Here is a 1153433-nt window from a genome sequence, read left to right as displayed (position 1 = left end):
ATTGGAACAGGGGAAGGAGCCAATGGGGTCTTAACAGCTTTTTGAGGGAAGCTTCTTGTGTCTCCCTAAACCAGGGAATGCCCCCCAGAGTCTCCACAATATTCAGTATCTGATTTAAAAACTGGACTAGAAAATAGATGAAGTGTTTATAATTTTCACAGGTTAAAAAGGCTGCAGAGGACCATGAAGCATGTCCAGTTTTCTTTGAGCATCAGGGGTTTTTGTCCCTACCTATGTCCTGTGTGAGGTACACAGTGTTATTATACATGTCATACAGAACAGACTACCAATATCTTATGGCTCAGGGTTACTAGAATGTAGCTTTTTTTTTTTTTTTTTGCAATTACTTACAGGATTTAATAATGAAAAGTCCTTCTGAAGTAGTGATTCTCCTAAAATACTGGATATAATCCTAGGTTCTTCTATTCCAGAAAGATATTGATAGGTTGGAAGATGTTCAGAGAAAAGTAACAGATGTGTTTAAGGCACTGGAGGGACTGATTTACAGAAGGAAATTGCCAGAAATAAAAATGAACATTATATTGAAGCTTTGACCAACCCAGAATGAAATGGGAGGTCGATGTGACAACAATGTATGGGGTTTATGAAAGGTGCAAGGTTCATTTATGGAAAGGAATTTGTGTGCAGGTCATCCAAGGGCTAAGATAGTAGGACATAAAGTAATGGATAGAAATATCAGGAAAAAAAGAAAAACAAATGCAGAGTTGCAGAGTAGCAGAGTTGCATCCCACGAGAAGCCACTGAATTATTTTAAACAAGCTTTGGTAATACACTGGGGGCTGTATCATAAGGGAAAAGCCCTACATAATCAAGGAGAGAGATTTAATAATGTTTTCTCTTTCTAATTTCATTGACTCAGCACATCACTTCACAATGTCTGCTGTTGCAATTATCCTTTCCTTTTGCTTTTTCAGATTTTTTTTTTTTACTCAGACATGCCACTCAGCCAGCAGTAACAATGATTTCATAAATTATTCAGCAAATGGCTTCACATCTCCTACACACAAATGTCCAGTTATCTGTCATAGCAGTCCCTTGACCATGAGGAGTTATACCAAGTATCTGGGGAGAGTGCCTGCAGTCAGATCCACCTCTTCCCATCCAAGCTCTCCTCTGCAAGTTTGATTATCTGAGGTTAGCTCAGCTTCTGGGCCCACACCATTGAAATGCTGAGTGTGCTTGGTTTGGGCTCATCCTTCAGGACTGGCACTTGTGGCCGTAGCTCAGCATAGAGGCCATGTCACTAAATCATAATACATCGAGTCTGGTACTGAATTTGTTCCATAATAACTCTTCCTGATACAACTCTGCTGATCTTGTCTCAGTCTTTCTTGGGTTTCAATACTTTAGCTGCATGATTGAAAGCTCTCATTTTTGGGGCAGAATTTCCAGAATAGGAAAGTGATCCTCATATTGGCTCCTTCTCTGCTTTCAAGCCATTGCTGCATGCAATTTTTCTTGTAATGTACTTTTCCAGTAATGGATTCAAGCAAACATCACTTCAGCCAAGGTCATAATTTTGGACTGAGCAAGGTAACAGATCTGTTTATATGCAATTCCAACAAAAGCTCTTACAAAAACAGCAGTTTCTGGTAAGTATTAGCAGAGCCAGTTGTGACCTGATCTTGCAAACTCATCCAGATTCTATGACTTTGTCTGGAGTTTTTGATACACAAGGGAATATTTCACTTCACAGTCCCAGTTAAAATGAGGATCTAGTTCCTGAATGGATATATTGAACATTCTTCCAGGAGTAAAACATCAGTAACAGTTTCAAACTCAGTTCTTTATATAAGCTTTCTAAAAACATTTTAGAGAATAAATTAATATTATCGCCTCTATATCCCCTTAAGAATTCTACTTCTTGTCTTGAATGAAAGACCAGTGGTATTTTTTTCCTTCATCACACATATTTTTTAACACGTCCCTAAAGACCTCCAACAAAACTCATCTCCAGGAAATCTATTTTGTCATTTTAGTACTCTCAATTTTAAAACTTTTTTTAAATTACAGATAACCTGAATATTTCTGGATGTAATGTAAGCCTGTCACTGCTTTTCTGCCTTGCTGGGGACTTTGAAGAGTCGGCCATGCTTTTGCTCTCTGCTACAATCAGAACTCATTCAATCTGGTGCTAGAGAATGTGCTTTTCTATAGTTTTTTTCATGATCTCCATTGCATTCCTTTTCATTATCCCTACATTTCTTGAGGTGCTCTGACCAAAACTGTACAGTTGTTCTAATATTCAGCTGAAGCTCTATGGAATTTTGAATAGAAGTCAAAGTCTATTTCACTTATTCCCAGCTATACCTTCTGATAGAGCATTGAACTTTTACAAAACAGCATGAAAATACTGACTCTTGTTGAATGTTTAGATTCCCAGATCTGTTCTGTGGAAATGCTATCTATAGTGTTATTTTTGAGCCTGAATTTATTCATGGTGATGATTCCTCTCTATGTACTATCTACTTGGCCCTACTGAATTACAGTCTCTTTTTATAACTCCAGTTCTATCCCCCTTCTAGGACATTCCAGATTTATCTTGTTTTCTGACACACTTGCAGGTCCACTTAGTTTGGTCACCATGCCAGATTTTAATAATCTCCATCCTAGTAGTCATTGATGAAAATATTAAGTATCACTAGTATCACTGCATCACAGACAAACACTTTTAAAACTCCAGAATCACAGCATAACTTGTCCAAAAAACACTCATGTTTTCTCTCCAAATACAGCTTTCCTACCAGCTTTATTACTCCCCTGTGATATGTTCATCCATTCTATACTTCCCTCGCTTGTTCATGTGGTCTTCTTGAGATACCCCACCAAAAAAATTGTTAAATTATATGATGTGTATATTTTTCCTAACCACAAAGGAAAAGCATGTTATCATCTTCCTGAAATGAAGGAGTTGTTTGTTATGGTGTCTCTCTAAGAAATACTCAGTGGCTGTTGGCTCATCATCTTGTTTTCTTTCATGTATTTACAGATAGGTTGTGGGCTTCTTTGTTTCAATAATTTTCCTTCCTTCCCTTTCTATAGTGTTAGATGCTTTGTTTGCCTTTCTCCTGTCATTTGCATATGTTGTTTTCTGTGAATTGTTCCTTTCTGCAATCTCTTTTGTGAGTTCCTATACATCATCTTTTGTCAGAAGATGTGATTTGTTGTGTATAGACAAGCAGAGATGTTGTATGACTTGGAGCATGTTCTGTTTTGAATCAATTTCTGCATGGTTTTGAGTAAGTAACCTTAATGGAGAAGGCATCATAAAGCTGATTTGCCAGGATCATTCTGATTTTCCTGATATTTTTATACACTGGCTGAAACAGAAGCATTTAAAAATAATTATCTTTTAAGCCACAAGCATAATACTTCCAGATTATGCTCAAGCATAGCTAAGACCCTCTGAGTGTTCTGGTATAGTTTGGTTCTTTCAGTGTCTGAAACAAGACAATGATTGTTTCCAGGAAAATGTAGACTCTACATTAAAGACAACTTTCTGCAATATTTTGCTTCCAAGAGTTCACTAATTTCTAGGGAGGAAATAAAAAATCCAGTAAACTGTAATAAAGCACTGCTCTTTTGACAATGAAAGTTGTCATTTCACCCCTAATGTTACTTTTATAGTTTCAAAACTTGTTCTTGGCTACATTTCAAATATTTATAGCTCTCATATAATGTGTCTCAAGCAAATAGCCAGTCTTGCCAACTCTTGCACATGTGCTAAACTCTGCTCTGTGAGGTAGTTAAGCATGGGAGTGTTAGCAACAGCAGAGCCCCAACATTAGAAGACTACAACTTAAATCACATTGACAGACCAAAGCAACTGCTGCATGTTTCACAGACACATGTGGAGATCTGTGCAGGACTGGAACCTTTACAGGGTGATAAGAAAGGGAGATGATGCAAGACCACATGGAAGAAATTCAGCATAAAGATGGGGCACTAGATAAAGTGATTTCACAAATTAGTGAATGCAGTCTCTACTTATGTTGCTGTTAATATTCCCTTTTTTTCAGTTGTTTAAAGTAAGCTTGTCCTCTTTCAGCATCATGAGGCACTCAGAGAAGAGCAAGCTCCATTTCTCATAAGCCACTGAGCATTTTGGAACTGACATTCAGAACAGTCACATCTCTGAAACAGAGAAAAATAAAAAATAAATGCATTTTTCTTTCTTACACATTTGTGACATTTCAAAATCGAAGTCTTTTCAGCAATCTTGGTAGTTGAAATAAAGGAAAACAAACAAGTGGTGGCAATTTGCTTCCTGTTGATCTGGGGTGAGTTTGAGAAATGGTAGCTGGCTGCCTCAGCTACGTGGGCTTGAGGAGAGTGGAGCTGGGCACCTGGCCTGTGCCTGTCTCAGAGGTGTCAGTGGTGAAGTTACTGCTGCCTTCAGCACTGAAGGGTCAGGCCTGCATGCTGACTGTGACTCCATCGTTGGGGGATCCAATCCTTCCTGGCAAACACACGGAGCCGTTCACCACCCCGTTAGCCTTGCCACGGCTGCTGGCTGTGTTTGGGTGTTCATTGATCCGTGCTCATTTTGTCCAAACAGCTGCTGCCCTCTCTTGGGACGTGGTGCAGCTTGGCCTGAGCACTGTGTGAAGGGTGGACACATCATCCTCTTTTGGCCTGGAGGTGTGTAAGCAATTGACCATAATGCACTGGTTTACTTCATGCCTGCCCAGCTCGGTGGCAGATGAGACTTTGCATACCAGCTTCGGACCTCACTTTTCTGCCCCTTTACACACCTGCACTATCCCCTGTGTTTCCTGTGTTACCCACCTCCTTCTCTGCTGCCATCCTGTCCCCTGTGGTACACCTCTGTGTGCTCTGCTGCTGCAGACCTGTCTCCCCACTGCCCTGCAGCCTTTGTCACAGCCTCTCCTGCCTCCTGTTCGTGGGCAGCCTTGTCTGAGATCACAGGCATGCAGCACAGCCCCACTGCAGGCTGCAAGCAGAGCAGGTATCCCCCAGCCAGCCAGGCTGAGCAGGAGAGCCTCCAAACCAGCCCGAGACAAATCTGCTCCTGCCTGCCTGTCAGGCTGTGAGACATGCTGCCACTCAGCTGCTAGCACACCATCTCCAGACCAGATGCTCTGCGGGTCTGCTTTAATTTGGTCTGAGCTGTGGTGCAAGCTTTATTTTTGTGTCTATTTTTCAAGTGCTTCTTCATCCAGCTCTGTGATTTTTATACACTAGTTTCTGTTTTAACCCTTAATTTACCGATTACTGCTCTGTACATAAACTGGAGACTCCTGCAAACACTCTTACCCCACCATTTTCCTGCATGCTGCTGCTTTCCTTTTTGTTAGTTTAATGTCAGTGTATAGCGAATTTCCATTTGCTTTCAAACCATGTCAGAGGAAAAGCAATTCCTGCAAATTTTTAAGGCACCTTAGTTATATAGAAGACTAAGCCTCCCTTAGATGCCCAGGGACTTGAGTGAATTTAGATGAGAAAAAGGAGTCAGCTGCTTAAGGCCAAAAATCTTCAAGATGTGTAAATAACTTTAGACTAGACTGAAAAAGAGTTTTTTAAACCCATACCTTACATCACCTACAAAACTCCCAATAGATATTTTTAATCCCACTAGACATTCATTTTTTTGTATCAACCTTCATTTATAAACTCTTCAGTTTTAAATGATCCCAGGATACTTCTGAAAATGTTTTCCTTATACTTTTTTTTACCCAATGTTTGAGGCATGACTTTTTTCCCCCCCCAGTTGGTGGCCTCTACAGATGTTTAATATTTCTTTGGTGGTAGAAGACTGACAAGTCGGATAACAGCAGGTTCTAACCTAGTTATTAAATGTTAACCTCTTGAGGTTAAACAATTTCTTCTGATATCATTAAAAATGCCCCAGGAATCCTAATGTACCGTCCTCACTTTCGCATCAGTTGTGTAAGGAGAAAAATATTGTAGTTCTTCCCACTCCAGACACCTTGGGCAGAGCAGTCAGACAAGAAGTCTTTGTGCCCTTAATTTATTTTTTCTTCCTGTTCTGACAGGATCCCCTGCCAGAACTCCCCAAAACTCCTCAAACTGTCTGCAGTTTGCAGGGATTTGAAGGTATAAGAGTCCAGGAGGGCCTATTGTGAAACACATAGAGCAACCTCCCTTTACCAACATTTACTTCAGAAAATCAGGGCCACTTTCAATCCTTCTGCCAACAATCCCATACCAAGGTGTGCTCCATCCCCGAACAGTTAACCCCCTCAGAGATTTTGGAAGAACTGCCCCCTGCAATGTCAAGAGGCATTACAGCTGCTTGGTCTTTATGACTTCTGAGCCATTTATTGATGTGCCTGTGTTCAGATTTATGTGTCTCACTCAGATAGGAACAATTTAGCTTATTACTCACCCTCCCCAAAATGATGTCTACAGACTGACATTTAATGGTACATTCACCCAGAAGAATGGATGAGAAGTCCAAAGCAGTTAAAGGAAGAGACATTTTAATTTCTAATAGCAGTCAGGATATTGGGAACGGATGACGCATCCATCAGCTAAGTCAAACTGCTGGATTTTCCTGTTGCAGTACAGACTTCTATTATAGCCTCATTGATAGTGCTCAGCAATCTCTCAATGAAGTGCACTGTGTACAGTAATTGACGTGTAACCTTTCTTTAGGACGAAAATGAAGTCCATGAATAAAAGCTGCCTGTTTAGGGCTGCACTCCAAGGTCCGGGGTATAGTTCTGCTATCGCTCATTTCTCTGGTGCATGCAAAAGGGAGAACACCTGCAACTGCTTGGCAGGAGGGTTTTGTGACTAAAATGTTCTTTTCATGAAGGTGAGAAGCATCTGAGTTAAAAAAACTATTTTTGCCCTTATGTAATGTCCCTCAGTGGACTGGCATCCTCTGTAATTGCTTTGTTTTGTTCTGGGTTCCTTTCCTACCAGTGGTGTCACTGCCCTCCTTCTCCCATCATGGCATCATGCCAGAGCCAAGGCAATAGAGGAAGGCCATATTTCCATGCCAGAGTACATGAAGGTGTCAGTGGAACCTTTGTGAGCATTTTGGGCCTAGCCAGTTTATTCCCACTCACCTTGTTTCTGTACTAAGCATGTAGAGCACACATTGCCTACTTCGAATCTGCAGGACCTGAATTAGCCTTGACATGCTGCAAAAATTGGCTTGAATTCCTTCCCTAGGATTTTCTCATTGCTCCTTTCTTAATCAGGGATGGCTTTTGTCAGTTTTTCACTGAAAAAGAGTGTTGTAAGCTGCAGACATCATAGCTGAGAAGGGGACTGTAACAGAAACATGCTTTTTGACCAAATGTTTGTAGGATTGGAAGTCAGCGCAAAAAGTATTGCAGAAGTGTTGCTTGGCTGTCTGACAGAGAAAGTGATCGCTTTTTACTGTTGCTGCAAAAATGCCATATAAGGTTACTTTAAAGTTGTGTACTACATCTAACTTACTCTTTAAATAACCAGGACATAGGGAGAGGAAAGCTAGAGGGTGGGGGGACCGCACCAAGGCTCTCTGTAATAACATGTTTGATGATGTTTACTTTTTGCTTTAGAAAGAGGAATGAAGTATCTTCTCTTTGGAGAGAGGCAAGAAAACACTTCTTTCTAAAGTACCTGGGGCCAGGATCAGCTTCTGTTCACAGACACTGGCACACCAATTCCCTTGTCTTCAGCAGGAGCTGCTCATGCATCTGAAGAGAGCCCCTAGGCTCTACAGGTTTGATAACTTCCCAACAAGGAGTGCATGTTTCTCCCTTCTCAGTTTTTATCATTTACTCACTATCCTCCAGACACATCCTTTGTTAAACTGAAAGCCTTGAGAAAAAGCGCCCGTCTCTCCAAGCCCCTGCTCATGTGTGTAAAAGGCAATTATGATTCTTCCATGTGGAAGATTTTAATAGACATCTTCTGCCTACAGCTTGATTTGTACTTTTTGCCTAGCCTACCTGAGAAGCCCAGAAATGGAGAGTGCACAGCTGTGATTGTGTTCCTGCATGGGTCTGTGCAGGGGGGGTCAGCACACTGCAGAGCAGAGTCCATGCTCAGCACTCTGTTTCTAAGGGACCTTTTCCCCACCTTTGCCCTTGTAGCTCTCTCTGTTACCTAACCTCTGAATAACCATTAGCAGCAGCCAGACCCTTGAATTTTCAGTGAGGCAGTAGGGTATTTCTCTTAGTTGACAGCTTTGAAGGCTTCTTGCGTGTCAAAGAGCTTTCTGCCAGAACCACCTGTGTGAAGGGTGGCATCAGCTGAGAGACTGAGGGCTTTCTCTACAACAAAGTCCCAGAATTACCTAACATTAATGTGGCGCTGGTGTTTCACTTCTGGCCACAGGTACAAGGACACTTCTTTTGACAGTGCTGCAGAGTTTGTCACCTACCCTACAGCTGTGCCCTGGTAGATATATGTGTGAGATGCTCCTCTGTTTAACCCTCCTGCCAGCCTGTAATGTGGGAACCGCTCTTTAAACTCCCAGCACAATAAGTTCTTCACTACAGGCCATCCTGTCTACCCTCCTTGAATACAAGAGAGAAAAATTATGATCTTCACAACTGAGAGTTAAGAGCTGTAAATCATGAATGAAACCTCACATAAATCTTAGGAAGCACGAAGATTTAAGATGCACCTTAGCTTTCCCTTTTCCTGTTGTCTTTCTTAAAAGGTTTCCTGCTCAATCTTCTGCACATCTCAGACCCTGTTCTGTGGTGTGGAATTCTCCCTGTACAGATACAAGGTTCCTAGTTTGGACATCACAGAGCCCACAGGCACTGGAGGGGACTGGGTATGATTAACAACATGGGTGCTGCTTTTCCCAGTTTCTGAACACAAAGCATTTATTGTGCCATTAATACTATATATCCTTGTGTGTAGTATGAGCTTGTACAAGTCCATACTGCTCTGGGATTGAAGGCATAGACTAGTTTTTCAGTCTTACCACAATAATGTGTGTTTCAGCATACTTTAATACCTTCAAAATTTTGTCAACATTTCCTAGCTGGGGGATCTTTTCTGCTTCACTTGTTATCCATATGACAGTAAAATAAATAGTTCATTGGAAGTACACAAAGAAATTTTAGACTTAAAAGTTGGAATGCAGGGGTTTTTTCTTTAAGAGAACACTTGAATTTTGTCTTAGAAGATGTGAAGTTTTGCCAATTTCTTGTTCATATTCATAAGGTATGAAGTCTGAGTAATACATGAAAAATGCAAGTATCCATGTAGCTAGGAACTGCCAGCCGAGAGTCATAGATAGGAATATGAATAAGGATCCCAGTAAAATGTTTCCATGTTGTTTAAACTCTGGCATTAAGTTACTTCTAGTGAAAGATGCTGCAAAGTGAAGTTTTCCAATTTTTGGAAGAAAGAGACACAACACAGTCAGTGACAAAATAAGCCTCCTACAGATTTTTCTTTCAGGCTGTCTTCACCAGCTGTAAAAAACTAAAATGATATGGAGCTGAAAATCCTGTTAGCCCATCGAGGCCCTTTCCCACCATTTCTGACAAAAGTAGTGGCAATTGTGATTCTGGATCCAAAGAGCAGAAGAAAATGTTTCTTGCATGTTGGCTTATTAACAACCACCATTAACATCTACCAATATCCCATCTACTGCAGACTCCAGAATGAGAGCCTGGTCATGTGTAAATGTGTTCAATAAACATGCAGCAAATCAGGCACTTTTTCTTTTTTCCAGTGAACATTTTGTCAAGAATGCTTACAGATCTGACTCAGACATAAAGGTCTATACAGTAAGTATGTCAAAGACTCCAAATATTTTCATTTTTTTTTTCAAAGCAATGAGTATCCTTTTGGGGTGCTCAATAGCAGCCAGCATCAGAGTGTTCACTGAAGGTTACAACACTTACAAATAAATACACAATCTCTTTGATTTTGAGAGAAATCTGTCTGTAACCCAGGAAAACTGGAAGTTGCTAATGGCCTAATGCAGGAACAAGGATTTTCTTTAGAAAATCTTCCCATAAGTAATATGACATTTTTTTTCTATAATAAATATTTTTATTATAAATTGATATTTCTATTATTTTTAGATATTACTAAATCCTTTCAGTACCTTTTTTTTCCCTCAGTTTTGCTGAGGTCAGCAAATATAGGAATTTTCCCTTTTATCAGTCTGACAGTTATTACCTTTTTTATTTCCTCCTAGTTCTTCTATCACAAGATAAAACAAAAAAAAAGGGAGCTTCTGACCTTTGTAGAGCCATCCAGTATTTTGTACACTCCTATCTGCATGGCTGCAAGGACTAAAAAATACCTATTTAAAAATATTTATTTTTTGTTGCTGTAAAGTCAAATATCAGTCAAATTTAATGTGACTATTACATGTAAAATGTGATTCTGGTGGAATATGGCCATCAACTGGAAGAAGCTCAATGAGTTTCTTGCTCTGTATTGATTTATTTGGATGTTGCTAGAAGAATTTTATCAGTATCGTGTCTGAAGAAGGTCTATTTAGATTGTAATTCATTTCTAGAGGTGTAGGAAAGAGTTGTCCCTTTAACTGGCTGACATCCAGCCATGGCTTTCATGCATTGTCAGCATGAAATACTTGCATGTTCTGCGAGTATATTTTGAAAGACACACCCTCAGCTGCAGCATTTGTCCATTCCTCTGAAGTATGACATTTTTAGAAAAAAAAATTAGAGAACCTCCAGCTGGAATATATTATTAAAAACATTCTGCAAAGATAATATATCCATTAATACTGTCCCAGACTGATCCTTCTAGAAGCTAAGTATTTTTCTTCCAAGTTTTGTTTTTAAATTTCTCTGAGCTTTCTCAATAACCATTTACTCATCTGTCTCTCACCAAGAAAAGTCATACACTCAGTGTCTACCAACACCAATGACTTTTAGAAGCCATTGTCTTGTGGGTGCCATGAAGTATTCACTAGACAGCTCAAGCTAGTTTCCAAATATGAATATCTGTCTGTGGATTGCTTCCAGAGGCAGATGGGGCACAAATCAAAATTCATATGAATCTTATTTTAAAAAAAATTTGCCCTATAACAAAAGAGCTTATTTGGATGAATTAGAGAAGGAAGTTATCACTGCAAATAAAGTATCCATTAACTTAAATATTTTTCAATTATTAAAGAAATCTACGTTAATCTACTAGGGAAAAGTTATGTTCTAAGGCACCAATGACATTGATTTATGCATAATTGGACATAAAAGAGCAAAATAACATTGAGCTTTCAGATATCTTAAGAACAAACTGAAGGATTCTTGGACATTTTTATAGACTAACAATAGTCAGTGCCCTTACATTTAATGTTTAAATCATAGTATCAAAGGATGCAGTCTACTTCCTCGAGCTTCAGGAATCCATGGCACACAGCCCATGCTTATCAAGGAAAAAAATGCGGGCATTTCCAGAGGATAATTATTGCTTGTATTTGAGACTCCTGTAATGAGGTGGAAGAAGGCAGATGCCTTTTCTTGAGCTCAGGAATGCTGAAAGGTTACACTGGATTACCAAGTGGGTGCACTTCTAGTTCATGATGGAGTCACAGAGAGAGGCTGTGCATCAATGAAAACATGGGCATATTCTGAGGATTGGGACATCTCAATTTTACTGTAAGGAAGGAGGTGAGAGTATTGGAGGAGGGGAAAAGGGTGGGCCCTATGCAGTGGGAAATGGGCCTGATTGCTGGTATTGGTCTGGGAAGCTAGGAGAACTTATGTTAACAAGTACCAGTTCATGATGTTCTGGTCAAAAAAGGATTACCTTTTAAGGAAATCTAATCTGTGTTTATGGGTGGATGTGTTGTGTTTAGGGGAATTTGGGTGGTCCAGAGTCATCGAGAGCTGCACTAAATGTTGAGCTGTGAACACCAGAACTAGGCACCCCCAGCCTCAGTTTCTCTAAATCCCCTCTGCTCTACTCTGCAACAAAAGGAAAATAGGAAAATGGGTGGATGTGGGGCTGTAGGCAAAGTATCAGGCAGCTACGACTGAAAAACTTGAATTTGTCAATCTAGTAAGAACAGCCTCGAGAATAATGCTGTATATCAGTAGGAGCACAACTGGTTTCCTGCTCTCAGATAAGAACCATTTTAGCATGCTTTCATAAATCCATCCCCTTGAGAGGATATGGATACTGGGTGACAGTATCTTGGGTACTCAAATAATGGTACTGGGTGATAGTGAATGGTATCCGGTGTATAAAGCAAAATGTCTCTAACAGGCATTTTTATCTTGTTTAAATTATGAGAGATAATGACAAGAATACATCCTCAGTTGTTTATCCTCTATATTTTTTACCCAAAGTTTGCATTATCTAATTTCTGAGCCATTTTCAATTGCTTTTTTAGTCTATACATGTTCAGGGCACATCTTTGGAAGGCAAAAGAGTAAGTTAATGGCATAATGTCAGCATCAGTGGTGGTACTGCTAGAGAGGTTAAAAATAAATAAATCCTTTCTGAGCTTCATTTGGGTATTGTGTGAGCTATGAAGATCACCTCTTGCAGCTCGAAAAAACCCAGACATTCTTGTGACCATCACAAAGCACAATATTACTTTTCAGCCTGCAGGAGGGACTTGGTATCCCCAAAAATCTTTCTTGTTCCTCTGATTATTTAGTACCTGCCAGCCACTAGCTTAAACATTGGTGATTATAGGATTAATAACCAGAAATGGGCTATTTTTCTAGGGAGACAGGGAGAGAGTGGCAGGAATTTGCCTGAATATAGTTTTCCTAACCTGTTTTTCACCATCTCAGTGTTTGGGTTATATGGTGCTTACAGACACTGTTTCAACCAAAGGGAATGACAAAAAGGAAAATAAAAACATAATTCAAGGATGGGAGCTAATCTAACACCAGCCTGCATAAACACATGTCAAGACCTGTGGCTGGGGGAGTACAGATCAGCTCCTCAAATGAAATGGCTCCTCCACCTACCAATCATGGTTAGAAAGCAAAGGAGAGATCAGAGTCCCCCTAAATGGAAATTATAAATGCTTTATTATGCCACAATAAAAAAACCCATACTCACCTATCCTTTATCTACAATAAAAAGCCTATACTCACCTACCTAGTCTTTTCCAGCAGGAAGAAGTGTTTTATACATTTTTACACACACCACACACACACACACACACATATATATGGATTTTGGGGGTTTTCTTGTTGTTTTTTCAGGTTTTTTGGAGTTTTGGGGTTTTTTTTGTCTTTGAAAGGGATAAGGGATAATTGCACCAGATTTCATCACAGTCCTGTGGCGGCTTTCTTTGAAGCTGGCAGATAAACAGTGTCTTTAGGGACTCTGTCTAAACTCTTTACACACATTTGTTCAAAATGAAAATGTGAGCTGGCAGCAAGCCAGACTTCCCCTGTCTTCTCCTGCTTTCTTTCTGACCCCCAAGAGACACCACAGATGTGTACACACACTGCACGTGGGCTTTTCCACCCAGAATTCTGATCATCTCAGAGCTGGGCTACTGCTAGAGAGAGAGAGCCCAGGTTTTCAGCTAATCCCTGGATGCTTTTACATTTTATAGCTACTAAATTTATTCAGAATTCACCTTTCCTTTCCTAATTGCATGGCAATGTAAGCCTGTACGTTTTAGGGGGTTATGTACATCGCCTTCAGAGACCATTCACACAGCTTCTGTTTCTTGTCATTTGCTTTACCTGTAGAGCTTGGTATAAATCCCTGCTGCAGGTCCACTCAATTATTGTGGAAGGGTCACTGAGCAGGCAGAAGCAGGAAAAGTTGGTCATCAATAAAAACAATAAAAATTCAGCATAACTTTTGAAGCCCTCTGCAAATCAGTGACATTGTTCTTTTAGATGTCAAACAAAAATGTGTTACCATTTACAAGATAAGCTTAGAGAACAGCTAAAAATCAAACAGAAATTTCTTTCTCCTTGTCAGCTGAGAGCATCACCAAGACCTTGTTACCAGCATATCTAGTAAGCTTGCTGCATGCAAATAGCACTTGATTTATTTCACAAGCTCCCAGATAAACCCAGTGATCATTTGAATTGCTGTTAGCCTGAAGCATACTACAGAAGCACGGGGAGTACTCAGGAAACAAAAACTCAGGGAAATATGTGTGAAATGTAATCCTGTTACCATTTGCCGAATACTGAATGCATGTGTCATCAGCACAGGAAATGAATAAGCTATAGATCAGGAATATCCCCTGGACCTAGGAGACAAGCTGTAGATGATTTTTCATTGAGCTAACCTCATAATCGAGACAAGCTTTCAAAATGTGTAGGCACTGCTCTCCTTATCCTGGCAATCCCGCCCACATTTCTTTCCTTGCTTCATGTTTATTATTGTGCTTAATTGGCCAAAATGATTGACATGTTTCTGCTTCAATACCAATTCTCCTGGGTCGAGGGTTGGGGCTTAGCAAGGGGATTAGAAATAGGCCTTACTTGATGTTAATGGATTCCTGTCGAGTACAAAGCAAGCAAGGATGAAAACAATAATACTACATTTTTCCAGTGGAATCGTTCCTGCTTTTTTCTTTAGTTCTCAAAATTAAAAATGTTCTTTATATTTCTATTTTTGATGCGGCATCAAATAATGAGCATTAATGTTTGCTGTGATGCAGTTTATAATCAGTTTATTCATTATTTAATGGTGGAGTTATTGCTTTTTTCTCCACTCCTATCTAGGAAACTATTTTTATGTTAAATTTTTAGTTTCTGAAGATATAATTGATATAAGCATGTGGTGTACAAAGCAAAAAGCAGATGGGGTTGTCACCTGTGAAGAGATTGAGAACAAGTTTTATTTCCCTCAAGAAATCTTCTGTCTGTGTGCCACTATCATGAAAATCTCCATTTTCTGGCTCAAAACTTAAGCCAAAGAAGTTCCTGCCAAGTGATTACCTGCCTGTTTTGGAATTCACTGCCTGCTTTCTGTCTCAGCTACACATTCCTGAAGGTGCAACAGGAAGTTCACAGGTTGGGATTATCCAGGGGATTGACAAAACCAATGCTATGATGGTCCTTCTTACTGCCATTATTTCTCCTTAGCAATTGAAGCTGTGACCCTCCCTGTGTTCCTAAAGGGGAAATTCCAATGACACTATGTGGTACAGTAGCAGTGCTAAATCCACTGCTAGTAAAAGTCATCCTTGGGCTGAGGGTGGCTGAGCTACCTGACTCCATGGGGCTTGAAGTGTAGAATTTAGTTATCAAAGATACCTCTATTTACTACGATCATCAGCAAAACCACTGTCCTAGTTCTGCTTACTGCTGTTCCCTGCCCCACCTACAGATGCATGAGTACAGAGGTGAAGGTCTGCTGCTTAAAAAGATGCCCCAAATCTTCTGAGATCTCATAAAGATTACAAGCTCAAAATGTCTGGTTTTTACCTGTTTTTGTCTTTGAGAATCCTGCTATTTTATTTGAAATTCAAGTGAAATTCTCTTTGGCCGTCTTGAGTCTGCACACATCACATGCCAAGCAGCTCAGGGAAGCACAAAGGGGTGCTCAGGAAAGTTGGAATTTATTTTTGATATACAGCATTATATTAGCACAGAAATTTCAAAACACTCAGAAAGGACTTTAAAGCCTTTTTTGAGTATTTTGCACTTTTTTTCTGAAGGTCACACTAGCAAAATCACATATGTGAAAGTGACTCCTTCCCCCTCCTCCTGGTCATTCTTCCACTGGCTGTCACAGAGCTCTCAGACAATAATCAGCTTCCAGCTACCTTGTCTTGCAGTCCAGACTCCCAGCTATGGATAAGAGCTCTGACCTTTACAGTCAGAGGCTAAGGAGAGTCTGTAGTAACAACAGCTCTTTAGGGAAGGTAAACTGTAGGTAGGGTAATCCCTTCCTCTGCTCCACAGGTAAACTGCAGCCTGAGTGAGAGCTCTGTGACACAAGCATCATCCCTCCTAAAGGAGGAAGATTTGGCTGAAGAATTCCAGAGCACGCCCTTCACTTGCTGTAGTTTTCTCCTCTACTGACTTTTTTTCGTGTGTTATCATGAAAATTGGTCATGGGGCCTACATTGCTGAGACAGAACATTAGGGCAGGCATTTAATCTCACTGAGGATGGCATGTATATCTGTTCTCTCTTCTTGTTTAAACTGTGCTGAGTCATTTGTGATGAATAGCTCTAATGGCCCTGCAGATCAATTGTACTGCTGGGTTTTGGTGTTCCAGGAAGGTAGGGTTAGGATTATTGAGGCTTTACAGAGGAGATTAGGTGCGACACACGTTGAAGATATAGTAAAGAAAGCAGAAGCAAAAGAGAAAAAAACCCCAACAAAATATCAAAAAAAAAAAAAAACCCACCAAAAAAAAGCCTTAAAGAAAAATTATGGTGAAAAAAAGGTTGGAATATTTATTTTCATTTTTTGATTCTGGAGTGCTTAGAAAGAATACACCTTATGGTTATACATTTTAATACTCATTGGCAGCAAGTCTAGAAACTCTCTGAAAAGTGCCTGTGGCCTGAACTTTGCAAAAGACACCAAAAAGGGTTACTAAAGGGCCTCACAGTACTTGATCAATTTAAAATCTTTTTCTTGGGACTGAACTTCTGTGTCACTTGATATGTCACACCTGACATGCATTTTCTTTTACACAGTCTCTGCATTAATGTTCAAGTTGCAAGCAGGGGTAATGGAGGAAGAGATGAAGGCAAAGAGCCAGGAGTCCTAGTCTTTGAAATGACCCTCCCAAGAGCTTTAAGTGAAAACATGTGTAGCTTTTTAAAAAATGTAAATAAATCCTTCACAACTGATCTAGAATTCTTACCCATTTTGTTCAGCTTTGCTTCTAGCCAAGAAAATGTCTACATTCTTAGTCTAAACACATCCTCCTTGTCTTTAATTTTTCATAATTAAACACATTTTCCACAGTGTGCAATCCAACTGGGGCAAGTCTAGATGATTGCCTTTCCATGTTGTTATAAATCGAGGCCCTTGCTACAAAATGAGGGGAGAACTCTTTGAGCATGCCCAAGTAAAACATGAACAAACACAAGACCCAAAACAGATTTTAATGTCTCTGCAGTTTGCCAACTCCTTCTCTGACCCCACAGCACTTGGCTGTAACAAAAAACAAGCTCAGACACATCTGCTGCATTTGCTGCAGTCCTGCATGTGCCTGGAGGAGGTGCATTGCTTGCAGGTTGTGAGCAGCCCCATGGCTGCAGTGCATATCTCTTCATTTTGAGACATGGGGGAGTGCTCCTAGAATGTCCCAAAAGAGAATGGTGGCTTGCAGATTCACCCTGTTTTTCCCATGTGATGTCAGCAATGATGCAGCTCTCTTCTACATTTAAGTGGCAGCCTGCATATGTCAGAATTTCTTCATAGTCTGTGACAGACACATCTGAATTGCCAAGGCATTTCCTGTAACTCAGGAACAGCTGACCAAGCATCCTCCTAGGACTGAGGCAAAGGAGAACTAGGATGAGAAAACTTCATTTGTCTGCTTTAAAGATCTGGCTTTGCTCATTGATCATGATTTGAATATGAGTGGAGTTTTGGTTAAGGTTTGGAAAAATGCAGCGCAGACTCCTAAAATCCTGCCTGTAGCCAAGGAGAGTTTCCCTTTGCAGTTAGATAACGTCAGTGTTCAAAATTTTCAAGGAATTTCCTGTAGAAAGTAGAGAAAAGTACAAATTATACTGAGAATTTGGACACAGCTGTATCTGCTTATCTTAAGTAAAATTGAGAAGTTTTCAAAGGATGCTTTTCTTTGTGCCTCCCTATATCTGGTCACCTAAACACAGAATTTGCAAAATGAAGATTTCCACCAAAACCAAAAAGGATGTTTGCAGCATTTCAGTGTTGTCTGAAAGCAGATCAGTTCTACAAGAAGAATTAAGGAAATATCAGAAGATTTGAATATCTATATAATTTTCAAAAGTCTCTCTAGTTCAAAAAGTACCTTTCTCTTTGATCTCTTTATCTTCAATTGAACAGATTCTCTGTATTGCTTTTAGCCCCCTTGCTATTTAACTCACTCTTTTTTTAAACTTAATTACTTTGTTGACATAGAAGATTGTCTTGTGAGTGAAGAGGTCTGAGACCCATTCCCAAGTAGTTACTCATTTCAGATGCTCCTCCTTTAAAATCATGAGATATACAGTGTGTAGGATCATAGTCCTCTGAAGAAAATAATGCCAGGCAATGCACAGCACCTTAATCCTGCTAAGAAAATGAGCAGCATCCTTCAAGGATCCTGACACAAGGAAACAGAGGCTCTGCTTGGCAGAACATATGAGGGACAGAGCAAATTTAGCCAAAGCCTGCTTTCTCAAGTCTTTCACTTATTTAGGACAACCACAACAGCAGGTATTCATGTATATTTGCTGTGTGTTTTGGAAGCATCTGCTTCACTACATGACTGAAGAGCCCTGTGACCAATGTTATAGTCACCGAAGCAAACAAATACAAATCATGTATACTCAGACCACCATCCTTTTGAGATTATTCCATTTTTCATTTCTTATATCTTTTACAGATGATCTCTCTCCTGATATTTTCTTTGATTCTTAGTTTTACAGAGAGTTTACATCTAGAGTTTTACAGAGATTAATTTTCCTGCTGACATTTTGATTATTTGTCCTGTCCCACTCTAACTTCAGCATGATTCAGCTTTTCTGTTGTTCTGCTTCTGTGGAAGTTACATGGTATATAGTTATATAGCCTATTTTTAACATTTACCAGTCATGTCTTCAAAGTGAAGGGCTTTGCCTTCTAAATTTTGGATTATTTATGTTCTTGCTTGCTTCTCATATATCTTTTATGGTTTCTTTAGGAAAAAGAAAAAGCATCCATGATGTATAGTTTGGCATGCTGTGGACAAACACTGGATATAATCAGGGATTAAATCACGCACGGTTTCAAATTTTCAAAAAAAGAAAAAAAGAACTTTGTGAGTGGTCAAGTGATGTCTCTGCACAACTGCAGATGTTTTGTTAGTCCTATTAGCAACACCAACATCTAGCAAAGTAGAGGTCTTCTCTCTCTCACACTTGTCAGACTTGAGACCATATTTGAGATATGGCTCATATTTGATGTCCCTGTTTGCATTGCTTTCAAAATTTTCAGTGCAAACACAAGCTACAATAAATGCCTTTCTTTACATGCAGCTCCCCTTTCTACCGGACCGTGCTGCTAGGAGAGCAAACAGCCACTCCCTGCCCCATGAAAGGGGAAAAGGCTGCTGGAGCAGCCTGTGGCCGTGTGAGAGCAAACAGGAATGACTCACCAGCTGCCTGGGTGTGCTGTGGCAGAGGGGATGTAATCCCACTTTGACACTGGGTGATGGATTTAAGAGAGAGGACCTTTGTAGATCCCTAGGTCATTTCACAAACAAGCAGAGCAGGTTCCACCCTTGCTGTGAGCTGAGCATGCACCTAAGTGTGTTGAAACCCAGGGGGCTTCTGCTTAGATCCCAGCACTGATCTAGCTTCCTTTCAGCAGTGGCTATTAAACTGAGCACAGTCTCCAGTGCAGGAGGTTCCTAAACTGCTCAATGGCAGCAGAGAGAAGTGAATACCAGAGGAAGGAATGCTCTGTTGTGCCCTTCTCATGTGCTTTCATTAAACTGATCCAACATCAATGACATGACACAGGGCAGGATCTAGTATGCCATTCCTAAAGTTCATTAAACCAAACTACAAGAATTAGGTGATAGAATAGTCCTCTTGGCCACTGTAACTCTGGTTCTACGAGCATAAGGAGACAAAGTGAAAAATCAAGTCCACTGATCAATATTTACTTTGCTGATCCAAAAAGACAATAAGGAAAAACATGGCTAATGTAATGCTGAAGAACAAACAGAAACTCAGGACAAATGGACATGAATAGAATATTTTCCAGTCCATCTTTGTCTGTACAGGTCTTAGGTGTTCCCAGTTTTCATTCTGACATGCAAACAGAAGGGTTCCCACCTCCAGCTCCACAATTGCCTCATGCTCTTTGCAGTATCCTGCTCCCATGAAGAACCCTAAAAGAGCCCTGAAAAACAGTCTGGGGTGAACATTTGAGAAAGTGGCTGATGATGTCAACAGGCAGTACTAGCTTTCCAGCCGAGAAGGAAATATAGGAAGATGAGTGAAAAATCAAATAAATACAGCACAAAGACAAAGAGGGGGGAAAAAACCCAACCAAACAAACAACCCACCCACACAACAGACAAACAAAGAGCAACAAAAACACAGAAGAAGGTGTCTGAAATCTGAAAAGCTCCAAAACTGGTCTTGTTAGAGATATAAACTATGATTCTGTTTTCTTTAAAAAAGAAAGTAAGCAAAATCTTTAAAACTTTCAAAAATTTCCCTCATTTAAAAAAAAAATTACCTGTAGAAAAAGAACATATCATGTGTTTTCTCTCTTTTTCATTTCATTTGTTAACTGTAGCTTTCTATGTCCTTCCATTTGCCCAAATCTTGTCTTTTCAAGCCCAATTTAGAGGATTAACCTTGTGGCTCAGATAGCAAAGTTTAACTCCAAGATAAGCCTCACAAGGGGATTTATGTGAAAAATAACTTTTCAACCTCCAGAGCCTCCTCCAGCTCTGACTTAGTCATGGAGAGTCCATACCAGCTGACCCGAAAGCCATCCTGGCTTGGTGCCTGGCTATAACTCAGAGGTTTCTGAGCAGGGGCCAAAGGAGTCTGTCAGAAAGCAAAACATATGTAAGCTGTTTTTCTCTGAACTGTGGGGCCTGAATACTGAAGGAAGAGGTCCAGCAAACAGCAATATGGCTCATCTTCAAAGCAGGAAAGGAATAGTGTCTCATCATGCCTGAGAAATGCTGTGGTAGCAATTATGCAGAGAACAAGCATCAGGAACTTTGTGATTCATTGGCATCAGGCTGGTCCACTCAAAAGACCAAGCTGCTGAAATGAAGGTGACTATGAGTGAATGAAAGCTAATTTGTGTCTTTATTATGATGGAAATGTTAGTGTTCCTCATTCATGGTGAACTGCAATTGTTTTTCCTAGATCTGTTGTGAGTTCTGAGTGAGTGGCAACTCAAAACTGCATCACAAGCTAAAGTAACCTAGGATGGACATTGAAGAAAGAGCTCACACAAAGACCAGAAACAGAAAAACACAATTATGTGGGTATGTGAATTGCATTTTTACCATATGAAACATCCCTGAACATTTTTACCATATGAAACATCCCTGAGTTACAGTATTCTGTTATGTCATGACAGAGCAGTCCAGAGATGCAGGTGTCAGAGAACTGGCCAATATTCTGGCTGTAGATGTTCTGATTAAAATGGTGTTTGCTTAAAATTGCTAAATTTTGTAATGGGGAAGAAGCAGGATGACCTGCCATTCTGCCCAACTCCAGCATTCAGAAACCTTGAATAACACCTTCCCTTCCTGACACCCTCTCCTTTCTCAATCAATCACAGGACTGACTTAACACCATGAAAGCAGACAATTTCATTTTACAGTCTTTTTATGTGTGTTCTGGTGCTGGAGCATTTAGAACTTTCATTTCCAGGCACTGTGGGTGAGAAACATACTCCTTTAAAAATAAAGTGAGATTTTCAGGCAGTAATCTCTGTGAGGCAGCTATAGTTTTCAGAAAAAAATGTTCAGACTGAAAGTGCAAAGCCTGTGACTGCTCATAAATCCCTGTCTGCACCGGGCCTTATGCAATAAAGCCCCAGTCTGGCTGAGACCCCAAAACTCACGAATTTTAAGTTATAATATGATAAAGATATAATGAATTTTTTTTCTCTCCTGTTCAAGATAACCCTGCATGAGCACAGTTACCAAGCTAAAGAGATCTGTCTTAGAAACCAACTAAAAAAGACTCTCCTGCACACCAGTTGCTAACTGGCATATTTCCAGGGTTTCTTTCTTTCATCAGTTAAGAGAGCAATAAATAGGAGATATTTAAGATTTTAATTTCTGCTAAAACCTGACCATGTGGTGAGAAAGTCCTATTTTTTCAGTGATGTATTCCTTTTATGTGAAAAAGTAAGATCAAGTTAGTGCTGGAATCTTTGCAAGATGAGTGTTCACTGGTGAGCAATTCATATTTGCAATATCTGCATGATATAAAAATACCATTAAAATATACCTCCTTAAAAAGAGCAATTGCCAAATGCTGTCTTACACATCGCCTGTGGGCCCAACCACTTTATTTAGTTTTTGGTAAATGTTGTTTATGATTCGGTCTACGCTGCTGCCACAATCCCATTTGGCTGTCACTGTCACTTTAGATGATACTGGCCTGAGCTGTCCCATTGCAGCTGACCTGAACTTCTCCTCAAGGAGCTGTGCTCACAGCCACATCCAAGTGTGCTCAGCTAGGAGCTGTGCCCCACCTGGGCAGCCATGGCACAGTGCTCCTCTTGGCAAAACCAAGCCTTTCTTAGGAGGAAAATTCACACTTGGTTTGATACAAACCTTAACTCTTGAGAAGTAGCAGTGGAAATTGTCTACCAGTGTGACTGGCTGGACATTCAGGAAGTGCCTCCAGGAAAGGCCAGGCTGTGGACATCTGATCCATGTGCAAATATTTTTTTCCCAGCACATCCATTCACATAAGGTGCAAAGTGCAAGTGCTGCACAAGGTCTCAGAGCTGGGTGTTCAGCTATTGATTCTGAGCCTTGCCTGATTTTCTTGCAAACTACTGAACTGATATAGACAGGCTGAAAGGTCTGACTGTCTCTTCCAAGAGTGAGTGAGTGTGTGTGTGTGTCTGTGTGTGTATTTTATGGCCAGGAATTTTCTGGAGACTTTCTTATTTACTTTTGTGATGGGCACTAGGCCAGGATGACTGTCTGCCTCCAACCTAAATGGGCTTATAACTTTATCAGGCATTTTTCACTGATGCTTTGGGGATGAGGAAAGTGGACAGGCTGTGCAACTCCAGAGACCTCCAAAGAAGTGATGACTTGGGCAGCTCTGAGTGCCTGCACATGCTATTTGCAGTCCAAATATATATAGGATTGATTACTGGTTCTTCAGTGTGACAAACTTATGAGGGCAATTTTAAGAACATTTCTATGCTCCTCAGATAGGGGGAAAGATTGAGTACGACTTAGTTTCTCAATTTTCCTTCCGTGCCTGAAGAGCCTGAAGCAACCCCATGGCCGGTTGCACCATTTCCCCAAACAGAAATTTTAATTTATAATGTTGTCCACAGGTTCTGACAACAAGACTAGTAGACTGCATCGCTAAATTAAACAATGGCCTGTTCCCCAGCAGGAAAATTGATTAATAGAGAAAAGGGCACAGAAGTAAAAGAGTAAAAGTACATAGGAATCTTACTCTCTACTCTTTGCTATTTCTTCTGTAACAGGTAGGTCCCCTGTACAGCAATTTTATTTTAACAAGGCATCCACTTCACCTTGACTACACACCTACATCATTCACAAATATATAAGCATCTCTAGAATGAGTTCCTGTACTTTCTCATACAGTAAATAGAAAATAAAAGACATTTAAGAAGATATTAAAGACCTGATTGAAATAAAAAAAAAAAGTAGGAAAATTTGAAGATAATGATATCCTTACTTCACCTAGAGGTCCAGAAGATTATAGAGATCATTTATAGTATCCACTATTGTTGTGTAACATGCTACAATAAAAGAGAACACAAGACTAATTAGGTAGTGGCAATGGATTGATTTAATCAAAAAGTCTGAACATTTACTCTGAATTTCATTCCCTTTGGCAATTTATAGAGAGAACACAGGGCCTCCAGCCAGCTTCTCCCTCTATGCAGTGTGTACAGAGCTGAGGCTGTCTCTTATGTATAATGTATTTTAAATATCAGATGTCTGCCTACCTGTCTGCTCAGGACTGCCAAACCCAAGCACTTAAATAAAATTTGTGGACTCCTTTTGGTTTACACACTCCCCATAAAGACAACCAAGATATTAGGTTAAAGGTCACAAGGGTTTATAAATTATACTATCCATCGACCTTCAGTCTCCAGCTGAGAGATGTGCACCCATGGCAGAGGCTGCTCTCTGCAGAGATCTGCAGTACTTGGAATTTGCTGGGAAAAAAAAAGGAGGTAAGCTGAATTTGCCAGGAAAGTTACCTCCTTCCCACAACTGAAGCCTAAGGAGAACTCCAAACATCATGGAAATTCTGGGAAGTCATGCTGCATGCTTCCAGATCAGCAGTGCTGAAGGAAGCCCCACACATGGAAGAAGCAAGAGGCATGTATCTATACAGACAACTTCTCCCCTTGCCCCCTGTGGAGCTCTGACTTTAGTTCTTTAATCTAAAATTAAAAAAAAAACAACCAACCAACCAACAAAAAAAAAGGCATATAAAGAATATGTCCTGCTTTATTATGTTGAAAGCTTAACAGCAGGCAGAATTATTACGGCCATGGAAAAAACAATTTGACCACACAAAAAGCGCTCGTGCTAAAGGTTAAAAACACCTTTGTGGATTTGAATGGAGTGTGTTGAGGGAAGTGAGAAGAAGGAAGTTTCAGGTGCAGGTGCAAATCACTCTTGTGTTTTTACATTTCCAGTCTATTAAAAATAAAAACTTTTTCTTTCACTTCAGAAACTTAAAAGCAAGGTAGCATTAATATAATGGCACATTTTAACACAGGGAGTGAAAAAATAGGATCATATTTGATTTGAAAAGTCACATTTTCAAATCCTTAGCTTATTTCCAATAAATTGAAAGCAAGGAGGGAAGTTAACATCTGATTTGGGTTGACAGCTTTGCAGCCAATAAAATTTCCCTTTCTGCTACTATTTTCTAACATATCTTTTGCCCCTGAGAGTCTCTGTAGCAGAATGCTGGCAGCAGCAGAGCCCAGAAGAAGGAACTTGGCTGTTCACAGCAAAGGATCATTCTCATTAGGAGATGTCAGCTGCCGGCTGGCTGCTGAGATTTACAAGAGCTGGTTCCAAAACTCAAATGCTAAGTGCCTCTTTCTCTCCTCTCCATCCTACTTCACACTGGAGCAAGGAAAGTTAAGAATTAAAATGGAGGAAGATAACTCTTCCCGTATTGACTTGTCAAATAGAGCTGAAAGCATAAGCATAAACAGACAAGCATGCTTTGTCCTGCCTGGTAGCATCAAGAAAACATTCACTAAACAATATCCTCTTTCATAATGAAAGTCACTACAGTCCTTCCTAATGAGTGCTGTTGCAGCAGCCACAGCTACAAAAATGTATGTATAGCTGTGATCTTGTGGCCTCTGCAAGTCTGGTTGTGACCATGACTACTCATTCTACAAACTTATATTTCTCTTTAGGCCATTGAAGGAACAGGGTTAAGGTCATTATATTGAACAATAATCATGAAGAAATCATTCCAAGGGGATATGGAACCAGAGCCTCAATTACATAAAGTATTTATCCCCAAAAATATCTTCCAGTTTTTCTCTCCTGAAATCAAGTTATTTTTGAGAACCAGATCTGAATGGCTAAGTGTTACTGGTGATACTTTTGTGATATATGCATTGCAGTGTGTCTGTCAGGCTTTCAGTGAGACTGCAGCTCTGCCTGGGGATGAGCCAGCTACTATATTCCAGACTTATGCCCTTTGGGGTTTTCCTGGCTCAGAAGCACACAAAATGCATCCTGGGGCTATTTCTAAAATTATTACTTATAATTTTCCTTCCCTCTGGGTCCTGTAATTGGACTGATGCTAGTGAGGTGACTGGCTTTTCAGGAAAGTACTTCAGAAGAAAAATCCTAACAATAATTTTAGAATGTGTTTTTAATTATATTCTATTACCCACAGCCATGACCCTATGAAGGGGTTCAGTGTATGGCAAAAGAATTTTGTCCTGGCTTGACAATGGGTTTATTACTTGTCAGTTAAAGGGCAAAGACTGAATTTTTATACAGATCTTTTGAATGCTTGATCACCAAACATACAAAACCAGAGACATATAGACAAGTTTATTTTCTGTACTGCATGTACCATATGCATGTGTATGTGCATCTTAAGGGAGATATTCTGCCCTGCTAATCTGTCTCTACATGCAAAATCTAGTCCCTCCTATTGAATTCAGTGAGCAGACCCAAAGGCATATAGATTTTCTTTCTGTTCCCCTCCTCAAATGATTTCTGATACTTTTTTGAAATACAAAAAACAAAAAGGCCCTGTAATTAGTTATATAAAATAACCAGTCACATCTGTACTCAAGTGAGAAAAATACAAACAAGCCAGAAAATAGAGGCCTGTCTAGCCTGGGCTCTCAGGCACTTTGCTATGGTATTATGCTTTTGTGTGACTACATCCATGAGCCACAAGAGGTATTTTTCCTAAACAAATCATTTTTTCCCCAAAATCATCTGCAGGATTTCCATGCTTCCCAAAGGCTGCTGAAGATACTTTTGAGGGTCAAGTTGCTCTGGTGGTGAAAATCCTGCCACTGGAGATCCCCAGTGTTGCTTGGCGTGAAGCTGCCTATACCTCAGTAGTACCAAGGGCTGAAATTAAGCTCTGAAGTGCTCTTTCCCTGAAATTCTCCTCTCCTTTTCCTAAACACGCAGGGAGTGGCAGGGGAAGTCTAGTATCCAATGCCAATGCCCTAGTATCATGGGCACTGGCAGCAAAGGACTGTTGTACAGGAAACTGAAGCAGAAATAGAAACGTTCGTCTGGGAGCCCCTGGTTTATCACCTGGGTTTCAGCTCTCTCAGATGAGGGATCTGACTAATTAGCCATGAGATGCCAGCTCTTACAACTCCACATGCATTTCCTACAGCTGAGAGGCACAAGACATGTACAACATAATTTGGTGAGCCAAGAGAGGAGGAGGTCTAGCAGTACACTGAGATTGTTGTCTCCTCAGGGACCCAGCTCTCCGAGAGAGGATGGAAATGGTTCAAGACTGTAGCACTGAGTGCCTGGGCAAGCTGATGATGGCTCCCTTGGGAGCCTCTGATCACTCTTTTCCTCTCTCTGCCAGGTATACAGATTAAGCAGCATCCACTGCTGGGAGTGGACCCAGCAGTGTTAGGTTAATAGTTAAACTCGATAACCTTAGAGGTCTTTTCCAACCTTAATGAATATATTATGATTCTACAAGTCCCATGGCTTCATAATATAATGAGGTCACACCTAGTGTTGCATTAGAACTGTCAGAGCACTTAAAATTGGTAACATCCCTCCTCCTTCCATTTCTCTCAGGTTGCCTCTAACCCAGCATAAAATGTATGAAATGCCGTTCCAAATTTCGGATCTAGTTGCCAAAGGAGGGACAGAGGAATTGTCCTTTATCTCACAGAGTTGTTCTGAGTACCCAAAATACTGTGAGCCATTCAGATTAGAGCACAATGGCAAGACAAATAGCAAAGAATCAACATAAGCACTGCCAAACCCTCATGATATGGTGGAAGCACACGGCTCCTGAGGTCCCCATTCCTTTATCAAACACTAATCCAGTACCTAACATTGTCTGGAAATTTAGGGTGGTGGAGGGAGAGGGGATGTCTGTTTTGGGAAAGGAAGGAAACTCTTCTTTGATGGATAGCTTGAAAAATGACAGCTATATGACACTACCAAGATGTCAGGAATATTTGAGTTGAGTAGGGAAGATGGATTATTGGTCAGGGTTTGACGAGCCAGCTAACAGTGCTTGACAGATTTGTGAACTATATGATGAAAAATGTACACTTTACACATTTTTTATTAGCTTTTCATACAAATATATATGGGGAGGGGACTTTTGAAAACTTCTGTAAATATTCATCTGTGATGGTCAAATATCAGTCTAGCCAAGTTCACTGTGATGCGAAATTTCTACTGTACAATACTGGTGGCACTTGGGTTGAACATCATTAGAGGTGTGCAGCAAAAAGTTTCATGGTGCTTTTCTACCATTTTGGAAATTAAGATGTGAATAATAACAATGTTATAAATAAATTAATTGTTGAGTCTTTCCAAATTTGCAGAAGCATTTGTCCTTTAAAGAGTGTCACAATGGATATGGCTCCAAAACCTGATCTATTATAGCTCAGAAAATCTGAAGTTTTTAGTTTAGCTCCTTTTATAACTGCAGTTTTTAAAGTTATCACCAGATGTATGTAATTACTCAGAGCTGCTGTAAAATCAGTCTCAGGGAAAGGAATCTATTATTATGACTGTAATTTTTTTTTACAAGATATGGAAGCAAAATTAGGCTTATAAGGTTCTGTTCTTTGATTAAACTAATTGCTGACCTATTAAAGAAATTTCACTTTCTTGTTTACATTAGGAGTTTGATTGTGTTTGCTTAGGCCAGGGCCTCAAACACTAGATTTTGCCAGTTTATTCACTTGGATGGTGTTTGTGTGATTGAGGCCATGATTTTGTTTCCTCACACTCAGCTCACGAGCCATACCCAATGATTAAGCTGTTGTACTTTGTCTCAAAAACCTAATGGAATGAATTCCTTTATAGTGGGTTTGGTAAAAAGGTTGCATATTTTTAGTCCTCCATCTAACTTTTGCAGTTAAACCATTGGATCTTATTTGTAGAAGACTGGAAAGTATAAGCTTTGAATGTCTTTTCTTATCCAAGTTTTTCTTGATAATACCTGAAGTTGTTACACATATAGCTCTGCTCTAAAGCATTTTCCTGGAGCACTTGGAAGGTTTTCAAAGGCACTTAGAGTGGAAGGGGATAAGATATTACCAAGAGCTATTAAAAATATCCAGACATGATTATCTAAAGAGCTTCACTTGCACTAAAACGAGATTCTTCAATATGACTATACTTCATGAACAGTTATTCACACACAAGATAAACATTACTGTACACATGTTTTCCCACTTTACCTGGAAAAGCTCAACTTAAAGGCATGACAGGGTCTCAGATGCTCCACGGTTTTATTACTCAGTCTGTATGAAAAAATAAAATATCAACAGAACACAAATGCTAAAAGAATGCTCTGTATTTTGCCTCCACTTCACAAATGCTGTTTCTCTTTTTCCTATTTTGCTGTAAACTTCTCAGGAGTCTGCATTTCAGTATTGCATCCCTATGAGCTTGGTATTAAAATACACACACTTTTGAATTGTTGTTCTACACACAAACCAGACAGTATCTCTCCCATAGATCTGAAGAACATAAGCAGTGTGTTTTACATATTAAAGATCACTTATCAACTCATACACATTTCCCCTTTCTATTTAACACTCTAGAGTTTAATATATGGCACAAAGGCCAAATGCATCGCTTTCCTTTTCAGATCAGAAGAGATAACACAAAACTTATAAAGAATGTATCAAGCTCTAAATATAGAACTGGATTTCAGCTAGTTTAATGCTGTTTCCTGTGCAATAGAAGTGTGTTTGACCTCTGGTATGCAAAAGCAATGTGCACCGAGGGCCAAGATACAGCATTTAAGGGCCAACAAGTAACTGCCAGGCACTGAAAAAGCATGGAAGCACTTCACAAAGGCGTTAGCTTGGCTGTTAATGGCAGCTTTACTGTTGGCTTTGACCAATAAAAAAATAAAGTAGATGTCCGTGGAATATTGCAGTCAAGTGTTCAGAATCTGGTGCACTTAGAGACTATTTTAATAAAATGACGACAATAATGAACTGTGGTTTAACACAGTGTAGGCAATAAACTCAATGGAGTCTGAAGCAAGCTCCTAGAAATGAGGCAGCCAGAGTAAAATACAGTGACTAACTGTTATATGGCCAAAGCAAAGTACCCAGGGAGTAGATTCCAGTGCACTCAGCAATGGGAATAATTCTAGACAGAAAGGATTCTCTCATTCAAACGTCAGTGAACAGACCCAGGTATCTGCTGGAAACCACTGCAAAGTAGAAGCAAATACTTACCCTTAAATGAAAAGTACACAAAAGTAACACAGAGGGCAGAAAGCCAAATAGGAACCACTGGACAGTCTGGGAAGAATCCAAAACTAGATTTTTAGGAGCTATTTTTCCCTGGGTTCCACAGGCTGGACCATAGACTTGTGGCCAATGGATGCAACATAAATGAAATCATAGTAACAGTAAAAAGTGAGGGTGGCAAAACACAAGACCCATCAAGGTGCTACCCAGTTAACCACTGTCAGATTTCACGCTGGAAATAGGCATATGAAAATATACCTTCTACACCTGGAGAAAAGTGTGACTTTTTTCCCCAAAGAAGCTAACTTTCTACAGAATAAATCCAAAGCACATGAAAGAAAGAGAATCTCTAAATTTCAGAAGGCCACTTAGAGGGGAAAAAAAGGGACCATGTGTTGCATCACCATCCTTAGATAATGAGCTTACCTGATGATTAGCATCATCACCCAGACAGACCTCGTCACTTTAATTCAGTAACTGGAAATTTCAGAGACAGAAATTGGGGCCTGGACTCTGAACATTGTATTCTGACAGCTAAATAGATTTATTGTGCTTAGGAAGTCTCAGAGCTGGATTCCTTTTCATATCATTTCATGGAGACACGGAAGTGGCTGGACTTCTGTGAACAGAAAAGGACAAAACAGGGCTTTTCACTTAAATTTCACTCTTTGCAGGCAATGCCAGCATGCCAAAAACAACTGAAGAGATACCAAAATGAAGCTGCCAAACTTCATTCTTAACAGAGTTTTGGTTTAACTCAGCAAGGACCAGCTCTGCTCATTGTGTTACTACAATGCCCTTTTCTTGTGTTTCTTGTGTTTTCCTATTCTTTTAAGGAATTTTCACCCATGCAAAACATAGAAATTGTCTCTATAAATTGTCACAGCCATCAGATGGCAAGAGCCTCTTTCTCTGAAAACACTTTTGTATCTGAGTAATCTTACGTATGTTAATGCTCATTGGCAGTACAACCAAAGCCAGCTTAGCCAGGCCTGAGAGGGGTTAGCAAATCTAAGCACAAGGGCACAAAAATTAAAAAAAAACTTATCAAACAACTTAAAATCTTTAGGAAATCTGAATAGGAAAGGGGAAGTAACTGAAAGCAGCTTTCACATTTCAGACAGCAAATACCTCATGAAGCTTGTCTGCAAGAGTTGGGTGCCTACACAGATATCCATCTACACGGATATCCATCTACATAGAAATCAATATTTGACTTTTACAAAGAGCACCTCTAAGACATGCTGAGAATGATGAAAGAATTATTTCATGCACCTGAGAAAATTTGTGTCTTATTTCCTGGGGCCCCCTTGTCCTGCTGACAGCATTATTTGGGAGCCACAGTAAGCAAAGGCTGCTTGGAGGCATTATTCCACTGTGACTCAAAACAAGGAAGGACAACACTTCCCCTATAACCCCACTTTCTTTTTTTCAGCAAGGAAAGAAATACAGCCTTGATTTAAGATGTTGGACTTTTCCATCAGAAAGAGAAGTCTAAAAGTAAAAGAGATCCCAACAGTGGAGTTCAAAGGAGCCAAACTCCGAGACTCAAGAGCCGACCTCCAACCACACATAATGCAGTGTCTTTCTATAGAAGCCTGCTACTTCTGACCCCTCAGTAAACATCATTCTAGCACAGGGGTGTGTGCTGGGCAGTGTAAGAGCTACTTAGCACAGCAACAGCAGTTACACTCCACTGCTTTGTATCTAACTGATAAATAAAATAGAAAACAGACCTCTCCATTTCAGAACTGAAGTGTTCATACCAATCCTCTATTTAGGTATTTTTAGATACCCTTTGGGAAATTAAAGGTGCTATTCAAGAAAAAAGACCTTGACATACACAACTGACTGTGGCAGACATGACTAAAGCACAGTGGGGCAGGGAAGAAGCATCTCCAGCTGACCCATTCACCCATCAGTTTTCTGCCCCTCCATATCCCTAGAGTTGTGGGTGCTCTTTGACCATATACTGTGACCTGGCAGGGATGAAGTTAAATACCAGCTCAGGGTAGCACACTCAGACTAACAAAAGTCTCTCAGATTAGTAAGACTCTGTGGATGATGATGATGAACATAATTGGCAGCAGGAACTTGATTTCCTGCAAGAAAAGCATGTAAGTGAGCAACAGGGAAGGTATTCAAGTCCTGGAGCCATAAACTGTTCTTCTGGATCAAGCGAAGGCTATTCTTGGTATAGACTTCAGGATAAGACAGAAATTGTATCCCACTTTCTTCCATGTCCTCAGTCTTTAGATTAGATTTGGCTGCTAGCAACAATTGAGAGTGGCTGGAGATTTCTTGGCTGAAATATTGCACTGCTTGTTAAAGGAGAAATAATGGATCTGATATTTATTGCCTGCATTCATTTCCAGACCTAAGAACAAGTGGTTTGTTTCTTATCTGTACACACTGACACTAACTAAGGATATGATTTCAACTTTGTTTTGTTTTTTTTTTGCACAAAATATTTTCAAAAGGTCATTCAGGTAATTTGACACATATTTTCCCTGAACTGGGCCATGACATCAAAATGATTCCTATTTTTGCAATTTTTGTCAATGTTATTTATTATTTTAAAAATAAAGATGTGTTTTGGCACTGCTGACTACAAGGCTTTGTTTAAAATAGATTTCATTGGCTTGCGGTTCATTTCTGTACTCAATCATGGAGGTGATAGGGAAAATTTTGGCAGCTCTTTACACTGAGACAACATTAAGTGCAATCAAGAAGTGTTTGTAGTCTTTTCAGTTGCATGAAAAATTTCATCTTCTCCTAATCCCCTTCCTAAAAATATGAAGCTTTTTTATAGAAATCAGTTCTTTTCATGAATATATAAACTAGCTGAAAATCCTGTTTTCTGTCAGTAAAGTGACAAAAAAGTTTTGAGCAGACCTAAGCTTTGCCTTGTTTCAAAGTGTGCCCAAAAGTCTGTTCTTACCCTTCTTTCTCACCAGCTTTCCCTGCTTTCAAGAGAGCACATGTGTTCCAGCAGCGGTTTCCCTTCCCACAATAACATGATGAGCTGTGGTTGCAAACACTTGGAGCTCCTTATGCCAGCACATGAGGTGCTGTGTGGGCCCACAGCTGCAGGGCACAGCCCTAGGACTGCATGCCCTCAGCAAATGGTGGGACAAAGCTCAGCAGAAAGCACATTGCCACTGTCATCACTTTTGGAAAACCTTCCTTTGATATCTTCAGTCCTCCTTCACTGAGTCCTCTCTCTTTAGGTTATATGCAAAGCAGCTGAGCCTCTTCACCTTCCTCTGTTCTGTTTTTCAGGAATAGATGCGGGCAGCATGCTCAACTCCTTTGGCTCCTGTCATGCCATTGCATTCCTGTCAAGCTGCTCCTCTGAATTCCTGCTCACTAGTCTTTCATCAGCAGTGACCTCTGCACCGCTTGAGTCAGCTAACACCTCATTTGCTTTCATGTGAAGTGCCTCCTGGGCAGAGGATATTGCCAGTGGCAGGTGGGTGAACTCCTGCTCATCACTGGTGTGCTCAGGCTGTCAGTCTGCCACACCTGCCCCCACCCCATACGCCCTACATCCAACTCAGTTTGCAGGGTCTGGGCTGTGTGTGTGAGAAAATGCACTGTGGATGTGTGGGCAGCATAGTCTTGAGTAGAAAGTGGTTTTCTCACGGTGACTTTGAAGAGCTCCTTCAGCTCTCTGTATCTGGATCTTGTCACTGTGTCTTTTGAGATCCTCAGACAAAGCTATTCTTTTTTTGTCCCTCAGGTCTCTCCTTTTTTCCTTCTTTCCCTATGCTTCCTCTCTTTTTAGACATGTGCTTTAGTATACAAATGTACAGGGTACAAAATTCAGTCATTTCACTCACTGAAACACATCACTGAACACATCAACATTTGGAGGGTTTGTGTTTTTCCTCTCTTTCATTTGACTTCAGTGAGGTCTGAGTTTAATGGCTTTTTTATTACTTTCTGCTAGATAGAATAGCCTGGTGGTTTGTAGCCTTAGGACAGACATTGTGGAATATTTGGCATATTCACATGGTCTCTAATATCTATATTTTTAAATAATCCCTTAAACCTCATTGAGAGCCTAAGGCTGCTTAGAGACAAAAATTTCAATAGGGCTGTGTCTCAAACAACTTAGATCAGTTTTCTGAAAATTATTTCTTAATTATATAATTTGTTTAGGATTGCAACTTGCTCTCTGGAGGTGATTGAACTTTCCATTGCAGTAGACTGGGAAAGTACATATAGTCAGCTCTGCTGAGGGAAAACTGAATTTCCAGATATTAAGGGGCAAAGTACTAACTTGATTGATAGTAGCCAGCTCAGAATGTGTTGGCTTTCTCTGCTACTGCTTCTGCTCCTGCTCCTGTCTTTGTATTTTCTTCTTTCATTTTAATCAGTACAGTCCCTGAAGATTGTAACTGCTGTCCTCTGGAGGGGTGTTTCCTGTGGAATTCAGGATATGCAGCATTTGTTTGACCTCTGCCTCCTGTTGTACACGGTCATGCCTTACATTTCTTGTCAGCCTCTCTTTATGGCTAATAAATTCAAATATTAGAGAAAATTATTCTTCCTTTCTGCCAGCTGGTCTTGCTTTATGCAAAGATGTTTGTGATGCCCCAAGGATTGTGCTGGTATGGATAATCCCACAGGCTTCTTGTTGGTCTTATGCTAAGAATTTCCTAAGCTATAAACAACTGGCCTGCAGTTAACACCAATCTGGCACTTCTTGAGTGTATCACGCTCACTCACAGACACACAGACACAGAGGTCAGTTTGCTAAGCACTAATGCTGCCTAAACTAGTTTGTTTGTACTGTCTCTAGATCAGATTGATAAGTTTGATATCTTTCACTAATATCTCAGCTTGCTGCTTTACGCATCTCTAATTGTGTGGCTCTCAGACACAACAAAATTATCCCCTTTTTCCCCTCATATGTATTTCTTCCCACTTCCACGTGTAAATGCATTAATGTTTAAGGAGTCCTCATTCTGTTTATTATCTGTTAGGCTTTTCTGAGATACTTACCTTGATTTTTTTTGGTCAAAACCACATAGACTCAAGTTTTTTGATGGTTCATGGCCAACATTACAAGCTCACCTATCATTTACTTCCCATATAGTATCATGTACAATGGTCTCATGTAGTTCAGTATTTTAGGCAAATAAAGTGCTAGGTTTTACTGATATAGAAAATTAATCAGCCCATTTCTTCCTTGGATGCTTAGGTGTGTATGTAAGTCTGTACCATAATAAGTTTTCAAATACTTTTAACAATAATAATAATAACAATAATGAATTAGTTTGTTAATGTATGGCCTTTTATAAATATGATAGTCTTTTTGCATAAACTGGCTACTGAATTTAGTAGATTGTGGAAAAAATAAAACAACATCAGCAGCACAAAGAATGAAACCTGCCTTTCTCTGGCTTTGTTTCTCAGGACACACTGTATCAGTACAGACTCACTGGTGCCTGATATAGTTTGTGCTCCTACTGCAACAAGAAGACATTAGCAGGGAGCTCTCTATCAAACTGTCTGTATGCAGTAGTTGAGTAGGAAGAGAGCATATCTGAGACCTCTGACCCTTTGTCAAAAATCACCAGTTGATTTAAAAGGCAAGGCATGATAACAGAAAAGAAGTAGACACTCTGAGTGTTTAAACAACATTTCGTTGAGAAATCCAGCTTAAAAACAAGGCCAAGAGAAAACACCACTGTGTAGTGTAATCTTTTATCTGAGATCAAAAATATGCTTAAAGTAAGATCTCTTGCTAGAGATTTTCACTCAGCTGGGCTAACTTGTTCATTGAACTCCCTTATATGGACAACTTCTCTTTCACTTCTTGTGCAACTCATATTTGATAAATTGTGCAGTCTTTTAGGTAATTGACAATATGTCTATTCGGTGTCCTGCAAGCATCAAAATGATCAACTTCCATCTGGTCTGCTTTTAAGAAACATTTCCCACTTCAAAGTCCACTAGCAGCATTTTCCCCATGTTGTCAACAAATTGCTCTCTCATTTAACTTCTGACCCTTCTTGCTGCCCTAAAGAGATGCTACAAAATAAATTGTCCTTAAAAAAAATTTCCAGAAAGAGTTTTTTCTCTGACTGCCAGCCTAAAGATATGCCTATGCCTGGTCTTGCACTTTCCTTCCTGACATCAGTTCTGGCAGCTGTGTCTAAAAGAGGCTGATATATTCAGTGTGCTGGAGGTAGGTGCATTAAACAGAGGTGTCATGCAGCTAGCAGGACATAAAGGAATGTGGCATTGCCATCTTGTTCCCAGTTTGGCTGAGTGTTGGTTGTAAAAAACATCTAAGAAAAGCAGTAAAAACTTTGCTTTCCTTATCACCATATACCTCAGCATAGCATTAATATTGGCACTCATGTGGAGCTGTTAAATGCTATCATTATCTGTAAAGCAGAAATGCTTTTACTACATTTATTAACCCTTTTAAATACAGGAACATTAATTTTTTTAAATGTATCAGTGCAATGAATTTAAATCAGAGGTTGTCAGAGAATTGAAATAAAACCCCTTGATTTTCTCTGTTGTAGTTTATATTCTAAATATATTTAAGAGTCTAGCTAGGAAAAAATATGAACTAGGAATCTCATTAGACTCAGTAGAAAGCAGTGTCATTGAGTTTTCTCCTTTCTTTCTTTCATTTTTAACAGGAACAAACCACACCTTAGAAGCACTGAGTCCTGCATGTGTAGTACATCTCTATCTCAGGACAAGGTGTGCTGGAGCAGAAAGGATCTGTTAAGTGCTTAGTTTCTGTCAACTTCCAGTAGCATTTGGGCAACTCTCTGAGATTTTCACCACATATGCACGACCTGACACTTGTCCCTTTCTGCAAACACTCTGCTGCCCACTGCTAATAAAAGGTGGCTCACCAAGGGCTCTTGGCTTTGGATAAGAAATTTTTACAATTACATTTATAGCATAAGTACAGCTGTTAGAGAACAGCTTGCACTCCACACCCCTGGGACCGCATATGGAAAGAGGTTGGATGGACAAGGAGCACGGGAGTGAAGGAGTGCACGCACTTTCTCCTGGGAACCCCAGGTAACAGCAAGTTCTTCCAGCAGGCCATGAAGGGAAGAGAAGCAACCTACAAGAAACACTGACAGAAGTGTGGCTGTCCTCCTGTTGGAAAGGAGGTGACACATTTGTTTGCACTTTAAAACATATTTGTTTTTGTCTTGACCTAAAACTAGTGGCTTTGCTGATCAGTTTAGTTGGCTAGAACAACTAGGAATAAGTCTTGTTTTGAAGTAAAAGAGGAGAAAACCACCTCTTACATCTTGAGAATACAAATTCTTCCCCACTTGCCACTGGAGAACACATGACTCATTCTTGCAGCTCTCCTGAGCCTATTGCTGCTGCACAGCTGTCAAGATCCAGAGCAATTCTAAGCTTACCTGAAAGCAGAATGGCTAGTGAAAAATCCCTGTAATGGTACTATCTGTAAATGAGAGAACTGGGGGTATAAATCAAAGGCTTTTGACTCTCATTTCAGTGAAGCGGAAAATAGAATTGTCCAACTTAAAAACAGAGAAAAAGAAGAACAGCACATGGGTATAGAGAAGATGGACAATAGATTAGCTTAAGGATTTAAAGAATCACTGCAGGAGCTCATACATAAGGCTCTTCAGTACACCTGTGTGTGCTTGGAGGTATATCCTGCTCCACAAGTATTCCCTGCCCTAAGATTTCAATAGAGAAAGGATGAAAATAATAAAGGATTCAGCTATGAAGACCAAAAAATAGTGCCAAGAGAAGCAAATAATATTCTCTCACAATACTAATTTCTTCTCTTGCTTTTCTATCAATCAAGAAACAGACACTTTGTACAGATTTTACCTCATTAAAAACCAGTATTGTATGAAGAATATCAAACGTGCACTTCACATTTAAAAAGTGTAAGAACAAAATCTTTCTTTTATATTACAGCAACACTGATATTAGCTTTTAAAACCCTGTGGAAAAGCTGAGAAGTTTTGCAAAAGCTACTTTAATACAGTTATACAGTAATACACTTGTTCCTACATACATAGCAGGAACTATGATACAGATTCGTATGCCATCAAGATTACATTAAAGAGGCATTTTTCTTTGGCCCAGCAATAGCCTTCTGATGGGCTTGTGGTAGATTATAATTAATGCATAATAAGTCCTATCTTCACCTACATACACTCACGATAAGATCTTTTTTGAATCATATTTCAGAACCTCCCAAAGAAGAATAGGCAGTGAGACATGAAGTCTGCCTATGCTCCTCTGACTTATGAGCTCATGCTCCCCATCAGGTATTTTGAGTGTTATAAATCAAGAGCTGCCTTCTTTAACCCTTCAAGTGAGAATATACATTATTAATTGGTTGTATCGGGGTCATTCACTTAATCTGTGTAGGATATCAATATATTCTTACATTCCTTTTGTTCTGAAGTTAAAAAAAAGGTACAAGGACTATGGACAAAACTCCAATATATTTGGGCATAGATGCATTAGGCTTAGAAATTAAGCTCAGCTGCCCCCAGAGTCTAGGCATTGGTTCTTTATAGATGTTGTGGTAAAGGTATCCAAGAATAAAAGATACACAAATGTCTGAACAAACTCAGGCAGAATTTCTTTCCTTCAAAATTTATCTTTCTCAAGCATCACTTATCACCAGTGAAATATTACTTATGACTATTAAATCTGTAGCGTACTTTAAAACTCCACTGTCAGCACAAGTCATGTTTCATCAGGAAAATAGCTCTGTTCTTAATAACTGCTCAATTTGTCCCCTCATTTTTCCTTCCATTTAGAGGTTGTAGCACTACTTCTCGTGAAGTCCACACATCGAGAACACAGACGGTGGAAGGGCTCCAGTAGCATGACTTTAAAATTAATTACAGGGTTCAAGATACCAGTTCTTGTAGCCAGATTACTCTATGCTTCCCTCACATGATTCAGAGCATTCCTTAAAAATTTAAGGATTTCATACTTGTGAAAAAACTTAAAGAAAATTATTTATTTCTAGCCTAATTTCTCACAAGCTTAAAAAAAAAGAAATAAAAATTAAAGCAATGGAAAATTAGGACACAAAATTCCCTGTCTTAAGGAATTTTCATTACATTTTGAAATAGTGTACAAGGCAAAAGAGAAAAAAAAGAGAAACATTTCAAGTTGCCCCTTTGTAGAACCCCAGGATCATTTAGAATACAAAAGGCTTCTAAGATTGAGTTCCACCATTAATCTTGATCTGACCCAGCTTTGGATCTGGCCGATAATGTCCCAGTAGATTATGGAGAAGGAATTTCAACTGGACATACAAGACCATAACAAAACGGACTGTAGTTGAGTACATAAGATTACTTACAGACATCAGATTTTGCCTTCTTGAATATCAATGAACATGATAAGGGACTTTCTCTCCTGTTAAATAAATGTTTAAGATGCTTATTGTGGCATTTTCATTTTTCTCCTGAAATTAAAATAGTTGCTTGTGATTCTCAGACTGACAAGTGTACTGGACGCTTTCAAAATACCTTTGATAATCATTAGGCTTCACTATCAGTTGGAGGAGAATAATATTTCCAGCACACAGCACGATTTTTATACTGCCTAATATCAGTGTAGGATGTTCTAGGATGGCTTTTTATATTCAGTCTCTGAGGAACTGAGCTAGAAGGGCTTTTCTGGCTCACTTGTCAATACAATGGTGCTCAACCATGCTATAATGCATCTAGGGATTAATTTATTGCCATTAACAGATCCATGAGGGAAACACAGGTGGCTGGAACAAAAATTACCTATCAGAAAAGGAGGAGTATTGAAACCTTTTTGAGTAATGAAAGGAGAAAATAGATTGTAAGTGAAAATGACAATACTGCTAGAGAAGACTGTCTGTTATGGGTGACTGCTGACAAGCAGTAGTGTGATCCAGCCAGTGATGAAGGAAAACCAGACAGAGATATATCTCTGATTTAAGAGATGATATCACCATAACACAAGAAACGTCTAGGGAGAGTAAATTTGGCTATACTGGAGTGACTTCAATTTGTGTAACCATAAGTAAACTAAATTTAAGGTAACAAGGGCAGGTATTCGTAGTAGTGTAACCATGGAAGCAAAGAACTCAGTCTAAAAAAGGCTCCACCTGCTAAAGGACTTGCATAAATACTTGCCATTTGGCCCCACAGAGCCCTTGACTACCATAATTACACCTGTAATAATATCCAAGCTAGAAATGCTGCACATAATAACCACAATATAAATGCTTCTTCAGACTAAAACTCCCTTAACAGGATCCAAAGCCATTTGGTGTCCCTAGCATACTCTCCATTGATTTCCGTGAACTTTGTCTCAGCCCTTTTAATGCTAAAGATGAATGTAACATATTAAATTATTGAACAGAGTACTTGGTCTTAATAAGAGCAAATTATTTCTTCAGGATAATAAAACTGATTCAGCTGTAGTGGGATAACAGAGAAAACAGACTCAAGGAAAACTAATTAAAGCATTTTGAGTACTAGACCTAAGTTTCTTTCTCCCTGACATAAGAAATTATTTTCTGAACTTTTATAAAACATTTATTCTGATATAAAGAAGGTAATAAAAGTGGTATGCTGTAGCCTTCTTCTCTAGCCAAGATCAAGCTACCAACCTTCTATGAAAGGGACCAAATTGCCCAGAGTGTGCCTCTTGAACACAGAAAAAATTGTTTGCTATTGAAATGTGAAAGTCTACTAAGTGTTGGGCTGTGATTGCTTTCCAATTAGCTTTTCCAAAGTTCTAAGGAGAAAAGAAAGCCAAGGTGGATCTCCAGCTTGCAAGACAGCTATTAGATTTCTACGCAACCAAGGGTCACCAGACGGCTGTGCTTTATTCCATCATCCAGACGTTTTTCTGTTAAGGAGAAAAGGATTTCTAGGAGGAATCGAAGGGCAAAGCTAGAGAAGGTGAGTTGTTCTTTAATTAGTAAAAGCGTTGCTGCCACCACTGAAGGTCAGCACTCCCCAGCAATGAACACAGGCAATTGCAGTAAATATGTGTGGGTACCAAGGAGGTGATTGAAGGGATTGAGTGGGGATATTTAGACTGAGGAGGATTAATTTGGGCCAAAGAAGCTTTGGAGCATGAACCAGAGCAGTGTGTGGCAAGTCAAACAAGTGAGTAGAAAGAGAAAAGTAACATGTTAACATGATCAACAGAAATATGAAACAGGGCCCTCTCTTACAGTGACTACTGTGGGTACTTCAAGCCTTGATACAGAGGGGTTAGATCTAAATAATCATTTATGCTGGTATTTAACTGCAGATATGTGAGAAGCCCTGTTGACATTGCCAAGCCAATTTCAAAGAGAAGAACAGATTTAAGTGCTTTGCTGGATGAGGGCCAGAGGCAGCTGAAGTTAGCACTAAGATCACTTTGGAGAGTTCTTTTTATTTCTGAATTCTCAGAGCACCCAAACCTCTTCCTGGATAGTCTTGGGAAGGGTTATCAAGGTAAAGCAGATTTAAAACATGCAGATTTAAAAACACCTGGAACAGACCTTGAGACACTAGCTGAACCCCTTTGGACAAGAGAGAATTTCCTTTAGCTCTTAAACAGAATTTTTTTGTTAGGCTTTCTCACAGCTTTAGGGGTTATTTGTTGATTTAGAGGCTATTTGGTGATTGAGACTTTTAAAACAAAATATCCAGACAAATTTCTATTTCCCTCATTCAAATTACTTTATAATCTTCCTGATCTTATTTTTCAGGTAAGAAAAAGGACTATGTCCAAAAACGTTTCCTCAGAAACTGGATTGTAATAATAAATGCCAGCCAGATATACCAGAGAGCCTTTCTTTTGGATGCCATCCCTTGTTTTTAAAAGCTATTTGAAATCAATTATCACACTGGGAAGGGCTGTAAAGATGGGCTTCAATTCAACAGAATTGGCGTCTGTGTTTTCTAATATCTGGAAGAGAAATTTTCTTCTTGGTTTTACAGAACTTTCTTCAGACTGTGCTGGTTGCTTTAGACAATCAAGAAAATCCCACTCCAGACATGACCGACTACAAAAGTTCTACTAAATTTGCAGGAGTCTAGAATTTTTTCCAGTAGAGTTGTTTTCTAACCCCTGGGTCAAACTAATAGAAAAGGACAAATCCCCAAACTTTAACGTGGTCTGAATTGTTATGGACAAATCCTTGAGAACCAAAGGCCCTTTCATCCATTCAGATTTGGAACAATGAACATTTCCAGCCTACTAACTTTTGCAACTTGAGGGTATAATGCAGTGCTAGAAGGTCTTTTTACCACTCACACGTCCTTGAAATTGTGTCAGGTCTTACTTGGTCGGAAGCAAGGACTTCGCATTTTTTCCTTCCATTCCTTAAAAAAACAGGCTTCCACAGGTTCTTACTGTTCTTGCTTGAAGATAAAGTATTCAATACAGACTTCACAAATCAATTTTGTTCATGACTTAAAGACAAGCACAGTATCTGGAGGACTTTTTGAACACTGTAATGCAGCACTCTCTGTTTACTGCTGCAGTTTATGAAGAGTTCAGGATATGGACAGTGCATATGCTCAAAGCAAACTCTTGCACAGAGAAAAATGTTGTAGTCCTGTTTTCCAGTACAGATTTAGAATGTTTCCAAGTCTATTCTCCATCACTGCTTAGCTAGCACTTAAGGAATTCTTAGCTATTTGACAGTGATGATTAGAAAGAATAGCATTATCTCATGTTTAGAGGAACTGCAAAATTCCAGCCTCAGCATTCCTGTGACATCTGTGTGAGAAAACAGGGACAACAGATGAAGATGGCTCTGGGAGCCTGCTCTGAATATCTGTATTCAGGGGAAAGGTTTTGGATTGGTTTATCTTTGTGTCATGATGAAAAGCTGTATGATTAAGGTGGTATTCTTACTGGGACACTATTTCTCATTGCTTATTGCTGCAGTAAATGTTCAGCGCCCCAACAGCAGCACAATTCATTCACTCAAAGGGATGAAGTGTTTTTTTTTCATTGGGTGAATTTCTACAAATGTCAAAAAAAAGGCTATTTAGAAGCACTACCCAGTTTGTCAAGACATTAAAGTTAGATAAATCTTCCTGCCACAATTTTATTAATGGAGTTTTACATTAAAAATTAAGTTCTATAAGAAAGAACTTGTTCTGGAGATGTGTCCCTTTGGTACACAAAACATTGCATCCTGCCAAAGATCCTAGTTGCAGATGCGCTGAAACTTATATTCCTTCCTGACTTGTGAAGCATGGCCATGATTTATCCCCAAGGAGCCTGGCACCTGCCAGTGTCTCTTATTGCCTTGCAAATTACAAAGTCTTCCAACAAACATTCTTTCCTCCCTTTGAAATCTGTAAATACTATACTATATAGACATTTATTTTAATGAGTATTTTTAATGCTCCATTTTCAATTAATTTGTTGTGCTACTTGGTTAGTATTTTCACTGATTTTCCTTTAAAACTGTTCATTTGGAATATTTTGTTCCTCTGGAGTGAGCTTTTCCCTTCACCCCTATGGCTCCCAGCTCATGTCTATGGGTAACAGCAGTGCATGTACATGTTCTCAACGCCTTAGGAGATGAGCTTACACAACTTATCACTGGATCAGTGCTCCAAGTGGGGTTTCTAAATTTATTCAGTCTCCAACATTTCCTTTCTCACAGAGCTTCTCTAGGCCTGAATCATTTCTGTGTTTATTCTCTTTTAAAAATAAGAGAATATTTTTTTTTTAATTATTAAGATTTTGGTTGATCTCTGTGAGCAATGTGCTTAATACAGAGTTTGACATATTGCAATAATTTTTGTGAGGTGTTATGCCCTACAGTAAGGCATCACCTTTAAAAACATTGAAAATCTTCCTAATTTTCACAAGTTCAGAGCACTCTTGGATTCCAGCAGCTTTGGTGGGAATGTTGTGTCAGTCCTGGCTTCCCTGCAGTCAGGAGGATTTTTAACACAGGGTGAGTTTGGCCTATACACTTAAGCAATATGATCAAATCACATTCTTTTTGAGCCTAGGTAAGGATTTCAGCTCCTCAGTTTAATGTACTCCAGTCTGAAACACTTGTTCTTAACAACTGTGAAAAAAGGAAATGTTCCGGAGAAAGTTGTGCTTTATGCTGGAGTTGAACTTGAAGTGATCTCCTGAGATATCTTTTATTTGTATGTTAAGCAGAATGCACATTTATGGTGCTGTATAAATAATAATAATAATGCTATCATCTCTCTGTATTCTGTTTATTGTAATCTGTTTATTCTGCAAAACTCAGCAATGAAAGTAAAAATAGCCTCCTATGTGTTTTCAGTGAAGATCCACAGTCATTTTTATTTCATACAAACTTGTTCTTCCCCACTTATAAGGCACTTTGTATTTAAAGCTATCAAAGGAAAACAAAACCAAAAAAAAAATCTCATAAACAAATGTTCTGACATCCTTAAGTAACTCAACTCCATAAAAACACATGGCCATATAATCCAGTAATGTTCTTAAGTACTCCACAATCAAATCAGTGAAGACTTCTACCTAAAAATCAGAGGTGGTTGATGGCCAAATGAATTTTAAAAATTTAAAAAATTAAGCAGAACCATACAACTTGAAGAATTAGTCATGACACAAGGAATCTTTTACCTATAAATCAGTGTGAAACCATCTCAATTTCAGTAAGTAGCCACACTAGTTAGGGATTGATGGCCTATAGGGATCAGCATTAAAAGGCAGTAGCTACCACATTGTGGTATACAAGATTTTAAAGCTATTTCCCGTACCCAACAAAGGAAATCAAGAAAGCATTCAGATATTAATGTCAGCCAGCATTTGTGAAATGAATAGGCTTGACCTCAGTACCCCCTCTTTTCCAGCAAAAACGAGAAGCTGCAAAAAGTGTCTCCTTATTTGTGACCTTGAAATCACCAATTCTGTGAATGATTAACTTAGTATAGAAGGAGGAGGGCAAGAGCACTGGTAAAAGGAAGAAACACAGAGTTTTGCAAAACTTGCCCCTCATAACAACACCCTTTCCATGGATAAACAGTTTCTTCAAGCTTTTAGGCTGCCAATCCTGCTCTTTTATGACCTGTAAATATAGTAATGGCATGTAAGAAAACCCTCCTGTAATAATTCAGGGAGAAAACATGAACTGACACTCTGGGAATTAATCACAGTATTTTATATTACCCTAGTATGAAAGTCACCACCTTTAGATACTTTCACACATAATGTTTCCCTGTTTAAGCCATTTCCAGAGGATCTGCAACAGTTTCCTCATTCCAAGTCTTGGAAATTGCTACAAATGCAGTAATCAACATTGGAAACCCCCAGCAGTACAATTTTAAAAGCAAGAACTCCGCACTGCTGCAGGAGATTTTAGTGTGGTTTAATGTTGACAGACACCAGCCTCTCACTGAGCAACACGTGCAAGAGCCAGGGGACACAATTTTACTCTGGGAAGAGATGGAGATCACATGTTTTTAAATCTGGCCACACTGATAATTGATCTCCTCCAAAATAAAATACAGCAAACTATGCTGCATTAACACCTCATTTGCATAGGGATCCTAAAGGCTGAATGCAAAGAGAGTGTAGCTGAAGGCATGACTTCCCCACTGCAAGCAGTCACCCAATGCAGCAACAATCCTAATGACTGCAGGAAAATTAAATTGATGTCCATCCTTGAACAGCAAAAGCCTTAAGGCATCTCTCAGGATGCTTCAGCTGTGGCTTGGGGGCATGGAATGGCCTGAATGTGCATCTCTCAGGCTGATGGTCAGATGAGATGTTGGCTTATTCTGGGCTACATCTTAGCAGAACCCCTGGCTAACCACCCCCCCCCACCACCACCACCCCTCAAAAAAAAAATGGCCCTTCTCAGCCCTAAAAGCTTCTTTATTGGTCAACACTGCTTCTGAGTTCACCATCCAAATGCTGAAACAGAGTTTGTCCAGCATGGAAGATGTCTGGGCATCAGAGCGCAGTATGTGTGGTGCCCTATGAGCCATTTCCAAGCCATCATGCCTAAATGTTGCCTAGTGGATGGCTCTAAAACCAGATTGTATTTCCCTGGGACTAAGGGAGGTGCTGTTCCTCTCCTGCCACTGTGCTTTCCTCCAGGGTGATGGAAGAAGCTGGGTGCCATGTCCTTTTGGGCGGCAGCTTCTGCATGGTCAGTCTCACACAGTGCTGGCCCTTGTCAGGTGCCACACTTTTTGGGTTATCTGCACCAAGGGTTACACCTTGCAAGACCTGCTTGCATGTTGCTGACCTGCAGTGCCTTGTTTTTCCTCCCTTACTTTAATCTTGTTAGCTAAACATAGCAAGACCACATCCCCCTACGTGACCAGGGGCTGCTTACTGCATCTTGCAGCAACTATCCAAATTCAATACCTGCATCATTTCTGACAGCTTTTGCTGCAAAGACCTCTGTCTTTGCAGCCTTTTTGTCCATTTAAGACCTGTCAGTCCTTTGTTTCTTTCTAGCCCTTCCTGGCCCTGGGTTGAAGTACATTATTAAAAATTCCTTGCAGACCTACATTAGTATAAATTAAGAGGTAGAGGACATTATCCTGCATACTATGTGAATTTTTATTCAAATAATTCGATTAGCATAATTACCTTTTTCAGAAATTAAATGAATATTATTACACTTGATGTGCTACAAATTATAAAAGCAAAATTTCACTTGTAAGGTTGCACAGTTCTCAAGCAATTAGCCATATTGCACCCAGCAAACCAAAATTAAACACATAAATTAAACCAGCAGGGGGGATAATAATGTTAGAAAGGGGGTATAGAATTTATGTGGTTTGTTCATTCTGAAGCTCCAACTAAAGATAGTTCTGACAGGAACAGGTCAGACAAGTGGGGTTAACAGGCTCCCCCACACTTTTTTAACTTGCAGTGTAAAAATCTTACTTGACACAACAATTATGTGGACTACTTTCACTAGAGATAATAACATAATCTAAACAAGTCATCTCCTTTTGTGCTCCATGTATAATCTTGCAATCTGTCCCTAATTTTTACAATACATAGCTGTTATTGGCATTTTAATCAATAGGCATATTGGATCTGAACTCAGCATTCACACTTTTTTTATGGTTATCAAATGCCTGTGGTTGCATTCATGTGCAGCCACTTACACAAAAATATACAGCAATTTATACACACACCTTTTATTCCACAGACATTAATTATTACAGCTGCCAAAATATATCAGCATAAAGAAATATTTCCAGGATTGCTAAAGCATTTAGGTGACAGCAGTAAATTAAATAGCTTGGAGAGACAATGCTTGTGAATGCTACTGAATTGTCTCCAAAGTGTCTCACACTCAGAGAGCTTGCTGAAATTCTTCTAGACCAGCTTCAACTTAGGAAATGTCCTGTGTTTGAAAAGTACACATTTGTTTTACCAAACTTAGAGTTATGCCAGTCCCTCAGCTGAGGGAGCCATTCTGTCCTTTGCTGTGCAAGTGCTCACCATGATGATGTGGAGGAGCACTCCTCCTCTGCTATCTGGCACATCACAGTCAGCAGGGATCAAGAGCGCTTACAGCATGCTCTGCTCTCTCCATCAAATGGTAATTTTCTTTGAGGCCAAGCCTGGAGTGCTGCAATGGATGGCTATAAACTCTTCAGGAGGGACAATTGTTTAGTCTGGAGTAGACTGAGGCAGGACCTCATCAATGTCTCTAAGTATCTGAAGGCAGGGTGTCAGGAGGATGGATCTGGTGGTGCCAAGCAATGGGACAAGAGGCAAAAGGCAGAAACTGAAGCACAGGAGGTTCCACCTGAACATGAGGATGAGCTGTTTCACTGTGCAGGTGGCTGTGCATTGGAACAGGTTGCCCAGAGAGGCTGTGGAGTCTCCCTCACTGGAGATACTCAAAAATTGTCTGAACATATTTCTGAGTAGTGTGCTCCAGGGAACCCTGCTTGAGCAGAGAGGTTGGACTAGATGATATTCAGTGACCTCTTCCAACCTTAACCATTCTGTGATTTTGTGATAGGCAAGGAAAGAGGGGTGGTAGGGTAGCCCTGTGTTTTGGTTGGTTAGAGATGAGTCATGTTGGCCATAGGGCTGAATGTTTATGTGCAGGAATCAGAGGGAAGGCCAAGAAGGCAGAAATCAGGTTGGGAGTCTGTTATAGACCACCTAACCAGGATGAAGAGGCAGGCAAAATGTTCTACATGCAGCTGACACAGGTGGTGAGTAAGCCAACTAGGGAGGGCATCCCACTGGACCTGTTGTGAACGGAAAAGGGCTGGTGCTTGGGCATAGTAATCACAATTTTAATTCTTGGAGAAGTAAGGAGAGGAGTTATCAAATACCTTGGATTTCTGAAGGTCAGCCTTTGGCCTCTTTAGAAAACTAGTGTGCAGAGTCCCTTGGGAAGCAGTCCTGAAGGGGGAAGGAGTCCAGGAAGGCAGGACACTCTTCAAGAGGAAAATCTTAAAGGCACAGGATCAGGCTGCCCCCAAGTCCCAAACGGGAAGGCTGGCTAAACAGGAAGTTTTGTCTGGAACTCAGGAAAAAAATTCAACTTGAAAGAAGGGACCCATTCACTTTAAAAAAAAGGGCAGGGAATATGGGAGGTCTGCAAGGATGTTATGAGATTATACCAGGAGAAAATTAGAGAGATTCAAAACCCAAGTAGAACTTAATCTGGCTAGTGTTGTAGAAGACAATTTTAAAAATTTCTATAAATACATTAACAACAAAAGGAGAACTAAGGATGATCACCATCCATTATTGGCTGCATGGGAAACATAGGGACAAAAGCTGAGGAGCAGGCTGGGGCGCTTCATGACTCCTTTGTTTCAGTCTTAGTATAAAAGACAGTTGTTCCTCAGGCCCCGTGAGCTGGAAGAGAGGGAAAGAGAGCAGAATGAAGACTTCTTAATCCAAGAGGAAATGGTCAGCAACTTAATATGCCACTTAGGCAAGCACAAATCTTTGAGACCAGGCAGCATCCACCCAAGAGTACTGAGGGTACTGGCTGAAAAGCCACTTTCTGCCATTTCCCAGCAGTCCTGGCTAACTGGGGAAGTCCCAGTTCACCAGAAGTTAGAAAATGTAGTATTTATCTACAAGAAGGACTGGAAGGAAAATATGGGGAACTACAGCGTTGTCCACATGTCTTCAGTGCTGGGGAAGATCATGAAGCAGATCATCCTGAGTGCCATCCCATACATGTACAGGACAACCAGGGGATCAGGCCCAGCCAGCACGGGTGTGTGAAAGGCAGGTGCTGCTTGACTGATCTGATCTCCTTTTATGACATGCTGACCCATCTGATGGGTAAGAGAAAGGCTGTGGATGTTATGTTCCTGAACTCCAGCAAAGCTTTTGGCACCAACTTGCACACCATTCTCCTGGAGAAGCTGGCTGCTCAGGGCTTGGATGGGCATGCTCTTCTCTGGGTAAAAATTTGTCTGGCTGGGCTCAGAGAGGGGTGTGAATGTGCTGCCTTCAGCTGGCAGACAGTCACAAGAAGCATGCACTAGGGATCAGTATTGGGGCCAGTCCTGTTTAATATCTTTATCAATGATCTGGAATAGGGGATTGAGTGCACCCTCTCTCAGTTTGCAGATGACACCCAGCTAGGTGGGAATGTTGATGTGCTGGAGGGCAGGAAGGCTCTGCAGAGGGATCTGGAAGGGCTGGATCCATGGGCTGAGTCCAATTGTATGAGGTGCAACAAGGCCAAGTGCTGTGTTGGGTCACAACAACTCCAGGCAGGGCTACAGGAGAAGGACCTGGGCATAGTGGTCAACAGCAGCTGAATGTCAGCCAGTGTGTGCTCAGGTGGCAAGAAGGCCAGAAGGAACCCTGACCTGTATTAAAAAATATTGTGACCAGCAGGTCCAGGGCAATGGAGCTGGTGAAGGGTCTGGAGCACAAATCTAATGAGGAGCAGCTAAGGGAGCTGTGGCTGTTTAGCCTGGAGAAAAGGAGGCTCAGTGAAGACCTTGTTGTTGTCTACAAGTACCAGAAAGGAGGTTGTAGTCAGGTGGGGGATTGCTCTTTTCTCCCAGGTAAGAAGTGACAATATAAGAGGAAGCAGACACAGGTTACACCAGGGGAAGCTTTAGATTAGATATTAGGAACAAATCCTTTGCAGGAAAGGTTTCCAAGCACTGGAACAGGCTGCCTACAAAAGTGGTGGAGTTACCATGCCTGTAAATATTTTAAAGATGGGCAGAAGTGGTGCTAGGGACATGGTTTAGAGGTGGACTTGGCAGTGTCGGGTTAATGATTGTACTTGATGATCTGAAAGGTCTTTTTTAATCTAAAAGATTCAATAATTACACACATTTTATACAGTTCTTGCCTGAAAAAAAAAGGTAGAAATTCCAGCTTTTTCTGCCTGTTTCATAGTGCTTTGAAGTGGAAGCAGATGATGTGCTTACCATGAAATGTTCTGGAGTTTGGGTAGTTTTCTAGCAGAAGCCAGGTTACTTGCTTTGGCCTGAAATATCCTGAATTGTTTGGAGGCTGACTGCTTTAGGGAGCATCTGTCTCCACATGGTGCTGCAATGGCATGTTGATATAGAAGTGATTTGCCAGTTAGGAGAGATTTCAAGAGCGAGGCCTTTGACTTGTTTTCTCCTCATTCTTCCGTCTTTTAGCGTGCCAGAGTTTTTGTTTATTCAGGTTCTTATGTCACACACTCTCATTATTCTCTTTTCTCTTCCTTGGAGTGGATATTCTAATATCCAAGAAGGATTTGATTTATAGGGAATCTTTTACACATGAAGTTTATGTTGTATTTGTCTAGTCCATATTAAATGGATGGAGTTTTGTATGTATTTGTAAATGCATCTGGAAGAAGAGGAACTCCTGATAAAATAAATGTAAGTGCGTTTAAAATAGGTTAAGTATTTTTGCACAATTTTTTGGTGAAAGTGACAAAATTAGTTCTTTCCAGTGTTGAAACTGAGCGTAGGAAGGAAGAGAAAGGAAAAATAATTCAGAATTCCTTTTAAGTTTCTCTAAATGACATTAAATCCAAGATTACACAAAGTAATTGAAACAAATTGATCCAATCACACTTTGCATTGCTTCTGTTTTCCAGCAAAAGAAGGTATGCTTTTGCAGAAAAAGAAATTAATATTTCATTTAGTCATACAGGTGTAAAGCCTTCTGGGCAAAGAGAAGTTAGATTAGTGAGTAAGACTGGCCTCAGTCAGGCCACAGGGCCTGTAGAAGAGAAATGCTCAGGGAGCTGAGAATATGCCATCATTTCAAATCCCAGTGAATCACTGTCATGACAAATATGAGCATTTGCAGCAACTGCACTGACTGAGTTTAGTGTTTACTCAATGATGTACTTCTGCCTCAGGAGTGTGCCAGCAGGAAGAAGTGTGAGAAGATAATAAATTTGGCCTGAAAAAGGACTTTTGTAAAGCCAGGAGGAAGATGTTGAGTCTCATTAATGTGGTGATTCCTGAAGTGCTGTATAAAGGGAATGGCGAGAGGGGTGTAATTTGGTTCTGACTACCCCAATTTGTCCATATCCTGAGTACATCAGCTTCCAAAAGAATTAATTTAGTCCTTTTCCCTTGTATTGGTGTACAAGGAGAATGATGTAGTTGCTGTGTCTACAACAGTTTATCATCTACAACACTGTATTCTTCTACCTTGCATCTACCCAGAGATGGTGATGTATCCACTCACATCTATCAGTCCCTCTCTTCAGCAGTGACACACATTTCACCTTCACAGCAGCAGTAACACTTCCCTTGACTAATACCTCCCATCAGTGTCCTTCCATGCCTGCCTCATGAAATAAAAAAAAGAAAATAGAAGGAACAAAAACAACAGCAGTAATGTGAAATCAGAGGCAGTGCAATTTTGCTAGCGTGTCACATCCATCCAGACAAAATGACCAAAAATGCTCAAATCAGCCCTACAATTTTCACTTTTCTGCAGTGTTTCATGCAGATGAAACTTGAAGACTTTTACAAATTTTTACAAAGAATCCAGTGCAATGCTGTGGTTTGATCTATGCATTGAAGAACTTCAGTTTGAATGTACAAGGGTTTGTATTCTTCTCATTATTTGGAGAAGACCTTTTTAAAATCAGTCTGAAAACTATATATCCACTACGTTTTTGACGATTAAGTATTAATGGACTAGGTACCACTAGTTCAACACAACAGGACTTCTGTGTTCCTTTAATGTTTTTATTGGGTACAATGGAGAAAGAAAAACAGTTAATGAAGGGTGATTTTTGTTCTGAAATCATGCAAAGGGGATTCACCAAAACCATGAGTTTAAGTCATGTAATTAGTATTCAGCAGCCATAATAAAGAAATGAAGAGGGGCAAAATAATGCATGCCATATATAGATGTTTCACAACACCTTGTCAGGTATAAATCTTACCTTACATATAAAGGAGCTGCCATACAGAGCTTATATGATTTTCTGAGGAAATTTTTGTCAGGTGCAGATATTCCTGCCTTCTATTATATTGCTTTAACCACTAGACTGTGCCAAGTTAAAGATGATCATAGTCTACTGAGATTTACCTGGGCTTTTCAATTTTTTTTTCTTTTAATAAATAAGTGGAGGGTACATTAATGGAGATGTTGCCCAGGGCAGCTAGAACTGGAACAGGAATCAAGAGAGACTTTCAGAGTAAAGAGAGAGGTGAAATGAAAATGAAACTATTAAAACCAAAAAACCTTAGATAATCATACAGTTTTTAAAATATTGGGAGAGTTGGGGAGAAGGGGAAGGTCTTCTAAAAGGTCATCTCTAGTGGCTCCATCATCTAGGTCACCTCTAGTGGCTGGATTATTGTCCTTAGGTTGCCCCTGTGGAGGAAAGCCAGGGACACTGGGTGGAACTTGCAAATGCCTCTTGGGGTGTCACAATGGCTTTTTTGGACCCATGAGGATCTGCATCTTTTCTGAGAGTTTTTCAAACTTGGGAATATGACTGAGCTATAAAGATCTACCAAGTTGGGCTTAAGGTCCGGAGAACAAAGTACAGGGTATACAAAATATAAGGAACCAACTGACACTATCTTGTTTTAAAAAGTGCCTTCACTATGCATTCTCCCTCAGGCGCTAATTTTAGGTAGGAGAATTATGATATCCTACAGTATTGCATCTGTAATTTCAGAGCAAATTGTGTTTTTATAGGAATGAAATACAATGTCTTTGACATACCCATCTTTCTTTGCCAGTTTTTGGCATCAGTTTAGATTTGGACAGGAGTGAAGTGATTAAAAGCAGCAAGTGGTCTAATCATCCTTCACTCAACCTTCTTAACGCAATTCACTACTAAGACTACATTTGAAGATCATTTCATTATTTTTCAACACTGCTGAGAAGATGGCAGAAGCATAAGTTTGTCTGAAAGAACTACAAGAGAGTAAAACTCTGCCTGTAGCCTGAAAAAAGTTATTTTAAAAGCATTTTTTGGTGTTTTCTCAATATATAGATTCAAAGGACTTTTAAAATTAGTATCTCCAAAACAATGAAAATCCATATTATATGAATAATGGCATTGCTTTATTAGCTACTTATTGTTCCTGTAATTAACTGAGAGCAACTAATCACACTGATACATCTTTTGAATAATTGACTGATTGCGGTAATGACTAGCTTTCAAACGTATTTGTCACTAATTTGTAATTCACATAGGTAGAAATGTGCAGTAAAGTTGATGGCTGCTTGGAATCTGAAGTAAGAGAACAATCCTCTGTTCGTGTCCGTGTCACACTGCTGTGATGAAGCAGATTTTTAAGTGCTGCTTGAGGGAGTTTGCACATTTGCCATTTTGTCATTCGTACACTCAGCTCTCTTCCCTCACAGGAGATTGACTAAGGTGTGGTCAGCATCCTAAAAAGGGGAAGATACTCCTCTGTTTATCTGACATTCATATGCTCTCTGAATTCCCCTCTGGTAAAAGATGCCAAGTTAACAGCCTGAGAAACTGGAATTTGTGTTTGTCCAACAAGATGATGGGGAAAACAGAAACTATCTGCTTTATTCTATAGTTGGCTTTAACCTTGAATATTTTGACAGCAGACTGGTAACTTTGCTAGAAAACAGAGTTCCAAGGCAACAAAAAACTCTTCACAGGGTTTTATCAAATAATTTTAGCCAGTAAAACTAGAGAGAAATGCAGCAAAATGAAATATTGTATATCAATATTGCTTAACTATCAGAGTTTGCTTTTTCATTTGATCAAAATGTTAGAAGAGGATTAGAAAAGAAAAAATAACTGGCATGAAAGACATAGAAGCATGCTCATGTTCAGGTGAAATTAGGGTGCTCACCAGCACTGAGTGTTCATAAGCCTCAACATACTAACCCAGAAAGACAACTCCTCCAGGAGGTGACTCATATTTCAGGTGCCCCTGCAAAGGCATCTCTGCTTCCACTGATTGTGCAGTAGGCCCATGTAGACAGGCCAGCTAAATTAGACATGTCTCAGCTGTCTGAAATTCATTGGTGTGACCTCTAAAACCGTGTCACTCTGCTTAAATTAATTATTGTAGGCTAATAGAAAAAAAAAGGCGGGGGGAGCTGTCTCGTTGAGATAGAAAAAGTATCTCTGTTCAACTCTTCTTTTTTTGGGAGAGGGGAGGGGAGGAGAGAGGAGGGGAGGGGAGGGGAGGGGAGGAGAGGAGAGGAGAGGAGAGGAGAGGAGAGGAGAGGAGAGAAGAGAAGAGAAGAGAAGAGAAGAGAAGAGAAGAGAAGAGAAGAGAAGAGAAGAGAAGAGAAGAGAAGAGAAGAGAAGAGAAGAGAAGAGAAGAGAAGAGAAGAGAAGAGAAGAGAAGAGAAGAGAAGAGAAGAGAAGAGAAGAGAAGAGAAGAGAAGAGAAAAGAGAAGAGCGTAGTCCTAGTATCCTATTTTAATTTTAGCAAGCAAAACATATTTTTTCCCCACACACATTTAGGTCGACACCCCTGCCTGTCGTACCAAAACCGAAACAGATGATGGCTGCAACATTTTCATCACCATGGGCCTACCATGGATATCTTCAGGCCATTAAAACTCACGGATGAAAGAATTTTTTATGGTTCAAATCATGCAACTGGGAACTTCACTACAGGGCCAACCACAGTCTGGTAGGGAAAGAATCCTGTCATAGATTTCAGATTTGGATTTGCAACTACAAAGTTAGAGACGACTCTTCTGTGGGAGCAGAGAAAGGAAAGAGGGATAAATAGGGGGTTACTGTTAGTCTAGAGAGAAAACCAAGCATTAACCAGGAATAACTTAAGAGGTGGCTTCCTCATTTTGGGATATCACTCCAAATTCACAACAGAAACACTACTTGAGAAATGTCTTCCAAAACTGGATGAAGAAAAAAGGCAGTTACATCTGAGACACAGCTAATTCTCACCACTCCTCTTACTTGAATAGTATGATTGTGAACAACTAAGAGTTGACCTTGAAACAGTTTTCATATTTGCATGGAGCGCTCTGATTTGGGACTGCAGATGCACAACTTGGCCAGATGTCAGGCTGGATGGTGTGAGTGTTGAATTGCTCTTCCCTGCCTGCAGTTACCGGGGTGGTTCCTGTGCACAGTCTCATGGCCATGGTCAGCACTTCAGCAGGGCTGCAGGCACAGGGGTCCTAATGAAGGCAAAAGCCCAAAAGCTGACACAGAGCCCTGATCACTGCTGGCTGGTGGGACCTGCAGCCAAGAGACACACACCTCTAACTACTCACTCACCCAGACAGGACATATTGAGCCTAGACTTCGTATGGTCTAGGCTTTGTATGTCATTTGGCACTTCTCAAGACTAATGCAGTTTAGCCCTCATCACTCTTGAGCATTTTGCCCACCTTTGTAACACTGAGATGGTACAACCTCTTTCAAGTCCCTGGTTTGAGCAGTCTGACCGTGTGTCAATTCAGTTTTCAAAATAGAATATCCAACTTTAAAGGATCAGAGAAAAATAATAAAACCCCATCTGTCTAACCAGACACCAATCACTGTGTTATCTGAGTGCCTCACAAATAAAGCCTGTCATACAGAACATTTGTTGTCATTTATCTCAGGAATGGTGTTTGCATATCAGCCTTTATCTCGGGATTTTGCAAATTACCTAAAGGCATTTGAGTCAAGGCACAGAGAACAAGGTGAGTAGTAATTGCAGTCATTCAGACCTCAGGACACTTTTCACAACTGTCAAATAACAAAGTTAACTAATGAGATAGTCTGCGCCTGTGAAAAGGTTCATAAAGAAAAAGGACCCTATCTTCTCTTCCTACGCTAACCATTCAGTTAATTGCCAAAAGGCTCCAGCTGACCATCACAGAGAGTCAATTCTGTGCATGTATGAGTGCCTAAAGGAAAAAATGCCCAACCTGCCCATGGAGACACTGTATAAACTCTTGAGAGAGTTTAAGAGCATGGCTGTTGGTCCAACCCAAAGTAGGATTCAACAACAATAGACCATCCTCAGTCCTGTAACAACCCTGCACTCAGAGAAAACTAATTCCACTTTTTCCTCAACATCTCTACATTGAAAATGGAAATAAGAACATTTGCTTTACTCCCTTTGACATTGTGAAGATTTTTTTTTAATTGCTTTCAGAAACTTGACAGAAGACATTTCTGAGTTCTAATTGATCAGAAGCACTTTTTTTTTTTCAGATAACAGTACAAAAATAATGCAAAAGCAATAGGTGGCAGAAAAGGTTTCAAGTTTGGATTAAAGCTACGTAATTTGGATTAAAAGTACGTAGGGTGTAGACCACTGGGATGAGCCCTCCTGCGGGAGGCATTGCAGAAACACTTCCACTTCCAGGGAACATGCTGTACTACTGCAGAAAATTTCAGACCTTGCATCAAACACTGACCTTTTTTTGTCTCTCTCTGACTCAGTTGCACCCCAAGGGGCCAGAAGTCTAAGTGTTTTTTCAAGCAATTATACATGATTACATAGTGATGCAGAGTCCCATAAAATGAATGAGTGAAGACATTTGCAAAGAAGTGCTCTTAAAATCCTTGTGATGGTGCACAATGGAACATTTTATCCACACTCCATCTTCATATTTCCTAAATTTAAATCATACATCATAGTTGTATTATAGGCAATACAATCTATTGAAGTATGCATTAATTAGCTTGGCTTTTCTTCTAAACAGAGGTCATATAATTAATTATTAGGCAGTCAAAGGAGTCAGAGAAGTCCTTTCTATCATGTTCTGCTCCATAATCTTCATAGTGCAATATCTTCTGGGGAGGGTGAAAGGACCAGTCTTAGAGGAAGTCAATAGGCATATTACTATTCTCTAGAAGTTACCATCGAGGTAGCTCTGGCAGTTGTGAGCCAAGGTCTAAATTAAACAAGGCCTGTATCTTCAGGGACTCTGAAGGTGTCCCATCTATTCAAAAGGGACAAGCTTCTATGATATTGATGACACTTTATATGGCAATACTGTTGAGCTCTGCAAAGCAAGGACAAAGGATTGGAGGTATCATCATGCAAAGGAGATACATTACTTATCCTCTTGGCTTGGCTACTCACTGAAGTAGGAAGGATAAGAAAGGAGATTAATTTATATCGCCTGACCTACCTCATATTAAGTGCACAGCCACATTTTCTTGTTTGTGGTAAATGCAAGGTAACATTTTCCTGTTTATAAATTTATAATCCATCATAACCAATGGAATCTTGTTTGTAACAATTCCGCAAATGCCTGTTCCTTAAAGGCATCATCTCATCCCTTATGGTAAACTGCCAGGGGTTGAGACTCTTTCTGGGGATTCTTCTACACCCCAAAGATACACACATTTCAATACATTAGGAACAAAAAAGTCCCACTACAGACAGAAAATTTATGTTTTGCTCAGAAAATAAAAGAAACAAAAAAAGGACAAATCAACAACTGATTCACAGTTTATGACTTGCTAAACATTTTACTTCATACCCACAATCTGTTTACATGAATTGCTTCAGTGTAAAAGTCAGAAAGTTAATTGCTCAGTTTCAGGAACCTTAGATAAAAGCTGGTTCAGTAACTATAATTCACTGCAGCCTACCAGAAGTCTGGAAATAAATAACTTTACACCAAAGTAATTCTACTGCTCTCTGATGCTTCACAAGGAGCAGAAGGGGTTTGAACCAAAAAGAGCTTGTTTTATGAAAGATAATGTTCCTGATTGTAATTTATTCCAATCAAAGCTCCCAAGCAGCATAATTTCTGAGCTCTTTATTTCTCTGAGTGTCCATTTCAGGAACATCCTAAAGCTTGCATCAGGGCTTTCAGAAAAAAGTGCCAGTGCTGGTCTGCTCCCCAGCCAGATTCAGCAGTTATATACTTTAAATGCCACTACCTCACTTCTGACAGTCTATGTTTTTGTACATTCCACTAGAGTCCAGGAGCCTTTAAGATAATATCCAGAAGTGATTACATCATGTCCTTCCTTTTGCTTCCCATAAAGTGAAATGTCATCTCTATAAACCGCTAGTCCCTTTTAGGCCCTCTGGGCAGCATCTCACTCACTTCCCTTCAGATCAAGGGTCTGCAGCAGCAGTAACTCCCCAACAGCCCTCTGCCCTTTGCCAGCTGTCGCTGGCAAACTGGACAAGGGCTTTGTGGAAGCTGTGGGATGCATCCCACAAAAGCTGTATTGATGCATGAGGGAGCATGGAGATAGAGCCCAAACCCAAGCAAGCTTTCTGCCCTCCCTGTTGCATGGTTAGGACCTTTTTTCTTCTCTGCCCAAGAACAGCCTTTTGTGGGGACCTGTGGGATTGCTGACTGTACAGGATGGCTTCCATCTCCCACAGCATCCCACCTTGTAGCACATGCTTCCCACAAAGCAAAGGCCCAAGAGCCTCTCTGTACCTGCAAGAGCTGGTACAGGGGCCTTGGATTACCACATTACAAAGATGTCACTCATATCCTCTTTGCCTTTGTAGCATGTTTGAACAGATGTAGACAATTGAGTTGTCACCTTGAGCTCGTGCACTTTCGTCCCTTTACAAATCCCAGTCACCTCTGCCCTGGCATCAATGTGATGTGCAATAACTGTACTGCAGACCTTAAAAATAACAGTCTAGGCTTGTTCATGAATGCCTGTTATGGATATTGAACTCAGAAAATAGGTAACTCTCACTTGTACTTGGCCTTTCTCCATGGCTTCTTTGCTTTGACAGACATGTTTCCAACATCTATTATCTTGTCTGTTTGTACAGTAAGTAGCCACAACTGATTTACCTTTTGTCTAGCATTCACTGCCATCCTGCCCCTTATTCATCTTTTCTTCTGAATGAACAAAGACAAAGAACAAGATTACCACTGAAAACTACTGTGAATCTTACTTCCCTTCGCTGCACAGCCTCCACCTATAAACCTTTCCTCAGCTATCTACCTCCCATTTGAAGAAACCTTTCTAGCCTGGCCATTTTTCTTTCTCTTCCCCAACATAAGCTCTCCAGGAGCACAGAGCCACATGACTTTCCAGCACCTTCATCTTCACAGCAACATCCCACACCAGCCCTCTCCCTGGTTTGATTGCCTTGGGCCAAGTGGGATCCACAAACAGCAAGCAGCATTGTAACAAATAATTGTGGATTAAATGCTTTCATCTTTTAAATGAATGTACTTTGACAACCAAAAACCCTGAAAAATTTCCATACCAAGTGATCAGCAAGGTCTGAAAAACTGTATGTGCCCCACCCAAAATCAGAAACTGACTATGAGGCCACAGGTTTAAGGAGCCACATATCAGTGAGACACTCACGATGCACGTGATCCTTTCTCCTTGTGAAAAAGAGATCTTTTCCTTGGCCTTCTCTGAAGATGCAAAATTATCACGAAGGAAGTGAAGAGACTTAAGATACAGAGAGGGTTATAATTATAGAAATAGTACCATCACAGATGTCTCCAAGAGCAATTGTACTTAGGAAAAAAGTTACTTAGTGCACGTATGAATCCTTGCTAACTAAAGAATATAATTCGCTAGGTACCAACTGACTGTCAATGACAACTGTCTGTTTGTTCTCAATTTTTATTTATTTCTTCTAACTCAGAAAAATAAATCTTGTTTTGACCCTCATGCATGACTCAGTGTTCAGGACAAAAAGCAAGTTAGTAGCAGCAGTTGCCTCAGCTGGGAAGTACTCTCTCTATCTCACCCCTTTTGTAGCAGTAACTACTTGGTGTGGTGAAGATAAGAGAAATGCTATTCAAGAGTTCAAATGCTCCCAGTGAAACTAAAAATTAGTGCCGAAAACAGCCCCAAATTGAAGGCCAGATGTCAAAAAGTCTTCTTCAAACCATATGAGGGGGTAGAAAAGAAGCAGAGGAAATGAGAGATAAGAGGATGACCTGTTCTTTCTGTGCTTTTTCACTGAATGATTCCAATAAACTTAAAGCTTTCTTTTTTTGAAAGTAAATAAAAAGTTACTTCAATGAAGGCCATCCCCTACAGCCACAGGATTCATTCCTTTAAAAAAAAATTTAAAAAGTTACATCTTCCTTTTGCTAGTCTCTAAAGGTAAAGGAAATTAAAGTTACAGGGATTAAGCCTGCTGTGACATCTAGGCATTCATTCATTCATCTCCTGGCTGAACTTCAGTCGTGTTGCAGGGCATGGCCCAGCATGAAATTGTGAGCTCATCTCAGAAAGGGACAAAGTGGTCTCCCAGCCTATTTCCTGTGGGCTAGAAAGGGCATCATCACTGCTCATGGTGACCAGAGCTGTAAATGTTAAAACCTGAGGGTGTTGGTGAAGATTATATTGCTCACAACTTGAATGCCTTGGTGTTTGCTGAGGAGCTGAGGTTTAGCAGCCCCATCTAGATCCCAATGATCTCATTGGACTCACATGCACAACCACTTTTAGAGTACTGCTCATGTTAAAAAAATGGTAATGTTAGGAGAGGAGTGGAGAGGGGATGTAAAGGCTTTTGGCACTACAGGAGGATTTCAGCTTCCCAGCAGCAACATTGGTTCTGCAGGGACCTCCACTCTGGAAAAGAAATAACTGCCTAATATGGATTTCAGCACCAACTAAGGAAGCAATATTTATGTCACTGCATCTCCTGAAGGGTGAAGAACCTTCATGGGTTTAAAATTGGCTTAGTTAGTGATGGAAATCTGTCTGCGCTAATGTGTTCCTCAGGTAAATGTGCCTTCTCTTAGTTTAGTGTAACTGCTTAGTCACATGTGTTTGTTTGTGTGTGTGTGTATGTTTATTTATACATAACTAAAGTAAATTGCACTCACACAGAAATAAGATCTCCCCTGCCCTCACAGAAACTTAAAACCATTCTATTGGTTGAGACAAAATGAGCAAGGAATCGATAGGGCACAACTTTACACTTGTGCCATCTTCTGTACTTTCAAACCTTTAAACTACATCTTTATTGGCAATGCACTTTGAAATTTCTGAAATCCATTTATAGAAGGAAAAATTCTTAAGGAGTTTTCTTATTTTTATTTGATCCACAGTACTGCACACAAAAAGAGAATATGCAGAAATATTTCTGTGAGAACAAGGAGATGCTTCAGGCTGTGCGCTCAAGAGAACCACAGCTGAGGCAGGTTTTGATTTCTCATTCTTTTCTGGCAGTGTGTTTCCTGCTTGCTGTATCTTTATCATGGGAAAGTAATGTGCAGAAAGATTCCTTCAAAACCCCTTGTCCTAGGTGACTTGGAGATCACAATATATTTTAAGATGCTTCTCAACACTAGTTAATACCTATATGCCTTACAACTTTGTGAGGCTACAACTATGCAGTGAAAGTATTCCTTCCACTAGTGGTGATGGTGGTGGTTAGTGGCTTTTTTTATTTGTGGTTAATATGATTAGTCTTTATCTGAGGTTAGAGGAAAACAATTTTTTCCCCTGTTGATTTTTGGGTTGGTTTTTTGGGGGTTTTTGGGAGGTTTTTTGGTGGGTTTTTTTTGGTTTGTTTGTTAGGGTTTGTTGTTTTTTGCTGGTTTTTTGTTTGGGTTTTTTTTTTTTGTGGGGTTGTTGTTGATTGGTTGGTTGGTTTTGGTTTTTTTTTGTTTTGTGGCACCTTCACCCAATCTCAATTTGAAAAGTACCCTCATCCTCCTATTTTAAAGGAACTGTGGTCTTCATGTCAGGAATGTAATTTTCCTCTTCCCACAAATAAAATTCCCAAATTTCACCTCATTGTAACCCATTGCAAAAAAGGAAAAGGATCTCTCTGTTCATAACTGCAGGGAAAATTTAAGTAAATGCCAAATGCCTGCCTTGCTGGACATGAGCCAGCCCAGGACTAAAGTGTGATTATTGCTGTAAAGTTTCTGAAAAAGCACCTTAGTTCAAATTTTAAAAAGAACACAGTAAAATCTTAGATGACTTGTTTTTTGGGAAAAACATGCTTGTGAAATAGAGTGGTGATGAAACTGCAGGGTAATTCTGGGGGAAAGACACCAGGAATTTCCTTAGTCCAAAGTCCTGCTGAAAGCAGGGTTAGTCAAGAACTCAGATCAAGCTTATCAGGGCTGTATCCATTTAACCTCCTTCAGAACTTCCAAGGATGTAGCCTGCTCAGCCTCTCTCAACAACCAGCTCCATCCCCTGACTGTTCTCACTGGGAAACATTTTTTCTTATATCCAGCCTGATAGCTGTCTCCTTTCACTAAATCACCTGCACATTCAGCAATGGGTCCACGTTTTTCTTGTTCATCCTTTTACCACTAAGTAGCACAGAAGCTTCTATTGTTTTCCTTGATACCCCTCACAAGTATCAACTCCAGCTGAGCACTGCTTTTCTAACACTGCTTACCCACCCAGACAAAGTTTCTAAATCCTTCCTTCGAGCCCCTCCTTGCTGTCCACCTTCTGAATTCAGTCATCTCCATGGCCATGCCTGACCCTGGTTCCCCTCATTGTGCCTGAGAGGATGGAGGGCAGCAGTCAGGGAAAGGGGAAGGGGTCAGGGGGAAGGAAAGGATTGGACAAGAAATCAGGAACAGCAAAAAGCAAAGTTCCTCTAAGCAGAAAGAAATTGTCTGTGTTTTATATTCTGGGTATATGACTTCATACTCTGGAGCCTGATTTCCTGAAATGCTGAGTATTCCAGCTGCAGCTGAGCTCAATAGGACCTGAAAATCTGGCCATAGGTGCCTCAGACTGAAAAAGAGAATTTTGTCTGTGAATCTGTAAAATAGGGCTAATAATATCTCATTCTCACAAGGGTCTTGAATAAATAAATGCATTCATTGCAAAGTGCTCAGATACCACATGAGGGATGAGCTCAATAGAAAAGCCCAGGAGGCAACTGAAAATTCTGTCTTTAGAGAAGGGTTTGAATAGTGTGCAGCAAATAAGGCTTGAGTCCTCTCATCTGTGTAATATGGAGTAAACAAGAGACTGAATAACTGCTGATTAAGTGAGCAGCATCCATCCTGCATGATGAATGAGGTATGGTCCTTTGGAAAAAATCTATATGCAACTGTGTCATTAAAAACTATGCCATGATACATAGACGCAGTCGAGTGGACATTTATCTCCTGACAATCATTGTAATTCTGACACTTCCTGATTTTTTGGTAAAGTGACTGCAATCTTAAAACTGTTCTTTTAACATAATTTCTGCACACACTTGCATTTATGTTTATTTAAAATATTGTGGTTTCATACAGCTTTGACCTGGTCTATTTTTGGCATGCAGACTTATTCCAATAATTTTGATAAATCAAGGAATACTGTCACAGTTTACTTTTTCTATTTGTTGCACTAGTTCCTCCTTGCTTGCATGAATCCTTCTAGCATATCAGTGAATGAAAATTAGCTTCTTCTGGGGTTTAGTAGTTTCCATATTTAATCCATTACATCAATAATTGCATTACAAATGTATGTGTTAAATGTGTATGTGGCATAAAACAGGCAATCCCATTACTTAGGGAAGCTGTATTCCTGTCTGCATGCACAGAAAAATCCTGGGAGATGTGTTTGTCATAAACACTTGTAATGAGAAAGGAAATTTGAGTTGTGGGTTGCTAGAAGGAGTTTTGCTATAAATTAATAAATTGCTTTATTGCTATAGAAAATTTCAAAAATAGGATGCTTACTAAAGCAAGGTGCAATACTGATCTCAGAAAGGAATTTTGCTTCCTTTAAGCCAAAAGATTTTTTTTTTTACTTGCATTTCAGTTTGGTCAGGCAGCTGCATTCAAAATGTGTCCTACTATAGAAACAGAGTAATTTTTGGGTTACTTGCAGTCTGGCTAGGCTTAATATTAGCTCTTGTTTGAAATGGTACTGTACTATCCTTGTACAACTTCTGTTAAAAGACAGCCCACAGCAGAGGATTTACCCATCAGCTCTTGGGGCCGCTGCTCTAAGCACTTTAGCCAGTTTGCAGCAAGACTTTTTTTACCCATTCCTATTCATAGCTGCCAAAATAAAATGGTCTTTGTTCTGTCTACCACTTGGGAACAAGGCAAACACACTGCCAAACCAGCAGGAGAACACACTGCTGCACCTGAGAGCACACAACAGGCACCACCAAAACCCTTCCAGAAAGAATTCAAAAACCAACCCCTAGGGTCTGCTGCTGTTAATTATCACATCATTAAAGCAAATGGGTTTCTACAACCAAAAGCAAAAGCGTGTTTACAAGAAGGTAGAATGTCTGAAGACACAAATAAGTGTAATCTCCAAGAAGGGCTTTAAAGTTCATGCCCGGTCAAGTCTAGCATAAAGAAGAGCAGATGGTATGTCAGCACCAGAAACAGCAGCAATATTTTGGGATTAACCTGGCTTTTCTGTAACCAACAACGTGCAGGGATTATCAGCTTTCAAGATTTTGTTTTCCTTCCTATGCTTTAGTGTCACACAATTTCACAGAAGCTGCATATGATAGACAATGCTGCTGTTCCTCCTTTGGATTTTATACTGGAATGTTATTGGAAAATTCAAGAAAGAGCTGAAGATGGCTGTCACCCTAGGACAATGGCTTAAGCTTTCCACACCATCCTTGTCATCAGACCAAGGACTTCTGCAGGCACGTGGGGGAAAGAAGCATTACATTGATGGGAGAGCAAGTATATGAATATTTTGTTGTCCTGTAACTTTTGTTCCTTGGGAGGTTTTAAGGATCCTGCCACACATTTACTGTCAGATTGAAATCCTGCTGCTGAAAGGATCTCTACTTTCTCATTGTCCACTCTGTCACCTCCTGAAAGCTGCTGTCCCTGTGGCTGAGGTGACTGGGTGGCTTTTGAGCCACCTCTTGACCATCACATTGTACAGGGCTGTATGTTGCCATGAATCAAAGCAGATTAAAATCTCCTTTAATAAGCCTGGCAGTTAAACGCATGGATTGAGGAGAAGCCCCACAGTCCATATTGTGGGGACAGACATTTCCCTGAAAAGGGCAAGGCAGAAGCTAGAGAGGAAAACTGCCTGCCGCAGTTCAATCTGCTTCTGAATGCACATCAAAGTCTTCAACGGCATATGATGGAATCATAAAAAAAAGATGAGGAACTTACACAGAATAATAAGATTCATGTGATAACCCAAGACTAATATAACCTAACCTACAAGATCCCATCCCTCCCAAGATTATGTCACTTTTCCCAGTGACACGAGTCACATAAGAAATCATTGCTTTTGTGAACAAGGAAATGTCATTTAAATCTAAGCATTTAGCCTGTTGAGGGAAGCTTCCTAGGGACTGGTAGAAATTAAAACGACGGTAAAAGCATTGAAGGATTTTGTTTTCATTAAAACTACAATTGATACTGGGTAGTACAAATATGCATTTCCAATTTAAAAAAATAGAAATTTTAACAACAAACAGGCCACAAAACAAGGAAGTGAACCAACCCCAGATAACATCTTTACTCATTCCTTTATCTTTAGTCTGGATCAAAGTGCAGAAAAAAAGGAGAAATGTTTAAGCTAATAGGAGACAATTATAGCAGTCAAGCTTTTTCATTCCCTTTCTGATGTGTATTTGCCACCCAGACAATAGCAGGCAAGATATGCCATCCATTGTTTCATTAATGATAAAGGTGGGTGGAACAGGGGCTGCTGCCTGATCCCATGACAGACAAAAATTCCCTGTCACTAAAGTGTGCTGGAAACCTTATGTCTGACAACGTGTCTTGTGCCATTCCTTCCTGCAGCCTCTCCCAGATGGGGGTAAGTGGGCTCCCACTAGGGCAGCACTGCAATTTGGACAGAGAGCAAGGCTCTCTCTGGGGCTAAGGCCAAATCTGTGTTTCTAAGGCCAAATCCCCTCCTGCTGCCAGGCCCAAACTGCTCTCCTCCATGCTGGTTTGAAGCTTTCAGCATGAGACCATTCTCTCCAAACATAATCCAGAGATATGAAAATACTTTAAACTCTGCAGTCCTTTGCATGATCCAGGATCCCTTGGGCTCAGCAGAGCAAAAGCGATGAGAATCGCCCAACTGGAGCTTGCACACGCTCCAAATACCACAGGGTTTGCTGTAATCTGTAATCATCACTAGCCCACCAGTGCAATGCCTGAACCCTGTCTACCCTTTAGCCACATCCCAGCAAGAAGCACTGCAAGGACAGCTTTGGAGGTCTGGGGAGCACTGATGGACAGCCACATCCTCTGCTGCTGGGGTACCCAACCATTTGAGGAAGCTATGTGCTGACCAGGCTGCCCTATTGCTGAGAGCAGCCCACCTGCCAGGAACAGTCCTGCATGGCTGAGCAGAGGTTATTGAGATATATGCCATGGGAAACCCCTCGATATTGTCAGGAAAGGCAGCAAAAATCTGTAGAATAATGAATAGATAGTTTCAGCTTTGTTTTCTCAAGCTGTATATTCTCCTGCCCTATGAACAACAGGCAATGGAAAGAAATTGGTGACTACTAGATAGACGTTTTATAAAAATGCATGTAGCTTAGAAAAGCCCAAGTACTCCAACTGACATCTTACTCTAGAAATCCACACCTTTTCTTCCCTTGCACTGTAGAGGATTCAGACAAGCAATCCTCTTCTCAGATATATTAATTCTAAAATAAGGAACACATATAGCTATAGAATTTAATAGGGTTATTGGAATGGAAAAGGGCACTTCTAAAAAATACATATCTTTGTTGTTGCTAGTCTGTAATACAAAACTGCATCTGGAACCACTGTTTTTGTGGCAATGTCTGAAAGGAAATTTTATTTCTACAATAATGAAAGACAAAGCCATGTAGTTTGCAAGCTGCTTCATATTTTGCATGCCCTGTGCAGAGGTTGCTTTTAGAAGGCACTTCACCTATACCAAATGCTGCCACAGAGCAACAGCATAATGGAAATTTTATGTTCTCTGCCCCTTGCTGGACCTTTCTGGCTTCTCAGCACACAGCTCAGTAAGCAAAGATACAAACTAATAACAAAAGAGAAAATGCTTTTATTTATTTTTCCCCGATCTCTAAGGTGGCGGTGACGCTCAGAACATACTTCCCAAATGAATAATTTCAGACTTTATGGCTCATTCAATTTCAGTTTGCACACTGCATTTTATCCAGCTTGGGCTCTGTCAGTAAAATGCGAAAGATAGCCATTCAAGATACTGGGTTTCTATTCTCCATATATGTAACATTGGCCAGAATTCAAGCCCAGAGACATAACAGAGGCTTTTGTGCAGATATTTTTGGCTGATATTAGGAACTGCTACAATAAAGAGGGATGGAAGCCATCTGCAGAAAACACACACACACAGACAAAAGCAGTTTTACTGGTCAAGGAATCCAGGATCAATGCTTTGCTTCAGCTCTGGATATTATCAGAGCTATGCAGGAGCCAGAATTTCTGTCTCAGAGACAGTCCAGGATTTTGAATCTTTCCATATTAGATCAGAACAGAATGTTTATTTTCAGAATCTTCCCTACAAATGTTTTTAATTAAAATGTTACTTTCTATTTTGACATTTGTCAGTTAGAATTCTTCATTTAAAAGGAAAATTTGCAGTGAAAACCCTCCAAAATGGAGCCAAGGGGTTCCAGTCTGTTCAGCTTGTCATTTCAAAACATTAGAGAAATGATGCCTTACAGAAAGTGAGAAGGTGGCTTCATTACTTTCCATTTTGTTCAAAGTGAAATATCATTATAATCAATATTTCCTGCAAAATGTCCCAGTTATAACAAGCTGATACTATCAAACATAAAGCCACTTCCACCAACTGTTTTTGACCATATTTGCTAAGAAGTACTTTTCTACACAAGAGGAATTTAGATACCTGATATCCATTCTGTGCAATTGTTCTTACTTCTGCCTCCCTCAATCTCATTTCTTATTAAAGCCTCAGGAGGAAGCAAACTAGAAACGCTGTAGGGGAGGGAGAAAAGACCTAAAAGGAGAAGCAACAGCTGACACAAAAGAAGGAAATGCCTTATTAGGGACACCACTAAAGCTAGCAAGCTGTCCCTTGCATATTCCTCACTCCCAATGTGCTGGGGTGGCAAGTGCTCTCTTGGAGGCGTGAGCTGAGCTGATCTGGAAAGCATGAGCTGAGCCAATCTAAGCTGAGCTGAGTTTGTCATCTCACTCATGCAGGCTATGTTCAGGGCTCTGGAGCCAGTGTGGCTGAGGCCTGAACTCGGTTCAAATGAAATATTTAGTAGGAGAGCCAAGAGGATCATCTCTGCACCAGGCACAGACTCTGGCATTTGCTCATCCCTGAGCTCACTGTGCTCTGCCAGCGGTGGAAGCAGAGGCTCTGTGCTGATAACACATCCTGCAGGACATGTCCAGGCTCCCTGACACACGGCAGGGAGGCCCTCCCCTGGCAAGAGGAGTCAGCAGAGCTTTGAGCTCAACAAGGGCTCTCTCAGCTGCCCCACAGTAATTCAGGATGGGATCAGTCCCTGCTTCTCTCTGCCTGGCATCACCAGCAGCAATGCTGAAAGGGAATGTTGAGAAAATGCTACTTAAAATTGAAATGCAGGCTCAAGCCCTCATAAGAAGCATGGGGAAAAATTTTGCCCTACAAAAAAGACAACATGCTGAAATTGTCCACCTACATATTTAGAACTGGAAAACTAATATAGGAAACAAATATAGGAAAAAATCCAAAACATTAATTTTAGAAACAATTATTTACAAAATTATTTACGTCCTAGTGAAGCAAAGACTTGGTCCACACTTGATGAAGGTTTATGCACAGCTTTCCTTCCACCACTCTGTCACCTAGACACTTCAATGCCTCTTTCCTGCCCCAGTCTGCACAGGACAAAGTCCAGCACTTCTTTCCTTGCCCATGGTGCAAGCTCTGCCTCCATGTCCAGTCATGTACATTTGGATGGAGGCTTAAGTCATGGCTGGACAGCAGTGAGTTTGTAGCTGCTTCCAGGCTTCTTTCCCCTCTCCCCTCCCATCTTTTCCTCCCACTGCGTGAGGACTCCACAGCGTGGTTCCTACATGCAGTGACATTTTTACTTCAGCTGCAGTGAGGGGATGCCACCCCGGTGATGCCTCTTGCTGCAGCATTGCTTGTCTACAGCAGCACAGCAGTGACACTTTGATGCAGACCCTTATCATACAATTGCTGTTTATGTTTTGCAGCTCTATGAGTTGGTACTGGTGAACTTTGAGAAATTCAGGGCAGAATTACAATTTTTTCAACTGAAGATCCCACAGTCAGGATTCCAGGTTTGGCATTGCTCTGCATGCAAGGGCAGCCTGACATTAACGCTCAATTCATGCCACAGGCGTGTCAGCCTTCCAAAGCAGGGTCTCTCTGCTGATATTCAGAGCATGCTTAGTGCTTCTTGGTAGGACAGGAAAAGTAAGGTGTTAGCAAAATGGAGAATCCAGTGCAATATTGTCTTTGGCTTTCTTTACTTTTAAATTAAATACTTCTGGTTCCTTTTAAAACAAAACATGAAGACCGTTTCCTCCCTGTCTTGGTTTGTTTTGCAGTGTTTCAGCTCAGACTGGGTGGTACATTATTAATACAATTTATTAATAGGAGTTAATAATGGAAGCACAGATACATAAGGGAATAAAATCACTACAATTAAGAATATGAGGAGCCTACACAAGAAAATGAAACCTTACATTGCCTAAACAGTTTTAATAATAACTACTGAGTTTCCACTCATTAAGATTAAGTAATCTGCATCAAAGATTAGACCATCAGAGATGGTCAAAGAAAATATATTCAGAGATAACTGAAGAAAAAAACAGAGCAACGAATGGAGAATGAGGTCACACTTCTTTCCAAATATGCAAATAGATAAACATCAGAACAATAGATTTTCTTCTGTTCTGTTCACAAAGGTGCAGTTTCCTTATCTGAGATCATTGTGAGGCTAGTAAGAACACAAGACTTAATACAAAATCTCCCAGAGAAGACAAACAGTTTGGCCAGGCTGGCTTTATTTTAGTAGAACCCTTTGTATACATACACATACACACAATAAATGTGTTTGTACACATGTAAAACCAACGACACTTATTTTTCACTCTACTTGCTGTTCCCTTTATACAGAAATATAATTGCACAGTTAGAAGAGTAGGAATGGGAAAACAGTATTTTTTTTTTTCCTTTAGCCTAATGGAAGGTATTATGTGTGTATGTATATGTATAAGGATTTTGTCTATGTGACATGCAGAATTGCTTCTTCAGTCTTCAAGTAGCTTTCATGTGTCATCTTACCTGTGGTGATGATAAGCAAGTCCATATTTCTTTGCAAATCTAACAGTACTTACTGCTGTCAGTAATTAAGCCCTAGACAGAAAGAATATCCATCTCCTGCAGGATTGAACATTCATGTTCCCCCTCTAATATATTTGACTCCCTCACCAGTCCCACACAAAACAAAACTACAAGTAGGAAAAGAAATTATCCCCTTCCAAACATGACAATCATCTACTGTGGTTTGGCAAGGAGGCCTGAAACCATGTTGTTATGGGAGATCTTTGACAGAAGATTATATTCCCAGGCTTTTCTTTTGGCTGACGATGCTTCAGAACCTGAACCATGAGCAACCTGGTTGGAGCTTTCACTTTCCTTCACATCTACTCTCCATTCCATGGTCCTCCTATTCAGAACAGAAAATTCCTTGCAAGCTTTGTCCAAGTTCACTGCAGTCCTGGGTCTCCTTCCTCTTGGTTTGGAGGGCATGGCTTAAATATTCAACCTGTATGAAAAAAAACTCCAGCAACATCACATAACAAGGTTGCTGGTGGTGGCAGAATGTTTTACAGCCAAGGTATTTCCATGATCTTGGGTGACTCTGCCAAGGGAGCAGAACCTTCTGCCCCAAGTTAAAAGCATGGAATTGCATGAGCATGCATGCTCAGCACTTCTCACAACTGAAGTCCACTGTAAATGCCCTGGCCATTTGGAAATCCTATCTTCTGTTCATGGCTGGTTACAGCTTCTCCTCCACATGTAATTATGTGCAGGGCCCAAGCAGTGAAGACAAGGTGACACGAGCTTTGCTATGAGCTGGACAAAGTTTCCAGGACCTATTTAGTGCTACCACATCTCCACTGTATTTCCTCCTGTTCCAGCTAGACCAAAGTCTGTGCAAGTGCACCTGCCCATTCTGGGGTCATTCCTTAAGTTACAACATATAAAATTCACAGAATTATGATCCCAAGTTTCCCATTTGGTTTAATGAGAGGGGAAAAATCGTTCCTTCATTACACCCCTTCCATGCAAAGTTTACTTTAGAATTTTTTCATAGTGCATACCAAATTCATTCAAAGCCTGAAAAAGCATAACAACCACAAAGCAAACTTGTGGTACCCTTTTAAAACTATGTTTAAATCTGCACTGCCATCCAGATGCTAAAGGCAGGATTATTATCCACCTTTCTGCCTCCCTCATTACATTAGCTTTCCTAACAAGAGCAGGGAATCAAAGGAAGCTACAATACAAAACAGCATGTCAAGATTTTCAAAAAAAGAAAAAAAAAGCTTTCAGGCCTTTCAGATTTTCATTATATTTTACCACCATTAACTAAACATCTTTCTGAGACAGATATATTTTATCATCCAATTTCTTTAATGAAGAGTTCAAATTCACAGATTGTGCTAGTGTCAGGGACAGAAATGGGAACTTATGACTCTGTGTCTGTTTGACAAAAGCTAATTCATAGGAGTCATCTGTGTGGAAAAATAACTGCAATAATATTCATAAAACATATTGCCCATGAAGAAACTCATGGCAAATGTAGTCTGAATAAGTTTCCACCACTGCTGTTTCCTTAGAAAGATATGTCATTCCTTGAGAGGTGCATGTGGTAAGTGATGCTGAGAGTTGCAGTGCAAATACACAGAGACTGGGTACCAACAGTTCTACCAAAATACATTCCCCAGACAAAAGGAAAGTTGTCATCCAGAAACACACTGTCAGTATAGATACAAAAAAAAAACAGTTTTATGAGGAAATCAGTGTCAGTAGAAAAAAGTGATAAAAAATGAGCAAAACCATAAATACAAATGTAGAAGATGTGTATTACATCATTCTCTGTTACTGAAGTAATGATATAGTCACAAGGGGAATAAAATGGTCAGAACTACCAAGAGAGAACTGTGTTCAACTTTAAAATGTCAGTAGTGAAAAAGAGGCATAAAAATCTGAGCCTGAAGGGACCTACATAAATGAGTGTCTGATATTTCATATATATGGTTTTTTCCTGTAGATATCTTTATCCTTTGTGCTAATTAAAATCTTCGTTTACATGTACTTTTTCTCCCTCTTTCTCTTTGTTACTTCATTCTATTCTGTTCTTTCTTTTCTCATCATCTTTTATCTTTGCAGATACCTTCTAATTAATTTTCTCCTTAAGGTGATTTTTTTCTATTCAATGCAGAATTAATTGCCATTTGTTCTTTTTTTCTTTTCCTATCTTTCCTTTTTTCTTTCTCTTTTTTTTTCCCCCCAGTGTTTTTCAACACTTCTCTCTCCTTTTAGAGAACTTTTTCTGCTCTCATGTTCCTGTTTTATGGTTCCCTGTGCTTACTCCCTTTCTACCACACTTCACTCTCTTTCTTACCCTATCTCCTTAATTACCAAATTTCTCACAAGATACCTTTTCATAGACATAGAAAGGCTGATCCCTGCCTCCTCTCAGACACACTGTCCTTTCTTGGCAGTCTTTTCTTCACTAAACATGTAAAACTCTCTCCCAGGCATTACTGCTTTGTCCCAGAATCTACTCAAAATTGCAAACTCCCTTTCCACCAAATTAAGTCATGCTCAGACTCATGTACTTTTCCCTACTGGATAGAGATAGAAAAAGGTATTAAATGCCCTATCCTCTCCTATTTTAATTATAGAATTCCATAGCCAGGTGAGGTCTTCAGAACTGAAGATTTCCATTCTGATTATCTTAGCATCTGCTGCCTGGGCTACAAGCTCCAGATCTGTTAGCCAGGGCCATGGGCCTCTGTCTCCTCCTCAGAGACAGGCACTGACCTGATGCCACAGGAGCTCTGCATAGACGAGACTTACCTGTGCTGCTGTTGCTGTTGCATTCAAGCCCTTTGAAGGCCTCATAATCTTTGATGCATATTTCTTGGCCCAAAGACTTCACAAAATAAGGACATCAGAAGAGGCAAAGTAATAAGAAGACCAAACAATGTGTCTTGTTCCATGCCAAGACCCTACAGAAGAGCCAGGAACTGAGTTTACCTCTGCTGCTTTGCCCTGCTGTCTTTTCTCAGCCTCCCACCCTGGGCCATTGAAACCTTCCCCAGCTCTCACCATGCACCCCCGACCTTTGAATACATATAATCTTTCCTGTTTTTCTCAGAAAAACATGCAGCTCTACACTTCTCAAACACACAACACTTCTCTACTTGTTCCTATACACCCCTCTCTTAGACTAACTCTTCCCTACATCTTATCCTTTTCTTCCATATTCCTTCACATTTTTCAGTGCCACCCCAAAATCACTCAGCATTTCTAGACTCCTTTTCTCACCTCCAGGTTTCTTGTACTAACTCTAACATCTAGAAACAGCTATGCCTAGTGAAGGGAGCTCAGTGTTAGGCCAAAAAAGAAAAACATAGCTTGTCCTAATTCTGTGAGCATTGTGACCTCAGTAAAACCGGGCAGCTTGCTGGTAATTGCCACTAACAAGGCGAGGTGACCAGACTGGATTCAAAGGAAGAACTGGAAAAACTGACCAAAGTGGGGGAGATTTGGTTTTGGGGTCTTTTCTACTGACTTGGGTAGGGCTGAAAGCATCTATATCACCATCTGCAGGAAAAATGCAAGGAAATGCATTGCTGTGTCAATATCAGTCAATGCTACGTGTGCAGGCACCATGTGCTGAGGTCAGACCAGCACTCCCTGGCACCAGCATGCTCTCAGAGGGACCTGCTCTTTTCAGCATGGCTTTCTACACCATTTAAATATTCACTCTTATGTACCATAGCACCACCAAGTCTGTTTTCAACCAGCTGTTCTGTAACCTAGAAGCAGCCTGTTGAATATTCGGTGTGTGATATTTTTGTGGTTTTTCTGGACCCACCTCCACTCACTCACTTTACACAGTTACTAGGAAGTGCTCAGCTGCTGAAAATGTGTCTGAATACCAAAGACCTGGAAATCCAAGGGAGTGATTAAGAAAATCCATGACAGTTTCTAACACACCTTTATTACCTCGGTAATGAATTTTGATTGATCTGATGCAAGCAGGTCATTATGAGTGTTTTTAAATCAATTTACAGCTCAGAAGTACTTGTGGAGTTGGCACAATGACAGAGCACATCGTGGGACCACGTGAGGCAGCTGTGCCTGATGCACCACATGGTCATGCTGATGTCTCACTACATTTTTGGGTGGTGTCTGCTCCCTGCCAGCTGCCTGCAGGAGCAGTCACATGCAATCAGAAATACCTATGTCTTTTTTGAATGTGAAAATAATCCTATTCCCACTTTTGTAATGCTGCTAGTTTCAAGATTTGAGTAGATGTTCTGATAAGGCAGGCTTTTTAACTGGCTGGATAATACCAGAATTTGCTTTCCTTGCTGCTTTTTTTTCCTTGGTGCTTTGATCTGTACAGAGCTAGTTTGTTTCTTTTCAAATACCAACAGCTAAATGATCACTATGGTTTCTGGCTAATAAAGACCTGAATCAACCAATTGACTTCATATGTTGTTTCACTTGTCTTTTTTGCATTCTAACTTTCTCTTTTATCTTTTTCCTGATTGGTTTTATTTGGGGTGTTTTTGTCTGGTTGGTTTTTTGGGGGTTTTGGTGTTTTTTTGGTTTAGTTTTTGGGGTTTTTGTTTTTGGGTTTTTTGGTTTTGCGGTTTTTTTGCTTAATTCATGGGCACAAGGTTAATTCCAGCTGCTCACTTCCTCTATAGAAATCTTCTTCATTTACATCAATAGATCTGGAAAGATGAGGGGAAACAAAGAGGGAGTCCTGATGCAGTACATAAATCAGGACATTGGCAAACCAGGCAGGATTTGTTTGTTCTTTCTCGTTAGCATTCTTTCCCCACTAGTTCAATAGGGAATTTTAGCTGACTCTTCCTTTTGAGAGGAGGCCCTCAAAGCCTTCTCTGCTGCCCAGTGTCACATTGCTGTTGTAGCTTTTTCACCCCTACTTATCTAAGCTAGTTTATAAATGTTTCAAAGGGCTCAGCAACCCTCAAAGGCACACCTTTCACATGCACTATCTTCATGTTCATTTACACCTAAAAGTCGTCCTTAAGGAGAAGAGGAAATATTTGGTAGCTCAGGAAAAACATATACATGTATGAAAGCAGTCTAAGTGCTAAATGGAACCTGGCCACGGGGGAATTGAATGTGTGGAGGCATGCTGCTGCCTACACTAAAGCAAATGCATACTTGCCTTGTTTCTTTCTTACTTTTTCTGCTTACAGTTCTTTTACTTTATTACTATTCCTTACTTACACTCTGGCAGCATTTAAAATCCAGATCAGGATGGAGGCAACTTCTGTGCAAAACTTTTGCAGTCAAAATACTAAACCTACTAGAAATTAACCTGAGGGAACACATGATGGTCTCTTAAACTTATTCTGAAGAAGAGCTTTGAGTTTGGAAAAAAAAATCTTTTCCTGACACAGTAAAATTAGAGAGTTTAATTTTTTTTCCAGAAATAAATGCTTTGAGGCTGGGTTTCAAAATAAGTTCATATTTCAGAAGAAATTACATAACATCATTTGCTATAGTAGTGTGACACAAGATAAAATAAAAGGGCCCAAATTCCTGCACAGTGCTTCAGTTTTATAAAAAAGAATAGTGCTATGCCTAACTTAACAATAAACTTTGTGTAAGTACCCCTTTTCACTGGGGATTTTGAATTTTCAGGTCTTTCATGCAGATTGTAATAGAATTATAAAATTAAAGCTTTCAGATATAGGGATATAAAGTTTCTGTGGTTTAGGAAGTGGAAAATACTTTGTGCTCTTGAGTGACATTTATGGGTCAGGAAAAGACTATTGCATATAAAGGAGTCTGATGTGCTGTCAGTCTGTACAAACAGACTGATGTGCTATCTCATGTCTTGTTTGTGGGATTAATATTTTTCTCTGATGCATATATTTGATTGGAAAAATTCCCTGCCCTTGAGATTTCAGAATTACTCAGATATAAAGATTCAGCTTAAAAACAAAAGATATTTCTAATGTTTACTCACATCTAACCAGAGCTTCTCACCAGCAAAAGGGAGCACAGCCTCTAGAATGCTTCACTTTTCAGTAAATAAGAGCAGAAATTCAGTTATTGTATTTGCTTTTCAATATTTTAATTTCCATGCTGTATTTCAGTGACTTTGAGGGTAACAGTCAGGACAAAACAAACATAAGCCACAGCTCCTGGTCACTGCTCCCTAATAAAAGGAAATGTATCACTCGCTATTGCTTGGACCTTTTGCAGTGAGATGTAATGAAGTGACATGAGGAGAAGGGGACATGCAGCTACTGAATTTACACTTGAAAGACTTTATCAAAATGCTCAATTGACATCTCTAACTTCTTTCTAAACAACATGTTTGCTGAGGCCAATGTAGGATGTTCTCTTGACTTCAATAGGTTTTGATGAAGGTCTTCAAAATTATTGCAGTGACTGCCTGAGTACCCCCTGTATCTAAATGCTAATAAATACAGAAATCTAATGCTGAATAAATACAGAAAATGGATGATTGCAGTGGCTATGTGAAAATAAAGAGTGTGACACCTGCAAAGATATGAAACTAAAAAGACAGAAGACAAAAAGCAAAAGCCATGTATGATGTATATTCTTCTTTTTTAAAAAAAGTCCAGTATAAGTCTACAAAATGCTGTTGTATTTTAGCTGAATTTAAGAAGCAATGTGACCAAAATACTTGTTAATCTGTAATGCTCATTTTGTTAACAGCACCCAGAGTCTAGACCTATTTAACAGCAGACAGAATTATTGATTGGATTTGTTCTGCATTTAATGCTAATAAAAAGAAAAAACAGCATTTAGAGTTCTTTTGCAAAATATGCAACTATTAATGAGTGAATAAAAAGTAAGAAAAAGGAAAGTGAAAACCTAGCCTAGACACATTAGAAATAAAGACACCTTCCTGTCTAAACAGCTTTTGGCAGATAACACTTCTGCTGCTGCTTCTTGTCTTTGATGTTCTTGCTGCTGGTGTTCTTGACAGTTTGATGACAATTTGTAGTGAATCAAACAGTTCAAAAATAACAAAAAAACCCCACTTAATACAATATTTCATTTTACCCAAACCAGGATTTTTAGATTCCAGTTTGAGAACTTTACAAAAGACTGCTATTCCTTCTACATAAACCAGAAAAATATTTCCAAATTAATATTTAATGGAAATTAACATTTTAACATATTTTTTAAAGGGAAAGGTTTATTAAAGATGTCAGATATAAATGTCTAGGTTTTTTCAGTATGCTTGTTTTTTGTTATTGAAATGAAAAAAATACCTTCACATATTTTTGATGTCATAAAATGAGCCTCCCCTGTTACAAAGAAAAAAAGAAAATATTCCATACCTCAGCGAAGTAGTCAAGCCAGCTATCAGGTGAGAAAAGTCATGGTACGGATGGGTGTCTTCATATTCTCACATGTAGCATGGATGTAGAGGACATCCTTAATTACCTTCATATTCACGGTGCTGTTATCTGCAAGTTTCCTGAAGAAGTTTTCAGCTGCCATTTGTAGGGATTACTTCTTCTCTTCTGTCTTCACAGCTGAGGTGCCTGCAGTGCCCAGATAACTGGGGGTGTGCCTGGCAAGCAAGTGGAAATAGGGTCAAGCATGAAAGTCTATCACCAAGTCCTTACAGAAAAGTCTTTAAAATTACACAGAAATCCTACAGGATCAGAGGACATCTACATGCTAAATGAGGATTCATACAGAGAAACCTAAGCCTTTTTTAAAGGGCACAGCTCTGGGACCTTTAGGTTCTTCCTGTCCCAAATGACCTGAGGTAACTGGGATGAGTCTGGAGGTCAAGGCCATTGCTGCCATGCACTAGTGCAAATAAACCAAGGTCATGGTTGAATTTAAGACAAGGCAGAAAAACAGAACAATGCTACAATGGTGCTCATTTCTATAAGCTTCCCTATTTCCTTCCTTTGGGATGGATGTGCAGTGAATACCTGTACTGATGTCTCTACTGTGCACTGAATATTCAAATATGAGATTACCTACAGTGGCTAAAATGGCTGTAAGAAATAGCCAACTTGTTACCATATAAAAGCAGTTTTCCCTTGGATTGTTTCTGAGCCTCAGCAATTGCAAATAGGTTCCAGGAAGAATTTTAAATTATCTCCAAATTTTATATGTTTTAATAGGTTTTCAAACAATTTCATTAGATGGCAATTTAAAAATAGTTCTTCTATTCTGCTGTGGCTTGGCAAGACTGGAGGAGAGAACTGGTTGCTAAAAGATGGACTTTCACTCTAGAAAAATTTGGAATAAAATGCCAGGAAACAATATGTATACAAACAGCAGAATAATTGCCAGAATTCTGTTGTTCTTTCCCTACTGAGCTTGCAGTTTCTTGAAAGAAAGGAGATTATTTTCCCAGCTTATGCTTGGAGTGTATTTCTCATTGAAGTCACACTCCAGGGTCTACAACCACAGAGATCAATTAGACATGATGGACACCATAAGCCAAATCTTTCCCCCTGCAGTAAAAAAACCTTGGGAGATAGAGAAGGTGTAAAATAATAAATGGAAAGTGAGAAAAATAAATGGTCAAGGAATAATTTCTTTTAATAATGCAGAAGCTGCTTTCACAATTCCACATAAAGGGAAACAATGCTTCTGGGGGGGGGAAGCCTGTTTTCTTCTGAAATCTGAAGTGGAAGGCAGTGTGTATTTGTTTACACTAGAGGATGTGCCATAGGCTCTTACCAGCAACACTACAACAAGATTGAGAATTTCTCTTTGAGGAAAAGATTTATCTAAAGCATTCTATGTCTATCTCATAAGAAACTTCGATTGTGGATTGTTTCGTGTGCATCATGCATAAAACAATAATCCCCTTCTTCTATTGTGTCCTTGGGAAAAGCAGCCCTGACCTCTCCCCTTTTTCCCAACATGCCAGATCAAAACTTGAGAAAATTCAGATCTCCAGTGTCCACTTTTCTCAGCTTAGCAAACGTCTCTCCCTCACAGCTATCCTGCCCTCCATTCCTCTCTAGCCAGAACTGAACTGAGGCTTTCTGGAGGCTATGGCACGCGCTTCACATCAGTGGAGGGTGCTGAGGAAAGAAATATCTTTCAGACTGGGGAAAGAAGATATGGCAAAAGCTGAGGTGTCTGGCCCAGCCCAGGAATTTATGTAGAAGCTTTGGATCACACCAGCCATGTGATGGAGGGAATGTATTTAGACAAACACGAGATGGTTCCATCTGGAAAAAATAACATGTTAAGATTATATGAAGAAACACTTTCTCTTTCCTAGAAGTCTTCCTTTTTTTTTTTTTTTTTTTTCTCCTTTTCTTCTTTTCCCTTTTCATTTCCCACATGCTGCTGGCAGCTGAGCTCCCCTAAGCCTTTTGGAGATGGATAGCTTCTCACCTTAACCACTCACAGCTTCAGGGAATTTGCTCAGGGAAGTACCTGAGCTCACCTCAGTGTAAACTGAATCAACATCAGATAAATAAGTTTTGCTGCATTTTTCTTAGGGTTTGCCTTTGGAGGCTGGTATACTGGGAGGAATAAATTAAAATGAAACTTTTAATATTCTCTAAAAAGTCACTAGATCACTGTTTCCACCTTAGTGCCTTATTAAAGGAAGGTTGCTTCTGCTCATCAGCATCAAGAAGCAGTGCACACTTCGACAGTAATGCTCAGAAATCTCAGGGAAATGGATAAATTTACAGGGAGAAAATGCCAAGGGAAAGCGGTCAATTCATAACACTGGCATTCAGTGTTAGTTGGTTTAATTAACTGAATGTTCAATTACCAAAACACTTTGCCTTCTATGCTAATGCTGTTTCAAATAATAGGTAAAAAAACAACAACAAAACACGTAGTCCATCTGAGGCTGGGAAGCAAACAGAAAATAAAAATTTGGGCTAAGAGATGGGAAAAAATCAGATATTTGTTAAGGAAATACTTCACCAAATAACAGTCAGTTTCCCATAAGATTATTCACAGAAGGAATAGGGTCGCAGTTCAAGTGTACACATTGTTTTTCATCACTGCTTTAGATAAACATTGTGCTGTCATTAAACTACAATGGACTTTATCTGAGAGCTGTCTCTACATTAAATTCTAGCAAATCTCTGTATTTGTCTGCCCAGTGTTAAAAGGATATTCCTGACTTTTAACTTTAACATCAAGCAGTCCTCCTTAGCATTTTAAAATAATACCTACTTTTATTTTCCTTCATAATATTTAAGCAGGTTGAATAATTTAACAAAGAGCATAATCCTCTAAATTCACTGAAATTAGATTTTTGCAAAGACAAACCCTGAAGAGGTTTTAAAACTGTGTCACAAACCACATGGGCATTAAAACTAGGCTCTGGCCATTAAGTACAGCAGTGATGTGGCTGCTAAGGCACCTCACCTGTGGTTCACTGAATCACAGACAAGCATCAACAGGAGCCTCAGTGAAACCTGACCCCAAAGTCCTGGGACCTGTGTAAGATTAGGCCTGAGGAGTGAAACTGCAGAGACCCTCAAGCGCTCCTGCCAGGCCCCAGAGATCAGCACTCACTCCATGGCAGCTCCTGGGAGGAGTTCACTGCTGGTACGAGCCAGGTTTAACCACCAACATCACCGTGACCAACCTGAATTGTGGTCAGGAGCTCCAACGTTAACATCAAGCACACACCAAAATGCTGCACTGAATGAGTTCCTCTGAGCTCATATTCTGCCAGCTAATAAAATTACTAAATGTACTTCCTGGACATACATAATTTCCTAACCATGACACAAGCACAAAAGAAAAAAAAAACCAAAAAACCACAAAAAAAAACCCCCAAAAAACCACCACCAAAAAAACCCCACCAAAACTAACCCTCCGCCCCAGCCTACTTACCCAGACAGTATAATGACATGCATTCCAGCATAGTTCTGCAAATCTGTTACGCAAGAACCATGTTCCCAAAAACAGCCTTTGGCTATAGCGGTGCTGAAAATATGTTGTTGACTTTTTTATAAAAAAAAAAAATAAAACACAGGGAAAAAACCTTATTTTTATAAAAAAAAAAAGGTCCAGGTTTTCATTTATACAAGAATGACTTTGTTGTGTGGTATGCCCTTCAATAAAATTATAGCTTAGGTCCACAAGTGTGTGCATGTTTTGAGGTCTTATATTGAATTTTATCCTTTCTTCATTTTAAAGGTATTCAACTTTGCTAACAACCAGGAATGTAAATTATAGACATACACACTCATGTACATTGCCTACCTAATTTTACAACTCCTGTTAAATGTTTTAATTACACACAATGGGTTATAAATAATAAGATAGAAATGCATCTAAATATTTTTGCAGCAGCACCAGAAGCTATAAAACTCCTTAGTATATGAAAGGTCTTCACTGAAAAATCGGTTTCAAAATTTACAAATTAAAAGTCTTTGCGCATCCAAACCCTTAGGTAGCATTGTATTTTTTCTCAACTTTTAATCCACTTTGCACCACATTAACAGAATTTTAAAATGTCTATGGTTTAAAGTCCTTGCTGTTATGCTACTGTGCTCACATATTAAAAAATACAGTAGAAAGTTATTTCTTTTACCTAATTATGAAGAGAATTAAATTATTGTACTTCTTCGTAATAACTCAGAACTTCCCCAAATGCACATATTTTCATTACTTGCTTGCACATTATTTATTTCTATTCTTGTGACCTTATTTTTAATAAATATATTCTAAACTTCTTCGAGAGTATGGAAAGAATATTTAATACAAAGCAAAGTAATTATACTCTGAAGGTTCTGAAATATAACTGAAGTGTATCCCTGGGGCTATTTCCTGATAATTAGGTATGGCATAAATAATCATGATTAATTATGTTTCTGGATAGTCATCTGCCTCCAATGAAATATTGTTATCCCTGATAATGCTCAATATAAAAAAAAAAACCCACAACTAAGTGTGTTTAAACAGAATATTTTCCTGAAACTCATGTGCAACTCAGTACACAAGCTATAAATGTCTTTGATGTTGCTCTGATACATTGTGCCACTGGAATACCAATTCTTCATTTCTGAGTGCATTAAATAATATAGTCTGTCAACAAATCAAAATCCAGGAGACCACAATTACACTAAATAATTTGATGAGTTTTTGTTAAATGGGTTTGGAACATGATCTTGATTTTTCTTTTGTGCAGCTTATTATGGATGTGACAAATTGTTTACCCATTTGTTACGCCCCTCTGATTACAGATGTACCAAGAAACAGTACAGGAATGTATATGGATCAGAGCTTGGGCAACTTTTTCATGATGATTTTGTAAGTACCAACTGCAGGTTTGGATCAAAACTGAATTTTTGTTCTTTGAAAGAAAGCCAAGGCCTTTCCTGATTATGTTCAGCACCTTCATGTAGTAATATTAATACCTTCTTGAGGCTCATCTTAAAATGCACAAGGCAGTGCCCTGCCAACAGAGTTTGGAAGTAAAAATGAAAGCTGAAGAACATGATTAGCACTTAGCACATGAAAAGCCAAGGGGTGGAGGTGGCTCAGAGCTTAACCTTAAGGACCAGACTTCCAGGTGAGGACTGACCTATCCAGTGCAGCTTGGTCAGACTCATCTCTACCACACCTGGGCTGACCCCGGGCAGAGCACCAGCAAAGCCAGCCCTCAAAGCCATCAGGCATCCTTGCCTGTCCTTGGAAGGGCAGTGTGGGAGTTAGACAGTGACATGCTGCTTGGGACATGTCCAGAGATCCCTCCTTTGGAGAAGAGAGGTCTCCACCAGAAAGACTGTGAGTGACTTTGCTGGGAAGATTGGGTCATTGCCTGAGCTGGGCTTCCTCTGGGTTATCCAGGTGGGTTGTGCTCACAAAAACAGAAGACCTTCAACAAGGCCAGAAACAGAAATAAGGGTCAATTCCACACTGGTGGCCAGTCCTCCTTTCCTTCTTTGTGTTTGCTCTTTCAGATGTGACTAAGTTTCCACCCTTTTTGGCAGGGAGATGGGGGCAGAGCCACATTCCGGCTGAAACCAGCACAGCTGCCATGAGCAAACACGAAGATGACTGCTAATGCAGCAGGGTGATCCCTGGAGATCCTCAACTTCAGCAGGCTGCCTGCTGGATAAACAGATTCCCAGAGTTAATGTACAGGCAGTGGGGCTGGAATGAGGAGTGCTCACTTTTAAAGCAGCAATCGTAACAAGCCACAAGGTGGAAGCAGAAAAGCCAGAGGGGACAGCATCTGTCATGGTGAGAAACAAAATGAGTGAACAGAATGCTCTGTTGCAAGAAAGCAGCAGGAAATAGGGGAGCATATTCTTTAAATACTTCCATCTAAGACAGCCTGAAGAGGGGAGACAAGGACTAAAAGTAGGTAAAATAATAAAATGGTCGTAAAAGCCCCACCTGCCAAGAGTGTCAGTAAAATGATAGGAGCAAAGGCAAAGGACATTTTCTTGGCAGCAAGAAGCACAGATGGTCAAATATAAAAACCATGGTTCTATATGGGATTTTCATCTTTGTTACATTTTCCATGAATGAATGCACAGGAAAAATGTGTACCTGGATTATGCTAGATGTGAGCAAACTATAGATTTGTATTCATGAATATTCTTGCCATAAAGCCATGCTAAAGCTTTTTTTAAATCCTGTTCAGTTAGGTCTGAAAGAAGTATCATAGAGCAGCAATGTCTTTGGTGAGAAGTCTTCATGCAAGTGGAAATGGAAGCATAAAGAATTCTGAAGGGATTTATTTATTTTAAACATTTTTGTGCTTTCCACGTCTTCCTGTCAGGAGTTGGGTAAGATAATATCTAAGTTTGAAGTAAATCACAGAGTTCTCTCTGTCATTTGCTAGGAGGCATTCCTGTATTTAACTTACAAATTTGTGCCATTGTTACTGACGTAGTCCCAGCTTGTGCAAATATTCAATGAATATGGCACGAAGTTTCTGCCAGCATTTGGCTACCAAACTTCAGCTGAACTCTGTCCACATTCTCAATGACCTGACATTCTCTTAATCCTGCTTGAAAAATAATTGACATGGCAGATGTAACCAAGACATATAACTGTACCTGACTTCTGCAACTCTGCTTCTTTTTTAAGGAGCATCTTTCAAGGAGACAATATTCCAAGGATAATGAAATACCAGCAGAATAAAGATTGGCAAAGGGACGACCTCTGCATCCTCTAAAAGTGAGGAAGAATTGGGAAATCTCTGCTGTCTTTGGGAAGTGCAGAAGGGAGTAAACCCCAGCCCCTGGGTCAGCTGGTGAGCCCAGACTTGCATCTTTACTGACTCTTTAAAAGCATCCTGGCCAAAATCCCATTGCATATGATAACACTGATGCTGAATAAAACATCTGCTCAGTTTTCCTCAGATTCCTTCTCAGGAGGAAGGAGATGTTTTGAGGCTGCAAAGGCAACCATGTAAAGCACATTTCAGGAGTGAGCATGGAGTGAATTAAAGTGACACTATAAATACAGGAATATGAACTCAAACAAAGCAAAAATGGAAGCATCAAAACTTATCTCCATTCCAAAAATGCGTTTGTGTGTGTGTGTGTGTGTGTGTATATATATATATATATAGTTTCCACCATGGGCTGAATATGTTTAAGCATTGTGCATTAATTAAAAAGGTATGCACGTATGATCTGAAGCTGTCCCTTGAAGGCAGCTTGAGCTTTTTTTGCAGAAGTTTCCTAGATACTTTTTTCCTTTGTTGTCACTGTACCCATTGGCTTGGTCAGCACATACCTCCTTCCTTCTTTGCAATGTTGTTTTGCAACACACTCCTATTTCAGCATGGGGCTGCTTCTCATTCTGCCTTAGAACACAGGCATGTGGTAATTGGCTCCAGGAAGAAGCCAAAACATATGTTTCCCCATGGCTCTAATTAATTACTCATATGCACACTCAAAACTTAATTGCTATTATACACTCTGGCCTGTCTGACTTCTGGGAAAAAAGGTGACTTTGCACCTATTTTGATTGGAAACGTACAAATGTGAAAAGTGGCCATAATTTTTTACAAATGAAAGAAGCAAAATTTCACTAGTCACACTATTCATTCCTAGCACACCTGTTACTTTAAAAAAGTCCTCTGCACTGTGCTCAGTACATCTTCTAATATAACCAAGCCTGAAAGCATAAAGTATGTGTGCTCTACTTAAAACTGCTGATATGACAAAGAAAAACCTCTTCCTCAGGACTACTACTCCTCTCCTGTAGCATAACAAGCACTAGTCAACCACAAGTGCTCCTAAGAATGGCTACTTTTAGTGCTTCTTACCAATAAAAGGCAGAGGTTTTGCCCATTAAGGGTTTTATTTTCCATCTTACAACAGTGACAACCATTTGGAGCTTTGCCCATACTTCTCTGTGCTGATTTTTTAGGTATTTATAACATTTCTATTGTACTTACCACCATATTACCAAAGTCCCTTACACTCATTAATCTCCCATGTAAGTTGTTCCTTTGTTCATTTCTTAAATGACTTAGAACAAGACCACAGGAAGCAGATGTAGCAGGAAAAAAGAAATTGAAGGTAAATTAGATATTCTTATTTTCTCATTACTTTTCCACTTTAAGTGTTCCTGAAATAGCCAGAATTATTAAAACAAATAAATAAACAAAAAAACCACAGCGCTAAATTTTACTCTAAAAATCTGTAGGTGACTGTGAATTAGGAGCTGTTGGAGACAGTCCAGTAAAGTGCCATAAAGAGGATTAAGGGACTGGAGCACCTTTGCTACGAGGAAAGGTTGAGGGAACTGGGACTGTCTAGCCCTGAAAAAAGAAGGCTCAGGAGAATCTCATCAATGTCTACAAATGCCTGAAGGGAGGGTGCAAAAAGGACAGAGCCAGGATCTTATCTGTGGTGCCCAGAGACAGGACAAGAGGTGATGGGCACAAATGGAGACACGTGGCATTCTCTCTGAACATCAGGGAATACTTTTTTCCTGTGAGGGTGACTGAGCACTGGCACCCAGAGGAGTGGCATAGTCTCCCTCCTTGGATGGGAAGCACAGTCCTGGGCAGCAGCCTCTGGATGACTCTGCTTGAGCAGAGAGGTGGAAGCAGGGGAGCTCCAGGGGCCCCTGCCAACCACAACCATTGTGTGATGTCATGAACTCCATAGGAGCCAGGTCTGAGTGTGTCTCCAAAGACAGAAAGCAGATAAATTTCAAACCAGGACAAAACATTTGCATGCCATTTTAGTCACTGTGTAAGCTTAGTCTGAGTGCAAAGTTCTCAACGTTTTTCAAGTGATTCAGTGTAATAACTTTATTAATAAACCAGCATCAAACCAAGACTTTGAAATGAACTGGATTTGTGAATAAAAGCTTGGATAAATGGACAGAACAACACATGAATTCAAAATAATGAATGATCTCAGAATATACACACATGTGAGGATCTGGTGGCACAAGCAAGATGGTTTACCAGCCAAGAGTTGTGGTGATTGCCTTCCTCAGCTGTCCATTTTCTTCTCTCTCAGGTTCCAAACCTCCATGTCCACACAAACCTCAGGTGCTCTCCAGGCAGTTGCTGGGTGATCCCAGATTCTAAACCATCACAGTGAACAGGGCTCCCACTTTTCTATCAAGTTGTTAATTGCACGGCTCAAAAACTGGTAGGGGAGCAAGTGAATGCCCTTCTAATGAGAGAAGAATGGCCAGCTGAGGTGACTTATTTCATACCAGCAGTACTAACCTATGCCTGGGGGCCTACAGAAAACTGAATTGCTTTACAGAGTAGCATGGATTGTTTGCAGCAAAACCTGGTATCTCAAAGACCATATACTGCCCAATTCAGGGCTTACAAGCTTGCATTTAATTTCACGTTTGCTCAGAGTTTCTTACAGCACAGAAATGAGTAGTGACTGTGGATCAAGGTAAGATTTTATGCTATTCCATACCATTGCACAACTGCCTAAAATGAAAATGGATGGTTTCCGTGTTTTCTAAACCTCAAACTGCAAGCATAACTCAATGCCTGAGTAGCTTGAGCCAGACCTAATTCCTGATAATCTCACATCTTGTCTTTTACACCTGTGCAGTGAGATGAGCAACTGGGGCACTGAAGGGTGCTATTTCTCTCTCACTCCTTACAGAGATGTAAATGGGTTCAACAAAGTGAAGGGCAGTGAAGACAGCAATGCAAAGTCAGGGAAAATATGACAGGAATATAAACCCCTATATTCATGCAGAAAGAAAAGTATTGAAGAGAAGCAAATCAATAGACAAGTGTACAGAAATTGCATTGGGAAAAGAAGGAAAAGAAGGAAAAGAAGAGGACTGCAATTTGAAAACAACTATGTCAAAAGCTCCTTATGAGTCAGAGGGCCAAATGAAGGCCAGCAGTGAATGGAACAACCCAGTCCCTCTTTCACAACATGTCACAGCTGTTGTTGCTGGGATATACCTGAAACTAATGTAGCCCCTATTATTTTTCCATAGAAAGTTGATTACAACATTTCTGAAGCTAAAGAAAAAGAAATTAGAAACATGTTTTGTGAAATATCTTTAGAACTGTTAATATCTAAAGAAGATATTTTGCAGAGAAATATTTGTAGTAAACCTGAATGTCCAAAGTGATGGGAGAGAGAGAGTTAACAATAGGCTTAAGTGATACTGACTAAGTATAAAAATCCATCATCATCACATTGGCCACTCTGCCCTCTTAGTGAGCCAAGTCATAAAATCAAAGTTAAATTTTAGAAGGTGATGTGTCCTAAGAAAGTGATCTGTTGAGAATTGGAAAGGCTCTGGTTTCACTGCACTGAAAAACTTCACTCTCTGGAATTGCATTTTGTGTTTCTGGCATCAGTAGGCCAGTGCATGAGATGATCAGGTTGGTGACTGATGAAAGCCTGGCAACATCAGTGCTGGCATGTCAGTTTACTGATGTCAGTTTGCAGCATGAGGATTTGAACTGGCAGACTTTTTATTAATTTTTAAATTTAATTATACATCAAGTTTGAAGACTGTGAATGGTTTGAATTTTCAGCAGATCTTGAGGTCAATGGATTGACAGTGCCCAAGCAGCTGGACCTGGACTTCTGTGTACACTTTTCTTGTTCTTGTATTAAAAGAACCATTATAAGGACATTAGGAGAGATCTGCTGTTATACAAAGAAGAAATTCAGTAGCTAGATTCAGCTAAAATGGGAGTAACTTTCTAAGTATTTTGGAAAACCTCCCTCCCAAAAAAAATCCAGACTAATCCCATAGGACTACCAATTTTTGTGAAATTTGACAGATTTCTTTCTGATTCAAGCACTCATCTTATTGCAGATTCAGAGTTTAAACACCTTTCACACTGCAAGATGACAGCAGGACCTATTGGCTTCAAGGGGACCAAAATTTCATGAATGACAAATGCACTGTTCTTGACTTGATGGAAAGAACTTGTCTGATGCCAACAAATCTCTCAGATGGACTATACTTGGGTTCTGACTGTCCTGTGGGCACAGTCTGTGCAAACTGCTCTATGAGAAAGCCACCAGAATGAAATGCCTTCTGGGAGACCACCACCCTCCCAAATTTCAGAGTGTTGTTAAAATGGCATGTCCTCAAAGTGCTCAAATTGCAACACTTTCCAAGGGGCTAAAGATCTGCTCAGTTTGTGAATGTCTCCTTGAGATGCTCATTATCCCAATGCAGTATAATAATGTTTTGAGGGCACTTCAGCAGTGACATGAACAATAAAAATATACTCACATTCACAGAGCAAAAGATTGTAGCTGCTTATGACAGTGATGATTCAGGGCACAGTGAAAAGAGCCAGTCACCTTCTTGAGTCCATTTGCCTTGGGAGTTATTAAGAGTCCTCAGCAGAACGAATACATAAGGAGACATTGATACTGAGTTTAGGATTAGGAAGATATAAGTCTTTCTTACACCTTTGCTGCATTTCCTTATTCAGGTGTCCCTATCAGCAGCCAAGTGCTTGGAGGCTGTAGGTGATGGATGCAGGACCCCTTACTCTGCTGCAGGAGTGATCACAGAGGCCAAACCTTTGCTGTGTTTTACACTTATACCTCACTTTACAGAAATACAGCTCCAAATACTGCAAGCGTAACAAACAACCAAAAAAAATGACTGCCTGAAGTCCTGGTTTGGGTATTTTGCAGTGTTTATTGCTTTAGTCCTTCAAACTTTCAAGTTTCATTAAAATAATACTGTCTGATGTTCAGGCAGAAGTCTGTCTTTATTGTTCCCCTGTTGAATCAGCCTCAAAATAATTATGTGCAGAGATGCAAAGTGAAATTACTATAGCAAAGGTGCAAATTCAACCCAGAATGAAAAGGGGCATCAATTTCAAAGTCTATAACTAAGTATATTTCGATATTAAATGCTCAGCAGGAGGTCAAGAACTTCAATATTTTGAACACATTGTGCTTTCTCATTTTATAACTACAGTCCCATGGTACAATACAAAAAATATTGTTTTTACAAAAGCCTTCAGATTATAGTATTTGAAATGTTGCATTAATATTCAGTTAAGATTTAATAGCCAGAACAAATGTATTAACTCATGAACCATGAGGTCACAGGTTCTCCTAGAAAACACTCACATAAACTACAACTCTTTCATATATATTTGTAACAAAAAATAAAATAATTTCATATTGATATTTCAAGAACGGATAAATTGGCAAAATAAACATTTCCAAATTAACTGCTAACCTCTGATGATTGTGCTAATTATCTTTTGCAGAAGTAATTAAAATAATTTGCAATGATGGAAAAAGAATTTGAAATTAATTTCCATTGCATGGTCATTGAACAGTGGTAAAGTGGTTGCCCTAGAAAAGGATATTCTAAACATGGCAAAAATGAGAATTTTTTATCGTATGGAGCAATTTAGAACTTCTGGTATGTTAAAATGATCAATTAATGTTACATTTAGCATTTTTACACTTGCCTAGACTTGACAAGCAACTTGTGGTAAGCTGGCATATCATTTACTTTTGGCAGATATCAATTGCTTTCATCATTATTACAAAACAGAAATTATAATAATTGAAAGGAAAAAGAATTAGGAAAATTACCTTATTTCCAGTCCAAATAAAAATATATTCTTATTAACTTTATTACACTATTGGCTGCTCTTCTCCTACGTTTATATTATTTAATCAGAAAGTTTGTCTTGTTGTATTGGTAACTTCTGGAGGTAAAAAGTGGAACAGATACAATATTTTCTTTTATGTTTCTGAATAAAGGATGAGCTATTTTAATGTACATTTCCCTGACTTCCTAAACATCTGATGGAAAATAAACATTCCCACTGATCTGGTGAGCCAGGCCACTATAGTCACAGTGCCAAGTTGAACCAACTCAGTAAAGAATTCAGTAATAACTGTGGGGATTTGTCATATCACCATGGGCAGACAAATTTGACTCTTCCCATGAATGGGGATAGGAGCCAAGGTATGAACCAGCTCTGAATTAGAAGCCATTTAATTAAAGTTAGCACAGTGCTGAACTCAAATTAGCAAGGTTTACTAAGAGGCAGCATATATTAACTTGGGCTCAGCGTGCTGATAGAGTGCTCTGCTGCCAGCCAACTTGCACAGGCAGTAATCTCCTAAAGCACAATGCCATCCAGAGGAGCAAGCCAGACAAAGAACAGGCAAGACTGAAAGAGTTAAAAAGAAGTTCTACTATCTGTTTGCTGGCACATCACTCTTATGAAAAAAAAAAAAAAAACAAAACAACAAAATAAAACATCCAGAAAAAAACCCCAGAAATACAGGCCAGTGGTTACATACAGTATTTAATATTCCATTATGGCTCCAGGTACAGCTCTTCCAAGTTCATACATTCAAAGAAGAGCAAAGAGAATGGGTTATGGAAAACTGAAAAAAAAACATCCTTTCTTTGCCCAGATGAAGTAAGAAAAAATTGTGGTCTTATGCTGCTTTGAGATGCATGTCTGGGTATTGCCATTAAAATACCACGTATGGCTGAAAAACTTAGCATGTAGACAATTTTAATTATCTGGTAAGTGCTGTGTAAACATCACAAACGGCCATGATATTCCCAATTTACAAAGCTGCAAATCAAAGCGACAAAAGTTATTGCCACTCTAATGCAACAGGGAACTATTTAGCTCTTCATTGCTCTTCTTGATCATTCTCTTGGTTTTATTTCCTTTCATCTTCTTTGCAATTTGGTTAGGGAACAACTGTATTTAGATGACACCTCTAAGGTCCTTTACATTTCATTCAAATAAGCAATTCAAATTTGAAGATTTATCCAAAATTTATAACTGGTGTTTTTCTAGAGGTCCATACTATTTATCGAATCTAGGTAGCTTTAAATATTGGGACCTCTCTAGCTGGATACTCAGGCTTTGGCATACAAGAGGTTCTCCTTAGGTGAAATGGAAGACTATAGGAAAATACAATATGAGTAACATTATATCTGTGAAGATAATCCCAGAAAAGAGAATTGTGAATATGAAACGGTTCAATTACAACTTCTACTAAGGACTAAGGTAAATCAACCCAATAAACACATTTTTATATAGAAAAATCTTGTTGCTGTTTTATAAAAATTAAAGTCAAAATTGTCCTTAGAAAATGTATGTAAAAAAATAATAAAAAACTTAGCTTCCTCTATAAATTGGATAGTAATTTTTTTACCATGACCCCTTTCTATGAGTAAAGATGAGTAAATATAGGAGTTTTCTGTAACATCAGAAAGGAAGTGATCAGCAGTCCCAGTAAAAGTTTTTCATAAGTAATTTTTATTCAAAAAAGGAATAAATGGTTCAAAATAAAACTCAGGTAAATACTACTATACCTGTGGAATAATGAAGGGAAAGTTTGACAATTCAGGATTTGAAGTACCACATTAAAAGTTTCCATTGCACAGAGAATGGACAGGCTTAAGGAGTGGAGTTCTGCATGTAATCAGTAAGAATGTATTTACTGACTTCAAATCATGTAAGATAAACTCCTGGGGGAGAATCTGGAGAATTTTCTAGGTTCAAAATACTACATCTTTAAAAATATAAAGCTGCACGTGGATGTATTATTTGAGAAGTAATGCATGACTACCCTGTTAAAGACTGCCATAGTCTTTAAAAGACCACATCTATGATTGCATGATGCACCTCAGCTTCTGAAATGTTTCACTTCTGAGTGAAACATAATAATAGTGAAGCCATAGTATGCTAAAACATATGGTTCTGCACTTAATGGTCATATAAATTGTATATATAGGGAGCATATGTAGATGGGTACCTTCCTATATATATGGACACACACACACTAAAATTTATGTGTAACACATTCTTGTACAGTAATAAAATGAATAAGTCAGGCTAAGGAAGTACTTCTAAAGTGTTTAGCAGGAATTAATATTCAATCTTCGAGTTTTCTTTAGTATTTTGTCATTCAAATTTCTGGAGCAAAAGGGAAAATATGCATCAAACTTGGATCTTTAAATATATACCTCCTCATAAAGAATTTCAGCTGTGGAATCAAATGCCTACTATTTGAACTTCCAAGGAAAAGAAAAGCAAGGGATTTCACATGTAACTAGTTGCATCAAAGGAGAGTTTATAATAATTTTTATAATAATGGCACAAAGGATGCAATTTTCCCGTTTCAAAAACAACAGAAAGTTATTAAGATAGCAAGAAATTCAAAATGTAGATTATAACTGAGTATCCAAGACAAGGAAAATTCTAGCTGAGGAAGGCCAAGGTTTTGTGAGATGTAAATTTCCCTGAATTTCACCATCCAGTACTGCAAACATATTTTCTGTGACCAGTGATGCACATTAAAAAAAAGGTTACTAATTATCAGTAGTAATAATTACACATTTAACAAGTTACCATTATACTTCAAAAAGTTTGCACTAATGTGTGAATAATTATTGGCCTAATTAAGTATATGATATTGCATTTACAAACAAAAATGAAACATTAGTTAAGAATGTGGCTGTTTTTGCATTAGATAAAAGGAAGAGGTAATTTGGACAACTAATTTCTGGACTGAATTTGTTGCATGGAGCTCACAAAAAAAGGAGGTAATTTTTATCCTTCCATACATTTAGAAGCATATTTTCCCCTTACAACTCTCCCTTTTCAGTGCAGTATTCAACTGTACATCCTTTTTCTCCCCCCCAAAGATGAAATCAAGAAGAAACATCAGGAACTCTAGAAGTCTTGAGGGCTTTCAGGGTAGCTGTCTTTTGGGAGATGGAAGGAGTCTTGTGCAATGGCCCTACATAGAGAATGTATCTGCTTTTACTGGCAGAGTTCAGAGTGTCTTGTGGTGCTTCAGGCTGCAGGAGTTTACAAAATCATGCAGTAGACATGAATGCCTCTCAGTGATACACTAGTGATACACAAGTAATTTAGCAAAAATCAGCTTAGGATGCAGCACACCACAAGGAATGTCTGTTGTTACAGTGGCTTTCACCTGGTTGCTGTTTCTGTATTAATTTTCCTCCTACCATCTCACAGGAAAAATAGAGCCAGGTGCTGTGGTAATAGTAATTTATCCATGCATCCATTTATGTTCATTTGAGCCTCAACAATGACGGACAGTAAATTGTGGGAAGGAAAATGAAGCCTCCCTACTCATCTGCAAATCCCTTGATTCCACAGTTTTCCATTTTTATTAATATTTGAATGAATTTCCTTGGTCAAGATTACTACATTTTATCGAGCACAGCACTAAGTCATTTCTGCTTGAACGTCGCCCAATTACTGGCCAGTGACAGAAAATTACACCAGCCCAAAGGACAGACTATTTCTGGGATATTTTTCCATTCTTCCTTTCCAATTCATGACAGAATTCCCTTCACACTAGATAGGCTGCATAGCTGGTTCTTCTACAGAGACAGGAAGCCTATGGAAAATATACCATCAGTTTTGCTGTAGCTTTGCAGGATGCCTAAAACTTCAGGAGAACTTACTTGAACAGAAATGCAAAGTAGTGTGTAAACACAGTCCCGAGGCTGCCAGACCTTAGCTAACTCACATAGCTTTGAATCAGACTGCATCTCATAACTTCTCTGTGTGCAAGAACTTGAGACAAACAACAGGATTTGCAACATTCCAGCATGAAGCTACTGTAAGTGCCACTGCTGTTTAACTCCTTGTACTCTGGTCCAAAAAACCTTTATCTATCCATAGCCCTGAACCCCTGCATTTCATATTGTTTTATTGCTTCAGGATGTGCATGTTCAAAAGTCTGCTTTAAAGCCTCTTCAAAAAGCAGACTGGAAGCTTTATATTGTTTTCAGCAGGAGTTTGCAGGACCAATACTGAGAACACATGCAGGCTTCGGTATATAAGTACACAAATCCCTGAATACACACATCCCTCTTGAACCCTTGGACCAATTTCTGGTGGGAATTGTTTCTCACCTGCTTCTCAAATGAAAGAGCAATGGAAATACTGAGCCATACTCTTCAATGCACTCAGGGCAACTCTGCTGTGTGCTGGATAAGTAAAAAAAATCATTAACAGCTGAAATGGAACCTTTCCATACTTGTATATGCAGATTATATCCATTAAAAAGCTAGAAATTTTAAACAAACTTGCTCTTTCTTCACACTCCCTCCATCACTTTTGCTGTAGCTTTGCAGAAATGCCTAAAACTTCTGAAGAACTTATTTGAACAAAAATGCAAAGTAGTGTGTAAACACAGTCCTGATTATTCAGTACCTGTTATGGGCCCCAAAGACAACCCTGAAATTTCTCCCTTAAGCCCACATGTGGGGCTGGTTGGTGGTAGCAGTTAGGACTGCCTGGAGGCAGTCTCCAGAAGTGCAGAGAACCTGGAGAGAAACATGATTGTCCATAATATAGGACCAAGAAGCTGAGGGGAAATTACAGATACTTCTCCTGATAGAAGGGGCTTCAAAAACTTTTTCCAATCCCTGTGAGAAATCTAAGGTCAGGTAGGGCATAGACTGCATCCCCTGTATATTTTTTCACCTGAATACTGCCCTTCCCTTGTCTAGGAATATATTAGAGAGCTGTGGAATGAACAAATGAATGATCTCTTTTTGGGAAATGCTCTAAATACATCCCTTCAGGTATCAGTGGGCTTTGCATCAGCCCATATTTTGCTTTCATTTTGATGGGTTTGGATGCACCTTTTCTATTCATATCAGTGCACCTGACCAGAGTCTTCAAGCATAAGTTTAAATGCTTTCCATAGGGATAGGCTTTATTAAAAAACACAGTGTAACTGTAAGTGTAGATTTTTAAATGCTTTTCTCAATAATGAAATAAGCAATGTTGGAGGGATGCTGCCCAATCCAATATATTTTCTTGTGCCTACATTTTAAACATGTATTTCTCCACCTTTTGAACTCATCATGTCACATCTCCATATTTAAGCTGGGCTAAAGGTAATGATAGCAATGTGTTAATTGCAGTTATACTTTCTATAGCATCAAAAATATAACATCAGAATACTTTTTCCCCCCCAAATAAATGCTTCGGATTGATATGCCTTAAAATATCCATCTATAGCAGTGACTCCTGGTTAAGAAACTTTTCACTTGCCTTTCAAAGTTAAATAAATTACTGGAAGAAACATTCTCTGAATTGCAGAATGAGTCAGCAATACCTTCAGTATTTTTGGGGCCTATTTTAGAGAGGTTGCTTTTGCTTAAGCCATTAGAAACTATTAAATTTATTCTCTTCATTTCACGTTGTATACAACTGATGGGAAATGGGGGGAAAAGGCAGCCTTCAAGGCATTAACCCCTTCACTCCACAGGATGATTTTTCTGCTTGAAAGGAATCTGATGATTTCATCTTTTTTCTCCTTCTTAACTTTGCCTCCATTAGGATTGCCTGCATGAATAAGGGGTTGCAGAAACTGGCCCTTATATTGTAATGTAATCACAGATTTATTCAGCTCTGCAATCAGCCACTCGTCTGTGATGATCATCTCAGGGTCCTGCCAAGAGTTTCTGGAAGGCTCTGTGCTAGCTCTCTACTGATCACATAAACCACCAAAAAAAATTACCTATATATTACTTTCCACTAATTCAGATCTGTGTTCTGATGGAAGAGAGAAAGAATCATAAGGAATCATAAAAAAATGCTGCTTCTGAAAATTAATAAAATAACTATGCATACCATGCCCAACAAAAGCAAACAAACTGAAAAACTGCAGATACAAATAAAATCTTCTGTTAAGTTAAAAAAAAAAAAAAGAAAAAACAGAAAATGAGGGGGTGAAAAAGGCTGAAAAAGCAAGATTTAAAGAAGGGAAATAGTATGTGGTTTGAAATGTGCATTTGGAAAGAAAAAGGATATCCAAAGATCAGCAGCTCTGAGAACAGCCCATTTACCAATGTCTAAATAGCTAATAACTGAATGTAAAAGTGTCTCCTCAATTTAATAAAAATGTACTATTGTATTATTTACTACAGCATAAACTTTAAAACATTAACATGGAGAAGGCAAACAGAAAACTGAATGTTTACTATGTCAAAGACTTACATTGCTTTCCAAAGTTTGAGTCAAATAGTGCTACTAATAATACTGACAGGAATATTTCCCCTGATGTGAGTGAAATTATTCTGAGTCAGAGTATACAGAAGAGTCGAGTTTGGCCGTTTGTCTCTTGCTTTGTGATATCCATTTCCATTGACTCCCTTGTGCTTTGCACACCTGGAAAGAGTCATGGACTCTGGCATTAGCTAATGGCTAGGACCCTCAGTTCTTTGTATGAGATGCCACAAAGTCTTTTTATTTCTAGTGTGTCTACCCCCCTGGAAGTTCCACTGCTGTTTTCTTGTTCAATAGCTTTTATCTGGCACTTTCAACAAATATTGCCCTTGCTCTCTACACTTTAAAATGATAAATGCATCACCTGGAGGCCGTATCAACCAGTTCCTGTGTAATACTTCTCTCCTAAAATGTGACATAACATTTTAGAAATGGAAAATTAACATCCCACAAGGAATTCTCAAAAGGGAAGGACACGTGCAAGTGCAACCATGCAGTGAACTAATCTTTAACCACAAAATGCCAATGTACTCTTGAAAATACCGATAAATACTGCAATGAGGCACCAGTTAAGCAAGTAAATATTAATCACACAAAGCCACCAGTGGCAGACACTCCTTGTATCTGCTCAGTTGTTAATAGTTTTTCTCAAAACTGGAGTGGTTTTCCATAGTGCTAATGAGAACTTTTGCTAGCACACCTTCCATACACTTGAAATTCAGAATCAGGAGAAGTATCAAAAGCTGCACCCACACTGCTAAAGGCACCCCTCAGACAGCAGTGCATGGATCCCCAGCCAAGTAATACAATGTCTGCTACAGCAGTTTGCTGCAGGTCTGAAATGTAGGACAGGCACACTCTGAGAGCACCTTACCCTCTCCAGTCTTGACTTTGACAGGAGAGGATCCTTTTCCTCTGCAGGGATGGTTTTCCATCAGCTTCTGTCCCCAGAAGACATTTTTTACCATGGTGGGGCACTGGCACAGGTTACCTGGAGAAGCTGTGGATGCCTCATCCCTGGAAGTGTTCAAGGCCAGACTGGACAGGGCTTGGAGCAACCTGGTCTAGTGGGAGGTGTCCCTGCCCACGACAGGGGGTTTGAAACTGGATGATCCCTTCCAACCCAAACCTTATGACTGTAAATTTTTACCACACCTGAATATAATTTGGTTCTTTCCTGAGAAGAAAATTTGCTGCAGCTGAGTACTGATTTGCTACTCAAACTGTGTTATTAACTTCACTGAGGGACAAATGTCTTGTTAGTGTGAACTGGAAACATGATAATATAATTTTCATAGATTAAGCTATAATTTTCTGCCTTAAGAGCAAGTTTGGGACCAAAGAATCAAGACTGACACTCATCCTGGAAGTCCAGAAATTCCCTGTGTGACAGGTTGGGCCTTCCATGCCTAGGAAAAGCCACAAACAATCCCTAAGAAGATTTTTATAATTGCACTCACTTCTTACACAGCTAACTATGCCAGCTGGAAGGTGAATTTCACACCAGTGGTCAGCAGTGTACCTCCCGAAGTGCCCCTCCTGAAGTGAGAAGATCTCTTTTACAGCCAGGGGCACAATATGACCTATCATTATTAAAGGCCAGAAGAGGATTCAGCTCCCCTTTGTGAGCAGTATCACTGACTATTCTTGTGAATTACTGCTTCTCAGAAAGGGAGGTAGAATACTTACAATCTTTTTTAACATCCAAAGTAAATAGCAAGCTCTCATATCCAACAAAAGTTACAACAATATTTTCATTATGAACAATTCAACCTAGTTTCCATCAAAATAGGGGATATTAATAATTCCTAAATTCCATAAAGCCTTTCTAATTAATCCATTTTATTGCTATAAGTCCAGACTTTGAAAATCTAAGTTGCATTTTACTGTACAAGTATGCCCAATGGGACTGCTCTTAGCATATATTATCATTTGGTGTGTGTAAATCAATATCCACTAGGCCATAATTTGTAGTAATAAATCAGATTTTACTGCATAAGTTCAGAGGTGAATTGTATAGGGAAGTTCACACAGATTTGAAAAGTGAAAAAAGATATAAATGTATTAAAATGTAGGGCTTCTTCTTATCACTTTAAAAAAGGTCTGAAATTTGGAAAACTTGCAATAATTTCTCATTATTTCTGCAGATTGCTCATAATTGGATCCAAGAATAAAGAGGAAAAAAAAGTCAAGCCAGTACTTAACTTGGAGTATTAACTACACATTGTTCTCCTGTAAGCACTCAACAGATCTCTTCTTGTCAAAATTATGGCAAATTGGAGCAGCAGTTCCCTTCTGAATCAACCTTCATTTCTCTGTCCTTCCCTGCTGAAGACTGTTACATTTTGAAGGCACAAATTATTATTTATTTATTCCCCTATAAAATGCATGCATGGTCCCAAAAGCCATAATATAACACCCTGCAGTACCCACAAATGCAGTACTCATTATTACAAATTATTAGATCACTTAATCTTCTTTGCCAGTTCCTTCGTCAAAAAAAAAAAAAAAAAAATTCACAGTCCCCCTATAGAAGCCTAAAATACAAGACAATAAAACTAATAGTAATAATAATGATATGTTTCCTTGGTCTTTTACGACACAGGAAACAAATGTCTCTGGAGTTGTATTGCAAGGATATACACATTGCAAGTTGATACATGGCTGAGTCAGTCAGCTCGTTACCCTGAGGATGCTCAGCCTGGCTAGAAAATGTTCACTTGCTTTTTAGGGTTGGGAAAGAACTACAGGAATGAACAGAAAGCACATTGCTCCTGGTTTGAGTCCCTCCCTTTAGGATGAGAGAACCATCTCTCAGACCTTTGATTCAAAAGGCCTCTCTACCAGCAGCAGGATTTGGTGGGATTTCTTTGCCCAAATAACTGTGCCTTGTCTGGAAATTGAAACAGGGCAGCATCAGCCTACAGGCCAATGCCAGATCCACTTGGGATGCTCACCTTGTCCTGGCTTTGTATCTTGCTTTATCCTGTTCCTCCAATCCAGCTTCTGCTCCAGAGATCTATTCATTCACCTGACCTTTCCCATTACTCCTTTCTGTAACTCCTTTCAAGGAGTGTTTTCCTTCCATTTCAGTCAATGAGAGTAAGCAGCTGATTACAAAGGGAATTTCTGAGCAAAAAGAGGCAAGAGCAAAGACATGCTCTGCATTCTGAATCATCAAAACCATGATAGAAGTAACACAAAATCTTAGAAGTAAAATACAAAATCTCATTCTCCTGGAAAGCAATTATGATCAGAGGTGATGTAAAAAGAATATGAGTGCTGCATGCCCTCAGAAATCCTTACATTTGTGATGAAATTAGATCTTCTAAGATCTCTTGAAGTGAAATTACTTTATTTACTTAGGCTACCAGTCAGCTGGACCTGAATCAGGTGAGCTCTGAAGACAATTTTTCAGCTCTTAACACTGACTGGAAGTAAAAAATTCCTGGTAGGTGTAGATAAGATACTCCAACCCTTTTTCTCAGTCTGGATATCTGAGAATTCCTTGCATAAAAGGTACAACTGTTCAAAATAAAAAGAAAGAACACATCTTCATATCTCAGAAAACTCTACTGCAGCATATGTGGTGACATTGAAACCTATGTCAGCTAAAACTCAATTGATTCTTGGGTTGGGTATCTTTAGGAAGAAAAAAGAGATATGAAAATAGGAAAACTGTCCCTTCCTTCATTGGTAAAAAATCTGTGGGGTCCTGAGTTTTTCCCAGTATTAACACCAAGTATAACTAGATTAGAGAGTCATAACATTGGCTGGGATTTGCTTTGGTTGTAGCAGTAAGAGTATACACATGCTCAGCACTTCTGGGCAGCAGTAACCATGATTTCATTTTTTATTGTTTTGTGATATTACTTATTAGCACACCTCAAGGAGTCCAAGTGAAGACCAAGAATGTCTAATATGGCAACAAAAACCTTCAGGTTCTTACAGTATGAGAAATGTGGGTGGTGTCTCTGAGCCTTTGGACTTAAATTCTGTGAGACAATCCTGTGCAACAGTGACATCCATGGCATCTTCAACAAACATTTTTAGAAAGTGTCTCTAATTAGTCACTTATCTTTATTTTACTTTGAAATGGAATAAACTTCAGGATTTTAGTACAATCTATTTTCTGTCACCATTGTGGTGCAAAAATCACATGAAAAAATAGGTAAAACAATTTTTGGAAACGAGAAATGGAAATGTTGGTTCCATTTCAAACTAGTCCATTTCAGACTAATCAAACCCCAATAAGGTAGGTGGCTTGATCTTCAAGAAGGAGTTGTGATATAGGCTCTCCTTCTACCTCCTTTGTCAGGCAAAGGTAGAAACAGCTCATTAAATAAGCTGAAATTCCTAACCTGTTCTTTCACTCCCACTCTTCCAGTACCTGCATCAAACAATTATGCAGAGACTTTAACACAGGCTATGTAACATATTCTGGGAACATACAGTAAAAGAACCTTATTAGCTCTCTCCATTAGCTGAAATGAGCAGGAGCTAGTAAGCTGAATTTTAGGTGTAGGGCATTACACATCCCACAGACATAACAGAGAAAATTCACACCTCTTTTAAAAGCTGTCAGAGTGTAGGCTGGGAAAGATAATACAGCACTGGGTTGCATTAAGATCAGGTACTGTGCAAACAGAAAAGGTGGAAACTTAAGCAAAACTACAAAAGCTCAATTTCTGAAGCTAAATTTTGCCATAGGGTCAGATTCCCATGTCCCTGGGGAGATGAAGAATCCCAGAAGACAGACAGCCAGGCACAGAACAGCTCATTGCAGCTCTCTGCAAACTTCCCACTGAAATCTGCACTGAACAGGGAGACTTTGGCCCTTGCATGCCTCTTGATTTCTTGCACCTGTTCCTCATTTCTAGGAACAAGCAGTTACAGTCATGAAGGACCAACCACACAGATGCCATTCCTCCCTTCTCCATTTGCCACCTAAGAGTCACACTGAAATCCACATGTGCAACCAGTTTTTCTCTGGATTTAAATACAATGGAAATAAGGAATCAAAAGTGGAGACAGCAGAGTGAAGCTTTCCTGAAGTGAATATAAGAGCTGGAAATGAAATCTTGAACATTGCAAGATTTCAAGAACAGACATTTTTGGTTTTGTATTTTACTGAGAAATGGAGACAAAGCAGAGAGAAGGATGCATAGGGCTGATGGTCCTAGAAGCAAATCTTGGCAAGGGGAGAAGTTCTTTGCCAAGTTTGGTCTGTAACTATTATTTATCTAGCCATTGATGGGAAAAATCATAGAATGATTTGGGCTGAAGATCCCTGCAATGAGCAGGGACAGGTTTCACTAGAACAGGTTGCTCAAAATGCCAGCCAACCTGGCCTTGAACATTCCCAGGGATAGGATATCCCAGGTTTCTCTAGATAACCTTTGCCAGTGCCTCGCCACACTCACAGTAAAGAATTTCTTCTGAATATCTAATCTACACCTACCCTCTTTTAGTTTAAATCAAGTGCTACACTTCACACATGGGCATCTCTTTACCCCTGAGTAAGCAAAAGGAATTTGGCAGCCTGGACAGGACTGCCACCCCTGCCAAGCCTACTGAACCACAAAACAACTTCCCCCAGAGATCCCCAGGTATTTTAAATTTGTCTAAACTGAATTGACAATGCCAGCTGCACTATTCAAAACTGCAAAAAGCCTTACATTGTCCAGCCTTCTACCAGGATGACAGACATGGCTTTTTCAGAAATTAATTTGAGAGTGAGCTTCAGAACAGATTTTTTCCTACATGGGAAATCTAAAACTTAATTAGTTAATAAAATGCCAGAGCTTTATTGCTAAAGGAAAACAAGGAGGGAAGGGGTGCTGTCCATATTCCTTTTTGGGGAACTGATAGTCTACAGACAGGAGACAAACATGGGTACTTTTGACTTTTTGTTACAGCAGCAAGTCCTGCATACTCCTTCATGAAACAGCTTGTCTAAAATTCTACTTGACAAACGTATTCTCAAAAGTGGTCTTAGAGATCTGTTTCATCTTCATTAGCAGTTCAGCTGTTTTTAATAACAGATTTTGAGGGCAGGTGAAAAGGGAGGGATTCTCTTGCTGACAACTATTGCTGAAAATGAATTTTAATTTGTGTGTGGAACCAACTTAACATGGACAAACCAGCACCTAAAACAGTTAGGAAGAAATTAAATCTCTTCCTGAAGAGACCTGTACTTGTGATTTAGAATATCCATTTGACCACCTAGTATATAAGGACAGGTACAACATGGCAGCTACTCGTGTCATGTTCTTGACCTAACAACTCAGGTGGAGAAAAAAACAGGACATGTTTGTTTCCCTACATGCAAAAGCAAATGAGCTGTGGTCTTACATACTTCTGGTTATATACAATAGAGATATTTTACTCTTATCCTATTTATGGGACCAGATCCTCATCCTCACAAGTGTGTATAGCACACTCTACATTTGATAGGAGATTTTTTGACTGTATAAAGCCAGGGTTGATGACCTGACACTGTGTGTCCCTGAATTCTCTTTCCCAAGATACAGAGAGAAGTCTGACCATCTGGGACAGCAAGGGATGCATCTGGGATCCAGTTATTTCTGGCCTTAATAAAGTAGCCCACAGATTAGAGAAATTTGTTCCAGGAGTCAAAATAAAGAAGGAATAGAAAGGTGACAGAAATTTATTCTTGTCTGCCTAACTGAAAGAGTAAGAACTCCCCACAAACACGTGAAAAAAATAAATGCATATGGTAAATATGGATTTATTTTAGACTGCAAAGTATACTGACACTTTTAGCAAGTCTGTGGAGGACCTTGACATATCTCAATGGAGAGGGTGACTATACAAACATATCAAGGGCAATTTTATTCTAGATTAATTTGCACATATCTTGGAAGAGCACCATGCAAAGGATGCAGAACCAGGGTTGACCTAACTTACTCCAGACCCAAGTTACATTCAGTCTTTTGAGTGGTTAGGCTTATTTTCTCACATACAGCACAATATCGCACTTTTGAGAGGAAGTTACTATACCTTCAACTGACTCTTTGACAACCCTTACCAGAAGGACCAGTTTTACTGACACCAATTCCTAAAGGCATGGTACTGGTCTTTCACTTCATTAAATTGAAGTCATTGCTTGAAGAAATTGAGCTTAATTAACTTATGATAAAGCACTACTAAATCAGAATCTGGTATCTATTCTTTGGAAATAACCAGAAATTCTCCTTGCTTTCAAGGAGAGGAAAAGACTTTCTTTTCCTTAGCTGATAATTTCAATTAAAAAGTCTACAAATCACATCAGATTAATTAAGTTTTATGTAAAAGTACAAGTGTATATATTTTACTTATTAATGTATTTCATTTGCACAACTCCGGTTATAAATATTGATCTGTTTGGACCATTAACTGAAGTGCAGCTTTAAAAATAGAATGATCAAATTCAATAAAACCTAAATTTAAGAATAGTAAATTTTGTTTTTTAATACAGCAACCATCAGCTTAGCAGAAGCCAGCTGGATTGAAGAAGACATAGCTATGAGGCTGTTCCCCACAGTGGCCACTGAAATAGATATTACAAGTATATTCTCCAGCTGTCAAGAAGGATCATAGTTTCTTCTGCTGGTTTACTAGTGGCAAATTAGCTTAAAAGAGTCACCATAAATAGATAACATAGGGTAGCTAGTGCCAAATGTGTTTATTAGGCTAAATGAGAGTATTAACCCTAAATGCAATGGGGTTTCCTATCCACATCCAAAGTCACTCAAAGTCATTCAGAGGTGTGATTGGTACTTGCTGTTACAACCTTGCATTCTGTGTCATCTGAGACTTGCAGGCTGTGCACTCTGACCATGGTTAATCAAACCCCTAAAGATCACAAGGGCACTGAAAGGTTAATCATTATCTCTTTGTTATTCTTTTGCAAGGGAGGTAGGAATCTCAGGGGTAAGAGAAGCATGGACAATGAAAAGGGGAAGAAATAAATAAATTATAGTTTTCTAGCCAAAGGTAAATTCATCTGTGCATGTTGGATTTATCATGATCTAGAATACACAGAATGCAGAGTGATAGCACAGATAAAGGTGAAACGAAGAAATAGGAGAAACTAAGAAACTAAGAAAGAAATAGGAGTTTGTCCAAGCTGTGTCTGCAGAAGAGGTGATATTGATGCTAATGGTTGCCAAAGACTTGAGAGCTTTGTTTGTGTTTATGGATGGCTCTCATAGAGCACTTTCCAGCTCACATGTGACTGGGTGAAGAAATAAGAGCTGAAAACAACCCACACTGTCCCTACTACATCTGGTACATAAGGGCTGCTGGGGAGCATCCTCCAGGTTACAACTCACACATCAGACTTGTTCCAAATCTGCTTCTGAAATAGCTGAATGTTCTATTTTACTCAGGCTAGGATGAGAAAACCAGACCAGTTTCAGCTTGGTTTGACGCAGCATTCAACAGATACCAAGTGGAGGCTCACAAAGTTTCCTACTTGCTGAGCTACTGTCCTCTTAAAACAATCCAATGCAAGTAAATGCTATTTAAATCGATTGTGTGCATTCACAGACAAAATTGGTTTAAAATTTATTATGTGCTGTGGCTCACCATGTCGAGAGAGAACAGAACATACATTTTAAAAAACAAGCAGGTTTTCTTAAAATAATCAAACATTCAATAAAAGAGGTTTATTGCTGCCATCTTTATTTGTTAGGATGGGGAATGGACTATTTTACTCTTCTTCTTGCAAGCTAAGCAGTGTTGAATAATCATGGGAAGGATACAGGGATTTGCTTTATTATAAGTTTAATAATAATTTCAATTGTCTTTGAATTTATTTTAATCTTGATTTAAATATATAATGCAGAATATTCATCTCTGCAGTTCTTGAATTGCCCACTTGCATAAGAAAATACACTTCAGAATATGCTTATTAAAGAACATAATGGCTTTGAGGGATTTTCAAAACCAAAGAGACATTATAATCTTCTCTCAATGTAGTAGTTGCATATTTCAAATGTAGACAACGTTTGCTTTACAATTATTAATTATTATGGCTGCCAGATGCAATTAAAGAACAGCTTGTGCTCTTCCTATGGCTCCCTTCAAGCATTCACCATGTAAGTCATTACTGAAATAGCTAGATTACAAAATACTAATGTCCAGCATGTGTATGACCTTTATTCCCCAAAACCCTAAAATAACTTGCAAAAGAGAGGCATTATTGACCTGTTGTTCTGAGGAGGAGAAGTGAAAGGTGGAGACATTCAGGCAAAAGCATTTGCCTATTTGAGGTAATTCCACTTGTAGGAATTGTGCATGGAGAGTACAAAGCCTTTTCAAAGGCATTTCACCACATAGTGAAAGGACTTTCAACAAGCTTCCTCTTAAAGGGCTTTTAATAAATATTTTCAAAAATACTCAAAAAAGAAAAGGCGGGAAGAGCGAGAGGATAAATTTGTTAATGCTCAATTATTCAGAAGAGTGGAAAGGAAAGGATGCTGTAAAAGCACACAGAAGTATGGCACTGTAGTGGAGAAAAACATGAAAGCCAAAATGCAGTGTCAGTAAATATGCAGTGATGCACCAGGAGACACAATTTAACCTGATATGTGCAAGGACAGGCTCTGAACTATCTGCCCTTCATCCAGAATGAGAGCTCCCAGTCACAGCAGCTGATTCCATAAAAACATCATTTGGCCCAAGAAAAACACAAGGGGATGCTTGGAAATACCAGGAAACAAATAGAGAATCAAGCTGCAAATATAATTATTTCTTTTTATAAACCCATGGTGTGCCCATACTTCAACATTGCCTGCAGTTCTGACTTTCTGGTCAGAAAAGCTGTACAAGGGTGAGAAAACATTCAGATAATACCTTATATTCTTGTCACATAGACAAGAATAATGTCCAAAGTAGAAATAACTAGATTAAGACTCTTTTGCAGAGAAAAGAGACAACCAAGGGTAGATGTGACACAAATTAATAGAAATGTCAATAGGATCGAGAAGATCATTAGAAAATTATTTGATTTTTCACAGCTCAAGAAATAAGGACAAAAAATGACATTATCAGATGACAGGCTGAAAAGAAACAAACAAAAGAAGGCATTTTTATAAGCAGCACAATTAAACTGAGAAATTTCTTGCCCAAGATTATTCTAAATTATGTTTATTCTTACCAGTTCAAACAGCAACATGGTCAATTCATTGAAATTATTCCACCAAGGACAGTAAATCCAAAAACAATGTTTATATCCAAGGATTGCTGGAAGCATGGAGAATATGCCTGGGAGGCATCGATGCATACTTGCTCTGTTATTGTGATTTTCTCAACCATTCAGTACTTGACAACTGTTGAAAGCCAGCTACAGGCTGGATGAATCTTACCACCCCTTAAAAAATGCCTTAGTTGTCTGAAGAGGCCCTCCACAAATAGAACTATTTCTGCTGATACAGATACTTCTGTTGTTTATTGTGGTCAGTGGGCTTGCCCAAAGAAACCCAATGGATCCCAAACAGAATTTGATGCTACAAATGAATGATTTCCTCTTGGGTTGGAGGATGGAATATTGACTATGTTGAAATCAGCAGAAGTTTTGGCAACCCCTGCAGTAGAAGCAGGGTCTTACCTCATTCTACTGGATTCCCAAGACTCAAGTCCTCCCAACATATCAAGTTCTCTTCTGGTGACTGCCAGAATAGTCAACATGAAAGGACAAGAAGATTTCCGAAGTACAGAAGTTTGCAGCATACTGTGCTGGTTTTGGCTGGGGTAGGGTTACTTTTCTCCACAGTAACTGGTACAGGGCTATGCTTTGAATTTGTGCTGAAAACACTGTTGATAATGCAGAGATGTTGTTGTTGCTGCTTGCACAGATGAAGGCCTCTTCTGCTGCTTGTACCACCTCACCAGTGAGTGGGCTGGGGCTGCACAAGAGTCTCACAGCCAGGACAGCTGATCCCAGTTGACCCAAGGGATATGCCACACCATATGGCACCATGATCAGCATTGAAACTGGGGGAAGACAGAAAGGGGGACATTCGGAGCGTTTGTTTGCAAGTCACTACTACACAGGATGGAGCCCAGCTTTCCTGGGAATGGCTGCACGCCTGCCCGCCCAGGAGAAGTGGGGAATGAATCCCTTGCTTTGCTTTGCTCCTGCACAGCTTTTGCTCTGAAGCTGTCTTTATCCCAACCCATGGATTTTTTCACTCTTGCTCTTCCAGTTCTCTCCTGACCCTGTGAGTGAGAGAGTGGTTGTATGGTGCTCAGTTGCTGGCTGGGCTTAAATCACAGCACATCTCTTCAACACAATGTGAGAGGAAGTGTTACTAAACAGGACTTTTTACTAAAACAGCATACAAAAATATATGAGCACTGTGACTCTGGAATTGGTCTGCTACAGTCAGTCTCATCAACACATTATCTCTGTTTTAACATTCAGATAGCTGACATTGAAAGCAAACCTGATTTTGCATCTTAAAGAGAAGCATGTAAAATGTTTTATAGGCTTTCACACTTTATTTGAAGATTATCATAAAGTGAGATTTTTTCATACCACAAAGAATGTAAACCATAAACCTTTTAAGACTGCTGACAGTTATCGCAGTTTTATTCAGAGAATGATCTGGTCTATATTTTCATCAGAGTTGAAAGCATCAGAACTGAAGTTAGAAGTCCAGAGGTGGAAATGAACTGTCCTTAATTGAACAAAGCCTCCCACAAAAAAAAAAAAAAAAGGAGTTATATGGATTCTGCCAGCACATTTTCTATAGCCTTTTAAAAAACATTTGAATCAAAAGATTATTTGATTTGTAAAAATGACCATGTTAGTGGATTTCAAAAAACACTTGATATAGTATTACTCAGGGGATGAAACATGGTGTTATGAACTAGAGAATGAGTAAACAACTTCGCGTAGCAATATACATTTACCATATTAACATTGTCTTGATCCATACAAAAACAATAAAGGAATGAAAACAGAATCACTGCTTGTTAGGAAAACCTCTCTATAATGCAGAATTTTCTGCACATGCCTGACATGGCCCCATTTATTAGTGAGAGTCATTTCAATATTTCTTTAGGAGCAGCAATTTGCTTAATTGTGGCTAAGCAAGATGGCTGAAACTGCTGGGATACAGAGAGATTTTTAGCCATGACAATTCATGAAGTAAACTAATCTCATCTTGACAAATGAACCAAATTTTTGGATTCTAAGTCTAAATCCAACAGATGAAGCTAATCCGCTGAGGGTTTTAATAATAAGAAAGGGGATATGAGATGAACCATATAGCTAAATTATAACTATATAGCTAAATTACTGTAACTAGACAGTTGGAAAAGCAGAGACAGTTTGCACTTGTAACAAGTTAGATCTCATGAAACCATGTAATGGAATAAAAACCTTAACAAAGAATTAAAACAAAGATGGAGGACTTTAATTGAAAACTTGATCAATTAGCACAGAGGCCATAAGAAGGAGGCAACAGAGCATGAAATTTGATTAAACTGAACCATACGTCCTACTTCATTTTCAGCGATGTCACAAAACTGATGACCTTGAAAAGAGAAGACATTAGAAGAGTGTAAAATAGCAGTTATCTCAATGCTGGCTAAAATAGAGAACTGATAATAAATATTGTACAGCAAGGAAGCCTTAAATTAAAATCACATACATATTCAGAATGGAGAGATGGGTAGTCATAAATTGCAATAATTGACACGCAATCCAAATTTATTACAATGGATATAGGCAGACAGAAAGCAAGAAAGTGCCCTAACTCCACAAATTTGACAAACAGAGCAGATCATACTCCAGCTCACTGACTGCTCAGATTATTGTTTGATAGTTGGCATGATTCTACTGCATTAGGTGATCTTTTTGTAGTCGGTAAAGTAGATTAAATTCTAAAGATGCACTGAGTATCTACAGTAAAACAGCACTGGAGTCACAGCATTATTCTTCTGTTTTGACCCAAAATAAAATCAGGAAAAAGGCACTTCACCCATGTCACCCTACCATAAAGCTCTCAAGAGCTCCTTTTTTTTGATAGGCAAAATAGTAGGTGAACCTGCTACAGTGCTTTGGATACAAGATGCCTCTGTTCTTGCTGCAGAAGGGTAAAGCTCTCCATTGCTCTAACGGACCCCTACAGCACAGGCCCGCCCAGCTACGAGCCCATATTCTCATAGGACTAAATGCCAGGACTCTGACATTCCTACTGCCATACAGAACCACCAACATCAGACCCAGCAATGTGGGGCTTACATCTTGAGCTGCATTTCAGCTTTATCCCCAGCTATAAACAAACAAATTATGCCTTTCTGACCTAAATCCTGCTAAAACAAAGGCTGTCCTTTAGTATTTTTTAACAACTTGGACTGACAGGGAGACATTGTAGAGCTTCAGGGTTTTATGTCATGTGGCTGTGGTGTTTTGTTTCTCTACAATGCTCCTTGAAATTAAATTTACTGTCATGTGGCAGCTTAAGTGATTCTGAGGTGGATTTTTTTCCAAAGTGTCATGTCCTTGCAGACATGCAATGCCAGTAAGATTTGAATGATATCATCCCAGGTTGCTTTTGAAAGTCCCACTTATTGCAAATTCCAAAACAATATCAAACATATATGTATCATGTGATGGTTTTGCTATCAGTGTTCTGAGAAAAAAATATTATGAGTAGAAATTCCTTATAAGAAATTTGAAAAAGATCTTTTTAGGTTAAAGAGGATTTACAGCTTGCTCTACCTGTTTGTGCATACTCAATGTAGAATAATGGCAGGAGAATAATATTAGTATCATGTCATTTTCTGTTATGATGTCAAAAAGCAAAAAATTATTTAATTTTATGATGGCTGAAAATAAAAGGAATTTCTGCATGTCCTGCATCAGAAAGTGCTGCACTGTACTGCCTTGGAATAACTAAGTCAATTAAACACAATGAAATAGGTTGTCCACATGGATGCTTCTTGCTTTACTGATCTACCTCCCTTTGCAAAAAAAAAGAAAGGGGCAAGCACTGGTGTAAGACTGCTTTGCAGTGTTCAGGGCTCTGGTGCATCCTGTCGTGGGGCACAAGCACAAAGCACAGAGAACACTCACAGCTCTGAGGAACATTTCATTTCTTCCAAATAATTTGTGAGTAGTTTTGTTTTTAATCTAGTCCCTTATTTTTAGCTTCCTTTTGAATGGTCTACCAAATGTTTTTGCCTGCAAATTTCACAGTCTGACCTTTTTAGATCTTTCTTAACCCACTCTTCTCTAATTCTATGGGAAATGGAGAAAAAGTCTGCAAACACTGGACATTTTTTTCATACATTTGCTTATATTTTCCTTGGGCTGAGAGAGTACTAGCAGAGGCCCTCATATTCCTATAAGGCTGCTGGTTTTTATCTTCTTCTTCTTCAGTGTGTGTACAAACTTCCCTTTCCAAAGCCATGAAAGACACCAGTAACCAGTCAAATAGTCATATAAACACTCCTCTAAACAATATCAACATGCAAGCAGAAGGAGTATTATTTATGAAAACTGATTTTTTCCCCCCTTTTTTTTTCCAATTAAGCTTACAAAAAATTGCATCAATCTGGTTTCTGGGTGTCCATGGCTTTTCTTTCTTCTCTTCCCCCCCCCCCCCTTTTATTCATTTATTTCTAGTGGTTGATTCCTTTCTAAATTTTATATCATGCATGAGGCATAATGTATTTATTCTGAGATAGTACTAGTTTCATACATTGCACTAAATGAAGTGTACTGATAAGTAATACTTTTTTGACAGTCAAGTGAGATATGAGAATAAACATGAAAATATCAGTATTAATGGGCTTCTAAGAAGGAAGTACAATCTGTAATTGCAACCATTTTACAAAAGAAAAAAACACCGAGGAAACCAAGAATTAATTTTCTAAAAGAAACCAAATAACCAAAACAGATCAGTAATTCACATTCCTCAGAATTCAGAGGTGCCAAGAAGAGACCACCACTGTGTTTTAAATACGCACTGCTGCTGCATGGGCTGTAAGAACACAAATAGCCCAACAGTCCATTTTTAAAAGGCATTTTTCTCTTCAAGCACACACAACTTCACTGGTCAGCAATGGCTCATAGATACAGTAGATCTGAAAAAGATGCAATACCAGCATATAAGAAAAACCTCTAGAAAAATCTCTTTGCTAGCAGGAATCACAAAATGAGTAGGGCATATTCAAGGCAGTTCAGCAGATGCACTGAGTCATCACTCAGTGGCCACAATCATCATCTCCACTGGCCAGGTACCTGTGGAGGCTTTGCACACTCCTTACCCTGGAGTATGGAGTGTGAAGCTGTGTCAGGGAAGCACCTTCCTCTGCCTTCAGACAGAACCCAGAGAGGAGGACTCAACAGTATCTCATTCCATAGGACCATACAGCCAATTATATTATCTGTATATTATTTGTTTCTTTATAGAGAACTTGATGCATTTTTAAGGACTGGATGGATGCTTTCTGTGGATTACACATGCTGATTCTGATATAGGAATACCATATGGATTTTTTAGATGCCATATGGATATTTATTAGCAATGGTAAGCTTTGACAAATACATTAAAGTTTTTGTTAAAAGCAAATAGAGTGCTCTAGTCTTTTTGGGACAATAAAACTTCATGAGTCAATGGAAAACTCTTTTTCTGAGAAGAAGACAGAAAAAGGTGATTATTCTGGAAGGCCCATTTTAACCGAAATTTTTCATTCCAAAAAGTCCTCCTACCCCAAAGTCTATGTTATTGTGCATCCTGTAAAAAACACACATGCTGAACACCATGTTATGTTTTTTAGGTCTTTTGGGATATGCACCAGCCAACCAGTGATCACTATTACTCTCTTGCTCCAGCTCCAGTGGACATGTGGGTCCTGAAAGCTCAGTGCAGGACCACAAGGAGCCAGATCAGAGATTCTCAGCCTCAACTCTACCCCCTTTTTGGACTCCAGTTTGCCTTGCTCAGGGGAAGGCTGTTGTACACTCATTTTATTCTCTGCAAAACCCTTAGAAGCAAAAAAATCTCAGAAGGGGTTTGATGCTGCAGTCAGAGCACAGGAACTGTAGGCAGCCTGGCCCATGGGCAGTGTCCAGGCAGCAATGCAGATGGACAGACAAACCATGTCTGCTCACCAAGCAGAAAAGCAAGGCCAGCAAGAGAAGATTTTTAGACATGAACAGCTGGTGCTTATGAACTGGTATCTGCACGAGCTGCACTTTAGAGAGCTTCAAATTACTTCTGGTCTGCCCCATGCACTGAGCTCATTGCATCTGAAGCATGACTGGAGCATGTGTCCTGGTTTAGTTTCATCCAAAAGAAATCCACTTTGAATACTCTCAGACTTGTTCATGATTTGAAAGTTTGCTAGGCATGGAGAATGGGTAGATTAACCCCAAATCCAGCCCAAAGTAAACCACAAATGTGGCTCCATCCATGAAGTCTTTAGCAGAAGAGTCAGAGATCTTTCAGACATCTCTGTGACATGAACTGATTTTGATATCATCTCACTGAGTCCAGCGGCTGAAGGACTTCCTATTTATCAAGCCTGATTAGAGGAAAGAGGGTTTCCTAGACCTGGACATGTTGTTTTACAACTAGTGTGGCATAGTTTGTGATATGTAATATGATTCTAGCAATACTATTTGTGATATCTGACACCAAATTAAGAACCAATATAAATTTAGAAAGGGGGCTATGTTTCACTCTTTGTTTAAACTGTGTTATTGAGCAGAATGACATATGTTAGCTATAAAATGTGACAAGCATGGAAGATCTCAGGTAAGAAACTAAAATGAAATAGGGTAAATGAGGCATTTCAACTCTTAGTTTTTTGCATTTTTTTGGTTTTTGTATTTTCATCCCAATTTAACTTCTACTGATGTTCAGCTTTTCTTGCCAAGTCTCCAGCAGGTTTATCAACCAACTGTTCATTGTTTTAACCAACAAATTTGTTCATTTTGCTGTTTAGTGTAGTACCACATAACTGTTGGCCTTGCAACGTGGCTTCACTTTAACAGATAATTTACTAATCATTTTATTATTTCAAAATTATCAACATTGCTTTTAAGATGTTACTTGAAACAATTAGAGTGAGTATCATTCATGTAGATTCTCCTTTTCAAGTGGATACAGCAAGTCTTTTGATTTTTCTCACTTATTTTTATCCTCTGTAAAGCTTTAATTCTAGTAATTCTTATGAAAAATTCAAGAACTAGAGTTGTGTTTGCAACTGCACCTTTTAATTTATGATTCACCACTTTTGGAATACCAGACTTAAGATACCCTGCAGCTAATTTTCAGAGGTGCTGAATGTCCACAGCTGCTGGTGGCAGCTGCTTGATGCTAGTCTGTCTTGAGACTGGCAGAGGGATGGCATGTTAAACCACAAGACAATATTGCCAGTGGCCCTGTGTCAACCCTGAGTTTAGGGAATTAGGGCTAAAGAGAGGGCTGCACAAGTTAGGAAGTTGTTATTGGTTTGTACACGTGCCATTCCACAATCATGCTCTGTGAGAAGTTTATTAATGCTGCAAATATGAATGAAGCACTTGAACCATTCTTCAAAGACATTAAGCTTTCAAAATAGCTTTGGGAGCCAAACAGCTTAGAAAGCACATTTCTAAGTAAGCTACCTCTCTCATTGCTCATAAAAATATCTATACAAGGAGGTAGTTTGGAGTACCCAGCTTAAGGCTGGATTTACTGACAAGAAAATGTATCTGTGCTCTTACTCAGTATTCCATGCTCTCATTCTGCTAATAGCACTCTGTGTGGTACTTGTGTTTTCCAAACACATGACCAGACAAAGCCACATAAACATTTCCTTTTTCTTCCTTAGCGCAGAGTTGTGTACAACACCACACCAACTGTGATTCCACACTCTAGCTTTGCTTAGCAGTAACTCTGTATAAGTGAAGACCTAAGGATAAAAACAGCTTAATTACTACATCCCTTTAGACCTGCATCTAAGCCAAGCAGAGTTTCTGATCCTGGCCCCATAGCCTGCAGGAACTTCATGGAGAGATGTCTCCTCTACTGCAGTTAAGACCTGCCACCAGAAATGCTTTGCAGGCAGTCATCCACTGTTACTTGGAGTGAGGGAAGCAAGCAAAGACTTATTATGATTTTTTCTTAAGAATTCATACATGGTCAAAAGCTGTTTTGCATTCAGAAATGTTGAATTAAAATAAGACAGCGCCAGTTTTCATACTCACCTTGAGAGAAAAGTATAAAATTGAATCTTGTTACACCTTTTGCTTTGATTATGTCATATTAAAATTTTATGTTTTGAAAAGTTGGAAGCATTTAGTAAATTTTTTTTAACTTATCAATTTTGTTATTACCTTTAATTTATAAGGTTTCATATTCTTTATATAATATTTTTCAGACATTTGATTCAATATAATACTATTCTTCAGCATTATTAAAATAAATTTTTTCAGCATTCCAAAATAAAATAAATTAGCATTTCTAGTCTAACTGATATTTTCAGTGTAATTGAGAAAAAAAATTCTTTGAAACTGCAGAATATTTTGTGGGATACTACTTTCTCACTTGCTGTGCTTCTGGGTCCTTATTAACGATAAATGTAAATAAGAAATACAAGCTAGTACCTCTAGAGGATGAAAATGAAATCTTCTAAGTCTCAAGTCAGATATTATTTCTGTACCTCCACACTTGAGAAAGAAACTGTGCTAGTTAGCAAAGGTCAACACATCACATATTCATGTCAGTAATCATTATAAAGCTTTTCTTTCTTCTTCATTCTGTTCCAATAACACCTAAGTGCTGGATGACAATCATAACTGCAGTTTACAATTGCTTTTTATCCCAAAAGATCCTAATGAGCTTTAAAAGCCTTTATAGAAATGTGGTTAGCAGAGATTATTTAGTCTACCACTACTGTTCAGACACCTCTGGTATGAAATTTGTTCAACTGTTCAACATCCTTATCACACAGAAAACTAGAAGTGAATAGGTGAATCACAGGTCAAAAACATAATCATCTACCAGAGATGAGACCAGAGTTTCAAGATTAATAATAATAATAATAATAACATAACCAGAACACAGCAAGTTAACATCTGTGTCTGAGGGAATGGTCTCTATGGAGAATGATGTGGAGCTTACCAGACTCTGGGAAGTACATTACTTTCTTTGAAATGAGTCTTTCTCTTTCTCTATACCCTACCTGTGCTTCTGGAGAAAGTGGAAAAGTAACCAGCTTCTGGGATGCCCTTCTCTATTGTACGAGAAGACCTGTCTCACTTCACTCTTGTGAATCACCTCTATATGATCCCTAAGTTAAAGGTTTCCCCACACTAAAGTGGCTCCCCCACACTAAAGTCTGACTTTTAGTGAACAGCAGTTATCAAGACAGGGGTTTTCTAATATCATTCCATTTCATTAATGCTTCATGCTCCACCCATCATCTAACACCTGCAGTTGGTTATACACTGTCCTTTCAAAGGAATCCTAAAATCCCTGAAACTAATCTCTAAAATTTCCAGACTCTGGAAGCGGTCTCATGTGTCTGGAAATGGAAGCTGGTCATTCCATGACTTCAGAACACATATCCAGATACAAGACTTAGGGATCTAAGGCCTTGCTGCACTCTCCCACCTCCCACCCTTTTGCATTCTGCCTTTGCTGGAATAGAATCAAAGGTGCTTAATCCAAAGGGAAACGGCAGCAGCCTGTGCACTGCACCCTCCCTGCAGCAGAGCATGAAGGCTTTACAAAGATCTTGGCAGGGTTTATAATGGTGCTACTCTTGCTACTGTGAGTCAAGAGAGACTGAGCCGCACTTGTGGCACACAAAATGCAGGTGGAACCTTTCCTCTCCTCTTGCCAATGTTAGGTTCTGGCAATTTGCATACATGGGGCCAAATCATTATCAGGTACTCCAGTTGCACCTGCATTGCCCAGGATCTTGGCTCCAGGCCACATCTGCTGAAAGGATTCAGAGCTCAGTGCTGCTCTCATTGCATGTATGAACTGAGTCTGCACTGAGAGCAGGCTGAGCTGTGCTTAGCTCATTGCTCGCTGACATACTCATACAATATAAAAGAAATCATTATTTTTAAAATATTGGTGAAAATCACACCTACCTCAGTTCCTTTATTTGGTGATTTAATTATTTAAAGTGCCAAGGCTTAAATGAACTACTGAAAAATGAGGTATAATTCTGACTAGAACACCATTACTTCAGTGAAATTTAATGGCCCACATGCATTGTCATTCTGACACTTTATTTTCATGCACACATAAATTTCCAAGGAAACATGTTTTGAAGTGAGTTCTTTTTCAGATTTGGTGGCCTTTCCCATGCTCATTTTAATTTTCTATTTTATTTTTTGACAACACAAAGAGGAATTTTTCACCTTTGCTTTACTACAGGGAGAGTGGGCACAAAGAGAAACTTAACTCCTATGGCTTATTTAAAAAAAAAAAAAAAGTACAATTTTATGGGTTCTGGCACCAGGAAGACATGAAATTACAAGTGTCTTCATTGTGCGTTTTTTGTGAATGAAGGTCTTGATGGATGTAGGACCTGGCTGTAAACAGTGCTCTTTAAAGATTCACAGAATAACTAAAGTTTTACAAAGGAATAAAGTCTTTTACACATTTGGTTCAAAATCCTGCCAAATCAGTACCAGTCTTTTGAATCATGATAAAGGTTTTAGGTTGAACAGAAATATATATTAAGCCAAAAGAATATCTGAGTTTTTCAGAAGAAAAATGTTTTCATTCTGCAGAGACACCAGGCTGCATACTTGTCTCTCATGTTGTTTTAGAAAATCCTTTTTGTCTACTTTTCATTAATTTTTCAACAATAGGGTCCCCACATACGTATTAGAATTTAAATTAAAACTTTCAGTTCAGATTCTATGAACCATGATAATTACTGGATGTCTTTTCCATTATTAGACTTAAAAGTTTGATATTTTTTTCTTTTTACTTACTTTTCTCAAAGGTGATCTGGTAATATGTTGTACATTCAAAAATATTATTTATTAAACTTAACAGTGCACTTTGCTGTGGCACATCTATTGTTGCTATGGACTATGTAGATTAGCACCATTCTTACTGTGCCAGTTGATAAGGCATCTAATTTAACACACTACCACTCCTGTGTTTGCATGCAGCCACTGGGATACATGTATCTTTCCCTGAAGTGATTGATTTTCTGTTGATGAAAGTTTATTGGAAATCCTGAGACTCCAGAGGCTGTTCAGCTGATATCTCTGAGTCCTGAATATGGATTAAAAAATACATTATTTCTTTCTTTCAATTTAAAAAACAGGCATAGATAATCAGATATCTTTTTTAAAGTGACACAGTAAAAATGAGATACAAACTTAAGAGTGGTTGATTATGAGAAATAATTCCATTTGAGACTTTGCATATGATTGACATTGTCTATGCTTTGAGAAGATTTAAAAAATCTCAAGAGACAATCTCATAATGAATCATTTATTATGTATATCTTTTAATTCTAGAGGGGTTAAGGATGAGTGAGCATGAAAGCCAGGGACAGAGCTTTATGCATCCCATAAACACTCCTTGCAGATATTTATACATGTCCTCAAGCACCTCTGCATGAAATGCAGGAGCAAGGACACTTACTACATTTCCTACAAAACTTCTGCTGCATAGAAAGTGTTGGCTCTCTTGCATCTGAATCCTGCCACAACGCCAGAAGAACAGGGAGAAGACCAGCAGCACACTTACAGAGAGCAAAAATCAAGCCAAGCTTTCTTTGTGCCAGAGAGTAACAGGCAGGGGGTGGGGGTACAGAGCAGCCAGGCTATAGCCCATGCACTAATTTACCTTAGAGCCAAAAGGCAAGAATATTCCACAGGGGGCTGGAACAACCACCTGTGGTGGCATGCCAGGGAGTGCATATCTTGGCTTTCTGCATCACCTATTCTCACTAGATGCACACTTGCAGAAGTGTTTCTGTTCAGCAGGGCTTTTTGGGGTCAAAGCATCAAAAGGTAGTTTGCATATAAATACAGAATGACCTTTTCAACAATATTTGCCCAAAAATTTCTGTCCTTGTACCAGTTATGCATTGAGCAAAGGTTTTCTTTTTCTTCTGTACACCCTTAAAAGAATTATTTAACTATTATTTTCAGGGTCACAGACCAAAGCTCAAATGGGTTTCATTAAACATAAAAGGGAGATTTTGTAGCCAAGTTGTCTGCATACTTCTATTTACAAGCTGGCATATGAAAAGTCAGCAGGTGCCTTTCCAGAGCAACAGGCATGATATATAGCTCTTAGAGCCTTCTAATACCGTCATAAACACCATGTTTTACAGGCTGCCAGATGACTTAGACAAAGAGCCATCATAATGACTTCCCTGGCTCTGTAATAGCTCCATTTACAATTAGTGTTCGGAGGTAGCACAGCTCAGTTTCATGTTCGGAGCAGACACAGTTAGGTAGGACACTCTGTTGTACAAAACATGCCTGAGCCACTTGTCTGCAGGAATTCATGCTCTCATTTTACAGTGGTGGCTACTTGGTTTGCTTTGCTGCTTGGTTTGTATGCTTGAGTAGTTTTGAACGCATGCATTTTGTTTGTGAAACACAACTGAAAATTCCAGACTGTGGCTGTCAATTTGAATATTCACCTTTTGCTATCTAAGCTGCATTGATGAGATTGAAGAATGGATTGTTTCACCCTTATGAGTGGTAAAAGCACCAGAACTTAGTGAGGGCATTAGATACACTTGGAGAGAAGGTCTGCAAGGAACTTGGCAGCCTGGAATGCAGGGAAATTGGCAGGTTTCAATACAGGGAGATGACATATTCACAGCCCACTCCTGGGGTTTTATTATTCCAGGTGAAAAAAGTATCCTGGATGATGGCAGGAACTTCCATTAAAAATGTGTGAAAATAAGGATCATAATCAACAGTAATTTTCTGCTAATAGCAGCATTTAGCTTGGGTTTGGTTACAGGTACAGGATCACTGAGGACACACCGCGGTGGAGCTTCCCCGATGGTGTGGGACACATTACCCAGCAGTACCTCCTAGTTCAGACCTGGATGTGCTGCAAACATCCAAACATCAAAAACTTTCAACAGCAGCAGTGTTCCAAACACATCTGACACAAGCAGTGCTCAAGACAGGCAAATATTTTAATGTCCCCAATCTTCAAAAGATCTAATTTTAAGAATTGCATATTTTTTCCTGCTTTCTAGTATTGCAATGCTTGGTTACTAGTTTGTTTTTTCATTTAAGCAAGATACACTGCCCCTCTTATCGTATTTCTTCCACCTCAGAATCAGGAGAAACCTTTTTTCCCAAACAAGCACAAGCCCTCCCTGGGCTTCTACACAAGAAACATAAAATATTTCAGCTCACCAGAAATTCCTGAAAGGAAAACAGGAAATTGATCCCGTTTTTGGGGTTTTTTTTTTAATTTTTATTTATTTTTTACCTGTTTGCTTTACAAATGGCAAACAAATTATCTAAAAATCATCTTGTCAACATGCTTATTGTCTAAAACAAACCACAGTCCCTATTAATGTCATTTAAAATAGAGGAGTATGGTAAATTAGTCTAATTTGGTGGCTAAAAGATATTATCTGCTGTGAAAAAAGAGTGGAAATATATGTTGAATATAATAGGCAGATCATGAAACTAAAGAAATCTTTTTTTCACCTAAAAATCAAAATAAATAAACAAACACATACATTTAAAAAATAATTACAATAAGCACACAAGTTATTAGTAAAAATTTGGATCTTTCCTAGTAACACAATGGAAGACATTAAAAATAGAAACAATAATGAGAACATTTCTATATGTATCACATGAGATTACCATCTCTGTGTGTGTGCAGATTACAAGATATTTCAGGTACCTTAAGCCAAGCATTTAATCATGTGAAAGTACAAACAGCATATTTCAAAATAGCATCCAGGAAGAGAGGACACCTACATTTTTTAATCTCTTTTTCTCACAGCTGAAGAATGGAAAGCATTACACAGAATGAGAGCAACCTGTGCCAAATTGACATTAAAATATGGTAACTGGTTATTTCACAACTCCAGAAAGCCACAGTCTGGTACTCTCTGTGACCTTGGGTTAGATTTTCTATGTATGCTGCTTTAGTGACTTACAGGGGTCTTTAAGCAGAGCTCAGGAAAGAAATGAGCTTCCTTTTCCTGAGCAAACATTCACCCTGATCTTCCTCACCTGGAAGGTCCTCTCCTGTGACCTTTAGCACATTGACTGCTGGTCTACTGATGTGCCTAAAGGTCACAGGAGAGGAGGCTACAAAGGGTTTGAGACTCTAGAACTGAGAGCACTTGTGTAAGAGGGAAAATACAGCCACACACACACAAACACTGACACTGAAGATTTGCATAAAATTATTCAGGTGTAGAAACCCTAGATCCTTTCCTTAAAATAGCTCTCAGCATACTTATCTTTAGGGACTTTTCACCTTGTGGATGTAATTCCTTAATTAATTACTTCATCTTCTGTGTACAATCCTCCAAACCTCTTTGCAGATCTGTTACAATACAGTTACATATTCATGTGATTCAAGCTTTGTCTCAGTCAAATGTGGTTTTTATTCATAATATGGATTATCATCACAGTTCTTTTGAAGTACAAGCTCATCAACACACCTAGCCAACATAGGTAGCTTCTTAATTAAAAGATAAGTAGCAATGAGCTTGACATTTCAAAGAAAGACACATTTAAATGTCTACTCCTTTAAAACTAACTCTGCCTAGTTGTGCAGATGCTGCACTTCATTCATAATTAAAGTAAGCTTCTACCTCCTAAATGTAGTTTAGAAGGCAAATATTTATGCTTTTCTGTACTCACTAAGATAGAGTAGATAGAGGTAGTCCCTACATCAATGGTGAAGGCTGCATCTCAAGATTTGAGTGTGCAGTCCACAGCACATGGGAAGTACACTCAGTGCCTGGTCAGTAAAGCTTTGATGTCCAAATCTGTGGCATCTAAGAGGCTAATCTCCCAGGTATTCTGGAAGCACAGTTGCAAAACAAGTTTCGTTGTGTACCCGTTTAGGTGGGAACCTTTGGGTGTGCAAAAGGAGGCCTCTGAGCAGCCATCAGCCTACGTGGGCATGCAGGTGCAGATGTGGAGGCATCCAGCAAATATAAAAACCAAGTGTAAAACCAAAAGGTGCACAGCAGTCTTTGCAGGTTGAAGTTTCAGTATGGGGAAGATGGAATGAGAAAGAGTTTCAAGATGACCAGATGAGACATTGTAGGAACAAGAACTAATATTTAACAATACTAAATGTTTCCTTCTAGCAACCTAGTTGTGGATATTACCTTCAGCTCTGTGCTGTCCAGAAGCTGGATGATCTTTAAGGAAGTAATGTTTTCCCCTGCATCTTTTCTTCTTCTTTCTTCTGCTTCTTGGTTTTGAGATTTGGCAAGATGTGATGTTGTTGGAAAACTTAATCAAAGGAACAAATGTGTCTGACAGATCTCCCTGGGCTGATATTCTAATTTCTTGCTAAAGCAAGTTTTGCAGGTGACATAAAAGAGTATCCTGTTTCACGTCCTGAGATTAGAAACTTCACTATTGTGACAGAAATTCTTATAAAAAATGATGCTTGTAGAGAAAGATGTGCTTACTTGAGTAGCTCTGGCAGCCAGTGTGATTTGGCTGCTATGAAACTAGTGCGAATGTCACAGATTTGGCTCCATTCCCAGCTCTTTTGTGAATTTGCCCAAAAATTATCACTCAATCTAGTCCTCTTGTTTTGTTTCCTCAGTGGTGCCATGGTTTGGACTGTCCACACATGACTTCGCAAACTACCTAATATAGTGGGTCCCTATTACAGCTAAGAGGAAAAAAAAAAGGCAAATCCTCAGTAGGCTTTTGAACATAAGGCAGAAATCTTTAAGTTCATTCTGTATTCAGTGAGGAACCAATGGAGAACAGAGCACTAGGGAAATGAGTTTCCTATGTTTCTAAATAGACAAGTTGCTGCATTCTATCATCTTGGGCTGTTTTCAGTCTGAGTAGCTGTATTTCCAGATAATGAGGTGCAATTTCTCCAAAGCAGCTTTAAATCCTCTGCATATGATGAAATGTTTCAATGTTTTTCATTTTCTTGTTTGTGTTCTGCAAAAACAAAAAAACCCCAGAAGGACAATAACAAGGAGTTGATTGGAAAGATATTGGGGACTATCAGGGGCTTCAGAAAAAAGTTGCAAATCCTAAATATGGTAATACCTACAGTTTGCTAAAAGCAGCAATTTTGTGGCATTTACTTTAGTGCACCCTTTTCATTAAAGAAAAAATTAGCGGAGTTAAACTTTAATGCATTTTTTGTCTGTGTTGACAATTCAGATGGGTCTTGGGATTTGTTTGTGTGTTTGTCTATTTATTTCCTCTTAATTGGATTATAAATGGTCACAGAGCCAATTCAGTCTCTAGAGTCTATAATTTAATGATGTTCTGAACCTCTTTCTGAAAGTTACCCACAGAGGAGCTGTACTGAGAAAGATGCCACCTTCTCTTTTCATAGTGTAATTAAACTTTACTTGGCTACCAATAAATTAATTTACAAGGTCTTCCTATAATTTAAATGAAATGTGAAAATTATCCATTCTTTGACTTATTTTCAGGAAGGTATATCAAATATAATTTAGGAAATTAAATGTTACCCTGCTGCCTTCAGACAGATGATCTTAAAACCAGCCACCTTTGCTTTCCCTCCTTTTCTACCAAAATTTTTATACTTTGCATAACTGAGAAACCATCCACATTTTGCCAGTGTCTCATAGCTAATATACCATGACACTATACATGCCATATCCTCACAGATGCTACAGACCCAGAGCAAAATCTCTTTATTGCTATGTTCTTATTCTTTCTTCTTATTCTTCAAATACAGCCAGGTTAGCACATATCAAAAATAAAAACTAATCCATCATTAAGTGCAGATAAGGTCCATGAAGAGGCAGCACAGCTGCAGCCCTGTCAATGTTGCCTCATTTATTGAGGCAACAGAATTACTTAATGTGCTATGTCATGTGGACTAGGAGACAGAAAACAGGCCCTGGACCATTAGTAAGAATGAAGACTTTGAGGCTTTCACCTCTGAAGAAAGAACAATACCCCTGGAGAATACCAGCATAGAAGGGATTTCTGGTACAGTAAGTCATAGCAGATGTGACAGCACCCAAAGAAAGTGCTTCCTCCCATGAAGCCCTGCTGACACAGTCATGGTTTGGGCTGCTCCTGAAAGAACATTTTCAGGGGCGGGTGAACTTTAAAAGCAAACTGTCAAAGCTGCAAGACTGTGCTACTGTAGTTCAGCTGAATTTAAATATGAGAGAGGAGATTTCAAAAGACCAAAAGATTTACAGCCTCATTACACTGAATATAGCTGCAATTTTTATGTTCTTGAGTTTTGAGGAGCTTTAAAAAGTTTTCTCCTAAAACTTGGGGCTTCTATGCAGTATAAGGAAAATAGCATCAAAAGAATGAGTGTCTGGGTCAAGACAAAGCCATAATTCCCAAGCTGTTGGGAGGAAAAGAGATGAAGACAGAACTAGGTCAGAGACCCAGCATTACAGTTCTGCAGATTTGCTTCTGGTGCTCTTTTTGGTATCCAGGGAACAGGGAGAAGAAGCCTTGTGCTCACCTCCAACAACAGGTGCTGCCCCAGCCTATCAACCACCAATCTTCAGTTCATTTAAAGCTGCAGCTGGCCTGATTTTGCAGTGCTCTAGTACAGGCCAAGTATCAGGAGGTCATCACCACAGGACTGCTCAGAGCAATCTGCTATTTCAGGCAACTGTTTTTGCCTGTACCTACAGACACTCCAGAGTTCACGTGTTAGCAAGAAGTGGTTTCCAAATACAGAAATGCCAAACTGGTGGCCACCAAAACTGCTGGAATGAACAACTATGTTTGCTGTATGTGATAAGGTGATAAGGCACTACCTTGCTGTTCTTAACTGGTCTTTTCTTAAATTCAACTCTGGGCAGCTTTGAAACAAAATAAAAATGAAGACAGAACATGGTTGGAAGAAAATGATCAGCATAAACTAAGTAAATAGTCAAATCAAATTGCAATCATAGGGTACAAAATAAGAGTTTTACATAAGAACAAGAGGAGAACAAGGGAGTAAAGATTGTAATTGTGTTGGTTATTAAGGGTATCTGAAACCATGACATAGGCAGAGGACAGAAAGATTAGTCTACACCTCAGATAACTTACATTTCAAACTGAACTGAAAACCCTAAAAAGATTTTCAAAAAGGAGAAGCAAGTTCTTTATTTAAAAATAATGCAGATGACACTAAATACCTCCATGACTATAAAAGATGGGCATCCAAAACCTTGCCGTATCTGTCAGCTGCATGTAAAAACTGTTTAGGAATTTTAAAACTAAGCAAATGGAAAACCCCAGGGAATATTACAGATTATTTGGATTTAGCGTTTCAGAACTTCTAGATAAAACTATGACTTGTCTAGGAACTCTTCATATTTTTAATTACCCTTTTGGTCTTGTGGATTAGATCAAGCTCAGTAGAATTATGGAAGTACTTATAGAGGTATAGTCACTGTGAACCAGACTTGAAGCTATTGGGAGAGTGACAGAAGTTAAGCCATAGTCCCTGCTTTATATTCAGAATATGTATTTAGTGAATCACTATCTATGCCTTATTTCTAAGTCACAAAACACTGCCACATGCTTTATGTTACTTTGCACAGCAAGCAGAATCATACTAAGCCCTGCTCAATTCCCCTGCGTCCATCTCTCACCTGCTACAGTAACGTGCAGTGATTCTTTGTCTGCTCTGTCAACCCCACATATTGCCTCTGCCTGAGACTGAAGTTTCCCCAGCCCCTTAGGAATAGCAGATGTGTCTGCAGCGTTAATATGTCACACAGTACATCTAGATGTAAGTGAAATACCAGCCTGACATGTTCTCCAGTCTCCAGATCACCTTGTAAAAACTTCTTATATAACCTTGTGAGGTCGTTTCAAAGCACTGTTGAAAATTAAAAGATGTTGGCACCCAAGCTGAAAGTAAGCACCCTCAGAAATACACCCACTTTAGAAGAAACCCCACTTGATTAGAACCAACCTGAGGACATTTTATTTAATCCAATGAGGGCATTTTTGCCAATTTACTTTTATAGGTGATTTGTCCTGAATCATTTAAGTTAGCAACAGTACCCAGAAGTAGAAACAAATCCATTATTACTCTGAACCTATGGAAAGACTAAGCAGAATTTTGCAACGGTTATGTGTTTACACAACACCAAATTAATGCAAGAGTTATACACACCATAACAAAGAAGACCCAGAAGGATAGATGGCTGAACTGAACAATGACAATAGGACACTGAAATCTCCAGCAGCCAAAAGCAATACTTGAGATAAATTTTTAAAACTAGGTGCCTGAAGTTAAGCACCCACATTCATATGTAGGCAGTGATGTGAGTGATTTGAGCTGTGAAAGATTCAGGCAACCACTGCTTACACTGGAATCACTCATTAAAAATCAGGTCATATACTTCTCAGCCCACATATAGATTTAATGCCTAAATTAGGAAGGAAATTTTGGAAGTCTTGAGTTCTGAATCTTAAAAACACTAGAAAATTTTAACATAAACATGGTATCAAGTTCTCATAGATGGTAAATCAGCATCGCCCTATTGGCATAATGAAAAAGCATTGATATTTTAATGAGCTGGAGATCTGGCTTCACAGTCTGCTGTGGCATTTGTGTGTCCATGTATGGATAATATCTCTATATTGGCAGGGAGAGCTGGAGAGGAACAAGGGAACAGTCCCAGAAAGCAGGAGTTACGGGTTCAAGCCAAGATCTGTATCCAATCTGCTGTGCTATCTTGCACACATCACTTTGTAATTCTGAGCATTTTCCCAAACAAACCTTCACCTCTACATACCTGTTTAGACTGTAAAACTCCTCTTGCTGTGTAGTTGCACAATGCTGACCAGAAACAGATTCTTAGCTCAGTTTGTGCCCTCACCTGTTATTCCAAACACTATCAATATTAAATATATCTGAATTTATAAAACCGGCCCAGACTCTCTGACTTGGCTGTGTAAAATCTGCCCCTGACTCAGCAGAGAAAAAATACACCTGACAAGCCTTGAATCTGCATCTGCCTAGGTTTGTACAGACTCCATGTAATGGATGTAAGTGCACATGAAATGTTACAATGACAATAAATACACATAAATCTACTAAACTGATGAGCATTCACTCAGACCTGATTAATGATGCCCTCAAGAGCAGCACCAAGTTGCATTCTCATCCTTAAAGGTGAAAAGCAACAGTTTTAAAGGACATGAAGCAACACAGAGGGCCATTTCTCTTCCAAGCCCTTGAGAAATATTCCCAGCATGATTCTGCCCATCAATACAAAAGCACTGCATGGCAGCCAAGAACTCCAGGAGGTAAAAAGTGCCATCAGCTCCACCACAGGAGGGACAGGAACATAATCTCTGCAGCATGGTAGGAAAGGTGCTATCCAGTACCTGAGCAGAGACTTGCAGGAGGACCCCAGACCCCCAGCAGATACCCTGGAGCACCCTCACAGTACAGAGAGCAGCTCTGCCCTTCAGCCTCATACGGCCAGGCAGGAAATCTCCAAAGGTTCTGAACCAGAGCTGGCTTTCATCCACACAAGGCAAAGGAACACAAGCTCTGATCTGCCTATGCCCATTCATGCAGGCATGGCTAAAGAAATGCCATCTCCCCTCAGTCAGCTTGGGAATCAGCCTCAAGGACTCCTGTACCCCATCCTGTTCCCACACCAGCAGCTCTCTCTGCTAACCACATGCAAGTTTATGCTGCCAGTGTTATTTAAATGGGCTGAATTGGTTCTCCGAGTATTTAATAAATATTGCCTGCTGGCATAAAAGGGATTGAAGAGCTGGAGTTCTGAAAGAGCCAAACATCCCTTTTGGCACCTTTGCTCTAATGATGCAACTGTGTCTGTCAGTCTCTGCCAGTCTCAGCAGACTGGCATTAAAGTGACGCTTTGCACAGGAAAAAGGAAATAAACAGATTATGCTCCATCTGATGCATAAACAGTGGGATTTTATTAAAAGCCACCAAATGCAACTTCAAACAGCAGTGTATTGTATTCTGTGATTCATTTGCAAACCACTGGCCAAGCAATAAAATCTGTCATTGTGAAGTATTTTTATTTTAAATAATATGTGGAAATAGACTTATAATTGTTTTCTTCTGGGAGGAAAAAGGAGTTCTGATAATTAGGCTACCTAGTTAATTACTAATCCTCTTCAAATATGGCTAATAATCTGGTTTGTCAACATAGCTTAATAGAGATGGAAATGAAGTGTGTCTGATTTTCCTAGCCACAGTACTTTCAGAAATGGCAGAGGTGTTTTCCTCCCTTTTCCTCCTGAGAAGCAGATGTACCATAGGTCATGGCAAGATCCTGGGCACAAGCACAACTAAGTTTTGATGTTGAGCACTGAGTCTTTCCTGGCTTCTCCCTGCCCTGGTCTATGCCCTTGTGAGGTAATTGTAATACTAACTCCAGCAATAAATATTAATTAAGTTCAGTTTTTAAATTTCTCATTGTTACACAATCTCATAAAATAAAAACAAGCACAAACAACCACTAAATTTTGGCTACTTGTTATAAAAGGGACTTTATAACATGGCAGATTTTTAGCCTTTGTTCAAAAGACAGCTTTGGAGATTTTCAGCATGACAACTCAATTTTTTCAGTGCACAGTGTTTTTGATAGAAGACTGACCCTCAATCATGTCTCTTTTCTGGTCTAAAGGGCAGTGCAATGGGCTGGGACCCAGGTGATTTTTGCCCTATTTTCCCCATTTTAATGTCACCCTTGAGGTGTATCACTTTACTTCTGCATGCTGTGGTCACCATCTGCAAAATTCAGGTAGAGCTAAAAAATTCCTTTGTGAAGGAATGAAATTACCCTCCAAATTGCCCCTCCTTATTGCTCCAGAGAAGTTAGGTCCTATTACCCACATTGAAAAAAAATGGAGTCAACATTTTTGTTCTAATAATATAATGGAAAGACCAATTACTCTCCAACATACACATATGCATTCATTTTACCAAAAAAATAAGTATAATATTAAGACCCCTTAGGTACCTTTAAGGAATCAGAAGGAAGATAAAATTAAATACTGTCTAATGAATAGTCTTCTTTTGTCATTATTAGATCCTCAGAAATATCATCCTAAGCGTGCTTTCTCTTTTTGTGTTCTTTTAACTCTGCACATTTAATAGGCATTAAGGATAAAATTTCACAGACCTAACTTGCAGTCTTCAATGGATGAAGTTGAGTACCTTTATTACAGTCTAATAAATTGCTAATATTCAAGATAAATAATGAAATAACTACTGTCATGTAACCCCCTATTAACCATTACACAAATATGCTTTTTGACAAATTTCAACTTATGACTAAAATACATATATCCCACATGCAGGTGAAGGTAATACTGCTGACATTACTATTTCTAATAATAATTTTAAGATAAAACTTTTTTTTTCCCTAGGAAATGTTATGTTTCATTTGAATAAAACACTCTGAAGCTGCATCCACTTGTTTTGCACTGCTTTGCATTTGTAATGAATATAGTAGAGAAGTATTACATGCTTACTCTGAGGCAACTGAAGTCTTGGGCATTGCTTTACATGGAGACATACAGAAGCCAACCTACACCCATGAGCGTGGTTATGGCCATCTGGGATTCCCAGAATTCCCCATCAAAGTTAGCACTTTCATACCAAAGACTCATTCTGTAGCAGCTTCCTGGTGGCAGATGTGTAATTCCACACTGAGTATAGTGCATGAGTTTTCTTCAATACTACAAGCTCACTTGAACCTGCACATCTAACTTCCCTTCAAATTAACACTTGAAACGTCCATCAAACCTTGTTACAATTTTATGAAACTCCAGTGCAGTCCCATTACTCACTGGCATGTTTCATCTCACTCTCCATCTCCTATTTTTAATATTTCATTTTGGAAAACAAATGCAGACATTCATACATTGTGCAGTCCCATGACTGCAGTATTGCTATTGATTTCTTATGTGACAAACCAAACACATATACTCAGCAGCATCTGGGCTGGTGTAATGATTTCTGAAAAAAATCCACTTTTCACTTTATTAAGAATGTTTGGGGAAATAGCCTGGTTTACTTTAAAACTGGAAAATAAGGCTCACTCAGCTACAGCTTTGTTTCTATTGCTAAGCTGTCTTCTCTTCAGCCAGAATCTGATTTGGAACTCCTTTTGGAGGGCTGCAAAAGCCCAGCCAGAATTTGGGGAATCCTCACTATTCAAATTTATCATTTTTGCTGGAGGTAAGCAGAAACTACTGAGGTGCCACATCAAAACCAGCCAACCAACCAACCAACAAACCAACCAACACATCACCATCAACAACAAACCAACACAAAACCAAAAAAACCTCCAAGCCACCAAAACCTAGGGATATCACCTGCTTTGTTTCCTCCTGTCTCTGTCCTGACACCGTTTTCAATATACTAGGATGCTTCTTTCTTTTTCATGAGGGCAGTTATTTCATTATAATCTTGCTGCTCTCCTAGCAACCTGATTTATGTTAGCACATTTTTACTTTAGGTTCTTTGTGTTCAAGACGAAGAAAACTGTTACAGATGCTCTAAAAATGGTTAAATAAATAATTTTTTCCAGTATTTTCATGATTTGTCCTGAGGCATTGTATCATCTCAGACTGCCAAAACACAAGCCAGGTGTCAAGGTTCCATTCATATCAATGAGAAATAAAATAGGAGTTAACAAAGGTAAAAAGATGAGTTTGAAACCTTTCTAGTAGAACAATCATTTGGATGATAAAGAGATGTGAACTGGGAATTCCTACAACAGATAACTGAAGAAAGGACTGTTTTATCAAAGGCAATTTTTCTTCTACTTTATAAGAGGCTGGCAAAAACAAACTCAAGTATGCTTTAAAGCGAACATTCTTGATCTGTGATGTGAGTTTTACTGTGTTCTCATTCTATTGAAATGTCTTTCAGAATAGGCAAGATCTGGATTTTTTAAAATGTAAAACAAGCAAGCAAACAAACAAAGCATTGAACCCAGAGTTCTTTATACAAGGACAAGAGGGTGATCATCAAGAAAAGAACAAAGGACAAAGGGATGGGAAAGAAACATTTATCTGTATTCTTATGAACATCGAACTAGTGATACATCAAAAGCCTGTAGATTTTTAAAGGAATTATAGAATTCATTGAGAGCTTTTAATTGGATATACTGAGAGCATTGCACATTTCTTGAGAACACTATAATTGCATATGTAAATTATCTGAAGTGCATTGCCATGAGGGCATGCCCTCTGTGTGTCAAGAAATCCCAGCCAGGGTGCCCTTTAGCACAGTGGTTTGGAAACCACACGGTGCACCTGGTGATCAGTAAAGCTCAGGGTCTGAATGGAAATACACTGCTGCAATTTGAAGAGCCTCCAATATCCTAGGACATAACACAGTACACACTAAGGAGAAAGCAAACTGAGCTCTCATGCCTCTTTCATAACTTCCAGGAGGAAAAAGGCCAGAACCTCTTTCCTAGGGCTTTTCTTGGAACAAACACAGATGTCTGGCACAAAATGTACATTTGTGTTTTACTGGATGCCAAGCTGAAGCTCAGCTTTTCTTGATTTCTCCTCAGCCATTCATCATACGGATGGTCAAGTAATTTCTCTCTCAAGAGCTCCTTTATCAGTTTAAAAACACCTGACCTCGGTTCAGCTCACAGATCCAGGAGGGGAGGCAGAGCTGCCTGTAATTTACAGGCTGAGCCCCACAGAGCCCTCATGCACAACTGGCACCTGAGCCTCCAACACCTTGGGCACAGAGCCTTGCCCCTGGCCCGCAGAGCCCCAGTTTGAGTCACTCTGACTGCAGAGCAATGAAATCAGCCCTCAAGTGGCTCCTGCTGCCTTCACAAGTGGGTGCGGCCACGGTCACCAAAGTCATGTGCCAAACACTTTTGTTGTCTGAACTGAAAACTGCGGTGGGAGAAGGAATATTTAGGGACAAAAACACCTGAAAAAAAATGTGTGGAAGCAGCACCCACCACATTTTGCTCTGCTACTTGCAGTCCCTCTGTTGAAAAAGACACAATTTTAACTTTCAGCAAATAATGTGAGTAGAGCTAAGAGCTCCTGAAGCATTTGTATATTCCCAAGTGAAAGCTGTTATATTTAATTTCTTTTGACAAAATATGCAAACAATTACAATTACTAACAATTATCAGATCCTGAAGTCCTAGGCAAAATGCCAAAAAAATTTGCATCTTCATTTTCAAAATAATTCATAGGCTACATGCTGTATTTCAATATAGCAGGCACCCCAAAAAATTTACTGACTCAGGCTTAACTAGAAGTTACTGTTAAGCACTACGGATTGAAATAAAAACCTACTGAGCATTTACTTGCAATAAAATGTAACCAAAAATTATAATAATGCTACCTTTTACTTACCTATATGATTCACAGAACAAGAGCTGTGTTAACAATATCAAAGAAGCAATTTGAAGAAATCTTTAATTAAAAAATCCTAATCATATAGAAAAGAGTAAAGTAACTTTCCTACATTTTATTAAAAACTCCAAGAGAATTGATAGATTGAAATCCAGTCAAATATCTAAGCAGACTGTAAAAGCCACTGCACATTTTAATAAAGGTGTTGCCAAAATAGTGTAATACTCTGCAATATTTCAACATAATACCTTGATTGCAAAATGTCTGAGTTCTTCCCACAACTCTTTGGAGAGTCAAAACCTCACACATCCATCCCTTCCTTCCTATTAAAAATCCACCCAGATAATTTGATTTTGAATAAAATCCCAGAAATTCTTCTGAAAAGGATTGAATCGTCATGCGGAATTGCAGACAAATTGAAGATAATTGATTTTTATGCATGGAAATTTAAATTAAGGCAGTTCATGTTTAGAGTGACAGAATAGAAGTGTGCCTTTTCAGTTAACACATTGCAAAATTCAGCTCTGATTAAACTCATCCAGATTTATATAAGGGGCTAGCCTAAGATGGCCATTTGGGGGGATAAAGCAGAACCGAAGTTCGCCACAACATTTCACATCTTCTCGCATAGCAAAACCTGTGCTGGAAATTACAAAAGCAAGAATTTTGCTTCAGGATTGTTTCCTGCTTCCTATTCATTCTGATTTTTGTGTGAGTTTCAATATGATATATACAAGAATAAAAAAAAGATGGAAATATTTTCCCCAGAAAAGCTTAGACTGTGTTTCACCATTTCAAAGTCCATTTTTCAGCCTTAACTGGGTGAAAATAAAGAATTTAGGTTAAAAATATAAAACTGTGGACTACAACAGAGTGTGACTGAATCCCTAAAGCACCTCTCTGTTTGGACTATGGGAAAAAAAAATCAGAGCTGAAACATCCCAGAGTATGGAAGCACTCTTAGAGTGCTTAGAGCACTCTAAGAGATGGCCAAGTTACATCTGTCCCCAAGTCACCTTTCCAGAACATTGTGCTCGTTTGGAATGTAAAGTCTTGGTTAGTGGAGAAAAGGGCAGGAATTTTATGGAGACTTCAATGGAATGAGGTAAATCTAAAATACTCTCCAAGTGTTGTGTGTCAAGATGTGCTGGTGCACTTCTAGTCCATGAGAAATGGCACCATGGTTCCTTCTCCTGTTGTACCTTCAGACTGAAGAATAACAATTTGGGCTTTTCTTGCTAACCAAAAACAAATTTTAAAAATAATAGCACATTAATGGAGCAGTAGCACAAGCTTACCAAATTTAATTTATTCAAGTCTTTATTAAATGCACACACACAATAATATAGAAGTGGGCACAAAACAATGCAAAATCAGAATGTTAAGATTAAGAGAAAATACAGCAAAAACATTCCCAAAGGAAAACCATAAAATGTATTTTTCATTCAGAACATTGATTAAACTGCTTTCCCCACCAAAATATTTTTATTCATTCCCATAAATATTTGAAATAGTCCATCTCAAACTATTTTAACTACTGCTAAGAGTAAATGTACATTTGAAAGCTAAAGCAACATGCTGGCTTGCTATACTTATTTTATATAAGAGAAAGTATCCTTGCCAGCAACTTATTTCTTACTCTAACTCTTTCTGGAATGTGACTTGACCAGCAAAGCATAACAGCAGAGCTTTGAAGCAGAAGGAAAGAGAGGAGGGAAAAATACTAAAACCGCTCGAAGGCACAGAAAATATGATACAAAAGCCAATGGCACAATATCTGCACAATCCAGAGGATCAACAAGGCACAGAAATATTTTCTTGTGGTGCAGGGGTGAGCTGGAAGCAATTAGGGAAAAACAACCCCTCAGTGCTACTTACAAACGTGAAGCAACAGTCACGACTAAAGCACAGTGAATCGGCGCCTGCCACAGCTGCCATTTCCAAAGTGCTGCTCCAACAGTGGTTTGTGGAAGGAAGCCTAAGAGGGATAAATGTCTGCAGGAGCCCCAGGGACATGCAACTGCTCTACAGACATTAAAAATAGCCGTGTGAATTCCTGCTCTGACAACACAGCTAGCGGAAGGGTCCTTGGCCCCAAGTAAGTTACAAACGGATACTAAAAACCTGGGAAGCCCCTTAAAGTCTCGCCCTGGGCCAGCCAGGCAGATCCCACAGGCTCCTTGGCTAAAAGCTGAATGCTGATGAGCAAAACCAAGAAGAGGGATATAGTCTGAGGATAAAGCAGAAAATGAATTTGCTGAATAGAAAGCTGTGCCTGGCTCCCTTAATCCTTGCAGGTTGGGAGTAATTGCAGTGATTCCATAAAGCTCAATCACAGAGGGTACTGTGGTTAGATGGTCATGTCTTTGGCAGGCAGTGGTTCATATTAATAATGTTCCAGGCTTTCAAAAGCAGCCTGTATGTCTAAATCAATTACTTCCTGCAGCCCTTGTGTGCGGTAAGCAAGCAACGCTATCTCTTTTCTGAGATAAAGAAGCCAGAAGGAACTGAAATCGTTACAACAGGAATGTGAAGCGGACAGGACAAGGGTCCCATATTTCTTTTGTTTAGAGTTGTGCTTTGAAGAATTTCTCCAGCCTGTTTCTCTTTCTCCTTTTATGTTACTCATTGTTATCTCTTCAGATTTCAAAAAGTGAGTTAAGCACCAGAAAATGTGCAGAGCTGCTGAAAAGCCACTAAAAAGGGCTCTGTAAGCCTTAAGAGTCCTACAAGGGCTTCGCTACAAGAGAAGTGTTTCATGCTTTGGCCTTGCCATTTAAAAAGGTCATCAAATGATATTTGCAAAGAAAAACATGAAAACCATGCAAAAAGCAAGCTTTTATTTAGAATGAAGGCTCATACTCAAACATATACCTAGAGTAATTTCAATGTTGAATAAAACATTCAACAGTGACAGTGATATGATACTTAACATAATTTTATCCATGAAAAATATTAAACTTGTTCTATTCATCCTCAACATTACTTCAAGGGAGGCAATTTAATAATGAGGATGGTCTCTGTAACAAGCCCAGGATAAGACTTCCCAGGGGGTTTCCCAGGTTTTAAGGATCTTTTCACTAGCCTCCTAGAAGGAAGCAAGATGTGTGCTCTCTTGTTCTTTCATTTCTGAGCAGCATGATTTCCTTAGCACTCCCACTGGACACACCCATGCTTGCCCTTGCAGTTTATCCAAGGGTATCTTTACTAAAAAGCACAGTGGATGGAATTCCAGATCTACTGATGCTAATGGCAAAAACTCCCAAGTATTTTGATGAAACTCATCTGGTATTAATTTCCTGAGTCACAATACAATTTTGGTCATTATTTGGGGAAAAAAAAATCAAAATCTGCACAATAATCTTTGTGACCAGATGGGAAAACTATTACACTACAGGAAATACATCTGGTATGGGGTGTCCATGCATGCAGTCTATAACTCAGGGGCATTATAGAATAATCCTATATACTGTACAGATATGTGAACTAGTGTAGAAGCAATCCAACTGTGCTAGTACAGGCATTTAACCAAGTCAAGAGAGTTGAAAAGTAGCTCAGATTTCTGTGTGCTTTGTGCAGTAGGCAGTGAAGCTATTTCCTCACTGACAAAAAATATTTACATTAAATATGTAAATATTTAATTTTATTATATGTAATCTTAATTATAATGTAAACATAATCTTATGTTACAACAAAGACTTCTAATTGGATTCTATAAGAAAGACTTCCTATACTTACTACAAATTCAGTCCACCTCTTCTTAGTATCTGCTCTGTGCTGGCAGCAGATAACCAGTTGTTTTTTTTTTTTTTAAAGCAATAGAATTTACTAAAAATGTCTCTCAGCCCAGCATTATTTCTACTTTAAGTCAGAGACCCACAGAAAGAATTGAAATATGAGGACCTATTCCATACTTCAACAGAAAGCCATGCTAAAAGTATTGATAAAACAATAGGAGAAAAATAAATCAAGTAATATCTCCAAAGTCTAGCATATAGGGTGTTTCACTGTTCCAATACAATATAAAAGAGAGAGTTGGTACAGAGCCCAATTATTGCCTTGAGTGCAGTATCAGTTTTGCTCATGTCTTCAAAGAACTTTTGGATTTTTCCGGTAAGTTCATAAAGCTCTTGTAGGCTGCCTAAGAACTGATAAAGAACTTCACTTTCTGAGGTAAAAAGTGATGTCTGCATCAGAAACAGCTGTGTTAGGAGGTTCTGACAGATTCCTGTTGTCCCAAGGGTCATTTCTTGGTGAGGTACATTTGTTCCTATCACTAAAATGCTGCAGGCAGAATCCTCAGCTGGCACAGATGCTTTGTGCGGACTTGTCAGGGAGCAGCCTGGGCATGTTAACCAAAATTTATGTCCTAATTTCAGGGGAACAATGCCATAAGCAGCCACTTCCCCACAGTGTGGCTATGGAATCTTCTAGCCCAGAAGAGTGCTTGAGCTGCAGAAAATGTAGATAAATCCAAGCAACCAGCACAAGTGTGTGTGTTATGTAGGAGAACCCCAGAGGAGTTAGTGTCAGAGGGATCCTTTCTTGGTGTCCTGATTTTGTACCTAATCTTCTAATCTTTGATGGCACTAACTGCTGAAAACAGGGAGGACTGCTCCTTTGAGCTGCTGCTGACAAAGGATGAAATGTGGCCGTGGCACATCACAAAAACAGGGCCAACAGTGCTGACAGGAATCACAGACTCTGTAGACTCAGATGGCAGCATTTGAACCACAAATACAAACACTTAGCAAACTTAAAAATGCTAGCACTGAGAGATGCTCAGAGAGTGCCTAAATCACAGCTTTGTGAGGAAAAGCAGGAATAATGGTTTCAACAACAGCTAGAGAAGTTGGCTGCCAAATGTCCCTGCCATCCCCAATCAATTCTATTGCCCAGGTTCCTCTGTCAGGGGCCTCCTCACCCATCCTTAGCACATTCAGGGAATGTTTTGTGTGATTTCGCATGTACAAGCACTTCATAAATGTTTTAGTTTCTTTCAAAAATACTCAGAAATTATTTCAAGTCACAGGTCTGTGCCAAATTCAGCATGTCTGAAAACTATGGACACAACGTAGGAAACTGGGTAAATTAGTATTAAAGGATTTCAGTATTTACTACTAACTGTGCAAGAAGTGCATGTAGCCAAAATAAGAAAGGGAATAGCACACAATGGTGAATGTATAGGAGGTTAAGTTCTAGACTGAAAAACCTTACTCTTAGGAGTATTCCTCTGAAATGCTTACAATTTTGTGGTCTCTGTCCTCTACTCTCCATTCTGCATCTTTGCCTTTCTCACCTCAAAAATGAATTTATCAAATTTCTAGACTACAATCTGGAATAGGCCCTGCAGTACAACTTGCAAACCAAAAGGGTTTCTTTGCTTTTTCCAGATGCATGAAATGCTCCATATGTAGAAATAGAGCTTGGAAGAGTCTCTGTCAATCTGACTTCACTACTACTCAGACTGTCTTAGTATAATGTTTTAGAACTTTTTATTATTTTTGTAAAAAGAGCCTTGCTTCCCTTTTGCAATTGCCTTGAGATTGCAAGACAGAGTTGTTATTACAACAAGTATCAGATTTAAAGAGCTGAACATCAATGTTATAAAGAAAAGCATTATCTCTATGCACAAATATATGCACACATAGGGATACGTGGTGAGGTGTAAGTGTATGTACATATATTTATCTGTATCTATTTCTGGTTTTGTATATATGCCTCCCTCATCCTGCCATCACAATGGCAGAAGGCAATTTTGAGCCTTATTTCAAAGCAAAATAAATTGCCTCCTGGCAATTTCATTTTCAAAATGTTTCAGTAAATTGTTTTGTTAAGAGTAACATCATTTTCATCTCACCTAATCATTATCCGTATAAGCAGTGTTTTCCTTTTAAAAATACATTGCTTTATACTACTAAGTTTTGCTGATTTATAAACTTCACTGTCCCTAAACTAGCAATATTGCAGAGCATGCTGATTACGTGACTAGATTGGGTGAGACTATGCCTGAACTTCTTTCTAAAAATGAGGTCTGAGCTGCAAGGCTGTATTGTCCTCACCATGAGTGAAAACAAGGACACAAATAACATAGATATTACCTATCTATGTAAGTTTAAAAAATCTTGCTTACTTAAAAATATGTGTAAAATGCATAGATTGCTTGAAATTACCTTTCCAGTAAGACTTCTAATTTAATTTTAATTTTGTTTCTTCTCTCCAAGATACCAGGAAAGCAAGACTTTCCGAAAGGGAACACTGCTCTTGAACAGTTTCTGTGTGCAAAATGTTAACTGACAGGCATTCACTGACTGTGGCACATTGCTCTCAATCCAGCAAAGGCCAACACAGTTACCATTACTTCCCCGAGTCAAACATCCGTGGAAGTGGTGGGGACTCCATGCCCCCACTTCCCCAGAACAAGAACCAGGGCTGGATATGTGCATCATGTTAGTTGTACAGGATGGGGCACTAACCCTTATTCCAAAGGCCCTTCTTTCTTCCTGCAGCTACATCAAAAGTAGAATTGCAAGAGAGCAGAAAAAGAAACAGAAAAGCACAATTCAGAAACACATGGACCCTCTTCTCAAATTCAAAGGCTGATGCAAATTACAAGCAGTGAAAAATAGGAAGTGCTGCATTCAGCTTTCTGCCCTGGAACACCATGGAGTAAATACCCAGCCACAGCAAGTGTAGCACGTAGGAATGTGGTTTCATGAAAGACTTGCTCCAGCCTTCTGCAATAGTTTGAACTGAGCTCTTAGTCAGATGTGATATCTGCAGACTCTGTAAATTCTATGGATGAGGTAATCTGGGTCAAACTATTAATAAAAAAATCCATATTAATTTTTCTTTCCCCTTGCTGCTTTTTCATCTGTTTTACAAGATTTAGTCCTCCTAAAAAATTGTACAGTATTTAGATTTCTAACAAACTCTACTATATTTACCAAGGATTTCTTGGTAAATATAGTAGAGTATTATACCTACTAGTAACCTTAAATAATATTATAATTAATGTGCTATAGTTACAAAAATTATATTAATAATGATGATCCATATACATTTATTTAACCCAAACTGGCAGCTCTGGACTCAGTCAAGCACAGAGCAGAGTCTTTATTTCTTTCCTACCTATATTTGCAAAGATCATTTCATTGTACTTCACAAAATTTTTGGAAGTGCTTTTCTTCCTGCTCAGGTTAAAAATAAAGTTTTAGCAGAGCATCAGAGGGATTAATCCAAATCCTTGACTATACATTTCTAAAAAAGCCAGATACTTCACCTAAGTCAAAGATTACATAATGCCTCAGTCCAATCACAGTCCTTGTCTATCTGGAGTCTGCTGAGGAAGCAGCAATGGAATACAGCATTTTCAGTAAAGACCTTCCACATACCATCCCATTCTGCCAGTTATTCTGTGGTACACCTTTCAGCTGAACAGTGGGTGTGAGGAACCTTCCACATGAATTTACAGGCATAGTCAGGATGCTGTAAGTGTTTCTGACATGGTGTATATGCATTTCCTTTTTTCTTTCTTTTTTTCCCAGGGATAGCTGGAGCTGTCGTTGTCATTCATAGCATCTAGCAGCTTCCAATCTGACATAAAATCATTCTTTGCCAATATGAAATATCTGCTGGTCATGATGCATGCTGTTTCTTATCTCTGAAGATGTGAACGTGTGTTTCAGATCTACACAGCCATACCCTGCTATCTCTTAAGGGTAAGTTTCTGAAAAGTGCAATGGATAACAGGTCAATGGAGAGCAAAATTATTTTTTTCTCATAAAAATAAAACTGTTGTAGTAAAGAGAAGATGCATTCAGGCACTTAATACACCCAGATATGAACAGTACATTGTATTATGAAATCTTTCCCACTCATGTGCCATTAACATTAACCAGAAACATATTAAAGGCTTATAGGCAAAAGGAAGATGTTGCTGCAAACCACACACTAGACACCCACACAGTTCAAGAAGCATCAGTGTGATAAACAAACAGCATTGAAACAAGAAAAAATATTGTACTGTATCCAGGACTGTATGTTTTGTCAGGACGTTATTAATGTAAATATTTTATAAAAACAAGAAATACTTATATCAAAATATATGGAAAAAAGCCATAAATGCATTGTTTACAGTAAAATGTCACCCACATATTAAGGTGGTTCTAGGATGCCTGCTGCTGCTTATCAGACCAGCTTCAATATGACTAGGCAACTCAGGGAAGCTTTTTACATAAGATAGGTGGTAGAAGGGTGAAAGATGGAAAATCAGGGTGATAATGATGGCTAGCAGGGCAGAGGATGAAGCAGCTGACAATGGAAAACCAAGACGACAGGCAGACCAGTACAGACAGCAGTTTCTTACTCTGTGTGCATGTATTTAATGTCCATGTGTGGTGCAGCTATATATCTACAGGTGAAAGGAATAATCTCAGATTTATGGTGTCATAAGCATTAATGATAAAATATATGTTCGTTGAAGATTGCAATGCAAGATGTTTTCAATTGCCATCTGTATGGCAGATTGTCTTTGTCAAGTGGGCAGTTTGCCTTATCTCTCTGAGTGACCACATTCACACTTCCCTCGGGAGGGGACATCTGTTGATAACAGGCTATTGAATGTCGCTGCATGACTGATAAGAACTATAACATCCCATTGGGAGATGCTCTGTCCAGAGGGAGGAGCCAAGCATTCCTACCCAGATACAATCCAGAGGTTTTTGAGACACCAGCGTGGCTTTCTCCACGGGATTCCCCAGAAGAACAGCAGCTGTCTTCTTCTTCCACTGGATCTTCAGAGGAAGAATACATCCTTCTCTACAAGTCCTCCTTGCTCCAACAGAACCACACCGGATACTTCAGGAGGACTGCAGCCACATTTCCAATTGGACTGCTACCAACACCCAACAGGCTGTCAGGTTGGGTTCTGACTCTGTCAGTGTTGTTCTAGTGTACTGCATTGTTTATTTTATCCTTTTATTTTTTTCCTTTCCCTATTAAAGAACTGTTATTTCCTGCTCCCATATTTTTGCCTGAGAGCCCCTTAATTTAAAATTTATACCAATTTGGAGGGGTGGGGAGGGTTTACATTCTCCATTTCAGGGGAGGCTCCTGCCTTCCTTAGCAGACACCTGTCTTTCCAAACCAAGACAATGTTCTTTACTATATTTATGTAGATAGATATAGATATAGATATAGATATAGATATAGATAAAGATATTCACATTTATAAGCCTTCTATGAGCCTTCTAAGATATAATTGTTTCTATCTTGAAATGCTTAAAACTAAATGAATGGCAATTGCTCTTCAGTAATGTATTCTACCAGAGAAATTAAAACTGAACTTGTCCATCAGGGGAAAAAGCAGGTCAAAATTATTTACATCATGCCTCAAGGGGAAATCACCTAAACTATTTCCAAAAGTCAGAAATTTTCTCAGTGATTTACTCACTAATAATATCTATTTGAGTTAAAATCTGTTTTCTTGTTGGTAATCTGAAATTTTATTCTACCTTCTTTGGAATACCAATACAGTAATAAGATTTGGAATAATAGAATGTGCAATAATTGAACTTTGAGATTATAAGTGTTATTTGGAAGTCTTGAAAAAATTGTTAACTTCTCTCAATTAGAATAAAACATAGTAATGTCTTCTTCCAGAGATTTCAGCTACAGATGCAGAAGTGATAGAGAGGTACCATCATTTCTGTCCTAAAATGTTTTTGCTGTCCTCCCTTAAAAGTGTAGGTTGATTTAAAGTTCTTTTCCCTCACAAAATCTTTATGGTAGCTAGCTAACATAGCTTTCAGATTTTATCTTGCCATATGTTTCAAGTTGTGTGCTTCAGTCTGCATCTGCTGAGTATCTGCTACGGTAGGGCTACAGCATCAACTCAAAACAATTGGGACTACAGTCTTTATAATAATTACTCTCTGCAGCTGTTGAAATCAGAATCTCTAAAAAAAGGAATTAAAAAACTGTAGCTGCTCTCCCTCTCTCTCTCTTTCTTTATTTTTATCTAAGGCAAAAACAAGCACATCTTGATGAGGCTTTCTGAATTAAAAAATAGAAGCAGATTTTTTTCAAGGTATAATATAAAGACATGCTGCTTTAGAGTATGGAATAAAGTTACATCTGTCTTTAACCATGATAGGTGATTTAGAGAAAATCTCATGAGGAAAAAACATTGTAGTACAATACATCTTAGGCATTAGGTTCTCATTTGAAAATGACATTGACTAAGTTCTGCTTTTCAAAAAAAATTTGCTGGTTGTCATAAACTGAAGAATCTATTAACAGCTAAAACCTTAGCAATCCTAAACTTGCCTCTCTTATGGTTTATGAAGTCATTGTCAACCTCTTTCTCAACAGCTAGACAGCAAAACCAAAATCAAACCTGTCTTTCCAGCAAATATATTCAAGTACCTGCATGCCATTAGATATGGTGTCACTACAATGATTCAGAAGCTAAAAAGAAACCCATTTACAGTATCAAGGAAGAGTTTGGTCCTGTAGTTAAGGTAGAACTGCTTGATTAGACTAATTCATTCACAGTCTGAGTGAAGTAGCCATTTTTATCTGTTCCAGTATTGGTATTTAAAAACTTCTGCTCATAAGATTATAACAAGGTTCAGTTGTAAGTGGCCTCAGGAAGTCAAACAAAGGATCTCTGTTGAAAGCAGACCTTCTCACAACTTAGTCCAGCCAGGTCTTGAAATCCTTCAGAGACTGAACATTCTTGTTTAGCAACCTGTTTCACTGCCTTACTGTCCTCTTGGGGAAAAAGTTTTTCTTCTATCCAGTTTGAGCCTCTCTTGTTTAGACTTCCGTCCCCTACCTCTTGCCCTCCCTCAGTGCTCCACCACTAGGAATTTGGCTCCAACATTTTGATCACCTCCTTGCTTCTCCATATAAAGCTATTATGTTTCCCCAAATGTTCTCTTCTCCAGACAGAACAAGTCCTCCAGTAATAATGTAAAAGCAAAAAGGTTTTATATATGTATGAAAATAGCAGCAGTGAGTGCATGTAGCGCTATTACTGCTGCTGAAACACAACCAAAAGTTGGCATGCTGTTCCTTTGTTAAATAGGGAAAAGAATGTTTCTGCCCCAAATGATTGAAATGAAGATTTTCTAAGGTATTTAAAGAAGCTGATTACTATTAGATTTGGGGGAACCCAAATATCTAGATAGCTTCAGATATTCAGCAATAACACTGTAAAAAACACCAAAACAACTGTAAAAAACACCAAAACACTATATGGGCACCACAACTGGAGCCCTTAAAGGTTCAGCAAACACAGGAACTTAACTGCAAGCATTTGAGCAGCCAAATCTGGAATACTTTCAAACTTACAATGAGCATATGCATAAATATTTTCATATTATTAGCTAAAGAAAGATAGTGCAAGAAAAAAAATAGGAAGGCAACAAATACAGGGACAAAGGGTGCATATGTGATGCTCAGGAGTACATTTTTATAATAAACCCAGCTATTTTCTTTTTTAATGCGTTAACAAGTTGCCAAACAAATCTCACTACTGTGGTAGTGAGAAACTTAATTTCAAAATTTCAACTAAATCAAGGAGCAATGTCAACACTTCTGTGGCTACACTGTGCTAAAAAAAATACACAAGGTAAATTGCTCTAGAGGAGTCTTAATCCATCCATGAGGACTGAGTCTTAGTTCTTCTGTTTGTCTGGAGTTCAGGAGATGAATTCTGTCCTTTGGCAATACATTAGCAATGGGTCTAAGGTTCTCTTTTCAATGAGCTCCTCAGTACAGCTGAAATCCACCCCTTTCCTTTGTGCATCACAAGGTTCAAATTATTACAACAGTTGCTATAGCAGCATTGGAAATCTTCCAATAAAAAATAAGCTTTTTGGTTTATTGTTTTGATCTACCCAATGATTTCCTCTCATTTTACAATGATGCTGCTTTTGGTGGGGATTTATTCCATTCTCAGATAAGTGTCAGAAGAATCTAGAATATTCAGACAGGTCTCCTCCTGTTACTTTTGTGCTATAAATTTAAGAATTAATAACTAGGAAATAAATGCAAATTATTTCCAGGTAATAAGATGTTATATCCTCCTTTTATGAACATTAATGACAATTTTAAAAATGGTGAGGTTCAATCTGCCTAGGCAGACTCTAACATAACAATTCTGTAACCTAATTACATCATGATTACCTACAAATTCAGCCACCCTACACATATATATGTGGTTGAAGTTAATAATTTTCTGCAGAACTTGCACCATGCATTACATGGGCAGGAGTAGAAAAGCTAATTTGAAAACAATGAAAAAAAGAAGATGCACAGGAAACAATTTCCATAAATTATTAATCTACTACTTATTTAAAATTTGGGGGAATGAAAGACATGCTGAAGAGAAGCAGATGTGCTGCTACTGTAAGGGCTAAAAGGTAGACCATTAACAATGTATTCTAATAATAAAGTTCACCTGAGCTGAGTTTTAAAGAAATTACAGGCATTTTCTTTCTCCTCTTTTAAGAAGTACCGTTTTCTCTCTCTCTAAATACATACATGTGTATCAGTGTGAAAAATGTACCAGGATGTAAGAAGCAAAAGTATATCTATCCATCTAGGGGCTTTTCCTCATAGCCAACTTCAGAAAAGCACTTGAAGTGCACTAGGTCTGACCTGTGCACTAAATCCAAGGAACACCAGCTATGAAAAATGTATATAAATACTTGCAAGAATAGAAGAAATTGTTTCTACTGCTGGTAGTTTTTCCAGGGCTCATTGTTGCTTTTTCTAGTCTTCCACAGGAGCCCATGGTTAAGGCACAGAAGTTGTGCAAGAGGGCCGCTGCAGTTTTCCTATTTTAATGAATGGGTCTCCAATTCTTAAAGCAAGATAGCAATCAAGTATTTAAATAACTATAAGATTCTGTATTTGTTTTCAAGGACAGGATGAAGATGGTGATTATATGAAGCAAGTCTTCCTCTTTCAAGGTTACTCCTCCCTACGCTGCTTATGTTTTCTCTCTAACTGAATGTAGACTGGAAGCACATGGAGAATCATAAATTATGGATAACAACTTTAATTCACAGCCCTCATAACTGAGAACCCTCAGTAATCTGCACTTACTCTCCTATGCACCAGCAAACAAGCTATAAATCTTCTGAATGTTGTTACTAATATGCCTCTCTTTTCCAGCAATCACAAGCAATGTCTCAAAAAAAAAAAAATAGTTGCCTTATTCACTCCCACAGTATTGTGGAACAGTTTGATAACCATGGATTTAACATTAGTGGAGAGTTCAAACACAGTTTCAATCTCAATGAAAATAGGAGTTTTTAGTTGGTTACTAGGGCACAGACTCATCTAAATCCTTTGCTTTGTTTGCACTCAAACTATTTTTTTCCAAATAGAAGATAAGAGCATAGGAAAATTGGGAGGAAAATGAATCTAAAAATGTTAACAAAATGAATATTGGATCAAATTCTTTGCATCCTAATTAAGCCATAATCTTGTTTAACAGGAAATTTACTTGGTTAAAACCCAGGAAAATATGGTCATGATCTGGGGAGTATGGGAAGCACACTGAGCAACGTGTGTAACAAAAGAATTCTGTTGAAAGTTGCTCATGACCTGCAGACAGCACTGCCTAAAGGACCTCTCTGGAAAGGAAGTGAATTCCACTTGAACTGCTAGAAACAGCATCTTGCCAGCAAGAGGAACATGACTGAAGGAAGACAATTCTGGTATGCTGTGTGTCTGCAACAGCAGTGGCTGGTACTAGTGGGATACTGAGAGAAGCAATAACAGGAACTCAGAGCCGCCTAACTCACCCATACTTACAGGATTTCAGGAAGGACATTTGCAGCCTGTGCCAGCTGCATCTAGGCTAAAAGGCAATGAAGATACACTACATATTCTTCAAAAAGCTATTGCCCTGAATCAGCCAAGACTGTTCTTTCACTTTGAAGACAAACAGGGTGGACTTAAGTAAGTGCATAAACAATTTTTCAGGTCAGCAGTAATTCATACAAAAATACTGGTGTCTCTTGACAATACGGAAAGTTTTAACATAAATAAATGACAAGTAAAAATCTCAATTTCATACTGATATATAAACTCCACAATAGGCTGGTTATTAAGATCAGCTTGCATATGTTGCACAAGAGAGTTAAGACCCCTCAAACATGATATTGGAGTAAATTTGAATAACAAAAATAAATTAGCTCTGGACAGAAATTATGCAAAGATTAGCTTAGTAGGCAAAGTATTATGCTTAACAATTTTTTCCCTCAAACCTACTATACTAAAATAAAATAGTTGTAAATTTAGGAATAAAAAGGACCAAAAACAAGAATGTGAGTTAGCAGACATACAATATGTGTCTGCAACTGTTTCTCACTCCTCTTCAGCCTCCTACCAGCTGCAACTGAATAATTTTTCCAACTTGTTAAAGAGTGGATTAGTTCTGAAGCTAATGTACCGTTGTTCAGAAGGCAAAGGTATTTCCAAACTTATTTCCAATCTACTAATTCCCTTATATACAAATACATACATTCACGTGTAGCCACTGCTACTGTGTTCCATGTGTTCAAATAGTAGGAATCATCAGTAACAGCAGCTGCTCTGCATGGGGAACATGACATCTTTCTGAAAAATCAAGACCCAATTCCTACAGCCATGAACAGCCTCAACACTCTGAACCACACTGAGTCACGTAATTCCATCGACCTTTTCCATGAATGTTCCATAATGACGGTACTGCCCATCTTGTTATCAGAATTTAGGGCCTCATGATGAAAAGTTCATAAAAACAAGTAATTATAATGCCTATTACATTAACTGTAGTAGTCACCTGAGTACCTGTACAAGAAAAGTCCCTCTGCCCCCATGGTTTCCACATAGCTTTGTCTAGCTTCAGTTTATTTACAGTTAAATAACACATCCTATGGATTGCATATGTATGATCCCAAGGATGATTTCATTAAAAAAAACCCCAAAACCTCATCGTAATTTAGATGCAAATCACATTTAACCAACATTATCTAAAACTTCATGTTTCAGCAGGACTTAGCTTCAGTAATGTCTTTGAACAAATACCTTGAGAGGGCAATCTGCTGTCACAGGAGGATAATGCACCCATTGCAAAGCCCCTGTGCCAATATATTAGCTCTCCTTCTGTCATCTCTGGCTCAGCCTTCTCCCTGCTCTTCATGCTGGTCCTTGTGGTTGTCAACTATTGAAATAACAAAGACCGCAGTGTATGACTTGAATGCAAAGGAGTTAAATCAACATGCTGCCTGCCTCTTAATAATACAATTTTCCAGATTATCCATGGCTTCCACAAAGGCTTCATATATACTTTGGGAAGGACATGAAGGATTCAATACCAAGAGGCATTGGATTAAAAAAATTCTCAAATTCAGACTTCTTAGTCTTTCTCAAAGAACTGAACTGGCTCACTTGAAGAGTTTCTCTCAAGGATAGCTTCTTCTCAAAAACATTCAGAGGAAAAAACAAGTTATAGATTACAGGGTATTACTAGCATTCATGGGACTTTGTAGCCGTTTCTGAGTTTTTTAAAGACGACTTGTTGATTCAGAAATTCAATTCCCTTCATCCCCTGTCTCAGTTTCCCAATCAAACTCAATATAAATAATGATACTGACATTCTTTCTTAAAGTGATGTTGGAACTATGCATGACGAGCACTTCACAGAAGCTGCCTCTAAGTACTATTATTCTCTTCTTTTTTTTTTAAATTTAAGAGCCACTTAGCTATAAGTGAGATAGATGCCATCTCTAAGAACCTCTTAAGATCTCAGAATTTGGTTCATACAATATAAGAATTACATGGCTGTGCCATCCTCCATGTCATCAAGTAGCATTTGACAATGCAACATTAATTTAGTAGGAGCTCAATTATAGGCTCAAGTCCTCCTAGTTGCCTTTTAGAGTGTTCTGCTTTTCAAGGGGTTCATCTCTCTCCAAAGAGATATGATTTTCAAAAAAAAAAAGCTCACAATGCATGCAAAATTAGTTGCAGTGGTTCAAAAGAAAGGGGAAACCTGTCTGCCTAACAGCAGCATTCACTTCAGTAATCTTCATTTATGCCTCTCTAAAACCTCACCTCCATTCTCAGAAAACTGAAATTTCATATACTGCTGTGCTGTTTCATTGAAGCAAATTTTAATTTCCTTCCCCATCTCTCCCACAAAAGGACTTACAAAATGTCTACACTCTCTTCCCATTTCCAACTCCTCTTTCTTTTGTTTTGACCTTTTATCTGTGTGAGAAAGTAACAAGGCTGAAAGATTTAGACTTAAAGAATGGGTGAGTGAATGTGAGCAAGGTGCAGAGAACTGTGATTAATGCATCCTTTTTTTTTGGTTTGTTTGTTTAAATAGATTTTATAACTGTCTTACAAGAGAGCAGCAGGGGAAAAGTATGGCTCTTCAGCATACATCTCACACTTAACAAACACCCTTACACAGATGAATCTTCTTATCTTGAACTACATTTTGAATATACAATTTTGTTGGTGAACAAATGGCATGACCACTATTTTGTGTATTTCATTATCTATTAATAAAGTGATACAAAGCCTGTTCACTTGTAGTGATTGTGTAACATCTTTAGCATAGGGTGAATTTTAAAAAGTACAAAACAGAAGATAAATTCAAGCAATGGGTCAGAGACAATTCTGTAAGGAACAAGACCTGTTTTAGGTTAACCCTGAAAGGCAGCTCAGAGCCACTCAGCCACTTGCTCACTCACCACAATGGGATGGGTGAGAGAATCAAAAGGGTAAAAGTGAAAAAACTTTTAGGGTGAGATAAAGACAGTTTAACAGGGAAAGTAAAAGCCATGCATATAAACAAAGCAAAACAAGGAATCAATTCACTACATCCCCAGGAAATCCCCAGGACCCACCATTCGTAATGGTGATTTAGGAATAGAAACACTATCATTCCAAACATGGGATGAAGCAGAAACATCTTGTCTGTGAGACATGGGAGACTGTTTGACAATGACAGAGTAGGGTGAACAGCAAGTCTGCAAATAAATTAAAACTCTGGGTAGCAGAGCCAAGGGAACAAATTGCCCTCTGAAAAATGTCATAGACTTAAAAAGTTAGCTCAAATGAAAGCCAGAAACGTAGAGAGGTCTTGATAAGCTCTAAGCAAAACAGGTAGATTCTCCTTCTTGTTACTAACTGCAAACTTTCAGAACATTGATGCCAGGCAAGTTTGAACCCTTTTGACTGCCATTTCTAACTAAGAACCATTACAAACATCCTGACAGAATGAGAATCTGACCTTGAAATCTACAATGTGCTTGTGAATCCACCTCTTGCAGAGTGTGAGCAGAGTGTGATCCTGAGACAGCTGATAACAATTGTCTTCCAGCCTTTGAGTTGAAGACTGCTACTAAATAGATTGCCAAAATATTAGTTATCCATCCTTATCAGAAATTCTCAGCACTCTGCATGAAAAAAAAAAAAAAGCCCTTGCAGCACTGCTTCTATAATTGCACTGATTATTTTAGCCAGTGGAAACACATGGGGCAGCTGCTACACTGAGCCTCTCTCACAGGGATGCACCAGTAACTGGTATTACCTTCTAAATTGTGACTCAGCACTGGTGTCTAATCCAACAACCTGTGGTTATAACTTCTGCCAACATAAAACACCATAAATCACCTTCCCTAAGACATCACTACAGTTTATTGGAGGTAATTACAAGTTCATTTTTATGAAAATACAACTCCTACTGTAATTTCTGAAAATCAAAAGTTTTTTCAAGTTTGATTTGGTTTTTTTCTTCTTTTTTTTTCCTTTAACATAAAAAAAGAAATGCGTACAACAGTGTACTGTATTCAGCTGAGCTAGGATGATGCACAAGAATAAAAATTTTCTTTTCCTTCAAAGCACACTTTATTCATCCTATCTAGTTCATCTGTAAACTACCTGTAGCAGGAGCTCTTCCTTGTTCCAGAACAGCAAAGCTATTTAAAGACAGTCCAAACACTTCAGAGCCTTTTTGCTCTAATGCAATATACATATTCTATCATAATCATAATTCATACATGGCTAATTCTGTAATTCATGTGTTAACCCTCCACATCTTCAAGCATGTTGACAATTTTCTGCTGATTTAATTTAACTCTGTTTTCAACAGCCCCAATCACTGTGTCCTTTTCAAGGGCAAAAGGTATCACCTTCTGAGGAACCAGCATTATATACATAAGGGAGATATTCCAATATTATTCACCTAAGTTGTGTTGCAATCTTAAGAGTCTGGTCTTGAAAATCTTTCAATCTTCAAGCATTTAAAAACGATTTACAAATCTGGCCTTGACACAGGTATCCAGTTAAATGAGAGATCAACTACATTTTTTCCAGGCATCTGACACCACATGGCTCTGAGGAACACATGATCAACTGGTGGCCTTTTTATCCCTTGAGGCAGGCCTATTCCTACCTTGGGTAACTGGCAGACTGGAAAAAAGCAATTCCTTTCATTTACCTAGGAATTGCTCTTCCTAATCTACAAGTGCTGATGTAGCATAACTGGGGGCAGACACACTGCAATAAATGTTGCAAGGCAGAAATTGCAATGCTGGAACACAGACAGTGGATTCATTTTAATGGTTCTGCATATGGCTACATTAAAAAGAAAAAAAAAGCATAATTGATTTCCTGCTGACCCTCTCCTCTAAGTTAATGAATGAAAGCTGCATATGTTAAAAGTCATGCAGCATGAGAAAGTCTGCTACTACCATCAAGAGTGTAAAGAAAAACTGATTACTAGGGCCTGAGGCAATACCTGTCACACAAGGAAACTGCCCAGCTTTGGGATGTGCAGAATCCAATGTCCTAGTATTGAAAACCAGTGTGAACCTGGTACTAACTCTCTATTTTAATCCTTCCTTTCCAATTCTCATTTTATCACCATCTCTCATTTTCTCATTTCTCCTTTATTATTTGTATCTCTCAAAGAAGCAGTACTTCAAAGGATCTGAACTCTGCAGTATGGTGCACCTACTCTACTCAACACTAACTCATCATTCTTTAACACTTGAACAAGGTTCTTTGGTTCACTCAAGACAAAAAAGGAAGAAAATTGCTTCTGCAGAAGGGGCAACAAATTTCCTTTGGTCCAAGTAAGTTGTGAGCAGGCATGAAAGGCTCTGAGCTGTCTTTGCCCTGTCCATCTTCCACAGAGACCTACAGGTTTGCTCAATTTTCACTGATTTTCTTCAGCCACAAGCAGACCTAAAACCAAGTGGTCTCCAGGTGGATAATGACCAAAGTTTTTTTCCATATCTTGCACTCAAGCTTTCTATAATATATGCCTCGTTTCTTTCCATCCTTACTTTCACTGCTGTTTTCATAATGCAAAGGAGAAAATCCCCAACATACTCTGAATGAGTTAGCTCTACTTTTCTCCTCTTGGCTAAGTTTGAAAATTAAACATGAGCACACTAACTAGTACAAGCAGGAGCATTTCACTGAATTGACTACCAGCCCTGCTTCTGATCTTTACATTTGTTTTTATTACCTTTCTCTAACCAACAGAAATATAAACAGAGTAGTTTCAGTTTGGGAGGCTGAGGGTGAAATCTCAGGAACTCTGAATCCTTTCTTTTAATCACCATTGGTTTTCCAAACAGATTAGGATAACTGTTCATATCTCTAGGGTTCAGTATCTTGTCCAATGGCACAGGCTGCCAAGCACATAATGCTCTCACATAATCCGAAATCCTCAAATGAAAGGCAGGACAAAGGTGAAAGCTATTTGAGTGCCTACCTTATAAAATGCCATGATTTAATGTTGCAATAATGAGTGGCAGCATGCAGCAGGGATAAAAGGAGGCTGCTGGCCAGAGCGGGCCTCCATTCTCCTCTGTTGCTCTGCCAGGACGCTGTCCGCACTTGCTTTGGCAACGTGAGCAGAACTGGGTAACACAGGCCCAGATTTGGAAGCTGGGGCAGATTATCACAGAGCTGACCTTGCAAGAATCAAGCCAGCCCAAGCTTCAGCCACAAGTGACATCAAGAGAACAGATGGGGAACTGCTTCCAGGTGAGGCTGGCACCAACACCAACTGCACTCCACTCCTTTGTGAACAGCCCCGTGGAAAGGCTCCTCAGCCCAAGAAGCAACTTCCCAAGCCAGGACTTGCTGAGCCCCTCTGAGAACTATGTTCTGCATCACTTGAGACTCAGGAAAGTCCATCCTGCACACAGGCAGGCCAGCTGTGGGTAAGTGTAAAGAGTTCATCCAGCAGGGCAGAGAAGCTCAGTGACATCCTAATAAATCACATGACACTCTGCTCTTTTCTGCTCCTTCACAGCACGCCAACATTGCAAACCAGGTGTTGCAGAACTGCTTGCAGGATATTTCTGGCAGAGTGCAGCATGTCTTGTCAAGGATGCTCCTTAGTACAGGAGGCCCATCAGATCCTATATTTTTAAGGTATTTTCATGTTACATTCAGGGACTGTCAAGCACAAAAATTCAAAGAATTTGGTTCCATGGACGCTGAGAAAAGGGGAAACAGTCTAAGCATTTTAGCAATGCTAATAATCGCATTCTTTGTATTATAGCTATTTTACTTCTCCAATATATTACGAGTGCTACTCTTTGCAATTCTGTATTCCACTGGATACCTACAGAAAAATAATTCTTTGCCCTCATAAGTGGCTTTTGTAATGAAAAAAAAAGAGACCTGAAATCTGAAAACTGCTTACTTTTACCTACCTAAAACCTTTATGAGAAAGGCAGAGGAAAAGGTTATTGAGCTTTCACAAAAGGCAAGTAGGTGGCCAGGAAAGTTGATATATACTGCTCCAGCCTAAAGGATTGGATTGCTTTTTCTATTGACGCACTTCTCAGTCATCATCATCTAATGTGACTCTTGTCTATTTTGTGCATAAAAAACCTGCTTATAGTCTAAAAAATTTATTTTCTTCATCTTTGTTTTTAAGGCAGATCAGAAACTTTTAAAGACAACCAACTATTCTGCAAACTCCTTATTCTCATGTTCCTCTTGTATTTTATGAAAATTTAATCTCAGCTGAAAGTGTTCTGGGTATTTTGTATATAATACAAATGTAATGTTATTTTAATGAATGTTTGTACAGTGCTGGTCCTCTGGTTAAATTATGTAAAAAACAGGTGCACTGGACATGGGTAATAGGAAAATAAGTTTGTTTCAGGAGCCTAATTGCTATACTGATTACTGTAATAACAACATTGGCAGGCATTTGCTAATGTTCATGAGTAGTATGATTTTTGCAGTGAAGAAATACTGAAAATGTTGATTCCAGGTATTCATACTGTAATTTGTCAGGGTTTTTTATTTATTACAAATATATGGGTCTTGTTTACTTAGGCAAAAGACAAATTTGCAGATACCTGCAAAAACCCCAATTAAGTAGGCTTTCTTCTTTGCTACTAGTGGTCACAGTTCACTTTTGTGCCAGCTCAGGTTTTTGACCATTTTCTATGTGTCCTGCATGTTCTGTTTGAAATACTTTACAATCTAGAGTTGTACTTGACCATGTACAGCTGATTGACTTCAGAAAGACTTCACTGCCAGTTATCCTCATGTGCCAACACTGAGCAATGCAAAACAATTCCTGACAGACATGAGTATTCATCTACCACAGCTTCTAGTGCAATCAAGCAAAATCAGTGAAAGACTCAGCTTGACTTCAACATGCGCTGGCTCAGATTTGCACAGCCTGGTGTTTAAAGGTATTCAGGGCATCTAAGGGGACTGGAAGCACCCTGTGGATTTCCCAAGAGTCATAAAACATGAGCCAAGTCCCAGCTGATTCACCAAAAATTCCTGTGTCTGTATTGTAACCAGCAGTATGGATTACACATATGCTTAACCCTTGATGTTAGATAATGCTGAATCATGTTTTAACACAAATTACAAGAGAAGACTTGCAATCTAAACCCATGCAAGTCTCTTCTGAATTGACACCTTTGCCCTAGCAGTGCCCAGCCAAACTAACAGAATCAGATTTGCAGAAATGCAAGGCTGGACATTGTGTTCAATGCTTGTCTTACAGTTCAAGGGCAGTTTCAACAACAGGTCTCCACTTTGCAGATTGTATTTTGAGTGCTGAGCCAAACCAGCCCTCAAAGTTTCCTTGAAACAATATTAACAGTCATCCACTCACTATTAACAACAGATTAAATTATCAGGAGCATTGTGCTCTATTAAACACTATTCTTTACTATTCTTGTTAGAAATTGGCTTCCAAAGTGTTTTATGTACCTGTTGTAAAAGGGAAATGATGTTTTAGCTTAACAAAAACTCTTTGTTATTATGCACAACCATTATTAATGGATTACACTTTCAATCCACTTTGTCACATAAATAGAAAATCTATGGTTTGATAGGATTAAACATTTAACAATGTATTATTATTGTTATTGATTTTCAAAAACAGTTATTTTCTACAGATTTTTTTGTACTAGTGTTTTAACTTCTTCAAAATAAATATTTATTTTGGACTTTAAAGCCAGGCAGTTGCTGCTTTTCCAGCAGATCAGTGCCTCACTCATGCTCCCATTAACTTCAATAGGAAGAGGAGCATGGCCCAAGAAAATAATCTGTAGGGAAAAAAAAATCTATGTTCTATCAACCTAATAGACATTAAAAGAATTAATTATAAAGTCTCAGAACTGAGGATAGCTAAAATGACATTGCATATAAAGATATCTTTAATAATTATCTTAACAATTTCTAATCACATTTAAAATCCTGTAAAGTTATCAAAACACTTAAGCAATCTGAGCTTGAGATGTTTTCTATTTACTCAGAATTCAAAGAGCTCCTTTCATGTGAAAGGTAGAAACAGCTTTGAAGATAAATGACAAAGGAGTGAGGGAAACCCTAAACAAATCATACTTCTGATTAAAGTATTATGTCCTTAATGTAATCTCTCACATTTCTCATATTCCTTACAGACTTTAGGCAACACTTTCAGAGCAAAACAGTCCTCAAATAATTTTTCACAGTACTATCTTAAGCATAAATTGAAAAATTACTCTATATGTTTTCCCTGCCTGAAATGTATAGTTCTATAGCTTGCCTTTTAGTCTCTACACCATGCCATTGAAAATTATTTACAATATTCAGAAAGACTTCCTTATCCCTTCTCCCAGTGAGAGAGAACATATACTACTCATTATGTTGATGCAAATGAGGCAGCAGTTAATCATCTGCTTTGAAAACAAGGTACTTGGGCATTATTTAATTCCCTAAACCAGCAAACCATGTGTTTGCATTTATACAAATTGATCTCACTATTGCCATGTTGGAAAAAAAAAAGCAAACGGGTACTAAACCCAGAGTGAATTCTGGCCTATAAGCCTTTTCTTACATTTATTTAAGCTCAGACCATTTCTAGAGTTGGCCTCTTACACTTCAACAAGCTTGCCCATATCAATGCAGGAGAGAGGATTAGGTCCTTAATTTGTAATGGAGCCCAAGTTGTTGCAAAATCAGCACATACTATTAAAAGCTCTAGAAATTAAAAAAAAAAAAAAAAAAAAAAACAAAACCAAAGTAGGAAGTTATAAAAGATTAAACTGCCTTAGATGGTCATCTCAGTGCAATTCTATTGAGAATCTCTCTCAAGATTTTGAGGAGGTCTCCAGGTTTGACAGCAAGAGAAATATGAAATTTCCCTACTAATGATTACCCTACAACTTCTAAACATGCAAGAGAAAAAAAAAACAACAAACCAACCAAACACTGAATGGGAAACACTAATTTGTTTCTACAGGAAAACAAGAAGATTATTGATCTTAAAAGTAGTATTTTTTTTAATCTGTTTAGTAATACACCCATAAAGAGAAATCTGCTGAGAAAACAAAGGACGACAGAGCTCTGCTGAGCAGTAAGCCTGGAAAGTAAAGTATTTTTAAAACTGATTGCATGGCACACTGTACACAATATGAAAGATAATGATAATAATGTGGAAGAACAGAAGGACTTTTTGAAGTGAAGACAACACTTTGGACTTAAAGTTTTAAAAGCCAAATATTCCTTACCCCTCTTTACAAAAAACAAGCATGATACGCAAAAAAGTACACAGGCTGTGTTTTTCTACACATACTCTGTATCACTGTAATGTTTAAGTATTTTTAGTTGTTAGACTTCAAGAAAATTGTTTTGAAAATACCACAACAGACTGGCTAAGTTTGTCTTTCATTTTCCGGAGTTTTGGGGAAGTTCCCGTCCAAGAATTCAAATCATCACATGGTGAAGTTAGATAGAGCACTTGACACTTTGGATTTCACTACTAGAAAGTCCCTCTGGAAAGACCAAACTACGTGCATTATTCATATTTCAGATTTTGGACATCAGGTCTACTTCACATGACTGCGTGGGCTACACGTTGATCATGCAGAACTGTTAGCTGAGAAACTTGCTGTGCGGCTCCAGCGTGCTTATTTCCCTCTCAGTGAAACAGCACTGCTTACTCAGACCGAAACAGGAGGAGAATAGAGCACTGTGCATGAAAGCGCTGCTTCTGGATTACATTACTTTGATGAGGAATCTTTTTCACCTTTAGGGCAGCCGACTTCCACAAGTGACGAAAGATCCCTCTTCACCCTGCAGTGCATTTCTTCATGCAACCACAGTGTTGTGAGCTTCTCTCCTGTTATCCAGTCCTCTGCTATGTCCATTAAATCAGATTAAGCTGATCGTTATTATCTTTGCTTTTTAATTTTTTCCCTTTTGTTCCTTATTTTGGCTCAGAGGAGGAACAATCACGTTTCTATACACCAAACAGAACGAGCATTATCATTATTATTTCATTATTTTCTAGCTATAGATTTGCAATACTCGTAACCAACACGCATCCTGAACACAGTACGAGAAAACAGCCCATGCACCGAGCAGAAGCGAAGCAGGAGTAGGGGAATGGGGGATCGGCTTGTCCCGCATGCCTGCCAGCCGCGGCCCCCTCGCCTGCACAGCGCCGCCCCGGAGGCAGCGGCACATCGCGGGGCTGGGGGCCCGCAGGTCCCGGGCGCCCGGGGCGGCTGCAGCGGGCGGGGCGGCGGCGGGGCTGCCCGCGGGGCTCCCCCCGCCTGCGCGCCGCGCTCCGGGCGGGGCGGGGGCTCGGGGGCCGGGCCAGCCTCGCCGCCGCCGCCGCCCGGCTCCGCCTCTCCCGCCGCTGCGCTCAGTCCTGGAGCGCCGCTCGGCTGCCAGAAGGGAGCCGCCACCTGCTCCGGTGCGGAGTGGTTCCTCGCTGCGCGCCGAGAGGGAGAGCAGCCGCCCCGCCGCCCGCGCCCGGGAAGTTACCGCTGCTCCCGCCGCCGGGAGAGAGCTGCCGCTGCTTCTTCCCGGCCTCGACGAGGGAGAAGTCGCTGCCGCGCTCCGGTGCGAGAGGGAAGAGCCCCCGCGGGCGCGCCGCCCCGCTCCGCCGCCGCCTCCCGGTCCCGCCGCGGGCAGGCGGGATGATGGAGCCCCCCGCCGCCGCCGCCTGCGCCTCCTGCCGCCGCCGCCCGCTGCCGCCCCTGCTCTGCCTCCTGCTCGCCGCTCTCTGCCTGCCCCCAGGTGAGCGCCCGCCCGCGGGAAGCGGTGGCCACGGCCGCGCCGTCCCGGCCGCGCCTAACTTGGTGGAGGGGAGGCCGGGGCGCAGGTGGCGGTGCCCGCCCGCCGCTCCCGGAGCGCCCCAGCACCTACCGCGGGCTCTCTGCTCGCCGGGGGCCGCTCCCGGCCGGTGGTGCCCGCCGCACCCCGCTGCGCTTCTGGAGGAGAGCGGTCCTCTCCTACCCTCCGAGGGTGCGCCGGCGGATGCCGTCTCTCCTGCGGGAAAGGCAGGAGCTGCCCCAGCGATGAGGGGGATCGAGACGCGCTGGTCTCATCTTTCCCCGTGGGAAGCGGCGGTGGGGTCTCTCCAAGGCGTTGTCAGCGGCCGCCGGGCAGCGCTGCCCCCGCGGGAGCGGCAGCCGAGCCCCGGTGCGGTGCCGCTTTCACTTCCAGGCTGAGCGGCACGTCTGTGCAGCGAGCCGCCTGCAACTTCGGCGCTTCAGCCGCTTCTGCCCTCCGCGCCTTCAGTGCCGCCCGGGGCCGTGCGGGCACAACGCGGGACCGGCGGCCTCCCGCCGCTTTCCGCTGCCGCTGGGAGCCGGAAGCGCGGCGGGCACTCGCCGGCAGCCGGGCGCGGCGGGGGCAGCCCCGCTGTCGGTGCCCCCGGCTCGGGCAGCCCCTGGGGCAGCGCTGCGTGCCTGAGGCTGCTCCGGCTGATCGGGATCGCGTGGGTAACTTCGCTTCCCCGCTCCGCCCGTAAAACCGCTCCAGAAGAGAGGCGCTGGGGAAGTAGGAAGGCGCAGAGAGTGCTAAATATCCTAATTGTTCTGGGAATATTTTGGCTATGAGGTGTTTGTAGGCTTTGTTTTGTAAATATTGAGCGTGAAAGTGAAGTCTGAGGGAAAAGCTGTGAAGTGAGGAGTTCTGCATTCAGTGCGGGGACCGTCTCATTATTCTTGTAGAAAGAGCGTCAGCCTGTGGTAAAATTTTGTATTGCTTTAAGAAATGGCTTTGCCTCTATGTGCCTTTGCAACAACGGAGGGTTTGCAGAAGTGTTGGAGCTGCTGGTGGTTTTTCATTCCTGGCTTCTGCCTGGTTGTTACGTGCTCTCCAGTTAACCATTTACGGCCAGTATGGTTTTGGCGAAATGAAAGAGAAGAGCAGACCTTTTTCACTAGGTGTATTTATGTTGGATTTATGTGTATTTCATTTGTGTGTTACAAGCTCCAAGTGGAAAACTGAAAACTAGCTACAACAGTAAAGCAAGCCTGCTGAATCTGTAATTTCAAATAGAATAGTAAAAAAGCTCCAGACAGAATCAACAGCAATATTGGAACCGTAAGCCGTGTGTCAGGCTGTGCTGCTTGGCTTTTGCTTTGGCAAACACAGGGTATAATCACTGTTGGACATAATAAATACCAGTCCTGGTGGCAGAGCTTACAAAGAATACTGGTTGCTGTGATGCAGAGAAAGTCTTGAGGAAAGATAGTTCATTTTAGGAAATCTTGAAGGCATGTGGATTATCAGAGGGATAAGCACCTCAGCTTCTAAGAAGCAAGACTTTGCCTCCGTGGAGAGATTTAGCCGAGTAGATACAAAACGATCTTGATGATTGTGTGTCTGTCTACATTTTCCATTTGAAGAAAATGTGAAACCATAAAATATTTTATCTCAAAGGTTGTGTTGATGGAGCTCTATAAAAAAAATGTCACTTGACTACCTACGATCTTAATAGGCTGTCAGCAAAACCATTTAACTTGTTCTTTCTGCTCTTCATTCCTTCCTTGCCCGTCAAGGAGAAGCTCAGACTAACCGTAAGGAAATGTGTGTGGGGAGAAACCAGCCCCACCTCAGCTTACAAACTTTCCCTACAGTACTGGAAATGCCTGGAAAGCCCAGTAGTAGATTTAAGCCTCTACTTCTCTGTTTATTCTGAGGAATATAAAAGATTAAAAGATACTTACATGCAAAAATAGCTATGGAAAGGTCTTGATATTACTGTAGTTTTACTGGTTCTTCCCCCTTGCTAACTCATCTATTTTAGATGATAGCTACTTTTTTTAACAAATTATGGATGTATTACTCCATCATGGTGCTCGGCTTTTGGGAGTTCCATTTGAGCTTGGGATATGGAAAGCAGTAGATGAGGTATTAAAAGCATATGAGAAAACTTGGTTTTGTTTCTTCACAGAATAAACTGCTTAGGAAGATACCCATCTTAAAAAGAGAGAGGGGGTCCAAGTACACATTTGGCAGTAAGAGACTGACTCTAGGTCAGAATAAGTGAGAAAATGGATTATAATCTCATACATCTCCAGAGGAATGGCTGTATGTGAAAAGAAAATAAACTTTTAATCAGGAGCTAATTATGACCTTTCCCCCTCCCCCTGCTTTTTGGTGGATTACAACAACGAAGCTCTTAGTCTCTCCTTTTATTACTAGGCTTGTTACATATTGCCAGTATTGCCTAAGCCTAGTGAGACTGAAACATGTCATTTCATTCATGACGCTCATTGTGTTCTCACTTCTGACTGCGTTTTTTCCCTGCTATATCTGGTATGACTTTGAGCAAAGGAAACTGGATTTCTGTATTAAGATCTGGAGTTCACATGGGTTTTCTGAAACTGAAGTCAGAAAACATCTGCACCACGTGTATATGCTTCAGTGTGCCATGTATTTGTGGCCTAACATACAGGTAACCAGACTCAGTCCTAAGTGAGTTTTAATTGTTAGATTGATTGCTTTGGGAAGCATTTGATATATTTAGGGGTTTGGTTTTTTTGATGTGAAAGTCTTCCAACATAAACTACTTTTCTTGTGCTCTCCCCTCTACTGTTGGGTTTGTAGCACTGAGAAGGCAGAGGGCAACAACAGAAATCATCCAGGTCTGTAAATACTTGAAATTTCAGCCAGGTGATTTTTGTAGAAGAAAATATATGTTGTTATGTTCATGAAATAACTATATCTGTCACAAGTCATATTTAATTTCAGGATATTTTATTTTCACTCTCCAACCTCTGTAAGAGTAATCCCCTTTCTTGCAATACCATCCATTCTTCTTCCTGAAAGTAGCCTGGGTTGTTAAAATTATTTATCCTGGGTTTATATATTATCTTCTTTGTAGTAGAATTCATTTGTTGACTTATTGCCAGCAGAAATTTTTGGGGAACAGAATCTCTAAATATTTATGCAAGATGATACATAAAGGGGAAAATAAAATAGGATAAGTGTTTTACATAATGCAAATTACATCTGTATGATTAGGCTAAAACTCTATTTTCTTGCAAGTATCTTACTTAAGCCATGGGCTTTATAGTCTTAAGAGGTAAAAGTGCTCACTGCAGATTTCCGTGGTATCATACCTGATTCCATAGGAGATCCCTCTAAGCCATATGAAAACGAGCATTTCTGTAGCAGCAATAGCTTTAATATATTGGCTGCTCATACGTGACACACTATCATGGGCTTTTTTAGGTTCCTACCACCAGAGGACTTTCTGGAGAGTATTTAGAGCAGGTTGCTTGTAGAAAACTGATTACAGAGGAGCCCCACCTCTCTGTATGCACTTTGAGCCTAGTAACCCTGGGGAGACTGAATGGGCTTAGTTTCTAGGAGCTCTAATTTGTAATTGGATCTCCTTACACTAGATTATCAATATTCAGTCTTACTAACACTAGATTGTCAATATTCAGTCTTCCCTTCTTGTGATCTGTACTCTATGACCATAACATGATGATCACAAATAAGCTGGCTCCAGGTCTGATCTCCAGTGGTTATTCCATTGCTGTTTCACATATGGGAGTTTTGTGGCTTTTTAATACTACCATGCTGATTGTTGAAACTGTTTCTCCACATCTGTAATAGTATGGTGTCGTAGTATGGTCTTGGTTAGTTCTGCCAGCTCTGATAGGAGGCTTGACTTTATACATAGATTTTTACCATGTCTAAAACCTTCTAATCTTCAGGCTCTGTCTTCAGTGCTACTCAGGGCTCCTCTTAGTTGGCTGGTGTGCAGCTTTTTCCTCTGGTAACACAGTCATTTTTTTATTGAAAAGCGTGTAAACTGCAAGGCCATGTTTGTAAGAGAATTGAAGACCTGTTGCAATATTCTGATTTCTCTCAAGTTCCTCTGTATTCAAGAAAAATAGTTATGCTTCCATTCACTGATGCTCAAATGAGAGACTCTTAAGGAACTGTAAATGCTGTGAGTGATAATTAGAAATTACTTAAGCAGAACGTGATTTTTCCAGGAAAACCTGAATATTAACAACTCCCCTTAATATTAAATGGTTGAGTGTTATCTTCCCAGAAGACAAGGTTTTGACCTACATGTTCTTTATCTCGGTATATTTTCTTTAATGGGAACAGGATGAATATTAAAGGAGGCTGTACATTTCTGCCATTAATACACTAGAAAATGAATCTCATCATTTAGAGAGGAGATTGCAATGCACCTTGTAATCTGACAATCCACTGCTGGCAGTGATCAGATCAAGTTTCTTCCTTTTTTTTTTCTTCTCTGCTTTTGTTTCCTTTGTCTTTCCCAGTGTGTTTTATTGAGGATGGCTTGAATCACAATCATTCCTACACCAGTGGATGTTAATCTACTGCTCCACAGTATTGGCTCTTTTGAGGAATTTCTGCCTAGCTTAAGATCAAATTGCTTTTTTTATCATGGATATAGGTCTCCAGAAAGGCAAATAAATATTTGCTTGTTAAAACAGTGCTGCTTCTTCTGAACTAGTATTTTTATTGTTGATAATAGATATGCTTCTTTTGGGAGTTAAAAAATGGGAGAAATTGATAAAAGAGTGTAGAGAAAAAGAGCACCTGCAGGGTATGATTTTTAGAGGTTATCAGGGGTTAGAACAGTTCTATAACGTTTGGGTAGAAAGCATTCAAAGTGCTTTCAACAGCAGTGGAAATACTAAGCCATTCCCTTGATAAGAAGTAAAAAGTGAAGTTGGTGATTTAATAAGTGTTTCAGCAGTCTGTATATCCATATATTTTGTTTAGGGGGTACTCTGTTGTGTACTCTGTTTTCTTCACACCCCTGTTGTGAAGAAAAACTTCAAAAGCTCAACCTGTGCTCTTGTGTTTTGTGCTGTGGTAGCGCCATCTGTAGTATGCCCTGGCATCGTTAATCTTTGGGACCTGATGGAAAACTCTCAAACAGCAGCCAAGGATAGCAGAAGTCCCCAGGGCTGGTGCCCTGGCAGGCAGTGACACTTTGGCATGTGTCATGGGCTCTGTGTGGTGGCTTTCCCCTTCCCTTAGCTGTCTCTTGCATACAGTGTACATGACGGGTCCCAGCTGCCCAGGCTGCCAGGTTTTAGGTTTTTATTAGAACATTGATTCTGACCACAGTTGGCATCTTTAAAGCTTTGAAGAGATATTGGCAGCTAATTCAATAGAGGGAGCTCTGCTACCTTACTGTTAGAAGCAGCGTGTCTCAGCTTTTCCCAGACCTCTGGCTTCAGCCAGAAAGTTATATTAAAAGTCTTTGTTTCTCCACAGTATTTTATCATGCTAGGCTTTGTTACTGAAAGCATCTAACTTTCATCATGGGCTTCCTGTTGCATGAAGGGGAAGGAAGGCCAAATCTAAATCACATACGAGGCAAACCCCAAAAGATGACTCAATTAGAGATAGTTCTCTTTTGCTACAAGGCTTTTGGTGTTTCAGATGGATACACTACCGAATCAGGTTTTTAAGTGACACTTTCTTGTCAAGGGAAGCAGCTGGTGAGAATCATGGAGAAGCCCAAAAAGAATCAGAATAAATAGAGGGTATTTCCATGGATCAAATGGGCCAAGAGTGGTGTGGCATGAAATAGGCTACAAACAGGATAAGGAAATTATTGTACCAGACTTAGTGCTGGGAGGAAAGTTAGAACTTCCAGTAAAATGTTAGGTAGGGCATTTGTTTAAAAATGTCTGTTTTTTTCAGTAAGTTCTTCCAGGATTTTTTTTATTTTAAGGAAAAGTGGAATATGTATGCCATTCTGTAAACGTGGTCATTGTTCAAGAAGCCAGCTTAGGTGTGTGCTTTTAACCCCTTCCATGTCTCTAACACAGAAAAGCATACATTCAGAAAGTTGATAACTGCTCTGTAAACTTAGGACTTTATATTTTTCTTGAATACTTCAATTTTTTAAATAATATTTCTGATCAGATGGTTTTGAAACTAATAGTGAAGTCTCAATAAAGAACAGGAATTCTAAAAAAATACTCTTTGGGTCACCTTCAAGTAAGCTTGTAATGAACTCAGCATTATTCTTCAATCAGATGAATCCCAGACAAATGCCTGTTATCATTTTGTATGCTGCAGAAGTTGCATTTTTTAATCAATTTTTTTCCAATTTAACTAAAGAAAATATCCATAGATATTGGAGAACAAAATAGATGTAGTTTGTATACAGCTTGATTTAAGTGTGGCATTTTATAGAAAACTGACTTATTTCACGGTTTTGTTGGTTTGGCTTTTTAATGTGAAGTTTTGATGGGGTGGGTTCTGAGTTTGTTTGGGTGTTTTTGTTTGCTTGTTATTTTTAGAAAATGTAAGCATTTACTTTTTGAGAACTCACTGTTGAGCTGAGTGAATTTTTCATGCTGACCAGGAAGAATTCCTAAGGCTCCTGTTTTAGAGGGTTGGCACAGTTTATCTCTGGGGTGGAATGGTAAGTGTTCACTTAATCGTCTGTAACTGGATACCTTACAGAGAATACATGGGTTGAAATACACTTAAAAATGGGCAATTGAAGGCAACTATGAGATCTCAAAATTATTTGTGAGATGCTGTTTCTTTTAATTGCAGCTTCTGAATGATTTTTCAGTTGATGAGATAGCTGGAGTATTAATCTATGCATTTATCAGTTTCGCCATGTAATTTTATTTCATGAAATGTACAAAGCAGTGTGTGTTTAGCAAAGTGGACTCTGACTCATTCAGATAAAATCTGGATGGTGAAAGGTTTGTTTATTCTCGTTGTTCTGGAGAGTAGAGGTGAATTCAGTGGCCTTTGTCTACAAAACCACACATGGAACAGGGAAAGGACAAATGGAATATTCAGGCAGGATTTGGGAAACTGCAGTGTAGCCATGTAACTTCAGAAGAGAGAAGAATGCTGAATCAATTTCTTCATTCTTGATACAGCACATCATGCTTGCATATGGAGAGGATGATAGGGCATGTATTATTTTAAAATCCACACAGGGACACCCCAGTATGCGATTTACTTTCTAAAACTGGGGAAGGTGGAAATTTCTGACACTTGACAGCAAAGTAGTGCCCTGACAACTGGTGATATAAATCCAGAAAACATTTGCATCTTACACTTGACAGCTTTAAAGGTTAGCGAGGGGATAATTTTTCCAAATATAATTCATGACTGAGATTTTTGTCAAGAATTTTTGATATTACTCTTCAGTTTTCAAACTGCTGCACAACTTGCTGCTAACCTTGAACTCAGCCTACACACAGAAGCAATAAGAAAATCAGTGTTATGAGTGTCCCAGCAGCTTCCAGTTTGAATGAATTATGTTTCTTACTGTTGTTTTTCTGCAAGAACTTAGTAATGCAGAGTTTTACTGCTAGTAATTCTAGTAATTACAGTAAATAATGGAGTCCTGTCATTTGAAACAGCCACCAATGTATGAGTAAATACTGACAGCTGCTTTGCATTGCATGAATTTGTATTTTGCACTTTTTTTCCCCAATATTTTTTGTTTTGTTAAATATTTAAGACTTTCAGAAAATGGTTTGCTCCAGTAGTTTAGCTCTTGACATGGTTTCTGTAACAGGACTTTTGGAAGGATGACTCTTCCATGGTTCTGCTTGACCTTGCACATCATGCTGCTGTTGAATGATGCAACATGTTCTGTTTCAGCTTTGAAGTTTAAGTCCTTTACCTTCAAGATTTAACCCCAGTTAATGTGAGGTGCCCCACAGCAGCAAATTCCAAAGTGTCTATATGAATCTTGGAGTGTGCTTTCTGGAAGCTCACCTGCAGACTTGGTAAGGGTCAGGTTTCTGGCATTTTGTCCAGACTCCCTTGTGTCTGTGGGTCATTTTTTGTCACTTTAAGTACCCTGGGATGTTAAATCCAAAACTTCTGCACAGCTTCTGGGGGCAGCAGGGGGAGTAGTCTAAAACTTTGAGATAGTGGGAAATAAGTGATATGTTGCAAAGGTGACTACTGTGGATATAGAGGCAGGTTAACCATTCCTTGGTAGATTCACAGAATATTTTGGCATCTTCTATGCATCCTAACGTAATGTATTGCCCGCTCCATAAGAAAGTTCTTTCCTTATCTTGAAAGAGCTTTAAGCCCTGGGTATCTGCAGCCAGAAGGAAGGCAAACTTTCTGGTCTATGTGTAAAACTGTTGGTGTATCAGAGGGGCTAAAGAGATGCTTTGTGTCTGTCTGAGAGCCAAAGGGATAGGAGCAGGGAAATGAGAATTGTAGTTTTTTTGGAGGTCTTGTGGGAACGTAGCTGGGTATTGGAGCATGCTGGCAGTTTTAGGCTCTGCAGAGCCTGCTGGCTTTATCATCCTGCCAAGGGGGCCTTGGAGGGCTGCTGCAGCCACCAGGGCAGCACAGCTCAGTGTGGGGAGCTTGGGAGTTCCTCTTGGACAGCATGGAGCTCAGGAGCCAGCTGGCAAGAACTCCCTGTAGTGGTTGTCACTTTTAGGTCTGTGGTGGCTGTTTCATTTCTGCTATGTAAGAGGGGAAAGATCTCTATTCCTCTCGCACATGAGAAATTCCCATCTTTTGCTGGCGGCATGCTTACTACTCTGACCTGCTGCAGAGATCTATCTGCTTACTTTAGAAACACTTTTCTTCTGCTCTGAATGGTGCACGAAGCCCTCTGTGGGTCACTTTTTCATCATTATGTCCATCTGCAAGTACAGCAGTGATAAGGAAAGATGGGCTTCAGCACACCCAGTATGCTCACAGTCTTTGGCTGTCTTTCCATTGCATCAGTGGCACAGGGCATAGAGGAATGAATAACACAGTGTGTTTCTGTAGTGAATGCTGAATGGCTGAGTGTGAGCTGCCAGCAGCTTTGTCCAGAAAGAAGTGGGTGTTGGGAGGAGCGATGTTTGCCTCCAGAGAAGGAGGAGAGGCAGGTGAATAATTTCTAGCTGGAATTCTCAGTCCATTTTTTTTTAAAGGTGGGAGTAGTTTTGAAGACTGATGTCGATGGCTCAGTCCAAGAGGTTGTTAATTTTTCTGGACAGAAGTAATACATTCAAATTGTTTCTCAAAATTATTTATTCTTATAGTTTATGGTTACTCCTGAAGGCCACATATGAGTTTCACACTGGAAGATTTGTGTATGTAAAGGGCTAAAACCTTAGCCCTCTTGGTATGGTAGGATGCCTTGTTTTAGGTATGGATTCCAACTCACAAAAGTAACATCCACAGATTGCTTTTACTTGCGTTTCAACTGATTTCTGGTCTTCCTGTGAGGTGTCATCATCCGTAACCAGCAGCAATTGTTCTGGAAGGCTGTTCATCGAAGTGTGAGAGAGCAGAGCGCTGAGCATGTGGGGACCTTGACTTCTTTTGAGGAGGCTCTCTTCATGCAACAGAGAATTCATGCTTTTTTTTCTTTGGACATACTGTACAGTACATATTTTCAAAATATGTAAAAATTTCATGAGGCTACAGAAATCTTCATGCACTTTTTTGGACATACTGTACAGTACAGATTGATTTTTTTTTTCATAACCACACAAGGAAGTTGGTGGTTCACAGACTGCAAGTTCTGTGACAGCGTGATAAACTCTACATAAAACTTGAGGGACCTTGTTATTTAAAAATAGAAACTTAAAAGGGACTATTTCAATGAAAACCTTTATTTTTTTGTTAAAACTTTTCATGATGTTTGAAAGGGTTTTTTTAGCTGGCTTTTAAGTCACTTCTAGTTATGCTTTTTGCATTTTCTTTTCCTTCTTTAGAGCTGAGCTGTTACTCTGTCATTAGGGAGGGATAGCTACTACAAAACCAAAAGTTTTATTAAGGCTTAATTCCAGGTGTGAGGTTATGACCTAAATCTTCCATCTGCTAAGCTCTACAGTTTTCCATTATCTTCCTCAACAGCAACTTGAAAGTTAAAAAAAAAAAAGACCAGAGTTTCTTGAATTCCTTGTGATCAGGGAACAATGAGGACTGGATGTGGATTCAGGTTTGGATGGGGGTTTTTTGAGGGTTTTTTTTTGGTTGGTTGTTTTGTTGTGTTGGGGTTTTTTTGTTTTGTTTTTGTTTTGTTTTTTAAATCTAATTTAATGGAAGAGGAAATTGATGAGTATTCTCTGAAAAAAGTGGCACCATATGCCAGGCTTTTCAAACAGGGATAGTTGTAGAAGCTGTTGTAAACTGGGACTGACAGTGGCTTAGGAGAGCCACTTTCCCCTTGGACATGTCAGCACTCTTGGATTCTTAAGTCAGAGTGGAAGCACTACAGTGTGCATTTCATCTGAAAGGATTTGAGTGATCTCTGGTAATTTAGTGGTGAAAAAATTATGTATGTTTCTTATGGCATTTACTTGAACTATATTTCAAACATAATGGACACTTTACGGCCTTTGGCTGCTTGGTAACGCTTTGGTTGCTACTGCAAGGCTGGGTAATTTTGTATGGTCTACTTCTGCAATGGATGCACATCATTGGTAATTTCTATTGCAAACAAGCTGTTGGTGAGTCTAGAATGCTTAATCTTGTACAAATTATATTTGCAGATATAGCAGGTGAATTGCATGTTGAAGAGCTCTCCCAGTGTCAGGGTGGCTGAACTCTGCCATGCAAGGCTTGGAACAGGGAGATTGTCTTGTGATCAGGTCTGGAATAGCACAGGTCCAGGTCAGAAAGCTCAAGGAGGTCCCTATTTGCATCAGGAGTAGCAATTCCTGTGAGACACTGTTTCCCTCTGTTGCAGGGAGGGACTAGGCTGAGTGGTTTGTGACTCTGGAGGGAGCCTGACAGTGTCAGCCTGTACCACCAGCTACTGCTGCAGCTGAGGAGCATCCGTGATTTAGCCTTGGATTGAACCCTTGTGTGGCTTCAACTATGCCTTCTAGGTGCTGTATTTTGTATATTGCCACATGTGATCTCATCTACTGATGACATATGAGTGGAGGTTCAAACTTTTGTATAGCGAGTTGGAAGCTAAAGCTGTTCTTTACTGCCATTTTATTTTTAGGGGAGTCTGAACCTGACTTCTCTAAATCATAGGAAAGGGAAAAAGATGCAAAGATTACTTAAGTTCTTACCCACCAATTTTTATTCTTTTGGCAGCTGAAATTTAAGAGAAAAGATCTGAATTTCTTGTTTAAAGAAACAAAAGAACATAATAGAGGTGTTTTGGATTTATAAATACCACTTGAACATCAAAAGCTGTTTGAGAACATTTCAGGCTGAGAAATAGAAAATACTTTTTTTTTGCTAGCATATTGTTTGCTTAACTTCACTGTGTCATTGACATAGTATGCCTCTATGTTTTGTAGGCTTTGGAGAGTGAAGGCTTTGGAGGTGAGAACAATTAAAGCTGGAGTATCCAGGATTGCAACAGCAGCACTTTGGATCTTTGACAGGATGTATTAATGTGCATACTTAAAAGTTCACTTTTCTGCTGCTGTTCTGTAAGCAAATATTTATGACTGGAGAGAGAAGTTTGCTGTCAGTAGTGGGCCAAAGACACAGATCAGCATTTCTGCAGAGTGGCAGAGCCAAATTAAAGGCAAAGAACTTACTTCCAACATATTCAACCAGGTATATCCCTAAAGCCCGTGAAAAAAAATATTATGGCAAAATCATGGTAAGAGGTCTGCCGCAGAGACTGGGAAGGATACAGTGTCATTTGGGAAGCTGGGACAGAAGGGACAGACAGCGTGGGGACAGGAGGAGCTGTAGCTGGTGTGTGTGGGGTTAGTGTGTCGTGTGGGTGGGGTTTTGGAGCATGGTTGGCTGAGTCTGAGGGGAGCCCAGCTTTTGGTTTTGGCTTGGCACAGTCCCAGCTGCTGCAGAGACGGTGGGAAGTGTGTTGGTGGTGGAGAGCCTGGGGTGGGAGAGCAGGCAGGACGTGTCAGGGGGAAGGAAGCAGAGGGCCCTGGCACAGCCAACGTGTGCTGCCTCTTCCCCTTGCGTGGGTGGGGGAGGAAGCCCTCTGCACAGAAGTGACCCACTGCAGATGGATTTGGGCTTGCGAGTGAAACAAGTTGTGACAGGAGAGCAGAAAGCATTCTGGAAAGTGGTGGGGTTGAGGAGAGCCCCTGAGCAGAGTATTTTGAGAGAGAGGAGCAGGGGGGAACCCAATTTCAAGATAGGCAGTGCCTGGCCTCCCCTGTCTGTATCTCCACGTGCTCCCCTGGGTTTGACAGTCACAGCCTTTCCTGTCACCTGCAGTAATTCAGCAGGATGTCCCTCTTGATAAAGATCGTGTTGCTGCCACGTCACCCTGTTGTTCCTCTTTTGTCAGCCACGTGGTTCAGCGTTATTTCCTGTCTCAGGAAGCCATCTCTGCTTCCCACAGGGGCTTGGCAAAGATGACACATTCCTGCACTGCGCACACGGGCCTGTGCTCACAGGGCAACCACCTGGACTAACTCACCCTTTCTAGACAGCCTCCCTCCTCCATCTAGGGGCAGGATGGATAAACTGAAAAGATCTTCATACTGACAGGGTTTTTGAGCAGAGGAAAAAACCCTGAATGTTTTCTTCTAGTCATTGTAAGAGACTTGGTGCATGACGTAATGTGCCAGAGAAAGGGTGTCATGTGCTGAGCATAATCACTGACAGGCCTAAATGTCTGTGTCTGTCCTGTTGGGCCATCAGATGTTCTGTGGAGTGACTCTCACCTTACACTGGGGGCATTCCAGATGGTCAAGAAATTTTCACTCCTGGAAGGAAGCAGCCCGTGTTCTTACAGTGCATTGTTACCAGTTCTGAAGAAATGTAACATTAGTTGTTTAACAAGGATATTGTATTAAATACAGATGTATGACCCACTGCTACTGAAATTGCAAGATAGCCACTTTTCTGGTCTAAGCCTGTTCATGCTGTATCTGGACCGAGGTGGGGAGAAGCAGCTTGTGGTAGTTGACAGGTGCTGTAGACCTATAACAGTAGCTTTGCTTGGTCACCACATACAGAAATTAGGCTAAAACAATGGTTTTGGGTCATGATCTGGCACAGGTTTGAACACCCAGCTTGAAATTATTTGAGTATTTAATTAGATTCTTAAGGACCTAATGTTTAGAATAGAAATATCAGGACCCATGCAGAGGGGGCATGGGAGGATACAATAAACCCAAAGTGATGGTGTAGAGGCTGTTAAGATGCTGGATACTGTCTGTGAGTCACAGTGTCTTTCTGATCCTTGCAGGGCATGTTGAGCTATCATGACTTGCAGAGAAATAGTTCAGGTAGGGAATTGGTCTAGTTCAGTCTTCCCAAGTTTGATGTAAGTTCACCTCTTTGACTGACTTTTTAAAGCCTTCGTTTTTAAATTGCACACACATGGTTTTCCCATCTATAAAATGAATATATAAGAATGGATAATTTTTTTTTGTGCCTGTCAGCAGGGAATAGGCAGCTTACTAAGCTTTCTTGAGCGTAATTTTAAATGGAGAAAATGCTTCTATATAAACTGAGATTATCTCATCACAATATTTTTATGATAGTTAATTAAAATGTGAGAAAATCCTTTAGAGCAGATTTGCAGTTTTGTGACTTTTATGAGACTTAACAGGAGAGATCTATTTTTATAGTTATGCCTTCTTATTAGTTTTGGGATTAGGATATGTTTAAATGCATGGCTATCGAATCCTGTGATGATTACTTGTTTATTTTGCAGTGTAGACTAATTCAGTTATGGTCCCATTCATGTGTTGGTTTTGTCCCACTTTTCAACAAGATGTTGTAGTGCTTTATTGTTATTGCTATTTAAAATAAACTCCCAGAGTAGTTTTAATTTCAGCTTGTATTTTTTTCAATATTAAGTTTCAGTGAAGCATATTTTATTAGATTGTTGTGAATAATGATCATTTAGGATGTTCCAGATCCTGGACATCCATTTTCTTTATGCTGGAAAATTGTAAAATGTGAGTGAAGGAAGGATCACTGTGACTAGCTGTAAGAGATTTAAATACTTAAAAAGTTGTCTAGACATAAATAAAATGCTGTAAAATCTTGGTTTTCAGTGCATACAGCTGTGATAGGAAGCAAGACCTATAGAAAATTTACTGAGATAATGTGGGAGTTATTGAAGACCAGCATGTGCTCTGTTCCCTTTGCAGTGGTCAGGCATGTCAGTGGATGACTGATCTCTAGGCATGGGGCTTTTTACTTGAACTTGTGCTCAGTCTAAAGAAAGAATGGGCTTAAGCAAGTATTTTTTTTGTCTTTCTTTTACTATGCCTACGATAGCATGACACCGTGACTCTTAATCACAGGCTCATCTGTGGTCTCAAATAACACCTAGGAGCTCTCTGCAGAATTTCTGGAACCATTCAGTCAGAAGTGAACGTGATGAGGATTCAAAGTCCTTTGCCTTGACCTATTTGTGTGAGTGACCATGGGGAGAGCCTTGTGCTCTAGGCCAGCAGGTGATTATGCAGAGGGGTAAAGAACACTGCTCTTTTCTCCCTGTGGGTCATTAAACACAAGCTTTAGGAGTTTTGGGACAATCTAGAGACAAAACACATCAGATAAGTATTAGGTAGAGTTCTCAGGGCTAGCTGTCCAACAGACTTTGCTCAAAGAATATAATGCATATTTCCCCAGTGCTTCTACACCAGCCCAGGTGTGAGCATAGATGTGCTACATGAGCAGACTGCACTGTCAAAAGCGAAGCAAGGGAGAGGAGGAAGGGAGAACTGTTATGCTGCCAGGAATACACATGCTGATGAGAGCTATGTTTATATTAGCAAACTATTCTGATGCAGCTAATTAATCAGAATTTGTCTACCAAACTATGCCTTGGAGATACAGAAACACAGGGTTATGAGATTTGCCAGATTTCCGTGACAGATCTTCTTGGGAGAGTTGTGGAACAATAACTAATGATTGCTTCTGACTCCTAGATTTCCTCCCAGAAAAGTAGTAACTTAAGATAACCTTGCATCTCATTTTGTCTCAGGCCATTTACCCAGTAATAACACTAAATACACTGAAGTAGTCCACATCATTTTTTTATGGCAATTTTAGTTCAGTCTTTATTCATAGAGGGGAAAGTAGGCAATGAGACAAACTGTTAAATAAAATCCCAGTGTTCTACATACAGTCTTTCATACCAGTGCAATTGGTTGCATACTGAAAGGGAGAATCAATTATATAGCTGCTGCTTATCAGAAGTTAGCAAATAGTAAATGCAGTTTCATTTTTATAATCAATTACCTAGCCCTGAAACTTGTTAGCAAAGGTTAGGAGCTGTAATAATTTTCATTGAATGCCTATGCATTATCTCAATGTGTTTCTACATGCTGCATTTTAGGGAGATGAGGGAGAAATGTTTCTTTCCCGAAGTCTTTTAAAGTGGCTTCCAAAAGATGAGGGTCAAGCCCTTCAATTTCTAAGCTCAATTTACATTCATCCCACAACAAAGATGATGGTGTGCATTTTCTCATTAGTCAAAGGCCTTTTTTTTCACTTGTAAGCATAAGTTACTTTACTTTTAGCTTTTTGAGTTTAAAGAATGCTTGCATCCCTGCGTGGTTAGTTCAGCCACATCATTGTTCAGAATTTGCAGATAAGTGGGAGGGTAACAAAGGATAAATTTCCTTTTTTTCGTGATTTTATTTTCCTCCAATGTTCTCAACAAGGATTTGAATTCTTTGTGTGGAGAAGTTATTTGCTGCTGGTGACAGGCTGTGAGTGCATTATGCCATAAAATTGTCAGTCTTTAAGAACAGTGTTTGCTGTTTATATGCAACCTTTCATGTTCTTATTTTTGAGGTACCTCCTTTATTTTTGTACAAATGTTCTATAATTGGTGTTTGATTATTGACTCTTCTATGATGGTATTTCTGAAAGCTCATGCAGGCTTTGATTCTGTTTTTTTGCCGGATGGCAGCATATCCTTTCAGAGTTGCATACCTCTGCATAGCTTACTTCACTGAAATCTTTTTTAAAAATCTTTTGTCCAATATAATCCCTGGGGTTTTTTTCTTTTTTTTTTTTTTTTTTAAGTTCCTAGTATCTGAAACTGCAGTTATCCAAAATCATTGGATCAAGTTGCTACCCTAGCCAGATTATTTGATTTATTTGTACTTCTTGGTTATTTTACTCAAGATAAAATTAATTTTGATGAAACTGTGTGACAGTGTTCACAGGGGTTTTCAGGATGAGGGAAGAGATGAGGATCTGAGTCCATATTTCAGAAGGCTTGATTTATTATTTTATGATATCTATACATTACATTATAACTATACTAAAAGAATAGAAGGAAAGGTTTCCTTTCAGAAGGCTAGCTAAGAATAGAATGGAATGATAACAAAAGGCAACTCTCTCCGACTCTGTCCGAGATAGCTCGGCCTTGATTGGCCATTAATTATAAACATCCAAGATGGGCCAATCAAAAATCCACCTGTTGCATTCCACAGCAGCAGATAACCATTGTTTACATTTTGTTTCTGAGGCCTCAGCTTCTCAGAAGGGAAAAAATCCTAAGAAAGGATTTTTAGTGAAAAGATGTCTGCGACAAAATTGGGTGTCTTGTATTTTTTCTTTATTTCTCCATGAGCATGGTAAAATCTCCTGATATTGCTAAGTGTTACCAGTTGAGTTTTTCCTCATTTTTAAGTTAAGAAAAAACATTCTTGGTCTGTGTTAATTTTATAGTTATTTAACACAACAATTTGTTATTTCTCGTTCAAGGCTAGCTTACGTAGACCAGTTAGTTTCTGAATCATAATGTATCACAGGCATCCTCTTTTTTTCAAAGAGCATTTAATTGGCATTAGTCAGACTCTCATTAAATGCATTTTCTGTTTCCGTATTATATTTTTGTTAATTGACTTAGTGTTCTGACTGCACCTCTGTTTTTAAAAGTGATACATAACATTTGAATCTCTGGCAATGTCCAGTCATTTTAAGTTTGTAGAATTTTCTTTTCTTCTTCCCAGGATCTCACTGAGAAACTCAACTGCCAGCTGCAAGTTGAAGCAGCAGTGAAAATGAAAGAATTTCTTAGGTACACTTGATAGTTTTATTTAACTCAGAAGTCTTTATTTAACTAGAAGCAATGCTAAGAATAGCAACCTCCTCTGGCCTGATTGGCACGATTCTCTGTCAAGCCTTTATGTGTGTTTAGTGGGGCTATTTTTCTGTTCTCCAAGATCATGCATCTTCTCAAGTTGCCCCAAATTCTGCACAAATTAGGGAATCCAGATCACACAGATGGTTTAACCAGCTCTTTCATGAGCAGGGGGTTGATTGCAGGGTAGGTGTATTTTGGCAGTGTTTTTCTGGGGTGCTAAGTGTGCCTGGGGCTGTGCAAGGATCCTGGAATGAGCACAGCACTCTGGTGTGGAAGGATGTAGCTGTGGTGATGTGCTAGGAGCTGATTTATGGTGGTGTTGCTCTGTTGCATTGTCAGCAAGGCAGTTTTCCTTCTAGTTTTGTTGCTACCTTGTGGAACATCAGTTCAGAGGTACCTGTGCCATACAAAAGGGGTTGGAGAACTGCAAGACACCTTCTCAAAGTCTTGTGTGGACAGGAGAGGGATGTAAGAGTGAGCTCTGCCCTTTGCAGAGATGAGAGGAGGGTGTTTGAGTGAAACTGTGGTTTGTTGCCATCACCAGCTCATCCTGGCCGGGTGGGATTGTCCCTCTATCAAATGCTGATGCTGCACCTGAGGCAGTGCTGCTGCAGGGTGCCTGGGGGAGCAGTGGCTGCCTAGCTGGCTTCTGGCCAGGAATGCTCAGTGGAACTCATTCCTGTCATCATCTAAAATGGAAAAATGAAAGAATTTAAGTAGCCTGAGAAGGACTCTGTTACTGCATGAAAAGAGAAATTGGATGGAGATGGAAAAGAAATTGGATGGAGTGAAAGGTAAAGGAAAAGGAGAGGGAATGAGGGCTGTTGTGGAATTTTTTTTTTTTTTTTTGTAAATTAAAAAAACAAAAAAAACCAAAACACCCTCCCCCCCAAACAACAACAACAAAAAAAACCCCACAACCCTCTTACTAACATGAAATAATAAAGCCTAGGAATGGTTTCTTTGGTTTTTGTTTTATATTTTGCACAGCTTATAAAAATGATATAACTGTACTTCATTTATGTCTATCAATAATTGAGTCTGTAATTAAGGCTTTTATTACCAATAAACCCTTTTGATTCTGTGTGTAGTGAATATTATTAAAGCCCATTTTTCATTATAAATTTCTTGTGTTGTTCAGTTATTAAAGGGGTATTTTTTAATTTTAAAATAAGGACATAAAGCATTTAGTTGGCAATTCTTTTCTTTTTTTTTTTGTCTCACTAAGAAAGCATAGAATTATTTTCTTTTTCAAACTTTAATGTGGGCCTTGGGCAGGGTTGACTGAATGTGTTTTAAATTCTCTGTTACTACATTCCAGTTCTTTGTTTTGCTTTAGTTCTCAAAAGCTGTTTGAGTTCAAATGCAAGGAAAATAAACTGTAGCAGAGGTTTTCATAAGCTGGTGCCTGCAGATTAACATGTACTTCTACACATGCCTTTTTTTCTTTGTGCTCTGTGTTCAGTTATTGCACTGTAGAAACATCCTACAGAAGGAATTGATAGTGGTGTGAGTGGATCACTGTATTCTCATAAAATGTGACTGATTTCCTTAAAATAAGGAAATATAGATACCACTTGATTATTTGATATTACTGCCAGCATTTTAATATTGGAAATAGAAGTTAGATAATGTTTTGAATTGAAACTTGATGAAGGAGAGCATACTGTGCTGTACAGCAGTGGTTTCTGCACCAGCATGGGCTGTTTGTTTCTCAACTTCCTGAACATTTTTCCTTCTGCCAAGTGACTTGTTTCTGAAGCTGGAGCTACTGCTTTGAAAATACTTATCTTTACAGCAGATCTGTACTTCAGACTTTTTGCTCTTTTCCACAGTTTGAGGAAACTGGTGCCTGACTGTTTTTTTCATTTTCCTCTCTTCCTTTTCTCCTGTCCCAGTCCCTGACAGTCTTGGCTGTTTTATTCCCACTTCAGTACAGCTCTCATATTCCCTTGCCTCATCAGCCAGGGTAATGAAGAAGCACACCAGACTACTCTCAGGATGCAGTTTCCAGCTAATTGTGTGCTCTTGAATTGTCCTCTTAAGAGAATTACTTCCAAGATGGACTATATGTCCCTTTGTAGCTGGTTTCAAAAACACCTTTGGGTGTTGAAGCACTAAGGCAGCTGTCCAGTACCTTCTCTGGCTTTAATTCATTTACATGCTTTGAAAGTGGAGCATCCTGATTACACCTCATCACTTGGAAGGTCACTTTAGCAGCTCTTCCAATCAAGTTGTCCATATGAGCAGAACAGAAATTTTTTTCCCTCAGATTCTTATTTGACTAATGCTGAAGTCTCTCATGTCCCTTTGGCAGTTGCTGTAAAATGTCAGGAAGTGAAGAAGAACAGTGATTTCAGCAAGTAATGTACTATTCTTTCAAAACTCCTTTGATGTCAAATTGCAGGGCTTGTTTAGTGTAGCAGTGGTGTCCTTAGTGGAAGGTAGCTGATGTGTAGCTTCTGTCAACTGAAATCAAATCACCTATCCTGCTGAGGTTTTGCTTGCTTTGCCTTAATTTCTTTTGCTCATCTTAGAAAGCATTTGAATTTTTTCAGCAGTGTGAATTTTCAAGGTGGAATAACTCATACATACGGGTTGGTTAAGTTTCACCATTGCAAATAGCCAGATTTCTTTGTTTTTACTATTATTAAATGTGCTAAATAAACAGGGAAGACCCTGATTATTCCTAATGCTGACAAACTAGTTCTGTGCTGTTACAAGGTGGCAGTTCTGCCAGAGATCCCTGTGGCCCAATATCCACTGTGTGTGAATGTAACTTCTTTATTAAAACATTAAACTTGTGAAGTTCTGTCCTGGTGTATTTTAAACACAAAATTACTTTAAATTATACATTTTTGCTCTCTTCTAGTCTGGCATGAAATCTCCCCTCTAGGATTTTTAGTGCTTAGAGCAGAAAGCAGAGTAGCCTATCTCTTCTAATACATGCAAGAACATGTCTTGGTGGCTGTGAAAGCTTGGTGTGTTGGTGTAAGATTGATTGCTGTACTTCACTTCTGAGTTCCTGTTTTAGTTTTGCCCTTCAGAAGTTTTACTAGGATAGTTTGTAAGTGCCAATATTGTGCCTTAAGTAGGTGTGTTAGATAGTCTTAGGTGCCATGTTCTTTATTGATGTTTGCAAGTTACACTAAATATTGTTGGGGAAAAAATATAAAGCTATGCACAGGAGACCTTTATGAGTCATTGTGTGCTTTCAGAAGTGTTATGCTTAGCTTAATGCACACTTTAATTCTCCAGAAAGCACCCGAGCGAAAGACACAATGCAACAAACTAAATCTCTTTCTCCTCTCCTCTTCAAATTTCATCTGTCACAGCACTGCAATTGTTTCTACTGCTTTTTTAATGCCAAAAAGGTGTGAGTAGATCATGGAGCTATGGGAAAATTGCAAATTATTTTACAGGAAGTTTTGTGACTGAAGGACAGAAGTAAGGAGGAGGTTGTTGATGCAAATGAATGAAGTATGGAGAGCAGGAGAAGATACCTAAAAAAAAAAGTACATTCTTGGAACTGCTAGTTAGATAAATAAAAGTTTATAGGATAAGGTATATCTAACTGTTCAACAGGAATTCTGGACCATATAAAATTCTTCCATCAGAGTACAATTTATTAAAACTTGTATTTAGTATGGAGTTGAGTTTATTTGTATTCAGTTTGGAGTTGATGGTGATGGGCTAAGTGGAAGGCTGTGCTTACCTGTTTAACTTTTACCCAGGTCTATGGGTAGATTTTTAGATGATGTAAAGCTAAACTTAGGGTCACAGTGGATCATCAGATATGATCCATTTCAATTCTGTCATGAACTCTATCTCTGCTTTTCTGTTTTAGGTACAACCTTTGACCCTGAAATTCAGCCAAACTGTAACATTAGGCTGAGACCACAAAGGTCAGCTGAGACCACAGAGTCCTTTAAATTCAATGTCTGAATAACACTGTAAACAGGAGTAAGATGAATATGTATGTGTGTGTGATGGGAAGAGGTGTATCTATTTTGGTTTTGATCTGGCTGCTTTTCTGAAACAAAATGACCTGATACCTGTATGCTTCCAGCACAAGATCACAGCATCTTTTTGGGGATTGTGTGAAACATACTGGCCTCTGAGCACATGGCACTGAACAAGGTTCACAGATTTTTATGAGGGCAAAAATGGATTACTTAAGCTACTGAGTTAGCAAGGCTTGTTACTGTCAAGGCACACAATCCTGGCTCCGCTGTCAGTCACTGGGTTTATGAACAGATTGGATCTGTAGTGCTGAGGCACACATCTGTGAGATGTGGGTTGGAGAGGATGAGAAGTATTCCCTGCAGAAGGCTGGCTTTCTCTGAACCAGCATGTTGGGTTTGCAGGGCTAGCTTTTGGTCTTGGTGGAGGTAAAGGGGTGACTTCTGTGAGAAGATGCCAGAAACCTCCCATACAGCCATGGAGCTCATCAGTGATGGTGGCAGTACCTATGGAATAATATATTTAAGGAGGGAGCAGAATCTGCACAGTGGAGATTCAGCAGGAGAGAGGAGTGAGAATATGTGACAGAAAAAGCTCTGCAGACACCAAGGGCAGAGAAGGGGAGGGGCAGGAGGTGCTCCAGGCACTGGAGCTGAGGCTCCCCTGCAGTTTGTGGTGTGACAGCTGTGCTTCTGCAGCCCAGGGACGTCCCTAGTGAAACAGAGATCCACCTGCAGTCTGTGGAGGTCCCCACAGCAGAGCAGAGCCCAAAGGAAGCTGGGACCCTGTGGAAAGCCCACACTGGAGCAGGTTTGCTGGCAGGACTTGTTACCCTGTGGGGGATTCACACTGGAGCAGTCTGTTCCTGAAGGACTGCACCCCATGGAAGGGACCCACCCTGGAGGTGTTTGTGAAGAACCTGTATGAAGGTCTCACATACAGAAGTTCATAAAGAACTGTCTCCTGTGGTATGGAGCAGGGGAAGAGTATACAGAGTCCTTCCCCTAAGGAGGAAGGAGCAGCAGGAACAACATGAACTGACCATTTCCCATCCCCCTGTGCCACTGTGGGGATAGGGGAAGAATTCACAAGTAAAGGTAAGGTAAAAAAGAAAGGAAGGGTAGGGGCAAGGTGTTTTAAGATTTGTTATTATTTTCTTATTATCCTACTCTGATTTGACTTGCAATACATGAGATTAATTTTCCTCAAATCAAGTCCATTTTGCCTGTGGAGGCAACTGGTGAGTAATTTTTGCCTGCCCTCACCTCAACCCTTGACCTTCAGTAGTATTTTCTCTCTCCAGCTGGGCTGGGGAGTGACCTGGTACCCAGGGAAGGTGAGCCCACCACAACCAGCCACATAACCTGTGGGAAGGAACTGCCTGGTCTTGCCCAGTGTGGGCATCTGCTACAAAAACTGGGAGATGTGGGTTGCACTTCTGAGTGGTTGGAGCCCTTGGGTGGGGAGTTTACCTGCCAGGGTGGGTCAGTGTGTGGAATTGCTGGAAGCTGCTCAGTCCTGTGCGTGGAACAAGCCTCCCAAAGCCTTTTGAGCTGGATGTCTGCAGGAGTAATTATTCAAATAGCCTCAACTCTTAATTAGTTGAAATGTGAAAGGTTTATAGAAGCAAAAGTGCTTTTAAGTTGAGTATAAGGTGTCATGGTTCAGATGAACAATCTCTTCTGTCCTTTAATCTACCTGTGGTCATGCCAGGAATACCAGTCTGAGATCAAATCTCTGGGTCGATGTCTGTAGTTACAGTTCTTTCACTCAGAGGAAAAATCTTCACAAAAAGTGATTAAAATTGTCATATCTGTCTCTAAAAGTTAAAAAAAATTCCCAGAGCTCCTGTTGGTCTATTTTATTTGGCTTGTTTTAATTTGTCATATACCTAACCATGAAGTTTAATCTGCATATACCTCACCAGGGTCGTTGTTCTTTCTTCTGTCTAGATTAAAATGTAAATATAAGTACAGGAAAGCATCTATATTAAGAATTCAGTGACTGACTTGTTATAATTGAATTTGTGTCTCAGACTGGGCATTTGTTCTTTAGCTACTTTAATCTGCATTTGAATGAGTAAGTAGAAACTTTCAATTGGATGCTCAATTACAAGATGGTATGCAGGTATATTCTTCCTTACTGTAGCCTCCAGACACATTTACAAGTCCAAGTTCTAGGTTTCTTATTAAAAATTATGTTTGAATTTAAAAAATATTGTTGGGGTGTGTTAGTTCTTTTCTGTACCAAAATAAAATCTAGAATTACCAGACTAATTAGGACTTTGTTTCAGGAGTGTTGGAGATGTCCAGTACTCTTTGCACTGAAGAGTAACAGTTTTGATATGCTGGTAGTCTTGAAAAACAGGAGTATCTGGTAAGAGATGTGATTTAAACAGAATTAATGCACTGACAAGCCCAAATCTGCAGAATCAAATTAGTTAAAATTTACTCCAACTGAGCAAAAGAAGTATATATTTAGAACATGTAGGAGAAGATCTGTAATTTAGAAGTTCGTTTAATACCACTTTTATGTGGAGGAACCTTAGAGCTTGGCAACATCAGCATTAGTGCTAAGAAATTGCAGGTGGGAGACACAGGCAAATAAGTACTTGCTATTAAACCAGCTTATTAAATGCTGGAAAAGCTGTGGTGTGTCACTCCTAAAACATCACTTCAGAAACATTTCTGAAAGAAATGTATTGGAGGATGCAGAATGAAGGACAGGAGAGGGGGAAGAGAAGGCAGAGTGTGAAGTATGACCAAAGATGCATCTGCACATTCGCTGGTGGTGCATCCCTGGTGCTGAATGGAGAAGTGTGAGGGTACCAGGCACATCTGGTGCTCCTGGAGCCTTCTAAGGCTTCTACCTCAAGTTCTGGGCTTACAGCGTGTTGTAAGGGCCAGTAACTTCAGCAGGGACAAATCAGTATTTTAAGCAAGAAAATGGTAAAAACACAAGGAGAGCAGGGAGGATGCAGAGGGTGAGAGGAACTCCTTGAGAGATCTATATTAAATGTATAAGGGGTTAGGCAGCTAGAAGCTCATTATAGGGGAATTTGTTTAAAAATTCAGCAGACTAGAAAATTGAGGTAGGCTCAGAGGAGTCTTGCATTTCCAGTTCAGGTGTTAACTGCTAATTTTGGGCTAAAGGGCATGGCACATTTGGGTGAAGAAAGTGGTTTATACCCACACTGGGATTTCCTTTGGGAAGATTTATAGTGATGTTACTAAGACAGAGGTGCACATTCAAGACTGGAAGGGGCATCTTGCATCACTGAGTCTGTGCCCACATAGTTGCAGATGATAATATAAATTCCACTTATGAATTGACTGCTTCCCTTTAAAAATTGTTTTCTGTCATTGCTTCTTCCATTCAGAAGGGAAGAAAACTTTAGCTTGTCAAAATGCAGTAATAATGCATGTGGCAGTATTTGAACTGTAGCTCAAACACTTCTCTCTCCAGTATGTCTAGATAATAAAGTAGCCTCTCTTAGTCTTCCCTCATGTGAAAGAGTCTTTCTTCTTGCAAGTAAACAGTCTTTTTACTTGTTCAAGTTAAATCAGGTCTTGAAAATACTTTTAACAGCAATGAGCTGTTGAGTTGAGGCTTCACTGTGGTTGTTGTACAGTGACATCAATACTTTGTCCTCAGGTATAATTTAGGTTTTTGTTTCTGTTGAGCTGTCAGACCATAGTTGCTGTGTCATTATCTGTCATACCTGGGCTGGTGTACTTGAACAGCACTCGTGAGATGCTTGGATTTTTATAACTTTCATCCCATTTCTCTTATTCTAATCCTAAAGCAATCCCAGATCTTCCCATGTGGTGTTCTCCTTTGTTCTGATGGCAGCACCGTAGCATCTCTCCACTCTGCTCAGCCTGCCAGTGTTCATCCTTGTCAAAATTTGCTTTGCAAATGAACACAGTGACAGAGGGAGCAGAGCTGTTGACTTGGTTATGAGCTGTAATGTGTCATTGTCTTGACTAAAGCTGTGATAATTGACACAGTGTTTTCTCCACCTCTTAATTTTAGAAGGTTAGTTTATTCATCTGGTATCAGATTCTAAGTACAGATATGGTGGGGTTTTTGGAACAAAACATTATATTAGTGGAGAAAATTACTGAACTGTCAAAATGTAGTGAATAAAGCAAGATGGATGTGGATAGAAAACTTGATGGATATTTGTTAAGGCGCATGAAAGTGTTGGACTTTCATTCTGAAGACTTAGTCATGTCTGTTTATACATGGCTTTTTTATAGCTGTGCAGAACTGAACTAGTTCAGATGATGCTGTTTATATTCTATTCATCATCAGAATTTTCTTTTTCTGTTAGTTTGCATGCATGCAAGAATATATCCATCATCTACAGCTGATTGAAAGGAACAATCCAAACAAGGATGCCTTTGATCTAAGAATCAATACCTGACAAGTTAGGACACAGTTTATCTCACTGTCCTTGATGTTGCAGTGTCCAAGGTGACCCACACCCCTCATTGGTTTTTTTGTCTGGCTTTTTTCCCTGTTACCTCCTGTTCACTGAAAATTGAAGCATTCACATAGATGGAGGTACAAAGTTTGGGGATTTTTTTTTTGAGACATAGAACATAAAAGAACTTTGAGGGTATATGTATAACCACTTTTTATTGCATGTCAAAAGTAGGCCATAATTTAATTGCTCTGACTGTATTATTAAAAGTAATTTTTTATGTTTTAAATTATCAGCAGCATTAAGAGATGAAATTAACTGTTTTATAGAGTGTAAACTCAGTAGAAAAAGTAATGTAGTGGGAGACAAAAGATGTAGATGAGAAAGAAAGGTATGTGAGAATGGTGAAAAATACCACATGAAAAGTCAGTATGATGTGGTTTCCTATATTCTCTTACCAATGTCAGATCTCCTGATTTCAGGCGTAGATCACAGCATTTTTGTAGGACAGATAGATAGGATCTAAGTAATCAGGAAAGTTTGATTCCTTGCAAGCTTCTGAATTGAGTGAAGAAACCAAAAGTGGTATTTCCAGTGTGTCAGTGACTGTTTTGGGAAAAGACCTGCACTTCTTTTCTCACACATCCAACTTTCCCCACCACACACTTGAAATTGTTGCCTTTTCTGGTGAGTAACTAGACCCTAAGGAAGCAGAGCAGTGAAGTAATAATAAGAGAGAGGGTGGCTGCATGACTGGCAGGAAGGAGGCTGGACTGGAGGATGTGCAGTACCTGAGAGGCTGCCTACTCTGTTGTTGTTGTTGTGGGTTTTTCTTTCAGTTTTTTTCCCCCGTAAATATAAGGATACAGTGTTGCCGTATCTGCTTATCTTTTAAGGGGGGGAAATATTTGAGACAGTGAAAGACAGAAAAAGACCCTGGAAGAATATAGATTCCCAACCAGCATCTTGTGAGTAGAATGATCCTGAATGGTTTTGCTCTGATATTCTGTGAATTCACCAGTTACTTTGTCCTCAGTATTACTGACAGCAAGCAGTCATTTTTCAGAGTGCCAGGAAAGCAATGCCCTGCTATTTCTCACTTAGCTGCAGGAAAGGTTACTCATTTAATGCACATGTGAACCAAAACAAAGAGATAGTTCAAAACAGCCAGGGTCTACTCCCTTGTAATTAGGAAATCAGAATGAATGGTTTTCTGTTTTTTAACATGAATCGTCTCTTGCCACTGCCTACACAGAGTAAATGCAGTGATAAAATGAAGGAGGGAAAAGAAATATCCTATCCACTAATAGATTTTAATAAGGAATATGCATAATCCTTTGGAATGATGCACAGCTGGACTTAGCTTCCAAAAATGGAATTATAATGAGACTCATGCTAGCTTCAGGTTTGCCTGCCTGTAACTTAGGCAAAATATTTGTTATCATATATTATTTCTACTAACTGTTAGCTGACTCTGGCTGTTTTAGTGACATAATAAATTACAGAGGAAGTTATTTCTTTTGGATTTACAACAAAAAATCCAAAATACAAACCCGTAAGAAATAAACAACCCAAACAACTAACCTAAGCCCAAGCAATGGTGTTACAAGGTGACTGTAAGGCTTCCTGCTCTGGAGTTTAAAGTTTGACTTTGGAGTTAGCAATCAAATCTCTTGTTTTTCACAAGCTAGAGCAATGTGGAAGATAGATAAGTAGAAAGTCTTGCTTTTGTATTCATTTCTCCCCAGCAGAAGGAAATTGGTGGCAAGATGATAAAATACAAAGCAGCCAAAGATGATTGGTCCTGCTGAAATCTCATCCTCCTTGCTTTTGAAAGCTAGTTTCCTGCAATGGCAGACAGTGACACCCTGTGCATTTAGTATTTCTCTTAAAGCAGAGGACGTGTGGTCTTGAAGTGCAAGACTGGTTTATTGTAGCTTGTCTATTCAATTTAGTGGGTTTTGCTGGCTTGATATGGTTTTCTGTTTTACATAATAAAGACAAATCCAAAGATAAATCTGAAAAAAATGTAAAAATATTTTTAAAAATTATATATAAACTTTCCTGGGAAGTGGTAAATATCACTCTTCATGAGTAAAAATTATACAGCAGGGTGGATATTTTTTGTTTTTCCCACAGTTTAAGAAAAGCATCAAATTAGGCTATCAAAAAAAATCCTAAATATCTCTATTTTATGTTCAGACATTAGGCTATAATATGAGCTATATGACTTTCCAGTTTTTGGAGCTAGGTGATAAATTTAGTTACAATATATTTTCTTACACTGCAGTAAATATTCAAGGGATAATGGAAAGGCAAGATATATAGTGAAATCACGTATGGCTGTAAAGCAAGTGTAATGTTAATGTGCCAGACTTCCAAAACTATGTCAAGGTCCTGAAAGCATAGAATTGTTTGGGTTGGAAAAGACCTTAAAGGGGATCTAGTTCCAAGCCCTCCATGGGCAGCACATCTTTCACTAGACCAGATTGCTCTGAGCCCCATCCAGCCTGGCTGGTCACTTCCAGGGATGGGGCACCCACAACTCCTCCGGGAAACCTGTGCCAGGGCCTTACCACCATCACAGAAAAGAACCCAACTCTCCTTTCTTTCAGTTGGAAGCCATTCCCCCTTGTCCCATCACTGCATGTGAAAGGTCCCTCTCAGCTCTCTTGTGCTGTAAGGTCTCCCCAGAGCTTTCTCTCCTCCAAGCTGAACAGGCCCAGCTCTCTCAGCCTGTCTTGGTAGGAGAGCTGCTCCAGCCCTCTGATCACAGGGATTAAAATAATCTCTGAAATGGAGCTTAAAACATGAAGGGCTAAAACTGGAGATCTTTTGTGTTTAATATGATTGCAAGAGTTTTTTGGGAAATCTTACTTGAATACTGAGATTATTAATTGTGTTGATATGGTTGTGTGGGCAGAGACTGTTACAAGTAAAAAGAGCTGTCTTACTGCCTTTTTCCTACTCCCACCTTGTGTGGGAGAAACATGGAAGTAAAGGACAGAGATACAGTGGTCAAACTGGCAGAGACCACATGTGACACTAATGGTTTAGAGATTAGCCTGCTAAAAGGAATATATATGTGTGGTATCTATGTGGATGAGGACTTTTGGACTTCAGCTGTCTAACCCAGAAACTCAAAAAAATCAGACTCTTCCATGAAAATGAAAGTTAATATGCTACAAATGAGACATAAAATGTGAGCAAATACAAAATAAGTCACTTCAAAAAGCAGATAAAGGTGCTCAGCTCAGAATTAGTGTGGCTGCTGTTTGCAGTGATCTGGTTTTTTGTGGAGTTGGAGATGTGTCTCTAAATCCCCTTTGCCAGTACCCAACTTGCAGGGTAGGCAGGAAGATCTGTGCACTGAATATACATTCCATGTATATTCAGATCTGAATATACATTCCATGTATATTCAGAAGTGTCCACTGCAGGGGAAGAGGCACTTGCATGTGTCAAATCCTAGGAAGTATCTCAGCCCCGAGAAGAAATAATTTTCATATCGAAGAAGCATTGTCAACAAGAAGGACTGAGGGGGTCATGGCTTTCGGTGATTTTCTGGTCTCACAGCTGGGCTTGCTGCTGTGATGTGCTGACACTTGCTGCTGTCAGCCAAAGAAGCTGAACTCAAGAGTTGAGGGAGAAATAAAAAGTGCATGCTTGTACCTGTATTCTGCTTGGTGGTATTTATAATGAGCCTGAAAAAAAATTAGTGAATATTGTTTTGGGTTTGCTTGGGGTTTGTTTTGTTTTTTGTGGTTTTTTTGGTGGCGGTTGTTTTCTTTAGTTTGGTTTGTTTTGTTGTTGTTGTTTTTTTTTGTGTGTGTGTGTTTTAGCTTTTCTTTCATTTAGTAAATTTTGTTGGGAGAGTCTTTATTCCTAGAACTGGCTTCTGTGTGAAGAATTATTAAAGCATGCAGCAGTTACTGCCTGGCCATACCTCCTCTTTCAAACCTTCTGTTTTGCCAGAACACATCCTGTTCTTGTTGCTGAAATGTGGATTATGGCTGTGGTGTGAAACATGGTTGAATGAATATGGCATAAGATTTCTGCTGGGACATGAGCCCTTTGTCTTTTTTTTTTTTTTTTAAGTTACTTTGTGGAGAGAAAAGGTTGATCACTTACTACACTGACGATAAATTGTGGAGGCTTTATTGCCCCTAGGTGAGTCCAAGGACCCTTATGTTCCCATAAAGAAATGTGTTTTGACCTAAAAAATGAACATTTCATTGTAGCCAGTGTTAGATTAACAGATTGCTGTGGTTTTCTGATTTATTGGTTCAGTGTCAGTGAATTTTTTTGGCTTTGCTTTATAAACAAAGAGCTTTTAGAAGTCTAGCCCACAGTTGTAGCAGAAGAAATGCCTGTTAATTTCTTCTGTTTTCTTCTCAGTGGTTATGCAAAAGCTAATTTTTGGATGCTGTTACAAACCCTTGAAGTAATGAGAGGATATTTCTTTCTCTGCCACCTGAAAGTTGGAAAAAAACCTTTTCACAAAATCAGAAACCCCACTAAAATCTTTTTGCAGACTTCAGATTCAGGAATTTTTTAGATTACTTTTTGAAGGTCTAAAGAGGTAATCTTCAGAATGTAGGTTGGTTTTTTTTCTCACAGTTGAGTAGCAGAAGAAATACGTTGTATAAAGGTGATGTCAGGATCAAGAGCATTAGGCTGTTTTTTATGGGAAGTGTGAAGTTTTAATAGCCCTTTTAAAAGCTATTGTGAAGCACTATTCATATTCTATAAAGGTTAAGTTTTATAGCTTGCTAAAAATGGTGTATGCTTAGGCTATAAATGCATTTTGAATTCTCTAGTACCATCTTAGCTTGGTAAAATCAGAATGGATCTTTTCTGACCAATGACCAAAACAGTGAAATGTATTTCTTTTTCTCAGTAGACAGTTTCTCCTCTTTTATTACAAAAGGAGAAATATATATATATTTAATAGAGGAAATGGCCAGTGGTGTGTGGATATGTAACATATACTGTGTGCTGTGAATGAAAGCACTTCAAACCTTAAAAACCAGTCAGTGAAAAATCAAGGGGGAGGAGAAGATTACAGGCATCCACTGGCAGCCTTCTGGCAGACTCGTGGTGTGATCCCTTGGTGTCTGTATCAGACTGCACAGGCATTGCAGTGGCCAGTCCTGCCTGGCTGGTGAATGACTTTAAAATTATCAAGGCATGAAAAAATTCACATAACATCTAACTAACAAGGTGATACTTGTGCCTAAGGGGTTGATTTTTTTTTTTAAGTACACACCAGTGAAACTTCAGTCTGATTCTAGTTACTTTTGCCATTATTTCCAGTATTTTTATTAGCACATATATACACAAGATAAACAAGTGAAATCGAGACTGACAATATTAAAAGAGCCTGCTGGCTTTCTTGGACAGAATGTGCTGAAAGCCACAACAATTCTATTGTATTTCTTTGATATTTTGTGTTTTCATTGGGCCTTTTTGTTTGGTTTTGGTTTTGTTGGTTTTTCTTTCAGAAAAGGAGAGAGAGGTAATGCAAGTAGTGATTCTGACAACCCTGAAGAATATTTGTGACCTGACATGCTTTGTCCCTATTCTTCTAGTGCATCCAAGTAACTACAAGTTGCTCTACTTCTCTAAGGCTGTGCAGCAATGTGGGGTTTCGAATGCAAACAGTAACGAGTGATTAAAAATAAAATCTCATCTATGTGCACAATGCTTAATTTGATTAGGGAAATTTTTCTTGGAAATGTTCCCCTCAGAATGTCATCAGTCTTCATTTAGTAGTCATTGTTGTTGCCTGCCTTGCAGCATGTACAGCTGTGTGGCTGATGGTGACTGCAGAACTCATTAGCCCTTCTGAAGGGCAGGGTAGCAGTAAATAACAGGGATTTTTTTTTTTTTTTATCTCTGAACATGAGTGTGTCTAGAATCTGGCAAATTTGGTGGTGGAGACCAGGAGATAAACACTTTCTCTTACTTTGAAGCAGCTTTTCTGGCACACAAAAAACTGGCAGCCTTTCTGTCCTCTATTGGCTCAAATCAGGAGGGCTGGAGCAAAATATGCCTAGTGGGGGATGCACTTGTCACACAGAAAAGGGAAGCAAACTCTCAAATACTGTTACTGGGCTTCCAACTCAATAGAATGCCACTCTTTTTCCCCTCTAACTTTTCTATCCTAAGCAGTTTTCAAATTAATTTAGTGAGCTGTAAATAAATTCAGGATCCTGCCACATGTTGAGAACCGTCCACAAAAACAGAAGCAAAACCACCATTTAAACAGGGTCTGACTTTCTGAAAAGGAGCTCTGAATTTTTACTGTAGCTACAAATGGCTGTGAGTAACCATCTATTTGAATTGGTTGTGTGTTTCTAACAATAGATCTTTTCTTTTTCATGGTAACCATAGTGAAATGCCATTCAACTTTACTTGACTTCACAAGAAGCCTGGCATAGAACTTTAAATGGCTAAGCCATTTGTTTAATATAATCTTAAGATTGGAGCAAAACTAAAATTCCTAGTTAGCAGTAGGTTTTGTGATGCAGAACTTGCTCAGGAAATTCCTGTCAGCTTCTTAATGATTTGAGTTCGTGCAAGTTAGCATGATAAAACTTTAAATATATATTCATATTACTGCTTTGAACAGAGTCTGAGTTCTTTCCTATGTAATATTAGAAATGAGAATTATTGCATAATGGGCTATTCCAAGCACTAGGAGAGAACTTTCCTAGTTTGGAATTTTCACGTTTGTGTTTAGTCACTGTAATTTTGTGTGATTGCAGTTGGCTAATCGCAAGTATATAAAAGTGTGTGGTTTGTTAAGAAAGACAGGTAAGAAGATTTGGGATTTTTTTCTCCCATATTATTCAAATTAAAGTAGGCCTGAGTATTCCTTCTGTTTGATAAGGCTGTGAATCTGTTTTTGTGGTTCCCTTGTTAAAAAGTGTGCAGTAATTAGTAGAGCTACCAAAAGAAGCACTCAAGCAAGATAACATTAAACTGGAAGCATTAAACAGGTAAAGGCAGTAATATATGAGCTGAGTGTGAGAACATGCTAGCAATTTTTATATAATTCTAAAAATGTGGAGTCACAGATTAAATTTTAGGTTGCTTAGCTCTTTTGATACTTAGGAGTTTTCAGTCCAGCCCAGAGAAGATTTTGCATTTCCTTTTTTTTTTTTCTTTTTTTAATTATGATGTAAAAACCCCATAAAAATGTCATGTACTAAAAAGTGTAGTGCAGTTATTATCAAGTATCTAAAAATTGGGGGAAAAAAGTCTCTTAAGCCTGTAAATCTGCTCCATATTAATTTATGCTAAGTCTGGAAGTTTGATAAGTCAGATTTATGGGAATTCACAAAGGATAAAGTGGTCCTGCTAAGATGTTCACTGCTGCATTGACAAAGCAGCAATTTAAATTGCAAAGAAATTTGCAGGTTTAGTTTATGGTTTATTACAAAAAAAAAAAAATTAGTTCAATGCGTCTACAATTCCCAATTTTTTTCTTTATTAACTCTTCCCATCCCAAGTCTGAACCAACCAGAGCTGGAGCTATTTCTTGTTCACATAAAGCTCAAAGACCCAGATGGATCATACTTTTATGAGTAAAAATCTGTAAGATCGTCATCTTTTTTTTTTTTTTTCTTCAAGTGGGGTTAAAGCATTAATGTGAAGACATGGAGAAGGGGGGAGGCCTTTTAATGATTTTTAGTCTCAAAGACTATATATTTGAGCTCTGTCATGCAGCATTTCCTCATCTTTTTTATTCACCTCCTTTTGCTAGGATGTGTTGTTTCCTACTGTGTTCCTGCTTTTCCCACCTGATCCCCATTAGGGTTATTGCTGTAATCTGTGGTCTCCCTGCCTCCCTTCTGTGTCCACATCCATAGGCCAAGGAAAAGGGCAGGGGGTAGAGCATGGAGTGTACATCCACCAGCCAAACATCCTGCTGGGAGCAGAGCCTGGCTGGGGGAGCTGTGCCTGAACTGTGCCTGTGCTTTGCTGGAGCACGTGTGAAGCTGCCCAAGGGTTGGTGGGAATGGGGAGCCTCTGGCCCTGCGCTGCTTTGCTCACCTGGCCGACATTTGAATACAAAGATATCTGAGCTTTTCTGTTTGCAATGGCAACGTTTGGGTATTTTTTAGCTTGTACAAACCCATCAGTATACAGTCCTCTGAACATAAAAAAGGAAAAAAGACAAAGTTGAGATTTCTAAAGGTTCAAGCAGCAGTTTGCTCACAAACATGCCTCTTATCTAGGGCATTTAGGAGGCTTGCAAAAGATTCCCTGATCAACGGAAGTTTCTCACTCACTAACACTTGGTTTAAAATTGAAAATGAAATAAATTACATTGACAACAGGAGGATTTTTGTCATGATTTCAGTCCTCCATTGCAGAAGATGCCATGTTGTTTGGATTTTTCTGCTCTCCTTGTTTGTTTACAGGTTATTTTACAAATTGCAAATGCTTTCTAGCTTGTAGTGAGGGTCTAGCACCAGCATTAGAAGAATGGGAGGGGAGCAAAAAAGCTGAAAAAGCTCACTGATTTTCTGTTTTCCCTGACAGTAGCCCCACTGCTTGGACAGAAGACAACTGAAATGGTGCACTTAAATTCTGTGTGCTTTTAGCATTGTGTTAAGTGCTGTTGCACAAGAGTAATTGTCCTGATCACCTATATGGAGTTCAGATGGTTACTCTCTGAGTCATACATCCTATAAACCTTTAATTAGAGCACTCAGCACTTGCACAGGTGCGATGTAGCGGTGACACAGTAAGCATAGCTCTGAAGTTAATCTTGTGTTCAAAGGGTATTTTAACTAAATTTCATAGCAAGGTGTATAATTAGATCTTTTGTTGCAGGAGGAAGGTTATGGGGTTAGTTCTAGGTTACAGTACACTGATTTCAATAATTTTACATTTCACGTCATTTTTGGTTAATGAAAAACAAAAATCTTTTGCTCACCAATATCTTTTTCCTTAATAACTCTCTTGTCTTTATGATATATAATTTATCAAAAACACCCACAGGTATGCTCTTTTGAAATTTCAGCATGGAAATGTCAAAACCTAAATACTTTAGCATAAACAGCCTTCCACAAAATTCTTCCCTCTGATGCATGTAAATGTCATCATGAATGTTTCTCAGATATAATATTTGGGCTTTGCCATTGGAGGCTGTTAAGAAGGTATGGTTTTGTTGGAGAACAGTGACAACCTCATTGCTGTTTCTCAGGTGAGGATTGTGAGGAGCCTGTGTGTGCTGTTAAGATTGTTGAGATTACTTATGCAGTGTGCCTTGTGTTGATTCTTAAATACCATTGCCATCTTCTTAATACAAACCTCTAAGCAGGGGATTATTTTACCTACTTTTTTTCCCTGATTATGTGCTACAGGGATAATAAACTTTTCTGATATTAAATGTGGAGCAGCTTAAAACTTAGTGCACATCTCTCTCCTATGCATCATAAAATGAGCACCAAATTTGTTTCTTGTTAAGGGTTTTTCCAGGCAGGTTTGCTGGGGGAACTTGTGTGAGGTCAGGATAAACAAGTCAGTTCAAGAGCTCAGGGTGATTCTCTACCCCAGAATAGTAAAAATATACAGAGATTTGCAGTTGTCTGTGTAAAATGTACTCATTCAATTATTTCACTATTTTTTTTTCTGGAAGTGAATGGCTTCTAGGAAACGAGCCCTTAAAAAGTGCTTTGAAACTACTAAGTGTCACTAGACATTTGAAATAGAAATGAGCCCTATCTGACACACTTTCCAGGGTTGTACTGACAGAGGAAAGAGCTCTTCTCTTAACAAAGTCTCCTGACTGCAGGTTTTCCCTTCAGCAGTACCTGGGTGTAATTTGCTGAAGCTGTGAACTCTTACCCGAGTGTTTTGGGATGTTATTGATTTGGCATGCTAGGAGAACTTCTATCAGCTACAGGGCATACTGGTAGAGGTTTTCTAAAGAGCTTTGGTTGTGTGAATGGTTGGAATGTTTGCCTCCAGTTAGTTTTGGAATACTCTATGACAAAGTAGGTGTAAACTATGTGAGGAAATTTTGTTGCAACACAGTGTCAGGGAAAAAGTGGAAGAAGTTGGTGGAGAGTTTTATTGGTCACAAAAATCTGGGAGATAATTAACAATGAACTGGAATTAAAATTGTTATATGATTAAAGGAAGAAGTAAGTGTGTTTGCTTACTATGGAATTAGCTTACCTTTCTCTGTCAAAATTGACAAAACCAGTTAAACTTGCAATACAGTAGAGACTAAGTACCAGTATATGAGAGAAAATAAGGAAAACCCCCCATATAATCTCTGAATCTGTACTTTTAGCAAACATACAGTGAGATCTATTTTTTTAATGGCTGAGGATTGATATATTTCTGTTTTAAGAGTGATGGCCACTCAACAGATTTCACAAGCAGCTGTTGCCTGCCTGTTGGTTTATTCAGTGAATGATAACAGTTACTGAAGGTCCAGTGCCTGCTTTAGCATATTGCTTGTATGTGTGGCACATGTAGAACAGGTGCTTCAGATTCAAGTTTGATCTAAAACTTCATGAGGGGACACATGCTGTCATTTAACATTTGGAAGCCCAGGGTGCTGAAGAGATCTGTGTTTACATGGGTTAAACAGTGGGTTTAAGAGTTCCTGGTTAGAGAAATGGTGTTGATGCATGAAGTTAATATTTAAAGGATTGGTAAATAGGTGAATGAAGCTCAATATTCTTAAGACTTTCCCTCTGTTCTTTTTTGCTGGGCAGAAATTGTTTCTGAAGGAAAAAAAAAACCTGTTGTACATTTAAAGATTCTTATGAAAATTAGCCTTCCAAAAGACAACTCTAAAATGTTATGTAATTAACCACTTTTGGAAACAAGGACAGACAGATTTTTGAATGTATAATTTACACTTATGTCACAGGATCCATAATTCAGGAGATAAGGAATGGGTTGGTTTGTTCTTGATTGATTGTAATTGCAACCAGATTTCAAAAAAACAAAAAAAGGTTAAAGAGAAATTCTAATGGTAATTTTAATATGGAAAAAATAAATGGTACTAGTATGAAAATTGTGCCTTTTAACAATGTAAATTGACTGAATCTTAATATTACAATTTTAGTGGTTGCATCAATCAGCTTTTGACCTTCTCTTTTATTTCATGCTGATCAACCCTTTCTGAGGCTATTATATTTTCATCTCCCCTGAACAACTTCAAAGAGTAGTTATCTGAGGATGTAGGAAGATGAGTGCGCCAGAGCCGTCAGATCTCATGAACACCAACTAGATGGAAAAAGGGAATTTCATGATTGGCTGTGGATCTTGTTGCAAGCAGTCAAATGTGTGTAATTAGAGGACATGGGATTAGCTGGCACAATGGGCTTGAGCCTCTTGTCTTACACCAGTCTTGTGTTAGGAAGTTTTTAAAACCAGTGTAAACTAGATGGGAAATGGGGCTATTTAGTTACAGAAGGAAAGTTTGATCTGTCCCTCATAGCTGGAAAGTAATTTAATGGCAGATTTGATTGTGGTCATACTGAATAGGTATAAGGGGCTTATAGCAAAAGTGTCGTACAGGACAAGAATGAACATTTGTACTTGGACTGCTGACTATATTAAGAGCAGGCTAACAAAGGGCTCTGCCCATTAAAGGGGCTAATAAAACTTTGTGTGGCATAATGAGAGTTCTGGGGGAAGTATCAGGGAATGACTTGCTCAGTAATGGTTGCCTTTTGTGAGGGACAGATTTTTCTTTCATTTTTATTCTTGTTTTTCTTCTTCGGAGTAGAGAGGTGGACGGTGAACACAAAAGAGGCAGAGTCTGTTCATTGGCTTCTTGGTATGAATCAGACAGAATTGGCATATCTTAGAGGAGAACTGATGACATTTCTGCAGGAGACAAAGTTGTTTTCATTGACTTGGGGGGAAAGGAGTCATTCCAGAGTTTTCTTCTTTCAGGAACCTTCCTGCAGCTTTTCCTTCAAAATAACATCCCTAACAGTGAATAAACTTGTCCCAGTGCTTGCAAGGAAATGTTTTATTTTGTGTTATATATATGGATAACATGGGAACTATGGAGTGAGGACACACTTTAGTATTCATCTCTTGATATGAAGAAAGGAGTTACATGATAGATTTAGAGGAGGCCATGAAAATAGCCTTACGAGACAAAGAAGTATTGCAGTCTGGGACTGGAAATTCATACATAGAAGAAAAGATGTCTGAAATGAAAAATTTCCCATTAGATCTGAATGTGAATAAGAGAAAGAGCTGTTGATCATCTCTAGGTGTAAATCTTGTCCTCAAATAGGGCTGTAGCATTTAGAGCAGCTTGCTTACTTTTTCTTAATGATGGTTAGCAGCTGTTTGCAATGCTGAATTTCAGCCCTTGGAGACACACATAGCAACCAGTAGCACTCAGAAATACATGATAAATTATTGTGGTGTGGCTACCCATGTGATGACCATGCATGAAGAAGGATTCATAATCATATGTTTCACTTCCAGGGAAAACAGCCCTAATAGCCAGCTGGGAAAATACAGTAAGTGATCCTGATCACCCTCCCCAGTGTTTATTCAGGTTTATTCAGACTGCTGTATGGCAGGCAACCAGTTAAAAGTAAAACTATAAATAATTGTGTTAATCAGTGTATAATATATCTTTGTATTTGTTTATTGCCTTGGGTACTTGATTAGGCAGCTCTAACATGCAATTAATCAGTAACCTTCAGTGTTAACTTCTCAGAGCTCTTTAATTAATCAGTTGTGTTGCAGAGGCTCTGCTGGCTTGGAAAGCCAGGAACTGTGCCATGTGAACACTTTTGTTAATGTCAAGTGAAGGTTGAGATATGCTTTATTTTTTTTTTTATTTTTTTTTTTTAGCTTAATTGAACTAATCAGCTTTTTGGGGTCTAGGTACAAGTTCTATAGGCAATTGTAAGCACTGGGCAAGAAACATGGAAACCATGTCATGTAAATGCTGTGAAGTTTTTGTGCCTTAAACATTATCATAAGTCTTTGCAAGTGTACTGATAATGACATGTTTATGTACTAATACAGCTATGTGTAGCTAGTGTGTACAGCTAGTGGTTGTGTGTTTCATTCAGAAAGACAATGGGAGGACTGATTTTTTGCCTTTTCTAAACACCTGCCCATCAAGTAAGCATGGAGGGGTTTTGTCTTGGCACTGCAGATAATAACATAAACACAGGTACTGATGCCTTTTGGATATTGGATTGTATCATAGACTCAAAATGGTTTGGGTTGGAAGGGACCTTAAAGATGATCTCATTCCAACCCCTTGCTGTGGGCAGGGGGACCTTCCAAGAGACATACTGCTCAAAGAATCATCCCTTGAATGCTTCCAGGGATGGAAGGAGATTTTGAAGTTCTTCTACAGGTGTTCAGGAGAGCGTGAAGAGGCAGGTTCTAGTTCTGGGATTTTTCAAAGAAGCTGTTAGTCCAAGTTAAGCCTTGGCTCACTTACAACTTATTCACACCCTTAAAATAACAAAAATGTAACAAAGCCTGATTTTAACAGTGGCAAGTCTTGGTTATTTGTAACAGTTATGTGAACTTGAAAGGAAAATTGTACATTTTGGTCTTAATACTTTGAATTTAGTTACATTTATGAAGACTGTATGAATGTTATACCAGTGAAAGAGCTGTTTATACAAGTTTGTGTTTTTGTGGGAGCACCAAAAGAAAGAGCAGGATGAGGATTGTAAGAAAAGCCTGTCTTGCTAACAGCAGACACAGAGTAGTCTGAGACACTACTGCTCCCAGGACACCATTCCTGGTAGTAACATTGAAGAACGTGATTTATGTCCAGACCAGAAGGCTGAGACCTCAACGTAGATGAATACTCAGAGCACAGTGTCTTCTGCTGGCAACAGGATGATGACAGCAAGGTTTGCAGAGTATCATCTATGTGATTTTTTTTTTCTTCCTGTGATCTCATGAAGGAAAAACAAACATATTTCAAATAAACAAGGAGAAATAGCCAGCAAACAGCAACCTGTCCCAAGATTTATGAAGGCTGAAGTAAGCAACACTTGGAAGCAAAGGACAGTGCCATAACAAGCGTTACCTCAATCATTTATGTAGGAATGATAATACAGGATGTTTCATTGGAATCAATGTCGCACACAAGGTATGTTGGCCAGACCACTTGGACACAATGTGGGATTGCAAGAGCGTGGGTCAATGAAATCTTTGAGAAAATAGATTTGAAGGTTGAATTAACTTGGAGATATGCTAAATAAATATCACATCCCCTTTCCATAGACCTCTCTTACAAAAATTTTCTGATTATATTTGTCAAGGGCAGTCTCTCCCAGAAAGTACAGCTCAGGACTTGCTACTGTTCATCTTGACCATATTGGTTAGAATATTGTGGTTAACATGTATTGCCAAGTCTACATGCTCATCTGCAGGCAGAAGAAAGTCTCTGTATTGTATTGCCTATCTCATACCTCCCTTCTGCCTTCTCAAACTCCTGAATCCTTGAGGTCATATCCACAATAACCCTGACCCACATCCAAGGAGAATCAGCCAGATGAATTAATTTATCCGAAGGGGAAGAAATTAAATTAAGTATGGGCTTCCTTATAGTCCTTATCTCTGTTAAATGAGAAAATTGTAAGTACTGAAGAACCTTGAGGCTGGTGGCTGTGTATCAACTCCAAGATATTTTCAGGCCAAATAATTAGGGCTCAACTGATGGATGGACACGTACACAGCTCACCATGTTTACATAAGCTCTGTTTCAATAGGACACCAGGCTCCATATATGACAGTGTTTATTGTAGATGAGCAAAACCTATTGTGGCTTTCATCCAGCAGGATGATAGATGGGGGTTCTTCTCAGAGGGAGAATGAGAAATAACTGCCAGTACTGACAAAAATGCCAGACTGTGAACTGAAACAGTGAATAGGTGGTATTGCAAAATCAATGCAACTCCCCTACAGGATAATATACAGGGGCCATCTGTCTTCGTCCTAGCAGACAGTCATCTACATCAGATACAGCTGAATATGTTAAATGGAAGCCTCATCCAAAAAAAAGTATCATGGAGGACACTGCTAAAAAAGACTGATGCTACTTCTACTGCCTGACAGCTAGGTTGGGCTGCTTGGTCTCTGTCACATAAAAAACTGCTGTCTAGACATGGGGGTGGGGGGAAGCCTTTTGCTAATAGTAGAAGTAGTTATAGAGTGCTTTAACTGTGAAAAAAATAGTCTCCTTTAGCCTTTCTTGTTCAAAAGTGCTGTTTATTAAAAAGAAGAATTGGGCAATTTTTATATTTGTTCTTTGAAGTTTAGCATGACCTACAAAACTACCATATATCCAAATTCAGGCAGAGGATTCCTTCTGCCAATATTTGTGTCCTCAAGTGTATATTTTTCTCATACTGGCTGAAATGCTGCAAAATAGACATTTTTATTCATTGCACGCATCTGGTTGCTTTAGATAAACTAAGTAAAAAGAGCTAAAATACTGATGGGAGTATTTTTCAGCTCAAGCTTTATTTTCCTGTGCTTTGCCATAAGCTTCAATAGAGAACTATTTCTTAGCCTGGAAGTTCATATTATATTATCTTTCTAATAGTTGGAATAATCTCCAGACATTGAAAGGCTTATTACTGCCATAAGTCTGGGTACAGTGACCACTGGTATCAAATGCAACTCTACATCTGAATTCTTACTGTCCCAAGTTTATGACTGAGCAAAGTAGGCAAACCAAATCATTTGAGTACTAAGAGACTTCAAAGTCTAGAGGCACTTTAAATCCATTTTTTCACAAAATCCACCATTTATACCAGACTTAATACCTTAAAATTGATATTGAAATGGACTTGGAATTACTTTTTTTGTTAACACTTACACTAATGGGCCAGCTAGGGGTAATATTTTCCTGATCTGTAGCTCATGAACAAATAGAAAATGGTGGTGTAATCAATGACTGAATCAACCATGAAATGATGGAGCTCAAGATTGTGAGAGAATTTCAAGTTATCTGGCAAGTTCTTCATGCTGATATTTTCCTTCCTTTTCTTGAGCATTCTGCCTCTTAGTCAACAAAAAAAGTAGGTAGATAAGAACCGAGCTTCATTTTGAGTGGGCAGGATGGGGAGGTGGGAGCAGCAGCAGGCTGCGAAGAAGGGATTCAGAATTGTTGCCATGGCACACAGTGATTGTGTTAGGAAAGCCAAAGCTCACCTGGAGCTGAAAGTGGAAAGGGATGCTGAGGACCACAAGGCAATCTTCTGCCACTGGATGGGCAGTAAAAGAATAAGCAAGGAAAATGCTGGCCTGCTGCTGGACAGGACAGATTGAGTGACAGTGCACACAGGTAAGAACTCCTCAGGCAGCCCAAGTCTTCAGAACCTTTTTTCCTTGAGTTTTCACTGGGATCGCCCAGAGGTCTCAACAGATGAGCTGCCCCCAAGCTTGCAGCGTGCCCTTGAAGCAGACAGCAGATGCTGTCTGGGTCTGCACCAACAGAGAAGAGCACCAGGTCAAGTGAAGCAGCTACTCCCTTGAACTGGTAGTCCTGGACCACATCAGGAATACTGCTCCTGATTTTGGGCCTGTAGACAAAAGACAGATGTGGGTAAACTGGAGCAGTTGTGATGAGGAGCCTGCCACAGAGGAGGGGCTTTTATGATTCTATGATCTGCCCACATAAAGCCTTGAGGAGTCTCATGCAATCTTATGGCTGACTCTGGTTTTAGCAGAGGAGCTGGGCTAGAGACCTCTTGGGATCCTGTTCAACTTGAATTACTCTGTGATGATTCTGTGAAATAGGTCACTCTCTGGATTATTGTCTTTCCTTTGCTTCCCTTCTTCAGTCATAGTCTTGATATTGGATATGCCTGAAGATTGCTTGAAATGTATCATAAAAGAAAAAAAAGATCTTTTGATACCCTGGTTGGGGGGCTTGTCCAACAATGAATTGTGTTTGAAAACTAGGTATTGGTAGTGAAATGTGATATGCTTGGAGTTGCTCTGAACTGTGAGGTTCTCTCCCTAATGGTAGCTTGTTAGCAATAGTCAATCCTAGCACAATTCATTGGTTTCCTTACTTATTTGGGAAATGTAGTGTTCCCCTCTGACTTTTCTCTCCTCCCATACTTCACTACAAAGGTCTTTGTCACAGCATACATTTCTTGTTGACACAAAATAGCAGGAATCTAATAGCATGTACTTGCTAGGCTGTGTATCATAAGTATTGGATACCAGACACGCTGGTGCCAAACTAACTTACAAAACAATTTATCAGATAACGTCAGGGGGTTTCCTGCCTTTGCTTGACCACTTTGAAGTGATGTAATAGGCTCTGCTGACTTCTTGTCATCAGGGAATACACAATACCATGTCTGGCTTTTGTAACCAAACCTCCCAGGGTCTCTGCAGACATGTAATGTGACTCTTGAATTCTCAAGTACAGACAAGTCCACTTTCATAAAAAGGCAGTTTAGTATGAATGACACATGCAGAGCACTAAGACTTCCCATTCAGCATTCCCCCACCCCATTTGCTAAGAATCATTTCTCAATTGTGCATTTTGCAGAGGAGTGACTTAGGCTAGGTCGCTTCAATCGTTTAAAGCAGACAAAGTGAGCAACTCATGCATGCAGCGTATACTTTGGTAAGACGGTTGTGTTTTGTTAGGAGAATGTTCCAAATTGTTCATCTTTGCTCAGTGTGGCCTCTATTTTATATGTGAATGTGTATTTTATATGTGTATATGTGATGTTGCTCCTAGACAGCAATGAGTTCTTTGAATCTCAATCCAACAACATTTTATGAAAACATCAATATAAGGAAAATCATGAAGGTCTTTTGATAAATTTAGTCTGCAGGGATCTTTAAAAACCTTTACTTTCACTGAAAAATAGATCATCTAAGTATTTTTATTGAAACAAGCAATTATGTTGGCAGGTGTTGTGTACTTTGGCCTTCTAAGGAGAAAAAGTGTGCTGAAGTGCCTGTTTCCTTGCTGGATTTTTTTGCCCTGTGGGTTCATGACCAGAGACTTCTGTTATTGCACTATATCTTGGGACAACAATTATTTAGAGGGCATAGTTTAAAAGTCTGTCTGCTAGAAAGCTTTACAAATTTTATTTAGAAATCTGTAGTTTTTCCTTTGTTCAATTTCCACTCCTGAAACCTTTGTTATTTTACATTCTTCCTGAGAAGCTGATGACAATTACAATTAGAAATAGAATCAGTAAAGACAATAGTACTCAGCCTTCTCTAAATATGCCATTATTTTTTACCTTATTGTTCAGGGGTATTTGAGGAAATTCTGTGCTTCAGTTGCTTAATCTCATTCTTATCTGAGTTCAACATCAAAATAAGGTACCGAGTGTCTTGCTTCATTGCTAAACATCTGCTCAAGCTGGATCATGATGATTTTGAACAACTGGAGCAAGATTTCCTGAGAACACTGCAGTGTAAATTGGAAAACTAATTTGGCACCATAAATGGATTTATTGCCACATGGGCATGTATTGTCCAGAGTCTTCCACCAGCCTTGCTTTCAGAGATCTGTAGTTTATCATGAATATATAAGCTGTGTTCTCAAGTTCCTGGCCTTTGATCTAGGCAGTATGTGACTAGTTAACTTAGGTTAACTAAGTATTCTGGGATGTCATTTTTCATTCTGAAATGAAGTTTCACACACTCTGAGCTGACTAATTAGGCCCTTTTAGAAAGCAATGACTGACTTACTCTATTTGAAACAGAGTGTGAAGTTAAAGAACCTGATAGCTGCTGAAACTAATGCAGAGTGGTCAGGTCCCATTCACCTTAAAAATGTCAGTCTGTGAAGTAACTTCCTTAGCACTTAGCTTTTGCTGATTACTTAGAGTCACCATTTGCATTCCTCTTCCAGCTGCTTTGGAAATGGGAAGAGCTGGGGATGCCTGGGTTGCCAAGAGCTGCTGTCTCCTCTTGGTGCAGAGCTTGGCACTCACAAGGTGCTTCAGCTGCACCTCCCTTCCTGCTTGCTCATCCCACTGATGTGGGATGTGACCTGAAATATCTGTCAGGCTGGAGACCCTGCACATAACCACCTTGAAATGAGGGCTGATATGACTTCCAAGTTCCACGTTTGGTTGCCAAATTCATTACTCTGCTGGCTATGAACTCCAGGCTCTCTAAGCTCAAATCTACACTAAAGAGTTGATTTTTCTTTTTATTTTGTTCAGCTTTTGTGCTTGAAAACCAGAAATGGTAATACTGCTTTTCTAGGTAGCCTATGTATACATAGCAAAAATGCCTGTAAACTGGTTAATTTAAAAAAAATTCATTGTTATTTCAAAATAAAATCATATTAAGTATATATCAAATACATGAGGGTCCTTACTTTTGCAAATTTTTATATTGACTTCAGCTTTTTTACAGTACACTGGTACATGTTTTGCAATTAATTTCAAATGGCAAAAGGTTGAAAAGGCAATTTTTTCCCCTTTGTCAGCTACTTCATTTTCTCCAGCATTGTTGAAACCAGCATAGCACATGTGTTACGTTGTCTGCTGGATTTATAAAGCAGGATGTAATTAATTAAGATGAATCTCTCCAGAGCCAGTTTCTAGATCAGGTGAAACCTCTGGCCCTGTCCTCTGCTTTGAATGTGTATATGTGCTTTTGGTGGGTGGAACAGAGACATCCACAGAAAGCTTAGTGGCTTTCATTTTGTTCAGTGTGTCTGGTTTGTTGCTTGGGGAGGGCAGAGTGCAGGAGGAAGAGGGCAGGTGGCCAGATGAGCTGTTTGGTTTTTTCTTGCCTCTCTCACTCTAATCTTAGAAACTTTATGATGAAGAAATATGGCCTGGGATCCTCTGAAGAGAAGATGTAGCAGGTAAATCAGTATGCTATGAAGGGCTGGAAAACGATACAGGAAACACAGGACTCCCTCTGAAGTGCTTGATGCTTCTGTGACCTATTGCTTTTCCTTTATCTCCTCCCCAGCAGAGCTGGGAGGGTGAATACTTCCTACCAGAATCAGGCAGGATTAGTTATGCTTTTGAAGTTCACCAGCAGGAGACCTTCAGGGCTTTCTGACAGCTGCTCTTGGAGCACTGATCATTCAGGTTGTCCTGCATGAGAAAAGTAATCCCTGTTGGTGAGCCAGTAAGTATGCACTCTTAATTTGTTTTTTTGGGATCTCTGAAGGAGCAACCAGTACACTTAAAAGTGCCTCCAAATAATTTTTTAAGTTGCTCCATAAAGTTAGAAGACTTTTAGTCCAGAGTTCTTATGACATGAGAAGACAGCTGTGTTCCAAATCTCTGTACTGTCTCTTCCCTCCTCTGATTTCCTTTAGCATTTCCCATGGTACTGGAATTGAAGGGCAGGGAGTGGCAGAGGTAGCCCCTGGTGTGTTGGCTCTCATTTTATGTTCAAAAGCATGTTTATCTTGAGTTTGAAATAAAATGTTTAATTTTGATGACCATGAAGAATTGACTTAAAACAGTTATCTATACAACAAAAAATAAAAGCCTATTCAAACCCACTGTATCCCAGTCTGTCAGCCTTTGTGATTATCTTCTGTTCTGTACTCAGGAGAATTGCCTAAAAGCATAGAAGAAAAAGCCAGCTCTCCTTTGTGCATCTAACCCTTCTGGGAGACACTGCTCTTATTCCTGCACCTCATCTCCTGAATTTAAAGTCTGAATATGGCAATGAAAGCAATCCAGGGTAAAGTCACACCGCTAAACCTTTACTGTCTGTTGTCATGTACCTTACAAAGACAGCTTTCATCCTGACTGCAGAAGGGATGTAAAACATGGCTTGTAACAAGGATTTGTTTGCTCTTGGCTTGCACTCAATTCTCACAAAATGACTGCAAAGATTTAGGGAAGAATGAAATAAAACTCTGGAGGTAGTACGTGTCCAGAGAACTTTAATACACTATGTTGATATAATCTGCACCAACTCTGCTCTTTTCCAACCTTGATTCTTGCATGGTAGTACAGATTATACTATAAAGAATCCTACTCAATTGTTATTTCTTTTGCTGTGGGAAGAAAATGCAGACATAGGTCAGGATGTGTTAAATCCATTTTCATGTCAGTATTATTCTTTATCATTAGAAACACATGGTACCACATAAGTTATCCGTGGTTGTAGAGGATAATCATAATTTCTGTCTGTTAGTTTTGTGATCTCACAAAGAAGAAGAATGGCAGCATTTATCCTTCCCTGTGAAGGGCCACATAGTGGTTAATAAAGTCTGTATTTACCCTAACAGTGACAGCAGTCAGTCAGTCTGTGCAGATAGATGTGAAAATGAAATCCCTGTACATGTCCTCCAGATCAGTAGATACCAGCTAATTTCCCTGTTCAGTGGAGCAGATAGGTATCCATCCAAATATCTAATACTGATATCCTGAGGAGGCAGGATGGCTGGATAGTCAAAATTGCAGGTCCTTTCCCCCATCATCTCTCCCCCAAGTGCAAAGTAATACTGATTCACTGGCAAAACAAATGTGCTCAGGTGTGGTAGCACAGTCTGCAGCAAAGGCCATATTACAATCAACAGTGGCGTGTTTAAACTTTGAAACTAGAAGTTTCTTGGCTGTGTCTCAAAGAAAATTCCCTCAGCTCTTCATTACTGTGGGAGATAAGCTCATCCTAAGTGATTCTGACCAGAGACTTCCTTGAAGAAATGCCAGGAAACTTTAAAAATTATGGGTATCAGAAAGTGAGTTTAGATCATCAAGAGAAGATCATGATGAAATCATAAAGAGCCAACAGCTCTGTGAAAAATAAGGAATAGCAGCTTAAAATGCTTAAGGGAGAGCATAGGGAGGATTGCTGTGCTGCTTGGGATGGTAGCTAGAAATAAATAGATAAATATTTATCTATGTTGTGGCTAGTTTCAACAAAATATTCCTAGATAAATTTTGTCTGAAAACAAGTGAGAAAAATTTTGGATTCTTCCCTTGAAATAGAAACTCTGTGTCCATCCTGTGAATTTATTGTATCTTTCGACCTCTCTTTTTTCTTTGTGTTGGAGAGTACAAAGTAGAAGAAAGGATTAACAAAAAAAAGACCTATCTCTCTCACAGGAACGGACTTGAAAAATCAGCTCACAATTTCAATTGTTGCAGTCTTAAAACTATAAGCAGCTTTTTTTCTCATATACATTTATTTACTTATTTTACAGGTCAAAAAAGTTTGCTAAGGAATCAGTTTGCCAGTTGCTAACAAGAAAACTTAAAATCCTAGTTATTATTAATTGAAGCTATTAAATTAATTTGAAGAAGTACCATAAACCATTGCATGCTTTTTTAATCTTGGTGATTTATGGTAATGGTGATATCATTTAAAAATTCTGTAGGTTTTTAATTGAGGTATCTAGGGAATCTTGATATGTAGTTTGCTCAATATCAACGTCTCTATGAAATAAAGTTTCATACATTGGTGTCATGGTTACATCCTCTAAACATTTTGAATGTTTTATTACTAGAGACTAGATTAAATGCCTGTGCAGTGTTCTCTCTGTATGCAGTGTCTGGGAAATATCTTCCAGTCTTTGGGGAAAGAAATCCATCACTTATGGTATCTGTGAAAAGTAATGCTCTCAGCACTGATCTATTACATGATTTTGCAAATATTGTTTTTTTCTCTGGTTCTCTAACTTTAAAAATATTGGTAATGCTTAGAGCGAGTTAATGTCAGCATTTTTACTAGAAAACCTTTACTTTTTGTCTGCAAAAATTGTAAAATACTGAAACTGCTTATTCAGCATTTCATCTTGCAAACTGGTGACTGCAAAATCATGAGTATTTGTACCAGTGTGATAGAAATGAGGATGCTTTTTTTTTGCAACCATATGAAAAAAAATCTTGATTGATATCTGAACAGTTCTTGAGGCTCTATTTTGCTATATAGTTATTTTGTGTGTTGGGACTTCCTGAGGTATCCAGAGTCACTTAAGTGACTTAAGTCCCACCTAAGGGGGGAGATCTGCCCATGTAGACCTGCAGCAGTGGCCAGCATGGATTTTACTGGGTACCCCTGCTCTCTGGGGGGGACTGCTGGTAGCTTTGGGTTTGAAAATGTTCCTCTCCAAGGCAGCGCTGGAACAGTTGCAGGCTTATGCACAGAATATCTGACTGTCAGCTTCTGTTAATAACTTCCTTAAAAATACTGTTGGCTGTTTGGAATTTTTTTTCCCAAATATTTTGAGTACAGTAATCACAGGAGTTTATCTGACCACTTGGGCAGGTGTACATCTGAGTCAGCTGTCTAAACAGCATCTGCTCATGGTCAGAAGGGCATGTTTCACTGTGAGCAAGACTCTTCTTTGTTAGTTCCCTAGAAATGCCATTTTCCCTCATCTGAGCATAAAGGTGATGCTGAAGAGGCATAAAACCCCACACTGAATGCAATTATAGTTAGGTGAAATCAATTTTACCTGAGTTTACTGATTTATTAATTTTTCTTAGAGTCAGAGAATGACTGTAGATGGTTCTGTTGGGGGTAACAAAAATACAGTGAGATAAATATCCTGAGTTTATGACTTTAGGACTCTGTTTTTGTAACAAATGCTTGGTAGGCTTTACATCAGCATACAAAAAAATTAGTCCAATTTTTGAAAAGCAAACTTAGCCCTGATAATACTTACCTTTAAAAGGAGAGTGGGAGTTACTGAGGAGCTGAAATTGAAATTTTACAGCATGAATAGATAAGCCAGGAATGTTAGTGGTAGTGTATTCAGCTGCATTTTTTTGGTAGGTTTTCTGTATGCTTCAGGTACTGGTAGAAGCAAATTTTTACTCGGCTCAAGGACTGTTCATGAATCAAAATAAATTTGTATGCTAAAATACAAAGAGGATTTTGACATTACTAAGACTATGGGCAATACATTCAGAAAGCCCTACTTACTAAACCACAGTTTGAAGAGATATACAAAAGATACTGGTCTTGATAATTTTCTAAGAAAACAAAGAATTTTTTAATGGCTTATAGTACCAAAAGTCTCCTTACAGATTAGGAAGCTTAAGATCCACAAAGTATTTTGTGATTTAATAGAGTCAGAAGAAATTAGGATTCTTAATTTTTTTCAATGTTCTTTGATTTTTTTTTTTAATGTCACATAAAACAATTTTGATGGGCCATGTTAATTTTGCCAGTGTTTCAATTCAGTTAAAAATGAATCAGTTTAAGTTTTTTTCTATCTAACCTCTTGTTATTCAGTTGTTTCTGCTTCCTCACCTTATGTACTGGGTTTTTTTTCCTCAGTGCTATGCTTCTTTCAGTGATACTTTATGAGAGGAACTTTGACTAACAAGAACAGCAAATTTCAGAACTGTCTAGAGTGACATTACTTAAATAGTAAATCAGCAATTTTTTTCCTCATAATTCTTTTGGTGATGTGTTTCCCTTGATTTGTTGCAATTTATGTTGCAAGAAATGTTACTTCTTAACATTTCCCCATACACATGAATGGTCTGCATATGTTCTAGAGAATGATTTCTTTGATGATGAGCTGTTAAGTTCTTGAGTTCATATTTTGGCTGCAGAGTCTGTTACTTTTGCTTCCCAGCATCAGATGCAGGATAGTTAATCACAGCCTCAAGAGATGAAGTGTCCTCTCAGCAGCTGCTGATGTCTTTTGGAGACTGGTGGTTCAGGCATATCTTACAATACTGGTGTAATTCTTCCTAACGAGTAGGTGGTGATCCTGGTTTTCCACAAAAAATCTTCGCTAAAATCCACAGAGGTGGCTATTGAAAGGGCAAATAGCACCTATTTTAGCAATCAGGTGCAGAGTTCAGGGCAGGCAGGAAGCCTTCTTTCACAACTTGAAGTCACATTTCTTTCTCTTCTTTTTTTTCTTAAAATACTCCTTTTAATAAAACTCACATTCAGAGGATCTTTCTTCCCTGTGGTCTTAATCTGATATTGAGTTTCTTAATGGAACCACCCTTTGAGCCTTCCAGTTTTGATTGATTGTAATTCTTCTTTGTCCAAATGCCTCTCTTGTAGTTATCTGCACAGAGACTTAGAGTTTCAGATCTTTCGCTATTCTTCAGGAGACAAATTTTCCTCCTTCTTCCACCTGTTCTTTTTTCAGTGTCCCAGGATTCAGCTGAAAATTTAATTTGCCCTTCAGTTAATCAAGGCTCTGTTCTGCTTTCTTTCTTGTCAATATCCAGCACATCTTCGCTGATTAGGACATTCTTAAAACAGATTAACCTTAGCTGTAGATCAAGGACCTAAAATGTTTGCTGTGGTCCTCAAGGGAGAGCCTTACAAGTTTAAAAGAACAACCTGTCCACTTCTGTTAATGGCAAGATGCTTCTTGAACAAACTTTGAGATTGACAAAGCTTTAATTAAATCGCTTAAATTCTCAGGTGTGGATCTGATCCAGCACTCAGTGAAGCTGATTGATATCAGCAAGGTTTAGACAGGCCCAAGTCCAACACAAACAAGGTATTCTAGTACTGTCACACAATAATTACAAAACCGCTCACCAGCTTCTTTCTGTCCCTAGCTGGAAAACAATATTGTGGCTTGGGTTTTACACCAGATGGCAACTGGAGTAGAAGGTCTCTAGGATGCTTTGATAAAGTCTCTGGAACTGCATTTTTATTGTTTGTTATCTCCATGTTATTACAAAACTCTAAAGGGTATTGGGTGATTTGGATGTTAGAGTTAGAGGATATTGGGTGATTTACGAGCCACTTTAAATCTTGCATTTGCTTTCTGTCTTGAAATTGTATTAGAAGTGATCATTCCTTGAAGGGAAAACTTAATATACAAAAATCAGTCAAAATGAAAGGTGTCCATTAAAGTCAACACCTATTTGGTATTTGCATGTTCTTCTTACCCTTGTTACATGATTTGAAGAGGATTAGATAAAAACGTAGTATTTCACTGTAAATAGTTAAGAATTGGCTTGACAGGATATAACATGCATAACCAGATCTGGATTCTCCATTAAACAGAAGGTTGCACTGGATGATTTCCAAACCCCCTTCAACCCAGACTTTGTTATGAGCCTGTGATTCTGCAGGGTGTTCAGGGGCATGGTGGATACACACCTACCCAGAGCTGGCCATTCCTAAAGATGTATCTTTTGGCTGACTTTCTGCTTGTGCTGGTCTGTATTCCCACCTCCTCTAAAAACCCCACATAAGACAAAGCTATAAGTGATGAATACCAGAAAAACTGTGAGTTCTGCTCCTGTACTTGGCAAGAGCAAGTGTTTTAGAGCACAGTGCTGTTTGCATTTTAGGCCTGCAGGTAATGAGGGGAAAACCAGAAGAGAACTGGGAGCATTAATGGAGGTCCTGGACACATTACAGGGTATCCCACTAAGCAGAGTGAATAAATAATTTATTACTTTCTTCCTTTAAAAGGACCAGAAAACAGTTTTTCAATGTGATATGGATGATTTGACATGTGTTTAACAACAAAAAAACCCAAAGCATATTTACACAATGCCTTTATAGCACTCAGTATTTAGAGTGCCATGAGATTATGTGGGAAGAACTGGTGTTAGTGAAAAAGCACCAGGGTTGGGTCTGTGCAATTTTTCCCCCCATAATGTCCTGTCACGTGTTTCTTCCAGATGGAGACAAGTCCAAGTCAGGTTAGTTTCTAGCTGGGGAAGTGTGGGCTGAGTTACATCCTGAACTTTTATTTTATGTACACAAAGAGGGAACACTTGGTGCTCTACACTTCTCTGCAACTTGGCAGCAAAGAGAAGAGGGAGGGGAGTGTGGGGATTGCAGCTATCAACAACATGTCTTGTTGATTCTGTTATACTGGGGATTTTCCTGATGTCACCTTAAACTTTAGATACCTTATTACGAATCCTTGTTCCTTTGATTCAAAAAATTACATTTCTAAAGGTATAGAAGGATTTTGGTAGCTTTTCTCTTAGGATATATTCGGAGATATAAATAATAAGAAAAAAATTGTTTCTTTGACAGTTTACAGCTCTGAATTTGCTGAGTTGGGGTAGATTTGGGATATTAGGTTTGATTTGTCGGGGTTTTTTTAATCTACAAATATATAATTGTAGTACTGATATGAAGAATAGAGCGTTTTATAGATTTGTACGAGATTGCAGAATTTCACTTACCCATAATAACAGAATTTTGGGGGGATCTCATGCTGTGTAGAGACATAATAATCATAAGAAGCAGTGCAATTGGTTGTGCTTAGCCTTGGGATGCCAAGTTGGATATTTTCTCAGGGTGTAACTAAGGGGCAATTCAGGAAATCAGATTTCTCCATTATGTCACCTTGATCACTCAAAAAGCAATCCTGATTCTCTAAATCCATGTTAATATCTGTGCTGTCTTGCTCATAAAGAAATATATCTCTGATTAACTTTCTTGAGAAGGTCCCTGATTTATAAATGTTCTATAATAATTTTTAACAAGTAAAATATCTGTTGCTTATCAAGGCTTATTGTTCTGTAGTTTCTGCTACTTTTATTTCTTCCTCCCTATTAAAAATAAGAAGGTTACTGTCCAGGAGCAGCTTTATCAGCTGTACACTTTTCAGATGAAAAACATGAGGTTATGTGGTAAGTGGTGAGTGTTCAGGCCTGTGGAGCAAACAATGCATCTCTTGCTTATGGCTGATCATCCTGCACCAACAGATGCAGACTCTGCTTCCTTCCTCATGCTTCATTTTCCATCAGCCCTTGGTAGCAGCATCCATGGGGATTTGCTAACAGGAGAACTTACAGAGAAATGTCATTTTTGTAAGCCAGACCTGGAAAAGCATGAAAAAGCTATTTCTCTTAGTGTCTGTTGTGTGGACTCCTCCAGAGCTGGCCTTTATTGTGCTCACAGAGCTTGTGGCTGCGAGCCCAGGACTTAACAGGTTTTAAGATCTCTTGAATCTGTGAAATGTACAGTCCCTAGGATGCCAGCTGTCCTTGTCCTCAGCCCCTCTCATGTCCTGCCTTTTCACCATTTAAAACAGACCAACCAAGGTACCACAGCAATGGCATATTTACAATTGAATTCCTAGGTTAATCTTACTGGAGAAGTTGATTTCAGTCTCTGGCCCTTAGTTAGAGACAGGTCTGCCCCCTTCTGCAATTTCAGGCTGGGATTTGAGAAAATCATCTCAAAGACAGAGGTTTCCAGCTTTCTGTGTGCAGCTGAGGCTGCTGGTGAGCAGCAGGTGTGACCTGTTCTGCAGTGGCATTCCCAGCTCCACGGTCCAGCTTCTCACCTCCAAAGCACATCAGTGTCTGCTCACCGGATCCTGTTCCTGTGACTTCTTTGAGGGCAGGGAAGTGGGGAGGAAAAGTGGAAGATAATAATAAATGTTTTGCCTTTCATTTTGTGCTTCTGCCTTGCTTGTTTTGCAAGGGTGTGTGGCACTCTGCCTCCAGAGGTGTGCAGCACCTGGTACAGTGCAGGCTGAGTCTTCAGGTTGCTTCATACCATGGTAATAGAAGCCCTAATAATGCCAACACTTGAAATGCAGATAGAAACTGTGGTATCTGAACACTATGGAAGATTGCAAATCTGTCATACCAGATAAAAATATGCTAACATCTCTAAAATCAAGTAGATTAGATGTGTGTTTTAATACTTTCTGCACTGACTGCTTTTTGCTGTCAAATAATTTTTGAACAGAAAATAGAAAGTGAAAAGGAGTAATTCTGGTATTTGCACACAGTGATTTTGAGTATAGTGGAATAGCAAGTTCTTAGAAGGACTGATCCCTGTGCTGTGCTGGAAAAGTCTTGCTTTCTCTTCTCAATTTTCTGACAGGCAGCAGAGCCAAATTAAATTGTGTTTAGAACATGAGGTTAATGCCCAAGAGACCTGGAGTTGCATTTGTAGTACAATGTATTATGGGTTTAATTTTCTAAGTAGCCGTGCCTCCAAGTGACACTTAAAAGCAGCAGTTTAAAGCTGCTTCTTCCCACTTTACGTTTCATGAAAAACAAGCTGAAAGCAAAATATGTTTTGTTTTTCCAAAACAGAAAATGGTGGGTTTGTTTTCACAGTTGGGTGCCAAATGATAACATTTATTTTTATTCACGCAATTAAACCTGGAGGTTAGAATCTCAGAAGCACTTTATAAATTCATATTTCAACTTACAATACATATAGAATGTCTTTAAGAATAATTTGAAAAATTATTACTGTGTTTGTTCAGTTTACTTATTCCCCAGATATATAAGGCTGGTGTGTCATAAAACCCCACAAAAGGCTCACAAAGGTGTCACTATTAGACTAATTTCAGATTTTCATGTGGAAATAGGTGTATTTTTTTATACGAACTGTGCATTGAGAGGGGTTATTTTGCAAAGCCTGTAGAAGCTGGATTAAATAGCAGTTTTTGTGGTTACTTGAGAGCCAGCTACTCCTGTAGTACCCATCCCTAGAGGGGAAATGCAAGTCAGCCAAGGGAGCACATGTGCTGTAATCCAGTAACAAAGTGTTAGGTAAAACTCAATGTGCCTCGGTGGGCTTCCTGAGCTGTTCTGCCTCAAACCTGATTGTTTAGGCCTGTCTGGGCAAAAGTCAGCAAAATCACTTAGCTCTCTTTGAGTTTGTTGTGAAACAAGGAATTCATTAGCCTGAAAGGAACTCAACAGAGAGTTCTGTGAGTTGCTTGGGTAAGACTGAAGGCAAGTGAAACCTTTGGGCAAAATTGTGGTGTTTTTGTCAAGGTTTCTTTTGTTAAAGGATGTGGGCATTAACAGGTTGTTTACTGTGTAAGTTTGAAACTCAGCCTGTTCTAGAGATCATTTTGATCTACAAGGATGTTACAGGACAAGTTCAGCCTGCAGGTAAAGCCAACATGCATTAACAAACTATCTACGTGCCCTTTGTACATCAGAGGAAAGTGCCAGGTAAGAGAATAGCTGTCCAACTTCCATCTGCCTACTTGGGCACCTGGGCTAGATATGAACGTGCTTAAATCAAGAAAGGAAACAGCCACAGGAAGGCAGTTATTGCTTTGAATTGCCTCCCTATTTAGGCTTTATGGTGCCTTGGGTACTGCAACTCTAATGATATAGAAAATACAGTAATTGTTTTGCATCAATGAAATACAAGTACTTGCCTTTAAATCAGAATAGCTTGTCATCATTTGTTATGTACCCTCAGCATTTAACCTAGCAGAGTTTGAAACTACATATTTAATGAAAACCTGAACTGCGTATCAGTAGTCAGGTGTTGGATCATTTAACTATACTCACAAAATCTTTTTTTTTTTCACAATGTAATATTATCACAAAGTACTATAGAGCTGGTTAAAGGTTTGAAAGCAATTTGCCTGATGTACAAAGTTTAATTTTTTAGTGGCAGAACAAGAATACATGTGTCCTTGTTCTTTATTCAGAGCTTTAGCCAAAAGACCTTCCTTTCTCTAATACTCACAGGTTGGTTGATACTGTTGCTTGTTACTCTAGACACAGAACATATAATTTTCCTAGCAGTAAATTATTCAAATTAAGCTATTTGGTTTACATAAAGTCTTGCACCCTGCTTTACATGAAAGCTGACTGGTGTGTTTAAGAGAATAAATTTAGATGCAGCATGAAAGATAATGCTGTGCTGGTTGACTAGCTTGAGCAGGGAGGGAAGCAAGGACATGGAGATTTGAAATAATCAGCTTTCAGTGTTTTTTTCTGGTGGCCAGAACAAAATTTTCCACTGTGATTTAAAAATATACATGATGACATTAAAAATGTAGAGCCACATTTTATTTGTAGTATTATTGCTGTAGTATGAAACCTGGAATAACTTTTAAATTTCAGTGATCTATGCAGCAGCAGCAGCTGAAATCAGAACCCAAGCCACAGCTATTGTGTTTTATCTTCTCTTCATGCACTTAAAGGGAACTTGAAGGCTGAAATCTCCAGAAGCTGTAATGAGTTCACTAACTTGGCTTGGTGGTTCTTTTTTATTTGTTTGATGTTTCAGTTAAATATGAGTGTGAGATTGGAAAGAAGATTTTGTGAAATCTGTCCATACTGATAGTCTGAATGAGCACAGACATAAGCAGGTGTGTAGGTACATACATACCCTACATGTAACCCACTTTCTCTTTCCAGAAACCTGAAGTGTAAAATCTCTATCTAATTTCTTTTTTAGTTGAGTGCATATTACAGTTTCTTAATATTTTGATAAGTCCCATCTTAATCTGCTGACTTGAATATTTCAAATTATTTTATTTGTCCTTCATTGGTACTTATTGTCCTTCATACATATGGAGGTGAAAGAATGACGTAGAGGTCGAATCCTAATAGATGACAGATTTAACATCTCTGTAGGCTTCTGCTTTGCTATATGTAGGGTTCTGCAGAACTGTGTAAAATTCTTAGCAAATTAGAATTTCCACTTGCCAGACTGGTTGCATTAGAAGAGCTGAACTGGATCCCTTTTCTTGCTTTAGACTTGGGGCAGGGGGAGGAAAAGTCATGACCTGGTCACAAATGTGGTTTTTCAACATTAGCAAAAGCAGGTTACAGAATATACCTAGGTTTCCAGGTTAGGTTTCCAGCCCATTAGTACTGAAATGTGCCAAAATTTCAAGTTTGAAGCTTTGGGGTTTTTTTTTGCTGTTTGGCAGGGCTTTTGTTTGTTTGTATTTTTTAACAGGAAAGTGATCATCTAAAATTTTGTAACCATGGAAGAAAGTCTCTGTTTGATGTATTTAAATTATTCAAAAACAAGAAATATATCATATATATCTGTGAACTGTTGAACTTATTATTTACAATGTACCTTTAAAACCAGATGTGTTACCTCCAGCTCGTGTCAGGTATAAACTTTAAAATTATCCCTCAAAAAATTGATAGCTAGAATATCAATTTCTCAAAAAGATTGTACATGCACTTATTTTTTACCTCCAAGTGTAAATCTTATAATCAGAAATATTTTTATTTAGCTATCAAAATGTTAATGTTTGGCCTGAAATACCCGCTGTAATGCTAATAATCTCTAATTGAACTTTCTTTTGGCTTTGTTTTTCTCTTTTGTTACTAGGAATAATCAGTGTTTTAACAAAATTTCACATTTTTACAACTTATTTCATGTGATTTTTTTTTTAAACCAGAAAAACAGGTTGTTAATGGAAATAATTTTATACACTCATTGAAAAGCAACTGCTATCACAGAAGCAGTAAATGTAAACTCTGTTTAAGATGGCATGTCCTGTGTAAACAATGAAAATAAGAAATGCTGCATTCTGTGTTCAGTGGAAGACAAACCACAAGTTAAGGTGATGGACTGTAATTCTAAGGAAATAATTGTTTTGAAGACTGGGGTTTTTTCTTAATGTAAAATACTAATGCATAGAGTGTAGACATTTTAAAAAACCCAACAATTTACCTAGGCTCAAAAAGCCATCGGACTGAAGACGCCTGCTTAAATGTGTTCTTCACAAAAATGACAATGTGAAGTTAGGTAGAAAAGAAAACTGCCTCAGTGTTATCTTGAATGTATGGCTCCTTTGAATAGAACAGAGCCAAAAGGCTTCTTGTTAAAATATGATTCACTTCTCTCCAGTGGCTGTTTCCACAAGACAAGAATAGGATTGTTTCTTTGATAGATGAATAGAAGAAATACAGAAGAGGTAAGAAAGCAGGTGAGTCAGCACATAGCCAGTGTCCTTCTGAAAACAGCTAAGTCCAAGGTTTAACCTATCATTAGGTTTTATGCTTTGATTAATCTCCACAGTGAAATGTGGTGAAAAGTACAGAGTAAGGAGTTTTTTAGTAATTATTCCTAAGCATGTGTTTCTGTTATGATAAGTGACTAAGCATAGCAATTCTGGCTGTGATGGAAAACAGGTAAAAGTCTGTCCTTGATTTGCATCTGACTGCAGCAGCTGGCATAGGTGTACCCAGCTAGGTGTGCCAAAACCAGCTGGGATAGCTATTATTTTGCTAAATAGATGCTCTCTGTCTTTGGGGGGGGTCTGTTGATTACCAAAAAGTTTGATTTTTTTTTTCTCTTTACTATTTAAATTTCACAAGCTTAGTGATTTTTGAAACATATGCACATTAATTGAAAGATGTATTCATTGTCTGTAAGACAGTGCAGCTTTCCTCTGGTTAGGGGGGCTTATACCAGCTGAGGTCTATAAGCAGTGTAGGTGTATATTCTGACACCTTTTTTTTTTTGAGTGATAAATTTATGTTTAAGATGAGATAGATGATAAAATACCTCATGAGGCATCTTCAGTGCCCTGAAATAGCATTTGAACCAGTTTCAAAGTCCAGCTCTAATAGTGTGATTTATGGAAGCTCTCTAAGCATAGAAAGTATGGGGTTTTGTTTTACAGAATTTTGAGGGTATTGGGTATTACTTTCACTTAAAATCTGTAAATTTAAAAGGTGCAGATGTGAAGACTTGAAAGGAGAAAGTTAAGTGCTGACATTGAGAGAGCTTTTCTGCCCCCTCTCTCCCTCCCCTCTGCTGGAAAGGGGGGCCAAGGTTTAGCAATCCACACCAAATTGCATAAAATTGGTTTTTAACGCTGGAGGGTGAGGTGACATTAACAAATACACCTTTCAAAAGCACGTTTGGTCCATGGTGTAAACTGCACTAGGTAATCCTACTGGGATGGAGGGGAGAGAAGACAGCATGCAATAGATGCTTAGAGACTAATACGCTGGCTCTGTTGTTAGTTAATGCAGCTGATTTTATTTCCTGGTGCTACCCCTTTCACTCTTAACTGGCATCATGTCCTTGCTTTTGCTGAGTGTTTCTTTTGGCACAGTTAGGTGCTGTTATGTGAAGGGTGTAACTATTTAAGGTGGTGGAACCTGCTCTGTTGCACGTACTTGTAGTGGTCAGCTCTCCAAGACTGTGGTACCCAGCAAATCCACCTGCAGCTGTGTTCTGCTTTTAGCTTCTTGGAGCTGCAGGTAGGTAACTTCAATTACCAAGAGTGCACAGGTTATGTAGCTTGGGCCTTGAAATATTACCTCCAAAGCAAATGAACAAAACTAAGTAGCTGAAGCTCCTAATTATAAAGCAGAGGAAATTCCGCATTGCTGTTAAAGCTGTACTTTAATTTATCTGACATGTATGCCAAATGCCAGCAGTCTGAAGTTTTTCTTAAATCTCCATCATTTGCCCACGGTAGCTTGGTTTTGTCTATTTTTCTTCTGAATGTTCACTCTGGATTGACTGTTCTTATCACTTGTGTGCTCTCAAGTGGTGCTTAAAAAGTCCTTTTCTTTGCCATGTCAAAGAAAACTAAAAGCAGAATCACTGCATCTGCCTTGGCTAGCAGATTGACACTTTGTGCTGCAGGTCCCCATAGTTTGTAAGGAAAAGTACCTTAACACTTCAAAATCAAATGTAAATCTTTTCTTACTCAAGAACATTGTCAGTAAGTGGGAAAATTATCCTCAGAGATTTCTGAGGTAGAATATGAGCAAATCAAACATACTTAATCTTTTTTGGAAGGGATTGTAAGTTTTGTTTAGGTCTGCTTTGGCTCAGAATGGTTCGAGGTGGGCTCCATCCCCATCTTTCTTTCAGAGCTTTGCGGAGCTAAGGAGAGAAGGGAAAGGTGCTTAAGACATTGACAGGGAAATAGGCAGCTCTGAGTCTTGCTGGGGGCAGGATTAATGAAAAAAGCATCACCATTTTTTCATTGCTCATTTTTAGCAGAGCCCCAGCACCCTGGTGGAGGTTTAAATAGTAGCTCATAAAGATTAGGAGTTGATATTTTTCATCTGTAGCTTTTCCCTAACAGAAACAGTCAGAATTGTATCGACAATTAAAATGAGATACTGCTCAGCTACAAGCTCTCTGTGCTTTTGTCTTGTATTTATTAGCTGATGTAACTCTATGTTTGGTTTGCTGGGTTATATACGGAGAGGTATGTCTTGGTGTGCACTGGTACCAAATGAGTGTTTTCTTACGACTTTCCTCTCTGTCAAGCCTCTAAAGGGAAAAAAAGGAAGCAATATTGAATGAAACACCAATGCTGGACACTGGTAACATTTAGGTGTACTAGTAATAATGTGTCTCTCAGTCCACTCTCCTGAAACATCCCTTTAGTTCATTTTAATGTCTCTCTTCATACTTATTAATACACTTTGCTGTTCTCTATTCTGCTGCCACATTGTATTACATGTACCTACACATGAAATCTGTTCTGCTCTTCTGTCACCTCCAGCTCTTTTCCAGCACAAGGTTGTCCCTACATGTCCTCTTCCTTTTTTGCTGATACTACCTTCAGAATTTTTTCCCTCATAAATTATGAAGCTTTTTTTTTCTTTTCCTAGCGTAGCATTTAATTGGGATTTCTATCTCATATTCAAAGTACTCTGAGCAGTTCATCGTTGTGATCTCAGCACCATTTTCCTCATATTTTTTGTATTAACACAGTTGCAAAGGTATCTTGACAGCTTTTAAATTTTTTAAGAGAATGTTGCACAATGTCAGGTTTTATACTTTTAATAGGTGTGCCTAAATTACAGAACGTGTTATCTTCTATTGGGCTCTAATGTTCTTTCACAGAAATGGATTAAAATCTGTGGTGTCTCGAATTGGAGTTGCTTTACCCAGACTGTTTTAGAAGATACCTAAGCAAAAATGTTTTCATTTATCAAGACCTAGATTTATTACAATCTCTAAAATAATTTACAGTGTGTTTCATGAGCCTTAAAATGTGAATGAATTTTAAAAGCTATGCTTTTTAACTGTTAAAAAAATAGCCAGTTCAAGCTTTGAAGTCACAAGTCATTAATGTTGAGTGAGAATAAAGATTTTAAGCCATTTTAACACGAAGTGTGTTCTTTTCACAATTCCCCACATTATCTTAACAAAATGAATGAGCTTTCATTAGGAAAAAAGTAAAAAGTACAAGATTAAAGTTGATGAGCTAAATCAAGGTGTCCTGCTTGGTTGATTTAAATCCGTGATTAAAATCAGTGATTTGATTTAAATCAATCTACTGTTCTTTCAGCCAGTCTGAAATGAACTGTTCTTCATTTCCTGCCTAATTAGAATTGCTTCTGTAAGCTTAGTTATGACTGTGCTTTGATACAGAAAATCTGCTGCATCCTCTGAATTGCCTGAATTTTGGTTTTGGGGGATGAAGACTTTTTTTCCCTCTTGTTTTCCTGCTTTTCAAATAATGGTTTTAATGAAGCGAGGCTACTCCTAGAACAGTATACCTCTATCCCTTAATGGCTGGAGATAGAAAACCAGGTCTACAACTACAGCACACCTTGTTAAGGATCATTTCAGCTGATTACTTGTTCAGATAGCAGGGAAGGGGTTGATGTTTTCTTGTGTCCTCCTGCCATCTCTCCATTATTCTGGGACTTGTGTTCCCAGGTGCCTGCTTCTGCTGAGCCTTATCTGTTCAGCCTGGTGCAGGTCACCCTCAGCCACAGAAATTACTGAATATAAAGGTGTGGAGATGTAACTAAAGAAATGAGGGGCAGCAGGCCTAATGATGGCTGTTTGTCCCTTGACTTCATGCCCATCTGTGTGTCCCCAAGCAAAGTTGGTGGAAGGTCCTGTGGAAACTTGTCTTCTCTGTGCAAACTTCTGCACAGGATGGATGCTCTGGCAACCTGGCAATTTAAGCTTATTTGCAGTCTTTTTCTCACCTGACCACAATCTTTTATTTATTAATTTATTTTTCCCTCTTCCCTGTCTTCCTGATACTTTTGATGTGAAGTACTTATTACATTCCTGTGAAACTGGAGTGGAAATTGTCAGCTTCTTAACTCATTGTCTTGTTGTGGGGGTACCTGTGAGCAGCAGTCACTCAAGCTTCATTTTCCTTTGCTGTAAAGAAAAAACTGTAACACAGCTGTAAGGAAAGTTTATCCTACTAAAACCTGTAGTCCAGGGTTCTTTAGGCCCATAGAAGCAACCTATGATAAACTACTTTGTACTCTGAAGTGTAACTAAATAGCAATTTCTATTTATAGCTATTGCATCTATCCTGAAAAATAAAGTGATTTCATCCTGGTGAGAAATCCAGGACAAAACCGGACTACTATACCACATGGCCTGTAAGCAGATCTGTTCAGAAAAACCTTTAGTTGCTGATTTAATTACTTTGGTTGTTCTAGAAGACAAGTCATAGGAAGAATGGTCTGTTGTAGCACCCCAGCTCAGAGTATTCCTCCTGTCAAATGCTGCCTGCCTGCCCTTTGCCAATCATGAGAACTTTGTGCTGCACCTTCCCCTATAGAAGAAAATGGGTTTAAATAAAGCTTGATTTTCTTTCTTAGCATACACAGTTGTTTAAGAAAAAGATTACCATATACTCTGGATCTTTGGCATGCCCTAATATGTTGAGATACAGGGGATGCATGGAGACAATTATGAAATATTACTTTATTGTTGATGTGCAGAGAAGATTGTTTGGAAAAAATACTCCTGCCAGTTCTGAAAGTTGAAGAATTTACCTTTATGGTGAAAATAAAAAATGTGTAAAAGCTTGCTTGTACTTCAAATAAGAAAATAATGCTTTATTAACTAGAATATAATTTAAAACATGTTAAGGGAATTACATTTTTCTAAAGAAGGAGCTGCCAAATCAAATTAGTTTTGAATTCAGGAAAACTCTTGTTGAGGGATTCACACAAGCCATATGGTACTCTCTTGCAAACATCAAGGCAAGGGAAAGTATTGTGTGGGCTTTTATCACATTTTAGTCATTTTGAGAAGAAAAAATGTTTAATATTTTTATGCATACAATTTATATTGCAATTTAATGAGACAGAAATGACATGTACCTAAGATAAATCTAGATAATGAAAACCTACTCAGATGCATTCAGCTTGATTTAAGGTACCTTGTTTTGATTTTAGAGCACTTAATATATTGAAGGTATGTTTTGTTGTTTTTTTTAATGTCTATGATGGATATTTATCTTATGTTGGACTAATTCCAATACTGTAGCAGCCAGTTTCAGGTGTTTATATGGACTATCTAGAGAGGAAAAATAATTCTTGCAGCAGCTGGTGGTGCACAGAAGGCGAGTTCAGGTGTGAAGCTTCTCCCAGGGACTTTCTGGTATTTCCCCCTCAAAGCAGAGGCATGATGCTTATTAAACAGTACTTCAGGATAATGCTGAGGGTTTAAAATGAAACACTTACAGCTCTGCAGCCTGGTGGTCTGTCACCCAGTTTAAAGCTGCTTTGTGCCAACTGTTTGTCACTGCTTCTCCCCATCCCAGCTCTGCCACAGCTGGCAGCTCTCCACACCACGTGTCTGGGGAGATTTTCTGTGCTGTTCCAAAATAAGGGTAAAAGCAGTTATGTCCAGGAGAAAGTGCTTTGAGATTTTCTGGTGAGTACAGGGATCTGTAAATGGACAGTTTAGGCTTTCTTATTGACTGTTTTTAACAGGTACTTTCAAGTACCTGAGCCCTGTTTCCAAAGGTGCAGGTTCTCAGCCCTTTGGTGCAAAAGCTGTGGGTTTCTGCTCAGAGGTCCCCATGCTGCTTTCCAGAAGGGGGGATGCCTGGGGACCAGCTGGTGAGCAGGGGCTGCACTGCAGCCCTGCTCCATGGGGTCTGGTACTCCCAACACCTGTATTGGGTCTCCAAACCCAGCCTTTCACTCTTCTTTGCCCCATCCCTGGAAGTGTGCAAAGCCAGGGCTTTGAGCAATCTGGTCTTGGGGATGGTGACCCTGCCCCTGGCATGGGGGTTGGAACTAGAAGATCTTGAAGGTCCCTTCCATCCCAAACCATTCTGTAGTTCTGTGGCTTGGTTTAGGCTGTGAACATCTGCTTTTCAGTGTGAGTTTGCATATCAAATGCATTTATGAAAAGAAAAACATATTTAAAAAGTTAAACTGATCAGCCTAAAAAGGTGATTTGTTCCTGTGAGAGGCTAAAGGCAGATACTCTTTTGCTGGAGGGTGACCTGGGTTGATCTAGGGTTTTGTTTCTGCACGTGGTGGGGCTGGGTAGGCATCGGTTGTTTTTGTTTGTTTTTTGTGACCTTATTAAGACCAACCTGATATCCCATCAATTCCCACCATGCACACACAACCCATGGCACATGTGCCATGGCATCCCTCCCTTTGGTCAGACAAGCTGACACTGACATTTCTGCAAAGACTCTAATCTATTACAAAAGGCAACTTCTAAAGAAAAAAAAACTTCACAAAGTCACTTTTATCTTCACTGTGCAACACTTGTTTCCCATTAATTTAGAGAAAAAAGGCTTGTTGTCAGTATCAGGGCATTAAAAACATACATCATTCTGTGAGCTGTTCAGACGTGGTCAAAGCTCACATAAATAATTCTCTAGCCTTGGTATTTTAGGAAGGGCACCAGATGGTGCTCCAGAAAGAGGGGAAAAAAAAAGGACTCCAGAACTATTAATTAGTTTTCAGGTTGTCTTTAGAATTATTGTGTATAGGAGCATTTTTTAAAATATTTTTGCTAATTAGTGCATGTTTTTACAGAAGCTGGAGATGATTAAAGATGTTCTGCATCCTCAAAGAAGACAAAGTTTTTTCCTTTGGGGGTCAGATTCTTTGACCCACTGAGCCATCCTACCACCCCTCCAGATGGTCAGAGATGGCTTGAAGTAGTTGTAAGATTGTTTTTGCCTTTCAGGAATGTTTTCTGCCAGGTACCCAGCATGGTTTTTATTCCCCTTGGTACAGAGTGGCGGTTTGGGAAGGCTCTCTCTATGTGATGGGTGCTCTAGGAATCCCCTCAGGCATGATGGCTTTATCTCCACAGGACAGCAGGACAGCTTGCAACTGACTGACTCAGGGATGCTTTCAACTGAGCAAGAGCCGAAGCAGTCCCCACAGTGTGAATGCTGTTCCTCTGCAGGAAACACAGCAGTGCTCTTAGGAGAGAAGTGAAGTACCTCACTTCACAGCACTGCAGCCTAAAGGTGCACATGAAGGTTCTGATCTTCAGGACAGGATCAGCTTTCGCCCAGAGTTGCAGTAGCTTGGGTGCTTTGCCCACATATGGCCTACATAGCAAGCACCTTGTCTACAATGGCTGCAAAATGGTCATTCTGAGTACATAAGTAGTGTCAAAAAATGGATAACTGGCACTGTACAGGTAAAAGCTCCTGCCACAAATCAAAATAACTCAGGAGACCCATCCTCTATGCTCCTGCTCAGGGCCAAGTGGTGATATGGGCAGCAGCAGCAGTACCTTGACAGGGAAATTGGTAATTATGGCCCACATGTGTAGGTCAAAGTAAGATGTTCAAATGTACTTAAAAGCGCAGTTGGGCATTAAGGCAGTTTACAGGAGCATGATGCATCGTAACAGCTGTCATGCTGACTAAAACACGGCTGCCTTCTCTGCAGACTTTCTGACAGGTATATAGAGGAAGCACACCAAGATTGGTGTTTACAGAGAGTTTCAGTGACAGCATAAATGCAGCCACTCTGCACTGAAAGCCGTGCATCTGAGGTGGGCTACTCTGCAGGAATTGTTGTGCACTTGGCCATTCAGATCAAAATCTGAAATTACAAGCACCAGAGCCTGTGCAGTTGCTATCCTTTCTGATACTGCTGTTCAGTGTACTGGACTGTGTTGATGTGAGGTGTGTGCAGAAAACACATTCCCTAAAGCCAGCATGGTGTATTACCCAGGCAGTCAAAGTTTCTCTCTTCCTGCAAACCACATAGCAGGTTTTATTGGTGGCATAGGCACAAAGCTGGAGTTGGGGGTTCCGTTGAGCTGGGGTCATGCTCTGGAAGTAGTAGTGACTCCATGGGGGTCCTAAAGTGGTCTACATAAGGTTGGTCTGGGCTGGATTCCTGAGAAATCATTGGATTGTGTCTCTGTATTGTCTTACAAATGGGGTCCTGGACTTTCAGGATGCTACCACGAGATTTATTATAGTAGTGGGGGAAGCCAAGTCAACACAACAGATTTCTAGTAGCTATGCTGATGTCTCGTGCCTTCATCCTCATACTCTGCCACTACTTATTAGTGAAGATAAATATGTGCATAAATATTTGAAAGATTAAACTTCTTTGTGGCTTCTGTTTTCACACACTGAAAGTAACTCCCTTTTTGGGTCAACATACAGGCTTTCTTTGCAATGTATCCTGCTGCTTTTCAGCAGCACTGTATTTGCAGAAGGCAATAACTAGGTATTAAAATTCTAGGAAGTAACTCCTATATTAATTTAAAGCATTAATAGGAATCATGCTTTGCATATTCTAACCTTTCATGGTTTTCTCCAGAGGGCAGCTGAGACTTAGAGCAAGTTGTTCAGTAACTGGACAGTACCTATATCTTCCAATGTTATATTATATTGGAAATCCACTGTAAGCTGTGACTGCATCCACCAGATTTGAGCTGCTGTTTTGTGCTCCTCTCCAGCATTGTTTTCTATATGCAGAATTATATTAAGCAATGGTTTGAGGGTTTTTTTGTAAAAAAAATAAGCAATTCTTGCAAAACAGAAAAGTGATAGCACATCAGATGCTAGTTTGTATATGCACATAGAAATGTAAATTCATATGAGGTGGAAGCAGAAGGTGATACTTGGCAGCATTTCCTACCCTCACACATGTCAGTAATGTCCACAGGTGGACATAATGGGCACTGGAGTCACACGAGCCTCAGATGCCTCCATATCCATGTGTCTGCATTTCTCCATTGAATAAGAGTCTGTATAAACTTTGTGTTTATATATTTGGTTTTATATATGGCTTGCAATTTTTGCTCTTGGCACACCTGTGAGTTTTCAGTGTACTGGTTAAGAAAGGCAGGCAAGGACAAACTTTCAGAAATTAAGGTGGTGTTGATTTCTCCTGCTGGTGAAAGTGCACATCTGCTTCAGCTCTTCCTCCTAAGGCAGGAGGCTGTTGCCAATACCAAGGCTGGCTACAGGCATCCATGAAATTTAAAAAACTGTCTGTGAGGAGCCCATTAAATCTAAAGAGAGCCACAGAGGAGCTCTCAGTCACTTAGTTTAGCATAAACCATAAGGATTTATAGCATTATACTTTCAATGAGCTTTTTCCCTTCCACACCTCCGTTGTTGTGCTATCAGTGAAGTGATAGCTCTCGTTTCCAGGTAACAAAATGATTTGGCGAGGCTACATTCATCTCACCTGCCCTGCTCTGTCCTCTCCCTTATCAGTAGGGAAAGCAGCTGGAAAAAAGAGCAGCCAAAAGCCCATTGTCAGCTGCAGGGTGTGTCTGTCCAGCAAGTTCTCTTGAAAGCATGTACAGCTTTTCTCACCCACTCATGTCATGGAAGGATAAATCTGTCCTTCATCTGTGCCCTCTGAAGTTGTATCTTCTGTAAGGCTTTGGCCTTTGTTTGTTTGTTTGGGTTTTTTGTTTTGAGGTGATTAGTGTATGGTTTTCACCAGAAGTAAATGAAGTTCATTCACTGAAAAAATTAGTCTGTACACTTTATACACATTTTGGTCACAGGTTGTTATTTCCTCTGTCATGAAGTCTAGCTGATTTCTTTGGGAATAACTGCTAAAGCCAGCAAGCAGCAGGTCTGGTAAAAGTGTGACTGCAGTAAGGCAAATGTGGCAGGACATTGTTAATGAGCTGTGGACCCTACAGCCTTGATGAAGAGCAGGGAGGAAAAACACTTTTCTGTGATATACAGTATTGGATGTGCAATTTTGGATGTCCATCTTTGCAAAGTGTCAGTGCCCCTCTGTGAGTCCCCTATCAAACTTATATTCACCAAATGTTTTACTTCTTACTTATTGGAGTGTATAGGAATACAGCTGAATCTTTTGCATATGTTTCAGAGCACTGATAAAGAGAAGGAAAAAATGATGGCTTCTCCCCATGGGGTCTTCTCTGCTTGCTGGGAACACTGTTTGTTGCAGAGATGAATATACAGCAGATAGTGAGCCTATAGTGGCAGAGGCTGGGGACACCTTAGGGTGGATTTGCATGAGTGAAGAGAGGCCTGGGTGCACCCACAGTGCAGATGATGGAGAGAGGTACATTTGCAGGCCTGGAACAGTCAATAGGAGAGATCTGGCCTCTTCCTGTGTTTTAGGGTTCCTTGACAAAGCAGATCATTATTTGAAGTAGAGGGACAACAGGCATGATTAAAAAAAAAATTACATTTCTGGAACCTGGCAGGCACTGATTTTCAGCTTGGAAAGACCTTAGAGGGTAGAAGGTAAGTAAGTGCTTGTTCCTTCTGACTGTGGGCAGAAAGGACACTACTCACAGGAGGAAAGTGCTTAGAAGAGGAGGAAAGTTGTTTGCTGTTGAGTTTTCTTTGCATACGAGGACTCTGGTGGCATTAATTTAACTATATCCCTTTTCTAATTTTTTGTGTTACTTGCCTTCTTTTTCCCCTAATTCCTAATTTTTTGTCCACTGCATTTATTTACTTTTAACTAGAGTGGTCAATGATATTTTTCTTCCCTCATACTTTGCAATATTATTTCCTTTATGGTACTTTGATTTTGTTCCTGAGACTTGTTCAAGCTTGAATAAGTATACAATATATATATATGTTTTGGAAAGCTCATATTTTTTTAAATATAAGTTGCTACTAAGCTTCACTAGCAAGAAGTTCAGTATACTCTATACTATCAATATTAAATCATGAAGAAACAAGAGGCACAGGATCTTTTTTTAGTATGCTGTCTATTGGCTTTTTTAATAGGGAAAAAGGGATTCATGGAAGAATATAATGGTGATTCTTAGGCAATTGTTTTTGAGCTGCAGGTTTTATTTTACTTAGTAGAAACTTTTAAGTCCCTTCAAGTTATTGGATACACATCAGCATTGCTGACTAGCATAATGAGAAAATAAAAACCAATTTGAGTAGTTTTAACAAAAGGAGAAGTGCTTTAGAAGTGCTAGTGAGAAGCACATCAGAAGTATGCTTCAGGAGCAGCCAGGGGCTAACCTCAGAAACAGTGAGAAGTTTCACAAAGCCACAAAGGCTTTGTTGATCCCATTTTGCCTAATTAGGTATAGCCTTTAAAGTAAAAATTCTTTGCAGCATTGACTCAGAAACTGTTCTCTGAGTCACATTTGCTTCTCATCTCTTGGCAGATAGCTTGTATCATCAGACTTTAGTAAGCTATAACTCACTTGCCTGGCAGATGTGCCTGACCACTCATAAAAAATCACACCATATGTCAGTAACTATTTTAATAAACTATTCTCAAATGTTTAGTGTGTTAAAAAAAAAAGATTGGTCATAGTTCCTTTAGTCATGGCTACATCTTGAGCAGAAGTATTTGTAAGACACATTAGTGATTTTATCTCTTCCTCTGAATTATGGGAACTATCCTAAGCAATGTTTTGTAAAAAACTGCACAAAAGTAAGTCATTAACTGTGGTCTTTCAGTTGCAGCATTGGCTGTGGGAAAGAACTTTTTTTCTATTGGTAAAAGACATAGCTGGGTTTTCTGATGCTGACCCCAATTTGCCAATGTTGGGCATGTCTTCTGATATGGTTCCACCTGGATCGTGTGGAAATGTCGTCTTTGTTAGTGTTATGCTAATTCAAGCATTTCTTAGTTGGTAGTTGCATGTTCCTTAAGTCTAATTTGTAAATATTTGCTTGAAATTACACTGCATTTTTTTTTCTATTTACAGCAACATTGCTATATATGTAACTTCTTTTAAATCTGTAAGATTTACTCAAAGGACTTGAAAATTTAAATCCACAAATATAACTGATTTGGGATTAGCACTGAATCCAGAAACAGCATTAGATAATTCTGAGCCAAAAGCTAGGGCTTCCATAAAATAGTGTGATTAGAAGGCCACTGAAATCACAGGTGATGTTTTGGAGTGATGGTTTGGGAAAGGAAGCTTAGGTCTTCTTCTTCGGAAGGAAAGTCTTGCTGTAACAAAGCCCATGTGCTACAAAGGCATTGGTGACTTTCATGGGTTTTCCTTGCAGTTCTTTAGCAGATTTTGGAGCCTTCCTGCTTTAAAAGGGAGAGGATTAAAAAGTGGAGCTTTTCTGGTCCTATTTCAGAGCCGTTGGACTTAACAGTTTCCCTTGTCTTCATGGAGCTGGGCACCGGAGCGAGGCTGAGGTGGTACGGTAGGAAGGTTGATGTGCTGACACAAGTAGTTCATTTTGCAGTAGCATTTTGCATCAGTTACTGAGCTTTGAACTGCTCATTTAGTCTCCAGCTTTGCAGAGGGTAATGCTAGAAACAGCTCTTTTATGTCATTTGAAAGCTGTGCTGACTTGAAAGCAGTATCTGTTTTACTTTAAATGACAATGATAATGCATTTTATGATGGCCATTCACGTTTTAAAGGAGTATAACTATGTGCAAATTTCTTTTGCATACCTATCAAAAATTCTAGAAACTTTTAGTGATTATGATCTGGAAAATGTCATGGTTATTGCTTTATATGTAATATTTGAAGTTACTAAGCTGACAAAAGATTATTAGTCATCATTATTTAGATGCAATCTAGGTGTTTGGGTACATTCAAAATGAAAAGCTTTTTTTCTGTATGTTCTCTAGCATAGTGCTTTAGCAATGATGATGACAGAAGATGTTCAGGGAAATGCTCAGTGTGAACCTCACTAGGGTAAAACCTGCAGTGATGATAATCCCTGTAAACTATGCACTGTAGTATCCACCACACAACCATCTGCTCTTGGAAGGACGTAACTTTCTAAAACCTCTGTGTTGCAGAGAAATTTCCCTCAATCTTCCCAAAAGCTTCTGCTAATGTAGTTTCAAATCAGGCTGCATGAAAATCATACAGAAAAGGAGCACAGAGATAGAAAGCTGTTTTCTGGTTTGGGAAATGGGAAAAAAAGTGACCAAAATACTGAAACAGCTGGATATTTTGAGATCTTGGAACAGAAGTAGCTCTCAGTAAAATAAAAAACAGTTGAGTAGTTTGGTTTGTGAACAGGCACACAGTACTCAGAGCTCTGTATGGTCACCATGTAGGACTTTTAAAATTGTGGTTCAAGTGCTCCATGAGATTTTGGACCTAAACTCATGGAGGCTAAGCCTAGAGCTCACTCTTAAGGTTCCACAGAAAGCCAAATCATATGCATGTGTAGGAAAACTGTCCATCCCTGCCATTCAAGATTGGCTGAACTACAGAGGAAAGAACCAGTGAGAAGCATGCAATGACCTCAGTCCTCTTGAAGAAGTGGGCTGAGGATTTCTTCACTGATTTATTTGGTAGAGCCCGTGTAGCCTTGGTCAGATGGGACAAGTTATCTCAGCGAGTTTCTAATTATAGCTCATTTCTTTGTACTGATAAAGAAAACACTTGGTTTTTACAGTATTAGAAAGGCATAATTGTTAGTATTCACAAGAAAGATGACTTCTGAAGAGCTGACGTGTTTCCTTCAGGATTTTTTCCTCATTCATGGAGAAAAATTGTTTTTTGAACACACTTAATGCTTGTGTAGGGTAATGATAGCTGAATTCTGCTGGCATCTAATGCCTACTCTCTGATGCTTTCAGTATCTCTTTAGCTTTAAATAGCTTGCCTGTTTCATGGTGTGCACTGTCCAGTGCCTTAATGTTGTTGGGTGCCAAGCCCCATTTCTCTAGCCTGCTGAAGTACTTGCCAAGATCAGTGTTAAGTACATAAGTGCTCCTCTATGTGTGGGTTTGGCTGCTTGTGTCACTGGAGTTAAGGAAGTGTTTATCTGACAAGCTTGTCAAAAGCAGCTCAGCATCTTCCAGAGTCACAACCAGGTTTTCAGCTGGGTCTTCTCCCTTTTCTTCCCTCTTCCCCTTCCCCCCACCAAAAAAAAAAAAAAACCCAAAACAAACCAAAACCAGTCCCAAATGTGCAAGTTAACTTCACAGCTTCAAAGAGCTCAAGTTAGCAGTCTGTATTCTGAAGGGTAATTGCTGTCTGTTCCATCAGTGCTTATAAGTTGAAAAAGGATTTTTTTTTCCTTTGGTGTTAAAATTGCCTGGGCTCTAATATTATTCAGGGTTAAAACTAATTAAAGGAATACTGTGATAAAGTGTAAGAGACCCTTCAGCAAGTTCTGTTATGTTGCTTTAAAAGTGTTTGGTGCATTAAATACTCATGTATATGTTTATGTACAATTAGTTTCCCTCTTGGATACTTTTGATGATTCTTTGTAACTAATGGTCCTTTTGATGAGCTAGTTGCTCTTGTGTGGGTTTATTTCACTATTTGAATAGGTTGAGATAAGGAATAATACATTGTTTCTATAACCTGTATCAGATAACATATTAACAAACACATGCACCATTGTTTTTAATCATATTTGTACCGTGAAGATAATCACTGTTTGAATTTTCTTGGAAATGTTTGCCCTGCTTCCCTATTTTCATGCCCAGCATACAAATTATTATACCCACCTAGCTGAAATGAGGGACGTCTTACATGTGAGTTTTGATAACATGAGCGCTTTTTTTTTTTACTTGCTTTAACAGTATTTTGACATCCTGGAGTGTATCTTGTGTTTTCTGTGCTATGTCAGAAAATTAATGAGCACTGTGTGAGCTGTGCATAGGACTGCCTGTTGTAGCTCATGTGGAGAGGCTTGTTCTCAGCAGAGCGGGCTGGATCACAAGGATGAGCTTGTTGAGAAAATGGCAGCTGGGTGCTGTTTGCCTCCCCGGCTGTTGTGGCTCAGCAAAAAAAAATAAAAAACAAAAAATTATAGGTTTTGTTGTGTTTTTCGACTGATTTTATCAGGCACAGGTGGTGAAATAAAAGGTGCGTGACATGTTTGCTGCATATGGTCTTCTTCCGCTATTGTGAAAGTCTTGAAAGCCTACTAAATGACTTACTGAAAAAGTGACTTTGCCAGGCAATGAAAAGAGAGGGAGAAGGAGTAGTTAGAAGTTGAGCCCTACCTGAGGAGTCCACACAGCATGGAAAGCAGCTCTGGAGAGAGGATCATTTGGAAGACACAGAGCTGAACAGGAGCCAGTGATGTACCCTTGCACAAAGATGGCTATTGAGAGTCCGAGCTGCATTAGGGAAGTACTGCCAGCAGGCTGTGGGAGGTGATCCTTCCCCTCTGCTCAGAGCTAGTGGGGCCACACCTGGAGCAGTATGTCCCTTTCTGAGCCCTGTTGTATGAGAGACATGGGCATTCTGGAGAGAGTCCAGGGAATGGCCACTGGATCACCTCCCCTGTAGGATAAAGCTGAGAGAGCTGGGACTGCTCAGCCTCGAGAGGGGAAGGCACAGGGGAGTCTCCCCAGTGTGTACAAATACTGAAGGGAGGATACAAAGAACACATAGACAGGATCTTCTCAGTGATGCCCAGTGATAAGACAAGATGCAGTGGGCACAATCTGAAGCAGAGTCTGTTACTCTGAACATCAGGAAACACCTTTCCTGTGAGGGTGACTGAGCACTGGCGCAGGCTGCCCAGGGAGGCTGTGGTGTCTTCTTCCTTGGAGATGTGCAAAAGCCATCTGGATGGGGTCCTGGACAGCTGTAGGTCAGGGCTGTAGATTGCCCTGCTTGAGCAGGGTGGTTGGACCAGTTGCCTCCAGATGTCCCTTCCAACCTCAATCAGTCTGTGATTTTGTAAACTCTCCTAATTTATTTTTTTTCTCCAAAGCAGGAGAGGTTTTTTCTAATACATTTTTGTATTGTACCAACACCCAGCTGTCATTCATATATACTGCTTTGTCTTTAAAAAAACAAAAATAAAATTACTTTTAATAAAAACATGTTCAATGAGGAGTGATTAAGCTGGTGAAGGGTATAGAGAATGAGTCCTGTGATGAGTGGCTGAGAGAGCTGAGCTGTTTAGTCTGGAAACTAGGAGGCTTGTCACTCTCTACAGCTACCTAAATGTAGATTGTAGTGAGATGGGAGTCAGAAGTGGCCTTAGGTTGCAGCAGGGGACATTTAGATTGGCTGTTAGGAAAGATGTCTTTACCAAGAGGATTGTCATGCCCTGCAACAGGCTGCCCAGGAAAGTGGTTGAGTCATCATCCCTGAAGGTCTTTAAAAGGCTTAGGGACATAGTTGAGTGGTGGGCCTGGCAGCATTAGGTTTATAGTCGGACTCAATGATCTAAAGGGTCTTTTCCAACCTCTGTGATTCTAAAAGGTGCCATCCCAATCTTAAGAACATGTAATGGTTTTGTGAAACACTGATGTTTCCTAAAAGAAATCATTTAGGTCAGTACCAGCCATTTATGCTGGTAGCTAAGTGGGTGCCCAGTAGGACCCATGTGTGTGCCTATATAGCTGAAATACCTTTTGGAAGTGGAGGGCAGAAAGAAAAATAGCAACTTAATAAAATATTTATTTAATGAAGCAAAGCTTCATAACCTCACAGATTATATTCAGTACAGGCTAGTCTGGGCTACCTGGAGAAAAGATTTGGAGTGTTAATCCTAATGTAGAGTTTCCAAAATAGTTAACTACAGTTTCTGAGGTAGGTGCTAAATAGACATAACAGCTCTTGAGTTTGGACACTGCCATTGCAGAGGCTGCTAATTGACCTCCCCTGCTTTATGCTGCTGATTGCTGCAAAGAACCAGAGCAGCCAACATGTCCTGCTGTTCTCTAGTAATGAGACTTTGCTCCTTGGGTCCAGAAAGTGTAATAAAAAGCAGCACCTGCTGAATCTGCCAGGGCAGAAGCATCAGCAGTAAAAAATTAAGTGCAAAGGAAAATACAGGACATTTTTGTAGATGTAAAACATCATGTAAATCAGTGAATGCCAAGGTGCTGAGGGAGGTTCAGCTCCCCAGACTTCCCCTGCTGTGCATGGCAGTGCCGAGTCCTGGGCAGTGCCTGTGCTAGTCAGCTTTCAGATACAGGCTCATGGTCTCACGTGGGGCTTGCATCTAGAGGGTGTTTGAGCAGCTCTTGTTCTGTCTTACATTTGTCCCAAAAATACTACTCCTAAGCACTTACAAGATGTGTTTGTGGCAAGAAGTTGTTTTAATATTGCGAACGGAAGGTAGAGGTGGAAAACATGGCTGCTTTTGTTATTTCCCTTGGGGAAACATCACCTTCCTAATCTCTTTTTTCTTTTAACTCACCTTCTATGCATTCCTCCTATATGATCCTCTTGATTTAAAAGTAATAATTGCTCTAAAGTATGACCTGCCTCATACTTTTGGTGAGGATCTAAAATAACAACAGCACCTTCTCTGCATTTAAGCTTCTGTTCAAGATTTTTGTTTTGTCCCTTGAAGATGTGGGTACTGTTTGTTTCTTGCATTATGAAAAACAGGCAGAGATCAGGACAAAGAAGGATGCAGTTAGCACTGCCACAGGGACATGGAAAGTACTCCAATTAAAAGCATCTCAATTTACCAGTGTCCTGCCGGGATCTTTCTCTGAGCCGTCATACCTCATGAAGCTGCTGCTTTCTTCCATGTTCTAACCTGTGTGGAAAGGTCTCATCTGGCTCAGAGTTTCTTCAGCACTGGATCAAAGAGAGGGAAATGAAGTAAATCTCAGCCTTCTCAAGCCTCTTATGTATGTAAAGAAATGGAAGGAAAGTTATATAGGTGTAGTTCAGACCTAGCAGGTAGAGCTGCTCTGGGTGTACGTGAGACAAGATCCTGCCTCTGAATTAGTGGTGTTATTCACAGCACTAGCTCAGTTTTAGAAGACAACATCTGAAAATCACGTAGGGAGGCTGGCTGAGCTCTTAATTAGCCACAGAAAGGTGCACCAGAAATAGAGCGAGGCAGGCCATGGTGTCTGGTGACGTAGTGCAATTCCCCACGGCCGCCTTTGTGCCCTCCTGCAGAGTTAATGAGAAATGAGGGCCCTGACATTGACCCTGCACCGTGTTAGGGCATGGAGCAATTTGTTACGTATTTGTAGATCCTGCTTTCATTTTCTTTTTCTTGGAGTGAGCTGGAAATTATGTAAAGAGGCCTGACAATATGATGGTTGGTGGTAAGCAGTGTTATATCATTAAGCTATCATTTTCTTCTCTTCTTCATCCCACCATTTTACAAATATGTCTAATAGCAACAGAGAGAGACATTTCCAATTCTGTTGAAGTGTTTGGTTTTTTTTCTTAAATGTGTAGGTTGGTAGGGTCATTTCGTGGAGATTACTGCAGTTACTGTGGTGAAAATTTGCAGTTATTCAATTAATTTCCACTCCTTCGATGTGCTAGATCTGTTTCTACAGAAGTGGGACAAGAATATTTTGCAGGAGGACTTTTTTCATTCTTGCAAGGACTGTTCATATTCAAAGCAAAACCTCTGTCTTTCTGGTTCGGTGTTAACAAATTCATAGAAAAATGTGTGATTTTAGTATAGGCAGAATTTATGTCAAGTCATGAATTTGTCCATTTTAAGAAATGCCTTTCAGCTGAAAGAGTTCTAAAATCAGAAGTCAGTCTTTCCCTTTATCAGGCCAATCACCAGTTACCTACTCTGAATGCTGTAGAGTTTCTCCAGAAACGTTTGCATCCACCCTCATGAGGCTGTTTGTTGAGACTTCAGTAGTGTATACTTGCTACCTTAGCAATTCTGCAGCGGCTAAATGGGTGTCTAGAAGAGAGCAGCATTTCAGATCCTAGGGGGTCATTTTGTTTTCCTCTAATGACAGGGAGTATTTCCCCTAATACCAAAGATTATCTCATATCAGAGGAGCGGTTGTTGGTTATCCATGTGATGCCAAATGCTATTACAGATTTCAAATTACTAAATGACACTTAGCTGGAATATGAACAGGTACTAACCAGTTTACTAATTCAATATATATTTGCAAGTCTGTTGTAATTTTGCTCCCATGGGAGACAATCAAAAAAGGACAAAAAGGACAGCTTTTCTTAGCTCTAGCAAAAAAATGAAAATTAGGATTGCCCCCCTCCTGGTGATCAGAATGAAGATGAGTGCAAGAAGGACCAAGGGAACAATTTATTCCAGCTTTGAATTTTACTTCCATATGTAGCTTGATATTGTAAAATATTGCTTCTGTTTCCATGAAATTGAAGTTATCTGATCTTTTTGCATTTTTTTTTTTAAGATTGCTCTTACTCAGCACCACCTAGTGGAATGACTGTTATTGTCATTTGGAAAGCAGCTGGTCTCCATGAACCAGATAGAAAATTAGAGTATCCAGTCCTTACAGTGTGAATAATGCATCTAAAGCATGTTTGTGACTAATTAAGCAAGAATCAGAAAGATTACCAGTGCTTTAGTTGAAAGGGAGGCAAGTGAAGGAAAGAAAGTTTAAGAGAAGTGCAAGTAGTGGTGCCTGTTATCTCCTGTGTTCCTTTAGTCCATTAAGCTCCAGGCTGCTTTTCTGCCTTGATGATGTGGTGCCATCCAGACTGTAGCTTCTCTAAGGAAAGATTTTGCAATACTGATTCTTTGTTCAATATCATACAGCGAAAGCCCCACAGCCTCATTTGTCACTCTGATACACGTGATAAATACAAGCTGATGTTAACAGTGAGCTCTGAAGTCCTCACGCAAGAAAAATGCTCTGGGGTCTTTCTAGTTTAAATTGCAGGCAAAGAATTCAGTGTTTGCCTCTTTGAAAAGGCATGATTTTCTGTAAAACAAAAAACAATACCTTGGAAAAACCTTCCTATTGAGTGCATCTATGCACTCTATAGAATTGTCAGATCCTCCAGGCAGCAGCCATAGGACTTGGGAAAAGCAAAGGGGTCTGTGGCTCAGGTCTTTGGAGGTACATGTTTCTTTTCCTAGCTATAGAAAGGAAGGGCTGAATCTCCCAAAAATTAATGTTTCTAGAAGAATGGATGATTTTCCTCAGAAACACCTGACTACATCACCAGCATCTTACTTCACTCTCTTAAATACAGTTCCTTTGGCAGCAAGCCCTTAAGCTATAGTTGCCAATGAAGAGACAGCAAAGGGGGAGATCCTGAATCTCTGGGCAAAGAATGAGACAGAAGTTGCAGATGTGTAGCTGAGAGCAGACAGCCAGCACACTCTCTGGGCAAGCACTAGAAGCAAAACCTGTCTCCAGTACAAGGAGCAGCAAACAAGAGGCAGCTAAGAAAAGGAGGAGCAAAGTTGCATTGTAGCAAATGCACCAATTTGTAACACCTTCCCCTTTAAGCTTCCTTGCATTTCATCACTTCATCACTTTAGGGTCTGTTGTTTTTGTTCAACTCACATGTTTCAGACAATGAAAATAAGTGGGTCAGTTTTATTCTGTAAATTTATATGCATTAGCACAATAACATTGTGCTGAGGTTTCCAAAAGAGCTACTTTTAAATAATTCATTGAAGCATTTCACTTCATTTTTGCAAAATCTAAATGTGCAGGCTAGTTTTTCTTGGGGTTTTTTTGCTTGGTTTTTCCACCCCCCCCCCTCCAGGTTTTAGTGAACATATTTTAATATCATCATTCCCATTTCTGTCATCATTTCCTATGTTTTAAATGTTATGTAGCACTCAGAGTATAATTTCTTTGCTGGCTTCCTCACAATATTGTGTTGCAATGGAACCTCTCCAGGATATTTTTTCAGATGAAGGAAATAAAGGTTTAGGGATTTTCCCTTTGTACATTTTAAGTTTGAGACAATCCTGACTGTAGTGTAGATATTCATCTGATTGAGCATGTGCAGTCCTATTTGGAAATCCGCTTGGCTCCCATTGACTCTTGCAGGAAGCATGGGTCCAAAAAGGTCATAAAACTCACTTAACAAATTTAGTGATAGGAATTCTGTTTTGTTATAGGTTGGAGGATAAATCCTACATGCTGGAAAATAACCATTTGCAAAGGAGCTGCTGTTACAACAGGGATGAACCAAATATTAGCTATCAATGGGAATTCAAGAAAACACTTAAAATTGTTTCCTCTCTTCTGTTTCTCCTCTAGCTCTGGGATTGTACACAGTAAATGCAATATATGGAGACACTATTACTATGCCTTGTCCTCTAGAAGTACCAGATGGTCTTATGTTTGGAAAATGGAAATATGTAAGTATATCTTATCTTTATATTTATTAGAGCTGTTATAAGATGATGTGTATTTTTTGTATGTGTGTTAGAGAGATTTTAAGATTCCAAACATTAGGATTTCTGCCTCACATATGAAGCCATTTATTCCTGTGTTTGTAAGACTGCAAGATTCCAAGCGGTATAATTTCTGCCAAGTGTAGATTAGAGGTCTGAGGAATTAATCTCATTGTTCAAGAGAAATAATTATTCAGGAGTTCTCTGCCAACCTGTGTTAGAGATCTGGCATGTTACGCCGTGGTGTCTTGCTCACTTGACAAGAGCCATCGCTGTACATTTGAACACTTTTGAAGTCGGCTGCCTGGAGCAGAGCGTGCTCCATCCCTGGGAAAAAGCACTGTCCCTGTCTGTGGTTGATCTGACAGTCACAGGGATCTGTTTCAGGCTTTGTTGTGCTCAATGCACAGCAGAGAAGAGAGCAGAGCTGACCTTGGGAGCGCTGCTGGTGGTTTCACTCTGCCATTTCTGGCAGGGAACAGGGGCAAAAAGATGTGTGTTCTCTAGGTGTGTGCTGGTCAGCCTGCAGGAGCACCACAGGATGAATTTCTCCTGTATAGGATCACTATCCCAGGTCATAAGGAGGATCAGCATATCAAAGTAAAGGAAACCTGGAACCATTTCTGGATAAAAATGCTGGGATTTCAAACCCCTTTTGCTTTTCAAACTGTACTGAGACAAATGGTTTTCCTGCCTCTGTGAATTTCATCTAAATTTCTTTTTCTCAAATCAAATGCACCTGCAATAATAGATAATTTCTAGTGGATTTAAAATTATATAGTTCTCTCTCTTTTCGCAAATGGCATCCACCAGCCTATTTTTTATAGGAGAAAGATCTGCCAGTGTTGGAGGGTGTCCTATTCTCCCCTAGCTCCTTCCTTTTTATCTTCAGGTTTGCAGCTTTTGTCGCCCACATCCACTCAATAATTCTTTTCCTGCAAACACTTTTCAGGAAATGAAGTCAAAAGTTTGGGGAGAGTGTTTCCTCAAAAAGGGACAGTAAAACTGTTTCACATGAGCATTCAGAAGATGGAGTGCCTACATTTTTCAGTATCTTTTTCAGTCTGCTGACTTTTCCGGGGAAGACACAAGTCTGTCTCTCTGAAGATGCAAGGATATTCTGAAAAAAACAAAATGCATTATCTCTTTCCATTGCATTTGGATTGTCTGTGTTGGACAAGTACCAAGCAGCCAGTGGAGATGTTGCAGCTTCTTCTGAATGGAAAGGGACGCGAAACCTAACATACAAAGAAGCCTATCTAAGTTGCTGTTGTATGAAATTGTTGACAGCCCACACAACCAAGAGAAAGTGGTACCTTTTCTCCCAGGGCAGCTCACAGCATGGCAACAGAGAGGGTTGGATTAGGTTTTTAATCAGGTGATTATTTCACTGGAAGAAGGATGAACTCTGTTTTCTCCTCTGCTGCATTGTGAGGAGCAATTTGTGTTCTTGGTGGGAACCTGGAGGCACTGGGAGAGTTGAACCATGGCAGCTGCTGCTCACTTCAATGTCTCCCTGTGTGTGCTTGCAGCTGGGTGGGCTGCAGAAGTTAGGAGCTCATTTGCACTTGACAGCCAAGCTCTTGTCAGGAGTATTGAGTCAAGACAGTGTTTTATGTGTGACAAACATTAGACAAATCCAAGAGTTAAAAGTAGGAGAGGGAGAAAGGCTGTAAGGGAATTTAAACTTCACAAGCAGCTGATAGCTGATGCCTCCTGCTCCCTGCCCAGCTCTGACACCACTCATCTTGTCACAGCATCATCATTTTTTGTGGGCTTTGTGGAGTGTGCAGTCCAGCTGAGATGTTGTGCTGGGAACACTACTAACATCAGTGCTGCAAGGTATAAGGGATAAAAGAGAATTAAAACCTTCTCCAGTGCCCGGCACAATACTGAACATAAAGATAGAATCAGTGTTTCACCTCTCTTTAAATAAAGGCAGACACTGTCTGTCCCTGCTCTGTTCATGTGTTTGTGTAAGGAGGAAGGAATCAAATCCTGCAGAACTGCACCTCTAACTTTGTCCCTCATAATAATTATATTTTTTAATATGAAGGATTTGTGCAAGGCTATCAAATTTGTATTCCTTCTTGGGATGGCAGCTGCATAAGAAGGATGTCTAGAAAACAATACTTTGCAATTAGCAATATTTGATTGTATGTGTATTCTCATCTACAAGCTCTTGGGTTCTTTAAAGACAAAGGGAAAAAAAAAGGTAAGAACTAATTTAAAATAAAATAGACAGTTATGCCTGACTAAATCCTGCATTTGAAATGAAGTCTAAGTATCCCCAATAAACAGTGGGAATATGTGAAACAATAATGAAAAAAAGGAAATTGGAGCTGTTGAGACTAGCTCGCACATGCTTTTATTTCAAATACTTTTTCATACAGACAAATTTTTGGCAAGTGCTTCCAAAACCACCACCTTTTATCAGAAAAAGCCCTTTGCTATGCTGAGATTGAGCCAAAGGATTGAAATAATTTCTACTGATGATATTCTCAATGTGTACTGTGGCAATCTTAAACTAGATCTTATTACACTGAATTTCTTCTGTGTATAGCAGAAATTAATCAGGAAAAAAAAAGCCATCTGATAGTTTGCAGATTTTTTTTTAATTATATGTTTGTACCAATTGCAAACTTTCAGGAACTTTTAAATGAGTGTTTATGCAAAATATAGGTGTTTATCCTTTTATTATAGGAAATGCCAAATGGATCTCCAGTATTTATTGCCTTCAGATCATCAACAAAAAAAAATGTACAGTATGATGATGTGCCAGACTACAAGGACAGGTTGAGTCTCTCAGAAAACTATACATTATCCATCAAGAATGCAAGAATCAGTGATGAAAAGAGATTTGTATGTATGCTAGTTACAGAAGATGATGTTTCCGAAGAGCCGACGATAGTCAAAGTTTTCAGTAAGTAAATCTAGTTGTTACTACCATTAACATTCATCAGCATCTGAATCATAAATTGCAGAAACTTTTGTTTAAGGCAGGATTAAAGCCAAGAAAGTAAGTTTGGCTCAGTAAATTACTAAGACTAGCAAATTTCTGCAGCTTTCAAAAATGTAATCTACTGGTGGCATTTATGTAACAGGACTGCCTGCACTTGCAGTTTATTCATGATAAGTGCTGGCTCAAAGAGAATTTTAGGCTTTGATAATGACTCACTTATGTGATGTCATTTGGCCTTGGAAATGAAAAATGTAAAATTAGCATTGATTATTTTCCATTTGTTCTCAGAGCAAATTTTTCTGCAGGAGGGAAACATTAACTGTGTGCGGTCTGTAGGATTATTTCAGGGGGGAGGTTTGAAGCGGCTCTGAGCAGCTACTGTGCAACAGCACACACTGTGAGGGAGAGAGCAAGAGGCTGGAAAGTCATCCACCAGCCCCAAATGCTTGTTTTGTCCCCTGCTGGATGGTAGGAAGGGGAAGTACCAGTCTGCTGTTCTCTCCTAGAGCACAGCAAGGTTCATTAGTGTTTGCTCTCACCACAGCTTGATGGCAAGGCTGGTCTGCAGTGCAAACCCCAGCCCTGTGAGGCACAGCCCAGCTCAGAGCTCACACAAGCCTGGTCCCTTCCTGGTGCTGATTCAGAGCAGGAGTGTAATCCATCAAACCCCGAGTCAGCCTAGGGGGGTATCCGTTGTGGCTTTTGAGAGACACAGGGCTGTGACTGCAGTGTCTTATCTTCCTTAGCTTCATGTTTTTATATGGCTTTTGGCCTTTGTTGCCCTTCAGGCACAGATTTGTACAGTCAGAGTAAGTCTGTTGTGGGAACATGCTGACTGTGAGTATGGGCAGTTTCAAAGAGATCACACTGTGCTTGAAGAACACAAATTCATGTTTGGAAGGGCAGCCTTTTGCTTTTCTCAGGTAGAAGGTGCCAGGGAGTCCTTAATGATATCTATGCTGTCAGTCACATAAATGAGTTTAAAGCAAGATTAGGAGCCAATAGTAATTCCCTCGTTTCACTTTCAATTTGACTGCAAGAACAATTGAATTAATGACAACAGGGAGGAGTGTGCTCAGAGCACGCATAGTAAACACAGTGCTTCAGAGGAAATGATAAAGAATTATCATGTTTACTTATTGCACAGTAGTAAATATGTAGATGAGGCAGTGGTATATGGTAAAATGAAACACTAACTGCTTGAATTACTGTGTACTCTACTAAGCATTAACACAATGCTAACTCAGCCATGGAGCACAGCTTGTCTGGTTTATTCCGTGCATTAATTCTAATAGAGGAAGCTTCTATTTACTAAGGAAGATAAGAAGGGAGGATGCCACGCATGTAATATGGCCAACTTAGCGCTTCAAGAAAAATTACCTTTGTGTTTCTTTGCTTTGCATTCACAACTTTATTTACGGTTCTCTTAACATTTCTTTGCATTTAATTTTCTTGAGTCTGGTTTTTAAGTTCTCATTTTTAGTTGCTCACTTGCTTGCTTTAATTGCAGAAGAATTAAGAGTAGCTGGCAAGCTTCATTTATTTAATGAGGGGAGTTTCTAACTCATGGAGCAACAGGTACAGAGCTAGGCTGCTGCAGTGTGACCCTCATAAACCAGAATCTCATGCACCTGAAACTCAGCTGCATCCCAGAAATCATGACTGATTCTGGGTTTTGCTGGAGCTTGTTCTGTCCTCAGCTGTGCTACCTGATTGTCTCAGGACTGAGGAGCTGAAATGGCTCAATGTGCAGGTACCACCTGCTAGTCTCTCTCACTGACTACTCAAACAAGCACTACCAGCTTTCCAGATGGATCCTGTCAGCAACTTTTTTGTGAATTAAACAGCCAGTTTCCAAAGCAGGGCAGCCCAGCAGACGGGAGCTGCTGTCCTGCTGCACTGGCGCTTGGCTTTTGTAGGCAGTGAACTCTTTTTCCCCTCTATTATAAGGCTATATAGAGTTGCAAAGTACTCTGGCAAGCTCTTAAGCTGAGAGATAAGCAGCATGCTGAAGTTGCAAACCCACCAAAGTGAGGTTTGCTGCCAAGTTTAAATTTTTTCCCTCGCTTCAGACGCTGAGCTGGTAAATGCCAAGCGGGTGTTTTACAGTGAATTACCTTGGTGCACGTGCAGCGGCTGCGGGGATCTGGCAGCAGCGTTTCCTTTGGAGGCTGCTCACAGAGAGCAGGTGGCAGCCTCTCAACTGGAACACCTGCTCAGTCACAGGGCACCCAGAATGGGGAGAGCCCCACTCAGCAGCTGCAGAGCAGGGAGGCCTCCCTTCCCCTCCCAGGATCACTGCGGGGCAGGGGTGTCCAACACACCAAAACTGGGGTCTTCTCCAACCTGGCCTGGGGGAGATGAGAGACAAAAGGAAGCAAGGCTGAGGTGGGGGAAGGTGTCGTGGCTTGATCAGCTGGTGACTGGGACAGGCAGGCAACTACCCCTGTTTATGGGACTCAAAAATCTGACCCAGAAGGCCTGTTGATGGTTTTGTAAAACCATGTTTTCTTGAATTGATGTGAAAATAATTTTTCCTTGATAGGTTCATATATGGAAAAGATCCACCTTTTTCCTTTAAAGCTAACAAAAGAGAAATAAACATGTGTATATCTCCTAAAAATAAAAATCTTTATTAGTCCTTTGAAGAAAATATGATGGTCCTAGTGTATAGCTTTGACTGTGTCTTTTGTTTGGTTTTGTTTTTTGCCACAAGCAAAAGTTTTTTGAAAGATGTCAGATGAATAGCTTCTTTTATTCACTTTCATTTCCCTTTTGATCTGATTTTGTTCCATCCTGGGGTGGTCATTCAAGTGAAATTATTTGTGCATTTGCACGTAAACACGCACACAAGTAAAATGGATTATTGGGAAAAAACCACACAGGCTTGCTACCTCTGTGACAACAGGAGCAGGGCATCTGCACATCAGCAGCTTCAGCAGTGTGTGTAGAGACTTTGGCAAGACAGTGGTGAAGTTCACTTAGGGCTGGAATTACCAACAGACATGCAGTATTTCATAGGAAGCTTGATTTGGGGAAAGGGTTCTGTAAACTGGCATGGTTAAGAATGTTTCAGTCTGGAAAAGTATGCTTGTTTAAGCAGTACAGATAGGGTGTAGAGCCTTTCCTTGACTGTATAGACATTGATTTATTTTTTCCCTTCACTCTTCCCCTCTTCTTTTAAAATTGTGGGGAAAACTGTCTCTTTTGGAGATAAAAATTTGCATTCCAGGCTTCAGGCCAAACTGTTTTAAGAGACAAGTTATATAGTCCCTAGAAAGTAGTCTTTTATGATGGAAACACTGATAGATCCTCCACTTTGGCAAGCTAAGAGATCCATCTACCATAATAAAAGTAAGTAAGAAGACTAACTGGCACTGGAAAAGAGTTTATTTTTTTTAAGAGAGTCATAACTAACACAGAATCAGTTAAAATAATTACACTTTTCTCTATCATCTGAATTTCTTAAATGTAATAATCCCAGTTAGGAAAAATAAACATTAGAAGAATGATTAGGTTGAATTTGTTCCTTTATAATGTTGACAGCTCAGCTACAGTAATATCTGCAGGAAAGCTGCTTTTTTCTGGCTACAGTTTCTGTGCTACTGGCTCCTTCTCCAGCATGTGTATCCTATAAATCAATAGATCAGATCAGGTTCTCTCCTCCTGGGTGGTGAACTAGTCTGTCTGGCTAAAAGATGTATTGTCAGAGTACATGGAATTCATTATGGAAGGTGTGAAACATTTAAAGTGAGAGTTTGCTCTTGTTTTTTTTTTTTTGTTTTTTTTTTTGCTAATATTGAAATAAAAATACTTCACGCTTTCTTCTTTTAATGGGGAAATGTAGGTAAGACTGTATCAGGCTAGATTATTCTGTTTCATTTCAAAAGTCCACATATTTTTAGTATTTTTTTTGATTTTCAAACAGCTGTTTGTGCTCCCTTCAACCAGTACTTTTATCCTATTTATGTTTTAGAACAACCCTCTCCACCAGAAATCTTACATCAAGCAAACCTCTTAGAAACAGAGAAGCTACAAATGGTAAGAGCAGCATTCTCCCTCACAGTTATGTTCCCAACAGCTGCCTGAAGTCCCTTTACAGCCCAGACAGAGGTGATGGCTCCAAGGGGTGAATGAACACCTGTCTGTGAGTCTGTAGCTGAGCACAGAGCAGTTCCTTGCCACTACTCTGTTTATTCCTGCCTGATCTGCAAACAAGGGCCACCCTGATCTCAGACCCACCACCCTCTTCCAAATCATACCTCACTGATTCGATGTGCCGTATTTAAGAAAAGCAGTTAAGGATAAGAATTTGAACTTTCTAGAACTTTTGACCCAAAATGGTGTAAGTAAAACCAGAATTATGTCAAAGCCTAGTGGAGAAAGCAAGTGGCTAATTCCTGTCTGCTTTGCAGCTCGGGGAGTGCATTTCAAGGGACAGCTATCCCGAGGGCAACGTCACGTGGTACAAAAATGGGAGAGTTCTGCAGCCCGTCGATGGTGGTATGTGCTGGGAATGGCCAATGTCCCTGGATCCACACAGGGCTGTATGCATGAAGTGTTTATAAGGGTTGCTCTGCCTTATTCCAATGTATTCTTCCTTTGAGAAAAACTGCTCCTATGGAAAGATACAGCTGGAGGGAGATGTTCAGGCCTTTCAGAGTACCCAAGCTACACCACATAATCTTTCTCTTTTAGTTCCAGTTTTAAGTACACATCATAGGGAGGAGAATTGCCCTTATTAATGATATCCCAAAGCTGTTTTTGAGCCTATGTAACTAATAAAAACCTGTATCTGATTTCCAACTTCTTATAAGGTATTAACTGTCTCATTTTCATACATGTACAATATTGTGTATTGGACTACACACACCATCATCTTATACAACTAATTATTTTCCAGGATATGTAAGGATAACTATTTTTTTCCCTTCTTTTCAACTTTGATAGACCAATAGGGCTACAATATTTTTCCTTCCTTATAAATTTGAGAATAATTAAAAAATAAATTTGATCCTAAATTTTTTGCCATCATTTTTGAGGCTTTCTTTCTGTCTTACAAATTAGGCTGATTTGTATTAAAAAACCCACCAGTTTGCAACTAGTTTTTTGTTTAGATTTGATTTAAAATATTAGGTAGGTTAGGAGTATGTTGTTGGTAAAATGTTCCTGGTATACTTCAGTGGCAGTACTGGAAGAAAAGTGTACAATCTCTTGGGTAACATGTTTGTTTGCAGCCTGATCTCAAATGCAGAACAGGCAACAACATACAGGAAAAAGGTTTCAAATCCTGTGTGTGTGACTCTGAAACATTATTTCCTTTTCAGTTGTGGTCATAAATCTGCAAAAGATGGTGGACAGAACAACCGGACTCTTCACCATGACATCGTCTCTTCAGTACATGCCAACAAAGGAAGATGTAAATGCCAAGTTCTCTTGCATTGTGACTTACTATGGACCATCTGGCCAGAAAACAATACAGTCTGAACCAGTTGTCTTTGATGTTCACTGTAAGTTATCAAAAAGCATCTTTTGCTGTACAAAATCTACCTCCAGGGCAGGGGAAAGCAAAATCAGAAACAGTTTACAAAATTAGAGAGTGCTTGGCTATTGAAATGGTTTCTTCAAAACTGATTTGCATCAAGAAGGTCTGAGTACATTGCCAAGGTAATTTTTATTATCTTCAGATTTACCTGAGATTTCATTTTTCCTAGCAATGGAATAATGAATATCAAGGTTTCATTGACAAGAAAAAAGTGATACCCATAAAAAGCTACAGTGAAATAGGCTTTTGAGAATTTTAAGAGAAGTTATAGTGGTTGATAAAAGTGGTTCTGTGTCCCCTGAAATATGCAGTAAATACACAATACAGTTTTTAGTAAACTCAAATATTTTTCATCTCTTCAGAGTCAGCACCAAGCAGTTAATGCTGGCTGTCTACCTTTCACAAAATGCTTCTCTACAGCTGTAAGATGCTGTGTTTTACATTTAAAATGTATAATTTGAATATTGGTAGACTTTTGAGTAAAAAATATGTACAAATAATTGCTTCTAACTGGACTGAATTCTAAAGCGGTTTTCTTACTGTGTTACCGACGGATGTGGAAATCATAATGTTCCTTTGAATAAACAAAACAGGCTGTTGGCAAGGAAAGATCAGAGGAGGTGGCAGCACTTAGAGACCAGGGGAAGAGACCTTTCAAAGTCGTGTAAAATGACACTTCTGAAGGACTGTAGAAGGCAGCAGGTCACAGCAGGATGTAGAGGAACAGGAGACAGACAATATGTCCAGTTGAGTATTACCTCTCTGCACACTTCTAGTACCTCATCTTATAAAAGATGAGTCCCTGTTTTGGGAATTATAGGGTCTAAGTGTACAGTCAAGCATCTGTGTCCTAGCAATGTGCTGTATGACAACTGTGTAATCCAACTGCAAACAAAGACAATAAGGCACTCAATTTCTCCAAGTAGTGTGGGTGCACCACTGCCTTGAAAACAAAGGCCATGGGCTGGAAGTGCCATGTGTGTTCTGCCTAGGCAATAGCTGCTTTTCCTCTACAGGTAAAGTTTGTTGAGCTGCAGGGTAGAGGATCTGTTTTGACCTTGATCAAATAAAACCAAACCTTGGAGCAGCTGGTCTTTGGTTTCATCTGAAGTCAACAGGCAGCACAACCAAAGAAGAAAACCTCTGGGAAACCTCTGGGACAGCTGTTACCCATAGGCATTTCAAGCCTGCCAACACCTATCCTATCAATTTAAAGCTAGAGACATTTCTCTCTTTTTTTTGTTTGTTTGGGTTTTTTTGTTCGTTTGTTTGGGTTTTTTTGTTGTTGTGCTTTTTAAAGCTGGGTACGAAATTTCACCATGGTGTTTTCTGTCATTTGTGGAGCCCCATCACCATGAATAACTCTTGCTGTGCATGGCAGATGTTCCCAGGAAAGAAATGTAAGGACCAGAAAGCATTTGTTGCTATTATTTGCCAAGAGATGCTGTGCTGTCCTCATTTCCCCTCTGCTTTCATGCACTGGGGCCACTTCACCTGTTGAGGGTAAGGCTGTTCCAGATTTCTGTGGTGTGTGTACTACATGCACTTGCAAGTAAGAACTAGCCAATATGAAGGGAAAAAAAGCCTGTGTGGCTCTGGGATGGTCACTGGCCACGTGTAGTGTGCCCTCTGTATAAAGATTTAATGTTTGATAAACTAGCTCTTCTAGTCCTGGTCTAGTAACACACAATTTAATTAATTCCAGCAGTGTGTTGCTAATTATCAAATATTGGGAGACAGGCACATTCTTCAGTCCTGGAGAGGCCTCAGGTATGAACTTTGGCTTTGGAGTGTGGAGTTACAGTTTTCTTTCTGAGTATTCTCACCTGCTGTAACTTCACTTCCTTACTCTGCATAAATGCATCTCCAAATTAATTTATGAAATTCTTTATTAATAGATGTCCAAGCTTCAACAGATGCATTTCATGACTGCTGTTAGTTGATGGTAATGACCCATCTGATTTCATTTTGCTTTTTTAGTTTAGTTCAGTGTTCCCTAAGTAGTTTCTCAATAATTGTGATTTTTTTTAATGAGTCAAATATAATGCAGATTTAAAAAATGGCAGACTTGATGCTTAAGAAATGGAAGTCGTTCAGCCTTTTTTATTTTAGGTTGACTGTCAAAACTGATATTTTGCATCCCTAAAGCAATAGAACCAAATCATAAAGACTTGCTGCTCATTCCTTGCAATTTATCCATTTCTCCTAAAGAAATGGGGAGAGTGTGATTAGAATTATGCCTTCAGAAGATTTTTTTTTTTAAGATATCTCTATTCAGTCAGGATCTAAGAAATGTTTTGTTGCTTGTTTTGGTTTTTTACTTTATCTTTTGCATTGAGTTTATGCAGTCTTTAGTACTCAAGTGTTTAATAGCTAGTTCACATCCTGGAAGAAGCCAGCCACTGTAACCTAGTATGAGAAAAAGAGTGAATTAGCTCTTGCTGTGTTGGATGTTACTTGGATTAGGATAATTTAGCTCAGATAGCAGCAGTTACATGCTTGCTTTTGCAGCTGCAAGCAAAGAAGCTACTGAAAGCAAGGAGTACTGGGAGAGGAGTCTTGGAGCTGGACACTTAGATATTATCTCAGCTATTTAATCATCTAGACTCCAGTTATGTAGCATTCTGCTCAGCATTAATCAGTGTAAAAAGATAATGTTTGTCAGGCAGGCTTCCCAGTCATGCCCTGCTGTTAGGTGCTTGTTTTGTTATGGATAAACTGCTTTACATAACAGATTAGAGTCAAGGACACTTCACACTCCAGCATTGGTGTTTTCTTTGAAATGGCACAGTGGCTGGGGCAGCTCTGGATAGCAGCATTCATTTACTAAATGGCTGCCTTTTGGTGCTGGCTCCTGGAATTTTGCTGTTGTAGAAAGCAGAATCTCAGATTTGCAAAAGCACCAAGTAAGATGGGCCAAGTCAGGCATGTGTGCCACTGAGAGGCAAGAGGTGCCTTCACCAGGCTGCTCCTGTTTCTTAGTGAAAGCAGGGGAGTACATTATTCATACCAGGCGCCACTCTGCATGGCACTGGGCACCATCTTCCTGTTCTCAGGCTGCCCTCAGAAGAATGGCCTCTTCCTCTCAGACAGCAGTTAAAGTGGGCTTTGCTTCTGTATGCTTGGGGTTTTTTTCTAGTTTAGCAAATTAAATTAAAATTTGCTCTTGGTTGATTACTGTAGATAGAAGGATAGGATATTTCTAGAGAAAAGCCTGGTGGTTTGCAAGAATGTAATTTTTGTTTAACTGTGTCCATTATTAATCCAGTTCTGTTTATCTCTGTGGGGAAAAAAATGTTCTAAGTTAAAGTCTTTCTCTTTATTAATTCCTCCCATTTCAATCCCAAGACAAAGCCTAAGCAATTCCAGGATATATCTAGACATTCTTCATGATAACTTTACCTTAACATAAACTTGACTGAAGGAAAGACATGTTGCAGCAGCCCCTGACACTGAGTTTTTTGGCCCAGCAGTTACCAAGAGGGGCATGCATGGCATTCCTGGCCAGCTACCTCATTGCATCTCTTGTATTCCACACCAGCAGGGACGCTGCACTTCCCTTTTCCAAGCAGGCAAAGTTGTGCTTCAGCTCTGAAGGTGCTGAGGTAGAAGCTTGTTTGGTCATGTTGGTGCTTCCATGGGAAGGGAGGCAGGCTCTGAAGGAGGGAGGCTGTGGCAGGTTGGAATCCAGCCCTGGGGAGGGTGAGGAGCTGGGCTGGGTTAGGGCTCTCGGGGCTGCAGTGGAAGGCAGCTCCTGGTGCTGAGAAACGCCACTGCAGGAGACTGACGTGAGGAGTGCCTGGAGGGTGGGAGGGCTGTGCAGCACACGCTTCATTAAACACACAAAATCACCTGTCAGCCAGGGCTTTCTCTGCTGGGGAGACTTTTTTAGTGTCTAATAAGATGCGCTGTGCTGTATCTTAATGCACGACTGGCATCTTTGATGGAATTTTATTTATCCTTTGACATTAGAATAGTGAGAGTTATCTGCCCATATTATTTTAATTTCGTTCATTTTACTTTGTTTTCTAAAAATTATGTTTAGGCCTCTGCTTAGAAATAATAGCATCTGCTAAAGAATACTCTGCTTTAAAAAAATTATGAAAGTAAAATGTAAGTTATAGTTCAACTTCAGTGAACATGACAGAAGTATGTTACATTTAGTGTTCTGTTGACTATGCTAAGGGTCCTATTATGTTCACCAGATTTATCTTTCTGAAAGCCTCTAGTGATCAGCATATAGAATAGGCTGAACATAGTTGCTTAGTTCATATTTATTTCTTTTTAATGCCAGAAGGCTATTATCTAGTACTAATACATGGTGTTGAGAGCTTCAGTTGTTTTTCTGATTGCTGCGGTCCTCCAAATAGGGAATTTTGCAGAGGACAAGTTAATCCCTCATAATGAAATCATACCATGAAATGGTTCATACTAATCAGGATTTCTTTTGCTTTAAAGCACATGACATAGTTGTAATCATTGCTGTTTCAGTTACAGGTATTTTGGAGAATAAAAATGAATTTTATGTCATATGAGTTCTTTGCACTTAATTGGCAAGAATATAGAAAGTGTGATTAACTTCAGGTTCTTTTATAAAAAGATCTACACATGCAAATATTTTCAGCTGCGGGATGATAAAATTGCATTTTCTTGGGCAGTGAATATCGTATGCATAGTGTTGCTGTATGATTACGCTGAAGCTATTAAATATGTACATTATTTTCACAGACCCAACAGAGAAGGTGACTATTCAAGTGCTGCCACAAAGTAGTACCATTAAAGAGGGCGATAACATCACTCTGAAGTGCTCAGGAAATGGCAATCCTCCTCCACAGGAGTTCCTGTTTTACATTCCAGTAAGTCCTGCCTTGCTGTCGCTGCCTAGTGAAATATTCTGTATCATTCCTTCCTGCAGACATTGCTACATGTCAGTGTCTACCGTGGTTTTGTAACAAATGAAGAAAGGAATTCCATGCAACAAACGCAGAATTATATATTGACCATTATATCACACTCTGAGAACACCTCACCTCAGTTGCCAAAATATTTTTGAAAAAACTCTCCTTCCCCCCAGCCCACCCAAATTTTGCAGGAGTTTAGACCTACTAAAAATTACAAGGTTTTATTTCCCATTATCAGGTATTTTATTAAACTGTTTTGATTACAGCAGTTTGGCATCTTAAAGAAAACCATCTCATCTGGTGTCATAACACAGATCCAGCAGTGAAAGTACAGCAAATTAATTCAGCTATTTTTTGGACTTTCACAGATTAATCTTTGTGCAATTTGTTTTCTTCAGTTAATTGTTTGGTGGCTTAACAACACAAAAAATAATGTGTATGACAGCACAGAAGAACAAATCTGTAAAATGCTTAAGACACAGACTGAGAAAAATAAAGGCTTTGTTACCATTAATCTTCTTAGTACTGGTGAAATCCACAGACAGATGTGGCTTTATATTCTAAGACTCCTGGTCCTTGTTCCCATGTCCTGCTTCCCACTCCTGTTTTATATGCCTTATTTGTTCCTGCTGCAGCTCTGAGCAGAGCTGCTCTTGCGAGTAGCCAAAAGAAGTGGTGTCCTTTCAGATATTTCAAACCCAGCATGTCACCCTCTGAACATAATCATCACTACTCTGGACTCCTGGCATGTTTGAATTGTTGGAGAGAGCAAGGGAGCTAGGAGCTGAAGTCCTTATCTCAGAACAGCCATTTAGATTCAGTGAGTCATCCTAGAAAGTCACTAAATGCCAGTGAAAAAGTGTCTGGTATCTCTCCTTGCTCTGCTATCACAGTGAGTGAGCTAAACACCCGAGTTTGTCTTATCTGTGGGCTCCCTGCTGCCTGATACTGGTCTTTCCTCTCAAGGAGAGTTGCAGTGGGTGATCTCTTTGAAAGGCTCACAGGTATTATAAATCTCTTTCTGGGTTCAGAGATAGGAATTAGGGTATCATTCTATGCTTGTTTCAAAGCTGATCTAAGATTGTAATCAGGGGGAAACTGGGGAACTGGACAGCGGTAAAGCAGCATTTGCTGGCTAATTCAAAACACCAGTGTGCTTGTGCTGTTCAAAAACATGCAATGCAGTACAATTCAGTTCGTGATTTATCCTAAGCTGAATATATCAGAACCAGACTTAGAAATACAATTTGTTTTGTTGTTTTGATTTCTGCAATACTTGTTAGTAAACTGGTTTTTTTTTTGGCTAAACTTTTAAATTTTGTATTGTAACATCCTCTTAAAATGAGTTAGTCATTCAATTAAAAGAGTAAGCTCTTGATTGTAGCTGTTTTTTAAAATAATGTTATCATGCAGGAAGTAAATGTTATTTTAATTAATAGGTAATTACATTTCAATGATGCCATGTCTATACATGCTTTGGAGTATTTCACCATCCTTATAATAAAAAAAAAAATCCTCAACAAAAATTAGTGGGTTTAGCAGGCCCATGTACAGTAAATGTATTGTTTTCCACCTACAGGGAGAAACAGAAGGTATAAGAAGCTCAGATACTTACGTAATGACAGATGTGAGACGAAATGCAACAGGAGAATACAAGTGCTCTCTGACTGACAAAAGCATGATGGACTCGACCACCATCACTGTGCACTGTAAGTAATTGCATTTTGCACTCCTAGGTAGGATTCAAACTGATCTTGGACCTCCTGGGATGGTTTCTCTGCTTTGTGTATGCAGCTTAGTGCAGTTACCTACAGGTCAAGTGTTGGTTTAAAAGTGTGTCCAGTCATTTCTATTTATTCTAATATATTTCTGTTTGAAAATCTTGACTTTCTCAATTCATTGGCTGGATCCTTTCACTTCCCGTAACTTTGGATAGTGTTTGGTTCTATTACACCATCACATATGGTGAGAATTTTGTTATTTTATCTTTTGCTCATGTGAACGTATATAGGGCAAATTACTTTCTTCCAGCTGTGCCTTAGGATGTAGACAAACATGGAAACTAATCCACAGGAATATCACTGAAGGTCATTCTTCGTAGTTAAGTTCCCATTCCCTTAATGAGGTTAATGTGTAAGGAGCCTAGAAAAGTAACTTAGGAAGTTCACATAGGAAAGGTTGGGTTTTTTTACTTTTTCCAGCATCATGAGAGCTACAGAGCTCAGTAAATTTTCTTTAGCTGGATACTGTTTAGTCACACTATCAGCAACACTTTGAAAGCAGCCATTGAACTGGTTGAACCATTGAAGCAGTAGCTGCTTTTGACCTCTTTATGCAGAAGTCAAGAGCAAGAACTCTCTCAAATTCTGCTATACTATCAGAGGCTGTTAAATAGAACTCACGCCAGGGGTAGAAGTTTTCCCCTAAAAACATTGATTGTCTGTAGTCTTCACAGTATCAACAGTAGTTGACAGGTTCAGAGGGATCTGAAGGATAATGAAGTTTAAAGGCTTCCACTGTAGTTATATTTTACATTAAAACAAACTTCATGTTTCTATACTTGGTTTTGAATTTTTTTTTTCATGGAAGTGGTACAATACATGCATAATATATTGGTGATTATTGATTAATTACACTACACATGATTAATTACGCTATTATATTTAATGAATATTTTGCCTTTAATAAGATCATCCATTGTTACCCTGCCCACCTCTTCTGCCAAGAGTTGGGCATGTAAAACCTGAAAAGGTCTCTGTGCTGCTGCCTCTTCACTGCTGGATAGCAAAGGTTCCTTTGCTGTGGTATAACCAACCCTTTGATTTTTCTCCAAGTCTGTTGCATGTCTACTTTTACTTTCGTAAATAATTACTCTAAAAAATGGCTTTCTCAGCTCAAAGTTATTTTTAACAAGCCTATTTTCCTGTGTCTTCCATTTTGTCCGCATATTCAAAGAGCTTTGCTATGCCAGAGAAACATGTAATTTCTAGACATGAATCTTCCCAGTGCTGGCAGCTAATACAGCTACTCAGAACTCAGAGCTGCACTCCAGTACCCTACTACTTCACTTGACTTAGAGTTCATTTTTTTTCCAAAATACCTCTATCTGCAATAAAGCCTTTTTTCTAAATGAGGTGCAGTGGCCTGGAGTAGTTCTGTAATTCCTGAATGTCCGGACCATGCACCATCCTTAAGGTACTTCATTGTCTTTTCTGATGCTGGTCTGAAGCATTTCTGCAGTTTGTCCTTCAGATACTACTTACTAATGCTTATCAACTCCTACCTTTTCTCCCTCTTTTGTTCTGTTGCTCACCTTTTATATGGATGAATATTCCTCTCTGTGGTGGCACACTAAAAAAACTTGGTTAGGAGTCAGGGCTTTTCATTTCTTCACATCCAATCTCAGCATTTTAGATTTTTTTATTTTCTTCTTAAAAAACACAACCACAAGCACAACAAAAAGCAGGCAATAGAATATTAATTAAAATCCTTTTAAGATAATTAATTAATTAATTTTAATATTTAAATTAATTTAAAATTAATTTAAATTAGAGAAACTATTTCTAGTAATTTGTTAAATTTCAACTGTAGTGTCTTTTCCCAAACCAATTTTATTAAGCATTATAATGGCACTGATTTATTTTGGTGTCTATGTAGGGAAAGTTTCTTGCTGGTATCAAAATACATTATTATGCCATAATCCTTAAATATTTTTTGTAGATAATACCAAGCTCCATTTTTCCAAGTTGACTGTAAATTATGAGACTTACAGAATGCTGAAAATTGACATTGAAGCATCAGAGTTACCCGTAATGCTTAGGGAAATTATTTATGAAGGAAATCGAGGGGGGATGAAAGATTCCCTGCCTTATCCATGGAACATAAAGGACAGACTGTACAACCTGAGCTCTTGGCCTTCAGAGCAGGATCTGTGCAGCCAGGTCCCAATTTAAAGTCCAGCAGAACTGAGTGCTCATGGCTGGCATGATTTGTCCCTCTACAGAGGCAGCAACAGAGCAGGATTGATGTTGTGGATTTGTGGTTTTTCACAGAGGTTGTAAATTCTCTGCCAGCTCTGTTTCTTCAGTGAGTTTGCCCAGGGTCAGATGAGCAAAACTGGCAGGCAGGGGACCAGGGCAAAAGCTGTTTACAGCCACTTACAGAGGTGTAGAAGCACACCCTGGGTAAGGCAAAGAAAGCACCCAGCAGAAGAGGACAAGTATTTCTTCCCTCAGCTATAAAGAAGCAACTTTCAACCCACAGTGCCATTTCATTATCTGTTGCTGTGGGGATTTGGTCTAGCTTGGTCTAGTGTTGGTGTTCCTGGCCATGGCAGAGGGGTTGGAAGCCGAGGATCTTTTAGGTCTCTTCCAGCCCAAGCATTCTATGATTCTGTAATTGTTTCTGCACATAAAACCTAGTGTGGAATAAGTAGGTCTGTGGAACTTCCTCTTTGTGATGCTTTCCTTTCTGCTAAAATGTGTTCTGCAAGCCATCCAGTAAATTTAAGGTCTTAGGAGTATAGCATTTGTATTTCTTTATAGATGTTTTTATAGCCTTATCTTGACTTGTCTTGTCTTTCAGTAAAGCCATTGAAAATACAGGGGAAGTCACCTTTTGAATGTTGCATGGAAAAATCTATTCTCAAGATACTAGGAGAAGTTTCCAGTTGTCTGCTAGTTTATTTATGGAGTTTAGACAACAAACAAGTGCCTGCATAGTTTTCCCAAATGCAGCACAGTATTCCATCAGAGGCCTCCTTTAAATGCTGGGAGTGTGTCCTAGATGTGCCACAGCTTCCAAACGGAAACGTGTGCTCCAGTCTTGCCCGCTTTAACTCCATACCTCTCTCGCATGATGTGGTGATACGTGCAGAATGCACTGTTTGTCTCTTCCCTGCCCTACTTGGTATGCAAAGACAGCACTGAAATCAATGCAAGACTTCAAATGAGACCACATTAAGAGCTAGCATATACTGAAAATGGTGCCTGATGAGGAGCTTGTTTCTGAAGAACATTTCAAAGCCAAACATGAAATGTACAGAAAATTCTCTCGGAAAAGTTTTTCTTGCAATGGAGACAACAATTTGGTTTTGATAATCTTCTATATGCAAGAAAATGTTTTCTCCTCATACTTCTGTACCAAAGTGAGATTATTTATTAAGTAGAGAGGTTAAGATAACTACATCACATTACTTTGTGGACCTTACAGATAAACTGGCAGAAAATTAAGCTAAATCAAGTTGTTCACGTAGAGCTTCTAGAGGGGATCCTATGTTAAACAGTTGCTTAATTCTGTCTTGCCTTGTAAGTCATATAAACACTGCTCTGAAATATGTAGCTCATCTCATGCCCTCTACATTTTCCTGAACTGCTATAGCAACCAAGAGCAGTGTGGGAGGGATTGTAGTCCCAGTTGCACCACACAAAGGGGCCAGCAGGGCACAGTCAGTCTACCCTGCAGGAAGACTGGGCTGAAGGATTTCTCTGGGCTCAGTGTCAGGCTTGTGTGAGATGAAGGCAAAAACTTCCATGAATTTTTGCTTCCTATGGGAAATATAAGAGGAATGCCTTCTGAATGGCCTTTGGTGATCTCTTAGGTTTGAGGTGCTATCTTACTTCAAAGAACAAAAGGTTTAAGTACGTATCAAAAGGTTTAAGTACATGTAGAATGAAATTCTTGAGGGAAAAAAAATAATAGCTTTTTCTTCAGCCACCCTCTGCCCTGATGGAATGTGTTTTAGAAGAAACACATCCCATACACTATCGAAATCTATATACTGCTCACTGGAGGAGTCTTGTTATTTTATTTCTTTTTTTTTTCTTCTGGAAGCCACAGGAGAATAGTTGGATTCCATTTACTGGTTTCAGGAGGGAGGATAGGAAATCCCCATAGGAATACAGAAACAAGATGCCATTTTATCTCATCAAGATTTTTGACTCATTCACAGATGAAAGTACAGTTCTTGTGACCTCTCAGAAAAGACATTGGGCTTGTAATACAGATAATAATGCTGCAGACCCGTAGTACAGGCTGAGCCCTAGTTGTTCCCTCAAGTTCCACCTTTAATTACGATGGTGTTCCCAGGGTAACCACTGAATGAAGCCAGTAGTGAAGTTCACTGTTTTGTTAAGGAAAACTCACTTTCCTCCACTGTTATTTTTGTCTCAAGTGTTTTTTTAAGCTCTGCTTAAAAGCCAAAAGGAGGCTTTGCAGCCCCTTTCCAGCAAGTACTATATGTGAGATGAAGTCATGGTGAGATGAAGTCACGTGCTTTTGACTGCATGTGTTTGTGTGTGTGCGCACATCTGTGATAGTCATTCAGTCAGGCAGCTTGGCTTACAAGCAAGGCACTGTCAGAGGGGAAGCAAAATAAAGATTGGCAAACTCTGCTTTTCTTTCACTGTAGGATTAATTTTTTTTTTTTTTAAATGACCAGCCCACCAAATCCTTAAACAAGAAAAATCCAGAGCAATGTCTCCTGATGTTTCTGTTACTGGCTTTCACCCTGCCTTGTGTCAAACACAGCTGTCCCTGACTGCAATTTCCCTTGAGCTTAAATATGTCAGGCAGAGCTTGGACTCTTTTTCGAGGTACACAAAAGTGGCATTTTAAGTCACAAATAAGAACAAATAAAGGGCTTCATGTGCAGTTCCCCAACCCTGTAATTTAGACTTCTCACTCCTTCAATCAGTATCATGTCTCATACACCCTCTTTGACCTTCTTCATCCCCTTCATATTCTGAGGGTGAAAGTCCTCTAGTTTTATCACACCAAAGAAAGGCACCCCTTGACCCTTGCTATTCTCTCCACAATTATTATGTAGGATAACCTGTCCCCACCTGCACTAGTCCTCCCCTGAAGATGCATTTCTACCTGGCCCATAGTAAGCTACCCTCACAGCATTCCGTGCATCCCTTTCTGAGGTGCACATACTGTTATGTGAAGTACTTCTTCAGCTTATTGTGCCTACTCTGTCATTCTTTCAGCAGAACAAGGTGGAAAAAAGTATCCATTTGTCTAGTGATTAGTGAGGTTTTGCTTTTCCTTTTAGCCTATAATTACAGCAAAAATATGAATGTTCTGCAATGCCTGTTTTTAGAAAAATTCTCTCATCTCCCTTCCTTGTAAAATTGACTTGAATTTTATTGAAGAAATGAAATCTTGAATTTAATGAGTGCAATTAGTCACATTTTCTTTTCTTGATAAGCCTCTGAAATGGGCCAGGCTTTCTGAGATTAACTTTTTACAAATGTTCTTTCTATCCCAGATCTGGATTTGCAGCTTACTCCTAGTGGAGAAGTCACAAAACAGATTGGAGAGGCCCTGCCTGTGTCATGCACAATTTCTTCTAGTAGAAATGCAACTGTGTTTTGGATAAAGGTCAGTAATTCATCTATTTCACACTTCATCTGGGTGTTCACCTCTTTATGTTACTGCTGCTACTTCAGTGTTTTTGAAGGAAGGAAGGAAGGAAGTTGTTCATTGAGCTTTTTAAAGAATATTGTTAAAATGGGTCTTACGCATGTGGTTAAAATGAGATCTACTCACATTGATGACTGAAAATCAGTTACTGTAATTATCAGCTCAGCTTCCAAATGGAGAGAATTAAGGCATATTGTAACACAAATACAACTTCTGTGAAATGGTCTATACAAGGCCCTTTGAGAATAAGGTTATTCTAAGAAGAAAAGCCCATTTAGCGTAATTTTGGTGCATTTTTTCAGAGGTTTGCTTGGTCTTGGTTCTGATAAACATAACAAAAGGGCAAGGGTTGAAAGGTTAGATGGTGAAAAATGTAGCTATTGAAGAGGTGGCTTTATACAAAACCTGTAGTGCTTGAAACTTATAGTAATGAAGCTTAATGGTTGTTTATGAGCATATATTGATCTCATAAGCCTGGCCTAGAGGAGAGTTACCTGTGTCTCAAATGTTTTATCACTCATGGTCTTGGCCAACCTACTAGAAAAGCTCAGAGCTAATAACTGATCCCATCTGTGCTCTTGATTTAAAAGCAAAATTGTTCAAGAAGAAAGGAGATGGCGTCTATAAATCTCCATCAGTTTCCACTTTTCATGTTGTATATTCAAATGTACTTATTAATGGGGAAACAGCTTAAAAAAGTGAGGCTCTAATTTTCCAAAGCATGTGAAAACTTGTGTTGATAGTAGTCATTAAGGGGTTAATTTATTGTGAGTCCATCTCTGTCATTTCTAACTCCTGACTTTATCAGGACAATACCAGAATGCAAACAAGTCCATCATTTTCAAGTCTTCAGTATCAAGATGCTGGAAACTATGTCTGTGAAACTACTCTACAGGAGGTCGAAGGACTGAGGAAAAGACAGACACTTAAACTTATTGTGGAAGGTAAGCAAGCAGATGGTTACAATTATTAATTGTTAATTTTAAATAAAATGGTTAACTGTTATACTGTTCTTGTAGGAAAACCTCAAATCAAAATGACCAAGAAAACCAACACAAATAAAATGTCTAAGACAATTATCTGCCATGTGGAAGGTTTCCCCAAGCCAGCAGTGCAGTGGACAGTTACGGGCAGCGGAAGCATCCTAAATAAAGCAAGTATCTTTCTTATTACTTTATTCACCAAAAACTACTGTATAGGAAGTGCAAATTAAAATCAAGGAACATTTTTGAGGTAGTGAGATTGAAGAAAAGTCTTTTTTGTTTATGTAGGAGAAGGTTAAGTGGTAGCTGTAGCTACCACGTACTTACATGGATGATTTTTTTTATGATAAAGCCTTTTTGAATAGAACAGGTGGTAGCAAAGGAGATCCACTGGCTACAAGCTGAAGCTGGAAGGAAAAAGAAAAGGTTACAAATGAAATATGCATTTTTTTAATTGAAGGTACTTAGTCATTTTATCTGGGTAATGTGCTGATTTTGCCATTGCATAAAGAATTTGCAAATAATGATGGAACTGTAGAACTTACTTTAGAAAGCAAATGGGCACTTGATGTAGGCATTAACTGAGTGAAATGTAATGAAATTTGACATCTGTGAATCAGAAATTACATTCATTATAGTTCTTTATGTGCTTTTCAGCTTTTATCCTAATATTTGTGGTTGTTTTTGTATGGTTATACCTGTTGTTTCTCACTGGAAACAGAACGATTATGCATTCATCCTGAGGGATAAACAAGAAGAACTCATATATAGCAGGGAAAATACCTGGAAAATATGCAAACTGAAGTATTTTTATATGGATTACCAAATCCCATGAAAAGCATTGCCAGATTTTGCCTTAGCAGGAGAAATAAATGAGACCTCTCCACAGTCAGTGGCTGGAAGGAGAATGTAGAGTGCTCCTGGAGATTCCATTACATTTCATTAGGTTTTGCTTTGAGCTACAGAAATTATGTGTAGCTGACAAAATTGGTCCATTTACTTGCAGGTATAGGACAGGAATTGTCTTGAAGCTATATAAATGATTGCAAATAATTTTCTCTAGGTGTTGCATTAATCCAAGAATGATGTGCAGCAAATTTAAGGAACAACACATTGATATTACAGTACAGATACTGTAGGTGCTACTAGACACATGTAGCTTGGCAAAATAATGCTTGGTGGGGAAATAGCGTGGAAAGCTGGGAACTGGAAAACTTGGAACAATTATTCCCCTTAGAGTGACATAAATGAGAAACAGCAAGATGGAAAAAATTATACCTTAGAAGTTTGAAATTTTAAGAATTTTTTCACTTGGAATATTTTTTTAAGTACTTGAACTAAAAGCAATTACAGAATGTTGTTAATTTTTCAGAAAAAAACTTTTTTATCATTGGTCTTACAGCACAAACTATGCTATCTATAACTGGATATTTTGGCTTTTTCTTTCAAATATTCACATTATCATTTAATAAAACAATGTAGTATTTCTCTTGCTATTGTTTGGAAAACTGAAATATTAGTTGAAAGTTATTTCCCTCTGACCATTTTCACTGTGTAATACAAGTGATGCGTGTATTGCTCTTTGTGTTTTTAAATGATACTAATCTTCATTTTTCACCTTTTCAGACAGAGGAGACAAAATATGTTAATGGGAAATTTTCCAGTAAAATTGTAATTGCTCCTGAGGAAAATGTAACTTTAACTTGCATTGCAGAAAATGAGCTAGAAAGGACTGTGACCTCCATGAACGTCTCTGCTAGTGAGTGTCCTCTAAAGATAATTTCTTTAAAGTTACAGTTTCTCATAAAGTACCCATACATCACACTCAAATGAAGAGTAGGACTGCATAGTAATGTTAACACTAAGATATTTAACCTTTTTGTCTTAAGTCAAGCAATTGTAAATCCACTCTGGATCAGTAGTACATAAAATTTATTGATAGCTTTCTATAATAAGCCACTTAGTCTTCATGACTTTCTTGGCTAGCTACAAAAGTAAACAATATTACAAAATAATAGTACAACATAATAGTATAAAATACTGCAAAGTAATACTTCATTTACTAGACAGAGATATTTATTTATTACAAAATTAACAATATCTCTTAGTCCCTAAATTACAGTTTATTGGTATGACTTGACTCACAATAGAAATCAGCCATACTGGGCTTCAATAATATATCATGATGAAAGGTAGTGAGAAGCTATGGAAAGGTAGGACAGAAATTCTCAGTCAGAAATATTTCTGACTTGAATATTACAGGTTTAGAGTAAGATTCTTCTAATGTATATAGTATAATTACAAAGGAAAGACTTCTATTTAAAGATGGGATTAAATATCTTGCTTGGAAAACACTGTTGCAGTTTCTGTTATTGCTATAGATAGGTAATTGAAGGTGATTTTTAGGTCTGTGTTGTCTTTAATTCAATTTTAACATTTTTCATTTCAGTAAGTATTCCAGAATATGACGAGCCAGAGGACAGAGGTGGTATGTATGGTTTCCTCTCTCTTTTTTTTATTCCTTTTTTTAACTTTCTAATCCCTTTTTCTGTTTCTGGTGAAAATTCTTTAGAAATGTTGCAATGCTTTACTTTATCATAGGTCATCTCATTAACTTTTCTTCTTTGCTTCAGATGACAATAGTGAAAAGGTTAATGACCAGGCAAAGCTAATAGTGGGAATTGTGGTCGGTCTTCTGCTGGTTGCTCTGATTGCAGGTGTTGTCTACTGGCTCTATGTGAAGAAATCAAAGTAAGAATTTTTTGAAAATTTTATACTAAGCTGGAAAAAGAACAGTGATACAAAGAGATGTATGTTTACTTGTTTTCCTTCCTCGACAGCATTCCAGCTTTCTGGAGTGGGGAAAAGCTGTTACAGTAGGTGCACTTGATAGCAAAAGGAAACTTGGCACCTCTGATTGGCTTGTCCTAATGCTTAATGGGACTCATCTCCTGGAGGTGGGGTTCTGAGATTTTCATAGATCATAGTAGTAATGAGGTCCTGTTTCCTGACAGCCAAGTCTGTGCTGACTCTTGCATCTAAATATAGTACTTAATTGTGGAACTTGATGTGTGGAAGTCTGTCTGGCTGTACTGCTGCTAGAAACTGCCTTCATTTAGAAATTGGCTACCTTGTTTCCTTTGAAAATGGAATAACACACAGAATAAGACTCAACCATCTCAGGGAGAGGAGAGATCCTTACTTGTTTCTTTGAGGTTTCTGAAATAAAATTGGTAAAAATAGAGCTTCTGTTGCTGAAAAAATCTAGGAGCTCTCATCCCAGTCCAGGTTTTATACATCATAGGCATAGAACAGCATTTTCCATTTTCAACTTTCTTCCTTGTCACAGAGGCTCACTTCTGAAAATAGTAGGGAAGGTGTCAAGAAGTGACCATTTTGCTCCATCCTTTTGAGGCTGGCTATTACTGTGTGCCCCATTTGTTCTTGCCCCCATACCTTTATCTCCAGGGAGAGCTGAGGGCAGTCAGAAGCAGCCTTGCTGTCTGACAGCTCTCACAGCTGCTTCTGAGCAGGGGAGGTTAAGTGGCTGTGCATAACCTGCTCCAATCAGTACAGGTGTAAAAGCAGTCCTAAAGTTCAGTTGGTTTTAGTATGATCTTCCATTAAAATTGAACCAAATGAAACCTAAAATATACTGGTGGGATTTTACTGTGAACAAATGTGTTTTCACTGATGTGAAAGTACAACAAGGAATTCTCCATCTGCTAAGAAATGCTCTTTTTTTTGGATAATATATAAAGACTTTGGCTCAACCATAACTGATCAGGTTTTTGAAGTTTTCCAAATATAGAATTGTTATAAATTACCCATGCACAGAACCACACTTGGATACTATATGTTTTTTTTTGTTTGTTTTTTTTTCCCAAAGCTTATGCTTTTTTTTGTAAAATATTAAAAGTAACAACATAGTGCTCTTCCTCCCACACTTTGCTACTGTTGCAATAATGTCTAAGATAACTTTGTCATTCCTTTTCGAATGTGTGAATGTGGAGTCATGAACCTGTGGTACATTGCTTTGGGTTTCTTTGGATGAGGTGGTTTGAGGGCAGAGAAGGTAAAATATCTCTTCTTGCACCACTGAGTAGTGTGGGGAGAGCTGACAGGAATCATAGAATATAGCGTGAGATGATATTATGAATTACAACAATTTTTTCTGTTTCAAAGATAGGATATGGCATAATCTAAATGGACACCAATTCTTTTCCTCATGCTCAGCTTCTCTTCCTAAAGCTTAGAGGAAAAGTTAGACCTAGAATTGATTAGACAGGTTCACTGGAAACAAAAATGCCTTTATAGTTAAACAATAGTCTCTGTATTTGACACATGGTTGCTGGCTTGCAAACCCCTTAATTGATGTATCATCATTGACAATTTCCTGTTCTCTGTATATTTTTAAATTGATCTGTTGCTATCCTCCCTGTTTTCTGCACACCATATTTGCAGGAGCAAGCAGAATGTCAGTACCTATTCTGACAAAGTTTTCTTTATGAATCATAGCCTAGCAATCAAAGTAGACCTTGCAAAAAGCAACTTACACCTCTGGACAGAACCCCCCCATCTCCATCCAGGCCAGCAGGTAGCAGTTATCTTTTGAACCCACCCTTGACCAGTAACTCACCTAATCTCTATCCCCAAAGTGACGCCAAAGGAAAGTCTGAGAAGGCAGCAGCACAGAACTTTCCAAGTCTGCCGAGGCAAGAAAAACATTACTTTTTTTGTTATTGGTGTTGTGGTTTGTATAATCTTCTATTGTCTTGTCATCCACACTAAGTAGGAATTATACTTGTAGCCTTGGAGTATATTCACAATAAATCACTTGTACAGTTACTCACTGCCCCAGCTTCACTTGATGGAAAAGCTGATTATTGCCACATATTCTTTTCAGTGTGAATATTATCCCATAAATCAGAGACTCATCTGTATTCCACATCCTGCATCCAGCCTCCTCTTGAATAAAGAGTTGAGGCTACCTACCCCAGCATGCCTTGTTTCTCCTTCATCTGAGCAGAAGGCCAAACAGTTGTTCTCTGCAGATTTCTCCTTTTTCCAAAAAGGATGTTGTAAACTAATCTATACTGAAGAGAATATAACTCAGCACTTTAGAATATTTGTAAATTTTTTGTGTCAAGCGTCAGTTAAGAGATTGCAGGACACCCACATTAGGCAAATGCTTTGTATATGAAATTTTCACCTTGCCAGAAAAAGCTGAGGTACAGCAGAAATGAAAGATTCAGAAAGAAAATAGTGCACTCAACACCCTGTCCCCTGCTCTCTAGTCATGGAAGTTGGCTTGTAGTTGGACCTTGGCCCCATTTTTTTCCCTGTAGTTGGGAGGTGCCCAAATCTCAAGTCACATAAGGCTAGATCAACACTAAACTGGTTCAACATCCAGTGAACATCATTTCTGCTGAGCCAGCTGAATCACAGCAGCAGTCTTAAAGTTGTTCACACTCAGAGCACATCGAACTCTTAGAATGTTTTTTAGGTCACAGTAATGACAAAGGTTATTGGCATCTCTGAAAGTGAACACTTGAAACTTAAAAGTTCTGCTTTTCTGATACTTCATATCAAACAAGCATATGAGTCAGATGTAGTGGGCCAAAGATGTAAGAAACTCACAATGTTTTAACAAGACTCAGCATTTGTATTGGTTTTCACTCAGTTCCCTTTCAGAGAAAAGACATAGTTACCAAATATCTCTGAAAGTGTCAGCTCATAATGCAAATCTAATACAAAAGTGACACAAATTAAAAACAGTCACCCATTTCTTGATGACTGGAATATTTTTCTAATATCTCTGTGGTTTTCCTACTGATGGACATTTAAAAATAATTGGAGGAAGTGGAAAGCAAGATTGGAGTAAATAAGGAGGTTGCAGCCAGTCCAGATTGGGATGTATAAAACCATTTGCTCCTAGAAAATCATCTGCAACAGTGCTGTTGAGTGTAGCTTTAAGGAAATTCATGGCCCTTGGTTTAGCACCCAGAACTACACAGATGTGTATATCTTACCTGTCATTACCACAAGATTGGGTAACAAGGACAAACAGCACTGCACACTTTCTTCCTTAAATAGTGTTGAGGGCAAGGCCTAGACTTGTGAGATTAAAAGAGATCAGAAATTAAAACCATACAGCAATTTTTGGGTCACCTATATGTAGTCTGTATTTACACTGCAGCTGGCAGAACAATTATCATGGAAAATGGTCTTCATATTACAAACAATGTTATGAACAGTATCTGAACAAGATCCATGAAAATAGTGGCCTCACAGCACACACACTCCAAAGAATGCTAAAAATCTCACTTTGGTACTACTTACAGAGAGATTTTGATTAGGATTCCCTGAGGATAATGATTTTCCTGAAGAGCAAGCATAGATAAATATTAAATACGAGTAATAATTTTAGTAAGAGCTCAGAATGATCCATGATTTACAAATTAGTTTAAAGGGAAAAAAAAAAAAAGAAGAGCGAGTAAGCTCATATTTATACAACCAACTTCTCACTCTTCAGAACAACACTATCAAAGGTGTGGGCTTTTTTTGTGGAGCTGTAGATAATAACAGTGTGATAGTGCTCCAGGTCTGGGTAAAGTGAGCTGTCTTCCCTTTTGGGCAAATCCTTGGGACTATTTCTATATGTTCAGACTCCATTACCCAGCTACTCAAATATTATGAGGAAGTCGATCTTGAGTTGCAGATGGAGCAAGCTGGCAGGAGTTAATGCACAGAAAAAGTGCATTAAAAGGAACAACTGCTGTTGAATGTTAAGCTGGACAAGGACCACTTGTCCTGTGCCTGAAGTCACCTCAGAAAGTGATGGAACCCATGTTTTGAGACATTTCTGTTACAAACCCAAGCACGTCTGTCGAGCCCTGGGACTGGTGCCGTGCCAGGGGCTGCTGCTCCTCTGCTGTTGGCAAAGCCCTGCCTGGGGACCACACCTCCAAGCAAAATAACTCCTGCCTCTCTTAATGACACAGTTTAGATAGCACTAAAAAAGGCTGCAGCATTGTTTGTGCTGAGGTGGTAATTCTGTCTTGGTAATAGCATTTGGGGAACAAAAAAACAGGTCAGCAGGATCACTGAACCATCATAAATAAATGGCTGCATTTCAGTCTCAGGCATTGAGAATCGAAATCCATCTGATTGTCAGACATGAAAAACTGCTGCTGCTCTCGTTTCAAGCAAGTGGTTTGTAACATCCTCCAAAAGAGTTCTGGAGCACCTGCCTCTTTCAAAGTTAGTGTTGCCCTTTAAGTCTCCCATTTTTGCCCAGTGTGGCTTTAGGGAAATAAAGGTGACATTTGATTTGACTGAATATAAATTAAAATAGATTACTTTAAAAATCAGAACCTGATCTCATTGCAGGATCTCCTGATGTTAGTCATTGAATGCTTTTAACCTAATCAAAGACGAGACAGTTCTCTCTGCTGTTAAGAGTCAGGTCATATGAGATTCAGTCTGATTTGGGCACTGTAAAACTGGTGACAAGAGGCCAAAAAAAAGGATCCCAGTGAGCCATGCCAATAGTCTATCCAGTCTCCAAGAGCAGACATTAGCAGTTATATGAGGACAGATGTGCATGGTACTGCTTTCTCACATCCAACTCACTTCAGCTCAGGTAATTGCCTGAGTCCAGATTCTTTCAGCTTTTCATCTCTTCCCCTATTGTGTCTGATTTTGTGAGACTTATTTATGGAAAAGACTCCTTAGCCACATGAACAAGCCAAATTATCTGCTCAACCTAAACCAAACATGTTTTAAATTATAAACTTTTTTAGTTTTCAAGGGATTTTTTGAGGGGTTGTTTCTTTTTTGTTAGGAATAAAGAGATTTGTGAAAGGTTATTGAGCCCACAGAAGGTCAGTCCCTACCGAAGCATTGAATTTTCTTCTTCATTGCATTTCATATCCTTCCCTTTTACTCATGTCATGTGTTTCAGGTTTTGAATACCAGGGAAAATAGAGTGTTACTGTGCAATAGAAATTTACCACTGTAGAACAAGTTACTTTGTAATACTATCTCAGCACTTTTAAAATTAAATTTGCCAGTAATGAAGAGGAGCTCAGATCTTTGCAGTAAATGGGCTTTCAGCATGATACCTTCCTGTCAGTCACAGTCCAGACAGACATAAAAGAGGCACCCTAAACCAACAGCAAAAGATAATGCAGCTTTAAAATATTAAAACTTGTGGCCCCTCAGGAAATGACCTCCTCTAAAACTGAAAAGATTTCAGAGGGGTCCCTTTCAGTGCAGCCTGTGGGATTTGGGATCCAGAATCCCATCCTCCCCACGATGGAGAGCAGCATTTCAGTATCGCTCCCAGAGCTGGGGAGGTGTTAGGTGCATGTGCGCTGCCCCAGGAGCTTTTCAGAGCCAAGAACGAAGCTTCGCTGCCCCAGCAGCGCTGCTCAGGGTCCTTAGCCCAGGGCAGGAGTGGGTGCAGCCTTTGCTCAGATGGAGGATGTGCTCGGGAGCGCCCCTCCAGCAACAATCCCGCTCCGCTCCGTGCGTTCCTGCATGGTGTCAGCGTGACGTGTCCCACTGCCCAGCCTGTGTCTTCATTGTACTCTGCGAGTCAGCGTCACTCCGGGTCTGTGCCCTGAAGCAAGGGTGAGCATATGCACCAGTCTGTCACAGCGGACCATACTTTTCTGTAGGGGAAGCAAATTATCTACCGAGAAAATACGGATACGATAATCTGCTTTGACACAAGGGATTTACTTTGTCCCACTCAAACATATTTGCCCATTTACATTTTAAAAACTGGGGCCTTCAAAATGTTATCACAGCACTGCAGGAATCTTTCACCTTGGCAGACAGTGAGGCTTCTCACAGATTAAATGAATGGCATAGTGGTTTTATTGTGCTAAGCTAAACTAAGCACTTAACTCATTAATTCATCGCCACTACTTGCATTAAGACCTGCTATTTTAAATGAGGCATACCTCCTTTTTTCCCCCCCTCAAACATTTACACAATCTCATCTTTACCCAAAGCCTGTCAGTCATAGCTAACACAGACCTACAAGTGAGAGTTAGATTTTTTTTTTCAGTGGTGCCAGAATTTTCATGAATTTCTTCACATTTGAAGAGCTTCCGTTTGGCACGGGCTCTGAAGTCATTTACTACAAATACACAAAAGATTGCTGTGTTGATCAAGATATTTCAGCCACACTTGTAACGCTTTAGTATGCCTTAAAGTAGACTCGTGTTTATTGAAACAAGCTGCACAGTTACTTTGTCAAGAAACATGGATCTCCACAACTGGTTTAACCTTACTGAATGTCTGCTAGCTCAGAATAATTCTGATTTCCTCAAGAGGTAGATCAACACACAGAGTCCTGCTGTAATATTTCCTGTGGTACTCACAGCAGTGGGAGATCTGGTGTCACTGGTCTATTTACAGACATATGCAAACCTGTTGCTCTGCTCAGGACAGAACTGTCAAAATTTTCTGTTCACTGTGAGGGGAGGAGGCAGTGTCATTAATATGAGTATGGAACAAAAGGCTGTAGACATGCAAAAAATTGACCTTCCTTTACATTGTAGGACAGCATCAAAACATGTAGACAAAGATCTTGGAAATATAGAAGAAAACAAAAAACTAGAGGAAAACAATCATAAATCTGAAACTTAAGAGAAAATGTGTCAGTCATCATTCCAGGTAAGCGTTTCATATTGCAGCATTAAAATCTCTTTGTCCACCATTTCTCTCTGGTGATCAAAGCTCTAGCTTGGTCTGGTGCTCACCTTCCAGAGGTGAGGCAGTGGGGTGATTTTGTGGTGTAGTTTTAGGACAGACAGACTCAAGCTTTTGGCCAGTTAAGAATTCAGAAATTCATATACAAATATAAAAAGAAGTCTGACATTCAGATGGAACTTGATACGTGGCTTTATTTTAATGCATGTTCTTGAGGAAATGAAAATACAAATTTTATACTGTACCACAGTTCGTGTGTATGTATGTGTTTATATGAAGAGTATGTTTAGATAGAATTCAGAAGATTTCAAGTTATGACTTGAAATATTTACAGGAACTTCTTCCCTTACTGAAGGCAACAGTTTCCAAGTCCTTGGTCACTTTTTCCATCATTAATATAAAGTCATGAAACTTCCTTCCCTTAGAAAAAAACAATTCTCTTAGTCTAGATTTCACACACCTGTACTATGATCAGTTTTATCCTGGAAAGAGACACTGTGTGTCTCTTTACATTAGTAACAGGTTTGAAAGTTTCCCCCACTGGGATCTGTATGAAGTAAACTGTTTACAAATGGTCTGGCCAATGCCCAAGTTCTGTGGGGAATTGCAGGAGCACTGCAGAGCACCAAGAGCACCACCCTGTGCTCACACATACATACACCACTGCTGCACCTCTCCTCCTAGTACCCAAAGGAGGGTTCAGACCATTTTTCTGGCCAGTTTAGGTCATTTAAAATTAACACTGTGTTAATACAAGAGTCTGGAAACAGCTAACCATAGAGGTTTGTTGAGTTAGTCATCAAATAGTCTTAAAAATGAGAGTATTACATATTCAGGGTTGCTTGCATTGTAAGCTCCTTCACAGGAAAGCTGTAGACAGCCCTGATTTTCAGTGATCTTAAGTAAATAGCACTGGATACCTTCTTGAGGTAGCAGGGGTTTAAAGCATATGGAATTATGTGGCATTATGATATTTCATATTTATATAACAAGGTTTCTTCTTTAAATGAATGCAACTGTCAATAATTTCAATATGTCCGTATTGTCTGAAATTTTCTAATGCAAGCCACAAGTTTTGTGTTAAGTATTTAGAATGTAATGGATTATACAGAGCAATTACATAGTGTATAAAGAGATGCAGCATTGCTGTAGGCACTTTACCAACAATATCACTGTTTTACTAGTTTGGCAAAGGGAATTGGGAATACCAAAATGATGTCCTAGGAAGGATTTAAAGATGGAAAACAAGTCAGTTTGGATTTTGAAAAAGTTGCAGCGTAAACACCCGATGTGCCTTTGGTGCCATCTTCTACTCTGTATTCCTTCAGATCAGTAGATCTGCATAACTGAAATGAACATAAATCCATTACTTACCAGACAAACATACTGGATTTGCTGTGAACAGTACTGCAACAGTGATTCTTGTCATGAAAGAAAGTGTTTACTTTACTGAGCTGCAGAAGAAAGTACTTTTCATGTAGCTGTTTATTTACAGCATAGATACTGAGTAGTTATGATGGTTAACATATTTTAAAATATTTAACTGTCTTTATCTTTCATATTTTCAGAGAATACATATAGACCAATTGAAGCATGAACGTGGATTGTATTTAAACATATACAAAGAAGTGACAGCTATTCATGGTTCAAGTATTAAGCAGATCATACTACCAGGTTTTCAAAGGATTTTAGACACAATTATCTCAAGCTAAAAAAACCCCACAAACTAATTTTGGCAACAGCCATGATAATAGGTCACCATGTTGTGTTCTGTTTGAAATATTTTTTTGTAAATGTCTGCACTGAAGATTTCTTTTTGTTTGCCTTTATGTAAATTTTTTACGTAGCTATTTTTATACACTGTAAGGCTTTGTTCTGGGAGTTGCTGTTAATCTGATGTATAGTGTAATGGTTTTATTTCAATTGTTTTTATGACACCCTTTGAGCAGGTACATGTCTGATTCTGGTTGTAATCAGTGAAGCCTCTGCTTTGTAGCAAGTACCTAGAGTGTAAGATTGTCTTAAAGAAAATGTCAAACTCCTTTTTCATTCTTTGAAATCATGGTAAAGCAGAAGGGTGACAGCTGTGACAAGAATACACTAAATTGTTAAAGAAAGTGAACATTTAAAAAACCATGCAAAGCTAAACAAGCTAGAAGGGGAATAAAGAGTTTCCCTGAAGAAGTCTGTAGACATAGTAAGGAACACTATGAAAAATTCCTAGCCTACATACAGCTGGTGGCTAAAAAATCCTTTTCTTCTAGAGCAAGACATGCATTTTATTGATGGTTATCAGTCGTCTTTCATGTTAGCATTAGGATAAGGAACTGGAATTCTGGATTAGTTTTGATTCCTTTATGTTATTCGCTGCCTTAAAGTACTGTACCTTTTCTTCTTTTCAGAGAGATACCAGTCAGAATTGGAAACTTTTTTTAAAAAGTGATCATATCAAAGCTGCATTTTTTTCCCACAAAAATAGAATATATATATATATATATTTTTTGTGTGTTTTTGTTAACTATGCTACAGATATTGAATGCACCTTGAGATAATTTTAGTGTTTTTAACTGGTACCTAATTTATCAAACAGTACATATAATTGTAACAATGAAATGTCTATGTATCTTTAGTTACATTCAAGTTTGTAACTTTATAAACATGTTTTTTGCTTGAGGGAATTTTTAGAATGGTACTTGATAAGAAAAGGTTTTAGGGTGAATGGCCAATAGAAAGTTGTACTTAAGGGAGATAAGTTTCATCTTATCTGGGAAGTTAGTTACTGGAAGCAGGTAACAGGCAGCTTTGATGGAGAGGAACAGTAGAAGTAAGCAGAACATCAGGTTTCCATTTACAAATATCCAGGGAAAAAGTAAGTTTTTATAGACTGGTAGGCAAAAATAAATAAATAAATAAAAGAAAAAGATGGACGTTAGGAAATGTATTTTGCCACTTTTGCATTATTTAGGGGGCAGAAAACACTGTTACTTGTAAATTTGTAAAATGTTAAATGTCTGGGCAGTAGTGACTGATGTCTTAATAAAAGCTTCCTGTAGTGCATTGGCATGGATTAAATACATAAGATGTCCTATAAACTCTATGCTGTATAAAATATTAGAGGGAAATCCTGTTATATGCCTCTAAACTTTAATTTGTTACTGTTTTATTTGGCAAAAAGAAAAAAAATTATAATCTTGGTCAATATTTAAACCAAAGTAAAATGGGGGAAAAACCAAAGTAATTTGTTTTGCATGGCTAAGCCATTCTGTTATCTCTGTAAATATTGTGATTTTTTTCTTTTTAGAATTTTGTTAAAAAAATTCTAAAATTTTTAAACACCTGTTTTTCGAAAATAAAACGTGAACACACAAAAAGTTACTTTATATATAAATATATCTTTTTCTTTTGGTGCAAGAACACTGCCAAGTGATACACTTGTTTTGTAAAAGTAAAAACAAATTCAGTGGGCATGACTCTGAACGGGAAACATTGTACCAGAGTCCTGTGAAGGAGTGTGCATCTACTGCCTCTCTTTGTTTATATCACTACAAATAATTCTTAAATACAGAGAGGAATCTTCCAAAGATAGGGAAAACTTCAAAGGGAAAGCATAGGGAAGGGCTGAAAATTTTCATACCACTGTCAGGGGAATATAGGGCAAACGAGAAGAAAACAAAGTCCTTCAACTTTCACAGCTACAGAAAAAGGAATATAAACAACTCCTCGCCTTTTGGGATTCTGCTTGATCTCCTATGCACTTTAAATCGTCAATCCGAGGAGCTGGGTTTTTCACTGCTCCGAGTTCACTATAGGCAAGTTTCAAGAACCAAGAGTGCAAAAGAATTAATGTTTCTATCCATGCCTAAACAACAATAAAACTGAAGTATGTCTTCACTGGCTTGTGTGAAATCTCAGTTTACAAGAACACACGTGAGCCCAAGGGAAGGTGCACACCCAGAGCTCGAGCTGCTGCCTGTGGTCCTGCAAATACACCCCTGTGGAGTCTGGCTCCCAGGAAAGGTCATGGGGTGATGGATGTGGGCTTGTGGGGCTTCTCCTGGCCCACAGCACCTGGGGAGCACAAGCACTTTCTCAGCACAAGCTGGTGCACAAAGCCTTGCCAAAGCTCGTCATGCAGGTCTCTGCTTGGGACCTGGACAAATAATTACCCTAGCAGTGAATTTGGGGGGACCCTGTTCAAATCTGAGCAAGGACACCACAAGAGTTCAACCTCAGTTTACTACACACAGGAGGAAAAACAAATCCCTGCTCACAAATGGTTTAAAGCATGACAGGAGGCAATAGAGGAGAGCCCATCCTCTTGCTTTACAGTCAGGAAATAATGTAATTAGTGGTGTCTGTTCATGGCTGTGCAGGAAACTGCCACTGAGCTTGGAACAACCAGGGGGTTTCACTGCATGCTGCAAAGGCACTATCCTGCCAAAATATGGGCTTCCCAAGTAACTCTGGGAGTCCTCTGAAGCAATAATGTCAAAGCTATAGCTGTGCTGCAGTGGATATGAGCTACAGAAATGTCATAATGGTGTGGCCACAAGATGAGACTTTCTGGAAAGAAAGAAAAAAAAATAATTGGGGTCAGCACTATAAAAGGAAAAGCATCAGGGACATTTTGTACTGGTTCTGAGTACTACAGACCACCCTCTGCTGGAGGGCTTTACTGCACCTCCTGCTGCTGTGCTGCTGGGGCTGGCTCAGAGCCCAAGCAAGGGACAGCACTGACCCAGCTGCTGGCCAGGGGAACAAACCATCCACACCTCATTGTCTGGGTGTTTTCCAGGATTTGCCAGCATCAACCCAGACGGTTTAGGCAATATGTTACAACTTTTTCTGGACACAGGGTTTTCATCCTGTCATGCCTTGGAAAAAATACACAAATAAGTAACTCTAAATTCTATATTGGTCATTATTTGAACATTACGAGAGACTAGTGTGAGTTTTATCTATACTGGTACCAGGCCACAAAGACATACAAAGAATCAATAAATCTAAATTTGTTGTCCTTTTTTTAGTGATAAATTTTGCCAGGGAATATCCGATATTCACCTAATAGCCTCAGCTGCTGGCTGTTGCAGTTAAATCTGATTTACTCCTAGTACCACATGTAGCTGGATATCTTCCTGTTGACTTCATATTTAGACAGCCATATGTCTGTAATTATCTCAGCTAAGATTAAGCAGTGACATATGAAATGAGATCATGACCTCCTGTGTCAACCACATCTGTGCAAATGTTTTCTGGGTTTCCTTTTGACAAGAACGCATCTGCGTTCAGGTGTTTGTTTCCAAGAATCATCCAATACAGCATTTTCAGGCAGGTTTCTCCTCCAGGCAGAAGGAGCCAGGGGAGCACAGGAGGTACAAAACTTCCAGTTATGTGCTTCTAACCCCTGAAGGGCTCCCAAGATCTTCTGGAAAAGGATAACATCCTCAAGCTGGCATACAGGCTCACTTCAGCCCTTTCTCCCAGTGGTCTGCCAGGGAGGGAGAGCATTGTAGGAAGGGAGGCAGCCAGGCTGCAAACAAACCAAGCAGCCAACCCCCCACATACACCCCTTGCCTTGCATTTATGTGTAATGCAGCTCACACATTCAGCAAAGATTTGCTGCTTTTCAAGTTATTAGAGAATCAGAAACTAAGCCTATTACTTATTATCAAATTATGTCAAAGCCAATTTCTAAAATAAGACTAACTCCATCCACCCAGCCTCTCACAAGTCTTAAAATGTCCTGTAATTCATACATTTTTCTCATTTACATTCTAAATAGAGACATTTATTCTGTTAGTAGCGAGGCATTCACTTTGATGTAGTAATGAATTTCAGCTTGAAAAGGTAGAGCCTGACAAATTGTTAGGAAATTTTGTTTCTTAGTGAGAAAACAGTGATGTGCCTCTGTCATCACTCACCCACCCCTTGTTTACCCCCAGATGTTTTGCCTCTTCTCATGCTCCACCAGGTGTTACAGCCAAGGCCTCTGTCAGAGTCTGTTCCCTGTGCTCATTGCCACATCTCCCGTACAGATTGATTCTCTGCTGCCCTCACCATCAGTTCTTCATTTGCAGGACACCCAGTAAATATCAGCAATTTAACACAACTAGAGACATGAAATAGACTGTGAAACAGGAAAAAAGGTAGAAACATACCAAGCTTCCTCTGCTTGGGCTTCTATGTGGTTGCATCCATAGTTTTGGAGTCCCCTGGAGTTTCCCTGTTTTGGGAAAATTGAACAAAAATCTAACCCACGCTCCAAAAGCTCAACTGTAATTCTGTAACAGATATCCAGGCACACCACTGTGCCCTTTTTTCTCGTCTAACCCTTTTCCTGTCACTCACAGCATTAAAAATGATGTTAAATAAATATCATTAGGTACTGGAATGCCAGCACAAGTCTTTGGTTTAAGAATGTGATCTTTTTTCCTATATTCAATACATGTAGTTATGATGAAAGCATTTATTTCATGAGACCCAGCCCTTAACTTGAGAGAGTGGAGGGAAGGAAGGAACATCCTATTGCTCTAAAAAGTAACAAATTAAATCATATTTAAATATAGTGACTTCTACTCATTTAGTTTTTCTAGTAAAAAGGAATCCCTCTTTCAATACAAACCTATGTTCAATTTCACTCAGATATATTCTACAATATAATAGAATAATTATAGAGTGATATAGAATATAGTAACAGAGCAATAATTATATAATAAGCTATATAATAAAGCTTTTGTTAAAAGAGACCAACTACAAACCCAGAACAATGCTTCCCTCAAATCAAACTCACTTCATCCTAATCCATTCTCCCCCCTGCCTCTTGAGATTCTCACCAGAGGAGTTAAGTGACTGAATGGGCACATCTCTGATGTCAGTTTGATTTTTCCAGGGCTGGAAAGCAACTACAAATTCAGGTTGTGTTGTAAGTGTTCAATAAGGTCTACACACCAGATCAAGAGTTTTCATTAATATCTGCATCTGTCACAAGAGCTATTCTAGCCTGGACAGCAGAATACATTTAAAAGGAAGAACATATAGTTGAATCTAAATTCAGGAAATGAAATTAATTAAAGGCTCAAATAAAGCCCTCATAATAGACAAAATATCTTCACTAATTTGGTTTTATTCATGTTGATATAAAAGCTTTATCTGGTATTATTACTCCAAATAAGAAAAGATAACACTCATTTCCATGAATTTAGGGAAGTAAACACACACAACAAACACAACTGGCCAAAGTGTTACTAACTAAACAGAAACAACACTTACTAAACAGCAAGAAACAGGATATGGAAATCAGCTCAGACAGACTTTCTGATAAAAACTAAAGCTAGCAAGATTAGCAGTGTGTGGAATACTCAGGCTTTTTTGTCAAGTGTAGTATCTATTCTAAGTGCAATGTCTTTCTTCCCCCACTCACTGTACTTGAAATAATCCACTGTGCAGTGCAGTCCAGGTTTGCTGTTTCTCTTCTGCACAGCACTGCATCCCAGATTTTCCCAATCCAAACCACATCAGGAACAACAGTTGAAAAGCAGAGTTTTTCACTGAAATTTTTACATGTATTCAATGCAGGGATAAGAAATACAAGTTTGGCAACAAAAGTCATCAGTAGTCAGAAACTTTTAAGAATGTCATATTTGTGGACCAACTCCTCTCACTCTGCCTCTGACTGAAAAGTCAATTGTTTGGTCCTTCAAAAAGGGGTGTGGGAGAAAAGGGAAGAGTGAAACTGCCAGCAAATAGGAGCATAACTCACTAAAAGTTACCTTAAATGAAAGCTAAATACTTTTCCAAGTGCAAATCTTCAAAAATAAAAAGGGCAAAAAAGAATCTGAGGTAGGAATGTTGCTGTGGTCAGCAGCATCCTCCAAGGATGCAGCCCTTGGACAAGAGCACTGCTCATCCTAATTCTTTCTCAAGTGCTGTCCCTAGAGCACTTATTCAAACATCTGCTCTCTCCTCATCATGTTTATGCTTCTCTGCACTAACATGAGCTAAAAGGTGCTAACAGCTATCAACAAGAAGGGATCTGGGGCTCACAGCAGTCAGAGCAATCCTTTACAAAGCTGCTACCCTTAGTGGTCATCTTTAGCTCTAACAGAGGAAGCCACCAAAACTCTCCATGTAGCTCCAGAGAGGGAACAGCCTACAGTATTGGGCAGAGGTAAACTCAACAATTAATAAATCCATCTAATTCCAGTTGCAGCAGGATGGAAATGCCGAAAGGAACTGCAACCATTGCAGAAGGTGTGCAGAGAGTTGGCATTAAGCAGGTTGCATTTGCTCACTGAGTTTTAAGGAAGGTCAAATGGCTGAACAGCAGTAGCTGCTGGAGTAGGACTGGCTGAAGCACTAATCCAGTTTCAACATAGCAGCAGGTACCAAGAGAACCTTTTAAACATCTGCATTTCTTCAATCAGTACAATTCAGCTCAGAGAGGAACTGAGAAGAAAGAAAAACAAAAACTTCTGTGGAAATAATTAGAGTGGACAGATGAGTATCTTCAACTCTAAGAGATGGGGTAACTAAACCCAAATAGCTCAGCTTCCTCAATATACCTAGTACTGCCTTTATTATAATACTTCCACCTTCAGTGGAAAAACATTTGCATAAATTTACACGAGGAAAAACATTCAACTGCATTTCAAGGTGTTATTAACCAATAATCCTCTCAAATGGTGTTTCAATGCACTCACTTCTTTCATCCAACTAGATCTTGGCACAAAACACAAATGTAATAAGTAATCCAGCGTAAAATGCATTACTCAGCATTCCTAGTAAACCCACTTGAAATATGAGGCATGGCCATTTGTTGCTGGCTGGGCACAGGGCAGAGACATGGCCAAAGAAACAGTGATCGTGGCTGTGGTAAACAGCAAAGGTGACAGAATTTCTAAGGGGTAAAACAGCTTCTGCTTCCACCATCCTTAAAAGAACTTTGGTGTGAAGGTATCACAAATAGTACCCAATTGTGTATTACTGATGCTCATCTACATGGGGAAAACTTTAAATTCTGGCTAATTCAGAAACTTGCACATCAGGACAGAGGTAGTGAGAGAGGAGCTGTCAGGAACCCAGGAAACAAGATGGAACAAATAATGAAATTATTCATAAGGCATTAAAGCTGACCCAAAATCATTAGAAAACCATCAAATGAATTTAAAACAGGAATGAGAATTTTACCCAAAGGAGACTAAATAATGTTTCACAGGAAGAAGAAATAAAAGGCTACTCAGAAAAAAATGAAACAAACCATCCCATCTGCAATGACAGAGAGATTTGAAAAAATGATTATAGAGTTCCAAACAAAAATTTGCCAACCCCCCTGTTCCAAAAGAGGAGCCATAAGCTGAAAGTAGCAGAACCAAAATATTTACGTGGGCATTTGAGAGATTGGAACGATTTTGACCATGTAGGAACTAATGAGCTAAAAATGGGAATGAAAGAACTTTTACAATAAATACATCACCTCGAGGATTGTAGATTACTGTGGAAGACAGTCTAAGTGGAAGAGTAACCAGACTGGTGTTTAACATGTTTACAATACTTTCTTATCCCTTTGGGTTCCACAGAGATGCAGCCATCCAAGGTCCAGTTTCAGAAGAATCACATGCTGGATTTTTGCCTTAGGGTCTGGCTTTCCTCCTTTATATTGCAGGCTGGAGATAGAACTGATAGGGACTGTAATTCTTACTGATTAACCAACCTATTACTAATGAATAATAAAACAGTTTAATTAACTAATAAACAGACAACTGTTTCCAATTTACATTATTTTGCTTGCAATTACACACAGCTACAAAGCTATCATTTATCAATGCTAAATCCTATTAATTACACATAACTACTACTGAAATCAACATCACCTTCCCTACCCACAGCATTGAACATTAAGGTGCAATTTAACCCTCTTGGCTCTGACCCCCTACACCAGTCCTTTCCAAAGGAGGCCTGGCTGGCAGGAGAGTGAGTTGTCCCAAGGGTTCCCTCTGGCATCCTGGTGGCCAGTTAGGCCAGTAGGACAGCAACACTAACATCTGTAAAATCTCGTACTCTTACTGCTGGAAAATCTGTCCTTCTCTGTTTTTTACTTGATTTTTATCTTACTTTCCATTTCTCCACTTCTGAACCTTTTTTGTTCCCCTTGCACCTCCTTTCCTTTAGCCATTCCCCTCCCAAATTAACATTTCTGATTACTGCTTCTCCCCTGGTCCCAGTGCTGCTACATTTGTACCCAAATTCAGTGGGTTCAATGACAGTAATGAAGCAATCTCAGCTTTACTAATACAGTTCCCTAACTGAGGGGGACCTGGCAAGACAAACTCCCCTACAGCTGCCTGGTTATTTTTAGCTTATCTGGCCTCTAAGACAAATCACTCCATATGGGAGCCTTGATACCACTACCTGGATCCAGTTAAGTGCAAGCACTTCCCTGTCATCTGCATGAGCAGTGTGCATGTGACAGCAACTTGTCACTGTGTTTCTGTTCACATCATCACCATCCTGCTCTCTCTTAGCTGATGGATCACAGTGCATTGCCCTTAGTGTGTCCTTCAGACAATCTACAGCTTTCCTGCAGACACATCAGAATCCAAGACCTGGCATTCCTGCAGGACATCTGCTCCCCCTCCCCATAGGTTAACTCAAAGTGATCTGAGGAAGGGCAAAATCCATAGAGGTTGTAGTGAAATGAATAATTTCTGTAGTCAACAAATGTAGCCTGGTTATAATGTAGAACAGGAGATGTCTTTATTGAAATCCACTGTGCTGAAGTTCAAAGATGTAGAAGAAACATTGCTTTGTTCCCATCCCCTTGCTCCCAATTAAAGTTGAAGAGCATCATTAATGCTGGTGGTGATGATGGCAGCATCCAAAAGTGTCCCCAGTGTCTGAAGTAACAAGCAGAAGCAAAGCTTGCTGCTCTGGGCTGAGAGCAATGTGCACCCCCTCACACTGCTGGTGTCTGAGGCAGGGAGAGCAAGCATCCTCCAAGGGAGCAGCTGTCCTGCTCCTACATATCTGGGACAGGGGAGCATTTTAGGCACAACATAAAACACCACACAAATCTTTAATGGGGGTCTGACTGTGGACAGTTAACTTCATTAGCCACAAAGATCAAGCAATCACCACAGATACCCTCAGATACCATTCTGATCTCTAATCATTCTTGACAGCAGGTGGAATTTTGTGTGTGGAATTAGGAGTCTGTCTTCCCTCACATCAGAGATCATTTCCTCCCAGCACAGCCTCAGTGCCTGGAGAACACGGCAGCATTAATAGGTTTCATTTCCCCCTACTGATGCTGAACAGCCCATGATTAATCACACTGTCACTGGATCCTATCCTGATGAGGAAAGTAGGCTAAGCATTATTTATATATCTAAATGTTAGGCATTTACAATATGGTTTTAACAGTCGGTTCCCTGATTTTCTGTGACACCAGTTTGTATGACAAAACAGCAATGCTTTAGTATGTGATGATCTGCTGGCCATTTCTCAGAGCTGCCTGAAAGTAGCCAGGCACAATAAAAAATATACAAACATTATTTATTTTCTCCTTCTAAAATCTGTTCCCAGTTAGAACCCAAATGCCATTACCATTCCAGGTCACACCATGTTGGCAGTTTCTCCTTGCATGCCATGAGCCCACTCCCAAACTGTGGGTGACATGATCTCAATGCTTTCCAGTAAAAAGGGTCAATTGTCAGAATTGTTCAGAACTTTTTGAACAGAGCTATTCTGCAAATAAGGCCTTGTACAACAGTGAGTTCAGGGCCCCTCAGCAGGACATCTGCCTTTCCAACTGGTCACTCAGGCAAATGACAGCAACCTACTGGTATTTTCCCAACATGCAAGTTTCACCTAATTCATTAAAGTCAGAGATTTCCCTACTCCCTTATCATTGTTTATTGTAACTGCATGATTTGGTAGCCTTCTGTCTGGCTGTTTACGAAGTCCCAGTGCATATCCTGTGATACTTAGCAACTGCCCAAAGCCCTGTATCCTGGTCAGAATCTCATGAGGAAGTCAGACACTAACCATTATTCTATTAACAGTTCCTTATTGAAAGCAGAGCACCAGACTCAAGCTAATCTGTTCTGTTGACACAACAAGCTTCAAACTTCTGGCTTACTCTTTCCTAATCAGAAGCCTAATTAAATTTTACTTGTTAATATGACCTGATTATTAGCTGGCCCAGAAAGGAAACATTTTTCTCCCCTAGTTAGTCAAGCCAGGACCCTCCTGGGCTCCCTGCCTAAATCCAGACCCTGGCAAGTGGTGGTACAGACCTGCTGTCTTGTTTCGCTGGGCTGGGGATTTGTCACCTCTGAAAGAAAGGGTAAAACCAGCCATGAATGAGGGAAAAGCCCAGCAAACACCATGCTTGTGGAAAGGCAAGAGGACCTCCATAGATGGCACTTTGAGCTACACTGAGCATCTCTCACATCAGTCCCAATGTCTGATGGAGCTGCAGGCTTCCCTCACCGGTGCCCGTCAGAAAGAGGCATGTGCTGGATCACAGCCTGCTCCCCCAGCCCCCCTCTGCCATGGGACAAGGCTGCTGCTGCTTCCCCTGCGGCTGGCAGCTGTTCCCAGATGTGCTTCCCCTGCTCCCCTGCCTCTCCCTGCACTGAGGGGCACTGCAGGGCAGGCTTTGCACGGCAGCACGGGGGAAGCATCCTCCCTTCGGCACTGCTCTGGCTGCCAGGAGATGGCCGGGGGCAGGGACAAGGAGCAAACTTCGCTCAGAGAGGCTCTGATGGGAAGATGGGAGGGAACGCCTCATCAGACACATCAGCGAGCCAAGGGATGCAGGTGGCAAAGAGCGAAGGAGGGGGAAATGCACTTCGGAAAATAAAGGAATTATCTGAAACCACCAAAGCAGGAAATGAGAGGAGAGAAATCTTCGAAAGCAAAAAACAGACTAAACATGCAAATTCTGACTAGATATAAAGTAGAGGCTGGTGGAAGAGAAAACAGCACAGGACAGCACAAGCAGCTGAGCAAACAGCAGCAAACCATCAGCAACGCTGTGGAACACGACTGAGAAAGGATATGCTGCTCTGCAAAGGTCAGACAAGGAATCATGACTCAGGAAGAGAGAAAAACCTTGCTTGGAGTCTGGGGGAGGTGACAGGAGGTTAACATCCCAACACTTTGTCTTGTTTTGTACAACCACTAAATAAATAAATATTCTGCACTGAAAATATACACTAGAATTGTGTATGCAAGCATTATATATTATATCACAAACATTGTAAGGTGAAACATTACAATAAAAAGAAAATGGAGAGGGAAGCGTGAAACAGAGGAAAACAAAAGCCTGGTGAATTCTACCTTATGCTTGAGTTTCCATTGGCAAGCACTCAGAATGGATGAAGTGACTTTCTGGCTCTCTTGTTGGGACAATGCTACTACTTGGAGACTGGGATGGGAGGGGAAGGACTTCCAACATTTCTGAAAAATGTGCACCTCTTCAGAGCACAATCACTCAAACAGGGAGCAGTGACTAAAAAGAGATAAATGAAAACATGCTCCCTCCACCATGTAGTAGCAAAACTAAGCCCTCAATACAAATTACTTGATTTTTTTTCGGTTTTTTTTTCAAGGAGAATGAGTAATGACATGAGAAATCTATGTGACAATAGATGGATGTCACCATGGATAGTTCAGGAAACAAAGTATTTTTAAAAATTCTAATTACTGCAAATCTTAGTGGATTTAAAGCATTTGGGGGTCATCCATCAAAATTAAAGCATACTGTGATTAGAGAACTGTACCAGGATGGGATACATCTTGCGTTATGGGGAGCTTTCCAAATTAAAGCCAACATGCAGGGAAAACTGTGATTCCTTTGAGCTTTTGCTAAAATTTTGACAAGCTGTAATTAATATGCATACTTGTAACTTGGTGGGTCATGTGTCTTTTTAAAACTTGATAATTTTAATGCCATTTTTATTAAAATGATTAATGCAAGCCAGTTTGTCTGATGAGAAGGAACAGAAGCAAATCAAAGTTAGCTGTCTGCTTCATTTAAACTCAGATTAGTAGGAATATACACTGTTCCCTGGCCTGAGATATCAAATAGAGGACAAGAAAAAAAACCTTACAGAAATGGAACCATTATTTACTGAAGAGGATTGGAAGCTGTCATCCATTGAACAAGGCTTGGTCAACCAAACTTTGGGACATAATTGTACCTTCTACAAGATGCCAAGATAATGGATAAGGATTTCAAAGGACTTTTATTAAAAGACAGTATTTTCCAGGCTGTGAAAGGGCTTTAGATTGACAAACATCCTCTGAAAGTGAGCTAGGAAATCAGAGGGACAGTTTAATCCACACTGCCTTGATTTAGGCTCACTACACTCAGAAAATATCTGCTGAGACACAGAGCTGCCATTTATGATGAATCAAACTTTCTCCTGTAATGTGACACCCGTTTATAAATGAGCCTGTGATGCAGCAACTCAGGCTCAGGAGGAGACAGGAGAGGTTGGCAACTCTGGAAGCCAAGCCTGCAGTGTCTCAGACTAAAACCTTGTCTAGCATTGTTTGGTGTTGTTTCCACCCCTCCAGGGTCCTGTTGAACAGCACTAGAGCACGGGTGATGTGAGTATGAGCCACAAGCCCACAGATAACATCCACCCTGCAGCAGCACTGCTCCCCCTCCTGTGCCTGTGCTGTCCCTGTTCCCACAGCTCCCCTCCCTGCCCTCTGCTGCAGCCATGGCAGAGGCATGGAGGGGCTGCCTTGGGCATGCAAGCAACCCTGCAGAAAGTCCATTTCTCCTGTGTTTGCTGCACAAGATTGCATGCACAGCAGCTGTACTACTTCAGGCTTTACCACCCTGACATCACATCTTCCTCACATCAGGAGGATGTGTCTGTCCTTTGTGTTCTCCTGTTCCCAGGCACAGAGGGATGGACTGAATGTGCAGGGAAGTGGGAGTTTCAGAAAAGCCCGGAGCAAGGCTGAGTACACACACACAGAGCTGTGCAGGTCTGATGAACTCAGCCTAGGCAGCAAGCTCCTACAGCAGACAACACAGCTAGGCCCCTTGATTTATAGGGCACAGGCTTTCAACTAAGACTTTGGTCAAACAGCTCTGAAGTGGAGAAATCACTATCCATATACTGAACTAATTCTAAACTCTAATGAGAAAGTCTTCACAGAGAGAAAGCTGAAAAAATGGAATGAAGGCAGTGCTGAAGCAAGAGCCCACATGTTTGCAGACAAGCATTGTAGATGCTTCATCAGTACTGAGTCAGCAACTAAGGCAGGCAGTAAAAGTTTGGAAGGAGCATGCCTCTGCATAGTTTAAGTTCACTAGACAGTCCATACTCCATCACCAAAACTGTTTTCAGAAGAGCTGTGTATCCCCTGTCAAGTAGTTCCTGGACTCCTCTTGTTTCTTCTTTTACTACCAAACCCAACCACAGGCAGGAAGATTCTTTCTACTCTCCCCCTTCCTCTGCCTTCCACCTGTTTATTTTTTGTCTCATCTCTATCCTGGAAAGCTCCCAGCAGCTCATTTTTCACCTGATAGAAAGTGAAGCAAAAATCCCAAAATCAGTCTTCCTGCAAAAGTCTTTTTTTCCTGTCATTAAATTCCTTCAAACATCTAAATTGCTATCAATCTATCCCAATGCCTTCATATATGTACCATCATTTTATCCTCTGTCTTCACTGTTACTGCGATTCTACCTCCTTTCCACCTTACTTGGTCACTGGTCTCCAATTTGGTTTTGATCTCATGGTCATGGATTGGTAGAGATGTAACTTCCAGTCTTCCTTCAGCATGTGATTGGCACAGGTAATTAGACAAAAGGAGGAGGAAAGTATCCAAGTTTTTTTTTTGCTTGGCCCACAGACTCTCTAAGAAGATGGCAGCAAATGAATGTGCAGAGACATGAGCAGTGTGTTGTCAGGACTGACAGCCCCCGGGGTGCACACAGCACTTTCTGCACCAGAGAAACCACAGCAGCTGCAGAACTTCAATCAAAGCACATTTACAGTAAATTCTTCGTTTCCAGGGCAGAGTCAAGACTCCCCCTACAGCCAAATAATAAACAAAAATGTTAAAAAATCCCTAAAATACTGCAGATATCCCATGAAAGAGGTGGCACATCATTAAACAATGTTTTCAAACAGCCTTGAGCAGCTTAAATACTCCCCTGTGGAGTTACAAACCAGCAGAAGGCAGAAACTGGATCATTTCAAAGCACACAAAAATGCCCCATTTCATTATAAAACTTAAGATTTGCTAAAAAGTGGATAAAAAATTGTAGGGGAAAAAAAAGTCAGAAAACCTATTATTTTCCCAGTCTATAAAATTAATCCAGTTCCCTTTAACATCATTTCTCTGCACTGCTGCAATCTGCAAGCTCTTACACACTTGAAATGGATATTATATACCCAATTCAGTGGGCTCCTGTTTGAAAGTGAAGGTATATGTTGTTAACAGAGTTTGCAGAGAACTGTAGATGAGTTTCTTTCATTTGCATCTTCTGACTCACCTCAGGAAGACAGCTACCACCACAGCTTTCCTGGCTAGCATAGCACACTTCATACAACCCACAGGACATGCTAATATCAGCATTTTCACAAAAAAAAAAAAAAAAAAAGAAGAAAAAAAAAAGAAAAAAAAAGTTTTACAGGGAACCAGGGCACGTTGGGCTGACAGCAGCAATCACATCAGCACTGTTTCAAACAGCAGCCATTATCTGGAGGCAGCACAGAGCAGCAATGGCCTGATACACTGATTGTGGAGCCCAAGCCCTCAGCAGCTGTACCACTGCCCCCACTGTGTGCCTTCCTCCCCCACAAGAGTTTGCCTTAAGAGATCCCACATGTTCACAGCCCCAGCGCATCCACAGACTCACAGAATGACAAGGTTGGAAGAGACCGTCAAGATCAAGTCCAACCCATGTCCCAACACCTCAACTAAACCATGGCATTGAGTGCCACATCCAGTCTTTTTTAAACACATCCAGGGATGGTGACTCCACCACCTCCCTGGGCAGACCATTCCAGTACTTTATCACTCTTTCTGTAAAAAACTTTCTCCTGATATCCAACCTGGATTTCCCTTGACGTAGCTTGAGACTGGGTCCTCTGGTTCTGTCCATTGCTGACAGGAGAGAGAGAGCAGCCCCCACCTGGCTACAGCCACCTTTCAGGAAGTTGTTGAGAGTGATAAGGTCACCCCTGAGTCTCCTTTTCTCCACGCTAAACAACCCCAGCTCCCTCAGTCATTTCTCACAGGGCTTTGTTCCAAGCCCCTTTTTCCTATGGATTAGGATTAGGAGTTACCATTCAGGATCACGCTGCAAAGGCAACAGAACTATGGAAACACAGACAAGTATGATTCCAGCCAAGAAAAAAGACAAACCACTGACACAGTTAAAAGCTTAATGGTCTCAACTCAGCATCCATGCTTTGTGCAGACAAGGGCTGACTGCACTTAAAGCCACTTAGAGAGCTGGCCAGGTACTTCAGGCTGGCACAAACAGCCAGGGAACAGCTAATGAACAGCTGCTAATGAGACATTTGCTCACTGTGGAAGACAGAAGGGGCAAGAAAGAAGCAGAGTGTTTCTGTCACTGAATGTCCCTGGGCAACAAAAATTGTAAAGGAGGAGAGAGTTCACAGTGTGACATGTCAGCATCTTGAAGAGATGGGCACAGGCTCTTGGCAGCTGTGGTACTAAGGCTGCAATAGCCAGCAAGGGTGGGAAGACAGGATTTCAAAATTTCTGAGGAAAATCTTAATAATAGAGGAATTGTATCATAATAAGCAAATAGAATGGATGAGGGAAGTTTATGAGATGAATCAAGAGAAAATATAATGCCTGAGACTGAATAAGTTGAGGTGAGAGTACCAGCCAAACACTCTAAGAGAGTTGTAAGAGCAAAATTCAAAAATGGGCATGTGCTTTTATTGATGGGATGGGAAGAGAAAATGGATGTTCTAATTAGGTTTAAAAAGGTATGCAGGCTTCCCCCACTGCCATATTTCAGGTGTTTGCAAATTAAATCTAATTGCATTTTACCAATATCTACAAGGATACCTCAACACTATACATAACTTTGCTTGGTTGAAGTTCCTATGCTACCTTTCACAATTGCCCGTATAAAAGAAATGGTACCTGTCAAAATAGTTGTTTGCTTGTACTCCCCTATATGGCTATTTCCTCAATTTTCCTTTGTCTTATTCCTATTTTACATTTCAATAGGAAATTTATATATTTTAATATATATATATATATGTATGTATATTATGTTTTTGCTTCACATTAGGGACAAAATTATTGGTAGAAGGCTTGCTTTTCTATTCTGTGTTTTCCACTTTTCCAGCATCTAAGTAACTCTAACAACATTTTTGTCCAGGATCAGATAAATAGCAAGAATGACAGCAATATGTCTTTAATTTCCATGTTTTTTCTTATCTCCCAAATATGAAAAAAAAAGTCATGCCAAAATCACTGCATTTAATGTCAACATCCTGATAGTTTCTTCTACATGGAGCTCCGTGTGTTCTGAGGTGGACAGGAAGAAAAAACCTCTGAGCAGTTAGACTCCTGACTTTGAGGCAGTGGAAATTTGGTTGAGGAAAGGTCAGAGCGGAATAACAAAGTTGGTTTTATTATATCAGGAAGAAGCTTAATAGAAACAAGATATGTAGATTAATTAGAACATAAATCTCTTCTAATGACTTCGGCCCAGATCATCATCTTTTAATTGCCTTTCATTTCAAATCATGAAGGGTTTTGGCATATGTACTACATTTCTATTGATTTAATTTTTAAATCAATAGAAGTGAGTCACATAGAATTCAACCTTTACTGACTTCAGTATTTTGATAGAAGCCTAAGAAACAGAAATGCACACCAAGAGCTGGAGTCCAAACTGCTTGACCAGGGCTCCTTAACCATAATACAGACTTCTTTGGATCTGCTTCTACATGAAACTTTCCTCCCTTATATGGCCTTAATCACAGAATCATAGAATTGGTTGGAAGGGGCCTTTAAATGCTACCTAGTCCAATCCCTCCTGCAATAAGCAGGGACACCTTCCACCAGAGCAGGATGTTCAGAGCCCCATCCAACCTGGCCCTCAGTGTTTCCAGGGTTGGGGCATTCACCACCTCTCACAGCAACCTGTTCCAGTGTCTCACCACCCTCACTGTAAATAACCAATAATCTAATCTAAATCAATCCTTCAGTTTCAAACATTACCTTGCCCAATCTCAACAGACCTACTTGCATCACACACAGAAATTCTGGATAAACAGAAGAGAGCTTATTCAAGAAAAAGAGAAAGAATAGTTAAGGGAGAAAGGGAACAAATTGCAGACACTCACATGATGAGAAGTTCTGTCCCTTGGCAGAGGGACACAATGGCAAAAAAATAATTGTAAATTGCAAATGCCATTATTTTCACCTACTCCCTGAACTTATCATGACATCTCCTGCTGAACCAATAATGGTTTGACTCTCCCTTTAAACTGAACCGATCAAGTTCTTGTATTTGCAAAATGACAAAAAATCACCACATAATAGATCTTGGGAACACAACAAAACTGAGCCTGCACTGCTTTGTTCCATCAGACTGGCCTATCTGCCAATGCTCACAATCCAGCTGTAGAAAGGGGAAATTTCTTACTCTCTAGAGATGAGAAGGAGTAGGTGTTTTGCAGCTTCCAGTTTGCCATCTCCAGCATTGTGCCAACTATCAAGAGCACAAATAAATGAGCTACACTTATGATGTGTATTTAAATTCCAATTATCATACAATTAAGCTACAACTATGCTTCTCGAGAAACAATATGCTCTTACAGCATAAACAAAACATCAGCAAAATTACTGAGATTGTTTCTTAGAGACATAAACCATTTTCATTTCTTACTGCTTGCCACAGGATATTGCTTTACATCCAAAGGATGCCTCTCTCTATGTATGTGAGTTCTGGCATCACCATTCCTAAAATAGCTTTCAAAGCATTTTAAAAACTATTCTTGTGGCACCTCTTGCCCCCTTCTTCCCCTTGAATTAATCTGATAGGGCTTTCATAAATAAACACAGTCTCCTCCTCACAATGGGGAAGGGAAGAGAAACCATGGATTTTAGTCAACAGAATTTAAAGGAATTAAATCTTATCTTAAATTATTTGAAAATAATTGTCAGACCCCTCCCCCTCAAACCCAGACAACCAAATATCCTGTCATTGTCTTTATCTGGTATTTTTAGGTTCAGTCTCAAAGTCCAGCTCCTCTCTAAACTCAAAGGCCAGTCCTAGCAACATTTCCTCTTGTCAGGATATGGCTTTGTAAAACTGATCCCCTGGTTTGAATAAGGCTCAATTCATTGATGTAAATGTAGAATGCAAAAAAGTGCCAAAGTCTTAAGAACTTTCCCCTTCTTATTCTCCAGCCCAAGAAAGCCCACTGCCGCTGCAGCTTCAAAGTAGCTGACATGCAGCCCAGAGATCAGGCAAGCATTTCCTAGCTTATTATAGGCTGGTTCTCTGGGAGTGTCTCTCCCACTACATGTTATTCAGTAGACATGCAAATGAAGTATTGTCCAGTTTGTTCCCAAGTTTCTTACAGAAATGCAGAAGCAGTGCTCTCCTTTGTACTCCCCTAAACTGCCCTACTGGCCTGGCTCACAAATGTCTGCAGTCTCTAGATGTGTTTCTGTATTTAAACAGAGTGATATACACACAAACTGTATTTCTTGAGTGACAGAACTCACACAAGTTTTACTAGTATTACATAAAATAAAAACCTTGCAAAGAGATCTCACTAAACCTCTGCAGTTTAGAGAGATAAATTATAGAAACATAGAAGTAGAAAGAGGGCACCTCCCTCAATTCCTATTTCCTTCTGCCTTCTACATATTAGAACACTTACCAAGGCCAGAGTTTCTCTGGATAAATAGGTTTAAAAAGCAGCAATGGATCTTGGGTGCACAGGTAGTTTTAAGTGCACTGAGAAATCTTAAAATATGTTGGATGACAAGGAAGTCACTTTTGAAACTGGACCACCTGAAACTGAGGTATCACAATTGCCCCCCAGATAATTTCATTATATCTGGGCAATAACAATTTTCAGCATGCTTGATGGCTGTATGATTTATTGCCAGTCATGAGCATAAAGCATAGTCACAGCATGACTGCTCTGTAGCTGGAAAATTATTTCCACAAACTGCACTGAAAAGTGAAACACAGATTTCAATTCTGAGGAAAAAACCCCACAATCTCTCATTTCAAAGTAACCTGTAAGGTCTCAACACTTTCCAGATTTAACAGATTAACAAATTGGGCTCGGATACAAAACTGCCAAATGACAAAGTTTTCTTTGCTTAATCATTCATTTGTAAGACTTGGCGACTTTCTCACTATCAATTTCAAACCACCTAATTCCGTGAATCTTTTCTAAACTTAGACATCAACTAAACACATTTTCATTAGAATATAAAGACAAAAGAAAGGCCCATTCTTTCTGAGACTTGTTAATTTAAAGCAGCATTAAATGGAATTATTAAGATGTATTACCTGCCACCATTTGTGTTTTAGCTGATGATGGTATTTACACTTCCTATTTAGTTATGGAGAAAGTTGAACCCTCTTCTGTCTTCCTTCTTTTATTTTTTCCTGCAATTTTTTCCCCATAAAGGGATTTTCTTTTTTTTTTTTTATTTTCTTCCTTTGCAGATACCTTTGTCACATCATTTCTTCCCATTTCCTCTGAGAAACCTTTTTATCCTATTGTCACTGGCGTGCCAATTAAAGATTAACAACAAGCTCTTGTTCAAACAGTGCTGAATAAGCACCAGTAAGTTGGCATAATTTCAGAAAGTATAGGAAGCAGAAGTTTTCCTACTTGTTTATTAACCAAGAAACAAATAAACAAAAGAAAATCGTTGGAGTATATGCAGCTCCCTCAAAGACACTGCTGAGTCCTAGCACCTTTCTGTTTATAAAGGCAAATGCAATAGCTTCCAGAAACTGAAAATAAAAACTTCTCCACCATAAAACCTATTCTCTAAATAAATAAATAGATTAAAAAATGCTTCTCCTGAAATTCCTTTTCTCCCACAAACATGCTACTAACAAGTCAGGCAACTAGACTCACTCCATACATCTCACACAGCTCTCCTGACAGACTTTGCTACTGTCTTGAAAGGGAGACCAGGAAGCCCCAAGAGGCATAATACTGCTGTAACAGAGAAAACTCAAATACAACAATGATAAAGTATCAATAATACAAGGTCCCATAGGGCAGATCACTGAAAAATAAACTTCAGCTCAACCAACCAAGGGAAATCAATCCACACTGCTAAGGTAGTTGGTACATCAACAGGAGTCTGCATATGAGCTGTTATTCCACACTGCTGTGCTCATCACCAGCAAGGAATGAGCCTTTGTCTTGTGCACCCCATCAGAGAAATGAGTGCACTTCATGAGGCAGAGTACAGCAACCACTGAACAGGCATAGGAATGGCAAGGGGTTCAGGATAGGTGGAGTTTTACAGCATTATGCTTGTGACACCACACAGGAATACAGCAAGTTACACAGCTACAAAAAGTGTAAAGCATATCCACAATATCTTGGCATGAAGCCACAGTCAGTTTTAATTTTGTCCCGGACCTTTACAAATTGTTTTGGAATGTGGATAAAAAGGTAAAAAGGCAACCAAGAGCCAGTCTGATGGCAGGTTCACAGCCTGCAGCAATGCCCTGGTCAGCCAGTATCCTAAAAACAGAGCACAGATACAATCAAGGCTCTGTAATCTTGGGAGTGATCTTGGAGACTGTTTACTCAGCAACACTAACACATCAAAGGAAAGGATGCCAATGCATGAAGACAAGTCTGTGTAACTCCAAGCAAGGTTTGTTGATTGCTAATAGTTTTCTTGCTTAAGCTAAATCTCAAAACACAAAGCCTTGAAGGGCCTGGAAACCTCACTTCAAATCACAGGTAAAATATGTCTCTATGAGAACTGACTGAGCAGACTGCCACAAAGAATTTCAGCGCTGTGCCACAGACCACTGCAAGGGTGGGGGTGATATGGTGTGTGAGGAGTAGTGGTGTGAGGGCAAACACTAAAATAAGGGCAATAACTATGGCACAGATCACTCTGGAATGATACATGCAGGAACATAAGGCCCTTTTCATGTAGCTGTGTTCTGCCCCAAGAGTGGCAAGTAAATTTCCCCCACTAAAGCACACCCTTGTACACTACAACTCAAAATTCCCCCCTCCACTCTGAAACACTTAATTGCACCAAATGTCAGATCTTTTCTCATCTGATTCCCTTGACTCCTACTTCCACTACACAATATTCCTGCTCCCCCAGGATAATCACAGTTCTAGCACCTCCTTGCTCAGCCAGGCTGAACATTCTCAACACTTCCCTCACCATCCAGCTGTCTTGTCTCTGGAGGATCTCAACCAGGCAGGCAATCTACACTTCTTTGAGACCCAATTGTTAGAATTTGGGAAAACTATAATGTGTATTCTTCCCAGGCAGCAGCATGCAAACCCACAAACCTTCTACCTCTGGTTCACCTAAAAAGCTACAAAATTGTCATCAACACAGGCAACTTATGGGCAAGGTTACCTGACAAATGAGGAAGTCTTTTGGAGGCCATTGGTGGAATAATTCAGATATAGTGCTTTTACTTTCTCTGTGTGAGAACTTTCAAGCTGTATAATATTCTTTGATTTCAAAGATCAATCTTTTATCCCAATCATTAATGGCAATCAATTACCTTTATCTGCAAGTAAGTTTCCAATTTCACTGACACATCTTATAAAATTATAAAATTCATCCCTTCTACCTGCTCCTCAATAAGTACTAAAAGTAAGTAAATGTCTTTGTGAGTTTTCAAGATACAAACCAAATTCATTGGACAAACTACTTAACTCCTTATATATTTAGACACAATTAATCTCAAATAGAAGGACTGCTACTAGCAGATGTCATCTGCTAATTTCTTTTCACATATCAGAAGCAAAATTGGGATCTGCTGAAGTAAGAAGTAGATTTCATCTTCATCCCTGAAAGTAAATCATAAAATACAAGAGTGGTCTTCCAGGTCAAGAAGGGAACAGGAAAAAAAAAAAAAAAAACAAAAAACCCAGTGATAATAAAGAAAATAGGCTTTCTCACAGAATTCTCAATCCATTTTGGATGACCATGCTCATAGGCCATTCAGATACAGAGCAGGGGATCTGTATAATCACTGAGACAGACAAGGCCAGCAAAACACTTTATGAGGGACCTCAGAAAAAAATACTGATGTGGTTGCAAGCTGAGATAGGAAACTGTAGTGTCTGTCATTATGGAGAGGAAGGATGTGCTGGTGATTGATGTCACTGAAGAGATTTGGGATGGGAGAAGATAAAAACAGACTTAGGGGGAGCAGATGAGAATGCACAGTAACGCATCTGTTGTAGGACAAAGGTCAGGCTGAACATGGCTCAAGCTGGGATGTAGGAGAGCAGGATAATTTAAATTTTAGTGCATGAGCCTAGGTAATAAAGGTACTACTGACAACAGCCATAGTGAAAAGAGAATAAAAGCTTTTAAATTAAAGCTCAAGAATTTCATATGGATCACAATAAATTGGTAACAAAAATTTAAACAAGAGGAAACACTTGAATCACATGTTCAAGCAAATTAATAGCTTCAAAAAAACTACCAGCCACTACCTTCATGTATTTCTGAAAGGCTAGTAATGTAAATTTACTAATGTTTGTAAAGAATTTGAAATTCAATGACACTCCATTAGCAAATTAAAGTGTTCTCCAAGGGCACTTTCTGCATTGTGGTCTAATGAGAACTAGGGAGCAGATATTACTTTCAGTGCCCTGATCACTACACAGATGCACAGAAGCCAAGCTCTCTGTTTTGGAGTAAATGTATGCACCCCCCAGCTACACAGGGACAAAAAAACTTGCCTTGTAGGACATGGCTGACTGTAGTAGCTTGACTACTGTGCAGATTCAGCTACCCAAAAGAGCAGGTGTTTTGTAACATGATTACCACATGGTCTGAACTCCCCAGGCTGGCATCACCTGGTGTTCTTCTCTCCTCCACGCTCCACCAGACCAGCACGCACATCTCAGCGTACAAACACACATCCTTCAAAAGCCAAGATAATGAGCTTGAAAACAGAGGTGTCTCCACTGGAATCCTTATAAAGCTTTTGGTTGTTTTGCTAGCATGCAAACACTGTGTGAGCAGAATGCTATTTCACACTTCCCTCTGCTGCTAAAACCCTGGCATCCTGCTCCTAAACACTGTGCCTTCTAAATAAGACACACTGTCCTCAGAGAAGGACACTCCCCTGGAGAAGAACACAGTAACCGAGAACTGGAAAAATCATAAACAAACACTCCTTTCTGTGCCCTAGATCTCCAGGCAATTCACACTAACTAAATTTACACGGCAACAGCAGAGAGGGGCTTGGATCATTATTACAAAATTATCTCCTTCCGCCTAGTTACCTGCTCATCTCCCATCCTGCTGGCTACTGTGGCACTTACTGCAATAAAAGATGCTGTTTTCCAAGAAGTACTGTTGTAGTTGGACTGGCTGATTCCTGCACAGATCCAGACAGATGCAAGTAGCTTCACAGTGAGAAGATCACTATTCAATGGGTTTATGGTTTTAATTCTGGCAGGTCTATGAAGCAAGAATCTCGTCACAGTTCTGAATCATCTAAGTTCCTTACAATGTTGAGGATGTTTATGCAATTAAGTTTCACAAATTTAAGATTTATTTTTTGATTTAAGAGTAAGAATTGGGAATTAGCATTCATTCTGAATAAGAATTTCCACTGCTAGACATGAGATCATCTAAGGCCAAATGGAATGTTTATATGCCACAGTAACACACAGTGTTTTAAAATCTAAATTTCCTGATGGAAACTTACTGAAACTGGTAAATGGAGGCAGGTATCTCACACAGAATAATGGCGGGGTGTATCAAACAAAAATTCCTGAAACATTCCTAGAGCACCCAGCTGCTAAAATTTGATTGTAACACAATAAAATAACACCTAACTTTCACATAAGAGTAAAAATGACAGAAATGGGCACCTGTAGTACTAAAGACAAGCATTCCAAACAGGTAAATTCCCTAATTAGCAATGTGATTAGTGACATACACAGTGGACAAGGATTTAACACACTGAAGGAAGTACCATGAAAATCTCAGCACTGAAGGTCTAATCCAAGTGCTGGGAACGGTGCTGAGGTTTAAACAGCAACACTTGCGTTGTCATGCATAGTAGAGGGGTTCGATTTTCTAAACTTTTTCCAGAATGCTGGGATACAGTAATAGAGAAAAAAATGTTTTACACAGCTAAAATATTTTTGACATTAAGAGTACAATGCTTGAGAATGTAAATGCACAGGATATTAAAAAAGTATCAGTGTCAGTTACAGTAATTTTCTTCAGGAAAAAAAATCCTGCAAATTAATATACAGTCGGACTATGTGTTCACCACTTTGGATTCTAAATATTTAATGGTTACCATCTTTCTGCTATACAACTATTACATGCACATTCCAAAATTACTGCCAATTTATTAACTTTTACTACTGAAATTTAGAAATGAGGTAATGTATGGGGATGAAAAGTACATGTCTCAAAGCAATGATTCACCTTATTTTAGAGCAAGGCCTCATTTTTGTGGCTTACAAAACAATGTTTTTTAAGGCCCCGACACAGGACAGGTTATGTTGCTAAAGCATCATATGAAAAGTGGTAATATTCAGTAACAGAGACAGAGTCTTGAAAAATCATGGACCAACCCAACATTCTCTTAACATTAATTTTATAAAATACCTTACATGAACAGATAAAGAACTTGAGCATACATAATAACCAAAATTTAAAAAGAATGTTGAATAAAATATAAATTAATTGAACACATCACTAAATGTGCCACATTAGACAAGTTTATAAAAGGCATTTTCAGATAAAATAGTTATTTGAAAGAAAATCCTTCAAAATGGAAACTGCTGAAGTCCTTTTTCAAGAAGTCACTCCTAAAAGCGCTATATTCCAGGTCATCAGGTAGCACCTGAATGTGCTTTGAATATGGTGTTCATTTTCTTCAAAATTTGTCAATATTTAAGACACAAATTTCAGGTCAGAGTTGTCAGTGCAAAGTAAAGCTTCAAGCTGAAAATGAGAGAAGTACAACAGAAGAAATGATCCTGGTACAAAATTTCCTAAATTCACATTGTAAAAAAACTGTGCCAGATGCACTCTTGAGATACTGGACATTAACAAATTTTACCAGTGGCCATTTTAGGGTTCCAGACAAGCCATTAACATGGCTAATTATATTAGTTTCCTTTATCACAATTTAAATTTTTCCTACACATAGCCTTTGGCAAAAATCTGTGCTGCTGATGTCCACTTGCTCTGCCCAACTTCTGATTCAGCCAATTTGCTTAAAATGCAGTAACTTACCTAAAAGGAGAGAAAAGGTGAGGCCAACAGACAACACAAGGATGGTCTAAAGACTTCAAATGTTTCTGAGTTTAACCAACTTTGTTCACCCAAGCACTCTCATTCAAATCAGTCTTCCTTGAAGTTATGTAAGTGCATAACACACTGCCAGGCTCAAACCCTTAAGTCTTTCAAAGGTTAAAAATATGTTTAGAGAACTATGTCTTCAGAGAACTAGACTGCAGCCAGATTAATTTATTTTAAGCCTATTAATTCCTGCAGAGTAAACATCAACACTCTAGCAAAGCAATTTTGCTGTTTGACTTTAACCAGAACAGGTTTGAAACAGTCTGCACTTTCCACTATTTAGAAGTGCTATTAGCACACTCATTTAAAGATTAATGGAAATCTTTTCAAGTTACCACTCAAAATACTGCTAATCAAGTTTGGTTTTTTAACACATAATAAAGAAAAAGTGTCACTGGTGGTCACAACCAGAAAGAAGGAAAACTTTAAAAACCTTAATCTATCAGGCAGCAGTTCCAGCCTCTAACTGAAATATAAGGATGTAATTTATACTAAGCTGCTGCATAAAAAGGAGAAAATGAGTTCTTCATTACAATTCAAAATTTCAAAACTCAATCTGCAGATTGTTTGTTCGTCCTTGTAATGTGCTCTTTTTTTCATCATTGCTATGCTGGCAGTTATGCTAGAACCTCATTTCAGTAATTCCAGTACAACCAGAGTGTATAATTTAATAGCCTGAATCATTTTCAATTTACAGCTAGCTAAAATGCTACAGTGATGTTGCAAACAAACCAAATGAGCAAGAGGGTTCCATACTTTACAAAACTTTCTCCCAAAACAGAGGAAAGAGATTAACTTGAGCCAAAAGCCCAGAATATAACTTACACCAAAACTTTTCCTAAGCTGTACTTGAGGAATGAACAATTACAGGAAGATGTACAAACTCAGTAGCATTTGCTCATATCCAAATGCTGCAGCAGCTCTTCCCTGTATTCTCCTGATCATCCTTTTATCACTGACACAGATTGACAATATCCATATTATGCTTTGTGATGCTACAAAATAATTAAATTAGTTTTAAGAACAAATTTTTTCATGAAACAATGGGACTTTAAAATAGCAGAGTAATTTCCAACGGGTGTTCTCAGTTACTTCAAATCCTGCAGTTCAGCCATGTGCTGTCTTCAAAACATCTTTACAACAAACACACTGGCTGATGAAATCTGATCCTGTAAGTGATATAAATTCTAGCACTTGTTCAGAGTGAAAGAGAACACTAACAGCTGAAAGGGAATAATTAATATATACCTCACACCCAGCCTGGCACACTGAAAATTTTCATATACTCATCACTTATCAAAATGAGAAAAATATTCTAAATACCACGTGTTTTTTTTTTTATTTGTTCAATACTATTAGAAGAAAAATTTCAAAGTTTCCTAAAAAAAACCAAGAAAGCAGCAGTCTTAAGAATTTTTCTGGAAATATTTGGACTCAACTTGAACATACTCAGAATAGAATTGTCTTCTCTCTCTTTTTTTAAAATCGGGAAGATTTAAAAATTGGCTTACATCAATTTGGGCTCAAAAATAAAATGTCAAAGTTTGGAGTATCACTAATCAAGTAAAGCAAAAATATATTTCCAACTAAGCAGCTGGAAAGTGACTGAATGAATTTGGGTGTTCAACACATCCTTGAGGATTATGAAGTGTACAGGGGAGGGAGGAGGTTATTAAAAAACTTTGCAAAAAATATTGCTACAGTAGCATTAGGAATTAACAGTGCATCAAAGATTTAAAGTTTCCAAGTTAATACAAACTGATCCAAGCCACAATGAACCACAGGATAATCACTCAAACAAAACATTAAACGCATTCTACTTTACTGAATCTAGAACTGGAATTCATCTGAATACCTTTAATATAATTGAAAAAGATTCCTTTTAGTCTTGCCATGAAGAATTGGTGCCATTAGTGTGTAATCAAAACACAGTATTATCATGTGCATTTGGATTTTTTTAAACATCTGCAATCAAATACTCAATTTTGAAAGAGATTTTACACGTGAGAACTCAGTATCACTGCTGCATGAAGTGTTTTATTTGTTGGTTGGGATTTTTTTGTGGAAACTGTATATAAAGACCTTGAGACTTCAGGTCATGGAATTCTTGTTAAACAGAAAGCTGCCCAACATTACTGTCAAAATACCTTTAAAAAGGCAGTTCACAGAATAATGTATTTTACATTCAGATATCTCCTCTCTCAAAAGCAAAGGAATCTCAGAAGAAAAAAAAAATCAGTAGTGAAGGCCACATACTTTTTGCATTTGATGAGCTGAAATGCAAAAAACAATTAAAGCATCTTGTTAAAGAAAAAAAAAAAGACCAAAAGAAAAACAGAACTCCTGGAAAGTGATGATTTAGTTAATGGAGTGGTCAGCATGGAAACTGTTGGGAATGCTACAGCAGAACTGACCACAAGTACAAGGGAATATGAACAGGACATAGTACAGGCACAAACTAGAAAACTGTAACTTGCCAACTTGTAAACAAGAAAAAGCATTTCACAGATTAAAAGTTCTAGGGAAGTAAACTTTTTTTAAATTATTTTGTAAGTTCAACCCTGATTTAAAAAAGTATGGCTAGCAAAAATACATAAGCCTCAGCATATTTATAAGTCTTGATCAGAGCAGCCAGGAGCCTTTGATAAACGGCTGGAAACAAACACCCTTCTGCTAAGGATGAATAAAAATATTCCATTCTGTTCTTCCTCTCATTCCCCAATCCACATGTGTATCTGCAGAATTCATATGCTCCAAGAAAATCTTGATGCTGCTATAGATTGAGACGCGGGGAGACTGGTGGAGGAAAACAGACAAACTCTCTTAAAATACTGCGGGCCACATCAACATTATTCTGGGCAATTTCAAGTGCCCTCTTGACTTCTTCAAAGGAATAGCCCTCTCCCATAAGTTTTGCAATTTTTGCATCCACATTTTCCATGGAACTGTCAGAGCTGTATGCTTTCCTGTGATGCATTTCTGGTGCAGTTCTCCGAGGAAGTGGTTTAGGGGGCCTGGCTGGTGCTTGTGAACCATCTGTTTCAAATAAAAGAGATAAAAATCATTATAAATTGGCCTAAGACTGTGTTATAATTGGGGCTGGTGAAACCCCATGAAGCTGTTTTAAGAGTAAAATTCTAAAGGAAATTGAAGAAATATTTTAGTTTACCAATATAGCTCATTTTAAAATTTTGACAGAAGCTGATATTCTCAAGAATGTCCAAAATGGAAATAACGTAGCAATATACTATTTTAATAATAATAATATAGGAACATGCAATTTACAATTTGGATTATTGAAAGTTGAAACAAAAAGAAAGTATGATGGAACAGGAGAAAGAGTGAAAACAGCCAGTCAAACTCTTAAAGGCTTTCCACTCTCAACCCACAATTTGAGAATATCTGAGTTAAAAAACAAAGCAACAAAACAAACTAATAAAAAACCCACAAACAAATAAAAAGCCCAAGGAAAAAAAACCCTACAAAACAAACAAATGAGCAAAACCCAAACTGGATTACAATTTTATTGAAGACCCTAAGTTGTGTCGAAGAGGAATTCAGACAAATACACCTAAAGGAGAAAAATCCTTATTGGTCCACTTTCTAAATTCTGTTCATTCAATTGCTACTCATGTCATGCACAGCAGCTAAACATAAGTACATAAGTACGTGGTTTCTCCAAAAGACCTCCAGCCCTATTACTCCCCATGATGAGAACAGAACACGTTCCTTTCTCTCCAGTGCCCCTATGGGAGTATCTCCTGGTTTCTTATCTTCTATGGAAAGGTTACCTTCACAGTTAATGCTGGTGACTAAGAATCATGATGTGCTGGTGAAAAAAAGCTAATATTCAAACTTGCTAATCTTCACAGAGTCAAGAGTTCTGTGCTCAAGTAAACTTGGTACTTTACTGAAACGCCTTTATCCTCACTGATTCCACAATAAGAAGCTTAAATACAAGCAGGCACAGTACAGAAAACACTTTCAAGAGCAAAGCATCTAAAAAATTAAAAAGTCTTTAATCCTTCAAAAATGGTTTTAACAAGTCCTATCAACAGTGACTTTGATAGATAAATTAGATGAATTTCTGGCTGTGATACTTCCTGTTTACTTACACTGAGAGCAGTGGCATTTTCCAGTGTTAAGTACTTCAGAGACTGTTCTTTAGGCATGGAAGAAATGTTATATATCCAGTATTCCTGTTGTAACCTTATCATAACACTGGACAGAGAGAACTATAATTCAACCAAGTGCATTAAACACTTCAGATAAATAAAAGCAGTTCACACAAGAGCATGTTTAATGCAGGTGTATTTTCCTTTCAAGTTAGTTTTTCCATCAATTTGGATGCATGTTGCTATAAAATTTAATTTCACTTCTTAACTCAGAGAGTTAATATTACCTTTAGAAAGATGGTGATATTCCACAGACAAACGGATGAAAGAAATTTGATTAAACATTTACAGTAAGGGGCTGAGACCTACAGCTACTAAGGGCTACTTTATATTTGTTTTGATTTTTTTCTCTCTGAAGATAAAAAGAATTATGTAAATTATAAACATTCTGAAGCAGATCCAAACCTGCTATGAAGGTGTGGAAGATCCATGAAACACTTGTCTGAGAAATTAACTATAGCTCAGGAAATGTGGTTAATCACTATAAAACTGAATCAGAAACAAGTACAAATTTCTCACTTCACTTATTTTAGTAAACTCAAGACTGCAAAAGAATAATATTCTTTATCTTTAGAATAATGGCACATTATTTAAAACCAGTAATTTTTCTTTCACAAACTTTCAAGCTGTTTTAATATGTACATTCCATTATGAACTTCATTTCTATACAGTATGAAACAAAATTAAATTTACAAACTTTGCATTTTCCCCTGGGCTTGAAGTACAGAAGAAATTCCTTATGCATAAATCAGATCCTTCCCTGTGCTTGTGTTACATGAGGATATTTTTGCTTGACTCAGCCTAATAAAGGCTTAAAACTGAAGTTATTTCATGTTTAAAATCTTCACTTCACTAAGGCTTTCCAACAAACCTTATTAAGCAGTCACATCATTTAGAAAGGTCATTTTTAATTCTGTCAGCAGATTTGAAGCACAGGCATTTTATTCTCACTACAGCAACATCTCTCTATAGCACAGATACTCTGAGATCTTCAGCGCTCTCAATTCCCATTATTATTTTTTTAAATGCTGACATCTCTTTCAATATCTTCACATCCATATAAAATTTCAGCTAAAGCTGGGTATCATATTGGATCCTGAGCTTAAAGATCCTAAGCCTAAGCTGCATGTCCATCTGGACACTGAGATAGAGGTATTAAGCAGAACTTTGCTTCCCTACCTCCCATCCTCTGATGTTTCAGCCACCACAGATGTCTAAGAATCCAAATAGATTTTCTAACTGTGCAATTCAATTAGCAGTTTCTACCATGAGCAGCTTCTTCCACCGCTCCCAGTTCTGTAATTCAGCACTAGATTGAACCCTTAGGTAAGGGGTTAGTACAAAAGCAGACACAGGCTCATTTAGTAGGTATTTAAAAAGCACAGGGAAGTGGTGAGAGCTCTATGGCACAGTGGGAGAAGTCTGTTTGTAACAATGCCAACTGTCTGTTCCTCTCTGCTGGGAAATGCCCTTCTTTTCTTCCCTCACTGCTTCTCCTGGATTGCTCAGTCTTTCACCAACAGCCTGAGGAGCATCAGAGGAGCAGGTGACCAAGGCTTGCTGTGAAGGCCCTCTGTGGAACAGTAGCAAGCAGCTACACCTCACCTAAGTGGGGTACAGGAACAAAGCACACCCAGGGGACATGTACTCTAAGGAACTCAGAGAACAGGGAGAAGGTGAGGGAAGGACCCACTGCACATGCTGCTCCATCAAGCTGTTAGGCATGATCTTTGTACTTTGCAATACTGTGGATTACATTATTTCCTCTAGTGTTAACTGAAATAAACCCTGGAACAATATTCTTGTAAAAGGAATCCAAATTTGCAAGCGTCTTCATAAGGCCAACTGAGAGAATGAATAGGCAGCAGGCAAATATATTAACCAATCATTTGAATCTGTATCTTACAGAATAGCTAAGTTAGCAAAATAGAGCAGACATCAATTAGAGGCTTAATTTTCTTCTTCCTTTCCCTCTTATTATTGGCTGTGTTTAGGTAAAATACTCTAATTATTAGCAATATCATAGAATAATAGAATGGGTTGGGTTGGAAAGGACCTTAAAGATATTTTAATCCTGCACCCCCTGCCATGGGCAGGGACACCTTCCACTAGACCAGACTGCTCAGAGCTACATCCAATCTGGCCTTGAACACTGCCAGGGATGAGGCTTCTCTGGACAACCTGAACCAGGGCCTCAGCATCCTCACAGTAAAGGACTTCTTCCTGATACCTCATCCAATCTCCTTCAGTTCTCCCTTGTCCTCTCACTGCCTGATCTTGTAAAAAGTCTCCTGCTTGTTCTACACTCCCCTCATGTACTGGAATGCCACAATTAGGTCACCCCAAAGCCTTCCCTTCTCCAGACTGAACAATTCAAATTGTCTCAGGCTTTCCTCACAGGAGAGGTGCTCCATCCCTCTTATCACCTTGGTGCTCTTCTCTGGACTCACTCCAGCAGGTCCATGTCTTTCTTATGCTGGATGCATTTCTCCAGGTAGGTCTCACAACAGCAGAGGTGCCAAATTCCCTCCTTTGCCTTGCTAGCCATACTGCTTTGGATGCAGGACAGCAGGATGCAATCCTTTTGGCTTTCTGGGCTCTGAGCACATGTTGCCAGCTCATGTCCAGCCTCTCATCCACAGCACCCCCAAGTCCTATTTCCTTTTCTCGCTCTTTTTGTACTAATTTTAAACAGTTGTATATAAGAAGTTGGAGAAACCATGCCTTTGGGGGAGTGGGTTGCATGGCTGGGTACTATTTCTGAAGTGTTCAATACTGGGTATCTGAATTAGACTAAATTACTCGGTAGACTTTAAGGATTCAGTTAAACATCACTACAGCAATCTTAAAAACAGTGAAAGTGAAGCAGGGAAGTTAAAGCACTGCCCATGCTACTCTAGGAACCCAGTAGCTAAATAATAATTAGATTTTAGAGTGAACTCCATTTCTTTTTCAGCTAGTTCAGAGAATTACCTTACAAAAGCACTGAAATGAATAATTTCTTAAGTGAGCTGATTAGTTCAGAATAAATGCAAAAGCAAAGTTCTGAATACAGTTACACTCTCTACATTGTCTTTTTAAATCATAGATGAAGGTGAACCTGTTCATCCTGCAGCTCATCAGTTCTGTCCTTTGGAATTACTGACACTGTAAAAACAACTTTCCAATTAAGAGAATGACATGATCTATCACATAGTTTTCATCTAATTGAAATTAAATGGAATATCTTGCTGCATATCATGCTGATTTAGAATGATATTTATAGCAAAAGCTGACACGTGAGCGTTTTAGAAGATAGCCGTGGGAAACAGATCGAAAAGTATTAAGTAGCACCAGAAAACTCCAAGTTCTTAACTAGCAAGTATCTCGCAGTAATTTAGGAAAATTAAAAATGGTTCTACCACAGAAGTGCAAGAATTGCAGGAAAACTCCATAGCTTTAAAAGTAGTTACATCATTGTCATAATTTGCATTATAAGAGAACTCAAAACACCCTGAATAGATTGACTGAGCGTTTAAAGACAAATCCCTCACAATGCCACTTATAAAGCATTATAACTCTTTTCTTCCAACAATTGGAAACAAAAAGAGAAACAGCTATACTTGTAAAGATACCCTCCCAAAAGAGATAGTATTTATCAAAGGCATCACACTAATTCACAGTTATGCTATTCATTAAAAAAATAATAGCCTGAAGAGAGCTACAGAAATTTTCCACCATTTCAGCTGGAAGAACGTACTCTTTTTCCCCGCTATACCTCAGCAGTATGAAAATCTGTATTTCTGAGAAGGAGACTGCAACTACCAACTACTATTAAAAAATAGTTGTTTTTTTTTTTTTCCACTTGGGAATGCTTTATTTGAACAATGGTGATTATTTCAACTGAAAGATTAGAGAAAAGTCCTTTTCTTTATGCATAAAAAGTCTCTACACAAAATTTTATCTATCTGGAGAATGATTAATGGTACAAAACATGCCTTGGTTTTTTCTTTGTGTGGTTTCTTCATACAGGAAAAGATTGCAGTTGGGCCAATCCTCCCCCTTCCCCAAGTACCATACACATCCTAAAGAAAAAAAAATTGTCTAAAAATTGGTGAAGGTACTTTGAAGTACAGGTAATACTGTTGTTGTTTTTATCCACTTAGTAGATTTCCTTTCAATTTACTATTTTTGTTACCTGTAAACCATAACCAAAATTTCTTTGGCAGAGGAATTGTTTCTACTGTACCTGTTCCATTGAAAAGGAAGACTGAATTTTAAGTGGTTTTGATTCTTGCTCTTTTATTAAGAAACATCTTAAAAGCTTCTTAGAAATTCAGACAAACATATTAACAAAAAAGACAGAAAATGATAATACTTTAGAAAGTTAAACTACTAGTTTTTTGTTTAGGAGAAATAAAACAGATGGAAATCAGATGCTTGTGCTCCTTTCAGTACTTCTGATCCCTTATGAGATTGAAAGGTGTCAGGAAAATCTCTGCCTTTCTCAAAAAATAAGGAACACTATAACTGACATAAGCATTCAGTTTGGCAGCTAGTAAAATGGATGCTATAGTATATACACCTACACACAACAAGTAGCCACTTCTACCTCTATTGCACAACTTAAGTCTGTTACCCTTTGATGATTTCATTCTTTTGTAAAGCAACATTACCATTGCAATTTGTTGAGCAGAACGACAAAAAACTCATTGGACTTTATGGATGAAAGTTATATTCTTCACAGAATTGTATTTTTCTACAAGAAAAGTTTTCTGCCTTACCTGAAGATGGAGGAAGTTGATCATAGTCTTGAGATGTCCTATTTGTTTTGACATTTTCTCCAGGTGCTCTCCGAGCAGGTGGCAAAGGAACATGACCAGTTACTGAGTCAAAATGGGGATCTGTGATAAAAGAATTTAAAAAGTGTCTTAGAATAATCAGAATTACTGTTTGAGGGAGGGCTCAAGCATAGATGGTAGGATTAGAGTAGCCTCCCATCATGCAGAGAAACCATGAATCCAGAGATGTCCTCTGACAGCATATGCACATAAAATTCCAAATTCAGCATTCACAGTACACGTGTAAATATGATCTGAAGTGACAAACACAGGAGCACAGCTCAAAGGTGGTCTGTCCTGCACTGACTGTGGTCTCTTCTCCTCACATCCATGAGGCACACCACCCAACCCTGATGCTGCTGGGATTGTGCCTGGCAAAGCATCGAAGAGGTTGCAGTGCCTGAAGCAGCACAATTAGAAACATCCCAGCTATTCAGTTTGCTTAGAGCTTCATTACACTTCTATGCTTTGCAGTTCACAAAGACTGCAGGGCTGATTTCCTATTCATACAGTCCCAGCTGTGGGTAAATATTACAGGGACAGAATTTGAAAAATTAGGTAAGTAAGAATTTTGATATATTGTCCACTTCTTTTCTTTCTTCTTTGGCTACCAAAGATGCTGCTGAGCAACTGGAGATCCATCCTAGATCTGGCTTCTGCTCTGGACTCAGTGCTTGCAGAGTATTTGTTTTGTATGTGAGAACAACTTTTCACTGGTGTTGATGATGAGATTATTATTCTAATCTGACAGGCTCTGATGGATAGCTGAGAAATCACCCTCAAGACTTGTATGGAAACCAATCATCAAAAACTCATCATAAATCTTCTAGAACAGATTATGTGACAAGATGCAAAGTGAGTAATATGGCTTTAGAAGTACCATATGAATAAAAAAAGACCAATTCACACAACTATGCATGCCTAACTAGATGCAATACATTGCTAAGATTAATGAGAACTGCTGCTGCACGATTGTATTCCTTATGCAAATGTGAAGAACAATATATGGCTTTAGATACATATTCCAGGTATTTATTTTAAAGCTATTAAATGTTTTTTAACACTATCGGTGACATTCTTAGATTATTTGGAAGTTACACTTAAACATGTAAAACTCTGCATGTTTCTGGACACTGGGCACAGGCAGATGGAGCTTGTGTGCATCTGTGTGTGAGGGGTACTATTTTTCCTCTCCATTCCCATCAGAACTGAATGGTGCAGTGTGTATTTCTGCATCAGATGATACAATTGAGGCACCCATTCTGACTAGACTGCTGAAGTTGTTTTTCTTTTGAAGTGTACAAGATAAAACAACGCTGTACTTATGAACATCAACCTTTAAATTCTGTAGCATGCTAAGTCTTTTCACCTGGATGCATTCAGCAACTTAGATGAGAAAGTAACACACTGAGTTGAATTTGCATTACAAAATACACAAAGCTTTGGCAAATTACTCAGTGTCAGGCCTTGACTGACAGGAAAACATACATAATAAAAACATTCCATAAAAGGTCACTGCACTTCAACCTAAAGTAGCTCCCTTTCCCTCCACAGGGAGTTCCACTCACACAGGTCAGCCAAACACCAGAGAACCTGTCAGGCCATCATGCAGCTGCACATGACTGCTTGTCATTCGCATTCTGTGAAACCATCACCTATGAAACCACCACCAAAACATTTCATTTTATCCCTCTCCACAGAGCTTCTAAGAAAAACAGAGAGGGGGAATACAACATCTAACCCCAGCACAAAGCAGATCATCCCTGAAAATATTCACAGAAAAGGTAAACTTAAAGACACCAACATCCTTTGAAAGCTTCCACAGAGGAAAAAAAAAATTAAAAATCACTTCACAGACATGTGCTATAACCCACAAAAATCCTACTGTAATCTGTATCATAATCAGCAAATCTATTCAACTTCATTAACCTAAAAATAAGACTCTTTTCAACTCAAACACAAAAATCATGAATTGTAAACACAGTTTTCATACCTTTTATAAGCAAAATACCAGACTGATTGTATCACAGTCATTTACAGGGAAAGATAGGTGAAAACCTAACTTAGCAAAAAGGTTATGAACCCTAGGACTTAGCAACTGTATTCACAATATAGTTAAGTAGCAAACTTTTACAACAGTTCTAACAAAGCAGAATATTCTTTTCTCTTATTTTATAACTTCTTTCAAAGTTTCAACTTGAAAATATCCCTCATGAATTATGTTTTACTATTTAAAACAAACTACAATTTACAAAATTTCTACCCTGATATAGACATATTGACCTCATTTTATGACTTTGTGATAATGAAAAGTGAAGTCTTTATATTTTCTGAGTCGCTTCACCTCCACCATTTAAAATTTTGATTTTTTTTAATATTTTGTATAATGACTTCTGAGGCCTGGTGACAACTTTAACACTGAACAGATAAACTTCTGAAGTAAAGGAAAATAAAATGAAACACGCTGTTTCCCCTGTATTCCTACCAGAATGAAGGAACAGTTCATGTCCTGATGAGGGTCGGCTCCCTGAGCCAGCAGGTTTTGTGTGCTCAATCATGCTGTGCCGAGCAGGTGGTGGTGGTGGTGGGAGTGAGGGGGGTGAGTTATCAAATGCATCTTCACCTGCAGAATAGAAATGAATTATTAGATAAGCAAAACTTCATTAAGAACTGCAGAATAAAGAATAAAGCTTAAACTTTATTTTTCTCTGGCTGCTGAGGCCTTTACTCCTACAATTCATCTAAGCAGTTCAGTGACTCCAGTAATGAAATTGTAAACCTGACTGTTAATACCCACAGTCTTCTTCTAAAACATGCTCTGAATGACCTTTTGCAGTGCTCAGTTTCTTTGCTGGGATGGAAGGAGAGATTGCTTTTAGTGGCTCAATTGCCAAGAGTGTACTACAATGAAGGCTTCACAGAGTATCAGGGTAGAATAACAGCTGTATTTCAGTGGCTAAGCAAGTGTATTTATATACAAACACCAAAGCTGACTGCACTCAACCTGCTACATTTATACTGTGTATTATCTCTATCTACTGTTCAGAAGCTCTGACTCCAGATATAAACGGAATTTTCCAGAGCTTGGCAAAAGAATGCACCTCTTATAAAGGTGCTGCAAGCAGGAGTTATCAAGCACCGTGATTTTTATGTGTTATTTTGCCTTCATTTCTCCTGCATCTCAGGAACACTTCAGGGACCAGAGAGAGCATAAAATGTTCAAAAGGTTTTATGGAACCAGAAATTTGGATGCTGACACATAGAGACACAACCATGCAGCCGAGTTTGTCAATGATAGCGTGGGTGGTCCCCAAGCATAGCACCAATATATATGCAGAGATCACTGAATTTTGTGTAGGAGAAGAGAAATCGGGGTTGGAAAAAAGAGCTTTTGGTGCCTGTAGACTGCAGTGAGTTTTGAACTGTCCCCTGATGGGGGAAAAAAATCCCAGAAATTAACTTATTGATTTAATTTAGTGGTTATGGTTTTTTACTCAAATACCATCTTTTTGGCATTCTTCTTTGTATTTGATAAAATAAATGGAATTATTTGAGCTACAGTAGGAAAAATGCTCCACTACTGCATTAAATTGCAATGCTCAAACTTCTTAGTAAGAGACAATTAAAATTTATTTTAGGGAAAATGGTTTTTACTTTTCTGTATAGCTGGAATACAAACGTAGTATATCTTTTTGTCTGTCTCAAGTGAGGCCTTACAAACAGACTCCAAATGACACAAAATATTGACTGACAGCTGTAATATTTAGCTCATAGCCTGTTTGGTACTCCTAACCTACTCAACAATGGTTGTTTTTCAGTAAACATGGCATTTAGCTCATCTGGGCAGTGTTAACCATTACATGTAATCAGCAAAAAGTCTGCAACCTAAAGGGGGCACCAGAAGATCATAATCGGAGGGTGTCCTGTTGAGCAAAGAGCTGTGTTTGGGGTTGTCTCTGGCAGGAGGCCGTGCAGGAGGCAAAGGTACCGGAACAGTAGGTGCATCATAGACATCTCCTGAATGACACAACCACAAGAAGTGAATGTTTTCCTGCTGCACCCCTAGGGCAGCACAGAGTAAATCTTGTCAGCAAACAAGAAAAAAACCAAAAACTGTACCTGACTCTGGATGTTTTGATTTCTTTATCTCGGAAGTAGCACCGTGGGTTCCATTCGCACATTGGCCATTCTCACACACCCTGAAGACAGACATTAAGCAGGAAGCAATCAACCATTTAGCCAAGCATTAATTAATTCCCTGAATGAGCAGTACCTGGCAGTTCACCATATGGAAACGAATCAGCGACAATAAGCTGCATCAATTTTAAAATTTACATTTTTAGATGTTAAGAGCAGATACTGGTTAACCCTCTTTAAAACTTCTCTGAAGGATCATACTGCTTTCTTGGTGACGTACTGACATGGCTTAAAATAACACAGGCTGCAATACAAGCTAGGGGAAGAACTAACATTAAACACAGTCCTCACTTCAGAGCTCAGGTCATTACTTTATTCACACAGTTACATCACAGGCTCAATATTAGTTCACCTTCACAGATGCTGAATTTTCCCTAGCAGAATTATGAGAAAAGGGAAATGTGGATTTTATAATGTAATTATCCACACCAAAGCACACCAGAAAAACCATTAAACAAAACACAAGAAACATAAAATAATCCAAATAGAACACCACAATACACATTAATAATAATTTTTGACTCAACTTTGCCAAACATTAAAAAACCCCAGTAAAAACCTCCAAAACTGAACTAGCCGAAGCAGTTTTACAGGAACGTATTCATTTCTCTATCAAAAATTGAGCCTTGCTGATACTTCTACCACAGTTTATTTTTTTTTAAATGGATGCATATTCTGCCCTCAAAACTTAGCAACAGTATCAAATTAAAATGAAAATTACCCAACCAAACATTAAAGAGTGCCTACAATCTTGTTGAAAATATTGGAGATTATTTTTGTAAAAGGATTTTGTTCAAATATGGCAGGGAAAAACATTGAACAAACCTTATCATAATCTTAAATATTGTTTAAAAATACAAAAGAGCCAGGAAATTGCTCCTGTCACTGTAACTCTGGGCCCTGCATATTCAGAAAGAACCAGAGATTTTCCTTGGAAAAAGGCCACCATGCTAAGTAACTCCAGATTAAAGATAAAAATCCCATCCCACCATGCACTATTATTATTAAACACTGGGAAATCTACTAGAGTGATATACAGCAAAAATTTCAGATTTGGGGTTTCTACTAACAGTACTAATAAACCTATCAGCTTTGGCCAAATGGAAAGGAAGAATTAATAAGGGTCTGGAATCTTTTAAAAGATTCCTTATAAACAGGAAAGAGGAAGTGAATTGCATTTGTGATCCCAAGAGTTACAACTAGGAGTAATGAAATAAATGTAAGAATAATTGCAAGATTTAAAAACAAACAAAAGCCCCTAATGGTAAGAGATCTTTTGCTACAAATTAATTCCCCCAGAGAAGTGGCAGAGGAAGTGTTGTTTCTTTCTTTGACATTAGATTGGTTCAATCTTTCAAATGCAGTAGATGCAACACTTCCTTTGACTCCTTGCAATATACACTAAGTAATTAAGAATATCTTCTACTCTAGTTTTAATGAATTATGCATTTTCAATAATGTAACTAGCCACAGGCAGCAAGGTAACTTAACATGGCACCACTTCAGAAGTAATCAGTCTACCATGAGCCCAACCAAGTGATCAGTTTACAAACAATGCTGAAATGCCTGTTTACATTAACAGAAAACACCAGAAAAAAGGACATCAAATGAGTACTAATAAGCAAGCATTCTGTCCTTTCCCTTTTTGGAAAAAAGACTTTCTTAAGAAAAGACAGAATAATGTAACATTCTTCTAATAATAGCCTAATTAGTAATGCTGAAATTCTTTGTTTTTATTTCTTATTCCTGAACTGATGTTCAGCAGTAACAAACCAGACAATTCAATGATCTGCCAGAGAGTAAGACTGTGAATCATTTTTTGTATTATTCTTGAAATATTTTTAGCACTGTCATATCTACAGGTAAAAGAGAGAAAAGGTAACACCAGTTTGGGAGTAGGATGGAACAGTTACATAATTCTAATCTACAAAACATTCTGACAAAATTTTTAAGCTCTTTAGCTTACTGAAGACTCCGAGTACTATCCAAGAAGTTAAGTTGGAAAGAGATATGAGAAAGTGACACTAGGGGAAAAAAATGAAATGTACTAAAAATTTATAACATTAAAAAAAAAGTTGGTAACAGCTTTGATGAACAATAAAGAGAAGCTAAGTTTCATTGAAACAAAACATCCTTCCCATGTTACTTAATGAAACGCATTAAAAGAACACAACATCAACCAGGAAACAGATTTCTTCTTGAAAACTTTATCTCAGCTCTCACATCTAAGCAGTGACATTAGCTAAAAGAAGACATTTTAAGCATGTGGAACACCAGACTACTTCTTTAATGCCTAAGAGAATGGTTTAAGTTAAATTTTTTATCAGAATGTATAATAAGAGGAGTTGGTGGTTTTAATCATGGAGCAACTTGAATAGCAAACCAAGGCATTTTATCTGTGGCAAGTCCTTAATTCATGTAAAAAGCCCCACCACACACATAGTAAAATTGGAGAAAACCTGGAAATGATCTTTCTATCTATATCCTCAATTAATAATTCCAAGGGTCTGGTAAAATTCTGTACCAGCCAACAGAAGGCACTCAATTATTTTTTTCTGTAAAATAAAAATTGTAAGATTCCATTCCTCCAGCTGCTTATTTTCTCAAGAACCTTTCAGTTTGAATCTATTTGCATCATTCTCACACAAAAGCACAACATGATCCCATTAAAATGGCATAGGAAAAAATGGAATTTTTTTCTTCTTGCTTGGAATTTTTCTTCTTGTTTCCCTTTTTTTTGCTCAGCCAACATAGTTTTATTTATAATTGCTTTTTTTGTGTGTTTGTTTTAAGTCTCATACAGAGACTTTAAGTCCTGAAGTTCATTAGGCTTTGGCAACTGTATAATATTCATGTCTATGCAGTGAAGCCTGGATCAGGATTTCTAATAGAGAATATTTAACCTGCATGCAAAGAATGATCATATTATAAGCTTTTCTCCAGCTGCTTTAAGTTATGACTTAAAAGGTCTAAAAATCATTATTGGCTAATTTTGAGGTGAGGGATATGTTGAGCTTTATTCATAGTGGGTCCTCAACATATTCTGACAGTGAGTGGGAAAAAATGGCAATATGTCACAGAATTTTTTAATCACAGGAAGGTCTAAATTTTTTAGACCAATACTTGATTTTAATACCATACTTGTGACCTACAAGACCAGTAAAACATTTGCCCTTTTCCCCCCCAGTGACCCCAGACTTATTGTTTTAATTCCAGCCATTCATATCTTTTTAAGGAGCAAAGTTCAGCAGGAATGTCACCGCCTTCAGCTGCCACGTCCCTTGCTCCAAGTTTCCATGTCATAACCCATTAGTAATTCTGAACGGTGAAAGTTTGGAGGGATTGTTTCAGAATATATTTAAAGCTAAGGAGACATACTCCACCTGTATTTAAAAAGGTTCTATTTCTGAGAAGCATAAAAAAATATACTGCCAAACGGGCTCAAAAAGCTAAAAAGACACATTATACATTGGGAAAAAAAAAGAATCAAAGTATGTACATACAGCTGCCAGTTCACATACTTTTCAGTACTGCATTACTTTTAAATTGAATTCTATAAAATGTGAAAGGCTAAGAATTTCAAAGCTGACTGGAAATTTCAGTCACACAATTCTCCTTAAAATTAAATTGGAAAGAGATTTTTTAGGGCTTGTATCTCCTGGTCAGTTTTGAAAACCTCAATGTAAGGGGAAAAAAAAGGACCCCAACTGCAGAAATGGTATCCAAAGGCAAAAAATACCCAGTTCTGACACAAGAGAGATTCAATGATGTGAATTTCATAGGTTTGTATCTGTGGCAGTGGCCAAATGAAACAGAAGCATGGGTAATCCCAGCTTAGGAGGAAAGCAGTCTTAACCATCATTACAGAATCCAGTTAATTTTGGAAAAAGCAGAGTTTTTGTAAATAAATTTTTTTCAAGGCTGCTAAATCACCTTACCGAGCAAGAGGTTTTATATTATGACCATGAGGTGGTTGTGAGCTCAGTATTACAGGATGTGAAGAAGGAATTTTGTATTCATCATCATCTGGGTGTTCCCTTGATTTATCAGACAGAGAATTTGCTGAAGGACCAGGGCACCTAAGGAGATTAGAAAAATAATGGTTTATCTTCAGCTGTTAGGTACTTGATAATACTGAATAATACTTGATAATACTTCAGATAATACTGAAAATACTTTTCTTTAGCCCAAACATCCTTAATATGTCTACTACATATAAGGCAACAAGAGCACCATGACAAACACACTTGCAAGGATACCGACTTTTTGCCACTGAGAATGCATAGAGCAAAGGACAGCTGTCCTTCTAAGAGTTAAACAACTACGTGAAGCAAGCACAACATAGCAGAGTATTGTAAAGAATTAGAGTACCAAATAGGCAGTCGCAAGACTCAGCCTGTTTGCACTTATCAAAAGCACTGAATAAAAGTTAATTCAGGACAAAAGGTGTTTAGCAGGGCTTAGTGATGCAGAGGACAATCATGCTTTCACTGGCCTGTCAAGCTGTGAGTAAGGACACGTCGTGTCCTCTCACATGTCTGGAACGTGCCCCTAAGCCCTGCTCCTTCTGTCACTGGGAAGCGCCATGCCAAAGGCTGATCTCAAGGGAGACATGAATTCCAAGCCACGCTCGGCCTTAATGGGACTATGACTTCACCTTCAAAATTTTGTTAGCAAGATGGGACAGACAGCAAGAGGAGAAACACCTTTCGGTGCTACTTTTCCCTCAACTGCCTCAAGGCAACTAAATATTCCTAATATATTCACAGACTACAGAAGGGGCTTGGAATTGGATGCATCATTACATACTCAAAAAATGGATGCTTCCTCACGCAAAATATCACTGTGGTTTATGGTACTTTGGAGACAGAGTCTGCTACTGATGTAGCAAAATGGGAGCTACTCACTGGAATGAAACAAACACTACTTGAAAATTTTGAAGTTTTGGGGAAGAATCACTCTGTATCTTTGACATAAGAGTTATAGATGTCGTTTCAGGAATAAAATAGCAACTTGATCAAAACTGCTAAAAAAGTCTGACATAATTACAGAAGTCCAATCAAAAATAACTATTTTCACATGTTTAGTCAAAAACATAGGGGCTGAGTGGAAAATTAAAATCAGATGTTCAGTTAGCAAGAGTCCAATATTTCATTACTGAGGCACAGTTTATAATAACTACTTTAGTAAAACAAAAAAAATTAGCACTGTTTCCAGGAAAAATAAAAAACCCCAACAAAAACCTCCAGTGCTTTTCTATTAAGGTAGCTTTTTAAGAAAAAAAAGGTCATATTTGTAACATTATATTCAGTAAAAGCTGATTAAACAATTAAAGTAGGGACATTATAGAATTGTGAAATTTCAAATAAGAGTAATTTTGCCTCCTTGTTATTTAGAATAAGACATTTCATACATTATCAATGTATCCTTCAGTCAAATGTTTGGAATTACAGACGGATAATAACAAGTAGAAAGAACAGAATGCCTTGGAGCTATATGAAGCAAACCAGCTCTCAATCCACCACACTGCACAGATTGGAGAGCATGAAAAAAATGAGCAACTTGCTCAGATTAATTGGAGTAGCACAGTTGTGAAAAGCAGAGAATTTTGAATCAAGTACAGTTCAACATTTATGAGTGCTGAGTGCAGTCACTTCAACAGGAGGAAAAATAGACTGTAAAAATATTCTCTCTGACGTTTCCAAATAAATCATGCTAGATATTATTTCAGTTACATTTTTGAAAGCAATTGTGGTTGGTGGAAATTGCTGTTTTTAAAGATTTTTTTCCCCCTCCTCCCCAGTTTTTCCATCTACATACTGTCACACAATATTATAGATTACCGGCATATTTCCGAGTGGTGACAAAAACTTCATTTTAAATAAATTGAAAATAGATATATTAGTGTTTAAAGAAAGAACTTTATGACCAATTTTTAACAGCCATTCCATGTGGTATTTTAGTAATTAGATAATTTGAACTTCTTACTCCTAATGTTGTGTCTCGATAATTTTATGCTTTAAAAAAAATCAAAATCTAAAACTGCCCATGCAATTTTTAAAATGTGTAAGGACAAAACAGAAACAAAAGTTAATTTTTTCCTCAAAAATCAATGGAGTTTGGTTTTCACAAATGAAGATTTTTTTTCTTCTTCCTGGAATTCATCAGTTTTGTATTCAGAAATCTTTGGTTAATAAAAGAATTTCTTTTGACCAAACAGAAGTCACACATTCTAGCTTTGGATTGGCCTGACATGGATTTTGTGGCTGTACATATTGTGACAATATTGTGTGGACTTTCCAATGCTCTGTGTGTACACTGTACTTTGGTTCTCAGCTACATCTGCAAGTATCTGAGTGAAAAAATGGGATTCTCATGAAGTAGGATGCTTTTCTATGCCATGACACACAGAAATAAGAATATTTCCCTCTTCAGATTTTCATTGTGTTACGAAATAAGCAGACTAGAAGGCAACTGATTACATGAGGCATCCACCTGGTACTCCTCTGAGACCCTACCTCAATCAGGTTACATCCCAACTTTTAATTACAGGTATGTCTGGATAACAGGCTAAAATTTTCTTCTGAACTGAAAACAGGCACGGAGAACCTCAGCAATTGCTCCACCTGAAAATAGGCTTCTAAATAAAAAAGTCAATGCTCCACTGCACCTTTATTGTAGTGCTTGGTGAGAAAAAACCCAGCATATTAATAAATGCTGAAATGTATTTGTCTTCTGTATTAAAGCTAACTGAACACAAAAATGGAATAAGAAAGTTCTCAGGACTAATATGAACTGACTGTTCAATTATATTATTTAACAGCAAGAATCACAAGCAGAACATTGGAAAGAAGTAGAATAGCATTATTGTGATATGATCCAATTTCCTTACGAAAACACAAAATAAGGACAGACCACATTACAAGACTTCCAAGCTTTCAGCTTTAAATATATCTTGTTCTGTACAAAATCCTGTGTCATTCAGAGTCTGAAGATACTTGTTATGACAGCAACATCTTTATCTAAAAAATGAACAGTCATTTTGCTGGAAGACTAATAGTAGTCTGCAGTTGGAATGACAAATCTTCCCATGTTCTGGAACTCAGAAACGTTGATCATATTTAAAATTATATAAAATGGTTTGGTTTTGGTTGCTTGTTTTTTAGCCACAACAAATAGGAGATGATAGTGTGAACCTTGGATAAAGCTCCATGTACTGAAAGCCCAGAAAGCCTGACTAGATTAGGAGCAGAACAGTGACAGAACACATTTTTTAGCCCTAGCACTTTCCCTAGAATCTGTCATCTCCTGTGATAAATAGCTCTGACCACACTTCTCCTGTAGTAATAGAAGCCAAACTAGACAGTATCTGCTCTCAGTGCCAAATTCCTGAGAGCAAGATCTGCCACAATTTACTCTCTCTCCCTATACAAACATGCTGTGCCCAATTAACATTAGGACTGTTCCCACTTAATCAATACCATTTATGCTTCCTTTGTCAAAGCACATTAAAATTCATGGAACGCATAAAAAGTTGTATTAGTTAGTTTCTTTCTTTTCCCCATTTTTTCTTTTAGCACCAGAGAGTCAGTTCTATTACCTAACATTAGCTAGCACTTTTCTTTTATAGATGAAGTTAACTTACTTTATACTAGGGATGACAGAGCCAGCTGGAAGAGGGGGTGAAAGCCGTGGAGGGACATCATATTCTTCATTTATCAGATGACCATTTGAAAAAACCTAAAAGTCACACAAATATTACAATGAGTATCTCCTCCTATCACCATGGATATTCATCAACTAGGTATTATACAATAGACCTTGAGAAGCCTGTGGGTAAAGGCTTTCCCAGGAGTTCACACCACAGAGCTGTCTCTGAAGTGACTCTGAGGCCTGTTTCACCCCATTTTGGAGCTATAGAACATATTAGTTTAAAACCTCACCAAAAGAAGTTTCATGCGACAGTTACTAGACAGACACTCAGTTACAGCTGAACTGCTTGGGGGAAAATTAAGATTTCAAGATTGCAAAGTGAGAGAGATGAAGTGTAATGGCAAAGCAACGGGCACATTATGCTGAACATATTAATTATTAAAATGGTGATACAGCGCCTGCCAGAATCCATCCTCTACCCACAGGATTGTCTTTCCAATTCTTGGCTTCTACCAATAGCAAAACGTTTATATTACAATTGATATATGAATCAGGGAAGAAAATTCATTCCATGTTTCCCTCATGAATGTAAATATAGCCTGAGATGGTAATTCAGGGTCGCTTCCTCTAATTGAACGGTTCAGATCTACAACCTGAAGATGACAGTTCAAGCAGCACTTGGTTAAAGATCTACATATGTATCTCCTCCAGACTACACTTCCACACTGACTTGGTATTCTAATTTGAGAAGTATTCATTCCATCAGCTTCAGTATTGTGCTAGACCACAACAAGAATGCTACATGAAGGTACAGTTGAAGATAAAAATCCAGTATCCTTTTAAAATCAACAGAAAACCTGCAGCATTTAAACAACAGCCTAGTTCTAAGTAAAATTTTGGTGCTTTGTCTCAATGCTGAGAAAAGAACTATATAATAATAATTTAATTATAAGTAACATCATAGATGACTTGAGTACCTTTCATCACATATGTCAACCCCTCTTATTTATAGTAGTTCAATTTCAGAAATGTACTTTCAAAATAACCAAAACCTCCATCTATATATATATATATGGGAAGATACTTGCCATATACATGCACATACCAGAAAAAAAAAAAATTAACTGGAGATAGAAAGGCTAAATAGCTTGTGGTCTTGGAAAAAGAAAATAGATGCAAAAATAAAGATTTCTAACTACCATGGCTTAACCACAAATCCATCAGTCTAAGCAAGAGCTATGTAGTCTTGCACAAGCTGTGTAGTCTTCAAAAAAACAAAAAGAGGAGCTTTGAGTTAATAATCTCTATGAATAAATTACTGAGCTGCTTTGATAAAAATGATTAGAGCTGAACTAGGAATTTTTTCTTAGGACATCACCATTTGATCTCTTTTCAAAGCTAAGTCTGACCAGCTGTAAATGGCTTTGCATTTAGCAGCTTCATGGCCTGAAGCTGCTAAATGCCAGAATTCACCTCATCTACAACAGAGATAAGTGGATCATCTACTATTCCATCAGAAAATGCACACACAGTTTTGGCATATGACAGTTCCAAAGTGGACTTGAGATGCTGTATTATTACAGCATACAGGGATACATTGTTATAACGATAATTTGCTAGAAGAATATAGCAAATCTAGAATATTCTCTCAAAGATATTTTTTGACGGTTTTATGTGAAAATTGTAACTCAGACCCTCATGTACTGTTGCTTTATAAACTACAGCACTTAACAAATAATTTATGAGCAGCTTATTCTTAAGCATCAACAGAAAAGATTCAGAAACCACAAACCAGCACTGGCCAATATAAACAGTGTGTTTGCCAGTGCAAGACAATGCTGCGGCAGGGTGTGAATTTAGGATTCACTGGAAATACCTTGGCGCTTTCAGCGGGCAGCTCGTGACGCCTGTGCTTCCTGATGAATCCCTGCTCCGAGCTGACGCGGCCGTGCCTCCCGTTCACGTTTGCGATGGCGGTCAGGCCTGCCTTGGGGGAGGCGTCGCCCCCGCCTCGGCAGCCCGCCAGCTGGCTGGTGCCAAACACATCCCTGGGGCACCAGCCCTCGAGGGGCACGGGCTGCTCCCTGGCGGGCAGGCCCTCGGCCTGGTGCAGGTGCCGGGCTGCCCGGCTCTCCGGCAGCAGCGGCGGAGGCCGCTCCGGCGGCGGCGGAGGAGGGTCTCGCAGGGGAGGTGGCGGCGCTGGCAAAGGCTTGTCCTGCTTCCTCACCATGCAGGGAGAAGACTGAAAGACACAGGAAGTTACAAAAAAAGGAAAGTTACGCGGAGGCATGAATGTTGCTCGTGACTGTTATGAGTAGAACAGCTGTCCATTTTTTTAAAAGGCTGCAGAGTTCACAGGTTGGGCCAGTTGCTGCCAGTGTGGAGTTCTAACTGCTTGTTATTGTAATCACCTGTGGTTTTTGTTAACGACCTGTCCTTCATGGTTAAGAATTCCCCCTTAGCCCGGACGTCGCCCCGCTGCTTCCCGGAGAATGGCACCCAGACGGTGAAGAGGAGGAGACCTTGGAGTTAGCATGCAAATGCCATCGGAACCGGCATGCAATGGGAGAAACCCTGCACGAAACCTAACCAAAAACCCCTAAAACAATGAACCAACACAAAATTGATGAATCAAAGTGATGTCTAGATGTGAGGAACAGAATCTAGTATCTGCTAAGACCCTTTTTACCACTCACCCTAACCTCAGTATGTCGGCTAGACAGAGGAGGTCGAATGTTTACTTAAAAAATAGGCGGCGTCTCGATGCTCTCTGAGGGGGAAACTCCCAGCTCTGCCCACAGACCAGCGCACGAAGCTGCACTCATTCTCCTTCTCTGAGTCACTCCTGGGAGCAGCGGCGGTATGACCGCGGACCCATTGGTTCTCCCGAACTGATGACTTTTAAAAAAGGCTTTGAAAAGGAGAAAGGTCTCCTGCCCGTGTTTGATTCAGTGACAAAGTGTGGATTCATAATTTCTGAGATAATTTCTTGGCCTCACAGCAGTAGTTGGCAGGAGGTTAAATGCAGGCCTTGCCAGCATTCTGCAGCCAACCTGGTCCTTCAGAGAGCATGCCCCCATTTCTGATGTTGCATGAGTAACCCAAGCAAGGAGTGGAAAGCAGAAATGACAGCTAACTCAGGCAGATTTATTTGACCCATAGTTTTTTCCAGTATCCTTTGCTTTGATCATGTGAATCACTTACTCATCTTCTGAAATGAATTCTGTGGAGTGTTTGGGCAAAACAGGCTTCCTGATGTGGAAGAGAAACCCAAAACCCCAAACAAAATAAAAGTTATTCCCAGAGGAATAACTTGCTGACAGCAAATGAGCACAAAAAGCAATGATTAGAGAGCAAGGGGAAGAAGAAAGAATTATTTCATTTTTATTTATATACCTAGGGATGACTCCAATCTTTACATGATATGCACTGTGTCTGAGTGCTGAATCTGTTTGAATTGCAGTTCAGTTTTTCAGGTAGCAGCTTAATTAGTTAGTAGTTTTACTTGCAATTAGCTTATCTGCAAGCAACATTTGTCAGAATACTTGGTTTCTAAGAATTGAATTATATCATAAATGGTTAAATGTGGTCTAAAATTATGTACGCTAATACTAAAAAGCTGAAACTCAGGTTATCAGGACAAAAACCTCATAGCTGCACAAATCCGAGCACAAATCTGACAAAACCAAAACATTCTCATTATGACTGAATTACAAATGGCAATTTACAAAGTAATAGTTGGGCCAGGTCTTTACAAATGTTTTATCTATAGCTACCATAAGAAATACAGGGAAGATTATTTTCCTGGGAATGTATAATTTTGGTAACCCTGCATATTATTACCACTTAAAGAAATGGAGGTCACTGAACTTTTTAGTAAGAACAGCATTTGCTACCACTTCATTGGCTAGCCCAGCACTATTCTTCAAGCCGTTCCTCAACACGTGACTTGAATTGAAAATAAAGTTATTCTACCTACAGGCTTATGTATATTAAAAGGAAGTAAACTAAATAAAGAACTGTTTAACTCACTTGCTAGTCAAGTAAAATAGTTATTTTCACTGTTAACACAGGAAAAAATTGCCCTGATCTAGATTTTTTGTTATACCTTATAGTTATAAATTATAGTTTTTAACTTGAACAAAATAGAAAAGTTATGGGTGTTTTTTTCCTGAAGGTGTAGTTTTGGCAGGACTAAATGATCTTTTTTCTCTTAAATATAAAATCTTTTAATGTATGAGATTATTCTTTGTTGCCCCCATCCTGTTTCCCTTGCACCCCACAATTTTTTTTCCAGGAAAAGTTTCACGTTGAAATTTGAAAAAGCATTGAAAATGCTTTTTCAAATTTCAAAGCATTTTCAAATTTCAAAGCAGCATGAATGCTATTCCTGGTTTAATTTCTTTTTTAAGCCAAGAACCCTGCAAAAAACCCCTATTATAGAACTAGTTTTTAATGGATGTAGGATATGTTTGGTGTATGTCCTCACTGTGTTATAATTCCTTTGCATAATATAAGAAGTTAAGAGAGAAGATTAAAGAAACTATTCAAACTTCTATTTTTTCTTCTAAATTGTAAGCCACTAAAATACTAAAAATATATTGATTTTCAACCTTAAAGTAAAAACCTGACAAAAAAAGCAAGCTACTTCAAACTGGATTATTACGAGTACATATGTTTCAAGTTATGTCCTGAACTTGAATTTGAATTAATCATATAAAAATGAAAAATTTTAATCTAATTCACTCTCTCTATACAGCAGTTATTATAAGACAATCAACTTGTTACAGAGAGTAGCAAACAGTATTTGTTCTTGTTCATGCTTATCTATTCAAAAAATTATTGAATCTTTAGTATCGCTAGTTTTACAAAACATGGCATACAAGCTTATTGGCTATAGAGCCATTATTATTTCCCTTGAAATTTGAGTCCTATTATATGCCATTTAAGGATTTGAAAGCAGTGTATCTGCACATATTTTTCTTGTAAGGACACTGTGGAAATTGAACATAAATCATCATGAAAGGAAAACTTATAATTTTAATGAGATAATGACCTTTAAATCTATTTTCAGGAAACTTTAGCTTCTATTTATTTTCATTAATCAGAGTTTGTTACAGAACTGATCCATTACTGCAACATCTTTCAAATTCTGACCATAACCAAGTAAAATATAATCATCAGACAAATTGAAGTCATTTTTGACTAATACATGCAGCCAGAAATATTTAACTATATAAGGTACTATGGAAAAAGAAGAGACTTCATTAATATGGGTCTAATCTAAAATTTGTTTAAACTAGAAGGAATTAAAGTTCTTTTGGGCAGAGCAAAATCCTGAAAAAGCAATATCCATGGAAAGGTTTGAAACAGTCCACTTTACAAAAAAACCAAGAAGCTCACCTTGGAAAAAAAAGCAAATGCAATTTCTCGGAATTCTTATATCCAGAAATAATGGCTCAGTAACACTTACTTTTGGTGACCCGGTTGGGCTGGCACACGGTGACCGTGCTACTCCCTTCTGAATCAGATCCAGACGGGGAGGGACAGGAGGAAGACTAAGATGAGGGATTTGCAGGGGGTCTGGAAGTGGTTTTCTTCTTTGTGCAAGAGGGGAAGATCCTGGGGAAGTCACTGGTGAATTCTGCCTGTCATTGCACTTCCGGAGAGAAAAAATAAAATTATCTTTTACCTGATGATCAAGTATACAACTTCCATTCCCCAACTAAAACACTTGATACTTATCAGATACTTACTAAGAGTCAATTATAATAGTCATTTTTCATAATGGACATCTGGACAGTAGAGCTCATCTTATAGTTACTGAAAAAGAAGTCTACAAGTCATTCTGTCTCAAAATTAAGACTCGTGTTAACTTGTGATGAAAATAAAAGAATATATATTCCAGTAATTTGTATAAAAACCTAACGATCACTGCCAAACACAAGGGAAAAAATATCATAAATTCTATTATAGCACTGCTACCCTTGTTGACTTTTTTATCAATAGAGAGTACTCAATCTAAAGTTCTACAAATTACTTTGAAATGCTGGACATCCATGATATTGCCTGTTACTGCCTACTGCCCATTTTCAAATCATACTTCCATACAAAACAGAATGTATGTCTTCTGAAAATTTACCAATCAAAGTCACCAGCAAGATATTAAGGAAAGAAGCAAAATCAGGAAAAAAATGAAGGGATTATAAAATTAATTTTAGAACAATTTAATCATTTAAGCAAATACTGAACTAGCAACACAAACATTTAACTTCCCTCTCCAGGGACAAATTATGATTTCTTTTTTCCTTGACCTGTCCTTTCAAATTCTCAGAACTTGATTTCAACTCTCAATATAGGACTCCACCCAATTTTGCAACTCGTCCCTACCCCTCATCTGGCTCAGTTCTAACAAACACAGCTCAGGTGTTTGTTCAAGTTATTTCTATGAACTCACTGTATGAGTATCAGTGCACTGTAATAAACCTGAATGTCTGTGCTGTTCTGTGCTTTCCCCAAGAGTAGACACAAGTAGCTGGAGGACATTCCCACCAATGATCAGCTTTGGGCCACTAGTACACTGAGGCATCCCACTGTTCTCATATCACAGCTTGCCTACAGAGGCAAAAAAAACACCCATCTTTGGCCTAAACCCCTTGGATAAACTTCCCCCTCTCTTCATGAGCTTTTTCTCATGAATGCTAAACATCCCACAGTGATAACTGGGAGGAGAGTAGAAAGTTCTTTAACAGAAAACAAATAAGCAACACTACCTTTCTTTGCACACAATCATTATGTTAAGAAACTGGAAACTTCATAAATTCAAAAGCAGAGTGAGGAAAAGGATCTAGAGCACGGATCCTTATCAATGCTCTGTACTACAGCTTAGTTTAATATCCCATTCTATACAACAGGGATTGCTACCACATTTCCTTCAAAAATAGAAGCCACCACAGTATTACTGTCAACAGTGCACAAAAAAGCAGGAGGGGAGTGAGAAGATGTTGAAAGCTAGAAGGGTGATGTGCAACTCCATCATCAGGATGATTTTTTTGTTGCTATTTAGAGTCTTCCCCACTTCATTGACATGTGCAAGCTCAATGTCACAACTAAACATTCAAATTCAAGAGACAGAGCAGTTTAAGATTTGTGGTCTTCATGGCTACCAGAAGTTTCTCAGTTTCTCCCTTCAATGAAGAGGTTGTCTCAATATTCATATTAAATGCTTTGAATAGTCTTTAAATTTTCTTTGTTTCCTTTAACTGGTGAATGACCCTGTCCTTGACTGGAAGACCATAAAGATAAGCACATAAATTACCAAAGCATTTAGCCTCTCAACATTAGGGAATGCTGAATAACTAAGCAAGATATGTATCTTGTAAGCATGCCTGAGCAACTGTAATTATAGAATTACTATAAACCGAATGTCAATTCATTTTCCTTATCAGAAGGCATCTATCAGTTAAACAGCATAATAAACATTGTATCATTTTATAGCATTAGTTTTCAAAGTTTAGTTACAACTCCATAAAGCATTCCTGAAAGCCAAGAACTGTGCAATACAATATACTCAAAGGATTGACTTCAGCAGACACAAAATGAATTTGCTTCCCAAATTATCTGAAATAGAACCAAATAAGCAGGTCACGCCTCCAAAAAGATTCAATTATTTAAAATAAATGAAAGTGATATAGTTAAGTCTCAGCATTTTATGGTATTGCACAACATAATGCATTTCAGCCAGCAGGGAATTGTTCCAGAACAGCAATCATATATGTGATAGGAGTAGGAAACAAAGAGCAAGAAATATAGGAAATACTAAAAACCAATTATTGGACAGGAAACATTTGTTCGGAATTTAGGATGTTCTAATTGTCGCATCATCAAACTAATTAACACAATTTCCTGAGAGAGCAACCTGAGAGTCTCAAATAGGAGACTGCCTGGAATTGTACAAATCCCAGCTAAGTGAACAGCACTGTTGTGATATCATTTTAAGAACATCCCTGTTTCTATCTGGCAAACTTCTCTTACACAGTTCTGCTCTAAAAAAATCACTCGGCTAAATGATGCCCTCTTCCCTCAGTGTGCTCACTGGTTCCATCCATGTCAGACTTCTTTTCTCCTGCTGCAACAACAGTCTAGCTTTTGCAGAGACAAAAATCATAGAATATTCACATTTAAAACTCATTAATTTAAAAGTTCAAGATACTTAAACCCTGACATGCTTTTAAACCCAATGAAGCAAGCAATTTAATTCATGTGATAAACTTCTAGTTCCATATATTAGCTTGGTATTTGGCTATCTCTATGACATTCCACAGACAGTAAACCACAACTAACAAAACTACATGGAAAATTTTCGAAGTAGTAAGTGTGTGAGAGGACTTGAATTTAGGATTATATCCATGCCTTATGTCTTATTTCAAAATAGCTAAGTTATTTTGGTCCCCTGGACTACTACACTATAGTACAGCCACAATGCCAACAGAACATGCTGTGACCCCCACAGATTTCAAAAAGGGAATTGATTACGGCCAACAAGTTAAAGAGTAACTTATCAGGCACAATTAAAAAAAAAGTTAAATAGCTGCAAGCAAAAGCAGCTTTTTTTCCCCCTACAATGAAGCTTAATCTGTATCACCACTTGATGCTGAAGTAAGAGCAAAAGCTTTGCTGGGACAAATAATTCTTTGTTGGATCCACTGATACTAAAAATAAAACAAAACCAAATATTCCACATCAGCAAACAGGTTTTCCTTGGCATTCAGTATCAGATTTCCATCATATTCCCAATATTAAAATCCCGTATTTTTCAGTCAACCCCCATCCAACCTGTCCAGCTGCATCATTTGATGAGTGACAGCTAGGCCAACAAGATGGCTGCATCTCACATGGATACCAAAGCATTAACAGACACACTAATATCTGCTCTTTTTGGCACTCTACTCTCCTAAAATTCCTGTTTGTCACCTACTGGAGGTTTTTGTATGTTATCTATATGCTGGGAAAAAATCTGCAATGAGAGAGAGCAGTGACAAAAAGCTAAAACAAGCAAGTGATTAAGACACAAACTAGCTCAAATGAACTGGCAGTGACAGAAGACAGACCTTCAGTGTACAGAGGGGCTCTGCTGCACCACACAGAGACCTGTGCAATAAAGATGTAATTAAGGAGAAGAACACAGACTCCTTTGTAACAACATGGACTTCATCTGGTTGGCGTGACTGCTGCCAAGGGAAAAGCAGCTGTGACTTACTTTGCAGTTGTACTGCAGAAGGGACCACACTTGTGTTTTTCCATCAGACGTATTTGGTACTGGGATACACTGGTATCAGTTTGCCCCTAGCAGTTGTGAATTCAAGAAAAAGCCTGCTTCCAACACTGATTACAATTTCCAGTCAATTTTTTTTTCTGATGGAGATATTAACAGCCAAGCTATTCAATCAGGAGTTTTCAAATACCTTTATGCCAGATAGGTGAATATGAAAAGCATTCTCAACATAAATCTTAACGATTGATTCATTGAGGAATACTACCCTGCCTGTTAATGTCTTTGGAGCGAACTCAAACTGCATGAGACATCTAAGAGGATCCCAGCAGACCTACACCAGAGAAGTAGTTCTCTGAAGTTTCTTTATTTATAATCAGGTGAGAGTAACTCACATATTTGTTATTTCTTGTTAAGATAAGCTGTGACCTAGGAAGAGCTGTATTATCTTAGCTTAAAACCTTAAATGAGGATATAAATTTACATCACTTAACACTGATGACTGTAAACATGTTTTTAAATCAACAGATTTATTCCCTTCATCTTTGTTGGCCCAAGAAAATGCATGTGAAGGAGGGAGAGGCAGTGAGGTCTCAGAGAGTCAACAGCACACTGCCAAGGGAATCCGTAATTAGGGGAGGCACACTGCCTCCCAGAATTTATACCCTGCAAATACTAGTAAGTAATCAGTTAAGTAAGTCACTCCTGTTGAGTGACATGATCTTAACAAATTCCACCAAACAGGTGGACCATTATGTAGGAAGTGATATGTATATATCAGTCCAGGTACTGCTGAAGGAATATATGGATACATATTTCAAGACTTATTTTACATATTTTTATATTTTATACAATTAAATTAAAAACTTTATTACTATGTAATACACGCCTTCTCCCATTACCAGAAAAAAGTCGACTTAATAATATGGAAATGAGTGGAAACAGTCTCTTCCCATATATTGAGAGCCTAGGTCTTTTGTCACAATTTACCAAATTTGACCTAACTCACCTGCTGGAAGAAGCCTAGTCATGGCAAACTGTCTTTCAGCCTTGACAATTTCCTATCATTATTTTAAAGTACTGTGTGAATCAGTCAAACAATCAGGGTTTTGCACATTCAGATATCTAGGAAATTCTTTTCAGAGAAGACAGTAACACCCCAGATGGGGTAACTTCATCTACTTTTAGACTGAAGTGTTTATAAACAATGTTAATTCACTTTAAGGTACTGAAAACCTCATAGTCTCCTATACTGGTAGAGCCCTCCTCTGTGTTTTCATGGGATATTATTTGGATCAAAAAATTACCTTAAACACTTATGAATTCAAAATTATTTGCTCTTAGCAAGAACTCCTGCACTATCCATTTTCCTTATTTTCTTTCTTTGTTTTTAAAAGAAATCAAATTATGCCTTGTACTAATAAAAGTGACAGAGAACTCTTCATTTATTAGGACAATTAAACATTAAACATCATAGAATAACTAACATGCCCTACTAGACACTCAAATGCCCTCTTTAAAAATTAAAAATAAAAAAAAAGCTATTTTCAATATTTACCTGAGCCTGTAATCTCCATTTTTATTAATGTGCATTTCATAATGTTGTGCTTTACTAGAACAAAAGCTGAGAAGAGGAACATTTTGGGCAATAACTGCATTAGCTAATCTGATACTACAGGGCTGAAATTTCTCGGTGAGGAAACAATTAACAGAGGCTTTTGGCACCACTCCTCCTCTTTCTTTCATTAAGAAATATCTGAAGACAATTTGGAAATAAAAAAAACAAGCTGATTGATGAGGCAGATAAACAGCCTAACTGCAGTAGATTTCTCCAAAGCCTCTGTTGATCTGCTGCTACTGCTGACTCATACACAACACCGAGCAAGAACTATTCATTTTTCTTAATGTGTATCCACTTACTAATTCCTTTAAGGAATTCCTTTAAGGAGCTTCATTATTATTTTTTTTCTTAAAGCAGTTTCAAGTCTGAGATCTTTCAGAGACTTCAGACACCTCTTAGAAGTTTTAGAGTACAGTTCAGGGATAGGAGTGATAAGCTGCAGAAATGGTATTTTTCTGGTATCTGATTGAGTATTTCCACAATGCTTTGTGAAGCCCAACAGTCACTTTCATCAGAGCTTCATGTCCCTGAAACTCTTCTCTTCTAATCAGTTTCACAGTCCAGCTCACTACTAGCCAGATTTTTCTTAGAATGGTCAGCCAGGTGATTTGACACAAATATAGCCCATTTGATTTTCAAGGATTAACAGATTTATGTTGAGAAATCTTACCACAGTCCATGCAATAAAGTAAGAATTGAAAAATTTGTTCACTGAGACTACAAAGCTACAACAGTGCCAGCAGGTTGGCTGCAAGAGCTAAAGTATTATCTTTGCCACCTAATTTCCATAATTTAAAAAACTTCGTTACTACAATACCATCATTATGCAGCATCCTGTTCATATGAACAGCGTTGATGACAAACAAAAGAAAATTTCACAAAGAGTAAAGTTCTACATAATGTCACTGAGAAAAATATAATTTCTTTAAGCAGGTTCCAAAGATACACTGATTAGCAGGAAAAATAAAGAATGGTTAAAGAAATAGGCAAGTCTAATGAAGACATTGCTAACAAAAAGTATATATAAACAATGCCATATTACACACAGGTGGTATGGTTAAGACCATCACTGCAAAATCAATGGTAACAATTTTAAGAAAACAGCAGCTAAAAATCACCAAATGACACAATAATTCAACAATTTCAAATAGACTTCAAGAGGGTGGCACAGTGAAGATTTCTTTCATTGAACAATGAAATCAATGAAGAAAAATAGCAAGGCCCAAAAGCACTCAAGCACTTGGTGGATACCTAAAAGAAGATGTCTTATAGTAAACCTATTGTTCCTTCTTTTGATAAAGGCATAATGCGTTTTTGCCTTATCATGGAAGTGATAGCGTTATAAAAGCCCATCAATTCAAGGCTATCTCACAGAGGTCATGCTGCAGACTGCAATTTAAGTCCAGGCAGGAAGGATAAACTGTTCCCAAGGGTAGAGCATGTTGTATTACATACACAACACAAGAATGATTCATAAGCCTTAAGAGGTTAGGAAGGATATCAGAAGCATGTATATTAACTGACAGATATTCTCAGATATGAGGGTAAAGAACACTTTTTTTTTTTTAAACAAACACAATGATAAGGAAATGGAAAAGTAAAATGTTCAAAAATTAATTCCAAGACAACAATTCAATCTAGATGACCTTAGTATAAGGAAAAATCTAGTAAATGCTCTATCAAAATCAGTGTTGCATAGCCTCTGACAATATCTATTCCAGGCTAAAATAGAGTAGTAAAAACTATCACCATAAAATAAACTTCTGTCAATGATAGTGCTTATTTATCTGTAATAAAATCTCTTGCAACAAAGATCTCAGAATTTTACACAGAGCCCTTTCAGGACAAAAAACATTCCAAAACACACAGTCACTACGGATAATCTCAAAAATACTTTTCCCAGTAAGAGTACCTAATACTAAAAATTACAGAAAAAAAAAATCATAGACAACTCACATGAAACTTAACTAAAAGCTACTTGTGTGCAGTATGAATTAGATGTCGAGTTCACTTTTATAAAGTAATAATATTGAAAATTGTTTAGAAACTCAACTTTAATCCTAAAACATGTGTACACACATGTGCAGAAAACAAATGCATATAGGAAATTTTTTGTTCTTTACAAATAAAAGCTCAGGGAATTGTCCATACAGCAGTTTGGATGAGAGTTTCAGCTGGTGCAAACTCACGCTTTGCCCATTATAAACGATCTCAGTTCACATCAGCCGAGAATCTGGAATATTTTCTCTCTCCAATTCAACTTCAGTTTTAATGCATTTGTATTGACACATTTTGTTTTTTCAACCCAACAACTGTTCAATGAGATGCTGTGAGGTAAAGCATGAAGCGCAACCTCTCCCTGTTTAAAGTTACAGGCAGCTTTGTTTACAAACGTCTGGGTTTAGCTGTTGTGCAGAGTTTGAGAAGTTACCTTTCGGACTGAAGCCAAACGATTCATCATTAGAGACTCCTCTCTATCATCATCATCATCCAAGTCCAACATAGGCATACTAAAGCTATCCATAATACTGCAGCACCTGGAATTCTCATCCCTGGGATCAAAAGGATCCACAATGATTGGCTCAGTCCCTTTGATTTCACAGCGGCAGAAAGGGCAGCCTTGGCCATCTGATTCCTACAATAAGACAAAAACGTAGATAAATTAAAAAAAAAAAAAAAAAACCAAAACCAGCAATAATTTTAAAAGTAGGACTTATACCTTGTACACAGTAACATCCTCAACCAGTCTTTAAAAGCTTGTAAAGAAGGACTGGAGTAAACAGGAAACAGATTAACAAATATTTAACGATAGTAAATCTTAAAATGACTGCACATTTAAAGCTTTCTCTCTTCAATAGACTGAGCTTCACTTAAAAATGACTAATCAAAATGTAGCTATTATCTCTACAAAGCACTAAATCAGTCTTAATATTACAGGTCAGGAAGTAACATGTTTCCTTTCAGGCATACATTTTGCTATTTCTTCAAGAGAAAGAAGGTGAGGTGTGTAGACAGAGATAATGCATTTTATTATATACCTTTTATATTAACCATAAAGTATGTCTTTTTCATTTGATATTAGAAAATGCAGGCAAGCTTTATGGCATGCAGCTCTTCTTGGAAAAAACATATTCAGTCCATCACAGCTGCAGCATTGCCAGTATTCAGAGCACCTAAAGCTACAAACAGTTTTCTTCACATTTACATAAAAAATCAGGACTTAACTACATTTTCAATAAATTATATAAAATATGAAATTATATTCACAATATTGCCAGAAAAAAAGAACTACTTGAATTTTAATTTTAAAGTGGTATGTGTTCAATAATTTTCAAGCAGCCATATTCAATCCCTTTAACTTATTTCAGAACTGTATTTTTTCTCATAAGAAATAAAAAAAAAGGCTTGAGATTCAGACTACTAATGAACAAAAACTAGAGAGGTCTTTCAAGGACTTATAGAAATATTTCCATCAAGAAGCACAACATAGATTTGAATTATAAAAAAAAAAAAAAATAAAAACCCACCACCAAACAAATAAAACCAAAAACAAACCCACACCCAGAAGAACCATGAAGCTTTGAAAGTTCAAGATAATTCAAAGTGAAATCAGAAATCACATGGTGTAGTATTTGCAGTCAGGTACACAGACAGCTAAAGAAATATGAACACCAAAATTAATTCTAAAAAACTACTTACTACTTATACTGAAATATAACCAAGCAAGCACTGGTTTTTGATTTCTCAGATGCAAAAACAACATTAACTTTTTTCTAGAATTATTTTTATCTTGACAGTTGCCAGTCTTACTAAACTGACAGATGATTTTACAGTTTTTGGATGAGCTGTATCACAAGGTCATATAAGCATAAATTATTGTCTCCTGACGTCACTTGCAGGATTAGTACTGGATTTTCATTTTGTATGGAAAGACACATCTACTCTACTTTCAGCACCATAAGTACACTAACTAGTCAACTTCAGTACCTCAAAAAACATCTTCATATAGTCCTACTCAAGTAGCCACAGTCAAGTGAACAAAAGTCCTCCCTCACTCTGTGCAACTCCTTAGAGCTTCATTTTCTTAAAGAAAACCCCTTATCAATGAGGCACAGAGCTTTTAGTTTTCAAGGCTTCCTTGTACCTGTGTTCTGCACTAGCAGTTTCCATCCTTTCTTCGGAAAAGCCTTTGTAACCAAACACATCATCAGACTCATATTCAGCAGTATGATTATATACATGAGATGTCTATATTAATACACACACCTGTCCATGCCCTCAGAAAGGTTATTTAGAACATTATTAACCTTACAATACAGCCTATATGCCCATATGCTTTTAGAAAACATATAGTTTTCAGACAATAGATTTCTGTAGTATAAAATGACATTTTATTCCTGTTGTGTAATACAAAAAAGGAAACAAGTAAACCAAGTCTTATTTGAGAGACTGAGCCCCATAAAGGTGAACAGCTCAATCATCCTTAGTATTCTATGCAGATCAGATGCTGCTTACTCAGTTTTTTTCTGCTCAGTGAAAACATCTGTATTGCATCTCCTGAGGCATGCTTAACGAGCCATTATGCTGCCAATTAAACAACCCACCAGAAGCTCACAACAGCTGATGCTGTTACAGTGTAATACCTCTTCATTGCCTCACTAATTATACAAAAGTTAAATTTGTAATGAAGTCTGAAATGTACCTGACCAATTACAGCTGGTAGCTATGTTCTGATGAAACCTGGTGCATTCAAACATGTCAGTCTTCTGAGCCTAAAATGCTTTGTGATTTTCTTCCTGAATTCCTGTTCCACAGCCAAGTACTGGGGACCTCAGCTTCTCAAGCCTCCAGAATCAGAGCACATCACTGGCCTAAGACTGCTCCTACCACACCACCCAACAATCAGAAGCACAAAGATTTCAGTCCTTCTGCTTAGCCCTGTCAGCTCAGCCAAAAAACAAATGAACAAGCAAACAAAACTACACACCTCGGAATTTTTCAGAGTTTTTTAAGTCAATGATTTATGTGGTCAGACCTCTAAGTCTGTCATTCAGAATGAAACTTGAAAGAATAGAGAAAGGGTACTCCTGAAATGAGAAACATTGTTCCAGCTCAGCAGCTGCTTAGTAGTGAAATAAATATCCTTTTGTGGTTATGCCTCAAATGGAATTTCCTACGAATTTCTGACCTATGGCCAATTTGAAAGATTTGTGTTTGGAACATCAAACTCAAATTTCACAAAGAACACAAAATTGGACACTGAGAGTACTTAATTTTCAAGAAACCTTTATTGCTAATGGAAGAAAAACTCAAATTATACTTCTGATATATTGTGTTGGTTCACCACTGAGGCTTTCTTAATTAGGTAGAAAATGTCCTAATTAGAAAAGGAAAATTATAGTACTTGAAAACATGCCACAAATGTAAGAGTGAAAACACATTGATGGAGGATGAACTAATTTAAAAACTGGTCCAAAATGGACTAGACTCAAGGATTCTTTTTACTCTTCTCGCTACATTTGTAAGCAAAGACTGATTATTAAGAGTGGAACAAAGTCCTCTCTGAGAAGTGGATGAACCTTACTTCTCCCCATAAAATATAGATACGAAAGAAGGGGCAGGGATGATGCACATTGTAAAGAGGAATGACCTCAGCTTTAGACATCGCTTTTTAGGTCAACTACCCTGAACTAAGGGTGCCCATTCTCCCTTTTCCCAAAAACTGGTGAATCCATGAACAAGATGGACAAAACACACCAATCTGGGTCACCAGGAAATCTCAGAGTTTTTTTTGGATGTTCTATAAATGACTTTGAGAGAAGGGAGTTTCCCCTCCATTCAATCTCTTAGTCCAACAACCATCTAAAGTTATCTAGGTGTTCCAGTGCTTTGCATGCTATTAATATGAAACACAGGCATCCTAAAAGCTTAATTTTCCACAGGTCAATTCATGACCTCCACTACTGAGTGGATCCTTCTCTCATCAAAGACATCCCTTCTCCTTATAAAATGCTGTCTAGTCAGTTATCCATTCCCAGACTGAATTGGCACCAAATACCCAGCTTCTACTGTCTGAGTAGGTGCTGGACTCAGGAAATAGTTTCCACTCAGCAGCAGTCAGCAAATGGCCTTGGCAAGACTATGAGTCCAGACTGCAAAGACTCCTGGAGCTTTATTTTTCACAGAGTTCTGGTTTGAAAAATGAGGACATTTATAATTTTAAATATATACATCCTTGCACCTGGAAAAGTAAACATATACCCACATTGTAAACACAAAGGTAACAGAAATCCATCCCCTCCCCACCAACTAAACTATGACAGTACCTGCCAGGCTGTAAGACAAGAAGTGCACATAAGGTGTCCACAAGGCTCTATCTTCACGTCCTTGTCATTCTCTGCACAGATTTTACACAGTTGAAAAGTGGAACCCATTTCACAGTACAATTCATACTGCTCCTGTAACAAAAGAAAGTCAAACAATTATTTCTTTCCAATGATTTGTTCACAAAGAATGCCCTGTTTTCAAGTCTGCTTTACTTATTAATCAAGGAAGCTCTTGCTACTGATCTGTCTAAAAGCCACACTAAGGTTACTGAAACAGCTTACATTTTTGCTTCTTCCAAACTGTGATATACTACAATACATACCAAAATGTGTTAAAAATATCTGTGCCTATTAGATTTCGTACAGACTTGTTATATGTAACTGCTATGCAAGGCACAAATCCTACTTTTCTTGGGTTGCGAATGGAACCAAAGGAAGGAAATGAACATATTAAGTGAAACATTAAGTGAAGAAAGGGAACAAAACTGGGATTTTAATTTCTAGATATGAATTTAGGAGTATGAAGATCATTGGATTGGAAATGGACAAGCAAGAGGGCTTTTTTTACCTACAGCAAGGATGTTGTATAGCAGTATATTAAAGTACACAATCCCTGTAAAGGAAGTATGGCAAGAACACCCTGCAGGATAACTTGGCAACAGTCATGCACAGATTATTCAGTACTTTGCATACTTACAAGACTGACAGGTAGGTAGAACACCACCATTAGAAGAAATAAATAATAGACAAAGCTCAAGTCCAGAACAGTTTTCTAGAAATAGTTATTGTTGGGTAACTGACAGTTAAATGCATTTGGATTGAAATAAGCTTTTTTAACCTTGAAAAACCAAATTTTGAAAGCCTAAAGTAAGTACCATCCAGATCATGGGAAAAGAAGCAGCTACTGCTAAGTGAAGTGAGGGGACATGAGGCTAAGAAAAAGAGAAAACAAAAGAGAGAGCTTGTATCTGCAGCTGTAGTCAGTGTACTAAAGATGCTTATGGTGGAGCTCTAGCAAGGAATCCATCTGCAGCAATCTAGCCCTGCAGCCACTTTCATACCATCTCTTCATCATTCAGGGAGGTATACTGACAACTTTAAACCTCTTCAGTTATATATTATTTAAGGCAGACTCACATAATTCAGACTCTTTGGAATTATCATCAGAATTAGCTAATAATGTCCTCATAAATACATGTGCAGAAATAACTTGATTCATTCAGTAGATTCAAAATAAAACATGATTGGCTTGTGAAGAACAAGGTATTCATTGACTATGTGCTGCTTCTTATTTCTTTGAGAAAAAGTGAAGATATGGGCTGAAGCATTACTCTGCACTACACAAATACCTGATAAATCTCCATTACTCTTTCATTATTATCTTAAGACTGGAGGGAAAAGATGGATGTCAGAGAAGTGGAAGTATTCAGGTTGTCTTCAGGTAACTGTTTTTAGGAATTCTCTTACTTACAAAACAGATATATTTGTACTGGTATTTCTGATAATATCATAGATAGTAAAGAATATTTATTTTCTAAAATACTTCTGGAGTGGAATGCACATAGAGCACCCAGAAATACAGAAGATTCAGCAGGTCATCCAGTTTGATTTGAAGAAACAGAAGACCATCTGGAACAGCAGTACTTGTATCAAGTCTTTCTTTGAACATATCCTCAAGTCTTCCAGATGTTTTCATCAGGAAAAATGTTCTACACAGTATTCTTTAACCTTCTAGTGTTAATTTCAGCACCATTTTTAATCAAGTATTTGTCTTGGGGTGGTTATTTCCTACTACTTGACAATCAAATATTTGCAGAATTAATCACATCATCACTTAACAAGACTACAAACACAACTATATATTCTAATTTTCTCTGCAATTCTCTGCAAAGTGACTCTGTTTAGGCATTTACTTACTTCTGCTGTTTTCCCTGATCTCTCTTTCAATTTGCACCATAGACAAAGAAGAAAGGAGAAAACTGGATACCCTGGAACAGGTATTTTTGTGATGTATGAACTTTTCCTCCTGGACTTGCCAACCAACTATACCATTCCTATTCAGGCTTCAAAACTACTATTTGATCCTGATTTTGTTTCTGTATTCCCCTTTGTTATTAGCGCATAAAAAACGAGCTACATAAATCTGTTACATAAATATCGGAAAAATCTTTAGTAGCTGTTTGAAACACTTCTCACTTGGAAAAGGCTCACAATAAAGAAAACATTTCAAGACATGCCATCTGCATCACCATCCACTCTACAGTTTAAAGGATTATTATCCTTTTCCTCCCCAAAGCCCTTCTATCAACAGCATATTTTCTCTCTTATGAACTTATTACTCACATTTTAATAAAAGCTTATTATTACTGTAGATGAGATACTAAGGGAAGTGACGATTACAAAGTAACTCAAAACTCTGTCAACATACCTGTGTGACTTTTATGTGATCATGTGGTGTGGGCTCACATAATCCTGTCAAATCAGGATTATAACTTCGTCCATCAGGGAACAGATAGCTGCATCACAAGAAGACTGTTATAAATATGCACATTTCTTTAGCTTTATTGGCTAAATCATACTTAAAAAATTTCAAGGGGGCAGAATTTAGTTACAGTAGACATTAACTAAAATAAATCATCTTTCCTCAGCCATCTATTTTATCTTTTGAGTGCAACTGAACTGCTACATATTCATTTTGACACATGCTCAAGTGTATTTATAAAAGCAGAGGAAAGATTTTGACATCACTTGGATAGCTACCACTAGCATGCATCTGAGCTTTGATTAGCAGATAACCTTCTAGGGGTAGCCCAAAAGAGTATTATTTCAGATCCTTGTTTCAAAGTGAACTCATACTTCCTAATGGTTTCCCACTGGGAGCATCATGCTCAGGACTCTTTAGACTATTTCAAGTAAAGCTGCAGAAAAGAAGGTAACACACTGTGTGTATCTGTATTATGTTATATATATATATAATATTATATATGTCACAATAATATATTTGTGCATATCTCTGTATAATATGACAAGAATCTACACTGAGAACTTCTGATGCACACTGGACATTAGGCAAGAACCAATGGGAGCATTTCAATTGTGTGGGAAATGAACAATAGGTTAAATGAGGGTTCATTCAATTCAATTATGTGGGAAATTAACAATAGGTTAAATGATATTACAGCAACCCTAAGATTTCTGTACTCAGGTTTATGTTACCTGTAACTAAGAAACAGTTCTTTGAAGGTCATATATTTTTAAGTCACATTCTGAAAAAGTTATAAGGTACAAAAATATCACTCAGCATAAAATATTCTCAGCTCCAGCTTTTGTTTGCTTAGTTTTTGTCAGAGAGAAACACTACCAATATGTGTGTTTTTATTACAGGTATGAAATCATCACACCTGAAAAAAAAAATACGAGACTGTGTAGGACTGAGAAAAATTACAAGACTGCAAAAGAATTATCAATCTTTTTTTTTCTTTTGGGGATTGATCAATTGCCTTTCCTTTTTCTTTCACATTATATATATTTACATTGGCTATACCAAAACGTATTCCAGTGAAAAGATTCTGACACCAAATATTTTTCTGTTACTTCAGCCAACCTAGCAAAAATGTACTACGTCTCCCTATAAACTTACATTCTCTAATAGTTATAAATCTTTTCAGTAAACTATTAAAATGTGGAAAATGTTCTGGCTGCACAATATATAAAAAAGCAATTACATAGCTTTCAAATCATTGTCCACATTTGGACACATGAGTAACTGGAAGTAGTAACTGTTCAATAAGCTTAAGTGCATTTGGGACTCTTGGGGGGGTGTGGGGGGAAGGAGGGATCAATGCAACAGCTGTCACATTTTAATTTCTCAAGGAATTTATTTGCTACGAGATATGACTTTGGTTAACTTTCAGTAACCCTGGTTAATGGAATTAACTAGAAACAAGCGTTTTTTAAATGAATTAAATAAATGGTCCTTAAACTCTGAAAGAATGCTAACCACCATATGCAGTTTCTCGGTTTTAAACATCTTTAACTACCCATATAAGCATATAGGGAACAAGCAGATGAGGATTTCATAGCCATGGTAGCTGTAAGAATTGGTACTTACAATCCTTCCCGGCTGCCATCAATCAAAGCTTGAAACAGAGGCTTATTGTGAGGTATGGTCTGCAGTATGTTCCCATCTCCAGTCACATAGCCAATGGCCCACTGGCCTAGGCGAGTGCAACTCAGTCTGAAAATGTAGCTTGATAAAAACAGGATGAATGAAAAGTCAGTGTAATTCAGAGTTCAGCAAAAGAAGTGAAGATAGCAATTATGGCCTCTGGTTCAGACACTGAATTAGGTCCCTGAACATTTAGGTAAGATTCCCAATTCTACCATGTTCTTTCTAGAATTTTAAATCTCTTCTACAAATTTAAGTCTCTTCTACACTGTCAGTTTCTCATGGGCAGAAATAAAATAAGAGTAGCTGCCTACCCTCTGCTTTTCATCTGCTTCTCTTTTAGTTCTCAGAGTGAAAGCTGCACATTCACCCTGAGCAGTTTCACTCAGATATGTCCATAGACCTCTTCCATAGGACTATATGATATGATCCAGTCTCCATAACTACAACAGACACCTATTGTGCATGTTCAGGCCAATCACCTGAACAAGTGGATGGAAAAATATAAAGCCTCTTTAAGTGCAACAGAAACAGGAAAGATGAATGATAAAACCTGCTCTACTAGAAAATGGTAATTTCTTGAGAGCCTGTGGAGGTGAACAAAAGAAATACCACTTCTGTTTCAGAAAAATCAAATATTAACTACACAATTGGACTTAGATTTAAATACTTCTCTGTGTTACAGGTGATAGGTGAGAGTATACATAATGTAGACAGAGAGCACAATCAGAAAACAAGGAAGATTACAAGCAACAGGATTGGGCATGTATAGAGCTTCATACTAAAATTTCTCCTCCCTTTCATGTCAGACACCATTTCACATGCAAAACCTCACTGAGAAAAGCATCTCACAGTGAAAGACCACAAATTCAATTCTGTATTTTAGAGCAGCTTTTCTTAATTACACATCAATATTTTATTTCATTCCAAACTAATATGAGACATCTAAGCCTCTCTGAAGATTGACAGAGCTCTTACAACCTTCAGTAGGGCCCACATTACACTGAAGTACTAACTATTCATCTGAACAGAATCTTGCAATTTGCAGGACATTTTAGTCAGATTAAAGAAGAAATTTCACTTCACAGCCCCTGTTTCCCATTCCAGCATTTCACCTAAGCAACTCAGAAAGTAATTTGCTGATATGCAATAGAAAGCAACCTTAAAACTGGCTATTTACAAGGAACATAAAAGCTACATGGGGTAATTTTTCTATCACAGCATCAAGATCAATAACAGAGAAAATACTAAATGTATCAAATGCTCTCAAAATCAACCTATTTATTTGACTTATGTAGTAGTGTCCATGAGTATCAAGCTAAAAATCAGCAGTTTTCTGTTGGAACCACAAGATTTTTGTATGTATGAACTTGACTACTAGGGTAACTTAAGATACAGTATACTATTTGCTGAAAATTGAAAGGAACAAAGTACAGAATGTGGGTATAACTGTTGGTAGACTTCATTAACAAGTTTAAAAGCAATGCACTTTAACTATGTGCTTCTGCAGAAGCTTCAACAAGGAGAATTAGGGAAAAAGCTTCATAATTGTAAGATAAAACTAGCAAAATAAATGGTAAGTAATATAGGATTAAATCCATTATTGATTTTCTTTTTCTCCCAAGTGAAGAAAAAACCCAGGACAACAGTGACATAGTGGTAAAAGCTCAGTTTAACTAATTTACTATGCACAGCACCACATCAAAAGTATTTAAAAACTCTACATGTCATGATCTTTAATCTGACTGATTGCTTTTCTAGGTGAAGAGTTTATGACATAGAATGATACAGGCAAAGGAAAAAGAAAGATATGAAACACAAAAGGAACACAAAAGCACAGATTAAATTTATAGCTTGAATGTTACCATGAAAGATGTTAAGATGATTCTTGCTTTACTATTAAGCAAAATTCAATGTCAATTTTGAACATCAAATTATATTTTGAAATATGCTTTTCAAGAATGTATTGCTGGTTTTACCTGATTCAGAAGAAGAAAGAAAAAGCAATTTATTTTCAATTTCTTTCTCTTTATTTTTACATATTAAGACTTTGGTGTGCTAATATGATATTTTTTTGCTTTGCTTCTTCAGTGCGTCAGTGGGTGTTAAATAAAATGCAAAAATATGCAAAATAGAAGTATGAACCCGGCATAATTATGTAGGTTCTGAGAGAGCAAGTTTATTTGGAAAGCAATATACAGTGAAACCTCTCACCTCCCAGGTTTAGTGCTGTATTTCTGCAGCCTTGCTTTCACTTCATCATACGTCAGGAATGCCATATATCCAGGATGTGTCACAGCTAAGAAGTTCCAATTCCTTAAGATTGAGCCCCATGGCTACAAAGAGAAGACAAACAAGTAAAGGGACTAAGCCAGGTAATTCTGTATTTCTAATAAAACTCAAGTTTGTGAGTCAGAAACACCTGAAGTGTTTTAGCTTCAGCTGAAAAATACATACTTTTGCTTTATGTTTGAATGGTACAAAGGACTGTCCTATATATCCAAAGAACACCAAGCACAACTTTTTGGATAGAGATTTTGAAGACCCTGGATTTAGGAGACCTTCTATTCATAGCTACATAAAATATTTAACATCATATTTAGTTAGAACCTGGAAAGTATGACTCCATGATGTTTTAATAAAAAACACAATTAAGCCTGAGACGACTTGATAGTTAATGATAAGTAACATTAACAAATGAATCATAATAAAGCTGCTAATTTGAGCTGTCATTCCTTTTTTTATCCTCTACTTCTTGATTTCTTCAGTCACCATAATGGCATTAAAGCCAGAAAACAAAACAAATACTGATACTTCACCTGAATATTTGCTAACCTGAATGTAAAAGCTTCAGAAAACTCAGTGAAACATGCCTGATATGCTATCACTTAAAAGAATATGGAATAGTCCATTACTGTAAGTGAAGAATGATTTTTTAAAGTAGTGGATTAATATAGATATAAAAATGTCCATTGCCAGCATTTGGGAAGTCAATAAACTGACTCTGATTGGTTTGCAGATTTTTAATCTATTTCTCAGAAGATCAAGGCAGGTGAAGTTAAGTGACACAAGACAAGAGTCTTGTGTTATTATGTGCGCTGCAAATTCCCTTTAAAAGAACTTCTAAGGGCTAATCAGGCAGAGATGAAATGCTAGTGTGACATGCTTGAGCAGATTATCCTAACAGTTCTGCTTAAGAGTGTTACATTTCCCAGGCAAACCCTAGCCACTACCTAAACACAGATGAATACCTGTTCATTTTAAAATTAATACCTCATCAAGTTGTACTTGTGGAATAGAAGACAGGTTTCAGCACAAAGGTCATAAGAAACCTTAAATTCTCCAAACGCAAGGAGGGAAAAATAAGATAATTCCAGTCCTAGATTCAACGCTGCATCCTGTCAGCTCCTTCAACAAATTCAACAAGGCCAAGTGCAAGGTCCTGCATAGGGATTGAGCAATCCCAAGCACAAGTACAGGCTGAGTGGAGAATGGATTGAGAGCAGCCCTGATGAGCAGGACTTGGGCGTGCTGCTGGATGAGAGGCTGGACACAACCCAGCAAGGTGCACTCTCAGCACAGAAAACCAGATGTGTCCTGGGCTGCACCCAGAGCAGTATGGCCAGCAGGGCAAGGGAGAGGATTCTCCATCTCATCAACTCTCATGAGACCCCCCCCCAAACAGCTTCATCCAGCTCTTCAGCCCTCAGCACAGGAAGGACATGGACCTGCTAGAGCAAGTCCAGAGGAGGGACAGCAGGATGATCAGGTGGATGGAGCACCTCTCCTATAAAGACAGGCTGTGAGAGTTGGGATTATTCAGCCTGGAGAAGAGAAGGCTCTGGGGAAACCTGGAGCAGCATCCCAGTACCTAAAGGGGTCTACAGGAGAGCTGGAGAGGGACCTTACAAGGCTTGGAGTGATAAGACGAGGAGGAATGGTTTTGAACTATAGGTTTAGACTGGATATTTGGAAGAAATTCTTCAGTTGAAGTGTAATGAAGGCACTGCTACAGGTTGCCCAGGGAAGCTGATCCACAACATTGCAGCTAGAGGAGCTCTGAGCAACGTGGTGTAGATGAAGTGTGTCCTTACCCATGGCAGGGAGGTTGGAACAAGATAATCTTTAGGGTCTCTTCCAACCCAAATCATTCAAAGGCAAGAATCCATAGCTTGCCTTCTGAGCAGAGTCGTACCAGAGCAGAAGTGCTAAATGGGACAAGATTTGTTCCCTTTCTCTTCAGTGGAAGTATTTTCACACCAAAGGACATGTTAAAGTAACAAATTGAAATTCCTGCAGAGCATCCAGATATTCTGCTGTGCTAAGCTTCCCTCTGGTCAGGGAACACAGCATTTAAAGCTGTGCATACATACAATGGGGAGGCAGGGGGAGCAACTTCACTTTCACAGGATCTCCATAAAGCTGAGTCGTGCTTTCTTTTGTGAATAAACACCATTACAAATGCAGCTTTTCTGTAACATAACCCACAGTTGGCAAAACAGTATTTTGATTACTTAATTGGGATTTTCTCTCAGTGGGTGTATGCACACATAGTTACAGAAGCTGTTTAAAAACTAGAGAAGTAAAATGTAACCTCCTGGGAGAAGTTCTCAGACCAAGTTCAGTGCAAGTTCAGTTCAACAGTTACGAAGCTTTTGCACCTAATCTGCTTGGCAAGACATATCTCTCTGCTTCTTTGCTGAATTAAAAGTTAACCCTTACCAGTCATCTCTCTTCACATGTATCTATACTGCTGATCCCCTTCTTCTAGCACAAGGCACAGAAATGAATCAAACCAGCAGTGGCCTCACAAAGAAAATAAGTGACCAATATTTGTGGTTCAGTTAAAAAGAGATTACTGACACCATTAACATTTGCAACTGTGACAATGTTTTGACTCAGAATGGAGAAGAGATAATCAAAATCAAAACTCTATATACTAAAATCATTAATCCCCTCCTGCCAGATTTTACTATTAACTTCATAATGGCACCCTTTCCCATAACAGCAAAATGAGGACATCTAAGCAACAATTAGCACAGGGCAATGTGGAAAACAGAACAAACATCAACCCAGGGTTTGAAGTAAAGTTGATAATTTGAACATATCCCCATCTGGCTAAAGAATAATGATAATATAGGTTGGAAAAAGACCTTAAAAATCATCGAGTCCAACTGTTAACCCAGCACTGCCAAGTCCCCCCCTAAATCATGTCCCCAAATGCTTGATAATCCTTTCAGCGAAGACACTTTTCCTAATGTCCAGTCTAAACCTTTGCTAGTGCAACATGTTAATATAGAAGACTGAACTGGTTTACCACTGTACATGGTAAAGAAAATAAATTATCAAATAAATCTTTGTGTATCTCAATGGTTTCTATATACAAAAGAAATATTCAAAGTGATAAATTTCAGAAACAGTACATCTAATATGTACGCAAACCAGTACAGTCTTCTATATTAACTAAAATAGCTAAAGTATGTTCTGTAGAAGAGACATGAGGTTAAAATAGACACATAACATACATTAAAAGCTTATTTCAGATAAATAGTAATACAATTAATGCTATTCCCAAATATAGTTCCTTGTTGTAAATAAGCATTAATAGTAAAAATATGTTAATAAAGAAAAGAGTTAGGCCTATTTTTAGCCTAAAAGAAAGTAGTGTATAACTGTCCTCATGAGTTTGCAGAAACACCTCATATATATAGAAACAAATGCACAAAAAAAACACAACTAAAACTGATTATCAGGAGGTCTACATTTCTAGGAATGTATTTAAAAATAGTGAAAAATAAGTAAGTAGTAAACAGCTATTGTAATAACACTAGATGCGTGCAGAAATGAAGCAGGTGTTGCTGGATGCTTTCAGTTTTTCAGATGTGTGTGTTGCTGCCTCTAACACCTCTGAAGGACTAGAAGAAATGCACAATTTATTTCTAAACCGCAATGTTTTAGTTCTTTCAGTTTTTTTAAAAAAATCTGCTTCCTTGCCTCAGGACACTAAGCATCTCAAATTCACACAATTATCTATAATTTTCAAATCTTACCTGAAATAATCTAGTGAAGATATCAAATTCAAAAATTGAAATGTAGTCATTGCAGGTCAAGTCAATAGTAGATTTAAGAGCCATTGCTTCCAAACCAGAGCTAATCTGATGAACTTCATGAAGGCACTGCCTGAACACCTTCCATGGCACTATAGTTCTGTTAAATAGGTAGAAAGAATAAATTCAATGAAATAACATATTTAAGACTTGATACCTCATTTAGACATCAAAACTGAACTTTTAAAGGAGTGAACTGTAACATTAATTTGGTTTCTGTATGGAGGAAAAACACTCCTTCAAATTAAGTTTTCTGAAAGCAGCCTAAGCAAATACAAGAATGGCTTACCTTCCTTTAAATACAGCTGAATGTCATTTATTTCAAATGATAAATATTCAAGTTTCTTTAGGAGTACCACAAAAAGAACGGTGCAGAAACCAAAATACCCTACTAAGCAAGTGTTGCAAACAATCTCACATCCTTTCAGAGATAATGTAAAGGACCTATTCTATGCTTGTAAAAGAAATCCTTTCTTCACAGCCTCCCTTCCCAGAATGATAAGCATCAATTTAATATCTCCAATTATGTGATTTTTGCTATAGCTAAAGCTCTTGAACAGTGGTCAAGTAACATGACAGCAATCAACCAGATACCACTAGGAGTGGTCCAAGCCCTGTCATAAGCCATGACAGTTACATTAACTTTAATAGACAGGAAATTAGAATTATCCTTCCTAACACAGAAAGCCATGTTCTGTCAGATTCAGTTTTTATTTGCACAGTTGAAGATAATGCAGGTTAGTTATTTTACCAGCCAAGTATGTGTATTTGGAAACTGGCATGAGGTTGATCACTTTAATGTGCTCTATCTTAGCACTCTCAATAACAGCAATTCTTCTTGTGTCATTAGGGTAAAATCAAAATTTTGCCAAGCCTTAACAACTCTTAAAAATGTTCTGCCACACATTGAGATCATATTATATGATATTTAAAAAACATTTTAATTAACCAAAATATAATCAATGCATAATTATTCAGGACAAGATCTCACACGTTCACAGTAATATTTTGTTAATAACTGCTAAATCAACAAAAGACACAGGCCTCACAAACTCAGTAATATTTCCTGTAAATTTTATTAGTTCAAACTGCCTTAGTTTTTCTAAGTATTTTCTCATGCAGAAATATAAATTACTTAGTATGATGGGGGGAAACCAACTGCATTACGTTTGTCGTGTGTAACAAATACTATGCAGTTATCCTAAATTAAAACAAGCAGTAATTTTAAGTTTAACTAAAGATACAGCCCTGTATTTCTATTGCATAAGATATTCACTGCATTTTTAAGTGCAAAGAAATGCATTTGTTACATGCAGGCTTGTACTGAGAAAGTCATAAATGACAAAATGAGAAGTTTAATAGATCTCAGCAGATACTTTCATCTGTATATGAAAAACAGGAAACCACAAAGAGCTGAAGAGAGATACCACATCAGATGCCATTTATGAAAGAATGCTGATCAAATTTTCATTAGGGTAAAGACAGAATAAAACATTGCATTAAATTCAGACCAAAAAAATAGAAAAGTCGGTGCTTTTGTGGCGTTAAAGTTGTCTTAGATCAAGCACCTACTGCTTATTTAGCTCCTGTAACCATGGCTCCAAAATGTTTTCTGATTCTCTTTATAAGCCACCCTAAATGGTTACAGCACTGGGATCATGCTGAAATGGGGTTAGAAAATTTCAGGGTTGGCTGTGGGCTTTGTGAGCTTTTTGTTTGATTGTAATTTGTTAGGGTTTTCTTTGCAGGAAGGTATTAATTTTATTGCTTTGAGTTTTTTTTAAAGGTTAAGACAATAACCCTAAAACAAAAAAACAATAGAGCATTTATCAGATATGATCACAGCCATACTACACCTTAACAACTGGTTATTCATGCCTTGCACAAGACAGTTTCCTAGATGCAATTAATAAGTAGGATCTTTGGCTATCTATTCACTAACACCTTGCACCCCCAAAACTCCACCAGCAACACAGAAAACAAAAGGCTTCAGAAGAGTATCTTTTTAGGGCTCTGTTGGCTAGTACTTTGACTAAGACAGAAACCAGATGCTGGAAAATGAGTGATTAGCTAATGAAATAACATGTGAAGTTTTTTTTTGGGATTTCTCCAAGAACAAGTGCTTGGAATAGTGGTGGCCCAAATTTAAAATACACTAAATTCAGCAAGCCTTTTTTCTCTGCAGTTTTGTGGGATAGGTCTTTTATCTTCTGCTTTCTTTAAATAAAGGTGTGAATTGGTTGTTGAAACCTGTTAACTCCTTTTTCTCAGCAGCTATTTTATAGAGTTATCATTCCTAAATACTTTGAAACAGCACCAGGGATTAATTATTTCACCCCCAGTGTCTCTCTCCAGTTTGCCCACACATATGCTGAGCTCTTTGAGACCTTGCAGACAGCACGCACCCACTAAATGCAGGTGTTACTGAGTCTTCTCAAGGGGAAGGTTTGTGCAGTGTCCTCCCCACCTGCTCCTACACCACTGAAACCCAGTGACCTTTCAGGCACCCTGAGAAACACATCCTCTGGTACAAATCTGGGAGGGGTCACAAGCATGAAAGAAGCTTTCAGAGATGGCTGGCAAGTTGAGTTTCTGTCTGAATTAACATTTCACTGCTCCTGCTTTCTTGTGTTTTAGGGGATATACAGCCTTTGAAGGCACCTGTTCATGACTGAGTCTAAAGAGTTATTTTAATTTGGGGTTTGGTTGGTGGCAGAGGCAGTGGAAGGGAAAAGAGAACAGGATCAAGGTTGAGATTGGGACTGTCCTAGTTAATAGCATGTTTAGATTGTTATTTAAATATATGCATATGTTTACATGTATAAAACACCTGTCCTTATAGAAAGAAAAAAATAAAATCCTGTTTGCAATGAAACCACTGCCTGCCACATTCAGCTCCTGAACCACAGAAGGAATCTCCTATAAATATTTTCAGGGATCTTTGTAATATTTGTTGCATCATGTCCTAATGATACCTTGTGCTAGAGGCTGGCAGATATTCTCCACATGCCTCATGCTATTAGGCTGAACCTGTGGACACTTGTCTAGGAGATGAGTCAGTCAGCTCTGCCTCAGCCCATCAGAAAGATGTGATTTGACATCCTGGTAACATTACTTGTCTACAGAATTAGGCTGAGGAAGTGCAGGTCTCAGAATTTCAGGTATTTAATTGTAGTTACATAAGCTATCCCTTGTAGAAGTGCCCATGACTGACTCCAGCTGAGACAATGTTCTGGGGAGTCTCTCACAGGAGAGGATGGCACTAAACAGTGACTGCACTTCCCTCAAATGTTTGATGCCCAAATTTTACAGCACTACTGCATATGCACACATTACAAACAGATATACCCAGAACTTTGGTAACAATTTCTCTTTTTATAATACAATTTGAGGAAAAGAAAAATCAGACTAAATTACACGTACATACTGTTACTGTGTTCCATGTTAATTTATTGCAACCCTCTATCAGCTCAAAACTCTTCAGAGAGATAATTTTAGAAGGAAACAAAAATATGAAGAAAGCCACAGTGTACATGATGTACAGCAGTAAAAGAATAGAAGGACCTTTTCCAAGGAAATCCAAATCTCTACCTGCCAATCTTTTAGGAAAGGATTTATACACAACATGTCCTTGTACCACCTTTCCTCATCATTAGAGTAGAAGCAAGCCCATGACAATTCAAGGAAAGAAAACAAAATAAAACAAATTATCCTGAAAAATATTTCCTTAAGAGGCTTTCTGTGCATCTCTTAAACCAACTAAACTATCTGGATCTTGGTATTTACCCTGGGATTGTTTTTTAAAGAGTCCTGTCAAAAACCATAAAATAAGCCATTTCTCCTTTCAAAAATACTAAAAAAGGCCATTTCTCCACAGGCCTCTCTAAATGACACTATTTCTCTCCCTTTCTTCTGCAATAGTACATCATATTTGAAAAAACAATGAATTTTAAAGTGTTCTAACTGAAACATAAGATTTTAAAAACACTGCTATATAGGATGGTATCTATTTACTATTGTTGGCACACATCAAAGCAAAGTATGACTCTATAATCTCAAATACAGTGTTTTAAACACCACCCACACAAGTTCCATATGCTTAAAGGAAAAGGATTAGCGTCTATCATGTGATTTGCAAGCAATTTAGCAGAGGAATTTAGGTCCTCTCTTCACTCCTGTCCTGATCATGTGTACATGGGATTTTCTTAAACTCCCCAAATGTTGTTACATTGTTAAAAAGAAAGTACATTAAAATAAACCTGGAGATGAAGCATATATTTCCCGAGCATGAAGAGTACAGTGCTTGTGTAAAACTGCAGAGATCCAGCTATCCTGGAATGTCAAGTGACACTGCTTCCATTTGAACCAGAGCAGACCACAAGAATGTCTAGGGAGGTAAACATGTACCTGTATAACTTACACTTACAGTGAACATTTTTGTCTGCAAGCAACTCTCTCAAATGCTGCCAAAAAATGCACCATGAAAAGGCCATTACTGTTTCCAGAGCAATCTCAAAAATATTCAAGCAAATACCGACCCAGATAAAAACAACATTCTTTGTAAATCTGCAGTGAGCAATGTGGATTTTGACTTATCACCACTGAAAACAGCATTTTCTTAAGACTGCTGCTTCAGTTTTAAGCGAAAGGCCACGTTTCCACTGCTTCTGAACTGCAAAGGAAATAATTGACACACAGAAGGCTTGAGAAGTTGAGTCCTAAGGGTAAAAAGGAATTCTGCCATATTGTGCCAGTACAATTGCTAAATAGTGACATCATTCCAACAAATACAGATGAATCTAATGAGAACAGAGAAGGTAAAAGAGAGAAAATCAGCCTTATGAAATTGAGAAAATATACCACCTAAAAATGGCCACTTCCAAAGCTGTGCAACTGGACATTGCTAGAGAGACAGCAAGTTCCTTAAGACATACAGGAACTCTGTATTCCCCAAGTGTCCCCAAAGGGATACACTTCTCTGTATTTTCAATTCTGATTTCTAACCACAAACCCAAAGCACACTCATGCTTTTGCACATCCTTTTATAATTAAAACGTTGCCTCTTCTGCCTATCCAAGGAGAATATGTTCTGTCTCATAATCTCGTGTGCCAAGGATCAGAACTTTCTTTTATCTTTTCTACATGTCATTTTACCTTATTCTTAGTTACCCAGGACAGCTGTGAAGACTGCTCTTTTCCATTTTCTAATCCTGTCTTGCAACTTTCTACTGACTTGCTCTTCTTTATAACATTACCTGTTGCCTTATTCAAACTTTTTCATCTTGGCATTTGTAAGAAAGAGGTCTAGAAAGATTCCTGTCTCCAGAGCACCCAGAGAAGAGTACCTTTTGTTTCTAGCTCAAGTTTAAACAAGTTTATCAATAAGGTTGTGCTACTGCTCAGCTGAAGAAGGAAGCACACTCCAAAAGCCCCATTTCTGTTCCTCTCCTCCTCTTTAAAAGTTGCTAGAACACCTGTCTTGACAGTGATGAAGGTGATGGCATTTGTATCACTGCCCCTTCTGCTTTCATCTCTGTCTTTGGCTTCCCTTTACACTTCAGTTCATACTCAGATTTGAAGCTCTTTGGGCCAGGACCAACTCTTCAGTCTGTTTAGGCAGTAATGGGGCTCTTGGGCACTATCAGCAGCAAGATCAAAAAATCAAGTGATAAATTGAGGGGGTTAACAAGGTGTGAAAACTTAGCTTATCTGAGGTCTCTTGAACTTGAAAACTGAACTAAAAAATTTTAACTGTCAGATAAGTTGTGCATTGTGGTCTGCCTGTTTTACTGCTTCTTCTGTGAACCCAAACCACTGAGGCTGTGTCTGCTCGATCCTGAGCCAAAAAGCACTGACCACAGCAGAACCACAGCTACTCAAAGTTTAGAATATCAATTTGAAATGCACTATTTAACTGCTGTAGAGAAATCAATAGCCACATTTTTCATAAATTCAAAAAAAAAAAAATACATGTCAGGCCTCATCTGGAAATAAGTACAGGAATATTAAAATAGTAATGTCTTTGATACCAACAGTGAAAGAATTTCTATTTCCTCAGCAACTAAAAGGTGGGAAATCAATTTACCTGAAAATGATAATAAAAATGCTTTAACATTTTAAAAGTTCCACAATAAAGAACAAAAAGCTTAAAAGTTAAATGAATGGCAGAACTATGGAAAAAATTAAAATCTAAGAATATTGACATTTTGCTGCTGATTCATTCTGCAACATGAAGACAGCCACAAATCACAAATTTGCGTAACAAATTTTAATAGTTACCAAGCCCTGCATGACTTCTGTAGTTTTCAAATTCAGAAGCTGAAAGATCTGTTAGGTCATCTTGCCTACTCTCCTTCTCAGCTCAGGCTTGCTCCCTGTAGCATTTTGTACATTTCTACTCAGAAAAAAAAACCAAACAACTGTAGAAGATGTAAGGTGCTATTAAAACGAGTGAGAAATCAAGAGAAATTCTCATCAAGCATTATGTAGTAATAAAATGTTGGTAATGAAGATGCTATCAGATTTTGTTTTATATGCATATTTACAACCCATTGGGGGGGTTACTAAAGTATCTGTAAACAAATATAACTGCTGATTACATGCCTTACAATTTCACAGTTGCACTGAACATTACTGCTTAGCCATACATGTAACTAGCACTTGCTTCAGCACAACTATAATGGTGAACCAGGGGTGAAGATTCACTCCACTGAAACCACTTGCTCCAATCATTGTACTCCAGCAATCACTACACATTCAAAAAAAATCACATCTGCTCAACTTCACCACTTTCCTGCTTTGACACTTCAAGTTCTTTCTGCTATGGATAAAGCTTGTGCCAATTTATTTCTTAGTTCTCTTTCAGTCAGCTCCTTCTTATTCTTTAAGAGGCTCTCTTTTTCCACGTAGCCTGTGAAAATGCCAGAGACAACCTATTCCAGGTATTCAGCCTTTGGAATGTTCTCACTCATTCCTGATTTTTGTTTTCAGAAAGCAAATCCAAACAGTCTATTCCCCATCTCCCTGATATCTTTTCTCTGTCAGCTTCCTTGACAAAATCCAAGCACCAAAATAATCTGGGGCCTTCTATTGAATACTGCTGACCCCCACACCTACCCCCTAATTTGGATACATGTTTTACTTCGTCCTTGCAGAGAAATCAATACTTTCACTTTATCCTTCTTCATTAGCTTCTCCTTCCACCTAGACAATCAAAATCTCATTATCTCCCACCTTGATTTATCAATCCTCCCTATACGCTCCTAAACCCCACATTGTGTCTCCAGATCCCTTCCAAACATCCTATAACTTCCAAGGTCTCCCATTCTCCTCTGAAATGTACAATAGTGGAAAAACCCCACAATTTTAAAGGCCCTGACTGTGTGCTCCTTTTACACTTTCTGCCTGTGTGAGGGCTGATGATTTACATTATTGATATATCTGCTGCTCTCACAAAGCATTCTCTCCCAGATGAGCTTCTCCAACTGCTGGCACTGTCTAAAAGTTTTTTAGGGGTGTACCATAAAAGTGAAAGCTGAGAACGTATTTGAAGGCCAAGAATATGTGGTTATCTCAGCACTTTGCTCTGTGGGAGCCATTCAAATTGCTTGCTGAGTTCTACACTCAGTGTACACACAGTGTACACACTGTACACTCAGTTCTACACACAGTGTTTTCAAGAGAAATCCAAAGAGCAGCTAGATGTATGATCCAAAGAGCCCAACCATTTATTCTGCTCATGAGTTTGAAGCCACACGAATTTACACTTGACCAGCTCTAAACGCAAAAAGAAAGATTGCAGACTGTGACACTTACTAGTAACAGGATAAATAAATTTAGTTGCAGCTGCACAATTTTGCAGCAAGTGCTCAGACAGACAAACATAACCAACAAAATTAAACGTTCCCCATTCGCTGGAAAAGAGCAGTAAAAAAAGCAATTTTTTTTTTTTTTTTTTTAAAGTACAAACTGGACTCATGAAAACTGTATGTATTGGATTTCACTCTTCAGCAAACTAGCGAAATGCAACATATTTCTTTCTGTAAAAGGAAGTGTAGGTCACATTTACAAAACCTGAAAGCCAAACAGTCAGCTTAAAAATATAAATTACTATTGGTGACCTTCTTGCTATTTAAAATATTTCAAATTAAAAATTAAAAAATTTCAGAAAGAAATGAGTGCAAAAAGCTGATTTGATAAAAAAAGCATTCAATTCATTATGTTTAGAAACAGGAAAGTTTTTATGATAATACTATGTTGAAAAAAATCATGAATGAATCTAATACTTCCAATTCCCTCCTTCCAATCAGATCAAACTGCAATAGAAATATTTTTTGTTTACAGTTTACCATCAGAATCCAAGATCCAGCACAATTTTTTATTTGTGCTCTAATCTTGAGCAGCGTTAGTCAGTAACCCAAAGTAAGGGCTGCTGTTCAGCAACAAGTGAGGGGTCCAGGCTTGCCCTATAAACAGAGCTACAGCCAGGGAACACACAATCAAGTTCCTCCCTGCACTGCCTAAGTAGACTTGGGGGTCAGAAAGACCCAGGGGCCTACCTTTAGGTTAGAGAAAAGCATTATGAGTCATTTGCAAAACCTTTATGCAGGCTTTGCGTTTAGGGAAGTGATACCAGCATATTTGCAAACTAAATTGTCACAACAGGTCCTTTGTAAAGGATGTGGCTTGCAGATATATCTGCCATATATTTCTAAAATGATTAGAAAATAATTAATGTTTAAAAAGCTTCAGGCATTCTGTTTAACAGAGATTAAGCATAATGCCAAATAAACTTTTTTCTAGTCTGTTTGTTTGACATATATGCTGTTACATGTTTTATAGTTACTTAAGCCCAGTTAACTAAACCTGAGGTAATGGCAAGGCTGCCAAGCACAGATCTACTGCTCCTTGCTTAGAACACAAGCATCAAAACCAGCTTCCCTTTATTGGAGAGGAGCTGGGAACACCAGTAAATGTGCTTATTTACTTGGTCTGAAAGTAAAGCATCTGACCAGAAATAACTCAAAAAAAACTTCAGGCTATACTACAAAACCAAAGATACATATGTGTTTAACTGCAGGTCACCAAACTGCCTTGATTCTTAGACATTTTGGATGAATTGATGTGTGACGTAAAAAGCCAACAAAACCCATACATTCAGTCACTCTACCTAAAAACAAACCAACCAAACAAAAAAAAAAAACCAAAACAAAAAAACCCCTATCAAAGTACACAGGGGAGAGCAGAGATGGTCAGAAGGTTTGTAATATGAACCTTGTACTGCAGGTTCATATTTAAAGTTGCATTCTATACAGAAATTTAAATAAGCAGGAAAAAAACCAAAACCTAGAAAAGGCACGGCAAGAACTCTGGGCCATGTAAGGTTTTAGAAATAAGAGGTCCAGGAGATGAGTGAGATTAAGTATGTGCAAGAAAAAGACAAGGGCAGAGCTGAGTTGTTCAGATGAAGCCATGCAGTTGAAAGATTCTCCTTACCAGCCCTGTTCTGATAAAAACTTACTGATGTGTTATAGTATCCCACTGTCTGACACCTCAAACACCTACCTATTGTGTCATCTCCCAATGGAAACTGGCAGGACTGGACCATTGGAAGGAAACTTTAAGGAAATCTCTTGAAGCTCCCACAGACAGCAGAAGTCAGTGGAGAATCCCAAAGAGACAGCACAGAGAATAGGGGAGCTGAGGAAACTGGCTCAGATGAAATGATAAAAAGAAACAGCAGCTTGCAGAGGAGGAGAGCTGTAAATCCCAACGACAGAAATGCAATTTGCAATCAAGACATCTGCTAAAGGTCATTCAAGGACAGAGCCCAACAGGAAAAGAGAAGTACCACAAGGAAATTTAAATTCTGAGAGTTCCTAAGCAAAAGGGGAAAAAGAGGAAGAAAAAATAGCTGTACTGAACATGATCATTAGTCATTTTATCAAAGAATCCTGTTTTTCTTTTCTTGACTGACATGTTTTTGAAAAGCCTTGTCTGATAGAGAGCCCTTCATGTCACTTAAGTTAAACCTTCAGAAAAATTTAGCTGAACTTTTGAAGTTATTTTGAAAATTATATTCACATTAAAATGGGTAACACGGAACATGGTTAAATTCCTTTTCTATAACAAAACAGAGGACTGATACAGCAACTTCATCACACTCTGACATTACTTACATGGGAAAGAAATCACCAGAAAACACCACCATGAACCCAGAAAGAGGAAAGCTGACAGTGAGTGTGTTTAGACTAACAAAAAAAACCCCATGGAAGTGAAACTTGCAAATTCACACTGAACAGAATTGATTTGTGGAAGTGCCAACCTACTATGCTGGTATTCTAAATAAAAAATTACTTACTTTATAGAGCTGTTTATGCTCAGAAGATGCAACAGATTGTTGCAGAAATTATTCTGCCTACATTGTGCAAGATACCAGAGCTGATACCATAATGACTGCTCTGTTATAATGAAAAATACACCAACCTATGCCTCTTATGTCACTGTTACATTTAAAAACATTACACATGAGAAAGTGAACAAGCTGCACATCTTCTACTAGCTTACATGTTTATTCTAAATGAATTTTTTTTTTCCCAGAAACAAACCAAAAATCCCACATATGCCTACTTTTACATTTTCACTGCTGCATTTCCTGTATGGATTAAATCACATATCTACATTTCACACACTTCATTCCACCACATACTGTTCTAGTTACAAAGGTAAAGAAACATACTGTCCATGAAACTAAGATCAAGTTCCTAATTCAGACTTTAGAGTTTTCATTTGTAGAATATATATATATATATATTTAATATGAAAGGACATTATTTGCCATATACTTCATGAAAGCAATATACTATCTTCACCCTATAATGGAACAAATAAACTTCTTGCAGTAAGACTGAACTTAAGCACCCTTGACAAAACTACCTTTGAGCAAATTACAGCATTGGAAAAAGAAAAACCCACTAACGATGAACTCAGCAATTTCAGCCAATTTAAAGACCTAGATAAAAATTATCTTCAAAACACCCACCAATCCTTATTTGGATTTGTGAAAAGTTCATTCATTTAATGCTTATGTTTAGAAATAATTGAGGAGTTTACAAAAGTCACTTACTTATCTCCAAAGAATTTTCTCCAGAAATCTGCAGCATCGGCTTTGGTGATGCGGAAGTTATCACCCTGGAATTGTCCATTTGGAAAAATAGCCTTGATTTCTGCTAACATGTGGCTGAAGATGAGAGACAGCTTTGTAAGGTTTCTCCTGCAGATATAATAGGGAAAAAATCACATGAAATCCTTTGAATTTAATAAATTTAATCAATCTTTCAGTATTTCACAAATCCCATGTATTTGTATAACAATCACTGTGTGACACAAGAAAAAACACTGAGCTTTCAACTGAAAACACAAAGAAATACAAATCAGTGGTTTGTGTTTCCATGGACTTCTGAGGACATATTTATCACAAGTCTCCAGGAATATAAAACCATAATATAAAAAAAAAAACTGTTTCTTTTTGGAAACAGAACAAATTTGAGTTCTCAACTGCATATTCAGATACACTTCTTGTGCATTATGTTTGTGTGTTTCATTAACCCATTGCAGAACCAAGAATTGATACTAATTAGACAGCTTATACATTTAAAAAAAACCCAACCAACAAAGAAAACAAAAAACTACCCCACACTCAAAAGTATAAAATTAGAGTTTTGTATGTGACAACAAACCTGTTTCATTCCAGGTTTCTAGAAATATAAACATGGCATAGAAATAGATTTACTCCTTTTTCCTATGATAGTTATATTATTTTTATTTTTTTCAGTTTTCTCTTAGTGTATCTACTTCTTGCTCTCCTTTCAAATGCTTTCTAGTTAAAAACTTGCTTTCACTAGCATATTATAAATGATAAAAAATATATATTATAAACCATATATATGATAAACTATATAAAATTATATATCACTTGTTGTAAACAAAACAAAAAAAAAAATCAAGTTTTTTTGCTATTGTCTCATTTCCATACATTTTCCAGGCTTGTATCAGTTAATCAAACATTACTTGGCTTTTGACACAGAAATCCCATCTAGTATAGTGCAAAGAACAAAAAATCCTTAGATGCAAATAATCCTTTTGTACAGAAAAATCTGTGGGAAATGGTCAGAAAAGGAGAAAAGAAAGAAGAAGGAAACTTTATGAGAGTTTCTGCCTGGAGATTCCTTGATGCTCCTTGCAGGAAAAAAAGGGCCATTTCCCAAGCCAATATACAAAATAGAGGAGACCGAGCAGTTTGTGATGAAGGATTTGTATTCTTGTGGATTCTACTGGACTATTTTAGTGTGTTTGAAGAGTCCTATGTATGTCAAGCCAGTTCAGCTTTAACCATCTCAGGTATTATTTAAAAATAAGTCAAGCAATTTAATGAAAACCACACATGCTTAAAATGCTTATCAATCATGTAATTTACAGTCTGTTTAAAGACAGTATTTTAAATAAATTCAAACTTATTCTTAAGTTCCTTGACACATGGAAATATTAAGATTTGACACTCATTGTAGTTGAACATATTTCCTGCGGTCTTCCTAAAAGAATGCTCAGTTTAGCAGTGAGGTGGTAATTATTTCAACTACATTTGTGAACTTTATAATAGAGATTTCTGTGGAAGCTGTGTTGCAGATTTTCTACAGGTTTTACTACCAAGAAAATGATGATAAAGTTGTTGTGAAAACATAAGTAATTTAAAACAAACAAAGTAATCCCTGATGAATACACTCTCCTTTCCCTCAAGATTAAGAATGGCTATAGGGCTAAGTCATTCAGTCCTCTAATTCCTTCAGCAAAATCAGATGTCTATAATTATGATGCTCAATAGTTCCTTGCTATCCCCCCTTCCTATTTCCTTTGTATTTTAATTACACCCATGTATTCTTTATTATTTTACTCCTCAGAACTCAAGCCTGATGCAGAGGAGCAAGCAACAGCTTTTTTTATGTGGCTTCCTCGGTCTGCCCTAGACCAAAATTTAACAAGAAGCTTTCTGTACTTGGGACAGATGGGAACACGACTCAGAGCAAGTTTGAGCAGAGCTCTGCCTTGCCTGGCAGAGCAGTGTCCCACATTAATGTGCTGTGCTGCAGGGGCTCTTTTCAGGTACAAATTCACCTAGTGAGCTTGCTGGATCCCTGAGGCTTGAGCCCTGCGGTGAGTTAAGGGATGAAATCACACAGAGGTGCCATCTGGGCACTCCCTTGGCCGGAGGGCAGTGTGTGTCTGTCCCTGCAGAGGCACTGCCTGCTGGGCACAGCTGCACAGGACATGGCCAGAACATGGCCAGCAGCTGCTAGGATGTGGGTATCAAATGCACAGGAGAGACGCGCTCCCAAATGGCTCCATCTAAATCACAAAGCCTCTTCCTTCCCTCTTAGAACAGCATCAGTCACTACGTGCATCAGGACACTTCTGTTCCAGTATACAAAATCATAAGGAAAGGAAAAAAGTAAAACTATTTTTTGTTTGCATTTGTATAAACAAGAAAAAAAATATTTTAACATCTGAGACAGCTTCTTTTTATCTGATGGCAAAGGTGAAATTTGAAACCAACTAGAAGCTTGTTTGTGCTTGAACATATATCACAGGATGTACAAACAGCAAGAGATGACAAACTCCTGGTAATTTATATGCAGGACATCTGGTTTTCTCTCTTTAATTTTGATTCTTGCTCTATGAGATCATTATCTCAAGTCCTTCTTTGGTATCAAAAAGTCATGATAAATCATGCCTCATTTTTTCACTTACATATTTTTTTCTTTAGAACCACAAAGCACATATTGCACCATTTTTGCTCAGATATGCTTATGTGATACCAGATCTCAGTCCCTTCTTGAGGCAAAGTTACAAAGCTCACTGATTTCAGAAACGGTTTTCAACAATTATGGTGCAGAGATGATGGCACTGGGGTGGGCCAGTGACTCCCCCTCTCTGGGCATTTCACTTGCCTGAAGATGTCTATCCATTTCAGCAATGTACTTTTCCTGTCTTGGGGAGGGCTTTCCCAGGACACCTCAGGAAGCATGTACTCCACTTTATCAGACCTGGCAGTCTGTGTAGATGCATTTTTCAACTTAGGATGGCTCCCTTCCTTCTCCCATATGAAGGATGAACCAGTGTCAAAAATTTTCCATCTTACTCTCCATTTATAAGTTTTTCCATCTTACTTTCCATTCATAAGTTTAAGATAAGGTATTAATTTGAAAAAACAACAACTAAAACCATCAAGGTTTGGCAATTTAGTGAATAACTCTAATGGAAGCCAAAGAACCATTCGATCTGAGCACCTATTTTAGGTCTCATTGCCACCATGAGATTGTAAAGAATCCAGTCTGCATCTCTTGCAGTAACAAAGGCTTTCTTCTCCAGGTCACAGCAAAGACTGATGCAGTGGCGAGGGGACAATTGCACTGGCAGCCTGGTGGAGCAGAAGAGCTGAGCAGATAGAGATATGCTCCAGAGACCCTGTGACTCACTGGATTCCAGCAGGAGAGATATCCTAAGGGATCACATTGGAGCTACAGCTCAAAATAACACCATCCAAATTATACACAAATAGTGGTTTTAATGCCTCAGCAGCCAGCCTTGAGGGTTTAAAATTATAATATACTTTTGCTGGCAACCTGGGGCTGGTTAGAGGTGGAACTTCTTTCCTGAGCTGTGGAACAGAGCACAGACATTTTATCTCTGCAGAGAAGGGATTTCATGCTGATGAGAAAAACCTTAATTTTGTGAAATTAAAAATCAAACAACACTGCTTTATACTAAAGTGAACCAAGATGATCATTTGCCAGTATGTAATAGCTACTGTGGTAAAATATAACAATATTTTAACACTAAATGATGTTATGTCAACAGCATTTTATGTAACACACAGTGTAGGTCTCATCCATATTACTTGCGACATACTCAACACCTCCTAGCTGATGATTTCCTATAATTCAAGCTTAGATTTTTGCTACCTTCCTTTCACTGAGTCAAACTAATACCATACAGGCCAAATCCCTTGGAGAACTTGATTTCTAAAGTACCGTTTTGTCAGTCATAGTCTATGGTTTGTTGCCAGCCATCTTTGCCCATGACAGATTTACTGAAGAACCAACACGGTCAGACCCCAGAACACCTAAGATACAAAGATTAAATACTGAATTTTTATTTCACATAAACTTGTAAAGATCTACTGAATCAGTAAGCATCTTTTGGTTAATGAGAAAGATGCATTTTTTAAATTTCAAAATGAATGTCTTTTGAAGTTATACCTCATCAGCAAGATTTCTAAATAGAGATCAAAGCCTCAAGACAAGAATTTTGGATTTCTTCACTTCTCAGCAAATTACTATATTCTGAATCAATTTTCTCTTCAACTGTCAGGAGTGAGGTCAGGCTAGAGAATACTGCAAAGATTTGATTTGAAAATTGAAGGACTTTTTAAATATCACTCATATGCAATGTTAAAACAGGGCTTGATAATGGAGATACTACGACATCCCAGCCAAACCAAAACAGCAGCAACTGAGTAGTAGGAAGTCTGAAAGCAGTCCTGCCCTTCTGGATCTACTGAAAAATTAAGTAAAGCCTGATCAACATGCAATAGCATCGACAGGTTTTGGCTGTGTCAACTTTGTAATCACTGCATGAAGTTCATTTTACTTGCTGGAAGGCAGTATAGTCCAGCAAACAGGACTGGACAGGGAATTAGGCAGTGTCACTTCCTTTCTGCCACTGGCTTTAATTTTGAGATGGAAGGAACACCTGAGCCCTGCATTTACTGCAGGACATGGATGAACAGAACAAAATGCTCAGAGAGCTCCAAACTTGGAGAGGTCTGAACAAAACACACAGCAGATACAGCCTGTGCATAAATACACAAAGCAAAGCATCCATCTGTGCCCTGGTCCTTCAGAATTATTGGATGTTACAGACAATAACCAAGACAAAGTCATTTTATCAATAAATAGTTGTTACTCCTGCAAAAGCTTGAAAATGTTTATATCTACCTACATACTACATGTACATATAATTTCTGCTTTCATGCCCATGTATTACTATACCCATGAAAAAAAAAAAACAAACTACCTTTTACAACTACAAATATTTCTGAAAAAAACCCTTCCAGTCTGGAAAAGAAGTATGAATGAATATCTCTGCAGTTATTTATGTCATTCCAAAAATTAGGTTATTGCTGGATTTCCTTCTTCATTGCATCTAGTAAGTGTTTCATCTTTCTGCATCCACATTGATACACTTTCCTAAACCATCACCTGCTGTAATAAGCAATACACCAACTTTCCAACTCATAATATATAACTCAATACCTGACAAGGAAAAACAGTCTTTAGAGCTAGAATAAAATCTATTTGGCAGCTAAGAATATTTTCCAGATAGAACTTTCACAAAAGTTCACCAAACTACTCCTAAATAACAGATAATTCCTCTATAATCATTTTATAGAATAATCATACAAAGACAGCTCTCTTAGCTGGCAAAACTGCAAATCATAACTGCATAGGAACTAAGATGAAAGTAAGTTTGAAATATGAATTTCATAAGGTGAATTGTTTATTTTGACTTCTAAAAATCCATCCCCCCCAAATATTAAAGGTTCAAAATCCAAAGCATATGTACAGAGCTCATTTCACTTAATTAGTTCTATTCAAAACAGATCTCTGATCCATATGCTTGATTGTGGTAAAACACAAGGATTCTACAAAATACATGTTACTAATCCAAAGGAACAGAATACAGTCTTGTGATTCAGGTACAAAAGAGGGAAATGAAGACCTATGTTCTGAGCTCTGTTACTCCACTCTCACAGAGTTCAGAATTTATGTTTTGTGACTCAGATTTCCATTGTGTAAAAAAAGCTCTTTGCAAATTATTTCCCATTTTTATTTTGCCACCATGAGAACAATCATAGCTGCTCATAAAACCCCTTGACAGATGATACTTCTGCCATTAGCTACTGGTAAGTGATTCAAATAGGAATGCACTAAGTCCAGGACAAAATACAGAAGAGAAAAAAATCTGAAGAAATATGTGAATTTTTTAGGATCTCCAGAAGACATAGGGAAAAGACTAAAAATTATACATGCTGACAGTGGTTCACTCTTGATAATCCAGTACAACCCTGACTCATTCATCCCCCTTCCTCTTATAGAACTTCCCTTCTCAGAGACAGGAAACATAGGAAAAAGAATTAGTAAAATAACCTGCTTTAAAAAAAAAAAAAAAAAAAAAAAAACAACAAAAACAATCCCACAACAAAAAAAAATCCCCCCCCCAAAAAATACAATAACATTTCCACAAGAAAAAAAGGCAACAAAACAAAAACCCCAACACTTCTTTTTTAGAAATCTACAGGTGCAGAATGCAGTCAAAAAATCTGAACAATGGAGTATTCCTTAACACTTTAGAGGAAGCAAAGGAAACACAAAAGTTCCTGTCAACAAGCTTGAAGAGATAAAAAATGCCTACCATCATATTTGGAAATCAGATCAACTCTGCTTCTGTGCAATGATTATTTTTAAAAGCTATATAAGGACAGGATATTGTTCAGGGACCAAAGTATATGAGCCTATTCTTGGGATGAAATGTCCCTGGGACTAAGAATAATCATGAGCTCTATTTCCTACTTGTGCCACTGACTCATGGAAGGAACACATATAACTAAACTTTGATCTGTAAGCTGCTCCACAAACAAAACCTAAAAATCTGCCTTAAACATGGCAAGATTCAGCCAATAACTGAATTTATAATATATTAAGCAAAAAAAACCAAACAAAAAAAACCCCCAAAAACTAGTAAAAATTGTAAGAAACTAACTGGAGGCAACTATTATATTTCTTTGAGTCCTGGAGGAGCTGGTTTTATTATGGGAAGGAAAGCAGCATCCTTCCTTGAATGGCTCTTCATCAGTTTTTTTGTGACAGATACAAGGAATATGGTACAAGTCTGTACTATTCACAATGGATACCAAAAGGAATAAATGGCAGACTTTGGGTAAAGACTGGGCAAGGATGATCTGGAAAACAAAAAGCTGATTCCAATGTCACTTTGAATTTTTCTCCATCTTTTCCTTTGCTTAGAAATCATTTTACATTGATACACTAACTTTCACCAGCAGCCTGGTTCCTTTTGCTCTCATATTTTAAAAAAGATATTAAAATGGAAGAAGGCCATTTCATCTTGTGAAACTGCTTATCAGCTGTCATTGCTTTTTTAGCAGGTATTTATTGCCCAATTTATACAAAAACCAAGAATTAACTTATATACAACATCTTAGTAAAGAAGTGAAATATAAACACAGAGGAAGGAAGAAGGCCAGGGTTTTTGCCAATCTGTAACACTCCACAAACTCATGAGTCTGTCTACTCACCGCTCTTTCATTTGAGAACTGGCATGCCACTGTGCCACCAACATCTTTTCAGCAAAGTTCTATCCAAGGATTATGTTTGCTTTTTGTTAAACAGATGCTCCATACAGCAGCAACCATGAACAGCTCTTGTAAGCTGGGCTTTAGGCTTTACAATCCAAGTTTTGAAATTTTCATTACTTCCAGTTCTGTCCAAGGAGCATTTAGCCACACAGATAAATGTCTCAAGGTACTCCTAAACCATTTTAATTTCTTTCCTCACTAGCCCTCTGGAATATGAGGTAACAAATAAAACCATGAAATGAAAACCTAAGGAGTGCTGGCAGGAGTAACAAGTAACAAAGGAAACACAGTCTGCGTAAAGCAAATTGTGAGTCATCAAAAATAAAGAGGTATGTTGACAAGCTAAAGATTTAATAATTTTGCTCATAATTATTATCTCTAATTAGTTATGCAGAAGGATAGAGGTTACAAAAAAAAATCCCTCTAGAGAATGCTACTCTGAAAGCAATTTGTATAATACTGATCTGAATATTTACAAGTACAAATACTTTGTGAAGGATAGTCAATCCTATGACATTTTAAGTAGCAACATAAACTAAGAGCTAACAGACTTATTGATTTTACTACCAAGACTTTCAATGGACCTACTAGATCATCCATACAAAATACATGATTTAACGTCCCTAATCGAACACGTACACAGATTTAAAAACCCAGCTGGGCACTGGCTGTTTAGTTTTATCTCTACTTTTTAACAGTCCGTTGCTTTTGCACTATGGCTCCACTCCTCAGTAACAACATGTTGTTCAAGCACTGTTTCCTTTCACCAACCTCCTCCCATAGACATCTTTGTGTATAATGGTCCAATATTATTTAACTGAACACTGACTTAAGTCTAAAGTCTCATATCTGTATGTATAAATGAAACTGAAGTTATCACAGAATTCTCCAGGAACAACAGTAAACTAAGTCTTCGAAAAGCTGAAATAATTCACTGAACGCAGAAATACAGAAAACTTGTTAAAAACATGAATGAATTAATGTGAAACATAGAAGACTGAATTAGCACCCTTTCACCATCTTCCAAAGCCTTTAAGTGGAAGGGACATTCACAACAACACTTGTCTAAAATAAGCAGCCTTAAAGACAGAGGTGTGGTTGGTATAATTTTTTGGTACCCGATTAGGCCAGTAAACACCTTGAATTGCAAGGCAAAGTGAGGTCACTACTATTATTCATACTACCCATGTACTTACTGGAAGTATAACTGATACTATGAAAAGGTGTTAATACTTTCCCATATAACCATCTTCCTCATAATTCTTGTAAGGACCACTTGGTTTGAAGATTATTTGTGCCATGGATAGAGCACATCTGTGCCAGCCAAGCAAAGCTGTGTGCAAAAAGGGACCCTGCTGCATGGACCAACTCAAGTGCCTCCAGAAGGGATAAGAGGCTGAATTTCCACAAATCCTGCCATAGCCAACACAGCAGCCAAAGGCCAGGGCTGGCACAAGGAGGTACTGATGTGGCTAAATGCTTATCCCCCGACAGTAATCGAGCATGAGCAAAGGAAAGTGGTTTAGTTCTGTGTCATGCTTCATCTACTTTGCTATCATGCAAAAGCTCGGGAAACTAGGTGGGTTCTTGGTTCTGAGGTGCACGTGTGCCATGCAGCACCCGGAGCAATCCTCTTCCTGTGCAGGTCTGCCTCCCATCTGAGCAGCAAACAACGGATGATGCTTCACTTCACTGGTCTGCAGTGTGCTCATTTCCTACACAGAAATAGTCCAGAACATGGACTCAGGCTTCTCCTTCCAGGGATTTTTATTCAGACTATGGTCTCACCTTAAAACATGCTGTTATGATGTTTTCTAAGTAAAATAAACTAAAAAGAGATTCATGAACATTCTTAGCAACAGGCAAAAAGTACTTTACATTCAAAACCTACTGAATTTTGCAACAGTATATCTTTTTGAGAAGACAAATATTTATGACTGTTAGAGAGTGAATCTGAAATTTTTCAGGCCTACTGCTCATGACACTAAATGAGTGTGGAAATCTGCAACACAATTTAGCCATATTTCAAAGCAGGACTAGTAAATATTTCTTTCTGACTTTAAGGACTTTTGGCAAACTAATATCCATATGCATTTTTTCCCACTTATATAATTCTCAAGTACCTAAATCCATTTTTGATATTTAACAGGAAATGGCCCTTGGATCCTATGTGCCTCCCAGTATTCTTGGTGAGACTGACACAAGTTTGGCTAAATGGTGAAACTGAGGGAAATCATATTTATCCAAGAGGGCCCAAAATTCAAAATTCTCAGCTCTGAATTTTGAGCCCATGTTACTCGACTAAACATATGAAACACCTGCAGGACAAAACCTAAGTTTGAGCTAGCCTGCAGCTGTGAGACACAGATCTAATTCTTACATAGGGGGCTTTTAACACAAAAGAAGATAGATAGAATAAAAATATTATTCTCCATTTCTCTTAGCAAAGCATACAATGAACTCAGTAAGAAAGATATGATGTTTGATTCAAGAGCAAAGACAAAAGATAGACAAAGGAGATGGAAAGAAATAGATGGCAACATTGTACTCAGAGAAATTTTATTTTACAAGGTATGATAATGCAGAGCAGCATAGGAAAGCCCACGAGAAAAAGCCAACACTTTTACAGAAAAGTTTAAACATCATGAAGAAATTAAACTATAAGGAGATGTATTAAACACCAGGAACAAATGCACTTGGTGTTTAATAAATCTCCTTAAACAAATAATTTTGCAGTTGGTATCTAAGTGAACATCTCCTCTATGCATTCAGGTCTAGCCAGGCAACAGAGCCATGGAATAAAAAAACCTCACACTGATTTAGAGACAGTCAAAATGTACAAACCCAAAGGGGATCAAGCATGGTCACACACAGAATCTTATTCCTGGCAATTCTTTTGAGACCTTACCTTTTAGTTATGATTTTGTTTTTGTTTATATGAGTGGTAAGAAGTACAGCAGTATTTTTACTGATCAGATCTTCAAATGCAGATAAGGGATCTAAAGAGAAGTTTTAAAATAACATCCATTTTATTGCATTAGGAGCATATAGAAGCATCAAAACTGCTGTATTTTTAAAAGTGCTGTAACCTGCAGAGGAGTACCTGCTGTGTCACACATGGTTTCCACTGAGTGCAGGACAACAAGCTGTCCCAGCATTCCAAAGAGCCTGGCCAAAAAGGAATTTTCCTAGCTGAGCTGCTTCTGAGACTTGATCAAGAGAAAATACTGAGCTGCACATTTTGCCCTAGAATTCAACTTCAGAAAAAGTCCTTGGATTTTACTTTTTGAGCCTCTTGTGCATCATCACTTCTATTTATTTGCTCTGTGACAGTGATAGAAGCCTCTCATCAAAAGCAGAATTGTTTTACAAAAACTAACCCTCTTCATCCCATGTAGCTTTAAGTCAAAAGTGTCGTCATTAAATGAGTAGAGAAACTCTCCAATTCTACACTTTAAAAAAAATACATTTTTTATAAACCTACAAATATATAGGAATTTTGACCCTAAGCCCTGAAATCACATTCCACATAGGCAGACACTCTCATTACAGCATTCTAAGTGTTGTCATCAAAGCATTCTAAGAGTATTTTAGACCACATTATATTTATTCAAAATGGAAATTCAAGTGAAAGCTACATAACACATCAAAATATAATAATCAGCCTTCAAACCACGTCTCAAATTATTGAATTCCTATCAAACATATAATAAAAATTTCCATTAGATGCACTCTAATCAAATCCACCTGAAATCATTCACTGAAAATAATTTAAACATTACTTAGAACTGAGATGCTGCTAGTTTGCAACATTCAGGTAACAGAAATCTGTGTCCCATAGCTAAGCAGTGTCACACAAATGCATATGGCACAAAAATATACAAAATAAGATATATGAAGTCCTGAAACTGTATGTGGGTCTCAGAATAATCACTGGGCTTTTATTGACTGACTGAGAAATTGTAAAGTGACTTGCATTGAGAGAAGAAAACTACCATCTCTGGCCAAAACAGTAAACAACCTATTCCCCTTCACATACACCCTGAGGCACTCAATCACCTGTCCTCCTGCATATGAGGAGCACATCTAAACCATTTAAATCCAGATACATTGCTGCCACATTGTGTTAGGAACTTTATCTGTACAGAATAGCAGAGAGAGAAACATCAAATCCTTGGTTCCAAAATGCCACTTGAAATGATGCTATACACACTTATGGCCCTTGAGGATCAGGTCAGTGTGTATCCAACAGGACAGTTAGGAATAATCTGGCATCAACGGAATACAGCACAGACCTTGGTCAAAGTCTAACAGATTTTATAAGATGGGTGATTTCACACTAACTAGAAAAAAAGTAAAGCTGGCTGAAATATTTTCATCAGTAATTTGGACAGTAAAAGCAAGCACTAAAACCCACAAGGATATAGCTAGACAGACAGGTGTGTTTTTCAAGTAAACAGAGACAGAATCCTTGCCTTCAGGAAGTACTGATGTCAAATCTCCAAACAGAAGCTGTCCATACAAATCAAAATAAACCATTTTGCCTCTTCACTCCTTATCTCCCATGAAAAGCAAAGGAAGAGAACAGAATGAAAAAGATTGAGATGTTATTTGCAAAAAATTACTTTCCTTTTTTTGGTCTAAAGTACAATAACCATGAAGAAATTTATACCCTGATCTGCTTATTATTTTTTTTTACATGAAGCTATTCAAAGGCTATAAGGCTGACAGATAACTGCAAATAGCTGCAAAGTGACTGCACAACAAAAACAGCAGATGTAGTTCAATATATGTGAAGGCATAATGTATTTGAACAAAAAATCTTGACCTGATGTAGAAAATGGCAGGCTCTGAGCTGTCCGTTGTCAATCAGAAGCAAAATTTTCAATTATGATAGGTAATTCCATAAAAATATCTGCTCAGTGCTCATCAGCAATAAAAACCCATATCAAATATCATGAACTATTAGCAAAATAAGAGAGGAAAGAAACCCAGAAAACATAATTATGCCACCATGCAGTTGCCTGCTATCAAACCAGACATATAAGAAACAGAGATAAAAGAGATACACTGAAAACCAAGTGAGGTTACCAAAGGTAAGAAGTGGATACAAACTGAGGAGGAATGAAGTGTGGTGGGACTCTTCACACTGGATGAGTAACCACAAAGGAACTCAGATAAGAGATCTACAAACTGAAAATGACATAAGGAAGATGGATGAGGACTGACAGTAACTAGAACATTTAGTGAAGGTGACAGGAAGCAAGATCAAAAAATCCCTAATGCACAGAAGCTGCTGCCTAAGGATACTGAGGAGCCAAGTTTAAATAGGTTTGAGGGGAAGCTGGGAAAACACCAGGAAGAGCTGCTTCACTGAAGGTTACTAGAGTAACAATGCACAACAGGCTCAGGAAATCCCTTGGCTAAAAACGGCCAAAGGCTGAGGGAGTACTAGGGAAACATACTAAATTATACTTGTTTGGCCCATTTATTCTTTCTTAGCTATCTCCTTATGCTCACCACTGAAAGTAAGAATGACTATAATGATTCATATTATCCTCTGTCTTAAAAGCAAGACAGAACTTAAGAACTAAAGCACACGGTTCATAGGTTACCCCCAAAGATCTTAAGTTCACTCATTTCACTCATACAATTTGATTGCACAGAACTTCTAATACCTGATCATTCATAAATTAATTTTGGATGCCTTGGTGAATGAAAGCATTCTACTGTTGACAATCATCCTTTTTCACTCCCATAACTGAGATTAGAAAGTTGAAGTTGCCCAAATCACAGCCTCTAGCATGAGCATGGCTACATGCTTCACCAGGAGGGTGGCCTGGCATCATCTGGCAGCAGAAAGGGCAGGTGGTGGAGCAGCACTGCTTGAGGCAAAGATTGAGAGAAGTACCAGGCTTGGTCAGGAGCAGAGCCCTGTTCTGTGCTTTACAATGATAGCTGCAACAAGAACCTACAAGGGTACTTGCCAACACTGGAGACGTGAGTAGTGTTAAGAGGGCTGGTGGTGAAATTGAAACACAGATGTCTTCCAAGATAATCAGTTTCAACAGTGAAAGCCAAGTAAGACAGCATTCCTAAAATTAGATGAAGAGGCTCATAGAGGGCAAGTGTCCAAAGAGAAAAGGTTACTACACCACAGCTGCAGTGGAAACTTCCAAATTCTGAGCACCAATGTGAAAATCTGTTATGTTTTACTTACTGCTACATTCTATTAAAACAATACACATAAATAGAATCACAACTAAACACAAAATACACTAAAATTCCTTCTGGTAAAAATAGTTTTTAAGGCATGAAGGTTCCAGGAGTCACACCTTAAGAGTTTACTCCCCTGAGACAACACTTGTGCAGTTTTGCCTAGCAAGACAGCTCACTTTGCTACTTGCAAAAGTAAACACTTTATGCAATTATGGATTCCTGGAACAATCCATCAGTCTCTGAAAACAAATTGCTTTGAAACAGGAATGTAAACCTAAAGACAATACTGGTCTTCCCTCAAAGACTGGAATGTAAACCTAAAGACAATACTGGTCTTCCCTCAAACACCGAAGCATTCCAGCTCTTGCTACCAAAGCAAGTAAGAGCAGGAGATGGAAATTGAAACATACAAAAATCTCTGGATATTAAGACATTCAGCTACAAATTTCTAATCACCCTTTTTTTTCATGAGTCGTCCTTAAAATCACTGCACTAAATATCATCACCACCTGAAAATACTTATATTAAGATTGTATGAAATTATACTATCTTTAGTGTTGTTTACGTTCCCAACACTTCAATTTCTCTAATTACTTGAATGCTGCAGCTAAATTAAATATATAAATATACTCTTAAGAGCCATTGGACTAACATATTCACAGTCAAAAACATATTCTCACTTCTGTTTTTTCAGATCAGCCATCCTGGGATAGGAAAGGAGCATTAACTACCAAAGTACACCATGTATTTAATCACTCTTTGATACTATGAATAATGAGAAACAACTGTTTAGATCTGAAGGGAAACAGAACTGGAAAAATAAAACTGCATTCCTTCCACCTCTGGGAAGCTCAGAGCACCAGGTACCACAGCAGGTAGCCTGCTGATGTTTGGCACAGTTTGAAATATCCTTGACAAAGAGCTTCACTCAGTGTGGCGTACTTGGTGTTGGAGGACCTTTCACCCATATTAGCAGTTTTCATCCCACATAAAAGACATCTGATATGAAGTGAATGACAAATACTATTGCTGTAATAAGCCATATCTGAGTTACTATAAGAAATACTTGTGATCAATAGCTATTGTTGGCTCTTACAGTCAAACAAACTACAACGCCTCTATCCTCTAGTGACTGAAAAAGGATCATTACCAAAAAAAGAACAATTACACCTAACTACAAGAGATATAATGCTGGAAAAGCTTGTGCAGCCAACTTGAAAAACATCTCAATCTGTATCAGCAAAAAGACAGAGTCCTTGGAAGTTTTTGTGCCCTAAATCCCCACACAGCCTGCCCTGTCCCTGGACAGCTTCCCAGAAAAAGCAACGTCCTGTACACCAGTTTCCACCAGAAGTCCCACAGTACTCCTTCACTCCTCCTATTCCCTAATGGCTAAAAGCAAATTTTTCATCTGGCTCCCAGAGAAGAGAAAGGGAAGACTGTGAGAGACAGACAGGAAAGGGGAAACAGAGAAGGCAAAGGCCGAATAGCTATCCTGGAGCTTCTTGTTTCCCACCCACCAAGCCACATTCCACAACCCCACAGGGAGAGACCCCCCTTTAGTACAGAAGATAAAGTAGTATCTGCCATGGAGCATTCTCTTACAGAATGTGCATCCATGGAAAAGACTGACGCAAAATATGAAATATCCAGTGTGTTGCATTCATGCGCTCATACCAGTCTAAGCCCACTGGTAAGCATTTAGAAAGAGAAAGAACCTTACCCTATGTTAATATTCTGACACAAAAATTCCCAAAGACTTCTCTTGAGAGCTTGAGGATTAAAAGGCCTGGCTAGTATGTCATAGTGACTCATTGCTTAAATCCAGAATATTAAAAGATAAGCTAGCCAGAAGAAACTTTACTTTTGCCATAAGTGATGTTAATTAAAAGGTCAAGAGATCTAGAGGAGGTATTGAGAGAAAAACCTCAAAAGGAGAAAATGAGAAGGACATTAGAAAAATATATATTTTTAAAAAGTGGGGATTAAAGGAGGATAAAATAAAACCCTTTGAAAGCTGAAAATGAGAAAAGGATGAAAAGGTAGAAATGAAAAGCACAAAATTTATGTCTCTAATTCTTCCTTCAGAACTTTATAGTTCACATTTTCCTCCAGGTTTAGTCACCTTAATTGCACATATGATTCACAGCAGGCTCCCTTGCTAGTAACAGAAGATTCATGATTAAGAAGGCATAGCAAGTTTCAATTTCAATAGCTAAGACCTCAGTATATCTGAAAAAATTATTTCAGTCAAAATGCACAAATATGTGAAGAATAACTCTCAATTTGATTTCTCCACTTCTTGCTTTTTCTACAGTCCGGCTGCAGAGTCTAGTAATAACAGCAACAATGTACTAACATTGAGCAGTTCATCAACATCTCACACTAGTTGTACATAACTCTCTTAGGAGAATATGAAAGCTATTTCTTTCCAAAAGCAAGCCCTTAGTATGTGTTAGGAATAATTTGAATAATTTTGGATTCAGACTGTGCTAGGCAGCAGTTTCAATTTGTAACATTACCCAAAGAATCACAACTGTGGAAATAAGAAAATGTTTTTAAATTATTTAATTCTGAAGAGCCTACTTTAGTTTCCCTTAAATGTTTTTAACAGTATGTTTAAGGAAAATGCCTTAAAGGGACAACACAGCTTCTTTTGGAAGAATGGGCAATACTAAATAAATAATTTCTTACCTAAACTGTCAGCTCACTTAATGGTAAATTTGAATGACAATTAAGTGATAGGAATGTGTTCAAGAGGGGGGACTGTTTTTCCTGCAGACCAAAGCTGAGCCCTCAACTACAAAGTTTAATCAGTCAAAATGGAGAACATTAACACTGCAGAGAATCTCTGAAACAGGCATGACCCTCTGGGCAGGTGCTGGGAGGTCACAGACGTTTTGCTGCAGGCTGGGGATTTGAGCCTGTCACGTGCTGTTTTAGCTTTCCACACTTGTGTCTGTGCAAATTAACCACCAACAAGTGTAAAACATCAACTCCAACTCTGTACAGCTGCAAGTAAGTACATAGGTTCTGCTTACCTGTGGCTCAGGGCCAACACATTCAATGCCATGATCCTATTCCACCATTTCATCCTCATACAACTCACAGTCAAGCCCTCAACAATGGGTATTTAAACACAGCATTATTTTTATCATCAAAGCTGTGGGTGGAGAGAGGGAGCCAGAGCAGGAGATCCTGGAAGCATTCAATAAAAACATCCACCCCACTGGTACAAGGGAAACCTGAGCTTTCAAGCTGTACTGAAGTAATTTCACAGTCAATCCACAGAACTCAGTGGATCCTGCTGTAAACAAGCCTTGGCTGAAAACAATGTTCATCCCACTATAACTCTGGTGCTATATTCAGAGTAGATGGCCTAAATTCTACCTAGCTTTCTGAGTGCTTATTTTTGAAAATTCCTGAAAGGAAAGCTCACTGAGAAGCTACAACAACATTTGGGGGGAAAAGGAAAAAAACAGAAAGAAGAAAAGAAAAAAAAAAAAAGAGGAAGAAACAGCACTAAATGCCTTTGATCTAAAATTATGCTTTTTCCCCAGACTGTCATAGAAAAAGACTGCCCTTGCTTTAAAAAATAATACAACCATATGCATTTATGCTTAGATGTACACTATCTCACAAACCTACAGAACTGCAAATATGTCCACTTATGATAAACCAGAAATTTCCCTTTGCTTGATCAACAACTTTCTCTGTCAAAACAAACCCAGACATATTTTTTTTTGTCTAAAAATTAAAGATTTGAAAAGGCTTTGGATCAGATATTTGTCAGGTAAACACTAGAAAGAAGCTTTTATAAAACTTGACTTACAGCTGACAGCATTCTGTGACACCATAAAGTTGAGACCCTTTCAACCTGCAAATTTAGGAGATAATGGGAAGACACCAAAGATAAATCACCATATGAGTTGCTGTTATAGGACTTACAAACACCAATATGTGTCACTGAAGCATTAGTCCAAAGGCAATCACTCAGCATTTCTCAGACTACAAGGACTTTCTCCCAGCTCCAGAACTTAAAGTTGTGAAAAATGCATGTATTTTATGATTGGCTTTTCGCAAATATTAAAATTAATATTATATGTGTTGTGTTAAAAAGTAATGCTGTATTAATTCTCTTAAGTACTGTGTTAAATGTAGTTTTAGGTTATAAAAATTCTTAAAATAGAAACGATGCTATGTAGGATACTTTTTTTAAAAGAAAGGATTCGCACTGAGATAGCAGCCACAAGACACCTTAATCTTTCAGAGAAGAATTTATGGCCCTCTTATCAGAAGAAAGGAACTTCTTCCCGCCTCGAAGGCGCGCTGTTAGGATTGGAGGAAGAAGTTGACAATGACCCGACAGAATCCTGTGTTTGAATGGAATTTATGCATCATCTATGAAGTGTATGAATATGCAACAGGCTATTGCTTTTAAGGGTTAGTCCTTTGTTAATGTGTGTCCTTTTTCGGGCTCCTGATGCCCTGAAAGAGGTACCTGGACATCCCTAACTCTTTGTATTTATTGTCTCATATTGTCCTAATTCAATTTGTCCAAATTATTATTACTCTAATTGTATTACTATTTTTATAACCATTTTATTACTATTAAACTTTTAAAAATTTTAAAAACAAGTGATTGGCGTTTTTAACAAAGTGACACTATTTTAGCCACAAGAGCTCTAAGTCAATCAGGTTAAGTGATAAAGGACAAACACTTCATCTCTAGTATTAAGAATGTGTCTTGTATCTATGAGTTAATCTGCATTAGTTACTGTATTATAAATTCCTAATCCAAACAGAGATCTCTAATTTTAATGAGCTGAACTATGAGGCAACCTCAGGCAAGGGTTATACTGTTTTTGTTTGACAAAGAACTTTGTTGCAGATACCCTGCCTCTGCCAGAGTTTTATGTGAAGCAAATATCTCACAGCTTTCCATCAGCTCATTAGCTCATCCCCCACCACTCTCTCAACAGCAAAGCCATCTATGTAGATTCAAACAAAAGCCAGAAACCCTCTTTTCATAGACGACTACAGCCTGCAGCAGCCAGCACTATCAACTGAAATCTTGCCCAGTGTATAACAAGGATTAAAAAGAGAGGTTACAAGAAGAATTACTCCACAATTTATTATCTGTCTTCTGACAACAAGTAATAAATCCTTTTCCTAATTATTAATTCTTAACTACTGACTTTTATAATGATTAGCTTCTATTATAATATACTGAAAGAGTAACAAGGTCCCTCTAAAGATAATGACAAGAAAGCTGAAAACCAAGACAAAAAATCTTTCCTCAATTTAAGAATTCCTCATCCAAACTTCACTATTCATACAGGTTTCCTGGGATTCTTTTTCTCCATGTCCGAAAAAGTTTCAGCTTGTGGAGAGGGGAGGGATTTGGCTTCCTGAAAGCCCTTCAGAATAAGTGTGTTTGTTCTGGAAAACCCTTGGGGCACTCACTGCCCCTTGCACACCATAATTTGCCCTCTGGATACAGTGCAGCTTGGCAAAACATCTCTTCAGCAGAGAACAAAAGACATAATATTAGTTCAGAACAAAAATGATATTAGTTCTCCTTCATTACACTGGATAAGGTGATCCTTTTATTACAAAATTCATACAAATCATAATACCAAGAATATATGCAATATATGGTGGGATTTACCTGAAACCCATGTCATAAAAACAGTGTGCTGTTTCTGTGTGGTAAATGTCACATTAGCACATTACATAACAAAAATAACATTCTCTTCTATTCCTAACTTTATATTATCTGCCTAGTCTACCACATTCACCTTTGCCCTTTGGTATTTTCTTTAGATTACTTGCATTATTTTTAACATTTATTCAGCTGATTTGAAAGGTATTTTTCAGCTACAAGTAGGAGTGAGGCAAGTATCAGCTATCTATATAACTAATAAACTAGTTCTGTCCTATATGCCTTTTGGTACCACAGGGCATTGAGATACACACACGTGTGAAAAAAAAAAAATATATATATATAAGTAATTGGCAGTTAGCTTAAAAGGTGGTGCTGGGTTAAACGTTGAACTGGATGACCTTAGAGGTGTTTTGCAACCTAAAGCATTCTGTGTATCTATGATATAACAACAGCAGACCACTTCCTCTACAACACTGCAAACAAACTGAAGTGGACATTTGTTCGTTAAGACGCTCAGACTCCAGACACATTTTGAGTGTTGCCCCCAGTCCCATACTTCCTTTCATGATCTCAGTTGCAATTAAGACTTCTTAGGTGCATGACATATTACAATCAGACACCAATAATACATTTACATACCTTGATTGAGATTACATATTTTGTCACCTCAGGAATGAAAAGCTTTCCCTTGCACTAACCATAAATTATTCTCATGCTCTGTGCAGCCAAAGCAACTCAAAGAAAAGGCAGGATCAGGCAGCAGATCCATTGTTGCTACCTGCTTGCCTTAAGAAAGGACCCAGCTTGGGCAGTGCTCCTCACACAGGGAGGACAACCGGTTCCAGGTGAGCCCTCAACTCCACACAGTCTTTGCTGCTTCTTTCACAAAAGACCATTATTATGTAAATAACTTAACTACGGGGCTCATGAACCTCTGCTCGACAACATGCTGCAAGACAGTAAGAATTTGTTTTAACTAGGGTGTTAAAATGAGCAGTTTGAACAGTCTTTGCTATATTCTACAGCAGATGCATGGCCAATGTTTGCTTCCCCTATTGTAGGAGAAAGTAAAGGCAAAGATACATTTTTAACAAGAGTTCAACCCCCCCCCCCCCCCCCCACTACACTGGCTAGTGTGTATTTCCTTGTAATAGGAAATAAAGCAGGATGAGGGCAGGAGCACTCCTAGCTGCAGGCAGGTGCCTTGCCATGGTTGTCCCAGCCTTGTGCCACGCAGCTCAGATACCATTCGGGCAACAGCTGCCGTGGGAGACCATTCCCAGCAGGCCCAGTGGATCAGCTCTCCCTGTCTTTAGAGGAAGGCATGTCTTTCTAGACACCCATGTCATACCATACCATGAGTCCTGGGGATCACACAATGAGCAGGGGCCCATTTTATTAATGAACACAAAAATGGCCATCAGTGTTAGAGTGGAAATCTAGGGTAAAGTAGTCACCAGGGATCCAGCTCTTAAGGAACATTTTTAAGGCTCACAGACAACAGTGAAACTCAGCAACTGTAAAAGGGCCTGATCAATTAAAAAGGAAGCTGAAAAATACCAGAGTTAACCTGCAGGAAAAGGTTAATAGTAATTCAACTCAAACTTCTGTAATGTTCATTTCTGTTGAAGAAAATATGTCAGTTGTGAATACCAGCATATGTACTCAAGAGAAAAAGAGCAAAGGAAGAACAGACCAAGTTTTTAAATAGAAGGCAAGAAACAATACAGCATACATGTTTGCTAATGAAAATGTACCAGAAATTTTACAGTGCAAAAACCTGAATATTCACTCTCAAAAGCAAAAGCCATTTCAGCAGCTGTTGAAAACACTTTTTTATCCCAGAACATAACTATGACACAAATATACAGAACTATAAATACAATTACATCTATAGATTTTATCTAAAGCAAAGTATCTAAAGATGTTATGCATGAGAATATCAAATCCAGAAAGCAAACATCAGATTTTGATAAAGGTTGAGATATTCTAGAGTTTATATGGCATTAAATTTTGCTTTAAAAAGAGACAGGCCCTTAAAAGGGAGAAACATAAAACGTCATGAAGTCCACCAGAACTTTCAGCACTCCCCTTCTTTTTACATAAAAGTAGTCAAATATAAAATCATGAGAGTTTGTATGAAAGAATTTCCCCTTTCCATATAGATAAGAAGTTGCATATTTTGTTTAAAGTTGAGCATAGTATGTTTAAAACAAAACACAGCCCAAATGCTAAAGAATTAAAGAACAATGCTACATACTCTAAGATTACCTGTAAGATGAAAGTAACCTTATGAAGAACTGATACTTGTTGAGACCACTTGAAGCTTCTTTTCCTATTTTAAAGTATGGAATTTTTGTATCTACTTTGTTCAGCTGAACTCTCCCATTAAAAATATTACACTTTCGCTCAAATGAAACTTATAGGGGAAAATCTGTCCTCTAGCAGGGGCAAAACCATAGAACTTCCTAAATGTAAGACTGGTGTCGAATCTCTTGTGAGAAATCTGTTCCAATTTCTACCCAATTAGATACAGTCAGAATTCAAGCAGGTAGGATGCAACACATCCTCTGTGCAAAGTAAGAACACAACTACCAGACTCTTTTCTGCATGGAGAAACTTCACAAAGCCACCAGAAAAAAATGCATCAAAACTCTATGTGATGATTCTTCCACACATGATTTTTCAGGTGGTATTAAAGTTTCAAAACAATATTTGGGTCTGGCTGCAATTTTTTTTTTTTTTTTTTTTTTTTATTTTTTTGCTCATGCCACACAGGAAATCATTTAATGCCGTTATACTTCAGGGTGCAGTTTTGCAATTGAGCTTCTCGGCTGATGTAAAAGGGGTTTTGTCCCTGTGTAACAGCCCAATTACAGATCTTACTGGGAATAAAGGTCTGGATTTTAAGTTGTTTGGTTTGAGGGTTTTTTTGTGTTGGGAAGCAGGGGTTGGTTTGGGTGCCTGTATTGGGTCTTGTATTTTCCAGCATAATACTAAGAACACCAAATTAGTTTTTCATTTTTACATGTTTTTTCAGCAAAAAATATGAGCTAATTATTTTCCCCTATAATTTAAGTAGCAAGTGGCAAAATCCCTCAAAACAGAGGTATCTAATGGAAATTTTGACACATGCTTAGAGCCATTCTGGTCTATATCGGTTTGTGCATTCAGTTTAAAAGCATTTTACTTATTCATTTATGATTTTCCTGTAAAATTCTATATTTGGGATGGTTTTTGCTCTCTATTTAAAATCTTTGAGTTGCTCTTGCCTTACAGAGGTTGTTGTCTTTTTTCTCTCTTTTGGAGGGAGAAAAATTAATACATTCTCCAATGGCTAAGAGAAGTCATATGTCTAGCACTTCCTACTTTGCATCCAGCACATGTGAAACATTGCCAAGTCAAGGTGGGAAGTGAAAATAGAAAGCAGGAGCAACTTTGTATATATGAGTTGAAGTAATGGAGAAAAAAGACTTGCTGGGTTAATTGACCAGCCTAAAGCCATATGATATATAGACCTATGTAGATACTTTGGTGCCAAAAGTAGTATTTTAAATGTTTTTGGAGAGTTAGCAAGTCTTTTTGCTTATATTCCAATGGAAAAAAAAAAGGTTACTTTCCTGACTTCCCACTGACTCTTGCACTAACACTATAATATTTGACTGTAATTTACTTTTGTAATCATCAAATATAGATAAAAACTGTAATTTTACCTTTTTATCCCTTCTCTGGATGATTAACATTGAAGCAAAGAATGCCTAGCTACCTTTTCAAATTTCACAAATCAAGACTGTTGTTCCTCTAGTGCTACACACATATTCTTGTGCATCTTAAGGTGGATCAGTTACAATCTGGGTAAGGAAAGGGTTAGCACGTGTCTTACACAAATGACCAGAGTAAACAGAGTAAATGCAGTAAACAGAAAAGCTCCAGAGTTCACCTTTACCAAGCAGCAAAATAAGATAAGAATCATGAGGGGTTTTATTATTGTTTTTACTTTTTATAAAGAGCAGAAAGTGGAGACAAAGTGAGTAAGAACATCAATCAAAATGCAATTCTGATAATACAAACACACAGCAAATGGAAAACTGCTTGGAAGCTTTATCTCACCACTGGAACAAGAGGTACTGAAAAGACACATTCCCCACCCAAATATAATTTCCCATTCTCTTCCCTTCCTGTCTGGAAAAAAAAACCCCAAAAACAACAGTACAGCAAAACCAAAATGTCCAACACTCCCTTCACTTATCTTGTGCACTAGTTTACAAATCTCTTTCTGATTTCCTCATCCATGAACAGGAATGAAACTATCATCATCAGGAGCAGAATCATTTTGCAAAAGCAGGAAAAGGGTATCCCACACCACATGCTACAGAAAGCAGCTTATTCATGTTTATTTTACTAAGCAGACATTTCACCTCTGGAGCTGATAAATAATTCTGAATACATTTTCAGTTTCCAACAGGAGATAAAACACTTAGAGAAATATATATTTTGTAGGTCCTCATTCATTAATAAAAACACAGTAGCAAACTATTACTGAATATGATCTGTACAAGCAAGCCCATGAAGGCCTTTTAAGTTCCATCCAGCCCTAAAAAGATGCATCGCATTTAAGTGCTTTAAAAATAAGTCACTATTGTGAATTACATACAGCAAATTAAGCCAATGGAAACCACATTCTCTAGATAAAAATCAATTAGCATGATGCATGCTCTGTTATACTGTTATCTATAACATATTAATACTCAACAAATGAAAATTCTTAGGATGCAAAACCAGTTCTTTCTATCAGTACCCTCTATAGAATTAAGAAGTGTTGCCCTGCCCTGCCAAAGATCTAGTTTTACAAACAGGAAATGGGCCAACAGAAAGTCAAAGCAAGTGTACCAAAGGTGGCCTAAGAGGCTAAGGTAAAACTGGATGGAGGCTGAAAACCAGGATTCCAGGACCTTTCTCTACACATTAAAAATCACTGGCTGAGAAAGAAAAAGGCACCTGCCCCGCTGTTTGAGCCAGACCACACCGCTGGTATTTGAAACAGCAGTTTAAGAACTAAAGTTCTGATACTCTGAAAAAGCTTTTTTGCCACCTCCTAATCCGTAACTTCATCTGAACTATTTTTGCCATGGGAAAAATAAACCCTCACCTATTTGCCAAAGACCCTGCAGTAAATGAAGCAACTACTCTTGATCTGACACTAGCACAGTATATTATTCACATAACTTAGATCCTTCCCCACCTATTTGCTTAAACAGCTTAAAGTTCTTAATAACAGCTGAGCCCAGTCTTGATATCTTCACCTGTCATTTTAGATAAAGTTTTAATTTCTGATTTCAAGTATTTCAAACATGTTTCATATATTTTCATTTTCCCATTCTACTTATAAAGAGCAATCTGTTTGGCATCTACAAAATTTTCTTTAAATTTAACATTATTAAGGTAAAGCCTAGAATGGGCAGAGAGCCCAAGCATGGTTTTGTGGCTTGGCTTGAGTTCAGACAGAAAGCAGTAAGAAAATTTGAAGGCAAGGAAACCGACCTTTTCAATTCCGGACCATTACAAAAACATCTCTCAAGCTGCTCTATGCACCCAGTTTCTCTATAGATACCCCAAAAATAAGGCCCAGTGTCCTCCCCAGTGTGTACCACCATAAAATTGAAAGATAGGTATGACAGACCATAAGACACTCATGCTGCTCTTTTCTGTCTCCTACAGTGGCCTTAGTAAAAAAATAACCACTACAACAGGTGTGGTGTATCCGTGCCCAGACTCTCCTAAGCAAGGCAGGTTAGTCACTGCATCTGCAAATACACTGCCAGATTTTTTCTCATTTGATGATAATGACCACAGGTCTTATGTAAAAAAAGTTCAATCAAAACACCATAGAGGTCCCCTTCAAAAGCATAATTATCCTTCCACTTGGCTGAAGTGCAAACTAGCAGATTAAGAGGCAATTAATTAAAAAGCCACATAAATTTCATGGGGTTTTTTTGCTACCCTGCTTGCAGCTTGACAGTCACTGAGTAAGGGGAAAGAGAAAATCAGGGAAAATATTTGTAAGTGATAAATTAAGGACTGTATTCTGCAACCAAGAAGGAGTTAATGATGGAATTATTTTATAGATGTCTCAGGAATGAGGGTTTGTGAACTGGCATGTGGAAAGATTACACAATCTGGCAGAGTAGGCTGGGCAAACAGATGAGGAGATAACACACACCAGGAAGGGCACTGAGAGAAGTTACACACTCATGAAACAAAAAAAAACAAAACAGCAGATCAGTTTAAATAAAACTTTTTTCTTCAAACACTTTTGTAAGGAGACATTCTCTATATGTGCCAATGCTTTGACACTTTTCTTAAGTAACATTTTCCAATTATTTTATTATTTATTCCTTTCCAGCATCTCTGCCATCAAAAGGATAAAATTTAAAATTTCTCTCAGTCCATCTTCTTTCTCTCTGTACCTCTATTATTAACTAGTTATAATTTTTTCTCAATTTGTTTTGGCCTAAGTTTATTTTTCCATTCCAGTGCAATGACCAAGAAGTCAGACTACACTGTCAGAAATGTCAACAAGTTCAACCACACAACAGCTAAGTCTCTCTTAACACATGAATGAGCACCACTTAGTTTTGCTTTCAAAACACTGATCATTTAGCTTTATTGTGAAACAGTAGACAGCACGTAATCAGAAAGAGTGCACTATTCACCGAGTGAGCAAATATAATCATGGACAAAATATACACATTTTTCAAAAGAGCCCTTCAGAGCCCTGAGGATGACCATTCATTCGAACCAAAAAAAGGAAAAAAGAAAAGTGGAGGGAATATTTAGCCATATTCGAAGTATTAGAATGCCTATGAAAAGTCTTCCACAGAATTTGCACTATATTAGACATGCTTACAACTGTACATTACAGCATTTCCTTTGAGCAGAATACATATTAACAAAGTATCAAAGATGACCTTCTGAATTAGTCCACATCTGATTCACATCCAGAGCTCACAGCTCTTACCCAGAACATCTAAAGGAGCCCCAGCGATTTTTGCCTAAACAATTTTCAAGCATGTTTTTCTTTGTTTTCTATTAATAAAGTACATATTTAAAAACAATACTACAAAGCAGTACTACTTTTCTTAATGAAAATTTATCAATGTTACGACCTTGAATTCTAGCTATGTCTATCTCTATAATACAGTTTTCTTCCAAGGAAAGATTAAATGGTTAATAATACTTTAAAATTTCTACATATTTTTTTCTATGCAAAATATTTCACATTGAAGATATTTGCTTTCATTTTAGCCAAATTAAATTGAAAATTTATAAATAAAGACTGTACAGAGCATATAACAACACAGCATACTCATCTCATTAAATTTGTTAAACAATTAATCCAAGTTAGATTACTCACTTTTACAACTCAAGCAAAGCTACCAAAGGGCTACTGCAACTGCTTAAAAACAGTTTAAAACTACTATAGCAAAAACCTGCCAAATAATATCAAACACTGGAACTTGACTCTTTTTGCTGAGACATAACATCAGCTCACGGTTCAGGTATTTTTATGACTTCAGGAGGAAAGGGAAGGCAGAAGAAAAGTCAACACAGTCATGGCTGGTTTAAACACACTCCTGAAAATGCTTAATTGATTTCTACTATCACTGCTTTTCAGAAATGGTATCTTGGCACAACTTGTTCCTTGCAAACATCTGTTTTGGCACATTTTGGTGTTGGCAAATAAACTATTTCATAAAACACACTCCAAACAGAGAATTAATTTTTACCTAGAGCACTAAACTTTCTATTAGCATTAGAAAGCTTCCTGTACGTGTGAGACCTTAGAGGTTTGGGTTTTTTGTTCATTTTTTTTAACTAGGTAGCCAAAATTTGGTTAAAATGAATGAATTATTGTTTCAGTTAATAAGGAAGCTTTTCAGGACAAGGGGATTCCTAAAAATACTTTGTAAAGTTTCTGTTTGGTTTTTTTTTCTTCCAAATGATAAATAGAAGCATGAGACTATAGGAAGACAAGACTGAATTCGAAATTGGATTTTCAACTGTACTATCACATTTCCTGAAGCAATATTCTGAAGGTCAGAAAACTCACCATTTGTTTGACACAATTTTTAAGAACTAATATTTGCCACCTTTTAAGCATGGAAGATAAGAAAAGAAATACAATTGTACCATCACTCCTAAAATGTTTTATTATGCATTAACTGTAACACTTTCTTTCAGTAAGTTTCTTCACATCATAGTACTTTTACAAATAAGATGAGACAGTAAAAACATCAGGCTACCGGCGACAGTTCCAAGAATAACAATCTACGAACCGAGAAATAATGAAAACCTCTTACTTCAGTGCTTAGCAGTAAGTATGTGAAAACTACCAACATCAAAAGTATAAAATAATCATGTATTTGTTTGCATTGAAAACTACTACAGGTTGATTACATTTGATTAATATGCAAACATTCAAGAAAGTCCTGACAAACATTTATCAGAGTAATAAGGTAACATCAAGTAAAGGAACAATTTTCAGCACTTTCACACTTTTCTGTTAGTAGTTTCTATCAGTAATCCTTTTATTTCTTTTGCTACTGAACATCTCCACTGCCACTAGCTTTTGGAACTTTTCACTACATAGGACATAGCATGGATGCTCCTTGGATCTGAACTGAGTCTCTCAAATGATAACAAGTACTGCAAGCTGGCCGCAGGAATGTCACAGCAGCAGCTTTTGCCATGATGTGGAAACACTGAAAAATCCAAAACCATTTTTGTAACTGTTAAGATATTTCACAATATGTTAAGATCATTATGACATTTTTTGGGTACTTCACGTGGTTACTTTAATAGATAAAATTTTCTTTCCCACAAATACCCTGCCACTCCTCTCCTGCCTTTTTTTTTTCTACCTGATTAAACATCTCAGAAGTTCACAGTGCTGCTCTACCCATCTTTTACTGGGAGTCCCTCAGAAACATCACTCACCAGTTCATTCATTCATTAATTAATTTGCTGCAGGCAAAGAAAAAGAAATGGTTTTTTTCTGAATACTTACTTTCCCTAAAATTATCAAGTCCATTATTTATGGCACTAGTAGCAAGCATTTTCTCTAAGGAACAAATACAAGGTGTGGAATTTTATTTTGCCTGCTTCTAATACAGTGTTTGACATTTTCATACCTTGAGATGGGGCTTAGTTTTCATTCCAAATTACATCTCTAGACACAGAAAGCTGTCAGCTTCATCTCAATTTTGGCTGCAATTCATTTTAAAGAAATGATTAAATATCATGGGATTTTAACTGTGATTAAAAAAACACCTATCAGTAATTCAAAATTTCATTCATTTTTATAATAAAGTAGTTCAGAATTCTTGCAAGACAGAAAACAGAGAAGGCAAAGGCTGTCTAACAAATAGGTTAATATTTTGTTTATGATGGTGATGATTAATATAATTAATGCAGCCTATTTCAGAATTAATCTGGTAGAAAGATGGAAGGTAGTTTTTTTTATTTTTTATTCATGACAATCTGTCTTTTTTAAGCTATTCTGTCTAGCAGTTAGATTAATTTTTATATTAACCCAAATGAGAGATCTTTTCCTCCTCATTCTAATATTTTTCACAAATTATTAGGCTTTTACCTGCTCCTCCAAAAGCTTAAAATCCTTTGCATTGTGACCAGCGAGCACATAGAGAAGATGTAACTGATGATAGCATTACCTAGAAAATTAAAAACCCAGAGCATACAAAAATAGCTCCTCCTACACAAACATACTATAAATGCATTTCTTTAGAAGATAGTAAGTAATATTTTAGTGAATGGTCATTGTATATGTGAGAAGATGCACTTCTATGAAACACTGAAAGCTTTTGCTCTCTCTGCATGTACCACATTTGTCGGTAATATCAGAAAAGGGTTTTTTGCCCATATTTAGGCACACTATTTTAGACTGATTTTGCGGATTTATCTTCCCCTTTTGTGTTAAAAAGATTAAATACTTCATGATAAAGCTCCCAGTAGTATGAGTAGAAATGATATGTACCAGTTGTCCATGACTGTATAAACACAGAGAGTAGTATCATAAGTACCACGAAGTTCAACTGCTCAGGCAGCTTGAGCTTTCCCTTCCTGAAGCAAAAAATCACTGCTGGAAAAAAAATCAGTTGGAAAACTGAATTTAAAGGCACTGCCTGAAAGGGGAGAGAAATTAAAGAGGACACTCCTCAACAGCCAGCAGCAGCAAAGTTGTCTGTGAGCTGCGATATGGAAAGTGGACTCCAGCAGAGACAGCTTTTATAAAACCAGCATTGCATCTCCCCACAGTCAATCAGCAAAGGTAAAGATACAGTCCTGCACTCAGGCATCATAACAATTGCATTTCAGAACATATTGTACAAATTCACATGAATGTAGTAAAAAAATGCACCTCCTAGCAGTTGGAGCACCTTCTGTTTCTCCTACTTCCTTACTTGGAACTCCTGAGGGATCTCCATATTAAAGACATACACGTTTTTCTGCCATTTGGCTAAGCAATTAATGAGACAAAAATATTCTTTGCACTATAACTCAGAGGTCTATAAACAATTTCACTATTTCAAATGCAAGATGAACATTAAAGATGCTCCCAGAAGCACCTCCCGAGCTCTATTTAGGTTACAACAGTGCTCTACTTAAACAAGAGTTAAACAAGACTTTTGTAGAAGCTTTGTCTAAGTTCAGGCCATTTTTCCCTTTCTCACATGCTTACATCAGAAAACAAAAAGTCACCCTAAATTAAAGCAGGGCTAAACAAAGGACACAATTTTTGAGCCACTTCTGAAGTTACTAATCTAAAATTAAGAAAAAGGAAAGTTGTTTCAATTGTGCAACAGCATAGCAGGGCAGAACTGACCAGATTCCTGCTCTTTCAGGACACAAAACCTGAAACTTTGAAACTCACCCAGTATTCATGAAGCTCTCTGTGATTATCAAACTCCTGACTGACCTGACATAGATGTGGAAACTTTGAGAGATATTTCAATCAGACTAACAAAATTAATGGCTGCTTAACTTCACCATTACTCTTTCAATTTTCCCACTAAGAGCTATCCACCAGCAAATACCTTGAATAAAATTATTACTGCAAAGCACTTGGACACTACTGTGATCGGTTTTACCAGTGCCATAGTAGAAATTAAGAATTTAATATTCAGTCATGAATAAGGCAAGTAGGCAGAAAGAAGTTTCAGATTACACAACGTATAAGTAAAATTAAAAACACCAAAATAATTCTGAATTTATTGAAACATTGAGGTTATGGAAATAGTGTGCATTGACATATAATCCTGAATACGATATAAATGAAAACCATATCCATATGCATGTATACAAAAGTGGTCCTGAGGAATTTTATCATGCAGATCATCAGAATAAAAATCTCGTCTCCTGAAAGAAGTGGGACATATTTCCAATCTTTTGTACCAAATTCATAAGGACAACTAAAGTAGTTATGCTTGCTTTTCTTAAAGTTTAAATACTTGGTATCATACCTTCAGTGGTTTTATACTTTTCAAAGTTCTCATTGTTTTAGCACAGAGTCTATAAAAGCAACGAGCAATAACAGACTTCACTGGACTGTATTTGTGGAATCAGAACATAAATAGATAGAGAAGTATTGCAAATACATTACTGGTTATACAATAATAATCAAAACCATAAAATATTGCACTAAAAAACGAAAAAAAATACTGCCATTGCTTCAAATGTCACTTCAGTATGTTGAGCTCAGGTCTACCTCTTTACTTAAAACTCAGTCATCAGGTTATATAAATACTGATCCTGAAATTGTGTCCTTCCTATAGAGACCAAAATAATGTAATTTTTCTCCTTTTTCCACAATACTAGTAATTTGAAATATTAGTATAATATTGAAGAAAGCCTAATGAGGCAGACCACTGTACTTAAGAGATCCAACTTGGCTCTCCCATTTAGTGCATGTGCTTCAAGTCATGGATGTAACTCATATTCCTCACATAACAGTACAATTTTGGTTTATCACACAGAACCATAGAATCATAGGAAATACTGAGTTGGGAGGGACCCATCAGAGTCATCGAGGCCAACTCCTGGTCCTGTGCAGGACACTCCAAGAGTCACACCCTCTGCCTGAGAGCATTATCCAAATGCTTCCTGAACTCTGTCAGGCTGGTGCTGTGAAATTCCCCAGGGAGCCTGTTCCCCAGCCACCCTCTGGGTGAAAAATTCCTTCCTGATTATTTAAAAACAATTCTCAGTTTAACTGACTGATGTTTTTGTTTGACTAGCCAGAAATATTTACAGAAACTGCAAGTAGCTGTAATTTTCTATTACAAACACAAATGTTTCTTAAAAGATTTATTAGACAACAATATAATTCAGAAAGCTAAATCAAAATCAAATGCTTTAAAAAAATTTCACCCACCATAAAATAACTCAGCAGGGACAGTGTTGCAAAAAGAGTGCTCCCAAAGAACCCCAACACAAAAAAATACTTTATCTAGTGGCCAAAAGTTTCCCTGAATAAACTGGAAATACTTTGGTAAATATCTCAGACTATCTTGCAAATCAACTTCTGCTTCTATATCAGCACAAGTTTTACTTCATTCTCCTGTTTCAGCAAAAAGAGTTTCTTCTGCTGTCCAGTTCCTGTCACTAGCGCAATCACTAGAGGAAGATTGCACTGAACATCAATTTGTGTGCTTATCATCGCTTCTGTTTTATGAAGACATTATTATTTCTGTTAATTTAGCACAGAGAGGCCCCAGTCAAAACTGAGGTCTTTGTTTGTCAGGCTCTGTACAAACCAGAACAGGAAGATCTAAAGGCTTTCAAATAAGGACACAAGACTGCAGACAAGACAAAAACTGGCACAAGTGGCTGATACACCAGAGGGTTGTGCTTCCATGAAGAGGACCTGGGCTCCATGGGCTTCCATGGGCTTTCAGGAACCTCAGGCAGTTTAGCAGGAGAAATGCCAAGCTCTGCACCTGAGGAGACACTACCCCATGCAGCAGTCAGTACATGCTGGGGGCCGTGCAGCTGGAAGGCAGCTTTCAGAAAAGGATGTGATGTCCTGCTGGACACGAGGCTGAACACAAGCCAGGAGCAGGCCCTTGCAGCCAAGAAGGCCAATGCCACGCTGTCTTGCATTAGGAGGAGTGCTACCATCCAGTGATCCTCTCTGCTCAGCATCCAGCCCTGGGCTCCCCACTACAAGAGAGACAGAACAACTGCAAGAAGTTCAGCAAGGGGCCATGAAGATTGAGGGACTGGAGCATTTCACATGAGACAGCCAAGATTATTTAGAGTGGAGAAGACAAGGCTCAGGTGAAATCCCATCAATGTGTAAAAATCCCTAAATGAAGGATGCAAGGAGGAGAGATATGAGCTCAAAGCAATCGATACAGACTGAAACACAGGAGGTTCTCTCGCAACATCAGGAAACACTTTTTTCCTGTGAGGGTAAGCAATGAGGCACTGCCACAGGTTGCTAGGGAGGTGGTAGGGTCTCCATCCCTGGAGACAGACAAAAGCCACCTGGACATAGTTGTGGGCAACTGGCTCTAAGTGGCCCTTCCTGAGCAGGGTGTTGAACAGATGAGCTCCAGAGGTCCCTTACAACTTCAACCATTCTGCAATCCTTTTTTTATTTTATAGATTCAATTCAACATAAATAATTATGTAAGGAATCACATGACTCATTAATTCCAGGACTAAATGCATGATCACTAGTATTACACTGTGACAGTGATCTAAGAACAAAGCTGATGCAATACCAAGAAGATAATGCCTCATTTAATTTAATAAGGTGCAAATATCTATTGGTATTTTAGTTTATCCTGATCCCAGGTCAGTCTGTGAAAGACCTGGAAGTTTCAAAATATACATTTTCATTTACATTAAAAATCTGAGAACAGGGTAACAGTATAGAAGAATACCAGAGCAAAGTAAGACCATGTAGGAAACTTTAAACAATGTTTATATATGGAAAATTAATTATATCAAATAGCCTCATTTCACTTTGATTGTCATTCACTATTACAAACAAACTCATGCCTGAGTACTCTCAAATTAATTGCTCAATCTTCATCAGTACATGTCATATGATTGGTATCTCAATTTTCAGAAAATGTTCCTTGCTTTAAACACCAGATTTAGCAAAGCACATCCTTAACTTTGAAGCAAAATAGAAGCATCCCTTTTGGAAGCAACTAACTGTGTTTATAAAGACTCAGCTGGTTATTTGCATGCCTGATGCTCAAAACAATATGCTAGTCAAGCAAGGACACAGCAAACATCCTGACAGAATTGTACTCAGGATACAGTCACAGAGTTCCAGTAACATTTCCTTATAAACACAAAGAAAAACTAATCAGCTTAACAGACATAAGAAAGCTGGTCTAGAAGTGAAACAGGGATCAAAAGGTTAAATTTCTACAGCTTACAAAGTTTCATCCTACATTTGGTATGGGTAAAAGAAACCAAAAGCCTTAGAAAGTTTCACTAATTTAAGCTTAAATATCTCTCTTAAGCAGTTAGAAACCTACAAAATTCCTCCGTATGTAAGACTTCTATAATGCAATAGCCCCTGAATACCTTCCTGTACACTGCAGTCCATTGACTTTTGTCTTGCAGGGGACAGGAAGTTTGGAACTATGGAGAGGCTCCTGCTCAGCACACAGTCAGTAACAGCTCAATAAGGGGCTGCCCCTGTCAAGGCAAGATTTAATCAACAGTATTTGAAATGTAGTTCAGACTGCTGTGCTAGCAGAATTCGTCCAAACATCTCACAGGGAGGAAGCAGACCATGACAAATATTTCTTTTTACTGGCACTATACATAGAGATGAACAGCTGTTACAGTGAGGTATAAACCTGCCTACTATTTTCAGCAGAAGCAGGAGGACAGTCATTCTTTGAGCTCTCTGGCAGTAGATGTTGTTGAACTGACGTGCTCTGTGCTGCTGCTTGGCACAACTTTGGCATCCACAGAGCAGACTTCCCAGTTTCATGAAAGCTGGCCTTCACTCTGCACTGAAGGGCATAACTGTTAGGGATTCTATACACTGACTATGTGCCTTTCACAGCCCAAAACATGAATGGCAGACTGCAAAAGCCAAAGTGTAATAAACAGTGAAAATGCAAAAAATGTGAATTAAGGTAAGCAGTTATGGAAAAGATGCTGTAGACAGTGTTAGGATGACACAGAAAACCACCTGGGGGAGGCACAGCTTTCCTGCAGCTGGGGGTGCTGGAGCAGGGGCTGCACCCCAGCTTCCACAGCCTCTTACCCCACAGTGGGGATGGCACTGACACACACAGATCAATCCTCACTGGTTTAATTTACCTTATGTTTTAAGGCATGGATTCCCTCACAGCCTGCTTACAAGACTGCTCTGCTTACTGTAGCCCACAGGAAAAGCACTTTCAGAAGCCTGCTGTACCAGCAAACATGGTGGCTAGGGGTATGGCTCCAACAGCAAGCAAATTCAGTGAAGGACCCACTGAATTCTTAAAGAAGTGTTCCTGGGAGCTGCAGTGTCAATAAAATCCTATATTGACTGAACCATAAGAAACTTCAAAAAAAATACCTGTATTAAAGGAGTCATGAAAAGTTTCAATATATTAAAGTTTCATATGTTGAAGTCGCCAAGTTTAAGAAGCATAAAACTAGAACTGCACACTATTGCTAGAAGAGTTATGTTTCATCATAGGGCATTTAAAATTATTTCACCCTACAGAACAGCTTACTTTGAATGCCATAGACATAACATTTACAGTAAAAACACAAAATATAACACTATGACAAGAAGGAACATAGATATAAATATTTTTAAACATTAGACTATAAAATTAAATTCAACAGCAGCATCAGATTGAGAGTAATGATTATTCAAAATAATAGAGCTTTTCATTGGCAAAAGTTATACAATGTGACTGAAATATTTTATGGAAAAAAATAAACAGAACATTTACATTTGAAATTTTAACTATCTTCAAAAGCTAATGTTCTGCACACTTTTTTTTTAACAGAAGGCAATCTCATATTTTATTCTTATATGGTTCTAGAAAAACTTCACACATGGTATCTACAAGTAATTTTTAAGGTGATCTGGAAGCATTATATTCATTTTTACAAGACCCAAACCCAAAATATATAAAGAGGAACCTTATGTAACATTATACATTCTTCTTCATAAAAAACTTAGTTCCCTCTACACACATATTACTTATCCAAAGACTAGTTTATGTCTTTGCTTTCAAATTCTAAATGTGGTAAATTAGAAAGACAACTAAACACACAAGGCAGGGCGTGATAATAATGTTCATGTAGAGAACTGAACCATACACACATCTGGCAATTGTGTGGCCTAAGCACAAATAGCAGTATTTCCAAATGTTGGCCAGAAATTATGACACCTTTTATCAAATACAAAGAAGTTACTCAGCAGAGGACTAAAACCCCAAGGAGTTACAATACTTGCTGTATTAAAAAGAGACAATATGCAGAGTGGAAGAGAAGCATCTCAAATTTAAATCTCTATGTGCCTGTCAAAATTTAAAGCCAGCTTTCTGTGTTTTACTGAGGAATACACATTTTGCTAACAAACTCGTGCATGTAAATTGTGTTACTGAGGCTACAATTTCACTGTTTGTAATCTAGCGGACTCTCCTTATGTCAGCAGGCATAAAGGAGCAGCTCAGGTAGCTAGTCTTTAGTTACCTTTCCTTGATGACTTGTTTGTATTATAAACTTCCCTTCAGAACACAGTATGATAAACTAAACCTTTGGGAGCCAAAATAAGGGACTGATGAAGAATATCTTTGGAGTTATTTCCAATCAGTAGAAGTACATGTGAATTGGAGACCTGAGTTCATTAGCAGCTCTTCAAAGAAATAAGCATGTCTTACACATCAGAATACATCCTGAGCCTTAAAATGTCAGTCCCTCACTGTGTTATATTTATAGCCTAGCAAATTAATATTCTGATTTTCTAAGCATAACTAAATGCTGCAGCTTAAGAATCTGCATGGTTGATGAGTTTTGAGGTACAACTTTAGAAGGGCCACATTCACCTTCAACATGAACAGGCCACTTAAAATGAAAAACTTCCAGGCACTAGTCTCCCATCCTCAGACATACCTTTCCATGAAATGCCATAGGATTTCCCCAGACTTTCTGTAACTCTACCTTTTCTTACTTATACCTAAACATTACTAACAGTGGTCTCTCTTGAAACATACCTAGACCACAGGTTGCTTCCATGGTTCTTCCCTATTCAGCTTAGGGGTGGGAAAGCCATGTGGCTCTGTCTCAAAGACCTTGCTCTGTGTTCTTTTATTTTGAAAGTCACATGCTGTTTTTAGCTTTAACAGGTGTAATAGTCTATGCTTACTGCATGGCTGAAAAAGAAAAATAAGAGAATTCTATTGAGTTTTTACCTATTTACATAATTTTGGTAAGGCTTTCGTCCTCCATCTACAATCTGCTTCTTTGCAGCTCAACTGTACATGTCCTTCTGTATAAAACATACACATAAATTAGCAGACAAAATCAATTACCCTTGCATCATGTTAGCTGCTTTCTTCCCTCCAAAATGGAATTGTGTTAGCTCAACAATTTTTGTAGCTTAAAGACTGAATAGAACTCAAGATGCCTTAGCCACTTCCTCATCACCAGGGAACACCTTTTTCAGTGAACCTTCTCTCACACTACATTCCTCCTCTGTGCCAACATTACCCCATTCTCATATGTCACCTTACCCAAACTCAAGTGTGCAGGGAGGTCTCCTCCAGTCATTTACAACCAAATTTGTCTGTGTGGCTCTGTGTGCTTTACCCAGTCTGTTTGCAGTTCTACTGTCATCCAGCTGATATCTATTAAACACATGCAGTGGATCATAGTTCAGCAAAGGCAGCATCAGATGTATCCATATCCCAAAGCTCCCCACAGCTTTCCTCCTCCAAAGAAGGAAAGAAAAAAAAGGTGGCGGGGGAGAAAGGGACTGGAAATCTCTGTTGTCAATAGACTACATCCTGTTAACTTCACTCACATGAGTCTATGTGATACATACTCAGTAAGTATTAAACTGAAACCAGAGTCTATTACAGAAAAAAAAAAAAAAGAAAAAAAAATCTATCTGATGTCAGCTGCTACAACATTAAAACAGATTATATTTTAGGACAATTATTTATACATAGCTATGACTGCTCTCTGCAAGAACCAAAATAAAGGACACAGACCTTCCCACGAACTTGTGAAAAAATTAATTATTTCTCTCCCCTTGTCTCTGAACAACTGGCTTCAGGTGGCCTTGCTTGAGCAGAGCAAGTCCATCTCTTGAACCATATGATCTCCAGAGGTCCCTTCCAACTTCAGTTATGCAAATCCTAAGATCAGCATGCCCACTTGGAAATCCAAGTCTAACAAGAAATAAAACTGAGGAGGTGACTGTTCAATGCCAACATCATTTTTCAGAAAAAGACTGAATTTCCATTATAGAAAACTAACTAAACAAATATCAACTCAAAAAGGAGTAAGAGATAAGATTCCCACAAAGCCCAACTCCCAAGCTGTGTGAACTGAAGTTTAAAACTAGTTTCTGTGTGTTGTCAACTGTGTCCTGGAAGACTACCTCTGCTCAAGAGTTCCAGCTTGAGAACATTTCTGTACTGAAAATGGAGACACTGGACATGAGACGCTGCAGCATTCCCTGCACTCAGGCAGGCACAGCAACAACAGCCAGCTCCAGGAGAACCACTTCTGTTCTAAGGGCAAGATCTCTTTGAGAACAGCATTTCTTCATTCACTATAGCTGAAGACAAAATTCAGTGACCTTTGGAAATAAAAACCATTCGATTTAGCTTTAAAACCTCCACTTTCTCATCACAGACTTCTGAATACTTAGATACAAGAGTGGTAATATTAATGTAGGTCTAAAAATGAGTGAGTCATTGATGCCTACTGCACAACTTGGCACCTTTTTCACATGCTGTTGCAAATCATTGCATTGCATCTTACCTGTACTACATTTAACTAACTCAAAAATGCTCTATTTCCTGTTACTGTAGCAGAAACTAAGTCCACTCTCCCATTTTCAAGCAGTTAAAAAGAAACAGTTACAACTGATTAAGTTAACTTACTCCAGCTTTGCTCAATAAACATAATCAGAAAAATCTAACATTTCATGGAAATTTAGTTATGTAATGTGGTTCTGCTATTATTCATTATATCCACTGTGTATATGCTTGATGCCAGGCAATGTCTAAAGAGTTTTTAATCCAGCTTGGTAGCTATCTGCATAAAAAGCAAATTTGTCCTAGTAACTCTACATCGAATGTGCTAGTTTTTCCAGGAAAGATCGTCCTGGTCTTACAGCAAATCCCTAGATCAGAAAGGAGTTTAACAAAAGCAAATATCTTCTTAAGTATCCTCCCCTTTTTAATAAAAATATGGAACAGAAAAATCTTTAGCATGATATAATAAAGAAATCAAGGGAAGAGCCTGAAGAGCTGGAGACACTCTTCCTGGCACTGCTCTGAACAAGCTACATAATCCTAGGAAAATTGGTTTCACACCTCTCTGTATCTCAATTTCCACAATTTCTAGTAGAAGAAAAATCTAAAAGCACTTTTGTATTAAGAACTAAATACCATATAAAATTCAGGAATATGGCCAAAATCCCACTTGTACCTATTTCCCACATAACACTAACAGGTTGGTCTTTGTGTAAAATATATAAACTACTGGCATGTGAGGGTGGGAATCAAATGCTTCCAAGTCTTTATCTACACATTAGAACATTACTAGATATTATTCTGTATCAACTTTCAGAAACACAATACAACAATCATTTTAAAATAATGCTTTAAAAAAATGTCTTAAAGTGCATTCATCTTTTGTCAAGTTTTAGACAGAATGAAAACATATATTAACTTTGATATAAACTGTCTTATCATAGAAATTTATTAAAATAATGATGCAGAAATTAAACAGGAGGGGTTTCTTTGACAAAAAAACCTTAGTATTATAAAACTATTTTGGTAAGTCAGATATTAAAATTTAGAGCAGTTGCAACTCCAACAGTGAGAAAAGTAATATAATAAAGACCATAGAATGCAACTCTCTGTTTTGATATATTTTGAGTCAGCTGGAGTTACTTCTCCATGCACTCCAATTCGAAACACTTCCATATGACAGAAGCAAAAGCTTGACTTCTTTCATCCTTAATTTGATCCCTACATCAGTATTACACAAAGAGGATAACTTCACTAACTCAAATACATTGGGATTATACCACCTTTCACAGAAACAAAACTGAGTGTTGACAAATTGTGATGCATTGTATTCTTCAGATATATTACTGAGGCAGCCTTTGCCCTGAAAATGAGCACATTTTATCCTGTAAATCAGAAGATGTACTGACATCCAAAAGCACACAACACTAACAACAAACTGGTTTTGGAAGAAGTGGTGGCAGGAGCAGAAGAATCAGCAGTTTTGGGTCTCACAATTCAGATTTCTGGACAGCAGCCATTGTTCAGCATTTCCTTTAAAACTTACAGAAAGGGACAGAAAAAATGAAACCAAAGCACTTTAATTAAATCACTTTAAGTTGAAATGAACACACAACAAATTAGAACTCACTGGTGGGTAAATCAGATTTGAATAGACATTCAGCTGTCTAATAAATCTTGCTTCATTCTTCACTGCAAAGAACACTTGAACCCTCCAACTAGCTTTGATTTAAGAGAGGTACATAAACTAAGTTCAGTCTTCAATTTGGCCACAAATTCCAGATTAAGTAGGTACCATAAACCAAATGGAATCAAATTAAATTACACACTTGAAGCACTCCTTGGAGAGAGATATTGACTAAATGTTGATTTTTCAGGAACAAAACTCTGAGGTCACATATAGCCAGGGGAAATTAAGACATGTGCATTTTGTGTGTTTTTCTCATGAACTCCTAATAAATTTGACTAACTACTCTAGTTAGCCTACACCTCTATCCATAAAAAGAGATTCAAAGAGAGAGAAATCTGAGGGGTCATTTGCTTTTACACAAACTAAGCCAACCATGTGCTACTAAATGTTATAACAAAAAACAGAAGAGTGTTATTCATGTCATGCTTACTGATTTGCCAAAAAGTCACAGGACACAAAGATACCAGGTTCAAGTGTGGGTCAGTCAGGATTTCATGTATCTTGCCTCTCCTTAACTCTTCCTCTGCAAGCTTTTATCCTCTCTGGCCATACCTAACACTTTTTAAGACTGTTACAAGAGCAACACAAAGCCCAGTGTAATATATCCTAACTGTGACTGCACCAAATTCAGTCCACTTACTTAATGAGAAGAAGTAAATTGGTCTTCTTTTAACACTCATCTCTGTTCCATTGCTTTGCCCCACAATTTGCAAACCAAATTTCAAATTAATTTGCAGCTAAAATCTTATTAATAATTTGTTGTGAACAGAATGGGAACAGAACAGTGAGGAAAGGTTTCCACTATTTAACTTGGAAAGCACAAGTTCAGGCAGTACTTATCCTCTAATGGTTCATGGGCAGATTTCTTCAAACAAATTATACTAGACAGAGTACACTGAATTGTGAAGCAAAGCAAAGCTCTCAGTGTAATCAAGTATCTAAGCTAAAAAGCTAAAGTATGGTTGTTTGAAAATAAATCCCTCTGAACATAAAAATCTAACTAGCCTTTGTAAGACCACTTTGAAGAGTTAAAATACTGTACAAATAAAACTGCCATTCAAACATTAACAACATCAAAAAGAATAAAGTAAGCTTTTTGTGAAGGTCTGGTGAACATTTGCTGGACTGGCAAAATAGAAATGTTCTCTAATTATTCAAAGATGAAAGAGTATCTATTTAAGTGCATGTGATTGTTTGAATGGTCCTTGATGGGACAGCATTATTACTGCTTAGTTCTTGACATTATAAGGTAAAGAGTATATAAAAACTCAGCTGTCAGTGTAAAACTATGTTATAACACTGCAGTCATGGACAGCTCTATCTGCTGACTATATTATTTTTTTCTCCCCAGAGGGCCATACATTCATCCTAAATTCACTGGGGAATCAAGCCTTGTGGAAGAAGGAACCCTAGGGACATTTTAGCAACACTGCAGTGGGAAGGGAATGCTAATTATGAAAATGAGGCAGAACCATTACAGTGGGAGCTCCAGGGTATGTAGGACTTACACAGAAATGAAAGTAGTTGCAAAATAAGAAATATGACTAATCCAAGGCAATTCAAACACCTTTTTCTGTTATCATGATTGGTGTGCATTTTATCGTCCATCTATTTACTCTTGAAAGGAGCATGCTGTTACAAATGAAAATTAATTTTGTAATATTAAACCCAGAAAGTGTACGGTCTTTATGAAAAACTCCAAAAGGATACATAAAACTAGAATGTTATCAAGTACACTTTATTAAGCAGAATCAAATCTATATGAAACTTAAATTACTCTCAAACTTCCAGAATATCATCAAACACTCAGACTTGCATATGCTCCCATCACTGTTTCAAGTATTATTAGATGGTATCTTAAAAAGTAAATGCCTAAAGAAATTTTGATTTTGTCTGACGCTTGTGTAAGTTCCCTCTATCTCTGATGTGGATCATTCAGAGGAAACATGCAAATATGAGCTTAGGCATCAGCCATAGGAATTTAATCCGACATCAGTGCAGCCAGATGCTAAAAAGACAGAAGCACTTACAAGCATGAATAAATTAAGTAAACAATCACATTTTGCAGATGGAGAAAATAGGACACAGACCTTCTAATCACAAATTACGGCCATCATCTTGCAAAGCTATTTACTGCAGGACACAGTAGTGGCTGGCCATCTATGCACATCTATTGCACTCTAAATTAGATCTTTACACAAGATTTAATGCCTTAGTGACCTGTAGACTTCATTCTAGACATGCAATTCTCTTGGACTAACGTTAAAAGGAACTCAGACTACAGTGATTCATCTAACAGAAGGGCAGTTGGATTGCATACCCAACACATAAATGTGTTATGAACCCTGCTGGTTACCTGATTACATCAAAGACCAGGTCATCACCTGGGTCATTATTTCCCCTGCAAACTCCACCCACTCCCAAAAAGGTTCAAAAGGTTACACTAGTGCTTGCTTCAGGGTTTAACCTCTCCAGCTTACAGAGGATCAGTTCTTGCAACATCTGGACTCATTGTCCTTTGCAGTCAAAGTTTCAGGTTCCAGAAGATACTTCGAAGTTTGGGGAGGGGTTATGGTTAGTTGGTGGGAGTACACAGACAGGGTTTCAGAACAGAAAGTCTCAGGTTTCTGTCAATACAATATTCCTTTATCAATATTAACAGGTGTTCCCTAAGGGAGGCACAAAAAATTGAGGTCAGCAATTTGCATACTTGCTGTCACTATGCATATTACCTGATGTATTGCACATCTATCTCCTCTCAAGAGGTTCAAGTAAGTCACAAACAGGATTCATTCCATATGAAACAATAATTAGAATAATCTACCACTGCAGAAATGTGGGACCACTGGATGTGCAGAGCTGCACAAGAGCAGTGTTTTTACAGCAATGTCCCACCCACCAATCTTTCCTATCAGGGATGCACAGAGCAGCTCTTTCCAGGGGTGTTGGTTCTCAACTCAGATTTCAAAATGTGGAAGAACATTGCTTTGCTTATCTTCAAACTGCAGGCTTGTCTTGTTGAACCCTTGTCTTGTTGCTCAGATGAAACCATTTGACATTTATATGGAGGGTTGTAGATGGCATTCAGCTAAAGAGGGCTGAAAACACATTCATTTAAAATATAACTTCGGTCCAGCAAATACAATCACACATAAGTAAATCCCAAGCTATAACATAACAATTTTCTACAGCATGTAGCTTCTGAAACTATAGGAGAAAGCTATTGTTCCTGCACACAAACTGAAATGTTTGAAGTCTGCCTGTTTCAACATCCAATGTGAACTCTGCTCCTACACAGCCACCCACATGCTATAGAATCAGCATGTCCTGTCCCATGGCTTGCCCTGCTGAGTGTATGAAACAAGATGGTTTCTTAATTAGGCAAAGGCTTCCAGCAAGAAAATATTGTAACTTGGGGGAACACAGTATAAATACTGTCACAGTTTAAACATGCTACAGACTTACCCCGTTTCTCAGTATATTAAAAACAGTCTCATTTGACAAATAAGGGAGACACCAATTAATTATAGACTATTACAGTGATAGAACCTCAATCAGCTGAAAGAAATTCAGTGAAACTGGAGGTTGCCCATACTCAAACACGATTACTAGAAAAACATAACTGCTGTTCAGCTTAGACAACAGTCACAAGCCCAAACCCAAGGCCATCTTTTTTTACCACAAATCCCTTACAATTCCTCAAAAATAGTGGCATCCACTATAGCTTCAGGACACTTAATGATAAGGTACTGCTTCAGAGTTAAGAGTCTATCATGACACTAGACCTCTAGATGTATTCCATTCAATTTGCATACAGTAATTTAATTCAGCTTATATTCACCTGGCAAAAAGTCACACTTGAAAACTACAATGGCTGACACTTTGTGTAAAGTTCCATCACAGACAACTTTCACATGCAGGCTAAAACAAGGCTCTCAAAATAGAGAGCTATTCTGGAAATGCTGACACATCTTTAACACTGTGAGTGGGCGCCAATATAATACACACATTGTGTACACATATGTTGCTGACTTCCTGGGAAGCTTAGCTGAAAGCCCACATGGTTGATGTGGGACAGCAGGAATGCCTCTTTGAAAGCACTCACACTGCTTATTCATAGTATCTCAAACAAAACCCAAGGCATATGGTAAAATTATGCCATTTCATAAAACAGCACTTACAGCAGTGAACAACCCTTTTGAATCAAAATTTCCCTAGACACTTCAACAAAGAAAAAACCACCTTGATGACAGAATTTACACACAATAGCAAGCATTCAAATAAAAATAAATCTTAAGAGCTAGTATTGCAGAGGTCATCAACAGTTTAATAAAGTGAGTTATATCCATCACAAAAAACCCTACTTCACTTGTTCTTTTTCCACTAAAGCACACACCCACTATGGAGGGTCAGACTCCCCAAAGAACAATGAAACAATAGATGGACCATCTGCTGTTACACAAAGCAAATTGAAAATCCAGGAATAGAATATATGGGAGCTATACTAAAATGAGCACTACCTTTCCATTTACATTCACTTCAAATTCTTAGCTAAGCTTTCAGAAACAAAAACAAGAAAGGCTACCACACAGCAAAGCTATAAGAGAGAGACACAAGTATACATAAAGGTAAAAAAGAACATGAAACATCGTTGAGACTTTTTTTTTCCTTTTCTTGGCAATTCTTACCCATATACCAATTTTCCAGTGACAAATACTCTTCCTGCTGTTAATACAGCAAATGGCTGGCATGCACGGAACTGATGTTCCACAAGGATATAGAAGGATGTGACAGGTATCTTAAATTGCATATCCATGAATATCCACAACTTAAACATCTTCACAGCCATCAACTGATTTTACTCTAAGGTTTACTTGTCATTGCCCCCTCCTAGTTTATTTAGATACATCAAGTACATGGCAAACAGAACTCTTTAACAGGCTTAAAACAAGTGTGAACAAATAACTGCACAAGGAAAAGACTGCCCTGGAAAGACTTTCTGCACACTACAACATCACTTGAAAACAAAGCACAAATAAACAAAGCAACAGCACATTTACATGGCTCTTTTTCCCAACAGGTGCCTCAAACTGGTGTAACAGATATGACTCTTCTGTTCCATTATGTTTGAAGTATTTAGCCCCTAGACACTTTTACCATGTTAAAACAGAATCTAAGAGATGGGTTTTCCTCTTTTTTGTTGCTTTGTTTACTCTGAGTAAACATAAGCTAGTTTATTTCACTAATATTACCCTTTCCAGTAGACTGGATGCACTGGGCTTATAAGTTTTGAGAAGATATGTCAAAAGTCCTTTCAGTAATTCACTCCAATAGTAAACTGCATTCTCAGAAATCATTAAACAAAGAACTGATTTTTAGAACAACATCCAAAAATCTGTCCTCCAAATTCATTTAAAGATATATTGGAGGATTATAAAACTACGTTTATCTTTTAGGTTGTTCATGACAGTTTAGCATCAATAACACTAAATTCATGCAGTACAAACAAATGAAAACCCTGAAAAAACCTTTTGCACTTTCAGAAAAGCATTTTGTATTCTTATTCCTCTTGAGCCACTAAAAAACTGGTATGTGGTATTCAAACACTTCTCTTCCTGGCATTGAGGTTCATTAAAGATTATTCCAAAGTGACTGCCAAGATCCATGATCCTCACAGAACAGCTTCGCACCCCCATTCTTCTTTCTTCCTCCCAATGGAAGTGGAAAAATGAGAGAAAGCAAGTCTTCCTCAGTGGCACTTCATAAGGCAGGATTCCTTTCAGGCAATCATTCCAAGCCTGCCAGTCATTCATGGGTGTAGTTAATGAACCCACATAAGCACAGACTGGAGGACAGCTGGGCACTGACTGGGTCACCCTGCTCCATCCTGCTGAACACCCCCCAGAGGAGCACTGCCTTCTTGCATGGCTGTGCTCTGTAAGTGATTAGAGCCCCATTCCTCATAGGGCATTAATTATAGGGATTAACAGTAAAAGGAAACACATGAACAGGATGCTACATACTTTTGGGTTTGTGTGGCTCTTTTTTCTTTTTTTCCTTTTAATCTTTGTATATTTGTTACAGCTATGAATTAAAGAGTAAAAAGGATGTGCAGAGATCTGAACAAAATAGTACAATACAATCTTCCAGTCTGCCATATTAAAGAAGCACATTTAAAAAAAATACTGGAGGAGAGGATTTCAGCCTGCTGACATATGAGTTTCTAAGCAAGACAAAAAAAAATTGGCTATATGTGCCACATCTTCTGTATCTTCCCAATTTCAGCACAGAATATGTATCATTAAGCTGTAAAACCACTGGAGCATTGGCCACTGGGAATGAGCTGTCAGTAAGATGCACTTATGAAGTGGATTAAAAATTCTTATGAAGCTAGAACACACACAAGCCTTTATCAGCACTCCTATCTCCCACCATTAATCTGCTGCTATAACCAAAAAGCATGCAACTGTAAATGCTACTCTTAATTCTAGAAAAACCTGGAACTGCTGTACTGTAAATTAAATGGCATAATACTTACATCTAAGTGACCTACTATGACTCAGGCAACCAGTAAAAAATAACTTAACTAGACATAAAGCATAGCTGTTCAAACTCAGAACAAAAAATACAGAGACAGCCTATTCATTATGACCAACTCAGCATTATTGAGTTGATCTAGCAACTGAATATGTGCTTTTCCTATTATAGGGTTTCAGAGCTGAGGGCTAGAACAATATTTCATTTCAAAAACATTAGGTTTTTTTTCCAGTATTTTAAAAGCAAATACTTAGAAATGAAGAGACAAGAACAAGCTAAGTTAACATAACATAGACATCTCCTTTATTGCTGGCACATTAGGCAAGCAGATGTTCTTAACAGAGACTGTCATCATTTTTAATGACAAACAACAGTTGGAACACAGGTTCTCCACTTCAGGATTTTCACAACAGGCTGTATATTTGAACAAACAGAAATATTTTCAGGCTCTATTTGTGGCATTATATCTTCTTTTAACATGCCTGACATTTATAGAGTATTAAATACAACTTACACAGCTCTACCCTAAGTGTGCTGATGGAAGGCTTACACACCATATTTGCTGAAACTTTTAACTTTGACTTTAAAGAAATAATTTTTATTCTCTCAAAACTAAGTGTTCTCCAAAAATAAGAATGGTGCTCAGGGATTTTAGTACTAAACCTTCAACTAATCTGGTAACATGATAATTTAATTTTTTACAAGTTACACAATGACTTATTCTCTAAAGCCCCATAAACTTTTCAAAATGCTGACATGAAAAACATCTGAAGGTGTTTGTCTTTTCACATTCTCCCACTGGAGAGCAGTTAGAACTAAAGGCCTACTCTAGGATATGCACCTGTCAGGTCTCACCAATTAATGACTGCTTTAAAAAAAAAAAAAATGAGCATTGTTCTAATAAATCTTCTTGGGTACAAAACGTTTTATTACTGATCCTGCATTTCACACTTCCCATGACAGACATTCATGACTCAGAATCAACTCCAAAATGAGTTCACAAAATATTCTGTTGGCTAAGGACCATTTTCCATTGGAACAATTTGAAAACAGACGCTAATACATTTGTCTGTCTTACATTAATGCCCTTAAACTTGTAACAGGAGGCAAATTTTTTCTCATGCAGTCATTTCTTAAACAGTACTGTAATTCCCAAAATGTACTATTTTAAGCAGGGTAACTAACAAATGAACTTATCACCTCTTTAAAAGTAGCAAGATTTCTGATATAGAGGCAATTAAGGTGTTTGAGATTTTTTCAGGAAAAAGACTTTAGTAAAAGCCTTCAGAACATTACTGAGGCCTAGCACACACACACACACAGACACAGACACGAAACAACTAAGATGATTAAAATGTTTCTTTGTTTTTACTGTAACCAAGACTAGAATTTGTCACAGAATAATCCTCTACACAAGCTAGGGAATGATCACAGATTCTCCACTAAGTAAGTAGGTTTCACTTCTTTGAATGTGTGTCCTGGTTGTGGACAGGGTTCATTCTTACAGTAGCTGGGATGGGGGGCATGGCCAGCTGGGATGGATCAGCTCCACACTCTCCCTTTTGTAAGCTTTTGTTATTAACATGATTACTGCTCCTGCTCATTTTCTTATCTCATTGCAGCTTCCAGTAAATTGTTCTATCTGTGCCTTTTGTGCCTCCAGTTCTCCTCTCCAACCTGCTGCAGCAGGGAGGGACAGAGGAAAATGACGGGAGCAAGTGGTAGCATGTGGTTTGTGGAAACACTTAACTGAGGAATATCTTTCTTAAACCAAGAACATAAGTTAGTCAACAGACATTAAGAAAAAAGGTGAACACTGGGCCCCAGATATAATTATTCAGCATTTTCAAGAGACCCTTATTTTACTCGCTCATAAACAAGCCCACGGATCCTTCTCTTTCTGCCATCAGTACCCCTTGTCTGATCCAATCCTGCAATATGTCAAGTACTTTCTCAAGAGTCTTGATATTCTCCACTGTTGGTCATATCAAGATAAACAGACGCAGTGCAATATAGTGTATTGGAGCTCAGGAGACAGAGAGAGCAGCTAATCAGGAGTTGATAGGACTTCCACACCTTATTATTCAGTATTCCTGCCCACCAGGAGATATTTGCATTGGGCAAGGTAGATGCAAAACTGGGGCTAATATTTAAAATGAGGTATGGTTGTGGATTTTATTTCTAAAGACACATTTATTCAGTACCACAGACAAAACAAAGTAAGGCTCAAATTACTATTAGTGATAACTTTGAGTAAGAATTGTGGAATAAATAAGGTAATCTTGACACATTTTTGCTACAGATTGTAGGAAAAATTTCCTTTTTTATTGTTGCTTCAAATTTCAAAGCCATATAGTTTCACTGATTTATCTTACAGGAAAGCAAGGATATGTTTTGTGAACTCTCCCACAAGTGGTATCAAATAGAAGAAAAAAATTAAATTTCATTATTTTTCCCCAAATTTTTTCTCCCAGTGTAGAGTCAGAGCTTGCCAAAAATCAGCTGAAGACTAGCTCATCAGGAGGGCTGTCCAGGTCCCCAGTGGAGTCCTGATCTATACAATGCATCAGATACCATACTGAAATTTCATCTCCACTGTTTGACCATTCAAGAATCATAAAGGAAAGTCCTCTTACAGAAACATCACAACAACCTCATTCATACAGAAATTAAATTTAGCTCAATCCATATGCTAGCATGTACTATAATCTTTCATTGTATCCCCCAGAAATGTGTTTCTTAGGCATCTGCTACTTCTATGTTTCCCCTTTAGTTTATTGTTTTACATAGTACGAAGAAATACAGTTAAATCTACCTCTACATTGGATACACCAGAAGAAGTAAAGTAATAATTATTGTGACCAAATATACTAAAATAAAGAACCAATTACTTCCTCACCAATTTTCTGATCTGCCAAGATATTTGCAAGATATAAATACAATAAAATTAATACAATGTTCAATATGTATTTCACTTCACACAATGTTAAACATTACATAATGAAAGAGAATATGGGGAAAATTTTCCATTATGAGACAAGACTGCTCCTTAATTCCCATATGAAATCTGAGCAAATGATGCTGAAAGTATTCACTGTTTCATCATATCCTAGAGACAAATATAAAAACATTTCAATAATGAATACCTTGGTTGCACTCAAGCAGAAAGATTAAAAATGTTTTTAGTCATCTACATTATTAACTAGAAACTGATGACAGTCACCTGGTTGCTTGCTCAGAAAGTTTTATCCCTCACGTAAATTCACTTACTGACTTCTTTTTCCATCTGCACTATCTTCTGAAAAGAAGATGTACTTCTTTTCAGAGTTTACTCTTCGCCCTTTGCATGGATTACTCATCCTGCTTATTTGGGTTTTTTTTAACAGCTTTGTTCATTGCAGTCTTTTTTTTTTGTGTAAATATCACATTTTCTTTCAAATCAAGCAAATTATATTCCTAAACTCAAGAGAATATGCTTTAAAATTATTTGGAATTGCTCAGTATAAAAAATGAAACATGCCAACATATTCATCATGCAAGCAACAAAACTGTTTTGTGCATACAACAGCAAACCTACATTTTTAACAACAAATCCTTGTTCCTCCAATACAAATTAAGCATATTAAAGCTTTGTCTCATTCTAGAGCATGCACAGTATTATTGCACAATCTGTAAAGACAAAGTTAGCTTGCAAATGTGCAGCCACTGATAAAAAGACTTGCTAAATAGTTATATTAACTCTGTTATTTTTAGTATGATTCAAGTAAATTAACTTTATTAATATTGAAGCAAAGAACAGAATAGGAAGAAAAAAAATTTAAGTCAAATGATCACAAAGTATTTTTTAAATTCCATGACATTATCAAAATGTCAAAATATCACCTAGCATGCCAGATTTCAATGAATGGAATACAGTAGTTCCATCCATCAGCTTTTCCATCAATATCCCACTCTGTCATTTTTGTTTTGAACTAAAACTTCAACTGTGTTAATCAAAACATATACTGCTACTTTTTCAGATGAAGGTTATTTCTTAATCTTTACAGGTTAATGAAAATGTCTTTACTATAGGTTTGATACATAGCAAGCATGTCTTCTAGGCTGGTTTTTTGATCAAGCATTCCTTGGACAAAGGATTACCACTACAGCACGTTGGATTTTACAAACTGGCTTTACTTAACTTTCAAAGAGCTTTTATTTTTCTAAACAGCAAGTGTAGCACTTGAAAGTGATTATTCCCAATCTTTTCTTCATCTTTTATAGAATAAAAGCAGACTTTTATTCTTTCATGTTTCTAATTTTTGATGGAAAACAATGCCACAGAAAATTAAGAAAAGGAAACCATTTCTTTTTATAGCCTAAAAATAAAATTATGTGCTTACAAGTTTAGGCATACAATTCATAAAAATGGATCCTTTCTCCTATAATCTTCCTTGTGTTCCTGCTTGCATGGCAAGTAGCTTCCATCATGCAGGCTAGTGTTGAAGGCATCCTAAAACAAATACCTTATCACTAAATATAGAATACTTCTGGAGATAGAGAAGCAGAGACCACATTTTCTAAAAATCAAATGCACATAGAAAAGTGATTGATGAAAGATGCATTCAGGTCCATTACAGGAGACTTTGTCACTACATGCTAAATTCAGGAGTCAGCGCTGCCTGCTCCTCAGAAAGTTCCCAAAGTTGCTAACTTGGGCTGTATCGTACCTAAGAACACAGCTCTATTTATAGTTGGTGACCATGGTGTCTGCCTCCACAAGCACAGCTGCTCCCTATATAGACCCTGCAGGCAAGTATGGAGAAGGGATGTGAGACACAGAACTGTTGCAGACCAGAAATGGGTTCTGGTATCCTCACTGCAATGAAGTATTTTCAGACATCTCTGACCAAAAGAACTGTATGTTCAGAAAACCACCTACTTCCCCCAGTTCATTGTGCCATCCCATATTATGCTCTAAAGAGAAATTGAAATCATACAGAAAATTATGTCAGTCATTTTGCAACAGTCATTTTGTATAATCTTAGCAGCAGAACTATCATTAGCTTTATCATAAAGGAAACTAATATATGGAAAGCCGACAGGACTGATTCCCCTAACTGTGCTTTTTGAGAGCTTTCACACCTGCCCAAAATGGGTATAAATGGTATGGCACCTTAAAATTTGGCAAGAGCATCATGCACATTTTCATAAGGCATAAATAATAATAAAAAATGCTGTTTGATTTTATAAGAGTAAAAAGTAAAAAAAATGTGCACATATCTCTCGTCTACACAACTAGATATGAATCAAGGCTCTAAATCAATTATAAGAATTTACAAGCCATTATTTTTTCATTAGGATCTTTTGTGGTTTTAGAAATCCTTGTCTTGCTCTGCAATCTGAATAAATAGTTGCCTCTAAGTAACTCTGGTACTAATACTTCCTTTGTTCTCATTTGACAATACCCACCCCCAAGCACTAAAGATGATAAAAAAAAAAATCTAAAATTCAAATACGGCCATACAACAACTGCAGTCACACAGCCTGTTTGCATTTATGCTGAGAACAAGCTGTCATAATACTGCTCTACCATTTGTAACCTCCACGCGTTCTCACCTGCCCTCTGCAACAAGAGCCTCTTTGTCTGAAAAGTGTGTTTGTGTAACATTCCTTTTTTAATTTAAACTATAACCAAAAATAGCAAACAGCTTGTGCTCCACCAAAACTGCACTGAAGCTCAACTACTCATGTGGGTCAGGTACACCAAAGAGTTTATTAAAGCTGTTTGGTTTTACATCCCATCTAAGGAACAGGAGGGGAGAAGAAGGTGGAAATTATCACCATAACATAAAAGCTTAAAAATAAAAAATTCATTGCATTTCCTCCTCCTATGCAGCCCCATCTAATCAGTCATGCACTCACTTTTCCTCAGAAGAAGCCTCTTTGTTAGAGGCTATTTATTGTAGCCAAGTTCCATTCCCAATTACCTTATCATACATTATACATTTAAAGAAAAGGTGCCCTCCTTTTTCTAGGGACACACAGGAGCAATGGGCCAACACTCCAGAAGACTTTCAAGCAGAGTAAGGTAACTTCTTCTACTAAAAATCTAGTGAAGGAATGATCTAAAAATACAGGTAAATAAATACAAGAGGGAAAAAAACCAAATACTAGATTCCTTTCTCTCAGCTTCAGCAAGATTAGAGTAGAATGGTCAATATATTACATCTCTAAAATGTATTGACAGTTTAAGTTTAGGGATTTTTATATCATATTAAGCAACAGACTGATGGTATACTTGGCTTAGAGGAATTTACTGGAGACCAAAAACTACATAATATGCTTGGAAAACAGAACAAATCACAGGATACCAAAGAGCCCATAACTTTTATTCAACAATTACCAAGTTATCTATATGATGTCCACCAAAAGCCAAAACTGGCTCTATGAAAAGAGCCACTAACAACATCCTTTTCTGAATCTGTACATTCTATTTGTCAAACAAAAAAACATCAGCCAAAACAATCTTAACTTCTCCAAACAAAATCATCCTGAATTAAAACATTACTCTTCCTGATCCTTCCCACAATCAACAAAACCTGCTCTGCCTGGAGACACAAACAAGTTGTGAAGCTAGCTAAGTTATAAACTTCCTAAATTCCTATAAATAAAACAGCAAGGTTGTGATATAAGCGGAGGTAATTCAAGGAAGCAGAGTAAGTTACCTCACACCACAGGACAGAAGTTAGGGTTAGGGTTAGGTGAGAAATTTCTGCAGCAGAAAGAACATTGTGTACTTTAATGCACCAGTTCAAGGACTTGATCCAAGAACCATAACTGATCACAGCAGTCAACACGGACTTAAGGATGAGGAATGGAATACTCCATAAACCCAGTAACACCCATGAACAGTAACAAAGGAGAACTTGATCTATCATTTGAATTGCAGGTACAAGACCTCCTTAGGAGACTTGAGAGACTATAAGAATTCTCCACCAACATTTAAACAAGCTGTACAATATAGAAACACATAATTTGAATCAAGACACCAAATGCCCAGATGCACAAGAGAATTTAGTAAGACTTTCTAGACAGAAACAGAAATGGTGTTATGATCATCTTGAAGGACTTCTTTGACTCTGACATTTCCTTCACACACATCTTCCTACACTGACCACAAAATCACCACAGGTCTTCTCCTCTTGACATCTTCATCTGTACCATCCACTACTTTAGAAATATCTAATCTTCCATTTCTGGAATACCACTTTAAAACAAACAGCCAACCAATTCTGGCTGAACCAAGGAGCATTTTAAGAGATTATTAAAAACAAGTATACACCCTGGTTTTATACTTTTCTGCCTCTCCTCATATAAAGGGCCTATAGCAGAAGGTGAGCAATATTAAAAGTCAGAAAATAAGTTCCATTTAAAGACATTCTTCTAAGGAAATGATTTACAGGAAATCCCACTTGTCTCCATTAGTAAGAAGTGAGGACTATGTCCAGCACCTTGAATGAATCCAAATGTAATCTCCCCAGTGCCACTTTATTCCTCCTATACTCTTATTATTATAACTTCTGTGCTTGATTTCTACACCTGGATAACACATTTATCTCAAAAACTGCCATTCAACAGAGTTTTTATTTTTTCTGAATGCCTAATTCTGGAATACAGCAAAAGGGAAGGAAGTTTGGACTTCACTGAAATGATGCTTTCCAGCTTTAGTTTACTTCCCAATAAACAAAGGGCAAAAAGAAAAGCAATGCAAAGAAGAAAAGACAACCCCAAAACCTTCAAAGACACAGAAAGCCTTTTAAGAGTAGATGAGTCTGAACCAGTAATTCTAATAAGCTTGCGTTAATAACCTTTCAAAAAGTAAAATCTGTGACAAAAAGGAAAATTACTTCATTCACAGAAAGACTTCTGTGCGATCTAGATCTAGTACAGTTTACAGAACTTACTGGACATTATATCTTATTTCATTAAGAAGAAGACTAAAAAGGACATAATTTTGTAGAAGACACCATACTCAGAAAATGAAGCAGTTAAACACAAGAAACAAACTTGCAAACCCTATTTTCCCTTAGCGAGACTCATCCAACAGAGTACAGAATGGCAGTACCAACTACTCTTAAATGGCTATCATATGTGTTTGATATGGAAACAAGATACTGTGGCAGTCAGATTATGTACAAATGGCTGACACAAAAGCTTACACTGCATTAGTGCTGCTTCTCTAACTTGTTTCATCCAAAGGATCTTGAAAACTAAAATTTATGATAAATTATTCACAATAGAGTAATTTTTGTGTCATCACACAAATAAAATCACATGCATATTGGCACTGGTTCCGAAATGTACCATCACTATCGAAATGAAGATTAGTCAATAATGCTAATAGGCTAAAATGATACCAATCAGATTTATGAAGAATGAAGCTTTTCTCTTTTCCATGATGCCCTTTTATCCAGAAACCAAAACAGAGTAAGAATGAAAACCACAGGAACTGTCCAGGTGCCAACATTTGCCTTACCCTTTTTTTAAAACTGACTATTTCCCAATAATTCTACTACAAATTGACTACAATTTGACAGTCATTTTGGAAGCATCTTCAAAAACACAATCTTAAAATGATCACTGCTACAATTACACTATAATGCTAACAAATAAGGTCAATGCAAGCATATTTGGAAGCAAAGAAAACACAATAAAAACTTCTTTTGCTAAGTTACGAAGAATTAGCAGGATCAAGTATATTGAAGCACTGCTTAGCAGGGCTCAGATACTGCATCATATGGCTCAGCAAGCAAGGACACCTTAATTCAACTTAAAACTAGGACATACATACAGATAAAGCATCACCAGTAGATGAAAGAAGATGCACTGAAATCATAAAGAAATACACTTACTTGGAACGACATGGGTCATGATCTAATGAAGTGATGCTTACAATTTTTTTGTTTTAAGTCAGATTGCAATCTGTACAGGAAACACTGCTAACAATTTGAACATAAGAAAAACATTTCTATTATGCTCCTGAACTCCATCAGTTAGGCAAAATAAGATAGCTGTCACCTTCTGAAATACTGATTTTAAAAGCCTGAAATAATAATTATGATTCAGTGCACTTCGTTAGTATGATTTGTTTTAAAATCCTTCCTCTCCAACCATCTCACAAGAATGACCCAAATAGACAACTACACCTTCTTCAAAGAAAGCACACCTGTGCTTCACAAAAAATGTCCTTCTATCATCACTGTTACCCTAACACAGGAAAAGAAATGGGTAACTGGAAAAAAGCAACTCTAGCAACTAGAGTTACTAACATACTGCCTGAATGACTGTACAGAGCTCACAGCAAGTAGTTTTAAAAAGCGACACTCAAATTTGCTTTAATTTTTGCTAACTTTAAGCAAACCTGTAACTAGATTAAGGTTTCATACAACACAGGTAAGTCAATAAAACCCGCTTATATAATCAAACTACTTCTGTCAAATTTCCCTTGTCATAACAAGTTCATATTTCCTTTGAAGCACAATGACTTCTGTCATTCTTCATACACCAAATGGGATACCTAAAATAGGCAGCAATAGGCTCAGTGATAAATCTTTCAAGAGTTCTGGTAAGAATGCATCTACAGTGAAAACGTGGCTTTACACACCTACAAATTCAAACACAAAAAACATTCATTCATCAAAATCTTTACTGATCACTAAAATACCTTAAATAGTGTATTTTGCTCCTCTTGGAGCATTTTTGCTAAGTATATTCACACCTGGACAGTTCTGATGTTACAAAAAAAGTCCTTAGGTGTCAAGCAAATTTCAGACACCCTACCAAGCCCAAAAGACTACCACAGTAGACTGAGTAGCTATAATCATTGCCAAAGATCTGGAAGGAACATATGGACAATTCAAACATAACAGCAGTGACATTTACAAGAATGTAGACATTTCACTACTTCTACCAACAATTTCACCAGCTGTAAAACTACACTGTCACCATGCCTGCCTCAGAGCTCAAGTGCAGACAGACAGAAGAGCAGGAATTCAATCCTCCATTCACTTGTAATCTCATTCCCCACGATCTCCTTTAAAAAGAGGAGACTTCAGAAAGAGCAATGTCTCCTTCATTTGCATAGATTTACAGTAATATCACACAAGGTAAAGACTAATGGCCACAACAGCGTTGTATCCCTCTCTTCCCAAAACAAGATTGCAGATCTTGCACGGAATTTCCTGAGATACTATTTTTTAAAATATTAGGCAATCAAATCAAATATTAAAAACTTCTTCAGTTACCACCAAGAGTGCAGATAAAGTGGACATAAATTCCTTTTATTAAAACTGAACCATTGCAAATCAAGAATCCATTAGATTTCTGAAAAGGTTTCACAGCATGAAACTAACATTATCATTACCTCACCATAAAATCACATAATATCTGAAAAAAGTGAATATTGTTTTGCTTCATTCCATCACTTGTGAAAACTCTAAGTCAATATTCATCATGGCTCCCAAAGTTTAAGGATCTAGGGTAGGGAGGGACATCATGCTCAATCCAAGTGAACAGTCACTCTCTCTACCACAGGAAAAACTACATACTGTAAGCCCTGTGAATAAGTAATTACAATGAAATGAATGTTTTATGAAGGAAATGCACTTGGTTTTAAAGGTCACAAAGCAACAGATTAGAGCATACAGTGAAACAAATCCAGCAAATTACTGATTGAACTGCAGGGTCAATGAATCCAAGCAATAAATATTTCTGCTCTTTGAATAATTAAAAATGTCAAAACACAATGACTGCAGACAACAGTGTTAAGAATGCACACAGACCAAATGATCTACTTCACATTTAAGTATTTAACTTACCTGTCCTGTGACTGCTCTTCATACATTCTTTCCTTTCCTTCTTTAAAGAGTCTTATGGCCCGTTTGGATTTTTTCATAAGGCTGTCAATGTAGATTTTAAAATACTCATTCTCGCTGAGTTGTGCAAGTTTCTGGTTGTCATCATATTTGCTCAGTATAAGTCGCAAATGTTGGTAAGTATCAGGTAGAATGTCAAGTATGTAAGGTGGGCTGTTTTTGAGTTGAAGCTTTGGGTTTTGGCACAATCTTACCTATAAGCAAAAAAAAGAGCATGTAAAAGACAAGAAAACCATTGAGACAAAAACTGATCTGATATTTTCCAATTTATCAGGTATAACATACTTCTCTAGCCTCCAGTCCCAAAGAATTAAATCCTATTTCATTTATATTCTGTGAAATTCCAACATAGTCTCTGTCGTGGTTTGAAATTTTGCCTCTCTAATGTCAAAAGAGGCAAAATTTTACTTAATCTTGTCACATCTATAAAAAGCAAACAAGCTTACCTACATGTTTTGTGAGTTTGCCCTGAAAGTATGTCTTTTCCTGTCTAATATATGCTAAGGAGCATATCAAAACACAGCATGCAAAAATGCCAAGAGCAGTACTTTCAAACGGATCTGTTTTCTGCAGGTTAACTTAGCTACAGGTGTTTAAGTATCTACTAAGAACTGACATAAATTACTTTGTCATCTACTGGGTCTCTTTATCCAACAATATAGCCTCTGAGACCCTAGGGAAATTTAATTTTGAAAGCTCTGCACATAAGAAAATGGTCTGAACTGTGATAGTGCTTCAAAAGTTATTACCTACAACAGACAGACTTTGGGTCACTCAAAAACAGATATTGTAAACCAGGAAACAAAAATATTATAAAGTCATTGTTTTCCAGCTCCTGGCTGGAACAGAAGTTCAGCGCTTGGCTTTTGGCTGGGTGAGGAGGTGCCCACCACAGCTTCTTTCTCATTCCCCTACCCACAACGAAAGACTCGTATGTCAAGACAAGGAGAGGGAGAGATCATTCACCAAACACTGTCACAGGTACTTAATATTAAGATACTTAGCCTCGACTCAGGGAACTTAATTCATTTGATTAATAAAACCAAGCCTTAAAAACACATTCCACCCACCACTCCCTCCTTCCGGGACCTAATTTTATGTTCCACTCTACCTCCTCCCCCACAGTAGTAGAGTGAACGGGGGCTGTGGTCAGTTCATCACTCCTTCTCTCTGCCACTCCTCCCTCCTCAGAGGGGGAACTCCTCACACTCTTCCCTTGCTCCAGACAGGGGTCCCTCCCACAGGAGACAGTCATCTTTGAACTTCACCAGCATGAGTCCTCCTCACAGACCAGTTCTTCACAAACTCCTCTAGAACATATCCAGTTCTTCACAAACTCCTCTAGAACATATCCCCTCCATAGGGTGTAGTCCTTCAGGAACAGACTGCTCCAGCATGGGTCCTCTGCAGGGACACAAATTCTGCCAGGAAACCTGCTCCAGTGTGGGGTCTCCTCTCCATGGGACCACAGGTCCTGCCAAGAGCCTGTTCTAGCACAGGTTCCTTAGGGTATCACAGCCCACATCAGCCTGCTGTGTCATGGGGTCCTCCATGGCTTACAGTGAATGTTGGCTCCACTGTGGACCTGCACGGCCACCACCATGGGCTGAGGGGGAATCTCTGCTCCAGCACCCAAAACACCTCCCCCCCTCCTTCACTGAGCTGCATGGCTGCAGAGGTGTTTCTCTCACATATTCTCACTCCCCTCTTCCCCGGTTGCAATTTCCTTCTGCACAGAAGCTTTTCTCCCCCTTCTTTAAGACATTACCCCAGAAGCACCACTGTTGCCAATGGCCATCAGCAGATCCATCTTGGAGCTGGCTGCTCTACTGGACAGGAGGGAATCTTCTGGCAGTGCCTCAGCAAAACTATCCCTGTAGTGTCTCCACTACTAAAACTTTGCGACTTAAGCCAAATAGAAGAAAACATCTCAATGGACTTGGAATCATTGTGATCCCAAATGGCACAAATAGTAATAAAATATATATTACTCAAAGAATAAGTTTAGGCTAATAGAATACCTTTATTTGAATCTAGTTTCCACTGGAAATGTTACTGGAAGAGAAAGGTACTCTTTGTTTCCTACACATCCTTAACATAACAAGATTAGAATTGTTTCTGAGCTATCTACATTTTCTGATAGTTTGTTCTGTAATGCTCTGTTCTAGAAGAAAAAGAGACTAAAACTAACAGGTAGTTTTTGACTGCTGATGCACTGAGCTACTCAAGCTCAGCTAAAGCATTGCATAGGGACACAATCTAGATGTGTGTGCAGCTGTACATATGCAAATACTTATCAAGAAATTAAGACCATGTGGTATAAAAGTTTTATAGGGATCATTTGGAGATTGCCACATTATATATTACTGACTTTGACATTCTTTTGAGGTAACTAATGAGGCAATAAAAACATCTTAATACTGCTGAAAGGAGATTCCTATTCCTACTAATCTATCAACTTGGAAAAAATGCATCCTTGAGCTTTTCTGGGAGAGAGGGGAACAAACCTGTATCCTGTAACACTCAACCTCTCTACTCAGAGCCCTATCACTATTGCTGACCTCTCCTGTAATTTCTACATCTACACCATTAAGAAATTCACTGCATTAAGACTGCTGCCACTACCAGACCTTCATGCACCCCAAACAGCAAAGCAAACAGGTCTGAAACATACAGTGCAAGAACACAACCAGGCAATTAGACTGAGGTAACAGGCAGTCAGTTAGAAAAGTAGAGATAGAGTGGACAAAAGACAAGCACTTAGAAGTTTTTAAAGAAAGCCTTCTGACATGTTGTAGAACATCCTTATCCCAGAGAAATTTACATCTCAGTAGGGGAAGAAAAAAAGGAAGCAGGCAAATATGAATACATGAGCTGTTCAACATGGTGAAGAATGGTTCAGAGACTGAACACCAGCAGTTTGGTATTTCTAGACATAAACTGCAAAGTTCCACAGCAAGCTCTCAAATAATTTAATGGCTTACAAAGGAACTCCTTAAAGTTGAGAATGCACTGGAAGGAAACAGAAAAAAACCTAAAGCATATTTGATCATCTCTTGACCAGTAATGAAGTCTGAAACTGCAATCCACAACTGCAAGAGCTTTGAAACTGAAAATAACTTGTTTCTATTTTATGTGATATAGATAAGGTCATCAGGATTTAAAAAAGGGACAACAGGGCCCCAGTTGTGGGTTAGAAAATGTCTAAAGCAGTATTTTCCAAGAATAAAGATTGGCTATGATAGCATTCTTGCAAGATCAGAAAAGGACTGAAGTTAGGCTGACAGGTAGAATTCTCTACGGAGATGTCAGAAACATGGGCAAAGAATCTTACATGTGTAGCTAGACCTGAAAATCATCCATGCAGAGACATCCAGGAATTTCTTTTAGCAGAAGCGTAAGAAGAACTGGAATCCCAAATACAGAAGTGAAAATCTTTATGAAAACCAGATTCTTTTTTCCTCTGAACTTTGAGTTCATTGTGATTTCTGGTTTAGTGAAAACTTGAAACTAGACTGACATTCTTCACAAGACCAACTACAGGTGACACAAATCTGTCACTGATCAAGCCTTACAACTCTCTGAAGTAACAAGCACAAGGGAAAAAAACATCTGAAAGATCAAAATGTTTATTCAGAGAAAAAAGTCAGCAATGAGAGCAGACCACAAGCAGAGAAGGCTGCAATCATTCTGAATTACGTATTTACCCTAACTTAAATCTCATGAACAAAGAATTAATTACCTTTCTGAAGCCTATCTTTTTGATCAGATGTGCCAACAAGCAGAATATAAGTGATTTCATATATATTAGAAACACCATTAAAATATTAAAACAAGAAAAAGCAATTTGCTTATGCTGGTTGCTGTATTTTCAACAGTCAGCCCATTCAGCTATACAAAAAGAATATCCAGTTATAAGGAAGAACTATATTATCTTCCAGAACTTCTTGAAAGTTTTCTTCAGTCTCACATCATTACATACAAGATAGTTTACAAGGCTACACTTTCTGCTGAATTTGGAGAGATAAATACAGCACAGTACCAGAACCTTCCATTTTAGAACAAGCTTTTAAGTAAAGCACACAAAAATTCTTCAACACCATTAGCTTTATGCATTATAATTGAAAAAAAAATACTAATAGTAATGTTCAAATTAGAGATCCACTGAAGTGGTATAAGGTTTCCTTCACTTTACAGAGCATACAAGGCTTCAAAGGAAGTAAGTCTGTAAGGAGATGGTTGGTAAACCATATGGTTTCCAGTCAGGATGTCCTGACACATACCACAGCAGTTCACAATTAAAAGTAAGCAGTAAGAAAAGACACCTGCTGACGCAAAGGATTTGCCAAGAGCTTTCTTCAAAAGAAAACAGAACTCAAAACAAACAAACACAAAAAAAACCCAACACCGCTAAAATAAAGAAATCTACATTGCACTCTACAAGGCAACTCTCACCAACACATTAGGAGCGGACATGAATCATATCACTGTGTGATTTTTGTATTGTTATGACTGGAAGTAAGCATGTATATATTTAGCAAGCACTCAGTGGTAAAAAATGAAAGGCAGTAAGCAAGTTAGTAAAAAATATCTCTCATTGAGGCAAACTGAGACAAAATTAAGCTCCTTTCAGTAGCTCACACTCAGGGAAAATCCAAGTACTTAATCCAGAACCACAGAAACAATAAGATTGCAACTCTGTGAAAACTGAGGCATTACCTTAATCTACCAGAAACTGATTTTGAAACAGTTAACTCTGGAACTTCCAGACAATTTACCTCTAGTTCCCTTACAGAAAAATATTAACCCCCTCTCCCCTTCTCGCCCACCCCTAACCAAAATAAATGCCACTACTCAAAACTTGAAGATATTTGTCTTACATTAAAAGGCATTTTTTCATAGCATCATCGGAGATGAGAGTAATGGAGGCCGATTGTACACAGACAATAATTTCTTGCTAAAAACTATGTTCTATTTGATCAGAATTTATTTAAAGCAAAGTTGAAAGCCCCTGACTCGTTTGACAAAAGGACCCTTGTTCAAGCAAAGGACAGCAGCCTTAACACAATCTGTTTAAACACCTAAGGCTAGTCAAAGACAATACAAGGAAAGTAACTCAGCTAAAACAGAGTAAGTATCTAATGACTAGGACATCCGCTAAACACTGTTTTCAGCTGCAATGAATGGGTCAGAACAATTGGAGCATCAATGCTCACACACTTCCAAAACTACACTTCCAAACTGGCCAACTGAACAAGCTCTTCTGCCATGCTGCACAAAACAGTCAAAGAATTAGAAAACGCCTTGACACACCACAGACAGCATAAAGGTAGCTCTGCAGTTAAGATACCATAACAATTCTCCAGCAATCCACAACATCCAATGCAACAACAATGAATTCTGAAAAACTTAATCAGGAGGGGCTAATAATGAAAATGGCCCAAGTTTGAACATTATGCTTCTTTGACACAGATTTCTTCCTGCCTGAAGTTACCATAACCGCAATGCATTTCATTTTCCATAGGAAAAAAAGCTCTCGTCAGAATATATGTAGAGGTGACCCAAACACCAATCCTTTTTCCTGAGAATACAGTAAGTGCTTGTTTAACAGCTACCACACTGCAACTGACCCATATGTTTCCATAGTGGAAGAATAAACAATAAGAATGCTGATGCCACAGACACACAAGGAGAGTTGACTTTGGAGGGTAATTTTACTTCTTTCCAATTAGAAAGAGAGAAGCTTCTGTTTCTGTTTCTCTGTTTAACTTTGTATTCCTTTTCCATAAGCAGCATACACAGGACATAAGATTTCCTACCAACTTTGACCATAGAATCAATTACATGAAGTTTTGCAAAGGATAACCAATACACTCAGTTTCAACTACCATGCTCTGTATACTCAGATGCTGACAGATGTTAATTTAAAGAAAACCACAATACTAAGCTGCAGAGGTAACACAGCTTTTACTCACTAAGTCAATAGTATAAGCTTTGGAGAAGCACTCTAGTTTGCTCTTAAATAATTACTAAATAGCAAATCAATGCCATCAACATTTATACAGTCAGAGTCAAGCAACTGGTGGGCCGTGACAGTGCACCCAAATAGTTTAGTCAATATTGTTAATCTTCATAGTAGAAAATTTAATTATTTTCAGGCCCAATGCATAGGAGGAATGAAAAGTGATTAAAAGTTGATGAAATACACCTGTTTTAAAAAAAAAATCCCGTTCAGAATTTATCATGATTTTACCAGCTTTAATCCCACAGGAATGAAGCGTGAAAAAAAATAGTACTGACTACTCTAAACAGACCAAGCAGTAAACAGACCTAACTACTCCAATGCTTACATAGTAGTAATTCTCTCCCAAAGCTGGTCTCAACATACCATTATTCTCTAATAGTAATACATGACTAGGGTCTAGGTTTTAAAAGCCATCAGGTTTACAAACTCAGAAAAACAAAAGCTCATGTAATTTATGCACAGTTTAAAGGAAAACCTGAGTTATTTGTTAACAATATTCATTTTTTATTTATTTACAGGATAAAACATACATGGTGTTTTAAAAACAGTAATTTGCTTCCTGCAAGTCCAGAGATATATGCAAGCATTGAAAAGCAAGGATAGCCTTCTAAACCCTAAAAGAAATATTATCTTTAGCACTGCACAGAAATTGAAGTATTCTTGGTTCTTAATGATAAAGCTATTGTTTACCTATGAAAAAAGCAGTAGAGAAACTTGACATTGATGCTTAATATTGTTTTCCTTTCAATAATGCAGGTAATACTGTAAATTTGCATAAGACATACCAATAAACCACAAAAAGTATAGATCCTGGTGTATGAAGTATAAAAAGGAAAGATATATGGACAGATAGCAATTTACATTCATTGATTATCTACATGCAGATTATGTTTTTCATTCCCTGCAAGAATGTTGCTTATAGTAACTTTTACAAACAAGGCTCTAAGCAGGAGCATTATTCAAACATCCTGTCCTGCTAAAGAACTCTTTTTCAAAATCCATTATTATCTTCACACTGATAATAAAAGTTTAAAGAGAAAGCACCCAAACAGAACTGCAATATTCCGCCTATTCCAACCTAAAGTATCAGCCCATGGAAAGTTGACATTATCATGAAATCTGAACAATTTGAAAGCAGGACACATAACCAATTGTACACAAAGAAGTTTGCATGGTGTCTAGGTAGCCAGAATTTTTGCATATACCACAAAACTACTCTCACTGTACAGTTCTCATAGGGTAGGAATGTTTTGTTAATCCCTTATTGTTGAAAACAAGTAATTAATACAGAAAACCTCATCTGCCAGACATCAAAATTACAGAAAGAAATGAAGGAAAGGTAGAATATAGCAATTTTAAAGAAGAAAAAAATGCAAACCAGAAATTATTGACCTCTACCACTAGTTTTTAAGGCTGCTCTTTTTTCAGTGTTTGGTCAAGATACAAGCTTTGCTTTGTTTCCATTATTCATTTTCTTAACATCATTAGATTGGGGGAAAACTTCAGCTACCTTACTACAGCCATAAGATGATTATCATAGCTACTATAGTTAAAGAATAAACAAGCATAATAACTGTTATTACAACAAGTAAAATAGGCCTCCAAGCCACAACCTTACTATGGATAGCACCCTACTGACTTGGCAGAACTTCTGCCTTTGCTAGGTATTAATTTGATCAGTCACCCACCACAGAAATCAGTCATAGGACACACACTCCAGAAATTGGATTTAAAACAACAGTTGACTGAGCAGGTTTCTATTTCTGATTTTAATCCCTTGGTTTGATCTAGATGGAGGAAAAAATGACCTTCCTGTGCCTGCTGCCACACAAGGCTATGAGATTTAAATCTGTTTGCCAGCATATTAAATTTGCTCAAACACATCCTTTCAGTACAAGTACCAAATGCTAAAATCACAACCAACAAGCTTGAGCATTCTCACACTATGACATCATCCTGTCTGGTATACTTTAATACAATTTGGAAATAAAATTTGATTAACTGAGAGCAGCTTAAAGAGGATACATTAAAGATCCAAATTGAGGACACTTATACAGTAAAATGAAAAAGGAAGCACAGTGCCCAGCCCTTCCAGTGTCTTCTACCAAACAGGCCTTCCTGGCTATTCTGATGGGCTGTGACAAGTACAGTTATCATGTATTGGATGAGTGAAAGCAATCCAGAAGTCCAAGCAATGGAATAAAGACTTTCTGGTAATTGTGATTTTACAAATAAATTAGGGTATAACCTTACTATATCTGTAAAGATCTGTAAATGGCCTGACACAGAGAAATCAGAGCTCTGCATTCCCCACGTGGTTTGAACAACAAACCAGATTCCTAGTTCCCAAGCTGAAAACTTCCTCCTACTGAAAAGAGTACCTACTTTCGAGTATTTATACTTGCAGTCCTTAACACAAGAGAACTCACTGTTAACAGCATCCTGACCATTGACAGGAAAATTACAACAAAGTCTTTGTGATATTAAACCTGGGGTTTCAGTTTATAATTGCTGCCCGCAAACACCGTGGAAATACAGATACTATTCTTGTAGCATCAATAAAGAGCCTACAAGAACTTTAAAAAATACTTAAACACTTGTAAAGGCATACTACATTAGTCTCCACCCTGCCAGTATAACTAATTATAAATGTCAAGAAATGTTGAACATCTTATTTCACAAGAGCCACAGGGAAAGCAAAGAGTTGCACTAAATCACAGAGAATCAGAGTTAAAAAGTGGTAACTGTATCACCATACAGACCCAAGGCCAACAGGTAGCAATCCTCACTGCTCAGCAGTTCCAAGAGGAAGCTTTCAAGTATCACCCAGCGTGCAAAGCAGAGTGCCTGCGTCTCCTGAACAGCCAGCCATGTTACAATCAAACTCTTCCTACCACTGGTAAAGCACTCTCGTAGATAATCTATTATGATACAAGCTGTCATTTCAAAGAATACTAAACAAAATGTATTAGGTTAGTGAGGAGAAACATAAGAGCTAAAGTCCATCCCCCCACTTCCTGAAAAATGAGTTTCAGAACAGTATATTTCTAGTTTCAAAATTAATAGTAGATGTACTTATAAGTCATTAAAATGCACAACACATACTTAAAAAGTTAGGCATGCCATACTAATCTGTTTACTAAACTGACAAGAGTGACATCCCCCAGTCCCCACGCACATTCCTAAAAGCACAAACACATCTATGTTGCCATCACCAACATATCTCACAGGACAATTAGCTTAACTGAAGTTTAATATTTCAGAGGTCTTGTTTGCAGACTAACAGTGTGACACAACATGAAACGCACAGAATATGTGATTACAAGTCTAAGTTAAGCAGCTTTTGGTTAGGACAGCTCTTCAACTTTGAGTCATTTTAAAGGATCTGAAAATAACAATAGCCTAAGGCAAACACACACATTTGTTTTCCTTCCACAAACCAAGATTTAAAAAAACATAGCCAGAGGCCACTGGAAAAAAAAAAAAAAAAGACAAATGATACTTAAATAACCTAAAACATAAGTCCCCTTACTCCCCGAGGCACATGCAGCACAGCACTTAAAGCTGCAGGAAGAAGCTGTTTGCCCCTGTGTACCTATTTAAATAGCCCCACTCTTTATTCTGTGTATACACGGACGCACAGAGACACCCACCACTTTGTCCATAAGTTTCCAGGTCTTCTCCACAGTCCTGCGGTCAGCAGCTGCCTGTTTGGGGGGGCCCACAGCATCCTGAATGGCATCGATGAAGCCCAGGATCCGTCCCTTGCGCGGGTTCCGGCCGTTGAGGGAATTGGCCATCTGGGAGCCAAGCTGGCCGCAACGACAGAGAAACACAGGCTCACAAGGTGCTCCGAAAACATCTTGTCATAGAGCCCGCCGCAGCCTGCGAGGCAACGCTTCCTTCTTCACGGGCAGGAAAGGGCAAGATCAGGGCATGTTTAGGAACAAGCTTAACTTTTCATGACAAACAGCGTAAACCCACCTGGCCCGGGTTTACGTTGGCAGAAGCGATCCCGGATTTATTGTCAACACCGACAGTCGGGAGGGGGGGAACACACCCGCGCCCGGCTCCGCGCCGCGCCCCTGCCCGTCCCTGCGCCCCGGCCGCGGGCACATGCCCGGCACGGCACAACAAAAGAGGCCGCGGCGGAGCGGGGGCAGGAGCGGGAGGAGGGAGCAGAGGAAGGCAGCGCGGGCAGCAGGCAGGCACCGCAGGGCAGGCGGGGGCAGCGGCGCGCACACGGACCCGGCTCCCGGCACACGCAGGGACCGGCACCGCACGGCCGGGTGCCAAGGGCGAGAGCGGCCGCCGGCAGAGCCGGGAGCGGGCGGCGGCAGGGAGGTGGTTCCTCGACCCCCGCGGCGGAGCGGAGCGCAGGAGAAGCGTCTCTCCGGACGAGACTCTCCTCCCTCCGGCCGCGGCGGCTTCAGTGCCGCGGGAGGCAGGCGGAGCGCATCCCGCCCCGCCGCCCGCGCCCGTCCCGCTCCGCTCCGCGCCGGCCGCCCCGCAGGACTCTGCCCCGTGCGGCTGCTGCTGGCGGCGGGCGAGTGAGCGCTACCTCAGGGGGAAGCGTGGAGAACTCCTGCCCTGCCGCCCGCATCGCCCTCCCGTACCCCAGCCCAGCCCGCCCGGCGGGTGGGTGGGAATGTGCGCGCGTGTGTGGAGAGTCCTACAGGCACATGCAAAAGAGACAGAGAGAGAGAGAAAGAGAGAGAGATGCACACGCACAGGTCTGTCTGCGGCACCGCTCGCAGCCCCCGGCAGGCTGTGGTCTCCCCGCACTCCTAGGAAGTGAGGCTGGCTCCCCGGCGGCGGCGGCCCCGCTCCTTCAGCCGCGCCCGCCCCCTCCCCGCGGCGCGCTGGCGGCCGCTCCTCTCCTCGGAACATGCCCACCCCCGGGACAACACTGCGTGCGCGCCTGCGCGCCGCGCCGCCAGCGCGGCCCTCTGCCCGGGGGTGGGACCGCTGCTACACGACAGCCAATCGCAAGGGCAGATCTTCTTGATTGACTCTGCATCTAGCAAATGGGCGTGGGTGCAGGCACAGGGCGGGGCAGCGGCCGGGAGCGGGCTCGGGATGGGGAGGGGGCGGGAAGCAGCGACCGGCAGGGGAGGGAGCGGTAGCGGAGCTGGCCGGGATCGGGTTGAGCGAGGGGGCCTCTGGTGCCACCTGGTCCCGCCGGCTGACGGGCAGCCTGAGGCCTCTGGGGTGGTGGCGGCGGCCGGGTGGGGATTGCCTTCGTGGGGACGCAGACATTGTCCCTGGCTGTGCGGTCTCCATGGGCAGCGTGTCCCTCCCTCCCTCCCTCCCCGGTGAGGCCGTGGGACCCCGGCGTGCTGAGCGTGCTGACAACTGCTAGATCTCCGCTTTTTGGAGCGCGCTGCCTTGGCGTTTCCCCTTCGCGCTTTTGGGAGTTCGCTGGGGTTTTTCTTGTGGCCACAGAGAAGAAGAAATTTTTTTTCCTCTGTCTGGTTTCTTTTCTTGTTTTGTTGTTGTTTTTTTGTTTTTTTTTTTTTTTGAGAGTGAGGGAGTTTTGCTGTTAAGCAAGTGCTGAGATTTCCATATTTCCATGCCTGGGAATGGGCTGGAGAGTTCCAACCAAAAGGTGGTGAGGGAAAAATGTAAGCACTTTCTGGTTTAAAAAGCCCTTTTAGATGCCATTATTTTGATAAGAGCACTTCAGCACTTCCCCTGAGGATATGGTAAATAAAAGTCAACTGATAGAATGCTGCAAAGAGTGAGGCTTACCTGCATAGGATGCAAGACACTTGACTTCAGATCCTTTTGAAGATAGTACAGAGAACAATTATACTTTGCAAGGGTTAATCTTCTAATGAGCTGAAGTAAAAGGAAACAAAAATGTAACACTTAGCAAATTGTATTAGAGGGGTTAAGTTTTGGTTTTCAAAGTATCTTCAAATTGAGTAGTTTTCTTTCCAAAGATTTTCTTTTTAATGGTTTGTTCTTTTTTTGGTTCTTTCCCTACTTTTTCTTGGATTTGACTTTTTTATTAAAGTAGGAGTCAGGAAAAACAGAAAAACTCGTAGAGTATTTCAGTGTCGCTTTTATTCATATTTTAATTTATAGGTATTTTTAGCGCAGGTATCTTCCTGTTGATTTAAAATGTGTCATGTTATTCTTTTGAACACATAAAACAATAAAATCCTATCAATAATATCTTCCTCAAAGGTTGTTCCTCTATAGCTTTTAAATATGAATTGGCAGTTACTTGCCTTAAGTGGGTTGGAAGCTTCTCATTTTATTGTAGTCTCTGTAAATTACCCTCTTCCCTGTGTTGGTTTAAAACCTCTCTGGCTGATGTCCCTATCCCTTTTTTCTTTGGAGCTCAGCTTTCGTAAGATTAAGTTGACAGTGACTGCTTACTCTGTTGCTATCTCTCATTTGGTTGTGAAAAGAGCAGAGGAGCTGACGCTTTTTCAGAACCTGTAAAGTCCCTGGTTCCTGTTCTCGATTGCTTTGTTGTCATTGTTGTTATGTCATTCCCTTCATATCCCACACTCTGCCAAGAGCTGTGATCTGTGAGCTCTTGGTAGCCGTCTGGGGCTGAGTCATGGTATCTTGCAGTTCATCCGAGTGCAGGGCCAGCAGGAGCGAGCAGCTTGGTTCCCTGCAGCCCTCTGCAGCCCTGCTGCATTGCTAAGGGAGTAGCCAGCTCCATGGGGAAAGTGAGTGGCTTTCAAGCAGTGTTGTCTCATTGCCTGTGCTGTACAGTAAGTACAGATGTTCTGGGAATTGCAGTCCTCGGAGGGTCATGTGAGTACATTGGAAGCAAGCCAGCTGGGAGAGCAGGTGGAAGGGATACCTATGGCTGCAGCTTCAAGGCTGTTAAAGATGGATCAGGATTCTGTGGGCTGTGCTGTGGAGGGACGAGAGGACACAGCACTGCTGATGTGGCTTCAAGCATACAGAGTGACAAGGCTGTTTGACAGAATACAGCTGAGGTGAGGCTGGGAGGAGTGAAGCAAACAGCTGCTGTGTTTGAAGTTCAGGGCATGTCTTGTTAGCAGTTAGCACATAAAGACTGAGCTTGCCCACAGGGTCTTTGGGGTCTATAAGGATTAAAGGTGGTGGCTGAAGGCACTGGCCACCTGGAATATTTTAATACAGGCCAGCAGCACTGTGTTAATGTCCAGGTATTCCTACTCCCCAGCTTCAGGCTCTCTGATAGGCTAAAATAGGAAGCTAACCTGCTATGTATAGATCCACTGAGAGACCACAAGGTGTTTCAATGCAGAAACCTTGGTCAGGTACTTAAAATCTCCAGGAAAGAGCATCTTTCTGTTTGGGCTACATGTAAGGTACATGTGTAAGTTTGGTGTCTAAGGTCCAAAACTTTTGTATATACAGTTAAAATGACTCCACAGATCTCTTTTATTTACAAGTTCTCCAACTAAATGTTGATTCTACTTGTTATTATACTGAAGAATGTTACAGTTTGGATCTGTGATTTAATATCTCTATGAAAACACTACAGAATAAAGCACAGTAAGTCTGAGGTGTCAGATTTTGAGATTCATATATTACATGAGACTGATCCTCAGCCTAATCAAGGTACTAATGAGTCATGTAATGATGACAACATTAGAATGTCATCCAGGATTTGGTAAATTTTTGTAGTGAAAATTGTGGAGTAAAGGTGATTGGGAGTCAGGATATGATGAAGGAATCGAGACAATGTAAAAGAAGCCTTGAATTAAACTTTCTTAAGTCCTTCTTTGTAAAGTGGGGATTTTACGTCCAAGCATTTTACTGAAAAGCAAAATCATGTGACTTCTTGAAAAATCCAGCTGCTTGGTAGTGAGAAAAAAGATATAAAAGATTAAGCTAACATTTGCATTTGTTCATTGTAGTATTTTCCTATCTGTTAACTGTTTTGGGTTTTGTTGGGTTTTTGTTTTTGTGGAAGTTTTTTTGGTTGTTTTTTTACTTTCTTGGTGTCTCTCATTCTTCTGGAGTTAGTAGACTGTCTTATGAATGAAACTTTATCTTGGTGCTCTTGAATGAATTCCATTCCATCAAAGAGCAATTGACAGACATTGGAAGCAAGAGAGATGTTTTGGTTTGGTTTTCTTTGTTCACCAGCTATTAAAATATTACTGATTTTCTGCAGTCAGTCAATGCATGTGGTTTGGGAGCTTTTGTCATTTGTGTGTTTGTTGCTGTGGTACAAGTGGTTTTGTACCCAAATATACTGAAACATAAAAGCAATGAGGAGACAGATGGAGGTTCTATTTATAGCAACATCAATAAGGTTCATACAGTACATAATATGCTGAGTTAAGGGATATGGTAGCAATGCTTGTAAAGCTTAAGCCCTCCATTAAAAAAACTGAATGTGAAGTGACTTCTTGCTAATTGTAACACAATATCCTGGGTATCCCAGCATCCTTAAACTTCCAAATTTATCTCTTGGTGTTTACACTGAATATGTACGATGTGATGAAAAGGCAGCTGTTCATGGGGGTGTAGTGTCCTGTGGTGCAGGGTCAAGCAGTGGTTTAATGGCTAGGCTCTGACAAGGTCATCCTCTTCCCAGGATGTGCAGTGCCCCAGCAAAATGCAGCTGGTCCCTATGCAGCTTTCCCTATGCAAGGAAACTGAAGCTTCAAGGGCCACTGGAACATACTGGTATTTTGGTGCCTTACCTTTATCTGTTCTTAAAAACATCAAACAAACAAAACCAGCAAACAAGAAACCCTTGCACCACAACCCAAACAAACAAAACAACCAAAAAAGGGAAAATATAATTATTGTAACAACAGATAAGTTCCAGGACTATTTGCTTAAACACATTTTGGCTAGCCCATTCTAGATACATACAATATCTTATGCTACCCTTCTCTCCTGTATTCTGCATAATCACCTGTAACAGTTATTAAGAATATTAAAGTGGAGTAAATGCAAAATCGTTCCATGTTATTATTTTGCAGTGCCCTCAAGAATGCTAGGATATTTAGATCTAAAACAAATCCAAAAAAGGGTTTATAAGCTGTAAACCAGCATCATGGATAATTTTTAAAATAGAATGCAATGTACTTACCTGGGATTTATTGTAACAAACTGAGAGACAGAAAGCAAAATGAATCACCTGTGACCCTCAGTATTCTCTTACTGATAATATAAGTTGGTATAATAATAATAGATGTTTTTCCTGCCTTAGTGGGTAAATACTTGGAGAAAGTTAGTGACGAGAGTGGCAGTTTGTTGACAGATTATAATTAGTTAATTTGGCTACTATTATTTTTTGGCTATTTACTTATGTTTTTCATAGTCATCAAGTACTCAAGCTTGCTTTTTAAAAATATTTGTTACTAGTTTCTAGAAGTGAAAATATGTTCTTTTCACACATGAAATGTGAATAGTGTAATAGTTTAACCCACTTTGTTGTTGAACTACTGCAAGAAACTAAATAAAAAAAGGCTGCCTTTCCAAGTTCTGTACGCTGTAAAGTTCTGTCATTACTCTGGCAGGCCATTGCAGTACAACTGATGATAATACAGTGTTGCTGTATTAGTTTCCCCTGCTGAGTAATTAAATCTTTTTTTTATCCTTGATGTGGCAAGACCAGCTAAATTTAGCTCTGCCTATACCTGTATATAAAAAGGGCCAGGCATTATTCTTGGGCCCTGAGGCCAGGTAGGCTGGCACAGGGGTGGTCGCCACCATCCTTCCTGAAACTACACCAGCCTCACCACCCCCTCACACCCCCACATCCAAGGAGTGATCCTTCACCTGTGCTAACCCTGAGCCTCCCTGCGATTTGTTTGGGAAAACAAATGCTGACATGGGCCAGAACTACCCAGCAGTATCTTAATAACTACTGCCACACTTAATGGTGCGCCTAGATCATTGTGGCTGCAGTAACTAGACAGATATTGTTGGAGTTTGTATGCATATAAATATACACACATGCATATGCACAGTATAACAGGAGATGTTTCATCTTTGTTCATTTTGGTTGGGCTGCAAATAATGAACTTGTTTTCAACTGTCTTCTCAAGGAGTGAAGTCTTTAAAGGGCAAGAATTTAACTGACTGAGTCTCTTGTGCTCATGTTTTCAAATCTTTCCTTTACCCTAGGAGCAAATCTACTTAAGTACGATATTGTTTCCCTTGCAAAATACAGCCCATCCATTTGCCTGACTACGAGTAATTAAAAATGTGTTCTCTGTTTGCAGAATGAGTATGAAAACTAATTGTGGGGCCAGGCCTGTGTTTGTTTGCACACCTCACTAATGAGTTCGTTTGCTGTAAACTAGACAGCCCACTTCAAAACACATCTCCGCCTTAATATATTGTATTAAAAAAGTGTGTCAGCTTAATTTTAAAACAACCTACCCCTCAGGGAGTGTTCTTCTGTTTCTTTTCTGTTATTAATTGCATCCATCTGCCAGAGCAGGTGCGAAGGCTTTAACTAAGTCCTGTCATTTTAGTACTACTTCTTGAATTTGCTCCATCTGTGCAATAGCATAAAAAACAATGGCTATATCTATTTTTTCTTTTTTTTTTTTTTTTTAATTATCCCCCTGTTCCTTCTGAGTGCCATGATCTTAGTTCTTCCCAATCTTGGTCTGATAAAACAATCTTTAACTCCAACATCCTTTTTGATGTCTTGCCAAAGTACAACTGGGTTTTCTTGCTTGACTTGATAATTAGGAGGTTTTCCATTCAAATAGCTCTTTTTTTGCCAAAATTTTTAAGATTTTCAGCTTGTGGTAAGAGGTTGTAAAATACTCCCACGGACTTTTCATTGCCATCTTTCTCTGGAGTAGGAGTTGCGCTTTGACAGGAAACAAGCCTGTGTCTATTCTGTGCTTCTGCAAGTCAGAATAAGCTCAGTTAGTGGAGATTTGAACTACATTGCTAGTGGCTTTAATTGAAATAGTCAGGTGAGACACTGTCATAGAGGTTTTTCCTTCAGAAAACCATGTTTTCAGTTGAGTAAGATAGCATCTTAAATATGGGAGTTATTCAGTGCTAGCAAATCATAGCTTAAGTGCGATGATTTATTTGCTTAAATTTCTTTTTCTACATTGTCACTTCCAGTATTTTTGTTCATCCTTCTAAAACAAGACAACTTTTTGTACTATAATCTGTTTGACTCCTTGCCTGTGAATTTGTGGTGTATCTTGTGTTTCCTGTGTGCCTCAAGTTCTGCTGATATTTTGTTTGTGAGCAATGGCAGGAAACTTTTGTCTTTAGTAGAATAAACAAGTTGGGGTTTTTTTCCCTCTTCTTACTTACCTTAATTTAAAATAATTTTTTCCACACTGAAAAGTAAATCATGTATTTTGTAAGGCAAGTCACTGTTTTAATAGAACTGAGTAATTTTTGACCTTTTGTATGGGCTGTTTTGTAACACAAACTGCATTTGGTACTTCTGATAATTTGCTGCATACTTCAGAGCATTTGGTTATTCTCAGAGTGAGCTGATAAGATTTTTGCATCAATTGCTCACTCTTCAGAGTGCAAGTGGTGACTATTTTTCTACTTCGTCACAAGACTTTTTCAAGACTTTTTTTTTTCCCTAAGAGGAAAAGGAAAACCAGTGAATCAGACTTCTGGGGAGAGCAATAAGTGATTTTTTTCCTTTTGAAAATATTTTATTGCATCAAGAAGTCATATTGTGAACAACAGTGAAAACTACATTGAAATGTGCTTTTGCATTATTCTATTAATTCTGTTATGTGGGAGAGTATAACATTTGTTTCCATTAAGATTCAGATTAAGGCATGTTGTGTCCATGGAAATATAAAAAGGTCAAAGTAAAACTAATAATGAAGTGAAGCTTGAATTAACCTATTTGGTTGAATTTCTTTAATTTTCCTGTCAAGTTTCCAATGTATCTAGTTCTACATGGATGCCCGCATTGTTTAGATAGTCAGGAATTGTCCAGCAGAACATTGTGACCCTTGTACCAAGCTGCACAAAAGTAGTTTTAATTACTAGGAATGTGATTTTATTTCAGTCTGGGTTTTGGTTTTTTTGCTCTGCAGATTTATTTCCCTGTGTTTTTATTTTGTTCAGTTACCATTCACTTTCTGGTAAATGCAAAACCAGCTATACTGGCTTACAAGCCTGTTGTGCCAGTATTTTCCTCTTTCCTTTCTATTATTCTTGGCTTTTTAAAAGGGTCTGATATTTTACAGCTTTTCTTGAAATAGTGTAGTACTACAGGGGATAACAAAAAATGTCTTCTTATGTAGTTCAGTTCTTCTCAAACTCTTACTTCATCAGAACTGGTGATGAACACTCCAATACAATTTTTCTACATACCCACCAGTAATCCATGCTGCTCATAGGTTTTATCATGCTTTTCTGTGAATTAGCCAGACCATGTCACAGTGCTCACTTTTTAAGGAATGAAATATTTATGATTAAAGCCTTGTATCTCTCAACAGCTGTATAATTTTGGCACAGGTACAGTACATGGTTGGTACTCAGTCTGCAATATTAAGTGAAAATTTCTCTTCAGTTTTTCTATGTAGATATGACTAAAAGGCAATAATATTACCTATATTGTCCCTAGTTTTCGAGTTTGCCTTTTTTGGTGCCTTTCTCTTTATGAAAAGAGAATATGAATGCTATTTTTCACAATAAATATTGTTAATATTCTTATATGCCAGCAGTGTGGACAGTGTGTAATGTTTTATTCAGTCCTGGTTTGAAGGAATATCAGAAACTGAATTTTTAATATTTGGTGGTTTTGTCCAAAACTTGAAAAGAAAGTTTGGAGGAGGTAGGAAAGCCCTGTGTCTTGGAAATATTTTGCATGGGTTTTCTTTTTCCCTATAGGCAATGCACCCAGAATTTTGAGAGGAAAGTAGTGATCTGATTAAGTGTCTATTCAGGAATCCTTGAAAAGGCAGGCTGATCTCATAAAAGTAGATATTTGATAATGGAAAATTTACTGAATGTGAAGGTTTCTCTTTTTGAAGGTGCATTGAGGTGCAGAGTTGCCTGCTAATTCTAAAACCCTTGAATACTTTCCTCTGCTTGTGCCTGGTTTTCTGAAGTTGGTTTTAACCAAATACTTCACTTTTTCCATAGGTATATGCCTTGGGCTGTTTATTTTTCATGTGTAGCATATTTAAATATTGTCAAATTGAAGGAGAATAATATGGATTCATTAACTCCTCAGTTCTTTGATGCTATATAAATTGGACTTCTTCTGTCAGAGCCTCAGCAAGACTGTGCCCACAGTTTGTGAGGATATGACATAATTGCCACTTTGCTGTCTGGCTTCACTGTCTAACACGACTGAAGAGAGTGTACAACTTCCAGGGAAAAAAGTCCATATGCTAGAAAGATTGGTTGAAGCTTGGCTCAGCATATCCAAAGACTCATCTTTTCATTCATCTTAAAAGTCGTCTTCTGAAGGAGATGAGTGCTGTAAAGCAGACAACCTAATGTATTCAGAGAGCTTTTTCCTTTTGGTGACAAACAGAAGTAATTTTGTGCCCTTTTTTGTACAATCTCAAAGCAACTTCTAGGGATGCGTGGGAATTCTTACTGCCTTTCTTCTTCATAACTCTGTGTCAGCTAGAGCAGTGTAATGGCAGGAGTAATTCACTTTGCAGACCCTGAATAAATGTACATTCTGCCACTCTTAAGCTCAAAGAGATCTCACTTGCAAGGCTTTTCAACCCAATTTCATAATCTTGCACAGCCCCGTGACATAATAAAGTCTACAGTTCTGTGGAGTGTCTGTTCCTGTTCTAGTGCAGTATCTCCTGCCCATGTGGAATATCTACTTTAACTTACCGGCAATGAAATGATAGGTGGTTGTGACTTTTATAGAAACAGGCAGATCTGCACTTTTAAAAAGCAGAACATGGTAGGTACTGTGGTGTGTGTGACAGAGTGCATGCCAGTTCAAATATTTTAAAAATGTGGAACACTTTGTAAAAGGAAAAAATCATAATGTGCATCTCTCTCTTTTTTTTTTCCTTTGTTCAAAGCTGAAAATATTTTCTCATGGACTTACTTCCTTTTACTCATTGGGCTTCTGTATTTTTTTTTCTTTCCATTTGGCTAAATCATGCCAATTGCATTTTTTAACTCTATTCAACCTGATTACTGAGCCACAAAGCCTGTGAATAGTATAGTTGGCAGAGCCAAAAAGCAGAGATACAGCATATAACCTGCTCAGAAATAAAATAATTTGGGCAGTAAATAAAACCTTTTAAATATCTTCAAAGAATGTAATGATTATATAAATGGAAAATGTGTTCAGTTGCAGGTCCTCTTGTGTTACTGTGTAAGGGCAGAACTAGCAGAAGGCTGTTATCTTCATGTGCAGTTCTATCAATGACCTCTGAAGGAGGAGGAAAGGAAACAAAGATGAGGTAAAATAATCAGAAAGCAATCAGAGAAAATATGCTGTAAGCAATAAGTTGAGATTGAAATCTGTTTAAAAATACAGGCTTGTGGCTGTAGTTAAATGCCTTGGTTTCACTGACACTATGCAAACATCACCCTGGGATTTTATATAAAGGTCTCTCATGTGTTGATGATTTTGGAAGAGTTGAGAGTTCAGACTTGATGTTTAAATGAAATGCATTTGTTTATCACGCTTTCCAGAGTTTCTGAAACTTTCCTGGTAGGTACCACAGCTAAAACTAAGTGGTATTTACTAAGTGTTACTTTACAAAGATATTTATTTTTGTAAGAAAGAAACGTGTTCTTCACTGCCTGTGCAAGTAGCACTTGATCTATTCTCAATTACTTGCATAGCTTACCTGTTAGTCAGTTCAGCTTCTCTTACAAGATACTATATGTTGATGCCTACTCAAGCTTTCTGCATTTTTAATTTGAGTGGCTGCTCTGCTTGGCATTGCAGAAGTTGCAGCTTCCTTTGAAAGAATGCTCCTTTGCTGAAATAGTGAAACTTGACTGAATACTGGAAGGAGTGCCTGGGAAGAGAGTTTTGAGCTCAAAATCTTTGATATTCTTTGTGAATAATTGACTGTAATTCCTTCTTTCGCTGAGTGGAACACAAAAATGTCATGAGACTTGGTTTTGTTTTTTTTTAATTGGGCCTGCCAGCCAAAATTTAAAATATTAAAATAGTCTCTATAAGCTGCTTATGAATAAAAAGTAGGATAAGAATTAGTCATAATTTTGGCATTGATGTAGAATCTAATCAATTAGCTGCAGCTACAGCTCTTCTATGAAGTGGTGTATCCACAAACAATTATATGAAACCTTGTTTGGATCTTGCTTGTGCAATTTTATTGTATTTTAGTGGGATTTTTATATAATCTTGGAAATAATAATGTCTGATTAGCCCAAAAAACAGTAGGAAAATGCAGTAGTGTTCTTTTAGGAGATGTTAGTACAGGCTTGTAGAAGGACATTAGGTAGATTTGGTTTTCACTCAGCTGATGATATTTTTCAGAATAACAAGCTTGTAGAGTCAACAGGAAAACCATTGGCACTAATTTTGACTAATGTGCCACTGTTTTGCATGAAGCATATAAACACCATGAGTCTGAGATATTTAATTTTACGTGTTCTCAATGCCTTTTTTTTAAATAGTAGTCTTATTTTTAAAGTATATTGAGCCTTTTTCAGGAGAAGTTTAGAGTAAAGTGACATCAGTGGGACTGTCCTGGTTTAAACCAAAATGTAAAATTTGGCTCTCCAGATTGTCTTCTAAATTGTCAAGTTTCCTTGGTTTTTTGGATTTATATCTTCAGTTGTACTTAATCACTTTCTCTGTTTAGTGCCGTATTCATTCTCTCATATTTAATGTACTTATGTAGGCTTAAGCTTCATCTTTGTCCAAGTGCTAAAATAAGGGTCATTTTTCAAGAGTGGTTAGCAGCATAAATGTAAGAATGGATACTTGCAAAATGTACATGACTTTGCGGGAAATTGTTTGGGGGCTCTCTGTCTGCGTGTGTATATATGTCTGTGTGTGAAAACCAGAAAAGTAAACCTGGGCAACTTCTCACATCTTAATCATACAGGCAGAACTTTGTCCTGTTAAAGAGGATATGTTTGGTTTCACAGTTTTTTCCATAGATGAGCTTGCTTAAATGCAACTTGGTTATAGTTCTCAATGGATTTTGTTTTTAAAGTGGACAGTGGGGACTGCCTAAAAATACAACTGGTCAAATTTCTCTGAGTTTTTTCTCTTTTTGGCATGAAGTTTACCCATCCAAAAAATGAGTCAGTTTCATTTTTTCCATGTACCTCTGATGTAACAGAAAAAAAAATTGTCTTTTTAAATAGTCATGGCAGTCATAGCTATTACAAAAGGGTGAGTGGGGGAGGAAAATAAAACGAAGTGGGAACAAATCCAGACCAACAGTGACTATTAGTGTCATAAACCCTTAAATGAAATTGATAGGGGGTCCTTGCTCTACATTACACTGGCATGAGAACTCAACTATATTCATCATTAAAATGAAATTCTGAAAAACCCTCTTACAGACTTCAAACCATTGATGTAAATCAATGTTTGAAATCAGGACCTTTACTCATCAAAAGGTGAGTAAACCTTTTTTCACAAATATACAAATCATGTAAGGATGGAAATCATCATTACGCAGAGTTTTACTTCGTTAAAGTTAGGAGGCTTCTATCCTGAGGGTGGTGTATTCCTGTATTTGCCCAGTCTTCTCCACAATGACTTCAGATAGTCATGTGATCATGCCTAATTTTTACACTGATCAGAAAATATCATGTTTAAAGTGCATCTCATTTTCTCATATGCGAAGAACCTTTTTTTTTCTTGTAAACTCCACAGTTAACTAAGATCTTGAGTCTTAAGTTTCTCTTAAGACTTCTCTTTCTTAAGTTTCTCTTATTCATTATTTTAGTAAAACCTATTTTACATGACTATGCAAGGGACAAGAGGGAAATAATTGCCCATCAAAGAAAACTTTTTCAAAGAAATGGATGATGGACAAAGCAATAAGAATTAAACAATTTGGAGGAAAACTTAAAAGAAAATCTAAATCCACTTTGAAATATTGAAAAAGGTATAGAAATAAGGTCTGCCCTTTGTTTCTACCACTGTTGTTTTTTTCTTCTATGCCCTTTTCTTCTCTGCTCCCCAGAGGCCTCCGCTTACAGTGCGATAGTGGCATTGGGTGTATCACAGAAAAGCAAATACAGTGGTTCACTTGTAATCTTAGCTCCTACTGCCCACACAGATTCATGAGCTCTCTTCCTTTAACCTTGCATATCGGTAACTGGAAAGCTTGGAAGGACAAATAAGATAGAAAAGGGAATTAGTTATGCACTGTATTTGGCTTCTGTTTATCCATCTTCTTCAAAGGTGACAAAAAATAATTACCCCACAAAAAACAGAGTTTAAATGGTCCCTACCTGGTTCCAGCTGTGGTTTTCTGAAGAAGTGTTCTGGGGAGGATATTACTTCTACTTTATCTGTTGTCTTCCTGTCTAGCCTCCCATGTCATAGCACAGAAGTGCTGAGCTCTCTGTTCCCTGAACTAGATTATATATAAAGGCAGATGGTGGGGAATCGGAGAGGTGCTCGGTTTTGTAGTTTAGCAGCATAGTGTCTGCTAGTTGGTGCAGGAATAGAACAAAAGATGGTCCTGAGAGTGCTGCTTTTTCTTGCTGTTTACATACCAAACTAAACTGCTATCTCTGATTTCAATTATCTTTTTTGTTTTAAATGACACCTACAGATAAAGGATAAAGCACATTTCCATATTAGAGGAAATTCTGCAGTATATGTTTCAGAGCTGTAAACTTCCTTAAAAGCTTTGGGACACCTGCTTTATGAAATCTGAACTTCAGTAAAAGTTGAATGCAGGAACTAACCAGCATTCACTTTTTCAGTTGTTTTTGCTCTGTTTATTTTTTCAAATGATGCATTTTGTATGTTGTTTAACTTTTAACCTCCATGGGGTATGCTGGTGTTTAAATTGTCTAGCTTGCTTAATAGGAGGGCAAAAGAAGAAAGAGGAGAATGAGCTTGAGCAGCAGAGCAGGCATGAAGACAATAAATTTAGCTGACTTCTGGAATTGCAGCTGTAATGTTGTGGAATTTGATACAGATGGAAAACAGGAGTTGAAAAGCGCAAAATTTCCAGTGTGGGTGCCATGTTGAGTAGGCTGTGTGGGTGGAGAATGGTGCTAAATGCCAAGCAGGGAAGTAGAAGGGAGAGTCTCTTTCCAACTAGTAACAGACAGCTAGAAGTGGAGGGGAGGGAGGGGGTTGGGGAAGTGGTTTAAATGTCCCAATGCAGCTATTTTGTAATAAGTCACTAGTACTTGTGGGTAAAGCTCAGCTCATCAGTGTTTGCTACTTCTTTGTCCAGAGAATTCTTTTCCACAGTAGTTTCAGTATTATTTTTATGGTGTCTCTGTTTAATGTCCTACTGTATGTAATCAGATTGTTCATGAGACTCTGAAATCTTTTTTTGGTTGGACTGCATGACATATAGCAGGGCAAAATTTTGATTAACTGTCATTCTTCAGTATGCAAATAGCATTACTTTTAAGAGTGAAGTGCTGTTCCTTACAGGACATGCAATACCACTGTTAGTGGGCATCTCTGCTTCTGCTTCGGTTTCAGATTCTCAGTCCAAGTTCTGATGCTTTGTTTTGGCATCACGCCCAGGTCCAGGAGCGGATATTTTCATTTGGTGCAGATGTATTTCCTGTGTGTTCGTATGACTCTCCTAAAAAAAAAAAAATATGCAGCAAACAATTCCTAATTTGAAAAAAAGGCTTTTCCTCCAGTAACATTTAAGAGGCAGTTCCCTGCCTTGAGAGAGCATGACAATACTTATGCTGTCTGGTACATTAACATAGAGAGGAAAAGGGGAAGGACAAATTTATTATGCTTGATTGTCACTAAGTATTTGAGAGTGTTCTTGTCTACCTGTCAGTTAAAGGTGGATTTGTTGTTCAAGATGGACTCGTGCCCCTTTGATGACAGAAGTCCTTTGTAATGAATGGCCCAACATTTTTCTTCTCTCATGTTAGGTTTTAGATGAAGCCATAAAGGGTTTCAAATATTTATATGTGTAATAGTTCTGGTTCAGTTTTGAACTAAATGGAGGTCCATGGAAAAAAAGAAAAAGTATCCCTTAATGTTTCAGAAGGATCCTAAAGATTGAAATGCAGAGCCTTTCTTTTGTAATGTGAACAATTTAACTCTGTCTTATGTGTAGGAAATGGAGTATAATGGTTGTAATCATTTGGCTTTTATTGTTCTAGGAGAACCCTTTTGTTAGTTTGCAGCTTCTAAGAGGAAGGTTGTAGTTCTCGAAATCCTGTCCTTTAGGAAAGATTACAAGAATCCCACACAGTAACATTTAAAAATCTGCTTTCAGCTACAGCCAGAAAATAAGGCTATACTATATGTAGTGCACAGCAAAAGTGGAAATGACTCAGTTCAACAAGTTCCCAAGTGTATTGATGGTTCACTTCAGAGGGAATGACACTGCAATGCATGTGGTAATTATCTCCATGAAAGAAGCACATGGTCTTGTGAATGAAATTTAGTATTTAAGAGCAATGTTAGGTGTGAAGTAATAGTTGGGAAGTCATTTGGAATGCAAAATCAGTGAAAATAGGATGGGTCTTTATACAACTGGAAAGTATAACCATGGGTTGTTCACAAATGCTATTAACATCAAGTATTTCTTTCACTGAATTTTAAATTATAACGCTCAGGCTTGGAGGAGAGATGGGGTTTTTTTCCCTGTTATCCAATACACTTTTTAAGGGTTTAAAATGCAGTTCTGGTGCTTGCAAATTGTCCTGCTGCAGCTGGAAGAGAGATGTCATAATGATGCTGATGTCCACAACTGGTTGTGTTCTGAAATCATAGCCCAAACAAAGGGAAATGCATAGTTTAACCACCTCTCCCAGCTGCTGTCACAAGAAACACTGAGTCAGACACACCTATGAGTCAGAATTCCTGTAGCTTCCTTCCTGCAGCCTGGTGAATTGCCTCTTACTTCACCTGTAACCTTTACTGCTGTTCTCAACCTCTGCATTGTCTCTCTTAATGTCAGCAGAAAGCAGAAGTGAAACTAAGCTGTCTCTTACTGTCTTCTTCCAACCCATCTATTCTGAAAAAAGGGCAACCAGTCAGAAAAATACTCTGTTCCTCTGTGCTTGAGGACAACACTTGGTTAGACAAATTATAAAAGGACCCTCTTTTTCTCCGAACTGATAAGTAACCAGGTCATAAGCTACATAAACAGGAACTGGACTGAAGAAAATCAAAGGTCATGATGTTTATTAAATGCAATGGAGATTCTTACACAAGCTGCTTTGCTAAAGGATAGTAATGTGGTTTATTTAAATTAGGTTTCTTTCCTCTGGTTTCACAGACAGTTGTGTTCTTCATGGAGCCTCTGTTGTTACATTACAGTTTTATTTTTCAGAACATAATTCGGTCTTGATTTTTAATGTCCTCTTAAAAGAACTGACTCTCAGCTTATTATTTTCAAATGAGCCAATGATTTTGATTCTTTTCTTTTTGGTTGTCTTTTTTAGATCCTCTGAAGGGTCCAAAACAAGTGCTGAATTACCTATTTTGCAGAGATATTTCAGGTTGCATAACTGACATAAGAGATAATTGCAGAAGAAAAATTACATCTTTGCATTGATTATCTTAGTGGTAGAATACCTAATTAGACATGCAGACAATAATCTCTAATAAGCGAAAAAAAAGTCCACCCTACAATATATTTAGACATCAGTAAGAAATGCAATGAGTTGACAGCAAGAGAAACAAATGGTCTGTGGTTAATTTGATCACTTCCTTTGCTGCAAAAAGGCAAACATCAAGTTTTAGAGGGCTTATTCAGATGTGACGGGGACAACCCCTAAGCAACAGCAGCAGGAACATCCACCACTAATCATTCTGCTTTGCCAGTTTTTATTCCAGTCCTGCAATTGCTCTGCTCACAAAAAGAAAATATGAAGGACTGTTCTGCTTGAGCAAGGACAGTCAGACTAAATGTTCAAAAGTACAGCCCCTGAAACTTCTTACAGATTTAAATTTTCATTTAAAATATTCTGTAATAAAATACAGCATATGTAACATAACTAGCAAACCTTGTGCAGAAGTTGTCTTTTGCTTTCTTATTATTAAGCACAACCTGCATCAGTCTGGGGAATACTGGAACAAGAAATAACTGTTAAAATGCTAAGCACCTTTTGCTTTATGAGAATAGTGGGACAGAATCAGAGAATTTTAGGCAAGTTTTGGTTCCCTAGAATTCAACATGGTTTGGAGTCCAAGCTATACACAGACAGTTAAATTTGAGGCAAAACCAGAGTAGAAGAGGAATATCTTATTGATCTGATTTTGAGTCAGATGAAGAGAGCAGAAAGCTTATAAAAACAAAAAATCATTAATTTTATCATTTGACCCAAAATCTAAAAATGACAGTCTAAGAGCTTGGCCCCAGCAGATCTGAAACACCTCTGATCCTGTTTCAGGTCTGAGTTTGGCTGCTGTTGAAAATACAGATTAAGAGAGTGCATATGTGGCGTATTTTTCTTATTAGGTGGTTTATTCATAATTTGATAAGCAGAATCATTATTTCCTCTTTACCCCACGTGCCAGGGCTTTAACACCATGTGGGCATTTCATTGCACATTAACTTTTGCACACAAAAATGTCCTGTTTAAATTTGGGAATTCACTACATAGAATTTTGAATTCACTATACAGAAGCCCTCTTTATCTTTCTAAGGAGTTGGAGCGTCTCTGCAAGCATGTAGCAAAAGAACCTGCAATTTTGGTTTTTTAACTCCAATAGTGTGTTGAAATCTTTGCATTGCTCAGCAAACAGTCCTTTGAGGTGTTCTGTTTAGGTGGAGAGACAGTCTGCCTGGATTAGGTCCCTATTCAAGACTCCTCACCTCCAAAAACCTGCCTTCCTGAGCAGTTGATGGAGTCTTTGCTTGCTTGGCATCATCATCAGCATGCAAGAAATTTTGCAGCAGTTAATTGCAGTGCATTCACCAATGACCCATTCTGGAGATCTCAAGAGAAACAGAGCAAAGCTACCAAGTTTTCAAGGCAGAAGGACCAAAAGATTTAGGAATTCTGGAGCAAAAGTAGCTTCTGTAATACAACACAAGGTCTACTTGTGAAGTGCTCTATCAGTGGATACAAGTCACAGCTGTATGACATTTAATGAAAGCTTTCAAAAAAGCCTCTTAATCTGATTACTAACAAAAGATCAGCATTTTTCCTAATGTTAAGAGGCTTTCAGTGTAGTATTTATTCACTGCAGTAAGAAAAATGCATTAGTCAGTAGCCTCTGTTATGTGTAGTTTGCTGTATTTCCATCTTGGGGCAGAATTTTAATCTTTACTCTGTTTAAGTCCTCTACCAGATATTTGTCTACTTTCCTCTTTTAGGATGTGAGACTCACTTTTGTATTTATTTTGTGCATGTGTGTGCATTTTTTGTGAATTTACTTTGGATGATGCTGGCTGTCTCCAGTTACATCAAAATGGGCATTTCTGAGAGACTACTGGCATTTGCAGAAAAACTTTTCTTAAGCACCTAGTCTTACCTGCAGTTAAAAGTGCTTTGGTTTGTTTTGTTTTTTCTTGGTTTTTTTTGGGGTTTTTTTTGTTTGTTTTTTTTTGGTTTTTTTTTTTTTTTTTGGTTTTTTTTTTTGTTTTCCATAAGGCATAAAAATCTGCCAGGACAACAACTGAAAAAATGTAAAATAGAACCAGACTTGGAGGTAGAAACAGAGTGGTCATTATATTAGTTTTATCTTGGGGTTTTTTGGGTTTTGTTTTGGAGGTATTTTTTCACCTTGCATTTAATTTGAAAGCTAACATACAGACTCTCCAAGTGTAGATGGAAATACTGAGGGCAATTGACATGAAGTTCGTTTGCACTCTTTTGGGTTTGCATGGCTTGGTTTTTGGTTCTAGGGATGGCTTCTGTGAGAAGTTTCTGGAAGCTTCCACCATGTCTGGTAGAGCCAATCCTTGATGGCTCTGAAGATGGACATGCTGCTGAGCAAGGCTGGGCCAATTAGAGATTATGGTAATGCCTCTGTGAGAACAGATTTAAGAAGAAATCAAAATGAAGTTTGGGATGCAGTTTTAATTCCAGTCAGAGAAGAGCAGATGAGAATATGCGAGACAAAGAACTGTGCAGACACCAAGGTCAGTGAAGGAGAAGGGGCAGGAGATGCTCCAGGTGCTGGAGCTGAGATTCCCCTGCAGGCCACGGTGAAGCAGCTGTGCCCCTGCAGGCTGTGGGGATCCACAGGGCATGCAGAGATCCACCCACAGCCTGTGGAGCAGCCTCATGCCAGACCATCACAGGAGGAAGCTGTGATCCTGTGGGAGACCCCTGGAGAGAGAAGCCCTGGCTCCCAGGCTGGAGCAGCCTGTCCTTGAGGGACTGCACCCCATGGAAGAGTGACCCACACCACAGCAGTTTTGGGAGGGCTGTTGCCCATGGGAAAGACTCTGGTTGCAGCAGTTTTGGGAGGGCTGTTGCTTGTGAGATTGAGCCAGGTCAGAGAAGTTCATGGAGAACCGTCTCCCATGGGAGGGATCCCATGAACCAGCAGAGGAACAACTCCTCTCCCTGAGAAGCAGGAGAAGCTTCAGGTGATGAACTGACCATAACCCCCATTCCCTGTCTTCTGCTAGGGCAGGAGGTAGAGCTGGGAAGGAGGGAGGGGTGGAGGGAAGGCATTTTTAAGGGATTGTTTTACTTCTTATTATCCTGCTTTGATTTTGTGAGTAATAAATTCACTTTACATATCTAAGCTGAGCCTGTTTTGTATTTTATGGGTGATGTAGGATGGTATTTAATGAGTGATGCCTCTTGGTCCTTATCTCAACCTGTGGACCTTTTGTTAAATTTTCCCTCCTCTGCCCAGCTGCAGAGGAGATGAGTGAGCAGCTTTCATGGGTACCTGGCATCTAGCCTGGGTCAACCCCAGCAAGTATCAAATCATTCTCATCTATACACTCTCCCAAAAAACTTTTTCTGTCAAGTGAGTAATGGTTTGCAAGAGATGTGTTAAGTGCAGCATAACCCATGAACATGGTTCAGTTAAAAGGAGGTATATTGTATTAAAGCATACATTTTACTTGTGTATTCATAAATATATTAATTTAGGACATTATTTTCCTTTAGTGACCTATTTGTAAAAGTTTGTCTTCTATGCTATTGCTGTTTGTATTGTTAATAGACTGTCTCTACACCTGAGTTCTTAGCCCCTGTTGCACTGAGTGAGAGTCTGCATCAACCAGCAGCAGGAATGGGATTAATAACCCCTTCTCTCTTTTCTCCTTTTTGGACAATTAGCACTATAAATTTTAAGTTTGGTAAGCATCTCAGATAAAAATTTTGGACTGCCTTCTGGCCAGTCTACTTTCAAATAAGCCTCCCAGGATCTGTAATCCACATTACATAGACCATTAATGAATAGAGGATTTCTTTTCAGAAGCAGGAAATGGTAGCAGCTGCATAGGAACATATTTTTACTCTACTAGAGATTCAAAGCATGCTTTCAATGCCCAAGCATGTCCTCCTGTTTGTATTTTGATTTCTGTAATTTATTTATGTGCTTTTGAAATGTGCCTGGTTTTCTCCATGAATTGAGCCACCAAGTACTTGGGTCAAACTGCTACCTGCTGGAAGCTATTTCATCATGGATTCATAATTTTCAGGATAGGTATTTACAGTTTTGCAAGCAAATATTTAAAATATTTAAAAACTCTTAATTGCTTATGGAAATCCAATCTCTGCAAATGTGAGTTATGATCTTGAATGATAGAAATTGGTAACAGTAATCTACTGAAAATAAGTGTAACTCATATTATAAAACATTTACAAATAATATACATGTGGTTATTTGGAAACTGAAAACCTTAAAATATCTGACAGCTGTGGAAATCTTACGGTTTCTTTGACCACATATGTTGGTCAGTATTGCTTGTAAAGATTATAGTCATTTTATATTCATGTTCTAAAAAAATTCATCCGTCTGGCAATGTGGCTTCATGAGAGTCTTGACTTATTTTGAAATATGCCTTTGGTAAGCTTTAAGAGGGCCTCAGGATCCCTGGACAAGTAGGAGTTAGAAGCCCCTATTGCATCCTTTCTGTTAGGTTGTTTATAGAAAGTCATGGATGTGTTATGGGTGGAAAGTCATGGGTGTTACAAGCTAAAAACTTATATAACAATTTTATGTTATATACTCCAACCATGTACATAAGCTTAGACTGGGCAACTTTGACACAGGAAATCACTGATGTGTTTGCAGGATTGACATCTAGAGGAAACAAGAAAATTAGGAACATGTGGTGAACATAGCTCTAGCATTTTGCTAGATTGCTCATGTTGAAGATTAATATGTCAATGTGATTTACAGTGAATTGAGTGTTGCCAATCTCTCCTGGTCATCCAGTAAAAGAAGTGTGTGTCTGTATGACAGGAGTGAGTGAAAGAACTTGGCATCCCATACCACCAAACCCAAAACTACAACATGGAAAATAATTTCCAATGCTAAAGTCTTTGCTTCTTTCAAGGACATGCTGCCCCAGTGTCATCTTAAGCATAATAGGGCCTAGAAACTATAATGGATCCTTTTCCATTATAAAAATGTCTCTTTGTCTCTTCTTTGGGAATGTTGTAAGGAAGTATGCTGTGTATAAAAGGACTTCCATATTTAAGCAGGAAGAGAAGTACAAGTTTGTATATAAGGATGGAATTAACTGCAAACCTTCCTTTCCCCTCTTCCCTCCCTTAGTTTTTTTAACTCTGTAGCTGGCATTAAAATGACAGCAGGAACAAACTCATATTTCTATGTACTCACAAAAAGAGAATGGGAATTTAAGGCATTGGTGCATGTCCTTTGTATGTTAACAAGAAAAATATCAGGACGATTTAGAATCTTTGTGCAGTCTTTAGTACTCTTTGTGAAGCTGCTAACAAAGGGCTTCTTTTTGTTTTGCTGCAGTTTAATTTTAATGCTGCTGACAGACCTAGTTGCTGAAATTCAACCTCTGGTTATTCACAGAGCAGATATAACAGCTGCAGTTGCATTTTCTTGAGAGTGTTCCAGAAGCTATACTTCTCCCTTTGGGGACAACTTACTGAGGAATGTGGAGAACTTGGTGTCAGTATTGACACAATCCTTGGACTATTTTCTAAGGTTATGCAAAATATTCTGGCTGCATTGTCATAGCAGCCACCACTCACTTGAAACTGAACACTGACCACCAATTTTATATACAGTAGCTTTTTCTTTCAGATTGGAACTAGTGACCCGTGTGTAGGAATGCTTTGTATGCAAGTGTTGATGCGCTTATCTAAAAGCTAATTTTATTAGAATATAATTGTTGGTGGCAGTCCTGGGAAGTAATGTCATACTTAATTTTGACAGTGAAGTTAGGTGCCTATTTATCCCAAGTAATGGTGGGAGTTGGGCTCATTAATTTAGTTTTTTGAATTGTAACAAACAAGTCAAAAATATATTAATCCTCTTAAATATGTCATGACACTGTACAAGTCTCTAGTGCTTGTGAATGAAGCTACAGCATAAACAAGTCACCAAGTACCTGTCTATACCTACATACCTGTCAGCACTTCAACTCCTTTGCAATAAGTAAATGTGCAGTCACTTTGACTGTAAGCTGCTGAGGACTGGGAGACATTTAAATATTGGTATAGATATTAGCATATTTTTATACACGTTAGACCTAATTATTTCACTTTTATTTAAGTGCAGGTTCTTCAATTTTGGACTTAGATAGTGAACAGATAGTACCATATTTATGCTTATGGTGCTATGCAAATATTTCATTTATTTAATAAAAAATGCAGTTGAACCCATTTTACCAATATTTATGAGTTTAAGAGCTCCTGGGGAATGATAGGTAAAGAAAGGAGAAATTGAGGTTTTACAGTAATCCTGTTCCTTCTTGAGGTCTTTCATTATTATCTATATTAGTCTATCGGAAGTATCCTTGTATGTATTCCAGCTCTTAATGACTCATTCTGAGCATAAAAAAATAAAACTTCCATTTGTGTAGAAAACTGAGTAATTTCTGAAACTCTTAAGGGTTTGGAATTGTCCAGTAGTGTGGTTAATTTCCATGTGGTGTATATTTCTATTCCCTTTTTTTGGTCAATGAGTATGCTTTGGTTCCTCTGTGACATTTACAGGAACAGGAAGCAATAATGCTATTAGTACTCTGAGCCTGGACTTTTTTTTTGTTCCAGACAGAGCTCCTAGCCTTGAGAGCAAGTATGTCATTTGCCAGTTTGAAAAGCTTTACCTCCTTGAAAAAGTAGTTACTTGCAGAACCCTATAAGGAAATTAGTTCTTTCTTGTTGAGCAACAAGTTTTTGCTAGTAGGGACTGTTACTCCTATTTCCTGGAACATTCAAGTTTAAGAGCTTTATATGTTTTTCATGGCACTTCTGTGTATCTAGAGATGTTAGGCTGCTCCTAATCTGAAAATTTATGGATCAAGCTGCATCAGTAACAGAATAGAAAGCAAATCAAACAGAAGGAATATTTTATCATTGTCTCTATAAAACAAAACATTCAAGCCAAGATGGAGTTTCAAAGGCTCATTTCTAAGCTATGTTAGGTTTTAATTAGTGAAAGAACGTAGTGACTTATATTGCCACTTATTTATCAGTAGTTATTTACAAAACCTGCATAGATACATTTTATATTAGACTGCCACTTCAATTCTAATTCAGTGTTTACTGTTTTTCAAGTTTGACTTTGTTTTTAAAATGTATATCAAGCAGTATTGATTAAAAAAAGCCTTGAAAATTAAAGTTTTCTGTCAGAATCCATTCCATCAATGTAATTAAAAGAATATATTGAAGATTTAATTTACTGAAATGCCATGCCATTCTTTAGTACAGCAGGTTTTGAGCAACATCCCTGCAAATATATTTCATTCTGGGTAGGTTCTGAAATCCTTTTTCTCTCTCAACCCTTTTAATATCTCTTCTTTGCCCTAAACTCAAAGGATTTTTAAAAATAGATTTAAAAGATTTTAAAAAATCCCCCTGAATCATCTTTTGTCAGACAGTGACTCCATGGTTTTGGTATTCCCCGTTTAAAAATTACTAAGGACCATATCATTCTGTCCACTACAAAGGACACTACTGCACTTTCAGTAGTAAGTGGCTAATTTGTGGGGTAAGAGGAAGGAAATAGCAACCTATGAACCATTCTCTCTTACTTAGGAGTCATACGACATCTTCTCACAGTACAGAACCTTGTGCGACTTGGGAAAAAAAAAAAGTAGATTCTTGCCTATTTGTACAAGGAGCAGCATTTTCTCTCCTGATTTTATTACATGTTTTTTTACTGCCTGATGTAGTCATCTGTGCTCTGAGAAGCCAGTTCATTCTTGAAACTGATTATTTAAAATGGCAGCTTCAACCAAAACTCTGTGGTAGCTGAGTTGCCTAGTGCTGCCTAGGAATGTCTGTTCTGAAACAAAGAAATTTGACCCAGCAGAGAGGTTGAGAGTCAGGTGGGTAAATAGCCCATATTTCCTAAGCCATGTACCTTACAGGGCAGAAATTTTGTGATGCTCATCATATCTTAAGTCTCAAACTCTGCTCTCAGCATGGCTGGCTCACCACACTAGAAGCCTGCAGAAGCATGCTAAATGTCAACTCTGCATGTCTAGTTTGTGGTGGCTCCAAACAGTTTGCTGTGACAAGAATACCCTATATAAAGTAGTTCTGTAGCAATTCAATCAATTTTTGGAAGTTATCTTGCCCTTGTATCTGCAGCCCCATGCACTCTCTCACTCCCTTTCTCCATTAAAAGGAGATATTATGAAGTTTATAGGTTTTTATTTACTCATTTTTTACATCCTTTTAATTTTGATATGAACAATGTTTTTTCCTCATGGAATGTGATTCAGCAGAACAGCCAAAGATTTCTTTAGCTTTAAAGTTGTTAAAATGGACTCTGGGTTAAAAAGAACTCGTTCCCAGCCTGTCTCTATAAACAGTTGCTTCAGGCCAAAACCTGACTTTCCTTTCTTGAAAGAGCCCAGGGGAGGGATCCTTGTTTAGACAGATGTGATACACAATTATCCAAGGATGCTCATTCTTCTCCCTCCTCAGCTGAATTCAGTGCTACCTGATCAGAAGAATTTCAGTATTCAGTACTGTACCACAGGCTATTGTGTTTTGAGTGTGGCTGTGTTCCCCATAAATAGTATGGGAATCCCATTTTATTGCCACAAAATGAGGTGAGTAGTGCCAAGCATTTAAATTGTTGCAGAATGTGGGTCCTCAATTGTCCCCTTGATAATATAAATAAGATGAAAGCCATGCTAATGTCATGAGCCATTTTGTCTTGCCTTTCTTTTGCAGTCTGGTTGCTACTAAATGTTACTTATTTGATGAAATGTCCAAATAGAACACACTGCTTTTTAATTTAAACTTATTTTTTGTAAATCCACCAGCAGTCCTTTTTATGTTGATATGCACATTGGATCAAGCAAATGGATGCTTAAAATGGTTGTTAAAGTCTCTATGATATCAGCAAATGACCTAAGTGTAACTTTGGGAAGTTTTTTGCATGACTTACAGGAGCTGGAGGGCAACTGAAGTAATAAGTGATTATGACTCATAAAGAATAAAAGGAGCTGTAGTGGGAAATTACGGGAAAGAGCTTAAGCTCTGGCTTTTCCCTGCTGTGATTTAGGGCTATTTTTGTTAGAGACAAGGGAACTTTTCCGTGCCTATAGAGGAGGCAAAATAAACAGGGACATAGATGTCCTTAGAGAAAGAAGTAGGTGAATGAATTAAGGCAGTAAGGCACTAATATACTCCAAATTCTGGTGCAGGAAGAACCAGGAACTTGCTTTTTTTTTTTTCCCCCCCTTCTCTTTTCCATTGACCCCCCCCTCCATCCCCTTAGTAAACAAATGCACTAAGGTTAGGGTGCATCCATACAGTTTTCAGGGTCTCAAAAGTTGAAATTACTGTTAGTTTGCAACCAAACTCTTCAAACTAGAACTAGTGAAAGAGTTCAAGCTGTCCTCAGTAGGACTGGACTGTGAAAACTCCTATTTTACTGTAACTGGGATGAAAGATGCAAAATGTTATGAGCGATGTCTTCCTGAGCCCTGTGTTACTTATAGAGAAATGCCTGCATATGCAAAAGCTGTCCTTGAAATTAGGATAAAAAAAGACACTACTATTCTCAACAAAACAAGCGTGGTAATAACATAAGCAAGCTAGATGTAATTTCTCATTAATATGACGTGCCTTTTCTTCCAGCGTCTGCCAGATTTTCAGAAAGCTCTTTTTTGAGATGGGCAGAACTTGTAGCTGCTGAATTCAAGGTGGATGTTTGTGCTTGTGTATCTGTGGAGGCCTAACAGACAAGAAAGGTTTGATCATTTGAAAGGCCAAAACATAAAAATATTTTTTAAGGAAACTCATAAGATAAATTATTGTGTTACAAAAGCTCTCTTCCTACCCCTTGCTGTGAATGCAGCAAAAAAGCCTATACCTAGGGCTGCCCTGTATAGTGTTAGCATAGTTGTGTTAGCATAACTCCTCCACACCCACAAAGGCACACAAAGCTATTTTGCCTTGTGCTGGAATAGTGCCATCCAGGAGTAACAGCCAAAAGGAAAAAATTCCTTTCAGCAACATTCATTGCCCTAAGCCAAAAACAAAGCAGAAGGATGCGCTTCTCTCTTTCACGCTTGTGGAGCTGGAGACAGTGCCAACAAAAACCGTGACTGATGCCCTGAAATGGCGCCAGTCCATGTCACTGTCACTGATTCAGTGATGCAACCTGAGTTTACACAAACTAACTTTCTTGTAAGTTAAAGCTTTTTAAAGTAGTTTAAAGTTTTTGGGCAATGGAGCTGGTGAAGGGTCAGGAGCACAAATCCTGAGGGAGCTGGGGGTGTTTAGCCTGGAGAAAAGGAGGCTCACAGGGGACCTTAACACTCTCTACAACTTCCTGGAATGTTGTTGCCAGGTGAGGGTTGGCCTCTTCTCCCAGGCAACTAGTAACAGGACAACTGGAAATGTACTTAAACTGCACCAAGGGAGGTTCAGTTCAGACATCAGGGAGAATTTCTTCCCTGAAAGGCATTGGAAAGAGTTGCCCAGGACAGGGGGGAATCACCATTCCTGGAAGTGTTTGAGAAACAACCAGACATGACACTTAGTGCCATGGTTTTGTTGACAAGGTGGTCTTCAGTCAAAGATTGGACTTGATGATCTTGAGGATCTTTTCCAACCTTACTGATTCTGATTTCCCATTATGTTATTATATTTGTACTAAATCATAACTTCGTAACTATGGTATGCTCCAGGCTCAAAGTAGCTGATACCTCAGGTACCTTTTTTGATTACTTCCTTGTAGAGCTTTAAAAGGGAAATGAGATTGTACTGTACAAAGGAAAACTGCTTACCTCAAGTTATTAGGGTCTGTACTTTTCACTCAAATCAAAGGTAGGATACTCACAGATTTGAGGAAAGGGGCTTTAATTTATCCTCATGGTTTATGAATGAAGAAACATGATAGAGATGTATCTGAAGAGATGGCAAAAGAGCAGCTAATTTCAGGAAAATGTAAATGAGTAGGGACAGAAAATTTTAAACTGTATCTGTACTTGGATACTGACCACCTCAGCTTCTAAACCCAGATGAACCACAAGGATTTCAGCTGCAGTCTAAGAGTGAGGTGCTCCCAAGCCAGCCAAACTTCACATGGCCTGACAAAAATACAAGCACATAAGCAAATAAAAGCCATAACTTTGATCCAGGTTGTTGGCCTGAATAATGGGTGGTTCAGCACCTGGGAGTTTAAAAGTTTATAAATGTATAATTGATATGCAACCTAAATAAATACCGTGGCTGGAGGTCATGGAGTCAGCTTTTAAAAGGTCTCTGTTACCATGTCAGCTCTGTTTAATCATCTAATTTGGAAAGTAATGCACAGATACCACTGAGATTCTGAACATCACCTTTAAACACCAGTGAACAAAGATTTAGGGTAGCATAAAGTAGGGAAGTTTGATTTGGATTGCTGATGTAGGGCCAACAGCTGTGTATTGGGAAATGTAGCATTGGTGGTCAATAGATAAAATAGCAACAAAATATGTAAGCTGATTTCAGAAAAGAATTAGAAAATATTTGGATTCATGCATTTAGAAATGTAAAGTAGAATACTTCATGATGAGAACTGTTAAATGTACCAAACCAGAGTTAGTATGTCTGTGATTTATGTAAGGCTCACAAAAAAAAAATTCTCTCCCTTGACAAAATCAAAGCTACCTGCTTTTTGTTTGCAGAGCTGTTAATTTTTAGGCTAGCTGCATTAAAGACAAAAGCCAAGAAAGTTAAAACTTATATTTTTTCTCGAAGTAGTTGCTATGTCACTGAGAAGAATGAAACTGCAGATGCCTTTGTTCATTATTATGCAAAAGATTTCCAAATTTGGTTCAGCTTTAGACCTTTGTGCCATTTCTAACTTCCTTGATATTCTTTGAAACAAAATAAGATTACATATATAGAGTTTTTGTATTACAGAAATCATCCCTCTTGGTTTGATTTATTGGATAATACTGATACTGCATTTTCCCATGTCCTACATCTTGTTTAAAAATTTGTAAAACCATCCAAAATCCAACACCAATGAATGCAGCCTGTACAATCAATGTGTAAGCTGAGGACCTGACCTCTCCTTTTCAAACCAGACACTATGTCCTATATTACAGCCCATTTTTGTACATACTCTGCCAGCTTGTTACAGGCACCAGAGCTTTTCTAGCACTGAGAGTTGCCCAGAGGCCATAAAACAACAGAGGCCACAAAACAACAGAGGCCACCACTGTAGCTTAAATGATGACTTCCATCTGGGGCCACTGCAGAAAGCAGGGAGTCTGACTGCAGTCTTATTCCTTTTTTGCTCTGCTGTGGAAGGTACATTCTAGGTGAGATTCACAGGCAAACTAATCACTCTCTGAGCTGTTTTAGATACTGTAATAGACCAACAAAGAAGTTATTGTGTAGGTTCTAGCAGGAAGGTAGAGAGGAAGACTTTCAGAGAGAGCAGACCAAAAGAATTTCTTCAAGTCCCTCCTCCTAGCTATACATTCTTATTGTTTCTTATATTGAAATAGTCCAGAAGTAGTATGAGTGCTTGTCAAACTCATGCAAATATTAATCATTCTCTTGGGAGAAAATCCAAACAAAAGTTTGATTGGAGAGCAGGCAAGCACGTTTTGTTTTAGAGGCGCTTTAGATCACCCTGCAGTTCCACCTCTTGCTGATGTTATTCTAACGAAGGCATATTCAAACTACTGTCTTTTATGCACTTCAGCAGCTAAGTGAATTTTAGTATGTTTTGTGATATACTCCCCGCATCAGAAGAACTGTAAAACACTTAAACGGGGCACTATATTTAGGTGAGAGTCAGTTTTTAAATTTTTTTTTTCACAATTGGCCTAGAATGTACCATGTTTGCAGTAATCTGCCACCTGCTCCTGTTTTCCTCAGCTGAATCTACCCCAAGATCAGCTTTAGAAATTTATATAAATAGATCGGTATCCTATTTCTACAGACTGGCTATTTGATTTTGCAATTTTTTTTTCTTGTTTCTAACTTTAGTGAAATATTTTTCCTACTAACTTCATGTTTTTCCTTGCTGTTTCTTTTATTTTTCTCTAAGTAGATCTCTAGTTCTGCAGTATATGAATGCCAAGAGTATTCCCAGTCCCAGAGCATTGATCTCAGAAAAGCAAATCTAAATGAGAGAAATGTCAGAAAAAATAATTCTTATTGGTGTTTTCTTTTTCTGTTATTACTAGACAAAGAAAAATCCATGACTATAATTTTGCTTTTAAGGGCTCTTATTTACCAGAGACTGAGTTTAGGCTCAAGGCAAATTTTCATTATGAAATTGACTAGCAGAGATATGACTTCTGGCTTCCTTTTTGTGCTAGTTATTCATGTCAGCTTTAACCACTAAGACCCTTTCCAGGGTTACTTATTTTGGTGGCAAGAGTTGATTGGTCAAGCTTGATTGCACTGAAGCCAAGTAGAAGAGCCTATTCCACAAGGCGTCCTGGCCCCACCCTTGTTCAGTGGAGCCCACTGGGGCTAGCTGTCTGAGCTTTGACACCTAGGAAGGGTCTTAGGAAATGTGAAAGTGAGGGGATTGTTAACTCCACTGGAATTTGAGGCTTAAGGTGGTTGTATTGTGGGTTTCCTTCCATGGTGAAATGGACTCAGGGTGGTTTATTCTTTCCCCATACTAAAGTGAGTGGGGGAAAATGTAGAGCAAATTCAAGTTTACAAAATGCTGAATTTTTGTCATGTTCTTTGCAATTTCTTTTCTGAACTAAGTGGTTAAGGTACTTTATTATGTCATTGAACTACTCTCCCTGTAGGGTGAAAATTCTTGTGTATAATTTTGGTTTGCCTGTCTTTCTCTAATTATATATCTAATATTTCAGACCTATGAAGCACTGATTTTTTTTTAAACAATGCCAAGGAGGATTATCACATTTTCTTTTTGGTTTTATCAATTATAAATGATTCTTCTTTGACATGGTAAAGGAAGTTTAGAACATATAGTCAAAACCAAAAGTGACTAGTTGAAGTTACACCTTGAAAAATGTGTGAGATCTTGAAAAATACATGAGATGTGTAATTTATAAGAATTTTATTTTGAAACACCTTCATTCCTAAAGTATCTAGGATTAAAGTATTGTTCTATCAGATTCCTTGTATCTTGCTAATTTTGGAATATGCTGATTGGAAGTGATAAATCTTGATATTTTCAAAAGCTTTTTTAAAATTTGAACAAGAATTATTTTGTTTTGGAAAGAAAAAAGTCATGATCACTGTTGTTGATGCTTTTAACATTTAAAAAAAATTTTAATAGAATATGGAAAAGCTAGCATGCTAGAATTTATCCTTTTCAAAGTATCAGATAATTGTATCTTTATACATAAATGTGAACAGCAGTTATTTCATTAGTAGACAAACTGGTTTCATTGTCTTTATATAAGCTGTTTTCAAAGATTTCGGGTTATGGGGGATACAACATGCTTAAATAACTTAAATGCAAGCAAAAACCTCACCAACTGAGTTGTGAGCTGTGAGTGGCAATGCTTCTGGAGCAATAGGTGACTTTCACATAGCTGCTTAGTTCTTATAGAGGATCCAGTTTGCTTTCAGTTTGCTTTCAGTTTGTATAACATTTAAAAAAAAAAGTTGCCATTTAAAAAAAAAAGCTGCCATTAAAAAATTAAGGGAAGGATAGTAACTTCAGTAGCCTAAAAATGACTGATTTCCAAGGGTTCCAGTGACAAATCCTTTCTTCCATTTGTATGAATGAGTAGAGACTTGAGAAAAAGGATTGTGGTTTTATCAGACTGTAACAATGAGCATTGGTTAGAGGGAGTATTGTTTGATTAACATAATTTAAAGGGTAATAATATATGTCTTTTATGTTTAGCTTGATCTATTGTGTCAGTGTGTATTCAAGACATTGAAGTGCTTCTTTTTTAAATCCCTTCATTTTGTAGAGTACTCAATCTCAGGGAGTGCTGATGCATAAAGAATTTGTGGTTAATTTCTAAAGTAGTCCTTAGGAATCAATGTGTACATGCAAATCTTTGCAAGTAAAAATGAATTTTTTCTTGTAGTTTGTTTAATTTTCCTTTCTCTGGGATAAACTTCAGTAACAAGCTTCTGTGCAGCTGTGTGTGTGTGCCCTTAACAAAGATTTTCAGTTCTTGCCTTGCCCTAAGAGTCATGTCAGACAGAAGGAGAGGCAGGAGTCTTGGAAGAAAGGTGCCATTTTGCAGAAAAATAAAATGACCTGGTTGTATCAGTACAAATAAATGCTTTATAAATTACTTGCTAGCAACGTGTGCACAAAGGAAACTCTACTCAGGAGCTTGTCTTGGTTGCCCAAGGCTAATGCTGCTATAGCAATACAAGTTCATGCACTGGGATAACAAGGGAAGATTCTGGAACTGTGTGGATGTTGCTACCTACATAAAGTGGTGAGCACGGAGTCTCGTTTCCATATCTATAATATGGGAATAATCATCCTCCCCACTGGTAATGCATATCTTATGATAAGTAGCTGCTTGATATGCTGAACATCAGCTGCAACCTATTTTGATTTGTTGGTTTTGCTGTGATTGATCACAGCAGAAGCAGATGTTAGGTCCTAAGGAGAGGGAATAATTTAGGATGTGCATCCTTTAAAACACTTTTTGTTAAGCCTGGGAGAACTGACAATTGTAAATTCAAGCAGGGTTGCAGACCAGTAGCACATACTGGGATATGCTATTCTGTACTTAGAGCAAATAGGTGCATTAGTCCCAGGATACGATGTGTCAAACCATTAAATAGACATAATGAGGTGATGCATTGGTATAATTACAGCTAGTGGCAGGAAGAGAATTTGGAATCTGTGCCTGGACACTTACAAGGGCTGTGTCTGAGGCAGCTGAATAGAACCAGCTTCTTAAGACTGCAATAGGTACATCGACTATCCCTTATAAACACCTTCAGTAGCTTCTGCTTCCTACCATTGCTGTTCTGTCAAGAAATGCTACTCTGGTTAAGTAGTAGTTCCATATTATCTTGTTCCAACCTGTTAAAATTCAGGTTTAGCAGTCTTTGCTTTTGCCACTGATAGTGATTGTAGTCTGTAGAGTTAAATTTTTGATCAAAAAACATGTTTTCAGTGTTTTAAATACCAGTCAATGAGATGTCTCTCTAGTAAGCCTTTTTTTTTTTTAATTAAGAGAAGGAAATAAATCCCAAAAAAAAAAAAAAAAAACCAAAAAACCACACCTGAATACAGAACTTAGCAGCACAGCTTTCCCATTAAATTATAGTAATGGATGTCAAAAATACAGCTGCATACTTGCTCCTGACATGGTACTTTCCACTCCCAGGCCTGTTCACTGCATTTTGTCTTTGGTGCTGAGCACGTACTTTCAGGCTCAGTCATGAACTATATATTGACAAGAGGGCTTAGAGTGTGCAGATCTGATGGTGAAATACCAGGTGGAACCATAATTTCTAGACTAATTAGATGTCATTTCCAATCATTGTCTTTTGGTTTCACATTCCCATATTAATTTTAAACCTGGAAGGTGAACTTTCTTTAGAGCTAATGACTGATTTTGTGAATGACTATCTGGAGATTATTCTCCCATAGGAAATTCCCTCATCCTCTTTAAAACTGAACTGTTACCTAGCACTAGATACATGTCTGTGGGTTTGGCATAAAACTCAAGGGGACATTATTTTTGGATGTTCACATATATATGTGTGTGTATTCATGTTGCAGGACTGGGAGGGCTGTTATTCACACTACCATTGTTTCTGCTGGCTTTGACAAAAGAGCAGCTGGTTCTACTAATGAATGTTTAAGGTGCCCATTTTTTCTCTCCAGTCTCATCTGTGCTGCAGGGTAATATATTCTGGTGGGAATATTTCATGGCACAATTATTCATTAAATGACAATGTAGTTCCCAAGGTATAGTAACTGTTTTATTTCCTTTACAGAGGTCTTCCCACTGTTTCCCTGTGTAGTCAGCCTCATGAAATGTAGGGATGAACAATGATAGGAATCAAAACACCTCGAACTTTGGACAGATTAATGTCTGAGTAGGAATAGTGTAGTGTTCTGAATGCAGAGGTGGGGTTGCAAAGATCACTTGGAATTCCTCTTAACTTGCCACTAGGAGAGTCAGTGGTAAAACTCCTAGGCTTCCTAGACTTTAGGGAAAACCTGGCTATGCCATTTTTAACCTTAGTCATCCAGGTTTGAAATGACTTGTACAAGCAAATACATCTCCATCCATATTAGCCACTTTTCTTGGTCAGTGTATGCTGTTGAAATGAAACTGTTTCTAAATGCTGCTGACTGGCTGATGCATTAAAAACTGAAACTATTTCTTTAAAGTCATCTTCTTGAAACTGTAACTTCTAGTAATTTAGAGGATTTTGATTTATATCCTATGAAAGGAACAGTTACTTAAAAATGGCACATCACAAATGGTACACTTACACAAAATTTAACTTATTTTAATAAACAACAACAAAAGCTCCACTGCAATAACTATAAAGGATAGATCACAGCTTTAAACTCTGCTGTAATTAAAACTTCACAAGTTCATGAAATCTAGATTAAGAAATAAAGAGTCCAATCTATGTCCATATTGGAAAAACTATCTGTTTTTACTATGTTTTTTCTTTATTGCATTCATACTTTCAAGCTTTTCTCCAGAGACCCTCTAATTTCTTCTACTTTATAGGTACACAAAAATATTTAGTTAGGTGAATTTTTGCTGAATACTGTCTTACTTCCAATAAAGGTTAGAAAATCCAGTGTGTCCTGATACTTATTCCTTCAACTAAAAATTCATTTAGTATCTTTTGAACTTTTATCCTGCTTGCTCTTATGAGTCATGTTGTGGTAGCACCTGTAGGAAATCAAGTGCAGTATTAGGACTTTGCACTCTAAGAGAACACCCGCTCTAAAGCTGCCTGCCAATTGCAGTGTAGATTTAACTGCTGCAGGGAAGGTTAGTCATTACTTTCTTCTCCTCTCTCTCCCAGCTGCCACCAAAAGAAAAGGATTTAGTTATTGTTTGCTTATCTCTGGTGTTAAAAGACACCCCCCAAAACAAACTACTCCCCCCCCCCCAAAAAAAAAAATTATCATGAGGGATAGTATGGGCAGTGTACAGGGTCAGTGAATCAGACACAGATGTACCTGTAAGGAGGTACTGGCATTTTGTGCTGTGGCACGAATCCCACAGCAAATCATTGGTGAGAGTAATGGCACCTTAGCCATCCATTTCTTGGGTATGTCTGATGCTGATGTAAAGTTTGAAACAGCCATTACTGAGCTGATAAACTCCTGAGAAATGCCCCTGAACAACTGGAGGTGGCACAAATAATTCTTTTTGTTTGAATGAATGCCCATGTGCTTTTCAGGTATTTTTGGGTCATCTTTAATTCTTTAATTTCCTGCAGCCCTTTTCCATTTTTCCCAGCCTTTTCCCAGCCTTTTTTGACAGCCTTGGTGAAACCAAGAGAGCTAGAGGATCTAGTTTCAAGGTCTCTCCTGGAGTCTCTGTGCACCAAGAGACACTAGGTGTTGAAGCTACTTAGCACTGTCCATGTCTTTACATTTGGAAACAACTTTCATCTTTTTAAAGAATAAATTTTCAAAACAGACACCCTTTTAAGATAATAAAACTGATGGGATAGAACAATACACATATTTTTCATGACCCCTTCTTTCTGCCTGAGATATGTAAGAGGAGACCACGGGCTTCTATTACCTGTAATAAATCTACAGGATCCGTAGGTATCTGTACTGCTTTTATGAACACATGTGCAATCACAAACTGAAATTAGAGAGAGTTAGTAACACTGTGCTGTACAAACACCACTCTCCTTTATCATTTTCAGAGCACTGTAAAAAACTCCATGTAGCTGTAATGATCAGTGGTAATTTTACCTAGGCCTTTATTTTGCAGTTCGAACATGCATGAAATCAGTAAATACCTATTTTATTGATCCATAAACTGAAGCTAAAAGAGGGAAAAAGCCCAAACTAGCTCTACTAAAGCAAATGGGAAGGTTCTGTACTGCTTTTAGAACAAATTGGATATTGTGAGCATCTTGCCTGAGGCCATGTAATAAATAGCTTATACAGGCAGGAGTGGAACAAAGGCACCATACTATTCTATAATAATGTTCTAACTGCTGAAAATCAAAAGCATAGCATTAAATGTATCATTTGTTAAGGTCATTTTAGCAACACTACCAACTGTGCATTTTTTCATGAAGCAAACTGTATTTTAATTTTTTTTATTTTGGCTTTCTAATATCTCAGAGATTCTTAAAGATTTATGGTCAAATTTCATCCTTTGTACAACTGGAAATTAGGTGTATCTATGGATGGAGTAATGTATAACACATTTTCACTGGTGCGTATCAGAGAGCAGAATTTGGCCCTATTGATTTCAAAACCCTCTTAACTTCTCTTAACTGGATAAAATTTAATGACCATCTCTTTATTAGTGGTATTAATGCTGAGCTATAGCTATGGATAAAAGAGTAAATTACTCCTGATTTCCATAGTGCCATAAAGTAGATATTTAATTTTAAAAATAAACAAAAACCAAAAACCAACATACCCCAATTTTTTTTGTTGTTTTAATTTGTATCTTTTCTCAGCTGTCTGCAATTTTTAAAGGAAAGGACTTTAGGTGGTGAGGAGGATTATTGTGTATGTTTTTGACAGCCAAAGTGGGTCGAGCTTTCTGTTCCATCTTTAGACTCCAGTGAGGTGCCTGAGGCAGCATGAGTAGAAGATGGAAAAAGAATCTTTTCAAAAAGATTCAGAAATCATTTTGATAAGTCTGTATTTCCTCGCTTGACTTGACAGTTTTATTTCTTTGTAGAGCCACTGGCTATTGCTGTCTTTGATTCTTCTAACTCAACATACTGCAGTCAAGCATTTAATACCTTACAGAATCTGAAATTGTTTTTACTAAGGCAAAGCAGGGGGGTGGGGGAGTGGGCAGCAAGGAGCAGCAAATATGGTGGATTTAGTAACAGCTGCAAGTAGCTCATTATAGGGCTTTGAGTTTGGTTCCTGTTGAATCTCTGTGGTAATTCAGCTTTAGGCAACACAAGTCTAGAGAGGCGGTGACATGAAAGCCTCAAGGAGGAACAGGGGAACAAACTGAAGCAGGTTGAGCAGGAAGGTATACATGAAGCAAAAAAAATGGAGTGTGATAAGCCTTGTCTACATCAATATAGTGGCAAAGTGTTTTGGTTTTTAAATTTTTTTTCCAAAGACATGTATAATTATTTCAGATACATTTTCTGGCTTTTGACACCATGTGTCCTATTGGAGCTGCTCTTTTTCTGGTTGTACATTAGTGTGGGAAGTGTTTCAGAGCTGCCAGACTATCTCCCTTTCTTTAAAAGTGGGTGGAAGTACGTGGATAGTCCTGGTTTGTGCAGAGGAGACAGAATGAAAAAAAAAAACAAAACCAACAAACACTTGCATCATTAGCTTCAGGATCCCTACCTTCTGAAATGCTTCTTGTATGACAAACTAACAGTCATACCCCCCCCCCAAAAAGAAAAAGCCCAAACTAAGAAACAGCCACATATTAAAAAAAAGCAAGCAAAAAAACCAAAGGCTATAATCCCCCCAAAAGAAACACTTGGAAGTCTTAGGCCACATGGAGGTATAGTAGCCATGAATTTAATCATAAGCAAAAATAGTGCTGGTTCTCTCACATAGTAACTGTTTGTGCCTGCCATTGCTGTTCTCCATATTAATAGAGGGTTGGCCTCATAAGTGGAGGTAATGAAAGTAAATTTTTTGTTGTTTTCTGGACTCTCATTGGAATTTATGTACAGGAAAATTGGATGGAAGAGAAATGTGCCCACTAGACTTTGGGATCTTGAATAATCAAGAGAGAAATTTTATTTTATTCTTCCATCAGCACTGTATTCTTCAAGAGATCAGGAAAATGAGGAGGTGCACCAAGCTGGCTCTGGGCAGAACAGTGGCACTACTGGCTCTATGGGTATTGCTCATGTGCAGCTTAAATTTGGACATCAGTTGTTTTGACAATGAAAACTGGAACGGGGAAGGCCCTTGTGCAGCACTGTGTTGGTGGAATGGGGTCACTGACACAGCTGACAAAGGGTTGCAATACCAAACCATTCTTATTTTCTTATTCTGTATGTTGAGGAGAGAAATAATGGATATGTCCAAAGCTTTCTGAGGACTTGCTCCTGTTTCTGACCCTGCTGTCTTATTTGCATAGTGCTTTAAGAGCCCTGGAAGAGCTCTTAACAAGGCTTATGACAGGATGGGAGAGGAAAGGAGATGAAATTCTTGCAACAGCAGAAGAAGCAGAGGGAGAAAGTTTGGGGGGAAGAAGGAGGACAAATATGCCAGTCGAAGATTTTGGAGAAAAATTGCCCTCCAAGGGAGGTGGTACTCAACACATGCTTTGCTCAGCTACACAAAAGTGAGAGCTCTTTTGGAACTGCAAGCCTAAGTCATGTGCCTGTGCATACACCATGCCTGCCCTGCTGCACTTGCATCTACTTAGGAGATCACTGCCACTACATCATCTAATCAAAACATAAAAATAATGCAATGAGTCACCACTGCCAAATAACTGTAAGTTTTGAAATCAGCTCATATCTGCTCAATAGGTCATTCTGTTTTGACCTAATGCACCACACTAAGACATGGCAACACTTTTCTTGGCTTAAAGGCAGTTGTCCATTTGGTAGATCGAGCTATGGATTTAAATCCAAGCCAACCATACTGGGACAATAAATAGCTCTGGATTTCTCTATGTCTTGGTAAATCTTTAATTTGTTTGTTTGTTTGTTTGTTTGTTTTTCCCCTCTGTAATATAAGAGTTTGAACTTGTAAGTATGCTAGAAATCAAGATGACACAAATTTGTGTTTGATTCCTGATATGTGGCCTCTCACCAGTTCTCTTGGTACTATCCATAAACCCTTCTGTCAAGATTCTGACAATTACAAGCTGCTGAGACTATAGGAAAAAGAATCCCCAAAGTTAGTCCCCAAGTCAGGCACCCTAAATGCATGCAATAGCCAAACTTTAGGCATCAGGGCATTAAAATTCTTGCAATTATTTATTGCTGTCTCTCTGTACATATGTGACACAGGGTATGACAGAAGAGCTAGCACAAGATAATGAATTCTGACAAGTGCTAGAATAAAACTATGGGTGCCTCCCTGGTATCTTAGAGCAAACATAACTTTGGAGAAGGAAGTACATTTTTATTTTAAAATAGACCTTTGCTCTCAGCAGTAAGAGAGAATATATAAACCATATAACGGCCCAGGGGCTTAATAATCAGTTTTGGTACATCAGATTTTAAGTGGTGGGGAGTGGTTGGGGGGAACATTCTGCTCCCTTTGTTTCTTTCCTTTTTTAGAGTTATAACCTTGGAAAATGAAAAAATTTTTCTCTTTGCTGTAACACTTTTGATATTGGTACTGTTTGGCAAGAGTAATCTTCACTTGCCTGCTTCATGCACCAGTGAAGTTCTTCATGGTACTGCATGTGTGCAATAAGATAATACTTCTGAAATCTTCACTGTCCATTACTGGGACACAGAGGAGAACTTGTGAGCTTAAGAAGTGCAACAAAGGGTGCAACCCTACTACATTATTCAGATCAAAGATAGAAAGCAGGCAGCAGAAGTGTGAAAAGCTTTTTCTCTGAGACAACAAAGTGAATGAAACTTAATTTTAATCTCTTGATTGAAGTAATGATTTTCAGATTATATTCAGACTTCTGTGATGTGCAAGGCTTGATATCCCATCTTACCATGTTTGGTTCTGAAGAGGCCTTAAATGAAGGGTCCTGCCCACAGAAAACTGTCTGAACAAGAAGGCTTCAACGTACTCAAAGGCGATGATTGTCCTGCAGTCTGCCCTGGCAAAAAAGGACCAAAGTAGAGACAGAAAGTGAATGCTTTGTAGCTTAGAGCAGGGTGAAGTAGAAAGACAAGTGATAGAAAGAAATTAATACAGAAGTTTGGGGAGGTGTTGATGCAACCTCTGTTACAGGTACTTGTTTCTAATACTAAAGCCTTGGAAGGCTAGGGGGAACTAAGAAAGGGTGGGTGGAGGAAGGAGGACTTGCTGGGTTTTTTGGACAATGGGTCAGTCTTATACCTCATGACCTTCACACTTCCTCGTCCTGTCATATCTTTTTAGACAAAATTATTAAATGACAGTTACCCAACTGCTTTGGGAGTGAAATACTGCTAAGGCAGGGGAAGCCTTAGCACTAGTGATACACTCACATCTATTCATCTGGCAGGAAAGTGTGACAGCCAATCTTCCATCTGCTCCAAAGCAATGGGTGTCTTTGGGTGCTCATGAAGGCTGACTAGAATAAACTTTCCAAACAACCTATGAGTATGTCTGTGCCCATAACTCAAGTTAAAGATTCATTATGAGAGATCTGGTATATTCTTTATTCAGTTATTTTCCCCACCCACACTGCTACAGCCTCTACTGCTTAGAAAATGAAAGTGAGAGTGGCAAGTGAAATGGAAGAGACATTTGATATGCCTGACACCTAGTTCATTTTTCACATCTGAAAGTCACATACATTTTTTGAGTAGTGTGCTCTTTGAAAGGTAATTCCTCAGCTAGGCTATTTTAATAATTGCTTCCCACTAAGTACCCACCACGCTCACCTCCATGTTTTGTGCAATACTTGGAGGTAACACGTTACACTCTGTGCTCCATCTGAAGTGTGAGTAGAAATACTTGGAAATGTCTGTTTCCATAGGCATGCCTTAAGGCATGGAGAGTGTTGTGTGAACCACAGATAAAAGGTGCTGAAGATGTAAAGCAAAAAACCTTTTCAATACTGAATAATACCCTGTTTGCCTGTCAATGAAAATGTTTGCATTTTTTATCTGGACAAGCAGTCTAAAAGTAGGCACTGAAATAAGCCTCATGTTCCAGGCCTTGATCTTCATGGGAACTTTAACCAGCCTGGAATCTGCTGAGAGGTGAATGAAGAAGGGCACAAGCAGAGAAGGTTTCTGGAGTGCGTTCATGGTAACTTCCTGCTGCAGCTGCTGAGACAAAGGGTCGCTCTTTGCTTGGCCTGACACAAGTGAGAAAGAACTTGCAAAAACTATGAAGGTAGGGGCAACCTTGGGCACACTGAGCACAGGATGCTGGAATTCAAGCTCCTGAGAAAATAGAACAAGGCATATAGTAGGATTACAATCCCTGGACTTTAGAAGAACAGATTTTGTCCCCTTTAGGAGTCTCCTGGAAGAATACTGTGGGGTACAAGTCCAAGACCACTGCTTGGGTGGTTTGTTTTTGTTTTCCTCTTAAGGGTTGCATCCTCCAAGTTCAAGAGTAGTTCAACCCAACATGCAGGAAATTGAAGCAAAGGTGGTAGGAGACTTGTGTGGATGAACAATGATATTCTGATGAAATTAGATACAAAAAAGAAGTATACACAGGATTCAAAAGGTCAAGTGACCCAGGAGGAGTACAACCAAATATACAGGGACAGGGTTAGGAATGCCAGAACCAATGTAGCATTCTATCTAGTAAGGGACTTAAAAGTAAAAAGAGCTTCCTACAGGTCTATCAGCAGCACAGGAAAGACCAAGAAAAACATGGGCTCAGCACTGAATGGGGAAGGAGACTTGATGACAAATGGCATGGAAAAGACTGACATGCTCAATGCCTTATTTGCTTTGATCTCTACTAGTAAGAGCTGTCTTCACAAAGGCTCTTGAGATGGGTTGGAAAGTCTAGAAGAAGGAAGACTTAGCTTAGGGGATGAGAATCAGGTTAGGGAATTTTAAAGTACCCTTGTCAGGCACAAATCCAGGTGTCTGGATGGGATACACCCCTGTATGCTGAGGAAATTGGCTGATATCATTGTACAGCCACTTTGCATCTTGGAAGGCTGTGCTGGTAGGGGAAGGTTCCTGAGGACTGGAAACGAGTACAAGATGCACCTGTCTTTAAGAAGAGAATGAAGAAAAAGCTGGGAAGCTAAAGGCTGGTCAAGTTTACCTTGATCCCTGGGAAGGTATGGAGCAAATAATTCTGGAAACCATTTCCAAACACAGCAAGAATAAGTAGAGGATTGGATTAGTCAACATGGATTTATGAAGGGAAGATTTTTCCTGAATTGTATTACAGCCTTCTGCATGAAGTGGTTGTGGTTGGTGAGGGTGTGATGCAAGCAGATGATCAGTGGATGCTTATCTTCACTTTAGTAATGCTTTCAACACTGTCTTACAAAACATCCTCATACACAAACTGATGAAGTATGAACCAGATAAGAAAGTGAATTGGGAGATAAATTGAAATCTGCTTGAATCGTAAGGCTCAAAGACTTGTGGTCAAAGGCATAAGGTTGCAGCTGGAGATCAGTCACTAGTGGTGTACCCTAAAGGTCAATACTGTTTAATATCTTGATGGAGCAGAGTGTACACTCAGGAAGTCACAGATCATACAAAACTGGGAGGAATTGTTGATAGACAAAATAATTGTGTTTCTTTTCAGAGAAATATTGACAGGCTGAGCAAGGCAAACAGCATTGTGGGTTGCATTAGGAGGAGTGTCACAAGCAGGTTAAAGGAGGTGATGCTTTCCCTCTACCCAGCCCTTGTGAGACCACCTGGAGTGCTGTGTCTGTTTCTGTGCTCCCCAGTAAAAGAGAGACAAGGACATACAGCAGTGAGTCTCCTAAAGGTCCCCAATGCTGATTAAGGGACAAGGGCATCAGTCATTTAAGGAGAAGATGCAAAATTTGGGATTATTTAACCTTGTTTGTATCTTATCATTGTGCATTAATAATAGCTCTTGGACGGAGAAAGAAGATGGAGGCAGATTCTTCACAGTGGTGTCCTGTGAAAGGCCAAGAGGGTGTGAACTGTAATACAGGCAATTCCATTTGAGCCCAGTAGAAATAACCCAGCTTGTTTTCTGACAGAGTGGCTTTCCACTGGTTTAGTTCCCAGCAGTGTGTTGAATCTGCATCCTTGGAGATGTCCCATGTCCAGTTAGACTTCATCTTATCAAACTTAACTGAGTTTACTCTGCTTTGGTCAAGGAGGTTGGACTAAAAAATTTCTTGATGAACTTCTACAATTTTTAAAAATTTAAAAAAATGTTAAATTTATTTTTTCTTCTTTTTTTTTTTTTTTTTGTGGAAGTCTATGAAATTGAAATATGACCACTGTAGGAACCAGAATCCCATTGAAAGTCTCATGGAAATTATGCTAAATTATAGCATTTGAGGATAAAATTATAAATGCAACAAAGAAATGTGTTTTCCTTACTTTTAATAATGAACAGGTGTCCGCATTTTTCTTTCAATTGCTGAGTCCCAGTGTGTGCCTGTGAGTGGACTGAATAGTTTACAGAGTTGGCAGCACTGCAAATTCTTAGAGGCCAAGAGATAAGAAATCCCACCCCATCAGAGTCATCCTACCTACATCAGGGATTTTTCTTCTGATCTAGCTTGTAGCTACTAGATAGAAATTCTTATTATGGGCTCATTCAAGATAGTAAGAGAGGTTTTAAAAAAAGGTTAAAACAATGTATAGCATAGCAGGCTAACTTTTAAAATGTTGATTTTTTTTTTAGTGTGCATGTCATAAATGTAGAACAGTTTGAAATGGACGTGACATTCTGATATCAACTGACATGCTAACATTTCAGTCTACATGGTCAAACTGGTGATGCCTGTTTGGGGTCTAGTCTTTGGGACTCTTTATTGTGTGTAGAGTTTCCCGTATAGGAGATAGGAAATGGTTACTTGGGCAGCTAGCCCATACTGCTGGGTTTTAGATGCACAGCCACATGTAGAAAGAGATATTTCTGCATCTAAGGGGGCTGAGATGGGGAAAAGAAGTGGTGTTGTAGCCAAACCTCTTCTGTATGATTCCATGAAAACATTGACTGCAAAGAGAAGAATCAAAATGTGACTCTTTTATTGTCTGGTTCCTTTTAATGTAAGATACTTCTGTGTATCCAGGCAGGGCTCACTGGGCTTTTCTTTTATTTTTAAACATCTGGAAATAGTAATGGTAATATCTGTGTTTTGGAATAGGCTTTAGATAGGTGAGAGTATGCACTAATAAATTTAGGGCACTCATATTTGGATTCTTCTTCTGCTGCAGACTTTCAGCTTTGCCTTTTCCACCTCTCACAAATAGGATCTCTTCTTACATTCCCTTCCTGTACATTGTCCTAATTTGAAACCTTCTATAGGTGTAAGGTAAAAAGGGGAAATAAATAGTGGACACCTTATGTCATGGGAAAAGTTCTTGTCTCCACCACTGTCCCCAGTGCTTTGGCTCTAAGAAATTTCATCAAACTTAAATATTAATGCAAAGTTAGTTTTGCTTGTTACCAGCTCATCTGGCTATTTGATTCTTGCTATTTTTTTGTTCTGGCAAGTCTGATTGGCTGGAACAATAAAACACCTGTTCAAGTCTGGAGGGAGCACCTATTCTTTCGACATCCAGTTTTAGAGAACTGCTGCACAAGAGTGAATGTAGATATTTAGTAACACTGAGTGACTAATGCATGGTTACATATAGGAAATTCCCAGTTATCCAAAACTCCATTTATAAACAATGTCTGTAATTCCATCTTCCCTTGACTGCTGATCATTTGACCTCAGTTTTATCCAAATACCCTGGATAAACCATATGTGGTTTGGCAGCCAGGCTTCTGTTATATTTAAGCTTGATTCATAACGTGGCAATAGTCTGGTAATGACACATATCCACTTTTCCATAACGTTCTCAAAAACCCATGGACAGAACATGAGTGCATAAATGCTAGGACTGTTTTCTTCAAATTATAGTGGTAGGAGAAAAGAAAGTATTTTTAAGACCACACAAAAACACATTTGCAAATTACTCCGTTAGAAAAGGCTGCAAGGAAGGGAGATATCTCCTTCCCTAGAGTTCAGTAAGCCTCCTTGGCACAGAAATGCCCCTTTCAGGCATGAGAAGAAAACCAAGGAAGGAAAGATGTTCCTGTGTCATGCAAAGATGTCGTACCCAGATCAGAGCAGGTGTCAGGAGCAGGGAGGCTGGTGGAAGAAAAGCAAGGGGAGCAAAAACCAGGCCTCAGAGATGAGAAAAAAATCTATTTCAGAGTCCCCAAGAGAACTTTACAGCACAAAACTCCCAATGAACTGATGGCTTGAAAGGGAATACTCCTGAAAACAAGGGATCCTTCCTACTAGAAGACAGGCATATCTGGTTAGATTATGTCTATATTGAGATTTTTTTACATATATCTATTTCATGTTTTGAGTGTATTGTTCTATTAAAGCCCAGTCTCCACGTTTCAAAACACTTGTGGTCTATTTTGATAAGTTGAACTTGAAGGAGAGATTCAGCAAGATTCACTAGAGTTCTCAGTGATGATAGCAATTTTGAAGTAAATTTGCAAAAATTCCTTTCCAAGGAAAATTTTGAAATAGGTTTTCCAGAATACCTTTCCAAAGAATATATAATTTTTAAAGTTTGTGGGGATTTTTGTTTGATTTAGAAATTATTTTTCTTTTATCTGAAGCAGAGATACAAAATTCTGGGAGTATTTGAAATTTGAATACTTTCAGACTAAAACCCTTGTGGAAACTCTTTTGTAGCCTAGATTAAATTTCCACTAACAAGTAAATGACTGAGAACTTACGGGAAGTGCCATTTTTCCATGGAATGTCACCATTGTGTCAGTTAATTAGAAGATCCTGCCTTTCTAAAAGTTTTATTGGCTTTTTGGATTTTTTCTTCCTGACTGTTAAAGAAATTCCTGGTGATGACAAATTGTCTTTGTATGAAGTGTGAACCAGAATCCCTCTGACCAGTTGTGGTTAGCAAAATTCCCACACTATTTTTGCAATAACAATGTTTGCCAGAAAATTCAGTCCAAAATTCTATTAACATTAGTATGCTTTGCCTAATGAACTTACTCTCCTAGTTCCCCCATATTCTCAGTTCAATTTTTAATAGAATATAATAGAATTCCTCTTATATTGTCTAAAAACTTTGAGCTTTTTGATTTTATTTTTTTAAAGTAAAACACAGATTAAGAAAGCTCAGATTCAGACTGCCTCTTCATGACTTCACAGCTGTGACAGTTCACATCATTTAATGCTATAGGGGCTCAAGTGTTTCTTTATTTGGTGACACCAATTGTATCATTTGGGTAGTTGGAATAGGTAGACCCAAGCCTTTTTCTCGCCCTGTAGTTGAGAATGAGCACTTTGGATGGGGTTTAATGTCAATATTTCTGATGAATTACAGAGCAAATGGATTAATACCTAAAATTGGCTGTTGGATCTTTGGTCTGTTGAAGCTGTGGCTGGAGAAGTCTCTCATTGTCTTGCTCAGTTAGTGTGTGACCTTCAATAAGTCCTTCCACTTTTCTCCACTTACAGTCTGTAAAGGATGATAATGGTTACCGAATCTTTTACGTTTATTGTGAAAATTAATGGGCTAATAATTTTAAAGCCCTCTAGCTCATCAAAAGATACTTCAGATTATTTTTTCCCCCTTTTATTAACGATCTAAGAGAAGTTTGAACTAATGAATAAGAAGTGAAAATACATCTCCCATTATTAGTTCCAAGAAACATCTACCACTTCTAAATCATAAAAAAGAAGCACAGATTGTTTGACAAGGTTTCCAACACTGGCTGTGAATGATTCTTACTGAAATTGCTGAATCATTCTGCACAATGTTCTATGTTCTTTAAAAACCCACATGTTCAGTAAATCACCCTGAAACTCCAATCTTTCTTGCATTAACAAATGAGGTTTATCAGACCATTAATTTAGGCTTTTAAAAATTTTATACAGCCTCTTAAGACTTGTGTGAAGAATTCAATATGCTTGGTCATCTGGCATTGATTTTAAAATTCAAAATATCAGCCTGAGCTTTAACTGCTCCTCATTGGTTTGAACCTTCTTTAGCTTAAAGGCCTTAATTTGCTTTAACTGATACATGTTTAGGAAGGAAAATTTACAGTCTCTAGGAAAAGTGAAATTGTACAATCGCTTTAGGAAACAAAGGATGTGGATAAAGGAAGATAAAGTGGATTTTGACACAGTTCAGTTAGAAGAGAAACAGATCAAAAGAAACAAGTATATATGATGCTCCCAATAGCCAAACAAGTATATATGAGGCTCCCAAAAGCCACAGGTGGTATGATTATCTTTCTGTCATTTGTCTAAAGCTTTGGTTCTTCTCTTGAATTCAACAGCAAATCTCTTGATTAATTTGTTGGAAAAAAATCAAGCTTTAATCATTCCAGGTCCTATGGTATCTTGGTCAGAAAAACCATCCTTCACAGTGGTGGGCTGATGCATTACAGATTTATATTTTTAATGTTCTTAGAGTTGATTGCTTGTGTCTTTTTAGGGGTAGATATCTGTAGTGTTTTCTCTTAGGGAACTGCTGGTTTTGGAGATTAAGTGGTCTTTTTTTCTGGCCCAAAAAACAAGACTTGTTTCAGACTAAGTTTCAGACCAGTACAAGTTAAAACTTGCAGCTTCTTTCAGATATTTCACAATCTTTTTAAAGTATACCTCCTTAGCAAATTTGTATAATTTTCTCTTTAAATCCCTCTGGAATTTACATGTTCCAGGACTAACCTGTGCTTTCCACTATCTAATTTTACCTTTGTGGAAGCATTAACATAGGGTATATTTACAGGAACCTGGTTTGTCACTCTACTGCTGGAGAATAGCATAGCCACACTAATGGTACAGTATGATTGAATCCTGAAACAAGGCCTCTCATTGAATTTTGTTGTTCATATAAAATCACTATTATCTTTTGTTGGTTGAAAACAGAGTGATCTCTTCCTAGCTGGAAACTCTGTTACATACAATGAAATGCTGTACAAAGAGCCCTGGAGGAATTAACTCTCATTGCTGTCTTATTTTCTGTGCATACAATGCTGAATTGCTGCACAAACATTTGCCTAGAATCTATTTCTTTGTTAGCATCTTGCTCTGACCAAAGGAATTAGATGTTTGTGAAACCTGATGCATTTCATGCTCCTCTGGTCCTAAATCATCATCGACATAATGGTGGGTCTTTAGAAGCTGCATTCTAAGAGCAGGTGGCCTAATTGGCTCTTTCACAGTGCTGATACAGAAAGTTGACAGTGGTTGCTGCCATTGTCATCTTTCACTTTTAAGGAAAATTCTGAGATCATACTAATATTGCTAATGTCTCACCCTTATTCTCTGGGAAATCAGATGCAATTTCTAATTCTTTTTTCTGCTTTATGGTGTCATTTTAGTGAACAATTTGATAAATACACTTAATTATGTTTTGGGATTTTTAATACAAAATGTGTTCAGGCCAGCACTTGAACCATCTGAAACCCCTCTTCTTACTTAGTCTGCAACTGGACATCATGGAATCATAGAATCAACTAGGCTGGAAAAGACCTTTGAGAGCATCAAGTCCAGCCCATGACCAAAGACCACCTTGTTAACTACATCATGGCACTGAGTGCCACATCCAGATTTTTCTTAAACAACTCCAGGGATGGTGACTCCACCCCATCCCTGGGTAGCCCAGATTAAAATGTCTTCTTATAGACAATCCAGACTGAAATATCCCGGTCTGAATTTTCACATTATATATTCCCTCTGTTTTATTTTTTTACTTCATACTTCCCCAAGCAAATTTCCAACCTTTCAAGACCTTCACACTTTTGACATTTGTTCTCCTTACTTTGAGAGAGACTATCATTTAGGGTGGTTCTTGCTACAATAACTGGCATGTATAATCCAATTTCAGACTAATAATAGTAAAATATCTCTTTGTTTCAGACTTTTCATCTGTCAATATTTGTAGACTTTTTCATAAATGTGAAAATCATTCCTGTGCAGGCAAACTATGCAGTCCTCTGGTAAACCATTGTGTTTCATTAATTTGGGGGGGCAGGGGGAGTTTACGAAAGGCAGTAGCTGTATGATGGCTCTAAGGGGAAAAGAATTTTTTTTTTTTAAGTGAATGTTCCTCTTGAGCTTTCTACACTTAACACTCTAAAAACCACTCTGATTAGTGGTAGGTGCTGAGTAAATTTTGGCTTACCGATATACCATGGACCAGTTTTGAATGGCACTTGCAGGAAACACCATGGCAATGGACATAGAAGTCGTGCTTTTCACTTCTGAGATCTGTTGACCTGTGGCCTTTAGGTCAAGGTCTCCTGCTGACAGACTACACTGCAAATGTTGAATTTGTGGGCAGCTTCTCAGGCAACCTGTGCTAGGCTGCTGTTTCCTGCATGTTGGACAGCAACAGTGAGAGATACTTTGTGTGGAGGTCTGCGATGCTGGAGATGCAGTAAATTCAACTTGCTTCCCAAGAGGACTTTGGGAGGGTCATAGACCATCTTCAGTACTTTGTCCTATTCAAATGTCTCTGTACAGAAAATCATTATAGATCAATCTTCCTAAGGTCTCAGAATCCTGACCCCTCTTATCAGCAGAGTGTGAACAAAAACTTCAAAGTGTTGAAGATAGAAGGAAATTGGATTTGTGCCTGGATAGGACTAGACTAGCTTACAAGATGCATGGAAATATACCTGCCAGGAGGAAAAAGGTCATTTGTTCAGACTTAGAATTCCTGTGATGTACTTAACTGGGTGAAAGTTTTTTTCTTTGAATTGTCTTTTGTATTCAAGGTACTGCAGACTGCTGTGAATTAATGAATTAGAACTGCAGCACCTATGTAAGCAAATGTAGCTCCAGTTATACATTTGGCAAAAACTTGCATCCTACAGCAAGTACAACTTGTCTACAGCAAGTTGAAACTGTTATGAAACACAGAGATATTTGATTTTGGACTAGAATGTAGTGCCCTCCAAAACTGTCATGTAGACTTAAATATCTATCAAGAACCAGTGGCAAGCATAACATTCTCCTAATGTTTCCTGAATATACACCTTTATTAGATAAAAGTTTATTATATAATGCCAAATATATTGTAATAAAATATTCTAGCTAAATCTGAACCCACAGCAGCCCACCATTTTACGTTTCTTATGTATTTTCCAAAACTATTAATAATTTAATATGTACTCTTATGTAAGCTTTACAAACTTATCCAAAATTATCAAGAGAATATTGCTTACATTGGATTATAAGTAAATAGGTGTTGTAGGAAAAAGCAAAGTTTAGTCAATTAACTATTCACATACTAATGAGGATTTCCCTCAAATTTGTCAGCCAGAGTTTTTTTAAAATAAAAATCTTCCAACCCATTGCTTGTAGGGTTAACCAGGCCTATTTTTTTTCACACCAGCATAGACAGATACTAGATATTTCCTGTGGCTCTGTCCTTCCTGTGTCTCCACACTGTACCCTCTTAATGACTCCACTGAAATGAGTTAATGATGTTGGTCAGGAAAGAAATCTGAGGGAAAGTATGGCTGCTTTTTATCCACTGGTTATGACCCCCCTCACTTCCAGCTGGCAGAGCCAAATGCAGAGTGGGGCCATGGTTTTGCTTATCTCTGAGAAGTAAAATACAGTTTTGTCTATAATGTGGTCAAAAGCTTGCACTAGTCCTTACCTTAACTATTAGCCTGGAAAAGGCTTCTTCCCAAGCCATTGTAATAACAGCAGAAACTGCATGCAGAACCTCAACTCTTACTCTTGAGCACTTCAGAGAAATGCATTAGTTAATTACTAACTATTATTACTGCCAGCTGGTACATGGTTAAGTTTATTTTACTACAGCCTGCTGTGGAATAATTCTGTTCCATGGTATGCAGATGTTTTCCTTAAATCTGAGAAACTCTGTATAGAGGCAAACACACTGGCTGTTTTTAAAGGGAGGTTCTTTTGTGAATCCTTATTTCTCAGCTATATTTCTCATCTTTCCTGTTACCTACTCATTCTCCCACTGTCTGTGAACTTAGTGCTCCATTCTGTGTCTGCCTTCCAGTACCTACAGACTGCATAACACAGGCAACAGGAGTTGCTTCATGCTCTTGCAGAGGTGGCCCTTATAGGAACATCTCCATTTTACGGTCTCCAACACACTCATTGCAGCACTAAATGCTGAAAAGGCAAAACCTGGTTCTTAGCTTTACCTCTATCACAAAGGAGACCTGATTTACCTATTTCAATAACCATAACAGCATCTGTGCCTTTCATCTGGAGGATATCAGTGTGATAAAAAGTTGGTATGAGTAATAAGTTATCCAGTTTAATGGTCAAGTCGGGTTGGAAAAAAATAATTTCAAAGGATGCCAAAGCATACCATTTACCTCAAGCTAAAATGTTTTATTGTTTCTTCTAGATTCATAAGATCAGTTTCTTTTTAATTACAAATTTTATTTGTGTTTTTAAAACACAATGTTTTGATTTATATAAATATTTTTTCTGATGGAATTCTCTGTGGGAATTACTATGATAAACTTCAAGTAGACATCTTCAAATGACACGTTTACTTATTTCCATAATATACAATAAAAGCATTTGCTTGGTTTTATTATCCTGTCTTATTGTAAATATTTCTACAATCATCATCCCAGCCAGTATTTATGAACTAGTTAGAAATTACTTGGACTCAATAGCAGCTGCATTCTACTAAATGGATGCAATTTAAATGAGACCTCTTCAATTTAAGAACTGCTTTTCACCTTTCTGCTGAGAATCTCACAGAAGTAAAGTTTGTCATACCGCATCCTCTTTTAACCTGAGAGAAATTTATGCCCCTTATATTTAATTTGTATGAAATGAAATATTTTGGAATGCAGTAGTTGCTAAATAAATTCTTTTAATGATGTAACACATTCATAATGATAAATTTAAAAAATGTAAATATATTTCATACAAAAGTTCAGAGAAAGGTGTGGGACAATGGTAAAGAAAATCCACAAGTGTGTTTAGAATGAGGTAGCAGAGATTTTTACTTCCAGTTTTGTGTGATTGTATAAAAAAGCAGAAAAAAGAACTTTTCTCAGTATTTCCCTCCTTTCTCTGCCTCGCCCTACTTTACAAACCTCAAAACCTTAAATTGATTTCTAGTTGTAAATAAACGAAATCCTGATGGATTACACAGTGGCAATTAGAACAGGGAATGCAGTGAAGTTTTAGCTTTAAAAAACGACCCAACCAAGTAAATTTTGTCTCTATGGCTTTAAAGTTTTGAGAGTGTGTGTGTGTGCCTATGTGTGTGTTAAGGAATTCTGTATTGGTATTGGGTTGCTAAATTGTTCATAATTGAGCATTTATGAACACTTGGTATATATGGAGTTTTTGATTTATGAAATGGGCCCAGTGGTCAAAAGATATATGATTCGTCTCAGTAATATATTTGTCTGGTGGCACCTGATCTATGAATCAAGAGAGTGATTTTCCAGTCAGGCAAGTGCTTTGAGAGTAAGACTGATTTATAAGTGTAGAAAATAATGGATTGTTCATGTGCCTGATTTATAAGTAGCATTACTGTCATACAGATGGTTTGAAACTCAATACTTTATATGTTGGATGTAAATATCTATTTTATTAATAAAAGCGGACTGATTTATGTGACTGATTTGTAAATCTTTATTCCAGATTTTAGCAGAAGTCATGCTCTGATATACATTATTTCTCAAACAGGCTATTTTCCAAGGTCCAAATTTTGTAATCACAGTTTAGCTTATTGATATTTACTTTGCATTCTTCTCACTTCATGTTCTTACCAAGATGAATTACTTTCTTTGTACTTTTTAGGGTACTGCTTTGATGAATGTTGTAAATGGGTGGTTTTCTATCACTTCACACCTTCTCTCCTAGTGATGCTTTCTGCACAGCCTTCATATTTACCAATTATTTCTGACCTCTGTTTATGTCTGAATGCCACTTCAAGAGCATCTAGTGCTTTTTCTTAGTAGCTGCATACAAATTACCACAGCAAACTAATGAATGGATAGAAACTGTAGCCAAGGCTTGATAATACTTCACAAATCTGTTAGTGGCTTGGGAATTTGGGCTATAAACCAAGTACTTTGAGATAGTATGCTTTCGGTTGCATAATTAAATGGAATAAATTTGTTCCATCTGAGATCAAAATGAAAAGGTGCCCATAAGGTAGATCTTTCTGCAGTTTTTAATCAGTGTTGGATTATATCTAAAATGTATTTGTAGTATTTAATCTTTTTTTCCCTCTTCATACTATTCCTCCATTGAGGACCTTCACAAATTTTTTACTGAAGTCTGTAATTCACAACATGTCCTTTTCATCAATGGAATTCTTGAATAAAGAGCAAAAATGGTTTTTTTATATTAAAAAAAGAAGAAGCTTTTAACTGAAAATGATACAGCAGATTTGAGTCCATTTTTGGGATAGCTTCAAAAATATTAGTAATTTGGAAGCCTACAAGCAGTACTTTACACAAACAGTGCCTGATTGAGCTATTCATAGTGGGAATTCAGATCCTTATTGAAATGCTTACTATTGGTCATCTGGCTTTGTTTGCTATTTAATGGTTTAATCTTCACAGAGTCTCAACAAACAGCTTACTTTAATGAGTTGTGATTACAGTCTTGACAAACATATGCAGGAATCAAAACTCAAGCTTACTAATTTGTGGGGGAATACTGTCAGAAAGAGGGGGGGAGAGTTTGGATCAGCATTGGATCGCTGGATATGGAGCATTGCAGCAGTGCATTGAGGCCCTGACTTAGCCTGTCCATTACTTTGCAAGGCAACTGTCAATGAGAAAAAGGAACAGTTCAAGGATATGAATAACCCAGATCACTTTCACTTTAAAGTTAGGGACAGATCTCAATGTACTCTACATGGGATGCAGCAGGCCATGAGAGAGAAAATTGGAGCTATGCCCCTTCAGTCACTGGTTAAATTCTTGACTGTTTGAAGAGATACCCCAGTTAGTACACAGCTTATTCGGAATTTAAAGCACAATGAAGGTGGGGAAAGAGCAAGCAAGATTGTCATGGAGTAAAGCCAAATGGAAAGACTCAGGAATGCACAACCTTGCAGGGGCTGTCATACAATCATATCATGACTATTGGTCATATCCTTGACCTGTAGAATTTCAATGGATAAGATAAATGCATGTAGATAGAGAAGAATTCTGGAAGTCCACAGCAATGCAGTGTCTAGGCCAGGGCACACAAATATCTCAGTTCTGTGATAAAAGGATGTTCAAAGTTTTGTGATTAAAACTTTATTCATGTTCTCCTTTTCTAGTCTTCAGTCACTGCATTTCAAACAACATGAACCACAATAAACTGTAAAGGGTTTTGTGTGGCAGAAGCTTTAAGCAGATTTTATGTTAATTAGAATAAGCTAGAGTAGCTTCAGATCTTGTAAAGACCATCATTTTTATGATCAAATTCATGTTGAAGAGATTCACTAACAGCACATTAACTCATTGTAAAAGATCTGATAAAGTTTAGATGAGCTACACAATTGACTATATTTCTTGGAACATTAATTATAATTTAAACTTTAATATGCTTACAACTGTTACTTTGAGAATAAAAGGACAATTTAAAATGACAAAACATTAGGTTTTTATGGATTGTGCTTCATTTACACTACCATATTTTTAAGTTATAGTGGGATTAGATACTGTAACTTCAATTTATACCTGGCTGGAAAATTTCTGAGGGTTTTTGCATACTGAAATTTTGAAGCTGGAGAAAATATTTAGCAATAATTTTCTCAAATCCTGCATTTAAGAAACTCACTCTGTGCTGTGAAAGCTGGAGGGAAATATTTTGGTCTGACTGAAATCTGAGCATGTGGTTTCACAAATCACAGAAAACTGGAGTTTGGTACCAAACTGGTCTCCAGCGTTAGCACATAGGAAGAGTTCTGTTATCTTGAAAGTCCTGGTAAGCTTGGTTTGGGCTTTCTCTCTGAACTGCAGTAGGCATGACACTTTGTTTCTACCTCAGCCTTGCCCTCGTCTGTCCTTTCATGTATATGCAGAAGCCCTATCCAATGACTCAGGCAGAAGAAATGGGCAAATATCATCAAACTATAATTTCAGACCTAGTGCAGTAGATTTGGTGAAGGGGATTTGTGTTCAGTTATCTGAGATCATATATTTTCTGTTTGATTTTAAAAAACTGGTTTAGTCAATTTTGAAATGCTAGAATATTTTTATTTGTGTGTTTCCAGACATATTCTGTATTTTCACCTTTTCTCTTTCAAGTTTCTGCTCTAATCCATCCAAAAAAACCCTCAGAATTTCTTATAGGACAAGAGCAATGACTGACTACAAGTTTTACCTCCAGCTGTTTCACAAGTGTTTGAGTAGGCAAAAGGCTTTGAATTCACACATTGAGTTACAGCTTTGGTGTCTATACAGTTACCTTTAAGTACCTCTAGTAGATTTTTTTGGATTCTGAACCTTAAAGGACATTTTGGATTCTCAGCATAAACCATTGATGACTAGAGCCTCCCAGCATTTACACCAGTTCTTTGTTAATTTCACTGATGTTGCCTTCTCATTTCACCCTTTACACACACAACCACTTTAATGGTATTATGTAATTGCCTGAGCACTTCTGTCAATTTCTCACTTTTTATTTTTAACATTTCAAGAAATAAATATGCACACAGTATGTGACTGTTTTGTCTTCCTTCCCTTTCCTTAAAAACTTTTGTTTACTGCCCATTGTCTTGTTGTGAATATAGTGTATGAATTTATCAGAATTACCAGAATGTTCCTCACAGCTGTAACTCTTACATTCTGCTCCAGTACCATTTGTCATGAGCCTTTTTAAAGATGAAATTAATGAAAAACATCACTGGACGAATTACTCAGTTCTGAGTGTGTGTGTCTGTGTGCTTCTAGGACTTGGGAGGAGAGACCTTTTGGAAATATCTACTGTTGGCAAGCCACAAAATTTCCTACTAACACAAGGAATCTTACAAATGTGACTAACAAGTGAGCATAATGTTGTTTGTACAGTGTGTCACATTCATTTTATGGGAGCTTGCTTCCTCTGTCGTAGAAACATAGTCCCTACACTATTAACTCTTTTTCTGATGACTAGATCTTTGTGTTTAGGCCCTCTCTTTAAAGTAAAGTATGGCAGTAAAAGTCTTAGTTGTGATCTCTTGGAATATTAAGATAGATATTGCAGCTCTGTGGTAACAAACATCCTGGCTTTGGTAAAGAGCATGGAACCACTGGAAAGAAACAAAGCTGGCAGAGTGGTAACCAGGATATAATTCCTTCTGTGTCCTCTCATTTGAAGGCCTCATTTCCTTTCTGCAATTGAATCAGCAGGGATAGAGATCCATGAAAGTAAACCATGAACACTGGGACAGAAATGAGCAACAAAATTGCAGTTGAAGCTCTAAGGTTTGGCTCCTATCTAAGGCCAAACACAGAACCCTGCCTTGTTTCTCTATTTTACCTAAGTGGTTTTTGCCCATTTTTCCTCTACACATTTGCTTGTATTTTGAACATCAAGCTGAGCGCATTAGCAGCAGGATACTTTGCATTGTTAAACTGCATCACAGTTACTGGGATCCAAGCCCCAGGCTCTGCAGTGGCCACCTAGGAATTGCATATTGCTAAAAGAGCATAATGACCAATGGAGTTTAAATAACACGGCTATTGGACTACAGCATATGCAATTCCAAATTAATTTCTGACAAAACTGAGCCCCAAACAGTGTTGAAATACTGAATTCTTATACTCCACTGTGTTGAGCTGCAACGGAAGTCACAAATTTAAATATTCAGAGAAATATTAAGAGCTTTCTTGGAAAGTTCATTGACTACAGTAGTTAAACCCTGCTGTGAAACACAAAATATATAACATGTTAAAGCAATGCTTGCCCTTTGAAGGGTTGTGATGTACAAAATTGTGAACTGTTACTCTAAAGCAGCTGAAGTTGCTTTAGAGCTTTAATGCAGGTTTTGGTGTAGGGTTCTGGAAGAGGTTACTGGGAGGTTTTAGCTTCAGGTGCTTACACTAGCCCTCTGTGGGAGACTGCCAACCCCACAGTGTGGTCAGCACAATGTTCTCATGCATAACTCAGACAACTTAAAAATGAGGTGCTCAACCTTGGATGCCAAAGCATGAGATGACACCATTGAGATATATTCATGTATTTTTTCCTGCTGTTCTCCAAGGATGACTGCTCTGTAAAATAATGTTATAAATTGCAACAGCATTATTTCCTACAGCTCAGCTCCTAAATCCATCCTTAGTTTCATTTTAGTTACAACTCCCTGGCTTTCTTTATAACACAGTCTGAAGAACTGAGATGCTGAGTCTGTGAGATGACAAACTGGGGAAGTGCTTGAATAAGACTGTTTCTTTAAGTATTCTAGGTTATATTTGTAGATGCACTCTTGTTTCTATAAAAAAGGCTGAGTTTTTGTTTTGGTTGCTTGTTATAAAATATAAAAAGGATGGTTGACTTGTCAGCCTAACATTGGGAAAGTGTTTAGGTCTTTTAGTGATCTCAGTTCCACGTTTGCATGACTAAGTGCCACATTGCTATGAATTTACTGTAGATGCACATTTCTTGACTGGAGTAAACTACCAGAATATATCGGATTAGAGGCAAATGTTAACATTTTTGGAGAGCTGAAAGTTTTATTTGCATGTGCCAGTCAGCAGAATAAGGAGAGTGTCCATTTCCCCAAAGATCTACTTGGGTCCAAATGTTGTGCCTGCTGCATCCTTTGTTAAAATTGTGCTGGGGAATTGAAAGGGAGGACAGGCCTGGGACCATTACTTAAAGAATTTCTAGTGATGCCTGTTATGTCATTAAGAACCAGTGCTTTGGAGAAATTAGGTTTTCCCCCTTTACTCTGTAAGATTAGAATTGGTAGAAGTCAAATAGCTGGCTTGCATCATACCTTTTACTATTTGACTAGACTCCTGTCTGTAATAAAATTCAGCTTCAAGCATGACTCATGGTTTGTAGAAGAATGATGAACTTTAGTAACCACTGTAATAAGCCTCCCACTTTTTGTGCCCCCAGGTGTACATATATAGCTTAGACTTCCTGCCCCTTAGCCAGGAACCTGAGCTTGGATCAATATTGTATGGATGATGTGGCCCTGAAAAGATTTATGTCTTTGCTCACTTTTACTTTTATGATTTTGCTGAATATATTTAGAAAGATGCGCTCTTCATTTAAGGAAATGAAGAAGCAGCTGTTGCTTGGAATGAAAATTTTGCTCAACTGAGGCCAAAGCAACATCCTAAAATAGTGTAACTCCTTCAACTGTTATACAATAGTAACCTTTCAAAGCTGACAACACAGTTTTGTGATTTCCAGTGAATTTTAGTGTTACACATATTTTTGCTTTGCCAAAACCTGAGGGCAGACACTCTGGATCAGAGAAGCTGGCAGAAAATGGTGAGTGGTTGACTGGTGCCAAGATAAAACAACTGTAAGATAAAAACCCACCACTGAAATCTGTGCTTTTGGGGAGTAATTTGCTTAAACAGCTCATATTTCTGTCAGCAAAACCCTCAAGAGTGTTTATCCTTAATTGCATCAACATAAATGTTGATAATCAAGGACTTCAGGAAAAATTTACAGAAATGACAGTGTTCTCTAACTAAATTTTTAAACATCATATTACTTTCACATATTAATCCCAACAAGCTTCTGTTCTTATGTGCCCAGGAATTACTTGGCATTGATTTCAGGAAAAAGAATTCTTTGTGAGAAGATGACAAGTGTGATTTTCCAGACTTCTGAAAAATTAGTGACTTTATTTCCTGTCATTTGATTAAGGGGAAAAATAGTGTTATTGAGGATATTTTACATTAGAATGAACTGAAAGTAAAGAGAGCAGGATAGCACTACAGCACTAATGGGGGAGGAGGGCGGGTCTGGGCCTGAGGTGGGGGCATCTTATCCATCATTACATGAGCCAGATAGTGCTCTGCTGGAGGGGTGTGCCAGAGAGTCTCCTTATAAATCCCTGGCAGCTGTAAATAAAAGGAGAGAGAGAATTAAAATGTCTAATGGTTAATGCTTAATATTTTCCCAGTTCATTTTTCCAAGAACAAGATTTAGGACGTGCATGTGGAATGAGCTACTTTTCTGGGAGCAAGGCGGGAGAGGGTTAAGTTACTCCTTTGTGTGTTATGTGGTGCTGAGGTATGGGAGTAGGGAAGAGAAATGACATCTGGTGCTGATCTCAAACACCCACGCAATGAGAGGAATAGATCATCACTCTATCCTTAATTCCTGTTTACTAGGAATCCCAGTTCTTTTCTGGAATTGTGTCACCATGCAGAATAAATCAGTATGCAAGCCAGGTTGCTTTACTTATGGTCCTCTTTTTTAATACAAAAAGGGAAAAAGCTAAAATCATAGTGGTTTTAATATAATTTAAACATAATTGGAAGAAAATAAAAATTGAAACCCCTGTCCTTGAGTGATACCTCATCTTTTTATCACATGCTTAGCTCTCTTCGTATACTAAGATCCAGAAGAGAATTTGTCTATGCTGGCCATTGTTTCTTTATTCCTGCTACATAACTTCTTAGAATTTTCTCTGTGGGAGATCTGTGGGGATTAGCTATTAAGTGCACTTTGAAGTCTTGATCTCTGGGTGAATGTTTTTGAAAATGGCAGGCTTTCCAATATACTTCTAAGGAAAATGAGAACAACTGTATTTTAACCTCTGAATCTTTCACAACCAAAGACTGTAACTTGAGGCGTTTCCCTTGCCTGATCTTGTTGACAACCTAGTGTTTTCAAGTGTAATTGAGCAGGTAAGAATGACTGCTGATCTACCTTGCATTACTTGAGGTTTAGTTTGCTTCTGCCTTTTTAGGGCAATGAGGGAGGGTGTTAGGTGTTCTGAGCCATCTGGAGTGGGAGATCCTTTAGCTCAGAAACTTAGACCAGTGCCCTTTTACCCCATTTCTTCTCACTGGGCATTTGTCTAGTTGTTTTTCTTTGCCTCAGCATGCTAACCTGCATTTTTTCAGTTGAATTTAATTCTCCTTTTTTTTCAGACTTCTCTTTCGCTTTTTTTTCCAGGATCATTTTGAATTCTATTTGTATCCTCCAGCACACTGGCAATCACTCCCAGCTTGATGTACCTGCAAAATTAATAATCTTACTGTCTTTTCATCAGCCAGTTTATTAAGGAAAGCATCAAGTAGTCCTGTACGTAGGATAGGCCCCTGTGGAATCGTGTGGCGGGTATGCCAAAGATGGTTTCAGAATCAGTTCCCATAATGAACTATACATATTGGCTAATAAACCTTTTAAAATTACTTTTTATATTGCTTTGGGAGCTCTAATGTGTGGTTTCCTCATAAATTTTGTGGCATAGTGTATTACCTTAACAATTAGTTCTTGAGTTTGCTTGACTGAAGAAGTTTACTTGGGTTTTTATTTCTTCTAAGAACACAACCAGCTGTAAGAGTGATTGAAAGGCCCTTTTTGGTCATAGGGCACTGTAAGTGAATGGAAGACTTGAAGAAACATGCTGCTAGATGCAAGAGTGACAATGAAATCAGAAAGTCCCCTAATATATGCAGTTATACATTCTGCAATCCAGAGAGTAAGAAGATTAAGCTGATTTATACATCTGGTTCCATAGGCTGATCATGATAAAAATCTTCCTGATCCTTCTTGGATAGCTTATATGTGGTCTGAACTTGGAATAGCTGATAAACAGAGGGATCTTCCTCTTACCTTAGCAGGGGTTTAATGCTAATGTGTCTTCTTCAGTAAGTTCCAGTAGTTGTTATGGCTAAAAATAGATGCTATTTTCTATTTATTTAATTGCTGTGTGTAGAGAAACTCAAGGGAATGTGTTGTCAGGGCCTCAGAGATATGAAAATAGTGGCCTTGCAGAACCCATGCAAGGGCCATGTTATTGATCACCAGAAGTTGTGCAGATGCTGTAAAAGGAGGCAGACTATATTCTTAAAGATAGAGGATATCTGATACAGTAAGTTCACCCAGTAGTGTGCCATATGGGGTCACTGGTTGGGGCCTGAAAGGAGCACTGAAAATTTTATCTGTTAAGCTGGGCTTGGTGCCATGTGACTGTCAATAATACCTGGACTTAGGCTGGTTGTTTCCAACCACTCTGGGTGTGTACACGGTACTTTATTCATTTTTCCATTTTCTGCGTTTCCAGAGTAGTACATTCTGCTCTGGTTTGCCTATAATCAGTAGCATACCCTTTCTCATACCTGCTGACACTGTTCCATCAGTTCAGGCAAAGGCAGGCTTCAAAGTTTACCTTTACTTGCTGCTAACACCTCACGTCTTAACTGAAAGCTGATATTTTGGCACACTTACAAATTTGGTACCCTGGGTGTTGTCTTAAGCACAAATCTGAAGAGACGCTGGAAAAGCAAAGATTTTGTTTTGTCTTTATTTTTGAGTATGGCATCAGGGTGCAGGACGAGCTCTGTGTGTGGATTCAGCCTCAAAACATACAAAAGGGTGCTAATTCTGCATTTTATTAGAAGTTCTGCATCCCCTGTTAATGAGAGTTGGTATCTGCTGTCTATCTGCAAGTGGTGTCCTTAAGAAGAAGTGAGGTTCTATTAACCTAATCCAAGCTGGTAGGACTTTGCAAGAAGCCCTGCATGGGTTTGGATGGATTGAGAGAAAGAATTGTGATGTGCTTGAAACAAAGAGCAAACCTTCTGAGCATGTGAAGTCATGCAGCCCACAACAGCTGTGCTCACAAGCTCAAGTATTTTCCACTTCATGGATCATTGTCCTTGGTGGGCCCTAAGTCCTGCTAAGCCAGACTCAGTTGACTTTGCAGGCCTCCTCTTGATGATGAAATTCCCTGTTGCCACTAGACTCTAAAGATGATTTAGCTGCCAAAATCGTTACAGGATATCAAACAAGCAACAGCCTCTTATGATTGCATGCATTTTTTTTAATTGACCTGTTTTTCTATCACATATATATTTAATAAGTGCCTTAATAAATAAGTATTTGATATGAAGATCTTTCTAACAAGAAGTAACTCTGGCACCAACAGTGGAAAAGCACAAGTAGAGGCATGATGATACATTCCTTCATTTAAAAAATGTCCTCCTGTGTGCAGTTTAAGACTGGCACTTAGTGAAGGCAGTTTTCATAGCTGTGGACCACCATGGCTATAAGGGAAATTTAGTACCTCTAATTAGAGAAAATACTGCCTTTCTCTGCAAGCCTGTCCTTAGTAATTGAAGAATAATGTGTTAAACCATTATGGTCATTAAATATATGAAGAGGAGGGTACGCTTATTTCAGTTTGCCTTTTAAAAAATGGCTCGTTAATAATTTAAAACCCTTTGCTTCAGGGTTTTTTAAACACCTAACTAAAAATTAGACTCCTAATTACATGTTAATAGTACAGTGGCAAAATGGGAGGGAAGAAGAGAATCATAATTACTCATTCTCTCTGGCCTTATTTCAGCAAGTCATTTAAACACGTGGTTTTAAGCCTTCAGTAGTCAGAGAAGAAAAGGACTGCAGGCACTCAGTAGCATAAAGACGGCAGGCACAGGAAAAATGAAACTGCAGCGTGCAAATGCTGTTCTATAGTGCTTGCTGTCAGAAATGTCTGAAGGGTTGAGGTTCTGTTTCAAGAGAGACTTTGAATTTGGAATGAAACCAAAATTAAAGAGAATTGTCTTTTCCAAAGCAAAATAGAAATAAGCATACTATTCTGTATGAGTACAGAGATTCCTTGTCAACTGAGTCACAATAGTTCATTTTGAGAGGTGGCAGGAGAAGACTGTCTGGTGCAGTGGCCTACTTCCATCATAGATAACCATATGTGCTTTTTGGAAAAGCTTTTGTTCCTGAGATTTGTTCCTGGATAAATGTACTGAATTGCTTCAGATCTATACATCTTAGATTGACAGATACTCGTGGAAAGGATTCATGCTTTTTAAGTAGGTTTCCTAATGTAGTATTCTTTTCTTTGAAAGAGTGGCAGCTTTTTCTGTTATGTTTCTAATGAATGATGTATGTACTGGTGGAGAACTTTACTGCTTTGACTCACTCCTGGTGGCAAAAATATAGCATTTTAACAGCTTGTAAAGAGCTAGAGAAACTTTTAAATGGGCTTAGACTAACTGGCATCACCAACATTTCTTCTGTCATTAATGTTTGTATTTCTGCTCAGTTTTCTTTCTTGTGTCCAGTTGCCAAAAGGACAAAGAAAGAATTCTAATATCAAATATAGTAGAAAATAAGAGCACAACCTTTTCAACTCCTCCTTTTACATGTTGTTTTTCTGTTTGTATAAGTACCAGATCATGTTAATGATGCCTTAGCATAGAGTGAAGAATAATACAGACCTGTGATGTGTTCTGAATATTGTTAGTTGCTTGATGACTGTCAACTGACAGCTCACCTTATAGCTGCTGAAAAATATTGCAGTTTTTATAGACTTTAGAATTTGAATGGATGCATCTGTGATTGAATCAGGGTTGCCACTCTGTCATTTGTCTCAGAAACCAGCAAGTCTCAGCTCCCTACTTTAAGAGAAATATTTTCTTACTATTGTTCATGAACCCTAGTTGGATTGATTGAATTCTTTGGCTAGTTTCAGAAATCCAAATCTTTAGCTTTTTCACTCTACAAGCAAAATGACAATATGTTCTATATTTTCCTATAGCAACAAAATGTTTGTAGGCTTTTACTCTTTTTCATGTGAAAAAGAGAACCTATCATCAGATTCTCCATTTGCTTGATTAGTTTTGTAAGGTTACCCATTTTGGTCTCCAAAGAGTTGAAAATTTTCCCTGGCTTGTGCAGTTTGTGATTACCTTGTTCAACCTTTATGGCATGTTCTGCTTTCAACAACATTAAAAGCAGAATACCATCATTTTCTGTAATTCATAAAGGTATTGGCAGATTAAAGCTTTCAGCCATACGGGCAATGTCTCATTTTACTGCCACAAGGATAAAGAACCTCTTGCAATAGAGGATATCACAAAAATAAACAGAAGAGGTGAAGGAGAGAGCAAGAGTTGCTTCTCTTCCCTTGAGGGTGGCATGGTGAAGCTGTTAAAATGGCGGTGAAGGGAGAAAAAACTCAATACCCCAGCAGTTTACATTGCCTCGTGCACACACTTTTCTTGGTGGCACAGCACCCACAAGTTTGGTGTTTTATATAAGCAAAGGCCATGGAAGCATGACCATGTCTCAGTCCACAACTGAGGTTCATAAACCTGGACCACAGTCTATTTCATCAGTTCGAGGTCTGATCTTACTTGTAAATTAGGTGAACGCCTATATCATTAGGAATGTTGGGACCAAGGCTGTAATTGAAATCAAGAGCCTTTTTCTTTGTCTACGTGTGTTGGGTTTGATTTTGGTAGGGGCTTTTGTTTTGGGTTTGTTGTTTGGATTGGCTTGCTTTGGTTTTTCCCTTGTCTTCCAAAAGATACTGTTGTTATTTAAGCTCAGTCCGCTCTCTTAAAATGAAAATTGCTGAGGTCTCATGTTACAACTGAACAGAGAGACCAGCCTCTCTTTTGCCTCAGGCAGTAGGTAGTAAGTCTGTGCAGGAAAGAAAGTATAATCTATTTTTCTGATATTTAGTGGTGATAATGGCCAGGGATAAGGGCTTTACTGTGCTAGGGTCTGTTAAGTTAATCTCTGCCCTGCACAGCCCCTGTTCATAAAGACACAACAGGTGTTAGTACAGAGCTATAAGTATGGGAAAGCTGGGTTCATCTTTGCATAAATTAATATCACAGTGATCTTAATTGGCGCAAGGGAGACACCAATCTAACCAGTGCCAACTGACAATAATCCATCAGGCAGCTGTAGAGGTGTGTGACTCTGGTTCAGCTGTGGTAGGGTGCACATTCATCAGCGTTACATTCTGCCAGAACCACAGAAGAATAGTAGTTTTGCTGTCCCAGACTCTCTTTTCTCCTCCCTTCCTGCCCTCTTCCTCTCTTTCTCTCTTCTTTGTCTTGCTGATGGAGTCTTCTTCTACTTTGGATAGAAAGGCTTTTTTGGACAGAAAGGCTTGAAGCTCTTAGAGATGGAAAATTCCTGTTGGCATATGGCTGAGGGAGGGGTCACAACCAGCTGGTTCACTTTTAATCTTTCCTACCTGTCTCTTCAGGTGGAACAACACCCTGCACAGGCAGCTTCCTGAAGGCATCAGACCCCATCAGGACACTTACTCTAATGATCTAAATTAGCCTTGCCCTTTAAGTTCATTAAATTGTAGAAAGAGCAGGCAAACTAACCAGCTCCTTATGTCTTCTCAGCTTGCCCAGATTTCAGAGGGACTTTGGTGTGGCTGAGAATTTTCCACTTCTCCAGACATTTCACTGTTTTCTTCCATTGCTCTGCTATGCTTTATTCTGCCTCACTGCAATCCATGTTTCTGAGTTTTCAGGGAGAGGGTTTTCAGATGGGTTGCTTGTATCCTTTTGCTGAGTTGGAGAGGGGCCTGAGCAGCAAGTTTGACAGCCTGAAGTCCAGTTTCTGGTTGAACTCTCAAGCTGTGCCAACTTTCTGTGGACTGGCTCTCCTGAGCAACTCTGGGCAAATGTTTCTTTGCCCAGCACTTAAAATAACAGATTCTAATTCCAATACCAAGGCATTGACATAGTAATGCAGAGGGAAAAATTATTTTCTTTTTAAAGGGAGGGTGGAGAGAAGGAATGAGAGCCAGGTAGATGCTGAGGCATGTAGCCAGGCAGAAAAGTAAAGGTAATGGCTTGTGAGGAAGGGATTTTGAAACAAAAAAAGAGTGTTGATCAAAACCAGTTTCACTTAAAAATGTTCACAGCAGAACTGCCTTCTGGTACAATGTAGTGTCAGGCATTTTTGCATCCAGGAGAAAGCTGAAGTCACCGTGGAGTGTTGGTGTTTCACTAGCCCATTCTTGAGAGGAAGACCAGGGCTGGGTATTGTTCTGATGAGTTTAATGCCTGCTTGTTCTAAGAAACTTTAAACATCTAAGGCAACAAAACACCTCTTTTGTCCCTTCAACAAGGACAGCCTTTTTTTTTTGCAAGCTGTGAAACCATTTCCTCCCTCTTATTGGTTTCATGGCCTCCATTCCCTCATCTCCTTCAAACACTTGTGAAAACTGTTGATAGGAAAGGTAAGAATTGATTTGAGCCCACTTGTGTAGAAAGTCAAATTTATCCATCTCGATTTTTCTCCCTCCTTGGCCAGCTGGTGGAAAATTGCTTTTTGCTCCTAGCAAAGACTAAGAACTACACCATCTGGAAAAAAAAGTAGTATGAGTTCATGCTTATTGGAGACACCATAGAGCTGTTAGCTATTTGGTTGCTGTAACTTTTATTTGTAGGTTTTACTTCAAAGCTTTATACATGTGGGCTTGAAGGATTCCTCCACTCAGAAGCATTTGAATTGAATTGATTCATAGACTTGATTGCTAATGTAATTTTTTTGCATGTGTCCTGTGGGTAGGAATTTTCCACGCCCTATTACAGAAATCTTTTGTGATCTTCCCGGGCACAACTTGTGCAAGGCCTATTTTTAGTCCTAATATCACTGCACTGGGAAGAAGCAAGAGGGATTATCCAAATGTGAGGTGAAACATTCTGGCAATTTTCTCCATATTTTTTTCAGGGAATTTTAATCTTAAACTGTTACCAATTGCAATAATTTCCTCATCATGAAGTAGCGGCCAAACCTAGTGACTTAACCTGGTGTGTGCATGAGTCTTGCTGACTGCAAGCCATCTTCTAAAAAGCCATCTCCTAAGGCCACCTCATTCCAAGGTACTGCTTCTCATCATCTTCTCTACTGTGTTTCTTTGAGGCACTCAATACCTACTGCTTCCCAGAACAGGGCTGAGTTTCACCAGTGCCTTGACAATGTAGCCACAGGGCACAGGAGAAGATGAGAATATTTGATTGGTTTTTGTCAGTGGATTTAGTGTGAGATGTTGGCCTTCAAAGAAAGCCCTGTGATAGGACTAGAGAGGTTGAAGAGCCACGATATAGAGAACACAGGACAAAATTAAATTAGGTGCTGTGATGAAGGTGAAAATATAAAATGCAAGTGAATCAGAGACTTCTCTGTGGACTAGCCTGAAAGAAATGAAAGGGGACAACTACTGTTTAAACGGAATGAATTTTCAGTTCAATTATATTGAATACAGACTGTATTGTATAGTAGAGATAAAAAGCAAGTTCTTCCAGGGAAAAGAGGTTAATTTTTCCACTTTTCACTGTACTGAATGGACCATATCAAGTTTTGTATGTTCATTTTTGGTCTCCATTTTCTGAAAAGAAATTTCAAATGACATGGAGCTTGGGCTAAAAGGAGAGTTCTAGTTCAGCTAGAAGAGTATGTTCCAAGAGTATGACCCAGAAAAGGTTTCATCCCCACTGTTTCTAAGGTTTAATGAGATAAAAAATGATTGACATTTCAAAAAAAAAAAGAGGGAAACAGTATAAGTTACTAATTGACACCTATGGTGGCAACTTGTGTATAGAGATAATGGGAAGAATTAATAGAGCTTTTCCAGAGTTAAAATGAGATGTATTTCAAAGTAGTAGTGTTTAGCTTGCCATATGTATGAAGATATGTTATACCTGTCATCAAGAAAATGAAAATAAACTTTCTTCTGTGCATCGGCTAGACACTTTTAGAAAATAAAGCATGTATTTTGACTCTAATCCCTTTAAACTTAGCTACCTCTCTAAAAGCTTAGAAACAGAGAGAAGCAGCACATTTGAAAAAGTCTCCATAATAATTTTTAAGAAAGGTTTCATAAATAAACAAGAATTGGAGCTGACATCTATCTATATTCAGAGGAAGCTGAACCGTATTTATTTTCAGCTTTGTATAAACTACCCCACCAGCCAAAAGTTATTAGAAGATGCAGACATATTCTTCTGGGGCTCTGTCAGCTATCTTGAGAAAAAAAAAAAAAGAAAGCATATGAATTTATAATCCTTTGTTTTCTGGCTTTTCTGTGAAATCAAAATACAGCTGTATGTTTATATATGCATACTAAAGATGAGTAGGTGTATGATGCAGATTCGTGGATTTTTTTCTTCTGCCCAGATGCAAGCATGAGAAGAGGAATAGTGCTATGGGCAGACTTTGCATGCAAATCTCAGTTCCAGAACTCAGTCATCACATCTGTTCTACAGCTGTCTACTTTTTAAGAAGCTCTCACTTGGTTTGAGAAACCAGATATGGAGATGAACTGAACATTCACATTTGAGAGCGTGACTGGAAGTGTTCTGGAGTGTGACTCCTCATTTGTGAGTTCTCACATAGGTAATATGGCCATCCTCAAACTCCTGAGTGATTTTACAGTACCATCCTTTGTGTCCCCTCAGAGCTGCTGTAAAGCAGTGGTGTCACCTGGACTTATGTACTGCACTCTGGTGTAAGTGAGGCCCTAGAGGTGCATTTTCAAGTCTGTTTTAAAGTTTTCTAAATCAGCTGGTCTTGGTTTATGTCTTCTAAACACACAGTATCTGCAGATAATTGACTCGTTGTTGCAGGACAGTCGTTATGAAAAGTCTAGAAGGCACATTCCTCCCTCAGGCTGGGTCTGATATGAGGTCTGCTGAAGTCACATCAGGCCATCACGTAATTTATTTTTAATTTACTGAATATGTTGCCTTGGGGTCACATAATTGCTAGAAAATCTGAAGTGATTTATGTCATGTCTGTACAATTTCCACACACAAGCTTGCTGCAGACACACTGCAAAGTCAGGATCATCAGTAGGGAAAGGGGAGACCCCTCAGAAGACAGCGTGTCTCTCGGGCTTCCTCTGCTGACTGATGAATCACAGGGACACAGAAGAACTGAGGATTCTCTTACAGCAATTTGTAGAGGTTTGCCCTTCAAAGCTGTCTCCTGAAGTGTCAGGCAGTAAAATTTACCTTCCAGGAGTGCTGGCAATTTTCCTCAAGCCTAGGGGTCTCAGCCTGTGGGGGTGAAGGTGTTCACTTTAAACAAGGGGTATGGATGACAAAACCAAGGAGGCTGAACCCCCACAGTGGAGCTCTGCTGATGGAAGCCAGAAAGCAGCACAGCTCAGAGCAAGGCTCATGAGTCAATGACTCATGTCTCACCTATGGGGTACCCTGTGATTCCAGAGCACCAAATGTTGCTGGTTGGGCTGGCCTGGAGTGACAGCCCCTTCTTTATTTCAGCTTTAGGCTTTAAAGAGAATCAAAATCAAAAGAAACAAACAAACAAAAAGCCCTCACCCTTACCAAAATAAAAGGAAACATTCTTAAAAATGGCTTGTGTGTGTTTAAGTAGAAAGAAGTATCTTGGGAATTACAAATTTGCGGAAGATGGGTACAGGTGTAGGGCAGCCCAGCAGGTATGAAGAAGATCCTATTGGATCAGAAAAGCCAGGGACCAAATAAGCCTGTGTCCATCAAAGACCATACTGTAGTGAGATGAGTTTGGGTGAACTGGGAGAAACAGAACTTGTTTGCATCAGAAAGGCATTTGTGCATAGAAATGAGGACAAATGTGAAGCTGAGCTTCCTTAATTGCAGATTCAGTGACTGAATTTATCAGAAACATTCTTCCTCTTCCCTCTTTCACTGGTTAATCTGTTTTGTACCTTTTGACCAAAGCAAAAAGGTCCTCAATGGTAGCAGTCAGCCAGCTACCCTGTATCATTTTTTATTCATTTGCCAGATTTAGAAAGAAATAAACAGACCATAAATAATGATAATCTCTTCCTGGAACATCCTGAGGGGTTAACAAACAAATACTGTAAAGTGCTAGGGGGGGTTCCTAATGAATGCAAGGACTTCCTTGGAAAGGAGAACATGATAAAGAAAGTGGCTTGTGTATGGTTCTAATTGCACTAAAGGCCTTTGGAAAATGTCTTGAAGTAGCCTCTTTTGAGTTTTCATCTCCCTCATCTGTAGCAAAACTCATTCAGTTGGGCAGTTATGACGGGAAGAAGTGCTTAATGTTCACATCTGTATTTTCTCAGCATCACTCCGATACTTAGCCTGTAAAAAAATAATACTGGCTTTACAAGGATCTAGAGGCATAATTCCCTGATAATTTAGTTTTTCAGTTTCAAAAAATACACACACAGAATTCAAAAGCCAAAATGTTTATATTTCAAAGGTTTTTGCTTGTAAGGAGGACAAGAAAATAGCCAGAAAATAATTTTAGTATTGACAAAACCCAGCAGATGGGTATATTATTCCTATTATGTTCTTCTGTCAGACTTTCATGGTAATAGTTCTCAGTGTACAGATAATAGCAGGGTCATTGCATGGCTCTGTTTTTGTGAACTAATGGCACCTGTGATGTATTTGTTTTAAACCTGCTTTATTAAGTTTATTCTGCTGAGTCAGGTCTTCAGATGCTGAAAATAATTGTATCCTTTGCAGAGCATCTAACCGTTGTTATAAACTTTTCAAGTCAGAAAAAAACCTCAAAACTAGTTGCACTGTCACCTGTGTATTCCTTGATCTAAATTACGAGTTTGTGTACTCTTTCACTTTGCCCCTTTGGACAACTGATATTACAATTTCCAAGCATGCTTGGCTAGACAACAATCAAGTATGGCCCATTCTGGGTAGAAAACCAGATATAAAAAGGATTGGTGCTGCCTTATCTAACAATCTAAGCATCACCAAGGAAGCAATGAAAGTTGATAATACTGTAGCTAGCTAACAGTGCAAAAATAAATTATTTTAGCAAGTTATCACTCTATTATAGTCTACCTGGCTGGGAATTTATAAAATTGTTGTCACAGAAATTCAAAGTAAAAAGCACACAGCTGTGAAAAAAGACTAGGCTATTGCTAAGGGTTCTAAGTGGGAGCTGTGTCAGGGAAATGGGCTTATGCCACCCATGTTGATATAGATTATTGTCTTTTCTACCTACCTGAAACAATTCCATTTGTTTGTGCCAAGTTATTAGTAGTTGGCCCTCCGTGCTCCAGTTTGAAGGTGTTATGTGGTGACCAAAAGTACCAATGCCTGCGTGTGACAGATGAAGAGCCCACAGAAGGCCCTTCTGTGAGTTTTGAAGGGTGCTGGCAGTGACAGGATGTTAAATGAATCAGTGAGCACCAGGCTGAGAAGTTTGGACTGGAGCCTAGGTTGCTTCACTCCCCCTCCCTGGGGCTTCCTGTTTGGAGAGTTTGCTTCTTACCAAGGTCTCAGATCCCAGATGCCTCAGCTGAAGTGTGCGTTGTAGTAGGCACGTTTTCAAGTGGGCCAAGCACCATGACCTAGACTATTGTTTATCTGTGCTTCAGAGTGATCAAAAAGATGAGTAGGAGGGGATGCAGAAAATGTGCTGGGTGACCTTCACTGAGGGGCTTAACGTCATTGCATCTCTATTTCCAGTAATGGGAAATGAAGATTGCTACACAGATCACTAAAACTGCTGTTTAAGTTTCTGGATATGATCCATTATTTCAATGTTGATGATAACTCTAAATGCTTCTGATGTTTTGAGATGATCTGTCAGATTTACACTGCACATCTAGTTTCGGGAAAGGGAGTCAAAGCATGCTTAGGAAAATGACCTCATCTGATGCTAAGTAAGAAATTTCATTCAAAATTGATAGAACTTTTAAATACCCTAGAACTGATTTAACACTTCTTTGCAATTCCATACTTTAAACAGCAAAATTGAGTTGTGCAGTTTTGTGTGTAATGACCTACAATGAGTTTATTCACAGTACTGAGAGTGGAAAATATATATATGATGTATCTCAGCTTCTTCTGCATTGTATGAGATTCAAAATGACAGGACCTAGAATGTTTAAATATTTCTCAGACTTCAACTGCCTTCCTCAAGCATGTTTTGGTTAAAGAGTTGACTTTATGCTTTTAATGAGATGAAGCATGTCCTAAAGGTGTAGTGCTATAGGAAGAGAAAATAGTTTGTTCAATGAACCAGTACAGGTGCAGACTCCAAAATCTACCATCTCTTGGTTTGTTTTGCTTTTGAAATTCAATTTACCACTTGAGAAGCAGATGGTGGATTGTAAGCCAACAACAAAACAGTCAGGATCATGGAAAAAAAAATCTGTAAAATGAACCTCAGAATTATGGAAGCTCAGTTGTCTGGAAATTGGTGTCTTTGACAATTGGTGGTTTTTAAGTGCCTATCTTAATGGAACAGGATATATTTGGTTATACTGCAGCAGTTTTATGTTGGGATATTGCTTATTAGGAAGATGAAATGTTGCCTGCTCCTTTTCCTCTTCACAGCTTTTGTTTAATTCTGCATGAAGTCTCATTTACACTTGTGGGAGGTCTATGTCGGGATCTGAATCCTGTTGAGCTGAGTGCTGCACTTTGTACAAAAGCTGTGCTATCTCTGAGAGAGCTTGTGATCTAAATGATCAGTAGGAGGTAGGAGTATCTTCATTTTCTGCAGCCGTGTATAGTTGTTGATGTTTACACAGAGAAGATAGAAAATGCTAACAGATTTCAATTAATTAGAAATTCTGATATTTTAGTGAGATTTTGTCTCCAGTTATGTGGAAATAAGAAGGACATGCAGGACAGTGGGAGCAATGTTTCATATTTGAAGTGTAGGGTGAGATTTTAGTTTTGCAGCACAGGAAAAACAAGAAATGTGAGGATGTGATCATATCATGTTAGCCTGCTATTCAGTTCCTTAGTGTCATTGCAGCCTTACTACTGCACGCTGTGATTTTTGTCAGCTGTTAAACTGAATTGAAATTCATCTGTTTTGGATGAGGGGTCACCCAGGGAAACTCACAGTGAAGACAGTTATGAGCCGCTGGTGGGAAACGTTCATCTCTTTCAGAACTGACAGCTTGGTGACATTAGTGACAAAGGCTGCTTAACACAAATCATGGACCTGACACAGCAGGTGAGCTGTGTGTGAACTCTGACCGCAGAGGTGGGCATCTGTGTAGATGAAGAGAGCAGCCAGGACTCTCAGCTCTGCTGCTTGTATTCCCAACAGCCTGCAGGGTGTTCTGGAGGAAGGCAAATCCCTTCTCATACCATATGTTACACCCAGGACCATTATAGTAGAGACAGGGCTGTCTGCTACGACTTTCACCTAATTCACTGTTGTCTTTCCTCCCACCCCTATAAAGGAATTTTCCATCTACTGCTTATGCCAGTTGGCCAGATGCTTCTCCAGTAAACATTCACCTCCAGCACAACCACGGGTGATGAAAGTAGTTCTGCACATTGGATTTCCCACTAGGTAAACCTCCCTCATCACTAGCCAAAAGCTTTGCCCTAATAGAGTGGCATTTACTGCCCCTGGAGAAACCACTGAGGCCTGAGGCTCAATGGAAATGAAGAAGAGGCAAAAGACAGAAGCTGTGGTTTTTGTTTGTTTTTTTTTTTTTTTTTCTTTTCAAATAATTAGAGAGGTAGGCTCTTTACTAACTGTTTTTCATTGAAAGTCTTTGTGTGCAGCTGTGTTCTATTCTGATTTTCAGGGTAAATATAAAATGGGAGACATTTTTCAGGAGCTGACCCTGTGTAAGTGGCCAGCATGTGATGGAGTGATCCCTTAGGTAGTATTAGTTTGCATGGTCTTGCTTTTCCAGTGTGTACTCAGATTGTGCCAAGGCAAAGTCATTGCTTGTACTTGGGTTATCAGGTGTCCTATTTTTCTTCATACAGCTTTGTCTCAGGCCATTTTTTCAGAGGATACAGAAAAGTTGTCAAGGTTCATTTTCATCAGTGTTAAACTCATTTATGTGAAGGTTTAAGCTGTGGGGCACTTATTCATTATACAAAATTCTCACACTGTCCTAATAAATTTGGCCCTAACAGTGAGCATAGTTAAAAAGAATCTGAACATATGCTGAAAAAAAATTGAACTTCGGCCATTCTTTCCTAATGGACTGTGAACAGTTATTGCTATGGGTTGTGTTTGTGGTTCATGCTCTGGTAAAAGTGTCCATTAAATGTAAGACCTGCAAGCTCATTTTTTAGGAATTAATAGCTTTGTCTTGTGCAGTCTGTAGCAGCATTTTACTTAACGGCAGATGTTTCCTTGGGCTACAGGGGATTGTCTACCAGCCTGTGTATTTCTCCCCTATTCATAGCCTGTTCATATAGAAATAGATGTCTAAAGCAATAGGAGTGAAAAGGCCAAGGCAGACTTTGGGCATGGCCTATGTTGCAGACATGCACTTGCTTATGCATAGACTTTTTGAAAGTATATTTGAGAGACATTACCTTTTGAGAAGAAAAACAATGCAGTGTCTGTTATCTACATTCTGTACTACCACACTAAATCAGAGTGACAAAACTATGCACCCAATTTCTAATGCAGCCTCAAAGTTTGCCTGGTGGCTGGAGGTCAGCTGCTGGGTTATAGGGTTGGTAGCTTAGATGACAGATAAAATCCATATGCCTACCGAAGGGGGCAAGAGGGGAAAGCACAACTCTTTAGCTCCCTAAGCAGTGAGTATCCAGAAATTTCTTTCCCACTCTGTCAGTGGCTCAGCACATGTTCTTAGTGCAGTCACAAGGTTAACACTTCAAAGCATGTCCATTTCTTTTGAAGGTCTCAACATCTGAAAAATCTTTTTCTTTTTTCTTGGAAGTGCTGTGAACTTTTAAAAATGCTATTGGAACAAAAGGTATCAAAGCAGATTGTACTTTACTTATGAAGAGATTTTCAGTTAGAATACTCCAAATCCCCATGATTTCCAAAATTATTAGCCATTTTTGAGAATGTTGCCTTTATCTTCTGTGTGTCTGGTTCATCCTGTACAATGAACATTGTCATGCTTTATACTTTGCACAGCTATTGCAGTGTGTGATTAGTGTACTGGAATGCTTCACAATCCTTGAATGATGAAATTCCCAGATGAAATTCAAGGTTTTTGCGCTCTCAATAGCTTTGATGCATTTGTTCTTCAGAGATTGCTCCAGTCTCCATTCTCTAGAATAATGATGCAGCAGACTTTTCTGAGGAAAGGTGTATGTATTAGTGGTGCTTAGACCAGGACAGTACCCCTGGCTCATACTGATTGCCATGTAGGGATGCAGTGGAAGCTGGGGGATCACAGGGTCACATTGTGAACAGTAGTTCTTGCTCTGCCCTGACACCAAGTGTAGCTTTAAGTCCCCCTAATGCTGGGTCAATGCCATGAGCTCCTGTTTCCTGTGTGCATCGAGGGAGGTGTTTGCTTCTGGTGGGTGAAGGTATTTGCAGATCATAATCTGCTCCTACTGCGATGTCACACATGTTGGTATTCCAACTCCAGAGTTAAAAAGGAGAAGAATAATTATCTTATCATTGTTTTTCAGTCTGTTTCAATGGATTTTCTCCAACTTGACCTATCAATGGTGAATGTATTGTACAGAAATGTATTAATAATAAAAACTTACTATATTTGTTTAGATTCTGTAAAAAAACAAAATTTAAAAATATTTTTCCTTTGCTTGTAACTTTAAGCATAGTCTTGAGTACCTGGCTAGCTGTTCATTTTTCAAATTAGAAAAATTCTAATTATAGCAGAGGACTTAGGAGCTAGAGTCTGACTGGACATCTTTCTCTTCTTTTGCAGTGGAGCTACATCACTGCACTTGATTATTCTCTTACACCAGTATTCATAAGATTAAAATCAAGCTTACCGTGAAGTTTATCCTCCCCAGTATGATGCATGTGACTAGAATCTGACTTGTGCAAAAGGAGGATATTTGTGTGAGCAGAAACCCAAATACAACTGGAAACACTTCAGTGGAAACTGAAGGAACAGAAAGACCAGTGTTACATTTAGCAAATGCTTGTGTCTGCTGAGGTGTTAGTTTTCTTACAAGTTGAAACTATTTTCTGCTGCTATTTTTTTTTTTTAAGCTGTTGTGGAAAAAAGAGGTGTCTTGAGTCATTCTACTGTTTATCACTCTCCAAATCAAAGGGCACAGAATTAGGTTTGTGTTTTCACAGAGAAGACTGATGCTGACACACAGCTGTCCCTTCCTCCTCCTCAGCACATCAGGACTGAATGTTTTGCAGATTATAAGCTTGGTCCTGGTGAGGAGTCTGAAATAAAACTTCTTTTGTCTCAAATGTTTTGGTGTTTGCTCTAAAGAAATCATCATTTCTTTTTTTCTTTTTGTTTATTTTTTCTTCTGCAGAAAAAGAGGGGGCTGGGAAAGTCATCCATCCATCTGTTTTCAATCTTAGTTTTAAAAGTCTAAAAGTAAACAGGCCCCATGGTCCACCCAAAAACTGTGTTCATGGGCACTGTAGAACCAGGGACAATGTATACTTCAGAATCAGTTTATCTCAAAAATTGTACAGACTGGAAAAGAAATCAGTGATGGTGTTTACCACTTAAAAGTAAAAAAATGTATTTTTAGACATCTGCACCAACACAAATACTTACTTCTAACAAAGCCAGAACATGACTATTTAAATTCCTCTTTGTAATCCACTCTTTCTTTCATCTCTTGTTCTTATCCTTCAGTGGATTGTGTTGGATATGAGGAACCACTAAAACACTGCTGCGCTGATATGAAAGGTTAAGGAAGGTTATCTCAGAGACAGGGTGTGTGCTCCGATTTTTTGCACACAACGCAAATTTAGCTTAAAGCATGACAAATCTTTTGCAGGGCAACCCAGTGAGCTGTGGTATCTACATTGCATAAGTTAAGGCTTCAACCAAGGTGTCTATAATGCAATATTGTTGGTTTCGGGACAGTGGTAGAGATGGCTTCAGAAAAGACTGGATGCTGTGATATCTATGGCCCTAAACCTATTCCTAACCTACAATGTTGCTATTGTGATTCATGTAATGATAGAGCAACAGCTCTGTGTGTGTGTGTGTTTGTGCGCCACCCTCCTTAAATTTCCAGGGACTTAATTCTATTTCCTCTGGTGTATAGACATATTTGCACGACTGCAAAAACATTTTAAGTATTAAGAGCTGTAGCATATGAATAGACACTTGTTGGAATGTATTTATGTGCATGCACATACATAAAACAAACAAAAATTGACATTATACTTGTAATTGAATTGGAGAGGTATTCAGTGTTAAGATTCCCACAGCATCTGCTCACAGGCATGTAAAAGCTTGTTTTCTGTGCAACTTCTCATCTCCTTTTTTCTTTTGACTTGCTCTTTATTTTCAGTCTCTTTGAAGCTTCCTAGTGCAGGAGAATCAAAACCTAAAAAGCAGGATTGCCTAACTGGAAAAGCCATACCATTGTTATGATTAATTTGGCTCAAGTAGAAAAGCTGCCTACAGAGTAGTACTGCTATCAGTAGTTGACTTGATTTCTGTGGATGGGATCCCTGAATAAAGCATGAAGGTTGCAGGGGCTCTTCATTTTTCTGTATTATGAGGCCACTTGTGGTCTCATGTAGAGAATATTGATGCCCCATCATCTCTAAAGACAGAAGCTGTTTAGCTGGGGAAAGCAGTAAGAGGCCTGCAGAAAGACAGAGAGATCTTTAAACTCTGGAGATGAAGGCAGGTTCCAGAGGAAATCCCCGGTGTGGAGTCAGTAGGCTGTCTTTATGACATTTCACTCTATGCAGCTCTCTCAGGAGTCTCACTGGATTGGTTGCTCTCTGCTAAAATTCCTGCAGCATGTTCCAATCTGTTCTTTCTTAATTTCCTCAAGCAGGCCTGTGCATTTTCTTGTTTACTTAAATGTTTGTCTCTCCATCTCAGGGTAGTTTTTTCCTCTCTGTAGCTGTTAAGTTACACACAAGGTCAGATGATTACTCAGAACTTCCTGGAAAGCCTCTTGTTTGTTTTAGACAAAAGTACTCAGGAAGTTCCTCAGCTCTTCCAACAGAGCTGTACTGGCAGAGGTTGCCAATCCTCCAACTGCCCTTACTGCATTCTTTGGAAGATGTGCTAAAATAAATTTTAGTACAGTACTAAACTCAGCATATGTCAGCATTGTCCCATATATTTCAAATGCTGAGACTATTTTCAAGATCTCCGGCACCTCAGTTAATAGAAAAATGTCTCCTCACTCACTATGATGGCAGTGTGACAGTCAGGCTTTTCAGTGCTCCCCACCAAGCCTGCCATCTTCAGATAAGAATGTTCCAATCCAGGTACAAATTTGATGCCTTTACAGCTCATCTTCCCCTTCTACACAGAGGCTTTCAGTCTTACTCAGCTGGTGAGGCCTCACCCTGCTTCAGACACTTCCTGCACGATGCAGACTCAAGGAGCTAAAGGTAGGTATATTAAAGATAAAAGGATGGAAAAATCAAACAAAACACAAACTCAAATGGCTTGGCACACAGATTGTCTTTAGGCACACAGATTGTCTTTAGGCTCACAGCCCCTGGTGGCTCATATCAAAGCACTTGAATCTGTACAATCAGATAGACTATTTCCTATGATATGGGGTTATGGAGCAATCATTTTAATGCATTTACATCTTGATACTACATATGCTTCTCTTACAGCCCTCTCTGAGCAGAGACAGCAATACAAGTAAGGGAGCACCGAGGGGCTGTTGTCTCTATTTGTGTGTAAAGATTTAATTCTCCAAAGTCTACAAAGAAATTTAATTTTTAATTCTCCAAAGAAATTTAAGACTTAATTCTCCAAAGAAATTCTCCAAATTGTCTTCAAAAATTCTCATCACATTGTGGGAGAATTAAAGACAGATGGCAGCTCCTTCTCAATTCTGACCTCTGAGTCCTCCACACCTATGCCATGAGATGTTTGTGGGAAGGTCTAATAGCGGTTGAATTCAGCTGTTACCTTGGAAATGATAAGTCTGTAAATAAGGCCAGCCACTTCCAATATGAAAATGCTACTGACATGGCTAAATTAGTTTAGAGATTACTGGTGCATGAGAGCACTTGCAATACTACTTTTAATCATAAGGATGCTGACATCTCAGCTTCAGCTATCATCAACAGTGAAATACTTTAAAAATTGATTCTGAGACCTCCACAGAAGGGGCCTGTACTGACTTGGTCTCCATGAGCTGGTCAAATATTGCTGTTGTAGATGAAATCATTTTGCCATCAACTCTTTAGTTTGCAGCATGTGTCTGCATTCCCTCTCCAGGAAAAAAAGGTGGGAGGACAGGAAGCTGTTGGTGCTGCAACCTGTGCTTAGCAGCAGCAGGATTTGGAGGTCAAAATGACTTTGACCTTTCTGGCAGCCCTAAGCCTCACCGGGGCTTAGGCATCTGAAGAAGCAGGGTGAATCTCAAAATAGACTAATAATTTCCATGAAAAAACTCAAAATAAAACAAAATCACCAAACTCAAGACCACCATGGAATACCTGAGCCTGTGCTACAGGAACCACTGCTCTTCAGCCAGGTGAGTCTTGCAACTCAAAAATAACATTTTGTGGAATTTAATCCAAATGCTTTGGGGCTGAATTGCTTTCCAAATTAACAAGACTTTGTATTTCAGCTTTTTGGCAAGTTTACAAGTGTATAGTCTGTAGATACACCACTGATTTGTTTGGGTCTTTTCCTTCACAGAAAGGAGGATACTGCCAGAAGACAGAGCAAGGAAAAATAACTTTGTCTTGAGCTCAATGAATTCAGTTCAGCTGGTACTGGAAGAGTGAGGTTTTCTGTTTTTCCTCTCAACATGCCAAGACGGTCTTTGCAGTAAAGACTAGCTAAAATGTAAGTGCAATTTATCATTCCTGCTGTTTTATGGTATCAAGAAGCTGGGAAACTTGGTTTTGTAAGTGTTGCTAATTCTAGATCCCCATCTTTTCTCATTGAAAGCAGGTCTTGGAAATTTGTTCCAAAGTGTCATGAAATACAGAGTTATAGTGAAGCTGTGGTTTACTTCCTCTGAGAAATTATTAGTCAAGGCTGAAATGATGAGAACTGGTAGCACTTAGCATGCTCTGCTCTTTAGTGCTCAAAGGACATCAAAACTGGGCCATAACTGATGCTCATGTAGAGCTTCCCTGACTCACTGCATACGAAGTCAAATTCAGACCCAACTTGGGAAGTGTCTTTAACATAGAAACTGCAACCTTTAGATTGTGGCTGCCATTTAAATAAAATATTTCTTTTATGATTATTGCAGAAAAAAATTTGTACATATCATCTGTCTTTATGAAAGATTGGTGCCAAGTTATAGTAATTTATAGCTATTTCGAAACTGGATCCAAGCCCCTCAAATATGTTCACAAAGTTTATGAAGAATCTATCCAGTTAACACTTGCATGAAAGGAAAAATTCAATATTTTAGAGCAAAATTTAAACATTCTTTTTTTGGAAAAGTTCTAAGAGTTTCTAATGTTAGACATTATAACATTTTTTCATTCCTGCATGTGGAAGAGGATAACATCTTTCTCTAGTTCAGGTTTTCAGGTTTTTAGCCTTAATGTTTCTGAAATAGAGAGATTAATATTATTTTGGATCCCTAATAAGAAACTGGCCAGACATTAGCATTCAAAACATGACAGCAATTCTGTAATAACAAGAAAATTACGGTTAGACCAGACAAGTAAACTCTGCAGAAAGGAGCTGATTACATCCTTGAGTAAAATAAACAATAGTTGTGGATGCTCATATTTTGCTGTGCTGATTCTAATTGTTGCATCCATGGTTTCTAGGAGCTCAGGAGTCAGTTCTGTGCAGGCATTCACAGGCTTTGGCATTTAGTAGGACAGGAAGAAGTCTGCCAGCTGATTTCCCATGGACTGGTTCACAGTCAGATGTTGGACGTTTACAACTTCATGCCTGCTAATACAGATTGGTTTCAAACCAGCAGACCAGAGAAAAAAGTGATTTGCTTTCCTTTACTAGTTCCCTTAATACTTTCAACTCTTGCATTCTCTCTTTCCTAGACTTGATTATATTTGTCATGCAACACATTGGTTGCATGAATATGCATGAAGTATGCACCACTTGTTTAGCAACTGAGAATTGGTTATGAAAATTGCCTGCTGGAAACATTTTCTACCTAGGTGACTCTGCTTATGCTGTGTTTTGTTTTTTTTAACTTGCATTCCCTCCCCAGTTTAATTCTGAGTAAGTGATCCTACTAATAGGTATGCACTCAATTTGTAAAAGCAATTTGTTTATTGTACCTGCAAATCAATAAAGATGGATTGTTTGTTCAATAAATCTTGTAGTCATCCACTCTTTAGTTTAACCTAACAAACACTACTAGTAGTTTGCCTAACACTAGGCTGAGCCTCTTCCTTACCTGGATATATGCTTTTTGAGATTTTTAGCATATTGCCTTCCTTGGGCATAACTTCTTTCTGCACACAGTCTGTGACCATTCCTGCAAATAACAGAAGCTCAGTGTTTCCATGTGTAGTAAACACTCATCTTCAAGTTCCTGGAAAAATAGCAAGAGGGGAATGAAGGAGGCCAGAACAAATTACAACTGGGAATGCATGACTATATCTGTGGATATTATTTTCCTGCTATTCTGCCATTCCTTGTATTTCACACAGTCTTATGCTTTTTAAGACAGGGAAAACTCAATGAGACAGAAGGATAATGGCAAGTGTCTAACAGCTTTGGTGATAGAAGTATGATATTCTTTAATTCAGATTTCAAGCGATTTGTTTGGCTTATATTTGAACTATAATTTAATTTGTTTCTTTAGAAGACTAAGGTTATGACAGAGGTATTGCTGAATGGTTTCTTTGGGTTTTTTTCATAATGAGTAGTCTAAAGCTTCCCAGAAAGACTTGGAAGCACAGGAGTTCAGTACTAATAGCAACAACCATGTGTTTTATAACCTTTCCTAGGCAGTATGTCAATCTAGGGTGAAAGGAATTCGTTACAAGTATCTCAAGGAATGGCCATCCAAGTTTCACTTTTCCAGCAGAGGCTTGGTAGTATTTACTGAATACCAATTCACCTCAGGAGACTCTGTCTTGTAGATTTGAAGTTAGGGCTTTCTATATCAATAACCTTCAGGGTAAGCACAGAATAACATTTCTCTGAATGCTCTTTTCTGCTTCTGGTGGGGAAGCTCTGTCAGTAATGCAGAAGGGTAGTTAGGACCCCATGGCTCAGATGGCTCAGCTAACGAGAGCCATTTGTGACGTCCGTGTCAGGTCTCTGAGCACTAGACCAATTATTTTACACTCTCTGTGAAACCCTCTGTCAGAAAAGATAATTTTGAATCACCACCAATCAGATCTGATCTATTGGTTAAAAAGGGCAAGGTTTCGTAAGCCATAACCTCGTATTAAAAGGAGGAATGTGTCACTTCAAAGCAGGGGGAGTGCTAGCTTTGCTTCTGAAAATGTATGCAAAAGTTGCAGAAATCTTCAATACTGAACTTTATTTGGAGAGGCAGGCAAGCAGAGATAGGTGCCTAATTCTAACCTTTAAGCTCACTTTGCTTCCAGATTTGTAGTCTTTGTACTTCACTCTATCAAGTAACATTCAAGGACTAGATTTTTCAAAACCATAGATGAGCTACAAGAGATGGACTCTGCAGTCTTTTTCTAGAATTTTGGAAGTCTAGCAGTTGCTTAATACTTCCCAAAATAATGATTTATATAATAATGATTTTTAGCTTCTTGTAGTTATTCATCTTTGTCTTCATTTTTGTACTGTGTATCTTCGGATCTGAAGGAGATGTATCTGAGGGCAGTTCTTCATTCTTGGATTATTCTGGCAGAGATACCATGTTGTCAAGCAGATTATTTCATTGGTAGAAGGAAAGAGAAGCTCTAAATTTACTGTGTGGGCTTTTTAACAGAGACTTGCCAGCCTAATCTTGTGAAACTAAGACATTTGATTAATTCTGCCACTCAGTGGAACTGCCTTATCTTTACTGTGTTTGACATTTAACAGTTCAGTTGAATTTGCCCAAAATGATGGGGAAGGGGGGAAGATGAAAGCGGGTGGGGGAGGGGGGCAACTGAAATCTACTTTCCTGCTAAATTCAAACAAAATTTAGCAGAAACAAGTCATTGTCAAGATGCAGGAGCCACTATTACTTGCACTGGTAAGAAGAGCAAGCAGCCACTATCATTCATGTAAAGAGTGGTCTGCAGCCCTTGCGGGGCTCACTGAAGATAGACAAATCCAGAGCAGGCCTGAAGTGGCATTTGTTTTATTGCTGCTGCCCGGAGAGTAAGTGGGCATGACAAGAACAAGAGACCTGGGCTGAGCTGAAATCCTCACAGCAAAGCTGCCTGTCAGCCGGAGGTGCTGATGCACAGTCTGCTGGACTGCTGCCTTCCAAGCGCTTCCTCAGCCACAGTTTCATTTGTTCACATGCAAGTGTCTCAGACCAACCCTGTTAAAGTTTCAAGAGGGCTTTTTGAGGTTGGTTTATTATCAGAGATGTTTTCTTGTTAGCCCTCTCTTGGTAAGTGGATAAGGAATTTTAAAGCCCTTTTCCATCTGGACAGCAGTTGTTTGAATCAGCAGTTGTTTGAATCACCAGTTGTTACCTACCCTTTGGAAGAACCTCTTTTATTGTTTCCATGACCCAGACTGGAAGCTTAGTTCTATTTGACATATGTACAATTATTACCAAGGAGTTTTATGGCAGAATAAAAAAGAGAATCTTTGCATTTCTAGAGGAAAGCTTTTTCTGTGTGTTTGATTCAACATCTAGTATCTGGAGTTGTATGAGCAAAGAACAAAACTATCAATTTGTAAATTATCTTTTCCATCAAGATGCATTGCATCTGCTTTTGAGTAAAGCCTTTACTTTTGTTTTTCTGTGCTTCAAATTTTTTTTTTTTTAAGTTAAAAGTTTTGGGATTTTTTAAAATTTATATAAAAATGCTGTGGAAAATCTAGGTGAAACCTCCTCTTGTGGGTTTTTGCTTGTTCAGCCAAAGGTAGAAGATTAAGGTAGAAAAAGAAGTAACATTATTTGTTCATTATTTTAAGAAATGTAAGCTAAACTTCAAGAATAACAGTTTAATGGGGACTCTCCTAGTTTTAGAGTCTGTATTCTCCTCTGTACCCGATCTGACACTACAGGTGTCACTATTTCTTGAGAAAATATGGATATTAAAGTAATTTAATTATTTATTTATATGTCTTAAGAACAAGGAGTACCATCCTTAGAGGAAGTATAACCTGGCAGTAAGCCAGCATGGCTTGGAATGAAGTCTTCTGGAGGGTTGGGCAGTGTCCCAAGAGGCCTCAATAATTTTTCATAAGGTATTATACCAACACTACCACCTACAGGAGTTCAGCAAAAGGGATACAGCATTTTACAAAAATTCAAAATGGAACAGAAATCAAGGTTCTTTGAGTATGGTCTGATCTTCCTCAATATCCAGCATTTTGGGGAAAACCCTCAGCTCTATCTGGAACTATTAAGATACAAGCCTTACCTCATGAATCCAAACATTTCTATGGAGAGCCATACTTTATGAAAGGCAGCTCTTGTTGCACTGTAACCCACTGTGCTAGAAATTTAAAATCTCTTGTTCTTCAGGTCATAAGTGTGAGCATGTATCATTAAAATTTAAACCTCACAAACCTCCATAGATCAGAGGCCAATCTGCACAAAAATTTGGCTTGGTTTAATGTGTAGGTATACAGCAGTACCAGTATTTTAGTCTGTGTGGAAGCTGTATTGCTTGCACAAATGTTGTATATATCTCATTGCTTTTTAGTAAGCTGCCAATTAGGCCAGCGTGAACAGAACCATTTGAAAATAGATGGAGGCAATTGAAAAGAAAATACATCATTACTTGTGGTATCTTTCAGTCTACTGGACTTTGAAGGATTCTGTCTCCAGTCATCCACTATCATTGCTTACAGTAGTTCAAATTATTTACACAAAGAAAGAAAACAGTGAGGCTGTAGCTTTGAAAAGTATTTACACTGAATAAATGTCAAGTTACATTTCCTCATTTTATCATTTTCTTGTCAGTCATTGCCAAGCTGAGAGAGATGATCCATAAATAGCAGACAAGTTTAAATGTGCATCTATAAAAGAAAGGAGTGCTAAACATTCTTGTCCTGAGTAGTAAGGCACTTAAAATTGTGCTCAAGCTCAGTGGGTTTCAGAGAAGCTCAGGTACAGAAAAGCAATAGGCATAGTTGCTTAGCACTCTGTGGAACCCACTTTTCAATAAAATGCACCAAAATGGCAATTACATGAAGGCTATCCAATTTATCAGTGAGAAATAAATGTATTGAGAGTTGCTCTATTCTATGTTGTCTCATATCCTTATTGGCATTTTAATTTCCTCTGTCAGGTAGAAAAAGCTAAAGTTTCTGAGTTGATACCTATGAGATTTGTTCCTAATGGCCTGTGTTTGAGTATTTATATCCCCCAAACTTGCTAGGAGTTTCATTCTTGCCTTGATGAGCCTATTTCAAGCTTAGTCCATTAGGGGTGTCATCTCTGGAAGCAGGCAGAGCATATGTGCAACCCTGACTTTCAAGTGTTTGGCCTGAGTAAGAGGACGTGTGACAAGGTCCCTGGTTGGCATGTTGTCTGTGGAGTGGAGAGGCCAGCCTCAGGAGCTTTGCTTGCAGCTCCTGCAAGTTACTTGGCTGTTGTAGTAGCTGGCTGCACTTCCCAGGTGGCTGAGGGGTCTTCAGTGCAGGCACTGCTCAGAAAGAACATTCTGTTAATTAAAAGGAGGTTGGAGGCACCTGGGAAAACAGGTCAAGAAAGCAATTGATTTCAATACTTAATCCATAACTTCACTGCTCTCTTTTCTTTAGCTTTTCTGGGTTAACTATGATGTTTTCAGATGTGTTTTCTAATTAAGGAGATAAAATAAGAACTTCTTAAAAACATGTGAACTGTGGAAGGAGGCAATAAAAATCTGTGGGGGTGTCAGGCAGCTAGACTTGGGCCTGAGCTTAGATGCAACGGCAAAATGCATAATAAAACATTAAAATAGAGAAGCAAAACTGACTTGCCCAGAACTGTTGAACAATACTTCCTGTCAGGCCTGAGAAAAGCACTGACACCAAGCAGTAGAATATAAGGTTACTGATGGTCATCATATCTATGAAGGAGTCTTTAATAGCTGCAGCTGACTGTAGGACATTGTAGAAACAAATTTTCAAACTACATGTAAAACTATTGCTGAGATATCAGAGGAGTTCTCAGGAGTGTCTGCTACAAACTCCAAGCAGTAGTGTTTGGGAAGCTTGTCTTAATTCAAATTTGAGACAGAAGCAGACAAAAACCCCCAAAACCCCAAACACACAAAACCCAAAGGCGTGAAAGAGAAAGAAAACCACTCAAATAATTGTGTCTGCAAACTCAGACATCTAAAAGGTCACAGTTCTTGGTTCTTCCCCAAGGTCCCTTGGGTGCTTAAACCTAGTATTTTCACAATCTTCTCTATATTAAACCTTATAAACCACTTAAGACACTTAAAATTAGCAGTGCCAGTGTTGCTTTATCTATCCTTGGTGTTAGATGTTAAGATTGTTATGTTGACACATATTACTTCACATTATAACCTGGATTGAAAAGTTCTGATGTAAAAAATATTAAAATTAACAGGTTTACTCAAAATAATTTAAAATGAGCAGTAGAATAGTAATAATTATAACCTCGGAGACTCATAATTAAAGTTTGCCATTGTCTCAAAATTCTCTCTTCCTTTAATTTTCCCATGGTAGGGAAAGTATGGCTTTTTAGGCAAGGAGATAACTGGCTCATTCTATTGGGCCTATGGCCAAATAAAGTGCTGTAAACCTGAAATACCCACATGCAGACATCTCACACTGCATGATGCTACTGAATTTTTACACCTTTTTCTTGAGAGTAGGTGACTTGAGCAATGTTTTCCATTGGTGTGTTACAGGTTTGCAGAGCACACAAGAACCCTTTGTGACAGTACTTAACAGAAGAGGCATGTTTTGCTTTGGGAAGCATGGTGACACATTCTGCATCTGGCCAGAGGCTTGCAGGATCAGGGCTGAGTAGGCTTCTTTTCTTTTCTTTTCTTTTCTTTTCTTTTCTTTTCTTTTCTTTTCTTTTCTTTTCTTTTCTTTTCTTTTCTTTTCTTTTCTTTTCTTTTCTTTTCTTTTCTTTTCTTTTCTTTTCTTTTCTTTTCTTTTCTTTTCTTTTCTTTTTCTTTTCCTTCCTTTTCCTTTTCCTTTTCCTTTTCCTTTTCCTTTTCCTTTTCCTTTTCCTTTTCCTTTTCCTTTTCCTTTTCCTTTTCCCTTGCCTTTTCTTTTTTTTTCTTTTCCTGCATATTACCATAGAGTATGTGGAAGGATGGAAAAGCAGCTCTATGCATGCTTTGCCTTTCCATAAAAAGAGAAATACAGTTGTCAGTCCTTCTCAATCTACCTCCTCTTAAATTCTAAGAACGAGTACATGGTTTCCTTAAGATGTCTAAAACTGGCTTTAAAACTGAGTATCAAACACCACCCTTCCTAAACACATTGTGTGCTTTTTAGTCAATTTGCAACTCTAAAACCACTATATTTATTTTGTTAACCTCTACACTTGCACTGAACTTTGTAGATGGGGCTTTACAAAGTATGATTTTATTTCTGTGCTGATGGAAAGCTGCTCTGTTGGCCAGCCTTAATGCCTCAGCATGATTTTGCAGCTGAATCTCAGCTACCATCCAGGAACTTCTCAAGAACCAAGAATAGATCTGACAGGCTGTCTGCCTGAGGAATGCCCAGTGCCCCTCTTACAAGACCCATTACACTGAAGTGTCCTAAATGTGACACTGTTGTCCTTTCTTGTAGCACTTTGTCTGTGTGCTAAGCAATGCCAGAACTCTGAGCTGGCTTCCTAATGATGGACAAAACCAGCAAGGGAGAGTCTGAGTGATAGTAATGTATTTTTTGAATGTGTACTCAGGGAGTGTTCCTGGAAAAGGAGTGATCACCAAGAAAATGCAAACACTTTCGCAGTAACATGAGCTCCAAATTGTTCATAGGGAGTGAGTCTGGTTCAAGAACTGACTCTAAATTCTGCATTTAGAGAGCAATTTAATTCTCTAGCAGCTTGCAAACCTTCATCTCCAAGATCCACTGTTTCTGTGTAAAGCTTAAAATAATATAGGTGAGCAGCAAAATAGCAGCTTTTCCTATGTTTTCCCAACAAGGACACCCTTCATACCAACAGCTGGCATTGACATTAGTTAAGCACTGGGACACACGACCTGGTGGGCACAGGGTAAGACCTTGTCATCTACTCCACCGAAAAAATCTGATTCTCAACAAGGAACTGAAAGAAAGCGGGAGCAGTCTGGCCCTACCTGGGCAGAAGCTGGGGTAGACTTGACTTTGCTACAACGAAAAGCTCCATGTGATCAGATGATAACCAGCTGTTGGTGCATGGTACCTCATGCACATGGCAGAAATCAAATGAACCTGTAGCCTGAATTTTGTGTGTCACAATGCAAAAGGCTCAAGTGCCTGGTTAAAGACTTAAAAGATAGTTCATGACCACTCTGTTTGATTTAACAAAATTACCGAGTTTTGATAACTTCATTTTTAAATTGTGTATGCCATTTACTAGTGGTGTTGGTTTGGTGAGCATGTTGTTTTCACCAGCTTTACATCTCTGTGAGGAAAATTACCTGTACATGGCTAGGTTAAATTCCAGTTTACACAGGAGTGAGATCAGAATCAAGTAGCCTCTGTGTGTTAAATGGTGTATATAGTGACTATTTGCTATTTTTAAGTCATAAGAGTCATATGTATACACTGACTGTGGTGCTGTATGTGGCAATTAGGAAGATCTTTAACCTGTTTATCTGTTGATGCTAAGAGAATGCAGAAAGAATTAAAAGGTAGTTTGAAATGACACTAATTTGCTTGTTCCTCATTATTGCAGCTCATAAAGATGTTGATTTGCATACTGGATATAGTCCTGATTTGTATTTTGAGGTTATTTCATTTCCTGTTATGCTTGCAATGCAAATTACCTTTGTATAGGGAAGAATACTCTGCCCTCTGAAAAAAGGCTAGAAGATATTATTTTGGAAGGGCAGGCTGCAGGTTATATTTTTTTTCTGTTCTGTTCTATGTTTTTTCTGTTTCATTTTTTGTCAGTGAAAGCTCTTCTTAAACCCCAATATGTGCAGCTCTCGGCTGCACTCACCACAGCAAATTCTTCCAACAACAGCTGAATTCTTTTAATTGAGTCTTTCACAAGACCAGAACCAAGCAGACAGCAGGGGAAAAATACATTAAATCAATCTCACAAAAGTGGACTTCGCCAGAGGAAGGAGGGTAGGATCAGACTAGGTAGACTTCAGAGTGTTTGGGAAAAAAAAATTAATTCCCCTAAACTGGGAATAAAACTATGCAGGCAATCTTAGTTGTAATTATTACTCTGCTCTTAACGATAATGATGTTGGGATTTATGTAGTACTTTTCATATGTAAATTGCTCATCAGATTGCTAATTGTCTCAACATAGACAGTTCCTTGTCTGAATATGGCTGCAAAAGAGTGCAAGGATCTTTCAACAATGTCACATACAGGCAACTATTACAATTTTCATTTTGTGCTCTAAAGAGATGATGCTTTTACACCACACAACAAACAATTCTATCTGTGTGTGTGCCTCGCAATGTCAGAGCACTTTCAGCCAAATATGACAGAGCACTAGAGGTCCAAAACATCCACATTTCCCAAATATTTTAGGGAAATAGAAGACTAAATTCAGGGAAGAGACTCAATTACTACTTCCACTGAGGGAAAGCCTGCAATGTTTCCTGTTTTCCATGGGATGCCAGAGTTTTTCTCCCAGTACATGCTACAGACAGGTAAACAATAGGAAACTCATCAGTCAGTTTTCACCTCCTTACACACGAGAGAATCCAATCGCAGGACAAAGAATGATAGGAAACCAGATTTCATTGCTTGAGGTATGGTGGAATAAGAGTTAATTCTGGCTTTTAAAAACACAGTGATTTTGAAGCAGCTCTCCTCCTGTGAAAAAGCAGAGAGGCAAGGAGACAGAATTCTTAAATTCTTCTTAAAAAGAGAAATTTTTCAAACTTCCAGTAAATTACTTTCCTTGTCATCCAAAATGTGTTCATGAAAGGAACTGAGGCTCTGGAAAAATTAGCTGAAAAGACATTTTCCTGTTGGAACATGCTGTTTAACTGAAACGTGCCATTTTCAGTGCAATTGGATGTAAAGAAATTGTAAAGCAAATGTCAGTAAGTTTGTGTCTTGTTTGCTTCGACATTTTTCTTTTCTTTGCAATCTATTTTGTATTGTATTATACAGTAAGAAAAACATATAGGAAAAACTTCTAAATTTAATCAGAGGAAAACCTTTTGAAAAGCCCAAAGGAGATCAAGTTAGATTAATTTTTTCTTAAATTTAGAAAAAATGAGGTTTTTCTTTCAGATTCAGAAGAAAAATAAAATTCAGAAAGCTTTAATTTCTGCTAGACTACAATTTCAGTTTCTAATTGCAACCACTATAAACCACTATGACTCTAAGGAGATTCCTTCCTGAGCACTCATCAAGAAACATGTCTCATTCTATCTAAATATTTTATATCTTGTATTTAATGAATTTAATGATGGAGTTCTAGAAAACTTTCTAGACTAAAGACTAACATGATTGTTTTTATCTCTATGTTTGAGTGTTTTCTCATGCCACTGAAGGCTGTTTTCAGAGCTCAAAAGTATATGCTAAGGGGGAAAGAAATGTGCATAAGGGTACATATTGCTAAATGCAGCCATACACTCAAGTATAGGATGACTAGTAAATTTTTTTAAATTTCTTTTTTATTCTTCTGAATTAAACATTTGCTTTGCTAGTAATATCACTCTTACCAGGATTTTGTTTCTCAGTAGAATTCAAAGAAGGTTTCTGTACAAATACATTATTGCCTTCCTTTAGATTTGCTTAACAGAGTTGTAAGAGTGAGGAATTCTTCCGAATAGAGTAAGAGACCAAAAACATTGACATGCATTTTAAAATTATTTTTCTTTTTTTTAGTTGCATTTTGCAAATTTTGATGGCAGAAGCAACAGTTCCTAAGTTTGCACTAAAAACTATTTTAAAATTGCAAAATATTGAACAGGCTGAAGTTTTCTTTCTTTTGGGTTTGTGTATATATCACAAAGTAGTGATGGTGGCACTGCAAGCCTCTGTAATCTTCTAAAAATCAAGCACTTTCAAATAAAGGGATTACTCTTTCTTGAAGCTTTAGAAATCAGGTGCAATGATACCAACTTGCTCAGCTTTTGTATTGTCATGTAAAAACTGAAATAATCAAGATGTGCTGAACTTCTCTTCTAGGAAAGGATACTTTTTCACAGAAAATGGTTAAGCTCTATTCAATGCATGTAGCACTGAAGGAAGAAAATGTGTGCTGCTACAGGGAAATAATCCTATATTTGCCTAAAGTTTATGTAAGAAAATATGTTAAAACCAAGCGGAAGCTTATTGTTTTGTGACCCTGTGGTTGAGGACTTTCTCCATCTGAAAGAAAGTGTAAGAATAGAATGAGAAAAATAATAACCTGTGGAACTGTAAAGTGTCCTGAGGATTTCATTCTCCTAGGCATCTCATTAGTTCCAAGGCTCCGATTTTTTCCCTTTCTGTTTTACTAGGCCATTCCTGTCAGCATCTCTGGGTTACCCAGTTTTGGGGGAGAAATCAAGCTAAAATAAAGCAAGAAGGAGCAAGAAGGTGATGAGACTAGGCAGTAATTCCACACACTTAACTGCAGCTATTTAGAAATTACCAAGTCAGTGGCACAAGTGTAGTCTGGCAAAGTGCAGCAGCAGTCACTGGCACAGGAGAGCCAGTTTGTACTGTGGGTATGAAGGGAGCTGGTTCACTTTTTCCACCTGTGAGCTGTGGAGGGCTGCGTGGGACACTGCCAGTCTGGTCTGACCTGAGTAAAAATACCTGGAAACTGTGAGATCTGATTTGGTACAAACCCACACCCGCCTGCGCTGTCACTTCATTACTTTATTAGTCACACAGGGCTGTATTGCTCATGGGGTTCTTGTGCACTGGTAGATTGGAGGTGCTTCATGGTACACATTGACTTGACCCTGAAAGGAATTGAGTGCTGTGGCTTTAATTTAGCCAAACACATCAGTATGTGTATGAATTTAAAGTTTCAACTCCTCTCACTGCTGGAGGGGAAGGTTAAGGACCTTGTACCCTACATAAAACTTCAGTAGACCTGTAAATACAGAGGAAAAGTGGAATTCTGCTAGTTAGACATCTGAGCTGGACTTCTAGATGTCTTTCTGAATCCAAACCTAGACTAATAAAATATTTTTGACCCGCATATTTACTGTCTTGACCTTTACTGTTACCATCTAGCTTTTTTCACTTCCTCTGCTATTTTTCATCAAAGAAGGAATATTATTAATATGCTATATCTTCCTACCCTACCCAGAAGCATGAAGGAAGTGTGAGTTTTACATGTGAAAACACACTGCACTGATGGTAGGACAAGTGTCACTGGTGGTGTGAGAGAGGTGAGGTAAAGCAGCCCATTGCATGGCTGCAGGGGTGGACAGCTTGTGAATTGATGCTGGAAATTCAGCACCTGACTCCCAGCACTGGGCAGCATGCTCTGTGCAAGTTGCTGGTCATAAATAATTATTAATAGTAATCCACTGTAGCTACAGAGTTCAGATGTCAATATTAATGAAGTGAAACTACCAGTGGCTTTCGCTGTGAATTAAGTGTTGACCATGGCAGTTGATGTAAATCAGTTGTGAATGGCAGTGAGGTCAGATGCATGCAAATGAAGAAGATCTTTCTCAGCTATTGCCTATGGCTTTTTTGCCAGCTATCTCATTTCTTTCTAACGTTTACCTTTTGTCACCATCCAGTTGGTAGGTAGAGTGGTACAGATGGGTCTGAGTAAAAGCTCATGTGCCAAAAATTGCTGTTCCTGCTTGCTTTTGGAAAAGGATCATCAAGAGTGTGCTCTGCAGTGAGATGAGAGTGCTGGGTGGCATATTGGTGAGACAGAAATTGCATATAAATTAGTTGAAGTGGGTTATTTTCTGGGAAGTTTGAAAGTGTAAAAATGTAGATCTCTCTGGATATACAGTTCAAGAAGCATAGGGAATTCCTGTAATAAAAAGAGAAATTATCTAACCCGTTTTTACTAGGCAGTTTGTCAAAACCCACAGCAATCTGGGGTAAGATGAAAGATTTATGTTAGAATCAGGCATTTCCTTGCATGTAATCCCACTTACTTACAATGAATATTCATGATGGCCTTGTTCATATTTCAATCTTATTTTCTAGCCAGCTCTTATCAGAGAGCCTTTTGGTTTTTTCTCCCCATAGGAATTCCTTGGGGCCACATTTCCTGAGAGTGTGCTGGCTATCTTCATGAGGACCAGAGAGTCCTGGTTTGGATCAGACTGTGCTGCTGCTGCTGCAGTAGAAGTAATGGTAGGAATTGAGAAATGGGTACAGGAGCTGCATCTTTCTTACTCCATCATATAAATCATGTAATACTCTATGACTTTCTGCTGCTTTGTTCTCTGCTCCTTTGGTGATTTCCTGTTTTACTTTCTGCCCTCTTTTATGACTCATGTATGGCTTTGTCTATGTGGTGGCCCTTATAGATTGTGTTATGGCTACATGAACACAGTGGGAGCAGCCTTAAATGGGAGGTGAGACTCCTGGGAGCTTTGTTACAACCTGTTCTGTGGGATAGCAGGCTCAACAAGGTTTGTTCACCCAGAGAAAGGAGACGCAACAAAAATCAGAAGGGAAAAAATGATATTGAGAAATCTGATAGATCATTAAATCAAATGAGAGGGTGATTTTCCCAGGTTAACTGTGGGTGAATGTGTTCCTGTATGATTTGAAGAGCTGCTAGGTGTCAGCTAAGGCTTCAGGGATCTGGAAAGCTGTCCTTCAACCTATGCTCACCTTTCCAAGGTCACAGTGGAGATATCTGACCTGCTGTTTTGCTTTTTTTGTTTCAAAGACATGCATTTCCATCACCAGTTGCTGGTGCTATCTCAGTTTTCTGATTGCAGGCATGTTCAACTAATATAAAATTCATCCCTTCTAGATATGTCACACTGTGCAACAACTTGATGTTTATATATTGATATATTGTATATTGGTGTTTTGATTTTTCCCATGATGAAATTCTAGAAGAAAATACAGGTGAACAACACCACTACCTACCCAAGTTACTTTCTGAAATTTGGGGGAAATCCTCATTCTTGGCAATTCTCTTCCCCATAGTCTCCTCTGTTCATCCTCTATGAAGAGCCTGACAAGCTGTAAGAGGGCTGACTGGACTTTTACCCAAAAAGACCACCTCAGTGTTTTTTTAAAGCACTGTATTTTGAAGAACTTGCCGCACCAACCAGAAAAGAAGGAGGAGAAAAATCTGGGGGAGGGCTGCATATTGTTCTTAGAGTAGTTATTTTTGAGGGGTTGAATTCTGTCCTCAGCCATAAGGTACAACTGTCATCTGTGCTTGAGGCACGCTGAAGTCAACTTTGTCACAATTTCTTTGTTAAATAGTGGCAGAAATGCCCATTCAAGTCTACAAGATTTCCCTTTCCTCAGGAAAAAAATCAAACACAGCAGCCATCTCCTTAATCATCTTTGCTATTGATCTTTAGAGGCTTTGAATGCAACCATCAGAGGCATCACAGACAAAAGCATTTTCTCATTTTCTCACAAAGAGATTTTTTTTGGCCCTATGATATAAAAAGTTGAAAGTCTAAAAGAAATGCTTAAAGATACTGTCATTTCATTTGAATTGGCTCAGTTATGGCAAAAGGTTGTTCATTTTATGATATTATAATTTCTATTTCAAGGATCAATTGAGCTTTCGAGACTTTGGCCCTTGAAGAAAGCATCACCACAGGAATCATTGTTCAAGGCTTTGTACCTCACAAAAGCTTTGGGATCCCTATGGCTGCAAATCACCAATCCATTCTAAGAGACACTACATGTTGAATGGATGATTTCCCAATTTTAGCAGAGTCGGATACATCAGGACAAACCTGCATGCCAGTCTGAATGTCCCACACAGACCCCACAGAATCACAGGATCAATTAGGTCAGAAAAGACTTTGGAGATAATCAAGCCCAACCTATGACCTAACACCACCTCTTCAACTAAACCGTGACATTGAGCGCCACATCCAGTCTTAAACACCACCAGGGACAGTGACTCCACCACTCCACCTTCACCCTGGAAGGTGTGAATGGACAGCTCATTCCAAGGCCCAATCACTGTTTCTGTAAAGAATTTTTTTCTAATGTCTAGCCTAAACTTCCCTTGGTGCAGCTTAAGACTTGAAGCCAAATCCCAGAGTTTAAGAAGTACAGTACAAGAGCCAATGTGCTTCAGAGGAGGGATTATCTTTTTGTTCTCCTCTTCCTGGGACAGCATAGAAATTGCATCAGTTCTTGGTATATTTTAGAGCATCCAAGAAATTCTGTTTATCTCACATTAGATGGAACATCACCCCTGTACTCTGTTCTCAAATATTCCATGTTCAAACTCTTCTCCATCTCCTACCACAGCCACTGCAGCTGTTCTTAGGTAGGAACTCTATTACTTTTATACTGCTTTTGTGGCAGGAAAACCCTTCCCTTGTGATAGGACACAACAGTAGTGCAGAGAAGAAAGAGTGTGGGGTAAGGGTATGACCCTTATGGTGTGGTTATAAGCTATAGTTCTCTCAGGCATCATCAGTAGATGCCTCAACCTTTCTGGGGTGCACGGAAATCAATGATGTATGCAAGTATAGACTTCTGTCCTTCTTCATAAAGTTTAGTATGTTCTTCATTTGATTATTGTAACTTTATAGATTTCTTTTTCTCAATTAAAAGAATGATAATCGAACCAGATAATGGCTGTGCTTTAAGGGTTTGCTTGATGGCTGGCATGGTCCTTTGGCTATGCATAAAGTGTCTTTGTCCAAGGTCTTTTTAACTGGGCTATTTACTAGTGGCTGCAAAAGCTCAGGATTCAGGCAGTTGGTTCCCCATGCCTTAATCTGTTTCTGAATATTTCAATTAGTGTTTGTCTGAACCATTTTTCATTGTGAATTGTTTCAAATGATTCCTTAGAGCCCCACAGCCTTGGAAATCACTTTCATTTAGAACCACAACTTTGTAAGGGCTTGCCTGGAAAGAGCAAGACAAACAAGGTGAGAGACCCTTTCCTTTAGAACTTTCCCAGGTTAAGTTGAGTCTTAGCTGCCAAAGCATATAATTTTAAGAACCTACAGAAACAATCAAAGCATAGTTTAACTTTACAGTTAGATTCCACCCTTGCGAACAGCAGACTCTGACATGAATGCCACATGTTGTTATGCTAAAGAGTTTGCTCAGGAGCTGCATTTCTATGCACTGACCCCTAAAATATTCACTAGAGATCCCATCTGCTTCCTGCTGTGACAATATAACATTGTCCCAGGGAGCAAGAAGATGAGCTTACATTTCCTTGCCAGCACTTGAAAGCTGTCAGAGGAGACATGTGGAGAGATATTCGGGTCACATTTTGTAGTTCCATTCTCTACAAAAGATCAAGAAAGGTCTTTATGTATGGAGAAAAGTCTGAACCCCCCCCACCAATAAATTATTAACTGAGATTTCCCATTGATGGTACCTAAAAGAGTTCTGCATGACCTCCATGGATGTGTAATTAAATTATAAATGGTGTGCTCTCCAGTCTTCTTTAAGGACTGTGTTTGGGAACAATGAAGGCTAGTCCAGAATATGTCCAAACTATCCTGCTAAGTTTGGAATCAGTGTAGACCTACTCACAAAAGCTTTCTGTTGCCACATTACCTGTTCAATGCAGTAGCATGGAAAACTGCATGGGTTAATTGAACTTGGGTTTTAGACCCATGGCTCAGTCTGCCATGGCTACCGTGGTAAGATTCTGAGCTAATTACTGTAAAGTTAGCAGCACTGTGTTACTGCAGCCTGAACAATGATGAAGTGCAGGCTCACCTTGAGAAAAGCTTGGCCAGAGGATTTGTAATAAAGAATTTATTAAACAAGTTTTGTCCATCTGGTTACAAACTCTAATAGCTGTGATGTGGAGAAATAAGGCTCATTGCAAGCTGATTTCATTTAGGATACAAGTAAGTGGGATCTCTGAGGTCTTACAGTTCTAAGACAGCATGTTCCTGTGAAGGCAGAAACATGATCATCTGTTGTGCCCTGTCTTGGTTCTTTTTAAGCTCTCAAACCCATAAAGAAAAGGGACATATAAAATAATATGAAGCATAATTTATAAGCATTTCAATAAGTTTTATTAATAGAAAAGACTTTAAAATATATATAATTAAAAATATTCCTATGCATCAGATGTTTTCTTGTGCTAATCTTACCTCCATAACCACATTTTTCCATTACCCTAGCCATGCTGGTAATCCTAGGAACAGGAGTCTTGGTCTGTTGTGAAGTGCTTTGCATGCTGACAGAGTGTTCTAATTGATTGCCAAACTCTAATTTTGTTTCTTTTCATGAAATAGACAAATTGCAAAAGCAACCCTATAACAAACAAAACCCTCTTTCTTTTGTAGCCTTCTGTCACAGGAGAAGAAAAGCTTTTTTCTACATGGGCCTCCAGAGAGAGCACAGTCAGAGGCTGGTTTAACATTGTGAGGGAATAATGACCCCAAAGGGTAAAACGTGGAGCTGTCTTACCAAAATTTGCCAATAGCACTGTGATCCACAAAAGACTTGCCAGGGAGGAAGAGGAGGTGCTAGGAGCATTTCTTTTCCTGTTTCCAGTGGACCTTTAGGAGATGGAATGGTGGGTGTATAAACTGGTTATGCTGGGCTTTTTCTTCTCATGCAAACACTGTCAACCCCAAATTCTATATGGTGGGAAGTAGAAGTATTTTTTACCAGGCTGAAAATCACTTCATTGACCATGAATCTCTTCCACTTCTGGATCTTGCTGACTGTTAAAGAGCCCAGATAGTGTTTTTAAGAGCAAATCCCAACTACAGGACTGACAGCTTTTCATAATCCAAGCATTTTAATTTCAGTTATTCTTTAAACCACAGGAGCAGATGATTTCATTCAAGAAAAACCTTGGAGTTTTTCATGGAAGAGAAGAAAAAGAAGAGAAACTTAAGAAAAATATAGTAGAACTGTAATTTCTCTAAACCAGAATATTTTCCAAGAGACATTAGTATCTTTTGAGGCATACTCAGTCTTAGCAGAACCCTTTGGAATGTGCTTCATTGTGAGATTGCAGTTTTATTGAGGCTGTTGTCCAAAAATTAAGATAAGCCAGAACATATATGTTCTTTATTTTCCTCTAGACTATTTTCTAGTATTCTTCACCCAGATTGCTTCATTAGGCAGGTTATTTTGTCATAAGCACTCGCCTCTGAAGGATTTCAGTAGCAAAGTGGGAGCTTCCTGCAGAAGGAAAGTAAGTGAAATAAATGTTTTTTCTTACTTGCCTGTGTCCTTTTTTCTATAACAAAGGGAGCAATTCAGAATGAATTCATAAGATAGCCCTTAAAACAGAAGCAACCAATATCTGTCTGCACCTTATTAAAAACCATGCTATTTTGAAATTTCCTCGCTATACACTCAACTTGTGTAATTTGTGCATCAAAATATTATGGGATGTTAGTTTCCAAAAGGAGAAAGCATACAGCAGTCACCTGATATGACTCTGCCGGAGACAAGGAGTGAAAAGGTGTTTCTCATAATTGCCATGGGAAGGTGAGGGTGCACAATTATCCCACTACTACTCTAAAAGATTGCAATTATAAGTGGAGACATCCTGGATCAGAGGAGATCAGAAATGCACTTGCTAGGAGGCTGATGGAAACACATGCAGAGAAAATTATTCACTCTCAAAGTCACTGACTGATATAAGCTGGGAAGAGTGGTGGGTTTTTTCTCCTCAGGGGGACTACAGCCTATTGAAGGCACAGTGTACCTGTATGCATAAATACACAATGATGTCTAGTTATCCTGTACCTATTGTTCTCCTCTGTTTTTCATCTGAAACTGCAAGGCAGTTGTCAGTGCCACTCCAGGCTGTGAACCACTTTGAAGACAGTGAAGGAAGCTTTGAAGGAAGCCATGGCAGTGTGTAAAAGTTTTAATGCGTTCCTGGTGGCTGCCTTGCTGGAGAGACCCAGGGGATTCTTCTCATAGCTGGAGTTTCTCAAGGACTGTGGCTTCATGCCAGGTCACTGTGCTGGAGTTTTGATAAGAAGAGAGAAAGCCAGATCAGCATTTGTCCAGATGGGATTGAGTCTCTTGCCAACTGGAGATCACAGTACATGCTATTCATGGATGCTGCCAAGATCAAACTTACTGTTTTCTGAAGAATCCAGGACTACTTCTAAGCTAGAGATTGATCTGGTATTGCTGTGCTTGTGCTGTAGGGCTCTAAAAACTTGTGTTTTTTTCATATTGTAGAGCTACTGCTATCTGATATGTAATCCAAGTCAAGCAGTAACACAGCTTACTTACAGACACTGGGATGCAAAGATGCCAAATCTAACAGGCTCAGAAAGTCTAAAAGCTGTGTCTTTGTCTTGATTTTGTTTTGAAAACAGAATTACTGATAAGTGCAAAAAATCTGTAGATAAGAGTGGGTTCTGAAGCTGTCTTTACTGAACAAAGACATAGAGTAACCAATTCAACCATGTCAATAGAGGCTTTATATTCCCATGTGGGAAAGTCTTGCTGATTGTTCCAGTCATTTGCTAATTTTGTTGATGACAATTATACTTGCTAGCTAGAGAGGTGTTTAAAACATTCCCAAATGTCAGATGGCCAACAACTGATACTTTCTAAAATCTTTTCCTCTTGAAGAAATGCTCCATGCAGAGGGTTTGAAAGAGTGGAGTGACTCAGTCTAGACAATAAAGTGCAGTGTCAGAAAGGATGGGGGCAAAGTAACTTTACATATATGCTGCTGTAAAGAGAAAAGGAATATTTTTCTCATGCAGTCTAGCCTAGGTAGAGCAGGAAAAAAATGGGCTTCAATTGCACTGTTGTGAAAAAAAACTTCTAATAAGAAGTGAATTCCCAGAATAGATCAGCTGCAAAGGTTATGAAGTCTCTCTCAGAATTTTTTAAGAACAGGTCAGATATAAATCAGAAAAAAGAGAAGTTGAGGTGAATTTGGGACTGATTAGTTGTCTTCAAATCACTTTCAGCACTTGGCTTGTTGCTAGCATGACAAGAAGAGTATAAAAAGGAACTTTTTTCTTACATTAAAGGACCATAACAGCAAATAAAAAAATTACTGTGAGAGACACTATCTTAATCTAATCAATGCTATTTACTAAATAATTAAGCAAAACACAGATATGTTTGTGGGAGTAGGGAGAGGAGCAGAGTGGCATATTGGGGGGGAAGAGAACAGAGCCTGTAATGTGCTAAGCCCATGGTTCCAATTTAGAGAAAACTTGCATCTTGTCTGGCTTTCCCCTTAAATTACAGGAGGGGAAAAACACCACCAGCACCACAAACCCAAACAATCTTCCAAGCTTGCAGATCTATTCCATAGCAGAAACAGAACAAAAGGGAATGGCAGAGCTTTGCCCCATCACAAATTGTCCAGAGGGAAACAGGTACATTGTGTCCACAGGAGATGCCACAAGGATCCTTAATTTTTGATCACATGTTAATCCAAAATAAGATTTAACTGGTGCCTTTCAGGTCCCATCTGCCCTGGCAGATCCACAAACAGGCCTGGAGACCACAATTATCACAGCTTCTACAATTTCCAGAATGGGCTTTATGTAGGTGGAATTGCCATGTTGCTGCTATAGCCACGTCCATGCAAAGACAAGGGAGAGTTCAGAATAAAGCCATTTAGCCTTGATCCACTTTGCTCATGGGGTATTTTGCAATAGGGTTGTGGAGGCCTTTTGCATTTGTGGGATCTCCCCCCTCTAAAAAGTTCTCATTGATCTTTTTTTTAATACACTTTGCTAAAATACATGCTTTTAAATGTAGAATATTCAGCAGTGACTTTTTGCTCATTTGCCTTTAAAGCTTTCTCTGCGAGTCTCATTGGCATTTATTCCAAAAAGATGTTAAAATTATATTATAGAGGAAACCAGTTTAAAGCTTACTGGAAAAGAGCTGATCTCTTTTCTTTAATTTTGGTTTATGCCGAAGTAAGCATAATCTCTTGGTTGCAAAATTAAAGTATGTCCATAGAAAACTATCTTCACTAAATATGTACAAGGCATCATAACCAACCCAATGCCTTACCCAGTACTTCAGCTAATATTTTCCTGTTGATGTTCAGGAAACCAGACTGAGAAAAATGGGAAGAAAACACTCTATATTGGTATTTCTGGTAGCAAAATATACTACTGCATTTTTTGTCTTGAAATTTCTGTAAGGAACAACCATGTCTCATGACTGCTGCAGTCAGGGCCTCATGCTGTAAGTGATCCTGACAGTAAACAGCTGGTGTGATCTTATCACATGAATTTGTGTAACAAAATAAATGCCTCCCTTGATATTCATATTGATATTCCCCTGGACTTCCACTGCTTCCCAAGAAAAAACTCATGCAACCCTGACATGCCTTGAACCTATAGCAACATGTGGTTAAGCAAAAAATTACACTCTTGATTAACTTCTTAGCTAACTTCTTAGTTATGAGAGAAGAGCTGTATAGCCATAAATATTGTCTCTAAATTGAACCATGCTGTCTTCGACCAGGAGGCTGAAATGTGACCTGTTTTGCATGCAGGGGTTTTGGGACAGTGTCTGCTGAGGGAGGTCTGGCATCTGGACATACTATTGTTTCCACTGCCCGAGAGCTTTCCTCTTATAGACTAAGTAACCTCAGTCTTGAACTTTGTGTATACCACAGGAGTCATGTTCTCTATGACTCACAAAGCCTTTGGCAAACAAAAATATTAAGCATTTTTTTGAAGAGTGAAGAGGCTTCAGAGCAATGTTGAACTGAGAGACACTCAGTAGAAGAGAAGAGAACTTTGGGAGAAAGCTGCTCACATGGGCCTCCAGTAAAAGACAGACAGTCTTAGATATTGTTCAGCAGAAGGATGAAGTGAAGGAAAAGAGAGGGTAATCTTGGAAGCAGGAGTGAAAACTCATAAATAAATTGTGTGCCTGCCTGTGGTTGACAGGGCAGCAGAGAGTTCCCAGGTGTCTGATCCTTGAACGCAGACCATCCACATCAGATACTAAGTCTCTGGATCTGACCTGCCCTCAGAGGCCACAGAAGGATGATGAAGTTCCTCAGACTGTCCTTCCACTTCTCCAAGTCTATTCATTAGATATCAGACAGGTCCTAATGAATCGTATAAAACAGATTTTAAGTGTAAAAATCACCACTAATCTGAAATTGCTTGTTGTCTACCCCTATCTTGCCCCCTCAAAAACAGTAAAAATTCTAGAGAACTCATAGAAAGACAACATAAACCATATTTTCTGCCATTAAAATAATTCTTCCAGTATTTATGTGACCCAAATAATATAATCTGTGAAAAGATGGTAATTTGCTCTAATCTGGCTGTCCCGTAACTAGGGAGAAGAACGGGTGAAAAGTAAGTACCTAGAAAAGTAGAGATCAAAATAGTGCGGGGGAAACAGAGAGGAATGGAAAGCAATAAATCACAAAGCTCTACTGTATCATCTTAGGCACCCAAGTTATTGATCAAAGCTTGTTGTCAGCTAATGTGGAAAGAGAAGAGAGGACACAAGGAATCAGCCAAGTGGTGAAGAGCAATCTGTGGTTTCCCACAGGTGTGGGAGGTGTGTCTGTATAAATCACAGCCCTAGGGATTTGTGCCTGCTTACCCACTGAATGACAAAGGAGGTTCCCCTTCTACCTACCCTAGGATGTCCCTGGGAGTTTCACAGAGCTGTGGAGCCCAGGTCTCTTAACACAACTGCTATGGGTCCTAGGGAAGCTTATCTCCTCTATTCAGGGGCAACCAGGCAGGAAAAAGCTATCAGTGGAGAAAGTGTTAAGAGTCCTTGACAGTTATCTTCTCCTTGGAAGCCCCTGCAGAGCAGAGGCTGGAAGAGGTGCCTTCTCGGCCTGCAATATCTACAATACCCTCACCTCCTTCCAAGCCTAGGAGTAACATTTCCTAAAAGAAGTGTGGAGCGTAGAGAGGACAGTCAGGACAGTCAGTCTTGTTGTGGGGGGACAAAGGACAAGGCAAGCTCACATCAGGAGGTCTGTGTTAATGGTCTTGTGGATGTGTGTGCTGGGAGACGTCACAGTTCTCTGAAAGAGCTGGTGAGGTGTGTCAGCTTTCCTCTGCTATTTTTCCACTGATAGGAAATGTTTCCATTGGGCAGTGTCCCAGAACTACTGTGACAGTTTAGCAGCTCCTGTGTGAAGGTCATATTCCTTTTCTTTTTTGCAAGAAAAATGCAATAAATGGCATTACAGTGCTATGATAAAATGTTCTAATATCAGAATATTTTGGAACAAAGTAGATCTGGGATAAAGCTAACTCAAAATAGAACGGAATTGGTGTTGACTGTGAAATTCATGTGCTCGTGCAACCAATTAACACAACATGATATTAGTAATGATTAGTTTTAGTCTAGCTTATCTAGCAATTCCAGCCAGAGCTGTATAAACCTGGTCTTCCTTGTCATGCCATTGAATAATAAGCACTGAATGGTTGACATCTGCCCATATGTGTTTCATGCTGAGGGGCTTTTTCCACAGGTATGGAAAATAAAGTCCCATATTAACCAGGGCTTAGTGGGGCTCTGTGGCAGAGCTCTGTAAAGCATAATAGAAAGCTATTTGCTGACTGAGTTCTATTCTCAGTCACAGCAGTTGGTTGAAGTCTTAGTTTATATTCACTGAGGATCTGGCTCTGAGACCAGGTTTGGCACTCTTATCCCATATTTACACTAGCATAAGCCAGCTGAAAATCACCAAGGATGTGGGGTGTGGTTCCTGACAGGGAACACTCTGACACCCATGTTGGTTTAGTTTTCTTGTTTGGAGAAGTGAGCACATTCACAAGCAGAATGGTAGAGAAAATTAAGAGTCACCTTTTGGCAAGAAAGCTGCTATTATCATAAACCGACATGATTTATATACCAATTCTTGTTTTATTGTCATCTCTGAGTTGCAGTGACATTATTTGAGATGAGAATCTCCTGAGGCCAGCATATACATGCTCCCAATGACAAGATTCCTTTGCTTTTGTGTTCAATTTAAGCTGGTTTTAAAAAATTATTTTTACTGTTGGAGCAGAGAAAATAATCTCAGTGTATGTATGTGCTCTTCATCATACACCAGCTAAGATGGTCTTTTATTCTCAGTAATTCAGTGATGTAATTTCACTGTCATTAACCAAACAAAGTATTCAGTCTTCTAATGAAATCTAAAGAAGAGGCTGAAAATAGGGTTTGAGGGGAGGAAATTCAGTCTTTTTTTATGAACTGTGGACTTTAAAGCATGACCCATACTTTTATTGTGTCCATGCTCCTTTGCTGGAATTGGAGACATACCCCCATCACCTTCTTAAGACTTACTGGAAGCATCACTTAAAGGAGAGAAGGCAGCCTACCTGCTGCATTGAGTCTATTACAGGGTGAAGATGGTGGAGAGCCTCAAAGTCTGGTGGTACTGCAATAGCTGAGATCTATTGGTGGGTGCCAGATCTTACAGATATTCCTTTATTGATCTTTAACAGGACCTCTTACCCTCTGTTATTCCCTGAGCCTAAGGTGCTCTGTTGCATTGATCAATTCCATCCCCAGGTCCTCTCTCAAAGGGTATTTTGGGTTCAGATATGCATGTTGTGGCATGGAATTGTGAGCACCTTGAATGCAACTGCTGAGGTAATTTGCTGCTTGAAATTTAAATTGCATCTCTTCTTGTTCCATACTTTGACCAAGCGCCATTCAAAACCTGCACAAGATTATGATGCAGTTTCAGATACTGTTCCTGGAAGCTCGTGATGCTCCAATACAGGTACATCAGAGGAAATTCAGCACACAGCAACACAGATGATTAGAGGGGCTGACATGATTGCTTACAAAGAAGGTTGAAAATGTGTAATGCACCTAACTTGGCTAAGCAGCAGCTGGCTTAAGTGCCAGATGAAGACAAATGAGAGGAATCAGTGTGGGCATGTGAGACAAATCTGGAGGTAGGAAGCATTTTGGCTGAATAGCAGCCAGTGTTATGAGGAGGAAGATTTAGGTGATCAGCAAGTCCCGACCTTTTTCATAACAGGAATTTCAGCATCTCAGTCTCCTCTCCTGGGAGGAACAGGATGGAAAAAGAAAACAGGCTAAATAAGAAGGGCAGACAGGTTGCGACCCAGCCTGTTCCAGGTTGTATATTTTAGGTATTAGATATAGGATTATTTTCAAAGAAAATGGTGGAAACTCCATGAAACGTAGACAGACTAGTGTGCCAGTGAATGCTCCACAGGGGTCAATTAGGAAACTGTAGAAGGATGTATAAGAATGTTTATTAAGACTTGTTCTGTTTCTAAATGGTAATATTTATGCCAAACACACTCAGCAAACAAAAAGAAGTTAAAAATAAAATCCAAAAGCATAATGATTTCCAGCTGTATTTACTTTCCATCCCATTTCAATGAACAGACAAAGTTGGCAGGTTTTTATCGATCTGAATCCATCGGTCAGTGAATGAACCAGTCTTAAATTCCAGGGCTAGGTTTGTGCCACATGGACTTCTCTCCAGTGAGCAGCTCCTGTGACAGAATTTGCAAGTTTTTAAAATTTTCTTTCTGATTTTTTAAATTCTTTTGGGTATATGCAGCCAATTCATCTTTCTGATGTAATCAAATATTCAGGATACCTAAGTCATAGGAAAAGAGGTAAGAATAATATCAATCCAAAGAACATCATGGGTACCCACTCTCTATTTAGTCTTGTCCAACAGTTGTTTTCAATCTATGCAGGTCATACAAGACTGTGATATTGTGTGTAACTATTGACAGTTACCATATCTTCTAGTATCTTTTGCCTTTGTTCTAGTACCTAGGGATATTGCCAGTCTAGCAATGTCCCTACTTACTCTTTTCAGCCTCTCTGAATTTCAGTCTGCTGCAAAGCTACAGGTAATTTACAAACCACATGAACAGCTCTACAGAAGTCTAATACAAAATTGTTACTGTGCTTGTCAAGTTGTGATAATGTGATTATGTGCCCAAGAGACAAGGAATGAGACATGTTTTTGTCTTTTGTACATTTATAATATCTGGTGCTACTCACCTCATTTTCCTGCTTAAAAACCAATGAGATTTTCCCCCCATTCCTAAAACACTTTTTGGGAAACTGCTGTTGTAATGATTCATGCTGACTAACAGATTAGCATTTTTTTGATGTATTTCAGAAAGCATGTGTTTCTGTATCTGCAATTTTGTGGATTCTGTTAACACAGTTGTTTAAAAGTTAAAACAAATAACTTTAGCAGGAGGAGCATTACCTCTAGGACTCTGTCTGGCTTACATCAGTCACACAAGTCTGGAGAGAATCTGTCAACAGAAGAGTGAGGAGTTAAATTCTGTGGATGTTTGTGTGTTTGTTCCAATTGAAAACAGTATCTGTATGGAAGTAATAGAGCAGCACGTGGCCTTAAGCCTTTCTCAACAGCCAAAAAGTGCTGCATTATCTGGATTTCTCTTGCAGACTTTCTCCCTCCAGGAGAAAACTCTATGTACTGGATGTTCTTGAAATGAATGAATAACACTGTAAACATCCTCATAATTAACCCATCTTGCCTAAAATGAGAGGCTTCCTAAAACATGCTTAACCTTGCTGGGATGATGGTGTTTAAAATCCAGCTGTGGTAGACAGCTCTGATCTGAAGCACTGTAATAAGGGGAGAATTTGTAAAAGGAAACCCATGAGATGAAAAAAATGTGATAGATGAGAGAGAGGAGGCTAAAATCAGATTAAGACAGTTCATTTCTTTGCCCTGTCTTCCTGTTTGTCTTTGTCTTTTTTCAGGGGGGTGGGGTGAGGTGGCACCTACCATGCAGTGCTCAATTCGAAGACTTAAATTCCTAAATAAATTTGTAGGAATTGTCAAGGATCCTTGCCTGGAAAAGAGTGCCAAACATATTAATCAAAGGGGCAGGTGAGAAGAGACTGGGGTGTTTTGTTCGGTTGGTTTGTTTTATTTTGTGGGATTTTTAATGTCTTGTGAACAGTCTGAGTGGGGATCTTATTATTAATATTTTGCATTTCATCCCATGCCCCTTGCACATATGTTTTTGAAATAAGAGAGATGAAGTAAAATAGTTTTAATCTTTTCCTTTCCTGCAGTGTATTTAGATGAAAGAGTCTGCAGTAATTACCATCAGGCATCTGGCTACCCCCACAGAGTGGGCACATGCCTGATTTTTCTTGTTCTCCAAAAAATGTTCTTGGATTTTTCCCTTTGCCTTTAAAGATGTAATGTTTACAGCACTGTGCCTCAAGCTCTGTTCATTGAATTTCATGCTAGGATGTGTGAGAGGGAGTTAATATACTCATCCTTGTTTGTCTCCATGAGCTCTTCCCTGAGCTGCTTGGTACAGCTCACACAGCTGGCAGTCGCTGGAATGTCCAATACTGGTGCTGCACATTCATGTCTGACAAGAGTAAGTGGAAACAGGTATTCCTGGAGAACACTGGACACTCACTCTATCCTTGTATTTTATCTTTGTTACCAGCAGCTAACAAGGAGGACTGATGCAAAGGACATTTACAAACCAAATTTAAGGGGCATGTATTAAAACAGGGGAAGGGGAAAGTTCTGCTCTCTGCTCAGTGTGTATGTGTGCAGAAGAGCTAAGGCAGCTTGTCTAAAGGGAGCACATGCTGTGGATTTAGTTTTAGCAAGGTAATTTTCTATGTGGAGCTCCTCCTAGGTATCATCTCTTCTGTCTGAATTTTGTTCTTATAACTTTAAAACTCTGATGAGAATGTTGAAGGACTTTTGCCTTGATTTATTGTTCTCTTTAAGTTGTTTAGTTTTAAATGAGTTGGGAGATTAAGAGCATACTTAGAGGAGGTTAATCGTGGTGACTTCTGTGGCCTGTGCGATTCTGCATTGCTGGCTCTTATTTCAGCCCTGCTGACTGGCTGCAGCTTGGACACAGAATGTTAAGACTGTGCTTGGGAAGAGCTTAGGATAGAATAGGATGAGCCTGCTTGGTCCTGGGATGATTTACCCATATCACCAGGAACAAAAAGGTCATCCTGTATGACCCCGCTGTCAGTTTTCAGGCTCCACCTCAAGGAGTTCCTGAGACTTCTTGTCCTCAGTCTGTACCCTGGTGTATACTCACATATAAACAACAGAGTGAACAAGTTTGACCTGGAAAACCACTTCAAACTTGGCTTGACTTGCAGTGTAAACATGCATTCAGAGGCATTTTGAGAAACAGTAACCCATGCTCAGAATGGCTTCAGAAACTGCAGAAACTTGTATCAACTTCAAATACAAGTCTTAACAAATACTGGCTAAATACTTACAAAGTCATTGACAGGAAGAGTGCAGTATGTGAAGGATGTGTTTAAGTTGAGGTTAGACTGGTTAAGAGTAACAAGATCGATAGCTATGTATTCAAGTAGCTAATCAATAAAATATTTAGGAATAGGGACACACTGAAATTCCTAAAAGTGAAAATATAAACTTCTTTAGATATTTATAACATTGCAAAAAATCCAACCGACAAACACCCAATGTCCATCTTTGAAGTTTAACTGTCTCTGTACATCTGGGCCCCCAGATATTCCAGAAATGAGAGCCATATAAATGTCCTGTAAACTGACTGGTTGCCAGGTAAGTGAAGATTGGAGAGTTGGGAAAAGCTTGAGATAACCCAATAGTGAAATGGTAGTTGTGAATTTCTATCATTGATGTGCTCTTCTTCACCAGCCAGTGGTGTAGAAAGAGCATCTTTATGGTGTCCTGTCAGGCTTTCAATGGCAAAATACATTGGGCTTTGAGAGCTGTCATGGAAGTATTAAAAATCTTCTGTGTGCAAAACAAAACACAGATGAGAAAAAAGATTAAAAAAAAAACCCTGAAAACACTTTTCTCTCCTCCCCCTGCTTCCCTCCCCCACCCCCCACCCCAACTGAGAAAGCTACTTTTTCAGTACTCTGATATTTCTCAAATGAAGAAACCACTGATTTCTCATCTATGTGTTATTTTTCTTTAATAGTGTTCTAGGATACTAAAGTTAGCACATATCATTTTGTGTGAAAAAATCCAGCCCACTACAGAATTTGAGAAAACTGCCTGTATTTTAATTTATTTAAAGAAGTTATTTATTTAAAGTAAGTAAAGTTACCACATTTGGGGATTTTGCTGTTTGATTTTTTTTCTTGTGTAAGAAGCCAGCATAAGAGCAGGAATATAAATGTTTGTACTCTTATGTTAGAACATATCCTTTCATGTTTGTACTGTATTTCAAAGCTGAAGGAATAGTGAAGTCTCATTTTTAGCTAAGAATATGTTCATTAAGTTCTATAAAAGTAGAGTTTGCCCAAAAGGCAGTGGCTGCAGCAGTGGGAGAGGCATCTTAAGAGTCTTCTGCAGACACCTTCCACTAAGTCAATGGCAAAAGAAAGATAAACTTTCCACCTCATTTTTGGTGAGCATACACACCTCTTCTTGAGTAGTTTGACACTAACCAGCAGATAGCTTCTAGGCAGCAAAGATGGAGATACCAACATCCAGCAGCTGTGATGTGAGGAACCAATGTGTCATACTTATCTTAGTTTTAATATTGCATCTGTGGAGTGGTGCCTAGGTAACTCACTTTGCAAAAATGTGACCTGATCTACCTTCTCTTACAATTTTTCTGTGTAAGTGAACCACTGCTGTTTCATTACTTGTTCAGTTTTTTTATGATGTAGTCATAATGTGACTGCAGTCGTGTAAGTAGTTTTGGGAGGGCAAGGACATATTTATATGAAGAGATTTAAGTGCTTGTGCAGTTTTACACTTGTGCAGGTTAACATTTCAGCTTGGAGTGGCATTAAAGTTCACGAGATGTTCACAAGTACAGATGACTCAATCCAACTGGCAACATTTTCTGATTTTGTTTTTTTTTGATGTTCCATTTCAGCAGCACTGTGTGCAAGTGCTGCTGAAGGAGTATTGTGTAGGTGGAATTACTTAAAGGTTAGTAAGGGTGATGTCATGTAATAGGACTGTTTGTTTGGACTCAACAGGATAGCTAAGCAGTAAAGTATGTCTGATTTCTTTCTTCAAGAAAAACTGATGTGAAAAAGTTCTCAAAATACAGAGGCATTCACACAACACATGGAAAAGATGGACAGTAAGAGAACAGTTCTGAGAACCAATTTTATGTAAAAATTTATACATAAAAAACAAAGCCCAACCCATTATGTTTATCCACCCTTACTCAAATTGATCACTTTTGCTCCCAAGAATAATTGCATTAAGGTATTTTGGTTTTTTTCCCCAAAATCACAGGAATTAAGATGCTTTTGATTAATTGGTGTCCTAACTGTTAAAAAAGTGATGATGAGTCTCTGAGAAAGACCTTCAAAAAAGATTTAATAATTTCTTGTAAGTTTGTAACCTCTTTGCTCTTTTTATGTGTCAGTATAAATTTTAAGAGAGACATACCTTAATCAAGTCCCAGGCAAATGTCTCTTTGGAGACATATACACAAATGGCAGGGATTGATAATCCTTCTTTACTGAAGGATTAAGTAAAATGGAAGAGAAGAACAGAAAAATGTGAAAGAATAAATTAGCCAGGAGAGTTGAAAGAAGAGAAAGGGGAGAGGTAGGTGAGAAAGACATGAGTATGAAGGAAGGAAAATAGTCTGAGAGGAAGGAACTGAGAAGCCTCAAGGGAAGCAATCTTTGACATTCATAAAGTTATCGTTTTCAGTATGATTATTTTGAGACTAGTATCTGAGGCTAAGAGAGTCCCAAGTGCGTGTGTTGAGATGTTCTGTGGTTGGGTTTCTCACGAGGGGTGGGTATTGCTGTGTGCAGGATACTCCCCTCAGCTGGGTGAAAGATACGTCAGAAGTGTACAGGTTGTACAAACACACATCCCGAGCTACTGGAAACCACTCGCTGCCAAATTTCCTTTATATTCTGAAAATGACCAACTGGAAACCATAATACACTCTGATGCAAAATTGAATAAATCTTCTCAATGAAAGTAATCTTACTACTAGGCTATGGAAAGGAGGTGAGGAGAGAAACCTCCCAAACTAGCTTAAGAAAATACAGTTTTCATTTTTCCAAATTCAAATAGAAGTTTTCTTTATTCTTGATAAGGCTGATTTTTTTTTCCCAGACAACATGCTGTTGAGGTGGGCTGCCACTACACTGTCTACTGCTTCCATCTAGGTCAAAGACTTATGTCTCTGAGGTTCTCTGACAGCAGCCTGGGGCTTTTACCTTGGAGTGAAATGATAAGACACAACTATATTTCAGGGCATCAGAGCAGAGAAATAAAATATTGAATGTATCTGTGCAAAGTTACACAAAACCTGCAAACATTCAGTAGTTCAGTGAATGAACACTTTGACAGGACAAGGCATGAGTGTTTCTAGCAAGATTCTATTTAGGATGAGCAACTTTTACTGGGGTTAACCATCAAATTGGTCAAAATATCTTTGCTATTTTGCACACCATGTATGCACGCCAACCCTTTGTGATTCAGCACAGAAAATCTAAAAACTGTTGACACAAGGCCACTGTTTGCAGAATCATTTCCTTGGGTATAATCAATGTTATAGTCATGCTCTCAATTCACTCATGGTGACCGAGGTGGCAGAGTAACAGTGAAGCCGAGTACATGAAGAGTGATCTTTTTCCACACTTCCCTCTTCATTTTTGAATAGCCATGTTGATATGTTGTTTTGCTTGACTGCTGACATCTACCTCTGTCTCGGGGTGGGAGGGAGAGTGCAGGTCTACTCATCTTTGAAGAAAAGAGATAGGATATTGCATTTCAGGGCACCAGAACCATTTCGCTGCTCTGAGGTGCACTAAAATCACACTCTTTTGCTACAGCCCTGTGACCTCCTCTCCCAGGTTTAGCTGCTCAGTATTCTAGCAACTTACCCTCACTCATGGTTTTTGCATGAACCTACCACTGTGTGACTTTGGACAAATTTTTATTTTTCCCAAGATGCCGATGTAGTACCAAGGTAATATACAAGATCATTTGCTTTAGAAAAATCAGGTCTTAATCCCTTTTTTTTGGTAAGCCCTTCCCTGTTATAATGCTTCCTATAACTGGTGAGGGTATTTCCTTTACAAACATAGTTTTCCAGGCATCTATAAATGTAATCTAAGATTGTACTGATACGTTGCAAAAATAAGTTTTTGTCTTGAAGTTACAGAGTATTCATCATGACTTAAAGGAAAATAGCTTCCCAATTTTTCCCTTAACTGTTTTGGGTTTTATTTTTTTTTTACTCCTGGGAATTTGCAGTTTATGTGGCACAAGTAAATGGAAGCTAGATATCCTAGTAACCAGTGGAGAAGGTGTCCAGTCATTTTTTGTTTCTGATGGTACTGCTGAGAATTCTCCCTCTTATTTGTCATAAAAAGTCTTTTGTGTAGTTCCCCTCTTCCTTTAGGCTTTAATCCAGCAAAACACTTCCAACACCAAGTGGTCTCATTTGCTTTCAGTAACAATATTCACAGACTTAACATAAAGCATGTGTTGGAGTGCTTTCCTGGGTCAGGGACTGCATTACTTGAGCTGCATATCAAGTCTGCTTGTATGCTATTCTAGAAGTTTCATAAACCCACAGTACCAGCTTTTCATTGTACTTAGTATTTTCGTACAATACACGTGTGCAGAAGATTGCAGGTTAATGAAAACTTATGAATAGCCACACAAATGTGCACCTAGCTGTGCTTGTTAGAGCTGTGATATTCAGGAAGTCATTTTTCATACAGATATGTTTGAGAAGAACAAATTGCATCTTTTCCTCCAATTTGTTGTGTTTCATTTTGAGATTTCAGAATGACAGGTTAGGGAAATAATCAATAAGGTAATTAAAATAGCCAGTCTTTGCATACAATTGTTCAGGTTGGGCAAAGTGATTAGTTGTGAATTTCCCACTGAAAGCACCAGTGCATACTAACTTTACTTGAACCTGATCCCTGGTTTGCTGAGGTCTCGCCATCTGTCTACTTTATTTATTTATTTTTAAAAATAGTTTTAAAGTTGTCATATCTTTACAAAGGGGTGAGAAAATAACTTTTGAATGAAGAGGCAGGTTTGGGCAGCCCTCACTCGTGTCAGTAGTAAGCTAAGGGCATTCCTCATTCGACTCCACGACGTCTCTCAGCAGCATCTGGAGCTTTGCCCAGGCAGGCCATGGTGTGGACTGGCTGTCCGCAGCCACAGCAGCCCTGCCCCCGGTCAGGTTCCTGCCCTGCCAGCTCCTCCGGGTGTTATCGCCTGCTCAGGCTCTCGGTATCCACACACACCTGAGGGCGTAACCCAGGGCTGCCTGAGCCCGGGCATGCCGAGAGCGTGTCTGGGCTGCAGTGTCAGGACCAAGGCAAGGTGAGTAGCAGAGCTATGGGGAGGCGCCCAGCAAGAAGTGATGGAGCGATGGCTGCTGCCCCTCCCAGCTGCTCTGCCCAGCAGGACGGGGCCCTGGGAGCCCCTGGCACACGGCAGCACCAATTCCCCGAACGCCAGGAACAAACCAGGCACTTATCTGTGCTTGGGAGAGGAGAAATTAAGGATCCGTGTGACAAAGAGAGGGAATCAGTCTCAAGGTCAAGTGTTCCCTGAGTCATTTGAAGCGGTGACTTGTGCTGATCTCACCTTCTATTTTTGCCATTTGGTTCTTTATTAGTAATAATCTAATGAGAACTGACAGCTCCGGTGTGACATTTGGGATAGCTCAGATCTGAAACAGTTACCTGGAAATAATTAACTGACAAGGAGACTTCAGCTAAGATTTCTCTTAGACAGAAAAACCCTCACCAAAATCCTGGACACAAAGTGCATTTTCATCCCATATGTGCTAATTGCATTTTAAAGTACTGCATCGGAAAAAAAATCCCTTAAAAAAAACCCAAAACCAAAACCAACCTTATTTCTAGTTAAACATTTGTGTTAAAAGTTTTAATTTTCTATTTTATCAACAATTATTTTGGTTTTCAGTTGAGAGCTTAGATGAGACTCAAACCTGAAAATTCTGTTCCAGTTCTCAATACTGTCGATATTTTGATTTTTATAATGCATGTTTCAGTGGCCACAGTTCCTGAGGGGGGAAAGATGTAATTCCTCTTTTGCATGTTTGAAGAAATGCCTTGACCTCACAATTTCCAAAATAGAAAAAACATTTTTAAGCCAGGTTTTTCTTTCCTTGAAATTGCCTATACAAGATCAGACAGATTAAAAAACAAACAAACAAAAAAAAAACCCCAAGAAAAGCCCCATGATTTAACTCAAAGCATTATTTAGAGCTGGGACCCTACCCTGCATAATGACAGTGCAGCTGTGGTGTCTTGTTCTGCAGGAAACTGAAATAGAATCAGCGTCTACTTCCCGCAAAACCTCCTGTGCTCTCTAGGGCAGCATAATCAGAAGTCTTAGCAGCCTTCACCAGCCACTAAACCAACTCTAATTCTGTCTTAATATAGAAAGAATGGCTGTTTTACACCATGCTGGGCATAGTGCTGGTGACCCAGAAGATGGTGAGGTGCTACTGACTTCTTTTGAGACATACATAAAGTTTGACCATTTTTATCAACAGAGGTGATGGGGGAGACAGTTTCAATATGTGTTACTGTGGTTAAAATTCTAGTTTTACCAAGTTTGTTCTTGTTGAATTTTTCAGTAATTGCAGATACATCTGTATTTTTCACTGCTTGTTGTGGTAAGGACAGTGTCAAAGTGATCCAAGAGAGGGTCTTTATAGTCTTCTCTTTTTGTTCTGTAATGTGCTGTCTTTGGCAAAGAGAATCATGTCTTATTCCTTCATGGTTGATGAAATGTGTCTATAAAATGTGGTTTTCAAGGTTCTTCTGGTGTCATTCTGAATTTGAGATCTTTGTTTTCTTCCTAACTCTGGATTTATAACAATCCATTCCAAAGTTTTGTCTCTACTGTCATCTCCCAGAAAGGGACAAACTTTGTGAGAGTGAAGGTACCACGATAAGACTGAGTTAAGCTGTACATTTACTGTGATTAATGCATTATATGTTTAGCCAAAGTAGTGTGAGGAATTATGGCAGATGGTCATGCAAGATTCAGCTGGAGAGGCTGTGTGGGACCCTGGGATTTAGTGAAGAAGACAGTCTTGGCCTCTGTTAAAATAAAGAAAGTGGTATGTTAATTATAATTAACAAATGTAGCAAATACATTTTAGTCTATGATTTTTAGAGAGCATTTTTGTGTTAATCTCAGTTGTGGTTTGAAGTTTTTACATTAGAATCTGTTGAGTAGCTGACCATGGCCTGTTAAATATATCTCAAAGACGTTAAACCTTATCTCTGCATGAAGACAAAAATAAAAACATACTTCCTTTCAGTCCCATCCCAACTATCTGGGTATTTGCCTCAGGCTTCTCATCATTACCCACAAAATGTGAAATTACTGCCTCTAGCCCAGTGATTAGTGTGAGCACTCCTTAAACCAAACAGTCAGAGAATATTAGCTAAGTTTGGCAAACCACCCAGTTAACATTTTAAGCTAACTTGTTTTTTTCTGAGGTGGATTAGGAGAAGTTCCTGTGAAGCAGGTCTCCCAGCAGAACAGTGTGAGTTTGTGACACACACTTTGTAACTTTGAGGGAGTGGTTTCCAGCAGCAGGAAAAAACAAATTGGAAATACTGGGGAAGAGAAGACATGTTTTTTAGTGTTGCTACCTGAAGGGTGACCAAATATCTGCAGTCTCCAGACCCCAGCTTGATTTGTGTGAGACTGGAGATAAGAGCTGCTGAGGGAGAGACAGAGACGGGATTTGTGGAAAGGTATAGCTTTATTTGTGAGAGTGTTTTTCCATGATCTCTGTCTTGCACTCACATAAGTGTTCCATCTCCCATGTGCCTCTGTCTTGCTGTCTGCCTCTTCATCTTACTGACCCTTGTGTCTGCAGCAGCTGAAGTAGCAGCTTTTCCTAGCTGATGCCTCCCATGATTGCCACCTACTTTAAATCAGGCCCAGAAGGTGTTTGAGAATTCTGCCTCTGCTGTTCTTCCTCTCTCCTCTATACATCACCTCCAACTATATCAATGTTAGGAGTCTAACGAGCTAAAGCCAAAGGTTTGAAACACAGATAAGAAGACAGAGGATGTTTATGCCTGGGGAAAGCAGAGGTATATATTTTTAATATTGTTTTTAATATTTTTTCTCTTAGTTGTACAAATCCTGCCACATTAAAGTGGGAAGTTTATTCACTTTTAGAGAGAATGGTAGCTCTTGCATTGGGTATGCCTGCAAAGCATTGTAAATCATTTATGTCACTCTTCACACTTCAACCATTCTAATGTTTTTTCATTCTGAGATCAAGGGGTGTGTTGGGACAAAAAAATTTCTCATTGGCAATTTAAAGAGGATCTGAGAAACACATGCATTCTCAGTTGTCACAGCATAACCACAGATTATCTGAAAGTATGTGAGAAAGACCGAACAGAGATACAAGCGCAGGGGAAGAAAGTAAGCCTCCCACACCTGATTTTCGCTTTCCTTGAGTCAGACAGATGAAAATCATGCCCATGTCATGTCTGTATCATATCTGATGTAGTTAAAGCTTTGAAGAGTTGACACTCTAGTGTTAACCTTAACCTGACTGACAGAATCTTTCCTGGAGTTGACATGAGCAAATATATCAAGAAGAAGATAAATTAATCACCCTGGTGAGCTTCATTATACCATCATGGGCAAAAATGAGATTGTATCTACCACACTAACCATGAATCCATTATGCTGCTCCTGTGGAGGGTTGTGCTTGAGGGAAGAACAGATAAAAATGAAAAAAGTGGATTTGGGGAGTGAAAAAATCTCAATATTAAGCGAATTCAGGGGGTAATAGTTAATGGGACAGATGACTGTGTTGTCTCTTCTGGAAATAAAAGTACATTTACTCTCTGAATTCACAAAAAAAATGACCCTGAGATTCTGCTTTCCCCCAACAAATCAAGACAAATTTATGAGAACCTCTGGAAACAGTAGAAACTCCTAGAGGAAGTTTGAGCCCTGACCTTTTCTCAGACTGTCGGTATAGATCTGATCACTGCTGTATTTGCAGGGCAAAACCACCCCTTCCTGCACGTCACCAAGAAGAGCTGCCCCAATGTACATGTAGGTCTACAGTGTTTATGTAGGCCGGTGACTTTGCACTCCAAAGGGTACAACCTGATAGGGATGTCAGATTAGTTGTATGGCCTATAAACAAGACATATCTAACATTTTCTACCCAAAGCATTTCAAAAAGGTACTGCTTTATTTGCTTTACAAAAAAAAAGTGTGTGCTGTAATGTGCAAGCTGAGTAGCTGTGGGGCTGAAAAGAAGGTTCATGGCAGGCTGAAAAGAGAAGATCTCGTTTCCTGATACCCTGAGGGTAGTTGCTGGTCACCTGAGCTTGGCACACTAACCTTCTGTTTCCTTTTGTCCTAGAGCATAGTGCTCTGTAGCCTCCAGAAGTTCCACACCAGTGGGTGGTAATGGAAGCTCTGCTGAGATACAGCTTTTTTTTTTTCCTTGTGTGTTTTAAAATCCTGGTGAAATGCATTCCCATTATTTTGGCTTTATATTTTTAGTTCCCTCATCTGTAGCATCTTCTGAATATCCCTTATTCTGGGGAACCCTTTTTTATTAAAACCACAAACAAAACACATGTGCTGGGTCCCTAGGCACTTGTAGGAAAAAGTGGAGACTAGTATATTTTATGTATTGGAGGGATGACAAACTAACAGAGGCTGCAGCATGCAGATATATGGTTAGATGAACTACAGAACTACAGATCCTCGTTGGATGCAAAAGCTGTGAAAGATGAGGACTCTCTAGAAAAGAAAAAGCAGTCACATAGGAGTTATTTACCAAACAGCAAAAAGTGGGATTTGTGAAGTGTCATGCTTTTTTGCCTTAACATTGGTTTTAGAGCCTTGATGGGGAGGAAGAAGATATAAAATGAAATTAATCTGATCACCTGTCAAAATGTTTAAGTGAAGAAAAATATATGTAGGTCTGCCTGAATCATCAAGAAATTTGATGGACTGGGTTTTCCTCCATGACTAAGGAGTTATAACTCATGACTGCCAAGTGAGAAATAGCCTATTGTTCTTTGTTGAAAACTGGAAACAAAAAAGTAACCACATTTCTGAACTTTTTTATTTTCTTGGAATATTAATGCTCAGTATAATGTATTATTACTTCAGCTGCCCAAGGCTCTCAGGACTTTTTTAACTTATAGAATGAGCTGATATAATTATCATTATTGAAAGAGGTCTTCTTTTTGTTCTAAACTGTACAGAGGGTTCAGGGCAGAAGCACATATGTAGCACACACAGCTGTACAACCCTGTCTGTCACTAGCTGAAAAGGCCCCATTTTATTCCAAGTCTAGAGGGATCTCTGTAATGTCTCTGGGACAGTCAGTTTAAGCACTGAAATCTGAGATCTTCACTCTGTGAATGTGTATCTGGGTTAAGTATCTGCTTTTCAAATATATTTCTTAAATTTTCTTCTGCAGGTACTGGCAGCACAGTAGGTCACATACTGGGGAAGTAGAGGATTTCTTGCTCCACCAGAAAATTTTCTGAGCTTCTACCTCCTTGCTGTAAATTGGGTATTGATGCCTTGTCTCACACACCGTGAAGTCAGATACCCCCATGGAGCATCTGAAGCAGTGTTTATTGATACACCTCTAAGGAGAATGCTGCATTACTATTTCACATTCTCTCTGCTAAACTGGTACTGGATTTCCAGTCATGCCCACATGTATGCCTGTGTTTTGGACCCCATCTGTAGGTGAAGCAGACAGAAGGGAGCTTATGAGTGATTTTTAGCTGAAATGGCACCTCCCATACATTTCAGACATATGGGTGAATAAGATGTGACTAATAGTAATTTTGTTGTGTGGTATCAGAGGTAATGCACAGAGAGCATTGTGAGTGAAGATGTTGCATCAGTTTAGCTCAATTTTGTCTTGTAAGGTGTCAAGGGCAACCCACATGTAGCACTGATTATTAACTGTGGTGTGACTTGTACACCAGGATTGTGAATGCTAATGAACCTCCCTGTTGACCACAACAGAACTGATGTTTGATATGAATCTGATTAATCTTTCTTGTTTATCTGTGCTACAAGAAGTTTTTTGATCAGGAGAATTAAAACCTGGCTCTACTGCTGTTCAGGAGAATTAAAACCTGGCTCTACCTCATGAGAGGTACAGAAGAATATTTAGAAAAGATTACTGAAGGACTGTGTGAAGGCAGCATTCATGAGAGTAGCAAGGTAGGAAGAGATGAGAGAATTTAAAAGAGGGCACATCCTCTCACCTACTACAGAGAGAACTGATTCCTATCTTCTGACTGATAGAGCACATGGTAAAAATGTCACGATGTAATAAAATATTCCAGAAATGCAGGACAAGAGCTTTTCTGAGAAGGTGGGCATAGACCTGACTTGAATGAATGTTGCTAGTGTTTGCCAACAAACTATGAGGTGGTTAGCAATCTGGCATACAGAGAAGGGGCAGCACTAGCAAATAAAAAGGTGTTTACATTTGTCAAGCAACCAAAGACTTGTGAGGAAAACAAAGCTAGGGAATACAGTCAGGAATACTTGAAAAACAGGTATTTGGTGTTCATTGGTGTTGACACATAAAAATGAAAATACTGGGGTTTTTTAGTTTTCCACCATCAGGTAGTACTTCTTTCCTCTGCCTTCACAATTTTTAACTATTTCTTTTTCTTCTGCATCCACACTTACTATTTCCAAAGGGAAAGCAGTAGCAGCCTAAAGTGGCTAAGGAAGCTGTTTACATTTTTCTACATTCCTGACGTTAGTTAATATTTAGAGGAGCCACTCTTGAGGCTCCAGAGGAGCCTATATTTGAACACAGAGCTTTCTGCCAAATATATCTGGCAGAAAGGTTACCAATATATTTAGTTTTGAAGACAAGCACCTGCTGGAGGCTGAAATGTTGACATTTAGTATCTTTGCATGTGGTGTGTTTGCAGGTCTGCTGTATACACAGGCTGCACGCATGTTGTGCTGGTAAATATTTCTTCACTCTCTGTCCTGGAGTGCAAAATTGTTTAGCCATAGAAAAGTGCACTCCTCTGTTCCAGCAGTGATAAACATTTGACTGTCATTATGTTCAGCTTGGACTATTTTGTAAATACTCTGAGCTCTCCATGTGTGAGTAGTCATCACTGTAGTAATCTAGGTTCATCTTGCAAACTTTTATCCATAAAATTAAACCCACAGGCCTTAATGGAACAAAATGTGTGAGGAAAGGGTACCAACAGGCACAGCTGAAGAAACAGGCCCTTAGAGAATGATGTAGTATTTAGAGTCTAAGATAATAAAGTATGGTGTAGCACAAATTTCTCACTAGTAGATGGTAATGTGTTATGAAAATTAAAGTGCCATTCCTGGAGTACTGGGCTGTGTGATACAGAATTTCTGGGACATGCAGTGGCAACAAACATACGCTTTTCAGATGGAGTCAAACTACATTTTGACAACCTTTAAGTATTTCAATTTTCATAGTTTTTCTTTAAAATTATATGTTAGGCAATGTGTACGAAGCAGCTGTCATATTCCTGATGAAATAAAATCTCTACTTTTGTATTCAAAGCTCATGGTGCCTGTCCTAGCACTAAGAGAAGATAGAAACACATCAGTCAAGAACATCTGTTACTTGTGGTGCATTAAAAAGTACTTGGTCTAAATACACATCTTTACAAGGTTAGACTTCAGCCTAATTTGGAAGTTTTTAAAGCTTTCAAAGTTGAGGTTTTTACTGAGGCTTAGGCTCATCACTTAAAAAAGATACATGATTGTGGTTTAGTTCACAGGAATGAGCTCTAAAGCCTCAATAAAACATCCCTTTAGCTTCATGAATCAAAATAGGTTTGTTGCCTTCTGAAGTCTTTCAATCCTTGAAGAGTAAAATGTCTAGGGTTATATTTGTGAATGAGTCTATCATTCACGAGTCTATCACTCAAACAATTGCAAGAAGAGTCTAAGTTGACTGGACCAACATTTTAATTACAAATAAATTCAGCCACCTGCATTAGCAGCCAGGGACTGTAGGTCTCTCTAGCGAGGCCTCATCTGCAGAGTGTTTGCCCTGAGGAAGCCTGTCAGATCCCATGAGAACTGTTTTCAGACTGATAGGTTGCCATTGTTAGTCCTTGATCATTTAATCTCTCCTGCACAGATGGGTGAGGGCCTTATTGGAGGGCTGGGGGAGCAGGATGGGAACGGTGGTACCCATGTGCTGGACGTGGATCATTAAGGCCAGCATTAGCAGATGATCTGGGGCTCAGGTGTCTTCCTGGTGGGATACACAAGTAAATTATTTATATAAACAAATAGTCATCCAAGACAATTTGCAGCCATAAAGTGAAGTGTGGTGTATGCTGATCTGTCTCTCTCCCTTGCTTACAAAGCCAAACTCTTTTAAACAGGGGTGTTAGTGGGTCAGTTGGTTATTTGCCCTGCCAAATCAGATGCTGTACTTTGGCTCCGTGGGAACAGATTGGTTGTGACTGCAATCATCCCTGCCACCCCTCTCTAGTGTATTCCCTCGGATAATGAACCTAGGAAGATGTAAATTGACTCAGCTCCTCTGACAGCATTGCTTGTGTCTCTTCAACAGCTGCGCTGTTAGCATGGATGTGTATGAATTAATGGCATCTTCGTGTCCCCTGCATGGCTGTCATCATATGCAGCAATGGGAGCAAGAACATCCTGGGTCATGGAATCTTTGGTACTTTTGTTTCTGAATGAAGGGGGACTCACGCAAATCAGCTCTGATATCTTTGTACTACTCAGTGTGCACCCATCTGTAAGGGTTTACAGGCACTAATGCCTGGAGGCAGCTTTTGTCCTTGTAAAGGATAGTGATGCAGAGATGGGGCTGTACATGTGGTAATCCATCCTGTGCATGCTGGACAGCATTGTATGGAGAGCTGCATGGAGTCAGCCAGGGCCAGCTCTGAGCCTTAGCTGGCTCCACACAGAGCAGCACAGAATGTCTGTATTGTACTCTGCATGTTTTCACATGGACATTACCAAACTGCTCCCACATCTGCACCAGCTCTGCATGCAGTTAGGGCCACATAAACACAATTTGGTGCCTAAAATAATGAGCCAGTCTGGACATTAACAGCCTCAGCAGGATTTGCATCCTCCACACAGGCTCTATTTCCATATGCACAGAGGTCTGCTACATGCCTTTGGAGCACTAAACCTGTGTCCACACTAGAAAATAATACAAGTGCAATCATACCAGTTAACATTACATGTCCATGGTCCGCTCAGTTTTCAAATGTGAAACAAGATTTTTAGATACATGTATTCAGTTTCATTTTTGCTGCTGTGCTTCCTGATGTCCTGGTCAAGACTTGGGCTGAAAGTAGTAGGCTCTCCTTTTAGGCATAGGGGAGAGTATAAAAAACAACTTCTTCCAAGAGCTGCTTTTAGAATTCCAATTTAAAGCAAAACTTTTCCAAAGCCCACTTCAGTCCTTTTCCCTCTGTGAGAAAAGTGCTTTACCCCCTCCTTGTGCATCATACATGAGCAAAAGAGGCCTATTTTTTATGGCAGTAAGGTACTTGTTTTCTTAGAGTTAGTTTTGTTTCCCATGTGTGTTTAGCTGCCCTGTGGAATGTTGTGAAAGAGGCTTTTTTTTTTTTGAGTGTGTCTGTCATCTCTTTCAAAGGGCTTCTAGAGGTTTAGGCTGCCTGTATTATTTTAGCAGTGATTTTATGTCACTAAATAACAAGCTATTAGCACAACCTTGCCATTGGGGTTTGTCACACTTTGTGTGTCAGTGTGTGCATGTGCTTTTCTGCTAAGTCTCATCTCTCCCAGCCTATAGTCTGGTCATTTGAGCTGAAGTTCGCAAACAGCATAATAATGCTGGGAGTCACAAAAGAGGAAGCTAATGGCTGCAGTTGCTATTGTAAACCTGATTTCCACAGGCTCAGCAGGGCTTGGCGTATCAGAGGCAAGCTCAGTAAAAGGGACCCTGCTGCTGCAGCTGTGCCCGAGCAGTTGGATTTTTATTGTCAGCCTGGAATGGAAGCTGGGCTGGGGAAGCTCCTGACTGACTCCTGCAATGCACTGAGTGGCCCTATCCCCAGTGGGAGCTTTACATGCTGCAGCTGAATTAAATGGATGGTGTTACTGTGCAGGAGGCCTGTATAAGCTCAAGGATACAGGTGAGCACTGAGGAAGCTTCAGGGATTTGCCCTCCAAGAGAGCACATCCCAGCTCCAAAGACAGGAGGAAAATGGAAGCATTCATTTAATGCCAAGCTCTGTGCTTCTGTGAGAGCTGAAGCAATCCTCCTTTTGAGAGTGATTGCCTGTGCCAACTCAGAATTGATAGTGTCCTCCTTAGGCTTCTTTCAAACATGTGATTTTCTTAATGAGACAAGAACATCCTTGTACTCCATATGGTTTCTGAGTACCTGCTACTGCTGCACTACCCAGTAATTCTCCTTTTGTATGTCATCTCCCTTGATGCCTTCCATTTGCTGTCAGGGCCAAGGCTAGGTTCAGGCTCTCAGTAACTTCCACAAAATACTGAATGGACCATGGAAGGACTAAACAGTTTTTCTTTGTGCTCTTCTGTCCCTCTTCTCCCACATTATTGCTGTGCACTCCATGTAATGTGAGAGAGGAGAGTCTGTGCAGTCCCAATGTACATATCTCCTCCCTAAATTAATTAATTTAATTTGTTTGGAAGCACCTGTGACACTGAGACTAAAAAGGGAGGCTCAGTTCAGCTCCAGTAATGTCTTGGGTTTCTATGCAAACACAAGGTTCTATTCTTGTGTGTATACTGGTTGTGCTGTGACATTTCACGTTGAAGAGGAAAATTTTCTTGAGACATTTTGACAGCCAAAAGCTAGCACTTCCATGGACCATGGTTGGGAATGTGATGGTGGCTTTACTTTCCTCTTTTCTGGTCTGCATAGCTCTCAAAATGTAATGCAGTGCATTTGTATATCAGACATACCAATGGGTAATATCTAGTGCCCCTTGTTAGATGATTTAGGCCCAGAGGGTTGTGGTTTACACCCATCTCTCCCCATTTCAGGCAAATTTGAAATTGTCTTAAAGATAATTAAGTCCTTATAAACTGGCATCAGCAAGAGAAAGTCTATCCAAATGCTTCCCGGAGTATGGGAAATGAGAGGAAAATTTGGCAATTGTATAAGCTTACTAATCATTTAGCACAAACACACTGCTCTGCCAATGTGCATTCCTGTATTTACAGATAACCCACAGCATACGGCATTTCTTTCCTGGCAGGTATTATGTGTGAGGCTCAGGTTATTGCAGTGGAGGAGAAGGAATCCCAAACAGAAGGTGCAAACCCATAGAAAGTAGGTAAGGATGTTTACATACTTAAGAGATATATTTTTTTTAATTAAAATTCTTTAGCTTTTCTCTAGCAAGGGATTGAATTACAGAGCAGAACCTGCTGTGCTTTCTATGGCCTGTGTTTTTTATTATTTGAACACCTCATAACTTCTATGCATTTGTCTTGGTCACACATTTTGCCTTTCCTTGCATTGCTGGCGTAAATATCTTTCTGAGTGCTTTGATCTGTCCATGCACAGTTGGTATCATATAGAAAAGCATTACAATTGTAAAAATTTAAATATATTTAAAACTCTGTCCTTATGTGACTGTCTCAGGGACTCCAAGGAAGCCTTCTGTAGGGGAGGAACAGAACCTGATTCTGCTGAGTTGCAGGGGAACATTTACGTGTGCCAAAAGCATGGGGTGCATTTGCCAGCACTGAGCCAAGGAGCCTGGCAGGGCATTGATTTGGATGGTGGCTGAGTCCTACCAGGCCAGTCTTACATCAGAAAAAAACACTCTGTTGCCCAGTTCAAGCCAGAGACTCTGTAATGCTACTGCTCCTCATGCAGAAAATTAACAGCAGTTGCCCAGTGCTGCTGGCCATGCATCCTCCTCCCTGCAGGTAGCAAGCTGGAATAAAGGCATGGCTCCACTCTACTTACACTGTGAGGCATTGACTCATTTCCACAGAGAACTGAGTGCTTTCAGCTCTCCTTAAAGTCAAGTCAACCATCACTGAATCAGACTCTTAGTCCTTCTAATAGCAGGACAAGTTAAAGTAAGACAGTATGGGATGGTGAGGAAGGAAGGGCAGAGATGTTGTTTTTAATCCAGAAAGCATTTTTGGCCTTTCACTGAAAACACAGCTGGGGGTTTGTGAAGGAAAGAGCACTTTTGAAAATTTGAAAACATTTAAAGGAAACTAAACATCTTTTAAAAATATATATCTCTATCAAAAATATAAAAGAAAGTTCTGATTAAAAACTTAAACCAGCTTTTACTCACTAATTTCAATTACCAATAATTGTTAATGTAAAAGATCTCAATCACTTCAAAATGTTTAAAATTTTTCTTTTCTTGATTTTTTTTTTTTTTGTCAGGCAGTACTAATGTGATCAAATCAGGTCAGCTCAGCTTCAATTGAGAAGATGAATGTATTGAGACTCCCAACAAGGTTGTCTGTCAGTAGCACAGGATCCTGCCTTTTGGCTCTGTGTTTGCTCTTGGTATGGCTGATAATTTCATCACCTTCCCTGAAGTTAAATTTCATCCTTCATAAATTCTTTAGTGCCTCTTTAAGCCCCTCAGATTGGAGCACTTTTTCTTCTGGAATGCTCTGGTTGGATCTGTTATGGTGGCATGTCACATTCAGTTACTGCACGTGTCTCACTAGGTGCAATGCAATGCTGGCTGCCACCATAACTAATTGTGAGTGAGTCTTACTCATGGGGCAGTTTGCTGGGAAACACAGCTGGGAATCCTGGTTTCAGAGTATGTGCTCTTTGAACTGTCTTGGCATCCATGAAATGCTTCATTATAGAGAGATATGACAGAGCTGTGGGCTGTGTCCATACTGGCAAACTCCTGCCCAAACTCTCCATAGTGGCCACCCTTGGTGTGGCTCTTACAGCAATAGCAGCTGATGGGATAAATTAATTGACTGCAGCTTCCCAAATCCCTCAGAGCAATATCCACAGTTGTGACTGCCTCAACTTTCTGCTCTGTTCATGCTTGCTGTCCTCAAGCCAGTGTCCCACTCCTGCTGTCTGAAATAGCTCCTGCTGGCTTCTGGTCTGCCCTGGTCCTTTCCCTCCCACACACCATGCCTCCCCATAATGCTACCAAGTGCTTTTTTACACCTCTGCTGCTGGCCCTGACCAGGAATGCTTCTGGGACCAAGTGAGCAAGCCCAGCAGAGCAGGTTCAGCTTGATTTGGTGCCTTGCTCTCAGCTCTAGTGTGCTTTATCTGTTGGTGATGTGAACACAGCTCCACTTGCAGCTTCTGCAGCTTCTAGCACAGACATTTCATCCTGTGCCAAGCATGTCAGTGTGACAGCCCAATTTAGCATGCCAGTCACTGATACAGCTTCCCCTGATACATCTCAGTAGAGTGGGATATTGTGGCAAAAAATACTCTGTTATGTTGAATGAGAGATTGATAGTGCCATTAATAAAGCTATTGCTAGCAAATAACACCTCTGTATACAGAGAGACTGAATTGGCCATCACAATCTGCCCCTTCTTTGTCTCTTTTCTGCACTGTCTTTGAGCATTTTTCTGTAACATCTATTTGGAACACTTCTGCTTTATTGGTTTCCCAGGCTTATGAAAGTCGAGTTCTCTCTCCAAACAGAAGGAATTACACATTGCTGTAACCCTGCTGCATAGCACAAAAGGTTTGGTGTTTTAAATTTTAGCTTTTTGAGTTCCCCTTTGGTAGCCTGAACCACCATGAATGATGTACAGGTAGTTTGAATGATACAAACCATGCCTGATGTAAATCTAGCTCTTGTGAGCAGTCCTCTCTTTTCTGCCTGAGTGGCATCATAAGCAGTGTTGTCACCTGAAGTATCATCCTTTGCATCTGAAATAGCAGCACATGAAATGAAGGTTGTTGTTTGCAGGCAATCTTCAAAGTCAGGTCACACTGCCAGCTCCATCACCTGTCACACTGTGAGATGCTTCTCTTCCCCTCCTTGCCACCAGCCCCATACTGTGGGGTTATACACAATAAAACTCTTTGGATTTCCTTCCTCCACAGTTTCTCAATCTATAGGGTGCTTTTGAAATACATTTGTGAGACCATTTTCTCTGAAACCATAGATGATAAAAAGAAGTGGTTTCTAATGGAAATGGAAAACTTTGCCTTATCATTCCCTTATCCTCTCAGGATGTGCAGCATAAAGAGAAACATTTAATTTACAATTCTGTGAGAAAACTGGAAAAGCTACAGTCCTGTAGCTCATTTATTCTCTGCCTTATTAACAGCTAGATCACATCTATTATAAACTATAATAAACACAAAGAAGCCAGGAGAAGCTGCTGAAGACAGGAACCAAGACCTGTCCTGAACTTTGGCTGGACACACCTCTGTGCTTCATATGAATGTGTATCTTCCTTTCCCTTCACTGTCTTCTCAAAGGCAAGAGTGCTTTTACTTGTTAAGATTTAATTTTTAAAATATTCTTTGGCCCCAAGCATATAGAAATGTTTCTGAAAGGGAAGCATGAAAATTTGAAAAAGGCTTCCTTGAATTTCTCTACACCAGCTATTAGCTCCTTTTCTTAGGAACTTATTACTGAGTACGGACCTGCCTGGGAGCTGTAACTTAAATTTGTTCAGTGTATATATTAACCACCATACTCTGCATTGTATATCTGATTATGGTTTTACGCAGATATCATAAATTATATAATTTCCAAGTCTTCTCCTGTCCTTTCCAAGTTTTTTCTCAGTAAAAGAAACCCACCAAAGTATTAAGTACCTGCAAGAGAGTAGAACCATTAGTTAAGAGTTTTGTGCAAGGACGTTTTGACCCTGAACCTATACAGTTTTAAAAATAGTGTTCTTTGGGTTTTCCAGAAGATACAACAATAACTGTGAGGAACAGAGTCTAATGATTTAACTTCCTGCATATGTCTGCACACTAAGTGTTGTATCAGTACTGATAATTCTCAAGGTCAGGGGCACTTGCTGTTCTGAGCTTAATCTGCTTTTGCTATGGAAGTGGGACGACAGCTGTGTGCATGTGTGCTGTGAGTGCAAACTGAATTCAAAGTGCACTGTGCACCTGATCTTGAAGGGCAAAGCTGAAACTAGGTCCTCTCCCTATTTTGTTTTTCAATTAAAAGGAAAAGAGAGGGAAAAGTGGGGTGGGAGGTAGTCTGACAGTTGAGCTTTGTTATTGCATTATTGACTTTAATAAAACCATAATACTAACCACAAGTAGCTTTGGAAATATTTAGTTACCTCTTTCATCAAAGGCATTTGACACACAAATAAAGGAAGAAACAAAGGGATGTGAAATGCAATGGACAACTGTTACAAATAAACAGGCTTGGGGGCCTTGGATGAACTCAGCTTTTGACATCACTGTGGTATTAGATCTGTACAGGCCTTTTATGATATTACAACCTTTTAAGATTTCAATAGATTAACTCTGTTTGTTTAGGTTTTATGATTTGTTTGAGGATGGCATGGTTTGAGAGTTATTAGGTGGAAAAGCCCTGGGAGTGAGAGATGTGACAGAGAGGTATGTGAAAAGAAGAAGGTTTTACTGTGACTATTTTTCCCCTCTTTGAAGTGGAATGACTGTGATTAAAGGTGGGTGAGTATCATTTTAAAAATGGAAGGTTTTCAAGTATACACTCACATAAATTGCTTTACAGAATGCCTGACCCCTTTTCTCTTACCACAACAGATTTATTTCCTGAAAAGTTTTAGTTCCGAGGAAGGGAAGTGTTATAGATACTCCTGCCAACATATTTCCATCTGTGAATGCTGGTGCGAATATTTCTACGTTTGAATCAGAGCATTGGGGGCTGCCTGTGGCCTGGGAAGCATTCGGTCAGGAAGCAGATGGCTCTGTGGCAGCTACGAGCACACGATGAGAGTTACTGGGACTGCTCAGGAATGCTGTCTGAGCAATGCTCATCATAAACACTGAATATGTTGTGCAGTTTGGGGGAGAAGTATGTCTATATAAATGAGTTTTTCAGTATGCCTGCATCTGTAAGTTGGACTGTTTCGTTACATCAGTTCTACCATTGATATGCAAAGGCAAACATGTTCTGAATATTTAGGCAGGTGACAGTTAAGTCAGATGCTGCAATATAGCAAACTCCATGTGTGGAATATTCGTTAAGAACTATGTGGTACATGTTTTAGATTTACTAGGAAAAAAAATTGTTTTGATCTGTATTTAATGAGAACAATGCTATATTATTCTGGCCATCTCAATAGCTGGCTTGTCCCGTGTTCCAATCCCAGGGACCAGAAGTTCAGTTTTCCCTGATAAATGCTGCCTCAAATTTGAAACCCATTCTGTCCTGCCATGTCTGTTACAAGTTATGGCAGACCTGACTTTGCTATCACCAAAACTTCCCTTGCATTAAATATTTTGCATCTGTCATCTGCATTCTGTATTATGTTTTAACCTTTCCAGCTTTAGGCAGCCCCATACATGTTTCTGGATCCTTTTAGATCCAAAATAACAGATAGATTAATTATAATTTAAAAATGCATGTACATGATTATGATTTTGCTAGAGACTAAGCATAGCGTTTTTAAATCTAATAACAGGATAGAGAGTAGATAAAGGATACTTCCCTTTGTTTAAATACATTTTCAAGAGCAAACCGGTTGTCTTGTGCTGGGTCAGCATTGGAACTCCTGGATCTTGAAATTCAAGCATGTCCTTCAAATAAGATACTGTTTTCTTTGTAGGTGGTCATGAAATTCAATGCATCTTTCACAGATTTAAATTGCATAAACACAAAATTATTGTAAAGGAAGAATTGGGCCCAAGGTGTTATTTTTAGTGAGTATTTTGAGTGCTGTGGTGGTATTTTCTCATATAATAATAATGATGGTGATTGGAGCTTGCTTGCCCTAAGCTGGTTTCCATCATTCATTCATCTATAAATTGAGTTTGAATGCAGATTGAGTTCTGGTGGAGAATTACTTCACACAGTTTTTCCTCTGCTGATCTTTTATTCAATTGAGCTGGTGAGATGCCCTGCTTACATTTCCAAGGTTTTGCCTTCAACATTGACTTTGAAAAAAGAACTAAAGAATGCATTGTTGCTTTCTTTCAACCAAAAATTATTTTCTTAATCTTTATAATACTTGTTAAGTTTAAGACCAACAGAATTAATACTTCACAACATTTTTAATACTGTATACAAGGAGAGTGAGAGTTTTTCTCTATTTCCTCCAGGCATTCTTTTTTTCCTCCTTGAAGCCTCCATTCCTGGGACAAGGATAAGTGGAAAGAACATGCTTGCAAGCCCACAGACTGAGCACTGAACCAGCCTTCTCCTTCTCTAATCAATGTCATCACCACTTCAAGAAAAACACCTGGTTGGGTAGCTTTCTCAGTGTAAAGGATTGTGTTCCCTGGATCCACCCAGATCTGTTGCACCAGCCCTTCTCTTATGATGCCTTTCATGTGTCATGCACAGAGAAGATTTAAATGTTCTCCAGATAATTCTGGGCATACCTCGGTCCCCAGGTTCTTCAGTGAATCTTACCCTGGAATCAAGAAGAGCAATGGACTCTGTTATAAAATGCTGTGTCAAGAGTAGCTGTGTTGATACCCTCCTTCCTTTTCGACCTCAGGAGAAGGGCAAAAATTGCCACCATGAAGAAGATCATTCATGCTGGGGATGAATGCCATGGCTTTTGTATGTTTCAAATGTTTTGCATATTGCAAAATTCCCCATGATGATCTGGGAAGGGGTCTGTCACTTTAATTTGCTCTGCAATGATATCGACATGATTACTCTGTAAAACTGTAACAGATCTGAAATTAGAAAAATGAGTACCTGAGTTCTCACCACGCAATGTAGGAGGGACCTCAATATTCTCTTTTGGGGCAGCTGTAATGCCTTTGTTTTGTCCTGAGTTAGCTGCACTAGAAAATAAATGTTTTTGTGGTCAAAAACAACAAAAATTACTTTCTTATCAAAAAGTTTGTTGTCTTGAAGTGGTTTGTCTGTCAAGTTCAGTTTTATGGTCTGTTTTCAGCTTCTTGGTACTCTGATGACTTTAAGATATGTATCAACCAGAAATTATATCTCCTCTTGTGGAAATTTTGTATTTTTTAATCTTCTGCCTATGGCTGTGATCTTGCACCATTGAGCAATCTACAGAACCTGAATTCCTTGACTTTGTTTTTAATTATCCTGCCTGATGAAACAGGAGCCCATTATTTAATTATCTCTCCCACACATACTATAGTCATTATTATTTTATGCAGCACCCTTCTTTCCCTTTGGATGTCCTGGATTCCTGGTCTGAAGAGCTTTATTCCCACAATCATAACTACTTGATTTTAGCAGGTTTTACACTGGTGTTTCAAATTATTTGATTAATAAGTGACAACTAGTATAAAGCCTGAAGACCAATTTTCATTATATAATGCTGTGCAATTAAATGTAGGAGTAGCTATGATACAACACTGTATCATACAGCAAGTAACACTGCTTTGTCCCAAAAGAGACATAGTCCAGAGGCCTGGATGCCAAACCAGACATCCTGTACTCTAGATAATGTATCTTACACAGCCATGTAAAAAAAATTATGCTGGTTAGGAATAAACCAATAGTCCTCGATTGTATCCCAGTTAGAGTGAGTGATATTTTGTTGAGGGTACAGTTCCAAACATCCTCAATTATTGTATACAGCATACTCCTGCTTGATCCCAAATTCCTGCATATCTTAATGCAATCAGGAAATGATGGATTAGCACTTTGATATGCTATGCCAATCTGATGAATTGTGAGGTAATATCATTCCCAAATTGCCCATTTGTCTGGAAAACAGCTTTACCCACCGTGTTACCAGGGAAGACATTGATTTTCTTCCTTTTTTTAATTCAAGCTAAAAGTTAAGAGGAGTCCTGGGGAATTGGTTTTGCCTAAGTTGATGTATTGGGTCTGGCTGGGCAGGAGATAACTTTCTTCATATCAGCCTCTATAGTTCTGCATTTAGAATTTGTGGCTAAAACAGTGTTGATAACCCACCAGTATTTTGGCTATGGCTAACCAATGTTTGAGCAGTTTCACAGCTTGTGTTCTCCTGCTCCACCAACGAGTAGGCTGATGGTTGGGAAGGGACACAGCAGGACAGCCAACCTGAATTGACCAAAGGGATAACCTTGACCATATAACATGTTCAGCAATAAAAGCTGGGGTAGAGCAAGAAGGAGGTGAGAGCTTTCTCTTCCCAGGTGGCCATTGCTCAGGGACTGGCTGGGCCATCAGTCTGCTTGTGGAAGTCGGTGAGTTATTGCCTTTCAATTGTGATTTGCTTAATTTCTTCTTTCCTTCAGCTATTTTACTGTCTTTAACTTGACCTATGAGTTTCCTGGCTTTTGTTCTTCCTGTTTTGTCCCCAATCCCAATGAACACGGTGGGGTGAGTTAGAGGCTGTGTGGTTGCTTGGCTCCTGGCCAGTGTCAGTCCACCATGGTAAAAACTTTTTAATTCTCCTCTACATAACAAACTGCCAGTAACACATTCCAAGATGCTCAGCCAGGCTCTCTGGTCAAGCCTGTTCCTTACCATCCATTTATTTCCCAGTGGAGACCAGTCCAGTGTTTGTTGTATCCTTTCATCTTTCTGATGGCAAAATCCTGTTCAGCATCCAGTATTGAGGAAAGCTGAATCAGACCTCTGTTTACTAACTACACTAAAATTAGCATTTTCCTAGCTGTATCAGTTGTAGAGTCCTTGAATAAAATTTTTTTAAGGGACAGAATGTGACTTGTGATAATATAAACAACAAATTACTTCTGAGTGCTGTGGGGATATGGTGGTTCCTGGCTGCCAGGTTAGAAGGGCCATAGGCTGGAACTTCATAGCAGTGCTCCAGCTATATACCATCTGCATTTCTTTTAATGACAAAAATAATCACCAGTTTCCTGCACTGCTGTCAAAAAGCTGAGCCAACAGGCCGATCTGGGAGTGTGATCTGGAGTTCTGGTCTGGCTACATCAGCTGTGCTGTTCAGCCAGTTCCAGAAGCAGATTCTGTAATATTGGTGAAGTTTGATCCAGGAAAAGTACAGATGTTGCAGTGTGTTGCAAGTACTTTGGCAGTCAGAAAGATTCAGTCCAGTCCTTGAACCTTTTTCTATTTGTCTCATATGACATTTGTGCCATGGAGCAGAAGCAAAAGTAGGCAATCTGACAAAAGCTGGATTTTTCCCCATAGAAGCATCCATACAGTTGGACAGAGTCCCTAATAACTCTTAATATTTACTCTCCTAACATTTGCACTACAAAACAGAAAAGATATTTGATTGTAACAGTGGTTCCTTGAACCAGAGACAATGGTTATAGCTGAGTTATTAGCATTTTCTTTGCCCACTGTTTTCTCTCTATTGTACTGACAAACCACTACTATTCTTCACTGACTCTGCGGTGACCTGATGTGCTCTGACAGCCATTACAGTACCAAACTTAGAATCCTATGTTGCTATTTTGGGGTGAGATTAATGTACACCATTTACCTTTCAAGGAGGAGTTAAGTCAACTGGAGAGCATACCTTAGGTGAACTTGGGTGAGTCTTACTCTATGTTTGTGCTGGTTTTTATCAGAAGTGCATTAGCACTGAGGTGAAGAAGCCGATGAAGTTGTTTCAACATCTGGCCAAACCAGTCTGTTAAGCACATTCCACAAGCTTTACATTAACACTGGAAACTTCACTGCTGTGCTTTCTTAGGATACGTGTGTATGGGGTTAGCCATAAATCCACCTGCTGCACTTGTCTGGGTGGTATTAAACCACAGAGAAAGCATCAATCTTTTCCCTTGCACTTTATTTGTTCAAGGCAATGTCAGTATGAGACATTAGTTTTATGCAGAATCTCATGAGATGTAGAAGTTAATGAGATTGGCATCATGTACATATGAACATTTGGATCATACAGGGATATAAAGACTGTAGTAAAGAATGGATCAGATAAAGTGATACTGAATGATTATGTTAATGGGACTATTCCATCATGAAAACAGCATGGAAAATTCTGCTGAAACAAACCTTTACAAAGTCAGTGACAAACATCTCTTGCCAAATGCAAATGCTTCATTCAGACCTGACCTCCAGCAGTTCCAACAAGGTATGGTTCATAATTTCTGCTTGTGTTGCTCTGTGGAATTTGCGAGTGCTGATCTTGACCTTGGATTTACTGCTAAGCTTAAGAATAGTCAAAATATTTAGTGCACAGAAATGGAAACCTCTTTTGGCAATGCCTTTCTTCAGATGTTTACATGATTTAAATAAATAACTGAGAAATTTAATTTTACCTGTGTTACAAGCAGAGAATTGGTTCTTATAAGTCTTTCGCAAAAAAACTGAGATACAGCAGGAGATGATGTACCTTACTTCTATTCATCTGTAGCACTGCAATGAAACATGGGGAAAAATGCTTTTATGAAAAGCAATACTCTCTACATTTTAAAAAATTATCCAATTGTGTCACTTGCATCAATCCATGACTATGAAGCTTTGCACAAACACTGGTGCTGGCAATATTATATCTCTAGCTCTGCTATTCCTTGGTCTCTAGTGACTCCTTAGTACTCTCCAGAACCTGGCCACCACATCTTTGTACAGAAAAAAATGGACAGCTTTCCATAACTTAATGTGTGATTTCTCATTACCACCTTCTGTAAAAAGGCTCCCCTATCTCTTCTTCCCCTTGAGTCCAAAGTCTTGAGTGCCTTAGAGAAAAATTTCAATATTCTGCAATCCTTACACATTATTCCTTCAATTTGTCTCAGGTACTCCAAATCTTTATTCAATGCAGTCTATAATAACTTGGACTTAGCTTCTTTCTTTATATTGCACAGAATAAGGTGCCAGCACAGCACTATAAGAGAGTTGTGTAATTACATTAGTGATCGGTGAAGGATGGCAAACTAGATTCATACATGCACTGTGCTCCCTCTTCAGTAACAGGAGACTCAGAGAGGTGTAGATAACAGCTTGCATGCTGGAAGTAATATTCACACCCAATTCAAATACTACAGTGGGACTTAAGATGGTAGCATGCAGGGGTATCTACTGGACTTGAAATCTGTTGAATTGTTTTGTTGCATTTTCAACAAAATTTCTTAATTTATACTTTCACTGTGCTCTAAAATTTTGTTCTGTATGTTTCAAGACAATTTTAGATCCAGACCTGTGCTATTTCTTTTCAGATAAGCTTCATGGAAGAGTCAGGATCAGGAATACTTGGTGCAGCTGCCAGAGGCAGGGAACAACATTCCTTTAAAACCACCATGAGATTCAGTCTCTTCTCCTTCAAACACAAGGTGTATTTCCTAATGCTCCCATCAAAAATAAATTACAATGTATACATTAAAAAACAACAGCACTAAACACAACTACCCTCTCTAGAGCTGGGGAAGAGCTAACCATTTATAAAACAGAATAAACACCTTATTTAGCTGAATATACTAATGGAAAGGTGGCATGTGTGAATGGAGAAGAAGATACACCTGTTTGCCAAAGGGGGTCTTTGCCACTCACTCACTTTGGAGTTGGTTGTTATTGTGCATTTCACGTTAGAGAATCCAGCAGACTCATCATGGGAAGTTTAGAAATTGGCATGCTGCTGTGGCTATACTGATTTTTAGGGCAGCTCTGAGGTCTCTAGACTCCCTTCACTGGCACATTGAGTGCAAGAAGGACTGGGGCACACCCAAGAGAGCAGGTGCCCAAACACATGAGCTCCTCTGGAAGCTCCACTTGCACAGGCTGGGCAATATGGGCTGGGCATGGAGCATGCAGTGCCCACAAGCTGTTGGGAACTTTTCCAATGTGCTGGAGTTGTAGACATGTTTTTTGTCAAGGACACCAGGAAATGCTCAGCAAAGGAAAAGATCTTGGAGTATTGTGGAGCAGCCTTCCCAGCACAGAGAGTACAGGCTGGCCTGATTCATTTACCCTGGTTCTGGAAATACTGGGGTAACATCTCAGAGATGTCACATCTCCTTTATGTCATTCTACTAAATCTTAGAGGTCAAATAACAAAAATGTCCAGTAAGCTGAAGATTCCCTTGGGGCTACTGCAGTCGTGGGGAAACCAAAGTGAGGCAATTTCTAGGGTGGAGATATCATAAAGAGCTGCTTTGTATTCTCACAAATGGAGCTGAACCCAGAACTTATTAACTGCAGCTGGAAAACTAGTTCAAAATAGTAACATGTCCTTTAGTAAAAGCATATATCATCTGTGTTAAAGACAGGTTTCATTGTTTTTCTTTAATCTTCTCCAGGCTGTTGTGATTAGTTCAAAGTACATTATTCTGTAGGCATTAATTTCCTGTTTCTACATAAAGACACATCTTTTTAATAGTTCTAGGTCTCCTTATCACATATCCCCATGACATTGAAACTTGCAGGCATTCTATTCAACTTGAGGTCATTTCTTCGGTCTCCCAAACTGTCCACAGTTTGCTGGTGGGCGTCACCTCATTACACACTTTGGGGACAACAGAACCATATACTAAAGGAAGAGGTTTAGCAAAATAAACAACCACAGGGTTAAAATGCAAAATATTACAAATCTATATTAAGCATCCAATGACTCTGGTCTTGTCCCCAGGTTTAGTTTAAATTTGCAGGGGAGACCGAGCCTCTCCATGTTGCCTTCTAGCAAGAAATTAGTCCTTTTTGCTGAAGAATTCTCCTTTGTTAAACAGTTCCCATCACTGTTTGGTGGAGTGGAGAATATTGCTGCTTTAATTGACACTATCTCAACCTGAGTATTTAAGCCCTCACCTTTAGTGTATTTTTGCAGAGCATGTCCAAAGACAAACACATTCTGTTGGCTGAAGGCCCATTGCTTCCCTCAACAGACCAGGGGAGGGATTCTTGATTGCTTGATCTCACATTTCTGGGCAACCCTGCCAGTGTCTAGGTCTTCCTACCCAATGGATTACTTAGTTCCCCATAAATACAGCATACGGATAGCATCCACAGAGACATGTGAAATTCATAGCAAATGTACAAACTCTTTTCTCCAAAGTACTGCACTCTGCAAGTAAAATTCCTATGGCAGTTAGTTGCTGGAGGCTCATTTGATTCACTCATTGCTCTGCTGGCAGTATAAAGTAGCTCTGCTTTAGTTTCATAATGTTATGGTGATAGAAGTGAGCCTGCTTCTGCAGACTTCCGCCTTGGAACTCAGCCCTGTTGCCTTGTTCACCCTGCACATACCTCTATTCAATCACGAGACTTTAGAGATGCACCTGCTGCTTCCCCTGCTGTGATGCACTGCTGTTTGCTGGAAGGGACTGAGAGAAATTTTCTGAAATTGCTTAAATTTCCTGGGAATGAACCTTTAGGGGAGTACTGCAACTCTGGTTGTATGCAACAGGATTTTGCCTGTGCTCCCTCCAGTATGGTATTTGGGTGGCCAGGAGAATAAATTGCGCTCAGTTGAATTTTGACCCCTGGCTTCTTGGCTGCCACCAACTTGGCTTTTGACCATTGTCAGGTTTTAAGCAAAGGGCTCTTTGTTTGGATAGGATCCATTCCTGAGACAGCAGTTCACTTATGTTGGTTTTGCTGTGAACACAGGCCTAAGGAGGTAGATTCTTCCAGTTTCCCTTAAAATGGTTTTAGACAAATCCTGTCTGTTCTCTTAGGAGGAAAATATCCTCTTTTTACACTTCAAAGAGTGTAAAAAACCACTCATACTAGAAAGCAAAGATGGAGAAGGGTAATCTCAACTTGTCAATGCAAGGGTTTGGGTGGTACACTTTGTGGTGTGGAGGAGGGGGTGAAGGTACCCTCAGAAATCTGTCTGTGAAGATTCCGTTTCACTGCAGATTTTAAATTGTAAATTTTTGTTGGATTTTGCAGAAAAATTCCACATCCTGGGTAGGATAATGGATTGCTTTAAACCACAACTTTCTTTTGAAACATAAGCCGAACTTTAGTATTTGTTTCTGTAGCTATTAAGAGCTTAAGACATTGATTTCTCTGCTCAGGCTGATTACCAGAAATAAGAGATAGCCTAAATTCTCTATTTCTCTGTCTGAACAAAAGTAGCCTGACCTAATAATATTTCCTCCTTTGTCTACATATTAACTCTAGAATGACATTGGCTTTTGGTGCTTAGCCTCAGGATGTAAAAATTGCCTCCTTTCCCATGTGTTTGGCAGAGCAAAATACAATTTGAAAAATATCTTGCTTGTTTAGAAGTTCTAAGAACTGAGGTTCAAATATACTTCCAAGAGGATGATTCCTTGTGCCTTCCTTTCTGCTGTCTTTGTACCTGTCCCTTCCCTGTCCCGGTGTTTAAAAGGAGCTTATACATTTTAATATTTTCCAAGCTGTGCAGGAGAGGAACATGTAGCCATGGCAAACCTTAGAGTTGCTGAAGTTGTGTGGAAGGCAAAGAGAATTGCAAAGCCCTGTCTCAGCACCAAAGGCCCCAGGGAAGCTGCAGAGCCATGTGGAGAGAGTTATGGTGTTTGCTTCTGATGTGCCTGTCCAGGGCGGGCTGAGGTCTCTGGGAAGCAGAGGAAAGTATCCATTTGTCTAAAGTCCCCACGAGGTGGGGCAGTGCTATTCCTGTTTTACAGATGACAAATGGATCTCTTCAAAGGCTAACTCCAGTCACTGAACACCAAAAAGCTGGGCTGCTTTGTCTGAATGAGCCTCTCTGTTTCCACAAGCTGTAGGAAAAATAAAGATTTGCTTAACTGTTGTCAACCTTCGGTTAATCTCCTCTACTTTCACCCTCCCCCAAAGAGAATTTTTCTAGGTCATGCAGAAATGATTAAATAGTACCTTGGAGCAAGGAATGTCTCCCACTCCTTATAATTGCCAGCCTGGCATGCTGGCCACTCGACCATCTTTCCTGACTATTGTTCAGCTTCATGTAACCATTAAATAAAGTTTTCATGTGGATATTTATGTAGAGTGCCTATGGTACTTCAATAGAAGCTGGCAGTAAAGTCTCTCCTGAATCACTCTGTTACCACTGACTCCAGACTTCTTTAGATAATGCTTGATAAAGTTCAAAACATTAATTTCCACCAATAAACAGAAACTGGAAGCCTAGGGAGTTAATAGGGCTTTTTCATCTCAGCCTAACTCTCTGATCCAATTTCAGATAGCAGGAAATATGCCAACTTTAGCCACTAATTAGAGTTACTCTTTGGAGATTATTTGTAGCAGACCTCCAAGCTTCTTATAACAAAAATGCACTGACAGTCCTGCTAGCATAAATATGTTGGCTGTTTGTACTGTAGGGGCCATTTGAATTATGCAATGAATTGTTACAAAGTATTTTAAAATGTATCAGACTTCACAAAAAGTAATTTTTACCTGGAAACCATGGTTCTGTAATTCCTTGGGAACAGTAAGAGTAGCAACGTTGCCATTTTTTTCTCTTTTCTTGCAGGTGCTGAAAGTTTTTAAATAATAAAGAGTAAGGTGGTATTAGTGATTGCAGTTTATTTTTCATATTTTCTTTGATCCTGTTCTGGAGAGTGCTCTTGGCACCATATTTTGCTGAAGTCTGGTTATATTTACTCAGGGTTAGGCTTCTACTCCACTCTAGAATGCATCTTGCCCTCACAGAAAAAAAGGTACTCTTTCATCATAACAATCCTCTTGTTGGGGGACTGACTCTTGATCCCCTCACAGAGAGCTGCAGCTTTCTCAGGAAGTTATGCTTCCCAGTGTAGCTGTGTTTGCTGTCCCACAGAAGTAAGAGATACAGAATCTCACCCAGAGAAATGAAGAATATGAATAAGGGTGTGGTGACCGGTGTGATTATCAGATTCATTCTATTAATAGCTTTTCCTCTTGTAGCACTCTTATTTTTTCCTTTTACCTCACCTCTCATTCAAGGTTGAGCTCTTTTATGTGCAGTTTCTGTAGCATCTAGGTAATGGTGGTCATAAAGCAGTTTATAAAAATAACCAATCCTTGCATTACCCCTTTGAGAAATTCACTGAGCTTTCTGGCAGGTGTAAAGTGATGAGCCAGTGAGAACAACACCGGGAATGGAATCACATCCCCACTTCTCCTGCTGCCCACTGCTCATCCATGAAGATAGAAAAATGTGCCATTAGTGATTGCAGCTTCTGCTAAATCAGTAGGATTTCTAAAGAGCTTTCTACAGAGCACTGCTGAGGAACAGAGAGTGCCTCTGGAGGCAATCGGAGAAACAGAAGCCCACAGGAGAAAGGGAACACTCATATCCTAGACCTTTGTGGTTTGATTGGTTTTTCTATATTGCTATTTGAAAAAGGTGTCAGAACACCTTGGGTGCTGTATCCCTGGGTACTTCCTCTTCCTTTGCCTTCTCTAAACTAGATTCCCTGGCCAGTCTACTGCTTCCAGGGTGATTTTCACATTAGTAATGATGAGAATTAGAGTGTACAGGTAATTCAGAAAAATGAGGATATGAACTAATAACTACAATATGGTTGATATATCAGAAAACATTTTTAAAGAAAAATATTTTGACTTTAAGGTCTTGACTGTAGAAATATTTAAGTTAGGTGAAAAACAGCTTTCCTAACAAAGACACTTTTTGGAAAATGTTGTCCAGCCCAGGCCCGTGCTTCCTTTATGTTCCTTCTTTAAAACAGTGGTTTGCTATTTCACTTTGTTTTGGTTTTTTTCCTACATGAACCTTGCCCTTAAAATTCAGGTCTTGTTTCACCTGAAAATTTATGGATGACTGGAGAAGTGGAAGGATGACAGAGAAAGCATGCAAGTGAAGCCAAATTAATATGAGTGGTAAAATTGATTTTAGTTTGATTCTCCACCTCCAATGAACTGTATGGCCATTTAAACTTTCATGATATGCTAGTACTGATATCAAATGAGGCAGGGATTCTGAGCTGGTAGTGTTTTCTTGCTCTACCTAATAATCTGAGGGGCAGATTTAGAAGAAGTAGGTTGTGTCTTTGAGGCGGAACATTTTAAAGTCATGGTCCCCTTCCTCACTGAAATGAATTTACAAGAGCTAAGAATCCCAAAAGCTGAAATCCCTGCTGAGCTCATATGCCCTCCTCCTCTGAGCTGTTTCAGTGATCAGGCTGCCTGCCAATGCCTTTGTGTCAGTCAGGCAACTACAGGTGATTTTTAAGTATTTAAACATTGCTTCAGTAGTTGTCTCCTCTGTCCTGCCCCATATATTTATATAGCCTGGTGGTCCACACTGGAGGATGTCTGCGGAGCTGTGAATCCCTGTCTGAGTTGTGAATGGATCCATGTCTCCAAATGACTGTGCAAAACAGAAGGCAGTGGAGTATCTGGCCCATCATTCTTTTTAATTAACCTCTCTAAGAAGAAATACCTTAGAGAAAGTGATTTCCATCCTGACCTTTAATGCAATGATGGAGGAACTGACAATCTAAGGGGAACTGTGGCAGCATAAAGAAGATAAATACTGATACTCCTGGATTATCAAACAGGGGGAAAAAAGAAAAAAGCAACAAGTAGATGAATGTAACTTTATTTTAATTCTTATAAAGGATATGATGTCCACTCCTTTAGATCACTTTAAGGCAGATATGCAGCAAAACTCAAGAATGAAAAGCTTTCCCTTTCTTCAATTGCAGATGTACATGTCAGCACAAATGGAAATGTAACTGTGGGCAAGTGAAAGGAAGGGACCTTACACCACCCGAGGAGGTGGTGGAGTCACCATCCCTGGATGGTGAAAAGACTGGATGTGGCACTCAGTGGTTTCATTGAGGTGTTAGGGTTGGACTCCATGATCTTCAATGTCTCTTCCAACCTAGTAACTGTGAATTCTGTGACCTCAGCTTGCAGAGCTCAGAGGTGCAATGCCATCTGCCAAAGCTGTGCCCCAGCACCATGAATGCCCTGCAGCATGGATGAGAGAAGTGGGGAGAATGCATGGGCTGAATTATATCCTAGTGCAGAAGGTGCTTATGTACAACATAAGACACCATGATGCTCCCAAAGGAAACACAGTTAGGAAATTTAAGTAAATTGTTGCTTTGTCTCTCACAGAAGACATCAGGGCAAACAATTTCTTTGAAAAAAGGGTATGTGGGTGGTTTGGCCAGCAGTAATGTTTTGGTTTTGTCTACTGTAGGGAATTACTTTTTTCCCAAACTCTCCCAGCCAGCTTAATTTAGAGCAGATTTAAGTTACACTAGGGGTAATGTATTAAGAGAGTGCCACGACTGTGGAGGTCAACTTCAGCAACAATGTGTATTAGATATTGCTTATAATCTGGATCCCACTTTAAATCATTAGAAATCTAGTGTAAGGACCCATAATTTTCATGGTGTGAAATAAAAAAGGCTGAAATTACAAGTAGTGAGCAGGACAGTGTAAAACAGTAGGTAGTATGTACATGAGTGACACTTTTATCTTACTGCTTTTAGCTGTCATTTTTTATGTCCCTCCCTTTTTGGGTATAAACTTGTGTGCCTACATATTTTTTTACTGTTGTATTCCAGAGAACATATGATCTGTCAGTACACATGATCTGTCTGACCTATTAAATGGCCTCCTTGAACTGCTATAAGCATAGGCATAGTGATGGGTAGATGCTCTGGGATCACTAAAAGGTGTTACCTAGCACCAGAATGAATGTATTTCATTTATAGGATTATGTATATATATACATAATTTATATATAGGAATAATATATTTTATATATAGGATTTGCTCCCAAGTATCTGGACAGCCTGATATTTAAAAATTCAACTTTTGTGCTGCAGGATATTTATCACATCTCAGTTTTCAGAAAGTGGTGATCTCACTGAGTGGGAATTGAAAAGAGAGAGTTTGTAAAGGGAGATGGGAGGAGCTCAGCTTTGCGGTCTTTAATTTTCAGAGGCCAAGCTGTGGGCATAAAATTCCCAATTGCAGGTCAAGCCCTGCTACCTCCCTTGGGAGCAGCAAAGCCCCCAGATCAGATCCAAAACTACTGCTGGTTTGAAAGCCAGTTGCAGATATGCAGTGTACAGAAATGTGGGCGTACTGAAGTGCTCCACCTTTCAATCTGTGATCCTATGTAAAAAGAGTAATTGCAGGAAACGGTGTCTGTAAAACACAAATGTGGATTTGAGCATTAACACCCAGTTAGAGATGAAGAAAAGAAGCTCTCAGGGTTACATGCCTGCTTGGCATTTTATCTAAATATCACTTTCAGTGCCTCAGTTCTTTGTCTTTTTATGCAAAATCCCTGAAAATTCAACTCTTCTTTCTTATCTTGCTAAAATATAGGAAAACAGAATTTTCCAAATGCTTTTCTGAAACTTGACTGGGTGAATGAATTGCTCTGCAGACCTGCCCAAGTCCTTGAATGGAGTGTGAGCTTAACTGTGCTCACCAAGCCAAGGTGCCGTGCCAGCAATCCAGTCTGTGTTAGCGCTGTGATGTGAGTGAGGAGGGAAAGGCTTCTCCTTGGGCACTCTGTTATGCTCCTGCCACAGCTCTCCCACAGGAGCCTGCCTCCCTCCTCTCATGGCACAGAAGGCTGGGGAGGAAGGTCACTTCACTTTAGAGCCTAAGCTGGATCCCAGCATTCTGTTCCCCAGGCCTGAAGTGAGGGTGCACGGCCTTGTGGCAGGGCTGGTCACTGAGCTGACCTCACAGCTCTGTCCTGGGGCAGCTGCCAGCCTGTGCCCAGCCCAGACCTGCCCGATGGGGGGCTGAGAGCAGCACTGGGCTGCAGCTGCTGCTCTGGGCCCTGGGTTCAGCTCAGGAGAAGCATCACCACAGCAGGTGTGAGGTTCTGAGGCTGCCCAACACCCGCACCATGATGACAGGCACCAAGATGATGGGCTGTCACCACAGCAGTGTCATGCTTTCACAGACCTTGAGACCTGAAGAGCAGCAGCTAAGCACAACAGCCTGTGGGGAATGATAAGCCAAAGCCATCTTTTATTACAATTTCCTCTGAAATAGGCTGTGCCCCTGCCTGGTGCTCGAGCTGTACTTCTGTGTTATCTGCCTTCCCAGACAGGAGAATGTGGCAAATGCAAAATCCCAGCTCCATTAAGATCTTTGTCAAGCTCGCACATTTAAAATATCTGGAAGAGACAATCTCAAGTTTCAAGGCTTTATGTTAGCACTTAACAGCAGGCTTTGAAGCCTGTTGTTATACCCAGGGCTCAAACCAAGAGAGAGCAAATTGGATAAATTGAGATTATTCAGGAAAGTTCTTGGGTTGTTTAAACTATAGGCACCATCCTGTACTGTCCAAATGTACAGCATTAACGGCCCTTAGAGAACAAAAATCAATAGCTAATGAAAATACTTTGTTTTCTTTGCAGATTGCTTGTACTCATGCAAAGCCTTGGGATTTTGAAAGCATATTACCTCTCACATCCTGACAGACACATTTGAATTCTGAATAACTTAAATGTTTTATTCACTGTGGTTTCATTATAACTTAATCACTACTGATAAAATTTTTGTTTCAACTACATGTTATTCAAATTTTATATCAAAGAAAGAAACATGACAATTTCTTTTAACAATAAAAAATGCCTTATCCCTGGAGAAGCTGTTAAGCAAATCTTCAACAGTATAATATTGGACTCAAAATGTTGAGCTCTTCCAGTCCTGTGCACTGTCCAGTGATGGGGCTTTTTCCCAGTCTCTTGCTGACTTTTACGTAGCTAAATCTGAAAATATTTAAAGGTTACTCCTGAAGCCCTGTGAAAAGCGGTTCCCTGGCCTTCTGATACAAGCAAAGTATTTGTCTGTGCCAGAGGTGAAGCAGAGGGGTGTGGATGCTGAAACCCCAATAGTATAGTGTGAGCTCTGCATCTGATTCAGCACACGACCTTCTGAAGTCACTGTGGCACAGCTTCTGAAAGCCATGGAGCTGTCAGCAAATTCTGCCTATTCCAATAACGTGCTTGCTAAAGACTCTTACACCTGTTCCCAGAGTTAAACCAGCTTTGCCTGCAACATTCTTATGTAACTGTGTAGCTGCATTTCTATCAGAGATTTTCTTGACCTAGGAAAGTAGGTTGCAAATGAAGGGCAAACAAAACTAGAGACACAGCACTCAGCTTTTTTATGTTGCAAGAATATTAAATGTTGAGCCAGGTGAACGCTGCAGATGTAGCAACCTTACTTCCAAGAAGTTTGAAAAATCTAAGTCCATATAATTCATTGACAGCATGACTGTCTGGCATTATTGTTTTCACTGGCTTCAATATTCTGTATTCTTCACCACTACTAAGCAAAAATGACTCCTGTACAGTGGAAGGTTGCAGTTTTATGAAATGTCATGTTTTTCTGTTTAAGAAGAAACAGAAGAACTCTGCATATGGCTCCATCTCTAGTGCAGCAGTATACTGTGGTTGCAGTCTTACTTTTCCAAAGTTTATAGAAATAAGGACCATGGAATTTGGTTTTCCAGCTCTTGTACATGTTAGTGCACACACACTTAAATATAAATATGCACCTACTTATTGTTTTACTGACTGCTCAATAAGGGATGGTAGAGTTTGAGGCATGGAATTTGTTTTAGTAATCTGAAAATTAGACACATAGTCTAAACTTTATATAAATAGTCAGGGCTTCTATACTCAGTTGAGAGAGATGGTCACCTCCAAGAGATTATTCATCACTTGAAGTTTAATCAGGGGACAATTACTTAAGACTGGATGTGTCTTTCTGGTCATTAAAACTGGACGGAGTAAATCCCATCCCAAGTGGCTAAGGAAACTGCCCAATGAAGTTGTCTAAATACCTTTAGTTCTTATCAACATTCCTTAAGATATGATGATATGCAGCACTTCACAGTATATAAAATATAAGCAGGGACAAGAGGACTTGAGAACAATACAGAGACAGTGTCCAAATATGCAGGACTTGGATAAGGAATGTTAAAGTCCACCCAGAATTGAATCTGATGAAGGACAGGAAGCGCAACAAGAAAGACTTCTACCAGTAGATCAGCAGTGAAATAAAAACTAGACAAAACACGGTCCCAGTGTTAAATGGGTAAGGGCCTTTTGACAAGGAATATGAAAAGACTGAGGTGCTCAATATTTTGTTTGTCTTGCCTTCAGGAATCCCAAGTTGTTGAAATCATTAAGGAAGTCTGGAGCAAGGAAGATTACTATCTGCTAAAGGAGGATCAGGATAGGGAACATTTAAACAATTTGGACATACATAAGCCCATAGGAGCTGAGAAAATGTGCCCGTGAATGCTGAGAGTGTGGTCCAATGTCATTGTGAGGCCACACTTACTCTTTCAAAAGTCTTTGAAAAGTCATGGCAATTTGGTGAGATTCCTGAAGGTTGAAGAATGCAGATATCCCTTGAGTCTTCATGAATTACAAGAATGAGGATCCAGCCTCATATCTGTCCCTGAAAGTTTATAATAAGGTAGCAAATAGTCCTGGAAACCATTTCCTAACATAAAAAGAACAGAGGTGTTTGGAGTTGTCAGATATATGAAGTGGGGAGTGATGTCTGACCATCCTTCCTAAATCTAGTTGAAATATGAGGTTCAAAGGGTTGTGAGTATTGGTCTCTAGCTTGAAGTACAGCCAGAGACCAATCACTAGTGCTGTGCCTCAGGGACTGGTGCTTCTCAAGGACTTCATTAACCACCTGGATAATGGGGTAGAGTGTAAGCTCAGCAAGTCTGCTGACACTACAAAACCAGGAGGTGTTGGTACATGAGATAATTGTCTCCCATTCAGATGGACCTGACAAGCTGGGGAAATGGGCAGAGAAGAACCTCATAGAGTTCAAGCAAAGGATGCTCAGTTTTGCACCTTGGGAGTAATACCCCCATGTGTCAGTGTAACAATCACGTGTGTGTGTGCTGGAGATGTGTTAAAGAAGCTTTGCAGAAAAAGACACGGAGGGCCTGGTGAGCACCAAGGTGAATGTGATCAGCAGTGTGGTCTGCATGAGGAAGAGTGTCACAAGCAGGTTGAAGGAGGTGATGTTTTCCCCCTACCCAGCCTTGGTGAGACCCCATCTGCACTGCTGTGTCTGTTTCTGGGTTGCCCTGTACAACAGAGATACTGGAGGTGAGTTCACTGAAGTCCTCTAAGATGACTTGGGGACTGCAGTACCTTTTATGTGAGGAGAACCTGTAAAAATTGAGATTATTTAACCTTGTGTTTATTTTAATCAATGTGCTTAAATGCCTGTTGGGAAGGGGAAAAAAGAAATCAGAACTAAACTCTTCTCAGTGGTGCTCAGTGAAAGGGCAAAAAAGCAATGGCCACAAATTGAAATATGAGAAATTTCATTTAAACATTAGAAAAAGGCTTTTCCATTGGTATTGTACACTAGAACAAATTCTCCAGAGAGTTTGTGGAGTCTCCATTCTTGGAGATAGTCAAAACTCACGTGGAAATGGTCCTGAATGACATTTTCCACCTTACCCTTTTTTCAGCAGGAGAGTTAGACTAGACAATCTCTTTAGGCGCCTGCCAGCTTCAGCTGTTCTGTGAGTCTGTGATTGTGGGGAGGTTTAGGAGTTTTCAGAATTGCAGCCAAACCTTTCTTTGTCTCTCTTATCATTAACAAAACAGTAAGAGCTCTCTCTTCTGCAGACAGTTTACTTCTGAAACTAGGAGAACGTTAAATCCACAGAAATATTGTAGAAATGCAAAATATGTACTTGTTGCCTTCTTATTATTAACATGTAATTAATTTGATTTTGTTTAATGACAAAGGAATAAATAGCTCCTCAATGTGTATCGTTAATGCACAAACAAAACACACAAAAACTGTTATGGGATAGCAGCTTCACAAAGGAACATCTGTTAAAGGAAATGACCGAACAAAGTCATTGCAAGACCATTATTCACTAACTGACTGCCTATTGAGAATTAAATGACACAAATGCCTTATGCCCACTGGCTTTTCATCTCTAGCAAAGTGGGCTCAAATCCTTAATAAGGCACCAGGTGAAAAGGAGTCTCTTAGGCCTCTGTTCCAAATCCCCTGTTACACACCATATAAATCAGCACATTAGCAGGCTTGCCTCAAGGGAAAAGCAGGGCTAGGACAGCAGGTGTGTCACGCAGCATAATTGAGATGCAGCAGCAGAGCAGGCTGGTGCTTTTGTACAGTGCCAGGCTGTTTCACACCACCTCCATTGATCTGTGACTTTCATGAGTGCTAGGCTGGCTCCTAATTCTAAAAGTCCTCTCTTCTGCTACATCAAGGAAACCCTTCAAGGGAAAAAAAAATTTTGCTGTAATTTATGGTTGAATAAGCTAAGTAATATGGGATCCTCAGGTATGAAAATATCTGTCAATAAATAATTTGGAATACACAATGGCTCAGAAAACAATCGAAGGCCTGTCTATTTTTTTTCTCATCAAAGGCTACTCAGGCTGTTGTGAAGAATATGCTGTGAGTGAGAAGACAGACGATGTGTCAGGCATTAGCATGTTATTGTGCAGAGAGAGTGGTTTTACTCTGCTGGTGCAGATCTGCCAGTGGGGTGAAAGAGTGAAGTGAGGCTGAAGGAGGCAAGGATTTCTGTGAGCAATATTAATAAGGAAAGGAAGTGTAATCTTAGCAGTACAGAGTGATAAAAAAAAGTCTCATTGGAACTTCCAAAATTCTGAGAATCACTCCCGTTACAATACTGAGCATTCCTGTATTGTAGGCCATTTGTTATTCCTACAAAACAGCAGTGAGGAACAGTCAGAGGACTTCCTGTGAGCCACCAGACCTGGCAGCTTGTATATCCCAACCAGCCATGCTAATGCAAGATGCCATCAGCTTCAGTGTAGACAGCACTAAAAACCTGTTTGATTCAAAGTTCAAGGCTCTGATACCACATATATTTCCCTGATAAAGCACCAGAGCAATGTGGTTACTGTCATAAAGCACAAGGAGAGGGTTTCCTGGTAGTTGTATGGATTCAGAGTCCCATTTCTAAGGCTCAGCTGAATTATTCCTGTTGACAATGCAAGGTTGATGTGTTGAAGTGAAGCAATAATAGGAGCAGCAGAAACATTTTGTTTGTTCTTACCAGGAGTTATTTGCAAACCTGCCAAACTGGAATAGTCTTTTTCCCCCCCATCTTTTGCTTAGCAATTAGAAAACTCTTATTAGTGCATAACTCTTTTTCCTTGTTGATGATTAGTAGACTGTCTCCCAAAATTCTGGATTAAATTGATGTGTTCACTGCTTTAATCTTGGGGAAGCAAATTATTCTCTCCTGACATTCAGATGACTTTACCAGTATGACATAAAGAATTATATTGGCAGAAGGATGCAGGTGAAGTCCAAAAGCAGGGATCCCAATTAGCTGCTGTGGAATAAATCCCATCTGCCCTTCAACCTTTCAAACATGATACATTGGATTCCATACACTCTATCTAGCTTTGGATCTGAAAAAATAAAATGAAAGTGGGTATTGAAAATGCATGGATGAATGGAAGTACTGGGGAATATTCATTAATATCGTCCTAAATTTAACTCTGCAATTGCCTTGAGTTCATGAGAAGAATTCTTTTTCACAAAAAATGTTAGTGTTGTTGCTCTTTGCCTCCTGAGACAGAATCAAAGGGAGACCTTCTGAATTTATTTACATGAAAAGTAATGACAAGAGAGAAGAAATATGTGAAAGTTGAAGATTAAGAAACATGGGTTAGTACAGAACAATTGGATATCATTTCGGTGATGTTGGAGAAAGCAGCACAAATCTCCGATTTCAATTTTCAGTCTCCACTGAAAGTCCAGACAAGCTTTGAAGATATCATTATTGCAAATCACTTGTGCCTAATTCTGAGTCTCTGTTTCAGAAAATTACTATCATCAGACTAATAGTAAGTAAATGCATAAATTATTACTAGCAGCCTCACATGATATTGAGAATTTCAAGATCTCGGTCTCTGAATAACTTTAGGCGTTATGATTGAAATGCCATTGTTAGGGTCTTGTTTCTTTGCTGTATGGGGATGTTTTTCCATCTGCAGAGAGAGTTACAGAGAAGCTTTCCACAGGGTTGTGGAAAACTCTAACCCTTTATGTAGTTCTTAGAGGCCCAAACTGTAGATCCCTTCTGTAAAAGTGCATGTGTGTGTAGCATTAATGCCTGAGTCTATTGCTCCCTTCAGTAGAAATTTCAGGTAAGGAATTTTGCTATCTAAACCAAGGTCTATTTACTTGCTTTGCATCAAGTTTTACAGTGTGACTTGTTCTTGGTAAAGCAGCAGCAAAAGATAATTTCTTGTGCAATGAGCCAACAGCTTCACTGAGTCACATCCCTCAGTTAATGTCTTGATTTGAAGTAAGTAGGAAATTTGAAGATGGAAACAGCTTTTCACTCCTGAATTTAAGACTGGTTTTGTTTATCAAGGACCATGGGGTCAATATTTTTTAATAGCAAGAACTGGTTCTGATAATATGGTTGCTATGGAAAGATTAGAATTTAATTTGACACAAATTGTGTCTATGCTATAGTATCAAGCTGACATTATAGAGTAGTAATTACTCTCCAGTGTGTTTCATATGAAATTCTTACTTTGCACATGATCACCACACCAGTTATATGCCATCAGTCCCATGGTAGTATTTTGAAGGAGGCTTGGTGGGCTGCTAACACAGAAGGAAACCACATCATCAAAGGAAGACCTTGAGACCCATATAATCCCATTTTCATCCTTTAGTAGAACCTTAAATAAGGTCTGAGATGGTCTTAAATAAGACTAGAATAATTCATTAACTTTGAACACGTCCTTTGAGCATAGGAGCATTTCAAACTTATGTAGTTGGTGCTATCAAAGTTAATTCTTAAAAATAACTGCTTTACTGTTTTATCCAAGATTTTAGTGCTATCTGTAGCACAGTAATGTGAACTGCTGCAATGTCTTGGAGACCAAAAACATAATTCCTTTACCTAAAGAAATATGAGATTGCTCTTTTCATAAATCCTTAGGTGGTGTTGGTACAGAAATCCTGTTGACAGTCATAACAACATGTGTCCTTCTGCCTTAAGGCAGGATAAGCAAAACAGAAATTATTTCTGACAGATACTATCTAATCTCTTTTTAAAGAACCCTAATGAGGGAGACCCCAAAATCTCCCTAGGCAATCTTTTGCTGTAATTCCCTATCCTTACACTAAGTTTACAGTGGGGGTAAGAGAGTATTTAAAAATAAAGGAGAATTGAGGAAGCAAAAGAGAGAGTAAGAGTGAGAGTTATAAGCTCCTCCAACTGAAGTTTCTAAAAGCAAGAATTTTTAATGCAGGTCATCCCATAAAGGATATTTGAGGAAGTGAGATGATGTAGTATCTAGGGATAAAATGGTTCCTGTGGAAACCAGAAAAGGAATCTTTCCTATTTTTCCATCCCACAAACTGGCATTTTACATTACTGGAAAAGCCTAGGAATGCAGAAGAAAATGTATTCTTTGATCACAGTCCTAACACTAAGCCAATCTAACAGAGAATTAGAATTGTAGACGCATTAGGAAGACTCAGAATGCCACTCATGGCTAGATTAAAGTGGAAGCTCTTGAACAATTTTCTTCTTCACATCAGAGCAAAAAACTTATCTCCCAGAAAAATCAAAACACGGAAAAAATATCCATCTTGACTGCTTTGTAATCTAATTCTGTGTTATAGGCCAAGTTGTGAGGAGGGTGTTTACAGCAATGAGGTACTAATGTATTCATTGGAAGCCAAAGTGGTCTCTGAAAAATACTGAAGTACAAAAGCAATTACCATTAATCATTATACACAATGAAAGTAGAGTTATTGTGAGGTAATAATGCCTTCTGAAATAACACATTACCACCTAGGATAAAAGAGCAGCTTCTGCATTGCTATTGCTGCTCTCTCGTGAATGCTTATGACGTCCTTTTTTGCCATCCAGGTGGGTTCTGACCTTCGTAAAGAGCATGGTTCTCCAACAGAGAAAGCTCATTTTCCATAATAATGAAGAGCATAGTTATTACAACCTCTGGGCATGCAAACTGGAAATATTCGTTTAAAGCCCTCAAACAGGCTTTTGCAAAGGAAGAGAATGGCTTCTGCCCAAGTGAAATTCAGCTACTGTGCAGAAAAGCGGGGCCAGCTGTCTGTATCTCTGTACTGCCAATTTCTTAAGCAGACCACGTGCCAAGGGTGACCTTCTGCACCAAGCACGAGGAACTGCCTGAGTGCAACTCACAGTCACTTCTAGCACAAGTGAAGGAAGATGGAGTCAACCCGAGAAAGCAGAATTGACAAAAGGCTTAGTCAAAGAAGGAGGGTCTTTTATCTGATGGTGAGGCAAGGAATGTCAAGGGAAAATGATAACCAGCAGTACCTGAGGCACCTACAATAATGCCATGGGCAAGGAGCAGCATTGCCTTGTAGGCAAGTTCAGTGCCACTGATGAGATGAGCTGCTTAGCAATTTGCCCTGACAGCAACAGCCTCTCCTGTACCTGCCCTGTGTACTTTGTCAAAATAACAGAGGAATGTTCTGACGTACTACTCGAGTGGAAATGAGCTGATACAGAGAAGGCACAGGAGATAGCAAACAACAAGCTGTGAACTTGAAATCATGCCTTAACTTGTTTTAATCCCTAGGTCTCAGAGAAACACTAAACCTTTTGGGCACTGTTAGCAGCGTTACTTAAATCCCTTTATAAAAGATAGTGTGCTCCTTCACGGACTTCAGTGCAGCACTTCAGGGAAAGCTCATACTACCCCTTCAAGAATTCTTCCTAGAGAGGTGCCTGAAGGCAAGTTATTTTTACCTGTTTTCTAGGTAATTTGTGGGCCTATTGATTTCAAGCCCATTATATTAAAGTAGGGTGGTCTACATGATTCTAGTCAGGAACACCTGTAGATGAGTGACTGCCTGACAAATTGCTAGCTATGGTGGAACAACTTGGGAAATAACTTTACAATTTTTAGCTTTCTGCTTAGACCTTTAAATTCTCTTAAAACTTGAACTAGGGAGAGTCTCTTTTGCAAAAAGAACTGTGCATTTCAGTGCTGTGGAGCTGGGGAGAGAAAGAAGAAGAAAATCATGCTTCCTTCAGGAGATTCATTATGTACATAAATTTCTTGCATTTCTAGTTATCTCAGTAATTGCATCCTTATATTTATACAAACACCTTTTGTTTCAAGGACCCATTTCAGATTTCAATTATTTCTGAAATTCAAGTTTACCAGAATGAGAACAGCAACTGAGTTTAACATCTCATTGAAAGGGCTTCTAGAATAAATATTTTATTGCAGAAAATGAAGAACTTCATGTGTGACAAGTGTAAAACACTACATAGATTTTTTTAATACTGTATCTTTAAATAAATAGAAAATTCAGGAAAAGTAGGGATATTGGTTAGAATCTTTTCAGCCTTTAAATGCATTCTCCTGCATTTAATAAAATAAATCCTGGAAGGTTGTTTCTTCTTTGATTTAGTAATAAATGTATTTGCCCTTATCTGTTCAGCCTTTGATAATGGTCATATGAAAAATAGATTATTGGTAGAGCCCAAAAGGAATGTTGTGTTCATCTGAAACTGGCTTTGTTATGGTTTTACATTGACTGTTGGAAAACACTGTTTTCTTGGCTTCCTGTAAATTTCATTAAATTACACTTATTCAGACTTGTAAAGATAGCTTAATTTTATAGTTTTTTGTACACTGAGCTATTGTGTTTGGGTTTGTCAGACATACTTGAGTTAACTTCCCTTCCTTAATTTCAGTGTTGTTCCATGTGTGGGTAATTGTGTGTGCCTAACTGGAGATAACAGCAAAATACAAAACTGCTGACAGAAAAAAAAAAAAAGAATACTTTGTTCATAATCAGAAAGCAGATTATTTGTTCCCAGGAAGGTTTCAAGTGAATTCAGCCTAATACTCCTCCAAAGTTGCAACAGTCCTTGAAAATCTTTCACTTCAAATATTTAATACTAAGTAATAATTTAGACACAACGATTCAAGAGTACGAATTAACTTTGCATGAGTTCTCTTTAAGGATTAACAACAGATTTTAAAGCCTTCATAGTCACTGAAACTTTCAGGTGCAGCCAACACATTCCTGACCTATTTAAAGAGAGATTTGAGATGCTTCTTATTGGAGGAAATAGCCAAATATGTGTGACTTGCAAAGAGTTCTGCTCTATTTAGATTTGATTTCTTCTCTCTCTGTTTCTTTCTCTTTTTATAAAAAAATTAACAGAATTATCATCTCTGGGAAGGAGGTCATTAGGGAAAGGTCCTCAGTGGTCTCCTGTGGCCTGAAACTATCTAAGTTTTTATCTTACTCTAGAGTATTAATTTTGATTCATCCATTTAATTTATTTGCATTTAGGTTTTGGTGAGTGTGTTAAGCATTGTGTAAACACAGAACATGAATTAATTCCTCCCCTCTGGTACTAGGTACATGTGAATTTTTAATACAAAAAATTCTGAGCACCCAGTGTAAATATCAGGATATTTATAGATCACAGCTAAGCTGTTATTTCTTGCACTTTTTGATTAGTAAATTGAAGGGAATGAACCCAGCTCCAAGTCATGTCCCAGCTGTGAGAAAGGCATCCTACCCCATTTAGAGTCAGGGATATCAGACATGTTCCGACCACTGACTTACCCAGGGCTTCTTAGGGTGATTCCTAACACCCTGGCAGCCAGCACCATAACTTCTGGACCAACCAACCCTCCTCTCACTGAATGAGTGGAGATTCCCATGTAAAAAGTGATGAGTTTCCAGTCCTTCTTGCTTGGAGTGGACACATCTAGCAGAGATGCATCACTTTGAAGGAGGTGATCAAATAACATAATCTCTGATATTTAGCCCCAAAAGCTGTGACTGGACGCCATGTTCATTTAGGGCTACAATTTAGCACTGCGCTTCATGCCGATGTAGTTTAGAGCTACAAATGGCACATTTCAGCCACTACTAACTCGGAGGCAGTGTGTAGCAGTTGGAGTCTGGACTGAAGGGATGTCCCAAGGTCTCACAGTAAATGGATGCCTGAAGCATTCAAACAGAGCAGGTTCACTAGATAAAGCTGTGGCTAACAGGAAATGGGCTAATAGCCAATGCATTCTGGTATGGCAGTGGAGCAGAAAGAGAAACAAGGCTGAAAATATCGATTAGCTTTCTCTGTGGGGGGGAGGAGAAAGTAGCAGGAGGATCTGTGCTTTGGCTTGAGTCCATGTAGGTCTCTGGAGAGAAATGGGAGCAAAGGAGCTGTTCTGTGGAAGAGGACACAGCTGGCTGGGGTGGGATCTTTCTAAAGAAAAGAAAAAAAAAAACTGAAAGATTTCTGATTTGTTTCTGCTGCTTATTAGGGATCTGTGGTGTCTGTGCCGAGTAAGAATGATCAAAGCAATGCTTAGAAGATACTTTGAAAGATAAGTCTTGTTTAACCAAGAGGCTTATTGAGTAACTCTCATAGTTTCTACTGGTGGTTTCAGGTACAAGTCAGTTCTTGGAGATCTTTGTCTTCACACTCCTTCTCCTATCAGATCTTTGATTACTACATGAAAAATGGTTTATTTTATACCAGTACAAATACTGCAGAAAATCTGTTCATTTCCTGGGAATAGTAAGGATGAAGTTGTATGGAGTGTGATATTCATTGCTATCGAAATACATCAATATGTCATTCCCTAAATGGTGTTCTAGGCAAATGTGTTAGTCTTTCTTTTGACACTTTAGTGCCTCCTCTGCAGAGTGCTTTGTAGAGGGTTCTCTGCTATGCATTTCCTTTATTTTTACGTTGGTCAGATCTAGAGAAATTGATGGAGAGATGAGGAGCCAAGCCTTGCTCAAGTAAAAATGTATATGAAACATGGTATTTACATCACCTTGGGGTCATAAAGTTAAGGGTAGGTTAAGGTAAATTGTCATAGGTAATAAATTGTGGAATTGCTGAGGAGAGCAGAAAGATTGAGGATGTATTTAACTGCAATTTGGTGAATTTGTTTCATTAAGACATGGATGTCAACTTAGTTGTCTTCAGCAAAGACTTTTTCAAACTTTTCTATGTAATTTCTTGGCTGAATAAGGTGTTGCATCAAGCTGCAACAGCAATGATGTTGTGTTTTGTGCTGAGGCATTATGAATCTTGATTCTGACAGAGCACACCACTCTATGGTGTGCTCACTTGAAAAACTACAGTTTGCAGAAACAGCTTTCAAAACAAAGCACTTTTGCATTTGATTTGTTTGTAAATATGCCTGGGCTGCATGCGTAAAGAGTGAGGAGCCATGAGCACTTTAGGGATGGCAGTGGCATTAGAGGAAAAGATTATATCGTCATATTTGCAGGTCAAGGCTGCAAAAGAATACAAGCAATGAGTGACAATATACTCTTACTGCTGAGTCAGGTTTGAGGATTTACAGCAGTTGTAGTCCCAAAGCAGCCTAGAGATTCATGATAGAAATCATTTGGATGTCTCTGTGAACTAATCTTTGGGTTATCTGGTGCAAAGCTGGGGTCAGCCAGAAGAAAGCTCCTGGCATGTGGTGAAAGGAAGGATTTCCATGTTTTGTGGAATTTGCTTAGTAATGCTTCTGGACTTCAGGCTTGTTGGACACCGCAAAATGTCTGTCAGGGTAAGTGTGCTGTCAGTAAGAGCCCCAGATAGATGCAGGATCAAAACAATTTCAGCAGCGAGAGGGAATGGAGCTGTCACAATTTCAGATCATCAACATCGTCCCCTCTGGACAGTAGCATTACTGTTGGGGAATTGAGGCATCCCAGTATTTTCCTCTGGAAGAGAAAGGCAAGGCTGTTAGCAGAGTGTGTCCAAGCTGAGAGCCAGACGTGCAACCAGCCAGAAGCTTGGAGCTGTGAGCTGCCCCAGTGACATGAGAAGGCCTGGGGACATGTCAGCATGGCATGAACACATCTACAGCCACATGGCTCCTGCTGTGCCTGTGCCAGCTGGGTGTGGGTGTGCACAGCCTCCCGGTCTGCCCCTGAGCCCACAAAACGAGGATGCCGCAACACCTTTCTGCTGAACCTTCCTCTGGCAGGCAGCCTGCTTGTGGAGGACATAACTCACAGCTCATTTTAATTCTGCTATTTATTTTTTCAAAACATCAAAGGAACACAATAGCTTACCAGCTGACTAATTTCTAATGTAATTCTTCTTGGGGACTTTTTTTACCAGAGAAAGACTAGGGAATATTCTTATGGATCACGTTTTAGAGGTTGTTCCCTTATATAGGGAACATGGAAAATGGTATATGAGATAAGAGTAAGGTGACTGAATGGTCAAAGCTGGACAGGCAGCTGGGGAGGGCAGGTTATGAAATATAGGAAAAAGGACATGAGAGATCTAGACAGTGCAAAATCCTCCATTCTTAATGGAGCGACATCAGTGGGCACTGTGCTGAAACAGTCTCTTCTGTCTGCATAACTTGTTTCCCAGTAACTTAAATGAGAAATCGTTTGAGAAGGATTTCTTGTAAGTTTATCAGTACATTGTATACCATGCTGTTTCTGCAGTCAGTCAAACCTGTTGTAATGTATCTTATTACTTCCACACAGAACACAAAGAGCAGTCATTTCCAGAAATGAGAGCACTCTGTATAATTATGTGGAATGAGTTATGCATAATATATACATGCTTCAAAAATAAAGATTATCTGCTCTGCAGATGTCAGTCAATATTAACTTACTGAATGCAGGAATCTTTCCAGTGGCAAACAAATAGGAATTGCAACAGCGATAAAGGTGAAGATCTTGTAGTGAAAGATGGGAAAGAACTGTCAAAATAGAAATTAAGTGAGAAATTTCTTTGTCTTCTGGTGAGACGTTGAAGATGAAAACTTACAAAGAGGACATTGTGTATAAATGTGTATTGTGTACCATAACTGAAAAAAAAAGGGATATGAAGTTGGCAAAAAGGAGGGGAAATGATATCTACTAATCAGAGCTGAGTGGCACACAAAAAAAAGCATGCAAGGAAGCCTCATTTATTGCACTTGGAAGAACTACCAGGTGAGAGAACTTGTAAATGTATAGAGATAGAAGGAGGGGGAAATAAATCCAAATGTGATCAGAAAGACAGTCCTTAAACACAAGTGCTGTCTTGCCACATGTAACCTTTGAAAAGTAATTTTGTCTCAGATTTTGAAGGGAGAGTAGTAGCCAGTCTCTTGCACAGTGCCACGAGCCCTGCCTCAGATCCTGCCTCAGGATGTTATGCATCCAGTGTACCTGCCCCATGATGACAGCTGACCCTTACAGAATGATATCTATATTGATTAATGTAGCAGACATACCACTAGCATCAGATCATGTGGTCTGACAGATAAGGATTGTGTAAAAGCCAGGGTAAAGCCCCTTCCCCATGAGTTTTTTCTATTTTGGCAACTATGCCTACTTTGAGCTCTGCATGCTATGTACTTTGTTTTTAATGATGGTACTGAAGGGATAAATACTGCCTTGTTAAGAGAAATTTTGTTCCTGAATTGTTTTAGACATTTATGCTTGTGACTAGATGCTGAAAGAAAAAGGCAATTATTAAATTTTGGTACAGGCCAACCCTGTTGCTACACCTCAGAAACAAGGTGATGCTCAGATGGATGTCAGCTGAACCCATGGTTTTGGTTTGGTTTTTTTTAAAATGATGTGGTCAAAGCCAGGCTGAGTCTTCTAGAGACTGACTGGAACATGAACTTGGCACCTCTCCCTCACAGTTCAGCAGTCAGTGAAACCTTACCTGAAGGTATCTTGGGTAGGGCTGCTCCTTGTTTGGAGTTCAGGCGTATTGCATTTGTTCTCAGACCTAATTACTGTTATAAATTAGCCTCTATACTTCCCTTATGTAGAATTGATCTCTTCTCCTTTGTACTTGTTACCACAAGAAAGTTGGTGTTGAACTTCTGTCAGTTACTTGTAAATTGTTCCCCTTTTTTCCTAAATACTCCAGTATTTGGCTACAGCACTTGTACTGGATAACATCTGTCATATTCCCTTCTGTGCAAAACAGCAAATAGCAGCCTCTTCAGAAGCATGAAAAATTTTGAGTAACTCCAATACTATTTACTTTTGGGCATTGGAAGATCCATGAAAGTGAATTTCATTTTTCCGTAAGTGTTTCAGTCACACCAGCATACAATGTCTCGGATGTTTGAGTGAGCTCTTCCAGATTTCATCAATTGGACCTGGATAATTTAAAGATATCATTAAATTTCAGACCCTCAGCATTTTCCTTAGGTACTTTTTCTTTCTCACAGTACTACTGAAGAAATCAGTTTACACTGTTGCTGGTAAATCTGCTGGTGAAATAAGATCTGTGAAATAAGATCCACACATACTCTGACTGGAACTGCCTCTGGAGCATTGTTGCCCTGAGACACCCTCCCAGCAAAGGCCTTTTACAATGGAGAGTTCAAGTGAGGGCTTTCAATAAACTTGCCCCTGTTCCATGCTAGCCTAGCCAAGTGCCACTTAGCTTTCCCAGTCATTCTAAGACAATTGTGCCATCTCTTTAATGATCTTTTCCCTTTCTCCTGAGTACCCACCAGTCTGTGCTCATCACAGGGCCACAGTTTTCCAGCTGTGACTGAATCAGCACTGCATTTTTCATTCAATGATGTTGTTAGTCATGGTTGCAGTACAGAGGGCAAATGGACTGAATTTTTCAGTTCAGTTTTAGTCATGTATTGAGCCTGGCATGTAGTGTGCACCCTGTAAAGAACCAGGCTCAGGAGTTCATTATCAAACTTAGTTCCTTCTTCCAGCCAAACACCCCTGGATAAATAGAATTCTGTGCTTTGCCATTTTTGCTGCTGCATATTAATATAGATTCCGCTGTGGGAGCTGAGAAACTGAAATTCACTGAATGCAGTTAAACTGCTTTTTCTGTGATTATAATGAGAGGGACCTGGTGAGATCACAGGAAAGCAAGCCACACATTCAGGGCATTTTCGGCAGTTTATATTAAAATTTTAAATAGTTGCAGAAAAATAGGATGTTTGGGAGATTAAAAGTGTGCATTATTTCCTTTATGGCATTGCTTCTTCTGAACTGGCAGTAGCGCTGCACTATTTTCTCTGCAGGGCATCAAACCGAGGTTGGGAAAGTGGATGTCTACTCCCTAAGACAATTTGTTTAAAAAATGCTTTTGAAACACAACTCAGAATTATGTTTAATATTAATGAGAAGCTGGAACCACTTGAAAAGGCAGACGGAGGATTTTCCAGAACCTGCCATCTTCCATGTTTTCCTTTTGCATTAGCAATGTTTCCTGCTCCTGGCAGGAAAGGCACACGCAGGTTGTTAAACCACACCTAGGTTTTTACCTGATCATGCAAGCAGTGGCTTCCTCAGTATAAGAACTCATTTTGCTATCTCTGTTGTGTATGTTTCAGTTCAAAATCCACAGGACTGTTTTTATCTCAGCAGTGACTGGCTCTTAGCTTGCACAGGAGAGACCAGCACCTGAATGGGGCTAAGTAGCAAGATCATCATTCAAAGCTGTACAGGCAGACCAGTGGACCACCAGAAGTTATTATATACACAAGCTGGTTCACATTCAGTGATTAATTCACTTGTTCTTCTCTCACAGTATGAAATGCTGCCTAATTTCTGTGGGACTGGATTTTTTTTCCTGACCAAGAAGCTGGCAGGATATTCAGGAAATAATAGTATATTTCATTTGTTTTAAAGAAGGAAAACAGCTCTGGCAATTGTTTTTCTGGTGCCTAGTTTTCACAAAAATAACTGAGGGCCTTCATTAATTTCTTATTGAAACAGCAGTAATGTTCTTTGCTCCTATATAGTTTAATATACTGCTGGCATATGTTGAAATGATGTCTGATTTGGTTTTGTCTTGTACTGACGTAATATACTACTTGTAAAAGGCAAAATACAGGAGAGGGAATCATGTGAGCAGGTACTCTTGCAAATATACTAAATTTCATTCTGCTTGCTTTTAGAAAGTGCAAGCAGTTTCTGACCCTCATGGCAGCAGAGGAAAGGCTGTAAACACAATAAAATGCATCCCCACCATTTTTAAAATATCTTGGATATGCTGAATGTTACGAAAAAGCATCATAACAATCAATTTCTCTGTAGTGCTCATCCACAGAAGCCAGCTGCTAACAAATTTTGCCCTACAACAAGAAAAGCTGCCAGAGTAAGACTTCTGACAGGAGGGGAGGTTGTTTGTCCCTGCATTGGATGCCTGTGTTCAATGTCCAGTATGGGTTCTCCTGTTGGAACAATAACTTTCAGGACTGGCATAGGTGTGTTTGGTCCCATGTGACAGCAGAGAGGTGTATTGGGCAGTCTGATATATCTCAAAACACCTGTTATTTACAAGCCTCTTTAATTCTTGCCAGGCCCACGTAGGGCTGAAGCACTTTCTCTGGCCACCTGTGTAGAGCAAGCCCAAGCTCTCAAGAAAACAGTAGGAATTCATATCTGAGGAGCCAGCTGATGGCACAGGGAAACCCAACTGTACTGAATGGCACCACGTTTCTCCTGGTGTGCCCCAGCCTGGCCCATCTTGTCTGACCTCGAGCTTTTGCCTTGTTTTTGATACCAGGAGATAGAATTCATGACTGCCCCTCAACAGGGAGGCTCTGTTCTACCTGGCATAGTACCTTTCAGTTTGCTCTCTCAAGGCTGTGTGAGTGGGGTAGAGTTACAATCTGAAGCTTAAATCAAGATGTAGAAGGACCCTTCCCAAGAATCAAAGGGCTTGCATTTAAAAATTGGTATATGTAATATACCAATGTCATGTCTATAGTTGCTGGTAATAAAATTTATTTTTGTCCAGATTTATATGTTTAAGAAGCCTAATTTACAAAATGATAAAAACAGTCAATAGTCTTCAGTCAACAGAGGCACAATTGTTTGCTATGTTCAGTATTTTGGTTGTTCTGCTTATCATGTTTGAGCAGGTCTGAGCTCTAACTCTGCCATCTATTACAACTACACAGACTTGTAGCTTTGAAGATGGCTACAATATCCTTTGCCTCCTGTCCTAAAGCTCTGGATTAATGAATATACAGAGGACATGAACATCAGCCAGATTTTCTAAGAAAGGTGGAAGATATTAGAGGCTTTTATTGGCATATCATATATGCTTAAAAAATTCAGTTTTTGAGAAAATAATCCTGATGAGCATGTTTGTCATGTCTCTTCAAATCATACAAAAGCTTTTATACCCTGTGGGCTTTCAAGCCTTTCTTTATTAAATACTCTGTAGCCTGTACTGAAGTAATCTTCAACATGAGGATTTTGAGTGTAGTGAAAATAATTGCTTCTTATATGATCCTGGCTTGGAACTGAATATAAAGTTATGCTGGCACTACTGGTTTTTGTTCTTTTTTCTCCTTAGACTTCTTTATCCCTCTTTCCCTTTTATTGTTGAGTTACCTGCATTCACCTTACAGAGCATATCAGAGCTACAGGTCTTATTTTAGATTGTGTATCATTACTGATAATTAGGAATTCTAACCTCCTTTTGTTGTGTTTAGACAGAACATGTGAACTTCATTTTTAAATAGGAAAGAGATAAGATGAAATAAAGAGATGGAGCACTGGTTAAATGATGAGTCTTGTGAAGTCTCACTTTTCTTTATCTCCTTAGACTGTTCAAAGCAGAAATTGCATGAATAGGAGAGTTTTGGTGGTTATATTAGTAGGTTACACTTGACATTATTTTGTATGCAAAATACTGGCGCTCCCTGAAAGCTGTACTTATATTTGATGAATGAAAAGAACCAATAACAGCACACTGGAAAGACTCATCCTTTCAAAGAGCTGTGGAAGTGCACAGCTGTTGTTCTCCTAAACATTGCAAGCAGAGGATGCGGCCGTGTTTTTTTTTCAACACAAACCAAAGCAGAAGCACAGTTTGCTGTCTCAGGGACTGACTCTGCAAGCTTTCTCAAATGACACAGGAAGGTAGCTGAACAGCTGCTATCCAAGAAAATGGCTATAAAACCTCCTTTAAGTCAATATCTGTGTTTGACTCCAGTCCTTTCTGCCTTTCCATCTGGCATGTTTACTGCCCCAGCACCTACAGAAGATGTAAGGACAGTGAAGTATGCTGGGTTAGGTCTGGAGAAACTCCAGCCAGTTCTCCAGGCCTCTAATATCTCATTCCCATTTCTATTGATAGCCTGGGTTCCTGCCCCACCCCACTGCCAGTAATTTCTTTCTTGCTCCTGCTTGTTGGCAGAACTCCACCCTACCAGAGCTTTTTCATTTATATTTATACACCCTGTATAATACTGCTGCTTCCAAGCACATGCCTCCCTGAGGGTCTAAAAATCTTACCCTGTCTTATTCACAGCAGCTGTTCTCATTCCAGGACTCTGTATGAGGGCAGCCAGCATTGCCTGCTTCAGAGAAAAGAGCTTTAATCATTATGAGTGACAGGGAATAAAAGTTGTTTCTTCTTATCCTCCTTCTCATGATGGGGAGGGTTACTCTGCAGTGCCTCTTACTTTGCTTACAGTCTGTTTCTATCAATAACTTTTAACTTGCTGTTGTTCTGTCTCTTGCACAAATATATCCCATGAATGTGTAAAAATAAATACATCTAAATATGCATTCATATTAGCTCAGCTGTCAATTCTAGTTATTTGTTAATCATATATTAATAGCTGCTCCAAATATCTCTTCCAGTGCTTGCATATCTGTCAAAATCACTGGCATTTCAACACTCAAAAAATATTCAATCTTCATTTGTTGTCTCTCTGTAAATATGATATAACAAAACTTGGCTCAAAAAAGCCACTGGGACACAATTCCATCATGCAACTTCTAATGAAAATGAATAAATTTGTTGAGTTGGGTACACATCACTGTAATGCAGTCTTATAATAGAATCTCTGTTTAGATTTTCCCCAGAAATTAATTTGTATTTTATTTCTGTATCATACTACAGTATAATAATCTAGAAATAAATTGACTCTAAATATTTTAGTCATTGAACATTTTCCTTTGAGAATTTTGAAATAGTTGATCTTCATTCCTGTCCTGGAAGCAGCGAGGTAACAAAATAGCAAAATCTTTCATGAAAAATCCCCTCAAAATCTCTTCTTGTTAATAAATCCTGATCCTGTGGGTTTAGTTAAAGCTATACTCCCTTAATTTCAGTGAGCTCACATGAAATCCAAGATGTCACGTTCTCATTAAGTACAAACAGATGGGTAAAATGCCACTGATTCATAATATGAAACTTACCCACCAGCCACGTAGGAAAAATTATTTTCATGATGGGTGGAACTGTTACATACCCTTCTTTGTAAGACACATTAGTTGAAAGCCACCAAGCCCATTTACTAGTATTGGAGCAGTCTTCTTTTCCAGTACTGATTTTATGTCAAGCTGCAACCGTTCTGATTTTGTTTCTCATGATCACAGTTTTAACTGTAATAGATTTTAGATAATTGAGGGATGGAATTCTATACATGAAGCTGTCCAAAATGGCTGAGTAACTGTCTAGCAGAGAAACTTACCTTGATTGACCCTCTCAGAGTCTGGTCTCATCTTAATACTGTCTGGCCAAATTTACACAATCCATTTTAAAAAATGGCAACCTGCTTTCACCATCAGACCAAAATCAATTACAGACTATTTTAAGCTAATAGCTTCAACACACAAGAAATGAATCTGATCTTTTTTTTCAACTCATTCTAATATTCTGTCAGCTGGGCATTATAATTAATCTCAATTTATGTAAGAAGTAAAAAGGCATTTTTCAGTAGTTAAGTCTTTTTACAAGCTCTCTGCTTAAATAATTGAGTCTTAACCTCTCCACAATGACTGTGTAGTGTTCAGTGTCATTTTACCCTTATGTCAGAGTGTAATCAGTGAATTATTTCCTGTTTGTATTCTTTTTCCCAAATAAGGGTCTAACATTAAAGTGTATCAAACACATTGAGACTACAGTGGGGGAAAAAAGGTAAGAAAATCAGATGCAGACTAATTTTTAATCTCTCATTCTCCTTCTACAGAATCTGACACAGATCTGCTTGTTCTGCTTTTCCATCACCACTGGTTATAGTAAAAATATTGGCAGTTTTAGATGGAGCAATTTCTTAATGGTAATTTCTCCTCTTAAAGGTTGCAGCTTGTACACAAGCGTCTCCTATGGCAGAACATGATAAATTTGACTGTATATCTCTGGGGTTATAAATGGTTTAAAAGATTGATGAGTATACTCTTACTGAAACATCAGAAAAATCTAATGAATCAATTTCTGTCCATAGAACATCAATTTAACAGCACTGGATTTTCCACATGGAAAAGATCATTGGATTGTAACTTCAGTGCCCTACTTCTCACTCAGATACCTGACCTGGCCTCCTTCTCCTCCAACCCAAGGCATCAACTATCCCTTGTATCTAGGCATGGGGAGAGTTTCTTTTCTGAAATAGTGAGGTTTTTCTTTCAGCTTTCTATCTTTTTGCTTCATGTCACTGGGCATATTTCACTGACTACAGTAATAGCAGTTAAAATCATGGAAATAGTAGGGTTTGTTTTGAGATTTCACACTATATCTCTTTGTATTAGGGATGGTGCATGTGCCAAGGCTGCAGAAAAGCCTAATAGACCCCGGAAAATGTGCACCTGCTTTCTGTATAAATTCGTAAGTTTGTAATTGGGACAGAATAGACAGATCTCATGGGATTCCTCAATGCATAATTCCAGGCAAATTCAGGCTTAAATCTCATTCAGAAAAAGACAGACTCATTGCTATGGGAAATGGGAGCAAGGACCACAGGCTGGATACCAGGCAGCGTTTTGCCTGTTCTGGATTTCTTGTGTGGCTGAACCTGAAGCTTGAGTCTCATGATCATCACTAGTGACAACACTCCATGGGGGGAGAAGCTCAATACTTAGCTGCTCTTAGCTTGCTTCATGAAAGTCAAGGCAAAAAATGTGTGTTGGGATTTTGGGGTACTCAGAACAATGATATCCACATTTTTTGTTTTTCCAAGACCTCAGAAAACCATATAAACTACACCTAAATTCTATACATCCTACAGAAGATGGATCAGTTTTGGAAAAGTATGGATATTATTTCCTCCTGGAACTTATAAGTAAATAGATACATTATTTATGTAATGGTTACTCTATAGATTTTTGCTTTATGATGCCATCTCCAGAAGAGGCTGGACTAACTCTGGAGATACTTGCAAGTTTATTCTCTCTGGTTATATCTAAACTGGATATACAGGAATCCTTGACTCTGTTAAATATCATTGTTCTAGCTCAATCTAAAATGTATGTCAAGATTTAAGAGACAGATTAATCCCTTTATTTTGCTCAACTGTGCATCAAACTCTGCTACAGAAGTCAGATAGACAATACAGACTTTAAACATGTACAGTGAATCCCCTCTTCCTTCTTTTTAAAGTTGTTTGGTTCTCATTGGCAGTATGTTTGACCCTCTATATAGGAACAGGTAAACATCAAGAGAAACACTAGAGTTTATTCATCCTGGATGACACATTTCTTAAAAAGTAATATTCAGAAAGACTACTGGAGACATGTAGTTCTGATGAATATATGGCATCCATTATTCCTGTTTCTATCAGAAATAGACTTGTCAGCTTAGATATAAAATATCGCTCTTTAGTACTCAAAGCCTGGTAAACTGAGGAGAAGATCCTGGAATATGTTTTGCATTTTAGGGCAGTTCATAAAAAGGAAATAGACTTATATTTCACTGCAAGCTAATTGGCTGTCTGACACTTGAAGAAGACCGGTTAAGCAAACAAAAAAGGTGATGAAAAACTGAGTTCAGAGATGATTATGTTCAAAGTGAAAGGAGGGAAAGGGAAATACATTAGTTACTAAGGCAACTGTTTGTTTAATGCTAAATCATTCCCTCATTGAAGGGAGAAGCTTCTGTTTCAAATTAATCCCCTAAGCTGTTGTTGCACTCTTACCATGTTTCATGATAAGCACAACCCCTTGCCAACATCTACTTTCCAGCTTCCATCTAACTGTTGGATCACGTTGCTCAGTGAGAAGCCAAGGTGCAGGTCTGAGGCAGAGATTCTGTGATTTGTAGCCCTGGTTCCAATCCATCAGTGTCTGCACACCACCAGCCCCTGCCTTGCACAGGAACGACTGCCACTCACTCACTGGAAAGCAACCTGAAGGTACAGTTGCCATGTAGAAGAAAAAAAGAATAAGGTTGGTCATGGCTCATTCCCCTGACTCTTTTTGAAGCATAGATGGTGACAATGAGAAAAAGTGACAATGAGAAAAAAGGTGACAATGAGAAAAACTTCATAGACCAGACACTGTACCACTTTCTGAAGAAAACATAATAGAAAATGTCATAGGTTACCATATTAATCCTTTGCCTAATCTACTCAGCATGCTCACTAATATATTCTTAAAAATTTATTTATACTCTTTCCTCACTCATTTTATCATTTAAGGGTTTAATTCAACTATCTATTTTGTAAGTAGTTCAGATATGCTCCATTTCCTGTCTTCAAATTTGGAAGCTTTGCTTTTTAAAACTGACTGTGCAATGCATGATTGAAAATCTTTATTAGATGCAGCTGTGTGTTGGGGTTTTTTGTTGGTTTTTTGGTTTTTTGGTTTTTTTTTTTACTTTAAGGTATTGTAACCATACTTTGGAAAATAGAGTTTTAATTTTCAGGGAAGAAAAAGGTTTATATAATTTCTCATTCCAAATATTTGTATTTCTTGATCTTTTAAGAAAGACTGCCATTCTTATTTATTGATCAGCATATGTTTCTCACTATCAAATACCACAATTTCATAAATAGTAATGTGGTGGGTTTATTTATGAAAATATTCATGACTTCTCTGCAGTTTTAGAATTCAATCAGTTTTAGTGTTTATTAAGTAAGGAATTTAGATGAAGAGAGAAATCACCCATATGTAAGAGCATAGTGAGAACATATGTCAGAACTAGTGCTAAAGCTGCATTTGAGAGGTCAGAAAGAGCAGGGGTAAAATGATAACTGCCAAAAGTCAAGCTGAGACAGGAAATTTAAGCAAATTGTGAAAGTTTTTTCAACCATGAAAATAAAAAGAACATGAAAAAAAATGGAAGCACTGTGAAATGAGGATGGGGATAGAATTAAAGAGGATATAACTTCCCATGTTAAATATTTTTCTTCATTTCCTTTGAAGTTGAATTTTGGGGAAAGAGAATGAATGATAGAGAAGATGGCTAATGGAAAGAAAGAAATGGAAATGTCCACAACTAAGATATGAAAACCTAATTTTGTGGTCTTAGTTCACTCCAGATCACAGGGACTTTTCACCTTAGAAGGCACTGGCATATGAAAAACGGATATCTAGCACAAGGATCTTCTACAGTGGAACAAAGCCATAGTGGGCTTCTATAAAGAGAGAACAGCAAAAGTATTGCCAGTATTAGAGATTGACATAAAAGGAAAAAGCAATCTAAAAACTTGCAGACCTGTCTAAGTGCATTTGTATGTATTGGCTTTGTACTCGTTTTGAAGGGAAGAATAATAGAGTATGTACACATAAAGGAAAACAGTATCAAATGCAACCCAAATACATTAAAGGACAAACACAGACTAATAACATATGTTTATGTTTTGTTTTGGTTTGGTTTTTTTACAGTAATGCGCCTGAATTTTAGGCAAAGGAAATTCAGAGAGTATTACTTAACCCATAGGAGAGAATTTGACAGATTACAGAACATGAAATTAAGTATTCTGGTGAGGAAGATATGGATTTTTCTAAGAACTGTACACTGCTAAAGTATCTGCTCTAGTGGGGAGATTACACAGTTTATTAAGGAAAACATTTAAGCTGGAAGGATGCTATTAGTAGGGTTTTTTAAAGATAGGTTTCTAAACCAATGCTACTTAGTATTTTCACCAATAAACCTGTCACAAAATGAGGAAGGAGCAAATAGACTGCAGAGATGACACAGCCCAAGGAGGGGCCATCAATGAAATGTAGGATTGGAGTGCTATACTCTGAGAACTGGATGACCTTGAGGACAAGAGAAGAAATAGAATGAAGATGAATACTCAGTCCAGGATAGTGTGTAAGGTTAGACACATTTAAATTCAGAACAAAACCCTCAGCTGTCAACAGGGTTGCCTTCAGCTGGGTTCAAACCAGCATGATGAGGGAGAAACAAGCCTGCTCGGTCACAGGATGACTATGTACCACAAGCATTAGAGAGCAGAAAAAAGGGTGAAAGCAGGGGCAATTTCAAGATACTGTCAACAGAGGGTAAAAATTTATTAAATTGTGTGAGACTCAGCTAAGGCATCATCTAGAATATTGTGTGCAGTGCTCTGCATGGCCAGGTAAGATTAAATAAACCTTGACCAAGTGGAAGCTACCTGAATAATATGGGGAATGGAAATCTATAAGTATTGACTTGGCTAATCTAATGAAGGATGAGAGGAGCTTGATTACCCTAAGTAAGTACAGCACTGCATGAGAGGGGGAGAAGAAGGATGTATAAATCATGTGTAATTGCATTAAGGTTAAAAGTGAAGAGGAGTTATCTAACCTTCAGTGTAGCAAATCCTTAAACAGTCTTTCAATAGGAATGGCAGATGGAAAGTTTCCACCTGATCTCTAGATAGGTCTCAGGTGGCTTGTGGAAAGATTTTGTGTTGGGATGCTGGTACAGAGAAGGATTGGAGTCTGAAACCCAGGGCAGTGTGCCTCCATGGCTGTCCACCTTCATATTGGTCCACAACCCTGATACAACCTACCAGTTGAACCCTCTGGAAGATGGGTGATTCTGATTATGCAAGGAGGACCTGGTGGGCTCTACATTTATCCTGCAGCACCCCCACTTCCTGTAAGGCATTGTGTTTGTTGGCAGAGACAGCACTCTGCAGTATGAGTATTTATGCATAAGCATTTGGTTTTTTGAAAGTAATTTTTGACTGCATCTTTGTCCACAATTGCTCTCCACTTCCCCTCTTCCTCCATTTTACCTGTTCTGCCATATACATTAATTCATTTTCCTCCCAGCCCTCACAAATGGTTTATTTTCTCTAGGGTTTCCAACTACCTTTACAATATTGCAAGTGAATAATAGTAAATATGGCCCATTGCCTCTAGGCAGGATGGTCATCTGTAAAGGCATTGGCATCCTCTCTTTTAAAAGAAGTAAGAGTCTATGTTGTATATTTTGCACCTAAGTTATATCAGCAGCTTAAAAGAGATGATCCCAGTGTACTGTATTATTTTTCCCTAGGAAGAAGCATCCATGCTTTACAGGGCCTTGAAGAGAAGCAGTTCAGAGGCACATCACAGCCTTGGTTGTCTGAGTCCTTGTCAAGACACCTTTGTCCAACTCTTTTTTCCTGCCAGCATCTCTCCAATGCACAAACAGATTTGAAGTAAGAATCATGAAATAGGAAGGTTGTGGCTTTACTGCAGGGCTACCAGCTGGAGGCTTGTGCAGATGAGAGCAAATGAGTCCCTCACAGACTAGCATTTAAGAGATGCCTTGCAGGTGAAACAAAACATTCACAATAAAACAGTATGCTACCTACTGTGTTGAATTTTATGAGCTGTGTGTTGAGTACCACCCAAAAGCAGATCCAAACAAGGGAACTCAGAGAGAAAATGATCTCTTGGATCACAATCCTGGCTTGACTGAAAAATCTGGTTTTGAGATTTCAGTTTGTGAATCTTTCAGCCACACACTTACATTTTCAATCCATTCAAAGAAAGTGGATTGGGTTTGGATCAATAGATGAAAATGTATTGAAAATCTCATTTGTTAACAGTAGGTGCATTTGTGACAACTCACATGAAAATTTACAGTGTGCCCCAAAGGACTCTAAGTTTCCTTTGGTGGTAGTATTCTGCAGTACTTCATATATCAGCAAACCTTCTCAGTGACATTCAGCACTAAGAGCTTGAATGGTCCTAGATTTTATGTGAATTCCTGTCTCTTGTTGACTTAATTTGAAAATATGTGTTGTGGCTTCTGCTGAAATAGGTCCTGAATTGTATGGACAGCAGTGCATCTCTGAATGCTGGAGAAATATAGGCTATAAAATGCATAGATTTTGTTCTTCCTGAGAGCTTATCCTTAGGGCTGATAGATGCAATGAGAATCCTTGTTGTCACTGAATATTGTCCACTGAATATTGTCCCCTATTTCCAGTAGGAACAACAACAATGACACTGCCTGGCCAAACCTGCCTGATTCTGAGCTTCACCTGCAGGCAGGTTAACTCTGCATCACGCCATTCAATGTCACCAGAGCAGGCCATTTGTGAGCTAAGAAAAGTAGCACTTTATTGTGTGCATAAACTTCCATCAAGAGTCTGCTGCAAAACAGCTTGTGTTTGGGGTTGGAATATTTATGGAGCATCTTGCAAACCATTTTCAAATTCTGCCGTTTAAAACCTTCTTCATGCCATATGTTCTGCTGTATCTTTCTCATTTTTCTAACTGAGATGTTAAAATCTTGGTGTACTAAATCTCACAGTTCTGGGAAAAGTGCATGAGGGCAACTGATGGTTTTTTTTTCTTTTGTTTTAATTTACAGTTGGCAAGCTAACATATTTGATGCTTCTCTTACCCCCACCCCCAAAATGAAATGTAGTTTACACTTCAAAGCTGTGCACACATTTGGATAAAGCATATCTATTTATGGCCAGCCTATCGCATCTTATGAGGCAGAAGGGAAGGTGTGGGTAGTGCATCTTGTATACTCCCAAGTATACAAGTGCATATTGTATACTCCCAAGTAAGCCTCATCCTTGGCTAGCATGGAAGCTGATGGAGTTGTGGGTCCCTGGCAGGAAGGTGACTTAAATGCTTTCTAAGCCCTGGTTTTTCCTCTCCTTAAAGCTGTCTTGAGGTGGAGCAGCTTTAGAGGAATCAAAGCCTGTAGGATTGTTGTTAAGAAAGTCATTATTTATCTCTCCTTCAGTGAGGAGTAAGCTGCCTTGGAATACCTTGAATTTTTCATTCAGTAAGGGGATCCCTCAGTGCAACTTCCTTCCCAAGCTCAGCTCAGCATCTCACCAGACTAGCTTTCCTTGCTGTAACTCTTCTATGCACTTCAAGTATATAATATTGGCCTTGTATTTGGTTAAATAAAGCTCAGCTTTTCACAGCTCTACACCTCTGTTTGTATTACATAGCGCTCATCAACAGCACCTAGTTAAGGGATTGAAAGTAGGAAGTGAAGCAGTCAGCAAATTTTTCAAACTACGTTAAAATTCAAGTATTAAAATGTTGTGATTTAGGTTCATTTGATGTAGTTTTTGGAAAATTTATGAACTTATAAACTTGAAGCTATCCTAGTAAATTATTTTGGCCCATATTGTTTCTACACTGTTTAAAATTTTGTAACATCATGTTGGAAAGTAAATAAACATAAAAAGATACCACGCAATTTTTGTATTATCAAAAAATGGATTTTATTGAGTAGCTGAGGACCTAATCAGTGTAGCTCCTCTACTACACTGGACAAAAATTTTGACCTCTGGGTGCCAAATGTTTGTCTGGTGGCTTCATTACCAGTCATTCTGCTGTATAGGCTCAGGGCTTTCAGTGCTCCTGAATTTCTAACTTCTCATGTAGGAAACTTTGCCAATGTTTCCAGCAGATCTGTCTGTCTCCAGCCACATCAAAGTGATAGTTTTAGTCTGAATGATTGATAGGAGATGTCCTGGCTCCATATCCAAAGCATAACACTGTAAATCACTGGTTTTCATTTCTAAGGAATAAAATTATATTCACCTTTTGCCACCATTTATCATTCTGAGGCTATGCTTGATCTGTGTTCTTGGCTAAGCCCTGAGAAACAGGGCATGTATCTTGTGAAGATTGTGCATGGCACCCTTTTACACTTGTATATATGTCAGCAGAGGAAACAGGCTTATATTTTCTTCAATGCTTTCTGCATGTTAATGTGCTCCAGCATATGACTGCATAAGCCTGTTGCTCAGAATGTTACCAAGTTGAAATTTTTTGCTTTTACAAGTAAAGTACAAACCTCATCATGCCTGCATCTGTGACTTCTTCTTTCCTTGGGGATGTGAAAAAGTCTGTTTATCTGAAACTTTTTATTCTGCAAGCTAAAGAATGGAATAGCAACTGTATTTCTCTTCATTACTTTTTCCTGTGGGAAATAGTTTCCTTGTATTTCCAAAGGTCTTGGTCTAAACCAGCTCTCCAGAGATACCTTAGGAGCCAAAACAGGTTATTAGAGATGTTCCTCTGGTTATAGATTTTCTCAAAACCTCTCATTTCATATGTTTTTATTAATTTGAAGTTTTCCCCATGCGAGAGAGGCTGCAAGCACAATTTCTGTTCAGAGATTACTCTTTCAACTGAGTCAATGCTAAGTTTGAAGGAAAGAGTATTAACCCCTTTTCTTTTGGCACAAGTGAAGGGGTACAAAACATCCCAGAGGAGCAGGTTTCATAACTCTGGTAAAATAAAGAGGCTTACAGGTTGCAGATTTGAAGCTGCCATAGACTGTAATACCAGTTTTCTTAGAGGATACCATCCTGCCTCAAGAATGCCCCAGCAGTTTAGTTTTGTGTGGATGCAATATAGAAGAGCTGGGAAAATCCAGATTGGAAATGAAGATGTTATCTCAAGCCCCTGTATCTGAAAGGTGTTTTTTTTCTATCAGGATACAGCAAAGTTGAATCTGCAGCTTCCCAGAAATCTGTTCCAGTACTTGAATATCTTTCCACAATATACAGGCAGAAGCAGCACACGGATAATTCCTGTTGTCCTAAAATAGGTTGAGTGTGAACAGTTAAGCTTGTGTTTCCTGTACTAGAAAGAAGTGGGTTTAAGAATGGCAAAGAGCTTTGTGTTTGCTTTTTGCTCCATTGCTACCTCTGGAGATTTGATGACCTTGAGCTTGCATCCAGAAATAGGAAACACTTCATACAGAAAAATACATAAAACATTATAAAAAAAAAATTGCCCTGTGGAATTAAAGGTGCAAAACTTGTAGTAAATCCATCCATTAACTCCATTAAAACAGTGCAAATTCTTGCCACACTCCACATGCACACATGTATATCAGCTCATAGTCCAATATCTGCAAGGTGATTTGTCATGATGTCAATCAACAGATTACGGCAACAATTTAGATCTGTCCCCACTCTATTTAATCTTCAGCACTAGACCAGAATATGCATGGTTTTATAAATAGAAATCAGGCAATGAATTTTTCTTCATAGATTACTGGCATGAATAAATGGAAAAGAGACCTTCAGACAAAACTAAAAGGCTGTATGGAAGCAAATCCTTGAAGAAGTCTACCTTTTGCATAAGAGGGTTGTAGATACAATTTTTTTCTTAGCTTTTATTTTTCAGTGTACTTCTGAAAAACAATATATACCAAAAATGGATGAAAGCAAATAAATAAATGAACAAAAACTTTTCACAGTGATAGAAGAAAGAAAGTCAAGGGAGGATTGGAAAGTACAGACATGTCATAAACAGATCATGCATAAAGGTCAACAAGCTACCTAGATGACACCACCATTCTTTTTTTTTCAAGTATAAAGCTTATGTATTCTCGTTCACAAAAAGCAGGTCAAAAGGATGTCTCATTTAATGGCATCCCATGTAACTGCATTTTGTTTTGCATGATGAGAGCGTTAGGCACAGGACTGGGCACCAGCTACTGCTCTGCATTCTGAGTTGGGTGCTCTGTTTGTTTGGTTTCTCACCCCTCAAGTCACTTAACTGGGAGCAGTATCAAGCTTGGATTGCTTATGTTTACACAACTGAACCTTGTGTGTCCTTGTGTTTATAAGGCTGGACTTTGTTTGGACTGACTGTTTTTCTATTAAGTGAAATGTGTAAGAAGGATAAAGCATAATTTCACAGCCTTTGTAACTGCTATAAATGAATAGTTTGCTTTGTTTTTGAATTTCTCCTGTTCTTCAGGGACCCTCCCTGAGGCTATTTTCCACAACTGGCCTTGCGCTATTGCACTGGTGCATAAAATGCGCACTCTGTGGTCAGGAATCAAGAAAGTGCCCGCTTCTTTGGGACAAAAATAATTTTCTTTTAATCTTCACTCTTTGGGTCCTTGTGATCCATGTCCTTGGTCTAACATCAGCAGCTGTACCATAGTTCATACCCCTGGGGCAGGAGATGCCCTGAGGAAGGACTGCATGTGGATATGGTCCCAATTACTCTGAATTATGGAAGCACAGAGACCTTGCAGTGCTGCGTGTTGCTCTTGCAAGAAGAGGGGGTGAGGGTTTGAATTTAAATGGACATTTAAGGGCCTTCCAGTCCAATCCCCCTGCAATGAACAGGGACATCTTCAACTAGACCAGGGTGCTCAGAGCCTTGTCCAGAATGTCTGCAAGGATGAGGCATCTACCACCTCTCTGGGCAATGAGTTCCAGTGTTTTACCATCTTCACTGTAGAAAACCTTCTTGTATCTAATCTAAATTGACCCTCATTCAATTTAAAACTATTACCCCTTGACCTGGTGTACTTCCCAGTAAGCTGCAAGCTGGGTAGATCAGGGCTTTGGCTGCCATGGGGTGACATAACCCAGTGTGTCACAAGGCCAGCAGCAGATCCTGGTGCTGCTGTGGTTGTCCTCAGGGCCTGAAGTCCAGTGGCTCAGTCTCTCTTAGCTTCCTGTGCCAGCACAATAATATTTCTTTCTCTTGGTAGGTGCCAGAAGGAAAAAATATTCATGCTTATGAGGGGTCACATGCTGCCACTGCATGGGATGTGATTACTCTAGCTATTAATTACAGTTATTAGTTTGGACATTTTCCAGTGTGCTGAGGGAGATTGCCTTTCCACAGAGCAAGAAATATTAGCAGCACACTTTTAAATTCAGTCAGTGTGCTTTCTTCCTTTCCTGAGTGTCATCTGGGTTTTGTGAGAAATAAGAAAAATAATGTGAAAGGGGCTGAATTTTTACAGAGCTTTGGAAAGGAACTTTTTAAACAGCCTCCAACAAACTGAGGAAGTTGATAACATTTGACCTTTCTAGTCATGTAGTTTCAGAGAACATGAGGAGAGGATGAAAGAAGACAGGAAGAAGGGGACCTGGAGGGAAACCCAGCGCAAACACAAGAGGAGCACACATGGTATGTGTCTTTCTTGCCCTTCAATACTTACTATTTATTTTTGAGAGGCAGAAGGCAAAGCAGGGGCTAATGAAGAATTTTCAGGCTCAGCTAAGGTTATAAACTAGCTGCTGAGAGAACAAGCTTTGCAGGTGTCTCTAAGGTCATTTCACATGCAAAATCACATTGGCAGAGATGGTGGACAAGTGCTTTAAATGTGGTGCTTGAATCTAAGCATAGACAAAGTTCCACAAGCCTCAGGAACACGTATCCTTAACTGCACAGTGCTGCAATTCTACAGGTGGCTGTGAAGCACAGCAAGGGAGTTTTGTCCTAGGTTAGTCTGTGAGTTGATACAGTTCTGCCTGATCTGAAGATTTGTCTCACTGAAAGCAAATATGTCCGTAAAGCAAATATCAAACACGTGTCACAAAAAAATGTCATATCTAGCTGCTGGAGATAACTCCTATAGTCATGCTGTAGTCATTAAACATCAATCTTCAAAAAGGACATGAGTCATCATATGAATAGAGTAAAAATGATCTCTGTGTATTCTTAGAGAATAGTTTTGCAATTTTTCTTGCACCCAATACAGTCAATTTTCCACGAAGTCAGGAGAAATATAACTCAAAAGTTGGAAATAGTGGCAGGGAAGGGTAAGAAAACTCTGGCAGAGCTCTGTTTTTAGTGACAGCTGCCAGTGGGACTCATTCAGTGTTCATATCTAAATTTACATACCTTGGAAAATTACTGTTAGCATATCTGCTAAGAGTCACATGCATGTTACATTGTACCTGGTTGTAGCATGCAGCTGTTTGATGAATAGAACTTAGCTCACGAGATCATTAACAAAAGAACTTCAAAATTGTTCTTCCACTGTGCTTCTTTTTAGGACTCCCCCCCATGGGTACAGATGGGTCTGCTCCCCTCTGCTCCCATGTAACATTTTTGTTACTTCCACTTTTTGTGGAATATTTGTGAAATACACCGGTTTGTAAGGGAAGAAGCATTCCCTTAAATCAGAGATTAGCCTCACTTGAGAGGATGGTAGTTTAGTAATTTATTAAATAGAGAGAAATTAATCTGTTTTTATGAAGAAGCAATACTATACAATTCTGAAAGTAAGCAAACCATTTGCAGCACTTAAATTTAATAACTTACTTGCCCAAGCTTCTTGGTTTTATCTGCATGTGAAAATGCCATAAAAACATGAGTGAGTTATCTGGCCACAAATTGATCAAAAACTGGAAGAGATGTGGTCCCAAACCTCCACATTTTGGCAGTGGAAGTCAGGAATAGTGACTTCATAATAGCTAAAAAAATCCTCTTCAGTTTCCCCTTGCCATCCAAATTTCTGTCACTGTCTGTTTTGAGATCAGTTTATGTTTTTTTCTGTTAAGGAAGTTTTACTCCCAGAGGTCAGAAAGGAAGCTCTGCTTGTAAGCTGCCTGGACATTGAGGTCAGGATATATCATATGAATTTTCTCTCCCTGATTGCAGCAATACAAATGTTCTTTCAGGGCAACAGAACCTTTCCACGACTAAAATCAGCATAGTGGAAGGTACTAGAAAATAATTTTCTGTCACATACTCTACTCAGGAGCTGAATAATTTATCCAAAAAGACCCACTAATAGCAGTATGCAGTGACTTCCAAGAGCAAAAATGTTCAGGTAATTCTCCGGTGAGGTATCAAATGCCATTATTTTCCCTTAATGTTACTGGCAGACTGGGAGGGAGAATAAGATGATACTTAATTAAGAACAAATAGATGTTCTGATCTCCACCTCTGCCTACCATTCCACTCCTACCTTCTTTAATATGACTCAGCTGAGATAATAATACAAGCAGCTGTAAAGCAAAGAGCAGCTGCCCTTTGTCTTTTGCTTTAACAGCCAGACTGTACTCCCTGGCACTTGCTAATGTTCCTTATATTTACAGCAGAAGAACAAGAGCATTCCTTCATTATCTCTAAATGATGGTCTGAGATAATCCCTTGGGCACAAACTGCATACCCTGTGTCCCAGCATGGCTTCTCAAAAGGAGACAAGATAAATGACAGAAAGTCAGCTGTCCTCTCCCAATATCTTCTATCACCTCACTGCTTCTGTCAGTGGTTCTGTTGTTCAGAGTTGAATGACAAATTGTTGGAGGGGTTTTTAGCCAAAGTATTAATAACTTTCCATCCATTTGCATGGCAGGAGCCCACTTAAATGACAATAAAACATCACCAACAAGGAAAAGCACGTCCCTTTAATGATCCAAGTCCCTAAATGAAAATGGCATTGAGCCTTGTTCATAACTCTTACTAAGTATTTAATCTCTTCTCCTTCAAATATCACTCAAATGATGTTTGGCCCTGCTGAGGATGCCTTTTCCACAATAAGGTATCTGTGAGGGGCTTTCTATTGAGAGAAAATAGAGCAGTCAATACTGCTAATGGTGCTGCAGAGAGACATTGGGGTGTTTTATCTAGAAGATGCTACTGAAAATGGTATAGCTACTGACACCTATTGTGACAAATGGAATTTAATATTGGCTCAAGATGAAAAGTTATAATAGAGTGAAAAGAAATTGCCTGAACACAGGCTGATGGTACAATATCATTTATGATACCCTGACATTTTTGACTGGAGGTGATTGATTAACTGGTATATGTATGTCTGCAAATTTATGTGCATAATGCAACAGAGCCAAAAAACATTGCTATGGTTTGTGCATTTTTCTAGCTGCCCTGCTTCTGTTGAATGTTTTTCCTTTCAGTTTGGTTCAACAAAGCCCCAGAAGCTGTAATTTAGAGAACTGTTTACAGGAAACTTCACCAAAAGCTCTGTGAAGTTATTGAATATTTTGACTAGAGGTGGAACATTTATGCAGATTTCAACGGTAGATGTACTTCTGCACCACTTGGAATCATTGGCAAAATTCCCACCATTTTTAATGATATGGGTTCGAACCTCAGGGCATTGAGCATTGTAGGAAAAATATTCTCTTGGTTGTTGGCATCTGATGCAGTTGTAGCCACTGGGAAAAGCATCCAGTCACTGAGCATCTGGAGATGTAACTAAAAAATATAATTAAGAGAAACATATCTAGAATCAGAGCTTGAGTTGAACGGATATTGGGTACAATTGCAAGAGCTAAGTGAGTATTTTTACCAAGTTATTTACTAGATAAATAAACCTAGCATTTTCCTAGTTTTGTGGAACACTAGGAAACAGAACAGCTTTCTCAAATTTATTTGATAAATCACATCTCCTTACTATGTATTTCAAGGATATCTTTTTAAGCTTTAAGTGTTTTGTGATTCTGTTTTTCCTGAGTTATCTGATTTAGACTATGATTTCTTATGCAAACCCTAGAAATATTTAGCTTTTATAGCATTTTTGTATTTTAAAAAGTTGTGTGATTTTTACTATAGTCTTGGAGAGCTTGAAAAGCATCTGCTACTTTGTAACCTTAGGGCAAAAAGAACATCCCCATTTAAATAAGGGAAGAAAATAAACATGACAAAGATACCAGAGAAAATGTTTTGTGTTTCTCTTGTCTCTGGGCCACAAGCCAATTTGGAAACATTTACACAGCAACAACTATAAAAAAAACAATTCTAGTGCACAATAGGAATGATATGAGCTAATTCCTACTATTGCCATTTCCTTTAAAGCATTTGGCATTTGCTCTGTATCAGTAGATGACTAAGTGAAGAATTAACCTGAAGGATTGGATAACCCCTATTGATAACCCCTGCAGAGAACAGATAACCCCTGTAATTGAACACACGTAAAATACACGGCCAACAGCACACATGGTTTGAGTAAAACTGATCTGAAGTGCAGAGTCAGACATTGCTAACCTTGGAGTACACGGAATCTCTTTTCTGTGGTACATGTGTGATATACTGCTCTGTCAATTTTTTTTTTCCTCTCTTTGCCCCTACTCCTTATTTTTTTTCTCTCTTAATTCTTTCTATTCAGGAAGGAGCCCTCCATCTGCTCTCACTCTCCCTTCAATCAATAGTTTTCTTTTCATCTCAGCAGCTACTGTTTGTAATCTGCAATACCTGGAACATTCACACACCAAAGTGAAAGCAGTCCCACGAGCACAGGAAGTTCTGACTCAAGCCCTCCCCGACAAGGGACAAGTTCTCCATGTCAAATCTCCCCCACCTCATCCTCACATTTACAAAAGTTGATCAGAGGCCCAGACACTCACATTCAGAGAACTTCCACCTTCCACAGCAGGCGAGCAATAATCAAATACAACCCTGGCTGAGCTGTTTTGCAGTGTGTAGTGCTATTAAACCCCTGCCTGCCAGAAGAAGCCTGTAAGCTTCTGAGAGTTTTGAGCCTTGCAGGCAATCTCCACTGCTTCTCTCTCTGTAAACATCAAAGCTACTTGAGCTAATTAATTACAGGCTGAGGGATTTTAGTGATTCAAGATATATGTACCCAACACAAAGAGTCTCCCACTGAGGAAATGAAACTTTTGACTCTGTATTTGAGTTTGCTGTTTGAAGAAAAACATTGTCACGTTCGGGATGCCAGCATTTCTTTGGTGTTGTTGCAAAAATTTAAATTTTTCCTTGAGATATTATTTAGCATCTTCTGACCCAAAGTCTTCACACCCAGAATGCCTCTGACCAGACCTGTTATCAGATAGTCCAGCTCATGCCACCTCTGCTGTCTTGAAAACTAGTAGCTGTGGGTCTCTTTTTGGCACCATGAGGAGCAAGGACTGAAGGTGGCAAGTTCCTTTCACACCCATCAACTTTGCAGCTGCTGAGATCAGGATGCATCATTTACTGTCACCATATGGAATGCAGACTGAGAGAAATCAAAAGAAACAGTATTCCTCAAGGAAAATATAGTAAAACATACTCTTAAAAATTCAGAGGTGAGAAAATGTCCAGAAACGTGTGAAGTTTGTACTCATCCCCTAGGTTACACTAATATACTCAAAAATTCCTCTATGGCCTTGAATTAAATTTGCATTCTCAGTGATTACCCACTTCACTCATAAATTTAGCTTAAAAAGTATGTTTATTAATTTTGTCCCTCACATTTCCAACCCTAAACAAGCCCTAACATGAGCAAAAAAGGAAATTATCTCAGGTAAATAACAAACAAAACTAACCAAACAAAATACAAAACCCCAAACTAAAAAATCCAAACCAACCTAAACAATTCTCCTGAAGGAGAAATTTCTTTAATGCTCCTCTCTCTAAGATGATCCCAGAATTCAGTATCATGTCACACAATGGACAGCAAGAGTATGGGGCAGTCTTGTGTTTTGAAAACAGGTCTGTGGAGAGGAAATTCTTGAGACCAGACTGTCATCAAACAGGAAGCAGGATGCAAATACCATAGCAAAAAAAATAATATATGGAAGAACTTCAGAATCTGGGATAACACTTCTGGTCCCTGTTAAGAGGCTTCTTGCTACTAACATTTGAAATATTTTAATGAGTGAATCAATACAGAATTCTCTATGGCCTTTCACTGTATTTATATCCAGTCATGCTTGGAGGCTCCAAATAAGATTGAGACCTGCTGTGTTGGACAGTATGTATAAACCAGCAGGATGAGTGGTCCCTATCTCTGCCTTTACACATGAGACAAACAGAGCTACTATTTGATAGGCAGTTATCTGAGACACAGACAATATAAACCATTTAAACAGAACAGGAAAGAGCTGAGATCCAAACCTGTGTCCCAAGAGCTCCACTCCCTGCATCACCCATGAGTTTGCTTGCCTCTTCAGCATCTCATTGTACAACAGATGGAGGCAGTTGATATCAACAATTCTTTTAGCATCATATAAATATAGATTGCATTGCTGAGAACTGAAGGGGAGTGGGAGCTGAAAGGGAATGGGAACGGACCCTAACGTTCAATAATATACTGTCCAATTATCATGCCAAAAAAACTGAACTGTACTGATGCTTTAAGTTTGATTTGTAAAATTAAATCACAAATGTCACTGCATACAAATGATCATGGGCAGAAGAATGAGTCACATTATAACAGACAAGATCTATATGAAATCTGTGAATTTGCAGGCAGACACATCAGTTACTCTTGAATTATTGGCACCCATCTCCAATATGTCTACTCAAATGAAAAAGTATTAACCTTTGATGCAGCACATGCAAATAAAATATGATGATTCAACAGCAAATTCAAGTATCTAACTACCATGGGTTTAAGATAAGTAAAATTTATTTTAGGCATTTCATGAGTGCATTAGCTTGGTATCGGAAATCAAGGATTTATGGAAATTGAATACTAGCTGACATCATAAAAATGTCAATTATTATACTATCATTTGTAACTGAATGCTATATGATGGAGGTGCTAAGTTCAAAAATGCATCAAAACGTTATTCATAAATACATATACTGCCTCAAAGTTCCAAGGAGCCAGTCAAGCACTGGTAGATGCACAGAAACTAGAACATCACAACTGAAGCTCAGATAAAAACTCAGTTTACAGAATTATTTCAACTTTCAGCAGAACTCTGCTAGATTTGTCTGCCTTTAGATCCTGATGACAGGAGTACAGTCTAGAGCTGGAGGAATATGTTACTTATGGCTCAGACATGCCAGCCCTGGAGGATTCTGTAAACACAGATCATTGCACAATGAATGGCAGTATGTGACTTTTCCACTATATATTTAAATTTCAGTACAGATTTGAACGATGCTTCCATTAAATTTTGGTGAGTCATTTTCTAATTGGTTCAATACTCTGCCTGGTGACATGACCTTGCATCTTTCCAGAATTCGTTAGCCTCAGGCATCTTGAAAAATGGTCACTGCTTATCTCTTTTTCTGGTGTTTATTTGTATCTCTTCCCTTCAGACTAATATTAAGGGGTCAGCAATTTGTACAGTCTTTTATTCTTTCATATATGTCCGCAGAGATTTTGAGTGGTCAGAAAAAAAAAGGCAATGAAAATATGTGTTGGGAAACCAGCTATTTTTCACCTGATTTCACAGGTGAGGTTTGGCTGGAAAAGTGCAATGATGGCCTATTTTAAGGTAAACATATAATTTTGTTTATCTCTGGCATTTTTTGCAAACCTGCAATTTTATTCATCTTTGGTATTATAGGCAGTGGTCTGAAAATGAACATTCCCTCACCTGCAGTTTCAGGAGAGATACTATTAAAATCAGCAAGGGCTGTGGAAATGCTATTTGCTTGTACTCAGTTCTCAGAATTTAATCAGAAGCAGGGAAGGTTCACATTCCTAATGTGTTAGATGAAACTGAGTCACCTTCTTTTGAGAAGGGCTAATGCATATGTGGTATGTGCTGAAAATTCTCATGCAGGAACTAAATTAATCCTTTAGCAGGAATGTACCCTTTCACAATTGCCAAGCAGTTACAAATGAAGTAGCCAAAGGATTAAGGTATTATTCATTTCAGCTGCCTAAGAGTTCAAAGAAAGAAACCTCATCTCTCAGATAAGCACTTTCATCCTATGATTACCTAAAAGATCACAGATGCTAGAATATGTGTCCAAAAACCTGTTCTGAGGAAAAAGCCTATGTAATATATACCAGCAAAAAATCATTCTTTTGCCAGATAATTTTGTTAATGCCATTAGTGCTTTGCCTGTTAGTGATGTGGTGGTAGGCACACTAAAAAGTCAGAAATAGAGATGGTAAGAGTGAACTTAAAAATTCAGTGTTTCTTCTCCTTTTGTGTGGTTGATAATGTGATATTTTAGTTGTAAAATGAAATTCTGCCTAATTATAAGGCTGTCAATCCACAATAATTCTCCTGTGGAAGAGTAATAGATTTCATGTTCTGAAATGATCTTTATTATTATCTAACATGACTTCTTACAAAATACCAACTCTTTTTCAAAATTGCTTTTATAAAGCCCATGTTTTTATAGTGGAGATGCACTGAATCATCAGGAAGGCCTCCTGATTCAATTGAAAGGTTCCACACCAAGGAGAAATGGCCGTATTCCTATGTAAGTAATTGTGGTACTTAAATATCCTCTATCTTAGATGTAGCCATGCAATTTGCAATGAAAAAATAGCAAATGCCATTTGGAATGGGCTAAGAAACAGGGAAAAGCTTCACTGTTCCAGGTACACAGGCTGGATCAGCAGTCTGTACTTTGTATTTTTTGTGCAGGTACATCCTAAGAGACAATGTGTAAAACCTGCTTTATGATTCTAGTGTTTCATGGCTTTTATTTCAAAAATATTATTTGTATTCCTACAGCAAAGATTAGCAAACAGAAAGAGGGAATGGCTACGGTGCTGGTTTTTGGGTTTACTGACAGCAAATGGAAACACTGAGATGGCATTTTGAGAATTCCTATTAATTTTAGCCTCTGGTCATTTGGGTCTCCATCTTCCCACTGCTGTGAAGCAAAACTCACAAAATGCCACTTTTTGGTAAGTCTGCAGGTAAAGCAAGAGCAGCTATGACCTGTGTGGGCTACCTGTGGTACTTATTAACCCCATCCTTCTTTCTCTAGGACCTCTTACTCTCCTTTTCATCTTCTAAATAGTCTCATGGGAAGGGGAATTTGTTGCCAATCCTCACCTAGAGAGCATTTTACCTCCAGAGTAATCAATCAGCAAGGAAATATTTCCTGCTGCCCTCTGAAGTGTCCTACTGGGGACAAAGAATGGTCGGTAGCCAGGTGTTTAAATAGTGGCCTGTTGGTTGCAATTTCAAACTGCTGGAAACGAAGGGGTGGAGCTGGATAGAAAGAGTGTAATCTTAAAGGGTAGACAGTGACAGAAAATAACCTCACTGTCACCAGAACCTGAGGCTACTCTAGCATAGAGGCCATCTAGTGTATCTAGTGTACAGCCCACCATCCTGCTGGCTCTCCTTGAGCCCTGGCTGGGGCAGTCCTAAGAATCCTTTCAACAGTACCAGAAAGAAGCTGTTTCTGGTGGGAAACCTGCCCATCATCCTGTACAAGGAGCTCTGGCTCTCTCTGTTTTGCCTGTTGTCCTACAGGCTATTGCTTAAAATCAGCTGCTTACACTGACAGAAAAATGTTACTTTTCCTTTATTTTTATCCATATAATAATAACAAGAATAAGACCACAGTCAAGATGGCATAATACATCAATGCTGATGTTTCAAGCAGGTGTTGCTTTCCATCCAAGTGTTATAGACATAGTTCAAGTCTGCAAACAGTTATTTACAGCACAAAACACTGCTTTTCAATACTTGTATGAGTTAGAGTATATGATGAAAAGAGGTGCACTGGTAGAAATCAGTGAACAAATGTATCAGAAACAGCAGTAAGGAAATATCTGCCTTTTGACTGTAGTTCAAACTCTCATACAAGAGTAGGGTCTCCACCTCTGTGAAGAACTAATATCCTTCCCAAATGGAAACAAACACTGGTCAGTCTTCAATTGTCAGAATGAATTTCAGGTGAAAGGCCTTTAATGCGCCTGTCTCAAAATTAGGTAAACTAAGGAACAGAAGCAATTGGCCTGCTTTTTTGCTGGCTTTGCTGCTGCAAATTAAATGGCCACATGCTTGGATCACAGGCATTGTTGAAGAATATCCAAGGAAATGTGGTAGCAAGGATGAATATACACTGCACAATGTAATAGCACCTTTTTATATATATACATCTATATTCTCAGTTTTAGCTTAAACAAACCAGAAAATGTTTGTTTAGAAAACTGGTAAGAGGGTCTAGAAGGCATGGAGAAATTCAGTCTAAAGCAGGGTACTGAAGTTTATCACCAAGACAGGAAATTAATAGTTTTGAGGCTGTGTCAGCCTTGTTTCACAACGTAGTTAGGAGTGAGGACGTAGCTGTAGCTGTTTCTCAGTAGCACATATGTTCTCATTTAGCTGTCCTTCCAACAATGCAGCCACTGCCCTTCTCCCAGTCCTGGATTAACTTCATGACTAATTGTGGTAAAGTTTAGGATGACGTGCTGTGGGCTGTTCATCCGATAAGCCAAGGGGACACATCACCAACACTGGATGACGCTGATTTCCGAAAGAATTCGTATTTTGGAATTTCTCATCCCCTCCCACAAATCCTCTGCTGAGAAGGCAAGATCAGGACATGTGCTTTAGGGCCTGGGGGGGGGGGGGAGGGGGGTGGCCTTATGTCAGACACAACAATGGATGCAGTGCCCAAAAGTGTAGGAGTTGGGCTGATTTATGACGGTGCTCGGGGAGAGAGTATTCCAAAAGGCCTCTCGCCATTTCCTCCTAATGCAATGGCTCTGCAGACAGGCCTTGCAGCAGGAGAGAGGTCAGCAGAACAGGATTACATAAGGCTGCTTGCTATGCAGAAAAACGCAGATGGCCTAAAAGTGTTTCATTTTTTTAAATGAAGTCACATGCCCGAGAGCTGCAGTTTGAGGAAGAGGAGTCTCTGAAGAGCAAGTACAGCAAAAGTTGTTTCATTCTTGTTTTAATTGAAAATAAGTCTGGAATCCTTCCAGGAAATAAATTTTGAAGAAGAGTTGGCTCACTCTCAGTCCAAGCAATTTAGAGTCACCTCCCATTACTTGTATTTTATCTTCAGGCACTTTGGAGGCGTATTTGGATACTTGCACAGATAGTCATCTAGAAGAAACTAGTTCCAGGTTCAGATGGGATCATCTGGTTGGTTTGAATTTCACATGGTGCAGCAAAACAGAGGGTCAAAAATTCTCTGCTTCTCAGTAGAGACGCACTCACCATTATTTGGTGTAAAATGCTGCCTCTCCTTTATATCCTTGATATTATTCTATCACACCTTAATCCAGAATTTTGTGTTTATTAGAAGGCAACAAAAGGTCACATCATTACTGAAATTATTACCAGTGCTGTACAGATTTTAAAAATGTATTTTAGGTTTCATTGATATTTTTTCATTTTTACTGCATGCTTTCATTTTTTGATGTTTGTTACACTCTCACTTCTTTTCATCTCTTATGGTTAAAAAGAGACATGATGTCCTGATTTACAATAGCTTTTTTTCTTCTTTTACTTTAATTCATTATTGCATATAATATTCCCTTTCTTTAAGAATGCATTATTAAAAAATCAAACAAAGGTAAAAGAAAAGTTACTACAGAGCTCTAGTCATGGTGGAAATCAGTTTCAGACACAGATGTAAAAGCAATAGCATTTCAACAAGTTAATTTATAAATTTAGGGAATTACTATGCTAGGTATTGTATGCTTAAGTACACTAAGTGTTTCTGATAAGTAGAATGACAGTGACGTAAGTTGAATTCTTCTCTTTAGTGTGACTATAGCACCATTTACGCAGTACTTCCCTTTCTTTTTGCCAAACATGTTTTCTTCCTTGCCTTGCCTTTCAGCAGACACAGCACACAGGGTACTTGTGATTTTCCTAGGCATCATCCCAAGCCTAAGGCAATGTGCGAGAGCTCTCAGTTCTGACAGATTGTTTTGTAGCCTGTAGCCTGCTTTGAAACATGTCAGAGGAGGGAGACTCCATAGTTTGCTTGGGTGAACTATTCTCCTGTTTTCCTACCCATAAGTATTAGTAAGGTTTTCAGACTGCCTATCCTACATCTGCATTACAGCAATTTACTTGGTTCTTTTTGATTCACCAGGGACATGGAGAATAGCTTATTTTCTTTCTATTTGAAGCAAGATGAACACAGGCTTAAAACTGAGAGAGAAGATAGAATAGTATGGTAACAGTGTCGACAAGGAGAAAAATAGTGAACCACCTGTAGAATATCCAAAGTTTCTGTGTATTAATGTGTACATAAGAGGAAAGGAGTTTGGGAATAAGGCAGAGGATCAGGGTGTCCTCTACATGATCAACATCATGTCTGAATCCTATCTGAGTGGTGGTCTGTGATGCTGCTTAGGAATTTCTTTAAGAAAGATGTCAAGGAAGGCACACAGTTGGAAGTTTTCTTTTAGTTTTCTCTTCTCTACATCAAACCCACCCAATTTATCAAATATTTCTTTGCAGATCTTGTCTTTTGGACCTTTTGTAGTTTGTTTGGAGTTTGGTTTTCTGTTCTTTGGAGGAGTCTCTTCAGGTGGGAAAAGATACTGAACAGACAATGGAGAGATTGTCTTAGAATTAGTCAGAAAAGTGGTCTCTGACCACTATGGATGCTTCTTTTTAAATGAATGTCTTCATTTGCCATGTGAAAATGCTGCAGCTGGAGACCTAAAGTACATCCAGGCCAGGTCAGCCTCAGTATTTTTCGGTGGATGCTACCAAAAGTGCCCATTAGCACAGCTCTGATGTGGAACACCTGCTCAACAGGAGCAGGCTCACATCTCCAGTTCAATGAGGCATTCAAACAGACGTTCAGTTGCCTTAAGTATCTCCTTCCATTCAATGGAACCGCTCAAAGTTCATGCCTGAGGAAGCAAAAAAGGGTTCCTGAGGTAATTAAGCAGAGTTTTTAGCCCCTTAGTTATTCACAAACTAGTTACTCTATTAGTTTAAACAAGGAAGTGTCTAATGGTGTCTCAGAGAAATGAGAATGCTGTGCCTGGTTGCATGAAGGAAAGCATCACTAAACCAGGAGCTCAGACAGGGATGCAACAGCAGGTGGCAACAGAAGGATGTGCCATGCTTTGAGGCCCATGGCCTCTGCTAAATGTCACCTTTCCAGCTGAAGTTTGGTGTCACAGCCTCCCTCTGTAGTCGGACCCCATATGCCCGAGTGAGCACAGTTAGGGAATAATAAATCAGGGTGACCAGCTGTGCCTGCCTGGAAAGGTCAGGCAGCAGGAGAAGGGCCAGCAGCAGGAAGAGGGGCAGTGATGCAAATGCAGGCTTTGTTGCATGGAAGGAGCCTGAGGTAGAGTCAGATTTGTGAGTTGTGAGTGGCAGTACAGGAGGCATGGAGGGTAAAACCTCTTCAAGGGAGAAGATGAAGGAGAAAAGATGATGTGCTCATGCAGTATTGAGTGATTAAGTATTGAGTGATGAGTTCTGTGAGAGAACCCACATTACTGTGCAACAGGAAATACTGTTTAACAAAGGAAAAAGAAAGGTGTTAAACTGTAAGCGATGCAGTCTCTTTGGTAGAATCGGTGTGGTGTTTTATAGAGGCACAACAGGAAATTGTCTACAACACCTGGCAAGCAGTATCTTCAACCTCTCACATTGTGCAAAAAAATTAAGCTCACAGAAAATAGAAGGACTTGTTTCTGGGGCCTCACTGGATGTGTACACAAGGATTTCTTGGCAGGTTTTGGATAGAGGGTGGAGAGAATAAGGGTTTGTTGCAGAATTCAAGACTTAATAGTAGGCTAATAAATTCTGTAAATGTTTCATTTCGGCAGCCAAGAAGCACTTGGAAACAAGCCGGGACGCCTCTGATATCCAGTTGCTAATGAAATTATATTGTGCTATTGCTTTTCTATTTAAAACAAAAAAAAAAACAAAGCCCTGCAATATTTAGATGTCATATTTTCTAGTTTTTTCCCTCCTGCATTATTTCCTAGGTTTAGGTCCTGCGGCCAGTTTCATCGGGGACCTTACTATTTCCGTTGGAAGAACAGCAGACCTGCCAGAAGCTGGAGGAGGAGGGGGATGCTGCTGACCTTCCTCCGCCCCGCTTCCCTGCGCGCCGCGGGCTCGGAGCGCCCCCCGCCGGCCGCTCCCGCCCGCGGCCGGGGGAGGGGAGCCGGGAACAGGGACCTGGGAGCCGGGAGCAGGGAACAGGGAACAGGGAACAGGGAACAGGGAGCCGGGAGCCGGGATCCTCCCGAACCTCCCGCGGTGCTGCTGCTCAAGGCTCGTAATGACTGCTGCCCTGGACCCTGGCAAGAGGCTGTGCGCCCTGCCTCGGGAATTTCTTATCAGCAGCAGGCGCCGGGCAGGGAGCGAGGGCGCGGCGGGTTTAGTTTGTTTTCAATATGTTCTTTTTTCCTTCTAGATTCTCCCCTCCTACAGGGCAGGTAAAGGTGAATGTTGGAGGGCTTTCACACAGAAAGTTATTTGTAGCTAAAGGGACACGATGGTTCACAAGAAATTGTTCTGTGGCATCCCTCTCACTTGTTGATCCTATGCCCCAGTCGCCCCCAATACAAATACCCACCCCATGAATATCACCAAGGTGTTTTGGGATGGAAACACCCTTAGTCAGTGAACAGATTTGTCTGGTGCATCACCTTGCCAACAAAACGGATCTACTGACACACCAGGCATCTACAGTTAGGGGGCATGGAGAGGTCTTTGCTTCTGACTTTTAAAGTCTGCTAATGGATTTTACCAGAAAATGCAAACAACATGCTGAGTTTGTTACAGCAGTAGCTCTGTTCTTTTTATCCCTCAGACAGCTCTTACAGAAGCTGCTTTTTCATGCAGAGAAGCCGTGCTGCCTGAGCTGACAGTTTGTTGGTATCAGCTGTACAGTAAGAGCCTCTCAGTGCCTGACATCTCCGGAGGCTTTGCTGTTTCACCTTTCTCCGGGAATGTGGTCTGTTTATCTCTCAATTGCTTCTGTTGAAGTTTTCTATTCTTCAGCCAAAGCAGTTTTGCAAAATTCTTCCCTTATCTGCTAATTAACCCTTTTCCTCATCAGGCATCAGTAATACTCCTAAAATATAATTTAATTATTTTTTTTCCCTGAAGTCCATCTGCTGCATTCCCTTTGAGATTTCTATTTTCTGCTCCTAAATTGTTCTTCCTCATTTCCATTCTCCTCATGGTTTCCCTCTTTTGATTAGTTCCACATTCTCAAAAAAATTCCTTGTAATTGCAGTATCATTTGGGGAAAGGGGGAAAAAAAGTAGCCAACAGCTGAAACTTGTCCTTTCTATCATCTGTGCCAAAAACTGCTTACAGCCTCCTGGCTTCATTCAGAGACTGCCAGTTAATGACCTCTCCAAGGTTCAAGTATTAGCAGGGATTGGTATTCATCTACAGAATATTTTCAACCTCTGTATCCTGAAATGGGAATTACAGTATTTTGTATTCCAAGAAACAGTGTCAAGATTTTTATTTGTCTAAGTACGACACCTCAACTCACTTGAGGAGAAATATTTTTTTCTGAGGAAGTATTTTATCAAAATGTCCTTCTTTGTGGGTCAGCAAATTTCAATGAATTTTGAAGGACTAAATGCTTTCCCTCTCTTCATTTTATGCTGTGTTTGATATTATCTTGGCTGTGGTTTCATCAGAAACTGTGAGCAAAATAGTGTGGCAAGGCGGTGAGTAGAAGGCCTTCACAGGGAAATTAAATGACACAAGAAGTGGCATTAGAGATTTGCAATGAGGGGGCTGCTGAGAGACAGCTACTAGCATAAATGTCAGGGAACAAGCATGCTGTGAGAGGTGTGATTGCTCAAATGAGCATTGAATCTTCATGGTTATGAAAGCCCCACGTGCCATTTTCCATAAAAGTAGTGATGTTAAAATCCAACAATCCACCAAATTCTGTCACATTTTCTCATCACAAGATATGCCTTATCTAGTTGCAATTTGATGTGCAATTCTTCCTTCTTTGTACTTTACGCACAAAGGAGCTCTCAGCACTGCAGAAAGAGCAGATTTTTTCCCATTTGCTGTGAACAAAGCCTGATTAAATTTCCTAAACAAAACATATTTTGGACAATAATGGTGACTTTGGGAGTAGTTAGTTTTTAATATGCTTTTCCACATGCTAGTTTTAAAAAATTGAGAGCACAGCTAAATAGCTCCAGTTGGTGAAAACTTGAATTGGCTGATCCAAAGGAATTGGCTGTTGTCTCAATTAATCAGTTTGGAAAATGGATATGTTCTTGGTGCAGAAGAATTTGAGCAGTTTTTCAGCATAAGTCTTTGGGTGTAGGTCATCTCTAAATTCAGGTTATAGGAACTCCCTTTCTGGATGAAAGGTGCATTTAAAAAGTTGCTTTTTCAGCATGTATCATGAAATCTGTACCCATGACAGTTCACCCTTCAGTAAACTCTGCCATCAGCAACCACTTTAATGTATCCCCAAGTCTTGCACTGAAATTTTGCTTCACCTTTATAGGGTATCTCTGTTAGGTGGCTGATTGTGCTGGTCCACAGAGCAGTTGGATGAGTGAAGCACCACTGGCAAGTAAAAATCCTTGTTTTGTCTTCTGTAAGTGCAGCGCTGAAAATTTCAGTTTGTGAGCTGACTGCTCCCTAACCAGAAGTCTCAGCCATGTCTCAGCTTGTATCACCCCATGCAATCCCCTCTCTCTCTCTCTCTGTGTCCTGGAGAGGACAATCTGATGAAGCACTCTTGCAAGAAGCAAGCAGAAGGTTCATCTCTGTTCTCTCAGAATTGGAGGCACTTACATGGGCAGACAAATGGAGGCTCAAGCAAGCAGCTCTGCTTTCATTTCACTGGGAAAAAAATGGGTCCTGTTCATTCCCTCTCCTTCCCCTTCATCACAACAAATCTTGTCCAAGAGGAACTCTGCAGCTGTCCTGGGAAAGGAGAGTGGACTCACTCTGGCAGGCTGGCAAAGGAAACTGGGAAGCACCCACGTAGGGGCACACTCAGGTAATGATGGAATAATAAGAGAGGCATTGATTTGGTGCTGCACTGCTCAAAACCCCTGGAGCTGAGAAGGGCAGCTGGAGAGAAATGAAGTAGAAATTATTTTGATCCAAAAGGAAATAGTTTGCTCAACTTCATCCTTCTTATTTTTGGTGCAGAGATAAAGGGAATATGAATTCTGTTTGAGCTTTTTCCTTCATTTTATGTCAACTTTAAATCAAATTAATGTGAATATGAATAGGATTCCAACTGAAAAGTGGAAAACCAAAGAGCTCCTTGGAATTGATAATAGTAATGAAAAAAAGTATTTTCAAAACAAGGAGTTTATGCTGCCCGCATCTAAACGAACTACTTCAAGGCTTTTGAAATCCCTCAATACACACACGCACCCATATTTCTTATGGGCTGCATGCTGAGTTCAATCATGTTTTAAGGTCATCTCATCCTGTGCTTATTGTTTGTTAAATACAGGTGCCAAACTGAGTAGGGAAATTACACTGGCTAATGCATGTAGAATGATTCTGGGAGGGGAGAGAGTAAGCTTGGTCCTAAGACTAAAATATATGTAATTAATTACTGTGTTTATTGGAGAAATAGCAAGGAACATAAAATTAATCATCATATGGGAGCTACCAAGGAAAAGAAAAATGCTTGACATTGTCAGGAAGCTGAATTGCTCCTACCCCAGGGGTCCAAATCACTTGGCTGTACAAATCTGGGAGAGCTGGCAATGCTCCATCAGACACACAGGAGGTAAAGCAAGAACTAACATCTGAAAGCCAGACCAAAAGTGCAGTGCAATCTCTGTCCATATTATCATGTGGGTCCTTTTTTTAGGAGGATTAAAATCCTCACATTTTTAATGGTCTCAGTAATTTTCTTCCAATAATGCACTGGCATTACCTAGTGTAGGGAACATAAGTCAAGTGACTTAATTTTTGGCACGTATAAGGGCTGTAACAGAAAGTCTTACTTTTATTTCACATCATTAGGTCAAATTAAGTTTATCAGCTGGAATTCATGCTGGTGACCAGGGGATGTGAAGAGCCTCTTCATACTGCTTCTTGGATTTTAAAGGAAAAAAAAAATCCTCTTTTCTCTTAAGACTGCTGCATATTGCAGGGGAAATACTTAGACTTTTCTGTGACATTTTTCTTGAATGGTCCATGGTACATTGGGGGCTGTGAAGCAAAACTAAGTGAGCCTCTTGTTTACACTTTTCTTCTCCTTTTTCAGGTTATTGCTCCCTTCTGGACCTAACTTTGTTTTCATGTCTTCTCTCTCAAGTAGTCCCTTATGAATCCTCTTTCTCCTCACAAATCTTCCATGGACTGCCTTGTTTTTCCCATGTCTGTAATAATCATGCCTATAAGATGTTTTGGTGGTAAAGAGGCAGTTGCATGGAGTAAAGATGTGTGTAATTAAGAGGTCAGAGCTTGCACCATTAAATAAATGGCTCTCTGATAAATTATTTGGCTCTCAGTGATTGTTGAGTACTAATAGAACCGAACTAAGGAACTACTGTTAGCAATCTGCCTCTCTGAAACACCTGGAAATGTGGATGGTGATGGGAATACGCTCAAATAGTACTAAGAGTTGTAGGAGCCAACGACAAGGAAAACAAACAGAATATAGCCTCATCCTTATGACAACAGATAACTTATATTTATAATATCTTATGGTTAACTCAGACAGAGATGACGAATGGATATTCCACATCACAGAAATTTGAGGAGTGAGTTCTGCACTCAAGGTAAAAGTGATCCATATGAGAGACAGATTTTAAACTGAGTAGACAAAGAAAGGGATCCTATAGAAAAGCACGTTTCTCTTCTGAGGCTAAAGAGACTACTTGTCAATTTGCAAGGGACTGCATGAGATCCTGATCAGTTCCTATGATTGGCTTTAAGGAAAAATTTCAAAAGAGAGACTTCAGGAAACCAGCATTAACCTTCAGACAGGGAATGGCAATCACAAGTGCAGAACTGAGAGGAGAACAATGTTCTGACATTGGGGTCATTGCAAAAGCCCAGAAAGGAGATGTGGGGAAAAAGGGAATTAAAGCTTCAAGTCTTGAATTCACAAAAACAACATGCAGAGCTGTCTGGACTGGGACAAGGAACAAAAAGCCACACACTCTGGAAAGCATCCAAACATTCTGCTGTGTTACCTTGACTTCCACAAATTTGCAAACACTGGCTAACCATGAAAAACTTGGGTAAGAGGACGTCTCCAGCACCATTTATGAAAGGCAAACCTTCACAAAAGCAATGGGCAAGATTTCAGTAGAAGATAAATGAGCTCTTACCCAGAAAGTAAATGGAACATTTATTAGTTTTAAGCTGTACACAGGTGTACAAGCCAGTGTTTTGTCAGAGACAGTGATAGCTGCAAGGAAAGAAGAGCCCAGATAAGACAAGTGGATGAAATTCAAGTTTGTAGTTGTGATCTTATTGCCATTAGAGAGTGAGGGAAGTAAATGTATGAGGAAATATCATACTGCAGAAATACGGTTTGTAATAATACCTAGCACAAAAATATCCTTCACTGATTTTAAAATATACCAAGTTCTTCATCTTATGCAGTGGTGCTTCACCTCAGAAGAAAAGGTGACAAAGTTTTAAGAAGAGGTTTAGGATGCAGTAGAGAAGAAAGCATTCAGCAGAATACTAAATACATCTGAAAGCCAAACTGTTCACTGTCCAATGGAAAAGCAAAGGAAGGAGCTGGCTAAGATTATTACTGTAGGGGGAAAAAGAGAACCAGAAGCAGAAGAAACAGAGCACTCCACTCATTTTCTGTGGAAAACAAACCAAGAAATTCTCTAGGCGATAGGATGAAGAAATCTCATAAATTATGTGTCTTGATTAAATGTGGGGTTTTTGACTGAAATATGCAAAGGTATTCTGCTGTCTCTGTAAAAACCAAGAACATTTTCCTCTGTTTTCCCTATTAGCTCTCTTCTGCAGAGTATTGACAAACTCTGGGTTGACATGGGATGTGGCTGTGGGATTGCCTGAAAAGGTAAAAAAAGAGGAGTGAACTTCCAAAAATTCTAATCCCAGTCTTCCTTCTTCTCTGCTCTGTCTTGTAAGAAACCTGTAGGAACTGGTCGTCTTTAAACCCTCCTCCTTGTTCTATAATTTTGGTGCCAAGGCACACACTCTGCCAGGGTGAAACACTGTGGCTGCTTCTGCAGGAAATTAGGCTAACTCCTTCATTGTATCTTGACTGAACACAAACGCAGCATCAACAACAAAGTGAAAATAGAACATAAGCAGATCCTAGGTAGGTTTCTGTAGCCAGCCCATCCACATGGTTGTGGCGAATGTCTTTAGAGAAGAAAAGCACATATGGCATGTAAGCATGGCCATTGAGAGACACTGTATCTCCAACAGAGTTTTAGACTGTGTCTGAGGCCAAGTGTTTTGCAGTGAAGTACATAAAATGGAATTTGATGGGATTAGCAGAGTAGTTACTGTAGTTCAGCCAGATGAAAGGATCTCACTGCATGTTGTTTTATATATGAGAATTTATCCTTGGATATATGATTGACTCCTTTTGCTGTCTACCTGCTGACCTCTTCACTCAATTTACTATATTTGCTAAATATATGACTGCATGTAAAGTCTCAGCAGTTTAATCACAAAGCCAAAACAACACAAAAGACAAGTCAGTATGCAATACTGCATTTCATGTATTAGGGAATAAAACCAATATCTACTCATTTTACAGGCATCTAGTATTTTTTTTCTGCAGGCTTGCCAACATTATTTCTGCAATGTTTTTTTCTGTGTTTTCTGGCTAAGATAGTAATTTAGAAATTTTTAGTTCAGCTCTAAAAAACTGAGTTTTCCAAGTGTCATTAACGTGAAAAAAATGGGGGATCGTCTTATTTTCTGTCTTCTTCTTTCTTTTTTTTTTTTTTTTTTTTTTTTTTTTGGCCAAATTACTTTTTGAACACAGGTAATCTTCTATCTTTTTTTTTTATCAGTAGCATTAGTAGCATTCCATGTCAGGAAGATTACCTGGGCATTATATGACAAACATACATGTTTTGAACTTGACACCCTAGTCAAGCTTTTTTTGACATCCTCTGGTTCTTTTTTTGGAAGAGACAATGAATGAATCTTCCCTGTCCATCTTTACTTAGTTTCTGCTGGGTGAGCAGCATTACCCTGCCTTACCTGCTTAATGTTCCTTGAGTATAGATTAAAGTAGGTAGCAAGGGGAGTTATGTGTCATGCAGTGGTGCTTTCTTAAAATAATGTGTGGGAAGAAGGGAAATAGCCTGGAGTTTTCCGCTCCCACTAATTGCCTTTTTCACCAGCTTACTGCAACTTGTTCCACACCCTGCAGTTTGTGTTCATGCTGCCACAGAAGTGAGCTGACAATATTTCACTGTGAAAGGCCTTCTGTTGTGTGGTGAAGCTCTATTATCTGTCCTGCCTTTTTGGAAGATAAATACTCCTAACTAGCTTACGTTATTTTTTATTCTGCAGCTGTGATAGCCTTAGCTGTCTTTCAAGCCTACTAATCAGTTTCCCAAACCAGAAGCAGGGCACAGATGTAGAGAATTTTCTGTCCTGAACTCACAATTTCCCCAACCTCAACAACCAAATTAAAGCCATCAGTTCCAGATTAGAAATACAGATAAGCCTTCAGAAGCTTCCCTCTTTGGTTATGGTCCTTTTATCTGAAAAGCCAGAAGCTCTGTTGATCCTTTCTTTCTCTGCAGCCAGGTAACCTGTTCCTACACTTCTGTCCCAGACTAAACCTGCTCTAGTAATGTCCAAGAAGGGATATGGAGCGAGATGATGGTTTTTCTGCCTCTGTCTATAGGGTAAAACTTCAACAACTTGACGAAGAATAGGGGAGATCGAATCACAACCAGCCTTATCCTTGAGTTGAGACTTCTGTTTTTCTATGCTATTATTTAAATTAAAGCATTTTTTTAGAAAATGGAATTGCAATGTTCTAATTTAGCCTGTTAGATTCTTAAAGAGTCTTTAATTAGGAAGTGTATTAAGGATGTGAAAAAAAAGATAATGTTATTGTCCACCTGACTTGTTTTAGGATGGATGCGTACTCAAGATTCACTTTCCCAGAGAACCTTCTTCTGGACTCCTCCCAAGTCATGGTGAGTTCCATGGTGAAACTGGAGTATATCCTTCACTTTGCTCCAAATAGGTTTGCAAGCTGATGTGAGGTATCTTGGCCATTTGTTAAATAGAGGGCAAAACACCAACCCTCAACTGTACTTTTTGCTTCCCCTCTTTGCGATAGTACCTTTCAGAATTAACAAATCCAACTGCTGAATTCTCTGGGTTTTTTTTAATTCTAGTGTGATGTAATCCTTCTTTCCCTGTGCACAGAACATAAGCATTTAGCACTAATCCCACCTTTTATTATTGTTCTTTCCACTTGTAGGCAAGTTTTTAAAAGTGGCAGTTAGCATTATGACACATTACTTTATACTGCGTTATAAATTTCTTGTTAATTACCAGCTTCCAAATGTTACCCTTCATCCTTACTTTTTCTTTGTCCTGTCCATGTGACCAATAGATGTCAAGGAAAGCACAAGGAATTTGAGGTGGGAATGCAATAGTAAGGGAATTGGCCTTGGAGGAAAATTTTTCAGTGAGAAAAAAGAATTACAATAGGGAGAAGGCTGTAAGTTGTGAGTCTACATTAAAAAAAAGCAGGCGAAATAAGGAGCACTGATAAAAATTGTGGTAGAAGCCAGCACGGTTAAACTTCATGTAAACATTAGGCAGCTGTCCAGAGCTAATTAAATTTCCCAAGAGTGATGCCCAGTGAGAAGGGATTAAAACTGTCTTACTCAGAAAGACAAAAGTTTTCAAAAATATTTTACTAGAGCTATTGATTGTTTGGCTTCCTGATTTTTATTGCAGTGATGTCCCAAAAGCTCCATTTTGACCAAATAGAATCAGTTGTTTTCTTGCTTTTAATTACTTTTGTGATGCTACTTGTGGCCTAGCAAGTACTTTAATCACATACTGCCAAGTCAACATCTTTCCATAAACAAATTACCTAAGTTTTTACACAGCTTCCATTACCAAAAGATCTATGCCCTGAGTTAATCACTCGTTATGCTCAGTGCTGTTGAGCACTGCTGACTGGAATCTCTGGATCTCACTGAACATTATTAAACACTGGCAGCATAAGAGTGATGAGAAAGTACAAGCAGCAAAAGGTTTGCCAGCAACCAGCACAGGTAAAATGCTCAGAGACTTATAATGCTAAGGGCCTTGTCCAGTGCTAGTTAAAATATATTGTTGCTTTTACATAATGACCCCAGGCTAGGAAGGCAAAGTGAGGACAGTAGGGCAGACCATGTGCCTTTTAATATTATGGAGATATTATTTCTTCAGATTTTTTTACCTCCTTTAGTGTCATGAAAGTGACTAATGACACTCATGGCTGACAGTGATTACAGTTGCATAATGGGATTACCACTTCTGTTACACGGGCACAGCTGGAGTCAGACCTGTAGTTCCCTTGTAGATTCTTATGCTAAGACTATAGGGGAAAACAGGGGATGGAGTGCAGGTCAAAGGAGCATAGTAGGGTGCAGGATCAATTTTGCAATTTTATACTTAGAGAAAAACTCAAGGTGCTCTTATGTTACAGGCCTGTATAGAGATGTCATTTGGGCTGGCTCTTTGACTGGTATACATAAAAGCATTTTGGTTTGAAAAGACCCTTAAGACCATAAAGCCCAACAGTTAAGCCAGCACTGCCAAGCTCACCACTAAACCGTGCCCCAAAGCACCATGACTACCCATCTTTGGAATATCTCTAGGAATGGTGATTCAACCACTTTCCTGGACAGCCTGTTTGAATGCTTGACTTTTTCCAGTATCCATTCTAAACCTTGTGGCTCAGCTTGAAGCATGTCTTTCCCCTTGTCCAATTACTTCCTACCTGAGCAAAGAGACCAACCCCCAACCGGCTACATCCTCCCTTCAAGGATTTGAATAGAAAGTGACAAGGGCTGCCCCTCAACCTCCAGGCTGAACATCCCCAGCTCCCTCGGGTGCTTCTGACGGGACGTGTGCTCCAGACCCTTCCACAGCTCCATTGCCCTTCTCAGGAAATGCTCCAGCACCTCAATGTCCTTCTTGTAGAGAGGGGCCCAGAACTGGCACAGGATTCAAGATGTGGCCTACCACACTTTTCCCTAGTCTTGCTAGCCACATTATTTCTGATACAGGCCAGGATGCCATTGGCCTTCTTTCCCACCTGGGCACATGCTGGCTCATGTTCAGAAACTGTCAACCAGAACTTCCAGGTCCTTTTCCATTGGCTTGCTTTCCATTCTTTCTGAAGCCTGAAGAATCACATGAGGGTGAAATGACCCAAGTGGAGGACCTGGCACTTTGACTTTGTGAACCTCATACCTCTGCTCCAAATCCAAATCCCTTTGAAGAGACTTCCTACTCTCAAGTAGATCAAAAATCCTGCCCAACTTGTTGGCTGAAAAATGACTGAGGGTGCATTCAATCTACTCATCGAAATCATTGATAAGGTATTAAACAAAAAAATATATTCCAGGAGACTTGAAAATTACTGATAAAATAAAAAAGATTGGAAACATTGTTGAGGTAGTTCATTCAAGTAGTAATTCTTATATTCTGACGAAAGGAAGGGAACCTTTATATCCCAAGGAATGCTAGACAACAAATGGCTGATTTAGCTCTGCATAGTTTCCTTACTCATGTCAGCATCTGAACTGCAGAACAGGAGAAGGCAGAGCAAGTTCTAAAAAAAGTGCAAGTATAATCAGAGATAAATAAAAAACAATAGTCACTAAAACCCTTTTCTCTTTTCAAACATCCAATATCCTCTGCAAGCAACTCCCCTCTCTGAGAACATCATACGTCTCCTGTCTTTTTACAAGGTCTATTTTGTGCTGCATTTTACTTAACTAGCCAGGAAGATTAGGAAGTACAGAAAAAAAATTTGAAAACCTGCACTTTTTAAAAGATCAAGGCACCTTTTTCTTCTGTTTCAGCAAGAAGAAATTGCCTAAATACTTTGAATTACCTGGGTTTCTTAAAGTCAATATTCTTAAAGTCAAAAAGTCAAATTCATGTTTTCCTATCTTGGTGTGGTGGGCATTCCTGGCAGAAGGAGGGTTGTAAGTCTGTACTGCAGCTGGTGCTACTGGTAGCTGGGTATGATTTTGAGCAGCTGTGCTGGGCTTAAAATCTATCTTAGCTGTCTTTAAAAGAAAAAAGTTCAAGAGAAAAAATAAAAATAAGAAAAGCTGTTAAGTTCATCATAGCTCTTTTCCACAGAGTCATAACAAGAGCCAAGCAGCTGAAAGGGCAATGCATGAACATGAACATGAATACCAGTATCTACATGGTTTTCAGCCTCCCTGTATGAGATGTGGCATCCTACTGAAGTTCTCAAATTTTGGATTCAGGGACAAAAAAGTGTTTGTATTGTGATAAGACCAATGGTTTTCTGTGGCTCTTTGGGGAGATTTTATCACTCATGTGAGTGTCTAACACTTCTGAAGTAAAAAGTGTTTTCTTGGCCAGTGGCAGTACTAAGGTCTGGTTCTCAGTGGTTTGAAGTCCTGTGATAGCATTCTTGTGTCACATTTAATAAAAATATGACTGCAGATGGAAACTTTTCTCATGTTGGGACACTCAGCAATTCTCTAGCCTCTGTAAATACCCTGAGGCTTAGTATGAATTGAGGTCACACTGTAACTCAGTTCAGGCAAGGGATGGCCTTTCATCTCTACCTAGCTACCTGTTTCCAGTAATTTTGTGGAAAATTTGACATCCAGAATATTGAGACCTACTTCAAAGACCTTTACTCTCTGTTCAGTGTTGCTGAAATTGGCTTAGGAGTTACTTAGTTGGATGAGAGAAGCAGATAAAAATACACACATACTCACAACTGAGTTTCATCAAACTAGGCTAAAAGCAAACACCAGTCTTACCTGGGTTTTTGTGTGTGTGTGTGCCAATGCATATTTAGAATTTTGTGATCTCTTAAATAAAAAACCAAAACTTTCCAAGATAACTTAGAGTTATTCTGTTTGGAAGGTGATTCTACAAAGATCTTCATGGAATACCTGTGTTTTTACGCTCCACTGGGTATCAAAGCAATGTGAAAATATTAAACCCTTCAGCAATAATAAAGATTATGCTGCCTGAATAGATAAATCCTGTAGAAAAACCTCAGAAGGTCAAGGTTGCATTTGCACTCATGCAAGATTGAATAATTAACTGTTCTTTTTGTAGACTGTGGTGTACATGGCTTGGCACATTTACATTCAGTCAGATAAAAATTAGACTAAATTTTAAATAGTCATCCAGTACTTGTATTTTCTCTTCTTTTAAATTCTTTCCTTCATTTAATGGTTAGGAGTATTTCTTCTTCTAAAGTGCTCTCCCCTTCTCCTCAGCCCCTTTAAATACTTTCTGCTGTTTTGCAGATACTGGGTAGTTTGTATGCCACAAGCCAAGATCCTCTGGTTTACAGGTCAGCCTGTTGATAGTGTTCTTTTGTTTAGCACTGACAGGAATAACAGTGAAAACTCATATTGTCAAAGATGGTTTCTAGTACTTGCTGGAACAAGTTCTGTGCTGTAAGAGATTTTCCTGATAGGTTGAGAGCATAATTGAATATCAGAAGGTAAAAGGACAATGTGGTTAACATATTAGTTTAAAGATTACTCTTAATAGGTTTGTATCTACAAATGTTAAAGAAATCATCATTTGTAAAGACTTGGATTTTAGCAGTTAAGAAAGAAAACAATATGTAGGAATCTCAAATGAGTTGATATTCTGAATCACTCCTATAAAGATGCACTAAGAAAACTATTTTCAAGTGTCATTCTATGCGTAGACATTCTCAATTTTCCTGGATTATTTGTGAAGACTATTAGGAGTTTTGTCCTTCTGTTTAAAAAAAAACCTAAAAAATCAATCAACCAAAACTAACCCTCTCTTACCCCTCTGACTGTTTATCTTTTAATTGTAGCTATTTTCAGCAATCAGAAACTGGAAACAAATTTTGCTTTCCAGTTAGATCTAGCACCAAGCATAAAATTTATGTAATTTATTTTGGATGCCTTCTGGTAAATGACTGGTCTAAAGACCCTTTGAATCACTTAGGCAGTCAGGTAAAATTCCAATGACCTATCTTGAGAAGACTGGTAAAGGAGAAGTTTGCAAAATCATTGCTCACTGTGGCCCCTCCATGGGATGTTGTGGCAACTTGTATTGAACCCTGGGCATTTTGACTATTGACGCTGTAAAAAATAATTAGGATTTAAAAGGTATAAAAAATACAAAGTAGGCAATTACCTCAAGTCCATTATAAAAGCCACAAAGCCAAACATGTCTTTGGGGAAAGGATGTTCTTGTTAACTGATATCCAGTCAAAGTAGCTGAGGTAAAGCTCATTTCGCAGTGAGACAAAATCTTTATGCCTTTTTGTACCTGTCTCTCACTGTACTCTATGCTAGCTGTGTTTGCAAAATCTTATCCAAAAGGTATGTCTTGCCTTTTAGGAAATAGCATATGTAGTACTAGTGGGGATTGATTAATGCTCCCTGCTAATCTGACTGTTCCTGTTAACACGGGCTAAGGTAATAGATTTCCTGAAAGAGAAATTGTTGCCAGCAACCTGTCTTAGTTTTATTCTGGTGATGACAAACTCCAAACAACTTGAGAGATGCATTTCCAGAGCTTCCCTGATCCATATTTGTTATTACTGCTGCTACAGGTTCAGACATGATAAACAAAAGCAGGATTTGTGTTGGAAATATCCTTAAGGAGAAAACTTTTATAACGTGGGATAGAATAAAGCACTTGAGAAGCTCCAGTTCAGATCAAACTGTTATTGAGGGCCTGGGAGCTATTAAAGTTGGGTTAAATTGCAGCCAGAGATAAGTTAGCTTGCGCAGGTTGTGGAACTCACTGGAGCTCATAAATCTCTTCATCAGCTTTGAGAATTACAGGCAACAGCAGCAGCACCCTTTTTGAGAAGCAGATTTATTATTTCCAGTTCCAGTCTTGCTTTGTGGGATTTCTCATAGGTGGGATTCATGGCCTTGAACCCTGTATGTGACCTGCTTTCCCACACTTCCTTAGTTTCTGGATGCTCCATAGGTCCCTTCTGTAAGGGGAAATAGGAACTGGAGTAAGATTATTGTGAGACACAGAAGCACAGGGTTGGAATCACCCTTTATCCTCCTGTATTTGTGCAGCACTGTCATGCTTACCATGGTTCTGTGCATGCAACTCTCCATTTCTCTAGAGACCATAAGTGAGCTCAGGTATCCGTGGCTCAGGTATAGCTGTCAGTAGGTAAAGTATTTTGTTCTGAAGAGAGTTTTTTTTTGTCTGATGTCAGATCAGATGATGTTGATGGCTGTGATCAGAAAACCCTCTGGGACACAAATGAAATTTTCTTCCATGTATGTGAAGACTGTATTGTAGTCAAGAGTGTCAGGTGCTTCTACACAGTGCTATACAAGATAGCCCAGGTTTTTCTTAAACTGTGAAGAGAATAGCTTTGTAGAAAATACTGAAAGGTGTCAACTTTCTAACAGCTGTCACTGTGCATTGGAATTGGAGATGTGGAAATCTACCAATTCTAGACTTCCTTGCTTCTGCTCCCAGCAGCACATTCTTGTTTTGAGGTAATAGGCTTTTATGAATCCTTGGACAAAGAACAGGTGTCATATTCACACAGATTCACTTGGGTTTATTTTTGGAAATTTTGTAAATTTGGAAATTTTTGGAAATTAAAATTTTGGAAAATTTCACTTGCAGAGTCCAGTCCTCTCTTCTGATAAGCCAGCGACTATTTAGGAAAAGGATGGTTATGGTGTGTGCACTGGTATTTCAGCTGAAGATACATGAGTTATGAATGAAATTTGGTGGGGACAAAACAGGGAATTCAACTAGGCATCAAATGTTTCCATGTAGTTTAATGTTATGGAAATTCATTCAATATTCATCATTATCCACAGAGTATCTCGAAAGGTTTTTAAAGTAATGTCATGGCAAATCTATTCAGCTTTTAAGAAGAGACCATGCTCACAGCTGAGCTAATTTATATTAATACCTGGCATAACAGAAGTTATTTCACAAGATCTTTAGGCGTTATGTCTACAATTAGTTAAAGAGTACATACTTTATTACCTTATCTCATTTACTAAGGGTTTGTTCTCATCTATTTGCAAATTTTACAGGCTTACAAAGCTTCAAGGTCTATTTCCAAAATAGCACATCTGCTAAACTGTGCCCCTACAGAAGATTAATTATTTTAAGGAGGTTTTAGCATAGAAAACAAGAAAACTTCAATACTGATAGGTTGGGGATTTTTGCTCCTTAAATTTGCATATGTAAATTTCCCTAGGTACCAAAAATTTATTCCAGTTTTAAATTCTCAGTGCTAATGCTAACAATAGATACATTCACTACAGTGTGATTGCACTAGATAGGCTTAACATCTAAAAAAACACTTGGGTCTATTATGCAATTTCACAAATACAAATTACCTGTGATAGAATTTGTCAATCAATTATAGAGTATAAATAGCTCCAGTATTGGGACTGTACTGCATTCCTTGCTTTGTACATTCCAAATGTCACCATGCTGTAAGTCAGAACCTCTAAGTACTTATTTGCTTAAACAGAGAATATTAAAACATGCTAGTGCATAAGAATGGCTGTCCTACCTGCCTCATTTAGCATCAGCCATGGGGGGGGAAGTCTGCAGGAGCTCTAGTTACACTCTCAAACCTGCAGAGTTAGGAGACTGCAGGAGCTGTACATTGTTTGTCTTCAAGGTTGTCTTTGCACAATGAAAACATGAAAAACTATGTCCAGCTGCATTTCTGGAATTCTTCAAATGTTAGAGCATATTGAGTTTGCATGGACAGGCTTTGGTAGCAGGGGGGCTACAGGGGTGGCTCCTGTGAGAAGCTGCCAGAAGCTTCCTCCCTGTCCAGCAGAGCCAATCCCTGATGGCTGAGACAGATGTGCCCCTGGCCAGGGCTGGGCCAATTAGAAATAGTGGTAACACCTCTGTGATAAAAGATTTGAGAGCAAGAAGAAAAAGTTACTGCACAGAAGTACTTGTGACCAGGGAAGAGCAGAGTGAGAATATGTGAGAGGAACAACAGGCCCCAAGGTCAGTGCAGAAGGAGGGGCAGGAGGGGCTCCAGGCACTGGAGCTGGGATTCCCCTGCAGCCCCTGGTGCAGCCCATGGTGAGGCAGCTGTGCCCTGCAGCCCATGGGGATCCACAGGGATGCAGAGATCCACCTGCAGCCCGGGAAGGAGACCCAGGCCAGAGCAAGTGGATGCCTGAGAGAGGGCTGTGGGTCCGTGGGAGACCCAGGCTGGAACAGGGTCCTGGCAGGCACCTGCAGGCCTGTGAAGAGAGGAACCCACACCAGAGCAGGTTTCCTGGTAGGACTTGTGCCCAGTGGGGGACCCGAGCTGGAGCAGGCTGTGCCTGAAGGATTGCACCCATGGAAGAGTGACCCATGCAGCAGCAGTTTGGGGAGGACTGTTGCCTGTGAGAAGGACCCCCTGGAGGAGGGGAAGGACTCCTCTCCCTGAGCAGCAGCAGAAATATGTGATGAACTGACCATAATCCCCATTCCCTGTCTCCCTGTGCTGTTGAGGGTAGGAGGTTGAGCTGGGAAGGAGGGAGGGTGGAGGGAAGGTGTTTTTAAGGTCTATTTTTGGTTCTTATTATCCTGCTCTGATTTTGTTAGTAATAAATTCAATTAATATCTCTAATTTAAGTCTCTTTCACCTGCGATGGTATTTGGTGAGTGATCTCTCCCAGTTCTTATCTCAACCCATGAGCCCTTTGTTACATCTTCTCTGTCCTGTCCAGTTGCAGAGGGAAGTGACAGAGAGGCTTTGGTCGGTGCCTGGTGTTCAGCTGGAGTCGATCCACTACAGCAATTTCCCAATATCCTTTAAATGTCAAATTTTGGAAAAGGTCATTCAAATATCCATGAGATGAGATGCTGGACTTCATTTCATCCTTCAGGAAATGGCACAGCAGAGTAGTCTGTAGGAAGTGGGCCACACACTAATGAAGTACTGAATTAGGAGAAACTGTGCATACAGAAAATGAACTCTGCAATAATAAAAACTAGTGATAGGGTTTTTTTAAGGAAGCTATAATCTTTATTTTTCTTGATAAAATAAGTTACTGACCTCTGGCTAGATGGTTTACAAATTATAGGAGCAACAAATAGTTTACTATTTGAAGTGGGTGACTATCAATTTTATTTAGCTGTTGTAGAAAGAACATCTGGTGAAGATACATTTACCGACAATAAATGGTGCTCGTATCAAACCTTATCGGAAGTGATTGCATTCCAGCAATTAAATTAAATTTCCCTGAAGCAGGATAATTGAACTACTATGCAGTGTTTTGCCAAGATTTATGCTGTTCTGTAAATGTACTTGTTTCAGCTCTTATGTAGCCATTCAGATGATCCTAAAAGATTTGGGAATCTCCAAAGATACAAGTTTGTGTATTTTTTTAGCTTAACCCAGATAGATAAGCTGGTGATACCTGGAAATTCCTTATAATGGTTCAATTTTTATACACATTTGGCTCGTTTAACTATTTGAGGGTGGGGTTATATAGTTTGTTTGGTTTTGTTTGCTTTTTAACCTTGGATAGTTGTAGGCACTGAAGCACATGTATTTTGCACAATTCTTAATTGTTTGAGACATTTTTATATAGGGATCCTGGTTATTTAGTTCAACACTATGATTTCTGGGTACTAAAGTCCTCTTGTGGATGTAGAATCTTTGTTTTTCCAGCTGCCTCCTCTAAAGATTTTGTATCTGTCAATAAGAATAGTATTGCTTCTCTATCCTAGACATCCTCACCAAGGGAAAGGGAGAACTGTTAAATGTATTGACAGTTTTTAAAATGTCTCAGTGAGGACTACAAAAGTAAGAATTTTTGTAGAAACCAGGGCTGTTTTTCTATCTGTTTGTGGGGTCAGGAAAATGGGGTATTCAAGCTGCATGTTTTAACACAGAGTCTTCAAATACAGCTTGTCTGAGATGGTTATTTGTGCTTCAGACTTCTGGTTTATACTCCAAAATATTAAATAAAATGTGCTTTATCTAAGAGCCAGTTTTTGTATTTGCCTAAGGAAGAATCTTTATATTTGGTCAAAATTATAATTTATGATCAAAAGGCACCATTGCCTTTGCAGGGACACTGCTGCTTCTGCTTAGTGATGGCAAAGGTCTCATGGCTGGGACAGCCTCTGTAGTGTGATACATGCAGTCATCAAGCAAGCCATCACCTAGGAGCTCCTTTGCAGGTTTTGGGTTTGACCCCAGCCACAGGCAGAGTCTCTGAGTGCAACAAAAAAGTATATTGAATTCACTTCACTAAGTTAACCTTAAGAAGAATATTAGAAGAGTTAAGAATGAAATAGTGCATGCAAAGATGAACAGTTCGGAGAACAATCCCTTCTTGAGAAACAGCTTCTAAATAGCAGGCAGAGAAGGAAGCACATAAATTACCTATGCGCCAAACTACCTGAAAATCATTTGGATACTCACTGAAGCAAAGTATTGTATCCAATGGTTCACTGCTAGGGCAGATCCATCTGCTTTCATTTCTCTTTATTTCTATCCCCTGTAAGAAAATCAACATAATTCTGCTACCTTAGTCTACAGTCCATAAAATCACAACTATCAAAATTCCTTCTGGCTTGAACAGAGGTCTGAAGACTTTTTTATTAAAAGTGCTTTATTTTTCATAGAATCATAGAATGGTTTATGTTGTAAAGGGCATTAAAGATCATCTAGTTTGCAGTTCACCTGCCATGGGCAGGGACACCTTCCACTAGACCAGACTCAGACACTTCCAGGGATGGGGCATCCACAGCTTCTCTGGGTAGCTTGTTACAATGTCTCACCACTCTTACAGTAAAGAATTTCTTTCTAATATCTAATCTCAACTTACTCTCTTTCAGTTTAAAGCCACTCTGTCTTGCCCTTTCATTTCATGCCCACTTGTAAAATGTCCCACTCCAGATCTCTTGTAGGTTCCCTTCAGGTACTGGAAGGTGCTCTAAGGTCTCCTCAGAGTCTTCTCTTCTCCAGCTTGAACAGCCCCAACTCTCTCAGCCTGCTGTCCCCTGCTTTGGATGCAGGCCAGGAGATGTTTGGCTTTCTGGGCTATGAGTGCACATTGCTGGGTCATGTTGATCTTTTCACCCACCAGCACCCCCAAGTCCTTCTCGTAAGGGCTGCTCTCAATCACATTTTTCTGTGATTACTTCACAGGTAAGGAAGGTAGAAATGAGTAGGTCACATTTAGGTTACAAGATCAGTCACTGACTTATCAAACTAAAACCTAAAGGTTATCAGGTGCCAGATTGCAAAGACTGTGGATAGAATGCATATAACTTGACTGTGAGTTTATGGTTTATCTCCTCTTAAAGCTGGAGCATTGTAAGATTTTTAATTCTACCTGTCTCTAGTCTAGTTTCAAATACAGATTTCAAAACTGCTGTCCTTGTATAGCAAATGCATATCTGAGTTTTCCAGTGGGGGCGTGCAGACACAAAACAGAAGTGGGAAATGGTTTTGGTTTGGGGACAAGAGTACTACCAGGTGAGAAACACAGAAAAGGACAGAACAATATATAAAGATCAGTTACAATATATAAAGAAACTCACTGGTTCATTAGACTTTTTCTTGCACTATTGATTAAATGTGTAATGTATGATAAAATCAGCATCCTGTTTACTTTTGATAATTGCTGATCACATTAGCCTTTTTGCAAGAACAAGGTGATATATAATGGTATTGTGGGAATTGCCTTGGGAATAGAGCTAAAATGAATTAATAAGAAGCATCTTTAAAATTTTAAAATAAAGCCAAATGATAAAAAATCACACCAAAATTGCTAAAACACTTGAGCTCCCACTGCAAGGTGAGAACAGGAATTTATGTTTGGATCTCTTGTATCTTGCTAAGAGTTTCAAGTTCCAAGTTGGTCATTACCATGTATTCCATGTGTTATTGTAACCTTTGTCATTAGCTGTCTTTGGCATAGTCTTTAAGCCTCAAAGATATTTTAAAATAACCTAAGTAATTGAAAATTATTTTAAAAAACATTGTACTCTTTATTAATCAAAAAAGGAAGTTTTACACAGAAGTAAAAGTGCCCCATTCACTAAATTCTGTTCCTTTGGAAGGCAATAGGAGCTGTACCTCTGCTCTCAGCATGAGCAGGGAGAAAATGTCTCACAGTGAGTTTTTAAGATATGTAGATAGGTGCTGTGCTTTGGCAGATTGCTAAAGCCAGCCTTCAGGATTCATCCAAGGCAATTTTATTCATGGGATTTAAGCTTCAAGCTGCAATAGACACAGCACATGAATCTGAAAATCCCTATCTGCATTGTTTGATGCCTTGATGCCTTTGAAAATATATTCTCGGAAGGTGAAGTGGAAAAAAATCCTGACTACAAGCAGAACAAAGCCCTGTTTTGATATGACCTACACAACCTTTTTAATGTGACAGTGTCATGGTGGTATATTTGAATGTTTCCACATATTTTTGTTAGGATTGAGGCACAAACACCTTAAATTCAGAATAGTTCCAGGAACCTACTTTTTTAAAATTCATGAAACTTCTGGTTTTGGTAAACAATGAATTGTACATTCTTGCACTTAAAAGTATTCTCTTTTTTTTTTTTTTTCTGGAGTAAATACAGTCAAGCTAAGGTCTGTGTAGATAATTGAGGGTTAGAGATGCCAGATTTGGAAGAAAGGGGGCAATAGTTATCGAGCAGGGAGCTTTTTATACAGTTGACAGCTGTCTGAACCACTGAGACACTGATAATGTTACAGGTGATCTCTTCTGGGACGGATTATTGAGCATCACCTACCTAAAATGACTGGATTCTCATCTCAAATGTAATTTGTCTCACAGCTATTGCCACGTTGTATGTGGTAGTGGAGTAGAGAGAATTATGCTTGTCTCTAATTCACTGAGAGTCACAATAGATAAATTGGAGGTCAAAAAGGCCCTTTGGGAGAGCTCTTGCTGAAAAGGGTTATATAAATGTAAAGTAGTATTATTATTATTTATGAGCAGTTTTGAGTCAAATGTCATGTTGGATGCATTTCATCAATCTGAGATTAGACTTGGGCCTGTGGCTCAGCAGCAGCTCAGCGATACAAACAGATAGGGGATGTTTTACCAGGCTAAACAGAATCTCAAATAAAATAGCAAGTGCTTCTCTACAACAGCCCTCCCATATAGTGATATTTCTGAAGTCTGGCATTTGGAACAGCAGATGGGATTGCACAAAGCTTTTCTACCAGGGCAAGAAATGACATGCAGTCTCCAACCCATTGCAGAAGTGTTTAATTTAGATCCCATTAAGATTTTTTGCTGCACGATAGAATTGTGGAAATAGATATCAATATTTTATTAAATGCATGGATTACAGCTGTATAGAAATGTAAGAAACACTGACAAACTCATTGCCAACATGTGTAGCATATTCTGTCCTTTCAAAAACCCTTATTATGCAGTGAGCTTTTCTCTCCCAGGAAAAGGGAAGGGTCTACTCATCCCCACCTTCTCTCTGCTCACCATGATTGTGTGTGTGAGTGTAAATATTCTAGGGGAAAAAAAAAATAAATTAAGCTTTCTCCCACTGAGACTAGGGAGACATACCTCTAGCCCACAGATGATAGATAGATAGATATATAGATAGATAGATATGTAAACACACTTGATTTCTGAAGTAAAATCTATTACCATTCCCCTTTTGCATTTTCTCTCCACTGGCTTTAATTAAGTTTACTCCAGAAAGTTTGTGAGGTATCCTTGTTACATGAAAGAGAAAGATTACACACTATGGGGTGGTTCCTGCTAGCTTGACCATGATTTATAAAGCCAGGATTTAATATCCTTTAAGCTTTTCTGTTTGCAGACTCATTTTATTTAAACTGCATTTATATAAACTGCTCAGCAGATTAGAGAAGCAGCACTATAGCCTTAATTTCAATGTCACTTTCCAGCCATTTTGGTCAGGCTTCATGCCTGGATTTAATGTATTTGTGCACTAAAATGAAAATACATCTCAATGATAAATCCTCTCCAAAGCAGAGTGAAATTGCAGTAAATAACATCTGTTGAAACCAAATGAAAATAAAAACGAAAAGCCCACAAGAAGACCAGATACAGTAGGGAGCTTGAAGTCAAACCAAATGTGAAGCTCAGGCTTAAGAAGAGTGATTAAAAACCTTAAAATTATCCTTAGATGGGGAATAGGGAATTTGACCTACCACTTGTGCAGGTTTGTTAGTTCCACATGTACAGGGGATCAGTTATTAAAAGATGACTGTTGCATTGTTGTGACTGATCCAGGCCTCCTTAATTCATCTCTAGGATGTGCAAGTTCATCACAGATATTCATGACAGATATTCATATCAAATATTAACTGATTAACCCAGAAATAAATTCATCCAATGATATGTTCTTGAAACTGAATCAATGGGAAGAGCAAAGAGATCTCCTTTTCAGCCAACTCTTAAAAGAACAAATCCAGGTATCCCAGATGTTCCATTCCTGTCGTATTTACAGGCCCAGAGCTAAGCACTTAAATATCTGCTCCCTCTCATATTTATTTACTTTATTTCCCAGAGGCTCCAATAACCTTCCACCCGAGATTAAAGACAAGCACAGTCTGAAATCAGCTATAAAATCAGATGTAAATCATTTTATTCAGCTAGCCATTGTCATCTGTATTTGAAAACTCTTGGGTTAGTTCACTGTGTTACAGACATGAGCTCTGTATCTACAGTTCTAGGCTTGGATCTATGTTCTTCTTCATCTAACACTTCCATTTTTTTCACAAGTAAATGCCAGACACTGCAGCTGTGACAGTCTCACCTTGTTCAGTGGACTGTAGTGTACTTGCAATAGAAAAAAAAAATACATGGAAGGACTTGGCCCTCCCAAGATTCACTTTGATTTTTCTCTTATATAACAGTATAAATTAGAGGTAGAGGAATGCAATACCTTCCATAAGTATCCACTTGCATTTAAATAGAATTTTACTCTGGCTTTACTTTCAAATTATGTATATATGATTTATCACATTTTACCTGGGCAAATTAAAGAGACTGTTAAAGCCTGACTTTTCCTGATGTACTGTAGACATCTAACATTACTTTCATGTTTAAAGTAGCATTAAAGTCCCTTCCTTCATATTTACAGGACTATTTGAGTTTACAGGTATATTCCATAATTCTTGTTTCATTGTGATTTATATGAAGAGGTAGAAGGACATAGCATTCTTGGATGGACAGATATTAGGGCATGTCCCATGGGGTTGCATTAAATTGCAGTATGGGTTTTGCTAGTGCAAACTTAAATCTAATGTAGTTTGTGGATGAGGAAACAGTGACAAGTAATAAGTAAGTCAAACAAAGAGCTAATGCTTACCAGCTCAGAAAAAGAATGTGTGCTTTAACATAATGAAAGCAAGTTATGTTACTTAAAGTCTGGAAAATATCCACTTCAAAGAAGATGCTTCCTTAAAGCAAATAAGGCTTAATCCATAACAAAGGTAGTATATGGTGACTTTGAACATGTTGCAGAAATGCAGTGAACAGTAGTTTCAATTAAACCATGGAAAAATGTATTCCCTAAAATAAGTTATTTTCTGTGGATTTTTGATTAACCTTTTTATTTTTTAATAAATAAATTGTTCCTTCCTTGTTTACACATAGTTATAGGCAGGAGGGAAGGAAAAAAAAGAAACAAAAATGCCTGCACTGGCCTACCATGTCTGCTAAATCCCAATTAGTCCATGGAAAAAACCTCAATTCCTCTTTACTTTATCATTTTGAGTGTTTTGTTTCAGTGGTATTATAAGTTCCAAGCAAAGTCATTTCCACCACATCCCCAGGAGACTATTCCACAGTCTAACACACCTCATTCTGGGATGCTGGGATTTTTTTTTCACAATTGTATTTTAATTGATCTTTTAGACTAGCAGGTGCTATCTCAACTAAACTGAAGAGAATTGCAGAAGTCACTAAGCAAACGCCTGCTCAAAGAACAAAGCAAGTCCTTGACTGGAGATGTGTTGTGCAGACCATAGAGTATGCAGAGAAGAAACAGGAGAAAAATAATAGTTCCTTCATAAATATCATTCCTAAAGAGGAAAGAAATAGTGTAAGAGGAATTTGGTGTTATTTCCTTTGATATGCTGTTCCTGGTTTCCTTGGGTGCAGTATAAGCTGTCTGCAGAAGTCTTGTGTGACTCCCACTGGCACAGGAAAGATATCTGTGGCAAATTCCTGCAGCTCTCCTGTGCTTGTTCTGGGAGCTTCAAGGTGCAGCCAGCACAGCAAGTTTGCAGCTTGTTCTGACATGAGGAACTGGATCAGCATGGAGCCCATCAGACAGAAATGTTTGTGGCTCATATATCAAACCCCTTCAAAATTAGTGCGATTGATCTGGGATTAATTCTTTATCTTTCCCCTTGCTTTGCTTTCTCCCCAAAGAACAATTCTCATATGAACCACATAAAGATGACAAACTACTGCTTTGGGGTGCAGTGACTGCTGGAGAGGAAAAGGTAAAATGAAGTGCACAGTTAACAGGAAAAAATTTCTTCTGAGATCAGTAACTCTTCTTCTTTAATAGTCTGTCTGCCCAAACGAGTATAAGCATCACAAACAAGGAGCTTTTTAAAGGGCTTATAAAATTGTTACTCCACAAAAAAATTACTCAAACACATAATTTCAGCATTCACTCACAGAAACTATAGAAAATGCCCAAAGCCTCTCGACAAACACAACCCCCAAATCCCAAAAGCTATGAAAATGCCTATATGCCAGTGGTGAAAACTCTTTCTGCATGACCAAGAACAGAAATTATTTTAGCAAGGGCTAATCAGATAGAGGAGCTGAACAATACTAGAAGTGAATTCCCATTAATAGTTGTGGATGATATAAGTTAACTTATAGGAATCATGTTTTCTAATTTTGCTGAGGAAATCTAAGTAATGAACCTTGCATTTCTGAAGTTTTGTCTTTGCTTAGAATTGTGAGAAGGAAAACTGCAACTAAAATTACATTCTTGATACCACTTTCTGTTCAATAGCAAGTAGAAGACAAACCTAAAGGCTGCCAGTTTTCCAAACTTCTCTAAATGTAGTGAATAATAATGACATTATACAATAGTATTATTGTATAATATAAATTGTATTACATAATCCCTTGGAATCTTCTGCTTTTGGTGCAGTCCTGACTGAGCATTTCTGTAATCTGAATGGTGAATCTGAAGACTGATCAAATCAAGCTGGGGATCAGAATGTGTAAGTCTGGAGAAATACAGATTCCAAGTAGCACCCTCCCATGCATTTAACTTCACCTGGTTGTAACTGAAAGTGTAAAATATTTTTCATGCCTTTTCTTTAAAGAAAATATATCTGTTGTCACTGCAGCCTTTTGGAGTCTGACAGGTTCCATCTGCAGGGCTCGCACCTTGCTGTGGCAGGAATGCAGCTCTGATTGTCCCTGCCCTACTCTGGCCCTTGCTTCACCTTGAACAGTGCATTTGTTCATGCCTTGCACAGGGCCAGGCAGAAACAGGAATCTGTAAAGGACAGAGAAGAGGGAGAAAGTATAAATAAAGATCTTAAAGGAATCTATACATACTAACCTTAGGCTGGATCCTAGGGATTGTACCAGCATAGAAACAAATCAATGTATTGCAAACTTCTCAAGGAGGAAATTGCTCTTCAGATGTTTGAGTGCTCTGATGTGTCTGTGGATGGAAGGGAAAAGCTGGGAGGTAACCATCTGCCAGTGGATTCTGTGCTGCTTACTATCTAACTTCTATTTCTCTGATAAGAACAGATCAGACCTGAGTGACTCATGAGCTTACATGTATCCATCTGTATTCATCTGACCTCCTTGTAACCCCTAGACAGGGTTACAGACAGATATAGAGGCGTATTTGTCTCTCTTGCTAAAGAGACACGGGGCACAAATCTTGTATGCTGCTCCCTGGTCCTTCGGAGAGTTAAGCAAGACATACCTGTTCAGTAGCAACTCATCCATACTGGTCCATAAGCTGCCAAGGTTGTTGAAACTCCCAGTGGACTGGTTAGCAGGGCTCCAAAAGGCCTGGAAATGATGCAGAAGCTGGCTTTCTTTTCAGCTTCTGACAAAGCCAGTGGCACAGCATGACTTCTCATTATATGGGAGAGATGGGAGGCATCATTCCAGCTGTGTAATGGAGCATGATGAAGGGGTCTTGACTCAGCCTGAGCAAGCTGGTATCAGTGCAGAGTGAAGCAGGGCAGAGATTGCTGGCTGGATGCAGGATCACAGCTGGGTTAGCACAGCAACATGCCAAGAAGATTAGCCCAACTCCTCAACAGAGCTTGCTGTATTTGCCAGCTTCAGGAGTTAATTTGCTTAGTATAAATTTTGGGACAGCTTGCCCTATCCACTGGACTCATTAGAAACTGTCCTTGACCAATGATCAGTGGACAGTATGGTTTTATTTCTTCTAAAATGTATTAAATGGTTCTATTTTATTTGAATATTCTGTCTGCTAATCAGGGAATTCCCATATAGGGAATGCTTTAGGAACCCTAAACTCTACCATGGTTCATGTAACATGAACTGGCTCCATGTAGAACTGTTCTGCCTATCAGGCATTAACCATTTTTTTACATCCTGATCAAGAAAGTAAATGCAACTAAGAGCTATTGGACTTCATGAGAGTGATGCTGAGCACAATGTCTAACTGTCCTGACATGTTCTTTTATATAAGTCCAGGCCTCTGGAATTTCTCACAGAAATATAACAATAAACATTATAGCACTACAAAATAGCAGTCATTCCAACAAAATAAAAAGCTTTGCATTTTAGCAGGAATCTGTGAAGTTCTACTGGCTTCAGTTCTTATTGCCAAGTTAGATGTGCAGATGGCCATAACAGCTAAAGAAGAAAGTTAAGGAACAAGGAACCTCCTTTGTGCACATATAGGTACAGCTGGCTTGGGCCAGAGGAGGGATTGGTGTCTTAGTTATTTCTATTTATAGCACATGTCTGCAATAAGGAAATAAGCATTTGTGCCTTTTAAACACTTTTTAAAAATCATTTTGTATTGATTTTTCTTTCCACAGAATCCACAATCCAGTCTTTTTTTCCCCTGATTTTCCCAGGAAAACACATTTTCTAATTCCTTGCCCTGAGAACAGAAGGGTTTAGAGACTTTTATTCTGATTCTGTCTTACTGAAAAAATTAATTTTCTGGAAAAAAAAAAAAGAGAGGGAGAAAGAATCACAAAATAAACACAAGAATTACACAAAAAAGCAGTCTTGCTAAAAAGTAACATAGGGTAGATTGGGAAATGTGCAGTAGCTTCATGGATTGTTGCTCTTACTGAAGAACAGCTTTTTCTATACCACAGCTTAAAAAGCCATCTGCCTTGCCAGGGTCTCATCAAGGATTAATTGTTAAATTATGAATAAAATCTTCCTTAAACCAAACTGTTACCACAGGTAGCACTGGCTAAAGGGCTCCAGAGCCCCAAGTTTCCTTGTTTTCAGCAAAGTTGGCTGCCAAACAATCCATTCACCTTTCCCCTCTGTAATTCTATCACACATGAGGTACCCTTTCTGATTGCCTTCTCCAATGCTTGCATTTTATATATGTCTGCCATTTTTTTTGTCTTCTCCATGACTACTTTGAAGAAATACAAGACCTTTGGAAAGGGTTTGTTCATTTTATTCCAACATAGTATCCTTCTTAACCTCCTGCCCTTACCTACTGATTAGTGCTGTTGGGAATGATTAAACATTTGCAGCAGTCTGTCTTTGAGCTGACTGCACTTCTGGACTGAGAGAAGTTGCACTCTAATATCTCTCTGGAAGTGAAAGTCTCTGGGTAAAGAGAAAAAAACAAAAACCAGTGGGAAACTTTTCTGGTTTAGCATCCTTTCATGCCACTTTTGCCATGTGAGAGGATGGGGTTTTGAACAATGGGATACACACAGGGGAGAATGGGAACAAGAAGAGGTGGATCTGATATGAATTCATAACTACAAAGAAAATGATTTGATAATCACAATAAGAAATCATTGGGAGTGTTTATAGTGATAATTCTTTAATATAAGTGCTGATACAAACAGCAGAGGAAATAATAAGAGAAGAAAAAGAGACAGAAACATAAAGGGTGTTTGTTGTTTTCCTAATTGCATCTATCTATTATTAGAAGAACCAGTTCAACACCACAGAGATGCCCCACTCAGGCTGACCTCCTGCCCAGACTCTACCTCCAACAGTGGCAATACAGCCTTCAGGATTCTACTGTGTGTTAGTAGTTAGTATTGCAGGATCCACCACCTGAATTATTTAATCAGCTTTAATCTTATTCACCCTGTTGTCATTTTTAATTTTTAATTCAGATTGAAGGGTTTCTATCTTTTCAGTCTTCCCTCATAAAGCAGATTCTCTGACTCCTCCATTGTTGCCTTTTAGTTGCCTTTCTTTGTACCTAAAAGAGCATGCTATCATCCCGAATCCAAAATATTTTGTGGCGTATTTTGGTTTTTTGAACAAACAAAGGAGTATAATCAAACTTTGGATGCCTCTTTAGATGTTTTCTGACACATTATCAGACTACTTTTTTTGCTGAATTTTGACTCTGAAAGCTACAGACAAAACATTGGGTATCATTGCATGTTTTCCAAGTGTGAAAACCATTGAACAGCACCCGAAAAAAGTAGTTCACATATATTAGAAATGTGTGTCTTCTTTTTCTTTTTTTACAAATGTCACTAAAACTTTGTGATCTGTGTTATCTATACTTCTCTTATATATCAAAGCGTTTAAGAATTTTCATGCCTACAGATGCAAATGGAAACTCTTTTTCTACTCATTCTTATCACTTACAGATTAGGTCCTGAATGCATTTGACTTGCCTGCCATGACTAATATACCTTAAAGTAAAAGTAGGGTCTGACAGCTCACTTAAAGCCATTTCTTCTATGTTCTCTCTGGCTCTTTTGAGTATGCCTGTATCCACTCTTTGATATTTTTCTATTCCTTCACATTGCCATTGTTTTTTTTCTGTATTAGCAGTTTCAGCAGCTAGTAAGGATATAGACTCTTCCACCCACCCTATTCACAATTCCCATACATCTTTGTATACTTCCTTCCTGTGCAGATGGAGATATACTGACCTGTAAGTCATGGGCATCTATCTGCATTCTTTCTTCAATCACTTAGAGGAAAACTGGGTTATTTCTTTACATTTGTGTTTCTATCCAGAGACTTTTAAACTGCACATCAGGTTTTTGCCATCTCTCTGTGTTTGTCTGTTGTTTGTTCCAATCTTAAAATATAATCTATCTATATTAACTCTAACATCTTTTTTGCCATCAAAATTTTATTCTCTTTTGTTTTGAAATACTTCAAGCACAAGATATGAACCAAAATATATTTTGGGTAAACAGTGTCTTAGTGATGGCTGCTCAAAGTCCAAAGACACCAATTATTTTTTTGTGGAAAAAATAACCTCCTGTTCCCCCCTTCCCGAGTGTAATGTATCCAGACAGGCTTCCCTTTCAGCAATCCAGTCTCATTACTTGGGCCTTGAGCAGTCCCTATGCAGTGTGTCTGTAATAATTGTGTGAGTCTTGGTGTGACAGAGACAATATTTTTAAAGTGTTTTTCAGGAGAACCCTTCCCTGCCCCCCCCCAGATTTTTTGCTGGCAGAGACCTTCTGCAACATGGTGCAAGGAAAAGAGAACAAAATACAGACTCATTAAAATGCCTTGTGGATAATATAGCCTGTCTGATGTAGTGTGACATACTGACCCACATAACAGCAGACAATCTACCTCCTCCCTGAAAAGGCACACCCCTTAAGTGCCTGGACATGGAGAAGGGTATGGAGGAGGGATGAGGTTCAAAATAAAATAAAAAAAAAATCCTGCATAAAATGTAGAAAGCTTCCATTTCTTTCCATATCCCAAACATTCCTCAGGCAAAATTAATAATTTGGGGTTTTTTCTTTTGGTAATTCTCTACCTGAATGCTTTGTACCTCATAAACCTGGTCCCTGGCTGATTTTATAGAAGCACTCAGAAAAATATGGCCATTCTTAGTGTTGTAGATAATTGTTAAGCATTTTCTCCTTTGCAGAGATAGTGTTATCAGCACAGGTAGTATTCTCGGGTGTTCTTCCAGCCTTTGGAAAACAGTTTTACTATAATCTGCAGGCAATTTTCCCTCTAATGCTGTAGGCATGTGCTGCTCCTTTTGTGGCTGTTTACCAATTCTCTAACAGATTAATAGGAGAATAGTTCACTCAGTGACAATCTGAAACTTTAAAACACTCTCAAATGCCTCATTATGGACCAAATAAAATAGTTTGTTGTCTGTGAATGATTAGTCCCTCTCATATCTTCCTGGCTCTATTGCTTTCAGAACGCTTATCTCAGGGTGCATTTATTTGCTTGTGCTGGCCTGTTTATAGCTACTGTATCCCTTCGGTGGAAGCTTACTGTATTTTCCTCATTTGCAGCAATCAGTGAATTTCCATGATTTATAATCATAATAAGTCAGTTGAGGCATGTTCTTCAGGAAACTGATTTCACTTTCTAGGGCTGGGCTGTCATCTCTGTTTCTGTCATATCATGTAAGATATAGCAAAAGAAATCACAATGCTGGACAAAGAAGTGTTTGAAGAGCAGGACTAAAGGGAGAAGGATTTTTTGCATCACTTTTCTGAAGAACAATGGTTCTCAGCTGTACTGCAGTACATCTTTGTAATGGTTTACTTGGTTCTCATTTAAAGGTTGAAGCATTGTTGCTCTCAGGCCTTTTCAGGCCTTATGGGTTGCCAAAAGCAGCTTTAAGACCAGCACAGCTCCCCTGAGTGACTTCAGTGCATTGCACAAGATGTACACTGCACTGCTTCCCCAACAGTCCAAGACACAAGGGACACAAGGCAGAAGGTGAGGTGGGAATGGGTAACAGCTGAGGTGCAGCCATGAGTTCACATTCCTTCAGATCCCTTGCCTCTGCCAGAGGACTTGCATGTGACTGCCACCTGTAAAAGAACCATGGAGAGGGATTTCCTGATTGGCTTTTTGGTTGGTTTGGTTTGGGGTTTTTCTGCTCAAAGTCTAAAGAGAAAATCTAAGGTCTTTCCACTTTGGGGAAGAAGGCTCTGGCTACCTGGAACCCAACAGAAGGTAAGGGTAGGATGGGAAGTACCTGCAATAACAACCTGTGCTTAACATTGGCCAGGGCACCAATATTAAACCATTTGCACTCAAGAAGCTTTGAGGTGTTCTCTGGTAACAAGACAGACACAGGCACTATTCCTGGTGCCCCTCCTCCAGTGTCAAGAACTGGTCTCTGGCACTGCAGGCCTGCTGCTGAAGGAAAAGCATAAGTGCTGCATCTTACACTGAGGCAGTTTCCCAGCAGTTTTCAGTTCAAGTATTGATCAATTCTGCTCCTATAACTGAGCATACCCTTAGGTAGCATGAATATAATTTTTTAGCTATTACTGAAAGAAGTAGGAAAAGAATAGATCAAGTCAGCCAATTTTTTACTGCTCTCCTAAATAATCCTTAGCTAAGTACAACAGAATGTGGCAGAAAAATGTGTCTACACACAGATACAGAAGAATCATAAATTTAAAATATTTCTGCAGCATATGATATAGCTTATATTAACAAGTGTGACTCAAATTTAGAATAATGGGAAAATTTTGACTCTTAAAGACCTCTGGAGGTCCTTTAGTCCAGCCCCCAACTGGTCATTTAGTTCAGCCCCCAACCAGCTCAGCTAGAGCAGGGTCAATATCTTGATCAATTGAGTTTTGAGTATCTCCAAATTTCGAGCTTCCCAAACTTCTCTAGGCACCTGTCCTGATGTTTGAACTCCCTTATGCTGAAGAACTAGAGCTTGAACTAAAAACTCGAGTTTGAACTCCCTTATGGGGGAAAAAAGAGCATGTCCCAGTATGTTCTTTTCACTACATGCCTCCAATAAAAGTGTGGCTCCAATTTCTGTACGCTCTCCTGTTAAGCAAGAACACAGAAACTTGAAGACAGGCAAGGGAAAAGACTTGAAAAGAGGTGACAGTGAACCTAGAAATTACAAAGAGTAAAATTTTCAAACTGGCTAGCTTTATTTTCAGAGTTACTGACTGTTGGCAGACAGAGAGCTTGGAAAGATGTGATATTAGATGATCTTTCACATGAAGAATCTTGGTTTGCAGATGTGCTAGGGAAGTAACTGTAAATCTATGTTTTGTGTCCATTTTCTGTTTATTTTGACTCAGAATAGGTTTTGGAAGATTAGAGTCTCCATCTCTTATTTTTTTTTATATTTTCTCTAAAGGAAGAAGAGTGTCTGAATTCCCTAAGCCTTGGGTGGTTTGGGATTTTGCAGAAACGTGCAAAAGAAGAAAAGACAACTTAAAGGTTGGATGAGAAGTTCAACTCCACACCTGCATGTTTAGAGAGCCAGTATCTCAGAGAACCTTCCAGCCTGATCACATCAGGAGAAGGAAGAGGAGGGCCTTTTGATGGGTCACTAAACTGTCCCTTTCATTCAGTTTTCATGTTAAAGGAAATTAAATATTCCAGTAGGGATTTACAAAAAGTGCTTCAAGGTGTTTTCCTTCCCTGCACGTCTTCTACCTGCACATCCCTCAAAAATGAGGTTAGGAATTGCTAGCACCAGGCTGTCAGCGGTGGGAGGAAGGACTGTGGTAGGGCTCTGTGGTTTCTACAGGGTAGAAGCAGAACACCACAAGGATAGGTAGTTGTAAGTCATGCAGAGATAAACCCTGTGCTCAAATTACCATTGCTAAGAAAGATTTCACAGGATTAAACCAGTACTGCTGTGCAAGTGCTTTGACTGGAAAGAGCAATTTTTACTACATTTGTAAAGAAAAAGGCTCAATTACTTTATGTTCTTTAGATAAATAAACTCTCTTCTTTCTTCAAATTACCCTTGCTTGTGCTTTGGGTTTTCCCCCCAGAACTCAGAGCAAGAAGTTAATATAAAACCAAGATGGTTGAGCTCTGACCTCCATTAAAAAGCTTGCTTACTTGATGGCAGTTTCTTGCTGGTGTTTTGATTTCTCTGGTCACACCCAAAGGATTTCTCTTGTACAGTTCTTAAGCTGTGCCTCAATTTGCTTTAATGCATAATCTCCAAGAAAAACCATTTCCTTTTCCTTTAATTGCTACTTCGTTCTGTGTTTGTTTCCTTAAATTTGTAAGCCAGTAAACATACTGACAAGCAACCTTTAGGGAATTTCTAAGGTCAGTTTAGAAAAGGATAATTTGTGATGCTGCTAACCCCAGCGTAGTGTAAGCACTTTCAAATAAGTCTAAATACACTTTAAAGTAAGGGTATTGATGCCATCAATCAGCACTGATAGCTTGCCATCACAGAATCAAGCCCTTTGGCACTTCTCACATGTAATACAGCAGTGTAATCAATTATTATAAATGCAACATTATGTGCAACATAGTATTTCTATCAGTTAGTCTGTTATCTTTAAATACCATGTAAGTGAGTTTAACAAGCTAAAGATGCAGCACTGAGAGTGTCATTAGTCCTTCTTCAGCCTCAATGAATATGAAAAAAGGGTTTTTTTAAAAAAATCTTTGGCTCATAAACCAGTGAGAGAAATACTTGAGTTGTTTTCCACTGCATTCTTGCTTGCTGAAAGTCTAAAGGTACCAATGGATTCCTTTTGGAAATCGAAAGGCAGATGAAAACGTGTGTGAATACCACCAGTGCCACCTAGTGCTGCTCGGCCGGGAGAGGTGTAGTGGTGCCACGAAAATTCTGCTCCCTTTCACAGCAATGCAACCTCTCCTCATTTTTTCCATCCCAAACAGGGCAGGGTAGTGTTGCTCCCGTGTCATCCTCTCTGCCAAAGTCTTAAGAAATGAAGGCAAAAGCACCTGAAAATCCATAAGATGTCATATTACACACTTCTGGGCTTATTTTGCCAGTAGGTTAGCAGGTTGGTAAAGGCTTAAGCATCTGTCAGTATTTTCATGGGAGCATTTAGGGTTGGGATTGCCAGTGATTGCATATGTGAGCAGCATCTGAGCAAGACTGGGACAGTAACTAGCTGGCTTCTAGCAGGAAAACTGACTGAATATAAAATAGCAACAAAAAACCTCTCCTCTCTGCTGTGTTTCATATGCTCTCACCCTAAAGCATTGTTTTTATCTACTACATCCTTGTGCACACTCTCTGAATAAATTTGATTCTCTTATACTGACTTTTCAGCCTTGGGCTTGGTCCTTCCCTTTTATTCAAGAAAATAAACAGAATATTTACTGCCAAGCTTAGAGAGAAGGTCATGCATGCACAGTAAATCAGAAAGAACAGTAGATGAGAACTTTACGTACGAACAAGTGTCAAGGAATAACCATCCCTGCCTATAAAAATTATTTCAATTCAGTAAAATACATAAGCACTGGGTTTATGAGCTGTCAGGGTGTTGCTTTACTTTTCTATTTCCTCTGTAGAAATGTGCTCCTTTTGCACTGCCACGTTCAGGCTTTAGTTGCTGCTGAGATCTGGGTACTGCAGCAGGGGGGGAATGGGGCTACTGAAAGGACCTTACTTTGCTGTGACTTCTCTTGCCCTTGTGATCATGCCATGCTTCAATGTTCATGTCTAAATTCTCCCCACATGGCTCCAAGGATGTGTGTTTGTGTTTGTGTTTGAAGCCTGTCCATCCCCCCTGTGCATGCTGGACAGTAGCGCAGCAGAGAGAGTGGCAAAGCCTGGAACTAAGAAATCTTAGTGTTCTTTTCTGACTGTGTAATTTATCCAGCTCATGGTGGCATATTTATACTGCAATACAGTGTGTGCATACTGCTGAACACAAGGAGGAATTACTGTAAGTGCCCTCAGATCAAATGGGCCACGGCATTACCACGGCACTCTTCTGCAGTGAAGCAGAGCTTGGTATCCTGCATGCAAGACTGACTCAATGAGGCTCTCTAGCTTTGGATAATTGAAGTAGCATTTCTGAACAGCATCACACTGATCTCATAGGCAGGCCAGTACAGCTGATGCTAAGGCTGTTACCTCTAATAAGGTTCTTCAGAAAAGTATGGAGCTGTCTTTTAGAAAGAAAGCTATTCATGGCTATTCGTGTTGCCTTGCTCATGGCAACACAAGGCTCAACACAGGCTAATTTGACTGAAGATCAGTGCTTAACAGTTTCATATGAGACATCTTCAGAATTCTGCTCTACTTGATTTAGCACACACTTTTAACTGTTCAGTCTGACAGTTCCTACATTACCATGTTGCTGCCTTTTACTTCTTCTTTTCAGGAGTCTTCAATTAAATACTTGGAAATATTAGGTTCGATCTGACTTCTTGGACTAGATGATCTTTAAAGGTCCTTTCCAACACAAATCATTCTATGCTTCTTAGATCAGTGATCACAGAACCATGGAATAGATAGGGTTGGAAGAGACAACACACAAGTTTGAAGCTGAAATGCAAAAGATTTCACCATTAATCCCTTCAGCCTCCATTTCATGCATCTCTGAAGTCCCAGTCTGTAGTAAACCCCATAGATTTAGGAAAAGCACCATGGAGAATATGAACAATAGAAATGCTGAAACAGCAAAAGAAAATTCCTGTTTCCCTGTCCTCCACCCTAACCTATCTCTGTAACCCTATAAGGCAATGTCATGTTAACCCCTTACCCATTGGTCAAGCTTGGATCCTTTCCAACCCTATAAAAGAAGCATACTGTGTCCCATTAGTTGAGAAAGAAGAGCAGAGACCCTTCACGGACCTCCCCAAATAAAGCCATCTTCATGGAACAGCCTGCACCTTCTCCTTCTCCTCTCTCTCCGTCTGCTGCAGCCTCAAGCCCAGGGCACCAATCTTCCTTGATATCCTCCAGGTTCTGATCTAGAGCTCCAAATGGCTCATGATTAGCTACGTTTTGTCTTCAGTATCTTGCCAGTTTTGTATGTGTCAACTTGAAAAACTTGCATAGCTTTTAAAGTATCACAAATCTTTGAGAAGTAGCCGGAGGGAAGATTTGAGACTGTGTAATCTAACCTGAAGCCCTAGTTGCCAGAAGAAAGTTTTTACACTGACTGTGGCATCTAAATTTTAGATCTAGGACCTCAAAAAAGACCAGCCTAAAGAGCTAGGCAGTTTCTTAAGTACCTTTGAACATACAACTTCTACCTAGCCTAAAGAGCTAGGCAGTTTCTTAAGTACCTTTGAACATATAACTTCTACCCATCTCTGCCTCAGGTGCTATATCCCAGGAGTGCTGTGAGGATAAATATTAGATATCAGTGCTCAGGTCCTATGGTAAAGAGGGACACATCTTTTTGTGCCTTAATGTACTCATTTTATCACGGCTTTGCAAAGTCCCATGTAGCCAAGAACAGCTCTGTGTGATGTGTGCAGATCAGTGAAGCTCTCAGGGTTTGCAAAAGGAGCACAGTAAGTCTTTTTATCATGTCTCAGCAGCCCTGAATGCAGGAGACAAATTGCTGCATAATACATCACTTTACCAGTTGTTTTGCCCAAGAGCATCCTGTTTTTATTTGAAAGGAAAGGTCCTTACCAGCGGTCTCCAGTGGTGCCTATGTGGAGCTAAGAATTTGTGGGAATTGTTTGCCAAACTATATTCAACCCTCTATGGAAATTCTCAGGTGGCTTCTTGGGCAACACCACTTTCTCTGTCCACACCACTGTCTGTGTAGTGCTCTACACAAGGAGACATCCCTGTATGATGTTGCTGATTGACATCATGTGCCATATGCCTCTTCCCATCAGCCTCTGCATGATCCCGTAACTGGCATCCCATCCTGTTTTCCAGTACTGCCACCTTTTGGGTATGAAACTGCTTACATCTCTTTTCCTTTTGACTCTATCTAGTTCACACACTGCTGGCCTTCTTCTTAAGCCATGTGTCTCTGATTGTTGATGCCAGGTATGTGCATGAATGAATCGCTCAGCAGCACAATTTTTGATCCAGATTCAGTGTTGAATTTCTGTCACATTGCTGCCAAATTAGCAAGAGCTTATGTGGGCTTAAAGCTTTATGCCAGCTTTATGCTGGCTGTGGAAGGACAGAAGATGCCTAATTTGAATAAAGTTAAGCAGGTGAGGACAACAGGTGACACTTGATCTGTCATAGATCATGTTGGTGCAAAATTACCCTACTAGAGCAATTTCTTAAAGAAATGTGACTAGGCAACTTCATTTCTTGACAGATCAGAGTTATAGCTAAAAAGAATTTCTGACATGGTACAGGGTGTCCTAAAGCTCCGTGTACTACCTAGGTTATGGTCTTATATAAGCATAAGACCTTTCACAAAAGCCTTGTTCCACTGTCATTCTAGAAACTTGTTAAAATTAGGTTAAAATTAAAGACTTTTCCAAGTATTTAAAATAAAAAACAAACAAACAAAAAACCCCACCAAACTCTACCAAACAGTAAATCAATATTCTTCTCTGATATTTCTCTCTATGATGGAAAATTTTGTGACAATATCTTTGTATCTTTTGCTTCATTCATTATATGAAGGTTTTTAACTTTCTGCTGCTTGATATTTAGAAAGAACCAAACAATGCTTTGAAGCAGCAGACAAAAATCAGATTTTATTGTTCTTTTAAATCAATATTTTTAAAGAGTACTAGAATAAATTTTTTATGGCATTATTAGTCTTGCATGGCATCGAAGTTCTAATTTATATGATAATAACAACAATGGAAAACATCCTTCAGCAAGATGAAATACTAATGATAATGTATCTTTCCATCATACTTTGGCATTTCTAGCAAGAGCTGGAACCACAGAGGTCTGAAAATGAAAGGTGCTAAAGGCCATCACCTCAGAACACACCCAATTTTAAACTGAGGAAAGGATTATCAGAATCAATTTTATTGGCTAGATTAATAAAGATGTGTGGCAGAAAACTAGCCTATAGGTGTATGCCAGTGAAAAGAAACACTGCATTTCTGAGCATGCACTTCCAGAGATCTGTTGAATGTTGCAATGTCCTTTTCTCAAGGGCATCTATATGGTTCTGTTTCTGCTCACCTGGACCATCCCCAGGCTCATAGCAGATATTATTGTTTTTCCAAAAACAGCCAAACCCAGAATTTTGTGGGCCCATTCCTTCTTTCATTCTGCACACAACTCCGGGTTACTGACTCCTGAGTTCAAACAGACAAAAGCAGCAAAGATGCCTTTGGCTGAAATCCTGACCTGCTGAAAGATAAAACTCCCAAACTATTGCTTAGATGGCTCTTTAGCCAAGGCCTACATAAAGTACTTTTAAAATTCATTTTTTCAAAGGAGCCTAAATTTGTCTTTCAAAGAAATTCTAGTGAGGGCCCTGTTCTCACATAAGTCTAGAATCACAGAAGACAGAAGACTTGAAAGGCCCCTGAGAAATAATCTTTTCTACATTTCCACAGAGAGTCAGGACCCTGTTATGCCATGACCTTCTCTCACAAGTTGTTTGTCTTATTGATTTATCAAAAGCATACAATAAAGACCATTTTTCATCCTCTTCTGATAACCAGTTCCTGCCTGTCACTCACCTTCCTGGTGTTTCCCTTAGGTCTCCCTTAGCTCTCCTCTGCTGGAAGCTAAGCCACATTGTTCCAATCTTTTAATATAGAGAGCCATTTATGCACTGAAATGCACATCAACAATAGCCCTCTGTATTTTATAAATCTACATGAAATGTATAAATTTATTTATTGATTGCAACAGCATCACATATTTGCTTTGTGGTCTGTAACACTGAAAGTCCTTATCAGCAGCATGGTCAGTTATTCCCAGCTTTTATTCAAGCATTTGGTTCCTCTTTCCTAAATGCAGTCCTCCCTTCTTGTCTCTAGGGTGTCTTGCAGATTTCAGATATTTATCCACTGTACAAAGACCACTTAGCATTCCAGTCCTGTCATCCCTCTAGTCCGATGCCTTCCACAAATGCTGTTCTTCATTCTATGAGAAAAATGCCATAAAGGGCAAAATTTAGGATATTATTTGCAAAAATCTTCCTGAAAAGGTCACCCCTGATCTGCCCCACTTTTACAATGTTAAGAGAACAGTTCTTCCGAGTGTTGGGTTTTGTTGTGGTTGATTTTTTTTCTCAGCACCACCCATCCACACTAGGATCATGTATTCCTCATATGTTCGTAGTAGTGGCAGAAATCCTACTGACAATAGGCTTCATATGTCACTGTTTTTTCCTGAGCTCTTCAGACAGACATTCTGCTAAAGTAAAATAAAACAAACTAAAACAAAGGAAAAGTAAAGGTTTCACAAAATTTGCTTTGGACCACTCCAATGGAATGTTTCTCACCACTTTACAAAATTCAGGTTTTGAAACAAGCATTTAGCCATTTGCTTCAGAATTCTTCTAAAAAAAGTATTTTAATTATTTTGTAGTTTTCTTATGTTCTCCCAGGTTTTTGTTTTCCTCTTTCAGTCCCTCGGGGTCTCACCATGCTTCATGACTTTTTGATGCTGACTGCTTTAAAACTGTTTTTTAAGTATGGATGGATTTCACCATACATCACTCATGTAAATATATCTAATTCATCTAAATGTTCTTCACCTTTTACTTGAAGATAAAGCAAAAGGCAATATCAACCCAATCTTCTTCACAGCAGCTGTTGGTTGCTTTCTTTCCCATTAGGCATGGGGTTTGTATTCTCCTTTGCCTCCCTGTGCTTCTCACATGCTTTGCTTACTTTATTCTGTCTTTTGCTAGCTTTCTCTTGTGCAGTATTTTTTTTAAATTGTATATTTTCATGTTGGGTTATTCCTTTATAGTCAAATGCAGCTATATATCTTGTTTCTGCCTTTTTTTGTAGTGCCTTTTTGATATTCAGATCTGTAATGATCCTGTGATACAGCTGTAATATTCTCTTACACTGCTTCTTATCTTTCATCTGTATTGGGATACTTCATCACTGTGTCTTTATTAAAGTGTCTCTCAGTACTGCCAGCTCTCTATAGTACACCCTTATCCTTTGGATTATATTCTTAGAAAAAATTTTCCCAACAGTTTTTGAACTTATTTTTGTTTAAATCCATTGATCCTTACTTTCCTCATTCATACCATCCTTTTACTTTGCAGTTGCCTTTTGCAATACTTTACAAATGTTCAGACTTTTCAGCTAGTCCTCCCCAGTATGAGTGGGGGCAGAAATAAATAGCTATTTCTCTTAGTACTATACTTCCCCACAATGTTTCATTTCTGTTTAACTTGGAGCTTCAGGGGATCCCAAAAGCCATTTTGGCCTCATGATTAAGCTAAATAGGCATACGTGTTCTTTTTGGCAAATGTGTATACGTTCAGTCTTGCAGCAGGTAGATGTGTTCAGAAAAGCTTCTACCCTACACTTAGTGTAGGGCAGAAGTACCAGGGCTGCTGCTGCCCCACTGTGTGAAGCACTGCTGTGCACTCCACTGTTGGGTGATTTGGGAACTAGGGCATTCTTAAGTGCAGAATCTGTTTGATGAACTGCAGATGGCTTTTGCAGAGATGGTTGAAACTAAATGCTCCTCTGTTTTGCAGAGAAGAAAATTGACTGCTTGGAGATACAGATATGTATATATAACCATGCATCCCAGCAAAGTTATGGATTGTTCTTGCTTTACAGTACCAGCCTAGAAAATATGATGTGCTAACTGCTGATTACCTGTTCTTATCAATGCATGGCTTTGTATATTTTATTCTGGTCCCAAAAAAAATCAATTTTCTGCTTCCAGCTAAAAATCTGTAATAGGCTGCCACTGGGAAATACTCCTCTCTTTCTTTTTCTTCCTCTTTCATAACTTCTTGAAATTCTGACTCCTGTCTCCAATGTGACCTTAGAGCAATCATTTCCACATATGTTTTGAAGCCCTTTCTCCATGTTTTCCTTGCCTGTAGTTCCTGGTCATGCTCAGTACTAACCTGCCAGTCCTACAGATTAGGCTCTCATGTTCCTGTAGTAGTGGCAGTTTCATCCACATTCTATGACATCAAATTCTTCCTGTTTTATTCACCACATTGCTAACACCTGGGAATAGATGGCCCAACAGGCCACCTTATTGTCTCCCTGGTTTGCCCTGTCCTCTCAGCATCAGCTGCCTGTTTACAAGGATGGTTTTCTGTTTTATGCAGTCTCCCCATCCCTGCCCTCTTGCAGGTTGCTGGTCCATACTCAGTTAGGCCAGTACTCAATACCACCCAAGTATCCTTGCATCCTGTATCCTCAGGATCCATGCTTTGGAAATCCACTCCAAAAACACAATGTTGTGCACCAATATGTAATAATAAATGAGATTAAAGCAGCCATGCAAATCACACAGGGAAATGGTGTATCCCAAGCACCATCTATGCTTGTTTGCCATTTATACTGATAATTAAAAACTAATGATAGTTGCATGTCTGCCAAGAAACAAACTCCCTTGGTTGAACGGGTGAGAAGAATTTTGCAAGGCAAGATTAAATCATGCTCCCTTCTCTGCTGGGAACTGAGTGTCAACCTTTTCTTTGTGAACTGAGAAATTAATTGCTCCACAATGGAATTGGACTTTAAATTAGTGAGAGATTGTGTTCACTTCACTTTCAGTGGCTCAGCTGGCAGAACTATGTCCTTGATTACCTAGACAACAAGTACTGTTCACTGTTCCATCCTTCTTTACCAATTACATTTTTCATTCTCAGACAGCATCCTATTCCGATTAAAAATTTGAATGATTTACATCTGTCATCAGAGGGAATTGGAGTCTTCAACTCCAAATAGGCCTTGAGTGCCCTTGTGTGATGTCCAGTATTTTCCTGGAGACTGTGATTTTCTGGGCTGTGGGCAACTCTTCATTTCAAACTTTACTGAGACCACTGAGTTTACATCAAAGTGAACTATCTTGATTTTGTCTACTCTTCCCTTGCACACAATTTCTGTCAGCTTTTGAGACTAGCGATCATCTAAGCTGTCAGTTGTATAGCATCTAAAGCTGCAAAAATAGTACAATAAAATGTCCATTATATCCGCCTATAAAATTATTTTTATTCTGTTTGTTGGTATCATGTTTGTTGCTCTAATGCTACCCAAGATTGGCACCCTTCTGAAAAAGAAATTCTGAATAACTTCTAAATTTTTGAACAAGTGGATTCAGAATAAGTAATGAATTAACCAAGTATTTTACTGATTTCTCTGCACCCACTTGGACTTGCCTACAGCCTTTAATTATCCTGGAATTGCCCAAGGGTAACAATTTTGGTTTTCTTTTCTTGTTGCCATGGCCCTGTTGCCTAAATACACAGTTCCTCTCTCACCTCTTCTCCTCACTGCAACTCCCTTCAAAGCTGAGCCAATGTAAGAGCACCTGCAGAAAGAGGAGAAGAGGAAAGTGAAGCAGCTTCGTCCCTTCTTCAAAGCTATTCCCAGTTGTATGACCTCCATGGATCTTCCCTCTCTAGAAAGAAAAATAGCAGAATGGAAATTGTCAAGCTTGCTCAGTAGAGCATCCTGAGCTCATGGGAAGAGTGATCCATCTCCAGTGACACAGAGCACATGGACTTTGCATGGATAAAGGAGATGTTCCCATGGGTAAAAATTACTTACAATTCTATTCAAAAGAGCCCCTGTGAGCAAACAACAAGTTCACAGAGACATCTCTGTGTTATGGCCTTCCTTGAAACATCAGTGCTGTAACACAGTGCATTGTCTGTCTCTCTTAATCTCCTTTATAACCTGGAAGATTTAATTACAACCTAACAATTATCAGAGAGCAAACATTTATACATATAAGAATTTGGAAGCCAAAAGAACTTTCAACAATTTGCTTTAATTTTAAAAGATTTAAGCTTAGCCCCTATTCCTCATATGTTCCTTAACTTATCACAAGCTTCAGGAGCTCAGAAGCACAAATTCTGAAGGTGCTAGGGAGCCACAGCTGCAATCAGGTCTCTGTTTTTGAAAAGGTAAAACTTATTACACTAGTCTGAAAAGCAATGAGAAAAATCTTGTCAATCTGTCTAATGCTTTTAACCTTTAGCAGGCAATTTTGTGGTTTATGGTACAATTACAGTAAAGTGTTAGTATTTATATAATTGAATAAGATTGATGATGTTCCTTTTGCATAGAAGCAGTGTATAAACCTGTTTCTCAATTCACACAGTTAATACACTAAAACTGCTGAGTAAAACCAGGCCTGCTACTCCATTTTGGTAGAGATCATCACTCCCCATTAAAAAATGAGATTTACCGCTATTTACAAATGCCTTTCAGTTCAGCAGTCAGCTTTATATACAGACTATTATTCTGACTTTTAGTCCAGAAACTAGGCCTGTTCTGTTTAACTTTGCATAAAGAATGCTTTCAAAATATTTTATGGATTATAGATTATATTACTTCAGACTGGCTTCTTGTCTTGATGTCCTCATCAATTCATTCTCATATTCTTATGACAGTATTCATATTCTTCTGGCAGACTGTAGTGAACCTCTTCTGATAATTCCCTTTTTTAATGAGCCAATTTCTCTATCTCTTTATAAGGAGATTCTCAAATATCTCTTTGGGACAAGAAAAAGGGTAACAATTCTCTCAAATGAGATACCTTACCATTAAATTGTTTCTGTCAACCCAGTGCCTCTGTTTTCACAGTAGACTGTGCAAAGAGAAACATGAGTATGGAATGCAGTTGACTAAACATTTAAGGAGAAAGGATTACTTCTTTCAGTCACACTGTAACCCTCATGTCTGTGGGTAACTTTTATGTGGGCACTTTAGTCAAGGCTTGGAGATTTGGCAGCAGGATGATACACTTTAAAGTCCACCATGATAACATGGCAAATACCTAACTTTTGCTAATGCTCCCAGTAATGATCTGAGAGGAACATGCTGCTATGCTGAGCATTAATATATTTATCACTCAATCAATCATGCACAGTTTCTTGGCAGGTCAGGCACTTGGCATGTGGGGAAGAGTCAGTCTGCAGAGCTCCTGGCAGTGAGATAACCCTTGACCTTGCAGAGCTGACATTTCCTCCTTTGCTTCTCCTATTAGCTTTTTTATCTTGGTATGTCTTAAGGGTTTACTCTTTTCCTGAATCTCTAGTGCTTTTACTCCTTTGCTAGAAATTCTTTAAATTTGCTTATATTGACTTTGCCTCATCTCTTCATCTTTTTTCTTTCTAATTTTCCCCTTGAATGGCTATTAAAAACATAGGTGGCAGGATAGCTTTGGCTCACAGTTAAAATTCTTTTGACTGAAATAGGTTTAGATCACAACACACTAGCATATGTCTATGTAGTAGCTCATATGGAAAGGCAAGTAACAGAAAAGTAGTCCTGTGTCTTCTACAGCCAGAGACTGATAACAGAGACCTTCAGAGGGGAAAAGAAAACAAAAAAGAAAACAAACAAACAAACAAAAAAGGTAAAGTAGCCTTAGGAATATCCTCCTGAAATATAAGCGCAGTTTATCAAATTTATTAACCTGATCAGAGAGATAGGATACAGTCAATTCAAATAGCTCAAATTGAGGATGTAAAAGGGGAAAGGAGAAAACAGAACCTTGAAATTTTTGGATTGAAGTTCATTTTAAAAAGCAAATCCTCTTGAATATTTGGTACTAAGACAAAGGTGCCCATTTTTCACTCCTATGGTGTATTGCAATTATAGTTCTAAACCATAGTGTAAGAAAATCTCTCTGTAGAGATCCCAGGAAACTTGACTATGAGGTTTCCTTGCCTGTTCTCTTCCCTGTTATTTTGGCCAGTTAAGACAGTCCTGCAGTTTCCTAAGGGGCAATGCAATGGTTCCAAAATGTCTACAGTGCTTTAAACTTCCTGGTTTTTGGCTCTGCATATATTATTGTGCACTTAAGTTAGAGAAACACTATTGGCTAAGCTGCATACATTAAATGGCTTTCTACATGAACAGTGCATTTAGAAAACAATGACTTCAGACTGTATGTTACAAATAAAATTCCATGAAGATGAACAGAACTGAGGCTCTTAAATCACCATTTTCTATTAAAAAATCACATATTTCATTGCTCTATTTGGCTTTCTAAATTGTACATTTCATTTTGGATTTGATGAAACTGGTAGAGTGTCTATTAGGTATGAATCCAAAAGCAGTCAGCATGTTTTAAGTGAATATGCTCATTAAATAGAAAAGAATTACTGGGTCCTCCTACGCAGACCAGAAAACATAAATATATTTTTGCATCCAAGGCCCATTCAGCTTCCCACAAACCATCTATGTGAATCTCCTGCAAAGATTAATATTATGGTTCTTAGTTCAAAAGGGGACATGTAGGGTGACCATAAAAATTTTAAGGTTTTAGAGTTGAAAACTTAACTGCCATAGTCTTATTTTGGTCTATCTTTTCCACAGTTTTCATTCTATATATACACCTTAAAAAAAAAAAAATCAGGAAAACCCCATCAACACTGAAACATCTCTTCATTTTCTTGCTTCACTTATCTTTTTCTAGAGACGTGTCAGGAGGTTGGCAGCTTTCCATAAAAAGCTATTCCCGGTTCTGGTGGAAAATTCCTGATTCTGATGCATAACAATGTTGTAAAAAGAAAATCTCCAAATATAATTTAAATGTACCATTCAAGTATTTCCAACTATTTAAAGACTCTCCGTATGGTTCCCAGTGGTATGACAACCAACAAATGCATTCATACTAGCTCCTCCCAGGGAAAGAAAAAATGGGCTTATTCAAAAATTGATGAAAGATGGATGCTTCAGCCCTATCGCAGATCAGCGGGATCAAAGTGCCCATTTCCCTTCAGCACCCTTGGCCTCCATGAAAACCCAGCGTGCAAAGGAATTGCCTCTCAGACACTATTCAGGGATCACACTGTTGAAGGAGGCAATCCTATCTAAGATCTGTCTCCATATAAAGTAATGAGAGGCTTGAAATCTGTCCCCCAGCTCTGCTAATCTTGCTAGGATCAATTCGTTTGGATGTAAATGGCTGCTGTTCATCGGCTGTTTAATACTGAAGCCCCACAGTCCCTCTCATTAATAAGGACTCTCAAAGAAAACATGCTGTGCTTTTATTTGTACATCTTCATCTTCTTACTCATTATAAGTAACAGTTTTACTGAGTGTTTCAATGCCTAATCATGTTGTTGTGGGTTTTTTTCCCTTCCAATCCATAGTTGTGGTTTAATATACCATTACAATTTAAAGCCCCTGTAAAGAAAAAGTGGTTCTTATCTTCTGCAGAAATGACTTTCATTAAGCATCTTCCGACAGTGGATGGGAGTGTGGAGGTACTCAAAGAAAAACTATAAATTGTGGTGCTGTTAACTGCAAGCACACTAGAAGGCATAGAAGCCTCAACAGCTTTGGGAATAATGAGTCAAAATGATGGTTTTTTGCATTAAAGCTGATTGCAAATAAAGGCAGCAGTGTTTTCAGCCTGGCACTTGACTCCTGCTAAGCTCTGATCAGAGCATGCAGTTTCAGGGACAACAAGGGGAACATGTCCCAAAGCCCGAAAGACCCATGCCCTGTGACACCACAGACCTAGCAGATTGCAGCCTGATTTCCTGGGGATATTGTGTAGTTTGTCACCTTCTGTTCCAAGCCATCTGCTGTGGTCTGGAGCTCTTGGCTGACTCTTGGCTGCTCTTGAAGAAAAAAGTCAACATTTATGTTTATTCTCAGTTGTGACATTCCATTATCAAATTCAGCAGCAATCTAGTGGCTGCAGAAGCAGTAGAGATTAGGAAACTACTAGATGCTACAGTGAACAACCAGCATGGTTCCCATCCAGCAAAAGAAAGTTCATACCCTTGCTCTTTTACTTTCCTGTTTTTCTTTCTGCACAATTGTCCTAGATAGGAGAGAAATCTTCTCTGCAAAAGATCCAACACTCCTCACTGCTAGAAAATTGAAGTGGTATTCAGCCTAAATGTCCTGAATTCTCTTCATTGTTTTCTCTTCTGTATCTAGTTTTGTGAAAATTACAGTGAGAGGGTCATCATTTAGTTATCTTGATAATACACTACTCTTGATGATACTCTTAGTCACAAAATACACAGACACAAGAATATAAACCAAGGCAGAATCCAGCTTATTAGCTTTTTTTGTTGCTTAAAGCTTGTCTTTGTGGATTCAGCTGTAATCGTTGATTTCTGGGACCTTCTTATTTCCCATGAAACAGTGACTTCCTAAGCAGGCCAAGCAGCACCAAGTCTGTGAGGTGACCAGGAAAATGCAAGACTCATTGGTCATTTGTGACAGGCAAAACCCCTGCATAGTTAAATATCAAACAGAAGATCAAAATAAAACCATGAACATAGACAGAGAAATGGGTAAATCAACTCACATGGTCTACAAGGCTCCATGACTAAACATCCTGAGCAGTACTGTACAAGATTATTAACCCCTGAGAACTTATATTCTCTAAATTGAGTGTAAAAGCAGTTTCCTATTTCCAACAAGTGTCAGAGACTAAAAATTACTGGCTAGTACTTCAATTCATCTTTTCAAGTTGAAGGTGGCATAGGAGTATGAAGCACTCTTGCTATTTAAGATGTAATCATCAGCAGCTTAAGGAATGCACTCCATGGCCTACAGAGAAAGTGGAATCTCAGTGAGGAACCCATCAAAGAGTTTCTGGTGCTAATAGGTAGTAGCTAAGGAAGTAGCACAGACTGGTGCTACTTTCAGGTGATCTTTGGCTTCACACCACCAAGGATGTGGAGCATTACTTTCCAAATATTAAGATGCATTATTTGAAGGAGGACACTGCAGTGACACATATCCAGTCTCAATGATTATTTATAAGTATCAAATAAGGCTTAGGCATGACAGAGATAAGTAATATTTTTTTCATAAATATATATTAATACCTGTATATATACTTGATTTTGAGGAAAAAGTACCAAGTGCATCAACTTATTGAACAATCTGAGTGACCAGTGTAGGACATAATTTAGTCAATGACCAGTTGTGACTAAATCCTCTGCTGTGTGGTTTATCAGCTGTAAGCACCACCTTTTACATAACAGCACAGGGGCAATTCAACATAGCTATGTTGCCATGATTCTACCAAAAAACACAGTAGTCATCAGAGTTGTTTTCAAGAAAAGCTCTGGAGGTTAATAAGCATGCAATTGTTTTATACCCACAGGCCTATTAACCTACCGTTTCTTGCAGGATTTATGCACAAAACTCAGTGGGAGTTCTCTAAGAAGATTTGCATGTCTAGTCCCCATTAGAGTTAATAGGAGGCATGCATATCAGTGCCTTTTACACTATAGGGAATAACCTTTCTTTGAAGACTTTAATGAGAGTTCTTTTTCACTCTTACTCTACCGTATTAAACCCAAAAGACAGTCCAGATATTTGTACTATCCTTTATCTTTCTAACTAAAATGTTCAGCTCAGAAAACTCTCTTCCCATCTGTTATTTTCTTCTTCCTATTATCACTTTTTCTTCCTTCCAAATTCTTCCCCTCCCACTTTTTTCTTTCATCACTAGATGGACACCTTAAGAATCTCACCAATGTGAAAAACAACATGGTTCCTTTCACCTTAACAGTGTTATACCCTTTCAAGCCATAGGAAAGGAAAGGAAATGCTCTGTTCAACTTGGTTCTTAAGGCAACAAGTAATAGGGTGGTGCAATTTCCTCCCAAATAAACTTTTATTACAAGATATGTGATACTGGGTTTCAAGGGGAGAGTGGATGAGAACTTGAGAGAGAAACAGTTTGAGGGTCATTAGCTAGACAAATAGTAGGAAGATCAGGAAATCCCTAACCTGAGTATAGCTGATGGCTGGAAGAATACTCAGGAGAAATATTACACATCATTGACCTTTCTCTTCTTTGGCTGTTTACGTAGGGTCACTGTTAGAGACAGGATACTGAAGCAGTCTGCTTGTTTCATATGATGTTGGATGTTCTGGTATTAATCCATGTATTTATCTCACCATATGCTCACCCTTCACATCAGAAGTTTAGTAGATCAAAATCTGATAAGAAAGGGGAGAAACTGCCTGCCTATTGCTTCACCCAGTGCCCAGGTGAGGCTCACCCTACAGATGGGCTCGGTACAACAGACCTTAGCTCACAGTAACTTCCCATGCTTATTCTGAAGTTTAAAGGAAAAAACAGCACCAGGCTGACCCTAGGAAAGGAGGGGAGAGATAAACACATTCTCTGACTGATGTTCTAGAGGAGGAGGGGCAGAAGAATAGGACAGAAAGAATAGAATGGTAAAAACCACTGTGAAATTAAGCTGTTAATGTGAGTATGTGATTTTGCTAATTGTCAGAGACTCAGCCCTGCAAACTGCTTCTGAGGAAGGAAAGCCCAAGGAAAATCAAAGATTAGGAGATTGGAGGAAAGTAGTGGTCTTCCTCTGATAGAGAGTTTTGCTCAGATCTCAAATAGCATGTCTTATCCAGTATGTTGTTGGCAATTCCCTAAGCAGCCGGCACAGCTGGAATATACCAGTTACATGGATTTCATTAAGCAAAGATAACTATTTCTCAAGGTTTTGATAAAGTAATCAGTGCTCAGATTTTCATGATATCTCTTCAACAAAGGCAGGAGAAGACTTCCCTACTAGTTTCAGCTGTGGAGATGAGATTTTTCCTGATTCTGTTGTTTCTGGGAATGGAGCTTCTGTTTTACCTCCTATCATGGAACTGTGGTGTGAGGTTTTGTTGTGAAACTGAACAGATGCTGTGTAGCATCCTAAATATACCATATGTTTCAAAGCAGGGGATGTTTATTCTTAAATGTGTAATTTGCAGAGCAATTTTGAAACCTCTTGTGACAAATGATTCAGCTCTTCAGAGAGCTTGATTGGTGTATATCATCTAGCAGGTAGTACTCTAGCTCGTATTTGGACTTTTTCTATGCAGTGTTTGTTGTTCTCACTTAACTTATTTGATTTGGTTAGCTTCTTTATCACCTCACAGCACAGTACATGAATCCTCAAGAAAGGGCTATAGGTTATATAATTTAGAAATACAGTGTAGCATAGGATTTGAGGGTGCTTCTCTATGATTGTTTTGTTACAGAGGTCAATAAAAATACCCCATGACTGTGTAGGTTTTGGAGCATATACCTGCATCTTCCTCTTTCTCCCTCAGAACTGACTCCCTTCTTTTTCTTCAGACTAATATAAAAGAAACAGATGCTTTGATGTTATTGTTCCCTATAGTGTTGCAGAGTGTTTCTCTTAAGGGAATCTTTAAGGTTGTTCCAGCAATTGCAGTTTCCAAAAGATGGCTACCTAAAAAAGGAAAGTTTTATATAAAAACAAAATTACAAACAAACAAAACCCCACACAAAACCCCTCCCACAACCAACCAACCAAAATAAATCCACCTCCATCCAAACAACAACAAAAACCACCAACAAAACAACACAACACCCACAATTTTTTATGTCTTTGGATCCCAAAATGGATGTGTAATTCATTGCACCTGTAGTCAATTATCCATTTAAAACAATTGCTATTTCACACTGATTAGCTGATTTGCCAGTATGAGAGGCAGCTGGTTTTTCTATGGCCAAGTAGTAAAGAACAATGAAATCTTCTGAGCCCAGATCCTTCTCTTTTTAGAACCACACAGAGAAATAATCTTTCTCCTTCAAAATAAAACTTTCATTTTAAAATAAAAAATAGCATTGTTTCAGGTTTCAGATGGAAAGGCAGTAGTATTTGATTTGAAGGTTTTCTATGCGGACAGGTGTTCTCAGTGGAGCCATGGAGACCAGTTGCTTGACTCTTTCTAATGGACAATATTAAAACATTTGGTATACTGTGTCCCTTGATTCCTGACTTCTGTAACTTTGTCAGTGTTGTCATGAAAACCCTTCTCTGTCCTTGCTGTGCTTTTTAAGCCTTTGGGATCTTTTTTTCTCCCAGCTACCAAGGCTGACTCTTTAGTTGCTGAAATATGAGGAACTGTTTGCCATCTCTTGTGTATAGTGTCATAGAATAGTTTGGGTTGGAAGGGACCTTTTAAAGGTCATCTAGTTCAAAATCTCTCCAAAGAGCAGGGGCATCTTCCACTAAGCCAGGTTTCTCAGAGCCCCTTTCAACCTATCTTGAGTGTTACCAAGAAAGGGGCATCAACCACCTCTCTGGACAACCTGTTTCAGTGTTTTACCACCCTCATTAAAAAAAAAAAAAACAAATCTTATTTCTTGTACACAGTCTAAATTAACCCTCCTTTATCTTAAAACCATCACCCCTTGTTTCATCACAACAGGCCCTGCTCCAAAGTTTGTCCCCATGGTTCTTACAGGCCCCTTTCAAGTACTGAATGGCTGTGATAAGATCTCCCAGTAACTTTCTCTTCTGTGGGCTGAACAATCTTAATTCTTTCAGTCTTTCCTCATAGTAGATGTCATCCATCCCTCTAACTATCTTCATGGCCCTCCTCTGGATTAATTCCAACAGGTCCATGTGTAGAGGTCTGTGCTGGGATGCCAGAGCTGGATGCAGTTCTCCAGGTAGGGTTTCACAAGAGTGGAGCAGAGGGGCAGAGTCACCTCCCTCAATCTGCTGGCCATGCTGCTTTGGATGCAGCCCAGACCACAGCTGGCTTTACAGGCAAGTATTTTAGGCATCATAAGACATTTTTGTTGAAAAACCCATACGTTTAAGAAAATAACCTGGTCCTATTTCCACCCTTAGTCGTACTGATATGTGATGGGGTGAATTCCACTATAATAATATCAATTAAGGTTAATAATATTACACAGAATTAAAACAGATGAAAATAATTTAGAAAGAACATAAAAAGAACAAGCTATAGCATTTGGATATTTACTTTTATTTTTAAGAGGTGTAGAGTAATTCACTACAGATAAGCATTTGATGAAGTTAGAGCTCATAAAAGTGGTTCTCCTTCATCTAATCCTTCTGGATTCATTCTCTGCATGGGATCCGCTCATATTAAAGCTGAGCAATGAGGTTGTAAAGGACAGTTAATGGTGGAAAAGCAACTTCTCCCTCTGTTTGCTTTAACATGTTGGTGCAGTTGTAAAGCTGAATTGTACTTTTGGTAGAGATTTCCAGGAATAGTTACCACTTTCCAGGCAAAAGTAAAGCTTTAATTTCTGCCAGTTTCTGAGAGTTTGATGATCATCTAATCAGATGAACCTGTTATAATCTAAGACGTCAACCCCATGGGAACAGCCTCATGTGCTGTTAGAGCAGCACTCTTAGGATGTTGGGCTTGGAAGAAAAATAATTGTTGTCTGACACTTAGGCCTCAATTCAGTTACCTGAGCAGAGGCATCTTGTGCTCAGGCACCATAAGGTATCAAAAAGATGCCTGGAAAGGACTAGCATGTTTGATGCTCGTTTGATGCTTGTTTTAAGAAAAAAAAATTGAAAAACCAACAAAAACCCTAAAACCAACCCATTGGTTACCCATATCCTTCTACAGCAGCAACTAGAGATCAGTGGGGATACCCTGGGGCAGGAGCAAAGCACTGAATCAAGCCATGATATTCTGACCTCTCTTAAATGGCTAAACAGGGAAATTGCAGTCAGAGAGCTGAGAAGAGATTGCAGCTGACCAAGCAGGCAAAAACAAGGGGTAATATACCTCGTGGTATTTTTCAGAACTGGTAATCAGTATGGTATCTAGTTTTCTATTTGATTTAATTTGATTGTATTTGATTTAATTCTTCATTGAGGCCTTTTCTCCAATTGACTCTGAAATTAGAATAGAATAGAATAGAATAGAAAAGAATAGAATAGAATGGAATGGAATAGAATATTAACTTCAAAGGCTTCTAAAACTGAAAGGGTCTTACAGATTTTTATGGATGCTAAAAGGAGCTTTCAAATTTAGTTTGCTTGTCTTGCAAGGATAAAATGAGATGAGGTTCTTCAGGAAAAAGTGATTTCCTTCTAGAAGGAGATGTTCTAGGAGACCTAGAAGGAAATATTTTGAGACCTTTTCTGTGGGATAATTTGGGGTTTTCCTCTGGAGAAATTAGAAGTGTAGTGACATGAAAGCATAATAATATAAAAGGTAACTAAGACTTATTTTTTTAAATGCCACAGATTTAATTAATTAATTATCAATTATTTATCAATTCTTCATAAACTAAATTATTTTTTTAATATACTATATTGTTTGTTCAAATTTGGCTTCTCCATTTAGTGCAATATGGCTATTCTTCTTAGAACAATTTCTGTATGCAAATCATACAGTAAATCAGCTAATCAGAAAGACAATGTACATTTTTGTCTTAATAAGAAAGATGTAATCCACATTTGAATCCCAGCACAGAAGGGTCAGTGGGAGGAAAATGCTCCCTGACATAGCAAGTACAGGATTCTCAGAACTCAAAAAGTTCAAACACCAGGAGGTCGCATGATCTAAACAGTAGAAATCTTTCATCAGTGCTGAGTCCTCACCACAAAAACTTGAAAGGGTGTCTTGCTTTTCCTTTTTTCCTCTTCAACCACCTACTTGCTTCTCTGATCTACATCTGAAAGAAGAGCTTGTTCAAAATCACTAAGATATGACAAGAGAGCAGCAGATCTCTATCTGAAGCATTATATTCAGTGGATGCACTTTCAGTCTCCTTATAAAGCCAACAAAGGAAAAATTGCACAAAATGTTTTGCAGTGATCATAAGACAAAATTTTTCTACTTTCATGTTCTTTAGCAAAACTGACAAGAACAAGCAAAACCCCGCATGACATAATAGATGCCACTTTCTTCTTTGAGATGTCCTTTCTACGTTTCTACATAAAATTTGAGCTATTCAACTTTTGTTGCAGGGTTCAGTGTTAGTATTGTCAATCACAAGGATTTGTCAACACAAACCAAGCTCAAAAATGGTGCTAAGTTAAAATACATACACTTGTATGCACTCTTCCATATGCTGACCACATTTTAGAAGCAGTAAGTGACGGGTACATAGCAGGGATTTACTTGCCCTTCTCATTTTAGAACATTTAAACCCTACTGATTTCATAGGTTTAAGCTTTTCTCATAAATTAAAAAAAATTGCAACAAATTTTGCTCTAAAATGAAATCAAATCAATATTATTATATGATTTTAACCTTAACACCCAACCTGAATCTAATAAAAATGTCAAGAGCTCTCATAAAGTCATGAAGACTTGTACCCTTCTGACCAAAGCCCATGTCTTAATCTTGTAGACTCTAATAATTTCTGATAATAATTCAGTAAAGCTGCATAACTAGAAAAATAGGAGATAATACAAATAAAGTGAACCTTCTAGTAAGATAATTTGCTACTTGGATGATGCTTGCAAACACATATATGTACATTCTATCTATCCATATGCAGATGAGCATGATCTGAAATTTAGATATATATGAAAGAGCAGTAAGGTGTCTTATATTGAAGAAGAATTTCCCTGCTGAATAGAGGAAGTAAATGTATTTTTCCTGGATGTGAGAATTTAATGTCTGGGTGTCATAGGCAAGAGCTTCTCCATCTCTTGATCAGGGGGAGGTAAAAGTGCCAGAAGATATTGGTTAAGGAGGGTGAAGGGCACCCTATGTACATGACCCTTTATTGCACAGTACAGCTCAGTTCTTGACTCGTGATTGCAGAGCTTCCTGGATTCTACCAGAATGAAAGAAAAATCCTGCTTTGGAAAAATCCAAACATATTTTTTCTTCTTTGTATCAAAATTCTTGCATGAATATCCAGGAAACATTGGATATACTTAGTTCTGTGATTTCTATCACAGCTGGTAACAGGGAAATACCTGTACCATTTTTGTTTGTATTCCCTTTCCTGTACCTTTTAGGAATATAAAAGGAGGGTTTTGTCTGCATGAGTATCTTGGGAAGCTATTCTGTGAATGACTTTCTTCAATGACAATCTATGCTTCTGTCTCCAATACTCAGAGCAATTACAGGATGAAAAAGTGGCTCCAACCATCCTCTCTCCCTAGCAGATTACATTTTCTTACTACAGTTAAGTGAACTTTGACCTCTAATCCATTTAAAATGCAGCTGCTGAGTTCTCTTTTGCCTGTTGCTCTGATTCTCTGAGTATTTTATTTTTCACTTCTTTTTTCCCTTCCCCCTCCCATTTCACTCACTGCTTTACCTTATCCTACTCCTCACAGTACAATCTGCCTCACCTTGAAGGTCGTTCACACCATTCTCTCCCTCCCTCCTTGTCTAGTCAAGTCTCTTATCTCGGAACATTAATTTAGCTTGACTACAGTGAGTGAAAGTAATAAAAAATAATTGGCTATTTGCAATACTCCTAATCAAGGTTGTATTCATGTTTCTTTCTCTTTAGAGTCGTAAGGTAATAAAAACAAGTTGCTCTCTGTGAAATGTATTGAAATCCATTGCTAGATAAACATACAAAAATGGAAATGTAGAAATGTTTAATTTTAACTATTCTAGAGATGATAGGATGCTTACTTACTAAAGACAAGTTCCAATTTAATTGCTTCCCTCTCAGCAGAGTTGTCAGAGATCAGCATTTGTGAGTAACATGGACACTTAACAATATGAATCATAACATTTCTATTTAGATTGGTAGAGTCATGACTATTGTGAAACATCTACATTTTAATTTCCTACATTTGTAATCTTTTAAATTGTGATCATGACACAGCAATAGAAAGGAAATTCTGTTTAGATGTTGTCTTTCTAGACAAAGTCTTCACTGTCCTTCTAGAGCTTCATGATCAAAGTTGTGTCCAACTCAAACCCTACAGTTCCTGACCTTCTGCTAAATTATTCCAGCTGGAGAAGAAACTGGGGGTCAGCTAGTTTTCTCCATAACTGATTTTCTGTTCTTTGGGGTAGACTGTCTCTTCTTCTGTTTCTTTTTTAAGTCCACAAATGCATGTCTTTAAAATGAGATTAATCCAAAAATCCCAAAGACACTTTTCCAGACCACAGAGTCAACTCCTTTAGTCAGCAACCTGGCTTACATTTTCTGCTTTAGACTGGTATCATTAGAGTCTGGGTAGGCTTTCATTTTAGTCTCCTCTTTCTCACTGTTGCTCCATTTTTAGTATTTCTCACACTTTCCTTCACATGAAGTAATACTCTGAAATGCTCTCCCTAATGTCAGTTTTCCTTTTTCCCAGCAGACTTGCATCCACCTTTGAAAAGAAAAATGTATCTAACTTCTTTCTTATTCTAAATAAAAACACCAGTTTCAATGAGGTTAAAGCCAGTCCATAAGAGAAACCTAATGCCAATGCTACACATTCTTACGTGGCTTCAATAGTTTGCAATCCTAAAAATCTAGGTGTAAAATAAATGACATATTTCTATTGATCATAAACTCAATGCTACAACTACAGACTCATATAACTTTATCCTTTCCTTGTCCTGCACCACCCTTCAGTAGCTAGGAGATTTCTCAGTCCACAGCAGTCATATAGAAGGGATTACTTTGCAATTTCAGTTGAATCTAAGTAATCTTTTACAGAAAAAACCAAAAATCACTATTTAAGCAATTGGGAACTATTTTACTCGCCTATAAATCAAAATAGGTGATGAGATTTTAGTCTATTTCACTAAAAAAGCCAATCATTCTAGGACTGAGACCAAGTATGGGGAATTCATCTGGAAATGCACTGTTTTTCAGAAAGGTAAAAGAAAATTAAATACAAAAAGAAGCCTTGAAATAACCTTATCTCAGAACACAGCCAATTAGTGTCTTCCTGAGTCCTCTTTGAGCTGTAGCTTTGTTTATGAAGAATGGAACAAGTGGTAAACTTTGGCCTTGTGCTGTTCACTGTCCTCAACTTCTTAGAAGCATAATGTACATTCTTGTTTAATCCCAGCATCAAGCCTCCCCTTCACTTCATTGGCAGCAGCCCATGGCTCTTTGATGAGGTGATTTCATGAGTTTTGTTATGCTGAGGAGGAGCCAGACTCTGCAAGTCTTCCTTACTGTCACATGTAAGTTTCTTGCTGAGTCCATCAGCATGTGTGATTGAATAAGTGAGAAAGTAACATCATTTGGTCCCATGGCTGGAGTAAAGCCTTTCTCAAGATGACAACCAGTCATGAAAATTTAACAGCACTAAGGGAAAATTAAGATTCTGAAATTAGGCTAAATGAATGGACTTCAACATAACATAGCTGGTTTTACAGACTGATTTTACACTGTGACCTAACCATGATAAGATAATGAATCATCCTTATCCACTTAAGGATTAACTAATTCTGGTCTGACACATTTCATGAGAAACACTGCCTGAGGGTTACCAAACCCATTTTGTCCTTTGCATCAGATCCTGCAGGAAAGGAGGGACACATAGAGCTATATCTAAATAGTCCCAGGCACAGCAGATGGACCTTGAGCTGTCTTTTCTGCTGTAGATCCGTATGTAGAATTATAGAATTGTTTAGATTGGAAAAGACCCTTAAGATCATTGAGTCCAGCTGCTAACTCAGCACTGCCAAGTCCATCACTAAACCACATCCCTAAGCACCACATCTACACTTCTTCTAGATACCCCAGGGATGATGACTCAGCCACTTCCCTGAGCAGCCTGTTCCAATGCTTGACAACCCTTTCAGTGAAGAAATTTTTCTTAATATCCAATCTAAACCTCCCCTGGCATAACTTGAAAGAGGACAATTTCCTAATGCGGCCACTGAAATCCTATTTGCACAATGTAACATTTTCCTTTTGATTTAGGTATAAAGGATATAAAACTCAAGGCAATGAAAATAGCATTTACAGGGTTGGTTGTTTTTTCTAAGCCTCAGGGAAAAAAAATATCAGAGTTAAGGTTTCCTTCCTTTTTCCTTAAGCCATACTGTTAGTCATAAGAAAAATATGATGGTAACTTGTTATCTTTTGTAACTCTTGCTGTAACACCTACAGAGAACAATGTAAAGAAAGGATGCAGTGACATGCCTTAAATTAGATCTCACTTTAGCTGGCTTCAAGAGGGTATTATACAGCAGCACAATTTCAAAAAGCAATACATTCCTTGGACTTTTTTTATAATGAATCACGATTGCCAGGGCTGGCAATTCCCAGTATCCCCTTTGCTATTATTTTAGCAGCAGTACACCCTTGGATAAAATATATGTTCCCTGAAAGTGCCAAGATCCTTCTTGCAGTCCGGTCACAGGCTGCACCTGAATGCATCAGCCTGTGGGTTACCCCAGGAACCCCTGCATGACAAGGGGTTGTTCTCAGTCACACTCTGCTGTCAGCACACATCCTGGGCACTGCCATTGAAGTGGCTTCATACAGCAAATACAGAAGGGATGAGTACCTTCTGTACCTTCAAGTTCTCTCCAACACAGTTTTGGCACTGATGAACACTCTAAGGTGCTGCCTTAATGCAAACAATATTCACAAACTGTTTAGTGTGACAAGGAGGAAAACAAAAAAGACGTCAAGATTCAAGGCACATTATTTTGTTGAGTAGGGATTTTCCAACCTCTGTTTAGTGAAAGGTGAAAAGGGTAATGCAGCAGTGCAAGCACCGTATTTCCAAATATCATCCTTTTTGCTGAGTTACACCTGAGCATTCAGGCTCCAAATGAGAGAAGGGTAACTTCTTCTTACTTTTTAGTGGTGAATGCAAATGGCTTAGATTCAGTAAGTTATCTGAGCACACAATTGGCCATTGAATTAAATGAGACTTACCCACTTAAAGTTAAACGTGCCCTGCAGGATGAGCACTACAACACTGAGATATTAAAACTAAACTAGGGTACAGCAGTACAAAAGTTGACACCATCCACCATCTAAAGTACAGGAAAAATTAGGAAGCAAAGGAACAAATCCAGCATACACTGTTTAATACCTTTAGGCATGATGAGATAATAAGTAGGTTATTGTTTTCTGAGCCATTAAAGGAATGTATTGGTTTTAAAGATGTTCTTATTTTTAGTGAAATTTTAGTTCTCACAGGAAATACAGACAGGCTCTTCCTATGGCTTGCAATGTGTTTGCTAGAAACAGCCATCTGCTTCTCCTGCTTTCTCCTAAGGGGAATAAATTCCTTACATCTGGCCTGTATAATAGGACTTAGTGCCAGATCCTAGACCCAATGAAGTTAAATGATGTCTTTCCCTTAGTCAGGAAAAAATCAGGATTGTATTGCTTTTATAGCTAACATCTCCTGCTGTTTTTGCTGGTTTTTGTTTTGAGTCTTATCCTATTCCAGATAACGGGCAGATGTTGCTGCCCATATATCCTTATTTCTAGATTTATGCATAGGAATTCTCTTGCCTTGCTCAGCATAGATGCTCAGTACTACATATTTTCCAAAGAGCTTTTAAAAACTTTTAATTGTCTGAGTCCTAGAGAAAAAACTGCTTAGAAAATCCAAAAATTTAGCAACTAGGAGCTTTTTAGTTTCCCAGTTCTTTTCTTGTTTTCTATTCAGATAATTATTTGTAATTTCTTTAAGCTTTATTCTTTTTTTTTTTATTATTTCACTATCTCACTCTCTGTGTTTTATTTGCTGTTCAGCTCCAGTATCACAGAAACTGCCTACAGTCATTTATTCAACAAAGAACTTATATTTTCTCTACTGAAGGCTTAGATTTTGCAGGTAATTTCTGCATGCAGGTCAGAATATTCCATAGGGAGAGAGGTTCCTAGGATTTTCCTTTCTCCTAAAACAGCTTCTGTGGGCAAGAACAGGTCTACATTTTACATAGCAGTAGACCTGAGGAGTTGTTACATTTCTCCTTATTACTATTATAGCAGTTGGTGAAAGATAGAGATGTATGCTTGTCTTAACACAGGGAAAAATGTAATTATTATGTATGTAATAAGATTTTATACCCAGCCAGTACTGTTGAATTAATTGCAGAAGTAGGCAGGGAAATAAAATCAACCAAAAAGTTACTGAAGCACAGCATAGTGCAGTATAATGCTGTTGCCATGCAGAACACTCTGAGTTTCTGTTATGAACCAAATTGTATAAATTCAAGAATTAGTGGGTTTGGTGAAAACTTTGCTGATTCAAGATATGTTTCTATGAAAGGAGGGATAGTAGTAGAGTATGGAACATCTTGCACATGGTAAAGAAAGGAAGAGTCTCCCTAAAATGCAAAAAAATGAGAGGAACTGCAGCAAAATCAAATTTATAATTTTGTAGGTGTGTCTGGGCAGGGACCAGGAGAGAATGGCTGCTTACTCAGGGGAGAGCAAACAGAGCCAGCCTGAGGCAGGCTAAGGCAAAGAGAGAAAGTCCTCACAACTCGTTCAGCCAGCCTTTATCTGACCAGTTTCAAGCGGGTTTATGTTCTTGAATAAAGTTGATGCTAAAAGTGTTACTTTGATTACTTTGATGCCTGAATTTGTGGCTTCCCTGGTACAATCAGTGCCTTGAATTGGACCTTGTGAAGGAGCCATCTCCAATTCAGCTTTAAAAGCCAGGTGATTTAGTAAAGCAGGTAGAAGACGATAATTCAAAGCATTACTGGGGATTTTAGAGCAGTTATAAATGATCAGTGAATTAGGAATGTGTAGTAAAGAAACTAATCCAAAGCACTTGAAATTACAAAAATATTTTTCTAATATATCTAGGCTGTAAAATCAAGATCAGACTTCATAATGTAATGCAATACAGTGTTTTCTAAGCAGTAAGGATCCTGAATCTGGTTTTAGGATTGGAAATGAATGCTGCCAATGTATTGTATTGTTAGTACTTGTCACCATTTCACCTTTTTTAGGACCATCAGATAACTTAGTATATAATCAGTTGTCATTATATAAAGAAATCACCTATCAATTGTTTATTGAATTCAGCAAATTCATCCTTAAATGTTTTGGTGATTCTTTTCAAAGAGACAATGGTAATTTGTTGTCAGTCCAGATCTAATTTAATCTCTGAATGTCCCTTGGGACATTCTGTTCCTTCAAGACAATCTTCACTGCAATTATTAGCATTTAAATGGTAGTTTGTTATTACTGTAAACAGCAATAAGCATCATCCAAAGAACATTCATCACTACCTTACTCCCTCAATGCATAAATGCAACAATAAAAGCTCTATGCCACTTTTACTTGTGTATTTGCTGCCATAGCTCTTAATTTTTAAATAGCAACATATTACATTTATGATACATACTCAAAGAATGTACAGTTTCAGGCTTGAGTTTCAAATCTAGAGTGTGGATATTGACATTAAATATATATATGCATGTGTGTTGCTGCATCCTCATGGAGAGTTCTGTTTCTGATTTCAGTTAGTCTAACCAGTGCTGCTAGAACTATGATTAGATATACAATCTATGATACTAGATTGTATGTCTATTTTTTCAGGACATTGGTGTCACCTCTGATGTTCTGGTTTACAACATCTACATAACACCATGGAACATGAAAGCAGACATCAGGGAGAGTGGTGTCTGATGTGAAAGAGTTTTTCCGTGCACAATGCTAGCAAATACACAGTAGGTGCTCCAAAATAGTTCCTCTCCTCCATTCAGCTCTTCTTTACACTTTCTTTAACATGTTCTTGAATTGAAACCAGTCCCTCCATCCTCTGCAGCAATGCACTGCTCTCTCCTTATTCAAATCTCATCTCAAGGTGTTTTGAAGAACTCTTAATAATCCCTAAGCAGGGAAAGTATGTGATAAGTAGGACATACATTCCATGGAGAGTGCCAGCTTGTGGAAGATCTACCCAGTGTCACAGGCAAAGGATGTCTTGCAGTAACCCTTATACCTTGGCCTGCATCTGGCTGTCATTTCTGCTGTTTCCTTTGTAGATAAGAAGTATCTTTTCTTCTGAAAGCACCAAGGCAATTACCGGTTCCAGAAAACCAGTAACTTTTAAATTTCCTCATGTTCAGCCAGAACAAGGAGCTTGCTGTGGCAATCAGCCCTGCAGGGTACAGCCAGCATCAAATGTCTCCCTAGTGGTCTCCAGTGTCCATTTGGTGATCCAGGTTTATCTCACCCTGCCACCCTTCTCCTTGCCATTTGAGCTGAGTGACAGATTTCTGCCTCACATCCTATCACCCTGGAGAGTCCTTCTGAAAGCAAGGCACAGGTGTTTCACTCACTGCAAACGCTGCTTAGATGTTTCACATTTCATAGTGTGGAGCTCTCCTCTCATGTATGAGGCTCTGCAGAATCTGGTAATCAAAGTGATTAGGGTGCCTTAGCTCCTTGTTGACCTGCTCAGGCCTTCCTGGAACATTCACTTCTCCTTCTGCACTACTCCTCAGTCCTGTTTCAAATGTCTGAAACTACTTATAGCTAAGCTGGGAGGCTCATAACACAAGTTACTGACTTCATAAAGTAAATGCAGAAAAGTATTAGCAGTGATTGAATATTACTACCAAGCAGAACATGCAATGCTATGCTTCTATATCTTGATACTGTTTTGAAACAGTCACTTCTCCCTCCACATCAGACATTTTTATTCCAAGCCCCTTTTAAATAAGGGGCTTGGAATAAAATAATTTTATTTTAATAATTTAAATAATTTTTTGCTTTTTGAAATAAGCAAAAAATGGTCTAAACTTTCACTCCTGCTGTTCAGTGGGATTTGGGGTTTATTTTTGTTTAATATATTTATCTTAGCTATTTTCCGCCCTTCTAAAAAAAACAGACCTTCCTAAAAAGGTCTTATAAGAAAGCATTTTCCTGCAGAAAACCTGTTGGTGATAATTTTTTCATGGAGTTGAGTCAACTAATATGAGAAAACAAGACAAAGCTTTTAAAAACCCTTCTAAAAATTAAATTACAGAAATGGTACTTGAAAATAAACCATGAGTAGAAAGGGACGTGAGATATGTAAGTGTGAGGAAGGCAGAGATTTTGGATTTTGCAAGAAAATTGTATTTCTTAAGCTAAAATGGCATTGCTTTCTGTTTTCAGTTAACAGGTAACAGATATTTGGGGCCACAGAATCACAGAACAGACTGACTTGGAAGGGACCCACAAGGATCATCAAGCCCACAAATGCTGTTTCTGTACAGGGCAACCAAAATGTTAAACCTTGTATCTGTGAGCATTGTTCAAACACTTTTTGAACACTGATAGGCTTGGAGCCTTAACCACTTCCCTGGGGAGCTTGTTCCAGTGCTTGACCATTTTTAACAGTGAAGAACTTTTTCCTAATATCCCATCTGAACTTCCCCTGAAGCAACTCTAATCTGTTGTCTCATGTCCTATCACTGGACACCAGAGAAGAGATGGGCACTTCCCTCTCTGCTTGTCCATATGAGGACATTGTGGGCAGCAAGTAGGTCACCCATGGTCTCCTCTTTCTGTGCTGAGCAAATCTAGTGTATTTTAGGTATTAGGGCCAGATTAATTTGTGCTGTGAGTTTCAAAAGCTTTCAACAAGGAAATATTTGGCCCTTCATATTAAGTATTTTACTAATCAAAATACAATAAAATATATTAGGGTTTTTTCAATTAAATAGATAAATAATATTAATACCATGAAAGAAATTTACATTTATGTAACACTTCTCACTGACAAAGAATCTCCAAACAATTTATTGATAGTCACAGAAATTTCTAATTAGGAGTACTTCCTTTGATTATTTCTGCTTAAATATGTGTCTTTTTAATCACCAGAACGTCAGGCTAAAGCATATTAACTGTGTCATTCTCTAATCTACAGCCTTAAAAGTGATGAACTAAATCTGTAACCTCCTACTGTGCTACCTGAGTCCTTCCTGGAATGAGTAATCTCACTGAATTCAATGATGCTACTCATACAACTGTTCAGAAGTGTATTAAAATATTGTGCAGCTTACATCTATTCATGTCGGGGGCAATTCCATCTTTTTAAACTTAGTAAACCATGATTTAATCCCAGGAGAACATTAGGTCATTTTTCCTCTGGAACTAACAGAAAAATGGAATCCCAAAAGGAAGAAGACCCTGCTCAGAGCCACGTTAGTCTCATGGTCTGCTGGACGTTGCTGGGAGTGGTGAAAGTTGTGCTTCTGACTTGCTGTACAGAAACAAGAATTATTTTGCAGATTCACCTGCCCTCAAGTCTGCTGTCTACTCTTACACAATGTACCATCAGGTGTTGAAAGTTTTTATGTGCATCTTGTTCATGTAGATGAAGAAGGAGTTAAGACACTCAATTTACTTTTGTGAAAGTTTCTCTTTAGGGTTTCTGCACAGATCTAAAGCTTGAGAGAGGCAGTTACACCAGAAAGATATGGATGAACTGGAGTCTTCTTTGCTTCCCATCAGCTAGAATAACTGGTTGTATAAAAGGGTTATAACCTAAATGGTGTGGAAAAATTGTCACTAGTTCATTAAGGTGGAAGCAGGAAATGCTACTTTTGGCTTTAGTAAGTGTTTTGAAACAAAAATACAAATTTAACTTCGCAATTGAACAATTACATGTTTTAATCTCTCTATAGATAAAGTTGTTGAATGTGTTCAGAAATTAAATGAGTCCCTCACTGCAAAGGCACTGTGGCAGGAAAGAACTGGAACATTTATGGGCGTTGCTGTCACCTTTCAGAGCTGTTAATCACGTTTCTCATGTATCTGTCAGTTCTGCATTTTCAGATAGTATTTTCACTTTTATCTCATCCCAGACACTGGAGAGCTGTTATGGAGCCCCTCATGCACAGGGTCACCTTTGTAAGAAGATTGCATTCTGACTTCAAACACTGTGATTTCCATGCACCTGCCCTATGTGCCAACCCTTCCAGAGCCAATTTAGTCTCTTATTCACATACTTCATGTTTGCCAAATTCAGCAAAACTCTTCTGGATTTGCAATCAGAGCAACATTTCATTCGTTTGTTCTGCAAGAGAAATTGCTTGAAGTAGGAATAGATTTTACACTGCTACTTTTCCCTGTGTCCTACAAACCTAATCATTGTTAGGAATGTGCCTAGCTATAGACTACCAAAGGAACAGGCATTGCTGTGTGTAGGATCTTGTTTTGGATCAAAATTAGAGGGAATATTTGTGTGAGGTGTCTTCCTCTGGGAAACATGGAAATGAGAGGCTCTGAGTGATTTTGCAAAGGAGAGACCCTCTTCCAAAGAAGTAAAGGAGAATGGTGGTGAAAGAAAAGCTGAAAGGAAATCAGTATATTAAGATTATGAACTGAAGCAGGTGACTGACCATATTCCTTCTCCATTTGATTTTAGCTCACCATCAAATTTAAACATTAGGTTTTACCTCTTCCAAGCCCTAAATAGAGATAGTAAATCCTTTCTTTTCTTCACATAAATTTCTGTTTTCAATTGCTGCTTCTGCACCACTTCTCTCTCCTGAGACAGGCTGCAAAAACTGGAAGCCCCTTCACGTCTTTAATATGCAGGTGAGCTGCTATATGGAGGCATCAAATTACTAATGCAGAGCTAAGAACAAGATGATTCATTCATTCTTAGCCTTCCTAGTTCTGCACAACTATCTGATCAAGGTGATATTCAAGGAGGATAGTTTTACAGTTTAACAATAATTTTTATGTAACTTTTTTCAAACATTTTGTATTTTAATGCTGATGCTAATTTTTGCAGGAGAAAGTACATTACTTTAAAAAATAAGGTGGTGAAGTTAATCCTTTACCAAGTCTCCTTCATCTCTCACAGACCATCAGGATAAGTGTAAAAGTCCCCAAAGTTGAAAACCAGTTAGATTTCTTGTGTCCTTACATTAAGGTATATACAGAGGAAACAAATGGGACACGCTGCAGAGACCTCTGAGCTAGCATCCAAAAATCTGGCTCCAAAACTGGAACTAGACCTCACCTGATGGGTGTGTGCCTCCATTTGATGCTGCACCTGAACCAATTCCCTCTTCTGCGAGGCAGTGGTGCTACAAAAAGATGTCTGTAACACTTACGGCTTTTATTTTAGCCCTGTGCCACATCGTGCTTCACAGATTTATTGGCTCTTCTGGAGACAGCTGCAGATGTGGGGATCTAATCCATCACGTCACTGGACACATCCTAAAGGTGTAAGAAGGTCTTTCTTCCACAGAAAACAAGTTTTTCCACAAAGTTTATGGAAACCAAAATTAGGCCACTGAAGCTGAGATACTTCTGGGGTGGCAGTAGTTAACTAGCTCTTTGAAGGTTTAAGAATTTCTTACTGGAAAGCTTGTTGCATCAGAGTGTGATTAAAAGGACACTGTCTTCCAAGAAGGCAGAGACAAATGAGTCAAAACAAAATGATAGATTACACAGACAAGGACAAGATGCTTTTGCCTGGTGATATAGAGGAATAGCACCAGGGAGCACAGAGCACTGGAATAAGACAACCTCAACAGTTGGGTTTCAGCCCTATTACAGGCATAAACAAATAAAAAGTATCAAGTGAACTTGCAGAAAAATCATAATAGGGGTATCAGAAGTGTACTGGGACATCACAGTTCCCTGGCCTGCGTTTATTCCATTTTACTGTGTGAATTAAACCTACAGTTCATTTTTTGGCAGCTGTAAACATTAATTGACATGCCAGTTTGGAGATCAGCTATACTGCTTTTATGATGTACAGAAGAAGCTATTATGGAATTAACTCTCATGCAGTGAGCTGGGAAGAGAAGGTGGGTTAAGTGTATCATTTCATGCAAGCTGTGCAGCTGCACAGAGCCTATATGGCTCAAGCATAATTGTTCTTATGGGCTTTTAAAAGCAAAAGAAAGAAAGAAATCAGTGCTTTGAATTGGCAAAGTATCTCCTTAAAGGCCCTTAAATTATTTGATTTATTTGGTTTGTATCTGTAAAAGACTAGATAAACAATTTGGGATTTTGCTACCTGTTTTCTCATTTCTTCTTCTGATTAGGAAAAGTTCATATTAACTGAGTGAGAAGTGCACAGCAGCCAGGATTTTGATGTTTCCACAATAAAGAATACCATAGGAATGATGAACCATTTGTAGAACTGCAGTGAACTTTGACTCCAGAATATTTGCAATAGCACAGGCCTGGAAACAAAATATTCAGAAATTTTGAACTTGTATAACCAGGTATATATATCTATATTACTGTATAACCAGTTTCATATATATATATATATATATGAGAGAGAGAGAGAGAGATTTTGAACCTGTATAACCTGTTATACATGTAACTCTGACTTCCTGACATGGAATATGCAACTGATTTGATACAAGTTATTATAATAAAGGCCAGTTACAGGTGTTGAAGAATGTCACTAGGATAGTTATAGACCAGATCAAAAGTATTCTACAGCATCGGAAGGATGGCCAAGATGACTTTTTTTAAATGCTTTGTTTGTCTCTAAGAATCAAAAAAAATCTGTTTATGCTTTTAATTTTTTTATTAGTCACTAGTTAAAGGCCTTATTTCCTTCTTTTTTTTTTTTTTCTTAAACTAGTTTCATCTTGTTATACTTAATGGAATTATAATCCTTTTTACTCCATGCATTTTTCAGAGGATACAAGTATTTTCATACTAATTGCCTGTGCAATGCTAAATAATCCATTTCAGGCATAGCACAGTTAATCTTTTCTGTTTCTGGCAGAATTAATGGTAAGAAATATTTTGCTACAGTTGAGTATAAATTCCTATCTGGAAATATAATTACTGTCTGACAAGATATTAGGCAAATATTGAATACTGTGCTGAGAATGAAGCCTTCTAAACAGCTTCTAAATTTACATAAACCATATTAATTAATTAATCTTCTGCTAAAAATACAACATGCACATCTGTGTTCAGCATAAAATTTTTCAGTCTGGTAGCATCCTGGAAAGATCACAGTGGAAACTCTCAAAAACTAGGAAACAAATCCAAGACCCTAATCAGTCAACTGCAGCAAACTGGATCAGAGAGCAGGAGCTCTCCCTGTCACTGTGGTCATTCCTGCCAGACATCTGGCTTTTCAACCTGAGCCAGCAAGGAGGAGAAGCATGGAGAAACCTGAGAAAATATTTCAAAATGACCAGGGATATCTGAGTCTGTAACAGATTTGTAACACTTTGTATGGTGCCTGTTGTTTAACAGTGAGCCCAAGAATAAGGTTTGCAAATATTTAGCATTCCTCCTGTAGCTGTATTTGTCAGGATCCTGAAACGTGTTAAGCTCTCTTCCTCTCCAGGAAGAAGCTTGCAAGTCATAGCACTGCAGGGAAAGCAGAGCCTCTGAGTATTTTGCTAGGATGTGGTTTTGCAGCTCTCAGTTGTGCTACAGTATGGCAACAGGGCTGTGTCCCTACAGCCCATTTCAGAATTTAGGAGCAACTAGGCAGATGATCAACAAATAAAATGAGCAGAGAAAATGTAATTACTTGTCTTTTTATCCATAAATGCTGTGGTGTATAAGGCAAACAAATTATGAAACAAGGACCGGAGATCACTTTATCACAGTGGTCAAAAATACCTCACAGCTTCTGCACTTCTTACTTATAAAATAATTCTTTATATGGCTTGTATCCTTGAAACAGACTCTAGAGTTATCTGAAAATGCCATGTGACAAGGAAAGAATTTACCATTGATGGCTGAAGCCTTCTGGCCATCAAGAACCCACAGGAGGCATAGCCAAGTGTCACTGTACTGCCAGACTCGCCTTCTCATTCTTTTGAATGGAGGCTACCCTTGAAAAAAGGAGAGGCATCAGCCAAACCTGCTCTGCTTCAGTGATTTACAGCTTTGCAGAGCCCACAAGTATTGTTAGGAACATAGCACTAGTTAGAACAGAGTTTCTTTGGGCTTCAGCATACACCAAAAGACTCAGGACAGATTTAGCTTTGTTTATAGCAATTCATTCTGCCATAAATGGCACATGGCAGGAATGTTAACCAACCTAAAGTTTTTCAGGTAATATTTGTCCATTGCTGTCAAACACCATTCTTCTAGATGAGTCTTTGGGGGTATGTAAATATTTATTTATTTTATAATCTGAACTATGTACCTTTTGTTTCTAGATCACCTTTTTATTATCTGGTTTCAGTTTCTAACTAATGCCTCACCTGCCTGTCTCTAATTTTTCCTCTAGCTACCTGAAGAATTTCCTTATTTTGAGACCAAATTTAACCACATTATTTTCCTGTAATCTGCAGGTGATGCTTTTCCGTGTGTCAGGATTTGTGCTAAATGAGTTGTGGGCAGACTAGATGCTTTCTTGGGCTTTGGTTGCATCTGAGTTTAAAAAGCAGTTTAAAAGACTTAGCTCATTCTTATGCTGCTAACAGTATGCACCTCATTCTCCATGTGAAATCTGAATTACCTATGTTATTTTTTTTTCATTAACTAGTATATTTGTGTGCTTTAAAACTCGTTTACAGGCTGGAGGATTCAGTTCAGAAGGTAAATTGCAGTTACTGATGATGTTTGTAGAATCAAAATGAAGTTCTGAACTTTTACAAAATATCTTCTGTGGCTGCAGCTCTTTGGCCAAAGAGAGCAACAGGCATAATTTTCCCAGGCATTGCCCTGGGGGAAGGCTGTGAGAAGATCAGAGAGAAGAATGATAAACAATTCTTATCTTCACTTGCTGCACCTGTTGTTGTGAACATGTGGAATGTGTTATGGAGATTTGTTTACCAGAGGGTGGTTTCTTAATTAGCCATTGGTGATGGTGTTTGGATTGAAGGACCAGTTCGGTCCACCTGTATGGCGTCAGTCAGTCCTAAGCGATAGGCGAGCACCATTCCAAAGGGGAGCAGGGTCCATGTGAACAGCAGCTGAACATGGGTCAGTCAGTCCTAAGCGATAAGCAAGCGCCGTTCCGAAGGGGAGCCTTCTGAGAATCATGGAGTCAAGGCAAATTATTACCCAACTGAGGGCCTGTGGCAAAATTTTCAATGGTTCTTTCTTGTTTCCTTGAAGTTCTGGGAGGACAATAACCCAATTAAGAAAATAAAACAACTTCCTTTTAATAGCAAACACTATGATCTGGAACAGCCCATGAGAAAGAGGAAGGAGACAAAGCCACCCAACTGGATATGTGATCATTGACAGTGATCTGTCTCTGTACGGTGGGGTGAAGGAGTAGAGTCAATTCTGCACAAGAGGTACAGGCATCAAATGGGGGTCTTCAAATAGACTCTTCTCCTTGAACAACATAATTGATCCCAAAATTGACAGACATCTCAAAAGCTTATGCTCACACAAGCACATGTTGCCTTCACTTGTCATTATATTGGGCTTCTTACTGGAGCTGTTTCGAGGATGGGGTGGGTTTGGGGATACTTTTTTTGGTTTCTTTTTTTTGGTTGGGTTTCTTCTTTTTTGGGGGGGGGGGGGGGGGTGGGGGACCAGGACTTGATTTGGGGTTTAGGCGGTTATTTTTTCATTATATATGAGAGCATACAGAATTTTGCAGCTGCATGTATTCACTTTGATCTAATGTGAATAGAGAGATACCAGATTATAAAATTACCAGTTGTTTGGTTGATTGAAAAGGAGGAAAAAAAAAAAAAGAACGAACAGTGTCAGCCTGTCTATTACAGTTCCTCGAGTGAGGTTCCAATTTAGGCTTGTCTGATATAAAGAGGGATTCACACTTACTGAAAGCTAATAAGCCAGCCTGACACCAGTTTTGGATTAGACTTGAGCAGAGTTTCAAGTTGGATGGGAAGACCCTGAGGATGAAGAAAATCAAAGAATAAGGTAATTAGTGTCTATGCTACAGTATCATATTTTCAGCACTATGTTTTTATATCATCAGCTGTGGAAATTCTCTGCGAAAGATTTTTTATTGTCATCTCACTTCAGGGACTAGATTCTATAGATGGACAGGCAAAACAATACTCCCTCCTCACATTGCATATGCTTAGCTGGAACTGGACAGTGACTGCCATTTCCTGCAGGGGCTGTGGTGACACTTCATTCTCCTGCTAAACAGATACTTGCATTTTTTCACTAGGACAGAAGGGTTAGATAGGTGGCTGGAAAAATCTGTAAAAAAGGATAAACCCATTAATAGCATTGAGTTGGCCTAAGTTCATGTCATCTGGAGAGTTAGAAGAGAAGGGCTTGCAATGACTGCATGTCAATATTAAAAACCAAAAACTTGAAAATTATTCTGAAAGGGGTACGTCAACCAGAGTTAGTATAAAAATTTTAAAAATGTTCGAGGCAAAAGTGTTCCTTCTAGTGTCTCACTGAAATTTATTTGGTAATGTCCGATGAAACACTGAAGCATAGATGCAGCAAAACCATTTTTCTATTTTTAAAACTTTTCAGGGACTTCTTTATTAGCCTTATAATGGCATGGTCTTCACTTTCCCTGCTCTTCTTTCCTTGTCTTGCCTCATAACATTGATGTATCTTCCCACTTACATTTGGGCAGACTCTGGTACAAACTTTGGAGATGAAAAATATGCCTGCTAAAAGTTTTCTGTGGGAAAAGATGAACTTCAAGATTTTCAGTGAGATGAATGGAAAGAAGGTCAACAGAATCCCATCACTCCAGAGAGCAGATCAGTGAAGCACAGGGAAAATCAAGGTGTGTTGGGGTGTGCCCAATCCTTAACAGACTGCAAAGGGACTCTGAAAAGAGAGCGTGGAAAGGAAGAATGTGAGGAACTTTGAACTACAGCTGCCATGAGGCCACAGGAGACCTTGCACTATCATGGAAAACATTGAGGACCCAACCCTTAATGTACCTTTACAGGATTTTTCTTTCAGTTGACACACTTTGTAACATTTTATTCTCAGAAAGACATTATTATTTGCTCCTTCTATCTGTAAGAACTAAAGATGAAATAGACTTTCTGAAGACAAAAGCTCTGTTTTTCTGCAATCTCCAATCCTGATGGCACAGTCTCACAATTATTTAGTTTCTGAGGTCCCATCTCATTTGGTGCAAATGAGCAGCACCGAATGAAACAACATAGTCTTGTGAATGCCTGTCATTCTTTGAAATATGGAATTGAGAACCATTTGCAGAAATCAACATTATTTATGATCACCTGTAGAAACCCATTTTGTGTGTTTCTAATGAATTTGATCTATTTTTCTCTATGATCATTTCTTTACTGGTAGAACTGACAGTTTTAAACAATTCTAAATGAACAGATCAAGAAATACGTAGAATAAATAGAATGTCCTGTGTACAAATGCTGATCCTGCTTCTTTTACTAAAGCAAAAGACCTTCATAATTCATCCATGCCTTCACAGTCATGACTTATGGAGCTTTTATGCTCATGAGAGAAATGTAATACTCACCCTTCATGGGGTGAAATATTCTGTATGGGCTGGGGATTTTTCTCTACTGATCTCTCTCTTAAAGGTCTGATGAGAAGTGTTTTTCAAGGGTTAGATCTCTTTACAGAAATTAGATCACTACAGATCACTGGCAAAACATAACCAGTTTCATTGTTCCAGATTATCCTGACTTTACAGCTTTATTGCATATTTCTTTCATGCTCACATTGAACATGAAATACCAAGACATTTTTGTATGGCATTTGACTGAGGACACTGTACACAACTATTTATGGACACAGGTGTTACAGGGAAACATGAATTGAGAGCTGATCTCCAGGCACCCTGAGGAAGAGACTCTCACGAATAGTTTGGGCCAGCAAGAGGGTGTCAGCACCTTGAGCCAGGTTCCACCGAGCTGAACTATGTGACTGGTGTTAAAAATTTCAGATGAGATTTTGAATGAACTACTTCAGAATGGTAGTTTTGCAAGAATAAAGCCAACTAAAGCAGTCAGATGTCTCATCAAAGACTTATGAATAGTACCAGTACAATTTATTTATATGTAATTGCAATAGTTTACCCCAGGCAGTGACCAAGTCCCACACAGCCCTTCCCTCCCTCCCCACCAGTGGGATTGAGGTGAGAAGTGGAATGGTAAAAACTAGAAAACTTGTTGGTTAAATTAAAGGCAGTTTAATACCACAAAAGCCACACCAAACAAAGCAAAACAAGGAAATAATAACTGTAATCATAATAATTCCCTGATTTCCATGGCAGGCAGGTGCTCAGCCATCTCCAGGAAAGCAGGGCCCCATCACAGGTAATGTTTACTTGGGAAGACAAACACCATCACTCCAAATGTCCCCCCCTATTCCTTCTTCACCTCACTTTTTATACATAGCATGATGCCAAATGGTCTGGAATATCCCTGTGGTCAGCTGGGGTCACCTGTCCTGGCTGTGTCTCCTCCCAAACTCCCATTCACCCCCAGCCCTCTCAGCACGTGGCAGTAGCAAAGCAGAAAAGGCCTTGGCTCTGTGCAAGCCCTGCCCAGCAATAACAAAAACATCTCTGCGTTATCAGCCCTGTGCTCAGCACAAACACAAAACACAGCCCCACAGCAGCCACTGGGAAGAAAACGAACCCTGCCCCATGCAGAGGCAGCACAGTGGTGCACAGCACTGCCTTCTGGCAGGATGTGTGTGTGGGTACTGCTCAGAGCCATGCAGGAGAGAGCAAGGCACCAGGACACGTATGGGATACGGCTTACAGCCCACTGCTCAAAGCCAGTGCTCTCACTGCAGGTGCAATTTCACCTGCACACTGTGAAATTATGTTCATGCATTTTTAGGTACTCATATGCATGTTTAAAAAAAAATCAGTTGAAGGAACGAATACACAGAACAGTGTAGGGACACAAAGATGCAAATATGCAAAGTGTAAAAATCAAATATTGATTTCTGCCATTGTTGTGGTTTGTTCTATGTTTGTTCAGTTTTCCCCCATTGTTGTGTTAAATGGTTCTGCCCGAAGTTTCCAGCAAGTGTCAATCCCTGTACCCCTCCCACGTTGTCCTGGTTACCCCAATGTATCTCGTTTGTTCCCCTCCCCTGGCCGCCTGCCTGTCATCCGGCACCCCTGCCTCTTTTTCCAGAAGCTTCTGGCTGGGGTGTTGGGTGATTGGTTCAGGGGCCAGGGCCCCACCCGCAACTGTCTCCCGTTGGTTGTATGCTGCTGTCAGTCCTCAATGTATCTTTTGTACCCCTCTTCTGATTTGTTGTTCCCAACCCCGCCTATTCCCTATAAAACCTGAGGTTTTTCCCTGCCTCAGGGCTCAGACTTCAGCTCCCCGACTCATCAACACCCCTTCCAATAAAACCTCCTAACCTACGAAGATCTGAGTCGCCTTTTCTTCAGCGCCCTGCGGCTTTGGAGTTTCTGCCCGCGGCCATCTGCCCTGAAGCACAACACCGCTTGAGCACAGGGTCTGGGCTTCGCGCCTGGGCAGTGCTCGATTGGCTGGAGGTTGGCTGGACACTTGCTTCCCTAGCCTGGGCACCTTTATCATCCGGCCACCGCTCCATGCCATGAATTACTGAAAGCAATAGATGCTCTTCAGAAATTGATGATTCTAGGCAACTTCTTTGTGCCTCAGTTTATACTTACATACCTTAATGTATTAATGGTATTTTCAGACATATTTTACAGCTCACATAATGCTCTTAGAGTTTTTAGAGAAGTTCTGGTGAACTTACATGTACAAATTATGGGACAAAACGATCAAAAGTCTTGCATAAAATGTTTGAATCTAAAACAGCGATTAGACATTGATACTATTTTGTAATGCAGAGTTGAAACTTTTTATCATTTTGGAGAAAGTTTATCTTTTTTTGTTCTGTTTCTCACTTTACTGCTAGCAGGTGAAAATGTATTGTGTAACATCTCATTAGATAATTACTTGATTAAAATTTAATGTCTTCTACAGACTCTTCCAGAACTAATTCACTTACATTGTAAAATTTTATATGGCTGGTATTATTAAGTTATTGTATTTTAAACAGATTGCATGAATATGATTATTTCATTAAACTACCAATTATTCTTGTGTATATGTGTGCTGGCAAGGAAATAATCAAATAATGGATACCAATGCCACCTTCTCAATTGCACACTACTCCTCAGCTATCTAACCTGTAATTTTAATGCAACATTTTCTCCTTCGCTAACACACTCTGCAGTTATATTGAAATTATAGCTAAATTGTGCAAAAGTTAGAAAATTTTGAAATGAAGCGTTAGGTAAAACTAGCAGTTCTTTGCACATGCATAATTAAAATAAATTTTCACTATTGGAGGAGTGTTCCAAAGAAGAGGAAAAAGGTGAGAAGAGCTAGCTGAGCTCTTGATTCTTCTTGCGCATCATCAGCAAGAAGACTTACTAATTTCTTTGTGATGACGCCTATCTGGTGTCACCGTTAACCAGTAAGGTACTACAAATACTGGAAAGTCATAAAATCTGAAGACCTAGAGTTCCATGGGTGAGAATGGACTCACCCAGTCTCTGAAGCCTTTATTTTCAGAAGAACCTTGTTGAGTGAGTCCTTGGTCCTTTTGTTGGGGTTTGTGGTTGATTTTGATCCTGTTTTTAGGACAGACTAAGTGGTGTTTCCACGTTTCACATGATGTACTGCAGGGAGAGAATCAGAGCTGGGATTCAGTGTGGCTGTAGAGCAGTGCTGAAGGGATGTGCCCTGGGGAGGATGGTCTGACTCTCCACCCCACAGGCTTACAGCACAATGAAGTGCAAAAATACTGTTTGGAGTGCTCCAGGCACAACAGTTTATTCAGACAGGAGTAGGAGAAGGAAATTAGAAACAGAAGAGTAGAAAGAAAAGGAAAAAAAGGTGATGGGATAAAATATGGATCCTCAAAGTCTGAAATACAACACCGTAACAGTTTTTCTTCATTCCCTTCACAGTTTTAAAACGTCTTTAAACTTACTTAGAAAACACCATGTAAAAAAATGATATAGAGGAAGCATTATAAATAATCTATAGGGCAAAAACTGACAACAACTAAGGCTGGCCTTCATCTAGAAAACTTAAAGGTAAAAAAGGGGGATAAATGAAATGCACTATGTAGCAGAAATTACAAATGCCTTCTGAATATAAAACAAACTTAAATAAATTATTCTTTTTGCTTTCTTGTTTGTCTATGAAACATTTGCTTAACAGCAGGAACAGTATCAGATTTTTTGTAAATAGTTAAGTGGTTTTTGTTAAGCAAAAGTATTTTGGGTCAAGGAAGCCAAGACTTAACCAGAGGTAGAGACTGAGCACCACTCCCACCCTTCAGACAACAGTCTGCCTCAGTGTCCAGTCTCTGGGAGAAAGCTGTGTCAGGCTGACTCACCTTCTGCCCTGGAGCCACCCCACCGAGGGGCTGCTCCCTGCCCATCACTGACCAGCACGGGCAGATCCCGACCGAGAGTAGAGACAAAGGAGTGAGAGAGGTCCTTTGTGTGAGTCTCCAAAAGGACTTCCTCCCCAAAGCTGGTCAGAAACAACTAAGCACCTTTGGTACTCATGCAATAGCTTATAAAGGGAGGAGGTCTTAGGGGTGGATACACTGCATCACCCAATGCAGAGCACAGGGCGGGGATATATAATCTCACAAGCAATGAGGACTATGAGGGGAGGAGAGCACCTTCCCAGAACCAATGGGAACTCAGGGGTCATATCAATGACACAGAAGGTTCTGGAAGGAGAGGCTTGGTTTACACTACCTGACAGGGGAAGGTTACAATGACAGACATGGAAGTATCGGGAATAAGGGGTAGGTACTTGGACTGACAGATGGGGAAAGGGGAGGAAACCGTGCTGGACTAAACCAACTGCAAGGGGGTAGGTAGGAACAAGCCATTTAAACAAAATGAACAAAACACAACAACAGTCAAAAGAAATATTACAAGAAACATGCACCACTACAACAGTCAAAGCAAATTAGTGAAGTGGAAGGAGGAACGGTGTGGCATCATGTGTTTTTAAAATATTTATGTTGATTCTGTTGTAAAGTTAGGTATCCTTTGTATAGTTTAAGAAATGGTTCGATCCTCATTTCCCCCAATGTCATCCTCTCAGAATGGTTTCTCCCCAAGTCGTTTACCACCTGTTTGTTCCACCAGTGGCTTGCCCCTCAAAGTGATTGATCCTTTGTTCCTCCCCCTATGCCCTTATAAGTTTCTTTCCACCCTCATGGTGCTGCCCACTTCCCCTGCCTGTCATTGTAACCACCCCCCCCCCCTTTATTTCGAGAACTTTTGGTGTCAATCATCCTTAACCCGATACATGATTTGCCTCCGGGGCTTCTTCCCTCCCCTGTGTAATCCTCATAGGTTCAACTGTGTTTCACACTCCTCCCCTGGCCTTTGCCTATTGGTTGCTTTATGTCTCCTCCTATCATGCCCACTCCTTTATAAGTGCCTCCCCAGACCCCTCCTTTCTGATGCTTCTCCCTGATCTCCTCTGGGAGTGAAGTTTCCGTGACATCTACACAAGTGTTCACTCTCACCTTCCTTTGCTACGGGACTTTGCAGCATGCTCTCGTCTGTGCCACCCACGCCGCAAACGGCACCACTACCCAGAGGTTCCCCAAGGAGAGCCCGGGAGTGGCTGATCTTGTGGCCCCCTCCGGTCACAAAGGGAGTGGCTAGCTGGTATTTATCCAGCTCCTGTGGCCGCAGAGCGAGCACCAGAACGGGATGTAGGATGATGAGGAAGGGTGGCCACCTCAGTTCCCTCTCTTTTGTCTTTTCTACCTGTTCCCTTGTCAGCAGCCTGTAGATATATTGAGCATGTTTTTACACAATCTATGATTTAACAGTAGTCAAATACTGTTTCTTAGAAACAAGAGCAGCCTATGAAAATAATTACATCGGAGTCTTCTTCCAACTTTTCTGATTTTTTTTATTTAAGAATTGAAGTCAGTTGTTGCTGGAAGGAGGGAACAAAGAAAATGCAATCTGGTGACAGCTGGTTACACTTTGGTTCACATAAAGTACTCTTAATCCTTGCCACAGCACTGAGAAGTACACAATAAAGAAATAGACTGTATCAGATGCAGGACCAGTAGGTAGGATTGTAGCTGAGATTTCTCAGCACTTCATTTTATTATAGTAGTACCTTTGATTTCCCTAATTGCCTATAATTCAGATGCAATCCTGTGGACTGACACTTAACATTGTCATGTTGAGCACATACATCAGCTAGAGTTACTGAGTAGAATTTTCAGCAGCTTGAACTACCAGTTCAAAGAGGAGGAAATTTTTTCAATGCCATTTTAAAGTTTTATGGGAATTCCTTTTCAAAATGAGCATATACATAGAAAGGAATCCTACTGATGCTGCCCTTCCAACCCTTTTTTTGGCTTTTTGCAGCTGCTGAGCATTTGACTTTCAACCCTAATGTTGTTGTCTAGTACTTCATGTTGGAGATACTATGTAATTTTTTCACAGTGAGTTTCTGCAAAAGCATAGATTTGATCTGAATGTATGGTACACAAATCACAGAGCAATGAAAACATCCAGTGCTTTTAAAGGAAACCTCGGTTGATTTCTGCAGCTCTCCTGATTACCTTCTAATAAACATGAATCTATCTCTTAATACAATCTATCTGTGCATTAAAATCTGTTTATTTTCATTACAGCGTAGGGCCTGTGCAACTGGTCCTGCTGTTTCTTGTCCCAGTTTTGGCTGACATCTGTATATTAGATCATTAGGGAAAGACTAAAATAAATTTGACTTCAGCTGCTTTTTAAAGTATTAGGTTATCTCTGAAAAGTGGTTTTCTCTTCACTTATCACTCATGCCTATCTCTTCCATGATTTTGCTAATAATTTGGGGTTTTTTTTAACATTGGCATGTTTCCTCAGCTATCTTCCCTTGACAAAGCAAATGGTATAGAATCCAAACATGAATTTTCCTGTGTTTTGTGCCAAGAATACTGGCAAACTGTTCCTGATCAACCTCCTGGAAGTCAGACAAAATATCAGATTAAATTACCAAACCTTCACTGGCCATGGAAGTTTTGCTTGGTCCAAGGGTGTGTCTTGGCTCTGACTTCAGAAAAACATTCTTCAGCAACAAGATGGAAAGTGTATATCTTTTGTCAAGGCAGATAGGTCAGAGTCTAATCTCTACATCTCCTGAGTACTGGTACTGCAAGAATTTTTTTAAATACTGTGCAGATAGTATTGACAAACTATATATATAAATATAATAATTTAATATTCACATTGATTAAATACATCCAAAGTTTGGCTGATCAGGCCCTCCTTAAGCTTGGTTTGAATGATTAGAAAATACTTATTATTCCTTCTTCAGATAAAATAAGGCAAAATTGTTGAACAGTTAGGAGTGTATGAATGTAGAGTGAAAACCCCTCAGATCATCCAAGTTCTCTGTCATTAACTTTGACACCCTAATCTGATAAATTTTTCCTGTATGAAAGGCTGAGATACGATTTCTTGAAAGAGCCATTTCACATACTCCATGAGAAGCTTTGGCAAAAATATTCCTTATAATTCCCTGGTTCTCTTTGCCACCTAATGTATAGAGAAACATAGAATGCAGAGCAAAGTATCAGAAGGATATAAATCCTTGGAAAAATGAAATGCAAGAAAGACATTTTTAAGCACCGATTTTAAACCCAGGTCTCCAGAAGTCACGAATAACGAGCAATGTTCTTTGAACAGGGCACATGTATGTATTGAGAGTAGAGCAACCAGTGGATTTTCTCTGAAGTTTGTTGGTGGTTTTTTTTGTTTGGTTGGTTTTTTTTTTTTCAAAAACTCTCAGGAAGAAAGAGGTCATCAAACCTCTTCCCAGAGTTTGTATGACTGTAAAGTCAACATTAGATCTATTAGAATCAGCAATGACAGAATTGCCTATGGGATTTCATCATTAACATTTATTCCCCTCTTAAGATTTTGTTTTCAGGAAGGGAGCAGTAGTGTATTTTATGGAAGGAAATTGTGAAAACTGGAGTTCCAGATATGCTGTCTACACAAGTAGTAGCAGTAAGGCACTAAAGTAACCACAGAAGGGAGCAAAAGTCTAGAGGCAAAATGACATAAAAGCAGAACCAAAAAAAGAGGTAATAAAAGGAAGGGGTTTTAGTTCTGGGTTTGAGCACTTCTTTGTTCAGTCCTTCTTGCTAAACACATAATTACCAATCTTACAGACTGAACTGTGTTAATCAAAAAGAGGTGGTGGTTAGTAGCAGCTCAGCAGTTGTGTGTAAATAGAGTTTTAGGTATTAAATGACAATTAAAGGCTGTTAAAAAGTAAATTACCAAGTGATGAACTAAGCCTCATGAGGGCTGGAAGGAAAGTAGTAAAGCTGGATTCAACCACAAACTACTAACTACAAACAAACTACTGGCAGCATGTCTACTTCCTAAAATACCTTATTAACATCCTCTTTAACTCTTTTAAAAGTAATAGAAGAAACTCACAAAGAGCTATAGCAAAATACTGAAACCTCTCTCTCAGCTTCTGAAACCAGAAAATCTGGAAAATGCTTTTCATTTTAAAAGGAAAATAGCAATGTAAAAATGGGATTATTCATATAAATTTCATCTCTACGTTATATGCCTAAGCTTAAACTTCACCTGAGCAGTCTTGACAATTTTTGGGTCTTCCTCTAGTAAAAACCCAGCCTAACGTGTAGCTGATGACATAGTGCCAACCAAGAAGAGAGGGAAGCAGCCCTGCCAGAACAGCTGAGCCCAAAGGAGTGTCCTGGATGTCCCAGAGTGACCAGGGACTTTGCTTTGATGGTGTGAAGCTTGTGGCATTTTCTCACTCACCTTGCTCATTTTGGGGGGCTAAGAATGGCCATAGCAGGTTCCTAGTGGAGATCCCTCAATCAGGGGAGCCTGTGGAAATGGCTGTGGGAATGTCCCACAGCAATGCAGCTGAGTCTGCTCCCCCTAGAGACACAGGAGAGAGGTGGAGCCTTGGTTCTCCATCCATCACTTCTCTGATGAGGCAGTGATGTTCCACGCTTGTCTCAGGTCCTGGAGTCATCCTACCTTCCCTCCATTTCATAACTGAAGTTCCTGTATTGGAAGCTTTATTGCCAGGAGAAATCTGGGGTAAAAGGGACAGTCTTAGGAATTACACAGCCCTGTCCGTTGACAGGAGGAAGTCTAGGGTGTGTGGGACTATGCATGAAATGCTTCTGATAAGTGCCTAGGTGAAACGAACCCAGATCTGCTAGCTGAGAGCACTCTAACCAGGAACCAGGCTCTGCATACATTTCTCTTTGCCTGCATAAAGGGGCATAATTGAGTTTTTAAGGTGCAGTATCATGTTTTAAACTATTTTGATAAGTATTTCACATTGGCTTTTTTTCAAGGACCCTAATTTTCATCAAGCATGTCTGTTCTACCCACTGCAGCTTCCCTTAGATCCAAAATCACAGAGCATTACATTAAAAAAAAAAAAAAAAGAAGAAAGCTATCCACTGGTGCTTAAAAAATTGAATGTAATTTTGAATGTCATTTTTACTTACAAACACTAGCAGGTGTTGAGCAGAAAAAAAGAGCTCTTCAGGTATGAGGATAGTAAGAGAGGTAGAGATAGAAAATAAATGTGAACAATGCTTACACTTGCTCAACATTTCTGTGCCAAAGCCCACTCCCAACACAAGCTCTCTCATTCACTCAAGTTTGATTACCTGTTTCTGTTTCTGCTCAACTTCTGACCTCACCCCCTCTCTGGTAAGGTCCTACTTTCTTCTGCCCACTTTTTCTAGTATTTTGTGATTCTGATCCTATTAAGAAATGTGCTCTATATAACATAAGATATTGTAGCTGTTTTTAAAGATTTAATGAACAGAAGTTGATAAGGACAATACCAGAAGATGCACAAACTACAGAGGACACCATAATTCTGCCTCTTTTCTTGTTTTATTAATAGCCTCACTATTTTTTCTGTGACTTTTGAGTGCTCCAGAGGCTCATAATGTCCATCCTTTATAGAATTTAAGAAACATATTCACTGCCTGTTTCAAAAAGGAGAAAAAAGGGCTTTTTTTTTTTTCCTTTTAAGTTGCCAGTGGTATTAGAAAGAACTAATCACATAGCCCTGGAAACAGAAAACCTCTATTGCAGTATTGAATCAGGAACAGGAAGAAGGTGCTTCAGTATGCTGTCCCCTGCACACTTTGCAGAGGTGCTTTTTTCTCAGTTACAGAGAGTCTATTAAAAGATGATGACTTGATACAAAGGAGAGACTTGTCCTTAAGGATATGGATTAAGATCACCAATTTATTTCCATGCTGGGCATTCAACAAATCTCAGCATCACAATGTAATGATTTAGTCCTATCTGAACTTCCATTTGCCACCTGGTCACCTTCCCAGTCCCTGCAGAATACACCTCATTTAAATTTTGTCCATTTTCTTCTTACTGCAGACTTTCATTAGTTTATTCTTTATCTGCCCTGAAGTGTGTAATGATAATAGTGTTGCTTAGATAGCTCCTTTCATTCCAAAATGCTTTACAAACATTAAATAATTAATGGAGAAGGCAGAGTATCAAATAATGAATCTTTTAATCTATTGGTGAACTGATGTAGACAGATAATATGATTTGTTCACTACCTGAGTAGTTCAGAGGTGGACATTAATTTAAAGTACTGGGCAGTTTGACTGTCACTGATGATGACAGAAAGAAAAAAAATCAGTTTATATTTTTCCTACATGTGGCATCGTTTTTCATTTGAATTCATGCTTCAACCCTTCATTTAAAATTAGTTCCGTTGGATGGGATGCCAGAAGAACAATAAACTGATTTTCATAGGAATGGAGGCATTAAGATCTGCACAATTATTTCCAAATCATCAAAATCTATGGATTTTACATTTCAACTGAAGAAATAGTTTCATACAATTTTGAAGCTAATTTTATTCTATTTCATGCTCTACAAAAATCCATTTGGTACAGAACCATGATGTTTTGTGTAAACGTATCACTTTTGGGCTAATAATAATGGTTTAGCTTGAGCTTTTTCATCTTCACTTTCATTCACTACCTACCATCATTTTCTACTGAGGAGCAACAGAAATTGCCAATTTCTTACGAAGGTTTGAGACACATGATCAAAGTAAACTAAGCTGGGGGAAAAACTCTGTTGGTGCCGTGATATGGCAGCAAAAGAGTGATCTCCAGTCTACCCTTTCAAAAAATTTATTTTCTAATTCATTATGTAATAGGAGGAAAAATGAGATCGTATCAAGCTGTGTTTCTTGTGGTAGACATATCTATATGTATTCAGGAAAAACTGAAAAACTTGGGAGACCAGAACAAAAATGTGCAACTTTTTGTCTCCCAGAGTTACAGCATGTCTGTGCTAGTTAACCAAGATGAAACTATGCAAGGGCTGCTTAGTGGTGCAGTCTTGTTCTCAGTCCAGAGGTAATTCTATTTGGAACAGTTTTTCACCCTATTCAAATGTGTGTCCATAATAGCCAAGGTTGGAATAGATCATGGAAAAGAGATTAATCATTCCAATAGTATAAAAACAGTGGGAAGGAACGACTTATAAGTCTTCTTTAAAGAACCCAAACCCACAACCACATTTGGTTTGAATTAATATGTGGTCTCCCATTACTCATGACTGATGGCAATTGTTAGCTGTCTGAATTGCAAAGGCATGGAGGACATTAGCACAAATTATTTATCCAAATACTGTTCCTGGAAGAATGGTTTCAGCAAGTGGCACTAGGTATGGGTAAGTCAAGCTTCTGCGTGGGGCGGAATGTGGGTCAGAGCCACACCACCTGCTTTACCTACCACACAGCCCTGCAAAGCCAAGATCAGGGTTTGTGGCATGGCCACTACTCCCAAGGAAAGGTCTTTTTCTAGAAGTAGTAATTGGTGATCCAATTCCATCCACCTGCTTCCTTAGCCATCCCAGTAAGGAAGTCTTTTCAGTGTCCTTCCTTCCCTCCTTCTTTCCCAGGTCTATCCCTTTTGTGCCCTTTCTGAGAACAGAGCAGCTTAGTACTGGCTCCATCTTGCCAAGAGGTCACAGAAGCTTGAGCCAGTCCTGGTTATTCATTAGTTGCTCTCTGTCACTCTGCTTTTAAAGGGATCCAGCCCTCCAGCCATGGACCAGGAGCCATACCATGTAATTTACATGGCCAAACTCAACACAGTGAACAAAGGCACACTGACTGAGCAGAATAACTGAGCAAATATTTGTGAATAGGGAATATCTTTCATAGTCAGGATCTCATTAGCCTGACAGAGTTCAAGAAGCATTTGGACAATGCTCTTGGGCACCTGCTGTGACTCTTGGGGATGGTCTTTTGCAGGGCTTCAAAGGAGTCAAAGATCTTTGAGGGTCCCTTCCAACTCAGCTTATTCTGTGGTTCTGTGATTCTGCAAATGTGATTTATAATGATTCTTCTCTGCTGTAAGCAGTTGAGTCACTTTAAGATTTCTCTATAGGGATACGCTCTTTGGAATGGTAGGGAGCTCTGTGAAGAGTAGTCCTTGTTTAATCTCTATTTCATATCTAACACAGTAGATTTCATACTTCATGACAGTCTATCCGTCATATTATCAGGGAATTCTAACTGCAGGAGAAAATCAGTTTTAGAAATAAATCCTTCTACTACCTCATCTTTGCTATCTAATAATGAAGAAAAGTCTGAAACAATGTCAAGCTTAAGTCAAAACAAAATTTACTCCAAAAATTTTCCTAGAAAACTTCTCTAAATTCTTTTTATTCAGACAATGAAAGGGAGGGGGGAGGCAAGAGATGTCTGCTTTTAATTTAATTCTTGATTCATTTGCAAATTGCTTGGCAAACAAGTTTATGCATATTAATTACATTTCTAATGAAAAATATTTGCAGTTGCACCTGTTTTCATAGCAAAGCATAAATTTGGCTTGAAAAGCTAATATGTCTATAATTTGGTACATGTTGACACAACCATTTGGGTGGAATATATATGGCTGGAGGAACAAATGCTATCAAATGGAGATTTTTCCATCAGGCTGTACAGGACACCCGGTGGCTGGGCTGGTTCTTTTGGGGAACCCAAGGATAAAGCAGCCTCTTCAAGTGCAGGTGGTGGCGGAAATGTCTCATAGTAACACAACAGAGTAATTTTATCTCAGTAAGGATTAACTGGAAACAATGCTGATAAAAGTTCCCTAGTTTATGTACACAAAGACTTGCCAGGTGTGTTTGCTTGCTGTTTCTCAGGGTGTTTTTTCATGAGAACAGGGTTTTTAAAATCTGTCATCAGTGTTGATCTAGTACCTGACTTGGTTTTTATTGGCAAAATACCCCATGTGATACCACAGACAGGAACTGCCACAGTTAAAACCTGATCCAAACAACATTTAGAGGATGGGAAATACATTGTGCAGATAGAGTTTGTTCCTACGGGTATCTCTAAGCAATACACTTGATTTTTACTGATATGGTATGATTTGAGTTTTTCAAATCTTGCTTGGTTTTGTTTTCTAAAAAAAAAAAATTAAAGAAAAATGCTTAAATTAATTCTAAGTGTTTATTTCTGCTTCATTATTTAAAGTGTTTATTCAGTGCCACAATTTAGTCTTCACTGAGCTTGTAATGCGTCTTGTATAGAATTGCCAGAACCATAATATAACATTAGCAAATTTAATGCTAAGTGGTGCTTCTTAATGGTTGAAATTATAGTTTAGACCCTGAGAGTACAAAAGCATCCTGAGATCCTTTGCACTTGGATATGGGGTTTGGAATTCATATTAATGTTGATGAAATTTATGCTCGGGCATCTGGGAGAAAATATCCATTGTGAAAACTAAATTTCCCGTAGCTGTGCTTTGCACAAAGCAAAATGCTCAAACGCTTCCCGCCCATTGCAAGCTTCACTTAAGGCACTGTAATTACAGTAATTAATGGCATTGTAAAGCACTACTTATTTTTAGTAGGTACAATTGCCAAGGATGCTTCTCTTTAAAATTCTTTGCACTGCTTTGTCTGTCAGTAAGCATAGATGCTGACAGCTATTTTTTTCCTAATTGAGAAAAATAAATCAGTCATCAAAGTCAAAATTCTTCAGAATAGTGGAGTTACAGTTCATGCTGAGAAGGGACTTGCTCCCACAAGAGTGATTGATTTTAATGTGTCTGCTCATGAAGATACTGTTTTAACACCTGAACAAGTCTGTGACAAGTGATTGTGACAGGCGATGTTCGAAGCTTACCCTGTCACCAGGGTTCAGCTCAGATCGTGCTTACAGGGATAGCCAGAGCTTTCTAAAGAGCTTTCTGAAAGGGGAGCATCCTGTTTTCTTTGCAGCAGCCTTGTTTGTTTCTTTCACTGCAAGAAACTCCAACCGTTTTTCTGCAGCTTAATGGGTAAAGTTGAATAAATGCAGAAAGAACACAAGAACGAATTTTGGTTGAAAAAATGGATTTTCACCTCTACAAAATCTAACAGAAGCATTGTGATATTTCTGTAACATTTAAATGACTAACACACAGAGAAACAAGAAAAACCAGCTAGGTGAAAAATACATGAAATTATTTACACCAGATAGCCTAAACCCTAGGGGGCTTGTGAGGAGAGGAACAGTGAACAAATCTAAAAAGCACAAAAAATACTTTCTTACCGAGTTACAAGCAAGCTCATTTTGAAAAACAGAACCTAACAACAGGATGCAAGAACCACAATTTCATAAAATAAATTTGATTTTACCTAAAGGAAGTCGCTGTTTAAAGATATTTAAAATGGAAACAGTGGAATCCTAATTATTCCTACTTTGTGGGTCGGGAACCATCACAGTATCTCCCTCAACAGAAGTGGTAGGACTAGTGGGTGACAAGGTCAACAGGGTTTTGTTCTATCCAGGTCCAAAACATCCAAATGCAGCCTACCAGTTCCTCACATTTCAAGTCTGCCACCTATGGTAGAGTAGCTATAGGATCATTCCGCATTTTTACTAAGTCCTCAGCATGGAGTCAAAGCAGTAGAACTTTATTGACTCACAAGAAGCTAGGCCTATCCCAAACAGAGGAAGACTCAGCTTTAAATAAAGAGGTCTAGTTAACAGCTAGTTTATTAAATTACCATATATAGCATAAGGAGATTAGCACTACCCTGATCCTGATTTTGTACCATAGCAATTCATCTGACTTCAGACAAACACCTCCTACATTTTCTGTATTCTAGTGAATATATCTATTCCAAAGAGGAGCAGCTCTTTGGTGGGGAAGACACCAGGCTGCAGGGCACAGACAGTGGTACAGATTGTTTTGAACTGAGAAAGTTTAAGGGATTTACAGAGAAGTCTGAGAAAGGAATCATAAAAGTCACAGTGAATAGACAGCAAGAATTTTCTGGGGAATAAGCATTTACCAACTCTGATTTCCACTACCGTTTGTTCCCTTTTTAAAAGGATTACATGTAGAATGACCCATGCTGTCTAGAGAGGGTGTGTTGGGCTCTAGCATGGAGCAGATGAGAAAATCAGCTGCTTGTGGTATTAGAAAAACCAGTCTTCACTAGCTTCAGGTCAGTGTGGAAGCAGTGATTCGGTACCTGATGGTCTGCAAGGACAGCTGTCAGGTGAGGAGGACTGGCTCCTACAAATGAAATCATTAGATTTGTTCAAAGCCGTCATTTCTGTCGCTACTCTCAGCAAGTTCTACCAAGGGTTCATTGACACAGCAGAATACATTTACAGCTACACTAATGAGAACCAGCACTCAGTGGAGAATTCAGAACATTTAGTTTCAGTGTGCACTGAGTCTGAAGGTACTTTTGTGCATTGCTTGCATCTTGTTTTGGGGTTTTGGTTAATTTTTTTTCTTGACATTGATATTTTTGTTGTTGTTAGTTGTCCTCAGAGGAAAAAAATCTGTCTCAGCAAATGAGGGTGCTATGTGGAAAGGTCCTGAAGCAGCCATGTAGGTTGACAGGCTGACTCTTTGCCATTGTGGTGCTCTACATCTGATTTAATATCCACATCTCACTGGAAATTCAAACACATATTACAAGGAGAAAAATGGCAAACTCACTTGTGTCAATATCTCTGCTTTTTGGTGATTCCTCATACAGGGTTGCCCATGGTTGTGTTTGCAGTTCAAATAAAACTGTAGGAAATAATGCAAGTACACTAAGGCACTAAAAGGGATGGTCAATAAGAAAGGGCTTGGGCATGTGTGCATCCTAATGAGATGTTGAGAGCAGGGTGAAGGTAAACAGCAAACTTAGAGAGGAGGCTTGGATTTGTTGGAGACCAGAACCATCTAGATGCTGGGCTCTCCAATACAGAATAAGGACAAATTCAATTCTAGTTTTTCCTACTTCAGGCTGTTTTATGGTTCTTTGGGTTGGAACATTTGTAATAGATTTACTAGGAGTTATCACTCCAAGTTCAAAAAACCAGATGGGTAGTATTTAATTGCTGAAGCAGGACTGTTCACATATTTACATATAGAAAATGCAGCAAGCAAAATACTCGCTGTGACCATGTCCCATTCTTTAATCTTCTAGTTAAACTGAAAAATTTGTGTGGTGCTATATTCCCAAATCACATCACAAGACACTGAAGTAATTTTATATCCTTTTCCTCCTGAAAGAGTGTGGCAGCACTCTACTTCTATATTTCAAGTGTTTCAACCAAAGAGAAAGTCATATAAAAGGTTCTCAAAAGTGTTACTTTATCTCCATATTCACTTTTCTGGCTTGAAAGCAAATCCTTTTTTTTGGCTGCCTCACAGAATAAAATGCTAGAGACGTGCCTTTGATTTCCTACTTTAAATAGAAAACAAAAGCACTGTTTTCAGGAAGCTAAATCATTTTTTTACTCTGATACTTCATTAGGCTCACTAGAGGCTTGTGTCTGTCTCAATTTTCAAAGCACTGCTAGAGATTTTAGTCTTGTAATTCCTCTTTGACTGAACCCCTTATTCCCTGCTTGGAAATGTAGTAAAGCTAAAATGCCTGTCCTATAATAACTGGAAAGATTCTTGTGGGTTTTTTCCCTGCAAAACTAGCGTGCATGTAGTCAATAATATATTTCTGAAGTGCTGTTAGTCTGTATCTGTAACTTGAAGTAAAGCATTGTAAACATTTTGCAGGGGGTAGTATTTTTAACCAAAGTGGAGCTCTCTTCCACATCTGCTCATTTAGTGATAAAACTGGCCCATAGACTGTGTAGCTGCAGAGGGTCCCCGTGAGTGGGCACCAGCCTTATGATTAGGGGAAGGGAAATCCCTGAGTGGCAGAAAGCCAACATGAACATGTTGTACCTCCATGATCTCATGGCAATAACGCCTTTAAGAGTAAATTGTAGCCAAACTAAACATAGCAATCCTTTCAGAGTTATTATCACTCCATGCTAACTGACTAGAGCTTCTCAAAATTCTTCTGCTCACAGCAGAGGTAAGAAGCCCTTCTGCATGGCCATTAATTGGGGAGAGTGCAAAAGTCTGTGATCCCAAGATCAGCTCTGCCCCTTTATTGTGTCCCATGCACAAGCAGGTCAAAAAACAACTACTTTCAGCTTGAACAATAATGCCACAATGCCAATAGGTGGGCTGTGCTTCACATAAGCCTGTTCCAGCTGGAAGGCATCCAAGACCGCAGCATTCCCAGCCCCAGTGGCTGCTCGGGATGGCCTGGCTCTCTGACACCTTGTGTCTTCAGTGGGACACCTGAATTTCCCACTGGCCTTGCTCTGCTCCCACAGAGCACCTCGTAGGCTGGTGGTCTGCTTATATGGTTCAATAGAGACTACACCAAACCCCTGTGGAACTTCGTAGAAAAAAAATCTTATTCATAATGATTGTTGACCTGCCTGTTGAATTCTCTTCCTAAAATGTTATTCGCTGTTAAATTTCATCAGATTCAGGAAATTATTCTCCGGTTGTTGTTTTCTCCAAGAACTGATAGCACTTATTAATAACAACTAAGGTAAGAATCAACAAACAAAAGAGTATGGATAGATATGCCAGCAGGAAAAAAAGTCAAGCAAAATGAGGAATGGTTCATATGTCTTCTCTTGTACTTTACTCCTACACCCAAATCATGTAGTCCTTGGCCTGCACTCTACCTTACGCACAGATGTCTCTGAATGTACTGTGCTGTTAAGAAGGTGATGTGGAAGCAAACTTCATTTGTTCATTCCTCTACACAGTCAGTGGCTTATATAATTTAAACATCTTTTTTTCATGTACTTTCTCTAATCTGAAATTTCAATATTACCAGCTTGGCTAACCTCAAGATTCAAAATAGCACAACACCAGTTACTCTGAACATTGGACTTCTGTCATTACACTGACCTACAACATGCAAAAACCTGGCATGCCAGGATCTGCTCCAGCTAAGAAAGGGTTGATCAACAAAAGATTTTGCTTTTCAAAAATGGACAAAGAATCCACAAAACATGGTAAAGTAATAATGCCACAGAAGTGGTTTGCAAATGATAATGTCTGATTGAATACCTCCTTTACCGGAGATTCAAATACTATGGTAACAGACAAAAAGCCTAATATATTTTGACTAATCAGGATTGATGTTAATTAAAGACGAGTTCAAGATAATGACTTCTCATTACTATGTGATAGCTAGAAAGAGATTGTTCTACCTCCAGGTAAAATAAGCAATTAGATAACTTCTGGTTTTAAGGACTTCTTTTTTAAGTCTTATCTCATTCTCTTTTCTTTTTCTGATGGCAAAATATTAATATGTAAATGTCTGATTTTTATTGCTGCTCATCTAGATGGATGTTTTTAGTGGTTCTCAGACTGCATTATTTTTTCACTTCAATGGAATTATATTTTCTTGTTGCTATAATTGCTTAAAAAAATTAAAAATAGAGACACTAAGAATAAACCCTTGGGTTATCACTGGAAAAAGCAATGTGAAATAAAGTCAGAGCTGAATCTCTCATAGTAGTGGTAAAGCTTTCTTTAGAAAGTGAAAAAAAAAATTTTCTTTTTCTCTCCTAGTCATTTGACTGTCCTAATAGGAATGATAAAAACCCCATTTCAAAGGTGGTTCTTGTTTCTGCATATAGGAAAAGGCAAGAAAACAAAGGCTCCCTGAAAAATCATTCGTTTTCCTCCTAAAGCCACCAGCAGTGGTGGTTTCAGTATCATCACTTATAGTAATAGTCCCTCCAAATCCTACATGATTGTGACCTGGCATCACAAAACTTCCTGGCAAGGAAAACAAAACAGACTTCACATAAATAACAGACTGGTTCCACCAGATTTCTTCTTTTTTTTCCTATCTTTCCTTTCTTGGACCCTAGATTTTTTTAAAGTCCATATAGGTATTAGGAAAAGCAGCCAGTGCCACCATGAACTTGTAATCATCCTTAGCAATTGAAGGACATTGATTTAAATCCTGCCTTTCCATGTGCCATTCATCAGATCTCTACTGATACAAGGGCAGACTGGAGTCACTCTGTGGAATTAAGTGGTAGCTCTTTTGAAAGAAGCATTTTAAATGGTGGTTTGATGATACTGGAGGTTTAACAAATGCTTACATTCTGTAAGTAGTCACAGTCATTAGAGCTGAGCAAACCAAATCAAACTGATAATCACTGGAATGGAAGTTTCACTGGAAACCAGGCTTACAAATATTTTGGAAAATGCAATTTAAGACTTGAACAGACGGGATGACTTTGAGAGAAGCTGTGCTGAATTTTCAATATACATAGAGTCTCTTAGTAGGGGAACACTTGTAAAAAAACAAAACAAGGGTTTCCAGGACACTATTACTACACAGAATACAGTGGCTTTATTTAAGTGGTTATTTTGAGACCTGAGATTTATTCAAACCCAGAAATAATAGGTGATACTGGAGGTGCAGGAGTACTTATGAAATAAAGCCAAAGATTGGCTGTTGCAGTGCACAAGCAAAACAAAAACAGCAGAATAAGTTGCTGTATGTAACTTGCAAAGGAAAAAAGCAATGAATTTAACTACTCCTACTCATTATTATTCATATAAAACTGTTCCTTATGCCATGCCATTCACTGTTTTATTTTGCTTTGCTGTAATCCCTCCTAGAAAGCTCAAATAAGCAGAGCCTCATGAAGCCCATACCATCTATTACTAATGGTTGGAGTGCAATTGGTTTTGAAATCACTAATTTGTTTAAGAATTAAATGAAGAGAAGCACCAAAACACTAATGGAAATGTAATTTGTATTAACTGTGGAACTGCAGTAATGTGTCTTTGAATATAGAATTTACATTAGAATTACGTAGACTCACAGACAAAAGAGAAAATATTTCTATGTTATCTGTGGAGATAGAATTAGAAAACATTTGCATTAAAGAAATAAATGAGTTTACATTGTGTGACTATGTTCCTGGTGTTCCAGGATACAACTATATGGAACTAAACAGCATATATATTGTTCCCTAAAAGTAGAATTTGTTGCCACCTGAAATAAATGGAAAATACTCCTTAACTACTGTCAACAGAAGGCCAGTGGTGCACAGCTGAGGCGTTAATCACACATGAATTCTCCAGCCAGAGCTTTGTAATGTTTTGCAAAATTGGGCCATGTTATTTAGGTATCAACAGCACTATTTCAAACTAATTTCTGTGTTGCTTTTTTAGCAAGGACAGATGAGTAGACCATTCCAAATTGGATGATGTGATAGCTTTTTAAGTTTTGCAAATTTAACTAATTTAGAGAAAGTAGAAACCAGTGTGTGGGGAGTATTTGGTAACATATAGGGATTCCCAAAGCACTTGAGAAACTTAAAAATAATTTAATTATCCCATATCAGATTGGTTTCCCTCCTGAGCTCCTGGGACCTCTACAGTTACCATCTGTGTTCATCTTAGAATATTTAAGGCCTATGGCTAGGAAATCCTTGGTTTACTGTGAGATTTCTGTTTTATCACATATATTATTGCCATAGATTGAAAACCTAGTGGAAGTCTTTTCAGCCTTCAACAATACTAAGTACCAAGGAAAATTTATCAGCTTTGATGAGGAGGGGGCAAGTGTAAATTTTAGGTTACAGTCATTACTTGACTGTGAGAAAAAATAATTAGTGCCACAGTCTGTGCTGAGACCTTTAGAACAAACAGAAATAGTTGGCTTTAATGAAGAAGCTAAAGCAAGAGAAGGATACTTAGAAAAAGGTGAATTAGGTGCTGTTGGAAGTCACATTAGTGAGAAACAGTCAGAGAATGAAATGGAAATAGCAGTCCACTAATAACTTCGTTAAGTTACTTAGGTGAAAGAGAAAATTATTTTCAGTGTATTTCCTTATGAAAGAACAGATAAAGTAATTTATCCCAATTTCAATAGTCTGGTTCATAATATGTTTTTCTGATTCCAGATCAGGCCTTTCAGGAACAGGTAGTAAATACCCTGATGCTTTTGTTTGACACTTCTGGCAAGACTCAGAGTGACAGTGAGGCCACTGCCTTGTGAGCGCCATGTGAGAAAGGAGCTGTGGTGGATCCATGTGAGCACAGGGATTGGAACTGGTTCACCACAGCAGCTGGTGGCAACTCCAGCAACATGCTGCTGGTAAGAAAATTAGAATACCCTGACTGAGCTGTGATGTCCCAGTTGTCTGGACTTTGATATTAGGGAGTGTTCCTGGATAAGTGTTCTGACTGATGGCTACATACCCAGACATACGTCATTCTGTCCAGCCATGGGGTTTAGATTATTTTTCCAAAGTTTACAAGCTTAGCAATTTCTGTCTCTCTCTCTCTTTTTTTTTTTTCTTTTGAGCATCTTTCTTTTTCGTGTCAGTTTTGGGTTCAAGGAATGAGTCATCTTTCCTTGTAACTTTCCACCTCAAGTGAAGCAAGCAGACATAGAGCAACTATTTTTTAAATAGGACGATTTTGATAGAGATTATTTAGAAGCAAACATATTTCTCATAACATTGTCATGAACATACCGTATAAGTTCCCTTTTCATGTTATTGCTCCCAAGAATTTCTTGGATGCATCAAGAGGTTGTTGAAAGCACTGAAGCCAATAGCAAGGTTGGGGAGTAGAGCAGACCACTGGTGAACACCATTGTAAAGGACTATAAGTGAACTCTTGTGCTGGTCTCACAAACCAAGAAACAGAACCTCATATAGCCCTCATATCTATTTTGTGTTTCCATGTGGCAATAAAACTTAGTATATCTGAAAGCATCTAATGAAAGTCATATAAAACTACATCTAATGTAGCTTGTGGTCAGCCAAATATGCAGTAATGTGGTTGTTAAAATTGACAATAACCCCTCCAAATTGGAAGGACTTGGGGGTCATATGTAAAAAGGAAACTAGACCAAAATGTCTCATTACAGGGAAAATGTAATAGAGGAAGAAAAAGCAATAGGGCTTCACCTGCTTTTCTTTTTTTTTTTTTTTTTGTAACAATCAGAATAGAAGTGAGGAAACAACTCTGTAAACACTGACATGATCTCAGGCAAACTGCTTTCCTTGTGAAGTTCTGGTGTTTCTACCTGTAAGATCTGAGAAACACCTGGAAATTTACAGGAAAAGGGTGTTATATATCACATCTAGATGATATGCTGTTCAGGAGGGCTTGATGTATGAGCAATATGTGATTCTTCACACATTGGTGTAGTTCCTTCTGAGATTAAAGATTAAACTAAAACCAGCAGCTCGGATTTTGGTCTCTCAGAAATTTAAAGGTAAGGAAGCTTTAAATTTGAACATGCAACTGCAATTTAGAGCTGGGGAGAACCTAAAGAAAAGAGAAATCCTTTGAATTTACAAGTAACATAGATGTCATACAGCTGTGATTTTGGCCTGCCGTTAAAGTTATGCAGGGTGCATAGTGTACTATCTGCTCTTCTAGGAATTAGTTGTCAAATTAGATTAATGATAGTCTCCAATATTTTAGGATGGAAAGATTTGCCAGACTTCTCTCTACTTTCAGCCTTAGTTTTGACCATCTTCAGTAATTTTCAGCTTCCAGAGGAACAGGGAAGATATTTTGAAATGTTGATACTTATATTTCTCTGTCAAAGCCTTGCAGTGCTAAGCAGGAGTGGTTATCACAGAGCTCTTTCCTTGTCCTTTCCTGCTGTACTTTCTGAATGGCACAGGGACTGAGCAGCTGCTACTATCAAATGTCCCCCTATTAAAAGGGTCCACTACCATTCAGTTAAGATGAGGGAAATTAAGATACAGGATGTGGCAGCTGTCTGCATCAGGGCCCTGCATTATCCCTTCTTTGGTCCTGTGCCAGCCACACTGCACAGCTGCTGTCTGCCTGGGGCTGCAAGATGCTGGACGTGTTTACAGAAGCATCTCTTCTAAACCCTTGTCACACAGGGCTGCTGAGCAAGCCTGAAAGAAAAGAAGGTGACTCTTACTGGTGCCAACCAGAGCCCAAAATGGAAAAAACTTCATGGGAAATTTTAAAAGGGTGGTGAGAAGGAAACTTAGGATGAACTTTTGGTTTTGCTGCTGTTGCTAAAGTTATAAAAAGCCTCCCAGTCTTAGTCTCTGGGTGTACTTTGGGAATTCAGCAGTCCATTTATCCAGCTAAATTAAATTGTTAAGCTCTGCTGATTTCAGGAAAATCAATGAAGATGTGACAATTTGCCTTGGCTGATGAGATGGCCAAGGATACCACTTTCATGGTAGGAATACCACCATGGGTACCACCAATGCTGAGTAGGAACTTTCTGCTGACAAAGAGCTGTCAGCATTGAATAGTATTGCAAAATTCATTGCATGTCACTTGAATAGATGGTAGGGGGGAAAGGAGACACCAAAAAGTACTGGCTGTGGGCAGAATGCCAGAAGCATTTCTTTTCAATGCCATATCCATTAAAAGAAAAGGGGAAAAAACATCTGTGGCAGCAAAATTGGTATAATAAAGTCAGCAGATGAAAGCAAAAAAGATCAGAAGAAAAGAAACACAAACCAGAAAAATGTAACTGAAGAAGTTTAAACGTGCTTTTTATTGCCATAAGTTTGCAGTGGAATAGGAAGTAGAGGAAAACATTTTATTAAAAAAATATAAAGAATGGACACTGTTTCCTCCTCATGCAAGGGAATTGCTCTCAGAAGGAAGGCAGGGTTGTAATGCAGAATTTTCCTCTGCACACCCTGCTGTGAGGAAAAGATCCCATCACAAGTGAGACCAGGGAATGGTTGGTGCTGGAAAATGCCCGAGGAGGTTCCATGATTTCCAGTAGTTCTGGGGTTTTGTTGTCTTTAGGATGATATTTTTAAAAATAATCCAAATACTTTTTGGGAACTTCATTTTGTAAACACACTGATCCTCATGTCCTGGCAAAATTCCAGTTTGGGTAGTTGTCTGTGCATTGGGAAATTACATCTGCATAGTTCACCTACAGATCTCTTCCTGCACAGGAAGAATCCTGCACACAAGCTGCTGACATCAACTTAAGAAACAATCCAGAAGCGTGTGTGTTGTTAAATGGCATTGTAATTTTTATCCCAATGGTGGTCAAATCAGACTGACTGTGTTGCAGTGGGCTAATCACTGAAAGTAAAACTATTCACTTTGCAGAGTACTTTTACATTCTTCTTACATTCAGGATAAAAAGTTGCAGAAATGTCTTCTGCTTCACAATGACAAGAGTAGAGTGCATGTGTTAGGGAAGGTAAAGAGAAGAGAAGTAGGAAAGGTTAAAGAGAGAGATTGAAAGAAAAATGACAAGGGAAAAAATCATTGCGCACATTCAATGTCACATTCAAGCTACTAAAATTAGTTTGTGATATTGCCATTACCAAAAAAATTTACTGAAGGCTCACATAAAACTTAGTTTTCCTATTTTAAGGTTTAATATACTACTATACATTGAACTTAAAATACAGAAGCAGAACCTTTCTTGCTAGTACTCAAATACAAGTAATGCTTGATGGCTGTTGTGAAACTCCAGTATGTATTTGAATGCACAGTACCACACTGAGGCTCAGTCCAGCTAGCACTGAGATTTTCTCAAAGGAATTGTAAATATACCAGGCTTATGAAAATGTTTATTCAAATTTGTGGAGGAAATGCACTTATTTATGAAACATTGGGAGTTTGGTTATAAATAGCTAATTGTATTTTTACAACTGACATCATCCATAGAAGAGATACATTGTGGTCAGTAGAACTGGTACTGCTGCAATCCCTGTCAGTTTAATTCATGGATCACTGACAAGCCGAGGTGTGATTCCAAAAGAGACATAAGAAACACAGAAGTAATACATTCTGAACAAAAGTTGTTAAAAAACCTGTGTAATGCATGGAACACTTTTTCTGGGGGGAAGGATTGCTGAAAAACAGGACTGTAAAAAAAGATAACTTGGTAAAATACGGTTTTTATGTATGATCATTTGCAATTATTGAAATGCTACAACCAGGCACCTCCTCTTGTAGTGTAAAGAAATCCAAATAACAAAAGATTCTCAGTATAAATAGACTATTTTCACTTAATTCATTTAAGCCTAGCCTAGTCTTATTTGGTTCTAGAAAATGGAATCAGCCTCCCAGAGTAATCACATGCCTTCTTTGTGGTGACTTTAGCCACTAATCTATTGCTTAAAAGAAAGAAGGGGCAGGTCAATTCATATTTCTCCCTTTTTATAGCTGTGCTATAAAATGTAAGTAATGCATGTGGTTTTGTTTTTCATTACTACACATCAGAGCACCCCTAAGCTCATCAGATGAGTAAAAATCTGCTTTTTGGATCTTGTTGTGCTGCATGGGCAGAAGCAGCTTCTGGGTAACTTACCTCTGACAAGACTGAGGAAGAGGAAGTCTTGGATGTGTGGAAGACCTTTGGATAGCCCATATTGCTGTCAGACAGGATTGTATATACCTGAGAACATCAGGTATCTACACACTTTTGAAGGTTTAGCATCAATAAATTTTTTTATCAGGGACCTAATTAGCCTAATTGTAAATTGCAGAGATATAGAAAGGATCCTAATTCAGTAGGTTGAGCAATGCTTAATTAAGATCATGTCTTTTATATAGTATGCATAGTCAGAGACGCAAATGCATTCTGCCTAATTGTGAATAACTTAGGAGTGCAGACTCTGTGTTCAGTAAAAAATAGAAAGTTGGCACTCTCAGAGATAGCTCATGCCTTAATGGGGTTCAGTTATGCTTAGGAGGTGCCCATGGCCTTGGGCAATAGGAGGATCCTCTATATTTATACATTTAAAGTACTTAGTTGAAATTCTTCAGCCACAATTTTAAAGCCAGAAGGAAGAATTATGTTCAGCCTGTGGACCTCCAGTGCAACCTCAGCCACAGAATTTCACCAAGTATCAGCACTTCTGTGCCAAGACTTCCGCTGAAACAAGAGCCTATCTCTTAAAAAGATCAGCTGGAGAAACTGCCTATTTAAAACCAGGATATTCAGTTTTATTATTATAGCTCCAGCATATTTCCTAAAGTTGTTGGAATGCCAGATGCCACTTCGGTGAACTCCAGATGGTGGAACTTTGATCAGTAGTGAGATGTGATTTACTAGAAATGCTCCTCTACAGCAAAAGTAGCTCTGGGGCTTCTTCTTTTTTTGAAATATTCTGGGTTTCTCTTCAGACCATGTCTTTAAACTTTATTCACTGTACAGATGTATGATAAGTATCATTTTTGTAAAAATGTACCACAGATCTAAACACTGCTTGCAATGTGCTGTGGTGAGAAGTACCAATCTTTATCATAAGGATTGCCTGAGAATCTAGAACATCAGACATCAAACTTTTTTCTAGGCTGAATGCCTTATTTTGTTTGGTGATCACAATAAAATACTTTCCTTAGCTTTTAAATGTCAGGGTGTTGTTTCATATGGCAACAGCATGACTAGTTTTAAACATTTGCATAAAGACAAGGTTCTCTGGTTTGCTTGGTTTTGTGCTGCCTGTAGCTTCCCAGCTGGGGTTCCTGCATTGATGAGAAAGCATAAAATCAAAGGCAACTCTCTGCATATTTTCCCTCTCCAGCCTACTCACAGGAGCAAAGCAGTGGGCAGGAGCCAGAAGGTGATACACTGCTATCCCCATTCATCCTGTACTCTGATCACATCTATCATCTTTATTCAAAGAGACTGAGTTTCTGGAAGGAACCTAAAAGATTTGACTGCATTTTTCTGTTGTGGAAACCTTCTATATTTCTTCTTTCAGCTAGAAGTGCAACTAGATAATGATGTGTGTTATTGCCTCTGTGGGCCTTAGGAATAACATGAATTTTGTGTCATATGGAGAGAAAAAGAGGAAGGCTGCAGAGAGCTGGTGCGGTTCCCTCATTATGCCTCCACAGAGCTTATTTGTTTAAACACAATTGAGGTTTTTAAATATTTTTTTAACTTATAAATCTGTGAACACTGTCCAGAAGGTGCAAGTCATCAGTGGTGATAATTTTAACAATTATAACCTGTGAAAATAACTACAAGTAATTTGGGGCTGGAGAAGACAGAAAGAGATCATACTCTATAGTTCAAAAAACCCATAAAGATGCAAAGCCAAAACCATCCTTGGAGTAGGTATGACTTTGAGTACCTTGGAGTCACCCCCACCATAAATTCCAGTGCTCATACTTTTGCTTTCACAGGCTGTATCTGCTGTGTGTTGCTGCTTATTGTGTGACTGTGTAATGGACCCTTCAAGTCCATTTAGCAGTGAACATGGGGGCTGATGGGAAGCCCAGGTGCCCAAAAACCTGGCCTGTTTTTCAAATGGGTCCTGAGCTCCGTGCTGCCATAGTTGCCCAGGATATCAGCAACAACAATTTTAATTCAGGATTTGAAGAGCCCGCAGAACAACTCACTACCAGAAGTAGCTGCATTAACAGCTGCATACGTCTGGCATAGATTTTTGAGAGTCTAGGAGGCACTGCATCAGAGGCCTGCTGTCCTGCTAACCTCATTTCCCCTCCAGGCACACTGAAGCTGTGTCCCCACTTGACAGCACACCTATAAAAACCAGCTAGGTTAGAAATATAGCTGAGGTCAACTCATCATACTCGTGGCTTAAAAACAATTGATTCCCCCATTTTTCTCTCTCTTCATTTCTCTTGGATAAATAATAAGTCCTGTTACAGGGAGAAATTCAACATATTGATTTAGTCTTACCCAATTTTTGTTTTCACTCCCCCTCAGTTATGGGGGTCAATGAGCAGAAAATACACTGAAAGAAGAAGCAGCAGAGCAGAGAATGGTCAGGTCAGAGGATCACTATTTGGACTGAACTCTCTGAGTCTCTCCCTCTCTACCAACAGAATCATATGACATCTTTCATCCTCAAAGATCTCATTCCTGCATGCCTTGTAAAACTTCACTTGTCTCCTTAAGAATGACTTCAAGCTTTGCTGAAACACAGCTCCTCTGGGACTGCAAAGTGCTGCCTGCCAGGGGGCACATTGCAGCAGGAATAAAGCTGAAATTAATACTGGGTTGTCTGAAGTGTTCCAGGAGGCACTTGGGTCAAGATTTTGGGACTGAATCCCCCATTGGATTAAACCCCCCAGTGGTTTAATTGAGGACAAGATGAGATCAGTTTTACACCTCATCTGAAGAGTGGCATCAGTGCCATCCTTTTTCAAGGTGAGGAACTAATGAAGTTAGTTCAGTAGTCACTAATAATTGCTGTTATCTTAATTCTGGCAGGACCTGCAATATTTTAAGGTTTTCTGGGAAGTTACTGATCCTAACACCAGCCCTTCTCCTGTTACACTTTGTACACTGATAAAATCAACTTTCAGGAGCGATATGGTAAAAGTGCACTTTCTTTTGTACTGTGTATCTTCTGCTGCTACACCAGTAACCAACCATTTATCACATAATCAGATCCTTGCTGAGCTATATGCCATCTGTGATCAAATGAATGATGAATAAATTCAGAATGCAATTTCAGCTAGTCTATTTTTTGTTCATATTTCGTTCCTAGTAGATTTAAGTCTTTTTGACCTTGTGAAAAATAGCTGCATTTGAACTAAAAATGTGGGGTTTTTCTAGATAATGGACTATGCCAACTTCTATTTCTTTTGGAATTCAATAGAAACTGTTTGGTATATCAGGACATTTTCTACATCCTTATTTACTTTTTCTCCCTTTCAGACTATGCCCTTTGATATAGCTAAACTCCAATCTTTGCTCATATCTCCTGGCTCCAGGAACCCCTTTTTGATTTCCATTGTCTTCTGTGTGGAAGTAACTCTTGCTATCAAGCATTACATTTAGTTTTCCACTCATGTAGCTATGAGCTAACAAATTACACCAATTTCTTGAGGCCTTCTGAGCTAAGTGAATTTGGCTCACTATTTCTCAGCTATCAGCCCTTTCATTATTGTTAGGGAATGCTTCAGTGATATTTATTCGTCATTCTGGTAATGCAAGTTCTTTTGCTTTGATGCTGAGACTTTGAAACCTGAATTCCTGACAACATAGAACTTCCTTCAGAAAACATCTAATTAAAATGTGTTAATGCAGTGACCCTTGGTCACTTGCAAACCCTGAAGACATCTCAGATGGATGTCTGGTTTTGTTGTATGTCAGCTTTCAGCTAAGGAAAAATGTGTTGTGTTTACTCACCATGTAGTGCAAGGGGTGGTGTGGAGCTTTACACAGAGCAACAACTGCATTCCAAATCTTCTTGGGTGTAGGGTGGTGTCTGTGAGCCCTGGGAAAGATGCAGACTAGGTTATACTTCTGCACCATCATAGAAAAGTTTACAAAGGACCAAAAGGCAGTCTCATCAATCCTGTGACCATAAAGGGAGAAGAACTGTAAGTAATCAACCATGTTGGTTGGGTTTTTTCCCATTTCCAGTCTGTAAGAGGTTAGAAATTATAATATTGGCATGTTATATATCCTTTTAAAGGATATATGTTTGATTTTTCTTATAGAGAGTGGGGTGCTAGTTTAGGATGATGTAATATGAAATAATTTTACAAGAAACTAAGATGAATATTTTAAACAAAAGGTAAATTGGTAAGGCAGCATCATAATATAAAAAAACCTTATCTAAAACTAAGATAACTCCTTTACAGATTACAGTTACATAAACATTTAAGGCATCTTACCAAATTCTACACTGCAAACTGTGTTCAGCAAACTTTGCTATTTTTAATGCCAGTTTTTAACCATTTGTATGTCTTTGAATGCAGGCATTGATAGACACTATTCACCCTATTGGTTGTTTTATCAGGGGGTAAGGCTGAAAAAAATTAAAACACTTTTAAGAACTGGTCTCATTTGAAACAAGTTGTGTATGCTTTACTATGTATTTATTAACAATAGAAGCAGTCGATCCAGCTTATTTTGGCTTGGATCTCCAAGCAAAAATAAAGCTCTTATGACTTCTGGGACTGGATTGCAAGTTCAACCTTACTGATATACTCAGATCTACCATCATATGATGTCTAAAATTAAGAAAAAAAGTTGAGTTTTAAAATTCTTCCTTCCTGTCTCTTAGAAATGGTGACAGGCTGCCTCTGTACATTGTAGATTGCTGGGCATTGGGATCCAGGAGAAGTGCTCCTGGGGACAGCAGTTTTAGTTCAGTCTCAAAAGGAATGGGAGATCTCTTTGTTTCCAGAGGAGTGGCTGCATGGATAAAGTAGGGCTGCAGATCAAATAGATGATACAATAAGTGAGATTATGTAATTTAAATTGCACAATGGGTATAATAATGGGGAGGTGCCAAGCTCTCTTTGGAAAGTGATTTCAGATGTTTCCTACCCAGAAAAATACAGATTTTGGAGACTTCATTTAAAAGCAATCAGAAGACAAAAGGCCACCAGGCAAACTGACTAATTGGTCACTGGCCAGATGGAAATCTCTGCTTAGTTCATTTCAAGGACAAGTTGCTGCTGGATAATGTATGGCAGATGGGGATCCAGGGGAGTTTATTTTCATGAATCACACTGCTGTGAGGGATGTGTAACTCTTTGTACTGGGGGTCAAGCCAGATCTTGTCTTTCTCATTTGAAGGACAGTCTCTGTTTGCCCCATGTTAAAACAAGGAAGGAGAAGAGTACAAATCAAAAGCAGAGATCTCACCACAGATTCTATTTCTTGCAACCACCTCAAACTGAAGTATCATATGTTTGCCATCAAAATACAGTAGAGGTGTAACCCTTTTTGTTGTCCTGGAAGGCATGTGTTAATCTTCAGCAAGCATTTTGTCACTGTGTCCACAATACAGCAAATAAATGGAAACATCTTTTCAGAAAAAATCTAGAAGACAATTTAATATTTCCCTCACTCTGAATCTTCTCAAAGACACACTTCTACTAGGAAATTTTCAGGCCAGCATGATAGCTTACTAAGGAATAAACTCTAGAAGATTATAAGAAGGAATAATTAGTGTACCTTGTAAATAATTTTAATAATACTAAAAAGAAAGATTATTGCATTATCTTACACTTCAAAGAAGATCCACCCATTCCTTCCTTGAAAATGGACTCTGTTGCATTTCCATCCACATTGATTGTGCATCCTTCAGATTAGTGTACATCTTCATTTGTCAAGATCTTAAAAAAAAAAAGATCTTCTCTTTTCTGCTGTTTCTTTGCTGTGGAAGTAGATTCTGTAGCTTCAGGCAAAATGTGTGATCTGCTCTTTGGCTTTTAGAGCTTTGCAATTTTTTTTCAATTCTGTTGGGGTTTGTAGTATCCTAGGAACAAAGAGACAATAATGTTTGAAACATCAAAACTTACCAGTTAGTCTTAGTTAAAATGCAAAAATCTAGGATTTGCCAGGTAAAGAACAGCCAAGATTGCAAATAAAGTCGTTGTAGGTTGTGTGGCCTTTATTTTGTTAAAATCCAGCTTACTGAAGGACAGGATTGTCCCACATGCCTGTGTCCAGAAAGCTCTCACATAAATTGCATGCACATTTGGCAATGTTTCTTCCTAATATGAATCCTTATTTTATGGGGTATTTTAACCCCAATATCCTTCTATACAAAAGGCTCTCTACAATGTCAGCTAGCTAAAGAGAATACACCATGCTGTCCATGGTCTCTGCAAGGGGCAGCTCTGGGCACAGCACCTTACATTTACATTGCAGAATAGGACTTCCATAAATATTTTTCTCTCATGACTCAGCTTGTAAATATATTGATATGGATCTGAGTGCCAAGCTGGAGAGCTAATGTGGGGAGGCAGCTGCCAGTATGGGTTGCCATGGATATAATGTTTGATCACACTCAAAGGTAGCTAAGTGAGGTAACTAACTTCTGCAATAATAAAGAAAGTTTTGTACTGTTTAAACCTAGATGCAATTATGACTAAATCAAGCATGAAGGGAAAGGGAATAAAATCTAAAATGAGAAGCAGAAAATACATTTTGGTTTTGTTTTTTTCTGAAAACATTGCTCAGCAAATCAAGATCTTAAATTGAAAACTTGAATCCATTTGCTAAAAAACAAAACAAAACAAAAAGAACATTTAGAAAAGCCTCTATGGTTCCATAGACTTTTTTCCTACTAAAAACATACATATTTTCAAAAATTTAAATTCAGATGAACCCTTTTTAAATTTCTCTTTTTTTAAATAGAACTTATCTCTGCAATCATAACAATGAATTCTATTAGCAGTAAGAATCTCTACTTATGTCCATCAAGTTCTAAAGACTTTACTTACTCTAAAAAGCAGGATTTTACAGAATATAAAGATGTTTCATTCAGCAGCAGCAAACTTTGTGTTTGGGGTGTTTTTAATTTTACTATTTGCTTACTCATAAAGGTACTGAAAAATGTCCTTTCAAAGTCAAGAATAAACAACCTACACAGTTAGTACTGAGACAGTCAGCCTGTAAATACTAAGAGCTAAGCCCAGGGGAAAAGAATTCAATGCTTAGCTAGTTAGAGGAAGGGGGAAAACAAAAATAATTAAGTCAAACCAGGAAGAGATAAAAATAGATAGGAAAGCTAAAACAGAGGAAATTATTTTCACTCTGATCATTTCAATACTATCTTGATCCCTGTGGTTATAGATTGCCTTAAGAGTTGTGAGTTAAACTTCTTTAAACTGTAAAGAATCTGTTCTTTTTGTGTTGTTACCTTATTCCTGAGCTTTCAGGAGTGATATCTTGCAGAGTTTCCCTGAAAACACGAGGTCAGACATTTACTTTCAAAATAAAAAATGCATTAGAAGTTATCCTGTAATCTGATGACAAAGAGTAAGCATTAATGCTACTTCTGCCTGAAATTTTCTCCCTGCTGGAATCTGTGACCCTGTGCTTTCAAGGGCAGCTGTCCCTGCAATTCTGCAGCCCAAGGTGAGGCCCAATCCTGCCAGGAGGTTGCTGGTCTGCAGAGTGGCCACAGCACAAAGCCTGATTTCTTTGAAGCAGAATGTGGGGAAGAAAAAAAAAAAACAAAAAGGCTTTGAAGTGAGGCGGCATGTGGCTTTTTGGGGTGCTCCAGGAAGTGTGGAACAGACCCCTCTGACACTGCTGGTACCTGTGGTACCTGTGAGCCACCCTGGGTCCCCACTTATCAGTGTTTATGTTGGTTCTGAGCTCTTCACTTGAGAATCTGACTGTAGTTTGCAACACAGAACAATAAAACACAGCTAAAACCAATTTAACCTTATCCCACACTGACATAAACCCCCCACTGATCTGTCTCCTTTGGCCTGATTTGTCTCCTTTTTGGTCTCGTGGGGAGCTTTCCATGTTGGTCTCTGCAAAAAGGGTCAGTGGCTTCAACTTGTCCTGTATCAGAGCAGAGCAGGAAAAGGAAATTGATGGACTGAACAGCAAAAAAAGCCTTACAGTACTTTAAAACCAGCTTTCATCATGTGAGGGGCTCCTTTGGCTCCATATTGATTTGATTGTGTTATCTTCAGGAAAGCATCTGTTTTAATTTACAGTTAATGTTCCAAGGGCTTGAATCCTGAGTCACAAATCCACCCCCATCCCCTCAAAATGAACAAAGGTAATATTAATCTCAAACACAGAAAGCGAATGAATTAATGGAAAAAAACACAAACATGCAATGACTCTTTGATGTAAGGATACATCATACAAAATCCGAAAATCTTTCTTTGCTGTCACCCCAAGGTCTTTGCTGTCTCACTGTTTTTTTACCAAGAGTAAGCCTTAGCTGGAGATTTTGATCAGATTTGGGAGAAACTTAACTGGGGTGTGATCCAAAATTGTTCAGGAAATTCAATTTTGTAGATGCCAAAACTCATTTGAATCTGTTAGAAAACAGTTTTGGATGGAAACATAGATGGAGAATTAAACAGTTCAAAGATTTCTTTAAAAAAAAGGCTCTTGTTCTCTAATGGATCTATTTGTTCAAAACCTAAATAAGAGGGAAAATATCAACAACAATAAACCAGAGTAAAACCTCTAAAGAAAAAATTATGTAAGTAAAAAAAAATAAAACTTTTATTCAGCCCAACACTATATTTCCAGGTTGGTGACTGTGGTTGTTGAAGAAAGTAGTCATAATTTCTGGTTTAGGACAACCCAAATAAAAATTAATGTGAGATTCTTCAGGTTAGCCGCAAACCCAGCAAAACCATCATTCACATGGATATGTTTTTCTTGACTTTTATTATAGTAATATGTTTTATCTGTACAGCATGCAGGCTGTTATTCTAATAACTGTTGTTATGCCTGAAAACATCTTCCACATCCTGATTCTGAAATTTTCCTATGCAAAGAAAACTGGTATTTTCCTATCTTAGGCTTTTTTTGTGATCTAATCTACCCTTTGCTGCTGACTGACTTCAGATTTTCAGGGTAATTTCACCCACAACTTTGAATGCCTTGGGCCCAGGCAGAGGAACGAAAGGCAAATCTCTGAATTTTGGCACAAAGCCATCAGCTGTGCTTCAAACTGCAAAGCCTTACTGAACCCTAAGGACAATTTCAATAAATGGTCGCCCAGTACTGACATGCTGGCCCTCCAAGAGGTTTGTGGTCTTTGAAAGATGAGCACAGTGAACCTGTTAGAGGGAGATAAAGGAAAACATAAGCCATGTGTGTGACACTGAGTATTGGTCAAGTAGGGGCCCCAAAAAGGTTCACTCTAACTTGCAGTATGCAAGTTGAAACAGAGCATGGTGAGATTGAAGACTTGGCTTCCTTAAAATAAAGTCAAATATTGGTGTTAAAAGACTCAGCATAAAGGAAGAGAGAGTGGGATTGGAGAGCTTGAGGAAACTTCTGCCATCTCACCGTTGCTGGCCTATCCTATCAAGCAGTAAAGCCATCTCAGTTGCTGGCATGTTTGCTTGTCTTCCATAAACCAAACTGATGAAAAAAATAAAAAGCTTTTCTTTCCTTCTGCTGGTGTTTCTGTTGAAATTGCAAATGTTTTCCAAAGTGCTGATACAGAAGATTTGCAGTTGGGTACAGCTGTTGACAACTCCTTTCCCAAGTGATGAAGTTTAACAAGGGCAGTGCCTGCTGCTGACCAGAGCCCACTTAGCAGGCCAACAGCTGAAATCTGTACAGCAACTCTTTTTATGACACACCAAACAAGCCAGGGAACAAGGGAATAAAATATTGATTTAGTTATGGCAAAACAGTAAGACGAGCCAGGCTGTATCTCCCTACAAACTGCCAATCTGCCATCTGCTATCTTTTCATTTTCCCTCACACCACTGATGCGAGGAGTGTCCAAACTTCAGTGCATGTTTTGCAAACAGCAGTGCCCAGTGGGCTGTTGCTGTAAGTCTGCCATCAGCATCAGCCCTGCTCCAGCCTACTTAACCATTTAATTTGGTAAATGTCAATACGGCCTCTTTGTTCTCCTCAGCACCATATGCTATCCGATCAAAAGTCAATCAGGTTTCTCTCAGCTCCTCTTTCTTTCAGGAAGATCCTTGGCAGCTGACAGCCCCCCCGGGAATCTTAGGTAAAGAGCTGTGTTCTGTGGAAGTGCTGCAGTTAACATAAACATTGCAGCTCTGCTCCAGGAACACTGATGTGACGTGGGGAATCATTGCACAGCTCACGGTGCAGACATGTGATGGAAACACATGCATGCCCTGCAAGGTGGGCAAGGAGAAGAGCTCAGAGATAAGGTACAAAGTAAAAGGGTGGGTATGAAATTGTGGAGTTTTGTTCATAAATCAGATAATAGGAAGGACATGAGACTTGTTCACACAAAAGCGCTTAAGTGTTTTATTCATTTCCCCCAAGTCTTCAAGCAAAGTTACACAAAACAATTCTTATTGGGCAAAAGTCAAAGATCTGTGAAGACTAGAAGTGAAAAGGGGGGAACAAGATAAAAATAGAAAGAGGCAATATAGATCCCAGCATCATGCTCTTAGAGGCATTGCTCACCAATATTCAAGATAAAAATCTCTCTTTTACAAATTCTGTGTTACTTTACTCCTCTTGCTCATATGAATGCTCTGTGCACACACTTCTTGTTCTTTGAGGACCATTAATTTGCATTCTCTTATTCATGGTCCTCTGAATCATCTGGTTTGATTTTTAAGTAGGAGCAGGCAGGAGTGCATACAAGGCAGAGGAAAAGACAGGGTTTATTTGCAGAATGGGCAGAGGGATTTAGTTGAAAAATCAACAGTGTTAGACAGGAGAAGGGCAGCCTTAAATTCTGTTTCTGGCAGAGTCACTGAGTAACTGAGTAACTAAGGTTATTCAGACCTCCTGAATAACCTTAGCCAAACCTCACCTGTCTGATCAGTCCCCCTATCTCCTGTGACCCTGTCAGATCAGTCCCAAGGAGCCAGCTCACTCACAATTGCTCTCCAGCTGCATGTTTGCCTAATTCAGCATTCAGTCCACATGGCAAAGTTCATCTTGGACTTTTCTTCCCTTCACACTGGAAGTGAAAAGCTTCTCTTTCTCCCTACAGGGTTTCTCTTTGCAGGGGAGAATGTCTATGAGATTTCTTTTCCTATAGGTAAAAGTGATGACATGTCAGAGGGCAGTCCTCTGCTCACAAGCGTGCTCTGGGGCACTGCCAGGGGACCATGCACCAGCTGGAGAGAAAAGCAGTGGTGAGAGCAGGGGCCAGAGCTGACACAGCTCACCTGCCAGTCTGCTCCAGCCCTGCTCTAAACTTTGCCCACCACAGGACCCAGCTCAAGGTCAGGTCCTTACCGCCAGTGTGTGCTGCAGCTGGATCAAAGATAAAACACTCAGGTCTGCAGTTACATTTGGAAAGTGGCTTTTCACTAGTTTTGTAATATAAGCAGTGGGGAACTGGTTATAAAGATCTAGTTTTTCCTTTCCTGCTGTATTGAATTTGCTCACCAATGGTGTTTTTTTTCTTTTTAACTTGCCAGTTTGGAAAATGCAGTTCAGCTCTGTGTCATCACAACTGTGCTGGCAACTTCCAGCTAAAAACAGGGATCTGAGCTCCTGCTTCAGGAGCTGAATCTTATACCCCGAGTTGAGTCATGAAGTTCTAGACAGTGTATTGTGAACATAGTGGTGGCTGCCAAGTCTGCTGGCTTTTTACCATGTGGATTAAAATAGGTGTCACTTTATGCTTCCTGATGAAGCAAAGGGCAGCATTTGTGTGTCTCTGGAAGGAATTTTGAGACTTAGCTTCTATAAAAGCAGTTTCATATGAGCATTGTTACTTGAAGATTTGTTGTTGTTGTTGTTGATTCCTACTGCTGTGGAAGTATCTATTAGGATTATTATTATTTTTCTTTGTTATTCTATTTTTTCCATGCCCTTCTTTATACATCTCATCTTTTGGACTGCTCTTTTCAGGGAAAGACTAATGCCTCTACATTAAAATATAAAGCAATCAAGAGGACTGATTAGGTTACAGCACTTTGGATCCTATCACAATGAACTGTTTGCTCTTAATTATTAGTAAATGATAGGTTACAAAAGGTTATGTTCAAAATATAGAACAGAACTTTCATGTTATTCATTAATTGATTATTTATATTAAACATGCTCTGGAAATTTAACAGGCCAAAATTTGAAAGTTGGTAGGCAGCCTATGTCATGTCATTAATTTAAAATGGAATAATAGGGGTTCTCTACCAGGTTGTTAACTCATGTCTCAGAAAATCACTGTCTTGGGATAGTACCAGATTCTCTTGCTTGCACCAGAAAAAAGAGCTGCATACATGCCAGTCTTTAAAAGCTGAAAAGAAACCTTGTCCTTCTTTCTTCAAAGGCAGGCGTCTTACGTAGTTGGGCTGAAGTAGCTACAATCATAAAGCGGTAAAATATGAGCTTTTGGATCTTCTCAATGTCAAGGAAGCCAAAGAAGCCGTCCTTGTATTTCTGTCATGGTCACTGCAACTCAGAGCTGAGTTACACTGGTGTGGGTTTGCAGAAGAGTGCTGTGCTCCCTCTCGGCCTTGTGCCAGAGCTGTCACTCCAATGCCACTGGGCGCTGTTTCATTCTCTTCAGGGACGTGGACTGTGTTGCTGTCTGCTTCCTACAACAGCTTTATTGGCTCTGACTAAGGCACTTTCTCACTTGGTAGTTTGTGTAAACTGAGGGGCTAAGGGGAAAAGAGTGACTAGAAAGGCCAGGAGGCAGGATTAAGAGCTCTTTCTATGAATGCACTGAGTGGGAAATTAGAACTGCAGTTAAGATGGTGGAGGAGAACATTGATGCAGCATACATGGAGCTGGTCTTCCCCTTCTCAGAATTAAATGCTTTCCAGTGACCAGCCACAATTAAACACTCTGACCTTTGATGAATAGAGATGCTATGGTTTGTGCTAGAATTATTCTGGTTTGGCCAAAATGAGAGGATGAAACTAGATAATCACAGAATGCAACATTAACCAGCAGGACAAAAATGGATAGTCAATTTAGTGCAAAACTTAGTGGTTCATTATTTCAAATCACCTGGCTCTTCAAAAGAAATTACAGCATTTACTCAGTAGAAACTGGAGCTTGCCTGGTTGCAACTCTCCTAGATATTCTTCACCTCAAGAGGTGTGCTTATATGTGCATTTTGTTTTGACAAATGTGGCAAATTGAATGTCCTAAGAGATTGATAGATTTTGATACTTTGGACATGCTTTTAAAATACAGTCAGTAGGTAACAGAGAATCTGCAGACACCCCAGAACTTGGGGACTTGAGGTTAAATTAAACATATTTATTAAAGATGTGAGCTTATGTACATAACATCCAAAACTACTCCAAGAAGGAAGAATGTCTGGAGGTCAGAGAAAAGGACTACATTTGTCTCTGGGCAGGGCAGTCTCATCTAAAGGACAATGGTAGCAACAGACCAGATTTAAATTAGGACAGTTTGCAGCTCTGGCAACAGCCCTTGATTAAGAGACTGAATCACTACTGCAAGACAGAGGCCATGAATGTGTTTCTGCCTCTTCATTTGGTATTTTTCAATAAGGAAAGTAAGGCTTGGTTATTTTGTGTATTACCACAATAATGCTCTGACATCACTGTGAAAACTCTGGCTATGCTTCTGCTCTTTCATTGAGACATTTACAGCAAAAGCAGAAATGGGGGGGAGGGAGGGAGGGAGGGAGGGAGGGAGGGAGGGAGGGAGGAAGGAAGGAAGGAAGGAAGGAAGGAAGGAAGGAAGGAAGGAAGGAAGGAAGGAAGGAAGGAAGGAAGGAAGGAAGGAAGGAAGGAAGGAAGGAAGGAAGGAAGGAAGGAAGGAAGGAAGGAAGGAAGGAAGGAAGGAAGGAAGGAAGGAAGGAAGGAAGGAAGGAAGGAAGGAAGGAAGGAAGGAAGGAAGGAAGGAAGGAAGGAAGGAAGGAAGGAAGGAAGGAAGGAAGGAATTGCCTCTGTCACTCTGGGTGGCATACAGACAGGATTTAGTTCCCACTTGCAGCAGCTTCATTCTAATCCTCTGAAGGGAGCAGTTGTTGTCAGATGTGTCCAGAAGCACATGACTGGGACAGGTACAGGTTACTTGTCCTATCTCTGCCTCTCATTTCCCAGTGCCAAGTGGGATCTTCACTGTGACACATGGGGATTGCAATAAGCTCTGCCTGGGAAGAAAAACAAGATCTCACTTGAGTGATGAGTATTTAGTCAGCTGGCAAATGTAGGTTTAAAGAGGAGAAAACCTCATCCCATCACACCACTCTTGTTTTGTCTGTCTAAACCTGCCCCATTGGCTAACTCTGCATGGTCCTCGAGGCAGCTGGCATCATCCCTGACAGCAAGCTGCTGTTCTGCTAAACCTCCATCAGTGGCTGCCAATTTTTTAGCATGACTGTCCCAGCAGCACATCCAAAGGCTTCAGTTAGAAAGCCTAAGCTCAAACCATGTTCAGCTCAGCCTGGGCAGCCTCTGCCCCATGCACAGTGCCTGTGCTGAGACTGAAACATGCCCTGATGCAAAGCAGGAGGGTGTGCTAGGAGAAACCTCTGCAGCAGCTCAGAGAGGAGCTGGGTGATGCCAGGAAGCACAGAGCAAAGGACACTAGATGTGCCTGCCCTTGCTGGCTCTAAAATCAGTCTCTCTCAAGAGGGCCACGTGCTGCAGCATTTCACTCTGGCCTTAATTGTAGGCTTTGCTTGATGCTTCTGCTTACCTTCCAGTAATGTTGAAAAATGGCTTGTGCTTGTAAGTGAGCATACCCGTGCACTTTCCAGGACCTTAACAGTTCATTTTACCCATCTAACCTGCTGCTGGAATTTTAAGACATTTTTAATCCACTTGCTGGGCAACCTGAGTCACAGGTCTCCAGTGAGATGACAGTGTGTGCCACTGAGGCAAGGAATTAAATGACATTTTTGTACCTTTTTCCTTCCACTTGCATTACTCCACCTTTTTTCTTTACTACTCCTACAAATATTTCTATATGACTGTTTGCAAAACATCAGTGGTTTTTGCTATTTTTTTTCTGACCTGTGGATACTGCACACTGTGTGATGTATTAGTCTCTCCATATTTTTGTTGATCTTACTGAGATTCATGACTCCTTACTACGCACAATGCTTTTACACTTTCTTCAGCATTTAAAAGGGGCATCAAACCTAGCTAAAATGAGGAACAGTTTAGTGTAAGGGAATGATTTGAGAGGCACCCTCAGAAATATGAAAGGGGCATGTGGTATTCAGCTTGTTACAACCTGTCTGGATCCTGGAGCGTGGAATTTGTTAAAGCAGGGTTGAACTTACCCTGTCTAACACCCACTGCTCAGCCCAGACGGAAACTCTCATTTCCTTCGATCTTTTCATCCTCCCCATCCCATTACTGCATTATTGTTATTTGGAAAGGTCCTACTCTTTGCTAGGAAGTGAAATTAAAGGATATAAATAGAAAAGGGAAATGGTATGGAAGGACAGTTCTCCAGAAAATGTACGTTCTCTGTACAATGACTATAATGTACCATAAGGGTCTTGGTTTCTTATTTCCATAAGTGTAGAGACTTACAATTTTTCTAAGGCAACATGATACAGCTGGTTCTGCCTAGGAATTAGTTTTTCCCCAGTCAATAGAAACTGAGCACTAATAACCTTAATTAACATTTGCATAATTGTGATTAGTAACTTACAAAGAAACTGTTGTAGTAACATTATAACAGATTATTTAGCAGTTATTGAATTATGCTTTCTTTATTTAATTTTTTTTAAGTCAGAGTGAGCAGCATCCAGGAGGTGTCTAGTTGATTAGCAATTAAACATATTAAGAAGCTGTAAGCTGAAGTAATTAAGAGAAGTTTAAGCACTGTTTAGGTCAAGCAAGATCTACAAGAAGGCTGAGTGTTTCCTGAGGAGCCCAGCTAAAATATCAATGTTGTCCAGCTTGAAGCTCAATTCTGGGTTGTTCGTTACTGTTCACTGATGGTTTCATAAGCTTATTCTCAAAAAGTGCTCCTGGAGCACTAATGCCTAATTCAATTAGATGGTACAGTTCATTATTTACTGCTCAGCTTCAGCAGTGCTATGAGAATTGGGGCCTAGGATAACTCTTTTTTTCAATGTCAAATTACCTCAAGTGTCAGTTGTGATGGATCCAGGACTAACTTCCAACCAAGATTAAAGCTCCATGACTTTGCCCTGTGCATGCTTTGAATTTTAAAGAGGATGATCAGAAAGAAGCCAGTAAAGGGGAAGTGAGAAGTGAACCTGAAGGGAGATAGCACCTGCAGGTTCCTCTGGAAGACCAATAGAAACTAGTTGTGATTAACAATCAGCAGCAGGTTGCCAGAGACCAGAAACAAGGACAATAAATCTCCTAATAAGGCACTGTGAGAAGTATCAGCTGTGATTTTTAAGTTTGAAAGCACTGAGGTGATGGTGTTGAAAAATGTAGACCACTTTAAAAAGAGAGATCTGTATTTTTGTCTTGGAGAGCCCTAAATATATCATAATTTTAAAAAGATCAGAAGAAAAAAAATGCAAAAACCAAATGAAAAACAATGTTTGTCAAACATGATAAGGAAGTTCCTTTCATTCCCTGAACTCTCGGTTTAGTGTTAGAGAACCGCTTACACATATGGAGCTTCTTCATCATTTACAGACACTGCAGCAAAAAAATATTTCACTGCTTTAGGAGTTATTAATGGACTGATATTACTGCTAGTCCTGCTGAGGAGCTTTCAGCAAATGAGACTTTACAGAAAGAAAATAAAAAAATAATTGTAGAACAGTTTCCCTTGAAGCTGCCCACATTTGGATTTATTACAGTTGATCTGTACTTACAATCTGATGCATGTTCTTCACATTCAGCCTTCTAGACTTTATTCTACCTTAATCTTTCCTGGGCTTATTTTCTTCTTTCCTCTCATCATCACAGTGATCTATGGGATAGCACAGTGCCAGAGAAGTCCTTGTAACTGGCTGCACCCAACTTCTCTGCCATCCCAACAATCTTTACTCTTGTCCCTCTGGTTTTGTTTGTTCTCAGATATTTTTTGGTTCCATTAAGAAGAGATTGATCTTTCCAGTCCCAGCATGCTAAATTATTCTCATTTTTGTAAGGTGGAAGTGACAAAAGGTTTATGTTTTCAATTAATTTTTAAGACTCATTCTTTCCTAGATTGCACATCTCTAAACTTGAACTTCCTTTTTGCTTTTACAACAAGCTGAAAATGAGACCGCTTAGCTGAGAAGGAAATGAATTATTAACCTTTTCAAACAACAAGAGAATCAGCTGATGAAAACTCCATATTTTAGAGATCTTTGAGAAGTAAGGTTTTATAGAAAGCAGAAGAAAAGTGACTGAAATATGAACTAGAAACACAGTACATTTATGTCATGTAATGAGATCCTAAGCTAAAAAAAAAAAAAAAACGTAAATTATATGCAATGATTACTAAATTCTCCAATGTTAGATTAGAGCATCCAAAATATTGTTTCATTTTAGCATATAGGAGACCTACAGTTCTTTTTATTGCATGCTTTGGCTGTGCTTCTGTGTGTTCCAACTGTGAATTTTCACTGCACATTAGGTATGGAATAATCCAATTTTGCACAGCAAAACTTGGCAGACTTAAATGAATTTCCCTGATCCAAACACAAGATGTTTCAGTTTTGCACAGATTTCACATCAGACTTGAAAATTTTTTAAGTCAAAAGCTTCACCAAAACAGACTGGATTTTTCTGAAGCTAGTCACCAATCCATTGAAGTTGATAATCAGGTGAAAGTGCAGTAAAAGCACAGTAAAATAAGAAAAGTGTACCATATCCATTGGAACAAATGAGAGAACATCAGCTTCTATTGACAGTTGCTTTATTACTGGAAAAATCTTTTTTGGAGGGGCAGGGAAGGTTGGATTGCACAGAACCATCCTGTAAAGGCAAAGCCTAGCTGCTGTTAATCCTGGCTTTTGGAGGCTGAAAATCTGTGCTCTGAGTCTGTTCAGCCCGCTCCTTTTTGAGAGCAGTGGCAAAGATGATAAATTTCTGCACTGCTGCATCCCCAGCTCACAGTAATCAGACACCTTCAGAGATTCCTCCTGCAGCAACACCACTCCAGCATTCACTGAGCCAGAAACGCCAGGGAAATCTGGTGGGATAATGCTTTCTGCCTTGGGCAAGTCCCTCTTCATGAGCTGGGCAAGTTGGTTCTGTTCTTCTTCTAAGCAGCAGGGGCTGACCTGGGTGTCAACACGGTGCAGCCAGTGCTGGGTTTGGCAGCATCCCTCCCTCCAAGCCTGGCCATGTGGGAGCTGCTTCCTGCGCAGTTCAGGAGCTCCCTTTGGAGCCTGGGATGCTGACGGGCGAGAAAAGGAGGCGGCTGGCACAGCTGCCCCAGCTCCACCCGCCCGTGCTCGCAAATCCAGCTCACAAATCTATCTCAGTGTATTTACTGGAGCTGTGAAGCCTGCTAGTGCTGGGGATTGCTCATTAGCTTATATTCACAATTATCCCTAAGGAAAGGAAGACTACAGCCTCTGCTTTCAGCATGCAAATTGAGTAAAGTTTGGAGCTACTGCTACAGAATCACCAAATGGCAGGCTGTCATTACTGCAGTTGGTTTTCAGAATACCATTTTAATTGAACTAATTATCACAGACTTCAACAGGTATTTTGAGGTTTTAATGAATGCTTATAAGAATTTTAATCATGCTCCCATTGAAGGCAACACTAAAAATGCTTCAACGGCTTTGCATCACTACACACAGTGGAGAATATTTATTTTTCTTGTATAACTAAATACCGACATAGATCTGCAGCTCATACAATGGAAAGCTTTAAACTCAGGTACTCATGACTCACTCATTCTATTTGGAATATTTAGAAAAATAGAGCCTCAAATAAAAAATAGATAAAGAAAATTAATACCTAATTTAGGATGTTACCAAGAATAACATCATGAAGACACAGAAGCTAGAAGATGGAAGACACACAGAAGATGGAAGCACCACATTTCATTCTGATAACAAATGAGAAAACCTGCAAGCACCAGCCCTGCTTCTGCAAAATCCTCCTGACAACACCTGTGCAAAGGCAGAGACAAACTCTGTCCTGCACTTACTAAAGTGAGTGTGACTAAGTCACAGTAATTAGGACTCCAAATGAATCAATTGGAATAATCTCACTGATTTCAGCAGGATTATTCATCAGATCGGTAGCTAATATGTGCAAACAAAGGAATGTGCTGCCTGGAGGAGGGAGTATGAATAGCAAAAATGTTTAGATCTAGTTTCCTATGGAGTTTTGGCTTCTTTTTGCACCTACAGAGAGAAGCATTCAGCTGGTTCCATTTTTGACCTGACCAGGTGTTACTTTTTGCCTGCTCTGCATATTACTGTACAGTGTGCTGAATCAGGGCTGTCTCACCATCCATAATGTCAGAACATGTGTAGGACAGTAGTTGTTGCTCTAGAGAAACAGATTTTTTAACTATAATTTGCAACTACCAAAAGGCTAAGTGTGGAATTCCCATGCTGAGGTGTGCCCTTAAAGGTGCCCTTAAGTGTCTGAGTACTGATGCAGGGCACACAGATATGACCTGTGCCCTTCTGGAGTGGCAGCTCAAGACCAGGGAGGGTGCTCTAGAAACAGATCTCCGGTGTAAAATGAGACTAAGCACTCTCATTTAGCCACCTGAGCCTCTCCTCGAATATCTTTCTATGCTTCCCATTTTCTGGTAGCACTAAAAGAGGCTGTGGACGTAATCAGCTGTCCTCAGCAGAAAAATGTGTGAACAAAAGGTAATGGCAGGTTCCACATACATTGCTTTAGCTAGAACATCTAGAGAGGGTAAGGTAACTTAGCCAAGCTTTCAAGGAATGTGTAGTGGGTAATCTAGGAGGAATATAATGTCCAAGGGCAATAAAGATGTAATAAAGGGCAATAAACAAGATCTAAAAGCAGTCATCTGGCCCTTCTCACAGACTTACCAGGATTTCTAACAGATGTTGGCAAACTTTTCGTTTATAAACAGCTTTTACACAGAGTGTTCAGTTTTCCCGAGAAAATCATTCAAGTGTGTCTCTACTGTTTACATTCCAATGCACTCATTTTCTTTATTAACCTCCCTTGCTGTAGTTTAAACCCATTATATCTTGTCTTAGTCTCACTTGTGGTAGTTTTTTACATATGTGAAGGCTTACTGTGACATCTTCCCACTGTTGTAATCAATTAAATTGGGCCACTTTCTTTCTTTTAGTCTTTTTTTCTGCTGCTAGACCATGTATTCTAGACTGCTGATAACACTTTGTGCTTTCATGTGGCCGATCTTTGACTGCAGAAGCCCTGACTCTTCTCAGTATCACCTTTTACTCCTTAGTGAATGCTTTGCAAAGTATATGGGGCTGGTCCTAGTGCCTCCATCAGTTGAATGAGTGACATCAGAACAGCCAGTTGTTAGTTGTGTGGCTTATGCTGGCTGTCCCAAGGGTTTCACTTGGTAATTTCCATCAAGAAAAAAGGTCAAAAAAAGATCAGCTAATGAAAACTGAGCAGAAATTATAGAAAAATCTGGAGTAATGGACATTCTTTTTTACTCATTGTGTCCCGCAGTTGATATCAAAGTTCAGATTTGATTCTTGACATCGTTTGAACTTCAAAAGGTGTGAACTTCTTTTTCTGTATGAAGGGAAGGCTTCCAAGGTTTCCTGTAGTTCTGTTCAAAGAAACCCCTTCTTTTTTCATTCCTCTGTTCAATATTTGACTCTTTTTATTTGACCTTGTTCTTGTTCTTGTCTCTAGTTCTTAGTGAAACATAGAGCAGTGCGGAGTAGTAAAATTATTGCAGGGTTACTTCTCTCTCTCTCCTGGAAATTAGACACCACTGTGAACTAAGTTCTAGCACACTCACCTCTAGAGGGCCATCAGTTTCCGACAACATTAATTTTTCATACTCTAAAAATTAAGTTTTTAAGTGCAAAGGAAACCTCTCTAAACCAGAGGAGCACCATCTTGCTGCATCTACAGCAGACATACACAATAGCTCAGAGAAATGTGAACTACCCTCATTTAACTCTGCCCACCACTAGTAAGGGCAAGTTAAAATTCAATATAAGACTGTGTAAATGTTGTCTGGGTAGGAGAGAGAGGCAGCAGGAGGAAACAGTGTTGCAATTCCAGACAATTCTGGACTAATAAATCATCGTTATATTATCCATGAACTCTCACAGCAGACATCAGAGTTCAAAGCTGTCAGTCTACCTGGCCACTAGTTTCCAAACTGGATGGGTAGGAAGATTCTCTAAATGGATTACTTCAGCAACTAAGTAATTTCAAGGGTTTGTTTCTCTGGTATAGATAGTAATATGCATGTGATTGATGTCTTGGAGCTGCAACAAATAATGAGAATTAAACATTTTCTTCCACATCCCAGCAGGATTAAATAGAGAATAGATTGATATAATATATATAATGATCTATGTGTGGTACATACCTTTAAAAATGTCTCCTTGGAGAACTATCACCAAAGACACAAAGGGTCATATTAACTTCAGGTATCCCACTTGTTCAAACCAACTGGAGTGATATTTGCATCTCTTCCAGATGAGATCTTAAAGCTGAAAAATTGTGATAGGTAAGAGAGCATTGTTGAAATAGCTAAATTCTGTACTAGGCACTTTAAAAGCATCCAAATGGCTTATTTTTCAGCTGTGAAATAGAAGTCTTTTCCACTGTTCTGGAAACGTGGGATTCAAGGTGACTTCACAGGGTGTTAATGGAAGAATGATCTGCACCCTGCTAACAATATTTCATGAGCAATGATGTAGCAAATAATATAGTCTATTACACTGTGCCACCAGATGCCATCTGAAAAACACATTGCTAGCTTTAGCATCCCAGATTTAATCAACTTTCCACAGAAATGACACTGATGCTGACTGCAAAAGACAGTGTGTCCTCAGCCCTGACTAGCAGCTCCTTGGATGTGGCAGTAATGTTGTCCCTTTTCTAGTACCTATTCCACCAGTTGAATTTCTGATGGCTAATGAATGGTGATGGCATTAGCCTTCCCTTTGATAGGGACAGACACCCATATGAATGGGGCACTTGTTTCAGTATGGGGCACCTTGAACATCCTCAGCACCATTTGGGCTCACCTCCCTTTTGGGTTCAAAAGATAGGTAAGGGAAGGAATGAAGCTGAGGACAAAATACACTGTCTTCGGAATATACTTCCTTTTGCCTTTTCAGTTGCTAGACACTCTCACAAGCCTTTCATTGCAAATCACTTCTCCTGGAGCACCATTAGAGTGATGAACGTTTTAAATGGAGTCAACCTATTCTGCAGAAGAATAGTTGTAATGACATGCATGCTCAAGTTTGCCCACAGGGGCTAACAGACTAAAATTAAAGGGACAGAGGACAGACTCACTAGGACATGAAAGGAATTTGCTCCAAATAAATTGGCAAGTAATTTGTTTGAAGTTTGAAATATATTTTCAAAGGTCAAGGCCTTGCTGCTTATCAATTTTGTTTATCAATTGGTGCTGTTGTTAACTTCCACCAAAATAAATTTGCACAACCAGCATCAGGAAGAATATCTCCTGTAATACTTACTCTACTGGCTAAGGGGAAAATTCTTAAATTAGAGTCTAGGCTTTCTGCTTAGACCTTGCCTAGGGTGAGTGTTACATAGAAAATAACAAACTTTAATGACATTTTAATGGAAGAAAATGAAAACTTGTCTCTGATCTTCTGCAGTTCAGCCATTGGTAACTGTTGTAATTGTATTCTTTTGAAGTTGTATTACATCAGTATGAGTAAAAAGAAATGGATGTTGCCCTGAGCTATCTGAAGGTAGGTAATGCAAATAGCAGTGCCAATAATTGTTAGTCACTGGTGATGGGCAGAAATTAATAGAAATTCATGAAGAAAGAGGTGAGAAGAACAGCTGAGGGGAAGATAACTATAAGCAATTTATAAATTCTGAATTACATTTTACAGAACACAGCGTATTTTCTGTTAAATTTATTTTAGCATTGTTTTTTGTCCTTTTCCTTATCTTTCTTTTCCTTATGTATATATATAATTAAAACCATGTATGTTTAGAAATACATATAAATAAAGCCTATATATGTGGTTTTCATTTTAAATGAAGATTTTGAACAGAAGGAGGAAAAAGCAGTAAAGAAAATAGCAACTCCAGCTTCCTTTTTCCATGACCACTATCTTGGAACTTCTAGTAGTGTGAAACACCAGTGGGAAGATTTCCTGGAGGGCTGACAAATACAGTGGCAGGCATGCAACCCCCTCAACAAACTCTGTCATTGCTCCTGCCTTCTCTCCCACTTAGATGCCAGTAAGCTTTACTTCTTCAAGTGAGCCAGTTGCACAGAGCCATAAGTTTCCTGTCCATTTTAACACATAAAACTAGCAGCAAGAGAGATTTTATCTTGGAGGGATCTATCCCTTTGCCTCACTCCTCTTGCAACTCAAAGCAGAAGGCTTGGTGATCACTCAGTTTTTGCCTACCTTTTGTTCCAGTTCCCTGAAAACTTTCGCCTTCATACAGCTTTTTCTTTTCACCAATAAAATAGAGCAGGAGCACCTTCAGAAGCAGCCAGAAAGGCAATGTTTTCCCCACTCAATTAAATTTCTCTTGGCATTTTCTTTCTCTGCACCTCTCGGTGCTCATGCAACCTATTCCCCTGCAGGGCTCAGCGTGAGCAGCCGCCTGCCGAGGCAGAGGAACTGCATTTAGTCTGCAGCAGGAGTGCTCAGCACTTGGTACTTTTCCTAACACTTGACTGGGAAAATTGGCTGGGGAACCAGAGACCTGATGCAAGGAGTGACTACAAGATATGAGCAGAAACCTCCATGTTTTAACACCTGGAGATGAAGCATACACAAAGTGAGACTGAAAGACTTTTCCAGAGGGGCTCTGCCCCATCCTGACCTTTCCCTCCTGCGTTACTCTTTAGTTATATATTGTCATTCTACCTCCTGTGAAATGACAGTGCCTTGTCATATACTGAGAGCACCAGCATCCCTGTGGGAAAAGAACAGAACTGAAGCTATACAGCAGGTCCTGCCTGGCAGGAGGTCACTTTCATTCACAGTTTGGTAGGGCCATGATCACTGCTAGCTCATCTTCTTTCTCTCAAGTTAGTATTCTGACAGGCACTGGGCAAATAATTGCAATACCTGAGTTTCCTTTACTGTAAAGAGAGGAAAGATTGTTATTTTCTCCCCTTGGAAGTGTGTTATAAAGAATAATTAGCCCCTGTTTGTAAATCAGTTTGTAAAGAAGAAAATATCTGAGGAAGGGCCAAGCACAATATGCTAATGTTACTGAATTGGTGTTCAAGCTAACAACTCTTTGCTAATCTTTGTAGAGAAAGGAGAAGGGAAAGGTCTCCAGTCCATTACTTTGAATCCAAAGTTAGTTCATTTGTCCTTTACTTGCTGGATGACCTCTCAGCTATTTCCCATCATTCTCCAAAGTTTCCCACAGGCCATGTTTGTAGCATGAGCTGCAAGGAGTGCGACCTGGTATTTCATAGAGTCACACCAAGTTACATACAAGCAAGTGTATCCTGGCAGTCCCTCAGTCCTGGGCCAGCTACAGGCCACTGTGGTGGCCGAGCTCCATACATGACACCAGACTAACCCTGGGCCACCCTTTCTCTGAACTCAGCCTCAGCACACATGAACAAGAGGTGTATTTTTTTTTAGTTCTGAGACATGTGAAATTCATCCAGATCTCTTAATTCTGCTTTGCCCCATGTCTCACAGTAGGTCTTTTTAACTCCTGTCTCTAAATGAGGCAGAACTTCCCAGCCACAGGCAGTTCATTTAAATATAAATGTAAAAGCTGTGCTGGAGGAAATGGTTTCTGCTCAGCTATTTGGATATGAAATCAAATCATTTCTCTTCTGTTTTCAAATTGGTGGCTAACGGACAGTAACAGTGAAAAAGGGGGACTGCAAGGCTGGGTTTACCTGAATTAAAGACATTCATTCCTCTGTGTGCTATAACCTATATTGAAAGTAGTGTGTTTTCAATTATGACATGAGCTTATGGAATTTTTCTTCTTTGATCTCCAGAACACCAGAGAGAAAAGCCTTTAACCCTCAGGAAATTGTTACATGTAGAATTATACACCAATGCCATCAATTATTCTTTCTTATGTTCACAAATAATAACAAAGGGATGAATTGATGGGTATGACCTCTACTTCAGGCAATAGGAAACACCAACTACAAATAAAAAGAAAGAAATGGATAAAGAAATTGGCTAGCTGAGCTTCCCTGAAACACAGAAACAGGTGCTGAAAGCATAGGAATCCAATAGTGATTTCTGATCTCTGATGTCACAGAAAAAAACCTCAAGGATGTGTCTTTGAGTGAAAGAATGGTTCCTGTTCTTTTTCAGAGGAAGTCAAAGGGCAGCCAAAACATCAGTACTTTCTTCAATGTCCAATTGTTCTTATGCTTTCAAATTTAAGCCACAACAGTGAGCTCCTTCTTCCACCATAATTTGGGTTTTGGAAGGAGCAATGCAATATTAGAAGCACAAAAATTGTGGGTTAGAGTCCCCTTGCTCCTCATCCTCTTATCTTGAGCTGCCTTGTCACAAACTTCCTCACCTTCTCTGATGTACAATTCACTCTTTCCTATGAGGTGTCTAAAATTTTTTCTTTCACCTTGTAGGAAATAATTAATTCTCCTAAATACATTCTCTTTTATCTAAATGTCTATACCCTGCAGAGACTCACAAAAGCACATACGTGCATTTTTCCTGCATCTTAACATTTTGCAACCTTGCAAACCTTTGCTCTTTTCTGATCTGAAGCCTATGTTAGCACATGTAGGTGATCTGTGCAAAATCCCTGGCTGTGGGATGTTGGCTTCTTTAATTCAGCTGCTAGAGTGATTTGCAGAAAGCTAAATATTAAGTATTTTTCTCATATTATTTTTCTATATAAACTTCTTCACTGAGTTTGGCACAGGGATGATAGTCATTTCTTATTGGGAATTAAAGATGAGAAGAAAGGTGTATAAAAGCTATGTTATATAACATCCTGTGAACCTATGACCCAAATAACCTAAACTGAAAAAGGTATCACACAGTAGATGAGTATGGATGATGTATTTTCTTGCTGCTGAAATTTCCCTCTGTGAGCTATAAGCCAGCCCTTCATGAATTTCCAGTGCAATAATTTTTTGAACAAGAATTGTTTCAATCTTTGTAAACATTTTGCAGCTGAGGTTTATGAACACTGAACAAATCAAGATTGGATAGCAAAGTGGAGGTTGGAGGTGCTGACTTTGCTTTTCCCTTCCACAGCCAGTGGCACTAGCACTGGCTGTGATCTAGACTTTGGTCCATTATGAAAAAGGATTTATCTTTATTCCTTATGGTTCCTTGGACCTATCAATTTCATTTCTACTCACAACATTTCTATAGTTCCTATTTCTATTACTGTGCTCATAATCTCTGGTCCATCTTCTGCACTCTTCCCAAAACAGATGGCTTTTAGTCTTTTAGATGGCTTCTGTCTGCCCGTTGTGTCTAGAGTAACTAAGGGAAGAGTAATTTATGTTAGATATCAGTGGTTCAAAGTTATGTTCCTAGAACATCAGCAGAAAAAGTAATAAAAGCCACAGGGGAAAAAAGAAAAAAAAAAAAAAAGAGGGAGAGATAAAGAGGTAAAGGCCATTTATGCTTGCCTATAAGCCCTGTGTCAATACCATAGTAATTATTAAAAAGGGTTTATTCATGCTTTGCTTTATGACTATTTCTTTCTTTATATTATGCTATAAGTTGTTTGGCTATAGTCTACTCAAGTAGACTGTGTCTTAGTGTGTATCTCTGATTTTAGGATCTGTAGTTAGGCAATCCTTTGGGAAGAGTTAAGGTATGCAACCTGTTTGTAATAAACAAACCTCAGTTTAATTTGCTAGTTCTGTATTCTTGTTTTAAAATCTAAACAGAGCCTCACATTCAGTAAAACTTGTGTTTTACTCATTGCCTCTTACAGGAAATGAATACTGTATTCAGAAGAGGATTCAGACTTCATTTAGATCCTGCTTCATGGCCAGTGGTTATAACTGTCTGAAAAGGCAGCAGTGGGCATTACCCAGAGTCATACAGATACAGCAAGTAACCAAGTATGTTCTGTCTTGGATTTGTCACTGTACTCACACACACTGCATAGAAACAGTATTTTGTTTTACTGGATCTAGTTGTAATTATATATTGTTCAAGAAAATGTCTTTTTTCATTTCTTCCATGCAGGATTTCCTCAGTATTTCAAATTTCATTTCCCCTTTACCACCTAACAAAAGAAAAAAAAAACAACTCTATGAAATAAACTCTAGTTCAAAGTTTCAGAGATTATGTGTTTTATTTGTATGTTTTCTGTTTCTTATGCCATTTTGATTCCAGATGTCCAAGACATTTTAACAGTGGAATCAAAAAAAACATCTGGACTGGAAAAGTGTTGTGGGAGATAATCAAATCCTGGTAAAGGTAATAACAGAACAGCTGATACCCATCAAATGTAAATTTACTAAAGCTATCTAAAAGGAGAACATTAAACTGAAAGAGGAGAGGCAAATTACAGGATAATCCCATGGAATAATTTAATGGTCTGTTTTCTTTCAAGTTTGAGAAACTGGCATTGTCTGTTTTAAATGTTCCGCTATAACTTGCATGTCATTGCATACTACATGTTCTAATCTGCTCTCAGTCTGGAATATATTTGTGTGAGAGCTTCATACAACAGGATCGAAGTCAGATTTTTAACATAATGTAGCATTTAAATATTAATCTATTTGATTATCTAAAATTGTAGTGAAGTGCTTTGGGAGACTGGCCCAGAAAACCTCTTTCCCACTGAAAAAAGAAATTATACCACTCCAAAATAATTTAATAAACCCAAAACAAACAAATGAAAAAAACAAAAAAAAGAAAAAAGAGGCAAACCTGGGTCTTTCCAAACAGCTGCATATGTATGTAAAGATACACATATTGAATAATTTCAAGTATTCAACCTATTGGTCCTCAAGCATATAAATACCTGAGGGGAGGGTGCAAAGAGGACAGAGCCAAGCTATTTTTGGTGGTGTTCAGTGACAGGAAGAGATGATGGGCATAAATTGAAACACAGGAGGCTCCCTCTGAACATCGGGAAACACTTTCTGCCTGTGAGAGTGACCGAGCACTGGCAAGGTTGTGCAGAGAGGCTGTGGAATCTCTCTCCTTGGAGAGAGCCCTTCAAAAGCCCTCTGGACATGGTTCTGGGCGACTGGAGCCAGGTGACCCTGCTTGAGCAGGGTGATTGGACCAGATGAGTTCCAGAGGTCCCTCCATACTTCAGCCCTCCTGTGAATGGGCTTGGAAGCAAACCTACCAGCATTCTTCCAGTCTGCTCTTTCATGGCACCAGTGATTCCTATAAGATCCAGGACAGATTAAAAAATTCCCAGACAAACAAGTTAATTTTCTGCCTACTTGGACAGATGCCTCACCAAAGCTTGTCAGAAAAAGTCTTTTGCCAAGCAACTTTCTAGAATAACTTTTATCCTTCTAATTGTTTATTTGTCTGTGTCAGCACAATATCCTATGGACAGAAATGTTTACATCCTTTTATATTTTCTTCCTCAAAAATAAAGCTTGACTCTTGATCTCTGGCACATGTTCTGCAATATCTCTGTTCAGTTCTTTGCCAAAGGCTTCCCGTGTGACAGAGGTTATGTTGCTTTATTCAAGCAATAATCCACAATGCTCCCAGTGATTTCAATGCATCTGAGGAGTTTTAGGCTTTAACATTTCTGTCTTGTTTCCTTATCTGTGAAATATAGTTAACAATACTTTCCTTTGGCTGCCCTTTATGCATCTTCTCCATCTAGAAAATAATCTTTATGGTAGACACAGTCACTCAGTATGTGTTTGATGATGTCTGTCACAACAGGTCATTCATCTTAGGTCATTCCTGAGAATCACTGCCATACAGTGGAAGTAGGGAGGAACTCCACTTGCACCTCTGGGGTTTTTTAAATGAAAGATGGAATATTTCACCCAGAACTACAAGAGAAAGTAGTTTAAACTAAAACTTAAATAGTTAATAGTTAAAACAAAACTTAAATAGTGTACTGCTTTTGAGGGAAGAAAAATCTGCACGTTTCATCCTGAGGTTTGTGGGTCTGGGCAAGAGGTTACATTTCTAAAAAATAAAAGCTTAGGAAAAAAAATGGGGCAGCCTCAACAAATAACAGTAATACAAGAAAGTGTAATATTTAATGACACTGACAGTTGAAATGCCTCAATTTTTTTTGCAATACTGGCCTGCAATATTAGAAACTATCTCCAAAACTAGTTCTTGCACATAATAGTGGAATCTAACACTGCTCAGCAGCAGTTTGTCACAAATTCCAGGAGAATGCTGTCTGCATGTGCCCTAATATTTTGCACTGCTTGGTGAAAGCAATTCCCTTGAAGAGGAAAGGAAAAAGAAAATAAGAAGGGGCTTCCACTACTCATCTCAAGTTTCTTTTGGTGACTGTCTTCCATTTCTTTTTCATGAAGTCTTTGACAAGCAGCAGCAGTTAAAAGATTTTAATTTCCTGGAACATTTCTTGCCAGGGTAAGAGCTAAGGGCTCTTTTTTGTCCATTATTTTCCCTACCGTTTTTACCTTTTAAGATAGATCTGCAGCATGTCCAGAGGAGAGATTCATGACCTACTTTTCCCAAAATGAATATTGAGCTTTGTGTACTTTCTGGTATTTGGTTGGACATTCTTATTAGAAATGTTGGGCCAGTTTCTGTCAGCCTTCCAATGGCAGAACAGTAATGCAAGGTGTAATTCAAGTTGAGGAAGAAATCCCATTATCATCTTTGAGGAGTGAGAGATTTTTTAAGTGTCAGTGAGCAGGTTTCTGTACCTTCAGTAAATAAATAAAATCCAAATTGAAACAAAGAGACAAGGACAAGAGTGTCCTTTGTCAGCCATTTGCTGGAAGGAATCCATGTGTATTGCTTAATCAGGGCCAAAAAAACAAGTGCAGGCAGTAGAACGTGCCAAAAATTGGGAGTTGTGGGGAAAGTTCATGCGAAATCACTCCATATTAAAGACAGTTAGGACAATTAGAGACCGAGAGTAATCATTTGTGTAGGACTCACTAGCCCTCCTTGCCTTCAGTAGATTTCCATCACTTGTGAAGCAGGGGGACATGAGCATCCCAGCAATTTGTCTGTGCTGTTTAAGAACATCCCCCAGCCGGAGCCGTCCATCAGATCGCTGGGCAGCGGCGGTGACATTTCAGCAGACGTCTTTAATTATGTCAATACATCAATAGTGCTGGCATTTCAGCGAGCTATCACCTCAGGATAAGCTAGGTCTAAAAGTAATCTCTTTTCTGTCCTTCTCCATCTGCCCTGAAAAATAAAGCTGCATGAGTCAGATTTTTAAACAGAGATAGTATTTAGAGAGAGGTACAGAGCTCAGAGATCTCCATTTGAGACCCCATAAGCATCCAATTCCCACTGCAACCCTTGGTGGCCTGAGAATTTCTTTCAGAGTCTAATTTCAGCTGTGAAGTTCCCTTTCAAAATCACAAAGGAGAAGGAGAAAGGGTGGTCCCATAGTGCAAAATGCTTGAATGTGTTTTGACTGCCTGCCATTCAAGAGTCAATTCAAATAAACAGGGTTACACTGGCCAGGAAGAAGTGCAAAGGCAGGTTTGTCTCAGTAGCCTGTGCATGCCCTGGCTGCTGACCCTAGCTGGTGAGCAGCCCCATACAGCCACCTCTGCAAAGCAGGCTCAGGCTGTTCCACTGCTGCACACTCAAACCAGTGCCATCAGCCAAAGCCAGAGGTCCAATCTCTGGGCTCTGAAGCATCAACAAATGTGCTGCCAGAAGGAAAAAGCAGGAAGTGTCTTAAGGAAGTAATGCAAAAGCAAAAAGAAGCTAAAGCAGCCTGCTAGGGAATTACAGATGCAAAATGCAGCTGTCTTTGCTCCAAACACACAGAAACTCAGATAGCAACATCATACAGGATGTAAATGAGAGTCTGTCATTTCTCACTGGGCAATAGAAAATCTTTAGTTGTCTTATTTAAAATTTTTACTCCTCTCTGCACATGTTTTCCATGGCATACAATATCTTGGAAAGGAAAGGGGTTTTTTGTGTTTCCTACGTGAAAGCAGGAGCTAGAAGTAATTCAGAGGACCCCATTTACCCACAGGATCACAGGCTCTGCTCTCACCTGTAAGACAATTGTAAAGAGTGACACACATAAAGGAGCGTGAAAAAACCTGTTTCTCATGTCATGGTGTGAACAGGAGCAGGATAGAGGTGCTGCAGACTGTATCAGCAAATGAATCTCTTCTGTCAGATCCATAAGTAACTGAGGATTTCCAGGCTACAGCAGGACACTGACCACTCAGAAGTCTTATAGCCCACTGACGGGAGGACAAAAGCATTGGGAACTGATGGTGCTTCCCATCACAGTTTTTTCTTCTTAGTGTTTCTTGGTTGCTCTTCTTGGGTACCAGTGATGGGCACAAAGCTCAAGACTTAGGCCCAGTTTAGACTTAGGCTCCACTTCTGTCTCCACCAGAGCTTTTTCTGACTGCTGAATTTTCATTCTGTGCCTCGCAAACCTTCCATTAGATATTTGAACCAATATTTTTAAAGAGGAAAATCATAGCATTTCATCTGAGATACACTGAAATATAACAATTCAATGCTTTTTAAAAACAAACACAAAACTTCTTACATATTTTTCTACCAAATGTTGCTCAAGGCAGTGAATAATTTTTTAATAACTAAAATAGTTTCATAATAGTTAAAGAAATTTGTCAAAAGCTGGGATTTTTGGTTTGCAAACATGTCTACATCATATTTATGTTATTCACTGTGGCAGAAAATCTTATTAAAGGGAATTTTTCTTCTCTGTTGAAGCCTGTATAGAACCATAGACTCATAGAATGTTAAGGGTTAGAAGGGTCCTTAAACCTCACTTCCATGGAGTTATATATTTTATATAAATACATAGATATATTTATTTATCACAGGGTAAGTATTTTCTGGACTACACCATGAAAGCTGAGCTCCTATTTCCTGTTTATGGCCATACAAAACCAAAAAGACTCCTCTGCTGTGTTCTGAGTGCAGTCCTCATGAGCGAAGCCACTGCTGCTGTGTTTTCCAAACAATTCAACCACAACAATGTGCTACAACCTAGAGATGGATTGTGATTTTTGGATATTTTGGGGGAGATGAAGAAAGTTACTTTGTTTAGCCACTGGAGCTGACTCATGCTCACCCACACAGCTTCTCAGTCTGTACTCTGCCCCTGACTCAGTGATCCCTGCAGGGCAGGATGAGGCTCCTGCAGCCAGACTCTGAGGAAACATGCTTTAGACAGAGGAAATGCACTGCAGGCTTACACAAGCACTCATATATCTACTCAAGGATAATGAAAATGCACTGAGGATAGCTTTCCTACAGCCATTTGTTGCTCTTATATTGCTCCTGTCCACACTGACTTCGTGCCAAATTCAACCAACAGTTTTCAATTTTTTTGAAGTGTGTGTTTGAATCTAAAAGGCTGAGGAAAAATGGCTACTTATTCTGAATCTTACAACATCCAGCTCCATGTTAAAAGTACATTTCTAAATAACTTTTTTATCACTCTTGTAGTGGTTTTATTCTCTTGGTGGGGTTTGTTTTTTTTGGTTGGTTGGTTGGTTTTTGTTTGTTGGTTTTTTTTTTCTGAACCATCATGGACTGGCTGGAAAACAAAAATTGCTGAAGGGCATGTTCCATCAGACTTTATGCAGCTGCATACAAAATTTATGGAAAATTAACTTTCCAAGGTGAACTCAGTTTAATTCCTAATTTGCTGAAAAGAAAGGCACTTCAAGCTTGAAGAACTTGGAAGGATCATATAAGTGAAAAGAAATTTTCTGACAAACCTCATAGTAACAAAATTTCCCATAGCTTGTTAGTTCATGAAGTATTTTTTCTTCTGACCCTCTTTGAAAAGTGAACAGAAATGAGCATCAACACATTTTAAAGATTACAACTTAGAAACCAGAATTTTCTTGGTGAGGGCTTTTTACACTGAACAATTTTGGTAGTGTGTGTTTTGAGTAGATGACATGCACCCTGAGGAGCACCATGATTTGTTTAGATGGTGTTGACAGTGACAAGCTTAGCTAGAAAGGAGGGAAGGAAATTTGAGGAATTAAGTCCAAGGGAATAGAAAAAAATACGGGACAGACTGATTATGGCATAGCTTGGCCAATAGGTCTCTCAAGCTGCTGAGGATACTTCTTCACTTCCCTGTTCTTCCCGTGCTCTCCCAGCTCCTGATGGACAGAAGAACCTGCTTGTACCTTGTTTGCCAAATTGGAGACCTAACTGCTTGTTTTCCCAGTGACTCCTCTCTTTAAGCCTCTAAAGAAGACTTCTGAGTTTAGATCTGTCTCCATGGTTCCTGAGACCACAACATTTCCTTTTAAAATTTTTTTGCATCATTGCTAATTTCCCTGTTCACTCTTAAATCAATTCTCTTATTCTCTTTCAGCCATCTTGAGTGACAGCTCCAGCTTTCCCTCATTCCCTTGCATTTCTCTCTACTTTGATAAAAATACAGAAGTTGAGGGTGGAAGTCTGATTTTTCTTTTTTTCTCCATCTCCATATCTTGCTTTTTAATATATCCCAGGGTACATCTAACACATTGATCAAGAGCTGATCTACATCAAACTTTCATTATGCAAAATGATGATCTGAGCAGTTGCTGTTAGGCAAGCATCAAACATCTTGTCTGTACTTTATATTGTTCTACTCTAGCTTTTTGCTGATAAATTCAGTGCTGACTTCTTCAGGTATAAAGGTAGGTACTGCATTCACACAGGACATCTGTCTTTATCTCGTGGGCTTATGAAGTATCATGAGGATATATGTATCTCGTGGATATTATGACTTCATTGTTAGCCTCTCTCATTCAGTCTTTCATTTTGTGTCACGATGGGTTTGGCAAACCCAAATCATTTGCCACTGACTTTGGTTTTTATTCTGAGTGACTTACGTTCTCAGTGCATCCCTTAAATTTTAGGGCAACATAGTGTTTATCATAGAGACTAAATGATTTAAATCACTGCTGACACTGTCACTTTTACATCGTTATAAATACCTTGACTCCAAGGGATTCAGGCTGTGTGATGCACTCCAATAAATCTCTTCCTTAATATTGTCAGGCCTTGAAATGGAAATGTCTGCAGTAAGGAAAAGACAGAATTGTTAAGGTGTCATACTTATCTATTTGAAATAAATGGTGAGTTTTTTAATCTTTGCCATCAGGAATGATAAACAATTCTGCAGTTGCTTATTATAGTGCTGCACTGAAGCCTTCTTGGAATCTCTCTTCAGTTGGGGAGAATTACTAGGGCAGGCTAATGAGGAGCATTTTGATGTAGAGAGTTAAAATCCATGGTAAATAAATCTATGTTTGCCCTGTCCTCAGTGTCCAGAGTCTCTGCAAGAGTAGGGGAAGGTTCTCATTGAAGCCAAGACTACTTCATATTATGCTGACAGGGAAAAGTGTTCTTAAAGTAGGATTGAATCATACCTAAACCCCCTTTGAGTGGTCCTTTTTTAGATATATTCTGAAACAGCTTAAGCTGGCCTCAGTGATCAGATTCAAGGAAATCCAGTGTTAATAAAAATAAATGCTATTTTCCATTTTTGCTCTGGATGTTTGTGTCATTCCATATAGTTTTTTAGTACTTGTGAAGGATTTTTAGTAGAAATCAATGAACATTAGTAACTATGGAGTAATATAAGTAATATAAGAAGCTGAATTTCATAGCATCATTTTTATGGGCAAAATGTCAATGTGTTGGCTTATAGGACTCAGAGCACAGGGCAGCACTAGGGAGGAAAGGAGCTATAAACCATTCAACCTCACTCGTCTCATGTAATCTGCACAGAAATCTAAATGCAGCCCACTGACAGCTCTAAAATAGAGCAAAATACCTTCAGCAGTCTCACAAAACCAAGGGAAATGTCACATCTAAACCTAAACCATAAAAAAAGAGGAACTGATGCACAAAAGGAGCTGGGGAGCTGGTGGGTATTTTAATAGCAGGCTAGAAAAATGAGAGCTAGGCAGTATTTTACATCAGCTTAAAGAAGAGGGACACAGGAAATGGCCCTCAGGCCCCTGCCATGGGAGAGGGGGCTCCAGGGACCCCCGACACCAGCAGCACCAGCCCTGTGGGCATCTCCCCATTGCACAGAGAGGGGTGGCCTTGGCTCCTGCAGCCCTGCAGACGGGCTTTTTCTGTCTCACCTTGCCAAAGCTGCCCTCTGTAAGGGAATTTGAGACTCAAGGCTCCCTGGGGCAAGCATCAAGTCTACCATCTGCCTTGTTGTCTAAGACAAGATATACCAGCCAGTGCTTGCTAAAGCATGCATACAAACACCAGCTAGGACTAACAGAAAGTATGGGTCTCACAGCTATTGTATATTGCTTGGAACTCTAAAAACCTCATCTTTCCTTCCTGGTGTTCATAACATGAGAGATACTTTGTAGTCAAAAATACCACCATGGCAACCTGATCTGGCCACTTAAACACATGCCTCAGAGACTAATTAGGAGAGATGTTTGAATTGCTGTTTCACGCAGGAGTGTGGTGCAAATTCTACACCACAAAACCTGAAAATTCACTGCCTAAAAGACTTTAAACTGTGACTGGAATCTACACATCTCAGTTTTAGTGCCTATGTGCCAATGAACCCAACATTGAAAGCTGACCCAGGCACTGAGCCTTTTGCAAGAAATGTTTCTGTATATGAAGCCAGGTAATGGATGAAAGAGTGAGAAGTTGTATTCAAGGATATATAGTCCTAGGGAATTTTGTATCAGCAAAACATGCTACAAAAGACTTTTTCTATGCAAGTTCACCAAGCCCTTGACACCACTGGCAGCTTCCAATTAATTTCTCCTTCCTTCAATCAGTTCCCAGTTGCAACCTGGGGAAAATTCTGGCTTCCACCTTGGCTCACTCCTTACTCCAGAGGTATTTCCACAGCAGTTATTTCAGACAGATGTTGTACTCCTTAGCATGAGCAAGATACATTAGCACCTTGCTGTAGTGTGAGGAAATATTTCATTACAAGCACATAAAATTTGCTGCCAAATTGCTCCATTATGTAAAGCCTATTAAGAAAAATATCCCAAACCTTAAAACAAGATTTTTATATAAATATGAAATGTAACTTAAAAAAGAAAAAAAATAGGAGGAGAGGGGAAATTAAACATTACTGACTTTATTGAATGTCTCTATTCAAATATCTTGCATAAGCAGACATGTCACTTTAATCAGATAAAACCCACCAGGGAAGGTGGTAATTATTTGTGTTACTTCTTGACAGCTATAAAAAGCTAAAATGTTACTGTGCAAATTCTGTCTGAACTATTTAAACAATTGAAAAATGTGATTTAACAGCTAAAACAAACTTAATTCAGGCTGATCTCTCATCGACATTTGTAAAATGAAATAAGCTGGCACTTTTTACAGGGAATAGAAAATAACTTCACAATGCCTTTCACCTAGCATGGTTAAAACCTGGTAACAAATAAACCCTTCAGAAGACCGTGTATTTACCATGACATACACAGGAGATGATGGCCATTTCTATACTGAGATCTGCTGTCTTTAAACTTTGGTTGACAGTAGCCAGGGTGGGGTTTTGCCTTGGAAATTCCCAGAGAGCTCAAGCAGCCAGGCAGCCATGCAATGAGCAGTGGATGAGACTGCCTTGCACAGGCAGAGGGTATGACGAAAGGCAGGAATGAGGTTTGGCAATACTGTTAGCCTTAGTCCACTCCAAAAAAATAACCTGCCAAGGAGCAAGGCTTGAGGGCAGCAAAATTCCCCCCTGGGACTGGTGGTAGACCCTAGGCCGGGTGCCCTCAGGACAGCTGTGCTGCCAGCTTGCTGCAAACACCAACAAGGCCATCAGGAGAGAGGTCTGCAAATGCAACTCCAGCTGTTCAACCACCAAGACAGCTTCTGAGCAAGAGGGGTGGGAAGATTTAATTCAGTCCAGCCCTGGGGAAGCCCTAGGCTGTCACTCACAGGAAACCCTTGCTTTAAGGGCTTTTTCTTAAGTACTAGCCCTCCTTAGGCTTTCGACACTTGAGTTCAGAATTACACCAAAGCCAGGAAACACGGTGATTTCCAACAATAAAATCTGCATGGCTGGTCCAGAAATAACACACATCCTATTATCAGAACTCTGGTTCTGCTGATGGGTTGCAATGTTAATAAATCACCATCACATAGATTCCTCTTTCCCCCTTCTTCCCTCATTCTGTGTTTGCAGTCTCTGCTGTTTGTTGTCCTGCTTTGTCTTTGTAACAGTATAATAGAGAGCTGGTTTTCACCTTTGCTACTCCCAGGTAGCCCAGACTCATCTCAAAACCTCCAACTAGGTATTGTCTTCAAAAATGTAAGTGCTTGAAAAATGAGCCATTCCACAGGCAGCAGGATTATTAAACCCTGACTTTCCAAAGATTTATCTAATTTCTCTTTAAGGTCTTTGTTTCCATCAATAATTCAGGTTCCCACATGTCCCTTATGTGATCATCATGGCACAAGGGGGAGCTGGAAAACACTGGTTAGCTGGACAGAAAAGAGAAGGAGCTTTGTGACGTGGACAAGCAGCTCCAATTTCTATGCCCAGGCAGACCATGTCTCTGTTTTCAGCCATTCTTTAATCCTCACCATAGCTAGAAAAATATCATTAACAAACATCAGGATCGTGATTCCTGTACTTATAATGACTTCCTCCTGGCTTCCTCTTACCTCTAATGACTGCAGCATAAACAGGGTCTGGAAATAACTGCAAAACTTAGAAATCCTGCACCTGAACTTTCCTTTTTTTGGCAGAAGAAGTTTTATTCAAACACAACACTTTAGGCACTGTCTCCTTCTCTCATGTCTTTGCTGTCACATTTGGGAAATTCATCTCCACCTGCAAAGAGCTTTGCCATTGTGGAACTGAGGGCCCAAAACTCAGTTCCTGCAATCTAAACCCATGTAGCCCACATAACCCAAGTAAACCCAAGACAGATTAATCATTGTGGGCACTTTCCTCCCCACAGCTTTATGTTACATTAAACATGGAGGTTCATTCACCTTTCTTACCATCCTGTCAGTTAATATAACTTGCTGTAATTGTTTAGTGCTGAAAGATGCTCACCAAAGGCACAGAAGGAACAATGTAGAAGAAAAGAAGACACTGAAGGCTATTTCAACCTTGTGTGAGCACATTCACAAAGAGAACAAAGGTCATGGAGTAAGCCTTATGTGTCTGGACACAGGAAATCCACTAAAACACTGAGTTCCTCCATGGCTAGTGGAGGTTCAGTGTTGTCAGAAGACTGGGAGGGCATCTGCTAGTAAATGCTCCTGCCTAGCTGGAGAAGCCCCACAAGCGTCTGGCAGGGTTTGAGGTTCAGACTACTGGAGCTGATTGGTCTGTCTGGAAAAGTGAAATGTTGGGGTTTTTTGTCTCTGCTGGCAGATGTTATCTTTAAATTTCTGCTGACAGTCAGCCTGGTGCAACAGGGACAGATTCTGTGTCAAGTTTCATTAGAGTAGTGCAATGAACCTGGCCTATTTTGGAAGTTTTCTTTTCATCACTTTTTCATTTTGCAGCCTCCAGCCAGATGCTTGCAATTCTGACGTCTTCCTACCAACCCTCCACCACCTTCATGTGTATCAGATCTGAGCTTTTTGATGTGCTATCTATTTCCTGTAGACATTCCAGTACGTTTTCTCCTTCTAATGACTTGCTTTTCTCCTTTGAACAACTTCTTTCTTGTGTTGATTTCCTGGAGCACTTATCATTTATTGATGGATAGTTAATTATCACCAGGCAATACATCTTGCTCAATTCCCTAAAAGCAGCAGCTGACATTTTGTGTGCGCCTCACCAGCAATGATCTTTCACAGTCACAGATATTCTTTGCAGCAGACAATACATGAGCCTGCAGTTAATCACACCAAATGAGTAAAGAATTCTTTCTTGTCTTTGGTTAAATCTCTGACAATCTGCAAAAAGTCCTGATCAGTTTCCAGACTTGCCTCTGTTTATGGAGTGATTGATTGCAGGCCCCAACTCTCCTCTATCACCAAAACATTTTACCATACCATCAAATTACTGGTCACAGCTTAGTTTTGCTGTCTGATTACAACTACTCATCAAAATTATCTATTGCCCCTGCCTGGAGGCATAAACATCAAATTCTCTTGCTCTTCTCCTCTGTGTTCCCACTTATAATATATTGCCCTGGTTCCTCTTGTCTATGTGCAAACCCTGTCTGATGTCAGTTCCAGACTCTATGCACAGCCAAAGCAAAATGTTCTGCAGCAACAGGGAGCTAGGGAGGCAGTGGGTGAACTCAGGGGCTGTTTGTGACTGCTGATGCAGCCCTGCAACTGAGGGGCATTTCTCCCTCCTCTGCTTCCTGCCTGCCAAACCCAGGCCACCCCATCCAGGCCTGCATGGTGTTTTCCAGTAGATCTGCATTTACCACTTTCCTTGCTGTGCAGCATCTACCCAAAGGTGTGGGGAGTGCTCTGGCACTCACCTGAAAGAGAGCCCTCAGCCACACCAGTGAAAGAGAGCTGGCTGTCTTCAGCCTGGGTGTCTCCTGTTCACTAAGGCATTAAAAATTTAAGCCACCACACACAGAGCCATTTTCAGTGAGGTGGAGTTTGCTTCTTAGTTGAGACAAATGCATGCAGACAACCATCCAACCTCCCAGCCTAGCCCACTACCTGTGCCTCACAGGAACATAAATCAAGTACCATGAAGCTATCTTTGCTGCTGCTAAGACTTATTGGATCAGTTGTCTTTCCTTCCTTTAGCAGAGGACCTTGCTCTCTTATCAAAATGCTGGATAAGAACATCCAAGTGATAAACTCCAAAATGTCTGAAGTCTGACCTTCCAAAGCCTGACACACAAGCTGCTGTTAAAATGTATATTATAGTTAAAGAAATTGCCGTCAATGTATAGATTCTATTGTGAGCATAAGGAACAAGATTGCAATACTGACGCTAAAGTTTGCTTTTTCATAAATCTGTGTTCAGGTCTGGTTTTTCTTCCACAGTTGCTTTATGTGATGGCTTATCAAACTAAATCTGAGGTCATCAGGAGAAATGCCATTGCTCTGATACTGGCTGGGAAAGTTATCTTGGGTTTAAAACACATTGAAAATTCCCTGAATGAATCAGTTGATAACAGATAGGACATTACTCATGGTTTTACACTTGGCAGTTGAACTGGTGCTTCATACACTGTATATTTGATTCATTCCTCTTTGCTGTCGTCCTGACTAAATTCAGAGCACAGGACATTTTTTTGGATAAGAATTTCTCCTATGACTCTGTAGCACTCTTTCCTTCCTAAACAAGATTGATCTTCCCAGGGGAAGTACGCATTATTGCAGACTGATAATCATAGGCTTATTGCACTGAGAAAGCAGTGACAGACATACAAAACTTCTGGCTGTTAATGAGTGGGAAATCCTGTTTGATCCTAAGAAGGTGTTGTTTAGGTGGAGACTTAGATTTTGGTTTTAAACACATCTCTCTAGTTCCTTTTTTGTTATGGCACTGATATGGCACACAAGCGACTTCATTTGTCACCTGGACTCTCACCAGCTCAACATTTCATGCATGCATTTGTGCTTGCAGCAGTTGGCTGTGAAACACTACCATATGAGACTAGTCCTGTATTTTCCTCTTACTACAGGTGATTGTGGCTGTCAGGTCACACATTAAGTTTTTATCCATCAACACATGGCCTCAACCTGCTCCCATCGAACTTTGAGAAAGATTTGCCTTCCACTGGATTAAAAGACTTTGCTTGGAGCGATAGCACCAGGGCTGGCCACTAGCTTGTGAAAGCTCCATCCAGCTGCAGCAATGTACCCCTCCCAGATTTGATATCCTTCACTTCAGCTCTCCCCCTTCTCTTAATTAAAGTGCTCATTATATGTCACACCATAGATTCCATGCACAAACAGATGTTAAGGAAATTTATTCAAGTTTTTGCTCTCTATTTTATCTTTAACCCAGCTCTCTCCTTTAATCTGTATATCCACCTAGAATCTGGACCTTTCTGATTCTATCTGTTCACTTTTGTACCTAACCTGTCCCCCTTTCCCACTCTAACAGTGCTTTTGTTCAAACATTTTCAACTTTTCACCTTATCACAATCAGCTTCTCCCCTGACTTCTACTGCAGCAAGCCAGATTCCCTGAGGTTTACTTAACATCCTGTTAAGATGATGCAGGACTTTCTCCTGTGATGATGTTGTACCTTTGTCCCTGCTTTGGTTCCCACTCTCCAAACCTAGTCATTGACAAGGAGCCTTCATGGGTGTCCATCTTCTCTCTGCCGTCTTTGATTGTGACAGTTCACACTTGCCCTGAGCCACATCTCTCTGACACCTTCAGTGTCTCCCTTGTCTACATTCAGCACTGGAATCTTAACATTTTACTTCCTGCCTCCCCTACTGTTCCCAGTCACTACTTACCATTGTCACCCCTCCCCCTTAAATACATACACATACTTTAATGGACTGTGAAAAATATAATTATCTAGGAGGAAGGTGCTTTGAAGGGAACTCAACTTGTAAACAGAGCATGTTAAACTTCTGCCTGAAGGGTCATCATCATCACTCTGGATTCCGCTAGAGCCAGTTGGGAGGAAGGTGTATTGGTTGCTTGTTAAAAATTCTGGTTTAGGCACCTTTCCAAGAATGGTGGGATGAATAATTGAACATTGTTAAACAGCATTGGCTGTTGATTGTGAGGGCTCCAACAAACTCAAGCTAAATACATAGCTTTTAGAAGTTTGAAATTACAGCTCATCTTTAACCTATGTCCTTGCTGATGTGCTCTACAGACCTATAATGTGTTTTAGAGACCCCTCCTTGGGGTGAGCATCACCACTCACCTTTCTTTTACCGCCTGCTGGTATCAGGGGTGTCAGCAGAGGAGAGCAACAGGCTGCTTCCCTCTGTCTGTGAATGATGAGTTTAGCTCCTGGACCAGACCCCATCCATGAGCTTAGTGAGAGCAGGACCCTTGGAACCTGGCAGTCAGCACTGGATAAACAAGCAGGGTCACATTACCATTTAGTCCTAAACCCCTGCCCGAAACTGCACACCAGTGAGGGGCAATGAGCTTTGGTAAGACTGCAGAGCAAGCAGTGCTCCCACAGACACAAGGATGAAGTAGAACTGCAGAAGTAGAGGGAGCAAAGGAGGAACTGAGACTTTCAGATATACAGCTGCTCCTCTGGGTCATTCCACATGACCCAGAATAGTTAAACAGAGCATAGTGCACAACTGCAGTGTGACCTACAGGGTACATACATTTGAATCCACATCATTGCCTCGTGTCAATGGTGAATTTAAACTGCAATTTACTGGTTTTCCCTTGAGATTGAAAAGTGATGACCTTTGGTCAAGGAAGGGAAGCAAAATTAGTTCATGCCATTATTCCAGAAGAAGGGATAAAAATAACTTGTCAATATTTTATACAGATTATGCTTTCTTTTTTTTCCTCAAACCAAGGATAATTTTCCAGTCAGAAACAGAATAGCCTTGCCAAAAAAAAAAAAAAAAAAAAAAAAAAAAAGATAAATCATGAAAGAGTTTATAGGCTTTGGAAGAAAATAACTTCATGTCCTGTCCTTTAATGTGCAATAGAGAGACCACAAAGTTAGGTCCTTTCTTCCTAGAGAGGATTACTTCTGTCATGCATTTCATCAGTCAGAGCACATATAGTATCACTTGTGATCAATGATTTCTGGACAAAACCAAAATCTTGGGTTTGACTAGAATTTTTTATGGACCACAAATAATAGGGTTTATAATAAAATAAATATATTTATACAGAGATATATATAAACCAACTCTATAAAAACATATACACATTTACCTCTGAAATCCACACTAAATCCCATCTGAAGGTTTGTAATTTATTTTACAGGGAATATGAATCACAAAAAGTAAGCTCATGCATATAATATGATATTTAGAAAGAACACAAAACCTGCAGTCCTTATCTAGCTAAACAAGTAAAGATGAGCTTAAATGCCACACAGAATGCGGACTTATGCAAGGATCAGCATAGATGTGAAAATGTTTTTGCCCACTTTTAAAATTTTAGATAAAGCTTTCTCATAAGAAAATTTTTTAATTTAAAATAAGCCCTTTTTCATTATTCAGCACCAGATGCAGATGCTGTGTAGCCTGTGGGAGACAGTCTCACTACAGCAACTTTTAGGACAGAATAGGGCATTTTTCCTCCAGACCACTTAACCAGTGTTATTATATTTTCTTTTAAACTCCGAAATAGAAAAGAAAGCTTCTACTTAAAGAAATAAGAGAGTGGAAATTGGAGGTGGTTCACAGTACACTGAACTAACAGCTTCTCCTCCTCACTAAGAGGTCTCAATTTCTAAGTTTCTTCACCCACTCAGAGTCCTTTCAGCTATTTTGTACATATACATCTCACCCTTGGACTGTGACCTACTGAAAAAATGTACACTGTCTTCCTTAAAAGAGGCAAGTGTGTATAAGCTAAGTAACAATGAAAGGATGCCTTTCAAATCCAGGTCAAATTTTCCATCAATTCTGTCATAAATCATCTGTCAGTTTTAAGCATTTCCTATTTCCACAAATAAGTTTAATGCTGAAGTCACAATAACAAAACTTCCACTGGATTTCAGAGACCCCTGTTCTTCTCATCCACAGACGTGACTGAGTCCATGTTAACTGGATTTTTTACTGATCAGTCTGTAGATTTGTGAGGTCCTGTTTCAGCAACTTTGGAATAGTTTGATTTGTCTGGCCCTACATACCCAGCCACACTTGCCTATTTCTTTCATGGATGATACAGTTGCCACTTTTTTCATTGTCCAAAGCACTTATGTACATGGTTTTCTGAGAAATTTTGAAGTTAATTTATATTTTCTTGGCTATACAATGCTTTTCAATGTGTGTGCACCATTCCCAGTAATGCAAAATAGAAGTCTGAGAAACTAGAAAAGTTTGCTAAGATATTTCCTTTTTAGGTTTTGATGTTTAGGACAATTATTTGCATTTAGGCTGTTTGAAATTTGCTGGTTTTCACTTCCTACCTTTTCACTTCATGCTCAACATCCTGAAGAGCTGCCATCAAACATATTGCAAACATCAGTATGATCAGACAAACTATAATCATGACTGACAAGCTGACCATCTTGCTTGCCCATTTTTTTATTCTGCTTTTATCAAACTCTGCTACAGGACAGGAGCTGTTTCAATAATAAATCAGAAAAAAATTAAGTTCTTCAGCTGTGAAAGGAACCCTTGTGCTAAATTTACCAGGAATGATTTAGGTATAGCAAAATTCAGTCTTGTACTAATGGAGGAGGCATGAATAAGACAATCCAGTATAGATCCCTTCAAAACAACTGGGATAAAGATTTATACAACAAGTTTTGAGGGCTGCTGTCTCGAGATATTAAAAGATGATCCCTGTCACAGGTTAGCAATTACTTCTTTACATGACAGCAAGAGCTGTCTCTGAAATTTCAATCTTCATTCCAAAAATTGCCCTTTTCATACATATACAGGACACTTGAGAAATTTATGAATTTATTTACATGCAACTTGCAGATGAAAAAACAAGATCCTGTTTGCTCACAGATATTACTGACTATAATACAGTTTTTTTAGAGGTAGATAGTTATTCTCAGTGTCCTAGTAATTACATTCTGTCCACCTGTCTTCCCCGTAGGGATTTGAATTAAAACAATACTTAATCTCCTCCAAGGCATGAGTCAGTGTGCCTGAGTTCCAGCCAGGAGACTTTACATTTCTGCAGTAGATGAACTAATTACTATTATCCCCAGTGCCTGCACAATTAGAAGAAAAGTATCTCTGCTTTTGCTGTATCTGCACCTTCTGGGGTCCCAGAAGGAAACAATATTTCTTAGCTTGAAAAAAAAAAAAAAACAAAAAAAAAGGTCTTTCAAGTCCTATCACACTGATATCCTTGTCTTTCACTTCTCCCTCACTCAGAGTTTTCAGGCCGAACTTTCCAACTCTTTTAAAAGCCTGAGTGCTGGCAGAATGACTTTCTCTATGAACAACCCATGATCACCTCCATCCTACAGCTGTTGTGCCACTGGCCTCTGCCACTGGACTACAGATTCCCTTCTTCTCCCTTCAGAGCTCTCTGTGAGGAGCAGTGGGGAGAAGGTGTCCAGAGTTACTGATTTCACAGCAAATCCATGACCTTCTCCAGCAACACAAGTGAGATGAAGGGGACCAAATGTTCTTGTTTTAAAAGGGCTGATTGCTTACAACTTCTCAGAAGAAGAGGTGGTTGTTTTGTTCCAGGATGGGGAGGGTCAGGTGAATGACTTGGTCATCAGAAGTGTGACTTCTCTCTTACAGGAATTTATGTTTGTCCCTCCATATAACAGTTGTAGGGTTAATTGCCTTTTTTTTTTATTGGTTTCTGCATGTAGACTGCCTGGAACTGCCTTACATTTATGCTTTCCATGCCTAATTGCATAATTCCCCTCCTCTTCAATGAGAATCCAATTAAAACTTTCCATGTATTCCCACTGCTTTTACCCTTTGGCAAGTTTGGTGGTTCCCCTTTGAGAATCAGCAGTATGCAGTGGCCAGCCATAATTATTGAAACAACAGTATTCATTGTTCATATTGCAGCAAGAAAACAATTTTAAATAAAAAAATAGTTTAAAGTAGCAACAGTTTACATGTGAGCCTAACTCAGCCCAAGTCCAGACATCAGTGACAACCATGAGAAAGTTCCATCTTAACCAGCCAGTTCAGGGTGCCTCTCATTCTGTCTCTGATGTTCAGAAGGATGGAGGCATCCAAGCATCCAAATAGCTCTTGAAAACACAACAGACATATCTGAATCAACAAGAAATATTCTACCCAACTAAAAACAGATTAATGACTTTTGCTTTTAACAAAGGCACAGTGTGTGCACAAGTGTGTGCCCTTCCTCCACTTGTTCTGCCTGTTCAAGGTTAACATAAGGTTTAAATAACTTTTTCCTTTTTTAATTACTGATTTCATGCATTATTGGGCGGTTCCAGACTGAAGTTTTCTCTTTCAAAACAGAGCTCTGATTTAGTTGTCCTTTCTTCTTCCATATTAACAGAAAAGAGATTCTTTTGTTCCCACAAATAAAGTACTTTTGTCCCTGAAGACACTGCTTTGACACTGTGTTGACAAAATCTTCCCGTTGTAGTTTGGGGACTGTTAGCAACCACTGACTGTGGCCCTGCACTGCCAGCCAAAGAGCTGTCTTTCTGTCAGTCAATTTTCTTCTATCCTAGTGCCTCAGTGTTAACATGGTTTTCTCCCTGGTACTACAAACTGTCAAACCTTAAAAAAATTAATTGGGTATACACTAGTGATCATTTCCATAGATAAGGCCTAAGGCAAAACACAGAGATGAAATACTATGAACCTCCTTCTGACATTTTCTGGCAAATGCTATCCATGACATTGCAAATGAAATCATTAGGACCAGCTGCTCATTTTACTTGTGCCCTTCCAACCAGATCAGGAAATGTTGTCCTTACTCTGAAGTTTCTGCAGGTCAGACAGGATCTCTGCAGAACAGTTATCCAAATAGTAATAACAATTTATTCCATGACTGTAGATAGTCTATAGCATATTGTATACACCATCTAATATACAATAAATCCATAGTATTATATAAAGGTACATGTTTTGTATACACCTACATAAAACTCATATGCTTTATATGCCTGTATATCACTTATATATGAGTGTCTTGGTTCTTCTTCCTTTTTTTGCTATTCAACCACTACTACATGTACTCAAATGTGTACTAGGCTTCATTTTTTCAGGCACCACCCATAGAAGATGATGTAGAAATGTCTGAAAATGTGTTAGAGGTTCAAGCAGTACCTCTGTGGCTACAAAGATCCTTTCAGCTCTCAAACTCAGATGTCAGATGGGTGCAGCTCAGAGGAAGCACCTCTGTTGCCATTGGAAAGGAAAGAACCATGAGCATCAAGGTTCAGAGAATACAAGCAGAATAACTTTCAGCTTCAGAGGACTTCAATGTCTGAAACTTCCTGTTCTTGATGCTATAGTTCTTCTGAAGAATAATCCAAACTACAGGTGAGCAAACCTAGAACTGATATCTAAGCTGCTAGCACTGAACAAAAATTTATGCTTAGCAAAGGACATAAAGTTCCTCAGGTAGACCAATAAAGAGTAGGGCAAAATATTAACTTAGACGTCCTGCCCTGCCAGGAGCCATCATAATACCTCAAAATGTAATATTTATTTCATCACCTTGCATAATACCATAATGCATTATAAGGGATCTAAATATTTTAAATATGATTTTTTCCTAAATTAATATATTATTCATCATCACTGGTAATATGAAGGTTCATTGGAAGAAATGTAAGAGATGTGAAGGAAAAATGTCATATTCTTTCTGTAGCAGTGAGCTGCATTCATATCTTGCTGTTCCCCAAATGAAATAATATTCACTGAAAACCTGAGTGTAAGTGTTGAAAGTTTATTGAGAAAGAACACATTCTACCTGCAATTTCTAGAGAAAAATGAGTGAGTTTAAAACATTTTGAAAATAAATAGGAGAAGTTAACCTCATATGCCACATCTGAGCTGTTCCTGTGTTATTCCAGTTGAGATAATTGACAAAACAAGTATTTGCAATGGGAGACTGCAGCATGACAGGAATTCATGTGAATGCATTATAATAGTCAAGTGCTTAATCACTTTTCAATTCTTGTAAAACAAAGACCATTTTCCAGCATTGTATGAACTGAGCTTGCTGTAGTCAATGGGTGTTCAACTCCTTTGCATGAGACAATTGAGTTCACTGCCCTGGATAATGAAGACCTACTGTTTTTTAGACTATAACTCAGCAGGTGATTGAATATTATCCGCTTCACAGAAAAATACAAGTAAAATGAGCTCTTCAGCTGTAAATAATTTGGTCAAAAAGAGAAAGCAAATGTATTTCTCAGGTAACAACCTCAGCTCTGCAGCCTGCTGCAGTGATTTTCCCTAGCCAGTTCTGGATTTCTTGTCATCAGCCACCCCAAAAAGGGAATGTTAGTGAGGGGTTTTGTGGAAGGTCCCATTACTTAACTGAGCATGAAAATTCATGTGAAGACTGCAATACAGAATATGGCCTGACTGTATTTTCTTCTCCCCAGCACAATGGGGGAAAAGAGAATACTTGAATAATCTTCTTTGTCATCTAGAAATAGCTTTTCCTTTTTTCTTTCTCCCACATCCCAAAGTTAATCCATGTGGTTTGACAGCCCTGCAAATGCTCTCACAGGCTTTACCAGACTTTAGTTTATATTTATAATGCAAAATGAAGGGTTTAGATTGTGTTTTGTTTTTAGAATATCCATCATATTAAAAAGGCCCCATAATCAACGAATAACAAAATTAATCAACTAATCCCTTTATCCAGAGCCATTCAGATCAGTCATTAAAACCCTGAGGTTCTGACAGATGCCACCATGATAGATTTCTTTCCCCTTCATGTTGTTTTGATTGACACAGATTTTTTGATTTGGGTTAGACTTGCATTTGGGCTTTCCATGGCATGCAGTAAAACTAGCTAATTTTTAATGTTAATTTCCTGAAAATAAGTGAAAACCAATCCATACTTTTAATGTGTATCAGATTCTTGCCAATGATGGCCTTTTTTGTTCTTGTTGCCATTGACACACAAGGTGATCCAGGAAAATGTCTGGTTCCTGTGGCTCTCTGCCCAGCCCTGGCTTTGTGAAATAACTGGTTTCACTTAGCCAGCTTGTTTGCAGTCATTTGCTGTAATGCCCCTCCACCATTTCCTGAGGCAGCTCTCTGGCATTTTCAGTCCCCACTTGTGAGACTTCAGTCTCATCCACCCCAATCAGGGGAACTGTAGCAAATTTATCCATTCATGAAAATAGCATGTCTTTCTAATATATAAAATACATGGATATTTATGCTAATTTTTTCCCTCTGCAGTTATTCCCATATTACACTGGGTGAGAAGGTTTGTAGGAAAAAGTAATGGGTTTTACGAAACCAATATAGTTTCTTTGAAAAATCAAACAGGGCCTTCTTCAGGTCTGAAGCAGAAGCGTTTATGCAAAGTGATTTTCAAATATAGCCACAAGAATTTATCCTTCACAAGTGACAAATAATTTTTAACCCCTCTACAACCAGTGAGATCCCTAGAAAAAAATATAGGCGCCCTTCTCATGAAGTATCAAGATATAAATTAGAATAATTCTGCATAGAAAATGTGTATGTGTGTCTACAGCACACAGACATCCCAGACAGAGGTGATAATTCTGGCTTAGAATTTGTTTTTCCACAATACACTGACAACTTTTCAGCAGAAACCTTGAGTCTCCACACCACTGAGTAGCACAAATCTGCCCCATACTGTTCAATATAGCCTCATCCTGGCTTAAAATTTGGTGTGTGTTTAAATGCTTTCCTGGGGTATTTAAAACACTTTCGCTACAGCCCACCTGTTAAAAGCAGATCACAATCATTCTAGAGGCTGGAAGAGTTACTATTAAGAAACATTTTAAAAGCATTTTCAAAACATTTACCTCTTTGTTAGAAATTTTTTTTGCTGTCAGCCCATTTCTCACAAGTGAGGGAGTGAAAATGCTCTTGCTTAGCATCTTTCTCCTCTTTTTCTGGCCCGCCTCCAGTCCCATCTCCCCAGGACTTCTTACTCATTGTTAATAGGCAGCTGCAAGTCCTTTAAAACAACCTGGTTTCACACCAACTCACTGCAAGCTCTACAGCAGTGTCATAGCCTCTCATTTTTGTTCCTAAGGACATGCAATTTTTTAAACAGTTTGAATATATTTGATCTTTTCAGTTTTTAGAGGGTCATCAGGAAGACTGATTGTTCCCAGCTAATAGCAGAGAAAGAAAAAGAAGCTTGCTGTTCATAATGAAAAAATGCCCTTATGTGTAGATGGAATTCAGTCATGATAATTCACGCAGTTTGGTGTCTGATTTCGCAGATTTGATCCTGTACCAAGAGACTGTACAAACTGAGTTCAATTTGGACATGACTATGTTGGCAAAGACTTTGTTTTCTGTGGCATCTTCAGAGGCTGTTCAAAACACAGGCTTCTCAAACACAGTTCAAAACACAGCTCTCAGAGCATTACAGTGTTGCCCTGTTCTTCTAAAGTTCTTCTAAGCCTTCTGATGTTTATATTTTTGTAATAGAGTTTCTCACACACTTTTCATGTAAATAATGATTGTTTTGCATTCCTTTCTGGAGGAGGAGAGAATTGATGGACTGTTGGTTTGACCAGTGTGGTTGGAGGGGTGGCAATTTCATCCTCCAATCCATGGTCACTTTTGGAATTCTATAAATATCGAGGTCGGGAAATAAACGGGCTCTTTTTTTGCCTTGGACATCTCAGCATGTGAGTGTCGTTCATTTCATGTTGTATTGCAACATTACAGTTCAGGCCTTTCTCAGAGTGCAAATCACCTCTGTTGAAGACAACTTTTGAGAGCACACCCATCCTGCAGGGATGTTCAGACCAAATGTCAGCTGGAAGTTGCAGAATGGCCACTGGCTTTACCTGGATCACAGCTTTCTCTTTACAGCACACAGCCTTATGTGTCCTCTCTGCTTGCTGTGCTGGCACAAGGGACAGTCTCTGAGAGGCATTGCCACATTCCTTTGGGGAAGGAATGGACACAGCTTTTTACTGCAAGCCAGCAGGATGGTCTAAGTCAGAGCAGAAGGTTCCTTTGCCATACTTTCTGGCCTGCCATCTAGAAAGGTGAAAAAGGCTGCTTAAGATGAAGAGGCTGCCTCTCTTCTCCCACCTTCACACCACCAGGTGAAGCAGTTTCTCTGACCACGTGAAGTTGGGTTAAAAGAAAAGAAATTCCAGGCAGCAAAACCCCTTGAGCCATGTGTTTTGTGCACATCACGCACTCGCCTCCCTTCCCACTCCTCAGGGCTGACATGTCCACATCTTCTGGAAATGGCCCCTGATCTGAAACAGAGGGGGGTGCTGCTGTGTATTTCATGTGCAAATATTACTGCATAGTAGTGACAGGAGTATTGCAAGTGACCTACAAGGTGAGGTGAAGTTACTGTCCTGCAAGAGTAGGTTATTCCTCTCCTGTATGAATGTACTGATCTGACTTAGGAGAGAGCCATGGGAAAGGTGGTCAAGGATCACACCATAAATCCTGATGACCTGCTGCAAGCACACATTCGTGAGGCGATGACTGACCCATCTGCAAAACCAGCCAGAAAGACCCAGGCTTTTCTCTGAGACTGGAGTCTGGGAGTAAAAAAAAAAAAAAGCCAGAGAGCTTCCAAAGGGAAGTTCCCCTAATCATTTGTCGTGGGACAAATGATTTGAGTTAATGGTACCACCCTTGTCAGCCCAATTGCAGAACTCAGCAGCACTTAGTGCTTAAGGATTTAAGCATTTAGCTTAGCCTACTCAGTAGCAGCGCTCTCATGCAGCTTTGCTATCTATTAGACACATCTAAATTGCACACTAAGGATAAAACAAATAGGAATAAAACAATGAGGAAAATGGATTTATAGAAATACATATTATCTATGCAGTTTCTTTTGCCATTTGGAGATCCTAAAAATTGGTTCCTCTTTTTTTTTTTTTTTTAAGGCTCCTTTGTAGCATGAGTTTTCCTTAAGCACAGAATATAATTGTCCACCAGACTATATCATTATTAAGCTGTTAAAAGGTATAGCTCTACCTAAGCAAGGCCTTGGGGTAGATTTTCTTTTGCACTGGCCTTCTCAGAAGGTTTTATAATGATTTTATTCTAAAGGAACTCTGAGCACAGGAGAAGAGGAAGATTGGCAAACCTCTCTGCAGTTCTGAACTGGGAAATATATTTGTGATCTGCAGATGTTTGTCCTCTATCTCTTGCAGCATCTTAATGATGCAGCTCACTGAGCCCTGCCACTTGCCCCTGAATTTTCCTCTCATGCTTCCCCTCAGCTTATTTTCACCTCATTTAATAACTATTAAGATAATTCTGCTGTTAGAAGCCAGTAGGGGCCCATTGCTGCTTTTTTACATCCACTCTCTACCCTTATACACTCACCTGTCTCCGTAAATTGAGCTAGTTAAGAGAAGGCATTTTCTAGGACACAAGGATTTTAATGGCCAGTTTTATGCCCAGTGTAAATCAGCCTCACTCTACACTATGCAGTTTCTCCAGAAGTTACTGGCTTAGCTCAGGTGAGGAAGTGTTGTGTAGGTAGCCAAACCTCAATGCAATTATTCTTTATTTCCTTTTTCCTTTCCTTTCTTGAAGAATCTCCAGTGCTGTCATCCACCTGGGCACAGACCTACCACAAAAAGATAAGTCTATCCAGCTGTGCTTAGTTTATTTCAGTGCTCCAGACTCATTTCTGGCTCACAGCAGTGGCTTTTCTCACACTTGTCAGGCAGCCTTGACCCTTGAGGCACTGTGCTGGGCCATGATGACAGTTTCACATAACCCTGATAATTAATGCCTTTTGGAGCACTGGTTATTTAAACATAACACTTGACAAATGCATATGGTTAATTTTTAAACATGATTATTCAGTACCGCCACATTAAAACCCACATGAAAGTGTTTCTTTTGCTTTTAATTCCTGCTTTAGTGAACCAAAAGATGTTGCATGAAGGAAAAAGACTTTTTAAAAGGAAACATCCTTGTTAACTGCAGCAGGTTTTGCTCTTTTGGGTAGTGATGGTGCAAGTTACTGAGACTGGGACTATGGATGAGTTTTAATTGTTGTCACAGACAGGTGATGTTGTTGAACAAACAAGTGATCCAGCACCACATTCCAGAGCCAACTGTTCTACATTACCAAAGAAGGTGGGCCAAATTCATCCACTCTGCAACTCACAGCCTTTTTGTCTCCAGATTTTCCATTTATTTTTTATATCTGCCAAGAGGGTAGTTTAGAGAACATTACATTGTCATAACATTGTATTCCACTGGCAATATTCCTTAATTGTAGTAATAATACATAATCAGCCATATATGTGTGAATTAATATATTACTTGTACAGCTTCAGCACTAACTTCTGTTACACCCAACACCAGTCATGCTTGGCTGCCTCATGACCTGAGTTTCCAGACATGAATTCTTTGTATTAAATATTTGGGGTGTCTGTTATTTTTATAACAGGAGCTGATGATGTTTCTGTCAGAAACATGGAGTTTATTGTGAAATCTCTAATTTTTATATGAGATTTCCAGAGGGCTAGAGAGCCTGGTGTTGCAGTGCATTAATGGGCTGGCAAAAGGTGAGTTCTTGGGATGCTCACCAACACAGATGAGTTTAGGGACACCTAAAACTACCACTCTCGCTGTCTCTAGCTGCATGTGCAGAGTCACTGAAGATTTTACTGTGACTTTTTTTCCTAAGGGCATTTGGATGTGTGGGAGCAGGCACTGCCCCCTAAGCAGAGGAGAGCAAGGGGAGGGAAGGAAGGACACAAAGAGTCAAAAAATGTGGGTTTTGGTAAAACCATTTTTCTGCAGTAGTGGTTAGGCAATGATTAAAGCCAAGTGAGGGAGTTTCTCAGCTGGCCTTGGGGCAGGGCAGCTTCAGCTAGTGCCAGCTACTGATGGGAGTGTGTGTGATTTAATGCAGTGTTCCATATCCCACCACCCATTTACTGTCCCCCACCCACATTAGGCCTACAGGAGCTAAACCACATGCCAGAGTCCCACCCATCAGAGTTACACACTCACCTCCAAAGCCACTCTGAACCAGCTAAAAAAGGCCAGTGGGGTCAAGGAAGGGTAAAAATGGTACAAAGAAAAACATGCTGTGTTATACACTTGTTCTAGAAGGGTAGGTAACAGTGGTGCAGGAGGAAACAAAAACCAAACAGTGAAGATCAATAACTTTTGTCTGTCTCTGCACAAGCTTTGAATGGCATCTGCTTAATGACTGCAACTCCATTTGCAAAATCCTATTTTTAATTGCTACAAATGGCAAGCAGAATAAATGGCTGGCTTTTTGCTGTGTTTTGCAAAGGTGAAATGTGGGACTGTGGAAGGGGGTGACATTGGTGAATGGACTAACTTTAAAATTATAAAGAAAAATGAACAGGGGAGGAAAAGAGAGGGAATTGGAAGAAATGGAGCAAGAAGAACATTATTTTGTGTAAATTAAATTTAAATAAAAAAGGATGACACTGGCTCTAATCTTGTCATGCTAAAGTATTTTAAGGCCAACAGTAATAAGAGTATTATATATAACATGACTACCTCATGACTATCAGGTCCACCTTTTTTCTTTTCTAATAATGAGGATGCTGATGTGCATTTGTCAAGAAGACAAATAAACACCTTTTTTATTGACCAAAAATGGCAGCCTTAGTCACTTAACATCTTCAGAGTTCACCTGCATCACAGGGAGGAACTGTGAAATCTGTCCAAAAAGTGCAAGAAAAAGCCTCAGAAATATTTCTGAAGTCTTTCAGTGCTCCTTTAATAGCTGGGCAGAGCTGAGGGTTCTTTTATGTGCCTTGCTGTTTTCAGGTTGCTGGGGAAGTTGATTTCTTCTACTCCAGTCTAATCAAGCTCAACAAGACTTGCAGGGAAACTCCATCTGAACAATGATAGCCATAAAAGAAAACTGCAAGCCATCCCTGCCTGCAAATTTTCCATGGATGCTGGCACAAATGTGGTGGGTGGTTTCCTCCCAAGGACCGGCAGACACTGTCACTTCAGAAGAGGAAGAAAGATGGGAATATTCGATCACATGCATAAAATCTGGCAACGTTACAGTGAAGGGCAGATGCAAGGCAAGACAGGTAGAAGCCACAGAGGGAATTGGTTTGTAAAATGGAAAACAGGCAAAATCTTACCTCTGGTCTCCTCAAACTAAGACAGTGGACTTCAGGGAAGATAGAGTAAGATATTATTAGCTTTCTGTAATAAGAGAATAGCAGTGAAAGGATGATTTGTGACTCTGAGGAAAACTGTACAACTTACTATCACAGGATGTTGAACTCAGTTTGGACATACCTGCCTTGCCAGAGGGTGTGTGAACAGTGTCTGATGTTCATTGCCAGATGTGAGTCATTTCATACTGGCCCTTTCCCTCACACACATTCTCTGTGAACTGCCCAGTAGGTAAGAGCAGAGCTGGGATGCTGGGCTAGATGAAGCTCTACTCTGACCTCCTCTGGCCTCTCTCCTGTTCTCAGGAGGACAGGTCCAGGCTACAGGTATAAAATGGCTGCAGGGCAGCCTACATTTATTGCAGTAAATACCATGCTAATCATATAGCCAGATGCTGAGGAGTAGTTGCCCTTCAGTTTTCCTGGAGTCTGAGCAGAGAAAATCCATCAACCAGAAGACCATAGGGGTGCATTCCTAGAGAAAAAGATCCTTGTCACAGAGGCAGAGTTATTAGTTTACTTAGTTATTTTAGTTACTTTTTAGTTATTTTAATAACTATTTAGTTATTATTCCCTTGTCTGCCCTTGAGGGAGCATACATCTAGCCCATTGCTGTCTGTATGTGTGAGCCCCCAGCCCCTCCAAGCCTTCCCTGCATGCTCAATGTCCTGAAGCATGAACAGCCCTGAGCAACTTCAATCAGGCAACTCTCAGTCCGTAACATGAACAGAGAAAGATTTTCTAAGTCCAGGGCTTAAAGCTGCAGTCTAGCTCAAAAGAGTATTTACTTGCACTGTACAATCCCTAACATATTTTCCTAAAGGTGTCGTACTCACTTTTGGCTAGAACATACAGTGATTGCTATACTCACCATTGATTTTTCCCATTTCAGGGAGACAGTTGTACATATAAGCAAATACCTCCTGCATTCCACACAGAAGGAAGAGAAGTATTTTCATATGACAAACTGTTTTCAGACAAGTGCAGATATTTGACTGAAAATTAAATGGGAGCAACAACTTCCACTAGGGGTTAAACTTGAGAGAGAGAGAGATCCTTTCAAACCTTTCCTGTTTGGGGAGCCCTGTGTACTTTCCAGTGGATGCTTGTGTGGATGGAGTGAATCTAAGTCTGCTGCCATCAGCTCACTGCAGTCCTTGGACAAAGGATCCATGCTCACAGGTTTTGGAATCACTTCCAGCAGCATCCTCAGCAACTGCCCAGTGTACAGGGAGATGCATACCCTGGCAGCAGGAATGCTGACCACCATGGCCAGCCCAGGACATTATTGTCTGCCTTTCCTGCAAGTTTCTACTTCTGTAGAAAAAAATGGATGCATTGGGTTTTAACAACCCTCGGACTGTGATTTGTGGAATTGCTTTCAGGGTCTATGCCAACATTCAGCACCATCACTGCCCTGGGCACAGAGAAGCCCTTGGGCTGAGCACTGTGCCAGACTTTGCAGAAAAACACAGATTCTTGTTCCCCCTGTAACTGCTGGAGGCACCCTCCTTCACTGGTCAAAGGCGAAAGTTTGGAAGTAGGAAAAGCGAATGATGGCTGCAGATACTCAAAGGGGAGGGGAAAGAGAAGCAGGAAGGAGAACTGGAAGCTGGAGTGAGATACTATTGCCCTCTGTCGATCAATCCAGTAACTCCCAGCTCAGGGGAGGCAGAATAACTCTGAAAAGGAACGGATGAAGCTGGTAAAAAAGAACAGGCGCATCCTGCCTATGAGAAAACTTAAGCTGCAAATCAGAAAAAGATTCCTAAGAAAAGTAAAGCTGGGAAACGGCTTTAAAAGGAAGAGCAGGGACAACATTTACATTTACAACAGTTAGGGTGAGATTTATTGCATTCTGCAGTGCTTATCATGGTAGCCATTAGTTACAGCAGACAATTTTAATGCCTATGCACAAGATCTCTCACAATCCCCTGTGTTGTTACAAAACAGATGAATCCTCTAGCAACCAAAGGGTTACAAATGAACAGAGTGTGATCTTTCATCAAAAACATGTTGTCCGGAAACTATCTGCTGCTGCGAGATGAATTCTTTGATAGTATGTAATATTTTGGATATAAGGGAGAGTTTCAAGGTGTCTGAGGGGAATCCAGAACATGGCAAAATTTCCAAAACAAGATGCACTCTTAGCAGTGAGTGTCTGCTCTGCCCCTGAAACTCTGATGCTAAAAAAACCTTGAGGAAAACAGGATAAATGTAATATGGGTCCGTGGCGTAGGTGTTGCTTTTGTTTATTAGAATGTGAAATGAGGTGAATAATTTTTTGTCTGTTATGATTATTCATGTGCATGTGTGGAAAGAAGCAGTTTCTTGCGCTTTCTGGTTAGGATTTTACAGCTCAAATCCAGCCACAGTTTTACCAAACTGAACACACAAGGTCGACAAAACAGCAAGCAAACAGGTAAAAGAGGGGTCGATGCATGAGTACAGCTAAAAGTAAAAAAACACAGCACAAGATGTTGAAACTTGTCTGAGGTGCATCCAGAGTGAGACTGCAGGCAAGGAGCTGGGACTCAAGGACAGGCCTTCTATGCAGCCAGGAAGGGGAGAGTCCTGAGGATGCTGTCACCAAATTCATATGGAGCTGGTTGCACAGGTGTGGGTTGTAGGAGTGCAACAACAAACATAAAAGTGACAGGACTGGCAAGTGAGCAGCTCTTATGGAAACTGAAAGGCTCACAGGTGAACTAGTAATTAATGAAAACAGACTGATCCCCAGATTGTCTGACCTACTCAATAATTCTTACTCATATTCTGTGCTGTATGTCGGGGTGGTCCCTCTCACCATCTAAATGCTGTCCTTTCTCTCAGAAGCCCAGATCTGCCAGCTGCACTGAACTGAATGGGGAATTACAGTCTGGCCATGCTGTTTTCACTTCTGCTTTCACTTCTTGTAGCTTTCTCATGCAAACAGCGACAGGAAGGCATCATGATGGGTAACAGCTTTAAGCTGTCCCATGTGAATTCATAATTTTCTTTTTTTATTTCAGTTTATCATTTTTGTTATGCACATGTACTGCACTTGCATGTTTTCAAACATTCACCCTGTCTCCTCCATGCTTCCAGGCAGCCTTTCCCCTGCCCTCCTCATTCTAGCAACTCTCTTGAGCTACAGATTCATTCAGAAATGATAGAGCATTGTCATCATTCAAGAAACACTTCAGAAATTATTTTTAGAAGCTTATTTCATGAGACAAAAAGTCAAGAAGTGAGCTAATTATCCATGATTACTTCAGTAATTACTCATTCTGATACAATTTGAGTGAGGTGCTGGGAGATTAGCAAAGGCCAACAACCACACTCAAAGAGTTAAAAATAATTCAAGCATCAAATGTACTATAGGTTTATTTAAGTTCCACCATAGTATAGGATATGGGCCAACTTTTGAGAGGTTTAACTTTGTGGTTAAAACACAAGGAAGTAGCTAAATCTTCATTTTTCTGGCCACATCTACACCATGTCTTGGTAGAGGCCACCTGTGAGATCAGAAAGTCTGTGAGGGAGGGAGTGGTGGGCTGATCATCTGGGTATGCAGCTGTCCTGAAGACATACATGGCTCAGCCTCCACCCTCATCAAGCAGGAGTAGCCCTTCCTGCATTTATCCTGCCCTGCCCTATTTGAAGGAACATACCTGGGATGTGCCTTGCCACAGAATGGAGATGGACTCCCTGGCAAATGTCTAACTGGGAAATGCAGTGGTAAATAGCAGCAGGTGTTTACCTCCATGCATCAGGAAATGATGTGCAAGTCTTCAGAAAGGGCTTCCTGCAGAAGAATCTCTTGTGAGATGGGTTTGGTGCTTCCTGATGAGCCATGGGGCTGAAAGGAAAATGAGTAGGTTCCTCAGCAACTTTAGGGGCTTGAGGCAATGCCTGCCAGCTGACTAGGACATGGAAGCAGAGAATGGCCCAGGGAGCAGGAAATCTCCTTCTGCCAGGCAGGTGAGCTGCCTGTCTTGGCCAGGGAGCTGCAGCCCTGGCTGGGCAGGTTCTGAGCCTAGGTTCATAACCATGGTGCCTCTCAGGGTTCTGCCAGCCCCTCAAGGGCTGCCCAGGGCTCTGCCCCACCATCATCTCCCCTCTCTGCCTCTGCTACTGACAAAAGTGGGCACCACATGGATTTGGGGATTATGGAACTGTGAAGCTTACTTGGCTCCTTAGGATAGATGATAAAAATGTACAGAAAAAAACATCCACTTGCTACAGCAGGTCCTGGGTCAGGCCCAATTATTGCTGCTGGCAGGGGCCCCCAGGCCCCTTCTCCTCTCAGCCATCCAAAGGTAAGGTTGCTGCTTCCTTTCCATTTTCTCTTTGCTTGCCATTTGGAGTGTCCTTCCATTAAAGAGTAGGGATGCATGAAAAATTAAAATATGTTATTACTTACTCCCCTTCTGAACCACTTGCTTCCCTGAGGGTTATGTGCTTCTCACTCTACCTAGTGACAAGGGTGCATTGTGCCTGGCTTTCATTAATCTCCATCCCACACAAACCTTGCTGCTCAGGAAGGTTATCAAAATTAAAATACCAGACTTTTGTCTGAAACCATTTCCTTAGCCATTATCACACCAAGGATTATGAGAGTTGAAAGAAAGAGGGAGATTGGTGAGGGGCGGGAGAGGGAGGGACAGGAATGTTTTCACAGGAAGGGGGAAGAGAATTTTTTTTAATTCAAAAGTGTAGTGATAAAATCATAGAATTAATGAAGTGAAAGAGCTCAAGGTCAGTGCAGTACCTGAACATACTTTGGGCACATTTTCTATCTTGGTTTCTTATGAAAACAACCCAGTTTGTGTGTGACTTTTTGCTTTGCCATTCCACTCTCTGTGACTTTCAAACTGTCAAATCTCAGAGAGGAGTGGTGGCTCCTAAGTAAATTAATTTCTTCCCTTCTCATAAAATAGCCACTGGCAGAGGTATGGGAGCAGGCTCAAGCAATTGCATTGTTTCTCTACCCACTTTCAGTGCTCATAGATCCATCTGCACAGCACCACCCCACGTTTTATCACCAACTCCGCTGTGGAAGGAAAGCTGTGAGGGAGAGTGGGGCTGATTTTATAACAGCTGAGATTAGTCCTAACTAAAGGAGCCACTAAATGCTGAAGGGCAACAACTGTCTTGTTGAAAAAAATGACTCAAGCAACAGAAACACATCCACTGGAAAGTCATACAGTCATAGAATGTATGTTTGGGTTGGAAGGGACCTTCAAGATCACTCAGTTCCAGCCCCCCTGCAGTAGGCAGGGACATTTCCACTAGGCCAGGTTGCTCAGAGCCCCATCCAACCTGGCCTTGTCCATGGGCTTTATTCCTTCTGCAGCTCTCAGAGCAACTGTGAACAGCTCTGAAGAACTGAGCTTGGAAATGGGGAACATTCAAAGGGATGAATGTCTCTGGGAAAATGAAATCTCCTCCTCCACAGACCATGTTTGGTCTGTAATTTTGCTCACAGACGGATCAGCATTGGAGAGCAGGTGCACTGGGGTGGAACCTGGCAAGGGCTGGAGGGATGCAGTGGGTTTGTCGTGTGCTGCCCCTGTTGCCCTGCTCCCCCCATGGTGACACTGGGTGCTGGGTCCCCAGGCTCCTGCCTGTGCATGCCAAAGGCAGCCTCTTTCCAAACTGGAAATGGTCAGGCCTCAAAAGAGTGCCTGTGTAGGGGCAAGACCAAAAGTAACAAAAGAAAGCATGTGTGTGACAGATTATGAATAACTGATTCTGGTGACAGTGATTCACATATGTGACATCACTTTTGGGTGCATTAGGATGTTGAGCATCCTTTGGGGGATATTAGGAGTTGGACAACCCAGGAAAACCAAAGATGTTAATACATAATTTATTTTATGGGCAAAAAAGGAGACTAGAACAGTCCACAAAATTCTTATCATATCCCATTTCTTTAGTTGTGTCTCCCTCAAAAGGGTGTTCTAGCAGAGGCATTATATTCTTATATAAAAATATCAACTTTCCACATAGAACATTTTTCTCTGTGAGTAAAATCCAAATTCATTATACCTTTAATTAAAAACTCAATCTATTTTAATTATTATAGCTCACTGAAGCAGGAGTCCACAAATAACAGGTCAGTCAAAAAAGAGAAACACAAAAGGTGAAACAGATCACTGAGCTTCATTCAGCAACTGGAAAACAGCTTGAATCTTCATGCTCAAAGAATCCCTCTGAAGTTTTGTAAAAATCACACTTTCTCTCCTAACTCCTACACCAGTAGCATGTCCTGCAAGCGAATCTCTCTCTGCAGACTGGATTTGTTGTTGATACCACCTGCAGTGCCTGGCTGCTTGCTGCTTTCTGAGGCTGAAAACCCCTTTTGATGCCAGCCTTTCTCTCCTTTTTTTTGGATTTGGTTAGGGTTAGGGGTTAGGGTTAGGTTAGGGTTACAGTTAGGGTTAGGGGTAGGGTTAGGGGTAGGGTTAGGGTTAGAGTTACGTTAGGGTTAGGGTTAGAGTTAGGGTTAGGATTATGGTTAGGGTTACATTAGGGTTAGGTTAGGGGTAGGGTTTGGGTTAGGGTTACATTAGGGTTAGGGTTTGGGTTAGGAGTGGATATTCTTTGTTCTCCTTTCTTTGAGTGAGTTTCTTTTGTTCCACATCTCTTTCCCTCTGGTACTGTTCCCTTCCTTTCTCCCCTCAATTACACAGCTTTCTAGCTGCTTTGATCTTCTGTTTCTTTCTTCCTTACAGAATTTGAGTGAAAATGAAGAAAGCACCTCTTTAGGGAATGGGTTGTTTGGAAAGTTTTTTATTTTTTCTATTTGAATAACTCTTTGATTGTCAGAAATCCCTCTATATAGCACTCACGCTAATGAGAATCATTATTTCCTTTACTTAGGTCTGTTGGTTTTGGTAGACGTGTTTCAAAGTTTCTTCCTGCCTTCATTGCAGACAGAGTATTTTCCCAAAAACATATCAATGGAAGCACTGCACTCACTAGGTCTTCACATATGTATCATATATGATATATAAGAATAACATTATTTCTGTGTTCTATTGGACTTCAGTAGCTTTATTTTTATATGCTACTCAACTGGAAGAGTCAAGAACTGAAGCTTCTTTCTGGTAACAGCTCCTTGGGACTACCATTGTATTTTGATTTGGCAAACTGTGGTAAGAGTGTCACTTAAGCTTCCATTTAAAGAAAACTTCTGCTAGGTCAGAAACAGAATGTACAGAAACACTTCAGAAATGTTATTCAGCATGGACCTGCATATCATGGGCAGTACATGGAAACTCCCTCCTTCAACCCATGTCCAGAGGAAGCCTGTTTGGATGGCAGCTTTGTTAGACAAGGAAGGCTGGCACTAAGGACAGCTGTGTAATCTGAATTCAGCGCCCCCCCACTCATTATGCTGCAGTCACTGAGTCCGTGGTGGTCAGCCACGGGTCTGTGGGAAAAAGCAGGGACCAGAGGGGTAACCAGGCTGTCAGGTATGTGCAACAGAAGCTGCAGAAGCCCCAGAGATTGTGGCTGTGCTCAACAGGATGAGGAAGGACAGCCAGACTGAAGCTGTTCACACTTCTGCAGTGGACTTGTATGTTGGTAGCAGATACACAATTTCAGACAAGCATCTGCTCTTATCAGGGGAGCGTTAGCTACCACATAGCAAGAAAGAGAGGATGTCTGTATTTCTCAGCCCTGAGAGCATGTCTGTTTGGCTTGGAGACTTCTGTTATTTCCTGACATGCAACTCACAAAGACTGTGAGCCAACATAACCCAGAAGCAAAATCCATAGGGATATATCTGTGTACACGTTATTAAGCATCAAAAGTAAAGTTAGACTAGAAATAACTCAAATAAAATGCATTGTGATTGAATAATTAATTGAAGTAATAATAAGTAAAGCAATTCTGATTCCTTTTTTTCTTTCACAAAACTCTTATTATGCAGTGTGAGAATGATCAGAGAACTAAAAACACAAGCTACAAAGAAAGATTGAACTAATTGGTACTGTGCAATCTATGGAAGAGAAAATGAAGCAGAGATATAACAATGATTTTCAAATACAGAAAAGCTTGCTGCAAAAAAGGGAGGCTTATGTTTTCTGCATCCATGATGAATAAGACAGATACCATCAGGCCTTATCTGCAGCAAAAAAAGATTCTGGCAAGATATTAGGTGGCACATTGACTCAGTTAAGGGCAGTAAAGACAGTGAATAGCCCACGTGGGGAAGGTCCATCTGTGGGGTTCTTAAAGAAGAGGTTAGAGAAATATCCATCAGGGTATCTGGCCTGCTCTGCAAGACATTTTAAGGTCCTTTCCAGCTCTCTTTTCTATGATTCTACTCGATACATGTATTTATGGTGATTGTTTATATGACAGAAACCCTGTCTCACCACATCCCACTTAACTGAACATTCTGTCATTGACATCTGTCAGAAAAGTATCAAGCTGATCAGGCCCTTCAAGAACTGAGCACAATGTAGGGATTAACACTGCTGAATGTTTTTTAATTTATCATATGTGTCAGGCCTTGCTGCAGTGTAAACTCATAGGACAATACAGTGAGTGAGTGATGCATGATACACACATCACGTATAGGAGCCTCACAAACCAGAGCCTGGAATAAAAAAGATATTAATAATGTGTTAGACATCTCAGAATTATGGGACAATTCAAGAACTTGATGTCAGTGGCATTTTATATAAAGCCAATACCATAATTTCAGTTGGGAACCACAAATAAATTCAGTCAGGAATCAATCTGGAACTGTGTTTAATAGTAGAGTTACCCTGCTACCAAGGGATGACCATTGGGGCACAAGCAGCCTTCTCTACTGTACTGTACTGTACTGTGGGGTTCAAGGGAGGTCTGTCAGCCTTCTGCAAGATCACACAACAGCTTTTTACAAGGAGGTTGTGAGAAATTTCATGACCAGTTAAAGTACAAGAGGAATTACAAAGCATGGAGGAGAGTTGCTATGCTCACATCAATTATTTTAAATTCTCATAGATATTTAATTTTGAAGCTTTGAATTCTCCTTTGAGGGAATCAGTGTTTCTTTGCAGACTCTGTAAGTGACTTGGGAGCCTAAATTAGCTCCTAGTTATATAGTATGAGAGCCTCCCTGTGTAATTATCTTGGTATTTGCCTGTGACACTATGTTTAACATCCTAACTGGTGAGCAATAATTTACTGAATCCAGAACTGGTGATCCTTGAATTCAGACAAAGTTGCAGCAGTAGCTGGGTTTCAGTGACGTGGCTCATAGCCAGTTTCTGGTCAGATCAGTGAGGCTCCTAGCTGAAATATCTAGAGAGTGAAGCTGGCCTCTTGCAGTCCAGTGACAGCTTGCTCAGGGGAAAAGCTTGCAAAAGGAATATTAACCAGTTATAAAACATGACTTTCTGCCCAGATTTGATTTACTTGCATGGGAGATACATATACATATACATATGTGACATATAAAGTATTTGAGCTACCTGCCATGTAGTGTGCACCTAATTTGTGACAAACAGGTAGCCTTTGCAACTGCAAGTTCATTAGAGATTTACAAGCAGTCCACTGACTTTCTGGCTGCAGGGCTGTAAACCCTTGTTTCTCAGAAGAAAAAAATCGGAGAAGAAAGAAGTGTTTCTGAATTTCACACAGCTCCTAGCTAGAAAAGCCACATGCAAGCTTGGTAAACTGCACAGTGAGTCCTTGCAGTCACTCATCCCTCCTTAAACATGATGGGTAATGAAATGCCCTGGTGGGACAACTGTCCAAGAGCCTGTTTGGAGCAGACTCATTTGGCAGTGATTCTTCACAAGTAAACACCATGTAAGAGCCCAACAGGCAGAAATGAGTGCATGAGATGTGCATATTATCCTCTCATCTCTTGCTGATTTACAGCACTTCACAGTCATTCTAGCAGAGATACCCACAGCTTCAATGTCTTATATATTTATGCAGGAAAACTTCCTAGGCAGAAATTTCTACCCTGAGGTTTAAAGCACACCATAAGCCTGCATCTGCTCTGCATGGATGCCAGAGTGAGGTTCCCTCAGACAAAGGTTTTTGCAAAGGTTTTTGCTATTTTAAGAGTCCCAGTTTTCAGACAGCAAATAAGCTGTTTTTTAAAGTACTTTAGCAGATACGTCAAAAGCATTAGTATATGCTTAAAGTTAACCCCTTTTTTGTACTTAATTGGTATCTTTTCTTTCCAATTTTTTAATAGCTACATCACATTCCTGTGTAAATTGAAGATTTGTACTGATTTCAGTGGCATCTCAATGGCATCTCTGCTTGCTTTATCTTTAGCCATGTCAACATTAGCTTTAATATCTTTGAAAAGTGTGTGTGCCAACATTTGCCTCCATTTTATATCACCTCTCTGATTGATCTGTATGGGGATTTGCTGTCATCTGTGGGTAACTGATGGGCCTTGCAACAAAATTATATCCCTTGGCTCTTAACTGTCAAGAAGCTTTATTTCCCCTCCTCATTATTTGAAGGGTTTCCAATTCAGGCAACAAAGTAATTAAGAGCACTGGATTTAACGTTGACTGTAACAGGACTATCCATCCAAATTTGACTTACATTACCTAATTTTGATTTTTCCCTGCAGAACATTTACAAGGCCAGGCAGGTGTATTATCTCTGCATACCATTCATTTTCAAGCATGACTGGAACAGGTGGCAACATACTGATGTGTGTTTAATGGAACAGACGTTCAAATGCATATTTCAAAACTGGGAAAATTATTTCCTTTGTAATGCTGTCAAAACATGAGCAGTGACAATTTCAGGAATATGCTACATCATCCTAAACTGTGTCTCACTTTCATGTCTAGCAGCTGCCAACTGGTATTTTACTTTTCAGATTTCTGTGGTCTTCACTGATGCCTTGGAAAAATTACATGAGGGGTTTCAGTGTGTACCTTACTTGTTTTGATCCAACAGCATGTGGCTCTGCCTGGACTGAATGACCCCTGCCTAACTGTTGCCTTAACCTTCTGCACCTTTCAGTCCACCAGCATTTGAAGTCAGTGGCAGCTGTATTTATATCCTAAGCTCAGAAGCCTGACCTGGAAGTCAGTCTTGTGCCAACTGCTTCTGCATGTCTGGGGAGACCACCCCCATTTCACAGGCAGGCCAGATGGCTGGAGCAGTCAATGGGAGCATCACTGTGCCACTTCTCCCAGGTGGGGACCCACACAGTTCCTGTGCCTTTTCAGACAGGTGTGCTTCTCCCAGCTGCATGCCTTCCTTCTCTTAGGAAAACATGGAAAAGACTAGAGGGTTGCACTAGAAGTGGAAGTTTATTCACACTGTTGGCATTAAGTATATTTAGGTATTTAACCCAGGTGCTGGTAGCTCAGTTCTCCCCATACTCGGAGGAGGGAGGTGTGCACTTCCAGTGTGGAGCATCAAGGGGAAATGCCCAAAGTGCTATATGATTTCCACACTTACAGCTTTAGCTTTCACTCAGTGCCTATGATGCCTGAGTCTCTAATACTGCAGACTCAGAACCAATTTTCAGCTGCAGCAAGCTAAAACCCTCAGAGAGTCTCATTGGTTTCAGCAGAATTATTTGACTGTGCAATGCAAAGGCTGAGTCCTTTCTTTTAAAAAAAGCACAACTAATTTTGGTCTATTTAAATGCTCCTGAGAGTCATAGGAAACTGTTTTCACAGAAAGGGATGCACAAAAGCCTGATAGAGATCACACTAAAGTCAATGACCACCTTTCTACCTTACTGTTACAGGCAACTGCAAGTTTCTGGCTGACTTGACTCCACAAATAAGGTGTTTTATTTTATTATCACTGTTTTAGAAGCATAAGGAATTTTTTATTTCCCTGAAAACCAAAAATAGGTGAAATTATAAATATTGTAAAAGTCAGTTTTCATAATGGTAATATTCAGAACTGTTTAAATGAGCCAAGGTATTTGTAGTAACTGACCTAATTCTTGAAACGAGGGGATATTTTAAAAAGAAATTTAATTAAACGTAGATAGAATATGTATATTCAACCAGTATCAGATATTTCAGAAATTGAGCTATTTTTAATTCTATACTTTAAGTACTTCTTGATTCCTTTGAACTTTATTGTCAAATATGTAGAACATTAATTAAGAAATTTCCTTCAGAATCAGGTCACAAAGTGAGTTAAAACAACACAACTTATAAAACAATATCCACCAATATAGACTCCTCACAGCTCTGAAATCTTAATGCCACAGAATATTTACAATAATTTTAACTATGTTTAATCTTTCTCTTGTGACTTTCTTTTTGCCTAACCATGTTCCCACCCCATCAACATAGTCACTAGATGGCAGGTGTTCAAACATAGTGTCAAAGCATGGGACAAATTGATTTTAGCCCAGCTAAAATTGAAGGTATAGGAATTTTAGGCATTTTGAAGCAATGGACCAATAAAATGTCTCAAGAAGAATCAGTGACCATTGGACCAGGTGGGAAATGAATGTACCAAGCATTCCAAATACATTAAGGAAATGGCTTCAATTGACTGAGATTTTATTACATGGTAATGGAGGCATCTCTACTTTTATTGTTGTTGTTACTGTTGTTGTTTTGGCTTTTATGGGATTTTGGGAGGGTTTTTTTTGCTTTTGTAAGCTGGAAATTTGCAAAGACAAAAGATATTTTTTGTTCAGTGCAATCACTGAACTGTCTCATACAGATGTGCTACTATTTCCAGCTAGCTGTCTACCTGAAGGAGCCTAATCTGGGCAGGCTTCACAGCATTTAGCACCTATTTCCTCTACAGCTGTTACACATCAAAACTTCTGATCTTTAGCTTCATGTCTATACACAAATGCTCTCAGCTGGTTCAAGATATTCAGCTGTCATGCTTTTTCAAAAACGGTCAAAAATAGACAGAATAAAAGAAATGCAGCAGAATGTTAACTTAGGAAGAAAATGCCTGGTCACATCTTTTTTTTTCACATTACATGTCCAGCATAATGTCAGCTACTTCCTTGAATTCCTTGAATGGTGCAGAGATTATACCAAGCATTTGAAAAAGGAAAAAAAACCCACTTTTTAGAATTGCTTATACCACATTCAAAATTAATAAAGATATTGACCTATTAATAAATGCCAATTAACTTTAATCATCTGACCGGTGATATAAATGATCTTGTTATTCACAGATATGAAAAAGAAAAAAACAAGAGATTGAGAATTAATGAACTATTTCTGTGCAACTTCTCGATAATCTTTGGAAACTCAGCAATTGGGAAAAAAACCTTTTAGTTCATTCCTATCTCTTTAGAGTTAGGAGTCTCTGATGCTCTGGACACACTCAGGATTTGGATGAGGTCCTCACCTCAGCCTTCATGCAGACCATAGACCACATCCTTTGAAAACTGATCTGTCTTTTGGACATTCATCTTTCCGCTGACTTTCACAGGCTTCACCCAAAAAAAAGTCTCCATTTTGCCTGACAAAGCCTGGAGTGATTGCCACCAATTACTGGAAATTTATTTAGCAACCAAATTGTGTCAGCAAACACCCATGCAATAATTCTTTAATCCTGACTCAGTCATTCTCTAGGAAGGTCACAATTATAAGCAGTTGACTGTAATTTGTGTGCTTTATTTTCTCCATGGCTAATTCATTAGCTAAGATGTGCACCTTTATTTACTACACTGTTGTGGGATTGGTTGGTTCCTGGGAAGCACAGGTCTGACCCCATGTGCTGAACATGAGGCTCATACAGACGATTCTTTGCAGTGTTAGCTGCCCAAATGTTGGTGGCTGCTTGCTTACTGCAAGCTGCTTGTCTCCATTCCTTGATCACAATGTACCTGCCAGGTGATAAACTGATTTAAGAGGCCATATTGCATGACAGCACAGTATCCACAAGATCTCTTCAGATTTAAAAAAAGAATACATCACACACCACCTCTTACCCTCCAAAAAAAGACTCAACTAGCCCCAAAAGAGCCAAACAGACAAAAAGCAAAGTTGACTGTGAAGGACCCAGCCATAAAATGCATAAGATGAGAGATACTGATGGATCTCAAGCTGGAAATCCCAATTAAAGGCTGTATCACACTCACTGACAGTATGCCATAAATTTCACTGTCCATATGGCACAACTAAGAAGCTTCATGTTCTGTAAATCAAGTAACTTATGAAGTGGGGTAGAAGTAGACACCAATCAAACAAACCTGACACAGGCACAGTGTGGAGGGGAGTCTGGACTGTGAGGTCCAGAAGGTCATATAAAGCAAAGAAACTGGTTCCCTCTGGCTCTGTAAAGGTCTGTGAAGCACTGACTCTTGGTGTCAAGATCCTGCTTAGGTTCACTCAGAAACACTGCCTTCAGAGGGGTCACATTTGGTGCGAGGTACAAGTAGGTGTTTTTAGGGAAGGGAAGCATGAATGAATGGCGAGTAGTGGCTGGACCCTCCCCTCTCCTGCCTTGCTTTCATCCAAACCTGCATTTTCCAACTAGAAGTTCTGTGATCAGGACCCATTCTCCCTGGCTTTGCTGCTTCCCTTTCCAACAGAGGCCATAAGAGCATTCAGCTCACACAGATGAAACCTAAATTCAAAAGAGCACAGTCTGTCAGACCGAATAAAACCGGAGGCTGTCTCAGTGCATAAGTGCAGCTGTACCTTCGCCCAATTTACAGTACATTTTGAAATGTACTTAAATAACAGTCTTTTTCACTGCAGTCAGTTATAATGGTCATTAGAGTGCTCTGCATCGGCTTGATGCGCTCATGAGCCTGAATAGTAGCAATTTATTACCCACGGGGCCATGCAGCTTCAATCTCCAGTGGCACAATGAGTTTTCTTTCATTACTATAGAGACATTTCGGTGTGTTCATTCACCTTCCCTGAAGACAGCCAGAGTGCCCCAGTGAGAATTAAGAACACAAATTTTCCACACTGTATGATACACCTACCAATTTTTCTGCTGCTATTCTGTAGGATTTAGAAACCATTTTCTGAAAAAAATAATTTTCTGAAACCTGATAGTTTTATCAAGGGCTGACTCACTTCTTTACTAGACCTCCCTGCCCCCAACAAGCTGAGTAACCCAAAGGTCCAGTTCTGTCTTTCCTCATGGAAACAAACCCAAGAAGGATACTCTGGAAAGCAAACCTCTCTTATATTCCCTGAGTGAGATATGGGTCACCAAGGCAGCACAGCTGTTTCTTACCCAAGAGATACATGTCTTTTGACATTGTTGATGACTCATGCCTCCCTGAAAGCAATGCTAAATGGTCCTTGCAGTCTCAAAGGCAATACCAGCATACCAAGTATGGTAGGACATGTTTTTCTGAGGCATCCACATTTTTTTGAAAACTCTGCCTACATTTGAACTATTTAAGACACATTCTGACTGTAGACAAAATATAAACTGATTTATTTTTCTTTAGTCACCCTGGTCCATAATCAAGATCATATTGCTCCATTTTTAAGCTTTTCAAGCAAAATACAGAGTACATGAGGCTCACCAGTAGTATTCCCAAAGATTCATAGATCTTTGCAACAAGTCAGTGAATACCTGAGTGACTTATGAAAAAGGAAAATACAGTTTTAAGACCATCGCAACTCATTGGAGTTTTATTCTTTAGGACTGAGAGTTGACTGAATAATGAGTCAGTCATAAAGTTTGTGGCCTGTGCTAAAATCAGACAGGGATGAGTTGCCTGCTTTAATGTGCTCATTAGGGACAGAGTAAGTACATCCTGGTATGCTTGAATAGAACAATTATTTTCTGCTGCAATTGAAATGAATTATCAAATGCCAAGTGAAAAGCTCTGTTCTGAGTCATCATTCATCAGGAAAGATTTGTTCACAGCATTATAAAAGCTTGCAGGATCAAACGTTTATATAGAACTGCATTATTCGTGCCAGCAATCAACACTTGCAGCTCTTTCACACACCTAAATGAAGTTTGCTTTCATCTTTCCTGCCAGCACTCGGAATATACTTCAAATTATTGTTATCAAGATGTAAGTACGGTACTGTTGCATTCACTGGTATTTGCTTCACCTTTTTTGAATTTTCTTGAGTGGCAAAGTTATGAAAAAACAGGACTTGGCAGCATGTACCCACTGGGAACCTCAGCCAATGCACCCTGAGGAGCCCAGATGGGAGCCCATGTTCAATACACCATCCACAGCCAACTGCAGACCTGTTTGTGGTAGGGTAGGAAATCCAAAGGGACCAAAAACCATCTACTTTTATTCAAAGGTTAAAGTGGACTTGCCCAGCCATTAAAGGTTGCAGGGCAAGCTGTAGTATGCGTGGTGTTGGAAAACAAAATTAAACTTACCCTACTACAGGACCCTTATTTTCAAAAGACAAAAAGAAACAGCAAAAGCAGGCTAAAAATGAATCATATCAAATTTACCATAGTTCTGCTGGATTTCTTCTTATTTAGCTGAAGACAAATTTGATATTACTGCTGAACTTATAAGCTTTATTAAGTAAATTACATTGAAAGATAAGAAGCTATGGAAAGTAAAATTAAAAAAAAAAGGGGGGCGGAGGTTACATTAATAGAATTAAATCCTGGGAATTAATATGCACAGTTTAAAATTTTATCAAGTACAAATAATCAAACTTGTTAATTCATTTCTTCTAGGCACAAAATTGCAATTAAACCAAAATTATCTCCTTGGTACACAGTGGATGCACTACCAGAACTAAAATGGTGGATCATTTTCCACTATTTTTTGCACGAGGCAGTCACAGGTTTGCACTACCCAGGAAACAGCTTTGACTGAGACACTGTTCAATACCTAGTAAATAAACCTTATATTAAAAGCACGTACACATGCTACAGTTCTGCTACTAATGCTTTCAAGTCACATACCCAATGGTTACCTGCTTCAGGCAAATCCAGGCAGGCACTCAAGAGCCTCCTTATCAATCTGGGCCACACCTAAAGTGGCCTCTCATGTTTTAGCACCATGTGGTCACCCTATGAGCCTCAACCCTCTCCTGTGAGGCTGCTGCAACACTTTGCCCCCAGGTCTTGCACTGCCCTGAGAGTCCTCTTGCTGTCTCAGGCTGTTCTTGGATTTTTCACCATAACGTGGCCACTTTTTTCATGCTTTGCCTTACACTGCCTTGAATGCTGATTTGCTGGCTGGTTCCCACTCACTTTGGTGGTGTGCTTTTACTTACTTCAGAATTTTCCTTTGAAGTGAAAGACTCAATATTTGAGCATTGCTTTTTTTTTTGCTACAAATCTTCATTTAGAAAACAGTTTTGAGGTAAAATTTGTCTGACCCCCACAGCTGTGGGCCCCCCATTTAGCATGCTGGCATGCTCTACCCAAGGGCCTCTCTCTAACAGAGAGAGCTCTGCTCTAACAGGATGAAATGAGGGAGAGCACAAGCAGGTAAGGAAAAGAAAACTGTCAGGTTTTCCTCCTTGTTTTGTAACGATTTTCCTGATTCCCTATCGTTCATTCTAATAAGGACTAGGTCTCAGCAGAAAACTCTGAATCTTTCAAAATACCCTGGAATTTAAAGACGACAATGAATGAACAAATAATTACATAAAAATGTTTGAGGTGAGAAGGCAGTTTCAGAAATTTTGGAGACAAAATGAAGAGGAGTTAAGGGGGTAAGAAACTAAAGAAGCATTTCCCCCCCAGCCCCCTTTCCTGTCCTGCCTCCTCCTTTGGTTGCTGCTCGTGGGAATGGGAGTGACGTGGCTTAAAATGGTCATGATCCCGATACCAGATGCTGTGGTTGAAAAACTAAAGCTATTTTCTGGGCAGCCAATACCTCCACAGCTGCTGACCTCGGGCACGGCACTTTGACAAGGAAGCTGCCCTCCGCACCTGGCGGCCGTGGCGGCCCGGCCGCGCTGTCCCCGCTCCATCCCGGCCCGGCCGCTCTGTCCCCGCTCCATCCCGGCCCGGCCGCACTGTCCCCGCTCCATCCCGGCCCGGCCGCGCTGTCCCCGCTCCATCCCGGCCCGGCCGCGCTGTCCCCTCTCCATCCCGGCCCGGCCGCTCTGTCCCCTCTCCATCCCGGCCCGGCCGCTCTGTCCCCGCTCCATCCCGGCCCGGCCGCGCTGTCCCCGCTCCATCCCGGCCCGGCCGCGCTGTCCCGCGGGCGCCTCACGGAGCCGGCCCCGTGCGCGGGCGGACGCTGCCACCTGGCGGGCGCGGCGGGGATGGCAGCGCAGCCGCGCGGCGCTCCCGGCGGCGCAGCAGCGACCCAGGGCCGGCACACGGGGACAGTGCAGCAGCGCTGCGCCCTCTCGGGTGCCAGGGCTCAGAGCTGGCCCCGAATGCCGGGAGTCGCTTGCTGGAGAGTTACTCGGTAGCACAGATTTCAGGGACCAAGGTGGGAATCCCTGCTGGGGGCATTCCTGAGAGGGAAAAGAGCTAAGCCCGCATCCGACAGAGTGGGATGTTGCTGTTGAATCGTAGAATGGTTTGGATAGAAAGGAATATTAAAGATCATGTAGTTCCAACCCCATAGTCCCTTCCAGCTTGGCCTTGAACATTTCCGAGGATGGCATAGCCACAACCTTCCTGGGCAATCTTTTCCAGTGTCTCACCACCCTCACAGTAAATAATTTCTTCCTAATATCTAATCTAAACCTACCTTTTTTCCACTTGAAGCCATGCCCCTTTTTCTATCACTGCGTGCCCTTCTCCAGCTGCCTTATAACATCCATTCATATCCTGGAAGGCTGCCCAGCTACTCTCTTTCTCTATGTGCAAAGGAAATGCTGTGATGCCACTTTAATAAAAATCAAACAGAAAAAACAATCTGTTCACCTCCTTATCCATCTCTAAGCCCTGGCTCCAACTCCAGCCACCTGTACACAGGGACAGGATCATGGATGGCTTAGGTTAGAGAGTGCCCATGGCCCACCCACCCCAGCCAGGTGGAATTCCCAGCACACTCCTAGTGCCCAAAAATGTTATGCCTACTCCTGTAATGTCTAGTGTCCACAGCAGGAGCTGGGCTTTTTCTTCTCCTCTTAGGGAAAATTGAGATGAGCATTTAACACATTTCCTGTTTCAGAATTAAACAGTGACAGAAAGTAATTGGTAGCTGGAATACATAACAACTTTATAATCTATCCAAGTTCTTGGAGGAGGGAAAGTAATACCACACTGCACAACACGTAGGTACTTTAAGCTGTTAGGTAGAGCACTGTGCTTGGCAAGTTGTTACATTTCAGTTGTCTGGCTTATAGCCCCACACACCACAGCTGCTCTGAAAAACAATGCTTCTTAGGAGCTGACTGCAACACATCTCGCCTCATCAAATTCACTAGTACTTCCATTGGTACTTCTCAGAACAAGTATCAAAGATCAAGGACTGTATATTATGTTAAGTAGTTCAATATTGGATATAAAAAATGGTGTTGGTGCTGAAGAAAAAAATGCAGCTTATTTGAAGAGTTGTACCAGCTGAGGGAAGTCACAGGCAATTGAGTGGGGGAGAATTTAATATTTAACTTTCTCATCTGCTGTATTTAATCACTTGATATAATATATAAGTCCTTGATCTTTGATATTTGGCGTACAGTATAAATTGTCAGATTTTTTTGAAGCATCCTTTTGCATCCAAAGAAATGTTAGGTACAAAGGATCAGTCAGTAATTCTCTGGCTAAATGAAATGCTAGACAAAAACTCCAATAAAATAATGTAACTTCACTACACAATACAGCTATTGTCTAATATCTGAACTCCAGGCACTTACATGTGCTTATACAACTACTGATAATCCATTTGAAGTGAATCTGCAGAATGAAGCCACAATATTCAAAATCAGCATCTTCTGTGCATTTGCTATGAATGCTAAAATTGATAGTGATCTTCAGTGCCTCTATCTAACTTTAAGCCCTGCAAGATTTGTGTTTTCATCAGTTTGTTGGCTTAGCATGAAGTATGTTTTCACGGCAGATACAGATTTATTTAGAGGATACAGACACCTGAATTGTCAAGTTATTTATATACTTTGCTGTTTTCCAAGTGCTATTGAGCTGGTATTTTTTCCCCAGATCATTTCTTACACTAAACATGCCTTTTTGTTCCTCACTTCTGCCTAGGTCTGAGATATAGGTAGGTCACAAACCCTCCCCCTCAGTGGTTACACACATCTATGAACCAAAGGGAGCTGAAAACTCACATGAGTATTTAGAAGATTCAAGTATTGTTCTCCAGGCTGTGCCAGGACATAGACAGAGAGAGGAATGCGTGGCACTGGTGAAAAACTGGGGTTGGTGACATGAAGCTGGTTCTCATTCTGCAATATTCCTCGGTCAGTGCCAGAAGCATGAGGCTGGTTTTCCTTCTGTCCTGAGACAGGGAGCTGTCTCCTCCTGGCAAGGAAGAGATTATGGATACTTGGTAACCTCAGCACTGGAAAAGGAGAGCTTCAGGTTCTTATTCAACCTGAAGTCTAAGAGAGTCAGATAAATGGTGGAAAGGAGCCTTTCACATCCCAATTCTTAGTCTGGATCAACAGAGTTCCATCCAAATTTGTTAATATTGCTGCTCTTGGGGGCTGGCAGTGGGTTGGGAGGGGAGAGGCTTTCTGGTTGGAGTTATAAAGAATGAATGATCACAGTGTCAATCTGTCCCCAGCTTAAAATCTTTGAACAGGGTGCAGGTCAGAGGGCTAAAACGTATGCTCATCATTATGAGCAGGACAGACAGAACAGGCTGAGCTCAGCTCAGGCCATCTGCTACTTTGAAATTAGTGCCTGATCAATCCTGTTGCAATTGTTTTAGGCATGAAGGAACTCTCCATCCTCTTAAGACTATTCTGACATTTTCTTTCCTGTACATTTTTTGGTTCTCTGGTGGTCTTTGACTCAGCAGCTACTTTAAGCTCTTTTTAGATATCTTTGCCACAGGCACTCATTAAACTCCGTGCTCAGCAGTGGCATTAACAGAGGATGTATAAAAGTTACTTCATATGTTCTGGACCTTCCAAACAGAGAACTGACCCTGCCCAAGTGTAGGAAACTGATTGATGTGCACTTTGGGTTGATGGTTCTCTGTGTCCTGCATACCTTTGCAGCACAATCAGACAACCACATTTCTTTCAGATACAGAACATTAGGCCATTCCCACAGGAATATGTAAGACAAAGCTGAAGTTCATAGGGGCACTGGATGCCTGCTCAAAGAGTTGCAGAACCAGAACCTGTCATGTTTCAGATGAAGGAGAAATCCTTAAAAAAAAATGAGGAATCACAAGAAGTCCTTCACTCCATACCAACATGTTCCTCAGTGTTTTCACCTAAGGCTTGATTTCTTTAAGTTTAGTCAAACAGGGGGTACATACATCTGAACACCTTTTCCAGGGAGATAACAAAATGTGCAAACTCATAACTGAGATAATAAGAATGCCTAGCTCAACTATTATGCAGATAAGAAAGCAGGCATCAGTGCAAATTCATTTCATTCTGATAATTAGATCCTGCTGACATTTTCTGTGGGAGTAAGTTGAGGAGAGCCAGTGATTCTAGCTGCTGTTCAGATACCAAGGAGGAATATGAAGTAATTGCAGCTTGTCATAAAGAAAGGTGGCATGGAGCAATGCCTATTTCAGACATGACTTTATTTTCCAAAAGACTGTGAAGAATAACTTTATATCTGGGAAAAATCATTCTTTTTTAGGTTAGCCTAATGGCTTTTGGGGTATCATGTCATTCCACTAGTTAATCAAGCTCCATGGTACACCAAGAACAGGTCCTAACAAATTTCAGTAAACCAGAGGGGAATGGGGAGCTCTGGTGGGCCAATTTTGGGGTTTTAAGTGACAAGTTAGGGAGGCAGGAAGAGTGGTGGGTGGTGCTGGGCATGTTTGCCAGGGGACCATGTCTTTGTGAGATTTCCTCTGCAAACTTTATAAGGACCTGTCTACAACAGGAGTGTGGCTGCAGCTTTCAATCAGTGCAGCCTACAGTCATGTCTCTCCAGGGACAGAATGACACTTGGACAATCACTCTCACAGTATTAGTTTTCTGTATGATCAGGATATTGTCTAGTGGTTGCTTAGCTTGGCACATCACTGTCTTACCTCTCTGCTTTCTTTCTACAAGGAAAAATTCTCAAAAAGAGGTGAATTTTTTTATTTGTATGATGCTTGAGATCCGTATGCAAAGACACTTCCAGGGCAAGGGTTTTGTTGTTTAAAACCTTAAAGATATTGTGCAGGGTGCTTTTTTTTTTTTTTTTTTTTTGGTGAAGCCATCAAAACTTACACTGTAAACACTACACTATTCCTTGTAATACCTTAGTCAGATAGTGTAAAACTGGGTGCGTGTTTAATTTGTTTGGAGTAGGACCTTTCAGCAGAAGGAATCTGCTGGGAGTCTTTGCAAATCTGAGCAAGGACAACGCAAAGATAGTGGCTGGTAAATTAGGCTGGTAAATTAGGAAGCAGCTATATTTTCTTCATGTAGTTGCTAACAAAAGTATGTCTTGGCTGTCCCAGATGCAAAAACGTTTGTCTTTGCAACTGTATTCCAACAGCAGAATTGTGGCACAAATCTTTTTTCTTTTCTGTCTATGGATTAGAGAGCTGGCAACAAACAAAGGCATTGCAGTGGTGATATGTAGCTTCACACAAAGAACTAGGGAGCATGTCAGGAGAGAGGAAGAAGGCATCATCAGGGATACTCTCAGACCTTCCCATGCTGGGGCAGTAGAGATGCTACTGGCCAGCCATGGCTGGGCTGGAAGGCCTCCAGAGTTCAGGAACAGACCCTGGATCTCCCAGAAGGATCCTGGACTCTCCCAAAATAACTAAACTTCAACATGAACACTGATTCAAGATACTGGGGAAACTGCAGCAGAAATACAACTTTGTGCTTGATTGCTCTTATCATTTCTATATTTTATTTCTTGTGCCGCTAAATAAAGAACAACTGTGATTTTAAAAACTCAATCCTTTCCTAATAAGAACAAACCAAAAGTTATCTAGAATAATTTGAAAACAAGTTTAAAATGTGCCAATTTCTTTTTATGTCCCAAGTCCCAGGTACTGAATTTGACACACTTTCCATCTGTCTTAAATGAAGCACATGCAAACAGAAAAATTTCTTGAAAAAAGTAACTTAGTATTCTTGCTGTTTAACTCCTTGGAGAGATCACTTCATTATAGTGCTGGTCCTTTTCTGTGAGAACACTGACTGTGTTTGCACAAGATCTTTAACTGCTTTTATTTGCAATGTTAAATCACTGAAGGGAAAGTTAAATACAGAAAGAAAAATTTCTGTGTGCAGCATTCTAAGGCATGTCTGCAATAGACAACCTCTGCTTCTTTTTTCATCTGCCTGTAAATTTCTGAAGGTGGAATATTACTCTTGGGGCTCTGAAAAACTGTTTCACAGATGCAAAAAATTGTCTCTAGAATATTCACCATCATGTACACATTATCTCATCACCTTGGATAGTAAACTTCGCAAACATATTTTCATCTTTCTTGTACTAAGTTTCCTGAATAAAAGAAGAGTACATCACATTCCTTTGATTTGTAGCTTGTATATTTTGTAAACAGCTTTGCCACAAAAAATCTGACAACACTAAGGTAACAGGACGATCTTTTCAAAGTCCCTAGGCTTACAGTCTTTGCTATTATTTACACATATCAGCTCTGAAATACTGCAATTAGTAGGATGAATTTAGTAGGATGAATTTTGGAGGAATGCATCCAGAGGAACAATCAAGGCTGATTGTCTTGAAAGATGCAAAAGCTATTAGTGATCCCGTGAAGTATTAGGAATGTTGATCCTGCTTCACTAAACAGCTTGGCATTTCCAGCTCTTGCTTTTTACTGACAAAGCTATCAGAAATGGCACATTTGTCCCATATAATTGAAAAATAGCTATCTGCCTACTCAGAACTTCCTTTCATTTAGGTTTGGTGTGAGATATGCAAAGCATATTTATGCCTGGCATATTGGATTGTTAAATTCAATTTTCTAATGTCTGCCACTAGCTTGAGGGAAAATAACACACAGGTTCTTTCATGTACCCTGGGGACCATCAAGGAAAAACAACAGCCCCAGAAATTACTTGTGCTGCTCTGTTTTCAGGGCATTGAGGTTAAGAAGTATCTATGTCCCGAAAAAACCAATTACAAACACACTTTGAGACAGTCAGCTCCTGTAAATGCTTCAAAAGACAGTTGCATGAATTTTCAAAGGTAAATTTATGCAGATATTTTGCATGCCTATCCTGTTTTTACCTCAGGTATGAGTCATGGCCACACTGTTCAGTTTTTTGTCTAAGCTTCTGATATGCTGCATCAGATCAGTACATGCAAATACAGGCATCTGCAAAGGATGTTAAAGGTGTGAGGCTCTGAATCCCTGTAACCATCATGGCCCCAACCCCACTTCAACCTGGCACAAACCATTTGAAGGAACAGTTTGATTTCTATCACTCACCACTCTACCACATCACTGGGACTGGTTGCAAATTCAGGAGAGAAAGAAAAGAGGACCAGAGGCCCATGGCAATAACCACATCTGTGATCCGAGTGCCGAGCTGATTCATCAGCTCAAACAGATGCTCAATTTGGGGTTATTTTTTACAACATTTTGAAGGCAACTGACTTGTTTGTGACAGTTCCCTATGCCACTGATCCCAGGCACTGCTCTTCATCATCCCTTCAGAAGGGCTTTTGCACCTCTCCAGGTGGAGATGAGTTTTTTGTCTCCCAAGTACGGCATCTTCCCTAAACAATCAGGCAGAGGAGTCAGCATCCGTTGTTGTGTTTGAGAGATGGTGATTCACTGCAGGAGGAAGGCAGGAGATGTTGCCAGTTCAGCACTGCAGGCTTGTGGACAAGGGGAGAAAGAGAAAACTGGGATGAGAAAGGGAAAAATAAAACAAATTTCCTATATGTGGAGATTAATTCTTCCTCTCTAGCCAAATCTGCAATCACAGTGTAAACTCATCTGAGATTCATTGCCACCCATTCTACCACACCAGCAGCATGAGGCAGGACACGAAGACCTCAGAGCAGTTTCAGCAGTGTCTGTGAGGAGGCAGCTTCAGCTGTCCAACTGTCCCTGTGTTCTGAAGGGCCTTGGGGACACACAGCTGCCCTTCCCTTTGGTCATCACTTTCTTGTCTCTCCCCTCCTGGCCCATGCCTTGGTGGCCTTGGTGGCACTTAGCAGCTACAAAATAGTAGTGGAGGGTGATGGAAGTTGGTTGCTGTGACAGACCCCTTTAAAATGAGGATATTTAGAAGAAAACATTCTGTTTCTTTTTGGAAACCTTTTTCCAGCTGCCAGGACATTTTTTTCAGTGTACTTGGCAGTGTTTGAGGATGAGAAATTTATGAAATTTATGCTTCCAACTGGTGTAGATGACAGCAAATCTCTATGGAGGAAAACAGCACACTATTTAGGCTCACTAGTGAGGCCAAACTCAAGTTCTAGGTTTTTCAGGACATTTTTTCCTGTGAGCTCTTCTGCTTTAATGAATGCCATAACACCACCTCAGACATCCCCTGTCTCCTTTTCTCCTATTTTACCTCAGATCTTGCTGTGCTCCCTCACTGCTGCATGCATTCAAAGTCATTCGTGTACATGCATCCAAAGAGATCCACAGGAGCTGTGCACCTGGCCCATTAGGCACTCAGGTGGCCTGAAAATCCAACCCAGGTGTGCACAGCTCTATGGAGCCTTGATGGATGTGTCTTCAAGGTCAGACCCACCACCTGTGAGTACAGCCACAAACACAGCCATGACACTGGTTCCTACAAGCAAGGCACCACTGTGCAAACACAGGCAGTATGATTCTGGGGCACAAGGTTGTAAGGCCTCTCAAATGCAGCCTGAACCCAGTCCTTAGCTTTTCCACCACACCATTTTTTCCCATATTGCATGGCACCTACTGCAGGAGGAGCAATCAAGGTATGAAAATGTAGCTAAGTGGAGTGCAGATCTGATGATCTCCATCATCAGATGCTAAGATACATTTTTTTTTTCTAAATCATGCTTTTAAGGTTCTTTAGAACTCACAGGAGTCTTTTTCTGGTTATTATGCTGATGCAAAATGATGTGAAATAGGCTGTTGTTTCACAGCGATGTTAAATAGGATCCTGCCTGTACCCCAGAGAATCTTGAGTGGATTAAGAAAAAAGGCAGCACAAAGGGAAATGTGACATTCCAGCCTATCAGTTAGGATATTCAGATGAGAAGGGAGAGGACAGCCTGCTTGGTTTTGTTCCCTACACTATGTCTATAGTTTACACAAGTATTGAATAAATGAAAAAGCTGCTTCTGGAGCCTGGGTCACACAATTTGTCAGGAGGGCTGGACCGACACACATCCTTCCACCACTGCCTTCACACTACCACTTGAAAGGAAGTGAGTAAATCCCATGTCACCCCTGTTGCCTTTGACTTGACATCTCCAAACTCACACACTGACCTTTTATTTTACTTTAACTGTCTGAACTTTCAAGGAAGAGGTTCAAGGGCAGGATCTGGTCTACCAAGCTTGGTTAACCCTGCAGTCATACCACCCAATCAAGGCAGAAGCCAAACTGAGTTGCCCCAGGCAGCAGTGATAAAAGGAAATTTAGTATAAAAGAAGTGATGATGGTCAGGAGTGCTACCTAGGGTGGGATAAAATCTACCTAAGAATACATTAAAATATAGCCAAAAAGAATATAAGTTTCTCCTTTCCCTTCTCCTTGAATGCACTCAGGTATTTAAAGTAACATGTTTCAGGGAGCTAGAGATTGTGTAATAGGTTACTGCTTAGGGAATATAACCTGAGAACAGAAGTAATGAAGTGGAGAAAGGCATCCTTAAACAGAAAAGGTTTGAGGTTGTTAGCAAACACCATAGTGACATACAGGACTAGCTGGGGGTGGGAAGGAGCTCTCTGACTGCTGTCATTATTCTGTGCTTGAGGCCATATCTGTTGCTTTGAAAATGGCCCACACAGGAGCACTACCACTGGGTTCCCAAGTCTAGAGAATTTCTCCCTTCCTGTAATTTAAGTAGCCACTCTACCTGTCAAACTGAAATCTCCAGCTCATACAGCTCATTGCACACCAGCACCATCTTCTTTCTGTGAAATACAAAACTGATTACAAATGGTGATTTTCACATGAAAAGCAATTAAGACTTTCTTCACCTTATTTATTGCTAACTACTGAGCTAGCTTAATTCTACCATAAAGTAACCCTGATGATCTTCTTCATAATTTAAAATATATGTTTGGTCCCTTCTGAATATGTACAGTGGCATCTTAAAGAATGAAAGATCTTCATTATTTTTTACCCTTGTGCTGTCAAGTGCTATTTATAAGTTTATTTTCTGTATTCCCGCATGCTCTCTTCAAATTCAGAAAAGAGCAGCACGTGCTTCCCTTATTTCAGCACCCCAGTCTGCTTGTCAGACTTAATGCTGCACAAGAGATGGGAGATGTATCTCCCCTCAAGACATCCAACCTCCCATTAACTGAAGGAGAGCTCTCCCTTTTGCAGAGAAGAAGGGGGAAAGTGTCTTTTAACTACATGGGAGGAAAGCTTAGCCTCAGCAGCCCACAGTAACCTGCTGTAATTATATCAGCCACCTGACACTGACATCTCACACTACTACAGGAAAGTTGTTGCAGGATATGAAGAAAATTGCTTGCCTATACCAATGGCTTTTGCTGCATCAAGATAACCCCTGGGCCTCTGCAAACCATGATGCCATCACCAAGGTTTGTATGTGTGCAGAACTGACTTAATGGCCTCAGCTGGTTTAATGATCCCTGACAAAAGGAAGGCTTTTAGCTAATAAAGGTTGGGGAAAAGGACTTTGAAGGCATTGAAGAGAAGGAAAGTAGAGGGTTTGCTATTTACTGGTCCTATCTCCAGTGAGAAAAATATGCTCTTTATCAAAAATACTCAGTAAAGGATTTCTTGCAGAAATTACAAGAGCACACAAGTTCCTACTTGACATTTTACACCTAGAAATGTATTTGCATGAAAGTGGATGTGTCATATGTGCTATCCCAATAATGGAGAAGTATTGTTCAGCTAAATGAAAAGCAAGCATAAAAGGTAACATACAAGAATAAACCACTGCTCATTTACAGTTCCCTGCCCTGGAGAGGCCATGGCTGCAGCCTCCTTCCCTGCTGTCTATTGCATATTTTAGAAGGGGCAATTTGCAACCTAGAAACGGATGTTCTGAGTGAAAAGACAAGACCCTGAAAAACTGAGGCTGGAGTTTTGTTTCTTTGGTTGTGAGGCTTATGAAAAGGAAATCTTTCTGCTTTGGAGAATTTTGCTCATTTTTCAGAGGAAAAGTTGAAGAGATTTTGCACCAGGCTATGAAACGGTAAAAAGTTTCCTACTAAAAAGTAAGGAAGAATATGAGGTACCTTGTATCAACTGTACAAATGAATATGTTGCAGAATTAGCAATCCTACCACCAAACCAAGGCCAGAGAGACAGCACAGGTCACAGCTCTTTACCTATGCCACAGGACCTGCCCCAAAATTCATTCTGGCTGGTCTGAGCCCTGTAGGTGCTGTGTGATCATACTAAAGATGACCTGTCCCATAACCTTGCCAGGCACTGGGGTCAGGCTAACAATCCTGGGGTTTCCCAGATGCTCCTACTGGCCCTTCTTGTGGGTGGGTGTCACACTGGCCAGCTTCCAGTCATCCAGTGAGCTTCCACTCACTGGGACCTCCCCAGTGAGCCAGGACTGATGGTAAATGATGGAGAACGGCTTTGCAAGCCCATCTACCAGCTTCCTCATCACCCTGGGATGGATCCCATCTGGTCCCATAGATTTGAGAGCATCTAAGTGGCTCAGCAGGTCTCTGACTGCTTCTTCCTGGATAACAGCAGGGCTACTCTGCTCCCTGACACCATCTACCAGCCCAGGACAGCTGTCCTGAGGATAACATCTTTTTGTTGAAAACTGAGGGAAAGGTGTTAAGTATCTCTGCCTTTTCCACATTTCTAGTAATTATATTTCCCCCCATGTCCAATAAAGAATGGAGGTTTTATTTGCCCTTTCTTTGGCCCTTAATATATTTTTAAAAACATTTTTCATTCTCCTTTACAGAAGTTGCCAGGTTAAGTTCTAATTATGCTTTCACCTTTCTAATTTTCTTTCTTCATGACCTAATGACATCCTTAAACACTTCCTGAATTGCCTGCCCCATTTTCCTAACGTGATGCACTCTCGTTTTTACCCTGAGCTCCTACAGCCTGGTCATTTTCCCCACCAGCTCACCTTCCAAAACATCAGGACAGTCTGTTCCTGCACCTTCATGATTTCTGTTTTGAAGCACGTTCATCCTTCCTGGACCCCTTTGTTTTAAAGGGCTGCTTTCCAAGGAACTCTCCAAATAAGTCTCTTGAATAGGTCAAAGTCTGCTCCCCGGAAGTCCAGTGTGAAAGATTTATTGATACCCCTCCTTGCTTCACCAAATATTGAGAACTCTATCACTGTGCCCCAGAGGGCCTCCAACCCCACATCTCCCACCAGCCCATCTCTTTGCAAACAGCAGGTGTGCATAGTCCCTCCCCTGGCAGGCTCGCTCACCAGCTGTCACAAGAAGTTGTCCTCCACACACTCTAAGAACCTTCTGGACTGCCTCTTCTCTGCTATGTTGAGTTCCCCGCAGATATCTGGCAGGTTGAAGTCACCTACAAGAACAAGGGCTGGTGACCTTGAAATATCCTCCAGCTTCTTATAGAATAATAATACATACACCCCTTCATCCTACAGACCTGGGTTGTCTATAACAGACTTTCACCAGGTTGTCAGCCTTGTTGGCCTTCCCCCTGATTCTTGCCCATAGGCACCAACTTTATCATCATTAACCTCAATTTCCATGGTGTTGAGAGCCTCCCTAACACAAAGAGCCACCCCTCCACCTCTTCTCCCTCTCCTGTCTCTTGTAGACATCCAGCGCAGTGCTCCAGCCATGTGAGTCATCCCACCATGTTTCCATGACAGTGATGGTGTCATGGCTTTCCTGCTGTACAATGCCTTCCAGCTCCTCTTGTTTGTTACCCATGCTGTGTGCATCAGTGTACATGCACTTCAGCTGGGCCACTGATTTCACCCCTGACTTACAACCATTGGGCTCATCTCTGGAGGGCCTGGTTTCATCCCATTCCCCCTTTAAAGCCCTCTCAACCAGCCTTGCCACCTCGGGGGTGAGAATCCTTTTGCCCTTGCAAGAGAGATGAAGGATAAGAGTCTAGCAGATCTGGTGCTGTAAAAATTGCCCCATGTTCAAAAAAACCAAAATTGTGCTAATGGCACCAATCCTTAAGGCACTTATTGGTTACATAGTTACCTACAGGGTTTTCCTGTTCCATTCATCATTCATCCCTGCTACTGAAGAAAGTTAACAGAATACTACCTGTTTACGGGACAGAGAAGTTGGAAGATAAACTGTTTTTTCATGTGACAAGTTTTACATATGGCCCATCAATCTTGTAAAAAAGCTTTTCGATTTTGGACTGAGGTTTTCCTCGTCACTTATTTCAGTCTGTCTTTGCTAGCAGTGGTTTGATGTGATCAGTCTCTGTCATATTTCTGGACTGGCTGACTCAGCTTCCTTAGAAGAAATAAGTAATTTAAAGAAGGAGGGAGGGAAGACCACTCTCTCTGTCACCGTCATGCATCTAAAGATCCAAAACAGATTCTGTCATTACCTGCTGATGTCAGTTTCTGGTGCTGCAGTGCATTTTTCCAACAGGCTGATTATAAACTCTGTGGCGAGGTTTCCTTTCTTAGAACCAGAAGTCATACCCCATTTCTCAGAACTAGAAGACATATCCTCTCACCAGAAGAGGATTTGACTCTCAGGCTTTACTCTCACTTTTAGTTTTTGACCACCATCAAAAACAGGATGCAAGATGAAAAGGATTGTCTTTAAATCAAAAGACTGTTTGTTACAGTGAAGCAGGAAAAATAAATCAAGAACAGCTAATGCCTATGTCTCAACAGCATTGTTTTCCATGCAGAGTTTTTATTTATTCAGCAACGCTTGCAATTACCAAAGAGAAATCTACAATTCACTTTATAACCCTGCTATTAGGTCTTAGTCCTATCCAGCAATTACTTTCCATACCCCTGGTTTCCAATGCACACTGACTGCTGAGCCTGTGAGGACACTGAGCTGGTGTGTTCTGCTCTCTGCTCTCTTCCTAGGTTTGACAATCTTGCTTTTGAGATGAAAGCATCTGATGCATCTAAGATGCAGCCTTTGAGCATCCATTCATCTTTGACAGCTGCAGTACCATTTGGCCCCTGGGTCCACGTTTCCAATATATCCTAGTTTCCAGAGCAAACTAGTCTCATTCTTAGTGCTTCTTGTAAGATGATTTGGTGATGCCTCTGCTTTCTGCATATTCTGTGCCTGAGTTCTTTTTATTTTTTGCTCTTTTTTAAATAGATATTACTTTTTGGCTTTTCTTCAGTGTTTGCCACAGTTAATGATGTGACCAAGAGCTAGAGCCTCATTTTTCCAATTAGATCTCCCCTTACATAGGGTCCCTCTGATCTTATTGCACTCTCCAGTGGAATAACCTCTTTACTGTCATTTGGGGACCATATTGATAAAAAGATACCATTATCAGATGTGACATTGTGCACATCTTTTCATTTCCTGACACCTGCATTTCAGTTGCTGCCATTTTCCTTCCTTGTGCATGTAAAAACCTCACAGAATTTTTTTCAAATGTAAATTTTATGGCTCTCCAGTCCTCCCATGCATCTCCCTGTGAAGCCAATTGCACTGGGTAGGTAACTTCTCCCCTGTTCATGTACACACTTGTCCCTTCCTTTCTTGGATTGTCTCTGCAGTAGTTTCTTGCTCATTTTGCACTAAAGTCAAAGCTGACAGACACCCAAAATTATCCATAGATCATGAGAATCCCAAGAGTGATGTTGCATATTCAGTCCACATGGTATGCAATGCATCCAGCATTAGGGAATCAATTTCAGGGGAACACAAGATCAGCTTGCTAAAAGGTAATTCAGCACAATTTCATGCTCACCCTCCTCGTGCTTGTGCACTCCTTTTCTGAAAGCTCAGATCATGGACTCTAAACAAGACTTGAACTCTAAACTCTTTTTAATGCTTAACATGTTCATCTTTCAGTGTCTATACAGATCAGTTGTAAAATGGCCAAAGTGTCTGTAAAACATCTGCAGTTGTATAAAATAAGCATAAAGCCAGAGTGCTTCAGAACAATGTTTTTTCAGCCTGATGGTAAAGCTGCAGTAAAGTCTGTCAACAACAACAATTTTTAAAAGTTCATTTTATTTGTTTTCACACTGAATTCATTATTTGTAAACAGCAAAAGTTCTTAACAATGTTTCACTGGAGTCTAAAGCTTTCCCCTCTCCTCTCTTCCCCATGTCCTTTAAAAAATACCTGCAGTTATAAAAATCAGATTGCAAATGTAGGGACAGCATTTTCCTGCTTTTCTGCTGTCCCCCTTTCAGTTCCCACTGAGGCAGGCAGCCCTCCCTCATATTTCTCTAAGGTTTTCTCCCATATTTGCTCTATTCCAGGCAACAGATGTCTACATATCTTCTCTTTCATTTTTTTTTCAATGTAGTCATTCCATACAATATCACCCTTATTTTGTAGGCAGGGGAAAATTAACACAGGGTAATTAGATGAGCTGCACAGAGTTGTGTGGTAAAGCTGGTAAAGCACTGTTACCCCAAATTTGGGACTGCTGCCACACCAGCACCTCACATACTCACCATGCCACCCTGACCATGGGTGAATCATCTCATTGCTGTTCAACATCTTCAGCCCATCAGGTAACAGCTTCCCATTTCCTTTCTGGATCGCTCCATTCTTGTTGGCTTTGACATTTATTTATTTTTCAACAGCTCCAACTCTTCCCCCACACCCCCCAAATCATTCCAGGCACCCACTGTGACCCTGAGCAGCCAAACCTCTTTCTTCATGCTGGGGGGAATAGTGGGTTTAGTTCATTTTGGGTCAGGGCTCCCAGAAGGCAGGAGGGGTGACAGGTTCAGCCTCTAGCCTGGAATGCTGCACCCCATGGCCATTCCTCCTTCTTATTCCCAGGGGTGTCTCAGGAAGCTGCTTGCCTGGAAAGAGCTGGTTTGATGTCAGGTGAGTGGTCAGTAAATTCTGGTTTGCTTTGGGAGGGAAGTGATGAATTCCCTGTGAATCAATGGCCTGTCCCAGGCCGCTGAGGGGATGTTTGTAGCAATGGGGCAAACACGACCAAGGGATGCCCTTTTAGCAAGGCAAGGCTGTACAAAGCACTAAGGTTTTCTGCAACAGAGGCAAAGTCTACAAGGATGAGCTGATTTAATAGAGCAGCTCAAACCATTAGGGAAGTAGGATGAAACACCGTCAAAATTCATGTAATTAGTTAACAACTTGATGATAGCTAGAAAGATGTGCAGAAAAGAGACAGGAAACTTAAATCTCTTAAAGATCAAATTATTTTTTCTAGAAGTGTGGCGCAAAATTTTCCTGTCAAGGTCATGCAGAAGTACAAGGCTTGAAAGGGATGAGCAATCTGGTGAGCAATCTGGAGAAAGTAAAGTTTGGCTTCTGGAGAACTTCATAAGGAAAAACATGTCAACCAGGCACATAATTTAAAAAAAAAAAATTCAAATTCAGCTAGAAAAGCAAAGCTGTCTCACAGTTTGTCCCCTGCTAGATTTCAATAAAATCCCTGGCACAACTGGGGCTTGATGTTGTGTCTTGCAACAGCAACAGTGCTGGTCCCAGTGTGAGCTTGCTGTGCCACCTGAGGGGGCTGGCAGAACTTGGGCAAACACCATCAAAGCCAGTTGTATTGCCATCAAAGGCAAAGATGAATGAAGCAACGAAATAAGTTCTGGACATCTGTTATCCAATGTATAAATATGTTTCCATGTATAATAAGAATGAAATTAAGAAGTCAGCAGATTTTTAGTCTACTTTTCCTGACTTTGATTATCTTTTTTGACACATGAAAGGAGCATAACTGTCCCCTTTGTAAGGTGTTTGCAAAGTTACACAGTTACACTTTCTGTGAGTTTCCTCCTCACAGAAAGTCATAATATCGATGCCGCTTATTCCCAACAAGGCATTAAATCTGGAAAATTTTTATTTTCTTTTAAATGTGGTAGATTTCTGCTATAGAAACCTCAGCTCGCTAAGGACATTACATTATGCTTTGTAGTGGGCTGGATGCATCACCCCTAGAGGGAAGCAGCACCCCGTACCCATTTTGGTTGCACTCGCTGTCCCTAATCCCATTCTCGGAGGTTTGAGCCCGGCTGTCCCGGCTGGGGACACCCAGCCCCGGCTGTGTCGCTGCTGCCGGTGGCGGTCGCGGTCCGGGCGGGGCGCTGGGCAGTTTTCCTCGGGCTCGGCAGGGCCAGCGGAGCCTCCCCCGCCGCTGCCAGACCCCGACCGCGGAGTGAGGCGGGGGAGCCCGAGCCTGCCGGGGCCGGGAGGGCCGGAGGGCCCGTGGAACAGCGGCCGGGAGGATGCGGATGTCCCCCCCAGAATTTGTACCTTCTTCTCGGCGTGCAGCTCACCTCTCAGCCTGCTGGCTCTCTGTTACCGTGCTGTCATTCGGGCTTTCTGGAGCTGTGCTTGACAAAGCAAGGCGCTGTTGGAAGTGTTTGTCATTCCAGGTGGCTTCAGCTGTTGCGTCCCCACCGCGTGTGGAAAAGCCCTTCTGCACGTGTGTAATTTCAAGACTGTAGATAATCCCATTCCCTTCCGAAGGCAGAAAAATCAACCCTTAACTGAAGTATCCATCCTCAGGTTGTTTGCTTGTAGAATTAGCTGGGCAGCAGATCACATTAGTAAGTCTTCCTGTGTTCCGTATGGAGCATATTTTTAAATACAGTTACTGCAATACACCTCCCAAAAGAGCATAGCCCATCTCTCTATTAGTAAGACTTTTTCCTCATTCTGTAAATTGCTGGAATGTTGCCTTTGCTTTTTCCTAGCTACCTATTTGTGGTTCAGTGGTTCAGTTTGAAATGCCTCTAGCATCTTTTCCCAGCCAGACTTTTCAGCGGGAAATTCTCCTTCTTTTTTTTTTCTTTTTTTTTTTTTTTAATAATTGAAACACTTCTCAAGTGGAGGAAATCTGGGAAGGGAAACAGAATGAAAAAAATTACCTGAGTCAAGGCAGAATCTTTCTCTTTTGGGGGGGTTTGTAAACTGGAATTTTCACAAACGTCCCATTTTCTCATACATCTTCCTTTAGGAAATTAATATGCACAGAATTTTAAGAAAAGGTTAAGGAAATAAGAGTAAGAGAGAGGACATTACCCTGGCCCTTTCCAGGCTTCGGTATTGATAGAGAGAACAATTCCCCATTAATTAGATGTTTACAATTTGTTTAGTTCAAGCACACAGAAATTATCCTATACATCACTTGTTATTGTATTACTTCCTGACTGAATAACTGAAAAAGGAAATTCAGCTGTGCTGAATGGCATGTGTTGCTGGTAATACAGAAAAAGAACAGACTTCACTGGAAGGCCCCAAACCATTATATGCCTAGGTTTCTTAAAGGTAGCCTGTTATTAGACATGTTGTATTAGCAGTGATAAAAGGATATTAAAAAAGCAAGGTTGGTAGGTAGGGGTAATATGGTCTATAAGATTAGCTCATAAAACAAATCAGCTTTTGGAGCTCACAGTACTTTGACCCTGCACAGAGAATCTATAAGCATATCTTTGCTTGTACTATGGGGCCTGTCACATATGGACCCCATGTTTTTTGATGGAGTTTTCTTTCCACGCCATTAATGCTGCAAAGTCACAGCTGCTGGTAGTGTAACTTCTGTGGAGTACTGCTACAATGGAAAGTGGAAGCTCTCCAGTTGCTGCAGCTTACTGGAGGCATTTCTGCAGCTGGGTTTAGCCACCTGCATGCTTTGTCCACCTTGGCCTGGACATGCACATATCCTAATCCTGACAACCAGGCTCTTCCCCTTCAGCCAACATTGCTCTTAGCAAGGCCTGAAGGCAATTCACAATCCAACGCCTGCATCCAGCTTGGATTCCCCAATGAAAGACTGAGAGCAGAAATTATGCCTTCCTGTTATGGCACTTTTATAAACTCTGTTAAATTTTTACAGCCACAACTTTGTCATCCATTTGGATTTGGATTTATGTTACTGGGAAGTTTGCCTTTTGCACACCAATGCACAAACCTATTTTTGCTAGATTCATGAAAATGACTGGGGAGAGAAAAAGGAGGGAAAACTCTTAGATACCATCCAATACTCAAAGAGGACAACTTGATATTTTTGTTTGAAGGACTTCTATAATTCTACCTTTATGGTCCCTGTTCAATGGTCTTCAAAGTCAGAAGTGTTCTTTGAATCAAACTCTATGGCTGCATAGGCTCTTAAAAAGCAATTCCACACATTACAGTAGTCTGGGATAGTGACTCTTCTTTTTCAGTTTAACTTGCTGAATGCACCTCCTGTTTGCATTAATAAAGACATATGGGAAGACAGGAAAGCAACCTCCCTGTTTTATGATAGGAGTTGTGACATTTGCAGGCTGCGCATGCTCCTCTAGGAAGCCTGACGCTGCTTTTCCTAGATGTGGGAAAAAATTGGAGGCCATAAGTTAATTCTATTTTTGTTCAAACAGCCTGTGAAAAGAAAAATAGAGTTTCCTGTGAAAACACAGTGCTTCCAAAGCCTTCTGAGCCTGCCAGTGACTATGGTACAGTGTCACACAGCCAGCATCCCTCGCTTTTGCCTGTGAGAATTTACATAGGTGAACAGCAATGCTGCTCCTTAGGGACCCGTTTCTCACACAGACTGGTAAGGACAACTCCACAGGGGTGACATTTATAGCTCTGTGTTTCAGCAGAGGGGGAGAAGGTTGTGGTCATGATGCCAATGCTTATTGTTTCATGATTTCTGCTGCTGGCCAGTCAGCAAGTGTTCCCTGAAAAAAATTATTCAGATCTGTCTCATTAAAATGCTTTCCTCTAAAATGGACAGGGGCTGTTGCCAGGATGATTTTGTAGCCTCATTATAACCCTGGAATCCGCCATAGATTGCAGACACTTTCAGACCAAGAAACAAGAGCTGAAACAACACCTCATTTTCAGTCAAAGTTGCAGACCAGAAGCAATTTTATTCACATTTCCCAGGCTTAAATTTATGGGCTGCCCTTTACCTGTCAAAAGTGAGATTTTGAGCTGCTGCTTGTCCTTGCTCAAAACACACATTGGAGGAAGACCCAGCAACTGCAGCCAGACAGAGACATTTGTCCAACTATCCTGAGAGGTTATGAAAACTGATATGCTGACCATCAGTTGGGGTGTTATTGCTAAATTTCACTTTCTTTAATCACTGTCCTGATCCTCTAAGTGCAGATTTCCAGGAACAGCAGATAATAATTTTGCTTCTGTCCTGGAAGTAAGGTAAGGTGAGACCTCAACGGTAAGTACATCGTCAAAATAAAAATTTCTTCGTAAGTCAAATACATGCATTGCAGTACTTCAAACTAGCACTTCTCTCCTTTGCTCACCATCTTACTTCTGTGTGTTACAAGACATGGGCACACCCAAGAAAGTCCCAGGTTTCTTGTAGAAACTCAGAAGTCTGCATCATTATTTCAATCACCATCTTTTTCAAATGTAGATATTTTGACACAGCAGATAGGATTAGTAGCAAAGGGCAGAGTAGTCCCCTGCAGTAATGAGCAAAAACCCCTGTAATGCCCTTCCCAGAGTATCAGATTATAACTTCAGAGTAACTAGCAGCAGAGAACAAAGAAAGTTAGGTATCTTCCAGTTCCTGGTCTAGGTACAGCTACATCACAGGTATCTATTTGTCCTCATCCCAGCATTGCTCTCCAGCTTAAACAGCCCTTTTCCATTTTCCTTTTTCCTTTCTCTACAGCTCTTCAGCTCTACTTCCCTCTACATTTCTCCATCACTTTGCTGAAGTGGCCAAATCCTTCCATCCCTCTTCATACCTGCAGGACAAATCAATGCTCTTCTCTGAGACAGGCTGCAAACAATATTTTGGATGCATCTTTCCTTAGATTCAGGGTTTCAGACTCATGAAGTCTTACCAAAGGAACACCAGGAGCTGACTCGAGGAGAGTGCTTCCTGACCAGAGAGGGTTAATCATCAACAGTGTCCAGATGGTTTGTGACTGGGCCTGCTGATGATACATATACTTAGGGAATTTCCAGATTTTGTTCATGATTCATTCAGCTTTGACTTCCCTGGGTGAAAAGGGAGATCTCACAGAACACAGTAATTGTTTGCATTATAGAGCTTTTCACACACAGCTTTGCATGAATTGAACTGGAGATTTTGAGATGACTATTTCAGGGCAAAGTTGTGGTATTATGTCATGAGACTAGATCTGTACAGTTTTCCTTTTCTGTTGTATACAAGCACAGTTCCCCAGGGATCTCTTTTAAAGCCTTTTTATCTGCCTCCAAGGCCATTTGGAGAGGCCTTAACTACCCTTCCAGTCTGTCGTTTTGCTTGTATCCCTGCTTTAATAATGACAGTAATGCAAACTGTCACTCTCCTTTTATTCCAAAGGCAGCTGACTTTTTACAACATGACACTGGGATAGCGTCTTAGAATATAACTACAGTCATTCAAATAAGTGATAAGAAATGCAGGAGGGCATCCTTTTAGCAGCAGAAATACAGGCATTTACTGTTGGCACTTCAATGGTAATGAGATGCACCTTGTCAGTGTGTTGTGTGAGCATCTGCATCATCCTTAAGGCGTTGATCCCACTTCATCTAACTGCAGGTCTCACTGCAGCTAACTGCCAGGAGTATGCTTTAGTTAGAGGATCTGGTAGCAGTTTCAAGGTCAAATTGTGTATATTGCTCACAATCTCTGTGCCTGACATATTCTGAAGAGATTTATGTAATGGGTTGGGCTTTGTTCTCCTCCTCCTGGAGCAGAAACTTGCAGAACCTTACAAGATGTTGCTTATCCTGAATGTGCTCAGCAACATGAGCATTGCAGCACTGCTGGCAGCCATGCATGTTTAGCACCGACCCATGTTTTCTTCTCCTCTGCCCTCACTACACTCACACTCCCTGCCTTCCACTGCAGGCTGATGGCTGCTTTTAACTGCCACAAGCTCCTGCCCCTCCAGACATCCCCTGCTTTCACCTCTGGGTTGCTGGGCACAGGGGCATGCTCTCTAGAGGTCCCAGTGCAATATGTCCCTCCCAGCACTCTCCAACATCCTAGCTGCAGACTGCATCCCTGGCTCTCCACCTGCGCCTGCAGGAATGCTCAGCTTGTAGGGGGCAGCAGGAAAGCCTCCTGAGAGCTGTAGCACAGCCTGTGTTCTTCCCAATGACATGCCCTGTTGCATGTTCATTCTGTGGACAGCCCTTTAACCAGTGAAGGATCTCACCCACTAGTTTAGTGTAGCCTGCAATATCTGCTGGAAAGGCAGACTCATTTCTCCACTGTACCATTCCCTCCTTTTGCCAATGACTCATCTGGGCTGTGACTCCTTTGAGATGCAAGCTAATGCCATCAATTAAAAAGAGAAAAAAAGACATTAAAAAAGAAAACAAAACAGTCAGTCCTTCCAGCTTCTCAGCTACTTCCTTTGTATTTCTAACTGCCAGCTTTTTGAGGCATCTCATTTTGTGTGCTGAACTGCATCAAGCACTGCTGTCTCTTTCACAATGATCTATAGACAAATTAATTTGGATCATTGCGTATTCTGTGGATGACTGCAAATTAAATTTCAAAGAATTGTATAGCAGTAAGGATAGAGTTATGTTTACACAATCTAGAGATGCAGATTTATTTCTTTACAGCATCCTCAGTATCTCAGGGTGTGCTGCTGAGCAATGCAGCTTTCTGGTTCCTAAGATAAAGATACACTTTCACAGATATGATGTTTGAATATTGTGGTGTTTAAACATTTTGGGAGTTTGGAAAATGTGTCCTTTGGATTTAATTCTGTATTGATATCAAACCACAGACCTAGATAAGAAAGAGATTTGAAGTAAGAAAAATAAGGTAGAGCATATCAGAAGTTGAGGCCAATTCACATAAACCTTATAAGACTTAGAGGGAGAAAGCAAAAATACCAATCCCATATTTCCTAGAACTTTGTGATGAATCTATAAAGATTTTTAAGCCATAAAGGGCTCACTGTCAAACTTCTGATACTTTGAAGATTTCTTTTCATGAAATGGCAAACTTTTTGTACAGTCTGCTTATAGTATCACAGTGAGGACCTATTCAAGTAAAGGGAAATAGAAAAGTTGGTACTTCAACTTTGGAGTCTTTCTAAAGTTTCTGGGGGTTCAAAGTAGATAATCAAATAGTTCCCTCTCCTGAAGTAGCCTTGGCCACCTGGAATTTATCCCATAACTGTGACATTGCTCTGAATTACTTTGGTAATCCAATAAATGTGAATTCAACCCTGGGGAAATAGAGCTGTGCAAAAATGTAATTATAGGCTTATAAAAATCATACTTTTCTAATATTGCATTGCTTTCCCAAGAGTAATATATTACCCTGGGGATTGAAATTGGCATGTATTTGCTTCATCCATCATTACAATACATGTAATCAAATGCCACTTCTACCTACAAGTAAAAGATGTGAGACTGAGGTCCTCTTACTGTAACAACTCCAGTAAAATTAGAGTACTTATGTCAAAAAAAATCTGCATGCCTTTAGATGAGTATCAGAGCCATTAAAACAATTTTATTTTAGCATTATTTCCACTTATAACACACGGTTCATGTCTTCATAGAGATGTGCTGGCTGCAGTGGGCCTACACCAATGTACACCAGCTAAGGGCCAGAATATTTGTGTTTAAAACTGTCAAAAAGTCCTTGAGAGGAGTATGTCATCAGGAATATGCTTTCATGGGGTAAGAACTGTTCTTCACCATTCCAATAAAGCAATGCAAATCAAAATCCTTCAATCATCCTGAAAAGCCTTAACAAAGTTCTGCCATCATCCCTACTGCTTGTAGGCAGACCTTGAGATTGAAGTGGCACTCTTGTTTCATGATTTACTTGCCCTGTCCTTCATCAGTGGAGATAGATCAGCAACATTGTCCTGTGGGAATTGCTATGTTGATTCCTTCAAAAACATGCTCAGAAAATGGACCAGGATTTTTTGAAAAAGATGTTTTCCTTTGGAAAATGTTGATATATTAGCAGTGATGACCTGTGATCAAGAGATAAAAACCACTCCTGTCTCCAGCACCTTTTTCCACCCCAACAGCCCAAGCATAGGTAGCCTGCAGGTTAAGATGTTTGAGAATTGAGACACTCAAGTGGGCATCTCTGCTCTGTGACAGCAGCCAACCTGTTCTTGGCAGTTTCAGCATGAGTGAGTCTCACTTTCTGCTGTCTTGTGCACCAAAACATCAAAGTCTACTTCATTCAGTCTGGGAGTGCGAAATCGTTGAACTCATCTCTCTTGGGTGTGCTCTGCAAGCTGTTGGCAGCTTGAGGGGCAGCTCCAGTGAGGAGCAGCCAGGTCTGACTGTGGTACCACCGCAGGGCCCGAGGGTGGCTCCTCTGAACTGACCAAGGCACTTCTGTGAAAGCATGTTTAATGAAGGCTGGTAAAAGCTGAGAAAGATGGAAGAAAAGGCAGAGAAGTCTCAGGCACTGCATGACAGAACTGGTAACACCCCCCAAAAGTGACTGCGGCCCATGGATAATTCATGGCACAGCAGGTACTGTAGCCCATGAAGCACCCTTTTGGAGGATAATAAAAGCATAATAAGGAAGGAGCAGGAGAAGAAAAGAATGAGAAACAATGAATGGTAGAAAGAAACTATTGTGCTCAGACCCCAAGCTCCTGTATTGCCTCATGAAAGGGAGTGAGTGTAACCTGCAGCAATAGCAAAGGGAATGAAGGCAAGAAATGAAAGAGGTGTCTGGAGTGAAGGTGAGACTGGAAAAACAAAGGAAAAGCCTTTCCCCAAACTATTGAAATGTCTGACTGCTTTGTTTCGTGACACCTGGAAAAGTAATTTAATGTTTATGTTAATTGTCAATAAATTAATTTCCCAAGTCCTGCTTCTTCTGCCTGTAACAGTAACTGCAGGCAACAAGTGATCTCCCTATCTTGGCCTCAACCTACACATTTTATCACTCTCATTCTTCCTTGTTTTCTCCCCTTCCCAGCGGGGAGGGTGTACAAGTGGCTGCTGATTTGTTTGGCTGAAGTCAACCCACCACATCTCCCAAATATTTGTGGCATGAGAAAAATATTTCTTGTTCTCTTTGACTGGTGGAGTAACTGGTGGAGATTATTAAAGATGTGAAGAAGCTGCCTGAAAGAGCTTTGAAGTCTCAAAATCAAGTTTTTGCAGGTCTGTAGGCAAACTATCTGCTAGGAATGACATTCTGACCTGGGTAAGTAGGGAATAGATAATTTCCTATGATCATATTACCTGTGGTGCTTTAATGCTCCAACTACCACAGATCTTATCACTGAAAAATGGCAAATGAAAGTGATCTACCTTCATGTTTACAAACACACACAAATGGATAATTTTGCTTTTATAATGCTTAATCTCCTTCAAAAATTAGTTTATTTCATTATGCCTCACATAAGAAGAATTCAAGGGTGATTAAGTAGCAGTAGAGCAAAGTTATTTCTAATCTCTTGGGGATATTGCTGCATATCTTATCTCAACATCTCATCAGCAGCAATTCAGATGCACCACATGGGCAAATACTTCCTGGAGTGCCAGCAGGAGTTATCCAGACTGGGAGGATTCAGGCAGAAGTCCAAGAATGGTACTGAGGAAAGTACCAAACACATTTGTTTGTTTGTTTGTTTGTTTGTTTGTTTGTTTGTTTGTTTGTTTGTTTCTGTCATTCCTAAAGGTAGTAAATTGGCCATCCAAGAGAAGACAATTGTTAGTTATTTTTCTTCCCATGTTGTCTAGCCAGAACATTATGTACTTTTACTCCAAGTTAGTGTGAATGAGGAAATTCAGTTTCTACAAAACTCATACCACATGTGGCCTCCCAGCAAAGTCTGTTGCTCTTTATAGCCTGGACCACACCATTGGAATCAGGTCACCCCAGACCTAATGTGCTGTGGTCCTGATGTACAAGTGTAACTGTCTGGTGCTAAAAACCACTACTAGTGATCTTTAAAGAAAAAAATCTGATTGTCTTTTTCCAAATAAGCAGTGCAATGAAAATTAGTACAAAATGAGAATTACTTTCTATATATTTTTCTACAGTCAGCAAGAAATTCTCAAAAATACTCACTGAGAAGGTAGGAGCATAAGAAGTGTTCAGTAATTTTTCTTGTCTACAGTGGTTTTTATCACAATACTTTACTCTCATCCCTGCACAGAGAGCATCAGCCAGGCATTGGTAACCCATGCTGCTCCTCAGAGTCTCACACACATGGGTTTGCAGCTGGGGAAAGGAGAATAGCTCTGTAACAGATGAACATCTCTGTCAGCTTATTATTTAGAGCATTTCTCCATACTGTGCAAGGTCTTAGGCCACAAAAAGATCTTTTTGCTTGGGTTTTTCACCCCACAGAAATAATTATTTTTAAATGTTCCCACCTCATTTAACAGCAATTACTGCTAGTATACTTCCATGGCAAAATATTATAATATAAATTTTGCTTGACTACATGAGGACGCAGGGATTTGCAAGTATTATTGAAAGTGTTGCTGTGGGAACCCACACTGAGCTGTGAAAGTAAGATACTACACTTTCTCTATAATAAAGCAAAAGGGTTCCTGAGACCTTCCACCTTATCCTCCACCCATGCCCCACCTTCTGAAACCTGGATAAACCACAGCATGTAACTCAATCAGTCAAAAATGGAATTTGTGCTGGAAAGCAAGACCACTGGGGTAGCACCTGCATTTGTGTCAGAAAGATCCCATGTATAAAGCAGAGAGGAAGTACTGGAGTCCATCAGCTGTCATGCTGAGCTCCTGTTGCTTTAAATTATTTACAGACTAACAAAACCCAGCAACAGCTCTGAAAAGACAATGTGTCTTTGGTGGTATTACAGCTCACAACTCAACATTTTCTTTTCCCATCCTAATGGATTCCATGTGTCCTGTCCTGGGACTGCAGGAGCCCAAGGTTGTGTATGGGATGTGAACAAGTGCAATCTGGCCAGGTCTGAGACACTGCAGTGCTGTGTGTGACTGCTATGGATATGGCTGGTGACAGGCACAAGGCATACCCAAGCCTCATGGCCCAGCAGAGGTACCAGGCTGGCACCATGTGCCCCTGTCCTGTGCTGGAATGCTGCTGCCAAGCTCCATGTGCTCCAAACAAAGTGGTACCCTGGCTTTGACTTTGGTTTCAAACACACTGTGAAGGAGGAAAATGCCCTTCGTAGTTTTTTTTCAGAGATTTTGCTGCAAAAAGCATCACATGAGAGATGAAGGCAGCAGGGAGAGGAGAGAGTGTTGTATCACTATTTTCACTCATGAGATAAAGGAATTGCTGTTTTGCCTTTTTTCTCCCTAAGGAACATTTTGCCATTGCCCAGGTGCACTTTGAATAAAAGGGCCAAAGCAGCAGCAAGACAAGGTAGGAACTCCAGACACACTGCAAGGTATGGTAAACCCTGTTTAAGTCAAGGGAGGCCTCTTGCCATGTCACTGAGATCTATAATGGCCAGACATTAGGTCACCGTGGCCTCTCTTAAGAAAAAACATGTGTTCAAAGAAAGCAGATTGTCTTGGCTGTCAGTTCCTGAATTTGTCCCTATTAAGTATTTCCTATCTGAATTTGGCTGTCCCAGCCAAACCCTGCTTGGATGACTGACATTTTTATAAGAGACTAGCAAATAGCAGATGACAAATGACTTACATCTCCTGTAGACTTATGAAGCTTTGGATTTATAAACATTTTCATGACTATGCCACAGCTATTTAAATGTTTCCAAATTAAGAGAAACAGAAGCTCCCAAGCAGAAAAGACCTAAGTATTAGCTCATTATTTCAGAAACTGGACTTTTGTTACAGAACCAGCTCCAACACTTGGCCTGTCTTTTACCCTTTGCTTCATCCTGTCACTCTTTTGCTTTCATTGCCCACTTCTCATTGTTTATTTTCTTTCTTGCCTACATGCTTTCAACTTTATGATTTTTAATCAAAGTATGCAGAGATTTTTTTATGCTATGTTGATTCTCAGATATTTAGAAAGCTTAAGGATACTGTTTTTAAACACTTTGAATATGAAAGCAACCAATGCATTCACTTTCCATGGGAGAGTTTTCATTCCCTCCTCCCCATGCTTTACTGATAACCATGTGCTCATACAGAAAAAAATTGAAATTAATCTATTTATTCAGATACTGAGCTGCAACCAGCAGGAAGTATTGCTCAGTATCCCCAGTGCAGAAAATACCTTCCCACTGCCACTTCTTCTTAAACACTGTTAGACTTTCCAAAGCCTCCACTTCTGCCCTTTCACACAGCTCAGTATTTCCCCTTGCCAGCTCCATGGCATGTCCACCATAAAGCACCAAAAGGATTGGCCAGTTTTAAGCTTTGGACAAATGATTAGGCTCAGTGTGGTGGCACAAAAGGTGCCAGCTGAGGTTGACTCTCCTGAATGTAAAGCATGAAGTGTGGTGCTGCATCAGCAGTCATGGCCTATTTCCACTCAAACACAAACCTCCCATAATCTTCCTTTTTTAAGTTCCTTGTTCACTTAATTACAGTTGTAAGCCTCTCTTTACCTTGTCCCTCTGCTAATCTAATTCACTGTAACCTCTTCAAAATGAGATGGGTGGGCTCATCATTGAAATTCATGAGTGAACTTTAATTCTCGTTTGGTTGTCAAAATGGGAGGGCAGAGGAGCCAGCATGGAAATTCTCAAGTCCTGGTAAAACGTTATTGCAGCTCATTGCTCAGTTGTAGAGAGCATCAGGGTATTTTATGAGGTGCCCCTAAGATACACCAGCCTCTTCTGCCCCAGGAGTGTGCCCTCACTAAACAGAGAGACTTTCCTCCCAGTACAGACTGGGTCTTTCACAGGCTTTATTGTACCCCCAATTGGTTATAGTCACTAATACCTGAGTAACATCTCAGATTAACATCTGGCAGGAACATCTTTAGGCACATGACTTCTACATTTCAACCCAAAGCAAACATGTTTCCCCCTTCAAACAGCCAGCCACAAGACTGTTTGAATGCCCTGTGGGATGAAGCAGGGATTGAAATCACTGGACACAGGTTTATTCTGGGTGTGCAGTTCTGTTGTGCTTTCTCTCACACTGCACTGGCTGCAGCTGGGAATCACATTCTCACTCAGACATGTGAGACAGAGCCTGAAGGGGATTTCTGCAGAAAGGCAAAATGTTCATTCTACTACAAGTGGAAGAAATCACCAGGGACCTTGCTTCTGGAGCCTGATCTGCTCAATGCTGTATTTTAGAGTTGCCCTGTTCAGCTGCCAACAAGCACCATGATAGTGAGGAATTTACATCCTGGCAACCCAGCCAGTGCCACATTAGCAGCACTTTCTGCTCAGAGCTCATCAATTTAAAAACTGAGATCAGTATCATCTAAAACAAGCTTTCAGGAGGTCTTTTCCAAAGAGAGGAATGCCTGTCTTTTTGGAATTGTTCCATATATATGCACTAGAAGCAGGCAATGTGTCACTGAAGTGCATGCATGTTTGTGCACATATACATACGCACTGTAAAGAGATTTTTGTTTTGAAGCTGCAGTAAGGCACATTTGCAAGCACATAAATTAAAGGAAAGGAACTGTATTAGGCAGAAGAACCAGAATACAGACCTGCAGGGAAACATCACTCTCTCCTCTGAGCAACAAAGAGAGTCTGCTGATTCCTGAAAGCAGCTTTCTCGCTCCTCTAACACAAAATTTTCTGTCTTTAAAGGCAATCCACAAGGATTTGCTGGGAAAAAATATGAGGGAAGCATTTCTCCTGCAGCAACGCTGCTGGAGCCTAATAACCTTAACCAACCTTAGGTGTCTCCATGCTCTAGCTCTGTATCTGCTCTTAACTCATTCTGCAAGAGCTACTTAACCTAATTACACAGGAGAAGACACCTCACGACTGGCGTCTGAGGAAGTGGGGGAGGGTGGACAACGAACGGCTTTGCCATGTGTCCTCGGGCATGATTTGTACAGGACGAAAAACATCCTCTCCTGCTTTAAAATAGGATAATCTCCACCTCTGCGAGCACGGGAGAGCCAAGCCGGGAGAGCCGCGTCCCGCCGAGCAGCAGGCTGCGCTTCCCGGCAGGCTGCGCTCCCGCATGACCCGGGGCTCTGGCGCTGCCGTGCCCTTCTCCGGGGACAAGCCCTGTGCCACATGCCGGTCTGCCTCTGCGAGCCCTGCACCGGCCCCTGCTCCTCCTGCGGGTGAAGTCTGAAGGCAAACCGTGAGAATGAGTAAAGGATCGCTGTGAGTTTCCCACATGGAGATCTTGGCAGTAGGACCGCTGAGCTGGAGGCAGTGTGACAGCTGCAGAAAACAGTAAATGATTAAGGGAAGAGTGAGCAGTTTTGTCTTTAATTCTTGCAACAGAAAAATGGGAGAGCATCTGTGAAATGAGCCTGGCAAAGCTTTTTCTTGATTTGCCTATGGGACACGGTGAGAGCTGGAGATAGAATGAAATAAAGAATTTCAGCAGAGCTTCAACAAACTTTTCCTACATAAGAAAAGAAAAAAATATACATAAAAAGAGGCAAATCCCTTCTGAAGTCATATACATTCCTGTAACTTTCAGTCATTGTAAAGAAAGTTCTTCAAATGGCAACTAAAGCAAAAGGAGTAATTCTCCACAATAGATCTTTTTACACCTTTTTCTGAAATGTTTATTTTAGTCATTCAGGGGAAAAGATAATAAATAGAGGAGCAGTAAGAGTCAGTATGATAATAGCACTCTTCCAAACATTTCTGAAAGCAGATTATCGGTAAATGGTACAAAAGTGATCACTGACATCTAAACCAGGCTGACGGGCTCTTTTCTGACCAGACTTGTACATGTAATTTGCATTCCTGCCTTTTGCAGGAGGATAGTGGTGAACTACTTCAGCCATTGCTGCCTGCAGTTTTGAGCATTACAGGAAAGTAGAAGAATGCTTATTCTGTTGGAAGATGTAAGGAAGTGTAAGGAGAGCTGCAAATAGTTTTTCATGGTGACACACAGAACAAATCATCAGCAGAAATCCTGCCACTCTGCCAGGTAGAGAGGAGCTGTGAAGTGCTGCTCTCCCACCCTTCTGTCATGCTACGTCAGATCCCCAGCAGGCAGAGAAGGCAGGATTGCCCTTTCTTTGCACCAGGCCTGGTGTCACAGGCTCCAGAGAGTCATGGGGACAGAGAAGGACATGACAACTCTCCAGATTTGCACACATTCTCACTTGTAGCCAAACCAAGTCTCCAAGTATTCCTTTGTGAAATGGACATTTTTCAGTAGGTTGTTTTCAGAGCATCTCTGGTTTTCAGCTGAAGTGCTGGATGCCATCCCTCATGCATCATCCTCCTGCCCCAGGCAGTCCTGCCTGGGGAGTCCCACATGTGATAAACCCCTTCCTGCTGAAACCTGGAAGACACTGCAGTATGCGGCACTGACAAAAACCTTCCACTTCACTAAGCCTTCACTAAACTGTGACACATTTGCATTTCCACAAAAGCGTTGTAGCTAGCTGTAACCCCAAAAAGAGGTGCCACTTTCAGGCCCAGTACAGTACAACAAGAACAACAGCAGCTCTGATTGCTATACAGCAGAGTGGGGAGGACCGCAGGAGTATAGCTGGTAATGAGTCCTGACCACACCACAGAGTGGTGAACAAGGACACTTGACCACATTCCTAAAAAATTACAAAGCAATGCCTATAGGAAGCTTCATAGTAATTCCCCTGGGATAGTGCCTCTTCCACAACATCTGTCTTTCAGATCTGGCTCATCCCCACCTCTGGATGTTGTGAGTAAATCACCAAATATTGCAGAATGGGATTTTTGAAGCAAGCAGTAAGCAACGGGTTTGTGTAGGGGTGACTTTCGTTCTGACTTCACTCTTCTGAATTAATTTGATCTGCAAAACCCTACAGGCATGAAAGCAGGTCTGGGAAAACCCCCCGGTCTTGGCACAGCGCTTTTGTCACTGCTATCAGCAACCCCAAGGAGTCAAGGACATCTCTGCAGGGTGGGAGATCAAGAAGAGATGTGGACTCTGAAATTACATATAACTAGAAGAAAGAATCAAATTAAAAAAAAAAAAATTACCTCCTCTTTAGTTTGTCAGTTTAAATGTTACAGAAGCACTCCAGCCACAAAAAGGGAAATAGCACCAATCATGTCAGATTTGCTACTGGTAAGTGTATTCCACCACCTGCAATCCTCCTCTTTCAGAGAGACAGCAACCGGGGAGATCCATTCGCACACCCAAATTTCAAACCCTGACTTCTGCAGGTGCGGCAGTGCCCCGCACTTAACCCCCTCAGTCCCACGGGCGCTTTTCCTCGGAGGGTTTTACCGGAATTCCGCCAACCACGGGCTGTTGCCTGGGCATGCCCGCATCCGAGCGGGATGCGAGGCAGCCCCGGCGGGGATCGCGGCTCGGAGCCGGACCGCATTCCGCACCGCGGGATTTCTCCGGCCGGCGCTGTGCAAGGCCCGGCCCAGCGCCGCGCCCGCGCTGCCCTCTGGCGGCCGCCGCGGCACCTGCAGCGCTGGGCTGCGCTGCGCGTTCACAGCAGCGCCGCTACCGGGAGCGCGCACGGGACAAATATCGGACCGGGGAGTGAATGAATAACTAGGGTTTGTTGGGGTTTGTTTCATAGCAAAGAAAAAACAAATCAGGAAAAGAATTTTTTTCTGAGAACTCAAAAGGGAACCCTTTTGCATTCAAAACAAATTGAGATAAGATTAAAAAAAAAAAAAGAGTATAATCTGGCAAAACAAAACACAATTTCCCTTTTTTATAGCCTCTTCTAGTTTTTGGTTGGGTTTTTTTTTTTTGGGGGGGGGTTTGGTTTTCTTTTGGGGTTTTTTTGTGGTTGAGTTTGGGGGTTTTTTTTATGCGGCGTAACTTGAAAGTGAAATTTGAGCCTTTTCTAATTTGGTTGAGGAAGCATTGTCCCATCTTGCATGGAAATGCCCCAAATGATTCTTTTACACACACTTTAAAAAGTTTACATTTGTCCAAAAACTTTCACAGAACCACTGAATTTTTAGTGATGGAAGGGATCTCTGGAAATAGTCCTGTCCACTCCCCTCCCCCTAGAGCAGGTTACAGAGGAACTTGTCTAGGTGAGTTTTGAATGTCTCCAGAGAGGGAGACTCAATGACCTCCCTGGACAACTAGTTCCAATGTTCTGCCACTCTCAACAAAAAGAAGTTCTTTCCCATGCTGGGGTGAAACTTCTTGTATTTCAGTTTGTGGCCATTGCTCCTTGTCCTGTCACTGGGCACCACTCAAAGGAGTCTGGCACCACCTTCCTGACACCCACCTTTGGGATATTTACATGTGTTATTGAGATCCCCTCTCAGTCTCCTCTTCTCTGGATTAAACAGGCCCAGCTCCTGCAGTCTGTCCTCATAAGAGATGCTCCAGACCCCAAATAATCTTTATGTCCTCTGCTGGACTCTCTCCAGGAGCTCCTTGTCTCTCTTGTCCTGAGAAGCTCAGAACTGGGCACAGCACTCCAGGTGTGGCCTCACTAGGGCTCAGTGCAGGGGCAGGGTCACCTCCCTTGACCTGCTGGCTTTCACTAACTTTCAGAAAGCAGCAAAGGAACACAGTGCTGGTTGGACAGGCATAGTTTCATAGGGAGGTTTCTTAAGGTTGTTCTATAGAAAGAGTGTCCCTAGAGGAAGTAAGCACTGCCCAGCCATCATAATGCCTCTGACTGCATTCAGTATTATACTTAGGGTGAAATTACCAACAATAGGAGACTAGAGACTAACTACTCCAAAAAATACTAATAATTTAAAAAAATAAAATATTTTTAAAATATTATTAAAATTTTAAAATATTTTAAAAATAAAACAGAGAGGTATAAAGCCTAATGATAAGGGGAGTATGCTTAAAATTTCCCAAGGAACTTCACTGCTTCAGGAACATGGCACAGGAAAGAGAGAGAACCTGTGTGGGGTGAAGTGCACTTGTCCTTCCTAAAGGAAAAGAGCTTTTTCCATGATCTAGAGAAACCCATAGCAAATGCTGTTAAAATATCCTGAGCTCTACACTCAACAGTGTCCACATGCCAGGCTGATCTACAGGTTGTTGATGTAAACACATACAATTCCATCTGACTGAATGAGTTGTCTCTTAATTTGGAGCAGACCAAATTTGTTGCACTGAAACCCACATGCATAGCAGAATGATTAGACACAGCTGAAATTTCAATAATATGTCTAATGGACCTCAGTGTAGGTTTCTGTGAGGGTTTCCAGAGAACTTCAAGCAATTTAATTGATTACACTTTCTTGATGTTATTAGCTAACATTTTCTGCTTGTAAAAAACTGCAAGGTAAAATGTTTGAGATGCCATCTCAACTTTGGGGTCAAGCTAGAAGGATAAGCATTTTTGTGGCACTGTTACAAAATACTGGAAAAGTGAAGTGCAGTAACTCCTTTTTGTACAAATATAAAGTAGGGTCATTTTTCATTGGAAAGCGCCAATTGCTTCTAAATAAATAGATGTAAATAACAACAATGGACACCAGGCACCGAGAAAGCCTCTCTGTCACTCCCCTCTGCAACTGGACAGGCAAGACCAAATATAACACAGAGTTCATGGGTTGAGATAAGGACAGAGAGAGATCATTCACCAAATCAATCTGGGCACAACAAACTCAGCTTGGGGATATTAATTGAATTTGTTACTAACAAAATCAGAGTAGGGTAATGAGAAGTGAAATAAATCTTAAAAACACCTTCCCTCCACACCTCCCTCCTTCCCAGCTCTAGCTCCTCCCCACCTGCAGCACAGGGAGACAGGGAATGGGGGTTATGGTCAGTTCATCACATATTTCTGCTGCTGCTCAGGGAGAGGAGTCCTTCCCCTCCTCTAGGGGGTCCTTCTCACAGGCAACAGTCCTCCCCAAACTGCTGCTGCATGGGTCACTCTTCCATGGGTGCAATCCTTCAGGCACAGCCTGCTCCAGCTCGGGTCCCCCACTGGGCACAAGTCCTACCAGGAAACCTGCTCTGGTGTGGGTTCCTCTCTTCACAGGCCTGCAGGTGCCTGCCAGGACCCTGTTCCAGCCTGGGTCTCCCACGGACCCACAGCCCTCTCTCAGGCATCCACTTGCTCTGGCCTGGGTCTCCTTCCCGGGCTGCAGGTGGATCTCTGCATCCCTGTGGATCCCCATGGGCTGCAGGGCACAGCTGCCTCACCATGGGCTGCACCAGGGGCTGCAGGGGAATCCCAGCTCCAGTGCCTGGAGCCCCTCCTGCCCCTCCTTCTGCACTGACCTTGGGGCCTGTTGTTCCTCTCACATATTCTCACTCTGCTCTTCCCTGGTCACAAGTACTTCTGTTCAGTAACTTTTTCTTCTTGCTCTCAAATCTTTTATCACAGAGGTGTTACCACTATTTCTAATTGGCCCAGCCCTGGCCAGGGGCACATCTGTCTCAGAGCCATCAGGGACTGGCTCTGCTGGACAGGGAGGAAGCTTCTGGCAGCTTCTCACAGGAGCCACCCCTGTAGCCCCCCTGCTACCAAAACCTGTCCATGCAAACTCACTAGAAATATAAATACAGAAATGGCTGGGGTACTTTGGACCAAAACTCTTGCTTACCTGTGGAATCGTCCTCTGACTTTTCTGAACCACTTGAAATTCTAGCAGGTCTGTTCCAGGCCAAAAGACCATAGAAACTTTTAATAAATAAACAAACACCCCTGCCTTTTGTCAGATTCAGGGCTGCAGGAATACAGCCTTGGCTTTTCTTTCCAATGGCCTGTTGAATCAAGCTTGTCTGAGAAAAGGAAACTGAGCAGTGAGTGTGTCTATTATATGCAGTTTCCTTTGAATCCTGAGCTTGAATAAAGGAATTATTATTTTTCCTCTGAAGGAGGAATAAAAACCGGGTAAGAGGCAAGTGGAGGTGCTTCCTGGATAATCAAGCCCTCCTTTTGTCCCTTCCAGCAGCATTTTATTTGCAAATGCCTATTCTGCACAAGCTGTAAAAGGCCTAGCCTTCTAACAATGCCATGTCCTCATTGAGGCTGACCTAGAGTGGACCTCTATTTACCAAACATAAAGATGCTAATTATTTTGTGTATAGGCCTTAACATGATTACAGAGAGCATGGACACTGGTTGTTGTTATAGCAATCTGAATTAAATTATGCTCATGCCAGCATAATTAGGATTCCCCCCACCAGTTTATTGGGCCGTTTTTTAACATGGCATGGTAAAAACAATGACATGGTAAAAACAATGACAATTTCACTTTTGCACCAACTAAAGCATGCAGGCAGAGAGATTGAGAAAATCAATGAGGGATCTTGATCAAACCCTGACAAGGGAGGTGGTCAGGGTTTTATGCAAAGCCCAGAGATGGCTTTCCTGCCTCTCTGAGCATTTCAATAAAATCTTAATTAAAAAAAAAAAAAAAAGGAAAAATTGAACTGGAGTTATAAAAACTAAATTGAACTGGAGTTATAAAAACTAAACTTGGGCCAGGCCTTCCCTGTTAAATTCCTTGTTTTTGATGCCGCCTTTGCGAGATGGGAACAATTGCAGCATTCAAGCCCTGCAGCACAGTGAGGTAATGGAGTTACAAGGCCGGGCCGCGGGCGCATGGCGGGGGGCACGGGCTGCCCGGGATCCATTGAGGCAGGGGCAGCTGTGGGGCCTGGCTGGTGGGCTGTGGGTGGCACGGCCTCTTGGGAAGCCGGGAGGAGACATGAATGCAGCAGTAGGCCAGGCCGGTGCCCTCAGCCAGCTCTGGTCCCCGCCATGGCCTCAGGACCTTCACCTAAGGCAGGATGTCTGTGGAAGCCCAGCAAGGCCCCAGGGCCCTGCCTGCACCCCTCAGCAGCACGGGTCCTGCAGCTGCCAGCAGGACAGGTCTCATCTGCTGCTGTCACCATCTCCACAGCCACAACTCCCTCTGCCTCCATCCTGGGAAACTGTGCTGCACTGGCTGCAGCTGTATCACACAGCTTTGGGGACAGCTGAAGGTGAAAGAGTATCTCCTGCCTCCTTTCTGCTGTCCCAGAGGACGCTTTGTCGAAGCTTCCTGGGGGGCAGGCCATTGATGTCAATGCAGTCAAGAGGGAAAAGGTGTTATTTTCTCACAGGACCTACAACTCCGGCATGAGTAACTTGGACATGCAGTTTAGCTCCTAAGAGATGTTAGTCCATCAGAATGTGAGTCTAGTGGTGTCAGCAGTGATGCAAGTGATGCATTTAAAGGCTGTGTGGTCATTTCTACAGCAGAAAATCACTGTTCCACTTCCAGAAACATAAATGCACCAAAGTCTAGGCAAATATATTGTAGCCTAAGGGATTGACACACACATATTTTGTATTACACAAGCTCTTAAGGAATTTATGAATTTTTGAAACCAGGGATTGTACTTCATTCAGATTTGCTTTCATTTCCAGCACTTTGCATAATTTGATTTGCTGAAAATATTCAGGAAATATTGTGAAGTCAGAAATAAGCAATAAGGTCAAGCTAATATACAGACAAGTATAACACATCTACTAGATACTTTTCAGGAATTCACTTGGAAAGTTTCTGAATACATGACCCTGTTAGACAGGGCTTATGTTCGCTAGAACCCCAGTGAGCCATGAAAGTGAGAGAGGCTGTGAGGGAACCAGTTCACAGGGGACTTCCCATGCAGCAGAACTCACTGATCTAAATGGTCTGACACTGTCTCTGAAACTGTGAAAGACTGTGATAACAGCAGGGCATCAAATACCAGCTTCCTTGGTTTTCACTACATTCCATCCCCCCTCATGAACAGTAAAATTAATTAGGAAATATTACCTCAAAATCTGGTACTTTGAAGCATATATTTACATCATACAATTGCCTATAATCAGCAGCATTAATTGCCATAAGAATCAAGTATTGTGGGAGAAAAACTGTGCTATCAAAAGTTAATTCCTTTTGGGGGGATTTGGTAGGCTCAATCAAGTCTTATCAAAACTGCTCACCTGGTGGCTCATGTTGGATTTTGCTCCTACTTCAGAGCACTGCTGGGACAATGCCAGTGGGGAAATGCTCAAGAGCCTTATTCAAATCCTATATGGCTTCAGTGTTCAGTGGAAAGCAAGAGCTGGGCAAGACTTTTCTTAGAAATGGCATCACCACCCAATACATTCATGTTGTCAGGGAACATCCTCATCTGTCCAGCTCTATTATTTTCTCCAAGGTGACCTTGATGCTACAGATTGCATTCATTGCAGGCTGGAGTGTCAAACCAGCACACAGGAGGCTGCCCACTGCGTGGGAAGCCCACACACCCTACCAGAGTCTCAGCAGCACAACCAAAAATTATTTTACCCTTCCAGAGATAACACTAATTCAGGTATCTCCCACCATCCTATGTGAGTAGTTTTATTCTCTTAGCAGTCCAAGGAAAGTTTCTCCACGACCCAAGCAGGCCCAAGATCCAGACTGCCAGGGCTTTGCTTCCCCTGGATGATGAGTTCTCTCCAGCTCCAGGAAACAGGATATTTTGACCCCTGGCTCCTGTACTTGAAGGAGCTTCTCAGAGATGCTTCTCAGCCTCTCACCTAGGAGCAGGTAGGAAGACAGGAGATGGAGGTGGAGGAATGCACATTTTGGGACTAGCTTTACACTGGCAGCAAAGCTACAATTGTCCCCTTCTAAGGTTTCAGACTGTGGCCAATGTCAGCCTTGTACTCCAGCAGCAGGGCCCAGTCATGAAAGCTGATTATGCACGCTAATGATCATAGCAACTGGAGGGGAGAAAATAACTGTTTGTGCAAATAAATTGTGGTAGATTTTTTTACTGCGTGGCACCTGAAACAGAAATGCCTTCCTTCCCTGCCTCCCAGCAGCACTATTTCTTCCATACAACTGTATTCAAGGCAAAGCACCTGGGACATGGATCCACCTGCAATGGGTGTCTCATCTCAGCAAGGCAGGGGAGATCTTCTTGCTGTCAGCAGTTACAGTGACTGCATTTTATCTAGATTCAATCTATGGATCTTAATATAGATCTTTGTTGCATGAGACTGAGTACTGTTCCTATGAAAGCACTGCCTTTTGGAACAAGTTTCAGTGAGTTTATTATAGGAGCTCATCAAATGGAGGGGTAGAGGGTGCTGGGTGGGGACAAGCTATTTTAGAAATTGAAAATGAACTCATATTTAGCATAGAGCAGCCTTCTAGGCACCTTCAGACTTAAAAAGAAATAGAAGTAAAGACTCAGGCTTTGATAAAAAACAAATGCATATCTTTATGTGATGTATGTTAGTTCCCTGTACCTCTTAAGGACAACTCAGCAGAAACCCATTTGTAAACTTAGGAAACAGCTTTTATAAGCTAAGCTGACACTTTAGGTCCTGGACTAAATGCAAGTAGTTTACTGAAGTGATGTGACACAGAAATATTGAAGGGGCACACATAATAATCTGGCTTTATTTTCACATCATCAGGGCACTTCGTCTGAAGCAAAGGAACAAAACCAGTTCATGATCTCTGCGAAGGTGTCCTGATACTAGTGCAATCTGAATGCCGTTAGTGTAAGTATCGCTGCTTATTTTGCACTGACTTGACTTTTACTGTTTCTTCCTGAAATAGAGGAGAATTATTTACCTCTAACTCTTGTGCCGGCACGCAGAGGCTGTACTAGGGAGGCAGCGAGACCGGGAACTGAAATGGGAGATAACTCTCAGCTGTGAATTTCTCTCCCCACTAGATGGCCCCTATCCCTACCCATGAGTCAGGGAAAGGAAAATTTCTTCCCCGCATGTAATGCTAGCGACAGGGCGATCCCACGCCGGCAGAAAGCTCTGCGGGCTGACAAACCTTCTGCCCTAGCCCGGCATCCCTGAGGGCTCCGTTTTGGAAATCTCATTCTCTGTATCTAGGTAGAGAGAGATACGCATGGCTCCCGAGCCCTGCTGTACCTCCCATTTCACATACAGCTCTCCACTGGAGAACCAGTGCCAAATCGGATGGTGTTTTTCCAGCAAACTGTATTTGGAAACTCGGCTCCTGAATTTAAAGGCAACTCCCCTGTTTTTACTGCACACAGATTATTTTATCCACCCGTTGATATTTCTCTAGCCATTACACATTTTTACATCCAGTGTTAAGCAGGTCTGACCCACACTGGCAGCAGAAATTAGGGTACATTCCCTTTTATATCTATGTACACACACTCTTTGATACCTAACTCCCTCCATACGTTGAAGGGGAAAGAATAACCTCTTCTCAAAAAATCTCAAGCTACATTTTTCTCAGAAGATAAAAATAATATATGTAAGTTCCTCTTTGTGCCCCAATCAGGCCAGGAAGAAAAAAAAAAAACAACAAACCCGCCCCCCCCCCCACCTCCCCCCCCAAAAAAAAAAACAAAACAAACAAACAAAAAACCAGTCTATTGTAAACATATTTACTTAGAGTTACAGAGCAGGAAGGACTGGCATATTTCAGTATGTATAATTTGTTCAGAAGTCAGGACCTTTGATATAAAAAATGGGAAGAAACTAGCATGGCAGCAAAATCAACATTTGTTTAAGCTCAAGAAAATCAGATCCAGGTAAATAAGAACATCCCCACCCCAAATCCAGGTACTAGATGCTAAGAAAGGAATCAGATGCACTGTGAGGGAAAAACTCCTCTGTTACAGGTTTTATGACATGACCATCTCATTGCATTACATCTGCACCACTTTCAACTATATGTCAAAATCATATAGCCTAAGGAACCCATGTCCTTATGGCGAAGGCATAAAATATACATACACATTATTAAAGTTGCATTAGCTTTGTTCATTCTGCAACACAAAGCCTTGGAGGCATTGTTGCCTTGATGAGCAAAACACTAGTTTTGGTAGTTAGGAGCATAAATACTAATCCCTCCTCTGATATACACCTAGCTTGAAACTTCAACTATGTCACTTGTGCTGTAATTTCCTTCCTTGTGAAGTATGGAGGAAATAGTGTTGTGTTTGCCTTGCAGGGCTATCTTGGAATGGTTAAAAGTTGAACTCTGCCTGAAATGCATAGGGTGCGGCTACTTAATAGCTCAGTATTTTTAAAAGCCACTTCTTTTTCAAGAACTCAGAGGTCTCTTTAGTGATTCATCTGGTTTTCTCTTGGTCACCCTTGTGACAGGCTGTGAAGATGTTCCCAGAGGAAGGAAGGAGGGGACACTGAATGGCAGAGTGCAGTGCATGCTGCCTCTCAGAGGGACACCACAGCTGCCCATGTAGAACACCCGGTGATGCATCCAGCCCAGCACGTCTCCCACAGTGGCTCTGGTTATGTGCTCTAGGAAAAGAGTAGACATTCCCCCACATTTCAACCTGTCAGGTGGTCAACATTGTACTACAGAACAAGCTATGCATTCCTGACTGCCTCTGTCACTCATGCCGAGGAAGAGGATTTTTGAGCCCTGTAATGACCAGAATATAAATGGTACAAACAAATATCAATCTGTCTCCTCTCTATACTATCCAGATTTATACATTAGCACAGACCAAGCCTGCCTCTGAAACTTCCCAGAATTCCTAGCCAAAAGTACCAAAATCCTCGTGCGAAGACTGCACTGTCAATGCGATGTACTCACATCTCCCCTTGGTGCTCAGGAAAGCTCTTTGTCCCTTTTGTTGGGGTGGTTAATATGCCATTGTCTTGCCTTCCTCAACCATCCTGTCAGACCCAGCACTACTGTACTCACGACCCCCAAGGAAGAAGGACGGCCATCTCCAGACACCACACGTCCAGAGAGTGTTACCCTGACCAGTGTTACAGAATCTCTGCATTTCATGATACTGAAGACATGAACGTCTCAGTTCCATTCAAGACAGGCAGCCATAGAGTGGATGTGTCCAACCATGGCTAGTCTGTGGAACACCTTGAAATTCTTGAGTCCTTGGAATAAAGGGTTGCACTAATCTGATAGATAAAAATACAATGGATAACGTATAAGCAGTCTGCTGCTGACCAGAGCATAGGGAGCCTGAATAACAGGTAAAACCTCATCAGAGCTGATATAGGGCCACAGCCTTTCTCCCTTTCCAACATACATGAGAGAGATCTCTTTTTTTTTCAGTAATTTGAAGTGAGGCCTTAAAATATAAAGCATTCAGTGTAATACAGCTGCAGTACTGATGTCAGATATGCATAACCCAGAGCATAGAGAAAGAAAAAACAGCACATTGCACATGAATAATAACCAGTCTCTGAAATCATATGACCTGTCAGTTGGTGGATTAATAATTTTAGCAGCTGTTCCAACCAAACTGGTTCTCCTGAGAAGAAGCATGAAAGAAAAGCTTCCCTCCCCACTGTCCCAAGAGGGAGACACTCTCTGCAATAGAGTCCTTAGTATCAAATAATGCATCGAAGTAGAAGTGCAATGTTGAATTTTTTGTTGTCTCCCACACAGCAAGCAATCCTTTGACCCACCAAAGTTTTGTCACTTAAGAAGTCCGGTGTAAGGTAATACAGATGTATTCATCAGGAGGAATGACTGACAACTGATTTCCACTTTCCCATCATGCTATGCTGTTGAAATTTGATGGAATCATATGTTAGGAATGGAGCTGCATACAAGCACTTTGAGGAAAAATAAGTTTCCTTTTTTTATTTTTCTTTCTAAGATAACCAGAAGATTTAAATACTGTCTCAAACACTGATATTTGTTTCAATATAAGATTTTGAAATTCATTCTGGTCCTCTGATTGTAGAAAAAGACCAACTTCAAACTTCAGTATTTCTGTCATGAAAAGGTCATCACTCTAATGTTTTATCATTCTATTTCATTTTCCATCCATGGGACGTGTAGGACATGAAACTTCTGACTTGGAGAAAGTAAGGTCAGTTGATGTCACTTGTTCAGTTTTTTAAGCTTTAGGCAAGACACTTCTCAAAGGGGAGCAAGTGCATTGTAGACATTGATGCTGATTGTCTCTGTGAGCTAACAGGTTAGCTGCAGTCCATCAATAAAGCCTTGAGGTCTGTACAAAGAGGATCCAGATTTTGGATGAATCTGAGCATGCAGATACAGGAACTTGCACAGTAAGTGCAGTTGTCAGGTATGTTAGTGTTTCCTATTGTGCTTCTTCTTAGTAACTATTTAATGTGCTAGGATACAGAGACTGAAATTTGTTTAGCTGTCTAATGAAGAGTAAAATCATTGGAAGAAAAAAGTCTTGAAACACCATGGAACGTGTTTTAGGTGTCACATTTCCACAGAAATTGCAACTTGCCAAATATCAGTTTACTGACCTTCTTTCTCTCTGAAAAGTGCACCATGACCTTTTCCAATCCTTCTTAGAAGAAGAGTTTCCATGTTCAGAAGAATCTCAGGGACTTTGTGAGAGGTTGCTATTGCTGATAACTTTCCAGGACAGGTGCTCAGAGCAAGGGCAGGCAGTTACAGGTCTGCACTTGGGCATAAGTGCTTAAGTCTCTATTGTAGTTAAGTCTCTTCCTAAGCAAACTGGGATGTGCCAATCAGAGGACAACTCAGAGTTCATAAAATGTCTCTGCAGTGCTGAGGAACAGCATAGTGACTTTGAAGGCAGTTTAGGTCAATGATTGTGAAATTTTGTGCCCAAAAGGACATACAGATAATCTATATAAATCTTTAAAGCCCTCACAAGACTAAATTTAAAATTATCAGCTATGAGACTAATGCTTTGATCTCAAAGAAGAGAACACGTTTCTTCTGAGCTGGAGCTGTAGGCAAGCCTCAAACCATCCTTCTCCAACCAGTCACAATGAAGTGGGTTATTAATCAAAGTTTTGCTTCCCCTTCCTCACGTGTCCACCTAGCAAAACTCTATTTCCAGGACAGCGAAACTGAAAGACCAGAGGAATACAAGCATCCAACATCATCCATGTTCTACATGTTCTTGAACAGAATGAAAAAACCCCAAACATAAATGTGTCTAAAAGCTTTTAAGGAACCAGTACTTCATTCAAAAATTTGAGATGCTTTGAAATATAACTGAGGTGAACTTCCTCAGCATACTTTGACAGAAAGTTGTTGTTTCTCTCCTACCTACCACATTAATTCTGATCAGGAGCTAGATTGGCATAGGTTGGAAAAACAACAGGTGTTGAAGAAAAAGCTGGGAGGACAAATATCCTCTTCAGCAGAAACTATGAAGCACTTTTCTAATCCTGGTGGACATTCTCTGTAGGCTTCCAAAAATATGCCCCCTGAGAAGATCAAGATATTATTTGCTCTTGCAACAGCTCCTCCCCAAAGTATAACATAATGCCTGGCTTTCCTCTAAATTTTCTCTATGTTTCTGTCCTTTGACTGGGTGCTTCTCTGATCAGAGCATTCTTGGCACAATTCTAACATGTACTTGTGATTAATTAATTGTAATCAAAGAGAGACCTGTAGGCACAGACAGATTGCTTTCATCCTGGGAGAAAACATTGCCTTTCTCATGTCCCATATCTGCAAAGGAAACAAGAGCCCCAAACACCACCCATTGTGATGAGTCTGTTGGAAAATGTACATTTGGGGCAAAATTATGGGAAAAACAACATGTCCTACCCAAGAGCTCAAAGTAAACTTCCATCCCTATGAGTACACATGATTCAATGTCAAGAAGACCATGTCTCAGCTACTGGAGATAACTACTGGTGAGTTCACTGCTACCCATAGACAGCACAAACCTAGCTCTCCCATGGAGTAACCAAGAGCCCTAAACCAGCAATTTCTGCCTCCCAAGCAACTCTCTGCAATCAAAACACTCTCTTCCCTAAAAACCTCTCAACATGAAAAGCAAAAGCCAAACTCCAGAGGAAAGGAACAGAAGGAAGGAGTCTGAGGCAATAAGCCTAGAGGAGATTCCTCTGTTTATCCATTTCCACACCTCCGTTAACACAGCCTGCATCACACAAGAAACTTAGTCTGGGTATGAAACTGACCAAATACTGCTTCTCTTGGAAGGTTTCTGGTGCAATGGTACACTTGGACCAAATCTCACAATCCCAGAATTACAGAACAGCCCAAGTTGGAAGGGACCCTGAAAGGTCATCTGGTCCAGTCTTTTGAGGGAAAGGGAGCATAAATAGGATTATCTAGCACTCTGAGCTGTCACATCTTGAAAAACTCCGGTGATGGGGGCTCTACCACCTTCTTGAAGAGACACACATGGATCTCAGAACGACAAGGTTGGAAGAGACCTACAAGATCATCAAGTCCAACCCATGCTCTAACACCTCAACCAAACCATGGCAACAAGTGCCATGCTCAGTCCTTTTGTAAACACATCCAGGGGTGGTGACTCCACCTCCTCCCCCAGGCAAACCATTCCAGTACTTTATCACTCTTTCTGTAAAAAACTTTTTCCTAATATCTAAACTATATTTCCCTTGATGCAGCTTGAGACTGTGTCCTCTGGTTCTGTCAATTGCTGCCTGGTGGAAGAGACCAACCCCCACACCCACCTTTCAGGAAGTTGTTGAGAGTGATAAGGTCACCTCTGAGTCTCCTTTTCTCCAGGCTGAACAACCCCAGCTCCCTCAGTCACTCCTCACAGGGTTTGTGTTCCCAGCCCCTCACCAGCCTCGTTGCCTCCTCTGGACGCGCTCAAGCGACTCAAGGTCCTTCCCAAACTGAGGGGCCAGAACTGGACACAGCCCTCAAGGTGTGGCCTCACCAGTGCCAAGTACAGGGGAAGGATGACCTCCCTGCTCCTGCTGGCCACACTGTTCCTGACACAGGCCAGGAGCCATTGGCCTTCTTGGCCACCAGGGCTCACTGCTGGCTCATGTTCATGTCAGCCAGCAACCCCAGGTCCCTTTCTGCCTGGGCACTGTCCAGCCACAACGTCCCCAGCCTGTAACAGCCTATAGATTGCAGGGCGTTATTGTGGTCAAAATGCAGGACTCAGCGCTTGGACTTACTAAATTTCATCCTGTTGGACTTTGCCCATCCATCCAACCATGCCAAGTCTCTCTGCAGAGCCCTCCTACCTTCCTACAGATCAACACATGCTCCCCGCTTAATGTCATCTACAAATCTACTAATGAAAGGCTCAACACTTTCATCCCTGTTGTCAATAAAGATATTGAACAGAACTGGCCCCAGCACAGACTTCTGGGGAACACCACTGCTGACTGGCCCCCAGATGGATGTGGCACCATTCACCATCACTCTCTAGGCCCGGCCATCCAGCCAGTTCCTAACCCAGCACAGAGTGCTCCTGTCCAAGCCATGGGCTGCCAGCTTTTCCAGGAGTGTGCTGTGGGAGACAGTGTCAAAGGCCTTGCTGAAGTCCAGGTACACAACATCCACAGCCTTTCCTGCATCCACCAGGCAGGTGACCTGGTCATAAAAGGAGACGAGGTTGGTCAAGCATGACCTACCCCTCCTAAACCCATGTTGACTGGGTCTGATATCCTGGCCATCCTGCATGATGACACTCAGTACAAACTGTTCCATAACCTTACCAAGTACTGAGGTCAGGCTGACTGGCCTATAATTACCAGGATTCTCCTTCCCACCATTTTTGTGAATGGGTGTCATATTGGCCAGTGTCCAGTCATCTGGAACCTCACCAGTGAGCCAGGACTGTTGGTAAATGATGGAGAGTGGCTTTGCAAGCCCATCTACCAGCTTCCTCATCACCCTGGGATGGATCCTATCTGGTCCCATAGATTTATGAATATCCAAACAGCTCAGCAGTTCTCTGACTGCCTCCTCCTGGCTAACAGGGGGACCATTCTGCTCCCTGATACCATCAACCAACCCAAGAGGACAGTTGTCCTGAAGGCAAGTTATCTTCCCACTAAAAACTGAGGCTAAGAAGGTGTTAAGGACTTCTGCCTTCTCCTAATCTGCAATTACTAAGTTCCCTTCTGCATCTAATAAAGAACAAAGGTTGGTCTTACCCTTATTTTTACCATTAATATATTTGTAAAAACATTTTTTATTATCCTTTACAAAAGTCACCATTTTAAGTTCAAACTGAGCTTTGGCCTCCTTAATTTTTTTCCTGCGTGCTCTAGTAGTCCTCTTAAATACTTCCTGAGAGACCTGACCCTCCTTCCAAAGATGATACATCCTCTTTTTATTCCTAAGTTCCTCCAAATCCTCCTTGCCCATCTAGGCTGGACATTTGTCTCATTGACTTGTCTTTTCAGCACACAGGGAGAGTCTGTTCCTGTGCCCTCAAGACCTCTGTTGTGAAGCATGCCCACCTTTCCTGAACTCCTTTGCTTTTAAGGGCTGCTTCTTAAGGAACTCTCTGACTAAGTCTCCTGAATAGGCCAAAGTCTGCCCTCTGGAAGTCCGGTGTAAGAGTATTATTGATGTTCCTCCTGATTTCACCAAATAACGAGAACTCTATAATTTCACGATCGCTGTGTCCCAAGTGACCTCCAACCACCACATCTCCCACCAGCCCATCTCTATTTGCAAACAACAGATCCAACATAGTCCCTCTCCTGGCAGGCTCGCTCACCAGCTGTGACAAAAAGATGTCCTCCACACACTCTAAAAATTTCTTGGACTGCCTTTTTTCATCTGTATTAAGTTCCCAGCAAATGTCCAGCAGGTTAAAATCACCTACCAGAATAAAGGCCGATGATCCTGAAACATTCTCCAGTTGCTTATAGAATGAGTTGTCCACCTCTTCTTCCTGGTTGGGTGGACAATAACAGACTCCCAGTAGGATATCAGCCTTTTTTGCCTTCCCCTTAATTCTCACCCATAGACACTCAGCTTCATCATCATTAGTTTCAATAGCTACGGCATTCAAGGTCTCCCTAACATAAAGGGCCACCCCTATACCTCTTCTCTCTCTCCTGTCTGTTCTGAAGAGCTTGTAGCCATCCAGTGCAACAATCCAGCCATGTGAGCCATTCCACCACATTTCTGTGGTGGCAACTACATCACAGTTCTGCTGCTGAACCATGGCCTCCAGCTCTTCTTGTTTGTTACCCATGCTGTGTGCATCAGTGTACATGCAACTCAGCTGGGCTGCTGATTTCACCCCCTGACTCTGGCTTACCACCCTTGGGCCTGCTTCCAGACAGCCCAGCTGTATCCCCTTTCCTCTTCAAATCTCGTTTAAAGCCCTCTCAACAAGTTCTGCCAGTTCATGAGCTAAAAACCTTCTTCCCTTACAGAAAGATGGAGTTCTAGCAGGCCAGGTGCCATAAACGTTGCTCCTTGATTGAAGAATCCAAAATTCTGCTGATGACACCAACCCTTGAGCCACTTGTTGATAATGTGGGCTTTCCTATTCTTTTCACAGTTTTTCTCAGCCACCAAAGGAACTGAAGACTGTGCTCCTGCCCTATCAACCACTTGATCCAGTGCCCTAAAGTCCCTTTTAATTGTCCTGACACTCCTCTTTCCAATCTCATCACTGCCAGCCTGGAGTATCAGCAGTGGGTAATAATCTGAATCAGCCCAGGCAGTCTCTCAGTGATATCCTGTGCCCAGGCCCCAGGGAGGCAGCAGACCTCCCTGTAGGGTGGGTCTGGTCAACATATGGGGCCCTCTGTTCCCCTCAGAAAGGAGTCACCCACCATGATTACCATTCTTCTTAGATGGTTTATGTTCCTTAGAAGCTGCCTGGTTCTGGGGCAGATCAACACAAAAAAGAGCCATCCTCCTGCCTGTTGCAGCAAAGATTCTGACAAGACAGTAGGTGTAAGTAGCTACTCATGGGAAAATAATAACAACTGATCTATGACCAGAACCAGCCTGCATGACTTGGACATGCAGGACAGTGAAGCATGTTAATATGACACATTCAGAAGTGTGCCTTTTCTGCCCTTTGTGAGTGCTGAGTGTAACAGAGGATATTTTCAACCCCTCAAAAATCCGGTTTCTTCCAGAAGAAACAGTATTAACATGCTGAAAGGGTGATGACTAATGCTGGACAAATTAATTTTGTTGCAACATTTGTTTTATGAAAAGCCTTAAATGAACCTATTTATTTTATTTCCAGAAAGCGTTGCTCCTTACTGATGACTGACTTTTACTGATGGCATCCTTAGAAACCCGCAAATGATTGGTTTGGGGATTGTCAATGTGGCTATTTGCAGGTGATGAAGAAAGGAAGTAAATAAAAATATGATTTGACATTTCATTAGTAATGCTAGAGATGGCTGTGCACAGAACAGAGGCAATGAATATTGCACCTGCTGGAGTGCTAGCAATAAAGGCAAATGCATAGCCTGCTCTGACCTCTAGCCTTCATTACCCAGAACAATATGCCATTCCCTGTATCCAAAATCATACTATGCCTGTGATAGCAGCAACCAGTGGCTGGATTTACATCTACCCAGCCGGAGCTAAATTGCTATGATTCAGCTACCTCCTTCCTTTCTCTCTTGAACATAACCTGTCTTCTAGCTAGACTGCTGCCTTTCCAGTTGGGAATAAGCCACTGTTTTAAAGAAAAAGAACTGTGTGGGTGGAATGAAATGCTTGCAGGATACAGTGCTCTGCCATTTAGATTTTTTTCCCTAATAAAGAGAGTGCAAAAAGACACCGGCATCCAAAGCACAAACCCAAGTGTGCAGCTGCATCTTTGAGCTTCTTTCTTGACCATTTAGCTAACCAGATAAAAAAAAGGTTGAAATTTCCAGACTAGCTACAAGAAATCTGTGGTGACTAGTCCAAATATTTTAATGATAGCAAAGATTAACAGTAAAGTGAAGTGAAATTCCTCAATAAAGATTTTGGCAATTCATGCAATTTACAGTGGTATAAAGAAGATGAGACTTTGACCCTGTATGAACACATAATCAATCAGTGAGCTACCCTATGAACAAAAAGCCATTTCCTTGTACTTGATACTTGAGGAAATTATGAGAAAATGACATGTTTTGTATAAAACAGAGTGCAAAGGCTTGTGCCTGGAAGGAAACCCATTATTAAGAAGAACTTTATTTTTCTGCTGGTCATCTAGTTCTTAATTTCTTAAAAATAAGTGCCTCTATTAAACATTGTTAGTTTTCTTTGTAGTGGAGGTGATAAAAATTCTTTCCTAGCTCCATTCTTGTGTGAGGCATCCACATTTGACTCTAACAGGACCAGTGGGCAATCTCAGTGAGAAGTTCACTGGGACAAGCTGGTATGTGGAGTTCACCAATCATGAACTTTCCTCGTTTCTCCTGGCAGAGAGAGCTGAGCTCAGCCAAATAACACAATCTCCCTGTCCCATGAACCATCACAGCTGGTTATATTATCATGGAAAGTATAAAGCTGTTCATGAAATGGCTGAGGCTTTGTAATAGATCTAGGCTTATATTGACTAAGGAAATAAGCTTTATGTTTGTGCCAATCCAGAGAGAGAGAGAGAGAGAGAGATACACAGTGAGTATACTTACACACTTATCTATGCATACATAAGAATAGATATAAAGATATAAAATACATAATCATTATATATCCCTCTTTACTGGTGGGCTACAGAGTATTTATTTTGGGTCCAGCAACTCCCATCTCTCTTTGGAGAGCTGACCAGTCTCTGAGAACATCTGCTTTCTGGCTTAGCTCTCTCTCTTCCTCTTTTGGCCACTTCCCTCCAAAGAACAAATTAATTAAGGCCTCATTTCAGTGTGGAAGGAAGTCAATTCTCTCATTGACTTGGTTGTTTGCATGCACACAAACACCTTTACAGGACAACTCAATGGCATTTGGGAAGCTTGTTTTAGGACATGACCTGATGGTGATGATAAGAAAACTAAACCGTCCTTCACTAGAAGCTAGTGAGGAGTAACTATGCTGGTGAGGAGTAGCTAGTAGAAGCACTAGTTACTGCATTAGTGTGCAGTAACAAATACTAGTAACTAGTAACTGCATTAGGTGCTGCATTAATGGCACAACCCTTCCTAGAGGCTCAGGCAACACTCAAAGCATTTGGCACAAGCTTTACTAGCTAGCCATGAATGCACATCCAAAGTTATTCTGTTGGTATTTCACTTTCAGTTTAACCTTGCTCTCAGCTTAACCTTGCTCTCCAATTAGAAGGATTATTTCAGACAGTGAGGAACAGAGCTACCAGTAGTGAGCACTAAGGCTGCACTTAGGTTACCTGGTAGTACAGCATTTATGCCACTCATCAGATGGGTAAGAGACACAAGCAAATTCACTCAGGTAGAAAGTGGAGCTGAAGCACTGTCCCTGTAGGTAGGTACAAGCTGTGATCACAGAGTTCTAAGATGTACCAGCAATAGTCTCATCTCCCTTCCAGACTCTTTGCTGCATGATAAATGGTAAATGAGACATGTACAGTTGATATAAACACTGGGTTTGACAATAAATAAAATATACCTATGGATAAAGAGTGCTTAGCTGTACTCCAGTGTCATTCGGCTGTTTATGAAAATGTTGGCCCAACCCAAAAGAAGCCCTTATCAGGTTTCAGTATAAAACAGAAACAGAAAGATAAATAAAGAAAATGAAAAGTTTCTGAAATTATTTACCATTATTAAAGCATTAAGAGGGCAAGGGGCAGGTGGGGTATCTGAAAAGAAAGGAAGAAGTGTCACAATCACCTGGAAAAGTGAACTGAACAGTCCATCTTACTCTCAGATCTGTGCAGAAATCAGTCTGAGAAGGATGGTTTCTGATCCCTTCGGAATCATACCTTCACTCTACAAAGCAGTAATAGAAACAGCATCTAGTCTTACATAGCACTTAAAATCTGCAGCAGTTGAAGTACAAGACTCATGCTTTGAATGACTTACTCAAATATGGAGTCAGGAGTTTGCAATTTGTTCTCTAAAGAGGGAAAGAGAAAATAGGAACTATATTCTTGTTTTGTCCAGGTAAAATCAAAACTTTCTGTGGCACTGAATAAGCTGAGAAGCACAGGTTTAGGCTGCAATGTCAATCAAAACATGATCAAGATGGCAAGCACAGAGTCTGGGGACTGCACATAAGCATGTGTTCAAAACCAAAAATGCACCTTTGCTGCTGCATTCACCCAGGCTAATGTCCTTTGAAGTGCTTCTTTGAACCATAGTCACTGGATCAGGGCCCAGAGAGAAAAGAATTCCTGGCTTCAGTGAGCTTTGCAACCTGCTCACAGGTGTATAAATCTCAAGGCACCTCATCTAATTACAGTTTCAAGCAAAATATCAGAGGAAGTAGTTCTAAAAAAAAAATGTTGCCATCACTCCTGCCACATAGATATTTATGATCTCATCTCTGTCTGCAGGGTCAACACTTCCACCTAGAGGTGGTTTTCAATACGAATGTCAAATTTATGTTGATGCTTTTGTAGAGCCATTCTGCAGAAATGAATGAGCCGGAGACTGGGGAAAGCTGATGCCTGCAGCCAATTATTCCTGTTTGGCAGGACTCCTTCCTTCTGTTTTTAAGTTGTGGCTTTTCATTTCCCTGTGATTCACTCACACTTCAGTGCTAACCCAATGTACAGATCCAGTGCAAAGCTCGGAGTACTCCAGTGGGTGAAGCCAGCTGGCAGTTCAGAGGAGCTAAAACCTGACCTGTTTAATCTTAAACCATTTCTTCCCTGGCTTGCTGTAGGGCTAGATACTACATAAAGTGAGTTTTCTCACTCTTTTATTGGTGATCACTCCTAAAGTCTCTTCTGGGAGAGGATGAAATCTTCCTTCCTGCTCAGTTGGAGACCTCTGCAAAACTAAAACACACCAGAAGTGTTGCATGGGGCCCTCTGCACAGAGGTGAATTTTACAGAGCAGTGGTACATTGATTCATTTAACACATGCACATTGACTCTGAAAATCCAACAATATGTCCTTAACTGCAGAAATGATCAGTTAGCATAATATTTTTGCATTCTGTGTTTTCATGAGCATATCTTGTACCTTGGTATAACTTTACGCATATTCAGATACAGTCTCTCTAACTGTTGACAGTAGAAGAATGGTTCACATTTATTTTGTCTTTATGACTTAATACAAAGGCAAGTGGTCAGAGTAATTGTTTTAAAAATAGTAAATCATTTTCAGCTTTAAGCTTTTTTTAAGCAATTGGCATTATATTATTCTGAATTGTGAAAACCTCAACAACAACACTGTTCTTGGAATACCAGGAAAGCTATGTCTGTCAAAACCAGTGCTGTCCAGACCATGAGTCCAAATCTCAGTCTCACTGAAATCACTTGTGCAATTTAACTTATTTTCAGAGAAGCTGAAATTTATTACCAACAATAATTACTCAGAAACTGGAAGAAACAACATCTTCACATCTTCACAGGGGCTTTCTACAGAAAGGGTTTTGCAGAATTTAATGGAATGTAAGTTTTCTGAACAGTGTGATGGGAAACAGCCTACTTTGTCATCTCCATGTTTACACTGACATTCCTTTTAATCTGAATGTATTTTATAAGAAAAGTTGGACACCTGAAATTCATTAATTTTATAAACTTATAAATAAGCAGCTTGTTGGGTCATTGGGTGTGATTTGGTTTTGTTTGGTTTTTTGTGGTTTTTTTTTTGTTTGTTTGGTTTTTGGTTTTTTTTTTTTGTTTTTTTGTTTTGGGCCTTTTTTTTCAGAAATGCTATTCAGCCAGCAGCTATGTGCTGAGGAGGTTAGAGAGCTGTAGTGTGCCAAACAGTATGTGCCAAGCTCCCTCTTGTGCTGGGCACAGCACAGATGCCTTTCCCCCTCCAGCACTTGGAGCCACGACACCAGGCAGGTCACACTCCACATAGATGCTCCCCACAACCAGCATCCTGCTGCCAACCATGGAGCAATGGCTCCATGAGCAATGGGGCTCACAGAAGCTACTCCTCAGAGTTCCCATGCCATGTTACAAAGATGCTTCTGCTTTTTCTTCTAGTTTTCTGAAGGAAGAGGCACAAAGAACATCCTAGGTGTAGAAGAGGGATAACTGCTGCTTCTACGTTTCAGAAACCCCATGAAGACACACCAGGGCTGTTAAAGTCTGGCTGAGGTCTGAAACTTGCTGACATGCAACATCCAGAAAGCACAATACAGAAAGAAATGAGATCTGTATCACAGAAATTAAGCTTTTGTGTTGCTGCCTGAGTCCATGAGGCCTGTACTCTGACAGCTGTGCAGAGATGGAATCACCACCCAGGACATAGACTTCTATAGCAATGGAGAGGGGAACTTTCTTACTCTAACTGGGTAACCTGTCTCAGGAAGAGAAGCATAATCACCATGGGTAAAAAAGTTGCTACTATGTTTGGGATTTTGAATATTCTGTTATGCACAGAGTTAGTTAATAGTTACGATCCTGGTCCACATGGTATGTTTGATAGTAGGGGGGGGTGTGAATGTGGAAGATTAAGGGTTGTAGAAACACAGTTGTGCAACTATTCAGCTGATTTATATGAATGTCCTGGTGGTTTTACCCATGCTTCTTCCTTTTTGTCTTTTTTTTGAGAAAATATGTTGGATGCAATCCTGGTCTCTCCGAGATGAATGGGAAAGAACATTGACTCACTTTGTGTGGGCACTGTGGAAGAAAGTGGTGGGATTTTTTTCAGGGAGAACTTAAATAACAGGCTGGATAGACCAGCGTAGTGAAAGACGACCGAGACTGCTGTGCAAAAGTGGTTGGCGGTGTTGTGATTTTTTTTTTTAAAGAAACTAGGGCAGAAAAAATATCGTAGGTGGCTTGTTACTTCATTGGGGGCTGGGGACGGTGGGGTGAGCACAGCCATTTTGGAAAGCTGATCAAATAGGACAGTGTCACTGAGTAATGTGCTGAGCTAAGAATATGAGGAGCTACATTTCATTCCCACGTCTACTGGTAAATGCAGGTTCATGCCAGGCAAAACAATTTACCTGTGTGGCCTTCTCCAAGTCCCTTTTCCATAGCTGTCCCTCAGGATTGCCCTGCAGGGCAAAGCAACTTTTCTGACTCTGTATTTCTCAAAGTATGGCTTAGCAAGAAAACCCTAAATTATTTCAGAGTCCCTCTTCCTCCACCTTTCTAGCAGCCTGTTGCCGGTGCTTTCACCTCCCTGCTCAATGATGTGGCTCTATCCATGGCAGCTTGCACTGTGCACTCAGGGATCCTGACTTTGTTCCTTGGCAGCGGTGACTTGGAGAAGTCCTCAACAATCGCCTGGAGCAAAGCTTTTTACGTGCCCTTCTGGCAAATCTATCTGATGTATTAGCTGTCCAGTTCTCACACTCTCCTGTTGTAACATACACAGTAAATAACAAACAGAAATGGCAGACACTCGCTACAGCTAAATGCTATCCAGACCATAAAACTCTGACAGAAAAACAAAGAAATGTTCCACTTTGTAATTACAGCTGGAAATATTTCACACATTAGAAGTGTGAAGTAATATCAATAAAAAGAGAAAGTGCACTCAGGAGCCTAAAAAGAAATAAATATTTATTTGAAAAGTGATAATTTCATAAATTATGTTCACAGCCTCTTCAAAAGAGGCTGAATATTTACTGGTTAAGCTAGAGACCTGTGACTTGGCCATGGGTAAAACTGCTGAGTAGGTGATGTGCCACAGGCAATTTATACTTTGCTCTTAGTCCCAGTTTTAAGGCACAATGATGCCTGTAAGCCACTGCCTGAGAACCATTTCTTTGCATCAACATTCTTCAGTCTTTTGACCTCAACAGATCATACCTCACTCTTCCATCAAATAAGCAGAAATTCTGTCCAGTGTTCCTGATCCCATGCTTTCCCAACACTTGAGGAGCATGTCATACAGTCCCCAACAAGCAATTTGGCATAGCTCCACAGTCAACCACATGAATAAGGCAACACCTCTGTTTTGGTCATTTAGCATATCTGTGCCTTGTTAATACAGTTTGAGGTCCCTGAGAAAGAGGGTAGAAGGAAGAAGGCTGAGAGATACCAAACCTCTGAGCTGGGAACATTGTTCCCTCTCCATGTTTGACAGGCTTCAGGAAAAATCAGGAGCAGACAGTGGACTGGGTTAAATCTTGTGACAGGGCTGAAATCTGTCTACTGGAAATTATTACATTTTTTTACAATACATATTGTGGCAATTTATTAGTACCCCATACTTGACCCACATATTTTTCATGGCCACAATAACAATAACAAAATTGTAATTCTTTTTTTTTCCATCACAGCATTGTATTGGCTTTGTGGGACAATATTTTGGTAGAGGGGGAGCTATAGGTATAGAAAATCAAGAGTGAAGTTGAGGCTGGGAAGAAAGGAGGGCTAGGGGGAAGGTATCTTAAGGTTTGATTTTCCACAAGTCAAGTCTGTTTTACCCATGATGGTAAGAGCTAAGTGATCTCACCCTGTCCCTATCTTGACCCATGAGCCCTTCCTTTTATTTTCTTTCCCCTGTTCAGGAGGGGAGTGATAGTGCTTTGGTGGGCATCTGGCACCCAGCCAGGGTCAATCCCACACACACATAATAAACCAACACTATCCACCAAGTGGCACCAGCAGTCTTGCTATCTTAACTGCAATAACACCAAGAGATCTCTTTTGCTGGTTAGGTCAGCAGTCACATCACTTCAATTCCTACCATAGAGTAGGGTATGATCAATTTATTTAGGTTCCAGCAAGTCATCTTCCTGAGAACAGTAGATTTTTATCATCACAACAGAAGAAATGTAATTCCTTTATCACAGAAGATAGGCAGGCCTGTGTCTTAGAGATTAGTGCTATGATGAACTCTACACTTTAATATGAACTAAAATATTATGTCTGTCCTGAAAATATATAAATAAGATGTATGAAAAGATCCTTAGCAGCTTAGAGCATTCTAGCTCTGTTGATTTCAGTGAGCTATATTAATTTGCATGAAATGTAGGTCCAGGCTGCATTCCCAGTGCATCATTCTCAGATGGAGAATAGAAAAAAATATAGAAAACACAAGAGGAATCATGGTAGCTCTAGTTCCTCAAACTAATCAAGATAACAGAGACATAAAACAGACAGTAAAATATAGATCTTATTTCTCATTGTGCATATTCTTTTCTTGGGATTTTTTTTTATTTTCTCTATTTGGGTAAGGCGCAGGTATGTAGGATATAGATCATATCTTTAAGGCTTCCTCTGATTCTGCATCTAATATGCTTATCAGTTGCTGATTTAAAAGGAGCAAAAATCATCAAGTAATTGATACCTTATCTGCAAGAAACAATTCTCTTGGTAGTAAGTATCTGAGCAACATAAAACCAATTATTATTTTCAGTAACTTTTAACTAAAGAAAAATGCAATCTAATTTCTAGTGATAAAACCTCAAAACTCAACTGTTTTCTTCATTTTTAATAATTTACAGCTTTTCCCAGTAGAAAGCTATGTGTGGTGATCAGAGTGGTTGGTAAATGGGATGAGGTGAACTTTCTGAGACTCTTAATTAATTGTCCCATGCCCACTGGTCTGTGCCTAATAAGAGCTCGTGGTGGCCTCATGAACAAGAATGTTGAAAAATAAAAGAAAAAATCACTGTTATCTACAGCTGATAAACCTACCCTGTTTTTCTAAAGCTGCCCTTCCTTCTTCCCTGAAGAGCCAGATCCAATTTTCTGGATTCCAGCTAGAGGTTTGAGTTTGAGAAAGAGGGAACCATTGTGGACACCAAACCCCATCCACCAAAATCACAGGCAGCCATTCATCTGTTGTCACTGGCTGCTTATCCCACGTCCTCAGAATACCTTGCTTTTCCTCAGGATTTCCTTGCTTGGAAATCCTTGAATCACAAATGCTCTAGAAGATGCCCAAAGCTTGACAGTGTTCTACTGTAGCTCAATGGTGAATCATGGAAAAGACTGATAAGAAATAATTTTTATTAAAGGTTACATCATTATTTTTCTGTAAGAAGCCTTGGAACAATAACATGGAGGGTGGGTGCCCTTGCCCATCTTCCCTAAATCCTCAGTACTCACAGCTGTAAGTCAGAAAAAGCAATTCCAGTGAGGTCAAGCTACCATTTCCCCTCTTTTTCTCCTTGAGAGCAACAAATGCCAGATCTGACTTGCCTTTTCCTAGAGAGGTGAATGGGATGATTTAATGAGAATATGAGGAAACACTGACAGTTTAAACAACATATATAGCAGCTAATGTTTGAAAAAGTCAAACAAATGGAGTACTCTCACTGTCAATAAAAATAAATTATGTAGAACTGTAGCCAAATCATGAAGAAAAGAGTAGTCTGGGAAAATGGGTGTCAATAAAAAAAGCCATTCTGGAATTATGAAATTCCTTGAGAGGTTTTAAAGAAAATAACACACAATAAACAGCCATCAGTCCAAACAGAAACACAAATTAAGACTGAGTTTATTATTTTCTTGAAAAAAATCTTGACTAAATCTTGACTAAAATTGTGACTGCTTTTACTTTTTGGGCAAAAACAAGTTAAATCTCAAGATAAATGCAAGCTTCCTTGAACTTGTATGTTACATGACATCTGTGCAGATGATCTGAAGACATTTAAAAACAGTCTGGTAGTTTGCATTAATATTTCCAGAACCCTGCTAAGGTTATTATCTGTGAAATAGTAAATTGCAAGACAATTCCAAAGTTAATAACCCATTTCTTTGTTCAGACTCGGGGCTAAATTCAGTGGTGAACTCTATGACCGTGTGACACATACATCAACACCTTCTTGCTGGTCTCCCTTCCAAAGGGACCTCTCTGGTTCCACCACCCTAAGAGAAGCAGAACCACTTTTGGAGAACAAATGAGGAAAGAACCTATGTCAAGGCAAAAATTGACCATGGGGCATTTACACAGATGAAAAACTGTGTCTTCACTAATATCAGAACATTTTAAATCCATTTAGATGTGAGGTGGTTTAACTTGCATTGGATCAGCTGTGGATTCAGTGGAGATGCAAAATTTAGTCCGAAAGGATCAAATTCAGACTTTAGTTAATTCTTGCTAAACACACAAACAACAAGGTAAAAGTATGGCTGTAGGTATGAAGGAATGTATGGACATGGACTAAATTAGGGAGATGCTTGTTTTGTAGTCTTTTACTAACGCTCTTCTTCTGTCTCTTCAGTATGTCCATCATACTCATTTTGTACGGTCAGATGGTCCAAGCTGCAATGCCTTGCAACTTATGTGTTTTTTCTGACTAATCTGTGATCAACCTGATCATGTCTTCAGCTACCTGTTCTAACATTTCTTGCCTGTATTTGATTGCTTTTCTTGCCCCCAGATTTTCTTTTTGAATCTCCTTGTACTTAAACACATTGTGAGTCTGACCTGACACCCACTCCATGTATCTTCAAAGGCCTACAAGATATAGATCCCTACATCTAGACTAGTTTTTCTTTACAGTCAGTGGAAGGAATCAGGTACTTACAAGATGTGATTTATATCACCTATTTTAGACCTACAGTAGATGCAATGAATCACAGCCTCAGCGTGCTTGTTTTGCCCTCTGTGGACTCAGAGGAAGCCTGGAATGACTTATTAAGCTGCGGATACCTACAGCTGAGATACCTACACCACAGATATCTATATAATATTAGATAGGTCCTCCCTCAGATTGATAACCTTGTCATAACAGCAGTGTGGCTTTCCAAAAACTTTTTTTATTCATCCCCAAATATTCTTTACTGTTAAGAGCAACATGTATCTTTTGATGGTTGGAGGTATTTTTAAAATTGCTTCTTACATGTGTTTTTCCTTTTACCTTTTTTTTCTTTTTTTCATTCTTCCTCTTAGTAATGCTGCTAAAAAATAAATTGAAAAAAAAGAGCAAAAACAAATCTCCATCTACCAAGGATCTGATTATGGGTTAGTCGGACAAATGATGGCTTGGATTTGTATACTAGGTGGAAGGAATTTATGCTGGAAAGCATAAAAATTCTAAAATACATTTGCTCTTTAATAATTCCCGGCCTCTTCGGAAGAAGAAGGCAGGCCTATCTATGTTTTCCTGTGATTCACCATTTTGTGAACTCTGAATTTCTCTTTAGGCAAATTCTAATTTAGCAAAATTTTCTGTTTATCTGTAACTTCTTAACAATTTGCTGGGACAGAGCTCATATAGTCATGAACTCTGTAGTTCAATACTTGTGTTTTGAAGTATCCAAACTGAATTGATGGCGGAGTCCAAAGAAGATGGGAGGAGAGCTCAGCAACACCATGAGGTGAATAGCCAGTTATTTCAAAGAGCAGACTGGAGACTCCTTCCCTTGTGACTCAGACATGCTATTAGAAGGCAGAAGGAATACAAGAAGTAAATCACATCGTCAGCATTGCAATGTCAAGGAAATGTCCAGTGGAATAAGAAATAAGGAAGATATATTCACCTGTTTGCATAGAATGTGGTCAGGAAAAAGTATACAGTTCTCCAATGCAGAATTGCAGACACTCGGTGCAAAATTTACCTCTATCTCAGTGCAGAAGAAGAAAGAGAGCTAGAAATCCATCAAAGGCATAGATAGAAAAAAAAATAACTTCAAAAGCAAATTTCTCAAAGAAAAGAAAATACTATATCTAATAAGATACACTGAATTTGTAAAAAATGGCATAGCAGATATCTTCACAGGCTCTTAGGCCATCCAGAGAAAAAGGAGAGATAAATGACTGGAGATTATTCTCAGAATGCATCTGGAGCATCTCAAGGCAGCAGGATCTCCAAGTTAGCTTCAGAGAGCCTCCACTGAGCAGCCTATAAAAGGGGCTGTGGCATTTAACTACTGTGATGACCCACAGAGGGCAATCCAGGGGAGACAGGGATCCATTCTTGTGTCAGAGCGGTGTAGGAAGGACACCGATTCAGCCTGAAAAAATCCTAATCAGAGAGTAGGATGACAATCATGATAATCCCAAACTCCTGCAACATCTCCCTTTTGCCATCTCTCATGGAGATCTAAGCAGTCCACGCACAGCACAACAGAGCCACCACTACATATCTCACTTAAGCCATCTAAATAGTATTTAGCTAGAGATAAAGGAAGCAGAAGGAAATTAGGTTTTTGCCCTGCATTCATTAGACTAACACATTATATATCTCCTCTTTCCCAGTATAGCAAACTTAGGCTTGTGGGGAGCATATATTCAGAGATACGTATAACTTAGGAGCATGTTTAACCCAAAGGGTAATGCTGGCATGGAAACACGAGGTCTAGTTTTGGATTTTTGTCAGCTATGAGTAAGCTGACAACAGACAGTTTGTACCTCCTGCATCAGAAAGGCTCTGGAGGAACCCTCCAGGAGGAAGATGAGGAAAGGAAAACTATCTGGTAAAATGATACATTTATAAAAGAGATGGTATTACCTGTTTGCCCATGATAGAAGAAAGCTAGACACAAGGAATTCTATGCAAAGCAAGGTGATGAATACATCAGTTAAACTCAAATGATGGCTTTTGCTTGTTACAGTCTTCAGAGTACTTTCCATTAGCAACCACCACTTCCAGCAAATCCTTGTAAAAAAAAATTATCACAGACACAGTAAATGGGAGGAGAGGAAAAAAGACAGCATGGGACAGGGTGGGGAGGATGTGCATGCACTCTGACTGAATGTTGCACTCTTAGCTCCAAACTACCTGAAGCAAAAAAAAAATATATATATCAGCTTGTGAAAGCAGCAGCACCCATGGGATCGAGTGCTGGCCTAGCTCCAAGCAGAGCAGGGTGCAGTTCAGGTCTTGGCATGCTGGATGACCTTCACTGAATCCCTTTATCTCTTGAGGTTCCCCATCAGCAGTGATCATCAGTGTTGATGATTACAGCCCCTTTCTTCAAGGGCTTTGAGATCTACAAATTTAAATTACTGCATGAAATAGATCTTGTCACTTTGCCACAGATTTAGTGACAGGAGACTTAAACTTTAAATCCAGTAAACTTTATCTAGTATGATACTGAAAACTCTTATTTCTACAAGAAAAAACAGGAGCTTGGATATGTTTTAGAAGCTGTTTAAGAAGTAAACACTCCAAATGCCTTTTAAAATATCAGCCTTGGCTATTAAAAAAAAAAGCAAATTGCAATTGAAATTAGCAGCAAAATTACACAGTAATTCTGAAGCATAAGTATAAATTCATAAGCATAAGTTCACCAAAAAATGGCAAAATACTTTGCCTAAGATTTTTATGTCTCTACAAATATGTTACCAATATTTTTGAGAATGTACTGACTAGTTAAGACTCCCACAACATCCTTTTAATAAAAGAAGTTTTGGTTTCAGCTGACTCTGGTCTGATTTAGCACCCAAGAGAAAACTAATGATGGTGGTTCACCTTTCTTCATTCTTCTTTAATGGGCTACCAAGAGCCCATACACAAAGCCAAATATTAAGATTTCTAGACTGACATTAACTGTCACAGCGTATAGACAAGGTATTGCAATTTCTGTCTCTGGGCATTTCCTTTGTATATTTTCTCCCTTTATCTTGTCCAAATATCCTCACCCCCAATAGAGAGCAAGATGCAGCTACCTGCAACCATTAGAAGGAACAACTGGGCTACTCACACCTTCCAGGGAAAGTGCACCCATTAGAACTGCCTAATTTTCTAAAGGCTGAGGCAGTCATTGGGATTAGAGATCTGTAGGTGGCTTCCCTCTCCATTTACCTTACCTTTTGTCCCATGTGTTTAGGGCTGAGCTTGCACTTGCTGCAACGGGCTTTGTTTTGTAGGAACTTAATGGCTATGTTACTAACTAAAAATAAAGCTGACCTGGCACTACTGGTGAGCATATTAAGCACCTAAATTTGTTTTGGCACATACTTTGTGTTTGGGATGAGGAAAACATGGTGTGAATTTGACTTTGTTTCATGGCATTACTGAATGACTGCATTTCTTCTTGGCAGGTTTTATTCCAACAGAATTCTTTTCTCTAGCTGCTTTTGTTATAAAACTGCTTTCTTCTTGTTGAAGAAACAATAAAATGATTAAAATATGCTAACCCAGAATAAAACTTTTTGAGTGAGGTCATATGAAATATATTTTTAATATAGTTCTCTTTGAGATTTTTTTTTTTAATGAAAAATTAATGCAGCACCAGTAAGGCTCTCCTCTCACTCCCTACATGGGACTGCCAACCAGTGCAGTCAGACCTGTGGCATTTTATACCCGCTTCTCTTTGAACAAATACTATTAGAGGGCAGGGTAAGATACAAGGCAATGGCCTAACAGGCCTTTTGTCCATATGGGTGATATCTGCACTGCCTATACAACCTGGGCAGGAGTCCAGCAGCCAGAGTTGACACAGCTGGCCTCTAGAGGTAGTCTTGCTTTTCCATAGTGTAAACTATGATAAGGTCTCTATTGTAAACCTATGTGGAGACTGAAACAGATTATCACAATGTATTTGGGAATTATAACTGACACCAGTGTAATTCCTGCTATTTGCTACACTGAGTAGATTTAGATACAGTTGAGAACATGGCCTGGCTTTCTTTCCTGCCTGGGAATTTCCTATTTGTTCATCTCTTTATGCCTTCAGTGAGAGCCTAGAGCATATTAAGAGGTTTGATAGATATCAACCACAACAAGTTTAATTTATAATAGTTTACAGATTCTAAACAAGCTTCTGCCAATAAATTCCATCAATTGATCCTAACTTCCTAAAGCAAAATTCACTGCCTAAACCAAAAAGTTTACTTTTTTTCTTGCACTCTTGGTTGACTTTTTTCAACTTCTTTTAAATAACAAGAACACATATATGGTAGAAAATACACCAGAAGACTTTGGTTGACATGAAAGAGCTGCATCTTCTTGAGCTGCAGACACACAACTTCATTTGTAAAATGCACAAGTAATTATGTGGCGTAATTACATGGTCTATCCACGTAATTGCAGGTGAAATTAGGCATAGTGTCATGTGCTAATGAGGATTACAGCTACACTGAAATTTTTGTGTGTATGATTGCATTGATTAAGAAATTTTAAATCTGCTCTTAATAGTAAGAGTTATTCAATTGTCTGGTCTAAACTACTCTCAGCAGGCTGAAAGTCTACCATCACAGAAGTTTAGCACAAGGCCTTTTTATCACTGATGTTTTTCAAGCAGAAATTAAATGTGAGCTCTTTCCCCTTCCACTGCTGGTCCAGTCACTCTGTAAAAAGCTGCCTAGCAATGATCCATTTCTCTTGTGCCAGTGGAAACCAGGAATACACAGGAGAAATCAGGAAAGTCACTGCGGTCCTGCTGCCACTGTCATGTGTCAATAGGCTGTGTACAGAATGGCAGATAAAGCCATTTACAAACTGGGTGTCATGTACAAACTGGGTGTTTAGTGCTGACATATCAGAGAGGTGCACAGATGGTTATCCCATTGCCTCGGGGAGAGAGCAGGAGGAAGGCCTGGTAGACCTGCCTTGGTATGGTTTTGTTCCTTGGGGTGATGGAGGGTATGTTCAGCATCTCTCAGAAAGCTGTTGCCCATGTTATTTCAGTTTATTGTGGAGCCCCAAGGTTGGTTTGAGCCTAGGTACTCTGCCTAAATCCTGCAGAGGCCACTGTCCCTGAAGAACATGCAGCACACGCTGCTTGCTGCTGGCTGGGGTCACTTGCAACACCCACCGGATCTCGGAGACCTTCTCCCCTCCATCAGTCCCCAGGCAGGAGCTGCATCATCACCCATGCGTGACAGCAGCTCTCCTCTGTGACCTGTCTGGCCTCACCAAGCACTGGGAAGCAGGGGAGGCTCCGCAGCAACAGCAAGGAAGGGCCAAGTGACCCTTCTTGCATCCGGTCTGTTCTGCATGTCCATGGATGCAGCCGGGCTGGGCAGCCCAGAGAGTGGCTGGAGGGAGCTGTGCCTGACCTCGGAAATCAGAGCTATGTTAAAGGCTCGTTTACAAGGAAGGTGAGATCAGACTGGAAGACAGCACCTGGCTTTTCTTGCAAGCTTATAATACTAACACCTGCTAACATTAAAAAAATACCCCATTAGGAAAATTATTTCACCCACACTGTCTCACAGTAGTCTTCCCTTTCACTGAAAAGGATACATTAGCAAGAAAATCTTCTGCTGCTGTTTCCCCACTGGCTACAGCAATACTGGAATCAAGCCTAAATGTGACTATAATTGAGAACTCTTTTGAATAAAATTATCTCATTCAGACATACTGGTTCTAGGAAGTCAGGCTAATGTAATCATTACAGTGGGAGTCTTGAAGTCCAGGGCTGCTTACCTCTCCTCCTGATTTGCCTACTACTTGTTTTATGACTTTAGAAGCAACTTAACTTTTCTGTGATTCATTTCCTTCGGCTGAAAGATAGATATGATAATGTTTGTTTATTTCAATTAAGTCTTGAGTGGTTTAAAAGGGATTAATTAACCTCCATCAGACAGCTTTGAAAGGTACTAATTCATTGTGTTAATAATACCATAAAATACCTAAAAATGAGGAAGGGGAGGACATTTTAGAAGTTGCAGAGCTTTAAGCTTAGAGGTGCTGTGAATAGGAGGGACAGACAGTATTGTGGTGAGTGGGAATAGAGAAACTACTGCCATCTAGTTCACTCTTGAGCAAGACATGTTAGATTTTGTGTATTTATCAGTGAACCACATATCTTCTGATTACCTTTTGGCTGCTAATTCATTCCATTTAGTAGGGGAATGTTTACACCTGTTCTCATAAAATCCCATTCCTACCTATCATTTTTTCAAATTAATTATCCTGGCTCAAACTTGGGTATACCATCAAGAGATAATCCTTACAAGAGTATCTTACTCTGTTAATACATCCAATGAACAGTGCTTGGGATAACACCACTTTGAAATAGCATTAGATTTGCAGCCTACACCCAGCCAGAGTGGTTTTTTCCCAGCACAAATTTGCATTTTGGGAGCTGAAAGTCTGAGCTGATAGTCTAAGTGACCTGAAGCAAACCACTACAATTTCTCTGGAGACAACTGAAATACATCCATTCAGAATAGACAAGGCTCTAGTCATGCCATAATAATTAAGACCTGTGTCCATGTCAAAAATGTACAATCTGAGTCTGTATTTATTTGTGTATTTTTTAACCAACTAATGTAGTACTTAACTCAGACCTTACATACAACTGTGAATATGCACCTGAGGGCAGAGTTGATTCTTTTCATCATAAATATCATCAGTCTTCCTCTGCAGCTTCCAGTGGAAAGCATAGATCTGAGGAGCCCAAGGCTGTAAGATCTATCTCTTTCCATGAGCAGGTGGGGAGCAAATGGTGCTCCAAAGGTAGAGTTTGTGAGTGCCGGTGTGTGTCATGAAGTTATCATGTAAGTTCACCAGTGTTTTCTGAGGCTATTTAGGCAAGTCAGTAATTGCATTTACAGGCTATTTTCATAATAACTAGTGCCTTGATTCAGTCCTATTTGGAATAGAAGCAAATACACAGCTACACTAAAAATTATCACCATTGTGTATGCAGCTGACCACTTTCACCCCTTGCCATCAACAAGTTGAACTGAGAGGCAGCTCACTTATCAGTTCTTATGCATGGAAAGATAGTTTGTCATAGTGTTGAACACCTTCTATGCAATAGCTCCTTCCTCTGTTGAGCAGCTATTGCTCTGCAAATATTAGTTTATTAAAATTAGATTCTATTGGTCCCCAAATACACCACTTGGTCTCATATGTATGCAGCTTCCACTCTTCTCCTTGGTGGATTTATTACAAATGCAGTATTGGTGGTATTTTAGTCTTCACAGCAAGTAGCTGTTTCTAAGTATTGCTCCTAGGAAGCTTGTGGTAATGTTTTCAAAACCACCTAAGAGGCCAAGTTCCACTATTAATGGTGAGCAAGGTGACCACGTCTCTGGCCAAAGGAGCACATTGACAGCCAGAGGGCCATTTCAGCCCAGCGTTATGGAATTGCAGAAATCTCCCATCTTTTGGTCACACTGGGCTGCTGAAGGGAAACTCATGTTCACAGAGCCTTCTGGATATCTCCTACCTCATCTGCATTCATTCAGTATCCCTATGGCAACTACAGCAGCAATTGCTCACTTGGAATAGTGATCTTAGGACAGTGTTATATCATTCCTTCTTTTAACTGATTTAGCAACTGAAAATAAAAGAACATAGTCAAAGAGCATCCATGACCTAGCAAGTCTGTGGAGACAACATGTAACTACTCAATGGGACTGGAAGCTGCTTTCAGCAACTGCACTCAGCAAAAAGCTACTGCCTTCCTCTTGGGCAACAGAGCACTTTTGCTTGGCACTAATTAGAATGATGGCAGGGAAAATAGCCCTTAAATAAGGAAGAAACCTCAAAAGTTATATCTAGGGGAGGAGTATCTTTTTTTTATGTCAGTGCTTCTGAGGTGACTCATTTGTAGCATCACTCTCTTGAAAGGTTTTTGTATCTATGAACTGAAATTCTTTATCATGGACTCTAAATGGCAACCAAAATGATATAGTGAAGGGCTCAGTCAGTATTGGGATATATTTCTCTGCTCCATCTTATTATTGATTAGAATCCATATCAATGTGGTGGGTCTAGTTTCATCCAGCTACTGCATCACCATTAGACTGTCTGTGCACCAATAAGTACAGGATATTTTTTGTCTCAATCTGCAGACATTTCATGGAAAATGTCTGCTAAATTTTTCAGGTCTTCATGCTTTGCAGATGTTTATGATGCTTCATTTTGAAAATCCATAGCTCAGTGTCAGTGTCAGCAAAGGTGAAGTCAATCAGATTGTTTCAAGGTCTCTACACCACTTTAAATCCAATTTAACAATGTCAAGATATTTAAGTGACATACAATACTTGTGCTTGGCCTTCTTTTGTTCTTTAAGAGCAGACATAAAAACATGCCTACATTTTTGAGGTCACTCCCAAACTGAGTTATTCTATGATTTTGGTTTTTCTAGGAAAAGTTTTCCAAATTGGTCTCACTTGGATTGGCACATTAGAATTGCACTCACCTCCAGTCTGCACAGGTTTTAAATTGAGTACTACAACATGTGAACATGCAGCAGGTCACCAAATTGTAAGCTTAGCTTAATAGCTAGAAGATTTTAAAATAGCAATAAAACTATTCTAGAGAAATTGTGGCTTTATGAAACAATGACCTTTGTAACACTCAATAGTAAATTTGACCGTAAGTTTCTAAAATACTGACTGGTGTAGGACTAAGAAATGAATTAAAGTTTCTATGTTTAGATCCTATCAAGCTTCATGGGAAAATATAACATCACACATGAGTGAGACAGTGGTCCTGACAACACAGTCAGAGACAAGCTGAGGAAACTCTTTTTCTTTGTGAAAAAGGTTTTAATTTTGGGGGTTTTTTTTAATCTGTGTGAAAACAGGTGAATATTTCATTGCAAGTTATATCTGTATTTAGAAATACAAAAACAACCAAGGAATACCATCTTCATGCACTCTTACTTTGGGCATACCAAGTGTTCTTCCATATTAAACATGAGTGAGAGGAACCTCTTGTGTGTGCATGTCTGTATACATCTAATCACACAAATACTTTAAAACATTGCTGAAATTGAACATTTGAGGAAGAAATGTGTCCCCACTGAAGCCAATGGCCTAACACCAACAACCTTTCAACACAGCCATCCTTACCTGTAATTATGTCTTGAAGCTGAAACCTCTAACTTCATGGAACTAACTGGAAAAGCTTTATTTGCTGGCAGTCGAACCAGTCTCTCCCCTCCTAGTTTATTATGGATGGTTCCTCCCATGAAGAGCAAGAGAAATTGTAAAAGGCAGGAATAGAAATCAAATTTTACATTGGTATATGGGAAATCTGGCTGGCAAAACGATTCAGGTATTCTGAGATGAAAATCTGAAGATAAAACTTGGACTGAGATTATTGGAAATATAAAGTTTGAATGATTCAGAAGTGAGAAATGTTGACAATTATAACTATTTCACATAATAACTTTCTTTAGTTATAAGTAAACAGTAAAGTTACAATAAAGAAATAGATGCTTTTACAAGTTTATTCTTCAAAATATATTATTTCCAGTCAATTTCTTTTTCCATATTATGTTAAACATTGTATTTCCATAGGAGCCACAAAAATTAAAAAAGAGAAAATAAACATATATAGAGATGTACATACTTCTAAAATAAACATATGTTTAATTAAATTGTTATTTTGCAATGAAATCAGTTTTCTGCTTCAGAAGCTTTCCTGAAAAATATATTTGTGTGGATGAATCATTTTAAGATTCAACAGTCAGTGGAAGTTGACAGAGTCTTTTCATATGAAATATGACACAACCTTATGAGCATCAAAATTATATGGCAGGAACTGTTCTGTTGAGTACTACATTCACTTTACCAGGATCAGATCAATACATTTTCTGTCAAGGAAGAAGAATCTGCTAAAACAACAGGAATTTTTTTGCCAGAAAATGTTATTTTTTATACAGCTTACAGTATAATTCTACAGCAATGCAGATAGACTTTTTAACATGGTTCCTGATTGAAGTAAACTGAGGAGGTACTAAACAGATTTCCTGCACATATTCACAGCATCAGACCCTTCTTGCAAAAGCTTGTGGACAAGCTTAACTTGAGTTTACACCTCACAGAGATGTATTTATTTCAATATTAGGTCTCTGCCTGCAAAGTGTGTGCATACGTTAAATCTTTTCAAAATCAAGCAGGGACTTTGGTTCTGATCATACAGGCAACTGCATAAGCTCATCCCTGTAACAGGCTAAATCCCACTTAAAACACATGAAAGGGTTGTCTTCACAAACAGCTTTCAAAGTCCAGCCAAACTCTGGAAACATTCTGCCTATCCATAGCTTTTCAGGGGTGCTATAATTAAAGACTGCCTTATTCAATCCCAATGGATCTAGCCACAGTTGCAGAATTGTTTTTAAAGAATTTTTATGTGTCAGCTGCATCTCTTTTTGCATAACTCATGTGGAAGCTTCAGAGCAGCTTTCAAAGAATGTCAAGACCTCTTTCTGTTTGATATGATACGAAAAGATAAAAGAAAGGGTTGATATTTCTTTTTTTTTTCAGAAATTAGAATTATAATTTGAAGGACCAGTTGTTATTTGCTCTCTTCTGTTTGATAGACCTTCACTCCTATTCTCTGGCAGTCAATATCCCACTGTATCAGTAAAAGTAACTAGTGTCCTGTGTTGGATTTAGCATAATTGCATTGTATTGATGGTTGCAATGATTGTAACAGGGTGAGGAAATAAAGTAGTTGTTGAATTAGGTCTTGGGTTGAAGAATGTGCTTGTACTGTATAAATTAGATTATTTGAGGCAGTCATCCCTGTATGCTTAATTTAAATCCAGTAGATAGGAAATTTAAATATGGTAGGCAGGAAATTAGCATTTTTTAGGTTCTCTGTTCTTCTAAATCTTCATACAGGAAAGCTAAATGGAACTGTGACACCACTCACTTCAAGCACGTACATAACTCTGACAAAAGACACTCTCATCAGATTCTGTATGTAGACAGTAAGGGGAGCTGAGCAACCACCAAAAGAAATCCAGAGTGGGTGCAGGTCCAAGGGGAGCCTGTAGGTCTCTTCACCACTTATAGTAAGAGCTGAAGGATATCTAGCCTAAAGTGAATCACCACCTAATTTTATTTGTTCTAGGCCTTATAATCTATTGCTTATGTATTTAAAGGACCCAATCACTTAACAAAGAGAGCTACAATGCAACTTAATCTCCCCATTCACAAACCCTTTCGTTATGAATCTGTACACAGGCCTAGTTAGTCATTCATAGATTCTCCTCAAAAAACTGTGCCCAAAGTTCAACATTTTTATGTGAATTACAGCACATAACTGGATAACAATGCCTTTGTTTGTCCTTCACCTCTTTTAACAGATACTCGGGGAAAGCCATGGAGTGAGGACTGAGAGAATCTTGTGAAGCAGCCCCAGAAGATGGCAATAGCTGCAGCACCAGGCATCTCAAGGGGGAGTTGAACATGAAGCCAAGGTCTGAGCTGCCAATGCCCATGTCCACTATGGTGGTGCTTACTTGGACATTGAGGCTCTGGGAGGGTCCCTCGCCTGCTTTCTGATGAGCTGTCATCAACCTACCACTGTCTATGAAATAAACCCAGTATGAGTATCTGCTGCTGTCCATGTCTGCAGACCAGCTCCTTGCCCCAGAGTAAATTTCTCTGACAGAAAGGACCAGTTGTGGGGACTGAAGGCTGATTTTTTGAACTTCTGCCAATGCCTGAATTTTCTTCAGTTTCTTAGCTACCATGCAAGCTTCCTGAAAGCTGGGGAAAGGTACATTCCCTTTTCTTCTCAGAGGTCATAGGGGTCCATACCTTCAGTAATGTCACAGTCATCTAAAAAAACATTTTAGTGCTTGGGAGATGCAGGTCATGGTGTGAGAGTCTCCATCCTCCACTGTCTCACACTCTTTCTCCTTGCAAGAAAGAGAGAAGCAAAGAAACCAATCCCTGGGCTTTGCCTCCTCTGGGGACATCAGGAAAGCCATAGATCACCTCAGGCATCTTTGGACAAGCTGACCCATCAGTCTGCAGTACTGTTTCATATTATCCCACACACAAATGAGGGCTGGGTCTGATAGAGACAACTGTCCACACCTTGAGGATTTAAGTGGTTCTGTTCTTGTTCCTGGAGTGCCAGCAACAGTGAATGCTTGTGTTCAATTTCAATTCAAGTTCTCTTCAAGGATTTCTTTTTGCAGAACTGTGAGGCTTCAAATTTTCATTGACTCCAGCCAAGAGAGAATGTAAAATGGCCTCAACAGGTGCAACAAAGAAGCACTTCAGAGTCCTCTCATAACTCAACAGACACAAAGTAAATGTATTCAATAAATATTTTATTTTGACACATAGTACATATTGGTACTTTACAAAAATACTATGACTAAAGGGATGCTTACAAAGATATTGACCAAAAAAAAGGAAAAGCATAAAATTATAATTATCCTAAACAGAAATATTTTTGTACTTAGAAGAATTTTTATGCTTATCATTGAGTACCATTTATTTGTTTTGTACTGCTGAGAATGCAGCCAGCCCTGGGATAAATATTTTCAGAGTCATCCAAGTGATTTGGAGATGAAGACCTACTGACTGTCAGTAGTTATTAGGTGCTTTTGATGGTGTTACCTGTCTTGTGCAGTCCACAGGGTGCCCTATCTAAACCCTTGAGGTAACTGGGAGACTTCCTGTTTACTTCAAGGGCTCTGTGTTGGGTCTGCAAAGTGCTGTAAGCTCTCTATAAGGAGATAGGAACCTTTCTGGAACAACACATTGCTTTGGACTACAAGAGGTCATTTACTGAGGACAATATTAAGTATTTTTAAGTAGGTGACACTCACTGCTAAAATGCAAATAACTGAGGGAGTGGTACCAAGGTAATGCTGCTTTCCAGTGAATTAAGAAGAAAAACCTACAAAACCAACACACTGCTTTGCTTCACACCACTTCAAACTGCTGCAGTCTTCATTCACACCTTATCCATGGAAACCTCAAGTAATCTTTGGCATACCTTCAGCATCCCAAAAAGATTAGCAAGGAAAAAAATATTACTCACCTTGCTCTCTTCTGTCTATTCAGATTTAAAAGAATGAGGGATGCCTTTTGTTATGAAACCCAACCTTGTGGGGATTGCAAGCTGGAGAGTATGAGTGCCTGAAAATATTAGAAAACTGGCTTAGCAAGAGAAATAGGGAGTGAGTGAAGGAGCCATTCTGTTGATTTTGGAAGGAGTTGCAAAAGTTCCCCTGACTTCAGCTGGGCATCAGCCAGGCCCAGTGGGCATAAAAATCCACTCTGCAAATCTTCTATCTTCCATACACAATACTGACAGGGTTCCTACAGACAAAATTTAATTGACTATGGTACTCCAAAAATTGTTTCTTTGTGGTAGAGTTTACCCGTGTGTAAAAAGTCAGCACAAACGTACATCCTTATGTACTAGGATGGTACATAAACCTTGTTTGGTTCCTCTGCATAATTAAATTCCAGCCTCGGAGAATAAGCTAGGAAGTCTGTTTCTTGATGGTTAGTTTTCTGTTACAACACATGATGGATGACTGTTTTTAAAATGTTTGTGAAGGCATGTATGCATTATACTAAAGAAAGGTGTTATTTTGTTAGCATTGGGGAATGAAACCTTAGATTTAGCCAGAGATAAGAAATAATCCTTCAATACTTCCATAAAATCTGTGGTTGAAACAAAGACACAGCAGCATCCTATGCCTTCATCAGTCCCCAGCACTAAAACTGTTTCCTAACAGCTTTTTACAGAGCCTAATACAGAGGACAAAGATCAACAGGATACTATTATCAAGTGCCATGTGCTGTGAAAGGCTAAGTGGTGAAACAGCCTGTGCTAGCATCTTTGTTTGTATTATCTCTGAATCCATGGACAGCAAGAAAATGAGGGCTTCTAAAAGAACACCTAAAGAAATTGGCCGTTGTCTTATTATAATGCTAAAATATTACATCATACATTAAGGAGTCCAAAAGTGGTCTAGGACAGTTACTATACTGAAACTTTTGAATACTGTGGGATATTATTCCCCTCTTTTTTCACACAAACACACATACCTGTTCACCATAAAATTGATTAGCAAGCGATACACAAAATTTCTCAAAGCACACAGAAGTTCTGAAAAAGAAAGAAATTAGTTCCATTGTCAACATATGTATTTGGTTACTGCCACAAGGAAAGCAGGCTACCCCTACAGATATCTTTGCAGGGATAACAATCTGACAAAATCACACTCTGGACTTTCTTCAGTGACATTGTAAAAGCTCTGAACAAAGCTGGACAACAAGAGGTCAAAGCAATATTTTAAATGAGAGGTTGTATTCCAACAAAAACAACAAGATTTTACCAGCTAGGCCTTTTTTTGGGAAGGTGATGAACAGTAACAGGGAAGGTAACAACCATGCAATTTTTTAGCCAAAATCTAATACTACCCTCACAGAAACTGCATCACTATTCATGGTAACAGGAAAATGCCTAAAAAGTTTTTGGGCCTTTTCATTAAACCATCGCAGTTGATTATATAAAAGCTACTTTTGAGGAAGGATTCTCTATCTGTTAATGGCCCCAAATCATAAAGGAGTATAAATGTGAATAAACTCATTTTTCCTTGATTGAAAGCATGGCAGAGGCTGTGCTTGGCATAAATAGAGATTCTGAAATAAGAAAAGCAATAAAACAAATATGTGGGAAAAACAATGGACAATTTCCACCCAAGCATGACCATGGTAAAAAACCAATGCAGAGAAAAGATCGGGAAGTGAAAGTGGTGAAAATAATAAAAGTTGATTCAATAATACAAGAGTGTGCCCCATATTCCTACTTGAATGTGTCTTGGAGGACAAGGGGCGTTCCAGCCTTTCCTACTGTGATGGAACAACTCAGCAGAAAACACAACATATCAACAGTCAGCAAGACTTTTTCCCTTGGAGGGCAATGCTTCTGATCAGAAATCAAACCAAGTTAATACAGAGGCAACACTTGCAAAAGAAGAACTATAAAAAAACCTAGCAACGAACTACTTACTTCAATAACAGGGTTTTGACATATGGTGGCCCTTGCACTCTCATTTTCCTAAAAGCTGCTTTCTTACAGGACTACAGACAGACTTGGCCTAACCTGAATGTTAGGAGAGGTCTTATTCTCCAGCCATTCTGCTAGCAAGGGCCATGCAAGCCCAAGCCTCCCAGGTATGTGCTGTACCCTGGTGCTGAACCATGTAGAGACACTGACATTCAAAGCAGGTCAGGGAGGCACCCGTGGAACAAGGCTCTCCCACCTGGCACTGATTTGAGGCCATTGCTGCCAGTTCATTTGGATTGGTGATACTCCATTCAAGAATTCATTATTGTAAGACATCTCAAATTATTAAACTAGCAGATAGCTGAAGTTATTCTTGTCCTAGCTCCCAGTAAGTTTTTTTCCAACCACAACTGATGTCCAATAGTTTCAGTCCACATTTCTGTTTGTGTACACCATATCTTAATGGTGTCTTTGTTTTCCCTGCCCCATTTCAAAAACATGATAAAACATTCTGGAAATAGGTTTGCCAATAAAATGTTTGAATCCTCAGGGACATATTTGGGTTTAATCCATGCACTTTCCTATTTTGAAAGGCACAAAATTAGAAAAAAATGTTTTATTTTGGTCATGTTCAGCCCTGTGTGTATGGGATGAACCCAACAAACATGCTGGAAGAATGTATGTTTTGTGTAACTGAATTTACCCCAGCAATAATCTGTATTCAGACCTGCATGCTTACCCCATTTCCATGTATTTAGCTCTTTCTGCTTGTTAACTTGTGTGTACAATGGAGTTCAGTCCAGTATTAGCTCTGTAAGTATATCAACAGGCAGGTGGAACTGTGAGGACCTTTTCTGTGCTGGTGGGCATTTACTTATGTCATTGTACCTGCTGAGAAAGTGCTTGCCAACACATATTACAGCTCCACAATCCAGCCTCGTGTAATCAGGTTCTGCCTGTATGAGGTTAGAGGCCTCCACAATGAAGCATTTCCATTCCCTGAAAAACAGCTGCATGTGGAATCAAGCAAGCAGATATTTTTACCCATACAATTTTCCTCTTGCCAGACAGCTGCTTGGGTTTTATTTGCTTTTTGTTTGTTTGCACATTTGTTTGTTTGTTTGTTTGTTTTTATGAGAATGTCCATAGGGAAATGTCATTTACACTTAATGTTTTTATTTACTTATTTTGATAGCAAATTCAAACAATTCAACAAAGATAAACGTTCTGCTTGGCACATGTTGCATAAGAAATAAGAAAAATTTCTAATGAAATTGTAAGGTGCAGGGGTTCCTGTCAAGTATGATATAAAATGCAAGCAGGATTTTTCCTTAAGGAACTAACACTTCCCACAGCAGTCAACACTCTGTGTGGTAAGGAAAGGAAACAGAAGAGGGTGCATGGTCACAGCTTCTGCTCCACTCATCTACACATGCCTGTTACACCTGCATGTGAGGATACAAAGATGCTGAGATCTAAATTGTACCAATGCCAGCAGAAGCGCAGAGTTCAGGGACTGCTCTGCATTGATTGACATGAATGTGATCCTTTCCAAGAACTTTTTCAGGGTTTAGTACAGCAGCCCTCTTAGAATGGGTTCACACAGCATTGCTTCTTTGCCTTTGAGTTTCTGGGGGCAGCCAGGGAGAGGCTTCACCTTTGTGGACAATTCAGCATCTTATTTCAGGCTTATTTATGAAATAGTGAAAGCAAAGAGAGCACTGCATACAAGCACTCAGAAGCACAACGAGAAAAATGATAATAAACTTAAAGCTATATAAGCAAATGTTACACAAACTAAATCCCCAATTCTTTCCATTAACAAAAATTTGGTATGTAACACTGGCTGAATGAGAAATCTCAGACCAGGTCTTCTCTCTAGCTGTTGCCATCTGTATTGCAAAATAAGAGATCCTGGCAAGTATTTACAAACTCATGATAGCAAGAGAAGATTCTGCAGCAGTGAATGAGCTCTATCACTGCTTTTCACACTGCCAGGATTTTGCTCACCAGCTGTAAAGTTTTGAAGCAAGAAGTGTGTCGCAACACAAAGCTCCAGCCTCACAACAAAGATGAAGAAGTGACAGACCTTTGAGGACAAAGTCACTTGTTTCTGGGCAGATCTTTTTGGAAGAACCAAGATCATGCATAGGCTTAAGCCCATATGCATGAACAGTTCCCTCAAAGTCAACAGAAGATATATAAACCTTCCTTTACCCGGGACCTAGGTTTTAACGTAAGGAGCTCTAGTAATTTTAAAAATAAGGTTTTAATATGTGCAGAAAAAGTGAAGTGGAAGCAACGGTCATGTGGAAATTTAAGAATGAAGGGGAAAAAATTATTAATCTGAGCACTGCTGAGCATGCATGACTTGAGTTCTTCTCAGTAGGACTTCAATAGAGGCACAGATTTAAGGTTTCTTTATGAACACCCAGTTCATCACAGACCATAAATCTCACCATAGATCTCTGCATGCCTTCCACTAGGCAAATTTTCAAATTTTCAGTTTGAAAAAAATGCAGACATGGCAACAAAAACCACTGATTTTTCAAAGTGCTAGAAGTTAAAAAAAAAAAGACAACAGATCACTTGTGATATCCTGGACTGATTATTTTTCAAAATTTTTTGTTAAAAATTGACATTGAAGGCCATGAAAATGCTATGTTTCTGGTTGGAGCATTTTTAAGGATTTTTTTAAAATTTGAAACATGAAAATGCCTAAATTTGAAATCATTTGAAAATTTAAACTTTTGCATGCAGATATAGGTACTTCTACCTCCCCTTCCCTTCACAGACATAAATATAACCCCTCCAAACCAGCAACTTACAAAACTCACAATTTGAAAAGAAATGGCCTAGTACTATCAAACTGGTTTTTTGCTGATGGAGTTAAAATTTAACATATGGATCAGCTCCACTTACATTTACAAAATTATAAAGAGACACAGCCTTACAACCAGTGAAGGATTTAACTTCTTAGTGATACAGAGATTTCAACACAATCAAGCACTTGAGCTAGAGCTGCAGACAATCAGAACGGGGGAAATGCACATCTAGCACCAGTGTTTGAGGGCTAAACCAAGTAGGGCTGACAGAAAGACAGTGTGGAATTTGCCTGCTTTCTAGAGTAAAGTATCTTCCTTACTGCAGCACTTGGCACTGGGGAAAGCCACAGGAACCTGCTGACTTCAGGAAAAAGCCCCATTAAGAAGGCACACAGGAAGGCACATCATATATTTCCAAAAGAGCTAGTTCTTACAGGCTGGTCTGCCAACAATTCTCATGTTGGAACAGGGAGGAGCAGGAGAAAGTGCCCTTCTAAAGTTTCACCTTCTTCTCCATTTGAACCTAGTGGGACAGAAACAATGCAACGTTCTGATTTAATTTCCTCTCACAAGGCCTCTCACCTGGATGCACTGAAGCAGGGCACAGCCTTGATCCTGTAAGAATATTTATAGTAGGTGTCACTAGTCCAAGACATGAATTTTTATTCCTTCCTTTTTTTTCTCTAGAAGGCCTCAAGATCCATCCAGTTTTGCCCCCCACCCAACATCTTTCTTTAAAGCTGAAAATTTTAATTCCAAAAGCAATGCTTCTAAAAGGAAACACCAGATGTGGATCCTTGTCTTTGCATTCCTCTGGATTGGGTGATTTTTTCTCTTTGTTAGGAGCTGAGCCAGGACTTCTTCACGGTGTCCACTGTCTTCACTGTGTCACATAGCCACCACCTGAAGGAATAAAATTTTGATCTCTGCCTCTTTCCTCTCTCTTGCAGAGATGAACAAGATCCATAATGCTACATTTGCAGTGCTCTGTATTTCCCTAGATATAACAAGAGTCAAATATCTTGTCTTTGAGTAGTACAATGACTAATGCATGCTCTTGTTATTCAGGGTCAAATGGTCACTTGCTTTGTTTACTTTACAAATGGTAGCAACACTGTGTGGCCAAAAAAGCATGCTGTGGTCTCAGAATGAGCATAACTCCAGGCGTGGCAGTGGGGCAGTGAGACAAGCGTCTGGGAAGCTCACCAAGCTACAAGGATTCATGCTCGGACCTAGTGGATGCTGCTCATTCACTTGAATCACTACAGGCACTTGGCACTTGTCAAGCACAGACTCAACAACATCCTCTTCAGCTAAGCAGTGGCGCTACCAGGCTAAGAAGTTTTTGCTCCTTGATTGTCCTCATTCTTCTAGACAGAAGTAAATACATATTTGTGAGGTAGCGTTGAGGTCTCTGGTGGTACTCTGGAGGTTGAAGAAAGACACTAGAACAAAGATGTAGTTTCTTTAAAACACCATGAACATTTTTAGAAAAGGAATAATAAGCAAAAACAATAAATATTTGAATAATACCAGAAGCAGAAATATGAAAAAGAGACCCATGGGTGGAAGAAGAAAAAACCTACTTGATGGCACTAAAATGTAATAAGGGGCAAACAATCTAAAATTGAAATATGAGTTCCAATTACATTTTATGCTCAAAGCAGTTAAATATTATTGCAGTTTACATGAGGATTAAAGCAGAATTGTTGAAATTGGAAGTGTGGCATTGTGGGAAAGCTGCTATGCCTTGGCCGCACTTTTAACAGGGAAGGAATCCCATGTTACTGAGTGTGAATGACAGACCCACTGCTTTCGTATGTCATTGGCTATGGAAACTGACTTGCTTGCACTAGACTAACTCAAAAGGCTACACAACATCAGGCAGGCAGGTCTGACCTGATTTACATATTTTTGTACTGCAATATACTTGTATAAAGACAAGAAAAATCTACTGAGTTTAGCAATTAGCAGACAATTGCTTCACTATTCTCGACATTGTATACTTCATGTACACTAAAATGGTTAGCTAATATATATTATTTTAACATATACCTATATGTCTTCCAGGGTCAGATGGAGGTTTTTACAAAGATGATAGACTCAAATGGATGTGGATGTTCTGGCTAGCCTATTATTCATTCCTTCTGAAACAGGAAAAAATGGTAAATTGTTCCTCAAGTTGTCGTTATATTTTTCTAATAAAGGGAGGCACTATGAAAGAAATCTCAGAGCAGCAGAGAAAGAAATGGATGCAACAATGCACTGGAATTTAGAAGCTCAGATTTGATTTTTGACTTTGCTGCTTCCAAAGTGTGCGACTCCTGGTAGGTCATTCACCTGTCTGTTCTCCTTCCTACTCTTGTGTCTAATTTGTCAAATGAAAGTGGTAGCAGCTTAGGCCAGAGGTTGCTTGTAGGATCTAATGCTCTTAATGTCTGGTTCTGTTAAAGGGTTGCAGTTACTAATGCTCCTCCAGTAAAAAGAGGCATTAAAAAAAACCCAAACAAACCACTTGATAGGAGACAGTAGGAATTAGATAACTAGATGCACTAGTATAGAAAAACAACACTCAGAAGCAGAATCTCAAAATTATGAAGAAAGTACCCTGATTATTTTAATGTTGTGAAAGAACAGAGGTAAGGAATAGGAACAAAGAAATAGAGTATAACTGTCCTCGTACAGAGAAACCAACAGAACAAGTTGGCCCTTTCTTTGACTGCAACAAACTTCTGTTGAGTTCTCAAGAAACTGAAAGTGGAGCTGAGGTTGGAACAATAGACTTCCTAGAAGTGTGCTTCTTGAAGAATGGCTGTCCTGCACTGATCCTGTGGCTCTGTTCCTACTCTGCAGTGAATATTCTGCAGCTTTAGTTCAGCTAAAATGCTTCCTCCCTTCACTGCTTGCACATAAATTGCTATTAATGTTACCATGTTATACAAGTGCATTGGGAAGGAAAATAGGCCCACTAATGCATTGTCCTTCTCCAGTGTTTTTTAACCTGGAGGATGCCATGCTATTCCATGGACTGTGGGTGGGCATAGGCCACAAGAAAAAAAACAACAGAGGTGGGACATGCTCCATAAGGCTGCATCTGCCTCACCCTTTCTTCCCCATGCTTCTCCCCAGGCTGTGTGCAAAGCTTAACGCAGATAAAGCATATGCTCCCAGAGTTGCCTTATGGCCTTCCTTCCCCGCTCACATGACAACCGTCACTTGTAGTCAGCCATGGTAGCAGCTCAAAGGGATCCAGGGCCTGCAGGCTCAGGCTGCAGCTGGCTAGTCCAAGCTTCCTTTTTATTATGGGAATAAATTTACACTGGCCATGGAACACACATCTACCTCAGTCCAGAAGAGCTACCAGTGGACAGGTCAGTTCCACAGGCAGCAGGTAGATTCTGCCCTGGGCAGGAGAAGAAGAGAAGATGGTAATTAAGGATCCAACTCGGTTCCCTCCCCAACACTACTGAGCTCCATGGCAGGTCACAAAGGAGGGGAGTTAAAAATATACATATATGGTATAAATTGCTATTATTTATTTTAATACTACTATTTTTTCCTGTTATCCCTAAATAAGAACAAAGTGAATGGAAATATTTTTTCTCTCTTGATAGACCACAGACACGTCTTTCATGGTGTGCCATGGGTTAATTAGGAGGGGACATGCAGTTGAGAGGGGGATACTCTGCTGCCAGTTGAGCGCAAAGCAGGCAAACCCAGATGAACTCACACAAATTCCATGGACGTGCAACTTGTCCCAAATCCCACTGTGCATGCAACAGAGCGAATGCTTTATCTGAGCTGAACTGCACTGACTTTAGTGCAGGCTGGCTGTGCACAGCAGCCCATGTGAGCCTGCCACAAGGTAGGGTCAGGGCATCACTCTCAAAAACTAATACGAATTACACACAAGTGACAGAAAAGTCCCATCTGATGACACAAGTTTTTGCAGAAAAATCTAGAAATGCAACTTGTGTGGAGTTCTAAAATACTAATCAGCAAGCAACTAAAAAAATTTCAGCACTTGCTGTCTTGCTGTCCCTTGAAAAATTCCTCAGAGACACTTGCTAACACCTCAAAACTCTTGATAACAGTGGCTGATGAAAGCCAAAAGTATCTCCAAGTGGGCATAAAAAGAGATTAATTTGCTTGAAATCATATACAAAAAAAATAGAAACCCAGAAATATTTACTATCCTCTCCCTCTCTTCTCTTCATGACTTCAGTGTTGGCAAAAGGTCCTGTATTGACAACCCAAGAAAATACAGTTCTCTCTTTCACTATGGACAGAATAAATCAAAGGCAGTGGAAATGCAAACATTCTGTTTTCTGAACATACTAGCATACCTCAGCTTACTCATCTCTCTTAGAGGGTGAAAAAATCCTTGTGCTTCTACGGACCTAATAGGTGGCCTGCCGTGCAACTAACTCACAAGCCATTTGTAACTGTATGAAGCAGACACAAAACACAATTGTTCTACTTAGGAGCATTGTATATCCATTTTGTACAGCTGTAAAAAACTACATTACATGCAAGGTGTCCTTATCTTGGCCTCTTTTCTGAAAGAGCCAGCAAAGGTATCAAGTGTAATAGAGAGATCTGTTAACAACAAAATAAAACAACCTTTAAAATGAGGTTCATGTATACTGTCAAGTGCCTACATCACTTATATTGCTCAGTAATTACCTGCTTTGACAGGATTTTAGCAATGAAGAGGTATGAGAGGCTCCATGGTGTGGTGTTATTAATATGGCTAAAAGAATCCAGGACACTAATAGCACTAATACTGACATGTAAGAAACTACACCATGGAAGTTTTAACTATCTGCATTAGGCCTCTTACTCTTGCCAGCAACTGTTTATGCATACAGAAAAGATGCTGCTTACCCACTACTGCAAAGTACTGCACAATCTGGAAATGATAGGAGGAAGCTCTGCCTAAAAATTAGGCCAACCTTTTTATATGTGACTAATGAAATGTGTGTGCCTTCACTTGCCAGTGTCCCAGCCTCTGACACCTGACATGCACCTGACTTCCAGTGGATAGATGGTCAGCTCTGCCTTCTTAGCAATGAAAATGAAATACTGAAGTAGAATGCATTAATTACAAGAATATGTTTATGCTGTTCTTTTTATATTATTCAGGCACTGACAAACACACCCCTGCTTACAATAAACAAGAGGGTGGGGCATTTACAATACTTTTGTCACATCTTAAGAAAAAATGTGCAGGCTAATTTAAAATGCTTTTTCAGAAACATGGATACAATTTAGTTTTTCAATATGAGCTTATACTTTACTGCACTGCATTATTCAGACATAAGAAATATTATTTCACGGTTATTTAACATAATTCTGCCATACTGAGAAAAGGGGTTGGGGAAGAACCGAAGAGTAGACAAGCCATGGAAAGATGCTGAAATTAACCATATTACATTGGAAAAAAGCACAGGACTAAGAACATATGGAATAAACTCTGCAACATCCTTGGATGTGTAAAGTCAAAATGAAACACAAACATTGCTTTCCTATTGGAAAAAAAATGACTACATTTCCGTTGTTATTATGACTATTATTTCTTAATTTATTATTAAATAAACTATTATTTCTTAATTTATTATTAAATAAACTTAACTATTATTTTCTTATTAGAACTATTTTTTAATATCACAATTGCTGACTGGAAGTCAGCATCCTGCCTAGAGACAGAGCCACACAAAAAAATTAGTTCTTCCTAACTCTAAGAATAAATGCCATGTGTCTTCTGTGTAAAAACCATGAGGGTCTCACGTTGCATATATTCAAGCCCTCGCGAACTTTAATACACAGGGTCAGTGTACGCTGTATGCTTCCACACTGTGTTTCATTTCTGTGGTGGTAGGGAGCTTCTCCCAGAAAGTTGGACTACACTTCCAACACCCATCAGCACAATCGCCATGCAGCCACACAAAAGCTGCTGGCCTCACACTGTCGCTTTGTGCATATCAGCCCGTCAGCCACAGAAATTCTCAAATGAATTTCACATCCATGTGTTAGGTACGGTCCGCGAGTGCAGGGCAGAGGACCGGGCAGGACACGGAGCGTGGCGCGGACCCCAGCGTTATACTCGGCTAGTTCTGCCAACAGAGCGATCTCTATGGGAAGCCGATGTGAAGCCGGCCGTGCTGTCGATGCTGGCCCGGTGAGGGCCTCTCCGCCACGCCTGGGCGAGGATTCCTACGGCAGGGGGCACCGCCCGGAGCTCCGCCGTATCCCCGCGCGGCGCCGCTGCCTGAATCCCCCTCGCCGGGTCAGGGGGCAGCGCCGGCCCGGCCCGTCCGCCCGCGGGCCGCGGGGGTGCCTGCCCGTGTTTACTGCCCCAGCAGGGGCTGCGCGGATGCGCTGCTGCCTCCCGCAACTTCTGGCTCGCCGTGCCGTGGCCTCTGAATGAAACTCGCCCAACTCGGCCGAGTAAGTTATCGGGAGGCTGCTCGGGGTGCGCCGGGCCGGGCCGAGCCCGCACCCCGCTACCCCGCGGCACTGCCCAGGGCAGACGTAGTTTACTCTCGCGGCGCTGCCCGAGCGGCCAATGGACAGTGGCTGCCGGCGCTGTGGCCGCCACGGCTCCGCGCTGCCCCGGGCGGCCCCCGCTCCCTACCCCGCTCCGGCACCACCGCCGGGGGCTCCGCGAACCCTGCGAGGGGCAGCGCGGCGATCTTTGTGTGTGTGTGCGGGCAGTGTGTGCGCCGGCGGCTCCCTCGCGGGCCGCGGGTGTAACGGCAGCGCTGAGTGGCCGGCGGGCCCGTCGCTCAGCGCGCCGGCCAATGGCGGGGCGCCTTATATCGCGGGGAGTGTTGTGGCGCTGCCCGGGTTGCATGGCTCTGTGTGGAGCCGCGTTCCGCGGGCGCCGAGGCGGAGGGGCTGCGCTGCGAGCCGCGTCCGGCCCAGCGGCGCGGTGCGCACCCCGCCGAGGTGAGTGCCCCCGCTAGCAGACCCGCACCGGGCAGGCGGGCGGAGATGGGCAGCGGCAGGGAGGGAGAGATAGGGAAAGGGGTGCCCTCGCCCCACGCTTTACGCTCCGCGCCCCAGTGGCGGCGCAGCCCCCCGCACCCCTCCTGCGGCGCTGGCGGACGGGAGGGAGGCGCGGAGCTTCCCCTGCCCGGCGCGGCGGCTGCCGCGGCTCCCAGTCACTTTTCCTCCCTCTTGCCAGCCCTGCCTTCGTTTTGAAAGTTTGGGCAGCGGAGGACGGGTGGGTTGGTGCCGCCAGCCCTCCGCCCGGCCGGCAGGGTAGGGGTGACCGGGGGTATGTGACGGGGAGGGGGCCAAGTGGATCGCGGTACAGCGCAGGGCATTTAAAACACCAGCGAGCTGAGCCCGAGAGGCGGCGGGGGTAGGCCAGCCAGTGCCAGGCTGCGTTTGAAACCAGGCACCTCTCGCCGCCACAGAGAGAGGCAAGAGCAGCGGCGGAGAGAGGAAGGGGAAGGAGGGCGAGGAGGAGGAGGGATGGCCACCGGCCGCCGCTCGGTGCGTTCCTCCGGGGGGACTTGACAGGGAAATCGCGGCAGACAGAAACGAAACTTCATCCCGAGGGGCGGCGAGGCGCGGGGGAGAGTGCGCGGATCGGTATCGGCTGCCGCCGGCCTGGGGGGCTCCGCGCCGCCGGGAGAAAGGGCGGGGGGGATATAAAACCGGAGAGGGGGAAGCAGCCGATCCAGCGGCCGCACGGGGAGCGGGAGGAAAAACCCCGGCGCCGACCCCGACAACAACAGCGGCGGCCGGGCTCGGCCGGAGAGTTGGGCTGTGCGTTTTCCGGTAGTCATCGGCGATGCACCCGGGGCGGCGGCGGCCCCGGTGGGCAGCGGGGGGGCGGGCTGGCGGGCGGCCCTGCCGGAGTTTCGCGTGGATGCGGGATTATGTTGTGTCAATAAGTTTAAGGTGGAGAGGGAGGAAGGGAGGGAGGGAGGAAGGCGGGCGGGGGCCGGGGGGAGGTGGCGGCAGGCCTCGGCCGCGCGAAGTCCTATTTCTGAAGGTAAGTTGTGACATTGGGTGGTCGCGATGACAGAAAACTTGGCGAGGGGCGCCTTGGGGAGGGGGCGGCTGCCTCGGGAGGGTCTCTCTCGGCCGCCGGGAGCCGGATGGGTGCTCGGCTGTTATTTGCTGCTGCGAGATCGGGTCGCTGGTAAATTACAGAAAGCAGCCCTCCTCCTCCTCCTCCCCCGCTCCCCGCCAGGCGCTTCGCTCTTCCTCCTCTCGGGTTTATTTGCAATGTATGAAACTTGCATGGATGTGAGGACAGCCGATCCAGTGTGGGTTTGCGAGGAGGAGGAGGAGGACGGGGAAGGAAGGGTTGGAGGCAAGGGAGAAGGAGGCAGTCGCGTTAATCCCGGGCGCCGCACGGCAGCAGGTTTGCGTTAGGAATATCGGTGGCAGCCCGCTGCCGCCGCTGAATGAGGAAGGTAAAACGAAGCGATGCGAGAGCCGCCGAGGCGACATGCACGGCGGCGGGGCGAGAGGCACCGGCAGGCGGCTGCCCGCCCCCTCCCTCCCTGCCTGCTGCCTCCTCCCTCCCTCCCCGCCGGGGCGGGGAAGGACCGTGCCCGGGTCTCCCCCGCTCGCCGCCAGCCGAGCCGGGGGGCCGCGGGGCTTTAACCGTGTGCGGGGCGGATTCGCCACTTTTTCCGGGGAAGGCCCGCGGTTAAAAGTTTTCTGCGGAGGTGAGTGTGTGCGGGGAGGCCGGGGCGCCGCCAGGCCGGCGGTGGTCACTCGGGCCTGGGGCGCCGAAACCATTGCCCGTCCTGCTGGTGACACGTCCAAGTCCCGCAACCCGGCGGGGCGGCGGAGGGGCCCGGCTCGGCCGCCGGGGCAGGGACGGGGTGCCGGTCTCCATGTGGGCTCTCCCGGCGGCGGCACCTCCTCCCCGGTGGCAGCGGCGGCGGCAGCAGCGGGATCATCGCCCGGGCCCGCGGGGAGGAGGAGGGGAGCAGCAGGGAGGTGTTTGCTGCCAGCCTGCCTCGCCGGAGCCCGCCGGGGAGGGCAGCTGGGAGGGCCGGGGAGCCCCCCGCGCCGCCGCCCCTTCCCTGCGCGCCCGCCCGCCCCCAAAGGTGTTGTGCAGACTTTTCCCCCGGGAGGGTGAGATTTATGCGCTGCATTATTGCTCCTCTCCTCCCCCCTCAAAGCAAGATGGACTCTCTCGTCTCTCTCTCTCACTCACTCTCTCCCTCTCTCTCGTTCTCTCCCCCTCTCCCTGTGTCTTGTCAGCCTTCAAGATCGACATTTTGTAACTAGGATGCAAACTTGATGGTGACCGGGGGCGGGGGGCGAGGAGGGGAGACGGGAAAACCCTGGGTCACGGCGATCTTTCTCCATATTTAATACCTTTTCTTTCCACCCCACCCCGGAGCCCGGATTCCGGTGGCCCTACACTTTGCACGGGCGAGGGTGGGCGGAGGGCGGGCGGCGGCTGCGAGCGCCGCTCCCCCCGCGGCGGCCGGGGGTCGCTCCCCGCGGGCTGCGGTGGCGGAGGGGCGGCTGGGCGGCCGCAGCACTCCGGGCGGCTCGGCTGGGCTCTGCCGGGGGGCAGCGGGCATTACCTGAAACTGTGCTCCAGCCTTGCAGCCTTCGTCCGTCGCTCTGTCTGTCTGTCTTTTTCCCCTGGTCGTTCTCGTACCTGCGGTCTGGCGGCTTATTCTTCTTGTTAATTTTTGCGTTGTTTGGCTTATCCACGCGCGGGGATTGATCGCTCACTTGTGTAAGTTCCCGGGGGTTATTGTTATGTATGCCTCCTTGCAGATGGTGGTCAACTTTCTGCCTTTTATTTTGATAGTACATGCGAGTATCACTGTGTGTGCGTGTAAATAATTACGTGATGCATCTCTGTGTGTATGTATGTGGGTCTGTGCGCGCTCATAAACATGCATCCGTGTGAGAGAGAGAGAGACAGAGGAAGAACAACCCACCCTGCTGATGCACACTCAGATGATTTGCTCCATTTGCCCACTCCTAATGCCCTCTAAAGACACGGTGCATCTTTTGTTTGCTCCTTACGGTTTCCTGCGACTGTCATCTTGTTTTAATGACAGCTTAGCTGGGATGGGGGTGAGGAGGAAGCAAGTTTCAAGTTTTGGGATCTCTCCTCTTGTTGGCGATGTGGTGAGTTGCAATATTGTAAAATCATGGTGTGCTGATGATGTGCCTTTATTTGATACTTTATAGGTCACTATCACATGACAAAGACTTTGAGACAGCTTCATCTTCGTCTGTCTGTAATTTCCATTTGCCTTTCTGGGTAAGTATGTGAACTGTACACATGAAAAAAGAACTTGGTTGTTGTTGATAAGATAGAGGTCCTCATGCTGCCACTTTATATGAGGAAGATGCTTGTTCTGGTTTTAGCACCTCAGAAAACATGTCTTCTCCAGGTGCTAATAGCTACTGCTAGAATACAAAGTTTGTATGTAGGGGTTCCTCCAAGTAACCTGGAAATTAAAAGGTTGTGCATATTTGGAGCTCTCTTTGCTTATTTTTTTTTTAGTGGTGGTTTTTTCCCTTAAACTTTGTAAAGACAACCAGCTGATTGACTTAGGGCAAAAGTTTTAGACCAAAGTAACATTAGAATATGCAAAGTGTAACAGACAGGTCGAAAATGTAATGAGCATGTAAAGTCCTTTTAAAATTCAGTGATAGAAAAGTTTGAGAATGTAAACTGAATAGGTAATTAGAAAACTCTGAAGGTCGAGAATCAATGACAAGTTTAGCAGAACTGTAATGCTGATGCAACAGGAGTTTCTTCAGTTTTAACACGTAAACTGAGAGCTAATTAGAGTTCCATCCATGCTCATTCTGTATCACTGTTTTTACTTTTGGCATTGATGAATGCAGATACCAATCAATTTAAAATATGTATCTTAGTGACTAATTTACTAGTATTCCTACATTTTCAGGTACACAGCAATTTTTTTTTAATCTGCATGCTGGGAAAAGTTATGATAACTTTTGAGGGGTTTGACACCTTTTAAGCTGAAGTAGAAGTGGTAGTTTAAAGAAGAGGTTCTAAACTTTTGGGGTCGCATTTAAAAATGGCATAAAATGAGTGGCATTTGGAGCACTTCTCATACAATTGCCCATGCTGTCACTGACCTGCATTTGGCCCAAAATGGGAAGTGGGAGGTAGCATATCTTCTTGGTACTATTCTGCACATAATTAAAAACAAGACAGGACATGTATTTGGGGTAAGCTTAGTACTCATAAATGCAAATGATTAACAACATACTCCTGACCTTTTGCAGGCAGTGTATAGCAGACATAGGATAAATGACGGTCCCAAACATGCTGACTTGAAGGGGGCTGTTGGGAGCAGCTGTTCTGGTATGATATTATAACCACAAAGCTAGTGTTAAGGCTGGGGTAACCACTGTGGGCAGTTGGTTTGAAGGGAGAATTCTGCTGTTCTCCAGTTCCTGCAGATTTACACTCAAATTTCAGGTTTTTGGATTTTGTATGCGATGTGGTTAGTATGTGCAGGTCTCAGAGTATAAACACCAAATTCAATTACTGAATTTTTTTGTGACAAACTAGTTGCATAGGAGAATATTGCTTTTGGTTTTATAGTATTACTGACAAGGATTGTGTTCTGTGAAGAGTAATTTTTGCAAGTTTTTTCTAAGTAAAAATGCTTGTGGAAATTCAAAACTGGCAGATAGGCTTCAAAATGTTGATCAGGGCTGAATACAAATGGTCTGATTTCTGAGCTTAATTTTCTGTGTTTTCAGTTAAGAGCCACATGAGAGTGCTGTAAGTGCTATGGACATTTTATTTATTTCAAGTAATAGTAAAGGATACTGAACAAGAATAGCTCAGAGACCTTGACTCAGGTCTTGAGTCACTATCTGGTTTTAGTTTTGTTATGAAGTCTTTCGGATGCATGGAATGTCGATCTGGCAGTGAAGTGGTGATCATAATCTTCCCACACTTGGGGGACCTTGGTTTTGTGCATTGTGCTAAATGTATGTCTCACCTGATGTTGAACTGGCTTGAACAAAGAAAAGGGTAAGGTACCATTTTTACCAAAAAAGCATAATAGGAGCTTTGGAGGAAGAGAAGAAATAAGTTTCCTTGTAGCTTAAAAAAAAAGGCAATGAAAATAATGTGCCTAGTTAAGGTGAGAATAGAGGTGTTGTTAGGTTTGTCCATGACTAGAAATCTCTGTTTACTTTAGAGAGTTTTTATTTTGGTGAAAGGGAAGATTTCTTTTGTTACACATTCTCACTAAAGTAACTGTTCATGGCTGGATTTTAGTCATTCAGTCCTGACATACAGGAGTTCTGGTTTGCTTGGTGAGTGCCGTTGCAGGGCTGGTGTGTCACAAGATAGAAGGTGATGAGCTGCTTTGCAGGGGGCCTTGTGGATGTTTCAAAAATTGGCCCAAGCTCTCAAAAGTTTGTTGCACACTACTGTCCCTCTTGACACAGCAAGCTGCTAAACCATGTCAAGCAGGCATGTAATTTAGCGGAAACGTAACTGGTTTCTGTGTGGAGGTAAACTCAGAGTATTTAAGACGCTTGCCCTTGACCCTTTGGAGTTTTTTGGGGGCTGCTTGCTGTAAGCTTATTGCCTGCAAAACTTCCATTGGCTTCTGCAGGAGGTTTATTTAGGAAAGGAGTGTAGGAGTGATGGTGAGAGGAATTTGTCCATGTTTATTTTTCCCTTCAAGGAAGAAAACCTTTCTCTTTCATAGCTGTTGTGTGAATAATTAAAGACATTAAATGTCAGTTTTCCACATAAAATATCAGAGGTAATCATGCCATTATTTTATAACTAATGTTTTTCCTGTTCATCCGGAATACTCTTAATACACTTTGTTCGTAAATTAGTGGTTCTGTAATTGGCAATCCTGTAAGCATGTGAATATCTTGAAGCAGATGACAAGTCTTGTTAAATTCACTGGTATGATTGCCCACATTCAGAGCTTAAAGTTCTTCCAGGTTGCTGCCACTCATGGTCTAGGGGCTGAGGATGCGCAGTGTCTCTGGAGCTCATGAACATGGCATTAGGCAGGGCAGTCCTCTGGCACAGAGTTGGGGAAAGAGTGGTGTGAAGAGAGGAGAACTTGACTGAATGAGCTGGGCTGAGGTGCTCTTCCACCGCATGCGGTGGTGGAAAAGGTGCAGGTAAGGTTGATGAGACCTGTGGTGTGCAAGGCACTGCTGTGATGTGAAGTTTGTAAATACACCTGCAGTGAAATTTGGATGCCTGGGAGGTGGGACGCTGCTTCTCTTTCAACAGTACATGGCTTGTGTAGTGCTCAGATCCCCCTCTTTATCCGAAGGCGGTTCCTTGGTGGAGGAAGGTACTATAAATTAAAATAGGAGCTGAAGTAAAACTCTCATTTTATTTTTTGAGTGTGTTGCAGGGTGTCTCTGTGAGCTCTGGCAAGTGATGTAGTCAAAACCAGAAGCTGCTTTCCAAATTTTGGACCCAAGTTGGACTTCATGTGCCCTGTCATGATGATGGCCTGCTGTGGCCACCAGTGGAATCAGCAGCACAGCTTTGGCCTGCTGATGGCTTCCAAGGTTTTTACTTTTAGAAGCATAGCCTTCTGTCCCTTGGTCACTTCTAAATGGAGAGTGACAGTACTTCCCTCTATCATTAAATCATATGGCACCTCTATATTGGAACAGTTTTCATGAGTGATTTAAGTTTTTCAAAGCAGTATAGATACTGTTGTAGCTTACTGTAAACTTCAAAATTTATGTTTTCATTATTTTTTAGGGGTCTATAAAGCTGGATTGAACTTATTATCATATGTATTTCAAAATATTCTTGAAAAGAAATAGGTTAAAGTCATCTTTCTAACTTCTGTAGTGTTATTTCTTTTCCTTGTACCATCCCTTTCCTGGAGTATTATTGCCAGAAGCCTTTTTCTTCAGTTTCATGTCAAAAGATTATTAGGACTTACTTCCTTTTTATTATTTTGGTTTTGGTTTTTTTGAAGATCACTAATGATACAGTGTTTCTGTCTGAGAGTAATGGGGTGAGTGTGGTCCTGGTGGACATGGGAATTTCACAAAAGACTCCTACCATTTTGGGTAGTTTTGGAAAGGGTAATATCTGAACCAGCCTAAGGATTACTCTGAATTTAAAAATGGCTTGATGGGCTGCTGTTTTGCATTGCTTGAAAAAGAAAAAAAGCACATGTTATTTTCTCAAGAATAGTGATATTATTAATAATTGGCAATTGTAGGCCTTGCCTTATTTATGTACTTCTGTCCTGTTTGGTGAAGTACACAAGCCATACTGTAATCACACACCTCAAGATCAGGAACAATCATTTTTTTCCCAGTTTTAGACATCTGAGATAAAAAGCTGCGAAGGAGCGTAGGCTTTCCTGCAGTCACTTAGCAGGTTAGCAGTAGCAGGGAATGGAATAAAATCTGCATCTGACTCCTTAGTTTTGTGTCCTTCCCCTTGCTCTGAAACTTTCCTGATAAGTGCTTCTCTTGAGATGTGAGTAGACTCACTGAATTCTGTGCCACTTGGACATCTTCTGCCAATACTCCACTTTCATTCATAATGCTGTTTAAAAAAAATCCCACCTTCAGAATGTTGTGAAGTTACTGACTTACAATTTGGTTATATTTATTGACAAGACAGTGTAAAGTAGGAGGAGAGCTTACTTAAGAGCTTTTGCCAGTAAACATGGTATTTAAACTGCTGTTTATTGCAGTATTTATTACCCCTATTTATTTAATACTAACTTGGTAAAGTTAATGCAAGGAAGAAAATGATTCTTCATAGTGATGTTTTTAAAATGTGATTAATGTGAAATAGTTCTTCACAATTAAATTATTTTTTCATATTCATAATCTAATGTAAAATGACAACTGATTTTCTTATAAAACATGGAATTGACAGAAGCAACTACTTTGGCACTCTGGGAGTATTGTAGTAGAGTAACTTGCTTACTGTAGTTTTATTTCTAGAAATGGTAAACATATGTAAGATTTTCACATTTGCTGTTTACCGGTGTTTTGTTACTCAAAATAAAAATTTGATGTAAAAATTGGAGGTGTATTTGAGGAGTAAAGCACACTTTACTTAATGCCTGTGTGTAGACCTATTTGTAGTGTTTTCACAATGGTAGCAGTGTTTTATTATTTCTAATAAATTTAATTACCTAAAAAATTAATCAACAAAGAGGAAAAACATGGTTTTGACACTTTCCAGTGTTGGTGTTTTTCCTTTATAGCACACAAATGCATAATGTAATAGCAAGTCCTTATGAGCGTGGACAATTCAGCATGTGAAAATAAACTGGCTTCAGGCATATCTGAGTACAAAGAAACCTAGTACAACAACATTTCAATTTTTAGCGAGGGAAAGGAAAGTTAACAGGATTTTATGAGGCTACACTAAGAAAATCAGTTGCTTAGGAAGCATGGAATTTTTATTGTCAGAAATCTTTCACGTGGGTGTCTCTAAATAAGACATTTTATAAAATGTAGCAAATGCTGAAAGTAAGAAGCAGCATTTTATTGACCCTTAATGTCACAGAGCCTCATTCAGCAAAGATAAAAATAATTCAGTGGACTAGCACAACATGGGATCTATGGAACTTAATGCAAGTGGAAGCTCTCTTGACAAGAAGCTTATCAAGCCCTGTCTACACCTTCCCTTTCTGAGGGAAAGTGGGAAGGTGTCTTCCCTCTGGCTGTGTGGTGTTTTGTTTGAGGGTTTATCATGTTTTCTTTCTGAAAGGCATTATGTGTGTAGCAAATTGTCTGCTTTGAGATATTGTGGAATGCCCCTAACTGCTTCCCGGCTGTGGGATCGCTCTCTTCTTACACAGGTGTAGGAACAAGAAGATTTCTGCCACCCTCACTCCTGGGAGGGGCTTTGTCCTGTGCTTCTGAAACCCCAGGGTCCCCAAGGCAGGACTAGGCACATGCATTGAAGGCCTGCTACTCGGTTCTGTTCCTGAGAACTGAGCTGGCCTGTTGCAGGATTCAAGTGAGGAAGTCTTAAGCCTGGCCCTGTGCACTGGTGAGCTGGGTAAAGGATTGGTGACTGTACTGTGCTGCATAGTGTCAGGCAATGTTTCAGTGTTTGATGGCTTTCAATCAATACCTTTCACTTCAGTCCCCAATATGTTTTTTCTGCTGGCTACATAAGGACTTTTAAACTTAAATCTTGTTAGAAGTTGTCCATCTTTTTGTTTTGAATATTTTGTTTTTCATTTGTACTCATGCCTTGCACAGTCAAGAGGTACCCACCAGTGGGAGTGGGGAAAGCATGTCACACAGTAATAGTTAGGATTACGTCTCTTGCAGTAGAATGGTACATCTTCCCTCTGCAGCCTGTGTGTTCTTCTATGAAACAAATAATTCTAAGTTTTTGTTTGTGTATGTGAGAGAATGCATTGTTTTGTGGTTGGCAAAGCAATGTTTAAGAGAGACTTCAAGAGAAATTTGAAGGTGAAGCTGGATAAAGAAAACATTAGATGAGAATGGAAGGACTGAGGGAGGACTTGATTTCTTACTTCATTTCATTTTTGTGGGTGGCTGTGTTTGGGTTTGCTTTCCTTAAGTGGTGGTCTTTGAGCCACATCCTGCCTACAGTGAACTACAGTTGGCAACATCATGCTGACTTATGGGGGAAGTACAGGAGCATCAGTTTCTCTGAACCTCATGGCTGACGAGCCTGATCCTGCAGTTACAATTGTACAGGTGAATTCCTGAACAAAAAGCCAGAACCAGACCTGCATCATCAGCAATGTGCACCCTTTTGCAGGTTTGCTGGCTGAAGTTCTGGTGGCCTGTAATTCCTCAGGAAAGATGCAGATTTCACATTATCCTTAGTTATTGATGTGCAGATAGTCCTGCCAGGGACTGGCACCTGTTGTACTCACAAACTTCTAGGCCATCCCTGACCTGATGGTGAGCTGGGAATAGAGAGAGACATTGCTGAAACATGCAGAGTTCCTGTAAATGAGAAGAAAGTGGAAGAGCATGTGTGAGAATGCCATTTGGTAGATGATAAGTCTTCTGGCACGTAAGCCATTTTGTTCAAGTATGTTTGCTTCACAAGTTGGCTGTCTGTCTAGGGAAAGAAAGCATTCTGATGTACTTCAAATCAATGGGCAGAGATGATAGATTTGGAAAGAAGTACCACTTTCACCTCCACTTCTTTGGTAAAGCTATCTTCAGCTGTTCTTTCTCTTTCCAAAAGGTTTCTTTATATCCAAATTTCATGTGGAGTAGTGTAAACTTCTTGCCTAGCTCAGTTCTAATCAGTCAGTGTTCCATGCTGCAAACTTGTGAGTTCCAGGGTCTAGCTTTTGTTTGGATATATGTGTAATTCTTTTTCTTATTTAAGTTTCTTTATTTGTATTCCCTCTAATTTGTTTGAGATGCTCTTTCATACATTGTGTTAAACATCAATCATCAAGTGCTCATAATGTATTTTGAAACAAGTATGCAAAATTGCAGCATGATCCTGCACTGATTACAGAACTATAGCATATGAATTAATAAGAAAATAAAACCAGCATAATTAATTTCCAGCTGCTTTTGGAGAAACAGAGGTGTTTATAGGGGGAAATTTGGTGTGTGCAAATTAAAGAATGACAAAGCTGGTAGCAAATATATTAATGCAGACAATTATTCACAATTTACTTCCTCTGTTGTATTGATTAAAAATGTGTTTTAGTGCTGACAGAGTAAACAGAAGCTCCAGTGCCATTCTTCTAAAATGGTTGGACTAAATAAAATGCACAAGTGTCAGAAGTAGAGCAAGGAAAGGAAGTTTTTAACTTTATTTCTTAGTGTGGAAGACCTTAAATAAGGAAAGTAAATTACAGATAACTAAGTGTCATGGTGGAATTTGTCTATTTCTTATTACCATGAGATGTCCATTAATATGAGAAAATTGCCCATTTGTGTGTGTGTGTTAAATAATTTTTGAGTGTTGAGTATTTCCGTTGCATCTCTTGTATGTGCTTGTGTTTGTCTGTCTCGCCTCAGCACAGTGTACCAAAGCAGCAGAGGGTAAATAAAGTCCATGGTTGAAAGTGACCCCGATAAAATCTGCCACAGTGTGAGCGCCCTTGCCATAGTTTGGTCCTTCAGAGTCCTTTGGAGGAAGCTGTTGAAGGGATCTGGATACTCAGTTGCCGATTTTGAAATCACTTTGTTTGCTGCTACTCAGGGTGGGCCTGTTGCTCAGGTGGGAGCTCCAAACAAAGCTTTTGGGTCTGTGCGCCTGTGACGTCTTCCTGGTTTTTAATCAGCAAAGGAAGATCCTGCCCTCCTGAGAGAGATGTCTAGAGGAAATGGATTATTTATTTATATAGTGAAGTGGACTCTCGAGGATGTCCCTGTCAAGCTTTCTGTTTCGCTGCGCCATGTGCTGATGGGGCCGAAGTGAGTGAGAGGATGCTGCAGTGCACTGAGGGAAGCACCTGAGAAAACTGACCAGATACTGTGTTTTGTCTAAGAAGCGTTCTGCTGGTTTCTCTGCCGCGGCTGATCTGGTTTCTGTGTGCAGCCTTGCTTTTCTGGATGGAAACAGGGCTGCATTTGACGTTTGCTGTTACTCTTCACAGAAAGAAGGAAATCAAAATGGGAGGTGAGGTTGTCATCACAGACATCCCCATGCAGTGGGTTACATGAGAGAAGGGCACAGTTCAGATCTACAGTGGGGACAGTATGTGTTCTCTTATTCAAGGATCCTAGAGGGGGAAAAAAATATCTTTGAGTGGGGGATGGTGTTTTGTGGAGCTCTAACAGGCTTTGCAGAGATTGAGTAGGGCTGAAGGAGAGAGTGGGGGCAGGCACACTGAAAGCAGGGGAGGTTTCATGCCTCCTATTCTTGGCCATTGTGAGCCCCTCTCTACGTACACTCCCGTGTCTGCTGCCTTGACATTCCAGTTATACCTACTGAACTGATTTAAAGCAGGATTGCGCTCAATAAACACATGGGTTAAATTGGTGCTTGTCATCTCATTTTGCTTTGGTATTTTTGTTTTTTCAGGAGCAGTCTCCATTGGTAGACGCCATTAAAATATGTTGCCCAATTTATCCTTTACACTAAATTAGGCACTACATTTTTTTGTTATTTCAGAGCATGCACTGTATGCCTCTACACAGTTTCTAATTCTAAGTGATTTCATGGCCTATGTGCATTTATCTAGATTGCAACTGTTAAGAAAGTTTTTATTTAGGACATGACAAATTATGCCTTTTTTTGATTGTGGCCTTTAAAAATGTCCTACTTAATAAAATTACACTCATGCACAAACACACAAATAAATGCAAATAGATTTTGCACTTAAAATAAAACTAAAATATTATCCCTAGTAAGGTAACTAATTCTGCTTAAGTGAATGCAAGCTTTTAGAACTAACAGAACTCAAACTTCTTTGTTTTCTCAGAAGAGAAGGAAAACAAATAATCTTACTCTTTCAATTTGCAGTTAGTTTCCCGGCTTTACAGGAAGTGCCATTAAGTGACTTATGGAGCAAAGACTCTGCAGATGCAATGGAAAGTATTAGTTTCAGGTAACTTAGTTCTAAACCTAATACTTGTTCTTGGTACTTCAAGGAAGACTTACCTGTTGAGTGTTTGAGCTTTGTTTACAGTTTTGCAAACATTTGCAATTTATTTTAATATAAACTGAGTTACATAATATTACAGTGGAATTTAGCATTGGTTTGTAATTTAAAGGCAAATTGCAATTAGATTTTTTTTTGTTAAATTACATCTAGCAACAATAACATCTGAAATGCTGATATGATTTCTTTGTTCAGAAAGAGTTCATTTGTAACAGTATCTGTTTCTGTTAAGCAGAATATATTTTTTTAGACGACTTTAGCATCTATTATCTGGTTCCTGTTTGTAATAGCAGATGCCTTGGGCAGTATCTTCTGCCATTAAGGAATGCAGAGTGGCTCACTAGGTAACACTGTGGTCATATTTTGTTGTTGTTGTTGTGCATGCTAGACCCCTCTGTAGCTTCTAAAAGATAGAGATCAACAGATCTCTGTTTACACAGATACATACTTAATATTAAAAAATTAATTATTTTAAAATTGCTGTTACAAGCTTCCCATTTGATTATGTGGTATGTGATTGTGACTTTAATGGTTGAGGTGGCACTTGACAACATCCAGGAAGGAATCTAGCACTGCTGGTCAGAGAAAGCAAAACATGAAACCAGGTTGTTACTGGATGCTGCATGTATTGATAATGTGTTAGAGGGAAAAGAAATAAGGAAAAAGAAATTGGTATGTATGCCATAGCAGCTCTGTGGCTGACACAAATTCTACCCCCCACCCTACCAAAATATTAATAGCATCCGTGCAGTCAAAAAGCTTGATAACGTGTATTGACTCTGCAGCTCCATGCATTTTTTCTGCAGCAGGGGAACTGTGTAGCAGTATTTGTGACCATTAAGGAATGCAGAGTTAGACCTCCGGTAAGAGAAGAGGTGTGCTCAGAAATGCAGTGGGCCTGAGGCCTGGTAGTGCAGTTACACAAACTGTGTACAAATGCAGTTTTGCCCTTGCCTCCCAAAAAGGAGGAATTACACACTTCAAGAAGTGGTTTTATGGCCTTCACTCTCTGGTGGAAACATAGGTTTCATGATCCTGTCTTTGTCCTGGTTTTCTATTTTCTTTTGTATCAATGTATAGGGTATTCAAAGTCTCAGCAGTTATTGTGGTCTAGTAGAACTAAATATGATAAGATTAGAAAGCTGAATAGAAATCAGAGGAAAATTGGAGCAAAGGTCAAAATGCTATTGCAGGTTGCAAACATTTAAAATGGTCAGTTTTTATAAAGAAATAAAAAGAAAACATTCCTTAAAAAATTAAAACAGGAAAATTACTGACTATTTCTTACTCTTAAGAGAACAAGCCAAAGTAAGATGAATCACTCATCCTGAAAGGGTCGTCATTTTCATTTTCACATACATTTGATTCAAGATCTGTATGAAAATAGCATAGTCATATATTTAGGTAACTTTTTTGATAGGAGTTGTTTATTACTGAAGCATTCATGTTTTTAACTGCTCTAAAACAATTAGCTTTTTTTTAACATAAGTGTTCCAACAAAATGCTTTTTTCACTTCTCACCCACCATGCTGTTCTTGTGGCACTCCACCTGGAGAACTGCATCCAGCTCTGGGATCCCCAGTATAATAAAGTCATGGACCTGTTGGAGCAAGTCCAGAGGAGGGGTATGCATTTGATCAGAGGGCTGCAGCACCTTTCCTATGAGAACAGGCAGGGAGAGTTGGGATTTTTTGACTTGAGGAAGACATGGCTCCAGGGAGACCTTGTAGCAGCTTTCCAGTACCTCATGTGGCCTATGAGAGAGATGGAGAGGGACTTCTCATGAGAGCAGGTTGTGACAGGACAAGGGGGAATGGCTTCAAACTGAAAAAGAGTAGATTTAGATTACATATTAGGAAGAAATTCTTTACTGTGATGGGATGACTGCACTGGCTTCCCCATCCCTCATTGTCCAAGGCCAGGCTGGATGGGGCTTGAGCAACCTGGTCTAGATGACTGTGTCCTGCCCATGGTTGGGGAGTTGGAATTAGATGACCTTTAAGGTCCCTTCCAACCCAAACCATTCTGTGATTCTACAATGTTATAATTACTGCATTTTCATAGGATTGAATTATTCTTGTCCTAACTTGCTTCTTCCTCCCCTCTCCTTATAGACGCATCAAATGTTGAGGCTTTCGTTCCTTTCAGAAAATAAATATTGGAGCCAAGATTTTATCAGGAGAATTTGTATCTTTGACAATGTTCTGTCTGAAATGTCTCAGAGAAACCTGTTAATCTGCATGTGCTTAACAGTGTTCTCCTGCTAGGTTACACTGGAATGGGCTACTGGTCAGGCTACAAAATCTGGGTATAAAATTCACTTTGGTCTGAAATCAGAGTTGATATGAACTTGTGCAATTCCACTGAGGCTGCTGAACAGAATTTGGTCATGTTAGTCTGGGGGATTGTGGCAAAACCAGTTAAGAGACGTGTGTGTTTAAAACATTGCTGAAACTACATCAGTAGCACTTGATCAGAAGAATGAGACACCCTCACTCCTTTCTACTTTTTACTGAGGGCCAGGGGAAGAGGTGGCAGTGGGTGATGGTGATGGTGACAATCAAAACTCACTTTCTACCTTTTTCTTTTGAGAGTTAGTCAGATGGATGAACTTAGTGAAATAATCAACCGGCAGTCCATATTTAGATGATGGGCCAGTCTTTTTTTTGGAACAATTTTAAACTGAGGAACCAGAAGCATTTCTGCAAGTGCTGAACCAAAGTAGTCTCTGCCAAGCAGTCTGCTTTTGTGGTGGCTGTAGCCAAGCACAGAGGGAGTGGAAAAACAGGTGCACTGTCTTAGCCTGAGCACTTGAAGTTTGTGTAAGGTGAACTGCAGAGGAATGTCCTTTGCAAAGTATCATACATGTTGTGCACTGTCTGCAAAACAGATTCTGTTGCTTCCCCAAGTACTTCTCCCACACACCAAAAGTGATGGGGGCAGCTTACCATATGTTTGATTTCACCTATCTCCCATCCAAAAAAGAGCTGTGCTGTTGCCCAGGAGCTGCACCCCATTAGGTGTAAGCACTGTCATGCTGAGTTCAGTGAGAACTTTGTTACAGACTTCAGTGGAAATAAAGATTCTCTTAAAAGTCAGAATTTGTGGATCTCATTGAGATCTTAAAGGATCATGTATACTCTACCAGTGTCTGGTAAATCTGGTGATTGGCATGAATTTTCCAGTTTTACAAATGTGATTGAAAGTATACAGTAGCCTTAGAATAAAGGTGGAGTATGCTACATAGCCTTTCAGCTATGGAGACCAAATAAAGCAGTTTCACCATTTGCAAATGTGGGGTGGTGATAGCTTCTGCCCGTGTCAAGTGTTGTCCAGTTCCTGAAAGAAGAACTAGTTAGTGAGTAGCAGGGCAGAAAGTCGAGAAGAGTTGTCCACATTTGTCGGTTGGTTTTTTTTTGTTAGCTCTGTCAGGATAAAATGGCAGTTGCATTAATTGTAGTTGTGTGATAATACATGGGGAAAATTTTACACTGAGGCTTGTTGATTGTGAAGATCTAGAAAAAGATCTTTCTCTGCTTCTTCCTCTGGAGAGATAGACTTCAGGTCCACCCTACTGGAGAATCAAAACAATTCACTTTCTAAGCAGGTATATAACAAACCTTTTAAGAGTGTGTACTTTAGAACACAGGTAGTGTTGTCATTTATATATTACGTATTCCATTAAACAGCATGTTTTTAGGGTGTAATAACATTTTATTCTTCTATTGTGTGCTTTTGTAGGCATCAACTAACTGCATTTTACAAACATTTCAGAACCAGTGCTACCCACCCCCATTTTGCAGTCTGCAGAGTAGACTCAGGGATATTCAGGTAAGATCAAGATGACTGGTGGTAGAATGAAGTATGGAATTCCTAAACTTCCTGCAAGTTTTTACATGACCGTTAAACTTACTGCACCAACTACCTCTTTATTACTAAAATATCTGCCCTGTGCATATTACTTTCCTCTATTGGTTGGTGAAAAAATGGTGATGAAGTGTTACGTGTTGATTTCTAGCTTCCTGGTTGAGTACTTGTGAACTTAGACTAGAGCAATCTGTTCGCATCCAAATTCGATTCAGGATTCTTCCTCCACATCTAAGAGCTTGTGCTGCCCGATAGGAAAATCCTTGCAGGTCAGAGCTTTTGGGCCTGGCCTTCTGTTCTTCCAAGCCAAGGTCTCTTCTTAATGTAGTGCTGTGTGAATATTGCCCTCTGTTCTTCCTAATGCTTTCTAATGCAAATGACTTTTGCAAGGATGCATAGGCATGTTTTGTTTGCTGTACAAGATGTGTGAAGGTGATAGAAACATATTTGTGCTTGTTCTTAGAATGAGCTAAAGTATCCTATTGCTCAGAATGACTTCGTAAAGTCAGGCTTTGTCTCTACTTACATATTTCGGTGTGTTCAGTTCAGCTCTTCAGCCAGAGCTTGTTGCTGTAAGGATTGGCACAAGTGGCCTGGAATGAAATCAGCATTGTGGCAGTGTGGGGTTTTGCAGCGTACTTTGTAATTCAGGTGCCAAGTTTGAACTTATAGTTTAGTATTGGGTCAGTAACAAGCACATCTAATGACTGTCTTTCAAAACAATTTAGAACTGAGAATCCATGGATCTTGTGCTTTCATTTCTTAGGCTAGTACAGTTCAGAACTGTGGACTTGTGTGCACCTAGGGTCTGTTTTCTCAGTTGGTAGACAGTCTTGAGCATACCAGAATCTGATTTACAGAAAACTCTTAATATCTTGTTCACCTTCTGATTTCAAATTTAACTATCTGTATGCTATACTGTGAATCTGTAGATCCCAAGGAAGTTATCTCCCATCCTTGTTCTACAGTTCTAGCTAGTGCTATCAGGTTTTTTAACTACTCACCTTTTTTTTTAAATATTATCAAATTTGCATCTTTTGGACTGAGTCTTTTCATCTCTTGGGTTTATGTTTAGGACAGGGGCCTTGCAGCATTATTCTAGTAATTCTGTCTGCAAGAAAAAAAAACCCAAAACAACTGAAAAACAAATTAAAAAAAAAAGCCAACAAAACAAAATATGGGAAAACAGCCTATAGATTTTAAGGAGCTTGTCCTGAAGAATGCTGGTCCTGCTTGTTGTCTAAAGAATTGATTTTTATTTCACAAATACAAAAGTTTTTTGTCCATTCATTTTTAAGAATTGTGCTTCAGTTGTGGAGAGCACAAAGATCTTTATATACTTGATTATTTTAGAGCCCAATCCTGCAATGACTCTGTCATAGCAGTCTCCTTGAGCTATTGCAGTTGCAGGATTGAAGCTGCACATGCAGCTAATCTTACAGGGGCCTGATCCTGCTCTGAGACCTTTTGGCACAGATCCTTGGGCACGTGCACAGTTCTGGGTAAGCTCTTGTGGCTTGGTATCAATTAAGCAATGGTGTAGATGGATCTCATTGTGTATTCCAGTTTATGTAGCAGTGAGGTTCCTCTTGGAAATCTCATAAAGCAGGCTATGTGCAGAAGTTGGTAAAGTCTGTAACCTGGGTGATTTTTAGAGGTGTTTCTCAAGAAATAAGATAATTAGATTCAGAACTTTCCTCTTTTGTCCTTGAAATGTAAAGCTAAACAGTTGACAGGGAAAGTAGATCAATAGGAATATACGTAAAATAAAAAACAGAAGGAGCAAGTGGCCCAGTAGTGTTTGGTTTGTTTTGTGGGTTTTTGTTTGTTTTTAAATACTTCTTTCTCCAGTAAGTACATGAATAAAGTAATTAATTTATGTAACTTCTTGGAAAGTTCCCTCAATAAAAGTTTGCAAAAGCCAAATAATGTTTTTGTAGAAAAATAAATATTCTGAGAAAATGTAAAACAAATCTTATCCTGACAGCTAGGCAATAGTGCTTCAGATGGGAACCAGGCTCAAGCCATGTCGTGACTCTTCCTTGACCTGGAGCAGATGTTTCTGTCTCCTTGGAGAACTCACAACTTTAAGTGAAGTTGATGCCGGTCAGTTTTTGCTGCTGGTGTTCAGAATACTGTGCAATACTTTCAGGAAGTTCTGAAAAATCATCAGGTACTTTTCAGTCTGCTGCTACTTGGGAGTCCTGTATTGTCAGGTCCAACTGACTTACACTTAGCAAGGGGAGCATGTCTAGTCAGAGTATGAGAAGTGTGTTTATGCTTCCACTGGTTTCAAAGCGTCCTGAAGAATAAGGTACTAGCTCGACTCTCTGGTACTCCAGTTAGACTGCCATGGGCTTGCAGACATGCAGAAAGTTAGCTCAGGGTTCTTCCTGCTGGACTAGTAGCACTGCAGAATATAGGACTCGTGAGAAATAAAATGAAAATACAAGGATGTGTCAGAATATGATTCACTTGCATCAAAATGAAATTTCTTACAAGGTCCTAGTATTTACTTCTTTTGCACTACGGTGTTATTGAGACCTGCAGTGAGTGTTGGATCTGATCCACTATGTTGCTAGAGCATGCTTTTTCTTTTTCTCTGTAGCCAGGGACTGAAGGTGGCTCTTAGATACATGTCTGCGGTTACAGTGAGACTGGCATAACATCAGGGCGCTCCAGAGCAGGGAAAAATCTGAAGCAAATAAGCTCTGGGTAAGGAGGTGTCTATATTCCTAATGTTCACAGTGAGGTAGAGAATAGTGATGCCTGTCCTGTCCTTGCAAGGTGCTGGCTGTGTTGGGGTTAGGTAGAATGTGCTCTGTGGTTCTGATTCCCTTGTCATCCAGATTGATGACTCTTCTAGAGCTCCTTACCAGTTTGTCTGTCTGAATTTCCTGTAGTGGAGATTGGGATGGGTAAGGACAGCTGTGAGAGGAGCATTTTGGTGCCTTCCAGACAGTCAGGACACTGACATACCTCAGTCTGGGAAAGATTCTCATTGTTGGAGCAGAGGTGTGGTCAGAGATTGTTGTGAACACCTATGAGCTTTGCCTTGTAAGTTAATTATGTTGTTACTAGGACCTTAAAAATATATAAGAGATAAGGGGTTGTGTGTGAGGGGATATGATGGCTGTCAGAGACAACCTCACTTCTGAAGTTACCAGGGAAGCTAGTGAGATTCTGAAACTTTTTATTTAGAACATACAATTTATATTCTTCAGGTATGCTGTGCCAGTTGATTTATAGCCTGACATTTTGTTATTGTTTCAGTCTTGAGCAAAAATTCATTCTGTTTATGGATTAAAAAAGATACTCTTGCTGCATTTGCTTTTGCTGTGGATCTGTAATTACTGTTCTTGAGTCCATTTATGAACTACTAAAGGCCTTTAGTAGACATGATTTGCTTTTGACATGAGGAAGAACTGTTCCTGTTTCAAGTCTGTTGACAGTTTTTCTCTAGCAGAAGGAAGTTCCAAGGAGCTAAGTTTGCTACAGTTAGCCTCAAGTACGCAGCATGATAGATCTCCCAAGTTCACTAAAGCAGTTGTGGGATGGTAGGGGGGAAGAAGTGCTCCCCAAGTGGTCTTACATTCTTGTTCATCTGTAACAAATCACTTGACTCCCCAAGAACAGACAGGAACAGGTTTTTTGAGGTTGTTGATTAGGTTCATGGAGTCACATCATCTGCAATCCTCTGTGCTCTTTCAGTTTTGCTATTTGGGATAGCAGAGGTTTGGCTTAAATAAAAAGGGAAACTCATCCCTTCCCAGTGACTGCAGCTGCTGTTGTCTTTTGCATCTCCACAAAGTAGGTGTGAGAAATTGCCTGTCAGAGGGGCAGAAGGCAACATGTGAGATGCGAGGATGAGGATCCATGCATCTTCACCTTCTTGTTACTGTGGTGGAAAAGTCTTTCTATTCCAACTGTCTTATTCTTCTTTGGAGAACTTGACTCATTCATTAAGTTGGCCATGTATGATAGAGGTGGCTGGACGAGGAGAGGAAAAACGTAAAACAGGAAGCCAAATTGCAATTAAAAAGTCAATACATGGAATAGGGTCTTTCGGGAGAACTAGACATGTTATCACCTTATAAAAAGTTAAGCATATATGTAATTCTTCATAAGACTGAGGTTGTTATTTGGTTTCAAAATTGCACCTGAATGCAAGGATTTTTGGTCTAAATTTGTATTATTTCTGTGTGGAATCTATTTTGAATATGTGAAATTTGCTAGTGGTGACAAGTATTTGATCATAATGTTATTTTAAACTTGTACACATCAGCTTCCAAAACTTAGGATTCTTGACAGATATTTAAATATTTAAAACACCCTCTATAAGATTACTAAATCCAGCAGTTCGACTATATAAACAATGCTAGGGATAATTAACCGGAAATATTCAAAATGGCATACCCTCTACATAAATATTTCTCTCTTATTTCAACATTCACCAGGGTGAATCGCAAGAAAAGTAACTCCCAAACATTTATTTGTTTTAACTCACTAGTTTACTGATGATCCAAACTTTCAGGGAAACCCATGAAGTCCCACAAGGTGGCAGGAGCTAACTGTTCTATAATAGACCATTATGTGATCTAAAGGAAAAGAAAGATAATAAACTCATTTTGCTAGTGGCATGCATTCAGATCATAAGCCGGTTAGGCCAACATTTCAAAACTCCACCTTTGTGCTTCTTAGACTTGTGAATATTTTTGGCAAATTAATAAGATTCTGTCCTCAAGAATCTTACTTCCAGACAGAAAATTCAAGCATTCTTACTTGGTCAACAAAACAGGAACTTTATTTTCAGTAAGTGGTGGTAATTTGCTTATAACGTGCATTGTCACTGTAAATGGAGAATGGGTGAATCCATTCAGGAACTTGGTGATAATTGACATTCCCAGTTTAACAAATTGACAGTGAGCATCTCCAACTTACACATTCACATTGACACTGTAGGAATGCTGATCATGAGGTGGGACAAAGGGCTGAGGAACTGCAGAAGCAAAAGAATTCTCTGCTGCTTCAGTGAGGCTGCAGAGATATTTTACTTTGGAAACTGAAGAATCAAAATGTCACTAAAAGAGTTAGGGGATTATTGGCAATAATAGCTTATCGTAACTAGTGAGACAGTATTGGCTAGTATATAGGACATAAGGCTGAAATTTTGTTTTTCTTTTCCCAGTGCCCCAATCTTTATTTAGGCTGCTGGAATTCTTATTCTGCTTTTCTCGCTTTTATTTCCATATACCTGTTGATGGGCCAGCACTTTCCTGAAACATTCTGTGATCAGGATGTAAAGCACAGCAAAAAGAGCAAGGGGGTTAATCAAGTATGTCTCCTCAAAAGCATGATTTAAGACCTGTGGTTATATCCCCATGCTTGCTTAACCTTGCACTTTGAGTTCCAAGTCTTGTTTTTAAAAAACCTCTTTGGACTGCCTTAGAAATCCATGGACTGGAGGGTTTTAGTTGGCAGAAGTAACACTGAAAGAAACAGTAGTAAGATGAAATGGTTATCTCTGATTGAGTGGACCACAAAGTGTTGGTTTGAGACTTGTGAATCTCGTGATTTGTGTTTAGAGATTTTATTTTAAATCAGCTGATGTGCATTTTTGAGGTTTTTTTGAGTGAGAGGACAAATATGTACATTAACCAGGTTATTTGTGGGAATGTGAACAGTGCTGCTTATGTGGACAGACAGTGCAATTCAGTAGGACTAAGACGAAACATTCAACAGAAACAATGCAAATCAACAGATTCAATAGAAACAGTGCAGTTCAGTAGGACTAGGTGAAACAGCTACCTAAAATTAGGTAGCTTTCTTAATCAGCAGACAGATACTACTACAGATAATTCAACTCTCATAAGAAATTTAAAATTCCATGCCACTCCGTGTCAATTGCTTGTCATTATGCTGTAGAGAAAGTTTCTAAACCTGTGTTATGGGGATATCTGTAGTAGCTGTATAAGGTCAATGAAGTGAGAATCCTTCCATGCCTGATATGAAATAGTATTGATGAAAGGAACTTGCTACACAATTGATTTTAAATGTTTTTGACTTACAGACCTATTGCACTAGTGTGTTGTCCCGTAAAATACCTACACCTCACTAGTGACAGGGGTGATGGGATGAGATAGAGATGAGCATTCTCAGCAGCTGCCACAAAGACATAGCATAAACCATTGTCCTGCCAAAATACGTGAGCTTCAGGAACATTTATTTTTATAAACCTATTTGCAGGAATGCTTGAAATTTAGAAAAACCTTTGGGTTTAGAGCTAACCTGAGTAATTTTAGTGGCTGCAGTCAGATGATACTTATAGTTTCAAGTGAAAATTCTGTGATTTTCAATTGTCCCACCTTTCATTTGCCTCTAATTTGAAAGAAAGCCCAGGGTCTTCCCTCCCTATCTACCAAATCCTGTCTTAAATGCCTCAACTGTTTGCTGAGTTTGGTTAATTCAGGGACAATTGGAGTTGCCCCATCTGCCAGATTCCCTGCTGAAGTGCTGAGTGCCCTCTGTTCTCTGACCAGCTTGGGAATGCAGGGTATCACTTGCCTCTGGTAAATGCCCAGCTCAAGAAAGAGTCTAGCCAGACAAATGGGCAAATATATACTGCCTGTTTAGAACTAAGCCAAGAGTTCTATGCATCCCTCCCAAGTCTGATTTGAGGTCTAGAGAGTTGGCTGTGCAGCATGCAGGGTCTTATGAAGAAAAAGTGGAGAGAGTCTTCATTATGAAATTTTTGGGAACACCTTGCTCAAATGTAGCATTTAAAAATACATGTTGATAAAACCCAGCGTCATGTCAAATCTTAAGAGTATGTCTCTACGTGGTTTTGTGGTCACCCAAGGGTTCTTTCAATAAGGCAGAACAAGTATCAGTAGGGGTTTGGCAGTGGTTTGGCAGTGATAGCATGGAGCTCTGTTATGTGCTAGTTGAACTTGCATTGAGTAAGGGGAGGTTAGATCATGCGGAGTGGGGCTGTGCTGCTGCGCTTGGAGTTCCTGGTACTTGATTTGTTGGTTTAAATCAGGTTGCTGTTTCTAGGAGCTACCAAACTACTGAGTCTCTGGGGCCAGTCACTGACAATTGGTGCTGATGAGACAAGGACATGTCCTGGACATTGCTTCAAGAGGCAAGATCTGGTTAGGCTTTGGTAACAACTATCCTGGTGCTAGGAGGTTGCAAATCCTGTTTGTGGATTTCTTTTCGAGCACTGGATGTTGAAAACAGTACTTTCTCTTGGGAAATGATTATTCAATTAACTGGGTATTTATTTGGATAATAAGTTATGTTGTTGTTGAAAGTGAAAACTAGTTGGGGGTAAGATCTGCTTATTAGAGGGCTTGTTCTTGGGTTTTATAGGAGTGAGGGAAGCAGGGGAGGATGAGCTTACTGCCTTTGGTGCTTGGGGTAGAATTTTTGCCCTGTTTTTCTGCCCTTCTGTAAAGAAGCTGTTATTGAAAACTGGAGTCCTTGGTAATGTATGGGAAATACAGAAGTAAGCACTAAGGTCTCAGCGCTGAGACCGAGTTACCTCTGTTTCTCTAAAGTACCTAGTGTTTTCCAACCCATTTAGTATCAAGGCTGTGTTTAACATTCTCCCCAACCCTCCCTCCACTCTCTGGTAGAAAAAGTAACATTAAAAAAATGATAGAACAATTAGTGTGCTGGAGATTTGCATAGGTATCTCTTGATAAGGAGTTCATCTTTGTGCATTGGTTTACAAGTGATGCTGTTAAATTCACAGGCCACATGTTCACCCAAGCAAAAGATGAAATTGTAATACTGGAATCACTTTAATATAAATGTAAATGTTGGAGAAGATGTTGAACTACACCAAATCACTTGTTACTACAGTCTCTTGCTTCTAGAGGAGCACACTTACCCTTGCTCAGGTGTTTTCAGCACCAAAGCTAACAGTTGCTTTTGTTCTCCTGACTTTTCCTGGGCTATACCAGGGTCCCAAAGAGCAGCAATGGTGATCAGCTAGTTGAGAGATGCAGGGATGCAGCTGATGACTTCTCTAGAGTTTAATAACAGCATCTTGGAGTTTTTGGTCTCCTATGGGCCATTGTACTGCTCTGTTGCAGTTCAAAGTGCAGTGGTGGAAAAGTATCAGTGGGTCTCTGCAGCAACTGCACTTGACAGCATGATGTTTTTTGTATAAAAAGCTCTTACTGTGAACCTGTGTTTAACTTAAGGAGTGCTGGACAAGTGCAGGAATAGGACAGTGTGTATGACTGTCAAGCCAATGTTGTACCTTGAAAAGTATAGTGGCTTTTCTGCACATAGAACAAGGACATATGTTGGGTTGGGGTCTGTAAAGCTCCTTTGCTAAAGAGTAGCCTATCTTAAACCTTTTCTTCCTGTCAAAGTTAAAAACAAAAAAACCAAAAACCAAGTGCTTGTATATGTTAATGCTGTTACTGTATTGTATTTATACGGGCAGCTTTCTAACATGTAGATTGGAATCTGTGTTCCTTGCATCCATACTGGAGTGGCAGGAAGAGACCCACCCTCTTCTGTGGTGTTCCACACATGTATTTTAGACTTCAGTGCAAGCATCCTGTATGATTTTTCTTGATGAAGAGATCTGCTGTATTTCTATGTGCAATATCACTTTGCATACTTCATTAACTTCTGGTGAGTGAAGCTAGAATGTAGAAAAATAAATTGGTTTGGGGAATTTTTTTAGGGGAGGAGTTGCATTTTTGAAGTAAAATACAAATTTTTACTTTTGGTAATCTGTATTTTTGTATTGTCTTGAAGTGTTGTGTAGTAAAAACTTCTTTTAACCCTGAGTCCCACACAAACACTGTGGAGAAAACCACGGACCAGGGGATAAAATAACACCTTTTAATTGAATGAGAAGAATTTCTCATTTAGTTTTAGATGGTATGCGGACAAAACATAGAGAAGCTTTTAGAGGAGACCATTTAATAGTCACGGATTCACATCTGGCTTCGGTGTCAGGTTGTTAGACAAGAGCAGACATCATCACAAGGGATGTTACAGCAGATATTTTGCTCTGTTATAAGAAACAATAAGCAGCAGAAATTCCTAGGGATAGTTGAAAATTTTTCTTTTTTTGCTGGATTTTCATGTTGGCTACTGCATTCATATGGTGCATTCATATGGTGCATTTATATGGTGCATTCATGCTGGCATAACCCCCTCTTCCTCATGTTTCCAGAGAGGAGTCCCCTGTCCTTGCTCACAGCTGTGTGGCCTTGGCTGGGGCCAGCCATCCTCCTGCAGCTCTGCTTCCCAGGGATGGCTGTGCCAGGCCAGCTGTTTCCAAAACCATCTTGTGTGCTGATGTACCCCTGCAGGCACCCTGGGGCAGGGTGGGCTCTTTCTGCCAGAGGGCAGGGGTGGCAGGGGAGGCTGTGGAGATGGGAGAGCAGCCGTAGGTTAAAGCAGCATAAGGACAACTAAAGGTCAGGCAGGGTTTGCTCTTAAGTAAAACTGAATGAAAATTATTTCCCTGCTGCTTTTGCTGCCCTGCTCACTTTTCCAGCAAGCATGTTTATGGAGGAAAATATAACCTGAATATGCCAGGAATGGGATGGCAACCCACCTGCAGGGACCTGACCTCTCCTCCATGCTTGCTCCCTCTCACTCAGTGCTGCCACAGAGACTGATCTCATCTCCTGCTGTGGCTGGTGCAGCTGCCAGCTGTCCACAGATGCAGACAAAATATATTTCTTTAAGTCACTTCCCTGTTTTCTGAATCTTGCCCACTTTGTTCTCCAACTTTTTCCAGTGCCTACAGAGGTCTGTCGGGCTGTTGGGCCTTAAATGTAAAAGGAAATCTAAAGGTCACAGATTACATCCCCAAACAAAGCTAAACTTCAGAATTCTGACAGAAGTGACACCAGTGGGATCAAGCTCCAAAAATCTGAGCTGTAGTTCGGGTGTTCAGGTTTCACATGGCACTTGATCACTGTCTTAATATACAAATGGATGCCCAACTTGGCCTTTCTAATGTGCAAGATAATACTGAAAGCTGAAGAAAATTGCAAATATATCCTGAAAGCAGAACTCAAGCTTTTGTAAGGGATTTTCAGCATTTCATTAAAATAAGTTAAATTTGAAAGATTGATTTTTATATATATTAGGATTTGAATTCAGTGAAGTACTTAATGAATGATATGTGAAAGTGGAGGGAGTGTGGGGCTTTTTTTCCTCTGCAGAAAAGATGACAAGATTTGGCCCAAATACTGGAGGATTCTGTAAAAGCAATTATACATACTCTAAAGGAAATTTCAAATAAATAGTTGTGTGTAGTGGCTGTTTCTAATTGGGCTTGATGTTTTGCCACAATTAGTTTTCCATTTAGGAGGGAGGATAGGAACTATAAAACTTGATGTAAATTAGCAGAGTGAAATAGTTTTCTTTTCAACTGCTCTTTGAGTCTTTGCATACTTCTTTTAAGCATATGTTTAGAAAATATTGCAGCAGTACATCTAAGAAGAAAACTGGGTTGTTTTGGAAATCAGAAGTGTATGTCCTAATAAATTGTTTCTGATAAAACTAGAAAATAGAGAAGATTATACTAATGGAAGTTTCTTTTTGAAACTTGGGATTGCATTTTAACCTCATGGAGAACAGCTGTCATTATTCTTAAAGTCAAAACTAGACAAAACCCTCCTAATTTTAAGAAATTTTGGTACTGGTAATGTGTTGGTGGTTTTTTGCTGCAAGTAATATGTGAATTTACATTGTGAGAAGTAAACTTCTGCATCTGTAAATTTGTCAGTAACTTGTTCTCATAATTCTAAAAAGGGGGCAACAGTAATAGGATTTTATTCTGCCACACTGTATGTAGTATCTGAGTACCTTCCACCTATAGCAGAGAAGACCTGGGATTTAACTTCTCAGGATAACAGTGTGGGGGAGGGATAAGAAGAGACAGCATGCTGCTTGTTGGCAGGATTTTTGGCTTGGGTATTTTGTGCATTATTTAGATATGATGTTTGTACCTGAAGTTTTTCTGACGTTTGAGATATGTGGGTATGTGTAGTAGGTAACAGGGCAGTGGCTATCTATTATGGAAATGTGCTGTTAATGTACTGCATAGCTCAGAAAGCACCACCATGTCCATGTACATATGTGAAAATATTGGATACAACTTCTTAGAAGTGCTGAGATCCAGGAATCATAAAAATGGTTATTCTGCTATTTCTGAATACACAAATTGTCAGTTTTCTGGAATGTTTTATCAATTAATGTATCTGTTTAGTGTTATGTTAATTGTGTGGTATTTCAGTATTATATAAACATTGGATTGGGAGATTGCATCTGTTTTGAGGTGAATAGTGACTTTGTTTAAATTTAGTAATTAAAATTGTATTTCTTCATGGAATTGGAATAAAATGTGGAGCTTCAATGGAGATGCTACTTTATTAGTATTGCTGCAATATTCTCTATGTATATGTGAGCACAGTTCAGATCTGAATTTTACTGGAGGTGGGCTTACAATAGTAGACTGAAATTGCAGATTTGATTGGAGAATTGTTTGGATGTCTTCACTGATAGTCACTTCCAGGTTAAGTTGGAGTGTATTAAGTATACTCTCAAGATATATATTTGTTTCATTAATTTTGTTGTTTGCTGCTCACAACACAGGTGTGAGCTGCAGTATTTCCTTGCTATATAGCAGGAGAAAGCCTTCACCCAGGCAAGATTAATCAGTGTTACTTTTTCTATCTTCTTTGACCAAATCTTCTCCATCCTGGTCACTAGTAAGTGATTTTAATGCTCAATAGGTACCCAAGCAACAAGCCAGGAGAAGATGTCATGTCAGTTCAGGACAAGATAGATAAACTGATGGAATAAATGTGTGATCAAACTACCCCTGGCTCGTCTTGTTTTAAATAAATCTGGACACAGTTTGGTGCCTAATCTCCACCTGTCATTAATGTAGGGAATGAGAGGTGAGAAATCGTCACATAGAAATTTATTTTGACAGCTGTAATTTAAGCAATACAAAGTATCAAGTTAGTTTTAAAGCAGTTAACTGAAGGTGCTTGGACTTCTAAGCGTGTTCATACCCACACATTTAGTGCTTGCTTCTTCCTTTCTTATGCCTTCTTGTGAGGTAGATTTTTATCTAGTAGCTAAAGGATGGTTCCATTTGACCATTTTCAAGCTTTAAAAAAATTTGGATCTCCCTGCAAGAAAAAAGCTGACACAATTTAGTGGGTTTTCATCTTTTCCAAAATTGCTTTAAAGACATTAAAACATTGTTCTGTAGATATATGGATGCCTGAAACAACGAATGTAAGCCTACCAACAGACTCATCTTCTTAGTTTCTTTGGCAGACCTGTAGGAAGTAATGAGTGCAGTGTTAAAACCTTCTCATGTACTGCTGTATCTGTGCTGCAGTGGGAGACCTCTGGACAGGGTAATAACACTAGTCAGCAAAGATAATGACAGAAGTCTAACTGTTTGGTACTGTTAAGCACAAACTGTTTTGCTTTGGAAACAATGGTGGCATAACATGACTTTTAAGAGTCCTGGCTGTGAAATCATACTGAAATGGTAAACTTTGATTTTAAAATGTACTTGTTCTTTTCTTGACCTCAGTCAAGGAGACTTAGAAGAGACAAATGAGCAGAGAGTAATTACTCGAAGTACAAGCAGATGCTACTCTTGTTTCTCAAGGAAGTTTCTTGCATAGAAAGGCAGGGTTAAAGAAATGGAGCTTTTTGTACTGAAAACAATGCAATACTTTAGCCTGTTTTTCCAGCTTTTTCTTTGTATGACCTGTCATCTTAAGAATGAAGTGCCTTTAAAAATAAAAGACTGAAGTGGGCTGGTAGAGGAGGGTCTTTCAGAATAGTTTAAAGTCATGTGCAAAATAAATAGCAGGTTACTTAAAAAGATGTGAGAAAGTTTTATTTTGTTACCAAGTAAAGACTGAATATGTACCTAGTTTTTAAAGATATGCCTTAAGTGATCTGTTAGTTAACCTCATAACAATGGTCAATTATATTTATTTGCTACTAGAAGTACTTCTTTTAGGGAAAAAAAAAGATGCTTCTGTTGCTTTTGAGGTTGCTGAAATAAATTGTCCGCGTTTATCGTGTCAGGAGTGCCAGAGACTGCTCGTCTGTATCTAGTCAATTACTTTCAGGTGTACCTGTGTACCTGAAGTGAAAAAGTAGAGGGGAGGAAGGAGGCTGTAGTGTACACTGTAGCAATACTTACCTGACCAGTGTTGGTGAGGACTAAGAAGTGCCCTTTCAAAACTAAGCATCAAATTGAGAAGCAGAGGGAAAACAGCGCTCATTGCTGTAGCATCTCTTCTATACAGCAGGTAGGAAACAGCTTCTCTGAAATACACAGAATAACTCTGAGATTGGTGGCGGGCTTGTGAGCTCATTTATCTCAAGTGTTCTGGACTCCCAGTGCTGTGAGTAATGCGGTACAATTGTTGGTTTTGATTTGAAGAGAAACCCAGGTATTTATGTAACAATAATTGTATCAGAAAACACAGATACTTTGGGAGTATCTTTACTGTTTCTCTTCTTTACTAATAAGAGCTCTTACCTGTATTTTCACCTTGTCTCTTGTTGGTCCAAATACCACCGCAGCACAATATTCCATGCAGGTTTTGTGGTTTCTTGGCTTAAATGCTCATTAAATCTGTTTTGCTGGGTGTGTAAATCACATTTGCAGTTTTGATACAGTTCTGGCTTTAAGATGTATGTTTCCTTAGTAAGGAAGCAGCTGTATATCTCTCCAGTGCTAATAGTTTCCCCCAAAAAGAATCATTAAGTACTCATGGGAGTAAAACTAGTGTCTCAGTTTATGATTGAAAAGGGTTAAAGCTGCCAAACTACAGGGACACTAGTGCAGAAATGGCATTGATATTAAGGTGGATAGGATGTGGTTTGTTGCTGCTTATCTGCTGGCTAGCCTAGCCTGCATGCTGAGATTGAGGCTGCCTTTAGTCTCCTTGTGGCTGTTGTGATGTTGCTGCAGCACCTGAAGATCCCGCTCCAATGAGGCTTTGCATCCGCTCGGTCGGAGCTGACTGCTCCATCGGAGGAGCCTGGAGATGGGGATGTATGTCTGCATCAGTGACCTTCAGCTTACAGCCTGAGGATTCAGTGTAACTGCAGTCACCACAGGCAGGCTGTGATCTGGGAAGCCTTGGGACAAAGGCACGGGTCCTGTCTGTCCACTCCTGGAAATGAAGGCCACAGGCTTTGGAGAGAGGCCAGGAGAGAGGTGTGATTGTGCTTCTAGCTCAGTATGGATTTGTCTACAGACTGAGTATAGGACATAACTTTGAAACAGTGTCAAAAAGTGAACAAGCCTCAGTGAATTTAAAAGGAGTCATTAAATACTTTCTTAGAAGTTGTTGAGTTTCATAATCTGGAATGGAATCTTCCAAATGGGAGTTAGACATGCTACAGGTTCCTATACTGAGCAGACGAGAGAAAATACATGAAAGAAGTGGTAAAAATAAAATTGGTTGGCCACCTTGCCTCTGTTTTCTGTTTTCCTGTCAGTATAATGTAGTATATAATATATAGTATTATGTATTATAATATAATCCCATCAGATGTGATTTTTGCAAGTGTAAGAATTTCACTTAAACTGATTTACTGTTTCATTTTGGCCCTGTATCTGCTCTGTACCTACCAGTCCAAAACACCCTGCATCTTGCCATATAGAGCTAATGGGACAAAACATTAAGACCTGAAAGAGGGCAAGACAACTAAAAGCCATGCAGTGTCCCTGCTTACCTCCACCGCCTCATTAGAAAAGCCCTAAATGCATGGGGATTGTCTCCTTTTGGCTGAGAGGTATAGGTCAGATCCTAGCCGTGCGAGTGTTACAAACATCCACTGCCATGCTGTTTCCTGTTACGAATTTTAATTATTACTTTGAAACATTTGCTGATGGCTCTCACGGTAGTCAGTTAACCCTCCCTTGTGTTTTTTTTTGCTTTTGTTTTCCAAGCTCACGTTTATTTAGAATGCTATATATCACTGTTTTCTGCGGGGATTTTGTAACGCTGTCCTAATGACCCAAACCAGCCTTACTGCTGAGGAATGTGGGGGTCAGGCAAGCAGCAGAAGCAGCCCGACTCTGGCACAGGCCAGGACGGCAGCACCAGCCTTCCCGGCGTTGCCAGCTCCCGCAGGGAGCGAGCTTCCGTGGGCTGCCTTCCCGTGGGAACGGGAGCCCCGTGGAGGTAGAGAAAGCTCTTAAAGGGTGGGAGATGCTGTCGAGGTTAAGCCCTGCTTGGAGTCAGTTTGAGTTTTAGAATGAAAAGCCTCTCAGTTCTTGAAGCTGCTTTCCTAAAGAATCCCTACCTTTTTCTTTAAACTTCATCAGAAGAAGTTATTTACGCGCTAGACGCGGCAGTTCAGTCTTTCAGAAGATGCCATAATCTGTTGCTTTTAGCACGCCGGAGGAGTTCCCGCAGTTGCAGAGCAGGAGCGTTGAGTCCGTCCCGCAGGACATGCCCTTTCAAACCGGCTCACGCGTGATAGCGGGCTCGGCGCCCACGGCAGCCCTCACCCGGGCCGGGGCGAGCAGGGAAGCACCGGGGGCGAGCAGGGAAGCATCCAGGGCCTCTGCGGGGCGGGGGCTGTGGGGCAGCAGGGCGGGCGGCGTGTGGGGGCCGCTTGCGCAGGGCCGGTACCTGTGCGGCGAGTGCGCTGCGCGGGGCTGCCGCGGGCCTGCGCTCCTGGCGAGGGGGTGCTGGCGTCCGTGTCAGCCCCGGCGCTGGTATTTCAGTAATGCGGTGCTGGTTGGTCATACTGCCAAAGCCAAGCTATAAGCAGCGAGTCTTTGCTCCACTTTTCCTCGCTCCGTGCCTCCGCTCCGCCCCGTCCGTGCTCCCCGCGCTGTGAGATCAGCTTCCTGCTTTTCGTTTCCCTCGGAACAGCGCTGTTACTCCTCCCCCGAAAGAGTTATTTTCATCGGGCTGGAGTTAATGTCTGAGTGTGGCTGCGGGCTCTGTTTGTGACAGGCGAACGCCGGGCTGGAGGAGCGGTGTGTCGCGGTGGTCGTGCTGTGTTGCCGAGCGCCAGGGCAGTGGGCAGGATGGCAGAGCGCTGCGCCGCGAACGCTGCTGTGCCAGCTCTGTGAGCGGGACGGCAGAGGAGGTGAGTGCCGCTCCTACCTCGCGTGGGTCCGGGCAGTTGTTGAAGGAGGAACCAAAAGTCACAGCCTAGCCCGGGTCAATAACAAGAGACGAGCAATTATGTTGTTACCGTCTCCAATTAGATGGTTTTACTCCTACTAATACTGTAATGGAGTATACTCAGGAAATGATGTATTCTGCTGTAGCAAAGATCTGTAGTCAATAAAAGTTCATAGTTTGTAAGTATCTGGTTTTTGTCACTGAAAAGTATTAATAGGTATGACACAAATACAGCCATAAAGGACAGATGATAAAGGTAAAGTTTACTCTAAACAACTTTACAAACCCACTTACGTTATTTCAGAACTTCTGGATGGATTGAGTAATGCAAGAGAAGAGACCTTACAGTGGTTTAGTAATAACTGTGGATCTAGAACAGTGTGATGTATTTGAGGGAGTGATGTGACGTTATAACATGGAAATAAAATTATAAAGAGCAAAAAAGAAAAAATGCTTTTTACAGTTGCCAAGCATCCTTCAGAAAGGAAGCCAGGTTGGTTTAGAGAAAAGTGTTTGTAATGATCTCAGATGCAACAGGTGGACAATTTCTATGGAAAGGTGTCTTCTTACATTGTTGCATTGGATTTTTAAAATTATTTTTCTTTACAGAATGGAGAATGTAAATATCACAGGTTCATTAATTAAATTTCAGCTTTTCAAACAGATGAGCATCATTCTCTGTATTCCCCCAAATATAAGTTCTAAAATTGCTAATCTGTAACTGGTGGTAGGTTAGACAAGTACTTTGTATTGTCATATTCTGCTTTTGCTGTGGTTCTTTTTTTTTACTAGTGCCTGTTAACAGATTAATGGGACGACTTTGTTTGCTCTGGCCATGATGCTCTGAGTGATTTCGCAGAGGACTCCTCATGGGAAGCCACTCAAACACGCAGCTGTGGTGGGCCAGCCTAATGCTGGATGATGCCACCACAGCTACAGGGCACTGTCTCAAGGTCTGAGCTGCTTCCCAGATGACAGGGGACAGTAGTAACAAATCAAAGACCTTGATCAGGATCATCTGGGGCCTAACCAGAACTGCTTGTGCTCATGATCCAGACAAGGGTGTGTGATTTGAGTAGCTGTTTTCTGTTCTGAGAAGTTTAATTTATTGATTGTTCTATAAAATGAAAGACGTGGAACCCTTTATTAGATCTTACAGTGAAGTTCTCCAGTAGCCTTGCTGAAAGCCATTCTGGAGAAGCATGTGTTTTAAAGTTTGATGCATTGTGGTGAAAAATGAGAGAGGTACAGTAAATTAGAAATTGGGGGTTGATTTCTGGTAATATTCTTGATGATGACTAACTTGCCATTTTTCCTTGGTGGAAATTTGCTCTGCTTCTTACCAGCAGCCTTATACTTTAAGGGGTCTTTCAAGAAGGCTGGAGAGAGACTTTTTAAAAGGTAATGTAGTGATAGAACAAAGGAGCATGGCCTTAAGCTAAAGAAGGGTAGGTTTGGACTAGATATTAGGAAGAAATTTTTCACTGTGAGGGTGGTGAGGCACTGGCACAGGTTGCCCTGAGATGTTGACCTATCCCTGGAGGTGTTCAAGAGCACATGGAATGGAACTCTTAGGGACACCTTCAACTAGAAGGTGTCCCTGCCTGTGGCAGAGGGGTTGGAGCCAGATGATCTTCAAGGTCCCTTCCAGCCCCAATGGTTCTGTGATTGTATGCTTCTGTGATTCTTCAAGTTTCAGGGCAAGTAGAAGTCATAAGGGTGTTGTATTACTGGCTCACACTTACTGCTTGCAGTTGAACAGCTTTGTGGGTAAAGGTGTAAGGCCTAAATGAAAGCAACAAATCACTTTTATAGCCCAGTCTGTGGCTTCCACTTGAGTATTGGTGGAGGAGCATTGTATAGGAGGTAATAATAAAATTTCTAGTCATGTGTGGCCTTGCATGTTTTATATTTGTTTTCATGTGCTGGGTATACTGCACCACATGGTTTTGCCTCTTTGCAATCTCTAAATTCATTGCTGCTAAATCTACTACTTGGTTTAGACTTGTGCTCAAGAAATTAACCCTGTGTTACATCATTACTCTGAGGGATAAAATAGTAGCTAAAGACATTTTATGTGCTATTTATGACATTTTATCAGGGTGTTAAAAAGACAACACAAGCCCATTTGTTTCAGTGTGTTGAATCTAAAGATAATTCTACATGCTGATGTCTTAACAAGAAATGTGTGGTAAATGTGCTTATGCTGTAGATTTCCATTTCCATTGTGGGTCCAAGTATCAACCCTGATTTGCCAAAGTTACTGCCTTTTTACTTGCATTCTGCCAGTAAAGAAACTCTGTAGCACTGAGTACCTCAGCATAATGTGAAGCATCAAGCCCAACAGCTATTGGACCTTTTTGCTGTTTTATTTAGTTTGTACCTATTTTCAGCATCTCAGTTATAATTGATAGGAGGCTGCTATAAAAAAATCTGACCTGTATCAATTAAGGGTTCCTACCAGTGGCTCTACATTTGGTTCTTAAAACTGATTTTTCTGCTTCAGACAGCTAGAGTCAAAGCATTTGCTGCTTCTGTGTCATACTTTGGCAACCTAGTTTTCTCTTGGCTTGTAGAAATTGGTTAATGTATTTTGGAATCCATCAAAGGGGGATAAGAAGTTGTGTCTTCAAGCCAGGTGCTTCCTCATTGGAGAGATCACAAGGGTACTAATAAGTGCTCTGTATTTGTAGGCATGAACAGTGAAGGGAATAGTTCCCAGAGTATTTTTTTTCACCTCCAGCATGTGTAATGTTGACCACCATCTTCATCGTAGGTAGAAGATACAGACATTATTTGAATTACAGCTCCCTGACAAAGAAGTGGAATAAAACATATTTTACAGAAGTAATAGTAAGTCAACATATTTAAATGGCAGCACTATTACTGAAAGAATCAGTCCTTGCATCTTGGGGCCACGCTAGTGTTTTTGTTGTATAATGAACTGGACTGGAGGAATGGTCATAGCTAAAATTAATGGTTTTTATTAGCTTAACTTTTTCTACCTAAGGATAGAACTGACCACTACTTGGTAGATCAGCTAATGTATTGTGAATCAGACTTAAGAACTGAACAGTTCTGTTGCCCCCTAAAAAGGGGTCCCAGAGTGTGTAGTAGAAAAGCAGGACAGGGGACACAACTCATTTTGGTTTCAGAGCTGGCCTATGCTTGCTGCTTGTCAAGCTAGAGCCTTAAGGGCAGGCTAAGTAAAGTGCAAGAGGAGGAGGATATATCTCCAGAAATAGAGCACTACTGTCTATTTCTTCTACTAGGGACTTATATGTATCTTCTAAAGATGATTTTGCAGTCTGGATAGTTTCCAGAGCAGATAGCATCAGTTAGTTAGTGATGCTGAAGATAACATGTCTTAATTGTGATGCTGTTTTTATCTTTCTCCTGTGATCCTTTCTGAAGTTGATGCTGTAATGTGTTAATTTCATCAGTTACTCTTGAGATTTTCAGTTGTGGTGAACTACCTGAAGAGAGCAGATCCTCAAGTGGCCTGTAAAAAGTGTACATTTCTCTGGCTGATATTCTGATATTTTTTTGTTTGTTTTTTAAGTGGCAGGGTGATATTAGTTGCTCAGACATTATTTGTGGCATACAGGAAGTTTTTGTTAGTAGCTTTCAAGCTTTTGTCATATGTCGGGTGCTGGCAAAACCAACAACAGGTATTCAGCATTCATTCACTGGGGCTGTGTTTTGGCGAGGGAAGTTGAATGTTATATGCCAAGGTAAAGTTCCTGTTCTGAGATTTGCTAATGTGTACGCATGCATTTTGTTTGGGGTCTTGTTACTTTCTGGGAGACTTCATGCAAGTACAGAAATCCATGATAGTGGATTTTGACAAGGGATAAAAGGATGAATGTTTACTTTGCTTGGAAATTGCTCAGATGGTAGAGTTTACAGTTGAAAATATTGTCTCTGCTCCTTCCCTTGCCCAATGAAAGTAAACTGAAAGCCTTAGAAAAAGTGGCATATTGAGTGTTCAGATTTTTAAGTAATATTTTGGGGTACCTTAAGCTGAAAAATTACACTGTTAATTGAAAACTTTATACAAACCAAAAATTATAATTGTCAGAAAGTAACAAGCGGACTGATAGTTTTAGGATGAGAAAGAAAACTTACTTTAATATCCCTGTCAAGCTTGCACAGCTTTTATAAAGCCAAAAGCACTGAAATGATGACCTAGAAATGCAAACACAACAAAAAATTATAAAATTGGCTACTTGGTTTGGTTATATCTTTCTTTCAGAGGGAAAAATAAGATTCTCAGTTTTTGTTGTGAGTAAAGAGTATGAAGAGTAAACCACAAAAATAATGCTTTCTTTGGTAGCCAAGTTATGGCACAATACAAGGCACCTTAAATGCTCTAGAATTGATGCAGCTGGGCCATCATCTGTAAGTACACAGCTTCTGTGCACTTTCAGGGGCACTGCCCCTGCTGCAGCACCTTCTCACAGTGCTGTGTCCACCCTCCTCATGGACGTGGTGTAACAGCAGCAGCTTGGACCCTTCTCCTTGGACTTCTGTGCGGGACGATGCTGGGAGAGCCTCGCTGGGAAGCACGGGCACAGCAGTGGAGGGACTTTGCAGGGAGCTGGGGTCATGTGCTGCTTTGGGACAGTCTTCCCTGATGGCCAGCTAGGCTGAGTTGAAACCATGGCAGCATCTGAGATTCTTTAGATGTGAAACTTGAGTGTGGAAGGGCATGGCTTTTGTAATGCTCTACAGATTGCTTCTTTTCTCAAAAGCAGCCACAGAAGGTGCTACCAGAAAAACCTGTGCATTTCACCTGAAGAGGAGGAGGATTTGCTGCAGGGGAAAGTTACTCAAAATGTGTCCACCCCTTTTTATCTGTTAACTCACTACTGCACAGTAAAGTGCTTTTTATGATATCAGGAGGTCAAAATACTTTCAAATTAAAGGGATAGCTTTATGCAGATATTCAAACAAAATATTTTTCTCAAACTAATTTAAAAATTAAACTGTCTGTAGAAATGAAAATAATTTGAGTTTTCCTGTTCCCTGCTAGCTACAGAATATATAAGGGTGTTTTAAATTTAAAATTGTACTAATGTAGCTGTAACTGTTCCATATGTAACTAAATAACTTTATTTTTGTAACTAATGCTTGTTAATGTATGGAGTAACTTGGAAGTAGCAATCAGGTGTATAAACACCTGGAAGTTTTTTGGGTAAAAATGCAGGCAAATTCCACATGGGCCCATTTTGCATGGACAAAATCTCAGTAGACAGAATTTGGTGCAACTCACTCAAGAAGCAGGTTCTTGCTAGTCAGGAGCAGTAAAGTGTTACTAGATTTCAGGTATTTCTTTCTCTCTTCAAGGCTCCAGTAAAGCAGGCAGCTAGCCAGGCCCCATTTGCAAAAAAACAATGGTATATTCGAACAACACGGCTGAGGCCTTCCCATCTGTAGCGGGGCTCATGGTTTATTCAAAATGATCACAGGAATAAGACTCTGGTAGAGGTTTTCTGAATTAGATGCTGAGCTTTCACTGAATGTCTGACTGGAGTCCCTGCTCTGTGAATTCTGAAGCTGCACCTGGAGATGTTTGCTGCAGGTACTGACATCTGCTTTCTGGTGGACCTCTAGTGAGACAAGAAATCCAAATTAATGTGTTGAAGTGGTGGTTAGGCAGAGGAAAAGTAGGTACTTTCCGGGTGAGCTTTCATAAGAAGTGAATATACTCTAAATATTTCATCAGTTTACACTTTTGCTTGTGACTATATTTTCTGCAGTATGAGTTGACAAATGCGCATAAAAGCAGATAAATCCTTTGCTCTTGGCAGTTCTAAGAGGTATTTCAGCTTGTCCTGCAGGTCCTTAGAGAAAGACATCTTCAGTTGACTGATAACTCTTTTAACACATTTCTGCTGAGTAATTAAGGTGGAAATAGAGGCTGTGGAGATGCTTAGGCTTCAGTCAATAGTGTGTTTGTTTTAAGATGGTCAGCCTCCTTGATTTATACCTAGAAAAAATTAATTCTTGAACATTGTGCCATCTCTTGAACATGATTAAGGAGTATAATATGCTCCCTTTGTCAAACCTGGTGGGGAGCAAGGGGGCAGGCAGCTACCCAGCTAACCAAAGTTCCCAGGTAGTCTGTGTGTGGTAAGACCTCTAGAAAAGGCATATTATGGCTGTCTTTTGGGGTGGTAGAAGCCTGGTCAATATCATAAACCATTTATCAAAAGGAGGTATGCCAAAGTCTGTATTTGCAGCACTAACAAAGTTTTGTACAAAGTACCATGCTTTGGCTGATCTGAATATTAAGAAGTAGTAAAAGGTTCAGAAGGAGCTTCCCATTTTAATGTTAATGCACAGAGTGAGGGGCTTAAAGAGTAGCTGTGGTATTTTGCAATTTCTTGCATTTCCAAGTCTGCCTGTAATTTTGTTTTCTGCACATCACCTTTGCACAGTACAGGCCTACTGTGTGGTGTTCACTTTTATCTTGCATGTACCTGCAAAAAAGTGTGTACACATACCTACACTTGTAGACACTTAGGTATGAATATGTATGTAATAGAAAAAGTATGTGCATCTTTGCTGTGGTAACAGGACAAAATGAGCTTTGGTGTCTATTCCTGATCCCTATTCACTCTTGCAGTTTACTGAAAACATGAGACAAGGCAATGAGACTTGGCCTAACACAGTAGACATGAGTAGACCTCTGGTACTGTCTGCGACTGATTTCACCAGTGACATTTTTTGGCATGCTGTGTTAGACCAGTAGTGAACCCACACTTTCACTGTTGTTACCAAAGAGTATCTTATTTTTAAAATACATAAAGAAATAAACTTGAAGTGAATTAAATTTGTGTCTAAGTAAAAATCCAATTAAAGTCAATGTCTTAAAAGTGGCCTTATCTGTCATATGATTCTGGCTAATTAAGGCTAAAAAATATTGATATTACTTTTGTTGATAATACAAATTAGGCCTGTTTAACTAGAGAAATGAATCTGGGTAGTGTCTGTACAAACCTCTGAGTGCTGCAGAACTGTTTTCTCACTTTCAGCTACCTCTGTGACTGGACTGCTGAGCAGTGAGTAGCAAGAAATAGCTCTTGGTGATTTACTGACCTAAAAGGATAAGATGTCCCCCATCTTGGAGAAATAAATATGATTTAGAGTCCGTCTTTCTGCAGGTCCTCCACATAGGGTGAATCTGACCAACACTTGTTAGACATGTAAAGCAAGGTGAAGGTTTTGCCTGGTGGGATCAGAGCTTTAATCATCACTTAGCTGCTGCTCATGCCCTCACCATTTTGAAGGAATCTTCTCTCTTTAATTCTGACATTAAGGCTTGCAAGGATAATTTTATTTCTTTCACATCTTTGTATAGTGTGGTACCACTGTTTTCCATCTTCAACTGTGGATTGAAGTAGGTTGGGGCTCCTTAACCACACCAGAATGATAATTTACATTTTATAGCATTTTTCACTTGTTGTACCTGATTGTTGCATAGGATTGATGGAAGAAGCTAGGTGACACCTTTGTGACTGAGGTGATTGAGGCAGGTGGAAGCTCTGACTCACAGGAAGGTTAAGTATGAATTTAAGGAAGCCTTTTGGCTTCCTTGAAAGGTTTGGAGAATCTGTGGTTCCTTTTTTGGGGGTGGGGAGGGGAAGCTGCTGCTGCTGGGATTAAGTTATAGGATGTTAAACCGCATGGCAGGGTGTAAGGGGCATATTATAAAATGGTGTGAAAGTTGTGTGTGATGATTAGCACTTGATACTCACTGTATCAGATTCACCTCTGATCAACAGTGCAAACATCCCAAGAGAAAGTATGCAAATAGCAGCTCCTTGTCTGTGAAGGAAGAGTAGCAACATGTTCTTCTAGAGGTCTGGCATTAGTGTGGCAGCAAAAAAGATTTCCAGGAACAAAAAAAAGCATAAGACATTTCTGCCTAAGGTGTGTTTAGGTGTCTGCAATTCAGTCATTCAACAGGTAACGCAGATTAACGCACAGTAAAAGAAATGGATCTGAGTTTGTTTTGAAACCAGGGTGTTGTTATGAAAAATCAGTGCCAGTTTTTCACTTTCTTACGTAGTTGAAATGGCCATTCATTTGAAGAATGAATATTTGATGTTTTCATAAAAAATTCTACTCCCAAATTTCTGTAGCGTACCTGGCTGGAGGTTGTACAGAGAACTGATAGCACATTACAAATATTTATGAAGCTTAATAAGATTTTTATAGATGTTAATACTGTTTATCAAAGTGTTATTTTAACTCATACTTCAGATACCTCTTTAATCTATTATGGTTCTTTATTTTGCATGTTACTAGATAGCTGGTTTTCCTATGGCTGAGAGACCCTAGCTAAGTACCCATGTGCTTTGTCCAAGCCTACATAGTGGGTTTCTGGCAGGGGAGGGATGTGGGCCAAGGAAGATCCTTTGGCTTGCCCTGCTGCTGCTTAGCAGTTTAATCCATGTCACCTGAACTAGTGCTTCCCAGGGGTAGCAACTTTACTCAGAAAAGGTTTGCCCACCCCTGAAGAGGAATGGGCAGCTGCACAAGGGTTAGAAATAATACAGCCATGTCTCCTCCCAAGCATAAGGAGAGAACTTGGTTTTGGCCCTGACATGGGCTGGAGGTGGGAAACTAGCATCTAGAGTGCTCTAAGGAACATCAACAGGGAACATCATGAGCAAGGCTGCAAGGACCATGCCATGGTTCAGATACTGGACCTGCAGTGGACTCTTGTCTGTGCTTGTGTGCTTTAAGTAGTAAAAAACCTTGTCTTGCCCTGGCAGCTGGACTACAGAAGCTGGTGAGGCTGCAGGAATTGTTTGTGGCCACTAGATGACTCCTTCAGCCTGCTGGTGGATAAACTCAGAGCTGAAAAGAAGTCTGAAGAACTGGTGCAGGAAGGAGGGGCTCTTCTGGGTCCTGTCTGAGAGAGTTGCATCAAAATTAACGGGTTATGTATCTCCCAACTGATGGAACTCTTAATGTGGTTTTTAGTTTGAGTTGAAGTACTTCAGGGTAATAAAACTCTACAATCACTAATTTGGCATGTTTGTTAATTAAGTTTGCATTTTCAAAACAAGGGTTCTCAATTTCATAAGGTCAGGCTGGATTCACTGAGGCAGTAAACATGTGAAGAAGTTAATTTTACAAGTGGTATTACTTGTTGACTAGACTGGAAGTGACTCCTGGGTGAGGAGTTCTGGCTCTTACTTGGCAAGCTTTCATGGAAAGAAAACTCACTGAACACTCTACGCAAACCAGCAGCAACATAATGTTGTCTTTGCCACTTCTTTGCATCTTGTAGATGGGCAAGACAAATCCTGTTAGGCTGGGAAAAATGTAAATAGACTCTACTGCAGTTAAGGCCTAGACAGAATTCCCACAAACTTGCTACAAATTTTGTTGCATATGTAGAGGGTCCACTCACCTTATGATGCTCAGGATTATTTAATCTTCCTGTCATTTAGAGAGAGTTGCATAAACATCTATCTGCCAGTGTCTGTAGTAAGTGTATAGTCCCTTTATCAAGGTAATTAGGGGGTGAGGTGGTTCTGATGTTGCTCTGTGTGTTTCCTCACACCTGTTTTTATTTCTGAGATGTAATAATGAATCACTAGTTGCCATTAAATGTGACCAGTTCCTGGTGCAAAGTATGTGCTGAATAAAACAATAGTGCTCCTGGCTGATTTTTTAAAATTCAAAGCTGTTTTTTTAAGCCAAGAATCTCATAGCAATAAGACTTGGTCCTCATCTAGGGCTTGATCTCTGAAGGTATTATAGTATTCTTTGAGGCTGTGAAGTCTGAGTGCTTCAGTGTTTGTGGTAAGCTAATTTTGTTTTTAAACTTAATGCACAGTAAGAGTGTCATGTTCGGAAGTTTTCTTCAGCTAAAGTTTTTTCTCTCTTAAATGCAGAAGACCTGTTGGTAAGTCCAAAACTTCTTCTGAATTAGCTTCCAAAAATGCAATTCTGGATTGAGTCTTTGCAAACCAGGACTAGAATTTTCTTGACCCAAACCATGTTTCTTTTGAGGGTTATGTTTACTCAGTGGCATATTGGAGTTGGATGTTTCAAAAAGACATGATATAAAAGCAGCCGTTGGATGAGATTTTCAGTTTCTTTCTATTTATGCTTGTAGGATATGTATGTAATACAGTTCTTTGTATGAATATATGCAAACATCTCTTGTCTCTTGCTTTCCAAATATGCATACCTTGACACATACACACAGGCATTCTTCCTTTCCTCCCTACCTTGTTTTCTGCCCCAAGACCCTGTTTTTGAGATTGTGTTTAAAAGCTTTTGTAAGTTTTGTACTGGTCTAAAGGGAAACAGCATAACCTGTAATTTACACTAATCATTTGTAAATAAACTATGACAGAATTGAAGAGGAGAAATATTGAAAAAAGAAACTGGGTTTTGGCATTTGCTTAAATAATTTCCATCTGTCTTGTTGCTGTGTCATTATTTTGTTACGCTAAGTGTTCTGTTTAACTTGCTTTCTGAGATTTCCATGTTTTTATCTGTTTACTTAAAAGCTATGTTCTAAGGAGATGCCTTGTGTAGTTTAATTGAAAGGCCAAGGAGGAAGATTTAGGGGCAAGGTCAGGAGCAAAGCTAATGGCCATCTATTTAAGCTTACTTGGTTTGGGTGTGTTTAGTGCACTGATCTCTTATGTGCTGCAAGAGAAATAAAACTGTGCTGCACCATGTTAAGATCAGGCCTGCACCATGTTAAGATCAGGCTAATAAAATGTAAATTAAAAAATTAAAGGAAAAAATACCTAATCCTGTATTTCCCACTAGATTCTCACTCTGAAAAGTGTTTTATTGTTGGATTTATGCTTTTTCTGCTGCTGTCAGTGATGGTTGTAGATATGAATAGAAGGCAGCATGTGTAGCATGGATCAAAGTGAGGTGAATGAGCTGAATTGGAAATTTACCATGCTTGAGCTAAGCTGGCAGTGGAAATGACACGAGCGGCTTAATTTTATTTAGTGCTGTGTAAAGGGAGAGGCATTCATGTGTGTGCATGTGTATGGGTCCTATCTCCCCCAGCCTCTGCCTTGTCCCTCTTCTCGTACTCCGGGCCCCAAGTGACATGCTGGGATGTACAGGTTATCAGTTCTGAGCACATATGGCATTTCAGGAATTAGCTGGGCTGCTGCAGCAGTTGGGAGCACAAGGGATGGGGGCATATTTTATGTTCAGCTTCCTTCCTGAAGTGGCTAAGCTGAGTCAAGCATCAGGGAAAAGGCTGAGCAAGGCACTGATGTTTCCCTGAAGACTGTTAGTGTGCTTGCCTGCCTGCCCTGTGCACTGACTGTGATCTGGTGATGGAATAGCCAGTCCCTCTGATTTTTTTTTGTCCCAGCCCTTAGCATAGTCAGTGTTCAGAATGGTTAATAGGCAACATGCTTTGTAATGTTATGTCTTGTTGTAGAAAGACTCCAGGAAGGGAGTCCTGAGAATGGTCAGGCTGAGACCATTCTCTGGACTGAGACCATCACAGATAATGAGCATTGCACTGTGTTTATTTAGGGAAGGGAAGAAAAAAAAAGAAAACCTGAACTCGAAACAAACTCTTTCAGCGTCTGAGAAACTTCTAAAAGAAGAGAATTTTGTTTGAAGCCAAGTTGTGTGGCAGTTCTAATTAAGTAACTTACTACATTTAGGGTTAAGAAGGAAAGCTTCATATATTTCTTACCTGTTCCTATTTTCTCCTCAAATACAAGCATTTGATTATGAAGCAAGATTTAACTGGGAACTGGAAACACTGTTGAGGACTGTTTGCAGAAAGTTTGTCTTTTTCATTCATGCATTGAATTACATAACTCTAAAATGAATGAGTCTTAAAACAAGAGCTCCTAAAACTTTTAATTTGTCCTGCAAAACCTCGGGATATCTTCATGCCCTAACATTGTATTTTGCAAAGTTTTATACCTGTATTACCATCATGTGAAGCACAGGGAACATTGCACTAGTGCTCTCATGAAGTTTCTGTCACCTGGAGTCTTTCCCAGCATCAGTTTTAGAAGTCAGGTTTCATTTTCTAGTGTCAATATTGACTCAGTTGTGATTTGAGTTTATTTAGTGTTCACTCTGAAGAGGGTATATTCTTTGATGTGCATCCAGAAAATTGTTTTGTTGTGGGTGGGATTTCTATTGTACATGGGCACCAGGGTTCCCTCTAGGATTAGATTTCCTCATCCTCCCAAAGCTGCTTTGAGGAGAATGCTTTTTGTACTGCTGAGAATTGGATTTGGCGTCAAAGCCTGTTCCAGTGCATTGTGTACCAGCTGCGTAGGGCACCCGACGGTGCACAAGTATTCTCCCCAGCCATGGTGACCAAAGTCCTGCCATCTTCTTTACCCTTCCTAGATCACAATGGGAAACCTATGGAAAAAGACTGCTGAAATGCTTAAATTGCAGCTATTAGTACTAATACCTCATTTTAGGATGATACCAGTGCTAATTTCACTGGTTTATTTGGACTCCTGAGAAGTCAGTCATAATCTCAGTCTATCTCCTTTCCAGCCTTGTATTTCCAGGTAATTTATGGCTTGTGCCAATGTATCACACTGGATAAGATACCACATAATTTTTTGCATGTGAATTAAGGAGGGGATAAAGAATCTGTATTAATTTAATAAGGCTTGATTCCCTAACTGAGTTGTGGCAGAAACTCTACATGAGGTGGTACCAGAGACATAAAAGTAACACCTCCCACTGGCCAAGCCCTTATTGGGCAGATGAAAGTTGTAGATCAAGTCTCCATAGAGATGGACTATCTGTGTCAGAGGTTTCACAGCCTGAGATGGGCAGATCCCATCTGAAAGTGGGATGCAGATGGTAAATAGTTGAAACTTATTCTGGATTCTGGAAGTGTTACTGTTTTTCCCTCTCAGTTGTAAAGAAGCAGGAAACCAGACATCTAATGCAGTGCTAGATATTTATTTGTTTTTAATAGCTCTCCCATCTAGGTGATTGATGGGCTATCTCTATTTATCTTGTGGTATATTTCTGCATCAGGCACTTACTTTGATAGAGATCTGTAGCACTTCACTTTGGGATAGACTACAGAGCAACATCTATAGATGTGATTGTAGAAACCTGTTAGGTGCTCTTAATTACAAATTTTTTATTAGACCCTAACCTAAATCTAAAAAAAGCCTAGCAGCAGAAAACCAACCCTTCCCCCCCCAAAAATCCCCCAAACAGCCAGCAATTGAATATGCATAATTTTGTCAATACAATGGTTTTCCAATCATCCTTGATGTTCTGCTGTTGACTATCTGCACTGCTAGAATGGGTAAAAATACTAAATAGTGTTCTTTACATTGTATTATTGTTGTATTTTCCTTTTTTCACAACTGAATATTACTGCAAAGGCTTTAAAATATGATAACAATACATTTTTATTACGTAAGAACCAACTTAATTACATTTATGCTAAGTTGGAGACTCAAAGTATGCTCTTATTTTGTCTAATAGGCATGTACGTACACAGATCAGGCATAGTAAGGAAATCCAGGTGGAAACTTGAAGAGTTGCCTTGATGTCACTTTTTCCTATGCAGGTGTAGGCACAAGGACTGAAACTGGGGTTTGGAGTAAGTAAGTAGTCCCATATTAAATTATTTCATTTCCTGGTAAAATTTTATTTAAAACTGTCGTTTTTATTTTTAAAAGTTTAAATAATAACAAGATATTTGTGGCTTTTCTTTCCACCCCCACAAAAGCTGTTTTAGTTGAGCATTCTGATAAGGTCTGTAACTCCATGATTACATAGCATTGAGGAATGAAGGAAAATATCATGCTGTTCAGCAAATACAGTCTACAAATACAAGTTAATGGTTAACTACATTTAAGTCTGGAAATGATTGTATATTAATTACAGGTAATTATGAGATGATACAAGCACGTTGACATGCAATGTGCTCGGAACACATGTGCTTTAGGAAAAGGATTTGGGTATTACCACCTCATGTTAGGACAGAAATGCCGTTCTTCACTACAAAAACCACCAAAGAGCCTTCGCAGCCCTGCCCGGTCTTAACGTGCAGGCTTGTATTCTTCAGTGAGCACCCCTAAAGAAAAGTTAATCAATTTCCATTTGGGCTGCAGGGATAACAGCTTGCCCAGCTGCGTGGTTTGCTACCTGTGATTGGCCCATAGAGCAAAGGTAGTTTCTCCTAAAGGAAAAGGAGTTTTGGAAGCACTTTGAAACTCATCCCTGTTAGAGCTGCCTTTAGGCAACTCCTAGCATGCTATGTTTTGGCTTCTGCATATCTATCTTCTGGCTGCACACCAAGATGTGATATTTAAGAGTGTGCTGTGTTCCCCTCTGACTCTAGTCCTCTGGAGCAACCTCTATGAAATCAGGATTTTTACAGCCAGTTTTCCCTTACTTTCTACCCTTAATCAGAGGCTGTGTCAGGGGAAAAAAAGTTTGCTTTCCAGATTTTTTTTTCAAGACAAAATTAATCTGTTCTTCATCCTATGGTCTTTATCCTTTTTATAATATTGCTAATAATACTTACTATTTTTGGCTTGCACCTTTTGCTGAAAGTCAGATTCTATAAAAAAGTCAGCTTGTATGACAAGGGACTTCCATGTGCATCCCAGTCATGAAAATTTCACAAGGTCTGCAGGAGTGCTGCAGCAAGTGGGAGGTCAGAGGCCACAGCTCTTAAGTCTTGATCTTGAGAATATTTACATGTAGGCATAGCTTCTCCACCAGAACTTCCTTCTGTTGACCTCAGGGCTGACTTGTGTATTTGAAATGGAGCCCAAATATTAATGCTCACGAGTTGGTGACAACAGGAAGTGGGGAGGCAGGGTGTAAATGCACTGCTGGGAAGGGTGGCATTCACTTTCCTTTCCTTGGCTATCAGGTGCCCATCCTGGTGGTCTGACTACTGTCCAGATATTGCTCCAGAAGGATGGGCATCTTCTGGGGCTCCACTGGCATATTTGCCACCCTATGAAGACATCACAGGTACTCCAGTCCTTCTTACATGCTCACAAGGACTGAAGGACAGATTTTAGGAAACAGTATCAATTCCTAAGTAGCTTGACTCTATTTTAGAGTAAAAGTAACTTTTTTGAAACTCTTAATAAAGAAGCAGTAATGACTGAAATCATTGGCCAGGGTCATGACCAGCTGCTACATCAATCTCCCAAGGCAGTCATGATTATTCTGTTTTCTTTAATACACTTGGGATGCTCGTGGTGTTGGAACTCACACTGAGGGATAGATGCAGGGCTGATGGATGATAATGGTTGAGTTGGTCTGTGTCTTCTTGATGGAGGGGGAAGCAATGCTGTGCTTCAGCCGTTTCAGGTGGCTTTGGTTTTCTGTCAGCATTCCTGGTAATAATGTTGTTTAAAAAACAGCTCTGTGGCATCTGTAAATGCCTTTTATGAGGTGGGGAGAAAGTACTTACATACTCTTACAGATGCTTTCAGTTACCACATATTAATATAAATACTTGCACCTCTAAGTGATTGCACAAAGCAAGTAGGCACCTAAGACATCAGCACTTCATAAAAAAAAAAACAAGGCTGTTTTTCACCCTTTGTAAATTTGATTTGTTTTCAAGTGGTTTGTAATTGGTCACTTACTGTTATGGTGCAACCAATTTTGAGTACCTAAGCGATGAATTTTTTACATCATAAACAGCTGTTTCTACAGTGAATTTAAACCTGCTTTCTGCTGTATAGTACAGAAACAAATATATGACTTGGCACTGGGGAATAGTAATCCCTACCTGACACCTAATGCTTCTTGTATACTGCATTATTGTGACTCTTCACAGGGTAGTTAATAGCTTTTGGGAAAGCCATGAGGTCCTATGTAAGCATATGGGCTACCTGTCTTCTTGCCAGCAAACTGCTACCTGATCCACAGAAGGATGAAGCTCCCATCCTAGCACACTTCCTTGTTGTTGCACCCAAATTTATATGAGGGCTACCTTGCTTTTGCCTCTTCTACATAATTTCCATGAATCTGAAGAGGAAGGATAGGAATGTAAATGTACTGAAGGCACACTCCGATCAAAATTATCAAATATCCAAAAGCATCACAAATCCACACATTTATAGCAAGTTTATGTAATCTATTTGTAAAACTTGGTACCATAGTATAGTTTTAATGATGTATTCCTGAGATAAAGCAACCAAACCAGCTAGGATTATTTTTACCTGAAACCAGCTCTTGTAAGTCTAGTTTCAAATACATCTTTGTGGACTTGCAATCATACCTAGTATATCTTTATTTTCTTGAATTTAAATGCAGTGCTTCCCATTTTGAAACAAAATTGGACTGGAGCAGGGGTTGTGAAAGATGCAGCCTTACTGTGAGAGTCCCTTTTTTCCTTCCAATTAGTTTGAAAGAGAAATCTCACTCAGGTGGTGTTTTTTAATATGACTATTGACTCTGCCAGAGCTGAGACACTGAAAATGTATATGGATACAAATGTACCAGGTACATTTGGGGAAGAATTGTTTTCTTTTCTTGTCATTTACGTTGATTGTAACCTTTCTGTACGGGTTAATCCTGCTGCTCTCAGTGTGGATGGCTTTAATGGAAAGCCTGATAGAGGGTATGCATGAAGTCTTCTAAAATGCACACAATAATTTGGATAAGTGTAGAACTTCTTTAAAACAAGTCTTATCTGCACTAACTAGTAAAATATTTTTTCTGCCTTATATTTGTACACATTTCTGTGCTTTTCCACATTCTCAAGTGCCTAGGGTGTAGGTTTTTCACATTTTTTTCTACTTTAGGACTTCTGTTGGGAGTCAATCCAATAAAAGTTGAAGACAACTTCTTAGAAAAATAGTTCTGAGATTTTATTTTTGTACACCATTAAAGAAGAGACTGCAAAGCTGTTGACTGATACTGGAACAGCATATTTGGGGGTAAAATAATTTATTAATGCTAAATGGAAGGTGGCTAGATATAGATGTTTTATAAACATAGATATTTTTAATACCCTGTGCCCATTATTTAGATTACCTTTTATAATTTGGTTAATCACAAGGTGTGAAAATAGATGTAGCCATTCCAGTTGATTTTAAAAGCTGACAGGGCAATTTAGAAAAAATGTATTTTAATGTTGAGTATTTTGCTGTGCTGCGGTTTTTGGAGTGGGGGTTTTCTGATTTGGTGTTCTGGATGTTGTTTGCTTTTTGCTTCAATATTTTGTTCAGAGAAATTTTAACATTTTTTATGTTTCTTTCCTTCTTCTCCTCATGCATCATCATTCAGTATCTAATAGTGTTCTGTAGGATTAAGATGAATTAATAGTCATCATTTTTCTCTTCACTGTACTGTTTCCCACTCTTTTGTAAAAGAGCTTTAATTTTTTAATACTGAAATCTGTCAGATTATTTTAAAACAAAACAATGGAGAAGATTTATAGTGTTGGTTTTTTTCTTTCTGTTATGAGAGTGTATTAATTTCCAATTTATTTTTGGCATTAAAAGAAAATCGGATCAAGATAAGAGTCCCATTGAGATGAACATGGCAGACCTTGAAAGATATATTGTACTCCCAAGCAATAACCACCTGGAATCACAGTTACTTTAGGCTATTAAATGCTGTGGTTAAAGTTTCAGACATAGGAATGCTGCAGTGGTTTTGGACACCTGTCTGTCCATTCCACCAAAATGCTTCTGCAAAACTAGAAATGTGGCTTGAAGGTGGCTAGTAGTAACTACAGAAGTACACTGGTGGGAGGTGGAAGAGAATGTTCAGGAATTCCTGGCAAAAATAGTGTTTAAAAAAAAAACCAAAAACCAGGTTTGGCTGCGGGCTGGTTATAGGGTTTCTGTGACAAAGCTGCTGAATGCAAAAGCTGGAAGAATGGTAGGAATGTGCATTGTTTGTCCTGCACAATTCAGCCTGGGGGAGCAGAGTTAATTGGGTTCTTCCTATGGTTTTACTGTGATTGATAAAGTTAATTTTAGGCCTGATTCTGCCTTGTCTGGCAGCTCTGCTATCCTGTTGGGCTCAGTGTGGGAGAAAGGGAAATGGGTCACATGCGCAGAAACTGGTCTTGCAGACAAAACCTGGTGGGCAGCTTTGGTGATGCAGAGCTGGGGCTGTGATCTGTTTATCCGCTTGTTGTTCTGCTGGCTCGGGAATAGCACTGGCAGCTAACAGGACTCTTTCTGTCCTTAAACACAGCGCTGACAGGGAGCCTGTCTACTGAGTCAGGAAATGTCAGGTTTGCATCACTACTTCTGGGAATGCCTATTGAGGGAAAGGATGTTTTCTCCTAATGCAGTTCATTAGGAGAAAACATGTGTTTTCTCCTGTGTTCATACACTTCCTCTATTTATTAGTAGATAGCAGGTTGTCAATGCAGAATTTTTATTTTGGAACATTCCGCTGGCTGTATGTAGTTAAATAAATCCAGGTGAGATTTTGAAATGGTTCAGAATAATAAAAGGGTTATATGTGTGTCCATGCTGAATATATATATGTATATTTTAATAACATGTAGGGTGCTGTTGCAAATAAGAAGGAAAATTTAACAAGAAAATGCATCTTGTGAAGTATAAAGTAGGAGCATGAAAGATTTCACAGAAAGCTTACATTTCCTTCTTTTGTGGTCTCTTGTTTGTTCAGGGTTATATGTTTGTGTGTGTATATATATATAAGATAACACATATATGAAGGTTTTTACTATATATATTTTTCATCTTGCATATTAAATAGGAGGCTTGAAAATTTCCCCTCCAGGCGCTGAGCTTATGGAAGTAAAATCTGAGCCCTTTCCAATGTTTTTCTCTTTGTATCTTCGTGGTTCTGTCAAACTTTGCCCTGAGCATTCTGGGCTGGGAGGGACCCACAAGGATCATCAAGTCCAACACCTAAGGGAATGGCTTGATTCTGTGGCTCTGTTATGCCCAGTGTACAGGCAGACTTGTGCAGTGTCAACTGCAAGAGTCCTGCGTCTCTGGGAGCAGCTCCATAGGCTGGCTTGGGGAAATTTGGCAGAGCAAAGAGACTGGGCCCAGGAGTTGAGAATAGTCTGAAAGAACCCAGGAATACACATATGGAAATATGAGTGGTTTTTCAACTTCCATCATATGGCTGTGTTTGTAAACATGTCCGAGCTATATCAACCTGCAAGCGAAAGTAACTTCTGGTTATATGGATAATATTAGGAATTAGTATCCCTTATGCCAAGCTTTGCTTTAAAGAGAAATTCTATTTCATGAGAGAGTTAACCTATGAAGCTCAAGGTTTTTCTTTTGAAATTCATTATCAATTAGGTATCTGAGCAGCTTTTTCATTAATGATCATGTTCTCCCCAAAGGGAGAAGCTGTGGAGAAAGGAGGAAAGATTTCTTTTGAAACTCGGGATAAACCCACTTTCTTCTCAGTCCTTTCTCACTCTTTTTCTAGTGTAGTGTAAAGTACGTAGCAACAATCTGTCCTAATTCCGATAGATCCATGAACATGTCAGTAGGTATTCAGATGTGTTGCTATGCCTTTGTTACTTCCCCTTTTTTGCCTTTTTTTTTTCTTTTTTATCCCTCACCCTCTTAGATTTAGAGTATCTTAGGAGTTAGCAGGCAAGGCTTGGGATCCATTGAGGGGGAGGGGAGTGATGGTGAAGAGCATTTCACTTTCCTTAATTATATACTCTGTGTTTGATTTTCAGACAGTCCGTGTGGATAAGCCCCTAAGAGTTTGGGGGAACTGCATTTTCTGATTTCCGTAATTCTGAGCTATTCCCAATATCATAAAACATACTGTGCTGAGTCAAGATAGTTCTCAGATCTCTGGTTTCTTTGAGAACATTTTCCAGTTGGAGATTGGCTTCTGTGTCAGATACTCTTTTTAAGCTGTGAGATGCTTAGGTCAAGGATTTTGTTGCTTGAGTATTTGAAAACCATATGTGAAACATAGGAAGTTTTGTTATTGTACAACTCTCTCCTGACAAAAGCTTTTTCCTGGGATTATGTTGATGCACCAGTGGCTCTTAGTGAGCCAGTACATGAACCTGAGCCTCTTCTGTTGCTGTGGTGAGCTACAGGGATACACCTGCAGGTCTGCTTGCAGTTCCCATGTTTGATGGCATTTCTCAAACTTGATCTACTTTGAAGCACTAGCAGGCTTGGTCATTGCTTTCAGGCTAAGCAAACAGGTGAGGAGCATCCTGATGAGCCTTGGGAGTGGCCGTGCAGTTCACAGTTACTTGTGTCTCTGTGGCACTTCTATTTCCCATGGGGAAGGTGCCTGCTTGGGTCCTGGGAGACTTCTGAGCCCTTGGCTCCAGACTTGAGCAGGCCTCTCTAGCTTGCAGCATTTCCAGACTATAATGTCTTCCCCAGGAATAATCTCTTTGCTAGAGATTGATGGATTGGATTTAGCAGCAGTTGCCATTCATCCAAGTTTCCTGATGGGGGAAGAAGATGGGTAAATTTCACTCCCGTCAAGCCAGAGGTAATGGTTTTAGAGCTCGGGGGCACAAGGAGTTCATTGATAACTTAGATCTACTAGTTCCTAGATCCTGTAGGTACTGTGAATTGGTGTAGTCAGCTGAAGAAGGTGGCCTTGCTGGGGTTGTGGCCTGTGACTTAAAATAGGTAACAAGATTCAAGATTGTGCTGGTTAGTTATGGCATCTAATACTGTCTCTCTCTGTTCAGGAAGAGGCCTGCTTCCCCATTTTCCTGCAACTCAAGCTTGTAACTTTTATCTTAATATTGTCTTAATTTAAATCTCAGCCAATCCAGTATTGCACCATTCTCCTTTAAACATAAGTTGAGGTGTGCAGGGCACACACAGAATTCCAGATAATCCTTGTTTGCTTTTGACTACTGGCAACAACTTTGTTGAGTTAGGATGAGATGGATCATTAGTATGTGGCCATCATCTGATGATGTGTCTGAGCCTTTTAACAGTGCATTCAGTCATGAACAAACAGGCTGTGTAACATGTCGCTGATCTGCAGCCCTGTATCTCAAACTCCAGCTGTAGTAGGAGAGCTGTCTGTTCCTATGGCAGTGAGCAGCCCACTGCAGTCACTTAGCAGGTGCTGCTGTGTCCCTCTTTGTGTCATCATGAGAGATGCATGAAGAGCTAGCTGTTGTGTTGGGTACATGGCCAGGCATGTGGTGGGACACACCATGCAGAGTTTTCACATTTGGAGAATTCCGGATGGTCAGTCCTCTCTGGAATGTGGACACCTGGTGAATGTTATGGTGTGAACAGCAGTCTGGTGCTCCCATGGGATGGACCTTGCAGCAGATCACAGGGATAGGGATGTTTTGTTGATTGGGTGTCTGCAGCTTCTGCTGGGAGTGCTGTTGTCCCAGTGGTGAGGTGAAGTGAGTAGACTCCATAAATCCCCTTTCTTGGAATTTTCTCCATTCAAATCTCCTATCATTTGACTTTCATAAGGGAAAAATGTGCTTGACCTGCCTTTTGCTGTAGGCCAAAGTGCGCATGTATAGTCAGCTACACGGCTCAGCTGCTCAAATTACAGTAACTTAGTCCTGTTTCTAAGCTCATAAATCCGTTTAACCTAAATCAAAGTAGTGAACTCTCTAAATTATTTGTCTTATGAGGCTTCGGCTTTGTGGATTCTTTGATCAGAAATCAGCCTGGTTTTTGTGAGACACTGACAGTCACATGCCACAGATGTAAATTCCACCATTTGGTACAGCTGTATTTCCCTGGCATCCTCTGAGCTTTGTGGTGTTGAGGAACAAGCCTAAGCTATCTGAGAGTAAACAAGTCTGCCTGAAGTAAGAACTGAAAACATGTGAGTTAATTTTAGTTAACCGTTCCTGTGTAAATAAGGGCTTGTTGTTGTATATGTAAGATAACTTCCGTAGCCTAAAAAGTAGAAAATTCTCTTTGCTGATGTGAAGTTTTGTAATGGTGTTTGAAAAGTTGTGTGACACAGGTAGTCCAGAGAAAACAAAATGTCAGATAACAAACACTCACTGAGTGATGTAATTGCTTTCTAATCTGATACAGAACTTGCATATAGTGCGTCTTAACACTGAGCTCTAGCAGGCTCCAGCATAAGTGGTCTTCTGAGATGCATCTTGTTAGGATTTAATGTCATAAAGCAATTCATAATTCAGAAGAGTCTCTCTCTCCAAGGGTGAAATTCCCCTCTCCTGGCTCTTGTAAATATGTGTATACAGTAAAAAAAACCAAATTTGATAGAGGTAGAAAATGCAAAAGTTGTACATGTTAAACTGTATCCCAATTTAGTAATTTCTGTTGTTCCAATTTAGTAATTTCACTGTATGTATAATACAACAGAGTAGAAAGTCTGATTTCTGGCTAATTACTTATTTTATACTTTCTCCAGTGAGACCATTTTAAAACACTGCATTTCAGTATGTTTTTATTGTGCAAAGCAATAAGAACTGCGTTAGAACTTTTTCGGATAGCACTTAAAAAACCAGTGAAGTCAGTCTTTCTTTATTGAACATCCATTCAAAGTGTTAACAGTGCATACAGGATGCTCAGTTAGAGTCTACAAAATGTGAAATTACAAACCTGAATGTATTTATTTTATTTATCCTGACTTGCCTATTTTATTTATCTTTGGCTTTGCTGGGGACTCCTTGTGGTGAAGAGCTAGTTGCTCCAGAATGAAGGCATGGAGTCATTCAGTAGAGGTTTTCGAACATTATGTAAGCTGTCAGTTTGCTTTTCCTCTTTCTGGATCTTTCTCTTTCTATAAGATTTTATTTCCATAACCTGGTATAGGTATTGTAGGTCATTATCTGCATTGTGAAGGGTGCTTTTCCATGAAGCACGGAAGGCACAGTCTCCAATTGTCTGAGGTTGAATAAGAAAACCCTTTGAATACAAAGGTGTCAGTAGTTCAGTAATGGTCTGTATTCCTACCTCTCATGCATGCTGATTTAAATTAGCTTTGAGTCTAAGCTTGGTATATAGTTTTTCTGGTATCATAGTAGAGACTTTTGGGCTTTCTTAGCAAAACAAGACAGAGAGGAGAAAAGTAACCTAGGATTTTTGTTTGGTTTGATTGCTTTTTTTCTCCAGAGAAATGGTTTTGTGGGTCTGGGTTTTTGTGTGTGATGATTACCACACTCAGCTTGTTTATAATCTTGTCCATGCTGTCCAATATAGCTGCTGTCACATCCCCCCTTTCCACAGACACTCGTGTATCAGTCTCAGAGTGAGCATCTAAATAATAACTAGAAGGAGTTAGTCTTTAAGGCCTTTTTTGTTTGGGGGTGGGGTTTTTTTGGGTTTTTTTGCTTATTTATTATGCATCTTCTCTCCTGATGATTTTAGGCTGCTTTGGAGTCAGTTCACCACTGCTGCAGGTGTGAGCCTTGCAGATGGAAGGTGTGCAGAGGCCCTAGCTTTAAGCCATTGGAGAGGAGGCTGGCAGTGCGCTGAGAGTGGGCATTGTGGAGCAAACAGGGCCACGTATGGCCCCAAGCTTGGCATTGCTCTGCAGACAGCTGAGTCTTTTTCAAGTGAAATCTCTGCTGACTTCAGTGACGTAGGAAGAGCACTGAGTTATGTAGTGAGGAAAGGAATCTGCAGCATAAAAAAACCGCAGTGCCTCGAGGTTGATGCTGTAGCTGGAAGCACTTGTCAGCCCTGCTGCACAGATGTCCCTCTTGGACGTTGGAGGTTTGCCCACACTCGGCTTCCTGCAGTCCCTCATGCAGGGAAGGGAAGGGCCCGAGATTCTGTTCAGCTCTCCTGGTGTCTCTAACAGGGTGTTTTGTCCCGTGGTAGCTGCAGGCAGAGATGTGGGTGACAAAGCCACTCACCTGCCATGGGGTAGTGTGATCAAAGGAATGCTGAGATGGCAGCTGCTTGACCAGGGTGTTTTCAAAGAAAGCTGCCTTCATAAGGTCACAGCAGGAGTAAGGAGACTTGGCTGTTAGTGTTTGGGTGCATTGTGGGCTGCTCATTATTCTTAATTCATCAGCACTGGGTGGTCAGTGTCGTGTCTATCTGGCTTCTGCTCCCCTCTGTTCCAGGCGGTGGGTGAATGTTCTGAGCAAGGCAAGGTTGGAGGGAGGGTTGATGGGCAAATAGTTTTCCTTCTGCAACAAGTGAGTTCACTGCAGGAAAGTGAAAAGGTGGAAGGTGGCTGTTACTGTTCTGCTCTGTAGTTTAAATCTCTCTGCTGTGGTTCCTAATGCAAACAGAAAAGGGAGTCTGATCAGCTTTCAAGAAAAACTGAAAGCAGATTTGCCACATTTGAGTAAACCAAATTTACGGCAAATAAGAGCTATCCTGTGATCTTTGACTTCATTGTATCATTTACAATTACTTGGACATGATCAATTCCTTCATTGAAAACTGACTGTACAGCAAATCGTTATTAAAAAGATAAACCTCAATGACATTGCTGTACCCCTCAACAGAAAAAAATGGAAAATTCTTCTCTATTCAAAAAGATTCATTCCTTAAATGTACAGGAAGGAGTTTCATCAGCAATTACTCTTTTTACATGAATAGTTTTGTATTGATAGTTCTATTTCAGTAAACTATATTTTGTCTTGTCTGCGGGCACAGCTGCCACTTCTCCTATAGAAGAGCAGCTGGATGGAAAACCTTGGGTTTATGACCTGACATGTATACATATTTAGATGTAGATATGTCTTGTCTAAACTTATATCTGTATTTCCATCTAGGAATATCTGCATAAGCATAATAATACAGTTTGTAATGCTCATTGAAAGTTTGGAGGCATTCACAAGTACTGCATTCTATATGTGTTATTCAATCAGCAAAGATTCCCAGTAGTGATCAAAAGAACTAAGAAAAACAGTATTTCCATCTTTGTTTCTCTGTGGTTATAAAGATAGGAAGATAAAACCCATAAAGCCTACCTGTAATCTTAACTATCCAATCTTGTTTGAGGTGTGTCTTACTTGTGAAGTGGCTTTTTTATGTTGGCTGGAAGTTTATTGTTTTGGTTTTTCTCTGCTGGAGAACTACAGGAGCAGTTTTCACCACTCAGCTGCAGCCAGAATGTTGGAGTTTTTTTCATGAAGCCACTTTTTCTTTGACTGTTGGTTAAAAAATGTGAGTTTTAAATAGGTAATAATAAAAACAAAATGAGAACCCAAAGTTTAAATAATCCATTTTACTAAAAGAACTTCTCCTTTCAGTTTTTATGGGCCTCTGGTACTTTCTTGGGGGTTCTCCAGAAAATCTTGCCAAAAGGAGATCTAACGAAAGAATACAAGCCAATATCCTCTAGTTGTGGCAACATTGTTTTTGACTACTGCTCTTTGGTTTACAGTTTTACTCAGTATTTTTGAGGTATATAAGGCATTATTAAAAATGAATAACTGACAACAAATCTCCAAATTAAAAGGCAGATGTTTTCCACACTTTTCATATTCACTCACACATCTTCATATGCACTCAAAGAGCTGAATCACAGACTATGGGACTTGGCAGCAGAGGCAACCTGTGTTTTATGTGTTAGTGCTCTCCTTCCAGACCTCAGTGTTTCTTAGGAATGCCTACGTCAAATGTTTTCCTACAGTTCTTTTTCTTTTGCTTTTTTTCCTTAAATCATCCCTCTGGCTGGTTGTGTTGTACTGGAAGTTGCTGTTGCTGCCGTGGGTGGTCCTGAGGCATCCTTCTTTTTCTTTCAGCCTGTAAATGTTTTATATTGAATACTTTGCCTTTACGTTTTGGGAATCTGCCTTTGCTGTCTCTGGATTTCTCCTGCAGGGATAGGCCTGTGTGCTGGAAGTGTGAATTAAAGATAATTGACTGTGGAAGTGGTGTACTTTTTCCTCTGAGCTGACTTTGCCCTTGTACTAAGAATGTTTACAATGATGAGAACTCATTTGCACTTCCTAAGCTTTAGCCAAATGTTTGACTTGTTACAATTTAACTGTGATATAAAGCAAACTGAGGTATTTAATGCCAACATCAGGAAGAGTTACCAAGAGCCAGTTTTCACAAATCTGGTTTTAGGGATGAGTCATTTAATCTGATGCAATGAAAACAGAAAAGATGTTGAAGCACAGACATGTGAGTTCATCTTCCATTTTTCATGTTCCAGAGAAAAAATTTTCCTATCTGGAGGAAATTTTTAAGCTCTCTGCAGTGTTAGTTTGTAACTTCATGAACATCCCAAACATCAAGAGTTCAGGATAGTGTTAACATTGATCATGGAAAAATAGGTCCTTAAAACCCACTGAGCTACAGGAGTCTCTCTTCTGAGTTCATATAGTAGTGTGAAGAAGGTAGGGTTGATCAAATAACCTGGCACATCCACAGATAAGTCTTCTTTCCTTCACCACATCATTGCAATTTATGTCAGCAGAGGAACTCAGGTCACAGATAATGACCATAGGTGATAGGATGTACTCGTTCCAAGAGCACAAGGAATAGTAAACTGCATAACAAGTATTTGCATGTGTACAGAAGCCTGCCATTGATACCCAGAGTATTCAGGAGAAACCCGTCTGTTTCCCCAGTCTTTTGAAAATGTTGGATACACATGGAGATAATTTTTTGAGAGTGATGAGAGCCTAAACGGGTTGTGGTTTGTTGGCTCATATTTTAAAAACTTTTTATTAATGAGGTTTGGGTTTTTTTCAGTTTGTTTATTAAATGACAAAAAGGGTCCAGCAATGTGAGTAGTATTACATTGTGAATGGGCATCAGGAGATGAAGACAAAGTGTTTCTGTGTTGCTGCTTGATGACGGGTATGTGTTCAAGTTCACATATGCATGAAATCCACCCATTCTGAGAGGGCTTCATTAAGGCCCAGCCTTTAATAAGCAAGGATCCACAGCCATGTTTGAGAGCTTTTTCTGTTCCAAAGTGCCCCTCCAGTTAAAATATCTTTAAAAAGAAAATAAAAATCTCTCCCTGCTTCCTGCGGAGGTTTCAGTGCAGACCTAGACTACTCATAGCAGGAACTGTCTCAGGTGATTTCCACTGTTTGATTCTTGAGTGGGCTGATGAGTCTCTTGCAGTGAGATTCTTTGTGTCACCATTCAAGGCTTGTGAAAGACCCATGCACCCCAGAGATGGCTGCCAAATTAATGTATCCTATGGCAATTCTAGAGTATTGCAAAGGCCTTCCACCTGTTTTCTCCCAAACTGCAAACTGTGGCAAACAGAGCAAGTTATTTTAAAAATTAGATAGGAAAGTTCTATCCAAACTTATTGACATAATTTGGAATCTTCACTGATTCTGGTAAGGTTTTGCGAGCAAATTATATGTGGTTGTTCGTCCAATTGCTTACCAGCTCATCAGGGACCTAGACTTTCAGGGAAAACTTGTTTGTGTTTAAACACTTCAGCCTAGAACAATAGACTTGTGAATAACCAGTCCATTGCAGACCTCTCAGGATGGCAAACATCTGGATTTTAGGTTTTGTTCATTAGGCGCCACACATTATTTGATGAGGAAGCTCACTTGCTTCTTCTTCTTGTCTTGCTTGCTGAGGTTTTTTTAAAGCTTGCCTTAGAATCACAGTAACTTCTTGTGCTTCCCCCTATTGAAAACCAGGCTTTTTAAAACTTTGGAATGTAGAGGAAAGCTTGGACTAAATTGGACTCTTATTTTCAAACACAATTAAAATACCTTGCTGTGTTTAGATTTCATGGATTTTTAAATTTTTTTAAGTGGGAGGTGTTTGCAAGTTTCATTTTGTAGTATTGGGTAGCTTCTTGAAAGGAACAGGAAGGGTTGAGACAAACTAGCTGTGCTGCTTGTTCTCCAGATACCAGTATTTCCAGCTCTTCTGCATTTGGAATTGCTAGCAAACAGGTTGCATGGTTGTAATCTCAGGTCACCGCAGGTCAAATGAAACAGAGTTATCATTCTTGTGGATCATGCAGGCAGAAGAAATCAGACTCTGAGGTGTTTCATTGTGCTCTAAGGCACTAAGAAACATCTGGGAAACAGCAGGCTGACTGACCTCAGCCTGGTCACTGAGAGGACTGCAGCACTGGTCCTCCTGGAAGTTGTTTCTAGATACATGAAGAGCAAGAATAGGACAGGAAACAGCTAAACAGGAGTTTACCGTGGGCAAATTCTTCCTGAGTGTGAAGAAGTGGTGGAGAGAGAAAGATGTTGGCAAAGGAGGAGCAGAGGACCTTGTTTACTTTGATGGTACCAAGTTTTTTGACACTTTCATTAGCATCCCTGGAGCCAAATGAATTCTCCCTAGATGGATTGTTGGATAGACTGCAGTGTGTGGAAAAACTGGCTGTGCCAGCATTGAACTGGCAGAGAGTTATTGGTGGTGTTCCTTGGGGGCTGATACTGGTGCCAGTGCTTAATATTTTCATTGGTGGTACAAATGACAAGTTGGAGTGCACTCTCAGCAAATCAAAGGTGACACCGAATTGGTGGAAGTAGTGGATTACAGGAGCTGCCATTCAGAGGAACTTGAGAAAGTTGATGTGGGCTAGCAGGAACCCAAGAAGTTTAACAAAAAGAAAGGCAGAAAACAGCTTTGCAGAGAAGATCTGGTGATCATAATGGGCTGTAAGTTGACTAGAATTGAGCAGCAAGACCCTGTAGCCACAAAAGCAAACTGTAGGCTGGGCTGTATGAGCAGGAGTGTAGACAGCAGGTTGAGAGAAGGGTTTTCTGCTCTGAGCTCCTGAGACTGAATACCCATATAGAGTGACTGCAGGGAGCACTGTCGAGGACCACTCAGGGGGTTGGGTCAGAGCGTGTGACATACCAGGAGAGGCTGTGAGAGCTCCTTGTGTTCCACCTGAGAAGGCTGAGGGGATACTCCAGTTGACTCCAACTCCCTGTAGGATCATTATGAAGAAGCAGAAGTTTGATTCCTTTTAGAGATGTCTAGTGAAAGGACAGGCATGAGGTAATTGTCAGAAGTTTCAGGTGGGGAAGTTTGGGTTAAGCATAAGGAAAAATAAGGAAAAATACCCTCCATTGTGAGAGTGGTGAAAGAGGTGGTGGAATCTCTATCCCTGAGTGAGGTCCCGAGCACTGTGGTTCAGCTTTGAAGCTAGGTCTGCCTTGAGCAGGACTAGAGACCCCCAGCTGCTGAATTTAGTATTTAATATTGCCCTTTTCTGGAAATAATAGTGCTTTTCTTGAATTAATAACTGTATTATGGTATTTTAAGAGGAACAATGCAAAAGTATTTTTGTTCCTAAATCTTTCACATGCAGCTTATGTCACATTTCTAGCTTTAGATCTTCAGAAGTGGACGTTGCTGAATCCTGTGATTGTTTTTTCTATGAATTAAAAATAAGCCAAGTCTCTTTCTCCTTAAAAGAGACTGTTATGTTCAGCAGAACTCGAGGTGGTGATGCATTTTTGCATATGAGCATGCATATGCTTGAGAATGGGAGCATTGTCTACAGCCCTGCTTACTTTTGATGGTTTAGTTCAAAGCTTATTTGCGAGATTGTTAGGGAAAAACTCTCAAATGTCTTCTAGCATCAAGCTACCTCCCTGGCAAAGAACACATTTTCTTGGTATCTTGTTTTCTTCAGGAATTTGAAATCATTCATACTCAACATCCACATAGCTTCAGGAGAATATGGCCATAAAGCTACAGTGAATTGCCATCAGTGAAATTCAGGCCTGCTCAGTTACACACTTAGACATTGTTTTCCATTATATAGGGCTTTCTAGCTCATATTGGTATATATGTAGCTCTGAATTAAAGCAATTTTTAAAATTATGGTATGAAAGTAAAACTACTTTTTTAAAAATTTATAAGTTGTGTGGGTTTGATCTTTAGACCTTTTCTGTAAAAAAGCACTGTAAATCTCCATGCAGAATTTTAGCTCACATTTCACCAGCAAAAAGAGCAGTAGACTTACTGGTGGTGTGTAGCATCCTGGGGGAACTGCTTTGCTAACTTAGCTTGTATCATTTTAACACATGGGCTCTTAGGTGGGAGACACCTGGGGGAATACACAAAGTACTCTCATCCTAGAAAGAACCTGGAGCAGTGTAGGCCAAAATTTCCATGCCCTTTTAATGGATTAACTGAATTAGCTGAGTACATTGATTTAGGCAATGGGATAATGGAACTATAGAACTTTAAATTATTTTGATTATTTTGATAGGTGTTTAAAGGGGAGTTTAATGTGCTAAATAGCTGGGGCTGCTTTATTGAGGTTATACATGGAATAAGATAACATTCTACCTTCTGAGGGTTTTTTAAGTAACATTGTTTATTCCTTTCATCTGTGTGTTATGTAATTTTTTTTTTACTGTTTCAGCCATTGCATATGTATGTCCTGTTCTTGTGTTCAGGGGCAGCTTTGTGATTTCCTGCATCTCCAGATCTTTGTGTTGCTTCTTATCCATTTGCCCAGGGGTAGTTGGTCTATTCTGTAAATTTTCCAAGGCCTGTAGGTGGGTTATTACACTGAGGCTGTTGGATGAGCCCTGGATCAGAGAGGTTCAGCAGTTTGAGGAGTGGGAGCCAGGGCTGGGATCTCGAGTGAGGTGCTCCCAGGGCTGTGCATTGGAGTGCCAGCTCGCACAAGCAGATGGGGTTGCCCAGCAAGCTCCTTGCCGTCAGTGCCGTGGTAGGATGACACTGCTGGCTCGATGAGGCTGCTGAGCAGAGGCTGTGGGGTGCAGAGGCAGCAGGGTGGCCCTGCCAGGTGCATGAGCTGCCTGTCACTCCACTGCATCCTCTGAGCTCCATGGCTCTGGGGACACCTGCCTGGAGCTGCATCCAAAGTGGGCCTTGCTGGGCAGGTGTAATGTCTCTGCGATTACCCATGGAACAAGCACACAAAAAGGTTGCTGAATGTGAAAGTTTTCTTTTCAATTTATTTGTTTTCTGGAAGGGAGAGACAGCAGAAGGGAGCAAGGAACTGGAAAAGCTCTTTTCCCATGAATTTGTTTCTGACCTTTTGTCTAAGATTTTTCATCTCTGTTAGAATCTTTCCAAACTGCAAAAGTCAGGAAGATAGCAATGTTCACACCTTTTATTAAAGTGCTTTGAATTCAAGACAGAATTAATAAGATTGAAGCATTTTTACTTTTTTTTCCCCAGAGAATTTGTTTCTGCCACAGCTAACAAGTCTTTCAGTAGAATAATAACAAAGATGATGTTTGGTTATGATAGGTTTTTAACTTTGGCTCTATCTCAGACTCTGAATTCTAATACTTTTTCTATAGCCATAGGTGAGCACAAAATAATATGTGTGTTACTGTAGCTCTGCGAAAGTATATTACAGAAATAGAACCATCTTACTTTTAGGCTCTGAGGTTCATTATGAAGAAGCCCAGATACTTTCCTTGATTGGTTGGCTGCCTGACACAGTCTTCCACAATTTTCCAGGTGGAATGGAAGCACATACAGGTGTCTTTCCAGACATATTAAATTCAGGATTTGATATGCTCTGCGTGTATCACACAGGTTGTCTGCATGGCACACATGGGCGGTTTGATGCTGTCTTGGGCACACTACTGCATGTGCACATTTAGCCATTTTTTGAGATAGCTGGTGAGCCTGATTCCTCATACTTGGAGAATAAGAGGATATTTGAGATGAGACACAGAAGACATGAAGTAATTGTTCCCATTGTGAGACTACTATGTAGTCAGATTTTGCTGAGTATTTTAAGTTTTGGGCCTGTATAATATCACAGGTTGGGTTGAGTGTAAAGCAGAAACTTTTTGATCTGGTACTGTGGATTTTTTACTTTATCCAGTGTAAGGAATGCTTAGAACATGCATTTTCTCCAGGATTTTCTTGTGTGTTTAGAATCAAACCAATCAGAATTGATTTGTCACCCTAGTTATTTACAGACTTCTAACAAGTCAGAATTTTCTCATGATAAGAAGTCATTGAGTTGTACTGAAAAAGCTCTATATAATGAACTGACATTTGTACCTTGTTTCCATGGGTAAGAGGGATAAGGTTGGGGATTTTTTCCCCTTTCTCTTGCAATCCTTTAGTTCTGAAATCAGCTGTTTTCTGGCCCAAATTCAGTTCATCAGAATGCTCAAACTTAGGCTTAATTCAAGCATCTATTTACCATTGCACGGTCAAGAGTCACATTATAAAATAACAGGAAGTAATAGAAATAACGAACTTTTTAAAATTTTTAAGGATAAGGAAAAGGGAAGGTTTATTTTTAAATTCCAACGTGAAATAAAAAATAACCACTAGATGGCACTTGAAAATTGCGTATTAATATAATACATTTGCTTTCAAAATCATTACAAGTGTTCATAGACCCAAAGCATTTTCATGTGTATTGCATAGTTCTGAGAGACAGTGATACTTCTGAAACTAGAATTAAAGTTCCTTTAGCATCTCTTTCTGTGATCAGACTAAACCACTGCATTAAGGAATCTAGTCTGAATTAAAAGCTCATTCCTGAGTCTTAAAATGCTGCCTTTAGCAAGATGATAAATACAAATATAACTGATAAATGTGTGCAAATTAGTTTGATTTCCACTTACTTTTAAAGGAATCACAGAATTGCTTAGGTAGGAAAAAACCTTGAAAATCATTGACATCCACCATTAAGCCATGTCCCTAAATGTCACATCTACATGTCTTTTAAAAGACCTCCTGGGGTGCTGACTCAACCAGATCTCTGAGCAGCCTGTTCCAATGCTTGACAACCCTTTTGATGGGAAAGTTTTTCCTTATATCCAATCTAAACTTGAGGCCATTTCCTCTTGTTTGTGAGAAGAGATTTGTAGCCATTTGTTTTAGCAAAATTCCACTCTTCTTGGCATTCTGTTTACCTACTTGGGTTATGCCTAATGTGAGATACAATGTATTTTGACAAAGTGTTGCTGGTTTAAATCCGGTCAATAGTTTGGAAATCAACTCACAGTTTGGTAGGGAGGGGTTCACAGAGGAAGCAGACTCGCAAAGGTTCACTTCTCATTTTTGGCTTTACACACTTTACTCCCTTGGTAAGGGAAGAGGATGAAAGGTGATTGTGACAATTTGATACTGAATAAAATATTTTAGTAGCCTAGAATTTATTATCAAGTCAGTCTTGCGGTATTTCTGTTAGTGAACATGGCACAAGCCCCTTTTATTTGAAATTCTTGTGTGTCTTTATGGTTGTTTCTGAGATGCATAAGAGTTACATTATCATGATTTATGGGCTTTATATTGGAGATACACAAAGCTGAGTAAATACTTTCTGTAGCCATTAATTTGATTCTTTTTCCATAGGAGTAGTGGATAGTAGCTGTACAAGGGAATGTTTAGGTAACTGCCTTAGCCTATTGCACTTGAATTGAAGACAGCAGAAGTAGACAAAATATAATATGGGGTTGTACAGGGATATTTTATGGCCTATTAAATATGTATTAAGGGAGTAATTCTTTCATTTGCTCATACAGCTGTATATGGTTCCCCTGACACTGGTGGTAATTATGAGTGAATTTTATTATGAAAGCTCCGTTAGGCACATGGTAAAACTTAGAATGGGTTACAGTAGTGATGGACACAGCTGCACTGTCCTGGTTTTGTAGAAGATAGTGGGACACAATCAACAAGAGGTGAAAAGGAGAGTTGAACAATTTTACCATTCAGCCCCCCCTGCGATGTCTGCTGCAGGAACGTCTCCTCTTTGTGCTGCTCTGCACTGCACAAAAGCACTTGGCTGTGTTTCTGCCATGACTGCACCCTACAGCAATTTGTATGCCTGCTAATCACAGATAAAAACAGAGCTTTGGGAGTGGCAAGTCTAGAACATGTACTTTTTTACTTTTTTTTCTTTCATTCATAGGGTCTCATCCTCCAAAGGCTGTGAGCAGAACTCCAGGCCACCATTCTGCTTCACATAAAATTCCAATTTGACTTTGATTTCTTACCTGATAGGCCCTTCAGTGAGGAAGCTGTTGCTGAACTGCAGATGCCCTCCTGGGAATGATCTGATGAGAATGTCTATGCACTGAAATTCATTAAGTGTTTTGTGTGACCATTTTGCCTGTGAGCTCACTGGCTTTAAAAACTCTTTATGCTGAGATTAAGCATTTAGTGACTTGCAAAAGCTAGGGAGCTAGAACTCCTGGTGATCCTGGTGACAAATCACAAGGATTTTCATTTTGCAACATTGAAATAATGGGGAATGCAGGAATGACAGCTGTCTTTCTAGAAAAGCAGCTCCCCATGCAGGCCCAGGTAGTCTTGCTTAGACAGGAACACAAAGCAAATTTTTCATGGTGTTCTCTCGCAGCTCAAACTTGCTGAAAGTCAGTGTTTTTTTGGATTGTGCTGTTGCTATGGTCTGTGGTGCTCTGCAGACAAGCACTCATCTCTTGTCTGAGAGGTGGTTGCTCTTTACAGTCTATTCTGTGAAAAGTGCTCTGCTGATAAATTACTCTGGTATCAGTAGAGGGCTCTGAAGCAGTTGTTGTTATTATCTCCTCTCTTGTGGGAGGAAGTATTGCAAAGTAGGTTGGGCTCTGCTGCCTCTGTGTTTTGAATTTCAGGCATTTATTCTGTTCACCTTCCCAGGTTCCTTGGTGCTCTCACCTGTTGTGGCAGCAAATGTAGAACCAAAAAGAAAAGCTGCATTGGAGCAAAAGGATTGCCAAAATATGCAGGCTCTGTGGGTTGCCTCTCCTTCATCTAGGAGCAGAGCCAAGTTTAGTAGTGCAGGTGAGCCAGTGTGTCCCTCTTCTGGGTGAGTGACTTCACCTACATGTGCAGGAGGCCTTGCCCTGCTCCCTGGTTTGTGGTTCCTTTGCATTAGCACTGCACAGAGCATGCAAGGAGAGAACCCCCTACCTGCTCTCCAGGAGCTCCAGGCAAAGGAAGTTATTAGGCTAATAATCCAGGTGCCTTGTTCCAGCAGATGCACAGAGTTGTAGGCAGACCTGCTGGTGATCCTTTGGCATGCAGGGTGGTTAGCACCTGGTGTTCAGAAAGGTGGATGTTACCATAACAAATGCTTGTCTTCTGCACTTCGTGACCCAGACATTTCAGCTAGCAGTGTGTCACTGGAGCCTTGCTTGGTGAAGTAAGCATAGCTGTAGCCTGTGACTTACTGGGTTTCTGGTTCTTGTGTTCCTGCCTCTGCAGTTGCTGAAGTCTGAAATGAGTCCTACAATACCAAATGTCCTACTGTAACTTAAATTGAAGACAACAAAAAGTCCTGTTATGGTTAAGACCTGAGTCTTCAGACAGCTGCTTTTACCTAAGTGACTCTAGGCTCCTGTTAATATGCTTCTGTTTGAGTAAAGATGTTAGTGATTTGCAGCCCCAGACTTTTTTCTGCAAGGCAAGCTCTTCCATCGATTCTTTCCCTTCATTTGCACCAGTGAGCCACTTCACAGAGGCAAAAGGTGCTACAATGAGTGCAGTTGTTTAACATAGAGTGTTTTTCATACTAGACAAAGCTTGCTTGATTTCTTTGCATTAAAAAATGCCAAAGAAAATATTTCTTTTTTCGCATGTCTGAAGGAAAAGAGAAAGAGTAGAGTTGAAGTTTAAACTCTATTGACTTGGGTAATATGTTGCTTTTCTTCCTCTTTGGCAGGTATGAAATGGATACTTAAAAAACCCCCCAAAATTTAAAAAAATGCTGTTGACATTTTTCTGTGATCTTGGGGTTTAATTTTTTGTATTAGAGAACAAAGAAAGCAAGCAACTGAAATCTGAGATTGAGAATAAGGAACAGTTTCAAATAATTTCTGAAGATGGAAGAGTATGTCATTAAAAATTAACTAACACTTGTAGCTGTGTTGCTAAGTGTTTCATGTGGTGACAGTCTCTCCCAAACCTCCACTGGCAAACAGGACCCCATTGAGTCTCAGCATGTCCCCCATTAAACCATCACATCTCTGAAAATTAGAAAGCTCATTAATGGCTTTCTGCTGTGAAGCAATAAAGAGTATATTCACTGAATGGTCAGCAATTAGTGCCAACTAGTTTTTGTCTTACATTATAGAAATATTCTGGTTGATTTATTCCAGAGCTAAAAGAAACTTATTTAAAAAAAAAAAACAAAACAGCACACTTTCTATTTGTGTAGGTTTATTTTCCAGCCACAATCTCCTTTTGCTTTCATGTGAAAATTCAAATACCTCTTCAGCCCACTAGACTGCTGAGAACATGAACTCATTTCCCAGTCTCCTGCTTCTTTATTGAAACAGTTCAAGTCACTGACTCAGTAGTCCCCAAAACAACAAGCTATTAGTGTCATAGTCCACTCCTCTCTTTTCTTATTAACATTTGTTTTTATCGTGTAGTAGAGAACTTAGATAGTGTAAAACAGAGCAGAAAGTGTGGAAAATCCACTTGAAACTCTGCCTTTGCTCCTTTGTACCAGTAATCTTCATTGAGTCAACCAAGAGCCCAGCTGGCCTCCAGGAAATGTGGGGGTTTTTTTAAGGTAACAGGAAATCTGAAATTTGTTTCCACTGTCCTCATGGAAGTGAAAGTTGCTGAAGCTCAGATGTTGTTCTATGGAGAATCTTTCAACAGGGAACATACCATAGTCACAATCCATGGAGTTCTGCTTTTGCAGGTCTTGCATTTCTTTCTAACCTGTATTACAACATGTGCCTTAGAGCACTTGGCTGCTTTTGAAGACCTTTATAAGGATTTTGGTGTTTATGAATGTAGTTTATCAAGTGTAGCTTATTTAGCACATGCAGCATTCTCAGTGGCTGATCAACACTGGGATGAGATAATCCCAAAATTCATATTGCTGAATTAGTACTTGGTCACCTGTGTATATAAGCTTTTATAAATAACAGAGGAAGATAGCAGAAAAAAAATAAAACTTATGTAATCAAATGCTTGTTATTAATGAACGTTTTAAAAAATTAAGACTTGTAAACAGTTATGTTTTTGAAATAGAAACAGAGGCAGTAAAAGCTAAATGTTTTCTTCTCTGCTTTCCCTCCATCCACCTCTTTTCTTAAAGAATATTTTTTTTCCTCTGAAGCTGTATTAGCTATACATATTTATAAGACATCCAAGAAGAGTGTGATTCTTTGATTAATGTTTCTAGGACCAGAAGGACAGCCAGCACACACATACACACACACACAAAAGAAAATTCTTAACTTTTTTGTACTGATGTAATATTTCTGTAATGTTTGATCTGTATATGCACTAAAAGTAAATGTAGAATGTCACCCTGAAGGTATCTTGCTGTCGATGGATCATGAATGTCAGCCTTGACAGGTATCCTCTGGTGACATTATAAAGCATATGTGGCTTATTTTAAGGAAAGCTGTCCATACCTTTGTCTTGTCTTGTTGAAATATTCCTACTTTCTCCCTAGTGGCTGTCACTTCATTTTTGTCATCCTTAAGCTGAGAAGTAACTTGTAAAATCTTGTTGCCTGGTTTTAATAATTTTTACCCTTGCAAACTTATAAAAGCCATTACATCTGCCTTAAAAGATACATTATATTTTTACTGATATCTGTAGAAGAAATTACTCTTTTTTTTTTTGTGTTCTTGTTCATAAATTCCAATTATTGCAAACTTTTCACATCAGGTGTTGGGTATCTTCTCTACTTTTAAGCCCAAATCTCTCAAAGATTTGGCTTATTCTGTGACTGCACATGGCTTATTGTGTGACTTTCTATGGACCTTCTCAATTGCCAAGCTTAAATGTGTGCTTTAGTTCTTGTAGGGTCCAAGTCTAGCTCTTTTTTTTAAAGCATGCTGGTAGAGATGCTTTCCAGCACTTGAGGATCCCTGAAAGAGAAACAGGTGGTATTTTTGCTTGCTTCTGTTTGCCAGCTTCCAGTCTATCATATAAAACAAGCAGCTAACATGCTATTGACGATGTGTCAAGGGGAAAAAAAAATCAGATAAATAAATAGAATCTTAAGAGTCAGGTAACTGGATTCCATTGATGTTTTGCCATTCACGAAGTAAATAATTCCAGTAAAACTTTCACTGTCGTTTAATCATAATCATACACGCATTCTGCTACATCTTGCCAAAAGGAAAATGGCCATGTTAGCTGTAATTTGCATTTGCCTGGATTCTTTTATGGATTTCTCTCTAATTATGTGAGTATGTTAATATATCAACAGTTAGGAGACAAATGCCCATGAAGTGCAGGCATAGTAAAGTAAAAGGTGAAGCAATCCAGAGAAAACAAGTTTATACACTATGTTGGCATCCATTTTTAACAGGAAAAGTCACATGTGATGTAATAAAGAATTAGAACATTTTTCATTATGCCCATCCTATATTTGACAGAGGGGCATCAGCAAAAAGTGCACCAAAAAAAGTCTCTGAGAAGTCTCTGAAATCTCTCTCTCCCTGGAATGTAGGTCAGAACTTACGGGGACCTGAATAAATAGATATGGGGAAAGAGGATTTGAAAATGCAAAAGTATGTAAAAATAGAATATGACCCACCTTAAAGGGAAGGAAATTATTCTATGTGTTTGTTATTAATTACTTCCTACTTAGAGGAAAGAAGAGCAGGCATAGAGGGTAGAGTATATAACTTGACATACTTAAGAAGTGAGGGACTTCCAGGCCATGATGTAAACATAAAGTTTGAAGTCTATCTGTTGTCTCAGTCCTTCCATCAGTGGTGTCAAAATCAGGAGAGGTTTTGTTGTTGACCATTGCAGAGATTCTTTCCTAAGCAGAAAGAGTGACTATTTTTCTGTGGTAAATAGTGCTTGCATGACAGCTAGGATTTAAATGACTCTTGTCTTGTAAAATGATTCACAATTTATTAAAACAACCTAATGAACATCCCTTGAATTCCTGAAGCTGAGTGTACATTTTAATTTTAGCACTAATGAGCTTTGATCAATTAATTTTAGTGATGAGAGTTTAATACCTGGCCTTCATGCAAGGAAAACAAAAATTATTTGTGAGCTTAGCTGTGGTGAAGAGGTGTAAGGTAGGAATTTGCAAGGTGACTGTTGCCTGGCTCTGTGCTGCCTCGCCAAACTCAGCACGGAGCATAGGCAGGGTCTCAGGGGTGATGGAGAGCACATGTAAAATACACCTAAGTCCTGTGAAGTCTTCCCCTACTCATCCTTTTAAGGGCAGCAGGCAGAGAGGTGCCAGCTCTAAAGGTGGTACTGTTGTTGAAATAGCCCTGAGACTTCAGATGAGCTTTGTAAAGAAGGATCATGGAGCACTTCTCAAATGTTAATTTAGTTTCACACTAACAAGATAGGAGGCTACTAGTAGTACTCATCATACTTAGGACTGATTGTAGACAGAAGCCATATGATTACCTCATGTACATGAGTATGTGAGTGGTGAGGGCTGGAGTAGCTCTCCCTGTACTACTGTAGTGTATTTATCCTGCTCAGAAATAGGCCACATGCTTTATTGACTGCAGTAATAGGCAGATCTGTATCACTTAACAATCTCTGAACGAATCTCTGCTGCCCACAGGAGCTGAAGTTCCTGCTTGAACATTAACTCATGATTTGTGTGTGAAAATACCCCAAACAAAAGCAAATGGTGGTTCAGCACTTTAGGAAGAGAGACAGATGGAGAGCACAGTGCAGTGTGGTACATTGCAGAGGTCACAGTGGGATAAAAACAATTTCAAACATACATTTCCTGATACTGGATTGTGGCTTCATTTTCCACACTTTAATGGGGTTTTTTAAGACAAAATGGTTCATGTATTTGGATCTGTTTTTTGCAAGTCATGGATGAAAATTTAGGTAAAATGGTGCATGGTTATGTGCTGTATAAAACTCCCTGTAACCTACAGAAGCTGGTTACAGAAGATGAACAGAGGAGTGCATGAGACGAAATCAAAGTTTAAATGTTTTTCTAGGCAGATGTGGATACCAAAGTATGTCACTTAATGGGACAAAGTTACTACAAAGTTACAGCATTTCCCTAATGAGTAGGGGGGCAGATACTGCTGACAAGTGGGGAAGACCTAACAAACTTCAATATACGTCCAGGAAAATGCTATTTTAAAATGTAGGTTAAAATTTGTGAACCTCCTCCCTTCAGGCTTCAGTTGTTCCTCCAGTAAGCACATCTGCTTACTTCAGACACAGTAAGTAGTGTCTGAAGGTCCTTTAGCTTTCTGCACTCCTGAAGTCTGCAGGGGAAGCAGCCGCTTATGGACGTTTCTGGTGCTAGCAAGGACACACTGCCAAAATGCCGGTGAAGTTAACCAACAAGAAACACCTGGAAGAGATCATCCAAAACCAGAACTAGTGCTCACTAAATGTAGGAATGTGGCTGGAGCAGTGCAAGATGGTTCTTGGGGGGCATTTGCCCCAGAGGTGGCACAGTGGCTCGGGCAGCTGGTCTAAGTGCCAGTGTGGCAGCTTTCTTGTGTGGCCCTGCAGGCTGAAACATTAGTGTTTCACCAGGCATCTTACAGAAAGCAGCATCCTAAAATGCACTGTGGCCTTGCAATTAGAAGGTTTGATTCTTTCTGTGCCCTTTTCCTGAGGGTGAGCAACACAGCCTCTTCTGGCTTTGCCTATGGGACCAGGGCTTATGCTGGTGCTTTATCCTGCTGGTGAGAAACTCATGTAAGACTACATCAAATTTATTGGCTTTATTGGATAAGATGTATCTGGCTAACCACTCTTAAGTATGTTTTGATGTTTGTGTTATTTTCTTGGAAAGCTAGCCATGCTCCTGTCAGGATTGCCACTGATACTGCACTATGCTAACAGAAGGCTACAAGGGACCAGGCTCTGTGCTAGCAGCACTTGCTGTGTGCTTCAATACTTTGATGTAATGTGCTGGTTTTATTTGTTTATATATATTAATTTGTCCTTTAGTTGGGTAGCACATCTCTTAAGTCAACCCTTAAACTGATACTTTGCATGCGTTAAGCATGAATTTTTATTAAGATGTAGTTCTGAGGTATTTTTTAGATATGGACACACCCACAACTAAATATGATTTGTCTTCTGCATGCACTTGGCTCAGCACATGGTTTTTGTTTCCTGTGCAGTACTTTGAAAATGTCAGCATAACTATCTCTGGTTGTTTGCTTCAAATCTGTTTATTAAAATTCACTTATCTTAGGGACTCAGATTTCCCTGTTGCACCTTTTAATGGCACTGGACAAATCCTTAGCTCATAGTATCGTGGGGCTCTGTATCAATACTGGTGTATATAAGTGCATTAACATATGAGTGGTTGGTGATATGTTCCACTGTGAGAAAGAGGGATGTCCTGACGTTGACATTTGTAGTGGCAAAATATGAAAAGCTGCAATGGATATATGTGTGAGAGAGCTGTGGAGTCACTCACTTGGCTAGTGAAGGACTTCTCTGCCATCCTTCAGACAGGGGCACATTTGAGAGCTGGCTTAGCTGACATCCTTACTTCATGCTCTTAAATTGTGTATTGGTAGTTACTTTAGGCATTACGTGGAAGTGTTAAGAATGCATAAAGTACATCCATGCTTATATCAATAATTGGAATAAATCTCTATCTAATATCTTGCCAGAAAATTCTGAGAGTCTTGCATGGGTGCCTCATATATTTGCCACTGGTTTGATGGTCATTTATGCCTGAGGGTTTGTTGTGAATTTATCCATATTTTTGCATGACAGGTCACAGTAATGAAAGGCAGTAGTAGGAATAAGGATCACTCAACAGAAGGTGAAGGAACTGGGAAGCGACCAAAAAGGAAGTGTCTTCAGTGGCATCCCCTGCTGGCCAAGAAACTCCTTGACTTCTCTGAAGAGGAAGAAGAGGAAGAAGAAGAGGAAGATATTGATAAGGTAGATTTAATTGGATGCTTTCACCCAAGATGGTTAATGGTGGATCAGATTCTCCCTAGCTGTGTTCTATATTTTGTGTTGTCTTGTTCTCTTCTGTGAAGAAACAGCCAATAAAAAGTGATGCAATGCGGTGCCCATAAGGTTGTAAAGGCAAGAAAGTGAGTTGTTAATCATGCCTTTAAAATAGTGGACAAATTTTTGTAGATTGGAATAGTATTATCGGCTTTGTTTTAATAATGTGTTGCACATCCTAATCTTGATTGCTCAAAGTGGGTTTTTGATGTTCTTTTTTTTTTTTTTTTTAATTGCTTATTTTAGACATGACTTTGGCTTGTGCCTGGTATCTGCTTCTAGTGGCTCTAAAGAGCATACCAAACTAAAAGTTTTCATTCTTCTTTGTTTAAGATTAAAACTGCAAAGATTAAAAAGGGAAAAAGAAGGAGAAAGCTGTCTACAATTTTTACTATCTTTGCATGTGAAATTCAATTTATCTTCCAGAGTACTGAGTGCACAGTGGAAGTAATCTGTCTCTGGTTTGACACTTGGTATTTTGGTATTGTTCAATGACACTGACCTTACCCTTTTTTAATGCCATTTGGCACCTCACACTTTTCCAGTTAGAGTCATTCTCTGTAACAAGAAGTGGGAACTGTTTATGCAGACGTGATGATTCCATCATGTCAGGATGGCATTCATATCTGTATCTCCTTGGTGCCTTCCTAAGGCAGGAATGGAAAGGTCAGTGTTGAGGAGACTGCCTTGAGCCATACACTGAGAGGGTGACCTTGACAAGGGTAAACAAGAGCCTGATTCTCTGATGGTGCTTTCTGTTGATCTTACAGGTCCTTTCACACATGGTATAAAACAGCAGCGTCGCCGTTAGGTAGGAGGTGTTTTTTTGTCTCATGCAGTAAGTTCTATGGCTCCTCCCTTGTAGGAATACTAAGCTGGCCTGTAAGTGGAGAAAGCACATTTTGGCAGCGCTCTCTTGAGATGTGCCTTCTGCCTCTGCTGGACAGCTTTGTGGTGGCTGCACTGCTGTGCTGCTCTCAGGTTGAGCAGTAAGCAGCAGGAGATGGGGAAAAACAATGGACAAACTAACAAACTGTTAACTTGTTTCTCCTTGTGTGCTCTGTAGTTGTGAACATGAATAATCAAGGTCCAAGGTAGCTCTGGTTGCCTCATCCCACTTAGATGATTTCTAGGTTGTCAGAAGGAGAGTAGGAAGGATCTTGTCCCTCCAACCCCTTTAGCACTGTTAGTAGAGAATGGTCCTCAGCTTAGAAATTTTTCCACTTGGAAGTTGGCGTTAAGTCTTGCAGAGAGCATGAATGAACCTGGGACCATCAGGTGAGGAGGTTTGATGTGGAACTCTGCACTGTCTGGATGCAACGGATGGCCTTTGGAGACAGCTGTGTGCATCCGTGTGCCTCTCCCTCACTCCCATACAGCGCACACAGTCTCAGTCTTTGTGCAAAACGCAGATAACTGAGCTTACACCCCTTCCCTTTCGGTTCTGCCAGGTGCCGCTCCTTGGCCCTGATGGTTTAGAGCAGGATGCTGATGAGACTGAAGATGACGAGTCCTCAGAGCAACGAGCTCGCCGACCAATGAATGCGTTTCTCTTGTTCTGCAAACGCCACCGCTCTCTTGTGCGGAAAGAACATCCTCGCCTCGATAATCGTGGCGCAACCAAGATCTTGGCAGATTGGTGGTCTGTTCTAGATCCAAAAGAAAAACAGAAATACACTGACATGGCCAAGGAGGTATGTTCTGTCTGAATGGTCGATGTAAAGGGAGTTCATTACGTATTGTCTTCTTTTTCTCTGTGTATTGAATGTTTTCTGTGGGATCTTTCTCTTCTCTCTGTTCCTCAGCTTCACCATAGGATTATGGTGCCCAGAGCAGCTCCTTTTCTTGCTTTAATTCACTTGATCCTTTGGACCAGAAGGGAAAGCAATTGTTCTGTTTACACAAACTAACCTGGTTCCAGTAGTCATTGTTACAATTATATGGACTTTGTGATTGTATGGCCTGATAATTTCTGCAGTACAAGCATTAACACAAGGATAGTGACCATTGTAAACACTAACATACAGTTCCGTGTCAGCTGACTAGTGATACTTACCTGTGCATTCTCAGTCGGTGATGACAGCTACTGGTGGACCAAACCAATGGCACAGTCAAGAAATGTAGTCCCTTTTTACCTTTGATGCTAATGAATTAAAAAATTACTAGTGTTTCTTGAAGTACATTCCCCATTAACCAGTTTCTGATTAAGCAAGATTTAGTGAGCCCAATACCAAGTCAGAGAGCAGTGCCTAATCAGAGTACGTTAACCAGGAGCAAGGAAAGGAGATTTATCCCTGTATTTCACAAACTATATTTATGTGAACTTAAAATTCAAATGAGCCTTTTTAAGAAATAGCTTTCTTGATAAGCTGTTGCCAAGAAGGCTGTGGTTATTGATAGTAGAGTGAGAAAAACACAGCCAATTAATTAGGCTGATAACCTGGCCCCAAAACAGATCCCTGTGACTACCTGTATGATACAGATTGTGGGTAACCTTTGAATTCAATCTTAATAAAAATAAAGGAACAGCAGTGAGAAGGAAAAAAATCTCTCTCCTTTTTTTGAGTATTTTTTTGCTAACACACTGTGGGAAGTATAGATGGCTGTGAAATGATTGATATGACCCATGCCTGCCCTGGGATCTGAAGTGTCTGCTACTGTTAACAGGCTGTTAGGTCTGATTGTTCAGTAACTCATGTAAACATGGAAAGGTCCACAAGAAAAACAAAGTGTTTAGCATGGCAGGTCCTTTTTAAGCGGGGTCTGTAGGACCTCTGTAGTTTCTCATCTGGGACACAATATAGAAACACTTGACTCTCAGCTTTGTCCAACTATTCCAGTTTCATTCTGCATTCCCTGCTCACGAATTAGCGATATTTCTCTAAATGTCTGGAGAAAGGGCAATTAGAAGATTCAGTACAAATGCAGAGAAAGGAAAGATGAGAATAAAGAAATAATTTTTGGAAGAAACAAACCCAATGCGACTGTTTTTCTTAGCCTTTTATCTTGCTGAAGGAAACTTGTTCATTAAGAAGGAAAATAATTGCAGAACTTCTGTATGAAGTGACAGATCTGAAACCATTAATCATATTGTTATAGAAATCATTGTTCTTGTAGTGATTTTTTTTTGGCATGAAGAACAAATTGAATATTCAACATCAAAGCAGAACAATAAATCTAAGTAGTTTACATCATTATAAGTAGTACTAAGACTATGAACTAGAAGAGAGATAGCATATAATTTTTATTCTTTAAACAGTGTATGTTACAGCAATAATGAGCAGCTATAATGTGCTGTTGAATCCATTTGGGCCTTCTTCAAAACAAGCCTATTCTGTGTGCCAGGATTGGTACTTTTATTGTAACACTTGCTTTTCACAGAACCACAGAATGGTTGGGGTTGGAAGGGGGGCTTCTGGAGATCATCTTGTCCAACCCACTGCTCAAGCAGGTTCACATAGAGCAGGTTGAACAAGTTCACCTATAGGTAGGCTTACTGCTGAGACTGTCAAAAAGAGGTTAATGTCAACTGTAGTGAGAACCACCTGTTGGTACTTTGCTTTTTCCTAAAGAGAATTTATTTAGAAATCAAGGTGAGTGTCTTTGAAAGAAAATAAAAATACCATTGTACCAATGGTCTTCTGTTTGAGTACCTGTATAAGCTCACTGAGATTTAAGATACAGTGAGTAATCTTCTGTTGCTTAAATGTAGCTTTTCAGTGTCCTTTGACTTTCACTGCACAGCCTGTAGCCACTGTCCTGGCTGGACACACATCTTCCAGGAAACCCTCTGTCATGTCTGCTAACCCTACAATGTTTCTTGTATACCCTGAGCATCCAAACCACTCCTGCAGAGATACATGTGGGCCTTACAGATGTGGTCCTTCCTGCAGTGGCTACAGTCCCTGCTCTTCTACAGTCTCTAGAATGTTTTTTTACTACTTGTTGCTATAGCTCCCAAAATCATTTAGGTTAGATCACGTGCCATGCAAGAAGCTTTCAGCTTCTTGCTTGCTTAAGACTAGCAGTGATATTACCTCAGCAGTATGCATGTAAAGGCACTTGTATATTTACTTATATATGTGTAGCTGTATGCAAGATGCATCATTTTGGGAGATAGTGAGGCACCCAAACTTTTTGCTGGCTGGAGTTATGAGAAGTTTCCTAGTAGGTAAGGTACCTTGGGTTACCTTCATTATCAGGAAAAACTGGCCCCGCATTCCCTCTATTTTCCATCTTGTGGTTTCTGGTCTCTTTTAGCAACAACTGCCCTGGAGACCTGGTGGTGCACCTGCAGAGCTTGATGTCTGCTTTTGCTGGTGTTACTTTATTAGTAGGCTTTCTATTTCTACCCTGCAGGCTTCCTAGATAAGCTTAAATTTGAAAGTTTCACTGTCTAGGATATAAGCCCAGTAGTTGATACATACTCAAAAGGGGAACCAGAAGTGTTGCTGTATGTTTTAGCATTTTCCTTCACTGAGAGAAATTAATCTGGCCACTCATAAATATGCACCAGCATTTTTATTCACTTCGGTAATAAGGGTGGTGTTCTTCTGTTAACTCTTACAGGACTTCCTGGGAGTGTTCAGCTGCCTTAGGAAGTATCTGATGAGATTGTTACTGTTCAAGCCCTATTCCCTTGCTAGAAGACACTTCGTTTTTAAATATGTCTTTGCAGCAGCAAGATCCAGGTAGTCAGGGTTGTTTCCCGTAGGGAGCAGCCTGATAAATGTGATTAGACATTGGAGTGGACTGACCCAGAGGGTGGTGGAGTCACCAACCCTGAAAGTGTTTAAGGAAAGGCTGGACATGGCTCTGAGTGCTGTGGTGTAGCTGGCACAGCGTGTTGGTCTGTAGGCTGAACTCAGTGATCTCAGAGGTCTTTTCCAACCTTGCTGATTGTGTGATCCTGCTGCCATTCAGTGGCTGAGCTGAACACTTCTCCCTGCTGGTCCTTGGCCAGTGGTGTCTCAGGTCCAGTCAGCCACACTGGGAGCTTGCTGGCCTTGTGGTGCCACTGCTTTGGCAGCTCCTCAGGGTAGGAGGGGACAATTGTCCTGGCTTGCTGGCTGGAGTTCGGCAAGGCCAGTGGCTGATGTATGGACTATAACATGTGTAATGCAAACCCTGCATCCTTCAGGAGTGAAAAATGAACTGCTGTATTTTCTAGGGAATTTTTTTTAATGTTAGGTCTCTGGGATTCATGTGACATTAATAGCATGCATTTAAAATTAAACACGTGCTAACAGCTAGCCTGAGGTGTAGTTGAAATCCACTTGTGAGCTCCTGTTCCTACCACAAATAGAGGAAGCAAATCTTTTTTTATTTGGTGATGAAAGCATCTTGGGGAGTTTTATACTCAGTTCTGAAGGGGCACCAGTCCTGCTGCATAACATAACATTCTCCAGGCTTTCACAAAACAGAAATAAGGCATCAGACCAATCCCACAAACACTTCTTGTTCTATTTCTTACCTGAAACTTCAGAACATGACTGCTGGGCAGTCCCTGCCATTTGTTGTGGAAAGCAAGGTGGTATCTTTCATTCCAGGTTAGGTACTTATGTTTGGGTTGGGTTTTTTTGTAGTTTTCTTTGGTTGGTTTGGTTTGCTTGGGTTTTGGGGCTTTTTTAATCAATTTTAGACATCTGCTTAGACTGCTGTGTTAAGTTGCACAGTGGGTGAAAGGGAGGAAAGCAGTAGATTACACTATTGCCTTTGACTTTTTCTTGTTACTTTGTAGCTCATTTAATTTATCTTCTCATGACCTGGTAAGCAAAATCTGTTTGTTTTGGGCCTTGGTCTAGTAGTCACAAAAGTCAATACCAAGAGGGTTTTTAAGATTTAGATCAGGCCCCTGTATGCATTTATGTAAAGTACTTCTTGGCCATTGTTTAACTTTTTAAATATTCTCTTTTTTTTTATTTTATGTGTTGAAACTGAACAGTTCCAATGAGTTGTCCTCCCTCGGTTTGCTCCTTTGCCTTCAGAAACTGCAGTTAATGTTCACTTCTTGGCTTTGCAGAGAAAAAAAAAGACATTAATAGACCAGCTCACTTGAATTACTCTTGTTGAAAACTGATTAAAAGCTTATTGCAGCTTCATCTCACAAATGGCATGCGTCCTAGTTCTCATTTGATGGGCAGCCTGTCGGCTTGTCAAATTACTCAATAGAATAATTCAATTACTCAAAGCAGCATTGCTGATATGAAGAGCTTATGTAGCTCATTGCTAGCGACTCTATGCTTTTCACTCTGCAGGCTGGTAACATGATTTGTGAGTGGGCTGTGGCTTTAACAATGGAAGGCAAAGCTGCTTTGTCGTGTATTTCCTTTCCTCCTCTTCCCTTACCCTCCCCTTCCTATCCCTTCCCTCCACCAGGCTATTTTTGTGGTGTACTGAGCTCCCAAAGCAAACCGAGGGAAAGGGAAAAGGAGTGAGGCGAGCAGTGTCGCAGTCCTTACTTTGCAGATTTAATACATACACCCTATTCAGAAAATACAGCATGTATGTGGGTCACTGATCCCTGCAGATTTTTATTATTTATAGCCATTCCTATAATACAGGACTTCCCACAGCAGGGTTCACACAGTGCCGTGTTTCTTGTAAACTGAAACGTTTTTATCTCTGCTACAGTCTGGAGGTAGCAAGTGCCAGCTCAAAGGTGAAGATAGAAATGAAAGAAAGCAGTAAACATGCAATGGTGACCCTGCCACAAGGCAGACTGTTCAGCTGGGAAAACACTGTAGTGGCTCTAGCAGAGGACAAGGCTTTCAGTGCTATTTCTGTATCTGATGCCCAAGGGATTGTTTTTCCTCTCTATGTTTCTGTGCATGCATGTGCATGAAACATAGGTGCTTCTCTATGCCATGACCAGGACTGATGGCAGCTGTGTGGGTGGGAACGTGTAATCACAGAACAAACTTCCTGCATCTGCCCTGCCGTGTGCTTCCAAGCACAAAGTCGCTCTTTTGGTCTTGTGCTGCCCCTGGGAGCTACCCAGCCATGAAGGGGTGTTGGGTTCCTTCTCCCTGTGCTGAGCACTGGTACTGGCTGGGTAGGCTCCCACAGCAGCAAGTGCTGTACACCCCTATCAGTTGTTAGGCAAACATCTGCAGCTGGAATGTGTGGCATGTTCCTCTGATTTGCCAGTTCTCAACTTTGCATAGCAGCAGATGTAAAATACTGAAATGCGGTCTTTTTTTTTACTGTTAACGTTCAAAAATCTTGGTTTAATGTTTGGTGTTTTGTGAATAAAATAGATCCTGGTCCTTTCCCCCACCTCCCAAACTGTGGGATCCAAACCCTTTCTCCCACTGCCCATGTGTAGTTTGGCTTCCTTTGTTTTGCTGCCTCATACTAAAAACACAGCAAGCAACTGAGATGTGTGCTGGGTGCTCAAGGCCAAAGAGTGTTTTAGATGGTCACAGTTTGTTTTATGCAGCCAATACAGCGCGGTACATTTTGGAAGGAACACTGGGATGGTGTTATCACAGGACACTGAATATGACATTATACTGGTTGCAATTTGGTTTTGGTGCCTGGTTTGGGAAAGCATATACTCATATTCTAAAATACAGAACTATTCGAGAATTAGTGCAAGTTAAGGCATCATGCTGCATTTATTGCTAAATGTGGGTTTTTATTTAGTTCAAACTAGAAAGAAAACCTGCAAAGAATTAAAGTACCTGTTTCTCAGAGCACGAGCATACAAGCACTGGGGAGCAGTTGGCAGGATCAGAACTTCAGCCTGCTCTGGGTAATAAACCCTCAGGAGAGGAAAGAGAAAACCCGCTTTTTAGATACAACTCTCCTTATCTTAATACTTCTTCTTAGCAAATTGTGTTGGTGGTTGGACTCTAAGCATGTGATTAAACTGTTAAAAAATCAAGATATTTAAGGATTAGTTACTGTATTAAATCCTCTTACATGCAGTGTGCTCTGGTTGCCCTGTGTAGAGTATCATGTAATGACTGGTAATTTCTCTTTTCTTTTCTAGTACAAGGATGCATTTATGAAAGCAAACCCAGGGTACAAGTGGTGCCCCACAACCAACAAACCTGTGAAAACCCAGGCATCCAGTGTTACAAACAGGAAAAAGCTATGGGCCATTGCATCAGACTCTGCAAAAGACTTACCTAGCCCAAGGAAAGTAACCAAAAGTGAAGAAATGCCACAACTTAACTTTGGGATGGCAGGTGAGATTCCCATCCATGGTACTCAGCTGTAGCTCTGGGGATGTGGTATTGAAACTGAATTGGGATACCTGATTTCTTTCCTACACATGGTCCTGTAGTGTCCCAGAGTAGTTTGCCAAAACTATAGTTAAACCTCTGTGTATCAGTTTTCTAAAATTTTCCGTAGTGCATGATTTATTTTCAAGATGTGAGGCATCCTAACTCTTAACCTCTGTAGGGCCCAGATTTGATTGATTTTTTTATTCCAGTTTATCTGCTGTCAGAGACTTCCATTCTCTGGTTACTCTGGTTAAAAAGGAAAGTGCTGATTGTGTGCATTCTGTTTCTCTGTCATAGAACGCTGTACTCTTTTAAGTAATTTACTCTTTGCAAAAAAAAAAAATTATGGGTGTCTCAAGTTATATATGATAATCTTGTAGATTAATGTTTTAGTGGGACTAACACTTTTGTATTTTCATCAAGGGAAGCATAATTTAATTTCACTTAAATGTGCTCTTTTGCCCATTGTATCTCAGAGGAGCAAATTCTAAACTTCTAAACATTTGGAAAAAAAATAAAAGAAACATGTGAAGAAGTATAGGTGGAGTGCCTGAGCAGGTGAAAAGCAGATAATCTCTCACTGATATCCATAAATAGCAGAACTGTTGTAATCATGACCTTGAAATACAGGGACATTAATGTTAAATACTGGAAGCTTAAGAACCTAGCAGTCAATGTTAAAAAAAAAAAAAAATTCCCTGCCATTGTTTTTTCCTTTTGTTTCCCTTGGGGTTTTTTGTGTTTTGGGGTCTTTTTTGTTTGGTTGGTTGGTTGGTTTATTTTTTTGCTTGTTTAAAGTTTCAGATGCATGAGTAGTTATAAAATTAGAAACTGTGTCATATCCTACCTGGTTTATGACAGGTGTGTAGCAGATAGGACTTCTCTGCTTAGAGAGATTGTGAGCTGGAGAGTAGAAAATGGTTTTATGGAGCAAGTTTAAAAGAATGAAAAGGAATAAAGAGGCATGTATATCTTAGTGTAGTGCTATGAAAATGCCTGTAATGAAATTTCTTCTGGCTCTTAAGGAACTGTGAAATGTGATCAAAATAAGTGTTTCATGCTGCATAGTTCTGATATACGGGAGAGCAGTTCGAAAAATCACAAACCCCTTCAGACCATTCTGCTTTTGCTTTTAGAGTCATTTCTATGCTCCTTAAATATTTATTGACTTAACACAAAGAAAAAGTAACAAGCCTTAATCTACCTCTCATCCATCCCCCAGTGGTCCTGCTGGGCTATCCTAATGTCAAGTTTTTGCGCACAGAGGTCTTGAATCAACACCTGTCAGAGTAGGGGACAGAGAAATTAAGAATTAATTAGAAACTAATCCATTGTTCTATTTATAGAGCCATTTATTTCTGAAAAAGTCCTTTAGTGCTACCTGTGATAGTTTGGTTGGTTTTTTTTTTTCCTGCAGGCTGAGTCAATGAGTGTAGTAATTCATAGGATCTTGCTCCAATCCTCATGCCAGTGAAGGTTGGCAATATCTTGGGTATAAGAATACCTTATAAAATAAAGACAGCTTCTGACAGAGATGTTAGCAGCATCCACATCATGACAAGTGTACCATGCCAAATGGATTACTGCTTTGTCAACTATATACCAGTTCACGCTATATATGTTTATTGGGCTCTTCTCTGCTTGACTTCAGATGATAGTTCAATTCAACTCTCACTCTTCTCCCCAGTACAATCTCTTTAAAATCCAGGCTGTAAACTATCTGATGAACTGAAATGTAGCTGAACCACCTCAAAAACACTTTTACCTTTGAAATGCCACTGATTCACTTGTATCTTCGAGGCAGGTAATTTCCTCAAGACAGGGTTTATACAAGTCTAGAATCATGCCAGGAAATCTGTTTTGTTTGTTGGTCATTGCTAATCATGTCTTGATTGCTTTTTGTGTACTATATTTTACTTTGGAAAATCTAATATGTAGACAGTAAGATCTTACTTTGTTTTTGTAACTCCCATACAAGCTGTTTCTGTCCTTTTTTTTTGGCTTTACAAGAATAACCATGCCACATTTAAGTTCGTTATGCTGACCTATATTATATCAAGAAACTGAGGTATGGCATCAGCATTGGGCTTCTGACCTGCAGACCCACTAGTGGTGTCCTTGATCATCCAGCTGGGAAGCTGTAATTGAGCATGTTTTTCTCATGATATGGCTCACCTGTGTAGGATGTGGGGCAAAGAGCACTGCTGTTTGCAAAAGCTTTGCCCTACAAATGTGTGAGATTCACAGTACTTGCATATTTTTGCTTCAGAAGAAAACCATCCATGCCAAAATGCTTTTTAGTGAGGCAAGGAAGAAAGACACTTTTAGAGTAGGCTATATCCCTATAGAAACACAGTTTGTTTTTCAGAAAGAAGCTCAATTATGCACCCAGGTAAAAGTTGGTTGAAGCTAGTTCCTGCTGGCCTTCTTCCTGCTTAGTACTTCCTCAGTTTGTTGTTTCCTCTGACAGAGAAATGATGAACAAGCCAGCCTGCTGAGTCTGTAACCAGCCCAGTACTAACAAAGTATGTCATTCCCAAACAGAGAGATAGTTTTAAGTTTCATCAATATTAAAAGCTGTTGAGAAAGTCACGAATCGCCTGCCATTCTGCAAGTCAAATGTGTGTGCTATTTTCCCAGTACTGTTGATTTAAGAATAAATTCTGTAAAATATCCCTTAAAATTCTTCTACATACCAGTAAGCTCCTAGTGCCAGAAGAGAATATTATTGTGGTGAGAAGGCACTATAAGCAAAAGGCAGTATTTGGATATGTACATTTTGTCTTCCCTTAGGTGAAGTTATTTTGTAATTGAAAAACTTAGTAGAAGGATTTTTGTTTTTATCATGAACAGACATCTAAGCACCAACCCTCTGCTACAGCTGCAGCTTAAGTGTTCAAGTTGTTTAAGCATCACATTAAACTTTTGTTTCTAATTCATCTGTCATTTTTCCTTCCTCCTAATTTTTATATTTAAATAAACAGTTTAAGTATTTGCTTACTTAGGGAGAAAAACACTAAACCACACTTCCATCTTTATTCTCTTATGATAAGCTACTTAATTGAAAGGCAGAAAGCCAAAACTGCCAAGAAGATATTTAGAAGAAATGCAATAATTTTCCAGTTGTAAACTGGGTGTTCTTGAGATGGCCAAAGCTGGGGAGGGGGAAAAGGACCAACAGGTAAGGATAATAAAACACAAAAGAGCAGCTGGGAGTCATCAGGGTGATGCCTGCATGAGAAAGTGCTATACTGCAGTTTGTCAGGCAGTGTTTTCAGGACCCCCCTCATCTGATGTGGTTGCACTGCTGGTCATCCATATACAAGAAAGACAAGCTGCACCTGGGATAACTGCAGAGGAGAGCTGTAGGAATTGCTGAAATTATGGGCGATGGATGTGCTTTATGACATTGGGAGATCTTGAATTGTTTAGACCAAGAAAACAAGTGGAAGAAGAGTAGGAAAAGTCCTGTAAATGCAGAAAAGGGAGATACCATTTAGGGAAACAGTTACTAATCTTAGAGATGCGAGTACCAGAAAAACATGTACTACCTGGCCTTGAGGATATTTAAGCTAAAACCTGGAAGAAAGCCCTTAATGCTTAGAAGATTTTTATCCTGCAAACATCTTCCAAAGGGAGTAAAGAAATAGAAAACAGCCAGCCAAGGCCTTACTGTTTAATATGGGGCTCAGTAAGTTTATGGAGGACCTGGAGATCTCTTCCAGTCTCTCCCTCCTCCAAATCAACTGCCTGCTCAGGCATTATCTTTCAAGATATGTGTTAACTTTTCACTTCCTAATTGCTCTGATGTCTTCTGGTTTGAAGGACTGAATGGTTTCTGATCAGCTGCTTGGATGGCAAAAAGTGTTGTAGCTGATAGGATCACTTCACTTATGAATTGTGTTTAGATACTTACTGGCCCTTCACATTTTCTCATTTTCTGTGTCTCTTCCTCTTACTAGATCCTACACTTCTGCTAGTGCCTTGTCTTTTCATAGAAGTGTGGGGTTTTTTTCCTTTTTAATTTAAAAAGGCAAACTTCTTCAAAAAACCTAAAGCCTCTAAAACACATATGTTCTATGTGTTTATTGTGGTGAAGGAAAAAGTTAATTCCAGTTGAATACTGGGTTTGAAGCTAGGTGCTATTTAGGATGCCTGTTTAGTACTGTTTAATAATATGCCACTCTTCTATCCATGAGGTAGTGAATGAGCCTGGTTTATTTACATTGTTTTCCTCTGTTTCTAAATAGAAACCCTTCTAAAAGACTATTGGAAAAACTTACCTTGGGAATGTTAGTGAGAGATGTTGTGTGCAGGAAAACTTTGGGCAGCATCTGTGATATTGAATTAAACAGCATTGATGAGTATTCCCATGAATTGGACTGTGATCATCTGTAGCCCTAAACTGTTTGGAGGTTTACAGGTACAGGTTTGGCCCATGTCAGCTGAAAAGATTAAAAAAATCCACTCACATTGTGGCTGTTGCATGAGACATTTGGCCACTGTGTCTCCCTGTCTCTACATGACAGTGTTAAATCAGGCGCCTGCATTGCTCCCAAGGCATTCTCCCAAAATCAGACAATTAGTCTTCATAGTGATGAAGAGCAACCACTGTTCTGAGTGGAAAAGCTACTCCATGAGTAATGCACTGTCAGAGTTTATTGCTTTCACTTCTTGTCATTTTCTGAGCTCCTGAGGTGCAGGAAGGCTAGAGGGAAAAAGCTGTCAGTACCAAATACTTGGAGAAAGAACATTTATATCTCCATTTTACATTCCTCAATTATGTATTGTATTGGCAGGGCAACAAGTAGGCAGGCAGCTTGCCTGGCCAGTGCTTGTGCTGTTCTGGCTTCATGCTTCAGAGCTGTCAGGCTGGCACTTTTCACCACTAAATACAGCTCTAAATTATAGACAAATGAAAATAGAAATTTTGCTTCAGAGCTTGATTGTGTTGTTTTGTTCCATCCTTTTATTTGTTCAGTTGCCAAGGAAGGAACCGCTTCCTTGGTAGGAGCATCCACCAACTTACAAACCTGAGCATTATTAGAACATCTTTGTGTATATTTATGTGTGAGATCATTGCAGTTGCTGTTTTAAAGATATTCATCTCTGTAGTACATAAAACCTTTGGCAGTAGAATTGTAAATCCATGCAATGGGGTGTTAAGCACACAAATCCAATTAAATCCTTCAAACAGCTTTGAAAGCTTTCCCAGAGGGTACAGAAATGGTTATTTGTGATTCTCTTGAACTGCCTTTTATGGCAGCTTGCTGAGAGTGTCTGTGACAAATAGTCTTCTGGGTCTTTAGTGGTGCAAGTGGTAGGTTTTTCAAACAAGCAAATGAATCAACTTAAGACTTCGTTTTATTCTTCTAACAGATCCTACACAAATGGGAGGCCTGAGTATGCTGCTTCTAGCAGGGGAACATGCACTTACTGCACAAGAGGTAAGGAACTCTCTTCTCTCCCTTACCATGAGCTCTCAGTCTAAAGAGCTTGTAAGCGGAATATTTGACCAGTGAGGAATTAAAAGTTCAGGACACACCTCAGGTAACTTCAACTGGGAATGAAATGTGTGTCTTGTATCCCAGCTGTGAATGTGGGTTGAGCATAATTTAGTATTAACTCTGCTGATACTTGAACATACCAGTCAAGCCTGGCCTATGAAGAGAGGTAAAAGGGTTGAAATACTGTGTTAACAAACAGTTGGTTTGCAAACTTTTCTGGGCAGGGATTCTATATGCTTGTGCAATGGCACACAACTGTGCAAAGGCCACACAACTGTGGCCTTGTCACTAACAGATGAATAAACAAGTAATTTCCTACAAAGTCAGCATCATTGTATATACATTCTGAAACCCTGCAAGTGCTAACAGGTAATTGAAGTATTGCAGTCTGCTCCTATTCACTAAATCATTATGTCTAAAAAGAAGTTTGTAGTTCAGTTGCCATCCCAAATGTGTTTTTACAAAGGAATCTGGTAAGTGTTTGTGTATATCTCCAGTAGTGCAGAGATCTCTGGTCCTTCTTTAGATTAATATAATCTGGTTTTTAGGCCAACTTTGAAAACTGTTCAAAAGGTGGCTTCTTTGTTGGATATAGTAAGTAGTACTGCCATAAATCTCTAGCTCTAGGAAGGAACTCTCTTTTGGTGTTGTTGTTGGTTTTATTGGGAGGAAAAGTAATAATTAGCTTAATCTACATGTGTAGTGCATTTGAGATGTATTGCTTCTGTACTGCCAGGGCTCCTCAATGCTTTGCACACCAGTTTTAGCCATGGAAGTTTGTGCTGTGTGGGTACTGGCCTTCTGTGCTGCAGCATGAAAAATAAGAAACATTCAAGCCAAGTTGACAGAGAAATGAAAAGAAATACATTATTTTGTGCTAAAATTATACTGTCCTTCTCAAACTTGTAGTCTCTCAGCTTGGAGCATACAAGCTGCTTTTACTATGCTGTTATGTTTAAATGTGAGGGAAGGTATATTGTAGTCACAGATATTGCATTCCTTTAAAAAAGGTCTTTGCTATGACCTTGAGAGCTGAGGTGACTTGATTCTACAAGAGCCTCAGTAGTATGATTTCAGATGGCAGTGTAGGAACAAAATCCACATGTAGATTTAGAGTCAAATCAAAAAGCATGTTGTGTGATTGTTTTAGTGCATAAAAGTTCTTTTAATCAGAACTTTCTTATTTTGAGCAAAAGACATGTTTCCTGTGTGCCTCAATAAATCCTGGTTTTCTCAATAGAAGTGTGCAATACAACTTGTGATGAAATATTCACTTTATGTATAAACTACACTCTACTCTTCTGGGCCTGTAGTCTTCTTTTGAAACCTGGCCCTCCACATCAAAGAAGCAAGCTGTGTAATCTGCTTTCCCCAAAAATGTAGAGCAAAATAATTGTCATAAATACAGCCCAGACAAAACTAGTTGGGGGATTGCTAGAGTTGAGATGAGCCATAATGTAGCCCATACTTAATAATGAATTACCGTATTTTAATTGTCCTGCCCTACCTGAGAAGTGGTTAAGGGACAGTGCACTTTCCCAGGAAACTGCACACCTCTGATTCTTTTTGAGGGTCCCCTTTGTAAAATACCTCCTCCAGATCAACTGGGGAGATTGGTATTCTTAAAGAGACGCAAATGAACAAAGTTCAGTCCTCCTCATTGTGTGTTTGCAGGAGTTAAGTCTCCAGCTGTGTGTCCAGGTGCTGAGAGACTTTCTTGGTTTCTTTTGTGTGGCAGCCCTGGTGCGTCTTCCATTTGTCCTTTATTTTCTTATGTTTCAGTGGTGAATCAATACAGAACAAATATTTCTTGGGCATGTGTTTCTCAAATGCAGTAATGATTCTAAATCTGTTCAGACTTAGATAGTTGAACAGCTCTTCTGTCTTCCCACCCTCAAGCCTGTAGACAGAGGATATGTAAGATGGTCATCTTTGCATGCCTTTAGGAGAATCTATGGTTGGATTTCCATGCTTATGATCTCACACTTAAACCAGCATCTGGGAGGTTAGCAGGACATACTAGGAGGTGGTATGACAGACTCAGAAAGCAGCTCAAAAATTCATTGTAGAGCTGAGAAGCTGCTTTGCTCTTGAGGGGAGAGGAGGAGTCAGTTGTGTTGTATTAGAGTTGGTGTTCGTATGGGAGAGAATATGGTATACTAAGGTGACTACAGAGGTATGGTTAGTGAAAGAGGTTCAGAAGTTGCTTTATTATGGAGAATCTATGTATTGTTTTTATATGTGAGTATATATTTATATACTTATATATATATTTATATATTTATATTGTACATCTAAAGCCTTGGCAATTTCAATTTTTAGAAAAGGACAGACACTGCCATATTTTAAAGAGTGGTCTAAATTATAACATGTAGTCTAAATTATCATGAAAGTGTGTGTATACACTTAAGATACATGTACACATATATGATTCTTAAACTGGGGATCTGCCAGACACAGGATTAGCTGTCACATGCATATTGACTGCTGTGGGTATGTATGATTATCCACCCTCGGGTAGCCTTGTAAGCATAAGTCTTACATATTCCTACAATTTTAAAGTTGTTAACAGAGGAAAGGGCAACACTGGCACACTTTTGCTCAGCACTTGAGAGAGGGTGAAGGACATTGTACTTTGAGGTCTGCTAATCCAATGAAAAGTATTCAACATCTGCTGATGTTCTGGCAAGTGTATGCTAAATGAATGGATAGGGGTTTTTCAGGTGAGGAGTTTAATCTTTAAGTTGTCAGAAGCCCAGATGTCAGGTAACCAAGTGACCAGCCAGCAGGAGGATGGGAAGAGGCACAACAGTGATATTTACAAAATTGTTTTGAGGCTTCAGTTGCAATCTCTGTATGTGGCCAGTATGTTCCTGGTTTTGCAAATTTTTGTAATAGATTAGAGAGCTTCTCTTCTGGTGACAGAATCCAGTGGTGGTGGGTGATTGATTTCTAGGCAGCAGCTGTCGTTACTAAGCAGATAGGCAAGAGAAGCTACAGACCTTACAGGCAAGGGATATGCACTGAGTTTCCCCCTGCATTTTGAATGCTTTCATCCGTTACACAAGACAGTGGTGTGTGAGCATATTTTACTGAACACCTGAGCAGAGATGCCTGACGGATCATCTCCAGCTGCTGTGGTTGTGCCAGGCAAAGCCCAGTCCTCGCCGCAGGTTATTGGCAGCAAGGCTGAAGCCGGGTGAGCAGCGCTCCTTGCTTGCCCGTTCGCCTCCCTGCACATTGCCCGTACTCGTCCGTCAGGCCCTTTCCTTGCCTTACAGCAGCACCTAGTGGGCTCTCGGTAGGTTACTGCCCAGGAATCCCGACATCCGGAGCGGCCTCCAAAGCCTGCCTGTCTGCCGGCGCTAACGCCTCGCAGCGGTCAGGGCGCGGCCGGCCCAGGGATTTCCACCCTTGTTCCGTGTGATCGTTTCAGAGCAGGTTGTGGTAACCTGCAGGGAAAGGAAGGCCTGTGGTTTCCTTCTTTTTGAGAGCAAAAGGCTGTCTTACATGTTTTACACAGACTTTGCAGGGTCTGTGCAAAGTGTGAATCAGAAGTGAAAAATCTCTCAGTGCAGCTCAAGAGAAGGCTTGGAGGAAGAAATAGGATGTTGAGGACATTTTATTAGAGCAGGAAATGGGATGTACAAAATGGCACTATCTGTGCATCTGCTCTTCTGGTAATTATTTTAATGCTTTGATCAGGTTCAGCCTGGCAAATGGTAGAAGTCGTGGAGATAAGAAGTTTCCCACAGGTCAAGAGTGTTTGGGGAGCAGCAGAGTAGAAGAAACAAGGTCCAATTAGTGCTCTGCCAAGTAAAAGCAACAGCATTAACTTTTTAAGGAGTAGCAGAAATTGATAGGAAAAACATAGTGGTTCCAACCACAAAACCTCCACTGAGTTACTGAGCACCAGCAATCTGTTCTCTACACACAAACCTGTAGAAAACTGGGCTTCATACCTCCCACAGCAAGTGGTTCTGGTACCACCAGGTGTACAAGCTGTGCCCAGCCCGCAGCACATACCCTCCAAGGCAGCGAGAAGGCTCATCCTGAGTGTCTGACAGCACCTGTGTTGTGGGGGCTGAGCCCAGATAGCCCCTCTTGGAAGGGGACTTCCACTCCAGCATGGTGCTCCTGGGGTCCATAGCTCAATGGCTCCAAACTCAGAGCTAAGTGGTATAAAAGAGCTGGTTGAACTGTAGAAAATATGGGAAACAAGTCCAAAATTTGGTTATTCTTTTAAGAATCCCACCAGTGCAGTGGCCTAAAATAACCAAGTGAATACTCAGATGTGCAAGCAGCAACCTTACATATTTGCACCTTTGCAGAATCTCAGATCTTTGGAGATGGGTCTCTCAAAAGTAGCCAGATACTTTTCTAGTAGTAGTCCAGACTACTGTTGAGGCACAGATGTTTTAAACAGACTATACAGAAACATGATAAAAGTCAGTAATAACCATTACATCAGTGAAAACAGTAGCACAACCTACTAAAAAGGCAGAAGACAGACATTAGAATTGCATTCTTTGGAGCCCTTTGGATTGCTGTACTCCCATAGTACACTGATGAAACATCCTGCTCAGTGTTTAACAGGAGTCACTGTTGCTGATGAGGTTTCTGGCAGGGAAGAAGTAAGTTTGTTTGTATATGTAAGCAAATTGTCATATTGGTGAATTTCCCCTTGTCCTCTGGGTTGCTACGCTTGGATTTTGTGTTTCCAGGGGAGCGTGGGTAGCAGATTCCTGAAGGCAAATGCTGCTGTTGTTATTGCAGTGCTTCAGGATCTCAGACAAACAGCAGCAGGGCAAGCTGCATGAGCTGTGGGGCTTTGTGCTTACTACCAACAGGTGCAGTCAGTAGCTAAATCTCATGTGCTTTCACCAATAAAAGCTGTTGATTTACTTGCTTAGGTAATGAATAAGAAAAAGCCCCACATTTAATTTTGAATTTGTTAAGTAAACTGAAATTTTGAGGGGAAAAAAGTTGTTAGGGAAAAAATTTCCATCCTGTTATTTTTTATCAAATCTCACAAAGCTTCCTTCCTTTTTTTCTGTTTCTTACAAGCCATGTTATATACCTTATTTTATACTAACAGTACTTCATTCTCCTAGGAGTTACACATGTAAATCTTTTACACTCAAATGTGACACTTAATGAATGTACCATATTTGATAGAATTGTTTTACAGAATAATGCTTGATTAACACATTTCTAGCTAATAAGAATACCATGGCTAAGATGTGTTAATTCAAATAAGGCTTTTGGTTTTGAACAGTCATTTGTTTGTATTTTGTTTTCAGTTATAATGACTTTCTTGCACTGCTTCTCAAAAGCACCCCTAAAATGTATGTTTAGGTATATGATTAGAGAAATTTTAGGCTTGTGCTACCCTTATCTACTTATTTTCATGCAGTTATGATTGGAGATTATTTTTCTAATTAGTATTTCTGTCATCAACTGTGTCTTCAAAATATTTTTTTACCTTCTATGTAATCTTACTCTCAATTATAGCACAAATTACAGATATAGCAGTGTTGATAGCATCACCAATACAAGATGGTTATGTGTGTAGTCCAGTATAATCCATTGAGTATTCTAGTGTATAAAACTATTCTGACAAGTTCAGAATCATAAAAGGAGAAGAAAAGCCTGGTATTTTTGTGGTCTTCTTTTCTAAGACAGTTTTCAAATGTATTATAATGGGTGCTAAACAATGTTTTCATCTGTAAATATGATTTAATCTTTCCAGGACTGTGAAACATTAGCTTGCCCTTCTTCTCTTAAATGGTTTCTTGTGCTCACTGTTGTTTTTAGCTTGAGGGAAGCACCTTTGAGGTCTTACCCTGCACTCTCCTTTTTTCAGGTTTCCTCCAGTACTTGCCAGTCTGATACATCTAATTCTACAGAAGCCTGTCAGAAGTCATCATTGTTTCAGTTTGCAGAGGTGAGTTTCTTTAAAAGGGTTTTTTTTCCTAAGTGAATCCTTTTAAGAAGCATCTGATGTCCAGCTGAAAGAAAAATCAAATGTCTTTAACTAAAATTGATGTTTTTATTTGTTCCCTAATTTTTGGGTTTATGCTGTTGAATCATTTATCAGGTTGGTAAGACTTGAAGTGCAAGAGAGTGTGTTTGGGACCCTGGTGGAAACCCAGGTGCAATAATGGAGCACCTGGTTTAAGCTATAATTTGGAGATATGTCATTCCTGCACTTAGTTTTAAACTAGAGACTTATTAACTAAGGTTTTAACTTGTATTTGGATGTTTCTAATCTAGTGTGGCTGCTTTAGTCATTGGCTCCATCAAAAATCATTCTAGTTCTTGACTCTCCAAAATTTTCTTCTAGAACCACCAAACAGCTCTATGCAAGTGTGCTTTGATTTTGCAGTGTACAATATTTTTGTCAACATACTCCAGTTATTGCTAGAAGTGTAACTGTGGTGTGTGTGTTATTGCTCTTTTTCTTTGAAGAGTTTCATCCAAGTCTTAATGGGTTTCATAGATGTAAATAACATGACAAAAATGAAATTGCAAGGAACTCTAGCCCTCTGCAAGCATCAGTTGTTTCTTGAAATAATCATAATACATGACACAGAAATATTTAATTGTATAGATACTGATTTTACAAGACACTGGGTAGTTTTTAAGTAAGTGTATATGGAAAGAAATTTTGTCATAGTGAGGGCTTTTTATTACCTGTATTCACACCAGCTGTGAATTCGACTTGTGTGTCTTTATTACCCATTGCCTTGTGCACTTTCATACTCCTCCCTAAAAGATCATCACTTTGGGAGCAGATGCATTGCAATCCTAGCACACAAGAAATGGGACTTCTTTTTCAGTTGGATATTTTAATATCAGTGCACAAGCCCTTGAATTCCAGCTTAAGATCTGAGTCTTTCAAATATATTAGAAGTAAATTGGAGCACTGATCCTTTATTTCTGATTAAAGATAATGGCCAGAGTGAAGTAGATAACCTGTAATTAGGCTCTTAAACAGCCTGCTGGCTTTTCTTGTTAGGAAGAGGAAATGCCTGGTGTGCCAGCAATGAAAAGCAATACTTAGATGCTTCTTAGAATTGGTTAATTCCAGTATCACTTACGACACTTTTGTGGTAATGATTCAACATCCATCTTCCCATATTTCTGATATGCTTCTGTGTGCTTATACTGTCAGTAGAGTAATGTCTTGTATTGAATTTCACTGCTGAATCTTTTAAAGAGTAAGACAAATACCAGCTCACATAATTGTTTCAGTTCATTTTACAGTGCTGAAGGAGGGAAGTGCCAGACTCATGTGGTAGTAGGCAGGAATTGTGTGCTGCCAGATGTGCCCTTGCTAAGGGTTTCTGACCTCAGGCTTTTCCTTACCCATTGAAGAAAATTTTTAGTGGGTGCCAGGAAACAAGCTCACCTGCACTGCTAAAGCATGTGGTTTAGAAGTAGGCTACTGATGATCAGTAATTAGAAATGCAAATTAGCTAGTCTTATTTTTCAAGGATGTTAAACATCCTGTAGAGAGGGTGCACCTAACCAGTGCATGGTAGGTATGTGTGTCAGTGGCAAAATAATTGATACTTGTAGTGAAGTCCGACATTAATCAGAGGTGTCATTTGCAGCAAAACTAATTGACACAAGTTAAACTATGAAATGCAGTTACCTTAGTGTGGGGGATAGATCTGGTAACACAAAATACCTGCGCACATTGTGTTTCTGTCCGCGCTTACCTTCCGTACTAAGTAGCAATTTGTGCTCTGTCATCACCACCATTCTGCAGGCTCAGGTCTTCCACTGAACTGTGAAATACAATACAGTGTTAAGTATTTGTTGCTAGCCCTTCTTTGATATATCAGCAGGCAGAAAAAAAGCCCTTCAAAAAAAGCTTATTTTGTAGATTCTACGAAGGATTTTCCTTCTGAAAAGTAATTCAAGATTACCATTTCACAGATCACCTGTTTATGTGTTTCCTGGAAAGCAGATACTGTTTGTTCTAAGGGTGTGTTGGAACTTGTTTGCATACTCTGGAGTACCAGGAATCTTTTTATGACAGATTATAAATTTAGCATGTTGAAGTGTGATACTGAAACTGAACAGTTAGGTAATACAAGCATAATTGTTTTCCTGACAGATCTCTTCCAACACCTCACAGCCTGGAGTCCTGGGGGCAGTAAAACAAACGGAGGAGTCTGCATTGTTTCAGTTTGCTGAGGTACAATGGCTGAATGTGGTGGGGGAGGATGGGAGGAAGCAAGGAACCGGTAAGAGTTGCCAGTGAATGGCTGAGCACCCTGTCTTATCAGAGATTCCCATCAGGAGATGTATATCTTCCTGACAGTATTGTGTTAAGAAAACCGTGGGGTGAATTACCAGTGACTGGATGAGATGTTGGCCAGTTCTACCAGCTGAGAGGTATTGGGCTTGTGAACATTACCTAGCCTTCCATACCCAAAGAACCACTACAGAGTTACTATCCAAATGGCCTTTTAATTTACATCTAGGAAAACAGCAATTAAAAGACATTCTGAAATGACACTGCACTGTCTGTGGAAGAGGCTGCAGCAGGGCAGAATGGTGATTGCCCTAGAGGCAGGAATCATTTGGAGAATCCTTGCAGGTCAAAGGAAGCTTATCACAGCAGCCACAAGGATATTTAACAGCATCAGTTAAGTGGCGACTTACCAAGCCTATCAGTTCCCATAAGTACATAGCTTTTCTGCCTTCCTCCACATATTGAAGATTTAGAGTTTGTGAAATGCTGCTTTTAGGAATTTCTTCTCCCATGTGTTGAATGTGCGTCTGTGAATTGACTTTCACACATTTACTCTTCTTGCCCATTTGGGGGAGTCTGATACTGCTTGCAGAATCATTCAAGGCACAGGTGCATTTTGTGTGTGCCTGAAAAGGCTGGGATTGGAGCTGGTGCTATTGCAGAGGAGCATAAAGGGATTAAAAGATACCCTGATTGTTATTCTGTGTGTCACACACTTCCTTCTGTGTAATGTTGAGCTAATTGTCTACTGTGGTTTTTTAGCTTGGCTGGAATGGGCCTTGGTGTTTTTCTTAGGGGGGCCAAGGAAGACAAACCAATTTACTAATTCAGGTGCCCAAAAATACCTGGCTACAAACACTCCTATAAAAGATACAATACAGTTAATAACTCTAATCATGAAAGTGTTTTCATGATTGTAAACCACAGTTTTGAAAGTTAGAAGTCAATTTGCAAAGCTCTTTTGAGAAAATTAGAATTGAGCAGGATGAAACTATGTGCTGAAGCTAGACTTTTAAATCAAGTTAAAAGATACAAACTGGAGAACATTTTGTGTTAATTTTATTGCAAAATACTGGAATAATACTGTAAGTGAATCTGCTAACTTAGTTGCAAAAATCTCAGTCATTCTGGGTATCTGCAGAGTTGAACAGAGTATGTATTGCATTTAGTACAACATTCCTAAATTGTCACATAAAACCTGGCTTAGCCATACTCTCAGAATTTCACAGAACCTAAAATCATTTCCTCTCCTCACTGAACAAACAAAATGACAAACCTGAAAATTGTCATACTGATGTGATAGTGTGTTTAGTTGCATTCCAGTATGCTGAGTGAGCTTTGGCACATTGGAGTACACCTATGAATCATCAAATATTAGGTAGAAGAGGTGCTTAGAAAGTTAATCAGGATTTACTGAGGACAGTTTTAGAGTCAGGGTTAATCTCTTTTTCTTGTAAAAATATTTAAATGTGTGTGCAGTCTGGAGGTGTTGGTTTTGTTCTGTGGCTGGAAATAGGAGACAGAAATCTGGTCAAGAGAAAAAAAAAGAAAAAAATTTAAAAACCCACCTTGTTAGCCATGGTTATTCTTCCTGCAAAACCTTAATGACAGCGATGAACATCATTTTTTATCTATAGCAGTAGAGAAATGGTGTTTTTTCTTAGCTTGTAGCCTGATGATTTAATTTAGGTTGCTCCTGGGGAAAGTATTGAGCATGTTACAGAACCTCTTGAAGCTTTCTCCCCTGCTATTAAAGCTGCTTGTGCTCTTTCAGCTATAAGGGCTTTCATTTGCACAGGCTGTCTTTGTGAAATTTGGCAAAAGTCCTATTCCTTACTGTGCCACTTCTTATTGCATCTTGTCTATATGAATGCATTACTGCATTTCGAGAACTAAATTATGGCAAGCAATTTGCAGTGGGCTGCTGTCAGCAATGTACAGTGCTACAAAAGAAAAAAGAGAAGGAGAGAAAGTAGTTATTTAACCAGTAGCCAAGTAGACCTGTGAAGAAATGTGAAGTGTGCTCTGGTCTGATGTGCCTGGAGACTTCTGGCAGCCATCCCAGCTCAGTTTTGGTTCTGGCTGGGTGTTCCTCATATGTTGCCTTTCTCTTCACCGCCCTTGCAGCAGGGTGAGTAAAAGTGCTTCTTTGTGAAGACAGTGATCCCATTGAGTAGGTTTGTCATTTAAAACAGACACCTTTACCCCAGGAGTACAAGTGCCCTGTCACTCAGAAACAGCTCATTATGTGTAGAGTAGCATGGGATTCTTTTTGTCTTTATAGCCTCAGTTAATCTTTCATCTGGTTGTCTAGCCCAAGTGCTGTAGTTGTCAATTAAAGCTGTTCAGGATATGCCTAATGAGGCCTGCCCAGTGACTTGCCACAACAGATGATGAAAATCCTGGAAGCAAGACTTCATTCGGTTCTGTGGGTGCACAGGCAAATGCCTTGGAGGTCTTCAAAGATGATGTGACATCCTCATAAGAGCTTTTTGAAGTTTGGATTGTTGTCAAGTTATGCTTTTGGCTTTCTCATGCTTCTGACCTTGAGAGTAGTTGGCCCTACTTTTGTCCTTCTCATTTGAACCTGTATGGAAAGGCTGTGATTTCTGAGCAATGGGCTGTGTTCCTTAGGGCAGTGACTGTTTGCAGGCTGTCTGCTCACAGGGACTGGTCACTGTCCCTTTCCTTGCCATGAGAGGGAAGCAGAGCAGATGGGACCCCTTGCTCTCATGGTCTTACTGCATCTGTGTTTGGCAAATGTGAACAGATGGTAGTGATTGCTTCCTTGAAAGATGAGTACCTCTTGGATTTACTTTCCTAAACTCTTATTCATTACTAAAGAAAAGGCTTCTGGGGTATGGAAGCAAAAGAATTGCTAGTTGAACCATCTTTAAAATAAAATGAATCCACAACCACCAAACTCTTTGCTTTCAGCAGCTTTTCTAAATTTTTTCTTAAAGTGATGTAATTAAAAAGAAAAAAACAAAACCAGTCATGTGCAGTATGCAACAAGGTGGATTTTTTTTTTTTTTTTTTGCTAGTCCAGCATGTTATTTTCATTTAAGATAAAAAGCATGACTCAGGAGGATTTTGTCCATGCTGCATTCTCACATGCTCACTTTGAGAAGGTTTGCTCTGTGTTTATTTCTGTGCAGAACAGGAAGTTTGAATCCAAAACTTTTGATCAAAATACCTTGAAATTTGGAGTGTAAAAGCTAGTGAGTGTTTTCTCTTCCAACTTCCATATGTAAAGCTGTAATCTTCCCAAGTAAAGAAAAATGTATTTGCTGTTTGCCCACATACTGAAATTATTAAATGTTTGTGTTGGAATGAAATGCCTGTTCTAGAAGGAATATGAAAAAGTAGTTCCAGCTACTTTTGCAAACTAAAATGTAATATAATAGCTAAAGCCCCACCTGTATTGTAATAAAATATAGTAACTTGATCCTAATGATCCTCCAGTTAAAACTCTACATCAGTAAAGGGCTGTTTGTGGTTGTAGTACTGGGGATTCTGATTATTTTTAAATCTGGGAGATGTCCTTAAGACAGGGAATGGGATCTGTAACCTCACTGAGAGCTAATTGATCAGCCATTCTTTTCCTTCTGATGTTTGGCCAATAACTTCATCAGAATGAGTTACATGCTTCTGTCACTTGCTGTTTGTTTTCTTAGCTCTTTAAAGGTTTTTGGTTTTTTTTCTGAGATGAAGTTTCTCCTTCCTCTCTTTCTTTTAGTACTCTAAAGATCTCACATTTTGTTAGGAGCACCTATTGTCTTGTCAAAATTTCTTTACTGTTTCCTCACTTTCTGCATCAGGAGGCAAGATATGCCTGTATATTCTCAAGTTATAATTCAGTGTGTGTGGGTGTTGTTCTAGCCTTTTTCTGCCATTCATGTTATGCAGAAAAAAATCATTGAGATGAGCATTTGTTAAAATAGAAAGATAAAAAAGTTGAAGTGCAGTGTACAAGATCACTTAGTCAAGGGGGGTCCTGAGCAGGTTCACTGAACTGTCTCAAAGCAAAACTAGGATGTTGAAATATTTCAGTTCAATATTAAAAATTACTGTTGGTGCACATCTGAGTATTATTCGCTGTACTTAAATAGCTTTAAGTGAAATGGATGTCCTGGATTTTGGTGGAGGAGGATGTGGTGGGGAGTGTAATATAAATTCTTTGACAGGTAATTGAAAGATAAATTCTTCAAATAACCTAGTTCAAAAGAGAGAATTTATTACAAGGAGAAAGGCAAACATGATATTTTTTGCATCTGGAAGATCATAGAACCATAGGATGGTTTGAATTGGAAGGGACTATAAAGCTCATCTTGTTCCAGCCCCCCTGTCGCATGCAGGGACACCTTCCACTCCATGACGTCTCTCAAAGCCCCATCCAGCCTGGCCCTGAACACCAGCTTCTCTGGGCCACCTGTTCCTCACCACCCTCTGAGTTAGGAATTTTTTGTAATATCTGCCATAAACCTGCCCTTTTTCACTTTAAAACCATTGGCCTTGTCCTGTCACTACCTGCGTAATCATGGTCCTAAATGTGATTTTTGTAGTGAGGGAGATACCATAGAAACATGGATGATTTTGTCTCAAGGCTTTTAAAGGCTTCTAAGTCAAATACTACTATGCAATGCTATGCCAAAAAAGGTCACATATCAGAAATTTCTTGCATTTCTGAATTCATAATGCTGCACTGGAAAGCAGGTCTTAAAAAATTTGGCTGTAAAAGCAATTCCCTAAAGTGGTAATGGTAGTTATTTACTTATCAAAGGTGCTGGCACACCAGCAGCTCTTTGGGAGGCTAGATTTAATCTCCAGATATAGGTCTTATTGCCTTTTTCATAACTAAAGAAAGTGAAACAAGAACTGCCTGTGAGGACAGATGGTCCTCTTCTATGTCTAAATAATGGGAAATACTGCCCAGACCTTCTGGGAGAATTTAATTTAACCTTAACAACTAATAGGGCATATTTTTAAGCCACAGGTATGATTTGTTCACTTTGTCACATAAAACTTATGTAAAACACACAGCATGACAGAATATTAGCCGTGGACAGTTATAAATATCGAGTATCCGTGAACATAATCTAAGGAAGGAATGTGGTATTTGCTTGTGTTCCTCTGTTTTCTACATATCTGTTAAGTGTTTCTTGGGTGGGGTTGCCTGTCTGAAGTAGGGCCTTTTGCCAGAAAGAGCTAAAATTTAACTAATCTCTTATTTTCCATTCTTTTTTCCCCTCCCTTTCTGTCTTTCCTGTGTGCCACTGAAATATTTTCTCCTCTCTTCATTTGTAACCTAGATCTCATCAAACACTTCCCAGTTGCCAAGTCCTGAGCCAGTAAAGCACTGTGGGAAGTCGGCACTCTTCCAGCTGGCAGAGGTAAAGTTATACCCACTAGTGTCAGAAGGGGAGGATGTGTATAACTTTTCCACAAAAAAAGTATGAATTGTTTAAGGTTTGCTCTAGTACCAAATTTCGTGTTTCCAGAAACATAAATTAGTAAATAATGACATACCAAGAGAAGTAGGCAGTGGCTATGGTCCCAGGGACCTAGTCTTTTAGACACTTGTGAATGTGCTTATTTTCTTAGAGACAGCACAGAAAGTTGCACTTCTTTTTGGGAAAGTTTGCTTTATAACAGTAATAAAAACAATGCTCAGGAGAACAGCAAAAATAGGAGATAACAGTATTCTTAATGAGGAGCTGGATACCAGGATTAAAAAACCAAAGCTTTAGTTATGATGATTGGAAGGTACATTGCTTAATAATCTAGGACTGAGAATAGGGAAAGGTCATCAGGAATCTGCATGAAGAGTTGGAAGTTGATGCAGTGTATTAAATTCAGAAATTGGCAGCTGTCAGCAGTAATCAAGAATGCTGGGTCGGGTTTCCCCAAGGTCCTAGAAATTCTCTGTGAGTCTTAAATATAGCCTTGTAGAGGTCTTCTCTTTGATATGGATGATTCACTCAAAAATCTCTGAGGTTTGATGTGCAGATGCTATTCTTTGTGATGATTGAAAGATGAAGATACATGCTGTATTCCAGACAAATAAGGAAGTATGCTAGCATGTTACTTGTACACTTCTTTTGTTGGTTTTTGTTGTGGTGTTTTAGTTTTGTTTCAAATTCACATCCTGTTTCAGTAAAGAAAATAGTTCTCTGGATCCTCTCTAGTTGCAGACAGCCCTATATTCTTGCTGGTGAGATCAGTCCCTCTCAGGAAAAAGGCAGAGGTTGGAAGCATTGAAATGAAAGTATTTCATGTCTTGTTCTAGTCTTGCAAGACTGTGGCTTTATAGGAATTTATGTGAGTGGAAGAAAATCTGCCTTACTGTACAGGCAGTCTCTGGCAGTAGCAGAGTTTGTGGCTATGTGCTCTATTGCCAGCAGTGCCTGTGCAAGGGTGATTACACCCAACTGTGATCAGTGATCCATAAGGGTATTTGGCTGTTGCAGCTCTGGGCCAGCAGAAGAGCTGGTAGGATTTACTCAGGGACACCAGAAGTTTCTAACATGGCCTCTAACAGGACAGCAGCAGGCTGAGTAGTGCTGTTCTGGAGTAAGGATTATTGCCGTGTGCAGCCTGATCTTTAGAAGTCAGCATTGGAAGTTGTGATGCGACCATGAAGCTTGTGAAGCCCTAATTTAGTAGGAGGACAGATGCTTGTCCACAGGAGTGCACAGTTTGTACTGCAGGTGGCAGAAAAAGCGAAGCTAAGTCTGGCAGCATGGCATTGTGTGTTGGATAGGTTTCCGTGATCTCTCAGTGATTGCTCAGATGGTGTCCTGCAAGCCTAATTTAATACACAAAATGGACGTTAAAGGCTCTGATTCAAACAGGGAAAAACACAGCAGATGTGCTAGGCACATCCTCCATGTCTCTAGCTCTTGTAGGACATCAGTGCTATTGATTTTTTTCTTATTTTTTCCCCAGTTTTGGAGATCTCTAATGTTGGATCGTAGTTGAATAAATGATATGTGAGAGATTCAGCTTGAATTTTCAGATGCAGTTCAGTCCCTGGTATGAAGCATCCCAAATAAACCATTTCATAATCACCTCAAGGGTGTCTTAGGTTTGCAAGTGGATTTGGCAGACAGCTTGCTGTAACTCCAAACTGCAGATGTTGTGCACTGGAGGGGACTACTGTTTTCATGCTGCTGGCATGGCAAGTGTCTGGTGCGTGGGAGCCTGTCTGCTTCAGCATACCACACTGCTCTGCTCCTCCTTCATCTCTTTGCTATGTAGATTAAACAATTTTATCTTCTTTTTTTTTCACCCCTCTTCCCTATCCCTTCCTTTTTGATATTTCACAATATTTCACAGATGGTGATTAAAATAAAATGCAGAAGGGGGTTTAATTATTTTCTAAAACTTCTGAGGATTTCTAAGTTTCTACAAATGGTTGGAGCCACTCTGCATTTGAAGCTTGGGAGGTTGTTGCTGTTCAGCTCTGCTGAGTCCCTTGCTGTGTTTAGCCTTCAGTGCGGAGGCACGAGAGTAAGGGAGGCAGTGCAGGAGTGGAGCATCACCTCACCAAGGCAAGGAGGCCACTGCAGAGCACTAACAGCACCTGGCTGTCAGCAGCATGTGGAGGCCTGAGCTCTGATGATCAGAGCTTGGGAGGCGCTGTGAAGAGCTGCACCTTCCAGATGTAGAGACAGTGTTGGTTTTTGTTTATTTCCTTTATGGCAGTGACAGGCCAAATTCTGCAATTGACTTCGTAGGCCCATGTTGATTGAGAGCAATGAAAACTGAGTTTGTGGGCTCAGGGAGAGACAAAAGGGTGTAAATATTTTGGTTCCCCAGTCCCTTATAACTCCACATTCTTGTGCAGCCTAAAGAAGGGGGTATAAGAAGCCCATAAGCCTGGTCTGAGATGATGGGATATGTCCTTAAAAATACAACATTTTCTTCAAACTAGTGGCCAATCCTGATACTGATACTTTAAAGTTGTTTAGAAAAAGATAATTTCCTTTCACCTATTTCAAAACTGACACAAAATACTCTAAAGTACTGAAGAGGATCATGGCCTGATGCAGGAAAAAGATTCTTGGAGGATAATCATGACAGCCTTCTTTTATTCTGAGGAATACTAAATATTACCAAAGGCTTGAGGGCTTTTACTTAACTTTGGGTTCAGAGCATCTCTTTTATATGAGTCCTATAGGACACCAGAAGGCAATATCATAACCTGAAAGAAATAGCCTCCTTAACCTGTGATAATGAAATAATTAAAAATTTTGGAATCCGGTGTCCTGCTAAGCCTTTAAAAACACCACCAGCTGGGCTGCATGCTGGTGTAGATTGTTGTTTAACTGCTGGAGTCTGTTCCTGTGTGAGAGAGCATGTGTTTCAGTTCATCCTGTTCCTCAAAGGGAGTCCTGACAAAAAAAACCCCAAATGTGCAAGTATCATTTAGTGTACAGTGGCGTTGTCCACCAGAGCAGTGTTGGAGTGGGTTTTTATTCGTACCAGCATGCACAGGTCTATACTTCTATTTTAGTATATAATCTTATTAATGAATTTTGGGAAGAGGGGAAACAATCTGTTGAAAAGCTGTGTCATAAACATGAAAGAATTGGTAGTGATCAAAGAATGTTTTATTTGTATTGATTTTTCTCTCCATAGATTTCTTCAAGTACATCCCATTCAGGACCTTCTGATTTAACAAAACAGTGTGGAACATCAGCATTATTTCAGCTGGCAGAGGTAATACTAAAATACTGGTGACTAATTGCCCCAGGTGCAGTGGGATGGAGAAGTTAAAGCTATTGATTGCCAAAGTCTGCAAGGTTTCTTAGTTTAGGCTTTGAGGTCTTTAGGGCTTAGCTGAGGAACACAAATAGTTGAGAGAGAGGACTGGATGACTGTGTTATGAAATTCAGACATTGCCATTACAAATTCATGTTAATGGTTATGCGCTGCTTTCATTTATTTTTGCTTTTCATGCCCATTTTATTTTTCAGGAGAACTAACAGGTCAGTAACTTACATAGAAGTTCTGCTGTGGTACTCTCAGCAGATCTTCCTTCTGGGAGCAGTTAAAACCAATGGCACTTTATTGAAATTTTGCCTTTTTTTGTTTCTAAACAATTTTTTAAGCTTTCCCAGTCTTGAAGATTGTTTAATTAGAAGTTTATTTGCTGACAAGACAGAGGTCACTTCTTTTGTAGCCACATCTGTAGCTCTGTACTACTGGCTACTGCAGAAAAAGCAAAGGTATAAAAGGAAAAAATCCATTGGCTATGCAATGTATGTTGAATTGACAAAATAGTCTTAGTCCAGCGAGCTCCATCCTAAAGATTGAACTTTAGCTTTTGAAAATCACAGGCTGTGCTTAACATTTCAGTGTGGTAAAAAAGTCACAGAAATACCTTTGTACCAAGAGCCCACATCAGCACAGTTGTGGAGTTCTCCTTTGCCTAGTCTAACCTGCTTCCCAATAGATACTGTGTGTTGCCCAAGCTCTGGTGCTTTACAGTGCTCAGCTCAGCTTGTCCTGAACCAGATCAGTAATTTCTACCTTGTGCAGCAAGAATTTTGGAAACCTGCTACGAAAACATCCCAATCATTGGTGTTATATTCTTACATAAATTGGTATGAGAGACTTTTTTAGTTTGCAAGGAAGAAAAGCCTTGCCAATTTGAGAAATCTAAAATGGACCTAAAGAGAACCCATGTGTCTCGGGGAGGTATATCCATACTGACCACATGGCCTGTGGGCTAAGCTGCGGGAACCTTCTGATGTCTGGTTCAAAGCAAGCCTCCTCCATCTGGTTTTGCTCCAGGTGACTGGTTGACATTTGTTCTAAAAACAAAACTGCACTGGGAATTCAGCTTGGGGGCTTTGAGAGAGGACAGTAAGAACAAAGCATGTCTTCCCAAGGGCTGTTGGTTGGTGCCGTGAAGGACTACCTTCTGTAGATGTGTCTGCATAGCTTGCAGGTGATACAAAACAGAGAGGATCTCCTAAGTCAGTGCTGCAGGAACATGGCAGTTTGAGGACCTTCTAACGGTTCTTTTTCTGAATATCGATGTTCCTCAGATAGTATAAGGATTTTGGTTTCCATTAGTGTTATCTCCAGGAGGAGATAACCATGGCAACCACCGCTGCTTTGCAGTTTTTTGCAAAATAAGTCTGTGACATGAGAAGAAAGATTCAGAAGGCTTTTTTACTACCTTCCAAATAATTTCTCACATTCAAGTAAAAGAAAATAACCTCAGGGAGATTCAGTAAACATTTTTTCCCTTACTCCTTCAAGGCCATTTAGAAAATGGAGAAAGGAATTGTATCAGGGACATTTGAAAGTTGAAAGGGGAACGGATGTGAGATTCCAAGTAGATTGTCTGTGGCAGTAGTCAGAGATAACTCTGTTCTGTTGCATTTCAGATATTCTGAAAATCTGTCTAGCAGTGGATTTCCAGATGATATAAAGAGCTTTAAAGGAAACACCACTGAGATCAGTTGGGAGTCTTTTTCTATTAGAACAATGAACCTACCAGCCTTATTCCAGCACTTAGCCCTCATCCCATTACATCAGTTTCAGCATGTCTTCAGCCTGTTTTTCAGTACTGTCCTGTAGCACAGTTTGTTTCCTAAACTAAAATGCCAGAGAGATTCCCTGTTAAATGCTCCTGCTAGTATAAGTAAGTAATGTTAACAGTTGATGTTTGTTTCATGGGACTGCTTTTAAACTTATTTTAGATGTGCCTTGCTTCAGAAGGAGTAAAAGTGAAAGAACCTGGGAAAACAAAAGTGGAAGCACTGGAAGATGAGGAAGGGGAAGTTTCAGAGGACATGGAAGTAGAACAGGAGAAAACAACAGTAAAAGACTCCAGTAATAGAAAAGTAGAACAATCAGAAAAATTGCAAAACCCAGATGAAACAAAAGCTGAGGAATCAGAAACTGCAAAATGCAGAGATTTTACTAGTCTTGCAATGGAAAACAGTCCTTTTGAGAGAAAGGATAACACAAAGGATCACATGTGCCGTTCTCCAGAGCTTTTCATGAGTGACATGACTATCCTTGGGCTAAAGCCAGAAAAGATAAAGAAGAAAAAGAAAAAAAATAAGTTGGACCGGCACACAAATGAAAAATCCACCCCCAAAAAATCTTGTAAAAAGAGGCAGTCCTCCGAGTCGGACATTGAAAGTGTAATGTACACAATTGAAGCCGTGGCCAAGGGGGACTGGGGTGCTGAGAGACTTGCAGATACTCCCCGCAAAAAAAACCGCCCTGTCTCAAATGTGAAGGGAAGCATGTTGGATACAAAATCACCAAAGAAAAAAGTGAAATCAAAAGAAAAGAAAACATCAAAGGAGAAACCAATGGAGACCACCAAAGAATCCAAGCCTCCCAATTTCCTTAGTATTGAAGCCAGCAAGGAAGTACCATGTGAGGCTCCTGATAACATTAAAGTGGAGCCACTGACCCCAACAGAGGAGGTGGTACCCCAGAGCTTACCAGAACAGATCAAAACTGAGGACAGTGACTGTGTTAAAAAGATAGAAACCTGTGGCTCCAGGAAATCAGAGAGATCTTGCAAAGGTGCTCTTTATAAAACTCTGGTGTCAGAGGGCATGCTCACATCTCTGCGCGCTAATGTGGACAGAGGTGGGTGGCTTTGAGTGTTTGTTTACAGCGTGAACTGCAAAAGCCTGCCTGGATTGGGAGGAAAAGCAAAAATGCATGTTTAAGCTGGAGTTTGAGCAGTGTGCAGTGGGAATATTGTGTCTGGTCACCTGCGATGCTAGGGACAGGTGGAGTGGCTGGGCTCCCTGTTCCAGGGCAGGTCTTTTCTGTAATCTGTGTTCCTGCTTACCTCACAGACTCATAACTGCTCTATTTTCATCTTTCATGATCTGAGTTTTAAATTCTTGGCTGAAGGCTTTGTTGTTTAATTTGTCAGCCTTCTGGTAGATGTGTGCAGGACTTGTGATGTATGTAACCCCGAACCATTACCTTGTTTCTATATAAACAACTCTTGTGGTTGTGAGCATAGTTCTCAATCCTGCAAGAAGCAAATGTGCTCTGGTTTTGCTTTGGTTGTTAGATTTGCTGTAGGCAGTAAGTGAGAACTCTTTATCCTGTGGAAGGACAAATTTGAGATAATATCTGGAAGCTTTCAGTGAAATGTCTGGAAGTGTATTTTTCCAACTCGTAGATTTATATGTGTAATTAGAACAGTCAGAAAAGAAAAAAAGTAGTTTGTAATTTAGGGAAGCTTATTACTGTATATCTCTTCATCTCTTTCTTCTTTATACCTTAAGAGATCCTGACTTTTGAGATAGTCCAGGAAAAGACAGGAGAGGGGATGCAGAATAGTTGTCAATATCATCATTGCCCAGTTTAAAATGAAAAATGTTTTGTAACTGCCTTAAAGAAGGTCAGGCTTCATAAGTTGCCATACTGCCTGGGTACACAAGTTTCTTTTGCATTTACTATGTTTTGGAACATTTTTCTAAAGATGAGAAACAATTTTCTGCCTTCATCACAGGAAAAAGAAGCTCAGGAAAAGGTAACTCCTCAGATCATGAAGGATGCTGGAATGAAGAAATCTGGGCCTTTTCCCCAAGTGGGACAAGTGGGAACAAAAAACTGAAAAAGACTAAGCCAAAGGAAGAGTTTGTTTTTGGGTAAGTTGTGGCTTAACACTGATGTTTTAGTTAGGTCAGCCTAATAATTTAAAAGTGAGTCCTCCTCACTGCAGCTAAGTGACCTGCATCTAACACACAAATAATCACAATTCCAAAAATGAAAAACCCTGTGGAACTGAGTCATACTCTAAATACCTGTCATTTATATAGCAAAGTAATTCCTTTGAGATCTTTCCAGGTTTACACCACTGTAAGTGAATTTGAATGGTGTTATTTGCTCAGTTCTAAACAAACCACACAGTATTTACCTGCTCAAAAAGTAGTGAAGAGGGTTACTTAGATTTTTCAGAGTACTTTGCAAGCACTATTTAAAGTTCTGTGTAGGTGTTCAATCATCATAAACCAGATTAGACTAGAAAGAATAGATCTCTTTGCCCACTTGGAGAGATTGCTTACAGAGGAATAGTAAACAATGTTCTTATATTGACAAATAATTATGGTAAATAATGTCATTTTTCTATTGTAGAGAAAAGATATTTAAACTGTTTATGTCCACCATGATGAAATTAAATATATCTTAAAAACAATTAATGAGTATAGATGCATTAAAATTTAGCAAGGCTGCACAGAATTACTTTTCTAGTATACAAGTAATGATTTTTGTCAGAGTGTTGCAGGGGTAGTAGTTAAATCTGGGTTGCCATTCATGCTTGCAAATCTTGCAGATGAGAAAATGTATTTAAAAGGGGGAGGTTTTCCATGTTGCATGCTTAAAATTATAATATGTTTGGTTTTGCAGGTTTGCAGTACCCTTTTCACAACCTATTTTATGTGACATCTAATTGCAGCTCACTTTCAGCAAAGATATTAAATCAGTGGAAATCCCCAAGTCTTGTTTATTGGAATAGTCAAGAAAAATTAGTTAAGAAAAAATGGAACACTTTGTATTTTTAGAGTTTTGTATAAGTTTTGGATATATTTTAAGTTGAAAGATTGAAAAATTTTCCCACATAATGGTGGGAAAGCTCATCACATCTTGTAGCATAAAAAAAGTGGTTGTAAATTATTTATTCAAAAAGTACCTAGGAAAATTGTCTAAATCATTCATTCAACGCTACCCTCATTAGCTGGCTGGATGAGAAAATACGTATTTCCAATCTCTCATCTTTATTCAGTTGCATCATTAATGAATATTATTTAGTGAACTCTGTAAAGGCAGAATTAAGAATGTGTGAAGCATAAGTGCTGGAGAAGGTATCCAGTATCCCTTTTCATTGCATTACCTGATCTTCTGGCTACTTGAAGAGCTGGTTTTACCTCTGCCTGCCCCACTTAACTCCCTCTGCTCCCTTCAGCATCACATTTCAGCCTCATTTTTTACATGCATTGGTGAAAGGGTCCTCACCCCTTCAGAATGACATCATTTTCATAATTTTCCCTGTGTCCTACCTTCCCCATCAGTAGCTTCCCATATTTCCCTGATGGTCTGGGTCAGATGTGCTTTCCCCACTCCTTTGCCAAGCAGGGCTCTACCTGCCTGTGTCTCCTGGCAGAACTAGGCTGTGCAGCATGAACACCTCAGCTCAGCTACACATGTCTAACCAGGCTTCTGAGAGGCTCTTAGAATTCATGACGGTGTGGATTATTTTTTATTTCTTTAAATAATTAATCGCTGACATAGAGATAGCAGCACTCCCCATTGCCTGCCTGCATGTCACAGAAGTTATAAATTACTAGCAAGGATGGCAGCTCATCCACTGTCAAATGAGGTTTGGCCTTCCCAATTAGAGCTGCAGCCCCTCATGCCCTCAGGGCAGGAGCTGAGGCAGGTGGGAACAGACAGTGGGAGAGGAGCTGAGTCAGAGCAGAAAATCAGATGGTTTTTTGGTTGTCAGGGAACATCCGTGTGGAAGAGAAAAAGGTAGCAGTACCAAGCACTACTGACGTAAGAGACCTTAGTGATTTAAAACCAAAATAAAACATGTACACAAACAAACAAATCCCACCATGCACCTGGTCTGCAAAGAGCCAAGGCTGTATTTTAAGATGGAAAATTGCTTCCTGAGAGAAGTAATAATTACAGAGAAAAAATGAGGTATCTTCATGTGTACCAAAACTTTTAGAATGCAATTTGTTTGAAGTGCTGCTTCAGAAAGCATAGAGAAGTACCATGTTTCTTGTGATACTTCCAAGTGTATAAAGGGCTATCCTTCCAACAGTCATGCCAACTTCTGTCAAGTTGAGGTTTTTCATAGCAAGGAGAATTAAAAACATGTGGAAGATGTCATTGTTCCTCTGTCATTGACAGTGCTATTTATAACCTGCCTAACTGTGTGCTTGCCTTTTACTAAAACACAGTTTCTACTTCTGCCTGGCTGGAAAAACTTGCAGGAACAGAGTGCTTATGCAAGCCAGTGTAGTCATTACAGCTGGAAATGCTGTGCCATCCTCTTTTGAGTGCTTTGTTTTCTTCTGGCTATTATGAACAATTATACCTTGTCTGTGGATTTCTTCAGTTGTAGTTAATCTGCTGACAGTCATTCAGGTTAGGCTGCAGTATGAGGCGTGTTGGCTTTCATGAAAGCATAAGCTAGTAACATTTTTCATCTCACAGCAAATGAAATACGAGGGGAGAAGATCTAATCACGCAGAACAAATACAAAACTAATTCCCACCCCAATGCTTCATGTTTCAGAATATCCACAGGAGATTGATTAGTTTGACATTCTGCTTCTGGTTTGAAATGCTGTTTTCATTCTGGTGTAAGAACTTTTATGTGAAGTTATTTCATTGGTTTATTTATTGGTTTTAATGTCTTTGTTCACTCCCCTCACAGAACAGACAAATCTACAAATCTGTGCAGCAAACAGAGCTAAATGTCACCAGTATGACATTGATTATTTTTTTTCTAATTTTAACATATGCTACTAAGGTAATCAATTTGCACTGTTACAAATGCAGAAGCAGAAATGCACATTCTCATTCCAAAGCTGGATTAATATATACTGGTTTGGTGTTTACAGTGTGTGAATTTACCTGATTTTCCCCTCTCTCTGTGTAGAAAGGTGTGTGTGTATACAGACATGCTCTTAAACAATATATTTTTTCTCCAGAAAGTTACATTTAATTTGAATGGTTTTGTTTCCCATTTAGCTTAGCAAAATTGGAAGAAGAATTTGCAAAGAAATTCAACAGCCTTCCTCAATACAGTCCTATTACCTTTGACAGGAAAAATTCATCTGTTTCGAGGAAAAAGCGAAAGATTGGAAGTGGCTCATGTGAACTACCAAAATCCAACAAAGGTAAGTTGCCAAGTGCAGGAAGTTCTTAAGCAATGGCAGTGCGGTTACAAGCTCAGGAATTTATGCATTCTTACTTCACTGTAACCTATGGAAAGTCTGAAGTCAAAGAATTACCTAGCACTGAAGTTAGTTGGTTCTCATCTGGTTTAGTTTTTCAGGCTGATTATTTTCAATCTTGATTCCTGGTTTTCATGATAAGTAGAACGGGGTAGAGTTTGTACACTAAAGGTATTTCTCATAGCAAGAAAGGTTTTCAAAAACATGAGTATTTGTGAGGTAAGTGAATTTGACAAGTTTTCCCAGGAGAAAATGGGGAAAAAGGGCATATGATCAAGGGTTATATTTTCTAAGCCTAGTTTTAATTTCACTGTAATTTTAGTGTCTGTAAATTAAAACATAAGATATCAGAGATGTTTGAATGAAACGTCTGGAATTTTTCTTCTATCAAGATTATAGTTCTGTCATAAGTTTTGAGCAAATATGTGTCCTGATGTGATTAAAAACAAGTTAGAGGACATGAAAAACAATTCCATACCCAGCTCCATTGCTGAGGCTCACGGAGGGAGAAACTCCTGACACACTTGGCTATTTTTTTAATACAGGAAACCTGTGACACAGAGGTGGTAGAGAAGTAACAGTGTGGTAGGGTAAAACTACTTTTATACTGTGGCAGAAATACTGATGCAAATATACAGTATAGAAGCATCACAAAATGAAGGAATTATATACCAGTAATTCCACAAGACAAAAGGATGCTCAAAAGGATCCTCATCAGGCACAGTTTGCAATGTGAAGTTGGTTTTCTTTTCTGCAACAATGGTAGTTCCACTGAGTGACAGGTTTTAAGATCTAATATGGCTGTTTTAGCCAGGTGACCCTGGATTAGATCTGTGCCTTTTGAATGCTTCACAAATAATCACATTACAGTGTGCAGGATTGAACAGCTGTTCTTTTCTAGTGCATGCCAGTTTTGGTATTGATTTTTGTAATTAGATGTGGAACAGCCACTTTGCAAAATTAGACTTGTGCTAATACCAAGCTAGTTCTGACTTCAGCTGCCTTTAATTTTGTTTTATGATAAGTATTTGACAGAACTTCTTAAATGAGCATGAATTAATTACTTTACAGCATGATAACACACTGGTAATTAAGCAAGATCTGTTGGGAAGAAAACCTCCTCAACTACAGTGATCTAGCAATTGAAGTTGTAGCAGCTCACTGGATTTCTCACTACAGTATTTACCTGTTCAGGTGTCTGTATATTTAAAAATTCTGCAGGCCCTGTGTTGTTTGGGAAAGGTGAGCTAGAATTCTGCCTCAAGCCAGGTAGTCCAGAACTGCATTCTGCTTTTGGGTAGGTTCATACCCAAAGGAGAGTTTAGTTTTTATCTTTGTTAGCATCACTTAAAGAGCTTTGGAATATATTCAGCCTTGTCTCAAGGGAAGGTCAAAAACATAACTGCAGGCTGGTTACAAGCCTGATATGAGTAGCTTTGGCACAGCCCTGCAGAGACAGTCATGGAGCATTTGCCTCTGGCTGACAATAAGGGCTCTTTAAATTAAGCCAGCTGACTTTGCACTGAGCAGATGGTAAACAGTCACATGAACTTTTCCACCAACTGAGCTGTGGGGTTGCAACAAGCAGCCCCAGGGCAGGAATATTGGATAGTAACACTGCTCCTTCTGTAGTGAACATCTAACCACAGCCCCAAACTTAAATCCAGATAGAGCTAGTGATACCTGCTCCTAATTCCAGTGAATGTTGAATTCACACACTTAAGCTGGGCAAGCTGACAGTTTTGTGGCAGTCATTCCGAGTCCCTGAAAAGCAAGATTGAGTCAGCTCTCAAGAGGTAGTTGAAAAACTTCCCAGCAAACCATTTTTCTTCAGGAAAAGAGGGATTGCTAAAAAGTAAATATTTGATGGCAGTAGGTCAATTTTAAATGTGTTTTATTTTCTTAGGATGTGTAAAACTAGGATGTGAGTTGTGGATTTGAAATTATCTGACCTAAAAGTGAATATAGGTGAGCTTACTAGCTTAGTAAGTAAGGTTTGTTCCAGTTGAGGCAAACATTTATTAAGCTGAGTCCTCAATTTAATTTGTGACGTGCTGACAGTCTTGTTGTGCTGTTGTCTGGTGAAGTGGGATGAATATAAAGACTCTTAGAGAGCCCTGGTCTCCAAAAGTATAGCACAAGCAGATGTGTGTGCTAGGCTACTGCAAGTACTGCAGGAAATGAAACCTGCATATCATGCAAAATAATAGAGCTTGGTTTGGTGTGGTTATGGGTCTTCTAAATTGTCCTGCTTTTTTACACCATTAGAATCAAGCAAAAGAAGCATTTTTATGCAATGGGCATGAACCATGAAGGGTCAATATAATCTTATGGGTGTGACTGTGTGTGGATGTGGGAGACCTTAGCTTCACACTTCTCTGCACTACTGTGTTGTCTGGAGCTGTTTCTGCTGTGAGGCTTTACCTTGGGTGTGTCTCTGCCTGGTAATTAGAAGAGTTGATCAGCACAAATAGTGTCTACAAGTGTTTTCAGCCTCTGGGTGTTTCCAAATAACTAATAAAAATCAGTAGGGATATGTTTAAGTAAACACTCCTTGAGATGATATGCTGCTTTTTCTGAAGGACTGTGTGCAGGATCATAAACTATCTACTCATTTTCACTCAGCACAGATAACTACTTAATTTTTTGAAGTCTACAGTGTCTACTGAACATGTAAAATTTAGAAAATATGTTAGAGTGCTGCACTATATACCTTCCTCAGGATGCTGGGTGAATAAAAGCAGAGAAATGTTTTTGTTTGTTGGGTTTGGGGTGTTTCTCTGCACCCCACCCCCGAATGTAACTGTATGCTTTAACTTTTATTTTGTGCTGGATTGATTCTCTATCAAATGTCACTAGCCTATACCTACAACAGGCTTGATCTGCTACCTAACCACAAACCAGATTTGTCAGGATGTTTTCCTGCTCTGGAAAATCAGTAGGGCAGTGCCCACTGACTACTTCTGTTGTGCTTGTCATGTCCAGTCCACACTTCAGCCAGTTCCTTCACATAAAAACATGTGAGGAACCCTGTAACATGAAAGGTGTTTCCCATCCACATGTATGAAGGAAAATTTGAACCTTTTCTTGAATGAGAGGCACTTTTTTTTCCCCAGAGTTTCCAAATTGTCCAAATTCTGCTCCCACTGAGCAGAATTCAGACTGGGGGTCTTTCTTCAATTGAAATAGGACTGAAGAAGCTATAAAGCTTTGTTAAAATCCACATCAAGTGTTCTGAACTGGGAATGTGCACATACAATAATAATGCCACAAAATGGCTGAAGAATACAGCTCTACTGAATCCATGCAGATGGCCTGCTCCGACATTTACTGGAGCTGTGACTGTTTCCTATTTTTTTCTCCTTCTTTCCAATGGCAAATGTGCCAAAACATCCCACCGTGCAGAAGTCAGCTGTCTGCAGTGAGTCACTAATATGCTTGTATGCAAAAGTGAGCAACAGGCAGAGTCATTATTTCTGCTTTGTACTTTGAAGAAATGCTCACTTATACACCAAGCACTGCACTAAAGCTTTCATTTTGGGAAGGCAAAGAGGGGAATGCACAGTGTGCTTTTATTTGGGGAAGAGATTGTCTACTTTTTTTTTTTTTTGGCTTTTTTGTCTGTGGCCTCTAGGACTAGAAATAAAACATCAGCTTAAAACGGATGCTGCTTTGTGGCATTCCTCTTGGTCTTAGCTCTGGGGTTTTTTTGGCTTGGTTCAAAGCATTCAGATGCTTGGAGATTTTGTGCTGTAATGTTCCAAGGATCATGACCTAAAAATACAGTGCCTTCCTCTGAGAGATGCAGAAATGTACAAACTGTTTGTCCTGATTTTGTTAGGATCTTATTGAAGCGTCCTCTATTTGATCAGATCCTTTAAAACACGGAAGTTTATGACAGCAAAGAGGGCCTATGCCAAGAAATTTGGAGGAAGTGCAGTTATGGTTCATTTTCTTGCCTGCTGCTTCCCCAGGCAGCTGCCACTGGCCATAACAAGTATTCCCAGGAAGAATCCCCACTGGCCTCAGTGAGCTTTATGGACAAGCAAGGGATTAAATCCTGTGGCAGTTTCTGAAGTGCTACGGAGAGGAATAACCGTATAGAACATTTCCAACAGAGCAAGATTAGTTGATGGCTGTACAACAATGTCAAGTAAACTAAAATGAAAAGGTTTTTTTCAGCTTTCTATAGCAAGGCACATCTAGGGTCCATTGCCTAACAGCAAGACTTATAGGTTAGTTTTTTCAGTCATGGGTTTTCTCTGGATTGAATGTTCACAAGTGGCATTTGTTCAAAGTCTTGGAATACTTGCCTGTTGTCCCCATGAAACAGGTGTAGCCCAGCCAGGCATCCTGTCAACTCCAGCATGGTGACTGTTAAGGCAAAGGGTGTGGATGAAGTTTCTTGTGGAGTCAGATTTACATTGTTAAGTCCAAGTATGAACTGTTGACTTATTTAGCTATTAGCCCGTCTTCTCTTTCAATGCATTTATGGCCAAAGGTTATTCTAAGTGTCACTGGGCACTGTCTCACTGTCACTGGGCATGAGCTCACACGAGCTAAAAGGGAAGGAAATAGAAGGTTTCCTTACTGCAGGGCAGATTTTCTTTTGACTCTACTAAATTCCTTGGATTTTCCATATGGGAAAATGGCATTTTGCAGATACAGGCTGATGACAAAGGTGCCTTTGATGTGGGGAAAAAAAGAGATGAAAGACACATGTTTCCCCCTGTGTGCAGTGCTTGTCATCTTCTGTTTTTCATCTCAGTTATTCTGCTTAGAGTTGCTGACACTGGCTCACTGTCTGTCATAGTGATTGAAGTGGTTTGTATGGTGCAGGTTGAGATGTAGAAATTGAGACATGGGTGATATGTAACATATTGCTTCTTCCAAGCATCTGAAAAAAATCACTGATCAGCTAAGTAAAGAATAATAATAACAGAAATGTCACAAGGATCATGTAGTTACCTACCTCTGTCTTCTTGTGGAACTGGTGGAAAGACTTGTTTCTGTTGATGTGGATGAAGTATCTGAGCTTGGTATCAAGAAAAGCTTAGTTCTTTCACTTAGGATTTTGCTCAAGCTCTCCGAGCTTTTTCATTCCTTGTTTTACATTTTTGTTGCTCTGACGCTAGACTAGTCCTCTGCGATACTCAGGAAACTCTTGTAAAACTTACAGAACAACACTTCAGTAAGTTTGAGTGAATATGGCCTCTTCTATTGTACTTTCAAGTGTTACCTGTACAGGTTCTAGTAAGGCTGTTCACGTTCAAGGTGATGTTGCCCAAGATGATCTCTTGCTTGGACTTTATTTGGTTTGTTGTTTGGCTTCTAGATTTTTGGAAGTTTATTAATCTTTCTCCAAAGTTTTAATTTCTTCTATATTGAAAAAGAAGTAGCAGTGAGCCACAAATCCAACAAGGGCATGATGCTAAAGTTTCTATGCCTGCCTCTGTCTGGATTTTAGCTTTCTCTCAGTAATTTTCAGTATTTATCAATGTTCTGGTTTGAAATCGAAACCAGTGAGAGACTCTAAGTCAGAAATACAATTTATTAGGAAAAAGGAAAAGGAAAACCATAATACATGCAAAAATAGAAAAGAAAAAAACACTTACAAAGTCAGAATACAACCTGACAGACACCCTGTTGGCCAGGGTGTTGGTAGCAGTCCAGTTGGATTGGTGGCTGCAGTCCTCCTGGAGTGGCAGATGTGGTTCTTTTGGAGTAGTGATCCTGTAGAAAGGATGTAGTCTTCCTCTGAAGATCCAGTGGAAAAGATGGCTGTTCCTCTGGGAATCCAGTGGACTGACTGCTCTGTCCCAAACCCCACATTATATCCAGGTGGGGATGCTTAGCTCCTCCCTGCTGGGCAAAGCATCTCACAATGGGCTGATATTGTTCTATGAGTCATGTGGTGGGGTCCATTAAACAGAAATGGCTCCTGGAGGGATTTATCTCTGAGTCATGTGGAAAGGCATTGATGGGCCCATTAGCAGGAGATAAGGAAAAACAATGCTCCTGACTTCAACAGCTTTTGAGGATGGGAAGAGAATACATCTCTGTATTGTAACCTAGGACAATGAGACAGCCTAGTATCTGTGAATGGCTTTCACTTCATAAGACTAAATACTTCTTCCATGTGCTACACACTTAACTGTTTTTTTTCTTTGCATATGGAGTCTAAGATGGCAAATTGCGGATGTATAAGTAGATTTACCCTGATTGCACATTTCCTGTAGGGTTGCAGTTGTGTCCCAGTAGCCAGTGTGTGTGTCTGGTTACTTTTAAGGATGAGGAGGAGTGGAAAAGGCCAGTATTTGTGGTGGGTAGAATCTTGTTACAGGTGAGCTAGAGATGGGAAGGACACCTGCTTGTTAGGCTGTAAATCATGTCGTGTGCATAGCATCTCATTTCTGTTTGGGCTGGTCTGTTCTGAACTAGTCTGAAGAATTGCTTGTCCACTGCATCTTTGGAAATAAGATTTTGAAGTTCAGTTTCTGTAAACTCCCTAAAATTTGCTTTGCATTGTGGAGATTATGCATCTCTTATGCCTGTGTTGCTGTGATATCACTGACTGCTTCCCTAATGCAGCAAAGGCTATGACATCTGATAGTGGCATATTTTGTGGTCCAATGTCACACAAGATGTCTTCTGACTGCTCCTAGTAAAGACTCCACGGACAAAGTAGGAACAATACCGTGAGCTGGACTTAACCTCACCTCCCTCCTCTGGAGGCTTTAACTTTTGCACTTAGTATATCTCATTTCTGGTCACCAGAAAGGCAGTTGTAGCTCTTGCATCCTGTGGTGGGTTGGTCCTGACTGGTAAGTATGTTTCCACCCTGTTGCTCCCTCCTACAGTGGGATATGGAAGATAATAGGAAGGGCAAAAACAAGGAAAAATACTTCATGGGTGTAGTAGTTTTGCAAAACTATTACACTGGATCAAGAAGAAGACAGTTTCATAAGTTGGAGGGAGGAAACAAGTAATGCCAAAGCCAGCACTCACTACTAGCAAACTGATGTCCAGCCAGAACCTGAGCAATGGACAACTTTAAAAAATACTTTCCCCAACACAGTTTTGTGCTGAGTATGGTGCAAAATGCCTCTTGGCCCATGTGGGTTAGCTGTCCCAACTATGTCCCCTCCCAGCCTCTTGAGCACCTTCAGCCTAATTCCTGGAGTGCCAGAATGAGAGAGATCTTGATGATCTGTAAACACTGCTCAGCAGTAACTAAACCATGGGTGTGTTTCCAGTGCTGTTAAGTTTACTTCCTGCCAGCCAAGCCCAGTATACATGCAAAAGAGAGTATATTTTTAAGTAAGCAAGAAAATCCCCTGTTTTATTGTATGGCTAGGCTTTCCTAAGGGTTTCATTCCCCAAAATGCATTGTATGCACTTAAACATGGGGAGGAGGTGGTGGATTGAACTACAGCTTGCTGAAAGCCTCCACAGTCCCTTCAGGCAGAAGGTCAGGTTTTGTGTTTCCCTGTCAAATGGCAACTTGTATTATAGGAAGGGGAGGTTGTGCAGTACATAGTGTGACTGTTGTACTCTTTTTCAAGCTTCTGATTAAAAGTATGTATTATTAATGTTGTCTGTAGGTTCATTCCAGTCTCAGAAAAAGAACTTATTCCACAAAATTGTCAGCAAATTTAAGCAAAGAAAGAAGCTTAATGTTCCGGACGCAGGTACTGGTGCATTCTTAATTAAGGTTTTCAGCTTCCTTCTTTCTCAATTCAGTCTTGGGGAAATGCTTCTAGGCAGAGACACCTCAGCTATCTAGTCTTTGACTGCTTTGGTTCCTTATTTTCCCTGTCTGCTGTGATTCCATTGCCTTCTGGCTCCACTTGATATTGCTTTACTCCAGTATGATGCTGTTTTGTTTTTACTTGGCATTTCCCTTTAATTACAGTTTCCCTGTTCCAGATGCCATGCAGCAGAGCTGACAAAGCAAGGGCAATTCTGCAGTTGGCCCCAAAAACTTCCATCTTCTACAGCTCACAGCTCTGTAGTCCTTAGGTTGCTCTTATCTGCATTCTTCTGTATCAGTGACCATATTATTTTGCCAGAGCATTTTTGCATGTCCTCCCTATCTACTATTCCTGTGATTTCTTGCTGTCTGGAACTTTGCAGACTGCAGCTGGTCAAGGTGTAAGAGCCTGGTCAGGATGTAAGGCGCTTGTTTCTGCACCAGATCTCAATAATACCAGCATCCAACCCTGCCTCTGTAGAAATCTTAAACCAGCTTTCTGTTTGCTTCATACTGAAAATACCTTCTGCAGTTTTTTAAGTTATGTTCTGGACCTTGTCTGCCAGCGATCCACTGTTAGCTCTCTAAAATATTTTTCTTGTTATAGTATAATAATCCTGCACACTAGGAACTCACAACTCTTGAGGGGCATTTTTGAGTGTACAGGATGTACAGGATTATAGCTTAGCCTGCTTCCCTGGGCGCTTTTTCTTTTATCATCATGTTGCCCACACTATTCAAGTCATGCCCAGGCTGTTCGTCTGTTCCACAGTGGTGTTCTCTCCTGCATTGTTCCTGTAATGTAGGAAAAACCTCTCCAGTTCTGCTTACTTAACTCCATTAATTTTGTCTGGTTTCTTCCCCACCCATGTTCATCTCTAAGATAATAAAATTGTTGTTCTAATCTCCAGTTTCCCCAGATACCTTAATGGTTAATATCTTTTCCTAATACTTTGCCATGTAATTTCCTCTCCTTTCCTGGTGCTGTGTTTTCTGTCATCTTTGTTGCACATGTGCTATTTTCCCACATAGTCTCTGCCTGCTCATCTGCATTCCATGGTACAAATAATTCGAAATTACTTGCTCTGTCATGTTGTGTTTGCACAACGAATATGTTGTGGCAGTTGCTTATGATATGTAACTATCTTGCTTCCATGTTGGTGTAAAAAAGGCATCATACATTAGCATAATTTTTATTTGGCGTCATTCAGACTTTGTTCCTGAATTATTAATAGACAAATTACAGAGAAATAGACAAATTATTAAGAAAAATGGGTGTTTAAAGTCTCCTAGTGGAAAAGAAACAGAAAGCATTTAATAGGTGATTAAGAGTAAAAAATATAAATACCTTAAAATTTGCAGATAAAAATGTGAGTAAACAAAATGTCAAACCCTGCATTTGTTTAAAAGAAGCCAGCCTGTTTTGATACAAAGTGAAGTGTGCACTATGATCAAAGATTCAACCCTGGCAAGTGTTGAGTACCCTGGCCTCGTTCCAGCACAGCACAGAGGCATGTCCTTGGAAGTTAAGCATGTGAATAATGTCATAGTTTCTAAACATTAAAGATATGTGTGTGCATTTGCTGGGGCAGAGCCAGCTTGTTAAGTTCCTCCCAAGACTAAAGCAAAGACATGAACTTAGGAGCCTTACACAGCCCACATATAATCATCAGAGGAAAGGCAATGGATGTCTGTATATTGATGGGGAACTGCATTTTCCCCTGAATTACAGAGGGGAGAAAATTTGGAGTCTTGCCTACTTTGAAATGTACTGTTAGAGACTAAAACCAAAATGTTGATCAGCAAAGGGCAGTATGGGCATGGCCTCAGCAAGTGCTGGACAGCCTGTCTCTCATATGCTGCCTACAGATCTTCATCCTCCATCCAAGAGTTCCTAGGCAACAGGCCCTAACTGTGTGGCTGAGCTGTCTCATATTCTGCAGCATTCAAGATGGGAATCCCAGAATCTTCATTTCAATTCAGATAATATTTATTTGAGCATTTTGTGAATCAAACAATAAATGAAAACTTCCACTCTTTTCTGTGGTTAGTCTGTACTTGTGGTGCGTCACAAGTCTAACTAATGTGCAGTTTTGGTTTTTATGAAGTTAATTTTGCAGAAAGACGGAGCTTGTATGTTTGTATAGCTGCAGAGGAGACACTTGGAAGGATTGCTGTCAGCAGAGGTCATGCTGGCTTCATGTTTTTTTATCTTGAAAAGTGTGTGTGCCTGTGTGCATCTGTTAGGAATGAAGGAAAGTAAGTGCAGTAGAGGCAGATTTAATGTGATTGTGTTGTGTTGTGTTGTGTTGTCCGTGTGTCTCTGATATGAAAATCTGAGTGAATTTTGACCACACTGTACACAGCAGCACCAGTGCACGTCACCATGTTAAGAATTTGCAGCTGTTCATAGAGCAGGGTACAGCCCAGTTAAACCCCAGTGAAATGCTACAGAGAGCACAGAGTAATACAATTTGTCAATAGATGCATCTCTTCCTTAGGAAGGCTGACAGAAGCACAGCTGGACCCATGCCTGTTTGGGAAAGTTAACACTCATCTGGGAGTTTTATTTTTCTTCCACACCAGAAAGGCTTTTCAATAGGACACACTACTTAAAATAACGAGTCACAGTGATTGCATCTTTGCAGGTACACTTAGTGAGCTGTGCTGAGGCTCTTGAGTGGTCTGTGTAGCAGCCAGCTGTAACATTGGCCTTGGCACAGGAAGAGGAGAAGAGAGGATGAACACATGCACTGGTCTCAACACCAGCTCACACGTGAAGCAGCCCTGTCGCTGTGCCTACTCCTACAGCAGCTCTCCCACACACATCAGAGCCCTGTTTTGTGGCACTTGCAGCCCAGAGGAAACCAGTAGCTCTATGCCTTTGGCAACCACTCTGGTTGGAGGAGGGCTGGATCAGGACAGGCTCCTGCAGTGGAGCTTCCCACCCAGGCCGCTCTCTCTTACACCTGGTTTGACCATCTGCTGCTTTGTATCTCTGTTGTTAGTCCCCAGACCTTGCTGCATCTCTGTGTGCTGCCTGGCCCCAAAGCAGTATTGTGCAGTTTCCTCTTGTGAGAAGAGCTGGAATTTCTGCCAGGTCAGTCTGGCATCACTTCCTTGGTAAAGTGGTTCTGTAGACACTGATGACTTGAAGCAATGTTCTGTCTGCCTAGATTTTCACTGTTTATCTTCATAAAGATAATTAAATCTTTTAAGCCCACCTTTCTTCCTTGATACCAGCATGTTTAGACCCACAGAGCGTTTGTTCTCCACTAAGTGTGGTTAAACTTCTGCAGCTCTTTCATATAACAGGCATCACTAAAGAAATTCCTTAAAGTCTGTGTTTTGTTGGGGCTTGGTCTGGAAAGCTCATCTGAAAAGCTGTGGTGTGGTGAGTCAGTTCAATTGACTTTGTTTTTCTTGTTCATAAAGATAGGGGGGAAATAAGACTACATGTCCTCTGCATGCCTGCAGAATAGGATAAACTGTCCGTGCAGACCTTTAACAAACCTAGCTGAGGAAACCATCTGGCATTGACTTCTGGATATGTCTCTCTCAGAGTCATTTCTGCCACCGTGGTGTAGGCATGCCTGAAGGCCCACACCGTCATGGCATATTCTCAACTCTGCTTGTAAAGATAGCATAGTAGTTCTGTCCATGCCACTGTCATGGAGGCAGGACTGCACAGTAACTGCAGAACCTCATTTCATGTCTAGACAATGTTCCCCTGAAAATTAGCTGAGTTCCTCTTGGGACAGCTCTTGAATGCAGGACAGTGTAGAAGCAGAATGGATATCAAATGGATTAAAGAAAATTACAGGGAATTAAACCTGGCTAGTCCTATCCTTCCTGTGGAACAAAACCAGGTCCTGATTTAGAACTTCTGTATGGATATACCTTTGTCACTTGAAGCAGTGGGGTGCTGTTCTTCTTGAAGAAGGTGCAGGAGCACATAGTTTAGATGTAGAGTTGTTGAAACATGGACTCCTTTCTCCTCTAGAGGTCAGTGCAAAGGGTCTCGCCAGTCAAGCCTTTGTGTGATCTCCTAGTCAGGTTTTATGTCTACTTGAATAATACTCTATAAAAAAGTCAGTGAAATTATTTCTAAACCCAGTGTCCACTAAGACTGCTAGAGAAGAGAAAAAGATGCTCTTCCCTTCAACATTCACCCTGTGCCCACACACACAAAATACTCATTGTTCACCTTCAATCCTTCCTTCTTCAAGACTGTATGGCAGCAATGTTATGTTGAAGTGATAAAGAGCTTCTTTTAGAGCTGGAGGAAAAAAGAAAAGTAGATGACTTTCAAGTCTCATTTCAAAGATTAAAATAAAAACCTGGGAGAGGGAATATAAAACAATATAAAAACATGGAGAGAGAATATGCTTACTGCATCTGAGCTTTTACAGCCACCTTCTGCTGTTTTCTTCTGTTTCTTAGTCAAACATGCCAACATCATATACTCCTTATGTCTTCCACTATTCCCTATTTTACCTTCCAAGGGTTTTTTTCTCTTTATTTTTTGACACATACAATATAAGAAAGAAAAATATAAAAGGGAACCTCAACTGTAGCGATCAATCAAGTTAATTTCTAGTGACCTGACATACAACACATCTAATTAAATGCATACCAAATCAAGTCTCTTTTAATCGTATGTTGTTCATTGTTTGAAATCATGTCTTAATGTTTTTATTAAATGTAAAAAAAAAACAAAATAGTGGCTTGTAGTACTAAGATTAAAAGCATTATAAACTCAATCAAGCTAGAAGTAGACAGCAGTGTCAAAGTGCTAATTAGAGCAAATCAGAATTAACAGATAGTGTTGGACTACAACCAGACCATTACATTAAAATATAATCGACACTTATGAATTCCCAAATAAGAAATCTGGAGAGAAGGCTCCCTATTTAATTATACATTCCAATTAACATCCTGGTCTCGATGCACAATCTCACTGTTGGCCCAGCTGAGTTACTTGAAAGTCACATTTGCAGTCCATTGGTGCTTCTACTTAATTAGATTGTTACAGGGTGGATCTTTGCCTGTGCTTTCTTTTGAGCACTCTCTACAAAAAAATCAGTTTTACGGCAAAGCTATGCTCTGGAGAGGTTGGCAGCTAGAGCCAAGCACTTCAAAATGCTAATTAAAACTGTGTGCTTTTTTCCCAAATAAACAACATGAACAAGTTCAAAAATATTTTACAGGAGAACATAGGTGAATTAAAATCATAAACAAATTAAAGTTTGGAAAATTTCAAATGTCTGTGCATGTATGTACTAGATCTGATTGTATTCTTAGACAATAAAACATTAAAAGGTCCTTCCCATTCAAACAGAAGAGCAAAGGGCAACTGCTAACAAGATGAAATGTGTTACAGCTATTCTCTTCATCTAGTCCACATTCTCACACAATGAACAGTTTAAAAAGCCAGCAAAATATATAGAAAGTTCATTAAATCTACAAAACAGTTTCAAACTAATGTGAAAGGCAAAGGCCATGCAGACTTAGGCCAACAGTTAGGCTGTTGTGCACAGTTTCTGGGGCTGGATGCTCCTGTGTGACACCACCAGTCTCAGTGCAGGAGACTGGAATTGTTCAGTTCTTAGCCCTTCTTAAAGAGCAGTTTTTTGCACTCTGGCTTCAGTTCTGTGTGTGTAATTTTTGCTGGTCAAACCACCCAAAAAGTGACAGATGTGTATTTAAAAAGTCTTTAAAACAGGGAGAAAGATTAAAAGAAACTGGAGGGAAGAGTAAACTAACTGTAGACACAGTAAGAGCTGTAGAAAATATATCAAGGACTGTTGCAAAGAGATGGGGTATAACCTGACAGAGAGTAAAGAAAATGAGTTGAAAATGCAGCAGGAGGGATGATGTGCAGGCATTAGGAAAAAATACGTTATCATTCAGGATGGCAATGTACTGGGAAAAAATACCTCAAGAACTTGATGCAGGTATCATGAGTATTCCCAATTTCAAAACAGGTTGGACAGGCACCTGTAAAAAATTACCTGAGCATTTGCTACCTGTAGCCTCTTTCTAACCCTAGCTGACAGTGATCACAGATGGGGCAGGCTTCATAGCACTTTATCACAGGAGGGAAAAGGATGTCACAGATTGCCTTTATGTACTAGTGATACCCTGTGGGATCAGCAGAATGGCTTATTGACTCAATGCAAATTACAAACAGTTGACTACTAGGCACTGAGCTCAGACTTTGGAAGTTTAAATATGTTTTGTGATTGCTATCTGACCAATTTCTTTTTGAACAAGATTAAAATAACTCTTTACTTGAGTGAAAATTTGGGATCATGTTCCAGTTTGGGGTGAAAAGCTACTTCAGGACATCAACACTGGAGCTGCTGAGAAAGATTTAAGCTGTTCCTTTCTCATTCTCTGAGTTTATATGGGCAGTATTTCTGTCATGGTATTCTATCCCATGCTTACTTCCATTTTTTAGCATGCTTGTCTTCAGCTGTGATCCAGTTATGCTTTTTTATTTGCAGCCTTTGGGTGTTTGTTATTTTGTAAAAGGCAGTATTTCTCTTTCTTAGAGGAGTTGATGTAGAGTGACTAAAGAGGTAACACTAGGTTTTAGTCAGGAATTGCTGAATTCTGCTTGTCAGTCCGTCTGTGAGCTAAGATAAGCTTATGTGAGGACCCTTGTTCCTTAAATACATTTTGTCTCTTAGCTGCTTGCTGGCATCTTCTGTTGCAGAATGTTTTATACAGAGCAATACCCTGCTCTCACTCAAGTGCCGCTGCCAATCTCACAGTTTTCTTGGCAAATATTAGAAACTCGAACCTTCAGTATTGTATTTAAGATGGATTCTGTTACTTCACTGCAAACATCTATGGCATTCAGATCATGTCTTGCCATGGGTTATGCTCTTGAGTACCTGTGAGGAACAGTTTTATGCAGATATATGCAAAATGAGCATAGCTAGTGGCTGAATTATTCTACATCTAAAGTTGCGTTTTTATTCTCTTCCAGCCATACTATTAGAAGACAGAAATTCCAGTGAGAGTGCCTGGAAGAATAAAATTTCTATATCTGCCCTAAACACTCCAGAGCCAGCAATGATGCACGAGCCTTTAGTTGGCAGCCAGAAAAGGAAAGCAAGGAAAACTAAGATCACACATCTTGTCCGAACAGCAGATGGACGAGTGTCACCAGCAGCAGGGACACTGGGTAAGGAAATTGGAATTAAAATTTCATTAAAACTGAATGGTTGGAGAAGGTTTGAGGGTACAAGCAACAAGCAACCTATCAGGGCAGTATTTTTTAATTAGCTTGTTTTCTTACCTGCTTAGAATGGTCATTATTTAATATACAGCTATCAACCACCTGGGAAATCACTGAGTCCATAATGGCCAACTTATTTTATTTGAATGACCAAATTTATCTTTTCTCCCTGGGTATTTCACTCTAAGAACTGTGAACTGATGCAGAGAGAAATGGAGAATGGTTACCTTTCAAAATTTGTTTCCAGTAATGCCAGAGTCCCTGCTGGAGTTCTCCAGTAAGATAATCTTTCAGGACTGCTGTATCTAAAACATACACAAAAGCTCTCTTGCCTGAGCGAAAAGATGAAATTCAGTTGAATGCAAAATCAGTAAACTGCTTCATAAACCTTAGTACTGTGCTTCTGACCCAGTAGCTTGATTCAGAAGAGGTTACAGCATGAATCCGATGACACTGGCAGAATCAAAATCCTAAAGGTACAGGTTCTGTTAAAGCCAGACTAGTCAGCATATCAATAGCTGCAGTGGATTTATGGACTATGTCTGCATACTTAACTTTCTTTCTTTGCAGAGGAGAAGCCAAAAGAGCTGCCACAAAGTACTCTTCAAAAATCATCAAGTGCAGAAGCAGACTGCAACAGTGAATGCTCCAGAAACACAGAGACAGAAGAAAATCATAGTATTACATCAGATATGCCAGCGGTGTCTGCATTCTTTAGCTTAGCTGCTCTGGCAGAAGTAGCAGCCATGGAAAACGCACACAGGTATGGATTTCTTTTCTTCTTGCTGTCTTAAGTAAATAGCATGTGGCTGACAGCTTGTTCAGAAAGCATGTGAATAGCAGACTGTTTAATTTGGCCTGCATTTCCCCTTCCACAGCTTTCTATGAATGTCTGCTTTGCCCCACTTGCTTAGTATTATTAAGTCTTCACCTAAATGACAGTGTAATCTGTTTAGCAGTTAGTAAAATGAACCTTCTCAGTAAGCTTACGTACCAATTTTTGTATGTAAACAGGTTCATATGCTCCTTAAGATCCTAATGATTGAGAATTATCAGATGCTATGTGTGAGATAATAGCAGATTTAAATAACTACTGCATGATGATTTGCATTTTCCAGTTGCCTAAAACCTAAGATGGTGGAGAAAATTTAATACATTTTGAGAATAATTTTTTTGTGCTGAACATGGCTGAGGGAAGCTAACTAGTTATTCTTACTCCTGTGCTTTGCTGTGTAAAAGGCAAAGCATCTGCAAAATTGCATGGGGTAGAACAACTCTGGCTGATGGAAAGCCATGGTAGCTTAGGTTGGTCCTCTCAGTTATTGAGTAGGCCATCCATACAGATCAGGTGGAGAATTACTTACTTATGAATCGGTACAGAATGGTCAGACCTGTGATGGGAGTAAATAAATTACAGCAGGTCCTCCTTGGCTCTTGATTATCCAGTGTTGTTCTTTCATGGAACTTACTGGATATGAAACCCCATCCTCTCCTGCAATGAAAACTTGTTGAGGGAGCATTGGGCCGGTTTGAAATCATCACAGCCTCTGCAGATGCCATTTGACAGATTGCTGGCTGCCTAATGATTGCTGCTCCTCAAGGCAGCAGTTCATTAAACCATTCACAACCTCAATTAACTGTTCCTCTCATGGGCCCCATTGATGAACCCAGTCCTTTGTGTTCTGGCTGCACATCAAATGCTCAAAGGCTTTTTAGAAGCTCTGGAACCCTAAAAGAAATAGATCTGCTGGTTCCTCTCTGCAGAAGGTGTTGTCTTGCTTAAGCAGTGTTGGGTGAGAAATTATTTCACACTGCAGTCAGTCTGTCTGTCATCATAAGCCACATAATGGAACTTGTGGAAGTGCTGTGCTAAGCTCTGCTCTCACTCACACCATTGTGGTTTCATTGACTGCCATTAACACTGACCAGAAATGCACAAAAGCAACAGGATTTGCTCTGCTGTGGTTTTTCTTCCTTGTGCCTCTTTAAAGTTCTTGTCCTCCTCTTGTCCTTGTTGAAGTGAGCTAATGTTTTGCAGAGCTTTGTGCTTGGGTCTTTCTCTTTGAATGCCATCTTTTGTCATGTCATTATGTAGCTTTGGCAATGCAGCACCTTTCATAAGGCCTGAAAATACCAAATGGGCAAATATCCCACAACTGTTGGAAATGCCATTTGGTAATCATCTGAGGAATGTGAAATGACAACAGGGGAGGACTCTTCCAGTAGAAAGTTAGCCACATCTCTCACTGACTTGGCAAATGGAAGTCAAAACAGAAACCTAAATCTTACAGGCTAGATGCTTCTCTGTTTTCTACTCTGCCAACTGTTGTTACTTTTTGTAACTCACTTTATTTGCAAATATCCAGAAATGTGAAGAAAAGAATTGGAGGTTTGCTTGATGTGTTTCTTCAGTGTCTGAATGTATTTTTTTTAATAGTTTCATAGAGCCTTGGGACATGGAGTCCTTCTGGCAGCGTGGTTTTCATTTGAAGTCTTCTGCTTATCTTCATTTACCTTGTGCATGCCCTGATTAAGCTCTGTGAGTCTGAGCTGCATTTTGTGCCAGGGCCACTTCATTGCACTCCCCTTGTGTGAAGTACCTCTGCTGGGGGTTTCTGCTGGGGATCTTAGTTTGGCCAGAGTGAGGTAAAGTGTTCCTGGTGTAAATAAGAAGCAGGCCCCAGATTTTCATTGCTACCAATAACAAATACTGTAACAAAAATGTGAGAGTAAATAACAGGCAGTGACATGCTTGGTGTATGTATTTTTAAAAGGCAAGCTGCAAAGGAATTCTCCCAAGTCCATTTGATACCATGACTGATGTTGATTTCCAGCACATAATTCTGGTACAGTTTATTTTTACAATACCCTGTGCCAAGAGATCGTTTTTAAATTAACACTGCTGTAGTAATAAAAGAGTTGTGCTAGGCTGATGTAGTCAGTAACGTGGAGGAATCCCAGTGCAACTCTGCTGATGAGTATATTTCCATATTGCTTAAAAGCTGTCTGTTGACTCACACTAACATGATCTGTGCCTCTGTGCATTTACCTTTTGCCACACATACTATCTGCTCTGCTTCTGAGGGCTGCAGCAGCTCCCTTACAAAATGAGTCACAGCACTTGTGTGCTCTTAACTTACTCTCATGCTCTGGATTTTGCTTTGTGTAGTCAAATACCATCACATCTGGTTTTTCCTGCCTTTTCATTGTGATGTAGGTTGTCCTGTTGTATGTATTACTGTTGTAGGGACTCCTCTGAAAGCAGGTGTAACCAGAGTATGTGAGCACCTGCAGCAGTGAGGAGTTACCGTGTGTCGGGTGCTAAACCCTGCTTCCTGTCTTTTCTGGTCTGATAACAGCACCTCCTGTGCTCTAAGTATTGATGGGTGGCTTTTCTTCTCTTCTTTTGCAGAAGTCAGAGGGCCACACCTCTCCCACATGATGGACAGCCAAATGAAATGTCTCAGGCTCCAGTGCTTATTTCCTGCGCTGACCAGTGAAGCTCCACTTTATTGTAAAACATTGTGCTTTACCTAATATCCTAGCCTTGTCTTTACCAAGGGAAGCTAGTCAGTCCATATGATGGAACTAGAGACTGCAATAAAGTACTTATTGCTCTGAGTGGCCCAGAATTCACTGGAAGCCAGACATTAGCAACTTGGGCCAGGTCCTCAAATTGGAACCCAGTATGTAGGAGGGTGATACTGTCTATTAATGAACTGAAATGGAGTGGAATGATCCCAGAGCTTGCTTTCTATTGAAGGCTTTTAAACAGTAAACGGGTGGTTGGTGTGAAAAAGGCTGCCTTTACTGTTAGCTCACACAGCATCTCTTTTACCAACCAGAGAGTACGACAACTAGTTTCATATAATATCTAGTTATTCTAAATGAAAAAGAAAAAAAAAAAAACAACAAAAACACTGACGCACTGCACTAGTTACTATTAGATATTCTTAGTCATTTTTGTACATGAAGATTTAAGTTCTAAGATGGTTTATATTAATAGGTTATGCCTACGTTTATATTGTAGAATGAATTTAAAACCTGTTCCAGAGAACTCAAGGCAGCCTGGACAGATGTACCATTGTTAGCGGTGTTTGGGCAGCCACGTGGTCCAGATGTTCTGCACTTTTATATTTGCCACCGGAGTGGTAGAGTTTACTGGGAAAAGTTCTGACAGGCTATGTTTGGGTTTGTTTCTTTTTAATTTAGCTTTGAATAACCAGGATGATGTGCATTAGAAAAAGGTGTGGTGTATGGAAAAGAAAATATTGCAGATAATTGACTTGTCTTTCATGCCTTGGAGGGTTCCTTTATTTTTGCATAGATATCTGAGCGACTTGGTGAAACTTTCCTGTAAACAAAAAGTACTGCAAATGCGTTTTTCAAAAGTGACCTTAGTATTATTTCACAATTCTGAATAACTTAAAACCATGACGTTTCGATATAGTGTACACCAATACACATACCTTTTGCATTTTACAGACACTGGCATTGTTGTAGTTACTATGCACAGTCCAAATCGGCTTCAGAGTTTGCATAAAGGGCCAACTACAGTTTGTGTTGGTAAAGTGGAAAGCTGTATACAGTTAAACTACAACTGAAGAGTAGCGTTTGACTGAATTCAGACTACAAAACAGATCCATCTGCCAGTTTCTGTCTCTGCTTGTGTTGAATTTTTGTGTTTTGCTGTCATAAATACATCCCAAAAGCAGGCCAAGTGTATCACTTGGCCTGTTACCTTCACTATTCTGACTTACACTATTGTTTAACCAAGCATTGATTCCTACAAATAGATGCAAAATGATCACTAGTAATTGATCTAAAGCTACAAATTCAACAGGGTACTTCTTCTATAGCACAAGATGTTTCCCTACTTTTTGCATTGTAGCACAACAATTTACCAAATTGGACTCCAGCAATAATTTTCTATTAGTCTTCGTCATACCGGCTGAACTTTTGATAGTATTAGATTGAGTTTGAAGTTCTTTGAATTAAGTCTTTAAATGATGCAAGTTTACATCATTCTATCAGGCATTCTTATTTATACTTGACTGAATTGATAATGTGTTTTGAGGTTATTTTGTAACTAATTTGATGTAATAGCCATATGGACAGTAATTATTAATGCTTGCTAGGTTTAGCCTTTCATTGTTGTAGTTAAGTGAAAGTCTCTGGTTCAGTGTCAGGAAACAACATACAGTGTACCACAAGAGTTTTAAGAAAGGATTAAAGGTCTGACAAAAGGCACATAGCTGGGGAAGTGTCACTGAAACAGCAACATCGAGGATGCATGTGGTGAAAGAAGGGAACAAGAGAAGAACAACAAAATTTACAAACCAATGAGTCAGTGAAAAGGCTTTTTTAAAAATTCAGGTGACTAAATGTCTAAGAGCCCCTAGAATGCTATTGCAGCTTATGGTGGTATTTTAAATAAGATTTTATTAAAGTTTTATAAGTTATTTTAACAAGACAGGAAAAATTTAAAAGACTTAAAACTTGTGGGTCACAGCAGGGTGGCTTTTGGAGTTTTGGACCACTTTATAATTAGCTGAAATCCAAATATGTTACAGTGCAGGCCGTTCACGTTGACAATGGTACTAACTTATTTCTCTAGAAACCTTTAGAGTAGATATATTTTTGTCAAAGCACCCCATCCTTCCTCGATTTAAATTTCAATATTGTTCCTGGAGATATTTCTGTATATTAATGGTACCTTTTTTAAAAGAAACAGAAAATTACTTTTTTCTATATTAATTAATATCTTACTTGATCTGCTTTTCCTTGACTTTCCCTTAGAGAGGGGGTAGGGTTGGGTCAGTTTACTGGATATGACTGTTTTCAGATACTTACAAACCTTTTTGTAGATATGCTTAATTTTTAAGCGATTAGGCACTGAGAGTAGCAGAAATCCTGCAAAGCTTTATAGTTCACTAGGCATTTGCCTTTGTTGGTTCTATGAGTGATGTCTTGATTTGAGTAGCTAGAATTTTCCCTGAATCTACTAGAAGGGGTATCAGTATTTTCAGGTAACAAAGTCTGTTAGCACAACAAAAACTTCAGACCAATATCTTACTGTATTGGGGTTGGGTTTTTTTTCCTTGTTTGTTTTGTTTTAATTTTTATTAATTTCAGCTGCTTTCATTTTGGAAAATCTTACTGCTATTGTGTGTACTTCAGTATACCAGCAAACACTGTTACCTGTTAACACATTGTCCACAAATGCCTCTAGAGAAGAAATTGTTGCACCTTATGTATATCTCAAGCAAACCAAAATATGATGCTTTTCTGCTTTGTTTATTCTGAATATGTTGTATCATACTTTACTGAACCCATTTTAACTTAGCTAAAGCTATCAGTATTTATGCATTTCACATTATTTTCTGGATCTGAACCTGTGTATAAATCTTTCTTTAAAAAAAAAAAAGACAAGCATTTACTGTAGTTGTCCTCTATGACTTATCCATGGGAGGGGGGAATCTTGTCTCAAGTGTAAAATGCAGTACTGTCCCAGTTTTACTTGGCTTTTATTTATTTTGTCATCTTCAGTATTTCATAGTTCTGAGGCATATGAAATGCATTGTCATGGCCGAAGCTACAGATCTAAGAAGCTGGGAGAAAATTACTGTAATGTCTTCTTAATTGTTCTAGTACTGTATACAAATATGGGAAATATGTTCTGCAGAACATTTGAGATGCAGATTCTTATCCCCACAGTAGGCTATTTTCCAGGTATTAGACCAAATCAATCAAAACTTCATATCTTACAGGTCTTTTCTGACTAAATTATTCTGAAAATATTTATGGAGATTACTTAATGCTCTGCTTCTGGCAGTAAGTACCCCTTGAATGTGCTGTGATTTCAGAAAAGAATATATTTATTTAAGCTCTCTGAATGCTCTTTTATACTAATACGGTATCCCAAAGTCAGGAGCAAGAGATTTCTTGGTAGTTTGGGTTTCTATTTTATAGCACTGGTGCATGACCTTTGAAATTAAAGTGATAAGCGTTGTTGGAAAGGGGCACCAAGAACAAGGGACTGGTAGAAGTGTGTGGATTTGTGGTGTTTAAATTCCAGCTTTGGTCTGTATTATTTGGGTGAAAGCTGCCTTTGTAGCACAAGGCTGAAGAGTATTCTGTAGTTTGTATCAAGTAGAGAGTTGTAAGTCACGTCAGTACAAGGGAATGCCTTATAGTTTGGATGCTGTCTTTTGCAACAGGATATTAATTGAAACAATTTTAATTTTCACTGCCTGTTTAGCTACTGTACAGATACTGAACCAACTGAAAGCAAGTTATAGACATGGGGCAGCTAAGAGCATGTAAGGAAAGCTGTCCTTTATTCTCAGTATGGCAACATTATGGCAACAAAGGAGAATTAGAAAAGAATTTAGATGTGTATATATAGGGGTGTGTGTGTGTGGGTGTGTGTGTGTGCGTGTACCTGTGTGTGCCTGGGTGTGTACATTCTGCAAAAAAATGATGTAGGAAACCAGAAACATGATGGGTCTACAAGACACTATAATGTATGTTGACCCTTTGGAGTGCACTCCCTTTTTTTTTGAATGCTGAGTCTAATATGGCTACCTCTCCTAAAAGACTACTTTTGTTAACTTCCATTTACCTTTAGGCATGATCATGTAATCTTTTTGGCCATTGATACCATTTGTATATCGCTGTGTGCTTTATTTTCCAAGAGCAACATATATATAGCGCAGACACCATAAAGGCTGAATATACAGTAGTAGCCAAACTATGTTGCTGGAGCATTTTTGTTTAGCCTCTGCCACAGTCCTATGGGTTGCAGGACCCACTAGCTCTGCTTGGTTCAGTGAGATCAGTTTCTGTAAGAGCAGAAGATGCAGTGCTTGAAGGGTGGTGGACTTGTGATGTTTCCAGAGGTGTCGAGTAAGCTACATGCTGCTCTTGAAACAGCTTCTGGAGTTTACGTTCACAGTCCTGATTTTGCAAGGAAGCATAACTGTACAACTTGGGTGTTGTATACCCTACATTATCCATTAGATGCCGTTTGTTTGCTGTGCTTGTTTGATAGGTTGTAGAGCTCCTTTGCCATGTTTTGCAATACTCGTGGCCTTCTCCCTACCCTGTATGTATTTTTGAACTGTCAACTACAGCTGCCAGGATGCTGAGGCCCTTCAGGACACTGAGTGCCATGAACAAGTACATATTTAGGCTGTGAAAGGGTTACTTGTCTCCTCCCCTGAATTCCCCAAGAAAAAGGCACAGTGAGGTTTATGGTCTCACCGAAGTACTACCATAGTCATTTATATACTCAGTATTCGGTACTGAATTGACAACTTTGAAGAAGCTTATAAGATGAATGTCTATTTCATGTTCCCCCACTAATTCTTTGATGGCAGAAATCTAGGAAGACTTGACATGAGATCTCCACTTAGCAACACACCCAGGTGTAGGCTGGAAACCCCTCTTAAGGGGCAGCATTGTTGTTGTCATTGTGACAGTGTGGGAGCCCCGATCACAGACCACTATGCTTTTGGATTTAAGCTTGGGCTTGCATGGTGTTCCTGGGGGAAGCATGTCATCATGACCTAGGGCCTTCATTGAGGTGGAATTTTAAAACTACTGCAAATAGCTTAACATCTATGGAGTTCTTCCAAAGAATTATACTGTAGTTTCTGAATCTTGGCTGTTTAGCATATACTAGGAGACCTGCGCTGTACTCCACTGGAAAAACCACATCTGTTCAGGAAAACTGACTGGGCTCCCAAATGTAATGCTCCTCTGCTCTTTTCAGCTCCAAGCTGAAACCTTGTTTGCCCCTCAGTACTGCTGTACTTCAATCAGTGGTTGGGTCTTTGAGGGCAACAAAAGCAGGAGAGGCATGTACTTGCCTGTGTCTGCATGTGTGTGTACGTACACTCACACACACAGTGGAGTGCAGTGACTTCCAGCATGTACTCTGCGCTAAAGTGTTCCTGTGTTTGCTCATAAAACAAACAACTTTGAAGTTTTTCAGACGATAGTTTTCCAACTTCCTTGCTAGATTTTAGTATCTTTTCTTCACATTAAACAGCATAAGGTGTGAATTTCAAAAGTCACATCTGAAAAAAGCACAGAACCTGTTGACCTGGATCTACAAAAACCTTCTTTCTCAGCAGTGCTTGCTTTTAATAACCAGTATCTGTTGACAGTTTCAACACAACTGATTTGCTATGATCTTTTTTCTTGGAGCCCAATCCTTCAACTTCTATTCTCACATGTATTTCCACTGAATTTCGACTTAGTATATAGTTTTATTCTTTCCAAAGTTTGGTGTAAACATGCCTTACAATGGTTCATCTCCATCAATGGTATAACAGAGCTACTGCCTTCTTAGTTGTGTGTAGTTAAGTCAGTAAGCACATTTATAGAATGTCATACTTTACTCAAAAACCTCTAATTTGATACTTCTAAGTGCACATGTTAAGTCATGTGTATAACATGCTAAAGTACATCAAACTGTGATAATGAAGCTGAATAAAAGATTTAATAAAATATTTGAAATATTTGATAAGGACCTTTAAATAGATTTCTTTATGTTCATTCTATTTTGGTTATCTAGCGTGTGCCTGTAAACAGTTTCCCATTTAAAACTAATGATTGCAAATAAATACTATTCAAATGAGCTTCTTTGATACTTCACCTGCTTTACCATCAAATGATTGTTTACTTTAACATATGGCTGAGTTAGCAGTATTTGCAGAATTTGTTTTTAGCTACAGTACAAACTTGTTGGGTTGTTTATATTTAAACAAGCTCATTTTCACCAGAAAATGGAAGATGCCAAAACCCAGGGATGGATCCTCAGAACTGTATGCTGTAGTTTTCTGTCAGATCATCCACTCAGCTTCTACACAATGACTGTGAAGATGTCATTTACTTTGCAAAGAACTTCTGCCCAGTTGTTCTTCCATACATGTGTCTGTACTGGGAGCTTCCATTTTATTATTTAAAACTTCCGAGCCTGGCTCAGCACTGTTGACATTGCTTAGAAGATCCACAGATCCATTCAGGTGCCCTAGAATTCTGCGGACTTATATTGCATGAAACTGGAGATTGTGGGACAGAGAGAGCCGGGACTCAGTGCAGTTAGGCTTTTGAAGAAAAGCTTGCCTTTTCTTCTGAGCTTCCTAGGTATCTACTTCGTTTTTGTGGATTTTGTTATCTTTGCACAGTTGGGAAGCTTGTTGATAGTCAACAGAGATAACAGAGATAAAAGAGAAGTCATCCCACAGAAGAAGCCCTTGCTATGATTTCAGTCTTTGGACATAAGAGAACTTAATAATGGTTTATCTTTTAGAAATAAGTAGCAAGCAACATCAATGCCTAAACCTAAAGGTAGTAGGTTCCCACTACTTTGGAAACTTGTTTAAACCAGGAGTCTGCTCTGCCCATATATTTTACAGTCTTGAGGCTTGAAAATTAGACTGTTTAAGATCTTCTCTTTTTCTGTCTTTGGATGCCTGAAACCTCCTTGATTGCCATGTATTTTTTGATCACAGAAGACCCCAGAACAGACTTCATGAAGCCAATAGACACTGGCTGTTCACGTGGGAGCAGATCTGTCTCTGAGTCAAAAGCAGAAGAAGGGGAACATTTAGGGTTTTTTTTATCTATGTGCTATTTACTCAGGAAAGAAGAAACGTATGCAATTTTGCACTGCCTTTACTGGGTATGCGTCAGTATCTCTGCAAAAAAACACCAGAAATGGAAAAGCTTCAGCCTTAAAGGCCATGTAAAGGTCATGGGAAAGGGGAAGGAAAGTTCTGATTCAGTGAGCAAAAAAAGTGGAAGAAATTTTAAGAAACGCATCTTCTGTCAGTATCCAATGCCCTGTCAGGGACCTTGAAATCACTATTCACCTTTTTTTATTACTAAATTACCTTAAAACAGTTGTCTTCATTCCTTGAAGTCCCATCTTTTCTCCTCTGTTTTCATTTGGTTCTTCCAACTAAAAACCTGCTGAATTCAGCTAATTCTCAGTGCATCTAGATCTGGTTTGTTACCCAGCTCTCACTCAGGTTGCTTTTTCCAACTGCATGGCATTTCCACTGACTCTTAACTGTCAGGTAAGGTAAATTTCAACTAATACTTCTGGAAAAACACAGGATGGAAAGGCATCATCCAACTCAAGCACCATGCTTTGCTAGACACTGCTATTCTCCCCTTGATACCATTGTTGGGTCCCTTTCATTGTTCATTCTGGAGTTTTTTAATGTACAGCTAACCCTGCTTTCAGAGAGACTTTTTTTTTCCTACAATGTGACAACATGGAGTGAGACACACAGTATACCTGGGCATGCAGTAGCCATGCTATACACCAGCTCATGTGGCTGTCAGTTCTCCAGTAGGACACTAGCACTTTGTAACAAAATATGAGATGCGTTCCTATCTCTGCTGCAAAGTTCTGTTTTGTTTTGTTTTCTGAAATAAAACCTGTAAGATACAACATCTACCTTCTATCCAGTGTCAAATTCTTTTTTTTTTTTGGTGGACTTTTCTTACCACAGCAACAGTAAGAAATTGAGCTCTAATACAGTTGTATTTAAAATATACTTGAAATTTCATCAAGGCTTTATTGGTTGTCTTCTGATTGGAGAATTATTAGATGTTCAGCAGAAATGCACTGGCCCACAGTGTCACTGCTGCAAGCCCAGCTGAAATTCCAGTTGAAAATCCAGCCTATATGAAGTACAAAATACAAAACATGTAGTCCATATAGAGCAGCACTTTAGCTTATTTGTCATTCTGTGAAACAAGAGGAACTGATTGAAATAGACCCAAAAGTCAAGCCAGTTGAGTCAGAATGACATGCTTAGCATTGCAGCACACTAAGAGAAGGCAGGTTGCTATCAAACAACATCCAACTTAAGAAAACAAAAAGGGTGGGAAAGAGAAAACCTGAGGTCCTGGGAGGTGTCATTCCAGTCCAAAATAAGTTTTTGGAGTACATCTTTGGAGTACAAGTTTCATATATGGCCCACCAAAGGCTTCCCAGTTACAGCAGACCATCAGGCTTCAGTCAGACCAATCTGAGCATCAGTTTCCTTCCTTCCTATTAAGGGTGGGTTCCCTTAATACCTGGTCAGCACAACTGGGTTATTAAAACACTCTGCTGTTTTTAGGAGTTAAGGAGAATTTGGAAATCAGATAGTGCCAATCTGTCAATAGTTTAGGATACATAATTTTGGTTTTGATGTCCAGTAATGACTTTTGTAATGGCTTTGGAGTTTGTGTGTTTTCAGTCTTGCAAATCCAATGTCATCGATTCAGGCAGCCTGCAGCACGCCATTGCCATTGGCATCAGAGTGATGTCATTTGAAGCAAATTCACTGCACATCTCTCTCTTGACAGATGATTCCCTTTTACATTTGTGATTCATCTGGTTTGGGACTCCCAGCTGTGGTGTTTGTCATGAAGGTGGGCTCTGGCAGGGGGAGGTTCTTTTGCTACAAGCCTCTCCAGGATGGCAAAAAGTTTGTCAGTGCCTCGACAACTTTGTGTGGGCTCTGTGCTTGCCTGCAGCTGCTGAGATAGATTTTTATAATACAAAGTGAAACAAACCCAGTTGGGAACTCAATGATGAAGTTGGACCTTCATGAGTTTCCAGGTTTCAGTAGGCAGTACAGAGATTGACAGGTTGTGGCAACAAGGCTGTGTTTGCTTTTGTTTTGAAGAGCAGAGTTTTCTAGCAGAACTAAGATGGTAGGGAAGTTACCATCACAGCAGATGGACAACTCATTGTCTTCAAGAGGTTCCAATTTCAAGAGCAAGATTTGCCAAGTGGTCTAAAAAAAGAGCAGAAATTACAGTTTAAGTCTGTGTCTTGGAATGGATGCTGTGTTTTGCTCGAGTGACTGTAGCAGTAACTTTTCATTACTTCAGTTAGAAGTAATGTGTGAGCTGCTTAAGGGGTGATGCAGTTTGAAACCATCCCATTACTCCCAGATGACAGATGTATTTGGCACGTGGTGTAAGTGCTGCTAATGAGTGCTTCCCTGCAAGTACATCATAAATAATATCAAGTGCTCATCTTTATTTGAATCAGTAATTCAGAAAATTCTTCTCGCTGTCCTAAGTAAATACACTGTGCTTGGCTGGCACAAGGCATAGTGCTACACTGAAAAGTAATGGAGGGAAGGATTTGCTTTGTGACTGTTAAATCTTGATACATAATTTTTTTTTCCAAACATCTTTGCTAGTAATTGTCCATAGTGCACCAGATTTAGGACATAGTTAATTGAACTCTGAGATCTTTCAAAGTGAAGGTAATTACTTATTTCTCATGCAGAAAACCATGCCAGCAAGGAAGTCACTTAGGGATGAAGGGTTGCATTTTTGAAATAACTAATTTATGAGGATTTTACTCATGGTATGTTTCATGGGTGAGAACCTTGAAAACAGCATAATACACAAGAGTCGGTATAAAAGCATTAGTTTCATATTCCTGGATTCTGATAATCTACAACTAATTTAAAGAACCTAGACCAAAAAATAGATATTTCCTGTTCCACCTTGACATGGTGGTTCTCTAGTTAAAGGCTAAGGGTTGCCAGCAGGGATTTAAAAGCATCTTTAATGATGAGATAAAAATGTATTCTTAAATAGGAATTTCTGGGCTTTTAGACCACTCAGAAAATACTCAGTGTGCTTTGCAAGAAGAGCAATTTTTTAGTACTTTTGATAAATAAAACCACAAATATAGCTATTTCAACAGTCTTAAGATAAATAGAAAGTGACAAATGGAATTTTTTGATGCCTCGGACATAGATGGGAGTCCCTCAGCAGTGCTGGCTTGTCACACCTGACAGTCCTTGTGGGAGGATGTGGTGGTGTGCCTGGAATATTCATTTGTATCCAGCAGTAAACCACCATCCCACAAATCTCAGCCGCTGGAAATCCATTTCCATCAAGATACCAGGGACATGAACAGCATAAAAGCTGTTTAAAAAGAACTGCTTGGGTCTTTTGTCCCACTGAAAATGTTTTCTATTTGGTAGAGAGAGATCTCTTCCTTGGATGGTTTTCTTTATGTTGTTGCAGGAAGTTGGGAACACCAAGCTTCACTTGCAAATCTTTCACCTTGCTTTTCAATTATCTTGCCTTTCTCTCCTCTCTTTTTTTGAGAGGCTGAACACTTGGTAGACATCAGTAGCAAAACATACCACAGATTTTCAGTGGGATGGACAGTATCCCACACCTTCCCAAGCATAACTCTAAAAAACCTGCAGTGGTTTTTTAATTAGTATTTTAACAACAGTTTTCCTGAGCTATAGCTGTGCATCAAACACAGCTTCTGCAGAAAGATAGGCAGAGGGGGTGGGATCCTGCTGGGAAGTGGATAGAGCAGCAAAGCTGGGCTCTCCAGACCTTTTTTGTGCCTCTGGCACTGTGGGAAAGCACACCACCAGTGCCAGATCCAGGTACCCAGCAGGTTTTTGAAACCTGATAAATTATTTCCTCCTCCTAGCAATTTATTGTGAGAGTAGATTCACAGTTTATGGGAATTTGGCCTGGTTCATTTTTTAGTGCATGGCTTAAGTTCACTTTTTTTTTTTTTTTTTAAGCCAAACCAAACCCCCTTCAGTAGTGCCTATTAGACATAAAACATTCAAAAGAACTCATTCTAAGCCTTAACTTGCAAAATAAAACTCAACACATTTCTAAATTTCTTTATTACAGGAGGAAAAGGCAGCACCCAGACAATTATACTTTTTTCTCCATAATTACAGAAGAAATCTTCAAATAAACCTAATATTGGTTTTTCCAGTTACTTTGCTCATACAGCCTCACCTACGGCAGCAGGCACACGTGGAGGCAGCCTGTGGGATCAGACATGCAGCATTATGGCTTTCTCTCCAGTGAAGGCACCCTGGCCATCAGAAAGCTGTGCAGCAGCCCCACTGCATCCAAAGGATGGGATAAGGGATGCCAGCTGCCAGGTGCTGCAGACAACTGCAGTTCGAGTTGCACCTGCGGGGTTCACGTAGCCAAGGGCTCTTGCCCTGCATGTTTTGTCAGTTTGTAAAATGTTGCTTTTGATTTCTGTGTCTTTCACCTGCTTGTGTTTGAAAGCTGTTCTAGGCACTTTGCATGGCAGAGGTTGTGTTGGCAGCACAGTTCCCTGCAGGTTTGAGTTGTTACAGGCAGAGATTGGCAGTGGAAGCACCAGATACTTGCTGTTGTAAACGTCATCCGTCTCCTTGAAATACTGTTGTGATGGTGGTTGTCTCAAGGCTCTGTGCACATGGCGTAATTGCTGCTGTAAAGACATTTTTTACCCTCCTGTTATTGTTACTGAGCACTGCTTTCATCAAGAAACATGAACTGGGGAAGGATGCCACAGATTTTGACAATTAAATCTGTCCCTAGATGATCTTTTTTCATCCATGCGAAATTTATACATAGGAGTGGGCGGATTAACTCAGGGTGCAGACAGGCCTGTAAGGAAAGACCAGCACCTCCATAAATCAAATTCTGCATTTTCTGCTTGTGTTTCTAAGTTGCTAAAGTAATTGCTTACTGCAGAAATGGTGAACAGATGGATTCCCACTGCCATCCGTAGGTGAGCATGGCAGACCAGTGTGGCTGCTGCTGTGTGTTCACATCCTTTCACTCCTTGTAGGTTGACTGCTGTTACATTGCTGCATTAATTGTGCACCATAAGCCAGCTGAGAGGAGCTGGGGGTGGAAGGTCAGCTTTGGGCAATCATGTTACGTGAAACACAGCGTCACACATCATCATCACAGTAGTGTTGGTATTTCCTAAAGGTCTTTCATCTTGATGTTTGTGAGCACCTGTTTTAAAATGCCCAGGCTCCTAGCTTGACTTTTTTAAATTTTCTTCTTTTTTTTTTTTTTTTCAAGACAGAATTATGTTTCATGTAAACCACATAATTATTTGGGCTACTTGTAGCAGATTTTAGAAACCAGATGCTCCTTGAATGCCCAAGCCATGCAATCCATGGGCAAGAGCCAGTGAAGGGTATTTAAAAGAGGCAGTGGTTCTTGTCAGTGCGGGGTTTTCTTGTTCATTATCAACTTGTCAGAAGATAGGTCAACATTTTTAAAGATGGAAAAAGGCTGAAGGAGGACTTTCTGTGACAGCTTTTGAATGTCAGAGTGGACATTTCTGTATATTCTTCCTTGTTTGCTGCTCCCCATTTCCATCTTTTTTCAGAGTGATTATAGAATTAGACAGGGTTTTGGTGGTGAGTGAGGAAAGTGTAAGCTGACTCTTAATAGGATGTCTGAAGTGCTTGTGTCTGTTCCTGGACTAACAGCAAGCTAAGGCAGAAAACCAAACAGCCAGACAGGATATTAAACACATCCCGGGTTGTGGCAGGATGAGATCTTGGCATTATTTACTTGGTGCAGAGTCACAGGGCCAGAAGGGACTTGGAGACATCAGCTAGACATTTTCCAAGGCAGATTAAGCTATACTTAGCACAGACCTGATGGGTGGATGGGTGAGTGTTGAACTTGTCCTTGAAAGCCTCTAATAGTGGAGAATCAGCAATTTCCCATGCTGTTTTTTCCAGTGTTTCACTGTCTTTTTGAGGGTGATTTATTCCCCCAGTGCCTAGAGTACAAAATTTTAGGGTATAGGAGAAAAAGACAGTGCCCTCAAATGACATTAGATTGAGGAGCATTTCAGCTGTTTTCATAAATGCAACCTAAAAAATAATGGTCAGATAAAATCTGAGACAAGATTTTCAAGGATCACCAGCCCAAATTTGCTCACTACAGGACTCCTCCATGCCTTTAGAAACCTCTTTCTTCAAATGGTGTGTCAGGTTGATGGTTAATAGCCATATCAGAAAGGTTCAAAGAGACCTTTCTCCTCATGCTGTGTTTTCTATCCAGTAGTTGCCTTCAATTTTTTTTTTACAGAGTTCAGACAGTGAAAAAACAGAAAGCCAAACCAAAAAATCCCCAGCCCCAAACCAACCCAGCTTGCCATCCTTTTTCCTTGCTACCCTTTTCAGATACTACAAGGCCATCAGTAAAGCCATATTACAAGGAGGAAACCAAAGGAGAGCATAATCCATTTCTTTAGGCAGTGCTTGTGCCAGCCACAGCAAAAGGCTGGAGAGCCAGCATGGCCTTGGCCTACAGCTGTCCTCTCCCTGTTGCCTCCTGCCTTGGAAACAGCCTTTTTCCTTACTGTCCTCTGGTGAGATGCTGCTGGAAAGGCATCACCTGTGCTTGCAGCAAGGTCCCTGCCTGGGGTCTGATGCAGCCTCTCCCTGAAGACATGGGAAAAGCTGCGTGCAGTGGTGTTGGCAGTGCAGGGACCATGACATGCCCAGGTCTCTGCTTTAAAACAGGGACCCATGCTGTGCCTGCAATACTCTCTCCACCTCCAAACTAGGACTAGTGGAATAATTTTGAAACAGTTTGGAGACTAATGGAGCGGGGCCGGTGTGTTACAAGAGCTGTGCACTCCCCTGTTACCTCTGCACCAGTTTAGCCGGGGCATTGACACAGTTTATTGAGGAGTCTCTGGGTGACTGTCCATGCTGAGAACCCATTACTGGAAATAGGCACCCAGTGGGGAAGCAAAGGGTAGAGCATGTCCCTCAAGCTGGGCAGTTGCCTTCCTTTTCTGCCTGTTGTGGTTCGTCAGGAGGCTCTCAGCCTGGACTCCTGGTCGCTGTGCCTGGTGCCCTGTGCCTGGTGCCAGGGCTTTGCTGTGTTCACCAGAAGTTGCAGGCTTGCAAGAAATGGGTTGGCAAATCTCTTACACTCTCCTGGTCCAGGCATCAGGCAGAGATCACCCCAGCCATGCTGGCATGTGCTGGGACCCCACAGTCCTGCTCTTCTGCGTGGCCACACGAAGCTCAAGGGGGAAAAGGCAATGGCAAAGCCCCCTGGTCCCCATGGCAGCCGGCACTGGTGCCTCCTGCAGTGCACAGCAGCAGCCCTTTGTAGCCCCACAGTGCTGTGGTCAGGGCCAGCAACGCTCCCCAGGGCTGCCAAGGCTGCGAGCACCAGCCCTGCACAGCCATGGCCCCATGGCCTCGGCAGGAGCAGCTGCAGGCAGTGCAGAGGGGGCCCTGCTGCCAGAGGCATTCATTGCCTCTTGTCTGCTGTGGTACCCCAAGATCCCACTGAGCTGCTCCGTGTGGTGTCACAGAGCTGGGCACTGACACCCAGGGAGTCACAGCAAAGCAGCACAGGGATTGTGTGCTGTGTTGAAGAGCTGAAACAAGTGGTACCACTGGCAGGACACAAAGCTGAGGCTTCCTATAGATGTTTGCTCCAGGTGACATCTGGCCCCAGTTAGGGGCATGGATATGGCAAGGAGCTTGGATGGATGGGGCACCCGGGTCTGTTCAGTTTCAGGATGAGCCTTTGATGAAATCCCTGTACTGACCAAAGACTGACTTTGAAGGGCAGTATCTCCACAGACAACCTCCTGCAGAAGTTGGCAGTCTCCAAGCACTGAGAGAGAAAATATTTAATGGCTTAAAAAGGAAAAGGGGGAAATGGAGCAGTTTAGAAAATGCAATTTCTTCAACAAGTTTGTGATTGAAAGAACTGGCACTATAAAAGGGGAAGCCAAACTTCCCCTTTTATAGTGGGAGGGATGAAATTAATTTTCCCCCAGCCCAATAATCACCCTGGCTTAGAGCTAGGAGTTTTTGCTCCTGTGAAATATGGTGCATTACTATCAGGCTGCACTTCAGTTGCAAATTAACCAGTACGTTCAGTAGTCCTTGCTTTCACCATCAATGTAGTCTTTAGTGATGCCTGGGGAAGGAAAAGTGTTTTCCTCCATGTTTCACAGTTTTTCTCCTGCTCTCATAGACCCTTAATCCTTTGTGCTCCCCTTGATTTTCTCAGTGCTGCTCAGCCCTGGAAACCTTACCTGGAATAAGCAAAAACAAGTTACAGTGGAGACAGAAGTGACAAAAAAAAGTTGCACTATACAGCAGATCTACCAGAGTCAACTAGGGTATGATTTCCAAATTATACCCTGTTACTCAGTAGTGAAAAACACAAGACCAGCCAGTACAGATGAATATTCACCTGATTTTACAGTGTAATTGCTTCTCACTTAAAATTTGCCCTTTTTTTCCCCTTTCTCCCAGCATAACAACATGCTTCCCACATTTTCCCTGCTCTTGAGTATCAGCATGTGATTTGAGTCCTGTAGAACTGGAGAGGAATTACTAACAGAACTGAAAAATAACTCTGATCCTTGCATGCACAAAATTCTTAGCCAAATAAAAAAAAAAAAAGGCATTTCTCTTGTGTTGTGCTTGCACAGTTTCAATGGCAAAGCAAAGTCTAAGGGCATAAATACGGTGAAGTGATGCTCTGTGGTGATGCAGAGACTGAGGTGACTGAGTTTTAAACAGTGTCCCTACACATTGTCTCTCCTGATATAGCCATAAAGCTCAGTTTCCAGCTTTTGTGTGCACTCCTCTTCTTGTGGTACTTTCCTGCCTGCTCCCAGTGGGTACCTGGATGAGACAAAGAAGGATACCTGCTGCTCAGATAGCCAAGATTGCTTCTGAGTTCGCTTGAAATCCCAGTCAGGAACTTTCTGTCTTCACTGTTTTGTAATCAAAGATGCAGAGGGCACAATTCAGCCAGGACATGTTTGCCGGGCTGAGTGCTCATGCTATGTGTGCTCTTGGGTACAGACCATCCTTCCTTCCCTCACACTGCAAAACATCCTGTTCCATCAGGGCATCCTTCTTTCAAATACATATTTTTAAGCTCCCCTATCAAAATGTCAGAATTATTAGGGGAAACTATTTGTTTGTTGCTACACTTTACTTGATATATCTCTTGTGCTGTATCAAAGATGGCTCCTGTTGAGTGTGTGCTTTTGTCCAGATGTTGGAGCTTGCTCTGGAGGTTGTTTCTGCCTGGCTGGGGGGCCCAGGGGAACAGAGTGGTCACTTGTGCAGGTGGGACTATGCTGAGTCACACGGGTAGGATCCTGGTTTGGCAGGAAATGCAGCAGGCTGTGGGGGATACCCTCAACACTGGTGTGGTACCTGAGGCAGAGCAACTGTGCGTCAGGGTGTGGTCACTGATTTGGGAAGAGGCTTCTAGAAACCCTCAGGCAAGGAGTGTGTTAAGTGACATCTGTGTCATGAACAAAAGTGATGAGGCATCTCGTGTGAGCAGTGAGGGTTGGGCTGAGAGCAAAGTGATACCACTTAGAAGAGGGGCCTCACCTCCCCATCCCTGTTTTTAGGAGCAAATCCATTGGAAGGGGCACTGCCTGTCTGCATGTGTGTGCTCCCATTTTGCCTTTGCGAGTGGACCCCAAGATGCAAACAGGGAGCAGATTGGAAAAGGGTGGCACAAAAGGCACTCTAGGCCTTACTGGGCCTTTATGGTGCTCCCTGCAAATGTCTCTCCCTTCCTCCTCCCCTGCTGGCGGTTTGGGCTTGGCTCTTGGGCAGCAGCAGCAGCACACAGCGCTCTGCTCCCTGCCTGCTGTGGGGAGCACAAGGCTCACATGGCCCAGTTGGAGATTTGACCAAAACGTGTTAAAAGTATTTCCTCAAATAGTCAGTTTTAATTTTAATAAGTCATATTTAGCCTTAAGGGCACTGGTTGTGTGAAAGGGAAAGGGTTATGTCCTGAAAGCAAAGTCAGATGAATGGGTGCCGTGTGAAGGGCTGCTGAGAGCTTGGTGTGGGCTGAGAGGCATCACATCCTCCTTAAGAGAGAGGAGTCCTTGCCATGTGGTTGAAAAGCATGGTGGGATTGACAGGGGAAGCACTTTGACTGAGAAATGTTCTTTTAGATTAAACAACAAATTTCTGCATGCACATACAGACTAGATCTTCGTAACGCGGCAGGCTTTGACAGTGTACTGCAGCATTATTGCTATTTATAATCGACAATTACTAACACTATAATCCAGTAAATTTAGTGGTAGCAATTACAGCAACATAAATAGCAATCCAGATGACTAAAGGCATTGCTGTCAATGCAGGTGGCAGCTATAACATTAGACAAAGAAGTCGGAGGGAAGATATCAGGACTCGATATGTGAGCTTGGGTCTGCTAGTGTTTTATATACCATTTTTAATATACTTCCTGAAATGAAGCTTCAGAAAGGTACACTGCCTCTTTAAAATTAGTCTAGGAACTACAGGTAGTTCACATTATTTTTAAAATAATAAATCTCTATATATATCTATATTAAAATATATATGTATACATAAGTTTGCTAGCCTACCTTGTGGAAAGGCTGCAGCTAAACTAAGTCTGAGCTAATATTGTATTACCATGGTCTTCTGGTTTGTAGATAGCCCTTCCTTATTAGATGAGGTTCTGTTCTTGCTCCACAGAAGGTGCCTGTGTATATAACTCCTTTGTATTGCTTTCTGCAGAGTCCCTTATATATTTCTTACTACTAATGCTGTGTAGAAAAGGAAATCCAGAGATTTTACTACTGATAATTAACCATTAATGGTCATTAGCAAAATAAAGATTTAGTTGTTTGAGAAACAGATTATTTATATTGTGTATGGTTTATTGCCTGATAACTTGTTTGGTGACTGGATATTCTTTTCCTTCTCCTGGTCCTTTTCTGCTTTTTCCAGCTATGGTGTTTACTCCTCACTTTGATTATCTAGCAGGCAATAAAGTATATTGTATGTTTTGAAGCCAAGTGGTGTGCTCCTTACTCGTGCACCGCAGGGAGCCGGGGCTGCTGCGGGCACAGCTGGCACCTCTGCTGCTGGAGAAGCCAAGGCCCAGGCAGGCACTGGGACAGCAGCCTGGCAGTTTCTGCCCCACAGGAGGGAGTGCAGCCAGGAGCCCTCAGAGCCTTGAGGAGACCGTGTGGACACAGAAGAGTCACTGCATATCTTCTAAACTCATAACCACCCTTTTTACATCTCTGGCATGGACAGCAGCAGCAGTGGCAAGTATTGTCACTGTCACTGGCAGCTTCTGCCTCTCTTGACAGCCTCATGCTGCTGGGTTTTCACCTCTGGGAATGGACATCAGCAGAGCTCCATGCTCATGCCAGGCTCAGGTCCTGTAACAGCAGGGGCACTCTGTGCTCTCCTACACAGTGCATCCTCCATGCCCAGCAGCTGCACAGCCAGGCAGTGTGTGCTGAAACACTGCTCCAGGCAACACACTCGCACCCCAGACGGACCTGATCTGCTTGTTTGGGTCTGCATTACTTCGGTTTGCTTTGCTTTGAATGGGGAACCAAGTTCTTCATGGCAGTTCCTCCCTCCTGACATCTGGCAGATTTTTTTCTGTGGTTCAAAAACTTCATAGCCAGATGCAACTGGTGGGGGTGCACCCTTGGTGTGTTTGCAGGAGGAGCACATCCTTCTCTGCTGCGTTCCCTTCCTCAGCTGTGGCTGCTCAGAGGCCACCTTAGTGCTGTGTCACCCCCCAAGGGGACACAGAGCACTGCCCTGTGCTTTATCCTGCCCTCAACAGCCCTGGTGCAGCACAAGGGGCTTCAGTCAGGCCACTCACCTGACCAAGTCAGCTCTTCTCCAGCAGCTGGGATGTGGGTGCATGGCCCTGCTCCTGTGCTGCAGCTCAGGGGACAGGGGGAGCAGAGTAAACCCACCTCCCAGTAAAGATCCTAAGAAACAAACAGCTTCAGCATCTGGGGAAATGAAGCTGCTAAAAAACTCAGCCTTTATCAGTCAGCATCATTTTCTGGTGCTGGTTTTGCCCCATTCCACCCTGAAGCAAAAGTCTAAATGGTGGCACTGCCTGTACAGAAAAGCTTCCCAAAACCAGTATAAACCTCTCATTTGTAAGTCAAAATAATTTTTTTTTTTGTTTCAGTTCTGACCTTCACATATTTTGCTGCTTTTTGTGTGGCTGTATGTGTGCATGCTACATATAAGTACACCTTAGTCCATCCTTATTCATAATTTAAAATAATGGAATCTTCCCTGGGTACTGGTGTTGTAGATGGTGGCAGTTGTGAACATGACAGTATTTTTGCAGTTTTGTATTTGTGCAGCCCTGCTCAAGCTCCTACCTATGCACCTCTGGTCCCTGCATCACAAGCTGGGTTTCTTGGAGAGAGGGGACAGGCACAGGCTGCTGCACATGACTCCTTGAAAAGTACAAACCTCCAGTTTGGTCCCTTACCATCTGCACCTCTCCTGCTGGGGAAAAAAAAATGTGCTTTTTATAAGTATCTATGGGTTTTTAAATTTTTTTTCTTTTTTTTTTTGCATCAGCAGAGAAGATGAACCAGAGACTTGCATCCAGGCAATGGCCTGGCATCATCTTGCTGTGCTTTCTGCATGATGGGGGAAAAAGATCACTCCCACTTCTAAGCAGTGAGGCTTCTCCCTTGGACCTTGACCCCCTCAAATAATCTTCTTATGTCCTTAGATGACTGTGCCAGGAATTGGCCTCATTTTCACATCCCACCTGGAGAAATCAGTTGGTGAAGTAGGCAGCAGCAAAGCTGGTGGCTCTGAGTGGGTACAGCAGCCCACAACATCTATATTCAGCAACTAATGAGCACTGGAGAAGTCTCAATTATGAAGCATATTTTATATGCATGTGTCTGTATTGTATATTTTTTCCCTTTTAAAATTGCTAATTAGGGCATATTTATGACTGACAGTTTGGGTGTTGGTTTTTTGTTTTCCATAGGGCAAATTGGATGCTCAGAGGATTTTTTTTGCCAGCACAAATGAGATGAGCAAAAAGAAGGGCTACTGCAGGTACTTGGGGAAGGTAAATGCCTTTCTCTCCACATTAGTCCAGCTGGTAATCACAGGAACTGTTTGTACAAAATGAGCCTTGTGTTTGTGCTGGGCCTGGTGTCCTCAGAGGAAGCCCAGGGCAGCAGGTGCTCCCAGGTTTGTGGAGGGAAGGTTTGGGTGTGCTCCAGGCTCCTCCAGAGCTGTGGTTTGGTAAACCCCACATCTTCAGCCACAAACTGGAGCTCTTCTGTCTTTTGTTGCACCATTTGGTGAACAGTTTGAGCCAGCTTGCCAAAGCCAAGATCTTGCACCCCAGAGAACGAAGAAATGCTTTCGAGTGACAAAGTCTGACAAATGGCAGTGAGGAGCTACTTGGTTTGGGTGAAAGCAGAGTGAGGCAGGGGATGACCCACCAGGCTGCCCCAACCCAGTGGATTCAGGAAATAGCGTTGGTTATCAGCTCAACAGTCTCAGGACATCTGACTGGCAGGGTTATGGAGAGGTCCTTCAATTAAAACAACTGGTTTAGGGCAAAAAATGGGCACTGTTTCCACCTGCAAGTCCTGGAGCTCAACTGTGTGAGCATCCTGACAGCTCATGGGTTTCCATCTGCTGCACAGGTTGAACAAGACCCTTTGAGGCAGGGGCTCATTCCTGACCAGCCAGGAATGAGCAGTCAGATCCTCCAGGGGGGTTGGAGTTGAAATTCTTGCTGTGAAGGGAAGCTTCAAATCTGTGTCATTTCAAAAAAAAATTAAATAAATAAAGCTGGGCACCATGAGCCATTTGGGGTGGAATCATCATCCTCCTGCCCCCCCTTACTGTATATCATCAGCTTCCTCTTCATTTAGATAGAGTGGAGGACACACTTGGGCTGGAACTTAATTGCCCATCATAAGGACAATTAAATTAATTAGAAGCCTGATACTACAAGGCACAGAGAGGAACCCTCGGTGTCAGTGGTGCTCATAGATGAAAAATCTTAACCAAAGTGCTCCACCTTTTCTGGTCCTTACTTCTCTCTAGCTAACTAGAAGGGGTTTTGTCACTAATATGTCTTACTCATTGTACTCCCTTGAGCTTTCTATGCTGTAAATGGTTGATACAGAGCCTGTTCTGATGGCACACCATGAGATTTAAAATACCATGTGAGAGGAAATTTGTCTGCAAATTTTCAGCAATTATTTTTTATTCAGGTAGACTTGGGGAAGGAAAACCAAATGTGAAAGGAAAACCAAATATTTTCACTATTAGCCTTCCCTTAGAAGGGAAATCTAGAAGAAGCCTGGGAAGAAGATTTTTCTCCCAGGATCTCCAGCAATTGTGCACAGCAGGAGGGATGGGGAGCTCTGCAGTTTCTTACTGTGTTTATACTGCTTTTAGTGAATGAGATTTAACTGTGCCAAGCTCCCAGGACACGTAAGCAAGTCATGGTGGTGTGGCAGGGTGGCAGCAGCACGCTGGTGCTCTTCTCTCCTGGTGTCCCTGTTGCTCAGAGGCCAGTTTTGGCCCACACCACATCTCCACCATCCACCCAGAGATCTGTGATTTGCAGGAAGCCAGAGCTGCCTTCAACCCAGAGCCCATGAATCACTTTGCCAGGGGTCTGGAGCACCCCTCTGTGAAAGCAGTGACAGAAATCCAGCCATCTGTCGGGAGCTCTGGGTTTATGGCATGCACATCTCATTGTCCAACAGCAAGCTGCTGCTCCTTTATTAGCTGTGGGGTCTTTTCAACAGGCACCATAAAGGAGATGGCAGGATTGGTGGAAAAGCCTCAGCCACGTGGCAGAAGGCAGCACACCAGGCAGCCCTCAGAGGGATTTAATTCTACCAGGCATTTCTTACTCCTGTTCTTCCTGGGAGGGATGCTTTCACTGCCCTACTCTAAATGCACTTGTACTCAGTGGAGTTTCACCACATGAGAAATTGGCCTGGCCTGGCCCCTGCTTTCTTAATCTCCAGATCCTTGGTATAAGTAAATGACAGTCAGAAAAGATCTTTTTACAAGCAGGTCCTTTAAAGGCCAACAGAAAATATTCCTATGTATTTGTGTGTAATTGAATTATTCCCTTGCTTTGCATGTTACTGAAAAAAAACCCAGTGTATTCATAACTCGTGGACTTTTAAGGCAAATTTTAGTTCTCTGAAAAGTGTGGATTAGTGATATACTTGATTCATCCTTTGGGGGCTGCAGTATGGTTGATTCATCACTACAGTTTTAGCTGGCTGTTTAATGTCCTTTTTCTTTTCTTCTTCCCCCAGCTGGCTGCATGTCTAGTTCCTGTTGATTTTAATAGGAGTTGAACTTGCTAATACCTCTGAAATGTTTGAAAAATCTCAGTGTTTTCCTTAGGGAAACTGCAGAGCACAGGGATGCAAAGGCTGAAGCCAGCAGCCACCCCACTGCCCCCCAGGGCTGACAGCCTGGGCTGCCACCCATTTCCCATGTGCTTTGCTTTCTTCTTCCAGAAGCACCAGGGCTGGGCCAGCAGCTCTGAGAAAACACTGGTGATGAAGAAGATTGGCTTTGGAGATCCCCTGCAGCACAGTGGAAGTGTCTGCCTGAGTGGAAAAAAAAAAGGAAGAGGGAAGGGGAAAAGGGGAAATATCCCTGGTGGGAGTTCAGTAATTCTGATGAAAGGTTTATGCCTTCAAAGGCCGGGACTGCAGAGCTGCACTGGGTGTGAATCCCCACCCTTGCAGGGTGTTGCCACCCTCCCCTCCCCTCCTGCCAGCCCCTGCTCCAAGCCTTATCCCTATTTTCCAGGTGTCTGTGTGAGCACTGGCAAGGTCTGGCGTCTTGTAGAGCAGGACTGATCTCCTGACTGAGCCGCTTAGGATGAAGGACAATGCTGCTTGCTTTTCCCTGCTCCCAGGCACCTGCTCTTGGCCCCACAATCTTCTCCCAGATCAGGTCAAAAAGGGGTCTGTGAGTAGTTTTCTGGAAAGCTCTCCTGCTTTTCTGTGCTGTGCAAATTCAATTCAATTGACATTGGCTGAGGAACCACATCCCCTACTTGGAGCAGGGAGAATATTCATGGTCTAATGAAATAAAACCCAACAGGTTCTATTAAGTCAGTAACTGTGTTACTGAAAGGCATAATCCCAATTAACTAATTATTGCTATTTTTTTTTATTTTACCCTTTCCATGCTTTGCTACTGCCTGCCTGGAGATGTATCTTATTGCAGAGGTTTAACCCAGTTCCTGGCTCTGTCCCTGCAGAGGACTGTCACTCCCCAAAACATTTGACTTTAGGAGCACCTCCAGTGGTTTCCCTTTGCCAAGCAAAACATTTCCCAAAATATATCTAATTTTGAGGCAGCTTTTTCTTTTATTTTTCCTTTTTTATAACTAGCCATTAAAGGTAAACTATCTCTCTCCTCTACCCAGAGCACTGGAGGGAGGAAGGCAATGACACACCCTTTCCACCTGGCTCATCAAACTTTTATCAGAGTCAGTTTAAATTGCCATAAACCCAGGGAGATGCTGGATATTTCTCAGGTCTCACCTATGTTGCTCCAGCTCTCAAGAGCTGTTAAGCTGGTACCATTTATGTTAATGTAAACCAGTTTATTTCACCCTCATTGCTATTCCCCAGACTTATTTCAGACAGTGAGGTGATCCAGGCTGAACCCCTGCCTGAACATGAAAAGGCTTTGTCTGGCTGGTACAGGTAGAGTTCAGCTACAGCATTTGGTGGCAATGCAAATATCCACAGCAGCCCTGTGGAGGAAGGGTGGTGCAAGTGGAGCTTCTCCCGAGCGAAACACTTGAAGTGTATGTGCAGCATAAAGAACCCAAGCTCTGAGGCTCAGCTGTAGTTTCATCACTTTTTGACACTGCAGTCAAGATTTAGGGGTCATGCTTCTGAGAGCAAAATCAAACACCAGGTGTGACACTCCTGGAGGCACCCTGGTGTTGGCAGGAGAGGGAAACGCTATTGAGCAACTTCCAGAAACACTAAAATCAGTGCAGAATCATGAAAAATAATGCAGCCCAATCCAAAGCTTTCTCTTAATTTTAATTATTTAGGAAATTCAGTGGTTCTCAAACTGTGTGCCCATAGGTTATCAGTCTTCTGCAGACCCAGGCAAGCCAGTGATGCTTTTCATGTAGCACAGTACATACTTGTGTGAGTACACTCACATTGCGGTGTCAGAGCTACCTGTATCCACAATTTACACTGACTGGGTGCTGTTGCAAGCTAAGCCACAACAAGCTCTCTCCTGATGTCCACACCAGATATTATTCAGGTTATATCACAGGCAAGTGGACCTGACCCAAAACACCCAGCAAGGGGCGACAAATCCCATTCAGACCCAAGGGACCCCTTGCAACCATCCAATTGTGCCAGATTTGCTACAAAACTGGTGCACTCAGTAATGCTTAGGCTCATGTTGGATCCTCCTGGCAGGGGGAAGGTGGTGCATGTGCATTAATTTTTTTCTGGCATGGAATGAGCTGGCAGCTCCAGGCTGGACATGCACCAAACACAAGCCAGCTCTAAGAAGGACATACAGGATCCTCCTTTGGGCATCTTCCAGCCTTCTGTGCATGTGCATGGGGACAGACAGACAGGCTACACCCAGTGGTGTGTAAAACCCCTTAAACCTCGATAGAGGCAGTGACTCAGCTTTCTTGTTTTAGTCCATTGCAGGAAATTATTTGCTAATGAGTCATTTGAAAAATCACCCATGTGTAACCTTGTCATGCTGCTTTGCCTTGCTGGCTGAGGGGGAGGAAGAGGGACCTTAGGGAGAGCCAGCCTGGGCTCAGGGCCTGTCCAGGAGGGCCACCAGAGCAGTGTCAGTCATCCATGGGTGCAAAGGAGTGCAAGCACAGGTGAAAGTCCAACCTTGCCACCCTTCAGCAGGTGCACACATGAACACATCCCAGCTTTAAGTGCAGGTTGTGCTGCAGAAAGGGGAAACCAAAACTCTGTGTGCAGAGCTGGCTTTGAGCAGTGATAAAACTGTGGGCAGACACCGGCCCATAAAAATAAAAGCAGCATTTTCTCCGTCCCATTCCCAGAGCCCTCCCATCTCCGTGTGCTGGGGTCTGGTGGCTGCTGTGCAAGCAGGGACAGAGGCCCCAGCTAGGTCTGTGTGCTCAGGTCACAAGGGCTGAGCAAAACCAGCAGCAGTGGTGTCTCCACTGGCACCATGTCACTGAGTGGTCTTCAGCTGCAAGTCTGGGCTCTTTTCCTGCTGCATCCACACAGCATCAGTACATATGGGGTCTCCAGCACTGCTAACTCAATAAATGCAGCAGTCTCTGGAACAGCTGCTTTTCAGCAGCCAGTCTACTGCTGCTCAGAAGAAATGTTATTTGCAACTAACTGCTCTATGGCTTTCTCATGCTGTTTCCATGGAAGGTTTTTATCAGATCAGATATTTATATCACATCAAGTATTTGTTGTGTGAGAATGGCAGGGCTGGTGGTGAAGAGCCAGTGTCTAACACCACCCTGAACCAGCACCGGCAAACATCATTTGAGAGCCAAGGGAAGGAGACAAAACTGAAGCCACCCAAACCCCATTGCAATGAAGGAAGGAACTTGCTGTTTCAAGGAAACTAGTTGTAACCTGGAGTGATATCCAAGTGCTGCAGGAAGCACACACTGGTTAATGTTTTGAGGAACCCCCACCCCCACATGATGTACTTACACCCTGAGCAATCTGCAGGGAACTGAAGAGAATTGTTTGCAAATGCCCAGGAAGCAAAAAACATTTCTTTTAAAACTTTAATTCATAGTTCAAGCACAGCTTGAAAATCTGCCCACAGACATTGTAATGTTTGGTGGTGTTGAAGCTGGGTGAGGCCATGGTTTAATGCCAGCTCGTGGAGGGAGGGTGAGCGAGTCAGTGAGAAACCGCCCTGCCTTTGTCTTCACATAAACAGAAGAATAAAAGCAGTCTAAGTAAGAAAGAGAGATCATTCACTAAAATATTTGCTTAGACCAGATGGCTCTGGTGACTCAGACAAAATACTCCCCCTGCTACAAGCCAGCTGTAAAAGAACCATGGTTTGCCATTTAGGAAAAATGACACAGCGTGGTGCAGAGCCTATCTAGGAAACATGGAGGGGGGAAAAAAAGCACTCACATGTTCCAACTAAAAATTAAAAGGTTTATCTGGATCATTTCTCCAGTCTAGCACCAGCTTGGTAGTGCGTATGTGCAATGATGGGGTATGGGACAGATCAGGAATTGATTGGTTACTCAGCATTTTTTGCTTTAATAAGTTAAAATAAATAAGAACTTTGAAGCAGGTGTTTTTAAACTGCTTATTTTAATCATCTGAATTTAAATTTTGGCTCTATTTTTCTGCTTCCATAAAGAAATGGCAGAATTTCAAAAGCTTGGGGCTTCTGTTCAAATGATTCACTCTGATGCAGATACCATCTGAATCAAAACAAAGCATGGACCCAACAATCACACTCACTAAGGGAGAATTAAACCACTAAAGACAGTTTCTAATGGGTCTTTATGAATAATCATGACATTTTTCCCCAATTGCACTCTTCTAGCTTTATTTTAGTAGATACAATGCCCTGCACTAGAAGAATTCATGCCAGTTTGAAGAGCATTCAAGACAAACAGCCTCTAGAGGCAAGATGGGCCCTGCTCTCCCAAATGCATGGACTGGTCATTAAAATGTAATGCTGACCTCCTCACAGGATGGCTGTTGGCCTTTTTGGCATTTGGCACAGGACACACACAGAATTTCAGAGCTTCCCAGGAAACAACAGCGTTTTTGTGAACTGCAGGCTGTACCCAAGAAAAGGAGCCACAAACCACTATCACCATGATCTCTCATGACCCAGAACGCTATCTGGCCTCATGCATGGGTCCTCAAGTCCCCAGTCTTCTTCCAGCCAAAAGCACACCTTGCCCATACCAGGAATCACAAGTGGTTTGGCCTTTTTCCCTTTCCATGAAACTTTATTTCAGACTATCACTGCATCCTTTCTCACACACTTCCCCAGCTGTAGTCATGTCCATCCCATCTTGACAGGAGGTTTTTCCTGCAGCCTAGCTCCCAGAACAGCAGCATCCATCCTGGCAGTCTGATTACCATTTTTACAGATGTCTCTGACCCGCTGCAGGCTGAGATAAAGGCATGGGGTTGCAGCGTGGCTTTGGGATGGAGAGGTGCATCAGTGCAGCCCTGAGTCCTGCGTCACCAGAGCTGTGCATGTGTGGGAGCCCCTTCTGCTGCGCTGGCCTGCTGAGTGAGGAGTTCAGTCCATCCCACCCTTGTGCTTCAGTCCCTCCCTGTGTGTACAGCACTGCTTGTGGCAGCAGCTCCCTGTGCAGATGGATGGGAAGAAACCACCATGGTGGAAAATTTTTCCTTGGTTGCTCTTCTTGAGCTGTTGAAACATTAACATGAGCACCGACAAAAGGAGTTTTAAAAGTGTCTGGTCTTGTCTCTCCATCCCTGTGTAGAGTCAGCTTTTTGTCTGCTCTGCTGCAGGTCTGGGGAAGTGATTCTTGCATCTTTCATGCCCTGCCACAGCTTTTTTTTCTTTTTTCTTTTTTTCCTTTTTTTTTTTTTTTAATTAACTTATTAGTTCCAGTCCTTCCTCCAAGGCCATGTTTTCCTGGACTTAGGGTCATTTTTATCCTGGGCACCCCTGGATGCCCTGAAACAAAGTCAGAGCTCCAAAAACCCAGCTGTGGCCTGGGGCCTCCATTGGCACATTCCTTTTTTCTTCCTTTTCCTCCATGCAACTTGTGACTTTCTCTCTCTGTGGCTCCACAGTTCACTTCAGACTCAAATGCACTAACTGGTCCCAAAATCACAACATGTCTGGGACTACACCACTGAAGGGGAGTAAAATCTAAATCAGGAACCTGATCCACCAGTCACCTCTTGGAGGCTCATGATTGTGTGCAGGGGCACCCAAGGGAAGTGGGGAAAGCACTCCCCCCACCCTAACTATTTTAGGCTAGAATGCAGAGAAACCTACTAATGATTAACTCTGCAGAACCAGGAAGAGGGACTGCCTCTTTTGCCAGGTGTTCTCTTGGACTGAGAAGCCTGGAATGAGCACTGGCCTTGAACAACCCACATGACCCGGTGGCACTACCTTCAAAGCAGTTGTCTTCCCCACCCCTTCCACTGGTCTTCTTTATTTATTTTGGGTGACCTGATCACACACCAGAGTTAAAAGAAGGCCACTTTGGTATAATCAGACAAGGGAAGCATGATCCACCACTATAAAGGAGAGGTCCTTAGTGCTGTGGCAAAAAGCCACTTTTTACTGCATCAGATAGGCCATTATTATAGTTTGTTAAGACCCCTCTTGTGGCAGGTGTGGGGAGCCATGAATAAGATGAAGGATGTGGAGCTCTGCTCCCTGCCACCCTCCACACCCCTTGTGTCACTGCACAATGACAACACTCAGCCCTCCTCTCATCTTCAGAGCTTTGCTGGCAAAACTGGGATTTGCTTCCTTTGGGGTCACCAGAACACCTTCAGGAATCCAGACAGTAAGAGATGGCCACAGAGCTCTCTCCAAGACATCCAGATAGTAGATGATGCAGACCTCAAGTGCCATCAGTTCCTCTTGGGCACTGAGGGAACTTTGGCACCTCAGGATGTTCAGAGTCCAGTGGGGTATGACTGTCACCTACATGTATGGTTGTAAAAGTATTTCCCTTGACAAAGCTACTCTTTCACTGGGCTTCTTTTCAGACCTGTGAGATCACCATGTTGAGGAATGTTACGCTAAAGACATGCTTACAACAGCAAATGCATTTGCTTTACTAAAAAATAAATTCTAGCACAGATTGACTGGGCTTGCAAAGGTAAAAAATAAATTAAAAAATAAATCCAGAAAGTAGCTCCCTTTAGGAACTATTCCAGCAAAAGGTTCACAGGTCTTCAAACTTGTATGACCATTCTAGGGCAATGCTTTCAGAGCTTGCAGTCTGCACAGTCCCTTTTGTCCTGCGGGTTTAGCATCTCTCCAGTTCCGTGGGATTCAAGTGAAGCACAAGCCTTGCAATGGGCCCTGCCTCACTTGCCATGTCACTCACTGGGAGGAGGGGGACACTTTCCAAATGAAGGCATTTCTACTAAGAAGCAACTCAACAAAAAACCTTGTCTCACTTCTCCTCTTCAGGATGGCTGAAACCAACCTGAGCTGAACTGGAGATGGCACACAACAGGGGTTAAATATCAAAGTAAGACAGAGGTTTGCCTCACCAAAGGCATCTTGCTGGAAGAGCACCAGGGAAGTTAAAGGTGTTGGAGCAGCATGTAGGCAAGGGAAGGCCTTTCCCACAATTTGGTGAACTGTACCAGCTACAGCTACTGCTGTGACACCCCCACAACCAGCTCAGCATGGAGAAAATACTGCTGCAGCCTCTCTGTCTTCCTCCCTTTTGCCACAACCAGCTCAGCATGGAGAAAATACTGCTGCAGCCTCTCTGTCTTCCTTCCTTTTGCCAGTCCCTGCTCTTCACTAGTGAGCTTTGTGAGCTCCCAGAACTTTCTCTTTGCTGCTCCCCAGCCCTTGGCCTGGAAGTTCCTGCTGTGCACTGAGGTTGTTTTGTTCAGGTTTCAGAGCCCCAGGCTGCAAGCTGGATTAAAAGCAGGCTCAAGGCATAGACCAGTCCCTCACCAAGTGCACATGGTAAATGGGCTGTTTTCTATGGTGGGTAAATAAATCAGTAGTGACTTGTACCTTTCAGCATAGGGCTTTTCTCTTGAGCCAATTGTTTTGTTTTAGCATCTTTTCCCTCCTTGCCTTTGACATGCACTGTACTATTAGTGCACCCACAGAGCATGTCAAGAGCTCACACTGTCACCAATGAAATAGGTTTAGCTCCTTTAGCTGGCCTTGGGGGACAGGAACCACATTCTCCTCTGTCACTTTCCCTGTGACTGCCAGAGTCATGACGTATTTTATCTCACGTTAGTTGCACTTCCTCATTGATGCTGTAACCAGCTTTGTTTCCTGTTCAGTAAGACATTTAAAGCTGTTTATGCTTTAGTGTTCTGGTGTACCACCACTGCAAATGCCAACAGCTACCTCATGGTTCAGGAAATGGTGATTTTATTCCCCAGTTGCCCATTACTATTTGGTTTGCATCATTCCCAGAGAACTGGTATGAGGAATAAAGGGCAGTGTGAAGGGCAACCTAACAGAGTTAGGGTAGCATCAAGGCATCACCTTTGTTAAATAAACAGAGCTCTAAGGGTGGTAGGGTGCCAGTGCCACATCTAATACCCTGCTCCAAGGCTCTGCTGAGCACCCATTCCCCTCTTCCCACTCATCCTGTTCGTGGAAGCTTCTTTCGCCCCTGCTGGAGGCAGGAGAGGAGCTGCATGTCCCCCTCTCCCTGCAGCCTGGGAGGAGTGGCCATGCTGCTGCTGTGGCAGCAGAGGAGGCACCCAGGGTGGAACAAGAGGCAAAGGCAGCAGGGCCCCAGTGCTCCCTGCCCAATCTCCTGCTGGGATGAGGTCGTCCAGTGGCCACAGCATCAGAGGACAGGGCAGGTAAGGGGTACTGTACAGACAAAACAATTGCCCTCCTCCCCATAACCACCTTTTAAACCCACACACCTTTACACTGTCACATTAAATAACATCACAGTAGTTTTCAGCTTGCTCACTCTATCAAAAAACCCTTTTTTCCTACCTGCAGACCAGGTAAGGGAGGACATTTTAGGTTCCTACAGTGGTACCTGTTTATCTGTGCCAGCCAAAACCTCACAAACTTCCTAGAACAGTAAGTGCCTGGCTCCATATTCATTCTTAACTCCAGGAACAGAGTGACTTTTTCTGAAAACCTGTTTTGTAATTACAGTGCAGGATACAAAGGAATCTATTTCCATGCTGGGCTCCTTTAATTACAATTTATATCATTTTATTATGATCCTTAAATTCTCAGTGTTTCTTGATGTGGGACAAATCAAAGCTTCCAAGTTCTATTTAGGCTAACTCCCATACCTGGCAGAGCTCTGCACACAACACAGTGCCTTTACTTAATCTTCAATAGGTGAATTTTCTTTTTCATTGACATGAATTAGTATGAAATGCCAGAGAAACCTGATCACCTTTTTCTTCAGGGAAACTAAGTTTGGCTATGCTCAAACTTAGATGAAATTAATTGCAATGAATTCATCTTAAAGGTCCCTTTTCTCCTTACTGCTGTGTGAACTTCCATTTGTCCTTGGATGAACCTTCTGTTTAACAGCACAGTGGATTTCCATTGATTTGTTGGGTTGGGTTTTTTTCCCTCTTTCCCATGTACCTAGTTTATTAAAGAATACTGCTCTCACACAGAAAAAAATACAACCAAATGTTCTTGCTTTAAAAGCAATTCCTGCAGCACTTCTGGAAGAAAAAAAGGAAAGTTAGATTAATGCAAAAAAATACAAGTACCCTCAAGCCAAATTCTGAAAAATGTTGTATCCTTTGTTTTTCCCCAGGTCTGGTAACCATTCCAAGTTTAACCTGCACCCACCTATTGTGAAGCCTTAAAAGAAAGGCAGGGAGGGTGTGGGATGGGGTAGGAAAGGGGGAAGACTAATTACTAGAGGAGTTTCAAAATCTTTCACAATCTGCAGGTACATAAATTGTGAATGACAGTAAAATTCAGTACTTTAATTCAAGTTGAAGGTGTGCCAGACCTTACTCTGCACAAAGCAGCTGCTGTACCCAGGGGACATCACTGAGGTGTGGAGGTAGAGTCTGACTTCATGTGACAACTGCACATCCCCAAGGACCTCCACGTGCTCAGCTGCTTGGTCACATGCAGACAGCAGCACTATACAGAATAATGGAATTATTAAGGTCAGAAAAGACCTCCAAGATCATCAAGGCCAAGTTTTAACTGAACACCACCCTGTCAACAAAACTGTATCAGTGAGTGCCACATCCAATGACTCCACCACTGCCCTGGGGAGCCTGTTCCAGTGCTTGACAACCCTTTCAGTGAAGAAACAAAATTATTCCCATAACTCTGGAGGGTCCAAAAGTACCAATTTTAGCAATGTTAGGAGAAACTGTTCACACTCTTCTGGCAAACTTGAAGTTCCTATGCTCTTTAATTCTCCCACCAAACTTGTATTCATGGCAGACTCTCTCTTCCCTTCACAGCACCCACTCTCCAGCCCAACAATTTCAAAAGCCTCCTGTCTGTAGTCTTTAAAAAAAGCAAAAGAACAGAAGAAACCAAAATTTGTTTCAACACTGCAGCTTTCCTCCCCCAGAGCAGATGATCCTTGTCTCCGTGCTATTTACATTTGTGTATTAAATTTTTTTTGCTAATTCATCATTTCATTGAAAAATAATCTGGTTCTGCCCTTCTCTTGTACTTTTTGAGTACTCCTTGTCCTTTTCCCACAGCCCAACTGCAGAAGGGTTTGGGGTGCACCTCCCAGGCCATGCCCTACCCCTGCTGTGCTTCTGCTGCAGGCACAGTAGGGAAGCAACACAGAAACTAGAGGAAGCCCAGCTCACACTTTTTCATCCTGAAAGCTTTGCAAGAATGCTCAAGGATACAGGAAGCAAGGAGGTACTGAAGTCCAAGACCGTATTGGCTGCATCTATGACAAAGGCACAGAGCACTAGAGCACAAAAACATTATTTTCCATAGGAAATAAATATAAATTCTTCTGCAAAGTGGAAATGAACCAGAGGCTGTCTGTCCACCTCTACTTTTAGGCAGGTAACTCGGTAGCAACTGCTGAATTGTGGAGCTCTGATCAAGCACTTTCAGAAGGCTTCTGGACTGGAAGCCCACATCTGGGTTGGTTCTCCTAGCTGAACTGACTGGAGCAGTCTGGATCACAGGTACTGGGCATCACTGATGGTTCTGTGTTGAGATATTCTCCAGTCGCATACATTTAGATGAGCACAATTTCTCTCACCCCGAAATTCAAGCATGCAGCTTTCCTGAGCTTCAAGACCAGTTTTCCTGAGCTTGCAGTTCACGCTGCAGTTGGGTCCCTGCACAGAAAAGTCTAGAACTGTTAAAATTCTGTTTAAATATCTCAAATTGTGGTTCATGGCTCCTTTAGAGAGGAAAGTGTGTCTAGAGAAGTCACAAAACATTTCTGTAGAGACACTGAAGTTTAACAGCCACAGTTAAAAGTCACCCTGAACAAACAAGGGAATTACCAATAATTTCCACTGTTCCCATCAGCTTAGCTGCACTGAAGAGGATGCGTGAGTGGAAAGCCTACCAGGCACAACTTGCAACTCCCTCTCTCCGCAGTCGAATGAACATTAAAGACAACTTCAGGAAATACAAAACTCATCCAGCAGTGCTTCAGCGGTAACACAAGGGATCCTCTTCTCACAGAAATACCATTGCAGGGCTACAAAGACAGACTGAAGAGAGGTGCTGCACTGCTGTTTCTGAAGTTAGTGGCAGCAGCAGCTTGTTACTCTTCATTTCCTCCCACAGCACACTGGGGTGACAGCACTTGATGGCTGATGTTGGAGAGCACAATTGAAGTCATTACAAGGCAGCCTACACACTCACTTCACCATCTGGACCTTTCTAAGGAGAAACACACCCAAAATCATCTGCTGCAGCCTATGTAACCCTGATAACATTCCTGTAGATCCAGTAATACATAAAGACAGGGAGAAGAGCAGCTATGACTATGAATTTATGGAAGCAGCTACAGAAGTTCAATGTGCTAGCAACAAGAAAATCTCCTGCAAAAACAACTTAAAATGACTTTATTTTTTAAGAATATTAGCACAATATTTACAAAATAATTTTATGTTTCATAAATAAAAACAGTTTCTTGGGTAAAGACTATAGATCTATAGATATTTAAAATGTCTATATATTTATATATACACACATATGTACACACACAAAGGAAAGCATACAGTTATGAACAACTTTGGTTTAAATTACTGGTGGGAAAGGGCTGGCTAGGTGTACCAATGACTTTTTGAACACTCACTTTTAAATTCCCACCTACAAGATATCCAGCCCTTAATGCAACAGGATGGTGGGTTTCTCCCATTTCTGGGGCCACGATTCTGCAGCACACAGCCAGCCACTGAGCTCCTCAGGTTTCAACAATTCCTAGGAACAGCTCCGCCTGATCCCACGGTGACACAGCGGGGTTCTGCTGCAGTTTGCTTTAGAGAAATTAACATAAAGCTATTATACATAATTGTTTTTATAAGGCAGAATACCTCAACAGAATTCCAGGTAATTTGGCTTTTTATTCTTCTGCTGCTAAGACTTTCAACTTGACAGAGGGAATCACTAGTTATAAACAGGGAGCACTGCACAATACTAAATTAGAAAAATTTTTATATTGAATTGTAATGGAGAACCATCTCCCATCTTTAGTTCGGTATCACTGAGATTATGGAAAAACCTGCACCAAAAGATTCATCTGTTAGAGCTCAAACCTTACATGAATACTCCCACTGGCAAAGTAAATGAGAGCCATACATGTTTCTCCCATATTTTATCGCATGGGTGACCCTCTTCCCTGTGTCCAGTTCCACTGATCCCAGTGAGGGCTGGCCCATAGCTTGCTTTAAATGGCTCAATCCTGCAGTCTTGGCGAGAGGGACGATTAGGACAGCACCTACTGTAAAATACGACACCTCAATTTTGCTTTGTTAAATTCTTAATGCGACTCGGAGTTCGATGTGCAGAGACCCAAATCCCTGCAACATGCACCCACAAAATGGATATGAACCTTGGTTTGTAACATTCAATTCTGAGAACTGCCAAATTACTCAGGATCTTTAAAAACATGGATTTTATTATGTGACTGTTTGGCAACAGCTTTCCAAACCAAGTTTTAAATTGTTAGAAGGAGAAAACCGTGTGTGCCTTTGAAATACAGTACCTTAGTACAAACAGGAAACAGTGTCAAGATTTCTACAAAGCATACGCAAAGTCCAAGAGCAGCCAACTATATTGGAACAACTCTCAAAATAGCTGTAAAACATAGCAGAATCTCATGGAATGTGCAAGTCCTAGTAAACTGATTTTTAACCATATCATTACATATATACAGAAACTGAGCTTCCTCACTCCTCATCAGCTCCTCCAATTTTTTATTTTATGTATTTGTGATGTAATGGCAGCAACACAAACCTGGGCCAGAAACGATATAGCTCTTTTCCATTCAAGAAAACAAGGTTTTAAACTGTCAAAAATATACTAAATAGGAAACTTCTGTTTTTATGAAGCATCTGCAACTTTCACAAATTCACTGAGTTAAGAAAGCCTGAAATTGCTTCCAATTCCACACACTGCACAACATGAACACACACAAGAACCACATTCAGCATTAAGATTACCAGCTCCTGTGCTCTGTAATTCCAGTGCTGAATTAGGCTCCAACAGCTGAGCAGTTTCTCATCAAAGGATACAGAGGAGGCACAGAGAGCCCTCTCACTGGACAAAAATATCAGCCACCAGAGCACACATGACTACTGTCCACAGAGAGGAATACTAACATCTCGTGGAATTAGAACTTTGTTAATAATTGCAAGAGAGCTGGGAATAAACTTTGTACTTATGCAACTTTGTGACTAACTTTGTATTTCTTTAATAAAAATTTGCTGAATGTCAGAAAATATGTATTTGTACAATCTCTACTTCCTGCTTGTATCATACAAATAAACCATACTTTGTCCATGCACACAAATAAAGTAAACAATAGTCTAAATGGTATTGCAATTTCTGGGTTCAGCAAGCCCATTATCAAAGCAGTGACTAATGATAGTTTTTGAAAATAATACCACTAAGGATTACTGCAGGGAGAATCTGTACTGGGCAAATAGTGCTTTTTATAGTCTCACCCTCAACCATCCCATATACACCATAACAAAAGAAAATAAAGATCACATGTGGGCAAACACACATGTTCCTTGCTACAGCTGCTGTGACTATAAAATTATGTCATTTGTATCAAAAGCACTTTTGCCACACATGCAAAACAACTAGAGTCCTGAATTTCTTCTTGATGAGTAGTGCATCTTCAAGGCCACGGTGTATCAACAACGGTGTACTTTTTATATACGCATCACATAACTCTGCAGTTCTGGGAATTTAAAAAGAAAGAAAAAGAAATATTGTTTGGGAAAAACAGCAATGCTATGCAAGTCACAGCTTACAGATTTATTTTTTTTTCATTTCAAAATTGAAAGCACATTTAGCATTCACATAGTGGTAAAAGATGTTACTAACAGCAAGTGATGTTTCAGCCTCTCCTCAAAAGAAAGGTGGACACTGTTTTGGAGCTTTCACTCGTGAATTTGAGTAAGCTGAAGTGGCTCACAGGCTCAGCTGCCTGACCCACCCTGTCCATATATTCTAATGCTAGTTTACTTTCACATGCTATTTTGTAAGCTGGTCAGCTTCAGCATCTGATTCATCCCTGCTTCAGTCTGTGTGTGAATTTTCCAGGGAAGGTTAACATAGAAGCAGGTAAAGCTCAATAGGTTACTGCCTCCAGCGTGTGAGTCAGAGCATTTGCCTTCCATCTGTAAAACCTTCTGTCACTGGTTAGGAGCCATCTTTCAGAGCAGAAAAAACAGACAGACTTCTACCTCTACCCTAAAAATAAATAGGTAGTTGACAATCTCTGTGCTTTTGGAAGCTCCAGCTCAACACTAGAGGGTAGGTTTTCATAACCTAAATGAAACCCAAGAAAAACCAGACAACTTATTTAAAACTCATCTCCAAGCAAAATTCTGCCTTGTTTTTCAGCAGGATGAGGCAACTGCCGAGAGCCCATCCTGATCTCCCTTCTGGTCTGCTCTGAATGCAATGGACTGGCAAATATCTACTTGTTTCCTGGTCTCAACTCTGTCAAGAATAAGCAGTAACCAGTCTGGAGCAGGCCCTGCCTTCCACTCCATCCACCTGAGATTACACTAACTGGTATACATTTACCAATGTGTTTATGAGACACCAATGCACTTGTCCTTTGTACTGTAGAAGTGTAATCCTATTAGTTTAGAAAATAATTAGATGGGATATTTGGATGAACCAAATGTAGTAGTCATAAGTAACACAAATTGAACAGCACATGGTATTTGTAAGGAAACCTGTTTCTAAAACTCGTACACCTTTTTCCAATTACACCTAACTAGTACCTCATTTATTTGCTTGTTGTCAATTCACGCCTCCTAAAAATGGCATGATATAAAAGTATTTCAAGTGAGCTAACAGATTTGGAGTGAGTTTACCCTTCCTTCCAAGTAGCAAAATGTTGTAATTTAATGCAGAAATACTAGGCTAAGGGTCTAGTGATACCTCATGACAAGCTTGCTCAGTATTCAGGGAGAAACCTAAATAACAACAGCATCAACAAGTGCTTTTTTTTATCCTATTCCCATGAAAAGTACAGCTGCTGAATAGAAAACACTCAATAGTACTGTTTTAATTTTCAAACCTTATCATCTAGCCTAAAATTTAAGGCTAATTGCTCTCTTCAGTGAGAGCAATCTGAAAAATAATAAATTGAGTGAAATCTGATTGGAATACAATCTAACAAAACCCAGAGAATTCAAGTAACACCTAAAGAGGGGGAGAGGGAGAGAAAGTTAATTTTAAACCACTTTCCTGTGGTGATCCGCTGAGGATCACCAATTAAAATGCAGAGAGAAAGCTTAGTCATATCAACAACAATAAAACAAACAAACAAACAAACAAAACAAAACAAAAAACCAAACAAAAACACCAACAAAAACCCCAAAACAAACTACAACCAAAAACCCAAAACCACACCCAAATAGAACAACCCACCACCATCCCATGCATCTTAAGTATTCCACAAGCAAAAAGGAAACATAAAGCTATTTGACTTTCCACATTTGATCACAAACACACTATTGCACAGCTCTCTCACTGACTCATCCTCTTCACTGTTTAGGAACACACATTCTTCCCCTATGTTTGATATAGGATATATGTATTCTTTCTTTACAATTAAATACAACTTGAATAAGAACAGCACCTGCCCTGAAACCTGTCCTCCAAATTTCACTGAAATAGCACTGGGTTACTCTAAACATCAAAACCCTCAAATGCTTAGCCATTAAAACAAGCATCTGTTAGACTTACCATCATTCTAACATCACTCCTTTTGCATCTTTAAAAGTCAAGAAGATGGATTAGTAATGAGTGAAACAGAAATAAATGCTTTACAGGTTAATATTCATGTTAGTTCTAAAATTCAGGTTAGAACTTGCTACTACTCAGCATGCCAATAGCAAAAAAAAAAATTCAAAGTCATCCCTTTTTCACTGTAAATTTCCCTCACCTTAAGTGCTATCAGTCTCTCAACACCAGGAGAGTTGCCCCAACCCAAGGAAATACAGAAAGAATAGAGTGGTAAGGATAGATTTTGCTGTGATCATTAAGTATTTCACCCAAATAAATCTTTATGAATTAACATCAGTTTTCAGAAGAAGGTCCCTCTTCTTCCCTTAAAAGATGGACATTTTGCAAAGCAAAGAGGGTGGACATAGAATAGTGAGATAATTTGTCCTAAAACAGTCAAACAGTGCCTCTGGCTAGTAAGCATGGTGGCATAAACAGGGAGTGTGGAGCTGCAGGCAACCTTTTATTGAGACATGAAGCTCTTACTGACTCACAGAGCCACGTAAGTTGCCACACTGATCTGCCATCTTAGTGCGGTGGTAGTGGGAACTAAAACTATCTTTATCCATAATTAATCCCTTAATGAGAAGATAAACCTTGAATATCACCTACCATTTAGTGGTTCTTCTACAGCTTTCTGCAAAACATTTAAAAATATATATATGTATAAAAAGCCTTCATGTTTACTTCTGGCTGGCCACAGTTAAATTACTCTAATTGACATATACAGTAAGTAGTGATTCTATAAAAATGAAGAAAGCTTAATGTTAATCAAATTAATGACTAAAGGTCTGGAAAAAAATTATCAGTCAATAGCTGCATTCTCCAAGTAGTTTTCCCTTACTGTAATGTTTACCCAGATTAGATACCCCTAGGTGACAGCGGAAGCCATGCAGATACTACTTTAATCTCTAAAACCTAACTGATAATTTCTGTCATTTGATCAATGGTTAGTAATAAAGCAGCACAACTAAAAAAGAAAAGAAAATTAGTAGCCAAGCAAATCAAGTGGAATCTCCTCAGAAAGAAATACATGACAGTTGTGCATTTAGTCTGGTAGACAATCATCAGAAACAACACATGCAACCTACAGAAATGCTAAAAAAAATCAGTGCTTGGTTAAGATGGCAGATTTCAAAAACACACCTTTTCGCCCTCCAACTCAGGAAAATCTCAATAATAATTTTTTAAGCGTGCCCCAGTGTCAAAATTATGCCCTTCACCAATATTAAGTTTTCCATAGTCATTAGATGACACAGAATCAAAGTGTATTCTTAAAATTATTTTAAACCTATTTACTGCCTCAAAGCACAGCAATATAGGCTGAAGAGCCCTTGATGGAAACAAGCAGCATGTTAACACACTCCAGTTTCCACCAGGAATTTCCCTAGCAGCCCTAAGTTCACAAACACAAATTATATCACTTGAATTCCTCTGTATCTAGCCCTCACCTATCTGCAGCTGCAAAGCATATATTTGTACTAGCTGAGGTTTCCAATGACATCTAAGTTTTAAAAACTTCTTTTGATTTAGTTCCTGTCCCAAATTCAGAGAGTAACATGATGTTCATTCCTGTGCTGCTGTGGCTATTTATTTCTCAATTCTTTGCTGCCATGGAAGACCACCTTGTGAGGAGAGCAGCTCATAAAGAGAACAGAGTTCCCATCAAAGGATGCTATTTTGTATGCTTTCATTTACAAGCAAAGTTTATTTACAAGCAAAACTAAGTTAAGGAAAAAAACCCCATCCTCCTCTTGCCCTGTTCACTTCCATTCTACCAGCACAAGGATGTTAGATAAAGGCAAGATTTCATTTTGAATGAAGCAAACTTTCAATTCACTTCTAAGCTCATTTTTATAACATCTCTTAACCTCTTTTCCTTCCATTTTTCAAGCTCTGTGCACTTATATTCCTTCCATAAAGAAAGACTAATCCTCTGAAATACTATTCCTTACAATGAAAATGGATGAGCAAAAGGGAATAATAAAAAAAAAACCCTAAAAATCTCTTGTCCTAACGGCAGTCAGCTCTCGCTGTTAGAAACCATCTTCCTTCAACAGCTGAGTCTCAAGCTTTAGACTGGAGACCTGAAAATGTGTCTCAAATGATGGCTGGCATCCAGGAGGTGGGATGAGTTAGTATTTGCCAGATCCCCCTGCTGCAAGAAGTTTTACTGGTATTCTACAGCTGCGCCTTTTTCCTTGCTTCTGGAAAACACCAGAAATCAGGCAGTTCACATTCATGGATCACTCAAAAGCACTGCGTAAGTCTGTGAAAATTACGGTTTTGAAAATTATTATTCTACAATTCAAAACTACCAACTGAAAAACCTTCTTTAAGAAAAAAGACAAGGTATTTTTCAATTTGTTCTGTGTTACCTAAAGACAGACACTTTCTTTTCAGAGGGTCTCATCAAATTATGGGGCATTATAGGAAAATCAGAAAAAAGTTCAAGGTTATGCCATCTGTATAGCCAGGAACTGAAGAGAATACCAAAGGTTTCTGGTGTACAAGACCACAGAAAAGAACTTTTTAAGTCTTTCTTACAAGCCACCTGGATGTTTTACACTCATGTTAATGAAAAAGCTTTTTAATAAGGTGAGCAAAATGGCTTTTAAATATTCAGGTGGAAGAGTGCATTGTAAAAGAACATCAAACTTCCACCACCTTTCAGTGACAGCAATGGAAACTCCATCTGGGCACAACATTCAGAGTAACCCTATGTCAGGGTGGCAATTACAGTACTACAGACACACTCAATAGGGACAATGGAGACCACCAACTCACTCAACATTAGACATCCGTTACACAGCCAGAACTGTTGCTTGCTACCAACCTGGTCTGAATTCGAACTAGTGAAGAAAGGTTCAGTATCTCACTACAATCCCCTGAGCCATCTAGTCACCCCAAATTTATTAATTTTAAGCTTACCCCCGGACGAGGATGATCTTTCATTCTGGAACCTAAAATAATTACAAAAAAGTGACCAAGCAGATGAATAAATGTTGCAATTAACCAAATAAAAACACAGAACCATAGAATTGTTAAGGTTGAAGAAGACCTCCCAGAACATCAAGCCCAAGCAACCAGCAAGCCCAACCCAAGCAACATCACCACCACTAACCCATGTCCCCCAAGGGGCTAAACATCACTTCCAGTGACCGTGATTTCACCATGTCCTGGGCAGCCTGTTTCAATCTTTGACCACCCTTCCAGAGAAAAAAAGAAAAAAAATTTCCTAATATCCAATCTAAACCTTCCCCAGCACACCTTGAGGCCATTTCCTCTCATCTTGTCACTTGTTACCTTGGAAATGGTATTGTCTACTGATAAAACTTACAACAGAGAGTTGTAACACACAGAATTGCAGCTTCCCTGTCCAAAGGTACTTAATTCTATGATCTGGAAATCTTAGAGCCTCTAAGCACTCTTCTGTTTAGGAAACAAATAATCTTATCATGTACAGCATCTGAATTGCTCCACTCATGCACTCAGCTATAAAGGTGAATTAGGTTACTCACTATTCATTGTGCTTATTTTGGCATGCTAGAATCTACCCCAACAGTCACATTTGACTTCTTCAGCCAGCAAAATCAAACCAGAAATGCAACATTTATGCAGACCATGAGCACACAGCACTGAATACTATACAAGTTTATCAAAGTAAACCAAAGTCAATAAAACATAAATTTATTGTTATTATTAAAAGGCTTGATTCACATCTGCCGTATTTTTGACTCATCTTCATTTAACCTGGATATCAAATATTAGGCACTCTACCTTAATTTCTTCTCTACTGGAGATTCTCCCTGTCTCAGGGTCTATTTCTGGCCATGCCCACACATGGTGTGCACACATTAACCTGGGAGACTGCATGGTTCAGTGCAGACTTGTGACTGCACTCACTGTAAACACTTCAGCAACCTGAGCCTGGAAGCAACATTTCCTCAGTTGCACAGTTCTCTGTCCACAGAGGGTGGACAACAATGAGGTGTTTGAAGAACCTGTGCACAGCTTGAAACCAAAGCCACTCTGACCCAAGCTGTAGAGTCCATGCAATGTTATGCTGTGGTGTGCCAGGATTCCAATCACACAGCATTGCTGGGTTTTGCTTATTTAGCACATCTTTAAATCTCTCATCTTTTTGAGATCTGATGAATAGATCAGTTTCTGAAACAACACCTTGCTATTCTTTTCTCCTGGGTTTTAAAATTAAGCAGGAGGAAAACCAGGGTTCACTAAAATGAAAGTGTGCCTTCAAATTGCTCTTCTTTTAACCTACCTCTAACTAGTGCAAATCGGTAGGCAGATTTTTGCTTCTTTAAATCCATGTTTTGATAAGCTTTTGTCACCACCATCCCACAACCCACTCCACAGAATCCTTTACACCCCTTTGCTCTCTTCATTCTAAGATCCAGCTGGCCAACTGTGTAAATGCAGAACTGAAACAGCAACATCCCTCCTACAACTGAAACACTCTTACTTAAGAAACCTGGCTGTGTTGATCTCGAAACAGTTTATGATGATAAACTGTGGGTTTCTTAACTCAAGATTCTCCACACACTTTATGAAACAAAGCCAACACATACAGAGAACTTCTCAGTAATTTTTAAAACTACGTAACTATGAAATCACACCTTGTGCTCAGATAAATTATGTCTACTTGAAAGAAAAATAATGCAGAATATTAGGTGCTACTTACCCATAATAAACACGTAAGCCAGACTAAGCAAACTTGCAATAGCCATAATAGCTGAGCCAGCAATCAGAACAGACCCATGTAACGGAGGACAGGCTAGGAAAACACAGTAAAAGAACTGTGTCAACTGACACAAAAAAAGCACAAACACTTATTTTCAGATATAACTGCTTAGTAAAATAAATAAACCTGATACAGACAGGCATTTGTTTAATTTCACTTTCAAAGCTATCCCAGAACTACTCCTGCATATTTCTTTTTTTGTATACATTCTTTAATGATACAGAGGCATTTACTGATTTATCCTGCTTAGCTGATACATCTTCAATCCCAACTGTTTTGGCCTGTAATTGTATTACATGACAGAATACAATACTGTTGTTGTTACAACAATCTGTCAGCTCAACCCAGGAGGAGCTGATTCTTCTGACAGTTCAGGGTCACTGAGCTGAACTCCTCAGAGATACAGGTAACACTACAATGCATGTATTGGCGAAGAATACCCTGAAAAAAACTAGGGACACTTTGCATTTACAAGCATTATAAAACATCCTCAAAAAAATACTTGTATTAATGCTTTACCAGAAATCTCCCATCAGTTTATTTTACTATTATAACTTACAGAACTTACAAATACTTCTGTAAATACTAAACAAAAAGCATAAAATTCAAATCAAAACTCTATTGAAAGGGCTGTCATTTCACCCAGATTGAACAAATCTTTAGAAATCACTTCAAGGAGAAATAGGTCTTAAATCCCCAAACCAATTACTAAAATGAAGAGTATCTGCACAAAACAATAAATCAGGAACATAAACTGCCTACAAGGAACACGAATATGCATTCTTGCATTCTCCTACTAAATATATTGCCAAGGACAACTAGTCCTAAATTGACCCTTTTCTCTGCTGTGGGGTTCTCTGGCACAGGGGAAGGCAGGGAGGCAACAAAGGGAGGCCAGAGGCAGGGATAAGAGACATCACTGTGTGTGGTGGTTCCCTCACCACAGTGACAGTTTGTTCAGTGATGAAACAGAGTGTCGGCCACAACCCCGCTTACAACAGCCTGAGAACAAATCCAGGTTTACTGTTTCTACATTTACCTTCTTAATGTGTTTTTGGCATTCATTGAAATATTAATGGACTCAGTTTAGCAAGGAATGTCTGATTTAATCACTTAACATGTGAAAATTATTATTATTTAATTTCTAAATACCCTAGGCCCCAGTAGGAATAACAATAATAGTCACCCAAAATCAACACTAACATGCAAAATTAAAACAATTAACTTTTTTTTTTTAAAGCAGATGCTCACAGAATGCAGTCATGAAACTGATGTATGTAATACTTCCTTTAGGCTATTATTCTTTCACCACATAAAAGTATTAGCACAGTAGTCCTAAACTACATTTACAGAAGTTACTAGCTAACATTCCATGTAGTAAAGCCATTTTCACAAAGTTTTAGTGTTAGAAATAAACAAACATCAGGTGTAGACAAGAGTAAAAGGCACACTTTCACAAAAGACTTAAGCGCTTACCTGGGACACACAGTGCAAAACCAACTACAGCAATTATAAATCCAAGAAGTTTTAAACCTATCAGAGCCAATGTTGCCTGCAGTAGACTGTCAAAAACTGGGGAAAAAAGAAATAAAATTATAAAATTTAACTACAGAGATGTAAAATACATCTATTTGCATAATTGCAAATACATCTTTATGCATAATTGCATAAAGGTAGAAATCAGATTCTCCTAAATTTTAAGCTCAGCCAACCAGCATGGTAACAAGTCAACAAGTCATTGCAAGTCAAGACTCCTGTATGTATATATACAATTTTATATATATATATATATATAACATAATAAACAAACCACAATTAGAAAAAATGGAACCCACATTCTCACAGCCAATTATCCAACCCACTCCCTAAACCCAAGAAGGGTGAGCAGAAATCACTCAGATGTGCTACCCTAAATTCACTGTTCCTACATCTTCTGTGAAGCAACTCAGCCCAACAAACACAGGCTAAACATTTTGTTTCAAGATATTATAAATGTGATGAACCCAGCGTGCTATTGTAGCACCTGTTTATAAAAATTAGAATATTTTGTAGATTATGGGAGTAGCTCAGTTTGCTTTAATCCATGTGTTAGTGAGTAAAGAAATACTCACCAATTCCAAACATGACGTACTGAAGCGGTACCAAAATCACAGCAGGGACTACAATGAGGCCAAGACCAGCCTGATTCTGTGCAGTATAGCCATCTGCAAACATTTATGTGGGAATCAGTAAAACCAAAATTGTTAGCTGGATAAACGCATAAAGCAACAAACATAAATCATTGGCATCACCAAATTTCCCACTGAACGAACCAGAAGTCACTCTCTAGTCCCTAATATTCACCAAGGCAGTAGGATAGAAAATATACATAAATTTTGAGTCAGTATCTTCCTATGATCACTTGAGGGCCTGACAACTCCAATGCTGTTTCTGCTGTAGTCTGTATAGTCTTTTTATTTAAAAATTTAGTAGATGGCAATTAATAGGTGGTATTAACTTCCATACTACAGATTTGAAGACATTCTTTTCCGCTCTTATTCCCTTAAATTGAGAGCAATTTTAATCACTTACCTTGGATAAAGAGAGCAGCACCTACACCAGCTACAACTGCAAAGATGACAAGTGCTACAATAATGCACACTTTCCTCTGAGATTCAATTTCATATTTTAATCCTTAAAGAGACAGAGAGGAAAACAATCAGACACACAGATTCTCTCACTGAAATACAGATTTATGACTTGGACTGTCCCTAAATAAAGAAACTCAAACTCCTAAAATTTTACAACCATATCTACTCCCAAGATTTAATTTGTTTTATTAATTGATATGGTTAATATGGCTTACTCAGAAAAATGACACCTGGCATCAGGGTTCTAGTCAAATTCTTACTTTCTCCTTTCATGCAATTCAGCTGATATGTTATCAGAATAACTCTGGGACATGGTACAGGTTAATTCAGGTAGATGCACTGCTGATATTTAAATGTTACAGTAAATTTGTTACTCGGGTGGATGTCAAGAGAGGGATTAGAAATTCCAGGTTTCATTCTCTTCTTTATGACACTGTGTGAGCTCAGACACATCACATCACCGCTGTCCCCAAAGGACCTTAAATTCTAAAAGCCAATCATGTAAACAAAAGTCCCAAAAACCCACCTCAAACAAACCAATACAACACCCCCCAACGCACAAAACCAAGAAAACAAACATTCACGAATAGTACACAGAAGAATAATGCCAAATTTAAAAACCTAATTAAAGGCATAAAGTACCATTGGTGGATTCCCAGGTTACCTAAAAGAGTAAAATTTAAAGAAAAAAAAAATGCACCAACACAAAAAAAATCCCAACAAGCAATAAGTACACCCATATTTATAAAGTTAGAGATAAGACACCTCATTTCCTCACAGAAGCCAAGACTTTTCAATGAATTGCCCAGGTACAAAAACATCCAAACATGCTAAAATTACTCTTAGAAAAAGACAGTGCTTCTCCATGAAATTATTATTTTCCTAAAAATGTTGTAAGTTCTGCTATGAAAGCAGGGCAATGACAAGTTCCGAACAGATCAGAGCTCCTATACCATTATAAAATATGAAAATCAGGAATATAATAATACAGAGATAAAATAATTTTTTAAAGTATGTATTAGTTTTCAACCTTGGACCATGGATAGACCTTTGAAGAGTAACAAACACTTCCAGAGATTCATGAAAAAGTAATAAAGGAAGTTATACATAGATAGCTGAATATGTATGTGATTATTACAAATCACTCTGAGTGCAATTACTTTCCATTTCTTACTGAATTGGCTCTTAGCTGAAATGTTTCTTTTTTTTAATTTGTTTACTTTGTAGAGGTCTAAAAATTGAAAAAGGCTGAAAAACCTCAAAGACTGAGGTAACAAATTGCACCATCTGAAAGACCAGGCCATAAAGCACACTCTGCATTGCACAGATGTTGGACGACAGTGTATAAAGAACATCTAAGGATGTCTGTCACTGGTAAATTGATGTACTGCCTCTAAAAACATTTAACAAAAGCACCAATGTCAGTGTTAAATTATAACTAAGCCAGTGCTAAAAGATTAATGAAAAGAGTTACATTAAAAAGAGAGCACGCCATCCTTCTATCATATTGATTTTATGGCCATATAATGAAACATTTTTGAATTATTCAATAATGTCATGGTGAATCAACTGTGAAGAAAAGCTTCACACATACCACATCTCTGTGTATTATGTGGATCAATTTCCACACATCTTTTAGATGTGAGTATCACCTTTCATTTTACATGGATGCCTTTATGCATGGAAGTGATTTCAGGACAAATCAGCAACTGCAAAGAATTAAAGAGTAAATACTTACCAATAACAGTTAACTGAGCTGCACATAAAATAACAAGTAAGCACACCAATGATATGATGACAGCCCTCTCCACTAGAAGGAACCATGATCCTAGTAAATAAACAAAGAAAAATAGTAGGAAGAGAACAAAAACTGAGCCTATTTGCTTTGTATTTATCATTCCTCTTAGGCTATGCTGTAGATTGCCCAATACTATATGTAATTCAGCATTAAGATTATAATAGGCTAAGAAACCTACGTCCTCTACCTTTGTATTTTTCTGTGTGACAACCTACTTTTTCAGCACTTCCAGACATCCCAGTATTTTCCAAACTGGAACTATTAACTTCCACTGGAGCAGAGAATATGCTGGTGCTAATTTGTGGCACTACAAGCTACTGAACTTGTGGAATGACAAAAATCTCTGTAAATCAGAAAAAAAACAGTATTTAGGCTAAGCAGAGAAGATATGAAAGGTCTGATCTGATGCCTCCTCAGCCATTCTATTCTACTTTCAATGGCAGTAACTCCAGAAGAAATCTGGATGTGTGGTAAGGAATACAGGAGCTAGCCAAATGAGAGTGAAACAATTTTAAGTCCTCCCAACATCATCCATCTAGATTTTTTCCCCCTGCATTTTGGATGCCACAGGCTGTTCAGTCAGCCATGCTTTAAGACCCTGTAAGCCACCTTCCAACATAAAATTCTGAAAATATCTCCACTGAACTAGAAAATGCAGTTAATTCTTGCATCTCTGCTCATATATTTATTTAGGCTCACTCAGTGGAATCCAAAGTCTCCATTTCTTACATTATACTTTCCACCATTCCTCTGCCTGCACATTTGCTTCCAAAGAAATTTCTAATCTTTATTAAGATGCATTTGTTGCATTTTTCTCCATACATAGAAGTTGTATCTGTGTTGCTCCAAAAACATGTAATTATGCAGCAATACCTCACAATTTTAAATGCCAATTAAATACCCTAAGGGCAGCTTCTAAGTTCACAAATTTCCCTCTTTCCCTCCCCTCCTCCCACAAGAGGTCACAGAAGGTAGATATAGCGCATACAACAGAAATACAAGGCAAACATTAAGCTGAAGGCAAGAAAATGGAGAAATTGCTTCTAATTTATAACTCACTGTCCTGCTTTGAAAAAGAAGTGAGATTTTTTGGAGTTTGGTGGTCAAACCAATGGATTTGAATATTGGCACCTGGTGTGGCCACTGAGGACACGGATACACCTCTGAGAACACGGGGTTAAAAGCAGAGAACTCCCAGGAAAACTTTCTCTTGGTTCTGGTGGGTGAAAGAGGTCAGAGCTCCCCTGCCCACCTGAGGGTTGGGCGGGAGAGGGGCAGCCATGCGGCCGGGTGAGGTAGGCCAGGGCCTTGGGCAGAGAAGGGAGGTGAAGGCCCAGAAAGAGAAAGAGGGAGGGAGGGAGGGAGAGAGAGAGAGAGAGAGAGAGAGAGCTTGAAAGCTTGAAGGGGGGGGGGGGGAGGGGTGGGCGGCAAGAAGGTGCCCGGGCAGTCATGAGAGTTCTGGACAGGCAGAGTCCGAGATTTTAACCCTTTTCTTGGATGATGGAAACCTTACAAATGCTGATCCAAGAGAGATAGAGATGAAATAGAAGGAAATGGGCAAGTGTGATGGAAGTTTGTGCAAGTGAAAGATGTCAGAAGAGTTGAGAAGAATCCTAGCTGGGAGGAGGTGATGGAGTGGCCTTTGGCTGGACTTCTCTTGTATAGCCATGGGCAGAACTATTTATTTTTCCTGTTACACATAGACTGCATTTAGGGGGAGGCAATGGCTTGGAGGCAAGAGAGTGCAGTGATGTCATGTGAAGGAGTGCGTGAACAGAGACAGTGGGTGAGGAGGGTGATGGTGGTGCCCTCCGTCTTCAAGGAAGAAGATCTCTGTTCTCAAGACCCCTCGACCCCAGGGGGTGAATTTGTGAGGGGACAGGTGTCCCAAAAATGAGAGACTGTGCTTTTTTGGAACTGGACAAAGCATCCTTAAAAGAGGAACCCTAGAAGCAGCTCTGGTCCATGCACAGTGGTGAAAGCACTGGGAATGGAAGGAAGATGTCATGATGGCAAATCATCTCCGGGCAGTGCCACGTGTAACATGGAAACATAAGAGGTCTCAACTGTGTTTCCAGGGGAAGCCTATGGCACAAGAGGGACTCCTCTGTCCTTGATGAACTGAGAATTGATTATCTAAAGGGTGGTGATGGACTGAGAGTTAGTGATCTGAGGGCTGGTAACTGAATTGAGAATCCAAGGTTTTGTCCTACTGTGATGTATTGGAAATTTGGTGGGGGAAGGAGGAATATTTTTGGAAGGTTTTCATTCTGAGTTCCGTGTGTGTTTCTTTTTACATATAGTTGTCAGTTAATAAAGTTTTTTTTTCTTTATTTCTAAGCTGGAGCCTGTTTTGCTCTATTTCTGATCACACCTCACAGTAGACACCAGGAAGAGTATCTATTCATGGGGGAACTGGCATTGTGCCAGCGCCAAACCATGACACTCACCAAAACAAGGTTAATTCACTGAATTGTTTAATGCAAGGCTTTTTGCTTTATTTGCAATATTGAAAAAGCAACTAATATTGAACAGTAACTTGTAATGCACAGTGGCCGCTCCCTAGATAAGCCAAATCCCAGTAATGTTGTTTGATGCAACTGAAAATAATTTAAGTAACTGCAAGCAGAGACTCAGAGCCACTTCACTTCCTCTGCCGCATTTCCAGCTGACACCATCCAGCGTAAAGAGAAAGCAACCAAGAAGCCTGCTATCTGCTGGAGCTTCAGCATGCAACACAGAATCATGTGTGGTCCTGGAGTCTGAAAGAATTTCCTGTACAGAAGAGTTTGCAATACTGCAGACATACGCAACATGCAAGGAAGAGGAACTGCTGAAAGCATTTTCCTGGAAATATACTTCCCTTACTCTGGTGCTTCATAGTAATCCCTTTGATTACTATGAAGCACCAGAGTATTCCTGGCATAAAGCAGTGTTTTGAGAGCCAATATAGGGCAGTCAATTCCAAGCTAAGAAGAGAGACTTCCAGACTGGGAAAAGAAGAGTGAAGAGAAGAGTAAAGGGAAAGAAAACAGGGGAAAAAGGCAAGGAAGAAAAGAAACAAGAAGGACGATGAAAGAAGAGAAGCAAAAAAGCAGCAAGAAAAAAGATGAAAGATGATGAAGAGAGGAAAAAGAAAATGAAACAGAAAACTTGACAGTCACTCTCCTGATCAGGAAAGTGTGTCTGTGCACAAAGACGAGGGCACTTGCACAGAAATCGTGTTCACGCTCTTACCCACTGCCTAGGTGAATCCAGGAATTCTTTAAGAGAGATGGAGGATAGCTGCCTCTTGTATGACTATCTTTGTTAAAGCATCAATTGGAACATGCTAGTAGTGACAGCATGAATTCATTGCTCAGAAATGACACAGTGAAGACTGGTACAGGATTTCCATTATCCACTAACCCTTTTCAAAACTCACTCACTAAACTTTCTTCGATTAGCTTATTGTCTCAGGAGTTTCTCTAGAAGACTGAGGAGGAGCAAGCAACAAAAAGTTGTGCAGAAGAACTGAGAGAGAGAGCAAGCAACTGTGTTTTCCTTCACCCTCAAACCTAAGTTTTACATTTTCTAGCATATACTCTCAAACCTAATGCAACCTCAAAACTAAGAGTTTTTCACTAACCATATTTCTCCTTTGATGTTTCATCGCCGCAACTGACAACTAGAAAATGAAATTAGAAAAATTATATCAGTTTCCTGCTCTGTTGTCATTATACCGATTTCTTAATTATAAACACAAAGAAAATAAAACTTGCAAATGGGACTTGATTCTCCTACATTCTCAAGCCTTGCTTCCTCTTCTGGAGAGTAACACTGAATTGCATAAACAGTCAAAAAAGTCTGAATAAGCTGTAAGAGAATGAAGGAAACGGAAACCGTGTATACCTCTTCCCTGTTTTTGCAGCATTCTAAGAAAAGAATGATATTCTAGCATCTTCCCTTTCAGTGGCTGTGCCCTTCTCAATTTCAGGATCACGTTTGCTATGCAGGTTATATGGTTAACTCAACAACTAGATCCAAATGAAAATTACACAAATGCCTGCAGGAGGACACAAACAACATCTGTTTGAGCTTCACAAATATTTTATTGTAAAGTGCGAAAACTAATATCAAAACCAAAAAAAAATTCTGGAGTGCGTGGGTAAGGCTCCATGTGCTACATATATGCAACATATTCAGTGCTTCTGAGCAGCTCTCCAGAGGCAAGTCTTGTGCAAAACAGACGAGCAGGGCACACCTATGTCCGGTGAAACTGTCATATCTGGACAGATGGCACTGGACAGACAACACAGGTACAGCAGAAGCCATTATCCAACAGCTGAGGTGCTGGAGAACATGGGCTGGGACTGGCAAGATAAAGTAAAACAGCTCTCTAGATGAGAAATTCATTTAGTGAATCTCATTCATTTTAACATCACTTTAAACACCATCTTTTGAAGATGACATTTAATGCTAGAAAACCACAACAAGCTGCCATCTAGCAGAAGCATTTTTAACCTTGCTAGAAAACTGCCTACTTTCAGACTGAGTTTTAGAGCTCTTAAAACAGAATTTCTATTAGTTCTACCTGTAGTTTTCCAGCAGTTAAAGGTTGCAAGAAGCAATTCTTCCAAGAAAAGATCTCTGCAAACACTGTGATGGATGTATACATTCCAGTATTATGAAGTTGATCAGAAATATGTCACGCAATAACATGAGACTGCTGAATATATCAGCATCTTCATAATCAAAAAATATGTGGGAAAACATAAATTTTCCTATATGGGACCTAAATGATGCTCAGACATTATTACAGAATGAAAAAATGTGTTCAGATCTTTCCCATGGAAGCACTCCCCTCTAACATAAACCTAAATAAGCCATATTAGCTTACAAGTTAGAAGGCCTGGGTGCTACATATTTTATATTTCACTTTAAAGGATCACATTGCCATGTTCGTTATTTTCTCTTTCCCTTAAGATTTGTTTGCTTTCCCCTTCCAATAGGTTCTGAAACAATAGCAGGCAACTCACCTGAGCTGGTTATAAGTTGCATTTTTATTTTTCCTTCTCTGTTTGATTCTGTTACTTTACAGCTGTAATTTCCAACAGTTGCTTGTGCACTGTCAAGCACCAGCGAGGCCACACCCTTGGTTAATTCCGACGGCGATAGAAGTTTTGCAGACGAAAACGAGGGATGAGTATTAACAATCTTGGTTCCTCCATGATAAGAAAAAATTATAACTCCTTGCCTTGTCCATGTAACAAACATGACATTTTCATTGTTCTGGATTAGATTAGTCACGTAACAAGGTAAAACTACGGTTTCATTACAGTCATTTTTTTCTACAATACTCATCCCAGAAAGCAACAACTGGGCAGAACCTACAAAGAAAAATGAAAATGGACACATTCAGAATTATTTCTTAATATTCAAAAACAAAGAAGAAATAATTACAACAAGTGAATTGGGAAAACAAAACACACTCTCCCATGAAACCACAAAAAGAGAATCACGCTTTAAGGGATCAACAGAAGATGAAAAAAAAGACATTATTATAATTCTACTTACTACACAATTCTAATTCTACACAAACTCAAGCCATTCTCACCATAATTTAATATATAGATATGTTAACCCATCATACACTTGAAAAAAAAATTTGGGTTGCCATTTATTTACTTGGACACTTCTATTTCACATGAGGAAATACCGTCTGGTTTCTGCAAAACATACAGATAACATTAACCATAGACTGTGCCACTCATGTTCAGTTTTTTGCTGCTGATCACACAATATAAACTGAGGTCCAGCCATCAGCTCCACCCAAGCTCCCTTTAAATCTCATTAAGGACACAGGGAAGAAAGTCTCATTATTACACTTCTGAGGAAAGGCAGGCAGGGCAGCTTAATCAAGAAAGCTTTATCACTTGTTCCCTCTTATCTCTGAAGGTGGAGCCAAATACCCATAGGTTTAGATCACTTCTTGCAAATTCTCTTTTCCTTTCCAGTGGAGAACGTGCACACACAATACCATATATTAAATAAGATTACTACCTAGTATTTGACTGCATACACAACAAAATGGAAAATGGAGAATTTGTAAAAATCACCAACCTGTACTACAAATCACCATGACTAATGTCTCTAACAATCACATTCAATGCAGGTGAGGAAAAATAAACACCTCAAAGGATTACGTTACCATTGCTGGGATTTCCCATCTCCCTCCCACATGGCACCACAGTTCTAAAACAGTAGTACTGACTGACAACTGTTTCAAGACAGACCTCAGCCCTATGCCAAGATTTCATTAGAAATGAAGATTTATTCACTAGCTCTTAAGAATATCAAAAATTGTAACAGCAGTATATAAATTACATCAGAAACCAGAAAAAATAGGTTAATTAAACTAGCTTGGATGTAAGCTATGAGGGCTTTGAATATTTTATTTTCTCTATTTTTCCTTGTTTGTATGAAATCATAACAAAGTTTAATAGCTTTCTTCATAGTAATTGCTCCCCAAAGTCCCAGAGCCATTAATAATTCAAAATGCTTTACTACATCCATCTGATAAAACCAAATATGGGAAAGGATATGACAATCCCCTAATACTGTAAGCAGTGACACTTAAGAACTGGAATAGCTCCAGGGACTTCAGGGAAACTACTTATACTCATATGTATAAAACCAGCTCAGAATGATGATATGTATTTAATAACTAAACTTAATAAGGGCAAGGGGAGAAAGAAAAAAAAAAGGAGAGGAAAAAAAGTTATGTCACTATTTGCAGTAGCTCTTTAATTTTTTTCCCCTCAAATCAAGAGTCTCAGATCACATTCTAAAAAAACCACTCCTGTTTTAAATATTGCTTTAATATTCTAACACTATTTCCTGGATTACTACTGAATAACAAAAGCTTAAAATAAACTGGCTCTGTATATATTATGCATGACGGTATTTCACAATGAGGAAGAAGTATTCTCTGGTTTACTCACTGTGTTGAATTTTTAAACTAATAAAAGTAACAAAGGCAGGACAAAGGAGCCATACACAAACCTCAACCTATGCCCTAATAAAAATCAAACATATACAATTAAAACCTTCAATGGTTCTTTGTGAAATAAATTTCACATCTGTTTCACACTAAATCATGATAATAACTGTTGGAATTTTTCTTCTTTTTCAGAGCCAGCACATTTACATTTTCGCGGGCTCAGTCCTCTGCGACCCGGCTGCTTAGACGGAAGAGGTTGTGTGGCTGCTCTCCCACTAAAGGGAGTCCCACGGCTTCCTGCAGATGGTACTTCCACGACCGACTTCCCAGCAATTCTGGTGCTAAGAGGAAACCAAGAGAACCCTCTCCCACCAGTTACCATATCCTGCAGGCAGTGGATTACTGGGTGGGCTCTTCGCCTCCAACTTTCTGGTAGATTATCATCTTAGAGGTGTCACATGAAGGTGGCAATTTTAGAGCCTTACACTACGCAGCGTGGGGGCTTCTGAAGAACTTGCAGTTGCGAAGCTGCCACAGAAAGGCTCTGCACATGCAGAGCAAATTCAGAACTGCTGCACACAGTTGGCAGAACTGGTTAAGTGTGGTCACTGCACCTGATGGGAGCCGGCCCTTCTCAGCTCCTCATGCAAACCACGCTGGGGCACTTGATATTTAAACCAGCCTACGGCTAACCCCGGAACCCAGACTGGGATTTCGACATGAGGTTTAAACACGCAAGTTTCGATGTGTTGCTTACTGACAGAACAACACTACAGCACCTGCACCTCGCTGAAATCTTTTTAGCTCTGTCCCCCCACCGAGTTTCTTCTCAAGGCAGAGAAATAAGAATTTAAGACTGTGCAATGCCAACTGCACTTCGATGGCACACAAACCTACTAGAGATCAAGAAACGCCGCTAACCCTAGACCCTGTGCAGCGGGGGACCAGCGTGCCAGTTTAGGAAAGCACAGGGAGCTGAGCTGCGCTAATGCACAGGGAGGTGAGGAGCAAAGCTCTGGGCACGCTGTCTCTCCTCTCCCCCGCAACTTCTGAGGGGAGCAGCCCACCGCCGGCCCCGGGGACAATGCGGGGAGCGGCGGGGGCTGGATAACAGCGTGTATTGCGGGCGTGTGTGTGTGTCCCCGCTCCTTCCCAAAGGATGGCGACCTGCCACTGCGGACCCGCGGTCCCACACGCGCCGGCTGCCAGCAGGAACAGCCGGGAGTTCCGGGCAGGAGCGCCGCATGTCCCCTCACCGAGCGGCAGAGGACGGGCGGCGGCCGCTCCGCCCCGCTGGCCCCGGGACCGGCCCCCGTCCGCCGCCACCGCCAGCCTAGCCTCCTCTTCCCGCGCTCGGAGAGCGGCTCAGCCCTTCCCTCGCACCCGCCTCGCACTCCGGTGGCCTCGCCGGAGACACCGCCGCGGTACTCGCGCCGGGACTGCACGGGGTGCGCCTCGGGGCGATCGCTGCGGCCGCGGTCGGAGCAGTCGGGACGACGAGGGAAGGGGAGAGAAGGGGAGAGAAAGGCAGGAGGGCGGGCCCGGCGGGCACTCACCTGCGCGCAGGGCACCGAGCAGCACGGAAGCGGCCAGCACCCACATGGCGGAGCGGCGGCAGTAGCGCGGCCCGGCACAGCGGCAGCTCGAGCGGAGCCGCAGCGGGCGGGCGGCGGAGGATGGGGGTGGGGGGGGGGCGCTCGCACCGCTGATTGGCTACGCTTCTGGCGCGGGGGGCGGGGCCGCCTTCACTAGCAGCCGCGCTTCCCCCCCCCCCCCGGTACTCCGCAGCAGCCCGCGGGAGTTGCGCTGCGATAAGGCTTGTTTTTGGTGGTGTTTCGTGTCTTTTTAAAGTGATTAGCAGGACATATATCCCATGCCCGCCTGAGCTCCGGAGCCGCGGTGTTGTGGATCGCGTTTCCCCGCACGCACAGCGTGGCGTTCGGGGCCGCTTAAAATGGCTGCCAGGGGAAGATGCCGGCTCCAATAAAAGGGGAAGCGTTGACAGAGTGACTCTTCCACCGCTTTGTTGATTACGAAACATCTTGATTTTTTTGAAGGGCAAAAACCCCGTTGGGGTGGGCAGGGCAGCGGCCCGGCGGGGGCGGGAGGAGACGGAGGGAGTGCTTTCGTTTGCCCCGTCCCTTCCCCTTAGTCAGCTGACGCCGGGGGCTGAGGGCGTCCTCCTTATAGCTAAAAGCCTGTGGGAGACCAGCTTTGCCAGGGGTACGTTTGCTCCTGGCTGTAGTCATATGCACTAAGTGCAAGTGAAACACAAAGTGTTCAAAAACACTGAAGGACTTGTAAGTGATCAGTTGTTGAACTTAATTTAAAAGCGAGGATAAATGCTCCTTTTTCTTATGTTTGCAATAATACATACATTTGACTATTTCAGCAAATGTTTCAGCGAGATTTTTTTTCCAGGAGTAGCTCTTCTTAGAACTTTTAATGTAGAGTTACCTTAAAATTTTGAATCTAAGCATACTTTGTTCTCAAACATACGTGTTGGTGAGGCATTAAAAAAAGGACTGTTAAATATATTTGGGGAACAGACCTGTATGTACATTTATAGATATGTTTATATTTACAATGTTGTTACAAGTCCCAAAGTTCAACAGAGGATGAAAGCAAGGGCAGAATCAAAATTCTGTGAGAAACTGAGTTTCCATAGGTTTTATGTCTCATGCAGATTTACTGTATTTATGGGGTTTTGCAACATTTATATTGGCTTTATTGGGTGGGTCTACCCCACAAACACCCCCCTGCTTCCTAAGTCTCTATGGCCTTAAATTCTCCCCATGCGAATTAATCACTCCCAAAGTGATTAATGGGTACTGATGCCTTGGCTGCCGCGTTTGTTTCCTCCAGATATTCATAAAGCACTCAGACATCCTCCGGCATTCAAGTTTAGTAAAAAGCCTTGAGCTGTGGGAACCATCTGACTTGAGAAATGATGGAGGGGGCTGGCACAAAGCTGCTGATCCTGCTCCTGCCAGACTGACTCAGATGATGTTCTCTGGAGGCCAGAAGAGACAAGCTGGAGCAGTGGGTAGAAGCAGTAGGGAAGACATGTCTGCGTCAGCCATAGCTCATATCTGTAACTGGCCTGCGTGCCAGCACGTTGATAGCCACAGGCACCGGGGTCCCCTTTGTGGGGAGCTGCGCAGCATTTTCTGTAAGAAAACCAGGGATGCTCTCCTGCTGCAAAGAGAAGGCTACAGCTGCAGCACACACTTGTCCCTGTTGCTAAGGTAACACATATCACACCCACACTGGCCTAGAAGCAAAACAGCACACATGGGAAATTTCGGAGGGCCAGGAGCCTTGCGTGGGAGAGCACTGCTCTCTCAGGTGCTGCTGCCTCCTGTACTACCGAGCCAAGTCTCATAAATCCCTCAAAGATAACTCTTTGCACGCAGTTTCCCTGATTGTGTTGGAGGTTGCTGTGCCATCCAGCTAAGTGTGCACCTGAAATAATTTGTCTTGTAATGCTCTGCCTTCTGCTGCTGAGAAATGTCTGCAATGCCTCTGCTTGCTGATGGTTTTGGGCAGCAGGACCGTGCAGAACAAGACAGTTCAGATGCCCACTGAAGCAAAGGTTGGGCAGCTCTGCTTTCTGTTCTGAACCAGGAACACAGAGCAACCCCTGCTGTAATACGAGAGCTGCATGCTTTTAACCACTTTCTAACATCGCTCTTGTTTTGCCCAGCAGTACATGCTGTAGAGGCTCACAGAGAAACACATCTCAGCAGCTGTGAAAAGCACAGTTGCTGTCGCAACGCCGTGTTTAAATCCAAGTGCTCCAAAAGTGAGAGGTCATATATTTTGAAAACTGTCTGAGTCTCTCATTTATGACTTTCAAGGCACACTTCTGGTCTTTAAATTAGGCAACTTATTTTATTACCACTACTAGGCACGGATCTGCCATTTTATACTGTTTTACAGCTCTTTGGAATGCCATTGATCACTCTCTGGGGTCAGCAAGCTGTAACAGGCACGAGTCACATACAAAAGCCAATGTACGGGAGGCAGTAGCTGCTGTGGCTGGCAGGAAGCTGCTGAAGAGTGACATAAAAGCCTGAGTGCCTAAAGCAAAGGGTGTCAGTAGCTGTGATTTGTCAAACTGACTCTGAGGGCTGTCTCCCTTGGCAAGAAATGCAGTGGCCAGGCTTCCATCTGTGTTCCCGGACCCACTCACCACAGGTACCCTACCCTAACAAAGTAACCACCCACACCCAGAGCTCGCCAGGCAACAATGTGATGGGAAATACCTTGTTCTCCCTAAGGCTCCACAAAGGATTCACAGAGCAGCCTTTTATCCCTTTCCTTTCTGATCTGGAAACATAAGCGTGCCGAGGTTAAATGAACTGACTAAGGTTGCATAATTAGCCAGTGGCAGAGCTGAGAATAGACACCATCTCCATTTATTCAGGCCTAACATCTAACTCTCAGGCCCTTCTTCGGGGCACAGGCAGGCTAGCAAAATTGTGTATCACAGCTGTATAGAATATGACATTTTTAGAACAGGCTTAACTCTAAGCTTACTATGGTTCTGAAAAAAAAAAAAAAAAAAAAAGCCCAAACCAAAACCAAACCCAACAAAAACATAGGAAAAAAATCTTTTTACAAGTGCTCCTGCCTGGATAAGAAGGTAAAAATGGAATTCAAGTGACATTTATAAATATTAATGGACTTCTAAGCACTAGCACATTAAATAAGTTCCCAAGGGCCAAAGCCTGAATTAACTTTGAGTAATACTTGCTGAAGACTTAGGCAAAAATAAAGCAATGCTGTGAAGAAATGTTAACCTTTCACAGATGTTTAGTAGGGCTAAAATGCAGTCATTTGTCCTCCATTTAAAAACAAACTGTTTTAGGGAAACAGTGCTTCTTTCATGCTCCCAACCCTCCCCTTCTTCGCTTACTGTCTTTCTACTCTTGTTGTATATTTGAATGCATTTTTTTTGCAATTTCCTTTCTTCAGCTGCTGCTGTAGCTGCTGGGATTCATCAGGCAACTTAGTGACATTAGTGACTTAGTGGGGGATGTGGGAGACAAGAAATCCTGTTCACTCTTGCTCAACAGAAAGCGCTCTGGGAAAGGTTCAGCTAACAGCGAGATAAGGGGGGCGAAACTCCAGCCTGTGAAACTCTCCTGCCACGAGGGCTTCTGAAAGCAGATTTCTGTTCCAGGTCACTGAACTCCTGCTGCAGGCTGCAGCTGAGACAGCCAGGCAGACAACCTGGGGGTTACCTGCTGCTGTCCTCCACTTACATAAGACCTGGAGAACTGGATCAGGTTATTGACAAGCCAAGAGGAATTACATGTCACAGTAGCTAGGCAGTGAAGATGGTGATCTGCTTTCATCTTAGGCATTTTGCTCCTTCCAAGAACATCCTGTAATGGTGAAGCAGTATGTCTCATTCCAGGGAAAGGTTCAGCTAAGTTACTTGGTTCTCAAGGGTTCTAAAAACCTCTCATTTCACACCAGATTCACTCAGAGAGAGGGTCATTTCTTCTATTCTTCAATTTAAGGAGAAATGTTCACAGCTTTGAAGCTGTTTAAAGACATGACTTCCATGCAGTGCAAGTCAGAGTCCCTTTTGATGTCAGAGAGAGTTAGGTTCTACCTGTCCTCAAATCGGGCTCAGTCACCTAAATGCATTTTCAAAGCTGGCCTTAGCAGCTTTCATTAGTGGCTGGCAGATCTCTGAGCACAGAGAACACACTGTCCTCCACACTAGTGAGTCTTTGTTAGTAGTGCACCCATTATGTTCAATTAGTCACAGCATGGAGCATATGCTGACCGTGCCTTGCACTTTGCCTGTCTGTCCTGCCTGGGGGCACCTAGCAGCCCAGCCCAGCCCAGCCACCACCCAGGTTCTGCAGCCTACAAATACAGGCCCAGGGCAACACAGTGCCACTGCCTGCATCAGCACAACAAGATCCCTGCATCACAGCCAGCAGAAAAAAAGGCTGTGCCTGCTCTTGCTCAGCACCGCAGCCACAGCCACAGTGATGTCCCCTATGAAATCACACCCATGGACAAGAACGGTACATTTTGTGAGATGTCTGCAGAGACACCCGTGCCCACTGACTCTCCAGGGCTGCAGACTGGCTGGCTGGCTGCCTTCAGCCAGGATGGGCTGAAGATCAGCTGAGGCCTCCTAGACTTCCTTGACATGGCACAATTTCAGTGTGGTCTTGTGCTTTGTTCTCTCCCTCCTCCTCCTCCTTAGCCCCAACCCAGTCTGCTGCTTTCACAAAATCCATAGAAATAGAATTATCATGAAGATGTCTGCCTCTGGCAGTTTTTTCTTTGGAAATAATTATAATTGGCTGCAGCGGCTAAAAACTTATCGGTGTAGACAGATGACAGACAGTACAATCACATAAGCTTCCCTCTGAGAAAATCAAGCTAAAACCCATTTATCATCCTGGATGGAAACAAAAGGTCTTCCTTTGAAGAGCCAGGCTGTGAAAACACAAAGAAAAGACTGTTATGCCCATGGATTAAATCTGTGGTAGGTAACCAAGCACAAGCAGTCCATTTGCAGCATGATGATACTGTAGTAATAATAACATCACTTCTTTCATCTGAGGAATACCTAGACAGGGACATATCAGCCCCCTCAGAGGCAGTAACTGAAGTCCCAAGAGGATAATTAAGCCACAAGGACCTGAAGAGTGACTGCACCACAAACACAGAAAAATGTAAGCATATTCACATAGTGTCTATAAGGACTACTTGCATAGGGATCCACTACTGGACATGGATCACTTCTCCTGGAACCACTTTTCCTGTGGCAGTTCACATGCCATCCCCAGGAGTAGTCTGTGCCATCTTCACTAAGCATCTTAGAGGAGCCCAGGCAAGGACTGTGCAGCTCTTAGAATCACAGAATGATTTGGGTTGGAAAGGACCTTAAAGATCATCTAGTTCCAATTCCCATCACACCCCTGCCACATGCAAGGACAGCTTCCACTAGACCATGTTGCTCAAAATCCTATCCAACCTGGCCTTCAACCATTCCAGGGATGGCACATCCACAGCTTCTCTGGGCAGCCTGTTCCAGTGTTTCACCACCCTCACAGCGAATAATTTCTTCCTAACATCTAATGTAAATCCTTCTTTCAGTTTAAAGCCATTCCTCCTTGTCCTATCACTACTTGCCCTTGTCAGTAGTCCCTCTCCAGCTCTCTTGCAGGTCCCTTTAGGTTCTGGGAGGCTGCTCTAACAGCTCCCTGGAGCCTTCTTTTCTCTAGGCTGGACAACCCCAACACTCTCAGCCTTATCCTCCCTCTATCTTGGTTCAGCAGCTCTCCAGTCTCCAACTGGGCAGGATAATCCAGCCACCCTACAAAGTCTCATTTTTTCAGTAGTTATTTTTGGCAAATTTTAACATCTGGCGTCTCTTTGGCCTGAATGGTTTCTAATGGCATGCGGGTTGGCATTCATTGATTTTATTCTTAATGCATCCAAATACAGGTTGGGTGCAATTGTGGAGGCAAGTGGGTGGGCTTCTTTTGGTGCTAATTTGAAACAGTTAAATAATTCGTAAGAATTCCTGAGATGTTTTTAAGCAAATGAAATCTGGGTGAGGAGAATGGTTGTCTTGTGGAAGTTGCTGACAACCCAGTACATATGAACAGATGATAGCCTCAAATTCCATAAGACATGCTTGGATCTATTGGTATTTGCAGAGACACAAAGGAAAATATTGTTAGCATGCAACCAGTTGTTGTATGGAAGAGGGATGAGAAGGGAATAGAGAGGAGGGAGGATGGGAGAGATAAGGATAGAGAAATACCAGAAACAGAACTGTACAAAATGTTTTCTCTAGGTTTAGTTCTCAGGATTACAGACAGTCCACCAATAAATTCACTAATTGACATACCTCACGTGGAGCCACATTAATGTCACAACTATGTCACTTGGCCAAATGTTTGATTTCACAGACAAACTCTTCTGCCTTTGGATGACATTGTGGATGGTTTCTACTTTTTTTTTAAATAGTCTTCTTGGCTTCCAACAGCTTTGCCTGGTTAAATTTCCCCTTCTAGCTAAAAAAAGAAATTAGACTGATCTCTTTTGGCAGCTGTGAAATGGTTGCATATTGTATATGTTTTCTTGATAAGCTTGCATGAAATGGAATTGGTTTTCTTTTGATGGATACACCCCTTTCAGCACAAGATTAGCAAGTGTTTAATTTTTAGAGACTTTTTATGTACATGTAATGTCATCTATGCTACTTCTATAGAGCATTATGAGTAGCACATGAAGATGTTTGAACAGGGAGACTGACTGAGGAATGTTTCCCCAGTGACTGTGCAACGTGATTTGTGATGATGTGTAGTTTGCTAGCCACAAAGTTTCAGTCGATGGCAAGAACTCTGTGAGACCTGGGCCAAATTCAGGTGCTGTAGAATATATGAACTGTCTGTTCTGGGTCTGCCCTAAAAGCAGTTTGGCCCCGTGTTCTGTAGTGACAGTGCCCAGATGTGGGTGCCTGGGGACAAGGGCAAATATGCAATAGTCCTTACTTTCTTGGGTCCTCAATGTCCAGTCTATTTTAGCTCAGACTCCCTGAGCTCCTGTTTTCTGCATGTATTAGAGCCCACAATGCAGAGAGAGAGGAGATGCAACTTGTACTGAAGACAACAGATACCACACTGAAAAGCATTGTGGATGAATGTGATTGTTCTGACTTCTTGTATGGTTATGTGCATGAGCCTCAGCCTACCCTGTGCTTCAATGCAATGCTATTATTAAGAATAAAATCAATGAATGACAAAGGAGATGCTCCAAGACAACAGGGAAAAGGCCAAAATGAGTATAAAAGGGTAATAATATTACAAATTATCTTTATTATTATAATAGTATGAGATAAAGTGGCTGGCATTATTATTATAATAGCATGAGATAAAGTGGCTGGCATTCTGCCATTCTTTTCCCCAATATTTAATTTAGCCGTGAAGGTCTTTCAAAATTATATTCATGAGAGTCCAGAGAGGAGTGACCAGCAAGGAATCTATTCTGTCTTGAAAGTAAAAGCTTTTGTGAGGCGGAGGTAGGATCATTTATTCGTTTCTCTGACAAAACCTCTCAAGAATAAATTCAAATAAAAGAAAAATGAATTACTGGGATAATTAGCAGAGTATTTTAGTTTTAGTTATTATGTTTGCCTGTCTGTATGGTGAAACTTTTCAGTACTGGTAGGACCCAATAACCGCTAATGGAGAATCACAGACTGGCATTGCAGGTGGCAGCTAGACCACCAATGCAAGCTGGTTGTGAAGCTGGTTGTGCATTCCCAACAGAAAATTCCCCAATGCCTTCCTTGCCTCTGTTTCCCATTCTTTGTCTTCTCCAGGGCTGCTGAGCTGACTGCATAGCGTGGGGGGCAGAGAGGGCTCATACCAGATTAGTTTACAGCCTGATCTGTGAGCTCTTTGGGCTCATCACACTGCTGTGCATTGGCAACTCGTGCAGAGAAGTGATAGAAACGTGCAGATGAGGAAACAAAATGGGCAGCTGAACACACCCACAGCAGCTTCTTGTTTGCTCAGCTTATCCCAGCAAGAAAGCTTGAGTCCCAGGCCATGTTTGCTTTTCCCCACTGTAACTGCCCGGCAGAGTGCTCCATCTCTGGACCGGCTTCATCAACACCTGCCTGAGTGGCTCTAAAGAGCTGGGGCTGCCGAGGCCTTCAAAGCCAGTGCACAAGGCACTGCCATCTCCAGCCTGGTGATCCCTGTGGGGCCAGGAGTCTTCCCAGGCAGATTGGCCCAGGCCCAGGGCACACAGACATATGGTTGGTCTGTGGCTCTGGGGCAGGATGCCAGGGACAGACAGTGCTCCAGCTGAACCCCAGCTGGAACTCTGCTGGAACACTCTGGTTTGTACAGTATTTTGGCCTCCCCATGTGGACATTTTTCCACCTGAGTTTAGCTATCCATGAGTATTTTCAACCAACTTGTCATCACAAGTCTTCAGTTTGGAGTAGGGAAAAAGAAGAAACAAGGATGAAATTGATTTTCTGAGTTACAGGAAGCAACTTTAAATTTAGCTTATGGCTCTCCTCAAAGAGCAGGTCTCCAACAGATGCTTTTTTCAACTAAGTTTTGTTTAACTATAACTGTCTTTAAACCTGCCTGAAGTGATAATTGTTGGTTCTCCCTTTGACACCAAATTTGAACTTGCAAACAAGAATAAAAAGGGAAGTGTTCCAACAGGAACTTCACTGGAGGTACCACGGGTCAACTGAAAAAATCTGTAAAACAGCTTTAGTTTTGTTTGAAATTTCCCTTATGACTTGTTAAAAATTATACCAAACATGCAACATTAAATAGTTAAATCCTGTTTATCTAGCAATTAGCAGGAGTTCAATGCAGCTCATCTCCATAATGAAAGAAAAAAAAAGCAAGAGGGAAAACAGTGCCCTGGAAAGGGTTACTTTAAGAATTTTTCCCCCTCGTCCTCAAGGCTGTAACAAAACAGGCTTGTAGCTGTTATGGGTAGGGCCTTACTTGTACTACTGCAAGAGTTACACAGCGTTTAACTGTTTCATTGTGGCTGCAGCAAAAAAATGCAGTATCTCCCTGCAGAACAGTGGGAACTGCTCCAGCTATTCAGAGACCAGAACTGGAAGAGCTGCTAACAAAGGAGGTTTATGAGGAAACCAGCACTCTTCCCACATACTCAGCTCACTGGTTTCTGTCTTCTTCCCCCTCCCCCTTTTCTCTTCTTCCGTTTAGAATGTCCTTTGCTTGTGTATCTGTTTCTGAAGTGGCTTAGACTCTTGTCCTCACCTAACCTTTTAACTCCTCTGTTTTTTCTCCTCTCCTTATTTAATTTCTTCTTGTGGCTTTTGGACACCAAAGGTAGCTGTGGTAAACAGGTTTGTTTGTTTGTTTGTGGTGTTTGTGTGCACAGCCTGGTGGGAATGTCCCATGACTTGTGTTAGTTTACCTTAAGGCTGTAGAGAACTTCCATTTCTTATCAGTCTGTCCTCCTCACCCTCAATACCTCTTTTCACCTCCTTCAATGATCTGTACCTTTTTTTGATTGTGTGCTTTTCTCTCACTTTTCACTCTCACAGCAAATATGCTCATTCCAGTGCTATCTTCTTCCTTGCTGGCTTTTCTCTGCAAATCAGAAATCCCTTCTGCCCTTCTTCATGACAGAGACATACTCCTCCACCTACTGATGACTCTTCCCATGTTGCAACCTTACCATTTTCTTTTTGGGGTTGTTTTTCTGCATGGGCATGTCTAACTGTTTCTTCATGTTCCCCAGCTTTTCTCTTCCAAGTCTGTAATTCATGGGAATGGTCACTTCTACCATGTCCTTAACTCTGCCCTTCTTCCCTCTACATGCTGGTAATGTTGCGGATACCTGTAAAGTCTCAGTTCCATTTTCACCTGTCTCCAAGGCAGAGGGTGTACTGTCTGCAAGTCAGGCTGGCTACTGAAAGCAAGCCCCTCCTTTGCCTGAAACAAACTTTTTGTAGAAGTCCAGAGTCACTTCCTTCTGATAAAGTGGTATGTATGCCTGGGAATATGATTTCTGGGTAAGAGCAAGGTGTGGCTCAGTGATATAACTGGTCATGTGCTAGGAACCACAAGCAGCAGGAAAGCTTAAATGCTGTTGTTTCCTGCATGTCCTGGTAAGTGTAATGCAAAACAGTCACTCAAATTAGCAACTGTCACTTGAAAAATATGACTCATTTTGACACTCTTGGATGTTTTAACTGTATACCATTTGTAGGGCTCTAATGACTCAGTGTGAAGATTTGCCTGAACAGCTTGTGAAAGGCAGGTCAGTGCTAGAATTAGTCTGAGTCCACAGCAGCTCTTCTAGGCCCTCAGTGAAAGGGGTCCCTGAGCACTGACAGCTGTATTCCAACATAGGGTGAAAAGCACCAGGAAGAGACTTTCAGTACTAACCTGACCAGCCACTGAAAACAGATGCCTTTTTGTCTGGCTTTTGTTTTGAAATGGCCAATAAGAACAGATCAGCACTGGCACCATTGTCTGTAATAAATGTGTCTTCACATGCAGTGGAAGACTGTGGTGTGTTGTAAACAATCACAGCACTGAGTAAAGCATAATTGATCACACAAATACCACAAAGGATACATTTGCCAAAGCATGGTTTAAAGATTGTGATCTGTATAATAGAGCTGGCACACTTAAGACATGGTGAAAAGGAGCTATCAGCATTTTCTGGGATGAAATATAGGATGGATTGTCATAAAAAGACTTAATAACCCTTTACTATTATTGCATTTTTTTCATCACAGTAAAGCTTTATCTGGTGCTTGTCAGAAGGTCCCTTACACTTATAAACCGGTATTTTGTATTCAGAGTGTCTAAAAAATAAATTACATGCTTCATCTCAAATGCAGACTTAGTTACTGTTGAACACTGAAAGATCTTGCTGTATGCCATGGGTCTTGCTCATTGCTATATTCTTTAAGCTTTATATTGGGATCCTTCTGCTAAAATTAGGGATGGCAAATTCAGGTGCTAGAGACAAAGTATGTTGGCACAGCATAAAAATCTGGGTGCTGCAGGAAATATTACAGCTTTCTAGAAGATACATTGTCTGGCCATATCTTTTTCCATTTCTTCTTTTCTTCCACCACTGAACAGAACAACTTTTTCTCACAAATGAAAGCTTTTCTTCTCCTACCTTATGCTCGTAGAGGTCAAGTTAAACTGCTTTGAAACTCTGGGTATCAATACAACTCTTTGTGGTGCAGATAAAAAGGAAGCTTTTTTCCAGATGCAGATGGTTTTGAAAGGTGCAACATAAAAATGTCTGTCCACCAGACAGAGATAAATGATCCAGCCTAAATTCTGAGGCTTCAGGCATAAAAGTTATTGCACATATAAAAGAGAGAGGTGGTGAAGATCTGAAAAAACACAGGTGAGGTAGGAAAGCCTATCCTTACTCAGAATGTTTAGCCTGACCCCAGAAACTAGTTAAGAGATCAATAGAAGAATACATGTATTTGTGAGCAGGGTCTGTGTCTTATTTTCTGCTGTTTGTTTGATTCATTCTAGGCACAAAAGTTATCACTTGGCTTCTTCACCACTTCCTTCTCCTCCTGATTAGAGCAATCAGTGGGACACTGAGTTTTGGTTAGTGGCTTTTAGCAGAAGGGTGACAAGCACCATGGTGTTCACCTTCGCTCTGTATGTAGCTGTACTAGCAAATTCAGTCTGTCCAGCCTTCTGCAGTCTCTTATAGGAGACAAGCACCCTAGAGGCTGCGGTTTCTCTGACAGGAAGTGGGACCAGCTTCCTGTTTCTTATCTCCTGACACCCACACTGGATCAGTGTCAGCCGTAGCTGCTCACAGGTGGCACTCTACAGAGACACACCAAGTTAGCTCCACCCAGCTTAGCAGATGCTCAGATAGACTGACCACATCCATTATGTTCAGGTCATGTTGTCAAACTTCCCATTATTTGGAGGAAGATGTCATCAGAGAGGAGTACACTGTGCACTTCAGAAATAAGGATAACTAGTAGCAGCAAATGGAATAAAACTAAGCGAAGGCATGTTTTGTACATTTAAGCCAAGATAGTATAGAAGAGCTTTTTAAAAGAAGCTCTTTCATTCTGTCCACATTAATTTGTTACCTGTTTATCAATCCTGTTCACAACTGAGAGAAAACTGAACTGGCTTTCAGTTGTTTATCTTCTCTAATACAGTTACCTGCAATTCCTTTTCTCAGTAAGAGTTCTCACAAACCCGAACATATTAACAGGGATGTCCTTATTCAAACAAAAATCAGCAGACTGGACTACTTGTAGAAAAAACCCTCCAAACTTGCCATGCCTTGCCATAGAGTATAATCATCTGTCCCAGGAAAAGTGTTCTCAGAACAGTATTTTTTATTCTTCATTGTCAATATTATATAGCTGAAGATGATGAAAATCTTCAAGGATGTTTTACTTGAGTTTACAGGCACTCTACAGAAAGCTGTGGTGAAATGGCTGCTGGACAAATTACTACAAAATAATGAGTGACGCTTTTAAGATCACAGTTTTCATTGTTTTTACTGTTGTTAGACAGCATTTGATAAACTCAGCAGAAATCCTTCCTGCCATCATATCAGGAACTTGAACACCTCCTGTAACAAAGGAAATTATGTTCAACAGATGCTGTCACACCTTTTGAAACCTTCTGCACCATTTTTTGGCACTAATTTCCAGGAAAATTTCACCAACAGCCTGTCCCTTTTGGTCTGACTAATGGCTTGTATTCTTTCCCAAATGAATTCTTTGAAGAGAAGCAAAATGCTCATGGACAAGCCATGCTGAAGAAGGATAGGGAGAACTCTCTAAAACCTTACAAGAGCCCCCCCTACCAAGATACAACAAGAAACTCCTGCCCTAAAACTAGAAGAGGGGTGGGAAACTTTTTGTCCAGGGGATGCCAACACTTCTCAGTTTAATTAACGCACTTCTTTGTGTTACTACTGAATAACACTAAGGTGTCATTTGAAGAATTGTCATCCTTTGAAAACCACAAAAACAGGAGATATTTCTGAATTAACAATTGCAATTAGTGCATTATCAAGAGGAATATTATTAGAAATAATTATTCTGTTCTGACCTAAAAATATTCACCTCTGTTGATTTTTACAACAGGATGCATGTGAGTATCTCAGCTACTTCTGGGATGGAGTACTGAAATACATCCAATCCTAACTGCTAAGACCAGGAATGAAAAAGAACAGAGTAAAACTAAGCAGTTAGTGAAAGACTAGCATTATTCAAATCATTACTTACTCTCAACCCTGCACATTCCAGTGTTGCGTGGGAATAATTGTGAAATGGTAGGGCTGTTACTAGGAAGCTGAAAGACAGACATTTCCAGCAACACCAAGCCCTGGAGCAATAGCTAAGTATGAGCCTATACATGAGAAAGCCCTGGTAATGGCATTTGCTCAATGAAAAAATACATCAAAGGGAGGAAATGGCAGATGAAAATAACCTTTGCTATCTCCAAGCCTTCTGTGGAAAGTCCCTACCTATGAGCAGTATTCATGCAGAAAAGCCAGCACTCATATCCTGTTTACTTTACTCTCATGGATACTGATTAACTTTTCCTGAGCTTTATTTCACATCTTTTCCAGATATCACCCAACCATTTCCTAAAACATGAATCCATCCACAAGCAAAGGGAAAGCAGTGAGGCTGCAGGAAGTAGGCCAGGGTTTTCACAGGCATGTTGTTCTGCTGCTGGTGCCAGCCCCGGGAGAGGCCAGCGTGCACACAGGCCTGTGCGCATGCACGTGCAGCTGCCTTGTGGGGGTACACTGCAGCATTGACATCCCCGCACGGGCACGCGGCCAGCGTGGCAGCACAGCATCAACCAACTCCTTCTTTTTCTAATTAACATTTGTCAAACTTGGAGAGAAGCCCAGGATGCAAAATTTGGATGCAAAATTCAAAAAGCACAGAAGCTGGAAATGTTCACACACAGGCTCTTCATTTACTCTTAGTTTTTTTTATAGGTCATGCCCAGATGACTTACTAGCTCTTACTGTAACTTACAATTGGCAATACTAATCATTTTTTTGTATGTCACAGTGAACAGTAGAACTGTACTCCAAAAAAAGTGGCAAAGTTTAATAGTAGGTGGGCATAAAGGTTTTCCCTTTCAAGAAAAATTTTTCCCTGAAGTTCCCCCTTTGGGTGGGTGAAGAGGAGAAGGCCTTTAACGCCATCAGCAGACAGGAGTGAGAATATTTTGACCAGATGTGGGAATTGTTTATAACAATGGTTTCTCAAACTCATGTGAATTCATCCAGTTTCCTGCACAGCACTCAGCAATGCAAGTTCAAATGATTAAGCTGACCCAGTGCTGAAACAATGAATTCTCGGTATATGCTTGAAAGCCACTTTTAAACTCTTGTGATTTCAGTTGCCAATTCTGTAGAAGGTTCTCTGTGAGAGAAATGGATTAAACAGTAAAAAAATAGCCCTTTGCTATTTTTTTATCAGCACAGCAATTCATGCTATCTGCTGACATTAGAAGAGAATGGGGAGTGAGGTATTATATTTATTAAAGTAAAAAGGTAATGCATGTAATCAATCACTCTCAGGTATCCTAAATGGCCTATAAACAGCACCTCTAATAGAGTACCTAGCACTAAGCACTGGGAACTATTTCTAGTTCCCAGCAGGGCACTTACATCCTAGCCTAGATAAAAGATAGGGAAATAAGACATTGGGTCATGTTATGAGGTTCAGAGCTATTTCAGAGCTGAAGAAATTCTAAAAAGTAATATGCTCCAAGAGTTCCTGGAACTTTAAGGAGTACATGCAAGATAGTGAGCTGGCTATTAATAAGCCTCCTCCACAACATGTTTCCAAAACCCAAGTAGTCAGCTTATACCAGGGCCCCATTCAAGACTGAACTGTTGCAGTCCTCATGGCAAGGACAAAACCCATGGCTTCTCTAACAGAAGTGAGCAAATGAAGCTCCTTCTTTCTCTCTCTGCACAATTTCTGGGTCTGTCTACAGCCAGCTTCTACTTGGCTTCTAGGTAAAATCTGAAAATGCCTCCATACTGATGTTCCAGAGAACTGAAAATTTTAAGAGACCTTGGAAGAGGACAAAAGTTAACTCTTGCGAATAGTCCTTTCCTAAATCCTCTCCAGATGAACAGAGACTCTTTTTATAGAAGAGCTTTGTGTGCCTCCTACTAACTTAGGGATATCTTTGTTTTATTGGTCTTCTGTTCTGACACTGCATTAGCTAATGAGCAGTGCAGGACGTAATGTGAACCAAGTGATTTAATTTTAATGTGGCTTCTGCTTCCTGCACTGATTCAGCTGTGGACTAATTACACAGATCTTTGCTTCTGTAGAAGGGTCTTTCAGGCTGCTTGTGACAGGCAGCTCTGCTCTGCTTTTAAGGAAGATGGTGTGGGCACTTGCTGGATCAGTAAGGCTGCTTTCAAAGCAGGGTCAAGTGCTTTTACTATCTCAAGGGGCCAATTCCACTCTTTGCCAGATGACAATTAAAGGCCATGTATCACTGATACCAGTGATAACAACAGAAGTGTTCTACTTAAATGACAGCAGTTTCAGACAGTACTATTAAAAATAATGTAGATCAATTCCAGATCATTAGCACGCTATTTTAGAATTACTTTGGCACAAAGGAGGCTTTTCTTCCAGAGATTTTTGTCACATTAGAGGGTTTTTTGCCATACTTGTCTTAATAGATTCATTTCTAATAGACTAAGAGGCTCAGTTCATAAAGAAAGGTTTTTGATTAATCATGTTTGTTGTATTAGCATGAAGGAGGAGTTTTTTGCGGAAAGCATTTACATAAACAACATTTATACAACACAACATTGCAATCCAAAAGCATTAGTGAGCTGCTTTGCAGGCAATGCAGATGGGAGTTGCCTAATCTTAAGTGGAAGTAAAGCCACTGTTAAAGTAAATATGCAGTAGCAAGAGCACCTAACAAAGGGAACATGAATAATAACTTCTAATTTCAGCTGAATGTGGGAGGATATAGGTAGGCAGCAAAAGGAGCTGGAAACCAATTTCCAGTGTGATTCATAGAGATTTTCAGCAGTGGTTTGCACAGGTAAATTGTAACAGTCGACATTTACAGATATCTTTTCACTTATTAAAATTCCATAGATTTAGGGCTTTTTCTTTTTTGGCAAATGAAATACTGAAGCACAACAAACTTATACTGGCTCATAGTACTGACTGTGTCAAGTATCTTGACTTTCAGACACAGAACTTGTCCCCTGATTCTGCAAAATACTGCTCACATTTAAGTGAGAGAAATTATTTGATGAATGGAATAGCCTGCAGAAGTTCGGTGAGGATTTTAACACCACTGGAATTGTACCTTATATTGTTCACGGCTCATGAATAACCATGAGCCATGAACGATATTAGTACAAAAGGATGTACTAGTACATTAATAAGGTTATTCCTTTGCTCCATACTCCTTCATTACCACTAACATCTAGAGTCACTCTCTACCTACACATTTACTAAGACAAAGCAAGCTCCCTGTTGCCATTACATTCCCAACTCCTTCCTCCTACATTTTTCTTCTTGTTCTGTATTACTCAACTAGATTTGGCAACATTTTTCCTTCACAGAAATCAAAAGTGGGTGTTCTGACACAAGAACAGAAAACAAGAATAATCCAAATCTGGTCCACAAAGCTCTTCTAAATACTATAAATGAAAGCAGCATTTGACCCAATGCTAATATAAAGTGATTCTGAAAAAGTGATGGCACATGGAAAAAAAATTAGAAAGCCAAGAGTAATTTCCAAACAATACGTTTTACCTTCTTTGGTCTTATATAGATTTTGATATTGATGCTGATGTCAGAGGAGTCTTGCAGCTGATATCAGTTTTGACCTAGCCTGTTAGAGGGTAATGCTGTACTATTTCAGTATCACTGAAATAATTAAATACTTAATTAATTAAATACTTTCTGTAAATGTATGTAAGTGGTAATGACAGACACTTTACCTTCAAGTCCTTTGCAAGCAATTTCCTTTCAGCACTGCAGAGTATCAAGATTACAGGGTGTCAGCATCATTCTACAGACTTTCACACTACATAACATTCTCCAAAGAAATAGACACATCTTCACTAACAAGAATTTATTCGTGTATTTGGAAGAGATATGCAGTAAATCTTTACAGCACAAAACTAAACATGGCTCCCTCTTGAGTCTAAAGTGTGCATGTTACTTCTTTAAAAAGTGCATCTTTTAACAAGCATCTTGTTCAAAAGGAACAGGAAAAAAAGAACATCCTCCTACCGCAACATAAACAAAACCTCTGAACTCACAATAAAGCAAATGGTAGAAAACTGCATCTTGAGCAATCAAGTCAGGTCCAACCAATTTTAATAGGCACCTACTGTGGCTTCTGGAATCACTGTTGCATGCATATCTCTAGTCATATTGGATTTCTCTTTCAGCTTTGACTGCAGCAATGTGTGTTCCATCACACCAATCTGTATGTCCATCTGAATGGTTTCTTGCCTCAATTTTGTTAAGGCCTGTTTAATCTTCACTAGAGGAGCTGTCCCAAAAAAGATAAACAGTACAACTCTTGTCAGCCATGTAACACAAAAGCATTGTTTGCTGTAATTTACTCCTTAAAATGGAAGAGTTGAATGAACAAAAGGGTGTTCTACTCTAAAGACATGATTGTACTGATACATCATTTTTAATATGCAAAACACTTTAAAGACAGAAATAGGCAATGACAATTTTGCTGTCTTCTTGACATCTAAGAGCTTCAAAAATGTGCATCAACATTAAGACAGGTTTTTCAATGATGTGTTTTGCTCAGCTGAAAGCCTTATCCCCATAGCTGATTTGAGGTTTAGTGGAGAACTGAAGACACCTTCAGCAGGGTGTGAAAATCTTACCTGTGAAAAGCTATTAAAATGTTTTGTGCCTTCCATTTTGTTTCTAACCCCTCCCTTCCCATTAGTATGATGCTGCTGCATCATCTTGCTCCTTGCAATTGCTCTAATTCTTTTTAATGAAGTACATATCGTAAAACTGTCACCAAGAAAAAGGATGAAGCAAAAATGTACTTACCACCATCAGTCATACTGCTTCCTTTCTCTTCTGTTTCCTGCTTTACTTTCTCTAATGCTTCTGTAATCTTAAGAGATTTTTTTCTTAATTAAACCAGATGAATATTGAATTTTTAGAAAGTACTGCTTTTTTAAAAAAAAATTAACTAATCCATCTTACTTGTTACATAAAGAGGAACGATTGTTCAAACATTCAGAAATTAATTTAACTGAACTGATGTTGTTAAAAAATTACAGAAAAAGGGTAACAATTTGACCAAACACCATGGTGTTACTGAAAAATCTGCGCATCCCCAGTAAAAAACAACAATATAAGTGTTTCAGTGTGATGCTGGATCGATGAACAAAGGAACCAATATCCCCACAGATCAAGTTTCATCAAATAACCATGCCCACTGCCCTTCTGGAAGCATCAGGACTTTGGCATGTTACACTGGAAACCTGAGAAACAGCACTGCAGCATAAGAAGTTGCAGCAGTCCAGCCTGCTGGCACTGGCACAGGTACATGTATGTAAAATCCACATTTGAAGAACAAAAGTACATTTCAACACTGTCTAGCAACTACAGACAATGAACAAAAGCAAATATATGATTCTAAAGTATAGCCAAGGTAATAATTCAGTAATCTTGTGATAATGTGAAAATAGCCCTTCATTAAGGCTTCAATAAGCCTTTTCAGCAATGAAAAGGAATCAGTGCTGCATTGCTACTGCCTGCCTGGTAATGGTATTGCCAGGTTGACTGAGGTCTTGACTGCACGCCTGAAAACAGATCAGTACTAACATCCAATATGTGTGGTTTAGCTCAGACATGTGCCACTGCATCTATGTAGTTTGAAGGATGCCAGCTAGTAACATATTCACCATTACTTATCAGTCAATCAGCTCCCAAAGTGCACACTGTAAATCTGAAGTCATCACAAAATACTTTTTCAAACTTACTTCCTTGAGAGTGAAATAGAAAGCAGATCTAATTCTGCAGAATTCATACACTCAGAAATCTTTGCTAGAAAACTCAATTAAACTGCTGCATTACCTACAGCAGCTGCACTTGGTATCACTGTAGGTACCTTCTAACTCAACTGTTCTATCTGTTCTGAAACATCTCAAACTTGTTGTACAATTTCTAACACATTCTTATTGTATGACCCTTTTATGCACCTATTCCTGAGGCTTCATTGTCTAATAAGTAAAGCTGGTCTCTAAAATCCAAACAGAGCCATTTAAAAAATTTGTGAATTGGATAAAGAGTTGAAGTATGTGGAAATGAGGCTGTAATTCTAAATGAAATGCCATGAAACACTCAACATGGTGTTAGGAGACAGATGTTTATTTAAATTTGTAAGAGCACCAATATAAAGGAAAACCAGATTTAGGTAATAAGATAATTTGATGTATGGAAAAAAATGACTATTTTGTCAAATATTGCTTTTAAGTGCCTGGAAGATAAAAATTTCAAACTGTTAATTTTAACTAAAGATAAGAATTAAGCTTTTCTTCTTCCAAAGAATTTATGGGCATGATTTATTAATCCCCCAAAATTCTGGGGTACAGGTTATAAAATACAGAACATGTACCTTCATTTACAAACTGAGCTCACATTTCGCAAGTTAAAAATCAACGGCAGCCTGTATTTAAAAGTTAGGGACTGGACTAGATCACCTCCCCCAAACAAAAAATAATCTTTACCATGAGAACAAATCAGAGAGAACTGGTTTCATTAAACTGCAACCACTAAATGCTAACTCTCTGAAGACAGTTTTAAAGTAAGATGTGTTTTACCTCAGAAAGCACTCTAATCCTTTCAGTTACTCCTCCACTTCCCTCCTGGTACTTCTCTTTAGCCTGGAAAAAAACATGTCTTGGCTGTAATGACAGAGTTGGAGAAGTGTATGCAGATAGTTCAGAGAAAACTTCAATACTTGCTCTCTTATGTTTCAATTCCAGAAACTCTCCCACAAATCCCCAGTGAGGTTTACAAATGAGGACAGGGTTGAAACATCAGCCCCTGCAATGACTATCATTCAAAAATGTAAAGCAGTAAATAGTAAAAATACGCACTTGATAAGAACTATGCTTTCTAATCATTTACATGAGGAAATAAACATGAAGAAAATCTGCCATAATGCAGAAAGGATTGAATACTGAAATCCAGAATAATACTTCATCAACAGTAAATTACTGTCTCGAAGATACCTTAACAACAAGGCAAACAGAAGGTGCAGAGGTCAAATTCTGTTAGCATTACTGTCACCATGGCCACAACCAGGAGGGCTTGCCAAAAGGCACACTATAATGCCTCCTAAATAGGGGATGAAAAATCTTCTCAGACAGCAATCTATTGGCATAAAAACTAAATGTAGCAAAGAAGTAATCAGAGTGCTTTGTGCACATTAGCACCAGTACCCAATCTAAGGGATGAATATTGGACTGAGACTGTAGTTATTCCACTCCTGACAGATGTGTGAACTTCACAGAGAAAGCAGAACTAGCAATTTACTAGTTGCTCAAGACTGGCAACAGCTATACATAATACTCAGGCAAAACCATCTATTTTCCCCTGCAGAACAGTTGAATAAAAATTGCTAGTTTAGCTTAGGAAGAATATAATTTGACAGCCAATCAACATTTCCCCTGCTTTATATCCAACAGCAGAATTCATAGATAGCTCACTCCATGTCGTCTTTACCTCTACCCTCACTTAACAGCAAGTTAATACAGGACAAGGCAACAACAAAAGATCAGCAATACCTCACTCAGCAAGGCTTGTGCTGAACGGTATTCTTGAACCAAGTGCTCCAACTGATTGTTGATGTACTTTTCCCTGCTATTGATCTTTTCCAGTGTTCTGCTGATTTCATTATGGAGTTTGTCAAGGTAACCCTAGAAAATCACATTCTGTGGGTTGACAGTTGACAGAGAATATGTAAAGAGTATCAAAATGATGCTGTAGTTAAGAAAGGCTATGGAAGCCTACAGACAGAGAGGAAAATAGTACAGAAATACTGTGTTTAGCCAACAAAAAAATATTCCCAATGTGTTCTGGTTTGCCCACTTCCAAAACACATATTTCAGTCTTCACTGCTTCATCACTCTCCCCTCCTCAATTAATTACAAGTTTCAATGTCAGTAAGGTACTCTAGCAACAGTATTTGAGAGTATTTGGGGGTTTTAACAGCACTTTCCGATTGTATTATTCTATTTTGTCCTGTGTAGTCAGGATGCACTTATGGTAATGCATTCATTACTGGAGCCTGATAGCCCTGTTAATCCTCACACATACAACTCTTTCCCAGAAGGTATGCTGTTACCAGCACTGTCCTTAAAGATCCTTGTCATATCTTTCCCTTTTTAATTTTACAGCAATAGCACAAGAAACAATGAAGGAAAAAAGATCAATTTAGCCCTTAATGCATATCAAATAAAAAATAAAAACGCTGACAGATTAGTAAAATATTCTGTACATACAAGACATACCCTAGTTTCTTTTAAAGAAGAATCAATTCCATCCTTATGCTGATGCATTTGATCTACATGAATCCTCCAATCCTACAAAAGGCATCACAAATTAAAACACAGGTAAGTACAATTTTTATCCTTCTCTGGTTACTAAACAGCGGCATGTATGCAAAGCAGGGTCAGTTCTCTTTTATACTATTGCCATATATCATCCTGCCAGTGCCATGTTCATAGCCAGGGGCACTGGCTCAATGTGACACCATTTATAAATCTCCTAAATGTCACATGTGACACTCAGATCCATAAACAAACACTGACATCCTCACTGACACCATAGTAGCTACGCTTTTTAGAGTCTGATTTTCATGGAACTATTTCTGTTAGAAACCACTCTGGGCACAAATACTAAAACTATTGGTTGTAGCTGCACTAGTTCAGCTTGTTCTTAGACAAAATGACTGCTTTTGATGCCCAACACCTACCAATTCTGGACTATCTGTTCTTTACCTTCTATTTCAGTCATTACCATTACCAGAAGAAGAATGGAAAGAAAAAGAGGCAGAAATACCAAAACTTGGTTTTGGTAACAGGATACAATTAGAAGAGGGAAAATTATTTCCAGCTTCAAGATCATAGGACACATACATGGACTCTGGGGTGGGGGCTGAGAAAAGGTGCTGTGAACTGGCCCTGAACACCAGGTAATGAGTCACTAGAGATAATGTGCTTATGTTGTGTTTCACGTTTGAAGGAGACTCTTCTTGGTCTGGTGACAGTTGTTCACAATTTGCCAAACTTTGGAGTTTAAATAAAAACAACAGGCAGACAACCCACCCCCAACTCTGTCCAGGACTTTACAGTAAGTTCTAGTTTCTAGTGCCATTGATTAAACCATTAATACTCTCCTGGTACTATGTTTACATGCACAGCTTAGGAAACAGAATATGTTTTCTGGCACAACAAAAAGGCCAAACATTTCTCTCCAGTTATTTCTAAAAGAAGCTAGAAGAAGAATCCTCTTTTTATGTTCATTTTGACATATTCCTTAAGGCAAAGAGATGGTGCATTAACGGGAAGCTAGTAAACCTCAGATCTTACAGTGGCTTTAATTTTTTATCTATGTCTTTATTAAGTTTTAATTCCTCACTGTGAGACTCAAGCATCATGTTCTCTGCAACAGATGGGCTTGCTGAGGATCACAGCAGAGTGGTTCAAGCCAGGCAATTCTTCACACAGAAAAATGCAGTATGGTGTAAGACAGGCAAGCAGCTCAGCAGACAGTTGAAGGTTTCCCCTATTTTTGGCAAGGTAATTTCTTTCATTGTATTCATGTATATGTATTGTATTGCTGTATCAGTGCTGCAGATTGCTCCAACACCCCAACTACCTGGGTCACTGCAAATGAACAATTTCAATAGTGCACTGATCTGTGTGTGCTACGCAAGCTCCTGGAAAGAATGCTTACGGCAATGCCAGGAGCAGGCCCTAGGTTTGGACCTGCCAAAGATGGATACCTACTTCTAAGCTGCTCATTCTAGACTCCTTGAAATAGACTATGGAGAGAAATACATAGTTCTAAGACATGATGAATTTCACCCTGAGACAGTTACCAGGATATGGTGAGCAAAAGCAGTTGAAAAAGTGATCACTTATTTTCACTAAATATTAGGAGACTTCAGGATGACTAGACCAGGGTACAGACCTACTTGATTGTCATGTAAAGTTCACCAAGAGAATCCCATACAATCAGCCTTCCATACAATCAGGTTAAAAAATAGAAGAGTTGAAAGGTAAGATCATCAGCTGTCCTCCAAGAAGATGTTTTAATAGTTGTTAAACTGAGGATATAATATTTTAGAAGTGTGAATATATTGGAAATGTCAGAGGACTGAAAAAATCCCCACTGAATAATTATATAGAAATAAGGTGCCTCGTAAGCAGCAGAAAAAAAATTTAATACTGAAAAAACACCTTACTGAAAATTATTGCTTCTAGGGTCAAATCAAGTGACAAAAGTTCAGAAAAGGTAGCACTGGAGAGCCTATTACTCACAGGTCTTTGCATGACAGAAGACAACAACTGCAAACGGAAAGTAAACAGCATTGACTGAAATCACATTTTAATCACGACATGTACACAAGCAAATCCATTCTTCCATACCTTATTGTCAGTCCTGACTGTGACTTTCAGCTGTGGAAGCACACGTTCCACTTCCAGATTCCACTCTGCTGCATCTGTTGTGGACTGTAAAATCTCTTCTTGCTTTGCAGTGTCATTCATGTTCTGTGTAAAAATCCCAAAGTTTATACACAAAATATCATTGTTATGCAATGAAATCACTATAATGGCTTGCAGTGTTAATATTAGAAAAATATTTATATCCAGAATGATCTAGACTACAGATGAAACAGATTTCTTTAATGGCTTTCTTTAATTCTTTAGAATTAAAGTATATCTTCTCATCATACTTAAAACTGAAGACAATTAAATGTATATATTAAGAAATTATAATACATCTCAGAAATGGTGTATTTATGTGGGATTAAATGTATTCATGAAACTAATGCCATGTTTCTCTAGAAGTCTCTGCAAAAACTTTCTTGCAAATGTTCCCAGCAGCCCTTCAGCCCTATCAGTTTAGAAACTGGCTGCATATTGTTCTTTCAAAATAATATTAATATATAATACCTGATTCATTTCAGATGGGTTTTTTTTCAAGTAAAGACTATGCAAGGATTTTTAGATTTAAATCCAACAGACACAAATTGCTGCTACAGATGTAAAAATCTCTCATGAGAGGACTAATGCATAATAACTTACTGATCTGTACGTTTGTGCCTTTAAAACACTCAGGTCAATATAATTTTCTTCATTGTCTGACTCTTCTTCCTTAAGAGAAGTTTCAAAGCAAGACTTCAGTAATTATTGCACAATTTTTCTCCATAATTTTATTTTGCAGGAGAACAAACCAATGAGTATTAAGTTCCATATTTCTGAACAAAACAAGACATGGAGAATTTATGAAATGGAGCTTATGAAGAGGCATAATACCTAGGACAAGCTGAAAGGTCAAAGCTACCCCACATTTCCTTCATAGCACCACAGTATTACAAAAATAAACCAACTAACCAACAAAACCCAAACCCTAAAGCCTCTGACATCAAATGGCCCATTGTCAATAGTTGTATGGTAACTGTATTTTTTTATGTATTTCTTAAAGCTCTACCTTAAAAATGAAGCCCCATCAAAACAAAAGCCAAATTACAACCGGACCTCAACACAGTTTTGAAGATGTTGTTTGTACTATGTATTTGAAGTCACAGAATGATGCCACATCTTAAATGTGCAGAATAACACAACTGAAATTGAGGCAATTGTTTTTTTCTTGCCCATGAGACCACACACTCTGTTAACATACTCTATAAATCTGTTATAGTCTCAAAATCCCCTTCTTCTGTGACTATGATCAGCTGAGAGCCCATTACGCGTAGGAAACAATGCTTTTTCTGTGCATTAACCTTCATTTATCTATACAGTATTTCATCTGCCATTTTATCACCCAGACACTTCACCCCTATACCCCTTGTCCCCCTCTTGACTGTCTTTTCCACCAAAGTGAAATTTCACCATCCACCTCCTTTCTACAGAAATCACAAAAGCTGCAATAACACAGGTCTTAGGGTAAAATCCTTCAAGACTGACTTGAAGGATTTTACCCTAATAAAATACTCACTTGAAGGATTTTACCCTTGAAATAAACCTTGGAGCTTATTTCTCTTTCCTCTATTTTACCCAGTTTTTAACTAACAGGGACTACTATTTCCTTCTGGCATGTCTGACCCTGAGTCCCCTAAATACCTGCGAGAAATTTAGACTAAATTAAGACTGTCTTTTGCTAAACGGACAATAGATATTTGTGCAGCATTTAGAAGAACACACCACCAGAACAAGATTGGTTATCAGAACTGAGAAACCAAACTGAGCAGATTTTCTTGCACACCCAGCCTCACTGCCTACTGCTGGCTACCTAATACAGGCAATCCCTGATTTACAGAACTAGGCTTGTCTCTGTCAGCTTCATCATTTTTATTCAGAAGAATCAAAACCAAAGAACAATCAGTGAACCTCATCATTAACATTTAATTGCTGGAAATACTGCTAAATTCAATTATGGATACAGCTAATATCAATATACCGGCAGCAACAATGGACCAGGGAAAAAATTACATTGGCATGTAATTAATCCCTGTAGAACTACTAGGGGCTTTAAAAAGTGAGTATCCTTTTGGTATAAACTGCCTGGTAATGTAATACCTAGTAAAGGAATAACACCTCAGTGGTTTTATTAACACACATATATTCCAAAGAGCTAAAAGAACACGTTAGTTATGAAAATCATGGCCTAGGACAATACTGAGAACAAACCCAGAGGTTCTTTGAAGGATTTCAACTATGCTTTAATTAACTGTTTCATCCCCACTTCCCAATTTAAGCAGCTTACACCTCAACAAGATACAGAAAAGAGGAGACAGCTGACTGTTTTCCTATTTTAACCCTTTAGTTTAACATCAAGAGTAGATTTATCAGGAGAAAAGAAACAATTCTGAATCTCTGTGTTTTTAATGCATAGTTAGATTCTACTGCACATAAGAATATACACTCTGTCTTGAAGAGTTAATCTTATCTGAAAAGCCACAAAAAAACCCTACAGAGAATCTGACAATGCAGGAATAGAGCTGCAGGAAAAAAACTTGAACAGCTAATTAAAAATACTTCTTAAAAAAAGCCAAACAAAATGAACAATGAATAAAAATTTCCTCATAGTTGACCAATACTAATATAATCAAAACCAGCCAAATAAACCTACTGCAATATCCTCTTCCAATTTACTAAGTGTTAATTCTGCATCATCTTCTGTTATTTCTTCTTCTTCTGGCTCTTCTGTTGGGTATGCTGGCCTGAAATTAATTCAAAGAACAGCAGAGCTTTTAAATGCAATAAATTGTACATACCTCTGCAAACAAAACATTTCATGTGAAAAATGGATGATATGGAACATACCTAGACAGTGTTTTGCAACTTAAATAAATATATACTCTGCCTTGAAAGTCCTGTTCATCTTGGACTGTCTTAAAAGTAAAGGCAGTACAGTACATTCACACTACAAAGTCATCTAGGAAGTAAATTTTGGGGTTTGTCTCTATTGGTCTAACTCTTAAAATTCAAGTGCAAGTCACCACAGGCTTATTTGCAGCCTACAGTGGAATTTGTGTACTAAAGAGAAGTAACAGTAAAATATTTCCAAGGTAGAAATTACTTTGCTATATCCATTTCAAAACCCATTGGAGGAAAAGAATAAAAGAACACTTTTAAAGACATTTTCATATATTTGAGGTTATCTGTCATCTAATTTGTCCTAGGATTTCCTTCAGATTAAATAAAATTACTCTAGTCTACTTGTAACATGACCATACTGTGCATAACTCCAGGAATTTACTACTGATTGATAGAACCTAAACGGACATTACATGTTTCAACTCAAATACCAGATTAACAAGGAGTTATATGTAGGGAAATAACAAAAAAAAGTCATCAGTTAAACCTTAATTAGCTAAGTCTATAATGGTCCAAACTCAGCCTTGCTGGCAACAGGCCAGTTGTGTGAAATTGCATTAGGAATTAACTGGCCACCCTGCTTCAAGCCTAGTTGAATTTACCATCTCATGAAATGTCAAGTAAAACAGTTTTAGTCATTCCTATGTTTTATCTTACCACTACAACTTACATCTGTTTGCTGGAAAATAATGTATTAGGGGGGATGCTTAGAAGTGTACTGTACCTTTTCCAGCTAAACCCAGTGTGCTTCAAGGCTTCTTCAGCTAAACAATCAAGAACGTAGCACACTTGCTCTCCGCAGCCTGTCTTTAATTTTGAGGGAGGAAAATCCACAGGCCTTCCCTAAAATAAAAAGAGACAGGCTGTTTACTAATGGCCTAACAACCCAAATTTCCTCAAAGGGAGATAAGTTTTGTACACTAAAAAGTGTCCCTTGTGTATGAGATTTTATTAATGACAATTTACATTCTTCTCCTATGCAGCTCCAGTGAAGCAACAGAAGGAAAACCAGACGATGCCAAGGAAAAGATGCAGTGTAGAAATCTTTAAGCATATGGTAAGACCATACACCCAGGTAGCAGAAGAGGCAGAAGCCCCAAGGGATCTGGATGGTCAAGCACACAAGTGACAAGGCAACATAGTAACAGCTACAGAGAAACTCAAGTATTGAGACTTAACTACCAACTTTTCAACAGTGTCCTGTTTGCTCCATATTTTACTTATAAAATATTTTAATTTATTGCTGTCATGCAGGATAAACATAGTAGTTTGATATAGTTTAACTCCTTTAGAGAACAGTGTCCTTAACATCATTCACAGCTGCACCAGAGTATAATCTTCCATAAGATCATACTTCTTGTCAGCTGATATAGTCTCCTGATCTTTGGAGTTCAGCTTTTTTCCTTTCTTTTTTTTAATTAAAAAAAAAATCTCAGTAGTTCCTCGCAGTTTGTACAACCTTTTACTCCTTACCAAAAAAAAGAAAAAACAAAAACAAAACTAAAAAAAACAAAACAAAACCAACCAAAAAAAAACCAAAAAAACAACCAAAAAACCCCACAAACATTCTTCTAAACCACTTCCTACACTACAAATTAAGTCATTGACTTTGGCTGGAGCAGGATCACAAACCGTGTAAACCTTCCAGATGAAATCTCTGAAAATTATGCTACTATAAATGAGCAACATATGTGGTACTACAAAAGGTAAGCCTGGTTAAATCCATTTTACAGACTGCAGAACAAAACCAACTGGAATTATTTATAAGACCATTTCTGTAGTGTTAAAAAAAAATAGCAAGTAGGTACAGCCTATGTAAACTTCCAATTAACTAAGTAACACAGTACAAACTTACAGCTAGGAAAAGTCTGTCCAGTCCTTGGGACCAGACCCAGCAGGAGAGCAGTGTGTGACTGCTGTTATTTCTGAAGGGAATGCAGAAGCTTGCAACACACTTGGGAAGAGAGCCCATGTGACACTCACAAAGGACCGCAGCTTGGAGAGCACATTTGAAATCACTGCATTGGGGTCGTCGTACTCCTGCGGCTGCTCGAAGGGATGTCCTGCTTTGCTGATCAGCCAAGCGGCAAGCGTGCAGAACATGAAGAACTGCTCACCGGGATTGGTGGGCAGCGCAAAGTAGTGCCTGTTTCAAAAGGGAGCAAATGGTACGTAGTGTGAGTTTCTGGAGCTCTTACAACATTATAGGTAAGCACAGGCTACAGAGCAGTTTCTTTACCCAGTTTTCTCAATGAGCAACCCATCTGACCAAAAATCAGGACGCCTGGTTTCACACATAACCACAGCAGACCAAGTTTTCTACACCCAGCTTGCTTATTTCCAGCTTTGTGTAAGTTATTAGTCAACACCAGACTTGGCTGCCAAATTCCCCAAATCACCTCCCCTTCACACTTTCCTCAAGAAATGCAGGAGGATGGTATTCCTACATTTGCAAATTCAGCTCAGATCAGGAGCATGTTTTGAAGTGATCCTTCCACCTGTCCTTATCTATACTGTGCTTTGGGTTGCTTTGGAGAGCAATGAAAACTGGATCTGACTTGGATCACACCAAATTCAATTATGTGATCCTAATAAGAATTCAGTCTATAAAACCAGACTACCCCCCCGAGTATAAATTACATGAATACTGGATACTGGGAACTTCTGGAAATGCTTCCCTTTACCAATACAGCTACTCACTGAAGTACACAAAGGTCTGCTGTCCTGCTCCAAACATTCCAATAGTTCAACGGCAGGCTAGACCTAATTTACAGAATTTACAGCCACTGTGCTCATACTTGAGCCTCCTTCCCAAAAAGGGGGTAACTTAGCAAACTGTTGCTTATAAGAAGCTTAATTCTGTGACACCCTGCAGTGGAGCCTGGCTGAAAGTGATGAATGAGTTTAAAAGTTATATGGGCAGGTGGATATTGGGATCACACTGGCCCTGATTCCCAGACTTCCTGTCTCCACCATAATTTAAAAGAAAGACATAAAAAACCATTACATGTGAAACAAGTATGTACTGGATATGAAAGCCCAGGCTTACCAAAAACGGGTCCAAGACCCTCTTTGTAAAGGATTAAAGGGTAAAAAATATACACACACCATGAATAGCTATCCTGAATTCAAGATATTTAGAGTTATTTTGAACAACTTGGAATTTACGCAGAGCTATTTTCTGCGGAAGAGGTAGAATTTAGGTAGAATTACTTTTTGCACGGGTACCGTGGCATGTAGACACCTAATACTTGCCGGGAGCAGGAAAGGTCAAGGGACTATTTACTTAGCGCATCTCAGCCTTTCGCGGGGCCTCGCGTTCTGAAAGCTTCCAGCTCACACGGGAAGCTTTGTTCCTGGCTAGTTTTCCCAGGTATTCTGCCATGCAGGCCCTTCGCTATGCTCTGACGGCCCGGAGGAATTCCTTCCCGCTGCCCCCCGCCCACGGCCACGCCAGCGCCCTCGGGCCGAGGCGCGAGTCAGAAGCACCTGGACAGAGGCCGCATGTTGTGGCGCCGTAGCGCCTCCTCCTCGTAGCTCAGCAGTTTCAGCTTGTCCAGCAGGTCCTCCATGAGCACGAACATGTGAAAAGCCGCGCCGGGCCCACGCTCCGCCGGGCCCTCCTCGTTCCGCTCCCGCTCCCCGCGCCGGCCCGGAGCGCCCTCTTCCGCCATCTTGACTCGTAACCACAGCGACGGGGGGGGGCCCGCCCGCCGCTGAGGGCTCGGGCGGTGCCGGCGAGGCCACACCGCCAACCCGCACGGAGCTGGTCAACCTTTCAGCTCTTGAGGCATTTGACGGAGCTGGTGAACTTTTAAACTTTTCTTCCTTCCCGAAGACAAACTTCAGAACAGCTCGCTCCGGGCAGGCGCAGAGCGGGCAGCGGCGGTAGCTCACGAACTGAGGTACGGTGTTCTGCAGCTGGAGGTGCGGCAAAGTGAGTCTGGACAGCCAGGAGCTGTAGCATTAGCCGCGGGTGCCGGCTGGACGCGCCCTGGGGCGGAGTGGGGAAGGCAGCGGGTTGGAAAGCTCCGTCTCCCGGGAATGTGCTTGGCACTGGTGAAGCACCTCGAGTGCTGTGTCCAGTTCTGGACATCTCACTACCGACAGACTTTGAGGCGCTGGAGCGTGTCCAGCGAAGGGAGAAGGAGCTGGTGAAGGGTGTGCAGCTGCCATGAGGAATCGCTCAGGAACTTCCTGAAAGGAAGTTGTAGCCCGGTGGGGATCGGTCTGTTGTCCCAGTTAACTAGTAACAGGACAAGAGGACGCGCCCTCAAGCTGTGCCAGCGGACGTTTAGATTGGATATTGGGAGGAATTTCCCCACTAAAGGGGTTTTCAAGCATTGCAATGAACTGCCCAGGTACCTCACCATCCCTGAAAGTGTTCAAGAAACGACTGGACGTGTCACTTAATGCCATGATCTAGTTGAGAAGTTCATCAGTCAAAGGTTGGACTCGATGATCTGAGGTCTTTTCCGACCGAAATGACTCAGTGAATGCAGGACACACCTCGCCTGTCTACTCCTAGCACTACCAAAGTCTTCGAGGGGACACACCCTTTCTTGCCACTTCTCCCTTCATTTTGTTTGGAGTTTTTTGTAAGCCCTCTTCCCGAAAATGCTTGAGTCGTTTTGTTCTGCTGGAAACCAGATGGCACAGACAAGTCTTGAATTGTCCAGAGAGAATAAGTCACTGTTAGAAAATTACTGTTAGAAAATAATTGCCTAACCCTGCAGCCCTAGGCACCTACCTGTTGTTTCAGATGACCAGCTTTTTATCATGATTACTTTTACCTTACGTTTTTTTTCTCCTGAGCCCGCAGGGATCTGACCTCGCTCCCGGTGCCGGGTTCCTGCGCTCTGCCCCTAGGAGAATTGGCGCTGCCGCTGCATCCCCGAGCGCGTTGGGAGCGGCATCGTGACTGCTGTAAGCCTCCTCATTTCCTCCTCATTTCCTCCGTTACAGCTTGCAGGAACTTTGGGTTTGCCAGGCAAAAGAAATGGTTAAGAGAAAAAGTTTTTTAAGCCCGAAGAAGGGAACATAAAAGGTGTGAAATCTTTGCGTGTGTCGAATCGTAGATCTCATTGTAAAAACAGCTGCTACCCTTAAGGGGACTGCGCGAACTTCTTGAGCCCTGAGCCATGCGGGTGGGTCAGAGTGCAGCTGAAGAGAGGCAAAGATCAACAGGGAGAGAGACTGTGGAAATTTTCTTCCATTCGGAGTATTTCTTAACAACTGAAGTATGGAGTTAGCATTTAAGTTGTAAGGGTTTCCTTGTGGGGAGGCAGAGAATGGCTTCTCTGTTTTACTGTGGGAAATCTGAAGATTCAGTGAGGAAATTCTAGAAAGCTGGTATCATTGTGGCAGGAGATTTTAGCAGTATGTGATTAACATGTCTTTTTGAGAATTTTACATTTTACAAATTGTTTGTTTTTCTTGTTTGCTTGTTGGTAAAAATGAAAATCTTCTGGTATTTCCCAGTCCTCGTAAGTGTGTGTATATGCTTGAAATGTGTTATTGTTAAGTTGCATTGAAAAGGAATAAATCAGAATCCTTTGTACTAAGAAATAAATAAATTTTATTTGAAAGGAGGGTATTTCAATATGCATACCTGCTCTCAAAGAGGTCACAAAGTACACTGAGCAGCCACCAATCCCAATGGCTGCAGGAGTGCCCTGATCAGGTTTCAGCTTGACTGCAGAGTTCAAAAATGGGGAAATACTTGGATACAGTTTGGTCACTGATTAACCCAAGAAAGAGAAAACAAAGCAAAGTGTTTGTTTCCTGTAGTAGCCAAAGCAAATGCAGCATTCCCCCTACCATTATTTGAGCTGTATGTCTTTGGAGATGCATTTTAGCACCTTGCCTTGCTCTCAGAAATCCTGGCTGAGCTGTTTTCCAGTTGAGCCTGTGGTGATTCTCTATGAAATAATTCTCCTGAAAACTAGACCATCAGTAACTAACATGATTCCAGTGAACTTAATTCTACTTGTACACTGTCTGTATACATTATTTCATATTGGTATTTCACTACAAAGCCTTAGGGCATGACTTCTTGGTTGTCCCACTTACATCTGTGACAAACAGGCATTGTTTGTTTGTTGCATGTTTGTTCAGTACCTTGCAGTGTGACTCTAATTATCAGCATACAGACACTTTATTCCTGTAAGACCCCAGAACTTGCTGAAAAGACTGGCCAGAACCTACACTCCTCAGATTTTTCTACAGACTGGCATACGTTTTTCTCTAATGGGAAAATCCAAAGCTACAGTTTGTGCTGAACATGAAAATTTTCAGCTAAGTAGTTATAGCTGTTGTGTTTTGGAGCAGCTTATGGGGCACAGCTAGAAGGTGGGAGTCAGTGTGCACTGTCCATGAAGCCCCCAAAGGCATCACAGAGGTAGCACTGGAACCATGTTACTCTCAGAGCATCACTGCCAGTGAAAGGTGGCAAGTCAATTAAACATGGCAGATCCCTCACTAAGGGAAACACAGCATTGATTGCAGTTTCTGAAATTCAAACATTAAGCACAGTATATCTTGTTGATCAAGCTGGAAGTGATAGGTAAATAAGCAAAAAAATCCAATAAAACATGATGTGCCCCACTTGCCAGTGCAAGGGGTAAAGAAAGTAGATACTGGCAATTGTTGCTGACATGGAACAAAATTATGTATCAAATGTTTATTTTACCATTGCATCTATTTCTGCCTCAGATTTAATGTTTTGGTGCCTCTGTTTTTTTGTTTTATTATGTTTTTTTCTCCTAAAAAATAGTGAGAATACATAAAACAAGCACACTACCTTTTCAAAAGAAATAATACTCAAAAATCTTTAGGATTTAAGATTCACATCCACCACAAATATAGTCTCAGACACCAGTCAAAATTATTCATAATACTAAAAGGTTGGGCTAGCAAGCCTGGCTAAACCAGTTAGAAATGGTACCTATAGCTGCCTTTTGGGGAGAAAAAAAAAGGACTAGGAAAATCTATTGAAGTCTTTTCAAGTTACTTGATTCATGAGGTAATTTCTCCACTGGGGTATGCTGTATTTTAGGATAAGACTGCATTCTTCCTCCATTCAGGTAATAGTTACAGTAAGATTATTCTTTTTCTGTTACGCATGAGAGGTTCCAGTTCATTGCTGTCTGACAAAACAGAAGATATGATGAGAGAGTCTCCTCCTTTGCATTCCTATCCTAAATTTCCATGCACGCATTTTTGAAAGTGTAAAAAGTGTGAAAAGTTCTCTATACCAGTAGTATTTGCAAATGCAATCAAATTTTCCACCCCAGAAAGTCAAATGTTGCAGTAATCAGAAATATATTTTAAAAAGTAAAGAAAATCAGGCTTGACGAGGGATATCTTACATACTTTTGCAAATTTGACTTGACCAGTTTTCCTTGGTATCCTGTTCAGGAATGAGGAAGATTAATATTCCCTAGCCCTGCAACAGCACTGATAGTAAACACTTTCTATTTATTAAAAATAAAGCATCAATCTGCAAGGAGCTACAAGGTAATGAGTGAGCCTCCACTACTATGTAATGCGTAGGATCACATAATGAATGACTTAAATGTCAAAAATCTGTACCAAGTCTGTTGCAAACAAAAAACATGATACATAGGCCTATAGTCCTTTGCAAGCTGTAGAAAGGAAATTATATACGGATATGTCTTTTATCTGCATTTAAACAGGTTTTATCCCCTGCTTTTATTTTGCCAGTTTGACCTGAATCTATGAACCAATGAAGAAATGAAAGAACTGAGCATACCAGGCATCATGATCTGTGTATTTCACATCAGTGCTACACTTTGGGGTAGGTTGTAGCTGAAAAATACTAAAGAAGACCATTATTTTTAATTTTTATTAAGAAGAGTTAGTGAATTCAAACACTGTTTATTAATGGTAAAGAATCAATTTTGGGTAATGTAAAACACTTCTGAAGCCAAAGACTGCTTGTCAGGTGGCTGCATGGATGGCTGTGGCCATTGAGCCCCCAAACTGTTACCTGCCAATGTTTCTGCCCCACTGGCTCAGCAGGCAGTGCTTTTCAGTTCAGACTGAAAATGCTTTGCATCAAATTGGCTGACTTTGCATAGAGAAGACTAAGGAAAAGTAATTTAGATTGTTCTGCCAGATGAGCTAGAGTTGGGACCAGAATGTCTGAGATGGCAGCTGCCCCTGAGCACTCACTACCAGCCTAACAGGTTGTCTGGCCTTGGCCAAGAAGTCAATGTGATGATGCTAAGTAAGTCAGTTTTTTGAAAGATTAATTTTAAATTTCTCTTGTATGCTAGCAAGGCCTAACTTAAATGTTGACAGAAATGAGATGTTACCACTTGTGTCAATTTTTGGGATGCACACCTTAATTATCTCAAGGGCCTGAGACAGAGCTTCCTCATCCTGTCTGTGGTGGCAAAGCTGTTTCAGGAAGTTCCGTCCTTCCCATCAGTTGCAGAGCCATGTCTTTTTTCCCCGTGATGGTACAACTGCTTGGCACTGTGTGAGGGTGGTTGGTAACATGGGGCATTGCAGCATGGCACTGTGAATGTTTGAACATGAAGGAAGCTGCAGCTCAAAAGGCTTTTAAAGTCTAAGGTGGAAATGATGTGGTTCAAGGTGTGGGAACACATTTGAAGCTCAGGTGGTAAGGTGGCAGTGTGCTGATTTGAGTATGTAAGTGCTTACTTGGGATTCCTGCGTAAACTGATTAGAAGTTCAACGAGCAGAGCTCTGTGGTGTAATCCTGATTAAACTGAATGGGCACCCTTGCTGTCCCAAGAGATTCATGTGACAGAAAAGTCATTAAAGAGACGTTGGCACACCTGCAAGAGCATTTTTTTGTCAGGGATAAATAGGTGCAGAAATATACTTGTAGACTGGATTAAACTTAGTCATTTGTACTTATGGGCTTTAGGTTTTACAGAACAGGAAGAAGTAACGGGGCTGTTTTCCAAGGATTGCATCCTCCCTTGTCGTTTCCCACCTGGGCATGATGAGGTAATTCACTGGAAAATAGAGAACAAAAATGTGCACAGTTACTACCTGCAGAAGGATCAGCTGGGAGAACAAGATCCACATTACAGACTCAGAACACACCTTTTCCATGAGAACATCCCTAGTGGAAATGCCTCCTTGAAACTTAGTAACCTGACCATGACTGATGAGGGCTCTTATACCTGCTACGTGGGAACAGCACAAGATCAAACAGAAGTGGAAGTGCAACTACATGTTAAAGGTCAGTAAGGCATCAAAAACCCTTGGATCACACCACCGCAAATGGGATGGCACCAACAGATTTCCTTATGTTTCTCCCATTGAATCAAAATCTTCCAACACAGCAGAGCACCTTTTGGGCCTGATGGTGTTATGCAGCAGTTTTTTTCCTCTGGTGAAATATTGCAACATGGATTGGAAAATTTTAGTGCAGTACTTGCAGTACTTGTTTTCATAACCTACAGCAAGCACCTTGATTTCTAAGGGCTAATTATGTGGTACACATAATGTGGCTTCTCAGAACTGTACAAATCTTGGCCTTGTAAGTAGCTGTGCTTTCTTCTGAAATCAAACACAGATGAAGTTTTGTTCTCGGCGATATTCATTCTCCCCAATGGTATTTTAAGAGTAATCACTTCAAGTTAAAAACCATTTTGTAAGTAGTAAAATTTATTTTTTTAAATTATTTTTTCATCTACAGCTCCTTCTTCTTATGCACTGGAATACCAAAAGACAAGCACAGAAAGGAGACTGAAGTGCTATGCTTTTCTCACTTATCCAGCACCAACTATATCTTGGGTACAGGGCAATATATCCATCCAGGAGACAGACTGGGAGGAAACTAGGAATGGAGTTCTCTATTCTCTTAGAAGTGACAAGGACATTATAAATGTGACAGATACTTACTACTGTCATATTCATTTGGATCATGAAGTGTGGGCCGCTGAATGGAAGATGCAAGGTAGGAATGAAATCTCTTTCAGCATTGTTACTGAATTTCACAGCTGGCTTCAGAGTCAAACTAAAGACAGTCTTTCTGCAGTGGGGCAACATGGATATGGGACAGTGCAAAAGGATATACCTTTCTCTTTGAAATGCATTTGTTAGGATTACAAAGCAGCATACCAGTTGCTTCCAAGAAGTAGGGATGAGAGGGGCTAGCTCACCCTTCTGTAAGTTACTCTTACTCTTTACATCTTTTCTATATCAGTTTCACATTTTAAGAGGTCCCTAATAAACAAACGTTACCCTCTATCAATAAAAGAATTCTGCCCATTGGACAAAATAAATGGAAACCTTAGAGAATATGTGGGTTCTGTGAGGGAGGTGAAAGTTTGCCTGCTGCTCTAGCTGCATATGATCTGCTTGATCCTTTCATTGTACTTCTCTTCACATGCATCCTTAAGTACCAGTCTGAGTGCTGGGTGCATGAGAATGGAGAGCAGCAAACAGTTTGCATTTTAGTGAACAGCAGCCCGTTTTTTTAGTTAAGGAAAAGCAGGACTATGAAATTTCAACTCTGCTTTGTCTTCCTCCTGAATTTCATTGGAAATTCACTTTGAGTAGATAACTGGTGGTTTTCAACCTTTCCTATTTCTTAGGAAATATTTGTAATTGAAGGAAGAGCAATGCAAGAGCAGTTCTCTTGCGAGATGTGCATGGATGCTTCTTCCATCATCCAGATTACCTCCTAAAGTGTATCCAGACACTCTCAGTGCCTAACCCACTGCATAAGCTCCAGAACAAGAGTGCAGTTTTTAATTTACATGGAATAGCTTACAAAATGGAAGGTTGCAAGTATGGCATCATAGTAGCTACCAAGTGCACTGTGTCTCTTTTGTTATCTATGCCTGATCCACAAGAGAAAAAGGAACATTCCATTACACACATACTTGCATTTCCCTGCATCCATATAACTCCTCAGTAGAATATTTTGAAAACAAATTGTTCTCTTGTTTCTATAATAGCAGTGTACAATTCTGTTTTTTTTGTCTTCATGATTTTTCAGCCCCACACCTTTGTTCATTAACCCCCCCACCACCCAGAAATCAAGTGTAGTTATACCATGTCAAAATAATCTATTACCTTCCTCTCCAGCTGACTGCCAGCCACCACTGCTGTCAAATCCCTGCTGTCAAATCCGTAGTTGTGCTATGATGTTAATTTGTCTTGTATTAGTATTTTATATATTAGGTGTTAATTCCACTTACCTGCCTTCTCCTTCCCTTTCCTGTTTTTTAAAAGCTATTTATTAATTGTTAAATGTTCAATATGGACAAGTAACGTACTTAAGTTCACCATAACTGAAAGTTATTTCTTACTACATACAATCTTTTTATTCTTTTAGTTAAATTACGTTGTGTTTTATCCTTTTGCTTCAGGTGTGCAGTTATCTGATCAGTTCCATTTTCTCTCTGCTCCCAGCATGTGGAATTTCCTGCTGTTTTACACAGACTAGACTGAATCGCTTCTATTTATGAGCCCCACTTGAGGGAAAATAGTCAATTTTAAAAATTAGGATATTCATAAATATTGCCAATACCAATTAGATTTTTGTGTAAGATACGTGTGTTTTTAAAATCTTCAGATGCTTCTAGAAACATACTGTGATATTTGAATGCAATATCAAAGTAGTGAAATATGTTTTTTTATTTGTTCATGGTAGTATCAAAACTAAGAAAAAAATCACAGAATGTCTAAATAACCTTCACAGTATTTTCCAAAAAAAGTGCAGAGAGCTCTTTATCTGTTTCAGACCACCTGCCTAAGGTGGAAGGAGAGAGCACCGTAATTCCTTGTGAACATGGCCTTGACACTGCAAGCACTGACGGTTTCAGTGTTGTCTGGACATTACACAGAAATGCAGTGACCTCAGTCCTGGCCTCCTTCAATGGCACATCTCACTCTCACCAGCCTCGAGTCCAGGTTAACGAAAGTGACTTTTCGCTGAGGTTGGATCATCTTACTGCAAGTGACAGTGGGGAATATCTGTGCAATATTTCAACACCTCTCTACACAAAACTTGCTGTGACAACTTTGCATGTTGGTAAGTTGCCACTCCTTCCATTTCAAAGGATGAGGATGAGGACCAATCTCAAAAATAATCATTACATAAAAAGAATCAATATTACAATAATGAGCTAAAAACTAGTCATGGAAACAGCTCTAGAGTTCAGAATGTACCCCTTGAGGAGGGACATTGGCTCCACTGGAAGATGCTTTTCTTTGTGAATGGATTCAAACTTCATTACATGAATTGGGTCAGAATGTAGTGGGACAGCAGTGACAGCTGTTTGCCAGCTCTTGCTATGCTGATGCAACATGCACTTATTTTTGTGTAATTTGGCGTGATTGGTACAGTTGGGTGGAAGAGAGATGTTTTATTTTTGTTGGCTCGGAAAAAAGAAAGTTACCAAAGATGTGTTTATTTAAAGACTAGAAGTTTATTTTTTTCAGTCAGCAGCTTATTGTGGCAAAGGTTACAAAATCAATGTCTGCCTTCAGTTGCCACCAACTGCTTTCATAGCTGGGGACACAGCAGGGCTCTCAGAGTTCTGTCCTAAATGCTCTGCTGACAGCAAACATAGTTTTAAATGTAGCAGAGAGATGATGGGAAGCCCAAAGCTTGTGGTATAAGTTTGGCTGCAGAAGAAAGCTTGTTGAGAACACACAGTTGTTATTTTCAAAGCTTTAATTCTACACAGCAGGCCTTTTTTAGGCCTGGGGATATATATGTTTAAATGCATGCCTGTGTTTTTATGAGCTATAGTAAATTCCCAGCTGTGAAATCTTACTTACAGTTATTGCATTGTCAGTAGCACATACAAAAGTAGCACACAGACATTTCACACAATTACATACAATCACCAAAAAGATTGAAAACTAATAGAGGAGACCTCTTCTAAACAAAGAAGAGAACTTGAACCAAGCCAAGCAAATAAGACATGAAAAATAGAGACAACAGAAAAGGGGGTAGAATAAGTGATAATAACTACAGATGAGCACCTTTGTGGCTTTCAGCACAGCCTGAAAGCAGATAAGTGGCTGGAGACAGTAGGAAATGGGCTATCCACGTTGGATAGCAGCCATAGCACAGCAGCTGCTGAGCAATCAGAAGGGTTTCCAAGGGCCACTGGAAAGAAGGCTTTTGAGGGGAAAAAAGAGATTTACAATCATCTCTCCTGCGTAAGGAAGGGTTGCAGCTTAAAGCTGCTCTTCTAAAGGAATTTACAAGATGTAAACATAGGTCTGCATGTGGTTACAGAGTCAAGCTAAAGGCAATGACTAGATTAAATGCTGTTTTAGCAGTTCTTATTTTTTAGCTGTTATCCAGACATCCATAGGAAGTTTCCAGAGGAATGTAGAATTGTTCAAATTCTTTGGACAAGACACAGCAGGGGAAAGACAACCTGAGGTAGAATAGCCGTACAGTTCTTTTGACAGTTTGGTGCTGTGCAGAGGTTTCTTCTAGGTAGGCTTTGATCTCCTGTGGAATCCATGGTTATCACTCACTCATCTCAAGATTTCTTGTGTCCACCTGGATTGCATGGTTGCACTATGGAGCTGGGCAATGTTTCAGATTAAAGTTGCAAAGATTTTGCAGCAGGAGTCATGAAATTTATGATCCAGGCTGGATAACATTTACAGAGCTGCTCTGCTGTAAATCAGTAGTGCTAATGGCACTGAGCACTGTACCTGGAGACAGTGCCCAGCACACTGGGCAGTTGATTGGTTTTAAATGGGTCTTGTATTAAGAAGTTGTCAAATGCTATCCCATGAGCACACATGGAATTTGCTATCAGCACAATTAAGTAAAATAATCTGCTTTCATCTAGTCACACTTAAGTCAGTAAAGTATCACTTCAAAGTCTTACCACTATGAGTCAAGTAACTTGAACATTGTTGTCCTTGTCTGAGTTTCCTTGTAATGTTTCTTTCTCCCTAAATCATACCTTTTAGATTATAAATAAGAAAAAAATCATAGCTTTGATATATTTATTGAATAATCAGCCCTTCTTTTTTGTACTTGTATTTTTAAAGAAAATTCAGGTAACGCTGGGAAAATTGTGCTAGGAGTGCTTGGTGCAGTGGCAATAGCAGTGACAATAGCAGTGCTACTTTGCTATGTCAAGGTATGTACAATCATTAGAGTATTTATTTTTTAAGATACTGTTGATACCAAGCCTCTCAAGATTTGAATAAGGGTTGAGCCAAACTTTGCAACTTTAAAAAAATTGATAATCAATAGCTGTAGCTAGACAGTTGTGATTAAACAACTGCATTGTTAGCGGTGTTTGCTATGCTGATCCTCTGTTGTAAGAAAAGGGAAGACAGTCCCAATGTGAACGGGCTGTCTGGACAAGGGGCACCAGGAGTAAAGTCCAAAGAACTGAGCAGTAAGTGGGGAAAGGTAATTCTGGCAGTGGGAGATTGAAATCCATTGACCACCTCCTCAAAATGGACCTCCAACTGAAATTGAAGGGAAGTACCTAAATCCAGACCTTGAATGTTTGTCTGAAGATTTTGTCACAATCTGAATTTGGTAAGCTTCAGGAGGCATTTTATGGGTACCATGAGGTACAGCAAAAGCACATTAGAAAGAAAACTGAAATTATTGTGCCTCAGTCTTTTTTCATGTTTCTCTCTACACAGAGATTCACTTGCATGCTGCTTATTAAACAGTTGTAACATGCTTTAGAGATGATAGTATACTTTGAGATGCAGTTGTCTAAACAATTTAAGCAAGATTAAGTTATCTTGGGGCCTGTTGGGCTGTCAAACATATCATAATCAGAGGAAGTGGAACAGTTGACAGGTTAATTTAGCTCTGGTTACATTGATGGAGGGCTAGATGGAAAAACCAGGAATGTTTCTGCACTGTTGTGTGCATGCTTGTTTTACTCAGATAAAACTAAAATGGAAAATGCTGACTTATCTTTATGGTGAGTGTGTCTTGTTCTTGTTCCCCCACTAGAGGATTAATTTTACACATCAGTAGTTCTTATAAGTATTTTTATTTTGTCTAGGAAAAAAAGAAGAGAAGAATCAAATCAAATCAAACCAAAAAGAAGAGAGGACACCTTGACGTACAGGAAGAAAATACCTCTCTGCACACAGATACTACTGACACTGGCAATGAAAAGAACAAAGAGTTCATCCACATTCCCCCTTTGAGTTAACAGTAAGAGCCACATGGAAATGTGGTTTTCTGAGCAACAGTAGCAGACAAATGGGGAGGAAAAAAAGTAAATGGATACTTGTATGTGAAAAGTCATGGAGCAGGGCATCTCACCCCCCACATGGGCTTATCTGTTGCTTTTTAACTGGTGAGTTAACTCAAACCAGACAGAGCTGTCTTGTAGTGAGTTATTTTGGCACCATGGGATTACCACCTGGAAAGACAAACTGGGATTCTGACTGACAGGCACCTGCCTTTACAAACTATATAAGCTATATCAAACTGTCACAAAGCAGAAATATTCTGCACATTTTCCTGGAAACATGGAGTTTCTCCTCAGAGCAGGGACACCTGCTTTGCAATTATTCCTCTGGAGGCTGAGTATTTCTTTTGCTAGTTTTAATATAGGTAGCTTGATATCATGCACTGTTTTATGTAATCTACTGGTAGTTCTTTTGTTTTATACTGTGTCAGAATTAACTCAGGTTAAGACCTTTCATGTGTTACCTCCTATCTTTTCAATAAATAACTAATTTTATAAATAGACCTGATCTGCCATTCTTAGAAGCTGTGGGCTAGAATGATTTCTTAAATTTAAGCTGTTGCCAAAAATCTGAGGCTAAGGCAGGGCTTCTGTGAAGCTCCCACTTGTTCTGTGACAAGTCAGCATGCAAAATTGGATGTCCTAAAGGGACAAAGAAGTCTCCAGAGAAGAAGAAATCCCTAAATTTTGAGTGTTGGTTGGGGTTTTTTTTTTGGGTGAGGGAAAGAGAGCTTACTGGTTTTTATTTCATTTAATATTTTATTTTGAAGACCATGTCTGCTGTCGACAGTGGCAAGTCTGAGCCCAGCAGAGCGTGCTGGGCTGGCAGTGGTGGAGGGAGCAGAGAAGTGGCCGAGTGGGAACAGCTGTGGGGAACAAAACAGTGGCAGACTGAGGTGTGAGAAGCTGAATGCTGCCAAACACAGCCTAGCACAGTGGTCTGGGAAATGGACTGTGTGACGCGGACGATCCAGCTTTTGGGGGTTTATCCATCATTGTTCTCCATTGTCTTGGGCTCAGGGATAAGAAATGTTAGCTATGGGAGCCTCCCCCACCTGCTTTTGTCCTGGGGGCCACATGTTGTGTGGGAATGGTTGCCACCTTGTCTTGGTCTGGAAAAACACGTGGAGCCGGCAGCACTAGAACAGCTGCCATCTTGTCCTTGTCCCAGGGGACCACATGGACAGGACCTATGGGAAATGTTCGCCATCTTGTCTTTGTCCCAGTAGCCATATGGAACTAAGTTGAGGTGGTGAACACCTTTGTATGGGTAAAGCATCTCTTCCTGTATACTTCTGTTATTAACATTGTTGCTCTTTACTTTCAGTAAATTATCTCAACCCACAGTCTCTGCTTTTGTCTCTCTCTTACCAGAAAGGGGTGGGGGGAAGGCGAGTGGCTTATTTGGAGTTTAATTTTCTGGCTGGTGTTAAACCACCATGGACCAGTTCCCTGTTTAAAGGCAAGATTGAAAAGAATTCTTTATTTCTGAGCCACAGGGAGGTGTCCCTTGACACCATCTCCTGTGCCTGTCCTGTAGCTGACAAAGAGAAGAAGTCCCTTGACTGGTGGTAGTAGAAACTTACAAATTGACTGTTCATATGGAAATCTTTACTTTCTCTTCTCCAAAACTCAGGGTCCTACGAGCAGGACAAATGGAAGCTGGGTTTTCCCATCTTTAAGGGCTGTCCCTTCCACAGGTTTAATCTGTGCTGCTGTCCTGGTTCCAGCCAGGACAGGGCTATTTTTTTGCAATAGCCATGAGGGGACATGACCAGAACCCTAATGTTATTTGATGCCACCCACTTCATTGGGGGTGGGGGTGGGGAGAGGGACTGTCTGTGCAGGTTCCATCAAGGAGGGGCCCAGGGTGAGCATTTCTGCATGTATACTTGTATTTGTATACTTTTTTAAATTAATATTGTTGTTGTTACTATTAGTTTTCTTATCTCATTGCTGTTTCCAGGAAATTGTTCTTAGCCTGTGGTTTTTCACCTTTTGTGCTTTCAACTCCCAACTCCATTCCAGGAGTAGGAAGGAGAGGGGGAGCAAGAGAGTGGCAGTGTGGTTTGAGAGAGTGAAGGGAGAAGTACTGTTCATAAACCAGGACAGCTGCTTTAACAATCTGCATATGAAATACATGAGGCTGTGCAGCATGACTGGATTTGCCCTTAGTTTTGATTTTGTCAGAGATCTGCCAATTAGGATTTGTTCCAACATAATGAAGTCGGCTGTTGGCGAGATGCAATTTTCTATTGATCCCTAAGGCTTGGCAAAATAAAAACACAAATAAATGAATGAAATACGCTATGCAGTCTATTTGGATTTTCACTTGATGTTTATTTCTGTAAGTGCTTATTTTTTCTACATCTGCTTTCAGTTGTGCCTGATTATGTCAAGTATTTTCTCATATTTGTCAGCTTGGACTTTTTTATTCCTCTTCATGAACCTGAAAGGCAATTGAGATAGTATGCAACTGTTAAAAATAGAAATGTCAAGAGGTTATAGTGTAAGGTCACAAGTAAGTGACAAAAGCTGCACTAATGCTTCTGTTCCCTGGTATTACCAGTTTGTATCTGACATAGACTAGCAGCAGTCTGGCCAACACTTGCCATCTTATTCCAGCTAACAGTGCAGGTATCCTGTCCTTGTTCTAGATTATATAGATCCTTTTGATGGCAAAGGACTTCTACAACCCTTTTTTAATTGATGGTAGTGCTGTGAATGACACACACTCCCCAGAGTATCCAGGAAATGGGTACTCATAGCAGTAGACAAGATATTTCTAATGCTGCAGGGTTAAAGTAGTCTCTACAGTGGCCTTCTCTCCCCAAAGGAGATGTTGTGATTTTTGGGATAACAGTCTCCACCTGAATGTGTTTCCTGGCAGCTCCTACAGTCACTGCCCCAAGACCCTTCTAGTGGAGCTGCCACCGCTGCGTGCACCACTGAGCTCATCTTTTGGCAACACTCTGCTCCATTGCCAGAGCTGCAGTTGGTGTTCGCAAACAGCATCTGACTCGTAAAAACAGGCATCCACTTTTCTGTGACTTCTGCATTTTTGAAGCAGAAATAGAGTACCAGTAAGGTCCAGGAAATAAACAGCAACCTTAACAGTTTTTGAAAAAATAAATTATTCTCATGGTGTAGAGTGTTTGTTTGATGCCATGGCTTTGTGAATCTTTAAATGAGTTTATAGTGATTTTGATTTTTTTTTTTCTGTAGGGGTAGAATAATTTAGAAAAATCTGTGGAAATTTTTTATCCTTAAAAGCTGCAAATCTTTCGAGGTTCCATTGCAGTACGGCTTCCATTGTACATAAATGTGTGATGAACCAGATATTCAGGTAGTTTTAATGTGTCTTTGCTCTGGATGGTGGAGCAGCAGTAATTTATATCTGTCAAAGGTGATTTCATTAGGCCAATACAAAAGCAGAAATTAAGAGTGTAAAGGCATTTTCTCCCTTTCTTAGCTTGGGAGCTATCAACTCCATAAAACATATGTGATGTTAAGCATGGAAGTTCATTAAACTTGCAAATGAAATAGATTTAACAATGACCCAGCTCCTCTTTCTATCATTCCTAAAAGTAACAACCTCACTCTTTTTTGCCCTGTTTGCCACAAGGCAACTATAGATAAGTTTGCTTTCAGTTCCAGACTAAGTTCTTAAGTGCCTTCTAGTTTCATTAACATTATTCTGCTACCATTCAGTTCAAGTGCAAAACACCACAAATATATATTTCATATATATATTTCACATATATTTCTAATCACTAATGACTTCCCAGCACCGAAGTGACTAATCACCAATATTTTCTTTTCATCCAGCTCTTCCAATCAATACAAGTTCGTTGAAAGAGCAATGTTAAAATATCTAATGTAATACCCAGGTTCTATTACATACATAGAAATCTCTATCATCAGGGGAAAAAAAAGGTGGAGTCTTTTAATATCCCTTGCAAAAAGAAACCCCAAAACCCAAAACAAACCCACCAAATCACCAATTCTGCTTCTGCTGCTGAGAACAGAGGTTAAATGACAACAAAAATACAGAAAATATATTTTGTCCAAGGGTCAGATTGCTGTCCTACAGGGTTAAGTTAATATTAAAATAAAGGGCAGAGTGAAACAGAACAAATGTAGAAACCCAAGAATTTATCCTAGTCTACACTACTTTCAGAGATATAACAGATACAGAGGACCCACTATTGTGTATTAAACACTCACATCTACCCCATACATATGACCATACCTTTTTCATGCCAATGTCTCTTGACTTGCTCCTCAGCTTATTAACTTGAGATTCAGCTATTTCAGCCCTCTCTTCAGCATCATCCAGATCATGTTGCTGTTTTCTGTACTTTGAGAGGTACAGATTGGCTTGAGCTTCCTGTTGAGAAAAAAGAGTGCAGCTGATTTCCTCCTGTCCACATGAAACAAAGCTTTTAATTTCAAGTGGGATGGAAAGTGCTCAGCATGAGTAGGTAACAGCTGTATGGGCACCACTTGCCTCCTGCAGAACTGAGACTGTTGTTTTACAGAGTTGGTATTTCTAGTGGCATTTTCCAAGTGAACTAAGAGGCTTTCAATGTGTCTTCTGAGGGGCTAGGAGGGGCTGAGGGCTGTTTATTCCCTTCCTCCCCTTCTCTTGCAAATTATACTGCAATCTTAGGATAAAATGGAATACTTTTTCTTAAGTACAATCAACACATATGCTATATATTTTACTTTATATATAATATAAATACAGTTTTATATGCAGGGCTTATATAGATATGAAAATAATTATTTATGGGCACAAAATGTGTCTTTGTACTAGAAATTTCTATGGATAAAACACTGTAAGTTTAGAACAATACATATCTCAGAGGTAAAAAGATCCAGAGAGTTACTTACAGCTTCCTCTGCTTGGTGCTTGTAACTCTTCACTTTTAATTGTAGCTTGTCAATCAGATCCTGCATCCTGGCAAGATTCTTCTTATCTTCTTCTGACTGTATCAAAACATCATTAATTGTGTTGATAAAGTAAAAAGGCTTAAAGCATCTACCACAATACAATAATTATGGATGCCATATCTTAGAAACTTACAGCTCAAAGCACAAACTAGCCATGTCCAAATTTCTACATCATCATTGAAGATGTGTGTGTAGGGGTGAAAACTGAGACTACCCTTCCCATGTATAGATGCATAAATATAAATGTATATAAAGGAAGATATCTATGTGGACACGCTTTTAGAGGTGTGCAGATACACACAGGCAGAGTTCCTTGCTCGGGGGTGAGGAGCATGCTTGTCATTATAAAGCATGTCATTTTATATTGAAGCAGATACGGGAGAGCCTAGAACTGTGTAATTTGCATAATTTGAAGTTTGATTTGCAGGCATTTCTGGTTAAAAAAGCCTAGTTTAAGCTGTCATGCTCCACAAGCAGAGGGACCAGCTAATTCTGCCTGCACACTGCATTAACAAAAAAACCCTTCAGCTTCTCATACAAAAGTCAAAGTAAAACAACAGGTAGGAGGCTAAATAATCTCCTAAGGCAGAGGGATGGGTTTATCTTCTTAATGTTGTTCAAAGAAAAAGGGTAAGTGCTATGTGCTGCAGGCCTTTTTTGAAGGCCAAGCAGCATGAGCAGCTGTTAGCAAACCTGCAGGAGGCTCAAGACTAGACCCTGCTGCTCAATAATAGAGCCCTGGGACTCAGCAACCCTACTCTGAACAGGGCATTAGAGCCACTGAATCCTTCTGGCTCCTTTTAGCAACAGCAGCACAGCTGAGAGGGAGCTGGGCTCTTTCTTCCCTTGCATTGTAAACAGTCTACATTGAAGCCTGTTCCATATTAATACTGTGCTAAAAATGTCCAAATCCCAGCAACAGAGGCTTTCTAACATTAGTTACAGCAAATCAGGCAAGAGGATGATGATCACTGGCACAGGATGCCTGGAGAAGCTGTGGATGCTCCATGCCTGGAAGTGTTCAAGGTCAGGTTGGATGGGGCTCTGAGCAGCCTGGTGTAATGGAAGGTGTCCCTGCACATGGCAGGGGCATTGGAATGAGATGATCTCCAAGGTCCCTTCCAACCCAAAGCATTCTGTGATGGAAGCCATAGGGAGATATTCCTCCTGTGCCTAAAGCTTCCAGCAATCAGAAAGCTCTGACTGAGGCCATCCATCCTCCTTTACTATAACCCTGAGGCTATTGATGATGTGTCTTGCCAGTTGCCTGGTGGTTACTGCATACCTGGTAAGTCAGCTCCTTTATGCGTCTCTCAAATTTGCGGGCTCCTTTTTGGGCGTCTGAATTGCGACGGAGTTCAGTCTCAAGTTCATTCTCCAGCTCACGAACCTGCAAAAAAGGAAAAACCCTTGCCATTATGCTACATATATGTAAAGCAGTACATAATTTGGTTCACAGTTCAAGAAATGCTAGGTATCTCCATAGTGTCAAATTTCAGGAAGAGATCAAAATGTCACCTTTGCACTCTGTTTTTTCATAAAAGTATTCCAGCTGCACCATCGGTCAGAGGTGCAGACATGTGCAAAGGCCAAAAATGTTTAACCAAAGCAAGCATTGGGAGACACTTTTGCTGTTTTTAAGTGCTGGGGCTTTTAATTATTTTTTAATCAAGGCCTTTGTTCATCTGCTGGTCAGCAGCTCATAGCTGGATAATGAAGGGGAAGCATGTCTCCAAGAACTGCTCACCTGCATTTTGTGAAACAGAGGAAAGTGTCCATACTACCCCTTCTTGGCTTCTGTGAACTTATCAGGCAGCACTAGGCTACCGATGTGGTGCCAGTTCTATAAGCAGAAGGCAGTGGTCTGAGGTTGGATCACAAACTTACTCTGGATTCCAGTTTTTGAATCTGCTTCTTGCCACCTTTCAGAGCTATTTGTTCTGCTTCATCCAGTCGCTTCTGGAGGTCTTTAATGGTTTGTTCCATGTTTTTCTTCATTCTCTCTAAATGAGCACTAGTATCCTGCTCCTTTTTGAGCTCCTCAGCCATCATTGCTGCCTGAAAAACAACCACATTTTACAGGAAATCCCATATGCTGCTGGATTATGATTTAGAATAAATGGTGAAAGATCAGTCCTGAATTATCCCTTATTTGGATTATTCACTCTAGCCACAGAATACCTTCCATGTGCATACCTTGCCTGGACCGAGAAAATGGAAGGACAGAAAAACCTTGGAGGCCTTTTTCCCCCTCTCTGTTCTAATGCTTTTATTTAAGATTCCACCTCTCCCTTTTTCTTGTTTTCTTTATCCCTGTGCTTTACCACTAGGGTTCTTGTTTACAATGCCTACAAGTAAACCTATGACATTCACTACACTATAGTGTCCGTAGATGCTGTGGTATGAAAAGAAGTGAGCAAGGAACCAGCCTACTTACATCTGTGATTGCTTTCTTGGCTTTTTCTTCTGCATTCCGGCACTCCTGGAGTGATTCTTCCACTTCATTCTGCATCTGGGAAATGTCACCCTCCAGCTTCTTCTTTTGATTGATCAGGCTTGTGTTCTTTTATTAAGTTTTCCCCAAATGAATAGTGGAAAAGGAGGAAAAGTGATGATTAGAGACAATTCCTCTAAATACCATAGCACACCAAGGCTTCTTGATTTTTGCCTCTTCTGGATTACTCAGAGCAATATTTGGGAATGGAAACACAGGTATGTGGTAAGGGCTGCCTTGACCAGCAGAGGTAGTTTCAAACTGAAGAAATATTAACAATACTCTCAAAGCTGTAAATATTCAGATTTTGATTCAGATGAAATAATAAGCAATAGGCTGAAATAGAAGAATTAATAAGGCTGTTCATTTTGGCAAATTAATGATCCTTAATCACCCAGTGATGTGAATAAAACAGTATCACCAATGGAGACAACACTGGAGAAAACACTGCAAAACATTGCCAGCCTATAGCACATTTTCATTTCTTTGTGACCATTATTTGGTGAAGAGAAGCTTTGGTTTTTAGTAAAAATGCTGTCAAATCAGGACAGCCTAGGCACCCTAGAAATGGCAGTGTCCAACTGGACAACATCCAAAGGCTGATCTCAGTGGAGACCTGCAGGCACAGAGGGTACTTTGCTGCAGGTGGGTTCCTGTGGTTTCCTGCCCTGCATCGTTTCTCTGTTGTGAGAGTCCAGCCCTGGGTTTTCACTGCTGAGTAACATCACAAAAGCAGTGCCTGCATTGCTCTCCAGAGAAACGCCTCACTGTCCAGGATATGGCTTAACTAAAGAAGGAAACTGGTTTTACTGCAGGGAAGAATGAAAGAAATCAAATTTTTCTGGAAGCTGTTTAAAGCAGTTGGATGAATCATCTGTTCCAGCTAACTTGGAGTCAGGTGGCACATCCCCAGAGTGACTTAACTCCTCTGCCTCTGGAGGGATGCCAGGGTGTGTTTGACTTGTGGTGGCCATGGACAAACAGTGTCAGTGATCAGCAGAGAAGGCTCAGGTTAACCAGTGAGGGAGAGGGCACAGAAAAGCCAACCTGACTGTGAAGCAGGTTCACACGTTCAGTGGCTTCCAGCAGTTCATGTTCTGCCAGCTTCCTCGCCCGTTCAGTCTGGTCCAGCAAAGCCCTCAGCTCATCCAGCTCTGACTGGAGAAGGTTGTTTCTCCTGTCAGAGACTGCCAGCTGCTCCTTCAGATCTTCATTCACATGTCCTGAGTCATCCAGCTGCACCTGAAGCTCCTAAAATAAAGCAACACAACCCCATTTCAAGCCTGTGTCTTTATATCAGAGAAACACAGATTGCAGCAGCTATCTGGGATCAGCCTCAAGAATTTCAGTGCTTTTAAAATTTATTATATTTTTATTTTATTTCCAAACTGTAACTGAATAGCTTTTGTGGTATGTGGTGCAATGGAGGAAAAAAAAATCTGTGCTCTCAAACCTCTAAGAACTGGTGGTTCTGGAAGAGGAGACAACAGAAAAGGTGCCTTGGCAAGAAACACTTTTTTTTTTTTTAAGCTATTACAAATGTTGACACAAACAACAAAGCTGAATATACACACAGTCCCTGTACTCCGAACAACCCACTTGCTCTCTGCTTCTTTTAAAAGCCTTGCAAGCTCACAAGAAAATCACAGGTTTTCTGTTCCTCATGCTGTAGCTTTCTGCCCCTGCAAGAGGCTGCAGCCAGCGAGGGTTTTATGACTGGATCTCGTCTAGCTTGTATGCATGTCTGAGAAGAAATCCACATTTCAGTATTCTCTTATGCTAGACATGATCACCAAGGCTTTCCCTTTATATTGCTGGGAGCAGTTTCTCTCTTAATTACCATTCACCACTGGTGGTTTGTTCTGTACCAAGGGAACCCAGCCTATCAGAACTGCTGGGTGCCTGGGGGGTACCAGTACCTTTATTTGTGTCTGCAAGACTCTTGCTGACTTGGTTGCTTCTGCAGCATGCCTGTTAGCATGGCTGAGCTGGATTTCCATCTCATTGAGGTCCCCTTCCATCTTCTTCTTAAGCCGGATGGCCTCGTTTCTGCTGCGGGCTTCAGAGTCCAGGGTGGACTGCAGTGTGTCTATGGCACGTTGCTGGTTTCTCCTGAAAAGGACATGAAGGGTGAATGGAATGATTTTCCTCTCTGTTCAGGGACACAGAAGTACTTGCAGCAGTACTTTACTTTCTGAAATGTCTCCCCTCCAGAAATACTGTATTTCTGACTAGTGACATAGGTAGCACACATACATAGCATGCATAGTTTGCAGTGCCTCACTGCTGTCTAACTGGCAGGTGTGCTTCACACCCTCAGCTAACTCCTGATCTGTAAGCACCTCTAAAATCCTTCTCTATGTTTCCTTTGGCAGTACTGGAGCAAGGAGTGCTCTCAGAGCTCTTGTAAACACAAGCAAGTATGGATTTCAACCTGACAAGAAGCACTTCCAGCCCAACAGTCACTTAGTAAAATATTTACTGAATAATTTCCTGGAATGATTTACATCTCAGCCTTTTGCTGAAGGCATTAGTGGAGGGGATTAATCAAACTGAAGTTAGGTTGCTACGTTCTAAGCTCTAGGTGCTCTTTATAGTAAATGGCATGTAAATAATTGTAGTAAAAGCTACAATTTATTGTGTCTTAAAATAGATGTCAAAAATTTTTTTCTTCTGCTAATTATAAGGGGATTGATTCATTCATACAAATCTGTGTTACAGACATCTAAATTTAGAAGTGATTAAACCCACCAGCCTGGTCCCCCTGGGAAAGGCAGCTTAGTGTCAATTTAAAGACAAAGCAGATACAAACAGCCTAATTTTCTTGATTCTGTAACAGAGAAATCCTACAATGAAAGTTTTTCTCTCTTACAACCAGAAAGTTGCTCAAAGGGCAGAATATGACACACATGGAAACATTTATTTCACTGCTGGCCAAGTTCTGCTGAAAGTATAGGAATTCTGGGAAATCACCAAGTCAACAAGATAAAACTTGAGAGCTTTATTGCTTCAGCAAGATATTGAACTGTGCCCAAGATTCCCAGAAATCAACACAGAATGTTTTCTGAACACTCATTGTGAAGCTGAAGCAAAATGCACTGAGTAGCACAGCTTGTCTTGAGATCTCTGCTATCCAAACATCTGCAGGACACCAGAAGGTGAAAGGGCCAAAATATTCTTGGTTTTGAAGCAATTAACATATCAGTCCCTCTGGGTATGCTGGCCATAGTGGGCCTTGGACTTCCCCTTCCCTACCCTTTAGCCTATCAATATCCAATAACATGATTCTTGAAATAATGACATTACAACACTGACTAATTCAAGGCTGAAGTTTGCTGAATAACTGCACAAACACATAGGCTAGCACAGCCTCCTCTTAAGGGTATAACTCTTTAGACTGGCTTTTCTGCTGGGTAGGAGAGGAGAGACAAAAGACCCATCCTTCTCTCACCTAATTGCTTTCCATTTTTTCCTATTTATCCATCTTACCTGCAAGTTCCTCTCCTGTTTCATTCACACTTTCTACATGTCTGCAATTCTCACTGCTTACCCAAATGGTGTACACATAATAGCAAGCTCCTCACATCCTCCCACACTCAGTGTAGCTGTAATTGCATAAATTAACTAAATGCCCTCAGATGACATGGGTTTGAGTGCCATTGAGGCAAGTACTGCTGATTTTGCCTGCGGGTCTCCTTGGAAGGCAGCCATCCCACACAGGATTAGGAGATCCTGTGTGGATCTCTAGACCTACTTACCTCCATACTGTCAACATACAGAGTAGTGGCCCTGGTCTGCTGTAAATTGATTATGCCAGCCAGTTTTTTTACAGCTGCAGTGTGTTATGCACGGTGGGTTTAATGGCACACTGTCAGAGACTGATCTGACAGGAATATTTGAAGTGAGCAAGGGAAATGTGGCAGGGCTAGCCTTTGGCAGATAGTCAGAGGTGTCTTGGTTTCTGGTACGGACAGTATCTGCCTATGCTGGCATAACTACCTGTGGTATGCTTAACTGCCTGAGAATAGTTCCAGTCTTTTCAGACTTTTTCCTTAAACATGCTTCTTCCTGCACAGTACCTTATATTTTCCATTTCTTCCTCCTTTTCTGTCAGTTTCCTTTCAAACTCTGCTTTAACCTGAGAAAGTTCAAGCTGAAAACGAAGGGTCTTACTTTCTTCATGTTCCAAAGCTCCCTGAAATAGAAAACACCAAGAGCTTGCAAACCAGGAATTGATTTTTTTTTCCCAAACTACAAACAGCAGCACAAACATGATCCCTTCACACTTCTCTTCCTGTTTCCTCCTTCTCTCTCTAGGCAAGGGCACAAGTAGCTTACATGGCAAAGCAACGCATTTATTTGCCTTCTAATGCAAGCTGACATCTGGAAAACCGAGCAGCAAGCTCCTTGGAGAACAAATTGTTAAACAGTCCACAGCTCACAAAAAACCACCCAAACAACACCTCAACACCTTCAGCTCTGCCTGCATGGTTTTGACATCAACAGATGTTCCCTGCTCCACACCTCTGTACAGATACTCTCTAGAAATTCACAGGCTTGTAAGGGACAGAGATAAGCTAAAACAAGATTGTTGTTGGGAGAGTGAAGGCGTCCACACATCCATCCCCTCCCGCTCACAAAAATCTCTGCAAATCACAAAGTGTTGGAAACCTCCCAGTTACATAATCTTATTAGGCAAGATGACTTCAAGGAAAGAAGTAACAGACATCAGCTCTGTATGACAAAATGCAAAAACTCTCTATTCGTTCTTTCCAATTAACATGAAGACAAGTCAGTGAAACAGGAGTGATTTGTTCCTGTCTTTATTCCCACATATCTCTCATATATAGTAGTGAAGAACTAAGCAGTAGTTAACAGCCCATAAAGAAATAACAAGGCCTCTGACTTTCAGGTCTCGCATAAGCCAGGTTCAGTGTCGTTCTGTCTCCCTGCTGCTCTCTGAACAGGAATGAAAGCACAGAACTGAACATCATATTCTGGGAGGTGTTCTCTGAAGGGTGGAACTGCACAAGCTTAGCACAAGCTTAGCTAGTCTCCCATCAAGAGAATAGGGAAACAGAATGAGGATTGTGAAAACAAAGCTGTACAAAATCCCTGCTGATCTCCAGCCAACATGCAGCAGGTCAGTCAAATACACACATCATGACCACGAGCCACAACATATTAGTGGGAAAGGCATGTGGAAATTCTTTCTCATCAGCAGTGACTGCCAGAGGCTCAAATTCACAAGAAAGGGAGAAAATCTGCATTAACACATTTCTTTCACATTAAGAGTAAGATACATCATCAATTTGTTCCTAATATCACTGAGTTTTATAAAGCCATTCCACACAGTCCAGGAAAGTAAACTGTGCCCCTTAGATCCCTCAAGAACTGATATATTCTTCCCAGCAAGGGAAGCTTTTTGACAGAGTATATAATCATTCTCCATATCTCAGAGCTATGGAAGGAAGACATGCTCTGGGAAAGTAGGGCAGATGAAAATGATGGAAAATCCTGATAAAGACACCTTCTTCCTTTTCCCTTGAGCTTTCTTTCCTTACCTCTGCTTCTTCCAGAGCCAGCTGAACTTCTGACTTCTCTTGCTCAACTTGCTTCTTGATTTTTTCTATTTCATGGAGGCTCTTGTTTCCTTCACTAATCTGATTGGTCAGATCAGAAATCTCCTCTGAAACAGAAGAGAAATGGATGGATTTAGCAAACAGAGAGTTTGGAACATCCTGCAATTCATGGAGTGTGAATAGAGGACCTATGCCTCAAACTGCTACCTCAAGGGCTCCTCTGTACAAAAGCCCTGCCTTACTTTCACTTACAGCAAGATTTTTTACCTGAACAACTTGAAGGCACAGCTTTTCTTGTGAATGCTTTTTTAAGCGGCTATAGTGATTTAGTTTTTATCTGTGATCTGTAGGTTAGGAACACCATGCTCTGCTCTTTAGGCTTCATCCACTGCACCTCTATCATCTTTCTTGTTCCTCCCTTGAGACTGCCTCCTCTGCCAGTGAGTTTCATTGACAGGGAGGCAAAGGGAAGCCTTCTCTGCTCTGGCCATACCAGTCTCCATGTGCAAAACATTCACTGGCAGCATCAGTGTCTCAAATGACATCAGAAAGCTCATCTCAGGATGAGATAAATATCTTTCTTCACAGCTGCTGCAGGGCACCTGCATCCCTCCAGCCATCTGCTGATGTGGCTCTTGCACTGGCTGCAGGACCTGACTGAAGCCTACCTTGGAGGTTCTTGTTTTCCCTTTTCAAAGTCTCCAGGTGGTCCAGTGTCTCCTCATAGGCATTCTTCAGCTTGAAGAGCTCAGTGCTGAGGCCACGGGCCTCCTTCTGGGAAGCCTCCAGCTCTGCCTGTGACTCCTCGTACTTCTGCTTCCAGTCACTGATGATCTTGTCAAAACCACGCTGCTTCTTGTCCAGCGAGGCAGCTGCTGAGTTGGCCTTCTCCAGGTCAATCATCATGTCTTCCAGTTCATTCTGCAGCCTGTGCTTTGTCTTTTCCAGAGAGGAGCACTTGGCATTGGCTGCCTCAATTGCTTCCTCAGCCTCTTGCAGGCGAGCAGCGAGCTTCTTCCTACCAGGTGGGAAGACACAGGGAAATGAACAAGTGTCACTGTGGCTGTGTTATCCAGAAAAACTGATACCAAAGCAGTAACTCAGTAATTCAGTTCTGAAAGAGAAAACAGGGAGGGGGGGAGGATATGGATGGGGCAAGGGGAAGAGGAACAGAAAGGGAAGTTGACCCTCTAGAGAGAAGGGGCTATGATGGGAAAAAATGGCTTAAATTATGAATACTGGTATGTGGCAAAACATTTTGTTGTGTGTCTGTGAATATTTGAAATTGAACTCCTGAACTCTCAGGCACCAGCTAGCTACTTACTAGCTGTAACCAGTACAGGCTGGTTGTAAACTTTTTATAAGACCTCCTCTAAATGACAGTGTCATTTTCCTCCAATTAAGAGATATGAGACAACCACCAGTTAGGAGGCTGGTCATGCCCTGGGCTTTTGTTCATAGACTATTTAGATTGGGAAAATAGGGAGTCCTGGCAAGAAGAGGTGCTGGAAAGAAAGGATGACCTAGAAAGAGGATTGTGGAGATACTACATTAAGAAAATATGCTGAAAGTGTGGTAAGATCATCCTGCAGATCAGAGATGTGCAGAGGTAGAATTTGGTGATGTTCAGAGACCTTGCCCAGCAACCTGAGCCTGGTAACTGGGAGCAGCTGTACAGTGTGAACCAACATGACTTTCTGCCCTACTTTCCCAGGGCAGCCTCCCAGTGGGAAAGGGAAGTCAAGACCAAGGAAACATAGTACTGGGCCGGGGCAAAGTAAGAGAATGTGACGTAATTAATTTTGGACTATCTAATTTTGTTGGCTCTCAAATTAACCCCTGTATCCACAGCCCCTGCTCCAGAGACAAGCACTCAGCAGAAATATTGACCTGCCCAAGCAATAAGAAGAACAGAAGGACAGCCCCAAATTACAGCATTGAGTCAGAGGGACTTTCCAACCAGGAAATTTTCCAACCCTATTTCCTTAGCACACAATAAGACCTGGTGAGCACAGTTCTGCCAGTCAAGGGCATGCTGAAGCCCTCATAACTCACTTGGCATCTTCCAGCTCCTCAGTTCTCTGAATGGCATCAGTCTCATACTTTGTTCTCCACTGTGCCACTTCTGCATTTCCCTTGGAGAGAGCCCGCTGCAGCTCTGCCTTGGCTTCCTGCTCCTCCTCATACTGTTCCCGCAAGAGATCACAGTCATGCCTGGCTGCTTGCAGGGCATGAGCCAGGGCATTTTTGGACTGCAGGGATAGAAAGGCCACAACATTCCAATGTTACCTAGAGCAAAACCAAAACAAACAGCCCCTAGAAATTCAAATGGAAGCTTAAGCTTCTTTTTTCCTTTTTGCCTCTGTCTTTGACAGTCCAGGTCAAGTGAGGTGAAAATTGTTTGAAGTTATCCCTAACTGGTGACATGAGGAGAAAGCTATCAAGACTGAGGATAATTTAACAACTTTGGAGAAACAATCCAAACTTTTAACATGTAAGATCTGAGATTTTGACTGTCCTCCTGGGTAAGTTTCATTTAGCATTTATGTATGCCAATGATTTTCCCAAACTCTTCTCTTGTGACGTGCCTCAGTCTGGGGCAGGAACTTAGATCAGTACAATTAGTAGAAATCATTGTCACGCCTATGCCTCATTTCAGATTTTATCTAGGCTACATGAATATGAACACTTTTTGCAACTCTATTTCAAGGAATAGGACACAGATAAAGAATTACCTTGGTTTCCTCTTCTAGCTGTCTCTTAAGTTCTTCTATCTGTTGTGTAAAGGATGTTTTTCCCCGGGACAGCTGACTTATCAGTGACTCCTTCTCTTCAAGTTGTCTAGTAAACTCACCTGCCACAAGATTTGACAAATAAACAAACAAACAAAAAAAGAGCAAGATGATGAAATGACAAAGTTGCAGTCAAAAACAGTAGTTCCACCTGTTCAATTCTACTGAGGAAAAGAACTCACTGTGATTGTGATTGACCTGTTGTGAAGCTTCTTCCAAAGTTGTAACTTTTGGATACTTTTGGAAAAACCAGGATGGTTTTTCTCAGATTTTCTTTTTTTTTCCCTTTTTTTTTTTTGGGTGGGTTTAATGACTTGAGTTTTCTTGTTTGGTCAGTTGGGGTTTTTTGTACTGTTAATAGCTTGATTCATTAATTTTACTTCAGTTTGTGGATCAGACTAGACTGATGCTTACTTTCAAGGGTGATTGTAGCTGGTTTTACTTTTTTCACTGTTTAATATTACTTTTCCACAGACTTCTTTTCAGAGGGCTGCAAAGCACCCTGAGAACCTCACAAAGACCAGTATACAGAACAGATGAATAAATAAGAAAAACTTCATTTGGCACAGGAAGTGTGTCACTGCAGGGTGAAAACCACAGTCTTACAGGAGACACAGAAGTTACAACTAACAGTAAATGAAAAATATGTCTTTGCAAATACACAGAACAATGGTATCTGATGAGAATGCAGAAATTAAATAATACTGCTTTGGCCAGAAAGGTAGCAAGAAGTTAGAGGATATGTGGTATTTAGAAGATATGTGAGTATCTTCTAGGGTACAATGCTCAAGGTCAGGCTGAGGAAGATGGGATTCACACAGGCCCAACTCCTTTTCCCTCCAGTATTTCTAGATGCACGTATCCTTGTTCCTGAAACAATAGATACCTCGGCAGCCTGGCACATCCTGGGTTCCGAGCTGGCACATCCATTTTGGCTCATGAGATGGTATCACTGTATGCTGATAAATGTGGGTATAGGTTTGTTTTAAAAGCCAGTCCAAGGCAAGGTGTCCCCACCAAGGTTATAAGAATACTGAGGATAGAAATGTCAAAAGACACAAAGCTACTGCTCCACTCAGCAATCCCAATCCTGCCACCTTCAGAGCAGATGCCATTGCAGAACGCATCTCACTGATGCACTACAGAGGTGCCCTGATAAATTCCTGGGAAACACTCTATCTGAGCAGAACATACACATACCATTCTCACTCTGGAGTTTAGTCTTCTGAGTAGTGAGGTCATTCATGAGGCGAGTCATTTCCTCCAGTTTTGTTTTTGTCTCGTTCAGATGGTCTTCATAAGTGCGACAAAGCTTCTCTGCATTGGCCTAATGGGAATCAGGAGAAAAGACATAGAAAGTTGCAGCCTCCAGGCAATTATTTGGAAGCTCTAGCCTTCAAAATGTATAATTTTTTGTGTGTTTGTCTTTCAGAGGAATGGCAGATCGCAAAGACACAAATATCACAGTAGTAGAGCAGGGAGGAGCAGCCCCATGTCTACGATCCCAGGACATGGGACTTCCCATTAGATCACCTTCCCCATTTGTGTTCCCTGTGTTCTGGATGTAAGCAACAGTGTAAAAAGGCTCTACAAGAACTTCAGCAGTGGTCACATGCTATGAAGTTCAGGCATAGCCACTTCATAATTGCTAGATGGGAAAATCACCTCCAATGAAAATTGCTCTACTGATTCCGCTTTAATTGCCATTTATCATAAATTGGGTTTGATGACAGCTTTCTAACTCTGAAAATACTGACATTTCTTTTCCTCACTTGCACTGAAAGAAATCTATTTCAAGTGCTCTGAAAGCTACTGAGATTATCTACTCAGGAAACAAAATCCACAATTCTGCTGTAGGAAGTGAAAATGCATTGTGCGATCATGCAAGCCTTTGCTTGCACTCTGTGCTAACATGGATCAAAACTATGAACTAAGGGCAGGATCTGAAAGGACTCTGCTTAGGGGGAGAGATATTCTGACTTGGATGGCATCACTCCAGTTGTCACCAGCCTGGAGAAGCCTAATTTGGCATGTTTTTGTGCCCTGAGATGCATGGATAAATAATATGCCTGGGACTGAAACACTTCAGACAGTGTGCTTCAGACAGGCCATCTTAATTGCTGTCCCATGTCTAGGGAAGAAGGGTTGTACCACCAGCTGGGTAAGGGAGACATGATGCAAGACACCACCTTCTGAAGCACTTCAGCCATAGCAGGTGTCCTGGGAAACCTTCAGTCCAGCCTTAGCTACCCATGACTTTGGGGGCTTTGGGAAGCCTCAGGACCCTTACTTTTCCCTTGACCATCTGCTCCATGTTGGATGAGAGATCATCCACTTCCATCTTCAGCTCGCTTTTCTCCTTCTCCAGTTTCTGCTTGACCCTCTGCAGGTTGTCCAGCTGCTCCCCCATCTCGGCCACACTGTCTGCATGCTTTTTCCTCAGTGTGGCGGCCGTGGCCTCGTAGTGCAGCGTGGCCTCCTCCAGGTCCCGCCGCAGCTTCAGGAACTCTGCCTCACGCTTCTTGTTCATCTCCAGCTGGGCAGCTGTGGCTCCCCCAGCCTCCTCAAGCCGCTCACTCAGTTCCTCCAGCTCTCGGGCCAAATCTGATCTCTGCTTTTCCACCTTGGCTCGAGCAGCTCTTTCTGCTTCCAGCTCCTCTTCTAATTCTTCTATACGAGCCTGCCAGAGAAACATGAACACCTTTGGGTCAGTGCTATTCCCATCAGAAGACCATGAGGCACCTTACAAACTGTTAAACCCTCTGCCAGCCCACATTTTACCTCACTGCAGAAGCTCAGCAGTTAATGGACTTGCCCATTTGTGCCAGTAAATCAGATCCTGAGCTACAGTAATGATGGTGAGTCACATCTTGCTTGCAGTAGATTGTGCTGCAAGTTCTAATTCAAGACATATAGTTCTAATGCATTGACCTTATGTTCACAGGTCTGACATTCAGCTGAAATACATGTGAGGAGTCACATGCTAGTAGGAGTAACAGCAACAAATTCTCATTTTAAGACTTCCATGACTGGAGTAATTTCTCTCTAGGAGTGTTAAGACAGGGTTTCAATACAGCAGTGTGTAGAACCATATAACGAATAATATTGGAATTATGAATATTTATTGGAAGCAGTCTTTTTTATTACAAGATTATTTTCACCCATCTGCACTGTACATCCAAGTTATACAAATATTCTTTATTAACAAAAAAGGTGGAGCTGTTGTTTTTGGGTCCAGACATTGTGTTTTGACTGTGCTGAATTTCCTCAGGCTTTTAATTTCTATAGAAAATTTTCTGTGTGTTTTTAACCTTTTCTCTAAATTTCAAATCCATGCTTATCACTGCTGAGCTCCTCTCCAGTAACTACTCTCACCTCCATGGTTTGGAACAATATTATTTGCTTAAAACAAAACACCAGAGCCTTTCTGCCTTAACTGAAACCACTACCATTCTGTGGTCATCTGTCCTGCTACTGGGAGGAAATATTATAGAGCAACCATCCTGAGGGAAAAAAGGGATCTGTCTAGGAAGCTATGGAGATGTACCACTTTATGTCTCAAAGAGGAGCTGCAGCTAGCCATGAAAAGTTTCTGCAAGGTCTTTCAGTGAGGCACAAAGAGAAACTAGTCCTAAGATATACAATAAAAAAGCAAGCTGACCTGAAGCTCCTTGATCTTCTTCTGCAGCTGCATCACTATAGCTTGTTCATCTTCTATCTTGGAATTCAGCTGGCTCATTTCGAATTCTTTCCTGGCACAGAAAGGAAAATCCTACTGTGACAATTTGCCTTGAAGCTTCAAGTTAGGATTTTAAAATTTTTAAAGAGTTGTTCAATAAAACTTCTAACGTATCTAAAAATTAAAACAATTCTCATGTATTGCAATTTGCATGAAAACACATTTTTCTCTGAGCAGCAGTTTCCAAGCCAAGCCTCTGCATGCATTTGAGCAATTATATTTTTGGTTCTTTGTGTCATACAAAAGCAACGCTATTTTCAGACTCAATAGAAAAACATATTTAACAGTCAGGTCTCCTAACAATACTACCACAGTTAGTTAGGATTAACAACTTTATAGAATTTCTTCAGCTTTCTCCTCTAAGCAATGAAAAACATTAGTAAGTTTCTGGGTTGCTTTTTTTAATGTAGGAAAGTTTAATGAATTCTAATGTTTCAGGTATCATGTACACAAGAGATTTGTTGCCTCCCTCCTTGGCTACACATTTTCATAATGGAATTTTCTTTCAGCAACCATCAGAGCAGGATGACACACCTGAAGGCTCTTAAATGACACTGTAACTGTGCTGCTTTATTTGGTACAACATAATCAACTTCTTACTTTTTCAGCTTTTCTTCCATCTGCAGTTTATCATTTTCCAAGTCCATGACACTCTCTTGGGTCAGTTTCAAATCCCCTTCCAGTTTGCGTTTTGCCCTTTCTAGATCCATCCTCACTTTCTTCTCTTGTTCCAGTGATCCCTCGAGCTTTAGAAGTAAAGTCACTTAATAAATATATTGAATACAGATGGTTTACAACAGTCAGATGTAGGCTGTGCTCCATTCTAGTGAGCTAGTGCTGAGTTCTAGTGAGCTGTGAAGCAGAAGCACTTAAGCACAAGCATCCTAGTTTACAAGCTTTGTTTTCTAGCGGCCAGTGGGCATATGGGGCTAAAGAAATATAACAAAAGAGTTAGTCCATGCTTTACATTTGTGCAAGCATTACAGTTCTCTTAACAGCAAAGTTCTGTTTGACTTCATGCCAGTTACACTGCAAGTGCAAGTCGGGAGGATTTTCCCTTGTTATTGCAATCCTTTGAAAGGCTGAACACAGATCAATTTTGGTGGTGTTCCTGTAATTAAACCTTTTACAAACAGTACAAGGAGTACATTTCTGAAAGGAGAGGAATATATTTCAAAGGTTTGCAACCTTTCAGGCTCATGAAAGGTCCACTGTAAGTGATGGTCAAACAAGCCTTGTGAAACATAAAGGAAGAGCCAGCTTACATCATCCACTTGCTGTTCCAGTTTCACTTTAGCTTTGCTCAGTGTGTTGACCTTGTCCTCTTCTGCTTGCAGGTCATCTAGAACTTGCTGATGAGATTCCTGCAAGGACTTTTTCTCCTTGGTAAGTTTGCTGATATTCTCATCAAGTGTTGCCATTTCTTCTGTCAGATTTTTGACCTGGATGAGAAAGGAAGATGTGTTTGTAAGACTTTGAAGGAAGGGATTAAATGTCTATCTGGTCTGAATAGTCTCAAATGACTATCTGATCTGAACCTGTAAGCAGGAAAACAAGAGAAAAAAAGGGATCTCTCCCCTCCCAGCACCTCATGGCTTTTTGAGTTAAATTGCCATCAAGGGAGTTAATGTCTGCCAGTTTTTGTTGTGGGGGTAGTACATTATTTCAAACATACTAAATTCCTTTCAGAGTCACTCCTACTGATGGACTCCACCTTCTGAATCTCTCTGGGAAGAGCAGGAGATGAGCTTTTTCCATTGACAGGCTTTAAGGAGGACATCTGGAGGAGTTCATAGCTATAGCAGAAGATTGTTTACTTTAAAAATACCACAAATAAGTATAATTCATTAGCTGAAGTGCAGTAAGACTCACTTCAAAAAAAGGAAACAGGCTCAGAGGTAATTTTTACCTCATAAAGTCAAATTACTGTATCTACTGATCCTTCAGTGTGGCCTATGTAACAAACAGTGAAAAACCATCAGAAGACCCGTAGCACTTCTCGCAAAGGTAATCCATGCCCAGCCTGTTTTGAATACATGGTGAAGTTCTGAATGTACCTTGTTTTCAGTAGCATGTTTCTCTTTCTCTACTTTTGCAAGTGTTATTTCGAGATCATCAATATCCTTCTTGAGCTCAGAGCACTCATCTTCCAGTTTTCTCTTCTTAGAAGTCAGCTCAGAATTCATCTCTTCCTCGTCCTCAACCCTCTCTGTCAGTTCTTTGACTTTGGCTTCCAGCTGAATCTTGGATTTAATCAACAAGTCACAACGTTCCTCGGCATCTGCCAGAGTGTCTTGCTCCTGGTATGGCACAAGGAAGAGAACAGCAATGACTAACCTTTTTTCTCCCTCACTTGTCCCCTAGCCTGTAACTGGTCAGGGAGCCTGATAGAAAGCAACAAAGTAGTGCAAGGAAAATTTTCTACTCTTGATTTCAGAAGACAAGTAATTAACAGAGAAGGATGAGATAGTGGTGAGCATGACTAGTCACATACAAGACTACTTGCATGTGTTACTGATGTGGACAGTACCTTGAACAGAATCTGTTAAGATTTGCACTGTTAGCCCACCAGGTTATATGCTAAAACATAAGAACTTCTATCCACTCTGAGTTTTGGAAAGGCTCTGACAGTATCAACAGCTTATTTTTATTAAATCCCACTAACACTCTAGTCTGTAAACCTTTGAGTTTCAAACAATGTCTAATAAGTATATAAATCTATATGTGCACTCACAGCTTGGAGCTGGAGAAGCAAATCATTTTTTTCCTGAACTAAAGAGACTTGCTTTTCCTCAAGTTCCTTTCTCCGGGCTTCAGATTTTTCCAGGGCCTCCTTCAGTTTCAAGAATTCTTCCTTCATATTGGCCATCTCCTTTTCAGTTTCTGCAGTCTTCAGGAGAGGCTTGATCTTAAAGAAAAGCTTCATCCAAGGCCAGTTCTTGACAGCCATAAAAGCACGGATGTTCCACTGGATTACAAGAAGGGCATCCCTGGTTTAAGAGAAAACAAAAAAACTCCCTAAATCTTAGCCTGAATTGAAAAAGTGAGGGGTTTTGTTTTCATTCTCAGTCAGTTTCATAGTTTTTTTCTGAGCAATATTAGGAACCTTTACTAACTTCTGAGAGATACAAGAAACTTCCTCCAGATCTCTTTATTTTCAGAGACACAAAAAATTTCCAAATCTCATTTTCACCAAAGCTGCAGGCAATTAATATACAGTTGCTATTATTTTTATCACACATACACTTAAAGCTTTTAATTTAGGGTTATCTATAGCCTTAGGGACTGTAATTAATAGCTCTACTTAACTTATAATTAAATGGTAATTACTATTATCTGCTAAGATTTAAGGGGATGCCTTCATACCTGCGCTCCACTATCTTCTGAAACTCAATCCGCATCAATCTGCCGCGCGCTCTGGCCTGGATCATCGTTAAGATTTTCGCAAGTCTCTCATCCCTCATTTCTTCTAGATGGCCCAAGAGACCAGCCTTGAAGAACACCTGGTGCATGCATAGATGTCAGTTCACCACAAAGAAGGATTTATATCAGAGCTATATTTCAGCTACCTTGCTGAAATACCTTGAAATGATTCACCCTGTATTCTTATTGACACATTATAACCTAGGTGAGTATAGAGGGCCAAATACTGCTTGCATAAGGGACTTCACTGTACAGTTCCAGAGTTGTTTTAAAACTGGGTTTTATCTCCCCAGTTTTGAATAGGCCGAACTACTTTATTGCCACAATGCCTTTCAGCTGTGGCAGGGTTCTAAGTAGGTCAGCTGAACCACAACTCCTGACTCCCAGAAATCCCTACTAATGGGATCATGTGAGAATTCCACATGGCTTCATTTCAAAAGATGCAGCTGATCTTGTGGTCCATCTATGTTTGAATGTACCTATATTATACTAAATAAACTGTTGTTTTACTAGGGGGCATGGAGCATCAGCTGGTGTTGTGTCTGCTTGTAGAATTGCTCTAATAAAAGCTCTGTGGGAGCCAGAGAGTTGAATTTCCTCTAGCACAGCTTAGAATTTACTATCACTTTGCTGCTATTTTGCTGGTTTCTTCTATTATTAAATCTCCATTAAACACTACCACCAGAAATTGCAGTGTCCTATTCTGCAAATTAAATACCAGATCTATCACTTTTCTCTTTACATAAACAATGATAATCTTTTCCGTTTACCTTGGTGTGCCCAAAACGATATTGATTATGGTCAACATCTAAAGATGCCATCAGTTTTTCAGCAGCTTTTCTGCTATCCACAAACTTGTCCTCTGGGATTGCTCCTGGATTCAGGATGCGGTACCTGTTAATAATAAATGAAAAATGTGTGAAATTGGCTTAGATTACATTTTAGGTTTTTTTTCCTCTTCCCCCAAAATTTAAAGAACCCAAACGAAAACACCCAGGGTAATCTCCTGCTATGTATCTACACAGACACAAGGAAGAGCAGAATTCTGCCATCCAAGTCAGGCAAACTGAATGGAAGGTAAACTTGAATGGAACAGGAGACAGTCATAGCTCTGCATTACCTTTGTTTGAAGTCAGCATAAAGCACCCTGTTTGGGAAACCCTTCCGGCAAATGCGGATGCCTTCTAGGACACCATTACAGCGGAGCTGATGCAAAACAAGGAATGCATCCATTTCCCCTGCAGGGGGAAAACAAGGCTAAATTAAAAGGAATTTCTCCCCAGGGCTTCATCTTCATTTCCCCAAGGAAATTGGAAAATGTGAGATGTCATCTCCTGAGAGAGCAACATGATTGGATTAGGTAAAAAGCGCAGACAGTATTTAAGTATAATCTGGTGACTCAGAAGTAAATAATAAAATGACAGAGTGAAATATTCTAAAATTTTAAGACCATTGTCTTTTTCCTACCTGGAGTTTTTGATTCATTTGGGATAATGCATCGTACAAAGTGAGGGGCTGTAGATTTTAGGTTAGTCATCAGCTTATTTAAATTTTCCTAGAACAAACACATTAAAAACATTATTAGCTTTAGCAGTTTAGTGGAATTCCAACCACTATTTCTTTGGTTGGCTGGTTGTTAATTTAAGAAGCTCATTTTTCTAAAAATTCTCTGACAAAATTATAAGCTTACCAAAATTATTAGAGAGAAATGTGTTCAAATAAACCAAAGTACGATTAAACATTATTATAGGATCCCACATCAGTTTTAGCAAAGAAGATATGTGTTTTACTTACAACCTCAGAAATTCAAAACCCAAGATGAACAGCAAGCAAGGCTCAGCATCATTTGCTGGAGCATTTTGGTAAAGCCAACTGCATCTTTGCCTAGTCACTTCCCCACTCAGTGGGAAGAGCTCACACTTTCCACCTCATAAAGGTGGAAAGCACCACATTTTCCACCTGTTCCTCATAAAGGCTGGGGTTTTGTCTCCTGGTGAAACATTTTCCCTTTATTGGTCTTAATCAGATGTGTCCCACACAGACAGCAAGCTAGCTCAGAAGAAGCCAACTGTTCAGTGATCACCAGGCTCTGGGGAAAGTGTTTTGTTCAGTAAGTAGAAAATGGAGACCATGGGAGGTGGAATGCAATGCCATCAGCACAACTGTGCAAACTGCAGAGTCCTCATACTCCAGTCAGGACAACAATCTGAGCTGGGTACTAACAGCTGCTTGTGTGCTGGAAAGTGGGCTTCTATCTGTGGCTTATTAATTATTGTCTGAGTGCCCCTTCAGCCACCTTTATACCTCATCAGCTGGTAAGATACAGATCTCTGTTTCCCAATCATACTTCCCATTATTTCTCTTCATGGGAAGTATCTCCAAACAAGATAAAATGGCATGATTAGTGGGCAACTACATCCTTCCCAACCTGAGGTTTACCTGCATTACAGCTTCCTCAATGTTACCCATAGAAATGGTAGTAATGGTAAAAAAAGTCGAATAGCCCAATTTTCCCCTCAGCCATGATTCCTAATGATGGCTTCCACCAGGAGCACAGTCCCAGAAGAAGGGAAAAAGGGAATAACTGAGGAAACAAAAGGCTTTATGCCACTTCATTCAACAACTTTTGTTTTCCATGATTTAATCCTAGGATCCAATTACAAGCAGTAACCAGATAGGACTAGCAAATTACTTGTAATCAGTTCCTGTTCCAGAGACAAGCATGAAGCTGTAAGCAACAAAATAAGTGATATACGTTGTTGGCTCCATTTTGTGAAACTTTCTCAGATGCAGTAAAAAAAAACAATGTCCTGACTGGTCCAAGATGATGAAATGGAGCAGCCCCTGGCATGCAGTTTTAATAGTAGTGTATTTCCTTAGCCAAGGTCAATAACTGTCCACAAATCAAATTTCAGTCTTGGATTTCAATTTTTTCCTGTCCATTACAGCCCTTAACATTCTTGTCTTAACTCATTGTCTTAACTCAAACCACCAGGTGTGGAGAGGTTGCAAACCTTGTGTAATGAGGACACTGTTTGGAACGAAGCACCCTTCTTGCGTTTCTTTTCTCCTCCCTGGTCACCTAAGGAGAAAAAAAGAAGCATAAACCAATCCATATCTCAGTAAGGGGTGCAGGCAGAGTGTGGAAAAGAGACCATTTTAATAGTGCTGCTCTATTTGACTAAAATACTCTGATTGCTCAAATTTTATACAAGACATTCTGAAAATCATGTGTGATGCATCACACATTTGCAACTCTCTGTCCATAGTTAAGAATTTTGTCAAAGACCACTGTAAACTTTCTGGATTGCATTTGCATTTCAGATCTATGCTTCATCATTTCTTATGCAGAAAAGCCCATAAATATGAATATGGCAGAAAAAAACTTTTAACAAAAGTAATTTGTAGTTTGTTAAAAGCCCCATAGGGTGAGATAATGTAGAAAAAGAAAAACTTAGAGAAAAATAGTGCTTACAGAAAATTTGTACTGCACATTTTACTGTATAGAAACCGATTCTCTGCTATGCAGACACTGAACTTGTGGAAGTAAGATTTGTCTAGAATAGAGGGAAATAAATATTTATAGTTTTAGATATAGTAACTTTGCATCCCCTGAATTTTGCTTAAAGCTTTGGAGTCAGAATCACTCAGGTTCTCCCAAGGAATGCTAGTTTCTGACAAGACCTTTACAAAGTTTCACAGGTTCATGACAGGACCCAAAAATGTACAGCAGCTGCTGCAGCTTTCTTAAGCAGTGGGCCATTAGATCATTCCCAGGAGATCTGTCATTGTGTCACCTGTCAACATAAAAGGAGAAGTGAAGAGTGAAATGTGCTTGATGCAATTATCCACAGGCTTTTCCCCTTCAGAAGGTGATACTGCTGAGAGTGGAAAAGGCTAATCTGGACAGGCTGCTCCTTTCTCCTGACACCAAAGAAAAGCAAGGCAGTATTCAGACAGACCAAAATACCCACAGGCAAATAAGCAGTTAGTAGTGTGCAAGGATTTGCTCGTGGCAGGATGTTTGCTATTTACATTCGGCTTCATCTCATTCCCATTACGAAGTCTTCAGCCTGCTTGCTTTCTAGGGAAGTGTTATGTGATAAATGACAAGAGCATTTCTTGAAATGGGGTTTCTGATAACCAGGCTGTAAGTGATTGCAACTTCAGGGCATAAGAGCTACATCTTTGTAATGAATACCAGTTATTTACCTAAGATCAATTTTCTGAATGTTTGCTACTTGTCTTCTCACAAATATAAGAGTTCTATGTAAAGGATAGAGATTAAATATGTCCTCAGATACACATTATTACATTGTACATTAGTACAATGTACATTGTCAAATAAAAGAAAAACAGCAGCAAGCAAAAAGGAAGACATATTGGCAAAGCCTTCTACAGTAGCCAATGTGGGATGGTGTTCTGGTACCTTCAGTGTGTACTTGCCACTAATCCAATAAAATATTCCAAAACTCCCTCTTAAACTTGGTATTTCTTATTTATTTCAGGGGGGGCTAGCAAGGAGTACTATAGCATGTGAAACAAGAGCTGTTCTTTTTCATTGGCATTTATGTACACAATCTTTTGTGCAACACTGCATATCTGAGCACTTGCATACTCAAATTCCCACTGGATAATTCACAACACAGCTTTCCTTGCTCAGAGGTACTATACATTCAACCTAGCTGAGTTAATGGTCTCCTTCCTATAACTGGCAAACTCCTAGAGCTTCTGTGCACATCTAAATAATTAGTCACTGCCCCATCTAGCATTGAGGCAATTGCAGTTGAGAGAATTGCTTAGTTTCTGAAATTCATTCCCAAGCACACATCCCATAACCCAAAGGAAGCCCATGTGAGCTGCTTACCACTGTCAGCGCCAACGTAGCTTTCAAACAAGCTTGCCAGGAGCTTGTTGGAGGATTTCTGGAAAATGCCTACTACGGTTTCATTAAGTGGGTCCTTGTTCTTCTCAAGCCACCCAATGATGTTGTAGGGAACCTACAGCAAGGCATTGAAAACAAACCAGAGGTTACCAATGTTCCCCTCAGAGCAGCCAGCATTTCTTTGCAGTTCAGCTTGAAGCCAATGACTTTTTGTGAAGAGCTGTTCTCAAAGCAGTACCAGCTGCCCTGGTTTTCGTCACTTCCCCTCCAGTTCTCTGCTTCCTAATTCCCAAACCTCTCTTCCTAATAATTAGCATGTGAATTCCACACACTCCTTCCAAACTACTTGGTCCCTAACATCTTCTCATGGACTCATGTGGTTATCTGCGAAGATACCATGTGGCATTGGTGTCCCAGGAACGCTATTAAAAAGTGCTGAAGTATAAATCACACAAGTCATAATTTAACTTCAAAATAGCATTCTACACTGGAATAATTAGGGTTTTCTAATGGAATCTTAATGATTACAAACTAACTCCAGGACTCTGCCACAGCTCTGTTTAGTGGGAAAATATGTTCCATTATCAGTACCACAAGGGAATAGAAATTCGAATTTTCTCTGCTGAGTGCATTAACAACTGCAGATAAGTACCAAAATCAGCATCATTTCTTTTAATAATTACAAAATTAGCTTAATGCTCAATTATAATTTGAAATTAACATCATCAGGTAAATTCCTGCTCTGCTATGCAGGCTTCTTATCTATTGTAGTTTGATTAAAAAATTCCTGTGACCTTCTCAAATTATTTCTGCCTATCTGCTCTAAAAACAGAACTTCAAAACTGGACAAGTTTTGGCTCAGGTATCACAGTACTGGATTATGTTCTCGTTCACCTCATCAAGAGTGAAACTGTAAACTGAACCACCACATCAAAGCTAACCACACTTCCTTTTGCTATTTTGACACACTGGTCCTAAATGAGTAAAAAGTGATATCATTTTTTTTTAACCGTCCCTTGAGTTAAAGCAGAAATTAGTTCATTTTTCCAGGAAATCAAGGTGAAAAGTTAGATGCTGCTGCTGTTTAATTACTAGACTTACTCAGATTGGAGGAAAAGTGATAAAGGCAAAGCAAGGCATACTTTCAGCAAAAGTACTATTAGCCCTCCTCAATTTATTTCATTCTATTGGTACATCTAAGGAGCCGATGTCCTGGATTCTGGTGGCATCTTACTCTGCTGCAACACTTGTGCAGAGTGAGTAGATATTTGTTTTTACTCCTCATCTTTCCTTTCTTCCCCTCTTCATCCTTCCCACCCTCCCTTGTTGTGTGCTACAGCCAAACCCCACCCGAAAGACCCCTGATACAAAGTTTGCCTGCCAGCAGAGGAACTTACTGCACCAGCATAATGAAGGAGTTCAAAGTGGGCCTCATATTTCCTTTTCTTATCAGGCCTGGGCTTCTGTAAATTGGGTGACTTGCCAAGATGGTTGTCGTAGAGTTTGGATTTGAATGTCATATCTGTGGCTTTTGGGAACATGCACTCCTCTTCAAGGATAGACAGGATTCCCAGTGGCTGTGGATTTAAGAGCATCTTTGTTGGGAAATGTTTAGGCTACCTGCTTTCAGTAGCTATGCAGCCTGTAAGTTTTATCTGATGGAATGTTAAGCCTGCAAAATTTCTTCTTAACCTGAGGAAGAAGTTTTTGACTATTCTGTTAAAACAGTAACCACCCCATTGACTATTTAGTATGTCACCTTTGACTGTTCAGTATGTCACTTCTGCCTTAGGAGGCTTTATGATGGCTTCCAGAAAGAGTTTGATTTATCTTTCAGGGCAGCTGGACCAACTAGCATTTTATCATTCATGTCTCAGGAAGAGATGAATGAACCTCATAGCACTGGTAGATTTGTTTTGAGGGATTAGGATCATGCACACATATCCTGCCCTTGGACAAGAAAGTGATCAAATAGAAGACCAATGAATAATCAGACTTTCTACTTCTGCTGTTACAAATTTCCTGCTAATGCAAGATGCAAAATTTCATGGTTCCTCACAGATCAGCAGGGTTAGATACTGTGCCATAAAACATGGCAGAAAGAGATTATAACAAAGACAGGTTATGCAGCAGAGGACAGCTGTCCCCACCAGGACCACATTATACTCCCAAAAAAAGGGAAAAGGAAAGGCATATCCCATGCTGAGGAAGTGATGAGAGGTTTCTTTCCTTTTCAGGGTAGAAAGAACACAAAGGACTTTGCACATCAGCATGTACATCCCCTGTGAGAAAGAGGAGTCTCACAGGAGATGTATGGGGCACAGCACTGAAAAATTGCATTTGCCCTGAAAAGCTGACGAGTTTAATGTTAATCATATTGTGGTGCAGACTAAACAGAGGAACAGCAGGGACAGAGAAAGAGAAAAGTGCAAACCAGGGAAGATGATACAGCCATAGAAATTACCAGTTACAGCTTGTTGGCTGCTGTTGGCTCTTTAAGGCAGAATTCCAAAGGTAAAGCTGAATGGCCACAAATACTGATTTTCCTTTGATTCTGTATTGCAGGTAGAAAGGCAAGAAACTTGTCATGCTGTTTATCCTACTCTGTTCACTGGGCCATGAAGACACATCCATCAGTGTATTCAGTGAATGCTCCTTGGCATGTACGTACCTTCTCGATTAGATCAATGCAGGCCTGCAGGTCCATGCCAAAGTCAATGAATACCCACTCAATGCCTTCCTTCTTATACTCTTCTTGCTCCAGGACAAACATGTGATGATTGAAAAACTGTTGCAGTTTCTCATTAGTGTAATTGATGCACAGCTGCTCAAAGCTGTTAAACTGCAGAAAGAGAGAAAAAATAAGCATTTTCATTGCAGTTAACTTGGTGGAACAGCAAGAAGGAAACTGTTTACAGCCCAAAGCATATGAGATGTTGTTCCCAGGAGCTATTGGCATGTCCAGCCAAGTGGTTTTTATATCTATTAATGAAAAAAAAACCAAACATGTAAAATCAAACACATTATTTGCCTTATGGCTTTCTCAGCCCTTTGCCTTCTGTTCATTTAGAAAGAGAAACACCCAACCAAGAGCTATCTCTTGGCATCTTTTATGCCTTCCAACCAGTCCTCACATTAATACTCACATCAAAGATTTCAAACCCAGCAATATCCAGGACTCCAATGAAGAATTGTCTTGGCAGCTTAGTGTCCAAGGTCTTGTTGATACGGACCACCAGCCATTTGAACATTCGATCATACACTGCCTTAGATAAGGCCCCAACAGCATACAGAACCTAAAATACATGTTTTAGAACACCGCAGTGGGAAATAAAATTCACTGGGGAACACAAAGATTTTGGTGCAGTAGACTATTTCAATGTCTGTGTACAGTTTAAATAAAATTTCCCAATGCTTTGTATAATCACCAAGGTACAGTTAATACAACACAGTTTCTCTTATTATCTCTGCTGAATTTCATTCAAATAACTGCTAAATATATGGATGTCTACCAACACGTATGATAAAGTGCTTGTGAAGTACATCTTGGGAACAGCTAGACAGCAAGTTCCAAATGTTTTAATCCATTATAAGTTCTGTGGAAGTAAGGTAGCAGAAACTCACAGGCCAGAAGCCAGCTATGATGTCCAGAGCTACTGCCAGAGAAGGGTGGACGTTTATGCTCATGTTGTTGATTGACATTTGCTTCTAATTTTTGAGGGATGCTATGGCATGAGCAGGCAATAGGAGAAGTCTGTCCAAAGTATCTTCTTTAGCCTGTGCACATCTGCATCATCAGGATACACCTCTCTGTAGTGGTTTTCTACTTTCTGAGCCTGTACCACAGGCTGTCTTCAAACAGCAACTTTTATTGTAACCAAAACGCTGCAGCATCTTCTATAATATTGCTACAGCTGCAGCATAGCAACCCAAGGACTCCTTTTCCCTTAAATTAGGAGATAACTTTAAGTGGATATTGCCTTTAGCTGATTGAGGTCACACAGAGATTAAAAATTACATGAATAATGAATGAGCGATGAGTGAATAAATAATCCACGGCTCAAATCTTCTAGGTAACTATCCTCATTCAGAATTAGCTATCAATCCCCATGTGGTTTCACTGCACCTGGTTTCCTGGAGTGTTGCTAACACATCAGAATAACAATTCTATCAGAAGTTGTGCTGGACAGTGTTCCTTTGTCAGTCTCTTCCCTGGTTTCCCTCAATTTCACCATGTATTTCCCCAAGTTTGGGCATATAAAATGAAAAAAGGTACTAGAGGCTCATGTTAATATTTCTAGCAGCTCTCTGTCTCTCTGAGATGTTACAGGCAAATCCTCTAGGCTTGCAGGACATGTATCCAAATATCATGAAACTATCTCCTTACCTGTTCAACACTTTGACCTTTGGTCACATACTCATTGCCAACTTTCACTCTAGGGTGCAACAAACCCTTAATCAAATCAGAGGAGTTGATTCCCATTAGGTAGGCAGCTTTGTCAGCACCTGGTCAGGAGATATAAGGTTTCAATTGGTTTAAACTTCTACATGGAAACATGGCCAGCTAAAAAAAAACATGGTTTTGAAGTACATTCACTTCAAAAGACAAATTGGATAAAGGCCTGATTTGTGTTAGGTATGCCTGTACTCTCCCTTATGGAAGGTCATCTGACTACTTTATACCCCAATTGCTGCAAGAATCTCACTTAAGAAACTCTTCAGGTTTAGGGAAAAGATCATATCTCCACACAGGTTATAGACAGTTTTAAGTATATGACAAAATAAAGAAGCAGGACCTGTAATCATGAAAGAGAAAGTTAAGGCAGCAGGATTTCACAACCATTTTGTGCAAATGGTCTCAAACATGGCATTTGATCCTGTTAGTCTGGCTGTGTTCATCTCCTGCTGAGTAAGGTTATCCACCACTGAATAAGCCTGTTAAAAGTACAGCACTCTTGGCTGATCAGAGTGTGCAAGAACAAAGCAAACAGGCAGCTGCTTCCTCAGCATAGTGCCTGGTACATGCTAGACTTTTGAAGCTGAGGAGCAATTTTAGGTGTTATTCTTACTTTCAGTGCCATCAGCCTCTGCCTGCTCTTCTCGGGGTCTTTGCTTGAATTTCATATTCCCAAAGTGCATGATGGCACCTGTGAGCTTGTAGGAACCAGCTTTCTCATCAGGCACAAATCCCAAGATGTCCATGGCTTGCTGAGAAAAGGAAACACAGACATGTTGTCACTTTCCTGCTCAAAAGCAGTGGTGGTTGCAGTCCCACAATCTACCTTTGCAGGGCAGATATAACTATCCTGCCAAGGGGTGTTATCACCCAAAGCAGCCACTGGAACACCCTGAAGACCCAGCAGTGCAAGGGACCCAGGGGAGAGCTCTCTTTGTCTAGCATTTTATATATAAAAATTATAAAAGGTGGACATTACATGGAGCAAGGCCAGATTCGAAAGTGTAACAGTTTACCAGACCTTGTGCTTCACAGTCTGAATGTAGTTAAGACCCAATCCTGCTTTTGCTGTAGTCCAACAGTTTCAGGGACAGAAGTCAAGCTCCTCCCGGTAGTCTTCCTCCCCTGATCTAGGAAACCCAAAGTCATATCCATACAGACTTACATCTGTTGCCAACAGTTCTTCTCCATCGTCCAAGTTGTCCACTGTAACCACTCCTTGTGAGCAGAAGTGGTAGTCATATGGGTTGGTAGAGATCAGGAGCATGTCTGTAAAAGAACCGCCAAGGTCAAAACTGCTGTCCATTCAGGTTATCCTCAGAAATGGAGATGGAAAAATCAAATGTACCCTACATTTGTCTCTGTACTACTGCATTGTTTTGTTGTTTTTATTTTAATAATTGCAGGGCAGAAACCAGAAACTCTCCTATTCTACTATGTTAATCTGAAGTTGTAGAGAAAGTGAATAAAAAGTATGGAAGTACTGCATATTAGCATCTTCTGTGCATACACATCTATTGAGCATGTATTGCAGCATATTGAGTCCATAATTTCCTGCATAGTCCTACTTTTTGCCTCACATGCTTTTAGGGGTAAAAAATCCCATCTAAATAGAGAGGAGAAAAAGATTTTAGCATGATCCAAGACAGGGAGTATGGGCATGGCTCTCCTTTTTTATAACAGATGAAGAGAAGAGTGACTTCCAGCATCATTTGCAGAAGACACTTGGCTTTTGATAAACAAAAGACAGAATATGGCTTGGTCCATTGTCATTCCTTCATATCAAAACCCCAAAATGCGGAGTTGTTGTCCACAAAGCTAGCTGCCTCTAAAAGTACAGGCAGAATCCTGCTTCCTTAAATCAACTGAAAGTTTCACCCACATTCCCCAGACTGAGATCTGGTCTAGATTTCAATCTTTTTTATGCAGGCACACACCTCTACAAATCTAAATATGTGGCTATCAATAAATATATATCATATATCATAAATAAATGACTATCAATATATGTTTATATGAAATCTTATTCTCTATAAGCTTGTCTTACTTTGCTATGTAGTCACTCTGATATAAATGACTTTATAGTTATGTTCATCCATAGTTATTGATATTAATACTTATCCATATTTAGATATGGATGTGTTTATATACAAGCACATATATTTCTTGTCTACAAAACACACGGCCCTGCTGGTTTCAGCCTCTTCAAGAGTCTGCAGACATGTTCCTGCTGGCCAGAAAGGTGTGTGCTGTTGTGGAGCACACAGAGAGTTTGTGAGAAACAGAGCATTTTCCCAGCACAGGGATTCTCACAGGAATCTCAGTGCAAAGCTTCCTTGAAATCTTTCCCGTAATTGCCATTAATTAGGCCACGTAAAGCTTAGAGTATTAGGGATTTGACCACGCACTGTTAGGATAGTAAGACCTCAAAAGAGATTATGATTGCTATGGCTTAGTGGGAGTGTAGAAGAGCAATGAAGTGACCCTCCAACATATTTTACAAAATCCGTTCCTTCAGAGCACAAATTAAAGTCAGCAAACTACGTCACTTAAATAACCAGTGAAGGTTTTATTCAAAGTATCTCGGCCTCTCTCCACCCTTCTCCAGCGGGTCTGTGGGACCATGCTGAGCCAGAGGAAGCTTGAAAGGGGTAATCATCACATAATCAGCAGCAGGCAGCTTTGAACATTCTCTCCTGCTACACAACATGCTGGAATGTCAGTTTTGTCACTTGGGACAGAAAGAGGAAACTATGTGGAAATCTGGATAATTAAAGTTTTATCACCATAAATGCTTTGGAGGCATAGCATTTTCCAGATGTTTTGAGACCTTGGATTACACAAATTCAGTGTGACGCTTTTTGCCTTTATAGTGCTGTTTTAAAAGTCCTGCCTGAGTCTTATTATTAGATTAATCTGTAATAAAAGAAAAATGGTCTCTGCTGCTGCCACTGGAACAACATCTCTAAAAGATTGTATTTGACAGTGGAAGTTCAGATTCATCAAGTGGAAGCATAAGGGCCTTTCTGCACATGGGTTTGCCTCCTAACCCCTTATCCACTGTCTATTCAGTTTTAGGATCTTAAAAGCTGTGGATCCACACAATGCTTACCTAGTAACTCTGGTTTCTTTCCTGACAGGATCTGGTAGAAGATGTGATAGTCTCTTTCACCAGGTTGCTGGAAAATCACTCGGGATTTCTCCAATAAATCTAGTCACACAAAGGAAAATTCAGTGAGAAAGGGTCTTGCAGCTTTCAGATGAGCAATTGTATTTTTTAAAAGGAGAGAGTTTGCTGCTTACAAATCTCAATATCAGCAGATGACAGCTTGCCTGTAGTTCCAAAATGTATTCGGATAAATTTACCCTAATTCACACAGAAGAATATTCTAATTAGTGCAGATAATATACACAGAGGGAAACAAAGAATGCAGTTTGAAGGCAATCATTTGGCCCAAAGAATCAATTCATGCAAACTCTTGGGCTTTGCACAGGCATATTTTCAATGAAAAATATCAAACAATGATATTACTGTCTTCCAAGCCTAAATCTATACATAGAGCTATGTAATCTGCTTGTGGAGAAAGGATAATAGTGTACTTATTTGCCAGGCAAAGATATGGCAAAGCACACAGCTTTCAGTTGCATGATGCAGGTTTACTGTAATGCGGGACTCAGAGCATTAAGCCTGGGCTTAAGAGACACAGGCTCCTTTTTTGGCTTCTCCTCATTTGCAGTCCCAACTTACATGCACCTACTTATGTCAGAAGAGTGCTGTGATTTTACACAGCTTTGCCCAATTACATTTACATATCCATCTCTCCCAATTCATAAAAAAATTAGTAGTTTTTATTTAGTTTCTTATATTCAAACACACAAAAATAATTAATTTCACTTCCAGTTGACAAGCTCCTTATACAACTGTGTAGCTTTACAGATGCTTACAACCTCTGGTCCTCTCCACCCCTTCCAATTTAATTTTTAACAGGATTTGTTAGGGAAGCATGGGCTCCAAATTCAGGCTTGTCATCCTTATGCCATTCCTTTCGGACCTCTCAGACAATGTCACCCAAAGTGGCAGAGGCAGAGATCCCAAGAGGATTGCTCTCCTGCCAACCTAATGGAGAGGAGGAGAGTCCCAAGGTGATGGCAGCACGGAGGGACAAGCAGGGACAGCTTACTGAGCCAAAAAGGGAAACCTAATGGCTCAAGGATAGGAGTACTGCTGCAGGGTGGGTTGGCACAGGGGAGGATGTGGGAGGGAGCAGGGGCTGTGCTGTATTTCTGACACTTAATGGCAAAGTACAGCTGCTATAGGAAGGGAGAAAGACAGCCGAGTGGAAAAAGGGGTAGGAAAAAAATGCAGACGCAATTCTGAGGAAGATCTACCACTGCTGTTCAAAAGGCTTTCTAAAACTGGGTTTTGCTTTTCTTCTGTTCATTTTAAACAATGTAAACAGTTTAAACAATTATTCTAGCTTGATCTTTATTTCTCTTCAGGTTTTTGTTAGATCCTACTATGTTAATCTTCCACTCTGGAAATCCAATAATTTTAATGGGGAAAATGCAATCTAAGAAAGGATTACGACATAGGTATTATTAACTGGCCATTGTTGAATAAGACGTCCCTGGATGATGCTGCAGACTTACGAAACGTGAGGAATTGTCATTTCTCAGGGTTTTGGCATTTCCAAAAGCTTCTAGGGCTGGGTTTGCTTGAATGATTTGATCCTCCAAGGTTCCCTAGAAATGAAGGTTGAAATACTATTGAGAAACCTACAGGCCACATCAGCTGTCAGCTCTAGCTCAGCCATGCATTCACTTACAGAGCTGAGCCTATGTGGCAAAGTGATTTATTTAGCTTCACCCCAGGGGTGACACAATGTGAATGGCAGAACACTGAGACCATCAGTCAATTATGAGTGCATTAAAAGGCCTCGAATATTCTGCTGCTCCCTACTGTTGGGCTTTGTAGATTTATATCTTGTGCCATCTGCATGTGAGAGAAATCACCTAGTGTACTGGGAGCATGTGGGGACATCTGAGGAATGAGGAATGTGTGTAGGAGAGGGCTACTGAAGACAGTGACAAGCACTAGAATGCATTTGATTTAACATTCGGGATTCATGGAAATGAGAAAAGCTTTAACTGTTGCTTGCACAGAGCTCAGTTTGGGAAGTGGATAACTTTTCCTGCCAAGGCTCCAAGGGATCGTTCCCTATCCACCCGGGAACCACACAAAGTGAAATGCTGAGGCTCATGGCACATCTGACAGAGCCCAACACCAATTCTGCAAGGCAAAAATAAAACAGCAAAGCTGATGACTTACCCCAGTTTTCGTAGCTGGCTGTTGACAAAATAGGAACACAATGGAGAGAAAAAAGAGAGAGAATGTGAATACTAACACAGAGAACAATATAAAATATAACAATTAGCAAGGTTAGCTATCTTGTGGGCACCAACACACCAGCAGTGTGGCTTTTACTTTACATTCACCATACATCACAATGGCGCAATACCAGATATTGGAGCTGGAAGATGTTTCATGTAGTTTATCAGGTCAGGTTGCATTTTCATCACCCTTTTTTACCCCAAAATTATCCAAAAGTTCAAGTGGGGCACAATCTTATTGCCTAGAACTTGTCTGTCTGCATTTATGCTCTTTTATTCTTGCTACCTAGCAGCAGTCTCTTTTCTCTGTTCACTTAGTGGGTGTTTTGGTCTATCATAGGACATCTCTGGAGCAAAACCAGGTAGATTTCTGCAGTGGAAGTCCAAACAGTAAGCTTGGGATGGGAGTACCAGTGTTGCATGTGCACAGCAGGTTTTAGACACCACAATGAGCACCAGCCTCATTGCATGCAGGAAGCTGGCTCTGGACAACTCAACCATTTCTTAAAAAAGCCTTGCAGGCCTCAGGAGAATGTATATTAGAGTTTGATGACGTGAGTTCTGCACACAGACTTGAAGCATGGCTGAAATTTTGGCCTTATAAATACAGTTCACAGGAATCAGTTAATTCACCACAAAAGAGCACTGAACCCTTCAAGTGCAATGAAGCTCATAGCAAATAAGCTCATAGAAACACAAGATAAAAAGCAGCATGAATGCAGTATTCATTGTAACCTTAGAGAGCACTTATAAGCAGAACAGCACTTATCCAAACAGAAATACAGAAAAGCTGATTGAAAAAATATCTTTTGTGAAAGCAATCCTTTTTTTGTGGACAAAAAGGCTTTCAATGAAACAGATGTTTTGATGAGAAGTTATAATCCTAGTCTTTTTGAAGACTATTTTCCATTTGAAAAAAAATAAATCTTATTCTTTACAGCCTCTTCATCTTTTGACCAGTTTTAACACAATCAGAAGGATATTTAGCACACACAAAAACTGAAACTCCTGAGGAAAAAAAAAAAAAAAAGTGGTATCAACAAGCATCTGTCCAGAACCAGGGGTGGTGTTTCTGCTCCATCTGGAGCGGGGTAAGTTCATGTGTGCCTTTCTCCTTTCAGAACAGCATGCTCTCAGTACTGCAGTCTCGTGTGGTTAGTCGTACGCAAGAAAGAGGGGAACCTTGGGAGTCTGAAATGAGTCAGCCAGCAGCAGACTTACATTCTTTTTACCAGTTTCACCCAGGGCTGCCACTGTGGCAAAGTACTGAATGACTCGTTTTGTGTTCACAGTCTTGCCAGCGCCGGATTCTCCGCTAGAGGAAAGGAGAAGAAAACAAAACCATTGCTCAAACAGCTGCAACTCATCCTTTTAAACCCTGTCCAGCCAGCTCCTCCCGTCAAGGCTGTTCTCAGACTCTCTGACTCTGGTGCCTGCAGCCTGTTGCTCAGCCATTTCTGTGGAAATACCTCAAACTGACTGAATGAAGAGGTGCAGTCCTGTGAGAGCAGTAACTCATTCTTCATACAGCTGAGCTCAGAAGTCCTGTGCAAACCCACCCGACACCAAGCTTCTTTTAGGGACGTGAAGTTTAATTACAAACATCCAGACTAATTCCCTAGAGTACACGTATCTACAGTTAATGAGCTAGGAAAAGCAGAAGAAAGCTGCAGTTATTTGCCAGCATTACCCAAGAGCACTTGTAACTTTGTAGAGACACCCAAGTCTCCATCCTTTCATGCTTGCCGGTAAACATCACACCATCAAGGCTCTTTTGTGCCTTGATCATCTCTCCCTCTTTAGATGTATCTACACAACACTCTGAAACATAACTTTCAGCAAGAGTAACCACACTGAACAGGAGTCCTCTGCAACCAAAGACGACAGCCACAGAAAGGCTAATCCTGCAAGGAGCAGTTTTAATTGCCTGCTGAGTTGTTTTCATGCCTATATGGAATGTTCACCAGATGGGGATCAGAAGTGGGCCAGACTCCATCAAACCTTTAGCTACTCCTTTCTCATGGAGGTCAAGTTAACCATCAGATGGCCAAATTGACAGTTACTTGGTTCCAGGCAATTTAGCTGAGATTTTGAGAGTCAACTTGCATTTTATCAGGGTTTTTTTCTTCAAAGTTTTTCACAACAACAAAGTCTCAAATCAGTCAAAAAAGAAGAACTTACGTGATCAGCATAGACTGATTCTCCCGATCTATGAAGGGGAAAAAAAGAAAAAAGAAAGAGAAACTAAGTAGGGTGTACAAATCACTTATTATAATTGCAAAAGGGTACCGGAATCAGTCACGCGAGGACAGGAGAGAATCACATGAAGCAAAGACAGAAAGGTAAAAACTGGCTAGAATGATTTCCAGAAGTGCGGGTTCCAGCCCTGCCCTGAATCCTTCTCTTGTGTTTTGCTCAAATTGATATTAAATACCTGTCAGTTGAACACATTCATCTGTGTCTGGGAAACTATAATAAAGAAAGTAATTTCCTGTTCTGAAAACATTTATTCTCTTACTCTTGAGTGTGTCTTTGCTCATGTCTGATCTTTCTGCTCCTGCAATACTAGATCAACCCAAGTAATTTTGCTCTTTTTTTTCACAGGCTGTTCCTTAAAATGCATGCATATTCCTCTTCAGCTGGCCATGCTACTGGAATTAAGCAGTCTATTGTCCACGCCTAATTGCCTGACCAGAAACAAGCATTTATTAGAACACTCTGCAACCCTAATATATTATTAATCATGTTCAGAAAATGCTAAATCATGGCAGCTTCCCAAGTCATTAAGCCTAAATTCCTCTTTTCTTTTTAGAATTCCAGTCATCATGGCAGGCTACATATTGAGGAGCCTTATCTGATAAAAGAGCATCTCTGCAGCCAGACACACATTCCCTCTGTCCGGTGCTTTTTGTCCCCTCACAAAAAGGCACTTTTTCATTTTTTTAAAAGCAAGTGTCAGCACCATGTGTTCTGCTCAAGTCTCTTTTGGATTTATCCTGCTGCCTCGCAGGCCCTGGTGTGAGCACATCGCTGGTGCCCTCTGCTGATAAACTCCTTTTTCCCCAGTAATGCCAGGATCAGGGCAAGGAAATTTCACAGGAAAATCTGGAGTTCAGTGCCATGGATTGGTGCCCAGAGCTGCAGCAGCCGCCACAGGTCAGGGTCACAGCAGCAGTGTGACAGGGCCAGTGTGACAGCCACAGGGCTGGCCTTCACCAGCCTGTGAATGCACACATCTCACCGGCATCGTGACACGGAGTGCAAACTGACTGGAGGGCTGGTTTTGAGCTTGGGAAAGCACTAACAGACCTTTGGGACCTGGCCTCATTTCTGGATTCACTCAGCTCAGACAGCTAAATTTGTGCATCTGACAGATGGTTACCAGGAGTGCCACAGGAACAGGCAGGGCAGTTTAGAATTGAAATAAATGTATGTATACACACTTGTATATAAAATCATAACAGACTGCCAAGCCCCTGTTGCTTGTGGACTATTTTTGTGTTTGTTCCATGCTGCAGAAGCTCTCACCCACTTCCCTGCAGCACAATCACAGCAGCCTGACTGACGAGGAGAGAGCTGGTGGAGGCAGGCAGTGGCACTTACTCCGCAGCATGTCGTGGTACGCGTTGTCAGCGATGGAGAAGATGTGGGGAGGAGCCTCCGAACGCCGCTTGCCTTTGTACGCAGCAACTACCTCCGCTTTGTAGACAGGCAACCACTTGTAGGGATTTATGGTCACACAGAATAAACCAGAGTATGTCTAGAGAGTAACACAAAGCCAGGGTGAAAAAATTTATTCAAGTGATAAGGCAAAAAGTCTTGGTTAACTAAGCAGGATGTGGCATTGCCAGCTGCTGATTTAGGCTTGAATTCTGAATTGAATTTCAGACTTCCTAAGTTTCGGAAATTACTGATCTTCTAAGTGACTTCCTAATTGCAATTCATACCAAAACTACAGATATTGAACAGCTTTCAAATGGGGAAAAAGGATTTTGAGGTGTCAACCTGAAATGGAAACATCATCTTCAGTAAAACAAAAGAGCAGCAAATAGACTTGTGTCTGATTTTGTCCCTTGCTGCTCCATGGGAGTTATTTCCTCTTGAAAATAGACATTGCAATGGAAAGTCACAGCTTCCCTGTTTGAACTCCATTTTTAGGAGGAGAAACAACCTCCCATTATTAATTGTACGCAAGAACCTCTAGACAATTTCTGGTGGGTGTTCAAAGAGAAAAAACACATGATAGTGTTGTGCCCCAAAGCTGTGGAACCTTTTTCAGCTTTTGGAGATGCCAAGTTGGTAAAAATCTCTTTATAGTTGCTCTTTGGATGATATACATCAGTTCTCTGGGGCCTGGTCACTCCGAGGAAGAGTGAGCTTTGAGTTGTAACTCCAGGCAATTGGTGTCAGCTGGTAACTTTTCAAGTACTTAGCCCAGCTTGGAGAGATATCTTCAAAGAAACCCAGTTATCATATGGGCATAATCACTATATGCACATAGATTATTGAATTCAACTAAGTTCTAAAAGTTTCAGGTGAAATCCAGGTCCCTTCCCCTAAAAATAGCATTAGGACATGCTTCTGAAGGGCCTTGGCATGAATCCCCTGTCCTGTTTTCTAGAAAGAAAAAGAATCCACCTCTACCAGTAAACGGATTAAGGCAAGATGCCAGTTTAATTTTCTGCCTATACTGATCTGCAAACAAAGCTATGCTTTAGGCCCTACATGTTCATACAGAGGTTATTAGAGAAACACAGAAAATGTTTGACAATCAGAATTTAAATGGGTAATGTTGGATTTACTCTTCTGATGAACACCAAAATACAGACCTGGGGTTGGCTGGAAAAACCAATGGATTCCTTTGGCTGATTTAAAACACAATTGAATGCAGCTAACTGGGAGCAAAAGAAATCCCCATGGCTGGCGTTGACATAGATTAATATAAGAAGATGAAAAATAAACTGGGTCTCCCCACCACCTTGACTTAAAAAAAAATGTTCCCCACCACCCCTTTCCTAGGCAAGCAAGCAAAACTAAGGAGCCAGGCACTATCTTACTCATTCAGTTTTGTGTTTGTATTCAGTTGACCCTCACTTTTGTGATTTATCAGAGTTGTAAAATGAACATGTTCACACACGATGTCAGCACTTGAAATGCAGGTCGCTAAATCCACCCCTGCAGTGGCCCTTACATAGATCATCCAGTTGCTGTAGCGTTTCCTCAGGTTGTACAGCACAGACGCCTCGTTCAGGTGGGTCAGCATAGACATGTCCTCAATCATGTCGAATTTGGGAGGGTTCATGGTCTGCACATCATCTTCTTTTATAGTCATGGTCTGCAAAGACAAACAATTACAGCAACACTGGAAGACACTGGGATTCTCTGTTGCTTCATACACCTTATGGAAGAAAATATATTTTTCCCTCAGCAGAGGGAAGCTCTTCGGGTCAATCTCTGCCTATGTGTGCAATACCGTGTGTTTCCACAGGTATCAGAAGAATGGGGGAAGGCTGAGATGATAAAAGTAAGAAGTACAATGCTAAGGCTGCAAAAGAAGCCATGAAATTTGGCTAGAGCCTGGGTTTTTAGCTCTGTGCACCAAACCAGAACTGGCTGGTTGCAAACCTCCTGTCACAGCCCTCCCCCAGCTGCGCGGTGGCTGATGCTCACCCACCCATGACTGCATTGCTGGTTTTCCCTTGGTGGTTTTTCATGTGTTATCCTACCCTGAGCTGGCATCAGTTACTGAGCCTTCCCATTCACAGCCCATCTCATGAAACAGGCAACTGAACTGAAACAGGAACAATTCTGTAGCTTGCAGTTCTGGCCTTGTTAGTCACAGATCAGACAAAACCAGTTTTGTACCCTTCCATCTGTTGTCTGCACGGTCACTTTGCCTTCGCTGGTTTCTGTAATTTCAGCTTCAACGTAAGCTTTCTTTTCATCAGGAACCCAACATTTCTTCTTCCCTGTGAAATTAAGAAGACTGAGGGTTCACAGCCTTGCATCAAACAGCAACACCATGCCTAGCTAAGTGAGATTGCTGGACTACTTTTTCTGCAGAAGTGACACAAAACCTCTGGCATTGCAGCAGATTGGCAGTGCTGGGAAGCTGTGTGATGAAGCAGAAGGCATAGGGCTCCCAAATGTTGTCTTCCTTTGAAACTACTGCTCGGCTTCCTCTAGATCCTTCTAGCACAAGGTGTCAAAATATTTCACAAATGCTGGCTAAGCCTCAGCCTCCATGGAAAATCCATAATCATTATCACCAGTGTGCAGATGGAGGAACTGAGATTCAAGTCCAAATTAAAGCATTTGCTAAAAAGTCACACAGAGAATTTCAAACTGTTCAAGGAATCCAACCCACATTACTCAACTGCCATCTATCAGATTTAACCTTATTCCTTCTCATTCTTCTGAGTATTGTGTTGAAAAATAGCAATATTAATAACTCACATTTAGTAATGTATGTGCCTTTTTAGAGTTCGGAGCAGCTGCACAAGATTTTAGGTCTTAAGTTACAGCAACTGTTGTGAATAGTAAAAGGCTGCAGTTGTTGATGAATTCACACTTACTACTAAACCTCAGGGCTCATAGAAACTCGTTTAATGAAAAATAAATTAGGGGGAACTAAAAGCTAACATCACATTATTATGCAAGCTGCAAAGCAAATACGACATCTAGTCAGGCCACAGAAACATCAATGTCTGTTGTTTTTCTCTAAAGCTGACAGAGAGGTTATTCCCCTTTTAGCAGAGCAGTACCAATACACCTTGCTTCTAAATCTAGATAAACACTTGTCATAGATTGTTTGTAATTGTTACTGTCTGGGAGTTTTTAATAGCTTTGCAGAATAAAGGAACGCAAATTTGGTTGAACCAACATCAGCACCACAGCAGTGACAACGGAGGCTTTGCATCCTGCTTTGCTCTACATTTCTTTGACTCCATTTATATGTAACCCTTACCCCTCTGAACCAGCCCCAGGCAGCACAAAGGGCTGTGAGTCTGCAACTCACCATCGAAGGCCACGGTCTGAGCCTTCATCAGCTCCTTCTCACTCTTTCGGAGGTAGGGAGCAGCCTCCCCAAACTCTGACATATCGACCATCATCTTGGCAAGGGTTTAAGGTGGCACAGCTCACAGAGGAAAAAGAAAGGCACCCAGTCTACCAAAGAAAGAGGGGGAAAAAACAAAACAATCATCTATTCTGTGAACAATGTCAGGCAATATAAAAAGCTCAGCATAACATGGCAGGTGGCTGATCAAAGGGATAATTAATGTTAAACACAAATGCCTAACACAGATTTGGGACTAGACTGCACTTTTAGTGAAACCCTTCCTTGCTCAGTTTATTAAAAGTCAGACAGGTCTTGAAGGCTTCTAAACCTCAACACTGGTCGCAGTTATCTCCACAGGAAGATTTTGTCTCTTTTTTGTGGCACATATGGTGCTTAAGAGCAGGAGGGACCACTTGAAGCTGTGATTTTAAAAACCACTTAGCAGGAGCCTCCTCTGGCCCCTTTCAAAATCGCCTGGAGCAAAGGTGTGCTCTCCCGCAGGTCTCCCTGGGGCTGTGCCCTCTGCCGATTAAAGCACCATCTCAGGCAGGCGTTTTCTGGGAAACAAGGAGCAAGACTTCACTGCTGCAAAGCTGCAGGGATGTATGCCCACGCTCTCACTGCAGAAAGTCAGCACTGGAGCTGGAAACAGCTCTGCTCCCTGCACTTCTCCGATTCAGAAATTAGCATGACAATGAAAACAGGACTAACACGGCTCTGGGAGGTCCTGTGCTGGTGCTGCTCCCTCTGAATTCACCAGGCTGGGCAGCTCCTTGCAGTAGGGCATGGCTTAGGGCAAGTGTATCTCAAGAATTGGTGCAAGGGCTTCATATGTTTTCAGATTGCTTTCAGCTTATCAGTCCAGTTTAATACCTACACTTGTTATCTCAAATGACAAGGGCACAGTGTTTAGGAGCCTTTTTTCATGAAAGAGAGGGCAGGGGACATGGGTCTCAGTGAGACTAATTTGCTGTGTTTGTACAGCCAAGTAATTAATTTGTTTTATACTCTCTAAAATCATCAAACAGATATGATGGGTTTCTTTTTTTCTTTATTTTTGAGATTTTTTTACAGACTTAGACATAAATACTTACACACACATAAACTACTCAGCATGTTTCCCAGCCCTTGTCTAAAAGAAGTTGCACTGCTACAAGGTGTACACACACAATTTTAGAATTTCAGAGATTTTTGTTTGTTTATTTGTTTGTTTGTTTGGGTTTTTTAAGTCAGGACACCATTTGACTACCATTTAAAGCTGCATAAGTGACTCTCAGGTTAATTTCTTCCCTTATTTTATTTACTGTGCAATATCCTGGCCAGCTGGATAAATTTTCAAGACCCCTATCAAGACAGACACTGTAGTCTTTCAAAATTTAATTCAATTTATTTCTAACAAAATCCTGGTAGAGATAAAAACTCCTCATCAACCAAGGCAGATTTTTTTTCAGCATGTTCCTCCTAGGGAACATAAAGCCCTAAGACAGCAGAGTTGCCAAAGCGTTACATCCAGCCCTCTCCCGATGCTGCAGTAAAAGCTTCATACCTTCTGTCTTGTTGCTGTAGACCAAAAATTTTCTTTCTCAGAACTAGCCTAATTTTTTTCTAGATTTTTAAGTAATTTTTTAAACCTTAATCTTTTTAAAGATTAATCACATACATAAGCACAAGAATCACCAATTATTTAACATCATCTGAACTGGCTAAAATTCCCAGCTGGAGACACAACTCAGTGGCAGAGACTCTCTCTCTCTGTGTCTCATCTCTAGTGGAGCAATGAAATCACATCAGTTCAGACATTTAAACAGAAACATCATTAGAGCACATAAGTGTAATTTCACATTAAATGTGCAAATGCCAGAGGGGCCCTCCAGTGTTAATCTCTAGGACCCAAGGCAGGTTCCCACAAGTCCTAGAATGCACTAAAGTGCTCTGAATCACTTTTGTGCAACCTGGCTCCATTTGCAGACCTCCTAGGGACAGTTCCTCAGCTATCACCTCCTTATCTCTTCCTTTTTTTCCCCTCATGTTCAGGGTGGACCCTACAGCGAGTATGTTGTGGTGTAAAGCAGCATTCTGGCAGCTGGGAGAGAATCCTTTTCCTTCAGCAGCCTGGGTGTTTGGAGTTACAGCAGAGGCTGAAGCCCAGGCTGTGCACACCTTGCAGTGCAGAGAATTCATTGAGACAATTCCATCAGCAGATACAAGAAGTGGGAAATTTTGTTTTGTTATGGATGCAAGATTATTCTTAAAATGCAGAATAGTTGGGAAAGACAAGGCTAAAGCTAAAGGTGTTCCCTTTCAATCTGTTGTAGCCAACAACAGAAAGAGCCAGCCCTTGTATATCAGCTGTAGGAGAGCCTTGAAAATGCCTGCTCCCTGTGGAAAGCCTATACTGTTACATAAAGTGAAGTGGCATGCCCAGGACCAACAATTTGATGGTGCATCCAGGCTTGGATAAAAGGGACTTTGTCTTTACTGGGGCTGTTGAAAGTGATTGTAGCACTAAGGGCAGGCAGGGATAATGCAATAGCAACTGCAGTGGCACTGCCTGGCCTGGAAAGGGAGCCCAGTAATGCTCCAAGGGTTGTAACTCAGGCTGGATTAAAGAATGCCTCGGACCAACAAGCTGCTTAAAATTGCAAATTGCAAATAAACCATCATCTCTCACAGATGATAGGGAAGGCAAAAAGATGACTTGCAGGCACTGGCTAATCATTTCACTCAGATGCATAATTACAGGGGACCTGACACTTCCTTAAGTGGTTATTCTGGCTAGTTAAATGAATGCACTCATGTTAGAGAAGAAACACATATTTGCTATTCTACCATTCGAGCAGCATCCTACAGTGACTACCACAGGCTAGATATTTACTGATACTACTGCTAAAACTTTAAGCCACATGAAAACCTTAATCATATCAAACCCACGTTACAGTGTTAGAGCAGAGCACCCACACTTAAAAGTGAGAGAGGTTGGTACTCACCCTGGCGAGCACACAGAAAGTGTCACGACTCTGCCTGGTCCAGGCTTTATATGCTGCTATCTCAAGGTCACTGCTGATAACTGTTTAAAGGCATCTGCAGTTTTCCCCCATGCCTATATTTGTCTGCTGGATCCCAGCTGAGGAGACAATGCCCAGGGAGGGGACACATGTGGCTGTGCCCTGACGAAGGGCGGCAGGAATGTCAGTGAGGAATGGCACTCTTGGTCCCACCACCCCTCACCATGCTTTCATTCTTGCTCCATGACTTCATGGAAGAAGCCTTTCCTGCTTCTGTGTTTTCACTAGGGCAAGTATTGCTTTTCCAAGTGCTTCAGAACTTAATTACTGTGGGTTCGTGGGTGTGTGTGGGTGTGGGTGTGGGTGTGTGTGTGTGTGTAAATTAAGACTATTCAGACATGACTCCTCTGGAATATGAAAATCAAAGCTTTTTGCACCAGGAATAAGTGATTATTAAGGGAATTTGGTTATGTGAGCCAAATTCCCTTCAAGCAACAGGGCTAGGAAGTGGGTTCTCACATCCCAGCCAAGGGCTTTAAAACCCCTTTTTGGGCCCCAGGAGTTTTAAAGCCAAGACTATAGGCTCAGGTTTGGAATACACAGGTGTTCCCCAGTTTATGAACAAGGTGAGACAGGGAAGAAATCTAAGAATGTATTGAGTCTGCCCAGAAAGTGAATCACAGATAAAGAACAAAGTAAGCATCAATTTTAGCGAGTCCTTTGCTTCAGGAAACTAATTTATGAGTCCCAATTTAGGCAATGTCTGGCCTTTTTATTGTAAACTCATTTTTCCCGTGAAACAAGCACCATGAGTAACTCAGGTCTCATTTCATTGCAACCCATAAGTAACAAAACAACTGACACTGCCAGACTGATTTGCTTTTACCAGCATAGGTAGATATATAGGTTTCCTTTGGTTCTAGCATAAGCTGAATATAAAAGCAGAAAGGAAAATAAATACTGTGGAAAATGCTTGTTGGCCACAAGGGAAGACAATGTATTTGTGCTCTACAAAACTCAATTCCAAGGAAGCAAGGAGGGAGCTTATCCACAACTTCATTGAATTCCTAGATACCCACAAGAACAAGTGGCTTGGTTTGTGACCAGGCAAGAAGGAAAATGTCTGCATAGTGAGTCTGCTATTTTTAAAGCTGTTATGCTGATGACTGGACAGGGACAGGTTGTACAGACAAAGTTGGTTTGTAAGAAACAGGAATTTCTGGAAGTGATAGGCTCAAAGACAGGAGACTGATGTGGCAGCTCTGAGGATTTGAGCGCTTTGGTAACTTGGTATTTTTAGCATTTGGGGAATGCAACCAAGAGATAGAGAATCACTACTGCTGTGCTAGAGACATGCTCACCTCCAGACAGACTAGAGAAAAGAGTGCTCTGCTAGGGAGCAGAGACAGGGATAAGAGCTAGGGATGAAGCTTTCCATCCTGGTCTGGATTCATCTGTGAAAGGAACCTGCACTCCAGCTGAACACAAGCAGCTTGTGTCACGTTCTAGGGTTGGACTGGCTGTCACACTCACACCAGAATTGCCACCTAGCCTGCTGCTTTAGAAGTGTTTGGTGCCCTGCCGCACAAATGTGTGTCGGATCTAAATCACCATCTTTTTGCTTTATATCTGGCAAAAAAGAATAGAGAGGTGGTGATTTTGGCTGCTGAGGTGAACAGTGAGTGGTTATGTAAACTCAAGCAGATGCTCCTGATCACATAATTGGAAACAAGGTAAATCACAAGCATCACCAAGCTTTATGGACATTGTTAATCTGCTGGGAAGACTGAGAATATGATTATTTCAAGCCATGAGGATATAAAATGCTGATTCTCTCTCCCTCTTGCTCCTCTCTCACATAGCCAGGAGCTTTACTTCCAAACACAATATTCTCATTTACCACCTACATTGCTTAGAAGAAGCCATCTTCTTACAATACACTGTTATCACTTACATCTTCTCTGTTCTTCAAATATTCAGCTTTCATCAGTCCTGCATGAGCACTACAATCTTGCTCCCACGCCTCCCTTTTCTTTTTTGGGGTTGCAAACAACTGTTTCCCTAGCTAATTCTAAAGCAATTTCAATGCTTGTGCTGCTTAGAAAGGGACACAGATAACTGGTTCAAACACAATCAATTTATTTTCTTTGCTAGCCTGATGTGAATGGATGCTGCACATTAATCCTGCCTTTCTGGAGTTTATTTGCTTTCTCTTAATATGAAACAGACATTGCAGCACATTTTCCCTAGATTAAATTTGTAACAGGGACAACCAAAGACATTTTCTTTTGCAGGGGCTACTTTTAGAAAGGTTAATGCTGGTCACTGTTTCTAGGGAAACAAGGGTCTTTGATAAGGAGCTCTTGTGACTAAACTATTTTTAATAATATTACATATTGGAAAGGAATGCAATAACATTTATCAGCTCTAGACAGAAGATGGTGTCAATATTGTGGTCTAATATAGAAAAGTTGACATATTGGTTCTGTAAAAAGCTCAGTTATGAACCCTCTCTATTTTCTTAGACAAAAAGATCAACCAGCCAGCTGGGTTTTGACAAAAGCTGGCCTTTAGACTACTCTTAATAAAATGTTTACCGTAATAACCTGGCACTCATGAAAAGCAAGATCAATGAGAGAGAAGGACACCAGTTTAAGAGACAGATGCTTGGAGAAAATATCTTTGCAGTCAGGATCCTCTGGGTTGCTCTATAAAAAAAGCAGAAAGACTATCATTCTACAAGATGCATCTAAAAAGAATAAGAACCTATTGTTTTCCACAGGGGCTTTTTTTGGTCACTGGTCCATGCTGCTGTTGCAGCATCTATTTAAAAAACAAATGGGAAAGAACCAAAATGACTTAGTTGGATTAGAAAGTTCATCCATCTGGGAATAGTTTCAGGAGATGAAAGGTGCTAACATCTTAACCTGGAGCAAAGCCAGGCCCACTCTGTACAAGTGATTTATTTTGGCTTGTGAAGAATTATGTTTTAATTCCTCAAGCCACTGATGGCCCAAAGCAAAATTGGAGGGGGAGAGAAACTTAGATTTAAAAATAGTTGCACTCTGCTACATCTCTTAAGGATGAAAAAATTGGCACTGAACAGTACATTGAAAGTATGTTTATGACAGCTAGATTCCCATTATTAGACCGGAGATTTTCAGGTCTCTGCCAGCCTTTGTGCTCCCCCTGCTGCAGTGCTTGTGCTTGGCCATGGACACATGTACCAGCAGCCTGAAGAGGTATCAGGAACATCTCTTTACCTTCCTTTCTTTTTAAGGAAGCAACATAATTTTAAATATTTTTCCTCAATTAATTCTTTGCTGACAGCTACTGTGTGGTGTGACAGTAGAACGGAAATTTAAATCTCTCTATGGAAAGCATCTGCTTTCATACAAATATGACTCGTGAAATAATTCCTAAGCCACCAAAAATGTTTTAAGTGGCATTTAAGCCACTGTAATCTGTGATCTATTGCTATCAACATGCAAACCCCTGACACCTCTCCCCGTTTTGAGCAGCATGGGGTCAGCAGGGACTTCAGAGCATTAACCCTCTAAACCACAGGAGCGTTGCTGATCTTCCCAGCTTGGCAGCGCCTGTCCCTCAGCCTCTGATCCCATGCCAAGCACAGTGCTCCAGGCTGCAGCAGCACACTCCCCTCCTAGTCCGGCCTGGGACAATAAACATTTCAGAGCTGTCACTGCTGCCTCTCCCCTGCTGACATTCAATCATTACGGTATCTTAAGAATGTTTAAATAGGTCAGGTTTTTAATGGGAGAGCTTGGCTTCTGGGAGTGAGACTGACAGCCTTTTGAGAGCAGATTAACAGTGCTGATAAATCAATCTCAGAGTGACTCACAGCCATAAGAAAAATCAGAAGATGAAAAGGGAACCTAGTTCAATAAATGGTCTCAGTTCTTTGGCTCTGAAGATGTACTGAGGGAGGGAAAATAAGCTTTTGTCATGTGCCTTGTCACTCTTCTTTCTCCAAATTTGACCGCATCCCACACTCCACCAATGCGCTCTGTTGGAAGTTTTCTATCTCCAATGATCTTGAGCATCTCAACCTGCCAATCAGGTCAGAGATTAATGGCATGTTTTGAGAATTGCAGTGCCTCCTTTTCCCAACTATCACATAGCCTAATTGCCATTAGTGAGTTTTGGGTTTCCCTCCCCCACCTCTCCTTAAACTACTCTGCATTATCCATAACCACCAGGGGAAGGCAGGGGGTTAAAAGCACTAATAATGCATGTAGGCAGTTCAGGTTAATCTTTTGAGTATTCATTAATGAAGCTTTTGTTTGCATAGCATGTCATTGGAATTTCTGTAGTCCCACCACCAATTCCATTAAACATTTCTGAAACTAATAGCAGAAGTATTTTAGTCTTGATCAATGCAAGGCAAAAAAGAAATCTTCTAAGCGTCTCTCTGGGGTTTGTATTATGCAATCTGACTTCAAAGACAGGGCACTTCATTAGCCTACTTCAGCCTCTGACTATGATGCACTCTGTCTGCTCAAGCAGCCTGAAAATCACATTTCCATTTCAATAGGCAGCGCTGTCCTAAAATACTCCTAGGTCTTCAGACACAACATATTCCAGCTCCTGGTGCCAAGCTCCTGCAAGACAACTTGCCTTTTTTTTGGCTTTTTTATATTTCAGCTTCAAGGATTCAGAGCCTGCCCTGCAGGTATGGGTAGGGGTAGTTGCTGATTGTCTGGTTTTGCTGCTGTGGAAGCTTATTTTTCAGGTGACTGAGGGGGAAAGAAGTAAAATATTCATGCACAGGATGTTTTGTGATTTTTCAATTTTTCGCTGCTGTAACTCTATGAGTCATAACTCGACTTTCAGTCAAGGATTGTTTGCTATCTTTTGTTTACCTTATGACAACTACAAGCTACACTAAAACACGCAGAGACAGTTTAATTGGTGAAACAATTGTCATGGGGATACTTTATTAACTTTGCAAGTGCTCACGGAATAAATCCAATGTGATTGGCATGATGTTAATTTAGCAGGAAAACACTGCAGGAAGGAGACTGTGTGAGTTTTTCAGCATTTACATTCTGTAAGCAACAACAAAACATTATTTGTTTCCAATTACACATACACTGGGCTGGTCTCCTCTGCTGAAAATTCAGTCAGCAAAGCTTCTTGAAATATTAAGGCCAGTTTTTAAAGAAAATCTATTTCCAGGAGTATTACCTTCTGCCTGAAAAAGCACAAGTCTGTGCTTTTCACATGGCCTAATGATTTGACACTTTTTGTCAGTTGAATTTAAACACCTCCAAAAATGGACATGACATCCTTCTCTCCATCAGCAATATGACTGGCTAGTGTGTGCATGTAAGTGTATATATAGGAGAGACACGCATATATATTTATACATCTGTGTGTATATCTATAAATATCTATACATATATATATATATATATATAGACTTATAAATGTGAAAACAAGTTCATTTTCTAAACCTCTCCCCTCCCAGCTGTGATGTTCCACACTTAGAGCTCAGTAACTGATAAAACAGCCTCTTCCTTGGAGACCGGCAGAACTGACCCTGCCAGTGCTGCTGTACTACAGCCGAGCTGTGGCAGATTCCCCCTGCTGTGCTCCCCCAATGCTGGAGCTGAAATCCTGCCCCCAGCAAAGCCCCCAAGCACATTGAGCTCAGCCTCTCCTCTGCACAGAGTGCTCGCATTTGTGTGACGAGCACACATCGTGTCTGACACTGGGGTAATTTCTGGAGAGGCACAACGGGGCAAGGTGGGAAGGGGGGAGCTGTTCCAGAAGGGCAGAGCCAGGAGTGATGAGATGACAGGAGTTACAGGAGAGAGGGATGGTGAGAAAAGGCTGTGCTGGACCACCCAGAGGAACCTATGGATGCCACTGGAGAAAGGTTGCACTACCTACCGAGACCAAAACACATGGAGACACCATCACTGAGACCAGCCCAGCATTGCCTTTGAAGAGGACAACCAATTTTGTCATAACAGTGATAAAAAGCACAACGGCAGCTGAGATCTCCAGTGAAGTTACAGGCACAATTCTCTTCAGATTCACAGTGGATCCCCAGCAGCAGCCAATTCTGTTGTAACAGAATTGACTTGAGTTGATTTCAAATATATATTTCTTTCTCTTTTTTTTTTTTTTCTTTTGTAACTGAAATACGCACTTTGTCTTTACAGGAAAAAAATAATGAAGGAGATGGAACAAAATAATATCAGATCATGTACTTGAGGCTTCTTGCACAAAGCCAAAATATCTGCTAGGTATGTAGTTATATGCATTTCAGTCTCACCCAATGGTCTAGAAAAGAAAAGGGAAAGAAAATATTAACATATCCAGTATGATGATGCAAAGCTAGATTGCTGTAAAAATGCTGAACAGGAATGGAACACATGCCCTGCCTCAGTGGACCCCTCTGAAACTTCACTTTAAATACCAGTAGCTCAGCAGCATGAAAGCACTAAAGAACTCATTTGACAAGATCGCCAACCCAGTTGAGTGATTCATTTTCACCAAAACTCACTCAGCAGAAAACCTTGGATTTGGATCTATGCAGCATGCCCCACAGCAACTTCTCACTAGCAGGTTCATCTATTCAAATCTCTCCACCAGCAGAGCATTTGGGAACAATCTTGGTTGAAAGTCTGTTTACCACTCTGTGGGTGTACACTGTCATTCCATCTTACCTTTCCAGATGCCCTTCTGCAGGTCTGGTGGCTGTGCCTTGCTTCTGCTAGAGAAGAGAGTGAGATCCAAACAATAACTCCTGCAACAAGGGCAACAAAATAACATTTTTGTTTATACAGCTATAGAAAAATGTATATCATGTTTTAAAAATCAACCTGATGTTTTTCTGAGGATCCAAACTTACAGCAGGAGGCTAACTAAAGTATTTAACACAGAACTTTGAGAAAAATATAGGCTATTTTTGGGTGTGAAAATATGCTATATAAAAATAAGAAAGAAAAAAAGAGAAAAGAAAAGAAAGCTGTATTTTTTGAGTTGGATCATTCTGCCTCTTGCCTGTCAAGCAATAGGGTCCTGGTAGGCTCTCTGGTTCTTCTTGTACTGCAGTTGATGAACAGGGATTTTCCAGAGCAGAAAAATCTCCTCTGTTGTCATCACCCAAATGAGCACCAGAACCACAGAGAAGAACTGCAGATTTAAATTTCAGGTGATTTCCATTGGATTGCCAGCATGGCCTGGAGGCCTACCTTTATCCGTTACTGACACACCTTCATACTTCAATATATGCAAGACATCATGGTTAGAAGGAAAGTCAAATTAAATAAATGGTGTGATGCCAGAATTGCTGTCATCTTTCTAGGAAAGGGAAACTGAGGCAAAGGTAGGGGCTACATCCATATAAATAATGAGGCATTCAATTCCCACTATTTCTCTGTGTGGAGTTACAAGAAGATTACCTTCAAAGAAGGACTAGGCAGTGTGTTCATGGTCATGCTGTTAGACCAGGAGAAGAGTACAGGCAATAGGGCTGTAAGAATTTGACAGTGCCCTCAGAGCAAGCCCCACCCTTCTCTGTCGGCAGATAGGCTTCTCACCACATGGGTCATCTTTGTCACACTTGCTTGGTTTTTAAAGTAGGAATTTTACCTGTGTAAAAGTGAATGGCAAGTTGTTTCTCACCCAAGCAGTTTATTCTGAATGAAGAATTAGAGGAGCAGATTTTAGGTCCCGCACGTGTAAGGAGCAATGCACAAATTGGCACTGTTGTTCACAGCAGAATAGGTAGATACATTCAAAGGCGATAGCAATACCCTTTATACTTCCAGTTACACTGAAGGAAGATTTGGCTCACTCTTCACTGGACACACAGACTTGGGTTTTAGCTATTTGCAACAAGTGGAAAACTATCCTGAATACACCTGAACTGCTTACAGTTTTCTACTGCCACACAGGATGTCTGTACCTTGTCAGGTAAAAAGCATGCCCATTAAAGTATGACACCAATGGGCAGAATTTATTTCAACAAGAGAACTAATCAGAAAGCAGATGTATAGATCCATTCCCCAGAAATAATAAACCAAATGACATTTAAGTAGTAGGCACCATTCTGTCCCATACTCAGGCAATGCAGACAGGTCTTCCTGATTTTTTTCATAGCATATGCATGAAGTTCAAAGTTCAAACCCAAATATTTCCCTAACCAGAAAGGACACAGTCTTTCAGACCACAGATTCAAGATGTGTTTTAATGACAGTTTAAAGAAAAGTATGAAGCTTATGGGAGGAGGTCCAAAAGGACAAATGAAACAGAACCTTCCACACTCTCCCCATTCCTGATACCACAGCCTATTTGTTAGCAGTAACAATGTGTGACACATCACATGGGGCTCTGCTGAGATGAACTCCACACCCCTGACCCCGAATCACTGATAAAGTCATGACATGGAAAAAAGAGCAGCCTGAGTGCCTTCACAACAGCCAAGCTCTAGGACTCAGCAACGCCTGCCATAATCCTGTTATCTCCTGCAAGTGTCTCCTACCACTGTTATCAGAATCAGAAGTGCAGAGGTATTAGCAATAGAAAGGAATTTTGGCCCTGTGCTCCCTCACTGGATGGGGTTCCTGTCTGTGTCCCACTGTCCAGTCCAGCAGCAAGGAGCCGAGCACGGGGAGCACGTGTGTGTGGGGGCACGGGGGGCCAGCCACCACGGCTGCTTGGAGTGGGGGCATTCCAAGGGAATCTAAACCAGTCACTCAGCCATACCTGAGCAAATTCATTTGGTTTTCCTCAGTATCACCTCCTTTCCCTCCCTGCCCTCACCTAAGGACAAGATGGTCTAGGAGGTGACATGTGATCTCCCTTCACACCTTTCTCTTCTTGGACATGGGGGAAGGCACATGGCAGAACAGACCTCATTGCTTGTGGCTCCACTTTTACAAACCAAGACAACCAGATATGGGCAAAAAAGAATAGCTAGCAGAGATTTGTTTCAATCTTATTCCTCCTTTATTCATTAATGTCTTCAAAGATATCCCCTTCCTCCCCCCAGAAACCCCTCAATGAAACAAGTGTGGACACTTCACCTTGGTTGCTGCTGCAACCTGACCAAAGATAGTAAACACTGACATAATTGACAAGATTCAGAACTTGCCATGTTTATCAGTTTCTTTGGAGATCTCAAATATCAAAAAAAAAGGATTTCAGTACTTGCTAAGAGAATATCTTCCCAGCCATAAAGGATCAGAGTCCCTAAATAAAAGAAAAGCTGAAAATTCTGTGTGAACTGATGATAAGAAAAGATCATTAATATGAAAAATGCAAATACAGAGAGGATATATACCATCCTCCCCCACCAATGGTATTTCTGATCAGCCAGTCTAAGTAAATCCAACCCAGCATTTATGTACTCAGTTTGAAGTAAAATATTAAGGACAGAATAACAGTTAGGAATATGACAATGATGTTGCCTCCAATAGCCTCCAACCAAGCATCACTAATCCAGGAAATTAAGAGATGAGATCAAAAGGAACCCAACTGAATTGAAATAAGAAACATGCAGCTACAGTCTTCAAAAAGTCTTCATGTTGTGGCACAGTGAGGACAGATTGTGACTAAGGGATCTGTTTGTATTCCTATGAGACTTTTTGGAGCTGATTCCACCTTTCTGGACTTTTTGAATGAGTAATCACTAGCACTAGCATTCATTCATTTTATCTGGCTTTTTTTTTCCTCCCTTTCAGGAAGTTCTTATTTCAAAATGTCTGTGTGGAGACTGAATGAGAGGCACCAGCTGGGGTTCCTGTACAAGATTTCTGTCCTTCTGGAGGAGCAGAGTGCTATTTTAAGGGCAGAGCCACTAGAGAAGCATAAGACAACCAGCAGCCACCAAACTCTAAAGGGGCTGGCACCTGGTTTGCCTGACTGAAGCCTCACACAAAGCAGCCCATTCCACACAGATTTGGCTTTTAATATCGGTTAGGGCATTTTTTTCACTAAAGGGAGAACACATAATACATACAAAGAAATGCTGGAGGGATCCTACCAGCAACAAATGTTCTTTGGGGTTCTCCCTTGTTCCCAGCAGCAGACAAGGTCTCAGTGGCATGGGGGACATTTCAAGCAGAAACATGCAAGTCATTCAACCATTAAGCCATTTAACCTTTCAAGACTAAAGCTAAGTGACACAGCTAATCCACCAGTGCAAGTCTGTGTGTTCTCTGTCTCTCCCATGAGCGACATCCCAGCCACTGCAGAAGAATGATGGTAAATTGCATTGTTTCCAGTTTCATGGTGAAACTAGTTAAAATTTTTTTAGGCTATACTCTAGATGTAACATTAAATACAGCCACTGCTAATAACTTAGCTTAATTATTAGCTGATTTATTAATATACATGCAGGCAGAAGATTTCAATTATTTTTAATTATATGGAAAGTTCCAAGTGTCTTTTTTATTCCATTAAGATCATTCAAAACTCTGTAAAACCTGCAAGTGCTTAATTCTTTACATGAC

General features: G+C 39.7%; 8 protein-coding genes and 2 long non-coding RNA genes across 38 annotated transcripts; 4 read left to right on the top strand and 6 right to left on the bottom strand.

Moving 5' to 3' along the window:
- Nucleotides 1-157546: 157546 nt before the first annotated feature.
- Nucleotides 157547-272830, top strand: ALCAM (activated leukocyte cell adhesion molecule). Of its 5 annotated transcripts, none has more exons than XM_054628141.2 (17): nt 157547-157931; nt 237261-237361; nt 240101-240320; nt 244336-244400; nt 244775-244862; nt 245687-245869; nt 250633-250760; nt 252385-252514; nt 258076-258188; nt 259039-259174; nt 259250-259383; nt 260840-260972; nt 261663-261701; nt 261847-261964; nt 263872-263928; nt 268789-268903; nt 270508-272830. In XM_054628141.2, exons 1-16 carry the CDS (start codon nt 157832-157834, stop codon nt 268874-268876), a joined length of 1833 nt encoding a protein of 610 aa, XP_054484116.2. In that variant the 5' UTR covers nt 157547-157831; the 3' UTR covers nt 268877-268903; nt 270508-272830. The 5 variants fall into 5 exon arrangements, with proteins under 5 accessions (XP_054484116.2, XP_077030512.1, XP_077030513.1 ...); XM_077174397.1 differs by lacking the exon at nt 157547-157931 and adding an exon at nt 195990-196080; XM_077174398.1 differs by lacking the exon at nt 157547-157931 and adding an exon at nt 195990-196080 and having other exon boundaries at nt 259250-259387; nt 260844-260972.
- A 22921-nt stretch (nt 272831-295751) lies between these two features.
- On the bottom strand, nt 295752-424323 carry CBLB (Cbl proto-oncogene B). Of its 2 annotated transcripts, XM_054654514.2 has the most exons (19): nt 424165-424323; nt 423087-423245; nt 413352-413602; nt 355968-356114; nt 344786-344942; nt 340950-341071; nt 338679-338816; nt 336996-337083; nt 334568-334699; nt 330673-330876; nt 322823-323008; nt 319226-319591; nt 317342-317436; nt 313635-313775; nt 309619-309698; nt 309385-309516; nt 307985-308122; nt 305443-305562; nt 295752-299540 (listed from the first exon to the last, which is right to left on the bottom strand). In XM_054654514.2, exons 1-19 carry the CDS (start codon nt 424321-424323, stop codon nt 299278-299280), a joined length of 3078 nt encoding a protein of 1025 aa, XP_054510489.2. In that variant the 3' UTR covers nt 295752-299277. The 2 variants fall into 2 exon arrangements, with proteins under 2 accessions (XP_054510489.2, XP_077030511.1); XM_077174396.1 differs by lacking the exon at nt 309385-309516 and having other exon boundaries at nt 424165-424296.
- Nucleotides 424324-562479: 138156 nt separating this feature from the next.
- On the bottom strand, nt 562480-869293 carry LOC129133887 (uncharacterized). Of its 2 annotated transcripts, XM_077174395.1 has the most exons (7): nt 868958-869293; nt 744207-744288; nt 731490-731613; nt 715660-715911; nt 713826-713913; nt 662778-662945; nt 650375-651667 (listed from the first exon to the last, which is right to left on the bottom strand). In XM_077174395.1, exons 1-3 carry the CDS (start codon nt 869193-869195, stop codon nt 731547-731549), a joined length of 387 nt encoding a protein of 128 aa, XP_077030510.1. In that variant the 5' UTR covers nt 869196-869293; the 3' UTR covers nt 650375-651667; nt 662778-662945; nt 713826-713913; nt 715660-715911; nt 731490-731546. The 2 variants fall into 2 exon arrangements, 1 of the variants encoding a protein (XP_077030510.1); XR_013181048.1 differs by lacking the exons at nt 650375-651667; nt 662778-662945; nt 731490-731613; nt 744207-744288; nt 868958-869293 and adding exons at nt 562480-562536; nt 687797-687929; nt 716294-716389.
- Nucleotides 866218-1015410, top strand: BBX (BBX high mobility group box domain containing). Of its 8 annotated transcripts, none has more exons than XM_077174389.1 (18): nt 867522-868081; nt 869580-869652; nt 898852-898987; nt 940521-940691; nt 942215-942457; nt 948760-948958; nt 954377-954444; nt 960371-960451; nt 962633-962713; nt 968086-968166; nt 971417-971497; nt 973492-974401; nt 975285-975423; nt 978613-978686; nt 986348-986434; nt 993494-993691; nt 994316-994508; nt 997158-1015410. In XM_077174389.1, the coding sequence occupies exons 1-18, from the start codon at nt 867859-867861 to the stop codon at nt 997243-997245; spliced, it is 3126 nt and encodes a 1041-aa protein (XP_077030504.1). In that variant the 5' UTR covers nt 867522-867858; the 3' UTR covers nt 997246-1015410. The 8 variants fall into 8 exon arrangements, with proteins under 8 accessions (XP_054483774.2, XP_077030508.1, XP_077030509.1 ...); XM_077174388.1 differs by having other exon boundaries at nt 867523-868081; nt 978538-978686; XM_054627799.2 differs by lacking the exons at nt 867522-868081; nt 898852-898987 and adding an exon at nt 866218-866339 and having other exon boundaries at nt 978538-978686.
- LOC143693402 (uncharacterized) lies at nt 958196-964476 on the bottom strand. The gene is made up of 4 exons (XR_013181049.1): nt 964342-964476; nt 962232-962300; nt 958531-958703; nt 958196-958313 (listed from the first exon to the last, which is right to left on the bottom strand). It is a non-coding gene; the product is annotated as an uncharacterized LOC143693402 (long non-coding RNA).
- A 15732-nt stretch (nt 1015411-1031142) lies between the features above and the next one.
- CD47 (CD47 molecule) lies at nt 1031143-1053454 on the bottom strand. 14 transcript variants are annotated; one of them, XR_013181045.1, is made up of 12 exons: nt 1053299-1053454; nt 1049779-1050129; nt 1048389-1048427; nt 1044701-1044790; nt 1042904-1043005; nt 1042444-1042536; nt 1041809-1041904; nt 1040273-1040396; nt 1038502-1038533; nt 1036183-1036207; nt 1035532-1035559; nt 1031143-1033504 (listed from the first exon to the last, which is right to left on the bottom strand). XR_013181045.1 is itself a non-coding variant. In XM_054654199.2 (12 exons), the coding sequence occupies exons 1-11, from the start codon at nt 1053342-1053344 to the stop codon at nt 1035534-1035536; spliced, it is 993 nt and encodes a 330-aa protein (XP_054510174.2). In that variant the 5' UTR covers nt 1053345-1053454; the 3' UTR covers nt 1031143-1033504; nt 1035532-1035533. The 14 variants fall into 14 exon arrangements, 5 of the variants coding, with proteins under 5 accessions (XP_054510174.2, XP_054510208.2, XP_054510201.2 ...); XR_013181041.1 differs by having other exon boundaries at nt 1036183-1036312; nt 1040273-1040365; XM_054654199.2 differs by having other exon boundaries at nt 1040273-1040365.
- A 16944-nt stretch (nt 1053455-1070398) lies between these two features.
- On the bottom strand, nt 1070399-1083652 carry IFT57 (intraflagellar transport 57). Its single transcript, XM_054654178.2, has 11 exons — nt 1083429-1083652; nt 1081923-1082085; nt 1080664-1080782; nt 1079692-1079782; nt 1077645-1077713; nt 1076985-1077107; nt 1074843-1074914; nt 1074117-1074248; nt 1073148-1073210; nt 1071367-1071433; nt 1070399-1070839 (listed from the first exon to the last, which is right to left on the bottom strand). The coding sequence occupies exons 1-11, from the start codon at nt 1083611-1083613 to the stop codon at nt 1070661-1070663; spliced, it is 1263 nt and encodes a 420-aa protein (XP_054510153.2). The 5' UTR covers nt 1083614-1083652; the 3' UTR covers nt 1070399-1070660.
- On the top strand, nt 1075964-1081958 carry LOC143693401 (uncharacterized). The gene is made up of 3 exons (XR_013181047.1): nt 1075964-1076132; nt 1080923-1080996; nt 1081871-1081958. It is a non-coding gene; the product is annotated as an uncharacterized LOC143693401 (long non-coding RNA).
- Nucleotides 1083653-1083668: 16 nt separating the features above from the next.
- On the top strand, nt 1083669-1096506 carry HHLA2 (HHLA2 member of B7 family). 3 transcript variants are annotated; one of them, XM_077174386.1, is made up of 8 exons: nt 1083669-1083844; nt 1084762-1084865; nt 1087665-1087758; nt 1088860-1089180; nt 1089640-1089900; nt 1091695-1091985; nt 1093980-1094071; nt 1094966-1096506. In XM_077174386.1, exons 3-8 carry the CDS (start codon nt 1087695-1087697, stop codon nt 1095116-1095118), a joined length of 1182 nt encoding a protein of 393 aa, XP_077030501.1. In that variant the 5' UTR covers nt 1083669-1083844; nt 1084762-1084865; nt 1087665-1087694; the 3' UTR covers nt 1095119-1096506. The 3 variants fall into 3 exon arrangements, with proteins under 3 accessions (XP_077030501.1, XP_077030500.1, XP_054510164.2); XM_077174385.1 differs by having other exon boundaries at nt 1083669-1083876; XM_054654189.2 differs by having other exon boundaries at nt 1083669-1084865.
- A 973-nt stretch (nt 1096507-1097479) lies between these two features.
- MYH15 (myosin heavy chain 15) lies at nt 1097480-1149723 on the bottom strand. The gene is made up of 43 exons (XM_077174387.1): nt 1149642-1149723; nt 1139897-1140045; nt 1138744-1138847; nt 1138070-1138213; nt 1136482-1136638; nt 1135060-1135087; nt 1134100-1134193; nt 1132817-1132834; nt 1132138-1132230; nt 1130791-1130854; nt 1130600-1130698; nt 1128653-1128756; nt 1128101-1128239; nt 1127419-1127537; nt 1126178-1126327; nt 1125703-1125873; nt 1124429-1124608; nt 1123014-1123146; nt 1121161-1121228; nt 1119614-1119701; nt 1119267-1119384; nt 1118917-1119040; nt 1118090-1118226; nt 1117458-1117713; nt 1116781-1117023; nt 1115989-1116165; nt 1115324-1115469; nt 1114646-1114736; nt 1113275-1113664; nt 1112185-1112311; nt 1110928-1111046; nt 1110248-1110444; nt 1108861-1109210; nt 1108175-1108299; nt 1106690-1106805; nt 1104530-1104722; nt 1103658-1103861; nt 1102554-1102679; nt 1102004-1102174; nt 1101402-1101506; nt 1100057-1100152; nt 1099413-1099550; nt 1097480-1097609 (listed from the first exon to the last, which is right to left on the bottom strand). Exons 2-43 carry the CDS (start codon nt 1139988-1139990, stop codon nt 1097592-1097594), a joined length of 5814 nt encoding a protein of 1937 aa, XP_077030502.1. The 5' UTR covers nt 1139991-1140045; nt 1149642-1149723; the 3' UTR covers nt 1097480-1097591.
- Between the last annotated feature and the right edge of the window lie 3710 nt (nt 1149724-1153433).

Source organism: Agelaius phoeniceus, chromosome 2 (assembly GCF_051311805.1).
Source record: "Agelaius phoeniceus isolate bAgePho1 chromosome 2, bAgePho1.hap1, whole genome shotgun sequence".
NCBI lineage: Eukaryota > Metazoa > Chordata > Aves > Passeriformes > Icteridae > Agelaius > Agelaius phoeniceus.
This window is presented reverse-complemented; position numbering and strand designations above follow the sequence as displayed.

Bases quoted from the DNA above. Each gene is read 5' to 3' on its own strand.
- ALCAM (XM_054628141.2), top strand. From the start codon at position 157,832: ATGATGGAGCCCCCCGCCGCCGCCGCCTGCGCCTCCTGCCGCCGCCGC. The intron at 237,362-240,100 runs GTAAGTATATCT...CTTTTATTATAG, and splicing joins TGTTTGGAAAATGGAAATAT to GAAATGCCAAATGGATCTCC. The intron at 263,929-268,788 runs GCAAGAAAAACA...TTTACATTGTAG, and splicing joins AACTTTCCAAGTCTGCCGAG to GACAGCATCAAAACATGTAG.
- CBLB (XM_054654514.2), bottom strand. From the start codon at position 424,323: ATGTTCCGAGGAGAGGAGCGGCCGCCAGCGCGCCGCGGGGAGGGGGCG. The intron at 341,072-344,785 runs GTAAGATTTGAA...TTCTCTTTGTAG, and splicing joins TCTTCACTAGATTATTTCAG to CCATGGGGCTCAATCTTAAG. The intron at 299,541-305,442 runs GTAAGGCAGAAA...TATTTGAAACAG, and splicing joins TCAACTTCCTCCATCTTCAG to ATGGTTCACAAGCACCAGCC.
- BBX (XM_077174388.1), top strand. From the start codon at position 867,859: ATGCACGGCGGCGGGGCGAGAGGCACCGGCAGGCGGCTGCCCGCCCCC. The intron at 942,458-948,759 runs GTATGTTCTGTC...TTTCTTTTCTAG, and splicing joins ACACTGACATGGCCAAGGAG to TACAAGGATGCATTTATGAA. The intron at 993,692-994,315 runs GTAAGGAAATTG...CTTTCTTTGCAG, and splicing joins ACCAGCAGCAGGGACACTGG to AGGAGAAGCCAAAAGAGCTG.
- LOC129133887 (XM_077174395.1), bottom strand. From the start codon at position 869,195: ATGTACTATCAAAATAAAAGGCAGAAAGTTGACCACCATCTGCAAGGA. The intron at 744,289-868,957 runs GTAATGCCCGCT...TCCTTACTGCAG, and splicing joins AGGCTGGAGCACAGTTTCAG to ACATTTCCATTTCAAGGCCT. The intron at 731,614-744,206 runs GTATTTATAACG...ACAATTTTTCAG, and splicing joins CTGAATCCCTTGGAGTCAAG to CTTTAAGATCTCATCTGGAA.
- CD47 (XM_054654274.2), bottom strand. From the start codon at position 1,053,344: ATGTGGGTGCTGGCCGCTTCCGTGCTGCTCGGTGCCCTGCGCGCAG. The intron at 1,048,428-1,049,778 runs GTGAGTTGCCTG...TTCATTTTCTAG, and splicing joins GCAACTTATAACCAGCTCAG to TTGTCAGTTGCGGCGATGAA. The intron at 1,040,366-1,041,808 runs GTAAGCGCTTAA...GTGTTTTCCTAG, and splicing joins TTTTGCACTGTGTGTCCCAG to CCTGTCCTCCGTTACATGGG.
- IFT57 (XM_054654178.2), bottom strand. From the start codon at position 1,083,613: ATGGCGGAAGAGGGCGCTCCGGGCCGGCGCGGGGAGCGGGAGCGGAAC. The intron at 1,074,249-1,074,842 runs GTATGTCTTGTA...GTGATTTTCTAG, and splicing joins CTTCTTTAAAAGAAACTAGG to GGTTACCTTGACAAACTCCA. The intron at 1,070,840-1,071,366 runs GTAAGTACATTT...TTTTTGGGACAG, and splicing joins AAGCAGTATGACTGATGGTG to CTCCTCTAGTGAAGATTAAA.
- HHLA2 (XM_077174386.1), top strand. From the start codon at position 1,087,695: ATGAAAGAACTGAGCATACCAGGCATCATGATCTGTGTATTTCACATC. The intron at 1,087,759-1,088,859 runs GTAGGTTGTAGC...TATGGGCTTTAG, and splicing joins CATCAGTGCTACACTTTGGG to GTTTTACAGAACAGGAAGAA. The intron at 1,094,072-1,094,965 runs GTATGTACAATC...TATTTTGTCTAG, and splicing joins TGCTACTTTGCTATGTCAAG to GAAAAAAAGAAGAGAAGAAT.
- MYH15 (XM_077174387.1), bottom strand. From the start codon at position 1,139,990: ATGATGGTCGATATGTCAGAGTTTGGGGAGGCTGCTCCCTACCTCCGA. The intron at 1,124,609-1,125,702 runs GTACGTACATGC...TTAAATCCACAG, and splicing joins GCATTGATCTAATCGAGAAG to CCACTGGGAATCCTGTCTAT. The intron at 1,114,737-1,115,323 runs GTAAGAAGTTGA...TTTCTGTGCCAG, and splicing joins ATGGAAGAAAAGCTGAAAAA to GAAAGAATTCGAAATGAGCC.